Source organism: Coccinella septempunctata, chromosome 6 (genome assembly GCF_907165205.1).
Source record: "Coccinella septempunctata chromosome 6, icCocSept1.1, whole genome shotgun sequence".
Classification (NCBI taxonomy): Eukaryota; Metazoa; Arthropoda; class Insecta; order Coleoptera; family Coccinellidae; genus Coccinella; species Coccinella septempunctata.
Genome location: NC_058194.1, coordinates 32629716 through 33746376, shown reverse-complemented (window position 1 = coordinate 33746376; position 1116661 = coordinate 32629716). Strand labels below are relative to the sequence as shown.

Sequence of the window (1116661 nt, the reverse complement as noted above, 5' to 3'; positions counted from 1 at the left end):
CATTAATAAACTGCTGATTGATTCAAGCGGATACATTGAAGAAATCCACTTATTGACCTTCTGAATTAACTGTCAAATGATCTAACCTCTAATGATTTTAAAAGTGAGAGGTGAACCAATTTTCGGATTCTTCAATAAGAGGACTTTCGATTGATCCATTCTTAAGATTATAGACAAGCTCCACTTTAATTAATATATCGTTTCTCGACTGTTGTTCCAGTTTCTCTTTAGTGTCTAGGAAGTTTACGTGGAAATAACTGGTAAGTTTTGCAATTGTTTTCCTTCAGAGTTCGAAAATACTGGACATATTGTTTCTCATTTGATCTTGTTTCATTTTTATGCATTATCTTCAGATATTTGGATCATTCATTAAGTTATCTTTTCATACATCTATGACCTAGATTCCAGATGCCTTCAATTGGTTTCACTCGAAAAATTATGAATTATATAATATAAATTCTCTGGGTTATCTATACTCCCTGCATAAATATACTTCAAATGTCCTGGAATATAACATTCTTTATCGAAATGAATTTTATATATTTACGGAGAAAAGCGAGATTCTCAGTGGATATGGATATTTTCATTTTGTTATGTGGAAACTTTCACTATAATCCTATCAATTGAAAACTTTCTTTCGAAATACATAACATTTCTCAATCTTAATTTGTTCAAGTATTAACTGACGAACTTAATCCAAGAATATCTAAATTCATTCTGCCTGATAATTTCAATGAGTTTCTATCTATTTTATTGAATTTATTTATGTTAATCCTCTCAGTAATTTTCGCAATCAGTTCCGTCTGTAATGTTCAAGTATGATTGTTTGAAATATGAGTTAGTAAGTATATGATAAATGGCAGTAATTACACATGAGTTATTGAAAGAACAATGGCTGATTGATAGCCAGACGATAAAATATAAAAAACTCGTTGACTCATCAGAGGCTGATTCTATTGAATGTATCAATTTCTAGGATTATCTGGAAAGAGCGATTATTGAAACTTTGCAGTCTAATCATATCAGCAGGCTTTTGGTGTTGCTAACTCTTGCACGGTTTTATTTGGTATTGTTGCATTAATTTTCATTTCACAAGCAATTTTTCATTTCAAGATCCCTTAATAGCAATTAACTATTTTGTTTTCAATAGACCTCCAGCAAAACACTTAGCTATTGGTGAGGAAGCAAAATGTGCAGAGAAATTTTTAGTCTATGGTATAAACACACTACAGAGTTTTACAGGAACGGACGAGATACTCTATGTTTATATCTGTGGTTGCACCATAGATATAACGAGGATTTTGTTCTGTGGATTGAGCACATAGAATTGACTATGAGAGGAAAAGTGTGAACGTTCACATGATTTTCCCAAATTTATTGTATGTCTCTAATGTCCCCCGTCACACTCATAGATCATCATCGTAGCCTATTTTCCTAAGAATAAAAGACAAGCTAATTTTATATTCAAAGCTATTCACAGTTTCCATAGAAAAATTTGCACAATTTTTTGGAGTTCGCCATAGATATGTAGATTCTATATCTATGCGCTATACTCATCATGAGATTCTTATATCTATGCGCTATACTCATCAAAGCACTCTTATTTTCACCTAGACGAACTTGTGGGAGTTGATTCATTGTTCTGCGACCTTCGAACCTATTCGTTATAAGAAACCCAAAACAAATTCGATACCCCAACCGGAGATATTATGCTCCTTGTGTTTCCAGTATCTTGTTATTGTTTGTCCAACGATATCACTTCTCAGACCGCAGTCGTGTTTGCCAATCACTAGAACAGTCGATAATTTAATCTGTCCAAGATACCTTTCATTATGCAGCCTTGCCTATTTTTTTCCAGTATTTGGTGACTGTTCGACTGGTGCACAGATCGTAGGTCGCTGTCGCGGATGCTCTTGCTCCCGAAATTCCTTCTCGTGAGTAGGATCTCGATGATATCGGATACATTCTTTGTGTTTTTAAGATACTTTTTTCATATAAATTTCAGTGATTCTTGACCACTTCCAAAGGTTCTATAGTTTCTATGGAGGTGCATAGAAATTATTAGGCGGGATCACTTTGCTCTTCATTCTGAACGTTCATCATAGAGGACAGATCCTGATTTTTATTAATTCTATGCACTTTCGAAATCTCAGCCGCATAGAAGTTATGTATGTGTACATTTTAGTCACAGAAACCTTAATTTTTTATTCTATGTTAGGAAGGAATGATTTAAAATAAATCACAGAATGTTTCGTTTAACGCACAATCAGGAAGTTTTGGAATTAGATTTAATTGCTGACTTCAAAAAAAATTAAAAACCATTCGGAGCGATGTTGTAACTTACTTTCGGTATATTGAATGGTGCTGGAATCCGGTTTCAAGGTCGATAATATTGAATAAGCATATTATCTATTTACACCAACCAGTAATTCGTTGGTTGGAATTGATGGCATTTTCAGAAATTTTCCTGAATTATACCTACTGCTATCAGAGTGGGGTCAAAATTTCCAGTGAGGTAATCCGAATACGCAAGAGTTTCACGCCAAATAGAGACGTGATGAAATATATTCTAAGATATCTTGAGAAAGTTCGCCTATTCTCCATAGAAAATTTTCTTGTTGAAATCATCCCATTTTTCTTGTAGAAATGGAACATCATGGCCACGATATGCACCATACCATGCACTCGCATAATCATTCTGCCATGCCCAAGATAGGCACCGACGCCAAAGGTATGGATATGGGTGGAATGGACCATATGGATATGGGAATGAAAATGTTTGTATGTAATGAGACAGAGTGATTTTTTTCGAATAAATTAATGCTCGGACCTGTCCAATTTTTTTCAGTTTCATTTCGGAACGGTAGAAACGGTACTGTTCGAGCAATGGAAATTCTCCACAGTCGGTGGCTTGGTCGGATCGATGATCGGTATCCTCATAATGGCAGCATTATACGAAGGACTCAAATATTATAGGTAAAATATTTATTTGCTACAAAGGTGAGCGAATATCAGCGAGATAAAATTTGGAATTTCTTCGTTCTTCTCACACTCGAGCCGTTTCCATGTTTCAATATATCCAATGGGTTTCTTACAGGGAATATCTGTTTTGGAAAACGTACAATGCGTTACAGTACAGGGCAGTTTCAATACCGGAGAAAGGAGTCGTGAACGAAGAAAATCAGATAGTGCAGTAAGTTTGTCATATGAAATCATTTTTTTTTTCCATATCACACCAATTCATCGAAGCAATCACTTTTATTCATGAAATCTCAAATTAAGGTTGTGAATTTTTTTTCATGTTGGTAAAATGTCAAACGTCGAATATTGTCCAATCAGAGGTTCACTAGCTATCTAGTAGTGCCAACATAATAGTGAAATGTATTTGAAATGATCAAATTGAGGGATTTTTGGTAGAAGTGGTTGCAATTATTAAACCCAACACTTATGATAACGTTCAGTTTGATGTATTTCTAACAATTTCTATTTATTCGAGAAGTGTGGTGGGGGAAGTCATCCATAAGCAGCCGTAAGTTCATTTCAATCATATTTGCACCATTCATTGTCTGCATGCCGCACCCCTTAGGAATAACCTCCCAATTTCAAACCTTGAGAATGTTAGGTTAGATTAATTCGACTAAAAGCAGGTATAACAGGGTAATTTTTTTTTTGTGAGTTTTTTGTGAGTCGCTAGTAGATTATTTGTTATTGTATTCGAGTAACGTTGTTTTTTATCAGATTGATTTTAGTTTGTCGGTGGGTTTGGAACGATTACAGAGAAATTGTTTTTCCTCGATTTGGTTTTAACTTTGCGTAATTACAGGCCCACGATGTGGAGTAAAATGCATTCCTTTCAAACATTCCTCCACATGATCCAGATGGTGCTTTCCTACTTCTTGATGTTGATATTCATGACGTACAACATTTGGCTGTGCATAGCCGTAGTCATAGGAGCCGGCATAGGATATTTCCTGTTCGGTTGGAAAAAATCGGTGATAGTTGATGTGACTGAACACTGTCACTGATGATTGTATAGACGGAACCGTTGCCTTTCTACAGAGAAATAAATAACCGAAAAAAAAATGCCTTTGTGTAAATCTCGTTGGGAGAGAAAGATTTTAACCACTCGTTGAAACTTCATGGTGCTGCTGGTTACGGCTGAATTATTTTTATAAGACGGTGGTCTTCCGCAGCCATTCGCTCAAGTTCCTCAATGTATTATATTTTTATTTGTTGATTCCGAAATTTTTCTGTAGGTAGGCAGGTTAAGTGAAATGTTATATTATTGAATTTGTAGCGATAAGATCGTTTAGTATTATCAGATTTAAGATGAAATTTTACACTTTTTAAGTATGTATAAATTTATTTTCTCATTGGGGAAGATACGTATTTTATCTTTTTTATTATTGGTTTTCAGTTGAAATAAAAACAAAAAATATAAATGTTTTTTTTACCTTGAAATGACGAGGAAAAAATTCTAGTGAAACATGAAAAAGAGAACGCTTATAAGTTAGGCAGCACTCAAGAATGCCTCCCCTGATTTTATTCAATCATTGCACATATATAATAAATAAATTAGAAAATAATATTCTTATATATCTCATCAATACAACCTTTCGTTCGAGAACGAAATGCATAACTCAAAAATGAACATCGTTAAAATTTGTGTTCGATAAATAAAAATGACTCGGCATATCGAAACTAGCACACAAACTCGCTGGGTCACGGAATTTCTCCCCGGAACGTGACAACGCCGCACTTCGACTCGGAAATTCAACCTTTCCTGGAATCTCGGGGTTTGTACTATTCTCTTGGTATTATCTAAAAATTTTATTGCCAGAGCGCTGCGTAATGTCCATTTAACGAAGAAGGCAGTGGCCCCCCGGCTGTGAATAGTCTAGTACCTGTGGCATCGTAGCAGTGCGTGTATATGGCTGGATACTGTCTCATCGTCTGTATGTGTTCATTAAATTCTTCATCGGGAAACTAAAATAGGAAATTTTCTCTTATATAACTGCCTTAGCATCGAAATATTTTTACTTACGACTGTACTTTGGCTGGCTTTCAAGATGACACTCCTGGAAGAATTTATACAAGAATCGAGGTATTTTCCAGCTCTAATATCGTAAAATAAGAGCATTCCAACACCGGTTCCTATTGTGAGTATATCTCCGTGAAATCCAGCCGATCTTATCCCGCATCCCGTATATCTTGAAGAAACTTTTTTCACAGACTGAAAAATATCATGGGGATTCAAAATTATGACATTCATGACATTCAAAAAATTATATGTAAAAAAACAGAAAATCAATAAAAAAAAAACCTATTAAAAATGCCTTTAGATGTCTATTAAACAATAAAATCCGTTGGAATAAAAAAACCCTGAAAAATAAGAAAACGAGTCATCGGTAATTTTCAATCGTGAATGGCCAGACGAATGTTACGCCCATGGCTGTATCGAGCTAACTTCACCCCCTGTCAATCGGGGATAGTCGTATAACGTGAAGTTAGCCGAAGTCCACATTATTCTATGGTTTCATCTAATGACTTTTGAATGTTGCCCATTTTCGTAATTTTTTTAAAATAATTCCCTTCCACGTGAATGAACGAACATTTCCGAATTTCCAACAAATCTTTCCGTCAAATAATTTAACAGCCGCTTTGTGGAATGATAAATATGTACCTGCAGAGTTCTAGAGTCTAGAAGAAGAGTGTAGGATCTGCATCCAACGGCATACAAACCAGCCCCTCCCTTCTGCACAGCCAAGCACACATTTTCTTGCGTTGAAGGTAATTTTCTCGATATCTTTTGCCTAAAAGTTGGAGCGTCCCATATATGTATATAACCATTCAGACTTAGAGCTGCCAATTCGCTGAAAATCTTATTGTAAGAGATGGCTCTGATCTGAAAATACAAGAGGAAAGTTGGATTTTCTGATAACAAGCGCCATTTAGCTCCTTCAAATACCTTCTGTGAATTTTTGCATGGTTTTGTTGAAGTCGCAGATATACTACAATGCACCGGAATGTCCATTCTACGGTCTGCTAGACCTGGCGTTATCCTCCACAAAGCAAGCTTAGTGTCTTTTGAACCTGATACTAGAAACTCATCATCAACCCAAGCCATATCATAAACCTGTTAATGACAAAAATTATGACAAACCCAAAAAGACTTGGAAGTCTAAAACATTAGACTCTTTGATAGACTTACGTAATCCTTATGTGCACTTTCTCCCACACATACAGGATCTAATGTAGGAAGCTTATAAACTGCAACATCACACGAATTTCTAGAAACAGTAGCGAGTAAAGTGTGGGATGGATTGATCTCCACAGTGTAGATACCAATTGGTTGACTATCAGTTCTAAGGGGGTCCCTAGAGCTAAGAAGCGAGGGTATGTGATCTAATTTGTGAGTTGTGACATCATATACCATGAGCTAAAAGTGTTTAACGAATTAAGTTTGTAATGCCAAATTTTTGAGCACCTTTACTCACTCTGTTGCATTTAGTTCCAAAAACTATTTGTCTATCAGATAACCACTGGGAACAAAACACCTTATTTACATTTCCTAAACTAAGAGGGGTTTCTCTAAACATTTCATGTGATAAAATGTGCCTGGACCCATACTCCCTATTGATGGAATAAAACTTTCTATTTATTTCACGGCTTTTCACATAGTCCACAAAGTTAAATGAAGTATTTAGGAGTTCACTTTCACACATAACGAGCTCATCCTCACTATCACTGTTCTCATAGAGTATGAAATCATCTGGTTTATCTGTTTTTCTGACATGTTCCTTGCTGCAATGAAAATGAAAGTTCAGGAGTCAACAAAAAAAAATTGCATTTGTTTTTACCGTTGCGCCTTAGCTTTTCTCTCCTCCAAACGATTTTTGTATGAACAAGAGGACGTTCTTCCATATACTGGACGCATTATTGTTTTAGACATTATGTTTTGTTGTATAATTCTGACTACTTGAAATGAAAAAAACCTAAAATTAATATCACTGTGCAATTTGTATAGTAGTATCAGATTAGAACTCTTCTTTTTAGGACACCATGTAGGAGTTATAGTTGGAAAATTTGTTTAAAAAACATTTTTGTCTTAATTATTTAGGAAAATAATACAAATTCCACTAAAGTGAGCGATTTCACCTAAAAAAGTCAACATAAAAATATAAATATGTCAACTTAATGACCTACTCTTAAGACCAAAGAGTAGTTTAGCTTCTTCTCTGTAATATAATAGAATGAGAAGAAAAATATGAAATTGTGCATGCATATAGGTAGAAGAGTTAATTGAATAGTAGCGGGGAATCAATAAAAAAAATAAAGATAGTAATTTTTCTTCAACATGTCTACGTCGGCTATGACCATTCAGACGACAAAATAAAGAATAATAAATGTGATTCTGTGATATAACCAAAGAGTTGCAATTCTATGATTTAACCTAACCTAACCTAGAAACCTAGTAGAAAATAAATAAAATGGTATTTGTGTTGCTTTGATTGAGTACGAATGAAACATAAAAATGTCGAATTTCAAAAAACTTAATACGAAAATTTATCAGAAGATAGATAGTGTAACCGAAGATACAATTTACTGGAAAAAATTAGGGGTGAGTGAATTTTACCTAATCAAGTTTTATAGTTGCTATGGCCAATTTATCTTTTAGACTCCAGTGCTAGTGAAGGAATTCGGACAAATAGATTACGTGAACTTTTCCCCAATAGAACCCTACCACTTTGCTGTAACATGCTCAGTTCGAGTTCAGATTTACAATCCCATTACAAAATTAGTTGTCAAAAATTTATCGAGATTCAGAGAAGCTGCCTATGGAGCCACTTTTAAATCAGATGGTAAGATTATATGTGCAGGTGGGGAAGAAGGTGTTGTTAAACTATTTGATGTAGCATCGAAAAGTCTTCTGAGGTAAGAATATTTAATCACTTAGATGAACATGTATGTGTATAACAATCAATCATTATTTTAGGTTATTCAAGGGTCATACAGCAGCAGTCCATAGGAATTTTTTCGTTGAAGACAAACCCCAAATCTTATCTTGTTCAGATGATAAAACTGTTAAATTGTGGGATATCCCAACAGAAACAGAGATTATGTCCTTCTCCGAACACGTTGATTATATTCGTGCAGGTGCAGTTAATCCAGCATTACCCAACATCTTCATTTCTGGAGGCTATGATGATAAAATAAATATGTATGATTTACGGACAAAAGAAATTGCATTGTCTCTAGACCATGGGGCACCTGTGGAAGCCCTTCTGTTCTTACCTTCCGGAGGTATATTTATCTCTGCCGGTGGTAACGACATCAAAGTGTGGGACTCTTTCGCTGGTGGAAGATGTTTAGGGACCATATCGGAACATCATAAAACTGTGACTTGCCTCACCATGGCATCTGATAATAAGAGAATACTTTCTGGAAGTTTAGATCGACACGTTAAAGTGTACGATTTGAATTTTAAAGTGGTGCACACTTTAGATTTCCCCAATAGTATTTTAAGTATTGGAGTGTCTAAAAATGATGATACTTTAGTTGCGGGGTTTGTCGATGGTATAGTTTCCATCCATAGGAGAAAAGAGGAGAAAGTTGAGGAGAAAATTGATCATAAGACAAACAAAAACTTCAATCAGTTGAATACGCAGATCGATTCTTTCGTCCCAGAGGAAAAACTGGAAAAAGAAGCTAAATACGACAAATATCTAAGGAAATTTCAATTTTCAAAAGCTTTGGATAGCGTTTTCGTGAAATACGTCACAGGAAAAACACCGGAAAAAACAGTGGCCGTCTTGGAGGAACTGATTAAAAGAAAGGCGTTGAGGAAAGTATTACAAGGGAGGGACGAGGACTTCATAAAGAGATTCCTCCAATTCTCAATAAGAGAAATCACAGACGATAGGTTTTCCAGTGTTGTAAGGGAGGCTTTCGAGATTTTCCTCGAAGAATTCGAAGACGACATACCGAATTGGTCGCTCGAAAACAGCAGACTTCTGGCGCATTTCAAGGATCTGTGCGGACAGATATTGGAGATGGACGAAACGATGGTGCAGATAGACGCCTTTTTAAATTTGTTATGTTCGGCCGCTGTTCAACCTTGTGGATCGGCGGTGAGCGACAGCCTGCAGTTATTGCCTAGCCAAGAAGCACAGAAAGACCTCATTCTGGATATTAATTGAATGTTGTGAATATATTGAATAAATTGTTGTCATTTTTTACATGTTGTTCATTTTCTTAACCACAATTATCTTCAAACTCGATTTGAATCTTATTGTTCGATGGGTGTACATTTTACCCGTAAACTTCCAATGGGCTCCCTTGGTGGACGCCCTGTATATATGGATATACATAAAATGTCCATTTTACGTGAAAATTCAATAGTAATATCAGCAGTAGGAGCTGGGATTGTTTTGACAGTCTGGCAAAGATGTTTTTCTTTTGACGTCTGTCATCTGTCATAATTAGATAGATAATTTGACTCTTGTGTAAAAAATCGTCGTACCAGGGGTGTGTTCATAAACTTACTCCGAGAGTAGAGTATGAGTATGGTCATGCTCAGAGAGCATACTCTGTGGAACTAAAAGTACGTTTGTGAACGCTTCGGGTAATCAGAGCTTACTCAGAGCTTGCTCAGAGTAAGTTTGTGAACGCAACCCAGCAGCGATAAGAAAGCGAAGCGAGTTATAAATACTTTATTTACACGATCAATTAAATACTTTTAATAAAATACCTCGATTGTAACTACAATTAACATCTGTTATGCCCTTAATCATTGCTGTTTAGTAGTACGGTCTTCTGGGATTATTCTGCAAAAAACGATTTTTTATAAAGTCCACTTTAACTTAGAAGTAAAAAAAAAATCAGGAATTCGATGGCTCACCAATGGGTTCGGTCTGAACCTATAGGCCAACATCATACGTTTCCTGTACGACTCGTATTCGTCGTCGTCGTCGTTGAAGTCCTCGGAGTTCATGCCCAATCCCTGATTGAGATCCCGCGATACGGCCCTGAAAAAACGTGCTCAATTCCACATCCCAAAAATCGCGCCCGCCCAAAAACTCACTTGTTCACGGGTTCCACGATACCCTTGCCCTCCGATCCCAGACCGGTACCTTCGGTCCAACCCAACTTTTGCAACATCTTAAAACCGATGTTGTCCTCTTTGATCTTGAACTCTTTGTAATCGGAGAAATTCAACTGTTTGCCGTCCTTGCCCGCGCTGGATTTCTCCATGAAACGCTTGAACTCCTCCGGCGGCAGGAAATCCCCTATGTGGTGTTTCCCCTCCGCCTGCCTGGTGAGTTCGGCGGCCCACAGTTGCGTCGCCATCATTTCCTTGAAATGAAGAAAAATATGCAAATTGGCAACACGCGATTTGACGAGGTGAACATTTCTCGCGGAAGGATGTTCTTTCGTTTGTCGCGGGGCTTGAAAAATAGTTGAGTGGAAGGCCAGGAGATTCACCTTTTGCATAAATCCACCTTTGAGGGTCGAAAAACCGTAATAAAATCGATTTCATAAATACTGAGGCCAGAAACTGTTCGATAGAGTCGAATCGATACTACCCAACCCTGTCTGTGATCGGTGTCACACTGACAATCAAAGAAACCAGAGAACAGTGAGAAACGTCTACGGGAATATATTCTGTGGTCGTGAACTTTTGTAGATTTGTGTTTGGCAAATGTCAAAAACCACGATTTTGTTTTGGATTTTGCTTTCATTAGGAAGGCCAGTTAAACCAGAGATTCGTTGGTTTAAAACGTATTTGGTACATAATAGATCGCATATGCCTAAGAAAACCTAGGAAATGTCCCATCATAACCTAAATATTCCACACGAACGTTGTCAGATCGTGCATAAACTCCCCCAATCACTAACCTTCTCTCTGATCTTATGTTCCCACGTGCCACCGTCCGTATCTTCGTCCGAATCGTAGTCGTACTTCTTTTTACCGGCTAATCTCAACCTATCCGCCTCCTCCCTCTTCCTCACCATATCCTGATACAAGAGATTGATCTTATAGTGATCCTCGGCCTTCTTCCATTGCTCGTCCGTCAGGTTGAGAGAGCCGAACGTCTGTTTCGCGTACTGCAACAGACCCGGATCCGTCCTGGTGATTTTAGATAACATAACTTGACCTGAAGATGTTCGGTTTCAATACACGGAGAAACGTCGGATAAAGACGACGGATAAATACCTGGCTGTTGGTTCGACGGCAGCGGTAGGTTGGGCGTCACGACCGAAACAGGCGGAAGGACGATGGGATCCTTCGCATCCTGCACCTTTTCGCCCCATCTGCTCCTTTTCCGCCTCCTCTGGGAATTCTCAAAGTCCTGAAAAATGGGCAGGTTTCGATTTGAAACGTAGGAAAAACTCCACCAGTCGACATTCATAACAAAGAGTAACATTTTGACTTTCGATGAACGAGGTCAGAAATGATTGCTTTCATCCACATAATTCTATGGCTTTCATCAAAGAACTTTATTTAACCTCTGTGAAATATAAACTTTGACACTTGTCAAGCAGTTATTCTGTGACAAGATAAAAGCTACATCTATGATTATTGCTAGTTTTGAATTCTATGTCCCAAGAACACAAAAGGCGACAAGAGGTTAGATCACAAAGGGAGCCAACTTACTTTCCTATCTTCCTCCTCGCAGGCCACTTCCGGTTCGTACGCGTCTTCCGGCTTGTACTCCGTCCTGTTCGAACACTCCTCCATCATCTCCTTCTTGAACTGTTCGATCAGTTGCTGATACTGCTTGTAAGCGGCGGAGTCCTTGTGAAATAGGAACCTATGGAGAATGGAAAGAAACCGCAAGTGAGTTTTTGGGGGTCGTAGTCAAGGGAGGGCGATACCTAACGGCTCTTTAGATTCGTATCGAACACTGTCAACGTCATTTCGTCGAGATTCCGAACGAATCACGCTTCTACGAGTCAATAAAGCGACACTATGGGATATAATACAGTTGGCTCAATGTTTAACTTTACTCTAATTCAATATACTAGATGTTGTGTAATTCAGTGAGGAATTAAATTGGTTGTTAATGCTTAGCACAGGGAAAAATTTATTTCACTTGATTCCCTTGATCAACTGAGAAACCGGCCTTATTTCTATGATAAATTGGACCACAGAGCTGATAATGATCTGATTGCAATGAATTCTATGCAGCCAACAAAGGAGGAATGACGTTGACATTGCGGCCTATTTCTTTCAACTTATAGCTATTGGTAGGATTAAATTTCCATTGTCCCTGCATACCACAGACTGGGATCTTGCTTTTTACGCTGTTGCACCACGTCCTGTACGCTAGGTCCGCACTGCGCCACCATACGGGCCAGAGACGCCATCGCTTCATAATCGGCAGTACCTGGGGGAAACACTTCACAACACGTCACTAACCGCCCTACAGTAGACGGAGATGACCCAAAATCGGACGTTTAAAGAAAAAAACAGTTTTGGACTAGTATACATAGTGAATATTTGGGGCCATCTCCATTATTGTACAAAAGAAGAAAAACCGCCAACATTGCCAAGGAATTTATGCTGAAATAATTTGAAATGGGAGAATTTCCAAGAGGCCAAAATAATATCCAACAAAAATAACACAAAAACTTGAAACTATTCCTCAAGTACAGAATAATAATAAAAATTAACAAAAGAGAAATAAATAGATAAAAAGAGACAATAAATAGTTCATCTGTCGAGGAAAACAGCTTCAAATTTTATCTGGACACGAACTAACCAAAGAATTTCGACGATAAAAACGCCACTAACAATATAAATATTTACCTGCATGCATATCTGGGTGATTAGAGGCACCGATCACATTCATCAGTGGCGGCGGAGGGGGCGGTATGTTCATCGGCGGCATCTGACTCATTTGGGGCGGAGCCTGTCCCATAAACACAGGGGGCGGGGTTTGCAGTTGCACAGTGGGCGTGTTCAAGGCGATGATGGGCGGGGGGCAGCTTATATTAACCTGCTGCATCGGGTTCAAGGTCAAATTCGGAGGAGGAAGGATCGGCTGAGCCATAAGGGCCGGAATAGCGTTCGGTTGCAGAGCAACAGAAATGACCGGCGCGAAAGAATTCTGAGGCAAATTTTGCATCTGGTTCGGCTGGGGGACCGACTGGATGGCCTGGAGGACAATACTCTGAGAATTCGATAGATTCCTGGCGTTCTGTTGTGCCTGCACGATAGAAACGCAGTTGGGAGGCGGAGGAGGAGGCAGACTCATGGGCGTGTCGCTCAAACTAGGAGGAGGGACGGACTTATTGGGTGGAGGTATATTCTTCAAGAACTCAGCGTCCGATAACATTTTATCACTAGGAGTGGGTATAGCCATCAGATCTAGTGGTTTCGGATTGGGGATTTCGTTGAGTTGCAAAGAGGTCGGAGTTGGGATATTCTGAACTTGCAGCGGTGCAGGCTGAGGTATATTAAGCGCGTTTATCGGATCCGGCTGCGGTATATTTTGTAACTGAATGGGGTTCGGAGGAGGAATGTTAGCCAACTCAACTTTCTGAAGGCATCCCGTTTGATTCATTCGAAGCTGATTCTGAACCATCGCGTTATTCAAGTCAATACCCTGCAAACTCAACGGATCCGGAGAAGGTACTATGTGTGGGGGAAGTTGAGATAATGTGGGGACACCACTCAACATCGATTGCGTTACCATCATGTGCATGTCATGTTGAGTAGGAACCGTTGTGTTCATCCGAGGTTCCACAGGTTCCGTCTTAGGAATAACAGGTACACTTTCCTCTTTAACCTCAACAGGAACATCCTGTGGCTCTGATTTCACTTCGGGGGAAGATTTAGATGGTACGTTGCAATCGAAATTCTGATGACTGACGGAATTTTTGAAACATGTATTGATTGTGATTTTTTGCTGTTCAAAGGATGGATTTTTGTCAGGTAACCTATTTATGGGCTTTGAACGGTCCTTCGAGGAACCACTCTGCCTCTGACCCCACTTTGAGAGTTTATTTCCACGATCATCACTGAAATCATGACACATTTTCAAATCTAATTATTTACTATTAAATTTTGTCCTTACCTGTATTCTTTGCACTTAAATAACTTCGATTTTGTGTCAACTTTCTTTTCCTTCAAACTCTTGAAGGTGTTGAGGAAAGAACCGTCATTATTGAACACATTCAAAGACTTTTTGTCTGCCTCGATGCTAAAAGAAATCAGTTGTTTAGTTCCATTCATTCAAAATTGTACGATTATGGCAAACACAAGGAACGTTTAAGCACCAGTTCCTAAATCTTAACGTACAAGTATTAAAAGTGACAACTAACTCATTAGCATGCTATTATTCATTTGTTCTTAGAAATGCTGCAGAAACCGACTCATTACTATTATCATATATGAAAAAATAGAGCACCTTTCTTTAGAAGTATCGTCTTGAGCATTAGTTTCCAAATTTTTTTTTTTGGCTTCCAACTTTTCCAATATTTCTTTCTTTTTCTGTTCTATTATTTTCTCTTGGTGTGACATTTGAGCAAATCGGTCGTTTCTAGACATTTTCTGCAATTGTAAAGCTTCTTTTTTGGACATTTTTAAAAATTATTGAATTGAATTGATTTATAAATTTTTTGGTGACTGAAACAGCTGAGGATGTTTTGACTTTTGACATTATTTGGCATCGTTGCCTAACTTCAATCAAACTCGGAAAAAAACAGGGGTGGCCAACTTTATGAGACTCAAGATCTACTATTTATTGACAAAATTCTCCAAGATCTAAAGCTGCATTCACAATCAATTCGCGGGCCGAAGTGCACTTCGGCACGAAATTTAGCATTCGCAATAATCTTGGAACCAAATACTCTAATGAATCAAAAATGTAACTGATCAAAACATAAGCATCAGCATCATCCATAGCCGGCACGAAATTCCTTGCCGAAGTGATAGTTTGCAACTTGCAAGAAATTTTGTCTTGAATTTCATTGTGAATGGTAACGGAGAACGCCATCTGCTAAGCTTCCGTGCCGAAGTGCACTTCGGCCCGTGAATTGATTGTGAATGTAGCTTTACTGATTTCGATATTTTACATGAAAGAGTACATGATGGGGTGTTAATAGAGGCGTCTGGCTATTCCTCGTATTAATTACAATCACTCACTGGACCTATAGCCGCGAGTTATAAAAGTATAAATACTACTGAATATTAGATAACAGCGGCATCCATGCATTTTGTAGAACACAGAGCAGTAAAAAAGTTATATTTATATTTGTTATTCATTTTTCAATTATAAATATGAATTTCTTGAAAAATTATTTCCGGAAAGGTGCTGTGAATTCGACTTCATTCATGTTTGTTTCTATTGCATGTACAGAAATAAGTCCAGCTGAGAGTCTGGCGCTATAGAAGAAGAAAAATGAAACTAGAAAATTTTAGCACATGTGTAGTTTCCTTCATAGACAAACTATGGTTTCCCTTCACAAATCATAATAAATCATGTTTACGTACTATTATTTATAGTATTAGTGGTTTTTATTTTTTGGTGATTGCAAATTTTTGGTAATACGATGTGTTTTATTATGATAATTTAATTTTAATTAGTTGATAATCATTTTGCTGGGTCCACTACCAATATTTTGAATCTAGTTGTCTGTTGTGATGTTTTTCAGTCATTTTTCTTCATTGACAGTTTACATATAGATGTAAAATTATAGTTATTTCTTGTTAGAATAACTAATGTGTGTAGTATATCATTTCCTAACTTATCAAAAATGGTTTTCACATAATTTTGGTGAGCGCAAGTAAACCATAAGTGATTTCATTCATATCCGCTTGAGTTTGTATTATTGATGATTTTGTTTCTGCAGAATTGATAGATATGGCTTCAGCAGAATCTATGCACAACTGGGACCCTCATAATGAGAAAGGTCCTAAAGAGCCTCCGCTTCTTCCATCAGCTTCGATTAGAATCAAGAAGTAAGAATTCTCCGATCAGCTATATATTCCTATTCACATAATTTCCAAGCAGTTACTATTTCTCATATTTTTCAGGGATTTGATGTCATTATATAAAGATCCTCCACCAGGAATATTTGCAACTGCAAGCGAATCTGATATACGAAATGTGCATGCACTTATAATCGGACCTATGGATACTCCGTATGAGGGAGGAATGTTTTATTTTTTTCTAAGGTGTCCTTATGATTTTCCCATAAAACCACCCAAAGTTAGGTTCTTAACAACCGATGCTGGTAAAGTTAGGTTTAATCCAAATATGTATGCCTGTGGAAAAGTATGCCTTAGCATTATCGGGTAATGTCCTAGCTTATCTAGTCTTCAAATTCGGTCAATATTATTATTGATGTTTTTCTTTAGTACATGGGTAGGACCTGGCTGGACTCCAGCTCAACAACTATCATCTTTGTTGATTTCAATACAGAGCCTTTTTAATGATAAACCTATTACAAACGAACCTGGATATGAAAAAGTGAGTATTTTTCAACAATATCAAAGGAAGTAGAAATGTTGGTTGAAAATAAGTTAAATGTGGGAAGGATTGTTCTCAAAAAATACTGGAGAATCGATTTTAATCATAGAATATAGAAATTCAGTGACATCGAAATAATGATAAAAGCACAGAAGGTTTAAAACAGGGATGTAAAAATCAGGCCCACAGAGTATAGTATAATTAATCTGACGAACACAGATGACACTAACGGATAAGTGACATTGGGCATAGACATGGGCGTCACATTCAACAGGGTATGGACATGGGCGGTACATTCGATGGGGCATAAACGATTGGAAGTGAGAATTGCATGTAGTTCCTGCATCTTTCAAGTTTTTTTTTCCCGATTTTAATGGTTTTTAGCGGTTTTTTTCTGCAAGGAAAGGAAACGGAGAGATAGCTTGAAGTTCAGGGATGATTCTATGGTATATTTTATAACTGAACGGAATTCTTGTAGATGTTCAGACCGGACGAATCAGCGGAGTATTCCGAAATGATCACTCACGAGACAATAAGAGTGGCAGTAATAGGGATGGTTGAAAATCAATGTCACCTGACCATTCCTCCGGAATTTGTTCCGATCATAGAGAGAACTTTTTTGCAGTATTTCGACGTGTACGTCGAAACCTGCACTAAAAAGATGTACTTAGATGGAAGAAAATATAAGGTGATTGCTGCCCTGATCTTAGCGCAGTTTTTTCAATAGTTTTATCCCCAGGATCCATTGAACAAAAGTTCGAACGTCGTCTTCAAGTATAAGAAGATGCTGGCAAAACTGCACGAAATAAAGGAAAAACTGGTGAAGAAGCACAAAAGTTTGAAACAGCCCTCGAGCGACGGAGACGGGTCCGACTACAAAGAAGACACGGACGAAGAACGAATTGATGAAACCAACGGTAAAAAGATGAGGATTGTATGATATGCTTGCTTAGATTTGTGGATATAAATTTAGAATCTTTTGTATTGTAATTTGTAGTTGAATGAAATTAATGGTGTCTGATTTTTTAGTGTACCTTATTTCACTTTTTGCTTAGCTTGCATTGCATGATTATGGAGTGGTCACCTTCAGATTGCATGACGAAGAGTATTGACTTGTTGACTTCTTTCTCCCAATGTGATTTAAATTTTTCTTGAGACTGATTCTGGAATTTTTGTTCACGATAGGAGAAAAATAGGGAGTGTAGCAGTTTCGAATGAACGGATTATTGGAAAAGGACGAGCTGGACTTGGGGATTTTAGATGTCGACCAAGGGTTGACGTAGTTATACTTATCGCCGAGAGGTTATTGCGGCAAACTTACAATTTCCACCGAATTAAGTCACTCAAGCTACCTTAATTTTTCATTTAGGTTGCGTTCACAAACTTACTCAGAGCAAGCTCTGAGTAAGCTCTGATTACCCGAAGCGTTCACAAACGTACTTTTAGTTCCTCAGAGTATGCTCTTTGAGCATGACCATACTCATACTCTACTCTAAGAGTAAGTTTATGAACACACCCTTAGATGTTTTCAGTCGTCAGTTGCCCTGACAGCTGTAAACGTCAAACTGCTGTCATATTTACTGTTAGGTTAGTTGACAGTTTGGTTTTGGCGAAATGTACTGGAATTTTGTAAGATTGCATACCATTTCCTCTCGCGGAAAGCACGTTAAGTTTATTTAGTTTTTAGATTGTTCAAATAAAAAATTACCCGATATCATCTGTAGGATGTGTGGAATTAGTTGAAAATGAAGGAGAATTATCGAATATATATCCCGGTGTTTTTAGATCGGAGTCGTGTGCCTCATTTTTGTTCGGAGTGATTTTTAGATCGTTAATCTTGTTTAGTATATTCTTTGATTAGTTATGTATCTATCGATTCATTGATTCCTCTCTGCTCATCGAAAATCTCTTGTCCTCTGGTTAATTTTTCTCGATTTCATCAATTTTTAGCCTTTTTATGGACCAATATCGGGAAGAAACTATTGTTTTTCCCCTCTTTACACACATTCATTTCATTGCTTCAACCTTGATCTTACAACTTTTCGAATAACAGCTACTGGTTAAACCAGTTCCTGCCTTCTCCGAATCGTCAAAAATCCTATTTTAAGCTACATCCGATGGCGTACCGTATCAGTGCTTCCAATTTTTTTTATGGGGGTCACGAAAACAAGAGATACTCTGCTTCCAAGTTGATCACTCCGTCTTACTTCTTCTCACTCTTTTCAGCATTTTCCTCGTTCTGTTCACAGTTCATGAGTTTGTTGACAGTCCTGAAGACGTTGAAGATGAAGATATGGATAGTTATTTGGAAGAATACAGCGAGGAGTCTTCCGATGATAGTTGAGAGAAAAAAACAGTTTCAATGAATTAATTTTAGTTTTCTTTCAAGCACGTTCAGATGATCATAAACTGGTCAAAATTTCGTTGAATCTGAACGAAATTTTTATTTTCTAAGTAATAATATGCAAAAAATTTATATATATACCTCAGTTGTGTTCACGTATTTTATAGGTAAAAATATTGACTGAATTTGTATTCCTTATATTATCTACCATTTTCATAATATAATTAATCACAAAAACAGTGTTTTCTTCATAGTGTGGTCTTCAAAAAAAAAAAGAAATTGGGTCGTAATTTTCACTTGTTTAATAAGGTACATGTTACACACTACTGATAGTATGTACTTTAAAGCAAATACCAAAAATTACGATAATCTCATGTGCACATATGATACACATTTATATACAAAAAGAATTCAAATAAATAAAACACAATAAATGGAATATAATACTTGCACGAAATAGTAAAAAACTATACAATCTAAAATGGCACAAATTATATACGATGGCAATCTGTTATATAAATGAAACTATTTAAAAATATTAAAAACATTCTTTCCATTCTCACACCCGAAATAAAATTGTGGTAATTACCTGGTAATAGTAAAAATCACAACGATAAAATATAAAATAAAAAAACAATCACAGAAAGTATGTGACTTGGACGTTTACATACAGAGCGATGAATGAGCAAAGGGGATGTCGCTACGGTTAAATTGTTCCACTATTGCGTCGTACTGAAACGTGGCAAGAAAAGTTCCAGTAGCAAAAACACGAAATGAACGGTTAAAAATATAAAAATCAACTTTGTCTCGCGAATCCAGCCACACAAAGACACATTTGTGTTGATATATTGCATTCAAGTGTCGAACAACAAGAAGCTACAGCTAGAGCTGTATAAGGAGGAAGAAGTTAATTGTTCTTATCTGTTAATTAGGCCTGCTATATGTTACTTTAACTAACAATTATTAGCTTAAAACATTCAACTAGGTTTTCGACTCCAGATCCCAGACTAACGTCGAAATTTTACCAAACCAAGCGGCAATATCCCATTTTAATCTATTTCAAATCCTTTCGCAATTTAAAATATACTGGTCCCATTAATTTGAGGGCTTGATGGACAATAATCTTGAAAACAAAAATTTCAAAGCATTCAGTAAATGAATTTTTATGCCCCACACGAATATTCGATGATTGACAGATAAGAAGCGTTATCTGTCAACGTCATTCAAAGGTAACTAGATCGAGATGGCGTCTTATTCATTATCCTGGGATCTGGACATTGGACTAACATTTATTTTCAGAATGTTTGGAAGAAGTGCTAAAACACCGTTGTTTCGTTGAACAAACATCAAATTCTATGTTCTCAAGATAATTCCGACAATAAAATCGGAATGATATCTCAAAAATAGTTTATCTCCTAATCGTCCGTGGTCTCCTGTACTGATAAGTTGACGTAGGTGTCCCAATGAAAGTTACTAAGAAAGATCAGTCTTTTTAAAGCATACGTAGTGCTAATAATAACAGACTATAACAAACACGCGTTCGTTAAAGTTTGAATTGGAAAAAAAAAGATTAATAAGAAAAATATCCCTCGAATACCTCGATTCGACAAGGTTTAATACTAGAATAAATAATAAGGTCAGTAACGTACACATTCGTTAAATCAGTGTAGGTTCAATTATAAGATATTCCACCGTTTGAATGGATTCAATGTACACAACCTGCCTTCGAACTTTACTCTTCGAATCCGATAAATAGAAAAAAATTCGTTGTTCGTATATTTCGTAGAAACGGCATTTTCACTGAATTCTCTCGCCCCAAAACAAAATTTTTCTCGACCATCGAAAATATTGACTTTTCTATCGTTCCAACAAGTTCACGCAGCAGACTTCCCGTTGACAGACGTCAACTGCGCGTAACCTCTGTGAACGGTTGACATATGTCACCTGTCAAATTAAACTGACATTTGACAGCCGTAAACACGAACCATAGTCTTCAGAATCGAACAATTCTCATACCAACATACTGGAATCCCAGACACGCTATAAATTGGTCGATTCCACCAAATATTGCTCCGTCGGGCCGCGTTTTTTTTCCCCGGCTCAAAGGTATGTTCGGATGAAGATTCTGAAACGATTCTCGAGGGATTATGTCGTCTTTTTGCCGCCCCTGGGTTTGATCGACTCCGACAGCTGCCACATCGCGTCCTCCGGTATTATGTCGTCGAAATTCTCGAAGAACTGGATGATCCTCTCGTTTTTCTTGAACGAATATGTACTGAAAGGAAAAATAATCGATCTTCGTCGATCTACAGACGAAACTGAAGGGAAACTCACCATTTTTTGAACTTCTTCATGTTTTCGACTATGTTGAACTGCTGCCATCTCTTGGAGAAATTAATCATCCCGTCGGGCAGCAGATTGGTATTTCCGATATGGACGAACGTCAGGTCCTGCAGCACCAACCCGCTGAAACGAAAAAAAATTAAAGACGACGAGAATAAAAGCGAAAGGGATAGTTACATGTAGGGTATGCAGGGCGGTTGAGTTTCGGCCAAGGCTTGGCGATAAGCCCTGAAACTAGACGAGCTATCGATGAGTGCGCAGTACTCCTTCAACCCTTCCTGCACGTGCTTCTGCCACTCCAACCTACGGATGGGGGCCGAATCTAGGGCCGACAGCAGCGCTAGGTACGAATTGAAGTTGTTGATCTTCCTAAGGTGCTTCATGATCTTGATGAACTTCAGGAAGTACTTCTCGCGCGTCTCCTTGTTATTCATCTGGAGGATCTTCGTCCTGGCCCTGCGAACAAACAAAGCGTCAAAATCTACCAACCCAATCCCTCTTTTACCCACCAATAGGACATCTTGTTGAAGTGCTCAGTGAACAAAGTGAGATTGGGACTCCTCTCCTCGTTCTGCTCCTGCGCCCATATAAGCACCTCCGGTATCTCGATCTTCATGAACAGCTCGGCGTCCAGAAGCGTCATCTGTTCGGCGATCTGTTCCGACTTGAAGTCGAGCAGGGTGAGCGTGCGCGGCGTCAGCGAGATGCTCGTGAGCACGTTGCTAGCGCCCTGCGCGTTCCTCTGCTTGGCCTCGTGACGCTCGAGGTGTTTGACGCGCAGCGCCTTGGCCAGCGTCAGTTCCCCGCACGATATCAGCTGTTGCACGAAGTTCATCAGCTTCTGTTGCAGTTCCTCGTCCAGATCCACGCTCCTGTAACGTTTTCGATCAGAAACGAATCGATCTAGACTCAGGGGATTCACTCACGTTAAATCGCTGACCACTCTGACCATGAGGGCGAAGGCCTCCCTAGACCTTGGTCTCTTTTCCGTCTTGTAGTAGAAAAAATTGTACCTTCTGATCAGTTTGGATATGAGATCGAAGGGGGTGATGAATGTGCGATAGGTGGTCAAGAAGGCTTCTTGATATGTGAAAACTGTAAGAAAAAGTCACGATGAAGGGAACAAGGAAGGGAAGAGTTTGTTCGAGTACACCCATGCTAATTCGAATTTTTCCTATATCATAAGGGATTTTTAAAATGTGAACAGATTTAAATTTCGTGTATCTAAATTATCGGTGCTTACTACGTATAAGGTACATAACAAGATGAATCTTATTGTTGTAAGCACTGGTCGGTTCATCCAAAGATAAAACTAGACAAGAGAAAAAGTGAAGAAAGCATGCAAATAATGTTAGAAAGAAGATGGTGAGAATCGAGAAAGTTGTAAGTAGAGTATCCAGTATTTTATTTTAAAGGAGTGGGGGGGAGGGTCACTAATTGACATACCGGTCTCCATTTCTTCTGTAGCCGCAATTAGCAGCGAGAACGGTTAAAAGCACATGAACATGAGAAACGAAGAAAACATGTAAAAACTAAAACTCTACATTCTTTCACTGATCATAAATGTATTAATGCAGGTTATGATAAAGGGAGGCAGATCATCATCGCTTTTAATGGACGAAAAACAGACGAGGAACGTCCTGTACATACTTGATGTATCTTTGACAAATATTTCAACAGTAGATTCTAGTATGATTTGCGACACAAAATTGAAAATGAAAAAAAAACTGATGACATTACAATAAAGGCAAAAGAAAAGGTTTAGCATTCAGTAATGAATTCATTCAATTTTCAAAATCCATCAAAATTGGGAAGTTCTGGAGCCAGTTCAACAAATTATTATAGGTTACAATCCCGCCCTGAAATATTTAAGTGGTCATTACAGGAGCACTCAAATTTAAGGTTAGCTTCAGCCATTTAAATTTCAGTTAACAGCTGGTGCAACGTAATTTAAGTTAGGCCCATTTGCACCAATCCCCCTTAAAATGAGTACTTAACTAAGCGTAGTTTAAAGTTAATGGACGCTTAATTTTATTGTGAGTTGCACGACTGCGGCTTAATAGAATCTTAAGTAAGGGGCCCTTAGTTTTTATATCTAGTTATATTTCAGTTTTTTATTTTGGTGCAACTTCATTCTAGTCTAACAAAGCCTTTTCATTGGTTGGCCGGTTGCCAATGATCGTTGTCATTTCATTAACCTAACTCTATTGCCTTGTCAGTCAGTGTCAAGTAAACTATTTTATTATTATCAAAGAGTGACAACTTTTTGTTGCTGAATTTGCATTATTATTGATAATGAAATGGATTGTCAAATAAAAGGTACTTGTCGTTATTAGAAAAACCACAGCAGTTCTGCAGCCAGTTTATGAGTTCAACAAATTATTTAAGGTTAAAACGAGGGTTAGAATCCCGTCCTTAAATACCTAAGTGTTCGTTACAGGAGGCTAGCTTCAGCCATTTAAATGTCACTTTACAGTTGGTGCAACGTAATTTAAGTTGAGGGTTCATTTTAAGGGACACTTAACACTAAGTGCGTTTGGTGCAAACGGGTCTTAATCTGTGACACTACACATCTGTGGACCTTTTAAACAGAGATGTATTCAGCCGAAGTACCCAATTTTTCAAATTTCACTGATACTTTTTTAATTTTGAGCATCAAATTACTCGAAATAGCGTCCAACTTAGTTTCAAGTGTTGGGTTATTTGAATTTTTGGTATTTTCATGGTACGCGCGTATTGGTTATAATGAGAAAACTGGAAGACGTGGGTGATATGTTGCCTTCGAAAAAGATTAATCAAATAAATGAATATCCCGAAATTCATCTCATTCGATAAAACCGTTTGTGAGATAAAAACTAAAATAACATTTTTTTATGGTTTTTCAACAGCCTGTATCTTTTAAACCGAGCCGATTCTGAAAAAACGGTAAAGGAAGAAAGTGTTTCTTCTGACTTCAAGAATCTACTGTTGACATATTTGTACGAGTCAAAGACTCACCCTATATATTTTCGAGGTATAGGTAAGATTGATTTGCCTCAAAAACCATGATAAAATGAATTTCGTACATAACGAGGCCAAAAACACCTCTCTCCGCTCTGAAAATCGAATCGGCGGAAGGGCTCTCTACGTTCCTTAGGGTCTGTAGTTTTTAAACGTCACCGTGATTCGGACGTGGACAATTTAATCAGTTCGCCACACTCAAAATCGAAAAAAAAAAAACTACTCACCGCCATTCTTAGTGGCCTTGGTCGCCTGGATGATCAGGGCGTCTATGGTACCGCCCCTGATGTCCGGCCCCTCCTCCTCGGGCTTCTTGAACACGAGATACTCGTCGACCGTCAACTTCTCCATCAGATCGACGTCGCATATCTTGACGTCCTCGTCCTCCTTGGCGGACGCGTCTTTGTCGGCGTCGCCGGTGTGTTCCAACAGGTCCGGAAGTACCTTGGCGGGCGTCGCGTCGACCTGCTTGGCGGTTTCCGTCGAGCAGGGCGACTGGGGCGGCGACCTGCCCTCGGACCTGATCCTCGGGCGCTGCTTGGGCGGCAGCGCCGGGGGCAGGCAGTTGGCGGCGGGGCCGGACGCCGAGATCGGCGAAGGCGTACGACTGGCGAAATTTTTTTCTCGGTTATTTTGCGTTTTTGTGAAAGGGAGATCCGTGTAAGATATAAAACGCAAGTTAGACCTAGTTATGAGGAGCACCGTGGATCAATGGCGTGTATAAATGAAAAGTTTAAATGGTTGTTTATCTCGACTATACAAATACTAATCTAAAGGTTGATCGGGTATGTAGTCAACTCTATAGTTTTTTAGCTCTTTATTGTATTAACCAAGCTTTCGGACAATGTCTTGTCCTTCTGCGGGGCTACTAGAAAAATTGCAATAATGTTGTAAAAAATACAGAAAAGGTAAGATTAAAAAAATTTACAACAATGTGAGACTTAACTATTAAGAACGATAAAATTAAAATATCCATATAAATCATCAGTTAAAATCTCAGATGAATCTTAAGCCAACATTCTAATTTTAAAAAGAAACACATGAAACAATGTCAAAGGTTAAAAAACATAGAAGAACAAAAGACACAGACAGGAAAGACAATTGAGGCCAAGCAACGTCATAAACTAAGAAAGTACAAAGGCGTTTTATCATGATGATTCTGTCATGATGATTCTGTCATGATAAAACGCCTTTGTACTTTCTTAGTTTATGACGTTGCTTGGCCTAAATTGTCTTTCCTGTCTGTGTCTTTTGTTCTTCTATGTTTTTTAACCTTTGACATTGTTTCATTCTTTTAAAAATTAGAATGTTGGCTTAAGATTCATCTGAGATTTTAACTGATGATTCATATGGATATTTTAATTTTATCGTTATTAATAGTTAAGTCTCACATTGTTGTAAGTTTTTTTAATCTTACCTTTTTTGTATTTTTTACAACATTATTCCAATTTTTCTAGTAGCCCCGAAGAAGGACAAGACATTGTCCGAAAGCTTGGTTAATACAATAAAGAGCTAAAAAACTATAGAGTTGACTACATACCCGATCAACCTTTAGATTAATGAAAAGTTTGTTGATACTCCCCTTGAAGTACAAAAGTGAGGTTGTATCGAGTCGTTCTAGACGTCTGAACCTCGACGAATTCAGTTTAAAAAGGATCCGATCCTCGTCGCCAAATTGTTAATTGTTGATGGCATGGGCTTTGCCATGTGAGGCCGGATCCCATACTTGTCGCCAAAATGTTAATTGTTGAAGGGTGCTCGTTTATCGCGTGGACTTTGGGTTTGTTGGGATCCCATCCTCGTCGCCAAAATATTAATGGGGAATTCTCCCCAATTTGAGTTATCACTGCGTATGCAAGTTTAAACTGAATAATTATGAGTTTCATTCATGATTTTTTCAAATGCACCGCGGAAGCTATCCAAAACCATTCTTCAAATACGGAGTTTTAAAATTTAAATCGCTTGGTTTCGAGTTTACGATTTGGCAACAGCGCCTACTAGACAATGAAAAGAACAATGTCCTCGTTCGTCGCAGACTTCATAGGCAGCCATCTTTGTCTATCTCGTCAAGGTAATGTATTTGTTGTCCTTTATTATCAAGGCATATTTCAGTCGATGTTGCCAACTTGTGCGATCGAAATGAAACGCTTAAAATTTTATTTTTCATTTTTAAGTGCTTAAAATAATTTTTTTTGGGAAACTGTTGAAATGGTTATTTCAAAATGTGACGTTTCGAAGATATTTCATAAAAAATACATCATTTTCGTCAGGAGTATTCCCTATTGTTGAGGGATGTTTGTTAATAGCATGGTCTTTGCCCTCGTGGGTTCGGGTCCCATACTCGTCGCCAAATATATATATATATTTTGTAGCAGGGCGTTTGATTATATTCATTTATTACCAACCTATCAGTAGAAGGACCTTTCTAAGAAACTTTGCCAACCTTTTATCAAAAACTAACGATACATCGACTCCATTATAACCCTCCTCTTGGTCGTTTGCGTTTCATATCTCAACTTAAACGGACGAATCCTTCAAATTAAGAAATAATCGAGGCTGATCTTTCATCCCCCTCGACCTTACTCACCTCTGAGAATCGGTAGAAGGTATAGAAAGGGTGTGGGACTGCGACAGAGAGCTGCAATTGGAGATCTGACTGAAGGAACACGACTGCGTCGTCGGCAATCCGGGACTGGTGCTCTGCTGCACCCAGTGCTGAGCGTGCGTCATGTGCACGGAATGTCTCATGAAATCCTGATCGTTGTCGTTCGACTGACAATTGCCGAACATCTCCATGTACGCCATTACTGAAATCGGGAGAACAATGAACGATTTTTGTACGTTGGCGACAGAGAGAGAGGGTGGTCATATAAGTTCATGCTAAATCGACACAAACACACAATGAATATTGATACGGACATGGTCAAATACGAAACACAAAGCTGCTAAATAAGGGGTAATCCAACCAGAAAATGACGCGGTTATTAGATGTGGATGTTTTATTCAGTAGTTCCCTCGATTGGTGTCACGTACCGAATAGGAATGTCATTCAAATCCACTTTCGGACGAACATTGATCTCAAAACTTCATCAAACGATGAAAAATTACCGCCATGCAGACAAATTAAAAGTACATTTCAGTAAAACTAAACACACAAAAACGTCATTCACATTTATCGAAGACTTAAAACCCTTTAATGCGTTTCAAAACGAATAAACGTTAAAATTATGGGCCCCGAACAAGCCCCGTGAGGAACACCCCCTCGAACGTTGGACCTACGGTACGTTCGGCCTACAATCGAAGGAACTACGAAATCGAAAAAGTAGTGAAAGTTCACAGACCAACAGATAACCTCTGAGTAGCCCACTTACCAGAGTAAGCCACGGATTGGAACACTAAGGAAGAAATTTTCCAATATAGCTCGATACACACACAGATCACGGATCATCTTAAATTTCATCGAAAAATCCGTGTAGTAAACCACGGGGACGGGTTAAAGGGGAAAACTTACTGTGTCTCTTTTTTACTGGCAAAGGGGGCGGCTTAGAGCTGTCGTCCTCGGCGTTAGACGCGACGCTGCTGAGGCTCTGATGCGACTGATGCATGCGGCAAGTCACCAGCACCTCGCCCTCTGAAAATACGCCACTTTCAAACATCGCCCATGTCGCTTCTTCGAACACTGACTGAGATAATTTATCAATGAAGTAATCATAGAGACTGATAATGTCACGATTTGTTATTTAAACCACAGACGTGTTAACATAGAACAAAAATAACGCAATCATAGAGTCTTGGACCATAGACGTTTGGTCATAGATCAATATCTCACCCAGACCATAGAAATTCTTTTTTCAATCTGTCACTCACCCATATTGCCCTCCGGCACGTTGTCATAAGGCGACGGCTGCCTCTCCTGTTTCTTCTTGGTCTTCTGAGGTAATGGAGGCGGCGACACCGTTCCCAGCGAAGCGAAATCGGCCTCCTCCTTCCCCGAACTCGTCTGGGTGTTCGTGGACACGATGGAGCTGCTGCTGCTCGTCTTCTGCTGGTTCTGACACTTGACGCTCAGCTGGTAGGTGGCGGACTCTGCGAGGCTCTGGGCGAAACTCTCCGATTTGACCATCTCGCTGGAGGAGTTCACCGAGTGTTTGGTCACCTGCTGGGTGCTGATGGTGCTCTGTTGCGAGCTCCTCTTGGAGTAGTACGACGATCTGTAGGACTCGGAGGACACGATGCCGGAATCGGTGTTGGAGAGGCGGTGGTAGTCGTACTGGGCCTGGTTCAGGTTGGCGTGGTTGGATATGCTGGAGCTGAGTGAGGATTCTTCCCAGGAGTTGTAGGATCCGTTCGTGGCTGCGCGAAAAAAATAGTGAACACTTTGAAAGGCTGTCTAGAGTGCAATTTTCTATGAAATCATCAACCGGTGGTGTTTCTGGAATCTACAGAACGAAATCTATGCACTTCTCACCCTAGCACAGTCATAAAACACCCCAATTTTCACAGAGAGAAGCAAATATGTGGTTTTAGGGGGGGGTCTAACATCTTGCTCATTTTTTACCCAAAAATTTGGGATTTTCGAATTCGATTCTTTGATTTAGTGTTGAAGCCTGACTAGTGCTGATTACGAAACCGGAAATCTTAATTGGATCGGACGAGTATAACAGGAGATATCGCGGATTGAAATTTGAAATTTCTGAAAAATGCCATTTCGACAATAAAAATCTAAACGAAGGGAGATATGCTTACGATTTTATTTTCAATCGATTCTGCGTGTTCGAAAACCTATATTTCCATACCAAATTTGTGGATCTGCGATGCTGATTTCGAGAAAAATGATTTTTTTTTTCCATCTTTCACTTTCGAGTTAACTTTGAAAGGCTGTCTACGGTGCAATTTTTCATTGGCTCGTCAACTCATTGGTTTTTTGGAATATTCAAAACGACTAGTGTGAATTTCTTCCTCTGGGGGAATGATTAAACACCGTACTTCTCAGAGGGAGGACCAAATATGTGATTTTAGGGGGGTGTAACCCCTTGCTCATTTTTGACCCAAAAATTTGGGATTTTCGAATTCGAGTTTTTAATCTAGTATTGAAGCCCGACTAGTGCTGTTTACTAAACCGGAAATCTCAATTGGATCGGACAAGTATAACAGGAGATATCGCAGATTGAAATTTGAAATTTCTGAAAAATGCCATTTCGACAATAAAAATCTAAACGAAGGGAGATAGGCTTACGATTTTATTTTCAGTCGATACTGCGTGTTCGAAAAACTATATTTCCATACCAAATTTATGGATCTTCGATGCTGATTTCGAGAAAAATGATTTTTTTTTCCATGTTTCACTTTCGAGTTAACTTTGAAAGGCTGTCTACGGTGCAATTTTTCATTGGCTCGTCAACTCATTGGTTTTTTTGGAATCTTCAAAACGACTAGTATGAATTTCTTTCTCTGGGGGAATGATTAAACACCGTACTTCTCAGAGAGAGGACCAAATATGTGATTTTAGGGGGTCTAACCCCTTGCTCATTTTTGACCCAAAAATTTGGGATTTTCGAATTCGAGTTTTTAATCTAGTATTGAAGCCCGACTAGTGCTGTTTACTAAACCGGAAATCTCTATTGGATCGGACAAGTATAACAGGAGATATCGCAGATTGAAATTTCCAATTTTTGAAAAATGCCATTGCGACGATGAAAATCTAAACGAAGAGAGATAGGCTTTCGCTTTTACTCCCAATCGATTCTGCGTGTTCAAAAACCTATATCTTCATACCAAACTCTCGGATCTCTGTCACTGTTTTCGAAAAAAACGAATTTTTTATTTTTCCACTGTCGAGTTCACTTCCGAAGGCTGTCTAGAGTGTAATTCTGCATGGAATCATTCACCAATGCTTCTGGAATCTACAGAGCTTCCTATTCTCATTCAGAGACGAAACCAACATGACGGATAAATATTGACCATAGATAGATCACTCTAATCAATGACATTGACGTTTAAACGTCAGGCGTAATTTCGAATTAGATCTTCTATGATCTATATGTCATTTGAGACGCGAAAGATTGACCTACTCACCGAAAATATCGGAGCAATGATTCTCGAACGTGTTGTCGTAATCGTAGATCGGATCCATCAGAGCCTTGATTTCTTCTTCTTCCCTCGACATGTTCAGCATCGAATCCAAACTACCGCTACCCGACAGGAGCGATATGGAATCGTCCGGCGATTTTGACCTGAGGGACAACCTGAAAGGGCAAAAAACGATCACAGAGGAATCGGCGCGAACACGAACAAAAACCCACCTTTCCAAAATCGAAGGCGAACCGTCCGGCGTAAAACTGTCGTCCATCACCTGATTCAGTCGGTTGTTCTTCTTCTTCGGCGGGAGGGGCGGGGGCGTGATGCATCTCGTGATATCCGACCGTAGTATGCTGCGGAAGAACAAGTTAAACTCGAGAAATCGACGAATTTCGGTTGGCAACGCTGCTCAATGACAGCAAACTTGACAGTTTTCGCTCACCCGTCTGGTAGTGGTGGTTTGGGAGGCGGCCCGGAGTCCTGCAGGATCGACTCCGTGCTGTGACTGCCGCGAACGGAGTGGTTGGAAGTCTTCTCCAGGATGTCCCTCTCGCGGGGCGTCAGGGGTATGTCGGGCAGCGAGTTCCTCTGCGAGTTCATCTCGAGATTGCTGGTTCCGTAGGAGGACAACCTGGGCACCGTCTTGTAATTCGACTGTTGCTGCTTTATTTTCTCTTTGGCAAGTTCTATCAGGTCCTGCGAAGGGTTTGGGGGTGTTAAGTAAACATGGAAGGCCAAAAACGGTACTCTGTACTCTATGACTCGAATCGATATTACCCACCCCTGTCCGTCACCGGTTCTAACCTCACTTCTGTCACGATTTGTTTACATTTGCGTTTAAACGTCAAAAATCTGAATTTTCTCCTCTCTTACCTCACGCCTATTCCAAACAGTTTTGCCCCTCTTGCTGTCAACGACGAAAAATCGTCGAAATTGAATTTTTTCGTAAATTATTCTTTTAATACGTTTTATACATTTACGGAAAGGGCATTTCAGGGACTCGGGAATTCCCTCCCTTTTTTACCATTCCTATGTTTAGTATATAGATTATTGGCTCACCCTGACTGCGTGCTCCACCTGCGACACCACCTCCTCCACGTTCTGCTGGTCCAAGGCGGCGCTGTCGCAGTTGATGAGGACGTCGTCGCACAGCTTTATCAGCCTGGCCACGCTCTGGTACATCCCCTGTGTGGCCGAGGTCACGCTCGAGCTAGAGTCGGCGGCCACGGACGACTTGATGGCCAGGTTGATGTGCCACACGCTGTCCAAGATGAGGGTACCGTTGCCGGGTAGCATCAGGAAGATCTGCTTCTTGAAGACGTCCCTGTAAAAGATCACTGGCGTTGTAATCGCATTCCGCGAAAACGACTGAACCGATTTCGTTCGTTTTTTCTTTAAAACCTTCCTCATACTTCGTAGAAGGTTTATAAGACTCAAAAATTTGGAAAAGTTGGCGGGGAAACTGAGAAAATCAAAAAAATCAACCTGAAATGCTTCAGCGCCAGCTCGATCTGTTTCCAGAGGGCGTCCAGTTCGTCGATGGGGCCCTTGTTCTCCGGGTAGATGTGCTCCATCTTCGACGACCTACCCTTCGGACTGTTGGAACGTACCCCCTGACCTGCGCAGCCGCCACCACCTCCCACCGGTCCTCGCATCTGCGATATCTTCCCCAGGAAGTCGTCCTTGAAGGAACGGGCCCTGCGGGCGAGCTTGGTGCTCCTGAAGGACGCCTTGTGACCGCCAGGTCCGGAGCTGGCCAACGGCGAAGGAGACGAATTTTCGCTTTCTGAAACAAACAGGAAAAAAATCGTCAATATCCGAGAATCAATTGAACAAAATCTGATTTAATACCTGAATACCCGCAACAATTCATCTCGCGACGAAAACTTAAAAAAGTTTTTTGAACCAGTTTCATCGCACTTACTATAAATGGACTTCATGTCGAATGTTTGCGATTCGAGGTTCATTAAAAGACGATAATTTTATAATTAACCTTGAAGCTGCAGAATATACGTGTAATTATCAACGAATTAGACTTGGATGTTGAACCTCTCGATATATTAGAGTCGCACTGAATCATCGATTTTTCTGGATGTGAACCGCTCACACGATCATATCCCTTGATACATCATTCTTCGGAATTCCACAGAAAAAATTTAGATCTGAACAGAGATTACTTTCAGTTTGAACATCGAAAAATATGAAATTATGTTCACTATCTATGAATTTCCTGAGAAAGAAAGGAATCATAGAAAATTCGCGAAATTTATTAATTCTCTCACCTTCATGTGAAACTACCAAATAAACCATCGTATCACAAATATAACGCAACGCTTAGAACAAACGGTGTAATACCGATAATAAAAACAGGGAAATACACATAAATACAATAAATTTCTCATTGACGTACCCTTGGAAGCGGAGAAATCAAAACCACAAAAAACAGTATCCGCAAAAACCCTCTATGGCACCACAAACTATCAAAATATTCTCGTTAACACTATGAAAACGAAGTACGTCGAGATTTAGACACACCACTTCACTATCGTCGAACAAACTACTACAGGAAATGACAAAATACGAATTTCCCAAACATAAACCAGACGTGAATCCACTATCAAATCATTCTGTCGGTTTCTGATCTCATCAACGTAACAAATCTCTACACGAAACTCACAGCCCTACCCGTTTCTGTGCTCTCGCTCCAAATAAACCACAGTTGAGGTAAACATCTATACAAATACAGATATAGAAGTCGACTCTGTGGCACGTAGACTGTACGGTGTTGAAGAAGGTCATAAGAGTGTCGGACAACACAATGACTAACTGCCCCACCGATACTGAATATTAAGGATATTGGACGATGGGACAAAAGGGGAAGCTCAAGAGAAAACAATGAGGCTCTTCTCCTACCGCTTTCATCGTTTGGGCTATGAATAATTAGACGAATGCGAAATGTCTAAAAATGGTTAACTCACGGTCAGAGACGGACTGGAAGAAAATCGTTAGTAGGGTGAGGATCGTATTGTTTGGTGTGGTACGCCTTGAACTACTTTGATGAATGGAGACAATTGCTTCAAATCGTGGGTGTATTTAATTCCTTGAAAATACACAGATTCACTGCGTAGCAACATCTTTTCGAAACTGAGGACTATTTAGAGAGATCGATGATGGTGTTTCCGAAGTCCGATCCTGTATCGGGAGGCGCCACAAACTTCCATCTCGTCTATAAATAAAATGAAGAATTTCCAAGTGAAACTTCATTTTTACCATACATTTCAATACGATTTTTCGTTACAGTTCAAAAGGGAATAAAATAGTTCGTCTATTTATGTGCGGAGAGCGTTGAACTTGAAAAATTTTCGTCACATGTCAGCGATTGTTCGCGAGGGATGTCCAAAAACAGATTTGTCGTGATTTACTGACCATCGACGCCATTGTCCCTCAGCTCAGACCACAGTTCCACAGAACAGTGATGCCACCTGACAATTTCTATGCGCCTTTTAAAAACAGAAGCGACCGAGGCCACAGAAACGAAATCGCTCGCGTCAAACGAAAAGTCAGCATTTTTTTCAAACGAAGTCAAATTTTTCAAGTGTTTGAGCGACACTGAAAGCCGCGTTAACCGAGAGGACCTGCAGGACACTCTCAGCCGATCAGTCGTCAAGATGGGCGACAGCGTCGATTCCAGGGCGAAGACGCAGGAGAAGGAAACGGGAGTGGAAAAGGTCGAAACCGTCGAAGAACCGAAGGAAACAGCGGTCAAGACGGACGAACCGACCGGCGACGCCGACAAGGGCGATTCGACGGCCGACGAACCGGCCGACACGGGAGAGAAATCGAAGGAGGCTACAGCCGAAGTGAAGAAAGAGAACGTTGAGGAGAACAAGACGGAAACGATTTTATCGTCGCAAAGTTTGAAATCGTCGAATCCATCGTTATCGATGCCGTAAGTGGAAGCGTGCCGTATTTTCGAAGGAATATTTGAAAATATCGAGAATTCATACAATTTCATCAAAATAACCTTGACATTGACAATTCGATGATGCAAATACATATTAACATAATAAGATCAACTCAAGCCTTCAAAATTATACCACAGATTTATAAGAATCATATACAATACATTTTCATCACCATTCAGCATACCTCTATCTAACCTAAAATCTAAAATTCCCCCTTTTTGATCATAGAAACGACCATGTCGTAGTTCCACCTGTCACCGCCACCCCGAAGAACGTCAAGGACAGGCACTTGAACCGCAACCAGAGCGACATCTTACCCTCGTTACGCGAGATACCTCGCGAGGAAGATCCCTCCCTCATGATCTTCTCCAGCAAGGGTCTGCCCACCAAGAAGTACTTCAGGCGCAAGGAGGTCAATTCCACCATACTGCCGTTCGGGTTCAACGAGAAAGAGGCGCCCCCAACGGCGCCCTCCACGCCCAGGATCAAGGTGGAGGCCGAGCTGACGCCCAAGATCAACCAGATGGTGCCGAAGAGCGTGAGGAAGATGGAAGAGGAGGCGGCCAAGAGGGCCCCGTTCGGCGACAAGAACCCCAACGTTCCGAACCCGAGCGTCTCGAGGAACGTGCTCACGGGGTGCGGAGTCAGCTCCAAGGACGAGTTCAGGAGCAGATCGGCCAGGCGTAAAGGTACGCTCGAAAAGAAGAAGAACCTTCTGTCGATAAATTATTTTCTATGACCCGTTTCGACACAGGTTATCTCATAGACATAGACCAAATTCTTGATGAAAAGTTTAGCACTAGGAAAAGACCATTATTTCACCATTTTTTAACTTGTAGATGGAAATCCTGTGTTGGGATTAGGATACGATGAACCTGTGGTGGCTAACAACACCGGCAGAGTACCTCCAGGTGGATTTTCCAGCGGACTATGGTAGATGTGGAAATCGAAAGAAAGGACGTTCAAAATACAAACCAATAATGGCTTTACGTTGTTGTGTACCTTTTTTCGACACAATGTCAATTCGGAAATATAACCTATCTGAATAAATATTCCATATGCGATTCAATACCCAAATTTGACAGATGTAAAGTAAAGAAATTATTAATAATTGTTCATGGTTATAGTAGTGGTTATATCATAGAATATCTTATTACATATGAGTGACCACAGAACACAAATTGCAGACCATAAAAGAATATGATGTGTACAAAACATAGACATTGACTCAATGTCTCTATGTCCATGGTACAAAATGAAATCCGTCATAGAATAATATCAATTTCCATAGAATTTTTAGTACTCTCAAATATGCGATTTTGAGCCGATTTAAACTCACTTTTTCCATATTCCGGTTCCGGGGTAAGCCTGACCGATATAAGAACCGCCGGACACCTCCTATTCGAATATTCCCTGCCCTCCAGGCTGTACTTCTTCCGAACCCTCCGTTTCAGACTCAGCAAATCTTCGAAATCGGGCATTGCGTACACTCTCATTAGATCTGCGGCGTTCGTCAACCACGATCACTTATCACTTCGGATTGCAACCGTTTCGTCGTCTGTATTGTTTTTGAATCGATTGTGTGATATCTTCGGATATCGGGTTCAAATTATTATTGATGTTTAGAAAGGGAAGGTGAGGTCAACGAATTGACATCGATATTTTGAATTATTCATGGAATATATGTTGTAGAAGAAAGCGGAAGCTCGGTTGATATCTCTCGACTCTGAGGGGATATAGATATTTTTTGTTTTTCACTAATAGACCGAACCATTTAGCGAGTTCCATAAAGTGGTCACATTATTCACTGGACACAATAGATAATTCGCGTATCTCGTAATCAATTAGCGAAAATCGATGTGTTGGTTTGTCTGCCGTTAAATCGGATTAAATTAAATATATGAATTTGGTACAACGCATTTCATTTTAAACAGTATAGCGAATATCACTTTGTCGATCGTGTGCGATAAAAGTGAGCACTGCAAAATAACGATGACTTTATCCCGGTTTTCTAAAATTATTCTGCGACGAAAATTTCTATTTAGAGCGCAACAGTTGTGAATACATAATAAAATTGTCTTGTCTTACTGTTGACCCAGTCATTGAATTAATTGGGCATGCTTCTCTGTTTCCACGTGATCCAAGATCGTGATAAATAAATTACAGATTACGATCGTGAGACAATTGAGGAACATTACATAATGAATTTACGCCAAGTAACATGAGAAACAATAATTGGTATGTGGTTTTGACTTTTTTCTAGATGAATATCTTGATTTCACATCATATGACAATAATTGCTGAAACGATATGTTTGAATGAACATTTCAAATGATTTCCAGTTCAACTATCTGTGGTTCAAAGTCACAGAAAAAACTCATACTCTGTGGTAAAAGCCATGTGTCTCAAACCACAGATTTCTACTCCTTACGACTACCAGTGGCGGTACCACGGGTGATTTTGGGGGGAGGGGCATAATTTTATATTCGAAATACTGTGTTTGTTGATCCCATCTTTTTGGGAATTTTTGGAATGACATCCCTTTCGAATCGCGTATCTTCCAGAAAAATCAGCACAGATCGGAAAGTGATGCACATTCCGAAGAAGCAATTCTTCTAGTAATAAATCTGAGAAGCAACCGTTCGGTCTTGACGAATTTTTAACTGAAATAAAATAAATAAATACAAACTATTCAAGATTGATATAGAATCTCAGATTTGCTAGAACGGATAGGATCATCTGCTTTAGTTATTACATTGTTATCCTTAGATTTTGAAGTCTGTAATATTCATCAACTGGAGAACGTCTAGCCCATCTTTCTCTCGAAAAAGTACCGGTGCAGGACTTCCACATTATAATGCATGTATGAGATATATGGCAATATTTCAAAGTAATAACGAAATAACGTATTCATGTCATAATTATTACAGCATTTTTGGCACTTGTTAAGACCATTGGAGACAATCAAGGTTAATTGAATAATGATCTCGAATTATTCTTCGGTATTATGTATGATTCATAGTCTTCACCACTCCATCTGTTAGACTCATGATTTAAAAAACAATAAAGAACCATTCCAATTGGAGTATCAGAGACTCAGTGATATTCTAATCCAATCTTGAAAGCTATTCTTCATTACGTTATGTTCGTTACCTCAACTAGGTGTTTAATAAAAATTTCCCTCCATTCTAAATTTAAGGCGAGACCAATATCCAAACAGAGATTTCTGAGCATTATCTGAAAAATGGTATAATGCCACTTAACCTAAATCTTCATGAGAGGTTCGGCCGAGTTTCCTTTATTTCATGAAAACTACAGCTAATACTCATGTTGTTAATATATTTGAGATACTGAATGATCCTCATGATAATGAGCTTTCCAAAATAAAGGCAAATACATAGATTCAGAGATTGCCCATACAGAATAGTTCAACTGTCAAAGACAGCATTTAGGGCTCTTAAGTGAACCCACAAAATGAATCATTCAATTGCCAAGAAAATCAGAGAGAAATACAAGAAATTCCAATGGAGTGCAGTTTTCCCCAATACAAATAACCACATGAAATTGAAATCATCAAAATAAACATTGAATAACTTACCTTGGACATATTTCACTGATTTAGGTGTTGAAGTCATATTCAAGAGAATCCATTAAGTGCCATCACCCATTCATTCTACTAGATCACAACACTACATTTTACCTGAACTTGAAAAACAAAAATTGGTAATTTTTAAGGAAATACATGTTTCCAAAAATTAATCGGCACTCAGAAATGAAATTACTGAAAAGAGTGACTTAAGTGGCGACATCTATATCACATGCACTGAAATTCGTGGGCCGATTTCTATCGACCGTTCACCCCTGAATATCGCCGCGTTGTCGGTTCTAACTGTGTTGTTTCTTTACCTTTTAAATACCAAGGGGTTATACCTGATTTTTGGGACAAAAATTGAAAATCGAGACTGAAAAAAATCAAAACTTCAAATTCTTTCTTCAATTTGTTCCTTCTGATTCGAAGAAAATCATATTGAAACCTTACAAACGTTCTACCAGTGCAGCGGAAAAAATCTTCTGGAACTTGATTAATAAATAAGAAGGTGAAGAAATGTTCTGTATGATATGCAAAGTAATCACGAATTACTCTTCCTTTTTTTCCATCTGAATCTCTTCACCTCGGACAGAGGAACTTCTCTTTGCTTCGGAATTTTAAGTAGATATGGCAACGTCAGAGGTAAATTCCAAAGCATCGGGTATTTTCGTACGCAATCGTATTGAAAAATAACAAGCCCAAGTTCACCTGTCAAAATCACTCGTCAATCATTGTCATTAATGACACTTTCGATCTGATTCTGAAGGGAAAATAGGAAATATGAGTTGAATTTGAAATGTTATTGCATGGACATCTTTAGAATACCCCAGATTCGTCACAATTTTGTTTCGTAAACAAGGGTGAACTTTTTTTCGATTATATGGAAATATCGTTCTATATAGTTCTCTTTTAGAATAAATCACAAACACCATGGGAAATTCTAGTATGAAACAGCATATCAATACAGCCCAGAAGACTGGAGTATTAAAGGTATCTCAAGGAAAACTATCGGAATTTCCTCCTTCATTTAGACAATTGGAGAATAACCTAAGGACGTTAGATTTATCAGAAAACAAATTTTTGGTATTACCAGAGGAAATAAGCAGGTTTATGCAATTGAAACACTTGAATTTGCAGAAAAATAAGCTTGCAAAGATACCAGATTGCATTGGGGCATTAACGAAACTAGAAACATTGAATGCTTCTCATAACAATCTGAGTGCATTACCAAGAACACTGTCTAACCTAATCCATTTAAAACAAGTATATATAAGTAGTAACTACTTGAAAGAGTTCCCATTGATGTTCTGTGGGTTGAAACACCTGGATTTATTAGATTTGTCCAAAAACGAAATCGAATCAATTCCTTCTGATGTAGCAGGGTTATATGTGACTGAACTTAATCTGAACCAAAACCAAATAACTTTCATATCGCCACAAATAGCAGAATGTCCTCGTTTGAAAACACTAAGGTTAGAGGAGAACTGTTTGCAGCTATCTGCAATTTCCCCAAAGATCCTGAGGGATTCTAAGATAGCAAATCTGTCGTTGGATGGAAACCTTTTCGAGCCTAAACAATTATCGGATATTGATGGCTATGAAATCTACATGGACAGGTTCACAGCAGTCAAAAAAAAAATGTTTTGACTCTTTTAATAATTTAAAGAAGTGGTAATCTGGTCAAATAAGAGAGACAACTCAATAAAGGTTTGTAACTTGCATCTACAATCATCTATCAAACATTCCCTTTGCACAAACAAAGCAACAAGGTTTCCCCATCGTTTTCTGTTATGACGCACATGAATTAGGTGTGAGAAATTAACTTAATCAAAAGTCGGTGTTTTATTTTGATGAGATGGGGGTATCCTCATTTTATGATTGTAAATTATTTTTCCGAATAGAATTTAAATATCGTTCATCTTTTAATTCTTCACTCATCATCATTGAGTCTTAACAGCATTGCCCCCTTCATGGTTAAATAATGTCGAAAGATAATAAAAAAGAAGCCCTTTATCTTCTTATAAAACTCCGTCCTTGTTAAAAAACAATACTTATCTACAAAATGAACATTTCTAATTTCACCACGAAGAATTTTACCTATTTTTGTTGTGTTCTTCCAGAAGGGGGCTTAAGTTTCAAGAAAATCTTCATTTAAAAGCGTATTCTCAATGGAACTATAAATTAAGTACTATAAACTCAAAACCATGATATTGAAGTATCGTATGTTGAATTTTTATCTCGTTACTGTCTTCATATTCATTCTGAAACAAATCATTTTGTGATAATCCATTCTTAATGCATGATATCATTCAAATTATAAAATACTTTGTATGTAGAATAGATAATATGAGGTTTTATTCAATAGGAACTTTGAAATTATTATCAGGTTAATTCTGATTTTCCTGTTGAATTGAAGATACCGCGCATTTAATAGGTCATCATTAGTATTAATATTTCTGCAGTCAATTACGTTTCATGCATAAATTGTATTGGAAAGATTTGATGAAAAAAAATCTCTAGTCATAAATTACGCATCAATTCTTTGAAATATGTAGAAACTGTTTTATATATACTTTTTTCGATAGAGCCCTAGTTAGATTCAGCTTTCCCTATCGCTAATTATGTGATTTTTATCTACTAGTATTTAAAATTTAATTATGTAAGCTCTGAAAAATCAACTATCTATATTAATATAAGCGGACCAAATCGATTAATGTAGTATTTGCTCTTGCAAACTTGTGTCGCATCTTGAAAATTGCAATTAAACCTGAGGTGAATTTTGTTAGTTTTCGTCTGACTAAAAAAATACGTTTCCTCTACTTAAACTCATTGTGATTCCATAACTGTGTGCATAAACTGAGTGGCGCTGAATAGCTGTATATTTTTTACTTGTACTGTTGGATCCTCACATATTTTATACTATACACTTTAGCTGGATGTATGTGTTTCTTAATTCAATCTTTGTACACTAAAATCTATTTTCCTAATATTATATTATATCTAAGAAGTATATTATAAGTGGATAAAACAATAAATGTGGTTGTTATACGTATTTGAATAACGTTCTTCATTTTATTGCTCTTCCTTGACTAGATAACCTTTGCATTATGCAAAGTTATCTGCTTGATTTGGCATAATCATCAAATATTACGGATTATCAAGATTGAATATTAAACGAAAAGAATTGTGAAAGTCTACTTTTCGAATAGGAAATCGTTTTCTCGAAAAATAAACCTTGGAGGGACTTGTCGTCTGCTGGTCACTAAAAATTTTCACTTTCTGTATGTAATAAACAGAACAATTACAAAGTTCATTTCGTTAAGTTGAGAATACATGCAGTAACAATCAATTGAATGGTAGCGTTGCCCTTTTCATTCTCTTGAAAGCGTAAATCTCATAACCTGTTTATTTATTTATTCATTAATATTTGGAATAATCAATGTGAATAGAAATTATCATTCCAACAATGTTCGAGGCAACAAGCCATTTCGATGTTTGTTTACTCCTTTTTATCTGCGTTTAAAAATAAATTTAAAGAGGAGAACAGCTGTCCAAGAGGGAATGAGATGGAAATGAATTACGTGCAAGCAAACAGCTAGACCTGCTAGCGCACAAACTCGTTGTAGCGGCTGAGCGTTGTTTACAAGGTTTATTTCATGGTGGATAGAGATACTATTTTGTTGCGTAAAAAACGTGAGTGTTTGATGCATAATCGCTGCTGAATTGTTCGTAAATTTGGCTTGAAGGGTATTGGAAGGTATGTGTGATGTAGGTTTTCATATTTTCCCGATAGTCTGTCATTAGGAAAAATGGAAATTTCCCTTTGTCAAGTTTTTGTTTACTGCTGCATTCCAGAACATTCTCCGTAAAATCGAATAATTCGAAGTCAACAACGTGTAGATCTGGTTCTTATCGATTCAGACGCGTATTTTATCATTTTTTGTCTCTGTATTAATGGAAGAATTGTCATTGAAATTCGATAATAATCTTAACCCATTTTTTGTCACGTAGGCGTTTTTCTTCAATATGAAGTAGATATTTGCCGGTTAATTGAGGTCTGAAGGAAAATCTTATTGTTGCAGATTGTTGGACAGAGGGCTTCTGTTTTGTAACGTATCAAACGTTGAACCGTGAGGAATCGTTGTTAGTGTTTTCATTCAATTGAGCAAGATGGCTCATGAACGGAATGAAATTGATATCGATGTGGATGTAGAGGAAGATAACGAAGCCGACATCGATGAGGAAGTGAAGAAAGAGTTGGAGACCAAATCAGTAGCGGGATCCAGTGACGTCCAATCTAGACACAAATCGAAAAAAGTGTCTAGCAGACAAGTTCCAGCCTTAAATCAAATCCACTCTCCGAGGCTGTGGAAAAATAGCAGACGCTCGAGGAATGGATACGGTCGAGGCTTGCCCAAGAAAAAGGGCGCAGGAGGAAAAGGAGTCTGGGGTTTACCTGGTTCAGAATTGTTCGAAGCAGACGAAGATATTAATGATCCGAATTATGACAATGAAAACATGAACAACGGTGCATACCTGCACGTTGTGAATCCCGACGAACCCAACATAGAACTCAAAAAACAACTTGAACCAGTAATTTTGGAGTATTTTGAACATGGGGAAAGTGGTGAAGTATCAAAGTCAGTTCTGAAGATAGTCCCCCCTGGTCGTAGGAATGTTATTGTTGAACGTTCCATTGAAATAGCAATGGATCACAAAACATCTCATAGGGAGTTGACATCAATCTTGATAGCTGACTTATCAAACGACTGTATTAATGAGCAGGCTATAACCAAGGCTTTTGAGAACATTCTTGCTGATATAGATGATCTTGTTCTGGACATTCCTGACGCTCCTATATTGATTGGTAACTTCATAGCCAGAGCTATTGCTGATGAATGCATTCCCCCTAAATTTATAGATCAAACTTTAGAAAAAAGTGACGGTGAGAGATTCCAAACGGCCTTAAAACACGCAAAAGTGCTTATTAATATGGAGCACGGCTTGAGCAGACTGCACAATGTGTGGGGATTTGGTGGGGCTCTGAGACCAGTCAAATCAATAACAAAACGGATGATTCTCGACCTAAAAGAGTACATTTACTCTAGAGACATCGAAGAGGCTGCACGTTGCCTTAAACAACTAGAGGTTCCACATTTCCATCACGAGTTTGTGTATGAAGCTATAATAATGGCCCTAGAAGCTAACAAAGAAGACACAGAAGAAGCTATTTGCCAACTGTTGAGTTCTTTTGCCCGAGAAGTATTGATCACAAAGGATGAGATGGAAAGAGGATTTAAACGTATTTATAATGATCTTCCCGATATAGAAAAGGACGTACCCCGTGCCTATTTTATTTTAGAACGCTTTGTTAATCGTTGTAGCAAAGCTAGATGTCTGTCTGAAGCGATCATTCAGGCTATGCCTTCTAGAGGGCGTAAACGTTATGTCTCCGAAGGAGACCAATATACTAAAGGATCTCAGCTAAAAGGGGGTCTGGAGGAGGATAAAAACTCCAAAGTGAATGAAGAATAATTATCTATTTGTGCTTGTCTATTTTTGCCATTTTCTGTACAAGGTGATTTTTGAGTATGACATGATTTATGTATATTTTAGGATTTATAGTATTTTGAGTTTAACAGATTTTATCAACATTAGAGAACGAAATTTTATGAAAAAACAGTCATTTTCCTTATATCTTTTTTATTGTGATATAATGATTCGTACTCTTTTACATTATTATATTGCTCAAAAATCACCCATTCTCTTGACAATTTGCATTTGCATTAATATTTTTTCACATAGCACTAAGTGCTGTAGGAACACATAAAAATGTTACTTTTATTTGTATTTGTTCATCTATGAAATAAATATTATTTCGAGTTAAATGATTATTTCATTGAAGTGATCTCTATTTTACTCAAAATATTAACTTGGAAGCCGAACATAGATTAGAGATTAACTATGGAAAAATTTGTGGCCGGAGTCATAGACTAATAATAAAGCCATATTTTGGCGATTAAGCGTCTTAATCGATGTCTTAAAGCGTCTTTAAGCGTGACGTCATTAATTTTGTTGTCGCAAAAATAGAATATCGCTGATGGTTGAGTCATCTGTCGTTGTCATTAGACAACGAATCGAATTGTGAATTTTTCAATTTCTGTTCTTTGGCTATTATTTGAAAAATATTTATTTATTCTAAATGATAATGCAGAAACTGCATTATTGGCAATAAAAGCACTCTTCCCTAGTAGGAATTAAAATCAAATTCGATATAAACAACATATTCTCTTTCCGCTTAAGACGACACAGGCCAGAGACAAGATGACTCTATGACACAGGCGCTCTCCACAGACCGCCAGGTTCCGCTTAAAGCGTCTTAAAGACTGACGTCATGACTTATTCGCTCGAATAGCACCGCTTAAAGACGCTTCACGCGTCTTAATCGCGAAAATATGGCTTTTATACTCCATTATAAGTCTATGGTCACAATTGACCACAGAGTTTGTTATTTCAAATTTTTGGATTATCCACAAAATTTTGAATAGGGAATTTGGACTTACCTTTAAAAAACTACAAGGTTCTGGAGATATTACTTCATAATTAAAGATAGGCTTGATCTTGAATGAATTGTTGAATTTTTGCGTCCAATCTACCATCTCTATTAAAATGCAGATTGTTTCAAAACAAGAATCTAGTGATTATAGTGCAATGATGACGAATTTTGTTAAATATTTTCGGCACATCGGATTAATTAAAACCACCAGCTATAATAATTTCAAGTGTTTATTTTCATTATTAATCACATCAACAAATTTTCATAGAAAATCAAACTGAAATATTACATCTTGAAAGTCTCGCTCTTAAATTTTGTCCACTACATTTCAAAGTAAATGGTGTAACTCTTTACAAACACAGCGTAATTATTGTTTACATTATTGTATCTGATTTTAAATATTGTCTATTTATAAGGAATACTTCATACCAACTAACATCGTCGTTACTTGCACCTGTTATTTATAAGCTTGAAAATTTCCCAAGGAGTGATTTGGAAGCCTTTCGTGTTGAAATATCTTTGAATTGACAGAGTTTCCTCGAATTGAATGACGAATAGACTCCATAAATCCTATTGAAATTTTTCAAACCCGGACAAGGTGCATGCGTTCGACAAACTAGTTAGTGGTTTTCAAGTTATTCTCCCTTAATTATACAAACATTACAGTTTCTTATAGATAGATTACAGTAGAATATCACATCCTCTTACTGTTCAAAATATGGCACGTAATACAAACAATTTGTCTTTTAAAGAGAACATACAAGAAACTGAAACTATTTCGACAATAAACCTGAGAAAAGCTATTTAAAATTTGCTTTCCGACGCGAAATTTGGAAATCGAGAGACACAGAAAAGATAATAATTTTCTCAAACACTCTTCGTTGCTAATAGAGGCTAAACATCGCTATAAGGACCCGCCGATTGATATGTATTGTTTCGAGCACAAATGATGATGAGAACTGATTCCAAAATATGGAGTTTGATATTGATTCGATGCAAATTTCCAATCACATCCCAAAGAAATAACTGAACAACGTGAAATAATATGAGTTATTCAGATCTACGAAATAATCAACTCTGTGCCGAGTCCAATATAGTGACAAAAAATTGCTTTTAGTGGACGAATAAACAGTTTCACTTGAAATTTAGTATTGGAAATGATGAGATTCTCGAAATGAAAGTAAAACGAAAATTCAGTCTCAGCGGAGACTATATTTTCGATGCAAATAAGGTTCTGATCGAGCCTCATTTTCTCTCACAAGGATCAAGAACTTTTATTTTTTACTGAGTATTAATAGATTTATTTAAGAGTTTTTATTTTTTACTGAATTTTGACGGAGTCACAGAAGAGTTTTATAATTTTCTTTTTAATTTTTTCTCTTCCAAAATGAGTTGTGCCAAGCGTTATTTTCACAAGTTCAAACTTGATATTTTGAAAACAGTTGCGGCAAACCACCTGCACTTTATTTCATAAGATGAAGATTTTCTCACAAAGAATAAATATCGTTACAGTAAACCAAAAATGTACACTAGTGATTTCATCTTTATTTACACCAGTGACAGGTCAGAATTTTTTAATTTTTTTTTATTTTCTCATTTATCTTCGAAGTCCCCCACGAACCTCGACGTAAACGTTGGTAACAAACCCCCTCACAACTAATTTCAGTTTAATCTCGAGAATCACAGTCAGCAATCACAAATACAGGTAATTTAAATAACACGCTTCGAAGATAAACGAGATCGCGTAAACATTTTCCTGTTCAGATTCGTCTTATTTTTTTATTTTCCCCTTTTGAATTTTTTTTGTTTTTTTCATTTTATTTTACCAACTTTTTTTTCTTTACAGGGTTTCGTTCTACAAAATGTAGATGTATAGACATTATAGTACATATATACAGAAAAATAGGGAATCGCAAACAAATATATAATTCACTAGCTTCAATATCTCCGATAATTTTTCTTCCTCCCGTTTGTCGATTCTTGTGTCGGCCCGATCGATTCTTTATAAATATTTCGATCAGGCTCGGGATCATTTTTATTATTTTTTTTTTAATCTTTTGTAATAATTAAAATATATATCTGAACACATAAAAAACATCACAAATTTTCAGTATCGAACGTTTCGTTTGTGAATACGTGGAGATTTTACCATTTTTCGGGAAAAATAATACTTTCAGGTAAATCGCCCCACTGTCTGATGAGGTTTTCTCGTTGGAATTCACACTTCACGAATTTTATATACATTACATACGAGAATTTAGAGGCCGTTCGAGGCCGCCGATGAATCCAGGACCACGGAATGTGATGAAAAAGAATGGTAAAAACGCACGAAGAAAACCTGCGTACCCCTTTTGTCATTCTGACTTTGCGAAACGTAATAACACGAATAAAGGAACTTGTCGACAATGGTCTAAGTACTGGTTTCGTGGGCTCCATAACACATGAAGGTTGCGTCACAGAAAAATAGAATGTCTTCATACGCACAAAAGGTTCTTTGGTTCGAGCACTACGAGAATCATCTTTGGTTTGCGGGAAAATGCACCGGTAGGATCATGTTGAGGTTCTTCGTCCTCGACAGTTCGCAGTACGAGTACATGAAGACGTCCTTGATGAACTTGAACTTGTCCACGTCGAACACCGACCTGGCCGTGTTGGACAGGTTGAAGGGTTCCTCGATGCAGAGGTACTTCCACTGGTTGACGTCGTTCTTCGGCGATTTCTGGTATCTGCACTCGTCGATGGGCAATCTACTGCCCGTCCTCACCGATATAGCGAATTCGGCGAAGTTGAAGTGGGAATAGTAATTGAGGAAACCGATCAGAAGGTCGCCGATGCAGTTGATGTTGTCCGACTTGAAGTCCCTGATGAAGTCTATGTCCTCCTGGACGTCTGTGCTCGTCTCCACCGACGAGTTGAATATCTCCGGGACGAGGCCGTGCAGACAAGGGAGGACCGGAGGAGTGACCCCACCTGGACAGAAAATTCTTTTTCACGATCTGTGGTTGACGACCACAACTATATTTGATGACTACAGAAAAGACCACGCTAGATTTTAATAAGGGATATTGAACCTATTTGTTAACTAACATTAACATTGACATTTCAAGGTGGCTCAGAAAATCCAAGTTTTCGGGCCGATTTGCCTTAAAAAACCATAATGAAATGAATTTATTATATGCCGAGGCCAAAAACGCTACATTTTACTCTATGAGTCGAATCTGTACTACCCACCCCTGTGTGATCGGTGCTAACCATAGACATGTAACACATAATTTGTCTATGGTGCACTATGACGTTCAACGTCAGGCGGGAAATTATTCTATGATCGCGGATTTGTTTATATTCGCGTTTCAAAAATTTGAATTTTCTGTCTTTTTCGGTCTTTTCCAATCCGTCTCCAGGTTTGAGAGTTTTACATACCTCTGTACCATTAAATTCGTGGCGGGGAATACCAAAATAGAAAAACCTTTTCGGATTTACTCACATTGAAGATAATTGATGACCATCAGGGCCAGGGAGTAACTGGATATGGTCATGTTTTTGGCGTCGTTGATGTTATTGGCCTGAGCCCACACCTTGACGATGACGACCATGGCCCTGACGCGCCAGTCCAGACGCGCGTAGCAGTGAAGCAGATGGGTGTTGTGGATTCCGATGCCGTTGTTGCAGTTGAGATCGATCTCGAAACCAGTCGCCAGGTCCTTGAACTTCAGGATGGGAACTTTCGCCACTATGAGCTCGACGTCTTTGACGATTCCTGAAAATAGAAATCCCTCTGATTATGTGGAGGTGTACGAGGATGAACGAACTTACCATCATTAACCAGGAGGTTCCTGACGTGGTCCAAATGAGTGAGAGCATCTATCCTTGGATCGTTGACGAAAGGCTTGGTTAATAGACACATGTCTATATCGCTGGTTTCCAGCCCGAATCCAGACATCGTTGAGCCGACTATGAATAAACCGTAACTGTCGAGACAATTCTGAAACAACAGAGGATCTTATTCCAATTCGAGAAAAAACATCAAACTGACTACCTTTATCGATAGAAATATCGTCTTCCATGTCTCCAGTTTGTTGATGTAGGTGCTTTCCTTCTGCGCCTTACTGAGGAACACATCCCATATAGCCTGACTGAGATGATCTGAAGAGCCCCCGTTCAACAGCATCTCGGGATTTGGGTCGATCCTCATGAGGTACGCCCTGGATTTGAAGCGCTCCATAAGTCCATAAACCCGACGCGTTATGTTGTCTACCGAATAATTTTTGTATGTGTTCTGCTTCGACCGTAAGGAACTGTTCGTGTAGTACCTGAAAGAATTGACCCATTTAAGATATGCCCATTCCATCGAATTCATTAAGAAATGAGAGAAGTATATCATATTTTATTCAGCTAGTGTTCGATGGGACATACCGTGTAATACCAGTACCTGTTGTTTTCATATTGAAAACCTGCAACATAATCCTAGGATTATGCTAATGTTATGTAACACTCTAAAAAATATATGAAGTACGCTTTCATGAAGAAATACTTTTGATTCATAACCTTACATAACTTCCTAATTTCAAATCTTTTAAGCCATTATCAATGAATGATAACCTCAAATGGCTAGTTTGAGTGCTTCATGCAATTAGTTGAAGCATTCTATTCTTAAAAAAATTCAAGACTTACCGTTTGTTTCTCAAATTAGTATTTCCACTAGGTTGATCATAATAGTTAGGCTGGTAAACTTTGGGGGAGTGACAGTTGTATTTTCCTGTTGAAAACTGATCATTTTTTCCATTTTTACCATCAGTCTTTGGGTTAGGTTCTTGAAGAAGAAATTCAAATAAACCATCTGAATGTGGAATCAATTGATTGTATTCGTTCAAACTTAATGACTTAGTTGCAAATGCATGCATTTTCATTGAATTTCCAAATGAAACAAAGTAAAAATAGGTAGAAACAAATCAAACTATGCATAGAAAAGATGCAGAATTAAATACTGACATATGAATATGTATATAAAATGATGGACTTACTGTTAGACTTATCACTAGTTTTATTTGCCTGCTGGATGCACTTTGAATAGAGAGAAGATCTTCCGCTCTCATCACTCTCATACCCCTTTGGTGATACTGCTCTCACATCAGACCTGATGTCTTTGTTCTTACCACCGTACTTACTGTCTAGTTTCTTGAGTATTATATTATTTTGATAATGGACAATTTTGTGGGGTGGAGGTGGCAGAACGTTTATGGGGACAGTGAAAATTTGAGTGTTCTGAAAGTTGACATCTAAAGGTGACAGGTTTATTTCTTTTGAAAAGTTATTGTTCAACCCATGATAACTGTCGTGGTCTCGGTAATTATCAAAATTTGGCATGTGAAACTTCGGAGACAAAGCATCGTAGGCCAATTTTTCATTGATTGCGCTTATATTTTGCGATACAGGGGTTTCAACAGACATCTCTTCCTCGTCCTTATTTACTTGAGTGTCCAATAACAAATGCTAATTTTTTCACTATCTTGAACCATTCAACATCTACCGGCTTTTTTATTCATCTCATTTATGTTCAACATAAAAAAATTGACGTTTTTATTGTAGGTTATGATAATTCAGCTCACCAAAACTGCGAACCACTTGTGGATAATTTTAAATGGGGGAATCCTCCCTTCTAGAATCCAATTAAAGAAATATTATCGTTCAGTCAAATGCCATTATGTGGTTGCCACTTTTTCAAACGAATTATTCAAGACCAAATCAAAACTAAAGACCAATTCTTGCACCGCTAGAAAACTCAAACGCTTGCGCGAGGGAGTTAAGTACTTGCATTTCTGGGAAATGGAAAAAGTACCTTTTTTCAGGAGGACTTGCGCACTCTCACGTGATATTTCCTCCAGCTTCATTATTATGAAAATAATAGTTCTCTATGAATATAATTTTTACGAACAAAACTAAAAAGGGGGCAATAGCGAGTTGGAAGTTGATTTTTGTATTTCTTAAGTTTATTTTTCAGGATAGTAAAAATAACTTCCATAGAATTTTGTTCGAAACTGTCAAATTTTATGTACTAACCTTAAAAGCTGTTGATCAAATATCAAATTAAAAAAAAACAAACAGAAACATCAAAGATTATTCTCTTCTCTGAGAAACACTATTATCTCTGCACATATCATTCCTCCTACATATCAATACTATGCTGCAATGGCTACATCCTGGAGCAACTCTGTACCACGTAGCAAAAAGTAAGGCTTTTTCATCTCTTTTTCTCGATATGTAAAAATACATGAATGCAGTAATATTGCATTACAATTTTATAGACTCGACGAAGGTATTCATATGCTGAAATCCGTTTCTTTGGAAATTTTTCAATGGATACTGGGAAAAATCCAAACTAAAGAAATATTCACAGACAATGACATTGAAAATTTGATGAAAAAGCTGAAATTGAGTGAATTGAAAGTAAAGCATATTATAGAAACCGTTTCATATTTACACAAGCACTTGTCCAAGATCATATTGAAGCCTGCAGAATTGGAGAAAGCATTGATCGAAGATTTCAATATAGAAGAGGATAAAGCTCATTCATGGATCAAGATTTGGACAGAAGATATCAGTCAAAATTTCAATTTAGGAAGTGAGTTTCTACAAAAGTGCTGTTACGTTTCATATATTTCCATTTTCAGATATAAATGAGCTTCAAAGTATAACATGGGAATTGAATTTAGAAGCAGCTTCAAATTTATCCAGAAAGAAAGCATTACCAACTGCATCTATCCAGCTGAATGGCACTATTGATAATACTGTGCTGCATTTAAACGAAGAGGAATTAGTTCATTTATACAATACCCTAGAGAATATACAAGCCAAACTGGATATGTAAATACATCAAGGTAAGGATATAAATATATTGGTTATCATCAAGACTTTGATTTAGGCGGTATTAAAGAATCCATTTCAATCAAACAAAAAAACAGTTAATCATAAAATATTTAATTACATTAAATGTGTGAAGTAACAGGTATAAATAAAATGTACATATAAATATATCCTTTATAAAAAAAAACTTTTTATAACCTCAATCAAGGTTGATATTTGTACAATTGTGGAAAGAGGACGTCCCATGCTACACATTTTTTGAGATTTTCTGTTAGGCTGAAAGTTGAAGGCGCTGACCCATCTTCAATCATCTCATGCGTTGGATAGAGGTACATAAATTTTCTCAATAACATGAATGGATGATCTTTTTTAGATACCTTAGGTTTTTCCGAATTAATTTTGGCTAATTTTTCATGAACAAGCAAGTGGTTGAATGTTGGAATAGTTCCGTTGTCTCGGGCTATAGAATCTGCCAAATAAACTTCTAACATTTTTCTTTCACTATTGACATGCGATATTTTCACAACAAGCTTCTTATTCTCCTTCGCTAGTTCCTTAAATCTGTCAACTGCCTCTGTTGTCCAGGTTTCATGATCTATTGGAGACACATTAGCTAATGAACACCTCACTGCGAATTCTGGAAAGATCCTAAACTTTTCATGCAGCTTGAATAAATCGTCTCTATTCAACCTATGTATCTTGCCCTGATCATACAGGTAAACAACAAACCAATTGGGGTCTTGAATGTCAATTTTAACAACTCTTCCTCTGTGATATGAACCTTCAACAAATACTGCACAATTCAGCCTAATTTTCATATCTGATGGGGAAAGTACATACTCTTTCTTCTTCATGTTATAAAAATTCCATAAATGTTTTTGCAAGATATCTACTTCTGCAAATCTGATCCAAAGTTTAGATGGATCGTAGATATTAGCAACAGTACCTGTATACATTTTGCTTGATGTCCATGGAACTTTCTCGAAGAAATTTGGAATTTTAGCAACTCCTAAGAACTTTTCAAGAATTTCCAAACTTTGTCCTTCAGTTCTACCAACACTGTCAGAAAATTCACAGTAAAAATGTATAGGTTCATAATTATCAACGTCCTCAACTGAGATCTCTCTATCACTATATTTAATCACATTCTCATGAAGCACATTGGAGAAATCTATTTTCCTCACTAACTCCTCGATACCAGTCCATCCTCGAGGCATTCTTTCTCCAGTGGACTGCATTGATCTATGATGACCGCTACTATGTGATTTCACTTCAAGAACGATTTCATTATGGACAGTGATGAAGTAAGTAAGTGCCTCTTTGTATTTGGCTTTGTATTTCTTCAAAAGTTCTTCCATTCTTATTCTTACAGAATTTTTAGATATTTCATTAAGGTTTTTGATTATTGAATGAGGTACCAAAAACCGAAACTCACACTTTTTCGACTCTCTTCTAGTTCTTAAACCCATTTTGGAAAACTGGTAATTAATCTCGATAAAAAAACGGAACTAAGTCTCTTTAACACACAAACTGAGAAAACACCCGTCTTACCTTACGCACACAAACCTCGATCAACTTTGTCAACACTGTAACTGCAGCACAGATCTGCGGATTTTATTTTTTAGGTTACGGTTATGAATCCAACCACAGATACAACCACAAACCACAGATATGTTTCTTTATTTCATATTCATTGAACTCTTTCATGAGTTCAATGATTATATTATAATATATTAATATATATATATATGTTATAAAAAAATATATTTATATTTATTATATACATAATATAATATGTTATTAATATATTATATTCAAACAGAACCAGTAAAAAAAAAGGAAAAATTAGTCTATGGAATGTGACTCAAGTCAGGTTATCTAACAGTTTTAGTCTCTTTGGTTACCATTATTTTTGTCTTGGTAGAGGTTAGTTTCTTGAGATTTTTGGTTTTTTCGCGGATCTTCATCGAACATTTTTCATAATGTCTGTTTGGAAAAAAGCCTCTAAGGCTCATCAAAAAGTTCATGCCGAAAGGCATCAACCCGAAGAACGTAAACATTTGGGAATATTAGAAAAAAAGAAAGATTATATCAAGAGAGCAAGAGATAGGAACGAGAAGAAGGAAACTCTGAAGTTACTCAGAAAGAGAGCTCTGAATAAAAATCCCGATGAATTTTATCATCACATGATAAATGCAAAGGTCGATAGAGGAATGCATTTCGACAAAGAAACTGAAGACGAAGACACACCGGAACAAATCAAGTTGATGAAAACGCAGGACCTGAAATACATAATCAATAAGAGGAATCAAGAACGCAAGAAAATTGAGAAGTTGCAGGCACAATTACATTTGATCAGTATAGATATGGAACCAGTAAACAAACATATTTACTTCGATAAAGAAGCTGAAAAAGCGGCTGAAAACAGATTGAATAAAAATCTTTTGGACAAAGAACTCCCTGATATTGATGAACATGCTCTAATTAAAAGTACAAACCAAAAGAAGCATTTATATGATGAACTGGCTAAAAGAATCAATAGGGAAAAGGAATTGGCTGTCGTAGAACAAAAGTTAGAAATGCAGAGACATATAGCTAGTAAAAGTAGTGTTTTACCCCCTAAGAAAGTCAATAAAGGAGGTAGATATAGGGCTCCTGTGTATGTTTGGCAGTATGAAAGAAAAAAGTAGTTTGTTAAATAACCTTTTTATAGTCATTTTATAAATCATTGTAAATAAAATTGTTCAAACTGAAGTTGCTTATCTATTTCTGAAAATCCTCCTGAAATATTAAATCATCAGGATTCAAATCTCGTTTTAATATAGAACCAATAATATCTTCGTAATATATGGCGTTGATTCCTTTTGGATGTGTCACTTTAGTTTTTAAATCTCCTTCCTTGATTTTTTGACCCTGCGTCAACTTTCTTGAGGCCACAATGCATTTTCCTAATTTATTCCAACAAGGTAACTCTGAAGGTGCAATGATTTTTCGAGGTGCACCCAGTGAAATCTGAACAATTCTGGTTTTTTCGATCATTTCTTGAAATTCTTCCGGTAATAAAGAGCATTTATGGTCTGATCCTTTTTGACTACGATCTAATGTTATATGTCTTTCTATGATCTAAAAAAAATTTATGGTTATAGATATTTTGATTGATGTTATTTATTTCGAAAACTAAAAGGTGTATCTTACTCGAGCTCCTAGGACTGCTGCAGCAATGGAAACATCAATTCCAATTTCATGTCCAGAATAACCAATTACAATATCGGGAAAGTTCTTCTTGTACAATTCGATAACTTTTAAGTTGATATCCTCGAGAGGAGTAGGATATGAGGAGACGCAGTGAAGAAATGCGAAATTTTCCTTCCCGTTTTCTTTCATAAGTTTATATATTTGCTTCACGTATTCGAATGGTTGCATACCTGAAATTGAACAGAATTATTTTTAGTCGAATAGTTGGGTGGAACATACCGGTTGATATAACCAACGGCCCTGGATAACTGCTTGCTACTTTTAATAGCTGAATGTTGTTAGCGTCTCCTGAACCAATTTTTATAAACGGAACTTGAATCTTTTCTAAATAATGGAAGGATTCAATATCCATCGCTGAAGCGCTGAAAAGGATTTCCTTCTCCGCAGCATATCGTTGTAACTCCAGGAATTGTTCAGGAGTGAATTCTAGAAATTCCTTATGTTCGCCGTAAGTTTTTCCCCAAGAATTCGAAGATGAATAAGGCATTTCCAGGAACTTTTGTGTGAATTTCTCGCTCAAATTCGTTTTTTGGAATTTCACGCAGTCTGCTCCGCATTTCTGAAGAAAAGAGCCTTCTATGTTGAATAATTCGAAAAAAAGATAGGACGGTTTTTTCAGGACAGATGCCACTTACTTTAGCTTCATCTATTAATTTCTTTGCGATGTTGATGTCGCCTTGGTGGTTTTGCCCAATTTCAGCGATGAAAAATACTGGAAAAGCCTCACCAATAATTCGATTGCTTATCGAGAGGGATGGTTGTTCTCTTTTTTCTTCTGTAAGTTGCGACATTTTCAACAGGTCCTCGACAACTCATAACAAGCCCACAGTCCTTGTTCATCATTATCGTATTATTCAATTTAATCATTTAATAAAACCTATGCTTCGTCCCAGAGGCGGGGTTGCTGTTCAAAAAACTTCGATTTTATGGTAATTAAAACCATGAAACTTCTGCAAATTTTATAATTTTGTCTTCAATAGAAATTATTTTTCAAGTACACACACTTACTTAACCCTTTATGACCCTACTGTGTATGAAAGGTGGTTTTAATCAATATCATTGAATTTCAAGCTTTTAATTTACCAGGCCACCTTTCATACTTCACTCGAGTATTATGTGTTGTCGTAGGTGAAGTTTAGTAGGCTACTTTTCATACAAGGTATGTGTAATGTGGGTTGCCTAATGTACTCAAGGTCATCAGGCAACCTTTCATACATGGTGCGTGCAATACGGGTTGCCTGATGAAAAGTTTAGTAGGCCACTCTTCATACACCAAGAGAGTATTGTTGGTTGCCTGAAACAGAGTTTAGAGGCAACTTTTCATACACCCCCCCAGCATTACGGGTTGGCCGGGTGTAAGGCGAAAACGACAGGAATTTTCTTTCGTATCTGCCGCTCTTTGTCAACTTTGTTGTACGTCAAATTCAGTCCAAATGAAAATACGCTTATGACGTAACATAACTAGGAATTTCATTTTCTTACAGTTTGTTGAGTTGTGTAGTTGACAATTAAATGAAATAACAATAAAAAATTGTAAACGTATAGACCTATCTTGTCAGTAACGTGATTGTGAAAGACTAGTGAATCATGTGTCATTAATAAGTGAATGAAAAGTTTTTGTAATGGATTAGTATGATGTGCAATGTATTCCATGCATCGATAGATTAGTATGGGTATGCCATAAAGTAAGTCTGTTCTGTGGGGTATGCATTAATAAGTTTGACGTAAACAAATTTGTCAACATAATGTGAATCATTCATTCTTCTATTTCCAGTCGGAATCGATCTTTTTGTATCAAAATATCCCATATTTATGAAAGAAGGTATCACCCATTTATGATGATATTCCTCCTGAAAGATTCAATAAAACAATTCCATTAGATCAGGAGTCAAACTAGGTTAGATCAGAAATGGATATGGATACAGGTGTTATTATGCGAAATAAGAAAGATTCGAAGAGAATACGTCAATGCAGAGTTGTTTTCAGCTACAAACAAGATCATGAAGATGAGCTGAACTTGAATGTGGGTGATATTATAGAAATATTGGGGGAGGAAGAAGAGGGATGGTGGAGAGGGGTTTTGAATGGGAAAATAGGCGTTTTTCCTTCGAATTTCGTTGAGGAAATTCACGCGGATAAGTTGAAGAGTAGCAGAGAAGATTTGAATGTTTCCAGTGAAGGAGATACAAGTTTCACATCTCCCCTGAAGCTTGGTAAGTTTATCTTATCAGTTGTTTTTATTTGACCAACTAGATAAATTAAATTCTTTTTGAAGACCTTTTTTTGATCACCTTGTGTGAAACTTCCAATCTTTTTGATTCAATGATGTTAGGGAAAGGTATTCCAATAATTTGTTTATTGTAATTTATTGTGAGTTGAACACTTATGTTTCTTTACAGCCAAAATTCTCTGTGAAGTTAAGTATTCCTACAAGGCACAAAACGAAGATGAACTGAGTCTCAGGGAAGGGGATGTCATAACGTTACTCAGCAAAGACGGCCAAGACCCTGGTTGGTGGAAGGGTGAACTCAACGGTGTTGTTGGTGTTTTCCCGGATAATTTCGTTGTAATCCTACCGCATAATCACGAGAAAGGCACTTCCGACAAATCCCCAGTGCACGATCCCCACGCCATCAAACCCAGTTCGATAGCTTCACAACGAAAAAGTTTAGATAACAAGTTACAGAATCATAGTGATAAAGCAGACAGTTTAGCACAAGGTGATACCAAATCGACTCCACCTTCGGTACCTACCAAGAAACCATCAATTGCTGTTAAAAAGTCACCGAGTTCCGGTTCAAGTGGGGGTCTATTCTCTGGATTCAAGAAAAAAATCGTGGATGTAGTGGATGGAGCTACATCTAGTAAATCGTCTTTTACCCCACCAAAAGGTGAAAGTGAAAATAGTGAAAATGTTTTTGACCAAGTGGAGAGGATTTCAATGTTGACTGATGTGCGGGCAACAAGACCTAAAGCTCCTGGTGAGTTATTTTTGAAGTATCCATCCATGAATCTAGCTAATGATCTATCCAAATTTTTTTCAAAACAGGTTAAATTGAAATAATGAAATAAATGTGCAAGATAGAAATAAAATATTTCTATGAATTCAATATTTTTATGTCTCAAATGTTCAAAATTCTATGCAAAAATTTATGAAGTCCACCATAGAAAATAAAATCAAAGAGTGACTCTTTGATAAAATTTTATAGAGATTCATAGAAACAATTATACTTAAGAGTACTCCGTACCAAAGAGTAACAACACATTATTTTTCTTTAATCATACATCTTGCATTCGATGTTAGATCATCTGATTTTGAGGTTAACCAAAATTTTTCCACTCCACTAATTTGAATGTCCAATATGTGATATTTGTATGCTCTAGATTTTCCTTGGAATTTCATGTTCATATCAGTCAACAGTTCATTCAGAGTTCATTCTGTGACCCAAATGCAATATACTTACTATGTACAATAAAATTTAATATTTAATTATTATTCATCAAAAGTGTTGTGTTGAATAACTCGTACCATTTCCTGTAAGGAATATTTGATAATGCAGCATTAATGGAAACTATGTAAACTTTTTCATCCAGTCTCGCAACAAGTGAAAGTTCAACAAGCTTGTAAAAATTGCATAAATTAGCCTGTTTTACTGTTACTTTATTTCCTGAATTGTACTGTTAACGTCATGGATCTTATTGCTTGCAGGAATGAACGATTCTAATGATCCTATTGTGACCATATGTGAAAACAGCTTTAATTAGGTCGTAATTAGATGGCAAAAAGCTCACGCTAAACTAGACGCACTTGATTACAGAGCCAAGAATTGGCGAGCATTTCAATTACAATCATTAGCAGCAAGTACTCGAACGAGATCAGGGGAAACTTTTACATGAGGCGTTACCGTTTAAGATCATAATTAATCATTTGATCAATTAAGCATTCATCGTGCGCGACTACCATAAGCAGTAGACGTTGTTTTTGGCTTGAATTCACTCTATTCATGAAAATTTTCGTAACAGTCGAGGATCATCGAATATGCGAAGCTAATTACTTCTTTATCAGCGAGAATAATTTTTATCTCGTCAGGTATGATTCATCGTTTTGATCTCTGGGCAACTATTTTACCATTCAGCGTGACTTCATCGCAAGTGTTCGCGACTGCATCATCGCTTGAAATATTGGTCGAAATCTGCATGAACGTTGCGTAAAACATTGTGTTTGATGACAGGATAGAGAAAGTGCAGAAACTTGATAGGAATCATTTTCATGATGTTTGGCTTATTGAGAAATCGGGGATTACTCTAATTTCGAGTTTGATGCCATCTGAGTCCAAGGCACCATTCAAAAATCAAGTGATAAAGTTGAAATGTGTTTCGATGAACCGATTTCTTTGAATCTATGTGCCAAACATAGACATCTATGTCTATGCCAAATTTGTTCGTAATCACAGATAAATCTGTGAACACAATCTCCTTACTCCTTGATCTATGGAAAAACCACAGACTCGGAGGTTGCCCGAACTCTATGATTCTATGAGATAGTTCAGGTAACCGTGGTTTTTCCAGAGTGGTCGCTGGTTCATAGAAAACTATCCGAATGGACGAGCGTTGCCGGTGAAGCAGCCTGGTAATATTCAAAGATTATGCTATTAATTGATCCGCAATGATCTTGCACAGCGGTACCGGCTGCCGGGACCGTTAGATTTGACATGGAACATGGAAATAATAGGCGCCAGATGGATGAGGAGGCTGAAAAATCTACTTACCGCTGCATGTGTATGACGTTTGAATCATGTGAAGATTTCTCTTCGCAACGGTAATCGGGACATCAAGTATTTAATGATACTTGTCTATATAGGATGATGCGATTCACGAAAAATCGAATCATAGACAGAAACGAACAGAATCCTGTTCGTTTCCCAACACCATAGACATAGACATATCTAAATGTCTATGCCCAACACATTGTGCTACATGCTAGAGACCGATCATAGAGAAGTTTTCAATCAAACGTCCCTTCTGTCCCCTCGTAAATTCAAATGAAACCGCATCCTTTCTGGAGGGGTCCCCCAGTGCCCCCTTTTCCGGCGTATTCGGGAACGTTCGGGAAGTACCTGCACCGTAACGTCCGCAGAGACGTCGGCCGGTCGCTGGCCGATAAATCCTGTTCTCACGAGGGCCATCGCGTCGTTGAACTTCCGGTTTAACTGTGACTCACCCACGCCACCTCGATCAAAACATCGTTCCAGGTCGACCGCGTTGCCAAGTGAGATGTTATTCCCGGGAAACCGATCGAAAAACCTTCGTTTTACGATTTTGCTCCACTTTCAGACCAACACCGGTCAATAGAGGTATAAATTCGAAACTTTTCTTCCCTATAATGAGGTAACTTTCGAGATTTTTGGTCGAAATATGGTCAGTGAGCTACGTAGAGCTGTAAAGTACGCTTATAAATACACGGGTCGTTGACGCATCTCACTTGTTGGATGGTTCTTCATCAGTAGGCGAAGTAGGTGATTGGACCAAGAAGGCGTTTAATGATTTTAACGAACTGGGACGATATGTAACTGTATCGAATGAGAGAACCCGCCAAATGTAATCAATGAACATGTTTTATTACGTATTTATCACTTCCATAGTTAATTCACACAGTTTAACCTAAAAATGGATAGTAGTTCTATATACCTATATATTATTGCGGAAAATCTATGGTTAACCTTATTCTTAGGTGCGTTACGCCTGACAGATAAATGCTATTCATCGCCTAAACGAAATTTTTCATAAATCTTCACCAAGAAAACCTGTTTAGAGGAGAATTGTCTATCGAAAAAGCTGAAAAATATCTTCTATATTACTCCAGCTCTCAAATATATCTCGGAAGTACAAGGCATTTCGGATTGACGTCACTTGAGGGTCGAAACAAACCATCTATGACTCTTTTGGTCACAAAATTTCAATTCTACCAGTCCATAGATTTTTATTAATCTGAATACCTGTCAATATTGTCGATAATAGTCAGTTTTCTATCATACCGCTCTGTTATATCGTCACTGAACGAAATTTTCTCAGAAAATGTGAAGATTAATCAGGTTCACTCGAAATTACAATAACGCGAACCTGACCAATAATTTTGCGTCCCTCGGCAGTCCTGTCATAGTCGGCTGATCCGAAATGCCCCGTTAGTCTGCCCATAGAACTCATAGACGTGGAGAAATGAATTGAACGTCATAGAAAAGAAACAGGTATTGGCCTGACGATCATTTTTCTCTGTCAATTAAATAGCCAATTCCTCATATCCACTGATATTTTTTTTGCAGCGGGCAGACGGCCGCCCAGCATGGTGTTCAAGGATGAAGAACCGACCCTACCCAACGGGAACGCGCCCGTCGAACCCCTCAACCTGGATATGGTGTCCGAGATGGCGACGTCTACGTCCTCGGACACCGACGCCTCCGAGGTAAAGCCGAAGCTGCGAGAGTGGGAGAAGCACAAGGCGCCCTGGCTTGCCGAGATGAAGCTGAACCAGGCCAAGCGGACGTCCCCGTCGCCCGGTACGTCAGAGAACCGCCCAAAGTTCGCCAACAGCGACGAGGACCAGAAGCCGTCGGAAATGTCAAAGAGCATGACGTCCATAACCTCGACGCCTCCCACCTCCAAGGTCAGAGACGTGGACAAGACGCCGCTGAGGCCGAAACCTAACGTCGTATCGCCGAGTCAGCGACCGGCAACCTCGCCGGTGACTCCTTCGCCTGAATGCGCCCAAAAACCTACCACGCCCACCCACGTCAAAGCCTCGCCGCCCGTCCCCAAGGTCCTTCCGTCTCCCGCCAAAACGGCGACCAACGACGTGAAAACCATAGATCAGGACGTGACCATAACCTTCAAACAGTACACGGACCTGGTGGAGAGGATCCACAAGCTGGAACTGCTGGTGGAGAAACAGAACGTCATCCACATGACGGCAATAGACGAGCTGAAGGGGAAGCTGCAGCTGGAGACCGAGCTGAGGCACATGCTTCAGGTACAGTTGGAAAAGGTGGCGTCTCAGAATCTTATGCAGGTCTGAGGGGGCTAACGCGCCACGTTAAATCTTATTAATCGAAATTTCACAGGCTTTCGCGGAATTTGACGCGTCACTTTGACAAGCGCGTCGATAGGCAACGTCGCCGCCAGTTTTGACGTTTGAAGCTGTCGTTTGCGGTTTTTAGGTTACGTAATCTACCTGCTTAAGGGGTCAGTTAAGGCAGATCCTTGTGGAAAGTACGGTAGGATGGTTCGAAAACGAGGTTTAGAAGGTCACTTTGCGTAATCTGTCAGAATGAGTTGTCAAAGTGACATTGAAACAGGTTAGGTTACGTGACGGTTACCAACCGGATCCTAACCTAACCGGATTCGAATTGAATTGTCATTATAGCGTTTTAAATTCGTCTCTTGCTTTTAGACGATGCAATCTAAATTTAAAAACGTTTCACGTGCCATATGCCGCGTTGGCGTCTACCCGCAGCCTTTTCGAATGGATTAAACGAATCGTAATACACGTAGAGCTTCGAAGATCTATCGCACGTCTGTATGGTAGCTTCGTGGAAGGAGCCACCGAGGATATAAATGAGTATTTTCAATATTCACGTCTCCATCTCTAACATTGAGTTTGTACATCTAACTTATTTTTATTTATTTCATAGGGGATAGCTACTTAAAACGTTTTCAGGTTGTGCTTTTTAAAATTGTGATAGGTGTTGTTTTCTTCCTGTGTTCCCTTGCTCAATAATCAATCTCCGCGAATTTTTCCGATAATCTCTTCATCGATTTTATGTTTGGTGCTTTCAAGACCACTGTAGCATTTCCCAAACTCGAATTAATGTATTTTATCCATTCCTTATTAACCCTTTTTTTTGTAATTATTTGAACTTGTACTTCGTTCAATTGTGAATCGTTTATATATTTATCTTATATTTATTTTCGATTTTAAACAGTATTTTATTTTTTATTGAGTGAAATTTAGTTTAGACCTTAGTCCAACACGATTTCTGCTATTTCAATGATTTTTCTGAAGGAGTTTCATGTTTTTTCAACCGTTTATTCAGTTTCCTGGAAGGGCCTACGAGATTGATTGGAAGAAATTAACAGTCTTTAATTATCGCAGGGTTCGAGAGAGAGCTCCAGCGAAACAAGAGGAACCAGACACCGAAGAGTGCCCTGGGAAGGAGGATATATCAGTCTTCACATTTATAACATTCTGTTCATAGTTGCCACTCTTTTAGGTTTCGTTATATCATTTCTCATTTATTACTGGGTAGACTACCACCGCGGGGGGTTCTCCCTGGACAAGGTATGGACGTCGATCAATTGGCATCCCTTGCTGATGTTCGTCGGTCCGGTCTTCATGTACGCCCAAGCTATTCTGTTCGACCAAACCGGTAGGAACCTGCCGAAATGGTGCGGGACCTACATGCCGAACAGCGACATCTTCTGGTTCGCCCTGATCCTCAAGATCGTCTGCCTCATCGCGGTGGGGTTAGGTTTACAGGTGGTCGTGGACTATAACAACCTCTCCGACCCGCCCAAAACTCACGTGTACTCCCTTCACTCCTGGATCGGGATCTGCGCCATCTTCTTGTCGTGCCTGGATGTCCTGGCGGATCTAAAATGGTTCTTTCTGGACGCCGTGTCGGATCTGAACAGGGACGTACTGGTTGTGCTTTCGTGGATGTTGAGCACGATGACGTTCTTGGCGTCCGTCAACGCTTCCATCACGGGGTTTATGATTGACGCTGTCGGGTTGTACGGGGCGGAGTATAGGGATTTGCCGCCCGGCGCCATTTTGGTGAACGTGGTCGGTTTGTTGGTCGTCGTGTTCGCGGTTGTAATTCTGCATATGTCTAGGAAGATGCGGGAGGTTGGGAATCTTTCGGGCGATCCTGAAAACGCGGTTGTTATTGTTGAAGGCCTTTAGTATACATTCCAGATTGTTTTCTGTATATTTCGTGGTTGTAAATACGTTTATGTTTAAGGTGGATTATTTATGTTTCGATATTTGCGATGGAGATTTGTTGGGATCGTAATTGGGTGAACCTCCTTCAGAAATACTCTGAAAATCTGAAGATTCAGTTGATTCTTCGTCTCCGGTAGTCAATTAACCTTAAATTATGATTTTTTTTAGGAAAGATTATTGATAAATATTTATTCGTATATATAGAGTAAGTGTTGAAACAGTTACAATGAATTATATTCATAAATGATAGTGATAAAGAGCTGGGTTTATTGCTCTTGGGCGATCGGCTGGGTTGCAGCGTTCGCATTGTATATATCTCTAAGAGATAAGCTTTTACCTATATATTTTACAACATTCCAGATGTATATAACTATTCAATGAAATAATGTACTTAGAGAGCGTTGTTGATTTATAACAATTAATATAATTATATATTTTGATTTTCGTTTTATTCCAACCTCAAAAATACACAGATATCGATTTGCCAGCCTTCTAAATCCTCTCTTTCCTCTAACGATATGACAACTAACATTTCAATATTGCTCTATAGTTCAGAGCCTCATCTGTCTATGATTCTGGCCAAAATGCGAATAATAGCTCATAAATCGCGAGTGATTAATGGATATCTTTAGGCTCAAGAAAATGCATAGATTATGATTACTCTATGCATCGATGGTTGGTAAGATTCATATTCACTGCTGAATACTCCTTGAATTTCAAAAGAATTATCAAACTCAATTGGGTATACCTCCTGAAGATGCTGTTGTGGAGGCGAAACATGTATGGTTAAATGAATGGAGATCATGTTGACAATGGTAATATCAATTGACAGAAAGAATTATTTTGAGAATCATGTTATTCAGCAATAGATTAGCCATAAGGCAGAGAAAAACAATTACAACTGTCTTGAATGAAAAAATATTCATTTTGATAATATTTGGGTATTTGTATAACCACCTGAGGATGCTATATCATGAAAGCGAAACACGTGCAATGGTTGTAAAATTCAACCTGGCGGAAATCATGAATATATGTCACTTTCTACCTAAATTATGTATTTTGATCAAGTGTCGACCATATCAATGATTGTAATTGATTGAAATGAGGGTTGGTAAAGATCGATTCATCTTTGCAAAATGAATAAGTCGTTCATTATAATGAAAATGTTCGAAGAAGTGTAGTTTATTACAATAAGCAATCTTTAAGTTGGCCGGTGGCCGGTTTCTATGGAAACGCATGTCTCCAACAATTATTCACCATGTGTCAGTTATCAAAATAAAGCCTCTCGCATATTTACCACGTTAATATGAGAACAATTTATCCAATTCTTGTTGAGATAGAATGAGAAAAACCTACAGTGCAGGAAAATCCGAAGGTGAGATCTTTTTCCTTCGAATTGTGCTTCAAAATCAATAAATTATTGTTACAGAAAATAGAGAACTCCGGAAGAAGCAGGAAGCCAGTCAATTTTTATGTGTTACTGATTGTAACAATCCATACGTACAAATGCCAAGCTCTTTATCTTCGACGGACACTTCTGAAAACGATGCTTGGAGCATATGGAAGAAGGTGAAAAAACCCGGAAAAATCGTAGATAATCGGACCGATTCGTATAAGTTAGTTTTCCCACTACGTAGAATCAACCAGACCACAGAACAACACCCGATAAATAAAATTGGTGGATTCGCGAAACGTACCGAAATGAAAGTCGAGTGTCCGAATCCGATACAACCTCAAAAGAGTAAACCCAAGCAAGGTGTCCCACAAAATAAAATACGTGCATCAACCTCCGTCAAGAAAATACCCCTTTCTTCTATTCACACCCTCAAACGTGTGACTAAGTCACCGGAAGCCATGTCAAGAAAGAAGAAAACCATTTATTCGGACAAAAAGCCCACTTTGTCGGACCACGTAAAGGACTTTCCGGATCAGAACGAACATACCAAGCCGAAAGTTTCATTCAGCGACTACGCGCGTCTCAACGGCAGGTTGGAGAGGCTAGAAATGTTCCTCACGAAGAACGAGACGGATTTGTCTGAGGAATTGAACGAATTGATCAGGATCAAGAATGAGGGAGTTGCGAATGGACGTCCTTCTTTGGAGGTAAGCACTATTTAAACTTGTTTTGGTGATGGGTGATTATTAGGTACATAAGGTGGATGCGAAATTCATCAGTAGAAGGGCTGAATTGACACCGTTTGAGTGGGTTGAAATTTCCTGTATTTTTGATGTTCTGGGCCACTTCCAGACGTTATCCCATTTCTCTATTGCAGGAGGCCCACTATCACCCCATCCCCGATCCCGTAGCCTTCATCCCAAGAGTGCGCCGAATGCGAATCAACACAGAAATTCTGCAGTACTACTATTTGTACGGCATCGTCACGTTATTCGGTTTTATCCTGATCGCGATGACCTACTTCTGGTTAACGATGTACCGCGGAGGCCTCTCCGACATGATAAACATGCACATCCTCTTCTCTATGATCGGTTTCTTCTTCTTGAGCAGCCAGGGTATCTTGGTGTGCCGCACCACGAGGTACTCGCTCAAGGAGGACTCCCCCAAGGTGACCTGGTGGTCTAACATGATCCATTCCCTGGTCCATACGGTCTCCGTGGTCGTCAGCTGTACCGCCATGGCCATGGCTTTCTCGTCTCGCACCTCAACCGAACACGTGTACACCCTGCACGCTTGGATAGGCGTCTTGGCTTTCGCCCTCTACAGCTTGATCTGGTTGATCAGTTTGGTGTATTTTCACCCTCGTTTCACGCAGACCATGCAGTTGGTCATCCTGCCCACTCACGTTGCCTTGAGCATGACCTCGTTCTTCATGATCGTTTCCGCGTGTTTGTCAGGGTTCATGGAGGCGGCTGTGACGTATCTGGGCGACGCGTACGCGGAACTTAAGCCATCCGGGATTTTGGTGAACCTCATCGGGGTTTTCATCGTGGTTTACTGCGGCTTCTTTATTTATCTCATACAGACGGTGAAGGACGTGTGAGGTGGAGGATTTGGACGATGTGGGGAGTTTTGTTTGTTTTGCTATTGTTAACACTGTTGACAGAAATATAGTGTGTGTCTCAAAGTTTGTTTTACTGGGTCAATCCTCGCAGATTTGTGATTGTGATCTCTGCTGGTGTGAATACCCGGGGGGAGCACTCAGGGGTGAACTAACTTTCATTTTTTCCTAACTTGCCAGTGCCCATCTCTCACCAGTGCAACTGACTTATACGATTTTCTACTCATGTTTTTAAAGGACGCTGGATGAAATTTCAAACTACTTTTCAACCTCATCGAATAGCCAACTAGTTAATTTGTATCTGGAGTATTGAAACAGCAATCATCTAGCTACAAAATGAACATCAGCCGCAATCAGCCTGCTCGATCGCTGTTTGTTGTCGTTCCAACGCCACTCAGCATATTAGGTGATTCGTCTTCTGCGGCGTTTAATGGCCCCTCGTACGCACAAGAGGGCGATGCCGGAAAAACGGCCGGGAAAGCCTCTCCATCAGCCGGAAAAGCGTGTACGGGCGCAATCAGGTGCAGCGCAAACTGGGACAAGTAAAAGTAACCCATCCACCTGTTGAGGAACGATACAAATAGCTGCGGTGACGTCAGCGTCAGTTAATTGTTAACCGATGCTGTGCTGGTTTCCATGGCTACCCCAAGCCGGGTAGCAGAAGGGGATGCAAAGAAGCAGATAGAGTCCAGATAGCCGGCAGCATTCGGAGGGGTCGGAAGGTATCGGTGCGGTGTACGCGGTTTTTAGATGCGCGCGAGCGAAGCACGCGATGGTTTTCACTCAAAAAAGGTCGTCTCGTTGCAGGCGGTGAGGCTCAGATGAAGATCGGCCGCGGTCTTTACGGACCAGATGTGATAACGGACTTTTTTTTTGAATATTGTTAGTTGTTAAGTTTACGCCATGTTGATGTTGCTCATTTGTTGGAACGCTCGGTATATTCTATTCGGTTGTTGATATTAGGTGAGTAGATCAAACTATCAGCGGTTTTCTGGTGGTTCTGAAGGGCCAATCTGATCATGGGCCTGTTCAAAGATCAGGCAATAATGTATCAAAAGATTAAAATTTAATTCCTTTGGTTCTTGAGGATTTGTTAGGTGAGCAGAGGTCGTTACAGTGGAAATTATAAGATTTTTCTTGTGATTAGGGTCCTCTCAGGCTGTTCAAGGACTGATGAAGGCTGTTTCAGAGAAAAACAAGTAGATGCACAGTCATTTGGTTTCTTTTGATTATCATATTGAGCCTCAAACGAATTGCAGAGATATACTCACAGATTTGACCACCTGTGGTATAAAATGAATTGAATTTTCAACGACTACAGAAAGCTTTGAACAATTACATGAATGTTTTCGAGAAAAATTAAGGTCTTTCATATAAATTTAGTGGTGTTTCCCTATAATGATATAGGCCTACTGGCTAAATTTAAGTTCGAAGATAATTCCAGCTTATACGCTAAGTACCTGTTGATAAATCATTCTTTCTCTTGAAAACCGTTAAATTTATCAAGATATCAATCGAATAGGTATCGATGAAGCAGTATCTACCAACGCAGGAAAAATAAAGGGCCCATAACTCATCCAATCAATTCCGGTCACAAACGGGATCCATTCTGACCATTATATCGTGAAACCAGGAAGCAATCTCCAGTTTCCGAAAACAATTTATTACACGAGTGCCTGGGGAGAGACCATTAAACCTATACGTATAGAGAGATACTGGTATTTTATCGCGAGTGATCGCTAAAAACCACCCTGACACGTTCATTCATGTACCATAAAAATATGGGAGTCATCAAAGTTCATCATTTAAAATGGAACCGTTATTGAAACCAATTAAAAAAATATAACGGCTATAACCCCTCTTTGTCGCATATTTGTATCACAATCAATGGTGATTTTGTTGGTATGGACATCAAGCTTGTTGGAAAATGAAATGATACAACCAATGATACTCTGCATTATCACAGATAGCCATTGAACTCTCATAGAGTTCAATGCAGATAGCAGAGTAGGTATACAACACCAACTCGACTGACATGTTTAATAGGTTGCATCATAAACCTATTTTTGACGTTTCTTTTTGAATTTTTTGCCTCTCGAACATTTTGATCACTCGATATTCATCCAAAAAAATAAAATACGCATTTTTCCACTGTAAACACCTCTTGTTTTGAATTCGAGAACGTCGTGAATTCGAAATTATTAAAAAAAACGTTCTGCATATTACTCAGTAGTACCAGTAGACATGGAGAATAAATTACTTTCATGCTGCTATGTTGACGTGGTTGGGTACAAGAGTCGAAAATAGATTTCAACTAGGGTACCACTAGTTGAAATTTCTTGGGCGCCCTTGTGCCCTTTTGCGGTTTTGGTTAATCGAAAAATAGTTCTTTGGAAACTTTTAGTTATGAAAATAACATTGATGTTTTGTTTTATTTGATCTATGTCAAAAATGTCGTTTTACAACTATTGAAACCATCAAGCAGCCTCACCAGAAGTTTTCACTTTACTTTGAATGCGTCTATCTTGTAGGTTTCCTTCTCAAGCTTGTTCTCATCCTCAACAATATTCGTTTTGCATGGATACGCAATATAGGAAATGAGAAAAGAAAAAATCTTTTCAGCATTTTGTACTCCACAAGCTCTATGCTGTGATACTTCGAGTGAGATGTCATGTTGTTGTGACGATCCATCTTGCTCGCACTTGGTCTTGGCAGATGCCATCAGGGAGGCCTCCAACCTCACCGATATCGAGAGAGTCACCATCCTGAGGGTGCTCGGAAGGGATGAACTGTTGAGGAGGGAGCAGGAGGTCAAAGTTATGTGAGTACCAGACCATTTGTGAGTTTCTCTCTAATCGCAGAATAAAAAAACCTATTCGCCATTTTATTTGACCCATCAGTCCAATATATGCGCTTAAGGGCGTTACATTTGTTTGCATTCGGAGGCAATAAAGTACCCTTTCGCGTTTTCGAATGTTCTATGTAAATTGCGGTTTATCGAACACAAACAGCGACAGATTATATAAGCCCGAAGCGCGGCGCGCGAGGTTTTAGATTTGAATTTGGCGCCGATTGCACGGCACAGATATCGAATTACACGGATCGTCGAGATTCGAAATTCCGTCAGTTCTGTGTACATTAAGACATTCGACTATCTATTTGTCCACCCCTTGCGGGACTACAGATTTTCGTAGCATACATCTATGACTTGCATATCAAGATTCGTCGACTATCTATTTGTCCACCCCTTGCGGGACTACAGATTTTCGTAACATACATCTATGATTTTTGTGTATCATGACATTGGCATGTCTATGATTCTTGATTTTGACATTTTCAAGGTAATTCTTCGACAATTCTTTGTCATCACAGAGAGTTGACGAAAGAAAAAGAATTCTTTACGCTCGAAATGTGAACAAATTGAATCATAAATACAGCACATACACAGAACGAACTCATCTACCTGATAATCGAGTATAAAGGAAAGTTTATCAATATAGTATGGGAAATAATGGCTATATGATGGTCCCAACGCCATAATAAAAAGCCATCTAGAACCAATTAGTGCTGATTGACATCGTGATGAAACACCGCCATTAATTCTACCATAAAACATGTTTGAATGGCTATATCATTGATTTTTTCGCAGTGGCACTTGATTACTTCTTTTATTAGAAATTAGAAATGAAGATTCGAAGGTCCGATATGATTCTACGGAGCGAGAAAGACGAGTCAACTTTCACGGGTTGGCGATTGTTTTGCAACCGATGGAGATTCGCAGAGATTTATTAACGCATGAAGTGAGAGAATGAGCGGTTTTTATGAGTTTAAATTTGTAATATTCGCTCGGTAAAAATCTGAATTATTCCCAGTCTTTGGTTTATGATTTCCAACGAGTCAGCAGGAAGATTTCTGTGTAACCTGGGAGTTGATCCGTCGTCTGAGCTTTTATCCACCCCTGACAGGACCACAGATCGTCATATCTTGCTGCTAGATCTACCTCGGCAGTAGAGATTCGTCGTCTGTGCGTTTATCCACCCCTGACAAGACCACAGATGTTCGTACGTTACTTGGCAGACAAGTTTTCTGTCTTGACGTCTAATGTCAGAGTGTGAATCATAAATATGGTCGTAATCGGCCATGTTTGCGATTTTCCCTCTGGTTCTTTTCTCGGTTGACGTGGAAATTGACTATTTTCTCTGGATATTTTCGAACAAAGCTAGTTGGGCGATCGCTCTTCAACTGGGGATCGGGCGTTTTCAAGAAATGGGCAATGAAATGAAATTTGCATCGTTTTTCAAGATTCCCCATGGATGAACGTTCTCTCGAAAGCCAGTCGGGAACGATTGTACCTGTTACACCCGCAGAGATAACAATTCCGCGCCGTTTCAATAAACCACCCTTCTCTTTCTCGGTATAGTGACCAATCCTGCCGATATGTCACGTCAAGTACCTTTCTCGGATCCGGCTCGCGACTCGTGAACCTGTCTTAAGTCGGATTACCGAAGTCGCGCGTGCGCATCCGCGTCGCACCTTGGACGGGCCGACACTCACAATCGCCGAGACGAGGACGACCGTGTGGCGGGCCGCAAGTCTGTCAAATCGACCGGTATACGAAAGAACGACAAATCGCAATCTTCATCTTGGACCCGTCGTTTTTTTCCCCCATGCAGTGTTTTCGACGTTGAAAAGTGTGCGGAAAAATGACCTTACAGAAGGGTGCAGGTGCAGTTTGACGGTCGAGTGAAAGTGTCGAGAGGTTTGTCTCTTGATCCAGCGTCCGCATCTCCGAGGCTCCCAGTGTGCAAGGATTATTTGGCCTACCGTGGAACGAACTGTCAACGCAGGTATGCGAATGTGTCATTTTCACGGTTATGTGTCTGGGATTCGTCGGGAATTCTCGAGAAATGCACAGAAACGCGATTTAGAATCGACAGACTCATCTGTCAGGGATGATCCACGAGAATAAGGGTACGTTCGTATCGATAGGGGTGTCCATTCGTCGAGCCTCTTCCAGGCAGCATTCGGCGGTCAACAACCTGAAAATTCGTGCAATGTACGTTTATGCGTGAATTGAGCATTGTGCACGCCTTGTGGTCGTTCCCATAGAGACCTGTTATGAAGATACATGAGGTCAGGTCATCAGACTTGTCTTATTCGACGGTAGTTCCTTGTTTTTCTTCATTTGCCACAGGTTGAATGGCGGTTTATGTCACTCGGGTCTGAGAAAATCCAAGTTTTGATGAAAGATCGTTGATGGTGCTTTGAACTCTGAATTATTAATTAATTAGGAAGGTTGTTTTTCGACTGGTTTCGGTGGGAATCAAAGGTTATACCCATTATTACACGGGTCGTGATAAATGGAATCATTAAGACTGTATTTTACGAATTCGTTGGTCGAGTCATATCAACAATTCTCAATAGGACACTCGTATTAAATTTAGATGAAACAATATTTGTCAAAGGACAACCAGGGATGCTTTATTTGATGTATTCACCCTGTATATTGATTAGTAGCTCAGAGGTTGGGCTGAACTCGTTTTCATCATTGTGTTTCCGGAACAGAAGATTGAAAAACCCTTTGAAATGTGAAGGCCCATAAATTCTGAGAGTAGAATTCATCTTGAAAAAACCTTGAGTCTCAGTGTGACTCACCCTGTATATCTTTCCACCCCACATCTAGCATTGAATGAAGTTTTTCATCGAAATGCCTTGAGGGAAGCGTTTTTTCTTTATCCTCTTGGACGATAATAATACAGAAGGAAGATGATTTCTTCATCGAAATGGACAGTGACAGTATCAAACGTTCATTTCAAAACGAATTATCTAACGACTACCTCATCGGTTTTCTCTCAGAAACAATTCCGTAAGCAGTTCAATAATACCCCCATGGTAAATTCGCGTCATATGGCGACAGCACCTGTTTCTTCTTCGTCAATTGGCTTCTTGGTTAACGGTACGGCAGACTGTGAATTTCATTAGTTGCATTTCCTGTGTCCGCATATTGTTTAGATATTCAAATGAGAACGACTACAGGGACAACGCTCGAGTTTGTAATTTGGAACTAGGAAAAAAATTTAAACGTCTCTGAAATTCGCAATTCACGTTAGGGGATGATCAGATACCAGAAAACAGAGAACAAATCCTTCTGGCTTTCGACTAATTTATTGTAGACGAAGATACGCCTGCAACTGTGTAAAAATTGCAATTATTTCCGATGGAAACCAATCGATTTTGAGCATAAAACAACAAGTTTCCAATGCAGCATTCAACACCTACAATTGCGAGGTATAATTAATGAGTGAGTCATATTTAAAGGTGATATTGTCATATCCAACCAATGTTGTTATTTCCATTGTTTGTGGAAACGTTCTTGGATATCAAGATCTTCTGGTACAAACAAAAAACGTTTTATTGAATTCTAATGGGTTATCGAAACACCCCTTATCTTCTATCTATCTATCTACTACTTTCTACTGGTGTGTTTTCAGTGGATTGAAATCTTAGAACCTTCAGGAAGAGTTCGGTTTTCTCCTGGGAATTTATTGGACTATATTCGTCGAATTCTGTAACTTCTGTAGGACGTATCCGTGTAAAATCGTGCTTATGAAACTGAACGCCTAGGAAATGGAAACACCGGAGCGTTAAGCCTGTGTTACGCGCGTTTAAACATACAAATCGTGTGGACCATCATCAATCTCCCTACGTCCGAAAGGGGAAAGAGTCGTGTTTGTACGAAAGATCAGTCGAAGATAATTGTGCTTTGATAATTTTCACTTCGAAATCCGACGTACCACGCTTTCCCCTGTCAGATTAAACCGATAAAGCGTTTTTTTGCCGTAAAATCGAGATGATAATCTCTATGAGATCTATGAGCGTTTTACAGTTGGAGAAAAGTTCTCCAAAGGGGAATATCTTGGCTCTGCCGAGTTGAATCAATATTTCAACTAAATTTTGTAAGAAATTGAAGATGTTTTGTCGCCATACTGGCGTCAATACAAATATTGCGTTTATTCTTGGATGGTAATTGAACTCTCTGGTTAGAAGTTTGTTGTATTCGAAAGAGTTCCTAGAAGTCCCACATTTTATACGAATTTTTCACATTGTAACTTCTATTTCTGGAGCACCTACATCAACACACGATGGGAGAAACACTATCGCAGTTTTTCCCCCTAAAAGTGCATTTTTTATTCTGGATGCAGATGTTGCTGAAACGAAAGAAAACGTAGAGTCCCTCAGCGTCTTCCAGGCTCCAGATCGAAAGGATTCAACCCTCAGGATGTCCGGCGTAACTTTATTCCTCAATGAGGAAGACCAACGGTGAGTCAGAACCTCGACGGGCTTTATGTTTGTATGGTATTTAACGCCTTTATGTGCTCATTCTTGTGACTAACAATTCGGAAATCACACGAAGGGAGAAAGAACCCCCAAAATTCGAAGGAAAATGAATTTTCTCAATTTTTCACTGTGTAATCGTTTCTAAGATCTAAGATTTGAAGCATCCTAGATACTGGAGTTCATTAGAACTGGACGGCAAGCTGTAGACGAAGAAAACAGCTCTGGTCGAAGCCCCATAGGCAAGGTTACAGTGCCGCGAAACCCCCTTTGAAACCCTCAGCCCACAGCATGAATTCCAAAAAGATCCTTTCCGATAACAGGATGGAGGTTTTATTGTGCCCCCCGTTATCTTTTGGAGCGGGGAACAAAACGCACGTCCCGAATGCATCAACCCGTACGAATCAGCGCCGTTTCGTCGAAATGAAAGGTGGAAATATATATGTAACACGCGAAGCGTAAAAAATTCGATTACGTAAGTGAATGGACAACGAGGTAACGCTGAAAAAAATAGCTCGGCATGTACGTTTTCCACCCAGCAGATTCAGGCGGTGCTAGTCGGGGTTCCAGGTGCGGTTCTGGTGGAAATGACAGATATGACAAGAGGGGAAAATGTTTTTCGCGATATTAAGGTCCATGAATACGAGTCTACTGAAATTATCGCTCAACATACGAGGATATATTGAGAAATTCTTAGCCTACTATAGAACCAAACAAAATTTCAGTGTCGAAATATTTTATTACTCAACATATTCTCCTCTTAATTGGATACATTTATTACAGCGAACCTGCAACGTCTCTAGACCTTTCCAAAAAAATGTTTCTTCTTGCTCTGCAAACCAGATCTCCAAAGCTTTCATTACCTCCTCGTTGGAAGAAAATTTACGACCTTTTAAACTATTTTTCAGTTGGGGAAAGAGATGATAGTCGGATGGAGCCAAATCTGGTGCATAAAGGGGGTGTTCTAGTAATTCAAACCATAAATCACGAATTTTTTGTATGGCAACATGAGATTTGTGTACAGGGGCGTTGTCCTGCAAAAACAAAACACCTTTGGATAGCTTTCCGCGTCTTTCTTCTTCAGTTTTTCTCCGTAGAGTGGTCAGTAATGTCGATTAGTAATCTCCGGTTATTGTTCTACCCTTGTCCAAAAAATCGATCATGATTACTCCATGGCAATCCCAAAAAACTGAAACAAGAACTTTTCCAGCAGATTTTTTGACACGAAACTTCTTAGGTCTTGGAGAACTAGAATGTCACCATTTCATCGATTGTTGCTTTGTTCCTGGATCGTAGAAATGTACCCAAGTCTCATCCATAGTAACAGTTCGGTTTAAGAAGTCTGCATCGTTTTCAAATCGAGCACAGATCGAACGCGATGCTTCTACCCTTGCACGCCTTTGGTCAGCATTCAAACGTTTTAGGATCCATTTTGCAGTAATTTTTCTCATGTCCAAATTGAGGTGAACTATATGTTGAACGCTTTCTTATGAAATATTCAGTGCTTCAGATATCCGTTTTAGCCCAATTCGACTGTCTGATAAAATCATGTCATGAACTGCAACGATATTTTCGAGGACTGGCCTTCCCGATCGGTCATCATCTTCAATGGAAAATTTACCTGTTTTGAAGCTTGTAGTTCAATTTTTCACGGTCGCATACGAAGGACATTGATCACCAAGGGTATCAAGCATATCTTCGTGAAACTGCTTACTTCTTAACCCTTTAAAATACAGGTACTTGATGATGGCTCGATACTCCAATTTTTCTATTTTCACAATTTCAGTGGACATCTTCTTTCTTTCAATTGATTGCGTAACTCTGGTTTACTTTCTTGACCTCAAACTTCACACTGACACTTCTGATGAGCTATGGTAACGCAATATCAATATAGCTATGGAACTAGATATCAATACATCCTCGTACATAATACCAGAAATAACCAAGTAACTTAGTTTACTTCCACCCACCTGAAGATGCTATTGGGATAACGAAACACGTGTCGTGGTTAAATAGCTCATCCAAGTGAAGATCATGTCGTTCAATTCTAGTTTCAAACGAGAAATCACGAATGCTGGAATATTGAGGGCACAATAGAAATGAGAACGGTCCTATCGGTGAACGTAGGTACATAAGACAAGAGTCCTAATCGAGATCTCATTCTTGAGCAACTTTTCACGCCTCTACCATTCCGCCCATGGCACGACCTACTATATCAATTACGAAATGCCACACAATACCCGATACCATACCTGGATCACCGGATGAATCAGCAGGTCTTCCCGACACATGCCCTACGTCGATCAGTATCTTGGTTGTTGTCTTTCGCGATCGTATCGATGAAGAAGAATCTGGAGTTCTTGGTGCGGGTCCTGTGGTTTTGGAGATGCTTCGCGTCCAGACTGGTGAAGGGTGATCTGAACATGTAAATTGGACAGAGGATTGCTTTGTTCCTGGATGATTGGCATGTTATGTGTTGTTTGTTAATAATTGTCATAAGGCTTGTTTGGTTACTAATGATCGTTTTACTTACTCATACTCTATCGAAACGAAAATCGTTTAACTTACCGTTTCTTGATTTAGGTGAGGTGTGAGAAGAATCAAGATTATGGAATTTTCACCTAGTGAATTTTTTTTTGGGGAAATCTGCTGGCGTAACAGCTTATCTTATCATGATTTGAGGCTCGGAAAAGATCATTTCCCATGTCCACCCTGTAGAGTACTGATTATACGAGCGCAATATCCAGATTTCTCTCATTACCTATTATTGCTCCGGCATAATCCATAATAAACAGCAAAATATTACATCATTGGCTATTTGGATTATTATTATGTTCGAATGATTTGAATACGCCCCAAATACATTCATTCGGATAGAATTCAGAGTTGACGTTGTCCGACTTTCAATATTACCGCATTCGGTAATTCAGCTGCATCAATTACATTGCAATTGATTCGATCTGGATGCGATACATAATCTAAAAAAGCGACTCTTCTAGTTGAAAATTTCATCTAGCCCTTAGGAATTAATTTTTTAGTTTTCGTTTGTTTTCCGCGAGTGCCTGAAATAAAGGAGGTAGGTCCTCGTCTTTACCGTTCAGTTTCTTTGTTAGACCTGCACCGGTTACTTCTTCGACACTGCTGTACTGTATCGCTTTCTGTCATCTTTTGCCGTACTTTACCCTGTTTCGCGAGTCTGACTTTTCCCTTCGCTATCAGTCATGGTGCGTAAGCCCTTGGGGTAGAGAATAAGAGATACCGCTCGTCGTCAGTGAAATCCCGTAGTTGCTCTCAAAATAAACCTTTTCTTCGCTATCAGTCATGGAGCGTAGCCTTTGGGGTAGCGAAATTTCCCGAATGTATGTTTGCTGATCGATTCGCTCATATTTCATACCTACACATATCTCCGTTGTACATATAATCAGTTTCCGAGGGTGTGAATAAACTGGTACATAATTTGATTTTGACTATGTACTTCGTTATCGCGAACTCTGTCTCCGACTAGCAGCTACTCTGGTAAGTTTGCTATTCTTCCTAGTGAAAAGAATAGCTGGCGCTCGAGATAAGTTTTCTCCGAGGAAACCACGTTACAGTATCTGCTACTGGCTATAAGTCTCCATTCGCGAAATTAATAATCTCTAGCCCAGCGCCTCCACCTCCTCCTTCATTACATACCCCGGAAAATATAGCAACTTAATTGTTCTTTGCTTTCCAGGCATCTGAAGGCCGAGCTGCAGAACCTGAGGAGAAAAGGCGCCCTTCGTCCCTCGACGGATCTGGATAGGACAGGTCCGGACCCCGACCGTTGTTGCGGAAGGTGCAGGGTCGAACTAGGAAGGGTGATAAACAGGGGCGCTTATTGCAGGGCGTGCAGATTGAAGGTGTGCAAAGGATGTAGGGAGTACTCGTACAGGACGACCGATTGGGTTTGCACGGTGTGCCACAAGAGAATGTGAGTGATTTTTCACAAAGTTTTATCTTGCTGGTTTCGGAATTCTTGCGCCATCTTCAGCGCATCATCCCGAAAGTGGGCTAGAGTCGTGCAGTAGGAGGTTATTTCCGTTCAGAACCCGATTTATCTGTTCCAGGGAGATCCAGGCAGCAAGCGGGGAATGGATGAACGAGTTTGTACGACGCCCTAGCCGTCGGCGTGACAATAGGGTGTATGTGCCGGCGGCTGACATCATCAAAAGGACGATTCGCAGATCCTGGACCATCTCCAGTGAGTATTTGATGTTTAACGTCCATATCTAAAGCGTCATTGTCATTTACCAGACATATTTTGCTTTATCTACGCCTTCACGTGTGTTTCTATTGACACACACAACCTTCCGTCTTGTGATACACCCCCTAGGAGAGTTCGTTAAAACATTCCGAAGGGTAGTGGTTGAATTGGGATACAATGATTCATTCCTTAGCATTTTGGCCCCATTTCCGAACACCTAGATGTCCTTAATACGTAACACATTGTGTCTGCGTTTCCCTTTGGAGCTCAATTGAGCTACAAGACACGCGAGCTACTCAGAAACTCGATAGGGGGTGTTGTGTTTCTCACGCTCCTTTCCTTATGCATCGCAGTTACTTATAGAAACCCCGCTAGGTTAGGTTTCTCAGAATATTCGCGATTCGAACTAGAGCAGAAACTAAACCGTTTTTTCCTAGTGGAAATCAGGTAAAATATGGCCAATTTTCAATTCGACTCTACACTCACATCTGACAATAAAAGCTGACCGAAAGGTGCGATATAATATGATGGAATCCAGACCAAATCTTCCATAAACTTGACAGGATTCTCCTAGCACCTCGTCTGCGAATTTTCCCGCTCGAGATGGAAATCGATTGATTACCATATTACCAAGAATCGAACGGCGACGAATCGAATGGTCCTTCGTGTTCAATCTATCCCAGAAGCCCCTCAACAATAACCTCCACATGCACTAGCAAGCGCGTTGAAAACCGCTCATTGTCGGGTTTTATCTGTGTCATCAGAGTGCGGGATCGATCCCTCGATAGGATATTGTAGACGTTTCAGAGATGGCACACACACGTCAACTTTTGTTCGGCCTGGATGTTTGTGCATCTGGTCCCCTTTGTTTACAGGCTGAATGGCGTTGCTTCGACAGAGGGAAAACTGGGAAAAGGTATATTTGCGGAAGTTGGGTATTGTTTCTACGAGAGTTCCTTGATTCCCCAATTTCTAAGCTCGATGTATAGCTTATTGCAGCCACAGAAACAATGCGAAATGCATCATAGGTTAAACAGCACCACCGGATCCCTTCCTCAGCCTCGTAGAGTGTGTGCCAACACTTAATTTAACGTTTTTTCAACATATGAAATAGACGTTGAGGAGACACCATGAGAACACGTTTCATACTCTTTTTAAAGTAACAGGTTGAAGGATAGTTTCGTATTTAACGTTGGTGTAACGTTTCTTACCTTTTATTGAACATACGTTGATCCAGAACGATAAAGAAACGTTTACATTGGCAGTTACAATGAAGAGTTGTTAAATAGTTTCGTATTCAACGCTTATGTAAAGTTTCTCATGCTTTATTGCATATATGTTGAGGGGATATGATAAGGAAACGTTTCTCTTGGTGGTTGAAGTGACAGGTTGTTGAATAGTTTCGTACTCAACGCTTATGTAACGTTTCTTTTTTGGATATACTTTGAGGGGATATGTTGAGGAAACGTTTCTCTTGGTGGTTGAAGTGACAGGTTGTTGAAGAGTTTAGTATTCAACGCTGATGTAATGTTTCTCACTCTTCATTGATTATACGTTTCCAAAGAACGATAAGGAAACGTTTCTTATTGATGATTAGAGTAACGGATTACTGAATGGTTTCTTATTCAACGTCGATCGCTCTTCTTATTGTTTATACGTTGGGAATACAAGATAAGGTGGTGGCCATACTTAGGAGTTGAATCATATACGTTGATTATAGGTTAAATCAACGTATGGTTGATTTTAGGTTTGGAAATACACGATGTATACGTACGAGCAAAATATTAACTCAGAAACACTCTTTTTTATAGTTAAAAAGTTATTGAAGGACTGAGTGAGGACAAACCTATCGATTTTGAATTCGTGAACTCTGCTGGAACACCACCCAAACAAAACTAAATCCCCAGTGGTCGTTTTCAGATCCGTCGACGCGATGGAACGCTCCCCGAACCACGCCCGAGATGCGCCTCTACAACAGCCTCCCCAGGGGCCAGGACATCAACAGCTACCCCTCCCTGCAGCAGCACCAACGCCAGGAGTCCGACACGCATCAGAAGACGACGCCGACGACCGTCGAGTGTCCGTCGTCGCCGCCCAGGAAACACTCGCCGGCCCGCAGGACGCACTCCGAAGACGTCTACCCCGAGAGATCGGACGAGGCCGATTCCGCGTCGGCCAAGTCGCCGACCCCCAGGTCCCCCAGGATAAACCCGCTGATCCTGTACGCGCAGAAGGACCGGACGGCCAGGGCGGCAAGGAAGAAACGCGGGGAGGCCGCGAAGGGTGACGGTGGTGAAGCTAAGGGTGAAGGTGTTGGGAAGGTGGAGAAGAGGGTGAGCTTCGAGAGCTGCGCCAGGGACCTGGAGGAGACGCCGACTAGGTCGCCGAAAAATGTGAGTTTGTATGATTAAATCTGTCGATTTGATTGCTGTTTTGATTCCTTCTCTTTTCTTTTCAGATCAACCCTCACCTGAGCAAGGCCGTCTCGTTGACCGATACTCCGAGTCGCATACCTCGTCCCCAGCATCATCTCCAAGCCGCCAGGTCCCTCCAAGAACGCTCTGAGACGATGGTGGAGGAGAATCTCGCCAACCAATCCGGAACTTCTGCTTCTTCCCTGGAGACCTCAAGCTCTGGCGGTACCGGTGCGGAGAGGGAGTTTTTGCCGGTGGAACTGTGCGACATAGAGCCCTTGAGCGGTACGGTATTTCGGAAGGTGACGGTCAGACGCAGGAGGCAGGACATGAGGAAGATGGCGGCGGTGGACAGCGGTGAGTTTGGTGGTGGAATGTTCCGCATGTCAGCCTGAGCTTTTGCATGGAGATTATCGGTAAATTGATTCATAATATCGTTAATGATGTTATCGTAGTAGTCTTTGCGGACGAGTTGCAAGAAAAACTGAAGATATGATGACATCCATGGATACCGAGGCCAAAAACAGAAGTCTTCGCGCTCTATGAGTCGCCCACCACGCTCTGTGATCGGTGCTAACTTCAAACTGACGTTAACTTCACCAGAGACAACTATGACATCAACTGACTTCGACAGAACCGACGTCACCACAACTTGACGAACAAGTAGCGTTTTTTCTATGACGATGAGGTACGGAATGATCGGAAATGTCAACAAAAACTGACAGAAGTGAGGTTACCGATCACGGACAGGGGTGGGTAGTATCCGTTCGACTCGTAGAAAAAAGAGCGGTGTTTATGGCCTCGGTATTTTGAATTTCGTTACGGTTTTTTGATACGAATCGACCTAAATGGTGGAGGTGGTGAAATGCTGTGCTACTAGTTGGTGTATACTAATTTCGTGAGAGGCAAGGAGGGAAGATGGGCTGATTTAGAGGCTGCGGAAAATGCTCTATTTATCCAAACTGTGCCCAGGAAACAGTCTCGGTCCTGGATACCTATGGAAAACGACGGAAAAAAGCTTCAGATTCAACTCGTGACTATGGACCTCTACCAAACGCGAACATAAACGAAGTCACGATCACAGAATAAACTCCCGCATGACGTTTCTGACAGATACAGGTTAGGGGCGGTTTGACAATGACAGATAGGGGTGGGTAGTATGGATTCGACGATAATTAGTGTTTTTTGCATTTTATTATGTTTTTTTAAGGCGAATTAGCTGGTTAACGTGGATCTCCTGGTTTTCATCATGTGACGTCTAATGCTTATGGCACTTTTGGGGCGTTTGGCGGAGGAAGAAGAGGTGGGCCTCTATGACGCGCCCCATCAAAAGATGGTTGCCTTTATCTTCGGCGGAATTCCGTGAAAAAAATTCGGGAAGTCTTGTAATTTCTTCGGTTTTATGAGCAGGGACTCGACTTCAGATTATCTGGGAAAAGATTGCCCGGCTAATATCTCCGATTCGGTCGTATCTGGCACGTGTTTGGCGAGCTCGTTTGATGTCTTTTCGATTCCGGCGATAACGAAGACCTAGATCACGAGGCAATACGTTACTAATTGATTCCGGGGACCGATCGTTCAATTATTATTGTTGCATACCTCAAAGTGTCGCTCCTCTTTCAATTTGCCCCCTCAATAATTAGTTATTCATCCGAGTTCGTAACGAAGTAGCTGGGCGGCAGGTGTGCAGGTACACCCGAGCAATTACCGTTGTATTAAAAGTTGCCTACGTCTCATCTGGCCGCTTAGGCTCGGGACGGACTGGCGGATCCGCCGTACGACTTGTCGGTAAACTCGGAATGATTCGCCGAGGGAGGGATCTTATCGATTTTCTGTAAATTCTGAACTTTCGGTAGATGTTGGTGGATTGAAAAACAAGAATGAGGCACCCCGAATACACGTATTACGTTTAGATACGTCGGATATGTCCGTTTGTACCAATGGATTCGAGGCAGGCTTAACTTTAATTGGTCCCAAGTGTGCTCGGCTGGATTTAGATCGGGGGATCTTGAGGGTAACGAGAGACGTGGAATACCCTGCTTTTCTGTAGCAGAAAAACGAAATTCTCGACAAATGGGTGGATTAAACAATTGGCAACTCAATAGGGAATACTCCTCCTGACGAAAATGATGTCTTTTTTATGGAATATCTTTGAAATAACCATTTCAACCGTTTCCCAAAAAAAATTTCAAGTACTTTAAAATGAAAAATCAAAATGGGTATTTAAAATTTAAAGCGTTTCGGTACTATTGCACATGTTGGCAACATCGACTGAAATATACGTTGATAACAAAGGACCACAAATGCACTATCTTGATGAGATAGACAAAGATGGCTGTCTATGAAGTCTGCGACGAACGATTAAGGTCGTAACATTTTATGGGATTTTTATTGCTGGTTGCTGTTGAGGCTCGCCAGCGAGTACGCGCCTTATGGTGGCTGTGAATCAACAGTTGTTATTTTATAAACAAGCCCTTGTTCTTTTTATTTTCCAGTAGGCGCTGTTGCCAAATCGTAAATTTGAAACGAAGCGATTTAAATTTTAAAACCTCATATTTGAAGAATGATTTTGAATAGTTTCCGCGGTGCATTTGAAAAATTCATGAATGAAACTCATAATTATTCAGTTTGAACTTGCACATGCTGTGATAACGCAAATTGTGGAGAATTCCCCATTAACGTATCTCTGAGAGTTGATGATTCTCAACCCCGATCGAAAAATATGGACTTTCTGAACAGAGCGGCGATTTCTTATGAATATGGCGGATGCACAGTAGTACTAGTTGTCTGGATGTTAGATTGGCTTCAAGTAGACTTATTTCAACTATGCTTAAGAAAGCATAGGAGTACCTGTCATTCTGTATTCGCTGTAAGGCTGTCATCCTACCGAAACAGTCTTCTACTGAATTTGTAAGACGTGACTACCACTCCTATGTCTTTAACGAACGGTCGAGCAGGTTCGGAGAGACCCTGACGTGTAGGGGCCCCCTTAACCGGTCGACAACCGAGCACCGAGCATACAGCTCTCTCTACAGGTAGAAACGATCGAAACGATGGGTGATTTACCTGTTGTTTCGTTTCCTGGGCCCGCCAGTGGGACGGTTAGACCGATAATTCGTATTTTATGCATTATGCATGAGTCTGGGAATTATTATCAGGTGGCACGATTCCCGATGAGCGTCACTGATGACGATTTCAACAACAATTACTGGATAATTAGAAATGGGAAGTGAAATTAATTTCTGAGACACAGGGAGAACAATATCGGGGTACTGCGTGAGATCTGATATAATTTGTAGCATTATTTTCCCGATCTGAGCTTTGGGAAACATGGGTGGACTCAGTGACGTAGGCAGGATTTTTTTAATCTACTGTATAGTTGATTGTGCGTGTGTTTCATATAGATTTGATCTTCTCGAGTGTTTACTAGATATAATCTAGTAATCGATAACGATTCTGGAATGAAATAGACTTATTTTTTCTGATGAAAAATATACTCTCTGTATAATAACCATCCAATTAGCGCCAAATTCGAAGCATGTTTTCCTAACCGCGAAATAACAATCCAATTCCACGCCACTGCCCTCGTACACATTCGTCAACAAAGGATCATTTGCATTTTCCACTGAAACATACGCGGGACTTCCATATTGATAACATCCGGATGAGAGGATTCCTCCTGGTCGATTCTGTCTAATTAATTGAGGCAGAACCGAACGTCTGTCGAGTTTATTGGAAAACCCGATGAAAATCCCCAGAGGCGGTCGGACGACAGACGCGGAAAAAGAGGTTTCATTTTTATTTCCAATCGTTTAACCGAGAAAAATAAGCCGGCACTCGTCATAACTTCTCTCTTTTTCCGTTCGTTATTTTTCCACTAATGAACGTTCGAAGCGGAGTGCGGGAAAAAAAATTATAACCCCTCTGGGACATACAGGCAATTGACAACTTCATCAACATATGTCTGGGAATTCACGGTTCTATGAAGTATCGATAAGTCGGTGCTGCCATCGAAACAAACTCTCTAGATCATACTGCGTAGAGGACTTTATGAGATAGGCAAGTACAACAGGTCGGAATTCCGACTTGCAAGTCCGAATTCTGAGTTACAAGTCGGAATTCTGAGATACAAGTCGGAATTCTGAGATACAAGTCGGAATTCTGAGATACAAGTCGGAATTCTGAGTTACAAGTAGGAATTCTGAGTTACAAGTCGGAATTCTGAGTTACAAGTCGGAATTCTGAGTTACAAGTCGGAATTCTGAGTTACAAGTCGGAATTCTGAGTTACAAGTAGGAATTCTGAGTTACAAGTCGGAATTCTGAGTTACAAGTCGGAATTCTGAGTTACAAGTCGGAATTCTGAGTTACAAGTCGGAATTCTGAGTTACAAGTCGGAATTCTGAGTTACAAGTCAGAATTCTAATTCTGAGATGCAATACAGTAGTGGGGCTAGAATTGGTCGAATGACATTGGTTTATTGCATTCGATGGTTGCCGAATCATGTTAGCAAAATGTCCTCTATACAGCAGATTTGTCTCATCTCTCTTCTTTCGAAATTTTCATCGGACGTTATTGATTCTGACAAGATCACAGAGCTTCTGAGGGGTTCGTCGTTAACTACGGGGAATCAGGATAATATGATAATATATAATATATCTGTAGTATCCATGTATGCTCGTAGGGTGACAATAAGTCGATCGCTTCTTCGTGTTTTGACACGATTTCCGAAGGCCCCTCGCGTGCACTTTATAGGGATTACTAAGGACTAACGGTTAGTTTCATAATCAAACTTAATGCCCCTTCAATTTTAAAGCTTTTCTTCAACCCTACCGAAACTGACACTAAAAGAAACTTAAAGTGACTTTGAACTTGATTATGAAACTGGATGTAGGAATTTCGATAAAGTGCTCGAATCACTGAGCACTAAGAAAGGTTTTGAAAAGTTCCCGGGAGCATAATTCTCGGGAGTACAAAAATACTCCTCTCCCGCTTTCACAAGCACTGAGCACGAAGCTTTGGGAGAGCTCAGCTATGGTGCAACCAAAGAGAAAAAAAAATATCATTTCATTCATCCAAAATTCCTCCATGAAGCCAAAAACACATTCACGGATCGAATGCAAAAAAACAAAAGTCATTAGACCTATTTTAGCCCTCCTTCTGCCTTGCATCTCAAAATTCCGACTTGTATCTCAGAATTCCGACTTGTAACTCAGAATTCCGACTTGCAAGTCGGAATTCCGAATTGAATCTCAGAATTACGACTTGTAACTCAGAATTCCGACTTGTAACTCAGAATTCCGACTTGTATCTCAGAATTCCGACTTGTATCTCAGAATTCCGACTTGCAAGTCGGAATTCCGAATTGTATCTCAGAATTACGACTTGTAACTCAGAATTCCGACTTGTAACTCAGAATTCCGACTTGTATCTCAGAATTCCGACTTGTATCTCAGAATTCCGACTTGCAAGTCGGAATTCCGAATTGTATCTCAGAATTACGACATGTAACTCAGAATTCCGACTTGTAACTCAGAATTCCGACTTGTATCTCAGAATTCCGACTTGTATCTCAGAATTCCGACTTGTATCTCAGAATTCCGACTTGTATCTCAGAATTCCGACTTGTATCTCAGAATTCCGACTTGTAACTCAGAATTCCGACTTGCAAGTCGGAATTCCGAATTGTATCTCAGAATTACGACTTGTAACTCAGAATTCCGACTTGTAACTCAGAATTCCGACTTGTATCTCAGAATTCCGACTTGTATCTCAGAATTCCGACTTGTATCTCAGAATTCCGACTTGTATCTCAGAATTCCGACTTGTATCTCAGAATTCCGACTTGTATCTCAGAATTTCCGACTTGTATCTCAGAATTCCCGACTTGTATGTCGGAATTCTGACTTGTATCTCAGAATTCCCGACTTGTATGTCGGAATTCTGACTTGTATATCAGAATTCGGAGTTGCAAGTCAGAATTTTGACTTGTATCTCAGAATTCCGACTTGCAAGTGGATTTTTTTTTTGTGTAGCACTTCAGCGCTTTAGTAGATTTAACTTGAGTAGGTAATTCTTAAGTAAAATATGTAGATGTAGCTCCATTCTTTCAATAAGTCGACTAACTCGCACAAGACACGTTCCATAATGTTGTTGTTAGATGTACGGGTATATAGCTCATAACACACGACCTCGCCTAACCAATAACGATAAATAACGAAAACTAACCAGCGACATCCGAACAACCGACTCGACGAAGGTGTATGATATCACTAACGAAATGTTACCACCCGGCGTATGCCCATAACAGCCTCCCATGCCTCGTGGGCGTCGCACTAACCCGGTGGAGGTCGAAAACGACGATCCGTTCGCATGTACACATTCTCGCCTCGTTCCAACAGGTCGACGTCGATGCGAGTCCGAGCCCAACGACGTCCTGATACCCGACCACGACGAGTACCGTCTCGTCTTCATCAGCAGCGACAGTTCCTCCAAGGAGGAGGACCTGGACGACAACGACAGCTCGTCCACCGCGTCCAGTTTCCCGATAGAGGAGTGCGACTGGGATTATTTCGAGCCGGGAGCGGCCAGGCCCTCGCCGAGGGTGTACCGCAGGGGTCCGTTCGAGTCCCCGTCCGGTTCCCCGTTGGTCTACCGGAAGGGAGTCAGGGAGTCGGATGACGACGACTACGCCAGGATGGAAACGGAGTCTCCAGCTTCCTCGGATAGCATTTACGAGAAGGGGATGGAAGAAGGGGCGTTGAGGTGCAAGCATAAGGTGGAGAAGGAGGTGCAGCCTTGTCGGAGTTGCGGCGCGCCGACGCAGTACATCCCGATACCGGTACCGGTGCCGATACCCGTTCCCGTACCGACCATGTGGACCGCGCAGGAGGCCAGCAGGTTCTTCGCCAACCAGCCGGGTTGCGAACAGGCCCTGGCCAGACTGAGGGTGTTTCCGCGTAACTTATGGCCGTTCTTGAACACGGCCGCCCTGATGTGGCCGCTTCTGGTCGGCGAACAGTTAACGACGCCGACACAATTCAGCGATTCCGAGTCACAGAGCGTGGTAACATCGCAGCAGTCAGTCGTGGCAAACGTCGAGGATGAGACGGTGGTGCGTTCGCGTAGCGATATGGAAGATCGAGCCAAAACGCCACCGGAGGTGCCTCTAGTCGACGAGGACGTTACGGGGTACCTGGACTCCGAGAATCTAAACCAGGATTCGTCGTCCACCTCTTCGACCGAGACGGACGACTCGGAATACAACGAGAGGAGAAAGAGCCGCGTCACCAGAGTGTACAACGTGAACGGTGAAAGCGACGGGGACGACGCCCTCCCCAGCAGCAACCTCAGCAGTTGCGACGAAGACGAAGATGAAGGCGGAGCGTCTACCACATCGGACAGCGACGACACCGGCACCGACCAGAAATCCAAGAGGTTCTCCAAGGTTTTCGTCGTGAACATGGACGACTCCGCGTCGCGACGCTCCACGTCTTCCTCGAGCGACACGGACTCATCGGACAACGACACCGACACCGAGCTGGACTGCACGGTGGTCCTGCAGAACGTGAGGGCGATCCCGGAGGAAGACCGGTCCGCGGAGGTGGTGGGGGACGGGAGATCGTCGCCGTCCTCGTCGTCGCGTAGTGCCGGAGCGGTGCGGTCGCCACCAGGTGTCTCAGTCACGGCGGAAGGTGGCGGCGGTCGGAATGCCGCGAGGTACACGAGTCTCGTGATGATTACGCAGGAACCGTCGTCGTATCAACAACAGGTGAGCGTCGTGACGTCGAACGCGACGCGGTACGCCGCGACGCCCGACGTGGTGGTGCAGCACACGAATTGGCAGGAGGAGGATAGGCGAGAGATAGACGGACGGACAGGTGAGTGGTGGGGCTTTGTTTGGTAGGGGCTTGAGAGAAGACTTTGTAAACAAGAACTTTTCTACGGTCTTTCCATCGTTTTTCGAAATTCCAAAGTATTTTCACAGATAATATCAACGATAATGACGAAGTTCAGGTGGAAAATTTTATCTCACGAGCGTTTATCGAAATTTATCGTCAAGTAGGTCATGGCACTTTGAATAATTCTAGGATTGTACCTGCACCAGGTGCTTAACACGAACAATACAGAATATTTCTTAGGGTAACTTCGAAACAGGTCCATTTTAGGGATAACTAAGTAGGGTGGCATGTTCCTGAACGATCTCAAATGGCAGTAGGGATCATTTTCCAACTTGGATTTGCTAAAAAATGTCTGTTATGTGTGAGGAACTCTTTGGAGCGAGCTCTCGAAGCTATTCGAATATTTTTCTGAATTTGTAAGATCATTCAGGCACTTTGAATAATTTTAGGATTGTACCCGCACCAGGTGGTTAATACGAACAATACAGAATATTTCTTAGGGTAACTTCGAAACAGGTCCATTTTAGGGATAACTAAGTAGGGTGGCATGTTCCTGAACGATCTCAAATGGCAGTAGGGATCATTTTCGAACTTGGATTTGCTAAAAATTGTCTGCAATGTGTGAGGAACTCTTTGGAGCGAGCTCTCGAAGCTATGGAGTCAGATTTTCGAATATTTTTCTGAATTTGTGAGATCATTTCGAGAAGAATCTTACGCCAACTACCTTCCTAGATAACTAGTTGAATTACTGAACAACTATACTCAAAAATATATTGAGTAAAGGTGAAACAAAATTCAATTCATTTGAATCGGTCGCTTTGGACATACAAAAAAATTGATATAATCCTTACATTTGGACAACCTGTATCTTTTCAGTCTAGACTAATTTAAAAAAATGACAAAAGGAGAAATTTATTCATTTGTTGGGAAGAATATACGACTCGAATATACAGAGTGGGCAAAGTTCGTTGTCTACTGAGAGAGATCTCCAGAACTATAGCAGCTGGAAGGAAACAGATGGCACATTCTCTAACTCTTTTTTCCTGACTAATCCAAACCTGAAAACAGAATCGGCCTATCATTTTTAGATTTCGAGTTGTAAACAAAAATTGGGATTTTGACGATTTCGAAAAGTTCTCGTAACTTTTTTCTCTTTGAAGTTACAGATCTGAAACTTGAACTTTCTTAGGCACTTTCGTACGTGGAATCTACTGACAAAAGATTTCTTTCCAATTCAAAAATAACAAATTCAATAAAAGTTTGCATTTGAAAAAATGGAAGTTCACCTAATGATTCGAAATGGAAAAATATTTTGAGCTCATCAGTGGATTCTACGTGAAGAAAGTGCCTGTAGAAGGTTCAAGTTTCAGATTTGTAACTTTAAAGACAAAAAAGTTATAAGAACGAAATTGTCAAACTCAAAAACGAAGTATGGTAGAAGGCTGCTTTTCACCATTCTTTGTTTCTCCGAAAATGAGCTCAAAAATGTATCATCCGTTTTCTTCTAGCTGCTATAGTTCTCGAGATCCTCTCAGTAGACAACGAATTTTGCCCACCCTGTACAGTTGAACATTTCTTTCTCGTCGAATCATAACATTTTCAAGCTTATTGTCACACGATAGAAAGCCAAATTTATTAACCTCGCTCTGTACGAACAGAATGCAAATAACACATCCATCGATAAACATTTACATGTGTGTATGAAACTCCATTTGTTCAGGATTAAATTGCAAACGCCCACTGCTTTTATTTACCTTGGATCTTATCACTTTGGATATCGAACATCGTTCAGAAATATCTCGAAAACATTTCTAATCATCGATCGTTATGATGGAATTTTTTCGATAAGCTGATAGGCGACATATTCATCTTATTGATATTCATCTAATCACTTTCGAATCAACGGATCTTGTCATGTGAACCAATGATGCTGTGGTTGGCAGACTGGTGTATTGACTACTCTAAAAAATAACGTGAAAGGGGATATGGAATCTTGGAAGTTCAGAATTTTGGACGCACTCCACAATAAGTAATCAGGCTGAATCGTAGATATGCTTTACGTTTCGAAAAAAAGTGTATATTGGTGGGAAATGCAAATTGCTAAGTTCGTGTTTCAGCACCTACTAGTTCTTGGTCAATATCAATTATTTACGGAAAAAACGACTGCTTCCTGCGTCAAATCCCGTTGAAATCCTAATCGAAAGGATCCGGTTTCTCACAGGACAATTCGCAAGAGTTTCATAACTTTCGATTTATAGATAGTACACGGTGCATGAAAGTTTCCATTGGCCGATGTGAACGAAATCGCCAGATAAGAACTCTATTTCAGGTGATTTCCGATCGGTTATGGACATAATACGATGCTTTATAGTTCGATTCTAGTATTATCGACCTGAAAAACGTTCAGTTCTCCTTGAAACCATTTTACGACTTTTTCTAGGTCGTTGCACTGCACTGTTCGACATTTAGTTACCCACCTAAGGTGTACAAGATCAAAGTATACCCACCTATTGCGAATTATCAGACTGCGAGATGAAACAACATCAGATATCTGTCTTGAAATTTCACAGTTACATTTCTTGAGATGCCTGTCGGCGCAAATACGAACAAACTCTAGAATATAATTAGGAGGATAGATGAGTTTGTCTCTGTTGTACCTAGAGACCTTTTGGTCACTTTCTATTCAAAATCTTTGAAGGTACATCCGTAAATTACAAAGGTTTTGTATTCGAGTACCTAGAGGAACAGTCAGTAATGCTCAAGTATGCCAAAATTCGGAGAATTCGTCAATGACTAATATTTCGAAACTGAATAGCAGAAAGGAAGTGGGCAGGCTAGGAAGTGATTAGTATTTCGATTTGCTCTTTTTTTATGTAAGAAAATGTTATACAGCGTGTCCTGATTTGAAATTAAATCGAAATGCTGATCGCAGTCTTTGATTCACTGAATTTATTCTTGTCTGTTGGCTCAATTTTGCACTTCTCAAAATGAGCTCCTAAGTGTTGACATTCAAGCCCCTCGATGTCATTCACAGATTTAGTGAAACTGAAATCGATACGAATCCAGCATTGTCAAGTTCTGATTGTACCTTTTCAGGGAACCTTTCAAAATCCCTTTACGGTTAAGTAACTCGACTTCAACCTCTGATATTTTCCAATGTTCTCGAGTTCTGTTTCTGTAATAACGTTACGTTAGTTTGCTCGACGAGAATCCCGTAATTGCGAAACCTTATTATTTACGTTGAGTTATATAACGTTCCTGATAATTATAATACCATCGTTTGCACGATTTTCGATCTTCAGATACTGAAATGTTGAAACGGAACCTAGGAAATAGATGGAAGAGATTCATATTATATATCAGAATATAAAAAATATTCTTGAGTTTTCCAAATTTTTTTTCTTCAAGAGGATATCCTTCGTTAATTAGTTCTTCATCGATACCCCCGAATTAATTATTATCTAAAAGTGTAATCGAAAATGATGAAATGGAACGCTGAGATGCGTTATTTCAGTCCTAGGTACATAATGACGTTCATTAGACTCCATATTATGAAAAGATGAGCTGTTTTTGCTTTGCATAATTGTTAATTGGATTCTTAGTCATATATAAACGAAAGAGCTATACAGGTTCATATGATATGGTATTAACATATTCCCAAGGTTCTTCAGTGACGCGTGCTTCAAACTTCGTTTCAATATTCAGTTCACTATCGAGGTTGTACTTACTGTTTCATGAAAACGAGTCACAATCTTTCCATTCAAGGTATAAATGGAGAAACAGATTTCGAAAATAATTCGAGAAGATTAATCGATGTATTTTCGAAATATAATATATATTCTTTTGAATGTCAGCGATACAGAGTATTGATTAAAAAAATAGACTCGTTTTTCTAGGCAACTGGAACTGCATCTTTCCTCTTATCCTGAATAAACGAAATGCAGCTAAGCATCCTACTCATCAGAAACTTCTTCAACCTTTTTTTTTGCCCTGTTCCAGAGTTTCATTAGTATGTTGAAATAATAGTCCAAAAAATAAATATTCAATTAAGAAACATGACCTATTCATTTACACTGCGCAAAAAAATTAACGCACATTCTGAAAATCTCAATTTTAATGAAAGTTAACTCTACATTGACTTTATAACTTATTTTTATGTTCTCTCGAGAAGGTTTTGAACGAAACAAGACACATTAAATGGAAGAAAAATTCAGGATTTCACCGAATCTTATGTGAAAGAAGAGAAACGAACAATTTTCAAAATACTGAAATGCTGATAAGTGATTTAATACTTGGTATTTCCACCCCTTGCGTTAATTACAGCTCGGTAACGACGGTTCATACTCAAAATGAGTGATCTTAAAATGTTCTGATCTAATCCTTTCCAGATTTCTCCGAGTTGGATTCCCAAGTCATTAAGAGTAGCTGGATGATTTTCTGAACTTCTCAGTCTTCTATTGAGGCTGTCCAAACCTGCTCAATCGGATTGAGATCTGGACTTCTTGCTGGCCATTCCATTTGAGAGACTTCAACCTCTTCAAGGTACTCCTGAACGATGCGCGCACGATGGGGTCTGGCATTATCGTCCATAAAAAAGAAATTTTCACCAATGTATGGGGCAAATGGCACAACATGCTCTTCAAGAATGTTCCTTATATACTTATCTGCATTCATAGCTCCATTATCAACGACCACTAAGTCTGTGCGAGCAGTCAAAGATATTCCACCAATACCATAATCGATCCTCCCCCTAAACCAGTAGTATTCAGGACATTGACATGAGCATATCTTTCATGTGGTCGTCTGTATACAAGGGAACGTCGATGACAATGTTAGAGGCAGAATCTAGACTCATCTGTGAAGAGAACTCTTTCCCAATCGGCCTCTTCCCAATGGATATGCTCTCTCGCAAAATCCAAACGCGCCCTTCGATGGGCTGGGGTAAAAGTTGGGCCTCTTGCCGCGACACGAGGCCTTAAATCATATTCCCTTAGGCGATTTAATATTGTCTGAGTGCTAATTTGCACCTCATGAGTTTGCTCAAGCTGAATTTGAAGGTGGCGAGCGGTTGCAAACCGTTGTCTCAACGAAGAAACTCTCAAGTAACGTTCTTGAATGGCAGTTGTTACCCGTGGTCTACCCTGTCCTGGTCTTCGGACATTCATACCTGTCTCCCTGAATCGCTGCAACATTCTGAACACACTTGTATGGGAAACTCCAAACCTTTCTGCAATTCTTGTGTATGTCCACCCTTCTTCTCGCAAAACTACCGCTTGGGCGCATTCCTCTTGGGTCAAATTGCGTGTTTCGCGTTGCATAGCGATCGAGTGTAGAAAATCAAACGAAAGAAAAACTATTGATCACTAGAATTGATCGAATTTAGAATGGAGCCAATACATTCAAAATCTGATAATATCATCTTTTTTTATTCCTGCTGGGAAAAAACATCTGTATTGAAGAAAACCGTTGAAAGTGGATAACATATGCATGCATAATTTTGATAAAAATAATTATCATTGAGAACACCCTCAGTGGTAGAATAAATTTGAGATTTCCATAATGTGCGTTAATTTTTTTGCGCAGTGTATTTCGAAATGAGCAAGATGTAGGCAGGACCTTGTCTTAGGGTTCATGATTCATTACATTATGAAAAAATATATAGATAACGACACCAGTTAGAACTTAGAACACTCTCTGTCTTTTCATAACTTATTTTATTCTGAAATTAAACATAGGGAAAGCAACATTTGCCGTATGAAACTGTAACAACTATCGGAGCAGTCTCGAATCAACTCGTACGAAACGAAAAAATTCTTCCCGATCATTCTGGCTTGCGGTTTCGCTCTCGACTTTCGATAGTCCGCAGATAATTCCGTCCTAGAATTCCCCCTAAGCCACGGTCGATTGGAGCCTGTAGAATTCGTAGTAATGTCCACCTTTCTCTATCAGCTCGTGATGTCTTCCCATCTCCACCACCTGACCTTTGTTCAGCACGCATATCAGGTCGGCGTCTTGCACTGTCGTCAGTCGATGGGCTATCACTATGCAAGTGCGATCTTTCCTGGCCTTGTCCAGGGCCTCTTGGACGACCTGCAACAAGCCACAGAGGTCCACTTGGTACTGGGATAACAACCTACATTTTTTTACCTTCTCGCTTTCGTTGTCTAGGGCTGAAGTGGCCTCGTCTAGGAGGAGGATCCTCGGGTTCCTGATGAGAGCCCTCGCTATGGCTATCCTCTGTTTCTGCCCTCCGGAAAGCTGAGCTCCTTTGGTCCCCAAGCGAGTTTCGTAACCCTGGGAACAAGTTTCAGCAGTTATCGCTCAATGGTCATACTCTTCTACCGAACTTTGAGACAATCCAGAAAGAAAAATGAAGAAGTTGTAGAAGTAGTAATCATGTCATCAGTTTGGCCAGGTCTACAGTACCTTTGGTCCAACTACCACAATATTTCCAAGCCACACACCCTAGGGAAATATTGAAAAATCTGTAAATGAGGTGAATAAATTCATACCAGAGGAAGTGAAGCGATGAACTCGTGTATGTTGGCGTTCTTGGCCGCCTGAACTATCTCAGCCATGGTGGTCGTCTTCTGATTCACGCCATAGGCTATGTTCTCGGCTATCGTCATATCGAATAGGTTCGGCTCTTGGGAAACTATGGCGAACTGGGCTCTGAGATGCTGCAGGTCCATGACGCCCACGTCGGAATCGTCGATGCTCACTTCTCCGACCGTAGGGTCGTAAAACCTCTCCAAGAGTTGGATGATGGTGCTTTTGCCGCATCCGCTCGAACCTACCAGGGCTATGGTCTTTCCCGGCGGTATCTTCAGGTCTAAATTCCTCAGGATCGGTATTTCTGGTCTGGTGGGATAGGAGAAATATACCTGAGAGTATTCTATCTCGCCCTTTTCCTGAAAAATCAAATTTCTGAGTTCTGGATGTTTTCCTGAGTTGTTGACACGTACCCAAGGTCTCTTAGAGGCATACTTTACGTTCCTTATCTTGGGCTGTCTTTCTATAGATGTAAAGACGCGTTGGGCTGCTGCAATGCCCTTCTGGAGGTTGGGGGCAAATGCGAAGGCGTTTCCCAAAGCCCACGAGCCGTAGACCACCAATTCGCAAACTCTGGAATGGTAGAATGTTTCTCATGCTGACAATCTGGACATGGACGAATGGTTACTCACTTGAGGACTGTTCCATAGGGGGTTTTTTCGTCGGCAATCAATTTGGCACCGTAGTACATGCCGGCAGCGTAAGAAAAATAGACCAAACTTCTGGAGAAGCCGAGCATGAACGATCTAAAGTGCGATTTACGTTTGGCTGTTTGCACGTAAACCTTCAGCTCTTCGTTGTATAAGCTACAAATGACCCTTTCACAACTGAGGGAGGCTACAGTCCTTATGTTTCCTATGGCTTCCACTGCAACCTAGAAATATGTTGCGTTATATTTGAAATATCATGATTATTTGATGTTCTCACCGATGCTGATCTTTGCAGTTGGTTATACTTCAAATCTGAATCACCGTTGATGATTTTTTGTTCGAAATACACCCCGATGAAGATTAACGGTACGAATACTATCATAACTAAGGCTAGTTTCCAATGGAAATAGATAGCTAAGCCGTTGGAGATGATCAGAGTGCACAGGGACAGTAGGATGGTTCCAACAGGCATTCCAGATACCTGGATGAAAAGTTTTGGACATCAATTTGCATATCTTCAATGAAACGAATAACTTTTCCCTGTTCGCCAGAGATATCGAGTCGTGCAATTTAAGTTTTCCCCAATCCATTACTGCTCACCCAGTTCAGAGTTATGAATAAATATCGGAGTTTTGTAGTTATGAGGACTGCGGAGTGGACTTACCCCTTGCATCTCCGCTGTATCGCTGGAAAGTTTGGCACACAATGCCCCGACGCCGTTTTCTTTTCTGTCAAACCACCCAATCTCCATGCTTAGGATGGCGTCAAAGAGTTTTTCGCGTATCCTGATCGATAAATTTTCGCCGACCACTCCAAAAGAATACATCTGAAAAGGATTTGGAGAGAAAACTTGGCAAATATATGGAGTTAGATTTAGGAAAGCCTCTAGTATGTATTCACTCATGTTGGTCTTTGAAAACTCACCTGTACAATGTACAATAACAGCGCCACTATTGCCAAGAGCACAAATAGCAGACATATGTAACTAGTTGATCCCATAAGAATATCATCGTCTTGTTCAGCCAAGATCTGCAACATAATAGTATTCTGCTGATCGAAAACTTGAGAAAGGGGTGAGATGTCAGCTTGAGAAACAGATCAGATATGATCATTTCCAGTTTCTCATTAAGCAGGAAATTGATATAGTAAAACTCACTCCAGCCACGTCCCCAAAAAGGATTGAATAGGCAGGCAATGTGCATCCTATGAGAAGAGATGATAAGCATCCCAAGAAAATCCAGAACCATTCTGGTTTGTTCAGTTTGAGCACCTTGAGGAAGGTCGCGAAAGGACCGTATTCTTCGACGGATATGCTCTGAAAAGGTATCGATCTGTTGGCTGGTTGATGCATCATTATGACGAGAAAGCTAGAATCTTCTAGATTCTCAAATTTCAATTTTGAAACGAAGCTAATACACTCACATCCCTGTGTCGGAACTTGTGTACATCCATCCCGGAGTCCCTCCTATAACGAGCTCCTCCATCTCGAGGCTGCATCTCGTATTCATTGGAAGCCGTGGTTTTTTCTGAAACACATCATAGACACTTTGACGTAAAGGCGTTATGCTAATCGTAGTGACCCACTTTCGTCGTCCGCAGTGGCGTGGTTCACTTCTTGGGATTTCACGAGGTTGTAGAAGACTCCTTTCGAGTCTATAAGTTGCTGATAGGTGCCTTCCTCGACGATCTCACCCTTGGAAAAGACGAATATCCTATTTACGTTCCTCACCGTCGATAGCCTGTGGGCCACGATGATGGTCGTGCATTCTGCGCTGACCTGCAGCAAAGAAATCCATTAAATTTTGCAGGATCGTTCGATACGTCCGAAATACTGATGATCCTTTGGAGAAATTGCTTGTTACAGCCCAAACAGAGGCTCGAAGATTCGAAACTAATGAATGGTATCAGAATAAATTCGAATTTTCGGTGCATTGACTCCAATGATAATGTTACCCCTTGAATCTACCTCGATCTATGTTAAGAAACAAGATGATTTCACCCTGTGGTAGGTAGGTACTTACTGAATCCAATGCCGCTTGAACTTCAGCTTCGCTTGTCGTGTCAAGAGCAGAAGTTGCTTCGTCTAACAGCAAGATCGAAGGTTGAGCAACTAAGGCTCTAGCAATGGCTATCCTTTGTTTTTGCCCACCAGAAAGCTGGGTGCCTCTCTCGCCAATAACGGTATCGTAACCATTTGGCAGCCCCTTGATGAATTTATGGACGTTAGCCTTCTTCGCAGCCTTTTCTATGTCTTCTTGAGTGGCTGAGAGTTTGCCATAACGAATATTCTCGGAAATGGTTGTAGCGAACAGGGCTGGTTCCTGTCCAACTATACCTATGTTGGATCGGAGCCAATTCAGGTTGAGATCCTTCAAATTGTTGTTGTCTAGTAGAACCTTCAAATGAAGACGAAGTTATGGGTTATTTTAACCACTGAAAGGTGAGACGAACTTACCTCCCCTTCTATGGGATCGTAAAACCTCTGCAACAATTGGATACACGTAGATTTACCCGATCCAGAAGATCCAACGAAAGCCACGCTCTCTCCCGGTTCTATCCTCAGAGATACACCGTTCAAAATCTGAAATTTGCGAATTGAATCAAGGGTTATCGTGAGAAAAGTCACGATGTTACTTTGACGTCTGATCTTGCCGGATATCTGAAGTGGACATCGTTGAATCTTATCTCGCCCCTTATACCCTTGGGTTTCAAGCCTCGTTGGTTGGGCCTGTTGATCTTCGGTTCGCTGTTTATGACTTTGAAGACCTTCGCTGCGGCTCCACACGCGGATCCGAAGATTTGGAAGTAGGGCGCTGCGGAACTGAACATCCAGAAGGCTATGAAGGTATCGCAGAACACCTGCGGATGAATTAGAAGTATTGAGAAGCTCTTATTTGAAGGTATCTACTTACAGTTACGACTACCATTGCGTCGTAAGATTTCTCTTCGACGGACAGATGTCTGTCGTGTATTATCATCTTGATGCCGAAGTAGAAAGACGCTGCGCAGCCGGCGTACACGAAAAACCACAGAAAACCGTTTCCGAGCCCGTCCCAGAAGCTCTTCTTTATGTTGCAATCCATGGTTTGCCTCAGTGGCTCCACGTACCTTCTGGATTCTTTTTCTTGGCCGTCGAAGGCGACCACAGTCCTTATAGCGGAGAACACTTCTTCTGCTATGGCTCCTGCCTTCGAATGGGACTCTGCTTCCTTGTTGGAGTACTTAGTTGAGATCTAAATCGAAAAATCTTAATTCAGAATATGCACTCTTGCTTGGACAAGATTCTCTGAAGGATATATCAAGTATCACCCCGTATAACCCGAGTTCCTTACCCACGAAACAAGTCCCATTATGATCGTCGAGACAGGCAGAGAAATGGAGCAGATGAGGGTCAGTTTCCAGGCCAGAACGAGCGAATAAATCACGCAAGAAAGAAAAACCGTCTCGAAGTAAATGAAGTGAGATACTTTCTCCCCTATACCGTCCTCTATCTTCGTCAGATTCCTGAAAGCAAGACATGTCGTACAAAAGGGCGATTTTCCTTTATTAGCGTTAGTTTTACTCAGAGAAAATCGTTGCAAAATCCCCTGTTCTGTTGAGATCGTACCAACTGATGTCCTGACACAGCATCTTTTCCAGGAAAATTTTCCTTATCTTGAACGTCTGGAAAGGAAAATTAACCTGAACATCCTTCTGTTTGGCACTTTGAAAGAAGGATCTGAAAATGACATGGTTCTCACCTGTCGAAGGCTGCTGTAGGTAAACATAACGCCTGCTATATATTGACACAGTATGGTCAACAATCCCATGCCAATGCTCTGCATGCTCATCAGAAAAACCTTGTCGATCATGTTGTCTCGAGCCAGATCCTTGTCAGTCTGCGTTATAGATGAATTGCCTACTTCTATGATATAGTCCACGAAATAACCTGTCACTATGCCGTATATCACTCCGAAGTAGGCAAGACAAAGTGCGCAAATTATGGAGCAGGTCGCTCCTATCACAATGCAGAACCAGTCTAGACATGTCGCGAATCTATACTGTAAATTTTTCACTGTTGTAAGTCTTCAGAAACTTGGTAAGTTTAAATCTTATAGGTACTTACAAGTTCCCAATAATAAACACTTTGTTCCTTAGCAGCTCCTGAGGTTCCTTTTTTTAGGTTTTGTCTGCGAAAAGAAATCGATTTAGAGGGGACAAGATTGTATAAAACATTTGAAATTTGTACAAATCAAGACTGAAGGTGGATAGACCCAAACAGATCCTGCAAAATTGTCTCTAGATTTGGTTAATCACATTATGTACAGGGTGGTACTAAATTGAATAAAATCTGGCTGATTACTGGGGATCCTTTCACCTTTCATCTTCCGATTCTTCATCGGTATCTGGCACAAATTCCAGAACTGGTCGTTTCTTGACGTCGTAAATGTCGTAGTCAGAGTCACTGTTATAATCTACGTAAGATTTCCTGCGTTTCCTCCTTTTATTGGAGGATTTTCTAAGTTCATTCTTCATCTTCAACACTGATTTTACATAAAGAGAAACACTTGCTCTTGGATGCTTGCCACTCGGTGGAATATCATATTCTGGTTCAATTTCAGCATTCGCACTCTTAAATTGATCTTAATTTGACCAACAGTATGAATCTCTGAGACCCAATCACGATCTATTATGCCAAATCAATACGTCATTGAGTTAATTCGGAAAAATTAGGTATGGATCTTTCGTACGGATATGAATTTTGGGGATTCTGTAGTAGTGCTCTATATCATTACCTTTTTTTATGAGTGAGCCACAATTATATGAAAGATTGTTGTTGGAAATTGCCATCGAATGATTGTGAAACAAACATTTTTCAAATATTTACCACAATCCCTCTTCAATTCTCACCAGGTAGTTCACTATTTTCGAAAATACTCATCTCAGAGTATCTCTTGTAGATTAACTTCCAACAGGAATCTTCCCACACTTTAAGAAATCACCTGGAGCATCTTATGTATTTTCTCACCTTGAAGATAGCTTTTTTCTCCACTTGAAAATCATCTCAGTCTTTCGAGCACCAAATGAACAGCCCTGAAACTGCGCACAAGTTTACGTGTTCCATTTTTCCATTTGAAGAGATAACCATTTCGCACTTCTAATTATTTATCACGAAAAGGTGCAACAAAGTAAGTAATTATCTAATGACATATAGTGAGTGGATGTTAAAATACGGAGTTTTTTTAGCAATTTAGATAAGTCACTAGTTGCAAAGTAAAATTTGAAAAAAAAAGGAAATTACTTGGAATTTACTTTCGACATGGTGAAAGGTTGAGTCACTTGGGCCAAATATTGTCTGTTGGTTCTGTTAATATAGCTTACTTGGTCCCACAACCCTTGTCCAAAATTTTGTGTACATTCTAAATGAACCCAAGATTTTCTTGACGTCGTGGTGAGAAAAATTCATTTTCTGTTTCAATATCTCAACCATCTTTAAATTGTGAGAATATTCGAGAGTGATCAGTGAATAATTTCTCATCCTTTCTGAACAATAGCTAATATTAATTATGATTCACGATACTTGAACGACTGTTATTATCTATTATACTAGTTGAATCGTAAGGAATCTTTCTGTGTTGAGTATCCAATGGATGAAACTGAAAGGAAAAGTAGGTATGTTATATTCCTCATACGACCTTTTTATTTTATTCATTTTTCTTCATTTCATCATTTTATGATCCAATCCGAAGATGTAACTGTCATAGCGAAACACGTGTTATTTGAAAAAACGTGCGATCTCTCAAGCCCCTATTCATTGTGCCTCAAGGATGATACCCTGTGTTCAATTTTATTAATTTTCTTTTCTTTTTTTATTTGAAGATCACTCTCAACATTCGGAAGATGTGACAGTTATAACCGGAGCAGAAACGCTTTCCGCCTTCGAGGAAGGTCTAGCCGACGATGACTCTTGGGTGGAGAACATCAGTCATGACGAGGACGACTTTGGACCGTCTTCGATCACCGAAGATTCGTCTTCCGGCGAAGAGGTGACCCTAACATGCTCTGTGGCAGTCGACAACGAGGACGAACTACGTGGCTACCACAGAGCCGCCATCGATTTCACCCTACACACCATCGTCGAAGAGAGCTGCGAGGAGAGCGAAGTAGAACAGTCGTGCACGACGAAGAAGCAACGACCTACCTCTGCCACGGACCTGGAGAAGTATTTCTTCTTCGGTTTGGGAGACGGTAACGTCCCCTCCCTCAACATGAACAGAGAAGACGCCTTCTCGGAGACCAGCAGCGTGTACAGCGAGGGCTTGGACTCCCTCGGAGGTCAGGAGGAGCAACAGCAGAACGACCACAGCGACCCCGCGGAACTGGCGTCTTCCAGACTGGAGAAATACTTCTTGAGCGGCTTCATGGGCTTCAACTCCGAACGGAGAGACTCGGACGGTAGCGTCGGTAGCGACAGCGAAGGCAGACCGAGTCCGGAACAGAGGAGGAAACGTCTGGTGCGAGCCAGAGGAACCGGAAGATCTCATTCCTCATCCCTGGACAACCTCCTATCGAACCCCGAGCTCTCGGGGAACGACCAACCGAACGAGGCGTCCAACGACTCGGAAAACTCGTCGAGCTCCGATTCAGACACGTACGACGAAACGACCACGTTCGAGAAGAGCGACGGTCAGTTCGACACTGTTAAACGGAAGAAGGGCAAGAAGCAGAAGGGTGCTGACGAATCGAAAAGCCTGGAAACGACGCAGGAGGTGAACGAGTTCAACAATTCCTGCGACGAGGAGGAGGACGGACACAAGACGCCTCAACCGGAGAACGCGACGACGAACCTGGTGAACAACAAGAACCAACAGAGTAGGGACAGCGGCTTCATCGGTAGCTGCGATGATCTTCTCAAGGAACAACGCGATCCCGGCAACAACGAAGGTATAAACAAGAACGAACTGAGGAAGGAACTGGAGAATATAATGGAGGAGAAGAAGGACGACAGAGTTTTACAACAGTCGGTACCTCCAGCCACGGCTCTAACCAGGAAGGACAGCTTTAACAACTGGAGCTCGGACGAGGAGACTAACCTGATGATGTGCAAGATGCGTCAGTTCTTCAAAACGATGATAGCCAACTCCCAGTGTCCAACATCCAAACCGACGACGCCTAACATGAGCAACAGGACCTCGCCCATCTTCCCCAGTCCCAGGTTGAGGAACAGGTGCAAGCCGCCGCAACTCGTTTACTTCGAGAACGAACTGACGAGGCTGATGAAGACCGTGCCGGGCATCAGGGACGATCAAGTTAGGGAGATCGTGGAGTACCTGAGCAGCGAGGATACCTGGAGCGATTCTTACGATTCCTCCGACTACACCAGCTCTGATTTGGAAGGAACGACCAACAAAACCGCCTTGCAACAGCAGATTTCCGATAGTTGTAAACAGATCATCAACAAGTTCGATAACTTGGAGGACGAGGAAGGCGACGAAGGGGATGGCGGTATAGTTGGGGAAAACTTAGGCGTCAACAAAGAAACCTCCTTCGTTTACCAGAAACTAGTGGCTTCCTTTGAGAAAATGGCTTCCGGGGACAACGATCAAAACAAGTCGAAATCGCCAAACAGTTCTCCAACTTTAATAGCCAGAGTGATGCATCACATAGGTAGTAGATTGGTGGCTTTGATGCACGAGGTGTCCAGCGGTGAAAGCCACGCCAGTAACAGTCCCAAAGCCAGGCATTACCACAGGAGGCTGCAACAGAAGCTCTCCAACGCTTCCTCTACCACAACAGACGACGACAGCACCTCCGATACGAACTTAAAAGATACCCTCAGTGCCTTAGAAGACAACTTCTCGTACAGTGTTTTATCGCGTAGCAAATCTCACGATTTGCTGATGGGCGAGACCAAGACTTCAAACCAAACCGGTAGTGGTGATATAATAGTGGAAGAACGCGAAGCTAGTGATTGTGAAAGGTTCAGTTGGAGGGGAAGTTTTGAATCGGCCCTTCTGGCCACCGACTCGAGGAACAGACTGTCGATTATAGGTTCCGAAGGTTCGGCGTCCGCGTCAGCGTTGGCCATCGCTGCCAAACGGAGATCAGCCGGCGATCTCATATTCAGCCACAAGAGTCTCAGCCGCGAGCAACTGGACAGGGTCAGGAGTTGCGGGAGCATAGGAGGAGCGAGCAGCGAGGATAAACTGTGGGTCTCGACGGCCACCAAGCCAAACAGGAGGAGATCGAGCGTCCCTGACGCCTCCTGCGGTTCAGGAGGTTCGGCGGATGGAGAAGACGACGACGAGGAGGATATCGGTAGCAGTTTACCGAGGAACTTGCAGACCGGGGCCGGTACCACGAATTCCCTGCCTCGTCTACCGACCAACACGCCTCCGAGCGGGATGCACAAGGCTCAGAGTCATCATTTCTTGCCGCAGAACGCGAAGAGCGCCAGGTACAGACCGCCGGGTTTCAACAGGCCGAACACTACAGTTCCTAAACGAGCGGTGTCTGCGCCGGGCTTGCAGCCCTCGCACCAGAGACGCGGGAGGAGATCTCAGCAGAATGTTCCTAGTGGTGAGTTTTTTATTTTTTATTTTTGGTTTTGGGGGTTTTGGTGGTGATGGTGGGGTTTTGTTTGTAGTCGCCTCTGGGAATCTGGAGACTCATACAGAGTTTTCGAGGTTCCTTGTGGCTTTCCAGGATTTTGAAGGACTTTAAGAGATGCAGATTATTTAGTTTTTGAAGATGATGCTACGTTTGAACTTTTTTATCGCAAAAATACCCATATAAACTCGTTTAAAGTCAGTGATTGAAGTAAAGTTAGCTTATTCGGTGAAGTAGATGTTTAAATCAGCTCTATGGAGCTTAAAGGTCTATAACTTGAAGGAACCAGAACACCAATAAACGACGAAATTTGAATCAGTCGTACTGCCCCTCTCTCTGGATAGAATTCTAGGGTTGCGATGAATGTTTTGGCGCTGTCTAAGCCTGGTCTTATCTAGGCCTAGTGAAATATAAGAATATGATCTTGGGAATAGGTCCTTGCTTATAGTTTAGTGAGGAGGTTACATACATCTGTGACCTTGAGGTCTATTGTGGTTCTCATCAGAGCTGTTCTCACAACCTGCGCCATCTACAGCTTGCCCTCCAGCTCCAGAACTTCAGTGAATACCAGTCTCATTCCTCCTTTAATTTTTTCATCCAAGACATTCCTTGTGGAGGGAGGCTTGCAATGGCGAGGCATTCTGTAACCAGGTAAACAGGAGTTTCCTTCTGTTTCTTACAGAATCTACACTCTGATAAGCCCATGCTCATCATATGCTTTGCTTTGCTGCTGAATCCCGTTACCGGGAATAAATCTACAAAAAGAAGAAGAAGAAGGAGAAAAAAAAAAAAAAAATTCGAACAGACTTGTAACTTCTTAGTGCTAGTTGCGACTGTGTGCCCTCCTGTGACTAAAGAGACCCAACCGTGACCTGCAGATCCTTCCACACTCAGGGCATGGATAGTCTCCAACCAGATCTGGCCGCCGCTGTATCCTTCTCGATTCTCCATTATAACTGTGGACCAAAGACCTCCACTGTGACCTGTCTAACGCTAGTTGTTCCCAGTTATGATTAGCATTAACTGATTTTAGGGATTGATGTAGTGTATCCTTAAACCGCTTATACTGGCCCCCTGTTTTCCGGGCTCCCTCAGTGAGTTCGCCGTATAGAGCTATTTTGGGGAGTCTTGTGTCTTGCATCCTCAGAATGTGGCCGCTCCATCTGAGTCGGGCCCTCGTTACTTGAGTCTCAATTGTTGTACAACTCGCGCGCTGCAAGACTTCTGCATTCGAAACTTTGTGGAACCATCTGATGTGCATTATCTGTCTTAGATGACGTTGCTGCGTCTGTTCAAGCTGTTTAATATGTCGCCTGTAGGGAGTCCAGCTTTCGCTTCCGTAAAGAAGCGTTGGGAGGACCACTGCTCTGTAAACAGCTGTCTTGGTCTTCAGATTGAGGTCGTGATTTTGGAACACTCTGTCCTTCAGCTTCCAGAATGCCCGTGATGCCGAATTGATACGGTTGTGTATTTCCGTGTCAAGGTTAGCCCTAGTATTTATGAAGCTTCCCAAGTATTTGAACTGCTCGACCTGTTCTAGAGTTTCATTGTCCAGGCTGATATCTGTTTGAAGGCTTTCTGGCGGACTTACCAGGATTTTGGTCTTGTCAATATTGAGTTTAAGGCCTAAAGCTTCGTATATATGTTTATAGGTGTCCATCATTATCTGTAGATCCTCTGAGCTGCTAGCGATGAGTGAACAGTCGTCTGCATATTGAAGTTCCGTGATAAACTTGGTACGGGTTTTTGCTCTGAGGCGCTTCAGGTTAAACAGGCCCCCATCAAATCTGAATCTTATCCCAACACCTCTTACGGGCATGCTCATGTCAGCAATTATCGATACAGCTATGGCGAAAATATTGAACAGTAAAGGCGCTAATACGCAGCCTTGTTTTATTCCAGAGTTGGTTGAGAAATGGTCGGTTGTAGAGCCATTATGCTGTATTCTAGCGGTGTTGTTGGTATGAAGGCTTTTACACACTGCTAGGAATTTTTCGAGTACTCCCAGACGTGCCATGATTTTCCATAGCGCTCTCCGATTCACCGAGTCGAATGCCTTGCTCAAATCGATGAAGGCCGTATAAACCCTTGATTGTTGTTCACGGGCCTTTTCTTGTAGCTGTCGCAGTGTAAGAATTAGGTCCACCGTACCTCGATTTGGTCGAAAGCCGCACTGGGATTCAGGTAAAAGCCTCTCTAAGAGTGGAATCAGACGATTAGCCATAATCTTCGAGAGAATTTTACCGGCCACATTAAGCAACGATATGCCCCTGTAATTGTTGCAATTCGACGTATCGCCTTTGTTCTTATAGAGGTTGATAACTAAAGCGTCTCTGAAGTCTTGTGGCACATCTCCCTGTTCCCAGATTTTGCGGAATAGTATTAGGAGACTATTGACAATGTCCTCATCCAAGGCTTTGAATATCTCCGCCGGAATGCCGTCTAGACCAGGTGACTTATCATTTTTCATATTTTTAATCGCGCTTATGATTTCCGACATTGAGATTTCGTCATCAAGCGATGCCATCGGACTATACGCGGGGAGCAGGTCTAAAATGGATAAATCCGAGTCGTTATTTTGATTCAAGACCTGTGAGTAATGCTCCTTCCATCTTTCATATGCATTCTAAGGCTAAGTTCTTTGAGGAAGCCGTTACAGAGATCCAAATACTTCTTGCATCTTGCAGTTCCAAAATCTCAAAGGAGCTTTTTGGAAGATTCCTCGAGAGTGTTTCTCTTCTCCAGAAACTATTTCCTACGGGTGCATTTTCTTGTACTTGTGCTGCCTTTCTGGCTATTGTGTGGTCTCCTTCGTTTACTTTGATTCCAGAGTGTAGGCCCAAGCTTGATGATGCTATAGATTCTTACAGCTTCTTTGGAATGGAGAAGTTCTTTGCCATCAGATATTCAAGAGGTTCCTAGTTCGTTGGGCTAGTCTTTTTTAAGGTTGAAACTTCCTGATATCTTTTTACGATGGTTCAACTTAGTGTTCATTGTTGATTCACGAGCCACAAAAAATTGTTCATCCTACTGAGGAAATTGAAGACATTCTCAGTGAGGATGAAACCTGATATTATGGTATCGAGTGATTACACTTATCCTAAATTATTTTAACGATACCATACTGATTTATTTGTGTTTGCAAGTGTACGGATTTTGTCCACAACCTCTCACAACTTGTGTGTATTCTTATGCAGAATACGCTGTAACCCTAGTTTTGAAACATCACTTCTTCAACATGTGCAGTAAGTACATATTTGTTCAAATTGTGGTAGATAGATCTGTAGGGAATTGCTAAGTATAGGATCATTTGGTTGATGAAGAACGATTGGTCATTAGATGCACCATCAGAAATAGATCATATAATAGAGAGTGAAATGTCAGTGATATCTATTTAATATACTCCACGACATCAAAAGCGTTACACCCAGAAGGTGCATTGTCATCTGGCAGGTTTCTAAGCTGTCGCCGAGTTTCCTCCTCTGAATGACGTTCGCTACGTCTTTTCTCCGGTTGAAACATGAGATCGGAGTTGAGGTAAGCGATAAATATGACCTTTCATGAAATGTAGACGGGCCCCAAGAATGTCTACATGGCAGAAAGGCTCACACAATGCACAATTGTAACGCCGGGGATAGTCAGACCGAATTGCAATATTCATAAAGTCACGACCAACGACAATGGAACAAAGGAATTGTTTTCGAAGTCGCTGTTCGTTCGATTTCTTAAGATGTCCCACAATTTTAAGAGCGAAAGAGAGAGAAGAAGACGTTGGTGAAGGATTGAACGATGACGTTACATCGAGGGGAACATATAAACTTTTTTTGGAGAATATATTGGGGAAATTGTTCTTGTTTTGATGAGAAACCAGTGTATTTCGAGGTCTAGAAGTACTAAACGAAATTGTCATATATCGTTGTCTAGATTTCTGCCTTCGAAATGGAATTTTTCTAAATCTGGAAGTGAAAAAGTCATTTTTCACGTTTTCGTCGATAAAATTGTAAGAGTTGGAGATATTTCCGATGATCCCCCTGTATATCCTCGACATGCGAATCTGGATGGCGATATAACGCGCTCACAGTGACTCATTGAGTCCGCTTCTTTATTTACAAACAATTTCGCCTTACGTTAAAGTCCAGCCATCACACAAAGGTCAAACCTTGGACAAGCCTGTATTGTGTGGAACTAATGAAAATATTATTGATGTAGCTGCATCAATTTCGAAGTTTCCCACGCACGAACTCGAAGATGTTTTCACGTTAATCTCATAACAGATCGTTTGGCAAATATTTGTCTCGAAAATTTTCCCCATCGGCAATTTGAGGGATGATACAATAAGATGATGCGGAAGAAGAAGAATTGTTTAGGAAGAACTCCTTCGAGTGAAGCAGAATCCAGATTTTCTCCTAGGAGATTGATAGGAAGCAAATAACAATATTATTGGCCTCAACTTTTATGCGATACCGAGTGCTCTACATCCTGTTTCAAGAGCGATCTAGAACGAGTAACGAATGCCAAAGACAAATCCTTCATTACGTTTTCACTCTGCGTGCTAGATGTACAGATTTTTTTTCGCCAGTACATATCTCCGTAGAAATTCATCGATTCCGATCGAATGCCAACAATTTTACGATGTTTCGATCCGTTAATCGCTCATGAATTTTCACGCCGGCAGTCTTCGTTCACTTTCTCTCTCTCTGTTTCGCATACTTTCATTCGAATCGGATCTTACGTACAGGATATGCCAAGGTGAGATTCGGCGAATGCTGGACAACGTGTCAAGGTTGTCGCGAATCACGATGCTAATCGGATATGAAAGTTTTTAAACGTTAAATTCGGTTAGTTATTGAACTTGGAGGCCCTAGAAATGAAAACGCCTCTCAGTGAATGTTCCTGTAGTGAAAATGGCAAAACAATAGGGATAGAAGAAGGAAAAACTGATACAAATCATTCTACGATTCAAATCGACACTTAAAATACGATATCATCGATCTTTTAGCAGCAGTTGCTCGAAAAAATGATGTTATCTTGGAACCGTTCAAAAATTTGGCGGATGCTCAAATTCGGGAACTTGTCCGACACCGATCGCATCCACCAGATGCCAACGACACTTTCTTCAACAATCGGAAAACCTCCGGTTATTTTTTCCTGGCGTAAACCAAGCGAGACCATATCGTTCTCGAGCAGTGGCATGTAGCTCACCTTCAACTTGTGCTTAATTCCGTATCGAATCGATGCGAGTTGTTCGCAATAAAGTAATGCTAACGGTACCGGGATCTAGTTACGAGGTGGCTGAACTGGATAAAATCGAAGCTTTATTATGCCTCCATTCAAGATACACCTATGTAGTAGGACCTGCTCGGGAGTAATTGCAAACAATGGTCCTCCCACCATTGTTTTCGAGCGAAAGCTGTTTCGTGGCGTCCACATCCCATATCATTCGTCGAAGCATAAGTTAATTAAATGATCTCCGCTCGAAGGAGCCCAGATTTACGACAAAAACGAAATTTTTCCGCGAATAAGGAAAATAACATCGTACACAGCGCAGACAATGAAACCGGAAAATTATTGTCTTTTTAGATGATATAATCTGGTGGAATCATAGAAATCGTCTGTCTTGGTGGAAGACTGATTTAAGGTGCATTGTCCCATCATCAGGCATCAGTATTCTCAATAAATTTTACTACCTTCCTGGTAGTAGTAGTAGTTTTGTCCCTATGGATACCCTTCGCAAAGCAGGCGTTCAGCTGTTTCAGTGGCTTCTTGACAGAACTGACAAGGGAAACCTGTCCTATAATCTGCATGAGTGAAATTATACACTGCGCAAAAAAACTAACGCACATTATGGAAATGTTTATTCCCAGCAGGAATAAAAAAAGATGATATTATCAGATTTTGAATGTATTGGCTCCATTCTAAAATCAGTTGTTCTCGATCAATTCTAGTGATCAATAGTTTTTCTTTCGTTTGATTTTCTACACTCGATCGCTATGCAACGCGAAACACGCAATTTGACCCAAGAGGAATGTGCCCAAGCGGTAGTTTTGCGAGAAGAAGGGTGGACATACACAAGAATTGCAGAAAGGTTTGGAGTTTTCCATACAAGTGTCTACAGAATGTTGCAGCGATTCAGGGAGACAGGTATGAATGTCCGAAGACCAGGACAGGGTAGACCACGGGTAACAACTGCCAGTTTCTTCGTTGAGACAACGGTTTGCAACCGCTCGCCTCCTTCAAATTCAGCTTGAGCAAATTCATGAGGTGCAAATTAGCACTCAGGCAAAAAGAAATCGCCTCAGAGAATATGATTTAAGGCCTCGTGTCGCGGCAAGAGGCCCAGCTCTTACCCCAGCCCATCGAAGGGCGCGTTTGGATTTTGCGAGAGAGCATATCCATTGGGAAGACACCGATTGGGAAAGAGTTCTCTTCACAGATGAGTCTAGATTCTGCCTCTACCATTGTGATCGACGTTCCCTTGTATACAGACGCCCACATGAAAGATATGCTCAGTGCAACCTAGTGGTCGTTGATAATGGAGCTATGAATGCTGATAAGTATATGGGGAACATTCTTGAAGAGCATGTAGTGCCATTTGCCCCATACATTGGTGAAAATTTAATTTTTATGGAGGATAATGCCAGACCCCATCGTGCGCGCATCGTTCAGGAGTACCTTGAAGTGGTTGAAGTCTCTCGAATGGAATGGCCAGCAAGTAGTCCAGATCTCAATCCACATGAGCAGGTTTGGGACAACCTCAATAGAAGGCTGAGAAGTTCAGAAAATCATCCAGCTACTCTTAATGACTTAGGAATCCAACTCGGAGAAATCTGGGAGGGATTAGATTAGAACATTTTAAGATTATGAGTATGAACCGTCGTTGCCGAGCTGTAATCAACGCAAGGGGTGGAAATACCAAGTATTAAATCACTTATCAGCATTTCAGTATTTTGAAAATTGTTCATTTCTCTTCTTTCACATAAGATTCGGTGAAATCCTGAATTTTTCTTCCATTTAATGTGTCTTGTTTCGTTCAAAACCTTCCCGAGAGAACATAAAAAATAAGTTATAAAGTCAATGTAGAGTTAACTTTCATTGAAATTGAGATTTTCAGAAAGTGCGTTAATTTTTTTGCGAAGTGTATTTTGGGTCATTTACTTAAGTATTTTGAGCAACATCCTGCGCTTGCAGACAAATTGGAGAGTAATTTCAAAAACCTCCTCTGTAATATTTTATTTTTCATCACATTTCTAACGGAAACAATATAAACTTCTATCAGGTGTATCGAACAGTGACTAATACCCAAATGAATCTCTATTTTCTCCATTAACAAGAGGTGACAGGTAGTAAATTGTAATTAGAGTAGGCGGATTTTTACGGGAGACTCGAATAGAGGCTGGAAGCGGTTCTCAATTGGATCTCTTGTTACGAGTATCACTCAATTAATTGCATCTATGTTGTGCGCCTCTAGACCTTCATGGGGCACAAGCAGATCAGGCCCGATATCTTCAGAGGACGTTGTCCTGGCAGTTTAATCATTATTGAGTTATCCTGTAACGTAATACCCTTAGGTTCCGACGCCAAAATGGATTTTCCATAACGGCGACTCTGAAATTGATCCATGAATGAGGGTAAACACGTAGAAGTTAGCAGGTTTGATGCCTTCTGTAGTTTTCCCTCGAAATTGAGAGGAAATTCATTGCAGTTCGATGTTGCGATTGAAAATTATGGCTTCTTTATGCCTTTAGGTATCATTAGCTTCATTTTTTTTTAAGTTGGTTTGATAGAGGTTCTCGAACATGTTTCAGAATAACAGGGGATCATTTATCGTTTGCTCATCTCACAGTCAGTCTTGAAAACATCTTTACCATACGTGTTCTTATTTTATTCCACTTAGTGTATAGTATGACGATAAAGTTTCCTACGTTGAAAGCGTGCTTTAGTGAAATTGAATAATATCCTTTCATCTTTCACCAATTTACCGAAGGCACATCCTGTTATCTCAATTAAATCCAATCAATCTTTGAGAACGATGATTTTCGTGCTACCACATATACGCTGTACACACCTAGACAGGTATTTTCGATCCTGATTATCAATTCACTTTCTTTCATCTAACAGAAACGTCCTTGAGGGCAATTATTGAAATACGTGTAAGGCCAGACACTGATATCCTACTATTAATACGTGAAATTCACGTAGGTATACAGAGTGAGTAAAAAGTAAGGCACAAAATCGGTGTAAACTCAATTTTCCGTGAATATTCTGAGAGAAAAATGATCTGATCTTGAAACAGGTTATATGATTTTCACAAAAATGAGTTTCGTGTTTCGCTATCTCGTGTTTTTTTGAATTATTCCTTTCCTACTCTCTTATCGCTGCATTCGAGTTCAATACAATCGTTTAACCAACTTGCGGAAGAAAAATAAAAGGCTTTTCGGGTACGTATGAAAATAGACATCGATATCCTTCCATTTTCTCGATGCAAAACCGGGGGTTCCTATATTCGACTAAAGCCAATCGAAAATCCACTCTGCGAAATGTTGTCTCACGCTCTGCATAGTATTGCCTGCGGATTTATTATATCTTATTCGAAATTTGCCTGCTCTCTTTCCGATTTGGAAGACAGGAAGAGGCGTAAATAGAATTTTATATCATGGTAGAACGAAATTTCATTCGGAAGTTTTCCTGTTGCTTCACGGAAACTTTCGTTCATGCGATAAGGCGTGTTATTTTCAAATTCGCCACAATAATGTCTTCAAGAACCAAGTCCACATACGGAAAGAAATAGTCCTCAAATGTATCAAGAGAAACTGATTCCTTTCTATACCGATGGAAAGTTCGCTTCCATTGACCCTTCGGGGAGTTTCCACGCAAAGGAAGATTGGTCAAAGAGAATTATCTGATTCTTTTGTTGGTAGATCCGAGTCTTGATACGCCCGAAACAAAGAGGATGAGAAACGGGGAAGAAATGTTATCCCAATCGTTGATAATTGAGAGGGTTAGGCTGGGAATAATGAGGGGTAAACCTGGAGTTGTGGATTGGGTTTCAAAAAGGGTATTTTTTGCGGCTTGAAACTCAAATTTCGGCATTTTCAAGGTGTGCCAACTTTCGAACAAGTCAACCTCCAAAACTAGGCGACAAGTCGCTGTATTCCACCTCAAACACAAGTGAAAAATGAAAATCTTTCGATCAGTTTCGTATGTTGAAACCGAGATGTAAAAATCCAGTGAACTATGAATCATTATGTAATAATTTCCATGAGTTTTGAACCTCGAAATTCTGTCCAGTTCATTTGTCCAGATTCCTTCATCCTCTAGCAGTAATTAGCATGAATATGCCAACATCGGACAAATCCTTTCTGAAAGTTTCAAAGCATCAAATAACGAATTCATCTCTGAAACTCCACGTATATACGTTATGCCTAATTAGAAAGGGCCCTCATTCGTATTTTACTGATAGTAGAAAAGGAAAACTCCTGTTTTGAAACGAGGAATTTCGCCAGAATAACTTCAAATTTTAATTAATACACGATGCCAGCATTGTATACATATATCAAATTGTATACCTGGCAGGGATTCTAATCCATGCAATATTTCATGCTCTAAATGGGAAATGAAACTCCGTACTTTAAGTATATCGGATGTCTTTTGAAGAGGCGTTGTTATATGACAGGAAAAATTAACCGCAATTTACGACTATTTTTATTTCTCGCCGATTGTTAGCTTGTAGAAATATGTTACGTTATTTCAGTATCGGAATAGAGAATATTTGACAAATCCACTCAATTGCGAAGAGAAATTTGGTGTGATTTTTCATTTAACTTACAATATGAGATCACTAATTTAATTGGTACTCCTCATCTTAACTCTCAGTTTATCAAATCCTTGAATCTATTATGACTAAACATTTGGGTACCTATCTACGTTGTTTCAAAGTTGGGAGCAGTGTTATGGAAGATAATGCAATTAATCTATTAGGTTAGTATGAGGTTAATTACACTCCCAGACATTTCTTCGTCATTTCGAAGTTTGTCAGCTGTTAAACTTCGAAATTGCTCTTGATGAGTACGGAAGGTCTTGTGTTCTTATCGAATTTCATCCAACTTATCTTGATGAAACCATGGGTTGGGGATGGAAATAGACCGAGCTTTTATCATCGAGAGTTTAATGTTTTTTCAACTCGAAAAATGCCAAATTTTCAGGGGCATCTTCTTAATATACCCTAAAAAGCTGTCCGGAAAGCATCATAAGTCTTCATTTCAGTATGCGTGGGTGGAGAAGACATGATAATCACTCTTTATAAAGGAAGTAGATTCTTCATTAACCAAGTCTTTTTTTTTTCCATTACTTCCGATATATTCTCCAGAGAATCGACGTAATAAACCAAGATGAAATTATTCCTCTTATATGGTTGTGTAATCATCAATCGTAAAAAGTCAAAATCAGTACTTTCATGTTATCTAGATGCCACAGTTTTGAAGTTCCTACGTTTGTTTATAAATATTCTCCGAGTTGGTAGATAAGAAGACCTTGATTTTGGGACAATTGGACCATTGTTTCAAAAAATAATTGTTGTTGTTTTGAAACGACGATGTTTCATCCAGAATCTGAACGTTGAGAATGAGTCTGGGATGGACGTCACTTCAATTGGAGAAAATAAACCTTTGATCAACGAAAAGGGAATGATATCTATTCATTTTCAGTTTTCTCAGCAGTTCTTTGTACAAGGTTCATCGCGTTCCTTTATATTTAGTTTTATTTGGAAACTCTTGGTTATGGGAAACACATAAATTTCGTAAACTACATTATTCGACAATAAAGAGTGAAGAACAAGATAAGTAACGTTTTTCAATAAAATATTTATTGGTTGATTTCATGGTTTTCTGAAATTTCGCTGGAGGCATCATTGCCGAGGTCTTTAAAGATTTATTCAGAGTTTTATACTCTCTTTACGCGCTCCCATAGCCCGTTAACGCCCTTCAGTTTCTGAAGTTTCATTTTCCGTCTGATTTCACATCTTCTTAGAATCGATGAAATTCCTCACGCTCTAAATATAAACCATTGTCGACGATTCCACGTCAAATCCCCATCAGTAGATAACGACCAGAAAATCATATTTTAACGGGCGCCTAATAGATTTCTCGAATAATTTCACATATTTCCTGTAGCGAGCCGACAACGTCCCATATAAAATCGTTCGTTTGTGGATCAAACCACTTCCCCCCGTAGCAATATTGTATTATAACATATTGCTTCGATTTATCGAAGGAAACAATATAAAAACTAATCTCTCACATGATTAGCGGCGGTGTGTCTTGAAGTTAAAGTCCGCGTCCGCCAGATTTTGACAATTTGACAGTGCTCCTCCAAGTCGAAATGACGGAGGACCTTGTCAGGAGCTCCTCTTCCCAAAGGTCCAACCCCAGGGTCTTGAGGAGGGTTAGGCCGGTGCCTTACGAGTGTTGCGGTGGTGCGTGTAGTTTTTTGAATTCGGGTTGTTTCACCCTTTGTTGCAACGGGCGGAATACGAGACGAAGGAGCAGTGTTTACGTCCCCAGGGCGCAGAAAGAGGAGGAAATTCAGCAGGAAGACGAGGGACGAGGACAGGTACGCCGGTGGGGGTTGAGAAGTTTGGCCCGACCTCGATTTGTGCTGTGAAAATTTGGAAAAAACGTTTTTCCGAGTTAGTTTTTGAGTTTGAGCGCTCGATTCGTTCAGGTTTGTTTAATATCGTGATTTTCACGAGAATGGTTACAGTTTATCTGTATTTGACGTTGGTTTCGTCGTTTGTTTCGGTAACGTCTTCATTTTCGATGGGAAGAATGTTGAGAACTTCTTTCATTTTGATGTGTTTCAAAATATTCAGTGTGAGGGACAAATTCGTCTTATTTTGTGATATTTCCGGATAATTTCGCAGCACAAACCAAGGTGTCCTTCTTTTACCACCATCCTGCTGTTGATTTGTGAGACAGTCAATGAGAATGTTCATTCTATCCAAGTAAATTGACCTTCCATTTGTTCTGCAAACAATATTTGCCTGTTTAAGAATCTACATTTGAGTTACAGCCAATAAACTACCCTTAAATGGCGTTTAAAGCAAAAAAAACCTAAATGTTTATGAAATACTGATGAAAGAAACACAAAAACCTTTCAATGAAAACGTGAATTCATCCCAAGAGTGGCAGCTTGTATATGACCCCTGAAAATTTTAGCTTTTGAAAGCCTTCTCCAAGTTTTATCTGCTTCTCAAGGCCCAATGAAATATAGCCTCACTACTAATCATTGTCTGCTACCTATTAAATATTCATATCAGTAAGCTTTTTTCAAACTTATTATTGAGCTATATTTTCATTATTCTACTTGAGAATCAACCGTTAAAATTTACTTCCAATTCCATACTTCTTCTCTTATAAAATGCTCCTTTTCTATTCGAAATACAGAAAACTTCATTCCAACTGAAAAACTGAAAGCCTCGTTCAAAAGTTATGCTCAAAAATGTTCCTCAGTTTCTGACAAATTCTTCACATTCGCTGAAGAATCATCTAGGATTAATTCGAGTTAAAAGTAAAACATCCCATGAGTAGTTTTATTGAAAAAGTCTTGCACAGCAATGTTTTCGTTGAAGCTTTATGAAATTAAAGATTATTTATCTCTGCTCTCAGAATTATCTTGGATTATTGTTTGTATGGACTGAAATAATGGTCAGATATCTAGTAGAATACATGTACCACAATGTTAGATGTGAGTATTTGTCAATATTTGACGAAATGCACTTGAATTATCGATACTGGACACTTATTCTTTGTCCAGTTGACAGAAGAAATCCTAAAAATCATACATTCAGATTTTAAATTCCGTCTAGGCAATCTTAAATGGAAAAAACGGAGTTTTCAACACCAAAATTTTCCCTATAGAACAAGAACTCATTTAAGCTTCCACACAGAAAAAGGATAAGTATGATATGAAGGTCTTAATTACAATATATTCTTAAAACAATCAGCTCAAAGCGTTTTTCATACTTGTTCTCTAATGAGTGTGCCTATAGCATCATCAAAATTTCCTTCCCGAAAGAATGAACATTCTCACGACCCTCTCCTCGACGAAAACGGTTGCACAGAATATTGTACAGCTTTCAGAGACCACCAAACGACTGATAAAACCGTACAGTCAAGACGCCCTCAATGAAGACGATCTGTACGTTCTCGAGAGGGAGTTCGAAAGCGAATGCAGTGACGAATCGACCAAAAAACAAAATTTCGTAACGTCCTTCGACATAGATGATGCGGTGGCGCCACCCTTGAGAGCGGAAAGCGAGGAGTTTTTGAGGGAGGAAAAAGTTGACCGGGAAGACGAAATCTCCGTTTTGACAGATGACACCAGCGCTTCCGCGGGCGACGGTAGCGCGAAGAAGAAAAAGAAGAAGAAGAAGATACTGAATATACTCAAGATCGGAAGGACGAAAAGGAAGACCAAAGACGGGGTCAGCGTGACCAGCAGCGCGACATCTCTGGCCTGCTCGGAGTTTTCCGATGGAAACGTTGAAGATCTGAAAGTGGCTAGCACCATCTTGGAAAAGACAGAACTTTCGCAATCTGCAAATGGAGAAAAAGAAAAGAACGACGAGGTTACGCCCACACAAACCGGAATGGCTAAGGAAAAAGGAAGCTTCATATCGCGAAGTTTACTCTCCATATTTCCGTCGATGCGTAGCAAAAAAGGTAAGAGAAACGATCAAATTAACGACGATTCGAAAACTGACGCTCCGAACGTCCAAAAAGTCATCCCTTTAGGTTTTGGAGTTCCCCCCAAAACAGAGGCCCCTCCTCAGCGTGACTTAGAGGTGAACCTCCAAATGAAACCATTCTGGAAAACGTTCTCCAAGAGGTACAAGAAAAAGGCGAAGAACGAAGCTAATAAGGAAATAGTTTACGGTATCAAACCTGAGGACAAAAAAAACGAGAGCAATCTAGAGGTCGGATCTGACGCCCTTAAAATCTTCGGTCCCGATACGACAAAAACCGAGGCACAGAAAGTTGAACCGAAGAAAAAGACCCTTCTTGAAACCTTGAAATTCACCAAGAGAGATGAACACCCCCCTGGTCAACAGAACGACCAGCAAAAAGGATCGCAGATTCCTTGCATCCTGAGTGCTTGCGTAAATTCCGACATAAAACCTGAGGACGCAAGGAGGAACTCCTCAGATTCCATAGAAGTTAAGACGATCGTGGATGGAGACCTTGAAAATGACGGGAATACTATAAGGATTGTCAGAAATGAGTTTTTTCCTACTGAAGTGCGTACTACTGACCATCACCTTGCTTCTCCTGATGCTGGACTGGAAGTAGAAGACAAGGTTGAAACCGAAGTGGAAGAAGTGGACGAAGACCAAATCGTTTCGGAGGATGTAGAGAAAATAGAACAACTGGTTGTCGATTTTCAGGAAAAATTGGAAAACTTGCAAGACAGTCTTGTGTCGGCGAAAAAATACGAGGTTTTTGAAAAGGAGGATTTCAGTGAATCCCTTCATACCTTGGTCGATGAAGAAGATAAAGATCATATTTTACTAGCACCTGCAAGTGCTATCACTGAAATCCTCACCATTCAAGATCTGCAAGAAGAAAAATCTGAAGAAGATGAGAAACCAGAGGTAGATGAGTCTAATTTACCTGAAGGAATTTTTAGGAGTTCTTGTAGGCTGTCCATCGAAGGTTCAGAACTAATTCTTGACTCAGAATTAGAAGAAAAAACAGAGGAAGCTGTTGACTGCCCTGAATCCAACCAAGAGGGAATCAATGAACTGGAAGAAAAATGCGTGGATTTACTTGAACCACAACCGGAAGTTGTTGAAGAATCAAAGATAGCAGTAACTTCAGTTGAAAACATAATATCTTCTAGTGAAACCCTGATCGAGACTGATGTTAAAGCAATCGAAAAATCTAGTGAAACGACCCAAAACCCCGAGGGACTATCTGAAACAACCTCTTGGGTAGAAGTAGCCAATGTAGAGGACCTAAACGACTCCCAATTCGATTACATCTACAAAACTACCCTGAAAGCAGTCCAAAACGCTGGTTCCTCTGAGGTAGAACAGGAGGGAACCACAGAAAATATAGGAGAATCATCTCCAATTGACGAAGCCAGAGATGAAGTTGATACTGAAGAAGTCCCAAATAAACTCTGCTCGAAAGAGATGGAAATTAGTTGCGAGGTTTGTGGTAAGAGTGTCCAAGAGGAAGAATCCAAGGATAATCCAGGAAAAACCAAATGCGTTTGCACAACTCTGACCAAACCAAGGCAGAGTTTGACGGAGATAGAAGAAGGAAGCGTTAAGAGCAAAGTTGAGGCCTTGAATAAATCTAAACAACCTATCATTGTACCGCTCTCCCCTGTTGAATTTGCGAAGAAAGGTAACGAACATACAATGCTTAGTCATGCTTCAGCTCATTGGATACATAACTCATTAATTGGAGGAGGAAATTATTGATTCCTAAACATTATATTATACTGGTTAATTTCTGGTCATTGATTGTTACGTTCATGACGAGGTGGAAGCAATTTTTGTGTATCAATTTATCCATATCTTATGATACGTTATCGGGTGTAATTAAACGATGAAAATACAGGCTGTGCCTGGGGAACAACCGAATGTCAAATGGGCTATGGGATTCTGAGAGTAAAAAAACCTTCAGAATTCCATAGTAACATTTCCATGTCATATTCAAAACGGTTGAGTAATTGATGAAATTCTGTAAAGAGTTAGTCAACTGTGTATCATGTTTTTTGCCAACTGAACTGAATTTCAATACTGGCAAATATTGCAGTATGAAATGTAGATCGATGTTTTATTCGTACTGGATATATTTATTTTCAACCGCAACCAATTATCGGAAAATAATTATCGAAAATCGAGTTTATCTTTGTCGAAGCGATACGTGTGTATATATTTGTTATTTTCCCCATATTCGCATTTTCCTACAGATTAACGAACTCTGAAACTGTGAAAACGTTAAATGAATTCAACCAGTCATTTCTAACAGAAATGACTTCTGTTAATACTTGATGGAAATCTATATTCAAACAGCTCAACTTATTTGTTCCTTTCTATATATTGTGCGAGTCACTGACACTGACAACAAAAAAAAACACCTTCTATATACTAAAGTCAATGTCATTCCTATTCATCCATAGCATAGGAGATAGAAGTCATCTTCCACCTCATATAAACCGTTACAACAGCTATTTCAGCTTCATTATAGTTCATCGTAGTTAGATTAGATTTCTTGTTCAAAAAATAGTTGATGTTTCCTAGAATTGACAGATAAGAGACAAAATCTTTGCTTAGTTTGCTCGCATATACCCTATTCACGCTTGAATTGATCCTGCCAAGCAGTCGACCATATTTTTATCGTTTCTTCCTCGATTTTTCAGACGATGTAACGATATCGGAAGCCCATTCTTCCCCAACATTAGGCTCGAAGAGCAAAAGTGCAACACCAAGCCCAATCGCTGCCAAATCTAGAAGCGGAACGCTTTCCAGCACAAATTCCGAATGGCAGAACCCGGAGGAAGACATAGATCGCATGATACACAGCAGAGGAAGCCTCTCGGGCCTCGGAGTAAGTATCCGGCGTATCCACAACGATTTTGCCGGGTGGAGTTCCGCAGGGCTCCGATCTAGGCCCCTCGAAATCGTCGACCTTCGTTCATATCGCTCGTTTGTTTCAGTTAAGGTCAGATTCCATGGCCAGCGTGTATTCCGGCGCCGGAGAAGGTAGATACGGTACGGTGGCCGTCAGAGGTCAGGTGGAGTTTGGTCTGCAGTACAACTACAAGGCAGGAGCCCTGGAGATTCACGTGAAGCAGTGCAAAGACTTGGCCCCGGTCGATACCAAGAGGAACAGATCGGATCCTTACGTTAAGGTAGAGTTTCTTGGATATTTTCACGAGTATCCAACTGTAAATCTTGTTTTTTCCAGGTGTACCTGCTTCCGGACAAGTCGAAGGGCGGTAAGAGGAAGACGAAGGTGAAGAAGCACACGCTCAATCCGGTGTTCGACGAAACCCTCAAGTTCCACATATCCCTCAACGGTCTGGAGACGAGGACTCTCTGGCTGACCGTCTGGCACTCGGACATGTTCGGCAGGAATGATTTCCTGGGGGAGGTCATGATGGCTTTAGAGAATAAAGTGTTCGATGACCCGGCCCCGGTGTGGTACAATCTGCAGGAGAGGGTGAGTCTAATCGAACATTTTGATCAACAATACTAAGTGAAATCCTTTATGTTTTCTCTTAGACTGAGCCGTTCGATGACACGATATCTTTCAAAGGAGATATAATCGTATGTCTGAAGTTTGTGCCACCAGATATGACTGTTCAGAAGAAGGGAAAGAGATCCAGAGGAACGCTTCACGTCTTGGTCAAGGAGGCCAAGTATCTGACTGCCTACAAAGCCAACGGTACATCTGATCCATTCTGTAAAAGGTGAGGCAGTTTCAGGTTCTACTAGTTTAAGGTCCTCTTATCGGTTGACTTGGGCAGCCCTCTGGTACTGTGTTGTAACTTCGTCTTAACTCTCCTTGCAGCTATCTCTTGCCGGACAAAGGAAGGAACTCGAAACAGAAGACTCCTGTGGTGAAGAAGACCGTGAATCCGGTGTGGAATCACACTTTTATCTACGAGGACGTCACGTTGCAAGAATTGGCCGAGAGGTGTCTTGAACTGACGGTCTGGGACCACGACAGGCTCGCTAGTAACGAGTTCCTTGGAGGGGTCAGGTTTTCCCTTGGTACGGGTAAGTGTTTACTTGGGTTGTGGAAGATAATAGAGATAGAGGCGCCACAGCAATGTACTCTATTCCATTCCACTCTACTCTCTTCTTTTCTGCTTTGTTTTACTCTACTCTATTTTACTTTACTCCACACTACTCCACTTTAGTTTACTACTCTGCTCTACTCCTCTCAACTTTAGGTACTGTACTCTCTTCTGCTTTGCTCAAGTTTGCTTTAGTCTACTCTCTGCTTCATTCTACTTTGCTCCACTCCGATTCAATCAGCTAAACTCTGCACTACTCGGCTCTACTTTTCTATCTTCTGATTTGCTCTATTCTACTCCTCTCCACCCTACTCTTCTCTAGTCTACCCTGCTTCACTGAACTCTACCCTACTCTCTTATGCTTTATTCTACAACACTCCGCTTTGCTCTACTCCACAATACTGTTCTCTAGTCTACTCTCATCTGTTTTGCTCTACTATACTCTTTCCTGATTTTCTTTACTCAACTCCACTCCACTCTACTTTGATCTACTCTCTAGTCTTCCCTCCTCTGCTCCGCTCCACTCCACTTTTCTCTACTCCAACCTTCTCTCTCCTGCTTCTACTCTATTACATTCTCTTCTCCACTGCTTTGCTTCACTCTAATTCAATTCAGTCCATTCCAGTCCACTCAAAATTACTCTTATCATTTCTGTTCAATTCCATTCTCCTCTTCTCTGAAGTGTTCTACACTACTTCACTATACTCCGTCCACTCTACCACTCTGTACTCTATACTACTGCTCTCTACTCTACCGTACAATAGTCTGCTCTCATCTACTCTACTTCATTCCAATCGAATCTGTTGTGAACTCTAATCCTCTCTAATCTACCCTACTCTAATCTACCCTACTCCAATCTACCCTACTCCAATCTTCCCTATTCTAATCTACCCTACTCTGACCTACCCTAGTCTAATATACCATACTCGAATTTACCCTACTCTAATCTACCCTACTCTGATCTGCCCTTCTCTAATCTGCCATACTCAAATCTACCGTACTCTGATCTACCCTACTCTGATCTACCCTACTCTAATCTACCCTACTCTAATGTACCCTACTCTACCCTATCTTACTTTCCTTTTTTTGTCGTTTAAAGCCATTTTTGGAGAGTACAGGACAACAGGACAAAAATGTCCTGTTGAGCTTACGTGTCTCAAAAAACAAAAATTTAAGTCGTTCATATACGCGTCAATTAAAAATTAGAGCCAACTTTCTCTATCTCTAATATCTCGGTGGATTCAACAACTGTCTTCTCATTTAACACAAATATTAGGTTGTGTCTTTAAATTGGTTGAGAATTTCCATTTCTGCATACGATTAACACATCTGCTGTCGATTTTTGTGAAAACATTTTTTGAATCAAAAGTACTTAACACCTAACTTTCACTACCTACATGTTTCGTTGTTATAATATCAACATCAGGTGGGTGAAGGCAAAACCTTTAAAGACGAGAACTATCGATTTAATTTTACTTACTTCACTATTTCATTGACGGTTGGGACAGATCTTAATATTTACTTTGATTCAAAGTAAGACAAACTATTTCTTTGTCAATTAAAAAATCCCCTTTATCCAGAAAAATTCAGAAATCGGCAGCTGTTGAGCTTGAGATGCTTGCAAACCGGTAATAAATAATAAGTGGTGAAAAATCAGGTAGGATCCTTCATTTCCATTTTTTCCAGGCAAGCATTACGGTAAACCTGTGGAATGGATGGACGCCACTGGCAAAGAGTTGACCCTCTGGAAGAGCATGTTGGAAAGACCAAACTTCTGGGTGGAGGGTTGTTTGTCCCTTCGTCCCTCCCTGGATGCCCGAACATCGTAAAAAAAAAACGTCATGACAAATATTCCTATTTTCTTCTTTTCCATGTAATTATTCTTCTATTATCTTACGTAATATACGGGAGGTGCCGAAGAATGGTCTGTTCAAGCAGGGAGCCTTTAAAAATTGTATTTATAATCTTCCCCCTGTTTTTATTTATTCGCGTTCCCAAGTCGAAAGTTACTATATTATTACTACCTTTTCTTGTACATGTTTTTGTTATACATAGTTTCTTCATGGTAGTTTAGGAAAATTCACATTTATCTTTGTTATTTCTTTCGTGGAATTTTTTAGCGCCATGCTTGATCATGCTGTGATATAGTGGCACCCTGTATTAAATGTAATACAATGTGTACATGGGTTATCGAGAACCGCAATATTTTAAATTGTAATTTTTTACTAGTAATTGTATGTATGCCAGAATTGGCGGATGTTTTTCTTATGAACCAAGAATATTTTCATATATAAAGAATGTTGAGTGTTTTTAACAAATAAATGATTTCTATCCATTTAGATTTAAGTGTTCAAATGAAGCTTCCTTTCCAACTAATGAATATTATATATGATTAATGTTTTGTGGATTTCAATTTTTTTTTCTTTTGAATGAATATATTGTCGCAATAAAGACTTGAGATCCTATTGTTTTTATAAATTTCATTTCCACAAATATGCGAAGGTTAATAAATTATATTCCCAAATTAATTTCGAGTACGGCACTGCCTTCCATCGAAATAACAAACTTATCTGTGGTCACAAACCATAGAAAATAACAAACGGCAGTTTGACAGAAGTGAAGTTCCGATCACAGAGTATCAAATAGACGCATAAAGCCTTGAGTAATGTCAATGATTCTTCTATGGTACCCTTTCTGGCTTGAAAAGAAAACTATGGGATTGAATAAACGAATAAGAAAGAAAATGAACATAAAAACATTTATTCAATACAAACTTCAGTTTTATTCGTTGTTAATCCAAACAAATTGAAATTAAATAAAAAGCGCACTCTTGTACTCCCAAAATGTCCTTTGTGTGCAACAAAAAAAAAATTGTTCAAGCAATTCAGTGCTCTCTATGTACAACTGGATTTTGAAAACTCTCCTACCGTCTACAGCAAGCTACCGAAACTTCTTTCGGTAGCTTCCTACAGCTGAAAAGATTAATAAATCTTGTTAATTTCCTCTTAAAAGAAGAAACTTATGAAAATACAAAATCACTTATTATCTATAATACACTACTATGAAAAGTATAATAATATTACAAAATTCTCAAGAGACCACAAGATTTCAAATATGGTTAAAGAATTTTCTAGACGGATTTATGATGTTTTCTAGACGATCTTGAATTATCTAGACTCTGGTTTGTTTTGTGGAGGTCGGAACATCTTGATCTTTTTACTGGACTTTGATTTTTTTGTGTTTGCTTGGAAGGACTGCCAACTGTCAACCCGATTTTGCCGGGATTCCTACAAGAAAAAATTAAATCGGATACTCGAGAGTTGTATCGTAAATGCCTACCTCGAAGTTTTTCTGCCATTCCTTTTGAGCCTTATTCAATTCCTCCTCTTCAATCTCAGCTTCTCGCTTGCGCTTTCTTTCTTCTTGATCTCTTTCAGCAAGATCTCTCCGTTTCCTTTCCATGTCAGCAAATAGTTTCATCGTTAATACATAAATGGCATGCCTATACTTTTCTGGATCATCTTCAGGTATTCTGTCTTTACCTTCTTTCTTAGCCTTTTTTCTTTTCTCGGCAAGCTAGAACGAATGGATGAATGCATGAAAACTAACAAGCCTTGAATGCTTACCATTATATCGGTCCTTCCTTTAGCCTCTTCGATGACTTCCATGCACTTCTTCCTGGTAACTTCATTCTCGAGAACCTTCCAGGCTTTGTTGACAGCTTCGAAGGCTTGCTGAGCTCTTTCGGCGTCATCTTGATTTTTATCAGGATGCACTAAAATAGATAACCTTCGATATTTTTTCTTAACTTCGTCGATAGGCAATTCGGGGTCAATTTGTAAGACCTCGAACGGATTTAAATTAAGATATGTGGATCCAGGCCTCAAAAGACGGTCAATTTGTTGTTTTGATGTCAACACTGAATCTCGCTTTTCAATTTCTTTAACCTAAATCAAATTGATAAAGAACGATTTAATTCCATATTCGATCAACTTACCTCCGTGTAGAAGCTTTCGAATCTTATCTCCTCGTCTTTACTTTTCGAAGAATTTGCCTCCATAATTTTTGCTTTGGAAAAAGTATACCAAACAGCAAACAATCATCGACATAGAAAAATTTGTCATTATGTCATCTGTCAACTATTTGAACTATTTGTCACATTCAAAATAGAAAATTATTTCGTTTTTTTCATTTCTTCGGACTTGCGATACAATTTGGAGATTAGATTTCCATTCAGAAAACGATCATCCTTAACTTCAGTTGATGCAGTTGTCGAGAAAAAATAGATTCCTTCTTGTAAATCTTATAGAATACAGTTATGGTGGATGCGCTTTCTTGAGCGGGATACCAACAGTTTGTGCATCCACCATTTATTCAGAATTCATTCAGTAATCACGATTATTTGAATGCAAGAGGTTAATAACCAAATGGGAGCTAACAAAAATTCGATGGGTGCTTTTACTACTCTAAAACTCATCAAGCAAAGACTAACTCTATAATCTTTGTCATCAAGTAAGCGGAATATTTCAAAAAGCCCTTTGTCTATAGCTTCAGAGGACGTGTGTAATGAGAGGGTGTAAATCTCTCTTTAAAATGAATCATATAATTGGCAGATCTAAGATCTAATAGAGTGTAAAGAGAGGACCGACTTTATTCAATCCACCCCATTACAGAAGGATATCTAAAAATATGAATTTTATCGCGTTAAAAGGACAAATATATCCTGAAACTTTCCTCGATCAGATGGGGTTAAAAGCATCGAACATAAAACTTAAACCATAGCCATCGCCCTTTCTGGCACGTTAAAACTTGAACTATAAGTTTGTTTCAATCTCGGACATAAATGAAGACGTATTGTGGGGAAAGCCATTACTGAAATTCGGTTGCAAGCAAGTTTGGATTGTTTCTAGTATAGATAGGTTGATAGGTGGGTAGCCCTATTAGCCTCTTTCTCTACTTCTTTCTAGCCCTTATCTTTAGGTATGCCGCCCACTGTTATTGCCGTGTGTTATACAGAAGAGATAACTGAGGCAGGGGGTTGATTGGGTGTTAATTTCTCATCCCCAGCAGTTCGATGGATGCTCCTTCTGCCCGGCTAACGGGATAAGTAGAGATGCGGATAAATAGCAGTGTGTTTTTCAGCAGGGGAGAAGCCTCCGCTCGACGCTTAGCGTCGGAATCAATTCCGACGCGGGCACCTGATAATTCACCGTCTAGGACTGGGGCGGGCCGGTAAAAACGTTCAATTCATTAGCACAAAAACCCGATCCATAAAATAAATCCACTTAGCGATAATTCAAGCGGTGAACGTCGGGATGCGTTAGCGTCTCGCCGGCAGATTTATCGTGCGGGCCATTCAATTTACGGCCAATTTGCGTCCCGGGCCCTATAGCGGGCCATCTACGAACTAATAGCCCCGGCAACGGCGAGGTCTAACACATCGTGTGAAGGACCACTTGACTCCTGTAAATCTTAATCCGGGTGGTGTTGGGTGTGGGGTGAGTCGGTAATTCGATTGCGATTTTTGCCAGTTCCCGGCTCCATTTCCGGAATGAACTGAGAATGGTTCGTTGGAAAAGATCCGGATGGATGTACCTACTTCGTTGATTAATCTTAGAGAGAGCCATGATGATTGGGGAACTTATTATGTCTAAAGTTATAATGAGATGTTTTTCGGAATTTTTCGAATGTCACCTTTAGAGTGGATTATCTTCCAGAAAAATTATCACAGATCGTAAATTGATACACATTCTGAAAGAGCAACTCTTCTAGTTGAAAATCTGAAAATTTTATCGATCTCGAAGCAACCGTTCGGTCTTGACGAATTTTTAACTGACCCCAACTTTTTGGGAATTTTTCGAAGGTCACCTTTCGAGTCGGCTATCTTTCAAAAAAATTATCACAGTTCGGAAAGTGAAGCATATTCCTAAGAAGCAACTCTTCTAGTAATAAATCTGAGAACCACAGTGATCTCGAAGCAAACGTTCGGTCTTGAGGAATTTTCAACTGACCCCATATTTTTAGGAATTTTTCGAGGGTCACCTTCAGAGTGGATTATCTTCCAGAAAAATTATCACTGATCTGAAAGTGATACACATTCCGAAGGACCAACTCTTCTAGTAATAAATCTGAGAACCACAGCGATCTCGAAGCAAGCGTTCGGTCTTGACGAATTTTTTAGTTACCCCATGAATTTTCTGTGCTTCATTGATCAGGCGTTTAGGTTGAGGACGATGTTTTATACCTATCAATTGTTGAGCAATGTAAAAGATTCTTCTCAGATCTTCCTCAGTTTACAGTGAAAATTCACAAAGCTGCTACAAGATACGCAATACTTTTTGCGTATCTTGAAATTTCTATAGAATCTGGGATGAGCTGGTTACTCAGGTTTTATCAGGGTTTTAGTCGATGAAAACCATGTAGGAATATATCGAAAAAATTTACAGGAGTTAATGTGTGAACTTTGCAGCTTTGATCCTATAAAAAGTGTAGTTTTCGAAAACATTTCCCAGTGTTTGGAAATGATTCAACGCTTCCATAGAACAATGCAGAATATGTAAATTCGCTGAAATTACATTAATTTACTCGATTTAATACAAGCATTGGAATTTGCACTCTAGTTTTTTAAAATGTACATATTTTTTCAAAGTTTCTCGATTCTCATATTGTTGTTAATGGTTTGCTCGATAACCCGGACGTTAAATATAAATAATTAAGCTTCATTAGTTTACAAAGCGTTTTTTCTTGGACCTCTAAGTGTCGTGGAAATATACGAATTTTTGATCGATCTTTATTTAACTAGCTTACTACTCATGAGATAAAGTAAATAGGTACCTGTCTAATAGAGTTCGAATTTTTAGACACAAAATTCAGATTTGACAATCCATTCAGAAAATACCGAGAGAGCATTGACCATTGATGTCATTTAATGACATTTAACGACCCAACATTAGGCTGTTCTTTCGAGCACTCATTCTGGAATGACAAAAGCTAATTATGTTGAGATCATCGATAATGAGGGAAGGTTTTTTCAATTAATAAATTGAGAATATTGTTTCTTTGAAGGAAAAATGACTAGACGTTTTTGAATTTAACAAATTTCGGTAATATTCAACTATTACAAGGTAATTACTTGGAGGTTAGAAACTCGTTGATAAAAGGTCTGCGAATTTTACACAAAGGTCTGTCATTACTGCTACAAGTCAGAATTGAATGAAAATTTAGTCATTACCTTTAGTAATATTCAGAAGTAGTGGATTGACGAACTTTTTTATCAATTTTTTTGAAAATATATACAAAATATGCACCAAAAATGAAGTAGATGATTTCTTGTCTGAATTAATTGATATTGAGAACGAAAAGTGGAGTCAAATATGCATCTTTTCAGTTCAGGGATGTATAGAGGGATTGACTGAATGATTGCAAAAAAAATTTCAGGAGTGAATCCTTGATAAAATAGTGTGGGGCTCTCATATGACTTTTTCTATTTTGAGCAGCCCCTAATGGGGGTAAGGGCAGGGGCAGATTAAGGATACAACCTTTTAATCTACTACTACACAAATGCTAGAGAATTGTCTACTCTTTCAGGCCGTTTTTTTGCAAAACTCGATGAGAAAATATCAACTTCCCTTTGTTAATTATTGTGACTTTCCAGTGGGCGTTACTTTTCTATGATACCCAGTTCGAAACGCACAGATTAATTCAAATACATCTGAAATGTTGCAATAATTTATAAACACCCTGTATTATTAGCATTGAATCATCGAAGAGTACTGAAGGAGTAGAAATAATTTTGTTCCCTATCATAAATATCTGGGGAAGAATAAATACTTAATCTCTATGGTCTGCATAGATTGCAAATCGGCGGGAAGAAAAACCCAACGACCATAGAATACAATGTCGGAAAAAACCGCCAAATCCCTGTCGGTATAGTAGCGCGCTACCCACAATAATGCGGACGGGGGTGTCAAAAACGCAATTAACTCAGGTGTACTCCATATTAATGTCATATGCGATTAGCGAAGTGTTCGTTACCCAAGATATCGTACGCGTGTTACAATCCGTTGGCGCATGCTCGAGTGGGCATGTCCTCTCCGAAATAGCCAACAACCAGAAACTAAACTCCGAACCAAAATTGCGCTCAAACGACGCGCGGTTGTGAAAGAGAAACGAACTCCGATCTCGGTCCAGGATCACGTGCGCTACTGCGTCATTGCGTGTTTATCTCTAGTTCCACTCCCGCCTCACCTACGCCGTGCTGAAATACGCGTTTTACAGGTGCGAAATGAACCAAAAATACGCGGTGCACACCCCTACGACACGCCGGTACACCCCGGATTTTTCTCTGTGATCTCGGTGTCTGTGCTTATCAGTATTGTGACGTATCCAGAGATGACTTGTTGAACTGTGCCGCGAGAATCTGTTTTGCGATTTGGCGCTTCAAGTTATTACGACGCAGAATAAATTTAGCTGGTCCGCAACGCCACTTCCAACAGTTGTTGTATAACTTGTTTGGTATTTCTTAACTCTTGATGACAGTTCTTTGGTTTTCTATGTTCGGGGGTGCGTTACAGAGTGCTTGTGCCGAAACATAGAATTTCGAGGTATCATAGATTATTTTTAGTGGGTGCGTTCCGATATCGCCGTTTTGATGAACGGAGACGCTTTCAACAACTGGACGGTGCCTGGCATGAGTATGAACATGGTGAAAATGGAGCCTCTGCAGGAGTTGGACGGTTTCGAGCCGCAGACAAGGGCTAGATCCAACACGTGGCCCTTGCCACGGCCTGAAAATTACGTAGAGCCTGGAGATGAAGGAAGCAACAAGTGCGCTGGATTGCCAGGGCCGGCTCAGGCTGCCACACAGGTGCCCGCTAAGAAAAATTCCAGCAGGAGAAATGCCTGGGGTAATCTTAGCTATGCAGACCTGATAACGCAGGCCATCACATCTTCGCCTGACAAGAGGCTGACGTTGTCGCAGATTTACGAGTGGATGGTGCAGAACGTACCTTACTTCAAGGATAAGGGTGACAGCAACAGTTCAGCAGGATGGAAGGTGGGTTGAAAATGCAAGATATTCGTAGGGACTGTTCTTGTCCGTCTCATCTACCAGATTCACTACCGGCAGTTTTCGGAATTTCGGTGGAAAGAGAAAACAGGACTGTAGAACTCGATTCCAATTAAAATTTAAGAATATCCTAACCTGAACTAAATTTATCTTCAAACGCAGAATTCCGCGTCCTTGTTTATCTGGGCCGATGCGGCCCTGCGGAATTCTTTGCCTCCTAATTCATTTGCGCGCAAATTGCTGTGATAATTATGAGCGCTTTGGAGGTGTCCGAGGTACTGTGTGTTGTTGTGGTACCCTGCACGTGGAAGTCAAGGTTGTCGATTGGAGAGCGCCACTCAGAACAAGGTCGATCATGGTCCGCTGCTTCTTGTTCTACGACCTGTTGAGTTTTCCTCGATCCTAGATTATCGCCAGAGAGGAAAATAAAGAATTTTTCTCGTCATTTCGTCACGCACCCTTTTTTATTCTATGGTTCCTAGATTGACTTTGGATTCAGAGGTTATCCATAGAATTATACGATTGATTGACATCTAGGAGAATGAAGAAGTTGATATTCTGTGTAATTGTACAAACAAAATTAGTGCAATTTCCCGCTTGAATTACCTTTATATACAAAAATATTGAGTGACATTCAAACCATTCCAAATATAGCAAATCATCTCATAATAAATTGTAGGAACAAAAGCTATTTAATCAGATTAAAGGATGAAATCTTGGTTATGTTTGCCCTGAATGAAATTTTCCACATTTCCATTCATTTCTATCTCCGCGAACCCAGATATCCTCCTAGAATATCTTATCAATTCCCGATGACAATCTTTAGATAATTTTTTATGCCCGAACATAAGTTTTCAGATACCCGACCATCAGACATTGAACGATAACATCGAATCCAGATAAATTTAATTGTAGGTATCGGATTTTCGAACAGGATGGTAGAATTTTCCATCTCGAATTTCCACGAAAAAAAAACGTATTGTGGGGCGTCTCATTTGTTTTGCTTCACCAATCATGACTAGAATTGTACCTTTTAAAATAGTCGTTCATTTGAATTATAGGTACATCAGTTTTATTTTCATTATAATCATAATTTTCACGAAAGCAGCGAAACTTTCGTGACACAATACATTTCTCAAACTTTTACTCATATTATCTGATATTTCAAATAAATATTCTGAGTGAACACAACCATGTGTAATATACCTAATTCTTACTTTCGAAAAATGCTGAAAGATCCTTATATTGAAACAATTTTCTTACGGGAAAAATCGAAAAATATCGAATGAAAATTCAGTCGGATCATTTTGAGAACGTAAAGAATAAATATTGAGTGAAATTATATCTTATCACTGTGTATTTACTCAGTGTGCTGAGGTTATGAAAATTCCTACTCGAGCTACAATAGTTTATTCGACAGTTTTGCTAGATGCTGTGGAAAAACTTGTAAAAATTGTGCTCTTTTCATCTAGAACCCAACGATTTTTAGCAATTAATTATAGATTGATTTCTCCAATTAAATTAGTAGCATGACTGACCCAAAGTCATGGCTATGAAGGGGCTTGAAAAAATATTTCTTAGATTTATCTTTTGTAAAACCAACTGTTTTTGGTCCGCACAGGAAACATACGCGGTGAACTTTTATCGAAGTACCGGGAAATTTTGCGGCAACTCTATCACTGAATTGTCTATAGAATGCCACAAATAAACTGGTGGCAACAATCTTTTTGTCTCCTAGATAAAGTGTGTGAACCAAAACCGAAACAGCGATAGTGGTCAAGCTACACCGGTATTTTTGTATATCGGCATTCGCTCATTCAGAATTCACATGAATATTGATGTTTATAAACGCGTGGATCCGACCTTTCGTTCTCACAAATATCCAGGATTGTTATTCCAGTAGATTCGTCATCCATTAATCCGAAATCAGCACAGGAATTCAGCTCAGAATTCTCTGCGAATTCTTTGTCGAAGAATAATTCTTTAATATTAATTTCGATGTTTCAATCAAACCGTATGAAAAAGAGCATCTCAAAATCACATCAAATTCGAATCTGAACCCTTGAATCGACTCGTCATACTAATGAAGATCTCTCAACAGGAACTACCCACAATGCTCTCCGTTTGTTTTCCCATTGTATCGACCACAAGAGGCATCTTTGTTTGTTCGGTTCTCGGTTACAATATCGATTGGCACCCTTCAATCTGCATTATCCTAAAAAGCATAAGTTCAACCCTTGCAAATATTTTTCTTACCTGACCGCTCTATGATTGATGTTTCTCGCTACCAATGTGGGTGGAACTGGGGATTCAAACTATGCCCACAAAGGTATAGGCTGAATGTGTCGTCGGTTTTGATTTCTGGGAATTGTGTATGGGATGTGAGAATATGGGATTAACCTCAATTTTTGTCTAGAATCTGGTGGCATTGACTCTCCTGTGAAGCTTTCAGAACCAGCTCCAAATTTCGAATTTTTTCAGGCACTAATTTTAGGTTTTACAAAACGAGGTGATTCATTGGTGAATATTCGAAAGCTGAGGGTAGTCAGAGGGCACTGAGGTGTCTCAGAATAACCTATTTCTCTCTATAATCAAGATACAGACTGATTTTTGCCGATTTCTTCAATTATAAATAACTCGTAAATAACAAACCACCCATGGGTAATTGGAGAAATTGACATAATCAATAAAATACTCCCATAATAAAGAAAAATAGACCCTTCAAATGAATATACCACTAGCTTCTGCACATTTATCAATGTTACCTTGTTTATTATTCAATGGTCTAGTGAAAATTGTTGAATTCTGACCTTTTTTTTCGGATTTTCTGCAAAGTGTTTCTATCGAAACGAATGCACAGTTTCAAATTTAGAATTTTGCAAGGTGAGTAGTTTATACGAGGTATAATGTCCAAGGTGACTTAAGTTGTCGTAGGTCTAGCAAAGCAGTAACATTTTTACGAGCTCAGTATACCGACAAGACTAAATATTTGCTTCTGATTATCAACCGTCAACTTTATCTGGATTTTTTTTTAATGGTTTCAACTTCAGATTAAGTCCAATTGGTCTGAAACGGATATCTGAAGCACTGAATATTTCATACGAACGCGTTCATCATATAGTAAATTATCTGTAAATTTGGATATGAGAAAAATTGGTGCAAAATGGATCCCCAAATCTTTGAATGTTTACCAAAAGCGTGCAAGGGTAGAAGCATCGCGTTCGATCTGTGCTCGATTTGAAAACGATGTAGACTTCTTAAACCGAATTGTTACTATGGTGAGACTTGGGTACACTTCTACGATCCAGAAACAAAGCAACAATCGATGGAATGGCGACACTCTAGTTCTCCAAGACCTAAGAAGTTTCGTGTCCAAAAATCTGCTGGAAAAGTTCTTGCTTCAGTTTTTTTTTCAGATTGCCATGAAGTAATGATGATTGATTTTTTGAATAAGGGTAGAACAATGACCGGAGATTTCTATTCGACATTACTGACCACTCTATGGGAAAAAATCTAAGAGAAAAGACGCGGAAAGCTATCCAAAAGTGTTTTGTTTTTGCAAGACAACGCCCCTGCACACAAATCTCACGTTGCCATGTAAAAAATTCGTGATTTAGGGTTTGAATTACAAGAACATCCCCCTTATTCACCAGATTTGACTCCATTCGACTATCATCTCTTCCTTCAACTGAAAAAATGTTTATAAGGTCGTAAATTTTCTTCCAACGAGGAGGTAATAAAAACTGTGGAGCTCTGGTTTGCAGAGCAAGAAGAAACATTTTTTTGAAAGGTCTAGAGACGTTGCAGGTTCTCTGTAATAAATGAATCCAATTAACAGAGAATATGTTGAGTTGACATTGAAGTTTTGTTTGGTTCTATAGTAGGCTAAGAATTTTTCAATATATCCTCGTATATACTGCATCAAGTTCATAATGAAAAGTCCCTTGGTCGTTCCATCCTTCCTATTGCCGCCTCTCTGAAAGAAAAACCTCGTAGAATCTTCAATCCCAAGTGCTGTATATGGAAAATATGTTTTCCTCGTCCAAAGGCACAGAGACATTCTGCGGAAAAAACGCACATGTCTGCCATCAGTCAAACATGGGAAAGAACCAATATGTCATCTCTATACAGACAGATAGAAGTGCACGGGGGAAGTTATTGCCATCCGTCTTCCATCTTATTATTATTATCTCAATAAGGGTGAAGTAGTTTTATTAGGATGTGCCTTAAGAAGGGCCTTATTTGGAACGTCTTGTCTTCTGCAACGCGCCATCGGATGGAAAGGACCAATTTTTCAAGCTTATGGATATTGGAGAGGAAAACTCTATTTCCACCTGGTGACTTCGAGAATGTCTCGTGTGATGCAAACTACAGATTTCGATGTTTACCCTCCTATCTCTGTGGCTTTGTTCTCTCAGGATTTTCAAGTGGATCTGAACATGAAGAATTTGACCTCTTTACTTCTAGAGTTTGCATAGTATGAAATTGTATTGTAAATCTTTTTAGATTTTTTCGAGACAAAGTGATGAAGTCACCATGATATCTTCTATTCCTCCACATATCAATATCAACATTTGACTATTGAAGTCCACCGCCAAAATACTGAATCATGATTCTTCGCATTCACGGTTTTCCGGGTAATAACAATTTGGCCGATAAAAAATCATCGGTAAACCAGCGCATTTCATGCACGTGATTCATTTGTTGAAATCAAACATTGAGGCAGGTTGGGGTTTCATGGGATCGGATCAACTCTTGGAACAATGGATTTGTCATCAGCTTATCGAAAAAATTACGTCTCTTGGATATGAGGGAACGAAAATATAGTAATCGACAGTATTCGTCATCCATTGATTGGGTTTTACTATTCAGCCTTTTCCCAGTTGTAAAATACGAACAAGACAGCCAAATTGTACGAAAACGTCTTCAAGAATTTATAGAACATCCCTCAGCAACAACCCTTTGAAACTGGACAGAAACATCGAGAAAAACATTTTTTCGTCCACCTCAACACAAAATGACATCTCACATACTAAGTTCCCAACGAAAAGTCGACGCAAGTGCTTTTCGTCCGCATTCACTTTTCGTCCTTAAACACTTTTCGTCCGCTCTGTTCCTCGCTTAGTTACAGATGCGATTCAATCAATTTGGAGAGCAAGGATTCAATGACAACATAAGTGCCAGTAAAAATAACTATCATTCGCACTTGTCAAATCAATTCTTTGGATTTACAGCACACAAATGAGTACTTAACCTACATGAAAACATGTGAGATTGACGAAAAAATGTAATTTTGTCTCGCGTGCTTGCTAGCTTCGACTACGCCTCGGTTATCAATTTACAGACTCGATTGAAATAGACAGATTCTCGTCCTCGGTACATAAATAACAATTTTTTTCATCAAATATTCTGTGAAATACTCATAAATTTAAAAGCATGGGAAAACACCTTGTCCAAAACTGACTTATGCATACTTTCTCAATTGATGAAGTGTCTATTTATGTTCCAAACGATCGTCCAACATGGCATCGGAAACAACCACTACAAGTCCTGCTATAAAATCCTCATTCATTGCGATATTCTTTATGTCGAATAACAGCCTCCCACATTTCGAATGTCCACTGAGAATATGTAAAATCTGACGTCCTACACAGATGCGAGTTGCCACATAACTGATGGCATTCAACAGGTGTACGACTTTTCGAATATTTCAACATTCGAACTTGAAAAATTCCCGATGAAATCATTTTTCGAATCAACATAGTCCTTAAACGCACGAGCAAGTTAACCTATTTTTTATTACTCCCAGTTTCATAAAAAAACCTAGAGTCCATTTAATTTTGAAGCTTCTTTCAGTCCTACTAAAAATGACACCAAGGAAAGGTTCAAGCTTGAAGGAACTTTTGATTTGATTATGAAAATGGCTGTTAGTATTTGTAAAGTGTAATTTAAAGTAACTCCATTCACGAAGAGTTGAGTAATGAGATGAAAATCAACCTATTTTTCTACAAAGTAGTTATCAATATTGTGCGTCGAATTCACCGCTGATAGAATTTTCGAAAACGAAGTTGTAAACAACGCGAATAGACCGCAAACAAATTCCACGAAAACCTTGCAGGCACGTGTAGGCATATATCGTCATTCTCACAATCAACAATGGTCCATTTCTCCAACGATTCGCAATTTTTCCGTTTATTGGGTATATTCATAATATTATGAATGTGGCTACGAAATTAGAATTGAGGAACGTGGGAAGCGACTTATTTGTAGTTCCTGCAGATTTAAATAGAGACGGAGCGTAATACGTAATAGTGGAGCGTATTAAAAAGGACAGGCATGTAGAGTATCGATTAGATAAGGCGATATAGATTGTGCAAACAAATGCTCGCTTTTCACGGAAGAATGCCAGATGAATTTCATTGATGGATACCACAAAAACCCTCTAAATATCACAAGTTTTTAATACGCCTACTCCTCACAACTTGGCTAACATTTATAGCTTGATTGAGATCGTACATCTCAACATTTGCATAACTTCTGAATGTTTGGAGATAAAGTAGCCGAGTGTATATCAAATTGAAGGGAATTCAACTCCCTAAAACTTACTTCGAAACAATTTTTCTGAGAAACGATCGTGCGAGACACCAGAACCCAAAGTTTGAAAAAAAAGTTGGGTGAAAGATGTTCGACTCTCATTAACGTTTATATCTCGAAAACTATCAACAATTTCTTAAATATGTATAGCATGAAATTTTCGGGAAATTTAATTATCTTCCATTTCTATACGACATATTTTTCTCTGAAATGCATCATTTCCGAGATTCGAGCGAAAAACTGTAGAATGTCACAGTTATTTCAGTGTCCCTTTCTCAAACTCGATCTTGTGAAAAAATTTCGGTGGTGCAAATGTTTTCGCCGAAATTCGCCCAGTGGCGTATCAATCAGTTATGCCCTTTATCACGTCGAGAAAACCCACGTAGAAATAAAACATTTAGCTGGATCGTAAACAAGGGAGGAGCATCAATATTTGTCTTGTTCTTGAAGTGAAATCATCATGCCGACGTATAAACGCCTTGGGGGTAGAAAGCCAAGGAGGGAGTTGGAGGAACATTTCGACGACGAGCTAAATATACATCTCTTGTTTCTGTATGTAAATTCCGGTTGGTTTTTTTGGAGCTTCAATTTGACTTGTACACTAGGGGAGGGATGTAGGTTTTTCCACTGAAATCTTCACTTCAAGATTTGGCTGATTTGATGTTTCATTGAATTATGAAACCGTTTGACTAATTTAAATAATATAGAGCTATAACTCTAGCCGTTTCAGAGTTATTTCAAATTTACTGGAATTTCGGATCTTTTCGGATATCGTAGAAATTTTTTGCTCGCTGACTATGGATATTCTCCGGACAAATGTCCTTTTACGTTATGAAAGAGGAAATGTCCTATTTTCAAAAAAATTGCGACGCTGCCACATCCTATACAAAATCGGTAATTTAGGAATTCATTTCAAAAGGTGCCCAAATTGGTAGATTTGGATTAATCCAGTTGGTGTCAATTTTTATAACTGTTGCTAGCATTAGTACATAGTTGTACTCGCAACTTAATTTCATTTCTCTTATATCCCTCGTACAGGATCATTTCACGTAGCAACCTTGGCTGTAAAATATCAATGCTCCTGATGTATGCTATGCATATGCTTAAAAACGTTTAGTCATTTATGATATGCACGAAGGTCAATCGACCAAATGAATATCTATCAACGGCTAAACGATGTACTGGCGATATTAGAAGAGGTTATTGAAGTTACTATGGAATAGGAATGTCGTGGATGCATTGAAGATATCATTCATTCTTCCTCTTATACGAGGTTCAATCGAAATTTATGAAGTGATTAAGTTTATTTGGTCAAAACTGAATGGAATTAAGGGAGTATATATCTGTATCTGTATCTGGGCGTATAAAATCCTGATCAATTCATATTCCAGTCGTTCATATGCAACACTTTCAACGAAAGACTGAATTGAAATGAAAAATCGATACCAGAGCATCGGAATTCAGTACAGGGCACATGATCATTGTTATCATGTCATAAATTATGTTTAATAACAACCTATATTCTATAATATCGAAACGAGAGCCGTATAGATAAACTCTTATCTTCTCTGGAAATAAATTCTTGTAATCGTGGTTATTTTTCCGAAACAGTGAATGTTGAAATCAATTTTTTGGGACTGCACATTGATAGGATATTAAATTCGTGAAGAACGTCGTGATGGCTATTGTTAAAAGGGGATTTCAAGAAGTCGAATAATGTCAGGATAAAATGAATAGAAAATAAGGTGAAATCAAGCTAAATCCTGGCGAATCATCGAATATAACCTCATGAATATTCGATGAGTTAAAAGTGGAAATACCCCACAGTAAAATATAATAATTCACATGAGTCTAAAATAATTGGTTGAGGATCTTCAACAAGGATTTAATTGGCGGAGCATCCTTGACCCATACATAAACATTCAAAGGTGTTTCTTCTTCTTATACTCCATGAGGGCACAATTCATTCAACAAAAACTCGAATATTAATCTTGGAGCGAAAATTTCCATAGTCGAAACAGCATTTTCAATTCGAGCTATGGACGAAGTCCACAGTTGCGAATGCACATCGCTATCGCGCATAAAAATATGTACCAAGAATTCGTCGACCAAGTGAAATTCCACGCCAATTTTTTTTCCTACTCGAATATCGCTGATATAACGTGAAAGGTTATATTGATTGAAGCCCACGTCGCACACGGTAGAAATTGTGTTACCTATCCCAATGGAAACGCAGCAGTTTTTTGTCGGCATAATGAAATATTTACACAGGCTGTCATCATTACGAATACTTTTTATATCGGAAAACATGCGTCCTTCGCCGGTTTTTTTTGCAGATTTATAATGGGATGTGTGACTCACTATTTCCATAGCCAATCAGTGGCAGATTTTCTGGATGGCAGATAAATTATGGAAAAGAAGCTGTTCACTCTTTTTGCCCAAGCTGAGATATAACGTAATAAGTGTTTAACCATTTCAAAATCACTCACCAAACTGGTGTAGTACGATTTGTTTTCAGTAAACTCGATTAAAGTTGGTCGAATACTTGGTTAGGTAAAACATGACATTATCTTCCCCCCCCTGTTAAAATGATTGAACCATTGACAGATACTATACTTTCTGTGTACCTATATAGATTGTATCACACTGAACTGTGACCTTAACCTCTATTGGGTCCTATGTCATCTATAGTTTGTCCTTAAGTTCCAGAATTTCGGTATCTTCTATCACAAGAAACTTAAAACATCGGACAATTTCCTGGTACTAAGGTTGTATCCATTGCTACATGACGTAAGACAGCCAAGTCCCTCGCTTCGTCTCTTTCATGCACCCTCTTTTTGTTACCGACTGAACCAATATAGCGTCGAAAACAGCGAGCAGCGAAACATTTTTAGTTATCAAACAATATTGCATATGTATGAGTTTTAGTAGAGGTTAGTGTAACATATTCATGGAAACTGCAGTTTATCGTACGAATTGGCAACGTCAACATACCAAAACCATTTCGAGCATAATCTCGAATCCACAGATTCATCCTATCGCATTTTACGGACATGGCAACCGCGATTCAGTTGGGAGAAAGCGTGCACCACGTGATTAAATGATAACCCCATGGTTTAAGTCACTTGGAATTGGACGATAAGATGAAATTATCAAGGAGACCCAGCCTATCTATCATCAGCACCTCTTGGAGCAACAGGAGAACATTGTGATCATAATGAACTGGAAATTTCCTTTCAAGAATCCTTGAGATGGAGTCACTATTCACAGATTGACAGATACCAAAAGTCTTCCTGGAATCGGGATGAATTTCTATCGTTGGCAACCTCGCTTGTGATCTATAGTGGGATCAAGACAGGTTCAGATTATTTAACCCGTTCTCAAATCTAATCAGCTAGTGTTGGTCATTTGTACCGAGTAAATGAGTGTCCTTTGGACGGTTTATTTATTCAGTACTCGAGATAAAACGTACAAACATTGAGGTACACACAGAGTTCCAACAATTCGAACGATATGCTGGCTGCAGCTTTTTCACCCTTGAGAAATTGTACACGCTGCGTTTCTATCAAGTATCACCTCCAAATCTTTTTATTCCAGTCCAGAGAGACACTTGAGCATTGTCACCAAACTTCGATTGCATTTCAGCTGCACTTTTCATCCAATCAAAGCAGAAAACTTAAATCTCCTTTGGAAACACAATATTCTCTATGAATTTCAAAGCGAATGTAAAATCACAAAGTTTCCCAATACAATCCACAGAAGAAATGAATATAGTTCTCTGATCTTGAGCCATCGAGAAGATGTTACACTGACACTGGAGTTTATAATTCGATAGAAACATCGAAAACAGTTGTCTGTTTTTTAAAAGCGTTGAATTAGTGTTCGTCTATGGTTGAATTTCACAAGTCTTTGGCTCCGTTTAGTTAGGATCTTGATATATTCGATTTGGTGGTCTCTATGTAGAAGTGATTCGAAGTTGCTGAAAGATATGTCACTGGTGAGTGAAGAAATCAGCATATTTTGATCCACTAATCTGACGAAGTTGTTTCCGTTTGAACTGAGAATCTCTAACCTAACCTAACAAAGATTCCAGATTCGATTGAAGGCTAAAACATTGCCGACTCGATAAAGGTTATAAGTGTTTGTTCAATTACGTCTACCAATCAATGCATCGTCCATTCTGCAACCTTCGAAATGCAAAGTCGTAGGAAACTAACGTCTGATCGGTATGTCCTGGGAAAAAACCCCAGAGACCTTTGAATCAACCTTCTAATTGACTTTTTTCATACACATTATCCAATTTTAAAGTTTTTTCAAGAGAATAATCGATTAAACGTACGTACGTTAAATAATTATCGTGCTTTTTATCTAATTGCAATTAATTACAATATGTAAGTGTCTAGGAATGAATGAGAAAAACGTTATTAATTTCGCATTTGGATTCTATTTCTATCCGCAAAAAGGTTTTGTATACGCTACACAAATTGGCGTTTTTTTCACGCCCAACTCAATTTATATCCATTTGCTAGATCTGCGGAAATTTTATGCCCTCCATGTGACCCGACTTTGTATCATGCGACTCAATCTTGAGAAATGGTTTCTTACCATAATAGCAAATAGTTTTTCATGAATCCTATGAAGACCTATGTGGTAAAGGGTGCTATATAAAGCACTACACTAATTATAGGTGTACGTTCCAAAATTTCAAGAGCCACGTGTTAGTATCTTCGAAAATTTGGTTGTGTTTGTTCCTCTACTCAATTTTCTCATAACAGAATGGCTTTATCGAAACAAACCTTATAGAGGATCGTATTTTGATTTGTATCCAAACCATGGACGTACCACTAGAATCAATTATAACCAATCAGATTCATTTAAGCACGTTCAATCTTTGGGTTTTCCCTCAAGACACCTCAATTTGATGAATCAGTGGTAACCATCGGCCGTGAAGAAGATTACCAGCGTGTTGCCGATGGACTAGTAGGATATGGACTATTAAACCACGTGGGAAACGCCATAGAATTTCCATTTAATTTTCATTTAATTCCTGTTCTCTCACAGACAGATAATTATGAAATCGTTTCATAACGAATTCATCGTCATCGTAAGTGCGATGATTTTCCACAAGGTAACGCCTGACCCATTATACAGGATGGTACATTCGTCACCAAATCAGGATCAATAAGTTCAGATAGATAAGTAAGCCTGACCATTAAAGGTTTGTCGGCTATTCGGCAACGTCGTCAGTTGTCATAAACAGCGCTGGCCAATAGAGTGGGAGTCTTAAGTTGCTTCGCACGTCATCACCATAGCAACGTAGTCCCATGTTGCCAATCGAAGTGCAAGAATAGAGGGAAATTTGAGGAAATATGTATATTTCTCGATTTTTTTGTTGAGTTGGTTATCCTTGAAGGTGGGAAGATGGAAAATGATGTTTCATCATTCTTGATGTCAAGACGAAGCAGATATTTGTATAGTTCGATGAGTCTTAGCGTTTACCAGGCTCCATACCGGTTGACTCCATCATACTGGACGTAAACCGTATCACTTCTCCATTATACAACCGCGGAGCGTGCGTAGCGCACTCCAACGATCGTAAATCCTGACGGAATGGAGGTCAGTACCGCGCGTATAACCGTTGTTGCGTACTACCCAGGTACGAATTATGTTCCTGAATCAATTTCACCTTCACCATGGTACTTTGAACTCGGTAAATGGTCTCTGTATCGAGTCGAGGCCGTCCTTAATTATTGGTACATCTAAAAATATTTCGTTTTCGTGCTGCCGCGCGCGCGCGCCTACGTCGTTTTCGTCGTGGATCGCAGAGGATGACGAATTCGTCAATGGGCGGATGGCGGAGAGAGGTCGTGTCATAAGATCAAGTTCAATTGGATGTTGCTGCTTCTCGTATGTCCCATATGACGACAAAAATTGGTCAGTCATAGACAGAGAGAGAGATGGAGGCTTCTTCCTCCACATCTTTCGTGATGAATGACGATGATGTTTTTTTTATGTTTGTCCGAATCGAACTGGCCTCATCGCTATACAGGGTGAGCTCTTGAGGTTAAAAGGAATACTTTTCCGGTTTGGCCCTGATAAATACACTGCGCAAAAAAATTAACGCACATTATGGAAATCTCAAATTTATTCTACAACTGAAGGTGTTCTCAATGAAAATTATTTTTATCAGAATTATGCATGCACTTTCAACGGTTTTCTCCAATACAGATGTTTTTTCCCAGCAGTAATAAAAAAAGATGACATTATCAGATTTTGAATGTATTGGCTCCATTCTAAAATCAGTTGTTCTCGATCAATTCTAGTGATCAATAGTTTTTCTTTCGTTTGATTTTCTACACTCGATCGCTATGCAACGCGAAACACGCAATTTGACCCAAGAGGAATGTGCCCAAGCGGTATTTTTGCGAGAAGAAGGGTGGACATACACAAGAATTGCAGAAAGGTTTGGAGTTTCCCATACAAGTGTGTCCAGAATGTTGCAGCGATTCAGGGAGACAGGTATGAATGTCCGAAGACCAGGACAAGGTAGATCACGGGTAACAACTGCCATTCAAGAACGTTACTTGAGAGTTTCTTCGTTGAGACAACGGTTTGCAACCGCTCGCCTCCTTCAAATTCAGCTTGAGCAAACTCATGAGGTGCAAATTAGCACTCAGGCAATAAGAAATCGCCTCAGAGAATATGATTTGAGGCCAGAGGCCCAGCTCTTACCCCAGCCCATGGAAGGGCGCGTTTGGATTTTGCGAGAGAGCATATCCATTGGGAAGAGGCCGATTGGGAAAGAGTTCTCTTCACAGATGAGTCTAGATTCTGCCTCTACCATTGTGATCGACGTTCCCTTGTATACAGACGTCCACATGAAAGATATGCTCAGTGCAATTTCCTGAATACTACTGGTTTCGGGAGGGATCGATTATGGTATGGGGTGGAATATCTTTGACTGCTCGCACAGACCTAGTGGTCGTTGATAATGGAGCTATGAATGCTGATAAGTATATAAGGAACATTCTTGAAGAGCATGTAGTGCCATTTGCCTCATACATTGGTGAAAATTTTATTTTTATGGACGATAATGCCAGAGACCATCGTGCGCGCATCGTTCAGGAGTACCTTGAAGAGGTTGAAGTCTCTCGAATGGAATGGCCAGCAAGAAGTCCAGATCTCAATCCGATTGAGCAGGTTTGGGACAACCTCAATAGAAGGCTGAGAAGTTCAGAAAATTATCCAGCTACTCTGAATGACTTAGGAATCCAACTCGGAAAAATCTGGGAAGGATTAGATCAGAACATTTTAAGATCACTCATTTCGAGTATGAACCGTCGTTGCCGAGCTGTAATTAACGCAAGGGGTGGAAATACCAAGTATTAAATCACTTATCAGCATTTCAGTATTTTGAAAATTGTTCATTATTCTCTTCTTTCACATAAGATTCGCTGAAATCCTGACTTCATATGATGCGTAACTTATTGCGAATTGGGAAACCTTTCCCTGTCGCCATCCCAAACATTCCAGTTACGCCCTGAAAAACCGGTCGAGTATGAAGATTTCCAACAATAGGGTAACCTAGGATACTGCCCCTATTAGGCTTCTGCCGAAGAAAATTCCTTCGGCGTGTATTAATTGGAACACTTGACGTCGCTGTGAACTTCAGTGCCAGCTATTTCTTCTTCGAGCGACGTAGATCTTTCGTTTGTCCGACAGGCATATCTGGCATGATCGAGAAGGCATTGGCGACTAACGAGGATACACTTTTCTGTGCATGCGTGCCTGATAATGGTCGATTAGGACGAAACTTTGTTCGTGTGTAGCCTCAGCAAGGTTCTGCGTCTCACCCTGTATCAGTTTTCAGCCTGAAGAAGGTTCAATAAAGGGCCGAAACGTTGCCGATAAAATTATTGCATTTTAAGTGCTCCTCGATCGATATTTGTGTTTATGTCGCTTGTTTCTCGTGATCTTCTATATTTTTTTCCAGTTTGATTCCGAAAAATTCGATCGTTGGAAGAATAACGAACGGTCAGCTGAAAATTGGCGAGCTTTCCAGAAGCGGGACTGTAAATTTTCCGTTTTATAACCGCCTGAATGATTTATTATTCCAGATTTTTCCGAAAAAATCCCGCACATAGTCGCTGCAACGGATCTCGCATTCTGGAATTCATCTGAAAGGTGGCTGAGTTTATTTTCGCTTCTATTAATATAGAGTCAAGTTGCGCGGCGCTTGCCAAAAAGCACATTCTGATATGCCGCTGCGTTGGAAAAAAAGATTCGCTTCTATTCGATCCGAGCTGGATGAGGCGGATAGCTGCTTCAGTTTTTCCTCCACCTGGAGAAGCTTACCTATGTCCATTAGCAATAACTTAAAATCGGTCTTGACCATTTCTGTTTTTCGACGAATGCAGGTTTACTCTGTATACGAGGATATATTGACAAATTCTTAGCCTACTATAGGACTAAACAAAATTTCAATGTCAAAATATTTTATTACTGAACATATTCTCCTGTTAGTTAGATACATTTATTACAGTGAACCTACAACGTCTCTCGACCTTTCAAAAAAAATGTTTCTTCTTGCTCTGCAAACCAGGCCTCCACAGCTCTTATTACCTCGTCGTTGGAGGAAAATTAAGACCTTTTAACTTTTTTTTCAGATGAGGAAAGAGATGATAGTTGGATGGAGTCAAATCTGTTGAATAAGGGGGGTATTCTAGTAATTCAAACCCTAAATCACGAATTTTTTGCATGGCAACATGAGAGTTGGGTGCAGGGGCGTTGTCCTGCAAAAACAAAACCTTTGGATAGCTTTCCGCGTCTTTTCTCTTTAATTTTTTCCCGTTGAGTGGTCAGTAATATAGAACGGTAATCTCCAGTTATTGTTCTATCCTTATCCAAGAAATCAATCATGATTACTCCATGGCGATCTCAAAAAACTGAAGCGAGAACTTTTCCAGCAGATTTTTGGACACGAAACTTCTTAGGTCTTGTAGAACCAGAGTGTCGTCATTCTATCGATTGTTGCTTTGTTTCTGGATCGTAGAAATGTACCCAAGTCTCATCCATAGTAACAATTCGGTTTAAGAAGTCTACATCGTTTTCAAATCGAGCACAGATCGAACGCGATGCTTCTAACCTTGCACGCTTTTGGTCAACATTCAAACATTTGGGGATCCATTTTGCAGCAATTTTTCTCATGTCCAAATTGACGTGAACTATATGATGAACGCGTTCATATGAAATATTCAGTACTTCAAATATCCGTTTTAGCCCAATTCGACGGTCTGATAAAATCATGTCATGAACTGCATCGATATTTTCGGGGACTGACACAGAAACTGGCCTTCCTGATCGGTCATCATCTTCAATGGAAAATTTACCTTTTTTGAAGCTTGCAGTCCAATTTTTCACGGTTGCACACAAAGGAAATTGATCACCAAGGGTATTAAGCATATCAAATCTGCTTACTTCTTAACCCTTTTAAATAGGTTCTTGATGATGGCTTGATACTCAAATTTTTCGATTTTCACAATTTCGGTGGACATCTTCTTTCTTTTAATTTATTGCGTAACTCTGGTTTACTTTTTTGACCTCAAACTTCACACTGACACTTCTAATTAGTTATTGTTCGTGGCTAAGGTTATTAACGCAATATTTTCTTTTGCATAGAACTGGTCTAGGCTAACTAGATATCAATACATCCTCGTAGCTACCTCCTTGTGCCATTTCCGATAGATTATAGGAGGTATAGTGAAAAAAGTGCCTTTAACATCAACATTTGTTCAAATATCTTCAAGACGAATAAAGAAATCGTGAAATGATTTCCACCAATGGACTTTTCACGAAAATCGAGCCCAGGATTATTTTTAACATTTCCCTCATCCCTATCTAGTATAGAAGTACCAGACACGGCCAAAATCAAGCAATTTGGGCTACCCTGTACATAAGTATAGTTACATATTGTGAATAAATTTCTTACGTAGCATAACCTCCTTTTAATTCAAGGGTTTTTCATTGATTTCGGAGATCCAGTTCAAGACAAAGACGGAAATAGCCAAAAAATCTCCATTTGAACCATAACAGTTCTTGTGGGAACTGTATTACCACTCATCCTCTCAAACAGGCTCTGCCGAGAGAGGCGTGAGCCTAAAAAAAACGTTCGAATCGCTTGTCAGAGTGTTATGGAAACGCAAAATTGAAAGTAGTCCCATCGATAAACAACAGAATCGAGGAATCTGGGACGTACGACGGTTACCAACATTCACGTTTGGTGACCAAACACGGACCAAATATGAATTCACGCCTGAACCGGCGTCCACATCTGCCGCTACTGCGTCTCAATCTGTCCCATTTATTTAGGGATTTCAGTCAATTAGGAATAGTTTCTATAGTTAGACGGGCCTTGAAAATCATATGTTATTGTTTTGTAGTATTTACTATGGAGTTATACAAGCGTACTCGGTCCGTACGGACTGTTGAATCGCGTTGTAGATACACACACCGGCTTCGAAAATATCGGCCAGGATTTATTAATAATTTCGTGCGATCTCTTGACGCTTACATTGTTGCCGAAACTGGTTTCGAGCCAAGTTTATCGAACCGTGAAACAAATGGGAAATCGACAGCGTAATCAGTATACTAGGCGACATTAAAATAAGAACGCACAGAACTTGTCGTCTCAGGCATCACCTAATGGGAATGGCCCTAGGTCTAGCAGAAACTGACGAGTGCAGATTTTGTGGAAAGAGGATGTAGATCAAGATAACCTGGCAGAATATCTCTATGTGTTCAACTCTTGCGACCACAGTGAGTCCACAAACAGAAATGTAAATACATGTGTTGTTCTCTCACTTCGTATTGTTAGCTCTTCACCTAAGCTTTTACTGTCAACCAGCAACTGAAATGAAACTTTTACAATATACAGGGCGAAAGTGTGTTTCTTTTGACCTTAAGAATCAACTGTTAAAATATTTGTACGAGCCAAAGACTCACCCTGCATAGCATGTCTTCCTACCCTCAAAACTGCCTTGTCGGCATTCTCAGCCATATTTGCATTGGTGGAAACGTCACAAGCTGTCATTTCTTGACAGTTCATCCCAATATCGACCTAAATCCCTTAAATCATGCCTATATCTCGTGTTCCACGAAAAACATCCTTCCAACTGGTGAATTAGATGCGTATTACATTCTCGAAAAATCCGGGTAACTTATCAGATGCAGTCCAGTATAAATTATGCATACCGGTATTGTGATGGCGCATTGTGATCCGTGCAAAGTGCATTTTTGCACCCGGTGAATCGTCCTCAAGGTTTTTCTGGCATAACGAGCCATTGTCTTTCTATTCGATTGAGTTTGCGTGGCACCGTCGGAGGATACCCGCTTTGAAAGTCAATATCGATCTAAATGTCGATGTGCTCTTGTAATTCACGCGGTCTAGCTGGACGAATTTATTGCTTGACAGCTGGACGTGACAGGTGAAGTAATTCGACGACAGATGTCCATCGGATTTTTACATGGGAAATTTTTGGGAAATTTCTGTGGTTTTGACCTGGCGCAGTATCGAAGGTACTTGTTGAATCACGAGGATGTATTGATATCTAGTTAGCCTAGACCAGTTCCATGCATATAGTTCAAGTCAATTTGGACATGAGAAAAATTGCTGCAAAATGGATCCCCAAATGTTCGAATGTTGACCAAAAGCATGCAAGGGTAGAAGCATCGCGTTCGATCTGTGCTGGATTTGAAAACGAAGTAGACTTCTGAAACCGAATTGTTACTATGGATGAGACTTGGGTACATTTCTACGATCCAGAAACAAAGCAACAATCGATGGAATTGCGACAGTCTGGTTCTCCAAGACCTAAGAAGTTTCGTGTCCAAAAATCTGCTGGAAAAGTTCTTGCTTCAGTTTTTTGTGATTGCCATGGAGTAATCATGGTTGATTTTTTGGATAAGGGTAGAACAATAACCGGAGATTACTATTCGACATTACTGACCACTCAACGGGAAAAAATTCAAGAGAAAAGACGCGGAAATCTATCCAAAGGTGTTTCGTTTTTGCAGGACAACGCCTCGCACACAAATCCCATGTTGCCATGCAAAAAATTCGTGATTTAGGGTTTGAATTACTAGAACGGCCCCCTTATTCACCAGATTTGGCTCCATCCGACTATCATCTCTTTCCTCGACTGAAAAAAAAGTTTAAAAGGTCGTTAATTTTCTTTCAACGAGGAGGTAATAAAAGCTGTGTAGATCTGGTTTGTAGAGCAAAAGGAAACATTTTTTTTTGAAAGGTCTAGAGACGTTGCAGGTTCGCTGTAATAAATGTATCCAATTAAGAGGAGAATATGTTGAGGAATAAAATATTTTGACATTGAAATTTTGTTTGGCTTTACAGTAGGCTAAAAATTTTTCATCATCGTCTTGTTGTCACCCACTCTTCAACCCATTTCAATGTAGAGTCGTCCAAGTTTCGAGAACTAGAGGAAAATACGGACATCCCAAGTTTCCACGGCGATCAGAGTCGTGGCAATTCACAAAGGGCTTCTTCTAGTAGAACAAGTCGATTACTCCACTCGTTAGATCGATCTCCGTCGAGCATAATGAATCTTTCTCACCTCATAGACCGCTAATGCCGCTGCTGTGGGAGTCATCCGACGAAATTCATCAGATGTATCAAAAGGAAAACCGTGGAAAATCGCCAGATAATAAGGATTCCTACTCCCACGTCAACCGCCATTTTCGTAGGCGGCTCGTTTTACGAGAGGAACGCATTCCTGTTCGATCGTTCCTTGTTATCCTTGAATTTCGGCGGTGGAACCGTCTATAATTAGCGTCGCCGTCGGTTTTGGGTAGCGCCGGCGAATGCACTGCCTGCTTGATTGATGAATCCGCGTGTGAGAGCGATAAATCCGAAAAATTAGCGTCCACTGCAACGTAGTAGTCATAATTCAACTCAGGTTACTCTAAAATAAGTTTTGGGGTGATAGTTTTGACGACTGGATACTTCAGAGATATTCTCCACAGTAGCGCCATCTATCTGCCCCACCGGAAACACAATAATTTCTGGAAGAATCTGGTAGACAAGGGGAGAAATTTCAGATGCCGATAACTTCGAAGCCATCGGGCGGTTTGTACCCATCAACGAGCTCAAACGGCTTATTTAGCCTCTGAATCTACCCTCCAAGTTTCAAGTCTCTAGTTCTTTTACTTCGAAATATATCCAGGTGTTTACCAACGGGCATCAGACAACGTTGTCTTTCCTACGAAGAATTGAAATTTCGACATAGGATTAAGATGAATCATTGCCCCAACTATTTTCGAATCCGTTGACAAACTCTGATCAGAGTTTGGCGACAACGATTCGCAGATTCTGGATCGTAAACAAACAAGATTAGAATATATGTTTGTTGTCGTTCGGTGCCTGTAAAGGTCGATCGAGTTAACAGTTTGTCATAATAACACTGGGCCTAATTAATGATCTAGGAACGCGCTGTCGTAGTTCCACTTTTACCGTAAGAGCGCCGCGAGAAAAATAAACATTCTACGGATTTTTTCGGAGAATTACGATAAACGAAGGTTAACCTCTTGGAGATTTGTTTATTTACTAGGTTAGTCGTAGAGTTTTGGTGGGGGTTTCGAGTGGTCGTTCTCGCCTAGGGTCAAGTTGGGATGTATCGGTGAGAATGGGGACCCACAGTTCAAGGGCTGTTATAGTTTTCATTCCGAAGGGTTTGTTGAAGCAACTGCAACTCCAAATAAGTTGTAGGAATATCCATGACTACTGGTTCATATTTTACAGCACAATTCTAGAATATAAAAATGATAATGCGATTCGGTCAAAATTTTCCTCTGCTCTCTGAACCGTCGAAACGAAGATTCCGTCTATAAATCATACCAGCCACCTATTACGAAATCCGAAGGTTGCAGCAGGCCTGCTATTAAAACATCTATTCTTTCCTTTGAGAATCACCTTGGGCGAACTAGCTTACCTACGTCGTAAATTACTCAATCACATGGACTCGTCTTCATTTGAATTCACGCATGAGGTGTGTGTATGGAATATGTGTATACAGCCTGCGTGTGGAATGCATCCACATCGACTTTAACGATGGTTCACTGTCCTTGGTTGATTTTCCTGGCACCGCCAAGACTGATCAAGTCACAGAGATCTGTACTTTTTCCTCCAAGAAATTTCTTGACAAAACTGCTCTTTACAGTCGATCGAATTGTATCTGGAAATTTCCAACGTTTATCAAACCAGTAGTTATCTCACTCTACATGTATAAAAACGGGTTTCGATGTTATCACAGGCTAATTAAAATCAATTCGAATTATTTGTCTGGCGTGTTCGTTCCTCGTTGTTTCTAAAATTAACGCAGCGTTTAACTCTGACGGAGAATTTTCGAAATTTCTCAACCGTTTTAGGGTCACAAGATAACGCTCGGTTTGGTGAGAGTTCTCACCTCGAAAAATTGGCACCAATCTGCAATTTGATACAGATGAATCGGTTCTGTATATTCTTGATGTAGGCTTCTTGAGATTTTCCAAAATTATGAAAAAAATATTGAAAATATCCACAATGGTGACAATAACAGACAGTAAAAATGAATTTATCACAACAATTTTTGGTATACATGTGTCTTAGGTAGGACAAAATACCACAGAAGGTTGAGTGAAGTTTTCCGCATATTTCTGTGAACCTGTGCCGTCTTTTACGTATCCACGTGACCGTTCACGTCACGGTAGTACTAGTTCAGATCCGTCCATAACCGGATTCGCAAGGTCGCGTTAGGCCATTTTGATTTATTACCCAGAAATTTATTACCACCTATAACTTTTATTGGGTTCAGTACGAATATGAGATAAGGCAGTTCTAATTGCCTGTTATGGTACCGAGAGCAGCAGCAAAATGGACTGGAATTTACTCGTAGAACTATTGCTACCTCTTGTTACAGGCATTTCTATGAGCTGTGAGGCGAGAAGACTGGTTTGAGAGTTTTAGCAGCTGAGAAAACGCAAACTCTTTCCTTGTGTACTCTTTCCAACTGAAATTAGTGAGTTTTTATCATGACTCAAGAACCACGTGGTTTGGAGCTCAGCTAAGGGTCAGCTGTATACCCATCGGAGCGAAAAATAGACCTTAAAGGTTCACTGTTATGTGAGCTCTCGAAGTAAAGCAATTAGAGATCGAATCATAGTTGTAGATTTAAGGGGAACTTCATTGCATTGACTCCTTAAGATCTATTGGGCCACCAATCAGAGCTGTTCTCACTATCTCTTAGTATACAGCTCACCCTCCAGTTCTGGAGGCTTCAAGGTTCAAGATTCAAGCTTCCTTGGGCGATAATGGCCTGTGAGGAATCCATGAGGTGTACCAGATCCTTGATAAGATGCAGAAGGTTTCTGGACTGATGAAAGGAGTTTGGGCTTCATTCCTGGCGAGTGGTACTCGAACCAAGCACACCTTGGTCACAAGATCCTCATTGGTTGGTAGGGTTCTGCCATTTTTCGAGTTTACTGTAGCTCAAGTCTGAGATTCTTCCAGCCAGAGGTATGGCAGACATTTTGCCTACTGATGATAGAGAAGTGAGAGTGTTAACCTGAATTATATTCAGCCTCCTTGTAATCAAGAACGCTCTTTAAGTCTGGTACTGAGGATTAACTCATGAGAGAGAGGTCATGAAAGTTGATCAGGCTATCAGCGCTGTTCTGGAGTGAGATCCACACTTCTCTTTCTGCTTCTACATATTCTGGATCTTTTTCGAAAGGTGCATCTGGATGAGAGGTCATTCTCGCATGAGAAAAGTGTCCATCAAGCTTGTAGCCTTCAATGTAACTCTCAACAAAGAGAATGGCATCTTGTGGTTCTTTTTGTCGTATATCCATCTGGATTTCATTGACTTCTGCAAAGGTTCAAGGTTAAATGGTACTCATGCGACCCTGGGCGAAGCGAAACGATCTTTTAAAGCCCAAATCTTCGCTTCAGAGCGCTTATATACCGGAAAATCCGAATCACATCCTTCGGCATCGAACAAGCTAAAAACCGACGACACCAGGGGGTGACTTTTCAACCCCGAAACGCGGACGTCTGTCAATAAACCCCGAATGGCGCGTCCCAGTGTGGTGCGGCTAATCAACAACTCTTGTGTCCTGTCGCAACCCTCACTCCGTGCTGTTTTGTACCGGATTAAAGGGGTGGGGGTGGACGATATCAGTTCGACCAGATTTCGACAACAGCCGCGGGGATCGGCTTTCAACCCTTTGACGGGCGAACGAAGGGACGAGGGGTGGTAGATCTGCGGTCACGTGTGATGTAATCAAACTGTCAATTAGGAGGCTTTCCTCTTTAATTAGTGTCCGGCGATCCTGATCCCGAAGTGACGTCTATCGTGCGTTATTTGTTTCTATTTGCATCGTACTGATGGGGGGTTGGAGGCCCATAGGAGGATGGATCTGTGGTGGAAGGTTCTCTTAAGCCTGGACGCTTTTTCAAGCCATTACATCCATGTAATTCCTCTCGGGAATGATCTCAGCAGATTTCTAGAAAGAGAGCCTTGTCTCTAGATTTGATTGGCGATAGATCTTGAAGTTTCTACAGTTCGCTGACCAGTTCCAGAGCTCTGATGAACCTCAGCATCTGATGAGTACAGAAGGTTATCTCCTAGCTCCTGCAAGTTCAGGAATTACAATGGACTATCACCTTTTTTGAGATTTTGAGAAGACCAAGTTGGCGACTTAACTACGTAATAACTAGTTTTTGCAGAGAACCCTAGATTTTTTTCTAGTTAGATGAAATATTCCAGAACATTCTCTGAAAATTTCATTGACCTTCATTCAACCGTTTGGTCTCGACGAATTTTTTAGTGATCCAATTTTTTTTTTTGGAATTTTTCGGAGTTCAACTTTGAACACGCGTGTCTCCCAGAAAAATGATCTTAGAGCTGAATGTGATACATATTCTGGAAGAGTGAGTCTTTTAGTATTGAATATCATAATTTTCAAATCCATCGAATCCACGTTTTTGAAAATGCCGAATAAAATCTGTGACGTGAGCAGACAAGAGTGCAGAAGCTCCTGACTTCATTTAAGTCATTGTCTCCTTCATTTTTCCACCCTGAACGGGAACGAAACACGTAGTTAACCCGATAATTAATGTCGCATTAGCAAGTGGACCATGCCCGAGCCGGCCATCCACATTATACGGAAAAATGACGGTAAGCCGGATAATCTAGGATAGGACATCGGTTAAACCGAGGGATGGTAATTGAATGCACGCCGTAATTGAATGCATTATCTCTTAATCGGTAGGGTGGTCAGTCTACGGTGCTATTGGACGCTATATTATCGTTTTTTTCACGGCTTTTACGAGAAATGTATACCATTAACCGCTTCTAATCGACCCATTAAATAGAAGACGCGTATGTCGGTGCTGCTTGGGGTTTTCGAATCGACTCCAACGATTGCCTGAGTGATTTATTGGCGTTGCAGGTTGTTAGGACGTTTTTGAAGGACATAGGGCTCCTTAATCGAACAGGCTCTTAACAAGCATACAGATTTGTTCACTGGAAGTTGCAGTTTTCACTTATTAGATGAAAGAGAAATGTTTTCCATCGAAATACTGCCCCAAGTTATCCTTTCCTAAGTCCACAGGCTTCAAGTCCTCATTCCTTCTATAATTTCCTCGTCAAGACACTCCTTGTGTAGGCTTGCAATGGAGAGGCATTATGTAACCACTCCTCGCCTTACAAGTGCTTCTCTGACAGCCACGTGCGCTGTGTTATCAAAGGCTCCAGGCTGCATCATCATAGGAGACGTTTTAAGATTGAACTGGTCAGATACCTAGCCCTCAACATCCCAGATAGTATGGATTTTTAAGTCACTGTCTGACTGTTGAGATTCTCATCAAGTTCTAGCTAGAATCAACTGCATATGTCGAAAGTTTTTAATAGTGTATCCCATAGACTTCTTGTGGTTCACGCTGATGTACTTCAAGACTTGGCTCCGACCTTACCTCGGTCCTTACCCATGTCCTTAGATCATCAGATTGGCTATATTCCTTCCTCGAGGAACAATTCTGGAAGCTACCCTACTCGAGGGCGAGCTGTAGTGACCTTTAGGTCGTAGAACAGTTAACCTTCTCCAGAGAATCTCCAATGCAGCACATCAAATGTTATTAGGCGAATACACCGAGGACCAGAGCTCAAGAACCTGGCGCCACCTTCTACATCAATCTCGGCAGTTAACAGAGATAATGATCAGCGGATTGAAGGCGATCAATTCTCGAGGCCTTCTAGATTCTTCGCGAGATCCGTCCTGATGCTGTAATTAAGTTTAATGGCCCCCCACATTCGATTAGTATTTCGGGGGATTTCCTGTATTCGACCGGTATTATGATCGGAATGTGTACGGGCAATCAAACACACTTCCGCAGGTATTTGTGGGGGAATTAGCGTAATCCCGAATTACGTACGTCAACTGGGGACATCTGACGGATTGCGTCTGTATCAATTCGAACTCTTTTGCTCAGAAATACGCATTGAAAATAATGAATTATGATTCATGAATGGAAAATAGCGTTCAATAAAGCCCTGTAAGCCCTTAATGGTTATGGAAATTGCTAGACGTTGTTGGACTTGAACGTGCGTGGTCTTCTTTAGCTGCATCCTTCAATAATATACCGATATACATACATAATATCCAATCAAAAGCGTTAACCCGTATATTAATAAAATTAATACAACATCGATGATGAAATGTTCTTATTCCTATCCTCGATATAAATGTATTCCGATGAGGAACGGTAAAAGCTTCTTGTTGAGGCTGTTAATAACTGAAACGATATTTTATCCACACAAGAATGCGACGGAAAAATGCCTGTCGATTGATCCTTAAGTGGAATGGCCATCTAGCAATTCCTATATCTACTTGAATGTATTGGCTCCATTCTAAAATCAGTTGTTCTCGATCAATAGTTTTTCTTTCGTTTGATTTTCTACACTCCATCGCTATGCAACGCGAAACACGCAATTTGACCCAAGAGGAATGTGCCCAAGCGGTAGTTTTGCGAGAAGAAGGGTGGACATACACAAGAATTGCAGAAAGGTTTGGAGTTTCCCATACAAGTGTGTCCAGAATGTTGCAGCGATTCTGGGAGACGGGTATGAATGTCCGAAGACCAGGACAGGTTAACAACTGCCATTCAAGAACGTTACTTGAGAGTTTCTTCGTTGAGACAACGGTTTGCAACCGCTCGCCTCCTTCAAATTCAGCTTGAGCAAACTCATGAGATGCAAATTAGCACTCAGACAATAAGAAATCGCCTCAGAGAATATGATTTAAGGCCTCGTGTCGCGGCAAGAGGCCCAGCTCTTACCCCAGCCCATCGAAGGGCGCATTTGGATTTTGAGAGAGAGCATATCCATTGGGAAGAGGCCGATTGGGAAAGAGTTCTCTTCACAGATGAGTCTAGATTCTGCCTCTACCATTGTGATCGACGTTCCCTTGTATACAGACGTCCACATGAAAGATATGCTCAGTGCAATTTCCTGAATACTACTGGTTTCGGGGGAGGATCGATTATGGTATGGGGTGGAATATCTTTGACTGCTCGCACAGATCTAGTGGTCGTTGATAATGGAGATATGAATGCTGATAAGTATATAAGGAACATTCTTGAAGAGCATGTAGTGCCATTTGCCCCATACATTGGTGAAAATTTCATTTTTATGGACGATAATGCCAGACCCCATCGTGCGCGCATCGTTCAGGAGTACCTTGAAGAGGTTGAAGTCTCTCGAATGGAATGGCCAGCAAGAAGTTCAGATCTCAATCCGATTGAGCAGGGTTGGGACCACCTCAATAGATGGCTGAGAAGTTCAGAAAATCATCCAGCTACTCTTAATGACTTGGGAATCCAACTCGGAGAAATCTGGGAAGGATTAGATCAGAACATTTGCCGAGCTATAATCAACGCAAGGGGTGGAAATACCAGTATTAAATCACTCATCAGCATTTCAGTATTTTGAAAATTGTTCATTTCTCTTCTTTCACATAAGATTCGGTGAAATCCTGAACTTTTCTTCCATTTAATGTGTCTTGTTTCGTTCGAAACCTTCCCGAGAGAACATAAAATATAAGTTATAAAGTCAATGTAGAGTTAGAGTTCATTAAAATTGAGATTTTCAGAATGTGCGTTAATTTTTTTGCGCAGTGTAGTTTTTTGGTTCTTGATACCAGCATTGTTGTGCAGACCCTGTATGGGCTCAGGGAGAGGAACACATTTTTTCTGCTGTCGAACTTTTCGAAAAGATGACAGCTGTGAACCGAGGCACCACCGAGGCGACACGAGGCAGCCCTTTACCAATGTGGAAAAGGATCGGTCGAGACATTCCTGTGGCTCGTTGGCGTTGGCGGTTTCTACGTCGTAGAATAAACCCATCTTTCCTGATAAAACAGCAATCGGAACGAGATCCACTTATCCCATTACCAGATACGACTGTACAAAGTCAATCGGTCGGTCATTAATCGGAGGCAGTGCACGCCGCAACCGCGCCTCGCGCTGCACCACTTTATATTCAAATTTGGAGTAATTGAAATGCAATTTTCCATTTAAAATTTAATGCCTACGGTCGGGCCCCTACTACCAGTATCCTTCGGATTGAGAGCTGGTAATTCTTCTTTGCATATTAATGAGATGATGTGAAATGATTCACGGAAAGGGATCGCTGGCTGGTACTGGTCGGTCATCTTCTCCCGTTCATTCTTTATTCATTACACGAATTTACCTAATTGAAGGTCGGTTGAAGGGGGGCAGCTCTACCTAAGGCTCGCTGACAGTCACGGTCCGGATCGGTAATTGGAAATTTGGAATATTTATTTTTGTCCCTTACGAGCGATCATCTTCGATCATGCCTCGCTCATTTATTCATGTCGGTGGAAGGCTCGTGTCCTCATGCTATCGCATTTTTATGTCTGCATTCTCTGTCGATATATCGATAGATAAATCTTCTAATTTCAACCAATAATCACATCGACAACTTTGCGAGGGCCGAAAGCTTGAGATAAGTCTGCGAAAAGGTGAATCTATCTAAAAGGTTGATCTACCAAAAAAGGTGGATCTACGGCTTACAAACTTGTTAACCATCCACATTTATGGCTGAAGTGGATTGATTTCTATAAGATTTCAATTAACATAGGTTCTGTTTGTTGCTCTCTTATCCCCTTCTCTTCAGTGAGAGTCCGTGAAAAATTGGACTGCAAGCTTCAAAAGAGGAAAATTTTCCATTGAAGATGATGACCAATCAGGAAGGCCAGCTTCTGTGTCAATCCCCGAAAATATCGATGCAGTTCATGGCATGATTTTATCAGACCGTCGAATTGGGTTGAAACGGATATCTGAAGCACTGAATATTTCATACGAACGCATTCATCATATAGTTCACGTCAATTTGGACATGAGAAGAATTGCTGCAAAATGGATCCCCAAATGTTTGAATGTTGACCAAAAGCGTGCAAGGGTAGAATCATCGCGTTCGATCTGTGCTCGATTTGAAAACGATGTAGACTTCTTAAACCGAATTGTTACTATGGATGAGACTTGGGTACATTTCTACGATCCAGAAACAAAGCAACAATCGATGGAATGGCGACATTCTGGTTCTCCAAGACCTAAGAACTTTCGTGTCCAAAAATCTGCTGAAAAAGTTCTTGCTTCAGTTTTTTGGGATTGCCATGGAGTAATCATGATTGATTTTTTGGATAAGGGTAGAACAATAACCGGAGATTACTATTTGACATTACTGACCACTCTACGGGAAAAAATTGAAGAGAAAAGACGCGGAAAGCTATTCAAAGGTGTTTCGGCAGTTGATCTTAAAGTCGCAGTGCAAAGTACCCCCTGGACATTCCATGAATAGCTCCCAGATTTCATCCACTTGTCGGTACTCCAACCTAACCGCGGCCTCCCGGGCACGCGCATCTCCTACCCGATGGTAAATTACGACACGCGTCAAGAATCCGCAACTTTGTATGTCCGACGTAGTATGTAGGTTGATCTCGGTCTTAACCCGCGGCACCGACCGCGAAGAGGAGGCGGCAGGCGGCCGGATTTATCGGTCTGGTGAACGCTGAAGGCCGTCGGTGTCGGAGATGAGCGAAATAAAGAACCGATCTTGTTGTACCGTTAGCTCGTTACGGGGACTTGCATCATTACGGACGCCCTTTACCGCTACCAGAAGAGAGATATCAAGGACCTGGTGCTCGCGGGAGATTTATATGGGCGTTGCAGCGTCATGCGATACCCTGCGGACGGCCGCGTGTCGGAGATGTACAGGCTGGACCGGAGAAGCTGCCTTTTCATTGAGTTTGATTGATTTTTGACGGAAATGCACAGTTTAATGTTACATGACCGATAGAAGGAGAGAAATGGACGCCCAAGATCTACCAAGCTTGCACAAGATCGGTTTCTTCCTTGTCTACCTGTAGGTAGTCTTCAAGTACTTGTGGAATCATGCAACAGCAGCTTTTAGTGTTTTGTTTCAGGTGGAAACAGTGCATTGAAGACTTGGAGAAGTTAATCTACATTCTCTACAAGTTTTGATAAGGATTCCACTGACTCAAAATCATGTACGACTTCGATAAGACTGGGCTAATGATCACGTGAATTGGAACGATCTGAGATCTGTACTCGACAGCTTTTTAGCCCAATTGTTGAGAACGCCACATCAACAATCTGATCTGATCTGAAATTTTTGGATGATCATTCGTCAGTCCTAACGCTCATATTCAGAGTGTATTTGAAGGTGAGGGTTTTCACTTAAAAATGAAAAATACTAATGAGTATTTAAAGTTTAAAGAGTTTTGTGAGAATTGCACAAGCTGGCAACATCGACTGAAATATGCCTTGATAATAAAGGACAACAAATGCATTATCTTGATGAGATAGACAAAGATGGCTGTCTATGAAGTCTGCGACGAACGAGGAAGGTCGTAAAATTTTATGGGATTTTTATGGCCGGTTGCAGTTGAAGCTCGCCAGTAAGTACGCGCCTGTAAATCAACAGCTGTTATTTTATAAATAAGCTGATCGGCATTGTTCTTTTCATTGTCTTGTATGCGCTGTTGTCAAATCGTAAACTCCGCACAAAGCGATTTAAATTTTAAAACTCCATATTTGAAGGATGATTTTGAATAGTTTTCGCGGTGAATTTGAAGAAATCATGAATGAAACTCATTATTATTCAGGTTAAACTTGCATATGCAGTGATAATCCAAATTGAGAATTCCCCATTATCGCAAAGCAGTGGGAAAAAACTTATCGCCATGTGGTTTCTTTTAGGATATTGGCTCGTTCGATATTTACGTGGTAATGAAAATGTAAACTTAGGATTGCCGAATTGTTGTCATTATTTTCTAGTAACTTACACGATTTCATGAAATGGCTCATTTCGATACCAACTGACAGTAGAAACTTAAGAGACCAGTGTAAAAAATATAATAATACATCAAGATCTCACCAATAAAATTCGTCCAAATTATTCACGAATTTTTTCACAATGGGCATCACAATCTTCTTGTTCGAACATTCCAACAATCGTCGTAAAAATGTGATGAAATGGGGAAACATCATAGCACTTTTTCAACATAACTAACATAAGAACTTTCAAGAAACTGCCTCGATTTTCTACATTTTTTTCCACCCTAAATTGCACGATACAACGATTATGATTCTCTCAAAAGTGACCGGATGCATCTCATCCAATGAACTTGGTACTGAACCATTCATTGTCCAGCCATATGTTTATGTTTAGTTTCGTTTTTGCGATGCTGGGGTCACCTTCCACAGTCTCGTACTTGAAATTCAATGAAATTTTGTCGAACTTCTAGACAATCTTTGGTTAAACGACTTGAACAGTAGTTTTATAGATCTTTAGATCGACCTGTATAGAGATTTTCTTTCTTTCATCCATACCTTTTGTGCCGTTGCTGCTAAACTCTCATTATTCTGACGCAATACCTGTATTGCGCCACACATAACTCCACGACGAATGCACGTGGAGAATGTCCGAGGAAAAAAAATCGGGTACACCGTTAATTAAGCGCAATAATCCGACGCCTGTTTGGTACAGCTCTCGTAGAAATTGGTACCGACACGTGTGGTTTTTCAATCGACCCATAATGTTATTCATTGCCAATTAGATTAATTAGGCGGGATAAGAACGACGGTTTTCCCCTCCCCCTTTCACTAGCGGAATTTTCGAAACGCGTTTTTTCTCGAACGGTGCCGAATTTGGTCGGTAAACGGGTCTCCTGTGGAAATCGAACGGTGAAGATTTATGGTGTGATCGATTATATTCGCTATTGGCAGATTTTTGAAGGTTTAATGTTGTGTTTTGTTTCAGGTATGTGAACATCGAAGTTTTCTACACGATTTCTGTTGAAGGCTTGGGTTCTGCCGCAAAAGTAAGTGTTTTCCTGGCTTTTTCGATGAGAATATTGGGGATTACAAATTGGATCGCTCTGTTTATTTGTTCAAAAACGCATTTCATCTAGAATAAAATGAAGGAAAAGGTCATTTCCCAATTTTTCTACCTCCCAGGGCCATTTTCAAAATCCGTCTCGAAAAGATGCCCCGTCTCTGGTGAATTCCCAAAAAGGGCAACAAGGGCTACACTTGCTGAACCTCAAAACCCTCAGGTTCTTCCACAATACTTCCCTAGTCCGATTTCGAAATGAAAACTTGAAAAAAAAAAAAACAACACTACCGATCAAAATCCCATCTATCCTTTCACATCCGACGGAAAGCTTCGGAAAAGTCTCTGGAGCAGAAAAAGGAAAAACTGCTCCACCCGAATTGGACGTACTAATGGAAGGGCGAATGAATAAGACGATAAAACGAGATATCCCCCAGATTTCTAAACTTCCAAGGTTCCAGATAACACCGTTAATATATTATACATATCCCGGAAAATGAACGTCAAATGAGGAAAATTGAGAGCTTCCGACGGCGGATGAAAAGAGGAAAAAGGATCCCTTGGCGACATATTGTTGAAGAGGTGGAAGGGTCGGCGGCTGAAGGGCGATCTACGGGGTGCGTTCGCGAAGAAAAACGCCCAAAAAATTGGAGGAAATGTTCCAATTTCCCTCGATTTGACTTGATGTTAACTGGCTACAAAATGAAACTATAATAATACGGTGTGAGAGTGTTTGACTCGTGGAAATATTTCGACAGTATATTCTTGAGGTCGATAGAAACACTTTTTTCCTATACTTTTTTTTTAGATTCGGCCCTGATAAAAAGATATAGCCATTTTAAGTTTTCATAATAAGCTTTGCCACCCCTGGAAGAACAAAATAACCTTCAGAATATCTAGCTAAATCTGTGACACTACACACCTGTGGAGCTTTTAAACAGAGTTGTATTCAGCCACAGTACCCAATCTTTCGAATTTCATAGACACTTTTTATTTTTGACAATCAAATTACTCGAAAACGGCGTATTATACGAGAAAATATGAAGAATACTTTTATTTTACAAAACGTTCAAATATTCATTATACAGCGTCCAACTTAGTTTCAAGAGTTGGGTTCTTTGAATTTTTGGTATTTTTTGGTACGTAATGGTTATTATGAGAAAACTGGAAGACGTGGGATATATCTTGTGTTCGAGAAAGATTCATGAAATGAATGAAAAACTAAAATCCGAAATTCATTTCATTCGATAAAACCGTTTGTGAGAACTAAAAATAATATTTTATATGGTTTTTCAACAGCCTGTATCTTTTAAACCAAGCCGATTCGGGAAAAATGGTAAAGGAAAAAGGTGTTTCTTTTGACCTCAAAAACCTAATGTTAAAATATTTGTACGAGTCTAGACTCACCCTGTATACAGAGTGGGCTTTGTTGTGGGCACGCTACAAGTCGCAATTTTGAAGCTATCCAGCTCAATTTTGGCAGAATTATTCGCATCTACGACCTCAAGAATCCTGTCGATTTTGGTGGAAATCTAAAGAACGGTTTTTGAGTTATTCAACTTTTTCGAAGAAAATGTTGTGGACACGCTACTGGTCCCAATTTTTAATCTATCGATGAGAAATTTAGCTTGTTGGTGCACATCTAAAGCCTGATGAAGCCGAGCGGTTCTGGTCAGAATCGATCCAGTAGTTTTCGAGTTTTTCAAAATTATCTGAAATTCGGGTATCTTTATAGGATTTTTTGCTAGTCAGGTATGGGGATTCTGGTGGGATTTTATCCCCGTCAAAAAACTGGATATCCTTCGGTAGATCCCTATTTTCCTGCGTGAATTTCGCCGAATTACCATCCCCCGGTCCCGAACTTGGACCATTCGTCAGTAGTAGCGACGACATCCAAGCGAAACTTTCGGGAAACCTGTCGCGTCTGCACATACATCAATGTTCCGGTTCCATTAGTCATTAAAAGGAGCGGATCCCGGATCTCGCGAGCCCTCACACAGACGGCTCTCGCAAATCGGATTAGGCGGAGGAGACGCTGGTCCAGTTCTCCGGGAACCTGGCGCCAGAGCCGCCCGATGCCGCGGGCGCTGATCCCGAGGGAACAGGCAGCTCCGGAGGGCGGCATACCTGATTTCGGGACCCCGTAGAGATGCGCCCTACCGGGAGAGGACTTTCCGCAGTCTCAGATGGGGGAGTTACTCTTGAAGGGAAATTCGACGACTCGAACTTGAGCGGAAATTAGGTCTGTCCGTTTTTTACGTTCGAAATTCCATTTAATTTAGAGAAAAATGAAAAATGAGTAGATCATTTTGAGAATTCCCCATCGTTGACTAGTAGTTTTTTTCACCTGTCAGGCAATTTTAAAGTCCCATGTCTTAAAATGGATGAAAACCAAGTCGTATTCTCTAGAATACAGCAGGAGTTGATGAATCCACTCCTGCTGGACTTTCTGCAATGTTATTCATAGAAGAAACAGCCAGTCAAAGTATAGATTGAGCCAATTAGCATCATTTCTGACAAATGAACACTTACATTCAGAGCAGACCCGAGTTGACTCTTCTAAAGTAACAATAAAACGTGAAAAAAATTGGAATTCTCTGTTCACTCTCCTGATATCTTTATAAAGATGCTCTGAGCAGTCCAAGGAGCTCCTGTGGTTTGATTTGCTCAACCAAATGGATGAAAACCGACTCGTATTCTCAGAATACTGCAGGAGTTCATGACTCCACTCCTGCTGGACTTTCCGCAATATCATTCATAAAAGAAACAGCCAGTCAAAGTATAGATTGGGCCCATTAGCATCATTTCTGACAAATGAACACCAACATTCGGAGCAGACCTAAGTTGAATGTTCTATAGTAACAATAAAACGTGAAAAAATTGGATTTCTCTGTTCACTCTACTGATATCTTCATAAAGATGCTCCGAGCAGTCGAAGGAGCTTCTGTGGTTTGATTTGCTCAACCAACTGGATGAAAACCGACTCGTATTCTCTAGAATACAGCAGGAGTTGACGACTCCACTCCTGCTGGACTTTCTGCAATATTATTCATAGAAGAAAGTGCCAGTCAAAGTATAGATTGAGCCAATTAGCATCATTTCTGACAAATGAACACCAACATTCATAGCAGACCCGACTTGAATGTTCTATAGTAACAATAAAACGTGAAAAAATTGGATTTCTCTGTTCACGCTACTGATATCTTCATAAAGATGCTCCGAGCAGTCGAGGGAGCTTCTGTGGTTTGATTTGCTCAACCAACTGGATAAAAACCGACTCGTATTCCTAGAATACAGCAGGAGTTGACGACTCCACTCCTGCTGGACTTTCTGCAATATATAAGAAACTGCCCGTCAAAATATAGATTGAGCCAATTAGCAGCATTTCTGACAAATGAACACTTACGGCACGAAATTTTACAGCAGCTAGTCCATTTTTTATTCACCTATAGCGTACAGTTTAGATTTTATGATTTTTTCCGCGAAGGTCCAAAGTTTCGATTTCCCGTAGGCCATAACTTAAGAAATAATCCTCGTACAAAAAATCTGTTTGCATATTCGTAGTCTACGACCTCGATTTAGTAAATAATTCGATTTTGGTGGAAATCGAAGAGGTCGAATTTTTTGACAAATTTCCATACATATGTGTGGAAAAAATTCGATTTTTCGAAAATAATTTTTCGACTCCGATCGAAACCAAATTGATACTCTCACCTAATTAGAGGGCGTAGATGACGAAATGGCAAACAGATATTTAAAAAAAAAAATTACTTTTCAAGTTATGGTCGATGGAAAATTCGAAATTTCGGACCTCCGCAAGAAAAATCATAACTTCCAAACTATACGCTATAGCTTGATGAAAATTGGACCATTCTATTTACGAAGGATCAATCTATCTGTAAAAAAATCTCCAAACCCATTTTTCTAGCTACTGTAGCTGTCAACTCAAACTCAACTCAAACGAGAAACATATGGATGGTTCTGAGGTAATCCCCACACCAGCGCTATCTGTCCACCTAAGCTCGAACCCTTCCCACCATTTTACAGATTCCTAGATAAACTCTCGACTTGTACCTGAAACTTCGTGTAGTTTTCCACATCCCAGCCCAAAATCTGGCTCCTTTTCCGTCATCGCCCGCGCGAGTCGGATCGATGTCCTGGCGGAGGACCAAAAGCTCCTTCGGGGCCGGATGCAGAAGTGAGAGTGACTCACCCGTAGCAGCTAATGTATTAATTTCGCGTTACGTGGCGCGGAGCGTCAAATTGCTTTCGACGGCGCTACCGGCACTGGCGCCAGGTATCCTTGGAGACGGCGACCGCCGCCGGCGTCGCCTGGCAACCGCCGACCGTCGCTACGCGAACGACGCGCAGCGGACGCCGTCGACGACGTCGCCCGGTAGCTGGAGATGCGAATCCTCCGGAGAGGAAACTCTCCACCTGACGGGACCTGGCTGGAAGACGGACGGAAAAAAAAATATGTCGGAGAACGATCCGAGCGTGAGGTATAGCCTGATATTGATCGACGTCGATATCGGTAACGTGGCAAGATTCTGCGAAAAAAATCACGATTTGAAAATAGAGGGTGAATCTTTGACATGTATCTACTTATATATCAATTGTAGGTGCCTCACATCCAGTGGGATTCATTTATTTGTTCCACATTTTCCCCAATACGGTTCTGTTAGAGGTATTGTCGTTTTTAGATGAATTCTTTACACAGGAAACTTCCAGCTATGAAATTCCTCTCTCTCTAAATGGAAACGTTATAGATTGGAAGTCTGGGTCTCAATATCTGGAGATAACACTGACACCAAACTTCTGTGGAATAAGAATAAGTATTGAGATCGCTGCCTCTGAAGCCCAACTTGGGGATGTAACGCAAAACTACTGAAATGGACGTCAATCATGATTGTGAGAGCAATAATCACTTATAGGGTAGTTTTCTGGAATGCCAAAGCAGTTTACTAGCACGAGAAAACAAAATACTAAGGCTAGCCTGTGTTTGGGTCTGGAACAATGAGAACATACCCCACTACGGCACACTTCATTATTTTGTGAAAGATAATTATAGTGTATAGTTTAGTAAGTTGGTTTCTTTTTGCTCCGGAAACTCTTTTTTATAGATGTATTTTTCTATACCACAAAGCCCAAGTGGCGTTTGTGTTCCGTTTCTGATTGACCCAGACTAAAGAGACCTTATTGTTCCCGCCTATTTCATAAGTTTCTGTGATAGATACATTAGCCTATGATGTAATTAGGAATGGGAAAGCCTGGTTCTCTCTGGTCAAGTTCTTCATATTAAAGCATCTTTCCAGTAACGAGATGATGAAGAATACCAGCATTCACTACGATGCTAGGAAGAAAAGAAGTCTGGGAGAGAGAGAAAATGGTAAATAAATGGTTCTAAAATCACGGTATTGACTGGTGCTGGGACCAAAACTAATCATTGGGTTGCAAAAAGCCATGATTATTTCGTCGAACTTGCAGAAACTCATCGCATGGATTCAGTTTGTACGTTGTTTAATCTTAATCAAACAAACTCTTACGCCAGTTACTAGCTTGATCTTTGCCTCTTCAGTTGTCCTTACTACTTGATTGTCGTTGACAAAGTTTCCAGAGTTATTGAAACATTTTTTAAGCTTCCATTTCCAATGATTCGATTCTGAATGTTATCAGGAACGCCTTGGGTAGCGTTCTGCGCGTTTCTGAGGATTATCTTGCTCCCCTAGGTTTCATATCTCTTAAGAGCTCAGCAGAATCCCTAACCTTTTCGTAATGAAGTCGTATATCTTGGTTTCTCGTCAGTCTGGGACCAAAAGAAACGATGAGGCCACAAAGGCCTTCGAAGAAAGAGTTTTAGGAGAAGATCTCGAAGGAAAAACGCTATGGCAGAATCATCTGAGTCTGGATGAGTCCCAAAAGTAATTTTTCGTAATTTGATAACTCGAAGATCCGAAAAGTAGTTTGAGCTCGGTGGAAATACCTCCTTATTGGCTTCCTTACAGGGTTGGTCACCTGGTTACAGAATGTCTTGGTCTGAAGCAAAGAAGGAGAAACGAAGAGAAACCTGTAGGAGCCTCATAAGAACTGCAAGAAGCGCTGTGGATGTTGTAGCGGCCCTGATAAAAGCCAAAATGAGCACTGCAGTTTGAAACTATCTAAAATCTGCTAGTTCCTCAGCTTTCGTCAACAGATATAATAACTCCACATGTTCATGGGGATGAATCCAATCAAAACACTCCAATCTCTCTCCCCAACAGTCCCCCCAGTGATGAAAACATGCATCGGCTAGAAGATGAACTTGGAAATGCAGATCCCGATGAAACATAAACACACAAACCGAATCATAGCGGCGGCACGCTCAAGGATCCCAGCTCCGTGTTTTCCCGATTCTGTTGGAAAATGAAGCGGGAAATAGTGACCCAAATACGGCTGTGACCTAATTTACGTGAAAATGGGGTACGAGGGGTCCCGATCTATTTGCGACTGTGAAAATCGAGTCGTGTTTTACTTGTAATGAGCCGAGCGAATTCCAGTGTCTGAATGGCGAGGTTTTGGTCCTGTAACGGCTGTTTGTTGGTCGCTATTTCTCAAGATGTATCTCTAGAAGGCTGGCTATGTAAAGCTGGTTGATTATCGAAATAAAACAGATCAAATCACGACTGTTATGACCAGAAGGGGATATTTCTGTCACTTGATGTCTTAACAATGAATCTATCGCTCAAATTTCATTGAAATGTTACAGAAAAAGAGATCCAGGAGCTGAATACACACTCCAGACCGAAATATACACGTCAGAAACTGCTAAAAGTTGCCACAAACCATCTGCCCACTAGCCAACCCTTTTCTTTACCGATTCTGGCGAAACCCAGGGCTGGTATTCGAATAAAGAGATCAACCCACCCCCGCTTTCAATGCGAGCCGCCTGCGACTGGGTACAATGGCCGAAAGAAGGGACGGTCATGCATACAAATTTGGCCCTTGGCGTTTTCGCCAATGAGCCGCGTGACGCAAAGTTGCATCTGCGATCGCACATGAATACGGAGAAATGCGTAATCCGAAAGGGTTGGTCAGTGAAAGAACCCCATTGAACGTTGCGTATTGCGAATTTGTCGATTTTCTGGATTTCGGGCGTTTGAACAGCTGACGTTGATGGATTGTTGAGCTGTCCATCTGGTAATGCGGGCTGGAATTACCACGATTGGGTTATAATAATGTGTTCTCGTTGACAGGATCTAATTTTTTTCAAATAATCCTGTGGAGGGACGAATACACTGAAAGGGTTAAGACACAAAGGACAAGGTATGTATGGAAATCAAAGGGATACCCAATTTTTCGACGGTCATCTTTAGAGAGATTAATCTTCCAGGAAAATTATCGTAGATCCAAACGTGATACATATTCTGAAAGAACAACTCTTCTAGTAGAAAATCTGAGAACTTCATCCATTTCGGCACAACCGTTCGATCTTGAGGAAGTTTTAACTGAACCCAATTTTTTTTAATTTTTCGATGGTCGTCTTTGGAGAGATTAATCTTCCAGGAAAATTATCGTAGATCCAAACGTGATACATATTCTGAAAGAGCAACTCTTCTTGTAAAAAATCTCAGAACTTCATCCATTTCGGCACAACCGTTCGATTTCGAGGAAGTTTTAACTGAACCCAACTTTTTGGAATTTTTCGACGGTCATCTTTAGAGAGATTAATCTTCCAGAAAAATTATCGAAGATATAAACGTGATACATATTTTGAAAGAACAACTCTTCTAGTAGAAAATCTGAGAACTTCATCCATTTCGGCACAACCGTTCGATATTGAGGAAGTTTTAAATGAACCCAATTTTTTTGAATTTTTCGACGGTCATCTTTAGAGAGATTAATCTTCCAGGAAAATTATCGTAGATCTAAACGTGATACATATTCTGAAAGAACAACTCTTCTAGTAGAAAATATGAGAACTTCATCCATTTCGACACAACCGTTCAATATTGAGGAAGTTTTAAATGAACCCAATTTTTTGGAATTTTCGACGGTCATCTTTAGAGAGATTAATCTTCCAGCAAAATTATCGTAGATATAAACGTGATACATATTCTGAAAGAGCAACTCTTCTTGTAATAAACCCGAGAGTATCATCCATTTCGTCACAACCGTTCGATCTTGAAGAAGTGTTAACTGAACCCAATTTTTTGGAAATGTTCAACGGTAATCTTTAGAGTGATTTATCTGCCAGGAAAATTATCGTATATATAAACATGTCACATATTCTGAAAATGCAACTCTTCAAGTAATAAATCTGAGAATATCATCCATTTCGGGACAACCGTTCGGTCTTGAGGAAGTTTTAACTGGCCCCATCTTTGAGCGAATTTGTTGTCAACTTTCGTATCTTCCAGGAATGAAAATTCGCTTTGAGTTTGCATCCCAACTAATTTCTGTACGAATCCTAACACCAAATCACCCATGTCGAGACTCCTATCGAACATTTTTCCGCGAAAGGCAACATTTTAACGATCTAATCCGCCAAGAAAATAACGACTAACACCGGAAACAAACCGAGCTCGCTGGAATATACCGGAAAATGACTGGGAACGTGTTGCCTCCGCTTGATAAAGGAGGCAAAGGGGCAAACGACCCTCCAAACAGACCCTTAGTGCCGATCCACTTGTTGCTGCTCCCACAGGGTGTACCCGTCCCGTTTCAGGGAAGCCACGTCGTCGAGAACTACGCTGCACAACCCTTGATTACCTGGGATGGTTATTTTATGCCTTTTGTCGATCCATCTCGGCCCATTGTCAGACGGAACAGGGGCGGGAGTTTCATCCGGGATTCTGGAATGATGGGGGATGATTTTTGTTCACATTTGTTTGAATTTACCTCCTCCTGATATCCAGCTATGAGGATATATGAAAAATTTTCAGCCTACTATAGAACCAAACAAAATTTCAATGTCGAAATATTTTATTACTCAACATATTCTCCTCTAAATTGGATACATTTATTATAGCGAACCTGCAACGTCTCTAGATCTTTCAAAAAAATGTTTCTTCTTGCTCTGCAAACCAGACCTCCACAGCTTTTATAACCTTCTCGTTGGAAGAAAATTTACGACCTTTTAAACTTTTTTTCAGTTGAGGAAAGAGATAATAGTCGGATGGAGCCAAATCTGGTGAATAAGGGGGATGTTCTAGTAATTCCAACCCTAAATCACGAATTTCTTGCATGGCAACATGAGATTTGTGTGCAGGAGCGTTGTCCTGCAAGAACAAAACACCTTTGGATAGCTTTCCGCGTCTTTTCTCTTCAATTTTTTCCCGTAGAGTGGTCAGTAATGTCGAATAGTAATCTCCGGTTATTTTTCTACCCCCATTCAAAAAATCAATCATGATTACTCCATGGCAATCCCAAAAAACTGAAGTAAGAATTTTTCCAGCAGATTCTTGGTCACGAAACTTCTTAGTTCTTGGAGAACCAGAGTGTCGCCATTCCATCGATTGTTGCTTTGTTTCTGGATCGTAGAAATGTACCCAAGTCTCATCCATAGTAAAAATTCGGTTTAAGAAGTCTACATCGTTTTCAAATCGAGCACAGATCGAACGCGATGCTTCTACCCTTGCACGCTTTTGGTCAACATTCAAACATTTGGGTATCCATTTTGCAGCAATTTTTCTCATGTCCAAATTGACGTGAACTATACGATGAACGCGTACGTATGAAATATTCAGCGCTTCAGATATCTGTTTTAGCCCAATTCGACTGTCTGATAAAATCATGTCATGAACTGCATCGATATTTTCGGGGACTGACACAGAAACTGGCCTTCCCGATCGGTCATCATCTTCAATGCAAAATTTACCTCTTTTGAAGCTTGCAGTCCAATTTTTCACGGTCGCATACGAAGGACATTGATCACCAAGGGTATTAAGCATATCTTCGTAAATCTGCTCACCTCTTAACCCTTTCAAATACAGGTACTTGATGATGGCTCGATACTCCAATTTTTCGATATTCACAATTTCGGTGGACATCTTCTTTTTTTCAGTTTATTGCGTAGCTCTGGTTTACTTTCTTGACCTCAAACTTCACACTGACACTTCTAATGAGTTATTGTTCATTGCTATGGTAACGCAATATTTCTATGCATGGAACTGGTCTAGGCTAACTAGATATCAATACATCCTCCACATTTCTCTAGGTGATTCTTTCACAAAATAGTCTCCAGCACTCAATCTGACCTAGGGATGTGCATAGATACTTATCGACCACCTACATCACCTCCCAGCTCTCCTATAAACGCCCCTGCCGTCGAAAAAAGAGCAGTTCGGACAGAATTAGGCCGACTGGGCGCCAAACCGAAAAATTAACCTAGAGCCGACGCGGTAAATTTGGCTCCATCCAGAATAGAAGAAGACGCGGCCGATCAACGATAATATATCTTCGCTTGTCGAAGAATGCGGCAACTGAGATGTTTTAGAAAGTGTTCCAGCAGAGAGTACATCTCGGATCTTGAAATCCGCCGGCCATGCTTCATTCTTAAGTGGACAGCTCTTAAACAGATTGAGTTTTTGCCACGAGATGTTGAGTTTATCAGCAGAACGACGAAATAAGACGTCTAGATTCTCTTATTAATAGCTCGACTGGCTTCTGGGTTTCGGTACGAGGTGTGGTCGTTAATGTGCCAATTGGAATTATCGCCAGTCAGTACGAGAAAAGATACAGCCTTCATTTGAGGATGGAAAAATTAATCCTCTAAACACTAAACGAACTGACCTTGTACAAAATACCTGTTCCAAATGTCATCAATGCCACAAATACTTCAGATCAGTTATGATATGAAGATAATGGTGTAGCAATTCTATCTACATAATTATCATACGATTTGCATATGAATTGGACTCGGTTCCACTACCCAATGACATTTCGACCATAGGTGCACGATAAAAGGTTCGTAGAATGATGCTGAGGGAACTGTAAACGTTTGCATGAACTCCAAAGTGTTTCATTAGAATTGGTAGTTATTCAAAATTACTCCTCAATTAAAAAAAAAACGAATTTAAATGTTCCTCTGTAATGAAAGGTATAAAAAGATGGGAATCTCAGAATACCAGAAAAGTCTTCCAAGAAATAATGTTTTCATTACTGCATTTGGTTCTGGTGTCTTTGTTACCACTTGTAACTGTATTATTCCAAAGTATTTAATAATAATGATGCTTTACTTTCAACTACTCAGTTTTTTTTCTAACCAATGCTTCTCCGAATGAAATTGGGAATAAAAAACGATTTGAAGTAAGTAAAAAACTGTTCTTGGTTCGGAAATAACATCTAGAAGTATTCCAATAGTTATCGTAGCTGTAGAAACCTTGACCAACAAGATCTTCGATCAATTGGGTGGTGAATTTCAAACGATCCACGTTTTTCCACATCTCTCCCAATCGAATTCCGACACAAGCGATAAGTAGTTCAACAGTTGATGCTCTTGTAGTCCTTCCTACGAGATGACGTGGGGTCATTTGGCTATCTTATCAACGTTTAATTGGGTTTCCTTTTGTAACCAATCGATGAACGGACGCCTTCAGCAATTCTAATGGCTTCCTTCGGAATTCTTATCGACCGAACAATTATTTTTATTGCCTACTTTAATTCCAGAACGATTTGTATGCGGATTTGGTAGGAGCGCTTATGTTTCGGACATGGGATTGATAGAATCTGATAGCGATTGAGTATGTCGATTAGGTGCTTCCTGCTTTGGCGTTGAACAGAAGTCCGAATGGTTACCAGAAAGATATAAAAAAATTAACAGAGTTCTTTACTTGACAAACTAGGACTTCTGCAATAATATTGTTAGAAGGAAGTGTCAGCCAAAGTATAGATTGGACCAATCACCATGAATAAAACGTGAAAAACCTTGGAATTCCGAGTGCAATTCTCTGTTCATTCTACTGATATGTTCATTTGGATGCTCGGAGCAGTTGGGGGAGCTCCTGTGGTTTGATTGGCTCAACCAACTGGATGAAAACCGACTTCTATTCTCTAGAATATAGCAGGAGTTCATGACTCCACTCCTGCTGGACTTTCCGCAATATTATTGATAGAAGGAAGAGCCAGTCAAAGTATAGATTGGGCTAATTAGCATCATTTTTGACAAATGAACACTTATATTCAGAGCAGAGCTGAGTTGAATGTTCTATAATAACAATAAAACGTGAAAAAAAAATTGGAATTCTCTGTTCACTCTACTGATATCTTTATAAAGATGCTTCGAGCAGTCGGGGGAACTCCTGTGGTTTGATTTGCTCAACCAACTGGATGAAAACCGACTTCTATTCTCTAGAATACAGCAGGAGTTCATGACTCCACTCCTGCTGAACTTTCCGCAATATTATTGATAGAAGGAAGAGCCAGTCAAAGTATAGATTGGGCTAATTAGCATCATTTTTGACAAATGAACACTTATATTCAGAGCAGAGCTGAGTTGAATGTTCTATAATAACAATAAAACGTGAAAAAAAAATTGGAATTCTCTGTTCACTCTACTGATATCTTTATAAAGATGCTTCGAGCAGTCGGGGGAACTCCTGTGGTTCGATTTGCTCAACCAACTGGATGAAAACCGACTTCTATTCTCTAGAATACAGCAGGAGTTCATGACTCCACTCCTGCTGGACTTTCCGCAATATTATTGATAGAAGGAAGAGCCAGTCAAAGTATAGATTGGGCTAATTAGCATCATTTTTGACAAATGAACACTTATATTCAGAGCAGACCCGAGTTGAATGTTCTATAGTAACAATACGACGTGAAAATAATTGGATTTCTCTGTTCACTCTACTGATATCTTCATTAAGATGCTCCGAGCAGTCGAAGGAGCTTCTGTGGTTCGATTTGCTTAATCAACTGGATGAAAACCGACTCGTATTCTCTAAAATAGAGCAGGAGTTCATGACTCCACTCCTGCTGGACTTTCTGCAATATTATTGTTAGAAGGAACTGCCAGTCAAAGCATAGATTGGGCCAGTTAGCATCATTTCTGACAAATGAACACTTACATTCAGAGCAGACCCGAGTTGAATGTTCTATAGTAACAATACAACGTGAAAAAAATTGGATTTCTCTGTTCACTCTACTGATATCTTCATAAAGATGCTCCGAGCAGTCGAGGGAGCTTCTGTGGTTCGATTTGCTTAATCAAGTGGATGAAAACCGACTCTAGAATACAGCAGGAGTTCATGACTCCACTCCTGCTGGACTTTCTGCAATATAATTCATAGAAGAAACAGCCAATCAAAGTATAGAGTGAGCCAAATTGCTTCATTTCTGACAAATGAACACTTACATTCAGAGCAGACTTGAGTGCAATGTTCTATAGTAACAATAAAACGTGAAAAAAATTAGAATTCTCTGTTAATTCTACTGATATCTTCATAAAGATGCTCCGAGCAGTCGAGGGAGCTTCTGTGATTTGATTTGCTCAACCAACTGGATGAAAACTAACTCGTATTCTCTGGAATACAGCAGGAGTTCATGACTCCACTCCTGCTGGACTTTCTGCAATGTTATTCATAGAAGAAAGTGCCAGTCAAAGTATAGATTAAGTCAATTAGAGTCTTTTCTGAGAAATGTACACTTGGATTCAGGGGAATTTAGTAACACTAGAACGTGAAAGAAGTTGGAAGTCTCGTGTTTTTCTACTGATTTCTTCAGAGGTGAATCTCCAAACACTTAGGGGATATTCTGCCAGTTATGGTTTGATTTTTTCAATCAATAAGATGACCAAAAGGATGGCAGTCGATTCCTATTCTCCAAAGGTATTTTCCCTGCTATAGAAATCGTATCACTCCACTCCTGCTGGGCCTTCTTCAACTACAGGATGTTTGCTGGAAAACACCAGTTATAGTATACATCAGGCCAATTTGGCATAGTTAGACTTGTCGTTTGAGAAGCGCACATCGATAGAATTCAGCTCTATGTTCAGCAGGACGCTCTGGCCTCCACTCCTGCTGAACGCTCCCCGGCAAGAGAAACAGCCCGCGGGGGATGATCCCTTCGACAATCAGATAATCTTCGTCGCGGAAATCCTATCTGCCGGCTCTTAATTAAAACAGATGATCGGACAAGAAACCTGCCTTCTCTCTCTCTCTCTCCCTCCTTTCTTCTCCGTCAATTCATCCCACGCGGACGGTACCTTAATTAGAGATTTCCGAAGTTGCACAAGCGGCGTCGGAGTTATCTTGTGCCAGGCGTTATCGGATGTCGTCGAAACCAGATTTTTTTCGAGATCCGGATGATGCGATACTTGGGACTTGGATTCGGGGCAAATTCGTCGATCGGGATTGACTTTCGAACTGGATTCTGGTTCGTGGAAAAACAACAGCGCGTACTTTAGTCGTAATGTTTTTATTTGGCGATGGAATTTTTTTCTACGGCTCTGTATACTTGGACTCATTGAACGTAGTCACGATAAAATGAAAATATCTAGTACATCCTTCGAAAATAAACATATTGAGGTGGAATTATTGGCCATTACAGTCCAGCTTATACGTGGAAAGACTGCCTCAACTCCTAGAGAAAATAACAAAGGTTGAAGAGCATAACAATTGGAGAGCACTGTTTATAATGCCTGATTTGATGAAAAACTGGTACTTCAAGTCATCAAGGTGTGAATATATGTCCTGCACATATGCATAAAGCATGGTACGATCACTCTTCATTGGTTTAACAGTCAATGTGCCAAAACATAAAGAGATATTTCCTAAAATTCCCTGAAACCCTTGGTCATCTTCCATTCCTCATGGTCTCCTCTGCAGGAATCATCAACCACAATGTCCTAACGATGATCGCAGATCTGTTTTCGAGAAGTTTCAACAGCGTCACTCGAAAACACAAAGATACCAGCAGCTTGATCGAAAAAACAATCGGTAGATACCTTCCAATCTCCTGATATCGATCTCGTATCAACTCCAGGACATCGCCTCTATCAACACGACCACGCCAGATGGAATAAGGTGACCGTTTTAACATTCATGTTCGACGTTGTCCATTCCAAACTGTCAGAAGCAACGTACGATTGAATTTGCACCCCCTGCTACCCCAGTCTGCTCCTGAAAGGTCTCATACGGAGTCGAAATTTCCATACAGGGATGCAGTTTTTTTTTCGGATGACACGTTCGATCTCAGTTGGAGTTACATGTGTTTCGGGGAAAACTGGAGGCAGATTTTTTACGGAAGGTCTCAGGTGAATTTGCTGGATGATATTTCTTGAATCGTGGAAAAATACGGTCTTTATTGGGTGGTATTTGTGGGAGGTTTTAGGGAGTGTCCTTTGTGGTCGGTCTCTATCTTATTTATATGTTAGGGGATAAGAAGGTAGGGTAGTGTTGAGATTTGAGAGAAGGTCCGCTTTGATGTTAGACGCCGAAAGTTTTTTGCCCCAGGGGGATTCGTAGATAATCTTATTTTGTCAGTATTATCCGCAGAATCCCAGAGTTATTTTAGCTCACCTATTTTTTGAGAACATTATCATATTCCGCAGTGAATGGAAATTGAGTCGAAGAGATAAATTATAAGATTTCTTCCAACGATGAGTTTGTAACACCGTATACAGGGTGGGAAAAATTCGTTGTCTAATGAGAGGATCTCGAGAACTATAGCAGCTAGAAGAAAACGGATGACCCATTTCTGAGCTCTGCTGAGAACAGCAGCCTCCTACGATACTTCGTTTTTGAGTTTGACAAGTTCTCATAACTTTTTTGCCTCGGAAGTTACTAATCTGAAACTTGAACATTCTACAGGTACTTTCTTACGTAGAATCCACTGACGAGCCCAAAATATTTTTTTCATTTCGAATCATTAGGTGAACTTTCATTTTTTTAAATGCAAACTTTTATTGAATTTGTTCTTTTTGAATTGGAACAAAATCTTTTATCAGTACGTATGCTTCGTATGAAAGTGCCTAGGAAGGTTCAAGTTTCGGATTCGTAACTTCAAAGACAAAAAAGTTATGAGACCGTTTAGCTGCTATAGTTCTCGAGATCCCCTCTGTAGAGAACGAATTTTGCCCACCCTGTACACTACCGTTCTCAAAATAGAGTCTTTTTCTCTTCCTTCGATCCTTCGAAAGGATATTTACATGTTGACTCGTACGAATATTTTAACAGTAGTTTCTTGAGGGCAAAAGAAACACTTTGTTCCTAACCATTTCTTCTGATTGGGCCCTGATGAAAAGATGAAGCCATTTTAAGTTTTCATAATGAGCTTAAAGAGAGAATAAAATCATATCAGAAATATTAGAATGGAGAGATTTCAAGTCGAGATAGCACATTCTGATACTTTCTCTGTGTTTTTTCCAGTATTTTATGCATTTTGTAACGTAAAAAGTAGGAGGTGATAAATGGTTGTGACAAAAAGTAGTAGCCAGTGATGGAGGACACTTTGAACGATCTGTTCATTCATTTTGTTCTTAAATGAAACCATTCTTGACCTAAGCCAAGTGATACTCCCAATATCAACCAGGTGGAATCCTAATTTCACCCATATACGAGAATCCTTTCGTAACGTGGGAAAATCCAAAGGGTTAACGCGGTCCATACCTGCACCCCCTCGGACAGATGGTCAGATTTCACCGGACCATTGTGGATCGTGGGAGTGCGAGATCGCAAACGCACGTTTCGGGCCCATTGTGTCCCCCGCGGGGCCACGACGTTATTGGGTCAAGTTCGTACATTCTGAGCGTCCGGTTTCGGATTAACCTGCTTCCGATTTCGTGCGAGATAAGAAGACCCGATCGAAAAGGCACAAAACGGTTGCCGTTATACCATACGCGCATCCAAAAGTTTCTGCCTTTAAGAGAGAGGCCAACCCGGAACGGTAAAAATTACGCGAGGTTGTTCAATTGGGTAGGTGTCGCTTTTTACAACCAGCATAATCGGCTTTGAGTGAGAATTGTTGGTGAGACGTAGTCAATGAGTTGTCTCATGATTTAAAATGATGATCTTCTGTAATCGATCAGTTGATGAGTGGAAAAACAAATAAATACAGGAACGAACTCTATACCAAATACGAAACTACAGAATTTCATTTTCGTAAACTGTAGTGTGGAATGTGTCAAATTTCAATAGCCAGAGCTCATTGCCTTTTTAAGTGAATAATCCAAATGTCTAATTCCGACTTGCTAAGTCAGAATTCTGAGTTACAAGTCGGAATTCCGAATTGCAAGTCGGAATTCTGAGATACAAGTCGGAATTTCGACTTACAAGTCAGAATTCTGAGATACAAGTCTGGAATTCTGAGATACAAGTCGGAATTTCGACTTGCAAGTCAGAATTCTGAGTAACAAGTCGGAATTCCGAATTGCAAGTCAGAATTCTGAGATGCAAGTCGGAATTCTGAGATACAAGTCTGGAATTCTGAGATACAAGTCGGAATTTCGACTTGCAAGTCGGAATTCTGAGATACAAGTCTGGAATTCTGAGATACAAGTCGGAATTTCGACTTGCAAGTCGGAATTCTGAGATACAAGTCTGGAATTCTGAGATACAAGTCTGGAATTCTGAGATACAAGTCGGAATTTCGACTTGCAAGTCGGAATTCTGAGATACAAGTCTGGAATTCTGAGATACAAGTCGGAATTTCGACTTGCAAGTCGGAATTCTGAGATACAAGTCTGGAATTCTGAGATACAAGTCGGAATTTCGACTTGCAAGTCGGAATTCTGAGATACAAGTCTGGAATTCTGAGATACAAGTCTGGAATTCTGAGATACAAGTCGGAATTTCGACTTACAAGTCAGAATTCTGAGATACAAGTCTGGAATTCTGAGAAACAAGTCGGAATTTCGACTTGCAAGTCGTAATTCTGAGATACAAGTCAGAATTCTGAGATGCAAGACAGTAGTGGGGCTAGAATTGGTCGAATGATTTGTTGCATTCGATTTTTGCCGAATCATGTGAGCAAAATGCCCTCTGTAGAGCAGATTTGTCTCATTTAGGGCATGTATAGGCACATTTGGACCCTTAACCTACGCCTACCCTATATCTTTTCTTTCAAAAGTTTTAGCGGACGTTATTGATTCTGACAAGCTCACAGAGCTTCTGAGGGGTTCGTCGTAACCTACGGGGAATCAGGATAATATGATAATATATAATATATCTGTAGTATCCATATATGCTTGTAGGGTGACAATAAGTCGATCGCTTCTTCGTGTTTTGAGACGATTTCCGAAGGCCTCTTGCGAGCAATTTATAAGGATTACTAAGGACTCATGGTCAATTTCATAATCAAACTTAATGCCCCTTCAATTTTAAAGCTTTTCTTCAACCCTACCGAAACTGACACTAAAAGAAACTTAAAGTGACTTTGAACTTAATTATGAAACTGGATGTAGGAATTTCAATAAAGTGCTCGAACCACTAAGCACTAAGAAAGGTTTTGATAAGTTCCCAGGAGCATAATTCTCGGGAGTACAGAAATACTCCAAGTGCTTTCACAAGCACTGAGCACGAAGCTTTGAGACAACTCAGCTATGGTGCAACCGAAGAGAAAAAGAGAATATCATTTCATTCATCCAAAATTCCTCCAAGAAGCCAAAAACATATTCACGGATCAAATGCAAAAAACAAAAGTCATTAGATCTATTTTAGCCATCCTCCTACCTTGCATCTCAAAATTCTGGCTTACAAGTCGGAATTCCGACTTTCATCTCAGAATTCCGACTTGTATCTTAGAATTCCTGACTTGTATCTTAGAATTCCTGACTTGTATCTCAGAAATCCGACTTGTATCTCAGAATTCCGACTTGTATCTCAGAATTCCCGACTTGCATGTCGGAATTCCGACTTGTATCTCATAATTCCGACTTGTATCTCAGAATTCCCGACTTGCATGTCGGAATTCCGACTTGTATCTCATAATTCCGACTTGTATCTCAGAATTCCCGACTTGCATGTCGGAATTCCGACTTGTATCTCATAATTTCGACTTGTATCTCAGAATTCCCGACTTGCATGTCGGAATTCCGACTTGTATCTCATAATTCCGACTTGTATCTCAGAATTCCCGACTTGCATGTCGGAATTCTGACTTGTATCTCAGAATTCGGAGTTGCAAGTCAGAATTCTGACTTGCAACTCAGAATTCCGACTTACAAGTCAGAATTCTGACATGTATCTCAGAATTCCGACTTGCAAGTCGGAATTGTACATTTGGAATTTTTTTTTTGGTGTGGCACTTCAGCGCTTTCGTGGAATATTGACAAATAATAAGTGAAAGATGATCAAATGATACATACCTTGATTGATTAGAAGCCGAGAGATTTTTTACTGGTTCATGTTCGAGGAATTTGTTCTCGAAGGAGAGTGAATATTCACTCCGACTTTATAGCCAAAACTAAACGCCAAATTTTGCGATTATCTCAAGAACGTGACTAAGACTGGTTCGTGCGAAGATAACAATGTTTATTCACATCGTTCGATTCGCGATGTCCAGTACTAATCTGTTATGTCGCATTCCGGATGACTCATACCATTATTCTAACGATACTCAATCTACGATTCGTTTATCCCTTATTTTCATTCCAGACCATGAGACCCTACACCGTTCCGAACGACGCAATAACCGAGCGACTCTTTCGTAATTGACTCTTTCGAACAGAACGACGTCACACGAATTCATCACGTTTTTTTGTTCAGCAGAAATCGAATCGTCTCAACGCTACCAGATGCGCCGCAAGAATTCACTCCTCAGCTTTCTGACGATCCGAGTTACGTAAGGATCGGTTCGGGGAAATCTATTTACGTAGCGGATTCCTTTCGACTGGCGTCGTAGATGGGGCCAGAACTGGATACGAGCAACTGGATGTCCAAAACGTAAATCCTTCGTCGAAAATCTCCACTTCTATGCTCCTCTACGTGACAGTCTTCAACCCCTTCGAATTTCGGCACTATGGTTTGACATTTTGGCTTGAAACTTGACACCACTGACGTTTCTAATACGTTACCATGGTTTCGCATGGATTTGTGATCGCCGCAGTCATAATAATGATATTTCTGGTGTGCATATACATCGCTGAATCTTTTTGGCTGGCTAATATCATCGAACCAACCGAGAGATCCAATATTGACTCCGAAAGTCATCAATTATGCAAATTCCGATTTGAAAAGGCCCCTACCTCACCCCTTTCATCAGTCGCGGTGATTTACACAGAACGGGCAAGCCGGAGTTTATCATTTTACTGCCGTATCAATTATAATTATCGGTCGTCAAAGTGCGCGTTGCCATCTTTGATACATCGTCGGTATTTACGTTTGCCGACCTGGCCTGAGTGAAATTTACACGCGGGCGAAATTGTGATTGGTAGGCGCGGTAATTAGTTGTTTGATTAAAACAAACTGATGCGGGTATTGGTCTGCTTTATTTTCGGTGCAGGTCTGTGTTGACTCGAAATGGGAATATCTAAGGGGTTTCTTTGTTGACGTTGGTAAAATTGAACCATTCAGTAGATAAACTTGTCGTTTCTTATCTTGCCTCACGAATATATCCATTAATACTGAGTGTGTCTGTTTGAGGACACTTTTCCCCAAAAAATCCACCCTTAAAGATGGTTTTGTCTGATAATTGGAGCTTTCAAGAAGCGCCTGCAGCTTTTTTCACTGCTGCATGTTCGACAGGTCTACTCTGCCACGAGATCACCTCTGGCACGTGCCCCCTGCCCCCAGTTACGTGATCCACGACGACGTAGCACGCTGGAGGCACGCGGGTAAGCGTTTTACAACCCCCCGGAAGCGATTGCGTCATCACGTGATCGTAAAACACAGGTATGGCAATGATGCGGCACTGACCTACAAACCTGTTGATTCCGTTCTCTTCTCTCTTCTCCGCGCGCGTGCCACCGTCGTAGTAGGCGAGGCAGGGACGGATTTAGACGAAACTGAACGGTTATTCGGCATAGGGATGGTTTCCCAGTCCGAGGGGATGTTGATGGTGGAATTACCAAAGTCTGTTACCTAGAGGGAAGAGTTTCAGGGAGGGGAAACGACAAAAAGAGAATTGCTGTGGTGGAATCTTCAAAATGTTCCTGAGGAACTTTAACACTGGTAGATCCAAGAAGTATCTGGATCTCAGCAAGATAGTGTTACTGGGGAGATTATTTGGGGAGTAGTATGAAACTCTAGAAAGCTTGCAAGAGCGAGGAGTTTATTTTCTTTCAGTTCCAGAGTTCTAATGAACTACAGTATCTGGGATAGCTCCACCGTAATTGTGAAGATCGCAAAATTGGAGTATCGAACCATCATCAAGTACCGGTATTTAAAAGGGTTAAGAGGTAAGCAAATTTACGAAGATATGCTTAATACCCTTGGTGATCAATGTCCTTCGTATGCGACCGTGAAAAATTGGACTGCAAGCCTCAAAAGAGATAAATTTTCCACTGAAGATGATGACCGATCGGGAAGGCCAATTTCTGTGTCAGTCCCCGAAAATATCGATGCAGTTCATGACATGATTTTAACAGACCGTCGAATTGGGCTAAAACGGATATCTGAAGCACTGAATATTTCATACGAACGCGTTCATTATATAGTTGACGTCAATTTGGATATGAGAAAACTTGCTGCAAAATGGATCCCCAAATGTTTCAATGTTGACCAAAAGCGTGCAAGGGTAGAAGCATCGCGTTCGATCTGTGCTCGGTTTGAAAACGATGTGGGCTTCTTAAACCGAATTGTTACTATGGATGAGACGTGGGTACATTTCTACGACCCGGAAACAAAGCAACAATCGATGGAATGGCGGCACTCTGGTTCTCCAACTCTTAAGAAGTTTCGTGTCCAAAAATGTGCTGGAAAAGTTCTTGCCTCAGTTTTTTGTGATTGCCATGGAGTAATCATGATTGATTTTTTGGATAAGGGTAGAACAATAACCGGAGATTACTATTCAACATTAGTGACCACTCTACGGGAAAAAATTAAAAAGGAAAAACGCGGAAAGCTATCCAAAGGTGTTTCGTTTTTGCTGGACAACGTCCCTGCACACGAATCTCATGTTGCCATGCAAAAAATTCGTGATTTAGGGTTCGAATTACTAGAACACTCCCCTTTATTCACCAGATTTGGCTCCATCCGACTATCATCTCATTCCTCAACTGAAAAAAAGTTTAAAAGGTCGTAAATTTTCTTCCAACGAGGAGGTAATAAAAACTGAGGAGGTCTGGTTTGCAGAGCAAGAATTTGGACTGAAATTTCGTTTAGTTCTATAGTAGGCTAAGAATTTTTCAATACATCCTCGTATATTCTATCTGATATTAAACACATTCAATAACATATTCCTTTGTATTGTTTCTATTTTACCGGGATATTGTTGGTTCTGTTCTCTTTAAACTTGTCGTACATATTTCCGAATGTGTCGAGTACTGTCCTGTGCTTCTATCGAATGTTATTAGCGTGGGTGGTTCACATCCCGACATTCAATATGGTTTCATTTATAGACGACCAAGAGATATGTTACATACGTATCACATCTCATGGTAATCAGGATTTCACGGATTTTTCCTCCATCCTCATCTAATAGAACACCTACCTACTCATCAGTTTCCCCAGAAAGCTCTTGGTTATTGCTTCATCGTAGAAACAGAATCATCCTTCGTTGGAAGAGAAAAAATGTGTGATTCCCAGTGAAAATATCGCACTTTTCTAACAATTTTCCTCATTACCTTCCCAATGGCCGTTTCTTGTTTCAACAGGTAATTAAGTTACTTTATTATAACTTACCCACATTAAAAAAACCAATAAACATTTCTGCCTTCAACGTGGTTAGTGCGACATTGTGGGAGACCATGAGAGTGAATATGTTTCAACTTTATCGATCGTTTTGATCGTAAAAAGTGCATAAAACGTCGAAATACCGTTTGTTGATGAGGAAAGAAGCTTGTACCTGTAAGTGGTTACGTTTGATTTACGACCAATCGGGAGTATTATCCTGTTGTTGGTTTCCGAGAATACTGGAATTAAAGTATTATTTTTGATGGTTACGTATCTGCTAGATCTTAACCTTAACCTCCCAAAATATCAGGTTTTTAGGTCTACAGGTAAGCTTATTATTTTCTGTGGAGTATCGCTAATTTCTGCGTCTTTTGTTGGGATTATCCACCAGAAACTGACAATAGGGCTGTTAGCTCCTTCGCCATTTTGTATCCAAAAAGTTTTCTATTCATTATTCGACATAAATAAATACGCACATAAATCTAACCCTCGGAAAACGTTTCACAGAAAAATGACTGCTTAAACACGTACCTCGTTCACGTCAAGCATACTTGCCTGATAAATTGGTCAAAACCGAACCGTATCATTACTGCGGATAAGTTCAACGGGCAAACAGGATTGAAAAATGCCGTTTACCTTGCTTTAATAACGAATCATTACAGAGGCAGCGATGTGTCGTGTTCAAAAAGACCGCCGTGACCAGGAAACCCCGTTTAAACTTGATCGCTAGTTTCCGGCATCAAATATTGAAGAGGTGAGATATTGAAATGTCCACTTTAGGTTAGGAGGAAATAATGAGATCGTTTGGGTGCTTGTAACCGGTAATGGTGGGTGGATTTGTTGTTCCGGTTTCGAATCAGCGAAAATCTATCATTTTGGTGGAAGTTGGCATATACAGGGTGAGTCCTTGACTCGTACGAATATTTTAACAGTAGATTCTGAGGTCAGAAGAAACACTTCTTTCCCATATAATTTGTTCCGAATCGGCTCGGCTTAAAAGATACAGGCTGTTGAAAAACCATGAAAAATGATGTTTTTAGGTCTATCTCACAAACGGTTTCATCGAATGAAATGAATTTCGGAATATATTTCTCCATTTATTCAATGAATCTTTTTCGAACACTAGATATCACCCACGTCTTCCAGTTTTCTCAATATGACCATTACGTACCATAAAAATACCAAAAATTCAGAGGACCCAACTTTTGAAACTAAGTTGGACGCTATCTAATGAATATTTGAACGTTTTGTAAAATGAAAGTATTCCTCATATTTTCTCGTATAATGCGTCGTTTTCGAGTAATTTGATGTTCAAAAATTAAAAAGTATTTGTGAATTTGAAAAAATTGGGTACTTTGGCTGAATATAACTCTGTTTAAAAGAACCACAGATGTGTAGTGTCACAGATTGAGCTATATTTCATTCAAATTTATTTTAGCAGTCGGTTGGCCATGAAATAATTTTCTCAAGTTTTTGTAACTAGAACGAAGTTAGGTTGGCACTCATGAAATGTCGTTAATGTCATAACGCTGTTGCCACAACTAATATCAATTTTCATTACGAAAATGCCGAAAGTGATTGAAAAAAGAGTGCTATTTAGAATTCAGGTCCGCTCATTCAAATAGTTATACACTGATATTCTAAAATCCACAATACGTCAGACGGTAGCGAACATATTCAATGTGAGAGAATTCATATAATGTTTCATCTGGATCTGAACGACCTATATTTCAGCTGAATATATCCACAACCAGAAAGATTGTGAATGAAGAGGATGACAAAGAATTTCTTTCTATTGGGAGACCCAAAAAAGTGGTGGCATTTGAGAATTTTATGTTTGAGTGAATTAATGCGAAAAGTTTACTACAGGATTTTCGATAAATGTCATCGGAGAATAAGTTCCCTGAAATGGATTTTTCTATTTTTCATTCGACTTGTCCTATACAATGTGAATGTCTTAAGGTACTAATAAATACCTAATTATTATTATTACATCAACGTATTAAGATGAACAGCCACAAATACCCGCCAGTTGTCCTGTTGATTGTTTATTCATGTGAAATTTTTGTTCAAAGGTGAAGTTCATCTTAACTTGAAACTTCCTTCAATTCATTTTACTTATATTGATGCAAGATGATTTTTGTTGAAGAATTTAACATTCTTGTAATTATTTGTTAGTTCCTTCGGGAGATACCCATTCCCAACTACTGCATCATATGCATTTCATCTTCTGGTTAATATTTTTGAAATCTACAAATAATGTAAGCCAAAGAAGATAACGAACATTAACATTCCTCAAGCTAGTGTATATCATGATATTATACTGATCTCTTGTATTTTCCATGCAAATAACTGGATTTGGTATGCCTTCAATCAGTTTGTATAAACTTCAATTATGTTCGTCACATATTTTGCGAAGAGATTCGACATCGTGATAAAATACGTAATAACAGAAACTTTTACGTAGAACGGGCAACATAGCGTTGATTTAAAACCCAAAAATGTTTTGACAAGCTTCATAACCCCACATTTTCGTACTATACAGAGTGAAATGTGTCAAATTTCCATGGCCAACCGACTGCTAAAATAAAAGTGAATGAAGTATAGTTATTATGTAAGCTTAAAATGGCTTCATCTTTTTATCAGGACCGAGTCGTATGGAATAAATGGTATAAAAAAAGTGTTTCCTTTGTCCTCAAGAATCTACTGTTAAAATATTTGTACAAGTCTAGAGCTCACCCTGCTTTAATTTCAAGCCTAATTTCTCCATAGATATCTTAAGAACAGCTCAACTTAACAGTATCTGTATGTAGGGAGAATTATTACCATTGAATCCAGATTTTTTTATGCATCCATGATGGTGAAAGACGAGATGCTATTTTTTTTTGGTACGCAACACAGTGGCGTATCCCTCAGGTGGTTTTGCAGTTTTTCGAGATTCATCAGGGTTGAAAACTTGACGCTACATCGCACGAAGGTCCCTGTGACCACAGAAATAGCCTTCGGTATCAAAATCGCATTAGCGCTGTTTAAAAGTACGGAATTGACAGCCTGTTTGCCTACTACGTGCGCAATTACAAGGAATTATCGATGGGGGTCCGCCACTTAACCATTACTTTTCCATTTATTAAACATTTCCGACGTTGGACACGACCGGATCGTTAGTTATGATTTGTACCGATATATTCCGGTTAAGTGAATTTTAATTTTTAATAATAACGGCCGCTTTGTACGCGCGGAAGGACATACGCGCACTTGACAGCCGAAACAAATCGGTTTTTCGCGCCCGGGGGCGGTTTTTCCATGTTTTCCCACTTGTCAATAATTGAGGAGCGGCTATTAGGTCCTTAAGTGGAAAAGTGCCAATCGCGCTCTTTCATCGATCGATTCTCGGAAGCCTACGGTTGTCCTGGTGGTGAAAATGTTTTATTCTAAACGAAAATGAGGTTAGTCATCACTCGAACGAACTGTGGGCGCCAGATTCAACGAGATGTCTGGTTTTTCCAATCTTATTAACGAAAATCTGATAGAAGTTCCCAGTTTATCATCCCATGGTGATCACCTGGATTTTTTCCACACCCTGTATACATTGCAGTATAGTATTTCGGTTTCAAGTTTGAATACTTGATTACTGGCCAATTTAATAGCACGATTGGTTCGCAAAGCTAACTAATAATACGATTTGATATACTTTTATCACTCAGCATTATCTCACTGCTGAAGAGTCTATGACAGTCGCTGTATCATTATTTTTTTTCCCTCTACTATCTTTATTTCCAGTAGAGAATCAAATTGGCCATGTATAAATGTAAATTGATTAATGCATCGAGCGAAACTTGAATTACCTGGCCATTTTTTATGAATACGCTTCGAATTTCATGGTTGTCTTTTATTGATGGTTTTTTTTTTATCTACCGGAGTTGGCCCGGGCTGCAAAACTCACACAATTCGGTACCTGCTCCTTGCCATCTGAAATATGATGGGTGGCGATAATTACGAAAAAAAAATGACTGGAAAACCTGATCTCAATGACATACGAACATGATATCATAACGAGTCATTGTTGGGGATTCTGGGTATGTAGTATTATGAATACGGTCTTAATGATAATAGGAGATCGAGAAAAATATTGATAATATAGCTCAATACACGAGAAATTATTACGCCCAAGAATTAATCTTTTTTTCAACCGTCAGCCACTATACGATTTCTTCGAGGGCTTTGTCCAAAAGAAATAGACCTTCACTTGACCTTCTTTCTGCACTCAATCGATCCAGGATACTGCCTGTATACATATAGATCCAAAATAAGTGCATCGTTCTATTAAAAAAATCACCAGTTTCAGTTGCTCGGTTTAGGGACACGTTGCGTGAATAACAGAAGGGATGAACCATAAAATAACCCAAATTTCGATGGGTTCTTTTTTAAGGTTGACGCATCCGAGTCCACGTCGACCTTTCCAGCGGTATCTCCAAGTGCCTATTAAAAGATCTCGCCAAGGTCTCCCAAATTGTATGGCTGCGCGAATTTCGAGCGGCCGCCTACTCCCACGCCACGGCAGGGCTCATCGCACCGACGACCGAAAAACGTTCGACCGTTCCGGCCCTGACCTCGCCGCCGGCCGGGGGGAACCTGGTGCAGAACCGCGAGATGGGAACGCCGTCGTAGATGGCGGCGCACCGAACGCTTAAGCCACGTGACGGCGACGCGCCTGTCCGCCGCGATCTCGAAGGGGATCCGCGTTGGCCTAGGTCATAGATGTCTAGATTTGATGCACCAGGTCGAATGCATCGACCTTGGAGGGACTCAAAGTGACCCTCGGACCTGGGGGCCCGATATAGGTGGTGACAAGTATAACAGGAGATATCGCAGATTGAAATTTGCAATTTTTGAAAAATACCATCTCCACGATGAAAATCTAAACGAAGGAAGATAGGCTTTCGATTGTATTTTCAATGGATTTAGCGTGTTCGAAAACCTATATTTCTATACCAAACTTATGGTTATCTTCGACGCTGATTCAGAGAAAAAAGAATTTTTTATTTTTCCATCTTTCACTTTTGAGTTCACTTTGAAAGGCTGTCTACAGTGCAATTTTTCATTGGCTCATCAACTCATTGGTTTTTTGGAATCTTCAAAACGACTAGTATGAATTTCTTTCTCTGGAGGAATGATAAAACACCGTAATTCTCAGGGAGAGGAGCAAATATGTGATTTTTGGGGGGTCTAACCCCTTGCTCATTTTTGACCCAAAAATTTGGGATTTTCGAATTCGAGTTTTTGATCTTGCATTGAAGCCTGACTAGTACTGATTATGAAACCGAAAATCTCAATTGGATCGGACAAATATATCAGGAGATATCGCAGATTGAAATTTGCAATTTTTGAAAAATACCATCTCCACGATGAAAATCTAAACGAAGGAAGATAGGCTTACGATTGTATTTTCAAAGGATTTAGCGTGTTCGAAAACCTATATTTCCATACCAAATTTATGGACCTTCGACTCTGATTTCGAGAAAAATGTTTTTTTTTATTTTTCCATCTCTCACTTTTGAGTTCACTTTGAAAGGCTGTCTAAGGTGCAATTTTGCATTGGCTCATCAACTCATTGGTTTTTTGGAATCTTCAAAACGACTAGTATGAATTTATTTTTCTGGAGGGATGAAAAAACACCGTAATTCTCAGAGAGTGGACCAAATATGTGATTTTAGGGGGGTCTAACCCCTTGCTCATTTTTGACCCAAAAATTTGGGATTTTCGAATTCGATTCTTTGATCTAGAATTGAAGCCTGACTAATGCTGATTAAGAAACCGAAAATCTCAATTGGATCGGACAAGTATAACAGGAGATATCGCAGATTGAAATTTGCAATTTTTGAAAAATACCATCTCCACGATGAAAATCTAAACGAAGGAAGATAGGCTTACGATTGTATTTTCAATGGATTTAGCGTGTTTGAAAACTCATATTCTATACCAAATTTATGGATATTCGACGCTGATTTCGAGAAAAATTAATTTTTTTTATTTTTCCATTTATCACTTTTGAGTTCAATTTGGAAGGCTGTCTACAGTGCAATTTTTCATAGGCTCATCAACTAATTGGTTTTTTGGAATCTCCAGGACGACTAGTATGAATTTCTTTCTCTGGAGGAATGATAAAACACCGTAATTCTCAGAGAGAGGACCAAATATGTGATTTTAGGGGGGTCTAACCCCTTGCTCATTTTTGACCCAAAAATTTGGGATTTTCGAATTCGAGTTTTTGATCTAGAATTGAAGCCTGACTAGTGCTGATTAAGAAACCGAAAATCTCAATTGGATCGGACAAGTATAACAGGAGATATCGCAGATTGAAATTTGCAATTTTTGAAAAATACCATCTCCACGATGAAAATCTAAACGAAAGAAGATAGGCTTACGATTGTATTTTCAATGGATTTAGCGTGTTTGAAAACTTATATTCTCTACCAAATTTATGGATATTCGACGCTGATTTCGAGAAAAATGAATTTTTTATTTTTCCATCTTTCACTTCTGAGTTCACTTTGAAAGGCTGTCTAAGGTGCAATTTTCCATTGGCTCATCAACTCATTGGTTTTTTGGAATCTTCAAAACGACTAGTATGAATTTCTTTCTCTGGAGGAATGATAAAACACCGTACTTCTCAGTGTGAGGACCAAATATGTGATTTTAGGGGGGTCTAAACCCTTGCTCATTTTTGACACAAAAATTTGGGATTTTTGAATTCGTGTTTGATCTAGTATGGAAGCCTGACTAGTGCTGATTACGAAACTGGAAATCTCAATTGGATCGGACAACTATAACAGGAGATATCGCAGATTGAAATTTGCCATCTCGACGATGAAAATCTAAACAAAGAGAGGCTTCTCTAGAGTGCAGTTTTCTATATAATCATCCACCAGTTATATTTTTCGAATCTACAAAACTTCTTCCATGCATTTCTTTCAGTAATAAAACACACTTCTTTCCATATAAAGGAGCAAATATGTGTTTCCACCTCTTCTCCTATACTTGGATATAATTGCAAAACTCTGCAGACGTCTTCGCCGTTCTGACATACTGAACGATTTCAGTTTCTCGTTCTGCGGCTGTCAACGAAATTTATACGAGGTCGCCCAATAAATTAACTCTACGTGTAGGCAGAAAAAGGCAGATGGTAATCCACAAAATCTCCGTTCGTAATCATCTTATATATGCATCCATAATTTATTTATGCACACTGTTTGGGGGCTGAAACGGATTTTTTATTGATTTATAGAGACGTCGTCGGTTCACTGGACACTCGACCTCAAATTTTAGTCATACCGCGTATCCTATTTAAAAGGAATGAGTCATGAGAGTTGGCCTGAACCCATGCTCGAAATTTGAACGCATCGAATTCACTCATGCAGTTCAAGAAGGATACGGATTTGTCATTATGGAAAATGGTCAATCATAAAGCAATATCATGTTATGACAGCAGTACTCGTTCGCTGTCAAGCTGAAGAGGTTCTGGTAACTTGTGGGTTAATTCAGCCCAATCATCCCTATAGTTACCGAGCATTCAGCGCTAATAATACCCAACCTTTGCGTCATCGCAACAAGACGAGCATTACCGATCTAATTATGCTTGTAGGTGTGTCAGATCGTTCGTTACAGATACTAATCGTAGGGGGTTACCTCCGCTCCTGCTACCCCAACATTCCTACCATTAACGGCATAATATTTATACGCTCATTAGGCAGCGTTAGATGCGGATGACAGCGATATGCTGCGACGTCTTGAATTGAAGGCAGTTGGCTGCTCGTAAATCCGTACTGGCAAGGCTGGAACTGGCGTTGAGGCTGTTGCAGTGAAGCCCCTACTAGGAATATCAGTCCAGGAAGGCATAAATTCACCTGCGTACTTCAGAACATGCCGGAATTAGCACCGAGCTAAAATTGTCAACGGATTTCTTCGAAGGTCAACTTTGGGGACGCATATGTCCCGGAAAAATCATCGTACAGCTAGAAGTGATACATATTCTGAAAGAGCAACTCTTCTAGTTATAAATTGCAAAATTTCATCGACTTCAGTGCAACCATTCGGTCTTGACGAATTTTTAAGTGAACATGTTCTCGAAGAGCTTGTGAACAACACTACCCCCACTAAAGGGAGCAACATCGCACCCCTAAATCAATTTGTCCGCCCTGAAAAAACTCATCGATTCCGTATCTACTCAAATTGCCGCGAAATCGGCCGGAAGTGAAACGTCATCGTGACATGGCGGCATTGAGACTTCCCCCTTCCACCCTCCACAGATTTTCACGTCGTGGGGGCGCTGTGAGCGGGCACGTTGTAGTAACGCGGGAGTCTCATTAATCACTTCCTCTTTCCCCCCTCATGAGAACATCGATTAGTGGGTACTCTTCAGGGTTTTCCGGTCCTTCTATCCCGGTTATTAATTATTACTGGCAACTTCAAAGGGGGTGCAAGGTTGATGGTGGCGAACGCCTTGTAGTAGCGATCGCGGGGTTGGAAAGGTGAGACTGGGTCTCCCTGACATACAGATGAGTATGAGGGAGGAGTTTTCCTACGGGACCTAATTACTGTTTCGATGGGAATGTTCCATACATGAACATTCGGAATAAGGCAGTAACATCTACGAGGATGTGTTGATATCTAGTTAGCCTAGACCAGTTCCATGCATGAAAAAATATTGCGTTACCATAGCAACGAGCAATAACTCATTAGAGTGTCAGTGTGAGTTTGAGGTCAAAAAAGTAAACCAGAGTTACGCAATAAATTGAAAGAAAGAAGATGTCCACCGAAATTGTGAAAATCGAAAAATTGGAGTATCGAGCCATCATCGAGTACCTGTATTTAAAAGGGTTAAGAGGTGAGCAGATTTACGAAGATATGCTTAGTACCCTTGGTGATCAATGTCCTTCGTATGCGACCGTGAAAAATTGGACTGCAAGCTTCAAAAGAGTTAAATTTTCCATTGAAGATGATGACCGATCGGGAAGGCCAGTTTCTGTGTCCCGAAAATATCGATGCAGTTCATAACATGATTTTATCAGACCGTCGAATTGGGCTAAAACGGATATCTGAAGCATGAATATTTCATACGAACGCGTTCATCATATACTTCTCGTCAATTTGGATATGAGAAAAATTGCTGCAAAATGGATCCCCAAATGTTTGAATGTTGACCAAAAGCGTGCAAGGGTAGAAGCATCGCGTTCGATCTGTGCTCGGTTTGAAAACGATGTTGACTTCTTAAACCGAATTGTAACTATGGATGAGACTTGGGTACATTTCTACGATCCAGAAACAAAGCAACAATCGATGGAATGGCGACAGTCTGGTTCTCCAACACCTAAGAAGTTTCGTGTCCAAATGTGCTGGAAAAGTTCTTGCCTCAGTTTTTTGGGATTGCCATGGGGTAATCATGATTGATTTTTTGGATAAGGGTAGAACAATAACCAGAGATTACTATTCGACATTACTGACCACTCTACGGAATAAAATTAAAGAGAAAAGACGCGGAAAGCTATCCAAAGGTGTTTTGTTTTTGCAGGACAACGCCCCTACACACAAATCTCATATTGCCATGCAAAAAATTCGTGATTTAGGGTTTGAATTACTAGAACCCCCTCCTTATTCACCAGATTTGGCTTCATCCGACTATCATCTCTTTCCTCAACTGAAAAAAAGTTTAAAAGGTCGTAAATTTTCTTCCAACGAGGAGGTAATAAAAGCTGTGGATGTCTTATTTGCAGAGCAAGCAGAAACATTTTTTTTAAAGGTGTAGAGACGTTGCAGGTTCGCTGTAATAAATGTATCCAATTAAGAGGAAAATTTTTTGAGTAATAAAATATTTTGACATTGAAATTTTGTATGGTTCTATAGTAGGCTAAGAATTTTTCAATGTATCCTCGTTTTCTCAATGGACTGAATGATTTTCCTCCAGGAAGTGTCTGGATTTAACAGTTTTATCGCTTAGCTTCTTCCTTGGTATGAAGGCTTCCTGGGCCCATAAACTGTTGGTGAACAACCCAATCGTGTATAACCATGTGCGTTTTAAGACAGGGACTGAATAATAAACAACAGTTATATGTTGCCAAAGCAATCTCTTCTTGTTTGTCGTGGTTGATTTTTGTTGAAATATACGTACAAGTCGAGGATTCACCCTGTAGATGGATATTAATCAAGATCTATTATACCATTCGAACCGTACCCCTAGAATAAGCACCAATTACCCAATGCCTCACGTTAACAATTGAATTCCGTCTTCAACCCCCGAAATAACCCCTCCCCAATGGGTCGGAAACTTCAGGTAACCCTCCAGACTCCCCTCACTCCAACGCAACTCTCCTATAGACTCTCAATAGAACCTAAAGTACCTACCCGTCAGGATGGGATCCAGCAACCTTAATCCTCCCGGAGCATTTCATTCATGGACCCCGATCTACCCTCACCCGTTAATTAACTCCTTTCCTTTCAACCCCCCCGCGGGAGAACTAAACGGGTAATTAAGGTGGCGCCCCCGTCGGCGAGCCGCTAATTTGCCAAATTACAGTTATCTAGATTTTCGCTCTCGACTGCTCATCGTTTCCTGGATCCGGACGCTGCTTTACGACCCTCTCTCTCGGTCTTCGATGAGTTATGATGTCTGTTCCGGTATTTACGAGTTAACACCATCGATAATGGAAATGTTTGATTGTTTTATGGGAGAAGTAGGTCGGGGGAATGGGTTTTTGTCGTAGGATGTACAGGTGGTTGAAGAATTTAGATGTTGTGGTCGTGCACGCTGGTTTCAGTGTGGATGCTGGGGTTCCCCAAGGATCAGTGTGGTCCCCCAGCCTTTTCCTGGTCTATACAGGGTGGGTCTTTGACTCGTACAATTATTTCAACAAAAGAAACACTTATTTCTATACCATAAGTACAAAATATGTATATAGTGAACTTTTCTGTGGAATTTATTATGTTTTCTTATGAGATGAAGTCCTTTTTCTCAACATGGACTAGTCTGAATCGGCTTGTCGCAGCCAACCGAAAAATTACAGGTTCAGAGGCGTACGGAGAAAGAGGGAAATATCGATTCGAGTGGCGGTAGGTTAAAATATGATATATTAAGACATCAAGTCGCCCGGGACTATGCTAATCGTCGGAGTTAATTAAGCTTCAGGAATTATTCAGGTTAACGAAGTCGAACATTTTATGCCTTCAGACAAGCGTAATCGTTCTGTGTAATTGATGAAAATTTTCCATAACGCCAGCCGCTGTCTGAAATTCGTGAACGGAACATTACTCTGAATTGTTAATCGAGGTTTCAAGAGAAATCTCGAATTTAGTCCTTGGTAATTTGAGGGTAGATTGCTACATGATGAACAGCTCGCCCAGATCCAGAATTTAAGGACGATTACAGTATTTACTGTAATATTGACGTGTTCGGAAGCAGAACATTTTCTACAGCTACAGAGCAGTACTGTCAGTTGACTGCCCAAGCACAAATACCGATTAAAGACCAAATATGAACCAAGATTAGACGTAACTGGCGTCAGGGAAAGAAACTCGCCAATTTATGTTTATTACTCATCTTAACTTCAGTTAAAATAGAGTGTCTCTGTGTTTTGAGGTTTCTTCACCCCCCTTAGTTCAATTCATAGACAGAGCAGTTGTATCTGAGTCAAGTTGATCGGAGTTCATCATCATTTGGAAAAATTGTCCCTTAGAGTCACTAAAATGCCGAAAGAAAGTACTAGATTTAAGATTAATCCACTGATACCTTTATGAAAATGCCCAGACTAGCTTAGAATAGAGCTCATGGCAGTAAAACTGTAGCCAAATTCTCTCAGCTCATCCTGTCACTGTTCAACTATAGCAAAATCTTCCTTTTGCTCAATTGGGATTGAAAAAAGCAAAGATTCATCAGCACTATTTTCCGTTCTAAAGAAGGACACACAAGCGAATTTCTGGACATCGCCTTCGTCAGTTCCAAGAAGCTCGATTATAAGATTCGTAAAGAGCGTCATCTCCAGCCTCCATAATAACCAATCTGGGTTATGATCGATAATGATATGCATCAGCAGAGAACGAAACCGTGTTATCCTTGGAAAACGAATCTAGAATCCGAAGGTCGTTTATGTTTGGATCGACACAGTGTCAGCTGAAACGGTCAGGTAAAGGTGTGATTTTGTCGGAGAATACTGACACAGCCTCCGGTCCTGATGAATAATCAGGTTCGTTAAATGCAGCAACGAAGGAAGACATTCGGTTACACTTGGGCGAGCTTGAGGTATGATTAATGTGGGTAGCCGGCCAGCTACTGGTCACGTGGCATTTGGTCCAGTTCGACTGCAATAGGGACAGGACAATTTATTATGGATTTGGTAGCTTTCGAGATCTCTCCCATACAGGGTGTTTCAAAGGTTAAGCTTTTTTTGACAGAAGGCAGAATTAATCAAAATAAGTCGTTCAATCAAAAATTTTCTTTATAAATTCCAAGATGGCTGAGATACAACCCCTAGTTTCGACAAAATTTCAAGTACGGGACTGTTGAAGGTCACTCCGGCATCGCAAAAACGAAACAAAACATAAACGTATGGCTGGACAATGAATGGTTCAGTACCAAGTTCATCGGATTAGATGCATCAGGTCACTTTTGAGAGAATCATAATTGTTGTGCCGTGCAATTTAGGGTGAAAAAAAATGTAGAAAATCGAGGCAGTTTCTTGAAAGTGCTTATGTTAGTTATGTTGAAAAAGTGCTATATGATGTTCCCCATTTTATCCCATTTTTACGGTGATTGTTGAATGCCCATTGTGAAAAAATTCGTGAATAATTTAGACGAATTTTATTGGTGAGATTTCGATGTATTATTATATTTTTTACACTTGTGTCTTAAGTCGCTTCTGTCAGTTGCTATCGAAATGAGCCATTTCATAAAATCGTGTAAGTTACTCATAAATAATGAGAAAAATTCGGCAATCCTTAGTTGCCATTTTCATTACCACTTAAATATCGAACGAGCCAATATCCTAAACGAAACAACATGGTCCAAACAGGATAGAAGTTTTTTCCCACTGCTTTTCGAAAATTCAGCTAACAAACGGTCTAGGGTCGTATAAGGATCTATTCAATTTTATCATTTTGAAAGTTTTGTATACGTGATTTTTGGTGAAACGCTTCATTTTGACCAGATCCACCTTCTGCTGAGAAAAAGCCTCACCTTCAAATACACCCTGTATATACCATCTTCAGGTGGACCTGAAGATGCTATTGTGATAGCGAAACACGTGTCGAAGTTTAAAACCTTTTTTTTTTTGGAGTCGTATAATCTGTTTTAATTCGACTACATCCATCCAAAACTGTAGCCCCCTACGATGCTCAGTTTCCCAAATATTAAGGAAAATTGAGATATTGAAGACAAAACAGTCACGAAATCGTGAAAATCTCAATACCCGATGATTTCCCAGAAATGAAGCATCGTAGGAGGCCACGGTTTTCACCAATTCCATGAAAAAAAGCAAGGAAACTATCTGATTAGCTTTAGCTCTTCTGGTTTCCGAGATCCCCTCACTGGACATCGAATTTAGGACACCCTGTACAGGCCACATCTTATTGTGTGTTATTTTCGATTGTACAAAACTGGGAGTGATCGATCACAATCACTGTCAAACGATCAATTCTCACAGTGTGACAGATACATCCCACGTGTCTCGGGCCACATCAGCGGAAAATTCCCGACGCTGTTTCCTACTTTTATCAAGTAGTTGTCCCACCTGAGTACGGGTCGTAGAAGGCGGAAACCTCAAGTTCCTGAAGATATAGAAAAAAAACTGTCTATTCGCGAGGAAGCGACTGCGACATCCGCAGAACTTTCCCAAAACCTTGAGATTCCGATAGCCGCGGCGGCGGCGTCACGCGCTTTGATTAGATCCTTCTGATGACGCCGACTTGCGGCGTCCGGATGCGTCGTAATTAATCTATGGTCTACCGAGCTTTCAGATGGGGTCCTATCTTCCAGTCTGCGATAAGCGTCGTTATGATTTGCGGTGGCAGATTGAGATTTTTTTTCGATGGGAAAGAGCGTATGGTTTGGGCGACGATAATTTTAATTAGTACCGATGCGGTGAGGACTTTCTATCGGTAGACGTAGAGTGCGAACACGAAATTTGATACCAAAGACAACCATCCAGCAATTTTGGAACCTAGCAACTTATAGAGATCGATTTTGGCTAAACCACTTGGAAGATTTGAATCGTTTTGATGTTATTAGAAACGTTGTTTCATCTTCTACAAAAAGAGTCGGGAACAAATTTTTGTCAGATGCTCTCTTCTGAGTGAAAACTGTAAAACAACAAAAATATACCCACAATTTCGAAGATTCTTGGACCCAAAAGTTAAACCCTGGCAGAAAATTGTGGCAAACTTCATTTTACCGATATTTGAGATGCCCTTCGTCTCAGACAGTCCCTGTCGATTTCTGATTAACATTAGTTCAATTATACGGTCACAACCTCACATTTTCCTACTATACAGAGTTAAACGTGTCACATTTCCAAAGCCAATGACTGCTTTTATAAGAATGAATGGACTAAAGAGTCCCGATTCGTCACAGATTCACCCTGTATACGTCCAGATGATGCAGCATCGCTTCACATGAATAAAAACGGCATAAATCCTCTTCAGGGGCGTGTAGTCGGCGCAAATGAGCCGCGAACTTCGCGTTTGTAGTAGCCGACCGATTTGGTCCGGTTCAAGGACAACCCCGGAGTCCGCGACCTACGTCAACAGTTTGTCCCTTCGTTCCTCGAACCCGATCGTAAAGTTCCCGGGGTCCCGTGGGATAGAAGGGGCGAACTGTTCGATTTGCATTTCGGTAAAGACGAACTTTCGGTGTGTGCGACCTGGAGTCGATCGGTTTTTAGTGTTGGGGGGTTAGAGGGGGTGATTATGGGTGGGGTGGTGACCCCTGAAGAGTCAGAAAGGACGATTGAAGTGAATAACTGGACGCGTTGTGGGATTATGTGACAAAATTTGACGCTACTGGTTCAGTCGAAGCTAGGGACGTGGCTGTCTCAGGTCATGTAGCAATGGATATGACCTATAGTACTAGGAAATTGTCCGATGTATCTGCTGTTTCACGTACAACAATCATGAGAATCCACGAACAATTTATACCTAACCTAGCTCTCTGAAACTACATCCCCTTTGAAATCTAGAGGTAGCTAGAAAACAAAACAATTACAACACGTACTTTTTTGTGAGAATAGAAGAACACACATGCAAAATGGTGCATTCACCAGCCTCTCCCTCTTCAATAGTATGCCTCTATCCTGATCTCAGTTCTCTCTGGACCTTGAAAAGATCTTCCTGAGATCCATCAATCGATTTTAAAATAATCTGGATCGATATCAAAACAGAAGCCACGTTTCCTGACGCTTTCGTAAAAGCACAACTCTGAATTCCACCTCTTTCACTATATCAACACATAAAGATCTAGTAACGTAGCTGTTGGAATTTACGAGGGTGCGCCTTGTCATGTTGTACGACCCAACAATTACGAAATCCTGCATTTCGATACATATGCACACAAGTACCAGATCAATTAATGTTAACCTATCGCTTTATGTTAAACAAGTTTACTTATCGGGATTTAAAATCTGATTTATTCGGTCGGAATATTAAAATAATTGGAAGCAGGAATCATACGAGTGGATCGATTTTACGTAGGGAAAAAATAACAGTGTGACGCTGTCGTATTTACGCTTGTTCAATTGAATGAATAAATTCAAGGGTGTAAGATGATTGCTGATGTAAATGATGCTTTTTCTTCTAGGTGAGTTCACTATCATGAGTCTCAGAAGGGAACATGTAAATGGGCCTTTATAGGATAAGTGTGTATCGTGATTGATCGGAAAATTTATTGACAGGTCCCATTTCCCTCAGTCCTCAGTCAATATCCCATACGTTACGTCTAACTATGAGAATTTAGGATGCTTCGTGACATGTCTTTAATGTCATTGTGAACGGGGCAATATAAAATTTAATAAAAATATCTCGAATCCCCAGTGATATTGCCTTGCATTTCCACCGACGCTTCCACGAGGAAACAAATTAATATGCAAGATCATCCTGCATGAATATTTCCGGTAGTGAGGCTGGAGAAAACCTTGAAATTACATCAGGGGTTCACGATTCTCTGTATGCCGGCATGAGATCCAAAAAAAACGTACCATATATCCCTTAGACAGTGACCTCACGAGTTTTAATTAGTCATATTGACGAAAAGTATCCTGTAATACAAAATTTCAATGTCAAAATATTTTATAATTCAACTTATTCTCCTCTCAATTGGATACATTCATTACAGCGAACCTGCAACGTCTCTAGACCTTTCAAAAAAATGTTTTTTCTTGCTCAGCAAACCAGACCTCCACAGCTCTCATTACCTCCTCGTTGGAAGAAAATTCACGACCTTTTAAACTTTTTCTCAGTTGAGAAAAGAGATGATGGTCGGATGGAGCCAAATCTGGTGAATAAGGGGGGTGTTCTAGTAATTCGAACCCTAAATCACGAATTTTTTCATGGCAACAGTCCAATTTTTCACACTCGCATAGGAAGGACATTGATTACCAAGGGTATTAAGCATATCTTCGTGAATCTGCTCACCTCTTAACCTTTTTAAATACAGCTACTCCATGATGGCTTGATACTCTGATACTTCTGGCTGAGTTATTGATCGTTGTTATGGTAACGCAATATTTTTTTTTATGCATGGAACTGGTCTTGGCTAACTAAATATCAATACATCCTCTTACACGAGCCGAAACATGAAATTTCATTGAAATTGTCCCAGGCCTTTCAGAAACAAATATATTGGTTGACTGCAACGCCACTCATCATGCTCAATTGTGAATATTCAGTAGGAGTACAAACATATGTACAGTAGAGATATACAGTGTGGTCCAATGAAAACTAAACATCTCGAAAATCAACTTGCATCCCCTCTTCGAACCTCAACCTGTCTTTTCGAGCGATCAATTCCTGTAGGTTCCTTCCTAGACACGCCACGTCTTCATCTGAGCTTTCCATCATCCCAACTGTCTGCACAGAGCTCGTTACTCAACCTTTGGACACTTTATTACATCGCTCCATTGTACTTTTCCTTATCGGACGTATCGCATCCTCACATGCATCTCCGTTAAATCGAACATCTATCCCCCCAGCATCCATATCTACGAGATAATTCGTATTGTGAGTAATTCTTCGGATTGCTCCACTCGTATAACATTATCTATTTCGCTGACGTCGGATGAATCAACTTCAACCCCCCCCATGTAACTTGGTCCTGACCCCACGCAGCTCCGTAATGCGCTACGAAACAGTGGCGGTTCGGACCCCCCACAGTAATTTAGCGACCCCGATGTAGAAGCTTTTTCCGTGCTACATACCAATATCATCCACCCTTCCACGGAGGGTAAGATTTCAGTCGTGGTCGGCCTAAAATTGATGGCGAGTTATTCGTACTCCTTTCCATATTTTTGCTTAGTGGGGAGGGTGATCGCGGATGGAGAGATGCTGTACAGGGTATCCTAAATAAACTGCTTGATTTAGGATGTAGAAACAGCTAGGGCGTATACTTCTAGACTAGATAGGGTTCGAATTCCGTTAAATCTTAATTTTTCTTGAAGATATAACCAAATTTTGATATTTTGTCGATTGTGAAAATGTGCCATAACTTCTTTATTTTCGAAAATATCTATAAACGATAAGAACTTTCTACAGGCACACTATTGTACTTTTATACAGGGTGTTCCTAAATTGAACGTACAAACGAAAAGGGGAGATTCCTTAAGTGAGTTTAAGAAAAAAAAGTCCCATAAACATGGGGTCGCAAACGTTTCGTTTTCGAGATACAGAGTGTTGAAGTTTGAATTTTTTTCAAGTTTTTTTCTCATAGTATCTACACTTCACAAGATATTCAACTGAAATTTGGCATAGATATTACATTTTAGAGTTCTCACCACGTGACATGGCAATTTCGATAGAAGATCTACAGGGTGATATTTTTTCTGGAACACTGCCACCTGTTCTTCTGCAGAACTTTTTTTTTGGTGAGCAACTGTTAATTTGAAAAAATGTAAAAAGAAGCTTTGTTCTTATACTAAACTTTTTGGTCTCTTGTAGTTTTGTCGTATCTACCAATGATTTCGAGAAAAAAAATTTTGAACGATTCTCTCGAAATCCTCGTGAAAATCCAAATTATAATAGGAAGGCCACTTTGTAAGCTGTGGTGAATGAATTCAGTGTCAGTTTTTATGGAAATTTTCCTGATCTGTAGCGATGATTCATAAAGATTCGATAAACTCGTAAAATCAACACAAAAAATGTAATTCAAACTTCAACACTCTGTATCTCGAAAACGAAACATTTGCGACCCCATGTTTAAGGGACTTTTGTTTCTTGAACACACTTAAGGAATCTCCCCTTTTCGTTTGTACGTTCAATTTAGGAACACCCTGTATATTCATTTTTTGTCAATCTCTGGTACTAAGCGTGGAAAGAAAAACAACTTCGTTATGCTAAATACGAGTCCCTGATTCGTACAGATATTTTAGCAGTAAATTCTTGAGGTCAACGGAAATACTTTTGTCCTTTACAATTTTTTCTTAGTCGGCTCGGTTCAAAAGATACAGGCTGTTGAAAAACCATAAAAAAATGTAATTTTCAGTTCTATCTCACAAATGCTCTTATCGAACGAAATGAATTTCGGAATATAGTTAAAAATCATAAAATCCAGATTTTTAGAGATAGGGTCATAAAAAATGGCTCTTTGTATTCTCAAAGAACCAATATATAACCAAAAAAATCAGCATGTATCAAAAATCATTTTGCTATTAGCTACAGCTCTCCAAAGTTGACCTATTCATTATGCCAGGGGAGGCTTTCTAACGCTTTGCTGCACATTTGGACCAATCATTCCCAAAATTTCATAAATTGTGAAAGTATGCCTCGAAAATTTGAATGTTTGAGACAAGCTGAAATAAAATGATGGAAGGTCAGAGATCTCTAGCGATTATTGAGCAGTGTATTTGTCAGGAGCAGACAATGTGAATGAACATAAGTGTGAATCTTTGACTCGTACAAATATTTCAACAGTAGATTCTTGGGGTCATCTAGAAGGTTGTGGAACCACACGTTCTGCCTTATGTTGGGATGCTGCCCAACCCACTTTTCCAACAAGATAAAGCACGACCACAGGTAGCCGGGTTCACGTTTGCTCATTTTGAAGACAATCAAGTCGATAGAAAACGTCTGGGACATGAAGGGAAGAAGATTACCGTTTACCCCTTCCTTCATGGACTCCAGGCCCTTTGACCTGAGTGTAGGGTGTCCCAAATTGATGCTGGTTACTTCTGGTGAGATTTAAGTCGTGGTCGGCTGGAATATTCATAGCTCCTGTCCTTCGAAGGTTGGGTTTCAACCAACACCAGACAGAATTGATGATTTGACGACCATTTACCTCTGGTGGACCTCCTTAACTAGGTCACCCCAATTCCCCAGGTCCATCCCCATCATTCTCACCTTTTCGGCTAGCGCGCCCCCGCTCCGACGTCGAAACGGCGCTTCGCCACGGCGTCGCCCAGGGCGCCTTGGCGCCCGCCCCTCGCTGCTCACTTGATCTCTTAATCCCGACATACGTGTTGGAAATTAATCACCCCCCGTATACGCCAGACGCCACCCCTTCGTGCACGTCACAGTCCTTTGGTGAATTATTCATTAATCTATGCGGATTCTTACGCGCGCTCGGCAGCGCGCGGAGCAACATTAATTGGCTGACGCGGCTAGGGCGATTTATGACGGAATTGATAATTAGGTTTTAATTAAAACCTCTTAGGTTGATTGATGAAGGCTCAAGAGCGTTCGGGCGTAGCTGAGAGGACGGACAACGGATGCTCGATCATCCAGTAGATATCCGAAGGTGTTTAACATCGTAGTTGTTGAATTGGAGGATTTCCAAACGTTTGGATGAACGAGGAGGCCTGAAATGGAACCCAAACGCTGATCAGTTCTCTGCACAGGGCCAGTCGAACACTTCACACTCACTAATACGTGGTGTAGTACATCCGTACACCGTGTACAACGAATTTATGTAGCCATCGAATTGATTTTCCAGACAAATCATACTCGCTCCACATTCACAGACAAAGTTTGGAATCCTAAAACAATTGGCCCCTTATAAATCTGATCTATCCACTCCCAACCCATTTACATACCTGGTAATAATAACCGCATAAACTTCCCAACTTTTCTGCTCAACCTCTACGGTTTTCTGATATTCGAACGGTGGAATACTGACATTATATCACAAACTTCCTGAAACTACCCCATTCGAATCCCCCAACTCGTGTAATATCGCTACCCTTCTACGCCCCTGCGAGGTAAGGGATGATCTCATCGGATTTATTGTAAGTAGAAATTCGAATATAAGATATTCAAGGATTGCAAAAAGACTGCTAAGGGTAGATATGTTTCGTACTGACGTAAAATCTCACGTAAATATCGAACAAAATACTTGACTTCATACGAGAAAAGTGCTTCAAAAGATACGTCATCTAACAAATGGAAATAAATATAGGAATCCATGAAAACACTATTACATTTCGGCTAATTTCAATAAGGCAGTGAGTGTTGATATTGGCAGTCCTTGTGGAGGCCATTTTGTTTCAGACGCCGTCTGTCAAATCTATTGTTTATCAGTATGACAATCGAGCGAAATCAACATGGCTGCCTAATAAATTCTAATCAATTCGTGGTGAAAGCTCTTTCTTGACGTCTAACCTGAAAAAAACCTATTCCCGCCCTGTCTCCAACCCCAAACTCCTGTCGCCGCGGCTCTCACCTACGGGGTAGACTGGGCGCCAACTGTCAACCGCTTGGAGGGCATCTCTGTATCAATTTTGTTTGGGACCGATTTTATGACTCCGGAAGCAGCGTGGTAAGCGCTTTTCAATTGCCCACGTCTACTTAGTTACGTCGCTACGAACCTTTTCCGGTAGGTATCCGACGTTAAAACGTGATATTTCTCCGTTTAATCTGGAGATACGCCAGTAGGGAAAAGATTAAAAAAACGGGCGATTAGACTCCGGAGGTATCTGGGAATAATCTCCGAAGATTAGGTGTTGGTGGCTGATTTAGAGTAGCCGTGGAAATCTGTCGTCCGTTGCTGCAAGAATACAAGCCATAACTGCCGTGAATTCGAATGTTTCCGCTGTCCCTCTCGACTGCTTGATGACCGCGATATGCGTTTGCTGCAGTTCTGCCAGATGGCGCTAGATTATAGTCTTACATCGAAGCTACCACTGGCTGCTAATAAAAGGGCCATCAATTCCCTTCAGTTTCGTCGAGGTTTTGTCAAATAATACCGAAATTGTGCTCGCTATCTGCCCTATGGTCTTTCTTAGACTCTGAATGCTTCATTTTATTGATTATTAAGGCCAAAATATCTTATTTATTGGCAGAATTTGTTGAATAGAATGATCACATTTTGACCTAACCGAATGCGGGAATGTTTAATAGGTTGACAGCGTTTGGAAATAGTAGGTCACATCAAAATACCTCGAATTGACATCTTCTATTTCATTTTGTTCGACGAAAACACTTCCGAATGGACCTACGTGCACGTATGTCAGTAGTATCCAGCAGATCAAAAGGCTTCCAACACCATTTTCAAACGAATTCGTATACCCACCAATAACGACCATATAATTCCACCAAATTACCACCTGCCCAACCCTAAATATCCCTACGATACGTTAGAATCCGACATATAATACACATGTACGACACATCATCCAAATTGATAGCCCCTTAATGCGCGGTTAATACGGGCGCGTCCCCCCCCCCCCCCCGGGCGACCGTCCCCCGTCTCGTTCCTTTTCCGACCTCATCAGTCATCGGCGGGTACGCTGAAAACGACAACGACCGTGGCCGATGCGTGAGATCGATAAAAACGTCACGAGGAGAGCTTTTCCACTAATGAGTCGGCGAGGAGAAGTTGTCGGTCGCCGGTGACGGAAAAATGACAGCTTCAGCCCTTTCGGGGCGGCAGCCTTAACGAGTCGGGGGGCCATTAGGGATCAGGAGACGTCTCCAGTTGTGCGTTATCTTGTGGGAACGGATTATCGCGTGGCGAGGCGTAGATATGAACGATGTGTATTGAAATACTTATAGTCCACTGGGTGATGAATTGTTGAATGTTGTTTGATAGGTCGTCTCGAGAGCCAGCTGTTCTTTGAAGGGGAAAATAGCAAACCTACCCTGGTGGCTTAGAGACGGAGACAAAGTTCCTGGTTATTTGGGGTGTTGTCGGTTCACCTACGAGTTCTTTTTGTTCCCCCCGGTGTTTTCACACCAGAAAAACGTCCAGCAGTAGAGATGGACACTGGCGAACCAAAACTCAGCTATCTTCCAATTTAGGATGTTCGAAGCTAAAAGAGAAATGAGAATCGGTCCGGAATGTTTACGAACGATGCTGGAATCCTGAATTGATCGAAATAATCTTCAATGAGGGTGCATTTTTGTAGAAGAAGATGAAGCTTCATCACATGTTCATTCTGAAGGAGTTATTTTGAAGTTTGAATACCGAAACCGTCATATTTAACAATCAGACGCAAACGTCAAGTGTCAAAAATGCACGGCCTACTTGACGATTATCATCTGTGAACGCTTCCATCGGAGTTCATTCGATGGGCGAGCTGTAGGAATGCCACCGCCTCGTGGAAAGCGATTAAAAAGCTAAACCGGCGATGAGATCATAGACGCGGTGCAATGCACTGCGACAGCGACTGTCGGTGCATCGTCCGCGACGTCGACGGCGTCGTCTCCGCACACACACGCGATGGTCCGATGAGCGTGCTGATTGCGTCGACGTTTCACCAGTGAGTCGCCATTATCATCTACTTAACCTCTTTAATTGATCTCAATTGCGCTGCTCGGTCGAGATCTCATCGGAAAAATTTCGGAATGGACACGTGGAGGCGACCTCGATCTGGCAATTTTGGCGATGCCCTTCCGCGTAACCCCGTTTTATACAGGGTGTTCCTGAATTGGCGAGAAAAATTTTGAAGGCAGATTTTTTCAGCCAAAATTGACAGCTCATTGAAGGGCAGAATAATCGATATCATGCAGTTTGTTTATTATTATTTATTACGATTATTGTTCATTTTGTTTTTCTGATATTGAAAACACAGGAAGAATAAAGCATTAGTAACCTGCATGACTTTTCAACGCATTGCACAAGATGTCCCAAATTCGATGTGATAATTTTGGCTTCGAATGTAACTAATATATCAACATATACAGGGTTAGTCTTTGGCTTGCACAAATATCTTAACAGTAGATTCTTGAGGTCAAAAGAAACACTTTTTTCCTATACCTTTTTATAGCCGTTTCGAGTATTCATAATGAGCTGTGCCACCACTGGAAGAACACAATTCCCTTCAGAATCACTAGCTAAATCTGCGACACGACACATTCGTGGATCTTTTAAACAGAGTTGTATTCAGCCAAAGTACCCAATTTCCCAAATATCACAAATATTTTTCATTTTTGAACCTCAAATTACTCGAAAACGTTCAAATATTCATTAGATACCGTCCAACTTAGTGTAAAGAGTTGGGTTCATTGAATTTTTGGTATTTTCATGGTACGTAATGGTCATAATGGGAAAACCGGAAGACGTGGGTGATATCTTGTATTTGAAAAAGATTAATCGAATGAATGAAAAACTATATTCTGTAATTCATTTCATTCGATAAAACGGTTTGTGAGATAGAACTAAAAATAACATTTTTTATGGTTTTTCAACAGCCTGTATCTTTTAAACCGAGCCGATTCGGAAAAAACGGCAAAGGAAAAAAGTGTTTCTATTGACCTCAAGAATCTACTGTTGAAATATTTGTACGAGTCAAAAACTCACACTTATGTTCATTCACATTGTCTGCTCCTGACAAATACACTGCTCAATAACCGCTAGAGATCTCTGACCTTCCATCAGTTTATTTCAGCTTGTCTCAAACATTCAAATTTTCGAGGCATACTTTCACAATTTATGAAATTTTGGGAATGATTGGTCCAAATGTGCAGCAAAGCGTTAGAAAGCCTCCCCTGGCATAATGAATAGGTCAACTTTGGATAGCTGTAGCTGATAGCAAAATGATTTTTGATACATGCTGAATTTTTCGGTTATAGATTGGTTCTTTGAGAATACAATGAGCCATTTTTCATGACCCCATCTCTAAAACTCTGGGTTTTATGATTTTTTCCGCGAAGGTCTATCAAAATATTACAGTGTATTTCTCCAAAAAAAAACGTGAGAAAAGTTCCTATTCTCAACACATCTCCGATACCACGTTTCTTCACAAAATATTAATGAATTACCTGGCACATCTTCAGTGAACACCCTGTACACGTCGAACATTAATTCCAACGATAGAACCATAGCCCCCTAGTCGCCAAATTTTTTAACCAATTTGGCAATTTCCTAATTACCGATTTCTCCTCTCGCACCATCCATCTAGACGACCGGCAACATCGCTCATCTACCTGTCGGTGGAGCGGGCGCCGGGACGGCTGCTCAGGCATCCCCGTCCTCCGTGCATTGCCAACGGACGCCGGCGACGTCGTCCGTCGGGGGTCTCTTGGTCAGCGTTCGACGCGCTATTTCATTATCCGCTTAGCGGTGCAGAATCCGGAGGATCGAAATGGCACTTAGGCCTGACAGCGAGGCTCCGTCCCTTTGAGGACTTTATTCGAACGATTTCGGCGCTACAGGGCCGTATTCGCAGATTTAGCACGGTTGGTGGTGAATGTCAGCTGTATAAAGGGATGAAAATTGAAAATACAACACCTACAAAACCTTCACCGTTACGGAAACTGTTACGCCTGGTTGATCAATTGGAAGGATGGACTGGCCTGCTATCTCTCCAGACACGAATGGCATAGAGCATGCCATGTTGTCTTTGATTTCGATGAAACTCTGTTTTTATATTGATTCGATGGCGTAGATTACGATGCTGTGATTGGTTTTTCCCTTGCTTTCCTAGTTTGGAAATGAATCGAATAAAACCGGTAAAATTCGAAAAAATAGGTCAACTTTGGAGAGTTGTAGCTAAAAGGAAAATGATTTTTGATACGTGGTGATTTTTTTGGTTATAGATTGGTTCTTTGAGAATACAGAGATCCATTTTTTATGACTCTATCTCTGAAACTCTAGATTTTATGATTTTTTTCGCGAAGGTCCAATTTCACGGATTTTCCGGAGGCGATAACTCGAAAAATGAATTACCCAAAAAACAAATTTTCATATGAATAGGAGAAATTTCATATTTTGACAAAATTTCCATACGTATTGAAAAATTTCGATTTTTCGACTGAAATTTTTTTTCTTCGATTTGGATGAAACTTGGGTTTTCCATTGATTCAAGGACGTAGATTACGATTCTGCTGACAGAAATTTTTTTTAAAATTTATTTTTCGAGATATCGGCTACGGAAAATCCGTGAAATTTGACCTTCGCGAAAAAATCATAAAATCCAGAGTTTTAGAGATAGGGTCATATAAAATGGCTCTTTGTATTCTCATAGAACCAATCTATAACCAAAAAATCAGCACGTATCAAAAATCATTTTTCTATTAGCTACAGCTCTCCAAAAATGACCTATTCGTTATGCCAGGGGAGGCTTTCTAACGCTTTGCTGCACATTTGGACCAATCATTCCCAAAATTTCATAAATTGTGAAAGTATGCCTCGAAAATTTGAATGCTTGAGACAAGCTGAAATAAATTGATGGAAGGTCAGAGATCTCTAGCGATTATTGAGCAGTGTATTTGTCAGGAGCAGATAATGTGAATGAACATAAGTGTGAGTTTGACTCGTACAAATATTTCAACAGTAGCTTCTTGAGGTCATTAGAAACACTTTTTTCCTTCATCGTTCACAGTTTTATCGAATGAATTGAATCTCGGGATATAGTTTTTCATTTATGTGATGAATCTTTTTGGAACACAAGATATCACCCACGTCTTCCAGTTTTCTCATTATGACCATTACGTACCATAAAAATACCAAAAATTCAAAGAATCCAACTCTTGAAACTAAGTTGGAAGCTATCTAATGAATGTTTGAACGTTTAAAAAGATAAAAGTATTCTTTATATTTTTTCGTATAATGCACCGTTTTCGAGTTATTTGATGTTTCAAAAATTAAAAAGTAAGTTTGAAAACTTGGGTACTTTGGCTGAATACAACTCTTTACAAAAGATCCACAGATGTGTAGTGTCACATATTTAGCTTGTTATTCTGAAGGTTATTTTGTATTTCCAGCATTGGCATAGCTCATTATGAAAACTTAAAATGGTTATGTCTTTTTATCAGGGCCAAATCGAAAAAAATGGTGTATAAAAAAGTATTTCTTTAGACCTCAAGAATATACTGTTGAAATATTTGTTCGACGCAAAGACTCTGCATTCATAAGATTCTTTACTCAAGCAATAGATTAAATTCTTCAGATTTGTTGGCTTCATATGTAAATTTACAAGTTTCACTTCTTTTTGTGAAAAATCTGACCACATATTGTCTATTCCTTCATCCAATAAGATACATGACAACAGTAACCTAACCTAATTTTCAACCTAAGTCGAAAAGCATGAGAAATAAAGCGTTTCATTCAATAATATCCCATCCAATAACATATCATTGATACTCGTTTTGGGTTTCATCATCAAACCACCCCCAAATGTTTCCTCTTGCTTCCGAGTGCGGCCCTGGTCGCCAACCCTCTCGATTTGAATCTTTCGCAACTTTTTCGATTGGGGGGCATTCCCTCCGACCCGATCTCATCCCCGTAAGCGACCGAGGATGGATAGATAGGAAGTGGCGCCTCGATTCTTGGCGCTATCCGGGCGTTTTTCACCTCAGCCGTCGTCTGAGGTGCTGGCCAACTTTCACCGCCTTGCCGTCGCGGTAAATCAAACGGGGGGGATCAGACTTGGAGGACCTGATGGCCGCAGGTGGGCCATAAACGCTTTCCTGATATACATAATTCAGACATTAGGTCCCCGTCGAGCTGGAGAGGCAGGTATTATAGTGTGCGATGTCGAGCGCCATCTTCCGGTGCTCTACACGTCCGTCGGGGGGATGGGGGAGGCTGGGTAATTGGGAAAAATGTCCAGAGTTCACATTACACGCGACACCCCATCAGTTTTCAGTATTACACATTTCTGAATCCTTTCTTGTGAAGGTATCAATAATCAGTGACGTTTTTAGTTTTACCGTTAGAAGGGATGATTTTTTGAATCAATTCGAATTCTTGTTACGTGAAAAAAACGTTTCATCTTTCTATTAACGCTACTACTATTCATTGTTGAATAAACGTTGAAATATGGTTAGGAAATACGTTTCATTCTAGTTTCATATCAACGTTATCCTCTCACGTTAAATCTAGGTTTGGTATACGTAGCAAGTATTCTCTTTGTAACCAAAATTCTACGGAAAAACAACGATGCAAGTTAGTTTGGATAAGCTAAGCTAAGCTAAGATCGGTTTCTTCTCTTACTGGCTTTGTCACCTATGGACATTGACCATCAATTATAGCTTTCATTTATTCTTTTCAAACACGAATACCCATACCAAACTAGAATTCAACCAAGAACTCCGACAGTGCTAGTCAGTTACACTGACTTTGACAATGTTTCTTGAACTGGAATGAGAAGGTGTTATTTTCCTGGATGAAGTATTTTATACTTTCTTGAAAAAATTAATTCGAATACTTCGTATGATCTTGCTTTTTTAATTGGGAATTCGACAGCAACCTTAGTGGTGGGTGAATACAAAATTCAACGTTGATTTAACGTTTCTTACATTCTATTGATTAAACGTTGAGGAAAAACGATAAAAAAACGTAGCTCCTTCCTTGTAGAGAGATAAATAAACAGTTACGTTAGAAGTCTCACCCTCAGAAGGGATGATTTTTTTAAATCATTTCGAGTCCCCGTTACTTGAAAAGAACGTCTCATCTTTCTATTAACGCTACTACTATTTATTGTTGAATAAACGTTGAAATATGGTTAGGAAATAAGTTTCATATCAACGTTACCCTCTCACGTTGAATCTAGGTTTGTTAAACGTAGCAACTATTCTCTATGTAACCAAAATTCTACGTAAAAACAACGATGCAAGTTAGTTTGGATATTTCGCTGTCGACATACGAATTCTTGAGGATACAACAATGTCTTTTGGTGTTGTCAGCTGAGATCGGTTTCTTCTCATGCAGTCTTTGTCACCTATGGACATTGACAATCAATTATAGCTTTCATTTATTCTTTTCAAACACGAATACCCATACCAAACTAGAATTCAACCAAGAACTCCGACAGTGCTAGTCAGTTACACTGACTTCTATTCCACCGAGCTAACTACACAATGTTTTTTGAATTGGAATGGGAAGGTGTCATTTTCCTGGATGAAGTATACCTTCTTTATACGAATACGAATACTTCGTATGATCTTTATCAATTGGAATTCGAAAACAAGCTTAGTGGTGGGGGAATACGAATTTCAACGTTGATTTAACGTTTTTTACATCCCACTGATAAAACGTTGAGGAAAAACGATAAAAAAACGTTTAATATGGGTAGCTAAAATAACTTGTTTCCTCTAGTTTCTCCATTTAATCAGTCTTGACCACTATTTTTCCTTTTTTGCAGAACTCCATCCGCCACAACCTCTCCCTCCACAACAGGTTCATGAGGGTGCAGAACGAAGGCACCGGAAAATCGTCTTGGTGGATGATCAACCCCGACGCCAAGCCTGGTAAATCGGTGAGGAGACGGGCGGCGTCCATGGAGACCAGCAAATTCGAGAAACGACGAGGTAGGGTAAAAAAGAAGGTTGAGATGCTGAGGAATGGCATCTTGCACGATACAACCCCCAGTCCTAGTTCGTCGATATCGGAAGGGTTGGATAAGTTTCCCGATTCTCCCATACACAGGTGAGTCGAAAATATGGTGTTTACGAGGTTTAGATTGGGGAAGATGTTGTGTGGTACACTACAGGGTGTGTAGCGTGAATAGACAGGGTTTGGTACAGAAACTTGCTGATTTATTTTTGGTGCCAAGCAGCCTGGGGTAGTCCAATCAAGTTTCTGTGTCGCATCCTGTATGGTAGTAACGACAACGAAGGTAATTAGAATAAATAAAAAGGGGTAGTTTGTTTATTTTGTCGAGTTAATTGATTTGTGTATTTCGTTAGACTTCTATGATAAACTTTGGTTTAGATCTGGAGAGTTGACTGAAATTTTTCCACGTTTGAATGGAATACGTTGAAATTTTGGATTTTCCAGATATTTTCATAGAAAACAATTTAGCTTAGCTGCGAGAATTTTATCGAATATTCTTCAATTAGTTTGATTAGATTTAGTTGTTATTGTCAGATCTCTGACTTAGGTAGTTTTATTCTTACTCCTGTATTTCATTTGAAGTAAATAATCTGAAGAGTTTGCTGGTGATCTTGTGTGACGACCTTTCGATGTAGATTTCCTTGGTTTGAAGGTAGGATTAAACGTGTTTTGCCATCACAAATCATCTTCAGGTGACTGAAGCATAGCGAAACACTGTAGGAGAAAATAAACCATCATGTACTCAGAGATGCAGGTTGTTGTGAACTTGGAAGGTAAATAAGGTTGTCGCAAGATCAGAGGTAGATCAAGTAGCAAATTGGGCATCACCCACCCCAAAACCTTCCCCCCTCATCAATCGTGACATTTCGCAGAGTAAGAATAAAACGAACAAGGATTTACTCAGATGGCGAAGCGCCGCTTAGGATACAGGTATTTCAAAACCGAATTTTTGCCGCTAGTGGCTTTCAACAAAGCCCGGACTTCAGACCAAGAGCCTCCTCCAACACCTCCTCCTGCGGGAGGCTCTCCCCCATACCGTCGGTAGCCGAGCTGGAGCCGGAATGGGGATCACCAAAGTACAACACCAACTACAGCCCGGAACTAGGATCCAACTACTCTCCAGACACGCTGGCCGGCAACCTCCAACAGACCATGAAACTGGACACGGATTATATAGGGTGAGTAGACTGAAGACGCTCTCATGTCGTTGAGATCATCATGTGGATACTTGTTTTTCAGATACCTGAACGGACACACGCCGACACAGCCCCAGCCGCCCCCACCCCCTTACACAGCACCCTTCGATAATTTCCCAGGAAGGACCTTACATGCCACATCACCGTACGGAGTCACGCAGTGTCCGATGCACAGAACGCAGAACTGCGTTTGCATGTCGATCAAAGTTGAGGTAAGAATGAATATTTCGTGCTGGATTTCTCTTCAGATATGTATTGGACCAGATCCAAGAGCTCCTCATCCTAAATGAGCAGATGTTTAACGAACGATTCATACCCTCTGAAGAATATTGACGATTCGAAACAGAACCCTGTGGGATTCCGCACTGTGATCCAGTTATTTGGGCTTCCAGTTATAGTTTTGTTTGGAGGTGCAAGCAATCAGAGCTGTTCTCAACTGTGCACAATCTACAGCTCGCCCTACACTTCCATAGATCTACAGAACTTCAGTATTTGAGAAAGCTTCAAGGAGGCTAAGTTATTCTTCCTATAATTTTCTAGTCCAAGAGAATTCTTACGCAAGCTTGCAATGGCGAGGCATTCTGTAACCAGGTTAAAAGAGGTTTGCTTCTCTTCCTCGCAGAATGTACACTCGTCAGTTTCCTATAAGCCCATTATCATCAAATGCTCCCTAAGGCTTCTTCTGTGAGGAAGCCAGTGATGAGGCTTAACTTATTCCCACACAGATCCAAACATCTTGCAGTTTCAAAATCTTCCTCCTTGGAAGATCCCCCCAGAATGTTTCCCTTTTGGTTTCTTCCTTTTCTAGTAACTCTTTCTTGAAGGTGCATTTTCCTATACCACAGAAACGCTCTAGGCCAGTAAGGGTTTGCAGTCCTTTTCTGGTGAGTGTGTTGGCTTCCTAGTTTTCAGAGTGACCTGGAACATAGACTGAGGAAGCCAGTGATGAGGCTTAACTTATTCTTACACATATCCAAACATCTTGCAGTTTCAAAATCTTCCTCCTTGGAAGATCCCCCCAGCATGTTTCCCTTTTATTAAATAAATCAATCAGGAGTACTACGGTGTGAAATTTATTTATGTCAAAAACCAAGCGCTTTCGGTCTAAAACAAGACCATCATCAGGGTTTTTCTAGAAGGGTGAAAGAGGTTGTATAATACAAACAAATACATAGATATAGTAGTTACCCGTCTAGGAAACTATCGCAATTGTCGGCGAGTAAGTAAAGGCATCGCAACAATAAATCAGGTACATTCAAAATGGTAAGACTAAAACTTCAGAAATATATAAAAATCATAGATTAATAAAACAGGAGATAGAGCATCTCGACAAAAACGCGTTCACGAAATACTGCCATAAATGTGAATTTGGATATCTTGGGTGGGGGAACTGGACAGGGGCGGACTCAGAACTAGTCACACTGTGAATATTTCAGGTAGTCGGCAATAATTTTATATCGAATGGAAATATGTTTCAATTTTCATTGCAAAGATTTCGAGTATTTTTCTTATGACAACTAATCAAAGGGATGTAGAACTAATATGTAATACCAAAACAACTGATGTAAAAAAGAATTTATTTTGAATACAATGTTACCATACACAAATAATAGTCAATATGACCCTAACCTACATACAGATTATTTGAAATTTTATTCACTAAGCATTAACTGAAAACCAAAAATTACTTTCATGAAAAAAATTCCCTTTAGAATGGTAAATTCTCAAATCAATAGAAGTGGAAGCAGCTGAAGTTTATGGAATTTGTATAATGAGAATCTAAAAGAGTTTGTTCATTGAAGAAATCCTCAAGTCTTCCGTACAGATTTTGCGGAATGAAACAGTAATGTAATACTGTAAACATGAACCAATGATTGTGAAATAGGAAATTATTTCTTATTGTATACAGTAACTCATATTCTCAATTCTAGATGAAGAATCAATATTTTTTTTTACGGGCAGTTTTAAATTGAATTAAGTTATATTGCATATAAACTAAAGAGCAGTGTTTTTCAGCAACTCAAATACCTAGTTCAACAACCTGCTTCCCCTTTCAAATTTTTATACCACCTCGAAAGTGCTTTTTGGTGTTGAAGTGCATAATAATCAAGAGTTATTTTACGAAACTGTAAGCTCTAACTCAATAATAATGTAACTTTTAAGCAAAGCTTTCTAAGCTTTCATCTTGAATTTTTTTTTCCAATGAATTAGGAACTGCTTGTAGGGCAGCAACTTTTTTCTTGAAGTACTGACGACTCACTCGTAATCTTAAATCGGTTTTTTGACGTCAATTAGCTGTTTTTTAATTTCTGTTCTCCGCTTGTCTCCTGCAACAATTTTTCAACTGAAGTTTAACTTCGAAATATGAGGTATCCTGATAACAGACATTTTCATTTAATAAATCATAAAAATAATGGGAATATCCGAGCTCTAATTGAATGGTCATTATTGTAATCATAATTACAGTAGTAGCATAATTTTACATTGAAATACATTTTAGAAATAAAGGAAACTTTTTTGATTTTCACAAAAAGTTCCAAACATGACCTCAGCTCATTTTTATGGATTTTCATTCCTAAGACGAGTTCTATTTGCCATAGTAATTTATAAGGAATTATGTATACCTCCCTGGGTAGGTATGTACCTCACTTGTTTTATCCTTGAACTACAAGAAGCTTTCATTTCTGCAAATCCTGAACTGGCATTCGTGTTTCTTGATATTGTTCCCATTTTCCTTTCATTTTCCTCAAAAACTCCAGTACTGATAACAGGTTTGGCACAGTATTGGCTATAATTACAACATTATTGAAGCAATTAATATTGCGTTATACTGTTCATCTCGAAACCAGGAAGAATGTTTATACTAAAAAGCATTATATAATAAGAAAAAATCTACTATTATTTTCAAGTTCAGAAGTAGTCAGAAATCACTTGCAAAATTCCAAAGAAAGTGATAATCCGACAATAAAGCGAGTTAAATAAGTGGTAAACTACCTATCTTACCTCACTCGGGATGGCATCTTTTTTCAAATTTACGGTAAAAGTCGATTACTCTGATTATACTAAAGTCTGGAGTATAAATTACAAGAGAAGTGTGAATTGTTTTCAAGACCCAGTGCAACTCTCCACTGCTGTCGTCTGGTTTCATTTCTGGGAAATCTAAAATTGAAATCAATTATTTGATTGTATAAACTCAACATTTCAATCCCATCATTAGATGGGATTCAAACTTAATTCGACCCTGGCGTGCCCTAACTCCCTCCCCTGATTTCATAAAGTCGTGAACTCAAACAAGAATAAAATATCAAAAACTTACCAGAATAAATAAATCGCTTTCCTCTTTCGTGTATAAATTGCACTTTTATTTCAAACACACGTTTTTACGGCACATCGCTGCTTATTTTCCAAAATATTACGACGTGAATGATTGAAATAATATTTTGACAATTACAAATACACACGCCGTCTTAGAAATTTTAGAAGCGATCTGGAGGGGAAAACAAGCGAAAATTCATTTCATTGGTGGTTATTTGGAGTGGGAATAATTTGAAAAATGAACAGTCTGGAAAATAGCTTATGATCCATCTATTTAATCTATGATAAAAATCATATCAACGACGCAATTAAGGGGATCATAAACAATCATAAGAATGACATAAATGTAGAAATGACATGAATATCATAACCTCGAGAAACCCCGAGAAAGACAGGAAAGACACATCTCAACTATCAACATATTGTTAAATATGCCGACCGTAGGGTGACCTGAAATAAATATGGTCATAGGCGTAGTGGTCAAGGGGAATCTCGAAATCATTACAAATTAAAATTAAAAATTAAACACTGACAAGGACCTCAAGAGTTACATCAAACTCTTAAATAAAGGAGTGAAACTATTATTCAAATTTAAGTTCACCTGAGTGTTTACACAATTCGTATTTGAACTCAACTCACGTAATATCTCGATATCTTCTAAAAGGTTCATCTTAATGCTATATCTATTTGTTGTAAGTCTATGGAGGATCTTGGAGTTATGGTTGGGGCTGAATGAATGGCCCGTGAAATTTAGATGGTGACCAAATGCCGATGACTGAGGCCTATTTAAGTGCTCTTTTATTCTAACTTCCAATCTTCTTCTTGTCTGTCCAACGTATGAAACATCACACTCGTTACATCCCAACCTATATATGCCGCTACAATGCAAACTTTTCACTCTATCTTTGGAATTACATAGAATATTTCCCAGGAAGGAGGAATTAGAAAAGGAGATCTTCACCCCATCACAAGAAGCCTCAAGTATGCGTGAAATGGCGTTAGAAAAATGTCCTAAGTAGGGAAGAGAGAAGTATCTCCGATTCAAGTCAGACTGGATGGTTCCCCTGATGATGCCCACACCTTACTCAACTTCATTAATGACATTCACCCCAACATTAATTTCACCCTTGAATTGGAAGTTGATAGGAAGATCAATTTTCTGGACCTCTCTATCTCCAGACCAAATAGCGGTTTTCTCGATTTTGAAATATACAGGAAGCCCACACAAACAGACCACATCATTCCGGCACATTCCCATCATCCTAATAGTCATAAATTGGCGTCTTTACGTTGCTACATCCACAGAGCCCTCAATGTGCCCCTCTCTGAAGAAAACCTATTAAAAGAATTCAACATAATTAAACAAATAGCCTATAATAATGGTTACAACCCAGATTTAGTGGATCGGCTCCGTAACAACATATTGTCCAGAAAAAGACAAGATTTGGCCTATTGTTCTAGGCCTCCTGACTTGAATCGGAGATACTTCTCTCTTCCCTACTTAGGACATTTTTCTAACGCCATTTCACGCATACTTGAGGCTTCTTGTGATGGGGTGAAGATCTCCTTTTCTAATTCCTCCTTCCTGGGAAATATTCTATGTAATTCCAAAGATAGAGTGAAAAGTTTGCATTGTAGCGGCATATATAGGTTGGGATGTAACGAGTGTGATGTTTCATACGTTGGACAGACAAGAAGAAGATTGGAAGTTAGAATAAAAGAGCACTTAAATAGGCCTCAGTCATCGGCATTTGGTCACCATCTAAATTTCACGGGCCATTCATTCAGCCCCAACCATAACTCCAAGATCCTCCATAGACTTACAACAAATAGATATAGCATTAAGATGAACCTTTTAGAAGATATCGAGATATTACGTGAGTTGAGTTCAAATACGAATTGTGTAAACACTCAGGTGAACTTAAATTTGAATAATAGTTTCACTCCTTTATTTAAGAGTTTGATGTAACTCTTGAGGTCCTTGTCAGTGTTTAATTTTTAATTTTAATTTGTAATGATTTCGAGATTCCCCTTGACCACTACGCCTATGACCATATTTATTTCAGGTCACCCTACGGTCGGCATATTTAACAATATGTTGATAGTTGAGATGTGTCTTTCCTGTCTTTCTCGGGGTTTCTCGAGGTTATGATATTCATGTCATTTCTACATTTATGTCATTCTTATGATTGTTTATGATCCCCTTAATTGCGTCGTTGATATGATTTTTATATATTTCTGAAGTTTTAGTCTTACCATTTTGAATGTACCTGATTTATTGTTGCGATGCCTTTACTTACTCGCCGACAATTGCGATAGTTTCCTAGACGGGTAACTACTATATCTATGTATTTGTTTGTATTATACAACCTCTTTCACCCTTCTAGGAAAACCCTGATGATGGTCTTGTTTTAGACCGAAAGCGCTTGGTTTTTGACATAAATAAATTTCACACCGTAGTACTCCTGATTGATTTATTTAATAATTTAGCCTCTGGTGTGCACAGCCATCCCCATAGTGTTTCCCTTTTGGTTTCTTCGTTTTCTAGTAACTCTTTCTTGAAGGTTCATTTTCCTATACCACAGAAAAGCTCTAGGCCAGTAAGTGGCGTTTGCAGTCCTTTTCTGGTGAGTGTGTTGACTTCCTAGTTTCCAGAGTGACCTGGAACATAGACTGAAGAGACTTTGTTGTTCTCACCCATTTCATTGAGATTCCTTTGGCACTTAGCTTTGAGTCGATGACATAGGAGTTTGGTAGCAGCTTCACTATCAGAATGGATCACTATGTCACATCTTTGAGCCTACGCATCTTTGGAGGTATTTCTGCCTGAAAAACACTCGAACAGGAGCCTAAAGATGGTGTACCTACACTTGGTGTATACGCAGGTTCGCTGATGAGATGTACTTCTTTAGAGAGGACTAGGCTATAATGGGCTACCTTATCCATCACTAGAGGTAGATGGTTGAGATATGGGATAACCTCAAGTGATCTGGTTGGGCGAGTTCTCATAGCTCCAGTGATGGAGCATTGGGGAGTATTTTGCCACTTGAAATGGACCATATCCAAAAGCGACTAGTAACTACTAGATTCTCTTCCTTCGTGATTAAAGAGAAGCTCACAAACGGTTCATAATAATCGTAAATTATCGGTTAGAAAAACGTTATTCCGAAGCCGCCTAGTCTTTAACGAGACATGGTTCGATTTCGAGCTTATGAGCCGTATTATGCATACACGGCGAGCGTTAAAACGTTCACTCTCTAAAATCCAGTCGGTGACATAAAACGTCAGGAAGTGCATTTCGAGAACCGGCCAGTTGATTCGGATTATTTCGTCTCCGCTTATTAATTTATCGAAGCTGAATTCTAGGCTCGGTTATTTTTTTTCCCGTTTCTTTCAGAAACGCGTAATATATTAATACGTCCGAATATGAAACAGTCAACAAACTTTATCGCGGTTCGGTTCATTAGCATTTCTGTTCCCGATAAACGTTACAGATTGTGAAATAGCTGGGCGGGTATTTTAATTACGATTTTTTCTGTTTGGAAATCGAACGTTTCATAAGGAAGCGTATGTTAATTTCGGTACTTTTCGGATCTGTATCTAGAGACCGGTGGTTTGTCTGGTTGGACTTGGACTCGATCCGAAAAAATCGATTATCGGTATTGTTTCATGTTTTATTCATGAGACACCGAACGAGGAAGACTGTTCGAATTGAGAGGTGTGATTCCGAATGGAAAAGAAGATATCGAAGAAAATTCTGCTCATTTCATGGAAGATTTATTCGAATGCCCATTGCGTAGTCTATTCATTTCAGCAGTGGCATGACGTTAGCTGTTGAAATTGCTTCTTGAAGAGACAATGCTCTTTGAGGAGAAACTTCTTTGATCTCCCAGTGTTGAAGCTACCAAGGAACTTTTTGGAATGTTTCAGTTTCGAGAGGTTTCTCCAGAGTAAAATTCTCCTTCAGTTTTTCTTTTTCCTGAACTTCTGTGTCACATTTCTAATACTTGAGTATACTAGCAACAGATTTGCGGTGACAAAAGCAATTAGACAATTAGAGTTTGAAACCCCATGACTCAGAAGAAAGATATCTGCATTTTTTACAATCATATTCATAGACCTGACCCTCAAGGTTCTCTAGTCCCCAAAAGATATGGTCTAAAACCATCAGGGAATAACTTTACCCCTCAGGTAGAAAAAGGTACTACAAACCTTGTCTGGCTCAGGTCTATGAACCCATTGGGCAAGTATAACAAGCCAGAATCACCTGAGAGACATCCAGTATCAATTTGGCAAGTTTTAAACCTTGTTTTCATCTTCGTTAAGTGTGATACCCCAAAGATTCGATTGGAGCACCAACTCACACACAATTGTTTTTCCAGAGGATGTCACCAACCGGAATGTCCCCCTCCTATCCCCACTCAGAACCCTCTCCAGACCCCCTAGGCAGCCAATACATGCTCAATAGAAACATGCTGCCCAGGCCGCCCTCCCCCAGTCCCCCCCTAACCCCCCAACCCACTCATCATACCGGCATCGCGTCCACCATGATGGGTCAGCTGATGGGAGCCCTGAACCAGAACCAGCTGGACGACCTGAGCATCATGGAACTCCACGGAAGTAAGTGAAGATCTGACACTCTTTGTAAATCGCCAAACTTGCGTTTTTACGAGTCGTTACTTTCAGGTTTCGATTGTAACGTTGAAGAACTGATAAAGCACGAGCTGAACATGGACGGCAGCTTGGACTTCAACTTCCAGAACCAGCCCCAGGGCGCGCCGCTGCAACAGGAAAACCAGACGGGGTTGCCGGCTAGTCAGGCGAACGGTCCCCCGCCCTACTCCGCCGCTGTGACGGCCGTCACGACGCCGTCCTGGGTACATTAGCGATGAGTGCTGAAGAAGGTAGGTTTTTTCTTTCCCCCCAGAAAATAACGACAAATAACTCGCCAAAATCGGATTCGTTTCAATTTGCACCTACGCCACTGTGAAAACCCAAATTTTTTATGGTTTTTCAACACCCTGTATCTTTTAAACCGAGCCGATTCGGAAAAAATGCTATAGGAAAAAAGTGTTCCTTTCGACCTCAAGAATCTACTGTTGAAATATTCGCTCGAGTCAAAGACTCACCCTGTATAGGTCATATCCATTATCGAAGAATCTCCAATCCTCCAGCACCGTCGGGAGAAATAAAAGGTCCCATAAAAACCGCCACCGTATCGATATCGATAAAACTATATCGACTGTGAGCACGATGCATGGCCTTCGTAACGACCCGATTTACATTCCCACGCTCTCCGCCCACCCTTAATTCCCACCCCCGGAACGTACCGAATTTTTTCCTACCCCCCCCTTAACGACAGCGGTTCCTAGACTATGCCGTCGGTAATCAAATTTCTATCGCGCGAAATTGAATATAAAATTCCCGAAGACGACGTCTCTGATAAGTTGACAACTGCCCCGTTCCGAGGTGCATAATTGAGCAGTAAAATGTGCGCGGGTTCTGGTTAAACGACGTCGGTCTGAAAATTATTAAAATTCGACGGAATCTGGATCCCCCACGATGTCAATTTCGGGGAGTTTTAAATGTAGCATTCCATTTCTCTATTTTTTCGGCGTGATCGGTAGATTCCACAAGGGTTTTCTATGGCGGGATGTGCGGGAATATTCTGTTTTTACGCGAGTTTGGTAGTTGCATTTCAATTCAGTAAAACCCAAGATAGAATACAGAGGCTAGCCTGGGTTTGCATCACTGGATCTATGAAAACTTTCTCTGCAGACTCATGGGTCTCTAATTTAAATACTACCTGCAGTCATCGAATGTTCAACAGCAGGATCACCCAAAATCTACAATCTACAGTATCATCTGCCAATCATCTGGTTCATAGCAACGAAAACACGGTTTCGCTAGCCCACTTAAAACGAAAAATCCCTGGTTGAAGTGGATATATGACGAGAAACTTGTAGTGATAACTGTGTAAGTGACGGTCGACCTGTAGATGGCGTAGCCATATAAGCATCACTCATAGGGACCCAATAGGCTTCGAACAATCTAAATCTAGGAGTCGGGGACATTCGGAAATGCCCCAATATGAATGTTAATGCGATACGGACTGCGAAAAGACCCGAACTTTCTCTGCAGACTCCTGCACCAATTCATAGGTCCCTAATTTAAATACTACCTGCGGTCATCGAATGTACAACTGCAATATCACTCAGAATATACAATCTACAGTATAATCTGCCAATCATCTGGTTCATAGCAACGAAAACACGGTTTCGCTAGCCCACTTAAAACGAAAAATCCCTGGTTGAAGTGGATATATGACGAGAAACTTGTAGTGATAACTGTGTGAGTGACGGTCGACCTGTAGATGGCGTAGCCATATGAGCATCACTCATAGGGACCCAATAGGCTTCGAACAATCTAAATCTTCGAGTCAGGGGCATTCGGAAGCGCTCCAATATGAATGTGAATGCGATACAGACTGCGAAAAAACCCGAACTTTCTCTGCAGACTCCTGCACCAATTCATAGGTCCCTAATTTAAATACTACCTGCGGTCATCGAATGTACAACTGCAATATCACTCAGAATATACAATCTACAGTATAATCTGCCAATCATCTGGTTCATAGTGTAAGTGACGGTCGACCTGCAGATGGCGTAACCATATGAGCATCACTCATAGGGCCCCAATAGTCTTAAAAAATCTGAATCTACGAGCCAGGGGCATTCGGAAGCTCCCCAACACGAATGTTAATGCGAAAAAACCCGAGGCACCCATGTATTATTGTGAAATGTCCCGGAAACCGAAATTTCGACACGTCGTAAAGATATGCGAGCAAATAACTCACGGGACGAAATCCCGGGCCGACAAATGAGCGGGGGAATATTCAGTGTGGCTCCGAAAAGCGATTATTCATTATATGCACCCCATTTATCCAATTGATGTTAACTTCAAGAGCGCGTCGTTCGGAGGCGAAATTTAATTTTTTAACGAGGACGTCAAGGATAAAATCGCTGCCACCGATGTGGCCATTATAAATGCTAATGACATCACCGGATTTATTGTACTTGCCAAGTCGAGCCCGTTGGGGTTGAAAGTCGGCAGGGTTGGGGGTTTTTGGTGATTCTCGTCTACTTTTGCGCGGCGCCATTTAACATCTTGATGAGGAAGCGGACATTCTATTGAATTACACGCTGGACCGATTTGCTGATAAAAATTCTCCGAGGCGCGAATTTTTGTTATGTAGGAGTACCTGGGGAAAATGACAGCCCTACGTCACTTATTAGGTGCCTAGGGGGATGCCAGTAAGTCTGAGTTAGCTCATCGTAACGTTTTTGGTTGAATAAATTGTGCAATTTACGTAAACACTGCTTGAAAATTAGATAATTTTTTCAGTACAAACTACACTGTGCAAAAAAATTAACGCACATTCTGAAAATCTCAATTTTAATGAAAGTTAACTGTACATAGACTTTATAACTTATTTTTTATGTTCCCTAGTGAAGGTTTTGAACGAAACAAGACACATTAAATGGAAGAAAAATTCAGGATTTCACCGAATCTTATGTGAAAGAAGAGAAATGAACAATTTTCAAAATAATGAACTGCTGATAAGTGATTTAATACTTGCTATTTCCACCCTTCGCGTTGATTACAGCTCGGCAACGACGGTTCATACTCAAAATGAGTGATCTTAAAATGTTCTGATCTAATCTTTCCCAGATTTCTCCGAGTTGGATTCCTAAGTAATTAAGAGTAGCTGGATCATTTTCTGAACTTCTCAGCCTTCTATTGAGGTTGTCCCAAACCTGCTCAATCGGATTGAGATCTGGACTTCTTGCTGGCCATTCCATTCGAGAGACTTCAACCTCTTCAAAGTACTCCTGAACGATGCGCACACGATGGGGTCTGGCATTATCGTCCATAAAAATGAAATTTTCACCAATGTATGGGGCAAATGGCACTGCATGCTCTTCAATATGCTCTTATATACTTATCAGCATTCATAGCTCTATTATCAACGACCACTAGGTCTGTGCGAGCAGTCAAAGATATTCCACTCCATACCATAATCGATCCTCCCCCGAAACCAGTAGTATTCAGGAAATTGCACTGAGCATATCTTTCATGTGGCCGTCTGTATACAAGGGAACGTCGATCACAATGGTAGAGGCAGAATCTAGACTCATCTGTGAAGAGAACTCTTTCCCAATCGGCCCCTTCCCAATGGATATGTTCTCTCGCAAAATCCAAACGCGCCCTTCGATGGACTGGGGTGAGAGCTGGGCCTCTTGCCGCGACACGAGGCCTTAAATCATATTCTCTGAGGCGATTTCTTATTGTCTGAGTGCTAATTTGCACCTCATGAGTTTGCTCAAGCTGAATTTGAAGGAGGCGAGCGGTTGCAAACCGTTCTCTCAACGAAGAAACTCTCGAGTAACGTTCTTGAATGGCAGTTGTTACCCGTGGTCTACCCTGTCCTGGTCTTCGGACATTCATACCTGTCTCACTGAATCGCTGCAGCATTCTTGACACACTTGTATGGGAAACTCCAAACCTTTCTGCAATTCTTGTGTATGTCCACCCTTCTTCTCGCAAAACCACCGCTCGGGCAGATTCCTCTTGGGTCAAATTGCGTGTTTCGCGTTGCATAGCGATCGAGTGTAGAAAATCAAACGAAAGAAAAACTATTGATCACTAGAATTGATCAACAACTGATGTCAGAATGGAGCCAATACATTCAAAATCTGATAATATCATCTTTTTTTATTCCTGCTGGGAAAAAACATCTGTATTGAAGAAAACCGTTGAAAGTGGATAACATATGCATGCATAATTCTGATAAAAATAATTATCATTGAGAACACCTTCAGTTGTAAAATAAATTTGAGATTTCCATAATGTGCGTTAATTTTTTGCGCAGTGTATGTGGAAACGCGTATGTTTGTGACCACATGCTTGGTGCTCAGGATACTTAACGGCTTAGTTGAAAAATCACAGGTCTTTTTGGGTTTGTTGATATTTTTGTGATCCCTATATGTGATAGGCTAATCTTTCTTAGTTTCAAACGAAAAATACGGTAATCTGTCCAAAACCACTTCATGAAAATAAAGAATACCCCAGCATCTAAATCGATCACGTACCACAGATTCTTCTTGAGCGTTATTTACAAATCGTGTTGTCGTCCAGTTCGGAAGGTTCATATCCGTGACCGCGAATAGAAAAAAAATGCTGGAAAACCACCCGCTCTGCCGTTTCGTCACGATCTACCGGTTTTCATCAAGATGCGCTCGTATCCAGAGGGATGACTTGCGGAAAATCGACACGTCATAACATTGCTCAGCGGTTTCGGAAAGTCTGCGCTTTTTTCCGGGGAAAAGGGGATGTTCTTCGGGGTTGGACGGGAGGGCCGCGGACCAAACAATAGAGGGGATTATATCGTAGCGAACGTGGACAATTTGTCGTGGGTAAATTGTGAATTTCAGTTGTTATTGAAGTATCTGGGTGTTATTATATCGTCGCGGAAAACGCTGGTAATTTTACATTTTCCGAGCGTCATCTTCAATCAATTAGGATCTACCAGACGGAAGCTTGTAACGGCGTTTCCTTAGTTGTCTTAAACGCCAGCTATTCTCTGAACAGGAAAATAGTAAACCTAGACTAGTGGCTACGAGTCGAAGATAAGATACCTCGTTATCTGGGGTGTTGGCGGTTCACCTATGAGAACTTTCTGTTCCCCCCTGGGTTTTCACACCAGCAGAGTACTAATAGTAGAGGTGGACACTGGCAAGTCAGGAATAAAAGAAACGGCGGTTCCTAGGTTGTCTCCAGCGCCAGCTATCTTTAAAGGGGAAAATGGCAAACCTACCCTAGTGGCTTCGAGTCGACGACCAGGTTCCGTGTTATCTGGGGTGTTAAAGCTTCACCGGTCAAGGCTAAGACATGTAAACTCTATTCCTTTGGTTAGACGACATTTCTGACTTTCTCTCAAACTTCAGCCAGAGGAACGATGGGCCTTAAGGCCACCCCTTTATCCTGTAATTGGCTACACGTGAAAAGAAAAAAAAAATCGTACGTGGACGATAAATACCTTCCGAAACGGAGTGAACGTTCCTCGTCCGCGCGATGTTTATATTTTATTCAGACAAACGCGCAAAAAGGCGACGTAACAAGTGCTTTCGTGTTGTTAGCACGTCCATTCATGACCCTCCCGCCCCGACACCGTTCACCCTTCACGTCCGCTCCTGTACAAACAATGGATGGGAAGGACGAAACAAAACAATTCCGGACACCGCAAACGTTCCGAGTCCACTTGTTGCTCCGCCACCAGATTTTCCGGCTGTACTTTTTTATTTTCCACCTGAAATATGTCCTTTTCTTCCTTGGAAATACAACCGATATGAGCGCGATCATTATACGGGGTGTCCCAACTCAAAAAAGGGCAACTTTTGGTTTGGACTCATGAATCCAATTGTACAGACCATTTGCCACTGTTTTCTATCAGAAATGAGGGGTTTATTCTGGAGATATCTGGATAACTTGTGTAAATAACTTGGCTATCTACAAATCGACTAAATTTTCGGCATCTTTATATGAAAAAAGGTAACTTCTGGTGAAAACAGTGGTGGGGTAAGACTTCGCACTTTATTTGATTCAAATTGCTCCTGCTCTTCTCTTCTTTGGGTTAGGTCATGTTAGGTTTGTTGGATTAGTTGGAAACTCCGTATAGATAAAGCTATCCTCTTAGCTACACCCTCACTCTCATAGGGCTATCTCTGGACCCCCCCAATAATCACACCATCTGGGATCTTTTGTGGCTGTCTCTACAGCTCAACATCGTCTTGAAACTTGAACAGGTGCTCCCAAGCTGAATCTAAAGGAGCTCATGAATCAAACTCTCGAAACTTCGAAGAATCCCCTACTCCCACTGTAGAGCCATGGAGATGCTACTAGTCCTCCCTTCTTCTCAAAAACTAGCACGATGGAAGTCAAGACAAGCAACACGCATACACCATGGCGGTTTGGTTCGGATTTCTTCGGTTATTCGCTGCTTGATTTGTGGTGGGGTGCTTGGGGTATGTTTAAAGACCTAATCTGCCCCAGCTCCAGAGAAAGAAGTCGCAGATTCTTAAGTATGATGAGCGTGCCTTCTAAGTGAGACTAGAGCTCCGGCAACATCTGTCCTAAAACAGCTAATACAATTCGAGAAACACAACCTATCTGCCTCCACCACAACTCGAGAAAGACTCCTCATATTAGAATGAGCCAATTGCTGTCGATCTTAACAGATTCTGAGTCTTAGATCTTGGAAAATATACTACATATCCTCTCGTGGATGTAGAGAAAATTTATTTCGACTTGCAATTCAACAGTAACAACAATTGAGTTTGACAATCATCAAAGGATGGCCTCTCCTTGCTGTGCTTTTCGATGGAATACAGTTTCCTTTTGAACTCCTTCTGAGACTAATCTTGAAGCAGATACAGAGCTTATCTTCGTTAACGCCAACCGTCAGACCTATACGCGTCTGATGTTGCCTCATCAATGAAGTGTAGGTACAATAACGACGTAGCAAAGAAGGTGCACCAACCTCATCGTTCCGCAGAAAACTGCAATTTCCCGCACGCCAACATATCAAAGCGAGCCCATTCCCACCCACCTAACAAGACCCTTCTGCCCCTAGGGGGGTAGCAGCGTCGAACGAAGGACCGATTGAAACGGTCGCGGGCGACCTCCGCCCGCGCGGACGCCATTCCTGGCAATCAATTACGACCGTCGACCGACAGGGGGAGCCACCGTCGAATTCCCTGATGACGTCGTTAGAATCCGAAACCGTTTGTCATTTATCGCGCGTCCCGTTCTTTCGGATTGTTCCCCATTACAGGGCGACGCGCGATTTATAGGGACGCGGGTCGTCGCGACGGTAATTTTTACGCGTCCGTCGTTTTTTTCGGATTGATCCCGAGCCGCGTGAATGAGCGATGGGTTTTTTGGCCCTCGGAACTGTAAAGGAACCTGACAAATGTAACGTCAATATGCGTTAAAACGTTTTGATTCATCGTTAATCGATGACGATATATTGGGATAAAGCATCGAAAAACTCGATGCGTTGATGTGGAATCAGAAGCGGGCACTCATCCAGGTACTGAACTCACCCAAGACTGCTTTGATTCCAGAATATACACATTGAAGTTCAATTTCTCTTGAACCCAGTGGGCTAATTTTGCCAAGATAACTATACAGATGCCGTCCTCGGTATGGGCTTTCTTTATTATATACAGGGTGTAACTGGCAGCTGCCCCAATCAAGATTTGGAATGATAGGTTTCAAGAGATTATCAAAATTATCAGTTGAAACTGAAACCATGCTCAGCATCTGCTCTTCTTCGATGGAACGTTCTCCGTTTAGTTGTGCTGACGGTGGCAAATTGGCTAGTTCAATTCATATAGTAACACTTGTTGATATTCATACCTGCGGGTGGTAGGCATCTGAATTTGATTCTTATCATTGTATTTGCGTATGAATATAATGTTGAACAAGGAATCAATGATTTAAATCCCAAAGCTCTTAACGTTGATCTCGACTGATACTGAAACCATGCTGTAATTTGACTCAAAATTAAGATAGAATTGAAGAAGAAATGAACAGAAAAGGTGAGGCGAAATCTGCCTGAATGATTTGCTGTTTCAAATCTGTTATCCATCCTGTTCATTGGAGTTTGATAGATAATGAAAAAGACGATATTTTCGTGTCTGCTCCAATTCTTTATTAAAAATTGCTACATATGTTTCGGCCCTTACAAAATTAGGGCCATCTTCAGGCATCTGCAGACAAATACAAAGATGTATGAAAACAGTAATAAAATAAAAGACAGCAGCAGCTTTTTACAATTCGACTCTTAATATTTATTGATTTACTGTTTTGTCTTTGTACTGTTGTTTTCTCTTTCCATGTACTTTTCTGTTGATGTCTTTCATTTTATTACTGTTTTCATACATCTTTGTATTTGTCTGCAGATGCCTGAAGATGGCCCTAATTTTGTAAGGGCCGAAACATAAAGAATTTGGAGCAGACACGAAAATATCGTCTTTTTCATTTGCTGTTTCGTCCATACAGGGTGAGTCTTCGGCTCGGACCAATACTTGAACCGTAGTTTCTTGAGATCAAACGAAACACTTTTTTCCTATACCATTTTTTCCGATTCGGCCCTGCTAAAAAAAAATAGCCATTTTAAGTTTTCATAATGAGCTATGACAACGCTGGAAAATAACCTTCAGAATAAATAGCTAAATCTGTGACACTACACATCTGTGGATCTTTAAAACAGAGTTGTACTCAGCCAAAGTACCCAATTTTTAAAATTTCACAGATAATTTTTGAACATCAAATTACTCAAAAAAGGCGCATTATATGTGAAAATATGAGGAATACTTTTATTTTACAAAACGTTCAAATATACATTAGATATCGTTCAACTTAGTTCCGAGAGTTGGGTTCTTTGAATTTTTGGTATTTTTATGGTACGTAATGGCCATAATGAGAAAACTGGAAGACGTGGGTGATATCTTGTGTTCGAGAAAGATTCATCAAATGAATGAAAAACTGTATTCCGAAATTCATTTCATTGGATGAAACCGTTCATGAGATGAAACCAAAAAAACATTTTTATGGTTTTTCAACAGCCTGTATCTTTGAAACCGAGCCGAATAGGAAAAAATGGTAAAGGAAAAAAGTGTTTCTTTCAAAGTCAAGAATCTACTATTAAAATATCTGTATCAGTCAAAGACTCACCCTGTATATGAAGAGGAAAACGTAAAACGTTGTTTTCCTCTCGCCATATGCACATCGGAAAAATAACTCTTCACAATCGAAAACCGGTACAACTCATACCTGGCCGCCAAATTTATTGCCGAGATACATCCCCGTCATCCCCCATTTTTCCCCAAAAACGACATAAATCTGCCGGATTTTCCGAAGACGTAAGAGCAGTTTAAAATCTCACGTATCGGAGAGTAGTAGTACACTTATACATGACGAATTTGCATAACGCTAGACATCGGGATGTCTGTTTATACCGGCGTAAGGGCGGAGGGAGAGCACTCACAAAGATTAATGTGGAAGTATAAAATCGCGGGGGTTAGGAGAGGGGGGGGAGAGAGAGAAGACGCATAAATTGATATATTGAGATGTGCGGGATGAGATTGAGATATATGAGGCGAGAGATACAGTCATCGCTCATCTCAACTGCCTGGTTCGACCATCTCTTTGAATTCGACATCGGGACCATCAATCTAGGGGGCGATTCTAATTCGTACAATCGGTTTTTTCGGGTGGGGTGGACCTTGGGGAACTCCGGGAGCGTTCAGGGATGAATTCATACGACTCAAGGCATGTCAGGATGTCCTAGATTTAAGGTGAGGCACCTGATCTAACGCCACGGTCTATTGTGGCTCACAAACAAGCTCTGGGAGCTGGATTTCTCCCTCAACTCCCAGCAGGAGGTTATAGAGTAGACTTAAGACTTTCCAACATCCTCTAGGGTCAGTTGGAGAGCAGCAACAAATGGAGAAATGTACCAAGTGACTTAATGAAGTATTTCTAGGTATATATTCGTTTAAGTCAGTATGAGAAACAATCAACCATGAATTTAGAGTAGCTTCAACAAGATGATACACGTTCACATATAGCTAAAGTTACTCTGGTTCATTTCGAAGACAGTCAAGCAGATTTTTCACCTTGTCGTTCTAGCTCTCTCAATCTTTCACTCATTGAACACATCTTGGACATTATGGGAAGAAAATTACCCCTTTTACTCCTTCCTCAACAGACTCTTAAGGACATTTCGACATGAGGTACATGTTAGGCTATTCGGATATATTCGGTTTTTTCGGGTGGGGTGAACCTTGGGGAACTCCGGGAGCGTTCAGGGATGAATTCGTAAGGCTGAAGACCTGTCAGGACGTCCTAGATTTGAGGTGAGACACCTGACCTGACGCCACGGTCTATTGTGGCTCACAGACAAGCTCTGGGAGCTGGATTTCACCCTCAACTCCCAGCAGGAGCTTATGGAGAAGACTTGAGACTTTCCAACATCCTCTAGGATCAGTTGGAGAGCAGCAACAAATGGAGAAATGTACCAAGTGACTTAATGAAGTATTTCTAGGTATATATTCGTTTAAGTCAGTATGAGAAACAATCAACCATGAATTTAGAGTAGCTTCAACAAGATGATACACGTTCACATATAGCTAAAGTTACTCTGGTTCATTTTGAAGACAGTCAAGCAGAGTTTTTACCTTGTCGTTCTAGCTCTCTCAATCTTTCACTCATTGAACACATCTTGGACATTATGGGAAGAAAATTACCCCTTATACTCCTTCCTCAACAGACTCTTAAGGACATTTCGACATAAGGTACATGTTAGGCTATTCGGCTATATTCGGTTTTTTCGGGTGGGGTGAACCTTGGGGAACTCCGGGAGTGTTCAGGGATGAATTCATAAGGCTGAAGACCTGTCAGGACGTCCTAGATTTGAGGTGAGGCACCTGATCTAACGCCACGGTCTATTGTGGCTCACAAACAAGCTCTGGGAGCTGGATTTCACCCTCAACTCCCAGCAGGAGCTTATGGAGAGGACTTAAGACTTTCCAACATCCTCCACAGTCAGTTGGAGAGCAGCAACAAATGGAGAAATGTACCAAGTGACTTAGTGAAGTATTTCTATTTGTTCAAGTCAGTATGAGAAACAATCAACCATGAATTTAGAGTAGCTTCAACAAGATGATACACGTTCACATATAGCTAAAGTTACTTTGGTTCATTTTGAAGACAGTCAAGCAGGTTTTTCACCTTGTCGTTCTAGCTCTCTCAATCTTTCACTCATTGAATACACCTTGGACATTATGGGAAGAAAATTACCCCTTTTACTCCGTCCTTAACAGACTCTAAGGACATTTCGACATGAGGTACATGTCAGGCTGCTCTTGAAAGGACAAACCTGGAAAAAAACTAGCTTTTGAAGGTGTGCTTAGAGTCCGTAGTGTTCCGTCAAGCCAGCTTAGAAAGATATCGAATTTAGTTAAGAATACTTCAGTAATAGAGTTTGTACGAACCTAAGTACACCCCTGTCGCTTTTCGATGGGGTGGGTTAAAGAGTACGATTTTTGGTTCAGACCAATGTGAATACGTCAACTACGATTCCTCACTACTCGAATAAATCGGTTGACCCAAAACAGAGGAGAAACCTGGCAACCTTTTAATCCCGGGCAAAAAATCAGATGACAGACGTCTACCAAAAACCGTCACACTGCCAACCGAAGGCTCCATCAGAACTTTTCCTCATTAAACTGCGAACGGAACAGAAACATAGAGGGAAACATCTCCCGGTCTTTGAAAATTAATCTTTCTGCGTTCGACCGAGGGAAAACTGCGCCTTTCGGCTGATCCCTCGCTGATCCAGATGATAGGGAGGCAGGGGAGGGTCAATTGAACTTTTATACTTCGGGAGATTGGTTTATGGGGTTTAGCTGGTTGGAGGAACAATAAGATGACGATCGGGAAAGTTTGGTCGGGGGTTATTCGGAAGTTTGCTCCTTTGTTACGGTTTTGTTTTATTGTGAGACTGGCGATTCACCTCGCTGGAAGAAAGAACGTATTCATAATGCTAGTTATCGAGTTTTATACCCCAATCAAGCAGATCTTGGCTTGAGAATCGACCAGTAGGTTGTTGCACAACCATTTGCAAGAATTGTAGGAACCCAAGGAGGTCGTTGATAAAACTGACAACATCCTTAGGGGCCTTAGCCGTTACCTCGTGAGTATCCAGGACTGGTTTCCCCATATGAGGTCCGCCAGCTCTGGACACTTGCATACCATGTGTTCAGCTGTTTCTGCTTCTGATCCACAGAGCCTACAAACCTCATCTGCTGACTTACCCATAAGGTGCAAATGATATTTGTACCGACAGTGCCCTGTCAGTAGTCCTACTATCACTCGAAGCCCAGCTCGTGACAGCCTTAGCAGTTTTCTGGTGTAGGTCCGAATTTCTTTGACTGAGTAAGTCCAGGAGTGTTTCTCTAGAGGGTAAGTCTGTTGTTCAACTCCCATTGTTGGACCGCTGCCTTGTATTGGTACTTGCCAAGCCCACAGAAAGGCCCATGTCCAGCAAGGTTAAGCTTGATGCTCTTTTTCCGAGTTCATCGGTTTTTTGGATTCCTTCAACACCACAGTGCCCTGGTACCCATAGTAGAGTCACTTTGTTGTCTCTGGCCAGTTGCTTTATCGTATTATGGCACTACCATGTCGATTTTTGTGATAGGAGGCCTTTCAACGTCTCAGAGGTCTTGAGGACTTGGTTTTGAATGATTCCTATTAACTGCTCATTGAGTTACCCTACAGTCTATAGGCGCGTCTTGGGTTTGACTTGGATTTTCATCGAGTTATGTCTTGAATTCTTCGTCTACGAGTTTGGCTGTCCGAAGGAAGGCTTCAACCCATTCTCTACATGATTCATCATTCGTAGCATTGTTACCATAACAATGCCACAAGCATTCAATGCATTTTAGCTGCATTTGCCTTCTAGATGAAGTAGAAAACTTAAACCTTCCCCAAATACTGTTTGGTCAACACATAATCTAACGTATTTTTGTTTGATATTGAGGACGTTATGGACTAACGTCTCTACTAAACCTCCAGTCTGTCCACAGAATTAGACCGGCGTCAACCACCGAAAAAAAACATCGACACCGTTCAAAAACTGCCAAACTTCTGGCCCAATCTAACCAACGACATCCTTACACAAAATAAGGTGGATCAATTTGAACTTTGCCCATAGCAATATACATAGAGTCGATGGGGGTCGCTTCCTCCCCCCTCCACGTCCAAACTTTTTTATTGAAACAGCGTCCATCCGCGGATCTTCATCGTTCGCTACCTAATTCCCTCCGGGAATCGATACAGGACCAATTCTTATTAACGACGGAGTCACTCTCTAAACGACAGTTTTATTGTGGCTTCTTAAGATAACTGTAGGCAATAATGGGCGGTTTTTCTTGGTTCCAGGCCGGGCGGGGGGGTCGGTGCGGGGCGTAGTAAAAAGTAAGGACGCTGCCGACGCTCGTCGGCGCCGGGAACTGGCGCCTGAAGCCGTCGCGATGGATAGGGAGGGCCGGCAAGTGAAAGCTATCCGAGGGGATGAAGCGACCCCCTGAACGCGGGGGCGGCGGAAAGATGCAGCTCGCAGGTTTATACGACGTTTTTTTCGATCGTTGAGAACGCGTTCGATGTGAAATAGAGGGTATACAGGGTGTTCCTAAGTTGGAGGAGTGGTACAAGCGAAAATATGAGATTCCCTGAGTAATTCTAAGAAGAACTTTTGAATTTTTCATTGATATCTACTTAGTCAGACCAGTTCCATGCAGAAAAAAATATTGCGTTACCATAGCAACGAAAAATAACTAATAAGAAGTGTCAGTGTGAAGTTTGAGGTCAAAAAAGTAGACCAGAGTTACGTAATAAATTGAAAGAAAGAAAATGTCTACCGAAATTGTGGAAATCATCAAGTATCTGTATTTAAAAGGGTTAAGAGGTAAGCAGATTCACGAAGATATGCTTAATATCCTTGGTGATCAATGTCTTTCGTATGCGACCGTGAAAAATTGTACTGCAAGCTTCAAAAGAGATCAATTTTCCATTGAAGATGATGACCGATCGGGAAGGCCAGTTTCTGTGTCAGTCCCCGAAAATATCGATGCAGTTCATGACATGATTTTATCAGACCGTCGAATTGGGCTAAAACTGATAACTGAAGCACTGAATATTTCATACGAACGCGTTCATCATATAGTTGACTTCAATTTGGACATGAGAAAATTGCTGCAAAATGGATCCCCAAATGTTTGAATGTTGACCAAAAGCGTGCAAGGGTAGAAGCATCGCGTTCGATCTGTGCTCGATTTGAAAACAAATGTAGACTTCTTACACCGAATTGTTACTATGGATGAGACTTGAGTACATTTCTACGATCCAGAAACAAAGCAACAATCGATGGAATGACGACACTCTGATTCTCCAAGACCTAAGAAGTTTCGTGTCCAAAAATCTGGTGGAAAAGTTCTTGCTTCAGTTTTTTGGGATTGCCATGGAGTAATCATGATTGATTTTTTTGATAAGCTTAGAACAATAATAGGAGATTATTATTCGACATTACTAACCACTTTACGAGATAAAATTAAAGAGAAAAGACGCGGAAAGCTATCCAAAGGTGTTTTGTTTTTGCAGGACAACGCCCCTGCACACAGATATCTCATGTTGCCATGCAAAAAATTCGTGATTTAGGGTTTGAATTACTAGAACACCTTCCTTATTCACCAGATTTGGCTCCATCCGACTATCATCTCTTTCCTTAACTGAAAAAAAGTTTTAAAGGTCGTAAATTTTCTTCCAACGAGGAGGTAATAAAAGCTGTGGAGGTCTGGTTTGGAGAGCAGGAAGAAACATTGTTTTTGAAAGGTCTAGAGACGTTGCATGTTCGCTATAATAAATATATCCAATTAAGAGGAGAATATGTTGAGTAATAAAATATTTTGACATTGAAATTTTGTTTGGTTCTATAGTAGGCCAAGAATTTTTCAATATATTCTCGTATATCAAAACTAACAATGAATTTATTCACCACAGCTTACTAAATCGTTCAAAACAAAGCTTCTTTTTATATTTTCAAATCAACTGTGACTCACCCAAGAAAAGTTCTGGAAGAAAACAGGGGACACTGTTCCAGAAAAAATATTTCTATTTGCCTATTTCTATCGAAATTGGCATGTCATATGGTATGAAGTATCAATTATAATATTTATGCCAAATTTCAGTTGAATATCTTGTGAAGTGTAGATACTATAAGAGGAGAACTTGAAAAAAATTCTTACTTTAACGCCCTATATCTGGAAAATGAACCGTTTATGGTCCCATGTTCCCATATTCTTAAAATTACTTGAAGAATCTCCTCTTTTCTTTTGTACATCTAATCTAGGAACACCCTTAATTGAAGAATGACGCAAAAACGATTGATAATTCTTTAAACTAATTGCATCTGGGTTTCGTGGAATCGGGAATAGGTCCATTCATTCGAAGTAACGCAAAAAAACGCCTATCAAACCCTGCAACCCCCCCCATTTTACCTGGAAGCTGTATGCGTGAACGTAAATCGTTTCACGACAGAGAGAGAGACCTAAAAAAATCCTTTGTGGAAAAATTTCATCTCTCCCCATTGAGACTAGCAATTCGAAGAGAGGGCAGGATCACGTGAGGATTCGTCCTTTTCCTTTGAAATTCTCAGAAATGATTATTTCTTCGATCTGACACTGCCTTTCGACAAATGGGCTTCTATGAGGAATAACTGGAACTGGCAAAGGACCATAAATGGGGCTTTGTTGGATGGTATTATCGGAGAGAGACGACTCAATTCTCGCATCACGTATAGATCGCTTAATTGGATGGGGATTCGACGACAATTCGTAATTTCCCACTATCGAAAATTAATCGTTTCGCTGAAGATGTTTCCAGAATTTCGTCTCTATGGGAACAGCAAGTTCAGTGCTTGAAAGTTGTAGGTTTTTCTGTGTTCTGGTTGTATTATACATAGACATAAAGACATGTCTCTATGTCTATTGTATTATAGTAAATAGATTTCTTATTAATGTGGGAAGTTGATAAAAGTACCGAGCATATAGGAAATTTTAAACCGGCGCATTCGCCATATTGCAACCAATGTAATCAAAATCTTTCTCTGAAATTCCTATTGATGCTAGTCCAAAACAAAAAAAAAGGGACTACACTTATTCTTTGCTTGAAGGTGCTTGGAGGGGTTAGCAATAAGGTTGAGTATATATCCTCGATGGCTGTTCGATGATTGTTCTAGGAAATAAGCGTCTCGATAGTTGGCCCTCGAAAAATTCCTACACTTAAAAATTCGTCAGGATCAAACGGTTGGATTGAGGTCCATGAAATTCCGAGATTTATCACTAGAAGGGTTGCTTCTTCGAAATATGTATCACATTGAGCTTTACGATTATTTTTCTGGGAGTTACGCGTGTTGAAAGTTGACCTTCGAAAATTACCGAATGAGATGCGAGAAGATGTCAGATTTTTATCATATTATAGACTTGGAATGAATTACTTCGATCGTGTATTACGCCGAACTAATAATATTCATTAAAAACTCTATGAAAGTGCATCCGCTGTCGAAGTTAGCTAACATAAATAGACGAACTAACCGCCGAGGTGGAAATCGTAATAAAAATCCGCGTTTCTCACAACATTGAACCGAAAATAAAATATAGGATTTATTGCGCGTATCTTGTACCCTCATTTGAATTCTAGATGCGGAAATTATGCTGTATCTATGGAAAATACAGAGGAAATCAGTCCCCGGCGAAACGGCGTAGGTCCTCTCAGACTACTTTATCCCTGGAAAGTTCCCAGTCGGTCAGGACGCTGGAATTTCACTTGCATGTAAATCATCCGTGGAAATTTGGTTAGTTTCTTGCGGTTTGGGTATACACAGGATGGCCCCCATTCCGAACTGTACGATAGGTGTAATGAATTTCAGTAAATCTCGGAGGGTTGCAGGTTTCTGTATACTTCATTCACTTTTATTTTAGCAGTCGGTTGGCCATGGAAATTTGACACATTTCACTCTGTATAGTACGAAATGTGGGGTTATGACGCTTGTCAAAACATTTTTAGGTTTAAAATCAACGCTATGTTGCCCGTCCTACGTAAAAGTTTCTGTTATTACGTATTTTATCACAATGTCGAATCTCTTCGGGAAATATGTGACGAACATAATTGAAGTTTATACAAACTGATATAAGGCATACCAAATCCAGTTATTTGCATGGAAAATACAAGAGATCAGTATAATATCATGATATACACTATCTTGAGGAGAGTTAATGTTCGTTATCTTCTTTGACATACATCATTTGTAGATTTTAAAAATATCAACTCGAAGATGAAATGCATATGATGCAGTGGTTGGGAATGGGTATCTCCCGAAGGAATACACAGATAATTACAAGAATGTTAAATTCTTCAACAAAAATCATCTTGCATCAATATAAGTAAAAGGAATTGAAGGAAGTTTCAAGTCAAGATGAACTTCACCTTTGAACAAAAATTTCACATGAATAAACAAGTAACAGGGCACCTTGCTCGTATTTGTAGATATTCATCTTAATACATTGATGTAATAATAATAATTATAGGTATTTATTAGTACCTTAAGACATTTACATTGTATAGGACAAGTCAAATGAAAAATATAAAAATCCATTTCAGGGAACTTATTCTCCGATGACATTTATCGAAAATCCTGTAGTAAATTTTTCGCATTAATTCACTCAAACATAAAATTGCCACCACTTTTTTGGGTCTCCCAATTCTTTGTCATTCTCTTCATTCACAATCTTTCTGATTGTGGAAATATCCAGCTGAAATATAAGTTGTTTGTTGTTTAGATTCAGATGAAACATTATATTATATAAATTCTCTTACATTGAATATGTTCGCTACCGTCTGACGTATTGTGGATTTTAGAATATCAGGGTATAACTATTTGAATGAGCGGACCTCAATTCTAAATAGCACTTCCTGAAACCCTGTCTCTTTTTTTCAGTCACTTTCGGCATTTTCGTAATTAAAATTGATATCAGTTGTGGCAACGGCGTTATGACATTAACGACATTTCATGAGTGCCAACCTTACTCCGTTCTAGTTACAAAAATTTGAGACCGCTAAAATAAATTTGAATGAAGTATAGAATTTATCCTGAGTTCATTCAGCAAAGAGCATTCAGGAAAAGAGCCTTCTCTTGGTTGTCTTTTCATAATAACCTTTTGTATATGTACTGTTCACTCTTCACCAGTGAAGAATTTCATGGGTGGTAATTTTTTCAACTGCGATTTTTTTCCAGATTCACCGAAACCTAGTGCTTTTTGAAGCGTAGCAGAGTTAAAGAGAGAACCGTAGTCCATCAGCCATATTTGTTGAAAGAAACGTAAGGATGTAATGTTGTTATGATCTCGTGTTATGCTCATCAATAAATATTAATTGTTTGTACAGAAATATTCTATATTTGCTTACTTTTTTATGTTCCGAAAAAGGGGAGACTTTGTTGAAAATGGATGTAAAGTTACGTTCACCTCTTGTAATTCTCATTTCTTAGGTGCCATTTTTTCAGACATAGAAGTGTCCGTTGACTTGTAATGATGCCCGTGGGCTAGAAGAAGCTTTTCCGGCATCAATATGCATAATATTGAGTGTAGAATTGTGAACAACCTTAGTTGGCAGCTAAGGAAGACATTTCATGTTTTTATTAATAGGCAAATTTTTTAAATTTATAATGTATATTCTAAGGCCAGATTATTATATATAGTGTAATATAAAGAAATAATATAATGAATTATAGAGAAGAAACAGCATTGCCAACTGGTGAAAAGTAAATTGTTGTACATAGATTTAGGTTCTAGGTGCTTCGCGTACCTTTTGTTGATTTAGTTTTAAAACATGGACAGATTTCGAAAAAAAAACGTACATTTGAATTTTTTAAACGAAGGGAAATCTTTATTTTCACGCACTCTCGTATTTTTATATTGAGAATTGAATTTTTCTATTAGTCGTACCGATGGAATTTTCGAAAGCTGTCCGCCTCATTTTTTTCATACGCCATATAGGTTCTGGTCGAGAAGTTGAGGTCTTTTTGGAAGTTTAGAGTCATGGTTTCATTTAAATTTAATTTTTTACATGTAGATTGTAGAAAATTCGATGTATTAAAGGAGATCCCTTGATTGACGAATGACTAGAAATTTTTCTCATCTCCTGGTTCCTTTTCAAAATCCACATTTTTTCTAAATTTATGAAGTTGATTTCATATGGTTTTTATGAGCGTTGTATTGTATATAATTTCGTTTCGAGTCTGATCGAAAATCTGGATTTTTTCGTCTCCAACTTAGTCAATTAATCGAGAACTAAAATGAAGTCAATTTGTACAAAATATTTTTCCAATTTATGACGTAATTAACGAAACAAGCACTCTGGTGCTGATTCTCATCAACGACGAATTTCTAAAAATCGATACATTTTCATGCGCGCACTGAGGTTGAAGAAAAACAACGAAATATTTTTGTGTGTTTTGATTATATTAAAACGTAATGTGGATACAAAAAAAAACACTGTACTTATGGAGCACTTGCACCGCAGTGCACAGATACAGTGATGGTTGAGTCAGGTGCCTCCATTTTTTCTTTTCTTTTGAAATATGCAACACATGAATGCTAATTTTAAGAAAATTATATATGAATATTATAAATTCACATATTGCTGTTCACAAAAATAAAAACTAAAACCATAAATCATCTGTCGTTTCATTTCGCATCCCCGCATTCTTTCTTCCAGGGAAATTCAGCACACATCCAGGGAAATATACAGTGTGGGCCAACCAAAACTCAACACCTCGATTTTCCAGCTTTAAAAGGAAAATGTGGAAAATCTCTCGGACACGACAATTTCTGATTCGAGGGGGAACAATTTTTCCATATTTTTCATCCTTGTAACTTCAACCCCCTAACGGGGGTGAGTACCACCCCTTGATTTTGAATAGGAATGAGGGTGTTGCGATATCTCATATTGAAGATCTTCTCGAGTACTATCTGATCCTGAAATTTTGCTTCAAAATTTCCATCCATAACGAAATGACAGGTAAAATAGTAGATAACCTAATTTTGTTATAAAAGTTTCACATAAAACGTCCTAGTACAGGGTGAACAAAAGTCGTTGCCTACTGAAGGAATCTCAACAACTATTGCAGATAGAAGAAAATAGATGACACCTTCTCGAGCTCTTTTTTCCTGACTCATCCAAATCAATATGAAAAAAATTGAGATTTTGACGATTTCGAAAAGTTCTCATAACTTTTTTATCATTGAAGTTACAGATTTGAAACTTGAACCTTCTTAGCCATTTTTATACGTAGAATCTACTGACGAAAGATTTTTTTCCAATACAAAAAAAACAAATTCAGAAAAATATTTCGATCTCGTCAGTAGATTCAACGTAAAAAAGTGCCTGTAAGTGGTTCAAGTTTCAGATTTGTAACTTCAAAGACAAAAAAGTTATGAGAACTTTTCGAAATCGTCAAAATCTCAATTTTTTTTATATAGATTCGTATAAGTCAGGAAAAAAGAGCTTGAGAAGGTGTCATCTATTTTCCTCTAGCTGCAATAGTTATGAGAACTTTTCGAAATCGTCAAAATCTGTTGATAACTCAAAAACAAAGAATCGTAGAAGGCTACGGTTCCACCATTTTTTGTTTCTCTGAAAAAAAGCTCGGTAATATGTCATCCTTTTTCTTCTAGCTGCTATAGTTCTCGAGATCCCCTCAGTAAACAACAAATTTTGCCCACCCTATATGTTAATCAGAATTTCTGGTGTAATTTGATGGCATTCATCAATGATCCGAGTTCGAAAATCATCCAGTGGCTCAGGATTGGTAGCGTAAATCTTGGATTTCAGTTGACCCCATGGGAAAAAAGTCCAGTGGAGCCAGATCAGGTGATATGGGTGGCCACTCAATATGTCCCCTTCTTCCAATCCAGAATTGGGGAGAATAGTACTATAGGTTGGATCCTTTGCCACATGACCTAAGCCAGCCACGTCCCTAGCTTCGTCTCTTTCGTGCACCCCACGAATTCTATGGTTCCGACGATAATGGTTAACTGCCATACGTCAAACATCAAAATGTTACTGTTTCGATTCTTTCAGCAACAATTAATTTCGAAATAGTTTATTCATATACAGACAGAATTGATATAATTTCTTAATTTTTCAAAAATAATCAGTGAAGGAAACGTACAGCAGATTAATCATCGAAATTGCAGAGAAAATGAGTGAAAATTTCAGGTTTGAAGACAAAACCAGCGTTGTTCAATATTTAAATGTGAATAAGACTAAATCTACTTAAATTTTCAAATACACCAAGAAATAATTAATGCAAGGAGAAGCAAGCTGAACTTGTACATTTAATACCCATTTTTCGCTCACATCATACAGTGTGTTCGATAGTTTTTCCTAAATAGTGTTTATATTTAGATAGCCAGTGAGAAATACTATCTACAAATGGTTCCCTTTCAAATATTGTTCAACCAATAAGTCCCAAAATCCCTATCCGCATACAGTACATTTCCCTGTATCTCCCTGGAATTTTATTTCCCAATTTCTCCCGCCCCATGCAGACGTCCCGACGCTCAAAGCCTCCCTATATACCTCATACAGTACACATCCCTTTTTTCCCGAATCAAAGATGCAAAAGACGGTCATTCTTCACCTAAGGCAATAAATCACTCGCCCGTTCGCTAAAAATTCCGCAAGTTTTCAATTAGCCGATTAATTAAGGGAAGCGTCGCGACGCCCGCCCGTTCAATTCTTACGACGCTCCGTAGACGGTGCAGCGCCACAAAAGAATGAGCGTCTGCATTGTGGCCGTAGCGACACTGACTGATTATCTGGGCAGGCTTTGAAAGAAACGCGAAGAAAAATGAGCATGGGAGTGATCTCTGATGATGCAGTTTTGGTGCTGCTAGTGGAGCTTCTATTATGTTCCCCCTGGCTATTCTGGGAGGGTAGACAGGTGAGGGATGTGGGGAGACGTGAGTTTTATAGGTAGCTTGTCGATTTGGGGTAGTATTTTGGCGAAATATATCGTTTATTACGATTTCTGGAAAAAATATTCAAATTGAACCAAATCTGGGAAAAATCCACAATTTTCAGAGGTGAATTCATGAATTTTCTATTTCAATTTTTTTCTGAATAGCTGTAGTGAAATTCGATATGCCTTTCACCACTATGGTCAAACTATTCTTAATTTACGAATGACTCTCGTGTTCAATACCATTGGTTTTGTATGTATCTAAAATATAGCCTCAAAATACACTACACAAAAGTTGAGGAAGTTCAGATATTCAGCTTTCGTTTAAACTGTGATTCAAAATTTGTTTTGGATCAGTATACTTCAATATAAACTGAGCAATACGTCTTAGTCCAAAATATCAGGCTTCAAAATTACGAAGCCTAATAGACGACTTGTTTTCTAAACGCTAATCATCATGTTCCAAAGATAAGCATCCCGTTTCTCTTTGTTCATATGGAAATCGACATTTCAACTATTCACATCAATATAGAACATGTTTCCAAATGCTGAATAAAACCAGTATTTTACTCCCTGATGAAATTATCATTTTTTTGGACCCTTAAATTCCCTCTCCACTCCCGAGTTCAAACTTTTCCCAAAAGTTCGGAAGACAGGAGCCAGAAGCCAAAGAGGCGAGACACGCTTAGGTGAATTTAATTAAAAATTCGACCAAATTCAATTTCCATAAAAGCTGTAAAGTGGGATATGAGATTTGCCGGCAAAGTTTTGGGGATGATAAATCTGAACCGAGAAGAGAGAGTTAAAATTATGGCCACCATCGCTCAGATTGAACCTGAGTAACCTTTGGAAATGGTTAATTCAGTCAGAATCAACTATCAGCGATTCGAAGATATACACATATAAACTACGACTGTTGCTACTTTGTCTGTATTGTTGTGGAAGTCTCTCTCAAAGCAATTCTTGGCTACGAACTATTTTCGCAAACAATTCCACTTATAAGTTCAATTTCTTGATTTGGCTAGGGTTTTCCACTCAATTTACTCAAATTATGTTGGAAAATCACAAATGGAAACAATTTGTTCTATTTCCTTTGAACTAATCTATTATTTCTAGTAAAAACGTTATTGTTCTATTCGCAAATCAATTATTATTGTGCAGTATCTGTCAATTTATCATCAATGAAGCAATTCCAACAATTTTTACCGATCAGAATTTGAAATTATCTCCATCTAGAGCCGTGATACTGAAATAATCCTCACAGTAAAAGACCATTTTGCAGGAATTCTAACAATCCGATTATTGATTATCAACTAGTATGGATTTTTCTCGATATGAAATAGTCTGAATGGAATTGTGTAGTTCCCTTTCTGAAAAACCCAACAATCAATAATCGAACATCTGAAAAATGTTTCCTTCTTTTCCACGTTCAACCCTCGATACCAACCTCATTCGCCCCCCAAAAGATGGCGCTGCCTCTCATATTTCAAACCGAATGAATCTGCGCAACAGTGTTCGCTGATTGGTGATATCCTCCTTATTTTCGGGTTCCTCCAGACAACTCTTTAGTCCTTTCGGGAATATTTAGGTTGACGGTCAGGATTTATAAAAAATTCAAAAGTACACGGTTTGTTGACGTGCTCCTGTGCTTACATAACTTTTTCAGGGGGGAAAACTGGTAAGTTTTCACGTTATCGAGTTTTTCGTGGTCCTCCGAGTGTGAATGATCACTTTGTGTTCAATTGGGGAAAAAGAATATATCTCCAGAGAATTATACATTGTTTTATTCGGTTTTTACATCAAATGGACATCTCCATTGAAACAATGAAAAAAAAAACACATGCGAACTGTTAAGAAATTGAAAAAAATTGGGGAAATTCTTGTTGGACCAATAAACTCTATTTCAGATTGAAGAGGAAAATTAATTTTTCCCATCAGTATCAATTTCTGCTGAGAAAATATTGTCCAAATCTTCGAATAAAATTTTTCGTTGTATATTTTGGGTTATTTGATCATTCAGAAAGCTTCGTATGAATTTTTTCAATTAAAACTGCATACAACATTAAAATTATCGCCTTTCAACTATTTTCCTATAGGTTCTGGAGACACAATCTCAGCCATGAATGCTTAAATGATATTCTACAGGTGGTAAGAAGATTGAAGTCCAAATGAAGTAGTCCAAAGAAAAGTTAAAATCATTACCTGTTATAATTTATTGAAGTTGAATTGATCTATGAATCACATACCTTATACTTTGCAAAAAAATTAGTCTAGGATGATTTTCTACACCAATTCTGTAAAGATAACTCACCAAATCAGATGTTACGATCGTCAAATGCCAAAACTATGATTTTCACAGCGAATAAAATTTCATGTTATGTGAATACATTCCAGGCCATCCACTATCATATTCACACGTCTGAAAATAAGGTGAAGAGTATAGCAATTTTACTGGGAACGTGAAAACAAGGGATGTGACATAAACATCATCATTTTATGTGTGCTCGGAAAGGGTAGTTTGTGCCATTCTTTCACGTGGGATATAAATGAGACTGTATCTTTTGTGGGACAGATATGGAGTAATAAAAACAAGAAATCTTATTATATGCCTATATAAGGTATAAAACAGGCATCTCACGGGTTATTATATGTATTTTTAGCTAGGTGAACTGCAGTGTATACGTTTTAGAAAAAATCAGTTCATCCTATATTAGCGAATCCCTTTCATCTGAGACTACGGTTCTCATCGGCCGTTTGAACAAAGAGGAAGGCTATGAAATCTTGATGAGCTAGAAAAGCTCCACCAAGGAAATCAAATTACAGCTGCTCGAATATTTGATGCACCAAACATTTCTCAGCACTTCACTGAGAGAACGCTTCAGTCTAAGGTTTTATTGTCACTGCTTGAGTATTCCTTCAGATGATTCGACAATAACATCTTTTGGAAATGTCTCGAAGCCAAATAGAAATTGTGAACGATTGATCGAAAACTGCAGCCACATATTTGGAATAATGACAAATTGTAATTAGCTTGATGAGAGAGATAAGAAGGTACCTACTATAAAATTTCCAATTTTTTATCATGTTCATGGTTCAGATGGTAGATCAAAGGGAGTAAATTGGATATTTTCAATTACAACTCATCGATATGAAGCTAGGAGGTGGGAATCTCTGATGATCGAACACTTATCCACCACGAAACGTTCGATCACGAAGAAATGAAGCTTCACGAAGTCCTCGTTTTCCTTCAATGTGAGGATGCTTAATTTATTTCAACGAAAATCCAGCTTTGGTGTGATAAATTTGTTACGGAACCAATTTGACGGCTTTTGCTGTTGGCAACTTTTTTATCGATCGTTTCTTGATTGAGATTTCCAGCTAATTGTCTGCTTTCCAAGAAATCTGTTGGTACGCGGAGATAAACGAAATGTTTAGGTGTGGATCAAGAGAAATGTCCGATATTCATTGATAGTTTAGCCTATGATCACGTTGCTTCAAAGATTTTGACACACCAATCGAATATTTAAATCTTGGAAGGAGCTCAACCAGTCTTCAATATGACATCAAATTCCTGGGCAAAATAAGTCTACAAACTCAAACCAGAGGCATCCGGAGGATCAAACAGGCCATCTACCTATACCTAGGTTAAATTATTTCATACCTTTGTGATTAATTGAAGGATATAACTGGTGAATCACAAAGCATTAAGTTTCTTTATATTCGGAACAAATGTGACTTTGTCCAACCTATATTCTGTTGGGATTCCTGTTAGGTTTCAGTCTCTGTGTTCAGCGCTATTAACAGCCTCAGTGGGTTCGTCATCTATTGTGCATTCTCTGTTTGATGTATTCATTATCCTCTTGGCTGCTGTTACTTAACGATTTCAATTGGAGTATTGATGAGTTGTTCAATGTCGAGGAGTAGTTTTGAAGCGATGGTATATTGGAATTGATCAGGTTGCGTTATATTCAATTATCTTCTATACTTCATTCAGATTTATTTTAGCAGTCGGTTGGCCATGAAATAATTTTCTCAAGTTTCTGTAACTAGAACGGAGTAAGGTTGTCACTCATGAAATATCGTTAATGTCATACCGCCGTTGCCACAACTAATATCAATTTTTATTACGAAAATGCTGAAAGTGATTGAAAAAAGAGACAGGGTTTCAGGAAGTACTATTTAAAATTCAGGTCCGCTCATTCGAATAGTTATACCCTGATATTCTAAAATCCACAATACGTCAGACGGTAGCGAACATATTCAATGTAAGAGTTTTATATAATGTTTCATCTGAATCTTAACGACCTATATTTCAGCAGAATATTTCCACAATCAGAAAGATTGTGAAGGAAGAGGATGGCAAAGAATTTCCTTCTATTGGGAGACCCAAAAAGTGGTGGCATTTGAGAATTTTATGTTTGAGTGAATTATTGCGAAAAGTTTACTACAGGATTTTCGATGAATGTCATCGTAGAATAAATTCCCGAAAATTGATTTTTCTATTTTTCATTTGACTTGTCCTATACATTGTAAATGTCTTAAGGTACCAATAAATACCCAATAATTATTATTATATCAATGTATTAAGATAAATAGGCTCCAATTGTCTTGTTTATTGATTATTCGTGTGGAATTTTTGTTCAAAGGTGAAGTTCATCTTGACTTGAAACTTCCTTTAAGTCCTTCTGCTTATTTTGATGCAAGATGATTTTTGTTGAAGAATTTAATATTCTTGTAATTATCTGTTAATTCCTTCAGGAGATACCCATTACCAACCACTGCATCATATGCATTTCATCTTCGGGTTAATATTTTTGAAATCTACAACTGATGTAAAGTATTCAAACTTTAGCAAAAGAAGATAACGAACATTAACTCTCCTCAAGCTAGTGCATATTATGATATTATACTGATCTCTTGTATTTTCCATGCAAATAACTGGATTTGGTATGCCTTCAATCAGTTTGTATAAACTTCAATCAGGTTCGTCACATATTTTCCGAAGAGATTCGACATTGTGATAAAATACGTAGAACGGGCAACATAGCGTTGATTTAAAACCCAAAAATGTTTTGACAAGCTTCATAACCCCACATTTTCGTACTATACAGAGTGAAATGTGTCAAATTTCCATGGCCAACCGACTGTTAAAATAAAAGTGAGTGGAGTATACATTTTTTGTGCGTTTTGTTCGAAAGTTTCATTCGTTTTCGAGATATGAACAGGACAATCTCTGAGTCTCTGTATTCCTGGAATAAACTGATGGGAGTCTTTGATCCCAATCAATTTTTGGGCAGTGTGAATCACTCTAGACATTCAGTCTTTGCTCGAGTGTCTTCCATGGAAAAAAAATCAACCAGCATCTCCCCCATCTCGCTAAATCCCTTCCCCGAGATCCCAGTCCGGTAGAAATCCGGAATTTCCATGAGAAATTCAAAAGCAGTGCGTGCCCGGATTTTTTCCCCGAGATGTCCCTCAACAGGTTGCCTCTCCGGAAGGGAAGAGGGTCCTCCAGACGCCCAGGCCAGTCTGTGAAACTTTGATATATTCCCTCTCCAATTACGCCATTTTTCAAGAACGCGCTGCCTCCTCCGGGAACCATATTTCTCGGGTTCCGGGATACCGAAGATGAATTACAAACAGAGAAAATTAATTCGTTACGGACTCGGGCCTTGTTTCGTCGTCTGCTCCTCCAGGATATGGACAGGGTGTGAATTTATCGGTTAACTTCTCTCGCAGATATCGAGAATTGGCTCCCAATTTGGATCGCCTCGGAAGACGAGGCATTTGTTCGAAGAAAATTGGCTGAGAGGTGGGATAAAGTTGTATCCACCCATGGACAACTCTTCAATTGATCTTTCATTCTGAAATAAACGCATTTTTAACCATAAAAACCGACTGAATATAAAAGAGAAAAAACGATCTAATCATCACTATGAGTCTCTTGCGAAACATCACCAAGGACTTTGTGCTGTGAGGTCCTGATTCAGGATTCAATTTACGTATTAGTCTATAATCAGTAAGGTCCGAGTAATAGTATATGGAAATGATACTCATCGATTTACAAGCCCGTTGTAACGCCACCTACTCAAATAAGCTATGTAACAACACTAACAACAGATCAATTCTAATGCCTGTTAGGTCTGCTGGCAAATTGCTGAATTGGTGGTAGGACAAGGGTCGACATTATCAGGATAGACACGATGACATCTTTGTATCAATGGCCATTGTAATGTACCGAATGTGGAAAGCATTCACTTTATGTCTCATATTTGATAATTACGAGGTTATATTGAAAAATTCTTGGCCTACTATAGAATCGAACAAAATATGTCTTTACTCAACATATTCTCCTCTTAATTGGATAAATTTATTACAGCAAACATGCAACGTCTTTAGACCATTAGGTCTGCAAACCAGACCTCCACAGCTTTTATTACCTTCTCGTTAGAAGAAAATTTTCGACCTTTTAAACTTTTTTTCAGTTGAGGAAAGAGATGATAGTCGGATGGAGCTAAATCTGGTGAATAAGGGGGGTGTTCTAATAATTCAAACCTTGAATCACAAATTTTTTGTATGGCAACATGAGATTTGTGTGCAGGGGCGTTGTCCTGCAAAAACAAAACACCTTTGGATAGCTTTCCTCATCTTTTCTCTTCAATTTCTTCCCGTAGAGTGGTCAGTAATGCCAAATAGCAATCTCCGGTTATTGTTCTACCCTTATCCAAAAAATCAATCATGATTACTCCATGGCAATTCCAAAAAACTGAAGCAAGAACTTTTCCAGCAGATTTTTGGACACGAAAATTCTTAGGTCTTGGAGAACCAGAGTGTAGCCATTCCATCGATTGTTGCTTTGTTTCTGGATCGTAGAAATGTACCCAAATATCATTCATAGTAACAATTCGGTTTAAGAAGTCTACATCGTTTTCAAATCGAGCACAGATCGAACGCATAGCTTCTACCCTTGCACGCTTTTGGTTAACATTCAAACATTTGGGGATCCATTTTGCAGCAATTTTTCTCATGTCCAAATTGACGTGAACTATATGATGAACGCGTACGTATGGAATATTCAGTGCTTCAGATATCCGTTTTAGCCCAATTCGACGGTCTGATAAAATCATGTCATGAACTGCATCGATATTTTCGGAGACTGACACAGAAACTGGCCTTCCCGATCGGTCATCACTTTCAATGGAAAATTGACCTCTTTTGAAGCTTGCAGTTCAATTTTTCACGGTCGCATACGAAGGACATTGATCACCAAGGGTATTAAGCATATCTTCGTAAATCTGATTACCTCTTAACCCTTTTCAATACAGGTACTTGATGATGGCTCGATACTCCAATTTTTCGATTTTCACATTTCGGTGGACATCTTCATTCTTTTTATTCATTGCGTAACTCTGGTTTACTTATTTGACCTCAAACTTCACACTGACATTTCTAATGAGTTATTGTTCGTTTCTATGGTAACGCAATATTTTTTTTATGCATGAAACTGTTCTATGCTAACTAAACTATATATCAATACATCCTCGTATTACCTGCAACAAGTTCCATAAAAACCTTGTTTTCATCAAGTATCAATATACTGAACATTTAATTCTCATATCTGAATCGATGAGGATTGATTTAAAAAAGAATTAGTGGACCAAACCGAAAATCCCTAGGAATATAGAGTGAAAATAAAGGCCGCTTCGTTGTTCAACGATAAATTCACTTTATTGTGTTTTTTCCTGAGTTGGAGCTGTCAGGGAGTTCAGCAATTCTGTCAGTTCCGCAGGAGCGTTAAATCCTCCGAGATAAAAAGTCGCAAGGGGCTATATTTTACGAGTTTGGAATATACAAAGCGACATCGAGTCCCGCGTAAACTAATTTTGCAGCGTTTATCTGCCGTCGAGAAAAATTGGATTCGAATTTTTTTTAATGAATTCGTGAATTATGATTTTGTCACAAACGGCTTCATTGAAAATGTATGTATATCTTTCATAGTTCTGTCGGCATTGATATATGAGGACTTTTAAAATTCTTCCCTATTTGGTAAACTCATATACAGGGTTTTTCATGCAGATACTTTCGGTTGTACCAGAAGTTGATCCAGTCTTTCATTTCAAATGGGACAAAATCTTGAGATTTAACGTTCTGTTCAATTTTTACAGGTGCTTAAATGAAAATTGTGATAGCCAGTGTAGAACTAATCGAATTTTAACGATAAAACATTTTTTACAGATTTTCTGACCGTATAATGGGAAGAGGAGATAAACGAGGAAGTAGCCACAGATCTGACAGTGGTAAGTGAAGTTTTGGGATGCAAAAAACATTCTTAGAATCAAACTGAAGAAGCTCTTATGAATTCAAGTAATACCTATGACTTTTTGAGGCAAAACTGGTTGATAATAAGTTGAGAAGGCTCTGTAACCACAAAAATATATTTTTTGAAAAGCATACTGTAGCAACGAATGACGTCATTTCAATTTAATCAATTCCCCGCAGTAATCGAGATAAAATCTATACAATTAAAACAATTCAACTGTCGTAGCTACGTTTTCGAAAGCCATTTGTCTAATTGGAGCTTCTGTTGTTCGGTTCAACAGCCAGAAGGGCTTTGTCGTTCCTCCCCGAAGGAAAACTCAATGCCAATGATTTTCTATACGTCAAAAACTGTCGAACGTCAGGTCATTTTGTCAGGTTAACAATAGGTTTGAGGTCTGTGGAAAAAAACTAACCAACAATCTCTTTTGTCCCTTTGAACCTGTTTAAGATCGGTTCCGATCTTTGAGGTTGGTAAACTCATTGTTTTCGGATAATGTCAGAAACAAAGGATAGGAATTCGAATAAAATGGATACAGGATTTGGTTGTTTCAACCAAGATTAAGCGGAATTATTGCCACAAAAAATTTCCTCAAACCCGATACAATGAGATCATAATTGTAGGGTGAACTAGTCAGTTGAAAAATTCGTCAAAACCGAACGGTTGCTTCGAGATCTCTGTGGTTCTCAGATTTTATACTAGAAGAGTTGCTTCTTCGGAATGTGTATCACTTTCCGATCTGTGATGATTTTTCTGGGAGATAATCCACTCTAAAGGTGACCTTCGAAAAATTCCCAAAAAGATGTGATAAAAAGTTGTTAATCAAGGAAAAACCGAATGTGATAGCAAAGAATAGGCGATCATCAGATCTCTGGTCACCGTCCAATTTGGCATGATATAACCCGACAACATCCTCAAAGAAGAAGAAGAACAGAAGCGAGGCATGGGAATATCTAGTTAATTTTCCAATTCCGAGTTGCCCTAATTGTAATTTCGACGAGTGTTCGAGAGGAATCCGAAAACCTTAATTTCGTTTATTGTCCGAGGAGATAATGAAGGGACCAAATTAAAAATCTCATTTCCGAAGGGAATGGGGCGTTTTCAATTCATTTTCATCAGGAGTTTTCCACTACATCGGTACTTGGGATTCCAGAGCGGAGCTTCATATTTTTCCGAATTTCCAGTCTGACTTTTTTCACACTGATAGAAAATGATAAACAGAGCAACACAGTACACTGTTTGATCTGCAATTCGTTGACACTCTCCGTTCATTCAGTGAAGAATCAAAGATTGGTAATGTGACAAATTAAACTGAAGTGAAATACAGAACTTTATAAATCTGCCTTGAATCAAATTGGACCAGGAAAATTAAGAAACTTTGGTCGTTTCATGCCTTCGTTGACTTATCTCAGATTGGTTGAGATAATTTTCTACTCGAAGAACTATAATCGGAAAAAGGGAAGGTAGGAAAGATGTTCCCTAATTGATTTCAAGGGAAAAATCAATAATAAACGAAGCTTTCGAAAGACAAATCATACAATCGTTAATCAGATACGTTTGGAGTCCAAACAAACAAAGAATTTTTCACACGTTGTATTTATGACTTCTACACTGCATTGTCATCGAGTTTTCTTTGGAAATTTCATCGTTTTCCAGTTCATTTTGATTCAGGAAGAGTTGGACTGATTGTAGAAACGAATTGGTGACATTTAAATGTCCTTGCAGCCTATTGAAGACAACATTGTGGGTAATATGATGGTTCAATGACAAGACTGTGAATTGTAAACATTTATTCAAAACTTTTCATCAATTATCGAACTTGATCTTATAAAAATCGGAGGCTGCTTCCATGGCAACCCTCATATATTCAGCGCTGCAGACTTGCACGCCCCAAAAAGGACCTTCACAACCCATCTCCTGGAAACACTTATGGTTCACATCCTCCGTGGACGTCGAGCAGCAAGATAAGATGGCCCAAGTGCATCTGCTTGGTATGCTGGACGTGGCCTTGTCGAATTGAAAACTTGGTATCTCATTGTCTTCCAGCATGGTGTTGGTGAGATAGACAGCGCGATGTGCTTCGTCGTTGTTCTGCATAAAAGTAGAGGGTGAAGGTGGTGCCCCACGGTGAAGTTCCCTCTTCCAGGCTCTGGAGAACCTGGATGGTTTGGCGTAGGTCGGACGATAGTCCGAAACATCCCAGACGGGTTTGTCGGAGTGGATTTTTTTCTCGTGACGATCCTGGAAACGCGCTTTCCTTGGCGCTGCTGTATACATCGATTTCACGGATAACTCCAGCGGTACGGATGTCAGAGAACGTTTCCTCTCCGTGTTTATGGGCTGGGGTTCAGTATTTTCGAAATAGGAATATTTGAGGTTGTAGTTGGAAACGCTGCCGTCGAAACCGCTGATCGAGATCAAGTGGGGACTTTGGATTGGGTAGACGTTGGTCGACCAAGGGTTGGTCACCTGTAGCTGGGGCCACTGCATCTGGTAGCTTGGAATGTAAGGGTAGAAACTTCGCTTGGATCGATCCTTGTTAGGGGGTGATGAATCTTGGACTTTGCTCTGAAGTCCAGCGTCCAAAAGTATGCTTTTTAGGGATCTGAAATGGAAATTGTTGCAGTATGAATACATGATCTGAATTGTTTCCTATTTTTCATCATCAGATAGTCGAATGGACAACTTCTTCTGTTATTTAGAGTACAGAGTACATGATTAATCAATGGGAGCATTGCCAACATAAAGTGCTATTCGATTCGATGCTATTCAGTTGTATGTTTCTTCTCATTGAAGCAAAAAGCATATCTAACACAGTAAAAAGCAGCATTTTTGTTAATTCTGAGCTGTGGACTGATTATCTAACCTCTCTGGATCACTAAAATCAGATTTCTCTATAAGTAATTGATAAGAGTATAAGAAATTTTTTTAAATGGACTGAAATTATGTGTGCTGCCAGAATTTACACTTTTCTGTGTTCTTATTTCCAGAGTACGGAAAACATTCATCAATATCACTTAAACAAAGCTATTTATGCCAGGAAAGCTGAGAAAATCAACTCTTATTGAAGCAAAAGGTAATCGATCTCAGTCTTTCAGTTAAAACGTTTGGTTTATTCGAATAATAACAACCAATAAAAAATCTCGAAGGAAGTATCAGAAGTCTGCCTCATTTTGAATCTTATAACCAGAAGAGTTGCCCTTTCAGAATATGTTTCAGATTGATCTATATACGATGATACGCGTGTCAAAATTTTACCTTCGTAAAAATCCGAAAAAGAAAGGGTCAGTTAAAAATTCGTCAAAACCGAACAGTTGCTTCGAGATCGCTGTAGTTCTCAGATTTTCTTACTAGAAGAGTTGCTCTTTCAGAATAGGTCTAACATTTGAATCTACGATTATTTTTCTGGAAGAAAATCCACTCAAAAGGTGACCTTCGAAAAATTCCCAAAAAGATGGGGTCAATTAAAAATTCGTCAAAAAATTTCACTCACCTCATCAGGTTTTCATTGAATTCCGTTCTTGTTAAGCTTCCTGTTTCTTCTTGTGCTTGGGAAAAAAATTGTCCAGTGGCCTCTAACTCTCCATGCTTCGAATATTGATTCCCTTCTAAACCAGCATCCAAAGGGTTTATCGCTCTGCCAGTTGTATAACCAACGAAGCACATCGTGACGACAAATGCTCTGATTATGTACATTCTGAAAATTAAGGATTATTCAGTATAATGTGCTGTGTGAAACAAAATATAACATAACAATAAATAAACCTAATTCGAAATACACCAATAAAAAAATTTATAACTCACGTGAAAATTTGAAGGAGTGGATTTTTCCAAAAACTCGGTTTTCCAAAAATCTCTGCTTCAAAACATCACCTTCTCAAACTGAACCTACCACCTAGTGTCTTCGCCTTTTACTGTGGTGAAATTTCGAATTCCCCCGTTTATAATAAAAATCTTCAATAAGGATCATTATGATATACATTACATAATGGGATAACCATCAGCGGCATAGTGAAATGATAGTAGGGCTCAATTACTACAGACCTGAAAGGTTTAAGTAATGTATCCATTGATGCTGCTATTGTGATTATAATAGTTTGAAGTGGCTCCTCATAATCGTTTCTGAAGGACTCTCCATTATAAGATCCCAGGTGATAATTTCAACTTGATTTATACTGAAATCTGTTCCTAATTGCATACATCAGATAATGAATCGAAATGAATAGAAGGTAAGGGTAGGAAAAGCCACGCCTAGAATTTTTTTCGTAAGAAGTTTTTTCTCATTCAATTTATACCATTGAAAAATTTATTTTTGATAGCTTGATTCATTTTGGACAAATGAGGTTTCTTATCATTTTTGGCTGGAAGTTACTGTTTTTCCGAAAAAAATAATTAATCAACAAGTACTCAGCGTGACTCGTATAAACTGATATTATTTTCGAACTCAAATTTACCTAGTAGGCGGATATATGCTGACGTTTATAGGGAGAATGCACCAAATTTTCGATTCATTATATAATATGATGTAGAGATTTCGGTATGAATCGAATTCAAATCATCACTTTTGGATCTCATTTTGTGTTTAAACCAACAAGGGAGTTCTATGGAAACAATGATTATGTGGAGCCACTTTCTATTATACTTACAATAGGAGCATCAATGGGAACATTATCTAAACTTTCCAGGTACTCTTTCAGGCTTGCATTAAATAAGCCCTATCATTACAGTATGGTGCCGGTAGTTATCCCATTATGTAATGTATATTATAATGATCTTTCGTTTTTTTACTCTACCATTGGTTGTTTGAAAAGTGTTAGGAATTGATAGAATCCCCAAACTTTGAGGAGTTTCGAATGAGGCTTGTGGATCTCTGGTTTCTAAATTTTTTCATCAAAAATCTGCCTTCTAGCAACCTTTGAAAATTGGGAATTTTTTGACGTATCAAGAATTTTGATTTCGGCGTTTAAGACAAGCTATTCTCTGGACAGTTTAAAACACTCGAAGGCAAAGAATTAGAGGCATTCAATTTAACCCATGTGAATCTTTGGAAATCGTTTTTGAAACAATCAAGTGAAACATTTCGGCCACACTCTCTGTATTTTCCACACCTACTTATAGTCCTTTCTTTCGCAGAAATCGAAAATTGTCTTTCAAATTGGACAGTATCAAAAGACGAGGCATTTTCTCGAGATAAAATTCGAGAATTGCCTGAATGGAGAAAAAAAAATAGTAGCCTGTGATAGACAATAGAATTGAAGGATCTTTTACTTGCTGTTCATCAAAAATAGACCGACCTAATCTGTATCACCAATACATGGAGTATATACAGGGTGAGTCTTTGACTTGTACGAATATTTAACGGTGGATTCTTGAGATCGAAATAAACACTTTTTTCCCATACCAATTTTACCAAATCGACTCGGTTCAAAAGATAGAGGCTGTTGAAAAAAAATGTTATCTCACAAACGGTTTTATCGAATGAAATGAATTTTAGGATACAGTTTTTCATTCATTTGGTGAATCTTGTTAGAACACAAGATATCACCTACGTCTTCCAGTTTTCTCATTAGGCCCATTACGTACCATAAAAATACCAAAAATCCAAAGAACCCAACTTTTGAAACTAAAAACTAAGTTCAATGCTATCTTATGAATATTTGAACGTTTTTTAAAATAAAAGTTTTCTTCATATTGTCTCGTATAATGCGCTGTTTTCAAGTAATTTGATGTGCAAAAATTAAAAAGTATCTCTGAAATTTAGCTGAATACAACTCTGTTTAAAAGATCCACAGATGTGTAGTGCCACAGATTTAGCTAGTTATTCTGAAGGTAATTTTGTTTTTCTAGTATCAGGTCCGAATCGTAAAAAATAGTATAGAAAAAAGTGTTTCTTTTGACCCCAAGAAACTACTGTTGAAATATTTGTACGAGTCAAAGACTTACCCTGTATATTTTTTTTTGTTCTTTTCCAACAGAGAAAAAATACAATCAAGAGTTTTGTATTGTTGGAAAGATTGAAATTCAATCTAGGCTATCGACATATTTTCATGAAAACATTGTATTTTTTTTTGTCCCAGGTTAGAATATTTTTCACTTCTAGTGAGAACTTCATGATTGATTTATTTCAAAATAATTTCAGCTACTATAAGTATCTATCGAACACTTGAAAACCATTCGAAAAGAGAAAAGAAAAAGTCCAAATTCAATAAAATAAATGTATTTTCATCAAACAAAATTCAACAAATAATATAACAACATAATAAATCACTTCACGCTTTTCTTCTTGAAATAAATGGAGGCAACTTCCATGGCCATCTGCACAAAATCCGACCTGCACAGCTCCAAATGCCAGAAATGCTCCTCGCAGTCCAACCTCCTGAAACAACTGTGGTTAACCTCCTCGGAAGACGTGGAACAGCACGCCAAAATAGCCCAAGTGCATCTCCCAGGCTTCTCAGACCTCGGAGAGTGAAAGGGAAAAACCGGTATCTCATTCCTGTCGAAATATTGGTGCGTGAGGAAGATCATCTTGTCCGACATCTGGCCCTCTCTACGAAAAGATGGAGGTGGAGGCGCTACTTCGGTATCCGTTTCATCGTTCGATGCCCTGGAGAACCTAGACGATTTTTGGGCGTTTTTACGATAAGCCTCCGTCATCCAGATGGGTTTTTCATCTCCGTTCTTCTTGTCTTTCACGTCCCAAGTTGGTTTTTCGGCAGTTTCTTCCTTCCCTGAACGATCTGGCATGGCAGCGTTGATCTTGGTGAGGTTCTCCCTGCTCAGCGCAGCATCCGGAGTCTTGTTCTTGGTTTTGGTCTGCTGGTCGTTGCCCAGATACGAGTATTTGCTGGAGCCGTTCTCCAAACCGTTAACGGAGACGATGTAAGGGTATAAATTGGCCCTCCACGAATTCGTACCTTCGACCTGTGGCCACTGCATCTGATACCCTGCGGTGTAGGGATAGAAGCTTCGCTTCAATCGAACATCTTTGTTCGTCGGGTTTCCTTGTGGTCCATCTAGCAGAACACTGTGAAAGAAAACGAAACATTTGAGTTATGCTTGGTCATCAACTTGAGGAGTGGAAATTCTGAAAGTCGTATTTACCTGAACATGTCATTTTTATGGCTCACTTGCTGTAGTTTAACCGGGGCTTCATTCACTTGAGAAGATGGAAGTTGGTCCAATTTCTCTTCGAGTTTCAGGTTTTTCCCATTTTCAAGCCCAGAGTTCATCGGTCTGCCACATGTGAAACCGACGACCATCAAGGTGAATAGTACGAAGTTGAAGAAATACATCCTGAGAAACAAAAAAATCATTATTAACAAAGATATAAAATTATTTAGATTGAAGAATATACAAAATATCAACAATTCAAGAAATTTATACCATACCTTTTATTCTCTAGGTAGATGTTAGAACTTGAAGATGTAGATTTTTACGAAAACTTCGGTTTTCCAAGAATCACAGCTTCAGATGTCCGTCTTGGTTGAGGTCTGCTCTCTGAGTGTTGAAGTATGCTGGACTGATACGCTTATAAGGGCAGAAAGTCACAAAAATGCCTAATCCAAGGGTCATTTCGTAATGGTACTATATTTGCAGCACAAAGAAGTGCGGCAAATGTCCATAATTATTTCAGTATGATGAGGTGCGAAGCATTAATGAGGCGATTAAATAATGGATTGACTCGTACTCGGTACCGACTTTAAGGGATGGTCTTTCGATAGGGTGTAAGCGGTAAACTACGAAGATATGCCCACAGGCTGAAATTTATATTAATTTTCATATAAGTCAGATTAGAGGTGAGGTATTTTAATCACTGTCTTCACTTGGAGTTGAAAAATTTTGTCTTATTTCTGAAATACAGGGTGTACCGAAACTGGTACAACTAAATTTGGTCACAGTTTCTTGAGGGGGCCACTATTTTTGATTTATTTTTTTTGACAAGAGGCCCAAAACTCGTCTTTTCACTTTTCCCAGAATATATTCATCTCCAAAATCACTGAATTTGATACACCAGAAGTTTCATCACATAGAAAATCTCATAGAGCTACCTATTTTGAAGATCGACCCCCCCTTATTACACCGTTTACTGGAAATTCCTTGAAAATAAAAAAAAATTTCTTGTCTTTTGCAATTTTTTCATGAAACGCAGGATTTTCGGGAAAGATCTAAAAATATGGTAAAACAGAGTACACTGACTTATCACATTTTAAGATTTTACTCGGAAATCTTGTGTTCCTTGAAAAATATTTGAAGAGACCCCAAAAATAATTCCTGTTTGCAGAAATCGAAAACGTAGAAATAATTCCTCTGAGATTAATAAGATTTGAAACCTTCTCTTTTGAAAATTCTCAAAATAAGAATTTTTTGGCGCTGTTTTAGTTAACTATGAAAAGATAAAAACATAATTTTTGAAAAATTTTTATTTATTTTTATATTCTTATCTTACGATATCTCAATTTTTGAAAAATTATTCATTATTGCTATACAGACTATGGACAAATAGAAAAATATAAATACTTATACTTCTAAATAGATATGTGATGACAATAACTAAATTTTAAAAAAATCATCCTAAACCTAGATCACATTTCAGAGCTGAAGAAATAAATACTTTTAATACTCAAAATCTATGAATACTTTGTTACAAAAATGGTAGAAGAATGGTCACAGTAAATTTAAGCCAATTAAATTTACCAGACAGACACCTATGTTCATTTCTATACAAAACTAGATATTATAAAAAAAACTAAGTAGGGATTGGGTGAACCATTGTAATATAATACTCAACAAAACTTTTGGCACATGTTACGTAGGAAGTTCAAGATTATTCCACAAAGCACAAAGATTTATTCGACTGTTTTCATTCTTTATTGTTAGTATATGATTATTTTTTATCTTTGTGTTATTTTTACAATAATATGGGGGTTTGGTTTGGTCGAGAGTTATGCAGTAGAAATTCAGAATTTCGTTGAGAAAAATTCAAGGGTTGAGTCATGTGCTTAACCTGGAAACATCTTATGAAAATCTGACCTTGTGAATCGAATACTATTCAAATACTCATCATAATGAAACAAGACGAATTGCTTGGTTTGGAAGTTTTGAAACCAAAAACTTGAACGTATTTTTGAAGATTTCATTGTGTGTTGTCTTCAACTGGCTTCGAAATATCTAAGAAGCACCATTTCAATCTTGACCCTGTTCTACACACTACATCACTTTCATAGGCAGTGTTTCCTCCAGATGAATCGAACCAAAGGGCAACCTAACCTTCTTTTCCTCAGAACCTCGTGTTGTAGTAGTTCAAGGCCGTTTCAATAGCAGCCTTCGCGTACTCCGTATCGCAAGGGTTAACATCCCAGAAGGGACCTCCACAACCCAATTGGTCGAAACATTCGTAACTTATATCTTTCGACGAGGTAGAGCAGCAAGAAACAATGGCCCAAACGCATTTGCTAGGACCTTCCGGTCTTGGTATGGACGGTGAGACTGTAGCCACCTCATTCTCATCGTTGTTGGACATGTGGTTTATATTCTTCGGGGTTTCACTTTCTTTGTGGACTAAGGGAGGTACTGTGGATGTACCAGAGGCTGGTTTTCTAGTTGGCGCCATTGGAGGTCTTGTTGATGCCCTGTTGGGGTAGTAAGCCCCGTTGTTGTCCCAAATAGGCCTCTCATCGTCGTCGTTTTCACCGAAACGATTGTCTATAGGCATCATGGTGGTGCCATTTTTGACTGGAGGCGCCACAGTCGTTACGGGTGGCAGATAGGTTGGACCAACATAAGGGGGTTTGTTAGGGTTATGCTGAGGTGTACCGGGGTTGTGGTAGCAGTTACAGGGTGGACAATAAAGGGGGATCCCCCCTTCGTAACCGTACATTGGCACGAAATAAGGTCTTTGGATGGGGTAGTAGCTGGCCCTCCAGGTGTTCAACCCTTCGAATTGTGGCCATTGGATCGGGTAACCGGGTTCATAGGGGTGGTAGCTTCTCTTCAACCTGTTGATGTGTCCTGAGTGACGGTTCCTGCGTTTACCTGACGCTTCCTTCCTGTTGTCCTTGCGTGATAGGAATCTGAAACGATGGAGGATAGTTTTGTCAGTCTTGAGAAGATTAAACACGAGAGAGTCCCTTAAAATGGGATGAAATATTCAATTTCGTTATGTTTATTCTGAATTTTCGAATCAAGGCCTCGAATCTGTGCTCGATTTTCCTTCGAAACGTCGATCATCCGTATCTGAGAGCCGATAAAAAGTGGCTGTCAAGGGTGGCTCGGTTTACCTCGTCAAAGCGCCCTCCGGCGATCCTTGCTGTGTTCTATCTGTTGCATCTACGCCTTGGGAGAATGCCATTTTGGATGGGGGTCGTCCCAAAATTCCTGTCTCCTTCCGCTTAGGATATCGATCTCCACCTGATCCAGAGCTGTGTGAGGAGTCGGTTTCACAGCTAGCGCAAAGGGTGAGCGCTATGATTGCCATCAACACGTTGGAAGAGAACATGCTGAAAAATACGTTCATTAGCAAATTTGTACGGGGTATATTAGGGGTGATATTAGGCTTTATTGAATGAGTTCACGATATGTGGAGTTGGAGTCTCTAACTTGGATAAATTCAGTAAATCAAAGACTGTTTTCTTTGTGGATATGCTTGGATAGGTCGATTTTTAATTTGAATTCTTTTTGAGGTCATAGATAATATTTTCAAAGGGTAATCCTATATTTATATGACTATTCTTGATATATCATAGGATATATCAAGAAACACATGCTCACAGATTCAAATTATAAAAAACATTCATTAAACTCTCAAATAAATGAAAACATAAATTTTTGTATCGATTTTTCTCACCTTATCAAAAATTTAATGCTCTAAACACAATTATATGAATCTTACAGTATATTTAACGAAAATTCAAGCAAATAGGACTTCTGCTGCATAAAAATTCTCGAAAGGAAACTCAGTTTCTCGAAAAATTGAACTAAATGACAATCAAAATTGAACAAAAGCTTGGAATATTCAACAAGATCATAATAGTCACTAAATTTTGTTTCTGGAAAGTAAAAAAGAATTATAACTAGATCGACAAGACACTGGAAGTAGAAAAACTAAGACCACGGTTCTTCTCTTAGCTTAGTGCCAATATAGATTTCACGAACTGAACTAATTGACGTAAATTGTCGAACAAATTTAATGGACGTGACGTTTTTGGTAATAACCCAATCATATAATCTGTCTTTCCGAAATGGATGCCTCATTTTAAAAGCTCAATTATCGAAGATAATGAACGACTCGTATCCAATTTGTTCCTGGAGTAATTCACATTGTGAATTTAGGCGTCAGTTGAATTTTTTAATCACGTTTATTGTGGAGTTTTAAAATGCAAAAACACTCTTCGGAATATCAGAAAAACATTTTCCATCATAGAGAATGAAATGTTATATATATACATCCACATTCAATTATTTGAAAAAAAATCCCAAAAAAAATTTATACAGAAAATGTTATGAATTATAATTTTTCGGAGAAGCCAGTAGATTTCTGTTGTTTAAGACTCCCTTTTTATGTAATGTACCCTTCATTAAATAATCACCTCCACTAGAAAATGAAGACTGAAATTGAGAAGACGTCTAATGAGTTTTTGATTATCAGAGTGTCTACTTTGCAAATGGTTCATGAGACTCTTGTTGTGTATCAATGAAAGAAATTTGTACGGTCTACCAATTTGTTTATTATAGTTCATTTGAGAATGGTCATGGATCTTGAGCACCGTTAATTATTTATTTGTTTGTAATATACGAGGGAATAATCCTTTCTTGTTGTAAAAATTCTTGATATTACTATCGAAAAATTATTGAAAAAATCCACTGATCGAGCTCGATCTAAAAGTTACGTTGTGGAAGTGAAGATTTATTGATTCTTCCAAAATTCGTTGACCTCCACCATGCTTTAATCCCTCGAGATAAAACGTCTCTGAAACCGCGAAATAACAGAAACAATGAGATGTCACCAGCGGATATAATTAAAGCGAGCTGCGGAAAAAAGACGGGGACAGATTTGCCAACTCATATTTCTTCAACGAGAGACCTTGCTGCACGCTCTGAAAACCAATTTTCTCATCTTTCTTAACGCACGTGTAATTTGCATATTCCGACGTATGTTCTATGGCCACGAACCGGGTGAAAATGATGTCATTTTGTCACATTCGCTCCGTTTAACGTTTCGCTCACGTTGGATTCTCGAAAAGGATCGATATATCACCAGAAAAATCAGCATATCCACGTCCAGTGCCTTTTTTTCTGACTGCTACAGCTCCTAAAAGTTCAAATTTTCCACTTGAAGTGATTTATTTTCCAAAATACTGATCTCACAAAAAATTTGATTGCATATTCGTGATCTACGACCTCGAATTAGTCGGTAAAATGACCCAGGTCGATATAGCTAAATGGATAATTTTTTTTTTCGTTCGTGGAGTGGCAGAAGAAAGAAATTATTCTAAATCCAAATTTTTTTATTTTTCGAACTATATCAACCCGTATAATTTTTTTGACTAATTCGGGCTCGTAGATTACGAATATGCGATTAGATTTTTTCTAGGATCAATATTTTGGGAAATAAATAATTTTTAGTGAGAAATTTCGAAAAAATCGGTCAAATTTGAGGAGATGTAGCAGCCAGAAAAAAGGCACTGGGCATAAGCTGATTTTTTTTATGCTAGAATGATTCTTCGCAAACAGAAAAAACCAACTTTCATTCATCTACTGCTGGCAGTTTAGATTTTATGATTTTTTCCGCGAAGGTCCAAAATTTCCGATTTTCTATCGACCATAACTAGAAAACCAATCCTTTCAGCAAAATCCTGTTTGCATATTCGTAATCTACACCCTCGATTCAGTAAATAGTTCAATTTTGGTGGAAATCGGAGAGTTAAAATTTTTTTCAAATTTTCCATACATATGTATGGAAAAATTTGCGATTTTCTCGAAAACATTTTTGGTCTCGGATCGAAACCGAATTTATACTGTCGACTAATTCGATGGCGTAGAACACGAATATGCAAACAGATATTTTTAAAAAAATTTATTTTTCATGTTACGGTAGATGGAAAATTCGAGATTTTGGACCTTCGCGGAAAAAGTCATAAAATCCAAACTGTTTGCGGTAGCTGAAAAAAACTTGGTTTTTTCTATTCGCAAAAGATCAATCTATCATCGAAAATATCAACATATGTCCAGTGCCTTTTTTCTGCCTGCTACAGAACCTCAAAGTTGACCAATTTTTTCGAAATTTTTCACTAAAACAGATTTATTTCCCAAAAATACTGATGCTAGGAAAAATCTAATTGCATATTCGTAATCTACGACCTCAAATCAGTCAAAAAACTGACCCGGGATGATACAGTCCGAAAAATAAAAAATTCTGGACTCAGAATAATTTCCTCTGGTTAGGGGAGTTTTTCCCCAATAATCCCTCATTTAATTCCCAAACCACCGATACCTCCGGAGATGATCCCCATCGATAATACCACCTCCCTCGGATCCCCCACAATATGAAGTCATAAGGAACTCCATCTCTACACGCCGCATCAAGCCATATGATCCGGAAAATTCAATAATCTCGGCGAAAACCAATCTCGGTATATTCAGTTTACATCTCCCGATTCCGCAGAATCAAACAGCTCTTCGACGGCAACGTAGTGATACACAATTACCCTCTTGCTGCGAGCAGAAGAAAATCTCTGACCCGATGGAAAAACCCCTTTATGTGGCAGTTTCCCCGGGAAATTTGACGTTGCCCTCTCGGGTCGCCAGTGGAAAAAGGACGAGGAGTCCATCGGGAGAGACTTTTGCATCTGGAGGTCCTAGTTTTCAGGTTAAGCAAGAAAAGAAGGAGCTATTGTTTCAAAATGATCCAGATCACTTAGAACCCAACAATGTGGCTAAATCCTCGAAATAACTGTCTATCCAAAGCCTTAAAAAAGGAACTTATCAACAGGTTATGGTCCCATCAATCCAAAAAAACCCTCAGCATCATAGAGAGAAATACAATTTGTGCTTTAAGACATGACAAATGAACCTTATCCCAGATCTGTAGGCTGTATTGTTTCAAAATGATCCAGATCATTTAGAACCCCAAAAATGTGGCTAAATCCTCGAAATAACTGTCTATGCAAAGCCTCAAAGAGGCAACTTATCAACAGGTTATGGTCCCATCAATCCAAAAAAACCCTCAGCATTATAGAGAGATATACAATTTGTGCTTTAAGACATGACAAATGAACAATATCCCAGATCTGTAGGCTGTATTGTTTCAAAATGATCCAGATCATTGAGAACCCCAACAATGTGGCTAACTCCTCGAAATAACTGTCTATACAAAGCCTTAAAAAGGCAACTTATCAACAGGTTATGGTCCCAACAATCCAAAAAAACCCTCAGCATCATAGAGAGATATACAATTTGTGCTTTAAGACATGACAAATGAACCTTATCCCAGATCTGTAGGCTGTATTGTTTCAAAATGATCCAGATCACTTAGAACCCAACAATGTGGCTAAATCCTCGAAATAACTGTCTATACAAAGCCTTAAAAAGGCAACTTATCAACAGGTTATGGTCCCATCAGTCCAAAAAAACCCTCAGAATCATAGAGAGATATACAATTTGTGCTTCAAGACATGACAAATGAACCCTATCCCAGATCTGTAGGCTGTATTGTTTCAAAATGATCCAGATCACTTAGAACCCAACAATGTGGCTAAATCCTCGAAATAACTGTCTATACAAAGCCTTAAAAAGGCAACTTATCAACAGGTTATGGTCCCAGAAATCCGTCAAGGGCACAAATTATCCAAGATAAGATCCAGTGTTGCAAATAAGTCACTTTTCAGAAGCTATTCGGTTCAAAACTGCCAGGCTGTTGAAAAACCATAAAAAACTGATATTTTTAGTTCTATCTCACGAACGAATGGAATGAATTTCGGAATATGGTTTTTCATAAATAGTAATAATAAAAGTATTCCTCATATTTTCTTTTAAAATGCGCCGTTTTCGAGTAATTTGATGTTCAAAATGGGAAAAATATCTGTGATATCCGGAATATTGGGTACTATGGCTGAATGCAAATCTGTTTGAAAGATCCACAGATCTGTAGTGTCATAGATTCAGCTTGTTATACTTAAGGGATTTTTGTTTCTCTAGGGGTGTCAGAAAAACTTAAAATAGCTAGGTATATTTTTTTAACAAGGCCGAATAGGAAAAAATGGTATAAGAAAAAAGTGTTTCTTGTGAGCTCAAGAATCTACTGTTAGAATATCTGTAAGAGTCACAGACACACCCTGTATATCTGACATATAGAGCAAAAGCTCAATTAACAGGCAGCAAAGGATTCTGCATCGTTTGTTTCCTTCTAAAAATAGCATATTCACCCTTTGTTCTCCGTTTAGGTCAATTGGCTGATTTTCATAAACGATAAATAATGAATTGGACCGCGAGTTGTTCAAAATTTTCATACTTGACTGCTTCAATTTCATTCGATGACGGCCAGATCTTCATAAAAGTTAATTGGCAGTCATGGTAACTATGCTTAATTGGAGAGGACATCAAACTTGGATGTTCGTTTGTGAGTTTAATGAAGGAATGCCTTCATTTCGCGAACTCACGAAAATAAAATAAACGTAAGGACTTTTCCCATTTTTTTCCTATGATGCATAAGGTGCATTCCCTATTACAAGTAGAAAAAGAAACCACTAAAACCACCTCTGAGTGAGACAGAACGGATTTGGAACACAAAACTACGAGTCCACAAGGACGACGCAAGAAAAAAATTCATTCAGCATTACCGCGAGGGAAAATCGGGAATTTATATTCGCCAACCCCCTACGGGAGCGGGAGTTGACCTCGGAAAATTGGAAACTCGGGAAAACGGTCTTGTCGACGGAAAAACTAATCGTACAGCGAACGGGAAATGTTCCGTCCGCGAATTACACGTAACGTTGCTGGTAATCTGAATCGGCGGTGGCTGGAGATGCGCGCGCGTCACAGGGATACTCCTGATGCTAACGTGAAAATTGATATGGTTTTATGGCGTGCTCAGCCACGATCCGATAACGTTTCGAATTTGAGATTCACTCAAAAACTATTCATCCAAACTCCTCATTTCGAACTACGCCTCGTAAAGTGTTCTAGACTAATCGACCCTTATTCTATTCGTGAGTGATGTAACAATCGACCTCGGAGTAATCCAAGCGTCCAAATTTACCAGATTGCTTATTGAATCAGGGGACAACTCAGACGTTATCTTCGGATATAACCGAGTCACGAAATTTTCGACCTTACATCCAAGATATATTCACGAAACGTGTCTGCCCCTTCAGGTATCGATCCTTTGAGATTCCCCTGGGGATTCCACTGTGATTACGTTGATGGTTTATGATTAATGAGCGCATAAAAAATCGTGCTTGATCCTGTATAAACATAATGTATTGTTTAGATTATGTCAGCAATTTAGTAAAGCGATTTGAGTGACTGAAATGTAACTCTTATTCAATAAGAAAGAACACCCAGTAGATGCAGTTCTGCATTTTCGTCTTTTTCGGTATACAAGGTGAGTCTTTGACTCGTAAAATATTTTAACAGTAGATTCTTGAGGTCAAAATAAACACTCTTTACTCATAGCATTTTTTCCTGATAAAAAGATATAGTAATTTTAATAGTTTTAATAATGATCTGTGCCAACCTTGGAAAAACAAAATTACCTTCATAATAACTAGCTAAATCTGTGGTACTACACATCTGTGGATCTTTTAAACAGAGTTGAATTTAGCCAAAGTGCCCAAGTTCTCAATTTTCACAGATACTCTTTAATTCTTTAACAACAAATTACTTGAAAACGGCGCATTCTACGAGAGAATATGAGGAATACTTTTATTTTACAAAACGTACAAATATTCATTAGATGGTGTCCAACTTAGTTTCAAGAGTTGGGTTCTCTGAATTTTTGGTATTTTTATGGTACATAATGGTCATAATGAGAAAACTGGAAGACGTGGGTGATATCTTGTGTTCGAAAAAGATTCATCAAATAAATGGAAATCTATATTCCGAAATTCATTTCATTCGATAAAACCGTTTGTGAGATAGAACTAAAAATAATTTTTTTTACGGTTTTTCAACAGCCTGTATCTTTTAAACCGAGCCGAGTCTGAAAAAATGGTTCAGGAAAAAAGTGTTTCTTTCGACCTCGAGAATTAAGATATTTGTACGAGTCAAAGACTCACCCTATACAGGGTGTCCCAAAACTAGTGAATCAAACGTCACACCACGATAACGTAGACCAAATATTATCGAATGACACCAACATTAGTTCAACTAAAATGAAACCGTTTCCAAAATAATCAGAATTTTATTAAAATACCTAAAGTTGCCGATTTTCTAACTATTTTTCTTAATCACAGGGCAAGTTTGTGAAAAAGGATATCGATTTTAAATTATATTGAACTAAGATTATTGTTTTATCTCCCCTAATTAAAATTATTTTAAGTAATTAATCGATAACCTAAGTTATCTAAGTTATGTAAATTAAAACAATTAAAACGCTATCCTCAATCACAAATTGGACTTGTGATTGAAAAAATAGTTAGAAAATCGGCAACTGACGTTTGATTCACTAGTTTTGGGACACCCTGTAGATGTCTGACATCATTGCCTTCATGAAAAGCAGAACTTGTGCTTGGAATTATCGACAAACTACCTTAGAATGCAGTCCTAAGAAAAGTCCAATGAGTTCAAATCGGGCTGTGTAGAAGGACACTTTGAAAGTAGATTCGAATGAATGATGTGACTGTCTGATTACTAAAACCAACTGAAATAGCAGGTCCGAATGCAATCCATTGTTTACAATTACAATTTGCACATCACATTTGCTCATCAACCAACGAAGAAAAAATTCTTACGGGTGAAACCTTAATGAATAGATCAATCTTTCATAGAATTAATGGCAGGTTTATTCGCACGATCTCTTCTATCCGAAAATAATAGACACTTATCGCAATCGTCTAATGACTTAGTTATTTATTATATTTGTTATGGTTTTTACGTGATCCAATCATTAACCGTGTAATTTATATGGTCTTTGTGTTGCGATCCAAGTTGAGGATGAGGCAATTCAACGAAAATTCGATACTCAAATTTGACATTTCACGAGGTTGGAACAATGAATCGAGCGTTAATAAAACGAATAGGAATATGTACGTCGAATTGTTATAAAAAAATTGATCATCTTTGTTCGTGAATGAGCTTAACCTTCATATTTCATTCATATCTCGATAGCATCGAGAGCTTTTCTTGTTGAGAATGACTCGTGTAAAGTGACGCGAAGATCCTTCAATATACCCAATAGTCCATACAGGAAATTCTTGTTCTTTCTTATATCTGTGGCACTCATGATGTATTGAGACTTATCCCTCAATTACCTTGCCTCCAAAGACAATATTTCTTCTGGATTATCTCTATGCAAGTACCTAATTTTTCAGGTGTACGAATCATTGTTTAAGGAAGTTCGTAACGAATATCCATTTCTTCCCATCCTTGTAAGACAGAAACAGGTCCAATAATCCTGATTAATCGGTTTCTTGTTCCTGGATGCGTACCATCTGCGCAAATTTTAAATACGACCATCGAACTTAAATCCAACCGAATGAAATTTCCGAACCCCTTTGAATGACGCGTGGCAATGTAGTCAAATCCCTGGTCCAATTTGGGGGAAACAATTCCCATAGTGTTTCCAATATAGCGGAGTAGGTATAGGGCTCCGGGAAGCAGGATGGAATTCCTTGATTCGAGTAGGTCGAGCCTGTTTCTTTTTTCCTACGGAAATTCGAGGCTCTATGTTCGATTATTTAGGAGGGTTGGAAAGTTTCAAGGACTCCCTTGAAATGTCCCCACTTCTATCGCAGTGTTGTTCTCTAATTTCTCTCTCAGCTTTGATGTGCATTCCCGGTCGTGGAAAAAACCGAACAATGGATCTTCCTGCAGCTTATCTGCACTTGTGTGGTAGGAATTAATTCGTGTTGTTCCTCCAACAAGAAAAATCAATTCAGAAAGCAGTTTTTGATGCATTACACCATCTTGAAGCTTATGTTTTCTTACGTCTTTGTTTTATCGACGATTATTGTCAGTTTTCTTCGTTTTGGTCTTCGATACTATGTAAAATTCATTCCATTTCATCAAGTAAACTTCTTTCCAAGCATTTTATTTATGAATATTTGTTGCTATACAGGGTGAATTTTTGACTCGTACAAATATTTCAGCAGTAGACTCTTCAGGTGAAAAGAAACACTTTTTTCCCTTACCATTTTTGCCGAATCGGCTCGGTTTAAAAGATACAGGGTGTTGAAAAACCATAAAAAATGTTTTTTTGGTTTTATCTCATGAACGGTTTTATCTCATGAACGGTTTTATCGAATGAAAGGAATTTCGGAATATAGTTTTTCATATTTATGATGAATCTTTTTGGAACACAAGCCTTCATCCACGTCTTCCAGTTTTATCATTATGACCATAACGTACCATAAAAATACCGAAAATTCAAAGAACCTAACTCTTGAAACTAAGTTGAACGCCATCTAATGAATATTTGAACGTTTTGTAAAATAGAAATACCTATTCCTCATATTTTCTTGTATAATACGCCATTTTCGAGTAATTTGATGTTGAAAAATTAAAAAATATCTTGAAATTTGGAAAATTGGGTACTTGGGTGAATACAACTATGTTTAAAAAATCCATAGATGTGTCTCACAGAGTAAGTTAGTTGTTCTGAATCAAAAAACGCCAAAATTTCACAAGCACACCATCGAAACAATTTCCCTCGCAAGCCTCCATTAAAATCACTCACTCTGTCTTAATTGCCAGCGTTACCTCACGATCACTTGCAACACGTTTATAGGATAGAGCAGCTCGCTATACTTCACAATCACTATTGAACACTCCACTTTGAAACGTCCTAATATAAAGTCTCCTAGAATCTCGCCAGACATTACTCATTTTACTGCGATATGCATATGGTGCCCATTGAGAACTGTGAACTTCGCTATCTTGGGATGTCTAATAGCATCTTCGATTTTGACGTCATGGGAAAAACGGGCCCTGCCATCTTATCTACGACAACCATCAGGATCAGAAAGGTGCTGATGATGCTTTCTTAGAAACGGGAATAGGAATGACGAAAGTTAGATATATGTATGTATGACATAAGATTTAATATTGAAATATTCCCTGGGTGAATTCGAAAATTCACCAACAGAAAGACATAGTTTTTAAAGCTACACCCTCATAAGTGTTGAGTCTTCTGTTGGAAACGATAACAGGATCATCAACTCATAGCTCAAAAATTTGTGGGAGTAATGAGTAATGAATAGACCAGAATAGAAGAATGTTTTTTCATTGTTTGTCAATTTGCGCATGCCTGAAAATTTCAAATGTTTCAGAGGGTCTAAATATACTTCATTCAATGATCTATTCGAAACTCCTTTAATTTCAATAGCTGATCATCGATCGAAAAGAAAGTATTTCTTTGAAAACTTGGGTACTGTCGTTTCGTTGAAAAAAAATCTACGCAAAAGTGTCACGCCATGAAATTGGGTCGATTGGTGAATCTAAAATTGAACGGAATCTGGTTCATCTCGTTTTCCAACACGTAAAGATCCAATAAAATGCTAATTGAATGAGGATGTGGTTTTATAATTGGAGAGTTTAACTGCGGTTGGGTGTCTAATTTATTATGTGGTATTATTTTCAACAAATGAAGACATCGCTGTGATTCTATGGAACTTCGGTCATATCGTGGATCAACCCAATAGAAAAAAAAAATCAGCATTTTTCACATCTCATGTAGACAATATGACTATTGAATTGAGGAGCCAATAATTGATGAAAATAATCATACTAATGTGTGATAGTGAATGAATATTTTCACTAGAATGGGTTATTCTGTTATTCGATCACTTCCTACACGTGTTTCGTTATCACAAAAGCATCATCAGGGGAGGTGGATGTAAAAAAGTTTAGGAGTAATTCAAAAGAACAAAAACCATCTCATCATGAGGTCACTGTCAAGAGTCTTGACATAATCGAAAAATAACACGAAAGCATAACATCCTCTGTGATTTCGTTCACAGGAAATGAGCCAAACCACCTTCCTATGTGTTAAAACACTATTAGTTCTACATGGAGCAGTTGCTGAAGCCACATATAATTATTTAGCACCTACATCATTACATTTTCCGCAATTTTGTAACCGTTTAAATTAAAATTTGCTGAAAGCAACGGAAATTGGTTTGGGTTCATTAAATCGAGTTCGTATACAGTGAAATATTATTTGACGCATCGAATAACGTTCTGAGGTACTTTTGGGTAACACTAATTTTGCAGGAGCGTAATTGAATCTCGCCATGAATTTAAAACGAAACTGAAAACCTTGTCAATAATCAATCAAAGTAAAAAGTGCACTTAATCTGAAGTTTTTTGCCTATTTTCGAAGAAAAACGATTAGTCTAGATCATAATTCTAGGTTTAGATTGAAAATATTTCATCATATTCATCGAGAGAATTGAAAAACTCCATATTATTCATTGTGGTAGAACACAGAACCCTAATTGGGATGTATCTCTAATATGAATTTGTTATGCTCTTGCGGTAAAAAGATGACATGGAAGGGAATGAAATTACAGAGTCAAAGCTCGACTTTATCCCTATAAAATTGGAGGGACTGTCGACTTTATCTACCGTATCATATTGAGAGAACACGACTCGAATATTCAACGAAATTGGGATCATATTCGAGGTCTTTAATATATCTCTGAATTCATCTCTGTCTTCCGAAGTTTAGACGCATCTTTATCATAGACAAACAGAAATGACAAATCACTTAGGTGAACAAGGGATACCATTATTCTGTAGAAATAATTTTACTACTCTGTATTGACGCAGAGGAAACTCAATATACTAATAGAATTCAAGTACTGATATTCCCGAACACTTTGAGTCATAGAAATGGCACTCAATTTGTATGTGCTATTTGAAAAACCCTGAGAAAAATAAAAAGAAAATGAAGATTTCACTGTGATTGATTGCATCACCTCGATGAGATATTCTAACCTAAAACCCTTGCTGAAAATTCAAATTTTCTCAATTTCCATACCAAAAATTTGTGGATGATTCGTTTCATTTCAACTACTTCAATTTTCCTACAAGCTGCATCAAGTTCATCCAGAATTTTAATGGGTAACTGAACCATTTTCACTCCACATTCAAAAAATGTTTCTTATCCCATACCTCATTCATTTGGCAGCGTAGATATTTATTAAGAATTCTTACTACACCTTCGACGACTGGGAAAAAATTCCAGGTAGGAATTTTTATGCATTTTCGAGCCGCTATTAGAACTATGTTCATTATGATGAAGAAGGGTTTGGTTCTCTGATTTGCATAAATAAATAATTAGATTAGATCAAGTATCACGTTGGAGTTTATTCATTCACAATATGGAAAAAGAATCGATTATCACAGACAATCCACTAATTGCATGTGTACTAATCGATTCGCATAATTAAAACAGCAACACTATACTTTGCAACAATGATTCATGTGATTTACGTTGAAGATGGTGAACCAGAAACTCTGAAGTTTCTCACAGGAGAATTAATAATTACAAATATTCACTGAATCTGCTCTCTGTCTGCTAACCTTTTGAAGTAAAATGATTTATTTCCTAAAAAAATTCATTTTAAATTTTTCACAGTATGTTTATTTCATTCAGGGCTGTTGAAACTGGCTGATTGTATCTGTGTCAAATACGAACTTCTTCAGAAAGGTTTCACAATATTCTTGACAAATAACGAGCAATTTCTCTTATCATGTGGATCTGTATTCAATTAGAATTCATGATTTACTCGGTGTGGGAGTGTTTCAGGAACGAACAGAGTTTTTCAACCGGTGATTGTGACAATAATTGAATTTGATTAATCAATATCGTTGAAGGCAGTCGCAGACATTGGTGAAAAAAAATCTACCAAGGTAAGATGCCTATTGCACTACAGAAATTGTTAAAATGGAAAACCAAGCATTCGTATATGCATATTCTTTGAATATTTCTGCTAAAATAGAAATAATTCGTACTCCCAATCGAAAAGTCGTTTCATTCATACCTGAAGAACAATTCTCAAAAAAGTTTTTAGTTCAAGAACAAAAAGCTTCTGAATTAGCTCCCACACGAACCTGAAGTTGGAGTCATGGTATTTTAAAAAATGTTGCTACAGTAATCTTTGAAATATCTAATATTTTTAAGTGCCTTGGTTGAGCTTCACTTCGATAAAATTGGTGAGTGGTCGAATTTTTTTAAATTCAAACACATTTTCTTAAATTTTGGATATTGAAGCGAAATATTGGGATGTTAGTGTAGACTTTTTGCAATTTCAATATTTCTTTTCAATCCATATTCCCACCGACCCAAATGTGAGCATCTACGTCATTTGAGCTAGGTCGTTTTCATGCTCAAAGTCGTATAAAGAGATAAGGCATACGCAAACGTGCTATATCACCCAGTCACGATTTGAAAGCATTTCAACTGTGAAATTAGAGGCAGTTTCATCGTTTTTCGACACTCCATCACCGCTGAAACATTATTTCCGGTAATATGACTACGATGATGCCCTAGTCACATGACTGAAATCGACACAATTCGCCCTAGAGGAGAAAGGAATTTATTTCGAATTGATTGATCATCGTCAACTGTTGGAGATGTTGCTTACTTCAATTATTGTACTATAATATCATGTAGTCTCTGTTTTCCATAAATATTTGTATCCTCAAGACCCATCTTTAATTAAAACTATGTAAAAAGCGAGTTAACCTTTGGCTTGCCAGTTGTTAGGGATGTTTCGAAGACTATCACAGGAAATAAGCTGAAATGAGCTCAGATATTTTTGATTAAAAAATGTCCCATCCAAATGAGACACACTGTATAGGTACAGGAATAAATCATACTCATTTCTCGAGAACATGAGTATCGCAAATGAAAATCAGAATGGGTTTTTACGTCTATAGTCGGGAATCCCTTTTACGTCCAAGGACATTGTCGATAGTTCTTTGTGGGTCCACAGATTGCCGCTCATTTGGTTGAAATCAGCATTCGGATCGAATAAATTTCGACTAGAGCATCCTGTCTCCCATAAAATAAAAAAATTATTAGACTGTTCGTTTCCTCTAACTGAGAATCTATATTTGGAGTCCCACAAGCCTGTACATACCAACATATACGTCGAATTTCTGGAGGGTATCATCACTCATGTTGATCTTGGCACTCCTTGTCATCTCTGGGCGTACCAGAATGATTTATATGGACAATTCGACAATATCTTATTCCTCGACATGACTAATTCGGTATATGGACCTTCGATTTGGAACAATTGTTTCCATTTCGAAATCGAATGACATTCCTGCAGGTCCATTTACATGGATGATTGATGGTTCGGATGGCTTCATTTTTTGCGGTTGCTACTATGGAAATTATGGAATTGTTTTTGTGGATTGATTGATGTATGGGAAAGGAGCGAAAGTGGAGGTTTTCTTATGGAAAGATATACACAGAATTAATGGAGGTGTTGGGCAACTGCGTCCTATGGTGGGTTCATGCAGAGCTCCTAAGAACTAGCACCTAAGGAATGGTCTAATCTAATTGGAAAATGGCTTCACGTCTTTGCCATCTGGTCAATTTCTTAGGCCCCAATTTTAAGGACTCTGGTCTCTATAAGAGCAAATTATCAAGACCTGATTCAGTTGAAAGTGGAGAGGTTTAAACTCCCAGGACAAAATATCAGAGATCTACTTTGCATCCAGACGATCAGGAAAGCCAAATGATTAAGAGGTAAACCCAGTATCTATTCCTCACCTTGTCCCTGAAGGATCTGTCAATTTGGCTTTCCAGAGGCTGGAGATGTTTGGAAAATGACCATCAGGCGATTCTCACCTCTGTACGGTCCTGGTGGCTGTCCCATTCGGGGCAGATACTGCTATATTGAATATACAATCCGGCATGAATTTGAATAGAAAACGTTATTACTACGGTTTTCGGAGTGCGTGCCAGCAAACACCTAACGATAATTAAACATCGGGATATATACGCAGATTTTCGCATATACCGAATGATGATTTTCAATTTTATGTGGGTCGAAATGGAATTAGGAATCGTTGAAATTTGCGCCGGATATGGAGGATGGAAATTATTTTCGTTAACGTAGGTCACGCAGGGTTTTGGTCGGAGAATGGGTGGAATTGCCTTCAATGGAGAAACAAATTCAAAGTACGTCATCCAGAAATGAGTAAGCTCAGCCTGCTTGATTCTAGAAGATAGTTTGGTACAGAAGTCGTCAGTTTTTGAACTGCAACACAATAAAAAAGGTTCTTGAGTGTGTTTTCTAGCCACAGTTCTCATTTGATCGTCGTGATACTTTGTGAAGAGCTGCTTTAGTTTTTTATTCTGCCTAAAGTTAAAAGACGAAAGGATTTTTCAATATCTGAGCTTTTCGGCATATTTATAGAGAGTTGTATGGTCTAATTTCTTCAGATTTTCGCTGCCTGAGTTGTGACAAGATGTGTGGAAGATTATTAAAAACCCAAGGTAGCCCCAAGAAGTAAATGGCAGATATTCAATTAAGATGAGTGCACTGAGCACCCCAAGTCCCTTCATAGTGAGACCATCTGTCTTAAAAAAGCTACAGCTGTGTGAGCTGTAACTAGATCGTGTTCTTCATCGAGTTTTTCAATTCAGGCTGTAGGAAGGTTTCCAACATCAAAACGTGAAACACTGGGAAGTTACTGTAAAAGTTTCCTGCTCGAAAACGTAAGCTTCTTCAAGTTGACGAGCGCAAGTTTTGCTTGTGATCGGAGAGGGGGTAGAAGCCTCAGAAATGTAGAAATGGCGTCGAAACGCCTGCTGGATCACGATCACAGAACTGTTGTTTTCGTGAAACACAGAAACGGCAAAGTTCCGGTGCATTCCGGTTCAGATCAGACCCTAAGGGACGCAAAGAGCCCTTCTGCACCTATACTTCATTCAATTTTATTTTAGCAGTCGGTTGGCCATGGAAATTTGACACATTTCACTCTGTATAGTACGAAAATGTGGGGTTATGAAGCTTGTCAAAACATTTTTGGGTTTTAAATCAACGCTATGTTGCCCGTTCTACGTAAAAGTTTCTGTTATTACGTATTTTATGACAATGTCGAATCTCTTCGGAAAATATGTGACGAATATAATTGAAGTTTATACAAACTGATTGAAGGCATACCAAATCCAGTTATTTGCATGGAAAATACAAGAGATCAGTATAATATCATAATATGCACTAGCTTGAGGAGAGTTAATGTTCGTTATCTTCTTTGGCTTACATCATTTGTAGATTTCAAAAATATTAACCCAATGCATATGATGCAGTTGTTGGGAATGGGTATCTCCCGAAGGAATTAACAGATAATTACAAAATGTTAAATTCTTCAACAAAAATCATCTTGCATCAATATATAAGTAAAAGGAATTAAAGGCTGTTTCAAGTTAAGATGCGAAACTTCACCGTTGAACAAAAATTTCACATGAATAAACAAGTAACAGGGCAACTTGCGCGTATTTGTGGCTATTCATCTTTATACATTGATGTAATAATAAAAATTAGGTATTTATTAGTACCTTGAGACATTTACATTGTATAGGACAAGTCATATGAAAAATAGAAAAATCCATTTTAGGGAACTTATTCTCCGATGATATTTATCGAAAATCCTATAGAAAATTTTTCGCATTACTTCACTCAAATACAAATTTCTGAAATGCCACCACTTTTTTGGGTCTCCCAATAGAAGGAAATTCTTTGTCATCCTCTTCATTCACAATCTTTCTGATTGTGGAAATATTCAGTTTAGATTCAGATAAAACATTATATGAATTCTCTTACATTGAATATGTTCGCTACCGTCTGACGTATTGTGGATTTTAGAATATCAGGGTATAACTATTTGAATGAGCGGACCTGAATTCTAAATAGCACTTCCTGAAACCCTGTCTCTTTTTTCAATCACTTTCGGCATTTTCGTAATAAAAAGTGATATTAGTTGTGGCAACGGCGTTATGACATTAACGATTTCATGAGTGCCAACCTAACTTCGTTCTAGTTACAAAAACTTGAGAAAATTATTTCATGGCCAACCGACTGCTAAAATAAATTTGAATGAAGTATACCTGCCAACAGCCACTCTTCGAAACTCGTTGCACCCTTTCAAATCCGGATTTACAATGTCCCTGTGTACACCGTCGTTATTTTCATGATTTGCGTCCGAATTACCCAATATCGATCATCGTAAGCCGACGAAGAATGACGATAACCATCGAATTATCCGATAATGGATACCAGTTCCGCAATGGACAATGAGTTATTCATTGCAACTTGAAACCCATCGGGCTCGAATAACATTAATCGAACAGTCAGATTTTATCGAAATCGGCTTTAATTTTCCTATGACGAAAATTCGCCGCATTGTGGAATTCGATCGTTGATAAATACATCGGATTTTTGTGGTAGGAAAGAGCGCCACTTCGTGTTAAGGGTTTCTTTCGGGAAGAGGTATCGTTTGGTGGTAAGCTTCGAAGCGTAGATTGATCGAACAGGTTAAATATTTATTTTCCGCGTCTGCTATGATTCGGATTCTTTCCTCGATAAGGTACGCTTTCCACCAGAGAATGGAATGAAGAAATAGAAGGTGAATCAGGACGAGAGAGTTCGTTCCATAATGATTGGTAGTTCAGGATTATTCCAGCTTTGGGGTATATTGAAAAATTCTTAGCCTACTATAGAACCAAACGAAGTTTCAATGTCAAAATATTTTATTACTCAACATATTCTCCTCTTAATTGGATACATTTATTACAGCGAAACTGCAACGTCTCTAGACCTTTCAAAAATAATGTTTCTTCTTGCTTTGCAAACCAGACCTCCACAGCTTTTATAACCTCCTCGTTGGAAGAAAATTTACGACCTTTTAAACTTTTTTTCAGTTGAGGAAAGAGATGATAGTCGGATGGAGCCAAATCTGGTGAATAAAGGGGGTGTTCTAGTAATTCAAACCCTAAATCACGAATTTTTTGCATGTCAACATGAGATTTGTGTGCAGGGGCGTTGTCCTGCAAAAACAAAACACCTTTGGATAGCTTTCCGAGTCTTTTCTCCTTAATTTTTTCCCGTAGAGTGGTCAGTAATGTCTAATAGTAATCTCCGTTCATCGTTCTACCCTTATCCAAAAAATCAATCATGATTACTCCATGGAAATCCCACAAATCTGAAGCAAAAACTTTTCCAGCAGATTTTTGGACACGAAACTTCTTACGTCTTGGAGAACCAGAGTGTCGCCATTCCATCGATTGTTGCTTTGTTTCCGGATCTTAGAAATGTACCCAAGTCTCATCCATAGTAACAATTTGGTTTAAGAAGCCTACATCGTTTTCAAATCGAGCACAGATCGAACGCGATGCTTCTACCCTTGCACGCTTTTGGTCAACATTCAAACATTTGGGGATCCATTTTGCAGCAATTTTTCTCATGTCCAAATTGACGTGAACTATATGATGAACGCGTACGTATGGAATATTCAGTGCTTCAGATATCCGTTTTAGCCCAATTCGACGGTCTGTTAAAATCGTGTCATGAACTGCATCGATATTTTCGGGGACTGACACAGAAACTGGCCTTCCTGATCGGTCATCATCTTCACTGGAAAATTTACCTCTTTTGAAGCTTGCAGTCCAATTTTTCACGGTCGCATACGAAGGACATTGATCACCAAGGGTATCGAGCATATCTTCGTAAATCTGCTTACCTCTTAACCCTTTTAAATACAGGTACTTGATGATGGCTCGATACTCCAATTTTTCTATTTTCACAATTTCGGTGGATATCTTCTTTCTTTTAATTTATTTCGTAATTCTCGTTCACTTTTTTGACCTCAAACTTCACACTGACATTTCTAATGAGTTATTGTTCGTTGCTATGGTACCGCAATATTTCTTTAATGCATAGAACTGGTCTGGACTAACTAGATACCAATACATCCTCGTAGTGTAGTACCTATGTTGGGCTTAGAATCGCTATGGTACTAGTGCAACTGCTGTATATACGTTGAGTTGCCATCCTATAAGTACTGAGAGACAACAGATGAAGGGAAAATCAATGAAACCTGATAGTAAACCACATTTGTCCGTCGAAACAGTGCTTGAAGATATATAAATACACAGAAAATTGGGTCAGAGTTGTCAGAGTATGTTCAGCTTCAAAATATGAGTTATTTGACGTGTAATACGAACGCTGTTGGAAACACGGACTGAATTAGAAGCTGGTGATGGTCATGCTTGGATGAAACGTAAATAATACATCGTTCATCCATAACAAATTCAATTTTTTTTTATCGAAAACGGTGTATTTTATTCGTGTTCCCTTGGTACCCCACCAGAATTACGACGTTTCCGCGTATAAGACCTCCCTTTGATTAAAAAAAAGACGAAGCACGTGTTGCTTGCTAATTCCCGAAATTAGAATTCAAGGATGCCGAAACGTGGCGTCGTGATCAGCATGGCTATCAATCGGTTGGTTCGGGATTAGTTCGGGGGGCATATCCGAAGAGATTACAGGGTTGGGCGAGGTCCAAGGGGTTGAAACATGTTCTACTTAACGCGTTGCCGCATCGTCCATGGAAGCCTCTTAATTATTCTCAATCCCAGGCATGAAATAATTACTGATAATGTGATTTTGGGGGTGGATGGGGATGACGCTCTCGGAAACTTGCTAACAATTCTTTAGACGAACTTGCGAATGTATTAACGAAGTTTGATGTTGTTATTTTGGAAGTTGGAGGAGAGTTTCGAGCGTTCAATTTTTCTTAAATGATCTCGTGGGGGAGTTTGTGCTGAAAACCTCAAGGAGAACTCCTCAAGTAAGATTGAATTGCAAGGGTGATGATATAAGGTGACCTCATGGTCACCCTGATGAAACCAGATATCAATACAAAGAGTCTATTTCTTGAAAATCAAAGGAGGAAAATCAGAGGAGTGTGTGAGGTCATAAAGACCTCACACACACCTATTCATCACTATATAACTTTGCATTTCATTATGGTAACTGCCCACTACAATATCGGTATTTGGAAGTTATTTTCTGAAACATTCCCTACAGCTCATGTTGTAGGGTGGCATGGAATTTCAAGGGAGAATTCTACATGGCTAGGTCAACGAAAACCATCAGTCCAACCTATCTATTCTTCTCGTCTTAGCCCTAGGGTAATTTTGCAGCATTAGATCCTTATCTTCAGTCATTATTTATGACTTACTTGATCAGATAGCATGCCGTTATTGGCCAATTCGTCATCTTTTCAAGAGAATCCCAATTGGGACACAAGAGACCATTACATACGTAAAAGTTGATCAACAACTACTCGTGTACTCCTTTTCAGGAAGTTGAAACAGTTTTTAGTACTTCGAAAACCCACGCTAGCAAGATCATGTCAATGACTTCAACCTTCTCACATCTCATACCTAATGTATTATATTTGCATTAATTGTAGCCGAGGAATGTTTACAAGTTGAAATTAGGTAAATTTTGTAATCGGCGTCACTGATAGCATCTAGATTTATTGCCATAACAATGATACAGACATGGCTTTGACGAATTTTGGAGGAAATAGATTCAGGGTGAAACAATGGTGAACTTAATTCAATGTCAGTGTTCAATTCGTCATGCTAGACGACTGTTTATTTCGTGTTTCAGTCATAAACACTTCGTGCCAGGAATTTTTATGATTTTCCTCCGCGTTTGCAATCGGTTGATCATAATGACGAATTCAGTATTCAACAAATAACCAAATCGTTTCTCTTATTCCTAGTATAATAGGTTCTTCAAAGCTGGATGATAAATATGAATATTTAGGTGTAACCTTCGAATCAATAAGAACCTCTGTTTCCCAACAAAGATGACATCAACGTCTAGTGTTTGTATTTCTTATGGACATTCGAAATTATCAATGGAATGACGAGCTCAGAACACTTGGGACTAGAATAGATTATCTGTGATCTCTACAACGAATTTTGGAACACAGCCAATTAAGCGTCAATAACGTCAAATCTAACCAAAGTACTCACTCGGTCATAGAATTGTTTACGGTCACAAGTCACAGCACACCGTTCGAACCGACCTTACAACTTTTGCACGAAATCCAGCACGGTGTTGGGATCACCCAGAGTCTTATGAACCCGTTCGTTTGTTTGTCCCCCATTCTGTACCATGGCAGATTTCACGTGGTAGTGGGGCCACGCTAGTCAGATGAAATAGGCTCGGCGTTTACTGTCCTCTCGTATAAGTTGACGGGCCTGTTATTATCAATGACGCTTTTGTTTATCGGTTCAGATGCAGTCATTAAGGTTGATTATCGGTGTTTTATTGCCGAAGAATTGATTGTGACAACGCTGACTGTGTCATGTTGATTCATCGGACAGTTTTGAGGCACCTGATTAGATGCGGCTATAAATTTTATGTGAAGTAGTCTACCAATAAGACAAGAATGCAAATTAATACGATGTTTTTGAAATAGCTCACAACTGGGATCAAATTATCAGAAATTTGGTTAAAAATTCTTAATATCCTATTTCTAACCTGAAATTAAGAAAAATGATGACAAGATCTGTCTGACATCTAGAAGCAACCAGTACGTTACAAACGCCTTGTCCCTACATGTGAGGGTCAAAGACTCGACTCGTACAAATATTTTAACAGTAGATTCTTGAGGTCAAAAAAAAACACTTTTTCCTATAGCATTTTTTCCGATTACTGATCAAAAGATGTAGCCATTTGAAGTTTTCATAATGAGCTGTGCCACCCCTGGCAAAACGAAATACATTCAGAATAACTAGCTAAATCTGTGACACGACACATCTGGGGATCTTTTAAACAGAGTTGTATTAAGCCAAAGCACCCAATTTTTCAAATTTCACAGTAACTTTTTAATTAGCGTCCAACTTAGTTTCAAGAGTTGGATTCTTGGAATTTTTAGTATTTTTATGGTACGTAATGGTTATAATGAGAAAACCGGAAGACGTAGGTGATATCTTGAGTTCGAAAAAGATGACCCTTTGTGGAAAAAAACTAAAAATAACATTTTTTACGGTTTTTGAACAGCTTGTATCTTTCGAATCGGCTCGTTTTCGAAAAAAATGGTAAAGGAAACAAGTGTTTCTTTTGACCTCAAGAATCTACTGTTAAAATATTTGTACGAGTCGAAGACTCAGCCTGTAGAATGATCAACATTTGCCAAATTTCAAAGGAAAACTCTATCTTCTCTCTGGACTTCTTGAATTACAAATTTCCAGTACCTTGAACCGTGAACCAGGCTCAGATCAGGACCCAGCCATACATAAACATTCATTCCTTAGAAGAAGTTTCAGCTGGATGAAAGAATGGGAAATGTAGCACCAGAAAAGGGAGGGTTTCAACCTCAAATTGAAACGCTAAAGTGTAACGACATGTTTCTTTTCTCGCAATGTGAAAACCGGGAGGCTTTCCCACCTCCAGGCAGATGTCTTTTCCCTCCCCCGTCTCGCTGAATTGACCAGATGATAGCAGTGGCGGATTAAGGATTGAGAACGAGAATTGCATTTGGGGGATGGGGAAGTTTTGAGTAGGGGATTGTGCCTGGAAGTTCTCTCTGTCTTCGGAAGTGAAACTTTTTCATTCGTTTTATGTCCGATATGGGTTCTGGATGAGGCATTTGAGGTTATGCCAGGATATCGACATCATAACCAACTGCAATTCCAGCAACGTCGTCATGGAAAACACAGGTTTGCAGGGCTCAAACAGGACTACGATTTGAATTGGGAATTGTGGATTTAGGATTTATAGGTCATTTAAAGCTAGCCGTCTAGATTCAGAGTTCAGTATGGCTTCAAAAAGGGTATTTTCTCGCTTCTTTAAAGTTTCTCCTACAAAGCATTTTTTGTGTTGGCTTGCAATGGCATCATTCATTCACCAAGTGATCTGAAGTTTCTGCTAGAAGCATTCTCATTATAGGTGCTTCCAGAGGTGACAATGTCCTTAAAGAATTAAGATATTTCTCTGATCTCGCAGTGTTTGAGTTCCCTAGGAACTTCTTCTAACGATCCATCCTTACTCTTTCTTGTGGGTCTGAAATTTGACCTTTGAAATTCCAAAACTTCCAACTGTACGTCGACAATGTTCAAGTTTCCTAGATTCTACGTTTCATATTGGTTTTCAATGAGTACTTTGTCCTTATTTTTAGTGTCTGACACCAATTTCAACGTATGATTCACATCAGTCTTACCGGAACCACACTATGAAAATTCCAAATCCTATGGCGAGGGAACATTTGGTCGGCTTCTTCTTTGTGAAACTGACAATGAAAGCGTGAATCAGTTGAATGAATGGCTTTATTATTTCCTTATGATTGTTATCCCTCCGTACAGGCGACGAATTTGCATAATCGGTACGTATAGATCCTAGAAAATATGCAAATGCATTGTTTAGGATCCTGATTCGCTGTTTGAAGGATTGATTGACTGGAAGGTACGAGAGGGAAGGTTTTGCGATCATTGTTGGACTAGAGATGATGGATGGATAAACGGATAGATCGTGATGAAGAACATCAAGTGAAAAAGGAGCGCACTGGTTGAAATTCATTTAGCAAAAGCTGCCAGCCATGGAAACAAAAAAAGGTTTTGTATATATAAAAGTTAGGTGTTTATACACGGTCAAGCTGAAAGAAATTACAACAGTAAGCAAGACTGCTTTAGAGCGACAACATAGTGGAGATAAAGATTCTGCAGACTTGAAAAAGGTTCTTGCACTAATTTGTCAGGAGCAAATTAACTAGAAAAAATTGTTGCCTGACAATGAACTCAAAATAAATAACGTTGAAACTATAATTCTTCGTAACGTTTCGGAGTCTATATCAGACTCCTTCATCAGACGAAAAAATCTACTTTTGAAAATCTTCTGGAACTGTCATCCGGTAATTTCAATTTTGAAAAAGGTTGCTTGAAATCGAGTGGGACGTACTCTAGCTCTTCGTAGTGCTTTTACTATATTCGGCATTGTGTCTATGAGGTTATCAATGAAAGTTTGAGGAATTGTTTGTCAAATGTCCGTCAAAGTATTGAGGAGCTCTTGTAATGTCTGTGGTGGGTCAGGTAAGCGGTATAATTGCTTTGACATGGCAGACCAGACATGTTCAATATACACATTGCCTCTTCAAATGGAAAATAAACCTCCAAGCCAAGGGAAATTTCATACAATACTGTAAAGTTCTCAATGCCAATCGAACGAAAGCAGAAATAAACAAGTTTCGATTGATACGAACCATTTGTTGGGGGCCTGTTTTCAGAGTTTGCTTCGGTGGATTGTAACTACTCCACGACCCGTTAAAGTTGAAATTGTAAGCGCAGTTTTGAAGGGTGAACAGATATTTATCGTCTCAGAGTTTTCTACTCTGAGTCGGTTATTTTGCCAAGATATTTGCCCTTTTCAGTTAGCAGAAATGTTAGAATTCAATATTACTTCATCGTATAGATTATACAGGGTGATTCACTATAAGTATGGATAAGTTTGGCAACACTTGGAGAAGGATACCTTGAGCAGAATGGGTTCTTTGGATTCTGTCCTTCTTTCTGCAATTGCCATCGTGCATAAAAATTAACTGACCAACAATTAACTCATGGCAGATGGTAAATTAACCCTTACTAATGGATAAGAGGAACAATTATACTCAGGGTTTGAGATTCTCAAGGAAATCCGTACAAAAAAAAAGGAATTCCTCATTATTCATCGTGAGTAAACTATAACCTGCATAATCTCATCGTTTTCAATAATTAGAATATTTTCGTGAGCAATCAGGACGTTCTAATGCAGTTTTGAAACTTGCCTTGACATTTCTTACGCTTGTTGTCTGACTATTTATGCCACCTCTCAGTGAAATCCGATAGTGACTGAATATCCACACAATGGTTTCGTATTTTTATTGGAGAAGTGTCCTTATAACTCCTATTTGTTTCGAGGCATTGTTTCAGAAGCGAACAGTCGTGATATGATATACATGGTGTTCACTAGAGATGCGGCAAACATGTAGGAGGTGATTTTAGTAAAAAAACATTTTTTTCGTGAAGAATATTGTGGAATTTCTCAATACAAAAACATCACAAGTGCGTCTGTGTTTTCTATACCTAAGCATATATACTCAAACAAAGAAAACGAATAATATTTGTTTTCCTCATGATGGTACATTATTCCATAATTGCACCTGAGTGTTCGTTAAACTCCAGCGTTATTTAAGCCATTCACTGTGATTTAACGATTTTTAATAGCCGCGTAAACGATGCTCAAACATCGATATCTGATCGTTGTACAAATTCAAGGTTCAATCTATTCACTTCCGGAAAATCAGAAACAATCTCTTCGATTTTATAACCGGATGAAGTTCGTGGAATGTTCTAGTGCCAAAAATCGACGGATTTTTTTCGTGATATCTATGTATGAATATTTTTGGGAGCACCAGTTATTCTCTGTTCGTCTGACCGTATCAAATCGACAGATTTTGGCATCGAAACTGCATGCACCGCCTTCAAATCCGCACGATTGTAACGTCCAGTTTTCGATTAAAAATTTTATTGCATCGAAAACTGGGCTCGCATTGCAGTCGGGTGCCGATTGGACCGTTTACACATTTTTACGGTCGTGGAAAGTGAACGAACGAAATTGTTCCGAGCACCTGTTGCTTTCTACCGAAATTAGTCAATTGAACCTTGAACCCTTCATTCCATCTGCTAAACGTTAGGAAGTTCGATATTGGTTCTAATAGATTCTTGAAACATGGAAAAAGTTCGGTCGTTTATCTTCCAGAAAAATCATCACAGATCGGAAAGTGATGCATATTCCGAACAAGCAACACTTCTAGTTCAAAATCTGAGAACCACAGCGATCTCGAAGCAACCGTTCGGTCTTGACGAATTTTTAACTGACCCCATGTTTTTGGGAATTTTTCGACGGTCATCTTTAGAGAGATTAATCTTCCAGGAAAATCATCGTAGATATAAACTTGATACATATTCAGAAAGAGCAACTCTTCTAGTAGAAACTCTGAGAACCACAGCGATCTCGAAGCAAACGTTCGGTCTTGACGAATTTTTAACTGACCCCATCTTTTTGGGAATTTTTCGAAGGTCATCTTTAGAATGGATTATCTTCCAGAAAAATCATCACAGATCTGAAAGTGATACACATTCAGAAGAAGCAACTCTTCTAGTATATAATCTGAGAACTACAGCGATCTCGAAGCAACCGTTCGTTCTTGGCGAATTTTTGACTGAACCCAATTTTTTGGAATTTTTCGACGGTCATCTTTAGAGAGATTAATCTTCCAGGAAAATCATCGTAGATCTAAACGTGATACATATTCTGAAAGAGCAACTCTTCTAGTAGAAAATCTGAGACCCATAGCGATCTCGAAGCAACCGTTCGGTCTTGACGAATTTTTAACTGACCCCATCTTTTTGGGAATTTTTCGAAGGTCATCTTTAGAATGGATTATCTTCCAGAAAAATTATCACAGATCGGAAAGTGATACACATTCCGAAGAAGCATCTCTTCTAGTATATAATCTGAGAACCACAGCGATCTCGAAGCAACCGTTCGGTCTAGGCGAATTTTTGACTGAACCCAATTTTTTGGAATTTTTCGACGGTCATCTTTAGAGAGATTAATCTTCCAGGAAAATCATAGTAGATCTAAACGTGATACATATTCTGAAAGAGCAACTCTTCTAGTAGAAAATCTGAGACCCATAGCGATCTCGAAGCAACCGTTCGGTCTTGACGAATTTTTAACTGACCCCATCTTTTTGGGAATTTTTCGAAGGTCACATTTAGAGTGGATTATCTTCCAGAAAAATTATCTTAGATTGGAAAGTGATACACATTCCGAAGAAGCAACTCTTCTAGTTATAAATCTGAGAACCACAGCAATCTCAAACCAACCGTTCGGTCTTGGCGAATTTTTGACTGAACCCAATTTTTTGGAATTTTTCGACGGTCATCTTTAGAGAGATTAATCTTCCAGGAAAATCATCGTAGATCTAAACGTGATACATATTCTGAAAGAGCAACTTTTCTAGTAGAAAATCTGAGAACCACAGCAATCTCGAAGCGACCGTTCGGTCTTGACGAATTTTTAACTGACCCCATCTTTTTGGGAATTTTTCGAAGGTCATCTTTAGAATGGATTATCTTCCAGAAAAATTATCACAGATCGGACCTCACAGACCCTATAACCCAGACCAACCTTAACCCTGTTCCAGTTATCCAAATCCAGAACCTCGCACAGCCCCATCCAGCTTCCTGTCCACGCTCCACACAATCAACGCATCCTACTGACCATCTCCCAAACTTCGGGTTCCGCTGTAACGTTACATTATCTCTTATACTAGAACCGAACCGAAGTTTTATCTGCAACCCCCATGAACGTTTTCCCTTATCGACACGGAAATTCAAACGGGAAATTTGGCATACTTGGGAAAATGTACGTTTCAGCAGGATGCTGCAGGTGAAGTTACCATACGTGGGGTTTTCGGAGCATACTTCGATGTATCGAGAACTATTGCGAATTCGTGAGTTGAAATTCTTGAAGAGGGAGTGCTAGGCGTGTTTCAGATGGTGAAACTTTTATCGGTGGATAATAGGTTATAATAGGTCTCTTCTCTCTCTGGTTGTCAGTCCATTTGGTCCATCTTCTCTCGTCCATTCTGCCTACAGAATGTTTTCTTCATTCTACCTTGTATCTGGAATTCTCCACCCTCTTTTTTCATCCCTCGGTAATCCTCAAACCTGATCCAGCTCGATTTTCGATTCCTAATCGAACGTTACAGAGAGCAGCCATTAATTGCCCTCCAACGATAAAAACCGCGACACAGAACCCGAAAGATTATTATTATTAATGGCGCCCATATCACCTAACACCTTTTCGATGTTTAAAATTTTATTGTGAATAACGTCGCACCCTCCTATCTTCTCCGTCGATGAAGAGTTGAATTGATGACCCCGATCGACAAGATTTATTCGACTCTACGGTTGGCAACACTGCCGTGAATTGCCACTTCGATGGCTGATGTACGATGGATGTTATTCGGTATTATGCGAGCCGATTTCGGAGCCTTTGATTGATTGCACCCTTCGCGGGTTATTCGAAATATAGCCGAACACGAGGCAACACTGCATTTGTCACGATCAGCACCACTGCCGGCAGTTTTTCAGTTGCTGTGCAACGAACACTTCATAGAGTCTGATTCGAAACCCCATTACACCTCTGAGGCTTAAAAATGCCTTCAGGAAGAGCAGTTTGTCTCTCTGAAGATCATCCTAATCATTTTTCCTTCCTTTATTTCAGCATCATCAAACCTAGTCGGCAAATTCACCCAAAGTGTTCGAAGAATAGTACAAGACGTCAAAGACGAAGGTACAGCCAGTGGTTTAACCAAGGAGGAAGTGATAGAAACCAATGAGAGATTACGAGCTGTTAGGATCAGAATGGACGAGTCTTACGATATGGCTAAGAAGGCTCTAGTCACGCTCATGGGGAAGTACAATGATAGCAAGACCATCCACAATGTGTTCCAGAGGTATAGCCTTCTTAAAGCAATGATCAAGGTGAGTCCACCAAGTGTTGAAGCAAAGATAAAGTTCTGATGAACACAAAAACCAAAATTCACTCATAGATGTACAATATTCATAGTGTATTAATTAATGTTTTTTATTTCAATCTGTTTCGTGAACATGTGTGAGGAAAGTTCAGAGCACAAACTGTAAAAATATGTGAACTGTGGACAAGTAGATATAATCAATTCAATGACATCAAACAGTGAAGATTAGGTACTGGGAAACTTTAAACGCTGGAGCATCCTTATCCGCTGAAATCTTGAAGAGATCTTCTCACCTCCAGGCTTTCACCACTTCAGATACAATCTCCCATCCTTGCTTACATTCACGTAGAAGTCGAAGAGAGCCAAAAGATCTCATAAACGGTAATGCCGCCAAAGACGGTCTGAAATTGAAGCTACTCAGTACAGCTGATGGGGTAAGAGTCCCCGGTGGCATCATGCTGCTGGTTAGGATGCTCCACGGGAGCCCAGACCATTAGGATGCGTTAGGGCTAAGGGTCATTAATTGGGTAATATTCATTCATACGCAAATTGGCTGGTTTTTCCCGTCGAGGAAACTGTACGCTTTTTTGTGTACTCCCAACAACGAACTTGCAACGCGATGGAATTAATTAATTAATTTTCGTCAGGTCATTAGGTGCCACTCGAATTCGGAGTGGGAAAAGAGGGGTGATCAGCGAAAGCCAGGGTTGTCCTAAAAATCCCGGGAAATTTTGGTAATTTTTAATGGGAGCAACGTTTTTTAAGGTTGATAAGCGGGAATTTATAGATTTTCTTTGAATAAATCAATTAGGGAAACGCTGACGTTGACGCAGGAGCTTTATTGAGGTATAGGTCAGTCACCCATCCAGATATTGAGCCCGTCTGGCTCTGCTTGGATCCTGAAAAAATTTCCCAATATTTCCAAGAATATACATCAGATTGAATTGAAGACTAGCGCACCTGGCTCTGAGTAAGTGAATCTTTTGAAGGGTGGTGCAAAATTTGACATACACTGCGCAAAAAAATTAACGCACATTATGGAAATCTCAAATTTATTCTACAACTGAGGGTGTTCTCAATGATAATTATTTTTATCAGAATTATGCATGCATATGTTATCTACTTTCAACGGTTTTCTTCAATACAGATGTTTTTTCCCAGCAGGAATAAAAAAAGATGATATTATCAGATTTTGAATGTATTGGCTCCATTCTAAAATCAGTTGTTCTCGATCAATTCTAGTGATCAATAGTTTTTCTTTCGTTTGATTTTCTACACTCGATCGCTATGCAACGCAAAACACGCAATTTGACCCAAGAGGAATGTGCCCAAGCGGTAGTTTTGCGAGAAGAAGGGTGGACATACACAAGAATAGCAGAAAGGTTTGGAGTTTCCCATACAAGTGTGTCCAGAATGTTGCAGCGATTCAGGGAGACAGGTATGAATGTCCGAAGACCAGGACAGGGTAGACCACGGGTAACAACTGCCATTCAAGAACGTTACTGGAGAGTTTCTTCGTTAAGACAACGGTTTGCAACCGCTCGCCTCCTTCAAATTCAGCTTGAGCAAACTCATGAGGTGCAAATTAGCACTCAGACAATAAGAAATCGCCTCAGAGAATATGATTTGAGGCCTCGTGTCGCGGCAAGAGGCCCAGATCTTACCCCAGCCCATCGAAGGGCGCGTTTGGATTTTGCGAGAGAACATATCCATTGGGAAGAGGCCGATTGGGAAAGAGTTCTCTTCACAGATGAGTCTAGATTCTGCCTATACCATTGTGATCGACGTTCCCTTGTATACAGACGTCCACATGAAAGATATGCTCAGCGCAATTTCCTGAATACTACTGGTTTCTGGGGAGGATCGATTATGGTATGGGGTGGAATATCTTTGACTGCTCGCACAGACCTAGTGGTCGTTGATAATGGAGCTATGAATGCTGATAAGTATATAAGGAACATTCTTGAAGAGCATGTAGTGCCATTTGCTTCATACATTGGTGAAAATTTCATTTTTATGGACGATAATGCCAGAGCCCATCGTGCGCGCATCGTTCAGGAGTACCTTGAAGAGGTTGAAGTCTCTCGAATGGAATGGCCAGCAAGAAGTCCAGATCTCAATTCGATTGAGCAGGTTTGGGACAACCTCCATAGAAGGCTAAGAAGTTCAGAAAATCATCCTACTCTGAATGACTTAGGAATCCAACTCGGAGAAATCTGGGAAGGATTAGATCAGAACATTTTAAGATCACTCATTTTGAGTATGAACCGTCGTTGCCGAGCTGTAATTAACGCAAGGGGTGGAAATATCAAGTATTAAATCACTTATCAGCATTTCAGTATTTTGAAAATTGTTCATTTCTCTTCTTTCACATAAGATTCGGTGAAATCCTGAATTTTTCTTCCTTTAATGTGTCTTCTTTCATTCAAAACCTTCACTAGAGAACATAAAAAATGTGTATATTTTTGAGGACAAAAGAAACACTTTCTTTGTGAAGTGTTTCCTTTGACCTCTAGAATCTTCTGTTAAAATACAGGTACAAATACAAGACTGAGCCTCTATAACAAATCGAATCATGATCCTCAATCTCGTAAATCGAATTCTACAAATTCCAGGACGAAGTTGAAGCTTTCACCCTTTGTTCCAGGAGGTCATCCGGTTAGAGACGCAATACTGGACCCTGGTCGACATCCCGAAACAGGAGAAGCAGGAGACGGTGCCCGCCTTCGTCCTGAGGGCCTGTGCCATCATGGAGAAGACGCAAAAATCCGGTGAAGGGGTCAAGACCACCGCCCGTTTGGCGGAGGAGGCACAGGAGAAGAGGGAACGCATAGATCGGCTGGAAGGTTCGTAACGCAGTTATGAAAGTTAACCCCAGGGTTGTGGGGGGAGACCGGTGATAGTTTATGGGGGCGCCGAATATTCGTGAATCGTCGGTTGGAGGGTTGTTGTTCGGGGGAGAATTTCCATATCGTCGAATTTGCCGGAGGCAACATGATTTCCCTTTCGGATGGGGTGATTTCGATCAGGAGGACCGGGGGGTTCAATTAGACGTTTAGGTGGAGGCAATTAGCACTGGTAACTTTCAAATTTCAATTTGATACGTTGATATATTCGTTCAAGAAGAGATACGAGGATATATTGAAAAATTCTTAGCCTACTGTAGAATCAAACGAAATTTCAATGTCGAAATATTTTATTACTCAACATATTATTCTCCTCTTAATTGGATACATTTATCACAGCGAACCTGCAATGACTCTAGGCCTTTCAAAAAAAATGTTTGTTCTTGCTCTGCAAACTAGACCTCCACAGTGTTTTTATTACCTCCTCGTTGGAAGAAAATTTACGACCTTTTAAACTTTTTTTTGGTTCAGGATAGAGATGATAGTCGGATGGAGCCAAATCTGGTGAATTAGGGGGGTGTTCTAGTAATTCAAACCCTAAATCACGAATTTTTTTGCTTGGACCTTGGAAACATGAGGTTTGTGTGCAAGGGCTTTGTCCTGCAAAAAAAAACACCTTTGGATAGTATTCCGCGTCTCTTCAAGTTTTTCCCGTAGAGTGATCAGTAATGTCGAATACTAATCTCCGGTTATTGTTCTACCCTTATCCAAAGAATCAATCATGATTACTCCATGGCAATACCAAAAAACTGAAGCAAGAACTTTTCCAGCAGATTTTTGGACACGAAACTTCTTAGGTCTTGAAGAACCAGAGTGTCGCCATTCCATCGATTGTTGCTTTGTTTCTGGATCGTAGAAATGTACCCAAGTATCATCCATAGTAACAATTCGGTTCAAGAAGTCTACATCGTTTTCAAATCGAGCACAGATCGAACGCGATGCTTCTACCCTTGCACGCTTTTGGTCAACATTCAAACATTTGGGGATCCATTTACTAGCAATTTTTCTAATGTCCAAATTGACGTTAACTATATGATGAACTCGTTCGTATGAAATATTCAGTGCTTCAGATATCCGTTTTAGCCCAATTCGATAAAATCATGTCATGAACTGCATCGATATTTTCGGGGACTGACACAGAAACTGGCCTTTCCGATCTGTCATCATCTTCAATGGAAAATTTACCTCTTTCGAAACTTGCAGTCCAATTTTTCACGGTCGCATACGAAGGACATTGATCACCAAGGGTATTAAGCATATCTTCGTAAATCTGCTTACCTCTTAACCCTTTTAAATACAGACATCTTCTTTCTCTTAATTTATTACGTGAATCTGGTTCACTTTTTTGACCTCAAACTTCACACTGACACTTCTAATGAGTTTTTGTTCGTTTCTATGGTAACGCAATATTTTTTGTATGCATGGAACTGGAAGGGACAACTTTGGAATGGCACGTGTAATAGAGTCTAGATCTGCACATGTTGAAGATAGTACATAAAGTCTTTTTTATGCAGGAGTTTTCGACAAGCTTCATCTCAGACTCTCAGAGGGCATATATGTAGGGATGATTGTAGATGCAAATACTTTCAATCCAAATGAAGGACTTCGAATGCGAATTCAATTGATTTCACAGTATATTTGTTCACTGCAGCCTATTCTTTCAATATAGGTGTGTTGTTTAATATAGTCAGGACAAAAACAGCAAGCTGGATTGTTTTTTTACTTTACATTTAGCAACGTTTTGCAGTTATTTCATCTGCTTCTTCAGGCCTACGAAAATATTTCCAACATAAAATAAAAAGCATCCAGCTTGTTTATTTTCTGTCCTAGATCACACAACACACCTATATTGAGTTGAGCGAAGGACATTATCGTTTATACCTATTTTTTTGTTACAGACATGACGACAGCTCAAATCGAGGCTGAAAATACCCAAATGACAAATGATCTTTACAGGTTACTCAAGAAGTACTCAGGATTAAGAAATCTCATACGACAACTCAAGGTACGTCCTGATGATAGTCAATGAAACAAGAACTTACAAACGTTTTTTGGCTCTCTGTATCATTTACTATACTAGGGAGATCAGAGAAACTAGATATCCTTTGATCTCACTTACTCCAACTCCGATAAAAAGAAACCTGGGATGCAAGAATCAGTCAGAAATACATATTGTACTCATACACATTCATAAAAGTAAAAAACGCGTGGAGGGTGAATACTCAAGCTCAATTTCCCGCTCATTACCGAAAACAATAGCAAGACCATGCATTTACTCTTCCCTGTCGTCTATCCAGAGTTGCATCCAAGCATGTTTTAGAGAATGGCGCTTAATATTTAACAATTATCCCCATGCTCACAAGCTTGGTAAACAGACTAACCAATTTCGCGAAATGGGTCGAGTAGAGAAATCTGCAGGCAAATTTATTCACACTCCAGCGATATTTATGTTGATTAGAATCGGAATATATCGCGTCAAATAACGTTTCACTCACTCTCGGCTTTGTATATACGGATAGGGAAGAAAAATGCTGACGAAAAGCGTGACGATATGTTTGTTAGTTGTTTAACTGTATAGTCAAAAGTAAAGGACGTTAAAGTCAACAGGAAATGATGGATTATCCTGATCAATTCTTTTTTTCAGATCGAATACACGAATGCCAAAATGTACCCCATGGTTCTGCGTTATACAATGCTCAAGGACATGATAAAGGACATCCTCCTGCATCCCGACTACATGGAGGTATGCCACGAGGTCGATGCCTAGCCAAAATCTTTCTCCCTGTCACCCAGGGAAGAACCAACTGTCAGTCGATAGTGAAGGGGCTTTTTCTTCCAGCCAAAAACACTGGTTCATGGGGTTAGGTTCAAAAATGTGCGGCAGCTTGTAGTGTATTCGGTCTTATAGTTGAAGGGTATATCTCGTTTAGAGATATATACTTGTCAAGTCTCGATATTGGATTGTTGTGCATGGAAAATGTTGCTGTATTCGTATAGATATCTAGATTTAACCGACAAGAGAAACATTGATGTTTGATGAAACAGAGAAAATATAGGCTATTGAATTTTTCTTTCTCTAACAGTCCTCCATTTCCATGGTGGTGCACTGCCATTTGAAGTAATGTTTCCACGCGAACTGGATCCAGATAAAGGTGGAAAAATATCCAATTATTTTATATTTTTAACTAAAGATGAAGTTATCTGTGGAACTGATTGAGTTTTGCTCGTATATTTTCGTAAATCGATTTGGTTTCGCTTCCACGACAATAAGTAGTATCACAGCAAAATTTATCTTGAACTGTGATTTATCTGAATATACGGAAAATGATATTGACCCCAAATGAAGCGTTTGAACGTAAGGAACATTTTCCTTTCAACAAAACATATCTATATCCATTTCTTATCGGTCTAATGATACTCAAAAGTACCTAATTTCGTAATTAAAATTGTTGACTGTTTGAATAATCATAATCATATCAATATAAGTCTGTAATATGTGGTTAATGTATTGGAAGAAGCTAATGGAACCGCTGGTTTAAATGTATAAGCTAAAATAACCAAGCCCCTACTGAAATGAAAAGAAGGATAAGATAAAGATGTTACGCTTAATACTTTGATTAACGAAGAACTTTTTTAAAGTGTTCTTTACATTGATTCGAGGGTATGTAAGTTAACAGATTGAACTAAATGTGTTTTTCTCGAAATTTTCTGAAAGAAAAATGAAAAACCCGAACAAAATAAATTGATGTGCTTTCCAAAGAAGATATCTGCCTGAAACTCCACAGGGTTTAACAATGTTAAATGAAATTTCAATTTTAATTGGATGAATTCAAGATGGTTTTTTGTTGAATTCGGAAGTTACACGATGACATTATCAAATATATAGCTATTCTATTATGATATGAACAGAAATACGTATCGTTAAGTTTCAAAGGGGATCAATTGAATTCAGAACTTTCGGCTAAGATATTTACAAATAATTATAATTTTGTAATGTGTCAAATCGTGTGGGATATAATATATATTATATATATATATATAATTATTTATTGTAAATGTATTGATGAAATGTTGCTTTGTTAATAAATTTTTGTGCAATAACGAGTTGTTTCTGGAAATACCTCTCCCTTTCAAAGATATTTAGGGTTCAAACATTTAGCCACGTGTTCAGTACGTGAAATAGACTTACAGATCCTCCAGGAAATTTCAGATAAATCACCATAAATATCACAGCTGAAGGAGAAACGGTTTTTTTGACTGTTTGATTTGACAACTGAGTGTATTCTATGCTTCAGAGATAATTGTGTAAAATTCAAACATTTCGATAAGCTGTGTACCTCAGTAAAATGAGAAGTTTTATTTTTTATGTGATATCTGTTTTCGGTGAATGAATACGAGGATGTATTGATATCTATAGTTAGCCTAGAACAATTCCATACATAGAAACAAATATTGCGTTACCCTAGCAACGAACAATAACTCATTAGAAGTGTCAGTGTGAAGTTTGAGGTCGAAAGAGTAAACCAGAGTTCATAAATTAAACGAAAGAAGATGTACACCGAAATTGTGAAAATCGAAAAATTGGAGTATCGAGCCATCATCGAGTACCTGTATTTAAAAGTGTTAAGAGGTAAGCAGGTTTACGAAGATATGCATAATATCCTTGGGGATCAATGTCATTCGTATGCGACCGTGAAAAATTGGACCGCAAGCTTCAAAAGAGGTAAATTTTCCATTGAAGATGATGACCGATAGGGGGGCCAGTTTCTGTGTCAGTCCCCGAAAATATCGCAGTAGTTCATGACATAATTTTATCAGACCGTCGAATGGGGCTAAAACGGATATCTGAAGCACTGAATATTTCATACGAACGCGTTTATCATATAGTTCACATCAATTTGGACATGAGAAAAATTGCTGCAAAATGGATCCCCAAATGTTTGAATGTTGACCAAAAGCATGCAAGGCCGCAAGGGTAGAAGCATCGCGTTCGATCTGTGCTCGATTTGAAAAAGATGAAGACTTTTGGGTACACTTCTACGATCCAGAAACAAAGCAACAATCGATGGAATGGCGGCACTCTGGTTCTCCAAGACCTAAGAAGTTTCGTGTCCAAAAATCTGCTGGAAAAGTTCTTGCTTCAGTTTTTTGGGATTGCCATGAAGAAATCATGATTAATTTTTTAAATAAGGGTAGAACAATAACCGGAGATTACTGTTCGACATTACTGACCACTCTACGGGAAAAAATTTAAGAGAAAAGGTGCGGAAAGCTATCCAACGGTGTTTTGTTTTTGCAGGACAACGCCCCTACACACAAATCTCATGTTGCCCTGCAAAAAATTCGTGATTTACGGTTTGAATTACCAGAACACCCCCCTTATTCACCAGAATTATCTCCATCCGACTATCATCTCGTTCTTCACCTGAAAAAAAGTTTAAAAGGTCGTAAATTTTCTTCCAACGAGGAGGTTATAAAAGCTGTGGAGGTCTGGTTTGTAGAGCAAGAAGAAACATTTTTTTTGAAAGGTCTAGAGACGTTGCAGGTTCGCTGTAATAAATATATCCAATTAAGAGGAGAATATGTCGAGTAATAAAATATTCTGACATTGAATTTTTCAATTTATCCTCGTATTTCGATTTGCTGCACTCCAGAGATACCATTGTCCTATTAAAATCAATTCTTGTGGAAATTTGATTTGAATTATCCCCCGAAACTTCAGGGGTGTCATCTTTTAACGATGACAGAAAGTTATTTCTGTGACCAACGCAGAAAAATGGACGAAATAATGTTACCATCTACGTTTTCACGTCTGAAACTGTTGATTGGATCTTCGGAGTAGTAAAGTATCGTTTCAGTGAATCCAGAAGCCTCACAGTTCGTCCACCAGATGTCGCAACTACAGAAACCTACAGAAACCGTTTCCGAGGGCGCATCCGCAGCCGACTTTCAATTCAAACGTGCCGTGGAAAAGCGGGAACCGCATACCGGTTCTTCCGCAGCCCGTCATTTGTTTACCGGCAACATACGAAGGTAGACAGATCTACCTTCAACGGGACCCGCGCGAAATGGAGTACGCAAAGGTGCGAGCCAACTGACCGGCTTTATCAGAGCAGTGCGGCAGTGCAAAAAATGAAAATACGCGAAATCGGCAGTGGTATCTGTGGTCGGTGAAAAAAAAAATTATGCCCTTCGTACAGCGCGTCGTCGTGCCCAAGCAACTGAGCAGGACGACCCTGTGGACGGACGATGGGAAGCCCAAAGTGGAGGATGGCGAGCTGGAGGCGGTCACCAACAACACCTTGAGCAACGCTCTAAGACAGCTGGCCTCCTTGCTGATGGTGGCCGATGATATTTTCAAGGATCTGGGCAGCCAGTTGCAGGAGATCAACAGGAGGTCGGAGGCTCTCAAGCTGAGGCTCAATCTTGTGGATAAGAAGGTGGAGCAGTATGATCCCAAGAAAGTTCCAGTTCGTAAGTGACCATTGTTGGTTTTGTTCTTACTCGCGGTGTTAACAGAGAAAAGTTTTGGCGCCTTCTAAAGTCTTACGAAGCGGTTTTTAAGGGTTGTATGGGAATTTCAAAGTTTTGAAGGCTTGTTTAACATTGCAGTAATCGCAGGTACTTCGAAAAGTCCACACCAAACATGTTCACGACAGACAGAGACGTAATATGTTGTTGACAACAATTTTATCAGCAGTAATATCACAAAAACATACGTTTCACGTTGTAACCCTATTTAAGATTGATACTGAACGTGAATTTAGTCGATTCTTGTTCTGATATTGAAGACTAAGGAGGGTTGATTAGAAAACTGCAAATCTCAGTTGGATCGGACAAGTATAACAGGAGATATTGCAGATTGAAATTTGCAATTTTTGAAAAATGCCATCTCGACGATGAAAATCTAAACGAAGGAAGATAGGCTTTCGATTTTAGTCTCAATCGATTGTGCGTGTTCGAAAACCTATATTTGCATACCAAACTTTCGCATCTCTGACACTGTTTTCGAAAAAAACGAATTTTTTATTTTTCCATCTTCCACTTTTGAGTTCACTTTGAACGGCTGTCTGGAGTGCAATTTTCTATCAAATCATCCACCAATTGTGTTTTTCGAATCTACAAAACGAACTCTATGCAATTCTCACCCTACAACAATAATAAAACACCGCAATTCTCTGAGAGAGAAGCAAATATGTGGTTTTAGGGGGGTCTAACCCCTTGCTCATTTTTGACCCAAAAATTTGGGATTTTCGAATTCGAGTTTTTGATCTAGTGTTGAAGCCTGACTAGTGCTGATTTCGAAACTGGAAATCTCAATTGGATCGGACAAGTATAACAGGAGATATCGCAGATTGAAATTAGCAATTTTTGAAAAAATGCCATTTCAAAGATGAAAACCTAAACGAAGAGAGATAGGCTTACGATTTTATTTTCAATCGATTCTGCGTGTTCGAAAACCTATATTTCCATACCAAAATTATGGATCTTCGACGCTGATTTAGAGAAAAATGAATTTTTTATTTTTACATCTTTCACATTCGAGTTCACTTTGAAAGGCTGTCTACAGTGCAATTTTCCATTGGCTCATCAACTGATTGGTTGTTTGGAATCTTCAAGACGACTAGTATGAAGTACTTTCTCTGGAGGAATGATTAAACACCGTACTTCTCAGAGAGAGGAGCAAATATGTGATTTTAGGGGGGTCTGACCCCTTGCTCATTTTTGACCCAAAAATTTGGGATTTTCAAATTCGAGTTTTTGATCTAGTATTGAAGCCTGACTAGTGCTGATTAAGAAACCGGAAACCTCAATTGGATCGGACAAGTATAACGGGAGATATCGCAGATTGAAATTTGCAATTTTTGAAAAATGCCATTTCGAAGATGAAAATCTAAACGAAAAGAGATAGGCTTTCGATTTTAGTCCCAATCGATTTTGCGTGTTCGAAAACCTATATTTCTATACCAAATTTATGGATATTCGACGCTGATTTCGAAAAAAACGAATTTTTTATTTTTCCATCTTTCACTTTTGAGTTCACTTTGAAAGGCTGTCTACCGTGAAATTTTCCATTGGCTTGTCAACTCAATGGTTTTTTGGTATATTCAAAACGACTAGTATGAATTTATTTCTCTGGAGGAATGATAAAACACCGTACTTCTCAGAGAGAGTAGCAAATATGTGATTTTAGGGGGGTCTAACCCCTTGCTCATTTTTGACCCAAAAATTTGGGATTTTCGAATTCGAGTTTTTGATCTAGTATTGAACCCTGACTAGTGCTGATTACGAAACCGAAAATCTTAATTGTATCGGACAAATATAACGGAAGATATCGCAGTTTGAAATTTGCAATTTTTGAAAAATCCCATTTCGAAGATGAAAATCTAAACGAAGAGAGATAGGCTAACGATTTTATTTTAAATCACTTCTGCGTGTTCGAAAACCTATATTTCCATACCAAGTTTATGGATCTTCGACGCTGATTTCGAGAAAAACGAATTTTCTCTTTTTCCATCTTTCACTTTTGAGTTCACTTTGAAAGGCTGTCTACGGTGCAATTTTCCATTGGCTTATCAACTCATTGGTTTTTTGCTATCTTCAAAACGACTAGTATGAATTTATTTCTCTAGAGGAATGATAAAACACCGTACTACTCAGAGAGTGGATCAAATATGTGATTTTAGGGGGGTCTAACCCCTTGCTCATTTTTGACCCAAAAATTTGGGATTTTCGAATTCGAGTTTTTGATCTAGTATTGGAGCCTGACTAGTGCTGATTACGAAACCGGAAATCTCAATTGGATCGGACAAGTATAACAGGAGATATCGCAGATTGAAATTTGCAATTTTTGAAAAATGCCATTTCGACGATGAAAATCTAAACGAAGGTAGATGGGCTTTCGATTTTAGTCCCACTAGATTCTGCGTGTTCGAAAACCTATATTTTCATACCAAAATTTAGTATCTCTGACACTGTTTGAAAAAAAAGCATCTTTACTCTTTCACTCAGGGTGTATTCCTATTTCTGGTCATTATTTGGATCTACAAATCCAATTTCTAAGCTAATCTTCAACCTCTGATTTCCTGGAACAGCCTATAATACACTACACTATCTAATTTGTCTTCAACTAACCCCCCTTCAACCCTAAGCTATCCAAATCCTGCTCGGACACAAAAACGCCATGAAAACTGAAAATTACCAAGCAGGCATTACCCTTTCATCTCCTCCAGTCATTCGATCTAATTGAAGTATACTTTCCTGCGCTCTATCTCACCTAATAGCGTTCATTGTGAACAGCAAGACGTGACTGCATCTCTTCTTAATGCCGCGTTCGAGGATTCTCGTCGATCCAATGGTTTGAGAGTTATTAATCTCGGGAGGCCGCCAAGATAGGCCACGATATTGTTTCATCACGACTAGGAATTCCGAGAAGACCGACAAGAATTGATCTCAAGGTGAGTGGAGAAACGAAGGTCATCATCGGCTGCAACTGTGGTCTCTTTGGTGGTAACGCACAGTCCTCAGTTGGAATTTGAACAACGAAAATGTGGTTCTTCAAAATCAACCAATCCCCAACCGTCTGCTCCTAGAAAACTCCTTGGTGAATCCAAAAAACGACCAAAGTAACACTCGAAAAGGATGTTTTAATCGTTCATTTAATGAATGAGGAAACAAAATAGTTACGTTCCTATCTCCTGTTTTTTATGGGTGATCAATGTTCATAGTGACAATGATCATAGTGACACCATGGGTGGAAATTAACTAGAACGGCCTGAGTTTCTGAAAAAGGAATAATTTCCACGACAGTTGTGCAGGAAATGTCCGACATTCTATGGCACATGTGGCATTTGTAGGTTAGTGTTATTATATCGTGCCACAAATTGGTTGACTTCGAGAAAGGATATGTGCGTAGGTTACGTGCAATAGTTGTTATGGTTTCTTTATGACCCCAAACATATTTTAGTTCCGCCAGAGTGACGCTGATAAGGTTCAAAGACTCGTTGGAATTGAATTATCTGTCATAGATATCGAATTATCGTTGGTTAAAGTGAAAAAAATAAACAGAAACTCTATTCTACTAGGATATATTGAAAAATTCTAAGCCTACTATAGAACCAAACCAAATTTCAATGTCAAAATATTTTTTTACTCAACATATTCTCCTCTTAATTGGATACATTTATTACAGCGTCGTCTCTAGACCTTTCAAGAAAAATGTTTCTTCTTGCTCTGCAAACCAGACTTCCACAGCTTCTATAACCTCCTCCTTTGAATGTCAAATAGTAATCTCCGGTTATTGTTCTACCCTTATTCAAAAAATCAATCATGATCACCCCATGGCAATTCCAACAAACTGAAGCAAGAACTTTTCCAGCAGATTTTTGGACACGAAACTTCTTAGGTCTTGGAGAACCAGAGTGTCGCCATTCCATCGATTGTTGCTTTGTTTCTGGATCGTAGAAATGTACCCATGTCTCATCCATAGCAACAATTCGGTTTAAGAAGTCTACATCGTTTTCAAATCGAGCACAGATCGAACGCGATGCTTTTACTCTTGCACGCTTTTGGTCAACATTCAAACATTTGGGGATTCATTTTGCAGCAATTTTTCTCATGTCCAAATTGACGTGTACTTTATGATGAACGCGTTCTTATGAAATATTCAGTGCTTCAGATATCCGTTTTAGCCCAATTCGACGGTCTGATAAAAACATGTCATGAACATCGATATACGTGACGATTTTCACAATTTCGGTGGAAATCTTCTTTGTTTTAATTTATTGCGTAACTCTGGTTTCCTCTTTTGATCTCAAACTTCCACTGACACTTCTGATGAGTTTATTATACGTTGCTATGGTAACGCAATATTTTTTTCTATGCATGGAACTGGTCTAGGCTATCAAGATATCAATACATACTCGTAGTTCAACACATCAGTGTTTTTCTGTCTCCAAGTTCAATTCTACCTGGGTAAAACCCCTTTTTCAATCTTTCCCACCATAAAGCACATGTATATTTATCTCGGATCTTCATCCCAGCGTCACATGATACGACAGAAACTAAGAGGATGATTGTGATTCTCAACTCGGGAATAATTTATCTAGACTGCGTCTTTTAAAAGAGCATCCGTTGTACCTAATTGTTATAATTAACTGGGGAAACACAGCCTTAACAACGTCAAAACGTCGTTGTATCAGTATATAATTTTCTGGGTATGTTACCAGTTAGTGTATCGGTATCAGCGTTAGAATTAATTAAGGAAAATGTGTTCCATGAAGGATTTTGTGATACTTGTCGTCGATGAGACTGTTTCAGAGGGAATATATCGGTAAATAAGTGGTTTTGCAATCTAATGAGATATGGTGACAATTTAGCTTCTGTTTTTACAAAAAGTTGCACTTAGTTAATTGTAGATTCCTCCATTTATCTTGGTTTTCGAGTATCACGTTTTGAATCTATACTGGGTGTGAATGAATTGTCTCTCCTTGTCAAAAAATTTTTTTTATAGCACCTATGACTTAAAGAAAACCAATATCTTATGAATGACTCTTCGAGTCCGTGTTTCATCCATTAGAAACAAACTGCAGAGTAATAAAATGTAACTGGCGTGACCGCAAAAACGTTACGTATATAAAGGTATGTCATTTTGTCGTGCACCAAACCGTCGGCCAGGAAGAACTTCCATCAGCTGTCTCGTCACGTGACTTCTCGGCAAGTTAGGCGGGATCCCTCAGGCCACCCTTCTGTTCGACGGTTAGAAAACCGGAGGTACATTTCGGGCCTTGAAAGACTCCATCCGGTAGAGCGGAAGGTGACTTAATGGACGTGAAAGACAGACAATGAATGGATGAATAATGACCCGTGGAGTCTATCGGGAAGAATTCGGGATGTGTAATTAATTTATAGGCTCCTAGAGCGCGTATTTCTGTAGCCCAAACCGTAGACGAACGCTCAAATGAGAAAGGCAAAATTTAAACTCCGACAAAGACTTTAGAACGAATTTATTTCTTTTCATTTCGAGTAATAGCAAGAATGTAACCTTTATAAGAATAGCCGCAATGGACGAACAGCCGAAGATCATACAAACTTTGTTAGAAGATGTCAATCTCTTCCGCATCTTCTGTGAGGCGATCCATTCAAAGACGACAACTATGCGCCTCTAAAAAAGTATTTGTGACTTACACCCCTCCTTCTAAATTTAGTCTTTAGAGAACCCTCTTCACCTTCAAGCACAAGGATTAAAATATAACTACGTTTTCGAGGAAGTACAGGATAAAATTATCGCCTGCAAGATGTTTGAAATTCCACAAACGATGGCACTTCTAATGATAAGAATCAAGGGCTGTTGAAGTATTTTAAAGTCAAGTAGAAGGAATGTTCGATGTCAACTCAGATCGGTGGGTAGATGAGGTATTAGAAAGGGAGTCACGGTAATTTGAAGCAGGTTTGTTTAGGAACGATGAGAGGGTTGTATATACATACAACTTAAAATCTATAAGTTAGTTAATGGCAGTGTTAGAATTTACTCTATCACCCTCTCAGCCCAAACCATTTCTACGTAGCAGTTTCGATCTGAATTGGTTTGAAATAAAGAGCTGATCGAAGATCAGAATCACCAAGGTGGATTACACAGATCGGAAAGATTAAGAATATGTAGCTTATCGAATGGATCAACTGCCCATTTGTTCAAGTCTACTTTCACAGAACCGCAATCGGTACACGAATAAAACAACTCCCATTAATTTTCAACCGCGGACTTAATTAACCAACCTCTGCACCATCTCTAACGTATTTTCAATAAGAACAACCGGTCCAGGATGGCGAACGTACTGTGTGCGGTATTGTACAAAAACGGAAATGATGTTCAGTCAGCGTAACATCATTGAAAGTGGCGGTGAATAGAAGAATGGTCATCGGACATGGCGGAACACAAAAGAACACTCTTTCTACCTGTGAAATACCATCGCAATTCGGTATAGTACGGCACCGGTCTACCTGTCGGTTAATTAACACAGTTTGAAACCGGCAGTGGAGCTCTTAGATGGTGGGAATGACCATGTTCTTTGGTCCAGGGCGTGAATCGAAAATATTCTAGAGTAATTTGACGCCTCCTGAGATCATTCATGAAGAAATGTGGTATTAGAACTGTCTATAGCTAGGTGTTTACTAAAGATGCTACAAAAAATTAGGAGATGATTCCTTGTCCGAAAAAGATAGTAGGTATCGTTTCTTAGAAAAAACATCGTGGATCTACAAGTGATACACATTCTGAATTTGAGTATTAAATCACGGAATTAAGTTGAGTAACCCCATCTTTAGTGGAAATATTCTAAGGTCACCTTTCGAGTCGCGTATTTTCCAGAAAAATCATCACAGATCGGAAAGTGATACACATTCCGAAGAAGCAACTCTTCTAGTTTAAAATCTGAGAACCACAGCGATCTCGAAGCAACTGTTGGGTCTTGATGAATTTTTAACTGACCCTATCTTTTTGGGAATTTTTCGAAGGTCACCTTTTCAGTGGATTATCTTCCAGAAAAATTATCACAGATCGGAAAGTGATGCACATTCCGAAGGAGCAATTCTTCTAGTATAAAATCTGAGAACCACAGCGATCTCGATGCAACCGTTCGCTCTTGACGAATCTTTAACTGACCCCAACTAGAATTCCCGAATATTCCTCTTCTATACGTCCAATCGCCTCCTAATCGATTCACTCTGGGAATATTGATAAACGATTTATGCCCATATATTTCGAATCCAAACACAGACTCGGTCTCCTGTTTGTTCTTTTCATGCCCCCATCGTCGGGCTGCTTGAATTTATGACCAATTTCTTTTTTGGGCTGGAATTAAGGAACATAAATCTCGGCCGAGATGGTGTTTGTAGCGAAAAAGTTTAGTCTTGCTGTGTTTTCGCTTCAAAGCTTGCGTCAATTGCTTTTCCATAAATTTTCGCTCGTGCAACTTATACTTCGTCTTTGTGCTTATCGCAGTTTCGCAGATTTGTATTTCAGGGCTTGGATAAGGGTGTAACACGATGTGATTCTGAACCCTGAGGCTTGAATTCGATGTTTGATGAAGACAAAGGGCAAAAAATGTTTAAAACTCTTCGAGGAACATGTGGTTGGCTTTCCATCAGCTTGCTCATGAATTCCTTTCAATAATCGGTGCATACTTCCTACAAGAAAAAATTGTTATACCTTTATCATCCTAAATCGACATATTGCCGACGAAAAACGCAGAATTGAGGACCCCAAAAGACATTTGGCCATAGCAAAAACTTCCAACTTGCCGTCATCGGTAAATGCGTTACTTTCTTCGACCATATGGCAGAAAATTATACCTACAAGAGTGTTATTTTGTTTCTCGCCGCGTCTCGTGTACTCAAGTCAGATCCTTATAAGGACGAGGAGTGGTATGGAATGCTCCCAACTCTCAGCTCTTTCATCTTGGCAGGACCATCAAGTTACGTACACCGTCATTACCGTTCTGCTTAAGCCGCCAATTCTTTTTTGCTGTTGGTCATTAGTCAATCGAATTGGTACTCTGCGAATCTGGTTGTTATGTAAGTTGGTTGGGGAGGATTGTCTTTCTAGGAGGGAGAGAGAGAGAGAATACAGAAGTCGCATACAAACTTTCACAGTATGTTTTAAAAGATTTGGAACGGTGTAGGATGTTATTCCACTCTAGAACTCATAGTGTTGCATGTCATCTACACATAGGGATTGTAGAATATGGTACAGGATGCTCTTGGTTTAGTCAAGGTTAACACCTGCTGACAAAACTCGACTCCAAGACCAGACCAGGTGTTTGGTCTCTTGGAGGAAATTCTTCCACATCTTCTGGGGATTGAATGAAGCAAATGGAGAAGGTTCAAGCTACTTCTTATGAGAATGGGTCTAGTGAGAAATGACCAGTGCAGATTCTGTGTAGAGGAGCAAAAAACTCCTTGGAAACCAAGAAAGTACACATCCTTGTAGCCATATCAGACACCGGAGTTCATAGAAACTCTGGGACTCAGGACAACAGAATGGTGAGACCAGCTCTGGGCACAGTAGATCTTAAAGTCGCAGTGCTATGCAACCCCCTTGAAATCCACAAGTCTGGTGTTTCCGAACATTCAGATTCTAATTGTTTCAAGTGCTGCCACCATAAGTTCAATTGTGCCTTCTCTCAGAGCTTCAGTTCCACAGTTCGAACGAACTTCATTGTCTGGGGTGGCTTCTAAAAGGATACGCTACCAAATTTTCGACCAAAACATTGTTTGCACTGATGTAGAAAGCTGTATTAATCAGGTGTTCTGGAGTTACTTCATCCTCCACACAGAATATGCCTTCGGTAATTTCTGCTGAACCTAGAATCCCCATATTGTACCTTCGAACCTTCTACTCTAAGTGAAACAAAGTCTAGTATTTCATCCAGACTTTCAGCGGTATAAATGGCCGTGACACACTCATAAACGCCAACTTTAAACGGCCCATCGGCAATAATTAATCTCGAGATATCTCTCGCTGTGACATAAGCGAGTTAATTAAACTCAACACAGTCTGAATTCGTTATAAATCCAGAGAAGTTTACGCGTTTCATGAAGTCTTGGGATTGCTACGTTTCCAAGTAATGGTAGGAACGTTAAAAGCTCGAGAAATTGCATAAGGATCCCTATATGGACTGATGCAGTTGGGATAACTCTGACTGATGATGTTTGAAAGCAGATATTTAACCTCACCTAGGAGATATTGGAGTTATAGCGGACTATGTAGGCTTCCTTAGAATTAAGCTTTAAGATTGATAGATTGGATGTATTAAAGCTCATGATGATGGGTCAGTCCATCCATATTTCGACTCCGTTTCGACTTATAGTTAGGCCGACGATTGAAATTCTTGAGAGAACTCTGGGAGATGGTTGATTAGTAGACGAGAGCACACATGACAACCCCAAAGCGTTTATCGTAACAAGTTGCAGCTTCAAGGACGCCTATGGTGAGGGAAATGCGTTTGATAGGTGGGCTGGACCCTTGGGCGATACAGGCAGGCTCCTCAGACCTTCTTTTGAGGCCGCCAACGATGCACTTGTATATTTCTGTATTTTCTGGCGATGGTGGCGCAGTATATCCGGTCAAAAGGTGGATTACTCTCAATTAGTCTGGGTGGTTGAGACTGGAATGGTTTATTTAGTGTTTGTAGGTGTTTCCGAATGATTTTCATCGACAAGAGATGTATTTTATGTGAGCTTCATCTTCTCTTTGAAGATAACTCATCTGAAACAACTGGCTAGATGAACAGCATGATCGTTTCAACTGTTGAAGTTGACCACAGGTGTTTAGGGCATCGTCTACGATAATATCAGTAGAGCAAACAGAGATCTGTAACTTTTCTTGGATGTTTTAGAGTCTGTAGACCAACTGTTATGCCTGTAAAGTCTTATGCATAAAGTTTGATCCACGTCTCTAGTTATGATTTGGAGGTTCCGAATATGGCATTAGTATCAGAATATGGATCTCAAAAGTTTATGGTTTTATTGACCCTTAATCTTAGTATGGCCTCCACGTAGATGCATCACTGCATGGCATCTTCTCCATCAACTTATAGAGATTCTAGATTTTGGAGAGGGTGGTGTCTGGGTATTTGACTAGCAGGTGCAAAGAGACGAAGTGTAGGGATAGTAAACGGTAGTAACTCTGAGTAACATTGAATAAACTGGCCACTCACTCTTCTGCTCCAGCTCAACATCAACGTTATTGTTGGTCTTGAGATTTAAGTAGTCTGAAATGAGTAGGATATGCAGAACAACCCTGAACTACTTCGAAAGTCGACCTTTTTTTTAATTCCCTATATTCCTTCGTTATGTTGCAAGTGTGCAGTGATTATCTGCAATTCCGGACGACACTCTACCATAATTGAAAAAATAATCACCTCGTCAACCCAGAAACGACTGGAACAATGCGTATTCCAACGCCCATTGTTCCCAGCATCTCGTAGCCAGTTGTCCAGTTGACCTACCCCGTTTCTCACGATTCTCAATTCCATTCAACCGGGGTCTCTCTCTCTCTCTCTACGGTGCAATCTCTCGAGAAATAAGCACTCACTAAACATTCCTACGTAACGTCGTCCCCCTAAACTTGAAGGTAAACTCGGAACAGGTTATCATCTCATCTTCTCTTTCCAGTGAGGTGGGTGGACCACCTCCGGCGATGGTCTGTGGGACCGACTTTTAATTGGTGTTATGCCCGGTGTCAAACCTATACCTCGTGTGGACCGATCATAATGTTATCTAACGGTCGTTGTGGGCCATCACCATCGATCTGTTTCGAGAGAATCGATATCAAGAAACTCTTCCATATCTTATCTCAAAATCCTGATGGTGCTGGAGCTTTAACCAGAGGAGAAGGTGGTTCATTTCCATGAGTGGGATTCAAATTTCTAGCTCACGATCAAAATGGAGGCTCTTACATCATTTTGCCAAATGAGAGAGAGAGAGATTGATGATTTGGGAGCTTCCAACCTCGTTAAACTACCACAACACAGATCCAAACAAAAATGAAGGTAGACATACCTTGAAATCCTCAGTTGTCTAACTGATTAGGACCAACTTGAGTCCTATTTATCTTCCATCACTCTATTGCTTGAATATTCGCGAAATAAATTATTCTTCGGCGTATGAATCGTGAGAAAAACAAACAGAAAGCAGTCGACCTTCACCTGAAAGTGAGGTAATGAACGCAATAGTTCACTCGACTTGTTTTTCCTGTGAAAACGCAAATATAACATAATAGCGATAAGTGCTGCACCATTCACTCGAGGAAATCGAGCAAACCTTTCAAACTTAATGACTCCCAACATACTTTCAAACAGTTCCATCTCAAAAACGTCTATTCTTCCAATATTGACAATCAATGAAGCTTCCTTCACCGATGAGTCTCTGTAATCTAATCTTTATCGTTTAACTTTTACTCATTGGTGTTATCTTATCTCCAGTTGAATTAACCAAGCCTATTTTCGAATGCCTCCATTCAGATGAAATTATCTAGAATCTAGCCTGCCGAATTGGCAATTATCCTTCGAGAGCAACCTATATCCCTCATTTCGAACATTTCGCAGCTAGCTCATTATAAAGTTCAAATTAAATTCTCTCGTGTTGCCTCGATGATGTCCGTCATGAAAGGATCAGGCAAACGTTGTGTATCCCTTGGCACCAAAGAACATTTTGTTCGGATTATTGTGGTACATCCTGAATGAAACCCCATCTATTGCCCTGTACCCCATTTGATCCTGGCTTATGGCTTAATCTAAATTATTCGTGCCCATATTATAATAGGCTACATTTGGGGGTTGTGATGGTGATCAGTTGATTTCAGTGTCTTTATTCCAAAAATACATCGTCCTCGAGGTCCCTTTGATACCTATGAATTGTGATGATTGATATTATGAAGAGTAGTGTGTTATGAACTTAATATTAATGCTTTAACGATTGTTGTTATAGGTCCAACCCAACTGGGACCACCAAATTCAGTAGAAATTTCCCTTCAAAAGTACTTGGGTCATATAATTCACGAGACCAAGTACTGAACCTTGTGGTACTCCATATTCAACTCACGCAGATACTTTTCTAAATGGGGAAATCAGCTGAGGGCTAAACTACAAAGTCTTCCCTCGTTTCCGGAACCTCTGACCTCTCATTCCAAAAAGGCAGCGTTGCCAAATCGTATGAATTTCCCGGAATTCCGATACGTTCACGGTCGATGAGCTTGCTTCTGTGCCGGTTGCGAATAGAATAACGTCGATCGATAACTGAATTGACTGGAGTTGCTGGCGTAGGTGTAAGCCAATTAACCTATAACCGATATCGTGTACAGATCTCAGGCTTTCATTCACTTCCGACTTGGGCATCTGATAAATGGCAACGTTCATTGACGGCTGAAGGTAATGAAAATTCGCGATTTATGGCCTATACAGGGGGGCATATATCTCCGTTAACGATGGAATTCCTGTTTGGTGCATTGCTACACGATCCTCGGGCTCTGTTTCGATGGATATATTAATCAAATCGATGAGGGAGGCTTATGTCCATTGATCACACGGTATTTTATGATCAATTGCTGTTAGTGGTTGACGTATTACTTGTATTTCAATCTCCAATTGCTTGTTTTGGACGACAGTCCATAGGTCATAAACTGAATGATAATTTAGCGTTGGTAGCATAAAAAAAATAACCCTCAATCAGTATATTCAGCCATAGACGGAGGAAGACAAAAAACGCTATCATCAAGATGGTTCTAGGTTGACCTAGGACCGTAGGAGGTAAAAAAACTGCACTTTGAGGTATCAAATTGGAAAAATTCCCATTCAGAGCCACATCAAGACTCTCTATCAACTTCCAGATGAACCATAAGCGGATGTAAATTTAATTAAACTCCGGAGAATCATTTAAACCAACAGCAAAACTCTGCTTTAGAACACAGTAGTACGCCACTGAGTAAGTACAAACCCCCAAAACAAACTTCGGCAAACATCTTTTATACAATTCTAACCTCTGCACGTATCATTGAATTCCAAGAGTGCTAACGTCGTGGTTGAGCACAAAAAACGACCTTCCTCTGTTTATAAATGGGTCAGTGTCTGAATGGATGGCATTCCCTTTGAAAAGGAATGGGAACCTATTGATCCTCATACCTTGAGAAAGGTAGATGCAAACAGAAATAAAAGATCTCCATATACTCGTTCAGTTATAAGACTTCGAATAGAAATTGTATCAAGTATGAGGAGTACCATTTCTACATTTCTTCTATCGCAAATTTATGAGTTTATAACTGAACAACAGATCTGGGTGCATAGTTCAAATCTTCTCATTCTTCGTGTACAGATCGTCGGAGAGTAGCTAACACCCGCTCTCCTACCCATGGCTCGAGGTGTATCCAGTTAGCGCTGCTCCTCGAATCTCTCATAAAGACCTCCTGATGAATATCAAACGGGGCGAAACGCCTCGCGTGAAATTCGAAAGAATCCCCGGCAGGCAAACTTATTCCGGACAAATTTGGCGTGCGCAATATCTTGTTGGCAACCAATCTTCCGCTGAATTGCCAATTTAAGACCCCATGAGCGTTCGCAGGTCGATGGTAGGTTGTACGTGTTGATATTTGCAACTTGTTTGCACCTCTCATCTTCAGGTAGAACAGGAACGAGAAGACGTGATTGGATTTCAATCAGGACAGCGATGGTACAGCTTGGCTTCCAGTGTTTTCGAGATGTAGTCTATTAGGTGCGATTCTTAATGAAGATGTTGCTTTTTACGATGGAAAAAACTAACCTAGTCTCTTCTTGAATCTGTTACTTCAGTTCAGATTTAACTGTGTGAAATTTCGGAAGCAGCAGCATTTGCTGCTCGTGTGGAATCACCTTTAGCCATAAATATGCAATTTCACGTCTTCTTTGTCGTTTTGTTCGTGTAGATGTGAAAAATCCCATCATACATAGGTATACCGATCATTGCCATCGTTTTCACGAATTCCAATCACATTTAGCCATATTGGAATCGATTTTGAGAACAGGGAAAGTCGCTGAACTCTTGTCTGGTTCACGCAGGATAATTCTGTCGCACCAATCTTTCTCTCTGTCAACTTTTCAATCTCAATCAGCGCTCTTCTTCCCAACCCCCTTCCCGAATCCACATCAGCTCCTATTCACGTAAAAAAAGAAATGCCCCAGATGCTCACAATCAGTATTCTTCACCTACTTAATGATTCTTGTCGTCGTTACTACACAAACCACATGTTCGAAAAAATCCGGGTCATATGTTTTGACGATATTATTTTGATACCATCGTTCGATAGAATAAAAATTACCGAGGGGGCCTGTAGCAGACAATGACGAAATGTACATCTGCCCTTACCTTGCCCTTATTGTCAAGTGCACCCCTTGAAAACGATACTTGTGAAGTGTTGCAACTGTTGGATGGATAGCCGGTGCAAGTTGATTGTTGAAGATGGTACCCCAAATTTTGAACATCCGTCTATCTTCTTGCACAATTAAATCGTTAAGCCCCCTATATAATGAATCTGGAATGGATCAGTAAATATGCAAAGTAGATTAATGTATCTTCATTTTACACACTCCTAAGTGTCGAAGATTTTTCTACACTTTTGTATGTAACTCTACACATAAATTCATTTCAACGTAACCTATCTCTTGCACACTAGGTGGTTTCGCAATATGATATTTAAATTCATATCGAAAAAACAAAATAAAAGTATTCTTTTACGATGTTGTCTTTTCATAGTCCCTGGTACGTGATTTACATACAATGAAAATTGCCATTCAAGCTTATTTCTCATTTCGCGAGATAAGAAAACATGAACCTTCTCGGTGCTATAGCTGACGGTACATTTTGGTTCAACCTACAGTTTTTGTGATGGAATCAGTTAAAAAGGGTGACGCCATTCGAACTGCTAGGTCCGCAAATAACCATATCGAGCAACCTTACAAAATCATACTCAGCACGAGATTTAGAAGAATCAGGCGACAAAATTGAGATTCCATTTGTATTTCATCATGCCTGATCCAGTTATTTATTTGAACTGGATCCCAGGGCTCCAAAACTAGTACATCATCATCGATCAGTGAATTATTAGCTTTCATCGCAACGGCTGTTTACAAATGAATAAAAGTCAAAGATTTGATTTACAACACAATAAAGGCCGGTCCAGAAAAACCGTGAGGCGTTAATGATGTTTACATCCAGAACAAAAATAAGGAATTCTTTGTTGGATCGGATGATATACTTATTTTTGTTCGGAGTTTTTAGGTCAGAAGTTTGATTGCATGCTGTACGTGTAATGTGGATTTTTGGGTGTGATTGCACACCCAATATCTATTACAGTTTGATATTTAAATGATAAATCTGAGGAAAGGAAGATGATAATGAGCATTTTCAACATATGAGCTAAGAATTATATCCACAATTTCTTCCCTTCTTCATGTGGTGAACTACAGATGTTCTTCGTTGAATAATGTGGCCAGAATGACTGTCTTTACCTAGCATCAATATGTCATCGTCTCAGAATATAAATCAGTAAAAGACACCCTTACTCCGCTAGATTTATCGTCAAACTCATTCAACATATTTTAAGATCATTTTTCCCATCAACACCATCAATAAGGTGCCCTTAATGATCTGGAATTCGAACGTTTGAAAAAGTCTTTCAGTTTTTATCGATTAATTCAACCATATCTTGAATTTTTAATAACGAATTTTAGGGCAAACTGTTTTGTTTTCTCATGGTTTAAGGTCTTTGTAGGAACTAAAGTTTTTTTTTAGTAATCAATCTGATCTTTTTTGCTATTGACGTTAAGTTATTTTTGTTTCATTATATCCCACGATGAATCTGTAGTCTCATCTTGAGCAATGATCGATTTGCTTACCCATTAAAAACAAGGGGTTCAAACAAGAAGCAGTAATATGAGTAAAATATTGTACATCTTTTGCAGAAGACCTTCCCTTCGCTATTTCGGTACACCTGGATTTATAATAGACTGAACTCCTGTTCAAATACAAGACCCTATATTAATGAGTCCTTTCATGGTCGTTAATCCCTCATGTGTGATATTCAACCCAGGAGAACCCTATTTACAAAGTCACCTATATGAGACGTAAGAAGGTCTATCTGTAATGCTTGGGAAAAGGATCGTTTTGGGATACACACAGATCCCCCTGATTCTGGGGAAAAGGCACACAGGGTGTTATATACAGCCTGTGAAATCCACCGAACTACCCTTGATAGCGAAAGCGGTTTATTGTGAGTGTGGAAGCTTTCAAGAAGAAATTTTTATGCCGAAAATAGTTCTCGGGGGAATTTTCAATGTATTCTCACATTTTCAATGCTAATTCTTCTGTAATATGATTATGAATGTTATAGAAACCGAACTGATAGATAAAAGCAGGAATTCTCAAGAATAGAGCTTTGTAACGTTGCCACTCAACTCTTTTTTTCTTCAGAAACGTCTGGAGAATTCAATCTAAATCAGGAATTAATATTCATTCTGGGAAAGGTTCCTCTTCTGTCTCTTTCACTTGAAGAAATCAGTATTTCGGACATCACTTAACAATATCTTTTGAATTTTGATAGAAAAATACAGGTTTTTGAAAGTTTTGTAGCTTCCAGCAAGTTTTTTCCATATTTCCATCTCTAAAATCACGTCCTGTACATTGAGGATTACGAAACTCGAAATAGCAATCGAAATTCACATGGTGAGCGATTTCTACCACTCAATATCTTTCTACCTGTTGGTTCCCTTCCTTAAAAATTCCAGAGATCATCAATTTCTGTTTGCCGAACTTATTATTCATATCGGAAGGCATTCTAAGCCTGAATCAATCCAAGAGTGAGCCTAGCTGGATATCCTTCATTATTGGCGTGAAGTCCTCGATCAAGGAGGACAAAGAATCCTGAATAAAGGGGCTTAGGCACATGCTGGGTGTGGACCCTGTGTAAATGGCCTAATTTAGGGTTCCTTTCATGGCCGCAATTCGATTGTAGGTTATGTAAAAACAGGAAATCATGAGACATATGTCGGAGGGGTAGTTTTGTGCTGATAGAATTATACGAATGAATTGTTTGGGGTGGTGTTCGCTTGGTATTCGGTGGAAATGATTGATTTTGATTGACTTTTGTGTCGGTTGGGGATATAGGTGTGAATTTTCAGTATTTAGAATGGAGATTTTCATCGGTTCCTATACGAAACTTTAACAGTTCATCTCTGGTAGTTTCTGAATAACAGAGAAGTTACTGAATAAAGAAATTCAAACCTTCTAATTAGTACGCATTGTGCCCATCAATTTTCAAAACTGAGATTTATATCGTGATAACGGAGAGATCAAATTTATGTTCTCTTTGATGTCGACTGGACCGTTGCCAGGGAAACGTTTTAATCGCTGATAAACGTCTTGATTTTTCCATTTCCACTAATTACAAACACCAGGGTCGTTTACGTTGTTCTTCTGGCGATTAAAACGAGATTCAACGTCGCATCTTTCACAATAATTGAGACTCAAGGCACCATTTAGGTAATCCAGACGCGAATTTTTAATCAGGATCTAATTGTCTGAAATGCAGCCAGAGGGAGTTGAAATTGAACACATCGCCACTGTTATTACAACGAATGTTATGCAATAGTAAAGGGATATACAAGGTGATTGATTTCCAACAGCAGATTCTTGAGAAGGAAAGAAACACTTTTTACTTTACCATTCTTTTCGATTAGGCCTAGTTAGCCTAGACCTGTTACATGCATAAAAAAAATATTGCGTTACCATAGCACCCAGCAATAACTCATTAGAAGTGTCAGTGTGAAGTTTTAGGTCGAAAAAGTAAATCAGAGTTGCGCAATAAATTAAAAGAAAGAAGATGTCCACCGAAATTGTGAATATCGAAAAATTGGAGTATCGAGCCATCATCAAGTACCTGTATTTAAAAGGGTTAAGACGTGAGCAGATTTACGAAGATATGCTTGATACCCTTGGTGATCAATGTCCTTCGTATGCGACCGTGAAACATTGGACTGCAAGCTTCAAAAGAGGTAAATTTTCCACTGAAGATGATGACCGATCGAGAAGGCCAGTTTCTGTGTCAGTCCCCGAAAATATCGATGAGGTTCATGACATGATTTTATCAGACCGTCGAAGTGGGCTAAAACGGATATCTGAAGCACTGAATATTTCATACGAACGCGTTCACCATATAGTTCACGTCAATTTGGACATGAGAGAAATTGCTGCAAAATGGATCCTTAAATGTTCGAATGTTGACCAAAAGCGTGTAAGTGTAGAAGCAACGCGTTCGATCTGTGCTCGATTTGAAAACTTTTTAAACCGAATTGTTACTATGGATGAGACTTGGGTACATTTCAACGATCCAGAAACAAAGCAACAATCGATGGAATGGCGACATTCTGGTTCTCCAAGGCTTAAGAAGTTTCGTGTCCAAAAATCTGCTGGAAAAGTTCTTGTTTCAGTTTTTTGGGATTGCCATGGAGTAATCATGATTGATTTTTTGGATAAAGGTAGAACAATAACCGGAGATTATTATTCGACGGTAAGCTATCCAAACTTTGTTGGTAGTTTTTGGAGGACAACGCACACAAATGTCATGTTACCATCTAATGTTCTCAATGAAGGCCTAAAACTCTTCTGTTGAACCTAGTATGAAAATTCATCATTTTGGAAAAAGGCAATTGAAAGTTGCAACGTTTTTATTCCCATCTTCATGGTTCCGTATTCCTCGATTTTTAATCAACTCCACATTGCAACACCAGCCCATTTTCGCACATCAAACAACAATATATCAAGGAAACAGCTGCCGGAAAATGAATTCTCCCCTCTATTTTCACGGAAGAGGATTAACTTTAAATTCGTTAGGAAAAGTGATAAAATTCAAGCAGGTGTAAGTAATACCTTCCCCGCTGGAAGACGAGCCCTCATTCTAGAGCAACCCACCCTCTGCGATTTTAATAACAATAATAATAAAATTCAAGGGAACATCGTCTCAGCTATGGTCTCGAATTTTCCTTGATTTTCCGCTGGAAATTGAATTAGGAGGAGAAACGAGGAGATATTTCATGCATCGAGTGATTCTTTGAAGAAAGAAATGGTTTTTATGGAAATTTTCGTGAAAAATTCATTATTTATCATGACTGGTAAAAGGCTACTTTCGATTGGGAAATTTCACCAAAAAGTTTTCCCTGAAATTTACAAAAACATACCTACAAGTTTCAATTTTTCTTTACGCGTGATGCTAGAATGTCACACAGGAGATGAATCAATTTAATTATAAATATTTCCTCAGTGTGTAAAAAAAATCTTGAACTTGCGAAACTTTTCCTTCGTTTCGTCTATGAAAAGTTGCCATATAAATGTAAATGTCTGGTTGAAATCCTTTTCCGCTCTCGAACCCATTTCTCGCTTTAAGTTGGAGTTTGGAAACTTTAATGCATATTTTCATTCGTTCCTGAATGTTTGATGAAACCGTTCCACTTTTCTGAGAACCGAATAGGTATTTACCCAGACAAAATTGTTGAAATTTTGCAAGTTGGCCGTCTTATAATATCCACACTCAAATTTGGCTTCATTTTCTTCAATAATAATAAAATTTCGTGATAAAGCAGTTAAATAGGAGTAATATTTATTCATCCATAAAAAACGTATCTAGTTGAAACTCATTGATCATTATTTCTAACATATATTTTTTTTCAGGTAAGTGTGACATCTTATTTTGACGTTCTCATCATCGGCACTGCGCAGTAAGTAAACAAACTTCACACAACTCAGCCAATTCGAAGGAAATGAAATAACCCTCACGTAGCACGAAAAAACAGCTCTTGACAGTTAGAGGCGACAGCGTTACGAATGAATGGCACATACGTGATGTAATTTCATATTTCATAAGCGTCGTGTAAACAAAACACGTCTAGAAAATTACACTAATGACAGTCACAGAGAGCCATATTGGACACGAAGACAAAGTGTACCTCTCGGGCTGATTGAATATAACGCTTAAATTGAATCCTCCATAAATACGATGGAGAAATTGTTTAATGACTGGAAATCGACGGAATCTGGGAATTTAAAGATTGCGCTTTCCTGAGGATGATGCGTATAGACGCGCAGTTAATAACGACATGAATAAATCATGAGATGTACATCTCCATCGAGGACCGTTCACGATTTGCTAATTAAGTCTGCCTCCTGGCCCGTCGTAAAATAATCTAGAAAAATTCTCAGACAGTTAAGAGACTCATTAACTCATCACAAAGGATGCCGTTCTTCGTTAAATGGTCCTTTATTATCTGCAAAGTGATTAGCAGAACTGGTCCCATACGGAAGATAAAGATTTTTTCCTTCTATGTTCAATTGTGATGTCACAATAGGTAAGGTTATGTTCCCTAGAGTAGACTTGTCACTTGTCAGATGTCAAATTCTCATTTAACGAAACCATAGAATACGGCGGCTCGGTTGAGAGCGATAACCGCCGAATTTTTTCACCTCCTTCGAAACAATGCGTCGCAATGAGGCGAAAAACAAAGGAAGCCCCATCGGCGACGTCTTTGACGGACGTGACCGGGTCTGTTACTCCCGCAAACTCGATATTTTTTGCACGTAGCGGCCGTGATTCATAGCCATCCGGTCCGAGGGAAAAATGATGAAAAGCGACGAACGAGTGATACTCGAAATTTGAAGTGTTTCCCATAGAAACCTTTTTTCATGGGCGCGGATCGGTTTACAACAGGGGGATGCGCCTTCTGTTGCAGCCTGTGAGATTTTTATTGCTCGCGGTATGTGGAAAATGTGTCAAGCTAGGCTCTACGTTGGAACACGAACCGTCAACTGTCAAAATACCGACGTCTACTTGACAACTCATTTTGAAGTCTTGAAATGTCAACTGTCAAAGTTCCGTAGCCTACTTGGCAACGCATTTCGAAGCCTCGTAAGTTCGAAACGGCTTAAAGCACTTGGAAAGGATCAAATCTCAATTCAAGCACTGAAGAAGCTGCCTAGTTTTTGATAAATTCAGTAATAATGGGTGTTCTGCTTTATATGTCACTTATGCCCGTTTTCTTTTACGTATTTAAGGCAAGCTCAATGCCAGTCTTATTTATGTGATTCAGTTATCTTTCATAGCTTTTCGGCGTTAAACTTTTCATTTGGTTAAAGTTTAGCCTACCTGAAATAAGTCGGTGCAAACAGGCATTTGTACACTTTTTCCATCTGAGTGAAATTCTTCCTTCACATGAGATTTGCATCCTGTTGAAATGAACGCAGTCTCTTCTGGCATCATCCATATACAAGTCCCTCTCATTTCATCTATTCGCTCCCTTTTATTAGCTCAACAACGTCATCCAGCTCATCGAAATGCAGACGAGTTGTATAAATTCATGACAACTTCACCCTGCCATAAAATCCTGTTATACGATTCCCAAAACGGAGGATAGGAAATTGAAGTGGTTTCGATTTCAGCCATGAAACCTTTATAATTCTCGTGTTGAGTCATAACAATCCAGCGAAAACGAACGATGGAGTATCTATCATGCATATTAATTAAAAGAATGACCAATCGGTGACTTCTCCACATTCGTTCAATCTGTAAAGCATACCGCATCCAAACTCTCGATGATAGAAAAAGTGAAAGGAATCCTTCTTGATGGTTGTGCCTTATCAGGTATCCTAAGAAACATATCAGCTTTCCTGCCCCTTTCCAAAGTGTCGCTGAAAGGTTTCATCTGCTCAAGTTCAACCGAATACCCGCCTACACTCCCAGTGAATCCTTATTTTTAATTAATTGTCAGAGATACCATTGTAACCGTCAGCAATTTGAGAAAGAAACTCGAAATGGGTGGGCTAACTTACTCCAATGGGATAGGGCTTTGCATTCTGCTTGGGATTATCTTGTTTTCTCGATAATGTAGACCCTTAACCTATCCAATCATTATTGTAATCGATTTAAGCAACCCTAAGGATAGTGGAGGTCATTCTACGTTATATTTTAGGTATTGATTCTACCCAACTAAATTGTACTCTCAATACAATTTTCTCAGCACTCATTAGTATTGTTTGAATCCGCTACTGGCTTAAATAAACATCCAACCACATATATTCCTTTCAAATCTTCCAGACTAGTTGAAGATGAAGATAAACCATTCGATGTTCTGCTGGTGTTCAGGAATTTGTAGATCTGATAAAACGGCGATACCAGAATCATTCACCTGAATGTATTCAATATCGAGTGGGTTTTCCTTCCATGTCTATAATTATATGCGGTGTTGATGTTCATTTAATTGGATGTAGCCTAGCCATTGGTTTCGTTGCACGTAGAGTAGGATATGAAACATGAGATTTCCTCAATTACCAACGGTTTTTCTCGGATTTTATCTCGACATATGTCAGCTGTCATTTCAGGTGATTTTACGTATCTCGCATGAGTTTTATTGGTATCGACAGTGTGGGCATCTGGTAACATCATCATTGGTTTTCTTCTTGTGCCTAAAGTACAACGATTTATATTTCTGTGGATCACATTCTTGTCTTTGAATTTCGTCCGTTTGTGTACGGAAAAGGAAAGATTATGAACCCTCTGGAATGTCCCCACCATATATTCCCTGGGTCATATTCAACGTGGGCGACTCAGGAAGTATTTCTCGACGTTAATCTTTTCGAAGTGGAACATGAGGTTATTTGCTTCATTTGACGACCTATTCAGAGAGAATTCAGCATGGTATTTTTACTTCCGCGTGTCTGGTACACTCCCAAGCCAAAGACAATGGACGGCAAAGAAATTCGACACTCCATGACTGACGAGTAGTAATTTATTCGAAACAATGCCAGTGGTCTGAACCGGGCTCCCAAAGCGGTCAGTCTCCGGTTGTATGTTCGGAGAATACTCAATGGAAACCTGCTCTCATGTGATGTTATATCTGCCTCAAAAGCTCCATTTACCTTCTTGAATTTGTGAGATGAATCCATTACGAGATTCACCGAAAGTTCAGGTGGAATTAACGATAATTAGGAGCAGTCATCGCCCAACTGCCTACCAAATAATATACTCTTACTCATCTGCTCTATATTCATGGGCAAAACATAACTCTCGAGCATTCAATTAAGGTTAGGATCGAGATGATTGAATTAAATGGATTACTCGTTGGAAACTGCATTAATTATTCAGTTTTTTTAGTGGATGTTGTCGTCAATTTGCAACGAGGGACCTGTCAGCCTTTAGATTTTAATAACCACTGCGAGAGACCTAGATGTGTTTGCTACACGCATCAGAGATGATGGATTATGTTGACTTGAAGTAGTTAACTTAGATTATCGTTGCTAATTTGCATCCACGATGGTTTGTTCAGTTCGAAAACGATATAAATATTGCAGGATTCGAATTTGTTGATCATTATTTTCGATTCAAATAGAATAGTTTTGCAGCGCCAACTTCAATAATGTTTCAGAAAACCTTTGATGAAGTTGCTCAACGGTTTGGCAAATGTTTCCCCAAAAATCACACCTGAGTAGCACGAAAGTCACTATTAAGTCGCCAAAAGGTCACAAAAAGGTCGCGAAAAGATCACTCAGAAGTCACAAGAAAATCACGCCAACGTCACCCAAAATTCAATCCGGAATCGCTCAAAAATAAATGACTGATGACCAATTATGAGCATATAGCTCTTGAATTCAACATCGAGGTAGTCATTTCAGTCCTCAACCACTTGATTCACCTGATTTAGCACCGTGTGACTGACTGTTTGTAAAACTTGAAATAACGCCCCAAGGAATAGAGCTGGTTTGGTTCACCGCATTTGTTTTAGACCGTTAGATACAGGTTTTTCTTCGTTTTTCCGTCGAAATTCTTCAGTTCGGCTCTGATAGAAAGATAAGCCGCGAATGGTTGAGCTACAACCGACGCATAATATGCATATTTGGTAGTTATTAAGGTACACCAAGCGCATACATTAAAACCAATACCGGTGGTTATATCCACAAGTGGACGTTATCCATTTCTTGCCCAAGATTTAAGATTCAATCAACATTCTCGAGTCCAGAGACGTTATTTATAGATCTGGTAATCTTTCGATTATTTTCAGAAGGGACACATCTCTTTATAAGGAGACATTTAGGCGAGGAAGAGAGATGTAATTTATCTTGTTATGGTTTTCAATTAGGACAGGCAATTCCTTGTGGGAAAATTGATTCCTTTGTTCGAAAATCGAGCTGCGTTCACGATTAAATGAGGGAAAATTCAATCTATAGTTAGGAGGTGATCGTATTGCATTCATGAGAAGAACCAAGCACTTTTGTCAAAGTAAATTCGACTTTAAAACAAAAACTGTGTTCTCAAAGAAATGAGGACCTGCACTCTTGATGAATGAGGACTTATAACTGCAGTTTTTCATTGGGAATGTGTCACCTGAAACAGACTTCTTTTCGGATATTAAAAATATTCAGCGTTTCCTCCACAGTAAAACTTCCAGAATGAAGTCTCCTAGCCAGTACATTTTCCAGATATTACTGTTTTTATTGCGAGAGCAAACGGTGCTTAGAAAAATGACCGCTCAGTGTTATGAAAGAACGTTCGTTGAAGTTTAGTATCAACCGCTGTAGGGAGGGGAACAAGTATGCAAATTATACAGAGCCGGACTGAGAGATTCGTAGAAATATTGCATGCCAAACGCAACCGAAATCTCTTCATGAGTATCTGATTTTCTCTGGATATGTTAGATCAGTTTTACATGCTTCATCAGTTTGTTGAAGATCGAAAAGCTCCACTTGTGAGTAGTAAATTCTCGTTTTGATGTATGATTCACTAATCTTGTTCTAAGCCTCTGACTCCCACCCTGTCTTGAAGGGTTGAAAGGGACAGTGGTCATCATCAGTTTGACCCTATTGGAAGAGCACAGATGTTCCTGTTTGACGGTTTCTTTTTGCACGTGCATCCTGCTGAAGTACTTCAATATTGATGCGAACATATTCATTAATAATTTCATTGAACAGGTTCAAAAAAGACTGAAATTTTTTACATATTGGCTATCAAGTCTGTAGGATGTTGGGATAGGTCATTTTGGAAAGGATGATTTGCAGCGTTATTCAAGAAATCCCAAAATTTGTCTCTACCCCCTGATCCCACGTGAATTGAATCTCAACCACCATCAGATCAGCAAGATACCGTGTAACCACAGAGTTGAACAACCCACGACAAAAAGATCCGGTTTCGGCAAGGATATAAGGTTACATTTACGGACGTACTTTATTTTTCGTTTCTTTCAACTTCCACCCGCTAATTATGTCTGTTTTTGTACTTTTTGGCGAATTTATAACGTCCGGAATCGAGTTCAATCTCTGGTTTTTGGGACGAAAAGTAGGTCGAACTCCCTAAAGTGTTTCTGTCAGTTCTGCTCAGAGAAATGGAGTTTAAATCTTCAGCGACGATTTGCGGGTTTGAAAGCGGTTAGATAACCTCTAATTTTAGAATGTTAAACGTCGCTTGGGAAATTTCTCATTGACTCAAATTGAATGTAATTAAATGATAAACTTTATGAATATCCTTCTGACCTCGTCTTGGTTCACTTACAGTATTTACGTGTGGCTGAACACTTACCGTATTGAATTTATGTTTTGGACAAAACGAATCCAATTCATCATCCTTCTGAGCCTTCACAGATCAATCCTTCTAATCTGAAGAAAATAGGTGCTATGTTTCTTATTCTAGAATGGCTTTTTGATCACATAGAGCTTCTGTTTGAAAGAGAAACATGAATATAAGTAGTTGACGTGACCGTTATGATACGAAAAAGAGAAATGCTACTAGAAACACTAATTAAACCACATCTCCATTCGAACTAAATCCCCATATAGCTGAGAAACCACAGTTGAAAGTTGCGTTATCAAATATCATCGTATTTAAGTTCATAAACCAGGAAATTACAGTATTAAATCACAACCGTGAACAGACTCCAGTCAGTCGAGCATAAAAACATATATGAAATTACTTAGAAAACAGGAATGGCTAGCAATAAACACATAATATCTCATTGGATACTGCTACAAGAAACGATTCATTCAATCTATTGGCCGGAGTCATTCAACCTGATGATGGTTACAAACGCTGTTCCGTGTGAAACTGCGGAAAAGTTTATGACCATGTTACATTGTCGGCAGAGAAACTACGCGAAATTTTCGAAGGAATTTATTATTCCCAAAGTCTTCAACCATTCCACAACAATTCCAACTACAATTCATAAACATGGCCTTAATTTTGACTTGTTGAGGTAGAAAGTGCATAAAAATCATTCTGACATTTGAACATAGACTAAACCCCTACATGTGGCGCACTGTACGAAACTAAAACCATAACTTGTCTGCGCAAATTTTTGAAGATCTCTGTAATTTCCAAGATTTTCATATCTTCCACTTCTTCTACCATTTCGAATGACGTTTAATTTTATGGATGCTAGTGCTATAACTCATTCCCTGGAATTGAAATCACTTCTGAACGATAATTATGATTACCATCTAGAATAAACGACTCCACATTGGTTTTATTGAGTTAAGGAGAGGAATATCTATTTATTTTATGGTTAACGAAGATGAACTGGAAGAACGCGTGGGTTGTTCTTAATTGAATTAGGGAATGACCAACAATATCTTATCTGATAGATCGAGGGGGTTCTTCTTCTGTAGACACTATGATAGAGAGAAATCGGAGAAGCCTTCAACTAGATTTTAACTTCGATGCACTCAGACTCTTATTATTGGTGAATACTTCCCTCAGAATGGGACAAATATGTTCAAGTTTGGTGTGTTCCAAGCTCTTCCAATCTTTGGTCCTTCAATCTCAATAACACGAATACAACACACAGTATGTCCAGGCAGATGGATCAGTGATTTGATGTAGATAATTGAAAAAAAAATTACTGTATAGTTGTGAATGAAATGTTGTATTTTTATGAAGATGCACAAGAATGGGTGGAATACGAAATTCCATTTAAGTGGGACGCACTGTACAAACGATTGCAATCAATCTTTCCTTCTGGATAATTGTTTACAGCGAGATCCATCAACGTTTATATATAACGTAACAACAAATGCATTCGGTCTAGTCTAGATGAAATCATTCTTGCCATTTCTGATCAAGGAAGGATCTGTTTGTTGATTAATCGATTGCCTCAAAAGGGAAGTAGCTTTCTCGTATCCCACGATATGAATAAGTTGCTTTGTTTCTGGATCAGTGGATCCTGTCGTTGAAGACTAGAGTGTGCATATTTTCAATAGGCTCCAAAGTAGCTCGACGCCTGTTGAGAATGCAGACCTATTACTTTCTTATTCTGAATATCATTATTATTGTTATTATTATGGATTCAACCTCAGGGTTTCATCGTAATGATGCTCAGCCAGTCGTTGCTGAATTAACAAGTGAAATTCTATATGAGATGATTTCTTGATAGGAACGGATCATATTGTTCGAAATTTTTCATTAAAATCCTTTATCTAGATGTCGTGGTCGATTCAGAAAGAAATGTGGTCAAGTCCCGTGAGATTTCAAACATCTAGACCACACCTTCCTATGTCATAAACTCCCAAAGTGGTGACATAAAGAGTACGTGGGAGTTTGACAATTTTTTTTCTCAATATTGAAGTCGAGCGCTTAGTTATAATTTCCCACCGTACTTGTACCTCATTATATGTTGGATCACGCATGGCATGATTTTAATTGGCAGAGGTAATTGAATCTACAAAGGACGCACTGTATGATATCATATTGGGAGGAATAATGTCATGGAGGTTGATGCACTCGAATGGAAATGGAACTGTTCGTATTATCTAATCTGAAAGTGGCTGACATTTATCTGTTTTTTTCGTGTTAGACTGAGCATGGCTAAAAATGGAATGAGAACATGAACTTTCGTTCATATCGATGGTCTTCCTTCATTTATGCTGGTTGGGGAAATTTTCCAATACATTGGTTAGATGTAGCTAGACGGAGATTCGTCCAAAGTTTTTTGGCTACTGTAAAATTGCGCCAGATGACGTGCAAATTTTGAAAAAACCCTCAGAAAATTATCCTACAGCCTAGTACTCAACTTGAAGTTGAAATTTTTAGGAAAAAGTCCCAAGAGAGTCCAGCAACTGGATGGGTGATCAATCTGCTCATGAATAATAACAAACTCAAAGTTTCTTCGGCTCTGGTTCTTCCTCCAGTAGCGATACAATTCACCAGCTTTCATTGATCAGTATAATCCAACATCTCCTTTCTTATCCGGCTGATAATAACGATCCTCGATGATCTTTAGACTACCGGCAACCGAAATTAAACAGCACACATAATGAAACGTTAAATTACAGAGATTTTACATGCCTCGAGCAGTCTGTATGTGCCATTTCGGCTTCTTCTTAGGCATTCTTTCTGATCTCGTTCGAATTACACCTGTCGTGCACCATTCATTAAGAAGGTCGAGGAATTCTTGAATGGGAGCATAGTAACAAGATGCTTCATTATTTCGCCGGTATAAGTACTCGATTTTTTTTATTCTTAACCCAATTGCTAAGTAGGAATGCTGCATTCGCGCTGAAAGATATGATTGGTTTAATGAGGGAATTAAGTTTCGCACGTTTTTTGTTGAATTTTCGACTCGTTATAAGCACTACAAGATCGTGGACTCTATGAAAGTTTCAAACGTCGCTTTTTATCAGTTATTTCTTATCTGCCCACGACTGGGAACTATTGAAATGAATCTACCCATCGAGAAGGCTCAACAGAAACGTTGATCGTAGTGAGAATTATGCCCGGTGTAAATATTTGGATGTTGAACGTGTGCAAGCAATGAATTCAACCCGATAGTGTTCATATTTCATCGTACTTTATTGTGTCCGACGTTGTGTTTGTTTTGGTTTGATGCCGATTGTGGTTTGATGGAGGAATAGGTGGGGAGTTGGCTGGATCGTTGACCTTAAACTTGAAAAATTTCGTTTCCTGTGTTTGCAGAGGGATACCAGTCAACAGTATCAACTGAAGATAATTCCAATTCAATTACATATGTTTCAAGACTAGGAATCAAAGATGAAGTCTTGGTTATGAGTTCATTCAATGAAGGTTCAACAAATGAAATATACCTAGAACTAGGGGTGTCACATAACAGGGCTCTAAAGGCCCAGGGTCGATTTTCAACAGGTGGTTTTACTATAAAATCCTTTTCGTAATTTAGCCTCTGGAATCACGTCCGCTAATATAATATATTCCACATTCGGTGGGCCCGAAAAAAAATCCAGTTCTCGTCGGATATCAGATCCATATTTCCAGGGTTTCTGCACGATGAATATTATTCCCACAGAGCTGAAACGTCTGTGGCGGTCCGACGACAAAGACGATCTGCAATTGTCGGGAAGCGGCGCCCAGACTGGACCAGATATACGCCAAGTTCAAGTAGACGGAAAGCTGAATTCCGACCGGCCGTTCGAGATTACAATATATAGACGGGAACAAAGGATTTGTGGGTTTATGCAAGACGGATTTGCATACACGGCACGGTTAGATACCTAGGAACGTCTGTCATGTGTCTATGAAGTGTTACCACGAAACAATATTGGCATTATCCGACGTTTGATCGTCCTTAATCCGATAGAAAGGAGGAATACGTCTGTTATCCTATCTAGTCTCTAGCAGAACAGATCAATAGATGGTGCCTCAATGGATCTATCATATTTACAGGGGAATATTGGAGCATTCCAGTACGAATGATTGACTGTGTCCTAGTCCAGTCGAAACAAATGATCAGTAGTCACTCGAAATAAGAAGAGGGGTCACAAATTTGTGTTTACCCTGTAAAATATCCTCTTATCTGTCAAGGGAACTTAGTGCTATCTGTTCTTGAACATCCCTCTCCCTCCTCTGTTGAATGGACTAAGATCTAGAATGTTCCCTGAAGAATTGCTAGAGAAAAACGTAAAATTGGGAAAACAGACGTCCATCTGGATTTCCAAGACGTTTTTCGAGGAGAAAGTTCGAGATCAGACAAATAGCTTTCTTAGCGATGGGTTCACTTTGCATAGTCCAAAGTTGAAGATCGAAAAAGTCTTTTCTCACTGATAAAACGACTCAGAAGTAGGAAAATGAATCGATTTTCTACATCCTTTACTCGAGTCAAGCATGGTCAAGAAAATCCTGCCACTCGTCTATCAAAGAGAAAGTTGGGAAAATCTCAGCCACAGATTCTCAGGCAATTCCTACCTTATATACGCCTATCTGTCGAAAAATGAAGATTCTTCTGGTTTTGACTCCCTTGTCATTACGAAGGGAGACACACCTTCAAGTAATATTCAGACAGATGCGCCACCTATCGTCCGGTAGGGGGATAATCCACCTGAGACGCATATACCGTCTGTAGATTCCTATCAAAGCCAGTCAGATTTTCTTCTAACAAACGCAAAGACTCTAACTTTCTTCTTGGACACTTAAACTTTCGATGCCTTCGAGGTATCTCTGTCGGCACTCTTCCCATCGTAAATAATTTCGTGTGGGCACTCGACGAGGTATCATCAACGGTAGAAACGCGTCTACCGACAGGACAGGTGAAGGTTTCATGTCTCCTCGCCGACAGGACCCACAGATACGTCGATAAATCCGGTAATTATTACCTGAGGCTCCGTTTTAAAGCCGGCCATGAATCGAGGATTAGATATGCATAGTTTAGATCCGCTGGATTTACGTCGGACCGTGGGCGTGTTGACGGTAATCCAATTGCGATGTGGACAGTCGATGTGTGGAAAAAAGCGTCGGCTTTGCGTGTATGCAGGAGGCTCCAAGTTGGTGATTTCTATCTTTTAGGTGTTTCGATTGAACGGTATCGAAGAATAGGGGATATGATCTTGACTATGCGGGATTGTCAAGCTTCTATCGCCCAAGATTCCGATTTTCATGGATTCTGCTGGTGTTAAGCTCTTCAGGTTGGATCAGATAAAAAAGACCAGACGTTGTTTTTGATCAGTCATCGAATGCAGAGTAGGTTTGGTAGGAACTGACATCACCTGGTCTCAAAATACCTCAGCATTGTTAGCCTCATGGGACCAGAAACTGGCAGTAGGACGTATAGCCATCACAGTTACGGATGGAGTACATAAGAACATCAGCTGCAGATGGCTTAGAGTCGAAAACTGCTCTGATTAGGGCATAATGAAGATCCTCACTTGGTTGTGGTTGTGGATTTCATCGATGCTTCAACAGTTATGCCATGAATTACGAACTGGGTCAATTAAAACATCCGAGAGGCTCTAAACTGAGGAAATATCATGAAAAACCGTTGAAAATCAATAAATACTTCTAGATTCATAGACGCCGAAGTTCAACATATCTTCCAAGTCAAGCCATCGCGAATGCTTCCAGGAAAACATATTTTAATACACGTCTCGCCAGGTTTCTCCATTATTCCCGTGTTTCGCGAAGGAAAACACGGTTTCCCAAGCGGAAAATCCCGTCGCAAATCGCCACATAAATACGCCAAATCTCTGGATTCTGCGTTTTGGGTTCGTAGAAATGGAAAACGACGAGTAATGGTGGTCGGGCTTTTGCCGGTCGTGGAGATATGATCGTGTTTTCACGAGGGACGCAATTTGAATGCTAATTTGCAGACCGCGTAGTAGGTACGTGATGGTTTTACGTACCTACGGGCCGTCCAGAAAATTTTGATAAGCCCACAGTTCGTTTTTACGATGGAAAAAGTTTCACCGACATGCCTGCGGGTGCATAATCGGTTCCAACATTCTGGTTCATCATTTCCAACAGATTTCTCATCATAGACTTCATTCTAAAAGGGAAAAAAGTCCCTGAAGAAGTAAAAGCTGTCTGTTTTCTATATCACTTAATATATTATTATACTGAAGAAGATATAAACCAGTATGTACCATTTGCTGCATTTTCAGACATGCTCCACTTATTCAAGAGAAAGTATGACGGTTCATTTCCCAAAGAAACCATGAATGGTACAGTGAATTTCTTTCTTCGCGTCTCTGCTTGCTTCCTTCTGTTTTTTGTCAACTTCCTCCTCTCCGAGTTCCTCTTCCTGCTTCTTCGAGATGGAAATAAACAGCCTTGAACTTACCTGAACCTTGACGAAAATAAGATGCGTCAACAGCTGCATATTTTATTAATTTCTCCAGTGGGCATATGCCTCATTTCACTCTTGAAGCAAGTGGGAGGAAGACGACGTTAGATGACGGTTCATCTCACGATCTGTGGGCGTTAGAACACAGTCCCTTTTTGGCTTTCATTCAATTCTCGAGAGCAGAGAAACGTCAATCTGTCACGCGGTTCCATTCAAGTGGGTGATCCAGATCTAATATCCTAATCTCCGTCTCATTCGAGTATTTTATATTCATTAAAGAACCTTAAGAATCGAATACGAAAGAAATTTTAAAGCTGTTGTAACTATTCCATGAGAAAAACATATTTTTCGTCCATGCTGAACTCAAGAGACCTATATTGCCAAAATTGAACTTGATGTAACACTTTTCACTGCTTGGTTTGGGCCCAGATGGTTATCCCGCTATATTTCAGAACTAGAACTCGCAAATTGGTCGTTTTTCGTATATTCTCCCGCTGTATCCGATCCCTTTTTCATCGAAGTCTGATAAATGAGAGTTCAGGACGTTTATTCAGATCATTCTGCCTGTTATATCGGATCTGTATATAAAGAGCCTCTTAGTCCTGGGACCAAGGACTCAGGGATCGTTTGCGAATGGCAATATGAGAAAGGAAAGGGGATTACTAATAAGGTCACGTCAATTTAGCCCTGTTGTTCTGAATTTTCGGCAACCCCAGTCGATATTTCGGCAGCTTTCAGATGTTTACGCTAAAGATCGTGATGGAAAACAACGAAAATACCCCTCGAAAAAAATTGCTCAGAACTTCGATAAAATTATATGATAATTTACGTAAAATACAAACAATAACACAGCTAGAACCTCATCATATAGACAGATTGAAAGCAAACCGAGCAAAAACAGGGATTGACCCTGGTTAACTCCAGTGATTTATCATTAGTTTAATTTTAAACTTGCAAATAACTCCGAGCTATTATTAGAAGTTAAAAATAACCCTCTTTAGCCAGTACCTACTTGGTTTGTCTGCGAAATATCATTTTGTGGAAAGGGTGGGTCTTGAATTGTCTCAACACTTACAAATCTAAATAATTATTCATCATTTTCCACAGAAAAACACCAATAAAATCGTAATGGAATCAGAAACAGCTGTGCTATGTTCGACGAACTCACATGGCTAGCAAATGATTAATACCTTTTCCCCAAGTTGCTTGAAAAATGTTAAGCACGCGACAAATCTTCTTACCGGAAACATTCATCTTGAATTTTCTGGGAAATATTCTATAAAAAACCCAGAAGAATCGAGTCAAATACAGACACACCACTATGAACACTTTACTTTCTATTTCTCACTTCAAATCATAGACCTCAATCAAAGTCTATGCTCCACATGCATGTCTCTTCATAAAAATCGTGTTTTCCCGAAACGTCAAGTGCTCAAATTTCGAAATCTCTGGTTGTTCTCCGTTTGACACGTATCGAATATCAACAAGCATATGGTAGGACCGATGGGTTTCTTCTTTGCGTTGACCAGTCCGTTATTGTTGTGAATAGGACGTTATGTAACCATTTAAAGCCGTACCAACAAGAACCATCTGGTTGGACACCGAGAAATACTTTTCTCGAAGTGGAGATAAAAACAGGTAGCTACTTTGTATTATGACTACTGTATTGAATAATGCAATCGATTCATGTTGGATCTCAGGTTCTATGACCCTAAGCAGAGGCGGCTACGGAGAGGAATTACTTGAATGCAAACTGTCAAAATTGCATAGCCCTCATCCACCTCGTTCATGAAATGATTCGGGATTCTAAGAAACCTAGCTAACAGTTGTTAAGATGGAATATATTATGCAGAAAGTATGATATGAATATCGAATAGCAGAATATTATAATTATTTTTAGGACTTGCTACGTAACGATGTTATGATCTAATAGAAGACTCACTTCATTGAGTTCCAAGTAAGGATATCGACATTTTGATCATGGTTCATAGAGCCGCTTGGTACTAGCAATATCTTCTGAATGAACAGCAGATTTTGCCGGCAATTTTTCTCAAATAAACCCATTATAATATCTCTTCGCTCATCTAATCAGGCTCGTAAACGCCCACCAAAGCTACTTTAATTAGCAAACACCGCCGTTACAGCTGCCTTTGACTTATCAGCACCAGAAGCAGCTGTTTTTTTTCAGTGCTGTTCTGAAACTTAGTCATCGGGGATCCATTAGCTGTATCGTTTGTTGGATTTATATCCACCGATGAAACCTTCAAATTTCTCAATCAAAAAGCTATCAATATCAATGAGTTGTTGTTGGGCGTTCAGATACTGGTAATTATAAAAAGGGTGGGTATTCTTCAAAGGCAGAATGTGGGTGATTTGCTTCAATGAATATCCCTGTTTTATTCCTAATTGATTAAGTGATAAACGAGAATTAACAGGAGGCTAATTGCCTAATTTATTTAACCAACGGGGGAAGAATTATATTACATTATTCCTATGGAGAAACAGTCAGTCATGAAGACCCAAAGAAGAGAAGTAATAACTGTGATTTTTTCAACAAAAAGCTGCGGAAAATAAGAGAAGCCATCGTTCAGACTATGAAATATGCATATTCACGAAAAATTCATGAAGTTTTTCAACTGATACATCACATCCTTCCCTAAAACCTCCCAAACTACCTTTTTTCATCTCCCCCAACAAATGAACCTAGAAAAACCATCAGATACCCTTGCGTGCGAAACAGGCACAGAAAGGCACATACTTCCAACTTCCTTCGCAACATAAATCACCTTAGATGATCTTGGGAAAATCCCGAGTTGGCCGTAAGGATACCTCTCAGAAAGATTGCTCCTCATTCCTTTCAGATTCAAAGCGAGACCGGCCGCCCAATGAATTAAACACGTGACCGATATTGCGCCTTCTTGTAAACAGATACAACCCATTTATATCTGGAAAGGTTGATGGATGCGCAGCGCGCGGAACAAATGACCCGAAATCGAGGAAAAGAACGGCTTTTGGCGCTATAGGTTGGATTGATTGTTCGTAACACTTCCACTGACGTGGTGGGTGTATGAAAGGAGGGTTTAACATCGAAAAATCTAAGAAAAAACGAGGATCAGAGTTAGGCAGACCGTTGTTGAACAATCTCTGCATTTGCGAGCTAAATTTCAATGAGTCAAAAATCTGAGCAGCAAACTCAGGATTCCAAATTGATAAATTCGTGAACTTCCTGTGGGTTCTATTGTTGTTTGGATCCCCCTGAACTACGCCTCTGGAGGAGAGACTGTCTTTGCTTTTAATCCGGAAAAGGAAACTCCTTTCTAGCCGGTTCCTTTCATGATAAGTCAAGATGCCAAAGATGGACTTACTCTTCGAAGTTTATCTTACGCTTCGCCGTGGATAAACTGTTATTTCTTCGGAAATCCCCAAAGTTTTTTCACAAAGAGACGTGTTCCGGTTCTGCGACACGAGTGTAGGATAGGTCCCTAGGGAATCCAATGAAGAGAAAAGAAGGTTAAGGTTATTTTCATGAACAATCCACCGACGACATTGACACGTACACACCAGTAACTCTGCAAGACTGTAAGGGAACCTTTAAACTCGAAAACTACAAGACCTATAGAACCTTCCATCATGAAAACACCTGCAACGTTCAATCGAACCCCCATTAACGATGTTGACAGCAAACCGCCGGTCCATTCCAGTTTTCCCACAGCTTCTCGACCGATGAAAGAAGGATTCTGTTCGGTTTTTGCCCCAACAATAAGATCGGTAAACGACGGAATGAAAATACTCCACGCTAGTCATTCTTCTGCTATAGGAAGCTGCCTGATGTTGTCCTTATAGGGAAAGTTACACAAGGCCAGAGTTGCGAGCCATGAGAAAGAAGGGTTATTGTACGTATAAAGTGTTCGGAGAAGTACCAAGTGACATCAGTCAATTTATCTCCGCATGGTCTATAGAGTTTACGATCCAGAAAAAATCCGTCTATGGTTTGAGCCAATTGAAATGACACTTTTTATTGGAATATGCCACTAGATGAAGTAGTCGAATCTTTCACAGATCCAACTGGTACTGTACAAGATGCATTTTAGATCAGTTTTAAGGCAAAGAGTCTTCTTTGTTAAGTTAGTTCAAATAAGCGGTAGTTCTAATGACTGGTGGTAGATGTAATAGCTGTCTGCACGAAAATCTGTATTTTCCGGATTTGTTAGCAGCTCACGATCAATTCTCTTCAGCGTGAAATCAATCCAAGTCCTTCTACAGTTAATCCAAGTAATAGACCATGACATAACCTCTTTGTTTGGCAGCAATTCATTCTCGTAGGCGCCATAATTGCATGTATATCATGTCGGGGGCGTTTTATTGAAAATGTTTTCCATATACCGAGGGTCTAAATCTTAATCCACCTCCACAAAACGCCGGACAGAGAGTAAACTAATAATTTCAGTCACGTCTAAAGGCGCTTCCTCTCTCTATGATTTGATAAGGCGTCTAAAAGCTTTAGAACATTAGATTTCGGCTTGGTTTCTCGTAGGAAGAGGGGAAACGTGCTATTTTCGGAGGGAAAACCGATATTGGCGAGAAAAGCACTCGCATGTTGACCAGAAGGTAGCTCGTAACATAAATTTTCGCAATGAAGGTTGAACGTTTCGGTAGATAGCGTTAAACACAGGTTTTCCATTTTGAAATCGCCAACCGTGAAGTATAATCTACCGGAGAAACTCGACAAGTAGTACTGGAGTGGAAAGATGGGTGTTGAGATACTTTTTTGTACATTTTCGTATCGTATGATGCCTGTTCTTTAAATGTATAGGACAGTTTTCGATGATAATGAATATCTGAGCCCAGCTATGGTTAGGTAGAAGAATAATCTAGTTCTGTGATCAAACGTCATGGATATTAACAATGACAGTTGACAGGACTTTCGACCAATGGGGAGAGCTTTGTATGCTTGACATTCTGAAGGGATTCTAACGCTTTTCCTGGAACATTGCCTATTGTATCTTCGCGTGGACTTCCTGCCTAATGAATTTCAACGAAAAAATCTACTTTTTTCCCGTTAGCTCCGAGAATCGATCTTCCGTGGGGAGCAGAGCAGCGGATGGAAAAACAAAAAGGCAAACATTTGCCTTCATCCATCATGTCCTGTCCATGGGTCGGTGTGTGGGCCCGTTGAACTCCGATACTCCGCGAATAATCGAGTGTGCCGTGGCTGATCGATATCTATTAATGCTCCATTGAACGTTCGAACAATTGCGAGCGATAATGGCGGTATCGTGGACGGCGAGGAATTCAGAGTTGGCGGCATTGAATCGGATCTGTAATTATCCGGTTCCGATTGGGATTTCCGAATCTACTGTGTTGGTTCCGGATCGTAAACGCGGTTTGATGCGTAAAGTGGAAGAACCTTCAACGATTCACAGTTAACACTTATATAATCAATGAGTAACACGTCGATCAGATGTTTTTCAAGGGGTTAAGAGTGTTTCTCTTTCAGTTTTTGCCTTGTCCTGAAACAGCGGTGTTCCACAAGGCTCAGAACTGTTAACTATGATCAGTAGTGGAGACAATTACACTACTCTGTTGCCTTCAGTAGTATTGCAAGGCTGGTTCCCGACCACCAGTTAACTTTGATATTCATAAAACCCAATCTCCACTGACTTGAAGATCTCCAAATGAAAATAAATGAGTCAGAGCTATAAAACACGATCCAGCCCAAGATCAGATGTTTTTCAAGGGGTTAAGAGTGTTTCTCTTTCAGTTTTTGCCTTGTCCTGAAACAGCGGTGTTCCACAAGGCTCAGAACTGTTAACTATAATCAGTAGTGGAGACAATTACACTACTCTGTTGCCTTCAATAGTATTGCAAGGCTGGTTCCCGACCACCAGTTAACTTTGATATTCATAAAACCCAATCTCCACTGACTTGAAGATCTCCAAATGAAAATAAATGAGTCAGAGCTATAAAACACGATCCACTCCAAGATCAGATGTTTTTCAAGGGGTTAAGAGTGTTTCTCTTTCAGTTTTTGCTTTGTCCTGAAACAGCGGTGTTCCACAAGGCTCAGAACTGTTAACTATAATCAGTAGTGGAGACAATTACACTACTCTGTTGCCTTCAGTAGTATTGCAAGGCTGGTTCCCGACCACCAGTTAACTTTGATATTCATAAAACCCAATCTCCACTGACTTGAAGATCTCCAAATGAAAATAAATGAGTCAGAGCTATAAAACACGATCCAGCCCAAGATCAGATGTTTTTCAAGGGGTTAAGAGTGTTTCCCTTTCAGTTTTTGCCTTGTCCTGAAACAGCGGTGTTCCACAAGGCTCAGAACTGTTAACTATAATCAGTAGTGGAGACAATTACACTACTCTGTTGCCTTCAGTAGTATTGCAAGGCTGGTTCCCGACCACCAGTTAACTTTGATATTCATAAAACCCAATCTCCACTGACTTGAAGATCTCCAAATGAAAATAAATGAGTCAGAGCTATAAAACACGATCCACTCCAAGATCAGATGTTTTTCAAGGGGTTAAGAGTGTTTCTCTTTCAGTTTTTGCCTTGTCCTGAAACAGCGGTGTTCCACAAGGCTCAGAACTGTTAACTATAATCAGTAGTGGAGACAATTACACTACTCTGTTGCCTTCAATAGTATTGCAAGGCTGGTTCCGGACCACCAGTTAACTTTGATATTCATAAAACCCAATCTCCACTGACTTGAAGATCTCCAAATGAAAATAAATGAGTCAGAGCTATAAAACACGATCCACTCCAAGATCAGATGTTTTTCAAGGGGTTAAGAGTGTTTCTCTTTCAGTTTTTGCCTTGTCCTGAAACAGCGGTGTTCCACAAGGCTCAGAACTGTTAACTATGATCAGTAGTGGAGACAATTACACTACTCTGTTGCCTTCAGTAGTATTGCAAGGCTGGTTCTCGACCACCAATTAACTTTGATATTTATAAAACCCAATCTACACTGACTTGAAGATCTCCAAATGAAAATGAATGAGTCAGAGCTATAAAACACGATGCACTCCAAGATCTCGTTCATCTATTTTTCTCTCAGACTGATAGATACCCATAACTTATCGTTATCATACCCGGGTTCAACATAATGATTATCATCTCATCGATATCTCTTCCATTATCTAATCTCGCCTATTTTTTTACAGCTGAGAGCGACATTTGTACGTTCGCCTTGCGGAAAAACCACTTCTCCAGCCAGCAGAACTTTTCCGGCAACCTATTTTGTGCGGATAGTAGGCCTGCCGCCCTGAAGGCCCTGTATTCTTCGGCGGCCAAGACCCCGGTGACCACCATGAGACAGCTGGACCGATGGAGAAGGGACGGGCACAGATCTTCGAGGTTCTTCATGTGCACGCCCGTTTTGGGACAGAGGAGGAAGAGGATCAAGTGTAACGTTGACATAGAGATAGAGACTAGAGTGGTGAGTAGATCTGAGAAATATCGAGCTTGAGCGATGAAGTAGGTCGTGATTTGGGTTATTGCCTTTTGAGAGGTGATACTTTGGGTTTATTTAATACCAATATATCGCGTATATTCTAGAAAAATTATCACAGATCGGAAAGTGATACACATTCCGAAGAAATAACTCTTTAAGTATAAAATCTGAGAACCACAGCGATCTTGAAGCAACTGTTCGGTCTTGACCAAGTTTTAACTGACCCCATCTTTATGGGAATTTTTCGAAGGTCACATTTAGAGTGGATTATCTTCCAGAAAAAGTATCGCAGATGGAAAAGTGATACACATTCCGAAGAAGCAACTCTTCTAGTATAAAATCTGAGAAACACAGCGATCTCGAAGCAACTGTTCGGTCTTGACAAATTTTTAACTGACCCCATCTTTTTGGGAATTTTTCGAGGGTCACCTTTAGAGTGGATTATCTTCCAGAGAAATCATCACAGATCGGAAAGTGATACACATTCCGAAAGAGCAACTCTTCTAGTATAAAATTTTAGACCCACAGCCATCTCCAAGCAACAGTTCAATCTCGAGTAGCTTTCAACTGAAATTTACAATTTTTGAAAAATGTCATTTCGGAGATGAAAATCTAAACGAAGAGAGATAGTCTTACGATTTTATTTTCAATCGATTCTGCGTGTTCGAAAACCTTTATTCCCATACCAAATTCATGGATCTACGACGCTTATTTCAAGAAAAATGAATTTTTTATTTTTCCATCTTTCACTTTCGAGTTCACTTTGAAAGGCTGTCTACAGTGCAATTTTTCATTAGCTCGTCAACCCAATGGTTTTTTGGGATCTTCAAAATGACTAGTATGAATTCCTTTCTCTGGAGGAATGATTAAACACCGTATTTCTCAGAGAGAGGACCAAATATGTGATTTCAGGGGGGTCTAACCCCTTGCTCATTTTTGACCCAAAAATTTGGGATTTTAGAATTCGAGTTTTTGATCTAGTATTGAAGCCTGACTAGTGCTGATTTCGAAACTGGAAATCTCAATTGGATCGGACAAGTATAACAGGAGATATCGCAGATTGAAATTTGCAATTTTTGAAAAATGCCATTTCGAAGATGAAAATCTAAACGAAGAGAGATGGGCTTACGATTTTATTTTCAATCGATTCTGCGTGTTCGAAAACCTATATTTCCATACCAAATTCATGGATCTACGACGCTTATTTCAAGAAAAATGAATTTTTTATTTTTCCATCTTTCACTTTCGAGTTCACTTTGAAAGGCTATATTCAGTGCAATTTTTCATTGGCTCGTTAACCCAATGGTTTTTTGGGATCTTCGAAATGACTAGTATGAATTTCTTTCTCTGGAGGAATGATTAAACACCGTACTTCTCAGAGAGAGGAGCAAATATGTGATTTCAGGGGGGTCTAACCCCTTGCTCATTTTTGACCCAAAAATTTGGGATTTTCGAATTCGAGTTTTTGATCTAGTATTGAAGCCTGACTAGTGCTGATTACGAAACCGGAAATCTCAACTGGATCAGACAAGTATAACGGGAGATATCGCAGATTGAAATTTGCACTTTTTGAAAAATGCCATTTCGAAGATGAAAATTTAAATGAAGAGGGATAAGCTTACGATTTTATTTTCAATCGATTCTGCGTGTTCGAAAACCTATATTTCCGTACCAAATTTATGGATCTTCGACGTTGATTTCGAGAGAAATGAATTTTTTATTTTTCCATCTTTCATTTTTGAGTTCACTTTGAAAGGCTGTCAACAGTGCAATTTTTCAGTGTCTCGTTAACCCAATGGTTTTTTGGGATCTTCAAAATGACTAGTATGAATTTCTTTCTCTGGAGGAATGATTAAACACCGTACTTCTCAGAGAGAGGAGCAAATATGTGATTTTAGGGGGGTCTAACCCCTTGCTCATTTTTGACCCAAAAATTTGGGATTTTCGAATTCGAGTTTTTGATCTAGTATTGAAGCCTGACTAGTGCTGATTACGAAACCGGAAATCTCAATTGGATCGGACAAGTATAACGGGAGATATCGCAGATTGAAATTTGCAATTTTTGAAAAATGCCATTTCGAAGATGAAAATCTAAACGAAGAGAGATAGTCTCACGATTTTATTTTCAATCGATTCTGCGTGTTCGAAAACCTATTTTTCCATACCAAATTTATGGATCTTCGACGCTGATTTCGAGAAAAATGAATTTTTTATTTGATAGCCTGTCTACAGTGCAATTTTCCATTGGCTCATCAACTCATTGGTTTTTTGGTATCTTCAAAACGACTAGTATGAATTCATTTCTCTGGAGGAATGATAAAACACCGTACACTAAAATTGAATAATCAATAACGGAACATCTCAACCGTATGGCATAATTTCAAATCGATTTGTTGTCGTATAAATCGAAAGGCAATCTAATCCACAAAGTTACGAACAATCGGGCAATCATTGGAGCTCGAGTAGTCGAGGTTCCAAAACAATATTATCCTCGTTTTATCGACTTCCTCACCGGTTCATTTCACTGAAAATTTCCCTCGCGAAGCGATCTCTTTGATGTCGAAGTTCCAGGTGGCAAACGATGCCACACACGTCTAGCATCCAGCCCACTCTTCCTCTAATATACATCGAAGATAAATTACCATCCAAGTGGTCTATTATTAGATCGTAACTGTTGTACCTGATGCGTACAATGTCAATGTCCACGTTCGTCACGCTACAAAGACAATGGTTTTTCCATCTCCAAGCTTTTGCATCTCATTTCTGGACCACCTTGTATGGGCAAATGATAACTGCCTCGCTGTACTGAAACGCTGCAAGCACCAAGAGTCTTATGTTCAAAACTTGGGCGTTGTGGTGCACTGCCCAAACAAAAGACTCTTCATCTCCTCGGTCACAACTTAGCAACTTCGTTTGTCATTCCAGCCTGCTGCCGTTGAAGAGCTGAGACGATGGACCTCGACAGAGGCCTTGGGTGATATCACAGTGACTCCAGATTGCCCCAATAGGATACCTGCAAACGTGACCCAATGTGGAGAAGATCTCACCGATGGTACTGTAGTGTCTGATGACGAAGCCATCGACCACAAGCTGCCATCTCCAGAGGAACAGGTCCAGGTGGTCGCCCTAAAGTAAGTATTTCAACAAATATGAACTTCCACTGTTCCAAATACGAATTGAAGTCACCAGATCGTCGTTTTGGATCATTTGAAGGTCGCAGATGAAGATTTTGTTGTCGGTTCTGCCACATCTGTCATGGAGATCATTTTGGAATTGAAAAAATATATTTCACATGAGAATCTCCTCGATCTTAGTATTTTTCAACCTCCCTCGTATGAAACCGTTTATGAAGCCTTGGAAAATCCATCGGATAGCGAAACGCAATATCTGAATCGCCTCGAACATAATCAAACCAAGCAAAACGACGATCTTGACCTTCTTTCGTATTTTCCAACGACTAAAACTCTAACCATACCCATTTCGCCATCTATCGGCGAACACCACGACTAATAATCCGGGCTTTTATCCAGATTCCCGTCGGAAATCGTTCCGGTTGACGTTTCCGGTAAAGCCTTCGACCGGATGTCCGTACAGCGCCGTTCCCTTATGAATGGCGAGGTGGCGATGAGAGAGGGAGACGGCGATAGGAAAAGGACCAAATCGAGGAGGCCGCGGAGCAAGAGAAGGAACACCCTGGCCGGTACGGATCAGAAGGAGATAGAGAATGCCGTATGTGCGGGGTAAGTTCATGCTTTATACCGATTGATGAGTATACAAGGTGTCCCCGACAGAATTAAACCAGAAAACCCGACGAATTAAACGAGTTTATCGAAAAATACCATAAAACAGCTATCGACATATTTAATTCTGTCGATTTTCAACAATGATGTCGCAACACACAATCTAAACCACCTTGTATACTTACATCTACGAAAGCGCTGAAGGGACACACACAAAAAATAATCCAAATGTATAATTCCGACTTGCTAAGTCAGAATTCTGAGTTACAAGTCGGAATTCCGAATTTAAAGTCAGAATTCTGAGTTACAAGTCGGAATTCTGATTTACAAGTCGGAATTCTGAGATACAAGTCGGAATTCCGACTTGCAAGTCGGAATTGTGAGTTACAAGTCGGAATTCTGAGATACAAGTCGGAATTCTGAGTTGCAAGTCGGAATTCTGAGATACAAGTCGGAATTCTGAGTTGCAAGTCGGAATTGTGAGTTACAAGTCGGAATTCTGAGATACAAGTCGGAATTCTGAGTTGCAAGTCGGAATTCTGAGATACAAGTCGGAATTCTGAGTTGCAAGTCGGAATTCTGAGATACAATTCGGAATTCCGACTTGCGCAAGTCGGAATTCTGAGTTACAAGTCGCAATTCTGAGATACAAGTCGGAATTCTGAGATACAAGTCGGAATTCCGACTTGCAAGTCGCAATTATGAGTTACAAGTCGAAATTCTGAGATACCAAGTCGGAATTCTGAGTTACAAGTCGCAATTCTGAGATACAAGTCGGAATTCCGACTTGCAAGTCGGAATTGTGAATTACAAGTCGGAATTCTGAGATACAAGTCGGAATTCTGAGTTGCAAGTCGGAATTCTGAGATACAAGTCGGAATTCCGACTTGCGCAAGTCGCAATTCTGAGATACAAGTCGGAATTCTGAGATACAAGTCGGAATTCTGAGATACAAGTCGGAATTCTGAGATACAAGTCGGAATTCCGACTTGCAAGTCGGAATTCTGAGATACAAGTCGGAATTCCGACTTGCAAGTCGGAATTCTGAGTTACAAGTCGGAATTCTGAGTTACAAGTCGAAATTCTGAGGTACAAGTCGGAATTCTGAGATACAAGTCGGAATTCTGAGATACAAGTCGGAATTACGACTTGCAAGTCGGAATTCTAAGTTACAAGTCGAAATTCTGAGTTACAAGTCAGAATTCTGAGATGCAAGACAGTAGTGGGGCTAGAATTGGTCGAATGCCTTGTTTCATTCGATTGTTGCCGAATCATGTGAGCAAAATGCCCTCTGTAGAGCAGATTTGTCTCATTTAAGGCATATATAGGCACATTTGGACCCTTAACCTACGCCTACCCTATCTCTTTTCTTTCAAAACTTTCAAAGGTTTTGAAAAGTTCCCAGGAGCATAATTCTCGGGAGTACAAAAATACTCCAAGTGCTTTCACAAGCTCTGAGCACGAAGCTTTGGGACAGCTCAGCTATGGTGCAACCGAAGAGAAAAATAGAATATCATTTCATTCATCCAAAATTCCTCCAAGAAGCTAAAAACACATTCACGGATCAAATGCAAAAAAACAAAAGTAATTAGACCTATTTTAGCGCTCCTCCTGCCTTGTATCTCAAAATTCCGACTTACTAGTAGGAATTCCGACTTGTATCTCAGAATTCCGACTTGTATCTCAGAATTCCGACTTGTATCTCAGAATTCCGACTTGTATCTCAGAATTCCGACTTGTATCTCAGAATTCCCAACTTGCATGTCGGAATTCTGACATGTATCTCAGAATTCCGACTTGCAAGTCGAAATTGTACATTTGGAAGTTCTTTTTTGTGTGGCACTTCAGCGCTTTCGTATACATCAGATCAAAACTCTGCATCACTCAGTTGATTTCTTCTTTATTTACCAAATAAGAATTAACAATCGAATGGTTTTGACGATTTTTCGTATGAAGATTGTAAATGCATTCACTAATCGAGATTCACACTAAAAAACAGTCGATGCAAGCATACAACACCAGCTTCGTATGTCTCACAAAAGGGCCACTAACCCAATTTTACTAAAACTAAACTAATAACATTAAAAGAGAAAAAAAACACCATTCAATCATTTCGTAAAACACAAAGTTTTACAACACAAATATGAATAATACTAATTGATCAACAGGGAGACCAAAGCGTCAACGTCAGCTCAAGAAACCACGATTCCACCGATCAAATCCAGCGGAAGGAGCAAGAGTAGCGACATCTTGAGGAGCGGAAGCAAGAAAGAATCCCCGGAAACCAAGAAATCCCACTTCAACACCCTCAAGCAATGGAGCAAGAACAGATACGATAAAATAATGAACAGGAGCAACGAGGATAAGAACAAAGATAAGGACATCGATGAGTTTAACCTCTACGAAACGGTGACTATGAAAAGGAGGAGGAATATCGACAAGAAGACTTCGCATCAACGTAGCGCTTCAGCGTCTTCATCGGAGAAGTCCAGTGTGAACCTACCGATCAACTCTGGTATCTCTAGCGTCATGAATATAGCGGTTAGACTGAGAGAGAGTTCTCTCCAAAGACGAGAGAGGAGGAAAGGAAGAAACAAAGACGAACCTCACTCATCCAGTGGTAACTGGAGCGCAAGCTCTGAAAGCGGAAGAAACTCAGCTGGATCTGAGATCACGACTTCAACAGCCCAACCAAAATCGAGCACTTCGGAAGCCACCTCCAACAACTCCTTGAACGTCCCAGTACCAAGCTCCATATGCAGCAGGAGAAGATTCGTGAATGCTTCAGCTTCCAGCAGTGTAACCAGCGAAGGTACTCTGACTCCCGACATCATCCAAGATCTCCACGAAGACGGGGAGACCAGTTCTGTGTACTCTTGTGATACCGAAGGATATTACACGTCTTTCCACATGGATAGCGGTTTGAAGACTTTAAAAGAGGAGGACTTACCGGCTACTCCACTACATTCGTCCAATACTCTGGATACTCCGTCCACCTCAGCTGAAAACGAATACGAATTGTTCGGCAAGGGTTCAACTTCCACCACCACGAGCTCTGCAGGAACCGTATGCACCACCCTGAAGGCTTCGGAAAGCAGTAGGTCCCTGGCGCTTGGTCCTGCAGTACCCGAACGTAAAAGCTCCCTTTCCAACAGATCACCAGGAGGTTCGTTGGAGCGAGATGAGAGCAGCGAGAAGACCGGGACTGTTAAGAGAAGCCCGGCGACGATGAAGGCCTCCGAAGACAAGAGATCGGACGGTGGGGTGTCCCCAGATAGCGGCCACAACACGTCCAGCTCGCCCATCGAATCCACCAGCAGTCCGAACGGCGTCAGAAGCGGTTCGGAGTTTGAATTCTCGGAATCGTCCGATATGGAAGGTCCGGAGAGGATAGAGAGGATAAGGGTGAAGACCACCATCAACTCCAGTAGGATCCCGTCGATGTGCGTGATAACCCCTTCGCCAAGCGACGACGAGAGCAGCCAATCCTCCAGCTCCTCCAATAAGAACGTTTACAAGAACAAGATCCGAGGTACCGATAAGTACATAAACGTGGACCAGAAGACTGGATACGCGACGCTGGAGTCCATCCAGAAGGCGTGCACCGACATCAATCAAAACACTGCCAGTATTAAGTCGAATAGCGTAAGAGCCCCCTCACCAAGCGGTGGTACTGTGATAATAAGAGAAGAAGTTCCTAACCCCAAAAATAACCAGCCCATTTTCAAAACCTCCCTCTTACCCTTCAACTCGATGTTGGACAAGATAAAGACCAACTTGACCAACTTGAAGAATAGGAAAGAAGATAAATCGCCCAATAGAAACTGCGCGGATGGTTTAGATGATCTTGGTGAATATGTGACCATAGCGGACGTGAGGAATAACAACAAGGTGGGATGTAAGGACGTGGAGCAAGTGAACGACATGGTCAATAAAAATTTAAAGACTGTCTTATCCGGTAAGATAAGAGAAACGGAGTACATCTCGCTGAATGAGCTTCCATGTAACGAGACGAGCATCAACAATCCTCTACTGGTACCTACCAACGATTCTTTGGAAAGGAAAAAACGACAAGGTGCCAGGGTCAAGTTGGACGCCGAGGGTAAAGTCGTATACAGCTCGGATAGTTTGAAGAGGAAGAAAGGCTCTCAATCAACCTTCGAACCAGGTCCTTGCGTGAAGAATACGAGTCCCAAACCCAGCCCTCTACCGGCTCATAGGATTCTGAAGGCTGTCAGATCGGTGAATCAGTCGGAACGAGGAGTACCAGACGGTTCCGTCCAGTCAGGGAAAGTGATCATAAAAGCATCTTCTGACAGCGCTCCGGAGGTCGTCAGGATGCCACCCACGACCATTGTGGGACCGAACAGGACCAGGTCTCCCAAACCGACGGGTAGAGGTGCCTACGTCCACGTGCAAGACGCAGGGAAGCCTCACGACAAAGGTAAGGTCAAAATAGTTCCTTTAAACGTCACCAAACCCCCTCCCTCAACGACCAAAGCCTTCCCCGTCCAAACCAGAAGGAGTATAAGAAGGGCGGACAGTTATCGCCTGGCGAACTACGCGGTACCCAACCTGAAAACCGTGAATATCGATTTCGAGATGGGCAGAATGCCCCCCGTCAGGAATCTCAACGTGGAGATGGAAAATTCGCCGGTAGAGAAAAATTTCGAGAAGGAGTTGTTAGACGAGATTTTCAAGGAGAGGATCAACTATCCCTCCACCGTCTCGCCGAAGTTGTGCGCCAAACAGTGCCATATTTACAGTAGGACGCACGCGCAGGAGATCGTTTTGAGCTCGCCGAAAAAAGTCGTCCTACCGCCCGACAGCGAGGAGAATAGGGTTAAGATTTTGAACGTCAGCATCCCTGACACCGAAATTTGGTGAGGGATGGGTCAGAATAGGTTAGAGTCTTGCGCCGTTGTCGAGTCAACTCTGCGAGAGCAACGTTTTTGCCATTTTATACCGATCTGGAAAATATGCATGAAATGTGTGGGCGTGTGTGTAACGCTTTATTTCAGACACGCTGGAAGTCGTAATTTTGAAGATATCGAGCTGAATTTTGGCGGGATTATTTGTATCAAAGCTGTCAAGAATCCTATTGATTCTGGCTTGAATTGGGAAAACGGTTTTTCAGTTAAAAAAAATTAAAAAAAAAACGATTTTTGTCATTCTACACTTGACAATTTCGAATCTATCGGAGTGAAGTTGGTGCTCATTTGAATCGTGACTAGTCCAGGTCTATTTTTGGTCTGAATCGATCCAGCCGTTTTCGGGTTTTTCGAAATTTACCGAAATCTCGGGTGCATTTCTAGAAATTTTTTCAAGTATGGGGTTTTTTCGCAAAGGCCTTACGTTTTTCTGTTACATATCTATAGCCAGCTTTATACAGAGCGTATCTTAATGACGACGAAAAATGAAAGGGATGATTCTTTGAAAAACCTTGCCCTAGAAAAGTTACAGCCCCCCGAAGTTTAACAAAAAAAATTGTCTTTTCCTCAAATCGCCAGAAAATTTTCACATTCCAGACAATTTCTCAAAGAAAAAGTCGAGATTTCCCAACTATTAGGAAAAATTCATTTCCTCACTGTCAGGAAATTATATTTTCTTACAGTTGTTAGTGTTTTACATAAAAAATTGTCCATAGGGAATTGATTCATATTTGGAAAGTCTCGATGCATTGCATTTTTTCTCGTAAATGCTCAAATTGTCGAAAAAACTTGTAGAAATAAAAAAGTTAGTTTATGAATTGGGCTTTTCAGCCATGTTTTTTCAGAAGGAAAATTTTCATCCAAAAAAAAGTTGTGAGGAAAAATATCTTAGAGCTCTACTAGTTCAACCCTTTCTGAGAATCCTTCAGGGTTGAAAAAATTCCAACATGTGATATTTCATTGAAAAATTCACTTAGTTTCGTGTCTGTGGATCAATATACAGGGAAAATAAAAAAGAAAAACAATATTTATTGTAAACATTCGGAAGGTTTGGAGGTTTTTCAAAAAAATCTATACTGAATACCCACGTTAATTTTCGCCACAGACACAGAATCACCCCTTGCTTTTTTCGGTGTTATTCAGATACACCCTGTATAAGCATTCATGCTATGTTTCCAATATTATTTTCCAGAACGGTATATATTATCCTTACGCAATGTTTTTGCTGATTTTCCATTCGATCCTCGGTATATTCGTGAATATATTACGAATGATTCATTGGAAAATTCGATTGAAATCAAATGAACACTATATAATCTTAAAATGTCATTAGGGTTTCAGTTGGACACCCTGTATAACATCCACAGAACTAGAAAATCTGAAAGTTTGAGTGTATTTTCAAAGACCCATTCCACCCAAAAAATCACTACAAATTACCGCATTTTTTTAATGAAATTTTCCATCTCTTTCATCGCGCACCCTGTATAGGGTTCCTCGCGTAATATTCGATAAGTCGATGGAAGATTAAGTGACGGCGAGCTTCGTAAGGAGGGTCACTTAAAGATCGGTATGAAAAAAAACCTACTGAACGTAGTTTGCGCACCCCAATAGTCACAGAGAGGCCTTAACGATCGATGAAACGTTCACCCCCAAATTCGTGAGATCAGTGAGACTGCCTCTCTCCTAGAGCATCTTATATCCGCATTTCAACATCGACCGTAGTGACTGCAGAATGGTTCTCGGTCCAAGTGTCACGCTTTTTTTTCGTTTTTCCTGTTTGTCCCTTCGTCCCACGTTTTTTCATCGGGCTTTGGTGGTTGAAAGTCATATTCCTGGATAACAATCAACCCCTGTTTGGTGGTGGCGCCAATTAACGGTGAATATGGCTTGTTTTCACACAAACACACAATATTACACATACGCGGACACCAATAGTGAATTTTTACGATTGAGATATAGTTTTATGTTCATGAAAATTCACTACTCCCAAAAACATCCCTTGTAATCTAAATCCCTGTCTCTTGTGTATCATTTTAACTGTTTTGTAGTTTAATTTATTTGTTTCGTTAATGTTCCTTTTTATATGTGATAGTTGATTGTTGTAAAAAGACTGATAGAAGTATTTTCGATAGTTTTTTTAGTGAATTAAATTCTTTTTTTCTTCTATTCGACCAGAGAACAATTCCCACATCCTTTGTATCAAAGTTTATCTCGAAAATCAATTTTTATATTCATTTTATGACGGTTGGTTCTCTGGCTCGACGAATAGAAAAGCACAGTGCAATTTTCGATTGAAATTTAGTTAGAAATCTATTGCACACGTCAAACTGCACACACAGCATGTTCTCTTTTATGTATAGTCTTGTACAATATTTGTCATTCCCTGTGTTAAAGCATCTTGTTTGCTGTGTTTCTTGTATATACTTTATGTGCATGCAGATACAAGATTGTACAAATGTATGTGAATATCGATTTGAGCCTTGAATAAAATCTTTATGAATATTCGTTCCTTTTGTGCTAATTCTATTAATCATTTAACATTTTACTAATTCGATGAGTAACCCTGATATAACTTTCTGTGTTTTTTTTAGTTGATCAAACAGGATTTTACATGAACGAAAATTTCTTGCTTGAAGTTTTCAAGTTCAATGTTCTTTCTATTGATTTTACCAGGTTATAATCATCTACGCAAAACTTCTCTTTATTTACGTGAACTTTGATTTGAATAGCGAAACGAACACCTTCGACGTAGATACAAAGTTCGTGTTTGTGACCACAATAACAAAATAGATCCAATTAAAAGTTATAGGAGGCGAAATTCAATACGAGTCGACCATGATTAAGAGCATGAGTCATTCCAGGAATACTCATTAAGAAATTTTGCTGGTCGCCCATTCAGCAATTCCGATGATGTATTGTCTTCCGTCCACAATAAAAATATACATCACGAAATCTTGGTCGTGATACGCTGCCCAACTCATGAAATGCACAGAAAACTAAATCGAACGTCCGAAACGCAAACGTTTTCTTGAAAAAAATTGGGGTTCGATGCAACCGGAGTTTCTTGGCGCACTCTGTATCGAAACCAGATTCTTCGAAGATATCTGATCGGACGAACAGGTTTCCAATTGAATAATTCAACCAGATAAAATTCAATTTGTGTTAAATGACCTTTTTATCAGAGTTACTTTCCAAATAATATCAAATACGAATCGTCTAGATTTTGGTGAGATCAGGGTCATGTTGATTTTATCATTCTTACGAGGTTGAAACAGTTTTCAGTGTGTTGAGTTGCAGTGTTTGTTCGTGTCCTCTTGAATAGGTAGTATATTTTCTCTAAATTTCAAGGGTGCATATTTCAGATTGTTCAACTGGGTCAACGAGTTGGGTATGATCAAAACAAAGCGTTGGAGTTTTTGGATACTTAACTTATCGGTTTACAGAGGAAGAGACATCGTTGCAATCTATGAAAAAAGATTAATTTGAATCATCATTCCACACAACATCGATAAATCTTATGTATAGTGTCAGCAATTCTGAAAAAATAGTTTTTGACACCATTCCAAAGTCCAAAAGCATAGAAAACTCAATATAAATCGACTATGTGAGTGTTCATTTCATTTGTTGGGCAGCTTAAACCACGACAAAGCCATTGAAAACAAACAGCTTACTTCGGGCACACGGGTGTTTATTATTGTATTTCTCTCCAACGCTACTGCACTGGTTAGATTGAATTGCACCATCAATAAACAGATCATCCATTCATGCTGGTACTCTCGGTTGGTTTGTACATTTTTTCCACTTCACCTGCACGTTTTTAGCATGTTACAGTGAAGCATGGTGTGGTGTTTTTTGCTTTGGTCTTGACAATTTCACCCCGCACAAATCAGAGGCATGGTTTTGAAAGGTGAGCTTTTTTTAATTACCATTTTTTTTTACGACATTTTCAGGGTAGTCTGTGTTTCATGCTTATGAATTCCTGATATTCGATTCTGTAGATCGATAACAATTCAATTCAAATATATTCTTTCAAACGAATTTGAACTTAGATTTCGTGAATAATATACAGGGTGTATTCAAAGGTGAAAGACAGAAAATTGCTGTACAAAAATAGAGTATTAGTTCAAAATCTCACTAATTAAATTAGTCTGGATCATTCACAAATGTTTTGATAATGGTCACACAATAATAGCACTTTGTCAACATGAGCACTTTAATAAACTGTCTCAATGTTCTACATTGTTTTCAACCCAAATCGCACGATACAATAATTTTTTTCGAGTGGTCTTGTGCGACTAATCATATGTTTATGTTGTGTTTCGTTTTCACGATGCAGGAGTCATCTTCCACAGAGTCATAATGAAATTTTGGGGGTTGTAGCTCAGCCATCTTGAATATAGACAATTTTTGGTAGAATGACTTATTTTGATGACTCCTACCTTCTGTAAAAATGCCTTACCTTTGAAAACTCCCTGTATAAGAATTCATTCAGCTGATGTTTTATGTTGTTTATGTTTATTTATGTATATATTTGGGCTGCTTTACTATAGTATTCCCATATCATTATGAAGACACCAGAAAAATGTGTTGGTGGAAATGCACCAAGAGAATTTTTCGGAAATTCGAGTTTTAGTCCATTCCCATGTACAAACAATCCCAGAACATTATACTCCTTCAAAATTTCGCCTTCCACTTCTACCTCAGCGATCCCAAATCCTTTTCCCATGTAGTAAAATCCCTCTATTCGACCAAACAAAACACTCATTCCTCACATCAATTTTTTTTCCAGAACGAGTTCCACCCTCTCCTGAAAGACTCACGTATCAGAGCGTCCCTGAATTTGGACACTCCGTAGACATGTCCGGGTACCCAGGGGTCATATACGACAGGAGCCCCACTCAGTTTTACCAAGATCAGTATTACCTTGGAAGGGGTACTCAGTACCAAACACTACCAGCCAAAAAGACGCAACTTTTCCTCCACGACGTCCTACCTGAAAGATCGGTAACGCCCGACATCACCAGGGGGTTGAATAGGAACCCTGTGGCTGAAAATCCCAGGTTGAGGAGTTTCCACAGTGATAACAAGTACATGGGGAAATCTTCTAGCGATGATTCTCTACTGGATCAACAGCTGGGTATACCTGTAGCTATGCCTCATTTGCATAATCTTTCCTACGTGAAAGCTTCTCACAACCCGATCTATCCTAGTGGTCATGGTACGCCCAACCATCGAACTTACGTGGATGAAGGCCAAGGGAAGGAGGAGGTTGAGTATTCCTTCAAAATTTCACCCATTGATCCTAGGAACGCCGCAGGTTTTCAGTCGTCAACTCCGTCCCAAATACAGCCTTCCAAAGCTGTCGTTAACTTAGACACCAAGTTAATGTCTCCTAAGAAATCGACCATGAGCAACGAAGAACTCTACGCAGTCATCCATAAGAGCAAGAAGAAGATGAACATAAAAACAGACGAAGAAAATCATTCCACGCCGGTTTTAAAGACCGAAAACACAGCCCACATCGAAAAGGTTAAAACTCCTGAGAGCGGATATCTAGGGGATAAGATCAGGACCAGACTGAGCTGGTCTCCAAACTCCCAAAACGAAGAAGATTCTCCGATGGATCCAAGACGCTCCAACGACTCTAGAAGCAGACTGAGTTGGGCTTGTAACGATCGTAAGAAAACCCCGCAAACATCACGTTTGGACTTCAAGAAACTGCTGCTCCAGAAGAGCAGCAACATCCTGTCGACCACCAAGAAACCCTCGGCCGTCGAACAGCTCAAGTTGTCCAAGCAGCAGATCCAGCAGAAACCCATCGTTCCAACCCCGGAAATGAACATATTGGAACTGAGCGGTTCCCCCAGGAGTCTGGTGAACAGGAGGTTCCAGAATCCCCCCGGTTCCCCAAAGAACGCGGCCGATAAACTGAAGCCTCCAAAACTGATGTCCCCGAGGTCTCAGTGGAGGTTTGCTAGTCCCAGATCGGACGTTCTCTCTTCCACAATACTAGAAGATTGTAGAGAAGACGAGATGAACAGTTCCGGAGAGAAGAGGCCTTCGCCAGTTCGACTGGAAGCGAAATTCGAAGAAAAAACGCAGAGTACAAATTCTAAAACGGAGCAACGCCAAAGGTACGTGCCTATCGCTCAGAGGTTTCAGGCCCGAAGGGCGGAATTTTACAGATCAGGGTTGTCCAGTAATAAGGACGAAAACAAGCAAGGACAAAACGATAAATCCCCATCGTCGGTTCCGGCCTTAGAAACTTCCTTTTGATTGGGTTTAAGGGGCTCTCTCAAGAGCGCATTTCTCCATTTCCAATTATTTTTCCTTTATCTAGTCTTGAGTCTATAGGAGATAAGTTTTGTAATGTTTTATAACATTTTTAATGTACATATATAGTGCGGAAGAAAGTCTTTGGATCCTTTGACTTATGTAAGATTATTTATAAATGATTTTGATGCCTTAAATTATTGACTTAATATATTCGTTTTATAAATAAATGTTTGATTCGAAGTTTTTTTGCTCCTACATGTTGATCTATGTTCTGTGAACATACTCAGAGGGAAATCTATGATCTCCGATTATTCCTACTCTATGCGCATTAACCCCACTTTCAATCGTCAATATTTTGAATTTCACTTTTTAGTTTTGTATTTGTACAAGATTTATATTGAAGATGTACAAATTAGGCGCATTACACACTATCAAACCTACGGGAGCTGTACACAATGCATCTGTTATATTCTTACATGGTTCTGGTAAGACAATCAACTGTTCCATATTCTTCACTTGAAAATTGTTTCGCATTAGGTGATACTGGCAAAGGCGTTTTGGACTGGGTGAAGTTCCTACATAAAAACTTCTCTTCGCCTCATATCAAATTTTTATTTCCCACTGCCCCAACAAGACCGTACACTTTTATAGGAGGTGAGGTAAGTTTTGTTAGTTTTGAAGGGAAAAATTTAAATGATTTAATGTTCAGCCAAGCACAGTTTGGTTTGATAGATATAAGCTGACTCCAGAAGTCCCGGAACATGAGGAAAGTATAAGTATGATTCAGACGGAAATAAAAAAGATCATTGATGAGGAAATTAAGTCGGGAGTTCCACTGAGTAGGATAGTGATCGGTGAGAACACAAATTAACTGGTATTCCATTCGCTCAGTTTGTTTTTGTAGGAGGTTTCTCGATGGGAGGAGCTCTTTCCTTACATTTGGCTTATAGATTCATTCCAGGACTAGCCGGAGTGTTTGCGTTGTCATCTTTTTTGAATAACGGATCTGCAGTATATAACAATATCAAATCTATAGACACACCACTTTTCATGTGTCATGGTGACAAAGATGAAATGGTTCCACTACAATGGGGAAAAGATACATTTGATCAACTGACTCAACTTGGTGTGAAGGGAGAATTCATGAAATTGCCGAATACTTTCCACGAACTTAAATCTAAGGAAATTGAGAGGTTACTCAAGTGGATTGAGATGAGGTTGCCTCCAACTGTAAAAAATTAAACTAAAAAGTTTTGATTGAATATATTTACAATATAATGGGGATACACATACATACATAAGTACACGGTGAAAAGACTTAATAAATCATTCTTTTTGGTTTTCCAACAAGAAGTCTTTTTTAAATTTCTCCTCTAAAATTACGAGAGTATCGATCTGATCCATAACTGAACCAATATTTGCCTTTAGAAAAGAGAGTTGGCCTTCTTTTTGAGCCTCTACTTTTCGACGTAAATGAAGAAGACTGAAAATCAAGCAGATTTATTAGGGAAAAAATGCAGACCTCAAGAAAATCCTTACCCTGCCTGTAAATCGTTGAATGAAGTAGCTTGATGGTTTTCCAAGAGGAACCAACCAGGTGAGAAATTCTCAGATGCTATATCCCCACATTTACCGGGAAAGTAATTCATAAGATCATCCTCTGGAAATTTTTTCTCATTACCTTCAACAGAAAGTCCCAAGGGGTCCTCTTGTTGATAACTACTAGGAGAAAGAGAGTGTCTACCCCAAGAAAATAGTGGAGCTTCTTCAACCCAGACTGCACTCTCTTTCATAGGCCCAATAGTCTCATGATATCCTTGAAATTAATTTGTAATAAGAGGGGCATAGACAGGTAGACAAATGGTTACCTTTAAATGTTACATTACATGTCCCAACTCCACCAGCTCTGGTTGTAACAATCACCTCTCCCTTACCTTTGATTGGACCTGATATAGCTATTATTTTATTTGGACTTTTCCATTCGGCAGATAAGAGACAATCAAATCCGCAAATATTCAAACCTGTAAAATTTTACTTCAGCTATTTGGTACTTCAGTACAGCCATGCTACCTATCAAATCATTGGGTTTATTGCCAAAATTTTCTCCTCTAATCTTAATCCTAGTTCCAGGGGGTCCTTCGTTAGGAGATATTCCTGTCACTATGGGTGGAGGTACCATTATTTTATTGAAAGATTAAGTTCTAATAGTTCAGTATTTATGATTCATAATCTTTGAAGTAGTTTTATTTCTCTGATAACACTTTAATAATGCTAGAGAATATAAAAATATAACATCAACAATGAGTATTTTGACGATTCTACGGAAACAGCTGGAAAACAGTAGTTTCCACAGAATTGCGTCGATTTCAGAGAGTTTTGGACCATAAAAACAAACTGTAGATCTGACAGGAAATTTCGCATTTACATTGAATAATTGTAATTTTTCCTTTGTGAAAATCCATCAGACGTTAGTGTCACAATTTATTTTTGTTGTTTTATGAATTTCTGGAGAGTTTTCCGCGAGTTCGCATCCCTGAATGTCAAAAACTTATGTCGACAAGTACGTTTCCTGTTTCCAACCCTAAACGTCAAATTTGGTACATGGAAATCGACCGGAACCTAGAAAGTTCTAGAATTTGATAAATTCTATAAGAAGGAATTCAGTCCTCGATTCCAGAGAATTCTGAGTGAAGCCTATCGAATCGAATCAACAATAAGAACCTCGCATTATAGTATATACTTAAATCAAATTAAGTAGCTAATTTTATAGATTTTCCACGCACCCGTTAACATAATTCAACTTTGAAATGGCAAAATGGGGCGAAGGTGATCCAAGGTGGATTGTAGAGGAGAGGCCCGATGCGACAAACGTAAACAACTGGCACTGGACGGAAAAGAACGCAGGACCATGGTCTCAAGACAAATTCAAGGAACTCTTCACTAACCTAGAAATAAAAAGTGAAATTGCTGATTTTAAAGTGGAAGTAGAAAAATGTGAAGGAGAGGCTTCTGCCAACAACAGGAAAGGAAGGTTAATCTTCTTTTACGAATGGGACATAGTACTCAAATGGAAGGGATCTTCTAAAAGCGGAAATAAATATTCTGGAACGTTCAAAGTACCTAATGTATCTGAAGAGAATGACGTGAAGGAATTTGATGTAAGTACTGCATCAGGAGAATCTCATAATTTATTACTTAGCATAATAACGCATCAAAAATTATTTTCTAGTCATAAAATACACAAAATCCTCAAAATTGATTCTTCCGTCACCATCTGCATCCACTTCTTTTAACATATCGTCAATCTCCTCTTCTGTATATTTTTTGCCCAAATGCGAAGTTACATATTTTATCTCTCGAGTTCCTATGTGACCATTACCATCTTTATCGAATATGACGAAACATAATTTGAGATCATCTTCATTCATGGGTTGTAGGTTTTTCTTCAGTATCAGCAGAAATGTCTTGAAGTCGATTACTCCAGTGTTTTCTGGATCGAATTCATCTAATTCCACGAAAATCTGTGAAAGAATGCTTTAATTATGCTTGGGTTGTGTAGAAGTTACTACCTCTGCTTCTGTTAGTGATGCTCCCAAGTCTCGTAAAAGGTATTCTATATCATGCACTGATATGACACCTTGAGGTTGCTGTTCATCCAAAACCGTAGCAAATTTACTGAATGCATATTCTATTTCTTGCAATTCATCCTGACCAAAGTCAACTGCATCTTCCTCCTCACTGCTGTAATCCATGAGTGGTACAAAAATACCAAAAAATTCAATAAAATATTTTTCAAAATATGTAAAGTAAACAACTTGTCAAACTTTGTCATTTCCATAAATCTCAATGGTTCGAAATAGGATTTCAATATTCTGTGATCAGAATTGAAATGAATCAAAGATACTAAAAAATAATGTATGTCTAGAATTTTCCACGTAACTAATGTTTTGTCATGAAATAACAGAAGTCCTCAAAGTTGATTTTTCCGTCGCCGTCAGCATCAACCTCCTTCAGCATATCTTCAATCTCTTCATCGGTGTATCGTTCTCCCAAGTTTCTTGTTACATATTTTATTTCCGCCGTGCCTATAAAACCGATACCGTCTCTGTCGAAAACCGAGAAAGCAATCCTGAGTTGCTCTTCGTTCAGGGGCTTTATATGCTTCTTCAAGAGGTACAAGAACGTTTTGAAGTCTAAAAACCCCGTTTTATGGGGGTCCACTTCATCGAGCATGACAAACACCTGGATAGAATGGGAAGGATATATTGCAGTCGAACACATCTATATGTAATCTCACCTCGGCCTCAGTTGGATCGAAACCGATTTCTTTCATGGCATAAGGTAGACTTGCCGTCGGGAGTAGGCCTTTAGGACCTGTAGCTTCTTCCTCCTCCACCTCGTCTTCCTGTTGGACAGAGTACATACCGTAAGCTTCTTGGATCTCTTGTAGTTCATCATCTCCAAAGTCTCTCTCCTTTTCTTCCTCACTGTCATCATCGGCCATGAAGAATAAAACAAAAAATGGTACAAAATTACAAAAAAAGGTCAACAAAAAACGTTTCGCCAAAATTGGTAAAAAATTGGACAGTTCTTCTTAAAAAACCATGGTTACCATTTGCTGTCATATTGTTTATTTCAATGGGAAATTTCATTCATAAATTACAAAATATAATGTATTATATATCTATTGTTATGAATTCCGTCATTTTTTGCATTTGGTTTTTCGCCTGGATCTCACATTTGGATCCCCCATAAGGGCAATAAAATCGTCAACTTTAATCCTTCCATCTCTGTCTTTGTCGATTTCCAAAAACATCTCCCTAATTTCATCTTCCTGATAGACTTCCCCTAGGTTATTGATGACGAACATGATTTCCTGGGTACCTAGGGTGCCGTCACCAGTCCTGTCGAACACCTGGAAAGCTTTCGTCAAATCTTCCTCTGTATGGGGGGTCTGGAAATGTATCTTCATGATCCGCACCACCTGATCGAAGGTCAACGTATCCGCTTCCAAGGCGTCGATGTCCCTCAACATCTGTATTATCTCGGCCTCCGTAGGGCACTGGCCCAGGGCTCGTAAAAACGACGAGAAGTCATTAACGTCCATAGCTTCGACTCCTTCTCTTGTACTGAAGTTGCTGAAGGCCTCGTAGAATTCCTCCATGTCGTCCTCGTTGATGAGAGGGTTTTCATCCTGATCGAGGGAAGAACTTTCATTTGAATTCGACATGGATTGAAGTGGGGAATATTTGATGGATGTAACAATTTATTTTTCCCATGTCAATATTTTTTTATGATTTCTCTGTATTCTATAGTTCAGATCAGAGTGCATAGAAATAATTAATTATATGCATAGAACATAAAATAATACACTTGAAGATTCTATGTAACTCAATGAAAACCATAGACTGTGATGAGTACATAGAAGATATTGATAGTTTCACTTTTTTCAAAATGGAGAACTAAAATTGAAGTTGTGGACTTTTTGTTGTAGATAACTGTTTCCATGAAAGATGAGGATGGTGAAGAGGCTTCTGAAATCAAGAAAGTCCTTCAGAAAGACGGAGTGGCTGCAGTTAGATCACAGTTGGGTAAATACATTACAGAATTAAAAGAGGAATTCACCAAAGGAATGATTCTTCCCAAAAAGGGAGAAGTCAAGCCGGATAATGTAGTCAATCACAAGAGTGGTTTTAATAAAACAAAAGTGAATATGCAGCCTGTAACATCAGAAAAGAAAGAGGTAAAAATGAGCAAGCATTCTTGATTAGGTCTTTCAAATCAATTGATTCGAGTTGGAATTATATTTTCGACTTCACAACTTTTTAGCTGGGTGTGAAAATTGAAGTCAAAACCATCAAGGACACCCAGAAATTCCAATGCAAGGCTTCGGAATTTTACGATGCCATGACTCGTATAGAAATGGTGACTGCGTTCACCCATGGGCCAGTCAAATTGGAATTATTCAAAAACGGCAAATTCGAACTGTTTGGAGGGAATATATCGGGGGAATTCATCGAACTCGAGCCGGCTAGGAAGATTGTTCAAAAGTGGAGATACAAGCAGTGGCCTTCGGGACATTACTCGACGGTCACCCTCGATATAGACGAAAAGGTTGGTTAGGTTGAGTTAGGTTGTGGATTTTCTTTTGATCTATTTTTTTACAGAGTGACCATACTGAGGTATCGTTGGTACAGACGGGAGTTCCATCTGCGGAAGCTGATATAACTAGAGGTAACTGGCAAAGGTATTATTGGGATTCCATGAAGAAAACGTTTGGTTTCGGGTCTTTCATTCAATGAGCGAACGTATAGTTTAGATGGAGACGATTTTTTTTTTAATTCAGTGAAATCTGTTTTGTACACATCGTGCTGCTCCTGATCGAGTCGTGTTTTAGGTAATTTATTTATGAATATTACGGACGACCAGCTTCGAACATTTATTTTATATCTTCCTGCCTAATGAATAAATTGATTTTCGTTGAGATTTGTTTTTAGAATGTCCTAATCCAGTAGAAAAGTAGAAGGAAGGTTCTGAAATAAACGTTTCATGGTTGCATTTTTATCTATGTCCATCCCTCCATATAATATTCTATGATCATAGCTAAAAGCAGTAGGTCAGAGATCCACTTTTTACTGAGGCCAAAAACACTACTCTGCTCTATAAATCGAATCGCAACTACCCACCCCTGGCCATGATCGGTTCTAACCTCACTTTTGTCAAATTGACAGAAATATTAATTTTGTTTTGAATCAAACTCTTTTTGGGATTACACTTTATTTTCTAAAAAATCAACATAAAAGTCCTGACGTTAAAAAATACTGGGCCTGTTCCGATATTGCTGGTTTTACTGGCCAGCAATCGAATAACAATAGAACTCGAACGACTGGGCCAATAAACATCGTCTCTGAAATACTGACAGTACTGTTCAATAATATCGGAACAGACGGACTATATGCAGGACCCAAAAAAATTTGATTACCCACACATTTTTACAGTTCAAAATTTGTACCACACAATGGACATATAAAATATAGCGCAATTTGAGGCTTGTCGAGACCGAAGCCTTATTTCTTTTTCGGTTTTTTCGGATTCCTCGATCTTGATTTAGCCTTGCACAAGGGGCATATCGGAGCGTTTCTATGAATTTGCTGATGGCAGCTTAGGCATGATTTCATTGGTGGTGGTTGTTGCCTGAAAAAAAAATCATTAGTTTTTAGAACGTTAAGATAAACGAAAGAATTGAGGAAAAAAAAATAAAAAAAATATGCTAAGCACCTCAAACCAAGATCGGACCTGAATGTGGGTGGTGGCGGCCCTGGATGCTGCGATTGTGTCATCGTGGCCGATCTTCCTTGATCAGATTTTGTTGAAACTAGGCGCAATGGATTTGGTGGAGGTAAGAATGTTGGCGGTAGAGGAGGTCCTAGTGGATTTATATTGTGCTCTGTTGGAGCCAAGGGTCTATTCCAATCAGTATTTTTACTGAAAGATTGACTCTGAGATTTACTGGTCGTGTTGTATAACTGAATGAACTTTCTAAAAGAAAAAATTTCTTAGCTAAACTTCAATTGCTTTCAAATCGTTCTTTTCATACTCTGCTGAAATTGGGGAGCCGTCTTCCTCGTGTAAATCAGGAAGACGGTCCAAGCCTAAACATTCCCTCCTCAGTCGATCTATTTCTGCTTTTAACGGTGCATACTCTTCATGCAACCTCATGGCTGAACTCATTGATCGAGTTCTACTTTCTTCAGCCTGCTTCAAGACTCCCTCCATCTAAAAAAAATAGTTCCAACATGCAAGTCAAAATATGATCTATTCACCAACTTACAGCATTCATATCTGCATGTATCTGTCTCAATTCTTCCACATGCGACATCTTCTCTTGTAAAAGCATATCCATCTCCTGTTTGTATTCTGCAATACATTTTTCTTCCTGATCCTGAGCCTCTATCTCTAACACAATACGAGATTTGATCTTTTCCAATTGGATGGTTTTAGCTCTGGAACAATGAACGTATCGATTTTGATTCTTCTCATCAATCGAAAATGTTTATTACCGTATATCTTTCAAGGCTTCTAATTTCGCATAGACTGCCCTTTCGTCAGTCGCTTGTACTGAGGTCATTGTTCCAATTCAAAGTGGTTTCAAAAAAACCTTCGAATTGTGTTGTTTATTTTCTCTACCCACAAGGTGGAGAAATCAATTTTTTGGTTTTCAGGTTTCAAATAACGCAATGTTGGCAACATTTAATTCACCTTCTTCTTCTTCCATTGATATTAGGGCTGGGATATTTTATTTCCAGATTCGGCTGTTGGGAAAATCGAATAGGTTGATTTCGGTAACAAAGTTCGTGATTTCAAACAAAAGATTTTCCCATGAGTAAGCAGTGAAGAATGTGGGGGTTTTCTTGAAATAAAATTTCTGCTCACCTTCTCTATTCCCCCACGTCATTTGTCATAAATGTCATTGCAGCAGAAAAAAGAAATGCAGTTAAGTTTTCTAGAAAGAAATTGAAGAATTGAGAAGAATATTCAGTTGAGAACCCCATATTTTTACGAAATTTTCATTCAATCATTCGGAATATAAAACCGTAATCATGAAATTAGTGATTGTTGTTCTTGCGTGTTTTTTATATGGCTGTCAAGCTGGAGTAACAAGAAATGCAGGTATGTATACGCATTTCCTTTGAGAAGAATTCAATCTTTTGATCAATCGATACTTATTCACTTTTCCAGATGTTGTAATTGATGGTAAAAATGAAACCTTGCCCGATGTCACAGTGATTACAACAGAAGCTACAAAGAACGGTAGGAATAATGTTATTCTGCAGTATCTCCTTCGTTTTTTAGATTATTCAATTGATGTAATTGATTCGTAGTTTAGTCGTCTGATTGTCGAAGGAGGAACGCCTAAGTGATGCAATTTTCATATGATTGAATGAAGATTGTTGCACAATGTCTTTCTTCGATGTAATAAGCTAGGGAAAATAAATGCAAAAATCGTTTTTTCGTGTAGTTTTCGAAGGTTATATACATTCTTTGAAGTACTTTCATTTTTTGCTTTAGATGGAATTTGTTTAATTTTTATGAAGCCTATTAATTTTTTTCATTTAGGTTCTTCAGCCAAAACAGCAGATGTTTCCTTTCCAGTTGGTCCGGTGATATCAACTACAACCATCAAACCATCACCTACACCAAAACCAACAGATCCTACACCTAAACCAACAGATCCTACCCCACCTACACCCAAACCAACAGATCCTACCCCACCTACACCTAAACCAACTGATCCTACACCAAAACCAACAGATCCAACAACATCTACACCAAAACCGACAGATCCAACCACACCTACAACTCCCAAACCATCACCTACGCCAAAACCAACAACACCTACAACTCCTACCACTAAAAAACCAATTCCAAGCTCTACAACAGCCCCGGTAACTACAACCACTGTAAGCCCACCTTCGAATCGTGGTTTCGACGGCCCCAGTTTCATCGGAGGCATAGTTTTGGCATCTGGATTGATGGCGATTGGATTTGTCGCTCTTAAATTCTACAGGGCTCGAACCGAACTCAACTATCACACCCTCTAAGGATGGAGGTTGACTGTTTGGGGTCTCAGTTTCTTCAGTTGAAAAAATTGTAGAATTCTTTTATTTCCATGACTATTGAAGGAACATTGAAGATTTTATTATTTTTCAAGTATTTTCGGGAAATGGTATGCAAATGTCAACAGTGTTTCTCAAAGACTATAACTAGCATTTTAACATTTTCAACGAAAGGCAAAAATGATTTCTTCATTTTGTGCCCTTAATTTTCTTGGTATTTGTGAGTTATTCTTGAAGTATTGATGATGTCTGTGAAATTTTTTGTTGCAGAATATCACAAAAAAATTCGAATATCATCATTGGTTGAAAGATTAGAAGATTTATTTTTCCTTTTTCGAAACGTTATTATTTTTTTATGATGTTTAAATTTTATTTCTGTTTACGGGCATTTTGTGTATATTCGTTCTTCAATCCCACTTTACGGCCGCAAAATTGATATTTTCAGCATCAGAAAATCGAAAAAACCTCGGAACTCGGTTCTAAAAACGAGAGCAGCTTCAAACGAAGGGAGTGATAAAAAAGTCCTAATTCTGACGCAGCTTTTATTTTCAAATTACCGATCAAAAGTGTGATACAAATGTAGTAATTTATTTTTTTGGGTAGATTTAGATTTTTCGAAGAAACAGGTTTCGTGTAAAATAATTTTTCATAGCAGAAAACGTGAAATTGAACAATGATGTTTACACTCTGTCCGAGAAAGTGCTCTTAATAGAGTAGTTAAATGGTTTTTTGAAAAGGTCGCTGTAGTTGTAGATTTTATTATTTTGTTCATATTTTATTTTTACCGTAAATCTAAGTGTTGTAAAGTTAATGGTACATATTGGATATAACATTGTAATGGTGCACTATCGCAACAGCCAACCAGTTGATTTAGATTGGAAATCCTCAGTATTCACTGTCAGAAGCTAAATATTCGTGATTCCACACATGGCAACTTTTTTTTACGGGGATGATGCTTTAGTGCACTTCTAGTTGTTTAAGTGAAATTGTCAGTTTGCGAAATCCATATTATTCTAATAAAACTGTTTATTTTAAAATTGGTTCTTTTATTTAACTATTCCTTGGATTCGTGCTTGTTTAGATCCATTTTACCTTTTATCCTATTATCGTCGATATCAGGGTAAAAAGTAAAATGGATCTAGACGATCATTGGAAAGGAATTGTCTATAGAATCTCTCATTCAATTCCTGCAAAAAGTGGATCTCATGTGCGAGGTCCGTTAGTTCGGTGATAGGGCGTTTGACAGGCAATCAAAGGGTCGTGGGTTCGAGCTCCGCCCGGGAGTTAATTTTTTCGGACTCTATAATCGTAGGATGCGAATTCTTGGTCATTTGGGGATTTCTAATAGACGAAAACACTCTTAAAATTTTTGTTCAGACTTTTACTTCAGAAATCTAGGAGGAACTGTTAGAAAATATGAGAACCGAACGATTCTTCCTTGGGGTATCTGTGTAATCGTGTAAGTGAAGAAACTTGTTCTGGCTTCAATAGAAAACTATTATTTCTTATATTTATTGAAGAAAGTCAATACAACTCGGTACATCTTATAACAAAACAAAAAGAACATTTATACACCAACCCATTGTGCATCTAATTCATCGAATCGATTGTTTAAGCACACTGCGTTTCTCCCTGGTGGGCGCAGTCTTCTTCCTGATGTGATCCACAGTGAAGCACTTCCACAACCTCAGAGTTTCGTCAGCGCCCGCCGAGAGCACGGTGGTGGCATCTGGCGACATGGCCAGATGCAGAACCCGGGACGTGTGACCCAACAATTCGGTAACTTTGGTCATCGACGGATACTTCCAGATTATTATCTCGTTGTTGGCGAAACCATGGCCCGATACGATTTCCTTGTAGTGAGTGGACCACAATAATGAACAAACCTGAGATTTCGTGTCGATGGCATTCAAACATACCCCCGTGTTGATGTTCCAGAAGCGTATGTGCCTGTCGGCGGTCCCACCTCCACTGGCCAAAACGTGAGTCTGCCAGGGGCACCAGGCCAGGGCCTTCACCGCTGCCACGTGGTGGTTGAAACTGTGCAAGGGGGTCGTTTTGGAATGGTAACCGCCCGCCTCTACCGACCATATTTTGAGGAAGTTATCGTTGCCACCACTGGCTAAAAACTTGCCGTCAGGAGACCATTTCAAGCCACAGATTTCTTGTGCGTGCGCGTTTACGGTTCCGACGATGTGTTCCCTTTGCCTTACGTCGTGGTGGATTATCTGACCACTTCGAGCTCCGCTCGAAACTATGTGACTGTTCCAACATAACGCTCCAACTCTAGCCGAATGACCAGCCATGGATCTTAAACGTTTGAAGTTTGCGCAATCCCACAATTCCACCGTTCCGGTCGTTGTGCCAACTGCTAAGAAATCGCCATTCTGAATCCACGATACAGAGCAGACATAGTCGTTTCCTTCTAATTCTAGAAGTTGTTCAATATTTCCAGTACCTAAAATCGAATATTGGTACACTAAACACAATCAACTTCAAGATGTAACTTACCTGCATTCCATAAATAAACGTTGGCTCCTAAAGCAGCAGCTAATATATTGTTAGAATTCCAATCAACCAGATTCAGATAGTAATCGTCTAAAATATCCGGAGCATCCAGAATTCGGTCAGGGGCTGTGGGGATATACCTAGCGCCGTTCTTGGAAGTCGAAGTAGGTGTTTTCGTCTGGGAATACAAGACCCTCATCGGATTCAAGTAGCCATCTGGCGCAGTAGGCGCCTTTTTTCTATAGGACAAGATCTTCTGTTTAGAGATATCCTCACCTCGACAATCGGCAACAATCTTCTGAAAATCTTTCATACTGGGACTTTCCGTATTTCTTGTGAGCATTACGTGAGCCAGGTCGAAGTTCATGGCACTTCTCATAGGTATGAACCTATCACCTGCTGGTGTTTTCCTGGGACTTGTGGTGGAGGATCTACTTCTTCTTCTGTTCTCTCTTCCAAATCTCATAAAATCTGCACATCCTGCTCTCGTTGGAGATTTTGAGACGGAGATATTGGAAACTGATAGGGATCTTCTAGAAGTATTTATACTCCTGTTACACATACTTGAGTCGGCATTATTTTTTTGGGATCTCATCGGAGGTCCTCTCGTTATAGGTCCGTCAATGTTTAAGGCTGACGTTGAGTCACACAATAATTTTAAATGGGACATTTTTAATACAGAATCTTTGATTATCTTTCACCTCTGTTGCATATAAACTTGATTCACTTGTTAATTTCTTCCAGAGTTTCTGTTTGGTGTTTGGTCGACGAATTTGAACGTCTTTCTCATGGCAGAAAAAACACAAAAACCGTTGATCACAGACAGTTAAGTTAACGCTTCAAAAATGATCACGTTCCATAAGGTCTAAGGGTTATTTCGATCGAAATTTTTCTCAATACAATATTATTCAGACAGGGCTTCATGGATATGAGTGCTTTACATAAAAGACTTCAGGTTTCAGATGGATAACGAAATTATTCTAACTTGATAATATCTTTCGAAATATTCACATGCCTCTTGTTTTGATTGTGGACCTTAGTCTATGGTTTTGACAGAAGAGAACTTTCAGGTTATATCATATTCAGTTTCAAATGTTTCAATTCAAAATCAAAATTTCAAAATGATATAAAAGTTAGGATTCATTAATGTTTTTATTAAAAATTATAATTATCAATTTTTGTTGTGTTGTTCTTTCGTATTGTACAACATATCACGATGGATCCTCTTCTAGTTAGAATTTTTGATGTTGATTTTTACATGAGTGCTCCTGTTCCAAACTGGGATGTAACATTTTCACAATTTAGGGGCTCGGCAACACACCAAGTTCCTGTTATTAGAGTATTCGGGTCTACAGAAGTTGGTGAGGCTATTTATGGGATATGCTCTTTTATTTGGGAAATTATCTTGTTTTTTTTACTTAGGGAAGAAAATTTGTGTACATATTCATGGGATATTTCCTTATTTTTATATACCATATGATGGAACTGAAGAACCGAATGGTTTGATGTATAAAATAGCTTCTAACTTAGATAAGGCCATAAATATTAGCCTCGGACAAGCATCTTCAAATAATCATCACATATATAAAATCGTCTTAGTTTCTGGAATGTAAGTGAAAAGTGATATCGAATCAAATATCTTCTGAAAGTATGTTACTTGTAGACCTTTTTATGGATATCATTCGAAGAAACATCAATTCTTCAAAGTGTACCTATACAATCCTATGCTCATTAAAAGAGTGAATAATCTCCTTTTTAATGAATCGGTTTTGGGAAAAATATACCAACCACATGAAACGCATTTAAATTTTACGCTTCAGTTCATGATCGATTATAACCTTCACGGTATGAGCAATATTGTGTTATCCCAAGTTAAATTCAGACATACTGATGGAGTAAGGGAAAATGAGGAATTTGTTGAAGAAAACTTGTCTAAAGTTAGCTCTTGCGAGTTAGAGTGTGATACTATGGGAGAATATATATTAAATAGGAAAGAAGTAGAGTCAGGTAAGGTACAAAAACTATTTGTTGGGATTTTTTTTACGAAAAAAATTCTTTAGGCAATTTAGCAGCCAATCCAGGTATTGCAGCACTATGGGAGGATGAACGACAAAGACGTAGAAACAAAAATGAGGATTCGCAACTGCCCCACTATCTTTCATTGTCCAACACAAACGTAGACCCCACCGAGTCACACGAATTGTTCAAAAGAGCCCTGCAAGAGAGACTTGCAATCCTTTCGCAAGATCCAGATAAAAACGATTTCAATCTGAGCATATACCCCGCTGAATGCCCCAACGACAAACCCTTATTAAACTGTTCCAATGTAGATTTTCATTCACCTTTAAACACCCAATCCGATGTATCTTTCGATGCGGAGTTGGATCAAACAATATCCAATGATACATTGAACATAACAGTGGATCAAGACGTGCAGAATTTGTTGGATGTGCTGAAGGATCTGGAGAAAAACGTTGTTGTCGAAGAGGACAGCATATTGTCTCAAGTTTCCAAGAACGAAAATGAGGATGTTGACGAAGATCACGATATGACAATTACTATAGGATCTTCAGAAGACTTGTTGAACGAATCTATTAAACTTTCGCAGATTCACCACGACGATGAGACGGTTCAAGAAAAAGAGATTAGTGAAGAAAGCGAGCAAAGTACGAGAGAATTTCCAACTATTCCTCAATTGGATGGAAATTGTTCCGATGGTGAGACACAGATTTCTGTTGATCCCATTTCGCATGTTCGGGAGTCTAATGATTTGGTCTTCAAATTGGAGTTGGGCAAAATCACGTAAGTTTTCTTTCCTCACTTCACTTTATTCATTGAATTAAAAAAAAACTTTAACTCTATTATTTCGCTCCAGTTCACTCCACTCTACTCTAATCTACTATAATCTACACTACTCTACGCTACTCTACTTTACCCTACCCTGTCCTCTACTGCTCTGATATGTCCTACTCCATTCTACTCCACTCTGCTCTGCTCTACTCTTCCCTACTCTACTATTCTATACTTGAGTCTACTCTTACTCTGGTCGAGTCTGCTCTGTCCAACTCTTGTCTGCTCTGTTCTACTCCACTTTACTATACTTTAGTCTACTCTACTCTTACGCTGTCGTACTCTGTTCTACTCTTCTCTACTATACTCGAATCTACTCTTACTCTACTTTACTCTAGTTTACTTTGCTCTGCCCTACTCTACTATACTCCTCTCTGTTCTGCTCTACTTTTCGCTACTCTATTATACTCTTACTCTGGTCGAGTCTGCTTTGTCCAACTCTTGTGTGTTCTGATCTACTCCACTTTACTATACTTTAGTCTACTCTACTTTTACGCTGTCGTACTCTATTCTACCCTTCTCTACTATACTTAAATCTACTCTTACTCTAGTTTACTGTGCTCTGCCCTACTCTACTATACTTCTCTCTGTTCTGCTCTACTCTTCCCTACTCTACTATACTTGAGTCTACTCTTACTCTGGTCGAGTCTGCTTTGTCCAACTCTTGTCTGCTCTGTTCTACTCCACTTTACTATACTTTAGTCTACTCTACTCTTACGATGTCGTACTCTGTTCTACCCTTCTCTACTATACTCAAATCTACTCTTACTCTACTTTACTCTAGTTTACTGTGCTCTGCCCTACTCTACTATAATCCTCTCTGTTCTGCTCTACTCTTCCCTACTCTACTATACTTGAGTATACTCTTACTCTACTCTAGTCATCTCTGTCCAACTCTTGTCTGATCTGTTCTACTCTTCTTTTCTATACTCTAGCCTACACTACTCTTACGCTGTCGTACTCTGTTCTACCCTTCTCTACTATACTCAAATCTACTCTTACTCTACTTTACTCTAGTTTACTGTGCTCTGCCCTACTCTACTATAATCCTCTCTGTTCTGCTCTACTCTTTCCTACTCTACTATACTTGAGTATACTCTTACTCTACTCTAGTCATCTCTGTCCAACTCTTGTCTGATCTGTTCTACTCTTCTTTTCTATACTCTAGCCTACACTACTCTTACGCTGTCGTACTCTGTTCTACCCTTCTCTACTATACTCAAATCTACTCTTACTCTACTTTACTCTAGTTTACTGTGCTCTGCCCTACTCTACTATAATCCTCTCTGTTCTGCTCTACTCTTCCCTACTCTACTATACTTGAGTATACTCTTACTCTACTCTAGTCATCTCTGTCCAACTCTTGTCTGATCTGTTCTACTCTTCTTTTCTATACTCTAGCCTACACTACTCTTACGCTGTCGTACTCTGTTCTACCCTTCTCTACTATACTCAAATCTACTCTTACTCTAGTTTACTTTGCTCTGTCCTACTCTACTATACTCCTCTCTGTTCTGCTCTACTCTTCCCTACTCTACTATACTCCTCTCTGTTCTGCTCTACTCTTCCCTACTCTACTATACTTGAGTATACTCTCACTCTACTCTAGTCATCTCTGTCCAACTCTTGTCTGATCTGTTCTACTCTTCTTTTCTATACACTAGTCTACTCTACTCTTACGATGTCGTACTCTGTTCTACCCTTCTCTACTATACTCAAATCTACTCTTACTCTAGTTTACTTTGCTCTGTCCTACTCTACTATACTCCTCTCTGTTCTGCTCTACTCTTCCCTACTCTACTATACTTGAGTATACTCTCACTCTACTCTAGTCATCTCTGTCCAACTCTTGTCTGATCTGTTCTACTCTTCTTTTCTATACACTAGTCTACTCTACTCTTACGCTGTCGTACTCTGTTCTACCCTTCTCTACTATACTCAAATCTACTCTTACTCTAGTTTACTTTGCTCTGTCCTACTCTACTATACTCCTCTCTGTTCTGCTCTACTCTTCCCTACTCTACTATACTTGAGTATACCCTCACTCTACTCTAGTCATCTCTGTCCAACTCTTGTCTGATCTGTTCTACTCTTCTTTTCTATACACTAGTCTACTCTACTCTTACGCTGTCGTACTCTGTTCTACCCTTCTCTACTATACTCAAATCTACTCTTACTCTAGTTTACTTTGCTCTGTCCTACTCTACTATACTCCTCTCTGTTCTGCTCTACTCTTCCCTACTCTACTATACTTGAGTATACTCTCACTCTACTCTAGTCATCTCTGTCCAACTCTTGTCTGATCTGTTCTACTCTTCTTTTCTATACACTAGCCTACTCTACTCTTACGATGTCGTACTCTGTTCTACCCTTCTCTACTATACTCAAATCTACTCTTACTCTACTTTACTCTAGTTTACTTTGCTCTGCCCAACTTTACTATACTTCTCTCTGTTCTGCTCTACTCTTCCCTACTCTACTATACTTGAGTATACTCTCACTCTACTCTAGTCATCTCTGTCCAACTCTTGTCTGATCTGTTCTAATCTTGTTTACTATACTCTAGTCTACTCTACTCTTACGCTGTCGTACTCTGTTCTACCCTTCTCTACTATACTCAAATCTACTCTTACTCTAGTTTACTTTGCTCTGTCCTACTCTACTATACTCCTCTCTGTTCTGCTCTACTCTTCCCTACTCTACTATACTTGAGTATACTCTCACTCTACTCTAGTCATCTCTGTCCAACTCTTGTCTGATCTGTTCTACTCTTCTTTTCTATACACTAGCCTACTCTACTCTTACGATGTCGTACTCTGTTCTACCCTTCTCTACTATACTCAAATCTACTCTTACTCTACTTTACTCTAGTTTACTTTGCTCTGTCCTACTCTACTATACTCCTCTCTGTTCTGCTCTACTCTTCCCTACTCTACTATACTTGAGTATACTCTCACTCTACTCTAGTCATCTCTGTCCAACTCTTGTCTGATCTGTTCTACTCTTCTTTTCTATACACTAGTCTACTCTACTCTTACGCTGTCGTACTCTGTTCTACCCTTCTCTACTATACTCAAATCTACTCTTACTCTAGTTTACTTTGCTCTGTCCTACTCTACTATACTCCTCTCTGTTCTGCTCTACTCTTCCCTACTCTACTATACTTGAGTATACTCTCACTCTACTCTAGTCATCTCTGTCCAACTCTTGTCTGATCTGTTCTACTCTTCTTTTCTATACACTAGTCTACTCTACTCTTACGCTGTCGTACTCTGTTCTACCCTTCTCTACTATACTCAAATCTACTCTTACTCTAGTTTACTTTGCTCTGTCCTACTCTACTATACTCCTCTCTGTTCTGCTCTACTCTTCCCTACTCTACTATACTTGAGTATACTCTCACTCTACTCTAGTCATCTCTGTCCAACTCTTGTCTGATCTGTTCTACTCTTCTTTTCTATACACTAGCCTACTCTACTCTTACGATGTCGTACTCTGTTCTACCCTTCTCTACTATACTCAAATCTACTCTTACTCTACTTTACTCTAGTTTACTTTGCTCTGCCCAACTTTACTATACTTCTCTCTGTTCTGCTCTACTCTTCCCTACTCTACTATACTTGAGTATACTCTCACTCTACTCTAGTCATCTCTGTCCAACTCTTGTCTGATCTGTTCTAATCTTGTTTACTATACTCTAGTCTACTCTACTCTGTCGTACTCTATTATACCCGAGTATACTCTAACTCTACACTGGCCTACTGTACTGTACTCTACTCTTTCTCTACTCTGCTTTGTCCTACTCTACTCCTACGCCATTCTCCTCTGCTTAACTCTACTATACTAAAGTCTAGTCTACTATATTCTACTCTACACGTCAATTTTATTTATTAGTGTGGATTTTAGATTCTGATACCGGATTTTTTTTTGTTTATAGTTCTTTGAATGAGAAAATGATCTTGCACATGGAAAATAACAACAATTCACTTCCATATTCACCAAACTCCATCGAAAACATGAGAGATTCAGATAAAACTGTGCAATCGATTCAAATGGATAAATCCATAGTGTTCGAAGTAAAAATATCAAGTCAAAAAAAGTATACGAATCGTGCTTTGGAATATTTACCGCAGGGATGCCAATCGAAGCACAAATATCCCCACATAGAAAATTCGTTGAATAAAAAACTGTTCAGTTCTAAAATTGTGGAAGCTAAAAAGTCGAATAATCAAATTATACAAGGTATCATCGATAAGGAACACGATTATTTCGCATATCCATCTGTGGGAGAAAGAGTCGCCAGGAAAAATGCGGTTAAGAGACATAAAGAGATGCTGAGGCAGCAATTGAAAAATCCTTGCGAGCTCGTGGTGATAAGTGAAAATTTACACTTGCCGCAAATAGCTAGGAGAAAAAGGGACATGCCTTCCTTGAATTCTACCGGTGGTAACGAATCTTCCTCTTCATCCTCTGCAATAACCAGGTGGAAATCGATTAAAAAATCCGTTAACGCGGACAAAACTAAAATCGATAAAGTGAAGAAAACGATACAGAGGCAAAGATTCTCGGATAGAAAGGAAGAGTTACACAAGAACCACAATAAGAGGAAACTGCTGGTGCAGAAATTCTGCAGGGATTATGCCAAATGTTGGGAAGACCTTAACAAAGGCGCAAAACCGATTTTCAAAATAATCCCTGGGTACAGACCTTATACTTTCAAACGTGAGTTGATCGTGGATTTACGATAATAAATATGTTATTAACTTTTTGCCAATTTCAGCCATGGAAATTAAAAAATTAGTGCGCATAGAGACATTAACACGTTCAACTAGTCGTATTCAAGTCAGTAGAACTGTGATTTCGAAAGAATTGATCCCTTCTGACGTACATATGAGGGAAGAAAATAACAATGGTGAGTGTTTTTTGCTTTTATGTGCGCCACCAGAGGCGGTTCCAGGATTAGTCAACTTTCGAGTCGCGTATCTCCCAGAAAAAACACTGCAGATCTAAATGTGATACATATTTTAAAAGAACAACTCTTCTAAAAATACACTGCGCAAAAAAATTTACGCACATTATGGAAATCTCAAATTTATTCTACAACTGAAGGTGTTCTCAATGATAATTATTTTTATCAGAATTATGCATGCATATGTTATCCACTTTCAACGGTTTTCTTCAATACAGATGTTTTTTCCCAGCAGGAATAAAAAAAGATGATATTATCAGATTTTGAATGTATTGGCTCCATTCTAAAATCAGTTGTTCTCGATCAATTCTAGTGATCAATAGTTTTTCTTTCGTTTGATTTTCTACACTCGATCGCTATACAACGCGAAACACGCAATTTGACCCAAGAGGAATGTGCCCAAGCGGTAGTTTTGCGAGAAGAAGGGTGGACATACACAAGAATTGCAGAAAGGTTTGGAGTTTCCCATACAAGTGTGTCCAGAATGTTGCAGCGATTCAGGGAGGCAGGTATGAATGTCCGAAGACCAGGGGTAACAACTGCCATTCAAAAACGTTACTTGAGAGTTTCTTCGTTGAGACAACGGTTTGCAACCGCTCGCCTCCTTCAAATTCAGCTTGAGCAAACTCATGAGGTGCAAATTAGCACTCAGACAAGAAGAAATCGCCTCAGAGAATATGATTTAAGGCCTCGTGTCGCGGCAAGAGACCCAGCCCTTACCCCAGCCCATCGAAGGGGCGTTTGGATTTTGCGAGAGAGCATATCCATTGGGAAGAGGCCGATTGGGAAACACTTCTCTTCACAGATGAGTCTAGATTCTGCCTCTACCATTGTGATCGACGTTACCTTGTATACAGACGTCCACATGAAAGATATGCTCAGTGCAATTTCCTAAATACTACTACTGGTTTCGGGGGAGGATCGATTATGGTATGGGGTGGAATATCTTTGACTGCTCGCACAGACCTAGTGGTCGTTGATAATGGAGCTATGAATGCTGATAAATATATAAGGAACATTCTTGAAGAGCATGTAGTGCCATTTGCCCCATACATTGGTGAAAATTTCATTTTTATGGAGGATAATGCCAGACCCCATCGTGCGCGCATCGTTCAGGAGTACCTTGAAGAGGTTGAAGTCTCTCGAATGGAATGGCCAGCAAGAAGTCCAGATCTCAATCCGATTGAGCAGGTTTGGGATAACCTCAATAGAAGGCTGAGAAGTTCAGAAAATCATCCAGCTACTCTTAATGATTTAGGAATCCAACTCGAAAAAATCTGGGAAGGATTAGATCAGAACATTTTAAGATCACTCATTTTGAGTATGAACCGTCGTTGCCGAGCTGTAATTAACGCAAGGGTTGGAAATACCGAGTATTAAATAACTTATCAGCATTTCAGTATTTTTAAAATTGTTCATTTCTCTTCTTTCACATAAGATTCGGTGAAATCCTGAATTTTTCTTCTATTTAATGTGTCTTGTTTCGTTCAAAACCTTCCCGATTAAACATAAAAAATAAGTTATAAAGTCAATGAAGAGTTAACTTTCATTTAAATTGAGATTTTCAGAATGTGCGTTAATTTTTTTGCGCAGTGTAGTAATAAATCTCGAAATTTCATCGAGTTCGGTGCTACTCTTCGGTCTTGACGATCTTTTTTGGAATCTTTCGAAGCTCGACTTTCGGTCCCCACTGGAACCGCCCTTTTGCGCCACCCTATACAAATTCTGATCAATAATTTTGCAATATAGGATGCGACGTCAACCAAAACGAACTCGCAAGCACAAATTCGATGTCGCTCGAACAAAATTCAAAAAACAGCGAGATAAAAAAGAAGATAAACACAAGAACCAAGGCAACAAAGAAGATACCAACGAAAAGAAACGCGGAGAAACAAGTACAAACCGCAGATTCAAGGAAAGAAGAGGTACTCGACGTATCTACGAATTTCAATGATCCCCCACCTGAAAAACCGACAGTTAAGAAGAGCATAGAGGATATATTCAGGGCGCAGAAGCAGAACGAAGCGCTGTTCTTCCACTCCGTCCATTCGGTGATGGATAGATTCACCATCAGCGAGAATAAACTTCTGGAATCCAGCACGGTGGACGCCCGTTGTAACTTGAAGAGTATACAGTTCCTAGATGGCGCTTTCGACGACTCGGACGAAGAGGAAAGGGACAAGCCTCGAAGTAGTCGCAGCAGTAAGAAAACAAGGTCGACCTACTCCTCCCTGCCAATCTTCACGTCCGCCTCAGGTATATCAGAGTCTGCTTGGCCGACGAGGTATAGTTTGGAAATATACCGAGCGTTTCGCATCGGATTTTCAAAGTGTTCCTCGGCCAAGATACGAAAATCTCGAGTTTGTTCTTTTTTTTTATTCACCTTTGAAAATGTCGACAGGGCGGTCCACCAGCAATACCGGGCACACCGATTCGAAAAAGTGAGTTTTTTGGGCGCTTCGTTTTAGTTCGTTCTGGTGGAAAGCTTTAGCACTTGAGGATATATTTGGGGTTTTAGTCTTTAGTGGATTTCTCAATGGTTGTGGGTCTTGTGGACATAATTAGTGTAATTTATCTCGAGTCGAATAAATTCATACGCTTATGTTGTTCGGGAAATTCGGCGGTTGATCGTTTTGCAGAAACTTTGTAGGAGTAACGAGCGTTCAAAAAAATTCAAGCTGCCCACGGGATTCAATGATGCAATACTACTAACACTGAATTCTGGGAGTTCTCATGTGGGGATGGAAGCTGTTCTCTGGTAGCTCGGCGTTAGAGCACTGGACCTACACTCCCTAAGTTCTTGGGTTCGAATCCCGCCCGGAGAAGTAGTTTTTTCAGAATTCGACAATTGTTCCTCGCTGATTCAACATCGTAATGTTACAAGTTTGAACACGCCGAATTACACGATTTCACTACGATGAGTTATTTAACCACTACGATACAATTGGGAACACTCTTTCTGACGAAAATGATGTACTTTTTATGAAACATCTTTGAAACGTCACATCTTGAAATAAAAATTGCAACCGTTTCCCGAAAAGATTATTTTGAGCACTCAAAAACGAAAAATAAAAATGGGTTTTTAAAATTTAAAGTGTTTCGTTTCTATTGCACAAGTTGGCAACATCATCTTGAATATGCGTTGATAATAAAGGACACTATCTTGATGAGATAGACAAAGATGGCTGCCTGTTAAGTCTGCGACGAACGAGGAAGGTCGTAAAGTTTTATAGTTTTATGGCCGGTTGCTGTTGAGGCTCGCCAGTGAGTACGCGCCTGTAAAACAACAGCTGTTGTTTTATGAACAAGCCATTGTTCTTTTTATCTAGTACGCGCTGTTGCCGAATCGTGAACTAGAAACGAAGCGATTTAAATTTTAAAACCTCATATTTGAAGAATGATTTTGAATAGTTTCCGAGGTGCATTAGAAAAATTCATGAATGAAACTCATAATTATTCAGTTCAAACTTGCATATGCTGTGATAACCCAAATTGAGGAGAATTTCCCATTATCTTAATTGTTGTGTGCTTTCCACGATTCGCAATTTTGGATCTGTCGATGTGAAATTTTTCGTATTTCAATAAGAGTTTTCATGAACTCGTGAAGCATCTATGCGACTACGAATTTTTTCGAACGCTCGTTATTTTTAGTATTTGAATGGCCCTGGGTTGTTGAGGTTGACAGATCTTTTTTTAGGGCCGAATATGCAATTTTATCACCTCAATTACTTCATTAGATAAACAGGACGTTTGAAAGGTTGTACTAATTGGGATTTTTGATTTCCGCTGTTGGCAGTTAACTAACAACATTTCCCACGAAGTTTCAGTCCATTTTAACAAAATATTTCTATTTTGCTTAGCCGTAGATTGGAAAAATGGAAGCCAGAACTGCGTCTTGCTTGTTGAAAAAATTTTATTCTTATTGTGACCTAGTTTTGGCTTCAATTTAGCTGCCTCAAATCAATATTGTATGGGTTTTGAGTATTCAAACTTTTGGGTTTGCCTATTTCTGCAATTTTCCTTTGCTACGAATTAACACAAATGCATATTTCACTACACTAATAAAAAAAAACCCAGATCTCAACAGTTTCACAACAGTACCTCGTGCTCTTCCAGGAAAAACAAGGCTGAGCTCAGGAAAGATCCCGAAATCACCGAGAACATGAAAAAAATCAAACGAAGGATAAATTTCGATTCTAGCTCTCCCACTGAAACCGAAGCTGAGGACGCGCAAAATACCGAAAAAGAACAAAGTCAGAACGACGATACGAAGAAAACAGAGGCAAAGACTGAAACAGATGAACCGTGTACCGAAAGTGTCGAAGGTAGGCAAGCCGAACAGGTCAACGAGGACGATCCTTCTCTCGAACAACCGATTGAGGAGCAGGCCGCGGCGATCCTCGACGAAGGACCAAACGAGGAACCACCCCTCAGACTTTCGGCTTCGGAACTGTACGACCTGGCCCGCAATTACTTCCCTCAGCCGGGTTGTTCCACGTTCGCAGACCCTGTCGTCGACGTCCAGCCCGATCTGGGGAACATAGAGGATCCGTACGCCTACCAAGACGACGATCTGGACGACGACATGTGGCTGAGCACGCCCGAGTACGACAATCCGGACGAAATCTCACCTTTGGATCCGACGCCGGCGGATACGGAGGCGAAAGAACGCGAAACTCCGAAGGTTACCAACGGTTTGGTCTATTACAAGCCCCTGTACAAACCGCCCAATAGGTTAGAGGTTATTTTGAGCCTACGCGATTACGGCATACCTTCGATGCGACATTTAGAACCCTTTTATAGTAACGTGGAGGACGCCAGCGGTTCCATGGAGGTCGGTTTAAACGTCCTCAAGGTCAAGACTCTGACCACCAGGGATGTACCGGAGTTTGAGTCTAGTTTTCAAGGTTTAGACCACTACAGGAGGAAATACTACCCGTTAGACCTGAGACTTGGGAAGAGGGAACACCAGAGGATCTTTTATTGCCCTGAGGGAGATTGCACTATAAGGCCCTTATTTAAACCCCCCACCAGGAGAGAAGTCGAGGAATGGCTCGAAAAAAACTCGGTACCGACCGAACCAGTCGAAGAGTCCAAAACGAGGAAGAGCAAGATCTATTTCGCGTCCAGTCAAGACGGAGATTGTTCAGACGACGATTTATCGATGGATCTGACGCTCACTTTGACGCCCACAACGCCACAGACCGATACAGTGAAGACTCCCGAATCGAACATCGACAACATGGCGCTCCTCAAAGAGATAAGCTTGGGTGAGGACGAGGTCACGGAAAATAGGGAGAGTCTGGCAACCTCCGACGTAACCTTGACCCCTAAATCGAGCAGATCCAGAGAGTCCAGGGGTAGCAGTCCGGTCCTGGCCAAGTCCAGACGTAAGAGGAGGCTGGGGAAGTCTACGACCCTCAGAAAATCCGCCCTTTTATCCCAGAGCTCCGAGCATTCGGGAGTCATATCCGGCGCCAGTCCCAACAACACTTACGGCTTCCAGTGCTCCGTCCAGAACTACCAGAACGCCAGAGCCTCGGTGAAATACGAATACCTCACGATCTTATCCATGGAACTCCACGTGAACACCCGGGAGGATCTCAAACCTAACCCCCAGTACGACCCGATCCAAGCCATCTTTTACTGCATCTCCAACGACGTCGAGGAAAACACTGTAAAACCCAGAAAATGCGAAGGGTTGTTCGCGGTTAACCCAAGAACCGACGATGAAAAATCTAAGCGTATCCTAGACGGAACCGGGATATCTTACGACGTCGAATACGTGGAGGACGAGCTGAAACTGTTCGAGGAATTCACCAAATTCGTCATCCGTTGGGACCCTGACATCTTGTTAGGTTACGAGATCCAGATGCTGTCCTGGGGCTACCTGATCGAACGCTGCTTCCACTTAGGCATCAATATAATCCCGGAAATCTCGAGGGTCAAAGATAAACATCTGAAATTCAACGAGAAAGAAACGGGGGATCTCAAGGTCACCGGGAGAGTGGTCCTGGATCTGTGGAGGTTATTAAGACACGAGATAGCCTTACAGAGCTACACCATACAGAGCACGGTGTACGAGATACTCCAGAGACGGATACCCAAGTACTCCTTCAAGGATTTGACGACGTGGTGGAGCCATAGAAGCTCGTTGTTCAGACACAGAACCGTCGATTACTACATGACGTGCGTCAGTTGTCAGTTGAAGATACTGGAGCAGCTGGATTTCGTCGGGCGTACCAGCGAGTTGGCCAGACTGTTCGGCATCCAGTTTTACGAAGTTTTATCCAGGGGCTCGCAGTTCAGGGTGGAGTCCATGATGTTGAGACTGGCGAAACCGCTGAACTACGTCGCGGTTTCGCCCAGCGTCCAACAGAGGGCCAATATGAAGGCTCCGGAACACATAGCTTTAGTCTTGGAGCCGGAATCCAAACTTTACACCGACCCCGTTATAGTACTGGACTTTCAGAGTCTATACCCGTCCATTATCATAGCTTACAACTACTGTTTCTCCACCTGCGCTGGTAGGGTGGAGTCGCTGGGGAAAAACACCCAGTTCGAGTTCGGAGCTTCTAACCTCAGAGTCTCGAAGGAAAGGATCCAGCACCTACTGAAGCGTGACCTGTTGAATTTTTCACCTTGCGGCGTTGCCTTCGTCAAGAAAAACGTTAGGGACGGTATCATGCCAAGGATGTTGAGGGAGATACTGGACACGCGACTGATGGTTAAGAAGTCGATGAAAGAGAACAAGGGCGACTCTGTGTTGCAGAAGGTCCTGCACAACCGACAGTTGGGCCTGAAGTTGATAGCGAACGTGACTTACGGTTACACGGCGGCCAATTTCAGCGGGCGTATGCCTTCAGTGGAACTGGGCGATAGTATAGTGAGTAAAGCGAGGGAAACCCTTCAGAGAACCATCGCGTTGGTCGATCGGAACAAGGAGTGGGGTGTAAAGGTGGTATACGGCGATACGGACTCTCTGTTCGTGCTGTGTCCGGGTAAATCCAGACCGGAAGCGTTCGCCATCGGCGAGAAGATCGTGGAAGCTGTGGGTAACGAGAATCCGGACCCGGTAAAACTCAAGTTGGAGAAGGTGTACCAACCTTGCATACTGCAGACCAAGAAGAGATACGTCGGGTATATGTACGAAAGTCCGGAACAGAAAGTACCCACTTACGACGCTAAGGGTATAGAGACGGTTAGGAGGGATGGATGCCCGGCTGTTTCCAAGGTACTCCAGTACGTAACAGGGGTGGGAACCGAATTTAGTTCACTCTTGTTGTTGTAGATGTTGGAAAAATCGTTACGGATCCTCTTCGAGACCAGGGACGTCAGTAAGGTGAAGGAGTATTGTCTGAAACAGTTCCACAAGATCGTTTCGGGCAGGACCAGCATTAAGGACTTCACTTTCGCCAAGGAATTCAGAGGTTTGACTGGGTATCGACCGGGGGCTTGTGTGCCATCGCTAGAATTAGCTAAGTAAGTTAAGTTGTCACGTTTTACTGCGGAATTGTTCATAATTCAGATACATAACGCTCATTGTATGAAAATCGACAAATATTACGATCTAAATCGGACTAGTCAACTAGCATCGAAGGGAAGAGTAGATGCTGGCCACGGTTTCAATCAAAGATTATAGAGTCGAAAGATAGGAAACGCCCTCATATTGCTAGTACTGAAAACCCACTACATTTTGGCCAGTGAAAACACATTTGACAATGAGATGGCGCTGAAAACGTATTATCAATACAGAAAAACTGTTCAATAACAGTTTTCTGTTTTATAATTGAGGGGCGCGAAATTCGAATTCTTTTCCTTGTATTGAATTTCAATATTGACCTTGTTGAGATCGGAAAACAAACATCCTGAGCGACAAAACAAAAGGATGGTTTTGTTTTGTGACCAGGATGTTAGTTTTCATCTGAACATTGTTTGGAATCGTTTGCTATCAATGAAATACGCTGTTGGATGTGATAAATTTTTATTTGCAATCTATAAAAAAAAAACTAGAACGGGCTCGAAAAACAAAAGGCGATACGAGGTTGTCTATGGATACGAGAATCAAAACATTCAGAACCTGTTTGATCAAAATGGCCATCTGACTGTGACATCTCGCAAAATTTCATACGATTTAAAATTTAACCAGTCTAAGGGCCTTAGAAACACATTTGAAACAGAGATGGCGCTCACATAACTTTAGTCGCTTCGTTTCCTATCTTTCTACTCTATAATCTTTGGTTTCAATTTTATCTAACTAATAGGCTCTGACGCACCCTGCACATAAATATTTTTCTCTGGTTTCTGTCTGCCCTTGCAACATTGAATAAAACCACACTGTATCATCGAAAACTACACAAAATAACTGTATCGACGATGGCAAATTGGCCAGTCCAATTCAGATCGTAACACTTGTCGATGTTCATATTCTTCAAGAGCTGAGAGATCCATTGTTAACTGTTAGTTCCCCCATCACCTTGTTTTGACAGCTGACAGTTGACGGAACTGCCGGTACTGTCTGTCACTGATCGTGTACACCCGGGAATATCTCGAAAATGTCATTCCGCCCCTGCCATATGTTAACGTCGTTTGTTTTAGAAAATGGGTGGCTGTGGATAAAAGGGCCGAACCCAGGAGGGGCGAACGGGTACCTTACGTCATAATAAACGGCCCCCCAGGTCTTCCTCTAATCCGAATGGTGAGAAGTCCTCACGAATTGCTGAAAGATCCCTCGTTGAGACCGAACGCCCTGTACTACATCACCAGGGTCATCATACCGCCGTTGAACAGGTGCTTCAACTTGATCGGAGCCGATCTTCACCACTGGTAAGGCACAGCGAGAGGTAAAATTTCGGTCGATACATCCCTGATGTTCGCAGGTTCCTCCAGATGCCGAGGAAACACCTGAAAAACCTACCCACATCCACGTCGCCCGCCAAAAAATCGACCATCTCCCAATATTTCATATCGACTTTGTGCGCCATCTGCGGGGTTCAGACCCAGAGCGGTCTGTGCGACGATTGCTGTAAGAAACCGCAGGAAACCGTCACAATTTTGAACGAAAGGGCCCGACAGTGGGAAGCGTCTTATTATAATTGCAAATTGGTGAGTACCACAAGTATTTGTTGCAATTCGCGACTCACCGATTCGTTGTTTTAGATTTGTTCTTCGTGCACCCAGATTCTGGAAGATACGAAGTGTATATCACTGGATTGTCCGGTACTGTATCGGTTGAATCAGACCGGTCGTGACGTTCAACAAGCTGATCATATCAGGCATTTGCTCTCTCAATATTTCGATATACTTTGAGCCTTACTTTTTTACGTTTGGTTTGGAGTTTAAGAAGTTAATCTAGTCCAGATCGAATAAAACCTCATGTGCCTTTTGTTAAGTTTCGAGTATTTCCAGAGGTCTATCTAAAAATTTTCGGTATTTTTAACTACTTTTATTATTATCAGTATTTTACGAATGAGAGCTAGATGAAAAATTTATTATCAGTGTTCTTCGTTATTGTATTTTTGTTTGTTTAGGATTTTTTTACTTTATATACCAAGAATCTACGATTTATTTTTGAAATTTTCAGTTGCCACTTTATCAAATTTTATTATGAGTGTCTTTTTGAGATTAGTGATATTAAGTCAACCAATTTTAGAGTGTCCTTACGTCTGTGATACTTATAATAAGGAGAGATATTTTGTTACTTATATATTATGCAATAATAAATTATTCTTTTGATGAAACTCTGCGTATAAATAAAAACTCTGTGTTTCGACCCATCAACTTGACGTTTACTGATAAATCAATCATTTACTGTATAATTATTCGAAGATATACAAGCTTTTACATACTTTCACTTTCTTCTTGAACGAAAAATGCACAGGGCGCCACGGTTGACCTTAACGGTCCCCAACAAAGCGGCTAGAAGGGTTATAGCCCCTTACGTCAAAGTAATCAGGAAAAAATACAAAGCTCCGGCTGTACCCGAGAGTAAACTGTTCAAAAAACATCTCGAGAGGAAACCGAGCGTACTCTTGAGAGATCTCACTAGTTTTCTGTCGGACAACGTAGATTTACCGTCTCTTCTACACGAATCAGCGGATGTATTGAAGGTGACAACGCATGCGCACGGTAAGTATGTAATATACCCTAATAGAATTTTGTGTATCGCTAGATTTTCAGGAGTGTCTTTGTACATTGTTGAGACGGCTACTGGTGAGATTTACCAGAGTCAAAGATACTTCGATATACCGGAACCTAGAGTCCGATGGAAGGTCGAAGAAGGTACCATAGTTGCTGCCTATGTGGCTTCCAAGAAAGAACTGGTGATGATCGAAGATATCCTTCAAGACGAGAGGTTCCCGATGGGTATCGGACAAAAAGGTACTGCCTCCTTCTATTCGGACTCTAAATTTCATGAGGATTACTTTATAGATCAGCTGACGAAGTCTGTTCTGTGCGTACCGGTCGTGACACCAGATGGCGACGTCTACGCGGTCATCGAGCTGTTCAGGGACACCTCGCAGGATCAGTTCGAGGACAAGGACATGAAGATTGCCACTCTGATCACCGGATGGATGGGCGCGGCCATCTACCAGAACCTGCAGAGGGTGGCAGTGCACAAGAAACAAGAGCTGAACGATTATCTGCTCTCGTTGACCAAGGTGTTCCTCGAGGAGTTCGTGCCTACCGATAAGATGGTCTCGGAGATGGTGGTAAGAAAAATTCGAGTGGTACCCTCTCTTTTGTACGCTTGAGGACAGACGGTTTCGAGATGGGAATGTCAACAAATCCACGGTCATAGAATTTTTTCCCACTTGAGGTCGAACGTCAGTTTGACATGTGTCAGCACCGATCACAGACAGGGGTTGGTAGTACCGGTTCGGCTCATAGATCAGATAGTGTTGTTTTTGGCCTCAGTATCTATGAAATTAATTTTATTAGAGTTTTTAAGTCGAATCGGCTCTCAAAGGTGGATCTCCTCGCCTACTAGTCTGAACTGAATCAGTTCAAAGCGTGCGGTTCTTCCAGAAATTCGTAAAGTTGACTCTGGCGTCGGAGAGGAGTTCCTTCTATCTGTTAGACAGAGAAAGCGAAGAGTTGGTCGCCGATATTTACGAGAAAGGCATCGAGGAATCTGAAGGCATCCGTAGGATGAACAAGGTCAAGTTGGTGGAGAAAGAACACGAGATAGTGGCTTCGGTTGCGAAGACCGGGATGCCCGTCAATATCAAAGACGCCTTCACCGATCCTAAAATTGGGAAGGAAATCGACGATAAGACGGGTTTTATCGTTAGATCCGTACTTTGCGTAGCTGTCAAGGGAGAGAATGACATTCTAGGTTAGTTTTTCACCTGTTTTATTACGTCACTTCGTTATCTTTTTATTTTGAAGGTGTGATAGAGGTGGTGAACAAGAAGAATGGATGCTTTACCAAGTCCGACGAGATCTTGTTCGACGTCTTCGCAACTTATTTCGCTTTGGTGTTGCAGTTCAGCAACCTGCACGAACACGTCAAGAGACAAGTCGGTTCGAAACGATTTTCTTCTGATTGCTTCTACTGATAACAATGAATTTCCAGGAGAAGATGAACGAACTCACCGTCTCCCTGTTGAACCGACAAGTGACCCCCTGTATCCACGATTACAATCATTTCATGAAAAATTTGAACATCAAACTACCCAGCACGTTTGCAGAGTGAGTTTCGGCTAAATTATCCATTGTTTGGCCTTCAGAATCGTGTCCCTAAGTTGTTTTAACTTCCCAGATTCAAATGGTACATCTCCGAGGAATTGGTGGAAGAAATACCGCTGTTGGTCTACGCGATGATCAGGGAATTCGCAGAGCCAGACGAGTTGGACGTCGGCAACCTGGGTAAATTCATCCTGTCCATCAGGAAATTCGGCAGGACCCTGCCGTACCACAACTTCGAACACGCTTTCGACTTTTGTCACACGATCTACTGCATCCTGAAGAGAAACGAGGATCTCTTCACTCCTCAAGAGGTGAGGACGGAAGGTTAGCAACGATCAAGAACCGGGACTCAACGTTATTCTCGGCAATTTCAGATCATAATGATGTTCCTGGCCGGTATCGGCCATTGCATCGACCGAACCACCACAACTAACGAATTTTTGGAGCTGATCGATCACGAGATCTATCAATTGTTCCCCATGATCCCGTGGCAGAACTATCACGCTTTGATAATAGGGAGGCTCCTCGAGGTAAACTATTGCCGAATTCAGCATTGAATTTCTCTCATTTGAGTCATCCTTCAATTCAAGCAATTTCCCATCTACGCCAGCATGCCGCAGTCCGACTACAAAAGATTCGTGTCGGACGTGAAAGACTACATCCTACGTTGCGATTTGAGGGCCAGTTTCTTCGCCAAATGTGCCAGAGGACTGAAGGAGGTCATGCAAACGAAGACGTTCAGCAACAGCGATCCGAAACAGCACGATTTGTTGATTTATCTCGTCTTGGCCTGCGGCGATATGGGATGTTTCTCCAAGCAATTCCTGGTCGCCAGAAAGTTGGCGGAGGGCTATTACCGTGAGTTTAATCGATCATCGAACGATTTGAGGTTAAGCCAAAGAGTAACAAACAACGAGTTACTCTTTGGTTAAGCCTAATTGTCAGTTGTCAATCTGTTTTTTGGTTGGCAACCCTTCTCCCGTAATGGCCACAGATTCGACTGTTGCTTGATGATCGTTTTCGTTTTATCGCAGAGGAATTGCACGAAGAAGGCGAAAAAATATTGGAGAAGAGACCGGATTGCATTCTGTTGCAAGTGTACGATAAGAATAACGTCGCAACCATGCCCGAACAGCAGATAGCCTTTCTGAATCATTTCGTGTTGAGGATCCTCGGTTGTTTGAAATTCTTCCTCCCGAACACCGTCGAGATGTATAATCTCGCCTTGTAAGTGCGAAATTTTCATCGATAACGATCGAATTATTTCATTTTTATCGCTTCTCCTTCAGGGCTCTGAGGAAGACCTGGCAGGATATCATAGAGTTGCGCGGACGAAAAATATGGAAGCAGGAGGAGTCGTATAGAAAAAAGAAACCTTCCAATTGATTTTGATACGATAAATAATACACAATTAGGAAATATATATTCTGAAAGAATGGCTTCGAATGTCAATCCGGCAAACTTCTTCTGTAATCATAGATTCGTCTATGCTTACGACTTCTCGATGTCACACGATCACAGTATGAAATTATTTCTTCTGTCAGAGAAAATCCTTTTCGACCATAGATTCATTAATAATTCTATACTGCGACTGGACGCTTTTCTGTGTAAACCTCCGATTCTGTCAACCGACCTTTTTGTCATCCTTGTTTCAGCGATTTTAGTCTGTTATTATTATGTTTCGAAGAAAATACTTATCCTTATTCCCAAACACCGTAAAGGCGAAAAATGTCGTCGCTCCGTACAACCGCAAGGCTCAGATTAGGTCGCTTAAAGCGGCGACCACGGTGAGCGACGCTAGTTTTACCAAGCGGCAAACGAGTCAATCGGTGGTGAATCTGAAAGAGATGAACGATTTTTCCTCCAAGAATCCGCATCTTCACGCGTTGCTCCTCGAAGCGGGGGATGTGCTGAAGAATTCCACCGATGCCGATGGTATGGTTAAAAAAATATACCTATTCTTTCTTCGGTCACGTATTCTCATTCGATTATTTGCGTTTTTGTGCCACATCTTCAACCCTTTTGTATTGGTTCGACAGATATTGCGAATTTTTTTAGGTGTTTCTGTTTATATGGTGGACAAAGGACCGAACGAGATCTATCTCTTGACCGGAGACGAGAACGATGTGATGTTGTCCCGCTATCGTTTCGAGATAAAACGCGGCAACACCGTAGCCGCGCACGTGGCCTTCAACAAGGAGAACGTGATGGTCGAAAATTTCGAAATTGACGCCAGGTTTCCGGAAGGGACTGGCTTCAAATGTGAGTAGGTGGCATCAAGAAGATTTTCGAGCATTTTAGGCCAAACTTTTCAGACGACAACGCGGAATCGGTGCTCGGCGTTCCCGTGGTGACGCCGGACGGCGAGTGCTACGCGGTCTTCGAAATGGTCAAGGAGGACGTCAAAGATCCCTTCAACAAGGACGACCTCAAGGTGTCGATAGTGGTGGCCGGTTGGATGGGGGCGGCCATCCATCAGAACCTACAGAGGCAGGCGATGTTGAAGCAGGCCAGTCTGCACAACCAGCTGCTCGAGATGACCGGCGCCTTCTTCAGCAAGCGGACCGACTGCAACTCCATGATCACGGAATTGATGGTGAGAGACTCTGTGGCCGAAGTCTATAAAAAGATCAAGTGACACATGACAGTTGTGACCATAGAGATAATTCAAACTCCTGTCATTTACGTCATAATTCTGTCATAAATGTCAACAGGGGCGTGAAAATTCTTCTTTTTCCCTTCGTTTCTTCCAGAATTTCCTGAAGGATACCCTGGAAGTGTCGCGGGGCACGTTCTTCCTGATCGACAAGGAGTGCGACGAGCTCACCGCCGAGGTGTACGAGGAGGGGATCGACGAGAGGAACGACAACTTCGTGAAGAAGAGCCTGACGGCGAAGCTGTTGCAGAAGGACAGGGGGATCGCCAGCCTGGTGGCCAGGACCGGCAAGAGGGTCAACGTGAAGGATCCGGTGAGGGACAGGAGGATCGGCGACGAGTACGAGCTGAGGGTCGGCAGGACGATCAAGACGCTCCTGTGCATGCCCATCGCCAACGACAGCGGGCTCGTAGGTTAGAAAAATCGATCTGAAACACGCGTTTGACAAGGACAAGTGACGTTGTTATTTTGGGAATTGTCCACTAGAGGCGCCACTCATCTCATCTTCCATCATTTCAGGCATATTTCACCTGCTCAACAAGAAGTACGGGATCTTCACGAGGGCGGATGAAGGTACGCTCAAGACTTTCACGAAGTACACGTCGTGCTGTCTTCAGTATAACATCGAAAGTAAGAAGTTGCACAAAGCGGTAAGTCGTTAGTTATCTTCGATGCAGCAACGGAAAAACGTCATTTTTCCAGGAGATCATCTATAACTTATACAACAGTCATTTGAAACGTCTGATGAGGCCTTGTTCGCACGACTACGACTACGCCCTGAAGACGATGAACGTCAGAGTGCCCAACCTACTCGAGTAAGACGAGAATTTTTCCGTATTGTAATGAATCCCAGTTTTCTGAGGAAAATTGGAGTTCATTTTAGTGCTGCTGCACTGTATCGCTTTCTGTTATATTTTATCGTACGTTACCCTGTTTCGCGAGTCTGACTTTTTCCTTCGCTATCAGTCATGGCGCGTAAGCCCTTGGGGTACTGAAGGGAAGGTCCCGTCAACCCCCCTGTCCGCGTTCCGGGTCATAAGTGTTGAATCCGAAATCTCTTCTTTTCTATCAGTCATGGCGCGTAAGCCCTTGGGGTAGAGAATAAGAGATACCGCTCGTCGTCAATGAAATCCCGTAGTTGCGCTCAAAATAGACCTTTTCTTCGCTATCAGTCATGGAGCGTTATAGCCCTTGGGGTAGCGAATAAAAGTCTCGAATAGATCCGCCCTGGTTGTGTTTCTTTCATTAATTACATCCCGATACCGTATAGCAAGTCATTTCACTTCGCGAGGTCATCCTTAGTATCCATTTCGTCAGTTCTGGTTGGCGCATTTTATTGAACAACCTTTGATTTTTCACTGTACCCGGGATTAACTTTATAAAGTGCTCGTGACCGGATAGAATTTCCCGAATGTATGTTTGCTGATAGATTCGCTCATAGTTCATACCTACACATATCTCCGTTGTACATATAATCAGTTTCCGAAGGTGGGAATAAACTAGTACATAATTTGATTTCGACTACTTCGTTATCGCTACCACCCTAAGTAACAGGGAACTCTGTCTCCGACTAGCAGAGTTTTGCTATTTTTCCTAGTGAAAATATTAGCTGGCGCTCGAGATAAGTTTTCTCCGAGGTAACCACGTTACAGTATATTCGAAAATACGGCCGTTGTTTCACAGTTTCAGGTGGTACATACCCGAACAGATATCCCAAGACTCCCCCCAGATAGCCGTGTACATGGTGAAAGACCTTTGCGACGACGGCAACCTCAACAACGACAATCTGCTCAAGTTCATGCTGACCGCCAGACGGCTCTACCGCAAGGTGCCGTACCACAACTTCGATCACGCGTTCAACTTCATGCACTGCATGTACAACATACTGAAACGGAACAAGGCCACCTTCACCACGTTCGAGGTGAGTGCCCAATCGTCGGGGATCACGTGATATCCGTCGCCGTTTCAGATGAAGGCCCTCCTGATCTCCTCCATCGGACACGATATAGATCACAGCGGTTACACTAACAATTTCTTGCACGAAACGGACGACGTTCTATACCGTCTCTATCAGGAATCGTCTTGGGAGAATTACCATTTTCTGGTCACGTCCATGCTGTTCGACGTGAGTCTTTATTTCCTCAACAAGGCCGAATAGGACGTCCAGCGTTAATGTTTCAGCAATATCCGATCTTCAACACGACCCCCAAGACTTACAAGACGCTGATGAGGGAGATGAAGGACGCGATCTTGGCCACCGACCTTCAGCGTTACTTCAAGAACAGCAAGACCCTGATACCGCTGATCAGAGACAACAATTTCGACACCGGAAACGCCGAGCATCGGTACCTCATGAAGGCGGTCATGATGACCGTCTCCGATCTGTCGGGACAGTGCAAGCCCTACTCGACGGCCAAACGCCTGACGGATAACGTCTACAGTGAGTATTACAGTAACTGGTACAATATAAAAGGAACCCTCTGTTCCTCTTGTCAGGAGAGTTCTACGACGAAGGCGACAAATACAAGAAGAGGGGCCTTAGGGCCCTTCCCCTGATGGACAGGGATAAGCAGAATCAGATCCCCGAGGAACAGATACAGTTCCTCTCTTTCGTCGTCCTTCCCGCCACGAGGATATTGGAGAGCATACTGTCCAACATCGACCTGAGCAGGGATTGCGTGTAGGTAACGGATCCAGCGCGTTTTCGCGCGTTTATCGAAGCGATTTGAATTTTTAGGGCCCTGCAGAAGGCGTGGCACGACGCCCAGACCGAGCGAGAGAAGAAACTGAAGAAGAAGCCTCATTCCTTCGTTTGAAGATCGTCCGTTTCGTGAGGATGCGGTGAAAAACGGGTTTTTAGGATGTTGTGTCAGGTCCCCATCAAAAGTATGTATCTCAGTTCGTAGGTATGGTAGAAATTGTCATTGGAGTGTAAGCTGACAATAAACAGCCGGAAGACTTGCTTTAACAGGTCGGCTCTAGCTGAGTTATTTTTACGTTTGATTCGAGTTTCATTCGTCAATATTTGTCGAATGATGGGGAAAAGTTCGTTTTTTACATCCATAAAGTGGATATTTTCGAGCCTTATTTGAAATAGCCCGCCTCTAAATATATCAATTTCGTCATGAAAAAAGCTTTCTCATTGGTTAACAGAAATTCTTCGAATGTCAATGTCGAATGTCATCCAGTGACAGATGATCATAGAACCGGATTATCTCTCTCACAGAAAGTTATCTTTTCCAAATTTTATTTTCACCAAAACGATAAATTCTAGGTGAACGGATTCTCCCAGAGATTTCTCAATGCATTTAATTTGTTGCGAAGGTAAAAAATTACGTCAAGTCAAGGCATATAACTAAATCTGATATTTATTCATTTAAATAGATCACAAAGTTGGCGATAAAACAATAAAAAACAAATAAAATATACATAACTGAATACATTTTTAACAATTCAAAAAAAACTTATTTCGCCTACCTATTTCACAACCATTGGAGTCGAATATATACAAAAAAAAATTGTGCTCCTATTAAGTAGACTGCGGCTCTCTCGGAGTAAGAATTTATCCAATCTTCCAGCCTTTAACACTGGGAACTGGATCAAATTTGACTTTGAAGTAATTAAAACTATTTTTCAATTGTTCCTATTAATTCCTCGAGTATTCATCATCTTTCGAATTTTTTCCAGTACTCCGCATTGATCATTTCGGTGATCCTAGAGATCGTTCTATCGAAAGCGAATATTTCTTCGTCGCCTGTAAAAACGTTAGCGCTCGCATCCGCCTTATTCAGATCCAAATCGTCCATCAAAACTCTCTGTTCGACGTCGTCGTCGATCTTCTCCTTACAGAATAAGTCGTTCAAGGGGACCGAACAAGTTAAAATTATCCTCAGTCTATTATCGTAAAACGTGTCTATCATATTGATGAAACGTCTGGTTTCGGACTTGAGTTTCAGGCTTAACTGAGGGATGTCCCTGATGATTATAGTGTGGAAATACTGTGCCAGGTGTAAATAATCGTTGGAGCCTATAGGCCTTCCACATAGTTCGTCGAAACTAGATTCTAACACCCCTCCGCAAGCCTTACGAAACGTTACGTTCCTATTTAAAATCGTGAAAGTTTTCGTTCTAACAACGTCGTTCTCCTTGGAAACCAACAGTTTGAATATCGGCGAAACCGGATCCAACTTGTGCTCCGATTTAACGAAATACATAACTTTCTTATCTTTCATCGTTTTAACCCTATAATCTATACCTGAGTCGAGGTTGTATACATCACAGTATCTTTTCAGTATCGGTATGAAAGGGACGAAATTCGATCTTTGCAAACCGTTCTTGTACAAGTCTTCGGGCTTCCTGTTACTCGTGGCTATGACGACGACTCCGTTTGAAAAGAGTTGCGTGAATAATCGCTTTAAAATCATAGCATCCGCTATGTCGGTCACTTGAAATTCGTCGAAGCAGATTAGCCAACTCTTGTCGATAATCTCTTCCGCCACTATTGGAATTGGATCGAAGGGCTTTGAGTTTGCGGAGAATTGGGGTCCATACTTATTTTTGATTGCATGTATTTGTTTGTGAACGTTCACCATGAATTCGTTGAAATGTACTCTTGACTTTTTATCGATACTACAGCAATCGTAAAATAAATCCATAAGCATTGTTTTTCCACCTCCCACAGCTCCATAGAGGTATAAACCTTTAGGTTGATCCACATTTCTCGAAAATAATTTGCTGAAGATATTTCTTTTGGTCGGAGCATATGTTTGTAATGAATCATAAACTTTCTGTAAAGATCGACAAGCATCTAATTGAATCTCATCTTTTGAGAGTTCACCAGCCTCGTATCTCTTAGTAAGTACTGCTAAAGGGCCATTTGAAGAGGTATAAGATGAATTATTTCTAAGCGCAATTAAATGAAGTACTTGCTTGTATTTTTTAAGTAAATGTTTTTGTTTGAAACTCATTTTCTAAATGATTTGGTGTCCTTCCAGATATGTAAAATATGTGCTCTTTTACGTAATCATTTGTCTTACGTATTAATATATCTATAAATGGTGCTCACGGACAGTGAAAATTTCATATTTCATTGAATAAAAATAAATTAAAAATGTAAAAGTGGGGTTATCCGAAATTTTTGACATCTATGCCACTGTTGACGTTGTGGAAGGGTTGTGTCAAAGATTAATTCTTCCTCTTTGGTTGTGTTCTACGAATTCACACTACTGAAAAGTTTTGAATTCATTATTATATTTATTAATAAATATCGAAATTACTTTGTTATTTAAACAATAGGGGTAAAGTTGATCGAGTCCTTTATCTTTAGAAGAAATATTAACATTTTAAATTTCGCTTAGTATTTTTCTCTTGGCAACACTGATATTTAGACGTTTGCGCAAAGGAAGTTGAAAAAAGTTGCCATATAAAACAAATGACTAGCTAACATGGCGTTCAAAAGTTGGATATTCAAAGTATTTTAAGTTATATGCTTCTTTGAGTCGCTGCTTATGTGATTGAGTTCTTGGTGAGAGAAGAGTGCCCCTTAATATAGTGTTCGAACTGTGTAATAATCCGTTAATTTGTAATCATCCACGATGAGTGTTGACGCGTATGGACCTAGTTCACAAACACTCACTTTTTTGGATACCGAAGACGCTGATTTGATAGGTGCTGATACTCAAGGTTCAGAATGTGAATTTACCGATTTCACCATTCCGTCCCAGACCCAGGCATCACAGATCGAGCACACGACGAAAACGCCTAAAATTACGGGCTTACAGGTTAGTGATAACCTAAGTTTAGGTCACATTTTTTTCATGAAGAAAACGTTCTTATCTCTAGGTGAATAACGATATCGGAAGTAAAATAGCCAGTGCTGCTAATGCTCTAGGCGAACTTCAATTTGAGGAGGAAGATGAAGAATATTTCAATAGTAAAGAATTACCTGACTATGCTTGCAAGTATTGTGGAATACATGAACCCAACTGTGTTGTTATGTGCAATTGTTGTAAGAAGTGGTTTTGCAATGGACGTGGGAACACTTCTGGTAGTCATATCATTAATCACTTGGTAAGGTCTTATATCTTGATGTTTTCATTAGTGTTTGTAATCCTGTTGTTTATCAGGTGAGGGCTAAGCACAAGGAAGTTACTCTACATAAGGACGGTCCGTTAGGAGAAACAATATTGGAGTGCTATAGTTGCGGAGTCCGAAATGTATTTGTTTTGGGTTTCATTCCTGCTAAAGCCGATTCAGTTGTTGTGCTATTATGCAGACAGCCATGCGCTGCACAAAATTCTTTAAAGGATATGAATTGGGATCAAGAGCAATGGAAACCTTTGATTGCTGACAGATGTTTTCTCACGTGGTTGGTTAAAGTTCCTTCCGAACAGGAACAACTCAGAGCTCGTCAGATTACCGCACAACAAATCAATAAACTCGAGGAACTTTGGAAAGATAATGTCGATGCTACTTTCCAAGATCTTGAGAAACCGGGAGTGGACGAAGAACCACAGCAGGTACATAAATTTGAAGTATTTCATGGGAGTTTTGTGTTTTTCCGTTTTGTTCATGATTTAGAAGTTTTTCTCTTTTTTTAGGTTTTGCTACGTTACGAGGACGGTTATCAATACCAGAACATATTCGGTCCCTTGGTAAAACTAGAGGCTGATTATGATAAGCGCCTGAAAGAGTCGCAGACGCAAGAAAACATCGAAGTGAGGTGGGACATTGGGCTGAACAAGAAAACTATTGCCTATTTCACACTGGCCAAGACCGATGGAGACATGAAATTGATGCATGGCGACGAGCTGAGGCTGAGATATGTGGGGGAGATGCACAAACCTTGGGCGGGTGTTGGACACGTGATTAAGGTGCCCGACAATTACGGAGAAGATATTGGTATCGAGCTGAAGAACAACAATGGAGTTCCTTCGGACTGTAACAGTAATTTTGTGGTCGACTTCATCTGGAAGAGTACGAGTTTCGACAGGTAGGATTTCAAATTTTTTTAGGGTTGCTTTCTTGAGTTTTCGCCGAGGTTTTTTCGATTCTAACGTATTTTATCGTTTTTTGACGGGTTTTTCATTTTTTAGCCGGATGTACGAAATTTATGTGCGATTCCACATTGTTTGTTTGTCGCTTTCAGGATGCAGCTGGCGCTTCGCAAGTTCGCCGTCGACGACACCTCCGTGTCCGCCTACATCTACCACAGGCTGCTCGGACACGACGTCGAAGACGTCCTGTTCCGTTGTCATCTTCCCAAGCATTTTTCGGCCCCCAATCTGCCCGACCTGAACCGTTCCCAGGTGTACGCGGTCAAGCACGCCCTGCAACGTCCCCTGTCGCTCATACAGGGCCCCCCGGGCACCGGCAAGACCGTCACCTCAGCGACCATTGTCTACCAGCTGGTGAAGCAGAACGGCGGGCCGGTGCTGGTCTGCGCGCCCAGTAACACGGCCGTCGACCAGCTGACGGAGAAGATCCACAAGACGAACCTGAAGGTTGTCAGGCTGTGCGCCAAGTCTCGCGAGGCCATAGACTCCCCAGTCAGCTTCCTGGCCCTGCACAACCAGATCAGAAAGATGGAGGGCAACACGGAACAGCAGAAACTGCAACAGCTGAAGGACGAGACGGGCGAGCTGAGCTCGGTCGACGAGAAGCGATACAGGATGCTGAAGAAGTTGGCCGAGAAGGAACTGCTTGAGGCGGCCGACGTCATATGCTGCACCTGCGTGGGCGCGGGCGATCCCAGGCTGACCAGATTGAAGTTTCACTCGATACTGATCGACGAAAGTATGCAGGTGCGTCGGAATTTGTCCGTTTACTCGTCGGTTTACCTCATTTTTATTTTGTTCTGTTCAGGCCACCGAACCCGAGTGCATGGTACCCGTCGTGCTCGGAGTCAAGCAGCTCATCTTGGTCGGCGATCATTGCCAACTGGGACCGGTCGTTATGTGCAAGAAAGCGGCTAGGGCGGGACTGTCCCAGAGCCTGTTCGAACGTCTCGTCGTGCTCGGCATCAGACCCTTCCGTTTGGAGGTGCAGTACAGGATGCACCCGGAACTGTCGAGGTTAGTGCTCTTTGAGGTTAGGTTTCGACACTAGACGTGACATTTGACATATGTCATATTTGACATATGTCGAATTTTGGATGTATCAAATGTCATATTTGACATGTCAAATGTCATTTTTGACATATGTCGAATTTCAAATTTTGCATGTGTCAAATGTCATATTTGGCATATGTCAAATGTCATTTTCGACATATGTCGAATTTCAACTTTTACATGTGTCAAATGTCATATTTGACATATGTCGAATTTCAAATTTTGCATGTGTCAAATGTCATATTTGGCATATGTCAAATGTCATTTTCGACATATGACGGATTTCAACTTTTACATGTGTCAAATGTCATATTTGACATATGTCACATTTGACATATGTCAAATGTCATTTTTGACATATGTCAAATGTCATTTTTGACATATGTCAAATGTCATTTTTGACATATGTCAAATGTCATTTTTGACATATGTCAAATGTCATTTTTGACATATGTCGAATTTCAAATATTGCATGTGTCAAATGTCATATTTGACATGTTATATGAAATGAATTGCGAGTTCTTGAACGGATTTCTTCAGGTTCCCGTCCAATTTCTTCTACGAGGGAAGTCTGCAGAACGGCGTGTGCGCCAACGAGAGGAAGTTGAAGATCGAATTCCCTTGGCCCATCGCCGAGAGGCCGATGTTCTTCCACGTGACTCAGGGACAGGAAGAGATAGCCGGTTCCGGAACCAGTTATCTCAACCGGACCGAAGCGTCTAACGTTGAGAAAATAGCCACCAAGTAATGTTTCGTCTGATTGAAAATCTTCGTTTTACTCTACTAATTTTTCTTTTTAGATTCTTGAAGGCGGGGGTTAAGCCTGAGCAGATTGGAATAATTACTCCGTACGAAGGACAGAGGGCTTATCTGGTGCAATATATGCAATATCAGGGATCGTTGCACAGCAAACTGTATCAGGAGATCGAAATTGCGAGCGTGGATGCGTTTCAAGGTCGGGAGAAAGACATAATCATCATGTCTTGCGTCAGGTCCAACGAGCATCAAGGTGAGCGAATTTGATCTACTTTTCTTTCCGATTATGCTCGAATCAGAAAATCTATGCACCTAACCTTAACTGTCACCATGATTGACAAAGATGTCACTCATAGAATCGAAAAATTGGGTTAGGAAATCGATTTTCTTCGATGACATGGTTTGATTCTTCAAGCAAACGTTCCCATTTCAACTGTGTAATACAAAAACGTTATCCCTTTTGCAGGAATCGGTTTTCTGAACGATCCGCGTCGTCTCAACGTGGCCCTGACCCGCGCGAAATACGGCATAATCATCGTGGGCAACCCCAAGGTCCTATCCAAGCAACCCCTCTGGAACCACCTCCTGTCCTTCTTCAAGGAGCAGAAGGTCCTGGTCGAGGGTCCGCTGACCAACCTCAAGGAGTCGCTGATACAGTTCGCGAAACCGAAGAAACTGGTCAATTCCGAGAATCCCGGCTCGCACTTCATGACCACCTCGGTCTTCGACGCCAGAGAGGCTATAATACCGGGTTCGGTGTACGACAGGACCAACACCGCGATCAACGGCCAGTACAACTACCCTAGGGGCGCGGTGCCGCTCGACATGTTCAGCAGGACCCACGATCCGATCAGTTACATCAGCCAGGATCGCAGCCAGACGAGCATGAACCTGCCGGTGCCGGTCGGTATGTTCATGAACATGGCCCACATTCCGCCCAGGTTCTACAACCAGCATCAGCAGGCTCTACAGGTACGCTCTGAAAAACCTATTCGTTTATTCGTGTTTAATAACGATCGATGTGTTCGGTTTCAGGCTAGACAGCAACAGCAGAATCCGAGGAATCGCAAACCTCCGCAGAGGCAGAAGGGCGGCAAGACGTTGAGTCAGGACCAGACCACGCAGCCGTTCAGCCAGAGCCTGCAGCTGACGCAGGGCATGTCGCAGCCGGGTCTGTCGCAGCCAGGGTTCAGCCTCTCGCAGCCGGGACTGAGTCAGGCCGAGCTCAGTCAGGATCCGTACATGATCGAGTATCAGAGTCAGATGGACGGGTTGCTGTCGCAAGACTCCACCTATCAGGTAGGAATTTTTGGGGTTTTGTCGTCAATTTTAAAGGATCATAGGTTGTTTTACAGGTATACGAGGATATATTGAAAAATTCTCTTAGCCTACTATAAAAACAAACAAAATTTCAATGTCGAAATATTTTATTACTCAACATATTCTCCTCTTAATTGGATACATTTATTACAGCGAACCTGCAACGTCTCTAGACCTTTCAAAAAAATGTTTCTTCTTTCTCTGCAAACCAGACCTCTACAGCTTTTATTACCACATCCTTGGAAGAAAATTTACGACCTTTTAAACTTTTTTTCAGTTGAGAAAAGAGATGATAGTCAGATGGAGCCAAATCTGCTGAAAAAGGGGGGTGTTCTAGTAATTCAAACTCTAAATCACGAAGTTTTTTCATGAGATTTGTGTGTAGGGGCGTTGTCCTGCAAAAACAAAACACCTTTGGATAGCTTTCCGCGTCTTTTCTCATTAATTTTTTCCCGTAGAGTGGTCGGTAAAGCCGAATAGTAATCTCTGGTTATTGTTCTACCCTTATCCAATAAATCAATCATGATTACTCCATTGCAATCCCAAAAAAATGAACCAAGGACTTTTCCAGCAGATTTTTGGGCACAAAACTTCTTAGGTCTTGGAGAACCAGAGTGTCGCCATTCCATTTATTGTTGCTTTGTTTCTGGATCGTATAAATGTACCCAAATCTCATCCCTAGCAACGATTCGGCTTAAGAAGTCTAAATCGTTTTCAAATCGAACGCGATGCTTCTGCCCTTGCACGCTTTTGGTCAACATTCAAACATTTGTGGATCCATTTTGCAGTAATTTTTCACATGTCCAAATTGACGTGAACTATATGATGAACGCGTTTGTATGAAATATTCAGTGCTTCAGATATTCGTTTTAGCAAAATTTGACGGTCTGATAAAATCATGTCTTGAACTACATCGATATTTTCGGACACTGACACAGAAACTGGCCTTCCCGAGCAGTCATCATCTTCAATGGAAAATTTACCTCTTTTGAAGCTTGCAGTCCAATTTTTCACGGTCGCATACGAAGGACATTTATCACCAAGGGTATTAAGCATATCTTCGTAAATCTGCTTACCTCTTAACCCTTTTAAATTCAGGTACTTGATGATGGCTAGATACTCCAATTTTTCGATTTTCACAATTTCGGTGGACATCTTCTCTCTTTTAATTCATTGCTTAACTCTGGTTTACTTTTTTTACCTCAAACTTCACACTGACACTTCTAATGAGTTGTTGTTCATTGCTATGGTAACGCAATGGAACTGGTGTAGGCTAACTAGATATCAATACATCCTCGTACAGTGGAGAGTGAATTTTTGGTCTTAACTCTCTGCTTTCTTGATGTTAAGTTGATTGTGCTGTCAAATAGAGTCAAAAAATCCGGCTATTTCTCGTTTTTTATTGAAACATCTTGTTGATAGTATTAATTTTTTATTAAATTTTTTTTTGTTACAGGGGGATAGGTCGTTCTATCAGCCGAATGCTCAGTTTTCCCAACCCTACTGATCAAGTAACGAAAAGAGGTGTACTACCATGATCGCGGAAGCGGTTCCTTGAAAATTAGCAAGTGAATGGTCTGATTGTCAAATTGTCAGTAAAGCAACTTACGAACATGAGACGTGGATCACGACAAACAAAAAAAATAATGGGGAGAGCAGAGAGATTCTCGCTTCCAACGATCACGAAACAAAAAACCACTCGTGGATAACTGCAAGATGAATTTTTTTAGAAAAAAAAACAAACTCAAAACAAAACCACCAATTAACACAAAACAAACAAAAAATAATAAATAAAAACGAAAAATAACGAATACGAGGGACGAACCCCTCTAGCCTTTCCTGTACCCGTTGACTCGTTTTGCTTTCTTGCGAATATTTCCGTTTCACAACTGTTATATATGTATTTATATGGACGATCTGATATTTCTTCTTTCTATTTGGTTACTACATACTTACTACTACTACTGATGATGTTGATGATGACGATGATGCAGACGCGTCATCCGCCGCGCCTCTGTCGTTACGTTACGCAGGATATCACGAGAGGAAAATCGAAACAGAAACGCTTATTGGCCGTCGCCGACGGATGATGGAGCCGATGTATCGTCGTTCTGTAGGTATTCTGCGTCTTCTCTACTTTTTTTTTTTTTTTTTGGTTGGAGTTTGGAAGGGGAATATTTTTTTTTCGATATGAATAAACGTTGATTCTTCCGCTTATGATGAAATCAGAAGCGATTTGTTTCATTCACCCTGTAGTCAGTGTAGCCGTTGAGAGTAGTTACAGGCGTCAGAATCAACGAGGTGAGTATATAAAATATTAGTTTTAAGCAGCGCCATCTGTGGTTTGTTGCAATAGCTGAGGTTCCTGACATCTACTTACAGATGGTTAAAGCTGAAGCGTAATTAGTACAGATTTCTGTTTTTTAAAGTTTTAGTTCAAGGATAATGGCTAGGTGGCGGTAGTAGGTTAGGAATCTGTACTATGTCACGCCTTCTATATAGAAAATGTTGAAGCCGGTTTGTTAATCTAAAGAATTCTTGTTTTCCGAACATTTGAAAATTTTAGTTCGACAAAATTTGACTAGATGGCACAGTCTCAAATTTTGTCTACATTTGGAAACTATTTTGATAAAGAAACTAACCTAATTCTATGATCTTTGGATCCATAGACATATAGACATGGACTGTGCCTTCCCTTTATATCTATGCATGAAATACGGTCAAAAAAAGTGACAGAGAGAAACGCACGTCGGGAATGCAGTTGTCTTTTTCTAGAATTTTGATTGGTCCACAATCACCTCTATGTGAACAAAAAAGAGACAGGTAAATTCCCGACGATCATTTCTCTCTTTCTATAAAAAAGACATTTTCATGCTGACATTGCTCAGTCCATGTCTCTATGTCTATGTTTGGATCATAGACCATTGATAATTTGAAATGACATTCTGGGATGAATAGATAAACAAATACACGTGAAACGTTTCATTCGACGAGAACCGATAACAAAGAATAGAAAATAGTTTGTGAGATCTAGGACCGATCATAAATCATTGTTGGATATGAACCTGTTGCCTTCGGAATGCTTGCCTTGGTAAACTTTCTTACATTTCCTTATGGATCCTGCAAAAAGAAATATTTGAAACGTTTTCATCGAGTCGGGTCAGAGGTGGAAGGGAATATTCCAAGTTTTTACCCCTTTGGTCGTCTAGGCTTCGTAGATTTTTAGGAAGGGGGGTGAATCTATTGTCCCATTGGGTGTCTGTTTCGTCGTCTTCAGGGGTTGCTACTGGACGGATGACTCTCATGAATTTTCCTCTTCTTTTCGCTTCCGCCCTTTCGAATTCCCTCACTTTGGTGGAATCCAAGAATTTCAGGTTTGGTAGGTGATACAGCACGAAATACCTTCAATAACAACAAATAGAACATTGTCATTTGAAATAATAATTTTTCCTGCAAAGTTTCATTGTTTTCCAATTCAATAAGCTCAGATCTCGATATTTTCAAGTCTCTCACTAAACCAGTAGCTTTCACGTGAAGCTTTCAGTATGCAGAAAGTCTGTGGAATGTATATTTTCAATGTTTTAAACTCGAGAAAAATGAAATTGATGCAGTTAGAAATACTTCATTAATCGCCATTGAATTCATCTTTATGGAAATTGACATTTATCTGCTTGATCTAGCCGATGTAATTTATCCAATTCTCGTTGTACCTGTATCTTTGATAGTCTTCTTCGTCGTTTTCAGCGTCCGCCAATTCGTTAGGACAAGCTTTGTTACCGAGAAGGCTCAGATAATTCAAGCTGGGAAGATTGTGTTGTATTTTCGTTATTAGGGTTTCTATGTCGAAAATCTAGAACAGAGAAAATAATTTCTTTCAATCTATGCGGGAATGAACAATATTCGGTGATTTCATTTTGGAAATCTGTCAAATCTTTGATCGGGAAATCAGAATTTTATGAACCGCGGCCATTGTTGTGTATTGTTTTATTCGAGTTAGCGTTTTCGATAATCCGTTAAGATATTTTGCATATATCTCTTCAATCTTTTCAAGAAATAGTAAGTTTATTGTTGTTTTCGAAGAATACGGGAAGGTTTTGTGTTGGGATAATCTTATTTGTGAATTTCATTGGGTAGAAACCGACGAACTCAGGTATGTGAAATTTCCAATTCAATTCAGGTGAAAAATTTTTAAAATTTTGGGGTTGAATCAATAATTGTTGTATATAAGATTGTCGATTTCATCAGTGTTGTGAATTTCATATGAATTCGAATTTAAGAATAGTTTTTTCGTCGAAAATGTTTGAAATCATAGAAATTTTCAGGATTTCTTTTACCTTATTTTTATTGAGCGATAAGAGATTGAGATGCGGGAGATATGGAAGGACCAGGGTATCGGAGAGTTCGTTATTGTCCAATATCAATTCCTTCAATAGCGGGAACCCTTCCAGTCCCCTCAGCGTAATAAGTTCGTTGTAGCTCAAGTCCAAACTCTGTGTCTTCGTACCGTACATTTTGATCAGTGCTTCTGGTATCTTTTGGCATCTTTGTCCGCTGTAACACAACTGAAACCGAAGAAAGATATTGTTTATGACGGAATTTGATAACGGATAAGACGACGTTTTTTCATAAATATTGCGAACAAATAGAGGATCGGAAAGATCCTTTGGGCCTTTGTGGTGAAATTTGAGGAAAAAAAAAAGGTTTACCAGGTAAACTAGTGAAAATGTAACGATTTTTATTCCTCTCAAGTTGAATTTCAAATGGAAGAGCGATACCTTTTCGTATTTCACGCCATCCTTCATGTTTTTCTCCATCGAATAGCCCAGGTGATAAACGAACGATGTATAAAACTTTGACACAGGCTTATCCACACCGAAAGACTTGACTTGATGTTTTCTTTCCACCGATATAGTGAGACTGTAGAACTCTGCTTCCAAGTTATTTTTATTATTCAACATTTAATCGAATAATAACGAGTTCTGCAGCGAAATGCTAATTAACATACGATAACAGTTCTTTATGCCACGGTGGATATTTTTAATCGTCGTAATTCACAAGTTCTTGACTGTCACCTTTGCGAGTTATCTGTGTTTTTGTACGGTACATTTTGTATTTTATCTCCCGCGTACATATTTTACACTACGAGAACTTGCACGAAATGCATCAACAGAAACGTTTGTTCAGCTTGGAAACAACACTTTTATAATACTTCATTTAATTATATGACCTGATAAAAACTCGAAACAGCTGATACTGCGATATTGAGAAAATTTGGAGGAGAAGTTGCAACTGCAAACTCTTCGGAACTTTGAGATGAACTATTTCATTCCGATACGTGACAATTGACGCTTCATTCATTCGGTGTAGAGCTTCTTCGCGAAGAACTTCAGGAAACCTTTCAATTCTGCATCAAGGATAGGTCTTTGGCAATAAAATCCCATTAAGGGATTAGGTTTCGCATTATCATTTATTTTGGCACACGCGAATCGAGAAATTTTATATTTTTTTAGTGGAGATTATGGGTTTAGGATAATTTGGCGTCTAGGATGTATATAGGTGGTTATAAATATAGAATCTAGACCCAATCTCATTATGAATCGATTCCTTCTAGACCTTTCGATATTTTACAACCTTTGATTTTTGCGATATACTCATTTTGATGATAAAAATTGGGCAGTGAACTATAAAAAGCATATTTTCAAAAGTGATGCCGAAATTATACTTCAACGCTGGTCTAGCTCAACTAGTTCAAGGCTCGGTCGTTCGATGCCCCATTAAAATTTAAATTTTCGAAAGGAATAATGGAGGATTAAAATTTTTTAATGGAGCATTAAATTTTAACGGATTTTACTGTAACTGGGCGTTGAGGTGATGGTTTTTCGGAATTTTCTCACTTTATACGGGGTGTCCGGATTAAAGGTTGATATATTTCAGGACGTGAAAAACGCGGAGGAAACTTCGTACGCGAGAAGGTCTGCTGACGTGACTACGAATTTGAATGGAAGTTAGCGGGTTCGAGGTTTTTCCAGGTAGGTTTTTTCCACTTTTGATATACAGGGTGTTGACTGATTAATGTGAAGTAGAAAGCACTGACGAAGTTTTGATCGTTTTTATAAGATTTTGGTAGTCGAAGACGATCTTGTTTCTTGTTGACAATGATGAGAGATTATCAACTTCGAAAATTTCAAGGAAATATCTCTGGACTGTTCAATTTTTTCGAAGAAAACGCGATCAAAGTTGTCAGTTTTCTTATCCCATAACCAGTAAGGTGCGCTTATATTGACTCAATGTTTCTTAACCCAATTTTAATTGAATTTTCGGCGTATCTTAAAAAGAACACCCTGTATATTCCTCCATAGGTCCTGGTGATGGGATATGTCCAAATACCCGTTTTTGATTTAGTATCAACTTTCTTATTTCTTAATAGCATCAAATTATCTCGAAATATCTCATCAGAAATGACACCACAAGCCAGTAAACGTTAAATGGTTCAGGTATTTGATGTTTGAAAGTCAAAGTTTCGATCGGTAACAGAATATGCGATGAATACGAGTCGACGAATGTATTTGCTAACCTAACTTTTCCATTTTGTCCGACGAAGAACGGAAATTTAACTATTCATCAGAATATATCTATAGGGTGGGCAAAATTCGTTGTCTACTGAGGGGATCTCGAGAACTATAGCAGCTAGAAAAAACGGATGACACTTTCTCTCTCTTTTTTCATGACTAATCCAAATCCGAAAACAGAATATCGGTCTATCATTTTTAGATTTCGAGTTATAAACAAAAATTGAGATTTTTGACGATTCCGAAAAGTTCTCATTACTCTTTTGTTTTTGAAGTTACAAATCTGAAACTTGAACCTCTTGCAGGCACTTTTTTACGTTTCCACTGATGAGCTCAAAATATTTTTTCGTTTCGAATCATTAGGTGGAATTTCATTTTATTAAATGCAAACTTTTATTGAATTTGTTATTATTCAATTGGAGAAAAATCTTCTGTCAGTTGATTCTACGTATAAAAGTGCCTCAGAAAGTTTAAGTTTCAGATCTGTAAGTTCAAAAACAAAAGAGTTATGAGAACTTCTCGGAATCGTCAAAATCTCGATTTTTGTTAATAACTCGAAATCTAAAAATGATAAGCCGTTTCTCTTTTCGGATTTGGAAAGTCATGAAAAAAGAGCTCGAGAATGTGTCATCCGTTTTTTTCTAGCTGCTATAGTTCTCGAGATCCCCTCAGTAGACAACGAATTTTGCCCACCGTGTACAGCTAACTTAACGTTGTAAATTACGTGAGGCATGGGCGTAACATAAGACTGGACAATCACGATTGAAAATGAACAGTGACGTCTCGTTTTCGCATGTTTTAAGGTTTTTCTCGATTCTAACGGATTTTATGGCCTTTTTTTCGAAAGATCGAAAATGTTAAGATTTTTCGAGTGGGAAGACACACTCGGTTGACGGCATAAAGAAGCATAATTTTTTTTCGTATTTTTACACACAGAATTGTTTTGCGATATATCAACCATAAATTCAGTAACCTTGTAGGGGGTGAGCAATAAATATTTATCTACTTTCAATATCATAGTAGGTACCAACTCGAAGCAATCCATAAAATGTCTATATTAGAAAAATGTCCAACTATCACAACACTGAAGCCAACAGCTAAACTCTATACTGAATTTTAGACCGTGCTGTACATACCCAATCGTTGACGAAAGTTATGCTGCTCGGTAACATATCGAAGTTAATTTCAACATCAACAGGCATTTCCTCCATCTTTTTCGAATCGATACGGAGACTTGGTACTTGGTCGATCTAAATAAACGCACTTAACCTGTTCGCAACCGCCCACTTATCGATTTTCACGTATTGTAACAAAAGCAACTACTGCGAACTTGATATCTAGTCACTCGAATCTTTGCAAACCGAAGAATTCGAATCCATATCCACGATGAAATAATAGTTTGATTGTTTTGAAATTGCACGTTAATTGCTACGCTCATCTTCTTGTGGTATATAGCAACAGCACGAATAGATATTTCGGATTTCTGTTTGAGTTTAATTAAGATAAGGACGAAGTTCAGATAAGACAGTTTGAGTCGAGATTATCCAATTGTGAATTGTTCATATTTATAAGCCCAATTCTTCGAAAAAGTAAACATGATCGAGCGACTTTCTATCTTGGGTTACTGGGGGAGCAATAAAAACCCTTCTTTCTCTCATTTTATTTCAAAATATTCTAAATGGTTAGATCTATAGGTTCTCACAACACTGAAGTTTTCGTTCTGCCTCAAGTAAAATATATATTTCGAGTAGCACAGCCAAAATTAAAATTTCACGATAACAGAATAACTTCGAGAATTCTTTTTAACATTCAATAGAATATTTATTCTATGTTATTCAACTTTTATATTATAATCCTTGGTGGCATAAGATATTTCCAAACCCTCCTTAAATTCTTCGTTTAAATAGTGTAAATCTTTCACTATCTTTAAATCCATTGATATGAGAATTCTCAACAACAATTTTTATTCAGTCACATGTTAGATACATATTAAAATATCAATTTCAGTTATAACGTTTCCAGTTTTTCGGTGTACAAACTTTGTTAGATAATAAAACACTTTTTTCATTGGTTCGTTTATAAGAAAGTAAAAAACCTAAAAAAGCCGGAATGATAACATGACCTCTGCATTTTTCCACTAAAGCCCTTCTACTATGGCTACAAAATTACCATCGACGACTCGTGCAGTCCCTATATTCTCTTTCTGTTCCTCTAATTGACAAAAATGGATATGGTTCGAAATTTTCTTCAATTCTCCTAGCAAATCAACCGATTGAGACTGCACTAGCGGATTTGATCGGGCAATACTAAGTTTTTTCCTATTCGAGGATAGTTGAAGTTGGCGCAACTTCGAATACCATCTGTAGAAATACTGTCACACCGTCTGAAAAAGAAAAATGAAACTGTTTATAAATGGTACGAAGTCAATTTCAAATTTCTACATGAATGAACTTTTGGCGATTTATGGTTAGGGATGGTATCGCTAAAGGGTCAGTTTTTGGTCCGTTGTATTTCGAGGGAATCTGAAAGTTGAATTTTTGCGGGATCTTACCCATGAATGGAGTCTTTACTTGGTAGTGGACGAAAGGAACATAAAATACCATGCCTCCTAGTATGAATAAAGCTGCATACAGGTACTCAATTGTGGGGTTGTCAATTATAGGTGCTATTATCAGGTATACAGAGATCACAAGTACAAAAGATGGAATGATAATTGGTACCTGAAATAATAAGCGATCGTTGATGAAACGAAATCGTTCGTAACTATATAAATATCGCTAGTACGATGTTGTTAGGAGTACAAAAGAAATAGACGACCGACTGACGGTTATAATAGGTTTGTTCGTAGAGTGGTTCACAACGGTTGTGTCTGTGTACTGTGGTCTGTGTACAGAGCAAGCGCAATTCCATTTCAGGGTAGCGTAAATCCATTTGCGCTTGCTCTGTACAGTTCAGTTCATTTGTGAACTTTACAGAGCAAGCGCAATTCCATTTCAGGGTAGCGTAAATCCATTTGCGCTTACTCTGTACAGTTCAGTTCATTTGTGAACTTTACAGAGCAAGCGCAATTCCATTTCAGGATAGCAAAAATCCATTTGCGCTTGCTCTGTACAGTTCAGTTCATTTGTGAACTTTACAGAGCAAGCGCAATTCCATTTCAGGATAGCAAAAATCCATTTGCGCTTGCTCTGTACAGTTCAGTTCATTTGTGAACTTTACAGAGCAAGCGCAATTCCATTTCAGGATAGCAAAAATCCATTTGCGCTTGCTCTGTACAGTTCAGTTCATTTGTGAACTGTACAGAGCAAGCGCAATTCTATTTCAGGATAGCAAAAATCCATTTGCGCTTGCTCTGTACAGTTCAGTTCATTTGTGAACTGTACAGAGCAAGCAGGATAGCGAAAATCCATTTGCGCTTACTCTGTACAGTTCAGTTCATTTGTGAACTTTACAGAGCAAGCAGGATAGCGAAAATCCATTTGCGCTTGCTCTGTACAGTTCAGTTCATTTGTGAACTGTACAGAGCAAGCAGGATAGCGTAAATCCATTTGCGCTTACTCTGTACAGTTCAGTTCATTTGTGAACTTTACAGAGCAAGCAGGATAGCGAAAATCCATTTGCGCTTACTCTGTACAGTTCAGTTCATTTGTGAACTTTACAGAGCAAGCGCAATTCCATTTCAGGATAGCAAAAATCCATTTGCGCTTGCTCTGTGAAGTTCACAACCGTTGTGAACCACACTACGAACAGGCCTAATGAAATTATCAGTTCTGACAGCGTTTGACGTGAAGTGAAGAGTGGAAAACTACTGAGTCTATGAATTTGCGATTGGAATATCGCTTTGTACTTCCAACACTCATCGTAGAACTACCGAACGTTCACCTTATAGGGTCTAGGGTAGTTTGGCTTGGTGTATCTCATCAGAATCAGCGCAGCCATGCATCCCCCGTAGAAGATCCAGGCGGTGAAACTGAAGAAATCGATCAGGGAATCGATGGTTCCGTACATGACCATGGCGCCGGCTATCAGCGTCTAAAAACGAAAAGATGAAGGATTTCGACGAAGAAGAGACCCAAATACACCCACCTGAAAGATCAGACCCGGTACGGGCGTGTATCTCTTGATGTGGACGTACGACAGTATATCCATGAGGTGGCCCTCTCTGCTGGCGGCAAAACACAGCCTCCCGGCTGCGAACAAGGTTCCGTTGGCTGCGCCGAAAGTGGATATGGTCACGGACAGGGGCATCAGCCAGGACATGGCCCCCAGGACCCTGTTACCGAAGGTAACAGCTACAGCCTCGCTGGTCATCATTTCCAAAGGCGACATGACGGTCAGATACGAAACGTTGATGAGGGCGTAGCACACTGTTACCAGGGGTATTCCTATGACGATGCTGCGTGGAAGATTCCTGTAAAAAAACGTTCGGACAGAGGCGTAACGATAAAAGAGACGCGCCGTGGGCTCGAGGAGCAGTAAGTGTTCTAAATAACGAGAGTTACAAAGTGTAAAGTGGTGAAAGTAAATTGGCGAGTGTGTAGATAAATTAGAGTAATTTCTTGTATGTACACTGCGCGAAAAAATTAACGCACATTCTGAAAATCTCGATTTTAATGAAAGTTAACTCTACATTGACTTTGTAACTTATTTTTTATGTTCTCTCGGGAAGGTTTTGAACGAAACAAGACACATTAAATGGAAGAAAAATTCAGGATTTCACCGAATCTTATGTGAAAGAAGAGAAATGAACAATTTTCAAAATACTAAAATGCTTATAAGTGATTTAATACTTGGTATTTCCACCCCTTGCGTTGATTACAGCTCGGCAACGACGGTTCATACTCAAAATGAGTGATCTTAAAATGTTCTGATCTAATCCTTCCCAGATTTCTCCGAGTTGGATTCCCAAGTCATTAAGAGTAGCTGGATGATTTTCTGAATTTCTCAGAGGTTGTCCCAAACCTGCGCAATCGGATTGAGATCTGGACTTCTTGCTGGCCATTCCATTCGAGAGACTTCAACCTCTTCAAGGTACTCCCGAACGATGCGCGCACGATGGGGTCTGGCATTATCGTCCATAAAAATGAAATTTTCACCAATGTATGGGGCAAATGGCACTACATGCTCTTCAAGAATGTTCCTTATATACTTATCAGCATTCATAGCTCCATTATCAACGACCACTAGGTATGTGCGAGCAGTCAAAGATATTCCACCCCATACCATAATCGATCCTCCCCCGAAACCAGTAGTATTCAGGAAATTGCACTGAGCATATCTTTCATGTGGACGTCTGTATACAAGGGAACGTCGATCACAATGGTAAAGGCAGAATCTAGACTCATCTGTGAAGAGAACTCTTTCCCAATCGGCCTCTTCCCAATGGATATGCTCTCTCGCAAAATCCAAACGCGCCCTTCGATGGGCTGGGGTAAGAGCTGGGCCTCTTGCCGCGACACGAGGCCTTAAATCATACTCTCTGAGGCGATTTCTTATTGTCTGAGTGCTAATTTGCACCTCATGAGTTTGCTCATGCTGAATTTGAAGGAGGCGAGCGGTTGCAAACCGTTGTCTCAACGAAGAAACTCTCAAGTAACGTTCTTGAATGGCAGTTGTTACCCGTGGTCTACCCTGTCCTGGTCTTCGGACGTTCATACCTGTCTCCCTGAATCGCTGCAACATTCTGGACACACTTGTATGGGAAACTCCAAACCTTTCTGCAATTCTTGTGTATGTCCACCCTTCTTCTCGCAAAACTACCGCTTGGGCACATTCCTCTTGGGTCAAATTGAGTGTTTCGCGTTGCATAGCGATCGAGTGTAAAAACTCAAAGGAAAGAAAAACTATTGATCACTAGAATTGATCGAGAACAACTGATTTTAGAATGGAGCCAATACATTCAAAATCTAATAATATCATCTTTTTTTATTCCCTCTGGGAAAAAACATCAGTATTGAAGAAAACCGTTGAAAATGGATAACATATGCATGCATAATTCTGATAAAAATAATTATCATTGAGAACACCTTCAGTTGTAGAATAAATTTGAGATTTCCATAATGCGCGTTAATTTTTTTGCGCAGTGTATTTCACCGCAGAGGACCTAAGAATAGTTTCGTCTTCGTCTAGAACGTCTAATCCACGTATATCTATCTCACCTTGAAGGGTTCTTTATTTCCTCCGTCACGTAATTGAGATTGTTCCAACCGTCGTAGGCCCACAAGCCCGTATAAAACGCCGTCGCAATATTGCCAAATGAATACTTGGTTCCCCTGAAAGGTACTCGTAAGTGTTGAGTATTTCCTGTAAGAAAATCGACGTTATAAACGAGTGTTACCCCAATGGAATTCGATGTAACGTACCTTCGAATATCTTATACACTCCTCCCAAAATCACAACAGCAACTGCGACCAGTTTCGCAGCTGTAAAAATGTTTTGCACACTGGTGGCAAGATTAACACTATAACAGTTTATATACAAGATGACAACTGAAAAGAAAAAACAACGAGTGTTAGACGTCGACGTGTTGGAGGTACTCGAGCCTCGACCAAGGTGTTTGAGGGTGAACTTACCCATGGCCAGCAGGGCTACCATCTTCACAACAATCTCGGGGGGTTCGCACTCGATAACAAACGCTTCGACGGCGTATTTGCCGAAACTCAGGGATATGATCGCCATCTGGGACGGCTTCAGTACCAGGGTACTCGCCCAGGAGAATAGGAAGGCCGGTGGTGCGCCGAAGGCATCCATGAAGTAGGCGTATTCGGCGCCGGAGGAGGTGTTCATGGTTCCCAGTTCCGCGTAGGCCAGGGCACCTTGAAACAAAACAATTGTCTCACCAAAAAGTTCAGAGAATTAAGTGACTTAGAAAACAGAACATCCAGTATTGATGAATTTATAACAACCCCTTACCAGTGTTCCCAACTTGGTCTTTTGTTGCATTTCTTTACGGATCTTATCTGCATAAGATAGACATCATGCAGACTGTATAAAAATCGAAGATGAACCCTTATTATTCCAAACACGTTTGGTGAGATAGGGTGATGGAAATTTATGCGATATTTGGCGCTGCAGTCGAATTTTCGCAAGCTTGTTAAGAAGATTCAATGGTGGTATCCATGAACTTATAAGAAGTATGGATATGGTGGATTTGCGATCCTATAAAACTATTTGTAAGTGACTTTAACAAGTTCTTTTGGTAACACTTGAGATTGGGTTTACTGGGGATGCCTCAAAAATGCATTCCTAGTCTGAAAGCATATCGCTGCGATACGGGGGGTCAAATATGCTTTTCTCTCGTTTTCGATGAGGTATGGATAATACTTCTTTTGTTTTTACCATTGAGTATTAGACCCTAGACTCAATGTTTTCACGCAAAAAATCATGCACCTTCTGTTCGTTTCAGTGGTGTTTTAAGGGTTTATCAAAACTCAAAATCACTCTAACTTCTCACATGTAATTTGAAATCTCTTTCGCTGGAACAGTGTTTACCCAGAAAAAGTACTTCTGGTTTGAAACTTCAAACCCAACTACTTCTAAGAAAAATTGCCTGGAAGAGTAAAAAATTGACCTACTTTCGAAGATATCAACATTTCTGTAGCAGTAGTTTGGTAGACCACAAATAGTAGGCGGATGAGAGTAGTTTCTGTTCTTCATAATGAAAAACTTTTAACATTTCGAAAATTTGAAAAAAATTGTGCATGTGTCTTCACAAAACATTGGTTTCCAACAAAGAGTCAGCTCCTGCAGAATTTTTAGTGAATACACTGTATACTGTGGATTAAATCTTCTGTTGAGATCCACAGGACAAAATGTAATTTCGTCTTCTTCTACATTATGTATAAAGACGCCTACCTTATTAGCTTCTATTCTCGCTTTCAATGAATCGTCTTTCAAAGTCCTTATACTTCGAATAAGAACTCCCCATTATTAATCAATTGAAAGTTCGTCTACGAGGTAGATGCCCTCAGAATGTGTTTCACCACCTTTATCGATATCTCCCTGGATTATTCATTCTGTATTCGGAATAACTTGACGAAGTTTTTTCCTGGTGATAATTCAGTTCGAATTGCATCATCCTCTGTTGCGTTCGCATTGGGGCATTGGAGTCTGCATTATGGAAAAATTGAGTATGGAGATGATGTTATAGTCGTAAAACTCCCATTTACATATGCCGGAAAGAGGTCTTTTCATATAGGAAAATTCTACGTAATTTAATGGATGGAAATTCAATTTCGCTGGAATTTTTCGAAAATTGCTTCAGCCTTGAATACAAGAGATTAGTCTATCATATCTGAAAGCTGCTAATTGGGTTATTATTTTGTTGATGTCAATCAACATCGATCAGTCCTTCCATTGAAAAACCCTTTGAAATTATTATAATTTATCATCCATCGTAGATGCTAACATTTATTTCTCCCTTTTCTCGTCAAGAACTGAACGATTCAATCTCCAGCTTCCCAATCTGCGCCAATTCCAATTGTTTCTCCTTATTAAGATCCCTCGTCTACGTTCTTCGACAGATATAATTAAATTTCGAGTTTTGACGAGCGAGAAATGAATCCCTTGCAATTCAGCGTTATTACTGCGGCTTTTCTCGTTTCTTTTCTACCGTTTCTGCAGGGGAATATCGAAATGTTTGTCGTTGGAAGGATGAGGATGACAAAGTTGCTCATTGGATCATTATTTCATGTCGAAATATACGACTTGTTAAAAGAATTCTTTGGGATTTCTCCGTCTTCTATACCGACAGGATCTATTCGTTTTATAAGGAAGTCATTAAAATGCAAAAAAAACCCTGATACTGCAGTAGATATGTACATTATTCCTAGAAAAAAAATCCGGATTCGATGGAACTTTTGAAGGTTGTTCGGAGATGCTGTGAGATGCCCCTGGCGAGTTCTCCAACTCAGGCATCCAGTGTTAACTTGGGGAGGGCCGAAAAACCTAAAAATTCTCGTTTTTTCGCTCATAACTTCTAATCCAAGCCGTTTTCGACCGCAACGTTTATGTTGAAAGTTGTAAAGCATCACATTTGTTACAATTCAATGATTGAAGTTCTTCACAAACTCACCTAGTAACGAGAGTATCCCACACGCCATCCAAAGCACGAAACTCATCCCAATTGATCCAGTTCTTTCGAGTAGACCAGAAGGGGAAACGAAAATTCCAGACCCTGAAACAATAATCGCTCTCAGATCGACTTCGAGCTTCATCCCTACGTCTTCTCCCATCGGTACCTCGCTCGATCCCTTCTAGATACAACGGGTGCGAATCCGGCTCGTCGGCAGGCCGCGGAACTCACCTATCATAGTTCCAACAATTAAAGCCACCCCACTGAAGAGTCCCACCCGTCTCTTGAGGTGAATAGTGTCATCCTCAGCTGTGCTCTGCCCCTCCAGCTTGTCGCGCACTCCTGCGGACGCAGTTTCTGTCCCCTTCTCGCCTTCCTCTGTGCCCCCGCAGCCCCCATTGCCCCCAAACTCTCCCCCTGTTGCGGTCCCTGTGATCCGGTTGCCCCGCCACTGTATGCCCTCTTTTGAAACCAGGTTGTTGTTTCCTGAAAGAAGAATAACATCGATGTTTAGCTCGTATATGAAAATTCAATAGTCTCGGATGGTGGAAACTCTTTCTTATCTCAATATTGCCAAAAAGTCTCCTTGAGATGAAAAGAGTGTTATATTGTTTCCATATTGTTCATTTAGCAACACTGGGAATGACAATTTTAGATTTGGTATTGAACAAGAATTTAATGAGACACCCTTGTACTTTTCAACCGAAAATTACGAATGGAGGAAACTACAAAACATCGCTTTTTTCACTAGAGTTTTTGATGAAAACTCTCATCTTGCAAACGTGATATTTAACAAGCACAATATCTGCATTTCTGAACGATTCGTAGCATTGCATCTGAAATTCTGATCTCTTTGAACCTTCGCTCTAGAGAAAGATCGACGATAAAAAGATAATTCAAACATCTGAAACACGGTACAGCTGCGTTTAACAGACTGCAGAAATTGGAAGCAAAATATGGGATTTTCATCTCTTTCGAACCACATAAATCAAGGAATTGCTATGGACCAATTGACTTGTTAGGTCAGGGGATGAATTGAAGTTGATATGCCTCCAATTCTTGGCGTACGATTCCCGAAGAAGATGAATAAACTGAATTTAAGTTCCCAGTATAGTTGCACCGAGGAAAATGTAACCTATGAGCACCATCAAAACCTGAATCTATTCAGGTATATTGTGATATTTCCTCGAGCGAATGAACTTATAGCGGTTGTATCTTATTATTAGAAATGCAGCTTACAGGCTCCCATCCAAATATGCATTCTGCAAGATCATAACATCATGTGACGAAAAAACAATGAAGAAATATTCGTATTGTGAACTGGACGAGTGTTTTGCAACGGAAATTCGATATTGGACAATCTGTTTCATTCGAATTTTCAAACATTGCTGAAGTCTTTATGACTAGCATATACAGGGTGTATTTAAAAATGACTACTGAAATAGATCCTAATACGACTGACCCAATAATAAGGCTTCGAAAATGGAATCTTCTGATTAATGAGTTTTCCTCATTATTTAGTAACTTAAACGATTTTATGGAGTGGCTCTTTTCGATACCAACTGACAGACAGAAAACACAAATCTCACCAACAAAATTCGTCTAAATTATTTACTAATTTTTTCTCAATATTCATCACAATTTTTTTTCGAACCCTTCAACAATCGTCGTAAAAATGGGGTGAAATCGAAGGTACTTTTCGAAATGATTCGTTGTTCCTTTCGTTCTCATGCGTAATCCAAATCTGCCGAGCTCGTGATTAGGTCATAGCATTATAGTCAACAGTCTGTGTATCTCTGAGATGCATAGCTGGCATCTATCCATAGCGCCAACAAGGTCAGCAGCTTCAATCTGCACCGCGAACTTCCAACATCACAAAACATGTCAACAACATGCATATCGCCAAAGTCACAACATATTTCGTTCTGCATAATTATTATTATTATCTGAAATCCGTGAGTGCATAGGAGCATGATATCTTTGTTGGCAGGAGGTTGCGGTAATGAATATTTCACATAATTATCGACTATAAACCACCTGATTTACGCGGGAATTTACAGGGGGCTATTTTTAAGTGTCTATTATCTCGCGAGAAAAACATTCAATTTTCGAATGGTCGCTCCATCTAACTTCCGTAAACTTTGAGAAAACAATATGCAATTTTCACTATTCCACTTCGAAACTTGAGGAAAAAAAAATACCCTGTCATGATATGATTAACGTTGATGAAATCTATGTCCAAATGTCCGAAAATTAGTAAATTTTCCATCAAGCTCACAATTTGGGCAATTTTTTCAAGCGCGATTGATATTTTTCATAAACCCTGCTAGAGTCGAGCACTAGATAGATTTCCAATACGCAAAACTTGCAATTATTGATATAAATTACGCTATCAATTTCACAGAAACACGATATATGTTTTGAGAGTGAATTATTTGCTATCAAATTACGATATATTTCTTTTCATACTATCACCTAGATAGAACAAGGAGGTTAAGGACAGGATATGAGTCGTGTCGTCACTACCCACCCCTGTGCGTGATCGATGCTAACCTCACTTTTGTCAAACTGACTTGGATTTGTTTACATTCGATTTTGGTAAAAGTCAAAAATATCGATTGTTTCTTCTTCTTTCCGATATAGCTCCAGGGTCAGAGTGTTCCCTTGTCGATTTTTTCAAGATGTATTTCAATATCTATTCCGTTGTAGTGATCTCAAAAGTCCTAAATTCCTTGTTTTCGTTCGATGTGACAGATATTTCATATTTTCATATATTTCACATTGAAATAAACCTCTAAATTTTACGTGAATGCTAGTTATTTATGAAGAGAAAACTGACGCAAATTAGTTTGTGCCAAAAATCATCTCAATAAAATCTTAATGTGATGGCCGATGCTCATATGGTGTCGCGCATTTAACATCAAAGAAAGCATTGATAGTTTAAGACTGTATACCGATGCCAGAAAATTAAGAAGTCGAGCGAAAAAAAATTTCTATGTTCATTGAAAACTTTAGAATTCGTCACCAGGTCAACAAATTTCAAGGAAAATCAAAGGAGGATATAAATGAAACAAAATTCCTTAAGATATCGATTGAAATTCATTTTGGGAGGATTTTGCATCTCTTCATAAACTTTTTAGGGTTTTCACTCCCAATCTCTGAAACAAAATCAATTAAAAATGAAATAAACGATTTGCTCCTGCGTAAATTCTTGCACTAATTTGTCAGGAGCAAATTAACTAGAAAAAATTGTTGCCTGACAATGAACTCAAAATAAATAACGTTGAAATTATAATTCTTCGTAACGTTTCGGAGTCTATATCAGACTCCTTCATCAGACGGAAAAATCTACTTTTGAAAATCTTCTGTATTGTCGCTTTTTGTCTGACATTAATTGTCAACACACAGAAACAGAGACTGCACAGAAACGTTGATTCATTTAATTTTGAAATTACCGGATGACAGTTCCTTCTTTAGTAAATTGATCCAAATATGATCTATTCCTATCGAACAATTTGCATGATGGATTGGGACAATACTAAAATTTTAATGACAGAACCAGACCATTTTAAACGAAAAATTAAAGAGTCTACGTGTATTCTATTAGATCAAGATAATAATTTGGCAAATTGTTCGATAGGAATAGATCATATTTGGATCAATTTACTAAAGAAGGAACTGTCATCCGGTAATTTCAAAATTAAATGAATCAACGTTTCTGTGCAGTCTCTGTTTCTGTGTGTTGACAATTAATGTCAGACAAAAAGCGACAATACAGAAGATTTTCAAAAGTAGATTTTTCCGTCTGATGAAGGAGTCTGATATAGACTCCGAAACGTTACGAAGAATTATAATTTCAACGTTATTTATTTTGAGTTCATTGTCAGGCAACAATTTTTTCTAGTTAATTTGCTCCTGACAAATTAGTGCAAGAATTTACGCAGGAGCAAATCGTTTATTTCATTTTTAATTGATTTTGTTTCAGAGATTGGGAGTGAAAACCCTAAAAAGTTTATGAAGAAAATTCTTTAAGCTCTTGATTCAAAATGAAGAAACTTCTCATATATGTACTCCAATTATTCGTGTTTCAAATATCCCAATTCACAGAAATGCGGAATTTTCGTGATGAAAGGATGCATTAAATTTTACCTTTTGACATTTCACTTCTTGTATTTGAAATTTGTGAGAGTAAAGCTTTTTCAGCAAAAAGTATACACCTACGATACCGCGACCTTAACTACTCCTTCCATTCAGTGGAAAACAAGATCGTCTTTTTACCTCAATTACCTCCGGAATACCTCCTCTAATTAAGCAATTGAATAAGGATACATTAACCGACATCTTCATCAGATCCAATTCATCGGTGATCACTCTGTATAATCACGCAACGAATTGAAGAAAATTGACCTTGGTAAATGGATAGGACAAAGTTGGAAATCGTTTCAATTGAGAGTCATATATGCCCGAAGCATTTCCATCTCAGTTGAATGGCTTCTAATTGAAGATCTATTACTGATTCATCATCGAACGAATTGAGGATATTTTTAGGGTTTGCTTGGGTCGTTAAATTGGGACAAGCTGATATTTTATTGAAAGACGCGGATTTGTTGTGGTCGATTTTAGGGGGCATCTAGCAATCTTAAACCCGTGTATTGAAGATATTCATTTGAAATTGAAACATTGAATTCTTCGGTAAACTTGGCTAGACAGAATGCGAAATTACATAATGCCCCCGGTAGATCCGCGAACGTGCATCCGAACACGAAGATCCAGCGAATAGCGTGGGAGTAGAAACGGCAATTGGAGGAAAAATCGATTGTACGTTATTTGGAGGAACGCGGCCGGGGTTCCCGCCAAACGTACAGATGACGTGTGGACGTTCATGAATGGGATACGCTAAAACTCGTGACTAGTCGAACTTAACGATCCAATAAATCGCAGATATCGATACTGATGTGCGAAATAATAATAGAAATTCGCCGATAAAGCCTTATTATATTCGACTCATTGTTAAATCGGACGTATTATGGGGCGCATAAGACATAGACGTTAGATATGGCGCCAGTTTTCACCATTTTTTCCTCGTAAAATCAAGAATCTCGATTTTTTGACATAATGATATTTATTCAGACAACTTGAATCACTTTCCGCCCTACGATGATTTTTTTTTGGAAGATAAACGTTCGAAAAGTTCAGAAAAAGATGGGGGGTCACTAAATAATTTGTTAAAAATAAACGGTAGCACTAAGGTGGATGAAATTTCGAGATTCATTACTAGAAGAGTTGCTTTTTCAGAATACTGTACGATAAATTTTCTGTTACGCGTGTCGTGTTGAAAGTTGACCTTCGAAAAATTCCGAAAAAGATAAGACATACTGTTTTTTCCTGATGAAAATTCATACAACTCACTTTTCTCTTTAAAGATAGCCATTCCAATAAACTAGAGAAATATCACGAACTTGAATAGAATTATGGTTACTTCATCACATTCGCGTTTAGTCGCTCGAAGATGTGAGGATGAAGATTATTTATATTTTATGACTGATGACAAGATAATTATCTGTGGTTTCAAGCGCAATTCATCAAAAAATTTGCCACACTTCGTTATATGGAAATACTTTCCAGTTTTCCTGCAACGACGATCGTGAAATAAAATTATATTGTAGAGGCTTTCTGTAGTTTATTCCCTTCTGTCACGTCCAATTACCATCTGAAGAAATGGTTATAGCTGCGGGATTAATAGAATTCAAAATATGTTTAAAAATTTCTCATAACGAACTGAAATGGTCTACATGAAACTCTTGTACCTATACATATTCCTTTCAAAGACATACATTTTTGGGGATTGAACACTTGAAACTGCTAAATCATATGAACTGCATTGGATACACTTTAATCCGACTAATGAAAACTTAATGACATGATTTTCACTACGGTATGGTGAAATATTCAATGAGTTATTACTTATTACAGTGATATGTAAATTATTAATTTAACGAATTGAATGACTAATAGGTTGTATTATGGATTGGTGATAACGTTCACCAGGATATTTTCATTAAAGTTATAAAGAATAAATAAGCAACAAAACGAGAGAAAAACTTTAAAATATGTGGTTCGAATTTAAAGATACACTTTGGACTAGATGTCCGATTTCACTCCTTTCAGTCGTTTCCAGAAAGCATTCCATACGTTACAGTATAATTTCCTTTAGTGTTTGTTTCATGAAAACCAAGTCGTTCTAAATACAAACACGTTGTGCACAAATTTTCAGTAAGAAACTGCATCGATCATCGCTGTGTGCTCATCGAATCGACTCGAATTACCGGGATGTACATTGTATAAATGACCGAAACTGCACCTAATTCGCCTCGATCATCTCTCAATAGACTTACCGCGTAAAACATGTTGTTTTTGAGGAAACTCATCGTTATACATGTCTTATTCAGCGGAATGAAAAAATTTTGAAACTCTCTGTATGATATCATGTCACTGACTGAATTTGGCGTGGTCCTGAACAAAACTAGCGGGTTAGGGGCAGATGTGCATGCGCAGCATTTTCACCGGCCGCTGTTGGTATCGGTGTCGATTGGAAAACTGCCGGGAAAAATTAGACGGAAAAATCGACTTATTCCACGGGGGAAATATGAATGAATGGTCACTATGTGACGCAGGATCTTTTAAGAAAACTATGGATGATTTTTGGCAATCAGAAACGTTGATTGGTTATCTTCATCAAAATTTGAAAAAGGCTTTGCATTCTGGGGACTGTATTGTTCGGTATATGTGTTCTAATCTTTTATGACGACCGGCTTTGAAATATATTAAAAAGTTATCCCTCGCATGAATTATTTTCAGAATCGATACGTTTCATTTATAGTCAGCAATTCCTTCTTGACTGGAGAAGAAAGTTGGAAATTTTTTCAATTTCTGAATTCTCACTCTTTTCAACTTACCTTAACAATTATGTCTCATTTTATGCTTTTATTTTTCTATTAGGTAATTTGGTAATCTCTGCCTACCGCTACCTTCTTTAGGATCCTGTGAAACGATTTTTCCATATGTATCCATTCGAGCCTGAGCAGGGGAAGCAGAAGGAACAATGCTTACAGATATGAATCGCCATCCAGGCACTGATAACTTCTTCGAAAGATGATTATATTTCTTTTTGAGGTAATCAAGTTGCATGCTATTGAATTGTTTGATAAATGTTATTCAAAATTTGCACTCCACTGTTTTTTGTAGGTGTAAATTTCCTTTTTACGGCTTGAAATTCAAGGCCCATTCACACGGGGAAATTTTCTCGTCTGTTTTTATAGAGAAATCGTATGCGATTCGCATGCGATAGAGGATCTGAAACTCATTTTTGATAAATGACAACTGCGAGTTTCAGATCCTCTATCGCATGGGAGTATCGCACGTGTTTACGTGGCTGAAGTTTTTATATGACGCTCGATTATCGTTTATTCGAGGCGAGAAACTCTCTCCATGTAAATGAGCCTTTATTGTGATTGGAAATTCATTTTGTAATTTTTTGTATATTCAAATGTCAATTTTTCCTATTCTTTAAATTTCCCTTTTCAATCATTTTTGTTGACGTAAATCAAACTCTTTTTTGTGGGTGACATTTTGCGACTGTAAATTTCATTCTCGATTCTTTTTGTTGATTATTTATTTTGTGATTCAAATTTTTTTTTAATCCGAATTACACTTAAGAATATTTTGTAAATGTAAATTAGAAAGTGTAAATATGTAAATTTCTCCTTTTTCGAAAGAAAAACAATAAAAACTTCAAAAATTCATCAGAGTTTTTTTAACGAATTCCCATTCTACGGCTTTTCGAAAACGTGAATTTCGATTTCACGGCTTTCTGATGTGTTAATTTCGTTTCCTAGGCTTGAATTTTTTGTAAGTGTAAAATTTTTTTGTAAATGTAAATTCCGATTCCAAAATTTTTTGTAAATGTAAATTCAAACTCGAGTTTTTTGTGTAAATGTAAAAATTTTTGTAAATGTAAATTTCGATTTCCACGGTTTTTGTAAATGTAAATTTCGTTTTTCACGAGGCGCATTTTATTTTGTAAATGTAAATTTCGATTTTCACGGTTTTTGTAAATGTAAATTTCGATTTTCACGAGGCGAATTTTTTTTGTAAATGTAAATTTCATTCTCCGTGGAAAACGAAATTTACATTTACAAAAACCGTGGAAATCGAAATTTACATTTACAAAAAATTTTACATTTACACAAAAAACTCGAGTTTGAATTTACATTTACAAAAAATTTTGGAATCGGAATTTACATTTACAAAAAATTTCACATTTACACAAAAAACTCGAGTTTGAATTTACATTTACAAAAAATTTTGGAATCGGAATTTACATTTACAAAAAATATTGGAACCGGAATTTACATTTACAAAAAATTTTGTAATCGGAATTTACATTTACAAAAAATTTTGTAATCGGAATTTACATTTACAAAAAATATCGGAACCGGAATTTACATTTACAAAAAATTCTAATGTCGTTGAAACAACTAACGTTAAATTGTGTGGACTGTGTTGGGTGTTAAGAAATAAAAGAGAATACAAATTTGAAATTTTATTGTATGTAGTTTAATTTTCAAATATAAATTTGAAATCTTATTGTAGTTTAATTTTCAAATATAACAAATTCTCCCCATGGTCCCCTTAGTTCTTTGGAACTTTTGGTCCTCTTCTAGTTTTGTTGGTACTCTGGATCCTATGAATGAGAAATCAAAAAATTAATTAATTTGAAAAATGCAAAAATCAATACAATGAGGCCACAATTTTTTCCCAACACGACTACCTTCTGGACACTAAGGCCCGGTTGTTCAATTCAGGTTTGAGCCGGGATTTAAGTTGATCCTGGATTAACTTGACAGATTTGAACGGAAATGTCAAAATTAATCCAGGATTAACTTTAATCACGAATTGAACAACCGGGCCTTATTGTCCACAAGCATTTTCGGTCAAAAATGAGAAGGGTCAGATTCCTCTGAAACCAACAAAATTTTTCGACTGCCTTCTCACTCCCATTTAAAGTTTGCTCAATTTCATTTCTGTCAAATTCCAGTTTATTTGAAAAATAATTGAAAAAAGCCGTTCAGGTGCCATCTTCAGGAGGATGTATAAACCAGAAGGACCGATAAAAAAATCTTATGAAAGGATCACGCTATTTGTTGACAAGTAATCACCCCAATTTTTTTCGAAACTATTCCCTTACACCCTGTATATTCTACTGTATATTGCTCACTCCGAAAAACTCAACGATCAATACAACGAACAGAGAAAGCTACGTGATGGAACGCAGTGTGCTATTCAAGGAAATATAGATCCATTTTGCCAGAGCTAAGTTTCAGGGAAAATGGAACAGATGGCACTACAGATATTTGATAGTGAAAAGCTTTCACCATTCTTTGTCTAGGAAACTATAAACAGGATATAATCGTTATCGAAATCCTGGTTAAATGAAAAAAAAAAAAACATTGTTTTACGTAATCGATATCGATGATTGATTTGTTTTCGGTATATTTTCCTTCGTCATATTATGTGAATTTTGAAAATGAAAAACTGATTTATAGGATTTTCACTACATGAGTAAAATAAACCATGACAACTGTTTCGCTATACTGTAGCATCTTCAGGTGGGTAAACTGAATTATGTATTTGATATCGAACGAGAAGATACATAAAAAAGCAATTAGCTTAACTTCTGATTGTCTTGAGGGGGTCTTGATAGTTTCTAGAACATTGTGCATAAAGAAAAATTTCTATTTTATTTCTATGGCATCGGAAACAATAATCCTGAAGATGCTACTGCGGTAGAGAAACGCTTGTAGATTGAAAATCATATAATTTTCAGTTCGATTATGGATTTTCATCAGGTATCGGACACATACGATTCGAAATGTAACTTTTTCACTCGGAAAAATCCATCTTGTTAACCATAATTACCGGTCTGGTAGATGGATAAATTGGACCGGGGATGTTCGAACGTTTTTGTCGCGAATTCTCTAGAAACTCCCCCATTCTACCGTCCTCTATTGCCGATGAAGCCATAATAATCAATCAGTTACGACCGTTATGATCAGCGTTCGATAAAATATTCCCGCCATAATGTTTTTCCCGTCCATTATCTAGATCGAGGATCTCTTACCGAACTTTTTCCAGTCGTTTTTCCTTAAGGTATACGAAATGCGGGCCTCTCGCAAATTGTTGAACCCTTCTACAGGGTGCGCAGAACTCTCCACCAGAATTGTTGACGTTCACCATACTGAAAAGGTGGATCCCTTGGCCTGCTAGTAGGTTGAAATAGGCCTACCGTGGACCAATGGATTGCTGAAAGAGTAAGTTTATTAGTACTTGGTGGTCAAAATTGTTCGAGAAAGTCGTCTAGGTATGAAACTAGAGTCGTATCGGGACGTTCTAGATGTCTGACTGTGTAATGGGTGAGTGCTGCTTCGAAGATACATGGTGGATTGACATCTTTATCATGTTTTCGCACGTTATTCTACACCGATTTCCATACCGATAATAAAATAAGCGCCCCGGTGTTACCCCCCTCGCATCAAACTGACCATTATCAGGGCATCGTAAAGAGTTGCATCGGAGTCTGCGAGAGCGGTAAACATGGCACTTACACGGCGAATATGGGAATCGATAAATGCAAGTAACATTTCTGCCATCATAACTTTCATCGTAAAATCTTTCAACTTTATACGCTCGGGTTCCTTTGAAGGGCCATAATGGCCGCCCGAGAAATTCTGAATTAAATGCCGCGTCCGAACGTTGTAAATTATATAGGGGTAGTTTGGAAGTTGTCCCATTCGCGGATGACCGATTCCGGGGGTTCTCACGATGATAATGACGATTTTTATATTTACGATACAAAGTTTTCACGGGTGATTCGATGTTGAATCGATTATTTCCGAAAATAAACGTATAGAATCAACCGTGAAATTTGGATAGTTCTGAAACGCTGGATTGTTTTTCCATAGGAATAGGTACTGGCCGATGTTGATGGTTGTTTTAGCGCGAAACGTCCAATTTGATGTTCATAATTCAGTCCTTGATGTTAAATTATCACGGAAAATTACACGTCGAAATGGTGGAATCTATTTTGACCATTGCGAATTTGGTCAGGCATATCATTGGGGATATATTTGGATAAATAGCTATGGTAACTGCTCGTGGGACTGTTTATTATACAGGGTGTGAATGAAACCCCCTAAAGAAAGCAAGTTTAAATTTTGCTCTTAGAAACAAGAAGAAGACCCCATATTCTCAGGACTTTTTCGAAGGTCACCTTTAGAGTGGATTTTCTCCCAGACAAATAATCGTAGATTCAAATTTTATACCAATTCTGAAAGAGCAACTTTTCTAGTAAAAAATCTGAAAACTACAGCGATCTAGAAGCAGCCGTTCGGTCTTGACGAATTTTTAACTGACCCCATCTTTTTAGGACTTTTTCGAAGGTCACCTTTCGAGTGGATTATCTTCCAGAAAAATTATCACAGATCGGAAAGTGATACACATTTCGAAGGAGCAACTTTTCTAGTAATAAATCTTAAAATTTCATAGACTTTCGTGCAACCGTTCGATCTTGACGATTTTTTCAATGGGGGCCACTGCCCCCCGCTGGAACCGCCCTTGTCTATAACACCTCCCCTATCGAGGACCATAAGAATTCATTTCCTCGAGTTGCAGCACTCCAGATTGCAGAAACGCACTGTGAAACTGCTCCCCCGGCTATAAAGTGCGGTTTCGCAATATCTTTTCTGGAAAATTTACGACCCGAATGCGTTACCCGGCATATTATTCGCTTTCCACCCTTTCAACATGCATTTACATCTGGTCGGAATCGATGCGATCCGTGTAAATGAACTCCGGTTCTTCGGATTTATCCCCCTTCAGCGTTGGTCCGAGCTCAAATCCGGAGTTTTTCTTCCGATATGAATCTCCGGATAGCGCCGCAATTGATTCCGATGGGTTTTTCCTATTGAAAATTCCGACGATGGGGTTATACGAGGGAGAGCATGAAGGTTCACCGGAATAGGAACAACATTACGAGGTTTTTTTATATCTAGAACTTTCTGATACCGGACCCTTTCCAGGAGAGGTTCGACTTGCTATAGAAGTATTAGGGAAGAAATGCAGGGGGTTGTAACTCCTGGCAGAAATCCGAAATAGGGCTCACCTATACTCCATTTACATTTATTTTAGCAGTCGGTTGGCCATGAAATAATTTTCTCAAGTTTTTGTAATTAGAACGAAGTAAGGTTGGCACTCGTGAAATGTAGTTAATGTCATAACGCCGTTGCCACAACTTATATCCATTTTTATTACGAAAATGCCGAAAGTGATTGAAAAAAGAGACAGGGTTTCAGGAAATGCTATTTAGAATTCAGGTCCGCTCATTCAAATAGTCATACCCTGATATTCTAAAATCCACAATACGTCAGACGGTGACATATTCAACGTAAGAGAATTTATATAATGTTTCATCTGAACCTAAACGAGTTATATTTCAGCTGAATATTTCCACAATCAGAAGGATTGTGAATGAAGAGGATGACAAAGAATTTCCTTCTATTGGGAGACCCAAAAAAGTGGTGGCATTTGAGAATTTTATGTTTGAGTTAATTAATGCGAAAAGTTTACTAAAGGATTTTCGATGAATGTCATCGTAGAATAAGTTCCCGAAAAGTGATTTTTCTATTTTTCATTTGACTTATCCTATACATTGTGAATGTCTTAAGGTACCAATAAATACCTAATAATTATTATTATATCAATGTATTAAGATGAACAACCACAAATACGCGCCAATTGTCCAGTTAATTGTTTATTCATGTATGATTTTTGTTTAAAGGTGAAGTTCATCTTGACTTGAAACTTCCTTTAATTCCTTTTACTTATATTGATGCAAGATGATTTTTGTTGAAGGATTCAACATTCTTGTAATTATCTGTTAATTCCTTCGGGAGATACCGATTTCCAACCACAGCATCATATGCATTTCATCTTCAGGTTAATATTTTTGAAATCTACAACTGATGTAACGTATTCAAACATTAGCCAAAGAAGATAACGAACATTAACTCTCCTCAATCTAGTGCATATTATGATATTATACTGATCTCTTGTATTTTCCATGCAAATAACTGGATTTGATACGCCTTCAATCAGTTTGTATAAACTTCAATTATGTTCGTCACATATTTTCCGAAGAGATTCGACATTGTGATAAAATACGTAATAACAGAAACTTTTACGTAGAACGGGCAACATAGCGTTGATTTAAAACCCAAAAATGTTTTGACAAGCTTCATAACCCCACATTTTCGTACTATACAGAGTGAAATGTGTCAAATTTTCATGGCCAACCGAGTGCCAAAATAAAAGTGAATGGAGTATACCTAGTTTTGTCTCGCGAATCTTGCAAATTATGTTATGAATAACCTACCTTCAACTGCTGAAATATTGTTGTGCTGCAACTGCAAAAATAACAATAAGCTTCTGGATTTTTTGTAGCCATTTGTAAATCAGATAGATTCTCCAAGTCGCCGATGTTTTTCGCTCCAATCAAGCTAATTTGGATATCTGGAATAAAAAAATTAAATTTCAGTGATGAATGGATCGTTACTTTACATTATTCGAGCATTTCCATGGTCCGATATGTCCTTATTTGAATCCTGTTTACGATCTTGTTTTGGGCCGAGCATCGCGGAGAACAAATTTAGGGGGATGAAGAACAAACGCGCGACCTTGACTTTTCAACGAACTTTCTTTGCGGCAGAACGAGAAGGAAAAACAACTTTCCTGAATTATGATCGCCGATGAAGGAATAATTCGTTGGAAAGAAGGAAAGTGGAAAAAGTTGAACCGGCTGAACATCTCCAGAAGTCTTGTAATTTATGGATCACAAACTACCCTTATATTATAAATATTTATTTGACTTTGCCAGGAACTCGGAATCGTGTTGACAAGACAACGGTTCTGTAGGAGATGTCTTTTTATCCAACAGTCCTGTTGTTAGCTTTAGGGGAGATGAGGAGATGTACTCTTCATGAAAAATACAAGGTGATTTGTTGAATAGGAGAATCATGGTCAAGAGAAGAATTACGTTCGGTGAAACTTCAAGGAGTAGGCACTGCGTGTGTCCTGTATTTGCGATAAAGATCAGAGGGCATCGAACAACTCTATCAATTCTATATTCAACCTAAATTTTTATTTTTCACCTGCTAACAGAGTAGTCATATTCTAGTACCACGATTACGAGCGTAGGACAGCTGACAGAATTGGAACAAGCCAAATTAGTATATAAAATATCATAGATAGCAGATTAGGGAACACGCGAACAACATTTAAATCAGCGATAAAACCATATGACCATCAGAATGGCACTTAAATTTGAGTAAATATGTAAGGAACAAGATTCTCCAATACATGTTGTAGAATTCTACAATTGTAGGTATATTCTGTAACATTTTATGGAGCAGATATCCAAAGAAAACATTCCACGACCTGAAATTTTAACTCAGTAGGCGATAGAGAAAATTTGTGAATGGTACCAACGAAAGAAATACGTATAACATTGTCTTAATTTTCCTATTGTACCTTTCGTTGTAATTTCCAAAGCTGCCTTAACAGCATTATTGATGATTTGAAGCCAACGACTCAGGAAAACATCAGTTACGTTTTTACGTGAATTATGAAGTGCCACGAGGTGGGGATTCAATGAATTAGACTCGTAATAATTTTATTCATTTCAATTTTCCTTATTTCAATGGTTGCACAGAAATCAATCACGATAAGTTTATTCAGATGAACATGTTCTTGATTGGAACAACAGAAGCGAGGTCTACGAATATGTCCTTGATTATTTTAGCTACGGCATCCTCAACTGTGGGTCCAAAATCTTTCACCAGCGATTCCCAATTTTCGTTGAGAAATGCGTTCACCTGATCACCTAAAAAATGTTCGGTTGAAGAAAATTCGTAGTCCCATCACCGGGCATACTTACCTAGTTGTTTGTTACCGTCGAATAAATTATCCAGATCGAATGTCATCAGCTCGAATCTGGCCTCTAATCTGGAGTCTTCGGGCTTGAAATATTTATCACCATCCTTTTCGATCACCCTCACGAAGGAGGTACTTCTGTATCTTCCATTTTCTACAAGCGATAAAGAAAGAATTTCTTACCACCTGTGACTGATATCAAGAACTCACTGAAATACAATTTGAATCTCCCCTTTCCATTCAGAGGCATCACCAAAATTCTTCCTTCGGCTGAATAGTCACCAACCACTGTTATGTTGTCCCCTTTCAAATTCACCATATAGACGTTTTTGACCAAGTCAACTCTGGAAGAAATGCGATATATGGTTTACCTATTCGGAAAATCATAATATTCAAGTCGATCTAACCTTTCACCGATAATTCTCATTTTATCCAAACCGTGTACCTGGATGTTCGTCAGGTTCAACTGCAGAGTTGGCGTAGATATCAAACTCATGAAGGGTATAACTAGCGGCATCAGGTTGGGTATACCGTATTCTGGATCACCTAAAAAAACATTTCAGTGGTGAAAATAGAAGTACAATGAATTCACCAAGCATAGGAATAGGATACCCTTACTTGATTGATTAGAGTCACGAAAAGCTGGATGCTCCAGGCAGTTTGGAAGCTTGATACTATAATTTTTGTTCTCGTGAGAAACATATAAGTGTGGCAAAGTCTATACTCACCTTTGGCAAGCAAGGGAATGGCCTTATTTCCATTCAGCAAAAAACATTTCCTGAATTCCTCCGTTTGTGGACATTTCAAATCTCGCAGTACCAGAGCTGTGAAATAATTTGAGACGATAATCATCAGTTCAGTAAAGTTTAAGAATGAACTACTTTTTCTGAACTATAAATGATTCTGCTTTCACTTACGTAACTCTTTGGAGTACACGAAACTATTCAAATACAACACTGAAAGAAGAATCACAACTGAGAAAACTCCACTATTGGAATTTTTGAACTCCATGGTTGAAAAATCCCGATCTTATTTTCAACACTTTCCTCAATGAAGCAAATCATTTCTTCTCATTGCAGCGATTTAAATAAGCTCGTTCTTCAATAACACTATGAAAAACATAATGGATGGAAAAAATTACTGCGTTCTTCATCACCTGTTGATTTGTAGTTCAACGAATTTTCCCCAATTAATAAAATCGCATGAATGACAGTAATTGTAGTAATTGTAATTAATTGCGACCAGAAATTAATGGAGTTAAATGTACCTACACAACAACGTGAGGAAAATATTTCCTTAGTGATAGAGTAGATTTTTCAGCCTCTTTACCTCTAAGAAAAGAGCTGCTAATTCATAGATAATTTTTTCTTGAATTCTCATCGCAAGATCCGAGGAAAATATTCAACAAGCAGCCGTATTCACAATCAGATGGTGAAAATCTCAAGTTGTCGCATTGTTCGCCATATCAAAACAAAACAATTTCAACATTCATGGTCAACAACAAGAATATAATACAGAATTTCGACAGTTTTTCGAGATTTTTATCGGAAATCGCGAATTTTCGTAATGACACAATCAAGGTTATGTATCGGTGTGTTTGCAATAGTTATTTTATCTTCGATCATCTACGAAACTTTCGCCAATTTTTATCTTCGAAAAGTAAACACCACTCGAAATGAGAAAGAAAGATATGCAACTTGCGATGAGAATAGAATACAGGTGTGTCCTTCAAATAATAACACATTCTGAAGAAAAACAACCGATGATAATTCACCTAATTCTGTTGAAGATTGAAAAAGAACCAAAATTAGTGATATTATTTTCATTCATTAAGTATCATGAATACAAATGGATTCAATCATCGGTGCTTAACACTTTGATCAAAAGTGACAATAAATTAGCAACACGTTGCGTAAAATTTATCTGTTTATAAGATAACCATTTCAATATTCATGAAATACCACAACAGAAACAATGATAGGAATCTCAAGATTTTCAAGTATACTAAAACCAAACCTCTGAATAGGATAAATAAACCTATGCGTAGATAGTCTCGTTATATGGATTATGAGATCAGATTTTTTCTTATCGATGTATGCCTTATTTTTTCCGGTATTTAAATAGAGCGGTCGATAAATGGAATATCAGTTAGTTGTTTTTCGAAAATGAGAATCAGAACGTGTATTTTTTTGTTGGCAGTTAGTTTGGCCGAAGGTCTCTATCTGCGAGAAAATGTAGCTTGTTTAGCAGAAGAATCGGTGAGTTAATTATAGTGTAACTATTTTTTTATTGTGAAATGAAGAGCCAATTGTTTTTCGGCGATGTGCAGATAGAATTAGGTACCTACCTACATTTAAAAAATTTTTTCCAAATCAAAGAGATTTGTCCCGTGTCTTTACCAAGGGAGCAAAAAAAGCCGTAGTAGATTTAGAGTGAGAAAAATTTCACGAATATTGATACAAAATTGAGAATTTCATCACCTATAAGTAGAAATACTAAAGGAAAATCATCATCAATCATGAAAGCAACGCATCCTAGTCCTTTCAATTTTCAACCTCGAATATGAGATGAAATCCAGATGTACCATGAAATCCTAATTTCCACCAAATTTACCGAGCTACCTTCGGTATATTCTCCGAAATCTAGGCCACAGATAGACCAATTTCTTATTCGTTTTTAGCACTTAAAACGTAAACTGTAAATCAACGGGTTTCACGATTTTTTTTAACTTGATTCAGGAGGGCAAATAATCAAACAAAATGGAATTAAATGCCGTTGTTCACCAATGAGTGAAATGTTTACTATAAACATATTGTTGTTTGTAGAAAATAAAATTGCATGTCCCTATCTATTATTCTGAGTGTCATTGCAATTATTGGCTATTAATCAATTTGAGATTCGTAATTAAGATATTATGATGATTCACTGGTCCAGATTTCAAGTGACTTCGGTCTCATAATAATAATCGTATAGAACGAACCTTGAACAGCTGATTTTTATTTTTTTTTTCAACAGGGCAAAACAGTAACTGTCGAAACTACTCACGGAAAAATCAGAGGTAGCTATGCGAAGACCGAAACCGAGAAAAAAAATTTCTATGCTTTTCAAGCGATACCGTATGCTAAACCCCCTATCGGCGATTTGAGATTCAAGGTCAGTATACTTGACGGTTGGAAAGATTCGGGGGATGAAATTGTTGATTTTTTTAGTATCCCGAACGTCCGAGCAATTGGACTGGCGTCCTGGACGCTACGAAGCCTCCCAAGTCATGCTTACAGCCGTTCTTCGCAGACGGTGACAGGATGTCGGAGGATTGTCTGTTCATCAACGTTTTCACACCCTGCGTGAGTACTTACTTAGCTAATGAAACAGGGATTAAAAATAAAAATGGGTATTTGAAATTTAAAGCGTTTCGTTTCTATTGCACAAGTTGGCAACATCGACTGAAATACGCGTTGATAATGGAGGACAACAAATACACTCTCCTGATGAGATAGACAAAGATGGCTGTCTATGAAGTCTGCGGCGAACGAGGAAGGTCGTAAAATTTTATGGGATTTTTATGGCCGGTTGTTGTTTAGGCTTGCCAGTGAGTACGCGCCTTATGATGGTTGTAAATCAGCAGCTGTTATTTTATGAACAAGCCATTGTTCTTTTTATTTTCTAGTAGACGCTGTTGCCAAAACGTAAATTAGAAACGAAGCTATTTATATTTTAAAACCTCATATTTGAAGAATGATTTTGAATAGTTTCCGCGGTGTTTTGAAAAATTCATGAATGAAACTCATAATTATTCAGTTCAAACTTGCTTATGCAGTGATAACCCAAATTGAGGAGAATTCCTCACTGTACTAAATGACATAAAAAACGGACCACCCAGTATTAAAGTATGTTTTAGAAACTTTTTTTCATACATGTGACTGAGGGTGAGATTAGTATATTATTGAGGTCCAAAGAAACACCTTTTTCTCATACCATTTTTTCCGATATATATATAATGATTATTTATGCATATGAAGAAGAGAATATTTTATGGTCCACTATTTTCATTGACAGCTGAACCCTTCGGAACCGCTCCCCGTCATTGTGTGGGTACACGGAGGCTACTTCCTGGTCGGTGACGGTAGACTCATAGACGGAGAACCAGATCTTTTTATCGACAAAGAAGTCGTCTTGGTCTCCCTAAACTACAGACTCGGAGTTTTCGGTGAGTCCGCGTCCACATTTCTAAGAATTGCACTACAAATCGTGGTTTTCCTTTGCGTTTAGGTTTCTTGAGTACCGGAGACGATGTTCTGACCGGAAACTACGGCATAAAAGACCAAGTGATGGCTCTGGAATGGGTTCAAGACAACATAGCGAAATTTGGAGGAGATCCAGAAAGAGTAACCATCATGGGCCAGAGTGCCGGAGCAGCCAACGTTGCTCTTCTGCTGCAAACTCATCTGACCGGAGGTGAGTACATCCTTCAAGCTCTGCAGCTACTCCCAGAAGTGGTAGAAAAGAAGCGGTACTGAACCTAACGTCCAAACATCATAACAAGTTTTTCTGTAGATTGTCTCTCATTCAATTCTGCTCTTAATTCACCGACTGCTTCTTTCCCAAGTGTTTTCATAAATATCATAAACCCCTAGGTCTGTTCAGCGCTGCCATCATGGACAGCGGAAACAGTTTGAACCTATGGTCAAGGACCAAAGATCCGGCTTCTATTGCCAAGCTTGTGGCCAAAAACTTCGACATCCAATACAATTCATCGGATGAGCTGAGATCATCCTTGCAAAAACTGGATGCGATCGACTTACTCAAAGGCGCAGATCACGTGGACATCGTGGTGAGTACCAATCGACGATCTAGAAATTTTTTATTGATGATCCTTACCCCCAAGAACACTGTACTCTCGAATCCACTGGATGGCCTTCTGTTTGCGCCCACCATCGAGCCTCTTCTACGAGGTGCTGTGACAGGATTGAGCCATAGGAGATTGAAAGATGGGGATTTTAATCGGGTTCCAGTGCTCACTGGTTTCAACTCAGCGGAAGGTTGCATGATTTTGCCAGGTGGGGAGTAGATTAGGTTTCAGTAGGGGAAGAATTAGGAAATTTGATTTTTTTCGCAGTTTTTGATTCCTTACGGATTCTCCTAGAAGTGTACGATCTGAGCCCTAGTAAACTGGCTCCTATAGACTTGAACACGAACACTTCTCTCCTGCATCAGATAGGAAAGATGGTACAGAGTACTTATTTCCAAAATAAGACGATATCTTCATCGAAACAAAATTTCGTGAAGGTGAGTTGAATATTGGGAAAATGGGTCTTGTTTTAGGTGTAACTTATTTTTTTTTCAGTTCATCACAGACCACGAGTTTGCCAGGCCTGCTATCGAATTTGTCAGGTTAATTTCCAAATACGTACCTACGTATTTCTACAGATTCGACTATCTTGGAGAAGATCTACCCTCTACCAACAGGTCTGAGAGGGAAGTTAAAGGTAAGAAACTGAGAATTTTTCGAGTTTGTTGAGCATTGTTACAATTTTGTGTAGGTGCGGATCATGGGGAGGAACTGTTATATTTATTTTACCATTCTGACGAAAAAACTCCCAGTAAGAGCGATATGGATACGAGAGAGAGGCTGATCAGGATGTGGACCAACTTTGCGAAGTACCAGTGAGTTGAAAAACGTTCATTTTTTCTTTGAATTGAAATTCTACAGAGAGTGAATGAATAGTTTTTTTGAGCAGTCTCTGCTTATACATATATGAAAGACCCACACTATTTTTCGACAGGGCATCAATGCCCAAATTTTTTTTGGCAACTATTCATTCAACCCTGTATATGTACTGTGCTTCAACTGCTTCGAAATTCACAGTAATCCCACACCAAAGGTCGATCCAGTTCTCCAAAACGTCATTTGGAAACCGGTGCAACCCTCAAGTATCAACTATTTGAACATTGACGAAAACCTGACAGTGCTGAAGGACCCAAACCATAACTATACCCAATTTTGGACTTCAATTTACAGAAATTATGGGGTGCCACCCTTCGATACTTACTGAAAAAAATATCTTCGCTATTCTAAGCTTTTTAATATTGTATATTATATTTTGCCATTATTTGTTTCCTTGTAGGAAATTTGTAACTCAATTGATGTATATCTTCTATTATATTTTGTACTCAAACTAAGGAATAAATTGTTAATTTTCGTAATCGTCGTGTTTTTTTTCAAATCAAGCATTTATTCTTATTTTGGATTGTCCAGTATGAACAGAGGAAATTTCTAGGACGAAAATAAACAAGCTTAGGGTCAAACCGACGAAAAGGAATTGAAAAGGCGATACGACGTGTCTCAAGTTGAGCTTAAAAGTAGATTGAACGGCTGTCTTGAGATCTCTGTTATACCTCACAGATGGAAGCATCTCCATCAACCCATATTCGATCTGTTTCAAGATGGCCATATTCACGGACAATCTAAAAGGCGAAAAATCAGGAAAAGTATACATTGCGTAACTTTCGATCAGATTCTGATCGAGGATGATTTTTCCTCGAGTTTTAAGATACTCGAAGAAACTAGAACTGACTTCCCCTCGACGCAATATAAACGGCATCACCACTGCGATGTTGGAAGAGGCATCGTCCAGAACCTTCAACACTTCTTCGTATGGCACCAGATGCATTTGGTCGGTGAGATACCCGGTACCTCCCTGCATTTTAACATAGTCGTACGAGGTGTAGACTGGCAGTTTGGATCTTTCTAGATCTTCGAATGATTCGATACCTTTCTCGATCTGAGGATACTTCATCAGGTCTATGAGTCTGCACTGGAAGGATACATTGAGGATCAAACTGGACCAAATCCAGACCAGCAGAAGAATCACCGACTTGTATTTTTGTCGCCTTGTGGTGTGTAGAGATACGTTGAGTAATACCTTCCAGATATCCAAGAATGAATCGAATAGTCCTTGCTTTTCACGAAGTGAAAACTTCAGTGTTACCGAAAGAATCACCAAGCTGAATATAATGAAGAACCAGATCCCTCTTTGGAAAACTAAAGTTATCGATGTGGATTTCTGGCGATATGGGGATTTTTTAACAATAACATTCAAACTGGATAATGAAATGATGTTCACAAAACGTACATTTTTGATGCCGAAGTCAGGAAATCTCCTGACGAAGCAAAAGTCAGCCTTCTTCTTCCTGATATCTTGTATGGCGCCTTTGTACTTTGTGTGTGGTGGTGGCTCAACTATCTCGAAAGTTGCATTCAACAATCTCGCCGTTTGTTTGAGAAGGACAAAATCCCTTCCAAACCATTCTTGAGAATTACCATTCTGTCGTTTTTCCAGTAGAGGCCATTCTTCGAAGAGGCTGACTCTCCAGAGGTATCCATGCATGTTAAAGCGAATTTCTTGAAAGAGATCTTCTCCAGTCTTGTTGGAAGAGTCCATTATCGTGTTGCTGAATGGATTGTAGCTGTATGCTTTCATGTCGTTATAGCAATAAATGAGCATGAAACGGACCAGTCCATTATTCCACGCAGTTTTCATTATGGTTGACACATCGAATTTTTTTTCATCATCTACCTGGAAGGCACTAATTAGAATTAACTTTTGGTGAAGAAGCTCTTCAACTTCCAAACCCAATAAACACAAACACGTGTACTAAACGTTTATCATAAAACCTAAATTCAACCATCCATGATTCAACTAGTTACTGTAGCCTTCAATACAAAATGTATGAAACACCACATTACCGTTGAATAAATAACCATTTAACAACACACTAATTTAACCACCTATAAGAAACGTTTTTCTATTATTTTTGCTAAACGTTCAATGAGAATTAAGATACGCTAACCATCAATAGGAAACGTTTCCTTATCCCATCTTCTTAAAGTATATTTGATAAAAAGTGAGAAACATTCAACGTTTACAAAACTATAAACCTATATGCATCGTGTCCTTCAACGTTTATTCAACAATATATAGAAAACGTTGAATTAACGTAGCATTACGCATAAATTCTTGGCAACTAAGAGTCAACGTATAATTCTGGTGGTATTTCAGAATCAACTGCAACGTTTAGAAATCTTTTTTCACCAACGTTATTTATAAACAAAATTGCAATGATCTAACGTTACTATGGAACTAGTATCATCTGACCGGTAGTAGTAGATAATACAACGTTTTTTACACGTATCTTTGTTTATTGGGAACCGGTAGCTGTTTTATTGTATGCGAGAATTGAAAAAAATTGCCTTGTTTGTTCGAATTCATAAACAGTAAAATACATATCAGATTCTTTTTTACTATAATGAGATTCCTACACTCTTTGAAAATATAGGTATATACCTTTGTTAATTTGACCATCACAGCAGGAACAACGGTTTCATGAAGCTTGATCTTTTGCAAATACTCAATACTCTTCTGTAATTTATTCTCATCTTGAAGAAAAAATAAGACTATAGAGGGCCATGCCCTCCTATTTACGTTTGACACCCCTTCCTTTAGCTTCAATATTACTGCCGGTATCGGTGAAATCCTTTGCAATATTTGGATCAGAGAGTATGCTCCTTCTGTGCCATCAACCAGTATAAGTCTAACGCCCGATCTCTGAAAGAGGTGGGTCATTTTGCGGTCCACGATGAATTGGGCTGTTTTTAGTAGGAATTCATCGCCAACACCTGCCCTTATTCCACTTTGATTCGAGCAGAATGTGTAGTGGAACATTAAAATTATTTTGGTCAAGAACATCCAGAAGTATTTCCCAATTTTCATCGTTGTTTTCCACAGGACGCTAGGACAATGGTATAAAAAAAGCATAGGTGTACACACGAATTATATCTAAATGCTTTCAGTCTCCTAATAGGCAGTTTAAGTTCGGTCTGACAGCGTGACATATTGATATGGCATCAATAATGCCTCCAATTTTCATACAGCCATTATTAACCTTAAGTCATCTCAATGCTTCGATGTACGAATTTTCCTAATGATTGATTCAGTCACCAAAAAAGTATATTTAAAAATGAAAAACATTGTATCGCAATGTTTGACATTTAATGGCTTAGCCTCAAAAAATTTATAGTGACACAATTACTCTAATGATTTCAGGAAATTCAATAGACAGGGTGTTTCTCGCAAAGTTGAAAACTTTACTTTCCTCACATAATATGTTCTGGATTTTATTCTTGAGATTCTCAAACTTCCAGGTCCAAACCTCATTCGTTTCTCTTGATACATCTGATCGACACTTACATGAAACATTCTGTATGATGATATTGGATTGTTACCTGACTGAATAAATGAACTATTCAATGAACGATAGTTTATAATTTTCAATAAAACGTTACACTTTTCCCTTTGAACTCTGTAGAAATTTCAAAAAAGAAAACGATCGTACTCAAACCTAAACCAATGCATAAAAAATGAAAGGCCGATATGATATGTTTCAAGTTGAGACTGAAGGTGTGCTTGTGAACTTTCTTGATTTCCCGTTCATGTCTCAGAGATTTCGGAAGTTTATCCATGAATCCATACTGGGTGATTCGCAAAATCGCCACGTAAACTGCATTGGTAAAGGGTGAAAAGTACGGAAACGTGTAGACAGCGTAACTTTTCACCAATCTCTCAGCAAGAACCACCTTTTTACGGGAATCCACGTACTCTACAAACTCCGAACTTAGTTTTCCTCTCATCTTCAAGTAAGGCATCACAACTGCTGATTTCGAACCGCTTTCGTTCAATTTCTCCAGCACTTCCTTGTAACCTACCAGTTTCATTTGGTGCCTTAGATAACCGCTGTCACCTTGCATTTTCACGTAGTCGTAGGATGAATATACCGGCAGTTTAGACCTTTCCAAGTCCTTCAAGGTCTCGATACCGACCTCAAACTGGGGGTATTTCATGAGATCTATCAGTCGACATTGAAAGGATACGCTTAGTATCAAACTGGACCAGATCCAAGTAACCAGGGGAATTCTCGAGGTATATTTTCGATGTGTAGTAGTCTCGAGTGGTATGTTGAGTAAAATCTTCCAAATATCAAGGAATGAACTGACATTTCCGTGGGTTTTACTCTTCAAGAAGAGAATCCTCATGGTGAACAATAAAATTATTATGGTGACCAGCAAACAGAACCAGATTTCTTTGCGAAAGACCAAAAGAACTGAGGTGATTTTCTCCTCATGATCGGGCTTACTCACAATCACACTCAAACTCGACAAAGAACCCGTACTGACGAAACGAAATTTCCCAAAACCATCTAAAGGAAACCTCCTGACGAAGCAAAAATCAACCTTTCCTACCAATATATCCTTCATGGCGCCAATATAACCCGTGTTTCTTGGAGGTTCAACAACTTTGAAGGTGGCGTTCATCAGTCTTGTTATCTCCTTGAGCATAAAGAAATCTCTTCCGAACCACCTCTCAGAACTACGCTTCAACAATCCTGGTTTCTTCCTGAGAAGCGGCCATTCTTCGAAGAGGCTTACACGTAATAGGTAGCTGTGAAGGTTGTTCAGATGCCTGGGAAATAAAGAGTTTCCAGTTCTGTTGGACGCATCTATGACAACATTGGTGAAGGGATTGTAGCTCAAGGCTTTTATGGTACCATCATAGCTGTATATGGGCAGGAATCTGACTAGTCCAAGACGCCATGCTGATTTCAATATGGAAAATACGTCAAAGGTTTGTTTGCCATCGATCTGGAAAGCGTTTTGCTCAAAAAGAGTACACATCAAGTGATAGGACTGATGTTAGTTACCTGAAATAATTTAACCATCACAGTTGGAGTATTTGGTTGATGAATGTTGGAGTTTTGCAAATGTTTGATGAACACCTCTGTCTCTGCCTCGTCCTCAACTAGGACATAAGTGATGGAAGGCGAGGCCATCTTGTTCATGTTCAAGAGTTCATCTGTGCGTTTCATGACTATCGTTGGAGTTGGGATACGTTGAAGAAGCAAGTGGAATAACATAGTGGCTCTGTCTGAGCCGTCTAGAACTACAACCCTAGCTCCAAACCTCTGGAAAAGACCTACCATCTTGCGTTCAACAACGAACTGGATCATTTTCTGCAAGAACTCCTCATCTACCGACTCCCCAAATCGGATTAAGCTGTTAACGCCCTGTGTCACTTGTGACAACAACATCAGATTGCAAACGAACATCCAACTATAGTTTCTACATCTCATTTTAAAGCTCAACAGTGGAAACTGGTTCGTCGTGAGGAAGTGAACAGAAGTATCACGAATAAATCAACGAGAATGGTTTCATATCCCCAACAAACAATTTGGACAGGAAATCAAACGTCTGAGGTCGAAGTGTGACAGGTTGAAATATGGACGGAGGATTATTGGGCATAATAATTCCCCATATTTTCAGTTCCTAATATGAATCGTAAATTGATAAGTTGTGGGGTTTATTTTTCCACGATTTCACCTGGGCAATTTACATATTTGAAACTTGCATTTCAAATTGTATAAAGGAGGATTTAAAATTAAATTGGGCAAAGAGAATAAAAACAAACAACAACAAGGACAATAGAGAAAACGAGTTCAATTTAAAAATTGAGTTAAGGCTCTGACAAGACAATATGAGTCTGAAGTTTAGTAATTGTGATGTTGCTGCAAATAATAGACAATAGACAATCATTGCTAGTATGCAGATCTACAAAAATACAAAGAGGTTCTGAAGGAAATTTCTCAACTTGAATTTTTATGTAGAGTCCCAGATCAACTTTCAATATACCCATACCTGTAGAAATTCATATCTTGACCATTATGTTCAAAATAATTGCTGATTGAGAAATTTCCAATATTCAACCTACTATAGTGAATCGATAAATACGTAAACACCACAATTTCGATTTTCCCACCATAGGAAAGATTTCCCCAAAATATTCCATTTAACCCGTCTGATTACTATAGTGAATAAGCCGTATAAATCAAGCAAACTGATGTTTATACCTGTATACGTTCAGGAAAGTAGACTCATTAATCAATACGATGCCACCCTTGATCAACAAAGGTGATTTAGTAGAAATGCGTTTCACAGAATTCACCACAGCACTCTGTTTCTCAATATTCATATCTGTTTTCGCCAACTATACGAATTTAAGTCCAAAAGGACCTTCTCTGATCAGTCGAACAGTCGTAGAATTCATGGTGAAGAGCCAGCTGAAAGAATCCACGATATTCGGTGAGAAAGCCCTATATTTAATCTGCGACAATAGCAAAGAGGCAAAATCAATGGCCCAGCACATCTCCAAAACATTCAAGGTACCCACTTTACTCTTCAAAAACGAAATTTCCAAAGTGGGCATAAAAAACGTAAGACCATGCTTAACCTTCATCCTCCTACGTGAATTTCGTGAAATTTACACCGTGCTCAAAGAACTTTTCTCAACCAATTCCTTCAGGGTTAACCCCCCGGCAGTTCTGGTGGTTTGCAGGAGAATAGACGAAGAGGAAGAGCGAGAAATATACGGTGTTCTTCGACGGGTATGGACGTACGGCTTGCATCGTTTCATCGTCATCTATGTCAGCGATGTCCTTCACGTAAAAAGATTCAATCCTTTCAAGTACGAGATCAGCGAAGTACCACCAAACAAATCCGAAATTTTCAAGAACCAATTGAGAAATATGTACGGGTATAAATTTAGGATTTCGCTTTTCGAGGAATGGCCCATACTGAAGAAAGACGTCAACTGGTTGACGATGAAGAAGGTGTGGATCGGAAGAGATGTGGCACTACTGAGTTGCGTAATGAAATACCTAAACGCGACTTACAGAGTCGTTGAACCTCCCAGAAAAACCAGATATGCAGGTGCAATAAGTGATATACTGCAGAACAAGACAGATCTGTGCTTCGTGAGACATTTCCAAACTGCTGACTATGACGGTATTGAGTTTGGCGACTTCAACGATCTCACATATCTACAAGTTATGGTACCTGGACCACGTAGATTGAGCCAGAGCAAAGCCCTACTGAACATTTTGCAGAGAAGGATCTGGATGGCTTTCGTTTTAAGTTTAATCATCCTAGTTTCTTTCGTGAAGCTAGTCATCAATGTGAAAAAACTGTTCAACTTGAGCCTTATGAATTTTTCACTGGATATCTTGGGTATGTTTCTGGGCGTTGCCCAACATAGGCTAAGCAAGTATGGGGACGTATTGAGAATCTGCCTAATCGTCTGGATTTGGTCGTCACTTATCCTCAACGTCTCCTTCCAAAGCCGCTTGATGAACTTGATAGAATTCGTGGAGTACGAACAAGGCATAAGGAACCTCAAGGACTTGGAAAGGTCGCAAATCCCAATTTACACCCCTTACAACCTGACAAAACTGACGGGAAACCCTCAATTATTCCAGGACCAACTGAGGAGTATCAATTACACGGACATACCGAAAGTCCTTTGGCGCGAACAACCAAACGCAGCCTTCGTGGTTTCTTTCGGATCCATCAGGGGATACCCAAACCCAGATTTATTCCCCAGGAATACCACCATATCCCACGTTTTGCTACCGGAGCCGTTGTCCTACAGTTACTCCGTCTATCTGTTCCGGAAACATTCTCCATATAGTCGACGCTTCGCTCTGGCTATCCTGGAGTTGAGACAGTTTGGATTTGCTACGAAATCAATGCAGAACAACAGGATGTTCCAGAGGGAAGGTGGAGGACTTAGAAGGCTTTCCTTGCGAGAAGTTGAGGCGCCTTTTCTGATACTGGTCCACGGGTTAATTCTGTGTTTTGTGATTTTTGTCATTGAGTTCATCCTGCATCCGCCCGTGTGGAGATCGAATAAACCGTAGTCGTTTTATACAGGGTGATTCTTCGGCTGGAACATTGATTGAATAATCAACTGAGTTGATCGAAGAATTTATACAACCAATATTCTGAGGCATCGAAGAAAACAGCAAAAAACCTATGGAATTGTTTAAAAACACAGTACTACATTATCTCTATAACAAGAGCTCATGTATTTTCATCGATCAATTTACGAGGTTTATTATGTATGTATATATTGCAACGAAAAATAAAACGGAAAGTACGATAATTATAAGAAGATACATCAATCAATCCATTCTTACCAACAAATTATTTAATGACGATGACAGCTAAACTTGATATTCAAGCCAAAGACTCACCTTGTTTCATTAATTCTTATCATTGTTATTCTCTTAATGGATTTTTTAACAATAATGTTAGTGAATAAATAGTCATACAAGTGAAACAATCTTTTATTCAGTCATTGGAAGATCACAAAAGAAAATCAATCAGGCAAAAAGACATTCTTGGCCGGTACATCTTTGGCTATTCTGTTGAAGATCTCCGATATGATATTTGTAACAATATCGGATATACTGGGTCTGAATTCTTCCAGAAGAACCTTCCAGTTCTCACTGAACAATTTGTTAACTTGTTTCCCTAAAACCAAATGGGTTTGTCTGGGAAAATAGACTCAGGGGTTAGTTGAATTGGGGATAAGTTAAAGGTTTCGAATTTAGTACGATGTATATTTCATGTTTCGTGGTTAAACTTACCCACTTCAGGATCTCCATTGAAAATAGTGCCTAGATCAAAAATGACGTCTTCAAAATCAAAAAACAATGCTTTTCCTTTTGTTTGATAGTAATCAACACCATTATTATTCACTTTTTCAATAAGAAGTGGATATTTATAAACCCCATTCACTAAAAATCGAAAAATTTCATATGGTTTTTTCTCAAAACGCTGAAGTTAAAGAGTCTTATTACATATGTACAAATTGAGGTTAACTCACACAATGAAACAGAATATAATCCGTCTCCTTTGAGTGGTAGGGCTAAGATAGTCCCAATAATACTATATTCTCCACTTAGGGTGATATTAGGGTTTTCAAAAGCGGCGGTAAATGATAAACGATCTTCATTGTTTACGCTGCAACGAATGAAATCATCAACATGAGAAAAATGATTCGATACAAACCAAGTTTCTTTGAGAATCGATTTGTTATTATGGCTTCAAAACAGAGCATAAAATGCTAATGACCCTGATTTGTCACAATTTGGCCCACATATTCAGAATATTCGTGTTCATTCCTCATAAAAACTTGAAAATATCCAAAAACATCAAATGGAAAATGCTGCAAATATAACAAAGATTTATGTGCTAACGTATCATAAATGTGAAACATTTCCGGAAAAATAATTTCGGTAATGTACCACTGCTACAGTACTACAGTCTCTAATTGAGTAGATCGGAGTCAAGAGCTGAAAGATCTTATTTCTGTAACGAACAACAGCAGTAAAATAAGCCTGAAGAAACGAATAATTTTCAACGTTCAGTTTACGAGCAAGAAACAAAATTGTGTACTTACACTATATCGACCATTTTAGCGTTTTCGAGTCCATAAACTTTCGTATCTGTGAAATTGAGCACAATCTGAGGCGTATTGAATAAATTGACGAAGGGCACATGGAGTGGTTGCATGTTGGGAATTTTGTAGTCCGCGTCTCCTAAACAAGAAATTCAATTCATAGTTATGGTGGATATACACATTTCTCACTCACCTTTCACAATTAATGGAATAGCCTTATTCGCACTTCTGAGGACACATTGTTTAAACTCATGCTTCAAAGAACACTTCTCAATATACTTGGCTGAAAATTGAGATGGTCCATACGTAAACAGGATTTACATAGGGCAAGTTACTCACGTAAATCTCTTTGTTGAGCTTGAACCAACCCCGAGGAAGCGCAGAATAGAAACACGAATTTCAAGTTGATCATTTCTGAAGATAAATTTCAGACTAATGGACCAACCGACGGTTTCACCGTGAGGTATATAGATCGCAATTGACGTTATTTCAAATTATGTGATTCATTTTAATAACGACCTTGTTTTCTCGTATTGGTGGTGAACTTCGTCAGTCTAATGATAGACCTAGTACCATGCGTTTTTTTTCGAATATTCTCAACGGTCGTATACGACGAAAAAAAATCGTTATGATATCGAGATGCACATTATATTAGAGGAAATTATATCAACGTTCTAAGGACTATTCCATCGATTTCAGTCGATGCGTTTGCATTGAACTCTCGATGACAAACACGTTTCGAGCTCCAGAGAGTTCCATCATGCATTCCATTATAATTAATGAAATGATGGTCAATTAGGAATTCAATTTTATGGCTGCATATTTAATTCCAAACCATTTTTTTCGATTTAATCCATTTTATGTTTAACCATACGCCTCAAACTGAAGAATAACTTGGTGAGATTGTATCTTTGAAGATATTTCGACTTCAGTCATTCTTCCATGATTTTGTGGACCTGGCATACAGCTCAGAGTTGTTCCCTGAGCTACATACACTTCACAACATGCTCTAAACATCACGAGTGATATCCGCAGGTTTTTCACATATAGAATTCAACCCCCTAACAGACATCACTTCCACTTCCGCGTCTGTCCTAAGGAATCAACATAATTCTTCAATAAGCTGGCAACCCGAACAGAATATCTGATGTTCCAGTTTTTCCCAAAGGTTAATTTACAGCAGATGACGAGGAGCTGACGTGGCAGTGAAGCGAGAAAAGTAATTTAGATGGACTCTCGCTGCGCTAGCTTCTGGATATTGTCCCTGACTGACGTGCTAAGGGTAAAATAAAGAAGAAAAATCACATATTACTTTGCTGGCGCGCGCTGATCCTAACGTATTAACCGCAGGCTTCACACCTACGTACGAGCCAAGCTGCTCGCTTCATTTTGACTGTGGGAGATTCATTGCGATAGGACGTAGAGGTTTTCAAGCCTTTGATATCAGGTTTCAATCGACACAAAGGGAACAGCTTGAAAATTGGATCAAATCGAACACTACACGATGATTCACGAAGAAAAAAGTGGACCTAGATGGAACACACTGCTCGAAGCCTTCCAATGATACCAAGAACTAAGCCGTGGACGTTAAAAGACCAACTTCAACGATAAACCATCCGCTGAAACTCCCTGGATTAGCGAGACCGACTTGCACGTCCCCCACTCTTCAATTTGCCCACCCTTGGGCAACCATAGTCGAACTCCAATTATAAAACAATTTTATCCGGGATCAAATAGTTGAACAGCGTCTGATTCAGATTCAGAATAGCTGGGAACCCCATCCAGCTCTCCGGGATCAGACAATTTTTTTCTCCGGGCGCTGGAATTAGAGGAAGAATTGATTGCATTTGTCTCCCCCGAGCAGTGGATCCTAGCGACCTCTCGTAAAACTTTCAGAGAATTGTTGAGATTTCTCCCACGTCTTTTGGTTCGTAGGGTTTGTTGGTATAACGGGTCCATTTGTCCCAGAAAATGTTCAGTTTTCACATGTACAGGGTGGGCAAAATTCGTTGTCTACTGAGAGGATCTTAAGAACTTTACCAGCTAGAAGCACATTTTCGAAGAAACAAAGAGTGGTGAAAACCGCAGTCTCCTACGATACTTCGTTTTCGAGTTTGATAATTTCTTAAAGTTCTCATAACTCTTTGCCTTTGGAGATACAAATCTGAAACTTGAACTTTCCACAGGCACTTTTTTACGAAGAATTCACTGATGAGCTCAAAATATATTTAAATTTCGAATCATCATGTTTTTAAACGCAAACTTTTATTGAATTTGTTATTTTTGAATTGGAAAAAAATCTTTGTCAGTAGATTCCACGTAAAAAAGTGTCTGTAGAAGGTTCAAGTTTCAGTTCTGTAACTTCAAAGACATAAAGTTATGAAAACTTTTAGGAATCTCAATTTTTGTTTCTCAAATACAGTCTCTATTTTTCAATCCATCCTGCAGCTTCCCTGACAAAAAAATCCTCATCCTGTTGCATCGTCTACCTTTTTCAACCTCTCTCAGAACCCAACTCGCCCCCACTCAGTCCCACGCACCTCAACACACCCCATTCATGGCCGTCTACGACCAGATCCCGTGATTGAATAGGAAACAAATCCGACGGCAAGTTTGAGAGCGTCCCGACGCCGGATGCACCACCGGGAGGGTTCATTGATAACGTCTCGCAGATGTAACTGCGTGCCGCGGATGGCCCGTGGGCGTCTCTTCGGATTCTGGCGTCGCGCCGCCACGTGGGACGCGTGCGGGCGTCGGGACGCTGCCGCCTGAAGGACCGCCAGTCACGGTTCGGACGCGGTTAAGAAGTCGTGCCCCAGGTCCCGGACAGAGCCGAGAGCGCGCGTTTCACGGTAAGTTCGAAAAGTTTCTCGGGGTAGTTTTTGAGGTTTGCCTCGGGGGGGGTGGTGCGCTGGACCTTGAACGATCTGGCGTTGCCTTGTGTGGATGCTCGTGTTCAAATGAAGGTAAAAAATGCAGGCTTTAACGACAGGTATTCGAATCTTTCGTCGAGAATGTTTGAGCTTCACTTGTGTTGTAAAAAGTATTGTATTATGTTCTATTATAGTTCTACTTTTTTGAGATTTAATTAATAATTTTATTGATATGTTTTTAGTTGTTCAATCTTTCTGAGTGTGTATCACTTTCCGATCTGTGATGATTTATCTGGAAGATAATCCACTCGAAAGGTGACCATCCCTAAAAAGATGGGGTCAGTTAAAAAACCGTCAAAACCAAACAGTTGCTTCGAGATCGCTGTAGTTTTCAGATTTATTACTAGAAGAGTTGCTCTTTCAGAATATGTATCACGTTTATATCTACGATAATTTTCCTGGAAGATTAATCTCTCTAAAGATGACCGTCGAAAAATTCCAAAAAATTGGGTTTAGTTAAGACTTCCTTAAGATCGAACGGTTGTGCCGAAATGGATGAAGTTCTCAGATTTTTTACTAGAGGAGTTGCTCTTTTAGAATATGTATCACGTTTAGATCTACGATTATTTTCCTGGAAGATTAATCTCTGTTAAGATGACCGTCGAAAAATTCCAAAAATTTGGGTTGAGTTAAAACTTCCTCCAGATCGAACGGTTGTGCCGATATGGATGAAGTTCTCAGATTATCTACTAGAAGAGTTGCTCTTTCAGAATATGTATCACGTTTATATCTACAATAATTTTCCTGGAAGATTAATCTCTCTAAAGATGACCGTCGAAAAATTCCAAAAAATTGGGTTCAGTTAAAACTTCCTCCAGATCGAACAGTTGTGCCGATATGAATGAAGTTCTCAGATTATCTACTAGAAGAGTTGCTCTTTCAGAATATGTATCACGTTTAGATCTACGATAATTTTCCTGGAAGATTAATCTCTCTAAAGATAACCGTCGAAAAATTCCAAAAAATTGGGTTGAGTTAAAACTTCCTCAAGATCGAACGGTTGTGCCGAAATGGATGAAATTCTCCGATTCTATACTAAAAGAGTTGCTTTTTCAGAATATGTATCACTCTTAGATCTACGATGATTTTCCTGGAAGATTAATCTCTCTAAATATGACCGTCGAAAAATTCCAAAAAATTGGGTTCAGTTAAAACTTCCTCAAGATCGAACGGTTGTGCCGAAATGGATGAAGTTCTCAGATTTTCTACTAGAAGAGTTGTTCTTCCAGAATATGTATCAAGTTTAGATCTACGATAATTTTCCTGGAAGATTAATCTCTCTAAAGATGACCGTCGAAAAATTCCAAAAAATTGGGTTTAGTTAAGACTTCCTTAAGATCGAACGGTTGTGCCGAAATGGATGAAGTTCTCAGATTTTTTACTAGAGGAGTTGCTCTTTTAGAATATGTATCACGTTTAGATCTACGATTATTTTCCTGGAAGATTAATCTCTGTTAAGATGACCGTCGAAAAATTCCAAAAATTTGGGTTGAGTTAAAACTTCCTCCAGATCGAACGGTTGTGCCGATATGGATGAAGTTCTCAGATTATCTACTAGAAGAGTTGCTCTTTCAGAATATGTATCACGTTTATATCTACAATAATTTTCCTGGAAGATTAATCTCTCTAAAGATGACCGTCGAAAAATTCCAAAAAATTGGGTTCAGTTAAAACTTCCTCCAGATCGAACAGTTGTGCCGATATGAATGAAGTTCTCAGATTATCTACTAGAAGAGTTGCTCTTTCAGAATATGTATCACGTTTAGATCTACGATAATTTTCCTGGAAGATTAATCTCTCTAAAGATAACCGTCGAAAAATTCCAAAAAATTGGGTTGAGTTAAAACTTCCTCAAGATCGAACGGTTGTGCCGAAATGGATGAAATTCTCCGATTCTATACTAAAAGAGTTGCTTTTTCAGAATATGTATCACTCTTAGATCTACGATGATTTTCCTGGAAGATTAATCTCTCTAAATATGACCGTCGAAAAATTCCAAAAAATTGGGTTCAGTTAAAACTTCCTCAAGATCGAACGGTTGTGCCGAAATGGATGAAGTTCTCAGATTTCGTACTAGAAGAGTTGCTCTTTCAGAATAAGTATCACGTTTAGATCTGCGATAATTTTCCTGGAAGATTAATCTCTCTAAAGAGGACCATCGAAAAATTCCAAAAAATTGGGTTCCGTTAAAACTTCCTCAAGATCGAACGGTTGTGCCGATATGGATGAAGTTCCCAGATTATCTACTAGAAGAGTTGGTCTTTCAGAATATGTATCACGTTTATATCTACGATAATTTTCCTGGAAGATTAATCTCTCTAAAGATGACCGTCGAAAAATTCCAAAAAATTGGGTTCAGTTAAAACTTCCTCCAGATCGAACAGTTGTGCCGATATGGATGAAGTTCTCAGATTATCTACAAGAAGAGTTGCTCTTTCAGAATATGTATCACGTTTAGATCTACCATGATTTTCCTGGAAGATTAATCTCTCTGAAGATGACCGTCGAAAAATTACAAAAAATTGGGTTCAATTAAAAATTCCTCAAGATCAAATGGTTGTGCCGAAATGGATGAACTTCTCAGATTTTCTACTAGAAGAGTTGCTCTTTCAGAATATGTATCACGTTTATATCTACGATAATTTTCCTGGAAGATTAATCTCTCTTAAGATGACCGTCGAAAAATTCCAAAAAATTGGGTTCAGTTAAAAATTCCTCAAGATCGAACGGTTGTGCCGAAATGGATGAAGTTCTCAGATTTCCTTCTAGAAGAGTTGCTCTTTCAGAATATGTATCACTTTTAGATCTATGATAATTTTCCTAAAAGATTAATCTCTCTAAAGACGATCATCGAAAAATTCCAAAAAATTGGGTTCAGTTAAAAATTCCTCAAGATCGAACGGTTGTGCCGAAATGGATGAAGTTCTCAGATTTCCCACTAGAAGAGTTGCTCTTTTAGAATATGTATCACGTTAAGATCTATGATAATTTTCCTAGAAGAATAATCTCTCTAAAGACGATCATCGAAAAATTTTTAAAAATTGGGTTCAGTCAAAAATTCGCCAAGACCGAACGGTTGCTTCGAGAACGCTGTGGTTCTCAGATTTATCACTAGAAGAGTTGCTTCTTCGGAATGTGCAACTCTTTCCGATCTGTGATCATTTTTCTGGAAGATAAGCGACTCAAAAAGTGACCTTCAAAAAATTCCGAGAATGAAGGGGTCACTTAAAAATTCGTCAAGGCCAAACTGTCGATGAAATTTCGAGATTCATTACTATAACACTTGCTCTTTCAGAAAACGTATCACTTCCATCCCTACGATCATAAGAATAAGTATCCCTTGTTCGAAACTGCACCTTCTCCTGCAATCGGACGATGCGAAACGCGACGCATCCTCCAGGACCATCCTTGCAATTTACAGCTCCATTGATAAACGCGTGGGCATCAAGATCATCGGCCTCCAGGTCTAGGAGCACATTTGCATCAGACCATCCGGGATAGCGGAGCCATCGAACTCGACAATTTTCAGATCGTAAACTTCCGTTTAAAAATGGCATCCTTTTTTTTCGCGCAGCAGCTAATCAAGCGAAAACTGGCCCTCTCCTCTGTCATTTTACGACAGCGTTTTAGGATGCAGAGATAAATTTGGGATGATGTGGACTCGTAGAAATTCTCGTTTTCATTTCGAGAATTAGATTCGTTCCCCACATAAATTCTTTGACGAATGTTGATAGGACGAACGTAAAACGTTTGAGTACGTACTAGGTTTCTGTACTGAAGAAAATGGTAGTGTGTTGATTGTTAAGGTTACAATGCACTTCGATATTAGGGTATTATGTACCTGCAGATTGTTGCAAATCAAGACCCAGTTGTAAAAAGCGACCACGAGAGAAAAATATAGGTATTTTTGCCGAAAAACTACCCTTGGTTTATTCACATTTGAGAGAGTTTATGTATGAAAAACTGTAGAAAACTATCGACCAATTCTTCGCCTCTGGATGGAGCTGAACCACTTCTTCACGCTTTGAGATTTTTGGGACAGTATCTAAAAACGAGAGGATCGATTCATGCAAAGTGCAAACATAACTGAACTCAAGTTTGGACAGTTCGACTTACGTCTTTTTCAGAATATTTTCTTCGATGCATTTGGTGAGTTCCTTGGCTTCTTTTTGACCACGGCAAATTTGGTCGATCACTGTGAACAGTGGAAACCTGAAAGAACAAAGTCCATCTGAGACTTAATCTCAATAAAAGCTCGAAACTACAGGGTGTCCAAGCTATTCTGAAAGTTCAAGTAGATTCCCCTTTTTGGATATCGAAATTTTTTTGTAATACTTATATGATTCTTTACCCAGGTGACCAGTAACATATCTGCTATAGGTTTCCTTATTCCAGCTCCAGGATATCAACGTAGCATATTTGGAACTTTGTTCTTTATTAATGATGTACCATTTTAAGATCACGGAGAGAGTACGACTTTACATGGAAGATTATTGTAATGTTATTGATTTTGATTAGTGGATATGTATGTATTTAAGTGAAGTGTTTGAGGTGGACAAAGCTTCTCAACATTTGTGCTCTGAATGCTATATCCATGTGACATATCTACTCTGTAATACGGTCACTTGGGTAGATTACTTGTAGAGTTTCCTTACTGATCTGTCATTTTTTCGTTCCTCAACATAAACGTGACCTCTTCAGCAGTCGGCGGTCCTTGCAGCATCTGTCCGTTCAGCATCTCCTTCTCCAGCTCCTTGATGGTCTTTCCGCTGGTCACGAAAGCTGCAGCGCACTTTCTATTCCTCCCAGCGAACGAGGTCACTATGAGATCCGCTATGCCGCAGCTCTCGAAGAATGTCGACAGTCTACCGCCCGGATAGAACAAATCGACGAACTTCATCATCTCCATGAAACCCAGCCTGAGCATGGCCTCCTTCATGCGATTGTCCAAACCGAGACCGTCGACGAAACCAACGCCGGTGGCCACTATATTCTGCGGATTCGAATACTATGTAACAGATGGAGCAGTTTAACGCGCGTCATATACCTTGAGAGCACCACAAATCTCCACAGTATCCTCATCGGCCACAACTGATATCTTCAAGTGATCAGTTTCGAATAAATCTTTTAAAACCTCCCCACGTTTCCTGTTCTTGCAGCCTAGGGTTGATGTGCAGTGTTTTATTTCAGCCACCACTTCGGAGGCTATGTTGGCACCCATCAAGACGTGGCAAGGAATCGCCAGTTTCTTACTGATGATATGCGAGATCAAGTCTATACCACCACCAGATTTTTTTTCGAAACCCTGAAATGTCCCAGTTGTAATTCAACTCTTGGTCGGACTGTTAACTATACCTTTATTAGGGAAACCCCTACAGCTCTTTTCTTGATTTTACCATACAATAGTTTGCATAGACCATCGACGAATTGGTGAGGAGTCACGAAGATGATGTAATCTGCATATTTGGCAGCTTCTACTGGATCAGATAATGCAATCTGGAATAAACCATTACTAGTTAGGCACCTGTGAGCCCAAAACGGTCTTAAACTGCACGAGTTGTCCTATTATTCAAATAAATAATAGGGAACAAAAGTTACTCCTACAAACATCATGCAAAGTTTGATGGTGGCCCTTACTAAGTTATTCGTGAATTTATAACCTCGACAATATTTGACGTTCTCATGCTCCTTGTTTATGATCTCCGTGAGTTTTCTACCGTCCAGGAATTCCTCGAAAACGTACATGGTAACTTTGGGATGAAACCGTCTCATACAAAGAACATTTCTAGCCACGATTCTGGCTATCACCGAACCCCTGAAAATTTACGAGTCTTTACTGGGGCGAGGTAATAAAATGAATCGTATGAATAACGATTCTAGGTTCTTCCTCACCATCCACCGCTTCCCAGAACGCAAACCCTTTTCAATTTTTTCACATCCATTGATGTCTCCCTGATTTCGATATTGTTCAGCTCGTAAAACGCTTCGAATTTTGGTTTCAACTATCAAGAGATGCCAAACACGTCATTTTGAGTTTCAGAATGAAACACAGAATTTTCGAGAGCCATGAGGAAGAATTGGTGAAATCTGTCATTGTCTTAATGACACCAAACTGTCCCTGTTCTATAAATCCTTCGGTTTGAATATGAAATGTTCCTGGTATCTTCGGCAATGGCCTTTTTCTCGTTTCTTCAAAACCTGCCAATTTTTGCCGAACCTTTTGTACCTAAGTTCCACCCCTATTGTTACAGCTCAAACTATTGCAGAGAAGCTTGTTCCTGCTCTGGATCCAAGTGTATCCTCCTACCCTTAAACGACGTCACCAGGGCAGAAATTCTCCTCCACCACAACAAAATCAGGAACCTCCAAACGAAAAACCTTCCACAACCATCTGGGCTTGCTCTTCTCGAGTACGACCTGGAGCTGGAAGAGATTTCATCCTGCTGGGCTTCCAGATGCGAAGACACAGTTTCCGACTGTTTCAGAACTCCCAGATTTTCCACAGTGTCACAAACTGTCGGACAAATCATCCTTGAAGAAGACGATTTACCAGATGCCGAGCAATGGACACAGATCATGAACACTTGGCTGGTCCTTCTGGAGGAGCTGCCCTTGGAGATGCTGTACGTCGCTGGGGAAAACAATTTATCTGAGCACAATTTGGCGCAAATTCTGAGCGATAAAATACTATTCGTCGGTTGCGCTTGGAGCATCTCCAACGGCTGGGTTTTCTTCGTTTGTTCTTATGGACCAAAGGGTCCTTCGCCAGGTGAGGAGATCTATAAGGTTGGAGAACACTGTTCAACATGCCCGGAAGGTTACGAATGTTTCGCAGATGAACCACTGGAGAGGCTTTGCAAGTCCGAATCTTACAAGGATATGGAGAGAACAGAGAAAACTGATGATGAGATTGAGGAAAGAAATGAAGGTTTTTCTCGACACAAACCCAAATTTTTCAGAATTAGATCTCCACGGGCTGGAAAACAGATAGCAACGAAAAAAAGGAGGAGAGATGGCCTACAAATCGTTATTGGCACTAGTGTTTTTATAGTGTTGTCCTTATTTTTTGCATTATTCGGTGCGTATTCTTTCATAATGTCAAGGATATATACTGAGCCGTTTTAATAGTGAGAAATAGAAGTAAGCCTATCATATTTAATGTTGACTTTTGAGGGTCCAATCGGGTCTAAAAACTCTGCTTATTATATCCTGTTTTTATACTTTAATTATAGTACCAGAAACACCCTAAAAACTAGAGATAACCAAACAGTTCCACTTGACATTTGAGTTTATTTAGTTATGTATAAAAGCACAAAACTGAACAAACGAAAACGAGATACATAGCTGTTGAATTTAAAGTAATATATTTATAATGAAACCAATAGCTACTGAAGAAATACAGAAATGTTTCAATCTCACCGAATGGCTCTCTGGAGCAGTTCGTAGTGGTTTTATTGTGGTTGTTTCTGTTGGCGGAAGAAAAAGACTACTTGGTGTAGTTTGCGGCCTTGAATGTGTGGGCCATAGATTATCTTTGTCGGTAGGGTCGTTTGGAAATCGTGAAGGTGGAAGGGAGGGAGGTTTCAAAAGGTCAAGGGGCTTAGTTGTATCAGAAGAATCGTCTGGAAACCTAAAAGGAGGAAGGGAAGGAGGGAGAGAGGTTGGTGCTGCAGGTACCACCATGGCTTCCAAGAACGGTGTTGAATACTCCTCAGTAACCTCTGTTTTGGGAGGAAAAGGAGGGAAGGGAGGAGGTAGCGGTGTCTGATACCGAGGCATTTGTTCTTGTACCGTCAGAGCCGCGGAATATATCCTAAGTTTACACAATTGTTCAAAAGGTTTCATGTAGTCACAAGCATAGCCTCCTGGACAAAGTGAACACGGGTATCCCGTTTTATATACAGCTTCTCCCTGCATCGGACCTCTGGGACCATAGGTACAAACAAGAGTGAGCACGTTGTTCAGTAAACTCCAAGCGCATCCAATCGCGAGTATTCTGTCACTGATGAGTTGAGCGTAGTTGTGCAATTTTTCTCCCACTTCACCACCTGGAAAATTCTGGATGATCTCTGCAGGCAACGTCCTTATCTGCCCCAGCCATTCATTCATCACTTGCATCCAGATGAACACGCTTGGTTGTTGCCCTTCCGCAAGGACCAACTGGATGACGGATTGAGTTGTTTCGTAGAACCTAGAGGTGACAAAACATTCCGAGTACTCGTCGTCACATCTTGCAGCCCAGCAGTTCGATATTTCTTCCAATTCCATGTCGTATTCGAGTAAAGTCAAACCAGATGGTTCGGGTTCCGCAGCACACTGGATATCCCGAATTTGGTTGTGGTAGAATAAAATGCTGCTTCTGATGGTTTCGTCCATGGTCAATAATACACAGTTGGGGTAAACCTCGCAGATGCAGGCAGGCTGGCATTTTTCTCTCGTCGTGCAATAGGGATAGAAGCTAGGTCTTAATATTTCATTCATAAGGCAACCGTCCAAGAAAAAAATCAAACAAATGTTCAATGTAGAAAACGCTATCCGCATTTCATAATAACCTATTAGTAATCTACGTAAGAAACGTCTAAAAACATGGGTGACATATTTGTCACCCTACAAATATCATAATTTGAAAATTGAAGAAATAGGAGTCTTTGGGGACTGATCCAGTCATTCCAAAGTCATTATTCATCGAGAAACTTCAGGATTTTCCATTTTAGTTCACAGAAAAAATGACATTTCAACAAGACCTGACAGCTGTTGAATTTATTTTTATTTTTTCCTGAAAAAATAATGAAATGCAACTAAATGCTCTGCTACTATTACAACTCATGTTTATTCTTCACGAGGCTTCATCCTTGAAGAAACTGATGAAGCCAAGTTTCATACCATATTGCACAACAAGGGACAGATGTCAACCAGCATGCTCGTGTGAAATTTTACCTAACTGCGAATTGTTGAATATGGATAACACCACCAGAGAATCTATTTTATTCTATCACAACCAGATAAGGGGCATACAGACTAGGGCTGAACCCCAACCCGGTGGTATGGCAATGTTGAAGTACGACGATCAACTAGAAGAATTATCCAAATGCTGGGCAGCCAGATGCGAAAACGATTATTCGGAATGTTTTCTGTCTCCAAACTACCCTGAAACCTCCATGTCAGTCACCCAACTCCAACTGGGCAAGGGGCAAAACCCCACAAATATTTTATGGATACAAGTGATAAATCACTGGTTGGGAAACACAAAATATCTGTCTGTCGAAACGATCAATAGTATGCCGGCAGGAGAAAAAGGCGAAATTTTGAGAAACTACGCTCAACTCATGTGTGACAGGATATTGTCCATAGGGTGTGCTTGGAGTAAAACCGAAGAGATTTTGACATGCGTCTGTACTTACGGACCAAGAGGCCCCATGCAAGGAGAACCGATATATAGGGCTGGAACACCTTGTACTTTATGTCCTAAGAACTACGCATGCGATAACGAGAAACCGTTCGAGAACTTATGCAAAGAAGTCACGCCAACAACCCCAGAAGTTTTAGAGACTCCCCCATCACCTCCTCCCAGCCCTTCCAGGAAAAATTATAATATAATGAGATCACAATATCTCCCACCACGCTTGCGTTCAGACAGAATACGAGTGCGATCGCAGTCGATACCAGATGAGGAACAATTAGAAATAGAATACGAGCCCCCACAGCAATCTCCAGACATAGAGTTGGTGGCCCAATTCGAACCAATGCAGGATTCTCGACCTCCTCCGTATCTCGTAGAAGAAAATGTCACAGAAGATCCAATACCTCCATACCCACCTCATTTGCCACCAGAACCGTCGGAATACCCAACTCCAAACACCTCACCTAGACCAACACAAGGACACGCTCCTCAGCCACCTCCAGCTTTGCCTAAACGACCAGGAACATCGAATTGGATACCACCACCACCTCCCTTGCCCCATTTGCCACTGCGCGACATACCTGAGGATAAAAAGAACGTTTCAGCTATTCTGACAACAACTGGATTATCGGCGCAAACGTTACCCCAACTTCTGAATCCATCACGGGTACCTATGAACACTCCACCCTCACATGTACCTGAACGGAATGTGGTAGCAACAAGGGAACAGCCGCCGGTCAGAAGATATCATAGGAGATCGAGTTCTAGCCGGATCGCATCGGCAAATGTGATGATTTACATAACTTTACTCATTGCACTTCACAATACATAACAAAAATGATCAGTTATATGAAATAAGAGTATTGTTGGTCTAGAGTTATTTACCAGAAATAGAGTAGCATCTAACGAGATAGTTTCAGAAGTCTTTTTCTTGATGACTATAAGCTACGTGTTGCTGACTCTCGATATAAAAGAATCTTCTTGCACTTGATAAGGAAAAATCGAGATTGGATAAAAATTAAGACCGTTTTTTGTTGTTTATTGTTTGAGTTAAAGGATATAAATATTTGGTCTTTGATTTTTCACAAATGAAGTATATTTGTTGCTGTCAAGGATCTGCCATACGACAATAGTTCTCGATTCAGCAAAAAGTCAATACTGAGACCAATTGATGAACTCGATGGAAAATAAAACGAAGAACACCTTATCGATTTCGAAATCATTCAATCCTTCAATAAAAGTGTCAAATTCACGTCAGTCAAAAGTGGTTTTAATGAATTAGAACGATTCAGGAACAAATGCGACCAATTTTTCTCTACACGGCACTGACATGTTTGTATTCGAGCTTTTATACTCTCGCATTAGATATAGTAAAACCCGACTATGTACCCTATTGTACAACGAGGGATAAGTGCAAGATAGCTTGCAGCTGTCAAATGGCTACGAATTGTTCGGTACTAGAGTTGGACGATGGAGCAAGAAAGAGTATTCTCAACTACCACAATCAGATAAGAGATATCCAGAGTCGTGGAGAGCCCGAACCGGGTGGAATGACAATGTTACAGTACGAAGATGATCTGGAACAAGTATCGAAATGCTGGGCAGCAAGATGCGAAGACGAATATTCCGAATGCTTCATCACGCCCAGATTCAACGAGACCTCCCAGGCTGTCGTACAAATCACGTTACAAGAAGGCAATGAGCCGAAAGTGACTCTGCTGATGCAAATGATGAACTTTTGGCTCGGACAAGCTAAAGCTATCTCAGCGGAAATGTTGAGCGACATACCTGCTGGAGCAGAAGGTGAAAAAATTCATAATTTCGCGCAGTTACTCAGCGATCGTATACGTTATGTGGGATGTGCGTGGAGTAGATTGGATCAAGTGGTCACTTTCGTGTGTAGTTACGGTCCCAGAGGTCCGATACAAGGTGAATCTATCTATAAAATAGGAAGGCCGTGTTCACTGTGTCCCGAGAATTACGCTTGCGATAATGTGAAACCTTTCTCTCGGCTATGTAAACAAGTACCTGGGTATCCTCCGACTGTTGCAACTCCACCCTCACCTCCACCAATGCCGTCGACGCCGTTAGAAACAGCACCACCTTTTCCTCCACCGAGTCCACCTCAGACTACAACAACTGAAATCACGGTTCCACCCAGTCTTCCTCCGTTTCAAACGCAACCTGTTATTATTCCTGTTCCCCAGTCTCCACCAACGCTTCCTTCTGTCGTGACCGCCCGAACTTGTCCATTGAACCAGGCCCCTCCTCTTCAGCTTCCGCAGTCACCTCCTGCTTTACCTGAAGCTCAACCATTACCTCCCCAAACTCCACCGCCAAATCTTCCGCAAGCTCCGCCGGTTGCACAAACTTTGCCGCCACTAGCTCCTCAAGTTGCTCCACCGATGCTACCGCAGACACCTCCGGCCGTACCACAATCCCCACAAGGTGTTCAGCCCATGTTACCCCCAGTACCCGCACAACCGATGCAGGAAGCTCCTCCGATGCTACCGAGTGCGCCTCTAGACCTACCTGGTCCTCCGCCAATGCCACCACTTACACCTCCGCAAGGACCTCCACCAAGCCCACCAAGAGTTCCATCTTACGGAAACGTTCGTTTCCTCCCGATTTCGCCAAACCCACCACCTATACCTCCAAGAACGCCTTCTATGACATACCAAGGGACATATCCAGGTTACCAACAACAATCATTTCCGTCCCTGAGATCGAGAGGAAGAGAGCCACCATTCCCTCCCCAGATTCCCCTAGCAGAAAGATTGGTACGGGAAGACGTATTCGATGTATTCGACGTACAACCTCCTGTACCACCAATTAATATACAAACTCAGACTTATTTACCCCCACAACCACCACAACCCCCACCCTTACCTCATTTGTTTATTGGGACATCTGCTCCTCGACCACGACCGTCGTTTGAGCAATCCCAAACGCCACCTCCACCACCACCTCCTCATACTTTTATAGGAACTCCACCACCACTTCCCAAAATTCCTTCACCGCCTCCACCTAAGCCTTTTCCACCACCAATGAGACCACCTTACCTTCCGGAACCACCAGACGATTCCGACGAGAAACCTCGGTATTTACCAAATATACCTCATCAAGTACTACCTCACCAATTTGGGCATCCTATGCCTCCTCCACGATTACCACACGCACCAAATATGTGAAGATGAATAGTTTTATTTTACAGTGTTATTATTGGTGGCTGTGACTTGATTTAATCGAGTTGTTACAATGAAATTGAATAAATTTTAAAACTGTTCACTTGAACGTTATTCCATGGTTGGAAGTTTATGTTGGCCAAACCTGTACTATTCCATAATAAAGAAAGTTCATGAAATTGGTGAATTGATATAGGTTTTCAGCGAAAGGAATCATATTAGCTATGCCATCAGATCTCTCTGGAAGAAGTGCAAGCATAGAAATGATAGAACGTTGTTAGGTTAGTTACAGAGACATCTCCTGTCAGTATAATTTATGTTGATGAATATGAAATGTTTTCAGTTTTGGATATTCTAATATTAAGTTTAATATTGGACCAACACATGCTGATGCTTCAAGTATCGATGCAACCAAATTTCTTTCCGTTCTGCCACAACAACAGTTACTGTCAGACCGACTGTGTTTGTCAGAAAGAACTGAATTGCAGCTTATTAGCCATGGACGATACGGCCAGGAATTTGATACTGCTTTATCATAACCAGATCAGAGAACAGACCACAATGTATGAACCACAACCAAGCGGTATGACCTTGCTGGGATACGACTTGAACTTGGAACAGATCTCTGTGTGTTGGGCTTCCAAATGCATCAACCAATACACTTATTGTTTTTTAACGCCAGAATACTCGACAACTTCGCAGTCAGTGATTCAAGTCTTTCTGAAAACAGGAGCAACACCGGACATAGCCATATGGATGCAAGAACTGAACAGAATGACCCCAAGCATCAATCCTTTCGATATGAGCACAATTTCTCACAATTTCGCACAAATCATCAGCGATCAAGTACTATCATTGGGATGTTCTTGGAGTTTATCTCATTCGGATCTTTTGACTTTCGTTTGCACTTATGGACCAAGCGGTGCCAGAGATGATGAAATGGTTTATCAAGCCGGTCTTCCTTGTTCCTCCTGTCCTGTTCAATATGCATGTGATAACCTGGATCCTTTTCCCACATTATGTAAGCCCCAAATGGAGTCGGATTATTTTGTATCTTCAGAAGACGAACAGGAGGCCTTTAGGACTGATTCAAGAGCGTGGAACACACCACCTCGACTACCCTTGCATCCAGCAATGATAGCAAGTCCACCTCCACTTCCCCCTCCTCCCCAATTCCCCCCTACTTTATCAACTACAACTCCAACTACAACCACAACTCCAACTACCACCACAACTCCGACTGCTCCCACATCAGAGGAATCATCGACATATATGGTGCCAGGTGAAAAAAAAACTGGCAACGAAACTGATGATGAAGCAAGAAGGGAAAAAAGAAGACATGATCTGATAGTATTGGGCATCATGTTGTCACTGCTGACTCTTGCACTCATTTCGGCAATCGCCAGTGCTTGCATATACACTCATGGATTTGGATGTCGATAGAGATTGGAGAAACAAAACAGCTTGGAAAATTTATTATTGTTTCAAGTACAATTTCAGCGTTGAAAGCTTTCTCTAGCTAGTGGAACTGCTTGCCTATGATAGTTCAACATAATGAGTTTTCACTTTCAATCGGTCAATTGTTGGTTTGAATATCTGTAGCCACCTTTAATTTCAGTCGCCATAAATAAAGCAACATAGAATCATCAACCCTTTCCATCATTAGAGTGTCATTTCGAAAATAATTGTCTTGTGAATATGAGATGCTTTTTGTTCTTCACGTAATCATATCAGTTTTTCCACTGCTTTGCCATGGAGCTTCGGTTGCCAAATTCGTGAAACCAAGCTACGCGCCATACTGTAAGATCAAGGATAGATGCAGATCGTTATGCAGCTGCGCAATCTCAACGGAATGCACGCTGCTGCCAATGGAAGATTCTCTAAGGGAAAGCATCATTTTTTACCACAATCAGATACGCCAAATACAGACCTATGCAGAGCCTGAACCAGCTGGGTTATCGATGCTGCAGTACGACATGCAACTGGAGGAAATATCCCAATGCTGGGCCCTCAGGTGCGAAAACAAGTATTCCACTTGCTTCATCACACCGAGATTCCCGGAAACTTCCCAATCGGTCGTGCAGTTGTTGACCGAGGGAAGAAATACGACTAGTACCTTCTTCTGGGTGCAGATATTGAACTTTTGGCTCGGTGAAACCAAATCCATCACCGCTGAAATCATCAATGTCATGCCTGGTGGAGACAAAGGGGAGAAGCTTCATAATTACGCACAATTATTGGGCGATAGTATCCTATTTGTCGGTTGCGCTTGGGCCAGTTCATCGACGTCACTCACTTTTGTATGTTCGTATGGACCACGAGGACCGGACTTTGGAGAATCGATATATAAAAGAGGTAAACTGTGCAGTAAATGTCCGAAGGATTACGGTTGCGACCACGCCAGACCGTTCCAAAATTTGTGCAAGGAAGGTGTTGGAGTCACGGGAAGTACCACCAAACAAACCCCGCCTCCTGCACCACCACCACAAGCTCCAACCACCATATCTATCGCCCCTTCTCCGCCACCTCTGGCCCCGACCCCAGCTCCAACGACTTTGAAAACAGGAATCCCTCCCGTTTTACCACCAATACCGCCAGTCTCCTGCCCTGAACCTCCTAATATCGGAAAATCTCAGGTGATGGCAGCGCTTATGGAGAAGCTCTCAGATACACCAACAGCAGAATCTGTTACTCAAGTCACTCTCCAAAAAGAAGATCAGCAATTGACGAGTCTGGCCTATCCAAACGTTGGAGGTGTCTCTCCGCAGGCTACAATTTCGACTGCAGGTTTCAACGAGAGGTACCTGGTTACAACGCAAACTCCTCCTGTTCAGCAACAGTTTCCTATCGTGTCTGGAGAGAAGAAGACAGACAGACCTCAAAGCGGATTGAGTTCGCGAAGTGATTATAATCCTTTGGTACCACTCCGGGATTCTCTGCAATCCAGCTTCATATCCTCGTCGTTGATATCGCAACCCATTCGTACCAAACATCTACCGAATGATTTCGAGATGAACACCAACAACTCTATGTCGAGAGTGACCGATTTTGTGCCATCTGAAATGGTGGCTGCTACCGATCTTAGACCAGCTCGAATAGTTTCATCCCACCCTTCACCGTTTTATTCTCCAGAGAATGAGCAAGAACGATTCAACCCACCTCCTTTAGAATACGCTTCACCAAGAGATCCCTCAAGGTTTGGAGGTGATGGTCGGATGCCTCTTGGATTTCCCCAGAATCAAGAGCTCCCACAGCGTAACCAACCTTCAATGATCCAAGCTCCTCCGTACCATATATCGTACGAACAACAGCCCCATCTCCCCCACTATGAATACACGAGGGTTTTCACTCCAATCACGCAGCTTCCTATGTACATCCCGCCCACACATTCGAACCCTGACGATCAGCATATTCCTCGGCCACCTGGGTATTATCCTAATGTACGACATCCCCCTTCAGAAACCAGATCTCGAGAAGCCGTGCTGAATCAGCAGCGAAGATCCCATTTCAACCAGAAGGTTCCTACATCACATGCGTTTAATTTACCTCCTCCGGGAGTTTCACCACTTCAACAGAATCCTGGACCACGAGATCAGTTCATTCTACGTCCTCAGAACCCCCATCTAGATTTTCATACTGAAAGACAGACAATTGTCAACGCTCGGAGGCATCACAAGAGGAGTGTAGACGAGGACAAGAATACAACAAGTTCATTCTCAATTATTAAACATTTGACCGCTAACTTACGTAATAATTAAAAACAAGAAATAAATTGAAGTGTTTTTTCTGTGAACGATCATCGAATAAGAAATTGTCACTTTGATATTGATGCATGAAGTCACAATCCCTTCCTATGTAGTACAATATGAAATGCACTCACTTCATCCAATATTACTAGCTGTACTGTTCCTCTGCAGCTGTCTCTCAGCCACAAAAAATGTCCTCAGACCCAATTTCAACCCTTACTGCTCCACGAAGTTCAAGTGCAGGACAGTCTGTTCGTGCGAATTGTTCACAAACTGTTCGCTCTTGCCCATGGACGAAACCACCAGGAACAGCATATTATATTATCACAACCAGATACGTGACATCCAGAGCTCTGCTGAGCCGCAACCAGCTGGTCTGACTCTTCTGGAATACGACAGCGATCTCGAGGGTCTATCCAGGTGTTGGGCTGGAAGATGCAGCAATGAGTACTCCGATTGTTTTTTAACGCCAAATTTCAACGAGACCTCCCAGTCGGTCGTGCAACTGATCCTGGAAGGCGGTGGAACCCCTAGTACTTTTTTATGGATGCAGATGATGAGTTACTGGCTCAAACAGGCCAACTCTATCTCGGCGGAAGCCTTCAGCGCCTTACCGACGGGGAAGGAGTATGAGTTCGTCCATAATTTCGCACAGTTGATGAGCGATAAAATCTTGTTTATTGGTTGCGCGTGGAGTGTCATGGATAATTTATTGACTTTCGTTTGTACTTATGGACCTAGAGGCCCTAATCCCAGGGAGAGAATTTATAGAATGGGGAAGTATTGTTCGCTTTGTCCGAAGAAATACCAGTGCAACTATCGCAAGCCATTCGAAAGGTTGTGTAAGAAGAAGAGAGAACTGAGAGCGAATGAATCTTATGCGATACCAACTCAAACCACACATTTGAAACGCTCCACAACTACATCAAAATACCATGCGATCAAATACCATAGATCCAGAGGTAAATTTCCTCCCACGACTAAGGAGACTATCCAAACGACTAGAATTTCAACTTCAACAACCACAACGACCCCTTATATACCTTTAACTTTCACCAAAAAAGATGTGACAAAATCCACAACCTCTCGGTCAACACGTACCTCCTTTGATCCGGACTTGCTATCATTCCCATTGGGAGACTTTGAAATTTGGCCATTCGCTCAAATCACACCAAGGCCTTCAGAACCTTCAACGTCCCAGACAAGCCCTGCCACCACCACTTCGACAAGTGTTCGGGCTCAAACTTTGCCCATGACCCAAACGGAACCACAAACTTCAGAACCTCCCTTCTCTGTATCGAATTTGCCTCCAACGCCAAATTATCCAACAATCTCATCGACAGTGGACCCTGAAATACCAACCTGGTTCATCGAACCAGACACTTCAGGTAGTCCATCGCCTCAGACAATGCCACCTTCAAGCTCACCATACTACTCGACATTCTCGTTGATGGATGAGTCTGAAATTCCTCAGGAAATACCATTGCAGCGTTCTCGTTTGGATACAGAGGAAGTCGAAAATTTGTATCTCACAACCCCTTTTGCAGTAGAAACAGAAAGTTCCATATATTGGGATATTCAAACCCAGGAAGAATTCAAAACTGAGCCCACATATCCAACGACATTAATACAACAGCCTTTTTTTCAAACCACCACAGAGTACTCTTCTAATGATTATCCAGATGAATTTCTTGAAGAAATGCCTTCCTCGCAACCTCCTGACAATGATGAATATCCATTATCTTCTACAACTGGTAACCCTAGCGTACCAGTAACTATAGAAACGGAAGTTTTGCAAACAGAGTGCTCAACTGAAAATATCTTGACGGAGCTAAGGTTTGTAACTCCTCCCTTATTACCGAAACATCCTCAGTTTACTGGATATGTAACCGAAACAGATGAAACAACCACACTAACCACACTAACAACTGATAAGGAATCAAGTCATAGCGAAACTACCACAGCAAGTACAGAGGAAGGGTCGAAAAGAGGTGGTAACATTACTCGCAGTGCCAACGAAGATTCTGAAGCCACTTCTACGGGTACTCTGGTTACTATTTTATGCATTGGTATTGTTTTTATTATAATCGGAACAGGATTTTTCATGTTGGTGATGTACACATTGAGAATGGGTACAATTGAGTAGAATTTCGTTAGATATGTAAGAAGAAAATGTTTCAGAAGATTAGACGTATGTGTTACCCGTTTCAATAAAATTCAAATCACGATTTACTTACTTACTTACCTTGATACCTTGAAGAATCAAGACAATACAAGTTATTCGACATATTGAAAAGAAATACCAGTTACGTATATCTTATTTAATACAAAACAAACACATTACAAATCGATTAGTTCGTTCTTTGAATATTTACATGAATGCAATACTTCAAGTTTGGCTGCCATTCACTTTGAAGATAGAATGTCCTCATTGCATAAGGATAACAATGAAAATGTCACAAACTATCATTGCTTCGATGTGACCCCTCATAAGTAAACCTTTCGACCGTAGTCTTCTACCAAACTCCCCAGATTTTCTGACCATGGTTCTACTTCTACTGGGGTTCTGCTTGTAAGGACCGACTTGACTCTGAGGTCCTGTTGGACCAGGTGGTCTAGTTTGAGGAACCGGATGAGGTCTCTTAGGGACCCCCTGGGGATTTTTTGGTACCTCGTATGGTTGGACAGAATAAGAATACTGCGATGAATCTGGTTCTTGCTGTGATATCGATGTCATTTGGATTGGGGGAGGTGGGGTTGGTGGTACATATGGGGGAAGCTCAGATGGATGTGGTAATGGTGGTGGTAATGGAGAGTCACCCTCATCTTCTGCAGGTTCATCAGATTCGCCTCTAGGTAAAGGTGGTGGTTGTGGGGGAAAATACGACAAGGGAGGAGGTAGGGGTTCAGCATGCGGAAGAACAATTGCTCTGTTATGTTGAGATGGGGCTTCTGGAGGCTTAGGTATAGAAGATGTCTGAAGAGCTACTTCTGGATATCGAAAAAACGACTTCACGTCTGGGAAGAAGATCCTCCTCCCTTGGGCATCATAAAACGCTGGTGGAGGTGGAAGGTTGGGACGGTACTCTGCAGGTAAGTAATATTTCGAATCGAGCGAAGGCGGTAAATCTATAGGAGGCGGTTGGGGTATCGGAGGAGCAAGACTGAAATACTTATTGGGAATACGATTCGGAGGTACGGCTTGGCCATATTGGGATTTCATAATCGATTCGAAATTTTCCTCTTGGGGCGGCGGAGGTAAAATGGGTTGTCGCTGTTGAGTTCGGTAAAAACTCTGAATGCTGTAGTCGGATGGGGGTGGCGGAACTGGAGGTCTCGATTGGAATTTGGTGTAGGGTTGAGCGAACTTTTCTGAAGGCACCTGAAATGATTCGGCAACTCTAGGTAGTGGAGGTGGTTGCGGTATATACTGGGCAAACTGCTGAGGAACTGAGGAAGTCAGTTGGACATTAGGATAATACTGAGGCTGATGCGTAGCGTAGGGAGGCTGAGCTGGTGGATAGGAAGGCTGAGCTGGTGGATAGGAAGGCTGAGCTGGTGGATAGGAAGGCTGAGCTTGTGGATAGGGAGGCTGAGCTGGTGGATAGGAAGGCTGAGCTTGTGGATAGGAAGGCTGAGCTGACGCATACGGCGGCTGTGCTGGTGGATAGGAAGGCTGAGATGGCGAATAGGAAGGTTTAGCTGGGGGATACGAAGGCTGGGACTTCGGAACATTCTGATATAGTTTTGGTTGAGACGGCTGTGATTGAGTTTGCTTCGGATACTCTTGGCGTGCGTATTCTTGAACCATCTGGGGATATCGTTGAGTACTGTATTGCATCGGTGGATAATCTGTGAGTGTTCTGACAATATGTGTAACATTAAATCCAGGTACGTTTTGCTCGTTGAAATTCCTATTCTGCAACGTCTTTTGCGTCTTCAACCCTTGTTGACTTGGTGCAATTTGTTGTGGAGGCGACGTAGACGCTTTTCGATCATCTTGCTGTGATGGCTCCTCACTTCTAACAGATGGATAAGAAGAAGGAGGTACGGGTTCAACTGTATTCCGTTTGCAGAGTCTCTCGAAAGGTTTAACGTAGTCGCAAGCGTAGTCTTCTGGGCAATGAGAGCAAGGGTATCCGGTCTTGTATATTGCTTCTCCCTCTATGGGACCTCTGGGTCCATAGGTGCACACAAAAATCAACCAGTTATCCGTTGTTAATATACTCCATGCACAACCAACTGACAACACGTTGTCACTCATCAATTGGGCGAAATTATGCATACTTTCGTGTTTACTATCAGATGGCAAACTATAGATAGCCTGAGTCGGTACAACCTCTGCCTGACCGAGCCAGTAACTCATCATTTGAAGCCACAGAAAAACATTGGGCGATTCCTCGCCTTCCAAGATCAAACCACCGACTGATTGGGATGTTTCCGGAAATCGAGGTGTTTTGAAACACACCGAGTATTCGTTGTCGCATCTTGCTGCCCAACATTTGGATATTTCTTCCAGTTGCATGTCGTACTGAAGCATCGGCATACCGGCTGGTTGTGGTTCTCCAGCGCTCTGTATGTCGCGTATTTGGTTGTGGTAGAAAAGGATGGTTTTCCTTACAGTTTCGTCCATCGCTAGCAGTGAGCAGTTAGGGTATACTTCGCAGTTACAAGCGGGCTTACATTTGTCTTTTGCCTCGCAATAATTGGGAAACAGGGGTTTCATGTGGTATCTGCTAGCTTCGGAGTATCGTGGAATGAGAACACATAGGGTTATTAAGTGGAGAATAGAAGGCATTTCATATTGGATAAACATTCATTTCAGACAGACGTGGCAGTGTCACGTTGTCTGTCATATAATGATTGACTTGTTCCTTTTTCTGTCGAGAATTTTTTTGGATTGAACCATCAAATTTGATCCCTTGGAAGTCGACTGATCGATGTTCTCCTGAATGAGAAACAACTACCAACAAGGCACGAATTGAACAATTGAAGTGTCTCATGGAAAGACTATAGAAGCAAGCGTCACAGTGACTTTTCTCCCATATTTTTTGTCACTATGAAATGCTTTTGGCCTCATTTGTCCTGATAATTTATTCACTTGTAATGAATGAAATGAGTTCGGAAATGGATGAAATATTCAAGCCAACATTCCGACCTTATTGTGCCTCAAGGGATATATGTAGAGCCGACTGTACTTGCTTTAATACTCCAAACTGTACTGTTCTTCAGATGGAGGACAGTGTGAGGAACCACATAGTCTGTTTCCTGAACGAAATCAGAGATATCCAAAGTAGAGGACAGCCATCACCTGCTGGTATACCAATTTTACAATACGACCATTATTTGGAGCAAATTTCAGTGTGCTGGGCTTCGTTATGTACAGTTGACCATTCAGATTGTTTTATCCACCCGAAATTCAACGAAACATCGCAGAGTGTTGGACAGATGGTACTCAAGAAAGAAAAAGCACCAATTTTCTTATGGAATGAGATGTTGGTGAAATGGTTGGGCGGTGTGGGCATTTTGAACGTGGAAATCATGACCAGTTTGCCGGAAGGAGAGAAAGGAGAAGAAATGTACAATTACGCACAGCTTCTAAGCGACAGAATACAGTTTATAGGTTGTGCTTGGGCTCTGTTCAACAACACGATCATATACGTTTGTACCTTTGGACCAAGGGGACCTTCACAGGGAGATTACATTTGTAGAATTGGTGTCCCATGCTCGAAATGCCCAACTGGGTACGAATGCGATTTCAAGAAGCCATTCACGAATCTGTGTAAGCCTATGACAGCCAAGAAAACCAAAAAAACGAAAACGAAAACTTCGCCTGAAGATAAACCAGTAAAAATTCTACCTCATTCACGAGATACCAAAAACAGTAGCGACCGGGAAACGACTGAAGAGTCAGGAGATAAAAAATTTCTTAGCGCGATCGCAATGGCTATAACGATTATACTTATCGCTGTTGTTGTAGTTTTGGTTGGTGGTTTTATTGCGTTCTATATCTGGTTTGTTTAGATTGTAAGATTATAATGAAACACACTTATCTGTCTTTGATTTCCGTGAAGATTATACCAATTGGTGAAAATCACAATTAGGGTGTTCTTCCTCAAAACTAGTCAAAACTACCAAGACCATATTTGAATTGATCCACAAAAAAAAGCATTCAGAAGAAGAAGAGAAAAATCAGAGAGCAAAATTAACAGAGTAACAGCCAATTTCAGTTTGACAAAAGTCACTATGAAATGCTTCTGGCATTATATATTTTTCTCGGATGGTTTACTTACGTTGAAGGAACATCTATCGAACATTTCGCCAAACCCAGCTTCCAACCCTACTGCTTGATGGAAGAAATAATGTGTACCCTTATTTGTAAATGCAAAGTACAAGAAACTTGCACTCTACTACCTATGGATACTGAAATAAGGGATAAAGTTTTATCATACCTCAATCAGGCCAGAGACCTCCAAACCAAAAGAGACCCTGAACCTTCAGGCTTGTCCGTTCTTCAGTACAATATGGACTTGGAGGAATTGTCAATATGTTGGGCTGTATCTTGCGAAGATTCATTCACCGAGTGCCTCAGAACCCCCAACTTCCCTAATTCTTCCCAGGCAATCAGTCAAATTTCCATTAAGGGAAAGTTCCCAACTATTGATCTTTGGCAGGATCTTATTTCCTTATGGCTGGGTGACGTAGATAACATGGACTCCAGCTACATAGATTCCATACCAAGGAACGAAGACGGTTCCAAAATACGAAATTTCGCACAAATCATGAGTGACAAAGTGTTTTCCGTTGGATGTGCTTGGAGTCTATCGAAAGATTTGGTGACTTTCATTTGTACTTTTGCACCGAGTGGTCCTGTCCAAGGAGAAAGTATCTATCAAACAGGACCTAGATGCTCGAATTGTGCAGAAGGTTATTCGTGTAATCATAAAGAATCCTACAGGAATTTATGCAAACTAAGTCCGATTCAAATTATTCTCGACTCAACATCTAGCAAGCCCTCCAATAAAAAAAAGTCAGCATGGAAAAAGAAAGGAAAAAAGAGAACTAATAATGAAACCAATAGCGAAACTGACGAAGGAATTCCTCCCAGGAAAATTCCCCTAATCTTAACTATCATTGTTTTAACAATTGTGATCTGTATTTTTTTATCTATAGTATTTCTATGTGGTTATTATCTTATGTATTGGCACTGAAACTTTCTCGTTATAGAATAAATAATATGACCCAATTCCATGTAATACAGTGATAAATATTAGATATATTTTGTACATGTACTGATTGCGTTTTAAAAAAGAATCAGTGAAGGGAAACACTTTTCCGTTCTTTCTTAAACTTTTCTATATCAATAAAATATAATACAATAACAAGCAAAACCTACAACGGAAATAACTGTAACAGCAATCAATGAAACTACCAGCATGATATAAATTCCGGACCAAGGATGCTTTAAGTTGCCCAGTGGTCTTGTTCTCTTGGCCCTCGACACCTTTCTACGTGCCTTGGGTTTGAAGGCTGAGGGTGGTGTAGGCATAATAACCGTTGAACTAGGCACTTCCCTAGAAGAATACGATCTTTGATCAGTCCTTTTACACAACTGCTCGAAAGGTTTCTTATGGTCGCATTCATACCCGAATGGACATGCGCTACAAGGGATTCCTGTCCGGAGAATCGGCTGGCCAGGTAGCGGACCTCTAGGTCCAAAAGTACACACCAGCAGGACAAACTTGGGGGACATACTCCAAGAACAACCGACATAAAAGATCCTTTCTGAGAGCAGTTGTGCTACATTGTGTATTTTCAGTCCGTCTTCACCTGGTGGTAGGCTGTGCAAACTCTCAATAGTTAGATACTTCATTTCACCGAGCCACGAGCTTATAATCTCGTGCCACAAGTTCAAACTTGGCTCCTTCCTGTTGGCAATGCCTACGTTCTGTGACGTTTCGCTGAACCTGGGCGTGTAGTAGCATTCCGAAAATTCGTTTTCACATTTGAGAGCCCAGCAGGAGGATATTTCCTCCAGTTGGTGGTCGTACTGGAGCATGGATAGGCTGGAAGCTTTCGTCCTACCCTTGGTCTGCATGTCCCTTATGTGATTCATGTAATAGGTTATATTTTGTCTCAAATCGTCGCTCATCTCCAAAGAACTACAGTATCGGGCTGCGGTACAGTTACAGGCTAGTTTACAGAAATTTCTTGAGATACAGAACGGGAAAAACGTAGGTTTTTGCGAATTGATCATTGCGAATTGGTACCAGAAGAGTAAAAGAAATAGAACAAATAGCATTTCATATTGATCATTGTAAATTTGATGACTTGTCAAGAGGACAGTATGAGTGAACTCTCATAGATCCCATAAATCTTTTTTGGCTTTGGACTATCTCATAAGGAAGACCTGAATATGTTTGGAAAGTGTTGTCTTGTATTCTTGAATGTTAGTGGTACATCAGATGAAAAAAGAATATACTGAAATAGTTTCTAGTGACTCTACGATGATTAGTCAAATGAGGCTGAGACCAAGTGATATTTGTTTATTCCATATTTCTTGGATCTGTGCTTCATATAAAGATCTACAAAGTTTGCCAACTTCTCGCTAGTTTTCATTCGAAGAAAAAGAATAAGCTACTAAATCAGCACGATATATAATTCAAACAAGTAAAGTACTTTCTCTTATCTTCATTAAACGAACATGATGTGTAGTATAACCGACATAAATTAACAGCAGGAAACTTGACCCATTCTCAAAATATAAAACATTCCAAAAACAATAGCTGCGATCAAAACCAAAAAAATCAACCCTAAAGCCAACATCCATAAGACACTGTAGTCTCGAACCTCGGGATCATGGAAAATAGCCTTCGAGAACCTAGCTGTACGATTTTTAACATTTGTAGCCTCAGTAGCTGTTCTTTTTCTAGCTACCGTTGTGTTCACGACTTGCTCCGTTGTCGTTTCTTCTATCTCTTCCAATCTTTCGTATAACTCGAATTTCTTGCATAGTTTTTCGAACGGTTTTTCCGAATTACATTCGTAGCCTTCGTAGCACCTTGTACATGCTTCACCGATTTCGTATATCGCCTCGCCTTCATATGGTCCTCTTGGCCCGAAGGTGCAAACGAAGGTGACAGTGTTTGCTGAGACGCTCCAAGAGCAACCTACGTAGAGTACCCTGTCGCTGACAATTTGAGCGAAATTGTGTACTCTTTCACCAAGGTCACCTTCCGGTAAGCTCTCGATGATCTCTTGGTTCACAGAAGTGGATTCACCAAACCAAGAATCTATCATCTTCATCCAATGGTTGGGCGAAGGTTTGGTGCCTTCTTCCAACGTTATTTGACCTACGCTCTGCGATGTTTCCTCCAAGGTTTCAGTCCTGAAGCAGTCGGAGTAAATGTTCTCACACTTGGAAGCCCAGCAGGCTGACAACTGCTCCAAGTGTTGGTCGTATATCAGCATCGAAATACCTGAGGGTATCGGTTCTATACTGCTTTGTATGTTTCTTTTTTCGTTGAGGAAAGTCAGTACTTTTTCCTTGGTATGCTTGGACATCGAAATCAAAGAACAGTTTTCGGTTGTTTTGCATTCGCAGTCCGGCCAGCAGATGTCAGTAGTAGCGCAGTAAGGTGCAAAATCTGGTTTTAACAGGTCAGTTTTCGTATCTTCCTCATTCAGAACTACTTGGAGGAATATAGGGAGGATAAAGAGGGGAATTTGATGCATTGCATGTTGAGAGATGTCACATTTTATGATAGGTACACAGAATATAATTGAACACTCTCACTATGAGCTAAAAGTACTGTTTTTCCTGGAGGAGACACAACAATAAAGGAAAAAAACTGTCAGTGTTGGCATGGATAAAATCAATTCGTGAATTTCATGAAAAATTAATTCTTTCATGGCGGAAGATCTCCATAATCCACAGAATGAACTGCCCTTATGATCATCGAGGCAATAATAGTAAAAACGGCCACTCGTATTTCAGTTTGATAGACCGGAATTCAATTATACGTTTTTATGGCTTCCATTGAACGCTAGGTTATAAATTCGAAACGCCGCTAGACTGATTTATGGGAAAAAAACAAAAGCTGAAACTGCGGAAAATCTATTTTTTTGGACGGCTTTGATTGGAACCCTTCTGTTTCAATTATGTTTGGTTTGATAATGGGGTAAAGTGAATGTATATTCCACCACGTTATCTGACATGGTTATGAATACGATTGGTTGATTCTGGATGTTAAAAGATCGAATATAAGCGACAGTTTTACGATTCTACACAAAAAAATACTATGCGTTTTGGAGATTCGTCATTTAACAAAGACTGGGTATGAAAATGATGACGAAATGTATAATTTATATGCAGGATGGAAATGACAAGTTATTCCCCATGAAACATCGTGGATAAACTACCATAACGCAGTCAAACTGACGTGAAACCATCCATCAAACCCCTAGTATAATTGGACGACCAACTTGATTCTATTCACGATCTGCTTTAGTGCAAAACAGACCACATTTGCCTATCTTACACGGTCTCCGGATAGGTCATGACCTCAGCGTTACAACGGATCCTGTATATAATATCCGGTCATGAAATTCAGACAACAAAACATAAAACCACGGTCCTATATACACCAGACGAAATTGAAGCAATTGAATAATGGGGAAAATTCGACCAAAACGACGATCTCTCGTTGTGTTTTAAAATTGGCCACTAATTTATGACCAATAAAGATGGCACGTTTGATGAAAATGGTCGCATGATTGTGTACAGTTTTCATTTTTGCCCGATTGTGCCTGACCTCGATATGAGGTGGCTTTTCCGCATGAACGGGGCGATATTGAAGTTGTTGACTGCTAGGGGTTAAAGGAAAAAACGATGCCGGTGAAGATAGGATAGCCGTTGTCACATAGGATGCCGGCCGGATTTGTAATCAAGATTTTCTCCGCTTTGGATATTGGAAGCGTAAGGATGAAGACGACCCACTGATGTTTTTTTGAAGGAAGAGTATCGAGATGATACTTCTGTGACCCATTCCATCCATGCCACAACTACGGCAAAAAACCCTTCACTTTAGTGAAAGTAGTCGGTTAACCTTGAAAATTTGACACATTCCAAGCTGTATAGAACGAAAATGTAAGGTTATGACGATTGTCAATACATTTTTTGGTTTAAAATCAGAGCTATACTTCATTCAAATTTATTTTAGCAGTCGGTTGGCCATGAAATAATTTTCTCAAGTTTTTGTAACTAGAACGAAGTTAGGTTGGCACTCATGAAATGTCGTTAATGTTATAACGCCGTTGCAACAACTAATATCAATTTATATTACGAAAATGCAGAAAGTGATTGAAAAAAGAGACAGGGTTTCAGGAAGTGCTATTTAGAATTCAGGTCCGCTCATTCAAATAGTTATACCCTGGTATTCTAAAATCCACAATACGTCAGACGGTAGCGAACATATTCAATGTGAGAGAATTTATATAATGTTTCATCTGAATCTAAACGACTTATATTTCAGCTGAATATTTCCACAATCAGAAAGATTGTGAATGAAGAGGATGACAAAGAATTTCCTTCTATTGGGAGACCCAAAAATGTGGTGGCATTTGAGAATTTTATGTTTGAGTGAATTAATGCGAAAAGTTTACTACAGGATTTTCGATAAAAATGTCATCGGAGAATAAGTTCCCTAAAATGGATTTTTCTATTTTTCATTTGACTTGTCCTATACAATGTAAATGTCTTAAGGTACTAATAAATATCTAATTATTATTATTACATCAATGTATTAACATGAATAGCCATAAATACGCGCAAGTTGCCCTGTTACTTATTTATTCATGTGAAATTTTTGTTCAAAGGTGAAGTTCATCTTAACTTGAAACTTCCTTCAATTCCTTTTACTTATATTGATGCAATGATGCAAGATGATTTTTGTTAAAGAATTTAACATTCTTGTAATTATCTGTTAATTCCTTCGGGAGATGCCCATTCCCAACCACTGCACCATATGCATTTTATCTTCGGGTTAATATTTTTGAAATCTACAACTGATGTTACGTATTCAAACTTTAGCCAAAGAAGATAACGAACATTAACTCTCCTCAAGCTTGTGCATATTATGATATTATACTGATCTCTTTGTATTTTCCAAATAACTGGATTTGGTATGCCTTCAATCAGTTTGTATAAACTTCAATTAGGTTCGTCACATATTTTCCGAAGAGATTCGACATTGTGATAAAATACGTAATAACAGAAACTTTTACGTAGAACGGGCAACATGGCGTTGATTTAAAACCCAAAAATGTTTTGACAAGCTCCATAACCCCACATTTTCGTACTATACAGAGTGAAATGTGTCGAATTTCCATGGCCAACCGACTGCTAAAATAAAAGTGAATGAAGTATATGTTGTTCACAATGTAAATTCACCTTGTAAAATGAATAAATTCGAACAGATTAAAAGGACATAATTAAAATAGTTATAGTTTTCGGAGAAATGCCACAGATTCACCTCGATCCGGACCTGTAGCGTGACAAAAACTAATATCCAGGACTCACGTATACTTTCGACATAGAGGACGAAATCTTGTGTCTCGAATACCAAGATGCCCGGGCATATTTCGCTTCTCTAGGTCGTCTTGTGTACATAAACAAATTAGGTTCGAATGAAATTCGCCAGTCATAGCAGAGCTGAGGACTGTCGTCGAATTTCTCCACTTTGCCGAGGTGATGCAAATTTTATTTGGCCGCTCACACACAACACCCAGCGAAATCTGATAATTGAGTGGCTGCTAAAGTTTCAAGAAGTGCTGATTACAAAGTTGGTCTTGGTATTCAGTAACGTATCAGAAGGATTTGTGAAAAGAATGAAGAGTTCTTCATCTTCAGAATGGTTCTGTGGCAGTAACTATCTCAGTTTTTCTTTGTCAGATAACTGGAAGGGTAGACTAGTACTTTTCTTTAAGGAGTTCACTGTCGAGAAATTTACAAAAAGATGGGGTCAGTTAAAAATTCGTCAAGACCGAACGGTTGATTCGAGATCGCTGTGGTTCTCAGATTTTAAACTAGAAGAGTTGCTTTTTCGGAATGTGTATCACTCTCCGATCTGTGATGATTTGTCTGGAAGATAATCCACTCTAAAGGTGACCTTAAGAAAAATTCCCAAAAATATGGGGTCAGTTAAAAATTCGTCAAAACCGAACGGTTGCTTCGAGATCGCTGTGGTTCTCAGATTTTATACTAGAAGAGTTGCTTCTTCGGAATGTTTATCATTTTCCGATCTGTGATGATTTTTCTAGAAGATAATCCACTCTAAAGGTGACCTTCGAAAATGTCCTAAAAAGATGGGGTCAGTTGAAACTTCCTCAAGACCGAACGGTTGCTTCGAGATCCCTGTAGTCCTCATCCGATATTTATTGAATTTTTAGATTCTATTCATTTCATCACTTCATATTCCCAACTTCACCCTCAGAACAATCGAATAGCGTACAAGGAAATATGCCACTACTGGCCTGAATCCTTTAGTTAATTCAAAGCACATCCATCTTACGCAAAAAATATAGACCAATTCATTCTAGTCGATCCTTTCTTTCAGTCGATATCTCCTCCGGCATAGAGAACGGTTAACGAAAATGAATGAGTTTTGGAAAAACTAATGCCGAGATTAGAAAGATCGCCGGAAAATTCTCATCAAACGGCGAACAAACATGTTAATCAATCAGCAGTGATATCATCCTGTTTCGATCTTTAGTTTTGGTGGACTTTCGCAGTTAATTTCAGAGTAAATTGGATCTTGTGAGTATTGAATGGTACAAGTTAATTCAGTATTAATGCTTGTGATAATTTAAGAAGATCTCATCATTTCCTCAAACAGAAAATTGTGTTTTAAAACACGCTTTTGTAAGAATCATTATTCGTTCAGTCTCGATCGTATATTTGCCAAGGATAAAGCTATATTTAGAAAAGACAGTGCATTTTCCATCCCCACTGAAACTCGCAATCCACACAACCTTAACAACCCTAGTAATTCTTCCTTAAGAATCCAAAAATGCACCTCCTAAATCACAGATATATCCCCATCAGAACACTAGTTCACGAGAAAACAAGTGGAAAGTTCTAGTACGTAGCAAGTATACGAACTTGGCCGAAGAATAAATCTCATTTTCACGCTGTTGAAAATTGAACATTATCGATCATACTTAAGTCTTGTTACTCTTGTTCACGTCACGTTTCTCACGTTATAACTCAACGTGTAGACCAGAATTTGGCGAAGCTCTGGAGCCACGGGAAGGATTTTCTCCAAGTTGCGTCATATGGTTAGAAAATCTTTCCGGATAGGAAATTTTTGATAGTACGAGGATGTATTAAAAAATTTTTAGCCTACTATAGAAACAAACAAATTTTCGATGTCAAAATATTTTATTACTCAACATATTCTCCTCTCAATTGGATACATTTATTACAGCGAACCTGCAACGTCTCTAGACCTTTCGAAAAAAATGTTTCTTCTTGCTCTGCAAACCAGACCTCCACAGCTTTTATTACCTCCTCGTTGGAAGAAAAAAAAACGACTTTTTAATTTTTTTTTAGTTGAGGAAAGAGATGATAGTCGGATGGAGCCAAATCTGGTGAACAAGGGGGATGTTCTAGTAATTGAAACCCTTAATCACGAATTTTTTGCATGGCAACATGAGATTTGTGTGCAGGGGCGTTGTCCTGCAGAAACAAAACACTTTTGGATCTTTTCTCTTCAATTTTTTCCGTAGAATGGTCAGTAATATCGAATAGAAATCTCTGGTTATCGTTGTGCCCTTATTCAAAAAATCGATCACGATTACCCCATGCCAAACCCAAAAAACTGAAGCAAGAACTTTTCCAGCAGATTTTTGGACACGAAATTTCTTAGGTCTTGGAGAACCAGAGTGTCGCCATTCCATCGATTGTTGCTTCGTTTTTAGATCGTATGAATGTACCCAAGTCTCATCCATAGAAACAATTCCGTTTAAGAAGTCTACATCGTTTTCAAATCGAGCACAATCGAACACGATGCTTCTACCCTTGCACGCTTTTGGTCAACATTCAAACATTTGGGTATCCATTTTGCAGCAATTTTCCTCATGTCCAAATTGACGTGAACTATATGATGAACGCGTTCGTATGAAATATTCAGTGCTTCAGATATCCGTTTCAGCCCAATTCGATAAAATCATGTCATGAACTGCATCGATATTTTCGGGGACTGACACAGAAACTGGCCTTCCCGATCGGTCATCATCTTCAATAAAAAATTCACCTCTTTTGAAGCTTGCAGTCCAATTTTTCACGGTCGCATACGAAGGACATTGATCACCAAGGGTATTAAGCATATTTTCGTAAATCTGCTGACCACTTAAGCCTTTTAAATACAGGTACTTGATACTCGATACTCAAATTTTTCGATTTTCACAATTTCGGTGGACATCTTCTCTCTTTATTAGATGTTTGATCTCAGAGGGTTCTGTTATGGCACTTTTTTTCTTCAAATTACAGGATTCGAGAGAATCTCCTCCCTTCATTTGTACCTCCAACTGAGGAAAACCCCTTATGTGCGTTTTTTTTCGCCCCATTTTACGATATATCCTGAAGTGTATCAGAGAAATGGAAATAACAGCAAGTGAACAATCCTCCCCAGATAGCGTTATCCGCGTGTAAGTAACGGCAATTCCGGATGGGATGCGACAAATTTTCTGGAGCATATCGGGAACGAAGTGCCCTGGAAAACCGTAAAATGCATCCGATGCCCCGTCGCGGGAGACACACATGCAGATCATATATCAAATATTCATTTTGTGCCGTCTTGGGAACGTACGTCCGAAGGAACATTTGTAATGCGGGCAGAGATAGGGGGCGGCGTCCTAGAGGGGTGTCTTCTTGCTTACCCCGACCACCGATGGGGTTTCTTTCGATGCCTCGAGTGGGACTTGCCTACATTTTCAGTCGTTCTGGTCCGGGGTGTATTTTGATGTACTCGGAGACCCTTCGAACGGGAGGTGCTCATCGAAATGAACCCAATTTTTTGGAATTTTTCGACGGTCATCTTTAGAGAGATTAATCTTCCAGGAAAATTATCGTAGATCTAAATGTGATACATATTCTGAAAGAGCAACTCTTCTAGTACAAAATCTGAGAGTTTCATTCATTTCGGCACAACTGTTCGATCTTGAGGAAGTTTTAACTGAACCCAACTTTTTGGGACTTTCCGACGGTCATCTTTAGAGAGATTAATCTTCCAGGAAAATGATCGCAGATCTAAACGTGATACATATTCTGAAAGAGCAACTCTTCTAGTACGTAATCTGAAACCTTTATCCATTTCGGCACAACCGTTCGATCTTGAGGAAGTTTTAACTGAACCCAACTTTTTGGAATTTTTCGACGGTCATATTTAGAGAGATTAATCTTCCAGGAAAACTATCGTAGATCTAAAGGTGATACATATTCTGAAAGAACAACTCTTCTATTAAGTAATCTGAGAACTTCAATCATTTTGGTACAACCGTTCGATCTTGAGGAAGTTTTTACTGAACTCAACTTTTTGGAATTTTCCGACGGTCATCTTTAGAGAGATTAATCTTCCAGGAAAATTATCGCAGATCTAAACGTGATAAATATCCTGAAAGAGCAACTCTTCTAGTACGTAATCTGAAAACTTCATTCATTTCGGCACAACCGTTCGATCTTGAGGAAGTTTCAACTGAACCCAACTTTTTGGAATTTTTCGACGGTCATATTTAGAGAGATTAATCTTCCAGGAAAACTATCGTAGATCTAAAGGTGATACATATTCTGAAAGAGCAACTCTTCTAGTACGTAATCTGAAAACTTCATCCATTTCGGTACAACCGTTCGATCTTGAGGAAGTTTTAACTGAACCCAACTTTTTGGAATTTTCCGACGGTCATCTTTAGAGAGATTAATCTTCCAGGAAAACTATCGTAGATCTTGAGGTGATACATATTCTGAAAGAACAACTCTTCTATTAAGTAATCTGAGAACTTCAATCATTTCGGTACAACCGTTCGATCTTGAGGAAGTTTTAACTGAACCCAACTTTTTGGAATTTTTCGACGGTCATCTTTAGAGAGATTAATCTTCCAGGAAAATTATCGCAGATCTAAACGTGATACATATTCTGAAAGAGCAACTCTTCTTGTACAAAATCTGAGAAGTTCATCCATTTCGGCACAACCGTTCGATCTCGAGGAAGTTTTAACTGAACCCAACTTTTTGGAATTTTTCGACGGTCATCTTTAGAGAGATTAATCTTGCAGGAAAATTATCGCAGATCTGAACGTGATACATATTCTGAAAGAGTAACTCTTTTATTACAAAATCTGAGAACTTCATCCATTTCGGCACAACCGCCGTCGTCGGTATCAACGAAGTCTTTCAATGAGACGAATTTCCACCGTTCTACAGATGGAGCGTCTCGAACCTCGGGATATTCTCCAATGTTGAGCATAAAATAGCGAGACTGATTTCCCAACCGCAGACCTAAAAAGATCCCCCTTTCTCCCTGGCAATAAATCCCTGCCTCTCATCCGCATCTCGCATATTTTCACTCCGCGAATTTAAGTATCATTGTTTCAGACTGGAGAGACTCCGGATCCCGCATAAATAAACAGGAGAGATGGAGTCCCGGCTCAGCCTCGATGAAGTAGTCCAATCGCCGGAATAGGGAAAGTTACAGAGCTGCCGGATATCGGTGATAAATGTTCGAGGTGGTCGATCACGACATGAGATATAGGCAGCGCCACGAAGATGACGTTGAATCACAGCAAGTCGTGGCCGGTCAACACCTTCGCCGTGGTGCAGTTGAGGGTGGACTCGGAAGGCCACATCTACAGTTCGATCTCCAAGAGAAACGAGGAGGATGGGGAATACGACACATCAGGTACGAGTCAAGGTAGGAGAACAATGTTCGACCCAACGTTCTACTTGTAGATTGTAAATTTCAAGGAGAATTATATTGCTCTGCCATCTCAAGATCAACTGAGCCCCCATCAGACCTATTCTATCAAATATGTCGTCTATAGCTTGCCAGTTCCAGATTTCGAAGGGACTCCTGTATCTGAGAGTCCACAGAAACTGCACTCGTCAGTTTCTGGATGATTCCTCATTGGGTGTTTCCAGAGAAGGTGATACCCTGTAAGGGATCAACTTAGGAGGTCTTCTTCACATTTTCGTGCGAGGATCTGGTCGTAACAAAAACTACACCCAGTGCTGTGCTTCCTAGCAAAGAGAAGGAAAGAGAATCGCTCTGTAGAAATCTTCAGATACTGGAACAATCCAAAAAGTTCCCAGGGATCTTCAACAAAGCGAGATCTGAGAAGAATCTGGATCATTCTGGATTCCTCACATGGCATTTTCACCTCAGGAAGCACCTCATGAGAATGGATCAAGCAATTCAACCTCCTTTAAGCTAACCCAGATACTGGAGTTCATTAGATCTCTGGAACTCGAGCTATAGACCAAACAGCATTGATGGGAGGCAGTCCAATGCAACCCCCTTCGACAACCTACATCTACGACTAACTTATTTTGTTCTCCAGTTAATCCAACAAACGAAACATCCCAGTCCATGCAGACTCCACCGAAGGACCAACTCGAACATCCGGACCAAACCCCAGCCGATCAAACAGCTCACGCACCAGAAGAACCGACAGATCCAGTACCCCCAACGACCCAAGAAAAAGATGGGACAGTCGACGGAATCAAGTCGCCTCTTCGCACCAGAGGAAAGACGTCAGTATTGCCCCTTTCCAGGAAACATCTGGAGATGCTCGCCAATGTTACGCCGCCGCCACCCCAGTATCGAGCCACTGTTCGCACAGACACGGTTTCGACTATACTGGACCAGGAAATGGAATTCGATCACGAGGGGAGTCAAGACGAAGGTAATTATGCAAATTGGAAGCTCTGGAGGGCAATGTGGTCTTGTTTTTGGGGTTCTGGGAGCTTGGATGAGAAAGTTAAAGAGTTGGATGGGGAGGATGCTCGTTAATTTTTATTTTACGATGAAACGTTAGGGTATTATCTTGAAAAGTGTAAAGAGGCCTGTGATATGAATGTAAGGAAGAAGATATCCAACTCTCCATGTGAATCTGGATACGTAAAATCCATTGGTCCATTATCTCATTCCTTATATTCAAACGATATTTGTGTTCTGAATCTTCAGATAACTTCTATTAAGTCCAGAGACTCCAGGATAACCCATCAAAACATCGATTCATTACAAGAATAATCCAACTTCGTCAAATAAAACTAGTTCACCTTCCAGAAATCCGGATAACCCGTGATCTCGTTGAAACAAAACAGGGAAACGTTGGTGCAGGTCGCCCATCTCCTCCTATGTGGGTTAACACCGGTAAATACCAATTTATATAACGATCCCGAACCAATTTGAAGCTGGATGAAAGTTTGGAGAGCGTTTAGATGTTTGTCCTCTGACGTAGCCGATTTTTCTGGATAACTTTTCGATTTAGATTGGAACGGTTGAAAATTCGTGATTGGGAAAAAGTTACTCCATAGACAATGATTTATTTTGGTGCTTCTTTTATTAATTTCACTCGGCAATGAGGGTGGATGCACAAATATGGGCTGGAAATTTATTGACTGGAGAATGCTGAGGAGAAACGTGAATACACCTGAGGAAATGAAGCTATGCTCACTAGAATTCTCTAGAAAGAAGATTTTTAGGAGCTGAAATATAAACTCACACTCACTGGAGGGTCATCTATAGCTCACAGAAATTGTTTTTGGGGCTAAAATCTCAATCTGTCGTCCTAGAAGATCAGTAATGTCCAATTTATCCATTTTGAAGAGTTTAAGAGTGTGTTTTCTATTGAAAACATATCCCCAGCATGTCGCATGATTCACAGTAACGCCAAGATGGTCAGGATTTCTTTATCGTCCAATTGTGATGCATTATAATCTTTGAGGGGCTGCAAATTGTAAATTTCAAATGCTACAAATGAGCAGTCTGTATTTTGTTGATCTGACAGGGTGATATTTCCAGATTCCGAGGAATCTTTCCAGATAAACTCCTGAAAATCCTCCCCAGCTACCCTAGAATTGCACACATGCAAAACTAAAGACTGTTTCATTCAGAACGTAAACTCTCCAATTCCCCAGCACCCTCCGATACAACGACAAACAATAATAAACATCTCGACGCGCTTAGGTTCAACGGGTAGGAGATTCTGACACCCACACGTCAAGCGTCAAATCGGATTTACTAACGTCATTTACTTCGTGTAAACAGGGGTGGCGTTTGCCGACTCATCACCTTGAAATACAATGAAATTATCCTCTCTTCCGTTTACTAACCCAATTGGGGAGGTTGCTCATCGACGTTTCCAAGACTGTCTGAGGAGGAAATGATGTTGTTGAAATTCGGAAGAATGCGAAGGACCATATTTTTGCAACGATACGAATCCACCTTGGAGTTTTGGTACAACAACATCATATAACTCCCAAAAAGCAACAGACCTGTTGCTACAACCAGAACGCCACGAATAGCTCTTTCAATTTTTTTTTACAGACAAGTGCAATGATAAACAGCACGATATATCTAGAGTCGAGAAGTTTCACGTGCTGGCTCTGACAAGAATAGAGGAAACTTCGGGCGAGAACGAATGTAGGATAGGTAGGAAATATGCCACTCTCGATGTTTACCTTTCCCCTGGTTTTTCTCCCTTTCTGTGCGTTGATGTGGCTTTATGGCATGTTTGTACACTCTCGCTTTTCCGTGTTTATTAGGTTAAGTTGCCGAATTAATGTACGACTGTTTTTGTATGAGAACTGGGGAAAACACGTTCACCTACTCCTGAAATTTTAGGTTTTAGCTGAATGTGAATTTTTCGAAAGTGTTATACAAACATCTGTTTGTATAAGTTTATTATGCAGGATTAAATCGCCACAAAAAAACGCTAGAATTGAATTTCTGACCCTCATGTTCAAGGCTCAACTATTTTCAGTATCTTGATCTTCTTTGATGATGAATCACCCTCTATACTCTACAGGGTGTCTTCGACTCGTACAAATATTTTGATGGTAGTTAAAGCAAGAACTTTTCCAGCAGATTTTTGAACACGAAACTTCTTAGGTCTTGGAGAACCAGAGTGTCGCCATTCCATCGATTATTGCTTTGTTTCTGGATCGTAAAAATGTACCCAAATATCATCCATAGTAACAATTCGGTTTAAGAAGTCTACATCGTTTTCAAATCTAGCACAGATCGAACGCGATGCTTCTACCCTTGCACGCTTTCGGTCAACATTCAAACATTTGGGTATCCATTTTGCAGCAATTTCTCATGTTCAAATTGATGTGAACTATATGATGAACGCCTTCGTATGACATATTCAGTGCTTCAGATATCCGTTTTAGCCCAATTCGACGGTCTGATAAAATCATGTCATGAACTGCATCACACAGAAACTGGCCTTCCCGATCGGTCATCATCTTCAATGGATCTTGCATCTATTGAAGCTTGCAGTCCAATTTTACACGGTCGCCTAAGAAGGACATTGATCACCAAGGGTATTAAGCATATCTTCGTAAATCTGCTTACCCCTTAACCTTTTGAATACAGATATTTGATGATGGCTCGATACTCCAATTTTTCGGTTTTCACAATTTCGGTGAAAATCTTCTTTCTTTCAATTTACTGCGTAACTCTGGTTTACTTTTTCGACCTCAAACTTCACACTGACACTTCTAATGAGTTATTGTTCGTTGCTATGGTAACGCAATATATTTTTATGTATAGAACTGGTCTAAGCTAACTAGATATCAATACATCCTCGTATACTGAACGTTATTTTGTTTTTACAGGGGTGGCACAGCTCTTTATGGAATTTCTTTTGATCTAAAGAATCTGCAGTTGAAATATTCGTACGAGTCAAAGACTCAGCCTGTATAATATTGAGAAAACATTCCTCATAATGAGATTCAAGTAGATTTCCAGAAACAAATAGCGTGACATGGTTGTTCTTTCTCGAAACGCATCAAATCTCTCGCTTCAGCTTTCAGTGTCTCACCGTCCACCTTACCCTCTCTCAAAACGGCCGTCTTTCAGGCAGGAGACCCAGCATCCGCGTCGATAACTGGGACTACATCTACACCGAGAGGCTCTCGCCGGAACACGTTGCCCCAGGTCGCTTACGGTGTCCGATACACCGCTACGGACCGGAACCGCCGCATAGGAGGGACTCCAGCGAGCCGGACCTACCCCTGGACGCCAGGAAGTCGGCCACCCTCCGGAAGCACTACTACCTGGAGGGAGGATGGGGTTGGGTGATAGTGGTGTGTTCGGTGATGGTGAACGTGGTCAATCACGGCCTGCAGCTGTCCACGCCGCAGCTGAACAAGGAGGGCGTGCAGAAGTTCAAGGTGGAGCCGGTGCATTTTGCTGGTGAGTGTTTCTTTTTTTAAACTGGCTGTTTTACGCTATCAGGGGAGTCTCTGGGTCTTCCAGAGGCTTCTTGTTATGTGGCAGAATAAAGATGTTACGTCGTTCAACATGTATTCTTCGAGACCTAGTGACGTTCTCATTAGGATTATTATAACCATTCGATACTCAAATACGCAGTTGAGAAACTGAATAAAAGCCTGATGAAGCAGCCAACTTTGAGCGGAAATAACTTTTTATTTGACCAAGTCTGACATTAATACCTTAGAGGCAGCTCTGCTGCCATTAGAAAGAATCTGTGGTGAGCTATGACACTTGTAACGTGATTTCCTCAGAGAAAACTTATCTCGAGCGCCAGCTATTCTTTTCACTAGGAAGAATAGCACACCTACCAGAGTAGCTGCTAGTCGGAGACAGAGTTCGCTGTTATCTAGGGTGGTAGCGATAACGAAGTAGTCAAAATTAAATTGTGTACCAGTTTATTCACACCTTGGGAAATTGATTATATATACAACAGAAATATTTCTATTTCAACACTTATGACGCGAGAACGCGAACAGGGGGGGTTGACGGGACTTCCTCTTCACTACCCCAAGGGCTTACGCACCATGACTGATAGCGAAGGGAAAAGTCAGACTTGCGAAACAGGGTAAAGTACGGCACAAAATAACAGAGAACGATCATTAAGGTTGCGTTTGCCAAGCTTGTTTTTTAAAATCACCTACCTAATCTTCGTCGCAGCTTCAGTGTGTACCCTGTACAAGAACCTCATCTTGAAATGAATCATCCTAAGATTTTTCAAACCCTTCCTTTCAACTCAGAGCTCCACGAAGCGTTAAAACATACCCTTAGTCTTAGTGGAAACTGAGACTGTTTTGCTGAAGGCATGGTCCTATAAATATGCATTTAAACGTTGTGTTCGCGACAGATTTATAGTTGCTGAGAGGCGAACTACTTCGAAGTCTGGGAATTTATGTTATCGACACAATGCCGATGAGTTTGGTAATTGATAGTTTCGTAGTAGTGCTACGCCATACTGAAACCGGAAACGAGAAAGACAATCTGCCAAAAATTTCGACCCAAACCGAAACGAATCATCGTCGGATCCAACCGAGGACACTAAAATCTTCAACCGAGCGAATTCAACCCTTCCGGCACTATTAAAATAGAGAAATAAGATCGCGACGTTTCTGTGTGATGTATAAATAACCTTGCACCGTCCCATTTCACCTTCAATAAAGAGAACAATCGCGGAAAGTCTAGCTAGACGGGCAATTTTCAGCTGGAAAGTTACGACAGAAGAGTCTTAGAGGAAATTTCGATTTATATTTACGCCTGCGAAAGTGCGATACGGCTTCGGGGGTTTTATATTGGCCGTGGGGTGATAAATTCGTTATTTTTTGCACCTTGAATCGCGGAGATCACATGTAATTAGATGCCGAAGTCCTCATCAAAATATTTCATGGTTGAGCAAAAAGGATGGTGGTATTTTTTTATTCAGCGACAATCAAGAGACTTCATTACGATTGTGAAACTGGCTGCAGACTCAAATACTGAAGTTATTTTTGATGTACGGGTGTGGCTTATTGATCCAGGGATTTTGGGGTTTTCAAGGAGTGCCATGAAGATTTCCAGGTATTCAGGATGATTTATAGCTGTTCGAACATGCGACTCTGTTCATTTAGAACGCTGAAAATTCAACGTACGAGGATGTATTGATATCTAGTTAGCCTAGACCAGTTATTGCGTTACCATAGCAACGAAAAATAACTCATTAGAAGTGTCAGTGTGAAGTTTGAGGTCAAAAAAGTAGACCAGAGTTACGCAATTAATTAAAAGATAGAAGATGTCCACCGAAATTGTGAAAATCGAAAAATTGAAGTATTGAGCCATCATCAAGTACCTGTATTCAGAAGGGTTAAGAGGTAAGCAGATTTACGAAGATATGCTTAAAACCCTTGATGATCAATTTTCCTAAAATATCGACGCAGTTCATGATTTTATCAGACCGTCGAATTGGGGTAAAACGGATATCTGAAGCACTGAATATTTCATACGAACGCGTTCATCATTATAGTTCACGTCAATTTGGACATGAGAAAAATTGCTGCAAAATGGATCCCCAAATGTTTGAATGTTGACCAAACGCGTGCAAGGGTAGAAGCATCGTGTTCGATCTGTGCTCGATTTGCAAACGATGTAGACTTCTTAAACCGAATTGTCTCCATGGATGAGACTTGGGTACATTTCTACGATCCAGAAACAAAGCAACAATCGATAGAATTGCGACACTCTGGTTCTCCAACACCTAAGAAGTTTCGTGTCCAAAAATCTGCTGGAAAAGTTCTTGCTTCAGTTTTTTGGGATTGCCATGGAGTAATCATGATTGATTTTTTTGGATGAGGGTAGAACAATAACCAGAGATTACTATTCGACATTGTGTGGAGGTCCGGTTTGCAGAGCAAGAAGAAACATTTTTTTTTGAAAGGTCCAGAGACGTTGCAGGTTCGCTGTAATAAATGTACCTATCCAATTAAGAGGAGAATATGTTGAAATTTTGTTTGGTTTTATAGTAGGCTAAGAATTTTTCAATATATCCTCGTATTACCGAAAGTTTCTGTTCGTTCCATGTGTAATGAAGGATCAGAAGAGCTTTTCCCTTTACCTTCCTCACCTAGGCACCTATTAACCCCGAAATTCGGGAAGAAAACGACTTCTTAACCACCATAATATCGCCGTAGAAAGTTCACGCCATAATGACAACGAAAACCGACGCGGAGAGCATCTGTTGCAATTTGCAGGTGCAATAGACATCCATAGCGAGGTGCTCTGACCTCTATTGTAGCCTGGGGAGTCGAAAAAGTACACTCCCTGCGTCAGCTATAATTGCCAAGTTCTGCCCCACTAAAAGCGTTGGAAAACTTTCAGCTCGGGTCGACTTATTGGGTCATGCTGCAATTTACTCCGGATATAACGCCAAATCGGCCGCTTCTCAAAACAGATATGAACACATAACACTCAAACTTTCCTCGATCGTGTTTTAAGGCCGCGGCCGAACACATGAATCGTAATCGATATCGACTTATGGACAAACGGATGAACATGATCTTGTAGGAGCCAGCAGGATCGAATAAGAACCAATAGAACTTGAATACTGCACATTTTGGTCGATTGTAAATTCCTCAAAACTGTTGTAACACCCAGGAAAGTTTGAGAAAAAGACGTACGTCGAAATTCATCATTGTTTCTTCGATATTCTCAACAATCTCCATCTCCAAGCGTCAGATTACGGAATGAATGCATCCCACCCGGCGAAACTGTTAATTTGAACGAATTGCAAAGGTGGCGACGAAACGAGGACATGAAATATAGCGCGAGGGGTTACGGCGCGATCCAGCATCGTTATCCGGAATGAGAGGTCGATATTGCCATCATCTGTTCGAGTGATTGGGGGTTCACAATGTGCTCATGGCCGATATTTTGCCTTCCGACACAATAGAAATGCAGGAATGCTGCATCAGGGAAAAACTCGTACTTAACTCCAATTTTTATCGTTGTCGATTTTATTCGTTTCCTGTTCTTATAAGCGAGAACGTTGGAATTTGTTTGTTTACGCCATCTAGATTCTATCGGGGGAGATTATTGGGTGAAAATTGTTTTTTCCGAGAGAGAAGAACAGGGGAGCAAAGCATCTCATTCGAGTATATTCTGTGGCGTCGGAAACAACTGATTGTGGACCTCAAAACGCAACCAGTCCAATAGGTGTTCAACCTTTCATAGTTTTGGTAAAGAAGCTCTCATCAGTAGTGCCTTCTTTTCTAATCTTCGTAGATTAGTTCCAAGATGAATTGAAAGTGTTTCAGAACGTCTCCCATGCCAAATGATGAGCCTGGTCATCGCCTCGAATACCTCTGAGTACCCTGGATGGATAGAACTTTATTATATTTGGTCGTTTAGTTCAGGCTTTCGATGAACTTCTCCATGAAGAGCATAAGACGTAGTCTTAAGAGGACTGTCTGAAAGGGCTCTCAGTAGTAATCCAGGCTTGAAAAACAGCTCTTTTTCAACCTTATTCATATTCTCCATAGGTACCGAAGTACTCCTCAGAGGCTCTGTGGCTTGTACTAGTTCGGAGAATCAGTTGTGGTCTGTGTAGGCTCTGTTACTGTGTCCTTACGCCACCTAAGGCACAGTACTGTTAATCTGAACCCAACAGTGAATGGTGGCCCGCACCCGTATGGACTAGAAAAATTCCTTCTCTAGCCCGGGATCGAACTCAGTACCTTGCGGTGGCGTAGTACTGAGCCGACGCTTCTAACCGCTAAGCTACGGACGCTATTGACCTTCTGCTAACTTATTTCAAGTCTTGGCTAGTTCACTTCCAGCTTATTTTACCTCCAACTTATCACCAGAGGTGATTCTGTTCCTATACGTCATTCAGGACATTTCCTTCAGTTGAGGAAGGTTTATTTACCACGCTGACGTCTAAACTATCTCTTGAATCAGTCAAATACACATTTCCATTCGAGTTTATTGTTAATATTCCTTTTCGATCTCGATTTGGTAGGAGACATCTCTGTAAATCTCTACAGGAGGGTTTAACGAATCGTATCACCCCATTTTCATACATCCAGTCGTCATAAAACGTCCCATACATCAGCCCTCGCAAAACGACAGTCATAACTCCGCATTCCATGTCGTTGATTCCCGATCTCGCCACTTTGAACGTCGCCTACATTGCCCTCGACCAAACACATCGCAAAAACCGTATTTGATAAACGCAAATTACAATTTGTCCCTCGTTCTATCTGGTAGATTTACGATCGCGCGACCCAAATTCGCCAAGCGTCCGGATTTATAAGATACCCCTCGGACGAAGAACTCCGATTTATCTCCGTTTTATTGAAATTCGGGACGATTGTGATGCGTGTCGAGTATGTAGAGAAATCCTGCAACACCAAATGGCATAGGTTGAAGTTTACGAGTGCTTATATTCATTTGACAGAGATCTGCAGACGGCACGCTCAACCTAGGTAGCACGTTCGCCTATTTAGGGATAGGTGGCGCACCAGTTTGTATATTCTTCAACGGAGCTTCTCAATTCGAACATAGTCTGCTGCACGTTTGCTTTGACACATGTGTGTGCATGAGGGATGAACTGGAGCCATTACCATGTGAAACGGAGGTATCTCAACAGGCCATTTAGGTTAGGTTAGGTTAGGTTAGATTAGGTTGAAGTTTAAGAGTGCTTATACCCATTTGACAGAGATCTGCAGACGGCACGCTCAACCTAGGTAGCACGTTCGCCTATTTAGGGATAGGTGGCGCACCAGTTTGTATATTCTTCAACGGAGCTTCTCAATTCGAACATAGTCTGCTGCACGTTTGCTTTGACACATGTGTGTGCATGAGGGATGAACTGGAGACATTACCATGTGAAACGGAGGTATCTCAACAGGCCATTTAGGTTAGGTTAGGTTAGGTTAGATTAGGTTGAAGTTTAAGAGTGCTTATACCCATTTGACAGGGATCTGCAGACGGCACGCTCAACCTAGGTGGCACGTTCGCCTATTTAGGGATAGGTGGCGCAGCAGTTTGTATATTCTTCAACGGAGCTTCTCAATTCGAACATAGTCTGCTGCACGTTTGCTTTGACACATGTGTGTGCATGGGGGATGAACTGGAGCCATTACCAGGTGAAACGGAGGAATCTCAACAGGCCATTTAGGTTTAAAACGTGGATCTTAGGAAAACCTGTGTATTTAGATGATTTATTTTGGGACATTAGAACATCTAATGTCAGCTCTCAAAGTGATGAACATCCCAGGAAATCGATAAAAACTTCACACTTCTCAAGGAAACAACGTTCAAACTATCCAATACATCAACATTAAGAACTGATTCAAGTTAAAAACCTCTATAATACCTCAGAACGAAGCTGGAACTTTCCAAGTGGACGAACGCAGCTATTAAAAAGCACCCCAAGAAGGATTGCTGCAATTTGCGGCAGATGAAAGTCTCTAACCGCCCCAGTTTTCGTCAAACAATGAGACCCCTACGTCCACCCTTGCTTAGGACCACTTCGCGCTTCCCGAAGGTGACGCGCCTTGCTCTGGAGGGACCATTGTTAATTCGTCGATGGACGTTGACCCTCCGGATGACCTGGTGGCGTCGCATCCCGGATAAAATTTACTGGGCGTCTTGATTTATAGGCCGCGCGACTCATTGAATGAATATTATTCGGATTAAGGGTTGAATTATGTCGGCGGGGGTGAGAATGTAAATGGGATGGAATGGGGCGTTTTGGATCTCGCTGGAATTGTCCGTTTGGGTTTCGTCTGATTGGGAGAATTTCGATGTAATTAGAGGAGGAGAAATTTTCTGAGACCACCTTTGCTCCTGCAAGTTTTAATCCAGAGCGTTGTTGACTAGCTATACTGTCACCAGGTTATCTGGAGTTCAATCAATCCTCCTCCCCATAGGATCTGCACTCGACAGTTTCTGCTAAATCCATTTTCATCAGGTGCTTCCTAAGGTTCTTGGTAAGATCCAGGTACTTGAAGTTCCCAAGAAACTTTTAAGAGTGTTCCAATTACAGAAGATTCCACCAGAGTACTTCTCTCTCGGTTTTACCCTCCTCCTGTTACTCTTTCTTGTAGGTACAATTACCTATACCTGGGCCAATACAAGGTGAATCATTGACTCATACAAATATACCGCTCCACATGAGTTAGGGATATCGTATTCAATCGTTTGTAATCTTCGTGAAAATCGCTCTAAAATCATTTGAAACTCAATAACAACTTGAATCGATCCGATAAAAATCAGTATGAGACATTTCGTCAATCTGGTCGCCTTTTTTCTGAAGTTTGGTTCTTTGCATATGCTTCGTGAATGTTCTTATTTTGAAATGAAGTCAGTTTATCAATGGCTTCGATTTGAAACGAGTTTTTCGGAAAATGCCAAGACGTAAATTAACAAACTCTGAGGCTAATAGGGCTATCGGAATGCTACAGGCTGGCCTAACTCAGGATGTTGTAGCGGAAAGACCAAGGCTTGGTGGGCGACGAAAAACAACACCTGCTCAGGATCGTTTCGGCGAGAAGAAACCCTACATCTACGTGTAGGATGCTACAGAATACTCTTCAAAATGCAGATGGGTCCAAGTTTCCATCGAAACCATCAGACGACGTTTGACAGAGGTGAATCTAGTTTCTAGACGTCCATTAAGAGGAGTTCCATTAACACGTGACCATAAGCGTCAAAGACTGGAATGGGCAAGGCAACATATCAATTGGAACGATCAATGGCGTAGTGTCCTTTTCACTGATGAATCCAGATATCGACGATTTTCAGATTCTCGAAGAATAAGGATATGGACAATCCCACGCATACCCCGTAATCGTCGCTATGTCCAAGAAGTCCATCCATTCCGAGGGGGCAGTGTTATGGTATGGGTCGGGATATGTTTCAACGGGCGCACAGATCTACACATTTGTCCTGGGAATATGACCGCCTTACATTATAGGGAGCATGTCATTGACAATGTTGTGCCAAATTTTCACGCTGCTATTGGTGAAACTTTTCAATTTCTAGGCGATAACGCTAGACCGCACCGTGAAGCCATAGTTGAGAATGCGCGCGAGGAGCTTGGTATTCCACATTTACCAATACCTCCGCACTCACCAGATTTGAATTGTATAGAACATGAGATATGCTCCAAAGAAGATTAGGTAATCATCAACCTACCCCAGAATCCTTAAATGATCTGAGAGAGCTTCTGCCCCGTTTATGGAACCAAATTCCTCAAGAAATGTTCAACAACCTCGTGTGTAGTATGCAAAGAAGATGTCAAGCTGTTATTGATGCCCGTGGAGGCCATACATTGTATTGATAGTCTTAAAATGTTTGAATTCTCTGGGAATAAAATTTCGTTATTTTATTCGATTTTTCTTAACCGCAGACCTACAGCCTAAAATTAATTTGCAACTTGAAAAATCATATTAATATGAATTTTCATCATAAAAATTTTATTTTAACTATATTGTTTTGCAATTTAAGTCAATGTACGAGTCAATACAATACAATGTCGATGTTTCTAGGCACATCTCGATGATTCTCAATTGCAATCAATGGTTCTTCCTTCTACCACAAGTCAGAAATGAGATTAAAATTCGCCGTTTCAGCATCTAACCCACCACATCCCTCTCGCGTGTGATGAATAACGAAATTCGAGGATCAAACTGCCAACTTATCCATACCGAATATATCTGTAATTTATAATCCAACCTCCCAACGAAAAATCACGATCTTCGTCTTCTGCGAACCTCAATCTATCACGGTTTTCAATGCCCTGTAATCTTTCATGTCGCAGTGTGGTCTCTTTGAAGGGATTCCAAGGAATCTGCGAAAGATATATGTAGGAGTAAGCTGAATTACGATAGTTTGAATCGAGGAATCCACGAATTTGTACGGAAAACATGAGTTTATTTCTTCATTTTCAATTCAAAAACGTCTTTTTGCCGAGCACTATTTGAACAACCCTGTACAATCTCAGCTCTCGGAGTCATTCACCCAATTTATTGGCTTGTCAAACACGACTGGGGGCCGGAGAATCCCTAAAATGAAAGATGTTGATCCTTGTAATTTGAATGCCGTAGAGGCTCTTGCCGGAGAGCGGGCAAAGTATTTGTAAGAAGTCCCTCTACCCTGCACATCCCAGATGGAGGAAAAATGTGATTACGAACTGGAATTACCTCGCATTCTGTAAGAGATGTAAGTATCAATCTGAATTTATTGGATGATTAGACAGCACATCGAAGTAATGAAGGCGAGATATTCTTGATTCATTACTAGAATAGCTACTAAGGCTGCTGCAAATCGGAGATATCGAAAAAACCTGACGTTTAATCTTGTGAGAAGATTAACATTGGATTGAGACAGTTATTTAAACGAGTCGATGGAAGAAATCAAAAAACAGTGTAACGTGGTTAACTCGGAGAAAACTTATCTCGAGCGCCAGCTCTTCTTTTCAATAGGAAGAATAGCAAACCTACCAGAGTAGCTGCTAGTCGGAGACAGAGTTCGGTGTTATCTAGGGTGGTAGCGATAACGAAGTAGTCAAAATCAAATTATGTACCAGTTTATTCACACCTTCGGAAACTGATCATATATACAACGGAAATATGTGTAGGTATGAAATATGAGTGAAGCGATCAGCAAACATACATTCTGGTAATTCTATCCGATCACGAGCAATTTATAAAGTTTATACCGGGTACAGTGAAAAATCAAAGGTTGTTCAATAAAATGCGCCAACCAGAACTGACGAAATGGATACTAAGGATGACCTCGCGAAGTGAAATGACTTGCTATACGGTATCGGGATGTAATTAATTGTATTTCTCCAGAAATGAAAGAAACACAACCAGGGCGGATCTACTCGAGACTTTTATTCGCTACCCCAAGGGCTTATGCACCATGACTGATAGAAAAGAAAAGATTTCGGTTTCAACACTTATGACGCAGAACGAGAACAGGGGGGTTGACGGGACTTTCCCTTCAGTACCCCAAGGGCTTACGCACCATGACTGATAGCGATGTATATTCAATACTGCGTCGAATTCAACGAATCTCCATCAAAGTTATGTGGTTACAGGTAAAATACAATAGATATTATCATCATATTTTATAATTTATCACAGAATTTCAAATTTTAATCAGTGCCTTAACGAGTAGACAACAAATATTTCAATATTCCTCTGGGCATTTCTCATCCAAAACTTTAACAAACAACAAATTGCACCTGCTACAGAACTGAGCAACATTCTGGTTTTCGAGAGTCGTTGTTGGACCTTAGGGCCACCCCTATGGCCTTGGCGAAGGTCTCGTGAATGTTATATCTGGTTTTGGCTGAATTCTGAATAAAATCGTCTGCTTTGATGGTCTTGGCCAGTTTCCTCCCCTCGTTTTCGAGTACTTGCGTATTCTGCACGTCGTCAGCTTTCGTCCCTAGAAAAAGACATGGGATAGATCATCCTTAATTCAATTGCTACCCAATCAAAGTGATCAAGCGGATCAAAAGGTGCCTACAGAATGAAATTGATAGCATTCTGTGGCTATTCTGATGAAACCCTCATCTTTACCGAGATACAACGAACAATACTCCATCAATCTTGTTCATCGGGCTTGAGAAGTTATTAATGAATCCGTAATCCTTCACCTCCGTGTTTCTAAATTAATTTCCACGCTTGAGGCATTAAGGAAAAACCGTGGAAACCGCGAACAAAAGTACCTTTTCCCGATAATCTCTTAAGTCTTCCCATACCTGCTAGAACGATTTTTGCGTGTGGACAAGAATGCTTTATTTCTGGATTCCACTGCGTCCTAACGTTTTCGTAACTGTTCCTCTCTGTAGTCGAGTAGCAAAGGATGAATACGTCTACCTAAAAAAAGTACCAAGTTATGCTAATTGCAGCACAGACAGCTTTCCACTCGTTTTTCGTTTTCTCGAGAACATGGAGCAGTTGAAAATTAATTCCTACTGCATAACTGACTTATTCCTGTTTCTTTATTTGGGGTGAAAGAGGAGCTTTTCGGATTATTGTTATATGCCTTGTGGATGGAAAAAAAAAATTGGAGAACGTACCTTTTCAACAGAAATATACGTTGGTTAGTTACAGTATTGTTAATTACAAAGTGAATGAACATATAAGGCTCACTATATTTCTGAATATCCAAATGAATGTTGCCATTTTTCGATTGTTTCTATACGAGGATGTATTGATATCTAGTTAGCCTAGACCAGTTTCATGCATAAAAAAAAATATTGCGTTAGCAAAACAACGAACAATAACTCATTAGAAGTGTCAGTGTGAAATTTGAGGTCAAAAAAGTAAACCAGAGTTACGCAATGAATTAAGAGAAAGGAGATGTCCACCGAAATTGTGAAAATCGAAAAATTGGAGTATCCAGCCATCATCAAGTACCTGTATTTGAACGGGTTGAGAGGTGAGCAGATTTACGAAGATATGCTTAATACCCTTGGTAATCAATGTCCTTCGTATGCGACCGTGAAAAATTGGACTGCAAGCTTCAAACGAGGTAAATTTTCCATTGAAGATGATGACCGATCGGAAGGCCAGTTTCTGTGTCAGTCCCCGAAAATATCGATGCAGCTCATGACATTATTTTATCAGACAGTCAAATTGGGCTAAAACGGATATCTGAAGCACTGACTATTTCATATGAACGCGTTCATCATATAGTTCACGTCAATTTGGACATGAGAAAAATTGCTGCAAAATGGATACCCAAATGTTTGAATGTTGACCAAAAGCGTGCAAGGGTAGAAGCATCGCGTTCGATCTGTGCTCGATTTGAAAACGATGTAGACTTCCTAAACCGAATTGTTACCATGGATGAGACTTGGGTACATTTCTACCATCCAGAAACAAAGCAACAATCGATGGAATGGCGACACTCTGGTTCTCCAAGACCTAAGAAGATTCGTGTCCAAAAATCTGCTGGTAAAGTTCTTACTTCAATTTTTTGGGATTGCCACGCAGTAATCTTGATTGATTTTTTGGATAAAGGTAGAACAATAACCGGAGATTACTATTCGACCTTACTGACCACTCTACGGGAAAACATCAAAGAGAAAAGACGCGGAAAGCTATCCTAAGGAGATTTGTTTTTGCAGGACAACGCCCCTGCACACAAATCTCATGTTGCCATGCAAAAAATTCGTGATTTAGGGTTTGAATTACTAGAACACCCGCCTTATTCACCGGATTTGGCTGCATCTGACTATGATCACTTTCCTCAACTGAAAAAAAGTGTAAAAGGTCTTAAATTCTCTTCCAACGAAGAGGTAATGAAAGCTGTGGAAGTCTGGTTTGCAGAGCAAGAAGAAACATTTTTTTGAAAGGTCTAAAGACGTTGTGGGTTCGCTGTAATAAATGTATCCAATTAAGAGGAGAATATGTTGAGTAATAAAATATTTTGACATTGAAATTTTGTTTGGTTCTATAGTAGGCTAAGAATTTTCCAATACATCCTCGTATATGGGAGTAAATGAAGATTTGAAAATGCATCTGTTCAGGGAAGAATCAGAAGTTCATCAGAAAAACCCTTCCCAAGGATTCATATCCCACACAAGAACTGCGCCAAATTAATGGAACAAGAAGGAAGGCCATATCAAGGGAGACCTTCTTCTATCCAATAAAAACGTACACGCCAAGTGTCGCACTCTGAACTTACGTTTTTGTATGCGAACTTCCTGAGTTTGTCAAACTCCTCCTGACCAGCTGTATCAGAGAGGATAACAGTATAATCCTCCCCGTTTATGGGAACGGTCATTGAATACACGTCGAACCTGGAAACAGTAGGGTTAGGTGGGATTTGAGGATTTTTCACGCAAAACGACCAAGAGGACCGCCGAAATTATACAGATGGAAAAAGGAGAACAATGTCAACATTTCTCTCGAGAAATTATGTTTATTCAAAGTTGAAGCCACTCTAGGTGAAGTAACCGTGGAAAAAAGAACACTGAAATGTATTAATTAAAGAGGCTTGTAGTTGTTTCGGTTAAACATCGGTTTGAAAGCAAAAAAAGGGTCTAAATGCGATCCAATTTGGCCGAGTGTTGTTACAAGCATATGAAAGTTTCATACTCTCCCTTTTCCACGTCTGTTAATCTCGCTCTATCCTCATCTCAATTAAAATCTACATCGTATACTCACACTGTGGGTATATACTGAGAATCGTCGAATGTTTTGTCTTTGTAGGCGATCAACATCGACGTTTTCCCTATGCCACCATCCCCGACCACGGTAATCCTGATCTTCTTATCTTTCAATGTCATTTTGGAAGAGGAATCAAGTCTCGATCACATGGGGGCAGTTGTCGGGTGCTAACACTTCGCGAACTCGATCAATTTTTATTGAAAATCGAAAATCAGGTAATGTACGGACCATGCAACCGTATCTCTATCACAGTTTTATGAAGTGCGTTCTGGCGATCATGAACTGATAAGATAAAAACTAACGTAGTGAATAATCAAGGTGAGTGGCTTTATCAGAAAGGAAAGATGGATATATACGGACGCCCAGTACAAATACAGCATTGAGAGACAAGTCTTGGAATTGATTACAACAGAACGAAGAGGATTTTCGAAGTTTAACGCTGTTAATAGATATATTTCTTCTTCAAATCATTATGAAGCTCCCATCAACACTGTAAACACTGTCTTTACTTTACGAGTAGTGGTTCTAAAAAGTTTTTATAGTATCAAGATTGAGCTTGTAGGAGGTCTGTCTATAATGTAATGTAACGATATTTTCAGACAGATGCATTTATGAAGCGAGGAGCTAGCAGATAAAAGGTAGATCTACCTTTTTAAGAAAGAGCTGTAAAATAATCGACTAGATTGCAAGCAGCTCCATCTGTCGGAAATGTGTAGAACGAATTGGCCGTAAGTTGGATCACAGCCTTCTAAAGAATAGAGGGCTGTGGTTGGATCTTTAAAATATTGATTCCAAAGTCACTTCTAGTTGAATTGACGTCGCTAGATGTCGCGTCAACAAAGTCCAAAAAAAAAAATTCATTCTGCTATATCCACCAGGGTCATTTAACTGACTAATTCGAGATCGTAGGTCACGAATATGCAATTAGATTTTTTGTAGGTTCAGTAGTTTGGGAAATAAATCATTTTAGGTGGAAAATTTCGAAAAAAATCGGTCAACTTTGAGGAACTGTAGCAGCCAGAAAAAAGGCACTGGATACATGTTGATTTTTTTTTGTGATAGATGGATCCTTCGCGAATGAAAAAAACCACATTTCAATAATCTTCCGCGAACAGTTTGGATTTTTTTATTTTTTGCGCGAAGGTCCAAAATTTCCAATTTTTCATCGACCATAACTTGAGAAATAATTTTTTTTTTAAATATCTGTTTGCATATTCGTGTTCTACGCCCTCGAATTAGTGTACAGGATAAATTTGGTTTTGATCGGAGACCAAAAATATTTTTCGAAAAATCGCAATTTTTTCCATGGAAAATTTGAAAAAAATTTTATCTCTCCGATTTCGACCAAAATTGGAGTATTCTATAATTCGAGGGCGTAGATTACGAAAATGCAAACAAAATATTGCTGAAAGGATTAGTTTTCAAGTTATGATCGATGGAACGTCGGAAATTTTGGACCTTCGCGAAAAAAATCATAAAATCTTAACTGTTCGCGGTAGATGAATGACAGTTGTTTTTTTCCATTTGCAAAGAACCAAGCTATCATCAAAAAAATCAGCTGATGTTCAGTGCCTCTTTTTCTGGCTGCTACAGCTCCTCAAAGTTAACCAATTTTTTCGAAATTTTAATTAACGTGATTTATTTCCCAAAGTACTGATCCTAGGAAACATCTAACTGCATATTCGTGATCTACGACCTCAAATCCGTCAATAAAATAACCCGTGTTGATATCGTTCGAAAAATAAAAAATTTTGATTCAGAAGAATTTAGTCTGCTACCCGCGCTCGCTTATCTTGTTTACTCGCAACAATTATGGGAGCAAATTTTTCAATCTGTTGGGAATTCAATCCATTCAACAAGATATATTTCATGTTATGAACTGAACCGAAGAAACTTGGAATTGAAGAAATTCAAATAAACCAAATTTCCGCCATAATTTACCCATACCAATAAGGCGGAAACTACACTACACTATTGTTACGAGGGAAATTCTCTTCCTTTACCTCCATGATCAAATCAATAGTATCCCAGTTCACACGACTCTCACTAGATGGCGTAACAACATCACAACTTCCCTGTAGCTGGAATAGATGGCGCTGAAATTCTATTTACCCACAAGAAGGACCAAATTGGCTCCAAGACGAAGATTTCAGAGGAATTTGATAAATCTATAGAAATATCGCCACGTGGATACAACAATGTTCGAAGGATATAAGAAAGAGTACTAGTATTCGACTTATAGGTGTCTACATTTTGATAAAAAAGATCTTCAAACCCTTGGCTTCCATTATTTCACCGATAGTGAAACATCGTTACCTAGCGTTTTATTCTAGATAAAAAAAAACATTGTTTCATCTTGATTCAACTCGATTCGCGTATAAGAGAGCAACTTTTCCATCTAAAAATCCTAAACGGAGGCTCCGCATCTCCCGTATCAACGGACGAGATCTCACAAGATTCCCTACCTAGAAGTTCTTCAAAATAAGTGTTTTTACGACTCATTGTTAAGGGAGATGGCCCAGCCAGAGCTCGGTTGAAAAAAAATTTAATGCCTCGTATCTCGAGCGTCTCGAGTCCATATGCCGCCTTTTTATTGGGATAAATTGCGCATTTGAGAATTTTAACAGTCCGAGATCGATCGATCTATACGTAAAAAGGAGATTCAAACATGCTTTGACGACATCGATTTTTTTAAGATGTTTTTCCCTCGGCGACCATGCGGTTTGGGTGATAAGTCTTGGGTAAGTGTTGAACAAGGAAGAAAATATCGTTTTTAATGAGTATTTGTGATATTGGCAGTGAATGCCAGGTCTATCACGTGATTTATCCAGAAAAGGACCTGCTAAATTTCGACTTCAACAACAGGGATATCATAGTTAAATTTATACACCACTTATCGCACTATCAATGCCGCCCCTGTATTGCTGAATAATAATAGTGATTCTAGAAGGCTCCGGAATTTTTCATATCCGACAGGGGCGTACTTAGGGTCGTTAGAATTATAAAAACTTCCGAAAATGATTAATCTCCTGATTCCAACATGGAAACATCGTTAGGTGTTGATCCCAAACATCAATCAGCCCAACCAATTACTCTGGCGACACGAGACACGTGTTAAACCCCAATAATATAGCTATATATAGAAGTAGAATCCGATACGGCGCCTTGCGCGAAGAAGGAGCACCGGCCATCACTCAGAAAAGACACTTTAACGATTTCGTCTAATAATTTATGTGAAAACGAACGACTCTATTGCGGCAGGCTTTGCAAGACGGATATTTCAAGACACCTTTGATGTCCCTCTTGACGACGCTCTTAATATCCCGTTGACGCCCGTCAGTTTCCAAAAACATTGTGGCAAAACGTGGGAAGTTTGTGCGATAATTAGGAAACGTATTTGAGTTATAGACCCGCGTTTATGGTCGATCATTTTCTAATGAGGACGAGGATTGAGCTCGAAATAGACTTTATGGCTGCAAAATGCCAACTTCGGAACGAATGGAGCAAGTATGCTGAGGGAAAACGACCTATATCATTCCACAGACTCAATTTAATAGAAGCGTGTTGCGAAAAAGGATCACCAATGCCACTTACTGGCTTATGACCTCCAAAAAGTTCCTTCAGAACTACGCGCAATGCCTCCACTAGGCTGAAGTGAAGCCTCGTGATCCATTGTTCATCCGTCTGCAGTTGGAGAAGCTCACACCCTGCCACATTCTAACTGATATGCTGACAGGACTTCTTTCCACCATCAGAAACGTGGATGGACTCTTCAGCGTCCTGTTCATTCATTGCTGTATCCCGTTACCAGGAATAAATCTAAGAAACGAACAAACTTATAATTTCTTAGGGCTAATTGCGACTGTGTGCCCTCCTGTGACTGAAGAGACCCAACCGTGACCTACAGATCCTTCCACACTCCGGGCATGGATAGTCACCAACCAGATCTGGCCACCGCTGTATTCTTCTCGAGTCTCCTTTATAAATGTGCACCATAGTCCTCCACTGTGACCTGTCTAACGCTACGTGTTCCCAGTTATGATTGGCATTAACTAATTTTAGGGATTGATGTGGTGTATCCTTATTCTGGCCTCGTGGTTTCCGAGCTCCCTCTGTCAATTCGCCATACAGAACTATTTTGGGGACTCTTGTGTCTTGCATCTTCAGAATGTGGCCGCTCCATCTGAGTCGGGCCCTCGTTACTTGAGTCTCAATTGTTGTACAACTCGCGCGTTGCAAGACTTCTGCATTCGAAACTTTGTGGACCATCTGATGTGCATTATCTGTCTTAGATGACGTTGTTGCGTTTGTTCAAGCTGTTTAATATGTCGCCTGTAGGGCGTCCAGCTTTCGCTTTCGTGAAGAAGCGTTGGGAGGACCACTATCTTGGTCTTCAGATTGAGGTCGTGATTCTGAAACATCTCTGTCCTTTAGCTTCCAGAATGCCCGTGATGCCGAATTGATACGGTTGTGTATTTCCGTGTCGAGGTTAGCCTCAGTAGGTATTTATGAAGCTTCCCAAGTATTTGAACTGCTCGTCCAGTTCTAGAGTTTCACTCTCCAGGCTGATATCTGTTTGAAGGCTTTCTGGTGGACTTACCAGGATGTTGGTTTATAGTTTGTTAATGGGGTAACATGTCACTGCGACCCTAAGTTCTATTGTGCCCTCATCAGAGCTGCTCCCTGCTCCAGAGTATTCGATATAAATTCTCTCAATCTTGAAAATCTTGTAGTTCAACGAAGTGCGACACTTTCAGGACATTCCGATGATCGTGGTGAGTTGAACGTTGACAGCCACGCTCGTTCATTACTTGTGTCATCTTGTAAAAGCTATTCCCATGAGAAAGCTACACGGCTTGTCATATACCACATTCTAGTGGTGCCGGGTAACTTGAATTAAGGTAATTAATGTGCCAATTAGCAGGTGCTCATGTTGTCTATAATATACACGGTAATGTATCAACCTCGACGTTTCATCGGTATTGTTAAAATTGAAAATTGATCAGCTGTCACTCGACGACTGGTTGAGTGATGGAAAAGGTTCTCGATGAAAATCATTAGAACAATTATGTTGATGACGTTGATACCTGCACTTTACATGTGTAAAATATCCATAAATATGGATGTTTTTGTGGAAATTCTCCTGGACATGTTTCAGATGCCAGAATAGAGTGTTCCAAGGGAAACAATATCGTTGTTTTCATCGTAGTGAATGTACCTCACTGAGATACTGAAAAAATTAAGCAATCCACATATAAAAATTGGAAGGCTCTCCTAACACACGAGAAATAAATTTTCCGTATGTGTGCCCATAAACGAACACCCCAGATTCCAATACAAAACGTTATTTTCAATCCAAGAAAGCAGGATTTCACCTAAGACTTCAGAGAGTGATCAATCGTTAACGATATCGAACACCCCTCTTCTGAAATCTTCACGCAAAAACGTTTCCTAACAATACCAACTGTCAGAGGACACGAAACGAAGCATAAAAAATTATGCGTGTCCTTTTCTGTCCATTAATCTTGTTTTTTTCGAAATCGGAGTGAATTACGGAATGACAAATCTAACAGATCCAGAATCCATTCAAGTGATGGTAATTTAGTGGAAACGGAAAGGATAAGATATCACGTCCAAAAATTCTTAGCCAACTATAGAACCAAACAAAATTTCAAAGTCAAAATATGTTATTACTCAACATATTCTCTTCTTAATTGGATAAATTTATTACAGCGAACCTGCAACGTCTCTAGACCTTTCAAAAAAAATGTTTCTTCTTGCTCTGCAAACCAGACGGCCACAGCTCTTATTACGTCCTCATTGGAAGAAAATTTACAACCTTTTAAACTTTTTTTCAGTTGAGGAAAGAGATGATAGTCGGATGGAGCCAAATCTGATGAATAAGGGGGGTGTTCTACTAATTCAAAGCCTAAATCACGAATTTTTTGCATGGCAACATGAGATTTGTGTGCAGGGGCGTTGTCCTGCTAAAACAAAACACCTTTGGATAGGTTTCCGCGTCTTTTCTCTCTAATTCTTTTCCGTAGAGTGGTCAGTAATGTCGAATAGTAATCTCCTGTGATTGTTCTACCCTTATCCAAAAAATCAATCATGATTACTCCATGGCAATCCCAAAAAACTGAAGCAAGAACTTTTCCAGCAGATTTTTGGACACCAAACTTCTTAGGTCTTGGAGAACCAGAGTGTCGCTATTCCATCGATTGTTGCCTTGTTTCTGGATCGTAGAAATGTATCCAAGTCTCATCCATAGTAACAATTCGGTTTAAGAAGTCTACATCGTTTTCAAATCGAGCACAGATCGAACGCGATGCTTCTACCCTTGCACGCTTTTGGTCAACATTCAAACATTTGGGGATCCATTTTGCAGCAATTTTTCTCATGTTCAAATTGTCGTGAACTATATGATGAACGCGTTCGTATGAAATATTCAGTGCTTCAGATATCCGTTTCAGCCCAATTCGACGGTCTGATAAAATCATGTCATGAACTGCATCGATATTTTCGGGGACTGACACAGAAACTGGCCTTCCCGATCGGTCATCATCTTCAATGAAAAATGTATCTCTTTTGAAGCTTGCAGTCTTAATTTTCACGGTCACATACGAAGGACATTGATCACCAAGGGTATTAAGCATATCTTCGTAAATCTGCTTACCTCTTAACCCTTTTAAAAACAGGTACTTGATGATGGCTCGATACTCCAATTTTTCGATTTTCACAATTTCGGTGGACATCGAATTAATAATTAATTCATTGCGTAAGTCTGGTTTACTTTCTTAACCTCAAAGTTCACAATGACACTTCTAATGAGTTACTGTTCGTTGCTATGATAACGCAATATTTTTTTATGCATGGAACTGGTCTAGGCTAACTAGATATCAATACATCCTCGTAGATATGCTATTCTTTGAAATTCTTCGTCCTCTGAAACCTTTTCATACAATTGCAAATACACTATGGCAGGTTAACGTATTCGAAATACCACAGATACTTCAATTTCCTTAGGAACAGCTCTCTCACAAAAAACCCTGATTTACATAGCCAGAAACGTTTCAACAGTTCGTAGATCGTAGAGTCTTCCTTCAAGCAGATCATGTTCTTGGCGAGATTAGGCACTCGTTCATTGCTCTGCTCCTTCAAGCCAGTCAATGTTCCAGACATCCAACCTGAGCACTTCGAAGCGAATGCAAATGATGGACTTGAATCCACAGAACGAGCCAAAAACCAAGCTACGACCTATAAAACCACGGAGGTTTGATTCCAGCCAGGAAAACCTATATTTCAAGGAACACAATAACACTTTCTCATCATCTATCATAGCGCTGACAAACGAGACAAGCCCCTGGCTAAAAACTTCACCAATCTATTCATATTAATGCCTCCTTGCAAGGAGATATGCAGACCACGCAAATTGGTAATAAATCCAGGGGAGATTTATCGTACTGGTACCTGTCAATTAAACGACAAGATCCCCATGTTACGTTATTGTACCGAACGGAAAACGACACCGATGCATGTCCGTCCAGTTCCACATAATAGACGATATGGAATATAGGTCCGCGGTATGGGAGCAATGTAGTTTTCGATGTTTTTCTTCCCTCTTCTTTTTGAGCCGCTTAGGACTGGTTCCGTTGGACGTTTTTAATAGTCCGAGATGTACCACCGTATAACGAGCAATTATTATTGATTAACGCTGGCCGAGTACGAGGAATTCGGATATTGGATGATTATTGTCGTTCTTAAAGCTGCCTATCTAGATTTAAACGGTTTTTTTCAACGTATGTGGAACGATCGATCTTTTTTTAACGCCACTTTTTGAGCTTGACGTAGAGGTTATCGCAGCTGTCGCGATAGCTGTCAAATGAACGTCAAAATCGTGAACGTATCATATGAATATAATTTTATTGTTGGAATGGCTCTCTAGCGCAAAATTAGATAGAAATAGTCCTGAGATATTCATTAAAAAAGCTGTCAACACTTGAGAATGCTTTAAATGATGATCATCCAGGTTTTTTTGTTAGGTTAGGTTAAGGTTAGTTTAGGTTAGGTTAGGTTTAGGTTATGTTTCGTTAAGTTTAGGTTAGGTTTCGTTAAGTTTAGGTTAGGTTTCGTTAAGTTTAGGTTAGGTTTAGGTGAAGTTTAAGTTCGGATTAGGTTCGGGTTAGGTTAGGTTTAGGTTAAGTTTCGTTAAGTTTAGGTTAGGTTTCGTTAAGTTTAGGTTAGGTTTCGTTAAGTTTAGGTTAGGTTTAGGTTAAGTTTATGTTCGGATTAGGTTCGGGTTAGGTTAGGTTAAGTTCAAGTTCGGTGTAGGTTTGGTTTAGGTTAGGTTTAGGTTTGGTTAGCTTTGATAGTCAGAAAATAATGAAATCTGAACTGTTCTGAACTGTTAGATGAAAGAAATTTGGTTTTTTCTATTCGTAAAACATCAGTCTATCACCAAAAAATCAGCTTATCTCCAGGGCCGTTTTTCTGGCTGCTCATATCTTTGGTATAGGCCCATAAATACGCCCGAAAAACAAGGCTCACTTGCAGGCGTATCTGTTGGTCGGATTGTATTGTGAGAGACGAATTTGCAGTTTGAAATTCCGCATATTCTGCCGGAGGAGAAATGTTGAAAGCGGGGACGTTTACAATGCTCACGTGTCAAGAACAAAATGTATATTTATTTGGTGCTGGTCGAAGTAGGGTTTCAGCATGAAATATTCATCAATTTGGTTATGGCCCGGTCGCAGATACAGATTTGGAATTTCCCCGAACGTGTTCTTTCACTTGTAGCTTCAGTTTTTACGGAGCTATTCGAGTCCTCAAGAACGACCCGAACTGAGAAACGTTATTTATATGGGAAGTTTGGAAATACTCTGATTTCAGGTTGCGCTGCTTTTGGAGTATTCTAACTTTTACAAATCTTCTATTGTTAAGGGAGCTTGATTTCGAGTGTATAAGCTATAGTTACGACATCATTCTACAAAGGCAGATGCAAATTCGAGATCATCTTATGCGATTTAACGCAAGCAAAGATCAGTGGGGTCTACATAAACCCAAAACCCAACCACGAACATTGTATGCTACACTAATGCTAGCAGTTCGAGGTTAACAGAGCCATGAAGGCTTTGGAAACGGATTTGAGGCTAGGCTTTCCTTCAACGTTTCTAATTTCGCATCTGATGAATCTTTCATATCTACCGAAACGATACGACGTTTGCTATCAGCTTCAAGCCAGCATTTTTTCCACAGGAAACGTTCGGATTCCCATTCAGCCAACTCCACACAAAAAAACCCAAGAAAAACACCCAACATCTTGTAACATCGAATTCAATGGTTAATTTATACGGAACCTCTAATCAATTTGCCAATCAGGCGACTTGCTGTAGGTCGGTCTTATCCCAGTAGAAACGGACAAATCGATATCCCATAGCGCTGTTAGATAGCGCGGCTAGATTTCATTTCAATGGGCAGATAAAACGACAGGCATTCTTCGACTGCTTGTTCAATGACGGTCTATCCGTCCTGGTATGAAATTGGAATTGCTACAAGTAATTGCTACATTACAGAGTCTGGTTCCGATTATTTGCATATTGGTTATTGAAGCATATTTGCTACCTCTTAGTTAATGATGCGCCAGTTGAACGTTCCATGAAGAATCAGGAATAAATGGATTGTTTCTGTTGAGCAAAGGAATCTCATTTAGCTCGTCTTTCGATGATCTGACATGCAGCTTCACATCATGTTTCAAATCTTTCTCATTCAGCGTCAGAAAATGGACACTTTCCTCATTTTAGATCCTCCGAGATTACACCGGGAATTTCGCATAAAACTGATCTGTCTGCTCAAAGACCAACCCCGCTGGTAAACATATTAAGAGCTGATGAAGTGTGAAAATTTGGTGACTGCGTTTGTTGGCGAGTCTTTGAGATGGAAATTTTAAAAATATGAAAATATAAACATAAATAATATGCGAGATATTGACAGGAGCACCTTTTGGATACTTCAATGGGTATATGATAATACTCAACCTGATGGTAAGAAAAACCCCCAGATGGAACTGGCAATCGAGAAAAGTATAGATCATTTCCCAAAATACTGTACCTACAAAAAATCTAATTGTATATTCGTGATCTACGACCTCGAATTAGTCGAAAAAATGACCCAGGTTGATATCGTTCGAAAAATAAAAAATTTTTGATTCAGAAGAATTCTTCACCAACAAAATTTTCCAAAAAAAATTATTCATTTAGCTATATCGACACGGGTCATTTTACCGACTAATTCGAGGTCGTAGATCACGAATATGCAATTAGATTTTTTGTGGAATCAGGATTTTGGGAAATGAATCACTTTTAGTGCAAAATTTCGAAAAAATTTGACAACTTTGAGGAGCTGTAGCAGCAAGAAAAAGGGCACTGGACATAATCTGATTTTTTTTGGTGGTATATTGGTTCTTGTCGAATAGAAAAAACACATTTCATTCATTTACCGCGAACAGTTTAGATTTTATGATTTTTCCTGCGGAGGTCTAAAATTTCCGATTTTTCATTGACCATAACTTGAAAACTAACCCTTTCAGCAAAATTATGTTTGCATATTCGTAATCTGCGTCCTCGAATTAGGAAATACTTCAATTTTGGTGACAATCGGAGAGATAAAATTTTTTTCAAATTTTCCATGCATATGTATGGAAAAAATTGCGATTTTTCGAAAAATATTTTTGGTCTCCGATCTTAACCAAATTTATACGGTACACTAATTCGAGGGCGTAGAACACGAATATGCGAACAGATATTTTTGAAAAAATTTATTTTTCAAGTTTTGGTCGATAGAAAATAGGAAATTTTGGACATTCGCGGAAAAAAATCATAAAATCTGAACTGTTCGCGGTAGGTGAATGAAATGTGGCTTTTTCTATTCGCAAAACATCCATCTATCACCAAAATAATCAGATTTCCACCAGTGCCTTTTTTTCTAGCTGCTACAGCTGGAAAATAAATCACTTTCAGAGGAAAATTTCGAAAAAATTGGTCAACTTCAAGGAGCTGTAGCAGGACCAGAAAAAGGCACTGAACACAAGCTGATCCATCTGCCTGCGACTTCGTGGATTTTCTGGTTTCCCCTTCGATACCATTTATATCTCACGAATCTCAATAATTCATAGGCTAGTCCATATTCGGAGGATGAACTATTTAATTATCGATTTACACTTGAAAATAGATCGGATCTTCCACATTTCGATCTAATTTTAAACCGATGGATGGATGCAACGTGTGCGATGACGAATCAAGCTCACTCAATGATTAATTTCTATGTGACGTGATTTGAATCGATGGTTCTTAATGAGGGCTCGGTCAAGCTTGGGCCTCTGGGGATTCTTCCAACTCACTTTCGATCGCGTATGAATTGCTTCAGCAAATTTCTGTTGAAGATGCAGCTTTGAACTCTCAGGTCCCCATAACTCGTTGAAATGCTGAAACGATACAACCTCTGTAACAGTATAATGATTCCAGTCACAGTCTCTCACCATATAAAGGAACAAGAGGCCGAATATACTGCGCGTATAACGTCAAAAACGTCATATTATCCCGTTCTTATTGTTAGTTAAGAATTCGTATTAAAGAAACAATTTCCATACTGTAGGAACGTGTGACTTGTAAAAGCGGTATTTCGCCAGGTATTGCGCTTGGGTGGTAATAGTGTCAAGATGAAAATCGTATATTTTATCCATTAACATTCCCGGTATAACTACAAGAACGCATGAAAAGGAATCAGATGGAAAAGTTATAGGACTAAAATTCCATGTCCAATGAGCTGTCACTCGAAGAAAAATTATCTTTGAGCAAATTTAACGGGAGAAAATTGTAGCTTCAAGTGTCTAGTTTCTGTGTCTGAACTTCCAAGTTTCTGACCATCAACGGTTTTTGAGTTATTTCGAGATTACCACCTTCAAAAAAATTTTCCTTGCCCAGATTTTTTGGCTCAACGTCTATATGGTCCAGATAAAACTGATCCATCTCTGATATCCCAAATTTACCAGTTCAGTCACTGTGATTATGCCTCCACCGATAAATATACATGACGTCAAACAAAACGTATCATTTCTCAGGAATCCCTCACTTCCAACTTCAAGAAACTTCAAAAGTATATAAGTGGAACGAGTTTGGCCGACAAACTGCCATATTTGTTTGTTGGGGATCCATACCGCAGGTCTTGGAGCTGGATGCATGTTCGGAAATAGTACATCTTGATATTTTCTTGTATTATTGAGGCGACCGCAGGAGTTTTTGATGGTTGTAATAAAGCACTAGAGGTCTGTCTGCTTATGACACTGCTACCCGAGATGATATATGTAATGCTCAGATTCAATTCCTGTTCGATCGCTGTTCTCGTAGTAGGGTTTCCTCGAAAGCTGAGATAAGTTCGGGAATGCGATTGTTTTGTTGGGAAAAGAATCGGGTATGGTTTTATGTTAAGGGGGATGATCTGGAATTTGTCAACTTTAAAATGTCTTATGAAACTGATGAAAATCTACGAAGAATTGTGATGAAATTCAGACGAACTCATCGCAGGGCAAACGTGATCCTGTCTAGAAAACAAACTTGGGTACCCTCATTCTACACTGTTAAATTTCTTGGGAGAAGTATCACGTTCGATACAGAAACTTCCAATCACCACAAGCATCAATATTTTCAAGAATTACAAGTAGAAATGATCGTACAATCAAACGTCAATACTGAGTTGAGAATGGACCTGTATTTGCGTACTGTTTCAGGTGAGCCACCCTGTATCTTCAGAGACGAAGAAACCCAAGACCGCGCACATGCAATATAATATGTCACGGAGTTCAGAAAAATCGATGATTGCGAAATACGAGCAATAAAAGCCAAGAGACTGCTTACAAACGACTTATAAATATCTTCAGGCGCATATTAAGAGCTTAAGTCACAAACATGAATATGTCAAGTACCACAAGAGACGCATTTTTCCCTCGCTCGTAGATTCAGTTGCGTCTGAAGCGAAATCAAAGCCGTAACCGCTGAACTTTCTTGAACCAGGCCAGAAAAAACTAATTTTATCGAACTCTGACTACCCCTACGCTTAGATGGAAATTGTAGCTTGATAAAATTACGTACAAACTTGGGAAATGCTAAGAAACCTGTTCAAGGAGGAGCCTGTCTTTTTCTATCGGGTATTTTTCTAGTCGTATCGAGATAATCTCTATTAGCAGTCATTGGTTACCAGCGACGATTTACGATTGGTCGAATGTACCATGTACCTACGCTACTTGTAGCAATGAATTAGAGGCTGTTTTTTTCGACACACCTTGTATCGCTGTGACAGACGAAATGATGTAGCCGTCTCCCGATATGGGAGATTTCGAAATCGTTTATGAACATCTACTAGGTTTGCATGTACGAGGATATATTGAAAAATTCTCAGCCTACTATAGAACCAAACAGAATTTCGATGTCAAAATATTTTATTATTCAACATATTCTCCTCTTAATTGGATACATTCATTACAGCGAACCTGCAACGTCTCTAGACCTTTCAAAAAAAATTTTTCTTCTTGCTCTGCAAACCAGACCTCCACAGCTTTAATTACCTCCTCGTTGGAAGAACATTTACGACCTTTTAAACTTTTTTTCAGTCGAGGAAAGAGATGATAGTCGGATGGAGCCAAATCTGGTGAATAAGGGGGGTGTTCTAGTAATTCAAACCCTAAATCACGAATTTTTTGCATGGTAACTTGAGACTTGGGTGTAGGGGCGTTGTCCTGCAAAAATAAAACACCTCTGGATAGCTTTTCGCGTCTTTTCTCTTTAATTTTTTCCCGTAGAGTGGTCAGTAATGTCGAATAGTAATCTCCGGTTATCGTTCTACCCTTATCCAAAAAATCGATCATGATTACTTCATGGCAATCCCAAAAAACTGAAGCAAGAACTTTTCCAGCAGATTTTTGGACACGAATCTTCTTAGGTCTTGGAGAACCAGAGTGTCGCCATTTCATCGATTGATGCTTTGTTTCTGGATCGTGTAAATGTGCCCAAGTCTCATCCATAGGAACAATTCGGTTTAGGAAGTCTACATCGTTTTCAAATCGAGCACAGATCGAACGCGATGCTTCTGCCCTTGCACGCTTTTGGTCAAGATTCAAACATTTGGGGATCCATTTTGCAGCAATTTTTCTCATGTCCAAATTGACGTGAACTATGTGATGAACGCGTTCGTATGAAATATTCAGTGCCTCAGATATCCGTTTTAGCCCAATTCGACGTTCTGATAAAATCATGTCAGAAACTGCATCGATATTTTCGGGGACTGACACAGAAACTGGCCTTCCCGATTGGTCATCATCTTCGATGGAAAATTTACCTCTTTTGAAGCTTGAAGTCCAATTTTTCACGGTCGCATACGAAGGACATTGACCACCAAGGGTATTAAGCATATCTTCGTAAATCTGCTCACCTCTTAACCCTTTCAAATACAGGTACTTGATGATTGCTCGATACTAAAATTCGCCAATGACAAGATATGGCCTTAGCACTCAGCAGAGGCGTCATTATCAACTGTGGTTCCAAGTACTTGGTTACAGTGTTCATCCAACAAAACTGACCCAAATTCGCTGGCAAGAATTAGGTAAGATTTGTTGAAGTTTCTTGAAGGCTTTTCTCTCCACAACAACGAGGAGTATCTGGCTTTCCAAAAAAACCTGCTCTATGTACAATGTACACAATCAATTTTATTTCCAGCTTATTGATTTGTGAAATCTCCACATGTGTTAGAAGGAAAATTTCTCCCTCCAAAGTGATAAACTAACATCGTGATCAACGACTACCTCACTTCTGCATTTCCCCCAAATTCATCGTTAATTCATAGAGTATCAAGATGCCCCTTAATTAGAAAAGTTTTCCGTAGGTTATCTATGGGAAAAAGCAACGTGCATCTAGGTGTGACAAACTTAATTTCTAGATGAACGGAATATCAAAAGACCCAAAATTTGAAGGTATAGAAAAGCAGCCAGCTGTAAGTGAGCGATCGTCTCAGGTCATGAAACTTACTCAGAGAGAAAGGGTGCCCAAGTCTCATCCATAGTAACAATTCGGTTCAAGAGGTCTACATCGTTTTCAAATCGAGCACAGATCGAACGCGATGCTTCTGCCCTTCCACGCTTTCGGTCAACATTCAAACATTTGGGGATCCATTTTGCAGCAATTTTTCTCATGTCCAAATTGACGTGAACTATGTGATGAACGCGTTCGTATGAATTATTCAGTGCTTCAGATATCGTTTTCAAATCGAGCACAGATCGAACGCGATGCTTCTACCCTTGCACGCTTTTGGTCAACATTCAAACATTCGGGGATCCATTTTGCAGCAATTTTCCTCATGTCCAAATTGACGTGAACTATATGATGAACGCGTTCGTATGAAATATTCAGTGTCATGAACTGCATCGATATTTTCGGGGACTGACACAGAAACTGGCCTTCCTGATACGTCATCATCTTGAATGGAAAATTTACCTCTGTTGAAGCTTGCAGTCCAATTTTTCACGGTCGCATACGAAGGACATTAAAATAGTCGTACGAGTCAAAAAATCACAGTCCATCTACCACTTTCTTCGAAGTATTACCATACTGATGCGAACAGAAAGGGTTAAAAAAATGTCCCCTTCGATATTCAGACAGCAATATCGATTCCAGTCGCTTGTACGTCTTTATTCGGTGTAAATTTCTGAACTCCGAGTAATAGAATGAAATTGCATAGGGAAAAATCCGTTTTACTATCGGATTTTACTCTTATCCGTCTGATACATCCTATCACGGAGTCTGGGCAACATTTTCCCCTTAGAATCTTCTGATTCGAACTGGAGGCGTTTGATCCGAAGAAAACTATACCCTCCTCGGGAGATTTGAACGAAATTAGACGCTGGGATTGTTCACAAATGAAGAAGTGATAATATCATTTCATCTTGGTACAGAAGTCGTTTATTTTTACACGTGCGATGTAAAATGAAAACCTTGACCTACGCAAGAACTTATCGAGCAGGGTTTCAATCCCAGAGCCCGTACACCGAGAAACCAACGACCCACCTAATAGACGTCCATATTCGGCGATTGAAAACACGGGACCCGTGCAATAATGCAGCCTCTTCGTCAGCGCTTATTCTATGAATTCCGTTACCCTTAAGGGCATAGTTCCAGCATGCCATCTCACGGTAGTCCGCACGCCTAGTCATCTCGATTAGCATCCGGAAAAAATCTTAATTCGGTGTCATAACGCGTGATGGGTCTTTTTGCCGTGTGTAACTACTTTCTTCAGGCATCCGCGTTGGACTTATCGGGAGCTGTTCCTGGGATCAACACGCGCTGAGAGGCAGATGCGCGCCCTTATCTAGTTTTATTACGCAACCGCTTGGCAAATTGGTCGTTTCGTCTGAGTAATTTTGAATGGATCGTCTTGAACAGGTGATGAAGTGCGTGATAATCGAGGAGGAAATATGGTAGATTGGTCAGAAATGGGAGCTCCTGTTGCAATTCTCTACAAATTAATAGATCTGCTCAGCGTCACTTCAACGAGTTGAAAACTACTCCCTGTATTTTGATTTTCAGACATTCAAATGCTTCAGACTCTCAAAAAAGCATAGGAAGATGCCAGATATGTTCGAAAACTTTGGATATAAGTGCATCTGCCACATTGACAGAGATTTGAAGGGTATCACCCAAAGAAGTAGCCATGTAATGATTGAATTCTACTCTGATCATTTAGGTGAATCATGAATTATGTTGACACGAAAGATAGAGTGGAAAGATGGGAAAGGAAGCGACTAGAGGGATGTGAGCGCCATCTGTGTTTCAAATGTGTTACAGAGACTGGTGGAAATGATAATTTGAAGGCCATTTGCCCAAACATAGGGAATTTTGTAACATTTCAGGTGGACATTTTGATCGAATATGTTCTTCATCCATTCGCAAAGACTCTCAAAAAAGCATAGGAAGATGCCAGATATGTTCGAAAACTTTGGATATAAGTGCATCTGCCATATCGACAGAGATTTGAAGGATATAACCCAAAGAAGTAGCCATGTAGTGATTGAATTCTACTCTGATCATTTAGGTGAATCATGAATTATGTTGACACGAAAGATAGAGTGGAAAGGAAGCGACTAGAAGGATGTGAGCGCCATCTGTGTTTCAAATGTGTTACAGAGACTGGTGAAAATGATAATTGGAGGGCCATTGGAATTTTGTAACATTTCAGGTAGACATTTTGATCGAATATGTTTTGAATCTTGTACCGCCTTTTGTTTATCTTGCTTCTAGTTGCTGATTATTGAATTTTTTTGTCTGATTGCTCGGTGAAACCTCAAAATATCGTTCGAAAATTGAAGTGAAGAACTGTGGATCAAAAAGGATTTTCCGAAATTAAGTTTTCCACTTTACTAAGGAAAATGGAAATGTAAGTATTGAAACTTATAACACGTGACTCAGTCGTTCATTGTTTTTTATTTACAGCGCTCCGAAGTGGATAAAATTCAAAAAGACAACGACTTAAGCAAACAATACTGACTACAAAAACCATGTGTAGTGAAAATTTTACTGCCAGTTAGTTGATAACTGTTTATCTACGTGAAATGTTGTATGCAGGCAGTATCCCTTGCATGAAGATCCCATTTAGAGGAAATTATGAACTTTATACGAGCATATATCACAAAACAAAGCCATACCTTTGTTTTGTCGCTCAGGATGTTTGTTTCCTAGTCTCAACAAAGTCGTTATCGAAATTTAATATAAGAAATAGAATTGTCGAACTTCAATAACAGTTTTCTGTATTGACAGTACGCTTTCAGCGCCATCTTACTGTCGAATGTGTGAAACACTGACCAGAATATAGTCAGTTTGTGGTACTGGAGATATGAGGGCGTTTCCTATCTTTCTCCTCTGAAATCTTCGATTGACACCTTTAAGTAGCAGCTTTCATTTTTCCGTCTGAACTTCATCGCATATTTCTTGGCAGGTAACTGTCATGAACTGTTCAAAAATGACTTTTCGTGTTAATGCTTCACGTAGACGGAGTGTTCATGAACCCCCTTTAATTAACATCGCTCACAATCGTCACTTTATTTATGATACCGAACAGTATTCTCGGAAACATACCCGGTGAAATTTTAATTTGGACGTCCACCATGTTGAACCTCGACTGGAATGAATTAATAATCGATTGAACTCCGATTCTTTCTCGGTATTATATTCGATGTCTCTCTTAAATGGACGTTTATTGAACGTCAATTAGTTAAGTAGTGCGGTATCAATGAAACGACGCGGTCTTTGTGACTGGATTTTCGATAATGAGACTGATGCTTGGAGGACCTCTCTCTCGCCTTGAAATTGAACATGATTTTGACTGTAGATAAGCGATAAAATACCGAGTTGAGTCGTGAACTGTTGGAAGGTATAGAAGAGAAAAAAAAGTGTTTTGACTATTTTAATTCAGCAACTTTTTTTTACAGAAGGAAAGGCATAGAATCTTGTAAAGATCAATATGTAAACAAGTCATTTTCAAGTGTATTCATTGGAGTATAGCCTAGACAGTGTATTTCTCTGCAGGTGATGTTTGAGGGACTTTAATGTCTTGGGTGGCAAATATCATTCCAAAGCAGGGTTTCGGTTAAGCCTGTAGTTGTAGAAATTGTCGGAGCACGCCTATAACACCACCTCAATTTGAATACAGAACGCGCGTAAGCGCATCCCTACCAGATCACGACAATATGCAGCCTAAACCGGCCAATTTAGCGAGTTTCCTAATGGGTCGACAGAAAGATGCAAATTTTCTAGCTTGTGATCCCCTATCGGTCCCGGTGCATTGAGCAAGCGTGTAAGGTGCACGTGCGAATCCGATTTACTCCAGATGCCGGTTTTCCTCAAGTCAGTATCCTCGCAAACTCACGGTGGTGGTGGCTCGTAGTGGTTGAGTGGTTGAGGTGGTCAACACACTCAACACGCGGTCGACGAAACGCGCGCTGTAAACACCCCGATCGTTCTCTGGTGGTGTTCCGGTAACGAAGTGACTGACGAACGGTGTTGATGGTTCTGAGGGAAATGTACGTAGAAAAAAAATTTCGAGGATTTTGTGGCTCCGGAGTTTTTCGCTGGAAGGAATTTTGCTGACATGTTGATGAAATTTTGACGAAATTCGGCTAAAATTGCGAAGAAAATTCGCTGAAATTTCGCGAGAAGTTCGACGAAAGTTTGCAAAAATTTTGATGAAAATTTGCTAAAATTTGATGAAATTTTGTTGATTTTGTAATGAAATTCTGCTAGAAGTTTGACGAAAATTTGCTAGAAGTTTTACGAAAATTTGCTAGAAGTTTGACGAAAATTTGCTAAAATTTTGACGAAAATTTGCTAAAATTGACGAAAATTTGCTAAAACTTTGACGAAAATTTGCTGAAATTTGATGGATTTTTGTTGAAATTGTAATGAAATTTTGCTAAAATCTTGATGAAAAAAGTTTATAAATTCTAGTTCTCTATCGTAACTTCTTGAGTGGAAAATTGAGAAAAATTTGTGGAAATTATTGGGTGATATAACTTTGTAGAAATGGTTTTGACGGTTTTGAGGAAAATGAACGTAAACTTTTTTTTCCGTATTTTCTGGTTTCGAAGGTTCTTGTATGGTGAAATTTTGTTGACATTTAGATGAAATTCCGCTGATATTTTGATGAAATTTCGATAAAATTTGGTTAAAATTTCGCTAAAATCTTGGCTGAATTCCACTGAAAATCTGACGAAATTTTGTTTGAATTGTAATGAAATTTTGCAGCAATTTTGATGGAATTTATTGGAATATTGATTTAACCAGGTTGATCCATTCGAGATTCTAGCTTTTTATCGTTAATTTGTGAGTACTCAAGCGGAAAATTGAATAAGTGGAGAAAAATTCGTGAAAATTATTGAATTGAATAATATTTGAGCAAAATGAACGTAAAAAATATTCTTCAAGGATATTGTGGATCCGAAACTTTTCACTGGAAGAATGGTGAAAGCTAAATTTTCAAGAAAATTTTTGAAATTTTAATGAAATTTTGTTGAAATTTCGATGAGACTTTGTTGAAATTCTGCTGAATATCAAAATACATCCAGAATTCTAGATATTCATCCTGCATTTTCCGACCAAATAAAATTTTTTATAACAGAAGCAAATAATTGAAAATATGAATGAAAATTCGTGAATATGTTATCAGGAGAAACCATTATTACTGAGTACCATACAGAAAAAAACAGTGTGAAAATTCCAAAGTTAAATTTCGCATTCTGTCTCTTCATGAAATATATGTTTACAAATTTATAATTCGCTCGTCTCTGAGGCCCTTATAGTCCATTTGTGAACAGTTTTTCAATGAGAAAAATTGCTGTAAAGAAACCATAAAATCTGGAATAAAAGATCTACGAACTAGACGAATGCTAAAATATTCGAACAAAGTATGCTTCAGTATTCTAAAACCAATAAACTGAAACTTCCGAAGATTTTACTTTACCCTTTATTTAATTCCTCATTTTTCATTTTTTGAAATCAGGAGTGTCAGGAAAAAAATCATTAGTAGATCATATTTTGAATATTGTGATCCTTTAGGAATATAAATAGAATATCCTTGTCTGGATTCACATCATACTTATGACCTATATGACAATGAATCTTTAATTTCTGCTATTTCTTGATCAACCTTCCCTGAGCCGGTCCTGGCCGCCGACCCGCCTGGTCCGACCCTGCCTCCCGCGAATCCGCATCACCCAAATAACCGATACCTTCACGTCGGCATAAACATGAAACATACGCGAAAATAGACTCCCAATGAAAAATTTATATCCTCGTTAATGCCCATTTACACAGGATCCTGTATACGGGAATAAATTACAAACAAACGGGATATTATTTGAGTAGGAACGGGCGATAATTTCTTTTTCGGTATAATCTTCAGAAAAACGAATAGCGGCGTTAAGATAATAATCCTCGAGGTATATGATTTTGACAGGATGAACGGCCCTGTAACCATAACAATGAGGATCACGAAGATCTGGACGATAAATTAGGAGGAGATGTGAGAGGCTGGTCGGATGTTTCGAAGAAGAAAACTTAGTGCATCTTAGTTCTAATCAATGCTAGATTCTGCTCACAACAAGAGTTGAAAGCTCAAAAAACAATAATTCCCCGAAATATTACCTTGAGAACTGGGCATCAACCATTTACGTCCGAATATACAGATGGTTTACGGCGGACATTTACGACCAGATCATTTCATTTGACCACCAAGTGGGAGCATTCCAACATTTTTATGTACTAATAATTCCAGAAACATCGGCAGTTTCAATGATTTTGTCGGATATAAAACTTTATAGGGCCTCAAAACGTGATTTTTCGGCTACAACTGTTCATTTTACTGCCGAGATCTAGTGGTCAGGTAGATGAGTTTATCGAGAGTGATTTTCATCCAAAAACTCTCCCTTGTTGTTTCTGCACATCTGTGAAACATATCGTTTTTTAATTGTAAAGTCCAAAAGACGAAATTTCAGTATCCCAGATTTTCCTACACTGCGCAAAAAAATTAACGCACATTCTGAAAATCTCAATTTTAATGAAAGTTAACTCTAAATTTACTTTATAACTTATTTTTTATGTTCTCTCGGGAAGGTTTTGAACGAAACAAGACACATTAAATGGAAGAAAAATTCAGGATTTCACCGAATCTTAAGTGAAAGGAGAGAAATGAACAATTTTCAAAATACTGAAATGCTAATAAGTGATTTAATACTTGGTATTTCCACCCCTTACGTTAATTACAGCTCGGCAACGACGGTTCCTACTCAAAATGAGTGATCTTAAAATGTTCTGATCTAATCCTTCCCAGATTTCTCCGAGTTGGATTCCTAAGTCATTAAGAGTAGGTGGATGATTTTCTGAACTTCTCAGCCTTCTATTGAGGTTGTCCCAAACCTGCTCAATCGGATTGAGATCTGGACTTCTTGCTGGCCATTCCATTCGAGAGACTTCAACCTCTTAAAGGTACTCCTGAACGATGCGAGCACGATGGGGATGGCATTATCGTCCATAAAAATGAAATTTTCACCAATGTATGGGGCAAATGGCACTACATGCTCTTCAAGAATGTTCCTTACATACTTATCAGCATTCATGGCTCCATTATCAACGACCACTAGGTCTGTGCGAGCAGTCAAAGATATTCCACCCCATACCATAATCGATCCTCCCCCGAAACCAGTAGTATTCAGGAAATTGCACTGAGCATATCTTTCATGTGGACGTCTGTATACAAGGGAACGTCGATCACAATGGTAGAAGCAGAATCTAGACTCATCTGTGAAGAGAACCCTTTCCCAATCGGACTCTTCCCAATGGATATGCTCTCTCGCAAAATCCAAACGCGCCCTTCGATGGGCTGGGGTAAGATCTGGGCCTCTTGCCGCGACACGAGGCCTTAAATCATATTCTCTGAGTGCTAATTTGCACCTCATGAGTTTGCTCAAGCTGAATTTGAAGGAGGCGAGCGGTTGCAAACCGTTGTCTCAACGAAGAATCTCTAAAGTAACGTTCTTGAATGGCAGTTGTTACCCGTGGTCTACCCTGTCCTGTTCTTCGGACATTCATACCTGTCTCCCCGAATCGCTGCAACATTCTGGACACACTTATATGGGAAACTCCAAACCTTTCTGCAGTTCTTGTGTATGTCCAACCTTCTTCTCGCAAAACTACCGCTTGGGCACATTCCTCTTGGGTCAAATTGCGTGTTTCGCGTTGCATAGCGATCGAGTGTAGAAAATCAAACGAAAGAAAAACTATTGATCACTAGAATTGATCGAGAACAACTGATTTTAGAATGGAGCCAATACATCTAAAATCTGATAATATCATCTTTTTTTATTCCTGCTGGGAAAAAACATCTGTATTGAAGAAAACCGTTGAAAGTGGATAACATATGCATGCATAATTCTGATAAAAATAATTATTATTGAGAACACCTCCAGTTGTAGAATAAATTTGAGATTTCCATAATGTGCGTTAATTTTTTTGCGCAGTGTATTTGTGAAAAAAGAACCTTTCCTCGTTGGAATTAAAACATGAGACCCTTGAGATACCGGAGTTTCTAGCGATCGTAACTTGTACGGTCCTGTCCATTCCGAACAGCATCCAGTTTGAGAAACTGCCCGACAATTACAAAGTTCGTTTCTGGAACCGAATAGAGCGCTCCTATGTTATTTGCTCCAATCTGTTTATCTACGTTTTCAGGGTTTTTCAGCGCGTAAAGCACCATTTTTATGCTGCATACCGCGAAAGACAACAGCACGGTAGAATGCGGTAAGTCGCGATATCCGCCAGATTCGGTTGCGGAGAAAAACAATTGTATTTTAAGTGGATTTCTGAGAGAGTGAGTCCTATTCGATAGCTAGACATGGCGATGGTAAAAAAGGCATCGCCGTAGAATGGCAATTTGGCATCGATCTTAATTATACGTGCCGCTGAAGGAATATTGAGTTTTACAGGAAGATCCTGCTATAGGAAGAACGTTTTCCAGCAGGTTCACCAGAGGTCGAGCAGCTGCAACTCGAAATTCCTACTGAAATTTCGAAGAGACCACTTCTGGACCAAAGTCTGAAAAAGGGGAGTCCAAAAATCTCCACTCAAAGTTCAAAAGGTTAAATTATATTCGACATTCATTGAGATTTTTCCATTTCTCTATGAAACCAGAGAAAATTGCAAACATGGCGGACCTCAGTGTGAACATATGATCGCTCTGACAGTAGACGTCACGATAGGTTAAAAACTGACAACTGAAGTCAGAATCAAGAGAAAATCTATGGTCCTGCCAGGGATTGGTAAATCGATAGACGATCAATCTTCCGTGAAGGTATGTCGCTTGTCTGACCAAAGGATATGATGGTATATTTCGAAAATTTCCATGGAAATCCATCAGATGAGCTTGGAAGATCTGATCTAAGTGATCAACGTGGCCAAAGAATCATTTTTCCCTACTGAAATTTCGAAGAGATTGCTTCTGGACCAAAGTTTGAAAAAGGGGAGTCGAAAAATCTTCACTCAAGGTTCAGAAAGTTAAATTATTTCGACATTCATCGAGATTTTTCCATTTTTCCAAGAAACCAGAGAGAAAATTGCAAACATGGCAAACCTGAGTGTGAACATATGATCGCTCTGACAGTAGATGTCACGATAGGTTAAAAACTGACAACTAACGTCAGAATCAAGAGAAAATCTATGGTCCTGCCAGGGATGGGTAAATCGATAGACGATCAATCTTCCGTAAAGGTATGTCGCTTGTCTGACCAATGGATATGATGGAATATTTCGAAAATTTCCATGGAAATCCATCAGAAGAGCTTGAAAGATCCGATCTATGTAATCAACGTGGCCAAAGAATAATTTTTTTCCCACTGAAATATCGAAGTGACTGCTTCTGGACCAAAGTTTGAAAAAGGGGAGTCGAAAAATCTCCACTCAAGGTTCAGAAAGTTAAATTATTTCGACATTCATGGATATTCTTCCATTTTTCTAAGAAACCAGAGAGAAAATTGCTAACATGGCGGACCTTAGTGTGAACATATGATCGCTCTGACAGTAGATGTCACGATAGGTTAAAAACTGACAACTAAGGTCAGAATCAAGAGAAAATCTATGGTCCTGCCAGGGATGGGTAAATCGATAGACGATCAATCTTCCGTAAAGGTATGTCGCTTGTCTGACCAAAGGATATGATGGAATATTTCGAAAATTTCCATGGAAATCCATCAGATGAGCTTGGAAGATCCGATCTATGTGACCAACGTGGCCAAAGAATCATATTTTCCCTCGAGATATCCTCACATACAGGAGAAAATCCAGATAACATCTCCCGTCATAAAAAGAATAGCTGTAGCCGTTCCATATAAATATCTCCGTCATACTCTTCATAATTTGGTTCCCCACAGAGTCGGCGAGGATTTATCTCGCGGGCAAGATCTTTACTATCTAAGTGAGTCTCCCTATTTGAAACCGATAAAGTGGCGAGATTTACGACCACTGAATTGATTTAAGGAGATAGCTCCATCTTACGGCGATCGCCGGAAAAACAAGCCGACAGAATGTTTTCTTACTGGTTCTCGGAAAGACGCGGTCAACTAGTGCCTCATTTTTTGCGCTCGGAAAAGATTTATTGTTCGCCCTGTTGGGAGAGCTTCGGTGGGTAATTGAAAGATTCAGTCGGTTCTTGGTTACTCTTCTCTTTGGCATACCATCGAGCTGATAAAGCCAATATCGATTGGGATCATTAACGTCCTTCGTGAAAATTCGTAGCTCTGATGCTTCTCATATACGGGATCTTCATCAATGATAGTATACAGGGCGAGTCTTTGACTTGTAGAGATATTTCAACAGGAGATTCCTGAGGTCGAAAGAAACACTTTTTTTCCGAATCGGCTCGGTTTAAAAGATACAGGCTGTTGAAAAACCATTACACAAACGGTTTCATCGAATGAAATGAATTTCAGCAGTGTATTTGTCAGGAGCAATATGTCGCTTAATAAATAGTAGGTATCTTCATTCAAATTTATTTTAGCAGTCGGTTGGCCATGAAATAATTTTCTCAAGTTTTTGTAACTAGAAAGAAGTTAGGTTGGCACTCATGAAATGTCGTTAATGTCATAACGCCGTTGCCACAACTAATATCAATTTTTATTACGAAAATGCCGAAAGTGATTGAAAAAAGAGACAGGGTTTCAGGAAGTGCTATTTAGAAATCAGGTCCGCTCATTCAAATAGTTATACCCTGATATTCTAAAATCCACAATACGTCAGACGGTAGCCAACATATTCAATGTAAGAGAATTTATATAATGTTTCATCTGAATCTAAACGACTTATATTTCATCTGGATATTTCCACAATCAGAAAGATTGTGAATGAAGAGGATGACAAAGAATTTCCTTCTATTGGGAGACCAAAAAAAGTGGTGGCATTTCAGAATTTTATGTTTGAGTGAATTAATGCGAAAAGTTTACTACAGGATTTTCGATAAATGTCATCGGACAATAAGTTCCCTAAAATGGATTTTTCTATTTTTCATTTGACTTGTCCTTTACAATGTAAATGTCTTAAGGTACTAATAAATCCCTAATTATTATTATTACATTAATGTATTAAGATTTATAGCCACAAATACGCGCCAGTTGTCCTGTTAATTGTTTATTCATGTGAAATTTTTGTTCAAAGGTTCATCTTAACTTGAAACTTCCTTCAATTCCTCTTACTTATATTGATGCAAGATGATTTTTGTTGAAGAATTTAACATTCTTGTAATTATCTATCAATTCCTTCGGGAGGTACCCATTCCCAACCACTGCATCATATGCATTTCATCTTCGGGTTTATATTTTTGAAATCTACAAATGATCTAAGCCAAAGAAGATAACGAACATTAACTCTCCTCAAGCTCACAAGCTGCTAGTGCATATTATGATATTATACTGATCTCTTGTATGTTCCATGCAAATAACTGGATTTGGTATGCCTTCAATCAGTTTGTATAAACTTCAATTATGTTCGTCACATATTTTCGAGATTCGACATTGTGATAAAATACGTAATAACAGAAACTTTTACGTAGAACGGGCAACATAGCGTTGATTTAAAACCCAAAAATGTTTTGACAAGCTTCATAACCCCACATTTTCGTACTATACAGAGTGAAATGTGTCAAATTTCCATGGCCAACCGACTGCTAAAATAAAAGTGAATGAAGTATACGTACAAATATTTCAACAATAGATTCTTCAGATCAAAAGAAACCCTTTTTTGCTATACCATTTTTTCCGAATCGGCTCGGTTTGAAAGTTACAGGATGTTGAAAGACGAATAAAAAAATGTTATTTTCAGTTCTCACAAACAAAATGGGTAATGTTTGAATCTGGCAACCCTTGCTCGAAATTGAATGAAAAACTATTTCAAGTTATTACACATTGGGGATGTATAACAGAGTTGATATGGGTGGTTGCAAGCATAAATCACTGATTTGGTGAGAAAATGCGGATTATTCCACATAACAGTCGCGTGAGATGCCGACCAAGACGTAGAAACGTAGCCTACCGAAATATTCCTCACCCTACACGTGATCTCCGCCTCGTTGGACGAGCAACAGGAGCCAACAGGTGTCCCTAAAGACACGTCCGCCAATCGACGATCCATCAGCGCGCGAAAACCCGTCGTATCTCGTCAAATTTCACGTCTTCCCGTAATCAATTTAACCGGAGATAAATCGCGTAGAAGTGGCGGCCACGTCGGACGGGTGGGCATTTATGGAGATTGCCGTGCAACATTATCTCGCCCGATCATCTGGTCGAATATAGAATTATGGACCAGGAATTATGATATCACACCTCCGGTTTCTTGCGAGCGAGGCTGATTGCACGGTGCACGGTTGAGTGATGGATTGGCTACGGGTCGTTCTGATGTACAGGGTGTCCCTCCGGGCGATTCGAGGAGGACCGTATGTTCCCCGAACCAAATTACGTGTCCGAGAACGGCTCTTTTCGTTGAATCCTCAACTAACTGCTCGTCGATACTTGAGGATACCTACGTTACGATTTGTTCGGTTATTCGCTGTTTGATTTTTGCCGACTCAAACTACAGACCCTGGGGAATCTTTTAAACCAAGCAGATTCGGAAAATACGGTAAAGGAAAAAAATGTCTCTTTTGACCTCAGGAATCTACTGTTGAAATATTTTTCTGAATCATAGACTTGCCTGTATAATACGGCGATGGTTGGCATCGAATTTTTCTTCAGCTAGGTACAGCAAACCTATACGAGGTGAAAAATTCTTTTGATATTTTATTATTCAACATATTCTCCTCCTGCATCGTCTCTAGACCAGTCAAAAAAAATGTTTCTCCTTGCTCTGCAAACCAGACCACCACAGCTTTTATTACCTCCTCGTTGGAAGAAAATATACGAACTTTTAACCTTTTTTCAGTTGAGGAAAGAGATGACAGTCAGATGGACCCAAATCTGGTGATTAAGAGTGGTGTTCTCGTTATTCAAGCCCTAAATCACGAATTTTTAACATGACAACATGAGATTTGTGTGCAGGAGTGTTGTCCTGCAAAAACAAAACACTTTCGGATAGCTTTCCGCGTCTTTTATCTTTAATTTTTTCCCGTAGAGTAGTCAGTAATGTCGAATAGTAATCTCCGGTTATTGTTCTACCCTTATCCAAAAAATCAATCATGATTACTCCATGGCAATCCCAAAAAACTGAAGCAAGAACTTTTCCAGCTGATTTTTGGACACGAAACTTCTTAGGTCTTGGAGAACCAGAGTGTCGTTATTCCATCGATTGTTGCTTTGTTTCTAGATCGTAGAAATGTACCCAAGTCTCATCCATAGTAACAATTCGGTTTTAGAAGTCTACATCGTTTTCAAATCGAGCACAGATCGTACGCGATGCTATCTTTGCACGCTTTTAGTCAACATTCATACATTCGGGGATCCATTTTGCATCAATTTTTCTCATGTCCAAATTGACGATGAACGCGTTCGTATGAAATATTCAGTGCTTCAGATATCCGTTTAAGCCCAATTCGACGGTCTGATAAAACCATGTCATGAACTCCATCGATATTTTCGGGGACTGACACAGAAACTGGCCTTCCCGATCGGTCATCATCTTCAATGGAAAATTTACAGTTTTTGAAGCTTGCAGTCCAATTTTTCACGGTCGCATACGAAGGACATTGACCACCAAGGGTTTTAAGCATAAAATCGTAAATCTGCTTATCTCTTAACCCTTTTAAATACAGGTACTTGATGATGGCTCGATACTCCAATTTTTCGATTTTCACAATTTCGGTGTACACCTTCTTTCTTATTGTTCATGGTAACGCAATATTTTTTCATGCATGAAACTGGTCTAGACTTACTAGATATCAATACATCCTCGTAGATTTCATCTAACCTCATCTAATCCAACACTTGAAACGGAAAATATTAACGTCATTGGTTCATCTTCTACTCGCTTTGCAGACACAGAATGTCCACTCATCTCTTTGCATGTATCCCTCAATACTGCCGGATTATATCCTCGTATCGCCTGCGTTATAAGATCGAACGCTAAATAAATAACGCTGAGCAGCTACCACGATCTTATCCTAGACAAATAAACTACTTCTAGCAACGCCGAAGGAAGACATCTTGAATAATGACGATATCTGACGTTACAATCTTCAAAAACATAAGGTGATGGTCGCCATATTAGGCTCGAGAAATGGAAGAGTCGTAACTGTAACTAGAATGTTAGTCGTGGATATATGTACACGGTATTGGAGAAAAGTTATGCGCCTTGTTCTGCGTCTGGGACGGCGTACCTTGTAATCAAAACGACGAAATGATATTGCCTTGAATGATCGATAGGATACAGCCGTGGATTGATTGAGACAGATTAGGGAAGAGGGCGTTTCTGATACGTTCTGTGTGAAGGATGAGATTAGAGTTTTAATAAGCTTGTGAATGATGCAATTTCGAATTCCACATCGTCTTTGAGTGCCGAACAAGCTCCTTATAAATACGTCAATCACAGAATTGACTGTGAAAGTTTGGCGAGATTCTGATGTAAAATTCTCCATCATCAAAACCCCAATGGTGGTTCACCAACGGAACCCCTTTAATGGAGAACGCGATGGTCCAAGATTGGAAATCGTAAAATACGTATACTTCATTCAAATTTATTTTAGCAGTCGGTTGGCCATGAAATAATTTTCTCAAGTTTTTGTAACTAAGACGAAGTTAGGTTGGCAGTCATGAAATGCCGTTAATGTCATAACGCCGTTGCCACAACTAATATCAATTTTATTACGAAAATGCCGAAAGTGATTGAAAAAAGAGACAGGGTTTCAGGAAGTGCTATTTAGAATTTAGGTCCGCTCATTCAAATAGTTATACCCTGTTATTCTAAAATCCACAATACGTCAGACGGTAGCGAACATATTCAATGTAAGAGAAGTTATATAATGTTTCATCTGAATCTATACTGCTTATATTTCAGCTGAATATTTCCACAATCAGAAAGATTGTGAATGAAGAGGATGACAAAGAATTTCCTTCTATTGGGAGACCCAAAAAAGTGGTGGCATTTGAGAATTTGATGTTTGAGTGAATTAATGCGAAAAGTTTACTACAGGATTTTCGATAAATGTCATCGGAGAATAAGTTCCCTAAAATGGATTTTTCTATTCTTCATTTGACTTGTCCTATACAATGTAAATGTCTTAAGGTACTAATAAATACCTATAATTATTATTATTACATCAATGTATTAAGATGAATAGCCACAAATACGCGCAAGCTGCCCTGTTACTTGTTTATTCATGTGAAATTTTTGTTCAAAGGTGAAGTTCATCTTAACTTGAAACTTCCTTCAATTCCTTTTACTTATATTGATGCAAGATGATTTTTGTTGGAGAATTTAACATTCTTGTAATTATCTGTTAATTCCTTCGGGAGATACCCATTTTCAACCACTGCATCATATGCATTTCATCTTCGAGTTAATATTTTTGAAATCTACAAATGATGTAAGCCAAAGAAGATAACGAACATTAACTCTCCTCAAGCTAGTGCATATTATGATATTATACTGATCTCTTGTATTTTCCATGCAAATAACTGGATTTGGTATGCCTTCAATCAGTTTGTATAAACTTCAATTATGTTCGTCACATATTTTCCGAAGAGATTCGACATTGTGATAAAATACGTAATAACAGAAACTTTTACGTAGAACGGGCAACATAGCGTTGATTTAAAACCCAAAAATGTTTTGACAAGCTTCATAACCCCACATTTTCGTACTATACAGAGTGAAATATGTCAAATTTCCATGGCCAACCGACTGCTAAAATAAAAGTGAATGAAGTATACCTACATGAAAGACCGGCGAGCTCAAACCCCCAGATCGAATCGCTCCATAAGTTCAATTCGGTTTAATCCCGTCGACAACCTTGGAAGACATGAATATGCACGTTTTCCCTTGCAAATTCCCACGATTTTCCACTGCAATCCTGCTGTGGACGTTCTGCATTACGTCCGTCCATTGTCGAAAGTCGGATGACATTCCTCCAGCTCCATATTACAATTCAGACGAGGAATTCTTTCCGGTCCATTTGCCACATATCAGAGGAAAACCCTGCCCTCATTTGAATTAATCCAAGTGATTCGGTCTGGACTGTGAAAACCGACAATTTGGAGCAGATCTACACGAGGAGGTTTGCTTGTGGTTCGCTCATGAGTATGCATATCTCCCTTTCATCTAATTAGATGGAGAGAATCAGGGAGGATTTGCTTAACAAACGTCATATTTTCGATGGTTGAAAAAGAAGCGCCCGAAATCATTCAGAAGAATGAAATCGAAATTGTTTATGAATCAAAATGAAAAGCTTCACCAGATCACTACGAAGATGTATTAATATCTAGTTAGCCTAGACCAGTTCCATGCATAAAAAAATATTGCGATACCATAGCAACGAACAATCACTCATTAGAAGTGTCAGTGTGAAGTTTGAGGTCAAAAAAGTAAACCAGAGTTACGCAATAAATTTAAAGAAAGAAGATCTACCGAAATTGTGAAAATCGAAAAATTGGAGTATCGAGCCATCATCAAGTACCTGTATTTAAAAGGGTTAAGAGGTAAGCAGATTTAAGAAGATATGCTTAATACCCTTGGTGATCAATGTCCTTCGTATGCGACCGTGAAAAATTGGACTGCAAGCTTCAAAAGAGGTAAATTTTTCATTGAAGATGATGACCGATCGGGAAGGCCAGTTTCTGTATCAGTCCCCGAAAATATCGATGCAGTTCATGACATGATTTTATCAGACCGTCGAATTGGTCTAAAAAGGATATCTGAACCACTGAATATTTCATACGAACGCGTTCATCATACAGTTCACGTCAATTTGGACATGAGAAAAATTGCTGAGAAATGGATCCCAAATGTTTGAATGTTGACCAAAAGCGTGCAAGGGTAGAGGCATCGCGTTCGATCTGTGCTCGATTTGAAAACGATGTAGACTTCTTAAACCGAATTGTTACTATGGATGAGGCTTGGGTACATTTCTACGATCCAGAAACAAAGCAACAATCGATGGAATGGCGACACTCTGGTTCTCCAAGACCTAAGAAGTTTCGTGTCCAAAAATCTGCTGGAAAAGTTCTTGCTTCAGTTTTTTGGGATTGCCATGGAGTAATCATGATTCATTTTCTGGATAAGGGTAGAACAATAACCGGAGATTACTATTCTATATTACTGACCACTCTATGTGAAAAAATTGAAGAGAAAAGATTTCTCTGAGTGACAGACATCACCGAATGCTCTGAAAAAGAGCCATAGTTCCTTTCGTATCCAGCATCTGTCTTGTCTGAGAGGGGAGATTGTGAACCTAATCATTCTCTTCCAATCTATCGTTAGAAATCCTAATAAAGAGATGAAAAAATTCGAGCAAGATTTCACAAGGTACACGTCCGTTCACAAGATAACATCGAAAGATGATTTATCATTTTCATGAGTTATGACGTTCCCATGTTACAAATAAGGATTGGTACAACACGAAGAGATATAATCATTGTCTTCTTCACATATTAGATCGGCCAAATACGGCACCGACATTGACCTAACCTGAAATTAATTCCAAAACCAAAGCGATACGTTGAAAACAGAAAAAAATCAGGGGATTGTTAACTGATCCGAAAAAATACTCAGTGCGCAGTCCGATTTCATAAATCGATCGTGAAGTAAGTGGAAAAAGAACGATTTTCATAGATCGGACACAGAATACGACATTGGTCGTTCTGTAGTCGGCTTTTTCTTGGGAAAAATAATCGAATCTAGCATTGATGAATGCGACCACGTAGTTAAATCCGTTTCTTGTTCTCGTATCATGAATCTTACGTTTTTAATCGTTTATTAACGAAGTGAGCATGGGTAATTAGTTGATTAATTGGACGAAGGTAGTTTAACGAAGCAGGACATTGATACATTTATCTGATGGATTTATATCCTCGAGATTTCTCATTGGTTCTGTATAAAATATCCATTTCGAGTTACATACGATACGTCAGTCTGTTTTTCGATGTTAATTTCTCGCAGTTTCCCATAAGAAATTCAGACAGAGATTTTCTGATTCAGTGAACTTCATCCCTGTCCAATTCTACTCGTTATTAGATATATGATGAGAGTTTCATGAAACAAGCTCTATGAATTTTCCATTTTCTCTGGCTTCTCATGTGGTGTTATTTGATAAACATGAAATTCGCATCCATTAAAGATATGGATCGTTCTTTCTAATTAGTACGTGCCCAACCTCCAGGTAGCACTTTAACTAATGATCCTTCAATGATTTGACAATATTTCCAGGAAAAAACAGGTCTACGGTCTGAGTTTTTTCATTATAAAAGAATGCAAAGTGATTTGAGGATGGTTCCTGTTAAACAAGAGTTAATTATCAACTAGTTTCACCATTTCATTAGGTTTTGACACCATTTTACTCCATACTTCTGTGCAATTATTTTCCATGAATACCCTAAGAATGCGAAGAAAGTTTCTTCGAAAGTCCCTGTCATTACAAACACTTGGAATGTTTCCAATAACTTATTCGGTGATAATTTTGGCTTGAGTTGTTTCCCCTACATCGATCTCTTGACACAAAGCCCTCATTCAATGGGAAATGCAAATAATAAACTTCCAAGCCCTCCTAGATATCCATCACGATGAAACAATAAGAAGCCCCGACAATGATAGATGAAAACGGCTTACCCTTCAACAGTAAATGAGCATAGTTTATCAGCCGACACAGCTATACCTCTATCGGAAAAATCTTTCCGTGTATTTTACGAGATTTCCTTTTCGTTTGATGGGTCATTAGGTGAGTGCGATCTGGGCCCTTTGAGCAGACGGTCAATAAAAACCGATAGTAAAAGATGAAAGGGAGTTTCCTCAAGTCATCAACGATGTAGCCTATTTTCGAGAAAATCCGTATAATGGACCAGAATCAATTCGATTTATTTCAGTACGAAAGATGAAAAGCCATTACTGGGTGTGTGTCGTTCTAACCTCGCTTGATGTATTGAAAATATTGCACAAACACCGGTGTAAAATCTCGCAGAGTCTAGTATGCTCCAAACCAGAATAAATTGACTACAATCCTCGATAAAGTATAAATTTTTAATCCATTCTAGCGTGCGCTCATTTGAATACCGAGAGAAAACTAGGTTCAAGACGCCGATAAATTAGAACTATTATAATGTTCGTGCAATCGAACAAGGCAATAAAGTCGTAAAATATGGCGTATGCAGAAATGGGAATCGGATAATTACCTCGCCAATTAATTCGGATGCTTTTCTGACGTTCGATTAACTCGATTCACGGGAATCGGCCATTGCTGTGAATATACAAGGTGAATCATGATTCAAAACGCCCGATATTAGCGAGTCACCTCGTATATGTGTTCATTAAACGTTTTCTTCTTTCTGCTCAGGTCAAAAGGAGTCGTTTCAGTATCCTGGATACCCAAGGTTGAATCAAAAGAACACCTTATGAACGTTATTACAGAACTCTGTTTCCTCTGGAAAACCAGGCCTTCAAATAGGATTCATACCATTAGTTCAAAACTGAAGGAAATACGAGGATGTATTGATATCTAGTTAGCCTAGAGCAGTTCCATGCATAAAAAAATATTGCGTTACCATAGCAAGGAACACTAACTCATGAGAAGTGTCAGTGTGAAGTTTGAGGTCAAAAAAGTAAACCAGAGTTACGAAATAAATTAACAGAAAGAAGATGTCAACCGACATTGTAAAAATCGAAAAATTGGAGTATCGAGCCATCATCAAGAACCTGTAGTTAGAAGGGTTAACAAGTAAGCAGATTTAAGTTGAAGATGATGACCGATCGGGAAGGCCAGTTTCTGTGTCAGTCCTCGAAAATATCGATGAAGTTCATGACATAAGTTTATCAGACCGTCGAATTGGGCTAAAACAAGAATCTGAAGCAATGAATATTTCATACGAACGCGTTCATCATATAGTAGAAGCATATAGGGTAGAAGCATCGCGTTCGATCTATACTCGAATTGAAAACGATGAAGACTTCTTAAACCAAATTGTTACTATGGAGGACAGTTGGGTACATTTCTACGATCCAGAAACAAAGCAACAATCGATGGAATGGCGACACTGTAGTTCTCCAAGACCTAAGAAGTTTCGTGTCCAAAAATCTGCTGGAAAGTTCTTGCTTCAGTTTTTAGGGATTGCCATGGAGTAATCATGATTGATTTTTTGGATAAAGGTAGAACAATAACCGGAGATCACTATTCGATATTACTGACCACACTACGGGAAAAAATTAAGGAGAAAAGACGCGGAAAGCTATCCAAAGGTGTTTTGTTTTTGCAGGACAACGCCCCTGCACACAAATCTCATGTTGCCATGCAAAAAATTCGTGATTTGGGGTTTGAATTACTAGAACCCCCACCTTATTCACCAGATTTGGCTCCATCCGACTATCATCTCTTTCCTCAACTGAAAAAAAGTTTAAAAGGTCGTAAATTCTCTTTCAACGAGAAAGTAATAAAAGCTGTGGAGGTCTGGCTTACAGAGCAAGAAAAAACAATTTTTTTGAAAGGTCTAGAGACGTTGCAGGTTCGCTGTAATGAATGTATCCAATTGAGAGGAGAATATGTTGAGTAATAAAATATTTTGACATTAAAATTTTGTTTGGTTCTACAGTAGGCTAAGAATTTTTCAATATATCCTCGTAGATTTCCACTTGGTGCATCAATAATTTCTAGTTTCATGTGTGAATTCATTCACGAGCAGAATCTTTTCCATACATTGGATACCCTGTATCGTGTCAGGAAATGCATCATAAGAGAATGACTACAAAGTCTTCCTTTTTCACTCGAAAATAACCAATTTCTTGAAAAACCCCTCCATAAAATAACCTTGGCTTCTTTGACCAAAACTGCGAACCTTATAAACCACCAAGCGAAGGATTGTCTCCTTTTTTCCCACACCCAAGAAAGTCCGCCTGCCAAGGATGTCACCGTATACCTCGAAAATTGACTGCCGATTAATTTTTTGCCGCCGAATTTGCCGGTTTATCCGTACAAACTGCCACCGGACATTTCTGGCATTCGAGACGTGTCAACCATCGCTTTTAAAGATTGCCGCCGCGTTCTAGAAAAAGCCTTAATATCGGCGGTTTTCATAAATCATCACGCTGGTCAAGCGTTGAAGAACCCGGATTGACTGGCGATGTCAGCAACTGTATTATTAATATCGGATCGTTGTTTTCTGATTTGCGAGAATGTCCACTGTCATCAGACGAGGATTGGACATAGCTAGAAGGAGGGATAGCTGAGATGCATTGACAAATCTTGATGATTTTTAACGAAATTCTATTTTTATCAACTAGACACTCTCTGGCATCGAATAAAATCTACCATATCCTAATGAAAACTCGATTTTTTGGCGTAGATCCTTTAGATCTTATCGATCAATCAATATCCTCAACTTTGGACGAGTAGGTTTGTTTAAGTTATCGAAACAAGATCCTAAATGACTGATATTATGATACCCCTCACATAATCCGAGAAAATTTCAATATTTCCACGAGAAAAACTGCGGAAGCCACCTTAATCCATCCATATTTCGTTAGTGACTTACATGTGAGGTGAAAAAATGAGTGTGCAACCGAAAGAAGATGCTGATCATCAAGAACGTGAATTCTACTTGTGGTGTTTTCCGAAAACCTAGCCAACTGGTGCTTTAACTGATATGTCTACCTCTCTGTCACGTGCACAGAGTTGGCCTCTGCTCACCGGTGCAACGCCTCAAGATGACAACAGGCAAGCTACTGCCAAAGTGTCCCAGGTAAGAACCAAGATAAATATCTAGAGTTACGTGTTAACTAGGCGCTCGGTATGTGAGACAGTATTGGTCAGCCACAAAAACATTCAACCTCTGTAAAAGAATGAAGAGAAGCTTAACCATCGTTGAAATAGCTGCACACGATGAAGGCCATAAGTTGGGAGACCATGACTTGAAAACCAGAGAAAATATTGTCACCTAATCATTCGAAAGATTTATATTCCATTGAACTTAACCATTGCAGAAAGACACAAATTTAACGCTTAACGCACATCCTATATCAAAGATCAAGTCCAAAAAACCTCTGTCCACGTAGAACACCGAGCGTTCTTAGCGTATATATTGGTATGTTCGGGGACCTGATGACCAGACTGAACTTTTTCCACCAGATACAAGCGCGGAGGTTACTTTGTCGCCATTACTACCCAGAAGGCGGCTGGGGATGGGTCATAGCCACCTGCACTGTCATGGTGCACATCATAAACCACGGGTTTCAACTGTCTTGGCCCCAGCTAATAGCACCCGCAGCCTTCAAGTTTCATGTTGCTCCAATTGACGCAGCAGGTGAGTTGTGGATATTTGTAAAGCAATTTGAGGTTCGTCTATAAACATATCAATGATTCCGGAAAATCAACTTAGATATGTATATGGCGCCAAACAGGCATCAATGTTTGCAATCAACTAGACTATTGAAAGTATTGACTAAAAATTCATTTGGCTTATTTTCATTATGACTTAACTCCGCTTACATTCAACGATTAAGAATGATGAGTGAAAATAAATCTTATTTCTTTAGTTCAGCTAATGCTGCATGGTTTCGGAATGAGCAATTCTGTATAGCTAGGTACCATTATAGAGTACCACCATAAAGAAAAACAAATTGACTTACCGGAATTCCATTCACATGTTTCAAAACGAATAGGATGATAAAACACTCACCTGAAACAGAAGGAAAACAATATTAACAATTTAACTCAGTTCATGGTAATTCAAACAAAATTCATTGTAAGCGTGTCAAAGTTGGTCTTCGAAAAAGATGGGATCAGTTAAAAATTCGTCAAGACCGAACGGTTGCTTGGAGATCGCTGTGGTTCTCAGATTTCATGCTAGAAGAGTTGCTTTTTCGGAATATGTATGACTTTCCGATCTGTGATGATTTTTCTGGAAGATAATCCACTTTAAAGGTGACCTTCGAAAAATTCCCAAAAAGATGGGGTCAGTTAAAAATTCGTCAAGACTGAACAATTGCTTCGAGATCGCTGTGGTTCTCAGATTTCAAACTAGAAAAGTTACTTCTTCGGAATATGTATCACTCTCTGATCTGTGATGATTTTTCTGGAAGATAATCCACTCGAAAGGTGATCTTCGAAATCACGAGATGTATTACTATACTTCATTCAAATTTATTTTAGCAGTCGGTTGGCCATGAAATAATTTTCTCAAGTTTTTGTAACTAGAACGAAGTTAGGTTGGCACTCATGAAATGTCGTTAATGTCATAACGCCGTTGCCACAACTAATATCAATTTTTATTACGAAAATGCTGAAAGTGATTGAAAAAAGAGACAGGGTTGAAGTGCTATTTAGAATTCAGGTCCGCTCATTCAAATAGTCATACCCTGATATTCTAAAATCCACAATACGTCAGACGGTAGCGAACATATTCAATGTAAGAGAATTTATATAATGTTTCATCTGAATCTGAATGACTTATATTTCAGCTGAATATTTCCACAATCAGAAAGATTGGAATGAAGAGGATGATAAAGAATTTCCTTCTATTGGGAGACCCAAAAAAGTGGTGGCATTTGAGAATTTTATGTTAGAGTGAATTAATGCGAAAAGTTTACTACAGGATTTTCGATTAATGTCATCGGAGAATAAGTTCCCTAAAATGGATTTTTCTATTTTTCATTTGACTTGTCCTATACGATGTAAATGTCTTGAGGTACAAATAAATACCTAATTATCATTATTACATCAATTTATTAAGATGAATAGCCACAAATACGCGCAAGTTGCCCTGTTACTTGTTTATTCATGTGAAATTTTTGTTCAACGGTGAAGTTGCATCTTAACTTGAAACTTCCTTCAATTCTTTTTACTTATATTGATGCAAGATGATTTTTGTTAAAGAATTTAACATTCTTGTAATTATCTGTTAATTCCTTCCGGAGATATCCATTTCCAACCACTGCATCATATGCATTTCATCTTAGGGTTAATATTTTTGAAATCTACAAATGATGTAAGCCAAAGAAGATAACGAACATTAACTCTTCTCAAGCTAGTGCATATTATGGTATCATACTGATCTCTTGTATTTTCCATGCAAATAACTGGATTTGGTATGCCTTCAATCAGTTTGTATAAACTTCAATTATGTTCGTCACATACTTTGTGAAGAGATTCGACATTGTGATAAAATACGTAATAACAGAAACTTTTACGTAGAACGGGCAACATAGCGTTGATTTAAAACCCAAAAATGTTTTGACAAGCTTCATAACCCCACATTTTCGTACTATACAGAGTGAAATGTGTCAAATTTCCATGGCCAACCGACTGCTAAAATAAAATTGAATGAAGTATAGAAGATGTGATTTTATTTCCCCCAGCCAACTAAAGCTTACTTATAAACTTAAATCAAGGTAGTAGATATTTCATAGAATCGTGCTACTGAAGTCCTCTCCACAGTTTATAAAAAATACGAGAACCTGAAGATTATAACCAGAACACGTGTTCTCGGTAATAGAACGCAGTTGACAACGAGATAATCAACGATCCTTTTTTCTCGATATAAAGGAAGTACCGCCATCTCGGGGGCCCAATGTATGCCCCATCCAATGCGCTTTTTTTTCCTACGGTCAGCTGTGTGTCTCTTTGTAGATCTACCAATTTCCCGTTTACCTCCTTCTATTCCCGTCCATGTAAGGAGTCCATCGACGGTCCTTATCAATACGAGGAAGGCAGTAACAGCGCAATTCAAATCGAATTTCTATTTGGTACAATAAGGCAGGATTCCGAGATTCTTTCCGAGACACACACAATCGGGAAAGGATGGAGATCACAGGTCGGTATTTCGAAGTATCTTCCAGGAAATTTACAACGACAATGATTTTCCCACACCGTAGCTACTGTGAATAAACGTAGCATCTTCCTAACCCCATTATTCTCTAACCTGAAAACTCTACATACTAAAACCTAGATATTTCAAAGGGAAATTGGATTCTACCGAAGTCAAAACACAAACTAACCCAACATCCTCAACTGTTGACGAAAGCAGTTTATAACAATCATACGGCAGAGTTAGAAGACGAGAATTTCATTCTCAACATTTCCTTATCGAATTATTTTTCTAATATTCTCCACCTGATCCCTCTCTGCCACTTCATCTTCCATCCTAATGAAGTCTTTTCAATTCTCCGCGTGGCTTCATTGACCAAATAATCATGTTACTAATACTGTTTGTCACTGTCCGTTTCTTTGGACCGCAGGAGAGGCTGCTCTCCGATGTATAGCATCATTACATCGGAAATAGGTTTCCTATTAAAGACCGCCTATCCAATAAATTAGAATGTGATGATATCGAGCTTCGGATGTGCATCAGAAGCATCGGTGGCTGCGAATGGAATTCTAGAGGGAATTTTATTTGATCGGTTTTATGGAAAGAGGTAATCCAACCAATAACGGAGGCGAGGAGTTTTGTATGTGACGAGGTTTATGTTTGAAAAATGCCATCTCGACGATGAAAATCTGAACGAAGGGAGATAGGCTTACGATTTTATCTTCAATCGATTCTGCGTGTTCGAAAACCTATATTTCCATACCAAATTTATGGATCTTCGACGCTGATTTCGAGAAAAACGAATTTTTTATTTTTCCATCTTTTACTTTTGAGTTCACTTTGAAAAGCTGTCTACAGTGCAGTTTTCCATTGGCTTATCAACTCATTGGGTTTTTGGTATCTTCAAAACGACTAGTATGAATTTCTTTCTCTGGGGGAATGATAAAACACCGTACTTCTCAGAGAGAGGAGCAAATATGTGGTTTTAGAGGGGTCTAACCCCTTGCTCATTTTTGACCCAAAAATTTGGGATTTTCGAATTCGAGTTTCTGATCTAGTATTGAAGCCTCACTAGTGCTGATTACGAAACTGAAAATCTCAATTGGATCGGACAAGTATAACAGGAGGTATCGCAGACTGAAATTCGCAATTTTTTTTAAAATGTCATCTCGACGATTAAAATCTAAACGAAGGGAGATAGGCTTACGATTTTATTTGCAATCGATTCAGCGTGTTTGAAAACCTATATTTCCATACCAAATTTATAGATCTTCGACGCTAATTCCGAGAAAAATTAATTTTTTTTCATCTTTCACACTCGAGTTCACTTTGAAAGGTTGTCTACAGTGCAATTTTCCATTGGCTAATCAAATCATTGGTTTTTTAGAATCTTCAAAACGACTTGTATGAATTTCCTTCTCTGGGGGAATGATAAAACACCGTACTTGTCAGAGAGAGGACCAAATATGTGATTTTAGGGGGGGTCTAACCCCTTGCTCATTTTTGACCCAAAAATTTGGGATTTTCGAATTCGAGTTTTTGATCTAGTATTGAAGCCTGACTAGTGCTGATTAAGAAACCGCAAATCTCAATTGGATCGGACAAGTATAACAGGATATATCGCAGATTGAAATTTGTAATTTTTGAAAAATGCCATCTCGAAGATGAAAATCTAAACTGAGAGAGATAGGCTCACGATTTTATTTCCAATCAATTCTGCGTATTCGAAAACCCATATTTTCATACCAAACTTTCTGTTCTCTGACACAATTCAAACATTTTTTTCATTTTTCCATCTTTCATATTTGAGTTCACTTCAAGAGTCTGTCTAGAGTGCAATTTTCCATTGAATCATCGACCAATTGTGTTTTTGGAATCTACAGAACGAACTCTATGCACCCTTCATCCTACCACAGTAATAAAACACCCCAATTCTCAGAGAGAGAAGGAAATATGTGGTTTTAGGGGGTCTAAACCCTTACTAATTTTTCACCTTTAAATTCGGGATTTTCTAATTCAATTTCTGAATCTGGTATTGGGGCCCGATGTTTAATTTTCAATTCCTAATGACCTATACGAAATAGAACATTCAGATACCTATAACTCAGAAACCATCCAGCTGATTCTGCCGAAACCAACTCAACCTCGAAGAGAATCCGCGATTTCACTCTCTAATCTGTGTTTCACTCTCACCCTGTGTATTATCTCATCGGAATTTCTGGCAGACAAGATCCAAATCGTACACATATCCCGTTCCAACCGTGTACCTTTGTTCGAGAGCAATCCTCTCCGGCCCATTATATCCCAACTGGAACTGGACGAGATTCCTATGCTTATTTATTCGTTATCCTCCGGACATTTTATGCATCTCGGATATTTCGAGAATAACGTTAAACCTTGTTCGTATGGCGAACCAACTGTTGATAAATGCAAAACCCATGTAAAGTGCGCCGAGATCGATGTTGAATTTTATCCGGAGGTGATTTATAATCGCCGGTCGAAATGGTGCGAATGGAGATCTATTGGTGCAAGTGTGTGTATGCCTCGTATCTATTTCTCTGTCAGGGTGACAGGAAGATTGCTCCTCGATTTGGAAAGAATGAGTGGATTGATTGTACAATGGAAGATATCTGCTGCCTTCTGTCTAGAGGCATTCGACAGTTTGAACGTTCAAATTAAATCATTGGACATTCTAGTGAGAGGTTCGACTCTGATCTACCAGGATATATTGACAAATTTTTAGCCTACTATAGAACCAAACAAAATTTCAATCTCGAAATATTTTATTACCCAACATATTCTCCTTTTGATTGGATACATTTATTACAGTGAACCTGCAACGTCTCTAGACCTTTCAAAAAAATTTTTTCCTGTGCTCTGCAAACCAGACCTCTACAGCATTCATTACCTCCTCGTTGGAAGAAAATTTACGACCTTTTAAACTTTTTTTCAGTTGAGGAAAGAGATGATAGTCGGATGGAGCCAAATCTGGTGAAAAAGGGGGGTGTTCTAGTGATTCAAACCCTAAATCACGAATTTTTTGCATGGCAACATGAGATTTGTGTGCAGGGGCGTTGTTCTGCAGAAACAAAACACCTTTAGATAGCTTTCCGCGTCTTTTCTCTTTGATTTTTTCCCGCAGAGTGGTCAGTAATGTCGAATAGTAATCTCCGGTTATCGTTCTACCCTTATACAAAAAATCAATCACGATTACCCCATGGCAATCCCAAAAAACTGAAGCAAGAACTTTTCCAGCAGATCTTTGGACACGAAACTTCTTAGGTATTGGAGAACCAGAGTGACGCCAGTCCATCGATTGTTGCTTTGTTTCTGGATCGTAGAAATGTACCCAAGTCTCATCCATAGTAACAATTCGGTTTAAGAAGTCTACATCGTTTTCAAATCGAGCACAGATCCAACGCGATGCTTCTACCCTTGCACGCTTTTGGTCAACATTCATACATTTGGGGATACATGTTGCAGCAATTTTTCTCATGTCTAAATTGACGTGAACTATATGATGAACACGTTCGTATGAAATATTCAGTGCTTCAGATAACCGTTTCAGCCCAATTCGACGTTCTGATAAAATCATGTCATGAACTTCATCGATATTTTCGGGGACTGACACAGAAACTGGCCATACGAAGGACATTGATCGCCAAGGGCATATCTTCGTAAATCTGCTCACCTCTTAACCCTTTCAAATACAGGTACTTATTGATGATTGCTCGATATTCAAATTCGCCAATGACAAGATGTGGCCTTAGCACTCAGCAGAGGCGTCAACATCATAATCAACTGTGGTTCCAAGTACTTGGTTACCCAAATTCGCTGGCAAGAATTAGGTAAGATTTGTTGAAGTTTCTTGCAGGATTTTCTCTCCACAACCACGAGGAGTATCTGGCTTTTCAAAAGAACGTGCTCTAATGTACACACTATACATTCTATCTCCAACTTATTGATTTTTTAGATCTCCACATGTGTTATAGAAGGAAAATTTCTCCCTCCAAAGTGATAAACTAGCATCGTGATCAACGACTACCTCACTTCTGCATTTCCCCCAAATTCATCGTTAATTCATAGAGTATCAAGATGCCCCTTAATTAGAAAAGTTTTCCGTAGGTTATCTATGGGAAAAAGCAACGTGCATCTAGGTGTGACAAACTTAATTCCTAGATGAACGGAATATCAAAAGACCCCAACTTTGAAGGTATAGAAGATCAGCCAACTGTAAGTGAGCGATCGTCTCAGGTCATGAAACTTACTCAGAGAGGAATGGTGGATTTTATGCTCATCTAGAGACCCTAGACCACGATAGTCGGCAGTAGTCCTATAGGAAATTCAAGGAAGGCCTGATAATGATAAGATTGCTACAGGGATGATCCTCTAGCTTTTCTTAAAATTGATTTGTCGAGACAACACTGGTATGTAACACCAAATATTGGAGATCTACCCTTTCTATCGTGTTCTTCATGAGAAAACCTTCATCCAGTGACCCTTGCCTCATAAAATCCAATAAATTAACGTCGAAACAACATCAGCAGCCTATTAAATCATACCCGATCAAGTCCCGCACAAATCAAACGCTCAACTCCTTCCCAAGCACCTCTGTCCGCCTCTTCGTGTGACACGTATCGCCCACCAAGACTGGGAAGTGGCCAACCAACAGGTGGTGGAATTTTAACGAGAGGCAGATAATTTCTGAAAATTTTTATTCCGTTTCGAATTTTACGGCCGACGAAGCGACAGCGTGAGCGAGCATCTTGCGGCTACCGACGGTCGTGGCGTCCGTGCCCAGCGTGAAATAGATTTGTTGAAAAAAGGATCGCAGGTTGATGAATCATACATGAGAGAGTTAGCGGTGCGGTTTGAGCGGAGATTAGGGGTGCATCTTCGTGGGAATCGAGGTTTGGGTTTATTGTTGCCCACACTTTTGTTATGATGCATGTAGGTGCCAAAAAATAGGCATGAGAAAGAATTATTTTAACCCTCACTATTGCCAATCAGATATGAAACAAAATGAAGATATTACAGGTGATAGGTTAACGTCAGTTCGACAAAACAGAGGTTAGCACAGCCAGGGGTGGACAGTGCCCATAGAGAAAGAAGGAATTTCTTCTTTTCCTATGGTAGTACCAAATAGAATCACATACCAAAGAGCAGTCCTGTATTTATGGAGTTTATAACATTATGATTTTTTTTTCTTGGGGCAAATCGACCCTGAAGGATGAATCTCCTGTCCATCTAGTTTCGGAATATCAAATTTTCGAACCCCACTCGGATATCCTAGACTACGATGAATAGCTAAAAGTTTGCAAGCATCGAAAAAGTATACAACGACGAAGAAAGTTTAATGAAATCGAATTTCCACTAGGGAAATTCATCTAGAACGGCTTGTTATCATTTTTAATTACACTTCGGTGCACCTTTAATTACTTACAGATGAAGAATTCTTTCGTATCCGGACAACTTTGGTCATTTGTTGTCTTATAATGGATGCGATTCTTTCAGGAATATTCCATGCTCGTGGGATCCTCTTTGGAACAAGGCAAATGTGGAGACAGTGGAAGAATGTTGATGCAGAAAACATTGTTCATTAATTTCGGTTATGTTCACTTGTAAGATGAAAGACTTCTGGGATATCCTTAGGGAAATTCCTTGGACATCCTATACATTTCTGGGATATACCTATATGATATCCCAATATCTAACCTAACAGGAAATATCTTGGGCTTTCTATAGAAATATTTCTGGAATATCTTAAGACCTAACCTAACAAGATATTTCTGGGATATCCATTTAGAGAACATGCCTTAGCAGCCCATGAGAAAAATTATGGAATATCACAACAAGATATCCTGAAACCTAATATTGGCTTGACCAACCTAACGAGGCATATCCAGAATATCCGAAAAGGGATATCTCTGGAGCATCCTATATGAGCCATGATAACCTAGTATATCTTAACAAGATATCATATAATCTATGCTGATTCAACAGGATATATCTATGGGATATCCCCCAGATGTCAACCTCATAGCATCCCTCAAGATATTTCTGGGATATCCCCAGCAGATATCCTGAAATCTTGCCTGATCTAACAAACAAACTTAAATTTCCTGTTGCAATCACATAGAATCGTATTGTTCTTGGCTGTTTATTCATGTAGATATGTTGCTACCCATCAACAAATTTATTCTTTCAGATTTATGTGGTGTCCCAATTTAAGGTTCAATAACTCTATTCCAATACTAGGAAACAACATGTTTGTTTTTCATGTTTGGATCGAAAAACGTGCAATTATCGAAATATTCTCTGAAAAAGTGAGATGAACGAAGTTTTTACTATTTGTCGTGAAAATTAAATGGCTTGGACGAGTTCCTTGATAAGAAGTTCTGGCAGAATTTACGTCCGATCTTTATAGGTACGCTAAAATCTAAGCATTTCGATTTATGACCATGAGTAATTGAACAATTCCCTCTTATCAATACGCTCGCGATTTATTTCCCTGGAGAAATTGTTGGCCGGTCATGTTTTCAGTTGATAAACAGGGTGGGTTTTATAGGAAAACACAACACTCAAATACAGTGCCTGCTATAAATTGGGAGGGTGCTAAAGTTGAACATTCTCGATTGTAATAATTCTGTTGTTCGAAGAAAGAGTTTCATTAACCGTCATTTCTTGAACCTCCCCTTTTCGAACACTCTGTATCGTCGAAGAAAAACCCGAGAAGGCTGAGACAATTTGTTTCGGCGAGCTTTAGCGGAATGCGTATATCATGTACCAATTAAGAAGGACAAACGACGCTCGTAAATAAGTGCAGGCGTCGGTTGCATCCTGTTTATCAACGCCGCTGGCAGCTTATCTCTGAGTGAGACATGAAGATTTATGCGAAATTCGCTACTTTGAACGTATTCTCCGGATTACCGGGATGCCTCGGACTCGCTGCGTTTAATTGGCCTAGTTGGTGCGCGGTCCACGTTTCGAATGGCCATCTTCAGGGTAACGACATCATGAGGAGGGTGCGAAGAAAATGAGCACGAAGACAATACATGGATTTCTACCATCGGTAAGCCTAGAAGTTGGTAAATTTCAGGAATTCCTAGAAAGATGACCCTCATATTAGTGTTCCTATGGATACCTGCATCGAGAAATTTTCATCAATGTTAGATTCGGTGGAAGAATGTAACTTGAACTATTTCTTGTGGCGAAAATCTGTTTTATCTGGAGTTGACTAGTAGTTGAACTATCACCTTAAATATATAAAGAAGGAATCGTACAGAACTTCAACAAAAATAAAGATCTGATGACAGCTCCTGTCGCCATCTAAGAAGGAACTGTAGAAGTACACAAGAAACTCTCAATAGGTGGAGCCACGAAAGTCGCTTTAGAGATCTCTTTCGAAGGAGAGCAGAAAACTTTATTCAGAACCGTCTCAGTGGAAGCTCCATCTGCTAGGTGGTGCCACTTGTTTCTCTCATCGATATTTGGTGGATTTAGGCCCAGTTGCAGGAAAGTCCATTAAGATTTGATGCCCTATCAAAATTTAAAACTGTCATTTTTGAAGGGGAAAATGGCGGATTAAGATTTTAATGAAGTATTAAATTTTAATGGACTTTCCTGCAACTGGACGTTATTCGCATTTACCCAATTCTTCGAGTAGGACTCCGCAAAATTCAATATATGAGTCAGTTTTTGATAAAATCAAGAAAGAACTATGTATATTTGAACAAGTTCTCTTCCAATAAATGGGACTATATTGATTAGAGAAGTTATAGCAGACTGAACCAAGAGTATCAAGACTGTTGAAAAATGATGTGAACCCGGGTTTCATTCGGACAGTGGTTAATAACACCAGTCGGAAACTAATAGATAGAAATCCGTACGTTTTCCAATCGATTTATCAGAAAAACTACCCGGATGGGGGTTCCTGTGGACAATCGAACGAAGCAAGCATCGTGATTGGCTACGTTTTTCTTCCGGATTATCTTTTCGGTTAATTAGATGACCGGACTTTCCATTTCCCCTGTTAGACTTGGGTCGATGTATTCTTCTCAGATCAGGGACATTGTGAATAACCGAACAGAGGCGGAGAAGCCAGGGACCCAATGTATATTCTTGAATTAATCTCACTGGAAATCCTACGAGAATTTATCTGGAATTTCTCAATAGGATATCCTGGAACCCAAACTAACCTAGCAGAAGTATCCGAGATATATTCAAAGGATATCCTTCGTTGAAGGATATCTTCAGAGACAGACAGAGTTTGCCTCTGATATCTTATTACATAATCTAGATCCTTAAATCGATAGCCAACAAAATATATCTGGAATATCCTTGGGGGACATTTTTGGGTAAAATTTCTGGGATACCTCAATACGTTATATAACCTATCAATAAATGTTTTGGATAACTATTAAAAACGTCCCAAGGGCATTCTATGGAAGCATTTCTGGAATATTCTGAAGATACATCCAAAGAATCTAACCTAACAGGATAGAGGCATCTGGGATTCATTTCAGAGAACATGCGTTGGCATCCAATGAGAAAATTGTGGTATATCTCAACAGGATATCCTAAAACCGAATTCAACCGCACTTAACCTAACAAGGCATATCTAGGATATCCTCTAAGAGGACATCTCTGAAGCATTATCCTGAAATCTCGGCATATTCGACGAAAAATATCTAGGATATATCCTCGGATGCTATACTTTAGGGCATCCTTCTGAAAATTGCTGGGATGTCTTGACTAGATTTCCTGGGATATGATTTTGTGGGAATATTTCGATAACATTTGATACGGCGCCTTCATAGGATATGCGTAAGTCTATAACCCAACATGACATATCTAGGATATCCTCAAGGGACATTCTTTGGACATCCTCCGAAAAACTTCTGGGATATCTTGACAGGAGTATCCGAAATCAAAGAATCTAACCTAACAAGATATAGGTATCTGGGATATCATTTCAACATGCTTTGGCATCCTATGAGAAAATTGTGGAATATCTCAACAGAATATCGTAAAACCTAATTCAACCTCACCTAACCTAACAAGACATATCTAGGATATCCTCTAAGAGGACATATGTGGAGCATTATATGAAGGCATGGCATATGTGTAGAGAATATTCTGAAATTTGGGCATATTCGGCGAGAAATACCTGGGATATATCCTCAGATGCTATACCTACTTAGGGCATCCTTCTGGAAATTTCTGGGATATCTTGACTAAATTTCCTGGGATATCATTCTTGGGGAAATTTCCGGTAGCATTTGATATGGTGCCTTCAAAGGACATGCGTAAATCTATAACCCAACATATCTAGGATATTCTAAAACCTAATTCAACCTCATCTAACCTAACAAGACATATCTAGGATATCCTCTAAGAGGGCATCTCTAGAGCATTATATGAAGGCATGTCATATGTGTAGAGAATATCCTGAAATCTGGGCATATTCGGCGAGAAATACCTGGGATATAACCTCAGATGCTATACTAAGAGCATCCTTCTGGAAATTTCTGGGATATCTTGACTAGATTTCCTGGGATATCATTCTTTGGGAAATTTTCGATAAAATTTGATATGGTGCCTTCATAGGATATGCGTAAATCTATAACCCAACACGACATATCTAGGATATCCTCAAGGGACATCCCTTGGACATCCTCCGTAAAACTTCTGGGATATCTTGGCAGGAGTATCCGTAAATCAACAAGAAATGTAAGAAACATCCTTGGAAAACCTCCCTACGGCATCCTTTGAGAATATCTCTTAGGTATCTCAACAGTGCATCCTGATACTTAACCTAACAAACGATTTCTTGGATATCCTGAGAGAATATCCTACATATCTCAAACACAAATTGTCTCTTTGTATTGACAATAATAGAGAACCCTTTTTCCACCTTCGACGTCGCTGTCTCCAAAGTATACATCAGCCTCAAGAATTGATTGTCCCTCCTTCCACTACACGTACATTAGATTTGTTTTTATTCCGTTGGCGACCACGTTCGTATCCTTCTCTATCCTTCAAATAGTCCCTGACCATCTCGACAGTCTCCATCCCCAACTTTTCCCATTTTCCGATAAATTACCAGACCGATCCGTGTCTACTGACTCTCTACCCACACTCGAATATGTCATTCATGAGAAGAAGCTGCCATTTTTCGGATCTCCTCTATCGGCCGTAGTATATGCATATCGGCGAAATATGAAATTCCCGCAGAAAACGAAAGTGATGGCGCGTCATAAATGTCTGGAATACGGTCGTAAACTCCTGGATATGGCCGCGGACAATGGAGATGATTTTTCCCGCATTCGGATGTGATTTGTGTCGGGAAAGTATGGGGTATTCGATGGTCCCTTCGGATGACTTGGAAGTATGCGAAATCACGCTATAAAAACATCGGAATCTCCTTGAAAAGTCAACTTATAGATATGACACTCTTTAGGGATACAATGAACTAAAAATGTCAATATGCAATACTGTCATCTCACGCCCGAAGCACTTTTACGTATGTACGAGGATGTATTGATATCTAGTTAGCCTAGACCAGTTCCATGCATAAAAAAAATATTGCGTAACCATAGCCACGAACAATAACTCATTAGAAGTGTCAGTGTGAAGTTTGAGGTCAAAAATGTAAACCAGAGTAACGCAATAAATTAAAAGAAAGAAGATGTCCACCGAAATTGTGAAAATCGAAAAATTGGAGTATCGAGCCATCATCAAGAGTTAAGAGGTAAGCAGATTTACGAAGATATGCCCTTGGTGATCAATGTCCTTCGTATGCGACCGTGAAAAATTGGACTTCAAGCTTCAAAAGAGGTAAATTTTCCATTGACGATGATGACCGATCGGGAAGGCCAGTTTCTGTGTCTGTCCCCGAAAATATCGATGCAGTTCATGACATGATTTTATCAGACCGTCGAATTGGGCTAAAACGGATATCTGAAGCACTGGATATTTCGTACGAACGCGTTCATCTTATAATTCAAGTCAATTTGGACATGAGAAGAATTGCTGCAAAATGGATCCCCAAATGTTTGAATGTTGACCAAAAGCGTGCAAGGGTAGAAGCATCGCGTTCGATCTGTGCTCGATTTGAAAACGATATAGACTTCCTAAACCGAATTGTTACTATGAATGACCCTTGGGTACATTTCTACGATCCAGAAACAAAGCAACAATCGATGGAATGGCGACACTCTGGTTCTCCAAGACCTAAGAACTTTAGTGTCCAAAAATCTGCTGGAAAAGTTCTTGCTTCAGTTTTTTGGGATTGCCATGATTGATTTTTTGGATAAGGGTAGAACAATAACCGGAGATTACTATTCGACATTACTGACCACTCTACGGGAAAAAATTAAAGACAAAGATGCGGAAAGCTATCCAGAGGTGTTTTGTTTTTGCAGGACAACGCCCCTGCACACAAATCTCACGTTGCCATGCAAGAAATTCGTGATTTAGGGTTTGAATTACTAGAACACCCCCCTTATTCACCAGATATGGCTCCATCCGACTATCATCTCTTTCCTCAACAGAAAAAAGTTTAAAAGGTCGTAAATTTTCTTCCAACGAGGAGGTAATAAAAGCTGTGGAGGTCTTGTTTGCAGAGCAAGAAGAAACATTTTTTTTAAAGGTCTAGAGACGTTGCAGGTTCGCTGTAATAAATGTATCCAATTAAGAGGAGAATATGTTGAGTAATAAAATATTTCGACATTGAAATATTGTTTGGTTCTATAGTAAGCTAAGAATCTTTCAATATATCCTCGTACTATTTGGTCTCTATGTTTATGAGAAACAATCACAGATGCTTTCAGTCTAAACACTTGTGGATATGCAAAGCCTAGTAGTCACCTATTTCAAAAGACACACCCGGTATATCTTTGCATCGTTAGGTAGGTGATTTGATGGCAATTTCAACAGTGTATCATACATTGGGTAAAAACTCAACAGTGTATAGGATTCTTACGAAAAAAATTGGGAAATCAGTTAGTCACACTTCTACCTTCCACAAAAATATTGCTTGTAAATTGAAAAGGGGGCCCTTTAGGTTCGAATCTACTCTCTTCAATTGTTCAAGGATCAAAACAATTATCTAGTATATGCACTACTTATATTACGTAACTAGCGTCAATGTTGTTGATAAAATCATATATTCATGCATCCAAGAAAATTTATACCGCTCAAGGTCTGTCTGATAGCAATTATGTACCTATATTAGTAATCAATACCCACCAAACATCTCTCAGATAGTAATCTTATCACGTCACAAACACGACAACTCGTTCTCTATTTAAATCGTAGAGTACGAAATTGGATATAACACAAACCTCTAATGAATGCGAATAATTCATTGTTAACCGAGTTAGAAACGTGTGTGCATTCATCTAGATAACAAAACGATGCCCCAGCAAGAGATATTGGAAGATCTGAAAATCTTCACCGATGTAATAATGAAAGATGAGGGTATCTCCCAATACGAATACCACGTAGAAGGCCAGACAGAAAAAGGCCTAAACTACGCCGGCGAAATAGTTTTCTTCAGTGTGACACCAAAAACAGGCGACAAACAATATCATTTCGTGATGAAAACCTCGAGAAGATCCAAGAAGATGAGAGAAGCTTTAGGGGATGGTATTTTGGACATACGTGAGACGCACGTGTATTCCAAAGTGTTTCCAGCTCTACTCCAACTACTCACAGAGTCAAATTCAGAATATAAGCTGGAAAATGTAGCGAAAATATATCTGATCAACAGGGAGTACCAACATGAAACGATGATAATGGGAGACTTGAGGAAGGAAGGTTACAGGCTTTGGAACAAGAGGAAACCAATGAACTTGGAGCATATCAAAACAGTTTTGAGCAACTACGGTAAATATCACGCATCAAGCATGGCTTTGCGTGTGAGGAAACCAGAGGTTTTCAAAGAGTTAACCAGCGACATGGAGAATATGTTCAAACATTTCTTAAACGACGAAGAAATAAGAAAACTGTTTCGGGAGTATGTGGAAGATGCCCTGAATGTTTTGAAAGAGTCTGGACTGGATGATATCTTCGAGAAATTGAAAGACTTGCCGGTTAATGTCTTGGAGGTGCTTTCTAAGACTGTTGAGGTTGAAGACAGGGTTATCATCACGCACGGAGATTGTTGGATTAACAATATGATGTTCAAGTATGAGGTGAGTTGAACCCTTTTGTAGTGAGCGAGTACCTATATCCTATATTTCTTCTCATATCTTACTCCTTCCTCAACAGAGCTCAGAAAGCCTTGAACCCCTAGGCATTTGTTTCTTGGACTTTCAACTCTCTGCCCTGGGTTCCCCAGCATCAGATTTAAGCTACTACCTATACACCTCATGTGACGAAGACACCATAACCAACCAATTCGACCAACTGCTACAGTTCTACTACGATTCCCTAGCTTCAACATTGAGAAACCTAGGTCTGAACCCAGATGAAATTTTCACCTACCAGAAGCTGAGACAACACTGGAAAAAATACGCAGTTTTCGGACTGATTATGGCAAGTCAAGTCATCAAAATTCAGCTGACAAACCAGGAAGAAGCGCCCAGTTTCACTGACTTTGGAAGTGGACCAGATCTCAGTTCATTCAAAATTGGTGATATCGAGGATAATGACACTTACAAGAGCAGGATTATTGCTGTGTTTGAAAATTATTCCAAAACTTGTTTGTAGTGAATTAAGCCGATTTATAACCCATTGTTCATGTGGTGTTTATTTGCGAGAGGTTCTTTGTGATGAATACCGTAAATATCATCAGTTTATTTTATTTGGCTACGGCAGACGTTCTTGGGAAATCAAAATCAACATGACTTTCGAAAAAATGCCTATTGGAGATTTTGAATATCTGAAAATGCTCAATTTACTCAAATTTCAAAGTTTCAAAGCTTAATGAAACTCAGAAACATTGTTTTCCTCCATTGAGGGGCAACAGCTTCATGAAAAAAATTAATTTCATCTGAATTCAAAGTAGGGTTGAGGTTCTTCACGTCGAATCAATTTGCATGCAAGAAAACCATTCAAATATTTAAGATTTCTTTATTCCTTCACTATTAATATTGTGTATAACTCACGAATAGTTTCCTGTAGGTATTTAACTTTGATTATTCTTCACCTATACATTGTTAATAAAATTTTCTGATACCTAACATTAATCATAGTGGTCAATAGATAAATACTGCAATGTACCCCAACATTTTCTCTGATCAAAATGGAAACTTGGAGTTGAAACGAGTCAGTCTTCAATTCCCAGAAAAACTGCCACTTTTCGATGAAGAACATCACTCTCAAAATAATTTCCTCAGAGAAAATTATCTCCGAAATGAACAAACACATCCAGAAGCCTCCTGTTGTACTCCTCAGGATTCTTCACTTGAATATTCAGCGCTTCTGAAAATTCTTGAACGTTATCAGCATTCTTGGAGATGTCAGTGAAATTTGGAACATCTTCCGTATCTACCAAACATATTTTCAAGACCAAGAGAGCGGTGATCAACCCAAACTTGCCATATTTGCACCAGTGCTTCTTCAATTGTTCAAAGGTGAAAATATCATCAGGTTCGCTCCCTAATTTTCGAAGACATCTGGATAAAGATGCGTGGTAAGTCACCAGGAGCTCATCGAAATGATCCAGGCATGTCTTATCGCAAGTGGTGTAGATGTTGTAGCTCAAATCCTGCACAGGAGAACAGGAAAGGCATAGCTGAAAGTCTAAGAGACAGATGGCTGTCGGTTTAGACTCATCGTCATCCTGAAATATTTGGAAATGTATCAGGAAGAGACCCTGAAGGCTGAATTTATGCTCTTAGATAGTTTTCAGACTGAAAAGGCTCACCTACCTGGTATTTGAACATAAAATTGTTGTTCCAGCAATCAGCGTGGCCAAACACAATCTTATCACTCTCATTCTCCACTTCATGGTTCATAAGATCCTCCACTTCCTCGATAAAACCCTCGTATTTCTTCACCAAATCGTCTCTCCCCCTATTCCTCAACAGCTCCATCATACTGTTGAGGGGAGGTTCAACGAAAGCCCTAACATCCATGTTTTTATTGAACTCTTTGGCAATATCAGGCATCAACGCAGCCAATTTACTGTATTCCTCCGGTTTTTGGTCCCTCAGGGCCATGGAGAGGGCGTGGAATTCACCGTAGCGTTCCATGGCCATCAGAGATTCCTCCAGGTTCCACGGTTTCTTCCTGTCGTGAAGCCTGAAGCCTCTGCTCTTGAGATTCTCGAAGATCAGGGTCTGCTTCGAGACCACGTCGCTTATCCAGTACACTTTTGGCACGAAATCGAAGTTCAAACCAGCGTTCGTTTCTTCGATGAGTCTCCTGAAGGTGGGGAAGATTTTGGCGTAGACTAGGACCTCTCTGTCGTAGACCATGTTGATTGGCATCCACTTGTTCAATTCCTTGGACCTCTTGGCGGTTTTGGCGACCAAACTGTAAGGTTTCTTGCCGTCTTTCGGTACCACCCTCAAGAACAGTATTTCGCCAGCGTAGTTATCCCCAGCCTCCGATTTACCATCGAAGTGTACGTCATAGTTTTCCACGTGTTCCTCTACCATGAGCTGATGAATTAGGCCGCGTACATCTTGCTCTATCTCGTCAGACTCCATAACTTCAGAGGACGCGGATAAAACTGATGGAATCGAACGCTTTATTTAACGGGAACTCCCCTGGACCATGTTCTCATATGTGTTGCTGTTACGTTCAACCTTCACCAAATTGTTAAAAATGAGACAGGATGAAGCCGACACACAGATAACGAAATTGCATAGATTACGACCTTGAGCAGGTCCAACTATACAGAGACGTATCGAGATCATTCTTCGTTGAATACACGATCAAAAATTGTGAAGATAAAAGTAAATTCGAATGCACGTTGCTTCAAAATTTGGATAGGTACGAGTCTCTTTTAATTTTTGCCGTGAAAATTGAGATGCTCTTTGAGTCGTAGTGAAGTGATAGCAACAGTCATCCTCAATAATTATTCATTATTCTTAAGAGATCGAAACCAATACCAAATACACCGTATTAAGCAACCTGGCGCCGATGTGTTGTGAATTAAATGATATATAATCATTTATATTTCAAGTGCATTATGCCATTCAAGGTCTCCATGATAACTATTGGATATTTATTATAAACTAAGTAACGTAGAAAACACAACATCCAGAACTGATGAATTTATCAGAAGAATTCTGATTGTTGAGCATCAGTTTGCAATTAAGTTAATATTTCCTCAAGGGATTTTTGTGTTTCTTCTGATAACCTGATTATTATGCATGAGATCAAACACATGAATAATGAATTGATTAATACAAGGTGCTCTTTTTTTCTGTCACTTAGTTTACCTATTCGTCATCTGGCAACTAGTAATCTTATCGCATCAAAAACACTGAAACGAACTATCTCCTGTTCTAATCATCTAATTGGATATAAAATGACGTACGCCAGTACCTATTTCATTGTTCAACCGTCTTCTAAACCTGACACTTCGAGTGCAAAAAACACAAACGATGCTCCACCAAGAGATAATCAAAGATCTGAAAATCTTCGTCGATAAAATAATGAAAGATGAAGGTATCTCCCAATACGAATACCACATAGAAGGCCAGACAGAAAACGGCGTAAACTACGGTGGAGAAATAGTTTTCTTCAGTGTGACTCCGAAAACTGGAGAAAAAAAATATGATCTCGTGATGAAAACCTCTAGAAGATCCGAGGATATGAGGAAAGCCTTAGGAGATGGCGTCTTGGACATAAGAGAGACGCATGTGTATTCCAAAGTGTTTCCAGCTCTACGCCAACTACTCACAGAGTCAAATTCAGAATATAAGCTGGAAAACGTAGCTAAAACATACCTGATCAACACGGAGTACCAACATGAAACGATGATAATGGGAGATTTGAGAAAGGAAGGTTACAGGCTCTGGAACAAGAGGAAACCAATGAACTTGGAGCATATCAAAACAGTTTTGAGCTACTACGGTAAATATCACGCTTCAACCATGGCTTTGCGTGTAAGGAAACCAGGGATTTTCCAAGAGTTAACCAGGGACATGGAGAGCATATATAAACATTACTTAAATGACGATCAAGTGAGGGATTTATTCAGGCATTATACGGAAGATGCTATAAAGGTTCTAAAGGAGTTTGGACTGGATAATATAGTTGAAAAATTGAAAGATTTACCTGGAAATACTCTGGAAACGCTTTCTCAGACTGTTGAGGTTGAAGACAGGGTTGTAATTACACATGGTGATTGTTGGATTAATAACTTGATGTTCAAATATCAGGTAAGCCAAGCACTTTTTTATCATTTGATATATGAATTTTTTATTAGGTGCTATTAGCGGAAAAGGTTCTTTTTATCACTCAATCTAACAATTGGTTATTTTCTTACCATTTCGGCCTAAATTTGATTTTGAATTCGTATTTTCATGCCATTTCTGATATGCTATTGGAAATCAACTTCAAGTCAACTGTGGCATAGTAGAATTTTTTCTTATACCCTACTTATTCTTCAACAGACACCAGAAAGCCTTGAACCCCTAGGAGTATGCTTCTTGGACTTTCAACTCTCTGCCCTGGGTTCCCCAGCTTCAGATTTAAGCTACTACCTATACACCTCATGCGACGAAGATACCATAACCAACCAATTCGATGAATTACTCCGGTACTATTTCGAATCTCTAGCGTCAACATTGAGAAACCTGAGTCTAGAACCAGACCAAATTTTCACCTTCCAGATGTTGAGAGAACATTGGAAAAAATACGCAGTTATAGGACTGATCATGTCTTCCGTAGTCATCAAAATACAGTTGACGAACAAGGAAGAAGCTCCCAGTTTTTCCGGTGGTGGAAATGCACCAGACCTGCTCACTTCATTGAAAATTGGGGACATTGAGGATAATGACGTTTACAAAAGTAGGATTGTTGCAGTGTACAAAAATTACGCCAAAACTTGTTTGTGATCAATTCATATGTTCAATTGTGAGAGGAGCTCGAAATAAATGTCTAAGGATCATTTTTTGCTTTGAAATATATTTAATCATAAAAATAGTATAATAATAGTAATTTTACATTGTCTCATGCTTCTCTCCCAAGTTTTCATAATCCTCTCCAAGTTATAGTTGAAATTCGGATAATTTTCATGGGTAAGTCTGCTGTAAATTGTCCTGTTTCATGAAAACATTATAGCGTTCACAACTAAGTTCCTACATCCGATAAATAATGCGGTAAAACTGACACTCGAAGTGAAGAAACAGTTACTTACAGTGTTATAGTTATCCATCAGAATACAGGTGGAAAATATCAATAATTCCACACCTTCGCTATAACTATCTATACGATAATGCACACAAATTCTTCAGGACAATAATTGAGCAACTCAGAGGCTTACGGTTTTCCACATTCAACAGACTAAAATTCCTCCCTTTCACACTCAAAGAAAATTATCCCCGAAGTGAATATAGACGTCTAAAATCCTCCTATCGTACTCTTCCTGATCGGACACCTTCACGTTAAAACCGTCTAGCATATTCTCGTGTTTGGCCATTTCCTCGATCTTGGGCGCGTCCGTCTTCTCCAACAACTCGATCTTTATCAGCGTTATCGAGAGAAACAGTCCGTACAGGCCGTATTTCCTCCAGTGCCTGCGTAGGTCCTCCAAACTGAAAAAATTCGAGGGATCGCTACCCAAACTCCTCAGGGACTCTACCAGAGATCGGTGGTAGGTTTGGAGGAGGTCGTCGAAGTGATCCAGGCACGAATTGTCGCAAGTCGCGTAAATGTTGTAGCTCAAATCTTTGGCGGGTGAATCCATGACGGACAGTTGGAAATCCAGGAGACGCACTTCTGATGGCTCGGATTCGTCATCGTTCTGAAATCGGGAAAAAGGTATTCAAGATAGATGAGAATTCAACCACTAGTGCGAAAAGTTCATTTCCCACTAGTGCGAAAAATCCATTTCCTACTGTTGAGGAATGTTCATTTCCCACCCGTACGAAAAGTTCATTTCCTACTGGTGCGAAATGTTCATTTCCCACTAGTGCGAAAAATCCATTTCATTTCCTACTGTTGAGGAATGTTCATTTCCCACCCGTACGAAAAGTTCAATTCCTACTGGTGCGAAATGTTCATTCCCCACTAGTGCGAAAAATCCATTTCCTACTGATGAGGAATGTTCATTTCCCAACTGTGCAGAAAGTTCATTTCCCACCCGTGCGAAAAGTTCATTTCCCACTAGTGCGAAAAATTCATTTCCTACTAGTGTGGAATGTTCATTCCCCAACCGTGCAGAAAGTTCATTTCCCACCCGTGCGAAAAGTTCATTTCCCACCCGTGCGAAAAGTTCATTTCCCACTAGTGGGAAATAAGTATCATTCCGTGCTCGATAATTTCATTCTGTACTCACCTCGTACTTAAACATGAAGTTGTTGTTCCAACTATCCATGTGGCAGATGGCGATCCTGTCCTCATCCTCGGTCTTTCCGTTGAATATATGATCCAGAGCCTCCTCGACCAAACCGTCATATTTGACCACCAGATCCTCCCTGCCGTTCTTCCTCAGCAACCCCATGATGTGCTCGACAGGCTCCTCGTAGAACTTCTTGAAATCCACCCTTTTATCGAAAACGTCCGATATGTTACCCAGGTTCTTCCTCAACTCGCCGAAGATTCCAGGCCTCTGGTCCTCCAACGCCATGGATAAAGCGTGCAGTTTACCGTAGTGTCTCATGGCGAACAGCGAATGTTGGAGGTTCCAGGGTTTCTTCCTGTCCCACAGTTTGAAACCCTCGTTCTTCAAGTTCTCCATGACGATCGTCTCTTTTAGGTATTCCCGGTTGAAATAGAGGACTCTCGGAAGGAAATCGAACCCGAAATCCGGTCTCACCTCCTTGATGAAGGTCCTGTAGGCCGGGAAGACGTCGGAATACATGTACAGTTCTCTGTTGTAGAAAATTTCGATCGGGAGGGCTCCTCTCAAGTCCTTCGATCTCTTGGCGGTCTTCAGGACCAGATGGTAGGATTTTCCATCGTCTCCCAACGGTTCCACGCGTAAAAAAATAACTTCACCCATGTAATTGTCGCCGGATTCTGACATACCCTCAATCTCGAATTTATAATCTTCGAAGCCTTCAGTTTTCATGATTTCTTTCACTGCCGCGGAGATATCTCCCAGAATTTCGTCCGAAATCATGGCTGCACTGTGTACTCGCGTTAGAATGGATCGCGAAAAACTGATAGGAGTATAATTTTGATGAATTGCAGTGGATCAATATGCGGGTATTGTATAGAACGAGACCGCTGCTAGATCATTCTTGATCAAGTTCGGCCTTCGGAGGATGAAACAAGAGGCAGACCGCTCTATTGGAATGATAATGTGGTTTAAATTGTTTAATATTGCATAATTTCCTCAAATGGACAATTAGTATAGGACCGTACTAGCAAATATTTACATCGAAATGTTTATTTTCCTCTTATCTTACTGATTGTTCTCGTGTTCAGTCATAACTATTTTTTTTAAATGCTACAATGCGAAACTAATCTCTTTTATCTTATTTTGATAGAACAGTTTTGAAGTATTGTATCTCGTTTTCTTATCTGATCATACACTGTTCAGAAATTGAAGTGGATATTCGAAAGGATAATTGGTTTTTGCACTTGAATAAAATTTTCAGTATTGCTTTACATATAAATTTACGACCTTTTAAACTTTTTTCAGTTGAGGAAAGAGATGATAGTCGGATGGAGCCAAATCTGGTGTATGAGGGCAGTGTTCTAGTAATTCAAACACTAAATCACGAATTTTTTGCATGGCAACATGAGATTTGTGGGCAGGGGCGTTGTCCTGCAAAAACAAAGCATCTTTGGATTGCTTTCCGCGTCTTTTCTCTTTAATTTTTTGCCGTAGAGTGGTCAGTTATGTCGAATAGTAATCTCTTGTTATTGTTCTACCCTTATCCAAAAAATTAATCATGATTACTCAATGGCAATCCCAAAAAACTGAAGCAAGAACTTTTCCAGCAGATTTTTGGACACGAAACTTCTTAGGTCTTGCAGAACCAGAGTGTGGAAATTCCATCGATTGTTGCTTTGTTTCTGGATCGTAGAAATGATCCCAAGTCTCATCCATAGTAACAATTCGGTTTAAGAAGTCTACATCGTTTTCAAATCGAGCACAAATCGAACACGATGCTTCTACCCTTGCACGCTTTTGGTCAACATTCAAACATTTGGGGATCCATTTTGCAGCAATTTTTCTCATGTCCAAATTGACGTGAACTATACGATGAACATGTTCGTACGCAATATCCAGTGCTTCAGATATCCGTTTTAGCCCAATTCGACGGTCTGATAAAATCATGTTACGAACTGCATCGATATTTTCAGGGACTGACACAGAAACTGGCCTTCCCGATCGGTCATCACCTTCAATGGAAAATTTACCTCTTTTGAAGCTTGCAGTCCAATTTTTCACGGTCGCATACGAAGGACATTGATCACCAAGGGTATTAAGCATATTTTCGTATATCTGCTTACCTCTTCACCCTTTTAAATACAGGTACTTGGTGATGGCTCGATACTCCAATTTTTCGATTTTCACAATTTCGGTGGACATTTTTTTCTTTTACTTTATTGCGTAACTCTGGTTTACTTTTTTCACCTCAATCTTCACACTGACACTTCTAATGAGTTATTGTTCGTTGCCATGGTAACGCAATATGTTTTTTATGCATGGAACTGGTCAAGACTAACTAGATATCAATACATCCTCGTATATGTTGTCGCTTCAAAGAAGTTATGCTTACTGTTTCCATTTTTATTATCTTCTTCATTTTCCGAGCAGTGTATCTTGTGTGACTGCTGGAGTAAAAGTATAGGAACTCCACCAGAGATTGATGCATATCTGAACACACTGCAGCTTCAATCTCTGGTATATAAAGGTGTAATCAAGCGTTTAAACACTAACTAGACAATTTGCCCAAAAAAACCCACATTCAAAACCCAATTCGACCAAAATCACGACTTATTCTCATGCAAATCGAATAATAATTATGATTGCAAAGTTCTCATGTCAGACTATACTCAGATTCAAACGTACTTAAAATTAAAATTGCAAGATAATGCCTTTCTCCTTGTAAATCTCCCCTTTAAAACGAGGAAATCGACAATTTCACAACTCCACTACCTACTGTTCGTCCACAGTGAATTTCGTGTCGCGAAACCCTCAACCAAAATGGAAGAACTCAGTGAATTTGCCGGAAAATTCTCGTCTGAAAACAACATCAAGAACTACGATATCAACATAGAGGGCGCTGTGGCAAAGGGTGAAAATTACCTGGGCGAAGTGGTCTTTTTCAACATAACCCCGAAAGATTCGTCGAAACCGTTCCATTTCATAAGGAAAAAATCAAAGTGTCCGAAGGACACCAAGGAGAAAGCAGCCATAAGAATCGCCTCGCAAAGGGAATTCTACGTGTACCAAACGGTTTTCCCAGAAATGAAGGACTTCTTGAAGAGACACAAGACCAACTCCACCATGAATATCTTACCAGAAGTGTACTGGGTGCAAGAGGAGGAGAACCAGAGGATGATGATACTGGAAAATATGAAATATTCCGGATACCGGATGCTGGACAAAAAATTACAGATGAATCACGAAAAAGTCACCCTGGTCCTCGAAACTTACGCAAAATTCCACTCGATTTCCTTCGCGATGAAAGAATTAGAACCAGAGAAATTCAAGAGGTTAACATCTAGTATGGACGACGTGTGGTGCCATTTTAAGTCAGTTTTTGACGCCGAGAATTATTTTGGTCCACTTCTCAGGGACGTTTTGAAGAAGCTGAGAGAAAATGGTAGAACTGATTTGGCACTCAAGTATAAACCGATTGAAGATGACGTGGAGAATGTTGTGTACATAGATGTGGACCCAGAAGATCGTATGGTGGTTTGTCATGGAGATTCTTGGAATAACAACATGCTGTTCAAAAACGATGTGAGTACTGTTGTATATTGTCTTTAGCATGGACTATTCTCGTTCCATTTCAGGAAGAAGGAAATCCCCAATCGGTATGCCTTATAGATTTCCAAATATCAAGTTTGAGCACTCCAGTCTTAGACCTCTGCCAATTCCTGCTCAGCGCTGGGGACAAGGAAGTCTTGAACAACGTCGAAGACTACCTGAAGCTTTACCATCAATTCCTATCGGACACTCTCAAAAATTACGAGATTGACGTCTCTAACTTATTCTCCCTAGAGAAACTCATGAATCAATGGAAAAAATACGCTAATACCGGTTTGGTGATTGCAATTTCCACTATTCAAGTTTCTCTGTCAGAAGGTGAAGAAATGCCGGAAGATATGAACTTGCTGACTTACACCGATTCTTCAGAAATGAAGAATTGCGACTTGTTCGACAGGAGGGTTTTGGATCTCTTGATAAGTTTCGGAGAGAAATATCTGTAGGACTCTAGAGTTGCATCCCAAAGTATCACAAACAAGAACAGTCCAAATTGTGTGTTTTACTTGAGCTTCTTTAATAGGTGCTTAATTTAAGAGGAAGATGTTCGCCTTGGTAAAAAAATTCGTGGTGTCATCTAATGAGATTTTGATCACATGTTATTAAATCGTTAAGGAATAAAAACTCATCTTTTATTTCCATGATACGCAAAAAACTGCCTGCTTTTCTGTTATTAGGTACTGATTGGAACTGTTTGTTGATTGTTCAGTTTCCTTCGAACACCGTATGATACAAAGTCCGGACAATCAATCAATTCTAATAACAGACACATCAGTATTCTGCGAAAACGCTATAGACGACGAGGTCAAATGAATTTTGGGAACTATACAAATATTTTAACAGTAGATTCTTGAGGTCAAAAGAAACAATTTTTCCTTTACAGTAGGTAAATACCGAATATATTAATTATGTCCGTTACTTTTTACTCACTCTGTATATCGAGCACTATTTGGGATGATCTGAATGATTCCAAGAATTGGAATCCAAATTTAGACCAGATTTCCTGGGTATAGATCAAACTGAAAGTATTCTGGGTAGGATGAGGAGTATACTTAGAAGTGCATTTTTCATTTTTCCAATAAATTCATCTTGAAAAGATATCCTTTGGATTCTGTGACATCTGGAGATGGAAGAGGAGGAGTTGACATAATTCAATTCTGATTAGGATAGACTGCGCCATTCGAGAATAAAATCTTTATTTATGTTAGACTGGAATATCTAATATTAGTAACTCTTTTATATATTACAGTGAAATATATTTTTTCCAAGACTACCATATCGCGTATCCTAGTATTTCTACAATCTTAATGCCTTTACTTTATTCATTTGATTTATTTCAATCCTTCACTGTCCCTGTCAAACATTGGGACCCATGTTCACTAAAAGTGATGTGATGGATACAATGATACGGGGTGTTCTGTTTTCTACGCCTCTCGGTATATCTCCATAGACAGTTGTTAGAATTCCAGCATCGGAAACGTACAATCAAAGTTACCTATTTCCAAGAACTCACATCGCGTATAGGATATAATAACCAGAGATGGCAAAGTCGTTCTATTAATTACTTGGCTGGTGTTTTTCCTCGTCAACAATTAAGAGTTAATGCCTCTAACGACCACTTGGGGCAGCGAACACGTTTATGGGGCGTTTTGTTCCTGTTGTCCAAGAAACTGATGGCATTCTTGGATTTTTGCTGCGAAAATGTGATGCGAAAGAGCTATAGATGGAAGAATCGCGCATTTTATCGAAGAGACGTAGCTACAGGTGTGAAGTAAGTGGTGCAATTCACGAAAATATTATTCGGAGGGAATTTCCAATAATGATATATCCTTTCAAACTATATAGCTCATTAAGACCGTCTATAATTTCTCTGGTAGATACGCTTGTCCAAAATGGACCTTCGAAAAATTCCCAAGAAGATGGGGTCAGTTGAAAAATTCGTCAAGACTGAACGGTTGCTTAGAGATCGATGTGGTTCTCAGATTTATACTAGAAGAGTTGCTTCTTCGGAATGTGTATCACTTTCCGATCTGTGATGATTTTTCTGGAAGATAGTCCACTGAAAAGGTGACCTTCGAAAAATTCCCAAAAAGATGGGGTCAGTTAAAACTTCGTCAAGACTGAACGGTTGCTTGTTTCTTCTCAGATTTATTACACATAAACGAAAAACTGTGCCACCTAGCAACCTTTCAACCTAGAGATTTCGGACCCTTATTGATTCATAAAACCAGGATTATGCAGGTATGGTATGATAAAACAACTCTTTTCGCTGGAACACTTCAGTTGTGTACTGTTTTGTTGGATTCATCCGGTACAGGATGACGCGAGTTTAAGAATCGCCCAAAAAACGAAACTTTCAAGCTTCGAGCGCAATAAATCACGTGACACATCAACACACCGAATGGATAGTCTCAACACCTTTGTTCTGGATCAAAAACCCCATATTTCTCTCTGCAATTAAATACCCGAGATCACGCGACCGTTCGTCCGAAAATAAATTTTTATCGTTGATATTCTCGTATAAAACTATGTCGACGAATTGGGCCCAATAAAATTATGAAAATATCTCTATCCACGCGATTCAAGATGAGTGTTTACACTCATATTCGCTGTTTGGTTTTCGAGTCCGGATTCGTATATCCCGTTTCTTTCTCGTAAATTTTCTGGAAATTGTGACATAGAGAAAACATCTAGGAGTCGCAGTTTAAATTTTTTTTTCGAAGTTTGTTGATCTCATTTTGTAACACTCGCTACTATAGTCTTCTCCATCTGCTAAAGTATCTTTATTTGTATTCTGATGACTCAGCATCTTAAAGGCAAAGTAACGTTTCTCGCATATCTAATAACAGATTCTGTTGAGTGCTTTATTATAATGCTGTAGTGATTATCTCACATTTACCACTTGTCTAGGTACAGTTTCAACTATTTACGGTGCAGTTGCAGATATAAACTGCATAATCGTCTTGGGGACCTCTTGGAACTAGTTATGCAAGATCAGATATGGATATATACCCACTCGAGTGGTGAATAGTTTTGCATATCGTTCAGAAAAAATCTGAGCAGGTTTCAATAAATGTCACAGCAGCCCGAAGAGGTTCTTTCAACATTAACGAATAGAGTCAAGTAGAACGAATTTGCATACTGTAATACGCTGAATTGTATTGATCTTCAAAACAAATTCTATGTACTATGCACTCCATATACTAAGACAGTAGTAGGACACCCTGATTTTTAGACAGAGTAGCAAATAGGTCATTTCGGTCGAATTTTTAACTGACCCCATCTTTTTGGGAATTTTCGAAGGTCTCCTTTCGAGTTCATTATCTTCCAGAAAAATTATCACAGGTCGGAAACTGATACACATTCCGAACAAGCAACTCTTCTAGTAAAAAATCTGAGTACTAAAGCGATCTTGAAATGAAAATGTCATTTCGAAGATGAAAATCTGAACGAAGAAAGATAGGCTTACGATTTCATTCTCAATCGATTCTGCGTGTTCGAAAACCTATATTTCCATACCAAACTTATGGATCTTCGACGCTGATTTAGAGAAAAAAGAATTTTTTATTTTTCCATCCTCCACTTTAGAGTTCACTTTGAAAGGCTGTCTACAGTGCAATTTTTCATTGGCTCATCAACTCATTGGTTTTTTGGAATCTTCAGGACGACTTGTATGAATTTCTTTCTCTGGGGGAATGATAAAACACCGTACTTCTGAGAGAGAGGACCAAATATGTGATTTTAGGGGGGTCTAACCCCTTGCTCATTTTTGAACCAAAAATTTGGGATTTTCGAATTCGAGTTTTTGATTTCGTATTGAAGCCTGACTAGTGCTGATTACGAAACTGGAAAACTCAATTGGATCGGACAAGTATGACAGGAGATATCGCAGATTGAAATTTGCAATTTTTGAAAAATGCCATTTCGGAGATGAAAATCTAAACGAAGAGAGGTAGGCTTACGATTTTATTTTCAATCGATTCTTCGTGTTTGAAAACCTATATTTCCATACCAAATTTATAGATCTTCGACTCTGATTTAGATAAAAAAGAATTTTTTATTTTTCCATCTTTCACTTTTGAGTTCACTTTGAAAGGCTGTCTACAGTGCAATTTTCCATTGGGTCATCAACTCATTGGTTTTTTGGAATCTTCAAAACGACTAGTATGAATTTCTTTCTCTGAGGGAATGATAAAACACCGTACTTCTGAGAGAGAGGACCAAATATATGATTTTAGGGGGGTCTAACCCCTTGCTCATTTTTGACCCAAAAATTTGGAATTTTCGATTTCGAGTTTCTGATCTAGTATTGAAGCTTGACTGATGCTGATTACGAAACCGGAAAACTCAATTGGATCGGACAAGTATAACAAGAGATATCGCAGATTGAAATTTGCAATTTTTGTAAAATGCCATTTCGGAGATGAAAATCCAAACGGAGAGAGATAGGCTTACGATTTCATTCTCAATCGATTCTGCGTGTTCGAAAACCTATATTTCCATACCAAACTTATGGATCTTCGACGCTGATTTAGAGAAAAAAGAATTTTTTATTTTTCCATCTTCCATTTTTGAGTTCACTTTGAAAGGCTGTCTACAATGCAATTTTCCATTGGCTCATCAACTCATTGGTTTTTTGGAATCTTCAAAGCCACTAGTATGAATTTCTTTCACTGGAGGAATGATAAAACACCGTACTTCTCAGAGGGAGGACCAAATATGTGATTATAGGGGGGTCTAACCCCTTGCTCATTTTTGACCCAAAAATTTGGGATTTTCGATTTCGAGTTTTTGATCTAGTATTGAAGCCTGATTAGTGCTGATTACGAAACCGGAAATCTCAATTGGATCGGACAAGTATAACAGGAGATATCGCAGATATGCAATTGCAATTTTTGAAAAATGCCATTTCGGAGATGAAAATCTAAACGAAGAGAGGTAGGCTTACGATTTTATTCTCAATCGATTCTGCGTGTTCGAATACCTATATTTCCATACCAAACTTATGGATCTTCGACGCTGATTTAGAGAAAAAAGAATTTTTAATTTTTCCATCTTTCACTTTTGAGTTCACTTTGAAAGGCTGTCCACGGTGCAATTTTCCATTGGCTCATCAACTCATTGGTTTTTTGGAATCTTCAAAGCCACTTGTATGAATTTCTTTCACTGGAGGAATGACAAAACACCGTACTTCGCAAAGAGAGGACCAAATATGTGATTTTAGGGGGGTCTAACCCCTTGCTCATTTTTGACACAAAAATTTGGGATTTTCGAATTCGAGTTTTAGATCTAGTATCGAAGCCTGATTAGTGCTGATTACGAAACCGGAAATCTCAATTGGATCGGACAAGTATAACAGGAGATATCGCAGATTGAAATTTGCAATTTTTGAAAAATGCCATTTCGAAGATGAAAATCTAAACGAAAAGAGATAGGCTCACGATTTTATTTTCAATCGATTATTCGTGTTCGAAAACCTATATTTTCATACCAAACCTCATCATCTCTGACCAACCTTTCAACGAATTCAATCTTCAAGAAGCTCAAGTGAGACCGAAAATTCTCACACAGCTTCAGTAATTGTAGCTAGATCTCCACCAGAAACCCCAACCAGTCGTATCTGAAATTCCACCTGAAATAACATAAATAATTTTCCACATCGACTATTTATAATAAGCCTTCTGTATTCGCAAAAATTAGCATACCAATCCCTTTCACAGGCCGCAATCTCGATGTTTGTTTTAATAAAGTTTGACCGATGGCCCGGTCGTTTGGCTCAAACGGCTTTCATCTGGCATATTTACAACGGAAATTAATACTGAAATATCTCCGCGACTTTCTTATACGGGACGCAGCATCATTTGCATCGGTGCATCAAGCCAGCTACTTGTCTTACGTCCAATTAGGAGCTGTTAAATCGTATAAACGATTAGTTATCATTAAGGGGAGATAGGTTGAAAAATTGGGCCCTGCCTCGTTATTCGGGGTATTTGTGAAAGGCTCGGACCTGATATCGGCGGTTCAGGTTGATCTGGTTGCCAGAAAATGGTGCCTTTTTATTTTACACACAGGTTAGACCTCGTGGACCTACGTGGACCAATGAAGTGCAGTCAGAATAGAATAGAATATAGATATAGATAGAATATTTAAACAGTAGATTCTTGAGTTCGAAAGAAACACTTTTTTCCTATAACGTTTTTACCGAATCGGCTCGGTTTAAAAGATACAGACTGTTCCACAACCATAAAAAATATTATTTTTAGTTCTCATAAACGATTCCATCAAATGTGTGTGGCTAAATCTTTTTATCAGGGAAGAATCTGAATAAATGGTATAGAAAAAACGTGTTTCTTTTGACCTCAAGAATCTACTGTTGAAATATAGGTACGAGTTAAAGACTCACGCTGTATACACATCTGAAATATGGAAAGATGGCTCACTTATTAGGAAAAATGCTGTCAGCTAGAAGCCTAAGCTATTGTATTATAAGCAAAATGCCAACCTCTGCTTACACATGCTGTAATTATTGTTCTGTATAAAAACAATATACAGAGTGGGCCATTGAAAACGAAACAGACGAGATTACAGACGAAATAAATTTTTTCGATAGAAATGCTCGGACAGGTCGATTTCTGTTTCGAGAGGGACAACTTAAGATGTAGGTTACGGACGCATAGCGCTTCAACCCTTGCTACTACAACCCTCACCCCCAATTTTTGAATAGGGAAGATGGGGTGAGTGATACCTCATTTGAAAGGTATTTTTATACTGATTTCAGCATAGTAATTGTTTTTTCATTTTATGCATTAGTTCTCGAAATATTCTTAACGAAGTATTTGAAAATGAAGTGGTGTTTTCATGGCACTTGTAGTGTTTTTTTGTGAAAAATCGACATTTTGACCTTCAAAACAACCATGACTGTGGCTTCCTTCCTCCAATCCACTGACATAGAAATCTTCAATCAAGATGTCGAACAAACAAAGCGTATTGCGAAGGAGCTCAATCTTGCTGAAACTCAATCTAAATTATCTTCGATATAATTTGCAGTATTTCCAATAACATGCGGTAACACTTGATCGATAGAAATCTCCAAAAAGTCCAAATACGTACATATCTCTAATCAGATTACCAGGTAAGAAAATCAAATCATTAATGATGCCACAGAAATATTCCAGTCCCAATTCGTGAAACGATTTCCGACTTAATTATGAAGTGTTTTCTCAGTTAATCAACAAAATGAAAACATTATTGAAGCCAACTGAGAAAACACTTCATAATTAAGTCGGAAATCGTTTCACGAATTGGGACTGGAATATTTCTGTGGCATCATTAATGATTTGATTTTCTTACCTGGTAATCTGATTAGAGATATGTACGTATTTGGACTTTTTGGAGATTTCTATCGATCAAGTGTTACCGCATGTTATTGGAAATACTGCAAATTATATCGAAGATAATTTAGATTAAGTTTCAGCAAGATTGAGCTCCTTCACAATACGCTTTGTTTGTTCGGCATCTTGATTGAAGATTTCTATGTCAGTGGATTGGAGGAAGGAAGCCACAGTCGTGGTTGTTTTGAAGCTCAAAATGTCGATTTTTCACAAAAAAAACACTACAAGTGCCATGAAAACACCACTTCATTTTCAAATACTTAGTTGAGAATATTTCGAGAACTAATGCATAAAATGAAAAAACAATTACTGTGCTGAAATCAGTATAAAAATACCTTTCAAATGAGGTATCACTCACCCCATCTTCCCTATTCAAAAATTGGGGGTGAGGGTTGTAGTAGCAAGGGTTGAAGCGCTATGCGTCCGTAACCTACATCTTAAGTTGTCCCCCTCGAAACAGAAATCGACCTGTCCGAGCATTTCTATCGAAAAATTTTATTTCGTCTGTAATCTCGTCTGTTTCGTTTTCAATAGCCCACTCTGTATATATTTATATATTCAATGAAACTCCTTGCACCAGGATAATTCAAGTGATCCTATCCCAACAACCAACCACGAGAATATACCACTACCAGCCAATTCTGGTCCCATCAACCTCCGAAGAATTTTAATTATTCTCGGCCATTCAATATTTCGTTTATTGCTGGTATCGGATGAATAACTCGGAAATTTTCGAGTTCGATACGCTGAGAATAAGCTATATCCCTGGCGTTGCGATTATAGCGTCTGTTGGATGCATTCTCGTAAACATATCAACTGATGAGCGGGTTCCATACGGCCAGAATCGAGACTCGTTAAAAGTGCCGTCCCCGTTACCGTGGAGCCTTCAAAAATATTTAATTACAAGCCACCTACAACCCGGCGGGGAAGATTAACACGATTGGTCCCAAACACCTTCGATTCTGAACCAAGTTTATCCCATATTATACCCGAAAATTGAAAATCAGAATGGTTCTTGTAATTTACAATGTATTGTTATTTTTAGCTCTGTTGCATCTCGGAAGCACCTTTGAAAACACTTGGTTTAGAGTGATTTCAATTGATTCCCACATTACAAAGCCTTTCTGTCTCATTTTCATTCTACGAGGATGTTTAGTTAGGATATCTAGTTAGCCTAGACCAGTTCCATGCAAAAAAATTTATTGCGTTACCATAGCAACGAACAATAACTCATTAGAAGTGTCAGTGTGAAGTTTGAGGTCAAAAAAGTAAACCAGAGTTACGCAATAAATTAAAAGAAATCAGATATCCAACGAAATTGTAAAAATCGAAAAATTGGAGTATCGAGCCATCATCAAGTACCTGTATTTAGGAGGGTTAAGAGGTAAGCAGATTTACGAAGATATGCTTGATACCCTTGGTGATCAATGTCTTTCGTATGCAACAGTGAAAAATTGGACTGCAAGCTTCAAAAGGGGTAAATTTTCCATTGAAAATGATGACCGATCAAGAAGGCCAGTTTCTGTGTCAGTCCCCGAAAACATCGATGTAGTTCATGACATGATTTTATCAGACTGTAGAATTGGGCGAAAACGGATATTTGAAGCACTGAATATTCCATACGTACGCGTTCATCATATAGTTCACGTCAATTTGGACATGAGAAAAATTGCTGCAAAATGGATCCCCAAATGTTTGAATGTTGACCAAGAGCGTGCAAGGGTAGAAGCATCGCGTTCGATCTGTGCTCGATTTGAAAACGATGTAGACTTCTTAAACCGAATTGTTACTATGGATTAGACTTGGGTACATTTCTACGATCCAGAAACAAAGCAACAATCGATGGAATGGCGACACTCTGGTTCTCCAAGACCTAAGAAGTTTCGTGTCCAAAAATCTGTTGGAAAAGTTCTTGCTTCAGTTTTTTGGGATTGCCATGGAGTAATCATGATTGATTTTTTGGATAAGGGTAGAACGATAACCGGAGATTACTATTCGACATTACTGACCACTCTACGGGAAAAAAATCAAAGAGATAAGACGCGGAAAGCTATCCAAAGGTGTTTTGTTTTTGTAGGACAACGCCCCTGCACACAAATCTCATGTTGCCATGCAAAAAATTCGTGATTTAGGGTTTGAAATACTCTGGAACACCCCCTTTATTCAACAGATTTGGCTTCATCCGACTATCATCTCCTTTCTCAACTGAAAAAAGTTTAAAAGGTCGTAAATTTTCTTCCAACGAGGAGGTAATAAAAGCTGTGGAGGTCTGGTTTGCAGAGCAAGAAGAAACATTTTTTTTGAAAGGTCTAGAGACGTTGCAGGTTCGCTGTAATAAATATATCCAATTAAGAGGAGAATATGTTGAGTAATAAAATATTTTGACATTGATATTTTGTTTGGTTCTATAGTAGGCTAAGAATTTTTCCATATATCCTCGTATTGTCCTTTAAGGTTCTCTGCTTCAGGTGACTCTCACTTGTGATAAGAGATGGGCTTTTATCTCCAGTGAAAACCCTGTACATTGAAGGAAATATTAAGTACCCATATCAATTGATAATCGTAAAACTATCTGGAACGCTCCACAGCACATTTCTCTACGTAAAACCTCCAATAAAACGAATTAACGAAGGTACATCAGTAAAAACGACAAAAAGCTTCGTAGTGCGTCATTCAATGCATATATCCACTCCCTCACCTAATAAACAACTCGACACACTTCGATAATGGTCCATTAAAGACACTTTACGATCGAAACAGCCTCACTGCACCACGTTCGCCAGCTGAAAACGGGCTCGTGGACAAAAAAACTCCACCGATTCCACCCCCAATACACAACACGTGCTTCCAAATAACCCTCCAAATCCAACAACGTTTCGGAACGCGTGGCACATCATAATTGCACATCCTGACCGGGTCTGTTGCCCCTGTCTGCCTCCACGCGTGCGATGGCCGTGTGTCGACGACGGTTCCGAAGCAGGGCCTTGCTCCAGGTCCGCTCGGCGACGGTCCCTCAGTCGTCCGCACGCTACGGCCCGTCGAAGAGGTCCCAGAAGCGCCTCTGCCGCGCGCGCGTTTTAAACACGTGTTTTTCGACGTTTCGTAGGAGTTCACGAGATTTTGTGGGGTCGGGGAGGATGCTGGACCGTTTTTTCTGGTAATGTTGAGATGCTTATTTTGGTTTTGGAGGTTTGGGTGTCGTACGAATGAGGATGCGATTTTTACAAGGAGGTATTTTTTTTTGAGGTCCAAGGGCTGTAGGAAACCCTGAAAATTGGACCTGAAGGATGAATTTCATCGTCCGAGCATGAAATCACTCAGACTTGAGGAAAAAAAATTAATTCCCACAAGTTTACAGTTATTTAAAGGCTTCCTAATGATCATTGCATGGGCTAAGATTTTACTACGTTTATCATGTCAATTAAACAATTAATGATCAACTGAAACTATCACAATTTTTACTTTGAGAACCAGACCGGTTTTGAGAGATGATTCTAACATTAATATACGTTGTCCAGGTTCCTGTCTGGTCTTGCAACAACCACTGACGATGGTAGAATAATATATCAAAACCAATCTGTTTCTACAGGTAAAATTATGGCTGTACTGTTGAATTTGATGCTGGCTTCATCAGTATCTGGAAATTGTCTTGAAAAATCCAGTTATTCAGTGAAAAAGAACAGAAATTCCCTTCAAATGGCCACTGTCAAAGGTTTCCTTTATTTTCTGATGAAAACTATTGCCACATCATTCAACCCCTTGACACAGAACACCGAAGAAGTTAAAATATGAACTTTATTTATACCCTAGATTCTCTTATCCATCTTTCCACTTCTTATGTTATCAGAAACATCAAAAAATCCCCTTTCAATAGACCAATCTTCGAATTTTTCCCTCCTCTTCGAAAATAAAGTGATTCAAACTTTCCGATTTCATTGGTTATTATACTTAGCAGTGAAAAACAATCAGTCCATAGCGAAATGAACAGTGCAAAATCCCTGATGCACCAAAAAACAAACCTGTGAATTTTCACTGCCACCTTATCTCCAAATTCGACAAATATTGTTCAATGAAATTGACGAAAAACCCTCATCTTGTATTTTTGATCCCTGTTCAAGATATTTCATCGAATCACGAATATTCAAAAGGAACGGTTTTCTATCACAGAAGTGTTTAAACCACACAATCACTTGATAAATTGAAGCAGTCAAATTTTTCCCAAGAAATTAATACGAATGTATTTCGGTGGACTAAAATCCATCTCTTCTTTCAGCGACCACATAAATACAAATCCCTAAACACTCTACAGGAATTTATCGCGACAATTTTACGATCGACATGAAAATCCCAAACGTGTGGAAAGACACCCAGATAATACATGGATACTCCCATAAATACGTCCTCAACCGTACGGCACTGCCTCCAAATTTCTCGAATTTTTGAGATCGGCGATACATCAGTTTGGTTGCTCGGCCGCACGTGACAATAATAAACAGGGTGTTCATTAATCCTCCGGCGGCGTTAACGTCTCCTTGTTTACCTTTCCGGATTCTATTTGGGACGACAACGAGAGAAAATAGATTCGGGTCTACCAGAGGGTTCAATTTAATCGAAAAACGACAAGATGAAAGATTAACATGCATTTTACTATAGAGCAAATGAGGTAATCCTTTTTCGATGTTCCCTAATCCTCACCATAGATGAGCTATGTTATGAGGATATATGGATATATTGAAAAATTCTTAGCCTACTATAGAACCAAACAAAATTTCAATATCACACTATTTTTTTACTCAACATATTCTCCTCTTAATTGGATACATTTATTACAGCGAACCTGCAACGTCTTTAGAACTTTCAAAATGAAGTTTCTTCTCACTCTGCAAACCAGATCTCCACAGCTTTTATTACCACCTCGTTGGAAGAAAATTTACGACCTTTTTAACTCTTTTTCAGTTGAGGAAAGAGATGATAGTCGGATGGAGCCAAATCTGGTGAATAAGGGGGGTGTTCTAGTAATTCAAACCCTAAATCACGAATTTTTTGCATGGCAACATGAGATTTGTGTGCAGGGGCGTTGTCTTGCAAAAACAAAACACCTTTGGATAACTTTCCGCGTCTTTTCTCTTTAATTTTTCCCAGTAGAGTGGTCAGTAATGTCGAATAGTAATCTACGGTTATTGTTCTACCCTTATTCAAAAAATCAATTATGATTACTTCATGGCAATCCTAAAAAACTGAAGCAGGAACTTTTCCAGCAGATTTTTCGACACGAAACTTCTTAGGTCTTGGAGAACTAGAGTGTCGCCATTCCATCGATTGTTGCTTTGATTCTGGATCGTAGAAATGTACCCAAGTCTCATCCATAGCAACAACTCGGTTTAAGAAGTCTACATCGTTTTCAAATCGAGCACAGATCGAACGCGATGCTTCTACCCTTGCACGCCTTTGGTCAACATTCAAACATTTGGGGATCCATTTTGCAGCAATTATTCTCATGTCCAAATTGACGTGAACTATATGATGAATGCGTTCGTATGAAATATTCAGTGCTTCAGATATCCGGTTTAGCCCAATTCGACGATCTGATAAAATCATCTCATGAACTGCATCTGTATTTTTGAGGACTGACACAGAAACTGTGTTCCCGATCGGTCATCATCTTCAATAATGAAAAATTCACCTCTTTTGAAGCTTGCAGTCCAATTTTTCACGGTCGCATACGGACATTAGTCACCAAGGGTATTAAGCAAATCTTCGTAAACCTGCTTACCTCTTAACCCTTTTAAATACAGGTACGTGATGATTGGTCGATACTCCAATTTTTCGAATTTCACAATTTCGGTGGACATCTTCTCTCCTTTAATTTATTGCTTAACTCTGGTTTACTTTTTAGACCTCAAACTTCACACTGACACTTCTAATGAGTTATCGTTCGTTGCTATGATAACGCAATATTTTTTTTATGCATGGAACTGATCTAGGCTAACTAGATATCAATACAACCTCGTATAAACCTTTGAGCTGCCTGAGAATCACTAACCCTACATTCCAGGGTTCAGAGAGATGTTCTTCAGCATTATATGGAGATGAAAAATTGATTTATCTCAGGAAAAAAGACCGAAATTCTTCGTCGTACGAATTATAGCGCAGAAAATTAAGCCAATTGCCTACAAACCCACCCCTTCCAAAGCGCCATCCAGAAACCATCCCCCACACACCGCATTGTTTTCCAAAAACGCTCGTTTCTAGATCGCTGAACTTTCCACAATGTACGCTCCGGATACGACTAAAAAAAAAAACAGAACGATACGTATAATTTTTTCAGCGGACGAATATGTAAATCTCCCCTCCCAAACAGCCCTGATAACTACGTCCCCCAAATTCCAAAACGCATAAATAGGAAACGAGACAGGCAATTGGCTCTCCCTCATCCCGCCGGCATTGTTTACGTTTTTTCCAGGCCGGTCAGGCTGGGGGGTAGATAGGATTCACCGAAATGGAGGTAATATCCCTCCCGGAAGAGGGCTTATACAGATTTCCGATTTATCGATAGTTTATCCCAGTCAAAGACGTCGCTGATAATTCTCGGGATAGGAATTCAAACGGATTGGAGGTGAATTGGAATGCAATATTCGAAGCTACGTATGGCTTTGAAGGGATTAAGGCGGTGATGGGTAGTTTTGTGATACGTAGGATGAGGCAGGGAGTTTCTAAAGGTCATTGCTCGGGCTGTGGAGAGGCTTGGTAGGTGCGTAAGGGCTCTACGTGTTCCTCAGGGCCTACAGTTTTCAATCGGAGCCATGAAACCGTTTTTTCCCAATTTATTAGCCCTTTGGAACTCTTCAACTGAGCCTGCCCCCTAAAGACCGAATCTTTATGTGCATCAGGCCGAATACGCTGAAGAAAATGACTCTCCAAGCTGATGATCCCACAGCTACAGTCACATCTTATCGAAAATTAAAGATTTGAACTCCCGCGAACACCTGAAAGTTCGAGTCGACTATGGGCCAGATTTAAACCCGCAGATACCGCAGTGCAGAGTTTCCGAACTGCGTAAGACTCTCTCATCCCCCTTAAGATCTAAACTTTCCGACCTGTGGAAAAAAATAGGTCTTGCTTGATCATATTCCGCACGTGAGGGAGAGCGTCTGGAACAGGACCGAAGATTGGGGGATGCTCGACAAAGGGGGATGTTTTTGCCGTTAAAACCCCTTCTGTTGACCGCGCGGGGATTCTACGACTGTCGCAACGTTAGGGACGTAACTTGATAGGCTTACGAGGATGTATTGATATCTAGTTAGCCTAGAGCAGTTCCATGCATAAAAAAAATATTGCGTTACCATAGCAAAAAACAATAACTCATTAGAAGTGTCACTGTGAAGTTTGAGGTCTGAAAAGTAAATCAACGTTACGCGCAATAAATTAAAATAAAGAAGATGTCCATCGAAATTGTGAAAATCGAAAAATTTCAGTATCGAGCCATCATCAAGTACCTGTATTTAAAAGGGTTAAGAGGTAAGCAGATTTACGAAGATATGCTTAATACCCTTGGTGATCAATGTCCTTCGTATGCGACCGTGAAGAATTGGACTGCAAGCTTCAAAAGAGGTAAATTTTCCATTGAAGATGATGACCGATCGGGAAGGCCAGTTTCTGTGTCAGTCCCCGAAAATATCGATGCAGTTCATGACATGATTTTATCAGACCGTCGAATTGGGCTAAAACGGATATCTGAAGCACTGAATATTTTATACGAACGCGTTCATCATATAGTTCACGTCAATTTGGACATGAAAAAAATTGCTGCAAATGGATCCCCGAATGTTTGAATGTTGACCAAAAGCGTGCAAGTGTAAGAGTTATGGATGAGACTTGAGTACATTTCTACGATCCAGAAACAAAGCAACAATCGATGGAATGGAGACACTCTGGTTCTTCAAGACCTAAGAAGTTTCGTGTCCAAAAATCTGCTGGAAAAGTTCTTGCTTCAGCTTTATGGGATTGCCATGGAGTAATCATGAAGGGTAGAACAATAACCGGAGATTACTATTCGACATTACTGTTCACTCTACGGACAAATATTGAAGAGAAAAGACGAGGAAAGCTATCCAAAGGTGTTTTGTTTTTTCAGGACAACGTCCCGGCACACAAATCTCATGTTGCCATTCAACAAATTCTTGATTTAGGGTTTAAATTACTAGAACATCCCCCTCATTCATCAGGTTTGGCTCCATCCGACTATCATCTCGTGAATTTTATCCCAACGATGAAGTAATAAAGGCTGGTTTGCAGAACATTTCTTTTGAAAGGTCTAGAGTCGTTGCAGGTTCGCTGTAATAAATGTATCCAATTAAGAGGAGAATATGTTAAGTAATGAAATATTTCGACATTGAAATTTTGTTTGGTTCTATAGTAGGCTAAGAATTTTTCAATATATCCTCGTACATTCGTTGACTGCAGGTAGTGGTTAAATCTGGAAGCCATGAATGGTTGTGTAGAGTCTGCAGAGTAATTGAGGTTCGGTTCAGTCTCTGAGGGATAGGTGGCGTATCGTGATGAGAATTGAAAATATTTCTCAAAGCGGACCAACGGTTTCGCTCAAGGCCCCATCCTCCTGTCGAAATATTTAACACTACACTGTACTGATGAGCGACAATGATCCCAAAGCATGTCTACAGTTATGTTTAGATGTTATTAACTTCTCTGGGATTTCCTGGTTAGCACTTAGTGGAGCAATGTGTAATCCATTTCCTCATTTTGGTCTACTAAAGCCTCTTATATTAATTTCGCGAAGAAAACGTACGATTTCTCCTCCAAGCTTCGTCTTTCACTCTACAATCGGACATATGTCACTTCCTTGACTAATCGTGTGTCGAAAGCTGAGGACCGAGCCGTCCCAATAAATCACTTTTTGCTGGGAAGATCCTTGTGAGCCCGCAGGATGATTGAAGTCCGTTTGCCGGTGGTCAAAGCGATCAACCAGGCCGCCTCTACGTACGTCATTCAAAAATGGCCAGAAAAACCTCCTCTCTCTCTCTCTCATACTGGGCGTTCTCCGGAAAATTGACGCGTCGTCGTCTGACAAGGACAAGACGCGGTTTTGCAATTCAAATCGGCGGAGCAGAAACGGACGAGAGGCTCGGTCGCTGGAAAAGAACGACGGACTGATATCGGGTTTTTTTTCCCGGCATAATGAGGAAAATAAGGATGAATTATGGAGTCTAGAGTGTCGATCGGCCTATCGTTTTTTCCCGTAGATGGCCGTGGACGGGCCGATAGGCCGTCGATAACCGCTCGGATGAATTGGAGACTGCGTTTTTTTATTATCTCCGTTTGTTTTTAATTGAACGTTACGCGCGAAGGAAGAGCTATCAAACGCAGGGTTTTATCGTCAGCGGATCAAGTTCTGAGGAAGATTGGCCCTTGATAGACATAGAAAACAGAACACAAACAAAAATGAATTCATCACGACCATTTTTTGTATAAATGTGTCTTAGGGTTAGTCAAGTTACCATTGTTAGCCAACGTTAAGCCTGCTCGAAACTAGAGACCCTCAGAATTGAGCTCTAGGTCTGTAGGGTTAACCACGAGAGACCTTGAGGTCGCAGACCTCCACAGCTTTCATTACCTCCTCGTTGAAAAAAAATTCACGACCTTTTAAACTTTTTTTCAGTTGAGGAAAGAGATGATAGTCGGATGGAGCCAAATCTGGTAAAGGAGTGTGATGTTCTAGTAATTTAAACCCTAAATCACGAATTTTTTTGTATGGCAACATGAGATTTGTGTGCAGGGGCGTTGTCCTGCAGAAACAAAACACCTTCGGATAGCTTTCCGCGCCTTTTGTCTTCAATTTTTTCTCGTAGAGTGGTCAGTAATGTCGAATAGTGATCTCCGGTTATTGTTCTACCCTTATCCAAAAAATCAATCATGATTACTTTATGGCAATCCCAAAAAACTGAAGGAAGAACTTTTCCTGCAGATTTTTGGACACGAAACTTCTTAGGTCTTGGAGAACCAGTGTGTCGCCATTCCATCGATTGTTGCTTCGTTTCTGGATCGTAGAAATGTACCCAAGTCTCATCCATAGTAATAATTCGGCTTAAGAAGTCCACATCGTTTTCAAATCGAGCACAGATCGAACGCGATGCTTTTACCCTTGCACGCTTTTGGTCAACATTCAAACATTTGGGGATCCATTTTGCAGCAATTTTTCTCATGTCCAAATTGACGTGAACTGTATGACGAACGCTGTTCAGTTCCAGGGTTCTAATGAACTTCAGTATCTGGCAAAGCTGCTGCAAATTTCCCTGCCACAGCATGTCTTGCGTTCTCCAGCAATGATGTTCTGTCACCAGCTAAACCTATTCTCACTGGATGCTTCCTAAGGAAGCAAAGCCCTGTAAGGAATTCGCCATACTTGCTGAGATCGTGGGTTTTCCTCGTACTGTTTTGACTTGCCTCGGCTTACCAGACTATTGCACCACAAGCGATTATTGGTCTCACAATCAGGACGTACATCAATCGCCTTCATTCCTTCACTTGACTAGATAAACTATCCTTTATTAAGCGATAACAGTTAACATTGTATACATCTATGACAACAAGGACTTCTTTCGGCGAGAATTCCTCATGCGAGAGACTCCCAGATGGCCGAGAGCCGCTGCAATAAACTGAAAACATAATAATCTCCTCTTCGGATTCATCGCGTTCGGACTTGGCCAAATGAAGAATGCATACCATCCTCCGTCGGCATCTCGCAGTAACTAATCCCGAGACAAATTGCAGCATCTTATTTTTATGGCCCTCCAGAGCGGATCGTTGCTGCAACGGCGATGATGGTCCTAGATTTGTCAACAATTGTGAAGGAAGATATAAAATTTTACGACAGCGGTAAACACCATCGATCTGTATCATTGTAATTGTATATCGAGCGATAAATAAGCTCGAAACAAGCCTCCTGTGACTGGGGAGAAGGCGATAAGTCATTGTTACAACGATTTAACGACCTCTATGTTGTGTTCGATGTGCTGGTGCTTTTCACAGTGATGCAGAATCGGTGGTTTGTTGGGGGTAGATTCATTTGATTAGGTTTTGATGAAAAAAGGGTCTTTAATAACCTCCGAAATGCTGTCAGTAGTTCTAGGTTAGGTTTGGTTAGTTTAGGTTGGGTTTAGGTTAGGTTTAGTAAAGTCAGCTTAGGTTAAGTTATGTTAGCTAAGGTTTAGATATCCACATGATGGAAAATTAATGATTTGTTGAACGGTTGAGACATGACACTAGGTTTGAGGAAGAAGAATTCATGAGAAATACTTTGAAGATGAAATACTGTCAATGGTTAGGTTGCTTTGAGTCAGCTTAGGTTGATTTAGATTAGGTTAGCTTTTGCTACCTACATAAATGGAAAATGGTTTGTTTTCGGTTCAAGACATTAAATTAGTTTCTTTACGTGACAGAGTCTTCAACAACACCTTTTAAACTGTAATAAAATCAGTGGTTTCAGTTCAGATAATGTTGAACTAAGTCGGGTTCAGTTAGTTTAGGTCTGGTTTGGTTGGGTTAGGTTAGGTTAGGGTTAAGTTAGGTTCAGTTAGGTTAGGTTAGGGTTAAGTTAGTTTAGGTCTGGTTTGGTAGCGTTAGATTAGGTTAGGGTTAAGTTAGATCAAGTTATGTTAGGTTTGAGTTGAGTTAGTTTAGGTCTGGTTTGATTTGGTTAGGTTTTGCTATCCACATTAAATAGAATTGATGGTTTGTTGTGGGTTTAAGATATTAAATTAGGGTTTCGAGGGAGAGGGGTTTATTAAAACGTATAAATATGAAGGATGATTCAGTCTCAAAGAAGATGGTCGATAAATGTGATAGAGAGAGCCTTCGAGCATCGAAGAAACTATTACTTCATATGATACAAGTGATTGAAGATAACAACCGTATATTCCTAATGGAAGTATCCAGGGCAATCAGATCCATACCAGCGGTCAGCAGATCGAAGAATCAAATCTGACGTCAATATCAAAGTACGTCTTATTATGATGAACAGCCCGAGGATGCTTTCTAATGCATTAAGATGGTTCAAGATAGCGGAAGTTGCAGATGATTTATGTATTGGCTTCGAGAAATCATCCATCATTCATTTATCGACTTGACCGTAAAGCTGAAGTATAATCACCATAGATCTTTCGAATTTTTCCCCGATGGTTTCATCGACCTTGAGAAGTCATATGACCTGTCTGCCCTGTTAGACAATCGCTCTGTCCAAAACGAATAATATAATCAGATCTAGTTACAGAAGAACCGTAAATCACACTGTGATGCGTTTCGAACAGATAAGAGGCGTCAACACTCCAGTTCATTAATTAGTCCTTGTTGGGCGAAGCTTTTCTGACCTTGCACCATGAAAAGCTCCATCGAGACCCACATAATGCGAACAGCAAATAGGCCAACATTCTTATCTCGCATTCCAGGCGCGACAACATTCATTAATTTTTTTTGACATCCTCCGACACGACTACAATCAATCAAGACACCTCGGTGTCCTTGATCGCTTCAGAAAACGTTAAAGAGAAGGATTGTCGTGAGGCTTTTCTGAATGCACCCACGTTCAACGCCATCCAGACGTTTCTGGAATCATTCGCTCGTCTATTATGATGAATACGCCTATGTATTTCACCCTCCACGGGCATAAAATCAATAACAAGGCATTCGGCGAGTGCAAGCTTGACGAAGGTATGAAGATTGGGTGTAATATAAACGGGCAAAAACTTGAAACGTACACTCGGCGATGAGTTTGCATTAAGGTTTCCTCGATAAACCGGAACGCAGTGTCCAGAACCGCTTGGATCTTCTTCTTGAAGACTCTCGAGTCACTCTGTTCACGAATAACTTTCCTGGAGTTGTTTGATGAACCTCCACAACTTCTACTGCAGCAATGAAGGGTCCACTCGATGAAGAATAACCTGTGATGTCATAAGAATGCTAAGGAAGACCTGATCCAGTCACCAATAGGTACTGAACGAGAGAAGAGGTCCTCAAAGGCGATAAGGGACCATTTTCAGATGTCCTGGTGGTTTATAGAGAAGACTTTAACTGAACAAAGAAGTTGATCGACCAAAAACCTCGAAAAGGACTTCAAGAGGGGTCTTTTCCAACTCAACAAGTTGAAATGGAAAGGTCAGAACCATCTGAAAATGAAAACGATGTAGACTTCTTAAACCGAATTGTTATTATTGATGAGACTTGGGTACATCTCTACGATCCCTAAACGAAGCAACAATCGATGTAATGGCCACACTCTGGTTCTCCAAGATCTAAGAAATTTCGTGGCCAAAAATCTGCTGGAAAAGTTCTTGCTTCAGTTTTTTGGCATTGCCATGGAGTAATCATGATTGATTTTTTGGATAAGGGTTAAAAAATAACCGGAGTTTACTAGTCGACATTACTGACCACTCTACGGGAAAAAATTAAAAAGAAAAGATGCGGAAAGCTATCCAAAGGTGTTTTGTTTTTGCAGGACAACGTCCCAAAACACGAATCTCATGCAGCCTTGCAAAAAATTCGTGATTTAGGGTTTGAATCACTAGAACACCCCCCTTTTTCACCAGATTTGGCTCCATCCGACTATAATCTCATTCCTCAACTGAAAAAAAGTTTATAAGGTCGTAAATTTTCTTCCAACGAGGAGGTAATGAAAGCTGTTGATGTCTGGTTTGCAGAGCTGTAATAAATGTATCCAATTAAGAGGAGAATATGTTGAGTAATGAAATATTTTGACATTAAAATTTTGTTTGGTTCTATAGTAGGCTAAGAACTTTTCAATATATCCTTGTGTATCTCCAAAACGTCAAGAAATTCACACAGCTCCCGAAACCTGCCTCCACGTCCATTTCAACATTCTGGAGCGTAATTTTAGGATCCCGATAATCCTGACATACAGCCACGCTAATCTCCCTATTTACTATTTGTATTCGCAGATATATTTCGGGATTTGCGGTGCAATTTTTAACCCTGCTATTCCGTGAAACTTCGATAAGTTTTTAGCCGTTTGTAGTTATGTCGAGGTCATGTGGGTTTACGATAGTGGTTTGCTTTAAGTACACCCGAGGAATTGCTTTTATTACGTGGATATTCGCTTTGTTCAACTGCTGGTTGGAGTTGGAGAGTTTAGTTATCTGTAACCGCGTTTTAAAACTCGCAGAGGCTCGATGTTGGTGTTAAATCACTGCTTCAAGACGGATTTTTCAGTCCACGATGTACCAAGCATCTTGGCCTCGGATTATATGGATCTGTGACTCCAAAATCATACTAGAGGGTGCGTACATAGATCTCAGATTCAAGAAGGCAAGACAGAGTTCAGGATTCTATCATGAATGTATGTGCATCTCCACAAGATTTATGACAGCTGTATGTACTAAAGCTCTATACTCTATAGCTTGATCTTGACAATTATTAGTTATAAGAAAGCTATCAACACCTCAGATAAACGCATTCATCGAATTTCTGTGGCAGAAATAGTCGAAAGTACCCGAAACTTCATCCGAGATTAATACGACATATTAACGACTGTTCAAATAACCTCTCACGACTGCCACATAAACTCTCGTTCAAATCCGCATTATTAATAAAGTCGTCAGTCAGTCTCCGTACGGAATCTCTATACAGCTGCATGTCAACCGAAATTGCAAGTGATGACTATCATAACGGCGAGATCTTGCGGAAGCAGTCGTTACCTCTGCATTTTTATGACGCCCTTAGGTTCAACGAGGTGGAACTTGCAGCGACCAACTTTCTAAATTACCGAAAATAATACACAACAAATGGAAAAATAATCTTCAGTGGGGCATGGACTTAAAACGACGATTGCTATCCATCTGGAAACAACAGTGTTGGGGATAGGAACAAGTAGACGTTTCAGTTGAAGAAATTCTGAAGGCAGTGAGGTATTGAAATATTATATGGTTATCCATCGAAGTAAAGAATCAAAAGCTCTAAAATCGTGAAGGAAAAAAACTTCATGGGGATTCTGAAGAGATTCCAACCCAACAATACTCTATCCTTGGCCGTATGAACATCATCATTGTCCCGCATCTGCTCTCGACACCTTGCACCATCACCGGGAGACTGATGCAGTCAGAAAAACGTGACCGAACTCCGGGAATGCGAGAAATGTAGCATTTTTAATAATTCACATAACACGTCTCTCGAGAACGCAAAGCCTGTCATACCTAACTGTTTATGAAACTCGAGTCTGTAAAAAATACAGCGACGCTGCCAAATACAGGCGCTATGTATTCTGTTGTCCGGTATAAATGAATGCGATAATTTCGTTATGGGTCGAGTGGGCTTTGATACATAATCTGCTGATTTATTTAGCATAAATGATGAATTGGCGCGAGATCCAGGCCATAGAAGCGCGTTTTTTATGCGGGGCAACGCGTTGGTTCGAGGACTGTCCATTTCTGGACGACCCTCGTAAAAGTGGACCGAAATTGATGCAAGAATCGATTTGAATAGGGGATACATGGCCTCTATTGCTCAACTTTGCGATTTGCTCACTCACAACTCCTCAGAATTGTAGCCTCCACATGTCAAGTGGTCATAGTGACGTTCCAGCTTGGTCCAGTTTGCTATCATCAGGTATGGTAATGCTATATCGTTGATTTGGGCCTGTACATACATTACAACGACAAGCAAGGACACGCTGGAACCCCTGCTGACCCAAGAGTACTGTAATAACATGAAACAACTAGCCAGAGCTGCACTGCACTGTCCAGTGGGTGCAGGGCGTTGCTTTATTGATAGAAGTGAAAAACCTGATGATATTGCGAAAAGAGCATCTGAACCCTTCAATGGGCTTGGAAGATAAGACTGCAGGGCAGCTTAATACCAGTGGGAGCTATGCAAAGGACCAATCATAAACCTCCTTCAGTTGCCATAGTCCACAGTTGTTACATTAACCATATACGAGGTCTGTCAGCAGATCAGATTTGCATGCTCTGTGCATCATAAAAGGGGACATATGAGACCATACACCAGCTCATACCCCATTGACAGACGTCATTCTTCGAATTCTACGCAGTTTGATCAGAGATACAGCTGCAATCTCTCGAATTTTATCATCCATTCTCCCATCCTCCTCAATGCACCAATTAAACATACCTCTCTCGCATTTTTTCCTCCTACTGCCATCGCTGTACCCGTCCGTCTCTCGTCTCGAAATAATTAAGTTAAACAGCCGCCAATTTAGCGTCCAATTAATATCTCTGTCGTGCATTCCACACCCCGCCAACTGAGATAATTTACGGTGCCAACGTCCTTCCAAAACCAGTTTCCTCGATATTCTAATCTGAATAACAGAGTCAGGAATCGTTTGTTATTGTTGGGCTCCTCGTACCAGGGGCCTAACGTTGACGAGGTAAAGACGATCAACAGGTGCCCGATCTGATTGGGTAACAATGAGGCTTTGTTGTAGGCATCAGAGGAGGAAGACTGGGCTAGCGAGAGTTTTGATGGGGCCAGGTAGAGTTCAGGGTGAAGGGGAGTTGAAAACGCGCTTGGAATTTGGTGAAAGGGTCTTACGGGGAGTGTGGTTTGCTCGAGTATGGTGGTAAATGGGAGTACAGATCCACTAGACAAGAAAAAATATTAAAGGATCACTAAAATTTTAACCAGAAGAAACCAGTGTCCAAAAAAGCTAGATTGGTAATCCCAGTGGGATCATGTTGTTGCTTTGAAGGTGTTATAGCGATATGTAGCACATGCATCGACTCTTAGGATGGCTGAGATGCTCTTAAGCTCTTGAAACGAACAAGATAAACATCACAAAATGTCACCTAGAGCCTTAACTTTGATGGTAGTAGAAGCTTGTCTGACATCACCTGATATTAAGGAAAAGGAAGTTCGTATATCTCTTGTGGTGGTTTTGAACCACCTTATCATGTGAAAGCAGAAGCTGACCTAACTTACATAAGCTAATATATTACGCATTGAAGATGTTTCGAGGTGCATGTGGTTCAAAATCATCTGTCATTGGCTTTTCCCTTGATTTAATTCCATTTTATGAATACTGCACTTGTTGAGAGCAACCAATGATACGATCCTCATGCCAGGCTGGATCACACCAAGAATTCCTCCATTTTACCCTCTCTCTATTCATCGAAGATCGTCTTTCCCACTGGTTAGACTCAGTTTGGGGCTATATTGAGCTCATGATATTTGTGGTCTAAATCGGAGCCTTTCAGCTTGCTCGATCATATACAGGGTTGGAGAAAAGAGGATGCTATCAAGGTATTATTATGGAAAAGCCTGAAAGCCAAGGAAGGACAATGATTGATTCCTGAAGGTCCCACCTTTAGTGAGAGCAGTTCGCTCACCGTCCAGATCAACCAGAAACTCCCCTCTCCGAATTTTTCTCGAGCCAGTTACTAAATCACCAAGCCATCATTTAAATTCAGCAGCTATCGGCGGAAGGTGTACCTAATGAATTCTCCCGAATGATAAATTATCATCTCGAAATAAACGTATCCAGTCGAATGGCGATCTAATAAATTTCAGATAAGCATAAAACTAGTTTGAAATTCTTTACGATATTCATCTCGCGAGGCGGGACTCTGTCGACCTACATTGTATCCACGGAGTTATATCAGCATCTTGCAACAACCGTTGGAGGAGCTATCGTTGTGTGTGTGCGCGCTCGCGATAGTGGCTTGTAGCTCAATTAAATACGAACGTGTCTGGTACATCTTAGCGGAGTTATCAATGATGAATAGGTGTGTGTGATGCTGGGTATCGAAACGGTACAATGGAGTCTTGTTGTAATTGATTTCTTTGTGTTTATTTATGAGCAGGACGCGAGGAATGTTGATCTCGAGCTCGTTATTGGATTAACCGAGGGTTGTCCAATATGCAAGGTGCTCTTGGTGTTAAGAATAATCATTTAAATGAACCGTTTCTTAAGAAATACGAGGATGTATTGAAAAATTCTTAGCCTACTATAGAACCAAACAAAATTTCATGCATTACAGCGAACCTGCAACGTATCTAGACCTTTCAAAAAAATTTTTCTTCTTGCTCTGCAAACCAGACCTCCACTGCTTTTATTACCTTCTCGTTGGAAGAAAATTTACGACCTTTCAAACTTTTTTTCAGTTGAGGAAAGAGATGATAGTCGGATGGAGCCAAATCTGGTGAATAAGGGGGATGTTCTAGTAATTCAAACCCCAAATCACGAATTTTTTGCATGGCAACATGAGATTTGCAGGGGCGTTGTCCTGCAAAAACAAAACACCAAAACACCTTTGGATAGCTTTCCGCGTCTTTTCTCTTTAATTTATTTCCACAGAGTGGTAATCTCCGGTTATTGTTCTACCGTTATCCAAAAAATCAGTCATGATTACTCCATGACAATCCCAAAAACCTGAAGCAAGAACTTTTCCAGCAGATTTTTGGACCCGAAACTTCTTAGGTCTTGGAGAACCAGAGTGTCGCCATTCCATCGATTGTTGCTTTATTTCTGGATCGTAGAAATGTACCCAAGTCTGATCCATAGTAACAATTCGGTTTAAGAAGTCTTCATCGTATTCAAATCGAGCACAGATCGAACGCGATGCTTCTACCCTCGGACGCTTTTGGTCAACATTTAAACATTTGTGGATCCATTTTGCAGCAATTTTTCTCATGTCCAAATTGACCTGAACTATTAGATTAACGCGTTCGTATGAAATATTCAGTGCTTCAGACATCCGTTTCAGCCCAATTCGATGGTCTGATAAAATCATGTCATGAACTGCATCGATATTGTCGGGGACTAACACAGAAACTGGCCTTCCCGATCCGTCATCATCTTCAATGGAAAATTCACCTATTTTGAAGCTTGCAGTCCAATTTATCATGGTCGCATACGAAGGACATTGATCACCACACACATCTGCTTACCTCTTAACCCTTTGTAATACAGGAACTTTATGATGACTCGATACTGGTTTACTCTTTAGACCTCAAAACCCACACTGACACTTCTAATGAGTTATTGTTCGTTGCTATGGTAACGCAATATTTTTTTTATGCATGGAACTGGTCTAGGCTAACTAGATATCAATACATCCTCGTATATTACTCAAGATAGTCGAGCAAAATCATCGTGAAAATTTCGAAATACTTCTTGGGACAACTCGCGGTCTTAATACTTCAAATTTGGCTTTATCGAAACGGAAATCTGATATTCGATACGTTACTACTCTGAAACGCTCAAGGAACAACTTCGTAATAATAATAACAATAATAGTTAGATAACAAACTCCGGGATTATTTGGCAGGAACTCCAGCATCCATTTCTCCGGGACTTAACGACCACTGTCTCGGAATTGCAGCGAACTACTGTATAGTCGTTCAACCCTTCCGAGTTCCACCATTTTCATTGATGTTATAACTGTCCCAATTTCGGCATTTTTAGAACACCATCTTCCTCAGTGGGCCACTGGCATCTGTAGGTATTAACTTGGCTTGGGTGCAAGACTACGAGAGTTACTTCTTACAGTACGAATAATTTTCCACCGGTTTCTGCCAGAAACAGGGCTATTATTGTGAAAAACGTTTCAGTTTTAGGCTTTGGAAACTTCCACAGGCAATCATTGTAGTTTCCAAATGATTTCCTGGCTTCTGCAAGACGGAGACGAAAATACACCCATAGCAGAATCACGCGTCGATCTTATACAACCAAACTGATGTACCGCAATCCTTAAAACCCCCACCAAAGTCCCGCTTTTTCAGATTCATCACCATGCACCCCCACATCACCTGATCACCTCACCACTGTGAAACTCAAGTCGAACCTCGTGACCTCGGAAGTCAGAAATGTAGAGTCATGGTATATTGTTCACCTGGACAACGAGCCCACAGCACCTTGGTCTTAGACGAGTGGGGATGCCTATCACGGACGAAGAACTGTCAATCAGTGATGCTGACAGGCCCAGGAGGAGCAACTTGTCGAGGAGTCGGTCGTTACCTCAGCTCTCCCATCACGATTCCGGACTGGGAAGCTACTATGGGGTTGGTTTGGACGGGTTCAAGTCCAAGAAGGAAGGGAACTCAATTCAGAAATTTATTTCAATACTCTAAGAAGTCCTTCTTTGAAAGAGCGGACTCGGAACCATGAAATATCACGACAGTTTTATACTTCCTTCTTGTGGCACTCCCAGATGCTCGACCACTAAAGCGCACCTGTTTTCGATAGATACAAATTGAGTCTACAGGAAGACTCGAAACGTACATCCTTTATGAAACTCCGAATGAAATATTGATGGGATCGTAAACTCCGGAAAGGAGAGCTATGAGAAATAGTTTATAGAGCAGCGGAAATATCAGAGAATGATCTGTGTCGGTATGATCCGTTGATATATTCGAATTTAAATTATGTAAATGAAGTACCAACCGATCGTCCTGTTTAGGTATTCAGTTTGAATTGGATGTTTATCTTGTATAGGTTATTAGAGATCAGATCGAAGTCTCTCTGATGGGAAATTGTTAACATCTCATTCAGGATGTACTTGACGTCTGAGTTTGTTTATGTTTGAAGAATTGGTACAAGTTGGACGTTTAGGTTTATTTTTTATGGCTCGAATGTTCATCGCACGTCGATAGAATGAGTCGCTAGAAATATCTAGCGAATAGCGAATATCTGTATTGTTCTAGAATAGCATCAAATTGGTCAATAACAGATTTAGTTTTTGCTCAATGATTCTCATAGTCTTGTATATTTTGAATTGATTATAGACAACGATTGGAAAATGAATAATGAACCGATAACTTCCAGAACTTCGAACAAACAATCATCCCCAACAATAATTACGCTGTTCGGGAAAAACCAGACAGACAAACTGGTTTTTACCCTCCTACCCAGCATCTCGACTTTGTCGATTCTCCCCGTCCGATAAGATATTGTTCGAAAGTGTCACTTTCTACGAAAACAAAAGTGAATGGAAGTTCCCCTTCTGGATTTATCGAACGCTATTTACCAGCCATCGAGTATCTCTTGCGTATGGCCCAAGTTTCCGAGTTATGTACCAAGTTACGGACCCAGACGGAGGTTTTAATCGATGGGGGGGTATTCCTCCCAAGTTTCCAAGATTTTCGGATCCTCCATATATACCGGACGTGATATTGTGTGAATGGTACTGTTGCGTTAGGGGTATGGGGGTATTTACCCTTGTTTTCCGAGATGATATTTTGGATTTTCACAGTTGCGACTTCTCACGAGCCTACAGCATATATCGTGTTTACTAGAGATTAATCTTCCAGGAAAATTATCGTAGATATAAACGTGATACATATTCTGAAAGAGCAACTCTTCTAGTAAAAAATCTGAGAACTTCATCCATTTCGGCACAACCGTTCCATCTTGAGGAAGTTTTATCTGAACCCAATTCTTTGGAATTTTTCGACGGTCACCTTTAGAGAGATTAATCTTCCAGGAAAATTATCGTAGATATAAACGTGATACATATTCTGAAAGAGCAACTCTTCTAGTAGAAAATCTGAGAACTTCATCCATTTCGGCACAACCGTTCGATTTTGAGGAAGTTTTAACTGAACCCAATTTTTTGGAATTTTTCGACGGTCATCTTTAGAGAGATTAATCTTTCAGGAAAATTATCGTAGATATAAACGTGATACATATTCTGAAAGAGCAACTCTTCTACTAGAAAATCTGAGAACTTCATCCATTTCGGCACAACCGTTCGATTTTGAGGAAGTTTTAACTGAACCCAATTTTTTGGAATTTTTCGACGGTCATCTTTAGAGAGATTAATCTTCCAGGAAAATTATCGTAGATATAAACGTGATACATATTCTGAAAGAGCAACTCTTATAGTAGAAAATCTGAGAACTTCATCCATTTCGGCACAACCGTTCGATCTTGAGGAAGTTTTAACTGAACCCAATTTTTTGGAATTTTTCGACGGTCATCTTTAGAGAGATTAATCTTCCAGGAAAATTATCGTAGATATAAACGTGATACATATTCTGAAAGAGCAACTCTTCTAGTAGAAAATCTGAGAACTTCATCCATTTCGGCACAACCGTTCGATTCTGAGGAAGTTTTAACTGAACCCAATTTTTTGGAATTTTTCGACGGTCACCTTTAGAGAGATTAATCTTCCAGGAAAATTATCGTAGATATAAACGTGATACATATTCTGAAAGAGCAACTCTTCTAGTAGAAAATCTGAGAACTTCATCCATTTCGGCACAACTGTTCGATCTTGAGGAAGTTTTATCTGAACCCAATTCTTTGGAATTTTTCGACGGTCACCTTTAGAGAGATTAATCTTCCAGGAAAATTATCGTAGATATAAACGTGATACATATTCTGAAAGAGCAACTCTTCTAGTAGAAAATCTGAGAACTTCATCCATTTCGGCACAACTGTTCGATCTTGAGGAAGTTTTATCTGAACCCAATTCTTTGGAATTTTTCGACGGTCACCTTTAGAGAGATTAATCTTCCAGGAAAATTATCGTAGATATAAACGTGATACATATTCTGAAAGAGCAACTCTTCTAGTAAAAAATCTGAGAACTTCATCCATTTCGGCACAACCGTTCCATCTTGAGGAAGTTTTATCTGAACCCAATTCTTTGGAATTTTTCGACGGTCACCTTTAGAGAGATTAATCTTCCAGGAAAATTATCGTAGATATAAACGTGATACATATTCTGAAAGAGCAACTCTTCTAGTAGAAAATCTGAGAACTTCATCCATTTCGGCACAACCGTTCGATTTTGAGGAAGTTTTAACTGAACCCAATTTTTTGGAATTTTTCGACGGTCATCTTTAGAGAGATTAATCTTTCAGGAAAATTATCGTAGATATAAACGTGATACATATTCTGAAAGAGCAACTCTTCTACTAGAAAATCTGAGAACTTCATCCATTTCGGCACAACCGTTCGATTTTGAGGAAGTTTTAACTGAACCCAATTTTTTGGAATTTTTCGACGGTCATCTTTAGAGAGATTAATCTTCCAGGAAAATTATCGTAGATATAAACGTGATACATATTCTGAAAGAGCAACTCTTATAGTAGAAAATCTGAGAACTTCATCCATTTCGGCACAACCGTTCGATCTTGAGGAAGTTTTAACTGAACCCAATTTTTTGGAATTTTTCGACGGTCATCTTTAGAGAGATTAATCTTCCAGGAAAATTATCGTAGATATAAACGTGATACATATTCTGAAAGAGCAACTCTTCTAGTAGAAAATCTGAGAACTTCATCCATTTCGGCACAACCGTTCGATTCTGAGGAAGTTTTAACTGAACCCAATTTTTTGGAATTTTTCGACGGTCACCTTTAGAGAGATTAATCTTCCAGGAAAATTATCGTAGATATAAACGTGATACATATTCTGAAAGAGCAACTCTTCTAGTAGAAAATCTGAGAACTTCATCCATTTCGGCACAACTGTTCGATCTTGAGGAAGTTTTATCTGAACCCAATTCTTTGGAATTTTTCGACGGTCACCTTTAGAGAGATTAATCTTCCAGGAAAATTATCGTAGATATAAACGTGATACATATTCTGAAAGAGCAACTCTTCTAGTAGAAAATCTGAGAACTTCATCCATTTCGGCACAACTGTTCGATCTTGAGGAAGTTTTATCTGAACCCAATTCTTTGGAATTTTTCGACGGTCACCTTTAGAGAGATTAATCTTCCAGGAAAATTATCGTAGATATAAACGTGATACATATTCTGAAAGAGCAACTCTTCTAATAGAAAATCTGAGAACTTCATCCATTTCGGCACAACCGTTCGATTTTGAGGAAGTTTTAACTGAACCCAATTTTTTGGAATTTTTCGACGGTCATCTTTAGAGAGATTAATCTTCCAGGAAAATTATCGTAGATATAAACGTGATACATATTCTGAAAGAGCAACTCTTATAGTAGAAAATCTGAGAACTTCATCCATTTCGGCACAACCGTTCGATCTTGAGGAAGTTTTAACTGAACCCAATTTTTTGGAATTTTTCGACGGTCATCTTTAGAGAGATTAATCTTCCAGGAAAATTATCGTAGATATAAACGTGATACATATTCTGAAAGAGCAACTCTATCATTGATAAATCTGAGAATTTCATCCATCTCGACACAATCGTTCAATCTTGATGAAGATTCAACTGACCTACAGCTCAACGATGAACGGTTGGTATTCTTCGTCAAATTTCTAACCCAACTTTTCTCCAACGTTCGCATCGCATAAATCAGCCCGTTGACGTTTACGTCTAACCCCTTCAATTAAAACAACCACCAAAGCCCCTACCCTTTCATGTCCGCCGTCTATCAAATGTCTGAGGATTCTGAACCGAATAATTAAACATGTTCGTCCCGGTTCCAGTTTCTTTCGTAAACTAATCTTCCTGATGGCCGTAGACGGCTCTCAGACACTGCCCTCCTTTCCTACACATAAATGTTGACGTTTTCTCGTATCTGACGAAACGAGAACCGACAGACGAGTATTTTCGAGGACGAGCTACGGTCGTAGGAGGAAAAATTGGTCTTCCTTCCCTGATGACGGGTAATTCAGCTCGCAGGACCATATTTTGTCTGCGTGTAGTAAGCAAAGATATGCCTCTCCACGTGGTATGTACTGCAATACTGAAAATTGAATATCCAGTTCAGTTTTTGAGCAGTGTAGATTCCTGGGTCTACGACAGTTGCAGGGCATGTTCAGAATATTGTGGTACGGTCTTATTTTCCCTCTTTGGACCAGATAAGACCTGCGACATGTTAAATTTTCATCCCGTAGATTTATGCGGGCATTATTCAGGTATTTGGAATTTAAAACAGGCGCAACCGGAAAATGTCAACCGAAATTCATCCCGCAATCCAGAACTAATACATTTCGGGAGGATTTATGGGCCCGAAGCTGGATTTAGTGGGGATCTCTGTGTCGCCGACAGGAAACCTCGGGCTCAAGAGACTGGATCGGGGTTAGATATTAAGTCGTTTGATCTATTTCTCCCGAGTCAATAGCTTTTTTTATCAGAGGAGACTGAGAGAAAAGTGGAACAAGATGGGAGTGAAAGATAGTTCGGTGGTCTTTTCGTTTTTTATCGGTCTTGGGATGATGAATATATATGTGAGCCAGCTTTTTTTGAAGTCAGAAGACTTTGGAGTAACTGGCAAACTTAACTACGTAGAAAATATATTGAAGCAAGGATAAAAACATTATCAATCTAGGTACCATTCATAGTTTTATTTTGATAATGGTTTGAAGGGTATCTTTGAGCTTGAGAAAAACAAAATAAAACCCCGGAAACGACCAACCATAACCAATTTAACCTCCACAGCTCTCTTTGCCGGCAATTTTTCTTTTCGTCTCTCGAATTTTCCAGTTTTATTGACCTAATTGTCGAGGAAATGGCACATAAAAAGATAGTTAACAAGTCGCCCTTCGATAAATCAGCACTCTCATGCAACACATCTCCAGAGGGAGATAAAGATTCAGACTTATTCGCATTTCTTGGACCTCTCGAAGAGACAATTATTTTGGGCGATCTGGTTCGCTGGGACTCATCTTCTTGATGGAAAATTTACTGCCCTACACGTTCCAACGATTGAAATCTGGTTTAAGAGTTCGTTTATAGCGGAAGAACGATTGTCTTTTACGTTTTCTGTTTTCCGAGTCGAATTTCTCCCTCATCCAAAGGAGTCTAGCTAAAACTGGTTGAAAAACTCGATAATCCCTTCAAATACACTTCAATCCAGCAAAAACTTGAAGGCCATCTGTGACAAAATACGAATCGCATGATTTTTTACTCTAATAATAGACCAATTCCTAATCTATCGAAAACAGAGTGCGCTTTGGTGGGTCCCTTCCCCGAAACAACCCTTCCATATTCATCTCCAACGAATTTTCATCCCCCACAGGGCTCGGGGGTGGACGAGGTACCGGTCAGCAGGGCTGCGCGCCTTGTCGCAGATCTTAGACAGCTTCTGACCCTCAAACAGCACTACTACCCCGAGGGAGGGTGGGGATGGGTCGTGCTGGTCATCGCGGTGACGGTACACGTCCTGAACCAGGGACTCATCACGTCTATCGGGATATTTTGTCTGGAAGTGAGGAAGAAGTTCGGTCCTGCCGCTGCAGCAGGTGATTGGATAGGTTTAGGCTAGGTTCCACTGAATTATTAAGCACTATTACAACATAAACTCATCTACACACTTGATATAAGCCCTTATCTACGCCTCTGTGTCGCCGATCGCTTCGCGAGAGACTACAGAGGCGTAATTAGGATCGTTCGTAACTTTTTTTACCATCTCGTTAATGAGTTTATTCGTTTATTGCCTTGGTGGAAACAGTATTCAAAAACTTATCAGTTGAGTAAACTTTTTCTCCAATGAACTCTACCAGAAGCACCAAATAGTCGCTAAATTCTAGTTATATTCAAGAATGTCATAATAATAATGAACGTAGACATTACGTGCACAACTACAGATAGCTCAAATAGTCTGTTTTTGTTTCAGGATGGGTGGGAGCTATGTCTACAGGGGTTGCCCTCTTGATTTCACCAGTGACGATAGCGTTCTGCAGGAGAAAATCCACAAGAGTCACAGCTGTGATGGGAGGACTTATAACTGCCCTTGGATGTTTGTTCACGTCTTTCGCGACCCAGTTTCATCAACTATTTTTCAGGTGAGCATCCCCGTTGAACCAGAGACGAAGTAGACGAGAAAAATCTACCGAAGAAATCGGCGAAACTATAAATTGTTCTACTCATACGAATTTCGCTTTTAAAATCGAGTTGAATCAAGTTTGATGACCTTTAATTCTTGAAAATCTCACTCATTTTTCAATTTGGCTTCTTAAATTTCATCCAATAAGTATATTCCTTCATTAAAAATGCATACTTGATCGTTCTTACATAAAAAATCGAATATTCATCTGTTTTATGTTGGCAATGCCCGAAATGTCACCTGGGAGCCAATCAGACGCTTGACCTCGACCCTAATCGCGCCACAGATCGCTCCTGATTGGTCCCTACGTTGACATTTCCGTAAATACCAACGTGAAATAATGGTTCCGCTGTTACCGCGCAACCAGCTCATCTTACACATTATTTTCTAGGGTATTATCGTCGAAAATCTAGAAAATGCGTCGTAACGAAGACGATTAAAGAGAACAGCGTCTTTTCTCTGCAATTTTCTCACCGCGGCATCCTAATAACCATCGCTCGAATTCCAGAAACCGGCAAAAAGCACGCGGGACATTAGATCCGATCGAAAAAACTCGCGAAGCTATCTGAAACCGTATCGGAACCATCTATAGAGATGGACACGTAGCGTTTTTTTTTTCTCTCAACCTTTCATTTTTCCAGTTACGGTGCCTTCGTCGGGATCGGAGTCGGCATAACAAGGGACTGCTCGACGCTGATGGTGGCTCAATATTTCAAGAGAAAACGAGAGTTCGTCGAGATTTTTATAGTTTCAGGCAGCGGACTGGGCATCGCTACCATGTCTACGATGATCAAAAGCGCCGTGGGGTAAGTTCAAGTTCAACATCGAGGTGCTTGGTCGGCTGTTCGGAATGTCATCGTTCTATACGGTTTACTCGTAGATGGCGTCAACGACTCGCTAATTTTGAACGTTAAACCTTCGGAGAAAGCTCTGATAATGGAGTCTTCTGAAATATCCACCCTCCTACGTCTCAGAACACTCTAGATGAATCAAGTAGATTGACCTATTCCACAATCGAATCTGATGGTGAACAATAAGCTCGAAACACGGGCAATATACCCCCAAAACCTTGAACACTTTCATCAGATATCCATATCTTTGTAAGAAAGAGACAGGATATTGGGCACTCATATTGAAATGACGTAACTGTTCCGCGTTCTGACCAAAAAAAAACGCAAGAGTTGAAAAAGTTTTCGTGGTATTCTTAATTGTACCGTGGCGCCACGGTTATGGTTGTGGAACTGGTTCGGAGATTCCCCTGTAAATATGCAGTGTGCATAATCTTGAAGCCCACAATGCAGTTCTGCCGAATTGGAAGTCAAGTGGCTTTTTTCAATGGTTGCCGGAATGTATGGCACCCATTACAAAGCAATTAGGAACGTTTAATACACGGCAGTGGCGTACCGGGGTATATTGGGAAATATGAATTAAAATTTTTATCGGTGGAGGAAAATTAACAGGTATCTGACAGTTTCATGATCCCTTTAGCTTCCACTTGTAGTATGTCCACAAAGAAGCAAGAAAGCGTTAGACACATACAGAAAATTTCAAGATATAAGGAGAATAAGATCTATAGGTATCTGTCAATTATAGTTTCAAATTCCCGTTACTTTTAGACAGAATGTATTCGAACCCAAACGACTATTTACTGAAAATAGCCTCTTCCTACTTCCAGAAACTTCAGATAGGTATCTACCCATAACCATTCCGTCAAATTGAACTCTGTGAAGTGTGATTTATGGTCCTTAACCTGGGATATCTTCTAAATTCGAATCCCCAACTTGGCACAGTGGATAGAATTTTGCTACGTGGAGCAAGCTCCTGGGGTAATAACTTTTATTACCTATTTACATCAGGAGCATCCATCCTCGAAATTATTGATCCATAAAATTCGCGGAGTTATGGCATAGATATCATATTGGAAAATGCAAGGAAAACCAAGTCCGATCCTGCGCCGGGAGATAGGAGAGTAAATAGGTGGTTGGATTCGGCGAAATATTTACATTTTCCTCCACAATCTCGCTGTTGATTCAGCTCTGAAGTAGAGGAATTTCAAGTGGATACAATCGCTTAAAAGTGTTTACTTTGGCGTTAATACTAGATTTGGGATAAAATGATAATAATGACATTTAGCTGGGCACAGACTATATTCATTGAGTGATTCTGCATTCTCTGCAATTGTCCTTGGATACGATGAAATCAGGCATGAACCATTTGTGAACCATCTGTGTATCTTGGATTTGCTCTGAACGAAAAATGGCAGGCAGCAAACTGTCTAATTCGATTCCAGGATTCCAAATTCGTCCAGAGCATCTCCCTTTGGACTTTTCCGATCTAATTATTATCTAAGCCTATTCGGTGTATCCCCTTTAGGGGAGTATCACTTCCACGCTCCTTATTTGGCCGAACATACTACAGCCGCGTATGTGGTTCTTTCAGCGATAGTGCCAAGCGTCTAATGGCGATGTTCTGGCCATAAAAGCTGATCGATTATTCTGAACTCGCGGCACCTTCACACGTGTACAACACCTATCGATCAAATCTTACTATAGGCTTGATCCTAGAGTTAATTGGTGTTCGGTTGGCAGGTGTTTGAACTTTTATGAGGAAAATAGGAAGTGTATCGCTTTATACAGAATGAGTCCTACAAATATTTCAACCGTAGATTCTTGAGATGAAAAGTTGATCAAGTTTTTCTTTCGTTTGATTTTCTACACTCGATCGCTATGCAACGCGAAACACGCAATTTGACCCAAGAGGAATGTGCCCAAGCGGTAGTTTTGCGAGAAGAAGGGTGGACATACACAAGAATTGCAGAAAGGTTTGGAGTTTCCCATACAAGTGTGTTCAGAATGTTGCAGCGATTCAGGGAGACAGGTATGAATGTCCGAAGACCAGGACAGGGTAGACCACGGGTAACAACTGCCATTCAAGAACGTTACTTGAGAGTTTCTTCGTTGAGACAACGGTTTGCAACTGCTCGCCTCCTTCAAATTCAGCATGAGCAAACTCATGAGGTGCAAATTAGCACTGAGACAATAAGAAATCGCCTCAGAGAATATGATTTAAGGCCTCGTGTCGCGGCAAGAGGCCCAGCTCTTACCCCAGCCCATCGAAGGGCGCGTTTGGATTTTGCGAGAGAGCATATCCATTGGGAAGAGGCCGATTGGGAAAGAGTTCTCTTCACAGATGAGTCTAGATCCTGCCTCTACCATTGTGATCGGCGTTCCCTTGTATACAGACGTCCACATGAAAGATATGCTCAGTGCAATTTCCTGAATACTACTGGTTTCGGGGTAGGATCGATTATGGTATGGGGTGGAATATTTTTGACTGCTCGCATAGACCTAGTGGTCGTTGATAATGGAGCTATGAATGCTGATAAGTATATAAGGAACATTCTTGAAGAGCATGTAGTGCCATTTGCCCCATACATTGGTGAAAATTTCATTTTTATGGACGATAATGCCAGACCCCATCGTGCGCGCATCGTTCAGGAGTACCTTGAAGAGGTTGAAGTCTCTCGAATGGAATGGCCAGCAAGAAGTCCAGATCTCAATCCGATTGAGCAGGTTTGGGACAACCTCAATAGAAGGCTGAGAAGTTCAGAAAACCATCCAGCTACTCTTAATGACTTAGGAATCCAACTCGGAGAAATCTGGGAAGGATTAGATCAGAACATTTTAAGATCACTCATTTTGAGTATGGACCGTCGTTGCCGAGCTGTAATTAAGGCAAGGGGTGGAAATACCAAGTATTAAATCACTTATCAGTATTTCAGTATTTTGAAAATTATTCATTTCTCTTCTTTCACATAAGATTCGGTGAAATCCTGAATTTTTCTTCCATTTAATGCGTCTTGTTTCGTTCAAAACCTTCCCGAGAGAACATAAAAAATAAGTTATAAAGTCAATGTAGAATTAACATTCATTAAAATTGAGATTTTCAGAATGTGCGTTAATTTTTTTGCGCAGTGTATATTCCAAAATTCATTTTATTCGATGAAACCGTTTGTGAGATAGAACTAAACTAAGAGTTTTTCATGGTTTTTCATCAGCCTGTATCTTTTAAACAGAGCCGATTCGGAAAAAAAGGTAGAAGAAAAAAGCGTTTCTTTTGACCTCAAGAATCCACTGTTAAAATATTTGTACGGGTCAAAGACTCACCCTCTATTATGGCACAATCATAGAAGATACAACAGTATGCTGAAAGAAATATGGTAAAACTTTAAAAAAACGGTTTTATTCATTCGAATCTTATCTGGAGACCACACAACATCTAGGACGTCTGGAAAAATCCATTTTCTCTCACACGCCATGTAGAATCGCACCCCGGGAATATTATCTCGAATAGGCAACATCCAACAGTGACAACCCCCAATTTATTCGGAAAAATCACCAGATGACGGAGCGCTACCCACCCCATTGCACCCAGACTTCATTCACCCCGTCATAACGCGAGCAGGAAAAAAAACACAGAGAGATCTCTCCGCTCCATTCCCTCAGGAATGAAGATTGATGGAAAGATTCGGCTTTATTGACCTGCGTCATTTGCATCCTACTCGATGTGTCCCCCTCGGGGTATAAAACTGAGGAAAAACAAAGCTTCCCGGCTATCGAGATGTCGTAACCTAAACAGAAGCGTCGGTTTCCTCACTGGCAAATTATAAAAATTCAATTTGGGCGAGTGATAAAACGCGAGGGTGGAAAACTTTGAGAAATTCATTTTATTGGTCCTCTCCATCGGATATAAGGACGTTTAAGACTCATGCAGTGGAATTTACTCGAACAGTGGCCCAAATCAATGAAGTTTCCTCGAGAAATGTATCGGTTAAGTTTACGAAGATCGCTGAAAATTGAATTTGTATTTGTTGGTACACTCAGATGAAGATGGACCAATAAAAAATCCTTCACTAAAACTAATTCAATTAAGAAAGAAGTAAAACACACTTTCGAACATAAACCAAGCCCTCACAAGAAACTCAAATCTGGCATCATAATTTCACCATTTTTTTTTCGAGCAGAGCTCTAGGTTGGCGTCTGGGCCTACAGCTGGTAACAGGCGCCATATCCACCACCTTCATCCTAGGAACCTGCTACAGATCAGCATCCCTGTACCATCCACAGAGACGTGCCATACTCCACATCAAGAACCAAAAACGTAAAATAAAAGACAAGAACAAGATAGAAGATAAGATTCCATTTTTCGATTTTAGCACCTTGAAAAGTAAGACTGTTAGGATACTCTTAATTTCTACTGGTATTAGCGCATTTGGTATAAATACCCCCCTGTTCTACTTGGCCTACACCGCTGAGATTGAAGGGCTTGGGGACTACACCATGTTTCTGCAAGTAAGTACTTAATCTGAACAGTCAACACCATCTGCTTTCGTTAGAGGTTAGGGTTCAGGGAGATCTCTATCTCCCTGAATTGCTTGTTCGAAGTTCAAGAGAGAAGATTCATGCCCAACCAGAAAGAACCAGTTGGTTTAACCTTCAAAGATCGTAGATTTAAGTACTAGGAAAATAATAAGTTCCCCTGAATGATTTTGCTTCTAGGTATATCTAGGACTGGCTTGGGCTCTTGGCTGTGTGGTGTTCAGCACCTTGGTCATCAACAACTCCACGGAATGTAGGATAGCCAGGCAGTACCTATGTCAGACTGCTGTCTTCATGTGTGGCCTGTCGATTTTGGCATTTACAGTTGTGAGCGGAAATTACAGCGCCTATGTGATGTTTGCGTGGATTTACGGTGAGATATACTGAAAGAAATTTTTCCTTGGATGTATACATGACATCGGTAAAAATTTATGCGAGTACGGTCCTGATATCATCTCGATAACTAATCGGGAACATTATTTACGATGACAGTGAGATGAATACCAATTATTCAACAGTGCATTCATGAATCAATAGTTTGAGCTCAATCATGCATGCCTAATCAATATTAATATCCGAATTCCATTAAAAAAAAATTAATTGGTCTGAACAGAATTTTTGATCGTGCTGTTATGCCACATTCGATCGAAGTAGGTGGGTCTTGAAACGCATTAGACTAATCGAAAATTCCCCGGTTATGTGTATCACCCTGAGAACTCCTAATGGATTCTATGAGTATCGAGATTTAATTGGATTTTGAGCTACTCAATTTACGTGATAATTTCACGCCTATTTTATGTGCACCTTGCATTCAGAGACTTTCCCTCACCCAGTGTTAGATGAAGGAAATTGTTTGGACGACATAGTTTCCAACGAATTTTGAGGATAAGTCTCTAACAGGCTTTTTATACATTATCTTTCAAAATTTGGCACCAGTGAATTTGACAATTCATGGATCAGACAAGAAGAAACATCAGTGGCACTTCACAGTATTCAGGAAGTGTGGTAGCATAAGCAAATATCGAAGTTAAAAATGGAAACAACACTGAAGTAAAGAAGTTGAAAACATAAGACTCTAAAATAATGAGGATTTGTGCAAAATCTCACAGATATGAGATGAGATGAGAAATTTCATGTGATTCTTTGCATTTTCAATAAATTATTAACATATGGATCTTTCAGGTATATTCTGCGGTGGCTATCACTACTCCCTTAAGATGTACACTTACGAAAGAGTAAGAGCGAGGAACTTTGCAAGGACATGGGGCTTTGTGCAATGCTCCCAAGCTATCCCTATCGTCATAGGTGTACCCTTTTCAGGTAAATATGTTTTCTGCCTACTTCCGCACAGCTATATAACCCTTTTGACAGCTAACCCAAGAACTCTCCATCTTATTCAACCAATTGACCTCTCTCTCTCTCCTCCAAGTCTATGAGTGGTGCATCTTTGTTGCCAGCTATAAATTGACGTTTGACACTTGACAGTACGACCGTATTTTCGCAGGCTACATGAACGAGAACTGCGGCGACAGATCCGGCTACTACTTCAGCTCCACCTGCGTCATAGTGGGCAGCCTGACCCTATTCATGATCGACGTCCATCGCAGGAACATCTCCAGGCACAAGCACACCAGAGAGAACGGCACCAAGCACCTCTGCGTCTCCGAAACCTGCCCCCAGAGACGCAAGCTTTCCTTCTCCCAAGAGCCGGACAACAAGGAGGCAGCCCTGGCAGCTACCAACGCCACCCACTTGGTCCTGGGGGCCGAGATACCGGCCAGTCAGACTGGGCTGATCGACCCCATGCTCATATCAGCGGAAAAACCCGAACTGACCTGCATATCCGAGGAGGGCATAGCCGACATGGACTTCCCGGACAACCTGCTGGACGACCTGGACTACATCGGCGACTGCATCACCTCTTGCAACAAGGTGGAGAACTATCTGATGCTGAGCGAGTTCGAGAACAATCTGATCGCGGAAATGCCTGTGATATTGGACCGTAAGGGTAGGAGGTGGTCTCTGGCGAGATCCAAGCAGCCTCAGCCTCAGAACGGGGAGGAGAATGGGGTCGGCGATGAGGAGAACGGAAACGCCAAGTGCAATAACGCGAAATGGAAGTTGTTCCCTAACAGAGTTATTACCGTGATAGACGAATCTTCCGTTTAGATAGGACAAGTTATTTATTGACAGGGCGAAACCCACAGATTAAAGAAAAAGAATTCTGTGATCTGTGGTGGAAACACAGATCACCTTGACAGTTGTACGGTTTCTATAATGCCCCACACCCATAGACATAGTCTATGACTATATATTTATGCTCACACCCCACACTTAGAACATAGATACATCTATGTTCTAAGCACTTTGATATATCAATCACGTCACTTTTAGTGGTTCATAGAAATTCCTTCAACTGTCATAAAGATCTGATGTTTCATTCTTGAACTATATATTCAATAATAATGATCAATGGATGAAAGAGTGGGGATGGAGAAAGAACTGTTTTTACCCGAATTTGAAACATAAATAAGACTGATTCTGCATGACTTGTGAAAACTGGAAGAAGAAATTTCTGATTCGACAGTGCAGGAAAATTTCCTATCTTTGTCGAAGTTTCTTACGAAAATTTATTCCAGAAAGAACGACAAATGGAATGGTGCTATCTGTACAGTCCCTTAGAGGAGATTTTTTTCAATTTGGACCCTTGAAACATATCCATCTTTACTTTTCTCTAAATGAAAACCAGTAAAAAACATTTAAGTTCCCTTCTTTCCCAAAGTTCAGTCTCATTCTGACTTTTTCATTCATTGATAAGCATATAAACATATACACTTCATATAAACCGTTTGTGTATAGTTAGCCTTTTTGGGGTGGTGGTTTCACCCTTCAAAATAGCCAAATTCAGAAGCCACCACTTCAAAAAAAAATCGAAGAAATCGTGTTGAACATATTGGACTCAATATATCACTTCACCACAGTGTTTCAAAGTGAGCCTAACAAGGGAACAATAGGAATAAGTAATTTTTTAGAGAATTGGTCGAAAATAGGTATGCGAAACACTGAATTGAAATGGTTCCATCCAAAACTATACAGGTAGGCACTGCCTTCTTCACAGGCTTCCATTGGAAAAGACTTTCGAGAAGCTCAATAATTATATTACTGCCATATAGAGAAAGAGCTACCTCAGATATACTAGCGGAGGAAATGACTTCAATATGGCGCGAAAAAAGCAAAACATAATTTTTCTAAAAATAAATACAGAAGGTGTTAGTGAAAAACTAGCTGGAAAAAGAATAAATGCTAATTCGACATTTGACATTTCGTTGAAAAATTGTTATGTAACAGAATGTTGAGAGAAGTCAAATAAATTGTCAGTCAGTTTTCAAGAAAAACGTTGTTGTACTTATTCATTAACACCCTGTATATCATAAAATCCCTTAAATAATATTGTATTGGGAATATATTATAGATGAGTGACAATATATGATGAAAGGAAAAATTGCGTTTTGCTTCTAATTTGTTGTTTATTCTTGCGGTAGTGATTTATAACAGATACATATATTTATCTTGTTTATTATACATTTTGATGGTTTGATTAAAAAAATATATGAATAAAAAGAATATTGGCCAAAATGAGTTTTGTATTATTGCCCTATGCAAAAAACTATTTCGTTTCTTATTGAAGACACGAAGACATTGTGAAATGTCATATAGAATTATTATTTTCCGTTCATGGAATGATTACTTTCATATTGATGTTATGTGGGTTTATTATATTCTTTGATACAAAAGTTTAGAAAAGAATTCATTTCTAAACTTTATCAATATCAATTTACACGTTACGGAAAGAATTGATTCAATGCACTCACATTGACGTTCAAATCTTGCTTTTCGCTCTAGGTCCAACGATGGCTAAAGTTGGGAATGATTTCCGGGAGATCCCTTAGCAGCCCAGCCCTAAAAAGGGACAAGACTGTAACTCTAAGACCCTTCAATCATTCCTTCTCTTCGACAACCAAAATGCCCACGAAATTCTTCAGGATCGAAATCAATTCACACAAAATCACGCCATTACTGACTCATTGAATTCGCGAAAGACGACAGATTTGAAACTTTTGTTTCTGAGCACAAACGCAGAACGATGCATTTGCGCAGGAGATCGCGCGAGAGCATGTCACTACGTTTAAGTTTGAGTCAAATATGGGTTTATTTTCGAATCGATTCTTGTCGATCATTTATTATCAGTGGATGTTATGGATGTTGGAGTCTCCAAAATTTCTTTTACCTATTTGTATAATTGGAATCACTCATTAGGCAGGTTTGGTCTTTATTTATCTTTGTGTATATTGAAATTGGATTGTCTGTGGTTTGTGAGTATCGTAATTTTGAATTTTTTGTACGTTTTCTCAACATAATCAATTCTTTTTGATTGTTTGTCTGAGGTAATCAGTTTGGTATCTGTATTAATTGGTTCTTCTGTCTGAAAATTGCAGTTTATATCCATAACTGGAAAATTTCAGGTTTACCGAAAAGTTATGTGAAGAAGCTATACCGGTTAGTATGCACACAAGTCCTAGAGCATCCAGACAATTGATAATCTTCCTGTTCATTGTTCCAACTTTACTTTCGGCAATCCTTCAATATTACTTTTGCAAGCATGAGCATCTTTCCAGTCAGGTAGGCGATAAACAAACTAAACCTAACTTTTTCAACAATAAGTCATAGAAAATTGACGTTTCATAGCTGTCAGTGCATGAGCATCAGAAAAAGTGTTGCCATATTTCCGAAATACTCCTGATACTTTCGAAATTGCAAGGTTTATAACTCAAAATGTTAAGGCTGCTTTAAAGGCTCAGTCATTGTGGTAGTAGTTCGTTCAAAGGTCCCAGGGATGAATGAATACAAATTATTTCATGAATTTTTTTATTACGTCCCAAGAAAAAAATTCTTCATCGAATTATTGTTACATAGTTTTCATTACAATCATCGAATTAATAAATTTATCTTTTTTGTAAATAGATACAATAATATACGTAACTACGATGAAAATAACCTCCAAATACATCAATAAAATAATCAATCGTAAATAATTAGAACTCTTATTTGATCTTCATTTCTTTCTTCCACCACGTTCTTTCACTTGCAACTGAATAACTCCACCTTGTACCATATTGTAATAAGCCAGCGTGTTGGAATCTTTGAAGAACATACCCTGCAACCAAAAAAAAACATCAACACCAAGTACCACAACGATAGAACCCAACTTACATCGTAGAACAGCTTCTGTTTGGCCGGTGGCATCCCTGTTTCCTCCTGAATCTTAACCTTCAAATTGGAAACCGACTCACCCAGAGGCAACGTCAAAGCCATCACCTGCCCATTAAGCTTCCACTCAGACTTCTCCGGTGCCACAGGAATCGAGACTTTAATGTTGACCGGACTCTGAAATAATAAAAAAATTCGAGGTTGAATCCGAAAATGACAGTTTTTTGACATCACTCCAACTTACGGGATTCCTGGCCAAGAATACTTCTTCGGGAACGAGCGAATCCTCGTTCCTGGCCTTTTTGTTCGAAGGCTCATCGTCCAGGTTGACTTCTGCTGGATGTTTCATGGGGGCACCCATCGGCGGACCCATCTGGGGCGGCATGGGCGTCACGAATCCAGCCATCGGAGGAGGCGCGGCCACTGTAACGATCAAAATCAAGGAAAATCAGAAAATAGCAAAATTTAAGCAAAACTAATCAAAAATCCAGAAGCTTCTTGAATAGAATGAAGTTTCTCAACCTAATGTCATTTTCCTCGATGACATTTCCTTGACAGATGAGTTAACCTATAAAATTTTGACAGAAACTTCAAACTCAATGTTTACTCACTCATAATAGGCGGGGGTCTCATCGGAGGCATTGGAGGAGCCGGCATCATCATGATGGGAGGTTGAGGGGCCAATATGGGTTGGGGCTGAACGCTCAAAGCAATCGTGGGAGCTTGACTGGGCACGGCTTGAACTGGAGGTTTGACAGGCTGAAAAAACAACGTTTAAAACAACACAAAAACAGATCAAAGAAAGTCACTTACAGTCGGGTTAGGTACCGGTTGGGATTTGGTGACAACGGTCGAAGACTTAGTGACAGCCGGTTTGGGCACATTTTTCGGACCAATCTTCTCCTTCTCTTCGTCTGGCAACAATCCCTTAACCTGAAAGTGTGTAACATCAAAAAAAACCTGCAACAGTTGAAATTTCCCAAGTTACCTTGTGGATTTGATGGATCTGTTCTTCGAGGGTAATGTTGGCCCTCGCAGCCCTCGTAGCAGCCTCCACACTAGACGTATGACCGTCCCAAGTGACCTTCTCGTCTTTCCTGACATCCTCCTCGCCTATCTTCTTACCGATGGCGGTTTCTTCGTCACCAACACCGAAAATATCAGTACGACGCTCCGCAAGAAGCTTGAGACTCGCATCGATGGAGGTCCCTCCGGCATAGACGGTCTCTTGGTTCATCTTCTCCGATACGTGCTTGTCTCTCTGCTCCACCCATCTGGGGTCCAACAGACCGATCCTCATGTGCTCCTGGACCTTGCTGGCCGGGATCTTCTCCCCGGTTATGGGGGAGATCAAGTAATCGTCACCCACAGTCGGTCTGGCCACTTTAACGGCCTGCTTGGGGTCGTATTTCTTGACGAGGACTTTGTCGGGGATGGGAGGTAGAGGCGGCTGCAAGGGAGGCTGGGACGACATTTTACTGGACTCGTCTTCGCTCTCTTCCTCCGAGCTCTCTTCTTCCATGTCCTGGACTCTGTTGTCATCCTTTCCGTCTGTCTTCTTCCTGCCCGTCTTGTCCTGCATCGTGCTCAAACCTTCATCCTACAAAGAAACAATTAAAAAGTCTACTCTAGTAGGTTTACCGAGGTAAACTCACAGCTGGTTCATCTTCATCGCTCTCCAGCTGCATCTCGATGTCTTCGCCTTCTTCTATCCTCTCCTGTATCAATATCCTGGCCCCTACTTCTTCCGGGGTCGTTGGAGGGGGGAAATTCCCGATTTCGAAAGGCTGATAGTCGACCGTCTCAACAATGACAAAATCGTGCCAATCGATTTGGGCATAAGCCACTGAAAATACCAAATTTCATAACTTGAAATGAACAAATTTCACATCAAATTCCACTGATGAGGCTAAATTCAACTCTTGTATTTGCAACATTGCAATATAGCCATTCTCTATGGTTCTAACCTAAACTGTCATTCTTGACAGTAAATTAAAAATGGATGAGAAGTGAACTTACCTCTTTCCCTTTCTAAGACTTCCTCATCCTTTGCTTTTTGAGCTTCTTGATACCGGAGCCACTCTGCCCTATATTTAACTTGTTCTAATACGGCTTTAGCACTCTTCGCTTCATCCCTGAGTCTCTGCTGCATACTTTTCGGTGGAATCAGAACCTGCAAAAGTAATCGATTGAGAATATGACAAATCTTGACTACTTCTAAATCAACTCACCTTAGTATACTGTTCCAAGAGTTTTGTGAAATACTGAAAGAGCGAATGCTGAGGTCTCAAGAAATCGAATTGGAAATTCCTCTGCTCTCTGTTCATCAATTGGGTCAAAAATTGCCTTCCGTTACGCGCTACGAATTGGGCTGTCAATTTCACTATATCCCTGAAAAAATTGATATTGTTATCGAAGAATCGGACAAATAAACAATGTACTCACAGATCTAGAGCCGATATAGACGGTGGATCAGCTATGAATTCGAATTCTTGAGGGGGTTCTTTGGGTACGAAAGGTTGCTCGATTTGTCTCAAGATTTCTTGTTGTTTTTGCTGAGCAGCGGCGGAAACCGCAAGTTTGTTAAGTGCAGCTGGTAATCCAGCTGTTGGCTCTTGACCTACAAAAACAAAAATTGTATCTTCGTTGTTGAGAAACTGTGCAAATTATAGTTTGTTGAATATTTCAGAAGTAATCGCTCTCGTTGTTTTTCAAGTCATGGTACTCAAGGTTTGAACCGAATACTAATATATGGCTACGAATCATCATGAATAGGTGGAATGTGAAAAAAAAATGGGTAGGTTTTGATTTCTCACCTTTGCCTTCTCGGAAGTCATTGACTTTATGTTGGTAGTATGCATGGTATGGATCCCCGGGATTAAGAAAGTTGAACTTTGGGTTACCAAGTTCGTTGTGTCTGATACGGGCCTCAAACTCTGGCCCATTTCTCGCAACAAAACTAGCTGTTTTGTCAACGATATCTGAACGGATTCATAAGGAAAAACCAATCAACTGATGGAACTAAAACTTAACGGCAAAAAATACTATACCTTCTTCATTGTTTCATTTCCTTAATCAATCAGTGGTTCTGCTTCTTCTAGAGAGAAATGTAGATCTGAAACCAACTAGGTAAAACGATATGTGAAAGGATACTTCTTACTTCAGGTGGTGGATAAATTATACCAACCACAGGATTGATTGGTTGAGAGGACTCGTCATTATTATCATTAGCTACTTCTAGAGCCGGCATTTTTTCGGTATCGTTTATGCAGAATATCAAGAAAGTATAGCACGATTCATAACTTCGAAATAAATAAATAAATGGAGCACTGGCACTAATTAGTAAAAGATGCTAACAGCAAAATACTAACATAACCTCAACTCTCAACCACAGATACTTGTCATGCTCAGTCATTTCGAAACATTGAACCAGAGAGGAATTCCTCTTTGACTGAATTTTTCTTCTCTCGATGCATCGAAAAGCGAAGGAAGTCGATAGACGATTTTTTGAAAAGTTCGATTATTCATCATTGCGTTCCAAAATATCGTTATCAATGTTACTGTTCCTGACGTCAAACCCTCGATTCTTGGAAAACATCGTGTTTTCAGTGCAAAGGCCAATAATCTTGAACTCTAATTTTTTAGTTCAATTTTTGATATGGATTGAGAACACGACACTCAGCCAATTTGACCGGATTTGGACTCATATGGCAGTGGCGTGCTAGTTTTTAATCTTTACTTCACCTACTATATCTTTTCGATTGGAATATAAGTGTACTTATAGAAGTGAAAATGTGTGCAAGGACATCAGAGCCTTTGTAAGGTGCAAAATTGGTTTTTGCTTATTTGATCTGGGTGGGAGACCTCTAGAATATGTTGTTATCCAGTGTAAATTTTTTTCAATAAATTGAAATATGAAAGATTTGAAATTTTTTTTATTCGGTTTCCTCTTCAAAATATGAGCTGCAATAATATCTATGTTGGTTTATTCTAAAACACAATTCTACAAGTAATCAACCAAAAAATTTGTAGATATAGGTGGACATTCAACATGAATTCGACAAAAAATTGGATTTTGATAAGTGGGCTACTCGGAATTATCAAAAGGTCATGAGAGGTCAATGATTCATAGATCTTCCAGAGGGGCTCGCTTCTCATTAAAGGGAAGGGGTCTTCACCAGCTTCATCCAGATAATCCTATCACTAACAAGTATTCATTGGGAAAGATTCGATTCAAGGTACAGCCTTATCACTGCTTTTAAACGGAACCAATTGCTTTCTTGAGGAAGAATAAACAACTCAAGCCAAACTACTGAATCGATAATCTCGATAATTAGTCACAAATCTTTGCCAGAGCTGGATCAATGGTATCTCGTGCCAAATTATTTTTTTTTTGAACGATTAGCATACCTATTCCTATTAGTGAAACTGAGCTGGTGTTGATAAAAGGATAGTGTTGATACTTTTGTTTTCACCTGTTATAGTAAGTAGATTATGTGCGAGTACTTAAGTGGGATTATTTACAGTAAAAACTTAATGTGTTAACTGAAGCCTGCAGGGTATGATCTAAAAACTTTTGGATTTGTGTTATGAGGTAAGAAAAAATAGCTGGTACGATATTTGTTCATTTTTTGGATACAGTCATTATTTTCATGAACTTTTTAAAAACTACCGCCATTCCAAATCAAATTTGGAATAGATTTCATTAGATGCAAGGGTGATACCTAGTGGTGCAAGTTATCTGATCGTTGTAAAAAGCATTCTTATGAGTAGACTATCGGAAATATAATTCCTTAAAATTGGGTACTAGATTAAAGTCAATAGCCGATTGATACTTTAGGTTCTAAAATTTATCGTGTTACCTCTGTTGCTGTTACCTCATTAGTGTTGGGGAAAAGCATGGATTATAAAGAATCCCAAATGAATTCAAATATCCAATATATAAAGATGAAAGAATATTTTTATCGCAACGAATGAGCGATTGACAGATCTATTTCCATCTCTTATATGCTATAAAGGTTGGAAGCATAGTCGTAGATGACGAAGGGCACGAAGAATAACGTTTTTTTTTAAATCAAACATCAGGTCATTTTCATGAATAAGTCCCAAGTGACGTCATGTATTTATTAGGCAAAACTTCAGAAAATTATTCAAAATTTCCAGTTCATACTTTGTTTATGGGTCATAAAAATTTATATTGAGTACTTATCTCAGTCGAACTAGATTAGGATTTTGTGGTATGTTGATGTTGATCAACAATTCAGTCTCCTTCTGACCAATAGTTAATTATGATTCAACAACAGTCTGCTTAAAATGGTCTTTGTACTATGCGTTATTGGAATCAAAACAAACAACATCCTTCTTAACATAAATAGGTAACGTTAATGTTTTATTAATACCAGTTATTCCATTTTCCATCCCATCGACTATTGCTGGTCATATTTGTAATCGATATGGGTGTAGATATTTTACAAAATTAAGTGACCATATTCTTGATCGAGTTGATGCAGTGATCTAATTAGTATGTATCTTTTATTCTAGATGCATATTGAAACGTTATTCTAGTATCAAAATGGTATTGGGCTTGTGCTTTTAGCTTTTCCTTATTTTCTTTAATTTTTACCGCTCAATTTCAATTTGGAATTGGAATATTTCAATGATTTTGAGAATGATGGGACATGTGTGAATTTCCAGAGTTTTTGTCATTGAATACACATAAAAAATAGTATCCCGAGTTAGGAATCGATTATTTACCAAAAAATATCGATTGAAGTTTATGATTTGTTTCATCGATATTTTCTGATCCAGTTGAAAGAACCATCGATAAAAATCACAAATCTCAGTGCATCAAAACATCAAAATTTCAGTACCTAATTTCCTTTCTGTAATCGGGAAAACTAGTGAAGTATTATTCCAATTTTAAAAAACTTCCGTAAACATCGATTAACATAAATTCTCCAGATTTCTTACAAATCTCCTAGTCTACTAAAAAAATCATTAACTGGGGTATTTGGAAATGGACATTATTTCACATTTCGATTATTTCTAGATAGGTAGGTATGCGGTTAATAAACTCCAAAGGTTCAATATGAACAATAATGAAGATTATTTCAGTTAATTTAGGTTTTTTATATAATTTCAGATAGTGAATCTTTTAGAAGAAAAATGAATTATCCTGTGATCTTATTCATTGGTACACTGCTATTCTCCTCTTGCTATGGATGGTCTTTAAACAGCGACAATTCAAAAGGTTAGTTTCATCACTAGCACAGCACTTTCAAAGTATAATCGCAACCTTTTTATAGATACTCATCAATTCAAAGAGGATAACTTGTCTAAATTGTTCCCTAACAAGAAAATCACCTGGAAGGATATCAACAAAACTATAGAGTTCGTTCAGAACATATACGACAACATGGCAACCAGAGAAAAAATCCTGGGATATGCCGAAGTCCAAATAGAACCTGGTACACCATCTCATGGACATTTTATAGACAATTTTCCGGATCCTGAAGCCACCGAAAAGATGAAGTTGTCGCTGGAGGTAGTCGCCGCTTCTGCGCAGGTTGCTTACGAATATTGTACGGCAGAGTGAGTACAACATTCGAAATTTCTTAAGATAATTTGAAATTTTTTGAAATTTCTTGAAATATTTTCGAACTTTTTTGAAATTTTTTGAAATTTCTCGAAATTTTTTGAAATTTCTTGAAATTTTTTGAAATTTCTTGAAATTTTTGAAATGTCTTGAAATTTTTTGAAATTTCTTGGAAATTTCTTGAAATATTTTTGAAATTTCTTGATATATTTTTGAAATTTCTTGAAATATTTTTGAAATTTCTTGAAATACTTCTGAGAAATCTTCTTATCGACAATCTATAGACAATAATCAATCAGTATCCTCTTCCTTCAGGCTTTACCTGAGTGAGGAATGCGGAAACAAGCTCAGACTGATCCAGCTGTGGGGCACGATCCTTCACGACGCCTGCCACAAGCTGGGGAAAGTATGCACCAAAGAAGATACGTACGCTAAATACAGGGCGATCGATGGATCCTGCAACGACCCCACTAAGGGAGAAAGAGGGCAATCTTTCACCGTATACGGAAGGCTGTTATATCCAGACTATCTGGGAGGTATCAAGGAGATAAGGAGGTCGGTCACCAAACAGGCCCTGCCTTCTGCAAGGCTTATAAGCTCGAATCTGGAGCTGAATGGGGTGGCCGATAAGAAGAGGAGTTTGGCAGTGCTGTTCTGGGGGCAGTTCCTAGAACATGACTTGTGTCACACCGCCATGAGCAAGATGGGTGAGTTCTTTTGGTCATTTAGAATGAGAGTAGTTTTCTTGATAGTTTTTCTGAACCCCGAAATGTCCCAGTTCATACAGGTAAACCCATAGAATGCTGCGATCCAGATGGCAGGACTTTCCTGCCAAGATACGAGCACCCCTTCTGCATGCCCATAGCAGTTCCTTCCAAGGATCCATATTATGGCGACAAGGAAGTCAGTTGTATCTCCTATGTCAGATCCATACCGGCTATAGGTCAAGACTGCTCCATGGGCCCTATGGAACAAGTGAGCTAAAACTCCAACCATCGAAACTCGTTTCCCACGGACTTCTCTGCTTGCAGATCAATCAGGCGACGCACTTCTTGGACGGTTCCCAGATCTACGGCACCACCAAGGCTAAATCGGACCATCTACGGGAATTCAAGATGGGTCAACTGGCCGTGGACGAAACCAACAAGAACTCCACGTCGTTACCGATCTCCAAGAGTCCGCATTTCGACTGCCAGCAGAGGAAGTTCAACGCGCCATGTTACCATACCGCGGATAAGAGGGCGAACAGCGATCCCCACGTGACCGCCCTGTACACCATCTGGTTCAGGGAGCACAACAGGATAGCCTCCAAGCTGGCCGAGATAAACCCGATGTGGGACGACGAGGTGCTGTTCCAGGAGGCTAGGAGGATTGTTATAGCTGAGATGCAGCACATTACTTATAACGAATGGATTCCTGCAGTTTTAGGTCAGTATAGTCTTCGAAAAAGTGTGTTTTTTCAGGTTTAGGATCTTAATAAAGGTCCTGGTGCTGCAAGATGTTACAAGTGACATCTTCTCCGCAGGTATTAAGATCAGTAAAGGCTACAAACCTGACGTAGATCCCTCAGTGAGCAACGAGTTTGCCACTGCAGGTATTAGGGCCCTACAGTCCTCCCTTTCAGGCAAACTCAGCTTGGTGGACGAAGAAAGCAAGTTCATCTATCATGACAATACCTTCGAAGCTCTTTTGAAGGAGATGATGAAGAACAAGTTCTCCGGCAGAACGTTATATTACATTGGAAGGGTGAGGATGCTCGAGATATAAGTGTCCATCAACTCAGCTCATAAAACCATTCGTTTCAGCTCAAAGAAATGACTTACGGCTTCGATACACTCAGCTTAGACATCCAGAGAGGCAGGGATCATGGTCTGCCATCCTACAAGTCATACAGGACGTTCTGTGGCCTCAAAGATGTCGATAGTTTCCAAGATTTGGAAGCCTTCATGCTACCCAAGGTGAAAGATATGATCTCAGTCCGATTTTTGATTGTTTGACTGAGAAATCATGAAAATTACCTAGTAAAAGTTGTTTTTTCGTTCAATTCGAGAATCTTTTCAGGCTGTAGAGGTCCTGAAGAAGAGCTACAGGAGCGTGGAGGACATAGATCTCATTGTTGGAGGCTTGGCAGAAAAACCTGGAAAGGGTCTCTTCGGACCGACCATCACCTGCATCTTGAAGGAACAATTCGAGAGGACCATAGGCTCTGACAGGTATTTCTTCACGAACAGAGATCAACCGATGCCTTTCAGCGAATCCCAGATCAACGAGATCAAAAAAGTGTCGTTCGCACGTGTCATCTGTGATAATGTGGATAGGATTGACAAGATTCAACCTAGAGTATTCGAAGCAACGAGTCAAAGGTATGAGCTAGAAACTCAAAGTTGATCAGTTACCTACTAATTTTTTTTCAGCAATATTCAAGAGCATCTGTGCGAGTCAAAACTGATTCCTAAGTTGAATCTAGGGTTGTGGAGCACCAACAGATTCGTTTACACGTAGGTTTTCCCTAAAAACAAGTATTCAATACTGTGTATCCAGAGGGAATCAGAAACACCAAAGATGAGTTTTTGAGGTAGACGATAAAATGTATTATATAATTATGTTGTTAAGTATTAAGTTTTTATTCGTTATAAATAAATTTTATTCGATGAAACCAGAGTTTATTCTGATGAGATGAATCTAAACTGATCATTTAGTGGTGGTATTCTATTTTTGATACGAATTTCAAGATTGGAGTCCAGCAGGTTTGCCAAATAATGGCAACTATAATAAACGTCTTGCAGAAATGTTTTCATGATTTCTTTCCCAAGTTCTAGATGAAATTCAGAGTGTTCTCGTTGTGAAAACTTCCCATACGCATATTTCTTCGACATAGATGAATAGATGAGGACAACCTTAGGCGTGATTTACCTGAAATAAAATTATAATAACGATCCGTTGCAACATAAAACTTTCATTATTCAATTCGTTATTGGCGAAGGCCCTGAAAATGGTTGGGATTGTTGATCATGACAGCGTATAATGGATTAATTGGTGAATGAAAGACAGATTTATCTCACATGCCAGCCAGTTCCCAGTACCAATTCACCAGAGAATAAATAGGTACTCCCCACTTCTAACCTTAACATTGAAACTATCCAGAAGAATTTTGAAACACTTTCGGTCAGGCTGATTGATTCTTACGATTTGTAGCACCAATTTCAGATTTATCTGTAGCCATTTTAAGAGTTTCCATCTGTTTTGAAACACTGGACCATTTTTTTCCATTGGGGTAAAACCATGTACTTGGTTGTTTATATTGAGACAACATTCACCTCATATTGATTATGTTTCTCATTCCGCATGTCTTCAAACTTTAATTAGAGAAAATTTTGAGTTATTCTCTATTCATCGATGCCCCTTTAGGGAAAAGAGACAATAATATATTCAAATGCCGGAAACAATTTGTTCATATATCGCTACAAATAACCACTTTCATCCAATGTAAGAGTATCTATTAAAAATTGAATGATAAGTAAACTGGTTCTAATCGATTCTCGAGATCGTATGAAAAAAAAGTATGTAACTTGATCATTTCACGATCAATTGAGCTGGAATGCATAGACGCGATGCAAATGGAAAAACAAGAGTACAGGGTGACTCAGAGAAAGCGATATATTTCAGCTTTTCGCAATTCTATCAATGTAATCGGGATAATTTAGAAGCTGAGAAATTCTCAGGAGAAGAAGGTTATTTTTCAAGGGCAGATTTTCATTTGAATACAGAGTTATTATCCACTTACTCTTGACTTGTAAAAAGTCTCCTAATTTCAGTCCAATTCAATAAACAAAAAACATTGCCACACCTACTCCAATTTTATATAATAACTGTCGAAATGTCGGCAAATATGTAATTGCCTACAAATTGGTCAAGTAGTGTAACTTATTATTATTACGTCGATTTCTTCAAGCATATTCTGTCATTCGTCTCGTTTCTTCGACTATTGTTCTCTGTTTATAAATACTCTTCGTGAGATATTGGTAATTGTTGTATGAAGTTGTTTAGGAAATTGTTATATATTGTTTTTTCTATACAGGCGAATCATATTCAGACTATTATGTTAAGTGGATGGAAAAAAATATGAAATTTGCTACACCCTTGATAATCAAATTGCTATAATTTGGTTACCAAGAAGAAAAAAATCATTTTGAAGCAAATTTTCGATATAACCTTGTCAATGTGAGGTTGAAAAGTTTTTCTGGAAGCCAGAAGCTTATGATTAATCAACTACATAGCTTCAACTCAGGAAAAACAAATACTGACTGATTTTCCATAAAAGGTAGAATATGAATTATTGATCAGAGCAATGTTTGTTGCACTTTCCCTTGAATTCAGAAAAGTCAATTTCTTCATGAACCATGAGATAATGAATTTATGCATGATTGATTACTTTTTATTCGCATTGCAACAAATATGTCAATCATACTCGACTTTAATTCACAAGAGAACATATTTCATTTGAAGGCATTGTAGATTGTAATTATGCCAGACGTTTTTGAGATGAAGTATCGCTTTTAATTCACTCCGAAAAACTGTTGATATCTCATTTGAATCGTTGGATATGTCAACCTCATCAGTGAAGGAAAGAATCAATCATGAACTCTAATTTTGAGATAAACTCTTCAGGAGTTCTTCTTGTAGGTATAGTATCAAATGAAAGGGGTCACTATGAGGGATGAAATTTTGTACAAAGGGATGTATGTGTTGAAAATAATAAAAGACAACTTCTTATCAGACCATCTCCAGAGATAGCCAAGTGTCAGATCATTCCCACTGGTTGCTTCATCCACTAAATCGATTTTTCCCTAAGACTCCATCAAGGTATCTGATAACCGCACTGTGTGTCTAATCAGAAACCGCATCAAATGAAGAGGAAATATTCTGCCCTCGTCCCAGACACAGTCTGTAGCGGCTGGAGCAATTCACTTTCTCCTTCTGCTGAAAACTTATAAGAAGGGATGTGATAAACAAAAATATTTCAGTGATATGAACGCACATGACTCAATCTAATTCAGAGTGATCGTTGTGATAACAGTAGCAATTGTTTTGAGTGAAGGAGGTGGAGAACTTCCTCAAAGATACGCAGGTAAAGTACTCTCAAATTGTTCAACTCACATCCTGATAAGCTGATGATTAAATTGAAAATTTTTTGGCCACTCTCAGCATATTTTTTCCAAAAATATTTCTTGCGGGATCTACAATGTAGGTACATTGACAATCAGATTTTTTTTAACTGATAATTCATGGAGAGATTGAATTCCTACCAAAAAGTCATACAAAAATAGTAGCAAAATTCAAAATCGTCTCAAATATTACATTAAAAAAATCAACCCTCACTTTATGCCAGTTCCTGGTAGTACAAACATGTATAAACAAACATCTTATTTCTTGAATCTTGTGTCAGTATAATGGAAAAGCATTTACATTTCATTTGCCCAATGAAAATTCTCAGAATATGCAGTTCATATAATGTTCCCAAACTCTCTCAACTTGACTGTAAAACATAGATATACCTATAATAGGGCTCTCAATTCTTGAATTTAGTTCGAGCAAAAACTTAATTATCAATAAATTATTCTGACACATAGGAAGAATAAATAACTACATCATTACAAATTTCTCAAATACCTTTTAAAAAATTTTGCGAGAGTCTACAGACCAATGATTTTTGAATTTTTCGACAGACATCATATTGTAGAATGAAATAAACTCATTCCAATAGTTCTTCCTACGTTACTACCGGTTTTTCTTAAATTTCGCTTTACCATTCTCGCAGAATTCCACACCCAACTCTCCAAAATTTGAATAAACTCGTTAATTACTGTAATAGGTTGCTTTTCCTCTGATAAACCGATTAAAATTCATACAATACGCCGACAGTAATCGCTGAATGAAAGGTATCCATGAATTGTTTGCTTATTACTCCATTAAAACCGACAGTTCACGTATTTATCTTCTTCGATCAACAGTGGAATCATTCAGCTTAACTTGCTTTCCTGTAAAATGCGCTAATTGAAAGACTTCTTCCTTCAATCAGCACTTCCACTTTAATTAAATCTTTTGCGGAACTGTCTATAGCCCAGTTTTGGACTTCATTGAGTTGGCTGATTGAATATTTGAATTTTTATGGGCATAACTGTGCATTTCCCATCAGTTCTCAGCTTCAAATAAGAATAAAATTGAAATGATATAATAGAATTGAACCAGAATTGGAAAACTACGACTAACCTAAGGAATTGAAGAAATATAATGGGATAGAAGGAATTCTTATTAGATAATATAACTATCCAATTTTCTGAAGATAGTTCAGGACCTCAACTAATGATGTCTGATTAATTATAAATCCCGAAATTCATTTTATCAGACCGTTAAAATTCCAAATTGAATGTGGTTTACTTTCTTCATTGTATAATTTCCAAAATACGTAACTTACAATCACCGAATTAGAATATTTATGAAGGAGAAAAAAAAATCATAATACGAAATTAAACCAAGAATATAATATAAGCCAAAGAAAGGAATTATTCAGTGATAATTCCCCAAATAATGCGATGAATCAATTATATCCTTACACAATTTCAATTAGTTTCGGGTGAACAGTAATTCTGTGCTAATTATTTCGAATTACTTTACTAGAGAAAAATTTTGCAAGCAACAGTTAGAGTGAACAACTAGAAGGTGTAAAAATATGTATTATTTTCAATAATATTTAGAAAATAAAGGAATCCACATATAGGGGTGGCCTCTATATGTATTTAAATATCATATGTGACAAATCTTACGATCAAATGTTAATTAAAAAATCAATTAGCAGCATATTCAACCTAGATATACGCAATTAGAATAAGTAGCAAGTATATGTATGAGGTTGGTTCGATTTTTAAATTTTACTTTCTTATGGAACTGCAATTTTATCACTAAGACTGGTTTTTTGCATAATCCCTGAGGCAACTGAAGAAATTTCATACAGGTGAGAATTCTTGAGATATTCTGATTCAATAAGTTGGATGGGAAATATTTTATGAAAATAACATTCAGCCATTCACAATTTTTCCTAATTTATTTCTCGTTAATGAAGATCTACTTAGCCTATTGACTTTTACTACTCGCCTTGCTTTACATCGTTCATATAAACCTTCTGGGCAGAAAAGAAAAAGGTTATAAATCAGATTGTGAAACAGCTCGGTTTATGTTTCATTGATGACAGTTTCTGGTCTATTGGAGGAAGACAATAACCATCCAAGGACTCTGTACAACATGCGCCTACTACTCACATTAATTGTTCAATACTTATAGAGAACTTTCATTTGAATACAGATGCAGAATGACTAGCAAGAATTTGTTTGTATTCACATTCTGATGACATGCAAATTCGAACCATAATCTATGAATGAAAAAATTAGGAAACCTTCGTTTATTCAATGCTAGGTGTGCCCACATTGATCACAGTTTTTTCCCAATTTCAGATCGAAATGGACCTTTTCTACGCATTGTTCTTAGTATGCGGTTTCAGCAGAGCAATAGCAGTGGATCCACATTACAGTATCTTCCTACACCACAACTCTCCAAGGTCCTTATTTGATGTGGATTTGAACGACAATTTTCCACGTCAATTTGAACCAAACCCATCTTACGGTTTTTCAGTAGAGTAAGTTATAGACAATTTGAATGATGTGAGCCCTAAAAACATCAAGAAATTGAATCGAATATTGGTCTATAATGGTGTTCATGTACCTACGTGGATACGACTTATTCCACTTCATTCGCTGTTAAAAGCATAAAGGTACAATTAATACAGCGGAATACGAATGTTATGGTCAATTAGCTTTCACCAAATTCCGGTAAACAAAACATACATCTCGTCAATTTTATCGAGATCATTATTTGCCATTCTCTTTGTAATTTAGTGGAAAAATAATGAATGATCACCCAGAAAAGAAATCATATACAGTTCGTCAACCTCCAGAACAAGAATCTGCCCTGGAGGATTTTATTTCTTCCCTAAATTTACGATTTCTGAACGTAATAAATAAGATGGAACATGAAACAATTCGCCAGCTCCTTTATCTCATACCATTTGGAGTTGGTGTGTTGATAAAACTTCTTTGGAACTGGTTTTTTATATTTCTTGTACATCAGAATTGGTCTCTTCCAAAAATTCGATCCGAAATAGCTCAGTCTTTAGTTTGTACCCCGTGATTAAGGTTTGAAAGTTGCGTCAATCATGCCTTTTCATATCTGGAGCGTCATCAGCAATTTTTGGATCATGTGAGTGAAAATGCAGTGAGAACCAAAAGGCTTTGTAGTAAATTATGAACCTTCGATCATCTGGTCTTAGTATAGTGTCAAGTACTTTTTTATTTCACATTTTATATCGAAAATGATTCGAATTGTTAACAAGAGATTCGACAGATGCTGCCAAAACAAGATAGCCACCATTTCATTTCGAAAAACACTTAGAAAAAGTCACTAAAAGAGATTTACCATTTTCCAGGTTCTTCGTGGGTTCTCATCAATTTTTTTTCTTTTTAGCAATGGTCTCTTTCCAAACGGTCAAATCCCTAGCTTCCCCCAGCCCCAACCCCCTCCAACGACCCCAGATCCCTCAACTCTGGGCTGTGGTATGGCTCCAGCATCATGTCCAAACACCCCCTATCGCTCTTATGATGGATCCTGCAACAATCTACAGAATCCAGTGCTGGGCACCCCACAGACCAGATATGCCAGACTTCTACCCCCCAAATATGGAGACGGTAAGTGTAGTCAACCTTCACTTGTTGAGAAACGTCAGAATTGGCCAGTTGGACGAAAAAAATTTGTAGCTTTGCGTAACCGAATCACGATCTCTTTCCTGATTGTATTTTAGTCCCGGTAATAATGAAAGAATGTACCGCACGGTTTGTCATCGTAATTCTATTCAATGGTCGCTTAAATCCCGTGTGATAAAATCGTAAAAACGCGTAACTAGGTTGGATTTATGTTGGCTGCATATATTGTGTGGGCATGTTGGTACATTCTAGTGCATTGATGAAAAAAGTTGTAGACCACGTCTAGGAAATTCACGATGCAAGGTGTAATGTACAGTGTGTCTACGGAAAATAAACCAGAGGCCCATCAAATCTGGAAAATTCTTCCAAATTTCGTAACAAGATAGCTTTTTCAGGTGAACCAGGTCATCAATTCACCCACCTTAAGATGCTGATGTGATGGCAAAACACGTTAAAACCGAGAGACATGAATTTCTATACGATGTAACTAGTTTTCCAATTTTGACTAGGCTGCTCTTTAAGACAGCAGTCCATTTTTCACAGATAACATGGTAACAACCTGAATCTATGCCCTTTATGAAAATTGGTGCAACTTACACTTCAAAAAACCTATTTTTCACCCTGTTAAATCTTCTTCAATTGATCAGGACATCTTCTCCCCATTGACGAAAGCAATTTTGATCGTGTGTAAAAGTGCGGCTTGTTAAAAGTATTTTTATCTCACATTGATGAATTCCTGCATTTTAAAAGCCACTCAACTGGTATATTATTCAAATTAGCAGATATAAATGGTATTTCTCGCTAAACGTTGGAAATTGGTCGTCGTGTTTGGAATAGCTTCGAAGAAAGCAATGAAAATTTTCCGAAATATTCGGGAATTTCTTCTATGAAAAAACCTATTAGACATTCATGAAAAAACATTATCTCCTTCTGAAAATTAACTTCTAGATTTGAAAGAACGAAACCAGTCTTGAAATTTTCAAAATATTGTTGCAAATTTGGGTTTGTTGAACTACTTCTGACTCGAGATGATCTTAGAAAATACAGAACAACATTTGAATTTCAAATGCGGCAAGCCTATATTTTTCTATTGCTGTAAATTGAAGTCACAGATTTCAACAGTGTTGAAATCATTACGTAGTAGAAATTTAAGTAAATTTGGAATTCAATTATCACGCCTCAATGTCTATGTTAATGTTTTTTCGATGGCTTTGAGCAAAAACAGTATATATTACTTAACAAACAAGGCTATAGATTGTAATTTGGATCATAGCAGAGATACAGCATCATGGCAGAATATAATTTTGAATCTGGGTTACTGTGTCCACGCTGAAATGATTATTGGATAATTTTGTTAATGTGTAGGATGAAGACTGTCCTTTTTCTATACCGATTACCCAAATTCTGGACCCCTTTTTCATTTTGCAGGAGTGAGCTCGCCACCAGTGGCCAAAAGTGGAAGACCTTTACCCCCAGCCAGAGCTATAAGTTTGATCCTGTTTCCAGACGTCAAAGTCGAAGATCCAAAATGGACTCTGAACGCTATGCAATACGGTCAAATCATCACACACGACATGGCTATGATAGCTGGAAGTACCCAAGCTCGTAAGTAGTGCTTTATTCAAACCTCGAATATATCGGATAATCCAATATGATATACAAGGTTATATTGAAAAATTCTCAGCCTACTATAGAACCAAACAAAATTTCAAGGTCAAAATATTTTATTACTCAACATATTCTCCTCTTAATTGGATACATTTATCACAGCGAACCTACAACGACTCAAAAAAAATGTTTCTTATTGCTCTGCAAACCAGACATCCACAGCTTTTATTATCTCCTCGTTGGAAGAAAATTTACGACCTTTTAAACTTTTTTTTCAGTTGAGGAAAGAGTTGATAGTCGGATGGAGCCAAATCTGGTGAATAAGGGGGGTATTCTAATAATTCAACCCCTAAATCACGGATTTTTTGCATGTCAACATGAGATTTGTGTGCAGGGGCGTTTTCCTGCAGAAACAAAACACCTTTGGATAGCTTTCCGCGTCTTCTCTCTTTAATTTTTTCTCGTAGAGTGGTCAGTAATGTCGAATAGTAATCTCCGGTTATTGTTCTACCCTTGTCCAAAAAATCAATCATGATTACTCCATGGCAATCCCAAAAAACTGAGGCAAGAACTTTTCCAGCAGATTTTTGGACACGAAACTTCTTAGGTCTTGGAGAACCAGAGTGTCGCCATTTCATCGATTGTTGCTTCGTTTCTGGATCGTAGAAATGTACCCAAGTATCATCCATAGTAACAATTCGGTTTAAGAGGCCTACATCGTTTTAAAATCGAGCACAGATCGAACGCGATGCTTCTACCCTTGCACGCTTTTGGTCAAGATTCAAACATTTCGGGATCCATTTTGCAGCAATTTTTCTCATGTCCAAATTGACGTCAACTATATGATGAACGCGTTCGTATGAAATATTCAGTGCTTCAGATAACCGTTTCAGCCCAATTCGACGGTCTGATAAAATCATGTCATGAACTGCATAGATATTTTCGGGGACTGACACAGAAACTGGTCTCCCCGATCGGTCATCATCTTCAATGGAAAATTTACCTCTTTTGAAGATTGCAGTCCAATTTTTCACGGTCGCATACGAAGGACATTGATCACCAAAGGTATTAAGCATATCTTCGTAAATCTGCTCACCTCTTAACCCTTTCAAATACAGGTACTTGATAATGGCTCGATACTCCAATTTTTCGATGTTCACAATTTTGGTGGACCTCTTCGTTCTTTTAATTTACTGCGTAACTCTGGTTTACTTTTTCGACATCAAACTTCACACTGACACTTCTAATGAGTTATTGTTCGTTGCTATGGTAACGCAATATTTTTTTTATGCATGGAACTGGTCCAGCCTAACTAGATATTAATACATCCTCGTAGAAACTTGTAGCTTCTTTTTGGATCAGAATTTTTATTAGCGTCAGTGCTTTCCGAATACTCTTGAGAATATCAACAACGAAAAATCGATTTTTTTTCATTTGATTGAAGTCTTTTTTGATTGAAGGCTCCCGAAGAAACTTTGAAAGGAATTTTCCCTAAATCATCGGGTTTAAACAACTAAACACTTGTTATTCAAAGTACTTTTTTCGAAACTCTTACTTTCTACCAGTTCGACATAGGGGAAAACCTGAATGATAATAATTCAGAGCTCGCTCAACTGTTCAGCTCTGCGTTGCGACAACTTTCATGCCTATTTTTCATAACAGAGCGCGAATTCAGCGATAAAATTTTGAAACTAATAACCCGATAGAAATCGACTTCAACCGCATTCAATCATAATTAGTCGTATTCCATTTTAGAGTACCTCCCAGCCTCCGGCGGCTTCGTGGGTATCAATTAAACTTGAAATCGTTTTTTCCCAATCTCTCGCAGCAATTTCTCGATCACTGTCAGTCCCCAGTTTCAATAGCAACGTTCTTGAACTTGCCGATTTGGATTTCTTATTCTATCGGCGTCATTATGCCCCATAAGTCGGGAAAAAGAGAATACCTTGTTGTGTCCACCAAGATCTCCAGATATGTCACCACCAGTTAACTGGAACATCTGTTTTACATGTGTTTTCTCAAGAAAAACTGGGATATTTCAAGTTGTTTTCGTTATATTCCTTTTTTACTTAATTTTTTCTATGAAACTCTTCGTTTTTTTCTGAAGAAAACAAGAATGTCAACTTAAAGCGATTATTCCTGAAATAAATTGATGAAAGGTCAGTGATTCCTTTCAATTGTTGAGCTGTATATTACGCATGTCTGAAATAGATCAGGATAAATGATCCTCTATCAGTTTTCCTCAACTTTGTGTGACAGGAATTTCAAAATATTCAGTTCATTAGTGATTATCATAAATGACTGATTGAGTAGCTCGCTATTCAAATATATCCTTCTTTCAATTCTTCCTCTTATTGATTGAGAATGATAATAATTAATGGAAAGCGATTTTTTCCTCCGATGGAACAGGTTTCGATAAATGATTTCATTATCTTAATCAACACCATTGTTCCTATTGTGTTCGGCGTAAAAAAACATCACAGCTATACGAGATATTTGTTCGTCCCTAGCTCCACAGAAATTTTGCTGGGAATTTCGAAATGGGAAGGACATAACTAATCAGGTTGGCTGAGTAATTACGCGTATCAGTCAATTAATTCCTAGAAAAAGTATGTCGATATTCACCGAGCGTATAATTAAGTACCTACTCTTAAAACATACTGATGCAAGACTTTGAGAAAACAAGGGCGACAATTTCAGGGCAAGAATTCAGCTGCATGTCAGACGTTTTTTGTTGTGTAGCAATTCTTATTGAATTGTATTAAGGTATGACTAATTTGCTCAATCATTTGTCGATTGTTGCTCCAGAGTTTTTCATTACTAGCTAACGGATATCGTTAATGAGAAGGAAATGTCAGTTCAAGAAAAGCCTTCATAGGTTTTCTCACAAAACACCAGACAGAGAACGACAATCCTTTGAAATATTACAACTTAAACTCCACTAGTTCAAAATTTAAGAGGGGCCTCACCTACCTAAAGAATTTCACGGGCCCAATTTTGTCCCCTTGCAGAACCCCAGTCGACGAAATGCTGCAGCGAAACTGGTCAGCTCCTGGCCTACGCCAACATACCGGAGCACTGCTACCCCATCGTGCTACCAGATGACGACCCCATCACCAGGCAAACGAGCATGAGATGCATGAACTTTGTGAGGACAATCACAGATCGCGACCGGAGATGCGTGGGTGGAAATCAGCCAGCTGAACAGGTGAGTTTGTCACGAATCTAGATTGTGTGGTAAATGAATCGTGAAATGCTAGAAGTTTTAGGTCATCTGTAACAGTAGCAGTGGGACTGGACGGTTGATTGCATGAAATTACGTAGATTATCGGATCAGATGTTGATTTACTGTAACTATTGCATCCTTGAGATCGTTTGAACGATCAAAGGAGTTATAGCCACTTTAACTTCATGCGATCAGTTTCAGATTAGACACAAAGATGGTGCAAGGGTGCTTTCGGTGACCATGTCCCTCATGCCATCAAGATATGCCTGTTTATTTTATATCAGCAAACACCTTACAGAATTTCGAATATAAAATTATGCCCCCACCCCAAATTCACTCCTGGAGATGCCACATCATCGAGCTCCCAAAAAGATGGGGTCAGTTAAAAATTCGTCAAGACCGAACGGTTGCTTCAAGATCGCTGTGGTTCTCAGATTTTATACTAGAAGAGTTGCTTCTTCGGAATGTGTATTACTTTCCGATCTGTGATAATTTTTCTGGAAGATAATCCACTCTAAAGGTGACCTTCGAAGAATTCCCAAAAAGATGGGGTCAGTTAAAAATTCGTCAAGACTGAACGGTTGCTTCAAGATCACTGTGGTTCTCAGATTTTATACTAGAAGAGTTGCTTCTTCGGAATGTGTATCACTTTTCAATCTGTGATAAGTTTTCTGGAAGATAATCCACTCTAAAGGTGACCTTCGAAAAATTCCCAAAAAGATGGGGTCAGTTAAAAATTCATCAAGACCTAACGGTTGCTTCGAGATCACTGTGGTTCTCAGATTTTATACTAGAAGAGTTGCTTCTTCGGAATGTGTATCACTTTCCGATCTGTGATAATTTTTCTGGAAGATAATCCACTCTAAAGGTGACCCTTCGAAAAATTCCCAAAAATATGCGATCACTTAAAAATTCGTCAAAACCAAATGGTTTCATCGAGCTCGATGATGGGGTGAATCTGACATAGAGCCTTCGAAATCATCTATCAATAAATCATTGATTGATTTCGGTCTATTTTATTATATTGCTCGCTCTTTCTGCTTCACTTGTCCATTGAGAGTTCTAGTGTTGAGTTGTCATTTCTAGTTGACTGCTGTAAACCACTACCTGGACCTGTCCATCGTGTACGGCAACTCAGACCAAATGAACCAACAACTGAGGGAATTCAGAGGTGGAAGACTGAGCGTTGAAACACGTAACAACCAAGACTGGCCCCCTAGAAACAACAATGCTTCTGGAGTCTGCTCCATCAGGAACCCCCGTGAAGCTTGCTACGCAGCCGGTAATTATTCATCGATCAACTCCCATAAAACCTTCAAAACCCCTTTTCTTTCAAGGTGATGCACGTGTGAACCAGAACCCACAACTGACAGTCCTCCAGGTTATCCTTCTAAGAGAGCACAACAGGATCGCAGACGCGTTGGCCAAGCTGAACCCTCACTGGAACGACGAAACGATCTTCCAAGAGGCAAGGAAGATAGCTATAGCCGAACACCAGTTCATCTCTTACTATGAATGGCTACCAATCTTCATTGGGTTGGAGAATTCGATGAGGAACAAGATAATCTACAACACGCATCTGTTTGTCAACGACTACAAAGGAAACGTGGATCCTTCAGTCTTGAACGAGCATTCAACGGCCGCTTTCAGATATTTCCACTCTGCCATTGCTGGAGGTTTGGAGTAAGTGAATCAGATCTTTCAAAAAGTTCGTTATCAAGTAGCCTGTATGGCCTACTATACAGTGCTTTACCTTGAATATCATAGAAAGGTTGTGTCTGTCAGATTAAAGGCAATGTCTGATTCCACAGCTTGGTGACTGAGCATAGATCGAGCTATGGTAATCTTCGTCTTAGTGACTGGTTCAACAGGCCAGCAATCATAGAGGAAGGAAACAATTTCGCAGACCTTTGCCGTGGTTTGGGGACTCAACCTGAACTTATGAACGATCAGTACCATGACAGTGAAGTAGGTCATTTCATTTGATTTCTTGAAGATCCTTTTTCCTAATCAATCTAATGTTGCCTACCAGATCACGCAGTACCTATTCAGGGACGGTATGCAATTCGGCATGGATTTGAAGTCGTTCGATATCCAGAGAAACAGAGATCACGGTTTGGCGTCCTACAACGATATGAGAGCCTATTGCGGCTTGAAGAAAGCCTACGTTTTCGAAGACTTCTTGGACGTCATCTCTTCCGATGTAAATCACTGAGTGTTGAACGTTTGTTGGTGCAACTCCAATGTTTGCTTGTTTTCAGAACGTCCAAAAGCTGTCGCAGCTTTATGAAGACCCAGATGACGTCGATTTGACAGTTGGTGGTACTTTGGAGGCTCATGTGCCTGGGACCTTGGCTGGACCTACATTCTTGTGTATTTTAACCGAGCAATTTTACAGAACAAGGGTTGGAGATCGATTCTGGTTCGAAAATAGCAAAAATACCGGGTTCACTCTAGGTAAGCCCTAATTATAATGTCATTTGTCGTTTGTCAATTAATTGTTTCTTTTTCAAGACCAACTGAATGAAATAAGAAAAACTAGCGTGGCTCGCTTGATTTGCGATAATAGCAAAGATGTTAAATCTATGCAACCAAGAGCTTTCGAGAGGATATCACACAGGTAACATTTTTCCTGTTTCGTATTGTTCAGTAGAATTTAACGATTTTTTTTAGCAATGCCGTTGTGCCATGTGAGTCTTTGCCTTCGGTCGATCTTTCTCTATGGAGGGATAGGAATGGTGGTTTTTCTTCGTCTTCTATTCCGAAGAGCGAGTTTGAATTTGGACCGAACGAATTCTTTTTCAAGAAGTGAGATAACGTGAAAATTAAGAGACAATCCAAACTTTAGTCAGTTCAGTATGAGTTTTATTCGTACATATATGTCTGACAACAGTACTTTCTCCAAATTGTGTGCTTTTCTTCAACTTTTGTGTTGATCTTCAGGTAATTACAGCTATTATTTTTACTATGTGCAAAGTCAGTATAAGAAAAATTATTATAGTATAGGTAGTTATTTATAATTATTTTGTATGTTTGTATTAAATGTTTGTATAAAATGTTGTTTTCATAATTTATGCGCATTCGTCATAAGAGTGAATACATTTTTTAAAAAATGATGGTTGTCGAAATATAGCGCTTAGCTTGTATCATCACCTTATCCACTTATCGCGTTATTTTTGATATGAGAATTTCTTAGAAAAATGCCTAACAATATAATCTCTGATAGTAGTTGATTGATCAAAATTGGTACGAATTTTTAGTTAGTTAGTGTTCTGTGCTTTGAACCAAAGACATATTCCTCTTTGGACTTTTTTCCTCTTTGCTTGTTGTACTCTGTGGTTTGAACATAACCTTCTCACCTGTGCCTTTCATAACTAATAACAATCAGTACAAAGAGAAGAATAATCCAAGAAGTATCAGTTAAAGTAAATGATTCCCGTTATAAAGTAAGATTTATACTGTCATTTTTACTATCTCAACAATCAAAGTATTCAAGTATTATTCGGGGTTTCCACAAATCTCATAGCTGTAACACTCTCTATTCGACGTTGAAATTTAATAATTTGTGACCGAAATGGAGGACCTACAACCAGAAAAAGTGCTAGAATTCATGAGTTTGGTGAACAATTTGAAACACAGCAGCAGAAGAGGCTGGGAGCAAGACAACGTGAAGAACCATGAACAAATTGCTGGACATATGTACGGAATGGCAATGATGACCTTCTTGTTAGGTGACAATTCTAATTTGGACAGGTTGAAATGTCTTCAGTTAGCCCTGGTCCATGACCTAGCAGAAAGTATAGTCGGAGATATAACCCCCAAAGATAATATACCTGAAGATGCGAAACACAAGATGGAAGATGAAGCAATGAAGAGCATAACTTCCTGTCTCGGAGATAAGGTTGGACCCTACATGTACAAACTTTATAAAGAGTATGAAGCCAAAGAAACACCTGAAGCTAAATTCGTGAAGGATTTGGATAGGTTCGACATGCTTTATTCGGCTACTTTTTATGAAGAACGAGATAAAACCCCTGGAAAACTACAAGAATATTTCACTTCCACCGAAGGAAAATTCGAGAATCCATTCATAAAAAATTTGGTACAAATTCTTGAAGACAAGAGAAGAACTGCCTCGAATGGTAGTGGTAACAATGAGAATCTTCCAGTATCGAACGGACAAATTTAAAACTTTTGAAATGTTTACTGTTTTATATTGTTAAACTTCAATATATTTATTTTATCCAATGATGTGATTTTCATTTCATTATATATTACTGATTTGTTGAATATGGAAAGGTAGATTATTATGTTTCAAAGATTCTGTTTTATTTTGCATTATCAATAAAGCTTTGTGAGAATGTCGAAGTTTCATTTGAACCTGCCCAAATGGACTATCTAAATTGGAGACTCAATATTTTTTTGTTTTCTTTGGTTGTAGCAAAATATTTGAAATTGATAAAAACAGGTCCTCAGGTTGATTGATAATAGTAGTAATTTGTTCAAATTATTCAAAGAAAAATTATGATATTAAGAGGTATTGCTTATTAACGGCAATAAAACGAGGTGCAGATATTAAAATTTTTGAAATTTTCTTGTAAATACCAATTTTCTCAGTAAACAAGATGAATATAAAAAGGGTTGGTTGATTTATATTCAAATTATACTTACTAAATACTTCAAATGAAATAAACTACCATTAAATAAAAAATGGCGGATGCTATAATAAAAATCAACAAAGATGGCGACCATTTCCGGTATAATTGGAGGTACCGCCATCTTGAAAGAGGTTTACGAAAGCTCCATTTTTGCTGGGCATCTTACAAATTGTGTTTGAATTCAATTCAGATCTAACCATTCATCTCCAGTAAAAAAGCTTTCAAAACAGCAAAAAATACTCAATTCAGGCTGAAATGTTCAAGGTGTCATAATACGTTTTGATTTTGAAATCGTGGAAGGTTGAAAACTTAACTTGAAATCCTATATCCGAAACTGATAATGTTGGAATTTAGACACTCAAGATATGTATTGCTATGGATAGCTGATTAAAATCTGAGGGAGTCTGGAAAATTTAACAGTTTTTTAATTGAAATACGAGTTTTTTTATGATACATTTTGTTCGAAAGCTAATGATTTGAAGCACGTAGATTGATGGGTTACAAAGGAATATGTCAGGCTCCACTGACTTCTTATAGGGCAATATATCTCTGATATAGGGAATTTTATCGATTTTTCGTTCAATTACCTGTATCAAACGCTTTTTTGGCTAATAGGCGGTCGTTCAGAGAAAAAATGTTTGATCCGGGACTTTCAATATACGCCACTATGGTGTTATCAAACTTAACGAAGGGTATAAACGGTAAATGTGTAAATATTATTCTCAATTTTCCATTCATTTAGTGCAAAATTGGCTTATCAAATGTCTTACCATATAGATTCAGACGAAAGAACTGATACTGTCAAATATTTCACTCTCGTTTCATTCCATTCTTTCCAGAGCATGTTTATAAGTGTGGACCTTTGTACATAACAGTGGATAGCAATGAATTCATACTCCTGAATTGGGATTTCAAGTCTTGCGATCCGTGGAAGCATCCAGATACCATAAAATTTTACACGTTGAACAATAAAAAAGAGGTACGCACATTTTCTTCTATGATTATGCACTTCTGCGGGATTTCTGTGAACCAATGAGAGTACTTTAAATGCGTGACGAAGTTTATATATTTCAGCGCGGGTAATTTGAAAGCGATATTACGTTTTTTGTTAGTTTTCACTTCCACTAACTTTTCCAGCTCAATCTGCCTTCCTTTCAGATCGTCGTAGAACGAATTTCCACACGAGGAAAAACTAGGAGTTACCATCAAACCCAACATAAATTTCCCACGCCTATGTTGAATTTTCCAAATGGTTGGAACATGAACGATTCAGCGCAAAGCTACCAAGCTACGAGTTGTCTTCCTTACGTGATAGAAAGCTCCAAAAATAAAAGGGTTGTAGATAGGAGATGTCTTCGTATATATCCCTCTTGGATGAAGAAGTATGTATGTATATAGGTATCTAGAATTCGGGGACTACCATCGATGGCCATTCGGATAGATCAATAACTGAAAGAAATGGCGATATCTTCATGATTTTTCAGCTATGGTGAATTGCGGATAGGAGAAATGATGATTCCAGGAACGCACAACGCTGGGGCCTGGACTGGAGTTCCAACCCTCATGATGAACAGATACGTCCTAAATCAAGACAGGAACCTTTACGAACAACTTGTTTTCGGACAGAGATATTTCGATATCAGAGTTGGCATTACGTCTGATAGAGAGTACGTATATATACTGGCTAAAAAACCTATCTTTTCAATGTAACACTTCATTGATCACTAGTGGAGTTCCTCAAGGGCCTATTCTAGGGCTATCCGTTTATTCAAGTACATTCTCTTCGGTTGAACGCGTAAAATATTTCAGTTGTAGGTAGAATGTTTCTATTTCCAGGTACCGGATAACTCACAACATAATACAAACCTCACATTTAGACGCAGAACTGGAAAACATAGCTAGATTCGTTAGAAAATCACCGTTGGAGATAATCATCTTGGATATACACCAATTCAACATACCAGCCAAGTTCCAGAAAGAGGAGCATTTTCAGATAATAGACTTGATAAAACAGAAATTGGGAAAATACGTTCTCCCAAAGTCCGCCCTGGAAAACCACCGGTACGGCCCTGAATTGAAGACGTTGTGGTCTTACAAAAGATCGGTTATCGTGGCTTATCGTGATCCAGAATGGGTGGAGAGTAAGTCCGATGTATAGTTATTTCTCCGGAGGTTGATTTTCTCTGGCCTGCCATACACAGAGACTGGGGAAACAAAATTGTCCTCTCCGAACTGAGGGACTACATGATATCTGTGGCAAGATCCAACCATGCAGGTAACCCAATGAAGGTCCTAATGGCAGAAATGACACCAAGCTTACCCTACATCCTCAACAATCCAAAACAGGGTCTTGGACTCTTGGCAGATGAGGTCAACAGAAATCTCACGCTATGGCTCAGGGATTATAAGCTGTGGCCGATGATCAATCTTATAGCCAGCGATTTTTTCATGGGAAATCGTATGGTAGAATTCGCTATAGGTGTTAATAACATGAAAATGTACCTACATGAAGAAAATGGAGCTATATGAAGGTTAATGAAATGAAAAAGCAGCGTTTTTCAGTACCATTGTAAAAAGACGAGTTGTGTTCACACAATTCCTAGAATTAAACTGTGAAAATTTCATAGTAGTTTTAATCCTTTCCTTACATTCTAATATGAACGCTACCATCATTGCTCTGGGCTGGGTAGGCAGGATATTCATATTCAATCTCGGCTTGTTGGTCGCTAGATGGCTCTAGGTGTTTTCGATACTCTATAGAACTTGTCAGCATTCAATATAGTCAGGAAGGTGATTGTGGGTGTAATGTTGCTCTGACAGGATCAAATAACATCGAAACGATGGTAAGCATCTAGGCAACTCTGTCTGAGATATGAGTATCCTAATAAAAGGTTAGCAACTGTGGATAAACGAGGTAAATCGTACTGTAGTACCTTGCTTTCTTTTCGCCATTCATGATAATGATAATGTAGTGAATGACAGTCAATGAGAAACTATACGATTCTGAGGTAACTCACTGACCATTCACGAAAACCTATCGGGAATTTCAGCGGAAGTGGAGAAAAATAGCAACCGGATAACATTGTAGGTAACGTACAATGTACAATACAACGATAGATACAGATAGCCAAAATCTCAGATGAATAAACTCTGCACAAAATGGTGGGGAACCTTCACCACCACACCGTGTTGTTCGTTTTTCACACTCACTGTAACACCATCTCTAAGCGCACTCCAAAGACAACCATTAAAAATGCACAGGCACGCATAATTCGCATTGTGAATATTCTCACCTGAATAATTGCAAAATTTGTTACTTTGACGATAAAAGTACTGGAATACCTGAGATTTCTGGAGGTATTTAAACTACCCGAAATGTTTACGGAAAAATATGGAGTTCCATTATTCGATAAACGTGCCCATGTTGAAGAAGCGCATTTCGAAGTGAGAATTTTAATGTTGAGAGCTGAAGATAAACAAAGGTAATACAGAATAATTTCTATTATGGCCAAGGGCAAGCAATTTAGTCTTGTTACGATGAGTTTCTTCCTCTGGATAATTTTGGCGTTTGTGCTGGCTGTCGCTCAGGCCATTGGAAATGGTGAGCTGAATTTTTGTCGATTTTATGGTTTTTCCCTTCATTTGTCCCTTAATTTTAGTTTTAAAATCAATATTTCTTATCTTTCGAATACCTGATAATCAACAATTGAATCTTTTCTTATTCAAAATCAACACTTATCTCAGAAAATGCATTTTCCTGGAAGAAAAAACATTACTATATTACTCGCAACAGTTGTTTGACGCTTTCTAAGCTTTATCGTCATATAATTATTTATTTTCTTCAGTATTCGGATCCCCTTTCATTCAAAATCCCCTTTTGTTGTATATTTCGAAGTTTCTGTTAAAGCTTCGCTGATGATTTAGTCCCAATTTTTTTCCAGCTAAAGGCTACAGCTGTGGCCCCTTATATATAACAGTTTCAGCTAATCCTAAGTCATATGTTGTACTTAATTGGCAGTTTACCTGTGAAAATCCACCAGATACTCTTCTACTTCTTCTGACTGACTCCAGATCATACGAGGTGAGCAAATTCAAAATCAGAGCAAAAATTGAGCCAGTTCTGCAGGTAGATTTGAGATGAATATTTCTTTGAGATTAGAATACCTACCTCTGAAAACTTTCTATGATATGAGAAGCTTTGTACATACTGCTGAACCTAGAAGTTACTTCCATTTGCATGATTTTCTAAATTCTTGATATTTGGCGAATAATTTGCAGCAAATCCATGACTCGGTAGATGTAAGGAAGAAGCGACAAGGTACTTACAAAACAAAATACGTTTTTCCCGATGTGCCAGATTTTCCTGGCAACTGGAACGACCTAGATAATGGTCCAGAGCTGGACGCACATTGTCTACCTCTGGTGGTTGAAAGTTTGAGAGAAGGAAGCTTGGTGGACAGAAAATGTTTGGAAATTCAACCCACATGGATGTCGAGGTACTTCACGATTTCTAATCCTTCGATAGACTCTAAGAAATATTATGTTTGTAGAGAATTTATGATATGGCTTGAGCCATATCCAAATTTCAATTTTAGATCTTAGGGATCAGAGGTAGTTGGGAATTTTTAAGGTCCAAACATGGGTTTTTATAAGAGGGAGAATCATATTCACTGTGCTTATCTCTTGGAATACTATGAGTCACCCTGAACTGAACGAGGAATTTCCTGACAATTGTTAAATCACAATTTATTCAAGTTTCAGTGCGATTTCATCGAGAATTGTTGTAATTTAGCGAAGCATTACACGGGATGGACATAATCGTTTCAAACGTGATGTTAATCTAGCCACAAACGACAATTAACACATAGGTAACAACTTAATTTCAACATTACAAATTCGAAGGACAATATAGAAACATTTTCCTGGAAAAATCTATGATTACTGCATTTAATCATGGCGATTGAAAATCTTACAATAGATTCTATGTTTCATTTATATCTATGAATGAAACACTTTTCCATTTTTAGAATTTCCTCAATGTAACAGCTGCCAAAGTAGCACGCTTATCGAAATCAAGCGCCTTGTTAGGAAAGCTTCTTTCATTCCAGATATGGCAAACTTCGACTGGGGTCCATGATGATTCCTGGTACCCACAACTCAGGAAGTTGGAGAGGGCAACCGTTCCTGATAAAGAACTACATCCTTTGCCAGGATAGAAACTGGTGGCAACAGCTCGTCTTCGGCATCAGATACTTCGACGTCAGAGTTGGAATCTTCGACAACAAGTGAGTTATACCGGGTGGCCACCGAATTGAAAACCCCATATTTTCCATTCTTGCAGCGACGTCTACCTGACGCACAGCGTCGCCAGATGTACGCCCTTCGAGGACGAACTGGATCACGTGGCTAATTTCCTGAGGAAATCCCCTAAGGAGATCGTAATCTTGGATTTTCATTCGTTCGATAGCCCCCTGAATTTCACCCTGGAAAACCACAAGCTCGTGCTGAACGTGGTGAAGAGGAAACTGGGGAGGTTCATCTATCCCAGGCACGAACTATACTACGACGAAGGGCCAACCCTGGACGAAGTTTGGAACAGTGGTGGGAGAGTTATTATTAGCTATAACAATAGGGGAATCGTCAATGGTGAGTTTATAAAATCGTAGCCACCTATATCTCCAGATTTTCCACCCATTGAAGTTGGCAAGAAGAAGAAGTACATATGTCACAAAATCCTTTCTTGAACTGTTTCAGACAACCAGTGGCTATGGTACGAGGTGAGCAGAGATTGGCCAAATGTCATAACAACTGATAAACTCCAAAAATACACCCACGAAAAAACCAGCAGAAAGCAATATGGCAACCCTATGAGCGTCCTTATGGCTGAACTAACGCCCACAAAGACTTACGTGCTCTTCCATCCAACAGGAAGCCTTAGGAAATTGGCAGATGACGTGAATTCGATGTTGGGTTTTTGGCTAAGGCATCAGAACAGATCGGACAACATCAATATAGTCGCCACTGATTTCTTTTTGGGTAACGACATGGTGAATCTTGCTGTGGAGACTAACGACAGAAAGCTGTTCAGGTTATCCTGAAGAAAATTGGTACAGGTTGAAGAAAAACAAAAATATTTTATATTAAGTGTAACTTATATGAAGAAATAAAACAAACTGTTGAATACTGAAGTGATTTGATCACGGAACAAAATAAAAACAAATTACTGATTAAAGTAAACCAAAAAAAAAAGATAATATTCGACAAGACTCAGTGGTGGATACAATAAAAAATAAACAGTTTACATTACGAGCACCAACTAAAGGAAATAAAAGGCACTTCCTTCCCAAGGTTTTTCCACTTCAAATTTATATCTATTAATAATTTCCATAAAAATTCTAGTATTGCAATATAAGTGAATTACGTAAATTACGATAATGTTGATATTAAGAGAGCTTGGAGTGGATAAAATTCTTCAGATAACTGAGTTTCAAAATATTTTCGATGGACTACAATCAGATGCGTAGAAAATTAACAGAACTTGTTTTGATAATCATCTTAATAAGAAATGAAGCAATTGAAACATCTGAATAGGGGAAAATTCACCAAAAACTATATACATTTGAAGTATGAAAGTCCAATGATGATCCAGTTTCATCTGACCAAACTCCACAAAGTTAGAAACTTAAATTGCATGATTGTCAGCGCTCGTTAAGCAATTAATGTGGAATTCTTGTTGTGAAAAGACAACAGAATGCAACTGACTCAATTTTTGTAATATGCAAGGGATTTCTGGAGAACAACGACCGCTCATCCTTACAGAACCCACGCCACTGCCAACTTCCGTTTCAATTAGAATATATTATATCGTGATGTTTTTGGTCTCTTAATCAGGACCAATCTCTGCTATTTATTGCTATGTGATTGCCACTGAATCAAGGTAGAACTTTCGAAGAAGGGTCCAGTTAAGTGATTCGTTTTTGTTGTGGAGTGAAATAGGATAAAATGAGATGGAATCTTTGGTTTTGGTCTCGGAGATACCTGTTCTATTTGGGATACAGTTTGTTTTTGAATCATGTCGGTATGTAGTTCATTACTGACCCATATTTTTAGTGATTGAATGCTATCCAATTGTTGATGTATTGATAAATAATTAAGGCTATCAAAAGTTTTAGGTTTCTGATCCCAAATTCTTCATTTTTGAAAATATGTATATAGGAACTTTTCGAAAAAAATGTAGCCGTGTAAGGAAATCAGTAATCACATTTATACGATCTCTTTGTGATCTTCAAAACTAATTACATACAGTATATGAGGTATATGAGCTATTAGAGCCTCAAAAAATCGAAATCTTACAATCACTCTTCTTCAATTCGCCCAAAAACAGTTTCAGAAACCATAAAATCCACCAAATGTGGCAGTGTTTTCATAACCGTGAGCTCCTTAAAGGGTTCATACATTGAGCTCAACTGGCAAACATCCTGTGGTACTGATGACGTACATCCAAGAACCATAGCCCTCTACAATACAGACATCAGGAATAGAACTGAGGTGAGTTCTTGTTAAGATTCGAAGAAGCTCTACCAAATTGTTTATTTTGACGTCAGGAGGTCGTTCTCTACGATGAAATCATAGCGAAGAACCATCCAGATGGTTTTTACAAGACTGAAACCCCGTTCAACATCAGTGAAATACCGGAAGATTGGAAGTACAATGCTTCAACACTGAGCAGACTTGGCGTGCATGCTTTGCCTTACTGGATTGTTTCTTATTCGAATACGAATGAGATCATCGATATACAACCCATGAAATTACAGCCTTCTTGGATGTTTGACAATAGGTAGATTCCAAAGGTATTTATAGTGATGTTACAAAAGGCACTAGATGGGTATTAAGAAACCTTTTAGATTCTCAGAGCTTTCTATTTGGATAAATGCGTGATATAACTTACTTTACCCTAGATATTTCAGGGAAAAACTGAAGAATCAGCACATAGGAGATCTGCTGATACCAGGAACGCATGATTCAGGTTGTTATGGAGGTATAAGAATATTCGAAGATTATATTTTAACCCAGGATTTGCCAATTTGGTACCAACTGATATTCGGCATCAGATATCTAGATCTGAGGATAGCATACCATCAGGATCAAAGGTGCTTTTCTCCTAAAATGACAGGGATTTCCCAAATCCTGACTCTCCGATTCTGTTTCCTAGGTTCTACATCAATCACGAGTTTGTAAAAGTGAAAAAACTGGACATCATATACAGCCAAATCAAGGAGTTCGTTGAAAAATCTCCAGGAGAAGTCCTGATCATCGATTTTCATCGTTTTCCGTTTCCATCGGTTTGGGATGTGGAGCTACACCACAAGTTCATAAATTACACCTTGGACCAGCTGGGAGACTATGCATACTCCAAGAATGGCCTCCAAGGTCATGTTTCCAGAGGCCCGACTATGGGAGATATTTGGAAAGCTGGGAAGAATATCCTTTTCACGTATGCTGAGAAAAGATTCACAAAAGGTAAGTCTTAAAAAAAAATCCTGGGCCCATAACCTTCAGACAACAAGAAATCGCTCTCTCTATCTTTTTTTCAGTATACCCGCAACTTTGGGACCCAATACCTCAAGTATGGGCCAATACTGTGAGCGTTCACCACCTGAAGAACTACCTGGAGGACTCACTGAAGAGGAGATCCAACAACACCATTTTCAATGCTCTTATGGCAGAGCTGACACCAAGGACCTTGGATGTGATCACCGGCAAGAACACCTTGAGAGAACTAGCCAATAACGTCAATTCGAACGTGACCAAATGGGTTAGGGATGAGTGGAGCAAAGAAGTTAACATAATCACTTCTGATTTCTTCCTTGGCAATAACCTCATTGACGTAGCTATCAATGTGAACAGGAACAGATAGCCGGATGTTAGTGATGATGAGGGGAGATGAGTGAAATAGAGATTCTTGAGTAATTTCTTAGCCGAATTATTGGTAATCATAGTGTTTTATAGCGATCTCTGCTGACTTGGATTGTCTTTCTTTTTGTTAATCGTTTGTGAGAAGCTTAAATGGTATTAGTCACTAACTGAATGGTGGAATATCTGCTGAAGTTCACCCAACAGAAATAAAGGTTATATCAAATGAAGATGACATCCTCATATGATTAAAAATTCTGATTAAAACGAAGTAAAATTATTGAGTCTTTCATTAAATACCCCATATCCAAATTTGCATTAGGAGTTCTACCTTTTCAAGGCATTCAGTTATCAACTAATTGGAGCAAAACACGGTTCCAGTCGTGAGAATATCTAGATATGGAAATGGTGTCAATTGGCTCTTTAACAGAGTCATCTCTGGGTGGCTCAGCGAATCTTATATTGATTTAAAATTCGCACGCAAAGATTATAGCACGTGCATAACACCACTGCGAGTCATGTTTTCGTTTGTCATAAAATTATTATTTTAAATAGTTCATTTTTGCACTAAGTGATATGTATCGGAGTGGAAGTGTATTCATAACTGTCAATTCGTTGAAAGATGCTTTCATTGAGCTCAATTGGGATCCCACAACTTCAGAGGATGGAAGGGGTCCAGAACACATAGCATTATATAATTGTGATATTAGGAAAACGTCCGTCGTAAGTATAAGCAACAATTTCTCAAGGATTATGAGTCAGGTGAAGTGGCTACATACAATACACCTGGGTATTCACCTGGTTGCAGCTTTAGATAAACGATGGAAATGGGATTTACCCAATTTTCGAAAAAATTGAATTGAGAGTCATAAATTCTCCTCGTTATACCACAACCTTCGTAGTTACCTTTGGAAATACACAAAAGCAATCATGTTTAAGTGAGTTATTATGACTTGGCAACAAAATTTCAGCTTTCAGTTATTCCTTAATCCAATGTCACCTAGTTTATGCCAACCTCGATAATTTGATTGAAATTAATCGATAATTTTCAAACTTCTATCTATGATTTCAGTGTGAAACCCATTTATACGTCAAGATTAGAGCTAGAGAGCACCCGAAAGGTTATTACAAGACCCAAATCAAATTCAACCTGAGCAAACTTCCCGGCAACTGGTGCTACAATTCAACCAGTCCAGGCCATGCTGGTCCACAAGATCTACCGTATTGGATCGTGTCTTTCACAGAAGACCTGCAGATTATCGATATCCAGTCCATGAAGATACAACCGACATGGATGGGAGATCACAGGTGATAAGATTAAACAAACTTTTGAAGCAAGCACTGCCAATAGTGACATTTCAGTGACACTCTTGGACACCAGCACATAGGAAATCTCATAATACCAGGCACTCACAACTCAGCCTGTTGTGTGGGAGCTCCATTCTTCACCAAAGACTACGTGATAAATCAAGATAGGACCATTTGGGAACAGTTGGTATTCGGCATAAGGTATCTGGATCTGCGAATAGCCTGTTATTTTGAAGTTGATGATAGGCCTGCGTGAGTATTTTTAGATTGGTTCAGATCATCATGTGCTCCATCATCATGCATCTAATCATCAACCTAGCTAGATCTCTAGAGAGAGAAGGTATCCAATTTGGTTGAGCATCTCATCATTTGGCTGTAGATCTAGTCTATCAAGCATTTGAGTTGCCAATTCCGACAGTCTTCAATTCGAGGCTTTTTGTGTTGTTCTCTTCCTAAACCTCTTGGTCGCTTATAGGTTCTGGAAAACAAGCTAAAAACCCGCATGATCTGTTGTAGTGCCTCTGTTATAAAAGTAGTCCTGTTTGGCCTCATTTGCAGGTTTCACATAAACCACGACTTCATCAGGGTACAGAGGGTTGAGAGGGTATTCGAAGAGATAAAGAAATTCCTGGAGAGGTCGCCGAAAGAAGTGCTTATAGTCGATTTCCACCGTTTTCCAAGGCCGAAGAAATGGCTTGACCATCTGCATGATATGTTCATACATTACACTTTTAACGAGTTGGGTCCATATGCCTACGTGAGAAATGCATCCGTCCATCCTAAAGGTCCCACGTTGAATGAGATATGGGCTGCTAGGAAAAACATAATTTTTACACACGCTGAGTGGTGTTACACCGAAAGTAAGCATGATTTTAAAAGTGTGACTCTTCTTACAGGCTGCGTTTTTCAGAATATTTGTGGTTGTGGCCTTCCATACCACACGCCTGGGCAGACACGACCTGCGTACTCTCCCTCAAGCAATTCCTGGAGAATTTCCTGAACAGAGACTCGACGAGGCAGGCCATGTTCCACGCCATCATGGCAGAGCTGACTCCCACCTTCAAAGACGTGCTGTTGAGGAGGAACAAGTTGAGGAAGTTGGCCAACGACGTCAATCCCAATTTGACCAGATGGGTGAAGGATTGGAACCACAGGGTCAACATAGTCACCTCGGATTTTTTCTTGGGGAACGACCTAATAAACTTAGCGATCTACATAAATAGCAGTAGGTAATGAAGAAGGATTTTTATACCATATACACGTGTAATTTATACTCACTTGTTGAATGTGTCGAGGTAAATTTAATTTTGTATTAGAATGTTGAAACTGTAACCGGAAATAAAGCACATTATTGATAAAATTAGGAATTTTTCTTGGGTATGTCTCATTTCATGGAGCTTATGAAAAAATTCCAGCTTTATCCCTTCAATGAAGGGAAAGACCATAAGTGAATCTTGTAATATAAGTAGGTTCAAAAAGGAAAAACCACGAATGTCTGAATTTTATATTTCAATATGTACAATGTTCTCGTCCTACAAGCTAATATAACTTATCGATCTTATCCTATATCACAGTTGTAATTTTGTCTTCATTCTCATCAGAACTATTAGGCAAGTGGTCAAGGACCAAAGAGGTCTCCCCAATAGGAGCAGCAGAATCTATCAGATTCTCAGCACTTAAAGAAGCGATACTATTGTCGGTGAACTGACTCTCCAGATCCTCTCCAACCCTATTCCTCCTCACGGTACTCCTCCTGAAGCTACTCCTCAAGATGCAAGCAACTTCAGCAGCTGTAATAGCTGATGAACCTTGGTTGGGTTGAAGAGTCCTCAATCTTTCCAAAGTAGATATTCTGATGTTATTCGATGGTGCTGGGACGTCTATGACTGTAATGGGGGTGTCTGTGATGGTTGACGAAGATTGATTCATTTCAACCAACACTGCACTGTAATCTGGAGGTGGGAGTTGAGGTTGAGGTATCGCAGCTCGTGGTCTAACATTGGAAGTCTCCCCCAGAACATTCGCCAACCTCCTGACGCTCCTCCTGATACTTTGGCGAAGAAACTTGGCAATCCTAACCCCAGTGGCTGTGGTGTAAGATGGCGGGGGCGTGTATTTGGGCGGTGGGTCCTCTATCAACATGTTGCTGATCTGATTGTTCATACGAGCGGCAGCCGCAGCTTCTTGGATGGCCAAATCATCCATGTGTTCGCCGATAGGCGGACGGTAAAGCAACTGGATCCTCTGTAACCAAACCAAAAAGGAGTGAGACAAATCAAAAACCTTCGAAACCTCGAAAATACTAACATATCTCTCGATCTCCGCCACTGGATCCACGTAATTCTAAGTGAGCGTGAAACGGGAGAATTTAGGATAGATCAAAGTGAATTTGGAAGAGTCTAGATTCGATAGCAAGAGATTCACTCGATGGGACTTACATCGAGAATGTCCGATGGTCCGTTATTAAGATAGCGGTAGCTTTGTATCACCGCCACGATGGGCACGCATAGCACCGGAAGAAGTTGAAGCATAGATCCAATCTGACGTACGATCAAGGGCCAGTACTCTGCGACTGGCGCGTGGTGCCATATGAACATCTCCTTGAAATGGCCGTTTTTGAAGGTCGATATGCACAACACCTGGAAAAGATCGGATTTGAGGTATTTCTTCCCCTAACCATTTTACTTCGACTTACCACCAAAGCTACTGGAAGTACTATGTTCCAAATGAAAGTCAGAAGCAAGGGCAACCAGCTGGTGATGCAGGAATGCCCATTCGTGCTGAAAAGTGCGAGGACAATGTTATCGCCACTATAGGGCCTTCCTCGAACCATAAACACAGCCACAATTTGCAAGAAAATGATTGTCAAGAGCCACCACATTCCTCCGATGGTGTAGTCTAAGACGTAGACCACATAAATACCCAACTGAAAAAAAAACATCAAGTTATAATCTTAACTTCCTCCTACATCAAGATTATCTTCAGAAGACAGTTATAGTACTCACCTCTGTAGCCATGGGAAGACCCAACAGGAAACCAAAGGAGCAACTGAAGAAAGTAATGGTTGTCTCCCAAGACTTCAATACGCTAGCCTTTATAGCCATTATTCCAGTGATAACACAATGCCATATGGCCAACTGTTGGGCTATACCAAACAGGATCAGGATGAAATAGAACAACACTGCCCAGAAAGAAGATATTCTCTCAGGTCCAAGAACAGCAAACGTTGCAGGAATCAGTTCTGTCGCTAGCCTTAGGACCTACAAAAATACCGTGTACTCCTCAGTCATCTATCGATGGATGAAAAACAAACCTGATATCCACTTTCCTTCGTCGGATCCATGAAAGGCTTGGCGACTTTCTCACCCAAAATGAAGGAGTTGTGGATCATATATTTGATAGGGGTGTTCCCCAAACTTGTTGGAAGTGGATCAGTCTGAACTCTCAGAAATACGTAAGAGTTATTATTCTCTGTGAACGAAAACTTCATCAGTCAACAAATAGGCGATTTTCTGAGATATACTCACCAAAAGAACTTGGAACGTAGTAATAACCAGCAGCTTTCAAGATGTGAACACAGGTGTTGGCCAAAAACGCGACGAGTATTAAAACTATGAAAGTAATTACAGCTACAAGACTAGAATCTCTTTGAAGAAGATGTTTCTCTTTGTTGTGTGATGTTATTTGCATGACCGCTGCCCCCAACAGGCCCCAAGTGAGGAAAGTTTCTTGGGCCGCCGCCAACCAGCTCTGAAACAACAAATCAATATGAAAAACTCCGTCTCGAAGGCTCAGAAAAAACCCGAACGAACCAAGTCGATTTCCCACGAATTTTTGAACATTTTTAGCCCCCGAATAGTTCCTTGTGGAACTCCACTCTAATTTCAGTACTTACCCTTGAATTGATGAAGAATTCATCCCAAGAAGACTGCGGGAACATGTGGTTTATATAATTGGGAGGCAGCAATCCCATTATCTTGGCGCACAAAATGAACATCCCGAATACTGGCACTAAAGTAAACACATAGATCACTTTTCCGTAAGATCTGAGTCCCTTGCTCAGCGACACGAACACTATCATCCACACAACGGCCAGGTTGAAGGCCATCTGGAATTTGATGGTGCCATATTCACTACCGGAAGCCAAATGTTGCCTTTGAAGGACCACTGTGTTGAAGTAATCAGCAACTGTTCCTGGTTCTAACCTCTGGCTGGCGTTGAGAGGGTTGTAATGAGCTGAAATATTCGAAAGATATATTGAATGAAAAGTTTTCGGGGTTTTAAATGTTTGCTTACAATTTCTGTAATAGACGAAGGGTTCAGCCCACTTGTAGGTATCAGTCCTGGTGGTGAAGGAATCTCTGAAGTATACGAACATCCACGATACCCCAATGATGCTGTAGACCCCTATTAGAGCCTGGGATAAGAAAAGGGAAACCCCTACTCCTTGAAATAGAGGCGATATCCTCCACATATCAATGACTCCAGCTCCTAGCTGTTGTCCTAGACACATCTGAAGGGTGTATAAGGGAAGTCCGAAAAATACGGACAATATCATGAATTGGAAGATAAAATTGGAACCGAAATGGACTGTCAGTATGGCAAATCTTGATATGTTGAAGAGGCCAAGGGTGCAGCTCAGGCAAGCTAGGGTGGAGCTTAAGCTGTGCGGCCATTGTCCTAAAGGGCTTGAAGCCTCTGGCATGTCGTTTCTTCTTGGTCTTTCACATGGTCTGGAAAGAAGAAGAAATGATGATGAAACTGAATCTTTAGGTTCAGTTCAGCAATATATTATTTTTGAAAAGCTTGAGTGAAATTTTTTAAATTACACATATACCAAGGAAAACTTGGTCCTTTCAGGTCATGAAGCATTCTGTCTAGACCTGTGATGATCAGTCAGTATTATAACATCGTACACCGTTATTATTGAAGTTCAAAATAACATGTGTTTGAGCAATTAAAGATGTTTCTGTCTTGGTTGTGTGGTTTCTGGTCTTAAACAGTTAGATTGTTAGTATTGAACTATGAATTCACGTCTTCTTTAATGTTCGTTATTTAATTGTTTTTTCCAATTCTAATGGCTACCATTCAAAATTCAAACTATGTTATTAAGGAGGTTCTTATGATGTGTAAGGATGGATTTACCGTTTGAAGCATTAGAGGTAATTGAATCTGACGAAAAACATCATTATCTTTTCAACGGTGTTCGGAAATGGCAAATGCGAAAGTACTTCATTTGATGAGAGTATTGTCAAAATATGGGACGAATACTTATTGTTTATTACTCAGTCTTTTCAACATTTCTTCACAATTGTTTTCCACGAAAGATTAAAAGTTGAAAATGAAGAGGAAAAAGGTTTTAATATGAATTGTGAAATATACACTTTTTACAGCTTTAAAATCCAATGTCACTACTGTTCGGGCAGTTCCAGTCCAATTCCTTTGGTTACCTATCTTATGAAATAATGTGAAACTTCAACTTAATAACGCATTATGTTTTGTGAAGTAACTAGGCCATTGCCGAAGAAATTGCAAAGAGGAATTTCATACGGATGTTCAAAGTTCCTCATACGAATTATTATTCGATGATAAGTAAAGAAGAAATTTAAACAAATGGTAACAGTCCATAGAAAAACTTCAATTTGATCCATTTCTACTTCGTACAATAACAAACATTCCCCAATAAACTCAAGACTTGCTCTAAAAGTCCAAATCATTTTAGTAACATAATTAATATTAGTAAAAACTAATTTTTGATCTCACCGCATGTTGAAAATAATCGGTGGATTGTACATTTCAATTTTTCAAACTCTCGTCACTTGCATGCAGAACAACACAGACTGGTGGTGTTTCTGTCATTCCCGAATTTTAAAGGAAATCATTTTTGTTCATCCACGTGCGTTAATTTACGTTAATTGATACAAGAGGTGAATGTATTTCGTAGATTAGGAATTCTGGGAGTTTGTGCCGTCTAAAAAAAGGAACATTAGGAAGATATGATAATTTCAATTAACTATCGAGAAGCGTATCTGGTTTTATGGCGCCATTCTGATTGAGTTTGACCTGTATTACCTTTCAGTTTAACACTCATGCGGTGCCAACCTGACACTTGACAATTTCAACTCAAAAGTTTTCCATCTAAGACTATAACTGTTCCTTGATAATGAACATTGCGTAAAATCTTCTGTTCCTACCCACATTCATCCATAAAAATACTCACAAACAAAGAAGTCACCTCTGACAGTAATTCCCAATTGCACCAACCGAATGTTCACAAAACCGACAACATATCAACAGTCCTAGGTACACTGTTATTCCGAATATGAAACGGTGTTACAAGTAACGTGAAACATGAAGAACATCTTGGCGATATAACTTGCACCGTTACCGCAGAGAACGCTGACCTGACTCTTCGGCTCTTGGTGCAAGGTGGAATCGTGAAAAACCTAAAACCCACTTCTGCAGAACGCCAGTGGTGGGCGAACTGCTGTGGGGCAGGCTAATTGCTCTAGAAAAGATGATTCACGAGCGTCAAGACGTGCAAACCGCTGATGTGCTACATCGAGCAGTTGGGAAACTGCCAAATTGTGAAAATTCAGTTTGATATTAACGAAACCAGACTTGCTCATTCGAGCGTATAGATCCTTGAAGAGTCAATTACTTCCTGACAGAGGCAGCCACTCTATTAAGACAGTTTTTGATGAGGTTCGATCCATTTTACTCAAGATATATCATCTGACGCGATTATTTCACAAAGGAAAAACGTCTCAGTGACTAAAAACAGAAATTACCTACACTGAAGATGCTATATTTGAAGCGAAACACGTGTAATGGTCCTCGTCCTAGTGAAAATCAGGGTTTTAGTTCAATTAACTTCACATTCCACCACCAATACGTTTAATTCTCTATAAATATTGAATGGAATATCGGAAAAGAAGTTATATACCAAAGATTAAAATACATAACACACAAACTATCGAAGAACTTACAAAGTTAAAGTAAACTCCGAAGAGTTCAATCCCAAACACACTCATCTTTGAACGTTTTCGAACTTATGTGTCGTCCAAATTCGAAAATTGATCTTTATAGGACGGAAAATTGTTATCAGCCTTCAAGTAGTTTACACCGTTGCAGCAGCTCCATTTTTAGCGAATTTTTTGAACAACTTGAACAGATCGATACCAAAATAAGTGTTATCACTTATCCCATTGAGATTTATTCAAAATTTTACTCTCTAGAAATTTGCCTCATTGTCTGGTCAAGATATTCTCGAGTGTTTTGACTGTTAGGATTCCACAGTTTATGACGTAGGTTTGGAAATCATCCCAGCTGTTTAATTCCTGTAACTTTAGCCTTCACCCCTGATGGAAAGAGGTTGATATTTTGCAATAACAATAACTTCAAATGTGTCTTCCGACCAGTAATGACTAGACCAAGTTTCTCTATTTATTACAATGCTATCGTAACCTTAATCGATGCATAATAAGTGGGAAAGAAAGCTATTACCTGATAATTTCACTTTTCTCCTAATCTCGAGCATTTGTAAAAAAACAATTACTTTCCATAGCCCTTATTTGGCACGTTTGAAAGTGAGTACTGCGGTCAATACTCCTGATAATCAGTCATGTATGAAAGGATATTGTGTAAGGAATCCACAGGTTACAAAGTATTATTATAATTTCGAAAATGTAGGATGGAGATGTTTTTGAGAAACGAAAATTTGTTTCACGTTCTGTGTGGGGTGTGTGTGTGCGGTGTGCGTGTGTGGTGTGCGTGTGTGGTGTGCGTGTGTGGTGTGCGTCTGTGTGGGGTATCGAGTGCGTGTTTCGTGTGTCGAGTGTCATGTGACGAGTGTCGTGTGACGAGTGTCGAGTGTCAAGTGTCGAGTGTCGAGTGTCAAGTGTCGAGTGTCGAGTGTCGAGTGTCGAGTGTCAAGTGTCGAGTGTCGAGTCTCGAGTGTCGAGTGTCGAGTGTCAAGTGTCAAGTGTCGAGTGTCAAGTGTCAAGTGTCGAGTGTCGAGTGTCGAGTGTCGTGTGTCGAGTGTCGAGTGTCGAGTGTCGAGTGTCGAGTGTCAAGTGTCAAGTGTGACGAGTGTCGTGTGTCGAGTGTCGAGTGTCGAGTGTCAAGTGTCAAGTGTCGAGTGTCCAGTGTCGAGTGTCGAGTGTCAAGTGTCGAGTGTCGAGTGTCAAGTGTCGAGTGTCGAGTGTCGAGTGTCAAGTGTCGAGTGTCAAGTGTCAAGTGTCGAGTGTCGAGTGTCGAGTGTCAAGTGTCAAGTGTCGAGTGTCAAGTGTCGAGTGTCGAGTGTCAAGTGTCGAGTGTCAAGTGTCAAGTGTCGAGTGTCAAGTGTCAAGTGTCGAGTGTCCAGTGTCGAGTGTCGAGTGTCAAGTGTCAAGTGTCGAGTGTCAAGTGTCAAGTGTCGAGTGTCGAGTGTCGAGTGTCGTGTGTCGAGTGTCGAGTGTCGAGTGTCGAGTGTCGAGTGTCAAGTGTCAAGTGTGACGAGTGTCGTGTGTCGAGTGTCGAGTGTCGAGTGTCAAGTGTCAAGTGTCGAGTGTCCAGTGTCGAGTGTCGAGTGTCAAGTGTCGAGTGTCGAGTGTCAAGTGTCGAGTGTCGAGTGTCGAGTGTCAAGTGTCGAGTGTCAAGTGTCAAGTGTCGAGTGTCGAGTGTCGAGTGTCAAGTGTCAAGTGTCGAGTGTCAAGTGTCGAGTGTCGAGTGTCAAGTGTCGAGTGTCAAGTGTCAAGTGTCGAGTGTCAAGTGTCAAGTGTCGAGTGTCCAGTGTCGAGTGTCGAGTGTCAAGTGTCGAGTGTCGAGTGTCAAGTGTCAAGTGTCGAGTGTCCAGTGTCGAGTGTCGAGTGTCAAGTGTCAAGTGTCAAGTGTCAAGTGTCGAGTGTCGAGTGTCGAGTGTCGAGTGTCGAGTGTCGAGTGTCAAGTGTCGAGTGTCAAGTGTCGAGTGTCAAGTGTCGAGTGTCAAGTGTCGAGTGTCAAGTGTCGAGTGTCGAGTGTCAAGTGTCGAGTGTCAAGTGTCGAGTGTCGTGTGTCGAGTGTCGAGTGTCGAGTGTCAATTGTCGAGTGTCGTGTGTCGAGTGTCGAGTGTCAAGTGTCGAGTGTCGAGTGTCAAGTGTCGAGTGTCGAGTGTTGAGTGTCAAGTGTCGAGTGTCGAGTGTCAAGTGTCGAGTGTCGAGTGTCGAGTGTCGAGTGTCGAGTGTCGAGTGTCAAGTGTCGAGTGTCGTGTGTCGAGTGTCGAGTGTCAAGTGTCAAGTGTCGAGTGTCGTGTGTCGAGTGTCGAGTGTCGAGTGTCGAGTGTCGTGTGTCGAGTGTCGAGTGTCGAGTGTCGAGTGTCGAGTGTCAAGTGTCAAGTGTGACGAGTGTCGTGTGTCGAGTGTCGAGTGTCGAGTGTCAAGTGTCAAGTGTCGAGTGTCAAGTGTCGAGTGTCAAGTGTCGAGTGTCAAGTGTCGAGTGTCGAGTGTCGTGTGTCGAGTGTCGTGTGTCGAGTGTCGAGTGTCAAGTGTCGAGTGTCGAGTGTCGAGTGTGTGGCGTGTGTTTGTGTGTGTGTGTGTGTGTGTGTGTGTGTGTGTGTGTGTGTGTGTGTGGGGTGTGCGTGTGTTGTGCGTGTGTGGTGTGCGTCTGTGTGGGGTGTGTGTTTGTGTGTCTGTGTTTGTGTGTCTGTGTTTGTGTGTCTGTGTTTGTGTGGTGTGTGTGGGGTGGATGTGTAAGTGTGGTGTGTGTGTGTGTGTGTGTGCGTGTGTGTGTGTTTGAGTGTGGTGTGTGTGTTTGAGTGTGAATTGTGTGTGTGTTTGTGTGGTGTGTGTGTTTGAGTGTGAATTGTGTGTGTTTGTGTGGTGTGTGTTCGGGAGATACCCATTCCCAACCACTGCATCATATGCATTTCATCTTCGGGTTGATATTTTACAACTGATGTAACGTATTCTAAGTTTAGCCAAAGAAGATAACGAACATTAAGTCTTCTCTGCATATTATGATATTATACTGATCTCTTGTATTTTCCATACAAATAACTGGATTTGGTATGCCTTACGACTTACGAATATGTTGTATTTATAAGCGATTATTGGTGAGTGAAAATGCATTAGTTTCGAGAAAGGGATGTAGAACATTCATTTGTTCAACATGTCGTTCAGTAAGTTCAGTTTTCTGTATGGACAATCAAGAACTACAGCCAAGAATTCGGTGTTGTTGGAATTAGGGGCAGAACCGAATCAGATGAACGAACATTCGGGACGTATATAGCTAAGTTTTATAGCAACTTCAGCAATATTTCAAAGGAACTGTATTGGAAATACGTAATGTGAATTGTGGCATGTATTGAGAAACAGAAATACATTGATAATCTATTCTAGTCTGTTCTTCAAATATTCTTCATGAGTAGATATAGTGAAAATTCCCTTTCCGTCAACTGAATATATTGGATATATTAATATCCATTAATAAAACTGTGTTTTTTTGAAATCATATTGAATTACCCCCTCATGAATTCAATTTATCAAACGAAAATTATCTTGAAGAATAGTAAATATTCCTTCAAACCCTTATTCGATATTGTTGAAGTATTGACAGATTTGTTTTTACAACGAAAATTAAACTGTAAATCACAAATATTCCTGAACAGCTGACAAAATGGGCAAGTTCATATTTTGAACTCGTTGATCGATATTCGATATCAACGCAAAACAAAATAAAACGAGAGAGTATCATTGGTCTTCCTTTGGTAGAACAAGGATAGAACGAAGCAAATGACATGGTGGCGCCGCCACGAAACTGATCCCATATCCCCGATTTTCTGAAATGTTGATGCTTGCAAAAAGTGACAAAAAGTGCACACACCAGTGTTTTAGACATCTTAGTATCAGCTCAAATATCTCTGTGAATATAGATTTCTCGATTCGAAGACAGTGAATGACGGACACCCTGTAGAGTCCAAATCCTGGTTTATACCTTTCAATGTCGTGAATGGAAGACCAACTGTTCGACCCAAATTTCATTGATACCCAAATGTGGGGTTATAGTCGCATGTATCGGAGTCAAGAACAGTTAAGGAGATGAAAAAGCAGCAAAGTCATTAAACCGGAGTCAATCTTTGCTCATGCCGGACATTATTTGGCATATAACGTTGTGAAGGTCGTTGCGACTATTCAAAAGGAGATAGGAAGGTACGGCAGGACTTGGTTGAGGTCTACGAACAAAGAATACTCGTTTGGTTGGCAAACCAGTTGGTATTTATCGTGCGAGCTGTGTAGTTTCTGCTGCTTTTCTTTGTTAGGAGGAGGATATTGAGGCAGGGGGCTGATTCATTGCTTTAATGTCACGTTGGTGTATCGAATAGATCAGTGGGATTCGTCAATGATGCATTTGGACAGGCAAAATTGAAAAAGATGTCCTCTATTCCCTACGTCCCACATCAGAAATACGAAAAATTTGTCTTTTCAATAAATATTTTCCTGTCAAATTAGAGATTCCTTTCAAAAGCTCAAGTCATAGAATAAACAGCTGTTTCTACGGCACACAGATTCCGTCTGTTTGTTTCTTGGATCACCAACTTTTACTTAATTATATAATTTCGCAATATAAATAATTCACACATTCCATTTTCACAAAATCCTCGGATCCACTGAACTAATTCCGGCTCTAATTGGGTTTCCAAGCGATTTTGCTAATTTTCCGAACAATAGGATACAGTTGACGATTGTATCTTTTTTTCATTGTCAGTGTTTGCTCATTTTAGATCGTTTGTTTGGACGCCACTCAACGGGTTCAATGCAACTAGTAACTTTCTCCGAAATTGCACCAATATTTATAGTGTTCTAATCGGAAGAATTTTTTTTAAAGAACGTTCTAATTCAGGTGCTGATGGAAATTAAAGTTGATCCGTTTTCTAGTCACTTGATCTTAATTTGATTCTATTGCAATGTCCACAGGTTCTAAATATACAGAAGTAGATAACTTATCATTACATATTTATTAAGAATTGAATCCTTATAATGAAAAAGGAGACTTTATAATGATTTTTCGTAAGAATGTAAGTGTGAAGTGAAGTTTCGACGGATGTTGTACGATTTGACAGGTAATAGACGAGGATGTGTTGATTTGATATGTGCCTAAAACCAATTCCATGCATAAAAAAGATATTGCGTATGTCCAACGAAATTGTGAAAATCGAAAAATCGAGCCATCAAAGTTGCTGTATTTAAAAGGGTTAAGAAGTTAGCAGATTCACAAAGATATGCTTAATATCCTTGGTGATCACTGTCCTTCGTATGCGACCGTGAAAAATTGGACTGCAAGCTTCAAAAGAGGTAAATTTTCCATTGAAGATGATGACTGATCGGGAAGGCCAGTTTCTGTGTCAGTCCCCGAAAATATCGAAGCAGTTTATGATATTATTTTATCAGACCGTCGAATTGGGCTAAAACGGATATCTGAAGCGATGAATATTTCATACGAACGCGTTCATCGTTTAGTTCACGTCATGGACATGAGAAAAACTACTGCAAAATGGATCCCCAAATGTTTGAATGTTGACCAAAAGCGTGCAAGGGTAGAAGCATCGCGTTCGATCTGTGCTCGATTTAAAAACAATGTAGACTTTTTAAAACGAATTGTTACTACATTTCTACGATCCAGAAACAAAGCAACAATCGATGGAATGGCGACACTCTGGTTCTCCAAGACCTAAGAAGTTTCGTGTCCAAAAATCTGCTGGAAAAGTTCTTGCTTCAGTTTTTTGGGATTGCCATGGAGTAATCATGATTGATGTTTTGGATGAGGGTAGAACATTAACCGGAGATTACTATTCGACATCACTGACCACTCTACGGGAAAAAATCAAAGAGAAACGACTCAGAAAGCTATCCAAAGGAGTTTTGTTTTTGCAGGACAACGCCCTCGCACACAAATCTCATGGTGCCATGCAAAAAATTCGTTATTTAGGGTCGAATCACTAGAACACCCCCCTTATTCACCAGATTTGGTTCCATCCGACTATCATCTCTTTCCTCAACTGAAAAAAAGTTTAAAAGGTCTTAAATTGTCTTCCAACGAGGAGGTAATAAAAGCTTTGGAGGTCTGGTTTGCATAGCAAGAAGAAAAATTGTTTTTGAAAGGTCTAGAGACGTTGCAGGTTCGCTGTAATAAATTTATCCAATTCAGAGAAGAATGTGTTGAGTAATAAAATATTTTGACATTGAAATTTTGTTTGGTTCTGTAGAAGGCTAAGAATATTCAATATATCCTCGTACTCCTTTTGCAGAAATTAAAAATTAACTGGGGTAGTATTTGAAAATTGCGTCAGAGGTGGAAAAAAACTAGCAACCATCGATGGGAAAAACTCTGAATGATCTGTTCCTTAATTCTGCTCTGAAATAAATGCATTTTCGACCATCAAAGAACGAACCCAACTAATTTGTAGCCCCAATAGTAAATAACGCACCACATACATGAATACTTCCTCTATTCCCACGCAAACTACGTCATCGTGAAAACAATCAATACCACCACGCGATGATAACATAAAAAAGTTGCGAACTCTCACCTTCTAGCGTCCGCCGCTGCGTTCTGACCCCTAGGATGGGGGTGAGCACTTGACGTCGTCCCCGCAGTCTCCAAGCTCGACGCAAGGCTGCTCCCACCGCTCGAAGACACAGAAGACGCCGAACTGCTACGTCCCCCCTGCCCCCCAGGCCCGAGCGACACTGCACTGTTACGAGATAACTGCGACTGCGACCGAGAAGGCGTCGTTTCCGTTGACGCGCCGCCACTGACCGACCGCGACAACCTAGACGGGGCACTGAAGGGTCTGGCACTGCTGGAGATGCTGCCCAGGGGGTCTGGATGGGGCTGCGTCACGTGGTTGACTGTTGGGGGTGGGTCGGAAGGGGAATCTGGTAAGGTGCTGCAAGAAGATGAAAGAATTATTGAAATGTGAATGGAAATAAGTACTTAAAGCTTTGAAAATAGAAAATGGGGCCTTGTTTTGCGTTGTCATCGAATTACGTAAAAAAGGGTGAACAGATTTTATCCATTTAACATTTGAAACTGTCCTCGTACTTTGTAGAAGGTTTAAACTAAAGAAATTTTGGGAAAAATTGTTTGGGAGCCTGGGGAAATCAAAGAAACTGAACGAAATTTAAATTAAGTGTACGTTGGGTAGTCTATCCTCTATACTTCATTCAAATTTATTTTAGCAGTCGGTTGGCCATGAAATAATTTTCTCAAGTTTTTGTAACTAGAACAGAGTAAGGTTGGCACTCATGAAATGTCGTTAATGTCATAACGCCGTTGCCACAACTAATATCAATTTTTATTACGAAAATGCCGAAAGTGATTGAAAAAAGAGACGGGGTTTCAGGAAGTGCTATTTAGAATTCAGGTCCGCTCATTCAAATAGTTAAACCCTGATATTCTAAAATCCACAATACGTCAGACGGTAGCGAACATATTCAATGTAAGAGAATTTATATAATGTTTCATCTGAATCTAAACGACATATATTTCAGCTGGATATTTCCACAATAAGAAAGATTGTGAATAAAGAGGATGACTAAGAATTTCCATCTATTGGGAGACCCAAAAAAGTGGTGGCATTTGAGAATTTATTGTTTGAGTGAATTAATGCGAAAAGTTTACTTGAATGTCTTAAGGTACTAATAAATACCTAATTATTATAATTACATCAATGTATTAAGATGAATAGCCACAAATACGCGCAAGTTGCCCTGTTACTGTTTATTCATGTGAAATTTTTGTTCAACGGTGAAGTTGCATCTTAACTTGAAACTTCCTTCAATTCCTTTTACTTATATTGATGCAAGATGATTTTTGTTGAAGAATTTAACATTCTTGTAATTATCTGTTAATTCCTTCGAGAGATACCCATTTCCAACCACTGCATCATATGCATTTCATCTTCGGGTTAATATTTTTGAAATCTACAAATGATGTAAGCCAAAGAAGATAACGAACATTAACTCTCCTCAAGCTAGTGCATATTATGATATTATACTGATCTCTTGTATTTTCCATGCAAATAACTGGATTTGGTATGCCTTCAATCAGTTTGTGTAAACTTCAATTATATTCGTCACATATTTTCCGAAGAGATTCGACATTGTGATAAAATACGTAATAAGAGAAACTTTTACGTAGAACAGGCAACATAGCGTTGATTTAAAACCCAAAAATGTTTTGACAAGCTTCATAACCCCACATTTTCGTACTATACAGAGTGAAATGTGTCAAATTTCCATGGCCAACCGACTGCTAAAATAAAGTTGAATGAAGTATACGTTGGGTAGTCTATCCTCTACGTACAAGTGATTGACACATGGCATACGTCCAAAAACGCCCCAAATCTCAATTGCGTGAACTGCAAAAGCTTCTTTCATGCTCTACCATCAAAATCAATGAACCTAACTCTACTCACCCTTCCCTGTTGGTCCTGATGGGCTCGCTGTCGCTGGGCAGCCTCAGATGCCTCAGCTGCCTCATGGACGACCTCAGCCAGGTCCTAACCGGTCCACTTCCGCCTTCTTTCGGACCTGCACCGGCCATATCATCCCCAGCGTCGCGTTCACCGTCGGAGATGGCGTCCACTGCACTACTGCCTCGGTTAGGCGCTTCCCTGTGCGCCTCGACCACGACGGTTCCGGTACAGCACTCGGCGGAAGCGTGTGCGAGCCTTTGGGAATGCACGTCCTGTCGAAGAGAATCGAGGAATTAGCGGAGGAGTGGTGTTATGGGCTCGTGGCTTGTACGAGGGGAGATACAGCTGTTCGGAAGCGGTTCCACGCCGGAGGTTTTCGTGAAAAGATGGGTGAAGTGGTAGGTTGAGCTCGAGAGAGCCATTCGGATCAACCATTCGGCCAAAGTTGGGTTTTGTTTTGTCTTATGACGATGCTGTATCACTCTGAAGGTGTTATTAAGTAAACTGGCTCATGTTCATCCATTTTTTTCATGTTGTCTGGGTAGTTTGAGATTTCCAAAGCTCCAGGATCATTCCTGAAGATACCCATGTGTTTTCCCAAATTACAGTGCCCAGTTATTGCTCCAGTGGAAGATCTAACCTTCTATCTACTCAATCTGAGTAGATCTTTGGTGAGTTTGACAATCTTCTCCTTCAGCATCGACCTTCTATGTCTTAAAACTGATACATAGTTTCAAAACACGATCTGGTTTTGTTTTTTGATCCACTTCAATGGTTCTTCAACTGAAGGGCTCTGAAACAATCATAAATCCTGTGGATATTAGCAACCATCAAGTTGCCTCATTCTTCCTGAAGAGTTCAAGCTCCTTATCCTCGATGACCAGGTGTCAAGCATTGACTTGGACCAAGAGATAACATGGCATCTTTGATTTTGCTTATCCTTATCCAAACACTATACACAATGGTGCTCAAAGGTCTTTCACTGGTAAAGAAAGATAACAATCATCAAGGGCTCAGAACCGATTATGAATCCTGTAACAACTCTTACATTGTCAAGAGCACCATGCAAGTATGGCCTCAGTAATGCCTTCCGAGCTCTACGCCTTTTTGTAGAAACTTCTAGTGAAAAAGCAACCTCTTCTTGTTCATGTTTGCCTCTTCCTGAAGAGTTGAAGCTCCTGGTCCTCGATCATCAAGTGTTAAGCACTGAACCAAGAGAAAACGAGGTATCTCTCATTTTGCTTATCCTTAGCCAACCACTACTGTATGGTGCTCAAAGGTCTTTCACTGGTAAAGGAAGATAATAAAGGGTTATACAGTTCGTTTCTGGTTTCTGTTTTTTGATCCACTTCAATGAACTTCCTTAACAGAAGCCAAATCAAGGGCTCTGAACCGATTATAAATCCTGTAACAACCCTTACATTGTCAAGAACGCCATGCAAGTATGACCTCAGTAATGCCTTCCAGAGCTCTACGCCTTTTTGTAGAAACTTCTAGTGAAAGAGCAACCTCTTCTTGTTCATGTTTGTCCTCTTCCTGAAGAGTTGAAGCTCCTGGTCCTCGATCATCAAGTGTTAAGCACTGAACCAAGAGAAAACGAGGTATCTCTCATTTTGCTTATCCTTAGCCAACCACTACTGTATGGTGCTCAAAGGTCTTTCACTGGTAAAGGAAGAAAACGAAGGGTTATACAGATCGTTTCTGGTTTCTGTTTTTTGATCCACTTCAATGAACTTCCTTAACAGAAGCCAATTCAAAGGCTCTAAAACGATTCTCAATCTGTGGATCTTTCTTAGCAACCCTTACATTGTCAAGAACACCAAATGTGATGCCTTCCAGAGCTCTACGCCTTTTTGTAGAAACTTCTAGTGAAAGAGCAACCTCTTCTTGTTCATGTTTGTCCTCTTCCTGAAGGGTTGAGGCTCCTGGTCCTCGATTATCAAATGTCGAGCACTGAACCAAGAGAAAACGAGGTATCTCTCATTTTGCTTATCTTTAGCCAACCACTACTGTATGGTGCCCAAAGGTCTTTCACTGGTAAAGGAAGAAAACTAAGGGTTATACAGATCGTTTCTGGTTTCTGTTTTTTGATCCACTTCAATGAACTTCCTTAACAGAAGCCAATTCAAAGGCTCTAAACCGATTCTCAATCTGTGGATCTTTCTTAGCAACCCTTACATTGTCAAGAACACCAAATGTGATGCCTTCCAGAGCTCTACGCCTTTTTGTAGAAACTTCTAGTGAAAGAGCAACCTCTTCTTGTTCATGTTTGTCCTCTTCCTGAAGGGTTGAGGCTCCTGGTCCTCGATTATCAAATGTCAAGCACTGAACCAAGAGAAAACGAGGTATCTCTCATTTTGCTTATCTTTAGCCAACCACTACTGTATGGTGCCCAAAGGTCTTTTACTGGTGAAGGAAGAATACTGATCGTTTCTATGGACCAGGACCAGTTGTCAATACGTCATTTTGATCTAATCATTTCTACCAAAAGGTGGACAATCCTCCAATAGAAATATAATGCAGCCCTAGTATTCCTTTTCCCAACTTTAAACATCGAAAAAGAATATCGTGATCAAGTTAGGAATTGCGAGAATTTAATCGATTCCCAGGTCCTAAATGGACCGGAAAACAAGACATTTATACATCTGCTTCCGATGGCCGGACTTCCGTGACAGCTGCCAAAGATACACGGTGTGATAAATACGTTTTTCGGTATTGTACAGACCTCTACCTGGTTTGTTTGTATCGAGTGGTTGCTCGGCAAGAAATGTTAACATTGTCCAGGTGATATTCGACCCTTTATGGAAACAGATCGATGTATCGGATAAAATAGCACCTTTTTGGACAAGCATCCTTCTTCTTCATTCAAATCGTTAGTAACACGCGTCATAAAAATATCAAAATTTGACTTTACCTTGATTTCGCTCCTATCACCAGGGTTTTCATTGTTTTCTACCAGGGAAGACCTCAAAAGTTGCGGCCTGGTTTTCCTCTTATTTGGTAGGGTTGCCAAAGCGTTGACAAACTGCGAACGCACCTCTCTCAAAGTCTCTCGACGTTTACAAGATGCAGAAAGAGATCTACACTTGGAATTTTCGTCCTTTCTCTCATTAATCTGGTAACTTCTGTTTGCCCTACCGAGGCTTAGGTATTTGGCGTAGTTTTCTTCGATTTTTCTCAGTTTTATACGGAGACTCGCCCTGCTTTCTGTCCTGTTTGGGGTTACAGGCAAGCTGTCGTCTGCTGTTGGTAGTTGATTCTATAATGAAAGGAGAAAAACGTTCATTCCTTGCCAATGAAAATGTTATGAGAAATGTAGGCATTTAAGGATGGTTTTTCCAATGGAAAATGAAAAACCTGGTATATGTTATGTTCTATACACGTCAGAACATCTAATATACAGAGTGTTCCATAAAAAGTTCATTCGTAAAGTTCATGAAGCATCCTAAATAAATTGGGCATAGATACTCAAAGATTTATCAGGATCAGATCAATGTACCAGAAAATTCGTATGTTTGCTTTAATCTACGTCTGAAATATGATGAAATATTGACTCAGTATTGACGTATACATCATGATAGTGCCATTATTATCGTAGGCACGAGGATTCACTTTAATTTTTTTCACATTCGACATATAAGTATGCACTTTTACGTTTTTTGGCACCTACTGATAAAATTGGAATGTCGTTCCATAGAATTTTCGAATTTTTTAGTGCTAATTAGCTCTAATCTTAATACTTACAGAGATTCATTGTGATAATAGGAAGGACAAATAGGTACACATTCGGACAATATTTTATCTTTGCTAAATATCATTTGCATTATGATTTAATAGAAAGGTGCATTGATGAAGGTACAGAATGGTTGATTTTTCAATTTCAGAAATGGTATATTCATACTTTTTAATATTCATATGAAAAAATCTACTTAAATACAGAACAGGCCGTGATTTTCGAAGACCTACCTGCGTCTTTTATCAGATAAAAGATTAAAGATCATTGCTATCTATAAGCTTATTGACTGAGATAAGCAAAGATGCGAATTTCCTATGTATTTTGCATCAGAACGATTAGATATTAATCCTTTGGTGCTATAAATACCTCGGACGTTTAGGTGTGTTTAAAAATGGGGCGTAAAATAATCATTCCAACACCCCCGACAATTACACAATTTCAAGAGAGAAACGAGAAAGAAAAAGGCTCAATTCAATCATTCGGTTGACGTTGACTTTGACGCATTTTTGAACAGATATACCCAACACCATTTATGGTCCATAAAAGGCGAAATAAAACTCCCATTGTTGAAACTGTCGTGAAAACAACCATAACAATTTTAACGATCAACCACGTATTGCCTACCCAATTGCGTAATGATAACAAGCTGGATTTGGGGCCTCAGAACACAAACATTCAATTAGAACATCAAACATACACGTCCTCGCCCAAAAATAACATGCTGGTGCTCCCTCCCGATAGAAATCCTCATTTAAATCAATATCTAATAGGAAACTGGTGATGTAGATGTTTTGCTCCAGAAAAATTGATAAATTATTTCCGTAAATATCCAGATTTACAACTCTTAAGCATTGTCATCGAGAATGTTTGGAGAGAATTTGTCTGAGGACGCTATTGTTCCTGAGAAATGTAAATTGTTATCAAGTTAAACAAGGGGAATCCAGATCCTATTGTTCTACAACAGATTCACATGTTTGCATTTCGAATTAAAATCGTATTTATCCTGATTCATCTTAGGAATGTCATCCTTCAAAAGCACTCTTGCTGGAGAAACACTTACCTTCAGAGAATTCTTAGAACAGCAATTCCTATCCTCATCATCCTCGTCAGATTCGAAACTGGAGTCCAAACCCTTCAAATAATCGTCCAATTCACTCAAACACTCCTCTATGCTCTGCTGCGTTACAGAGTCCAAACAATCACAGTCATGTTCACATGAATCTTCTTCAGTTTCACGAAGATGAGCGTTCAAAATCTCGTCTAGACTATCCAAAATCCTCAAAGCTTCAACGTTCTCGCCCTCCTCCACGTGGGTATCCAGATCTTTGAGGGAGATCTCTTCGAAGAACTGATAGGAATCCCTGGAAGGTCCTGGCCTTGAGGGAAGGTCGTAGTCGTCATCTATGGAGATGAGGATGTCCTCGATATCCACGCTGCTGCTTCTGGAATGCGTTGTTGATACTTGAGAGTAAGTCTGTAGCTTCTGCTCCAGTTCTGGAAGCTCTGTATCCAGGAGATTGTCGGAGACATTGTCGTAGTCCGGCTCTGAGTCCCTGGAACTGATTATGGAAGGGGAGGGGATGGCGTAGAGGTTAATGAGGTCATCGCTTGGTTCTTCAGCTGTTGACATAGTCAAGTCTCTTTGTCATCTCCTGAAAAGAAAGGAAGTAACAGTGTAAGGCTCAAAATGCTTGTTTAACTTTCGGAATTGTACACATTTCTTATGTGAGGAATTAGAGCTCCAGAGAAGCTCAAATTATTGATGTAAAAGACTCCTTTGAGTCTTCTTTAGACTTATAGGGGGTAACCAAGTGAGCCCTCGAAACGAAATGGGCTAAGAAGGTAAGACTAGACTCTTCTTCACATACCCTCCAAACATTCGACCAATGTGTGTCTCTGACTGAATATGGTAATATTTCTCCGTGATTGAAAGAAAAACATCCCTATCTATGCATATCTATTACACCTTTGTGTTGACTCCTTTATCTAATTAAAACCAAGTGGCATTTGCTACTCTAAATATCGAATTACATAACAAAGATTGTTTGAAAACAAGCCTTTGTTTGTACGAAGGAATAAAAGTAAGAATCTGGGTCAGTTTAGTATTCACTCTGTTACCACGCGGACGTATACACGTCATTTTTGATCTATTTCTGTATGGGTTTCCTCATGATGGATCGTCGAAGAATTTCCAATTTTGTTGGGGGAGCATTCAATCGGTTCTTAATTAATCCGACAATGCTGGTAGTTTTATGAAAGGCGACAGGTCAATGTCGCTTTTGCGAAAGTAGGTCAGACTGCCAGTTCCCTTCCCCGATTTTATTAAATATAATTTGCATGTATCCTCATTCGGGTCGGAAACAAAGGAAGGAATTAATATTATGTTGTGGGGGAGGAGCCTGAGACAAGAAACCCATCAAAGTACAACTCCTTTCATCGTATATTCTTCCTGTCTCTTCGTATAGACTCTGCAGTTGAAGAAAATGCTGCAAATTTCATTCAAACCACGAATACTTTGAAATGGTAGATTTATACAGGCTTCCTAAGAACTGGGACCTAAGAACTAGAAGGTTGAAGTGGAGCGGCATGTAGAAAAAAGAATTATTCCAGAAAAATTAACTACCCTGGTGGGACTTGAGCCCAAGACCTCTGATTACCGATTAAGCGCTCTAACATCTAAGCTACCAAGAAAATACAGGAGTCAATTTATATAGCTTCAAGATATCCTCTTATCTGCATGCCTTTCTGCAACCAGAAATGTAGAAAAAGGCGTGACAAATGATGGTCAATACTTCAAATTAAAACCGTTATGTCTAGTTCACCCACAATTTTTTCTAGAACACCTATTTGTACCTACATGTCTGAACTCTATCGAGACACCTTTCGCTGTTTAGTCCACACACATTATATAAAGGTGAAAATTCTCAATTAACCCAATTGAAATACCCATTTTCCCCATTACTGGTCGTGAAAATGAACAGAATTAATTGCAGAAGCATACACTCGTGTAATTACGAAGCGAATTAAGGCTCATTGAGTTGGTGAGAAGCATCATAACCTATTCTGTATGCGAAGAGATCTTTTAAGAATAAATTGAGAGATATTATGGTTGAGTCATGCGACTGTTTACAAGAAAATCATTGTTTGTCCCATATAGAACAACAGATATTTCTATTGTCTTTGTTTTATACGGAGAAGATAGCGTTGTATGGCTTTGGGACAAAGAATTCTTCACTTATACTTCATATTGAAGATATGGTGTGTTAAATTCAAAAGTACTAAATTGTTTAGGTTTTCTACGCCTTATCTTACATATCATTTAGGTATTTTTTATTATCTAATGTCAAATCTCGGTATAATTGGGTTATTCCCATGTTAATTCCTAAAAATTCCCACATTAAATCCTTCAGATTTACTAACAATTCCAATAAAACCTTGCACATTTTTCGTGGAATTTCTACATTCATATTGAAAACGATGAATGGATTTATAATTTCACACCTAGACAGTAAAATGATGAAATAGAATTTGCTGAATAATCAGTGACATAGACCTAAAAACACATATTCCAAACGATCTATTGCGAAAATGTTGGTCCCAATGCCACTATTATTTGTTTATTGCCTGTAAACTTCCAGTGCACTATTTGACATCCTTATATTCTCTGTCATAGGAATACCAGAGTTTTCTTTTTCAATTATTAGAATATCGAAAAATGGATCAACTTTCGAAACTGTTTTCTACAGAGGATTCATCTTGGTACACTAAAAATAATTTCCTCATCCATGAATAACAAGTCGACTTCATTAGCATACTGAATTCAGTTCCTTGTGGAAGACTGTGTCATTCACAACTGGTATAAGTGGTATACATGGAAATGATTTCTCTGACCTGAGGCCACGTTACATCTTTCAATGGACGAAGAGGAGTATGGAAGACCTTCTATAGAAAGGTTGCTTACTGAAATGAATGTTTCTTCATTCTTCATTTTATTGGTTATATGTTTTTTGGATGAATTGGTTCAACCCATAGCGAATCTTGAAATTGTAGGTTTTCATTTTTATTTCCTTCCAGTTGAAACACTCTATTTTATCGGAAAAACCCAGACAATCCTTATCACAGCAACAGGTCAAGTAAGAGGTGCACTTTGAAGTATTTCCTGTAAATTTCACTTATCTCTCTTTACGCTCTTCGTTATCTTACAGTTATTCACTTTACGTATTTTAAGGTTTACGTTTTCATTCACACAAACGACTTTTAATTAACATATTTGCGATAAGAAGGACATGCATTACGTTTTGAACTTGGTATGTTGAATTAACGAACTGCAAAACGACCTAAAATTTATTTTTATTGGTCTGGTATAAAAGATACAGAAGTCATCTGTATGAATAAAGAAGAAAAATTGCAGAAGGAACTCATATTTTCCAGAAAAATCGATGAGGTTTCAAAATGTTTTGCTCAATATTGATAAGTGCAGCATTCAAAATCCAGAAATAATTATTCTTGAAACGCCTTGAAGGTAATCTTACATAAGTATGAGAAGACAATTTTAATTGATAATGTGATTCATTAGATTGAATAAACTGGAATTAAATGAGGATCAGAATATTCATTTTGAATCTTTCATCACAATAGTTCATTGTTACTCCAGAATGGTCTGTTAAAGATACCGATCTTGTTCTTTGTTTCTGATGACATAAGAACATCCCAAAGGTCCGAATATAAGAACTTTCGCTGAGTTTATCAGGGAATATCATAATCTTCAATATACCTGCTACAGAACTATCTAAAACTTCCTGTGGAAGAATTGGAACATAGAGTTTTTCGAATTTTATCTCTTTTCTCAAAAAATATTTTATTCATTTCAAACAATAATCTTCTAAAGACTCAAGAATATCATCTCAGTTCTCATATTGTGAAAAACAGGAAAACTTCATGTACCTAGTACTTTCAATATCCATTTACTACATTTCTTAAAGCAATTCTTTGAACAGGTGCACGCAGGCCTGTACAAAAATGACAAAGGGACAAATTCTTTTGTAGATAAAGTCAGGTACTAAAATGAAACGCAATGGCTTAAAGCCAAGTACCATTTTTCTGTATATCCAACCATGAGGCAACCTTTCAATAATGCAGTATTCACACCTTTGGGTCTCTGCCACTTAGGCCTTCAAAAGAGACAAAATCTCACATTTTTTACAACTTTCAAAATTCAAGTCCATGAATTATCTCTCGAATAGTACGAGCCTGTTAACCTTGAATTGAATTTAGAATTGAGGAAATGATACAGATACTAGATAGATAGAAAGATATACCTACACCAATATTATAATTTCAGCATATATAAATCAGTTCGCAGAAAGTATTTTTCGAGAATATGTATTCCCCTTGCGCAAAAAGATGTTCTGAATTTGAATGGACGTTGCTGAAGATTTCAACGGTTTTTTGAAAATAGTAGCAGAGTAGCATTGGTCAGTTCTAGAAAAAAAAATGAAGGAAAAACTATAACCTGTTTGAAAAAGAGAAACAGTGAGGAAATAAAATATTTTTCTTTTTACTTCATAAAAGAAGTAAACACTGCTTGGTTCTGAGTAGTTCTCAAGTTTATTTCATATTGAATCATGAAAAAAGTCGTGTAAGAAGATGGGGATAAGTGTTAATTAAAATTCTGGGGATATTTTCCTGATAAAAATTAATTTAAATCGTTGTATGTGTAAGAACCAGGTCAACGGATTCTTTTCAAACTCCCCTTATTTGTTAGGAGTTAAAAATAGCACTTTTGTGTAAACAAAAGGTCAGGCAGGAGGTTTGGACTAAATCATTTCTCATTTCAGAAACCATCAGTCAGAACACCGAGTGTTTATCGAAACAGATTGTTATTTAGCAACATCTTTAACTATCCCAATCTTATGGGGAAGAAATGTAAACAGTTTATAACTCAAATTGCCTAAATACGTTAGTACTTGTCAAAAATACTTATTCCTCTGTGAAAGAAGGAAATCGAAAGTAAATTATAATCAAATTAGACAAGTGCATACCTATTGGAATGCATTCATGTCTGCAGTCGACTTCATTTGAATGAATTCATGGATTATCATCCATGAACAGGATGAACAAGAATGGTACTTCAAGGTTTCGAAAGTTTTCGAAGTACATACAAAGTTATCTCAGCAAAATTGTCATCTTCGTTCCTTTGTTGAAATTTTCAAGTTTTATTCAGTTTCTCAGTAAAATTTTAAGCTTTAAGGCGTATAAATATCAGATATTTAGAATGGGAATATGAATAATTTTTTATCAGATCTAGATACTCAATTCATGAACAAAATTCTCACGTCCTAACAAAAATATCACCCCTGATTGAGCCAGATAAAATTTTCTGGGAATTCTTTTTTAGTTTACCACCAAACTAACCCTCGATTTCCTTTGTGTTACCTGAGAACCATACTGGTTTTTCACAGTGATGACTCATTATGTATCGAACAGGTAGATATGTTACCATTAGGGGTGATTCTAGTTGAACTAACCTGGGTTTTTTAGACAATTTCTTACATGCTAGTAGACTGTTAGATACTTTAATCGAAAATTATGAGAAATTCCTTTCCTATAATCGATAAAAGAGTGTGGATCAATGAACTTTGGTGGTTTGTAGCGATATTGTTTATATTTTTCATAAAAGCATCTGTTGAACAAATATAGTTCGTTCAATTTCAAACTTACGTGATGATACAGTTGAAGATTGTCATCGTAAAAGTAGATGATCTAAAACTATAAACAACTTCCAGTTGGGGTGGATTATTTCATTCAATGAACGAATGGATAGTTTTTTCAAACTTTTGCGTTCACATAAGGCAAAGGCACCTCATATAGGTATATATTAAATATTGAATGTCTAAGAGTGTGTGGAAGGAGAAATTGTAGATTACAATAGGCTATATTGAAGGAAAATTGATATGTGATCTTTGAATTTTTTCGGGGTGTTCATTTATTTATGTTTTAAGTTTTTTTTTGTTGCGTTTGAGTATTTTGTTCAGCTTTCACAATTACAATGACTTTTTCGTGCAATCCCACGAAGATTCCAACAGTTACGTGTTGAAAAGAACGAATATTTGGACGTAGCGTGGAAGACCTACCCATGGACATGAAACTGGCCAGGTCAGGCAATCTGTAATGTAACCCGGCAACCAAGAACTGCCCACACTCACAACACACCAACTTTCACACCTCGAAAAAACAGAATTTTCGAATTTCAAAGTCCCTATACGAAGCGCGTTTTGGAAAATAGGAAAAAACGCCCGTACGTGGTGCAATCACGGAGGACGGAAGAGGCGACGGTGTAGTTGACCACTAGAAGCTCGTCGGCTGCGAGCCAGTTGTACTTTGCTCGACCATGGGTCCCGCTATCACCACGACAATACTGAAACTTTTACCGGGCACCACGCATACGAGCTGGGTTTAGGAGTTTCTGCTCTCGTCGACGGCGATGAGGCTGTGCGAAGAGATGGTGCGGATGGCCGTGAACCGTGGTGGTTGGGGAGGACGACCGGCCTTGTGTGGATGGCTTCCAAAAATAACTCTTGTCCGAGAAACTCCGAAGAACACCCTCGAGTTACGTAACAGAGTTTTGGCGGGTTGCGATCGTACAAATCCTCAATTTTTTCAAGGAAAGCACAACACTCTGTATATTTCTCGGAATATTTCGCCCAAAAGATGATTCTGTACAAGAAAACCATCAAAATATTCAAAGATGTTTACCGAAATTTTGGTTGCTCGCTTGAATAATCCTCAAAATCGATATATCTATAGGTATACAGGGTGAGTCTTTGAATCGTACTGATATTTTAACAGTAGATTCTTGAGGTCAAAAGAAACACATTTTTCCTTTACCATTTTTGTCTAATCCGCTCGGTTTAAAAGCTACAGTCTGTTGAAAAACTCCAAAAAAATGTTATTCAGTTCTACCTCACAAACGGTTTTATCGAATGAAATGAATTTCGGCGTATAGTTTTTCCTTTATTTGATGAATCTTTTTCGAACACAAGATATCACCCACGTCTTCCAGTTTTCTCATTATGACCATTACATACCATAAAAATACCAAAAATTCAAAGAACCCAACTCTTGAAACTAAGTTGGACGCTATCTAATGAATATTTGAACGTTTTGTAAAATTAAAGTATTCTTCATATTTTCTCGTATAATGCGCCATTTTCGAGTAATTTGATGTTCAAAAATTAAAAAATATCTATGAAATTTGAACAATTGGGTACTTTGGCTGATTACAACTCTGTTTAAAAGATCCACAGATGTGTAGTGTCACAGATTCAGCTAGTAATTTCGAAGACAATCTCGTTTTTCCAGCTCATTATGGAAACTTAAAATGGCTGTATATTTTTATCCAGACGGATTTGAAAAAAGAGGTAAAGGAAAAATCTGTTTCTTTCGACCTCAAGAATTAACTGTTGAAATATATGTACAAGTAAAAATCTCACCTTTTGTACGAATTCTAAATAACAAGCTCCTTTTAAATCTTCAAAAATACATCCTTATATACAGGGTGATCCAGATCGTAACCGAGAAATTTTAACCACGTCTTCTACATCAAAAATAAGTCCTAGTTTGTTATATAAACATATGTCGAGAAATGTTTCCTCTCCGAGATACGGGGTGTTAAAATTATAGAAAAAAAAATGATTTTCATTAATAACTTTCACACTGCTGGAAATTTTTTTATGAAATTCGAGAAATAGGTTTTGAGCGTCAAGGAGCACTTTTTACATAATATCATTTCTTTTCTCTTCTACCAGTGGCGTCCGTACTGCAGCGAGACTAAATATTTTCAGATAAAAAAATGATACGCCACTGTTTTTTCCGACAATAAAAGCTAGTATTCAAATCCTTATTTAATTTGGAGCAAATTCGGTTTCTTGACTTTTTGCTGTACGGGGCACCGTTTCCGGTTAAAAAAATAAAATACATTCTCATGCATGAAGAAATCGCCAAAATTATCATTTTTTTTTAAATATTCAGTCTCGCTGCAGTACGGACGCCACTGGTAGAATAGAAAAGAAATGATATTATGCAAAAAGTGCTCATTGACGCTCAAAACCTATGTCTCAAATTTCATAAAAACTTTTCAAGAGATGTGAAAGTTATTCATGAAAAACATTTTTTTTTCTATAATTTTAACACCCCGTATCTCGGAGAGGGAACATTTCTCGATCTGGACCACCCTGTACGTATACAAACATTTATATTCTGTTCATGAAACAATCCCAAATTGAAAAGTCTATTCATTTTTTTCGTTCTTTATTTCCAACAAAACATATACATCAAGATTCCGTCTATAACTTCTCGAATAATATGGCGGATGCGCCCCCACCGCCATTACAAGCTGAAGCCACCCCCTTCTCTCCGGGCTTCAACACGTGGACCAAATGGATCAGCACCCTGGCCCCAGACATTCCCAGGGGATGTCCCAAGCTGACAGCCCCGCCGTGAACGTTGACCTTCTTCGCATCCAACCCCAAAATCTTCTGGTTGGCCAACGGTACAACGCTGAAGGCTTCGTTGATCTCCCAGAGTGCCACGTCGTCTTTCTTCACACCGGTCCTTTCCAGGAGTTTCGGAATGGCAACTGAGGGAGCCACTGGGAACTCTATAGGGTCTGTAGCACCATCCGCATAACCTAACACTCTAGCCAGAGGTTTGAGGTTGTGTTCGCTGACCGCTTTGGCTGAGGCTAGCACCAAAGCTGCTGCTCCATCATTCAATGATGCAGCATTAGCTGTAAACAAATTTCAAGTTAAAGTAAAATCAATTTCTTGAAATTAAGAAGGATATATAACCATACCTGCAGTTACAGTACCATCCTTCAAGAACGGCGTGTTTATCTTGCGTAACTTCTCAAAATCAACCTTCTTGTACTCCTCATCCTCCACGACAACACAATCAGGCTGACCTTTCTTCTGTGGGACACTAATAGGAATTACTTCCCTCTCGAACAATTTTTCTTCCCAAGCGGTGGCGCTGTTCTTATAACTGGCGATGGCATGGTCATCCTGCTGCTCCCGGGTGATGCCAAACTTTTTGGCGACGTGTTCAGCGCAGTCTCCCATGTGGATGTTGTAGTAAACGTCTGTGAGACCATCTGCTATTATACCATCGGCCATATTGATGCCTCCATATGGCGTGGGTCCCCTTTTTAGGTTGTAAGGTATGTTGGACATAGATTCCATGCCACCAGCAACTATGAGGTCGCATTGGCCGGTTTGTATCTCTTGTGCTGCCATAAGGACTGCTTTGAGCCCCGATGCGCAGACTTTGTTGATCGTTGTACAGATGGTGGAGTCTGGTAAACCGGCGAATTTGGCTGCTTGTCTTGCTGGAGCTTGGCCTGAGCCAGCTTGACACACCTGGCCCATGATTACCTCTTCTACTTGGTCTTTAGGTACCTTCGCTTGGTCCAGAGCTCCTAAAAACAGTATTAGGTTTATTTTGGGGAATCGAATGATTCGTTTCTTGGTGTACTCTACCTTTTATGGCGGCAGCTCCTAGTTGAGTTGCTGAAAGAGGCGCAAGAACGCTTTGAAAAGATCCTATTGGTGTTCGAGCACCTGCTACTATGAATACCTCATTGAGTAAAGGTCGATGAAGCCCATTACAGGTATGATTCGAAGCTACCTAAAGGAAAATAAGATAATTGCTAACTCTGCCTCAATCTTATTGTATTATTCTGAATGCAGTTTGTTGTATTATAATCGATAATGACTTCATTGATGTATCAGATAAATCCATGATGAAGGAAACATAGAGTGTACTCTTCATTAAATCATAAGCAAGCGGTTAAACAAGAACTGTTTACAATTGTAGTCGTTGAAAAAATCATTTAATGCATTGTGATTATTTTATAAATCGAAAAATTTACATTTTATATTATTTCCAAATAGAAATATTTAGTCGAAACCTGCTATTTTTGAGGTACATACCTGCGACATTTCCAATCTTCTGAACAAACGGATGAAACGGATTAACTTCTGGTAGTTACTATTTTGGGTGCCTGATCATATGTGAAGTGATATCAATTCACTCTCGATTAGAATATTATATTTTCATTCAAGGCCGAATGAATTTAGAAGCGTGATACTGATTAGATCAGAGACATCTAAGCATTTACACATAAATTATTGGGGAAACCTACGTGCTTCAGTGGAAACGTTAAATAAGGATGTTTATACAGCTCTCGTAAAACTGTTTTTTTACTGCTTCGATAAAGAAGTGAGATCATTCAAATCAATTAATGAAAGCCGAGCATTTTCTGTTCAAGCTTGGAGGTGCGTGGAATTCGATAAATTATCAAGACAATCATTCAATCGGACATGAAAATGAATTTTTTTTTAAGAGAACTGTCTCCTAGTGCGCGTATTACGTGTTGCAGAAATTTTAAATCTGGAACATAGACCTAAAATTAAATTAGGAGATGATATTCTATGTTTAAAACATAGAATATTAATAAGTCTATGATTTAAGTTATTGTTCTGTGCAATCGACTCCACTGGTTCACAGACAAACTATGATTTGTTAGTCTATGCACTGGTTCTCGCTATTTGATCGAAGAGTTACTCTTTAGTTTGATCGTCTATAGGACGATGATAAGTATAATGAAGAAGAACAAAGTTACTTGAAGATCTTTATTCACAAAAAATCAATTTATTTGCCTATAAACATGAATGTACGTCCTAATAATGACTTACAAATAGAATAAGAAATAATCTTTCTTGCTCTGCATCTACCTTCGTTTTGTTTCAACCTTGAATACTGTTTTTCAGAATGCTTTTCAGCGAAATGTATATTTTTTCATGACAGAGAATCTCATCTGGTTCATTTTTTCACCATCTTCATCATTATTATATGCTTTCCAAATATTCCAACCTCTGTAAAAATAAATCCTCATCTAACCTATGCTTGCAAAGATACTGCCCGTTCAGAAAAAGCACAGGTATGTCGTTCCTGTACAATCTCAACCATCTAAGATTTTCCTTCTTGGTGATATCGACAGTTTCGAAGGTGACTCTATTCAAGTACGGCTTTAATTCTGCCTTAACGTCGTCGCAGAGTGGACAAGGATCCTTAGTAAACAGGGTAAGTTTGGGCAATTCTCCAGGTATGCATCCGGCCGGCCTGTTAGAAAAGCAATCTCGTATAAAATCTCATCACTTGTAGTGTAACGAGAGTTCAAAAAATTGGCGCCAAGTGCAAATGCCATAGAATTTTCAAAATTGACGTTTTGTATTTGACAACACAAAACGTCAATTGCCAAAATTCCGTCTGCTCGACGAGAATTTTTTTTTTGTAACGCTCGTTGGATCAAACTGGTACCTACTACAAAACTATGGGACCTAACTAAGAATTTTCCAAGCGCTAAGTTCAACCTATCTACTTTCTAACGAGCACAGTTTCTTGATCAGTGACACAGCTATTGTCATCTGTCAACATATATCGATCTGACAGTTTTAGCACTTGAAATCTTTAGTTTAAACCACAGAACATCCTACTAGAAGAATCAAAATCTATAAATCTACTTCTATAACGTTCACTTTTGTAATGGTAAAAAAAGTCAATGAAGTGTATAAAATTATATTTAAATAATTTATCGAATTGTACATATTTTAACCTTAAAAATACTTTTGCCTTGTCCGAACAATACTTGATAACCTACACCATGTAACAACCAAAGACCTTTCAAAATAAATATCTTCATCCAAATATACTGCGAACAAAAATATAACAATACATTCGTATAAAATTCTAAGTCAGTTTTAAACATGCAGAATATAAAATTTTCGAATTACGGGTAATAAAATTGAGGTAAATAAAATCAGCTCAACGATCTTCATTGCACATAGCATTCCAAACTTACAGTCGCTCGATAAGAATCGAAGAAGCGCCTCCTCCTCCGTTACAAATGGCTGCAACTCCTTTCTCTCCCGGTTTCAAGGCATGGACTAAGTGAACGACGATTCTAGCCCCCGACATACCAATGGGGTGTCCCAAGCTTACCGCACCCCCATGAACATTGATCTTGGCAGGATCCAATTCGAGGAGTTTCTGATTGGCCACTGCCACAACGCTGAAAGCCTCATTCAGTTCCCAAAGAGCCACCTCGTCCTTCTTAACACCAGTTTTTTCAAGAAGTCTAGGAATGGCCACAGCCGGCGCGATTGGGAAGTCCACCGGATCAGTGGCGCCATCTGCGAAACCCACCACTTTGGCCAGAGGTTTGAGGTTAAGTTTTTTGACAGCTGCTGATGAAGCAAGTATTAAAGCTGCTGCACCATCGTTCAACGTCGACGCATTTCCTATACAACAAATTAAAAGTAGTCAAAACACATTAAATGTGACATTAAGGACAAAATTACCTGCAGTAACAGTTCCGTTCTCTCTCTGAAAAACAGTGTTTAGCTTGGTGAACTTCTCGAAATTAATTCGCTTGTATTCTTCGTCTTCTGTCACTACAAGATCCGGTGATCCTTTCTTCTGGGGGACACTGACAGGCACGAGTTCACTTGCGAATGCTTTATTTTGCCAGGCAGCCGCACTCCTCTTGTAACTTGAAATAGCGTAATCGTCTTGGTCTTTTCGAGTTATTCCCATTTTTTTAGCAGTATTTTCGGCACAGTTTCCCATATGGAACTTATTGTACACATCAGTCAACCCATCTAATACTATACCATCAGTCAGATTAACTCCACCGTAAGGCGTCTGACCCCTCTTGAGATAATAAGGCACATTCGACATAGATTCCATTCCTCCGGCAAGAACCAAGTCTTGTTCTCCAGTTTGAAGAGATTGTGAAGCTAACATTATTGATTTCATACCAGAAGCGCATACTTTATTGACTGTGGTGCATATCGTTGATTTTGGAAGACCAGCGAAGATTGTTGCTTGCCTTGCCGGAGCTTGTCCAGCTCCCGCTTGGCATACTTGGCCCATGTAAACCTCTTTGACTTCATCCTTGGGTACACCGGCATGTTCAATTGCACCTGATTGGAAATCAAGGGTTTTTAATAATGAAATATATTAATGAAATCCATTTAATACCTTCTATAGCCACAGCACCCAGTTGTGTAGCACTCAAAGGTGCCAAAGACCCCTGGAAGGAACCGATTGGGGTACGAACAGCAGATACAATGAAAACTTCATTGAGATATGGTTTGCTGCTCAAGTTCCTTTGAGAATGGTTCAAAACAACCTGTAAATAATGAAAAATCAATGAAATTTTTCGTTTATTATTTATCAATTTTGAAATGAAAATTTTTAATTCTTATTTCTTCATTTCTATGAATATCTTTAGGGAGAAAACTTTCTATGAGACGAGCCCAAACGAGACAGTACAAGACAATTTTCTATGATTTTGTGGAAAACCCGAAAAATCCATTTTTTCATTGAACTAAAATACTAATAGGGACCCTCAAATTGAAAGAATTTAGAGGCCACATATCAGGCGAGAGTTCAATAGGTCACAGGTAGTATTCCAAGAATAGTTTCCCAAAAGAATCATATAATGAAAAAATCTTACATCTGCCATTTTTTCGAAAATCAAAGGCCACTCTAACAGGACAATACTTTTCTGATAATTAAGATATTGAAAATTCAGTGAATGAAGAGTGAAAGTGGACTGAGGAAGCCGGCACCGTTAGTAGCCTACGCACAGAAAAAACGGTAAAATTTTTATTAAAGATGTCATTACATGACAGGTGACCTACACAGAAATTTTATTAGTTTCAAAAACCTAATTTTTCACCCATTTACCTTGAAAAATCTTAAGGAATACATGTTACCACTACCTTCGAAAGTCAAAGCAACATTGGACTTTAACTCATATAAGTCGCATTTATGCAGTATGCTGATATTGTTTGATATCAACCTAACCTTTTCTTGACACATGATTCGTTGATGACGTGTTATCAGCTGATAGCTGATATGAATTGTCTCAGGAAATATGAAATTTCCAAACAGTTTAAGGGACTCCTTTGTATTTGATATTTCGACTCTAAAAAACGACAAAAAAAAACAAACTTTGGAATCCATGATTATCATCATTAACATTCCAATGGCGAAGACGGGACATTTTTGCATCCAAAAATACCCGAAAAGGGTAGAAAACTTGGATAGGAAAAAAGAACAGTGCTGCCAATTACTTGTCAAAAATATCTAACCTAAGTGCAAAAATAAATAAAAACTCCACTCATCTACTCTGCAATCTGTGATAAATATTTTAAGTTTGTTTTTCATCGCTGTAGAATGAATTCTTTGCCAGAAAATGTTATAATCTCCGATTTGATAGAATGTGTAAATTTTGCCTGTATAAAGCACAAGGACCAACGAAGAAAAGATATTCAAAGAACTCCCTACATTAATCATCCTATAGGTTAATATTTCGATACATTTCAATTAAATCACTAAGAATATCGTGACTATAAAAAGCCAGTACTTGTAATATATAATTTTGCACTAATGTTTTAGGAGTTGCTTTTATTCTAACTAATGAAGCTAAAGTAACTGATTTGGCTACAATCAAGGCTGCAATCCTCCATGATACCGTAGAAGACACAGATACCACTTTAGAAGAAATAGAAAATGTGTTTGGAAAGGAAGTTGGATCAATCGTGGCTGAAGTTACAGACGATAAAAGTTTACCAAAAGAAATGCGTAAACAACTACAAATTGAACATGCACCAGGTAGCAGTCTGGCAGCAAAATTGGTCAAGTTGGCAGACAAGTTGTATAATCTGAGAGATCTGGAGAGGTCGATACCAACGTTCTGGTCCCAACAAAGAGTTCAGGAATATTTTGAATGGAGTAAAAAGGTTGTGGATGGATTAAGAGGAGTTAATTGTACATTAGAGAATGAATTGGACAAAATTTTCGCTAGACGATTGAAAAAAACAGATGAATCACGTTCTAATTGAGATTCATGTGATACTGATATTTTTTTACTACAATATCAGAATATTTCCATTTTTGTTAGGTTTGAGTAAAATACAGATTTATAGAAATTTTTTATTAGCTGTAAATTCGTATATATAAATTATGTACAAATTTGAGTAATCAATAAATTAATATATTTCCTAATCTTTTATTTTATGCTGCATGTAATTTTTGGAATTCTTGCATAAACTTAACTAATGAATTAACATCTTCCAATGATACTGCGTTGTAAAGGGAAGCTCTCATTCCACCTACAGATCTGAAAAAAGAACGAATGTTTAGAACATACTCAGAATTGAATCAAGTTCCCCTGCAATGATCCCATAAAATTTAACATTACCTGTGTCCTTTCAACTGGTACATTTTCAATTTCTCAGCCTTCTCGAGGAATAGAGCCTCAAGTTCATCATTACCACCGAGGCCACCCACTCTGAACGGTATATTTATTCTACTTCTTACATTCTCATCAATAGGCGAGCTATAAAACTGATTCGAATTCGCAATAGTTTTGTATAACAAAGAGCTTTTTTCATGAGATTGTTTTTCCATTCCTTCTACACCTCCGTTCGCTTTTATCCATCTGAGCACTTTTTCCATTATGTACACACTGAAAACAGAAAAGAAAATCATATAATTGAGAAAATAGAAGGAAAAATTCAATCCGGAACAGGGATTTTCGATTCCCCTAAAAATGTGTTTGTACTCCTGTCCCGCTGGAAAACATCCAGGGTCGCCAACCTCGCAGGTAAGGGCGCGTAATTTGAATGCAAATGTCAATTGCGTAATATTCTATGAATCAATAAAATTATCTTGAAATTGAAAAAATTCAAAAGTTGTTATTTATTATCTTTGATCTGTCCTAAATGCAATGACCGCATTCAAAACTGGATTAAATCGGTAACAAATAGACGGGTCATTTAATTTTTAGATAAATCGTCTGTAAAATAATAAATTTCAAAGGATGATAACGAATTATTTATATTTCATGCTGTTGCATCATAATTTTCTGATGAGGTCCAATCGGCACATTTTTATTGCTGTAAATTTCGATGGAATATTGAATCTTGAAGGTTTTTAACTTACCTAAGTGTGGCAGGTGTGTTATGAACTGAGTTGCACTTGTCAATATGCGTGAAATTCATTACTGAAGGGCAAATATCCATCGGTTTTCCCAGCAAATCTTCCCTAATTATGACAAATACCACTCCAGCAGGTCCGATGTTTTTTTGAGCACCGCCAAAAATGACTCCAAACTGGAAAAAATGTTTTAGGGAATTTTTCTTTAAAGGTTGAAATTCGAATTCTTACCTTGGAAACGTCAACTCTCTTAGTCATAATACTGGAAGACATATCTGCTACTAACGGTACATTGTGAGGATTACTTGGAATGTAAGGAAATTCAACACCTGGAAAAAAAGGGTAAAGGAAGATGAAGAACATTTAACAGTTGTCATGTTTGATGGAAATTCTTTCTATGATTGCTTCAACCAAAGAGGACATAGAGAAAGAGGAGTTTCTCTCTACTCTCCATAGAGGAGTTCCTCTTTGCTTCAACCATAGAGAAAGGGCTCTGGCTTCAACTTACCATCCACAGTTTCGTTATCACAATAGTAGAGGTATGAAGCGTTAGGATCACAGTTCCAAGTAGACTCATCTGGTATACTTCCAGGCTTGTCTGCTTTTGGAAAAACAAGATTTACTTTGCCGTACTTCTGAGCTTCTTTAGCGGCAGAAGCAGACCAAGTTCCGGTGACTGCGTAATCGGCGGAGCCGGTCCTGTTCATTAGGTTCATCGCAACTGCTGCGAACCCACCCACACCGCCACCTTGCATGAAGAGCACCTTGTAGTTGTCCGGTACTTTTCTAGAAAGGGAAAAATGGGATTGGTTTTTCCACAGGGACATAGAAATGCATATTTAATTTATAATCAAGGTTAACTGAAAGGATACAGGGGCGGATTGAAACAAAACTGAACGAAGCTAATCTTTGTGAAAGAATCGTTGAATGAAAAACAGAACAGTTTGTTTCCTAAACAATTGTCACTCACAATAATTCTCTGATGGATTGTTGAGCATCTTTGTTTATTTTCGTATATTCTGCAGACCTATGACTCATTTCCATAATACTCATGCCAGAATCTTGAAACGATAGAAGTTCTGCCTGTACTTCCTGAAGGACCTGCAAAATAAAAAATATTCATGATTCTGAAAACACTCAGAGAAATTTAATAAACAATGGAGCTAAAACACTCCAATTGATGTTATCGTCTAAACAAGCACACTCGAATTAACATCTTAATCGAACTTAATAAGTATAAATAAAAACATCATTGATATGGATTTCTTTATGCTGGAATTTTTCCACAACTATTTTGTTCATAAATTTCCATTGTTCACTCTCACTTTTGACCCATATGATTATAAGATTCTGACGGAACAACACACCTATGACTATTAATAAAACTGAAACGGGGCTTGCACCCAAGTATTTTTTTAAATTTATTTACAGAGTAGTGTTCGATAGAATGGCAATAAAATTTCTACATTTCGAATATGATTGTTAGCCGTTTTTGGAATATTCTAATGAAGGTGAATAGAAATATTTCTCGTGTGTTGCATTTTGTCGTGTTTCTTATTTTTACGATTTACGAATATTTCAGGACATTTTCACATCAACTGTCACAGTCAAAAATTTGAGTTATGTTAAAAAAAATGTATCCAGTTAAATCAGTAAACTATTCAAGAAAACGTTCTTTTTTCGACTTTGAAATATATCTGAGCAGTTGGCAATATATTCAGAATTGTCAAAAATGTACAGGGTGTTGCAGAAACCATTGCCAAATAAAAATTCGAAGATTTCTGGAATTCAATCCACTACATCTAACTTAAATAAGCAAAAGGGAAGAATGCTGGTCCAAATTTTTACCTCTCTTGGCAGTTTTGCAGGACCGGCGCCGAAATTCAAAGCTGTGTTGTTGTTCCCCATTTTTTTTTCAAATTTTTCTATTCAAGGACGCGAACTAGTTCACAGTAAAACGATACGTAAACGTGGTTAAAGGAAGTTCATCACTAGTACGTAAAAACTGGTGAGATAGGAGAGACCTGAACGTTATATAGAGTTTAAACTGATTACAGAATAGTTTTGATTAGGTTCGTCATTATGATCATGCTACTGGATGATACGGAGAGGGGGTACTCGTGTCAGTGACTTGGCCAATGGAGTTTTTTAAAAACGCGTTCTACAAGTAACAGGTCTTGCGAGGAATGTTCAATCCGCTGATCGTGGAATTGCGAGATACAGGGGGCATCAGAAAGTTACTCAGTCAATATCGAAAGAATCGCTAACAGATTTTCGGTTGATGTTGATGATTTATAGGTTTTTATTGTGGAGAATGTGTAGATGAATATGCACATCTTGTTCCCTACCAAAATCAAAACTGAATAGGTTATAATATATGTACAGCAATGCCAAAATAAGATTATACAGGTACATATAACTAATAGATGGCTATATATTTTTGAAAATTAATAGAAAGAAGACGAATTAATGATGCAGCTGCTGATTTCAATAGATTAAGATTTTTACTTTCCATCTAATTTGAATTCTTATCTCATTTACTGTACAATTCCACTGAATCAAGACCCCCCATTGAAATTGTTTGACCTTTCTTGTTAAAAATGGTCGAACAAAAATATCATATATGCAATTCGTTCTTATGAATTATTATGGTAAACATTCAGTGCGGGTTCAAGTCTGAGATCAAAGCTTTGGAAATATTACCATATATTTTGCAATATACTTACTGTAATCTTCCAAAGAACATTGAATTGAAGGGTGCTGAAAATTCTACATAAAAATCGAGCAAATGTTTCGAATTTTGAAGAAGTATTTGTACCAGAGAGAAAGTAACTCAAAGAAAATTCTCTGCCATTCAGGTGCCATCTTTAAGAGTCTGTATTTAAGCAGGGGTGGCTCAAAAAAAGATTTTATTAGAAAGACCCACAGTTGCAGTTTTTTTCGCAACTATTCATTTACACCCTCATGCATCTTATTTTCGATGATTTTTTATGGAGACTTGTGCATTTTAACTTTGTCCAATGTATTGAAAATTTGAAAATAAAATGAATACAAAATCTTCCTGATAAAATCGCCAATTCAAATTTATGAATTTAGTCTTTGGGTGCTTGACTGTTGAAGGAATTCTTCCACGAAAATTTCATCACTTGAAACAATGACGTAATAGTTAAGGATTCGACCTATTGCTTGAGATCCTCGTTATCAGGACTGTATTAAAGGAATCACCACATATCAGCATGTTTATCACTATCGCGGATTGAGAAATTTTCCATAGTTATCTTAGGTTTCGGAATTTCGAAAGGTATTTTCTCACCAGTTAGCAACATATATCCCTTCTATTTTGAGAAATTTCATTATTCACGAAAACAAATTTCATCAAAATATATTTGATACGATTTTCGTTTTATTGTATGTACGCAAATGTTTTCTTTGGATTTCATAATGTTTTACGAAATATGTGTTGTTCAAAATTTCGTGAAATGACGAACGAAAACAATTACTGCCAGTAGTAGAAAACTTGATTTTTAGACAGGAGTAAACATCACAGATCGGAAAGTGATGCACATTCCGAAGAAGCAACTCTTCTAGTTTAAAATCTGAGAACCACAGCGATCTCGAAGCAACAGTTCGGTCTTGACGAATTTTTAACTGATCCCATCTTTTTGGAAATTTTTAAAAGGTCACATTTAGAGTGGATTATCTTCCAGAAAAATTATCACAGATTGGAGAGTGATACACTTTCCGAAAAAGCAACTCTTATTATTCATTTCTCTGGTTTCAACCCATATTGTAATAAAATTAGGGAAAATATTACTAGCAAATCATATAATCTATTATTCTTCGTGAACTATATTTATTATATTCGATTTCTTCCTCCCAAATTAAGGAATTTCTGGAAATATCGACAACGAAGCATATGAGATAATAATTAACTCATATAGAAACATCAGGTAACCTTCAAAGTCCTCTAACAACAAATCTACATAGTTTATTGAATGTGAGGGAAGTCGATAATCTGATTCAATAAGTGTTCAAAGTTTTCCTGAATTGCATAAGTAGGTAACTGATGTCTAGTTATAGTTCTCAAATCTCCAAACTTTACATCTAGAAAATTGTTCGAAGCTTTTTCAAATGAAATGTGTTTCGGATGTAATAGTTGAAAAATAATATAAAGTTTTTGGCTGAGGAATAAAGAGGTTAAAATATTGATGTTTATTTTTGTTCTTCACGCATTCATATTCATTCATATCATTCTCTTGCATAAAGAAATAGCATATTTTTTCGCAATTAAAGTTTATATTGGTACCCCAAAACTCCATAGCATGCCTGTTTGGATTTATAGCAATTAATTTTGATCCTTTTTAGATGGCGTCGCATAAACCCCCATTTTTGAAGAAAGAATCGAAGTACGATGTAACTTACTTGAAACATATTTGCGATTTGAATATAGAAACAGAACCACAAGATGTAAGACTGACAGGAATAGTATGTACTATTGGTAAGTACTAGATACACGAAATCAAATTGGAGAAATGTTTGTGTTTCTTTCCCTCGAGAAAAAACGCGATAAAATTCGTAAGAATTGAAAAAAAAAGAACCTTAAATGATGCAAAAAAGACACGCCATTGGTCATTTTTAGTCGTGAAAGCCCAGTCGAATGTTACGCCCATGTCAGTGCCGTTCTCGAGCTAACTTCACGTGTTTTCGTAACCATCGACGTATGACATGAAGTTGGCCGAACGCTGTAAATTCTATGGTTTCTCCTGATGACTTTTGAAATTTCGAATTTTATCCATTTTCATGGATACTTTTTCAATTTTATCGGCTTTTAGTCCTCTTTCTCGTATTCATTGCAGATCGAGGAGTATATATAGAGTTAGAAATATCAAATTTAACTCTGAATGAATGTTTTTAGGTCCTGCTTCCAGAGATACCCAGATACTTGAGAAAATGATGGCCAGTGGCATGAATGTTGCGCGTTTGAATTTTTCTCACGGTACACATCAGTACCACAGAGAAACCATTCGAAATATCAGATCCGCTGTGGATAACTACAGCAAAAAACTGGGCACTTACCACCCTATAGCCATAGCTTTAGACACCAAAGGTCCTGAAATCAGAACTGGAGTTCTAGAAGGAGTAAGTTTAACGTGTCCAGCAAAATCAACTAATTCAACTCTTTAATTTTGAAGGGTATAGCGGCGGAAATTGAACTTCAAGAGGGTGAAACCATAGAGCTCACCTCCGATAAGAATCTGTACTCCAAAGGAAACGCCAAGTGTATCTACGTTGGCTTGGAGGATCTGCACAAAAAAGTTCCAATAGGTGCAAGGATATTCGTGGATGACGGACAATTAGCCCTCAAATGCACCAAAGTGCTAAAGGGCTCCATCGAATGCTTCATCGAAAATGGAGGCAGCTTGGGAAGCTCGAAAGGGGTGCACATTCCAGGGGTGCCAATAGATCTACCGCCAGTGTCACAGAAAGATCTGGAGGATATAGAATTTGGGCTAAAAGAAGATGTCGACATGGTCTTCTTGTCTTTTACCAAGGACGCGAACACTGTTCGGACGATACAGGATGTGATAGAGAAAACTGGGAAGCAAACCAAGGTCAGTGGTTTGTTGGCTAAAGCAAAACGGAAGGAATGAATTGAAAATTTCAGGTGATAGCCAAGATAGAGAACGCCCACGGTATGAAAAACATGGACGAAATAATAGCAACAGCGGACGGTATACTGATCGATCGTGGTGACCTTGGGATGGCAATACCGACCCAAAAGGTTTTTCTGGCTCAGAAAACGATAATCGGGAAGTGCAACAAGGCGGGAAAACCCATAATTTGCGCCACTCAGATGTTGGAGTCGATGATCTACAGGCCCAGACCCACGAGGGCGGAAAGTTCAGATGTGGCAAATGCGGTCTTAGATGGCGCTGATTGCGTTATGTTGTCAGGGGAAACGGCCAAAGGGCACTACCCTTTGGAGTGCGTCAAAGTTATGAGCGATATAAGTAGGGAAGCCGAGGCGGCCGTATGGCAAAGACAACTCTTCGAAGATCTGTCCAATGAGGTGAGGATCTATTTGGTTTTTCTAGAGAAAAATATATTGGCCATTGGAATCTCACATCTTCTTCTCGTTTCATGTGTCTAGATTCACACTAAGGATACCACCCACACCATAGCTATAGCGGCAGTTGCTGCCTCTATAAAGAATCTGGCAAGTGCCATAGTGGTCTTAACTGCTTCTGGAAGATCAGCACAGCTAATATCCAAATATAGACCACATTGTCCAATAATTGCTGTGACCAGATCCAGACTGGTTGCTAGACAAAGTGTCATCCATCGTGGAATCCTTCCAGTAGTTCGAGAAGGTACAATTTGAAATTTACTTTAGAAAAATCAGAAGAAACTCCTATCAAGCATTTTTTTTCTCAGAAATTCTGGACAATTGGGTTGAGGATGTGAATGCAAGTGTTGACTACGGAATCGATTATGGGAAGAGAAGCAGGTTCATTCATAAAGGAGATTCTGTTATTGTTGTAACAGGTTGGAGGGAGGGTAAAGGCTTCACCAACACGATGAGAATTTTGTGAGTTCTCCAGAAATTACAACTAAGCGAAAATAATAGTTCTTGTTTTCAGGGAGGTGAATTGAAGCAAAGATTATAACAATCGAGTGTGTCAAAATGTATATTTGACACGTATTTCTACCTATTCTTGTAGTAGAGCTCCAAGAAATTTTCTTCCACACGAATACACTTCAAATGAGAAAATTCTGATAGAAAACATTATTTTTATGCGAATAAATTTGAAAAATCATTGTTGTCCTTCATTTACGTTTTCCAAGCAATCCAACTGAGACTCATGAGAAGCAAAATCACCAAAATCGGAATATTTCTCCTTATATTAGATGATTTCAATTTTCCCTTGAACGATTATTGCAGGAAATACATAATACACTGCTGACGTATTTTGGGTTGCCTGTGTATCACCTACCACAGAACACTATATAACCATAGAGTAGCAACCACACTACAGAATATTTAAATAAATCTATGGCAACAACCACAGAAAAGCGTCAATCGAGTATTCTGTGAAAACTGTGGACTCATAGATATTAGATAGCAAATGTCAGAAAAACATCGATGGTTTTATCAACAAGTTGTTACTCTTTGGTTTTATACCATCCATAGACTTATAATAACATGTATTATAAGTCTATGATACCAGCGCATCAATGTTTCCACTTTCAGCTAAATCGATGAGTTTGAAACAATTTTTTTGTAAATCTGAGCTATAGAAATTATTGGGTCTCATTCCCAGAATAATTAAATACATATATTTTAGTCTTTTAACCTTCATTTTGGGATCGTTAATGGAGCTAATAAAGTTCCATTAATGCATTTATTTTACGACTGTTCCTTTTATTTGAGTTCCTGGTTCACATCGAATAAATTTATTAAATGCCTCATGAATTCCTTGTAAATTGCGCATTTCCATCAAAATAGTCTCTTTGAATAGACGTGCTTTTTTCTTTTGAATTTTACAATTTCCCCCAGTTTGTTATGCTTTGGTCCATAATTTTTCAAATTATGGGACGCAGCATCCTCAACACTGTTAAAGATAATATTCTTATCTTCCAATGTGACCTATACAAACAAAGATAACATCCATGGAACAAATCAATCAATACATTTTATTATAGGTAACAGAATCGACGGAAATAATTTGTTTTGTTTAGTGCCTTATTCAAAAAGTTGAATAGAAAAATATGAAAGCCGTAGAAAGAAAAAAGGTAAGTTGAGAGGAAGTTGTTCTGGTGACTAAAGACGTCTACTAGTCTGGTGACGCTGAATTTCATTAGATTTTTCAAATTTTATTGTACCCATTTACACCTTACCGTATTCACACCCCTTTGCTCGACAAAAATCCGTCGACAAACTTTTTAAATTTTTTGGTTCAGACTGAAACTAAAAATGTAATACCGATTTTTTCCTTTTGAAATCGAAATAAAACAACTTGATTAGGTTTATCAAAAGTTTATTAATAAGTTACTGGATGACAAATATCCTCATGGATGTTATTAAAAAAATGAATCTTCAGCTCTCTTTAGTTAGGTCAAAATCTGTGCACATTTTCACCTTCATTTGACCTCCTGTCATTTCGAGCTAGAAATCTCGTCAGAAAGTAGCAAACTTATTTTTTAACGTGTGTTAATTTGATAAGTTTCAATTTTCTTTGGGTGAAAATGAGTGGAGTTGAGGTATATTATTCTGATCATTTTGGGAGATCAATTTCATTTTCAAGCAATAGCACGTTCATAGTTGTCAAAATATGCCGGTAAAATGCTAAGAAAATCCAGTTTTTTTAACAAATGGATGAATGATTACACATTTGAACAAGATAAACTGTTGAAAATTGAGAAAACGAATATACAGCTGATGCAAGAGTTGTTTCGCGATTTTCTTGAGCTTTACAAGTACTTACAGCTTTACGAGTATACAGAGCACTGTGTCATTTAACTCAAAATGTGCAATGAAGAAAACCAATTGAAGTGATTGGTTTAGCTTAATGGAATTGAATACCTATAATAAGTTCATAAGCTGTAATTTTTTATTTCTGAGTAAAAATAAATCGATATACTGAAGCTCAAACATCTTACATTTTATCGTTGTGTGCAAACTACTGTCGAATTGAACTATGTAGTAATTTTTCCACACTCTGCCTCTGCTCCAAAAATAACTGACATTGTGCTATTTATAAATGATCAAGCCTGAAACAAATAATGCTTTGGAAAAACAATTTTTATAAGGTTTCCTGTCAATCGAAAAAAATCAATAAAACCAATTGAGCTTCATCATTCCCCCACATATTGTATAGCACCCTTTCTCATGGGGCTTTTCAAATGCTTTTTTGGATCATTTTGAGAAGAGGGGGTATATGTGGCAAGGACAGATCAAGTACACTCTTCCCTACAGTCAAAAGTTATGTCACCTGTACATTTAATTTGATTTGTCAGTTTCATCAGAGTACTTTAATTAAATCCTTTCCAAAAATGGTTTTCACATCAATTTATGACAATGAGGATAGCAAAGTAACAGGGCTAAGGTTCTTAGATTTTTTTTGTTTTAAGCTAATCTTTTGTAGATGCCATATACTCCGGACGTGCTGCCTCAGCAGATGCAGGCCGCAGATGCCAAAACAGAGCTGGATCACACCTGTGCTCTGGATATTCTGTCTAGAGCCTCCTATGTCAGATTGACTGGAATCATCTGTACAATTGGTGAGTGAAAACTTCCCATTCGCTTTGTAATGTCTCAAAATTGGTACACTTTTTAGGACCCGCTTCGAAGGAACCAGAATTCTTGGAGAAAATGATGGAAACCGGTATGAACACTGCACGTTTGAATTTCTCCCATGGTTCCCACGAATACCACGCAGAGACCATAAAGAATATTCGACTGGCGGTCGAGAGCTACAGCAAAAAAATTGGCATGCCTTTCCCGCTTGCCATCGCCCTAGACACCAAAGGTCCAGAAATCCGTACTGGACTTCTCGAAGGTGTAAGTTTCCTCCACTTTTATTCTGACCAATGTTATTAAAAACAAGAAAGTAAGTGTGCTAACACCTATGTGGAATTCATGAATGTTGATGATGTTTATGAGACTTAACCTTAAAAGTCAATTTTCTAACCTGGAACTGTCAATTGTAGGGTGGATCGGCTGAAGTTGTATTGAAGAAGGGGGAAACCATCAAGTTGACAACCGACAAGGCGTATGAGGAGAAGGGAAACGCGAGTTGCATCTATGTCGATTACGAGAATATCACTAAAGTCCTGAAACCAGGCAACAAGGTTTACGTAGACGATGGTCTGATGTCTCTGGTGGTGAACAACATACAGGGCTCTTTCTTGACGTGTACCATTGAGAACGGAGGTAAACTGGGCAGTCGTAAGGGTATCAATTTACCCGGTGTTCCTGTGGATCTACCTGCGGTTTCTGAAAAGGATAAGGGTGACTTGCAGTTTGCTGTCGAGCAAGAGTTGGACATGGTCTTTGCTTCTTTCATCAGAGACGCCAGCGCTTTGACCGAGATCAGGAATATCCTTGGAGAGAAGGGAAAGAAAATCATGATCATTTCCAAGATTGAGAATCAACAAGGGATGAAGAACATCGATGAGATCATCGCGGCTTCCGATGGTATCATGATCGCCAGGGGAGATTTAGGTTAGATCTGTCTATGTCATTTACTGTCAGCTGTCATAACATGTTCTATTCCTACAGGTATCGAAATCCCAACCGAGAAAGTCTTCCTGGCACAGAAATCCATCATCGCCAAATGTAACAAACAGGGTAAGCCCGTCGTATGTGCCACTCAGATGCTCGAATCGATGACGTATAAACCAAGGCCCACTAGAGCCGAGAGTTCGGACGTGGCGAACGCCGTCCTAGATGGCGCTGATTGCGTTATGTTGTCCGGGGAGACGGCCAAGGGTGAATATCCGTTGGAGTGCGTCCGAACCATGGCCGACATCTGCAAGGAAGCTGAGGCCGCCATCTGGCAGAGGAGACTCTTCAGCGACCTGTCGAACAAGGTAAGAAACTGCTTGCGGTGCTGTTACGAGCCGAGGTCAAAAGTGATGCGAGTTTTCTTGTTAGGTTAGGTCGGATTGTGTAACGACACATGTCAATTTTGAAGTTAGGAATGACAGTTGACGTTTAGGTTAGGTTTAGGTTGTGAAATGACTTTTGATGGTAGGAATGATAATAAGTAGTCCAAGAGAACCTTTGGAGACCGATTTGCCTTAAAAAAAAGCTATAAGGAAATGAATTCAGTGAATAGTGAGGCTAAAAACTCGCGCGATGAATCCAATGGGTATAACGCACCCCTGTTTGTGATCCTTTTAACCTTAAATTTGTCAAACTGACATTAATTTCTATTTTCGAGAAACGTCAGGCTGGTGTTTATTCTGTGATCTTGGCGTTGGGTAAACGTCAAAAATTTCAATTTTTCTCAAGCTTTTTCCGGTCGAGACGCAGAGGTTTGGATAGATGGAGCATTTTCCGAACTCAAATCACCTCGTTTGTCTTACGAAATGAGTGTAGGGCACCCTGGCGAATTGTCAAAATCTCTTGTTGTCATGATTGACACATGTCACTTTTGAAGTTTGGAATGACAATTGACATTTAGGTTGAGTTAGGTTAGGAAACGGTCTCGGCTATTTACTTTGCACCCTTTTTCGCACACGATGAACGAGAATTTCTACTTTAGGCAGTTCCACCAATCGACGCTGCACACACAGTTGCTATTGCAGCCGTGGAGGCATCGGCCAAATGCTTAGCCGCAGCCATCATTGTGATAACCACCACCGGTAGATCAGCTCATCTCCTCTCCAAATACAGGCCTAGGTGTCCCATCATTGCAGTCACGAGGAATGCTTTGACAGCTCGACAATGCCACGTGTACAGAGCTATCCTGCCTATCATCTACGAAGGTATGGTGCCTTTGTAACATGCATAGCGAGTAAAGAGAGTTGTTAAAATCTTGTGATTTTTTTTTCAGAGGATAGGGTCGAGGATTGGTTGAAGGACGTGGATCTTCGCGTGGGTGCGGGTATCAACTTTGGAAAAGCGAAAGGTTTCATCAAGTCCGGCGACCCGATCATCATAATCACCGGCTGGAAGCAGGGTTCAGGTTTCACAAACACCATGCGAGTCGTGTATGTATCAGAAACTGAATGCCATTGCAAATGAGACATAAATTAACAATGCTAAACCACCAAAAAAAAAATATAACATATTGTAGGATGTGGTTTTTTATTTATTTAATCGAATAAAAGTATTTTTATCTGGAGTATAACATTAATTATCAAGAGGTGCGGAATGCATGCAGAAACTAAAACTTATCCGACTAGTGATGTTTACTAATGGGTGTTTGTCTCCTTCATGTAATGTGTTGTCGATATTTTGCTTGATCGGTATGGTCATGCTTGAACTTGGTATGTTTCTTATTTTTGTTGTTTTATTTAGTTTTTCTCATTTTTGTTTTCTCTATTTTGCAGTAACGTTTCGTAGACTGTCACTACCAGGGCACTTTTCCCTTATTTTACACTACATCCTCTAGTATATTTAGTTTATTTCGAAAGTAATTTATTACTAAACGATTTAGTACCTATATATTTCTGTCTTCAGAATGTTAAACGAGATATTGAAGAATAAACATTTAAAACTTGAACGTTGTTTCATTATTTCAATCGTTTCGGGCTTTTAATCAAATTACAAGGAATCAGATTAATCTCTAGATTTAAACTTGCATTAAATACAAAAATATTTATACATTCGCTCCATAAAAGTGAAGTTCCCTCGTCTCAATCCCAATATTTGATCAGTCCATCCCAACCAGCCGTCACCAACTTACTCGGCTCGTGGGGGTGCCAAAGTGTGCTTATACAGACATTATCGTGAGCTTTCCATTTCTTGAACACCTTCGTCGATTTCCAGTCCCAAATGAAGCATTTTCCGTCAGCATCTCCCGACACGAGATAACTGCGAAATTCAAGGATCATTTAACCCAAATTTAGAAACCAAGAGCAACAACACTCAAAAAAGAAGATTCTCAATATGTTAAGATGAATCGTCCAATCATTTTAAGAATCTCGGCTTACCTCATATCCGGCGAGAAGTCCAAACTGCAGGCATAACCGGCCACCATGTGCCCGGTAAAGGTTTTCTTCCTGTTTATTTTAAACCTGTTCAAAGCCGAAAAAATAACGACTTTATTATCCAAACTTTGACAAGCCAGCCATTTTCCGTTTGGAGCAGGAGTGACAGCCGGCATACTGTGCATGGTAGGATCGGCTATGTACTTCATATCCACCGGAATATCCCTGAAACCGTACAATTAAAAACGTGAAACTCCAAAGAAACCTCAACTAACTCACCATTCCCAAACCCTCAAACTCTTGTCGTCGGAAGTGGTCACAAACCTTCTATTGTCATCGACAAAAGTTATAGTATTAACAGCCCCCAAGTGCCTATCATACTCTTGTACTATATCCCCAGATCTTGTGTCCCACTGAAATAAAAAAGAAGTTGCAGAACTAACAGTTTTTTCTATGGTCCTAACCTCAAAAAATTTCACTCACACAAATAATTTTCTTATCCGACGTCCCAGCCACAAACAGATGTTGCTTGTTACCATCCGGATTAAACTTGACACAATACGGTATTTTACGGCTAGTGAACCTCGAAATCACCTGACCAGTCTCCGTGTCCCATAATTTGATGTAACGATCAAAAGCTGAAAATAAAATTGTTAATCCCGTTCACCAATAAAAAATAAAAAATTGTACCTGCGGACAAGAAATGTTTGCCTGAATTGTTGAAATTGATATCCCTGACAGCCTGGCGATGACCGTAATACGTTCTGATACATCTCCTCTCGTTGTAAACCTCCCAAAGCTGAAAACGATATTTATGTTCGAAATTCCACAAAACACGAGATTTTAAGACTCACTTTGATACGGCAATCCATACTAGCGGATAGTAATAAGTGTCCAGATCGTGGAAACCACCGAATCGCATGGATCCCTTTCGTATGACCAGTCCATGTATGAATATGAGCTTTTGGCAAGAAACACTTCTCCGGAGGACTGTCTGACCGTAAATTGACACCAACATCTTGGGGTGCGTGTAAAAATGATCTTCCTTGATAATCGTAGGGATCCTTGACTGCAACAAACATCGATGATACCCAAAGGTTCACTCACGATGAAATTTGAGTACTCACTGTGTAATATGGACTTTTCCTCCAACGGCTTTTCTTCAACTGGTTTACCTCTCTTGTTTCTCTTCGAAACAAGCTCTTCAAGTTCAGCGGCTTCCTCCTCTGTAGGCTTTGCAATTTTTTGTTCATCTATGAACCCACCCCATGGACCCAAAAATCCATCTATATCTTCTGGATCATTGTTTTTCTTCCTACAACGCAACATGTATTGAAAAACAATGAAATTAAGTATTACAGTATTACCTTTTCCTTTTATCCAAAGGTCTAAGTTTTGTCGACTCAAAAACTGTCTTTACATTGGATGTACTAGCCTCCTCAATAGCCCCTATAACTTTATCAGTGTTTTCATCACCAACAGTTGGGTCCAAGGCATAACCAAAACTATTAAAGGTCCTTCTTTGATTTTCAAATTGGAAGGAACTGACATGGGCAGGCTCCACATAACCTGCCAACATATTTCTATTGGCTTGATGTTGCTGGGTTTTGAATGGATTCTCAGGGCCCAAAGTTGGTGCAAAGAGTTGTTCATATCTTGGATTATACAGAATTTCTGTTGCGGTTGGATCAATGGGAATAACAGATTCTTCTTTACCCTAGAATCATAATTGTTATATGTTGATGTTGAGAACCCCAGGTTTTACTCACAGTTGGAAGAACTACCGGAGCAGCGCAAACTTGTAATTTATTTTTAATGGAAAATTCTTTCCTCTCGTCAGGTATAGGAGCCAGATGAATGAGTGCATTATCATCTGAGTTTTGCTCATTTACATTTGAAGTGCCTTCATTGATATTCTTATCTTCGATATCTTCGTCACTATCCCCATAACTTTGAATCGCCAGCATTTTCTTTGAGTTATACCAATTTCTCTAAAAATTATGATGATCTTTGTTATGATGGATATAAACATAGACAACATAAATAAATAACCAAACATTTTTTGACAATGCATGACATTTGGTCTATTCAACAATAGAACTACTATGGAATAACAAGATTTTTATTTGACTGATAATTTACAAAATATCTTCGTAATTTATTCGAATCTGGAATTATAATATTCTTCAAGAATAATTAAAAGTGAACTTCACCCATATTACATTCACGGAGAATAATTAATTTATTTATTGATAAATTCTCTCCACCGCAGAGAGGTGCAAAATTTGGTTGTACTCACCATTTCATTCATTTCGTTTTATTAAAAAATAAACAGCCCTAGATAAGTCTTTTTTTCGTCTTTTCCGAGTTCAATGATCAAAAATATGCAGATATCACTTAAATAATTAAACCTTCTCATACTTCAAAGGTATGTTAAAAAACTTGAAGAAAAATTATCACCTTTATTATTGAATAAGTTATCATAACTTATCTGAATTAGGAAATTTAAAATTTCTGTACATGTCATTATCTAAATCCTTATCATATATCAACTTATTCCAAACAAGTCACTATACTTTTATGCACACAAAAATTTAAAACAATTTGTACCAAGGCATTTCGTCCAAATGATAAATATAATTAAAATTAGAAAAAGACTTGGTATCAATGGTAGGATACTTCTGCTCTGCATATAGGACACTCATTCTTTTCTTTCAACCAATCCGTAATACATGTCCTATGAAACATATGGTCACATTCCATAATAACCAGGATTCCCAATCCCAATGAGCCCAGGCATATAGTGCAATCATCATCGTTTCTGAAATAATATGAGAGAATAAGGTAGGGTGTTAATAGCATTAATATTTGAAATGTAATTTCAATACCTGTTCTGGAAAGCTTTTCTCTCCTTTTTTGTAGTATTTGTCTTAGGTGATCTGTAGCGAGGTTCTGGAGGCTCAGTAGGTGGAATTAATAAGAATTCGTAAGGAGTACGGGTGTTTTGATATTGCCTATATGACGTATAAATTGCCAATGCTGCTGCACCTACTATTGAAATTGCATATAATATAACTTGTGTATTCATTATTTAGTTTACAGAAGATTGTCTTTGTTTCCAAAAAATATTAACATTAGCACCCTTCTTCGATCACACTAGACTTATAACCGTCTGAAAGATCATAAATCATTCTTGTACATTTGCAATAATATCTATTTTTCAACTAATGATAATGAAAAACATGAAAACGACTATGTTATTATGTAAAGCGGGATTTTGCGTTTTTGCAAAACGCAAATGACAGAAATGCCATTCTATTTTTGTTGTGAAAATGTGAACTACAGTCAGAAATACCAACAGAACAGACAGAAGTAGAGATCAGGGTGCCAACAGATAACCAGACATAATAATATTATTTATTAAGTCTATGCAGATAACATAAAAAGTCTATGGTCTTCCACGTAACCTCAAATAAACATAAACAAAGCAAAAATTGCAAAATCCTTCTATTTTCATAACTATATTGTAAATTGGTGTTCTAACTAAACAACGATATTTCATTATGCAAAGAGAGAGGAGGGTTAACGCCGGGAACCGTTTGTCCAAACTGCTAGATGAGGAGGAGGAATGTCAAGATGAGTTTTATAAAACTAGTTATGGAGGTTTCATCGACAGTGAATCTGATAGAGAATACGAGTATGTTTTATAATTATCCCACTTCTTGAATGTTCCACAATGTATTTTTCAGAGCCGAAGAAGAAGGTGAAGATGTAGTAGACTCAGATTTCAGTATTGATGAAAACGATGAACCCGTATCTGATAATGAAGAGGAGGGCTCTAAGAAGAAAAGAAGATTGGTTACTAAAGCATATAAGGTATTCTCTGCTTTTCCCCTGAATTGAATTAGAATCCAATATTAATTTTTAGGAACCTATTCCTTCACAAAACAAACCTAAACCAAAAGTTGACAAACCTCTACAAACCAGACCAAAAGTTTCACAACCATCAAGTGACTACTACGGTATGTCATTTAGGAAGATAAACTTTTCGGAATTCACTGTGTGAACAAATTTCAGAGAGAAAATCAATAAGAAAATCAACTGCCGCCAAGTCTGCAGCAACACTCCAGAGACTAAAAGTGCGAACACTTGAATCTCAAAAGAGACCGAGGCGAACTAGAGAAGATGAGTGGGTTCCAACTCAAGAAGAATTATTGGAAGAGGCTAAAATAACAGAAATAGAAAATCTCAAATCGCTTGGTAAGCATAGATCACTATAGAGAACTGTATCTGTGAAAAAATTTAATTAATTTAAGTAATGTTTCATAGAAAAATATCAGAAATTGGAGAGTGAAAAGAAAACCAAAAGAACAACTAAAAAAATTACAAACGGACCTGTTATCCAATACAGATCGGTACAAATGCCACTAATTGAAGAGCTTGATGTAGAGAAAGGGTAAAGCTAAATAATCCAACATAATCAAATATTGAGTTGTTCTTTTTTCAGAGAAATTAAAGGTGAGAAAGACAAAAGTGAAGTATACGAAAGGACATTTTTAACTTTTTTGAACGATCCAAATGATGAGGTGTTCAAGAAGTACTTCAAAACAAAAAAGCCTCTCAAAAGATTGAAAAACGTGAGATGTACTGTAACAGGGTAGGTCCTCTTTGTCTCCATTGAAATGTCGTTACAAAACTTGTTCAATTTCATTACAGACAGCTGGCGAAGTACATAGATCCCGTAACTTGCGTCCCATACTCCAATGCTGCTAGTTTCAGGCTCATTAGAGCAGCTTATTATCAGCAACTGGAAGCTCACGGGGACAAGAATAATGAATTAGTGGCTAATTGGCTGAAATGGTACACCAAGAACAAAGATAGTCTCAAATCGGACCTTATGAGGAAAGTTAGGACTTGATGAATGTTTTTTTTATTTGATGTACTGAATATGTAATTAAAATTTTTGCAAATTTCGTGTTTTGAATTATATTGAAAAAAGATAACTGGAAATATGTTGAAATTACATAGGTAAGGTAATAATCTTAGGTTATAATAAAACCACAGAAGAATCTCCGTAGTTCATTTAGTCTATGATGAATTTTGTTATTTTCTGTGAATAGGATTCAATCATAGACTGAAATCTTATATTTTCTGTGGTAGGATGTTATATTCTGTGTTTCAAAAAATAAACCACAGAGGTCAAACTAAATACACAAAAATTATTTTTATTTTAAGTCTAAGGCGATTCCAGATCCAAAGAGAGCATTAGTAATATCCGAAATATTCTTTCAAACTGAGGAAAACACTATGTATTCCCATCAGTACCCAATAACTGTTTTATACTCCGTTTAATGGAGGATTAAAATTATTATGGACCATTAAATCATAATCGACGTTCCTGCTATTGGACGTATGACAGTTTGCGATGTATTTCTACTTATTTTATTTCCTTCTAATGAAAGAGTTGAGTACTCACCTGTATTTCTGCGATGGAAGAGAGTGACAAATCGATAAAAAAATACCAGTAATATAATTAATGTTTAATATGTGCGATTTAAGAATACATAATCTCAATAGTATCAGATCTACCCAAAGTAGGGTTATAATTCTTTATCAACAATTAATCCTTCAATAACATTAATATTATTAATATGACACAATAATATATATCTACAAAACGATTATTATTATAAATGATTTGAGTTCTCAAGCTACCATATTGATGCGTCCTAAATCTTAAATTTATTCGAAATTATAAAGGGCGATCGGCTCTAAATTATGGTAAAAAAGTAACAAAAGAAGTTAAAATATGCTGTTTATAAATAAGATTCTAAGTACAACAGTGATTAAACTTTTCATAATAAAAACATCTACTATATGAAGGAAGCGATTGCACAATTAAGATTTTCCATTGCACTTTACCAACAGCTGTTAATTTTTGTATATCGGAGATTTTCTTTGATGAATTACATATGGATGTCCACTTTTTATCAGCTAACATATTCCAGCTTGGGCTTTAAGATGAAATGAACAACTTTTCGTTGCTCAATACTCCAAATATATCGATAATTATAAACGAAACGAAAATATTGCTCTCATCGATCGAAAATCCATCGAACATATCAATTTATTGCTTTTTTTAGGACGGAAAAATATTCGATACCGGCAAAATATTTCTTTCTAGCTATTGCCTTCCTATTCAAAAATCCACCCTCAGCGTAAGTCTACGACATTTTTAACTCAAATCAAAAAGAACGATAAATTGATTGAAAAAAAATCACGAGCGGTGCAAACTTTCAAGTTTGGATCCGTCAAAATTTAGCCAATTAACATTTCTGATCTGACGATCAAAATCCTTGAGTATAAATTTAAGTAACGTAGTAATAATTACCTAATTCGAAAATTACTTGCTTTTAACGAATTTGATCGATATTTATCTTATAAGTACTATTCGAAAATACTTCGACAAGAAGTAATAAACAATGTAATACTAACTGCAAGTTTCACAGGGCTATCAGATGGTTTTCTTCTGATATCTGGAGGATCAATTACAAAATATTTCACGTTATTCAAATGTTACCCATTAGTATAGATCAATTAAATTATTAGATAAATTAAATAATCATTCTTCAAAATTTGTATCGATGAAATGAAACCACAGATCAAATTAGTGAGAAGCCCATGGATGGAAACCACAGAAATCGACAGCAACAATCTGACAGCCCGAAAAATTAAAATTTCAGAATTCTTCGATGTTTCAATTTCAACAATATAAGATCCATTTCATACAGTGTGATAAAGACTTCAAATAAAGTCTTCCCAGAAAAAAAAAACAACTATTTACAATCCAATATTTTCGAAACTTAAAAAAAATCACTCTGTATAAAATACCATTGGCACTTTCAAATTAGTTTGTACTTCAATAAAAAATCATCAGATCGCTATTTGTTAGGATAAGACCAATCAAGTATCGGGGATACTAGTTAGATATTTAATCCACACTGAATTTTGTCGTGCCGTTTCGGGAATTTCAAAATTCGTCTTGATTTCTCAATGGGCGAGTTCGGAAACGCCAACCCTGTAAATACTCCTTGAAACTCTGAGAATAGAAACGAATTTTTCAAAGTTAAATTTGTGCCTTAATTCATATTCTGTTGTCAATCGAAGTTTTGACATTATTTGGCGTTTTCTTCCTATATTTATGGTTTCGTCACAGAACACCTCAATTACTAGATGCTCCTCTATGTGAAATCTCAGTGTTTTCTATAACCAGATTTGACACTTCATAGAACATAGAACAAAGGTTGGTAAGCGTTCCTGAACTCGTCCATTCACAGATAATTATACACAGAGTTAAACTTTGAAAATGGCGAACTGAACCACAAAATAATTAATGTACGAGGAGAAAGACGTATAAAAAAATCAGATCTAAATCAAACGAAAAAAATCTACAACTATACAAGGTAAGGTTTCGAAACGAGATTACTGCATGTTCAAAACTGATGATTCAAAAACTAAATACTGATTTGAATAAGAACAGTTGCAACCGCAAAAATCGCTTATAAATTCAATCCTCCGTAAATTTTGTTAACGATAACAAACTTTTCCTCGAATAATTTCAAATATAACCGATCGCGGTTGACAACTCCGGCCGATACAGGCCGAAAACGATGGACAAAGTCAGTCTACAATTCTATATAAAATCCTTCAGATCCAAAATCTAAGTGTTATCTCAAATCAGTATGGCATTATTTAAAGTTCGCAGAATTATCCTAGCTGTTCATCTGGAGGGTTGGACAGACTGGAAATTTTCGTGTCACTACATTCGGTGGTAAGTGTTAGTGATGTAATGTCACAGAAAAGATGTATAAATTCTGTGGTAATGTTAGACATACCGCTACCTCGATGGTCCGGTGTATGTTCCGTTAGTTGGAGAGCCGCGGCAGGTGTCAAGTTAGCACTCCAAGCCTACAGGCCGGCAACCAGGTTAACAAGAAAAGAAAAGAAAAACAGATTGTTAGTATTTTATCAATATAGCTGAACCTGTGGCGTCTTTGACACCGGCAAATTTCTCGATGACATATCTTAACTCAGACACAGATTTTCATGAACGGCATCGAGAAAAATACCAGTACCAAGACTTTTTTCGGTGACACTTTTTTAGACAGGTGCTTTTGTTATTCTGACAATAAAGCAATGGTTATGAATGAATCATGGAGTTTCCACCTCGATTCAGGTCGGGGTAGGGATATTTCTACCATTAACCATAGAAAATGATGTGATTTCTTTGATGAAGAAGAATATTCAAGTCTTGAAAATCATGAAGCATGCTCTATATCGATTGCCGCAAAAAGTGTCACCAAATCGGCCAAATTACACATAAAAGATATAATTAACATGAAATGTCTGTTGTTCTGCATAGACTATATTAAAATCATCTAAATTATTATTGAAATAAGAGAGAAATGTGCAATTTTAATATAGTGCTATATGGATCAACATAATAACTGTGGGAAAAGAACGATTAATGTGTATAGCAAAAATAGGTGCTCACTAGATCACTAGAAATATTAAAAGTGTTCTTTTCCCATGTACTGCCTTTCACCAACATAAAATTTTAGTTCACTTGGCCATGTGGAATTAGAGTTATGAAATTTAAGGTACAGTGTTAATGAAATATTATTAATACAGTTAATATAATATCCATTTGGACGTGAAAATTGCTAATATTGATAATATCCAGCTACTGAAAAAGCAAAGTTTAATCTGCTAGATGGTCAAGTTATATTTTATACAGGGTTTTTGTTAATGTTGATTTTCAGTTTGCATATTGTGAATTAATTTTCTGCATGCTATTAATGTTCTTTCGACGTGGTCAATTTTATTGTTATGAATACTAAGATGTGAAATAGTCCAATTAATTTCGAGTGTAATTGCTAAAGCATTAATACCTACCATTATTCGCACCTATCGATGTAAAACGACAGTTGCATCCCTTCTGTATTTTTTAAGTTTCTCCATTATTGGCACCTCAGTCAAATTTAATTTAGAAAAAACTAAAAAATCTGATGAAAAAAATCGTTTTAGGCATCACTAGTTAAAGATAACACCGCATTAGTACAAAAAAAAATCGTAGCATATCCTGATGACCTGGTTTTAGATGCCTTTCGGAAAAAATAACCCTGCATAAGATATAAATTGTCGGAGGGATGTAAAAAAACATTTAAAACATTATGGTGTATTTTGTATAAATATATTTCGTTCCACATTGGCGCAAGTCAACAACATACAAAAAATATAATAATATATACCATAAAAACGTATATAAAACTACTAAATATTTCGAATACAGACACTAGGGCTTACTTTAAAGCATGTTCGAAGACAAATATTTGTAATGTGAAAGATGATATGGGGGAAATGCAAAAATCGGAAGTGAAATTTGAAAAGAATCTGTTTTTCCATTGGAAGAAGGCTTTATTACTGGCACTCGCAGATCTGCTTTCAAGATCGACACAACCCGTTGAGAATACTGACTTTAACAGAATAAATGGACGAATTAACCCATAGAAATTAAGAGAAAAAAAAAATTATTTAATCGAAAATCGAAACGAGTGGCTCAAAGATGACAGATGGCGCCATCCTTCAGAAACTGGAGGGCGAACCATAGAAAAGTACGCCCTCCGAAGGAAGAAAAAGAACATATTGGGGTCTACCTGGCTGAAATTTGGAACACAATAAAATAAAACAAAAACTAACCTTCTTAGGTCTATCTAAGATAGAGCACCAGCCCTTTGGTAGGGGTGATCCCTGATTTGTCCCAAATGTCTTCGCTGCTTAGCAGCCACAGCGGCCGCTGCTGCACCTATACACAAAGTGGTCATTAAAACATTCAACACGTAAAAAAGCAGTCTCCCTTGAACATAAGTTTTGCGAATCTCGAAGCTTTTGAGGCGATCCTCAAATCACAAATTTTGAATTTTCGAGATTTGCAATTCGTGGTGAACGGTATAAAGCTTAAACTTAAATCTAAAAGTAAACAATTCGAAAAAGATCCTCAGTGAACTAGAACAATATTATCGTCGCCACTGGGACTCAATAAAATCACTGAGTTTCATTGCTCACACGTGATACTGCTAGATAAACCAATAGCCAAGGAGCATACACGTAAGACTTTTCGAGCGCAGTTGCCAAATTTCCGACACAACTCACATCTGAGAATGTAATAATAAACATAGTTTATAACTAAATAAAATAAATATCTTAAGGTAACGTATTGTAAATGCATACCATAATTTACAATGAAATGTGTTCTTTAAAATATCCATATAAAATTAAAAAAATATTTACACAAAAATGTGATGTAACAATCAATAAAATCTATACAGATATATAGTTTCAATAAAATAATATCAAGGGTTTGTTCAGAGTAAATCGGTCCATACACGTGCACATACGGATTTTTTTCGGAAATTTCCCCAACCTAACCTCAACTTTCCGACAAATTCATCGAAAATTTCAGAAATTTTGAGAAAAGCATTGAAAAATCGAAATTATCCCCCTTCCGAAGCTGCAGATGAACAAATGAACCGATTTTTATGCTGTTTGGGACGTTGAAAAAGTTGACTATTGCAAAAATGACTAGACAACATATACAGGAATGTTTTAAAACACAGATGAGAACAGAAACACGAAGATGGATGGCACTCGATGGACATACGTCACGAATTGATTTAAAAAAAAACTTGCATTGATCAAGATGGCTTGGTTTCGTTTCGAAACATCCGACTGTTTCGCGCACCCCTGTATATGAAAGCCTTGAGTATATTTGTATAAATAAAGTATTGTCTCTCTGGGAGACTTATATAAACTTTTGATTTTGTGCACTCCGTACACCTGTAACAATTTGTTTCACGTGTGCATTCGTGGGTAAAGTATCACAGAAATATATACTAAACAATAAAATAAAAAACAAATTCTGACTAAGAACCAATCGGTAATAATATGCCTGAAGAATAAATTCTGGAAATTGTGAGGTAACCTTTAGAAAACCATAGAGACGCAACTAAATGAAAATTGATCATGTTAAAACAAACTTTACATGGACTGAAACGTAATGAAAACTTATTTCCTCGTAAAATCAATAACTCCAAGGAAATATTCTATTATAAGAGAAAAAATTTCAGTTACCGGCGTAAATTATAGAGTTAACCTTATAATCTATGCTCCCGATGTCAAAAAATGACAATTTCCAACAAAAACTAACCTGCACAACCTCCAGAACATAGAGTATACCGATGATTGGCGCGTAATACTAAATTTCTAAAATGATTATCTTAAGTATAAGAGCGTAAGTGAGAATCCTGGTATAAACACTAAACAATTAGCGTGCAAATAACCCACCAGAATGATCTGCCGTCGCGTACTCAGTCAGTAGGGGCGAGGCAGCCAGGGCTGCGTAATTCGTGTAATCGGCGTAGGGGGTGTAGATGAGCCCGTGTGGATCCCCGGGCGACAGCAGTGAACCTGCGGTGGGGCAGAGTGAGTATTCAACTCCTGTATGGAACAAAAATTTGAACGCAAATGTTAATAATGGTGAGTATGCTGCAGTGTTACCAACCTCTACCACGTGATGACGAGTTCCGGATGTTAGGTTATTAAATTCTCGAGACTTATGACAGGTGACATTTGTGCACATCGTGAACGACGGGTTAAATGAATAAAGACAAACATATACCCCAGAAATTCCCGATACAGTAGCAGTAAATGATTCGAAACCTTTTATATACACATACTGATATATTCTAGGTCCCAGAATTAATCGAAAAATGAATGTATATATGTATTTATTATAGGTTGGGCATTTTTTCATTAAACCTTTGTTTTTATTCATCTAACCTAATGGTTTATGATGTTAAGGTTTGCTTGCACATTTATACATTTCGAATGTCTGTAAATTTCGAATTAGTGATGAAAAATCTGAAATTTGTCACAACAAAGTACTCCTTGTAACCGAGACACCAATGGTTGAAAATTTTCACATTCTAGAAGTATGAAATTTTCATTGTTAACCTTTCACTGGCGAAACGACATTCCGAAATAGAATTTCAGAAAATGGAATAAATGTTGTAATAAACAAGGAAGAAACTACTCAAAAGAATAAATTTTCACACACTGCATGGATAGAGGCTCGGTTTTTCTGGAAGATTCGGTTTGGTGGTTAATAAAAATTAATAGTTTGTATTTATCGTAATGTTAATAAGTGTTCTTTAGTCATTTTTAGTATTGTGGTACCTACACAACATCCATCTGTTACCGCCTATCACACATCTTCCATTTAAATCAAAGGCTTCTGAGTGGAATTCTGCAATTTATTATTTTTGAGTAGTTTATTACTTTTTCTATTAATTTCTAGCGGTTAGTTGCACAAAAAAAAAACGTGGTGAGGTTGGACGAAAACCGAACGAAAAGCAATTCACGATCATCCCACTCTATGCTCCGTAAATTTTTTACACCGTGTCAAAAATTCTGTGAACTATCGGTTTTATGTTCGATCTATGGTGAACACTGATTCTTAGAGCATAGATCCAATCGGTTTTTCTTTCGGTCTTTCCATTTCTGAAGTTAAAAACAAACTTTTAGGTGTCTTGTGTTCGTACCTGGAGGCGCGGAACCGTTGAGTATCGACGCCGCTGTCGTGGGCACCGACATGCGTGGCGATAAAATGAGGGGAGCTCCTAGTGGTGTAGTGGGCGTCCTCATCGGGGTAGCCAGGCCAGGGATACCCGGCGACAATAATCTTTGAGCGTCTGCTGCAGCTGCTGCAACCCTCCTCCATTCCTCATCACATGCTGTGAAAAAAAATGTGGTAGGTGAATGAGTTTAAGGAAAAATATTGAAAGTACACAGATCTAAAATAATTTACCTGTCGCTGCAGCTGCTTTTGTACTTGAATCTCGGTATGTTCCATTTATGATAGCCAATTCCATCAGCTGTCTCTTTTTTAATTCATCTTCACCTTCAGCTTGCTGAAAACGAAATGATCACGTCAAGAATGACAAGGACGCAATCTACTTCAATGGTTGATCGGTTTTTTCTGTGTTCGGATTCATTCTGAACCATAGATGACTTCGGGAATATTGAATTTCTATGTACTAATATAAAAACACAGAATTCTTCGTATTTTCGTTGATCATTATTATTGTATTCGCTAAAGAGGAAAGTGAGCGATCGATAAACTGCAACAATTGCAACATCTATACGCTGGGAAATATCTATCTGGGTCAGTCAAACAAATCGCCAATTTTACATAACAAGAAGTCCGGATACGCACCAAACATACGTTTACCACATCTCGAAGCCGTTTTCCGTCGACTGCAGTGTGTAATTAGCATGTTTATGTAGGAAAGAGAACACATTGTTGCTCTTTCATCCCAACAATTAAAGAAAACGCGAGCCGATGTAGAATTACGCAACTGAAAGAAGGCAGTTGTCATTTCGATAACACGATATGACGTTATCTGGGAGTTTTGACCAAAGAAAGTGATGAAGTCACTGCTTTTCATATCTGGAAGAGGAAATATTCCTTTACGCGGAAACAATGAGAACATAGATCTTGATTAAATAGTTGAACCTTACTTTGTATGAAGCACAAGTATTTATAAGTTTCATTGCTTGTGGGCAACGTTGAACGCAGTTGTTTTTGCCGTTTTATGGGTCCATAAAGGTAATAATCGCGACTGACCATAATCACTTCCAGTCTCTCACATTTTATGGTTTAAACATAAACTTCAGTATCTACATAATAATTCCTTAACGCACCCATGAACGTTTTCTATGAATTTTACCGTAAGGAAGTACCCGAACACAGAAATCGTGGGGAGTTGTCATTTTTGAAAATCCTCCAATACTTACAGGTACTAACAATTTCTTTACTTCTTCTACGGCCCTTTCTAACTTTATGTGTGCCCTATTTTCTGTGTCTTCGACTGTGAGTAGAACATGGAGTTCATCTGATAGGTGCTCCCAATTTGGTTTACCTCTGTTCTGGTCCTCCTGCAAAACAGTAACAAAATCCATAGTTGATAAAAAGAGATATTTCAGAATTCCTGAATCTGTTGAAAGCTATTTATCCTTACCTTTAGTCCCTAAATTTTGGCTTGAAACAGAAAATCAATCTTCAGTCCCAAAAGTGCAAATTTAACGATCGAATAAACATTTAGTGCAGTGAAAATGACTAATCAGGATAATAATGCGCGTTAAAAAAATTTCGTCGAGTAGACTACAGATTACTATGTGGAGTAGATTATGGAATTTTGACAATTGACATTTTATGTTGAGATCATAGATAACCAAGAAATAATCGATAATGGAAAGTGGGAAAAATTTATTGCAAAGTCTAAAATGAGATGCTCAGTGTCATCATTACTTTTTTTGATGACAGCCGACAGCAGCGCGAGTATTATGAAGTCATTTCGGTAATGATACTAAAGATGCATTCACAATCAATTCGCGGGCCGAAGTGCACTTCGGCACGAAATTTACCATTCGCAATAATCTTGGAACCAAATACTCAAATGAATCAAAAATGTAACTGATCAAAACATAAGCATCAGCATCATCTATAGCCGGCACGAAATTCCTTGCCGAAGTGATAGTTTGCAACTTGCAAGAAATTTTGTCTTGAATTTCATTGTGAATGGTAACGGAGAACGTCATCTGCTAAGCTTCCGTGCCGAAGTGCACTTCGGTCTGTGAATTGATTGTGAATGTAGCTTTACTCAAGCCATTAAATAGACGACAATTCATTTCAGCCATTGTGAGGATCATAATATGAAACTAAGAACAATCCATCATTGTCTGCAATCGCTGCAAAACGCTTCGACGACAATATATCGAGATGTCGTTGAGTACAGACAGTTTGGAAGAACATAAATCAAATCGGCTTCCACCGATCGAAACGTTACGTGTTCGAAAACACAAAAGAATTGTTTGAAATGATCTCAAGTGTACGCACCTTCTTTTTGTCTCTCATTGAGCCCTTCCCTCTGACCATTATTTTACAGCCCGTTTCTTGTTCTAACTGTTTCGCCGTCATACCTCTAGGTCCTAGAATCCTTCCAACGAAATTGAACTGCAATTACAGAAAATAGATGCAATCAGCGAGGCACAAATTAAACAGTGCTATTGATGAGGCCATATCGAATAAATAACTCAATTTTGACAGATAACAAGGAGCACAGAACAATATCCAATAAATTTTCGGAGTGGCCGATATTACTGTTCTGTGCTCTCAATTTACATAGAGTATTTCAACATCATAGAAATGATCTCTGGTTATTTAAAGAATATAAATCAATGTTTGTTTACAACTTTTTTATTATACAGCTATAAATAACTTTTAAAAAAGACATGAAGCTGCCTTTTTGTAGGTACAAGATCTTGCTGATAACAAAAGTGACATAGAGAGCTAGACTTCTCGTCTAGTATTTGTATTTTTGTGGCGTAGTTTGATGTCGTATATGATGAATGAAATTTATGTGGTAACATGTAGGTCCCCACCTTAAAATGTAAATCTCTGTCATACACCAACTGTCGAGTCATCGACATCAAGAATTCCCGGAACGTGTCCTTTGTAACCGAATATAGTTCTAGAATTTCAATGAGTTTGTTGATACAAGACGTATTAGCCTGACACAATCGCTCATTTTTATTGGTCTCTAAAATGTCCTAAACGACAACATATGTAGAACAATACCATGTTTTAGCGCCCGGAAAATACTTAAAGGTGGCTAATTCCGATTCAAGTCATCGAGGACAACTTATTGCTGGAACAAGCACAGAGTATCCAGTTCTCAGAACCACCTTGTCATTAGATCATCAGTGCTACCAATCGATTATCGTCGAAAAGTGGAGAGAAAATGAAAGCGTCACATAAATCTGCCATCATGAATAAAAATGACTACTCATTAAGAAACGTCAAAATGCTGGGTCTGCATAATTCAATTCCGCTTCTGCTGAACGGTGAAGAGGAAACATCTATCGATTAATCATGTCGAATTGTACAGATAAGATTGAATCGTAGTTGTAGATTGGATAGATATGATCATAAACTCCCAATAGGAACAAGTTGAGAGCGTCACCAATGGCGTTATACCGATATCTAGTGTGCTTACCTATTACGGACGACAAGATAAATATGTGTTACGAAAATTGAGCACACCTACGATACGCCTACTGAAAATGCAGGCATTTGACACTGATTGGCCATAGATCATTATAGTAATTTATATCTATGTTGATGAATATGTACTTATATTCACAGATTATAGGAAATCTGTGCTCATACTATTCTTCTTTTACATTTTTTAATTTGCGAATACAACTGCGTTTTGGAACAGAGAAATATGAAACTTCACTTCGGAGGATACTCACATCTGGATGTTCTTTTACTGGTACGTATACTTTTTCTGTGAGGGTGGTGGGTTGACCTTCGGGTTCTGGTAATATGAGGGGTTCCTTCTTGACGCCATTTATTTGAAATAAACTAGCTCGTACTCGTGCTATTTCTGAAACAAAGATACATCGGAGTCAGTGACAAAGTAAACAAAATTCCACAAAATATCAATTGATATTCTATGACAACAATCGTTCAGATTTTTACGAGGCATCATAGATGGTCGGCGACGAATGGAATCCTTCTACGCGATCCAGATTGAAATCCACGCGGATCTGGTTCAAAATGATGGCTTGAGTCTTGATTTCAAGCGAGCTATTTTTAGGAATCCATAAGGAAGTTTCCACTGGTTCGAAACTCAACATTCATTTACGTCTGTTTGAAATTATTAAATCCCGGGTGAATGAGCCGCAGATAGAATCAGGCGAACGAGCTGATTGTGGGGGACAGGACATGAAGAAAAACAATCATTAAAACTCTTGAAAATTGTGTTATGTTATGGTTTCTTCATTTGAACATAGAAATCCGTCAAAAACAAATATCTAGGTTAAAAAAAGAATTGGATCACTGAGACTTCATCTACGACTATCACAGATTATCCATATCCGTTTCAGTGGTTCCGAGCACGATTGCCAACAAACGATCACAGAGCCGACGTCATTACGGCTGTCTCGTTTATTTTTTCAATTAAAAAAATAATAAGTCTTGAGATGCACGTAAGAACGTTCCGCTAAAGGCATCGATAAATCCTCGGGTGCATTAATTTAGTAATATACCATCTACCCATAAATGGCAGTAATTATTTTTGCAAGATCGATCCATGTGCATTTTATGCAAATCCGATATCGCTTGCAACCGAATCCGATTGAGTAATCTTTTCGGAGGCAAAAATCTCGGACGTGATGCGAGATCCCAGATATTGTGCCGTCTGTATTTCAGGTTGATTTTAGCCGATAATCGTGGATCCTTTTTTTTTCGTTAATTGGACACACTGAAAAGTTGGGATCACAGAGCAGGGCACGACGATTACAGTTAGCGTTCGCCCACAGAGGTTCTACGAATCGGTGCGTGTCTATTCACACAAGATGAGAAACTCAGCGACCTACGTCCGAGTTCTCGCTCGGGAAAGTGGGTGTAAGGACAAAGCGCAACATCGGGTAGCTAAAGTTCTGAAAACTGCCCATCGAAACCGGATCGCGCGTTTTTGACGTTTACTAAACCCCCTCGACGGGCTAAAGGGGCGTTCAGACGTCACGGGGATGCGTTCCATCGGCGAAAAATGACGTAAATCTGGATAAAAGTGTCAGGTGTTGGCCGGTAACGGAGACGAGTAGAAGAGGGAGAGCGGAATCGATGTGTTCCTACGTGAACGCAAAGTAATGAGGCTATCTCTGCGTGTTGTTCTGGCGTTCTTTATTTCCCAGCGTGCCGTACGAAAGTGTACCGACTTTCTGTTGTCCGTATTCACTAGGTCGCCACCGGAGATGATGTAATGCCAGTTCTAGAGTTATGCCGACATTCTGTCCGTCAGATATGGATTGGCGAAATCTTAATGAGTACTTATTAGGATCGAAGCCCTAAATATTTATGAAGAAAGAGATTTCAATTATTTATGGGCTCATACGATTAACAATCATAATTTTCCACACAAAAAAACTCCACAGATCTTTGATGGTTGCGCTGCCTTCATTTTGATGTTTATACAGTTATGTCAAAGAAATAGATTATACTCTATGATTCATTGCACGGTATGAAAGTCTTAAATACCAACGCTAATATTTCTTGTTTCAAAGATACAAGATAAGTCATTGCCTGATTCTAACTTTGAGTAACATTCAGGTTCCGAAGATATACAATATATCGAGTTGTTTCGTCCAAAATTAATAGCCCGTTAGTTATTTGACAACTTGTCGGCGCCTTATTGTTTTGTGGTTAGGGGCACAGAAAGTGTCGGCGCTTCAATCTGTGATCTCGTATCAACATCGACCAGAGAAAACAATCGACAATAGGCTGTGTGCATCTGTTTACTTTTGGCAACCGACCAAAAAATAAATAATATTGATTTGTTTTCACAGCGGGATGAAGTGTTACAGTTAATTGGTCGTGGAGTTCGCGTCCGAGCCTATTAGTCCCAATTAAAATATCGTATCATCGAACTTATACGTTTATACAGGATGGATTTATCTCTATCGGACGTAGCCGCGGCACGCTCACGACCAGAGACTATTCGGAATTTTATTCTGTGGGCACGACCACGTGGGAAATGGGCGCGTTCAAGATCTGAGTTCTGACTCACAGCCATCCTTTAGAATGGGGCCTTAGCTAGTTGATACTGGAGGTAGGAATGCAGATTGATTTTTGAAGGCATGCATGGATATTTTTTTTTTTACTTAGATCCGCAATCGAACATTTATCGCTTTCTAGTTCCTGTAGAAAACATCATAAAATGCATATTACAGGATACACCGAAAGTTCAAGATATCAAATGCATAAAGGTCGTCATTCTAAACTCCCTCGCCTAACCAACATAATACTCACCATCATCTCTATCTAGCCTTGACAGGATTAATTAATCGAAAGGTGAGGCAAAGCGCGATCACGACAATTGCCGACATTGCCCGGTATAAATCAACTGTTATTATGCCATTAGGACGACTAGGAATTTCTGCACTGACACGTTCTACACAATTATTTATTGGTTCATTGATTGAACAGTTCTATGGCAACCTTTATACCGTGTTCCAAACGTGAATTATAGAATGAACTTATTTTCCAAGAATAGGCGTTTTCTATGAACGATCTATGGGGCTTCATAGTGATAGATAACCTTTCAGTTGTATCATAACCATAGACGCTATATACTCGACAAATGAGTATCTCGAAAATAAGCGATAGTATAGAATTACACGGTTATCTGAATATAATTGAGCACACAGAAAAACAACACAGATAAATTTTGCTATCAAAACCGCTATTTCTTCATTCTGTTTCATGTGGTTTCAAAATGTTCCTGTTTACCGAACTGAAAGAAGAAGAACTATCCCTTTATGAATATCCACAGTGTATTAAAAGTGGTGCATGGAAAGCAAAAAGGTCATAGAATTGCAAGAATATCCTGGTACCATCACGTTCAGGATAGATATAATGTAATTACGTTAGTTGAAAGTTATGGCAACCACCCAACAAGATAGGAGCTATCTTCAAGACCGAAGGGTAAGTTGAAGATGAACGAGCATATGATGATTACCGTGTTAAAGGCAGGAGCACGGAACAGATTATCATACTCGACTAAAGCTGATTATAATCAGTCCCTTGAGGCTCCTTCAATTATTGCCTGAAATGTTCCCATTATTATCAATATAGCGGCGAAATTATAAATTTCACGGTACGTGAGCAATCGGTGTCAAATTGCGTGATATTCTGTGATTATATGGGGATAAAATATCTTCGAAATCGTTAAGGAGCACCATACACGATAAAATACGAAATTCGCCATCAGTCACCAGCGCCTCAGTAGCAAAAGCTGAAACTAAACTTCTCAAAGTTTAATACTTCTCTATGATTGTGGTGAAATATAGAGTTTATCAATTTCCATAGAAATATTCGGCAACTAGGAATGGCCCTGCTTATATTTTCTATTTGTGTCACAAGCAGTAAGCAGTCGTTTCTAATTGCATATACAATCAGTTCTCAACGAGACTTCTGTTACATTAATCAAAAACAAGTGCCGTGAAACGCATTAAGGAGGACTGCTACGTCGATTGCGAGCCTGGAAGTTGAAGAAACGATGGTGTCATTGCCATTTTAATGGACGACAGTGCGTGTAATTGGATTTATCGCTGTCGTTCACAAGAATAGCGTTCTCCAATGAGGGTCAAACGGCATGACCAAAAGTTCTAACAGATGAGATTCGATGATGTTGAAATTGTCAAATCACGATATCAATGAACAGGGTCGCCATTCGTAGCAATTGGAAATTCTGTGGTCCACTCAATTCGAATACATGTTAATGTTACATACTGACATACACTTGAGGCATACGACCTTCCTTCTACGTTAAGTAGTGTAATAATAACACAATAGAAACCACTCAAATATTCTATGATGATCCAGAATAACAGATAAATAAACCAAAACTTTGGAATCACACTTGCCAACAATTTTTTCACGATTCAGTTCTGCTGTACAACTGCCTGCATTCGTAAATAACTTTTATGAGGTGAACCGCTGTAGAATGGAACTGCATCACGGTTCCAAAATACACCCGAAAGATTGAAAATCATACTGCAACGTGCCAAATCTTTCGCGGTGCCAAGAAAAATTAAGATATCATATTGTGATGACTCCTACTGGTAGCGGCAGGTGTTGAGATTAATATCGCCGATCAAATGATGAATCGAATCATCATTACCGCCGGTATTAGTTAATACAAGGTTGATACCGCTTCAGTTCATTCAACCGTGGAAAACAAACACAAACGTAAGAATGGTATGAGAAGGAAAATTTAGTTTTTTGTGGTTTGTATTATGGTAATCTGTGGTGTGAACCTTTTCAAACATAGACCAATAATTTTATTATAAGTCTATGAGATCGAAGTAGCTCTATGTCGATTAATACCAGAGTGTTTTCCGATCCAGGGGTGGGACATGCAGCCAACATGCCCAATCTCCAGATAAGATACCTGGTTGTGCAGACGGACCGGTAGATGGTATTTTATCCGAAATTATATCCGGATATTTTTAAAACGGGAGGGCATCAGCCTCCGAATATCTCGGATCACTCCACGGTGAAGAGTTAAAAATAATCGGTTGGTTGCAATGTGCGTCCAATATTGTCAAAGAATGGTGGATGTCGTATATCTATTCTCAAGCGGTTTATCGTGGAAGCCAAAGACTTTATTTTGGTTACGTCGACAACGCTGCGTTCAAGAAGTTACTTCCCCTACACGTGGGTTACATAATAATATCTCAGAGAAGAGGTTGTGCTATTACGGACATGAACTGAAGGAAATCAATGCAAGCAATGTTTTTGGATAGAAAGAGGAACGACTAGCGACTTTTTCCTTCACAATTCCTTATTTAAAATATTATAATTCTATAAACTGTCACTTTGACATCCTCCGACAAACCATAGAAACTGGAAACTGTTGATACGAGTTCATAGACTTTCGCAGTTTCAGTGATACCAACTCTAGGTATCATTACAGCCTGAAGCTAGTCGTAGATCGATTTCATTACTGATCGAGCGGTGTTCGTTAGCAAACTCCATAGATAGATGGATTAATTAAGTTTCTATAAATCATCGATTCGCAAAAATTTAGTATATATCGGCCGTAATAATTCTTTGTCAATGTGGGCAAGACAAGTACAGATAATTGCCGAGACTTTCTAATAATAATAATACCAGTATGTTTTTATATGCGTTAGATAGAGAACAGCAGAAATCCTGTTTTAAGTACCAACAGTAAACAAACGGGTTAGGTTAGAATTATGGCGTGAAAGTGAGGACGTTTCGATGAAACGTCTGTATTTTATTTATAATCGTGTCCCTTCTATTCAAATCGGACCTCCCAGATGGATTCGTACGATACGGAAGTTTAAAATGATACTGCCTGAAGCAAAGAGTGTAGAGTTGACCAGAAAAGGTACTTGTCAATATGAAAAATTTGCATAGAATATTATATGGTCTAGCTTAGATAATATTTTCAATAGTATCCAGCACGAACATTATACTTCCTAGTATGGATAGGCTTGAATACTAATTTCGATGAAATCATGAAAATGATAATGATTTTTTTCATTGGATGTTTCTGATGGAAGTATCAAGCATTAGGAAAAATTTATATGGAGTTGATATTCTGTGCTTAGATATAGTGCTTGGCTTCTATGTAATCTTATACTCGAAATCTACAGAAGAATCTGAAGCAGCAACTAAACAGTGATATTCTTCACAAGGAACAATGGTCCATTGTTTTGCAACATTAGTGGATATAGAGAACAGCACAAATCTTGACCAGTATTCCAATGTTTTAGGAAAGAGAAACTAACCGCGTAAAACAACTACGAATTGCATTATGCTATGGGGAAATTTTTCAGCAAACAGTCAATTCACAACTTGTGACAATATTTAGAATTCAGCACAAAGAAGAGAAATCTATGACCTTTTACGGTGTATTATGTAAAGAACGCTGCAAATTTTACACATTGGTCAAGTCAACTGGACTGAAATGATCCAGAGAATTATGTGAAGAGAAAATGAGAGACTTTCAAAACAATCCGACGTCAAATGGAGTAAGGAATTTTGAAATTTCATACAAAAATCCAAAGTCGACGAATGATCTATGATCCTAACGATATAGATGCATAGAAGATTTCACTTATTAGTGGTACGTTCATTAAATCCAGAGAAAGTTACAGAATTTGTGAATTCTCGACGTATTCCAGATCTTTTTAAGAGCTGGACGGATTATCTCAGAAAAATATGAAACTGGTATTCAGTGAAACCAGTTCTTCACAAGAACTGGAAGCATTAATTCGATTTGTTAAGAATCGAGTGGATGGCTTCTATGATTTATATATTACAGCACTGATCAAATCTATGGTCAGGCAGAATGATCTTTTGATGACTTAGACTAGAGATATAAAATTATGCCAATGCTCATAGAATTTTTTTATCTGTGGTATATGAATATATGAAGCAGATAAGTTCAGTGTTTGAAGTAACAGAGGCATTATACACCAAGAAGAAGAATGAGATATTTGTCAGAAAAATATTCCCAAGAGATAATCTGATAACTAAGACTACCTATTTTTACGGCTTCATTACCTGTAAACGTTTGTTCATTAGGACATCAAAAGATTTTTCAGGCTGTGGTGACTCAAAGAAATGACCGAGTCCAATCTCAATGTTAATTTGGCGGTGCATATGTTTTGTGGGTGACTTATTTTGAAACTTGTACGTTTGCCAGCAAGCGACGCTCTCACCTTTAAAAATCAACGCACCTGCCCTACTTATCACTTCCACCCAAATTTTCCCGCAATCAAACCCATTTACCGACCAGGGGCCCGATTCTCGAATGTGAAGGAATGTAATCCTATAGGAAAAAAATGACATTTCCTATGGAATTTTCAAATTCTGTATTCTCGAACTGAAGTATGGGAATATATTCCTTTACATTTCAGAGGAACTGCTTCCTATGGTTTTTTCTATGGGAATGAGCTGTTTCCTGTGGGAAAAATTGACGTTACAGGGTCGTTTGACGTTTATGTTCTCATTTCGACAGTTTCGCGAATCAATATTTTTCGGAATTCAAGATTAGGAACATATTCATTCATTGAATTTTTTGAAATGTGCCTGGCTGGTCGCCATCTACACATGGAACGAGCTGCGTTGCAAACTCCGTCACAATATCTGATTATCATAACAATCACCAAACATTTTCGAAATATTTTCTTCACAAACGTCGACAACAAAAAATATTCAAAGACACTTTCAACTCAGGGAGCTCCAAAATGAGACGTGAGGAAAAGTAATCATCTCACCGTAACGACCATTTCGGAAATATTTCCTCTGAATTTGGATGTTACAGTTTGATATAGAACATATTCTTTTTATCACATTTTATGATTATTTACCCCTTATCATGAAATATTCTTTTATATGTTTGAGAACAAAACAAACAGTAGAGAAAATTCAGCGTATATTATCATTGTAAACGAAATTATTATACAACAATTAACGAACAGGCTATGTGACAATAAAACAAGAATCTGAATAATAAAAAATTAAACTCAACAAGAAATAACATTTCAACAAACTAATCTGAAAACTTAATGCTGACTTAATAATATATGTACATATATAATTATTTAGTATATGCCTTTTCTTCGCCAATGACCTAAGTCTCCCTAGTCCTCAGACGCCTCCATTATTTCAATCAGAAGTTTTTTCTACTCCTTACTGATACTGGCCCCTCTTCGATCTCTTTTATTTCCGTTTCTATCTATCTTTCTTCGCTGTCTTATGTATTATGAACAAGTAGTAATAAAAATATATCAAAACACTTTGAACACAATATTGATGTCACGAAGTTTTCATTCATTGAGTTCAATGTCAAAATAATATAACCTCAGAACTACATACCACAGAATATGTCACATATTACCAACATAATTTACATCTTTTTCATTGGTGTATTCGTTAAAGGACAAGACACTATCATCGACAAACCTCACTCTGTCAATTTCATGGGAAAAACTATTCCATCGAATTCGAGAATAGGTATCACATCAAATTATGATTTCCTATGGGAACTGAAAGCATGGGATCATGTTCCTATAGGATCTAATTCCTACACATTCGAGAATCGGGACCCTGTGGTAAAAATTAATCTACAGAAAATCTATGAATGAACATTCCAGTACACCGAAATTCTATGAATGAATCGATGTTTCATGATTACAAACTGCTATTTTCTATTTTCGACTCTTCCTCATGAGATAATCGTGAAATAAATAAAAATGATAATGAATGGCTGGTGATTTATCCTTAGGGATAAAAAGCTTCACGAACGGAAAGGTTATCTCGTCGATGACCAACCCAAAATATATGGGATTTGGCTACTCACGATGTTTTAACGACTTTGTGGAACGGCAACATGAATATTTCGCATTTCACTTGCTCAAGGTCGCGGTTTACTGAACGAATCAGTTCGGAGATTTCTGCGTCTGTGATTAGTTTGTCTATGTCCAAGGAGTACGGAAAATTTAGAATTTCCATAGAATATCATTCTGTCAGCCGTAGATAATTTGGTGTTAAAATGCCCTCAGACCATTGATGGATACTACAAGTAATCCTAAAAGAAAATGAAATTAATGGTGGTAGTAGGTAATGAAAACAAATCGGTTTAAATGTTGATAGAAATGTAGTGGTTAAAACAATCGGATCCGATATTTGAAATATTATTTTATGCTCATCAGTGACACGAAACATAAAATATATTAGAAGAAGAATATTAGTACTCTGTGCATGACACAGATCCAATGAATTATTCCATTTAACGTGAATTACAGCAAGCATGTTGAAATATTACAACTAAATGTAAGACAGCATACCATTCAATCGGATAATTATAGATGAATCATTCATTTTCTGTAAACACTTCTCATTAACATTCGCAAAGATTAAAATCTATGAAACAGTTTCCGGCGTTTCGATGCCGCTCTTTGAGAGCTCTCTTTTCTATGCACATATCTATACAAAAAATATGTACTTCTGTACCCGAAGGGCATAATTATTTTATATATTCATTGTGACTGAAAATAAGACAAAGAACATCGTTTTATGCGATTATTGCAAGTCTGCTTATTGCACAGTGTTCTACTCGAGTTAATTGCGAGTTGGAAACAAGAGAGACTGATCAGTTCTTTTTTATTTGTGCAATAATGGTTTAATTAATTAATACAACATTCCTTACTTGATGTTATGCTAATTTACGTACATCAGAAACGGAAAACTGAACTATTTAGAGTGCTGATCAAATTATTTGTGCATTTATATTCGCGAATCCAATTACCGTTGAGGGCGCTGCGAAATGAAAACAAACTTTGACGTTTGTCAGTACTCTTTTCGAGATTTGTACGGCCTAACAGAGTTTTTCTAGTAAATCAAGATATTTATTGGAAATATCGGAAGTGAATTGATTGATTTAGTTTCGTAAAGAAAGATCAACATTCTTTGGAAATACCTACTTCATTTGAAAGGAATGAATTGTGGAATAAAATCGAGCGATGATATTGGTGATCCACTGTACCTAGACAAAAAATCCTATTATTTCACAGATTCTTTCTTGAATTAAACCTAGCTAATAATGATGAGGTAGCATATAATGAGTTTGTGAAGTTTCTATTTAAAGTATTTCAAATCCATGCTATGATATAGAGGTATTCCTCATACTGAAATCTCAAAAGACATAAATATGATTCGGCTCATGGAACAAGTTCTACAGATGAGAAAAAGCATTCATTTGGAAGTATGAAATTCATGAAATTGTATTTCTAAATCGTCAATTGAATTTAGCACAAAACTCTCGCAAAGAAAAATCGTTTAACCTAACTCCTGCCTGTTGAAAGCACTGGTATAAATACCTTTTCCAATATTTTTTCGGAATCGATATTTCTATTCAGAAATCCAGACAATAATCCCAATATAACTTCTCCAAATAATAATTATAATACTTTGTTGGACAACGTGAGATTAGAAAAAACATGAGGAACAAAACTTGTTTTGACTTTGCAGTACTGACAAAGTAGTTTCGTAATTCAGTCGGCAGAGGGCGTCTAGATTTTTGGATTCGCCAATAGGTCTCGAGTTGTCGGACAAAGCGAACATAGAAAATTTTTGGATCATCTGATATTTAGGAGCTCTCTCACGAAATTTGTCGGCTGAGAGTTCAAACAATGACGCCATAGCAACGTCTCCGAAGCAGAGAGAGGACAAACAAGTTTTCTGTAAACAAGAAATACCGTGTTTCAAGTGGGCATAACCAATCGATTCAAAGTGTGTGTGCTTTAACGGTTGACAAACACTGTTAATAAACGCAAAAGTAATCAAGGATAGCTTGACTGGCATTCAAATGAGCGTGATAATCTACATATTAGAGAGAAAGCGAAGATCATATATGAAATTTAATGTTAATTTTTTCGTTCATTGATGCTGCATAAACAGCTACACCTTGTTTTGATTATTAAACACAAGACGACTCTATTTGCGGCGAATTAAGGTCGCATCGATTGAATTCGAGATGCGGATAGTAATTTCCAAACGGTCATCTTGCGGAAGTTTCAACGCCGCTCCAACTTCAACGGAAACAATTAAAAATATGGCAATGTTCTGTCACTCTTCGATGATGAATCACGGTGTCCATAAAAACCAAGGCATAGAATTCGACACGGGCTCGAACGAAGTTCTATGACGACAATACTTTGCTATGTAACCATAGAAATAAAAGAAACAGGGGTGTACATGATTTTGAATTGATCGATTTCATTCTACCCAAACTCAATCGGAAGAACAATGAACCATACTGATTTTAAAAGTTATCCTCAAGCTTTTCGAATCGACAAACGTGTACACATCAATTTGTGACGAGTATTTATTTAACTGTGGATGCTATTTAATATTAATCAATATGCATTGTGTGTATTATGGTTATTTAACACCAGGTTGAACGGAAGTGATATCCAGGAACTAACCGGCATAGAATCTTTGATACCCATGCCTGATAGGAACGCTATCATTTACAGTTTACCACTATATACAGGGATCGTGCTAAAGAAATTTCTATTACGGTCATTTCTCACTCATGTTATGGAAAACATTCGAATTCATGCCATCTGAAAAAATAAATAAATAGGTAAAATTTGAGATATTCAAAATAGACCGATGTTTGCTCAAAATTTCTGACGACCCCTGTATTAGTTCTCGTTATCATTCGCTACTGCCTATCAATAAACATAACCATTTATACCTACAACAAAGGAACGAGATTAGAGATAACAGTCGACACTAACTTATATTTATTCAATGCTGGATTAGATTCTGATCCGCTTCGGTGTTTGGCTCAATGTTGACAGATCATCTGTCAGATACTCCAATGGAAACACTGTTGTTTACGTATGAATAGGAAATTTATGTTGTTACGATTCGTAACTACTAGTGACAGACCACAGAATATCATTTTCAGTGTTTCAGAAAATTTTGCCAATCTTAGAAAACAAAATCTCATATTCAAACGCCAAAAATCAGGAACACAGAAGATTATCGCCTAACATTGAAGCCAGAGACTCTATAACAGTGTTGCCATCGCCATTTTATTCCCGATTGGAATCGATTGATTCGAATTCTTTAGTTGCAGTCTTCCCTGTTTCAGTTCTAATTTTAGTTGGCAGGAGAATTATAGCGGCCTGTCAAACGGTTAAAACAAAACCATCCGGTCGGAACAATAAAATTATATTTAGATGGTGGAATGCCCGTAATTTATAATGACGATTACAAATGTATCGACGACGTTGGACAAAGCGATTGTGTTCGTTACAGCCTATTGGGGAGTAATTGCTTATCAATTGGATACGAGTAAACGATTAAATAGGGAGATAAGTCACTAATTTTGGTGAAAGAATGAAACGTCGCTCTATGTGTCATCCAGTGGATCACGGGTCTCATTGTCGATGAAAATACCGATGTGTGAACATCTGCAAAAGCAAACAAAGGTAAATTGAAAGCTATGGAGTTATAATTTCTTAACCCTCTAATGCCCAAGTTTTTTTTCCTTTTTTATAATTATTTCCGTATAGTTTCAAATTAGCTTAAGTAATCTACATCTTTTTTTCGCAAATAGTTAACTGATTTACATTAACACCTGTTCTCACAAAATAAACCTATACTGAAGGCGGACATGGGCAGAATAATTTTGTATCCACTTATATGCAACCAGTCTCAAGGCGGACTCGGGTATTAGAGGGTTAATATATTATGAAAAGTTGCAGAATTCACCGTTGGATCGTGGTACACGACCACAGAAAAATATTGACAGCCAACTCACGGTATTGTCAAGTCAACAATATCAATGGTTCAGCCTTTAACCTCACCATCCTCGTTTTATGTATGTAGAACAATAAACTGTCCAGAAAATCGACTAACGCTTATTTTCGTGCACCACCAGTCCCACCACAAAAATTTAGATCCTAGTTATTAGCCGAAATCATTCCATAGAGGAAACATTTTTTCCAGACACTAAACCAAATCTGCTTTAACCACGTGTGATTATGTTATTAATACAATCAGCTCAGTTATCTCTGAAGATGAGATAGGTACCATTAAAAAGGCAACTGATTTATGGACGCCGTTTAAAAACACAGTTAGCTAGATAATTCATTCAGGAAATATCCTCCGAGGCAAAAAAGACACCTCAGATGACAGTCTAACGTTTAGAAAGGTGTACGACTTGATTTATAAGTTTGGTAAATTTTCACGTTGGCATAACCGACAGTTTTGGTATTACCGAGCACAGAGAAATCCGTAGCATATTATTTATCTCATCAGCATCCGTGACACAAAAAAATTCTGTGTGAACTCACAATGACTTCTGTGTAGTTGGACAATGGAGCAAGTTAGAAAATTGCCCCATCAATGAACCTATCGAGATAACACGCCGTAAATGGGCTATAAAATTCGACAATTAAATCGCTTTAATTGCGCCTATTTTCGAATTGTGACGGTGTACTTAATGGTGGTCGAGACCTAAAAATGTATAAGGTCATAAAGTCACGAGAAAGTAGAATTGATGACATCTGATCCAAACGACCCTTTTTCCAATGCGCATCGCGAAAATGATCTATGGTCTCGTCTCAACCACAAACTACGTCTTAAAACTGAGCATAGATTCAATAATCGATGGTTTCCGAATTATTTTCTCGAATCTTGGGCGTTTTTGGTTGATGTAGCCATGAAATACCGAACGAAATAAACGTGGTAACACCGATACAATGGGTGTATACATCTCTGTGTCCTGCAGTTGGCCACATCAAGGCTAGCGGTTGTGGGGCAACATTTCGCGTGTTCCGATTGACCTATCTGTGTCATCAGATATGAATGCACACAGAGACTTACCGACCTGGTTCCGGTTGAAGATGATCCGCGCTAGATCGATATAAATAGAGATGTTGGGAACTAAAGGAAGTTCTGTGGTCATTATTTGACATTATTACGTGTATGTGAATGACGTAATCAAAGAAATGAATAATTGACTTCAAATTTTTATATTCTATAACTACCCAGACCTCTTAAAATGCGCCTGGTTACCAAAGTGGAAATACGATTAGTGCACTTCAGATGATGGATTACAATCGATGATCTAATCCAAATTAATTCTTAATTTGTACTTAAAACCTGAGAGATCGGCCAACCGTGAAGAATTAAAGGCAACAAAGTCTTAACCCAAGGTAATTTGACCCATTATAACTGTCCCACACATCTGTTGACAAATAGCATTAACACAAGAGTCGGTAGGTATAAGGTACCATGAACAATGGTCACAAAAATAGAACGTTCGTAATCATAGAACCAACAACGAAATATCCCACGGGTACCAATAGAAAACCGCCGTAATTGGGAATGGTTATTTCATTAGAACCAACTTAAAAATACAAATGATTTATGCACTCGCTCATATCCAGAGATAGTCTCTAATAACATAATTGCTTACTTGGAATTAAAAATTTAGAATGTCACTTGGGTTTAAAGTTATTATTTGTGAGGCTCAACTATTCAAGAATGTTCTAATTTGTAATCCTGTGACATGGGCGATACTGATATATTAATGTTCAAGTTTGAAGTTAAATTCATGAGATACCAACAAAAATTATTGGAAAATTTTGAAATATAGTGCATGAATTGTAACTTGTCCTGAAACTCATAACTCTGTGGCTTCAGCAAAGGTGCATCGAATATATTACATTGAATCATAAATTGTAATGAAGAGCACAAAGTGTGAAATGATCACTGAAAGCCTTCTCATTAATGACTCAATTTCGCTACTTTACGACTACGTTTTTCCACTAAATTTAACTTCTCGTACCTACAGGATGGCATTCAGATGCCAACCTTGGAGACCCATTTTTCATCGATACTATCTCGCGACTCAAATTATTCATGAAGAAGAAAATCGTCACAAGACACCGGTTTAATAGATATACGTTACGCTCTTATGAAATTTGTTTGTGGACGCTCATAGAGCTCAGGTCGGGACATGTGGCTCTCCGTGAAAATAACCTCCGGGTGATGCTAAGAATAAATGTGTTTATCTTCGAAATAACTTAGTCATGGCAGGCTAGGGGCAAGGAGTTGCCAGTCTCCCGCACCCACACGTAACGTATCCCGGTAGATAACAGGAAACCGACCTTTTACCCAATGATTCAGAGGTAATTTTGGCTCGATGAAGAACATTTGATAGTAATTAAAGAAGATTTAATAGTTTCTATGATATTTGACATGTCCATAGATGCTTTTTTTCTATGGTCGGTTGTAGACATAGAAATTCGATAGAAACTTTGACAGATCTATTCAGGTGGCGATGAAATTAATACGAGATTATCGAAATTTGAAATATATAAGAATACTGGATAGAATTTGTGGGACCTATCAGGCACACAGCCAACTAGAGGAACTGATTGTATTAATCCAAAACATCAGGTCCAGGTTTTTTCTCAATGACAGACGGAGAGCAGTATTTCACACAGGAAATGGCGAGAAATTTATCAGACCGAAATGAACACAAACTCTGAATGAAGGATAGAGATGAAACATAGTGATGGAATGTTGGGTTTTAACGAGAATCGTTCTCTATTTTTAAAACGGAATTTCTCGTTCGGAATCGATGTTCCTTCGCATAAAGTTCTTCTATGTTTGATTTGTCAAACATCAGGTTCATAGTTGCCAATCTACGAACATGATTGGAAGACTTGGGATCGACTCTTCAATATTCAAACGTTGGTTAATGTCAGTTAATTAAAATATCAAGGACAGGGCCAGAGTGTTTGGTTTTATATTCAGTATGTGAGTCAGAGATCAAATGGTGCGTACTCAGACTAATTGAAAATTATTTGTTTATTCAATAAACCTGAATTTGAACGAGAAAAGGAAAACGAACATTATACATCATTAATACAAATTTCATATTGTAAAATACTTTCCCCTCAGTGATGAAAAGTCGAAATATCTTCTTGCCCTGAAGGCAGCGCCAATTTTGGAAGATTATCATTGCTCATTAATCATAGCTTTATTTCAAGATACGATTTATATATTTTTTCCCGATGTAGGGACATTAAACCCAATTAGTGTCAGTATAAAATGAGTAATCACATTGATATTTCTCCATCGAAGTAACATATGGCATCTCTGCACCTTAAATTTCAGGTTGGCAATCCTGTCATCGCGACAAAGAGCATAGAACTCTTGCGAAAAGAAAACAAATGTTACCAATTGTCTGTCAACTAAAAGAAACAAAATTATACAACTTGTGACACAAATTTCCCAGATTGAACAAAAAATAAAGGCCACCATTAACTCGAGGACGTTCCTAACGGCCATGTAACGAAGAGACGAAAATGAAACAAAGAATAATATCGAGATTAAATAATTGAATAGAATGTAGCACAAAAGTAGGATCATTAAATCGTAATCAGAGCTCTAGTCTGTCTGCAGTAATCGAATAAACAATGTGGTTACCCTAACCTTGATTTTCATAATCACTGCAGCGTGACTATGAATTACTGCAAGACTTTACAAGAAGACTCGAAAGTTATTTGACGATTCTTGTGAGGAGGTGGCCGTAGTTGGAAATTTGATGCTCAAACTATGTTGTTTGTGTTACTTAATCAAAGTGAATCATATGAAGTATAAACAATCATTATCGATAAACGGTATTATGAAATCACAGGTCTGTTTATGTCGGCTTTCATATGATTGATAGAGAATCAAAAGCTTAAATATTGAAGAGTCCAGGACCGGTTAATATAACGTTCATGTTAACGAGGTTATGACCGACGTGATATTTGTAACAAGTCATGGATGTTAATAACCACCAGTTCGCGAATAAAAATATTCATTCATTATGATTCGAACCATAGACATAGATCTCTGTGCTCCGAACGTAACACAGATATGCAAATCATCAACATAAAGATGTTAATAATGCTCTGTGTACTCAAGCGAGTGATATCACGAAAGGGTTTAGGAGACTAGACGTAGGAAATTCAAATGAAATTATACGGGCTAACACAACGAGTTTTCTCGTCATTAAAACTTAAAATTATAATTGAATAGTTTCCATTAAGTAACAACTAGAATCCTTTTGTTGTTTTCGAATAGTACACGATTTTATTTGAATTCCCAAGTATTAAGATATCAAGGTTCTGAGAATTGAAACGGGTTATGCTAGTATAATTTGTTTCAGATAATACCTGTAGAAACACTAGTAGAACTATGGGTAGGTACATCCACAATTAATCGAACTACAATATGATGAACAGGGATGTTTGAAGCATCTGGGATTTATAAAGTTAATTTACTCTTTTTATTCGTTAATCTATCGGGAGACATATGTTAATTATGTTGGAACCTTCAATGGAAACATTTTCATTAATGAAGACCGCTATTAAATATTAGATGGTGATAAGATAAGTAGAACTGCAAGATAAGCGTTGGTTCAGCGAGTAGAAAATAACTTGTTCTTGCGGGAAAAGTCAAGGAAAAGAAACATAGGAAGAGAAGTCGTCGGGTGACATTCTTCTGTGTTTCGCCAGTCGTATCTTCAATGTTGCCAATACCAGCGACCGCGTAAGGACATCTTGAAATTCTATGTTTCTTTGTTTATGAAGAGCATAGGACTTTAGGATGACAATTCGAAAAAGTGCATAGAAAATCATAAAAACTCTATGCGCCTCATTAATATTAATACATGCAAAGTTACCCTCATGGCTATATTTTAAGGATTTGTGGTTGAAACTGTTAGATAAATCTATAGCGCCATTCAGTCTCAAAATCAAAGTGTTGTTTGGACAACACTTGTTGCTGTCCCTAGCACCTCTACCCATCGAGTTGGGGTCGACAACACCATCGACATCCGTTTGCTAGGGATATCCCACGTTGATATGCATCGCCATGGTCACGGTGTTCAGAGCGTTACTCATTTGTTATGTCATTACCTTATCACGGTTTTCAGGAATCTTGAATTTTCATGAAGTGGGTCATTACCGAACTTGCATTATTCAAATCTAGGAATAATCGTGGGAATCCGAGATTGGACTGTGGAATCCGCGAAAGCAGGCTTAAAAATGAAGAAGAAGAGTTTACGATTATTCTTTATCGGTCATTCGCTGAATTTCCGATCATAGATATTCATGTTTTTATTGGAGAACTAGCGTATGACTGATTATGACATTTGAAGGAACTTTCGATGGATTTCTGCAAACCACTGATAGAACTCCATCTGTACCACAGAACTGATATTGAGAAACAGGCAATTTTAAATGGACTGGATTGGAAAAAATTGTCGATTGTCAATTCGACCTTAAGAATGCTTATCTCTTCCAACAAAACGTTATTTTGTCCTTATCTTCGAAATCCTAACGGTTCAGGCTGCTTATTTATATAAAGTCGAAATCACAGGTACCTACTTCTATTCATACATTCCATTCATTCTACCTGTTGACTGTCTAAACCAGGAGGGTTACTCGAATCCACAGGTGCCAGAGTGAATCACCTCATTTACTATACAGACTGTTCTTCGGATCCGAACTTTCGATCTTACTTCGTGTATCTGTTAGGATTCCAAAATGACTACTCGAAAAGGCTCAATTTTCAGTCAGTTCAAAACACGATTTCATTTGAAATCCTTTTAATGGACTCGGCTTGCAGTGAAACGTTCGCTGCATTGTTTGCTAACACTCGGTCATTATGAGCTATTAAAATACCACTTCCTATTACATTCTTCAATTAGAATTCATTTGAAATATCCCTCGTCGAGTGATAAATCGATAATCGGTACACTTTGGCTATCCCTATCGACAATAACGGCGGAGTTCAAAGAAAAACCACCGATAAATTCCACCTATCACGTCGCTCCAGGCGATTTTCGTACTGTCATACGTAAGAAACAAGAGCCGCATTGTAATTTGTAGGAGACAACATTCATCATTATAATACCCATGATGTCATACCGGCCGAGAGCAATTCGTTTTTGACTCATTTGGCTCGAATACATCAATTAAGTTACATTTTTCGATGACAAACCGAGACGCATCGAACGTAGTGACGCGGTCATAGATTTTCGAAAATCGCGAATCAATTTTTTCGACTTTTTCTAGGATCATAGATTGGAGTAAGGAATTGATCTGATGCGTTCTTGGCAGACTTCGGTGTCCTTGAAATGGCCGAATGCACCGTTTCATTAAACGAAGGTCAAATTTCATCCCAAAATTTTTCATATAAATTCTATGCTTCAACATGGTCTTCGCTCGATGAGACGGTGCATAAAAATGATTGCTGAAGAGTTATGAGAAGCTCCCAAACCTTTCAAAGCATTGATGGATATTGAATAACGAAAAAAGCTATGAAGTCCAGTTCATGAGTAGAATGAAAAAAGAATAGACCATAGATTTTCGAAATCTGCATGGATTTTGACGATCCAATTGAGGTTATGACTGTTAACTTTCGAAGTAATGCAGCTGGAAGCGTTCGCCTTCAAAACAGGAATTATTGGGCGTTTAAAGGGTACTCAAAGTGATTTCCAGTCGTTCCTGGAACTACTCTGCATATTCAAGATTTATCTCGAGTGAAAAGAATAACAAACCGTGTCTCAAACCAGTTTTTTATACCGTCTTGTTGACATGTAGGAATCTAACCTAAGGCGTCTTAAGGTTTTCGATAAGTGTACAAGGATATTGCTGGCGTCTCCAAGGATTCTAAAAATGAGTTATTGGAACTATCGTTTAAAGTTTGTGTACGGTCGCGGTCAACATCAACAATCGCTGCGCTTAATGCGGAGTCAAGACCGCACATACGTCACGGTATCACATGTTATCAAAATAGGCCGTAAAGGGGCTAAAAAACGTGTAAAACATCGCGGCCATCTACGCGTCGTCGAGAAGACATCGCGAACGATGGAAGTTTCTAAAAATAATCCACCTACCTTCGTCCAGAAGACGTTCGACATGTATAAACACATTCGGAAAAGCGGCCAGTTGTTTTCTGTCTTTCAGCAGCTGTGCCAAATAGTCCGCTATGCTCTGCGTCGACGGCGCTGTATTGTCGCACATTTTGTCGGTTTCCTACTGACACCGATATATACGACAGTCTTTTTTTTATTCTTCTCCCAACAGAAATTCCTCGAGATTTAAACACAAACTTGTTTCTACGGACCGTACGAACCAACTACCGAATGAAACTGAGGTATTTGAGTCGTTCCGATCGGACCCCCATGTTGCCGAGGGGGCAGCGCACGCGTCGGCCGAAAGCCGACTCTGCGCACTCGGCCGGGTTTGCCTTATAAGGGCACCGTAGGAATGTTGTATGAATTTCATCCGTTTCTCTGTTTTCTTCGTTAAAACGTATGCTAATTGGTGGAGTACCCGCATCGCATCTCCTCGGTATCTTCGTCATCGATACAGATTAACTTTGGGACCCCTTTGCCGACATAAGGGACACGTGCCCTCCGGGTGTGGACCACGATTGTGAAACTGAGGATCCCGTACGTTCGAAACTACGATTTCGATTTTCAAAAATGGGCATAATTGAATAATAATAACACGTGGGAGCAGAAAAGTTGACCGCATAGCACCCACGCGATTTATTCGTTTATTACGGTGTGTGTGTACGGATGTAACAATCTGTCACGTTTACGAAATATCCCAAATACGACACATGGCAGTTTTTCACCCGTTTTTCCATCGGTTTCACGCTTCCCGAATCGCGAAACTCATCAGAACAGATGGTCTTGACGAAAAAATTATAAGAGACAAAAAAGAATTAGTTTATTATGAAAAGTTTCAATATAAAGCAGGAAATTCCACTTTTTCATTGCTGCAGGCATATTTGTAGCATTCATTCATTCAGTTTCCCAAAATAATTATTTGAATGAAAGAAACTGGACCAACAATTCGTTTCAACCATACATTTCAACAGTGGGTTGCTCTCATCCAATATATTCATGTGTCATCTCCACAGATTCTGCTTCCTTCAGTCTTTTTCCATATTTTTTTCTTAACAAACCCAATAGTATCATTTCTATGCACTTTAATGACATTGAGAACCGTGGACCACAAAATATTGTAATTCGAATTTCTGTGGGTTCAGACAAAATTCGACATTTATTGCTGTTCTATGATTCAACCACCAAATTTTTATCTTTACTTTCTGCGCTATTCACTACTACCCTTCCCAGATTGGCAAACACAACCTTTCGAGTAATTTTCAATATAAATTAACTTTTTTGGGTAAAAATACTTGCAAAAGTTATAATCTGACAGTTTGTACCATAATATGATCAAGATAACCAAAAGCTGAGCACAGAAAATCAACATTCAAAATTCTACAGCCGACTACAGACGCAGAGGCTTGAGGTGGCTGAGATTGACGCCATAGACGACCTAATTAAGTATAAAATTATGAAATGTTCGATACAAATGTCAAATTTTAAAATTTCCTCCGATAAACGATCGCCCATCAAAACATTACAGCCTTGTTTCTGCACATACTTGTTTTCCAAATCGGTTATCTTGCATAAAACCCACCACCAAGGAACAGGTAGAAAGACAGAAATGATCCTTACCATATTTCCCAATACGGACCTCGAAAAAAGAAACGACATTGATCACTCTACCCACCGATCGACGGTGATCTAGCTTTGGGTTTTGTGTGGGAGTCGTTTTCCCTTTTTTTAATAGGTTCATATGCCTTTTCAACTTCCACTTTATGGTGACCTTGAGAAAAGACCACAGAATCGAATAGGTTGGACGATTAGTAACTTGAAAACATTTCAGATGTTCTGAGTCCCTGAAAAAATGAAATTTTTCAATTTTCATTCAGGCAATTTGTATAAAGTAGTGAATGGGACAGTATGAATGGTAAATCCTTGAAAGCACTGATGGGTAGTGGGTGTTCGATTTACATAAACATAAAACGAAAGAAATTATAAGTGGGCGTTATAGGTCTCAAGTCGATCAATGCTAAACTTGGAAATATCGAATGCACTATTGATAAAATATCTGTCTCCCTCTGCTGTTGCAAGTAGGAGTGTTTAATGAATGAGCCGAAATCACATATGTGCTCTTTGTATACATTGTAGGTGATGATTTACTGGGATTTTTGAATCGAATTGAGAAATTTTCAGTACAAAATTCTCAGCCTGGTTGTATCTGTTACGTCTGTGATCTGTGGATGATTAATTCTTTCATAGATCTATGTTCTACGGTTTCGTGCCTCTGTTTCGGATATATCTATGTCTCTGGTATCCTGAACAGAGCAGACCAGAGAGAACAGAGAAACTTTCTTAATTTCTATGGTTGTAATTAGAGTAAATTTTATTTCTATGGAGTTTTATTATATCAGCACATAGAATTTCATGATTTGTTTGCCTTTTTCGAATAGCTTGAAAGATGTTTATGGAAAAATGTGAATTTCGGTGTATCAGGTGGGAATGAAAGAATCTTCGAACAAAACGAAACCATGAAATGAGAATAAAGTGAACGTTTGAGCATTGGAATTATTTTTCATCTTTGTAGGATGATTTTATGACGTTAAAAGTGGGAGCCTGTCTATCCAAAAAAGCAGCCTACAGAAGCGGTCACCGCTGATGTTTTCTCATTATACACCTTTTCAACTGTGCGTTGGCTGTTTCCCGAACGATCTTAAGCGGATACCCTATATAGAAACTTACATCATGTGCTTTTCAGTGTGAAAAACACGATTAATTTTTTCTAATGGATCTCGAGACCTTTAAGGATAAATGATATTATGGCCTCGGGAGAAATCTGCACCTACATTAAAAATTTCATATTCGAAAGTTGATTAACGTGAGAATGGGAAAGAATACTAGATTTATTGATTCATTTGAGATCGGAATTGAGGATATTTAGGAATGGAATTGATATTGTCTTCTATAATCTCAGAAAAGAAAGCAAAATTTGGGAAAAAATGTTCTTGAAAAGTGCAAAGTTGTCGAATTTTAAAAAGAATATCCTTTATGATGGAGGCACAAAGTTCATTGAAATAATTTCCACATTCGAACATAGATAACCAAATGTCTATGGTTTCATGCAAAGAGGAACCTCTTTGGTTTCATGGCTTCGTTTATGTAACTTTTATGAGTCTTCTTCTTCCTATTATCTCATCAGAGAAAATCATATTCTCACAACTAGATTTTCACAGAATTTGATTTATTCATCAAATAATTTCCAATCAACAATCGATGTAGAGGAATGTCAAAAGTTAGGTTAACGAAACCATCGAACGCGATGTAAAACTTCATTCTCGTCTCGTATGACCCCTGTAAATTACGAATCGAGATCCATACCTGATAAGTTGACTCACGATCCAGTTCGCTTTCTATATTAGGAAATTGTTCATTGCTAGAGTAACCTGTTCCTTTTTATTTTCATCTAACATCCCGCCTGTAAGGCGACGAATCTATTTTACTCTCTCGAGTGGCATATTCCACGAGAAATCTAATAGATTTGACACATTCTCCACGCATAACGAACATAGAAGATTCGTGAAAAATGACGAATCTGTCAACACAAATCACGAATCGTCAAATTTAACCCATCCGTTTTCAAAACTTCATCAACGAGTTCATACTATACGTTTTTTCTTGATGAATCTTCGTTTCACCATTCGTATCTTCAGTTTTCCTTCCAAAATCGGATGAAACTATTTCAGATTCGCTATGATGTCTGAGAAGGAGAAGACTTTTGATGAACTAATAGACAGAAAAAGATTAATCAGTTTGGTAGAACAGCGGCCAGCGCTGTGGAACAAGTTTCTGGATATTTACAAAGACAAAACTGCCAGAACGGAAGCATGGAGGGAAATATGTATGATTTTAAACACAAATTTTGAAGGAATGAAGGAGGAGGAGAAACAGGTTTTTGGTAAATACAATGAGTACTGGATTATATACTCCATTGGCACTCTTATATTCACTCCTTACTGACAAGCTTTCATAGATAGCCTTGTAAGAGGTAAAGGGCTTCTGAGACATTGCCAAAAAGAGTAACGATGAACAATTTTGTATAGATTTGGAGGTTTTAATTTATACATACATGTTTCAGGAAGATGTGTTATCAAACGATGGACACAAATAAGAGATGCTTGGGTGAAAACTATCAATTCCCAAAGAATTCTAAAGAAATCTGCACCTGTCAGATCGTACAGATACCATAAGCAGTTAAGTTTCCTGCAGGAAGTCGTCCAAGCAGACGAAAATGCCCAAAACATCGCCAAAAAACGAAGTCCAAGTCAGCTAAATGTCCCAACAGAAAACAACGGTGAAAGTGTGGAAGTGGATCAAAACGAACCCTATAATCAAAATGAAAACGACGAGACGGAAGACAATCAAGCAACAACCGAAACTTACAAAACAAGATCGATACCACCGAATAAAAAGAAAAAAACAGTGAATATATTGGACGAAAAGATGATCAGCTTCATCGACCACGAACTCAAGCTGTCGAAGGAGAAGATGAACGAGGATAGAAACTTGTCGTTCTTCAAAAGCATCCTGCCATCCTTGAAATTGTTCGACGACGACCAAACTTTGGAATTTCAAAGTGGGGTCATCAATCTTGTGCAGACTATAAAGCGGAGAGCTAACAGTTGGTCTCAAAGTTCTTCTCGGTATCAGAACGATTATCAAGGGTATTCGAATAGGCAGGATTTTATGGAGTCACCATCGGAAGCCTCCACTTCTACACAACGAGATCAAATGCAATCACCAACAGCGACATCTTCCATTCCGGAGAATGTTAAGCCGGAGATCATCGAATGGGATCAGGATTTGGAGATGTAAATGTATTTTTAGGTTTTCAATGGAATCAAATGTGTTTTTGTTGAAAAACTAGGCTTTTAATACATCTGTTTTGATGTATTGAAAAAAGTAAGTCAATTTCAAACATAGTTTTATTATGTTGTTCGAAATGTATTCTGAACTTTTGTATTGAATAAACTATAGTATTATTATTTTTCTTTTTAATCACCTAGCTGTATTTTACCGTTTTTTATGGTGAAAACTGTGGTAAATACAGAGGAACATGAATTTTTCACATTATACCGGGTGTTTAACGCAAAGAGTCCACTAACGGACTGAGAACTCTGTTAGCCCCCAAACATTCTCCAAACTGCAATCAAACCATCGTGCTGAGATATAAAGTGCCAGCAATGGACAAAATACAAACTATCCAACCAGTAACCGCAACAGACCTGTTGGTCAGTCGCATACCGAAATCCCACAATAAATGACGGGTGCCATCCACAGTATGGTAAACCATGGGCCAAGCGATCAGACACTTGGCGAGAATTATGACGACAGGATCTATATTCCAAGAATTGATCTTATCGACGTAATAATCTACCGATTCTGGTAACACCAACGTGGCTACTGCGAATGTGAAGATCTGGAAAGTCCATATAGCCCCTGGAAACATTTTGAAGGTATAATGTGAGGAACCTAAGGTTTCACTAGAGTTTGCAGCGAAAGCTTGAAGCAGAAAAAAGAAATGAAGACATAGTTAAGACACAAAAGGGAAGGAAGCACACAAGAATCGAAATACCAACTAAATGAAGAAAGCGTTAGAAGACATGCGTTTGCTAAATTCCAAGTACAAAATACAGTTATTTCCCACTCAAGAGATCAATCAAGATATAGAAAGATTCCCAATTCTACCATATTTCAACTCGAATTACCTTTATATGGGTCAACATGAAATGAACATAAAAAGTTTGAATTGTACCTGAAATTCTGTTATGTATGGACATCACACCTTGCAGTTGGGTCTCGTAAATGGATATATAAGGCGACATAGGCCTGCCAATCCCCATATTTTTCTCATCGTAATAATTATCTGTTTGAGGCAAAGGCTCGTCTGATTTTATCCTTGGTTTTATACCAACTCTATGTTGCAATATTTTGAGCACCGTGGAAGTCTGAACGAGTGGAAGGTTGGTTCTGAACTGTAACAATCTTTAAACTAATTAAAATATTCAGGCTTCTCTCACTTACTAGAGCTCATACCTTAGAATGGACATTGATGGATAGAAAGTTCAACTAATTGACAAACTTTATATCAATCAATGTCATGAACTTAATTCAAATTGAAAGCTAGTGTATATATACTTCATTCAAATTTATTTTAGCAGTCGGTTGGCCATGAAATAATTTTCTCAAGTTTTTGTAACTAGAACAAAGTTAGGTTGGCACTCATGAAATGTCGTTAATGGTCGCATTCAGCGGACGAAACAGTTGCGCAACTGTTACCAAACGCTAGCGGAAACGTTCGGTGAAATATGCGCTACATTCTCAACACGTTCTGGAGCGGACGCCATTTTTGGGAGCGGATTTGATTTGTGCTAGGTAGCGGTAGCGAAAAGGAGCGAAAGTTGGACTTGCACTGAATAGTTGTTATTTAGTGTGGAAGATGTACGAGTTTGAGTTTGTTGATGAAAATGAAATCGAAATTGATGGTTAGAAATATAGAAGGATGTTGAATTTTCCATTTTTATATACAAGATGGTAAGTAGATGAACCGCAATGGATACAGAGTACACGTAGTAAGTAATTTTTCACACAAAAAAACTGACTTAACCAGCACAAGGTTAACGAAACTTAAAAAATCCGTTTAATTACGTCTTTCCTACAGACTTCTCAACCAATCAGCTGATCGTGACCGCTCGTTGGACTGCCTTATCCTATCTCGGCTTGCCAGCGGACGTTCAACATGTTTCCGACCGCTACCGCTACAGATGGGTAGCAGAAGCGCTTTGCGCTCCGTCCGCTGAATGCGACCAATGTCATAACGCCGTTGCCACAACTAATATCAATTTTTATTACGAAAATACCGAAAGTGATTGAAAAAAGAGACAGGGTTTCAGGAAGTGCTATTTAGAATTCAGGTCCGCTCATTCAAATAGTCATACCCTGATATTCTAAAATCCACAATACGTCAGATGGTAGCGAACATATTCAATGTAAGAGAATTTATATAATGTTTCATCTGAATCTAAACGACATATATTTCAGCTGGATATTTCCACAATCAGAAAGATTGTGAATGAAGAGGATGACAAAGAATTTCCTTCTATTGGGAGACCCAAAAAAGTGGTGGCATTTGAGAATTTTATGTTTGAGTGAATTAATGCGAAAAGCTTACTTTCGATTTTCGATAAATGTCATCGGAGAATAAGTTCCCTAAAATGGATTTTTCTATTTTTCATTTGACTTGTGCTATACAATGTAAATGTCTTAAGGTACTAATAAATACCTATAACTATTATTATTACATCAATGTATTAAGATGAATAGCCACAAATAAGCGCAAGTTGCCCTGTTACTTGTTTATTCATGTAAAATTTTTGTTCAAAGGTGAAGTTCATCTTAACTTGAAACTTCCTTCAATTCCTTTTACTTCCATTGATGTAAGATGATTTTTGTTGAAGAATTTAACATTCTTGTAATTATCTGTTAATTCCTTCGGGAGATACCCATTACCAACCACTGCATCATATGCATTTCATCTTCGAGTTATTATTTTTGAAATCAACAAATGATGTAAGCCAAAGAAGATAACGAACATTAACTCTCCTCAAGCTAGTGCATATTATGATATACTGATCTCTTGTATTTTCCATGTAAATAACTGGATTTGGTATGGCTTCCATCAGTTTGTATAAAATTCAATTATGTTCGTCACATATTTTCCGAAGAGATTCGACATTGTGATAAAATACGTAATGACAAACTTTTACGTAGAACGGGCAACATAGCGTTGATTTAAAACCCAAAAATGTTTTGACAAGCTTCATAACCCCACATTTTCGTACTATACAGAGTGAAATGTGTCAAATTTCCATGGCCAACCGACTGCTAAAATAAAAGTGAATGAAGTATACATTACTCTATAGATGAGCTGTATTGATGAAAAATAACATTAAAACATCCTACCCTAAGTGATATCATCCATATCTAAGTCTTCCTTGTGGAACCTATCTAATTTTAATTTTTTTTCCATTTTGCCCTTGAAGCTGCGACCTGAAACCTGTAAAAGATAATCTATGTAAGAAATAGTCAATTGAAGATTACTGAGGATAAAAATATTCGGTAAATCAGTGAATTCGTTATGTGTTCATTGTGTGAGCTCAACTTGGAATATATCCAAGGAACTCTCATATTCGCCTTGGACTCATCATGGAAATTTCGATGGGATTTTCATAACAAAATATATTCACAATTTGTACGTACCAATTCAGCTCTCATAATAGCCCATTCCACGAAAATTTTAACAAACGAAAGAAATGGTATTGAAAATAGCCTATTCCCGCCATGCTCAGCGCACAAAATCACAGGCATTGACCATAGAGAACGAAATCCACAGAACACATCTATGTCACAGGGTAATCTTAATCTGTGCTCCGAAAATTCACAGAAAAAAATTCATGGAGGATCTCCATGGCCAAGATCAAGAAATGAATTCAATTCTATGATCCTCTAAAGGATCTGTCAAACCAAACCTAACCTCATCAAAATGTAATCAAAAACATGAAAAAAGTGTAGAAAGGAATTCAATTTCATTTAAGTTATCTTATAAGTCTAGTTCAAATAAAAAATGCCAAATAACCGAAGACTGCCTCGAAATATTCGTAATGTAGACCCCTCCATGATCCCTGGTTTTATAGGGGAAAATAGATATGCTTCCTTAGGGTCCAAACCACCTACTGTCCCTCCGCTGGAGCAGCCGTCTGCACCGAAACATTTTCCTTCTCCTAATATCCCGATAGATGGAGACCTCTTTTTCGAATTCCTTGTGTTTTTTTTCAGCGGAGTATCCATGGCTTTACAATTCCTACATCTGTACCACACCGTCTGGTGGACTCCAAATTCTCATATAAGTCAAGCAGTGGTTAGTGTTCAATGAATTTTTGAAAAATTTCAATAAATTTATCCATATCTGTCTCATTTCAGAACTATTACCTTATCGACATAAATTTAGTTGCATTTGTGATTGTCCTTCTCTCAAGACGCTTGATATACCTGATCGGTACTAAAATTATCGATATTTTGGCACCGCCTAAGTATCAAAATTTGGTTAATTTTCTGTACAGGTTAGTTTGGAGTAGCAAGTTTGGAAAATGTTCTAACCGTTTGTTTTGTAGGTCTTTCTTAGCTTTTGCATTGTTCATCCTTCTGGGCACTTGTACTTACCATGTAGTTCAGAATAATCTATTTATGAATGTATTCTATTTGGGTTATCCGTAAGTGTATTATTATATTATTTTCGAGTTGTAAGTTATGCTTATTTTAGAATCTCTGTTTATTTCGTGCTGTTTGGTTTCAAAACGACGCCATTCTTCGAACTTGTGGATTGCGATGAAGCAACCACCCCACCTCTGCATGCTTGTACATCAGTAGCTGGGGATATAAGACAGGAAGTTGATAAATTGAAGAGCAATTTCAACAGTAGATTGAAGCAAATATTATTCAGTTCAGTACTCAACGCTTACTATGCAGGCTTTGTACCATGTTGTTTCGCACAGGTCAGTGAATTCCACTAGCAATATTTAGTTTTAGATACATTTTCGTTCATCTTTTAGAATTATCTTCATTACGACATATATTGGGCAACGCAGCACACAATTTTCATTTTGCTGAGCTGTTTTGTAGCTTATTGTTGCCAAATATTGCATCCCAGATACTGCGATGTGCTCCACAGGTCTGCCCTCCATTTGGGCACCTGGATCAAGGTCGAAACTCGTAATATAATGCCTGTGAATAACAAGTGGAACGAGGAAACGTTGTTTCCTTACGGCGCCCTAGTGAGGCATGGAAAAGACATGTATCGTGCCCAGGGGGAGTGCAATTCTTGCGAACCGAGCGATACCTCTAATTTGAGATTTTATGTGAGTCCCATGATTTTAAACCTTCCACGAATAACGATTTTTGCATAAAAATTAAATTTCGCTTAGTTTAATCGTGAAGGAATTCAGTAGCGAATTTTTTTCAGGCACTCTTCAAAAATCCATCGATCATACTGAAATATCTCCTTTTGGTACACGGTTTAATGGTCTTATGGCAGCTTTATCTGGTTTATGTTACCGTATTCTGGCATAACACGATGTCGTTAGCGTTCATGATGTTTTTCAACTATTATTTCTTGTACAAAGTTTTGAGAGATTATTTCGTATGTTCAAATATTTATAAGGAGGAAAGATTGACGCATGAGAGATCTCGTAGCAAGTAATTATACCTTGTAATATGTATTTTCTAGTGGAACTGAAAAAATATATATACATTGATTTTTCTGTATATCGTTGCTTCAACCACACAAAAAAAACAAAATTATCAACAATGGTTTAATAATTCGAGGGTCTTAAAAATTATGGCAATTTCTTATATTCTACTGACTTATGGGTCTATATTGAATTTTTTTTCCTTGGTTCGGAATCTGCTCTTTCCTCCCCTGGATCTGTGGGGGGAGATCCTCCTCTTCCTCAACTTTATCACATGGGTTGCCAGACTCGTAACTGTATTCTCTTTTAACACCGTCTGGGTCTACGTAACCGTATTTTCCACGAATCACACAGTCGATACCTGAAATACGAGTTGTTCCATAAAGAATTTGTCGTGTAAGATGCGCCATTTCTATTACTCACCTATGTTCTCTTCCTTGAATGTACCATCGTCGTTTTCAAATCCCCAAGTTATGCTTCCGTCAGCGTTATCTGTCCTATATTTGCGCAAAATTTGACTCACTGATTTACGTGGTCTGGTTTCTTCATCTTCAACAGGTCTTGAGGCTATCCTTTGCTGTGGCCTAATTTGTTGTTGTGGTTGTCTCTGGAAAAAAATTATCGTGCGAATAGTTTTGACGCCAATTTTGCTAATATTATCAACCACCATCCAGAATATGTATCGCATGAAGCTCTACGATGAAGTTGACCTTTGAGAAAGCCAAAAGTCAGTAAAAAATTCGTCAAGATCGAACGGTTGCTTCTAGATCGCTGTGGTTCTCAGATTTTATACTAGAAGAGTTGCTTCTTCTGAATGTGTATCACTTTCAGATCTGTGATGATTTTTCTGGAAGATAAGCCACTCTAAAGGTGACCTTCGAAAACTCCCCAAAAAGATGGGGTCAGTTAAAAATTCGTCAAGACCGAACGGTTGCTTCTAGATCGCTGTGGTTCTCAGATTTTATACTAGAAGAGTTGCTTCTTCTGAATGTGTATCACTTTCAGATCTGTGATGATTTTTCTGGAAGATAATCCATTCTGAAAGTGACCTTCGAAAACTCCCCAAAAAGATGGGGTTAGTTAAAAATTTGTCAAGACCGAACGGTTGCTTCTAGATCGCTGTGGTTCTCAGATTTCATACTAGAAGAGTTGCTTCTTCTGAATGTGTATCACTTTCAGATCTGTGATGATTTTTCTGGAAGATAATCCACTCTAAAGGTGACCTTCGAAAACTCCCCAAAAAGATGGGGTCAGTTAAAAATTTGTCAAGACCGAACGGTTGCTTCTAGATCGCTGTGGTTCTCAGATTTTAAACTAGAAGAGTTGCTTCTTCTGAATGTGTATCACTTTCAGATCTGTGATGATTTTTCTGGAAGATAATCCACTCTCAAAGTGACCTTCGAAAACTCCCCAAAAAGATGGGGTCAGTTAAAAATTCGTCAAGACCGAACGGTTGCTTCTAGATCGCTGTGGTTCTCAGATTTTATACTAGAAGAGTTGCTTCTTTTGAATGTGTATCACTTTCAGATCTGTGTGATTTTTCTGGAAGATAATCCACTCTAAAGGTGACCTTCGAAAAATTCCCAAAAAGATGGGGTTAGTTAAAAATTCGTCAAGACCGAACGGTTGCTTCTAGATCGCTGTGGTTCTCAGATTTTATACTAGAAGAGTTGCTTCTTCTGAATGTGTATCACTTTCAGATCTGTGATGACTTTTCTGGAAGATAATCCTCTCGAAAGGTGACCTTCGAAAACTCCCCAAAAAGATGGGGTCAGTTAAAAATTCGTCAAGACCGAACGGTTTCTTCTAGATCGCTGTGGTTCTCAGATTTTATACTAGAAGAGTTGCTTCTTCTGAATGTGTATCACTTTCAGATCTGTGATGATTTTTCTGGAAGATAAGCCACTCTAAAGGTGACCTTCGGAAACTCCCCAAAAAGATGGGGTCAGTTAAAAATTCGTCAAGACCGAACGGTTGCTTCTAGATCGCTGTGGTTGTCAGATTTCATACTAGAAGAGTTGCTTCTTCTGAATGTGTATCACTTTCCGATCTGTGATGATTTTTCTGGAAGATAATCCACTCTAAAGGTGACCTTCGAAAACTCCCCAAAAAGATGGGGTCAGTTAAAAATTCGTCAAGACCGAACGGTTGCTTCTAGATCGCTGTGGTTCTCAGATTTTATACTAGAAGAGTTGCTTCTTCTGAATGTGTATCACTTTCAGATCTGTGATTTTTTTTTTGGAATATAAGCCACTCTAAAGGTGACTTTCGAAAACTCCCCAAAAAGATGGGGTCAGTTAAAAATTCGTCAAGATCGAACGGTTGCTTCAAGATCGCTGTGGTTCTCAGATTTTATACTAGAAGAGTTGCTTCTTCGGAATGTGTATCACTTTCCGATCTGTGATGATTTTTCTGGAAGATAAGCCACTCTAAAGGTGACCTTCGAGATCGCTGTGGCAAGAAGAGTAGCTTTTTTAGAATGTGTGTGTAACATTAAAGAAATTTTGACGTCTTCTGTCATGATATCTCGACCATCAAAGCCACATAATCTAATTCATTCATGGTGTTTGATGTGACCTTGAGCATCGACATGGGCGTAACATTCGCCTGGGCATTCACGATTGAAAATCGCCAGTGACGTGTCGTTTTCGCATATTTCAGGTTTTTTTTGGCGTAAACTTCGGATATGGTCCTATAGGCACATTTGAAGTCTTACCTGGGGTACTCTGGCTTGCTGGGGTTCTCTGTATTCCTGCTGCCTAGCTACTGGCCTGGGCGAAGGCCTTTCTGCCGGATAATTGTCGCGTACATCTTGCCTCAATAACGGAAGCGGTCTGAAATCGTACAACAAGGTGGTTAACGGAAATCTTCACAATTTTTAAGGTTACGTTTTTAAGTCTGATCCTTCCCACCTTTCCGGTCTGAATTGAATCGATTGCGCCGGTCTAGCGGTGGCGTGTTCCTCCTCCTCGGCCTGCCTGACGGCCGTGTGCAGGGCCGACAGGCCCAATTTGTTGACCTCGTCGTCGAAGTTCGACTGTTCCTCGCTCTCCTCGATCACCGGTCTGACCGTTTGGTTGGGCCTCCTAGGCCTTTGGGAGATCTGAGGTTGGGGTTCTTGTTGCAGCAGACGTCCCTGACGGTATTGGATCTGTCTGGATTGCGGTACCAGGACCGCGCCAGGTATGCTGGGCCTAGGCGGTAGCTGTGCGTTTATTTGACTCACGCCGACCTAAAGGGAGCAAAATGAGGATTATTAGTTCAATCTGAAGGGTTTACAATCAAAAAGCTGCCGATATGCGAATTTGTGTTGATATTGTTTGGATTAAAACCCTTCATATGTTTACTCTAAGTTCAGTTTTTCCACTGATGGTAGGTTCAGTCTCACTCTATCGCCATTTACTATTTTGTCTGAGTAAAATATCGTGTAACCTTCCTCTTAAAACACTATGTTCGTGATAGAATCAATTATCTGGGAGTCACTAGTAGAAATGTCAACCAGGTCAAGGTCATTAACATATATCTCATCTTTAAAACATAAACGCCACTAGATTATCAGATAAACCACGCCTTCTCCTAATCTCCAGTAAAAATCAATGAAAATGAAGGATTAGAGTTGCCTCGTATCGAGACTGGGGAATTTTTCAAAACTAATTACCAGCTAATTGACTGCATGCGCCTGTCAAGGTGACATTCTCCGCGATTTGTCGTCCAGCGGACACTAGATTCGAAACCTTGAAGTTGTAACTGTACCCGGAGACAACCCGACTGTACCAGTGAACTCTGACTGTATCGGTGAACCAAAGATAGGTGTGGGTGTTAGAACAGTTTATCAAATTATGGGTAGACAGGCTACCAGACATATTTGAAAATTCCGCTAGGCATACAATGACCTGAACACGACAAGACCCAAGATCAACATGATATTTGATAGTAGAGGAATTAGATTCAGTACCAATAAGTAGATTGTCAAGACCAAAGGGTGGTCTGCTCATTCATCAATATTGGCAGCGGATTTGTATGAATTTTGTTGGATAAACAAAACTTTCTGACGTAAATACGCCGATTACTGAGACTTTTACATAGAACGAACAACATACCGCTGATATAAAACCAAAAAATGTTTTGACAAGCGTCATAACCTCACATTTTCGTACTATGTGTCAAATTTCCATGGCCAACCGAGTTCTTTTACAAAAATGAATGGATTATACGCTCAATACATCGTTTGACATATCTGGTGGTGTTTCTGATCGATTTCCAAAGAAGTACTCGTTCACGGGTCAGTTCTTCTGAAAGCATCGCCGTAAATGGTCGCAAACGCGTCATAGGCGTCCACACCCGAAGGGCATCTAATGAAAATATCATATTTAATTAAGTAGTACGTTGACTTTTACGTAACGACCGCGTTTCGATATGCTTTCTCGGTAAACGTTCCAATTTACGGTCGAATTTTGGTTTTATAACGCGCCGAGGCGTTTTCTTCATACGATCAGGTCCGTACAACGCAAATATGTTAATAACTACTACTGGTATAGATTGCGAAATCGTAAAATGACTTAATTGAGGCGTTGCATCATCAGGATTGACAACTATTTTGCTTTGTTGGGTATGCTAGGTGTCTTATAACGTACCGTAGGTTAGTACAGGGGCAGATCTCAAAGAATTACGTTTAGGGCAGATAAAAACAGCGTAAAATCGTCAAGACTGAATTTTTTCCTACTTCAAACAATAACAAACATCAACCTTAATTCATCACTTTACTTATGAAACAATCAATGACTGTTTATCATTTCAAGATGAGTCCTAAGTTGAAATAAGGTGAATATGAGTCTGCTCTGCAAATGTCAGATCAATTATTATTGACGAAAAAATTATCCTTAATAGAAAGCCAATCTCACTGTAGGAGCATTATGATTTTTATCAATTCATTATAGTAGTAACTTTCCAAAGAGAAACGTAAATGATCGAAAGCTTTATGTAAATTATCATAAACACAAAGAACAAATTTTTTTTCTATTTCAAATTGAGTAACTTTTAATAGTGAAACTGAGGAGTCTGTAGGGTGGTGGATACTTGAGTTTTTCAACCCCTTCTTTTTTTACCAGAAGTGGACAGACCTTAAAAATTTCATAGCCAAACATTCACTTCAAAAATTGAGTAGTCAACTACCGAAACCTTGATTTTTCCGTAAAATCAACGAATGAAAATCACTCGACGTTTGGTATAATTAAAAATTTTCACGCCATCTCCTTTCCGCACCTTTACTAGGGATAAAACTCACCACGGCAATAAAACAAGCTATCGCACAACACACTCTCATCTTGACGTCGAATATATCGATTTAAAAAAATAATAAAAAACGAAAAACTATTGTGACATGTTACACTTTTGAAGGCTGTGTGAAAACTGGTTCGAATATTTTGTTAAAAAGAATATATATGTACCGCACCCCACTCGCTTTATCGAGTCTTGCTGGTAGGACCAAGCCTATCTCTTGCAGTCTTGCTGCAAACTTTCACAGCCTGCTCAAGACGTAGACCGTCGACTAGGTAAATCTTCGCTTTCAGCTTCACTATCTTCGTTTTCATCTCGATCTTGACCTAGTGCAAGTGTTCAACCGCTACATTATCTCTATTTTATCAACAAAAAAAAAGATCTCCCTAAACAAGCAACGTTTTTTCAATTTTTTCAATAATCAATATTCGAAAGTGAAAATGAAGATATATTTCTTTCGAAGGAGTGTTCTTAGGTAACATTGACTCGTGAATTGTTACGGTTCTGGATTTTATTATACTGGATTTCCCATAATTTCTCATAGCATCAAAGCATTTATGTAATGAAAACTAGTGCAATATGGGTGCAATATACCTTAATCGGTATTGGAGATTTCCTTGAATTTTATGGAGTACCCAGAAAGAAGTGAAGATTTTTTATTTAACTCTCCAACACCTGGCAATTTTGATAAATCAAAATTATGCAGTTCAAACAAATAACTTCGAAATATGTAGCCATTTCAGGTCTTCAATGTCATTCTGGACCAGTTTCTGCCGCAAAAATAGAAGTGAACTTATCTGCGAATTAACATACATTTCCATAAGGATGGAAAGAGTCTCATCATTTATTCACAATGGGTCATTATTCATTGGCATTTAAAGGAGAGGTCCACTTTCACTCTTACCAGTCTGAAGCACCGGTTGAATGATTATCGAAGAATTGTACTTGATACAATCATTATATCACAATATGTGTTATTCCAGTTTGATAAATTCCGAAGAAAGTTATTCAATGAGCTATTGCCCATGGCGATGCGATCTAAATTGGGCAGAATTTTGGCACGCTTACCTGGTTTCTCGGAATCCGTTGAAACTGCCACCGATATTCCCTCGAACTCAAAACGCTGGAATTCGAACTTAACCTAGCGAAAAATCTAAAATAAAATAATTTTTTTGAAAGATGCATAGAAATAAATCGAAAAATTTCTATTCGCCTTTATGGCCATAGAAGTCGAGAAATTTCTATGCGCCTGTATGGCCATAGATTTCGAAAATTTTCTATGGACTTTCGAAATCACTTCAAACCACAGAGTGAATCAGGGTCAATGTCAACTTTTTTCGGCGGGAAAATTTCCGTTATGGAACCTGGAAATGAATCTACAAGAATTCGGGTATTTAATTCAACATCCGCATCACATAAAATATATATCATAATCTCACTAGTACAACCATTTTATAATAAATTTATCAATTATTTGTCAGTGACAGTCCATGACTTATCTTCCATGCTGAGTATGATAGCTTGTTCTATTTTTTCTCTGAGCCAGATCAGTGCTTCTCTATCACCGTGTATTTTCAATTCCTCGGAAACCCTGTGCTTGTTCTGAAAATGAATATTTATTAGTGGAATACGAAGCTGAAAACTTTCAACAAAAAGTCGAAACTACTGGGATAAAATTGTGAAAAGGCTCGGAAATGTTCATTATTACCGGTCTAAGTGTGAGGATCATCTCAGCATCCACAACTTGGGGCATGCTCACTATGTCATCTAGTTCAATGGTCCATTCTATTTCCCATGGCCCCCACAATCTACACTTGTTAATTTTTACCAGATGTCTGAAAAAATCAATTCAGTGCTATTTGTATGTGAATTTATGTTATTGCTGTGGTAAGTAAAGATTCCACTGATTAATCTTTAATTCTTCTATCAGGACTAAACTAATTTTTTGCATACGGTTATAAGGGATGTGTGGCCAAGTTTTAAGCTACTTTTCAACCCCCATCAAGGACGAGGAGGGCTGAAGAATTGATGCATTTTTTGTGTGTTTCACTGCAGCGAATCCAACAGTGACGATTAATCAAGAAAGTTGAGGAAAGTTTAAATAAATCATACTCATTTCCTTCGTACTCGTAGACCAGAAAAGTACCGTGCCCATTCTTAATTTATTAGCCGTGAACCGTTCCCAGCTAGAAGAATAACGCAGTTACTGTCCAACAATGGTCTAGTCAACCGAGTGGAAAACCTATCGAGAGCGCTGAGATAAAACAAACAATAGGCTCGAAATCTGCCGATGATATTTGCGATTTGAATTCAATGCAAATAAACTTTCCTTTAGTTGAAAAAATATCGGAATGAGTTACAAAACGACCACTGAAGCAACAAGGAAAAATGTCATCAGTTGCAAATCATTTTTTTGATCGATTAAGAAAGGTGAACAAACATAGAAAAATTTTCAGGCTAATTGGTAAGAAAAGTGTGAATATGTCCAGCGTAACAAGCCACGAAAGGAATTGGACCGACAGAAAACTACCTTCAAAATAAACCATAGAGAACAAGCTGTCAAACAGGAGAGCATCTCTGGGCGATACTCATCAGTACCGGCATAACCCGTTCAGAAGTAGATTTTTCTTTAAATTTATTCTATTCCCTCACTTTTCGTCCTTATCCTGTTGAATAGAAAAATGCATTGATCGAAGTACTTACTGTAAGGAAAGGATCAATATGGATTTTCCAATTTTGTCTACAGCCCCATGCGCCCAGTAGCTGTCATGGCTGAATCTGGAATTGGCCATTGTTTCCAGAAGGAATTGGCCTAAAGATTCGTACGTTGACATCGGTCTCAATCCCTGTGAAATAGCTGTTATTTATACAGTGTTTTCCAACAAAGGGGTCAATGCTGAATCGAACGTTTTTAGCTGACTGTAGTCCAAAGTATGTTGTTTTTTTTTATGAAATATCACCATGGTAACAGGTTTAACATTACCATGGCAACAGGTTTAACATTACCATGACAACAAGTTTGACATTACCATGGCAACAGGTTTAACATTACCATGGCAACAGGTTTGACATTACCATGGCAACAGGTTTGACAGACGTCGCCCAAACAACCGCCGCAGCATGTCATCATCGACCCCTGTCGGATTAAAACAGTGAAAACTTACAGTATGCATGTTCCTGTATCTGGTGAGTCTCTGATGGATCCTGATGGGCTCTCCGAGAATCGAAGCCCTCTTCAATGCCTCCCTAGCGAGCTCCACGCAGTCCGTCTTCTCGTCAGGATGCCTAGTCACCAGCGACAGCAAAACCTTCCCAGTGGTACGGAAGAACATCTCGCCGTCGTTGCCTATTCCCACTGAAAACCGACAATCAGCGATCCACCCCGATGAACCCGTCCACAAACTCACCGTTTTGACCCCTCACGATCAACTGATTGAGGGCTATCGGAACCCCAGAGTGGAAATTCCTGCAGGAAGCCGTGATGCTCCTCGGTATAACGTCGGATTTTTGGTAGGATCCGTGCCTGCGTATTCGTTGGATGCAATCGATGCTTTGGTTCGCGAAAATATCGGTCACGCTCTGTTCCAAGGCGGCCGGGGACATGTTGACGTGCCCGAGGAGGAAGCGGGACCCCTGGTACAGTATCGAGGCCATCTGGGCCGGGTCGCAAGGGCTGTTCTGCAAGGCAACATAGATCTTTTCATGAAGAAACGCTGGTATTCGCGAAAATTCGAAAGCTAAACCACTTAATTCTGTTGAGGACATAAGAACTACCGGTTATACGAACTACAAGGCGTTTCACCTACGAAGCATTAGAACTATCGGTTATTGCAACTACCAGTTTTCAGAACTACCGCTCATTCGAACTACTGCCTGTTATAGAAATATGTAATAAGTTGTTTTTGATTGATTCGTGGAGCTTTCTCAAATGATCAAGTCCTGAATGAGCTGATAGTGATCGTGTTGTCGAGTATTCTATATTTTTCCCTCTGTGTACTCACTGCTATGTCCGCGAAGGATTGGATCGCGAAGGTGTTGACCAGAACTTGCAGCCCCAGGACGTGGGAATAATATTGCTGGAGGAACTGCGTTATTATCTTCTGGACGACGTTCCCAAGGACGTCCCAGAAGGAGTCGACGACGTTGAATTCTTCGATCGAGGAAATCCTGCAATTTCGAACGTGTTCTTAAAGGGTTCCGGAAATTTTCCGCCATCTTACTTGTGATAAACTCCCTCTTGCGGCATGTAGGGTGAGATGTTGAGGGGAAAGAGGAAGTTTAGGAGTTTGTTGAAGTGGACGTTGCTGATCACCACACCGATTTGGCTCCTGTTGGCTATGTTCAACTTGACGTTGAAACCGTTCAGTTGGAAGTTTTCTACGATCGAGTACTGGTTGAATTTCTGAAAAGAAACCGGTTTGGCGCTTGAGTGTGTTAAAAACGCCACTGTAACTTTGAATTTGATCGATTTTAAAAATATACCGCGTGTTTTTCACGTCACCAAGTCCCAGTTGCAGAGCCTCCATTAAAATTTAATGCCCCATTAAAATTTTAAACTTTTTTGGAGCGAATAACTGAGGATTTTAACACTTTCCTTTCCTGCAACTGGATATTAGTGTTTATACCAAGACTCTTCACCCACCTTTACTTTGAAACCATCCACTGGACCATGGATCGAGGCCATATCACTAGCGTAGGTATGTTCGTCGTCTTCAGCGAATTTTCGACCAAAACCGATGAGTCGGTTAAGGTCAGTCAAGAGGTCGCTTTCGACGTTCAGATGAAAATCACCCAGAGTAACCTTAACGTATCTGTAAATACTGCAGTTAAGCGTGACAGTCTTAGAAATGGCAACGTCCAAGAAGGGATCGTAGCTCTTCAGCGCCAAGCTTGGCAGAGGCTGCAAAACTATAGTGTTGCTATCTTTATTGTCGATCTGCAAAGCGTGAACCTTCAAATTGTAATATTGCTCCCTGTTTCCCCTCCTCAGGTGGAAGTAAACGGCGGGGTTGTAGGTCCGGCGGAGCTCAGCGAAGAACGGTTTGAGCATGAACATCTTCTCGAAGTCTATGTGGATGTAGTCCTTCAATTGACACTTTTTGTATTGCAACTTGTACTTGTCCTCGATCCAGGAGGCTAACTCCAGCGTTAAAGTCTTCCATTTGTGACCCACGTTGACCTCCCAAACGGCTGGCATGTCCGACAGAGCCAGATATACTTTTTCCTTCTTGGAGTACTCGGAGGTAAACACGGAGAGGCCGAAAGAGGACATGGAGAGGAGCAGTTCCATGTTGCACTTTTCCTCGAAAACTGTCTTTAGGACGTGGTTGTATATCCTGAACTCTTGCGTGAAGAGCAGCGTCCTCTGGTAGCCGTTTCTGTAGCACAGCCAGTATATGACCACTTTGTCCTTTCGAACTTTTTTGTTTAACGTGGTTCTGACGCTGTCAGAGCTGTCAGAGTCCTCACTAGAAGACAGCGTGGTCGTTGTCGACGGTGTTACGCTGTGGAAACGAATCCTTTCCTCTCCAAACCTGTAAAACGTGAAATACCTAACCTAAAAATCTTCCCAAGAAACCAATGAAAGTGGGATAACCAGATCTATATACCACGTCTTCAAGTTCTTCCTTATACAAACTGACTCACCCATCTTTGAACGTATCCAGAGGAAAACCAGAACCTTTGTTATTGTAAACGTTCCAAACCAACCGTCTTAACCTTGTGGGATCATCCCAAGTGTAAAGCAGAGAATGATATGGACTCAGCAGAGTGACTTGGCTCTGGTCTTTCTGCTGAATCTTCAGGAACAGATCGGAACAGTAATTCTGCACCAAAACCGGGGCGTCCCCAGGTGTGAAATCGTAAAAAATGATCTTGAAGGAATCTGACGTACCCCCAGTCACCTCAACCGTTATAGCACCCTGCAAACGGAGATTTAGGAAAGGGTGGGTTTGGTTTTTCGTAGACTTACACCCTTATCCATCCTCAGTACCGTTTTGTGGTTCGTCGAGATGAAGAATGGCTGGGAAATCACTTTGCTCTGCCTGTATTTGACGTACATCTGCATGGATGAGGTTTCCGGCCAGAAAGTGACAGTTTGCTGCGGCGCAATGTCATTCCACAGGTCGGTTTTTTCGTTTTCCTCCATTATCCTGGAGTATAAACAAAGAAACAGAACTGTGAGAGGTTTTATCTCGTCTAGAAGCACATTAAATTGAATATAAAGGGGACACACACTGACCCTTGTGGAACCCCCAGTTCAATCTGCCCCGATTCCGGTAATTTCAGCTGAAATCAATAGAATTAGTCCAGTATTTACTCACCTTAAGTGTTTGTTCGTCTCGTTTCTGATGAGGAAACTCGGAAGCAAGGTGACAACCTTGGTGAGTCTGGGACACATCTTGCTGAGCGTTATGGTGAGGAAAAAGAGGTACTTCTTCTTCCTCTCGTTGTCTTTACACACCACCAGACCGGTGGTGCCAGCGCACTCTAGACCGAATTCGTTGGACCAGTTGGAATCGTAAACTTTGACGCTCAGGGTTTGTCTCCCATGACGCTTGTAGGTGAATAGAAGTATGTCGTTAGGGTTGCTCTCCATGACCGTGTTACTTGCAGAAGCCTGTCAAAACGTAGTTTGAGAAGGACCTAAAAGTTTTCGCCGCAATAACTTACCTTCATCTTCAAAGGCAACCCAGTCTTGTTCACGATCCAGTAAGAGGTGTATATGAAAATTTGACAGCTCCTCTCCCTTTCGGCCCTGACGTTGAGGGCCAGCAGTTTGTTGCTGGTCGACGTGGAGGAGGTCAACACGAAGAACTTCTCGTCCAAGTGCGTGGTCAAAGTAAAGAATCCAACCCAAGTCTCCGAGCCCCATTTTACGTTGACGAACAATTTCTGATCGTTCGAGATGTCCAGGTTGTAGATACTGCTCTTTTCCCCAGGTTCGATCTTGGTGTTTTGCTTGGAGACGTCGCTGGTGATCGTGATGGCGTAGGGGAGGTAGTTGTTGATGACCAGGGGCGGTAGGAGGGTTATTATATAGTTTGGCAACTGCGGAAGGTTCGATTTGTGCAACTGCAAGTTCTTCCCCATCGATATCCTCAAAGCGAATACTTCGGATTTGTCGGAGTCCTTCTTCTTGCAGATGAGGTTGTAGGGCGAGTCTAATTCTGAGGTTAGGTCTTTCCACCAGATCCCCGAAGATGCATAGTTGCCCCTTGAACAGAAAAGACCCATGAAGGAGGACCAAACAAGTATCTCCTAATACTCACTCTGCATAAGCTGGTTGAATGAACAACTTGCAGTAACAAGCGATGAACAAGGGCACATTGAACTCTTCGTGCGGTTCCAAAATGGCGATTCTCATGGTGGTTTCGAAGGGATTCGTCATATCACCCACAGGCTCCAGATTCAACTGCTGTAGTATCGAGGGTTGGTACAGAATATTGATGGCGTAGCAAGTTTCGTTCTTAATCTGAAAAAATTCTTGTGTCACCGTGTCGTCTTTGTTGAAGCCTTCTTCAGACTTACGTTCAAGGGTGAGCCAACTGTTAAACTCCTCCCGTTTTTGCCCACGGTGTGTTTGGCCACCAGGTGAAACTCCTGGTTCATATGAGCCTCGGGGTGTAGCTTGAGCAGCTTCGTCCAGTTACTCTTGGAGCAGTTGGTCTGCAAGAGCAAGAAGTTGGGGACGTATATCTTGAGGAAATGCTTGTTCATCCTCTCGTACAGCTCGCTGGTCGACTCTTGCGGGAACTGGAGGGTGGATATGGTTTTGAAATCGTAACCTGTTTCGAACTGCACGTCGCTATTGCTGAAAATAGAGTATATCCAGACGTTTGCCTCTTCTTCTAAGTGTAACATCTCTTACCTTTCTTTGTCGTTATTCTGGTCGTTGTTAAACGCCGAAAAGTTACTCTTAACCGGGCTGTTTGGCGCTGAATCGATATTCTCGAAAGTCTTGGCGCAAATCAAAAAGTCCTCATCTTCTTTGTCGTCGAAAGTTCGTTTTTCGTAAAGTTCGATCCTCGATTTAGGTCCTATGTCGTTCACCAGGTGTATAGCGTTCCTGTCGTTGGCAATGGAGAGGGTCTTGGTGGAGTAGAGGGTGAACATGTCTTTTAACAGTTTGAGAACGGTGGGGGTGAGGGTGATGTTCAGAACTTCCTTGGAATCGACCAGGAAGTATAGGGCTTTCTTGTAATTTAGGTCTTCTTCTGGCTCTGGTGATTTGAGCTCATTGTCTGTGTCTTCGCTTTCGCTGGATTGCTGGCAGTCGCTGTCTTCTTCTTCGTTCCAGTCGCCTTCATTAAAACACTTTGTGAGATTACGAATGTATAGTTACAACAAGTTAAGAAGCAAGAAAACCGAGTAAGTGTCGGAATATTTCAATGAGAACTTCAATAGAAATTCAACAATGATAACTAGCGCCAGTATATCCAGAAAAGTCGTTCTCACAGTCACGGGAATTTTCGCTATTAATAATTGGCGTCAGTGACCAGGATATCCGCTTACAATTACTTCCAATTACTTGGCGTTCTTTTGATTTATCTCTAACTCACCTGTGAACAAGTCTGAAATGGCAGCTGCTAGCTTCTCCATAGTACCTTCCTCATTTTCAGAATCCGAATCATCCAAGAACGTCGACAGACTATTTTTAACCCTCCTGTTATTCCGATTCGGGAAATTATTGATGGGCTCCAGGTACATCATATCATCCCCCGAATCCTCATCCTCAGTCGTGGTGCAAGAAGCTTTGGTCTTCGGAACCCTCTTCCTCTTCTTCCCTTCTTCACTGTTCAACATGGGTAGGGCTTTATCCTGAAACACTTTAATCAGCACATCCCAAGGCTTGTACTCGCCCTCATCTATGACCACAGGGTCTATCAGAGGCTCCCAACACTGCAATTTCTCGTTGAAATAATTAGCCTGCAACGTCACCTCGCAGGTGCAATTCAGAATCTCCGACCAGTTGTAAACGCTGGCCTCTATAGAAGATTTGATGAGCAGGGCTTGGATTTCCTCCATTTCGAAGATGACCACTATCTCGAACCTTGGAATGACGAACACCTCGTGGACGTTGCCTCTCTTGGTGAGGATGTCGTTGCTATCGGAATATTTCAAGACGTAGTCGTTGAGTTTCTTGGGTTCCCAGAGGTCTTCGATCTCTTCGTTGGAGGAGTTCTCCCTGCGCATTTTGAGGTTGTTCATCTCCTCCAGGGGTACCTTGAAGTGTTCGCAGATATCGTTGAGGATGTCGTTCAGGGAGTGAACTACCGCGCTGCAAATCTGGACGTAGATGGAGGAGATGGAGGCTGAGATAGAGGTTCCTTTGTCTTCCGAGTAATTCTTACAGAGTTCAATGTCGCAGTGTCTCAGCAAGACGTAAGGGTCCAAATAGTGGACCCCAAGGTCGTAGAAGAGGGTGTGAAGACCTGATAACGAAACGGCGAAATTCAGACGGTTGGCATGGCGAGAATAATCAGCCAAGACCTCGCATTTGGTCACGAAGTACCTCTTGGTGTTCGATGTGGACTCCACGAAGAACACCAGTTCGGGTTTGTTCAGTCTGAAGGAGACTGTGAGACCTCTGCACGCTGGTACTTTGGCGTCTGGTTCGGGAGAGATTTCAGCTTCGTAACCGTGGTTCACGAAGCCCAGATCGATGTCCTTGGGTAGACATTCCAAGACGAACATGGCGAGTTTCTCGCAGAAGGGTATGGACAGGTTGAGACCCAGCCTGCCGACGATGATATCCATCGACTTATCCCTGTTCTTGTTCTGGTGGAAGGTTATGTCGATTATTGGCGGTTTGTTCACGGTGATATTGCAGTTGTTGTTCTTGTTCTCGTCGATGGGCGATTGCAGTATGCTGCAACAATACAATCACATGAAATTTCCCCACAAACTAGTGAACTCAACACTCAAATTCGCAAAATTATCGTCTTTTATGATAATCAGGTCGCTTTTAAATGATTTTCAGAGAAAATTGTGTTTGAAAACCCAAAAACGTCAAGTATCAAACGTCAACTGTCAAACGTCAACTGTCAACTGTCAAACGTCAAATGTCAACTGTCAAACGTCAACTGTCAAACCTTTCATCATTTTTCGAACGTCAAAACTCACCTTCTGTCATACGAGTTGGAATTAGGCCCTATCTCGGTGACGGTGACGCTATCCACCGACAGCTTCCCATCCAGGCTGCCGTCGGTGTAAGACACGGAGTTCAAGCCGAGATCGCAGATTTCCAGCTTGCACATGCCGTGGTTCAGGTCCCTCATCGGCGAACTGAGCAGTTCTCCGGAGTCGAAGAACAGCGACAACTTCAGTCCGTCCATGGCGAACTTAGCGACGACGTTTCTCTGTCTGGGTTCGCAGAAGAAGGCCTCTAGGTTCTTGACCGTCTCGTCGTTGTCCTGAAGACGATCGTCGGCCTCCGTCGAAACCGGTAGCAGATCGATTATGCGTCCTTCTCCGATGTTCTCGGTGTAGATGGACAGGATGGTGTTGAGGTCTTTTTGGCCCAGAGTGATCTCTATGATGTCGATTACGCCGTCTATCTCCCAGGTTTTCTGACGCGTTTTCTCGTTGGTGAACTTCTTGATGTCCACGTTGAGTTGGAAGGGTTCGATCAGAGATTCCTGACAGAAAACATTCTGTACAATACGTTCTGAACTCATCATTTACTTACTTGCATCTGTAGGGCGGATAATAAAGACATAACCCCTCTAGATACAGTGATGTCACTCCATTTCAACAAGATATTCTCCACAATATCACTGGGTCCTTCTTTGAAAAAATTCTCTACGTGAAAATCTCCTAAAAAAACTTCAAACTTCTAAACACCGTCAATCTTAAGTTTCCCAACTTACCAGTGTCGATAACCAGCACATTTGGCGATGAGGATTTTTGAGGAAAAAGAAAAATGGGTCCACAAAGGTTGAGCGATAGTTGCACCCTACTGCTAGTCTGAAAACTCTTGGTTGCATTGGCAACGGCTTTTTTCAGGTACAAAAGTAGCCTATTCACGTAGACCAAAGCTTCCAAATTGACTATGAATCTCTACGAACCCAAAAACTGTTTTATCTCGAAATTATTCCTATCGTTTGAGCTTACCTGAACCTGCACTATCAGTTTGTACAGAAACGTGAAGTGAAGTTGCCCCAGGTGAAATTTGAAACTGCCATCCGTGAAATTATCTTCTCTTCCTGGAGATATATCGTGAGCATTTTTGAAATTTGACGCGTGCCTCACGTATTTCATCTCGAACACTTTGTCTTCCTCTGTGTACAGAATCTGTTTGGATAATAATGATTTAATAATTCACCTGTTCCAGTCACAGGAATAAGTTCCAGTCACAATAATAAGTGGCGACAGGGACCAGGACATCCGGTTACCGGAATTGGTACCAGTGGCTTTTAAATTCGGCGTCAGTGACCGGAGATTCTTTCAAAAGAATTGTTGCTAATTTAAACAATCCAAAAATCGATGCCGAGAATTTTTTCAGTCAAAATGGTGCAAATAACACCTCAAAGCGTTCTCACAAATGAGCGTCGATATCAATAACATATGACCAAGAATTATATCAAGAGGAACTATTATCAGCCTACAGAAAATATACTAACATAAATTGGCGCCGGTTACCAGGACCATCGAATAGAGCGAAGTGGTATCTGAATGAAGCGATACTCACCTTATTATACAGGGTGATTTCCGACAGATGTTCAACCAGAATTTTGCTGAGGAAAGACCTAAAAACGAACCGTTCGTTGGCCCTGAACAGAAAGTCCATCTCAAGCCCAGACAACGTGATATTGATTATGTCGAAATCCGAATCACACACTCTGACGTTGACGTCCATCAGTCTTGCAGAATGGGAGAATTTTATAGATCCAGGTGGAACGGGCACGTTGGTATGGTTGTGCAGCGAATTTTTTATGCTCGCGTAAATACCGGTAAGTGTGCTCTGGAAATTTGGCGGTAAGAGAGGCCTCATCCTGTCAAAATTAAAGGTATTATGAATGCCTTTTCGAGGTTGGAGAACTTACTTGTCGCTGAAGTATTTCGAGTATTTTATCAGTGTGTGTATGGATTCTTGGTGTAATAGGATGTTGACATTTCCAAAGTCGGCCACTAGGGATGTTTCAACCCCATGGAAATGACTCCAGAAGTCTGGACAACCTGCGGAGACCTGGAAGGTAGTGGTTGAGAAGGGCTCTGACGTTTCTCATAAATTATTTTTCGATGGGAGTCGATGTCAACAGGTTATGGCACAAGGTAAACCTTGTTTCATTCCATTCAAACATCAACTCCCAACGAAAAATACCATCTCACCTTCCTATACAAAACTGTGATGATGTCGATGTTCGACGGTAGGGGGCTGTAGAGGAGGTCCAAATATTGGCCGCTAGAGGTCGTGTGCATTTTATCCGTCAACAGAATCGTGTTGACGGACAGTTGGTAAGCCGGACCGTAGGTCATAAGGGCCAAATCCATGGTTATAAGTCCCGCCCGAAGGACCAAGTATTGGCGATCGACCGTATCGCTGGATTTAGAGAAGACGACGCATATCTGTAACGAAAAAGGCTCTGAGACGCTCTTTAAACTCTCAAATACTGAGTGAAAGTTAAATTAGTAACAATTGTTGCTTCTAGACAAGACCAACCCACATTAACCGTCCTAATGGCAAAGAAAAACCCTTCGACGACTATCAAAATTATATGTTCGAGGCCAAAAACACTCTTCTTTGCTCTATGAATATCAACCCTGACCTTGATCGGTTTTAACCTCGCTTTTTTCAAATATTCTTGGACTTTTACGACCTGACTCTAAATCCCTTCTCGGTGCTTACAAAATTAGTGTATAGTGTTCCCCGAGACACTCACCTCGTTGATGATGAACCTACAGAGTGTGTCGATATTGTTGTTCGGGGAGATGTTATCTTCCAGACCTGGTAGATCCACAACTCTCGCCCAACTCTCGTGGTTCTGTTCCTTCGTTCGATCTTCTACAGAACTCCTGGACTCATGAAAGGATTATACCAATTCGCTTGGCAGGATTTACAAAAACTCTTACCTGTTAACATTTTGTGCAACTTTATTGTGCTTGTCCGCTTTACTCTTCCTCCTGGTGTTCATAGAATGTTCCTGTATGGTAACCTTGTCTTGAACGCTGCTCAAATAGTCGTTGGAATGAATGGACTCCACCCGGTCCAACACATCCAAGAATCGAACCTTCGAAGTCACTCGTTCAACATCTCTGAGTGGCCCCAATACGCCCAAGTAGTTCAAGATTATCCCAATCTTCCTCTCCGACACGTTAAGTTTGAAATTGGAGAAGTTCACGCTGAACTTGAAGCTAAAAACACGATACAAACATCATCGCACCAAGAAGTTAACGATTTAGGGAGTTCCCCAGGACTCAGTTATAGGACTCATGGTATTCCACACTTCACAAATTTTCATCGAATTCACGATCAATTCGTGGAAATAAGAGCCTATATTGGGGTCCCTCAGGGCTCAGTTATAGGACTCTTGGTATTCCACCCAAATTTTCATCGAATTCACGACCAATTCGTGGAAATAAGAGCCTTATTGGGGTCCCTCAGGGCTCAGTTATAGGACTCTTGGTATTCCAAAACAAAAATTTTCATCGAATTCACGACCAATTCGTGGAAATGAGAGCCTATATTGGAGTCCCTCAGGGCTCAGTTATGGGACACATGGAATTGTATATACTTGCTTCGGTATCGTCTTCAACGACTGCACGCAGTAGGCCGTGGTTGCGCTAAAGCCACATTTAGGAACTATGTGTAGATCGGAATCGTTTTCGTCTTTGGCTTCGCGCCAGTTATCGCTACTATCACAGAGGAGTACTTGTATATCGCTAGATTCTATGGTGAGTTTCGTGTACAGCTGTTCCTCCAGCTCCATCTGGGTCGCGCATTCGTCTATCTCCGTTTTCTGGCAGATTTCGGTGAGGACCAAGTGTTTTCCGAGGTCCACGATCAGCAGATTGTCGCAGCTGAAATTGCACTTTCTCATTTCGTACCGGAAAAATTTTAGATTGTTTTAAGCTCACCCTAGGTAATCTCCGTTGTCCGGGACAACGAGGAACGGTATTTTAACGTTGAATTCCATCTCCCAGTTGTCCCTGAGTTTCTGTTCGAGAAGAGCGTAGAACGAAGACAACAATTTGGGTATGTCCATAACGTCTCCGAGGTAATCACTGTCCAGAAAACTCCAGAGGCAGTCGAGAGAATACTGGAATTCAAAAACTTATTGCCACCAAGATCGATAGCTTCAAACTTGCGACTTGTGGCATGTCCACAACAAAGTTTTACCCACACACAAACACACTGGACAAATGGTTATTTTCTCCTACCTCGTGATAGACCATCTCGACGGAATCCATGTTGACCCTGAGCTTGTGCGACGCCTTAGATTCGCCGGGTAGCTTGGCGAAATCCACCCTTAAGAAATAGGCAGGACTAGTGCTCAGATGCTCGGAGGAGGCCAGTGTCACCAACTTGCCACCATCCGTGTTACCCTCCAAGATGAAGCCTTCGACTTTGAGGTTGACGTTGTAGAGGTTATCGGTGAAATTTGGCACCCATGTTAAATTGGCCTGGGTAGCAGTCAGCACAGCCACTTCCCTGTGTCCATCCAGGAGCGTAGCGCTTAGGTTTCCTATGCGGAAGTTGATTTTGTGATCTGAAAAAAAAAATGTGGTCTTCATCTTTTGGTGGGGGGTAAAATGGTAAACTCCTACCTATTTCTGGGCGATCTTCTGGGGATTTATTGAAGAATCCAATCTTCTCGCACAGTATCAAACGTTCTGGCGAAGGTAGCATGGACCAGAAGTTCTTCTCTCCAATGCTGGTCGATTTCATCTGAAATTCGCGTAAAATTCACTAGATCCCCTTGGACCTTCAATGACCCACTCACCAGAAGCCTGGAGTGTTGTCTGGCTATGACCACGTTCAAAACCGACAGCCGATCCTCGTGCTTCTGTAGATCCAGTTTCAGCTCAGTGTCGTTGGGATTCTGTATGATCTGCTTGTAGGTGTCGACGTATTGTCTGTAGATCTCTCTGGTCCTCTTGATCGAGGACCACTTGTAGGGCTTCACCCTCTGCTCTAGAACGGCATTGTGGGCGTATCTCCACCAAGCCTTCTTGTTCACCGAGATCCTTTCCTTGGGCCTCGTGCCCAAGAACTCCCAGCTCAGGTGCATCCTTTTAAGGGAGTCAGCGGTGGAGCAGATAGAGTCGTACTGCTTCTTGCTCATCTGCAAGAGGCAGTCTTGGATGTTGAAGTCTCCTACGATTTTTTGGATGTTTCCAGTCGTCGATTTGTCCATCGTGATTTTGAACTTGCAGTTGGTCGGTCTCAGTACTGAGGGGAGAAATGAAATGAATAAATTGTGTTATATTTGGATTAAAAAGGCGAAATCAAATCATGTATACAAGATCACCGAAGAAAACTGACTCTGAGTGAAGTTAAATATTCAAATGAGAACTCTTCTTTATGTTTTTGTTCGTTTTTTTCTTTTTATCTTTAATTTTTTTCGTTTTGTGTTTGTTTCTTCTACTTTTTATTTTTTTCTCTCATTTTGTTCACCAGGATTAATTGTGAACACGATGGCTACGGCTATTTCTGTCAGAATTCAAAGTCCAGGTGTCGGAAAATATGCTTGTACTTACGGAAATCGAATTTTTCGTTGACGAAAGAGTAGAGTTGGACGCTGCACACCATTGCGTTTTTCCATGTATAATATTCGGATGGGAATTCCCATTTTTTTATATTGACACCCTGGTTCCAATAGACGGACATGCAATCGATTTTTATCAGGTAGAAATTCTTATCTTTTTTACTGTCGTTGGGTGCACTTTTCCATTTACTGAAACAGTTCGGCTTATTTTTCATTTCTGACAATTTTCTTAGATTATAAATGATAATTAAGTGGGAAAAACTAAGTTTCTTTTACCCTGCATCAATGAAATGTTGGTGAATCAAAAATTCAGAAGAATCACATACGTTGAATCGTTGACATACACTCTAACCTAACCTAACCGATATTTTGATAGATTAATCAGTCTAACCTAAGCTAACCTGACCCTGATTTTGACAGATTAATCAGTCTAACCTAATCTAACCTGACCCTGATTTTGACAGATTAATCAGTCTAACCTAACCTAACCGATATTTTGACAGGTTAATCAGTCTAACCTAACCTAACCTAAGATTTTGACAGATTAATCAGTCTAACCTAACCTGACGGATATTTTGACAGATAAATCAGTGTATCCTAACCTAACCTAACCGATATTTTGGCAGATTAATCACTCTAACCTAACCTAACCTAACCGAGATTTTGACAGATTAATCAGTCTAACCTAACCTAACCGTTATTTTGACAGATTGATCAGTCTAACCTAACCTAACCGATATTTTGACAGATTGATCACTGAAGCCCCATAGAAAATGTATGTTTTCTTTCATTACCTGTTTGTGGTCTCTGCCGTGATACTTTCTATGGTTATCCCCGCCGCCAGAGGATACACGCAGCTAACCTTGTCCTCGTACCGGATATGCACCCTCGAGATATTCAATTGCAGGTTGTTCAAGATGTTGGAGACCAAATGCTCGGAAAACGAGGAAGGGCCGCCTATGAAGTGACTCTCGGAGTCCAGATCGGCCAAGACCTTCCTCTTCTGTGCCCTCCGCAGCATTTTGTCCTTCTCCTCGTCGTAAAGGTTCCCGTTGACGACCGGATTCGCCAGTATGAAGACGTCTTCGACGTTTATCACGGTCGTGCTGTCCCATATGGTGGTCCATGGTATCTGTATCGAGAGTTTTCCGATCGTGCCTGCTATCACTTCGATAGGGAGCTTCAGATCGTACTGAAACACAGAAAGAATCAAATTTCTATGCCTACTACGTAAATTTTCGGATTTTGATCGAAAAATATCATTCATTCTGTTTTTCATGCTGGAAATCACAAGTTAGTTACATTTCTTTGAACATACCAACGCTTCTGGTTTGAGTTTGAGATCTGTGAGTTGGACAAGTCCAGAGAAGATTCCAACGTTGAGATTTTCTGTGTCTAAGTCAACCACGTATTTTCCTAAAAGCTGGTTAAGAATTCTTGCTACTGCTCCTTCTAACATCTGGAAACAAGACATGTCTAAACACCACACACGAGGACTGTGCCTCCAAGATTGAAAAGAAGGTTGAAGTTGATCCCTCGATATTTTTTTTGTGTTGACTTGATCAATATGTTAAAACTTACTGCGTCTTCAATATCCTACGACCTTATCCCGAATGCAATATTAAAAAGTGGCGATTTTAACCCCACATTCCAAACACTTCCGACAACATTCCATGCTTATAATCTCTGCTTATAACAGACGTACATTAGCTAGATGGAAATCGTAAATTTAGAGTTTCCAGAAATCTCACATGGTGAATTATCCCGAATGTCACCTCCAGTCGAACTGAGCCGTAAAGAACATATGATCGTATTGATTGGAGGATTTGGGGGAGGTTCGGCACCTAGGGGTTGGCAACCCTGAGACAGCATCGGCCGCCTCCGAGGATCAATAATGGATGGGGGGAATCTTTCGGCTACGTGGGAGCGATGAAAATTAAAGTTTGACGGCGAACTTCGACGTCTATATTTGGAATTCGGCGTTTTTTCGAAGTTAGGAACGTGATAGGTTTCGGGGAAATGTTCGATATCAATTGCTTATTGATGATTCGTATCTTCGAAGTTTTAGGTTTCGTTCCATCGATGAATTCCATTTATTTGATAATCATATCATTTTATCTCGCCATGGATTGCAAAACGAAGTTAAAAAAATACGATTATCAGAAAAAAATTAAGAAGATTTATTAAATTTAAAAAAAAATACGTCTTCGGACAGAACTCGAACCTACGAACTCTAGATTACCAGCTGAGTGCTTTACAACTGAGCTACTCGATCCTGTTTGTGCCTAAGATGACCGACACCGAAATTTTTTATACAAAGTTCTCAGGAAGGACCTACAACCCCGTCATCTGAAAAATGAAACAAAACCTAAACATGACTGGAAAATTAATGGTTCAGTGCATCAGAGTCATGATTAGCTGCATCAGATCACTTGAAAAAAGTGTAGAAAATTGAGGGTGCTTATGTTGACAAAGTACTATTATTATTAACCTATTTAACCCCATTTTTACGAAGATTGTTGGAGGGTAGGACCAATAAGAAGATTGTGATGACCATTGCGAATAAATTTGTGAATGATTTAGACAAATTCCATCTCGCCATAGATTGCGAAACGAATATAAAAAAAATAACGAAGAATTATTAATTTTTGGAAAAAATCTCTACCACTGAGCTACTCGATGATAGTTTGTGCCTGAGATGACATACACTTCAAAATGCATAGTCTACTCACCGCATGTTGATGATACCGTCCTCGAATGTTATCGCCATCTGAAAATGTGGAACATTCCAAGAAAAAAAAGATTCGGTATAAATTCTTTAATGATATTTTAAAACAACATCAATATACAAAAACTTACGAAACTAATACATCAATATCACTCATTCTGCGTCAATTTCGAGGTCCACCTCGAAAAATTGAGTAAAAATTTTTGGCTCCCTGTATACACGAACAATCTTTTCGAATTCATTGAAAAAAAGGACCGTTTCCTTTCCTCGATCATCATCTGTACCCTGCATATAAGAAGAGAACACTTCATGCTCACGTTAATATGAAAAATATAATATTTCAACTAAAACAAGAGAGAATAAGAAACTTTCATATAAAAATAAGTACATAGGTACTGAATAATGCATTTTTCGTATAAATATTCCACACATGAAATTGTCGCTCAAACTGTCATCAGTTTCACTACACTAACAATAAAAAAATAAATAAGTACTAAGGCACTTAATTAAAACAGATACTTCAGGCACATCTAGGCACATACTGTGCAATGTCACTTCAGATCTAGATTCATTAAAGTCGTCGATCAAATCAAGTGTTGAAGGATTTCGATACCCTGGAGGCCCTCCTGGATTCCAAGCTTTTTTCGGGCAGTGTATCTTGGAGCGGCCGACTCCCCGTTTCAGGCAAGAACAAGACCGAAATTCCACCTATGATCCCGCAGGCGGCCAAGACGCCGACAGGCAGAGCTTCCTTGATACTTTTCTGAAAGATCGACATAGTCAAGGATAAACCACTCGAAATTCGACCAAACTCACCAATTCAAAGAGATAAGGTACCAGCATAAGGGCTATACCAGCGGTCACGTTACTGGCACCCACACCGATGTTCCTAAGCGTGGTGGGATACAATTCCGCTGTGAAAACTGGCATTATGGCATTCGACGAGCTGATGCTCATCTTGCTCATCATGGAAAAAGTGGTGACCACCCATTGGAGGTTGTTATGGAACATCTTGAAAGGAACGATGAAGGTGCAAGCAACCCCCGAGAATATCATGGTCAACGCCAACGGCCATCTACGTCCACCTTTTATCAGGATCGGTATGCTGACAGCCAAGGCTGGAACTTCCACCAAACCAGTCAACACCTGAAAAAACGAAGAGGAACTCATGGAGTTAGACCTTCAGTCCCAATAAACAGTTTGCCGTGGTTGGAGAAGCTTAATTCGGGAGATAAATAAAAATGTGGGGCCTATTTTAGAACCCTGGGGAACCCCTCAACCTAAACAATAATCAGGAAACTCACAGAGTTGATGTAGAGGTCCCCGCCGATGTTTTCCAAGTTCAACACCAAGCCGTAATACACCAGATACACGCTGAACCAAATGATGTACAGCAGGAAGGACTTCTTCCTCATCTCGGCCGTTTTGAAGAGGTCCAACACGCCCAAAGACTCGGTTTCAGGGTCGCCGTCCGGGGCTAGGAGTTGCTTGTCTATGTTGGGAGGTAGATCTTTCCTGTTGACCCTGGCAGCTGTTTGGAGCACTTTCATCACCTGGTCCGTTTTTCCCATGGCCAAAAGCCATCTGGGCGACTCCGGAAGGATGAAACTGAGTATAAGGAACAGTTTAATAGAGCGCTTCATCGATTTAATCCAGACCTAACTTACTAGAGGCTTAAAAAGAGGAGACCCGGAGCTGATACTGCGAATTGGAGCTGCCTCCAGTCCCTGAGGAACCAAGCCAGTCCGGAAATGATCATGTAGCTCAAAGACACCGGAAACAGGTAACAAATGCCGGCTACAGTCCTCCAGTGGCCTCCTACCAGCTCTATGGATAGAACGAAGCCGCTAAAAACCACTGAGACCGAGATGAATCCGAGAAGTAACCGTAAAATGCAGTATAGCTCAAAGTAGGGTACGAAGGCTATAGAGCAACCTGGAAAAGAACACAGAGACCATAGAGTGTGATCGTTCGTCATGCGCCTCACTCCACATAACGAAGGGCAGATGAGGAAGTACTCACCGATCAAGGACTGAATGCAGACCGAGCAGAGTAGCGTCCTTTTTCTTCCACATTTGTCTGAGATTATGCCACAGATGAGTCCACCAACTGCTACCCCAGCCAGGAAACACATTTCCGCCATATTTAGGAGAGTTTTTCGATCGCAGACAAGGTTAAACTCTGATATAATAGTCTCGCCTAGAGAAAAAATAACAATCATTTTCACTCCTTGGGAAATATATCTGTGATCAGTGAAAATGAAATCAGTTCTACCATTGGTAACAATGTTTTATATACACAAGGTATTTTCAAAGGTTTGGTTAGGTTAGGTTAGGAAATCAGTTCTACCATTGGTAACAATGTTTTATATATACAAGGTATAGGGTACTCTAACAATTTGTCAAAATCAACTGATTGTTCGTTACCGTGGGGCACACAAAGCTTTTTATTATCATTATAAAGAGGCATTTCTGAAAAAACTATAGTCTCATCACTCTAATCTAACGTCGGGAAGAACATTTTTTCCAAAAACATTCACAAAACACAAAACATGCCACCAAAACAGCACGCGATTCAATGGAGGGAAAAGCTTGTGTGCCCCACGACAGCGAACGCTTAGCTAATTTTGACAAATCGTTAGAGTTCCCTATTTTCAAAGGTTAGGTTAGGTTAGGTTAGGTTATGAAATCAGTTCTACCATTGGTTACAATGTTTTATATATACAAGGTATTTTCAAAGGTTAGGTTTTTTTTGACAGAAGGTAGAAGTCATTTGACTAAAAATTGTCTCTTTAAAATAATCAAGATGGCTGAGATATAACCCCAAGGATTTCGACAAAATTTCATAAATTTCAAGTGCGGGACTATGGAAGATACTAAACGAAACATATGGCTGGACAATGAATGGTTCAGTGCCAGTCTATCTGATTAGCTGCATCAGGTCACTTGAAAAAATTGCTGTATCATGCGATTTGGGGTGAAAACGGTGCAGCGATTTATTGAGAGCGCTTATGTTGACAAAGTGATACCGCATTTAAATCATCAAATCTTGTTTATTCCATCATCAAGTTCGCGGATCTGTTCAAAGCAACGTCTATAAAATTATACGTTCGATTTCAATCTAGTTACACACTCAATTATCCTTCCTTCATCCTGAAAGATTTATGGCTTCCCATCAAGAAAAATAGGATGCGGTAAAATACGCATTTGTAAGATATTGAGCAGATCTTGTACGTCAATGAGTAATAAATAACTTCAAGACGAAGAAACGGTTCATTTCACGATTAAACTGGTGAATCACGTTCTGTTTCAAACCAATCAAAGCTTCTCCAACTTCAGGAACCAAAGTTTTCGCTAATTTTCAAGTGAATTCCACAATTTCGACTCATTCCTCAAGCCCGTAACCATCTATTTAACTTGTGACATTGAGATCTGTCAAAAAGTGACAGCTCTCATAATGACAGCTGTCAAAATGGCGGCCATTCGAAATGAAACCTCCAATTTAAAACCTCCGTATAGATCACTTACCAGCACCCCCAAACTCCCACTTTTTGCAGTCGACCAGGTCTTTCCCGACGTCGACCAGGTGGTGGAAGGCGTCTACGCTTGCGTTCCTGGTGTCGTTCACCCTGCAGTAGCCGTCGTGCTCCGTCGTGTCTATCCAGACGTCCAGAGAGACGTTGGAGAATCTAGCCGGTTTGGCGCACCACACTGGCCTCTCTCTGCCGTGGAAAGTTGGCACGAAGATGTGGAAGGTGCAGGGTATGTTGAAGAGGGCCAGGAGGAAAGTGAGCTGGCACTGCCATCTCCCGAATTTCCCAATGGCTTTGTCGATTATGTCATCCTCTTCTCCCTCGTAGTTTTTGTTCTTGTTCTCGTCAGTCATTCCTGGAAATGAAAAGGAAAGTTTTGCTTCATCCAAAATCATTTGGATATTTCAAAATACCGATACAAGAGCAATACATACTTGGAAATTCAAGATTTCAGTATGAACACCCTCAAAATGAGAAGATCGTAGCAGTAAACTGGAGTTATTGTTGTCTTACGATGCACGAGTTTAGTTAACAGTCTAAATCTCAACAGTTTCATTAAACCGACTGACAGGGATATCAGGCAAGAAAAATGTAGGGCCTAGAATAGAACCCTGGGTAACCCCTTCAATCTCGGTTGTTTCAACACAGAACAATGATCAAGTGGACACTTACCAACTGAGAAACACAAAAAAGGGATCGAAGCAACGCAAACTATGTGGGCGAGAACGCTCTAGAGAAATCTGGATTTATTCAGCGAAAAACTGAATCTTTCGCTTTAGATCCCCTCTTTCAAACCTTCAAAATATGGAGATCTTCTGTCTAAATATCGATTTACACCCATGCTTTCTTCCAAAATTGCAAGTTCAGACCTTCAGTAAAGTGGGACAATAGGGAAATAACGAGATTTGAAACTTGATCTCAGCCAAATCGCCTATATGTGTATGTTGGCGCCACTGACCTCAAAATGCATGCATGATGAGTGAAAGAAGTTCTTCTGAATTGACACGAACACGAAGGAGTACCATTAGATGTAGAAAATCCAATAATTGTATAAAGATCAAGAGCACATCTTTTTATCTAGGCTGGATAAGAAAAAATCGTAATCGTTTAACCTCAAGAATCTACTGTTAAAATACACTGCGCAAAAAAATTAACGCACATTATGGAAATCTCAAATTTATTCTACAACTGAAGGTGTTCTCAATGATAATTATTTTTATCAGAATTATGCATGCATATGTTATCCACTTTCAACGGTTTTCTTCAATACAGATGTTTTTTCCCAGCAGGAATAAAAAAAGATGATATCAGATTTTGAATGTATTGGCTCCATTCTAAAATCAGTTGTTCTCGATCAATTCTATTGATCAATAGTTTTTCTTTCGTTTGATTTTCTACACTCGATCGCTATGCAACGTGAAACACGCAATTTGACCCAAGAGGAATGTGCCCAAGCGGTAGTTTTGCGAGAAGAAGTGTGGACATACACAAGAATTGCAGAAAGGTTTGGAGTTTCCCATACAAGTGTGTCCAGAATGTTGCAGCGATTCAGGGAGACAGGTATGAATGTCCGAAGATCAGGACAGGGTAAACCACGGGTAACAACTGCCATTCAAGAACGTTACTTGAGAGTTTCTTCGTTGAGACAACGGCTTGCAACCGCTCGTCTCCTTCAAATTCAGCTTGAGCAAACTCATGAGGTGCTAATTAGCACTCAGACAATAAAAAATCGCTTCAGAGAATATGATTTAAGGCCTCGTGTCGCGGCAAGAGGCCCAGCTCTTACCCCAGCCCATCGAAGGGCGCGTTTGGATTTTGCTAGAGAGCATATCCATTGGGAAGAGGCCGATTGAGAAAGAGTTCTCTTCACAGATGAGTCTAGATTCTGCCTCTACCATTGTGATCGACGTTCCCTTGTATACAGACGTCCACATGAAAGATATGCTCAGTGCAATTTCCTGAATACTACTGGTTTCGGGGGAGGATCGATTATGGTATGGGGTGGAATATCTTTGACTGCTCGCACAGACCTAGTGGTCGTTGATAATGGAGCTATGAATGCTGATAAGTATTTAAGGAACATTCTTGGAGAGCATGTAGTGCCATTTGCCCCATACATTGGTGAAAATTTCATTTTTATGGACGATAATGCCAGACCCCATCGTGCGCGCATCGTTCAGGAGTACCTTGAAGAGGTTGAAGTCTCTCGAATGGAATGGCCAGCAAGAAGTCCAGATCTCAATCCGATTGAGCAGAAATCTGGGAAGAACATTTAAAGATCACTCATTTTGAGTATGAACCGTCGTTGCCGAGCTGTAATTAACGCAAGGGGTGGAAATACCAAGTATTAAATCACTTATCAGCATTTCAGTATTTTGAAAATTGTTCATTTCTCTTCTTTCACATAAGATTCGGTGAAATCCTGAATTTTTCTTCCATTTAATGTGTCTTGTTTCGTTCAAAACCTTCCCAAGAGAACATAAGAAATAAGTATAAAGTCAAAGTAGAGTTAACTTTCATTAAAATTGAGATTTTCAGAATGTGCGTTAATTTTTTTGCGCAGTGTATATGTACAAGTAAAAGACTCACTCTGTATGATCGCAAGTATACTAATCCTTGAGCCACACAGATAATATCACAAGTATTGAACCAAGCGAATAACTTTAGAACAAAAATGAGGATATGCATGAAACTTTGCAGGCGAGTACAACGACATATTATATAAAGCATCTGATGATTATTCTTTACCTTTCTCCTTCTTCGGGAAAACGCGGGACCAAAGTGGGAATCTCATGGTGGAACAATTTCCCTAGTAGCACCAGCCAAGTATCGCACAACTTAAAGCTAAATCTGAACTGTATAACACAAAGTTGGGGGGTCACTTCAGCTCCCAACTGATGGATGGTATATTATGTAAAGATTTCCTGTTATTTCCGACGATTGAGGATGTGTTCGCGTCATGAAACAATAAATGCATTGACCAGGATATAAATTAAATTAACCGACCACACATGGATTATGAGAAATTGGAGAAGTGAAACACAATCGAGGGAATCTTTCACGGAACAATGACAGAGCAATTGAACAACGATCATCTACCAGGAAATTGATCACTCTGTATTTAGCCAATATACTCAACCAGTCAACGGGTTAGTAAAGTCGAGCTTCACCAGCGTAGTTCAAGAAATATCCCAAAATTTCTAAGCTATTCTCTTACCCTGGGGTACAATCTAGATTGAATGGATTTAATACACCTTCAGAAAGGTCTATGCCCTGTCTATCAAAGGAACTACCCCTTGTTCAAAACATTATTTTGTGTGTTACTGCTAACAATAATAAGAATAACCCTCATAGTGTTTTCATATGGTTGGATGACCTCCATTCGTATGGCTTTTGACCACTTTCAGTCGCTAATAACTGCCTTTGCGGTTTCTTCGAGATTGTAATAAAAAAATCAGATTTTCAACACTTGGACACGGTCGAGGGACACTCACGGTTGCAACAGTTGCATAAAACTTCCGTTTTTCCAATACCCAACAAAATATTGGCACGCATCTGTTGGGAAATGCAAGAAAGCCAACTCTCAAACAAGGTGGGAATATCCCGAACTTGCTAATATCTGGAGTTCACGATAACTCGTCGAACTTCTGTTAATATTTTTACATTCCCTCTGTTGAATCGTCGTACATTTTTCGGTTATTATTGCTCATTATCAAAATAAATCAATCTATTAGTGTCAGCTTGCAGTGCAAAACAGCAGTTATCAATCTGGAACTGACATAATAATAATCCATCATCCTGGAACGTGTTTATTAACTATAAATGTTTTCGAAAGGGGTCTCCTTTGATCTGTGCTGTTATCATTCGATATCTACGCGTGTGAATAGAGGAAATCAGTTTGCGAATTATTCAAGTTTTCAGGGAATAAATCTGAGAACTACAGCGATCTCGAAGCAACCGTTCGAGTCGTTTATATCTCAATAAAAATAACCGTAGATGGAAATGTGATACATATTCTGAAACAGCAACCCTTCTAGTAATAAATCTGAAAATTTCATTCATTTCGGCGCAACCGTTTGATCTTGACGAATTTTTAACTGACCCCATCTTTTTGGGAATTTTTCGAAGGTCACCTTTAGAGTGGATTATCTTCCAGAAAAATTATCACAGATCGTAAAGTGATGCAGATTCCGAAGAAGCAACTCTTCTAGTTTAAAATCTGAGAACCACAGCCATCTTGAAGCATCTGTTCGATCTTGAGGAGCTTTCAACTGAAATTTGCAATTTTTGACAAATGCCATTTCGAAAGAAAAAATTTAAACGAAGAGAGATAGGCTTACGATTTTATTGTCAATCGATTCTACGTGTTCGAAAACCTATATTTCCATACCAAACTTGTGGATCTTCGACGCTGATTCAGAGAAAAAAGAATTTTTTATTTTTCCATCTTTCACTTTTGAGTTCACTTTGAAAGGTTGTCTACGGTGCAATTTTCCATTGGCTCATCAACTCATTGGTTTTTTGGAATCTTCGTAACGACTAGTATGAATTTATTTCTCTAGAGGAATGATAAAACACCGTACTTCTCAGAAAGAGGACCAAATATGTGATTTTAGGGGGGTCTAACCCCTTGCTCATTTTTGACCCAAAAATTTGGGATTTTCAAATTCGAGTTTTTGATCTATTATTGAAGCCTTACTAGTGCTGATTACGAAACTGGAAATCTCAATTGGATCGGACAAGTATAACGGGAGATATCGCAGATTGAAATTTGCAATTTTTGAAAAATGCCATTTCGAAGATGAAATTCTAAACTAAGAGAGATAGGCTTACGATTTTATTTTCAATCGAGTCTGCGTGTTCGAAAACCTATATTTCCATACCAATTTTGAATTTTCAACTGTTTCGTTGTTGAAAAACTTGAAAACAACTTTTACTACCCCTTTTATAACAGTGACTCAAAAATGCCCTAGGTCTCAAAAGAGAAGATAAGGATACTGAGTCCAACACAATCCTCTCTAACCTTTTGCGAAATCCCAGCATGAACATTGGCTGTATTTTCCAAACAACCTTATCGAAAATTTTCAATTTGTACGTCACTTTACGAACCCATTTACGTTGTTTACAAAACACGCGATAAGAACGATGTTCCATTCAAGAAGTAGCCGTTTATCTCAAGTAGTCGAGGAATTCTCCTCGTAAATGGGAACAAAACAAAAACAGCTCCGTCTAAAATGGTGCAGGCATTCGCTAATAAGTGAGACATATCAAGTATATTCGCAATGGATCCAATTAATATTAATTATGATGAATAATAATAACAATTGGCTATGCCGTTTGCAAATGATGCTGGATTCATTTAAATGAACAATGGAAAAAATGTTGTAATGTGTAATCTTTGAATTGAAGAGGGATCTCTGACATGCACAGAGTGGTTGTCTCTTAGTTTAATTTCAATGGAACCTCAGCTCGTATCTCAGCGATTAATCATGGTGCAAGTGTTTTATACGAGGCGAATATCTAATCACGTATATTACAAATGAAATTTGCAATAATTTAAACCGTCACACCAAAGCAATTCCGAATCGACTGAAGTGTCTTAATGAGTCACAGCATGGCCAATTAAAGAATTTGCTCTATTCTAAGGGACCAATGAAGATGTAATGGAAACTGCTTCATTCCAAACGGACGCAAGGTCTTTCGATACCAATTTAGATTGATTTTGGCTTGGTATCCACCACTGTCGCATGATTTAGTACCAGGCTACTACCACACATGTAAAATGGGAAAACAACCCTGAATTTTTGTTTTAGGCCCGTTTGCACCAATCCCCCTTAAAATGAGTACTTAACTAAGCGTAGTTTAAAGTTAATGGACGCTTAATTTCATTGCCAGTTGCACGACTTAACAGAAACTTAAGTAAGGGGCCCTTAAGTTTTGATATCTAGTGATATTTCAGTTTTTTATTTTGGTGCAACTTCATTCTATTCCAATAAAACCTTTTCATTGGTTGGCCAGTTGCCGATGATCGTTGTCATTTCTTAACCTAACTTTATTGTCCTGTCAGTCAGTGTCAAGTAAACTATTATATTATTATCAAAGAGTGACAACTTTTTGTTGCTGAATTAGCATTATTATTGATAATGAAATGGATTGTCAAATAAAAGGTACTTGACGTTATTAGAAAAACCACAGCAGTTCTGCAGCCAGTTTATGAGTTCAACAAATTATTTTAGGTTAGAATCCCGCCCTTAAATACCTAAGAGATCATTGCAGGAGCGTTTAAATTTAAGGCTAGCTTTAGCCATTTAAATGTCACTTAACAATTGGTGCAACGTAATTTAAGTTAAGGGTTCATTTTAAGGGACACTTAACACTAAGTGCGTTTGGTGCAAACGGGTCTTAGAAATTCGTTTTGGGAGTGCCAACTTCACAGAGTTCATACTGTAGGTCCCTTCATCGAAAATTGTTCGATTCATTGAGGAAGCTGAGCTATACGTTATATCCGAGCGTAGAATATCAAATTTCCTATTTGTATCTCGAGCAACACGTTCGTTAGCCGTAGAAAAACGTTCAATCTTTAACGAACATCAAATTCGATACTGAAAGCTATGAAATCCTACACTCTCCCTGTTCTAGATTCTCCTTGCTAGCTGGCATTGAGAGTCTTAAACCTCTTTCGAAGGAATATAAATATCGAGACCTTTAATGATAAATTTTCATCTCTGAATGACCCATTCCAGTATCCTACATTTGATGAAAAACTGCCAACCTCATTGCGTAAAGTGGATTTCTTAACTTTGGAAAGGTCTCTCGATGAATGGTCTACTTAACTTCACCTTCCAATACGTTTTCCCATAGTTTTCTAGTCGATTTTTCTATTTTTCAAACGTGAATTGAAAGAAGGTCGATAGACTGATACACTATTGTTGATATAACATGAAAATGTTATATACCTATAATCTCAGCTGATGGTCAACCTCTCATACTCCCTTGAAATGTAACAAGTAGGTCAAGTTGAATCATTAACAGTTTTTGACATTGTTGGGCTGGGTTTTTGGCTGGATAAACCTTCAATGCACTTCCTTATTCAAGCAGACGGTCAACATATCCCAGAGATTGAAAGAATTCAATGAATATCATGGTTCTATTATCAGTTTTCTAGTCTTTCAGGAAAATATTGCGAAGACAATCATTATTTGTCAACTTAAATCTCCTTCTTTATATCATAAAGATAATCTTTGCGCAATCTCACTAATCAATTTCTCGAACCAAAAAAAAACGTTTTCTCAATGAGAACCACAAATCAAATTTTGATTGACAGCAAAATTACAAAAGTGAGTGAAATAAAGAACCGTAATATACGCCTATAAAATTGCATGAAACGACAATTTTCCCAGCTTGAATAAATATGAATTCATCAATAAATAATTTTCCTTGTTGATTGATACAAAAAATAATGCACCACATACATTAGAAGTATTCGCTTGATCTACATGAACTTTCATAAACTTGAACTTGTCAGTGCATTGATTTCCTAGAAAGAAACCATCATTATATCATTAAGGCGTGGTAAAATAAGATTTATACCACATTCTTTTTCGTATTAAGGTGAAAATATTGCTAAGAATCTGCTGAGTATTTCGTTAAAAACCCGAGAACAACATAGAACATAACTGATCCTACAAAAATTATAATATAAGCGTGATAAGAAATTTAAAAGTCTCCACGAAAAAAATCACTTCCTTTCGCTGTAGATTTTGATATCCTAATAGAAAAAAGGCATCCTACACACGTCGACCACTTATCTTAAAGCTGCAATGATGATATTGCATTTTTATCCAACAGAGATAGTGATAATAGTTCAACAACTCTTGTGAGGATGGTCGAATTAAAAGAACAGAAACAACTCTAGATTTGACAGACATGAAAAGCATGACCAACACAACATATCATCTTATAGACCCATTCTTATAGAACAACACTTGGTATGTTAGACAGGGTCTGTATGAAGGACTGTAACATAGCTGTGAGTCTTAATAAAGGGTTGTAACATAGCAATTCTATGATATCTCTTCGGAAAAGACAACTACGATCATTTGAAAGACCCTAAATTATTTGGGAGATAAGTATTTCAATTTCCAACCATCCGAGTCCTTCGAGAGTTAGAAGGACCGTTTAAGATTACCATCCTTCTGTTTACCATCAAAAACTGATATAAAACAGTTTGTTTTCATGTGGTCAAAATGACTGCTGAGTATCGCCGCGTAGTTTACTTTAATTCGGTTTACTCTAAATACACGGTGGGCAATGTGTAACCGAAAAAAACGAATCTAACGGTAAACACAAAGGGTAATGATTGCAACGAAAATAATGCCACAACTTTATTACTACTCGGCTCGACTTTGAACTCGTGTATAGAGCTCGGCCGCATCGATTAAAAATAATACTTGACAGCTGTCTGCGCGGCCTGCCAAATTTCTCACAGCCGGACGACAAGCAATTATTCCGCGGTTTGCGATGAAACGAGAAAAAGGGAACTTGATTGGGTTTCGCAGAAACAGGAGACGGACCATCGATAAGCGTCTGCCAATTTTTTCAGATGATTCACCAAAGTCTGACCACTTCAATATGGGGTACGTTCGTAATTGAGGTCGCTGACATGCTATAACAATTTCGTCGTTTAGAAAATTGTACTAGAATAACCCTCTGTTCCTTAACCCTTCGAATCGACTGCATCGCACCACCTTCTGTCTCGATAAAATCTCCTGTAGGGCAAAGACAAGGTAGAGTTAGGTTAGGTTAGGTCTACAATATTTGCTGTAGGGCATTTCGGATCGGCTGACGTTGACAGTACCGCTGAGGGGCTGGAGGGTTGGGTAGTTGTGTTTTTTTTTTATTTCGAGTGGTTTCATGAATCCTTATCATCATTATTTATCCCTCAATGGTGATATGGATGAGCGTTATGATAAAAACTGACTCTTATTGCCAATATTGACTGGTCCCTCAGCATAACCTCAGTTCGAATTTATTTATTTTTCGTTTATTTTTAATATTACTCAATTTCCTAACGAATAAACTTATTCACTTTTCTTGTTCTTATCTTTTTCACTTCATTATTCTTAGCTTAGCTTGAACATCATCGTTTACACATCTCATCCTAAGAGTACAGGTCTTCGACAATATAATCAGGATCAAAATCCATTCAAAATGACAGAATAGAAAAAATTGCGAAATTCAAAAAGAATTATAAACTTTAAAAGGCTTAATCTCGGAAACCATAAAGCCTACAGGGACAGTTCTAGTATCATATTGTAACAAATTTAGTCTTCTTCAAAAATGTCCTAAAAAAGTTTTATCGAATACTAGTCTTAGGGTTATAATCCGCCAAAATTTGAAAAAATAACGTCTGCAAAACACCAGAACAACAGGATTTGATGCATGCTGTGACATATAAAGTTACTGGAATCTAACCATAAAGCATAGAAGAAGGCACAGAATGAAAATGCACATAGCAAATTATTACCACAAAGTTAGGTTAGGTTAGGTTGCTGTAGGGCATTACGGATCAGCTGACGTTGACAGTACCGATGAGGGGTTGGAGGGTTGGGTAGGTTCATGTTTTTTCTTATTTCGAGTGGTTTCATGAATCCTTATCGTCATTATTTATCCCTCAGTGGTGATATAAATGAGCGTTATGATAAAAACTGACTCTTATTGCCAATATTGACTCGTACAATTTATGGTCATGAACATAGATGGTTTGTTTGCCCCTCAGTGTTCGAATTTCCAAGGATTGTGTGACAAATCACTGTGGTCTTCCCAGACTACGACATTCTGCGAATTTTGGCTCTAAAAACCACGTTCCAAAAACTACCGTTGGAAAACGACAGTAACTTACATCGATTTATAAAGATATGAAGTATGAATAATAAACAATGCTGACATCTTGGCGTCATTCCGTATACCTCTTCATCCAGACCGTCTTTCTGGCAATATTCCACCGAAAAACAAATTGTTAAACCGTTACGAATTCCGTGGCGCTTCGTCCATCGATAGAAAACATCCAGCGGGACAAAATAACGCGACGATAAAAAAAAATTGGTACAGATGTCGAATTAAACTTTGATCCTTTTCGGAACTGAACGAAAACGATCGTAATCGTTTCCTATTCCTCGAAAATTATAAATAGAATTCGGCATTGTGGATACAAATTTGTTTGTCGGCCTTATCACGCCTTCTATGATGTGGATTTCGATTTTAATGATGCGTACGGAACGTCACCGTATTCGGCGTAATGTTCTGCATCATCAGCGAGACTGCTACGTGTTTGGCGTGTACGTAATTTAATTTTCGGACTGGTTAATAGCCTGTCGAAAAGATGCGAGAGAAAACTCAAACGATCCACGAGATTGCAGAAAAGTATTGACGAAAATCCAGCGCATTTTATGAAATTTGTAAGGAAAATCAAGTATTTACGTGAAAACAAAATTATAATGGAGCATTAAATTTTAAGGGAGGTTTGAAAATTTAATGGAGTATTGAAATTTTAATGGAGGATTAAATTTTAACTTTCCTGCAGCTAGGTTTAAATCATGAATGAGTGATGCAGTTTTTGAATGGAGATTCGAGTGGTTTTTAACTCCCCTGCTCAAGATTCACTTGGTCCTTTTTGCGTCTATTTAAGTTTTTATAGTCGGAAGGAATTTTCTATCCAGCATCGTCGCAGTAATGCCAACTTCCCATTACACACGCGTTTCGTCAATTTCGAAAACCAATTGGCGAGAAATTGCTCTCTGATAGTCCGGACGTAAAAACAACATTTATCTCGTATTTCTCATGCGACGTTAGTGTCGAAAAATTATGTTATGTTTACGTATATCTAGCGTCGTGTTCGCATAGGACTGTTTGATCGGAAATGACCATTCGAAAAACGAGTTTTCAAAGGTGCAATTTTCGTTTTAAGATGGGTGTGTTTGACTGAGTTTAAATGAATGTATGAAACTATTTTTCAGGTACTTTCGAAGTCGTAAAGTAGGTACATATTTGAGTTTTCAAGGACTGTGGACAAATAAAATTCAAAACGTCCGCAATGATTGATGATATGGGAATTGTAGTGAGAGTAATGTACGAATACATGAAATATATTTTTCTATTATAAAAATAGGTGTTGGAAATGAAAAATATCAGAACTACACTAAGTGACTTGAAAAACAGAAAACCTAGTAGTATACGAATAAAAGAAATTGAAGGTGCATATTAAATTGTCGAGCCAAACACAAGGAGAACTTGCCCTTTCCTAAGTAAAGAAACAGGCCTCTTAACACCGTTTACATCTTTGGAAATTGTCCAGAACTAAAGGAAATCATGTTCCATTAACATGAAGGCATTTTACACTGAAAATTGCTGTTTGCCAAGCATCGTGATAAAATAAGAATCGTTCCTTTCCCTCAGCAAGAATCGTCTGAATTTAGTGCAGAAAAGTGAATGTAATAAGTTATAAATCAGACTACAGGAAATGTCAATCTTTATAGAGGGACAGAGATAAATCATTTGCAATTATGTGTGCGAATATTAGGAACTATCACTTCTCTCATACTGGAACTCTTTGGAGTAATTCTCATCAATTTGTATCACATTTGTTTTTCATATTTTTTCCTCAGAGAAAAGTTTAAATTTTCAATCAATTTTGGGAACAAGGGAACTAAAATCACTAGATTTCCACTAATATCGCAAGAGCTCAAATTATTTCTTGGATTTTTCTTGAAATTAAGAATATTATGAAAATAATTTGAATATTTAAAAAAAAAATTAAGGCAATATCCAGCACAAACACACAATACAATATAAACTTAAACAGTGAACTAAAAAAAATGTTTCTTCGCTTCTATTCCCCAAAAGCTAGGCTACGTACTGAAAAAGCATCCCTTACCATAACTAACCCCATTGTCGTCCTGATCAGGACCAAGGAACCGTTGGCTCTCCATCGAAAACACAACAGTTAGCACATATTAATTAATCAGGATTATCTATTCGAAATTTGTCCCGGTATTCGCGAACTATGAGTACACACAGATGTCAGGATAGAGACAAACTGGAGTTTGCCACTATCATAATAGCATTGTTTCAGATGCGTAAACACTATATCTTCATCACTATCTCTGATGAACCTGATCGGTGAGTGAAATAGAGACAAAACTTGTCCTCTTTAAATATGGGGAAAGTGGATACCAAGATGTATCATTAGAAGCAACATCGGTCAATTTTCTTGTGGATAATTTCCATGGATTGGGTTTGGTGTCACGTTTTTTGCGATGCTTAAATGGTACCTTGTCTCAGATACTTTCGACTCGGGAGTAATGGTTGGTATAGGTCTTTCACTATTGAAATTTTGGCGATTATAACCGTGAAAGACTAGTTTTTGAGAAGACTTTGTTAGGACGTTTTAAAAGTAGACTAAATTTGCTACAATATGATACTAGAATTGTCTCTGTAGACCCATCAGTTCCCGAGATTAACGCCCTTTTGCACAGCTTACCCCTAAGTCCCCCTTTGCTAGGTGCCACTTAAGTTTCACCGCTTAACGGACACTTAGCTGAGAGGCACTGACATTTGGCAACGATGTAAGATTAGTAAATTGTTGGTACACTCGACCTACTAGAGGACGAACCACTACCGTCTTTCCAAGAGGGCTAAATTAATTAATTTTTTGTTGTTTTGAATATTACTCAATTTTCTTACGAATAAACTTATTAAATTTTGTTGTTTTTATCTTTTTCTCTTCATTATTCGTAGCTTAGCTTAAACATCATCTTTCACACTTCTCATCATAAAAGTACAGGTCTTCGACAGTATAATCAGGATCAAAATTTATTCAAAACGACAGAATGGAAAAAAATTGCGAATTTCGAACAAAATTATAAACTTTGAAAGGCTTAATCTCGAAAACTATTAGGTCTACAGGGACAGTTCTAGTATCATATTGTAGCAAATTTAGTCTACTTCAAAAATGTTCTAATGAAGTTTTTTCAAAAACCAGTCCTAACAAAGTTTTTTCAAAAACTACTCCTTTAGGGTTATAATCCGTCAAAATTTGAAGAAATAACGTCTGCAAAACATCAGAACTACCGTATTTAACGCATGCTGTCACATATAAAGTAACTGGACTCTAACCAGAAGAAGGTAACCATGAAGAAGGCACAGAATGAAAATGCACAGAGAATCATCTTGATTAACTTGAAAACTCTTCGATTTTATTCTAAAGAACGTTTCAGACTGATCATATTTTTCAGGGTGAAATCTATGCAAGACATGTAGCTGATTCGATTGACAACATTCTCATGAACATCCTGATGAATTGTCTTTGAATGGATTCTCTTAAGCTATGAAATACTGAGTGAGTTCCCCATTTGAAATAAGAAATGTATGTATAACTAGAACCTCTTTTTCGAGAATATTTTGGTAACAAAAACATCAGCTTAATATTACCTATAGTTCTCCCAAAACTAGTGGACTACTTTCATCAATCACCCTGTATGAAAGGTTTGTGATACCATAATACCAAAGAGTATTTGACCCCTTTCATTATGAACTGTTCAGAAGTTTAACAAATCGACTTCAACTGACAGAGTAAATATGATTTCCCAAACATACATCAACACCCAGTATATTGGTAAATGTGTATGTTTAATGAACGTGACCGACTTCATTCTTCGCTCGTAACAAACATTCGAGCATCTAACTGTATCTATGCAAAAACTGCTAATAGTTAGGTAACGAAAAAAAAATTGACCACAGTGAAATGCAACTCTCATTAGCCTAAGGTGAGAAAATTTTCCATATTACAGCGAAACCATTACTCGTGATGCCAGCGGATACTACACACGTTTTTTCACCCACATTCAAGACCGCATCACCTGCTAATTGGCACTTTAATGTGGCGAAAATTCACAAGACAATCAGTATGCAAACTTTGTTGTTCCGCTGACAAGCTCGTGAGTCATGAGAACCAAGATTCGAGGAATTATGAAGTGAAATGAACCACGAATGGAACCCTGGGGAACCCCATGATGAATTAGGAGCACCAACAGGTTCCAAAAACCCTTCAGGGGTCGCATCTTTAAATATTAGAGTGATAATTTAATTATCAACAATATTTTCGGAGTAATGAATGTAAATACATGATTTTCAGTGAAAAATGTTGATAACAAAAGAGCCAACTCACTTCTTCTAACAATATCCGTACAACGAACCGGCCAAATCAGGTCCCGACACTCAGGGGTGTCCAAAAAACCGCACAGTTCCAAATGTCACATCTAACTATAATGGAAATGTTCGAAAACTGGAAAAAAACACGCGGTAGGTTCAAGCGACGGCCTGCCGCGATCGAAAAGTCGAAAAGCGCGTATATAGTCCACTCGGCTCGGCGATCTAGATCTGGTCGCACGCCTAAACCGCACTACATTTTATAAAAGCTCGCGTGGACGTTTGCACAAACTTGCGATGTCGATTGACTCCGGAACAAATTTAGAAAGTTTATCATGGGTCCAGATTACAGCTTCCTCTAGTGAAATAAGGCGAAGGTCTGCAAGTATCGGTTCCTGGTGTTGATGAGGATAAGTATCTTGCATGGGTCTGTCGAGATTGATTACCCTGAGCGACAATTCAATCGATCTATGATCGCTTATTATCTAGATCAAAATCGCCTGCTCAATTTTAATTGAGTGGCTGATGAGTCTGAACAGCTATCGTGTGCAGATTAAATAATAATGTATTATGTATTGCGAAATCGTTATTGGGATTTTCAAATTTTTTTACTCAAGGTTTTAATTGAATAGAAAACAGTTTTTAAATTGTTATCTTTTATTGAAACTTAAAATACAAAGTATAGTGTCTTGTTAGGAATGACAAATGGCATCCAGGTGAATGCTATCCGCCTATCTTCCTATCTTAGGTCTCAGTTCTTAAGAAGCCTGCATAAATTCAGTGCTTGGACTTTCGCCAACACATTCATGCACTGCATTGATTCAAACTGTTTTTGTTGGAATCTTAAGTATCCCCAATTGACAGACGTTGCTTAACCTAAACTGTCATCTGTCAAATGATCGTTTTCTCTTGGTTGGCAACACTGACAACTCCCAAAGGGCTAGATTGAAATTCTGCATCTAGCCTTCTTCGGGCTTACTCCCGATGGCAAGGTATTCTATTGTCACATCTACTGTCTTCACCTCGACTCTGTTATGGCAGTAATTGAATGAATAAATTATCGTCAGATTATCGATTAGTTCCTCATAGCTCGACCGTCAATGAAGCATTTTATGGGCGAATGAAATCGATTGTTGATGTTGAATCATCTTTGTCCATTAAAAGATGTTATTCCATTCTCTGACCAATATAAGAAAGGATTAGGATACGTAGAAATAATTCTTGCCGTGAATATGGAAAATGAACATCACGGTGTACGTTTAGTTAATCCCCGAAATTTATTGTCTGCGTCTCCAGCCAATTTCAAATTCGCTCTGCATTTCACTATGATGATATTAAATATAAGTCGAGCGTGACGTTTTATTGCCGAGATTCAAAACATTGCCAGAATGGATATTTTAATAGCATTCTAAGGAAAGATTTTATATGTGTCATCGAACATAAAAATTTGATTCAACGCCTTAATATTTCAAAAAGGCATTCAATTCATACTAGATCACCTATTCAAGGATAAAAACTTCTCTATTGAATATTTTGGCTTCATTTAATTGATTCAATAAGAGTGTGATCAAATGACAATTATTACAAGAAGTGAACCATAAATGATTATTTATTTATCACTCAGGCAGGTGATCTATAGGTATAAGTATCCTTTCCTTTCTGAATTTACGTCATTTCTGGAGTAGGTGTTCATTTGATATCTGTGTCCGATTGTAATGGACGGCAGGGTCGGAGATGCCAACCGAAAAAATTGAAATCGAACAACGTTTACCTTTAAGCTAAAACTATTCATTACTTATTCTCCTTTTCTTGGTGATAAATACTCCTGAACTTTCAAAACTAGCCTCAGGGATTGATGATAGAAGAAACTACGACCTATGCTCCTACATAGATCGGTACACAGGAGGTACGCAAATATGGCAACTTAAAATCTGCCGTACCTGGTTCATATAGCCGATGGAGTTACAGCAACGATGTGTCACGAATAGCAATCAATTTTATCTTAACATAACACAAAAATTTGAACTTATTACTTCAAATGGTTCCATTTACAGGGTCGGCAGAATGGCGTTTGCCGTACTTAGGGATTTTTACTCCCATCTTTCGATTTGAATTGGTGAATTCCTGACCTGCAACCTTAGATGTTCCTCGTCCCATCCATGATGTGTTCTCAACCGACCCTGAGCTTTTTTTTCGTTTCATTTGAAAAGGGACGGTGAGAGGGGTGAGTCCTTTATCATTATAATTTTTTGACGTGAACAAAATGTTGTCTCTCTCGACCAATTCGAGGTCCACGAGCCGTCACTGCATGACAATATCAATTTTTGCTCCACAGTCGAAAGAACAATACGTATATCAGTTTTCTTATGTACGTAAACGAAAATAAAAACCTTGAATGAGAGTTATACTGCAGGGCTCACCAACTGTGAAGTCTGTCACCTGTATCTACCAGTTATGACGTAAAATTGCAGCGACTCAACTGTAAGATATCAGTGTTATAGCATCCAAGAATCGCAAAACTGGATGATTTCTTGAGTTCGCTGTATTTCCTTTGTGATATTTCACAGCCTGAAGGAAATAAATGTTTATGATCCAAAAATAACATGTTTAAAATTGGTAACGGTAATTCACACATGCAAAAGGCCATTCATGAAGATCGGAAAGGCGTGGGCATGACTATGGGCTTGCAATTTACCTCACCAAATTGTACATATCCGGTTTGTGATAACAATTTAGGTTACCTCGCGATTTTTCGCTCGTCGAGTACGGATTAAATAGCGCTATCGACGTTGTGGAAGTATAACAGCGATTTGACCCTTATCAAACGTTGTATCTCATTACCAAATTCCATTGAGAAACTTCTGATTGCGATCCTTTGAAAGCGCACGTGTTTGGATACAATTATCGATTGGATTTATGAAATATATTGCGACTAATCACCAAATCATGTTAGGATATCAGTGTCCTCTGAAGTTGTATCGAGAATTCTACCTCAAAAATCAGTTCTATCATTCGTACAGAACTTGTCACAAAGACGTGAGTCAAGAATGTCAGTAGATCCTCGTAGGTCTTATTCGAGATCAAAAAATGGATGTTACTCTTCAGCGGCATTACGCGAAGTTCATCTACGTAGTCCCAGACGGTTTGAGGGAGCTGATCAGCGACATCTCTAGAGAGGTAGATGAAACTTCTATACAGAAGCTTTGTTTCCCTGATTGCGTTTTTTTTAAGGTACTGAGGAGTCAACCGAGTGATTTGTACACCTTCATCGCCGATTACCTAGATGCTCTGATGATCACCAGGGAGAACGCTAGAGGTATAGTGTTCATAGTAGTATTATAATGTTTGTAGGGTTAGATCACTCTGCTACCTTAAGGTCCATTGTTTGAACAGTTGCTGAATTCTAATGTCGATGAAATGGCTTCAAGGATGATAGTTATCAGTTATTAAGGCGCCAGCGTTTAGTATAGTCAGGGAGTTACGTATCTGGTCTCATCGAGGTGGGAGTTGTGTTGCTCTGACGCTGTCAGACAAGATCGAAACCACGGTCGGCATCTACTCTTCCTCGATGAGACAGTTTTTCTTTCTTACTTTATCTGCCATATGATCTTCGAATTGATGGAATGAAAGCCCTGATATCAGTCTGAGCGTCAGTATCTATCGTTATATCACTTTTCTTGTAAGTCCACTTATTCATTTGCAAGTTTTTCGGCCTTGAAGACTTTTAAACATATGTGAGCCATTCAATGATATTTCTTTTTGGTGTTTGGCTAGTGGTTTGTCCTTCTCGGTCTTTCTTCCTACTCAGCAACGTAGTGAGGCTTCTACTGCACATATTTCACCATCATGGAAGTCTTGGCTTCGGTGATTAATTGAGGATTTTCTCTCAGTTGCTTCTAGACTGGTCGTGGACATACTGCAGATAAGCGAGACAACCGCCGAGCTCCTACAGAAGACTGGCTTGAAGAGGCACGAGGCAAACAGAGCTGCGGCCGTTATCCAGAAGAAATTCAAGAAATTCCTCGAGAACAAATATCCGAACAAGCAAGAACGTGAGTGTTGGACAGTCCGCACGCCTTATACTTTTTTTCACTGTGACCTGAAGCAACGATTTCTATGTTATTAAGTTCTCTGGTTTGCCCCCTTCCGTAGGACCCAAAGACACCGAAATGATAGTTACGGAGATATTGGAAGAGGCCAATCTGACGCGGGAAGACGCCGAAGCAGCTGCCATGATAATACAGAAGGCCTTCAGGAGCTTCCTGCAGAGGAGAGAACGGGAGATGGAGCTACTTGGTGGTATGATCGACTGGAGGGTTGCGGCCAGAAGCGCCATCGCCCTGTATAGGAAGACTGGCGCTACCTACCAAGAGTGTCACAGGGCCGCCACTCTCATCAAGGTTGAAGAGCTGTAGATTTACTACCAACTTTAATTCTTGTTCCCCCACAGAGTGCGTACAGGGGATACTACCAGAGAAAAGTCATGTCCAAACTCGTCGAAGAAGTCAAAGCTGGCGATTCGGTGGAGTGTCTATGCGATATGTATTCCATTGACGTCCCGGCCATAGAGTAAGATGTAGAGCATACTTCTTAACCGACGCCCATTGCCGCCAAAATGCATTTATTTGATTTTTGAATCTTTTTCAGGCCCGCGCGTCCATCCAGCGAAGAATGCATATGCTCGATGGAAAGCGACACCATCCTAGCCGTGGAGATAAGGGATGAGGGTTGCCTCTGCGAGTTCACTTCTTCCGAGTTGATCAGAATAGGAAAAGGGTAACAGTATTCCATCGACGAGGTTTCTCTTCCAACATCTTTTTCCCTCAGAGAGAAAATTCTGACGGACGAAGGCTTCGCGCCTTTGGTGGACGAGCCAGAAGAAGCGGAGGATGACGGTTATTGCTATTGCGAGAAAAATCCCATCATCGAGGTGGAGCAAATCGACATGACGGAACCGATCGAGGAAAACGTGGAGTTCAAACACGTTCCGCTTCTTTACGACGAAGGAGAAGGTATAACGGGCATTCGTCCTCAAGCAGGCTGTGGAATTTTGACAATTGACGTTTTGTGACAACGTCAGTTGTCAAACTTTCATGAACTGTCATATTAACCATTGAAACCGGAGATCTAAATGTTTTTTTTTTTTCAGGGGAACAAAACGATGACTACAACTGAAGCAGAGGTGAGAAATTCGCTAGTGGAAAGATTAATTGACTTGATCGAGAATTGATAATGTGATTTTGACTCTTTGGATTTTTTCTGGAAGTAAATTCTGTGTTGGAATTGAATCTTAGCTTCATTCTCATGAAGATAGAAAAATCGCTTGTTAATGATGCTGCCAATGGCAAATACAGTAACTGATGCATAGTCAGTTGTTTTGAGAAGAACTTTACCGAACAGTAAACACATTTATTCAATATCCGCAATTTTTCAAAAGCAGCTTTGTTACTACTAGCGCTATCTCTTGTGATATGCCAGGAATTCATTCAAATCCCTTCATTAAAAAAACTAACCTCGAACTGTCAGAATTTCTACAACCCCTTGCATAGAGCGCCTCCGTCATTTGTAGCACAGATTACAGTATTCTGTGATTCTGAACGAAAAGTTTCAAGCATAGAGTTCTCTGTCTCTGGTTTCAAGGTCTCAATAATTTGAATCCGCTTACAGAATGAGGCAATGAGACTCATTTCAAACACAATAAAATGTTCCAGTCCAAAATCTGTAAACTCCTCCATATCAAAAATGAGACTGCTTGAAAATATATTGGTCCAAAGGAAATAAATGGAAAGTGCTCACAGAGGAAGGAATGTTGAACGGTATGAAACCAACACGTACCCAACAAAAATACTGTTTATTCCCTCGACTAGTCATCGATTTATTCAATTATCACAAATAACCATAAATTATAAGTACCGATTGTAACAATAAATAACCACCAACCCCCGTCATACCTTACATTTCAATCCACTGGTACACATTGACCATAAAATAGGTGAATCTGTCTGAATTTCCACTACGGGGGAACCATCGTATGTATTCGAAGTACTGACCATCTCGCCGAACAAACATCTATGATTATCTGAAAATATTCACTGAGTGATCAATATTCTCATTGCATCGAATTCACTCTAAACACTCACCGAGATTCCACTTGAGCCCGGAAGTTGTGATTACAGCAGGTGCTCCCACCGGAACAAGACTACACCATTCTTGGTTATCCCTTAAAACTTCTGGAATACCGATAGAGGAACTTCCAGGTGTAAGAAGCCAAGATATAGAGTCTGACGATAACCTATATACTCTTAAATGGGGAAACTGTTTTGCTGCCGTAAATAACGTATTGATATTAGCCATTACATGATCAATTCTTCCTTCTATCATCTCGGTCACCACATAAACATTCTGTAACTACATTATATTTGTAACGATTATATACATTCTGAGTGTGACTGCAATTATTCGATGAAAACTCACATCAATCCCACTGTTGGCTCTGTGACTATCCAGTTCAATCAAAGCTTTGGTGAAATCTGTAGCATTTTGATCTGGTGTGTTGATCACTTTTACCTCCTCATTCTGTTTGAAGGAAAGCAATGTTTCATCGGTTATTGAATCAAAATCGCCAGTAACTAAGTGAGGTAAAGATAAATCCTTGATTTTCTTGCAGACCACCCAAGATTCCGAACCGCCATCCACCAGTACTCGTAGGTCAGCTAAAAACAATCAACTTACACATATTTCGGACATTTTCTGCATAGATAAACACATACCAAAGTTCCAAATTTTCCACAAATCATCGTTGACCAGTTTGGTCGGTGAATTCAGAATTAAAACTCCGTAACTGTGACTGCTCAACGGATTGAGGAATAAATCTCGACACGGATCGAAAATCTGCTTATTCTGTTTGCAAAAATTCGATCTAGACTGTTCTGAAGCCGGCATTCTGCGTTTGAAAATAAAAACAGACGCAGATTTCGGCAAATTGCGCAAGATTAAGGTTAAATTTCGATCACGTGATCTGCGAGAATTACGATTGAGAAATAACGTCCTCGTGACGAATATTGGTTTTATATTCGAACCATGGAGGTTACCTCCATGATTCGAACAATAATTGTTGGAATTACCCAGAATGGCTGTATTTTTCAGCGACCTCATTAAAATTCCATACATGTTTGTTTAATTCCGACTTTTTGGTTAAAAAGAGCATCTGATAAAAAACTAGTCGCTTTTCGTCCTACTGCTTCAACGGAAATGGAAAATGAACGTCAAATTCACATTCCAAGTGCTTTTGAATATTTTTCTCGTGCAATCTGTGTATCAATATTTCATTCTGAGCTTTGAATAAAAGAATAACACTGAATCTTACGTTTATTTACAAAAAACATAACGAATAACAATACCAACTTAAAAAATACATAAGTTAAATTATTCACATAATAAACCCTTCAAAAACATGTTGTTTTTACTCATAATTTCTCCTTTGATATTTTGTAATTGTTGAGCTAACTCTTCGTCCGACAAATTATCTGTAGGTAGAGATGCTATGTCTTGTATCGTTTTTTTAATTATCTCATCACCAGTCTAGAAAAACAAGGCATATTGAAAACAATCAACGAATAGATTTCAAAGGATTATTTCTCACCTCGATCAATTCTCTTTTCAACGAATCCTCAAAATCTTCAATCAACCTGGTCCCTTCGTAATGTTCAAGTTCTTTCTGGTATTCCTGGGCCCACTGGAACAAAAATACAATAAATTATCACCCGAATCATAATCCACAAAGCGTAGTTTCGAACCTGCAAGACATCCTCGGGAAAACCAACCATGCGAGCGCAGTGAATTCCATAACTCTTATCGCATGGCCCCTCTCTCACTTGATACAAGGGGGTTATGGTATTATTGGTCGTTACGGCTGTGACATGCCAATTCGTGACGTTAGGGAACTTGTCGGCCAAACTGATGATTTCGTGGAAATGAGTGGCGAAAAGAGAGAAACATTTTACCTCGCTGGCAAGATATCTACAGGGACAACATGAAAAGTTATCGGTGATAATCAATAGTTATTTAAGTAACTAGTAAATCTTTCGAATATTTTCGAATTTAGGGCATAGAAATGAATCTGACAGCGCAATAAATTCGTTCGTCTACGGTTTTGGGGCAAGACCATCGAACCATAGACATAGAGACATGGACTGAGCAATGCCAGCATGAAATTGGCTATTTATTAGAAAGAGAGAAAAGCTCGTCGGGACATACCTTTCCCTTTTTTGTTCACAAGGAGGTGAGTGTAGACCAATCAAAATTCTAGAAAAAGACAACTGCATTCCCGACGTGTTTTTCTCTCTGTCACTTTTTTTGACCGTATTTCATGCATAGATATAAAGGGAAGGCACAGTCCATGTCTCTATGTCTATGCATCGAACTAACTATAGTATCAAGTTCTCTGGCGAGAACATAGACCTCGTATCGAGGATCAACTGTCAACTCTGTGGAATTATTTTCGTGCATTAATACGAAATCGAGCCTTAATATGAGTCATAAATGGATGATTTCGTGGTCGACAGAAAAATTGTTTCTCAGAGTGAACTGGATAGTTTACATACTCGACAATGGCAGAAGCAATTCCACAACCATCGTAAGTGGATGTTCCTCTTCCTAGCTCGTCTATGATTACCAAAGAATTGGAAGTGGCTGTCTAAAAAATTAATTTGACGTTAGACTGGCGTTCTTATCAACTACAAGGAAAGTTTAATCTATTTTCAGACCGTACTTTCACAATAGTTGATGTTTCGATCATTTCCAACATGAACGTGGACAGCCCTTTGAGTTGACAATCGTCAGCTCCAACTCTGGCAAGAATACTGTCGACTACGCTAATTTCTGCGCTCTCGCATGGCACATGGCAACCTATGTGGGCCATCAGGACACATACTCCTACACTACGTATAAAAGTACTTTTACCTAAAACAACGGTTTCAATGTAGACTTTCTGAGTAACAAGTGATTCCCCCAACTCACCGCACATGTTTGGACCAGTGATTATATGCAAAGTATCGTTTTCTTTGTCGAACTCCGCGTCATTCGGGATGAAAGATATGTGATCCTGCTGTTCTAGACAAGGATGACGGACTTTTTTCAACTTGAAAATGCCCTTATCAGAACCGTGCAGTTTCGGTCTAACGTAAGGTATTTTAGCGGAAACTGACGCCAGAGAGAAGGACGTCAACACGTCCACCGTTGCAATGTAGACGTTCAAATTACGCATAGTTTCGGCGTAACCAGCTGAAAGACCAAAATAAACAATAAAAGATTCGAAAATTTAAAGAAAAAATTCACCTGCTATATCGAGTATCTGTTCGACCACCGCTTTTTGCTGCTGTTCGTAATTTTCCTTCAAACCTCGATAATCTTCGTTTATTTCGGATAATTTGTCATTCGTGAACCGTACCCCCCCTTTGACAGCGTCAATGATGCTGTATTGTTTATTGCCACGTAAAACATGTTCCTCCTTCAATGTTACCCTGAAGAAGTAACCATGTTGATCTGTGCATTCTAGTTTGACCTTTCCATCTTCCAATCCCAAGTCGTCAGTGGCCCTTCTCAGCAGTTTCTGCATTTTTTCCTCGTACTTCTGCTTCTCCTTGTACAGATCTTAACAAGAAATTTTTAGGGTGTTAAACACTGAAAATTGTGGATTTTACCTTTAAGCTGCTCGTCGAAGGTGTGCTTGACCAAAAATTCCCCACGATCTACCAGGTCCAAATCTAGAACCTGTTCGATCATCTCTAGATACTTCTGCAGACTGTATATTATCTCGGAAATGGGATCTACCAACATGGACTTCACGTGTTTATTTCCAGTTTCCCTCAATTTTTTCAACAGATAGGGAACTCCAGATACGGTCTGATAAATTCTGTAGCAATCCTGCAAATTGGCTTTTTTGGAAGAAAGTTTCTTCACCAGCAACAACATATCTGGTAGCCGAGGAAGACAATCTTTAGTTAGCGACACTCTGGTTTCCATATCTGTTATGAAACAGTCCACTACGTTCAACCTGTCGTTTATCAAGTTTTGATCCCTCAAAGGCTGCTTAATCCATTGGGAAAGCAGCCTTTTCCCTGAAAAAATTAAACAGTGTGATAAAATCGCATAACCTCAAACGTCAAGTGTCACAGACGCAGGTTATGTCATTTTTTTACCTTGATTAGTGGAACAATGGTTCAAAACGCCCATCAAGCTGGAGGATTTCGAAGAGTTGGGGACCAGGACGGTATCCTCTACAGTGTTGGTACCGGCTAGTGGGAACACGTTCAGCGCTTGTAGTGCAGCGTTGTCGAGTCTCACGAATCGCGATAGATCGAGCGTTTCGAATTTGTACTGATTGAAATTCCTCTCGTCTCCGGATAAATTCAGGAATTTCACTAGGGCTTGCAAGGATCCCAGAGCTTCGTTCAATTGGGTTTCGGAGTAAGTCAGAGCGTTCCTCGTCTGGCCCTTTTGGAAATGGAGAAGTCTGCGAAAAGTCCCATTTGGAATTCATTGAGTACACTTCAGTTTGAAGAGAGAGAGTAGACATACCAAAAATGAAAGCTGCTATGTAGGGTTTTTCAGGTTGAAATGATAAGATTTCAAAGAAATTATACTCCATTCAAGAATTGAGGAGTCTATGTTCACGTTCTTGACTTAATCAACCAATTGAGGAAATAATTGTATCAATATATGAATGCTGATTTATTTGTTCTGAATTCAAGTTGTATTTCTTTATCCTTATAAATAAAAATGGAGCCGTTTTACCTTGTCACCGCACCACGTGGAAACGACTGAACCGATTTTATTCATTTTTTCTTTAAAACCTTCCTACTACTCTGTAGAGTGTTTTAAAGTGAAAAAAATTCGAAAATGTTGCCTGGGGAAATCAAGAAAACTAAACGAAATTCAAATTTCGCGCGCGAGTGCATGTTGTTTAGTCTACCTCCCAGTGATTGACACTTGCTGACGGCTGACAGTTCACAAATGAGCTTGTAATAATAATGATGTTTCAGAAGAATAACAGTTCTGTACCTATTGAGATCTTCCAGAACTTCAGAAGCGTTAAAATCTGATTTTTTGATTCTAGCGACCAAAACTCCATTTCTCTCCAGCAAATTCTTCAAAGATGTGTAATCGTTGCTTTCCGTTTCCGGTATGATGCACTCCTTGGGACTTATCTGAGCGATAAAAGCTTCTAGCTCGGTGTAGCAATCGTTATCAACCATCTCACAAACGTTAAACTTAGATTCGGCCACGTTTACACACGCTATGGCTAGAACCTTGAAAGAGTATACATTACACAAAATTCAACCATAGAATAAAAAAAAATTACTCTGTTTTTTACGATTTTGATTCCCATAACGCAATTCGAATAAACTATGTCAGCGTTCTCGAAAAGGATTTCCTCGAATTGGGATAGATTTCCTGGCGACCCCTTATACTCCACTTGCCAGTCATTGTTCTTCCCCTGGGTTTGTTTGAGGAAGACCTCGACCCTGTACTGCCGAACCAGGAGGAGCTCTCTCAGTACCAGTTCGAATTGGGACCTGCTGAGGGTGACGTATTGCAGTTTGGGTTCTTCCCCCATGTATTTGACGGTGCTGCCATTGATTTGAGATATAACCAGAGCGTCTGAGCCGTGGACTGTGTAAAAATCGGTCCTGTTGAAGAATCTTATCGTGGTCGATGATTTCTGCAACAGAAAGATCCACGGTTCTCAACTCTTCGTCAAGGGGCACTTGATTCGATATTTTTTTAATGGCTGGCCTTGGCAGATAACTGTCAATAGTCATTATTCTGTAGTCATCGAAATGCATGAATTTGGTCGTGTATTATGATCATAGTAATAAGTGTCTGCCTTAGAACATAGATGTTTCTAAGGTGTCATCTTTCGAAATTTAAAACATTTATAAAGCCAAATTATTCTGGATTCTTCTGGAGAAAGATAAATACGGACGCGAAGCTCAATAACCATGAGCTACATTCTGAAGAATTTCTTGCTCCATATAATATTATGTCAAGTTCAGGGAACGAACTCAGTTGACGTCCAATTATCAGGAATATATTTACAAATATTTCGATAACTCCTTAGAGATTACCGCTTTCGTTTCTCAGAAGTGTTTTCACTGGTAATCCATATCCTTCGATGTCGTAAATGAAATAAGGAGAACTCTAATACTGTTTGGGTGCCTCTTTCTAACAATTTCAGACAAAGCAACTCAATTTTTTCGAATAAATCAGTGTACAATAAAAAATAGACGTAGTTAAAATCAGTAGGTATCATAAAAAATATCACCGTCGAAAATACCACAACAAAAATAAATAAAAAAGAGAATTAAAAGCACTAGACAACACCAACATAACATTCAAAGTCGAAGAACTTGTAAGGAAGAATTGTTACACTCTCATAGTTCACTAAATAAATAAATAAATGAATAAATAATAAACTAAAGATACTCTGGTTAACTTTTCGTTGCAATACGAGTATAATAAGTGGTTAGAGAATCTTCATGTGGATCTGAAAGAGATGTCATGTTGATCCTACATTTTTTTCGCTATGGTTGGTAATAACAAGGACTTCTAGGAAGATGTCATTGGCATTCTGAAAAGCCGATTTCGCATTAAATCAAACTGGAACAAACGTAATTAATGGAGGGAATATTGATAAATCTTAGGGTCAAGACTAAGATAACTTCAGTATATAAATCTATAACATTAAAATCTGTACTCAAACGAGAAAGTATCAGCTGTTGGTTTTTTCTCTCTGTGATTGCTGAAAGATTTCTTCAGCTATTTTTTTAGAATAGGGGTGAGTACATATTTTATACTTTCACTTCCTTGTCATTATTTGCTGCATTATTCATTTTCCACATACAAATATTTTTCTTAATAACAATCAAAATGTCATAATAACAGTTAGGATATTGCATAAAAAACACCAAAGCTGAAGTAATTGTTTTCCAACATGGAAAACTGAGCAATAATTTTCATTATCTCGTTTTTCGTGTTTTTAAATTAGTGTATGTTTCCATAAATGATCATTATTTATTTTATGATTGCACCTTTCAGAACAGGCGTAATGATTGATGAATAGTAAGCTGTAATGCGTTCGATGCATGTTCAATGTTCCATGCACTCCATTCAGTCAATTTCCAAGAGCACACAAGCTTATCACAAAACTGACGATTAAATTAGTTCATAAATCAGAGGTCACATAAACAATCCCCAACGACTTCAGCTATTTTTACTTGAACCATAATATCCAAATCGATATACCAGTGAACAAAGGATTCGAAAATATTGCATCTGGGTTAGGGAACTTTTTTTTTTCGAATTTCGGAACCGACTGTCTAGAAAATGTATCCCAAATAAATGTCAGTGCCGAGAAAACCAGTTTTCTTCTCGTTCATTTCTTCTTAGAGCAATTCACTTAAACCCTTATCATGAGAATCCTGAAGTTAAGTCACTTTTCATAATAATTTTGTTGGTTATATTGATAATATACAGTTTCTTCCCTCAACTTCATTATCAAGTTGCTCCTTGAGTCAGTTTTGTACAAAGTACTTTCCACATCCAATTTTGGGCTGGTATATTACCTACCAAGTGTTCATACAGTTGTATAAGGTAGCATATTAGAACTGCCATTGAGTAAACAACCCCCAAAAAAAGAAGAGTTCTCATCTTCGAATTTTCGTCTTTCAGCAAACGATGAAGAAGCTCATCTTCTTCTGTTCAGTATTGGCCCTTGGCACGGCCAAACCAAACGGCTACTTCCACCAAGAGTACAGCTACAAAAGTTCCTCGTCCTCTTACAAAAACAACGAACTGCAACACAAAAAAGACGACCAAGGCTTCTACTCGAAAGATGGCGACCTCGAGGGCAGGGTCAAACCGAAGGTCAACTCCCAAAGCCAACACACGGAATATACAAATCCGAAACTATTGGGCGCATCTGGCGGTTATCAAACGGCCGGTAAGTACCTACCAGTGAAGCACACCATTTGGAGGTTCATTAACGTCCGAGTTTTTCAGCAGGTTTGTCCAACGGAGCCAATTACATGGCAGGTTCCGACAGGTTGTACGCTGGGGTGGGCGGGTTACAGAGCGCAGGCGCGGTAGACGGTTACGCCTCCTCAGACAGGGTACTGGACCTTGCCAACGTGTACAACACGAGGGGATATGGCTCGAATCAAGGCTTGGGAACCCTGCAGGCTGGTAGATACGTAGGAACTGGCAGTAATTATGGGTATACCCAGGGTGGAAGCAGTTACGGTTACATGCAGCATGGGAGCTCTCAATCCTCATCAGGTAATTTGAAAACGTGGCCATACAGTCCGGAGAACGCTTCATACCCTCTTTTAATCTTAGCAGGTTCCTACGTGAGCAACGCCAACCTAAACGCCCTGATGCAACGGCTCCAAGACGACATGACCAGGCAGCTGCAGCAGGCCATCTACAGTCAACATCAATCGTCCGGTTACAGCACGTCCAGCAACCAAATGAACGCTGATATAAGGCTTCTCGAGGAAGAACTGAAGAGGAACCTCACGAGACAACTGCAGGACAGTCTGAGGACCCAATACGGCACCAACACGTACTCCATAGTCGAAGGAAGACCATCTACGGCCCCCGACTACTCGAATCAAGAACTAGCAGCTTTAACGCGTCGTTTAGAAGACGATCTCATCAGTAAATTACACCAGAGCGTCCGCACCACTTACAACAGTCAAACGTCGAACACTTACACGTCGAGCAACACTTACAGACCCGTTGTGGTGTACCCTGCGACAACTCTGAGACCTTACTACGACAGACCGGTGATAACAACACCGAACACCATCAGATACACCATGATCCCGAGCAGAGAAACCATCAGCTACCCAGGAAAACTAACCGTTGAAACCCCGACCAACATCAGATACACGCCAGTGCCGAACCCAGAATCCTTGACGCAGATAGCCTCGAGAACGCAATCTGAAGTCAATTCCTACCTGGACACAGCCCTACAGAACCTCTACTCTACGTACTTGCAAGCGGACAGAACGTCATACTACACGATGACAGATTTCGAAAACGAAGTGAACAGGATCAAGAGCGATATCCTCAGGAACCTAACCTACAATCTGGACGACCAGATCAGGAGGAATTACGGACATCAGGTACTGAAGAACGATTACTATTACAGCGTTTCCACCAATGGGGATCTCAGCACTCAATCCAACTACAATTTGGGAGACTACGAGAGCCTGAAGAAGCAGGTAGAGGACAATTTGCTGCGTAAACTGAAACAAACGGTGGACGCTTACAGGGAACAGTATCAACGCTACCTGTCGCAGTATAGAGAGAGTTCATCGAACACCTACTCCGTCACTTACAGACCAGTTTATTACACTTCCGGCAATCAGATGTACGATTACTCCGATCTGCAGAGGCAAATGTCTCAACAGCTCCAGAACGCGTTGAACAAACACAGATACAGCCAATCCTCCTCTTACTCCGCGTCCGCCTCCTACAACCCTCAAGCCTACCAGACGTCTTTGGACGAGTTGTCCAGGGAATTACAGAGGAATCTCACGGAACAACTCAGCAACTTCAGGGCTTCTTCCAGTTCGAGCAGTAGCTACGGTTACTCATCTGGAAGCGGCGGTAACGCTGACTTTGAATCGATGAAGAACCAACTTCAAAACCAGCTGATGCAGCAGCTTCGTCAAGGTTTGCAGAACCAGCACCACTACAGCGCGAGCGCGTCCTACAGCGCGTCCAGTTCCTCCTCTGCCAACGCCAACTACGGCATGCGTCAGGCTTATGGCAGTTACCCCACTACTTGCCTGCATGGCTGCAGTAAAAGGAGGAGGAGAGACCTCTACCAAAACTCCTACAGTACCGTAAACAAAAGACATGGTGTCAAAAGCGTGAGGAGGTTCTATTCTACCCCAACAGGAAGCAATGCAGACCTTTCGTCTTCACCAAGATACCTTTATCATCCAGAAGAATTGAGTTACTCCCATGGAATGAACTCACCTTCTTACAACAACCATTTGAAACGCCACCAAGAACTAGATCCTGATATAGTCGAAGATCTAGGAATAACAAACCATCAAACCGCACCAAAAAGAGATGATCAACAACTAGAACAAAAACCCTACAAGTACACAATAAACTACGACAAACAAAACGAATTAACGCAACAGTTGGAAGAAACCCAACCTCTACCGAAAATCAACGACGATTTGAGCCAACAATTGGAGGTCGGACACCGAACCACTCAGAAGATATACAGATTCTCTGGAAAGTTGGAAGATCAGAACGAATCGACTCAACAGTTGGAAATTTCAGCGCCTGGCAGTCGTAGCCACCACAAACTTCGCCAATACGAACAAGAGCTGGAGGGACAGTTAAGTTTGAATTCACCGTCATTCGGTCAACGTCTAGAAGGCCAAAATACGATAGGACACGTCCAAAAACCTGAACACTTCGGTCGGAAGCTTGAAAGACAATCGAACTCCGACCAAGAAATCTTAGGACAACAATTAGAAGATCAGAACTTGATCGGAAATTTACATAAGCCGAAGAATAATGATCAAGAACTTGAGGGCCAGTTAAACATCGACCAGCAAACTTTAGGACAAGAGTTGGAAGACCAGAATTTGATGGGAAATTTGCATGGACCTAAACATGATGACCAAGAGCTTCAAGGTCAGGATCAACAGATGCTGGGACAACATCTAGAAGATCAAAACACCTATCGCAAACAAAGCCTAGGGGAGCAAGAGATCGAGGGACAATTGAGTCTAGGACAAGAAGACCAAGCTACAATCAAACCAAGGCAACACAATCAAGAGCTAGTAGGACAATTGCATTTGGAGCAACAATCACTAGGACAACAGTTGGAAGATCAAAATCAAATGATAAATTTACACAAACCCAAACGTAAGCACAACTTCCAAGAACAACAAACTGGTGATGATCAAAATCAGCTGGAACTAACTCAAAAGTTAGAACCGGATGATTTGCCTGGACCTAAAATGGTTCTAGGACAACAGCTGGAAGAACAAAATCAAATGATAAATTTGCACAAACCCAAACGTAAGCCCAACTTCCAAGAACAACAAACTGGTGATGATCAAAATCAGCTGGAACTAACCCAAAAGTTAGAACTGGATGATTTGCCTGAACCTAAAATGGATCTAGGACAACAGCTTGAAGAACAAAATCAATTGATAAATTTGCACAAACCCAAACGTAAGCACAACTTCCAAGAACAACAAACCGGTGATGATCAAAATCAGCTGGAACTGACCCAAAAGTTAGAACCGGATGATTTGCCTGAACCTAAGATGGTTCTAGGACAGCAGCTGCAAGAAATACCTACGCAGGAACTTGAACTGGGCAGTGTTCCTAAAAAACGAACAAATTCAGATGAAAAATTGGAAGGATCTGACCAACTGATGCAACAGCTCGAGACTATAGGCTCTGGAAAACCAAATTATGGGGGCTATGCCCAGCAACAATCTGATATCGATTTGCAGTCCCCAGATCAGCAACTCACTGATTTATCCCAACAGCTGGAGTTAACGAAACCACTTTACAGCAAACCATCGCCTGCTGTAGCTCAGTTGGAATTGAAACCAGTCCAGAAACAAATAGAAAATGACGATGATCTACAACAATTGGAATTAGAGGAAAAGCCTAAACATACACAACCATCGCAGCAACTCGATAACGACCTCACTCAACAACTAGAAATAGAAGGTTCCATCAATGGAAAAACCAACTCAGATCAGCAACTGCAGAACCAGGAGGACTTAGATCAAAGTTTGGAACTTATCGGAGGTCCAGCACCAAAACCAGGAAGGCAAGAACAAAGGCAGGTTGATTCCCCACTTTTCCTTCAATCTATCCCAAAAAATACCGACCAAGTGCAAAGACAAGCAGATGACTTGACCCAACAATTGGAAGAGTTGGGGAAACCACAGCAACAAACTCCAGAAACTGACTTTACGCAACAACTCATTCTAACAAACTCTCAGAAACCAAACTTGAATCAAGTGCAACAACAAATAGAAGATTCAACTGGGGACCTTCCAGCCCAAAAATTAGAAGCAACAGTTAGGAATCCTACACATGGTCCAGAACAACAGCAAGAAGATCTCCTAACTGATCAAAGATTAGAAGAACCTGAGCAAAAGTTGGAATTGAACGGTTTGAGCCAGACAAACATCAAACCACAACAAACCATTGTGAACCAAGAAGTGGATGATGGGCTAAGCCAACAGTTGGAGCTTGGTGATGTACAGAAACCTCAAAAGGGGAACTTTGCCAGTGGACAACAGCAAGAGACCGATTTTACTCCATTAGAGTTCGTCGGAGGAAGAAAACGAAAACCAAACCATCAATATCACCCCACCTTAGAATCTGAGTTATCTCTTACCCCTGAAAAGAGGCACTCTGAGAATGATCTTGTGAACCAACCTGAAAGAAGTTTCAGGCACCATTCTCAACATTCAAGCATTGAATTGAACGCTGTGGGTCAAAGTAAGCATTACCCTTCCCAAACATTTGGAAATTATGATCTTCCAGGCTCTTACAGACAAGAATCCGAGCAAAGAGCCTTCACTAATGGTCATTCTGGACATTTTACCGGTAACACCTTCCCTTCTTTGGGTTCTCAAGTTAGAGTAGACTCCTATGAAAATGCGCTGAAGCAGCAAGATGCTTTGATGGATTTGTTGAAGGAAAAAGTTGATTCTCTAGGTATTTATGGAAAGCGTACAATAAAGAAGACTGTCTTCATTAATGGTAAACCTGTGGAAACGCAGGAAAGCTCTCAACTAATTAAGCCAAATGGTGAAGTTATCCCTCTAGGAGCTACCTCCCTACCTTCTAAAAGCATATATAGCCCCTTTGGTAGTGCTCCCATTTCTCAATCGTCCAATTATTTCGGAGAAAACTTGAGACCAACATATCACTTAACAAGTCCTACATTTTCAGGAAAAACCCAGTTATTCACTCAGGGCAGGACGTTTGAACAAAACCCCTCATCACTTTTTGAAACGGATCTCTTGAATGGGGGACTCCGAAGAGAATCTGAATTCTCTGGTAAAACCACCAGACGAGTTGTTCACTATGTGAATGGAAAGCCTGTTAGTGCGTCTGAAAAAATTCAGATAACGAAGCCTAACGGTGAAGTAATTGAGAAAAATCATGAGTTGCCAACAGATCAACTGAATTCTTTAACACGTGGGTTCCCCAATAGTCAATTTGAACATGGTATCCATACCCTTAATGTACCCCAGATTCAAATAAGCAGTCAGATTGCTGGTGATTCAAAACAAACAATACAAAGGACACATTACGTCAGCAGTAAATTAGTGGGCTCAAGTAGCCAAGGTGTGAGTCAAAATGAACAAAGATCAGTTATCGAAGATAGTTTACCAAGAAATGAAAATAATTACTCCTTCGGAACCAAAACATCCAGACATTTTGGAAGTGGCAGTTATTGAATAGCTCATTTAGTAATAAGATATATGATTTAAGTTGCAATCAAAAAATAATTTATTACATTGAATCACAATATTTGTGTTCTGTATTATATTTCATGACTGTATTTATAATTTATTCAAATAAAGTTTCAAGAATGAATTCCTTGTTGTACATGCAGAACCCCAACGAAGCTTACCTCAGTTAAACTATTGAAAAACCTTATGAAGCTCAGTTGCTGTGACAAATCTGAAATAAAGTTAAAAGGCGAAATCAGTGATGATCAGTCCAGATCAGTCGATAAATTATCAATTTCGAATAAAGTAAAGCTGGATGTCATTAAGATATTTTCATTTCTTTTTCCTTACCTAAATTCAAGGCATTTGTAGGTTCTGTAGTGGACATATTTTATAATTTGTTAATAAAACTCTAATACAAACAATTCTTTCAGCGTTTCTACTGATCGATTCAAATAACCTAATAAAAATCCCTCCAAAATTCAAACAGAACCACTGATCAGCTACCACAGAACACTAACTTTTATTTCTGTTCTGTGACCAATAGATATCTATGCACCCATCCACAGAAAACCCTAGAGTAGTGACCATAGAAAAAACGATGATCCCCCTATTATTGGAAATCAAGGAAGGCTTCCACAAATTTTGATTCGCTGATTCAAGAGTCGTTGTCAAATATATTTATTTGTAGAAAGAAGCAATCGAGAATCAGTCGTATCTGATTTTGTCTATGATCCAAGAAAGTCTGGTTTCATAACATCCAGTGAATTGTCGAATGGTAACATTCCAAGAAATCATAAATATATCATATGTCCACTTCAACATTCATTTATTTCAACAAAGCACAACTTTAACTAGATAATACATTTTCATTCAGACTCAACACCTTTTCGGTGAAATCAAACAAATCTGATGCCAGTGTCTGGGGGCACTCCATAGCTGCAAAATGACCTCCATTTAGGTCAGATACGTGGATCAAATTAGGATATTTGTCCTTTAGCAGAGCCTCAGGAGAATAAACAGCATCATTAACAAATCTCGCATAACCAGTAGGCACGGGAATAGGGATCCTAAAATGAAATAACATTTTCAAGAAGAAATAAATCTCAACTACACCGTAGTGCTTTTTTCAAACTGAAATACTTTTAGCTCACCTATCAATATGTAACGAAGAAACGTTTTTATGATAAGTTTGAGCGTATAATCTGATTGCAGTAGTCATGGAGTTGGTAACCCAATATATCATTACGTTATCCAAAAGACTTTCCATTGTAAACTTCTTCGTGAGGTCGCCATTTTCATCAATGAATTTCTCGAGAATGTAAGCAGCCAACCCCATTGGCGAATCGCTTAGGGCTGCCCCTGAAATTGCAGTGTGAGCATTAAACAACCTTGTCGGAATGTTTAAATGAATAAAAACACTTTAAAATGAATGTTGGTTCAGAAATATGGAAACGCAACATCACAAATGAATCGGAGTTAAACACAGAAGGAAGTATTTGATAAATGCGATATGGTGTCATATCCTCGAGTACAACATGTTTCTCTATGGTCATAAGGGTCGAATCCATAAAAATGATAAAATTTATTATTAGTCTATGATCGAACCACACAACATGCACGCATAGAATTTTATGATAGGTGCTGAAAATGGGCTGATCAGTCCAGTCAACAAAGAGTTAATCTTTGTTCACCTAAAAGGCTATAAATAAATATAAACAAATCTCCCCTTGTTGTCCGTTCAAAAATGCAACATATATGATTATTATCCGCTCTGCAGTTTTCACGTTGGGATGGTTGCCAGATTAAGGATTCGATCACGACCTCAAAGAAGTCGAGAATATGTCTATGTGAGCAGCGTTTCACATCATATGAAGATACTAAAAATTGGATCGATTTGTGAATAGCACCGGTCAGAATTTTGTCCTCAGATCAATATATTGATCTGAGATTCTGAGTGAGTTCAATCAAAGAGGAACCTCTTTGGTTCAATGTGCTGTGCCGACAACGCTGCAAAGAAAGAGAGGTTGCATCTGACGCTGCATTTCATAGAACGTAAATTGATCCTACTTTCAAGGTCTCTTGGGCTTGTAGGTAGTTCCCCGCTCAAAATAATAACAAGCACTTCTACACAGTGTTGAAAGCCCAAGATTCAAGATTTCAGTTATTCAGTATCAGTTATCAGTTTAGTTACTCTGCGTAGGCTTGTGTTTGATTGCATTATCGTTTTACGGTTCAGTAAAAACTGTTTGTAAATATGAATTCGGATAAACCGCCAGCATATTCAGACAATATGGGTGAGTTTTCATTTTTGAAATCACAATTTTCTTAGTTCAATTTGCGATGGCTAGAATTTTGATTTGTTCGACACTGTTTACCGCTTGTATTCAGCACAAACACTTTTCATGTGGAATTTCAAGTTTCGTATTGAGATTGTATACTTCTCTCACGTGGCGAAGAATTTTAACCTTTTTTTCCTTGATTTGAGTTCAGCATATTACATCCTGAATATAATGCAATATAGAATGCTACAGGTAGATTGGCCTAGAAACAGCCCAATGCATTAATCTTAATATTCCACACGTGCAAATATGCGAAAAATTATTGCAAGGTTAGTTTGATCATTTTTATCTGAATTTATTTTCCGTTCAGACCGGAAGTGAAGATCAATTACTTATTCATCTCTCACGTATTATTCTTTGCTAATTACTATCAATGGTTCGATCAATTACATCATGTTGATGATAAAAATGCATGACTACTAATAGATAATAACCACAATTTATACAGATTAGAATCTAAGAGTTCTCCGAATCGAAGAAGAATAAACGACAGAAATGAACATTAGATTACAATTATTTCCCCATTTTAATGAATGAAGAACATGAAAAAACAGAAAAAAATCTTTGGTCCGTGCACAGAGCCATGTTCAATGCTCATAGAGTTGTAACATATTAGTGTTCTGTGGTTATAATAATTACAACCCTTTGAGTCTATGTCCATGCTCTGAGTTATGGAGGGTAGAGGGTCTCTCTACCCTCCATACTCTGAGTATAGGTATTTTATATTCTACTACTATGTTACTACCCATTTCTATGCACTTATGTTAAATACTCTATGCGTCGAAAATACACAGAACACTAATAAAATATAGTCTGAGAACATAGAATGATCCATTTTCAGGCTTCAGTGGTCCTCCATACCAACAATTAATGAACGAACCTGTTGTGCCTCAAAACTCACAGATGCAAAATTTTAACCCGTATGGTAACATGCCGCAGATGCCAAGCCCCATCATAATCACCCCCATGCAACCACCCGTTATGCAACCAGGTAATTACAATTTCCTCTATGACAATTAAGAGTCGGCGCTGATAACTATCTCAATACTCATAAGAAATTGATATCTAAGTCAACTGATGTTGTTACAATAATCCCGAAATCGGTCTAGTTCTGTGGTTTCCTAGATTGAATCGAGAGTAGCTGGCTGTAAACCATTTTTTTCTTTTAATTTCGCGAAAATTCTCAGATATTGCTTATTCTTCGTGTATTTTTAGGTACCACTGTGAATGTGAATACTGGACCTGTTGAAAAACGTTATTGCTGCTCCTGTTGCTGCACATGTTTCTGGATAATTGTTGTAATCTTACTCTTGGCTGGTCTTTCCCGAACCATCCAATAAGAAAACATTTTATTTTCTGATTATTCCTTATTGAGCTCGACTTATTCACTATGTATTACAATTTCAATTCTAGCTGAAGGATTTGTGTTGGAAAATAAACGATAAATCATGACGAACCCACTCTTCTTTAAATAATTTGAAACCAAATCGATACAATATTTTGTGGTTGTGCACAGACACAAGTTATGATTAGCAATGAAATTTTTAATTCTATGCGTATTTTTATTTCGATCATAGACTTCTAATACATATTTATAAGTCTATGATCTCGATGAGTGGTTTGACCACAGAACACTTTGAATTGACATTTGATGTTCTGTAGTTTTGATAGAAAAGGAACGCTGGAATGCGAAAAGTTGTCTCACCTATAGTTTCAGGCTTTGTTGCTTGAATATGATAATAACCGGTTGCTCCGATGAGATTAGAGAAAAATGTTGTCGTTGGGTATACCAAGCGTTTGTATTTCTCGTCAACGACCAGAGAAGGCCAGAAACCATAAAGTACCCTCTTAAGCGTAGCTTTCACAGAAAAGTCCAAACAGAAATTATTATGAACGGCAATGACGTGTTCTGGGAACATTATGGCCATATTCGACATGATAACTGATCCCCAATCTCCAGCTTGAATGAAGAATTTTTTCCTATCCAGTTTCAACATCAAATTTTTTAACACGACGGCCATCTGGGGTGCTCCCATTCCAGAACGAACGGCTGGATCCGAAAATCCATATCCTTGAAAAAAGTATTCATATTTACGAAAGCCCGCGAATATTTTTAATGTTCGTTATACAAATTTATAGAATGAAAATTCTGAATCTACCTGGTAAAGATGGAACAATGACTTCGAAAACGAAATCTCTACCCTCTTTTGGGCTGGTGAGTAGTGGTATAATCTCGTAGAATTCCCTGAATGACCCAGGCCATCCATGCAAAAGCAAGAGTGGAAATATTCTATGACCCTCAGGTACCTTCGGTATTACGTGTATGAAATGGATATCCAAGCCTTGAATTTTCGTTTTAAACTGAGGCATCTGGTTCAGGTAAAGTTCCCTTTTCCTCCAATCATACTTTTCTGCCCAATAATCTACAATTTCTTTGGTCAATTTCGGATTTATTCCATACTCGTGTTTCGTGCCCTCGAGAGGTGGCTTTAGAGGCCTTGAATTTTTTAATCTATGTCGAAGATCACTGAGTACCTACAGAGTGGCATAGAAATTATTAATGTGGCTCCTTTTTAATGTTATGATGATTTTCAAAAACTGAATAGAGGAAATTACAAAAATTACTAGGTCAAACTGAGTTGATACGTTAAATAGTTATGATCGAATTTGCTACCTACATTTTCAGAAATGCTTATTCTGAATGGTCTGATTTCTGAATCCCCTTCCGTGGGTTCATCAGGGCCCCACCATGTATTCTGCAATTTTGGAACCGAGGGGACTCTCGTCAAATGGTCCCAAATTCTTTTCAGAACGAAAACAACGGATCCGACTATCACGCATAATAACAGTATACAAGCGTTAGCCATTTTGAAACTCGTCAGCGATAGTGCGCTAACTTGTTATGATATAATTAATTATAGCTCTGATAAGATAAAAATGTGTGTCATATTTGCTCTTATTCAGAGAATTCCAATAGGTTCCTGTTCTATAACAGGAGCGCATCAGAATCTCCTTCAAAAAAATTCTCGATTATGCTCGGTCCAGGGGGTTATCGTCTCCTCCTAAAATCATTTCACCCTTTTTTTTCTCATAGGCCATCGATAAGTGCGGGTGAATTGCTCAGAACGAAATTCGGATCAATGGTAGTCTGTGGTTTTGGTGACCATAGATAAGTAGTAAAACAAAAACGTTTTCTGTGTTATTGAATATTCTGTGTGTGGAGCACAGAACAATATAAAGACGTTCGTTTTTGACCTCGGATCGTTCGATTGCTCAGGTGAAGCGACTCTTTCATACAATTTTTCGTCACGTGACTAAAAAATCCGTCGCCCTACGGATGGTAAAAGCGAACCATAAAGTAAGTCAAGATAGAGGGGAAACTCAGCTACAAAAACTGGACCCCTTATTTAGTTTGTTGAACCACCGCATGGGGTCGCTTCCATCGCTGATTTTACGTTTGTAAACATTTCCATAACCTCATTCTTTTCGTCTTTGTCTGCAGTGTGAAGTGCATCGTGATTCCTAAGTGTTTTTTCTGATAATTGAATAAGATGTCGGAAAATAGAAATATTAAAAGCAATAAATTTTGTGTGCCGAACTGTGGTGATAAGACTAGTAGACGTCATCGGTTTCCTGAAGCAGATAATAAACAACCGGAAATTATCAAACTTTGGATGGAAAAAGTTTGTAATCCCTTGTTGACTACTAAAAGTACTGAACAAATACGAAAATCCTATTTTGAGTGAAAGTGTGAATTTATTTTTTACATATATATGGGAATTATTGGTTACATGAATATTAGTGCTTTATGATGAAGGGTTCTCCCAAATTGAATTGAATTGAAAAAATCAGCAAAGTACTGATGAAACGTCGACTAAGTTAAAAAAAAACAGTGTTTTCCTTCAGTCCTATAACGAATAATTCCCATAGGACATTATAATTATTTCTATTTTATATTTTACATATATGCCCATACACTTTGATGTATATATCGACATTAGAATCATTTCTATTTTATTTTTTTCCTATCAAGTCCATACACTTTGATGTATATATGGACATTAGAATTATTTCTATTTTATTTTGTACTCATAAACCCATACACTTTGATGTATATTATATGGACATTAGAATTATTTCTATTTTATTTTTTACTTATAAACCCATAAACTTTGATGTATATTATATGGACATTAGAATTATTTTTATTTTATTCTTTACATATAAGGCCATACACTGTAATGAATATATGATTTATTTATGAAGAAATATAGTTATATCATTGCCTACATATGTGTTTTTTTTTATTCAAGTCATCAAGCTTCTGAGAACATTGGATTTGAAACAACTCGTACTGGAATGGTAATATAGCATCTTGACATGCTATATTAACTCATTCCAGTACGTTGTTTCAATCCCGAACTTCAAAAATCAAATCAAATGATTTTAAATAGGAAGCATTTCAAATTTTCCCGCTCATTTGTTTCGAATTCCGGCCGCCAGAGGGCGCTTTTATTTCCTCGAACCACCGCATGGGGGCGCTGAAACTTGACCCCACTTCTTAGTAGGGGAGTTTCCCTTCTATATGGGTCTGTTCTGTGAAGCGAACGACTCTGTCTCTGGCCTCTATTGTGATTTTCATGTCACAGACTGTGTTCTGTGATTAACCTTCTTGGTACAATCTGTAATTTCGGTGTTTTCTGTGGTTTCGTTTATTTGGGAAAGGATTAACCTCTTTGATGATAATTTTTCGCCACTATTTACGAAAAATAGCCAATAATATAATGTCGCTACAAAAAATCGAGAAAAATGCTGTTCTTATAAAGAATACGATGGATGAATTGAAGGTTGATGTAAGTATGGATTCGATTTCTATAAGAAAATATCTCAAGTAATGACTTCATCAGCTCAAAGTGATGAACGAAAAATATAATATGCTCTTGGCTCAACAATTGAGAGAGGAAAATGCTAAGCTTGTGCTAGCTGTGGAACAAGCAAAACAAAAACTCATTCTATTGGAAACGCAGAACGGTATCAAGCAAATTAAAGTACCATCCCGAAAAATGTGTACTCAATCATCCGGTGCTCCAGTACAGAAACTGGCGGAGGAGAAACAAGATCTGCAGAAGGTTTCTGAAGAAAAAACGAACGCTAACAAAAAGCCTAAAGAAGCTAAACCTAAAAAAGTGAAGGAAACCAAAGAACCCGTTGCTGAACTTCCTATAGATGTAGGAAGATTGGATTTACGTATTGGTCACATTGATCACGTCGAGAAACATCCCGAGGCAGACACCCTCTATCTTCTCAAAATAAGTTGTGGTGAAGAAAAGCCAAGAACTGTCTGTTCTGGTTTAGTCAACCACGTCCCCATGGACAAACTGAAAGATCGTTACGTTGTCTTGTTATGCAACTTGAAGCCTGTGAAGGTAATCTGATCAAATTCGTTCTTTGATGATTCAAATTATTTTCAATGCATTGTAGATGCGTGGAATTGTTTCTGAAGCTATGGTAATGTGCGCTAGCTGTGAAAAGGGGGTAGAGGTCCTGATACCGCCTCAAGGTTGTTCACCAGGCGATCTTGTCGAATGTGAGGGTTATAACCGTAACCCTGATGCGGTAATGAATCCTAAGAAGAAAATTTTCGAGACAGTTGCTCCAGATTTACATACTAACGATTCGCTGGAAGCATGTTACAAAGATAAGGTTTTGTCAGTCCCTGGTAAAGGTAATATTGTAGCTGAAACTTTGAAAAAAGTGCCAATAAAATAATGAAATATCGATGGAATTCTTTTTGTTTATCAAATATTTCAATTGGAAATTGGAAAATAGTAGTTTTTTGAGGGTTTCAGATATTTTATACTGATTTTCTAATCAACAACTTGGTGGGTCAAATTCGCATTATGTGAGAATTGAGTTGATCCTTGGTGAATTCGATGGGGAAATTAAGTCAAGCTTGTTGCTTTATTAATACTTTATTATTAGTTCATAGTCTTAACACCAGTCTTTTAATAATTAAATAAAATAAATATTATAAGCAACAACTACGCAGCAAATTTAAGACGACATAATTAAACAATAAAAAATTAACAATTTGACTAAAAATATCACAAATTTGCATATGGAATGACCTTGAGGGAATAGATCTTAATGAGATAATAATTACTTAAGTAATACAATTCATTGTTTTAAATATCTTTTCAAATATAAACTGAGAAAATTTAGGATATAAAACAGTGCATGTACATATCCAAAGACGTCCTTTCTTTACTTAAAATACTGTATACTGACAATGGAATTAAATAGCATCAATAATTTCGACAGAACTTAGATTAACCCAAAAAAATTTTGTGCTGCTCTGTACCGTCTCAATTTTTTCTTTAATCCATCAAGTCATCGATAAATGTATAAACCAGCACAAAAATTTCGATTTAAATGGTTAAAAACCCAGCACGAATCAGCACAATTTTTTTTTTTTTCAAGAATCGAAAAGTTCCGGGCCAACTTCGCAAACATGCATAACTAAGCAAACCGCAGTGCGCTGAAGCCAATAAGCATACCTTCAAAACAACGTTCATCATCTCGTAATAGGTTAGCTTAACCTATTTTCGATTAAATACAAATTTTCAGCTCTTCAACTCAATAAATCCATGATCTCGTCCTTCGAAAGCGCAGCCCCATTATTGTTCCTGTTCGAAACGTTCACGTTTGTGCTTATATTGGTAGGTAGCAGGGGTGTGTTGCTCATCATCTGATTCAGGGGTATCTTCTGATTGGAATTCGAAGACGGTAACAGATTATCCAATGCCGACCAATTCCCTAGGGTCGGTTTCCTATTGTACTGACCCGTTTGAAAATTCATGAAGGAATTCGTGTCGTTTACCATATTTTTGTTATGCGTCATGGTGTTAAAAGGTTGAACGACATCTGTCGGTTGAATATTATAATTCGGTGAAGGGGACGGCTTGTATTGATTTTGATAGTTTATGTTAGACTGAAGGGTGGGTATCGTTGGGTTGATTTTGTTGATCTGAGATGAGAAATTGTTGTTAGCCCAAGGATTGTTCGAATCCAACGTCATAGAAGTGTTATTCTTGCTTTCCGGACTCGAAACAGACGAGTATTGCTGCAACACCGGTACCTCAACCTTATCGCCACTTTTAACATCTGTCTTAACATTTTTAACTCCTACCGGTGTATTCAAACCACTGAAAACATCACTGGCTTCGACTTTTTTGACCGGTTCCGGCACATAAGAATCCAGGCCCAAACCAGTGAACGCCTGACCCAAATCTTGGGATTTTCCTTCGGCAACCGGTGTAGGCATGGTCGAATTCAAAATTTTCTGCTGATCCTTGACAGCGTTCAACTGTTCCAACTTGGTCCGGTGCTCAGTTTCGACAACGTTCAACATCTCCTTCACCAGAGTCACCAGGGCGTTGAACTGGGGTAAAGACAGGCTGTTCTCGATGCACAACGGTATAAGAAATGGTAATATCCTGGAAGCGATGATTTCCTTACTGATCCCCAGTTTTTTATGGGTCAACGTCAATTTGTAAATGCCCAATATACCCATCAGTACGGCCGGTTCCCTCGAGGTGATTTGTGGCATGAACGGGAGCACCTCGTCCATAACCAACCATTTATCGAGGTGCTCCAACAGCCCCCCGATGCACAAGAGACAGTTGACGCGGACGGATAACGAATTGGTGCCCAGGCACAATTTTTTTATCCTCGGCAGGAGGTGATTCTTGACGTTGGCATGATCCAAGAGTCCGGCAAACGTAGGCAGCACCGACAGACACAATTCGTGGATTTTGGGGACGTCGCAATCCAACCCCCGATACAGCATGGGAAGCACGTCTTGCTGGATGGACTCCGCCGGGGTCATCTTCAACAGGAGCTCCATGTTTTGCAGAAAAATCAATATGACCTGCAACGATTCGAATATTTCTGTTTTCCTTTTTTCTAATCACAATCACCCACCTGAATGGGATCCATTATTTTCATCAGGGGCTTCAAATGCGGCAAAACGTGAGAACAATATTCTTCCTTCGTGCAACTTTTGGCGATGTCCATCACGCTGGGAAGAATGAAAGGTACCATCACCGGCTGGTTCAAATCTCTCGTTAAACAATGCAGGACCCTCTGTACTTTCACCCTCTGGGGTAGATTCGGTAACGCCGCTGGTAAACTCTTGTAAAACTGAGATTTCTGGATGTTATCCCACTGCAGGAGGGAATCCAAGTATTGCAACGTTTTTATTCCCAGATCCTCGAAATAGCGTATCTAAAACAAAAAAAATCCCCTCCATATTCGTAATTTCATCCGAGGAAAACGATTTAGTCACCTTCAAAAACTGATGGGCATCCGGTCTTTCGGACTGCGAAGGGCTAAGCATAAGTCTCCCGTGTTCCCTGAGGGACTCCGGAAGGCACTGCAAGTTATTGTCTGACAAATTCTTCAACTTTTGAGCTCTTGTACGAAATTGCTGCATAGTCTCCACCGCCATCAACGTCTTATTTCCGGTGGAATGTAGGGCATAACACAACATTCCAAGAGAAAAGATATCGCTCAAAGTGCCGTGTTTCTGATCAATAATTCTCTCGGGGGCTAAATAGTCTAAGTTAGGACGGCATATCGGAGGCAAAGTCATATTATAATCTTCGAAAGGGAAAGAAGCAGGCAAATTTGGAGGGCTCGCATTGTGGATGCAAAAGTCGAAACCAAATATTTTCCAAACGCCTGATTTATTGATGACTATAGATTCAGGACATATGTTTCCGTGCAATAATTTAACGTCATTATGTAAAAAAGCCAAACCTTCAGCTAACTGCATCAAACCATATTTTATTTCAACGTCAAATAATTTGTAATCATACATATTAGCCGGTTGTGGCATATTAAAGGTATTTCCGAATATATTAGCCAAACTAGCAAAAACTGGCTCTGTAGCAAACGCTAAGCTTTCCCTACTCTCCTCCAGTGCATGTTGTACGGTGAGAACTTGAGGATGTCTTATTTTCGTCAATTGTACAATACCTTTCCTCAAAGAATCTAATATCAGATCTCTGTCTGCTTTATTGTATTTTTCCAATTGTCGTTTCTCAAACACGAATATTGAAGCCTCTTGTTTGGTTGAGAATTTACTTCCGCTATAAATTTTCCACATAAGCCCTGCAAAGGATTCGAAATCAACTTCCCTTTCAATACAGCAAAATCAAAGAATGCAGTAAATTGCAATATATGATTTTGCTCATTGATACTAATGATTATGCTTAATTCTCTTTTTCTACCTGGTCCTGCTGATGCAATATGACTAGTTGCATCGAATTCTCTAGTTACTGGGTTTCCAGGAAGTACCACGGATAATTGTGACATAGTTGTACTAACATGATTCGTTACTTGAGAATATATTTTACTCGATATCTTATTGAACATATCCATTTTCGAAGTACAAATAATCTCAACAGTAATCTAAAACATTAATTTTCAATAAAAAATTTATTTAAAAATTTTGACACTGACAGCTGTCAATTAAGTAATTGACAAATCGATCGTTGCTCTATTGAACTACTCGAATAAAGAAGAAAACTACCTTTCATTCAGGGAAAAATTATACAAATGGATAATAATAATTCAGCTGAGATATGAAGGAATTGAAAATAATGTAATCATCTACAGAAATAATATTGAATGGCAATTCTGACAATTCAATATTGTCCTATTTCAAAAATTTAATAGTTCCAGTGTACAGTAGGTAGTTGATTCATTAACACCTGTGACAAATTGAGGATGATGACAGAAATGTCAGAATTTCAGTAGTAGTCACAGGTGCTGGTGTTGGTGCTGTCGCCGACGCCGACCAAGTCATCTGATTTTTGGTGATCATTTGATTAGATGGCTTTTGGTGCCCGTTATCACAACCAAAGATAAAATGATGAAGAAAGTGTATGAAATAATTTATTCAATAGTGTACAGTCTATTTATCTTCTACGAAACAGTGAACGATTTTTGGAATAATTTGAAAAAACAGTCCAATAACAGCATCACACTTGAATATTTCGAAGAGAAGGGTTTTGAATGTTTGAAAAAGAAACCAAATCATATAACTTTTATTATAGATGAAGAACCTTCCTTTAAGGATCTAGCTAATCTAGTTTTGTGGTGTTTGATCGCCAGGATATCGTTTGTGAGCTTTTACGATTATCGAGGTTAGTATATAACCACAATATAGTATCGGTTAATCAATTTTCATCTGTAAATTTTCCTAATCCAGGATTACGGTTTTGAAATTTATGATTAAGTGTTTCATTAATTTACCATTTTTTAATGGGACCCATTAGAATCAAATGGACTTCATTTTAAGGACAATTTCGTGAAAATCCTATTCTGTTCATTGTTATTCCCTTGCTCAAATAACTCATTTGAACATATTTTTTATTCAATGAGGAATTTCTATTCACTAACTTGAAATTTTTTTTTACTGAATGAAATTATCGTCTTTGTGATATTCTACCTTAATCTATCCTTAATCAATGTGTTGAGGTCAAAGATGAAACTTTCTAGTAGTTGCAATCTACCAGAAAAATTTCATTTTAAGATTAAGCATTGAGAGCTATTCCTTTCTAGAGTATTGGATTCATCATTGAATTTTTTTTCATTTATGAACAACCAGTTCTTAAAGCACAAATCAATTTGATTCTTCAGTTTTGCTGGGATACGAAAACATTCTGGTCATACAAAACATTCTAAATTTGTCATTGTGAAATCCTTGATGGAATACCATTGAAGTATTGAATTTTCCATAATGATTAATAGGTTTATTATGTTATGTTCATCAGAAATTTGGTAATTAAAACCTTTGGCAAGTGATATTTCTCCAACTATACATAAAACGATTTTTGGGTCATAAAAATTCTTAATTTTTATATTCTATTAGACATGAGATTTCATTTATAATAATGGTTGATTTTTGCCTTCACATATAATTGAAAATTCATGTTTTTTGCAATATTACATGTTTTCAGGTGTCTTGGAAAAAAATGAGGAAAAACTGGAAATAGAAATAAATAGAATAAAACAACAAAATGATTATGTATTATGGCACAATAGAAAATCGGATTCAAAGAATGGAATAGTGGGAAGAAAAGTTCACTTGAAAATAATCACTAAGGCAGATGGGAAATATAATATAGAAAGAGTTTGCAGAGAATTGATTACTAAGAAAGAATCAGTTTCGAACATTAGCATAGAATATGTAGATAAATGCTTGAAGGAACAATTTGGGTTTCCAGATCCTGAAGTAGGGATCATTTTCTCCAAAATATTTTCATTATTCGAATATCCACCGTGGGAAATAAGACTTACAGAATTTTTTAGATTGAATAGTCATCATAATATATTATTCAGCGAATTCGTTGCTGTTCTTGATAAATACAGTAAATGCAATCAAAGGTTAGGGACCTAAAAAATGTGAATTATGTGGTGGTTGCTATAAGGTATATGGTTTAAAAAAGGGACAAGAAGTTCCTCAGATCAAAAGGAGTGTACGTGAACTGGAAAAAATATTAAATTTTTTTTAACTCAAAAATGTTTTCATTCTGAAACCTCTTGAGTACAAGATTTAAAAAAAATTGCCTATGGCAGTAAAAATTAATTAAAAATATATTTAATCTAAAATACACTTATATCAAGAAATATTGTATACAAAACAAATAATAAAGTACTTTACAAAAGTGCTTATGAATTTGAAACAATGAAATGGCAATTTACAAAGAGTAATCCGCAAGAGATTGCAAAGGCCTCTGTAGGGGATGCCCAACTAATTTCAGTACTGACCTTATAAGCGCGCTTGTATTCCTACCAACATTAAAAAAATAAGAATACCCTTTCGTATCAATGTTCTGTAGACGTTTAAAAATTTCTTCACATTGATTTTTATCACTGACAGGTTCGTGGGCTGCTAAGACATCTACGAAGAAATACGGACAGTTCAACAACTCTTTGATATTTTGCATTAAATGAAGCTCTGGTATCGTATACGATCTATTATAAAACAATACGAGACGCACAACATAGGGTGGAGGTATCGAATGGTCTTTGTAGAATTCATATGTTTTAATTTTACTAACTATTATGGTGAATAAAGAAGTTAAATCGAATTTCTCGACTGCTTTGCATTCAAGAACTTTCTTTAAGCTGCAACTCAATTGTTTCAGGTCAGATGAGAAACCAAAATCCCAAAAAGCCTTAGATTGCTTGAGTAAAACTATACCGAACTCGTGGTTTTTACTCTGCCGTTGTTTCAGTTTCGCGAACATTTCTATAGCCGATACCAAGGCATTGAATGGGGGTATCTTTTCATCTCCATTGCCAAGGAAATAAGTGTAATTCTCATCCCTGGCTATATCTAGAGCTATGACAATTTTTTCAGGTACGTTACATGAAGGCAAATGATTTTCCATGACAAGAGATTCCATATAATGAGTGAGATCTTCAGCTTTAGAAATAATAGTTTGTGCTGGAGTTTCACCTTGAATGTTCAACGATTTCACAGGACTTAATATCGATTGTGTACTTTCTTCATAGGAAGGGAGCTCTTCGGAAATAGACTCGGGGGGTTCCATACTGATAAATATAATTGAATAAATAATATTAATATTTGCTATTTTCACAATTTGCAGATAACCTCAACGTCCACAGCACAGAACACAAATATAAGCGCCAAAATACTATATTTTCTATGCTTGATGCATTTCAAATAAAGAAATATTTTACTTCAATTATATTTGAATTATTTGGATTTCATAACTCAATAAAACTAGATAGTTTATATAATTAGATATAAAAAAATTCCAATGGTGTATTAGATCATAGACAATCTAAACGCTTAAGAGTCTATGAACTGTAGTGTTATTTTTCTATGATTCATGCGCAGAAGGAATGGAGCAATTTAGTCATGCGCTCCATTTGTAAATTAACATGGCGCGAAATTATGCAATAAAAAAATAATAATAAACATTAAATACACCGCACTTTCCATACATTTCACGAAGCATCAAGTGTTACTAAGTCGACAACAAAGTATAAAATGAGATGTTGAGTCTAGTGACCACATAAAAATATGTAAATCAAAGATAGCTCTCAAATAATTTTAAAACGAACGTCGCTAGGGGTACATACAAAAAACAATTACTTTAACGAAAAAATTTATCACTTTTTGTTTTTAATATATAAGTAGAATTTAGTGAAAAGTAAAGTTAAAAAGTTGTAAGTAATATAGTAAGATACAATTTGGTAATATGAATATACCACAGGGATTCAATTTTCCAATGGCTTCTCTGTATGTTGGAGATTTACATCCAGATGTGACAGAAGCTATGTTATACGAAAAATTCACCACTGTCGGTCAGGTATTATCTTTGAGGCTGTGCAGAGACTCGAGAACGAAGCAATCGCTTGGATATGGATACGTTAATTTCAATCAATTGGCAGAAGCTGAAAGAGCTTTGGATACAATGAATTTCGATTTACTGAAAGGAAAACCAATAAGAATAATGTGGTGTCAAAGAGACCCTTCACTGAGAAAATCTGGTATAGGAAATGTTTTCATAAAAAATCTGGATAAAAACATAGATAACAAAGCCATGTATGACACATTCTCGGCATTTGGTAATATATTAAGCTGTAAAGTGGCTCTGGATGAGAATGGAATGTCGAAGGGCTATGGGTTCGTTCATTTCGAGAATGAAGAAGCGGCCAACAAAGCCATAGAAAAGACGAACGGAATGCTTCTCAACGGAAAAAAGGTATATGCTGGAAAATTTATACCAAAGTTAGAGAGGGAAAAATCGATCGGAGAGAAAGCCAAGCTTTACTCCAACATCTACATCAAAAACTTTGGGAATCACTTCACAGACGACCAACTATACCAGACGTTCTCGAAATACGGAAAAATAACGAGTTCTGTCGTTATGAAAAACCCGGATGGCTCTTCCAAAGGATTCGGTTTCGTCGCATTCGAGGACCCAAAGGCCGCCGAACAGGCTGTCAAGGAAATGAATAATCGCGAAGTGAACGGTTGCTGTCTGTACGTTGGACGGGCTCAGAAGAAAACCGAGCGGATTAACGAGTTGAGGAAAGTTTACGAACAGGTTAAGCTGGAACGTTACGCCAGATTTCAGAGTGTTAATTTGTACGTTAAAAATTTAGACGATTCTTTCGATAACGATAAGTTGTGCAAGGAGTTTTCCCAGTTTGGTACCATCAAATCCGCTAAGGTTATGTACGAGCAGGGGAGAAGCAAAGGTTTCGGTTTCGTTTGTTACACATCCCCGGAGGAGGCGACCAAGGCTGTCACGGAGATGAACGGTAGGATGGTCGGATCCAAGCCTTTGTACGTGGCTCTGGCGCAGAGGAAGGAGGATAGAAGGGCCTTTTTGAACAACCAGTACATGCAAAGGTTGAGGCAGCAAAGTATCAACTTCCCAACAACTACGCCTCCGTTTGTGCTTCCAGCTGTTGCGTCTGGACCTAGATTTTACGGTCACATAAACCACATAAGAGCCACTCCGCGTTGGCCGAATGCTGCCCCAATACGTCCAAACGGTACATATTTACAGATGATGTCGAATCCTTCCTTTCGGTCGGCCACCAGACCCCTCCAACTGAACAACATACGAAATGCCATCCACGCTAGGGCTATAACAGGGCAGCAAACACCAACAGCTCGTCCTAACAGTAAATACACCAGTAACACGCCGAGCAATATGGTGCGCTCTATGACCATGGGCCTTGGAAATGGCGGAGACAATCCCTTGGACGCCAACACCCTCAACGAGGCCAACCAAGACCAGAAGCAGGTGCTCGGGGAGCGTTTGTACCACGTGGTCGAGAAACTTCATCCGGAAATGGCCAGCAAGATAACCGGGATGCTGTTGGAGATCGATAACACGGAACTCATTCGTATGATCGACGACCAGGACTCCCTGAAAGCGAAGGTGGAAGAAGCCATAGCCGTCCTGCAAGCCCACAAAGCCAAGAAGGGACTAGTAGTTCAAGATTAATATTTCGGGTTCATTATTAACGGTCAAACTTTGTTCTCCGCATGTTTAAATACCTAAGTTTTATTGATGTAACAATTGACTTGGAAAGAATTGTTTTAGTTAACACAAATGCCAAAAATATTTATACACTAACACGCAACATCCATGATTCTTTCCAACTTGTTTTAGTTTCTGGTAATTTTGAGAAAATTCGTTTTATTTGAATAAATTATTACTCTGTTCATAACTTGTTTTTGCTTGTTTCGCCGCACTGATGATTTCACATAAGTCCATCCTTGTCTCCAATAGCTGTTTCTTGACTCCCACTCGAGGTTCTTCAAGAATCATTAGAGAGAGAGAAAGTGAGCGGAATGCTTACCTTGAGTCATTTCTAAACATTCTTCCTTTTCCTTAACAAGCATGTGTGAATTATGAAAAGTACAGTTACTTAATTGAACTTTGTCAATATACAAACCAGAGGTTTCCCAAACAAACTTTGTGAAATGGAAACTGACTACAATTCGCAAGGTAATTAAGTTAATTGAAGAGATAAATTATTGTTCTTGATTGGGAAACGTTCTAGGAGAAATTTCAAGAGAAGATTTGCCTCTAAAATCAAATAAGCCAACGTCAACTTGCGAAGAGTATATAGGTGGTTCCAAATTCATTAACATCTCTTTTGGTACACTCACTGTTATAATTACTATCGCTTTGTTATTACAAATTTATTACGGAGATTATCAGGTAAGAAACTTTCCCAGTTAAAATTTTCGAATGAAATTAAAAAAACTTTTTTTATCACGGTTTTTAAGGTAGTACCCCATGGTAGCGTTGCAACAGATAATCTAGAGTGCTCTGAGATTGGTACAGCAGTTCTAAAAAAGGGTGGAAATGCTGTTGATGCTGCCATAGCAAGCACATTTTGTCTTTCTGTTTTCGCCCCCCATATTACAGGATTAGATGCGTATGTAATTTATAATTTGATAATGTATCACATATGAGATTGACTGAATTTTTTAGAGATGGGCAACTTTTAATGTACAATCACAGGTTGAGAGCCCCAGCAGTATTGGTGGATTTTAGCAATTTAAATGTATCCACTGATTTACCAAGGCTGGTACTAGGATTAGCCTATTGTCACAAAAAATACGGGTCCTTATCTTGGAAAGATTTGATAGAGCCTTCAATAAAATATGCAAGGTGAATTTCAATTGAAAAGTTTACTTTAGCAACCACCTTGAATTTTGCTGTCGATTTTTTTTTAAATAAAAATTGTATTAAAAATCAATTGTTGCATATTTCAACTTGAGCAGAATTTTTTTTAAAAATATTTAACGTAGTCAAATTGTAATATTTTCTCCACTCGGCACTCGAATAACTGAACCGTATCGTTTATATTAACATTTAAAAATTTTATTTTCATGTATAAATTTTTCGCAGTCCCAACCTAACCTAACCTAACCTCAAAATTATTCGTTTCAATTTTCATCCAAATTTGATAAATTACTCACATTTCCTTCGTGAAACTAACTAAAAACTCCAATTCTCTTGGTGACAACATTGGGAATAAATGAAATCGATGGATAAATCAATGACAAAATCTGAGTTGTGCGCTAAATTAAACTGGAGCCCTGGAGGAATATGACACTCAAAAATTAATTTTTCTTTGCAGAGATGGTTTTTTAGTTTCGAAAGTATTGGTTCAGGCGGTGCAACTAAGAAAAGCCGTCGAATTATTCGGACATTTAGAAGCAAGCCAACTCATTAGAGTTAAAAAGTTACCCGAAACAATGCAAAGTATCGCAGAAGTTCCTGAGAATCGTAAGCAATCTATAATAAAAGCTGAAGACTCATTCCGTCAACTCCTTATTAATTTCCAGAATTGTATTCCTACATAAAGCCAGATAATACACCAATAGAAACTGAGGCATATAAATTTACTTTCAATAATTATAACATTTTCGTACCAAATGTACCATCGATAGGTCCTGAACTGGCTGTAGTCATGAAACAGATTGAAAAATTCAAATTTACCTTGGAGGACACCAAGAAAACGAGGTTTTTCTATAAGATGGCTGAAATAATGCAGATAGTTTACAGAGATTTCAACATCGGATTGAAATTTCACGAAGGGGTATCTGCAAATGTTGTTGCAGTTGATAAAGATGATAATTATGTATCTTTGATCACGTGAGTCATCAAAATCATCTCAGTACAAGTTAACATTTAATTTTGTGTTTTTATTAGAGGCTTAACATTCCTTTTTGGGAGTGGGGAAATGACATCATCTGGTTATATCATGAACGCTAAGTTGGAAAACAGACAATGTAGCAGGTTACCTATACTAATAACCGATGCAAATCATGTTTGCGGAAGGAGGATTATCTTCGGTGCCAATAACATCGCAATGGCAGCTCAGGTCATTTCATCACTTCTTCTGGCCGATATGAATGTTACGGAGAGTATAGAAAGTCCCAGATTCCACTTGTCCCCTATTGGTACCATCGGATTAGAAAGCAAGTGAAACGAGGTTTATTACACCGTAGCAATATTAAAAATTCTTGTGTTTTTAGGGTTCCATTATCCATCCTTCGATAAAGAGATCGCTCAGTATCTTCAGTCCTTGAGTTCTGTACCGTATCCAGTTTACGAACCTTACGAAAGTGTCAATATTGTGGAGAAGACCGGGGATTTGTTGAGCTCCCATTCGGACAGTCGAGGGGGTGGCATAGCGAGCAGATTTTGACGAAATCTTCCAAGGTAAAACGCTTTGGAACTATTACCAAAAATTAGATTGATATTAACAGCTGACTAAGTACTTATTTATTCAAATACTCGATATGTTGAAAATATTTTAAAAATTGCAAGGTATTGTATATTTTCGAGAACACTAAATGTTTTTTTAGGGTTCTTTCTGTGATATTGTATTGTTGACCTTCTTTAAGTTATTTGATATTAATTTTTTACTTTATTTATTGACCGATATTTCACAATTATTAAAATAGAAATATGTACAAATAATGTTGAAAAAATATATTTAATATTAAATTAAAATGATGAAACCAGAGTATAAGAATTTTATTAAATAACAATAAAAAGTAACGGATTAAATTTTGAGAAAAAAGAAGACCCAACAAAAGTATCAGGGTTTTATTGAAAATAACCAAGGTGTTTAATAAAAATTAATATATTCAACACGGAATGAAAAACAAGACAAAATGAGAGTATTAAGTTTTTATTGAAAATAACTGAAAGTTTTTCAATAATAATAAAAATTAATATATTTAATTTTGAGTAAAAAGAATACCCAACAAGTGTATTAGGGTTTTATTGAAAATAACCAAGGTATTTAATAAAAATTAATATATTCAATACGGAATGAAAAAAAAGACAAAATGAGAATATTAAGTTTTTATTAAAAATAACTGAAAGTTTTTTAATAATAATAAAAATTAATATATTTAATTCCGAGTAAAAAGATGACCCAACAAGAGTATTAGGGTTTTATTGAAAATAACCAAGGTGTTTAATAAAATTAATATATTCAACACGGAATAAAAAAAAGACAAATTGAGAGTATTAAGTTTTTATTAAAAATAACTGCAAGTTTTTTAATAATAATAAAAAGACTATCACGAAGCTATCACTATACTGATGGCTGGCATGTATAAAATAGCCAAATAATACAACATAACATCTTAACATTATTTCGGTAAGTTGAAGATTGGAACTGATTGAAACGCAGGTTTTCAAATCGATGTTACGAAAAAAAAAAAAAATAACAAATCAAGCCCATTCAACAATAATTTCTGTGGGGAGTATTCCGTTTTACAATATCAAAGTGAGTTGAAACTTGGTATGGGGAGTAAATCTTCGGACTAGAAAAGATTTGAGACACTTTGAAGAAAAATACACTTGTACTCCATAATGAATTGTACAATTTATACCAAATCGAATAATTTAAATGTGATTTAAACCGGACTAATTCGTAGAAAATTTTAATAACTTAACAATTTTCCTCCCAATAAAATAAATAAAAACAAGTTTACTTCTGACGAAACGAACTATTCGGGTGTTAATATCAATAATAAGAACGCAGCTAACTTCTCACATCACACCAACTTAACTCCGTCGTTTAGTGATAATGTTATTGAATACATAAAACATTTAGGGAGAAATCCCTATTACTCGATAGTATTTAAATAATGTGTAAAAATTGCTCGGAATGAAAAAATACCAACAATTTTCATAGTTTAATCCGGTCTTCAGGCACTTCCGAGAAAGATCAATGATATTAAACCGATTTCATTGCTTGCTTGATATTTGAAGATAGTCTCAGATCAATCTTAAAGTACCCGAAAACTGAACTTGATAAAATTCAGACACTAATTATGGCTTTTAAGGCTGCTACAACTCTGAGAATCTTTAAGTAAGGGCGGCGATTCTTTTGGTCTTTCTTTGGATATTGTCGTGTGGTCACGCGGTAAACTGTCCCTTTTGACAGTACCGACGTGCGACACAAAGGAGGGATTCTGACTTAGGTTAGGGTAGTTCGAGGGGTAGTTAAAAGACGGAAATTCCTTCTGTTTCGCTGCCTCCTTGATCGAGGTCAGGGTTTTGCTCAGCCAGGGCGGCCAGTTGTTCTTCGTGGTGGTCAAGTCCAACTCGGCGGCTCTCAGTTGATGGGTGAGGTCCTGAAAAGGGTGAGATTTAGTGATTACTCGCGTAGGGTTGAGCGATTTCTTGCCTGGTTCTTGCATTCCGCCTCCACCCTTGCCAGTTTCGTCTGGGCCAATTCCAGCTCCAATTCCCTTATCCTGTCTCTCGCCTTGTCGTCGTGCGTTATCTGATCTCCGGAAGCCATTATGTATTCGATTTTTTTATCGAGGGGTTCTATGTGCTGCAAGCATTTGTCGCACTGGGACATTTTCGACTGAAAAAGGTCCATCAATTGATCGATATTGTTTGTAATTTTTCTATAAGAACAGTTTTTCACAAGAAACCGACTGATTCTAGTCTCAACTCTTAAATAGGTCACTTAAAAATTCGTCAAGACCATACGTTTGCTTCGAGATCGCTGTGGTTCTCAGATTTGATACTAGAAGAGTTGCTTCTTCTGAATGTGCATCACTTTCCGATCTGTGATAGTTTTTCTGGAAGATAATCCACTCTAAAGATGACCTTCGAAAATTTCCCAAAAAGATGGGGTCAGTTAAAAATTCGTCAAGACCGAACGGTTGCTTCAAGATCGCTGTGGTTCTCAGATTTTAAACTAGAAGAGTTGCTCCTTCGGAATGAGCATCATTTTCCGATCTGTGATAATTTTTCTGGAAGATGATCCACTCTAAAGGTGACCATCGAAAAATCCCCAAAAAGATGGCGTCAGAAAAATTCGTCAAAACCGAACGGTTGCTTCGAGATCTCCTGTTATACTTGTCCGATCCAATGGAGGAGTTCCCTACATGTTGGCCAACCTAGAAAAAGGTCTACCAACGGGGAATGATTGCTTCGTAACGAAACCTACTTCATTCTTTCCGCAATGATCAAATATATTCATAAAATTCTACCGAGCTTTCTAGAGTTTACTGTTAAAGAGAAAAAAAGATTTTCATAACCTCGATTGCTGATTGGTTGAAATTTATGTTGGTGTTACTACTTCTTGTGACAATTGACATGTTTCGTTGGCAAATGTCAAGAAGGAAAAAGTAATCTGTTAGGTTATAGGCAAAGTTTTGGTTATATCATAGACATAATAATATTATTAAGTCTATGGTTCAAGCAAAGATTATGCACATAACCAAAATTTTGCACATAACATAACCATAAATGGCGTAAATGGTCACAGATTACTCTTTTACTTCTTTCTTCTTCATCAGTAAAAATGACATTTGTCAATGAAATATGTCAATTGTCACAAGAAGTAGTGATACCAACATAAATTTCAACCAATCAGCAATCGAGGTTATGAAAATCTTTTTTCTTTTCAACAGTAAACTCTAGAAAGCTCGGTAGAATTTCATAAGTATATTTGATCATTGCGGAAAGAATGAAGTAGGTTTCGTTAGAAAGCAATCATTCCCCGTTGGTAGAACTTTTTCTAGGTTGGCCAACATGTAGGGAACTCCTCCATTGAGATTGGTCGCACCAAGTTCGATGAATTTTTGAGATTAATCACTACAACAGTAACCTTGAAAAATCCACCTGGTGTGCAGACTATAAGGGGAAAATTCAATATCGATTTTTCCAGGTTTGGGAGTGGTACAAATCGATTTCCTGTGAAAAACTGCATGTGTAAGAAATTCATACCTTCAAAATTTCCAATTCCTTCTTCATAGCCTGAAGCTTGGTATCCATCTGCCTCCTGGTGACCTCGTAATCCTGTATGATGGTCAAGTTGGTCTTCTTGTCGTTCTCCGCCTGGTTGATCTCCCTCTTCAGCATCCCCTTCAGCTGATCGATCTCGTCCCTCAGCAGCTTGATCTCCTCCTCCTGATTGTTCATTATCGTCTTGATCTGCTCCAGCTCGTTGGCCTCTTCCGCGTTGTTCGCTTGCTCTGAATCCAAATTGATAATTTCCCAGCTGTCTAGAGGGACACAGATAGCTACTACTATCATACTTAAGGTACGTCAAATTCCCCTTTACAAAATTTTTCGACCTCTAAGCTGTTTTAAGCACAAATCCCACTTACCCTTCAGATCGTTGAAATCGCTCTCGTACTTCCTCAGTTTCTTCAGTTTTATGTTGCAGGCCAGCTTGATCAGCTGCTTGGCCGACTCCTCGGTGCGGCATTTCTTCGGCAGGGACACCCTGATGTACTTCAGTATACCCTCGAAGTCCAACTGGAGCAGATCCTTCTTGCACAGCTGGAAATTTGACAACGTCGTAAGTCGCGACAACGATCAGAAGATCTGGACTCACCATGAGTAACGCCAGAGCGATCTGGAAAATCGTGTCGATTCCTTGGAGTAAAAACACGTCGATTATGTGAAAAACGAAGTAGAGCGGGAATCTGGCAGTGAAGAGGGTCAGGAACCACTGCGAGGCGAACATGTGCGTCTCCACGCTGTGTTCGGCGAAATGCTGGGATAAAGATGGCAGCTGCTCCTCCATCAGACGGTTCAGCTGGTAGAGCCTGAGGTAGAGGTTGTCGAAACCGTCCTTGTACAAATCCCTAAGGCCGTAATCGTACATCAGTTTAACCAGCACGCAGAAGGCCTGCTCTTCGGGCATCTAAAACCAACCCACGTTAACCAAGTGTGGATTTAACCGATTTAAACTTCTTACGTGCAAGAGGAGGGTGGCTGCGAGGAAACTCAAACCCTGACAATACCCCACTTCCAAATCGTATCCGGCATACGCTTTGCTCACCCTGTAGAGCGAATCTTGCCCCAGACCCCCAACTTCCTTGAAAAAATCGTGAGCTGGGAAGGTCCTGGCTATGTCGCTTTGTATAACGTTCTCGCAGTTACTATCCTTCAAAAAAAAATTGATCAATTCATTCTCGAATCGAAAGAAATTCCTACCTTCGTTATGAGAACACGGTAATTGTCCATCATTTCAGTATTTTCCTCTATTCCAGCTAAACGTTGCCAGACTTCACCTCTGAGGGCTTCAGGAATACCCAACTTAACCAAAGCGGTGAGCTGTTTGGGACGTTTTTTGGTGGATTTCCACTGGCTAAGTACTTCCGCCCAATTGTCCAACACGTCTTCGGAACAGTCTTTGGAGACCATCCCCGTTCCACTCAGCAAGGGTTCATCGCCGTCTGAAATACAAACATTTCCTAGATTCTAGGAAAAAGAGTCACCCACTCATTCTACCTGAAAAATATTCTTCCTTCGGGGTTATGGTATCGATGGAATTTATGCTGGGCGATTGAATCAAACTGGTCAAGTTCAGATTCAAATTGAGCAGATTTCTGTCCAACTCGCCAGACGTCTCCATGCTCAACACTTCGTAGTAGACATCTTCCACAGAAAGAACCTAAGGAAGCATTTCGATCTGCATCAAAATTGAGACAAGAAAATAATAAAATGATAAATGTTTTTTGTATTTAATATTGGTCCTTCGAGTCGGATCTGAACCAGCGAGCCATGTACTCAACGATTATGCATTCAAAAACATTTGAAACAATAAACAAAATGATAATGATGAAAATAAAGTGTTAATTTCAAATCTGTGAGGAAAAATCATAACATAACATAAAAAATTCACGCATACAATAGTAGAAAAATCAAGGCAAGAAAATAATAATGTATCAAAATGGTATTTAATATTGGTCCTTCGAGCCGGATCTGAACCAGCGAACCATGAATTCAACGATTATGCAATGAAAGAAATTTGAAACAACCAACAAAACGATAATTATGAAGATACAATGTTAATTTCATATCTGTGAGGAAAAAATTGTGTTAATTTTTCTATATTTATTTATTCGCAATATCCATTACTTTCAATAGACTCTGTGACTCAAAAGGTTATCAGAAATTGAAAGTATATAAAAAACTCCATTTTTAATTGAAAAAACCGTTAAGAAAGTTGTTTTCCAAAGATTTCCAAAGAAAATGTAAATACAATCCTTATCAGAATAATAATAGATGTTGCAGACATAAAAAAATTATTTCTCCATTTTGAAACTTCAATTCGCCCATTTAAACAGCATAAAAAGAGACTTACGCAGTTTTCAGAACTAAAAATGTGCCCAAACAACAATATTTTTGTATGCTTTCCAAGAGGGGTCAACAATTCATGTTTTAAATCGAAATTCGCATCCGAATAATCTTTAATTCCTCATAAAGTGGACAGTGAAACTTCCAAACAAGGTCGAGTCAAGATAAAACCAGAACCGCTGTTATCAAAATTAACCTATATTTTTCTAGATGATAAGGTGAACATCTGTAGGTATTGTGGAAGTCCGGTACCGCGATATTGAAGAATTTTCGGTGGTTCTTGTTGAATGAATAACTGAAAGTGAGTTAACACAATGCAAGGATGACTTGGAGGTATGACCAGAGTATCAGAAGAACTGTTTTAGTATTTCCATTAAACGCTATCTTTCCTTGGTAGATAACACAAGAGAATCATTAGTCAAAGCTGTGTTTATGATGGGAAACAAAATATTATCAACACATGTCAGCATTTTCTATTTATCAATAACACTGGTGGCTTTTAAATCAAGAGATCATCATCGGAAATGATCTTTTCTAATTTAAAAAATTGCTTTTCTATTTCTGAACGAATAAATATCTTTATTTCAAACTTACCTCTTTGAGATTAAGGAAAAACTGCTGGGTGAGATTTTTCCTTTGGAAATACCAAAAATTCCTCTCATTCTGACCGTAAACCCTGACCTTAGTTTCGATCTGGAACCTTACAGGTTCCTGTATCCCCCGTATGACCAAATCTACAGCCACAGTCATGAACTGTTTCACGTCTTTCGGCGTTTCCGCATTCAAAGATTCGAAATTGGCTTCCGTTGGGTCCCAGATCGCGCAAATTTGGGTGCAATTCTTGTCCAAAGACAAACTCGTCGTTGTTTTTTCCCTCTGAGAAAAATAGAACAACCATTGACCGAACTGGGAAAGTCAGCAGATGGAAGAGGTTAATTTAGGATGTCAGATGTCAAAATTCACCTGACATGAGAGGTTAGGTTGTCAAATGTCAATCTGACAGGAGAGGTTAGGTTAGGCTGTCAAATGTCACAAATTAGAGGTTAGGTAAACTCACCATTTCTAAAAGTTGCATGTCAGAATGCCTAACGTGCCTTCCAGAGGCGATGAGCACTCCGAAACACCTCTCAATCAACAACTGCGGCCCATTATCGGATACTTGTTTTATTGTCAGACACAACTGCTTTGATGAATTCGTCTTGAGTTTGAATCCGTGCTTGTCTTTGCCCACCGTACAATAACCGCCCTGTTCGAAAAATTCAACCAATGAAAACGCAAATACTCAAAGGATTTCCCTACCTTGCCGTCCTCTTCTTTTATTTCGAGGTTGACCTCAAAGACATACATGAGCGTTCTAGCCTCCGGTAGAGTAGTTATGGATCCTGTCATATCGGCTGCGGACGTTATAGAACTGCTCATGGACCGGGAAACCCTCTGAAAGGCCTTCGCAAAACATGCTGGAATAGATGATTGTACTTTCATTTTTCGAGCTGAATTGAAAATTTACACTAGATTTGTCGGATGTTTACCTTTTATACTTTTCGAGGGTAAAAGTTTCATTAATTGTAAGGTTACAAACCTGAAACCCTAGCGACAGCTTCCGCAATATCACATCTGAAGACATGGCACTGAAAAATGGCTGACTCTTGGGTTTCACCGTGTGACCAAGTGAAGGCAAAACATCCCTGTTCTGGAGTTCCTGCTGGTCCACGAGCATAGAATAGTATCCTGTGTATCTCATACCTGGATATCACAGAATTGCTGGTAGCGTCATATAACCTAAAAAGCATTTCTCATAGAATAAAAATTTAAGAGATTTCATCATTTTTTGAAGATAAATCAAGCCTGCAAGCTTCACTCACACTACAACTCCTTGTGAGGAGCTAGGTACTGAAACAGCCACCTTGATTCCCAGATCAACACTTTGTTCATTTAAAATCGCCATGTTACGTTGTATTTCGGCCTCAGATTTAGGAGCATTGATTGTCGCAGCTCCAAGGTAGGTAACACCAGAAAATATTGTACAGTCTTGGTCAATATCCGAGACTGGAAAGTGAATGATCATGAAAAAATCAACATTCAACGAGACATTTAGGATTCTTTGCAATGCAAATTTTCATTACTTCCCCAACTGATAATGACATGTACTTTATCCTCATTAAATTCAAATGAAAACCCAACGTTATCAAAAAATAATTCCTGACAAACAATAACCAGCATTCCTGAGATAAATGACCTACACGAACAATAACAATGAACAATTCACCAATAAAAAATATTGGTTTATTCGAAATCAGACTGAGAAGAAGCTTTACCATCCTCTTCGCTTGATCCTGGTTTCATCGGATCCTGTTTTTCTGTAGGAGATAAGTTTATTTCCCCGGTAAGGGGATCATCGCCTGGCTGGACGGGATATCCGTAAAATTTTGATTGACCCACTAGTTTGGTGGTCGAGTTACTATCGCACTCATCGTCCATGTTCGCCTCCAGTAGCACCTCTGTTAGTGCATCTTTGAGTTGCGTCAAATCTCCGTTTTTGATATCCAAAGTGGGCGTTTTGCTTATCCCGGGCTTGTCGGTAACGAAATCAAACTCCTCACTAGTAGCTATAGATTCATTTGATTTAACACTTAAATTGTCTTCCATAGCTATCTATACGAAAACACATCGTTCAAATTCCCTCCTCATATTAATCCTGGGATGTTTCAAGTGGTAATGAGTATAATCGATTAAATCACATCTTTTGTTTACTGAAATTCGATATTAAACAATAGATACATATATTTTAAAATTTTGTTGTTAGTTTTTGTTATCACTGACAGTGATAAGAATGGGACAGCTGACAATGACAGCAGCCAGGTGCGCTGCAACTAGCCGCGAACTCAGCAACGGTTGATAAGTTTTTTTTTGCAAAGAGAACTTGTTGTCTCTATTTTTCTCAATCGAAATATCACCAATAAAATGTGAAAAAAATCATACAATGCATAATACATAAATAAATAAAGGACTCTAAATTAGTCCAAGTCTCTGTGCTCTTGAACCACCATGACGGTCGTCATGGTGATATATTTCAAAATAAACTACGAAAAACTTGAATTTTTCTCGCACACAGGAATAATGAGAAAGTCCTCCTTTTCAATAGTTCGCGATGAAGAATCAGATAATTCTAATAAATCATTTGACGACGATCTTGTACCCCTAGACAAGAAGAGCGCAAAACAATTTAAATACTTGGATAAAATAAGTGTTAAAACTGAGGATGATTCAGATGGAGAATCCAAACAGGTATTCTTATTTAATTGATTTCGGTATTCCCTTGAATGAATTATTTTATGTTAAGAAGGTGACAAGGAAAGACTCAAGCAGACTTTCAGCCGGTAAAGATTTTTCGATACCCTCTGATGGACTACTCAGAAAGTCAACACTGACAAAAGTTATGACGAAAAATTCTAGTGGTAGTGATGAAGATGAAGAAAGTGCAATGGAGGAAATACACAGGTCTATAAGGATTCCTAACGAATACAATCCCAGTTTGTATCAGGATTTGGATGTTGATGATGAAGTCAGAGAGCTATTTCAATATATCGTCAAGTGAGTTTTATATGTTTTAATCATTCAAAACAAGTATCTTCAATTTTCATCAGATATATGCCGCAACAACTCACTTTGGACTACAAATTCAAGCCTTTCATACCGGATTATCTACCAGCTGTCGGCGACATCGATGCTTTTTTAAAAGTTGTACCTCCAGAACCTATTTTATTCGGGGAAAATTTCAATATTCAGGAACATCAACTTGGTATTGCCGTTTTAGACGAACCTGCTACCACCCAAAGCGATTCCGCTCTGCTTCATCTACAACTGAGAGCTTCTAACCTTGGAGTTCCCCAAGATGCATCGGACGTGGTAATTCCCATTCTGAAAATTGTTTTTCCGAATCATAGTTACGCCACTGTCGCATTACATAAAGAAAGAAGAGAAAATGATTTTTCTGTGGTAGATCATAGAAATAATATTTCATACATATCACAGAACATCATCTATCTGAGACATAGAAAACTATTTCTTACGTTGTCTATGGTGGAAGACATCTGGCCATAGACAAATAATTGTTTTATCTATGCTTCTGGCTCTGTGATTCACACTTAGTCTGTGGATTAATAATTTGAATAAAAATTGGGAAGAATGCCTTTATCCTACAGGATTTCTTTTGCAGATTGTGAAAAAGGTGGATAAAGTTGATAAAAATCATAAGGTGATCGATAAATGGATCAAAGATATATCAGATTTGCATCGAAGTAAATCTTCGCCTTTTGTCAGATATGCAGAGTAGGTTTTCCCTTTGTACGTTTTAAACTTTTTTCAGTATCAACTTTCTAGGCCTATGCCGGACATAGACGACTTGATGCAAGAATGGCCTGAGGAAATAGAGAATCAACTGAAAGAGCATGGATTTCCCGCACCCGAACCTCATATGACACTAACCGAGTATTTAGAACTGATTTGCGATGTTTTTCAGATACCGACGACAAAGAACAAGGTTCATTCACTGCATGTGCTCTTTTCACTATATGCTGCAGTGAAGGATTCCAAATTTTATAAGCCCTCAAAAGGTTATGACAAAAAATCTGATGTAGTAGAAATTAATCAACCAGATCAACTTGTTCTTGATTGATTCAAATTTTAAGTCAACAATTTTTTTTTCCCCCAATTAACAAGGAAACTAGTTAAGTAGGCATGGATTCTTGAAATTTTTTGAAAGTTGAGTTTGAAATTTTTTTTATTATTAAGAATTATTAAAGAATATAAAAACTATAAATATTAATTACAAGTGACAAAAAAATTAGTGTGCCTGAAATTTCTTCCATTCCTCGGTGCATTGATTTGGAGGAAAAACCCAACTTATTGGCAGACTTGATCCTTGAGGTGGAGGAACCAGAAAAGTGTCCCAACTTTTTCTGATAGCTATGAAAGTTTCCATGTCCCTTTCAGCAGCTGTCAGAGCCCAATGGGTAGCATTTTCAGGAGTGGGATTGACTTTATTTCCAAAGATGGCTTTTTCCCATAGGAAAAGTGTTTCTCTTTCCTTGAGTAACTCCTTATTTCTCAAAGTTTCAGTGGCTGTTTTCTCTAACATGGTCTTTAACATCAATTCTTCAGCATTGTACTGCTTGGATGTATTTTCCCAAATTTTCAACATTTTTGCAGTGGTCAAGGAGAAAGCCTGTTTGTCTTCCAAAGATGTTTTTTCTCCTCTTTGAGTGTGCATGGTTTCCCTGACTTGGCGCAGTTTCACCAATGCCCTTATCAGTGCCAAATTCTTTTTGGCATCGGCTTTCTTTTTATTCACATCTGAAAGACTGCAGTCAACATCTTTATTCATTAATTCTTCCATTTTAATCCTGTTGTCTTCTTCTTTTTTCACTTCTAACCATCTGTCAATGTGTTGATTTATATTACGATGCTCCTCCCTTTCTTTCTTGAGATCTTCTTGTCTCTGAATCCTCTTTTTTTTCTGAGTTGATCTTTTCTTCTTTCTTTCCTTGACAGCTTTCTGTAGAGACGTCATATTTTCAGGGTTACTCAAAGTATTCATTATAATAGAGTAATTTTCTTTCAATTGACCAATTTTTATAGTTTTTTTCTTCCATTCTGCCGATGATAACTTTTGAACATTGGTTCTCAAGTCCCCACTGATGGCATTAAGTTTATCCAAAATATCTAGACAGGCCCTCAGTGATTCTCTAGCAGAAGTAATAGAAGCTTTTGGCTTTTTTACAGCATTTGTTAATGTTGGTTGGGTTTTTCCAATTTTAACAAGCCATGAATCGATCCATGGCTCAGTAGGATTAGTTATGTTACTTTGCACAGGGGGCATACCATATGGTATATTATTAAAATTGCTGGCACCAGGAAATGGAAAACCAAACTGGAAGTTCATCGCATCACTCTGGGTTACACTATGAGGGGTTACAATATTGTAAGTATAAGGGTTGCTTAAATTATTCATCACTGCAGCAGTTCAAATATAAAATAACGTAATGGCAATTAATCAGATAATTGAAGTTTTGCTTCTTCCAACACTTGTTTAGCTGTTGCGAATTCCTCCGATTCTTCCAAATCTTTTTCGTTATCGATTATATTCTTGAGATCTTCATATGCCTTTGCAAGTCTTCTTTGACAATCAGGTATCATCATCAGAGATTCCTGCAGCACTTCTTCTTGCTTCTTGATGTGATAAGAATCACCATTATCAGTTTTGAGTTTTTCTACTTTATCTTTTTGTTGTACAGCTTCTTTTTCGTAGGTTATTTTCTCCTTCGCTAACCTTCTCACTACGCCTGTTTTTATTTTCAACTGCTTTATTCTAGGATCACTCATCGTATAAAAATTTTAAGAACAATGTGTGAATTAACGCTTCAAGTTGAAGGAATTTTCATTTCGAAATTACAATTCGATCACGATCATGTCACAGCCGGAGAGAAGAAAGAAATCTTGACATATACAAAACCACAGATAACAGAGATATCCGTGTCACTCTGTGTTTTAGGTTTTTGCACAGTAAATGATCTTTATGTATAATGATTGTGCTTTAATTGAAAATATCTTTTATTCAAATCTATAAGCGACAAATTTCATAATTTGTTTTTTATATAAAGAATAAGAAAATCGGCCATGATCGATGTAGTTCGAAAGTCTAATGAAAAGTGACAAATCGATTTCAAACATAACCCCCATAGAAATGAAAAATTGAATTCGAGTATTCTAAATTACTGTATTAGGAAAATATATCAAATGCAATATTGTAAAAACCTTGAAGTAATCGAAGATGTTGTTCTTGACCTTAATGAGTTATGCTGCCATTTGTATACAGATAATTTTTGCTACTGTCGCGATAGGTACAATCAATTACTTTTAATTATTCAAACAATAATGTATATGTTTTGCAGCATCAGGATTATATTATTTAGCAGAACTTGTAGAAGAGTATTCTAGTATTGCTAAAAAATGTATCACTTGGATTAACATTGTGAGTCGTGCTAAGAATATAATAACATTGTATATAATTTGAATTTTTTCAGGGTGTAACCAGCTTATTTATTTTCTTATGGTTATTAGAAGACTTCCCTTTATTGATGATACTATGTGGAATACTAGCTCAATTATCTCACTTTGTAATACTGAAAAATTTTCCCTACGTGAATTTTCTACAGCCAAGCTTCATTGTAGCCGTCTTGTTCATAGTGATAAATCATTTGCTAGCATTTCAGCATTTTGCTGATTTGTATTATACTTTTTCAGAGGTTTGTATATAGTTTAAATGCTTAATTAGAATATTCATTTCTTCTGTTTAAGGTTTTAGCATATTTCACATTATGCTTATGGTTAGTGCCTTTTTCTCTATTTGTTTCATTGTCGGCAAATGACAATGTGCTACCCATGACCAACGATAAAACTGGTAAGTTTATGCTTTTTATTGTTTTCTAGAATTGAATAAAATCGTATGTTCACAGAGAGCGACGTAGTTACAAATTATTTCTCGAAAAAAGGTAAAAGATATGGGCTTCTAACATTTTTCAACTATGCCAAAGAGTCTTTGCTTCCAATAAGGACTAAAAAAGGGTTTTGATCAAATCAATAATTGATAATGACTGAAAAAAAATTCTGTAAATAATGTAATTGGTGGCAGCAACTCACTGTAAATAAATAATATTGAATCTCTTACTTTACTTTTTCCTGAAGACTAAGCTAATATATTTGACTTACTGTATTACGGTTTTTTTTTTAAATATTTTCAATGAAGAAATAAAACAAATTCTTAAAAATTTATAAAAATTATATTCTCACAATATCAATTCGTTCTGACTGCCATTTTTTTTCATATTCTGACACCGCAAAATCTATGAAGATGTAAGTGAAATAATGCAAAAAACGAATAGTGGCGATAGACACCGAACAATTACAGATTAATTTCGAATTACAAGACTTACACGGAACTGAATCGAAACGTAATACTGACATGCCAAATTTTTTAAAATTACAATACACATAATTGAATCGAGTGAAATAAGGCCATGTTCCAATGTATTAAAATCGCATCCAGTTTAAGGATCTCTGCTTCTGTTCAATGATCGACAATGTACTTATGTGTAATCCATATCTGATAACAAAACGGGACCATATAGTAAAAAGAATAATTTTTTAACAGAATGATAATCCCTATTGCAGATTTGTTTCTTGAAATAGAACAATATTTTAGATTTGAAATATTCGCTAAATTTGTACTTAAAATTAGGATTGATCTGATTCAGTTCTAAATAAGCCAGTATGGATCTCAGGGCGCAAATCACAGCTACTTTGGTCTTACGATTCACCATCGGAAATGTAAATTTGTTCATTGCATCATACAGGATGATGGTCACTATTTGGCATTGCTCCTCCATGAATATGGACTTGTCCTCATAACTGAGGGTGTAGGGTAAGGTCCATAGCAGAGGATTCAATATCTTCGTGGTCATTTGAATGTAAGGTATATTTTCCGCATAAGTATTGTGCTCGCTTCTTTCAAATACCTGTCAAAATTGTTTTCCACCAGTCAATAGCGTCAAGTTGTTATTCGGTTATAACTCACCTCCGATGCTTCGTTCTGAGAATCGGGAAAATGCCTGAGGCACCAAGATATCAGAAAACTTATGGATAAGGGCTTTGGCAGGATCTTACAGCAGTGCTTCATGAAATCGTAACGTGCCTTATCGGGGCAACACTTCCATCCCGTTTTCGAACTGCAAAATAATCGCAAATGTGGTTTTTCGGATACTTCAAAATGTTTACATCGATAATTGATGATATACAAAGAGGAAACGGTGAACTTACTGTTCATCTAAGTAAACGATATTTTCCTCGTCCGTTATCGTACTGATTTCATTCCTTATCTTCACGGATTCATCCTCTAGGAGCGTTAAGACCGTGTTCAAGATGCTCACAAAATGAGTTGCTTGAAAGAATATAGTATTTAGACATGGTTATGGCCTTTGTATCAATAAATTTGGTGAGCTGATTTATATTGATTGACGGATCAATATTAATTTGTTCCCAATCAAAAATTCAGTCATGATATTTCCAAATATTAGTCTTGGAAATACTGTTAATTCTATTAAAGCCTTATGATTTTTTGATATTATTTTGAATTTTTTCGTGTTTTGTGAATAACATCTATGGTTTGGTCACAGAAAATTATAAAAGGGGCAAAGAGAGACCGCCCATAGAGGCTTCGAAACACAGAAAATCTTAATAGTTGGGACATTCTGTGATCAAACCATAAACAAGAAAACTCCGGAATATGTCAAAACTTTCCTTGAAAATACAATATAAATTTCATATCTTCCCACGGATTAGAGGGCCGGCGTAATTCCAAGGGCGATTAAGGCGACTGAAAGGTAGGAATAGACTTGATTTTATTACGAATTCGACTCACTTTTCAAGTTCCTCATGCCGTGATAATACAGAAACTTGCACTTGAGCAAGAACTGCACAGCAGCCAACCTCCTATAGATGGCGGCTTCCGGGGCCGCGCTCCTCCTCAACAACCGCACTAATCTCCTGTAATCCAAAGTCTTCAACTTGTCCATTTTCACCGTGGTCAGTAAAACACTCGCGCAAGACACGACGGCACTCATAACCTCTTCTCTATCACAGCTGCAAAAATTCATCAACATGTCTAAGGTCCTCTGTCTGTCGCCTCCGTTGAGGGTTTCCAGCAGACATGAGTAATAGGGCAGGAGTAGGAGGACCAGTATGAAACACTCGTCCACCTTGGCCGTAGTCTGCATTCGTCTCAGTTCCCTCCTCAAGAAGCCGACCATGAATTTGTGTATGTTGGTGAGGAACTCGCATTTGGTGGCGTTGCTAAAGTTGACGATGACGTTCTTTATCGAGTCGGTCGGCGTCAGTTCGTCGAAGATATACAGGGGCGGTTCGGGCAGGCCGCACTCGTTGTAGCTTATGTTGAGGCTCAGCACGAAGTGCAGACAGTAGTTCTTCATAATCATGCCGTCGTTTACCGTCAAATAATTCTCGAAATCGAAGTTGATGGCCTGAAACGTGGTGTCGACATGTTCCAGTCTAACTAACAATATCGTGATAGTGAGATTAACCATGGCAGATTCGAAGTTTAACCTGCCGGTCAGGTTCAGATGTTGCTCTTCCATCAACCTTGAGATCGACGTCAGTATTTTGCGCAACGTATCCAGGTCCACCCTCTCATCGTACCTCAGAACACTGAAAAAATGTCAGATTTTCAAGTTGGCAACAATGTGGATAATTTGACAGTTAATTTGTACATAGAACATAGAATTAATTATGTACGACTCTGTACAAGAGACTTCAATATATTGAAATAAAATGGCAATGAAGTTCTGAATGAATTTCACCTACTTCCCGAAAAGAAAAGTTAAAACTTCCATGTACAAGGAGACGCAGTAATGACTGAACTTAGTGCCAGCCGTTTCCAAGATGTATATGCTATCGGAGACAATCTTTCCAACGTGTACTTCACATCTATCCCCCAAAAATTTTAAGATGTGCCATGCCTGAAAAACAACGATTAACACAAGGAAACGACGTTAAAACGACGTCTCACCTCAAGAAGTAAAGCCAAACACTCATTGTTACCAACATTTTTTTGCGAAATGATCTCGAAGTTACGTCTGACCGTAAGATGGAGATCTTTCGGTTGCACGATAGATATCGAAGCCATAACTGCCAACTTCCTGGTCTCGTTATCCGGGCTAGCCATGCATTTCCTGATGTAGATCTTGGCTTCTTCCAGCTGAAGAACAAAACCGTTAATATCCAAACGATACATGCAAAATCTGGGCAACTAACCTTAGGATCCTCCGGTTCTGTATAACCGGGATAGAGTCTCGAGAAGAATATCAGGATCGGTTGCAACACCAGGCTGTTCTTGTTCGTACATTCCACTTTCAAAGTGTCTATAAGGTAGTGGAACAACGTCGGGTATCTAGTACTGAACACCTTCGTCGTCATCTTGTTCTTTGTGGTCACCACTTCGAAATCTTGTGATCTTTGCACCCCAAACAAACGGGTGATCAGGGCGGAGAAGAGCAACGTTGCCGAATTTCTCACCTTAAATCAAAACGTTGATTTTACTAGGTCAGGAAAAGGTCAAAACTTACCCCCCAATCCCTGCTCTGCATCCCTCTGAGGGCAAGTTCCGCGGCTTTCTCGATGTAAGGAGGTACATAATCACTAAGTTTCGAATGCCTAAATAAAAACCTAAGGATATTGAACGAGTGCGTCCTATACTCCATACGGTCTTCGTCTAGGTTCGCAGCGGCCGTCATCAGTTCCTTCATGGTGAGACGAACTGAAGCCTTATCGAGCGATGGATCGGTCGTTAAGATAGCCTGGAAAAGGGTTACATTAAAGGGTACAACGAGATTCGACGTGTTTTAGCGTACCATGGTGAGAAACGGCATTCCAGCGCTTCTTCTGGTAGAACACAATCTACTGTCCACCTTAACACCTGTAACTAGATCTAAGCCTCGCTTGAGCCACTGCATGGGCAAGCTACTGAGGTCTTTGCTTGGATAACTATAAGGAAATGAAGGAATTTATAAGAATTTCACATGAAAAATAGCCTACACTCATTTACACTCTAAGATCGAGATTCATCTTTTCGATAGGTCCAAATGGCCTGCACCCAAGGAAGGGATTAGCGAAAATTGGTCCAAACGATCATCGCCCGCCTCGTTGCTACGTTAAGTGAATGCGTTGCTAAGGACGCCTCCTATGCTCTCGATGAATATTTTGAAACTTTCAAACGAATGTCAGAATTTTCACGACAATTCTAAGCATTTTCCGGGTATTTCTGGGTCGTTTTACAGGATGAAAGAGTCGACTGGCGAAAATTCGGTTCTTCGTTATTCGACAAAGGCGGTCTTACGCACACTCCGCAAAACAGACAGGGAAATTTCCGATATGGCGTAGATACTCGAAACCGAGCCCGCGTTTTTACCGAGATCAAGAACAGAACACTTATCTCTGCTCTACGAGGCGAATTAATAATATCCACACCTGTCTGTGATCGGTGCTAACTTCACTTTTGTCAGTACTGTCGAACTGACATAGAGTTGTTTACATTTGTGTTTGATGAACGTCAAAAATCTCAATTTTCTCGGGCTTTTTTCGTGTTTTCAGAGTGTTAGCTTGGCACGGTTCGATTATTCGACTTTCGCTTGGTTTTTCGCGGTTGATTAAATGTAGGATTTTCCGAAACCTTCAAATCCGCTTATCTCTCCGCCCCCTTTCCTCTCTCACTCGGTGCTCACGAAATTACTATGGTTCTGACACATTACCAATATTCTTCTATGGTTCTAACCTAAAACCGAAGTGACATTTCTAGCAAATTGGAAAAACAACCAACTTTTATTGAAAAGTTGCATGGCTAGTCTCGGTTTGAAACCAATTGGTCGTCTAGCGAACGCCAACAAACGTGTAACTCCACTTACATCCAATATTCTTCGCAGATAATGCAGAAACCAAGGTAAGCCTGTTCGAAAACGCCGCGATGTTTGGCCTGAACGAAAATCTCCATGAAATGCTCCCCGATCTGGACGTAATTCTCCTCGGTCAGAAAGTGGTACTCCCCGACGTATCGGTTCTGTTGCACGAATTCCGCGAACAGTAAGGTTATCTCTTTGACCGTCCGCCAGGCGTAAACCAGTATCTTCTGAGAGCGGACGGTGTCGTCCCTGATGCTGATCTCCGTCTCTTCGTTGTCCGGCAGGTAACCCTCTGGTGCTGGATTGCTTACTATCGGCAGGACTTCCCTGAAGATTCTTCGACATATCTTAAAGATTAGGTTATAGGTAGTACCGTATTCCTCATTCCACAGCCTGGAAAACGAAGAAAACATTGACAACTGACAGATTGTCACACTGACATTCGAGGTTAATTGACAATTGACAAGGAAACCTACCCCCTAGGCCTGAATCTGATGAGATATCTCAGGCACGTTAAAAGGCCGTAACAGGGAGAGTTCAAGGTGATATCATCTAATTCTGGCGTTTCGTCGTCGTACTTCGACATAAACTCCGCCGTCACGGTTTGAATCATTCTAAGTATTGGATCGTTATCGGCGGAGCGATCTTCGATCAATTTCCCCTCATCGTCTGGCGTTAGAGGGGAATTACAACAAAGTTGAAACATATAGGCCGCTGAAAGAGATTTACTAGGTTTTATATCACTGGCATAAGATAACGCTATCCTCATGAAACTGGTATATGTTTCTGGATCCTGAAATGAATGATTCATGTGCTTAATGTCGAAATTTCGGTAATTAACAGGTTAGGAAAATAATTTCTAAGGCCCGTTTGCACCAATACCCCTTAAAACGAGTACTTAACTAAGTGTCGTTTTAAGTTAATGGACGCTTAATTTTATTCCCAGTTGCACGACTGTGGCTTAACAGAATCTTAAGTAAGGAGCCCTTAAGTTTTTATATCTAGTGATATTTCATTTTTTTATTTTGGTGCAACTTCATCCTAGTCCAATAAAGCCATTTCATTGGTTGGCCAGTTCCCGATGATCGTTGTCATTTCATTAACCTAACTTTATTGTCCTGTCAGTCAGTGTCAAGGATATTATTATAATATTATCAAAGAGTAACAACTTTTTGTTGTTGAATTAGCATTAATATTGATAATGATTGTCAAATAAAAGGTACCTAAGTTTATATAAGTGCAACACTTTCTTTGTAAGGTCTTGTGTGAATTTGTTTTACTAATGTTGAAGAGGAACGTGAAGAAAATTGCCCTTTTTTGTACGAATACGGTGAATGATTGCCAAGCAAATGGTGGTAATTTACGAAGGGCACTCAACTTCTCAATAGAAGAAAAGAGTTTGTTGCTAACTATAGTATGATTTGTGACACCAAATTGAAAATTCAAAAAGACTGATGGCATTACAATAAAGGCAAAAGAAAAGTCTTGGTATTCAGTAATGAATTCATTCAATTTTCAAGGGGTTAGAATCCCGCCCTTAAATACCTAAGTGGTCATTACAGGAGCGCTTAAATTTAACGCTAGCTTTAGCCATTTAAATGTCGCTTAACAGTTTGTGCAACTTTAAGTTAAGGGTTCATTTTAAGGGACACTTAACACTAAGTGCGTTTTGGTGCAAACGGGTCTAAATAATGTTCGAACTAACGATACTGGATGTTCAAACTCACATGAAACTTGAATTTCTCCGGTTCCATCTTGGTCAATATCCCCAGCGCCATCTTCTTATTAACCTCATAACTATCGAACAAGATCTTCTTCAGATTTTCTATGTCGTCTCCTTTCCAATAATTGGCCCATTCCTCGTTGCCCACGTTGGACTGGATGAAAGTTAAAAGTTCCAAGGCCGCGTTCCGCCTGTAAAAATTGCTGTCGGGGCATATGTTATCTATGAGCATGCCGATGAAGTTCTTCAAAAAAGTCTTGTAGCACTTATTGAGTTTGGTGAAATTGTTTATCCAGGATTCGCTAGTAGGAATATCCACCTGAGCCATCCGTTTCCTCAAGCAATCCACCTGTCTCTTGATCACTTCGATACTGGCGAAGAACCTGGTAAACACCTTTTTGTACAGCGCGACAATTTCCTTCCTCAGGTGCGGCACTTGGTTGCAACCGTTCAGCAGGAAGTAATCGGATAAATACGTGAATTCCCACTCTGTGAAATATTCCGTCGTTTTTTGACATTCAACGACTACCTTGAGGGCGGCAATTCGAATCTGAAACAATTTCAATCTAGTGACATCGACGGATTGAAGGAATTAGAATGCTCACCATATCGTCGCGTTGGACAGCAAATAATTTCAATTTGGATTTTTCCACCAAACCCCACCAATAGACGGCTGAGTCGTAGGATCCGAGTTTGATCGCCATTCTCGTATTCCTGGCGTGACACAGACACTTGAGCAACACGGCCCACTCTCGCGGGGTACCCATGTACTTGTTTGGAAACCTGAAACGTCAAACTTCAGCGTTCGGTACATAAATTCACTCGAAAAACGCGAGAGTGAGCAAATATTAGGTTTAAAGTCGTCTTATAGCTGAAATGGACAAAAACGACTTCATCGCCAATGTTTTTGAAGAAGTGATCCAATTTTGAATGACCCGGTTTACAGAAAACCAATCGTGGAAGCCCAGTCGAATGTTACGCCCATGTCTATGCCGTTCTCGAGCCACCTTTACGTCATTTCGTAGGCGTTTGTCGTACAGCGTGAAGTTAGCTGAACCGCGTAAATTCTATGGTTTCTTCGGATGACATGTCAATATTTTCGTAATTTTTTAATTTCCGTTCATCGTTAGTCAAAAACGAAAAATCTACTCGTCAAAGACACTCGTCGACTCGCGACATATGATAAATGTAAAACCCTATAAATAAAAAATCTGGAGACTATTTTTTTTCCGTTTTTTAGGTCGTATTCACCACAGATCAAGATCTCAATTCTTTGGTTTTCTGACTAAGCCCCCAAAATTCACGTCGTGATTCTGAAAATATGGAATATGCTTTTTTCCAACAAATATTTCAATTGACAGCCTCAGATGATTTTATCACATGATCCATTTTGCAAACAATTTTTGAAGAAATTGACAATTGACACTTGCCAAAACCAATTTAACCTATATTTTGGATCTTGGAAACATTTTTTGAAGGAGAAACACTTGGTCTTCTAAACTTCTACTTACAAGTCTCGAAGGATCTCTTGGTTCAGTTGGAACGCTTTGCATAAGATACGGTGATAAATATGGGTAATACTGAAGTCGACAGTCCTCAGTTGAGCCAAAGCTGGTCTTACCCAAATCGATAACCATTCTTCCAGCAATGTCTCGTTGAAATGTTCAGACATCAATAATTCGTATGCATTAGACGCCTGAAATAGGAAATGAAACGAATCATGATGAAAAATGGAATTTTCTCAATTTTGTGAGAGGAACTTACATTCATAAAGCATGATGGATCAGAGAGGAGATTCAACAGTTGCTCGTGAAGGTAGGGTATTCGTTGGAGCAGAAAAGAGCATTTCATATTCGAACATAAGTACATCAACGTAACAAAATCAATTTTTCTTTTACCTTCCCTCAAATTGATAGTGCTAATCAGATGATCGACGAATTTTTCCGTCCCTGAAAATGTGTTGAAAGAATTTATACCGGCTTGTAGACTCTTATGAAAATTTGAATATTTGCACTTACCTGTTCTGTAATGATTACAAGAGGTTTTTACAATATTTGATAAGAATAATGAGCTGTTCTTTTGAACTGGATCCAGCGGAAAATCACAATAGGAATTGACATATGCGTAAGCTTTATCGAATATATTTTCAAAAATTGGAATAGGAGCTCTATTCAGACCTTCTGACATTAGTAGCAAATTTCTAGTTATCTCAACAATCTCTCCATTATCCTTTACAGGCCTATAAAATTAAAAAACCCCATTCATTAGTACAACTCGAGTATAGTCAATGAAGAAAAATAAACCAACCTATTTGTACATTCAAGCATCTCTTCAAAAATACTTTGGTAAACACATTTTTTATTGGCAAGCATCAGCATGAATTGTTCTCGAAGTGGGATGCAATTGTATAATGCCGAAAACAACACAACCTTCGCACTGGTGCTATCTAAGAGGGTAGCAAACTTGAAATTTTTCCCACATATCCAACTATCTTTTTCTTTTGGATCGTTTGTAACCTCCAAAAGGGGATTATCTTTGAAAACCTGCAAGGCATAGTAAATTCAACAGCATAATCAAAGTCAGTTCCTCTCAAACTCACAAAATTGACCAATTCTTCTTCGGGTAATTTTTTTAAACAGTGCAGGAAAATAAGAGCACATTTGCTCTTCATATCTAGAGCAATCTTTTCATAGCTCAAAATTCTATAACTGTAATCCATAAAAGCTAAGATGTAGCTCTCCAAGCTACATTCGGGCATTTTGACAAAGATCCAAAGAATATGTTTCATAGTTTGATGTGACAAAGAAAGAAGATCATCATTCTTAAAATTATAGGCCTTGCCGAAATCAATTCTATGAAAAAAGTGTAATTTATTTTGAAATTCAATTTGATAAGCAAAACTTACTGCAATTGTTGAATAAGCGTGTCCAAGATAGCATCATAGAGTGGTAACATGGCTTCAACAATGGCTAATAACTTGACTTCGTCCTTATCTTTGATCATTTGATAAAACATATTAACAACTGGAAGGATGTGAATAATATTTTTAGTTGATAAAATAGCTTGTTCAGTTTCATAATTTTCCAGGATTTCTCTGATGGCATCGTTAACTATTTCGTAGAAAATAGAAAAATCAGATCTGGATTTCGTGACTTTATTGAGGAAATCATTTTTGAGCGCACGGTTGGCATTGCATCGAGCAACATAACACAGGAACAAGGTACGTGCGTCTTCCTTCCTCAATGAATTGGTATCATCTGTGATGAATGCCTGCAGCTGAAAAATCATCACAATGAACATTTCTAAAACAGATGATCCAAGTGAAAATAATCCAAACCTTTTTCAAGTTTTGATCAGTGGGTTTATCGTGAATTTCCTGAGACAAAGCATAAACATCTGGATGGACATAAAGACAATCTAGCCAATGTTTTTTACTTGATTCAACCATGTTGCAGAGTTAAAAAAACATCAATTTAAAATAATTCATAACCTTAAAAGCGGAAAAATTAAAAGTATCTATGAAATGATTCAACTCATTCTTGCCGAATGTGTGCTATTGACATATTTTTGAGACAAATACTAAAATCCAGTTCAAATTTTCTCAGAATCTCACCACAATTTCAAACTAATTCAATTTTTTTATAATCAAGCGTGTTCCAATTAGCCGAAAACTTCAAAATGATAGAATTCAAATGTGCAATGACAGGAGGTTCAGAGAATATTAAAGTACTCATGTTTTTTGTTGAAGAGGCTGATGAAATCATAATCATATCAATTAAAATTTATTTCTTTTGGTTTTTTTTTCATGCCATGGCTGCTTTATTATATATTCAAATTCTTTTCTTGAAAAAAAATTGCGTAGGGGAATCACCAAGTCAACTCCTTGATTTTTTGACAGTTGGCAAATATGGAAATCATAGAAAAGAGAAGAGTTAATCCGAGTTAATCTTAAGTCATAGATTTGAATTATAACCATAGAGTTCAGTATACTCTGTGTTCAAATCATAGATCATGGCGCAATCCATAGAGTCAAGATTTTTTAGTTCTATGACTTTATGCATAGAGAAACGATCGTTATTAGTGTTCTGTGATCGACCCTTTGGTCTATGGTTCAATCAAATTTGACAAAGCGATTTTCAAATTTGAAGGGAAATTCCGCGTTATTGAAGGTATTTTAATTTCGCAAGAAACTTTTGGGGCGAGAATAAAATCAATGCTGAGGTAGGTGTATCTAATATTTTATTTTTAGTAGTGATAGTGTATGAGGTAATTAAATTTTTTTTCAGATATGGTGGATACACAACAAATTAAAGATATCAATGACATTTTTGAAGATATTCTATTTGCTGAGGAGAAAATCGTAGAGAAAAGTTTTGAAGAAGGTTTTGAAGTAGGGACAAAACAGGAGAACACAGAAGCTTATCACTTGGGATATCACCGAGGTGCAGAGATTGGTGCAGAGTTGGGTTATTATTCTAGTTTTCTAACATTTTTCCTAAAATCTTCTAAGGACAAGGGTATTGATCTACCAGACAAAGTTCAGAAAACTTTAACGATTCTGCAAGACCTAATAGAAAAATTTCCTCATGATAATGATGATAACACCGACCTGAAGGAATCATTAAATAACATTAGAGTTAAATTCAAGTTATTCTGCTCCTTGGTAAAGATTAACGGGAATTTTTCTGAAGGAGGAAGTTTGGCATTCTAAAAATGAATTCTACACAGTTGGTACAGTGTCATATTGAAAAAATATTGACATATTTGGAGCCTTTGCTTCCTTTAGCCAATTGTCATATGGTGGATTTTTTCACAAAGAACATATTCAAGAATTACATCAGTCCTGAAATCAGAAATGAAATAAATTCAACGTCCCATTCTCAAGTGATCCAAAATATATTCGGAAACAACTATACAGGCCTTCCAGTTTTGAAACAATATTATGAATCGTGTAACTCATGTTCTTTGTTAGAAAATGCTGAAGTATGTTTAACCCTTGAAGAATTTTATGATAAACTGAAATCATTCGGTTGTAAAAACATGAACGGCCTCAAGTTGAATATATTCATGTCGCAGAAAAAATCCCATGAAGTTGAAATATTGAGTTCTATCGTCGCTGCTCTTGTGGAATTAGGTGAAACAACTCATATCATTGATGTGGGGGACGGAAAAGGCTATTTGAGTTCTATGCTGGCGCTTCATCATAAAATACCTGTTTTGGGAATAGATGCGTCTCCCAATAACTCCAAAGCAGCAGTAGAAAGGGTGCAGAAGTTGGAAAAAATCTGGCACAGCGTCTATGATAACCCGAAGAAGTCAGTTCCGAAAAAAGATGACTTGAATCGCACACCCAGCAATCATTTGTATAAACAAGTTACAAAGTTCGTCCAACCTGATAAGGATTTTGTAAAAAACACTTCAGATGTCTTTGAGGAAAAGATACAAGGGGTCAGTTTGGCTGGACTTCACACCTGCGGGAATTTAGCCCCTACTTGTTTGAAGATTTACAATGACGATGCTTACATTAGGACTTTATCGAATGTTGGTTGTTGTTATCATTTGTTGAGTGAAAAATTTGAATGTAACGACAGTGGAAATTCAAGTGGTTTTCCTATGAGTGACTATTTGGTGAGGAAAAAATTTTCCATAGGCAGAAACGCAAGGATGGTTGCATCGCAATCTGTCAAGAGGATTTTTGACAAAAAGGAACTTCCAGACATGTCTATATTTTACCGTGCTTTACTTCAAGTCGTCTTGGAGGAGAAATGTCAAAAGTTACCTGACAAGAATGTAGGTAAAACGAGAAAAAAATTCAATAAGAACTTCACCGAGTATGTGTATATGGCCTTGAGGAAACTAGAGTTGAATGTCGACGATTTGGATATCACCGAAGATTATTTGAGGAATCTTTACAGCCAGTATGAACCAAGGCTGTCGGAGTTGAATATATTTTATTTGATAAGGTCCATGACTTCGCAGATTATAGAAAGTTTGATTATGTTGGACAGATTGTTGTTTCTTTTAGAGCAAGGACATGAAAATTCATTTTTAGTGCGGTTATTTGATCCTGTGGTATCTCCAAGGTGTTATGGTGTTATATCATTGAAATGTTGAAATTATGTTAAATGTTATCGAAAGGAATAAATAGTATCATCGTCAGCTGGTTGAAAATTATTACTTTTTTGACCTTGGTGATTCAGATTTGACAGAACTAACTCAAGTCTGATACTTTTTCCATAGAAATGAAAGGTTATAACAAGAGAATATAATAATTACAAAAAAAACATTGAGTATATAACAATTTATTAGTTGACATTTCAAAATAGATAAAAATATTCATTTATATCAAACCAGATTTGGTATTCAATTGCAACTATTGCCTTGTAAAAAAGATATCGAAAAATTCTCAGTACATTTGCGTACTTACAAAATTACATCTAGTTGAAAAGACAAGTTCAAACGATAAAATTTTTAGCACTTTATACAGATCACTGACGTTTCCCCAATATTTTACACAGCAAGGCAGTTCCGTTTCTATTCGTAAAATTCAACTTGCAGAGTATCAATTAAAAATAGGAAACCAATAACAACAAATCTTAAAATTTATATAAATTATATTACATTTCTTTCACTTCGAAAAATAAGTACTAACAAATTAAGACATAAATAATTTGGTCTGAACAATAAAAATCGTAGCAGATTTTGGAGTAAAGGACCGATATTTGAAATCTATATTTGTAAGGCTTCTTGATCCAAGCTGCCTGTACATACTTTCATTGGTAGTCTATCGTAGGAACCCAAATATAACTATTATGTACAAATTTTCATCTAGGCCTTGAATTCCTTCACCGAGGATGCCTACACGCCACTGCTGCAACCAGGGCCGCACCTCTACCACTACCATCTTCAGACAACATCAAATCGTACTAAGGGAAAAATTGAATATAATTTCTTTTCCGAAATTATCGTCATCAAGATAACTTACCACAATGCCTGGTTCCGTCAGATGACCAATTTTCTCCATCATTAGGTTGTGGAAATGGGGATGATACCTGTACACTGAACCGTCTATCCCTATCGTTACTTTCTTTTCTCCCATTTTGTTCAGTAGTCCAGCTACTGCGGCAGAAACGAGGTGGGCCGCTCGACGTGACACGCATTCGCAAATAAACCTAACATTAATATAGTCTTGCTCGGTGGCATGTTTCAAACCTGAAAAACGCAAAAAAAAATTAATTTGAATATGCCGCGAATCATTTCATTGACATTTGATTATTTCTATGATCACAATTGCCGGAGTTGCTCTATGTTGTCTAGGAGTCGCTCCTCAGAACATGCAACATTATTCTATGTTTTGCTCCATAGACCTGATAACAGAGACAACAACAGGTTGTCTCTGCCTGATAAGATCTATGTTCGGTTCGGAGCAAGAACACAGAAAATGTTAAATTGGGGAAAATGGTGGATTTCAAAAAATCAAAAATTTCCTTGAATAATTTAAATCAGAATGTGTTTAATCAAGTGGTGAGCTCGAGAGTTTTTTCATTTTATATTAAAGATTAATTTTTTCGATAAATGACAAATTTCGCTTACCTAATTCTTCAAGGATTTCTATACAATTCGAATATGTTCCAGGCCTGTCGGACTCGATTTCTGAGACATATTTGGTATAGAAAGAACCCCTGGTGAACAGAATATCTGAACCTTTGCCGCCGAACAATAGACCTTCTTTGGTTAATTTCTCAAGAACCAGCCTTGCGAGTTCACCCATGTACATTCCAGAGATCATTTTTTCATGCCTGCAACAGAAAATAAAAGGTAACTAGAGATACCAAAAGTGAATAAACGGGTAAAGCACTGATGAATGGGGGATAATATGATAAGAATTTCTTCCGATCAAGAATCGAACTAAATTGGAGTAGAAAATACTTACAATTGTTTTCCTGGGTTGACTGAATTTTTATCGATTTCTTCATCATAACAAGTCCTAACAAAATTTAGAGCTCCATCATCTCCGAACGCTCCCCATTCGGTATTTATCAAAACGTTTCCAGACCCCAAATCTTCTCCATCGAATAGTTCAGCATTTTTCTGTTTCTCTACGTAACAGGCATTGCTTCCAGTTCCTAAAACGACGACAGATAAACTGTGAATGGACCAAGTTCTGGATGAATTTTTTGACTTACCTACGATGAGACCTATTCTGCAGTTATGATTCAACCAAGCGCAAGACATCAAAGTACCAGTGGAGTCGTTCAGAATGGCCATGACAGAAATCTTGATATCCTGTACCAAAGAAGAAATACCATAAATTTTAACCTTTAGAAAAGGGAAGGATGATACTTACCCCTCTTCTGTCGATGGCATCCAACAATAATTGTACAACATCGTGCCCGACGACGTTGGAACAGTTGAAACCTTTGGTCCACCGCTTCAATATGCCGGTGGTGAGACTCTTCTGTATCAGGGGAAAGCTGAAGGTAAAACCGAGCGGTAGAACCTCATCGACTATGTTCTCCTCTTTCATGAATTTGTAGAGGCAGTCTGCGATGTGATCGAACAGCCTCTCCCCGGAACCCAACATGATGTGCTGAGGTATGGCGAATATCTTGGACTTCATCTCGAAGTGGTTCTGGCTCAGTTCGATCAGGAGGACCCTGAAGTTGGTGCCTCCCAGGTCCAGAGCCAGGAATTTTCCGGATTCTGGAAGGAGGTGCACATTGAATATGTACAATCAAGGTAGGTGGCGTTGCAGTTGAGGTTTTTATTTTTTTTTCTCAAACCGCTGGGCCGATTTTGATGAAAATTCTTGTGTGGGTTCAATTGTGCTTAGGTTCACGATTGAGATCGGTAGGTGGCGTTGCGTCGATTTACATGACTTTCGAACGATCGGGACGATTTTGATAAAATTTTGGGTTTGGGTGAGGCCCGATAGGTGGCGTTGCGGTCGATTTATACAACTCTCAAACGGCTGGGACGATTTCGATGAAATTTTGGGAAAATAAGCCTTACCTTCTCCGCTGGGGAGGTTCTGAACGTATGTGACGAAGCATTTGATGATGGCCTCTTCGTGAGTGTCTTTTCCGAGGCCCCGTTTTATGTTGTCCAAAAATCGGCGTTGTATTTCCCTCAAAGTGTCATCGTCCAGTATCAAATCCTTGCATCTTTCTCGGATCTAGAAAAGAAGGGACATTTTAAGAAGCAAAAAATAAAAAATAAAAATTTCGTGAATCCATGAGCGCCCGTCATAATAACGAATGAATTAAGGAGGTGATTTGAATATTAGTGACCACATTGGAATGACAGCAAACAGGCAAGTACTTATTTTCATAAATATAGCTCTTTAGCTATAAGAACTAACTAACTAACTAACTAGTCGACTAAGAAATGTAATATGCAACTCGGAAAAAAACTGTCTATTGTCTCGTCTGCATGTTTAAATTGCAGGATTGACTATGATATCCTTTTGTCCTCGATAATCAATAATATTTTTTTTTTTTGAGCCAATAAAATAAGCAGCGTTGGGTGGGTTCAATACATGGATGGGCGACCGCCTTGGTTGTGGATCTGCGGCAGTGCTTTTCTCAGTTGATTTTTTACGTTCAATATCTACTATACTTCATTCTAATTTATTTTAGCAGTCGGTTGGCCATGAAATAATTTTCTCAAGTTTTTGTAACTAGAACGAAGTTAGGTTGGCACTCATGAAATGTCGTTAATGTCATAACGCCGTTGCCACAACTAATATCAATTTTTATTACGAAAATGCCGAAAGTGATTGAAAAAAGAGACAGGGTTTCAGGAAGTGCTATTTAAAATTCAAGTCCGCTCATTCAAATAGTTATACCATGATATTCTGAAATCCACAATACGTCAGACGGTAGCGAATTTAATGTAAGAGAATTTATAAAATGTTTCATCTGAATCTAAACGACATATATTTCAGCTAGATATTTCCACAATCAGAAAGATTGTGAATGAAGAGGATGACAAAGAATTTCCTTCTATTGGGAGACCCAAAAAAGTGGTGGCATTTGAGAATTTTATATTTGAGTGAATTAATGCGAAAAGTTTACTACAGGATTTTCGATAAATGTCATCGGACAATAAGTTCCCTAAAATGGATTTTTCTATTTTTCATTTGACTTGTCCTATACAATGTAAATGTCTTAAGGTACTAATAAATACCTAATTATTATTATTACATTAATGTATTAAGATGAATAGCCACAAATACGCGCAAGTTGCCCTGTTACTTGTTTATTAATGTGAAATTTTTGTTCACAGGTGAAGTTCATCTTAACTTGAAACTTCCTTCAATTCCTTTTACTTATATTGATGCAAGATGATTTTTGTTGAAGAATTTAACATTCTTGTAAATATCTGTTAATTCCTCCAGGAGATACCCATTCCCAACCACTACATCATATGCATTTCATCTTCGGGTTAATATTTTTAAAATCTACAAATGATGTAAGCCAAAGAAGATAACGAACATTAACTCTCCTCAAGCTAGTGCATATTATGATATTATACTGATCTCTTGTATTTTCCATGCAAATAACTGGATTTGGTATGACTTCAATCAGTTTGTATAAACTTCAATTATGTTCGTCACATATTTCCCGAAGAGATTCGACATTGTGATAAAATACGTAATAACAGAAACTTTTACGTAGAACGGGCAACATAGCGTTGATTTAAAACCCAAAAATGTTTTGACAAGCTTCATAACCCCACATTTTTGTACTATACAGAGTGAAATGTGTCAAATTTCCATGGCCAACCGACTGCTAAAATAAAAGTGAATGAAGTATAGTTGAGTTTTCGCGTCACATTTATAGCGACAACTTGGTTATATTTTGTACATCTACGCGATTTGAAATTGACCTTGGTTTTACCTTGCACGTAAATGGGAAAGTCATTGCGATAATGCGATATCGGTTTAGATACGGGGAGATTGTTGAAACTCGAGAAAATTGGGAAATTATCGGGGGGCCTTTATAACGTTCGAGATGTTGAAAAGTTTCCTTTTTCACCTTTTAAATATTCGGTACTGTCGTCAAGATCGAAATGTCAAGGTTAGCCGCGATATAAAGTAATGAAATTAATTTTAATCAGTCGATTTTAATGACCGGGCAGTGTTTGTCGTTAATATCGCGAATTTTCACGACTTGGTTATACAGAAATTTTAGTATTAAATGTTTCAACGGGAGGAAAAATAGAAAATTGATCCTTTAAAACCGCGATTCTAGTTGGGAGCGATACTCTTGAGATTTTAGTAACTGTGGAAATGCCTAAATTATCCGGTAACATCGTAAGTTTGGAATATTTCTGTAAAATTCGCAGCGACGTTCATAAATGGTACTGTGAGGAAAAAAATATAAGGTGATTGCTTGCAATCTAAAGCGATAAGGAGCTTTATTGATGAGAGCATCTTATAAAATAAAAATTCTATCATATTTCCCCAATTTTCTTCATTCATCGATCCCAACACATAACTTATTATGATTATACCCGGAGCATATGTTCTGTATCGAAGTAAACACAGTTTATTAGTTTCGAAATATCCAGTAATTTCACAAGAAATTATACAATTGATATTACCCAACTGAAAGGATAATTCTGAGACGTTTGAATAAATCAAAACTCAAAGCACGGTTCAGGGCCTCCTGACCCCCATGCAAATTGATGCATTATCAATTGTGACGTGCGAAAAAGTGACGTACGACACTGACACACCCTAATTCCCGACCAACCCCGACTCGTCGCACCCCCCCAACCCCCTTCAACGAAATAAAAATAAACAAAATGATACATACCGACTGGGTGGCTTGGGAACATCTTCGAAAACCCATAATAGCTCGATACTAGTCACTGTCCCCGATTCAAAACGTCTCCGCGATCGGACTATCGGCTAAAAAACGAATTTCAAACGTGCGAACGCTCGACTAGCCTACAAATCGTCGCCGCCGAGCATGCGTCGCTCGGCGGAGGAGAAAGGAATGCGCTGTTGTCGCCCCCCCGCGCCCCGCCGCCGCCCGCCGAGCGTTTTCTCGAGCCCCCACGTTGGAGGCAGCCGATTGGTCGGTTGGGTAGGTGTGACGGAACACGCGGAACCCGGTTTGCGTGCAGCTCGCGGCGCGGGGTTGTCGGATTTCGCGAAATCATAGACCTGATATTTATTAGGTCTTTTATTTCGGCCAACTTTGGAAATGCTCTCCTAACAGATGTCGAAAAAAAGCGTTAATAGCACATTACTCGGAATGCAACGTAGACTGTTGAAAAATTGCGCTCTCAGACAACGCCTTTTTAAACGGACGTTGGTATAAAAGACCCCTTGCGATTGAAGCCCTCAGCGCTTTTTGAAGTTCTTTGAAATAGCGTTACTGGGCTCTGATGATGCGTCCAAGGAACAGCGCTTCCTGACGGAGCGGCGTTGGATGCTTTCTCAACGGATGTCGAAAAAAAAGCGTTACCGTTACTCGGAATGCAACGTAGACTGTTGAAAAATTGCGCTCTCAGAGAACGCCTTTTTAAACGGACGTTGGTATAAAACACCCCTTGCGATTGGAGCCCTCAGCGCTTTTTGAAGTTCTTTGAAATAGCGCTACTTGGCTCTGATGGTGCGTCCAAGGAACAGCGCTTCCTGACGCAGCGGCGTTGGATGCTTTCTTAACGGATGTCGAAAAAAAAGCGTTACCGTTACTCTGAATGCAACGTAGACTGTTGAAAAATTACGCTGTCAGCCAACGCTTTTTTAAACGGACGTTGTTTTGAAAGACCCCTCAGCGCTTTTGAAGTTCTCTGGAATAACAGCGCTTTCTGGCGTAGCGGCGTTGGATGCTTTCTTAACGGATGTCAAAAAAGGCCGTTAATAACACATTCCTCGGATTGCAACGTAGACTGTTGAAAAATTACGCTGTCAGCCAACGCTTTTTTTAAACGGACGTTGTTTTAAAAGACCCCTCAGCGCTTTTTGAAGTTTTCTGGAATAACAGCGCGTTGGTTGCTTTCTTAACAGATGTCGAAAAAAGCGTTAATAGCACATTACTCGGAATGCAACGCAGACCGTTGAAAAATTGCGCTCTCAGCCAACGCATTTTTTAAACGGACGTTGTTTTAAAAGACCCCTCAGCGCTTTTTAAAGTTCTCTGGAATAACAGCGCTTCCTGGCGTAGCGGCGTTGGATGCTTTCTCAACGGATGTCGAAAAAAAGCGTTAAACGCACATTACGCGGATTGCAACGTAGACTGTTGAAAAATTGCGCTTTCAACCAACGCTTTTTTTAACGGACGTTGTTTTAAAAGACCCCTCAGCGCTTTTCAAAGTTCTCTGGAATAACAGCACTTCCTGGCGCAGCGGCGTTGAATGCTTTCTTAACGGATGTCGAAAAAAAGCGTTAATAGCACATTACTCGGATTGCAACGTAGACTGTTTAAAAATTTCGCTTCCAGCCAACGATTTTTTAAACGGGCGTTGTTTTGAAAGACCCCTCAGCGCTTTTCAAAGTTCTCTGGAATAACAGCACTTCCTGGCGCAGCGGCGTTGGATGCTTTCTTAACGGATATCGAAAAAGCGTTAATCGTGCGTTACCTTAAATGCGTTCAGAGAGCAGCGCTTACGTGGTTTTCATCGTTCAGGTTTGGGGCGTTGGACGCTCTTTTAACGTTTCGATCAACGCTTTTTAAACGGGCGTTTCGTCAAGAAGCGTTCAACGTCCAGAACTCGCAATTCACTGTAGCTTCATCGAAAGTAAATTGAAAGAAAGAGATGTCATAAGAAATAACGCACAAAGAATTCATTTAGTTCCCTAGCGTTCGTTAAAAAACCATCCAACGCCCAGTTAGTGGCACGTTTATTCGTTTATTTAACGCTTTCTTAACGAATGTTGAATAAGTCTAAAATTATAAGTTCGACGCTGACCTAATTAATGATTTAGAATTGTTTTTTTTTTCAAATATCGGGAAAATCAGAATTCAAAGAACGAACACATCATTCCCATCAGAGGAAATTAACGTTACACAGTCCTACAGATAAGTTATCAACAATTGGCTCGTACATGAGGGTTCTTAGAAAATGCGATAAATATTATCGTGTGTAGGAACGAAATTTTCCCATTTCCTCCGATGATTTTCCATATTGTAACAATTTGCGGTTGGGGACCTAGCCAGTTATAAGATTCATGAGTAATTTGTGACGTCAGTTGAAATCTCAAGATCGATCAATATCAGATTCGGTTTATCTTAGATATCGTCAATGGTTGAGAGGTTTTTGGTATTAGTTCTCCATAAAGTAGTAAGAAGCAATAAAAAATAAACTCAAACGGATGCTTATAATTGCCCCCTTTTTTCAATTCGTACAATAACAAACTTCCTAACCTAAATTGAATACCCAAATTGACAGACATATAAAACACTTCTGTTTTTGTCCATAGAATATTTCGATTGCGTTCTCGACATGACAACACCGCAATTCAGGTGACAAATGTGTACGTGGGCAGAATCAGGTTACAATCAATCTTATCTACAAGAAAAAATGAAGACCTCTGAAGTTTATCGCTTTTTTTCGCCATTATACACTTGCACTGGCATGGAATGCTTTCCTTGGCGTCGCTATATGGGCGTGTATCGCTCTACTACCCGTACCCGCAAGGATTTCAAGTTTTTCGACTGGAAAAAATTCGAATTCATTTGAATTTCTGATGAGGAAATCGTTGGAATGCATTGTATTCCGTTCGTTCGGATTTTTCCATTTTTTCATATTTCACGTTCAGAGTCAAGGTTGATTTTATATATAGGGAGTTTTCACTTCGTTTGAGCCTATCTAGGGGAAATTGTTTCTCATCGAAAGTTTTCGAGTTCTGTGTGCAACGTCGCATAGAACATAACGAATTAAGAGATCAATTTTGCAGGACGATAAATCACAATTGAATACAGCGAATTGAGTGTCGTCAGCGTCAATATCCACAAACCGGCTACTAGGTAAATTACCTCAATTAAGGATTGTGTTACAAATTGCGCAGTTCATTTTGCATCTTTTAAATATTTGCTATGTAGATCTGTGGGATGACATTGAATAATCCAATATTTCAACATATTAACGCAGCTATAGAAATTCTACGAAGCGTCGTAATGTGTGGTTTCGTCCTGCAAAATGACTGTTGCAGTATACCTTTCTTTTCACCTTCTCTCTTCTCTACAACGAGGCAGTTGATTACGTGACCTAAGACATGCACATACTCGACAAAATTCACCGACAGGCGCGTCTTTTTTGATGAAGAAAAATATTTGACGTTTATTGTATTCATAGAAATATATAAAACTTTTTTTGCATAGTATAAACCACAGAAAACATATGCGGAAATTACTGTTATGTGGTTCGATAATCGTCAGGGTTGTCAACAGTCTGATAAAAAAAAATGTTTTCCAGAAAAATTATAATTATCATATATGTATTTGTTTCATATAAACTGCATAATTTATGAAATAATAGATCCATATTTTGTGAAATTTGAAGTTTAACGAAGCCAATACCCTTTTAATCTGTCACTCGAGACGTTTTTCATTCCGTTTAATCTCCGAATTACCAGAGTCTGGATAAATTGAAAAGATACAAACTGCGTAGTTTTTGACCCGATAAGCATATTCGCTGATTTCAGAAGATAAATTGTTACATCACCTATTCAGCTGTAAAGGGCATCGTTATTTAGACATAGTATGATTATATCATCGTGTTATTATCGTAATACTGATGTCTGTAATATGAGCATTCAGAAAAGAGTTGAAATTAAATTGAGAACTCGTAGAAATTGAAATAAAAAGTCTTGGATTTGTGTTTTCGGCACTATTGAAGACAGAGTTCTTATTACATCTGTCAAAAAAAACAAGGGATGTGCAAAAACCACCGAATAAACCGGTAACTGAGGTCTATGTCATTCATAGAGTTTTAATAATAATAAAAACTACCTCTATGATGTCATTGACAGGGATTTAAATCTATGATACACGTCGAATGTTTGTTCATCTATAGAATCGTATTTTTCATGACATAATATTCAGTTTTTCGTGCAATTTTTAATGTTTCTCAATTGAGACCGCACAATAAGATGGAACTGGGGTTTTCTCGATTTCGATTTCGCCGAAGATGATACAACGGTGAAACCTGTTCCAGTGGAAACGATGTTGGTGGTTATTGTGATGATCTTGGGGATTCCCCTTGTGATCCTTCACATATTTCTATGAATATTGCGTATATGTTCTGTGTTTGCAAGTTGACTTCTCGTAAATATACGCATCTGGCTGATGGAATCGATTTTTAAAAATTATAGTGGGGTTGTGATAAAAATTTATCAGGAAAGAAGAACAAGAATTAGCTGATAAAGCATTCAATTAACGACATCCTAAAGTATTCGATAACATTCTGGAGTACGTCGACCTTTCCACAGCGCGTGTGCGCTGTAATTCACAGCAAAATTCACAACAAAAACAGGACAAGGGAATATTGTGATTATTCATTTATCAGCCGAAAAATATATCTGGACGATATCTTCTTCAAGGAATAAATAAACTGTTGAATGACAAAGCAAGCAATTTTTACTACGACGAATTTTTTCACCGACCACCAAAACATCATCTTGTGATCGGAAGACAACAGCGATTCCCACCAACCACGAAAAGCAGATCGTGCACAAGAAAACTTACTGCTGTAGGTACCAAATCTATGAGTTCCCGAGGTGCCTGTACCATTTTGATGCACACACACGGAGGTAAACAACGATTAACACAGAGCGATCGATGCCGTTGATGACAGTCGTAGAAACCGCGATCTAGTGACAAGGTCACCTCCAAAAGCCCTTCGCACACCCCCGTCACACCCCCACGCGCCAGACGGGGTCGATATGCACGTCTCCGTGACGTCACGGAGGTTGGTGCGTGTGTGGGGGACCTTAGTCTCGACGCTTGCGCGAGATCTTGGGGGGCATTCTTCGATTCGAACAGAGAAAATGAAGAATCCGACTGATTTAGATTTGGTTTGTCTATGGTCCTTGTGAGAGCATAGAAAATAAGGGAATTTCCGAACATTGAGCCCCAGAATCAAGAGTGCACTAGTCCAGTTGGCTAAAAAATCTATTTGTGGCATTGTTACAGAAAATGGAAGCCTGATTTTGTTTTAGAAGGATGGTTTTTTATTGTTTCCTAAATTTCCTCGATGTTTCCATCAGTTCTTCTTCCATTATCAAAGATCTGCCAAATTCCACCAGAATACTGGACTACGTTGAATGTATATAAATCCAGAGTGTGGTTTGTCCACCAGAAGAACATATTCGTTAACCTCATTCTTTCAAGTGAAAGGTTTAAATGAGGGTCTAAACGAAACAAGGTTCTTATGTTAATAACTGCAAGGTCAAAGTGATCGATAACTTGAGGAAGTCTTTTCAATCCTCTTCTGCGATCAACCTATAACATCTTCCGCCCGTTCAAACGGCTGCACCTTTCCATCGCAGTCTGCAATTTGTTCGTCAAATCAAAATCAAATTAGTATAGCGTATCATCATCGTCTCCTTTCAAGTTCAAGTACCAATCTAACGAGGATTTATAGCCATCCTAGGGCGACTAGAGACACTTCCTCGTACGCGACTCCATTAATTACAGTCGTATGTAGGTGTAATTTTATGTCCATGTAGGACTGAAATTCCCCAAGGCATTCCATTGCATCAAGTTGTGATAGAACATCGGCGGAGGAAGAGCTGTGGACGAATTTTCAAAATTGACACTTTTGCTACCCAAAACGTCAACTGTCAAAATTCCATGGCCTTCTTGACAACGAATTTCTATGAACGATTTGAACCATAGACATCTAGAGAGTATTTCGGGTGGATGTGGATGAACTCTGGTTTTTGTAGACTACCGATTCGAATCTGGACATATTCCCCACATATTATTTTCTTATTTGAACTTGATAAGGATCAATTAACAGGTTCTACAGTCTTTTGAAAACTTCCTTATCCATTTTACACAAAATTGAATCCTCTACGTATACCCCCTTAGTGATAGGATGATCAACCCGCCTCTGTACTCCCATAATAGGAGGTCATCGCAGTGAATGTGCTGTGTGCAATGAACGATTGGGGTCTCCTTGAATAAAACTCGCCCGCTCATTAATTTCACGCACCGGAATTCCGGCTTTAACAACTTTGAAGCAACGTCCTGATACAGCACTATTGTGAAAAAATCCGAAATGCACTTGTTCCTTGCGAAACACGATCCAATAACAAATATTTCCAAATCTGAATCTATCGAAACGCGTTCCTTTTAAAGTCGGCGGTTGCATAATTGCAGACAGGAATTTTTGCCGTGGGCAATCTTGAGCCTTGAGAAGAAATTTGCTGACTGCTTGCGCGAACTTTCACATACCGATTGATGTTACCGTTGATCACGATAATGATTCGGTAAGTTTAGAATTGACAATAACGCCAGGAAAATATGAAGATTTTGGAACATAACCCTTAACTTAAGAGCCATAGACTTATTATGTTATTTATAAGTCTATGCTTCGAGAAAAATCATTTCTATGCTAAGGAAGCAAAAATCATAATTTATCTCTATGATTTTATTGTCAGAGAGCAGAGAGTCATAGAGTCTAAGCAGAGAGCTTTCAACATAGAAAAATTGTTAGAAATCGATGTTTTAATGTTAGGTTTATGTTCTAAGATCTTCATCCGCCAGTAATTTCTTACCTCTGTTGTCACAAGATTTAAATCCTCGTACTGCGGAATATTTTCGATTTTCATTTTCTACTCGACCGAACGTTACGCGGGTATGTTCCGATGGTTTTGTTAAACGGTGTTACTCGAACGAGCCAGTCTTGTCAACGACTGACTATCGACCGATAATTGCCCCAAGATTAAAGGAATAAATTAATTTAAAACATGTGCGCCGATATGAGTCCCTACTCCATCGGTCAGAAAAGCTGTACGATATGGACAAGGTCAATAAAAAGATCGAGTCTGAGATAAGTAGAAGTGTATTTCTGAAGTGGTAGAGACGTCTGGAAATTAATCCGTCAATCTATTGCGTTTTTCAATTATACGCACATATTTAAAATTGAGTCTGACGACTATTTTTGCGTTTCGAATGATTTTCTAGGTTCTCACTCTCTATCATATTTGAAAACCTTATTTTTTGGACGATAAGCTATGAAAACTCTTTGAGTTCGCACAGAACAACACAAATATCAGGCAACTGTTGCCAATTCGAAAATTCACGACAAATTTCGCTCTGTGATTCCCATAGAAAAGGTGAAATGTTGAACCATAGAACACTAACAAAGATTCTGTGTTGTTGTAATTCACGTTACGTTTATTATCATTAAAAATAACAAATGCTTCAGTTTGCTTCATAATTAATCCAATTCTAATAGTCCATTCCTTGAATTCCCCAGGATTTTTCTTAGTTATGAACGGCCGTACGAAGATTTAACAAGGCCTAATTTTGTTTATCGCATGAAGTTAGTAATCGTATCTTGTTCAAATGATTTCGTGTCGGGACACACCTCCGATCGGCGTGAGAAATCCGAAATTACTCGATGCATTTTCGATTTTTTCACACCTTAATGAATTTTCAATGAATATTAATGACATCATTGAATTCCGAAATATTCGATTTAATATCACAATTTGTTATCATGTTATATCCATGGACTACTGATAACGAACCGATTATTTTATTACTAAGCAGTTTCAGGTGAAAACGTGAAACTTTTATCATTTAAACACTTGAGCGATTAAAATTGTAACAAATGTTAGTCTAGGTATGGTTTGTTTGATACGATTTCAGTTTATCTGACGTTCCGATAAAGTTTGATAAGATATATGCGCATTAGTTTTCAATATCACAGAGTATCAACTCTTTGCTACTATCCATAGATAGCGCAAAATGTATATTAGTGTTCTGTGGCGCACACTGAGGGTCCAGGACCGGCGCTGCCTATCTGTCGTACATCTGTCAAGAACTTCTTTAATAGTTGGCTGAACAGGAAATTTTCCTCTGGATGGAGCATAGGAAGTGGTCTCAGACAGTCGAGGCTTCTCATTGAGAGACCATCCTCTGTGCCTGAGGTCAAAAAACTCTTAGCTCTTGAGAGGAAACAACTGAGTCTAGTGACTGGAGCAATGACTGGCCATTTGTTTAGCAAACACTTAAATAGAATGGGACTGACTAGCCGTTCCCTGTGCCGCTGGTGCAGGAGCACGGAGGAAACGGTTGAACACATTTTGTTCTTCTGTATCAACCTTGAGGACTTAAGGATGACACATCTAGGAAACAGAACACCCACAGCTCCTATGGTGAGAGGGACACCTCTCTGTCGACTTGTGGCATTTTTGTCAGCATGTCACAGAGTGTAAGTCTCTCCAACTACAAGCGGACGAACAATGGGTCACGAGGCCTCAGTTCAGCCCGGTGGGGCACCGCACGTAGAAGAAGAAGAAGAAGAAGAGGCGCACACTGAGACTTGATATTCTGTGTGTCGCTCTTAATTCTATGGTGCTACTTATCATAGACATCTATGCTACTTCATGACTGAACCATAGATTGCAGGGTAAACTGAATAGTCCACAGATTACTCTATAATCTATGGAATAGTCTATGGACAGAATCATCCGAGGTGGTCTACATCTGTGATCTTTGTTTACTAAACTGCGAATTTGTATTCGGTGCTGTTTACTATCGCCTTAAAATAAATCCCACGTCGCTTTTTTGAATCTGATCCAGCAGATATGCCTTTGTATAACTACTCAAAGGTACGTCTGGCATTCATTCTCGGCTTCTCGTTCTCATTCACGCGATGTACGCGCTTTTGACATCTTTTTCTATTTTTCGAATCAAGGACATTTATCGACCTATCTAAGGTCAAATTTCGATACTGAAATTTTGGAATTAAGAACATCGAGATGAAAGATTTGAATGTAGTTCATATAAAAATTGTATTTTCGTTTTTTTCTGGGATATTGGACGATAACTCATCGATAACCCCCGGTGAGATAAATCTGAGCTAATCTTAATATTAAATATACCGATGCGTATGCTACATTTGGGTAAATTATTCAGCATCCATAAACATAAATTGTGAGAATCATATAAATTTTGTCATATCGTAAAGAAATGTTCACTACTACCTATCAGAAAGAAAAAACGAACTATTTCAGCCCAGGTTATTAGGTACCTATTGCACCCCATGACGATTCAAAGATTTTTACCATAAGAAACTTCTCAGAAACCCGGCTGTGCATTCGGGAAATAATATCGAAAGAAAAACCGCAATAACTAGATGCAATATGAAAAACCTTTTGTGATTATTACCTTCGTGTCTGGTTTCATAACGGTGTGAACTTGAACCTTCAACAAACGCAACAGAAATTGGAATACGAGTGTTAAATCTGGTCTTAACGAATAATAGTGGTCTTTATCAGTTGTTAATACTTGGTGTTTGTGTGTATTTGAAATTGTTTGGCGATTTACAATCCTATCGCAAACGGCACCATATATGTGTTGATATAATTCAAGACAAAACAAGGAAGCAAAGCTCATATCTTTATACCTGTACAACACGCTGATGATCATCGAGTCAATTAACGAACGTTAAAAAAGTTCTTCGCCTAATAGACCATCGAATATTTGTACTTTCATCGAAACGCTTCTTAAAAAGTGAAAATTCTTTGACCTTGGAGGGCACTATTCAGACAAGACAGAAAACCGAGACGTTTAATTTTTCTTGTGGAAAAACTCACCTTCGTTTCCGGAACAGTTTGAGGCGCCAAAATGTAACTCATCTTGCATCAGAAATTCATCCAAAACAACTAACTTGATTGCGTTACGTTATCTTTGGAATTCGCTATAAAAGTTTATGTTTTCACTTAGCATCATTCAAAAGGTTATTTCATTAACACCTAGACTTTAATTTAGGGATTGACAGAGCTCGTCTTTAAGGAGCGTTAACATTGGACTAAGGCAAAAATAAAACTGCTCATCGCGTGTGAGCCGAAAATAAAACGAATATTGAGATGCTTTATGATTATTCAATGGAGTGACACGTTTAGCTCCAGGAGCTTTGGTCTTTATTGTGGCTAACCGCAATATAAAAACTATAAAAAGCCAGCGTTTTTCGAAGAAGCATTGATATGCAAAATAACACTCATTTTAAGTATAGTCTTGACAATTAAATTGTTATTTGAAATTTTTACTGGACAATAATTCTGTCCTACACAAACTGGAACTAGAAGCAACATTATATGAACTAATCAATTATTTTGTCAATATCAATATTGTTCTGCCAAAAAAGATGAAAATCAGAGATATTTGGAGTAATAGGAAAGATTAACAAATAAATCAAGAGACTATAATAAAATATTTATTCGTAGCTTGTAATTCACATGCATTCAAAAAAATATTTGTACATTCAGTACAGTTATTCACTCAATTAAACGTACAGTATTACAACTAAGTAGTAGTTCAAAACACAGCCCTTCAGTTTTGATGAAGCACATTAAAAAATTGCTTGAACACAAGCAATAGCCAATCATCGAGCATCAAACACAATCAACCTTTTCGTTCTCTTTTTGTACATTATACGGTAACCACATTCTCGACATCTTATGGGATCCCTTGGTCGTATTTCATTTTCGTGGTGGCATTCCCCACATATGTAGACCATTGGGGTTTTCAATGCTGTGGATTCTTTGGACGTGGTTGCTGATTGTTGATCGGACATTTTAGCTGAAAATTTATAAATTAAGCTCAAGTACTAATCACTATTTGAATATTTTACCTTACAAATAGTTTAAATAACAAACTAGGAAATTCACACATGCAGTAACAAAGCTAAAATCATAGATTGTGGCGGAAATGAAACACAACATAACCAAAAATCAAATGCATCTCTGTGAAGCCATAGATCAAAAATTTTTGTCTTTCAACACGCTTAATTTTCTTCAGGTTGATCTGATTTTTTTTAATAAAAAGGAAAAATTATTGAGTGATGTGGATTTTTTTTATTTTCCGGAACAAACATGAATGTTTGTTGTAAAAGAGAAAAAATATTTCTCCAAAGGCTACACTACAGAACAAAACTTGAGTCATAGACAATCATTTTCTCTGTGGCTTGAATTGACAAGTTTTCTAGGTTATCAGTTGAATTTTTTTGAATAATGTAAAGGAATTCTGAAGTTTGAGATCATTATTATTATTATTTAAAAGCAGCTCTGCAATGATTCAAACAATAAGTGTTTCCCTGTCGGGACCAGCTCATTCATTACTGCTTTTCGAAACGGCTAAATGTCAATTTGGTCAAGTGAGTCCCTTTTGGAAAAAATGTTCCGGAATATCCTTATTGTTTTCAGGAGGGATTTCTTCTTGGCAGTATTTGCGAACACGAAACTCATTCAATAACTGATAATGAGCAACAACAAGTTCACATTTCCAGAATTATCACAGTGAATGCTGCTCTACCATGTCCTGTACTCGGATATTTTTATGACAACATAGGAAAAATTGATGAGAATAAGATAAAATCGTTTTTGGGGTCCCAAGCGTGTAAAGTTATAGCATGGTATAGGTTCAGTACGATTCCAATTTACAAACTAACACTTCGGGAAAGAAGTATTCATATACAGTTAGCTAATTTCTTCAAGATCCCCCAAGATTTATTTTCAGTATGCATTTTGAATAAAACATTTATAGACGATAATATTACACATTTGTTTCAACAATCTTTTTTGAGACTTAAAAACCACAGGTGGGTGTTGAAATATTGGATCTTTTCATTTATGTAGCAAAAAATTTTGTCTATTTTAGATTCGAACCTTTACCGCTGCATATAATGAATTTGCAAGATAAGAAGAACTCTTATAAAAGGTACGAGTATATTTCCCCCAGTTTTCAAGCTCTAGTTGATAATGTAAGCATAAGTCCGAGAAGAGTTAAGGGTATTGTGTATATTACTGAACTGCAGAAATCGGTTCAAGAACATTTACAACTCCTTGTAAGGGACTTGTCTGAAGAAGAAGAAAAATTATTTACTTTAGAGCAAGAAGTGAAGAAATTACTGGCAGAGATGAGAGAGAAGGAAAATCAGTTTTTCTCTGAGGAATTGCTGGACGAGGAAATGGAAGAAGATTCCCCATCTCCCTGTGAAATTGTCCCTTTTATAAGTCGCTTGAAAAAATCAACACTGAAAAGCATTCCAAGGAAACTGGATTTCGAGTAGTGTACGGCAAGGTAAAAATAAGGTTTTGAATTTATTTTTGTAATTGTACAGTCAGATTTTTGTATTGGTTCTCAATCCCTCTAGAATATTGAATTATTGATTATTTGTATAATAAAACGATTGGAATTTTATGATAACATTTATTTTAACATATCACAAGTTCTACTACAACGTTAACTTCGAATTAATTAAATTTGGTTTCAATGCTTCAAGCCAGAAACCAAAATTACAAGATCAAAAGTACATCTACCTTCAAGTATTGTGATTTATTTGATCTTTAAATAAATATGCATAAATATCTATACATTTACAAAATAAAAAATATAATATAAATTGACTAACAACAAAAGTATAATACTGTAGAGACCATTTTTTCCGTGTAAGTTGATTAAGTCTAGAATATTCGCTCTTTAAATCAAATCCATCGGATGGGATGGATGCCCGCTCAACTCCCAAATCGTGGCTGCTAGCCTCCGCGTATGTTCCAAGACACAGGGCTGGCTGACTAGTCCCAGATGTACGCAAAATATCTCGTAACATCTTATCTTGGACGGCGACATTTTCGGAAAACATATTTCTTTGATTTTCCTAAGAGAATCCATCATATGAAATCGAACACGACAAAACCGATGTACTTACTGATAAAAATCGTTGTTCAGAAGACCGGGCACAGGAAGAGTTTTATTTGGATTCGTCAGGGGCACCGTAGATTTCAAAGGGGTCCCGTTGGAGTCTTCAAACCACAAGAAATAAGCGTAGCTGAATATCGTGTCTTTCCACATCAAGGACATGGTTCCTTCTTGAAGATGTTGAAGAGCGAAATCTATCAGATGCCACACCTAAAATCGATTAAAATAAGTCTTGAAAGAACTGCAATGCGTTCGGAATCACCTTTCTCTTGGTCAATAAGTGGGGTTTCTCCATTTGGAAATTTATACTTGGAGATGTCACCCTATGAGTTGTACGGTCCACATAGATGAAATGTACCAAGCCAGGAAAATCCTCTAGATACTTTTGAAAAGTTAAGGAATTAATCATCAAACTCAAGGGCTCAAAAGTTGGACCCCAGGTGAAATTTATATTGTGTTCTCAAAGTTTTTTGACAGTATTGATGGTTCCGTCACAGAACAATATCTAAGGTGTCATAGTTAATTGAAAATATTGTGCTCCCCATAGAAATTTGATACTACCACAGAAAACTTTAATATTTAAGGTGTTCTATGAACAAAACCATAAATATAAGAACAAAACGAGAAAAATCTCCCAGAACCTGAAATATCTTGAAAAAGGATATGATGCAAGAGAAAAATTCTTCATCGCCTTCACTTTCACAAAGTCCTTAATACTGTTCAATTTTTCGGAGACCAATTTTGCAGCCTCGATCACATTTTTTCGACTAGATTTTAAAATTCCCTCGTTCACCGTTGTCAAATGTAGCAGTTGTTTTAGATCCTCGAGAAATCCCAAAGCCAAGGTTTCCGCCCTCAGCAGGGCTTCTTCCGCGGAATTTTTCAAAAATTCCGTGTATTTCTTCTTCATAGAATCCCATTTCTTCACCAGATTTTTGTGACAAGCATCTATGGCCGCGTTTTTGTTCTTTTTCAAACTGTCATTTACTTTTTTAACGGCCAGTTCTAAATTTTCGTATGCGGGCCTCATCACAGAAAAATCTCTTTGAACCGTTATTTGCTGCATGATATGGAGATGGCAGAATGTCTCGTATAAGCTGGATGAAAGAGCAGAGTTACCAATTTCCAAGAAAAATATAATGTTTAATTCCTCATCTATAGGTACGATATGGATAGCGTGTGGAAGGCATTTCGGGGAGGATTCTGGTCCACTTAACAGTACTTGGTAACTGAATATTGAATTGGAGGTATTGAGATTTCCATCTGAAGAATTCTTAGTAGCTGAATCGGCCAAAATCATGGAGAATAATATGTCTGTTGGAGAAAGTTCTTTAGCCAATTCACTAAAATAAAGACAAATCGGTAAGAATGCTAAAACACCCCTAAGAAAATCACCCACAATTAGCAAATCTACTAAGATTTTATAATTTTATGAAAAAACTTTTCTCACCTTGAATACAAGCTCAAAAACTTGTTTTTTACCGCCAATAATGCATGTATTTTGAAGCAGTCTATTTGAGTTATTAGGGAAACAACAGATTCTTTCAGAGCTTGGATCACAGAGGTATTCAGGTTTGGATTTAAAACCACTTGTTCAATAGCTTCTAATAATACTGCTTGATCATTTTCTCTTAAGTCATTGTAACTATCCAAAAGATTTGACAATAACTCTGATCGTTGACTTCTGGCTTTCAATCTAAAGAAAATATCCAAATTTCAAATAGTAATAACTCAATTAGCCAGACATGAATTTGTGATACTTTTCAACTCACTCGTATACATCTGGCCCGCAAAGAAATCTGACCATTGCAATCGAAATACTCAAATATTTCTGAATTTTCAAGAGTTCACCTTCACCTATACCGACAAATAAATACCCCATAAACTGAAAATAATATTGATTGATGAATGAAATCAACACTGAATTTATTCAATCACAGGGGAGATACTCATGTGATTTACCTCATCGAAACAAATTTTAAGACCTCCGTAACATTGAATAGAGCTGTACGAGTTTCCAAATTGAGATGTCATAATTCTTTGAGATGTGACAACTGGTGAGAATAAATGTACGAGTACATTATCAGGTACAGATGTATCATGTTTATTCTAGAAAGTAAATTCAGCAATAATTTCATTCAGATTTGAAAGCCAAATTGTACCTCTTCAGGTAATACACCATCTTCAACTGCAAGTTCATTGATATGTTTAATGAAAGTATTGTTACATTTAATATAAACGATATCATTTAAATGATCGAAAATCATTAGACCGTTCATTGTTCCCATAATTTCGGAATTTTTGAAAATATTTCTGAAAGTGTGCTGATTTGTTTGGTTTGGGACCAGTGAACTAATTAGTTCACTGTTTGGGACAATCGAACTACCATAACAAAGAGGCAAAGAGGTGTTGACGTCTTGAAGAAGATTTGTTCTGTGTTTTCTTTGTTGTTGTCTATGATCTTTTCGTGGTCTGTGATTTGTACACAAAAGTCAAAACAAAGATGGGAAAAAGTGTTTTAATGCAATTTTTTAAATATTTCTTTTAAAAACAGAATCTAAAATAGATATTTTTCGCAGCAGACTGCCTTTATACGTCATCTTCATTCTCACATATACAAAGGATAATATTATTTTGAAAGAGGCAGTATGTCTTTGTCTGGAAGTACAGGGAGTCCAAGTAAAGAATCAATTTGCACAAGTAGTAGTATGGAAACGAATGGAAATTTACCGCGAGATACAAGTCGTTTTTCCCTTTTTTCTGCTGGTTCTACGACATCACAAGAGGAACCCTACAAATTTGTAGGCCATGCAGAACAAAGTTTATCTTGTATGCAAAGTTATTTGCAATCAGGAAAACTGTGCGATGTCACTCTGATAGCTGGGAATAATGGAAAAAGAGTTCAAGCGCATAGGTGATTGTTTGCATCACATAACGTTGAATTTTGAGGTATATTTTGTATTTTCTAGGTTGGTTTTATCAGCAGCCAGCGAATATTTTGCTCTTATGTTCACTGGAAACTTGAGGGAAGCTGCCCAAACTGAAATAACGTTGGGGGAAGTGAACGGTGACATTTTACAGTCTGTTGTAAATTACTGTTATTCAGGATCAATCGAAATAAGGGAGGATAATGTTGAGTCTTTGTTGTCGACAGCGTGTCTGATGCAGTTGAATGAGGTTGTAGATGCTTGTTCTAATTTCTTAGCTCATCAATTACATCCCAGTAACTGTCTTGGCATTGCTATGTTTGCAGAGCATCAGTCTTGTCCTGTTTTATTGTACAAGGCTAGAGCTTATATCAGTGAATATTTCATGCAGGTTAGTTCAAAACGGTTGAAATGTTTCTTATATTTTTGAGTTATCAATATGAAAACTTTTCAGGTTGTTCAGAATCAAGAATTTCTCCAGCTCAGCCTTGACCACATGCTCATTCTGTTGTCCAGTGATGATTTAAATGTTCCGTCTGAGGAGCATATATTCCATGCTATCATCAACTGGATCAATCATGAACCAGAAAGAAAAACCGATATTGCTCAACTTCTGGCATTCGTTAAGCTTCCCCTGCTGAGCCCCTCATTTTTAGCAGACAATATAGAACCCTACGTCGGGGACGATTTAATGTGCCACAAACTAATAATGGAGGCTTACAGGTGGCATCTGCTGCCCGAAAGAAGGTTGCAGATGGTCAATAGTAGAACTAGACCGAGGAAAGCCACCCTGGGAAAATTGTTAGTGGTTGGAGGAATGGACAAATATAAGGGTGCAACCGACATTGAAAGTTACGATCCCAGGTCGGACAAATGGAGTATTTTCGGTCAGACCAGCGGTAGAAGACTCCAGTTCGGCATTGCCTTGATGGGAGATAAGTAAGTGTTGTATTCCCGATGGATTCATTAAGGATAATCAATTTTTTTGTTAGGTTGATGGTAGTGGGAGGACGGGACGGTCTGAAGACGTTGAACTCCATGGAATGCCTGGATCTGAAGACGTTCACCTGGTCGCAAATGCCGCCGATGAACACGCACAGACACGGACTGGGCGTGGCGCTCCTGGGCGGTACTTTGTACGCGGTAGGCGGTCACGACGGGTGGAGCTATCTGAACACAGTCGAGAGGTGTGAACATAAATCGTTCTTCTTCTTCTTGACGTAAATTTACACCATTTCTTTTTGGCCAGATGGGACCCGACGACGAGGACGTGGAGCTTCGTCGCTCCGATGCAGAGCCAGAGATGTTCGGCGGGCGTGGCCGTCTTGGAGGAGAAGCTCTACGCCGTGGGAGGGAGGGAATCCTCCTCCTGTTTGAAGTCGATGGAATGCTACGATCCGCACACGAACAAGTGGACCATGTGCGCGCCGATGATGCGGAGGAGGAGCGCGGTGGGCGTGGCCGTCGCCAACGGTTACCTGTACGCCATAGGTGGTCAGGACCCGCCCTCGAACAATCCGTCTTACGCGAGATACGATTGCGTCGAACGATACGATCCCAGTAAGTATATTTTTGACTCTCTGATCTATCTAAAAAATTATGTTTTGCCTGTTTTATGATGTAAAAACGCCGACGGAATCATAGAATTGACGTCCGATTTGGAGAATTGTCATGAACATAGAGTAACTGTCAATAAGTCTATGCTCAGGAGCACTGAATACTTATCGAATTATATTAATTGCGAACAACTCATTAATGATCAACGGAAAACTCATTTTGACTCCACTTTACGGACAGTGATCGATTTCGTTCGTAAATTCTTCATAAATGCAGTTTTTTAAGATAAATCCATTGGCAGCAGTCGCACCTGTGGTTAGCTCGTATTTTGGGGGATATTGATTTCTTAAATTTGAAATTTCTTCGTGTATCTCAATATAAAAGCTTCTCAGGTTGTTCAAAATTTCTTCAGCCGAGCCTTGACCATACGCTCTTCTTGTTGTCCAGTGATGATTTAAATTTTCCATCTGAAGAACATATATTTCGTGCTGTTATGAACTGTATTATCAGAAACAAAAACGAAAATGCCCAACTTTTTTTCGTTATCTTCTACTATTGAGCCCCTCATTTTTAGCCGACAAGGGTGACTTCGCCAGTAAGCCGGACATTACCAGTTGTCGGACAAATGTCTATTATACACAAATATTAACCTAATCGCGAGACTTATGCATCATTTGAATAGATGCCAGTACTTGTCGTTGTCATATGCGCAGATGCAAACATTTTGAGGAACAAAACCTTTATTATTCAAAACTAAAAGACTGTTGAAAGGCGGGATTTTGTGTACCCTAGTAGTGTTGATCCAGAAAAATATCAGAACTGAATATTTATAAGGTGAGTTCATATAGTTAGTTATACTTTGAAATATTAATTTTAGCTCCATATTCCTTGAGAATGGTCTACAGATTATGACAGTTCTCGAAAAATAAATAAATATACCTGTTTTCATTGAATAAAGGGAGGTCGGATACTGGATTATCACTTTTGCCGAATTTCTAGTAATCGGACAAGTGTCCGATCACTGGTGAATAACGTTGTGTGAATATGCATCTTTGCCTATCTTCACAATAGATGATATTCCTGTTTCTCTTCATCAACAAATAGTATGAGTTTTTCAGATTGTTCTAGCCAGTGGACGGACACTCTTCTATTCAGAATTATAGAAATAAATGCAAACTTTATTGTGTCCGATCATTGGGTATTTCAATTTTCCGTTATCAATCCAGTATCCGTCCATTTAATTTTTAAGCGCATTTTTTGAGTTCATTTGGGTTTTTTTAGATACCTAGAAAGAAAAAAGTCATGAATCCTGATCGGATCCGAAGAGGAACAACTTACTCAGAAAATAATTTAATTGCCGCTTGCGCAGCCGTACGTAAAGGCCAAAAATTGCGGGAAATTTGTCGACAATACGGTGTTCCTAAGTCAACTGTGCTGGACCGGATTAAGGGTCGTGTAAAAATGGACGAGAAATGTCGTATGGGACCGGATCCTGTATTATCTGCCAATATTGAGGACAAAATTGTAACATGGTTAACGACATTAGCGAAGTGTGGATTTCCTTTGAAAAAAGAAGAATTACTAGATGCTGTTCAAAAAATCGTTCAAGACTGCAATCTGAAAACCCCATTTAAAAATGGACGTCCCGGTCAAAAATGGTTTTCTGGATTTCTTAAACGGCACCCCGAATTGGTAATGAAAGCAGCTGAATCATTGGATTCTTCGAAAGCCAAGATCACCAAAGAAAACATAAAGTCATGGTTTCATAAACTAAAAATATTTTTAAGAAAATCTGAGTGTATTGATTTACTAGAAGACCCGAGCCGCATATTTAACGCTGACGAAACAGGCTTCAGCCTTTGTCCTAAATCAGGAAAAGTATTAGGTCTGAAAGGGCGAAATGTATATAATGTAAAAAAAGGAAACGAGAAGGAAAATCTAACGGTTCTGATAACAATCACGGCCGATGGCAGAATATGTCCACCTGTTGTTGTGTTTCCTTATGTGCGGCCGCCAAAGGCAGTTGTTGACAGTATGCCTGAAAATTGGATTTTAGGAAAATCTCAGTCGGGCTGGATGCGCTCCGATGTATTTTTTGAGTTTGTTGCCAATGGCCTCAATAATTGGGTGACGGAACAAAATATACCTAAGCCCATTCTACTTTTAGTGGATGGTCATCGCTCTCATTCATCTATGGAGCTGAGTAGATTTTGTGACGAAAATCAAATTATTCTTTATGCCTTGCCTGCAAATACTACACATATAATCCAGCCAGCAGATGTCTCAGTATTTCGGCCAATGAAAGAATATTGGCGACAATATGTGAGGGAATGGCAATCAGAACAAAACAAAGTTGTTACAAAAAGTGAATTTTGTCCAATATTGAAGAAGGTTCTGGAACACTCGAGCATGCATACAAATATAAAAAACGGATTCAGAGCTTGTGGTCTTTATCCTTTCGATCCAGAGGCTCCAGACTATAGCAAGTGTGTACAGAATACGCTAGAAAATATTCACAAAGATATCGATTATGGAGAAAGTGTGAATTATAATACGAACATAGTGCCACAAGATATAACAAGTACGGAAAAAGTAATAAAAATTTTAAAACCGGATCTACAGCAAGTAGGCATCGATGTAGGTGTAATATTGGACATGATAAAAAACTTGAAGATAGGTAAAGCTGAACAAAAAACCGAAAATTCTGAGATGGTAGAAGATGAATATACAGCAGAGGCTGACAATTTCAGACTTGATGGATTCTTGAAAGAAGTTTCGGATGAAAACATCGTAGAAGCTGAGGATTCGATAAACTTTGATGAAATTTCGGATCAAGCAACAGAAGGAAATCAGATTATTATTTTAGAAAATTACTTATTCCAAAGCTCGATAGATTATCAAAACCCTCAGCCATCAACTTCCAATCTTCAAATATGGGAAACCAAAGACGCCCAAGAAACTACTGAAATCGACGTTGGCGGAACAACTAAAGAGATGGCTGATAAAAATATCGAGGAAAAACCGAAATATAAGACAGAAGTTGAATTAGCTTTTCGAAAGCACTTGAGATTCCCAAAACCTTTCGAAAAGAAAATAAAAACTAACAAAGTTGAGTTTCCCAGTGCAATTTCATCCAAAGAATGGAGGAAATACTATGAGGATAAATCCAGGCAAAAAGAAGAGAAAGAAAATTTAAAGAAGAAAAGAGCATATGGAAAGAGAAAAATGGAAAAAGAAGTTGATCGAAATAAAAGGAATAAAACAGCATTAACTACGAATACTTCGAACATAGAGACTGAAAAAAAAACATGTACAATTTGTGAAAAACATTTAGAGAGTGATGCCGAGAATGAAAATGAAAAAAAAATTGGTTGTGATATTTGTCCCAGGTGGTTTCATTTTGGTTGTATAAAATACAATGATCTAAGTTATTCTGATGCTCAACATCAAGTTTTTTTTTGTGATTTTTGTGATCAATCTTGAGATTTAAAACTGCCCTTTCACAGAATAAATATTTCGTTAGTTTTTTCTATAGTTTTATACTTATTGTTATTTTCATTCAAAATGTTTATATTCAGTATTATGATATTTATTATTGCCGAAGAAGTTTATTTCAGATTAAAATAATGTGAATCAAAAATGTGTGAGAGCTGCAGATTTGTAGGTTTGATTCAAATATGAAGTCAGAAATTCTTATTTATCCTCTTTCATTATCGACTTCTATTATTTGACCATGTTAAATCAATTATTTTTTCTGTAGAATTTTATTCTTCGTTGTCCTTTGAAAATGTTTTTTTTATAAAAAAATTCTAATACAATTTAATAAATGTTCACTTTTATTTCAATAAATTTATTTCATATATTCAAATTATGAAGTCAATGAGAAATTTTCATTACTGCTCTGTTCGATATAAGGACTGTCCGAGAACTGGCGTAGCCTGGTCGACCACTGGTCGATGCTGTCCGTTTACTAGCATATCTGCACTTTTTTTAAACAATGAGTAATAAATACACCATAGTAAGCAATAGAAATCAAAATTCAGATGAAGCTTGAAAAAGAAACTTTAATGTATCCAATGAACGTGATTTCAGAACAATTTTCTCAAAAAATACAATTTTGAACTGTTTCAAAGTTCACTTTCATGTTAACTGTCCGAGCACTGGCGAATTCACCCAATATAGAACTGAATGTTTGGGGACGATTTCATATATTTTGACAACTCCTATTTCCTAGATTTTGTCCATAGAAATATTTAGTCATTCAGAACCACAGATTTTGTGTCAATCGTGATTTATATTACCATAGAAACAACATAAATCGTTCTGTGAACTAACCTAAAAAAAAACAACGGGGCTGTCAATATATGTACAAAATTCAAATTTCAAAAATTTAAATTACGAGTTTGCCGGAGTTGAAACTAAAACCAATCGTTTCTTGTGAAAAACTGCACTCCCTCCACTGTCCGCTAAGTAGAGTTTTCCCATGCATGATTTAATCGAGTGAAAGACTCTTATCTGAAATATTTCATCGTGTTCATTTTCAGGCACGGACAGCTGGACGACGGTCGCTCCAATGACAAGCAAAAAGGATGCCGTGGCCGCATGCCTCTTCGGCAACTGTCTCGTGGCCGTCGGCGGCTACGACGGGGCCCAGTACCTCAACACCTTCGAACAGTACGATCCGATAACCAACGAGTGGACCCTACTGGCCCCCCTGAACATGGGCAGGGCGGGCGCGTGCGTGGTGGCCGTGCCCAACAACAAGGAGACTGCCCAGACCAACGAATAGTCTAGGCTTTCGAGAATGGTGGTGCGCATATTCTACAGGAGCAAGGTGATTTTTGGCACGGGAACGTTTGAGAGTTAGGTGTCGCTAATTCCATTCTTTCCGAATGTGATAAATTTGGTGATAGTCGATGGGTAATTTCGATTTTAAATTATGTTTTAACGGATGATGGGGCGAATTTTCGGACTCTTGTTTTAATCATAAAGTAAATTTCCCTAATAGATTCTGAATGATTTGGCGATTATTTTGCACGAAATGTTTGGGTTTGATCACCTGTTTCTTTTTTAAAATGTTCTGTAACTCCTGAACAGTTGCACCAGCAAGGTTTTTTGCTCTAACTCTCCTTCAAATTTATCCCAAACATGTTCGATGGTATTGAGGTTCAGGCTTCTTGTTGATCATTCTATGCGTATTATTGGAGCCTTCAATTTCTCCTTCGCACGTACACAGAATGGGGTACCTTCTCCTTACAAGCTTCAGTGCAATGGCCTGTCCAGGACTAATATAAGTCCGAACTACCTTCAACTAATTTTTCTGTTAGGTGCAAAACATCGAAGACCTTGTTTAGCCAATTCGTCAATCTTTTGTTTTGCTATCTCTTTCATTTCAGTTGCCCCCGATTAAACTGTACAGCCTTCAATGACAATGAACCTGATCGTCTCACTTACCAATACCATCCGTTGTAGATCAATCAACAGAACGATTCTTTATCTTGAAGGTAAAAACTAAGGTTTTAATTTCAACAAATGTCTATTCTGTAATTTCAAACTTGTCATCTATTGTGGAGGTGGTACTTTGGGAAGGCGACGGCAGGTTTAATTTCCCTACTTTTTGACATTTCCTGGTGTGATTGGAAGTCTGTGTAGATGTGGATGATTTCCCGATAAGTGGGTATTTTTATATTGTCCAAATGTGATGAAATTATTCAACAAGAAAGGTATTTGCACGTAGTAATCAGTTAGTCTTGAAATTTTCATAACAAGAAGAGATAGTCTATATCTTTTCGCTTGATGTTCTTCTACATATGAAATTTTCGGGGAAGAAAGTATTATAGTACAGTTTAGGATAGACGTATTTGTTTGAAGAATTCTCAATTCAATATGCCAAACTTTAAATGCAATAATTTTAAAGCCGAGCTGAATATATAGTGAAACAATCCAATATGTGTCAATATCTTTAATAATTCTATTGTATTCGACAGAAAAAGCCAAAAGTTCAAGAAATACAGGTTGATCCTATAATTCACCACTAGTTGAACTATCAGTAAAAATGTTTCAAGTGAAAATTTTTTATCCTAATTCGAAAAAATAATCTTGAGCATCAACCTGTAGTTTTCTCTTGTGCATAGCTCAATTTTGTTAACAAAAATGTCTTCCTTCACTGATTTTGTAGTATTTCAAAGTGATATATATAAGCATTTCATTGATACATTTATAGCGTAAGATCTCACTATGCTTTCAGATAGCAATATCTTAGTATTTGTAGGGTTTTCTTTGTGATGTAGGTTTTATCAAACTAATCATGTGATATGAGAAGAGCGTGGACTCTTTCATTTTAAAATTCGAATAAATTATTTCATTATTTCTGAAAAACTTGGATTTTTTCGTAATTCTTGTAAAAGACTGATTTTTGTTTTGTTAATGATTCCAGTTGAACCTAATATATCTGTAATTTTCACACATTGTATTAAGACTTATGCATTTGGTTTCTTGAGCATTTTTACATTTGAGGTGTAAGGTTACAATAATATTAAACCAGTAAAGAACAGTCAGTGTTTACTTTCATCTATTCCCTTCACTTTTTGACCATAAAAAGTAGGTAAAATTCAACCCGAAAAATGTTAATCTTGAAAATTAGGTCGCCAAACCGAAAAATTCGAAGTTGACCTTAAAAAGTAGGTCAAGGTCAAACCGAAAAATCCGAAGTTGACCTTGGAAAGTGGGTCAAGGTCAATCCGAAAAATTCGAAGTTGACCTTGAAAAGTAGGTCAAGGTCAATCCGAAAAATTCAGAGTTGACCTTGAAAAGTAGGTCAAGGTCAAACCGAAAAACACGAAGTTTTTGGATTTGGCCTTGACCTACTTTTCAAGGTCAACTCTGAATTTTTCGGATTGACCTTGAAAAGTAGGTCAAGGTCAAACCGAAAAACACGAAGTTTTTGGATTTGGCCTTGACCTACTTTTCAAGGTCAACTTCGAATTTTTCGGATTGACCTTGACCTACTTTTCAAGGTCAACTTCGAATTTTTCGGATTGACCTTGACCCACTTTCCAAGGTCAACTTCGGATTTTTCGGTTTGACTTTGACCTACTTTTTAAGGTCAACTTCGAATTTTTCGTTTTAACCCGATTTCCGTCTTTAGTATATGGGATTCTTTTGAGACACTATATTCTTCCATTCAAAGAAAAAAAAATGAGATCATTTTCATGAAACGTTTATTGCTCCAATTGAAAGAAAAATCAATTACACTTTTGAGATAAACATGAAATGCGCATCGAACACCGTAGAAAAAAATCTATACACTTAGTTTGATCAAACTAAAAAAAATGTTGTTTTAGGAAGGAAAATTACTCTATACACCTTCCAAATTGTTCTGAAAACTCAAAATATACAGATTTTACAGTTATAGTGTTTATGTCCAACAAAACGTCAATTAAGACGGCGGGGGTGGTGGAGGTGTGGTCAAAAGCGAATTGACATCAATTCCGGGTGGCGGTGGAGGGGGACAGGTGCTGGGGGGCCAACCAAACGGGGGCATCTGCCCCCACGGCATAGCAGCCGGCGGTTGAACGGCGCTGGTTGTCGTCGTTGTCGATCCTGGTGGAGGAGGCTGCGTAACGACCGTTGGAGTGGCCATCCACGGCATCATACTACCCGGACTGGTTGCTCCAGGAGGTGGCGGAGGCGGCAGGATCCCCGGAGGGGCGGGCGGCCATGCCATGGTGGTTGGGGCGGACACCCATGGCGGAGGTATGCCACCCATAACCTTGAAACAAAAATTGAATCCCACTTTAGATGACGAACTTGCTCATTAAACATTAAGTTGCTTAGGAAATTTTGAAAGTTGACGTTTTGTATCTGATTTTCCCCACACAAACGTAAACTGTCGAAACTCCATAGCCTACTTTGTTCATTTTTACTCACGGGTAAGTTCTGGGTGGTGATCGGCGGTGGAGCCATGAGGGGCCTGGGGGCACCGGTTTGTGGCTGGAATATGCTGAATCCGTTGCTCTTAGCCTGGGTCTGATTCTGTGTTTTCGCAAGGTCCGGAGGTGGAGCTTCGCCCAATTCCGCCATCAAAGACATATACTCCTCGTCTATCTTGGCCTTATCTCCGGCAACCGGTGGTCCCCCTTGACCTGGTCTCTTCTGTCTGCAGTCACGAGCTATGTGACCTGCAGCGCCACAACTCGAACAGACAATGTTGTTGGTCACGTTCGGTTTGTCGGGACACTGGAAGGAACAAGAAAGTTATAGAGGGGCTCTTGTGATTACACAATGTAGAATTACAAACTCACCAGCCACGATTTGTGATCTATCGCTCCGCAATTGTTGCACCTCATTCCATCGTTCTCACGAAGTGTGCCGTTGAGTTGAGCCAGTTCCCTCAACTGCATCCTCCTCAGATCGTTCTGATTCTCCGGCACTTCGACACCTTGACGTATAACTTCTTTGATCTGTCAAGACAGAAATTATTTATTAATATTGAAAAATCGATTTTTATCAGTTTAAACTCACCCTTTCGACTGCTTTCTTCACACATTCAGGATTTGTTGCGGTTATGTATGCATGTAAAGGTTCGTCTTCTCCGGGCAGGGGTTGTCCGTCCTTCCTACCAACCTTACCCTCCTTGACGCTGCCTTTACCTCTGATTATAATTTTAGCACCCGTTTCTTTCTCCATAGCTGAAAAAAAATTGTCTCATTATTTCATAATGAACTAAATTGAAGTAAGTGCTCACTTTTGAGGGTATTTCCTCTTGGTCCGATTAGAAGCCCAACGAAGTTGATTTCTGGATGTTCTTCTTGGGGTATCATTACTTTATCGCTAACTCTTATCACCGGTGGCCTGTTGAAAGCAAGAATTAATCGATAATTTAGTAATAAAGGAAGTTTTTTCTTACTTATAATCCAACGGCGGCTTGAAATCGGGATTCATGCTCTGCATTTTCAATACTAAAGCGTGTCTTTCCTCCTCCAGACGTCTCCTCGTTCTAAATTCCCTTGTGTTTAACCTTTTACCATCACTGCTGTATATGGGTTCGGGAGATGGAGATCTGGAGAAGAAGAAAAAAGGATCCATAAGTGGAAAATCTCGACCCTTCCATATGGCATCATTCGATTGCGTTTTCGCGAATTCCACAAGAAAATGATGAAAAATTACTTACAAAAAATAGAAATATTTTTTTGGCTAATGCAGCTCATCAAAAAAATCTATAACAATCGTACAATCTTAATGCACCTCGAAAAAAATACAATAAAATCAGTTGGAAGTGAGAAAATACCTTGAAAGATGCAAAAACGACACGTCATTGGTGATATTCAATTATGAAAGCTCAGGCGAATGTTACGCCCATGACTTTTCGAGCATAGTCGGCATTTGTCATATAACCATGTAAATTCTATGGACTTTATAGCCTCCGATAATTTAGTCACATGACCAGTTATTCAAAGTTAAATTCAACGAAATTAACAATTGTAGGGCTAAAAAATTGTGATCGAATGATGCCAAGGAAGCTGTGGAAATCTTAACATCTAACAAAAAACGGCCTAAACATAAGGATGAATGTTATTCGAAAGATCTAGTAACTGGGGCTTTTTTCACGCAACTGTTGTCGTTGCGTGAGCTTGGTTTTCCTGAGAAAGAAATCGTTATTAATTTGCTGCAATAAATTTAATTTGTTATTAAGAATGATCAAGGTGAAACAGCTGAAAGTGAACGGTTTGGATTATTTCTTATGAAAGCTGTCCCGAGTTCTCTAGAACATAAGTCTGCATTAATTTGTGCCTACTTAAAACTAAGATTTTGTTCAGGGGAAATATGATCCATAAAAATTCTCATTGATGAAAAAAATGATCGCAAATGGTCAAAGGTATTTCGGAATTTTTATAGAACACATACACAAGAAATTCACGTTTGCCATTTCTGAGATATTAATGATGAAAGACTTTCACTTGAATTTAGAAAGAAAAATAATTACAAAGTTTCATAAAACACTCATCACCCTGAAGATGATCTTATAATAGAAAAACAATGTGTGAAAAATATTTGGATGAATTAAAACTTCTGTCAAAAAAAGGACACATTTTTTCAATCTTCAATATCTGAAACAGCAAACGCCACATGAATTTACATCATGTGAGCTCAAAATTGTGAGTAGAAAGAAAAAATAACTCCATTGGAATTACCACAGATTGAAATTAACATGAAATATACTGTCAGTATCAATTTTGAACTCACCGACTCTTGTTCCCTAAATTTTGAAATTTAATAAAGAAAAATATATTTAGAAATTGTTATAAAATCTCCGTTCTCAAACCACTGATGGACAGAAGCTCATCAGAAGGGTCTCGAAAAGGGGGTTGCCACAGTCAAATTGTTGAAAAACACTGCACCTTTCTTCGGGATTGGCCGGGATACCCAGGTCTCCTGAACGAAGCTTCCTGCTCACTTCTTCGATCTGGAGTTGAACTGTAATGAAACGGGTTAGAAGAGGGCCAAAGCCCATATGTTAGAAATATAGGTACTTTACGAAATTGAGAAAATTTTATGTTCAAGCAAACTTACAGGCTCCTAATGTCATTAATTGGCCCATATATTCAAAATCTTTCTGATCAAGTCTCACGTCAGATATTAATAAGAACTTGAAATCTGGACATTTTCATATAAATATCACACAAAAATTGAAAATTCTTTTTTCCCTCACAGAACTTTGATAAAAAACTTTCTTTGGCTGGCATCATATAATTTGACATTTGTCTGTGACTCTCAGAGAGCAGAAAGGAGCATAGAAATAATCAGATAATTTCTAATCTGTAACTTAATCTTTAGATCTATTATGTGCATAGACAAAAATGAGTGCTTATCATATCTATGCACCTTTCTGAATTCTTAGAGAACAGAAAATATTCCATAAAATCCTACCCTGCATAACAAGATCTGAACAATAAAAATATCAGTTAGATAACTGGAAAAAAAAAGTATATCACTAAATTCCAGCAATTCACTGAGAAATCTTCAAATCTGAAAGAAGCCTTGAATATTTATTAACAGATTTGAAAGTACATTCCTAGCCCTTGACCTCAACTAAAATAGACTCGGCTTAAATTCCTTTTCAACATTAAATTCCTATAGATTGTCTTCAATTCAACTAATTAGCTGGAACACAATTGAAATTTTGAGCTGAAAATCAATAATGAATACCTGAAACAAACTATTGAATTGTTCTACCAACAAAGTCTGTAAAATAAGTTTGTTTAAAATCTCGTCTTTAACAGGCAGATACTTACTAATGGTGACATCTAAGATCGTTTAATTGCTAATAATGTCCTGTAGAAAAGTTTATCGGGCTCTTGAATAATACACTTTGTGCGAAATATGAAATTACGAAAGAATACCCTAGCTTATCAATGGATATGAAGAATACTTACGTAGATATGCTTGCTCCTGTTGCTTGTCCAAGTTGGGGGGCAATATGGTGGGCATTCCAGGAATGAATATCTTCTCGTGTTCACTACCACCCCAACGGGATCTCTTCTTTCTCTTTTTATCGTCATCTTGACTCCCTGGAACATAGTTCTTGGTATTATACAGAGAAATTTAGTTAACTAGAATAGTACCTACCTGTGGAGGTGTTTGAATTGTCATCCCTTTGGTTGACTAAAGCTGTGAAGTTTCTTGTTGCAGCCAAAGTTGCTAAGGTGTCTGCAATCAGCTTTTTACCATCCGGTTCCGGAGATTTATCCCTACTTCGCCTTCGATCCCGGCTGCGACTCCTAGAACGATCTCTATCCCTATCCCTATCCCGATCCCGATCCCTCCTGTCCCTGTCCCTTTCTCTATCACGATCCCTGTCGCGGTGTCGATCCCGATCACGATCGCGGCTTCGTCTTCTGTCTCTCCTGCTATCCCTTTCACGATCTCTGCTTCTATCGCGATGTCTGGAACCCATTTTTTCGGGTTTCCAACACAAAATTTACGGTTTTTGGAAAATTCACTCCAATGTAAAGATTATTTTACAATGGCTACGATCACAGAAATGATCAAACGATGTTGACGTAACACGCACAGAACAATAATATGTTACGCATAGAACCATTGAACTTCCCATAGAGTTCAATGCATAGAACTCACAAACCACAGATTTATAGGGCGCCTTCGGTTTTAGCATCCCAGAGTCTCTCGATTTTATTTTTTCATGAGACTGGTAACACTGACAGTGAATTTCTGTGTATTTCGTCTTCTGTGATTCTGCGAATTCTGCGGAAAATTGTTGAATGCAAATTGCACTCAAAAAATTGCAAATTGTGCAAAGGTACGGCGGGGTGTGGAAGGGGGATTTGCGATCTTGTGACGGGGATTAAATAATTTGATTTGAGGTATATATATAAAATTATCTCAATTATTCTTTAGGAATTTGAGGAATTTTGATTGTATCAATTTATAATTAGAGCTTATTAAAAGCAATAATTATGCGTTTCCTCTGAAAAATGGGAGAAATTTGATATGTACTGGACTATGACCATTTTATAATAAAATTCTTGCTGATAATTTGTAACCTTTCGTATTTCATGTTATTCAATTTTCAGAGTTAGATAATCATGTCTGAGAGGTTGAACATAGATGCTCCCCTTTGGGATTTGAATACCTTCGTTGGTAGATTTAAGCATTTTCTTTGGGTGACGGATCCAAGGACATGTATAGTCAGTGAAAGGACTTTAGATGATGCTAAGACATTAATAGAACAGTACCGTAAAGGTCTAGAGCCCCCAGGGACTACTACTGAACAAGTGATATACGCAAAAAAGCTATATGAAAGCGCTTTTCACCCGGATAGTGGTGAGAAACAGAATGTCTTTGGTAGAATGTCGTTCCAGGTACCAGGTGGTATGGCTATTACAGGAGCTATGCTTCAATTTTACAGGTAATTATTCATAAATAATAACTTGTACGTAGTAATTATAGATTCTTGTAGGACTTCAACGGCTGTTGTATTTTGGCAGTGGGTAAACCAGTCCTTCAACGCTCTTGTCAACTATACCAATCGAAACGCAAAGTCTCCAATATCTACAAACCAGCTTGTTATCGCTTATGTTTCAGCAACTTCAAGTGCAATGCTAACGGCTTTAGGTTATAAGGCTTTCCTCGCAAAGAGAGCTAGTCCATTTTTCCAAGTAAGTAAAAATGAAATCTTCGACGTTCCTGTAAATAAAACGTTTACGTAGCGTTATGTACCGTTTGCTGCTGTCGCTGCTGCAAATTTTGTGAACATTCCCTTGATGAGACAAACCGAGATATTGAACGGCGTCGATTGCACCGACGAGGATGGAAATATTGTGGGACAGTCTCGAGTGGCCGCTGTCAAAGGTATATCTCAAGTAGTTATATGCAGAATCATAATGTGCGCACCAGGCATGCTGGTTCTGCCCGTGATAATGGAAAAGATCGAGCCTTACCCTTGGATGCAGAGAATCAAGTTTTTACACGCCCCAATACAAGTGATGGGAGTAGGATGCTTGTAAGTTTCTTGTGAAATGTTTTGAGTTGTTACTCTTGACAAACGTCATGAAGGTTAGGTTAATTTTGACAGTTCATGAACTGTCAATTTTTTGACAGTTCAATTGCATAAGGAACTGTCAAAAGATAACTTAGTTTAATTATTTTTTACTTTTAGCTTATCTTTCATGGTGCCACTAGCTTGTTCCTTATTCCCTCAAAGATGGTAAGTACCAAAGTCAATAATTTCTTGAAATAATATTCAGTTGATGTATTTTTTCAATTTGTTTCTCGATTTTAGCTCACTGAGTACATCTGTCATGGCTAAATTAGAACCCGAAGAATATGAGAAGATGAAGAAGAACTGCAACGGAAAGGTACCAGCGAAGGTGTATTTCAACAAAGGATTGTAATTTAGCTAGAGTGAAATAGCTTGGGATTTAGCAAGCATTTAGGTGATCTGAACTAAATTTTGACTTGATTAATTCGAAAATATCGTTTAGCATTTTCTCGATGGAGTGTTGTAGGAAAATTGGATAGGGAACTTCCGAAATCAAGACAATATTCGATCAAAGCCGGATATTTTTCTAGTTGCTTCATTTAGAACGCTGAAGATAAAAAACTTATTAGTATTGGAGTTACTTAATTTTTTTTTCGAGAATTTTGAATACCATTCCTAGCAAATAAGAAATAATTTAACAGAAACGGAATATGAAAGTCAATTGAACAATTTCTTAAGTAATGAATGGTTTGAAAGTTGTTTCTTCGTTTTCTTTAATAATTTATTTGAAAATCTTTTTATTTAGATCTTGTATTGTTGAGTATTTTATGTTGAAAGGTGTATGACGATCAATGTTCAGATATGCAACATTACTCCCTTGTTTATTCCAAGGTGGAATTTTCAATGACAGTTTGAAATATTAATTTATTTTAGGAAGTAGTCTCTTTTAGATTCTGTACTTTACCGGCACAAGCAATACTCGAATAATTTGAACATAGCTCAATTTTAAATTGGTACTTACTGTATCGTTTACCTCGTTTTCTTGGGCAATCATAAAAATTGTACTACCTCCGTTCCATATCAGGCGCGCGTTTTAGCTGAGCATTAAACTTATTTCTTTGTTCTGTAAACGAATAACAAATAATGCAATAATTTATTCCTTTGATTGTTGAATGTATACATGTTGTAGAAATGTTAAAAAAAAACAAGGATAAAATGTAGTTTCAATTCGATTGATCCTACCATAGCACCTTCGCATTTTCAACCAAAGTTCGGGGAGTAGAGTGAGTCAATGGAGTGCGAAAAGAGGAAGTTATCATTTGGGTATTTGGCATGATGAAGTACCAGTTATAGAATAGTTTTATTTCTTGTAGAATTCTTTCAGATATATCAATAATAGAAAAATCTTAACAAGGCACTTGATGCTATATACAAACTAAGATACGAATATACAAATTATACAATATTCATAGATACAAAAAATGCATTTCGAGAAAACATTCAAAGGTAAAAAATAATTTAATTATAAATATTAAGGTAAAATATCAACGATTCAACATATGAGCGTTTTAAACCAAGTTCAACGATAACTTTCGAAATAGAATAAATTAAACGAATCGCCGATTTTTCAACAATCAAAACAACTAACCTTGAAATCATTTACTCCCGTTCGCGACTGCGTGTTTCATATTGCTCGACTCCAGGAGCAGCGAAGCGTCGCACATCATCCTCGCGTTGCTCCTGACCAAAAAGAGCAGGTGGTACTCCTCGTAGACCGTCAACTGCACCCTCGTGCACACCAGTCCGTGCAAAACGGTCGCCCTCTGAAGGTCCAGCCAACGTTGCAGCGCCAACTCCCGCTCCCTTATCGTGCTACCCAGGGCCACGTCCGAGGGGCCCCACAGCGAAAATTCCAGCACCGATTTTACCTGAGTGAGGGAGGTCGCCCTCTCGTTGCCCAACACCGACTGGATCAGGGAGTTTATCTTCATCGTGGGTTGTAACAATTGTAAGGCCCTGGAGGCGCACTGACAGAGCGTCCCGAATTTTTCGTTCTTGTTCGAGAGTTCCTCGGTGAGTCTGTAAGGTGAGGAAACTCTTAGAAGCTGTCGAAAAAATCACTAGGAGATCTACCAATTTTCCTCAAAAAACCACAATGGAATGAATTTACTAGATACGGAGGCCAAAAAATACCGCTCTTTGCTCTATCGATCGAATCGGCATTACCCACCCCTATCTGTGATCGGTGCGCATTGAACTCTATGGGGAGCCATAGAGTTCATTGATAATGGAAGAATCGGTTGTCAAAATATTGGAGTTCTTTGCTCTATGGATCGAATCGGCATTACCCACCCCTATCTGTGATCGGTGCGCATTGAACTCTATGGAGACCCATAGAGTTCATTAATATTGGAAAAATCGGTTGTCAAAATTCATTGATATTTGCGAATCCAAAAATCTAGATGCCCTCTGCCAACTGAATTACGAAACTACTTTGTCGGTACTGCAAAATCAAAACAAGTTTAGTTCCTTACGTTTTTTCTTATCTCACGTTATCCAACAAAGTATTATAATTATTATTTGGAGAAGTTATATTGGGATTATTGTCTGGGTTTCTGAATAGAAATATTGATTCCGAAAAAATATTGGAAGAGGTATTAAACGATTTTTCTTTGCGAGAGTTTTCTGCTAAATTCAATTGACGATTTAGAAATACAGTTTCATAATTTTCATACTTCCAAATGAATGCTTTTTCTCATCTCTAGAACTTTTCCATGAGCTGAATTTTTATGTCTCTTGAGATTTCAGTATGAAGAATACCTATATCATAACATGGAATTGAAATACTATAGTATATGCTGCCTCAACATTATTAGCTAGGTTTAATTCTGGAAAGAATCTGTGAAATAATAGGATTTTGTGTCTAGGTATAGTGGATCACCAATATCATCGCTCGATTTTATTCCACAATTCATCCCTTTCGAATGAAATATTTCCAAAGAATGTTGATCTTTCTTTACGAAACTAAATCAATCAATTCACTTCTGATAAATATCTTGATTTTCTAGAAAAACTCTGTTAGGCCGTACAAATCTCGAAAAGAGTACTGACAAACGTCAAAGTTTGTTTTTATTTCGCAGCGCCCTCAACGGTAATTGGATTCGCGAATTCGAAAAGTCGATGGTCAAAATATTACTGTTCTTTGCTCTATGGATCGAATCGGCATTAACCACCCCTATCTGTGATCGGAACGCATTGAACTCTATGGAGACCCATAGAGTTCATTAATATTGGAAAAATCGGTTGTCAAAATATTAGTGTTCTGTGGTCAAAACTCCGTGATTTCTCCGATCATCGACGTCTGCCAACGATGGAAATTAATAAAGAACTTACCCCTGAAGAACGAACAGCTTCTGATAAACGTCCTTCTCCATGTCCTTGCAGAGCACGAAAGAGCTCAGCGAGACCGGCAATTCCTCGATGCCCTGCGCCTGCAGGTTCTTCAGCGCGTTGACCAGCTGCAGCATGATGAAGACGTTCTCCTTGCACGCGTCCTCGGCGGGCGTCTTTGATTTGATCGCGTTCGAGAAACTCTGGATCGTGTTCACCTGCATCCACGGAAGGACCGTTATGGTGGCTGCAACGAAAAAATGAAAATTCGTCGTTTGGTAGGCTTGGAATGTCGAAAGTTGACGTTGATTGTGACAGAAAACGTCAATTGTTCTATGGCTCATTTTTTTCTATGGTCGATTTTTCTCGGGCTTATATTTGTGTTCTGTGAGTCTTACCTTGCACCTGCCTGGACGCGTCTGATTCCGTTTCGCCCAAATATTTGACCGGCACCAGGTCGTTGAATTCGGTGACCGGGTTCAGGTTGAAAGTGCCCAGCGACAGGGTGCAAGACGGCACCAGGCCCCTGTTGATGGCCAGGGTTACGTGGTGGGTACCCCAGAGCGCCTGGTGAAAGGTCCTTCTACCCAAGATCAGCGGATTCGCGTTTTTGACCGTGAAATCGCTCCATCTGAGGTTGGAAGACGTCTTCAGCCCCCTCAAGGCTGGCGGTATGTGTACGGTCTGTTGGATCTGGAAGGAAATCTCGATTGGCCTTCGTGCGACAGGGTTTTGTCGGTTACACTCACGTTTTCCAGAACTTGGGCGAGGGCCTCGTGATTGGCGACTATAACGGCTCCGTAGTTGTCCTCCAGGTTCTTATGGACGATGCTACGACCTTTTCTTGACCTCAACTTGTGCGTTTTGCCGTTCTGTATCCATTCGTGGTCGTCTTCGGTGACCTGTTGAGTGATAAAACGTTAAGACGTGACCAAACGCAACATATACCAAGCTGGATGTGTAAAATATACAATTAAACAGCCAGATTTATTTCTACTTGCTCGTCGCTCACCCATTTTCTCTTGAACTGACCCTATTTCTCAAAACGAATTGGGGAAATCGAAATGTAAGGGGACGCCCATGAAATCCGCGAGGAACTGGTGCTCGTTAGCAATCCGTTAAATAACACGCGAATTTCCAAAAAATTTCAAGTTAAACCTTCGAAAATTGAAAATTTTGACACTTGATCTGTCGAGAGCATAGAAAGCCGTCGAATTCCGACCAATCAGACAAAGTTTCACGTTCCTTAGCAACGCCATAGTAACGACGGGGGGTAGGTCGTTTGCACCGATTTCGCGATGTCGGAGGCCGTTTGCACCACAACTTTTGGGATCCCGCATGGAGTCTGCGCGACAAAGTAGATCTGTCTCTTCTCTCTCGGGGGCGCATAAAACCGTCGTAAACTCACCTCGGATTCGCTCCCGTAAAATCCGTACGGCGAGTAGATCTCGGACTCGGTTTCGCTTCCGCAGTACGTGAGCGACACCGACCTGGGTATGTTGCCGTACTTGAAATAGTCCCCGGAGACGTCGACGCTGCTCTCGGACCTCTTGCTCAGCGTGCCCGGCTTCCCGGTCGTCGGACTGTGCTTCTCCCTGCTGGAATCGGAGTCGGGCGAGCTCGATCTTCCGCCGTTCAGATACTCGTACACGTTGTTGCCGTCCGCGCCCTCTTTCGGAGCGCGATAACCCATCTGCTCCGCCCTCTCCTTCTGCTTCTGCTGCTGCTGCGCCTCCCGCTCCCTCATGCTGGCCGTGCGTACCGGCTTGTTCGGCACGATAGAAGACCTGACCTCGCCGATGTTCGCGTAGACAGTTTCCTCCTTCTTGATCAGGGAATTGGTCCTGGACACCTGCGACACAGAAATAATGCTATTGTAGGCGGAGCCTAGTGACGTATTTCTGACAGACCGTCTGTCAAGCGACGTGCGCGTTTCTCACCTGTTTCTGGATGTTGAGCACGTCAGCCGATTTGGGGGGTGGAGTGAGGGGTTTTTGACTGTCCTCTATGTTCCTCGGGGGCGGCGGCGGTTTGGTGGACTTGATGTTTATGTTTTCATAATCGTTGATTATCTTGAGCGGGGATTCGTTTTGGTTCAACGTCAGTGACTTGGCAACCACTTCGACTTTGTCTCCGTTCAGTTCGGAGGGATGCACTATGATTAACCTAAAAAAACAACCGTTAGATATGAACGTAGCCTATTAGAGTCTTCCCAGTAGGGAATGATATGAAATACAGGGTGAATTTTAGACCTGTAGATATACACAGCGCAAAAATTGAAGTGGATTTTCATTTTTGCACTCGAATCAAGTTTTCAGTAGTTTAACATACGTTTAGAAGACGTCCAAGAGTTTTAACTCAACCAGTGCTCCATACACTCACCGGGGGTGGAAGAGCAAGGCTACAACCGTCGCACAAGATCGGTTAATCCTTTTAACCGCAAGACGAAACCCCTTCTTCGCAGATTCCCGTAATAATAGCTCATTCCTATAGGAACGTTTCTGGTCGTACAATCTAGAATAGGTTCCGTAGCTTCAATTTGATGGCAAGAAGTTTACCAGGTTGTACATTGTTGTCTGATAGGCAAATGTTAGTGTGACGAGAACGGGGCCGTTTGTTTTAACGGGCGCGCAGATCTTAAAAGCCTCATTAAAGCGACAGTTACATCGGTAAGGTATCGTGATTCGACTGTAGAACCTATTATTGTGATCCAACTGTCACAATTTCAGGTTAATCGACCGAAAATGCTCGCGTACATCAAGCCAGAACCGTCAACGTCCGCATAGAAATGCATCTGCGTCTGCAACGTCACAGCGATTGAACCGCCTGCCTTACCCACCGCAGACAGCCCGACAGATCGCAGATGCTTCGGCGAAACACTCTTCGACTTTGATTTCGAAGTGTTTGTAACAGCGGGGACCTTTTTTTAGACCCGCAGACTCCACCTGGTAGCGCATTTTGTTGATTTTTCTCCTATGTTGTCGGCTTGAGCAGTGTTGACGTTTCAGGTAGGTGTGGACACCTCATTTATACATCAGTGTATGTATATACAAAACGTATATGTGCGCAAAATATTCAATTTGTTGAAAAATGATCTCGCCTTAACAGTGAGGCAATGAATACAATAATAAGAATCAATGGAGGAGTTCCCAAACTAGAAAAAGGTCTAAAAGGTCTACCAACGGGGAATGATTGCTTCCTAACGAAACCTACTTCATTCTTCCCGCAATGATCAAATATATTTATGAAATTCTGCCAAGCTTTCTAGAGTTTACTGTTAAAAAGAAATAAGGGTTTTCATAACCTCGATTGCTGATTGGTTGAAATTTATGTTGGTGTTACTACTTCTTGTGACAATTGACATATTTCATTGGCAAATGTCATTTTTACTGATATATATATATATATATATATATATATATATATATAATATTAATATTTTCAATGTGCTGTATAGCTTACAAAATACAAGAAAACAAGAATGCGTTCAAGCAAAGATTGTGCACATAACCAAAACTTTGCCCATAACCTAACAGATTACTTCTTCCTTCTTGACATTTGCCAACGAAACATGTCAATTGTCACAAGATGTAGAAATACCAACAGAAATTTCAACCAATCAGCAATCGAGGTTATGGAAATCTTTTTTTCTCTTTAACACTAAACTCTAGAAAGCTCGGTAGAATTTCATGATTATATTTGATCATTGCGGGAAGAATGAAGTAGGTTTCGTTACGAAGCAATCATTCCCCGTTGGTAGACCTTTTAGACCTTTTTCTAGGTTGGGAACTCCTCCATTGATTCTTATTATTGTATTCATTGCCTCACTGTTAAGGCGAGATCATTTTTCAACAAAGTGGATACTTTGCGCACATATACGTTTCGTATATACATACACTGATGTATAAATGAGGTGTCCACATCTACCTGAAACGGCAACACTGCTCAAGCCGACAACATAGGAGAAAAATCAACAAAATGCGCTACCAGGTGGAGTCTGCGGGTTCAAAAAAAGGTCTCCGCTGTTACAAACACTTCGAAATCAAAGTCGAGGAATGTTTCGCCGGAGCATCTGCGATCTGTCGTGCTGTCTGCGGTGGGTAAGGTAGGCGGTTCAATCGCTGTGACGTTGCAGACGCAGATGCATTTCTATGCGTTGGTTGACGGTTCAGGCTTGATGTAGACGAGGTTTTTAGTCGATTAACCTAAAATTGTGACAGTTCGATCACAATAATAGGTTTTTCAATCGAACCACGATACCTTATCGCTGTCACGGTCGCGTTTATGAGGATAGTAAGATCTACGCGCCCGTTAAAACAAACGACACCGATAAGGGTTGTTGGCGTCATGAAATGTTAAGCACACCGTCGACCCCGTTCTCGGCACACTAACCTTCGCCCATCAGACAACAACGTACAATATCGTGAACTTCTTGCCATCAAATTGAAGCTACGCAACCTAATCTGGATTGTAGGACCAGAAACATTCCTACAGGAATGAGCTATCAGTTTCGGGAATGTGTGAGAAAGGGTTTCGTCTTGCAGTTACAAGGATTAAACGATCTCGTGCGACGTTTGTAGCTCTTGCTCTTTCGCCCCCATTGAGTGTATGGAGCACTGGTTGGGTTGAAACTCTTGGAGGGCTTTTAAACGCATGTTAAACTACTGAAAATTTTATTCAAGTGCGAAAAATGAACATCCACTTCAATTTTTGCTGTGCCGTCTGCGGTGGGTAAGGTAGACGGTTCAAATGCTGTGACGTTGCAGACGCAGATTCGTTTCTATGCGGACGTTGACGATTCTGGCTTCATGTAGACGAGGATATTGGTCGATTTACCTAAAATTGTGACAGTTGGATCACAATAATAGGTTCTACAATGGAACTACGATACCTTATCGCTGTCACGGTCGCGTTTATATCTGAATTTATTCTTATTATCTATTTAAATCTTTGAACAATGGATATCAACATTAGTAACTCTGTATATCCCCCCTCCTTACCTCGGCTTGGGGGTGGGGGCGATGTCAAACTCGTCAAAGCGACAAGTTTCGACCGGCAACTTGGTCAGGTCCTTGTTAGACCCCATCCTGAGGAACTTCTTCAGCGAGAACTTGGCCTTGGTCTTCTCCTTCCTCCTGCCGTCGTCCATGCTCGCCAGACTGTCCGTCGATATCGACAGTATCTTCCTGGGCGCAGGCTCGGGCACTGACTCCCCGTCTACCTTCGGACTTGCGCCGACGATCTGCGGCAATTTCGGACACGAGGACGCACGTTCCCTCTTCTCCTTCTCCCTAACGACCGGACACTCGCCGTTTATCGAATTCAGCGGTTTGCGCAGAAACAGCCCGCCGTTGTCCTCGGCGGGCGGGGGGTTGGGCGCCCTCCTCTTGTTGGAAATGTGCGCGGCAACGTCGCAACCGTCCGACGACGTCTGCTTGGCCGGGTCGGGGGGGGAGAACGTCGTCATCAGCACCTGGTTCTTGGCGGTCTCCAGGTGGTGGTGCTGCATCGCCGGCTGCTTCCTGATCAGCACCGTGTTCGGCTTGGAGGCTATCTTCGGCTTCTGCGCCGCGACGTTGGCAACGTTGGCGGAGGTCGAGGAGTGCAGGAAGGAGGATTGGTTCTCGAGGAGGACGGGGGGCGGGGTTAGGGGCAGTGCGGGCGGTTCGGGATTGTCCGGGTCGGCTCGGCCGTCCGGTTCGCCGGCCTGTTCGCGCGACTGCGACGGCGCCACATTGTCGAAGCGGCAGTTCGACGAGGACGACGTGATGCTGGAGTCCGGGGAGTCTATGCCTGGAAGATGAGCCTGATTAAAAAAAAAAAAAAAAAAGGGGGGTAAAAAACGTATTTTAGGTGAGTATTTGACTCGTAGAAATATTTTGATAGTAGATTCTTTAGGTCAAAAGAAACACTTTTTCCCTTTACCATTTTTACCTATTCGGCCCTGATAAAAATATATAGCCGTTTTAAGTTTTCATGATGAGCTGTGCCACCCCTGGAAAAACAAAATTACCCTCAGAATAACTAGCTGAATCTATGACACTACACATCTGTGGATCTTTTAAGCAGAGTTGCATCACGGCCTTCTAAAGACAGGGGGTTTAGAAGGCCGTGGTTGCATTCAGCCAAAGTACCCAATTTTTTCAAATTTCACAGATACTTTTAATTTTTGAACATCAAATAACTCAAAAACGACGCATTATACGAAAAAATATGAACAATACTACAATATTTTGAGAACCATTCAAATATTCATTAGATAGTGTCCAACTTAGTTTCAAGAGTTGGCTTCTTTGAATTTTTAGTATTTTCATGGTACTTGATGGTCACAATGAGAACACTGTGAGACGTGGGTGATATCTTGTGATCAAAAAAGATTCATCAAATAAATGAAATACTATATTCCGAAATTCATTTCATTCGATGAAACCGTTTGTGAGATAGAACTGAAAATAACATTTTTTTATGGTTTTTCAACAGCCTGTATATTTTAAATTGAGCTGATTCGGAAAAAATGGTAGAGGAAAAAAGTGTTTCTTTTGACCTCAAGAATCTACTGTTAAAATCTGTTTAGGAGTCAAAAACTCACCCTGTATAAGTCAATGAACCGACCTAAGATATTTTGAATTTTGCACAGTTCATTATATTTTTGTTTCGACAGAAAATAATTGAATCAGTTTTAAATTCTGCCCCATTTTCCCTGAATTCGACCATTTCTTCAGTTCAAATAATAAATTCCGTGTTATGTGTCATCGAAAATATGTCACACTGACAATGACAGTTCAGAGAACATCTGCAAGATTTCTGTGAGACTAGGGATTGTGTCGACGTCGACCCGAATCAAGTTCCGAAAATACCAAAAGAGTCACAGAAACCCGGCATAGATTCTTCGAACTGTCACTGTCAGTTTAACATTTTTTCGATGACATATTATCACAGAACTAGATGATTTTTCTTCTGGGAAGAAAGAGTGGCCTTTCAAATATTCTACATAATCACAACGATCAACGAAAAATAGTCGAATGACACCCGTTTGCACCAAACGCACTTAGTGTTAAGTGTCCCTTAAAATGAACCCTTAACTCAAATTACGTTGCACCAACTGTAAAGTGACATTTAAATGGCTAAAGCTAGCCTTAAACTTAGGCGCTCCTGTAATGACCACATAGGTATTTGAGGGTGGGATTCTAACCTAAAATGATTTGTTGAACTCATAAACTGGCTGCAGAACTGCTGTGGGTTTTCTAATAACGTCAAGTACCTTTTATTTGACAATCCATTTCATTATCAATAATAATGCTAATTCAGCAACAAAAAGTTGTCACTCTTTGATAATAATATAATAGTTTACTTGACACTGACTGACAGGACAATAAAGTTAGGTTAATGAAATGACAACGATCATCGGCAACCGGCCAACCAATGAAAAGTCTTTATTAGACTAGAATGAAGTTGCACCAAAATAAAAAACTGAAATATCACTAGATATGAAAACTTGAGGGCCCCTTACTTAAGATTCTGTTAAGCCGCAGTTGTGCAACTGGCAATAAAATTAAGCGTCCATTAACTTTAAACGACACTTAGTTAAGTACTCATTTTAAGGGGGATTGGTGCAAACGGGCCTAAGGATTGTGTCGACCCTTTAAAATAAAGAATCACTATTCTATGTTCTAAGGTCCACCCGAATCGAGTTCCGAAAATGCCAAAAGGGTCACAGAAACCCGGCATACGTATATTAGTGTTCTGTGCATACAAACTGTCATTGCCAGTGTAACATCTTTTCGATGACACGATGACAGATTATCACAGAGCTAGATGATTTTTCTTCTGGGAACAAGAAGTGGCCTTTAAAATTCTCTACTTCCACACAAAGATCACCGAAAAATAGTCGAATGGCAATATTGTAAAAATTATCACATATAACCTAAATGTTTACCTGTTTCAACAATTCGAGGTGCCTCAATCCAATCGTACGGAACGAACCGGCGTCTGGAAAACCTCGCACGTACTGTACCGAATTTCATTTGTTTACCGCGAAAGAAAAGACGAAACAATAACTTATTAACGTTGTTTTTTTTATCTCAACTCAACCCGTTCGAAAGATACGAAATCGTTCGTTAAAAAAAAAGACCATACTCACATTTATCGTCGTCGTTAATTTTCTCCTCCGTTACGTCCCACCCGTTATCCGTTCCGCTCTTTATCGCCGTTTCATTCTTCACGATATCTTCGTCGACGTTTTGTTCCTTCTCGCTGTTATCCGGCGACGATTGTTCAGTCTTTTTCGCATCTTTGTTCTCGCCCTCTATCTTCGTCTTGGAATTCTTGCCATTCATCAATTCGATTTTGGCGCTGGTCGTCGTCTGATACAACAACGCGTGCTCCCTCTTCAGGGCCGGACTGCGCGACAGCAGAACCTTCTTATCCGATTTCTGTGATTCCTCCTTCTTGACGTTATCGTTCTCTATGTTCTCCTTGTTCGTCTCCTGTTCCAACTTCTTGCGCGTTATGATCTGCACCGATTCCCGCCTGGAATTCTCCAAAGTTTCCGTTATCTCGTCCAGCAGCGACTTCTCCTGCTGCACGTCCTCGTTCTTCGTGTACGATTTCAGTATCACGCTCGTGTTCGTCTCGGTCACGCTCTCCTTCTTGTTTCGCAAGATCGCCATGCCCTTCGACGTCTTTTTTGGCGGATGCGCCGAGTCTTCGCCGAACGGTTTCACCGACACCAACAGGGTCTTCTTCTTCCCTTCGGAGTCTACGATAGGCTTACCGAGCATCAGGGACGCGAAGGATTTCTTCGTGTCCGCCTCTTCGACCAGACTCGTGGTGTTGTAGTCGGTGTTGGCTTTGGTTATTTTACGAAGTTCCGCGTCCGTTTCGTCCGAGTCGTCCGAGAAATCGTCGTCGAAGTCGTCGTCGTTAGAGTCGACCTGTTCTTCTTCGCCGTCCGACGACCAATCTTCCCCCCCGTACCCTATGACCTCGGTCAGCTGACTCGGAAAACGCACGGATCTGGAATCATACAAAATACAACGCATATATATCAAAATCTGGAAAGGGCGAGATCGAATGACAGTTACGTCCAAGAAAAATATCGATGATCCGTATAATTGTACATCCCTGAGCATATTTAGAATCATAGAACAATAAATAGAATTCTGTAGAGAATCCAGAAATATATTACTCTATGATCTGTCACAGGATGACATTGATCAAAATTTCCCCTTGACAGTGAATATATTTCAGGTTCTGCATTATCAATCCTCATTATTCATATCGGTTACTATTCAATCGGCAACAGAAATCGAATTTCCCACCCCAGCGATCTAATGTGACCACATATTTTCGCCCGATAAATCAGAGAGGTTTCGATTTCAACTCACCTATGACTAAGCTTCGTTTTCTTCCCACTCTTGATAATTCCCTCGATCTTTCTGGATAGTCGAGGAAGAGGCTTGAACGCCACACGTTCCTGATGTTCGTTCCTGGATTTGAAGCAGTTCGAACACAATTCTTTTTTCCAAGCATTCTGCACGAAATTTTGGCATATCACAGACGTCATAATGTACAATTTATCTCCCTGGCTCTCATCCCTGGAACAGACATCGCTATGAGAATCATATTTAACCGTTTACGAAATTAAATAATAAATACGTTGCTGAATGACAGTTCCGTCACAGAACTTCAACGGTAACTGATGAACTGATCACCGACTGCGTAGTCAATGGTTTGATACTCATAGAATTAAAATGAAATTTCGATCATTGCGTGATATTTGGTGCAAAACGGAATCGTTCAGCGGTCATCAAGGTGGAAAAAAGTAGGTGAATTACGATACACTACGGAGGAGATATGGAATTCCGAATAAGAAACTACGCGGATCGATTTAAACGGACGAAAGATATTTACCGAAAGTAGCGTACAGCGTAGATCGCATCGAGAAGAAGATTTCTCTTTTTTCCCAAACGATCATCTTTGGATAAATGGAAAATTCATAAGATGAAATCTATCGGCGATGAAGTCTCGAAAGCAAGTTAGCAGCAACACCCAAAACAACCGGGGGCAAGTGTATTTTTTTAGCCGCAATTGGCTTTCTCGCGAGTAAAGCGTAAATGGTAAAACAAGTTTGACAACTGGGTCAATAAACCATAACCTTTAGGCCAGGACGGTGCGTACTGGCAAATCGCGAAGGCATGTGGATTGTGAATGGGCCAAACAGGTGCGCACTTATCACTCTTTCAAGCTCTATCTCTATGGTGATTTTACTCACAGAGCCCAAAAAACTAATAATTTATTCATGTTCCTTATAAAACACAGATTAATTGTCATGAACAATCATAATAAACGAATTAGCAAACTTATACAGTTTTATTGAAATTGCACCAATACAATACAAGCAGGAAACATTTTAATTGGGAGCAATTAGCTCGTCATGAACACGGTATAATTATTATAACTGGAAAGATCATAGAAATATCCATGATACTTCAACGGAACTAACCATAGACCACAGCATAACTTCAATTTGAACCATCAAATTTCGATGTTAGGTCTATGGTTTGAAATTTGACATACTTCACAAGACGATTCAGAATTTGCGAAAGATGTTAAGAGGAGAAGAAGAAGCCGAACCGGAGGCGGCACCGGGCGAGGATGCCCTCTACAAACACTTCCTCCTGCAAGGGGTCATAGTTCCCAAGATCCTCACCTTCGACGAAGCCTCCAAGTGTCTCAGCAACCTCGGCAAAGATGAGAGTGGCGTCCGTTACGCCTACCTGATGCTTTCCGCGACCGACATGAAGCTGACTGACATTTCAAAAATAACTTGTTTCAAGCACGTGCTCTTCGTCGATGTTAGCGGCAACTTCCTCGAGCTGGACGCCCTGCAGGCAAGTACCAAAATACGACATCTTCAAGCTGCTATTTGAAACCCTTCGAAACGTGCAGATCCTGTGCGAGATGCCGTTTCTCATCCTTCTCAGAGCGGAGAGGAACAAGGTGGCCTCGGGAGGCTTGAATCCTTGCCCCTACCTGCAGGTCCTGGTGCTGAACAAGAATCAGATAAACGAGACGGACGATATCAGTCAACCGTACCTGGAAACCTTGGATTTGAGCAACAACGTCATCTACGAGGCTCGATTCCAATCTGACAACCTGAGGGAGCTGAAGCAGTTGGAGATGGTAGGTAATCAACTGGTGGAACTGGCTGGAAGTTTTCCAGAATCCCTGGAGAAGTTGTATCTAGCCCAAAATAGGATCCACAAGATTGTTACTTCCGGTGAGTTGGCCAAGGGTCGAGTTGAACAGTCACGATCAGAAGACCATAGATGTAACAATGCTTCATTGAACGATAATCTCTGACTGCAATACATATTCTGAAAGAGTAACTCTTCTAGTAATAAATCTCGAAATTTCATCCACCTCGAAGCAACCCATCGGTCTTGACGAACTTTTAACTGACCCCATCTTTCAGGGAATGCTAAACATTGACAATCGGTGCTTTGTAGGTAGGTTTCTTTCGTACGCTTCACGATATCGAGTCATTCTTTCAAAATTCAGATCTGTCAAAGCTGGTCAACTTGAAAATCCTGCACCTTCGCGAAAATAAGCTCCACAAGCTGGACGGTTTCACCGAAGACCTCAAGAACCTAACGTACCTGAACCTGAGAAGGAACAGCGTGAGACAACTGAGGCAATTGCGGAAACTGAGATGTTTGCCCAAATTAGAAACCCTGATCTTGATAGATAACCCCGTGATGAGTAGAAAAAAAGAAGGCATGGGCGAGGAAGAGGAAGAAGAAGAGGAAGAGATGGAGGGGGAAGAAGAGAAGAAGGATTACGTCAGGATTTCTATCTTGGTTATGCTCCCCAAGTGAGTACCAAATTTCAACGCTAGGGTTCGCGTTCACCAATTCTATGACCAAACACTCTATGAGAAAGCAGCGTTCATCAATAATTACTTCTATGACCAAACACTCTATGAGAAAGCAGCGTTCATAAATAATTATTTCTATGACCAAACACTCTATGAGCAAGCATCGAACATTTTTCATGATTTTATTCTTGTAGCTTGAAACGGATAAATAAGGAAGTCGTGAGTTTGGAAGAAAGGGACGAGGCCTTCTTTATCGGCGAGGAAAAAATGCAGGAAATAATGGACGAAGAGAGCAGCGACGAAGAGAGTATTATTGTCACAACGACGGAAATTACCACCGAATATACGACAGAAACGGAGACTGAAATCGGTTTGGAGCAGTTAGAGTACGGCGGTTGATGAATAAATTCAAATTTATTTTTAATTTGGTGTTGTACCTTTAGATCATAGAAATAGGTATACGTTTCTTTCTATGTGTACATGAAGATGGGTGTGTTCAAAGCGTTTGAGTTAACGGTTTTCTATGCAAATTTGTCAGGAGAGGTCAAACATTATTGTTAGCACATTGAATAACCAGATAAAATCGATTCGGTAGCAAAAATTGAGAAATCGGAACTTTTATTTATTTATCATCGTCCGGATGTAAACATTATTAACACTTCTTGGAGGTGTATTTGTTACCTTAGATATTAATGCAATCTTATCGGTGGTATCCTGGAATTATCGGCAATTAACCTTGTGATACTCAGTATTGTGGTTTCGAACAGGATGTGTCCAATTTTTTCACCCCAAAGTATCATGCAAGATAATCTTTGAGAAGTTTTCTTCATTAGGTGTGATGAAATATGTTTGTAGGTATTTTTCTGTCAGGTAAATGGAACACACCCTACCCCATATTTCTATGACTCTACATGACTTGTCAATAAATTATTGTCCTGTCATTACAGAAATCGAATGGAAAGAATGTAGATTTACAACTATCGTAAAAAATAAGTGAGAGGTTGTACGTTCAAGACGTTAGATATAATCACTTACTATTTCATAATTAACTATTTTCCAGTGTAGGTACATACGATTGTCAATAAAACATGGAATGAATTGGCGATAATGACCTTTGCGTGGTTAGGTAACATCATTTCATTAATATGGATGCAAAAGTGTAATTATGTAGGATCTTAGTTATTTACGCATTGTGCATTATGTAGATTAAACCTCCAGACTCCACACAAGGAGGTAAAAGCTATCAAAGATACAATCTTCTGGTCGTACGTTGTGACATAACCATAATCTCATAGATACATAACATTCTATGCATCTTCTGGCGATAATTTTGCTAATGTGTTCAAGGACATTTCAACGAGATCGTTCAGTACGAAAAACTTGGGTCTCGAAATGAATCGACATAACGAATTTGGGATACATGTACATGTCAGCTCAACGAACTTTACTGTTGTCCTAGTACGCGGTGAAGATTACATGGGTCAGTCAGTTTGTAGTCGAAGTACGGTACTTACACGGAATGTCAAAAGCCGTTATGGCATCAAATAGCGAATCTCTTCCACTGTACCTCATGTTTATTTTGCTTGTTACTTCGGGAACGTCGTTGTACAATAGATGGGCGCACATGTTATTTAAACAACGTATGAGATTCCAACAGCGATAAAACGATATGGTCTTGAATATCAATTCGACAATGGTCATTTGAAGCACCTGTCAATATTGAAAAGCGGCAGATCTGTTTCATCCACAGACTTGATTGAGTCTATAGTTTCTGTGATCTATGAAAACCTCTCTGACCATAGATCATGTTTATATTGAATTCAGATCACAGATCAGGATCTTAATAAAAATTATGTCTATGGTAGAAATACACAGAATAAGGTGATCCATCTAATCTCTGTCTTCTGGTGAATATAATATACTTGAACGTGACTTCTACCCACATCGATAACGATAAATATTCAGTGTACCTCGACTAATAGTGAAAGTAAAGACGATACAGCTGAGACGCGCGTTATGTTACTAGAATGGGTGGAAGTTACAGCAAATAACGCCGCAATAACAGAACGCCTTTTACCACTAGAATAATAATTTCTTGCATGATGAGGTTTAATTGTTTCGCATGTCGGATAATGACGACTTCCATTTGACGTTGGGCAATGTATTAACAACCCATACGCGGTTATTGTTACGAGGCTGATGGGTAGTTAGATATGGCAGACTTCTACGACCGGAAAAAATTCGAACAATGCCCTTACGGAAGTTGAGAAACGAACGGAAACTGGTTTTCTGACCGAAAGAGAAGCGAATAATTCTGTCACTAACTCATCACAAGGTTTTACGGAATTTCATTTTCTATGGTCCCTTTTGGTGACACAGAATCCACAGACATCAACAGACTTGACTAATAAAATATGAATGAAAGTGAAACTTGATGAGGGAAAAAAGAAAAGTGACAAAAGTCTAGATTATTATTCCATAAATATAATTTAAATATCTTAACCATATGCTCACACAAAGTTCCAATGTTTATACGATCTATGAAAAATGAGAGAAAGTGTCCTTTATCTTTCCTTATTGTCAACTCTAGAATTATAACCATAAACATCGAATTATCATTCTGTCTGCGAGAAATCGATGAATCAAATCATAAATCATAAAAACTTGCAAAGAATTTAACTGTACCTTTTCGAGATATCAGATTGAACTTCATTTTTCACACTTGATCTTTCCCTTTTTGTTCTCGAATTTTCATGGACGCAAGATAGCCTTCTCACGATAAATAATGACGAAAAAATGATGCTTGTCTTACAACAATGAAGCTACACGGAATTGGAATGTGTGTCAAGTGTACTGATTATATTCTCTTCACACCCGAACAACAAACCGTAATATTTCGGATACGATTACGCTTGAATATTGATCGATTACAGGTTATCCACAGAATTGCACAATTTCTCGAGAAAGGTGCATAGAAACAATCATTTCTATGCGGTTGTCAATTCGACATAGAAAAGAAGATTTACACGGAGCAATGAGTATAAACAAATATGCGAGTTTTATTAGTTGAAAGATAACAAGACACGTTCTTGTTAGCCATTTTATAGACTCGTAACTTCTGATTCTTAACCTGCATAACGAAGTGTTATTGCTCTTTCTTTCTGAGAACGACCATAAATCCGTACTCTTAACTCCAATTTTTTTCTGTGACGGTCCAACGGCGCCATCTGTGCCCGAAAACGTGTCAGGGTGTGTTCCGTTCCCGTTGAATGTCAATAGGGAGAACAATGGTACTGAATGACCGTCTTTGTCTTTAACCAGGCGGATGGGATGGTATTTTAAGTGTTTTCATTAATCTCAATTTAATGGGAGTTCCCAGTAGGTCTGACCGCTGACGGCGCTTTTATGTTTATGTCTATTGTGAAAGATAAAGCCCTTATTTATAGATATTATACCATACCCCGATCTTATAATTCTAAACCGTTATTTTGTCACGAGATCACAATATGGATTATCATCATACTCGCTATAAATCACAAGTGTATCGATGGTCAGGAATAATTGTACGTTTCCAACAAAACGACGAATATAAAAAGTACCCAATGATACTCATTTCTTTTACGGGCATCTAATAAATGACAAAGCAAATATCGTGCGATCATGATTGATGACTTCATCAGATAGTTAAAACGAAACGATACTTCCATGAAAAGTGACTATTTGTTTCTCCAAACTGCCAGACGTGTTTCCACAAGCAAACGGAAAGAAATGTTAGGCAGTCCGACAAAAAAATCTACTCGTCACATAGTGTTGTGCATAAACTACATAATAAACATTTACGCCAATGGAAAAAGTTGGATCATCACAGTCGATGACGAATTCAACATAGATTTCCCAGTGATGAGAATGGATATGAAAAGAGTGATAAAACCTTCTGTGTACCTCCAAAAACCAGACCTCTACATAATCAACGATGAAAACAAGACAACAAACCAAATAATCCAATTCATTAAAACGATGAAATTCAACAGAAAAACCAAATTCATATTAATCAGCAAAGATATAAGCGAAAAAACCTTGAAAGACTTCGCAACAAACTTCATCACTCGCGTCGTTTTTTTGAACCCCACAACTGGAACTTTGAGTAATTTCAAACCGTACAGACATCGCACATTGAACAACATCGACACCAACCTGGAAACCCTAGACGTCTGCTCCGATATTTCCATAGAATCCGATACCAACATTCCTTCCGTTGGCGACATTGATCGCCACGACGGGATATTCTGTGACGGAACACCGAATATTTGGACGGGTTCCGAAATATCCGTGATGTATTACTTCTCTCCGCCTTACACTATGTGTCTAGAGTGCGAAAACAAAGGCGTGGAGTTGGAAGCGCACTTGATAATTATGGAACTGATGAATCTGACCGGTAATTATCGACAGAAAATCATCGATGTGCTCGACAGGAAAACCTTCAATGAGCTTCCATGGGAAAAATTTGATATTTTGTTGAACAGCTATCCGTTTGAAGGTTTAGATTACACAGCCCCCTTCGTTCATGATTATTACTCTTGGTTTGTACCGTCCCCAAAGGAGATCAAGAAATGGAAGTATATCTGCATAATATTCGGATCAGAGACATGGATAGCCTTGACGTTTTCTGTGATCTTCGTAAGTGTCATTTGGTACTTTATGAACTTCCTCCACAAACCGAGTAGGAGGCCGATCTACGTCTTACACAACTTGATCGTTATTTTGAAACTCACAGTTGAAGAAGATTTCGTTTTCGAAATTCATCACGTGCACCAATTAATACTGTTCGCGAGCATCTGCTTCTTCGTTTCAGTCGTATCCTTGATATACAAGACGGAGTACACGACTGTCCTAAGCAAAAATATGTACGAGCACGATGTGAATTCGTTGAAGGACGCCATGGAAAAAGGACTCTACGTCGGTTTGCCAGTTTTCAGGAAAAAACTCTTACAGAATTCTCCAGAAACTCGGGATTACCTGAGAAAATATTATGTATCGTGCGATTTTTCAACAGCTTGCCTGGAACAAGCCGCCAAACAGAGGAACATGATTACAGCGACAATTGACAGATACTTTAACTTTGTCCAGAAGAAGTTCATGGATGAAGACGGAAGGAGTACCTTGAAAAAACTCCATCCACCTCTTCTGAACGTCCAACTGGTCGAGGTACTACGTCAAGGTCACGTTTTAACCCCATTCTTCTCCAAATACTTGGGATATTTGAGAGCTCACGGATTTGTGAACTACCTGATGGCCAAGTACGATTACCAAGCAGCAGTGCCTCCACTGTTGCCTTCTGGTATGAAAAAATTCTCATTGGAACACGTGCAAGCTCCCCTGATCTTCCTATTAACCGGAATTATCATAGCAACCGCGACTTTTTTGGTAGAACTGAGGCACCCTTGATTTATTCCTCCCCAACTCCTGATAATAAAGGCAAAATAAACTAATAATCAATTATTTCGTTGCCTACCATTGGCAACCCTGCATCCTCAAAAAAACGTCACTGTAAAACAATAGAAAAACAATATTTCCAGTTTCCGTCACCCTGACAGAAACCACAGAAAAATATCATTGTCACTTTCCGTCGATGGGCAACCCTGCCTAGCCGATGGAGGTTCACACGCTTTGTTATTTCCATCCAAAGTCACTTGGCCGTACTGCCCGTTCCAAGACCACTTTCCCACACGTTGTTGGATTCCCTCGGGTCGCGGTTAGTGTAACACGTCGAAGAAGAGGCTCAGGTGATTGTCTAGGGCCCGGGGGGCAACGAGAAATTATAACGAGGTTACCGCGGATGCGGCGTGTGACTTCCAGGTCGTATGATTTGACGGCATTCCTTGCTCGATCGAAATCACGCAACGTTTTCGATACGAAATGATCTGGAAATTACACCAGTCGAAAAATTGCGACTTGAATTCTATGCTCCAAAATTTAACATTCTGTGGTTTGGAAAAACCGAGAATCTGTGCTCCGAAATCGTTCATAACTTTCTGTGAACTCAAACTTTTCCACGAGACTTCAAGTACATTCAATACGAAACCTAGATAAGCCACACAACGTGAAAACATTATAATGACAAGAATAACGAGTTCAGTATCAAATTTCGCCACATGATGTTGATTAAATCCACTTAGTATTCACATATGGCGCGTATATGTCAAACACTAACAACAGTTCGGCACCACAGAACGTTGAGCAACTATCGACCGAGTCATCGAACGTTTTATAAAAACACCGATACCAACAGAACGTGCGAAAATATCAATTAACGACGTTTCGCAATGGTGCGAGATAAAAGCGAAACGATTTACAATTCAAGATCACATTCGAATTATTCATCTTCTATGCGTTCATTGAAATTTGATACTTACGGAATTATGGTAAAAGTAAGATCTCTCCTGTTGAATTATTCAAACGGGCTACTGGGGTTCAACGTGAAAATATTGAAGATCGAGCGAGCCATCGAATCCACCTGAAACGAAAGCCTTTGGCAATTAGTCCTGTCAAGTGAAAATTCATAAATTGGGTGAAAATTTGGCTTCAGCTCGAAAGAAAAAGTTTTGCTGCATGCTGAATGTGGGATTACTCAATTTCTTCAGTTCTACCCATGCTGTCTTCTTGGAATGAGCTTGCATGCCTAAAAAAACAAATCCTACTCACTTCGAGGTTCGATACTCTGCAAGTGTGTTTATTTTGTCTGTTTAATTGAGTAAAGAATACATAAATTCATGCAATGTTTGAATTAAGCTCGTACCAATAATATATCCGTTTTCGAATAGAAGTATTCACTTTGATGGAAACTGACAGATAAAACCATAGATGATGATATCCATAGATATGAAGCATGTCTGTATGTCTATGATTCCTAGACATAGGGGCGTTCGTTTTAACCACCCGTGTAGCGCCGGATTGTTTGTCACGTGATCAAAAACGCATAGAATAAAGATTATTTTATCTGGATATCAAGGACGCCCCATATGTTTATAACCAAAAAGTAAAAAGTTAATTAGTGGGATTACTTTGCTCTCAGATGTTTTAAGGATTACAGATATATGTTTCTCCCCGTGAATGATCATACCGATCACCTCGTATAATGCTGTTGAAAAAATATTCAAAACCTTGTTAGTCACAGAGATAAAACTTTTACGTCTTGGAGTATTCTGCAATAAAAAGCCAAATATTTACAGACGTATCGTTTTGCAAGTTCCGATAAATCACCGAATTAATCTGTCGTTTCACGGAGCGGGTACATTTTACGACGATGCAGTCGAGAGTTCAGATTTTCATCGCCAACCGGTGACCTAACCTAGCAAGTATAAAATAATGAGGCGTTTATGGATTGTTTACGTTACGTTGTTAACTAGCACAACAGGGAACGATAAATCCTTTTTTTAAATAATTTTAACTAACAAGGTGATGCATAAAAATAATCATTTCTACGCATTACGTTCATAAAATATTATATTCTGTAGACAACATAGAAATACAATAATATCTCTTTCGCAATATTTACGTTCATTAGAAGTTCTATGCGACAAAAACATTAATATGCAAATTGTTATCCACGACGATTACCCTAATTATTTTTTCAACTTGTTACGAAGATTTTGTTCGTCCTTCTGGGGTTTAGAACAGATTTATCAAAAATTTTGAGAATTATCGCAAGTAGACATATAAGCTCTTCAATTCAACAGTTCCTAATTAACTTGCAAATTTATGGATTAGCCTGGATACATAACCAATTGCGTCTGCCTGATTATTTATGGAGAAATAATGAATATCACTGAAGCAAAATTGAATTTTTTTGGTTTGAAATTTCCATCCTCAGATAATGGATAAGTTTCCATATTTCTTCGAATTTTTCGATGGGAATCAGATGAATATTGCATTCAATGAGAAGCAAGAGGAATAATAAGAAGAAAGTATGTTTATTTCTTTACTTCGAACACGGTGGATTTCTACCGTGATCAATTAACAATACTCTATGGAAACTTTCTTCTTCAACCAGCAATTGGACTCATCTTCCACCCATAAAATTATTGCTATTATGACAAATATTGAGAAGTGATGCAAAATCTGGATCAGTTGTACAAGATGATAATTTTCTCTCTCCGCGTTGTTACAAACTAGGAAAGCTTACACTTTCAATTAAGTTTTTCTTGATAACTACCATCAGATTATTGAAATGCGACGCAAAAATTCAGAGAATGCATCGAAACCGCACCTTTTAATGAAATTGATATAATCGATCGCTGTATTTTAGAAAGTGAGAACATATCTGGTATATAACGACCACTGCCAACACAGAAGAGCCAGCAGATTGCGAACGGATAATGACAAAACACTGGTATATTAATTTCCTATGGAATTCAAGAGGGAGGTCAACGGGTTCTGTCCCCAAACAGCTCCTCCTTTCCAAGAATTGCAATACGAAGCAGGTTGAAAAGGAAGTGAACAATTTCACAATACTCAATTAGTCGTATATTTTATTCTTTTCTCGTCGATTTGAATAAAATTGTGCTTTGTCTAGTCGATATGATTTGGTGTTCTATGCACATAGAAATTACCATAAAGGACGTATGCATTGCGTCATTGCACTCTGTGTCCGTCAAGGGGAAATCACCGAACACCATATCGAAGCATAGATACCCTCGTGTACGGCCATCGATTACACGCCAAATGCGACCACAGAAAACGAATTTCGTCATTGATTTTCGAACAGTATTGCCACACACTCATTTGAATTCCTATTATAAATGTAAAATGTATAGTTTGCGATATACTGGTGCATTAGTTACTGAAACTGGTCCTACTCCATGGTGATATTTATCTGACCGTCGTCTGGAAGGAGCACTTTACGTCGGGAATTATAACTTATGGAGATAAGAAGACTGTGTGTGTTCCAATCACTGTGTTATTCGGTTCTTTGTCGGTGGATCGCCCACAATGTGAAGCTCCCATTTGAAGTATTGCCTTATAATAATAAGATGACTAAGTTTCGAAGTATGCTTTTCTGGGTTATGTCATCATCAGTTTCATGCAATGGGGAATTGTTTATGATCGAAATGCTTGACAACCATGATCGCACCCTATTATGATAATCGAAGACGGGTTTAGAAGAGTAGAGTTACGACAATGATATGAATCAGTCATGAATACATAAAAAGCAATGTGTAGAATAATAAATAATCCTAAAATACAATCTTGACCAAATTATTTACATTACAATCTCGGTGTGCATAAATAAGTTTCAAATCATACTTTTATCTAGCGATAAATTGATCGGAGTGCAATGAATATCATTTATCTAATAAGGAAATTTACTATACTCGATGTTTTGCAACAACAGATCGCAATAAACAATGATTAATTATTTCCGAAATTACCTTAGCCATACTATCTCATATTTTTAAGTTTTATTTATTATTATTATCACTTTCCTCATTATTGACCGTAAACATCTTTCTCGCTTATTGATAGGGTTGCTAGAATTCGAATACATTTTATATTTAGACGTTTCGGTTGAATAAGCCTCAACAGTTGTTTGTTTGTACCTACGTCATTCGAAAAAAGAATTTGACCTGGCTGACACATATCTCTCGAGAGAAGGACCAAAATAGTCATACAGGAAGAGAGGAATCTCGATCTAAAATTACCACTGGAATCCCTAGTACAACCCTAATAATAGAGTAGGAGAGTATATTTCAGAATCTCCTTGTATCAGTCGAATATTCCTGAAACGATCGCCTATCGACATCCTTGATCTCCTTCCACATAAGATAACAACAATTTATAATGGGAATGGGCTTATGACGATGAATTGAGACAGAAAGATTCTGTTATTCAACATAAACACCTAATTTTTCCGGAAAATGTCAAATGTCATTCATTACATTCATAGACATGATAATTTCATTAATCTATGATGCCATTGTGTCAGATTGCAGCCACAGATTTCAATATATGTATAACCAAAGAGCTTGGAACATAAATATATGTCTATGTTCCGAGCCAAAGAGTGATCTCCATAGAAGATTCGTTAGAAACATGTAGATTTTCATGAAATAATTCAAGGAGTACCTAATTTACGACCAGATGGTCATTGTATAACCCAGTGGCGTAGCATAAGGGCACGTATTCCCCTGACCTGTCCAAGACACTGACCTGCGTTTTAACATAAAGAAGCGAGACAGGCCCCAGAGTGCCATTCTGATTCAAATAACTACCTTGTTTGCGCAAAGTGCGGCGAATTCAATGGACATTTGTGCCATTGTTACGTACGTGTCATTCCCTAATTGAAATTGACATTCACAACAAAAGTCCATTGTTGCTGCCGATGTAAGTTGGTGACAAGGTCGACGTACCCTAAGGAAATCTATCTCGGTGAGCGTAATTGCTTTTTTATATAAACCTTTTGAATTATATTTTAGCGAGGAGAATTGGCGAACAAATTTTCTTCGGGCTCTATGTCAGATTGCGACATGTAGGCAGAGACCATAGATTGGAGTTACACTAATCTATAGCCATATTTTCGCGATTAAGACGCGTGAAGCGTCTTTAAGCGGTGCTATTCGAGCGAATAAGTCATGACGTCAGTCTTTAAGACGCTTTAAGCGGAACCTAGCGGTCTGTGGAGAGCGCCTGTGTCATAGAGTCATCTTGTCTCTGGCCTGTGTCGTCTTAAGCGGAAAGAGAATATGTTGTTTATATTGAATTTGATTTGAATTCCTACTAGGGAAGAGTGCTTTTATTGCCAATAATGCAGTTTCTGCATTATCATGTAGAATAAATAAATATTTTTCAAATAATAGCCAAAGAACAGAAATTGAAAAATTCACAATTCGATTCGCTGTCTAATGACAACGACAGATGACTCAACCATCAGCGATATTCTATTTTTGCGACAACAAAATTAATGACGTCACGCTTAAAGACGCTTTAAGACATCGATTAAGACGCTTAATCGCCAAAATATGGCTTATGGCAAAGACACAGATCACAGAAACATATAATCTGTGGTCAAAGATGCGAGTCTTTGACGGCCGTGAAGTCACAGAGCGTAAATTTTTTGGTCTCAGTATTTACGAATCTCTTTTCATTGATTTTTTTTGCGAATCGGTTTTTCCCTTGTTGAAGAACGGACGTGATGCAAAACTCGATATTGATAAATGAAAAAATCGAACTGTTTGCGGAGGAAGAAAACAAATAAAAGCGGCTTTATCTTTCCGTATAATGAAAACTCGATTTTCTCCGCTACTATCAGTCACAAACAAGTTCAGGAATAAGTCTGTAAATATTTCACATGAAATGCATTAAAACGATAAGGCTGAATGTACTTAAACCGCGATTATAGAGAGGAAGTTTATGTAATCGCGACAAAATTCTGGAAATGATGGAACGGTTATCGGTTTTGAGGCACCAGGAGATGAATGGATCAGGATAAAATTAGAACGCTAGTATACTCACACTTCACACGCATACACACTGGGAAATCCTGAAATTTATTGGAAGGAATTCCACACCGAGTCTACTATTTACATTGAGGAACCGAATAAAAATTTATAAAATCCAAATGAACCTCCAATATTCAAAAATGCTGAGAGAAAGAGGAGAAAAAAACCTTGCGCTGTCTGTGTTCGGGAAAATTGAAACCTTATCATCACTCTATGTTCCGAAGTGAAAATGATTATAAATATATCTCTATGATTTTCCTAGGAGCAATCAGAGATGAATCCTACGATCTTTCGTAGATCACCCATGGAAAACATCAAATACCCGTGCGACTGGAATCAAATCGGTCAACAGTGTCAGATTGACGAAAAACAGGTTTGAGCGGGCCCTCAATGGAGATGATGACACCCATAACGAGTAAAAGCGTCTTAGCCTTGAACTTCTTTTCAACATCTGGTCAATTTGTACCTACTCTGCGGAAGCGTTTTGCTCAACGGGTTGATCACAGACTGGCGCGGGGCAAACCTAACTACGAACGACTGATTGATCTAATTTTCTCGGTCGCAGATTGGAAACTAATTTGTTCAATCTTCGCCAATCCTTTGGAAGCGACCTATTCAAAATGAATTAAAGAGTAACGAAGGCAATTATCGATAAATCTGCAGTATTCAATATATCAAAAAGTAATTTTCAACAAAATTCCCCTGTCAGTGAAAGAGAGGCAAATTTCTATGACCTTCAAGTCTATGTACCTACATAGAATAATCTTCAAACTAAATCATAGACTAACTATTGGTTTGTCTATGAACTAAAGATCGATGAAATAGTACGTTCTCTGACGAAGTTTCCCAAGAAATAAATATCAAGAGTCAAGCAGAGTCGATTATAAATATTTTTATCAAACAAACAGGGTTCCGACGAATATTGCGACAACAACGGTTTACCTTCAATACCAGTCGAACCGAAGAAAACACGCAATCTGTGACAGGTGTTTTATCTAATAATCTCATAGAAACAAGCCTATACTTAGGTTGTGGTTGTTAAGAATGGAAATGCAGAAAAAATCGACCTCCGGAATGCCAAAGAACAGAATAGTGGTCTGAATGGGCGCGGTTCCACGGCTGGACATGATATAATTATCAGGAAAATATCCACTTGTGGATTTAATCCTTAAAATCTTAATTCTGAATATCAAACAAAGGGAGCATAGAGTTTTTCTCGTGCAACTTTCTACTTTCTAAAGCAGAGTAGTCCTGAAAAAATTCGATAGATTATTATAATTATAACTCGAGTGAGTTTTCCGAGGGGTTTTCAATCAAATTCGAAGATGATAAATCGATTCAAAACGTTCCTAGTAGAATAGAACCTGATGAATCATTTTCTCGCAAAAATGTAAACATTACGTTAGTCACTGACTGTGAGGTTACTGAATGGTGTTAATTTCGAAAAATCCAGTCACGATTACTAGTCATCATCTTGGAACCTGACCACGGATGATCACGATCGTGAAGCGAAAGTTGGAAAATTATTTTTAACAGAGGAAAAGATTCATCTAAGAGAGATACGTGATTAATCTTGAGAGGTTGAGATGTCTTTTTGTCTCTCGTCTAAGGGTGGGTATTTTTAGTCCTTGAAAGGGGCTTTTAATGAGAGTATTGGATACTACTCTCTACGTGAAGTGATGAAAGAACTGTCTTGCCGCGCTTATGAAGAAGAACCGAGACATAAGAAAATTCATAGTTATAGTATGGGTCAAGTTTTGAACAATAATTACTCACCGAACCTTATATCGAGCTGTAATGTGTTTCATTCTAGATTTATACCTTCCTAAATTTCAACCCTTCTAATTAATTCAGACCACAGATCCATGAAGAGTGTATCCTTATTATTATCACAGAATATTTCAATAAGGATTTTCCTCAATGTGGAAAACATCCAGGTCATATTCCACTTAAAAGATATGCTAAATTTTAAAACAGTGTTATCGTTCAAAGGGACTCGTTTAGAGAAAAATATAGAGATTAGAATTATTTGTTTCCGGATTTTCTCGAGCGTTTTATCAAACCACAGACATATAGACATAGAGCTTTATGGAACTATTGAACCAAAGAGTAACAACTTATTGATCAATCTTCGATTCGATCACAGATATCGAAAATGGATGCACAGAAATAAAATGCATGAGCACAGAAGGAAGAAAAGAAAACTACCCCAAATTTCTCAGAACCATAAAATCGTGCATAGAAAAAGCAAACATGTGTCGAAAAAAGTAAACAATAACACTTACCTAGGTTAATTCGATCTGTGATTAATAAACAGTCTCCACAGGAAAATCCATGAAAATCACATGTCAGTTTCGAAGAAGGCACACGCGAACCCTTGTTTTCCGGGTGGAAATTCGGTTTTTAAACGTACGCTTCGACGTCGTACCGTGAACCGCGAGTCTAGTTAACTTTAGACGCCCGTACCAGAGGAATTGGACGACGAGAATGGGAAATTTGAGGGAGTATCGAGAGAAGTGGAAGAATGAGAATGAAAAAGGTCGCCGGCGCAAGCGGTACTATACGAGTGTCGGCGGGTGCATAGCCTAAAGGAAGGGACACACGGCGATACCTACAACAGACAAATGCGAATATTTTGAAACAAATAATCAAAGGTTACTTTTCTAAGGTACCTTAAACATGAGCCAATTTTGAAGGTTCCAACTCATAAAATCCCTTTACAATGTTCTGTTCTGAAAATTTATCATTGAAAGTAATAAACCAAAACAATTTTTTTGCTCTCACCATAGCCATCCCGGAGGTGGTTTCCCACCTTTAGCGGCCGCCGCAACATTTTATCTAAATTTCCGAAACTTGCACAGCATCCATGTTAGCGTTTCGTCTTCGTGGCGCACCGTATCAAGATCGCGTCTTTGAAATAGAGATGCTATCTCTGAATGCTGGCAGACAATCTTGCACGGCCCATCGTAGATGCAAACGCAAGCAAGCTGCAATTAAAGTACAAGAGATTCACATTTGGTCGTAATTCCTTTGTTGTGTTGAAGTGGGAGGTTGTTGGGTACAACAAAAAGAGTGACAGGAAATTGAAAGGGCAATTATTCGACTCCGGTTTCATGGGGAATTCAGACGTTGAAGCGAGCGTTTGTTCGTTTTCGGAAATGAAAGAAGAATAACTTTCGGTTTCTTCTACTATAAGTCATTGTAATACCACAATTTTCATACCAGCGAATCATGAAGTGGAAAATGAGACATAGAACTTTTTCTACATCTTCACTGTTCGATTCATCTATGAACTGCATTATCACAGATTACTGCACGTTAGCCGATGATTTTTTCTATGCTGAAAACTAATAACACCACAGAGCATCACTTATTATTTTATGACTCCATTTGACTCACAGATTAAAGCATAGATAAACACTGGATTAAAGAAATAATCTGTGATTTGGCCAAAAAGTTACTTTTCCAGTGAATATTAATCTCATGCATTTTTTGAGGAAATCTCATATTCCATGTAATACTTTTATTGCATCATTGAAAGATGAGTCACTTCCTTATTCGAAATTCATAATTTATCTGGAATTGAAATCAGATATACAGCGATATCGCAACGTTTAAACAAAGTTGCATGTTTTATGTGCTCTAATAAAAATTGTGTATATGGATTTGGCACTGGTCAAGGTGCTCGAGCAACAAAACTTATGAATTTTCATTATTTTCAAGCATTTGTAATTTTTGTTCATACCACCTGTTAGATATAGGACCTCAGAGCTGAAATATTTCAGTGATATCAGAAATAATCTTGGGTCACTAAATGAGCAGCTTTTTCTTCAGAATAAATTTTGTTAGCAACAATGGACAGGTTGTAGATAATGAATATTAATCATGAAAAGAAAGTTTGATGCTAATTTTCTTTATTGATGGACTATTTCACATTACTCAATGACTAGGACGAAAATTTACAACTCGTCTTCATTTAGGATCGTGTGGCAATTTGAACCCAACCATCTTAGCAGTTTCTTCAATGGTTCTCTCACCCTTACCATGAAAATCGTGATGTATCTGTTGGCATAGCCTTGAACTCTTGAGGTAACACAAATACGTCTCGGCCATGAATTTCATCTCTTCTTTGGCCTTACAGAGCTGTTCATCAGTTGTTTGGTATTTTCGGAATTCACCAACAATATACCGAAGGGTTATGTGGTTTTTCAAATTTTCTTTGGGGATAGCATGTCGTAGTTCGGAAATTATATTTCTAATTGTTGATACTCCGGCCATTTTCCTACTCAAACTAAAACAAGACAGATGATTAGTGAAAGTAAATAAACATGAATTGGAACTAAAATTAGTATATTATAAAACACCTACTGTTTAAGGCTTTCTCTTTACAAATTCAATGTCTTCTTCACTATACTCTGGTTCAGAACAAAACTGCCAAAAATTACTAGGCAAGGCCTTCAATTTTGATACAGGAAATACGTGGAGGGATGTATCATTGAAAATATCGTCAAATTTGAAGGAATTTTCAATAGAGATTTCTTCTGTGTGAGGGACAATCTTAAGAATATAATTAGCTCCCTTCAACAGATTCGTTGTTGTATCCTGTTCAACGATTTTATTGAAACTGTTACATATCAAAATGCAGTCACACAAATTCAATCCCCAATTGCTCCAAAGTATATTGTTGGTTAACTGTTTCGGACAATGCGGCAAAAAAAATATGACCGTTTTTGGACTAGCTAAATATTTCCCCTCTAAATTTTCAGATAGTACTTTCACATTGAATTTATCCAATATGAACCGGTCGTCATCCGTGAATACTGGATCAAACGTTTTGATTTCAATTTTGTGAATGTCAGAAAGACATAGCAAGACAGCTAGTTGGTATTTAGGAGTTAAAAACTCACCAACTTTGCCCAAACCTAAGCAGATTATTTCTGTAACTGAATTTTTATCCAAAATCTTCAGACCTTTCTGCAAAGCTACAGTTATAGATTTGAATAAATTTGAACTGGATATTTCTTCTTTCGCCTGGTGTATGCGCCTAAAAATTAGCGTTAATTAGAGCCTGGATCAAGATCAAGGTTAAAATTACCTGATAGCTTTTGATTTCTCGTGCTCCGTGAGCGGTTGAGTTATCTCCAAATTATTGCTTTTAGATTTGAATTTTGATCTCCCGTTTTTACGAATAACCCTTTGGAATGGAGTTTCTAGGTTAGATAATGGATCACTTGACATTTTTATTTTGATTCACATATGAATTATGACAGAAATGTCCAGAGACAACTTGTTGTCTCTGGTTGTCTCTGGAAATGTCTGTTTTCAACCAAAGAGGTGTTTTCAACATTTCAACATAGAATTTTAGAAATAATCTAAGCATAGAATAGTGTTTTCCTTAAATTGTCGTCATTTTTGTCTCCTTCCAGAAGTTGAAAAATTTTTTGGAAAGTTCTTGGCCGAATTCGCATCATTTCGTAAGAAAATTAATATTCATTTGGGAATACAATATCAGTTTGATACGCATGGAGATTTCAATCAATGAAATGTCGTTTCACGGTATAAGAAAGTGTTCACATTTATGATAACTCAAAAATTCTATGCTGAAGGAATCATAGAGTAAATAGATGAGCTTGCTGTCAAGATCCTTTTCGTCGGATTCTTGATTTCGGTAAGTTGTAGATCTGCAGTTGATTTTATCCTTTTTAATCTCTCTGCTTTACACGTGAAATTTAGAGTATCTTTAGTCTGTTCTGAATATTTATTGAATTAAGTGAATTTCATGTAGATATTTTTTATTAATGCCTGAAAGATTTATAGTTTTATGTGTAAAATGATTCTAACCTCTCCCTAATAAAAACAGTGGTGGTAAGTTCCCTAACATATTTATGATTTTGTTCCAGATTAGTCATGAAGTTCAACAAATTGGTAACGGCTGATAGAAGTAAATGCCGTAAAAGGCATTTTACTGCTCCCTCTCACATTAGGAGGAAATTAATGTCGTCTCCTCTATCTAAAGAACTTAGACAAAAATACAACGTTCGATCCATGCCCATCAGAAAAGACGACGAAGTACAAGTCGTTCGAGGCCACTACAAAGGACAACAAGTCGGCAAAGTTGTCCAAGTGTACAGAAAGAAGTTTGTAATTTATATTGAAAGGATCCAAAGGGAAAAAGCCAATGGAGCAAGTGTTTACGTAGGAATTGACCCATCTAAGGCAAGTTATTATATTCTTCTATTATTTACCTCATTTCTTAGCTTCATTTCAATGATGATTTAAACCATTCGTAGACTGTACTTTAGATGTAACAATTGAATGCAATTAATAAGGTTTTCTTATTATATCTGTATCGATTGTTACTTTTCTTGGTACTCTGTGGTGAAAAAATGGCACTGATTATTCCTAAAATACCATACTTGGACACAAAAAGTTATATTCCCAGTTAATTTTTCCTATTTTTTTTTCTAGGTTGTTATAGTCAAGCTCAAGATGGACAAAGACCGTAAAAACATTATTGACCGTAGAGCCAAAGGACGTGCTCTTGCTCTTGGTAAAGATAAAGGAAAATACAAAGAAGCAGCATCTGCTGTTGAGACATCTTAGATATATTTTCTTTTATAAATAAAATAATAAGTTAATAAATTTTGTTTTGTAGTTTTTACCCTTTTCTTGTGTCATATTGGGTTTTAAATAAAAGATCATTTTAACTGTAAGGAAGACAGTATAGTTTGATACTTTGAAGGCATTTTCCGCTGCGTAATTGAAAATGCTCGTTTAGTTAACAAGCTATAGGCCTATAAGGGGAAACAAATTTGACATACATTAAAAAAAGAAGTGTTTTTAATGAGGAACAAATGGTCTTAACATTATTATTACATATTTACAGCAGATCTCATTCAATAGTGGCTTCTTTAGACTTACTGAATTTTTTCCTCAATATGGAATTTATGCCTTCTCTATTTCTGGCAATCTCGATACAGCAAAATTGAATTTTTGTAACTAAAATCGTATTATCTGGTCTATTATCTTCTTCAGCATTAGCTCGAAGCAGTGTCCCAAAACTATAATCCTCTAGTACCTCTTTAAATCTTTCACAAAAGGGCCTCCATTTTGCTTTCTCTTCAGTACTCTTCAAATGATTTTCATCTATTACTTTAACGTCCAACTTTGGGAATTCTTTTCGGAACTCTGTGTATATCAAGTCATCTATAGGCGTGATTCGAAGTTGCTTCGTATCAACTGAGCATAGGAGCTGAAATTCAAATAGTATATAATGAAACGGTTACGAAATATAAACAGGACTCACATTAAAGTAAATTTCATTATGTTCGTAAGCTTTTTCTGCCCATAAATATTCAAGTTGTTTATCATTATCGAATTCCTCTGCTGGACGAGATAGAACCTCCTAAAAAAAGATAGATACATAATTTGCTACTCACATTCACGATTTTTTTTGCTTTACCATGGCTGAAACGAATCTTTTGCAAAAATTCTCCTAAGGAAGACTCATTAATTTTATCGATTAATATTAATTTTTTTTAATGGATAAAGTAAAATGTGAGGTTAAATTATATTTTATGACCCGAACATAGAAAGTATTATCATTTCATTCTGTAGAGACCACAGAATACTATTCATAGACAAACAAAGTGACAAATTGACAAAATCCAAATTTTAATTTTTGTAAAAGGAATTTTGTATTTGTCTTTGCAATGGATCTCAAAGCTCAGAAATCGAAGAGTTTAAAAAAGTATACTCTCAAAGAAGAAGATCAACAACTCATTTCCATTTTAACGGGAATCGTAGAGGGGTAAGTTCTACTCCTTTTGAAAATAACTGAAAAAGTACACTACGAATTCTTGCAGTTACCAAATTTCTGTTGAGAAGACAAACTGTAAAAATAAAAACGCTGGGGATTTCCTGCAACAAGTAGAACCCACCGCTTTCAAAAAAGGAAAAAAGCAGTAGAGGTCTTGACACATTTTGATAGAGACAAAATTTATTCTATTTTCAGATCTCGCCTTCAAATCTACACATTTATATACAGCACCATAAATTGTACATAACTATTAAACAATTAATAATTTGAGTTTCATTTTTATCATTGCTGAAGCTTTTCACTTCAGTTATTAGACTGGATGAGTAGATAATATTCTCCACTATGAAGTTTATGCCATTTCTTTGTCGGCAGATTTTTCTTTCAAGTTTAAATTCACTTTATAATTATCAGGCTTCCATTGTAGTAGATCTGCTATAAGCCCATGAGGTATTTCTACTAATTTGTTTGGCCACTCGCTTTGAATACTCATATTTTTGCATCTCGATGAGCAATAAACTTCCAATGCCTATGAAAATGGTTACGGCGATCAAGATGAGCAGAATCAGCTTTGCCAATTCCTCTTCGATGTATAAAGAAACCAATATTCCAGCCGTCACGATTATACAAAGCAATATGGTGACGATTATGAATACTGTCACACTGAAATTATTGCCTGAAAAATAAAAGAACCTTATAATTGTATCTAAAGGATTTGCCGAAAGAATAAACTCTGCTCCTTCAGCTTTTATTGAACTTGATTCGATACATATGGGGCATAGAGCTCTACAACCCTTAGAAAGCACATGGAGACACTTAGTTCGTCTATGGTTGTGCATGAGAAATTCCACAGAACACCACAGAACACACAGAACTTGACTTACTTTATGCAGAACACGGCGTTTCATCAAAATTTTTAATGCAAAACGTAGAAAATCATCGGCTTCTTTCGATACGCCACTGGCTATTTGCAACACGTTTCTAATTCAAATGACGCAAGCCGTTAAAAAACATTCAAGGATAAAATACTTCCTTGTTTAAGAAAGTAGAGTCAAAAGAAAATATGTATTTACCTCTGTATTATCTGGAATTACGTAAATACACCAAATATTTTGAAATTGAGACTAAGTGGTTCAGTTTCAGTTTTGTGGTATAAAATGATAAAACTCACCTTTGTCCCCCCTGTCCATGATTTTCGATCAAGTCTTTTTTCGAAAGATTTAACATCGCATCAAACGAAAAATTTCGATATATGCTATTATAGTGGCACGATGATAATGATGTTTATGTAAATAACATCGCTTGATAACACTCTTTATAGTGATGAACACACATGTAAATTAATAAACGAGGTATAATCTTATGACATGAACTGTTGAAGGTACATGCCAAAGCAAACGTATAGCATCGGTAAATAAACAATTCTAAATGACTTATTAATAAGATGTGCAGGTGACTACCATGTTTGGAGCCAAATGCGTTTGCGGAAAACAATCAAAGTTGTTCCGGAATCAATTTTTCGCGTTATCGGTGCGTATTTTTGTACGGAGGATGGACGATAATGATATGCTGATAGATTGGTTCTTTTTGCGAATAGAAAAACCACACTTCATTCATGTACCTCGAAAAGTTCAGATTTTATGATTTTTTCCGCGAAGGTCCAAAGTTTCCGATTTTTCATCGACGATAACTTGTAAAATAAATTTTTTGAAAAATATCTTTTTGCATATTCGTGTTCTACGTCCTCGAATTAGTGTACAGTATAAACTTGGTTCAGATCGGAGACCAAAAATATTTTTCGAAAAATCGAAATTTCCATACATATGTATGGAAAATTTAAAAAATTTTTATCTCTCCGATTTCCACCAAAATTGGTGTATTCACCGAATCGAGGGCGTAGATTACGAATATGCAGACAGAATTTTGCTGAAGGGATTAGTTTTCAAGTTATAGTCCATGAAAACTAGGAAATTTCGGAATATGTATTGCAATTTTTCGAAAAATATTTTTGGTCTCCGATCTGAACCAAATTCATACTGTACACTAATTCGAGGGCGTAGAACACGAATATGCAGACAGATATTTTTCAAAAAATTTATTCCTCAAGTTATGGTCGATGAAAAATCGGAAATTTTGGACCTTCGCGGAAAAAATCATAAAATCTAAACTGTTTGCGATAGATGAATGAAATATGGTTGTTTATATTCGCAAAGAACCAAGCTATCATAAAAAAAATCAGCTTATGTCTAGTTCCTCTTTTCTGGCTGCTACAGCTTCTCAAACTTCATAATATCCTACGGCGTCAAAGTGTCACTTTTTGAACCAAAGTTCAGTCTTTTAAAGTTGAAACTGATGATTTTTTAAGGTTATGTAAAGGCCTCAAAAATTTCCACACATTCACATCGATATATTCAATCTCTGGTTTACAATATCTTCATACATTCTGATTCAGTAATAATCATATAGCTTATTCTTATCAACAGTCTTTAAATAATTGTACATTTTTATAAACATCTTTTTTTTTTGTCAATCAGACGGTCCCGATATGAGCTACGTTCAGAATAACCGCCTTAAATGAGTATTTATTCCAAGGCAATAACCGAGTTTCAAGCAATAAGCTTCACGATTTCGAGATTTATATATTAAAAAAAAAAAAATGAGAATCATTCTGATAGATATAAGCGAAAAGAAGTCTGATACTAACCTTAAAAAATTAAAAGTATCACAGGTTTCATAAATTCATTATACACATTGCCACACTTATCAAGATCTCAAGAGTGATTCCCCCAAGCTCTTACACACTTTATACTCCTCTATCTACAAATAAATCTTAAATTAAACGCATATTCAGTTGTGTTTCACGCACAACGCTGCCTTGAGCTTAAAAAAAATATAATATCCGACCGGTAGATCAAAAATTGAGACCAAAAGGAAGGCGGACAACTTAATGCACTTTTTTACGTATATGAGTCTTCTTTCAAGCAACCTGAGTGGTTTAAAGTGTTTTAAACAACGCCATCTGGTGGATAAACACTGAATCCCGTCGCTAAACAGTCGTTTCAACATTGTCGCTCAAGTTGTCGGTGCTTGGAGCCTTCTTATACTTGTAATTCACGTATTTAACATAGGAAGATATCTCGGAATCGGAGAAACAAGGACTCTTGTTCGATCGGCACAACTTCACCTGACCCTGCGCGGTAGAATACTTGACTTTGGGCCCGCGTCGAATCTGTTGGTAGAGCTCGTCCAGATCGCTGGCGGACACGCTGCTCGCCCGACTCATCTGACCCCCCCTCCTCAGTAGATTCTCGCGCGCAGGCTCTAGAAACATCTTGGGTTTACCGCCAGTGGCGCCCTCTAGAACATCGGAGCTCAAGTCGCTTGTGTCGTACTTTCCGAGGCTAAAACTCGCGCATTGTTTCGCATCGTCGATTTTAGCGCGTACATCGTTTATTTGGCAATACGTAGGGTCGTCTTCCGTCGACTGGCTGAGGCCTCTCTTTCTCCCTGGATCGGGCATTAGGAATGGGTCGTCGATGGGTAAGACGTTCTTATCCGGACTGGTCTTGTCCAATATGGAGTCGGATATGTTCTCCGAGCTGTATTCTAAGGTGCACTGTTGCGACACTGATCTCATGTTGTTTTCAACCGGTGGAGGCGGATCGCTGGGTTGGTTCAGTTTCTTCTTGGTCCTCTGCTTGTAGAGTTCCTTCTTCCTTAATCTATCAGCGTTCTTGACGATGTTCTCCACGGACACTTGATTGGAGGATTCGAAATTGTCTGAGTCCGAGAATATGTTAGGGTTCTTCTGTTTGCACTTCTTCACGTATTCCACGTGTATGTTGGTGTTGTTCACCTTCGAATTGGTCCCGAACATCTTCTGATCTATGCTGGAATCGTCGCGTAACCTCTTGGGTTCGGACAAAACCGACACGGCGTCGCTACTATCCTGCGGCCTGGCCGTCAGGTTGGTACGCTTCATCAGGTGCCTCTTCTGCCGTTTGAAGAACTTCCTGGCCACCGTGCTCTGGTGGGGATTGTAAAAAACGTCGGCGGCGCTTGTGGGGTTCTCTATGATGTTCGGTATACCGTGTATCCGGTACTGTTGACGGTGTAGCGAGATCAGATTGACGTTGTTGATCTTGGTACCTTGGCTGTCGGTGAAGGAACTGTTGAGATCGGCCGCCTTGAACATGTTGCTGTTGTGCGAGTTGCTCTTGGTGTTGTTGGAGCTCCTACTGCTCGACCTCGAGGTTATGGTGACCTCATTCCCCGCCGGTAGGGCGGGATGATGGGGTTGTATCTGAATCTGAGGGATGTTGGAGTTATCCGACACGTTCCTAGTCCTGAAACACGTCTTCTTGCCTCTCGTCCACCGACAGAAGGCGCCCCATTGCGTGCGGACGTCGTTGCGCGCCACGCAGTAAAAGAAGATGGTGAACGCCGAAAACAGCGTGGCTGAGACGGCGTACATCCAGCTGAAGACGTCCTCCTCGTAGATGGAGAAATGGAAGGGTTGGACGGTCGAGAAGGCGCAACACAACCAGGTAAAAACGTACATGAGTAGGAATATTATGTAGGCTTTCAGTTGGGCGATGGGCGCGTGCTCCTGGTCCTCTATCTCGCTGGTGGTCTTCGTCGAGGCGCTGCGCACGCTCCGGTTTTCCGCGTTGTTCGGAAAATTCGGCTCCAACAGGTCCAAATCGACGTTTTCGGTCGCCTGAGTGCCCTCGCTCAGGTGACCGTTAACGTCCAAGTTATAGATGGCGCAGCGCACCAACAGGCTGAACACGAAGAGGAAGAGCGATAGGACTATGAAGGGTATGTAGAGGGCGCTCAAAGGCTGCCCGATCTTCAGGAAGCAATAATTCGGGGAAGAGTAGTTGTTTATATTGATCGCAGCAGATATGCCGCAAATTATCATGGCAACCCCCCAACCGACCAAATACAACCCTAAAATCGGCTTTTGGACCGGCTGATCCGACGGTAACTCATCGTCGTGTAGCTCTATCGTCGTGTTCTTGCTGAGTCTCTTATACATGCAGTTTATGGCCACACAAATCCACAACAAAGAACACAAGGTGAAATAATGCAAAAATATCCCGATGATCTGACATAACCTCAAATCCTCCGTCTGGTAAATGCCGAAGATGTACATGAAACAGAGGAAAAAAATGGCCATCCACACGTTGATCAGGCAGTGTTTCGCCTTCTTCGGCATCTGAATGGCGTCGTAACAAAGCAGATACGTCATGGTGGCCACGAAGAACGTCACGAAGATGACGGTGCTACCTACGTAGATACCCGGGTGGGAGAATCTGAACTTGGACGACGTCTCCGTGTACCCGATCTGCGAGATGTCCTGGAGGAGACCGTAGTACCCGAAATTCTCGCAGGAAAACACGAGGTGGTCCTGGAGGGCGTAGTTGAACTCGCATCCTTCCGTCGACCAGCTTCCCGACCCGTTGTTCAGTGACGGATCCCACCAAACCGGCGTAAACGGAACTATTTCGTAGGCGACGGACGGGGGAGTCCTCAGTCTTATAGACACCGGGTACGTCAAGTTGGTAACCGTGACGTTAACTGAAACATCAAGATTCAACGTTAACAACACCTACAAATCAAAATTTTCAAACCTAACCTAAACAAAATTGACATTTGACAAGTGACGTTAAGTGAAAAATGAAGATTCAACGATAACAACACCTACAAATCGAAATCCTGAAAAAATTGACATTTGACAAGTGGATTTTCAGGTTAGGACACTCACCGAGTTTGGTCCCGACCACGGCAGACGTCACATCCTCCTTCAGCATCCTCTCCTCGTCCATGGGGAACAGTTTGTTGTCGGTGTGCATCGCAACCAAAATCTTGTGAATCTTCGAGGTTAGATTCTGGTCTATCTCGTGAAACAGGGTTTTTGGGATTGTTATCGAAGCTTCGATCATTTTTCCCTTCATGGTGACCGCGTCAGCTTCGCTGTTTTCGCAATAGAACAAACGGTCGGATTTCAGATCGAGATTGACGTACCATGTACATTTCAGTCCGATGAAACCATCTTTGTCGACTGAGAATTCTTCCAAGGCAAGATTCGTCTGAAATGATGATGATTTGTCTTGAAAATACCATAATAAAATGAATTAATGAATATCGGAGCCAACAACACTCGCCATCGACGAGTTGAATTGGTACTACCCACCCCTGCCACAACGGTGATCGGTGGCTAACCTCACTTTTGTCAGTCTTGTCCATAGATATACTAAACTAAGTTATAATTTCTATGGTCTTGTCATAGATTTGTTTACATTTACGTTACGTTCGATCAACGTCAAAAAAATCGAATTTCTTAAGTTTTTTTCTTACTCCTGATCTAGCTCTTCCATTCAGTACCCACAAATTCAATATATATGTACCAACAAAATTTCTAATGAATAAACACATTACCTTATGAAGCTGCGGTGATGGAGTGATGCTGGCCAATTGTTCCGTGGCATTCAACAATTTTCCACAAATCCTTTCTTCCCTGTCCGTCTCGATTACATACCGTTTGGGCAAATCCAATAAATTGTCGACCACATCCGCAAGTAGCACACCGACCTGTTCTATCGGCATGTAATACAGATAGTTAACGATCGTATCAACGGCAAACCTCAAGTCTACCACGTCCCTGAACATCCTCAAATTTGAAGTGTAATTCCTGAAAAGCTCCGAACTCTCCAATATGCTGGTGTTGATCCTCGAAAACTGCTGTAGGATCTTCGTTGGCTCGGAAACATACTGACAAGCCGATGTGTCCAAATTCTCCCATGTGCCGTTTGGCGAACAGAAATAATTAGCCTTCTGCTCGGAGACATTCAGACTCAAGTTTAAGGATTCGCAAGTAATACTGACAGTATTATTCACAATACTTCTCGGCCATGTGTATGTACCCTTGTTATTAGTCGAATACGAAAGGGGACAGAACTCTGTTTCATCAGATATTACAAAAACTTCGATACTTTTCGAGTAGTTCTGATGTAAAGTTGTGTATATACAAGTATAATCACCCGTATGATTCTCGAACAGTTTAGGTATCGTCAAACTGCTCTCCATCAGTTCTGTACTGCTCAACAGTTCGTTTTTTATTTGAATATCTGGAAATGGAATTTCTTCATTTGAAAATGTCCATTCGATTCTGGACAAAATTGACGACTCTTCACTATCTATTATGACTGGTGCTTTGCATTGTAATGTCAATGAATCTCCCTCGAAAACTATTTGTTTATCTGATGGTTTTAAAACAACCACAGAAGCTCTTCCGTACGATCTAACAGAAGAGCAGTCAAGAGTTAACAGAGATAATTTCAGTTTCCTCAAGGGAAACCCTTTTAGGTGAATCGGTGAGGCACACTTGGGGTTTGAAACTAACTTCACTGATGTTTTTTGGCTCCACTGGAGAATCCACAGTATCTTACAGTCGCAAATCAAGGGATTATTTGAGATTTCACTGAAATTCAGATAACTTTACACGACTGATTCAAAACAATTTTCAATATACTTACAGCTGCTTCAAATTAACCAAGGGATCGAATGTACCAAACAGTATAAAACTTAACTGATTCTGGTACAATCTCAATCTCTCAAGTTTTTTCAAATTATTGAAAGCGTAGATATCGATCTGACCAATTTGATTGTGGGATAAATCAAGTCTTCGTAAATTGGGTAACTCTGCAAACTGATCTTTAAAGAGATATTTTATATGGTTCCTACTCAGGTCTCTGTAAAATTTCATGATAATTTCATTTAATCGTTATGTGTTCTTAATTAACTTACAATTTCTGTAGTTCAATCAATTGCACTTTGGGGTAAAAAGTCGTCAGAAGATTGTCTGATAAGTTACTGAAAGAATTGAAAATGTAATATTTTCTGAATTAACACTTATAAACTGTTTATAACTTACAGTTGGATAATTTCATTGGCGATATTCAGTAGGTCAATTTCGTCAAATTCACTTATTTTCTCTGTATCGCCGCATTTCAACTTCAAGAAGTCGGAGAAACCCTTCTGGGCGTTGTTTTTTTTGCAATCACATTTTTTTGGACAGAAATCCTCATCCCCAAGCACATTGAGGGTGAAACATAAAGGTAAGAATAACACGAACTTCCAACGCATTTTGCAGCTTTATAATGCTGTATTTCATCTCATTTCGAATGTGATCCTAGCGGTGTTAAATTTTACAGCAATATGCACTAAGAGGAAATTCATGTTCTACAAACATTTCGTAAATTTCACCATTCATAATTTTTATAAATTTCACTAAAAACTACACCGGTAAAGTGAAATGAATTTTACATTAGTTTAATTGTTATTGTTTATAGGAACTAATTCTTGTTATTAATTTCAAGCTTTGTTTACTTTTTAATTTATTCGGGCTTCTCACGTCAAATGTCATTTCTTCTTCTATCATCATAGATCGTAGTTTTGTTATAAATGTTCAAAACCTGAAAAATCTGTGTTGTTTCGGTTAAATCGAAAGAAATATGAATATGTAAATAAATTATTACGATATTTTTTATTTCAAACCGTTAATAACATTTATTATAATATCAGTTGATTCAAGAATTTGTTCTTCATTGATTACAAGAGGTGGAACAAATCTTATAATATCGTCATGTGTCTGCTTGCAAAGAAGACCTCTTTCCTTCATTTTTAAGCATATATCCCATGCTTTGGCGTAATCTGAAAAATATTTAATTTAATATTCGAACTTTCCCCTATCCTTCTACCCCTTACTTCTGTTGATGACAATGGCGTTGAATAAACCTTTACCCCTGACTGTGATGGCAATTTTCTTGTTGATTTTATCCTCAAGTTCTTTTCTGAAGATTTCTCCCATCTTAAACGAGTTTTCTGCCAAGTTCTCATCTTGTAGTATATCGAGAGTCGTCATACCAAGCTTAGAAGCTAAAGGATTTCCTCCAAAGGTTGAGCCATGTGTGCCTATTGAATAGAAACGTTGAAATATTCCCGTTGAATAAAAAAATGCTTTCGAAATTGTGCATTTCAGCTTTCAGCACAATTTAAAGTTAAATGAATGAAAAATGTGAAGGGATTCTGTGGTAAGAAACATAGACGTAAAAATATCTGTGAATCAAACCACAGAATGAACCATAGATAGAAGTAACAAACCTGGTTTGATAACAGACATCACATTATCGTTGGCTAAACATCCAGATACTGGATAAACACCCCCTCCTAACGATTTCCCTAATACTAAAATGTCCGGCATGACATCCTCATAATCAACAGCGAGTCGTTTCCCAGTCCTTCCCATCCCTGTTTGAACTTCGTCTGCCGTCCACAGAATGTTATATTTGCTACATATCGCTCTTACACCCTTAAGATATCCATCAGAAGGTACATTAATACCACTTTCACCCTGAATAGGTTCCACCATAAAACCGCATACGAGAGGATCCTGCGCTGCAATCTACGGTGAAAGAATAAAGATATAAACCCAACTGTACCAGCAGCAAGAACAAATTTGAGATGAAAATTGTGGAATTTCAAAAACTCACATCTAGGGCAGTTAAATCATCGTAGGGGATGCATTGAAATCCGGGCAGGAAAGGACCGTAGCCCTCGAAACATGTAGGGTCCGTAGATGACGAGCAAGCAGCTATAGAGCGTCCCCAAAAATTATTAGTGGCGAATAACATTTTGGCCTCGTTCTTCGGAATTTTCTTCTGCATATATCCCCATTTTCTAGACATTTTTACGGCTGTTTCACAAGCTTCCACACCTTGAATATATTTTTACATATTATATTAGTGTTCTGTGGTTTACATACGCATTTACCTGTGTTCATCGGTAAGAATCTGTCATAGCCGAAATATTCGGTAATTTTCTTGGCAAAATCACTGAGTATATTGTTATAAAATGCCCTTGACGTGTGATGTAAAGTGTTGGCCTGACTAATTAGCGTTTCAACAATCTTTGGATGGCAGTGGCCAAAGTTGTTCGCTGAATATCCACTAAGGAAATCGAGGTATTTGTTTCCTTCGACATCCCAGACATAAACCCCTGAAAAAATTCAATGTTTTAACCTTCAATTATCTTCTACAGCATTCGGGTCATTTGTATGCATCATTATAATGGATAACTATAATTCAAAAGCATTTTTATTACCCACAATTCAGGTGTATAGGAGTAAAAAATCACACTTCATTATTCTGTGGTAAAGACAATACAAATGGAAAAAATAATTTTTTTCTGTGGCTAAATATTTAGGAAGCCATGTCTCACTCCTCGATTCGATGATTTATCTGTGATTTCAGTGCTATTCTGTGCCGTGCATAGAAAACAACACAGATTAATATATGCTCTTTGTTAATATAATCAGCTCAATACTAGTCAATACATATGAAAAAGTTTTTAATTGGGACAAACTAATCTTCAATGAAACACAATTTTATTTTACCTTGTCCTCTCGCTAATACAACAGGCAAAGGATGATAATTTTGCGCGCAATACTGTTTTTCCCTCTGTATGATTTCTTTGCTACTAAATGAACGTTTCTTTATCTTCAAATGGCTCTTGATTTCGTTCTTTATCAGTCTAGTAGATCTGCTGAGTGTGGATGACATTTTCTATGAAGTATCCTGGAAAGTAACACAAAAAATAATGCAACGCCACTGTGTGAATTATTTGTTTGTAGCTCTGAATAGAACGATCGAGTGAACATTGATCATCGATCATAAATTTGCATATTGATCAGTATTTGTTTGAAAATGCAACAGATATTTTCGACGGTGATGGAAAATCTGGAGTGAATAGAAGAATTATTGGAAAATGCCGTTTCTACCAGTTTGTTCTTATTGTTACTATTCACCGCAGTAAAAAATGAAGTCTATGGTGTGAAAAACTCCAGTTTCCAGTTTCTACTGATTTATACAGAATAGAAGGTCTATAAATAGAACTTTCAATTAGCGCAAAAAAGGAAGCGAAATTTAACGTAAATATACCCGAATTTCAAGAATTAACAATCGCAAGTCAAATCAGAATATTTTATGAAGTGAACTCACAGCTTGTGGCGGCAAATGCAACTGGTCCTACTTGAACTGTGGACATAAACAAACTGAAATCACCAGCCTTTTTACCGGACAACTATCGTCCTTCGTTGAATCGCATTTATATATTTTACTTGATTTCTTCCGATGCATTCTACGATTCTGAACATCGGTCGCTGTATACTGCGGTTTGCAGCGAAAATAATGAAACAAATTTCCTCAATTTTACAGGTAATCGATAAAATTCGTTTAGTACTTCGATTTCCCCAACAACCTATCCATTGTTTATGGACGATGGATAAATTAGTGATATTTAAAATGGAATCCACATCGATGTTGTTTCCTTTTTTCAAGGATAGGTCAGTAATTGCGTTGTTATAATAGGAAAAAATTCAATACTTACCTTAGTGAGGACACAGAATAAATTTCAACTAAATCGGTTATACTGTAAAAACGAAAAAATCTTTCTTAAATTCTTCTCTTTACTCGATGTCTAACAACCGGCATCAAAGGATACCATGTATGATCACGATATAATTTCTGCTGTGTCCTTATCGCTCGTGCAGTACTCATGATTTGGGAATTATTGATAATCCTATCAAACATTCGAGAGTGTACCTATTTGTTTATTACAGTCACATTGCTCTGTCGCTGTCAGATAAGAATTTTTCCAGACTCTCTTTTCAAGTACGATCATATTTGAAATATGAAGAACTCTATTTTGCTACTAAGGGGTAATTAAACGAAATAAAATCTAATTGGGGTGATTCGTCCACCACATATTTTTCAGTTTCGTTACATTATTAAGTAAAGTGAGTAAATGAAAGATGGGAGTTCATTCTGAGCAAAAAATTCTTTGTCAGGGCACAGAAATTTCGGTGGAAAGCTGAAAGTTTTCACAGGATGAAAAAATGCAATTGATAAATTGAACGCAGTCAAACCAAAGAGTTGTTACTCTCATGTTTTTAATAGGTCTATGGTTATTACTTTTTTATATTCTGTGATTTGACTGCATTTTTCTGTGCGCTTTTTCTTTCCCTGCGATATAATTTAAATTCAAAGAATTTATCAAAAGCAAATTATTCGAACTTTCCTGGCTCAATATGTGCGAATATCATTGTGAATAGATATCATTTTTTATGATGATCTAGAGAAAATCTGGAAGGTGAAACTGTAAACAGGAACCTTAATGTCTTCAAAATAACATTTATTTCCATATACAATTTGAAATGTTCAACATTAAATTTTTCATCCAAAGGATTCGAGATCTCAATCAAAAACAAAGTACATTTGATGTATGATAAAAAAGTCTTTGAGAGTTATTCAATAAAAGATTATTGAATGTGGCTGTAAAAGCCTACTGTACATTATATTGTATATTTTGCTCATCTCCCTCAGAGTTGGTCCGCTCTTAAAGATATCTTTGGTTGAAACAATCATCAAAAGAATTGAAAGTCATATATTTTGGGAAGAGGTATTTTTCTACAACGTCTCAAACATATACTTTGATTCTAAAAAATATTTGTTGGCGACAAATGGGACAGTTATTTGTTTGGCTAATAGCAAGCCTTATACTGCATTTTTCACAGAGGCAGAGGTGTTTACATGGCATTAAAACAATACAACGTGGATCTGATTGGCATATAATACAGAGATAACTGTCATCCCTTACTGTAACGGTCCCATTTTTCTTCGAAACTCTTTTTATATACTCTGACCATATTCTATTCAGTGGCAACTTGAGAACATTAAACTTCAAAGATGAATATAATAATAAAAACCATTTCCTACAAACTGATCGGAGTAGTTTACGAAACCTGACCAGCACATAAATAATTACAGCAATGAAGATGATTCCAGCGGTTGATTCTACAGGAAACTCAATGGAACTGGCATACAGTCCCTTAATGGAACTGCGAATTTCTACAATAAATTCATACAAGTCATTTATACACTGTACAGTTGATTTTAAAAGAGTATTTGGTATCATAATCAAAAACCATAAGGCAAGACCAATCTGTTTGACCAACTCGTTAATGAAGATAATACTGCCCTCGAGAGGGCTATAAACGTTTCTGATAAAATTGTATGTTCCATACCAAATAAACATTGAAAATTTGACGGAACGTAAGACTACTTGGTCAACAATCCACAAACAAAAATTTCCGGCTTCACTCAATAAGTTCACAAAATAACTCGCATGTCTGCTTACATCATTGATGAATAACTTGAAATCCCCCACAACGATTTGCAGAAGATCTGATAGTTTTTCAATACTAACATATACACTTCTCGCAATCAAACATAACGAAGATACTATGAATTTTCCTATACTATAACTCCAGATGAAAAAAATTATGGCTGCATCCTTCATTAAAATTAAGGTATCAAAAATCATACTGATTTATTTTCGAGACATTTGAAAATTTTCACATTCTGTTGAAAAGTTTTCAAATTACGCCCATAGACAAACGTAAATGAAATATTTCGTTTCTCTATGATTTTGTAGGTTACCCCAGGCAACATCGAATATTATGTTTTTTTGGACGAGTCTTAACTGACTTGGGAATTTGATATTTTCGTTATTCGTCATTTGTGCAGGTATTGAAAAGAAATTTATCTATCAATGATGGTTCCACCAAATATAACTCTTTAATATCAGAGTTCATATAATATTTTTGTGTTTGACTGTTGGCAGTACAACTTTGTTTCAATATTTTTCGTTGCATATTATTCGTACGGATTATATTTCATGAAAAATCCCAGAAAGCCAGCTACTATTCAGAAAGATTTTTTCATGATGAGAACTTTGAATATCTCTTAATCTTCAGTGTGTAGGAAAATATTTATCGGGCAATGTCACTAGACTTTTTTGAATTATAAAATGTCAGTTGAGTTTGGCGGGCCGATCTATGAACAAACAAATCGTTGTTAATAGGCGCTTTCTTTTTGGTGCTTCATGCACCGGTACAGCTCCGGGCTTCTCGCCCCTGAGCTGTTCCAAATAAAACGGTTATTAGTGCGCCAACTGCGCGCAGCGAGTTGGATGATCAGCTGTTGAGCAAAATGACAAGAGACAAGTCCGGATTCGCGGTTCTTTGGATTATTTGTTATCAGTTTGACGTTAAAGTCGTTGATTATTAATAAGTTTCACTATTTTTTCGAAATCTATTGCCATATATTTGGATGAAAAACTTGATTTACCGGGTAAACATTACCCTTTCTTTGCTATGGAGAGTAAAAATATACGAATTTTATATCTGTAGATATAAAACTTGAAAAAATTATTTGACAATGATTTCATCTCTTAAAGCTTCGTTAATAATCCTCTTTGGTAAAAGTAGGTAAAGAGTGTTCTGATTTTACGAAAATTGCATTCAAGGACGTGAAATATCAACTTATTTGAAATGAAATGCTACATTTTCACTGATGGGCGCTACTAAACTGAAGCTTGTCGTTTATTTGATTTGATCGATCTCTAAAATTTATGCATTCATTAAAAAAATGATTAGTTCACTCTTCAAACCTGAAAGAACGAATCCTATCTTCATTCAGTTCTAATTCCATCTAACATTGATTCTTTATTCATTCATTCAATAAAAAAACTAACTGACAGCTTCAATTGACGAAAAAATCAATCTTAGGAGGTCCATAAGGTGTATTACAGCCTTTTTATAGTATTAATCCACAAATTTCAACAATACACGTCTTCTAATATTTGTTGACATGTAAACATAACCAAAAAGTTTGTTTACGGGCTTCAAGCCCTCGACGTGCCCCAGCATTTCGGTTGGTGCAAGAGGGGGCAGGGGAAGGGAACGCGAGCTGCTCCGGTGCTTCACGCCCCAATCAAAAAGAACGCGTCGGTGCTCGAGTGAGATGCACCGGAGCTGCCCAGGAGCTGCTCAAACGGTCAAAAAGAAAGCGTAAAATGGCCGCGGTTCTTGGTTTGTGATGGAAGTTTTATGATAAGCAGACGTTGCTTTAGGTAAATTTGTATGTGATTTTGATAGTCGGATATTCAAATTACAATAATGAATGATATTGAATGAACATTTTTTGAGGCAACTGACGTATTTCCGTATTCTATATCGTCTGAAGCCTATGAAAATGCAGATGCCGCTTTCTGCTAGAGGATGAATGTTTGTACTATTTGTAAATGATCCAATGAAATAATTTAAGGGAGAAAAAGCACACCTAAATTTAACGTTTCGTTTTTCAATCTCTTCTAGTGGAAACGACTCGAGGAATTTAATACGTTAGACATGACTTCCACGCCAACATCCCCAAACTATAGCAACAAATCTAAAAAATCGAATGTAGAAGCAGAACAAATACCTGAGCCCGATTCCACTACAACGTTAGAAAAGGAAGTGAACGAGTTTAGTGCCGGTCAAGAAGTCTTGGTGAAACGTATAGATGACAAAGAGAAAATTGAAAAATTTTTCTTTGGAACTGTTGTTGAAGTGAATGTTTTGCAACACAAGTGTTTAGTTAAATATGGGGATAACACAAACCACTGGGCTGCATTCAAAGATCTGACCAAGCTCAGTACACCCGAAGAGGAAGATTTGCTGTGTGTAGTTTGTAAGAAATCCGCTCCCAAAAGCAAAAGGGAAATTATAAGTTGTGATAAATGTGGCAGGGGTTATCACAAGAAATGTCATCAACCTGAAATACCCTTTGTATGTCAGAAAAATGGTGTGTACTTTGATTTTTAAGCAGTGGAGTGGTCTTCAATTGTTGTTTTTACAGAGTCAAATTGGATGTGCAGTCGGTGTTTACATAATGAACCTAAAAAATTGAGGATGCGGGATACACAATCTCGAAGGAATTCGTTGTCCAGTTTACCTGCAGTAGAAAATGAAAGTGCTGATCCCATGAGAGTGAGAACATTGCCTTATGATGTTAGTATTTATTTTTTTTTTAAATTTCTAGTAATTCACTGTTTTTTTTGTTTTTTTTTTCCAGTTGAACTTACTTAGTTGGGATACTAATCACAGAGTTAATATAGAACAAATATATTGTTATTGTGGTGGAAATGGAGAGTGGAATAAGCATATGTTGCAGTGTGGAAGATGTAGGCAGTGGTTTCATGAAGAATGTATAGATTGTCTCAGATATCCCATATATTGTGGTGATAGGTATGGTTGTATTTGTTATGATGTAATTGAAACCTCAAATTTGTTTCGTTTTCAGGTTCTATGTATTTGTGTGTTCTATCTGTAATCATGGTAAAGAATTTGTTCGAAGGTTAGAGATGAAATGGGACGATTTAGTTCATTTGATGCTTTATAATCTGACAGTATATCACAGCAAAAAGTATTATGATTTAGATAATGTAATATTACCATATATCAATGATAATTGGCATGCTCTACAATTACCTGCAACAGTAAGTGTCTTTTTTTGAATTTTGATTAGAATTATGTGAATCTGGATGATTTTTTAGATATTCGTTGTCACCAAAGATGAACGTAGAGGACACATATTATCCGTTCTCCGAAACAACAGGACCAGGTTTAAGTGCGGGAGGGAGATCAAGAAGAAGACCACCATTTGGGGCCTGAGGGTGCGACTGCCACCCCCTGCCCCCTACCTCACCCTGCCGCAGACCGGTCGCATCCAAGAGAACGATCTGCGGATCCTGTGGCAGGGCGATTCCAGGCTTCAAGTCTTGCCCAATCACACGGGGTACTCCAGGAACACCGTGTCCCGCTGCAAGAGGGTGGTTTCGAGCGACCCCATCATGATGAACCTGATGATGGGCATGACTTACAAGAGGAACGGCGCACTTTCGGAGAGCGAGTCCCCCTGCCCCAGTCCCGAAGCGGAAGAGGATAATGCGTCTGACAATACCATAAAATTAGGTTAGTACCGTTAACTTTTGTTCCATTTTGTTCTTTCATTATTTTGTGTTAGGAATTTATTGATTTGACGTGACAGTGACAGTGACATTGATAATTTATTTCTATGTTTCAACAATTTGCGTATTGGGTGTCAATGTGACAGGTAATTCTATGATTTCGGCAGCGTCATAGTGAATTTTTTTTTGAATTAAACGGAAGGTGAAGGCTTAGATGATTGTCATGCCAGTTTATGGTCTTGGGGGCCTTTTGCCTTCCTTGAACAATCGAATATTTGACGGTACTTTGCTGATAAGGAATAGGAGGTGTAATGATTACCAAGTATAGGTTAGGTTAGGAATTTATTGATTTGTCAAAAATTGTCATGTCAAACAGAATGACAGTGACATTGATAATTTATTTCTATGTTTGGATAAGTTGTGTGTCAATGTGATAGGTTATTCTATGATTTTGGCAGTGTCATAGTGAATTTTTTCTGAATTAAATTGAAGGTGAAGGCTTTGATGATTGTGATACAAGTTAATGGTCTCAGGGGGCTCTTAGCTTCCTTGAAAAATCGAATTTTTGACGGTATTTCGCAGATAAGGAATGGGCGGTGTAATGATTACCAAGTATAGGTTAGGTTAGGAATTTATCGATTTGTCAAAAATTGTCATGTCAAACTGAATGACAGTGACATTGATGATTTATTTCTATGTTTGGATAAGTTGTTTATTGGGTGTCAATGTGATAGGTTATTCTATGATTTGGCCAGTGTCATAGTGAATTTTTTTCTGAATTAAACTGAAGGTGATGGCTTAGATGATTGTGATGCAAGTTTATGGTCTTAAGGGGTCTCTTACCTTCCTTGAAAAATCGAATTTTTGACGGTATTTCGCAGATAAGGAATGGGCGGTGTAATGATTACCAAGTATAGGTTAGGTTAGGAATTTATCGATTAGTCAAAAATTGTCATGTCAAACTGAATGACAGTGACATTGATGATTTATTTCTATGTTTGGATAAGTTGTTTATTGGGTGTCAATGTGATAGGTTATTCTATGATTTGGGCAGTGTCATAGTGAATTTTTTCTGAAATAAATTGAAGGTGAAGGCTTAGATGATTGTGATACAAGTTAATGGTCACAGGGGGCTCTTAGTTTCCTTGAAAAATCGAATTTTTGACGGTAATTCGCAGATAAGGAATGGGCGGTGTAATGATTACCAAGTATAGGTTAGGTTAGGTTAGGAATTTATTGATTTGTCAAAAATTGTCATGTCAAACAGAATGACAGTGACATTGATAATTTATTTCTATGTTTGGATAAGTTGTATATTGGGTGTCAATGTGATGTTATTCTATGATTTGGACAGTGTCATAGTGAATTTTTTCTGAATTAAATTGAAGGTGAAGGCTTAGATGATTGTGATACAAGTTTATGATCTCAGGGGGCTCTTAGTTTCCTTGAAAAATCGAATTTTTGACGGTACTTCTCAGATAAGGAATGGGCGGTGTAATGATTACCAAGTATAGGTTAGGTTAGGAATTTATTGATTTGTCAAAAATTGTCATGTCAAACAGAATGACAGTGACATTGATAATTTATTTCTATGTTTGGATAAGTTGTATATTGGGTGTCAATGTGATAGGTTATTCTATGATTTGGGCAGTGTCATAGTGAATTTTTTCTGAAATAAATTGAAGGTGAAGGCTTAGATGATTGTGATACAAGTTAATGGTCACAGGGGGCTCTTAGTTTCCTTGAAAAATCGAATTTTTGACGGTAATTCGCAGATAAGGAATGGGCGGTGTAATGATTACCAAGTATAGGTTAGGTTAGGTTAGGAATTTATTGATTTGTCAAAAATTGTCATGTCAAACAGAATGACAGTGACATTGATAATTTATTTCTATGTTTGGATAAGGTGTATATTGGGTGTCAATGTGATAGGTTATTCTATGATTTGGCCAGTGTCATAGTGAATTTTTTTCTGAATTAAACTGAAGGTGAAGGCTTAGATGATTATGATGCAAGTTTATGGTCTTAAGGGGGCTCTTACCTTCCTTGAAAAATCGAATTTTTGACGGTACTTCGCAGATTAGGATTAGGCGGTGTAATGATTACCAAGTATAGGTTAGGTTAGGAATTTATCGATTTGTCAAAAATTGTCATGTGTAACTGAATGACAGTGACATTGATGATTTATTTCTATGTTTGGATAAGTTGTATATTGGGTGTCAATGTGATAGGTTATTCTATGATTTGGGCAGTGTCATAGTGAATTTTTTCTGAATTAAATTGAGGGTGAAGGCTCAGATGATTGTGATACAAGTTTATGGTCTCAGGGGGCTCTTAGTTTCCTTGAAAAATCGAATTTTTGACGGTACTTCGCAGATAAGGAATGGGCGGTGTAATGATTACCAAGTATAGGTTAGGTTAGGTTAGGAATTTATTGATTTGTCAAAAATTGTCATGTCAAACAGAATGACAGTGACATTGATAATTTATTTCTATGTTTGGATAAGTTGTATACATGGACCTATAATACCAACTGGACGTCGAACTTCATATCCGTTAACGAAGAACGATGTGAGACATTTGGCCGCCATTTGTAGTTTGGGATGATATTATAGAATTATGCGGGACGAACATGCGCAATTCAGTCGAATTTTAAAAGTTATGAAAAACGAATTCTGAAAATCGAAATATTGACCAATCTCAAATGAAGAATATTTCCGATCTGTGTGAAAAATATTGAAAATGTAAATATATGTAAATATAATACCACGCTACCACATCAAAACAGAAACTATCCCAAACTGCAAATGGCGTCTGTTTGCCTCAAAAATTTTGACAGGTTCGCCATCTAGGTTAGTATTATACATCTATGGTTGTATATTGGGTGTCAATGTGATAGGTTATTCTATGATTTGGGCAGTGTCATAGTGAATTTTTTCTGAATTAAATTTGTGGTGAAGGCTTAGAGCCATATTTTCGCGATTAAGACGCGTGAAGCGTCTTTAAGCGGTGCTATTCGAGCGAATAAGTCATGACGTCAGTCTTTAAGACGCTTTAAGCGGAACCTGGCGGTCTGTGGAGAGCGCCTGTGTCATAGAGTCATCTTGTCTCTGGCCTGTGTCGTCTTAAGCGGAAAGAGGTAATATAAAGAAGAAGGCAGAATATGTTGTTTATATTGAATTTGATTTGAATTCCTACTAGGGAAGAGTGCTTTTATTGCCAATAATGCAGTTTCTGCATTATCATTTAGAATAAATAAATATTTTTCAAATAATAGCCAGAGAACAGAAATTGAAAAATTCACAATTCGATTCGCTGTCTAATGACAACGACAGATGACACAACCATCAGCGATATTCTATTTTTGCGACAACAAAATTAATGACGTCACGCTTAAAGACGCTTTAAGACATCGATTAAGACGCTTAATAGCCAAAATATGTCTTTGATGATTATGATACAAGTTTATGGTCTCAGGGGGCTCTCAGTTTCCTTGAAAAATCGAATTTTTGACGGTACTTCGCAGATAAGGAATGCGCGGTGTAATGATTACCAAGTATAGGTTAGGATCACAGAAGAATGACAGTTGTGTCATTTTGTTCTTCCAGATAATTATATTGGCAAAGGCTGTGTGAAAAAAAGTGTTCCTTTTCCGAAAATGAGCACGCAGATCAGGAAGCGACTGCTGGCGATAACGTCGCCCAAGGACAAATTCTTGAGGAGGGCGAAGAGAAGACAGACCATAAGCGAGATAGACGACAGCAAGGAGGAGAAGGGACGCGGTGCGTATCTGACTAGACTAAGTCTCGACAACAAGAAAAATAGTAATAATAAGTGTAACGAATCACTGCCACCAACCCCGCCTACCTCAGTCTCGGCTCCGCCCACGCCTCCTGCCTCAGGGTCCACCTCTACGGTGTCTGATCTGAGCAACGATTGTTTGGAGAGCGCCAAGGAGGTCAAAGTAGGTGGGTAAATCGCTATCGGCCGTAGTTTTCACTTTTAATATTGTCGAATGAGGTAGTTTTCACCCCTTTTCGTTTTCAGTTAAATCTTGCCCAGACACCGGCAGTCTGACCGAACTGAATACCCAATGTGATACTTCAGGAGACGAGACATCTTCAAAGAGCACACTAGATTTAATAATTCCGCCACCCAAAGATTTCGAAGGTAAAAATAACCCCTTTCTCGCCTTACTCCGGGGTAACAACGATAGGAAGAGGAAGAGGAGGAGCAAGGACTCGATAACTCTACCCTTACCACTTACTGCTGTGATACCTGGAAAGCCCAACGCGAGACCGATGAAGCGACAGCTGAGCGAGAAAGACATCATCATCGGACCGAACGGAGAGGTGAGTGATCACGATGTAACTATAGTTAGAGATAAAATTTCAATTTTCCTCCCACCCAGGTTAAAAGGAAACGATTGAGGAGGAACAGAACGAGCTACGTGGCCGGTCAAACCGCCAGCAAGACTGCTACAGTTGTTCCCATCAAACCCGACAACAAAGATTGGAACGCCGCTTGTTCCAGCAATACTCCCAGCAACGATAACTTCTTCGGGGGTCGAAGACTGAGGCAGAGACCGGAGAAACCGGTGGAAAAGGAAAAGACCCCGAATCCTCCCACACCCAAACCGAGCCCTGTGAAAACGGTAAGTAAACACTGGATCCGAACTTTCATCACGAAATGGCACTTTTTAAACCTTGTTGCAGGAGCCTGATATAAGCATGGACGAGTTGAAGAGCTCGGTGAACATCTACTTCGGGGCTGCCAACAGGATAGCGGCAGGGGAAAGGTTTACGATTAAAGCGAAAAGGTACGGTCCTACCGGTAAGTTGGAATATCTCATCGAGTGGGACGGACCCAGCTCAAATGGTTTGACTTGATTATTTCTGTTATTTCTTTTCGAGGTTTATATGTTGAAGTTGCTTGTTGTACAGTAATACTACGGATAGGTCGTTGCGATTGGTGACAGTTGAGGACCATCGATTTTCGGTTTGTACACGTCCACGAGTATTTATTCAAATCTTGTTCGTTCACTCTTTGACCGTCCTTGCTGAAAATCCTTAGGTCCTGGACAAATCAAGTGGTAATTACGTTTTTTCTGTTATTTTCGTTGTGAACTGGGCATTTTCAAATTTATGGTATTATTGATGATATTTCAATATCGAGACCATGAAAAAACCTTCCAAAGAATTTGATGTGTAGGTGATCTTGACACAGTTTCAATTCAAATAGGTAAATTTTCAAGTTGCAAACTCAAAACAACAGCCATTTTGCAATCATTTATTTTATCGATTCTATGGATTTATAGACCAAAGAACTCCACAACCCTTTGAAAGAAAAAGAAACCATAAAAATACATACATCGAAATTTGATGCCCAACCATAGAAATTTCTCAAAAGCATAGATGATTCCATTTTTATGGTTTTTCCACAGAATATTTACCTGCTCAATGAAACTTAACCTTGATATTTTCATCGGGAATATTTTAATAATTGCCTGATCATTTTCTTCTCAGAAAGCTAATCAACAATTGTTGCATCAATTTTAAATAATTATTTGTGTATTGTTGTCAAAGTGCTGCAGCTGAAAATTTTTCCAACCTATGTTGGTGAGTTTTTTTGTTTTTTTTTTCATCGATAAAATATGGTGTGCAAAGTAAATTTGAATGGTTGGATAGTGTGCAAAATTCCAAAGTATGTTCCTAATCCTGATAAATAAATTATGAATGTTGACATGTTGAACCGTTAGAGTATTCTAGTCTAGAATTTGATGAAGAAACTTTTTTTTTATGGAATAAATCGAATATCATCACATTAGTGCAGCGCAGAATGATTTTTTTCTATACGATGCAAGTGTGGAATATTGAGTATATATTTTCTTCATTGTATGAGTTCTGCAAAGCGAAGCTTAATGATAACTGCCAATTTTCAACATATCACTGCCATTATATATAAATATATTCTAGCTGCACAGTTGATTGAATGGTCAGAAATCATCAGAGAATTGTGTTCTTAATATGTTGTCGTTTAGATATTTTATTCACTGATCGATTTAAATTGAACGATGATTTTACGTAGACTTCATATGTATCAACCAATCGGAAACAAATATGTGGATCATGGAATGATTGTTTCATTGCCTCCCGTAAACAATGTAAAAATTGGGCTATACCTCAAATTCTTCTTTGGAATAAAATTTAATCTTGTATCACCGTACAAAAAATTTAATTTCGTATACGACTATGGCTGTTTTATTTAATTTAAGTAGGCTTTTGAAACGGGGCACTTGTTCATCTTTTGTTTGAGTGCGAAACTCGACTGAAATATACTAATATTCGATGATGCTTTGTACGTTTTAACTTAATTTATTCCAAGGAATGAGAAACCAAATATAATCGAAATATTTTTATACAACAGAAAATAAGATTTGATTCCAGTATGAAATTAGAGCATTATTTGTAAATAAAATACAGTATTTGTAGTTCTGATACTTCAGTCAGATGTCACCGAAATCTAAAATTTGTGAGTCTTTTAAAAGGGACGATTTCGAGTTGGTGAGCTGTTTCAATCAAATTCAGAGTTGAGGTGTAATTGGATTTATTTATAAATGTCGTTAAAAATCATGAAAATTTGTGAGTAACTCAAACTGTTCATTATTTCCGCATCAAAACGTTTGAGTCGTACAGCTTTTAATTTAAACTAATTAATTTTTTTAGCTCGATGAGACTGAATATTGGGTGTAGATACTTACATCTTTTTATAGTTACTTTTATTATTATTTAACTGATTATTGTAAAAATTAACGTTCATGTAGATTTTGTATATAAACTCATCATTTCAACTACGAACATAAAACTGACCAAATCAGTTTTCAGTGTATTTTAATCAACTGTTAATTTGAATAAAGAATTTGTCGAAAAATTTCTACTTTCTAGCACCCGAAGACTCAAATCCTCCTGGGAAGTTGCATCTTTATGTTTTTTCTCCTCATCTTAGCGTCCACGACTATTTGGGCTTGTCGTTTCAAGTGGCCTCTGGACGGTACCTCCTCCTCCTCGTCCGACCCCAAAGGGGGCACAGAGGGGGAGCCTTGCTGTGAGACTGGAGTCTTGGACGTCAACCGGATGTAGGGGGAAGGCAGCCATTTTTCGTCTTGGTAGACGTTTTCCTCCTGGAATTTCTTTCATCAAGTTTCAGACGGTCGATTTTCGACGAATCTTACCTTGGTACTAAGACGTTCGGCCTCTGTGTGCTTCCTGTAACTGTCGATGAGCCTTTTCGCTTCCTTTTTGACGTGGTCGAGGATCGCTAGGGGGTCCTTGGGCACCGTTGCGGTCCGACAAAGGTTCATGTGGATCTTGTGAAGACTGGTCGTAGCGACTTTGGTTATCGAGTCTGCTTGTTCCCTGGATTCCCTGCATTGCTTGGCTTTTTCCTGGAGTTGCGAGAGTAGATTGTTCTTTCTTTCCACCTCATCGGAATTCCTGAGAAGGAAGGATGAAATTAAGGATATGGTTGTCACTGCAGAGTAATGTGGGTTAGACCGAGATGACTCTGATGATGACTATCTCAGTTGTGAGCGAAACGTTGTGTTTAATACCTAAAAAACACGTCTCGGAAGCTCTGAAATTGGGAATATTTAAAGCTTCATCAGTGAAATGGGAAAATATTGTGGGAAATTACTAATTAACGATAAATCTTGAGGTATGCTGACCTGTCCGCCTCCTTGACTTGCGCGTATTTGAGATATTCCAGCTCGGCAGTTCTCCGTTCTACCTTCTTCTCCAGTTTTTCTTTCTCTGTCTCCGCTTTCGCCTTCAACGTTTCCAACCTCTTCAAAGTGTCTCTCTGGTTGCTGAACTTCTCCAGGGTCTTCTCAGCAGTCGGTGCTCCTGTTAAGATCAGAAGAATTGATTAGGGAAAGAAGTATGGACAATACTTTGCCTAATATGTTTTTTCGTCGATCTCAACGAAAAATTTCATTTCCGAACGAATACTCCGAAGTATTTTCCAACTACGGCGACGTAGCTAAGGCCAGCAAACAGGTGAGTTGATTGAGGTCGACGAAAAAATGTAATATGCTCCTGGATAAACTGTCTATTGCCTAGCACCGAATGAATTACCCGTAGCAGCCTTCAGTTTTTCAAAAGTCTTCTCAAGAACTTCGAGCGGACACAGCATAGAGTCCGACCTGTCTTCGTCGTTCAGATTGGTCGCTTCCTCCGCACCCTCCGGTTCAGGTCTGGCTGTCAACTTGCCCGTCTGGTAGATTTTCTTCTCCAAACTCTCCAGTTCCGTCCTTCTCGCCGATACCAAGAGTCTACCTTCCTCTAGCTGCTTTTCCCTCTGTTTAGCGATTTTAAAGCTGTCCCTTTCTTCTTGGAGCAGAATCCTCCTTGCGTTGTTCTTCAAGGTAACTGCCTCCTTTAGAATCTGTTGAAGAGATTTAAAATGTGACGTTAAGAAGACAATAAAGATGGCGACATCCCCTCAAGTTCAATGATATTTCATTAAATTTCGAGTACAGTACTGTGGAAAGCCACCGAACCCTCCTAGCAGAAAACATTCAAATCATCGCAGTATGAACCGAAGATCTTTTATCTTTGGTTCGACTAAATTCTTTTTTAAGTTCAAAATATCCCCAAAGTAATTTCTTTTCCACCAATTCTGCAGATTTCTATCTCAGATTAATAAAGAAGGAAACTACGTATTTCAAGAGCCTACTTTTCCGACTTGCCGCTAGATGGCGCTCGACCACCTCACTCTCGCCCCGATGAAGGTCAATTGACCACCGTGAGAACAAGAGGAAACGAAAGTAGCTGTCAGCTAGCCCGTACCTTCTGCAACCTATCGGTTTCGTTTTTCTGCTCCGCCAGATCCTCCTCGATCTTCTTGATCTTGCTCTCGAATTTGGCCGCATCAGCAGAAAGAGTGTCCTTGATCACCTGGTAGCGATTCTTGATGTGCTCCGCCTCCCTGAGCTGCACCTCGACCGCGTGGATGTTGTTCTGGATTTCGCAGGAGGCCTGAAAAAATCGCGATGAGAATGTTCTATGTTTCGGGGTTGCGGCGGATGGTACCTTTTTCATGGGGAGGTCGACCTTGAGCATGGTGTCTTTTTTCGCCTGTTCCGACATCAGGATTTGGAATTTCTGTCCCAGTTGGGCCAGACGTTCTCGTCTCTGCGGAAAGGGTAGTTACATTTGCACTCCAAGAAGCGTAAAAAGAACACTGACTTAAGCTTGGCCATCATCTATGATCCGGCGTCTATGGTTCAAAGAATAGCATAAAATAATTCGATTCTATGATTATGTCATTTTTTCAACTATTTTCTTCTTTCGTTTCTCGTAGAAAATTCGAAAATTAGACACATTTATTCAGAACTCATGTTTTAATCATAGATTATTTTGATTTTAGTGTGAAAATCTACATTAGTACAGAAATGTTGTAAGGGAGACACATCGAAGAATAAGCCGTACTGATCGGACACCAAGGGTGAGTTTACCTTTTTCATATGATACCTCAGCAGATCTAGCTGCTTCGACTTGTCGATGAGTTGCAGGTCCAGCAGTTCTCGCACCTCGCTACCTTCCTTTCCTTCTAGCGGCCCTATCAAATGCTCGATTTTCCTCCTCTGGACCTCCAGTTTAGCCGTGGAATTGGAGTGTTCGTACAGCGATGTGAGGAGATCAGAATTTTCCTTCTTCAGCTTGGATATCTCTTCCGCGTTCGATTTTTTTTCGGCCTCGCAATCTTCGAAGAGGGCCCTCCTCTGGCCCTCTGCAGCCGTGACAAGAATTTCATCAGTATTAGCTTCACCCACCTGAAGAAGCTTTTGCGACAGTGAAACACGTGTAGGGGTGAAAAAACACATCGTAAGTGAAAATCACGTTATTAAATTCATATATGAGAGAACTACTGATAAACAAGCAAGCCAAGCTAGTTTGAGACTATTTTTGAACATTATTTTCATATTGTACGACTAACCTGACAATTGAATTTTCTTTTTCATCTCCAAGATCTGTTTGTTTATTGAGGAAATGTTCGGATCAGTTGAATTCTCCGAAATCAGTTTGGGCGTCATTTTGTCAATGATTTTCTGATTGAATATCCAGAAGACAGTGTTTTGAGGCCGATTGGTATCGATCAAACAATGTTGTTTCCTTGGAGGTATGTGTAGGAGGGTGGCGGATATTTTGGGAACTACTAACGTTTATTCGTTCTGGAATCATCTCCAAGAACAGTAACGAGATATAAGATGGCTTAATAGTGGAAAGATTCATTCCATGTGCCCAGAAGTAATCCATTTCTATGCACGATCTTGATAAACAATCCATCGATTTCATCGAATAAAATCTAAATCAGTTATTTCTGTGATCGATGTATCGATGGTGGGGTAGCCAATATCGATGTAAGCGAGAGTTTTCCATTGCGGATAATTCGGAGATTTCAACAGTGGGTGAAAAGCGAAACCTAATGGGAAATGCGGCGGTGCGTTCGAATGAAATACCGTTCGATCACTAAGCTAAGCGCTTGGCAGTTTTTCTTGGAAATATTGTCTGTGACCAATATTTTCTATGGAGTGAACAGAACATAGATACGTTCATAGTTGTGATCACAGATGAATCACAGACGATGTCGTTTTGGGGTTTTAAAAAAATAGGGTGCGTTCCATATCGTTAATCGACGACCCCTGGAGCAACAGATTAGCGGGTGATGTTCCTTCGGAACCATCAGCAAGCATCGTTGAAATTTTAATCTGATCGCTAATGTACTCATTTGACGGGGCGAGACAATCGTCTCTTGGTCTATCCGTGTTTACTTTGTCCGCCCGTCCTTCTTCTCGGAAACCATTCAAATTGAATCGAACAAGTGGTAGAGGTAAATCCTAGAGAAGGCGAACGAAATAAACGTGTTCTTCTGTACGGAACATTCCACCGAGTAGGTGCGAAAGGAAAAGTAGATCCGAGATATTTCCCAGTTGCGTTTCACGCGTAATCCTTCGAAATGTCTTTTTCCAAATCGCGATAACGAAGGACCATAAGGGATAGATAAGGAATATGCGGGAGTTGCGTATAGGTCGATTCATAAAACCACGAATTTGACAAGTGGTCGAGCTTGGAGCTTTGGCGTAGGAATAGGTCGACCACCGGCCGCCATTTTGGATCTGCGCGACTGGAACAAAGCTCCTCGTACTTTTGAAGCGTTCGCGCATGCTGTGGTTAGCAGGGGGGAGCCGCAAGGGCCGAATCTTCTCAAATCCGGACTTGTAACCGTGCCGTACGTTACACGACCGTTTGACGAGTGAATTTTCTCAAAACAAAACGAAAACAAACCGAAAATTATCACTTTGAAAACGTTCCGTGCTTCTGTGTTTCAAGTGTTCGTACGAAACCGGATTTTTAGTGAATGGTGAAGGGAAGTGCGATATTCAGTGTGACCCATGAGGGTAGTTAAACTAAAATGTGGTTTAAGGACTATAAGAACAAGGATTACAACACACTTGGGATTATAGCATATTCGTTGATTCTTCTCTTCTGCTTGCTGCCAAGAGAAGCAACAGGTTGGTTTCAACAGTTGGTTCTTCGTTGGGTTTCTTGAGGTTTCCGTGTAGGATGTCGAATACGTGGTTGCCGTGCAACAGTATACCTAATACCGTCGAAGAAAACGTCCGAAGCTCCTTTGTCAGGTTTCGCTTTGAATGACACCAAATTCGTCGGTTCTCCACCGACAAAATATGTACAACTTTGAGGGATGGTCACTTTGTTTATATTCGATTAAAAGTTTTGAGAAATGAAAGAATATTTGTTTACATTGCAATTTAGTCATTACTGCGAAGTTAACTTGATTACTGAACACTTCTTCAACTGGTTTAGTTTTACCAAAGATTAACCTCCACATTGATTTTACGTTGTTACCTTCTTAATTTAACCTGAATACGTGCCTCCGTCCCAACAAAAATTGCACCGTTCTGAAGGATTCTTGCTGTAATAATTTCAACCCCAATCTGGTTAAAAGTAAAGGCACTGAAACAAAGCTATTGATCCTAAATGCTTATCGTTCAGGAAAATACATCGCCAAGTAGATGAATTAGAATTTTGAATAGGTACTGACGTATTATTGTTGCACCACTGTTCCCACATTGAATAATATCAATCTAGTATTTTCCAAATACATTCACTTTTTACCGACTAGTAGATTCTTACACATGATAAAAGCAAAAAATTAGGAAGAAGAACCACAGAAATAAAGATTCTAAAATCTTCTGGCCTACAATTTTTTATGTAGCTGTAAAACATAGATGAGCGTTCGAAATTTCTATGCTCGGTAATTGATCCTTTCGTCCCAAGAATTCTGAACCGATTTGGAATTGACCGCAAGATCGAATTCTTACCATGAATAAGCTGAGAAATGAGAGTGTGTATTCCTGATCTCTTATGGGCGTGACGGTGTTAAAGAGCAAATAGAGAAAGCTTGAGAAAATTCCCGTACTAAGCAAATGTATCGTACGTATATCGAACCACTTGCCTCTTGATTAATTGTTACATTCACTATTTGAGCCACTTGATTTTCGACCAAGATCCAGTTCTCTATACCGTTCATAGAAAAAAAAAGAAGTTTGGTAAAGCTAAAAAATAGAATGCTCAAACTCTATGGTGAATACTGGAGAATGACAAGTGTATTCTTCAATTCTTTGACACCTGTATTCATCGAATTTCTATGTATGGATGCAAATATTGATTGTCAAGAAAACAGTTAAACTAAAAATGTATTCTCTGTCGAGAATATTTTATCTGTTCTAGAATGCATACTTGGGGTGAATTCAACCTTAATCATTCACCAATAACTGAATATTCATCGTATTATTCTGGGATTGATTAGATATCATTCATGCAGTTGCAATACCAAACAAATTGAATTCTAATGAGATAACACAGTTTAACAATATTTGTGATGGAATGATGGGTCGAAATAAACTAATCAAGTCAACACCGAGATTAAATCAAAACATTGACTTTACATCTTTAGTCAGCATTATTGGTCTTCAGAAATATTGATGTTTCGCTAATGGAATTTTTATCTGGACAAAATCGACAATGCAGGCCTGAAACGATGGTGATAAGATCAGAAGTGAATGCTTGAATTATCCACCTTCAGCGTACACACTTTCAGAGTGATGATCTGTGCTAATATCTAGTTTCTCTAAGAAGAAAAATGACATTCCAGACAGAATGTTTCTTGGCGATCTGTGTTGTTCATACGAATGTTAATATTATGGTGTCCTGCATTCAATGGAATTCTGAACCAAAACTTCCATAAAGATTTCTGCACGTTAAAAGTCGAAAATGTAGATTGATCGATGAACAAACTTTTGGATGAGCTCAGCTTTATTCTTATGCGAAGGATTTGAAGTGGAAGAACAAGTTTCCTGAGTGTACGAGCGTTTCTTGGGGATATATATGCATGAAATGAGGGGACCAGAACAAAAGCTTATACATTTCCAGGGGTAGATCTGTTTTTGTTATGCTTACTGAATTTTACTCTACGAAGCATTACGTATATTTCATCTATACGTTCAGGATGTAAGTCAAGCAGGTTCCTTTCAATATATGAGCAAAAAATACTATCGAAATTGGTGAGATTTTCGGTTGAGAAAGTCATAGAAATATATTAGTTTATCTGTCACTTCATCGCGAAGAACACAGATCATTTCAGTAACACAGAATATCCAACTAGGGATGACCATAGCTGTAATCAAATTGCCACATGGGAGAGGTAGCCTCAACACATTGGATTGATTGTATAAGTGACCGTACATCCCGGATGGCTTCATTAGACGGGACTCTGGATAGCGCGTACAGTTATAATAGTTAAATCGGCACGGGCCCGCCATTTGCCCGTTTGGATCGTTTGTTAACTCCAATTTAATTGCTCTCTTTAGCGTGGTCGCGGAATCCTAACGAGGAAATGATGAGGCTCTCCTGCAAATTCATGTCGTAATTCTTGGCCTTCGTCGAGATTCCCCCGGCCAGCAGCCGCCGTAGATCTAACGAGTCCCCTTCGTCTCGAAACGAGGAATCCGCTCGGGTTGGTATGCCTGTCGGAATTCGAAACAGACCATAGAGACGATTTATAATTGTTCTAATGCTAGGCAACATTTCGACGTATCTCGGAAATGCTATCTGTGGTGTGAACTACATGGTAATTCTTGGGATTGTTGTCTTCCTCTTGCCATTACGCCCCGACCTATATCAACATGGTTAGGGAATGTGATTTTTGCGAGGTGGTTCTGGTTACTCGGAATTTTATCGTACTCTTGCAGTAGTTTTCAGGAAAATTCACTTCTCGTTGTTATATGTGTTGTTGACTTGTCCTGGGAGATCAAAATAACCATTACAATTATCGTCATTATTATTAACGATCATATTGTATGAAGTTATGCAATCAGTTCAGAACAATACTCAGGTATGTACCTTCAACACCTGATCTTCGATTATAACCTGCACTCTGCAGTAAGATTTTCGCGAAAAGTTTCGACATCGATGGTTGACCGGACGGAGTCCATCGATTATTCTTCTTCTTCTCACAGAAATCAAATCTTTATGGATTTACGTAAAGATTATCGTTTCAGCATCTTTCTCTCTGCTGTTGGTTTCGAAGAAAATTATATAGGGCGACGATCCTCTTTTCATCGTAGGGTGTTCAGGTCTTGTGCAGGGCGCGAGACAGCTGCCACCTGTCGAAACCGTTAGTACCGTAGGGCACCGACGGGGATTGGCGGGGTGACGTCACGAGTGAGAGCAGCTGCACCAAAATCGACGAGGCCTAGGCGCGAAGGAGCGAATAGGATATAGACCTGTCGTCCTTTTTTACTCTATTCATCAGTTTCTGGGACGTCTCAAGCCTGGAAGTCTTAAATTATTCCAGTCTTATCTGAAACAAATTTAGACCGATGCGATTTTCATGATTAAATGTGCAAATTGATTGAGTGCAATTTTATCTAATCTATCATTACAATAAAAATGTTTTGAAAATAGGCTAATCCCTGTTGACTCAGTGGGGTCTTTACATACCGGAGACCGTTAAAAAAGTCGTTGATAAAGACGCTGCAAAGTGTAGACATACCATCGACACGTTGGGACTGGTTGGAGTTCTTCTTTCGATTATTGGCGATATATTTGTACAATTATGCAAATACGGGTGAGGTTACACAAATGGAGGTGTATGATTTACGAAGGTTTTATCAGTAACGCTTTCCTGTTTGCTTTGATATTATCTGCCTTTCGATTCTATCCAGTTTCTTGTTGGAATAGAAGTTGTGATGGTGAAATTTTCATACTTTTCTGTGATTTATTATAAAATTCATAAAAGCAGGCTAAAAAACTGGATATTCTGAAAGCTGAGCACTACGTTCAATCACAGAATATCAATAACTAATTTTCTGTTTGACATTCAGTTTGCATTGGGAGTTGTCACAACGGTTGTACGCAAATAAATATCTCTTCATGAAAATCCACATATAAGTAATAATTGGGCATTGCCTTCTGTGTCTATCTTCCACTTCTTTTAGCTTCTGTGGTTGAGATCAAAGACGGTCACCGTTTACCACAATCTTCATCTCGAAAATTTAATGCTCTTGTTCCGAAATCTAGATTCGTATCACGTATGCCCGTGACATTTGAACCGCGGGACTCAAATTTCATTTTCTAAGAATTTTACGACGTTATCGTCCGAAATCTCAGTCCTCTGTGGTACGTGGAAAGAGGTTTCTCAATCTTTCATCGAAAACGATACAGTTCCTTTTCTGTGTTCAGTTTTCGAGGGTTATATAATAAATTATTGGTTATGTACAAACTTTTCTTCTGTTTCAGCTTTCGTGTCATGTTCGCCAAGCCCCTGTAAGAACGGCGGTACATGTCTGTCTCCACTGAAGGGTGATTCTTTTTGCAAGTAAGTATTCATTTTCGTATTCTAATTCGACTGTCAAACGTTCACCTACAGAGTGGTATTTCTATGGGTTCTATGGACGAACCATCGAAACTCGACCATCGAGTCACAGAGCGATCCCATTTACTCTGAGTGGTATACCGTTTTCTCACCAGAATGAATTCAAATATCCATTTCGGAAAATCTGTTCGACTGCTAATATCGGGTTGGATCAGCGATGTGCAACCAAGTAAACCACATCGTAATTGTTGTGAATTTGTTAACATTAACAGATTTCCCGCATGGCGGAGCGTCACTAAACCCATATTCAACACCATTAAATGTTAAAAAAGCGTTTATTTGTTCATAAGCGCTCATCGCACGACACGGAAGGCTGACCTAGGCACAGAATTGATTGTCTATTCGTAATGACATAGAATTTGATTTTTATGGACTTTCAGATGTATTGTCGCTCAAATTTCAAATGTAAATTGTGTTTATTGAGTAATTTACAATGGGTACACACTCATTCAACGCTATAGTATGAAAAATAAGTCTCCATTGATTTCCACGGTATACATTAATTTTTACGTCATTATAGCTTCTTCTCAAACCACTGAAATGAAATGGGTACGTTCCGAAAAGCCCTTGATGAAAAATTTTAAACAGATTCCCTTCGGAGTACTTGTCTACTCGGAAAGCAAAACAAGTGTAATGGCTTAACCATGCACCATTTCCTCTTCATCGCCACATGTTACAGTTCACACAAGGATACAGGGATATGGTTCCCCGAATAAAAAAAAACGTAACACATGTGTCGAGTTGACGTAGATGTTTATAAAAACTTTCGGTCCGAATACAACGACGCCTATAGAACCGTACACGGCGACGAACAAACGGCATGATAAATTACATTAGGGTGCCTATGATGTGTGTGTACAGTTCTAAAGGATCTCCTATCCGAATTAAAAACTCAACAATCCGTATTGTTATCGAGAACGCATATGTTCCGAAATAGCGAGAAGGCTTTGACAATGGGCTTCGTACAGGGAAGTAGATCTATGTTTTTTGAGGTTTATCGGTTTCTATGCACGTTTCATACTTTTCTATAATTTTTTTCTGTGGTTGGGGGGAAAGCATAGAGATAATAGACTGCGTTCGGAAAATTAATCCATACATGGATATTCGAAATTCTGTAGCCTGTTGAGGGGCATCTCTAGTCTGCCCCTGCATCTACGACAATGGCGATTTGGGACGAAGGTCGATCCGTGGTTGAGGGCAATTCAATTCAATAACGGATAATTGTTCTATTTTCGGGTTCAGGCCTGGACCGCGTGTTTCAGATCGGACGGCAAGTGCATCATCGTCATAGCGTGATAATAGGCCCTAATGAAGGGTCATTCATAATCTCGGACTGTTGTCATGACTCCTTTGCATCCATCGGCTCAAGTGACACTTCCGTTGGAAGTGAGGTAATTATTTCTTATTCGTTTAGAATACCGACTCGATCAATTCGTCGAAACCATCAATTCTCGTTGTACATATTTATCGTTTGAGCCATAGAAGGAAATTTAATAAAATTTTATTTCCGCCAGTTTCTGTGACTCGAACACAGATGTTTTTTCGTTGTTGATATCTTGGTTTTTCTATGGATAGAAAATGTTGCTGATCTGCTTTCTTCCAAGAATAATGAAGGGTTATATTCGTGAGAGTATTTTTGGTCACAGTCATCTTATTTCGCATACGCTAAGATATTGTTCTGTGGTCGACTACACGGTGTGGTAATAACCCGAAAGTGATTCGTGCCTCAGATCATTATCGAGAAGATGAAAAAATTTAATTCACTAGCTACTTAGCTCTGATAATAGCAGATACCCCAGCCTAGAGGCTACTTGAAGACGGTCCTAAAAGCCGCCAAATGACTTGCATAAATGTTTGTTGGGATAACCAATGGACCCGTATAGGTTCCGGCTTCTAATGTAGGTACATTGGACCGGTTGAGTGAAAAAAAAAATTATATTTTGATTATACCATTGTCTTACCAATTATACAGAGCCTTTTTCTCATGGCTATATTTTGAGTCATTTCCTGAGGTACGGTCTTTCATTACTTGGAATTTGACGGTCGAGCGGAAAGGATTCTGGAATTATCGAAGAGAGGTAGTACCAATTTTGTGATTTGCAATTCAGCCGACTTGTACAGGATGTGCGAATAGTGGAATATATTAGCAATAGATTCTTAACCCATGTAGATCAACATTTTCCCATGTTATATTAATTATAATAATGCTTCAAGTAGGTTATGAAACTGATGACGTTTCTTCTTCTTCTTCTCCTGCTGCCCTTGTGGGCGAATGTTTAGCACTATGGTTCATAGATGTGAAACATGTGTCAACACAGATTACAGAAATTTGTTTATGAAATCCGTGTATTAGTGTCAATTGCATCAACCAATTTTCGATATAAAAAAATAATTTCTCAGAAGTATTTAATCAATTCATTTATTTTTGACGATTTGAAATTAACCTGAATAAACGAATTTAATAAATATGAGTCATCGTTAATTTGACAGTTCGTGATGATGAATTGGAACATAACCTTGAACTGATCACTACGTCCAAACATAGAATATGGATTTTGAAAATTCTACGGTCTACACGACAGAATATGATTTACATATCTCTTCTCAATTAAGGTTTCCTGTTTCTGTTGCATAAATTTCCCAGAGGCTTTCGGAAATCGTTTCATTTGAGATCGCTCGGACAAAAAGGGCAATATCAAACTGCCTATATGTGGATGCATGCGTACCCGTCATTTTTCTCACATTTGTAGCTTGTGGTTATTTTATAAGTCGATCATTATTGACTCGTCTAACGAGTCCTTTCGTCTATAAACCTCGTCGGTCAGGAAATGGATTCCAGTTCATGGGAACTAAGGCTACGGTAGCAGTTTCACCAACGATATTTCGAACAGAGGTGACCGTATACCTCGCGATTATGATGCATAGTCGTTAACACCGACAAAAAGCGCTTAATTGAACCTCGACGCGACGTAGGAAAAGAGTGGAAGATGATTGTCACACATTCTGTGATTCTGATAATTGACGTTTCTTCGATGCTCGGAAATCGCTCCTCCGTGGTTCTCGATGTCGTTGTGTCAAATTGCCACATGTTGTAAAATCGTACTGATGACGAAAATTCGACAACATCGGGTCAATTCATTTCGGAAAGTGGCTGTTATTGATCTCGTTTTCGAAGCTACCTGAATAAGTTCGGGTGAAATAGAATGAAAGAAATGAACAGATGTTCTTCAATTGATGGTAACTGGCTAACGTAGGGTCAGCATTGCTCACTGTGAAGACTTACGTCGTATACTTCCAATGTTGCCACCAGTCTGTGAAGGAATCTCCACGTATTATGTACGATATAAATATGAGGATATGATCCATGCTGTGGAGTGTCATTTGATTTCCCTATGCATTTTTACGGATCAACATGTCGAACACGACTAACCAGGAGCAGATGTGTTGGAAAATGTCAAAATTGACGGACGTCACAGATACTGTTATCGGTCATAGATCTTCTTCGGCACAGAACGTCCAGCCGAAGACACGGAAAGACAACGCCGCGTTGGCGTCGTGAATGCACGTTCAAAGTGCTGGATGGCCGATACAGGAGAGGTGAAGAGAAGAAAAGGCGTGTCCTTATATGTTGAGAGCACTCGCCAAGAGACTAGATAATAGATAATCCTTTCGGCCCACTCAGATTCCCGACTCGTTCGGTCGTCTCTTTCAGCTTCCATCAAAGTTTGGACCATTTCGACATTATTCACGATCGCAAGATTCGTGCGGATGCAAGACTACGGAGATTTAGAAGGGATGTAACCTATAAGTTAGCGTTCTATGTCTTCTGTCACGTTGGTCATGCGTGTCGTCTATGACTCGAAGATAACATAGAATTTTAGGGAGGTTAGACTATAGAATCTTTGGAACATACATAGAATCCAATTCAAAGTGACGTTTATAGAATTTTCATTCCAGAATCTGACGTTGGGATGACGTCGCGTCATATGACGGCAATATAGACGATTCCGCTTGGGAATTCGATGGATTGTTGGCGGTTGCCCCCCGAAAAAAGGCTATATTAAAATACCAGCGGAATTGGTCGTCGTAACCCCGCAAGAAACTCGATTTACAAGACGCAGAGCAACGTGTATATGCTCTGTGCCACTTCTTACCGGCGGATCGTTGGTCTTTACCAGTTTTTCCGTGTTCTTCGTGCGTTGCTGCGGTCGGCAGGTCCCGATAGAGAGGCCGGATAAAGAAGAAGAGGAGGACAGCGTAAAAACGGCCAGCGATGATAATGGATACGGGAGTACGTAATGGTTTTTTGATGATGATGATGAATCGGACGAAATTTAACTGACCGAATGGTACGCGGTGCCCTTTTATTAATGTTTTGAGTGCCCCATTCTGGTTTTAAGTAATTGTCGGACCACTGTGGAGTGTCGATAGGTTTATAATCTCTTCGTGAGTCTCGCTCGTTGTTTGACAACACTTCGCTGCTCTCGAGACTTTGAGGAGGCTCTTCAACGGGAACGTCTGCTGTTACATAGTTGATTTATTAGACACAATTGTTAGAATATCCGGTCAAATCTTCCATGCAATGACACTTCTCAAACTTAATTCTGTGATCTCATTGACGGCTGTGACATTTATGACAGTCACAGATCATATTTTTCTATGATTTCAGGGTAGCCAACGGTTCTTGTGGTGTCGAAATTGCATTTGTACGTTCACCGATTCGTATTCTTCGTTTCTATGCGATCGATGCCGCGGGCGTTTCGCAACCGAAATTCAGCGCTGGGTTTTCGGATACCAAATTTATTATTCACAACGATCGGAGGGAGAATCATTAGGTGCATTTGTGTTTGGAATCGTGAAATCAGAATGGCCCGGGGCAAATGATCGGCCGAATTCTCGAAGGATATAATGCCAGTCTCCCGGCATATCTGAGCTTTTTCGAATATTCTCGTTCTGTCGAATTAGCATTTGGATGTGGGATAACTTCGGCTTGCCGCATACCGATTTTCGCGCGATCGTCTAGACGGTGTCCGATCACGCAACGTTTTGGTCAGCCCTGACGAACATTTTGTTTTCTATGAACATATTTCTATGATTACCTCGATCGATCAAAACGGAACTCTATGATTTCGACGTATTCGAAAATGGGAAACGTCAAACGGACTTTGAAATTGTAATGGATTTCATAGAACTTGTCTGATTTCCACCTATTTGCCTGTATTAATAATGCTTTGTTACTTGATTCCACCCAACGCGCCTACCCTTTCCCCATTGTCGTCAATCCACGGCCATTCTTGTTGTCTTCCCCCTGAACTACCTGCATCGCATCATCCGTTACCCTCTTGAGAGATGATGTATATAATGATGGTGCTCTTTCGTGCAGACACGTTTTTCTACTTCGTTGGGGGAGCAAAAGTAGGTAAACAAGTACCTAGGTAACGCGAATGGGGAAACCAACTTCATCGCTTAGATGTTGTCAGTTTGGAAACATAGAATGATCATCGATAAACCCGTTTTAGCATCGTGGATTTTCTATGTTTCTGGATATAAGCAATTTCAGTATTAAACTGCTTCGTCTCATTACTTTTTTATATCAGATTTCCATACGAGCATGAAATTGCCGATGGTCGTTAACAAAGATCTTGGCTATAATTCGAAAACTGATTATGTGTCATCCCGGTACACTGAAAGCTGCTAATGGGCCAGTTCGGACGTAGAAAAATGCGATCAGCTTCAACGAGTTATGCTAATTATGTCGTTTAAGGAAAAATAAATAGTAATATCCGAATGGGACACACTGGTGAAAAGATTTTATGACCAAGTTTTATTCTGTGTTCTTAATTGCCCTTTTATGGTCTACAGAGAACCGTCTTCATAGCGCATAATATCGATTTTATTTATACCGTTTCGATTTTTCCCGTTTATGAACCGGTCATTAATTCGTTTCTGTGTTTCGCGTGAATAGATCGTATGTCACCCGTCTGTGGTTGAGCCGGAAAAAGGCCATAAAATTCGACTTCTTTCATTAATCTCGATGGAATCATCGAACTTTGAACTGGACTTTTATCTATATTGAATTAACCGGAGAAATGTCCACCGACGGGTTATGTTAATTCTTCACGGGTTAATAGGAACGATGGTATTTTCGAAAGACCATATGTCACGAGTTCGAATAACGAGAGTGTGATATGGAATTTCTACAACTGACGTTTAGTTTCAAATACGAAACGTCAATTTTGACGTTCGGTAGCTTATTTCACGAAGGTCACCTTTCGAGTCGCTTATCTTCCAGAAAAATTATCACATGCCTCCTTTGATCGTCCGTTAAAACTCTGTGGACATTCTTTTTCTTTTTCATAAATTCTCCAGCTTAGCTTGTACACATGTACACGCACTTAATACGCGTTTCTATGGCCTATCATGCGGGTTCATCCGCGCGAATAAAAGAAGCTTTCCAATATTCTCATCGTGCTCTCGACCAAACAAAGAGTTGTCCGATGAACCACGTTTGCGGCGAAAGAAAACCGATACTACCTTCCCGAGTCCATCCCTTCCCACCGTGATCCAATGTCGTGGATTTTGTTATTCGTAGGTCCTCTCTTCCTTTTCACATCGTCTTTGTTTAAACCCACACGATACGAAAGGCGAGGGATAAATGGCCGTCGCTTATAAATACTCGACCAGCCGTCCCTTCAATTACGACCTAATTGAGTAACGTTCAAGGCGCTACCCCATATTCAATTGTTTGATAAACAAAGTTATGGGTAAGATGTCTAAAACTCTGGTGTATCCACTGATTCGATTTTGTTTTTAATTTCGTGGGGATATGGGATCAATTTCGTTCTTTCCACTGTAGGTAGCGCTGTTTAGAATTTGACAGAGCATTGTCATTTGATATTTGGAAATAATTTGAATACTTTTCTACGACGTACGAATATGTGTATTTATAAGCGATTATTGGTATGTGAAAATGTATAAGTTTCGAGAAAGAGGTGTAGAACATTCAATCATTCAACATGTCGTTCAGTAAGTTCAGTTTTCTGTATGGACAATCAAGAACTACAGCTAAGAATTCGGTGTTGTTGAAATTTGAAGCAGAACTAAATCAGATGAATGAACATTCGGGACCGATATAGCTAAGTTTTATGGAAACTTCAGCAATATTTCAAAGAAACTGTATTGGAAATACGTAATGTGAATTGTGAGCATGTATTGAGAATCAGAGATACATAAATCTATTCGAGTCTGTTACTTCAAATATTCTTCCTGAGTAGATATAGTGAAAATTCCCTTTCTGTCATCTGAATATATTGGATATTTGACCAATCAACTGTGTTTTAATAAAAATCATATTGAATTACCCCCTCACGAATTCAAGTTGTCAAACGGAAATTATCTTAAAGAAGGACAGTAAATCCTCCTTCGAACCCTTATTCAGTAGTGTTGGAATATTGACAGATTTGTTTTTACAACGAATAACTGTAAATCACAAATTTTCCTTAACAGCTGACAAAATGGGCCGGTTCATATTTTGAACTCGTTGATCGACATTCGATATCAACGTTAAACAAAATGAAACGAGAGAGTATCATTGGACTTCCTTTTGGTAGAACAAGGATGGAACGAAGCAAATGACATGGTGGCGCCGCCACGAAACTGATCCCATATCCCCGATTTTCTGAAATGTTGATGCTTGCAAAAAGTGACAAGTGCACACACCAGTGTTTTAGACATCTTAGTTATGGGAGGGTGCGAGATGGATCATAGAAGATTTTGATGTATTCATGAGTTGGTTACAGTATTATTCTATGGGTGGATGTCATTGTTGCCAATCTCCTAAATGAGAAAACGGACCACAGAGTGATGTACAACCAATTAATCCTCGTAAAGTGTGAAACGATCGATTCGTAAAGATGTTCGTCGAGATTTTCGAAGCACCCATTCGGAGAGTATCGAAAGTGATCCGCTCAGGTAGAGCGAGGTGTGAGGTGAAGAAATATGCTCATAGTGTTCATTAACACAGAGAGCGTCGAGATATGCAAGAGATAAAATCATCACATCACGACAGCGTTGTCTGCGGGCACGGTTAACCGGCTGCCGTTGTACTCGTAGAATATCTATAGAACAGTCCGGGCCTATAAAAGTTACGGCACATTAAAAACTAATTGGTACAGCTCAATCGAGCTTCCCCGGTCGTAGCGAGGAATAATTAGTGATCGCGTTTTCACCCGCTGGTTTAACCCGAACGCACCCGATCTGTTTTCATCAAATTCTGTGGTCTTTGAATCCGCGACAATCATTCTATCGTCTGGAGTCTGGACATCCCTTCGGAAGGTCATAGAAAATTGACATCCCGGTCACCTTCTGTCATTTCGAGCGATATTTTTATGGCTGTCGAAATAAAAATTTCCCTCAAGACGTGGGGGACTGGTTTTTTATGCTTCTTTCTCGTCGAGTGTAATCGAGATATCGAATTTCATTGCTCGGGGACTGGTAATCGAATAAGCCCATTTCGGTTGACGAACGGACGAGGCAGAAATGAGCCATAAATGAAAAATTTGGTAACCAGTTTGTCGTGCATGTATCGTCCTGTTCGATCGGCCGGCTACTTACTTACAGGGCGATCCGTGCTCACCTCATGTTCGTAAACCCGTTCGTTCGGCTTTTCCTCGTATCTGATCTGGTAATGCATTAAATGCGGGGTATTTTAATTTCGCTCCCATCAACTTTCAAATTATTACGCGCCGTATCTGATTATTAAAATCGAGAGGGAGCCGCCAACCGATCCTTTTCACATGTTCGAGACAATTCGAATCACGAGGAATGTTCAGAAAATATGGGAATCGACAAAAAACTGCAGAAAAATTTATCTGTGGTTTACACGACAGAGTGTCACTGAACCATAATGACAGTGATGTATCAAGCGAGCCACAGAATACCGTTCCATCTAGTGTTGAACGTTCACAGAAGAAAGCGTCGATTTCTGTGGCTGTGACAGCATTAGCGGGTAGCGTATTTTCGTGCTTTGGTCTGAAACTTGGATCGAGGTTCTTATAGTCCCATTCGAAATCTCGGAAATTCTCAAACCCGCCAGGCGGCGAGGTGAACGTACATAATTGTCAGTCTCATTTACATTCACATAAAGAAGCTTCTCCCGATTCGAATTCCGACCACGCAAACGACACCATGTTGATATTCTGTAATACCAGACCTATTAATATTCCGCCAATAATATGGAAATAGGAGCAGAAATATGGTGGCCGTCAGAACGGGTTTTTCGAAGAAACGTCTTATAATTGAGATATTATAAGGTTTCCGCGACCGCCCTGGAATGTTCGAAAAATTATGAAATTAACTCTGCGATGGAGCCTTTTTACTCGGACAACTTATACAAGCTTTGTCTTGAGCTCTCGACAAATTTTATCCGTCAAGACAGTCATACAAATTATTTCTATGCACTTTGTCATAGAAATTATTACTAACCTATGAAAATAAGCTCTATGCGCTTTGTCATAGAAATGATTTCTTCGCACCTTTTATGGTATTGAGCATAGAAATCCTCTTCTCTCGTGATGAAGAAAATTCTTGCAGCAAACTGTATTTCTTTTTCCTCAGTTTCTAGGTCTTCTACGTGGTATATCCGAAAAAGGCGAAAAGCATGATAATTGGGTGTAGCATGACCATTTACGTCCATTCCAATAGGACCCAATCAAATAATTACCCCTGGATCTTGACTCGCAGTCGTAGTTCGCTATTACATTGTTGCATTTTCGAGATCTCTGTGTCCAATATTACCGAGAACCATAATTACTGCGACGTATTCAATTGACGGCCACAGATGGTCGAAGCTTGGAAATTATGAAAACGATTAATTGTTGAGATCATTGAGATTTATACCAGACCAAAGTTCGTCCCATACAACGAATAGGATACAAATTCTTCGGGATTGAAAATAAATCAGTTAAACATTCCCCATTTACGCCTCAATTTTAAACTCGAACTCCTTGACAGGTGTCAACCGTCGAAGAATGTGCGTAGGTTTTCAAGTGTTGGAAGTGGTCCGACTAATTATACATCCAATTAACCACAATATCCAACACAAGCTTTAAAATTCTGGTTCCGAGATATCGTTACCTGATAACCACAGAGTAGTAATCTTCGAGATCGGTAGTGTCGATAAGTTGAGGTTATGAAGACCCTTTGTATAAACGCGGAGGAAAGAATGACAAACATTATGACGGACAGGTAGAGGCATTAAAACAGGTCCCTAGGATTTTAACGTCTTCGTGCTAAGAAGTTTATTTATTTACGAGGTGAGGATATATGTGAATAACCTTGCCCGTACTTTGAAACGAAAATCGTGGAAGATTGAAACTAACCTCTCTTCTGCGACGATTCAAGGAGTACACTGGAGTTATATATTCAATTTTCCACACGACTCGTTCCGAAACCAATACGGTAGCTATAATAATACAATTATTTAGAGATTCCTGATAGGTTGAGTCCAAACCGGTTCTTATGTACCAATACTTGGGATATTGGAAATTGATATCTACTTTTCTTAGGCCTATATTCACTTCCCTTTACTAATAGGGACTATCCTGACATGCAATTGGGACGTAGGATTCAAATTATCAGTATATTTCAGCATGAAAGATCCTAACCTCGCAAAGAGGAAAAAAACGTACTTGACAATAATGTAATTCTTCCATTTCTGTGATTCTTCGAGGCTGCGTTCGGGAACCAGTCCGACAATAGCGAAACGCAGAGTTGGCCTATCAATTTTCCAACACAATATTGAATCCCGTCACGTCGGATTAAAACGTGAAAGCACTCGAATTTTCCGCGGTATAGAGAACTCGATTGTTAGCGGTCGAGTTATGTTTATTCAGTGCCTATACATTTCATTAGTCTAGCTAGACGATGGTCATAAACGTTTTCTCCGAGAACATAATGCTCTTTGTTAGTTCGGACGTTTGTCCAAGTACGGAAAAAACCCGGTGCTCCGTCTATGCGCACGTTTTGAAAAATCGCTTTCTATGGTGCACACTGAAATATCGATTTATGTCCCATTGTTCGTTACGGAGTTATATCCGTCATCCAGTTGACGGATAATCATAGAGTTGCGTTGGAATGAATGAAAATGGTGTGGACACACCGATCGTGGCTGACCATAGAACCGCGTAAATATCGCTGGTTGGATCGATTGATATTTGTATTCTGAACGTGATCGAAACGCCAAACAGTTCATGCCGCTACCAAACAACCGAGAAACAAGTGGTTTTTCGTATTCGGTCGTATAGAGATGACACGAACCTCGAAGCCAATGCGGCTATTTATAAGTTAATGACGTCGAATGCACCACGGAATCGAACAAGTTGCGGAGGGAATAACATCACGTGTATAACATATGGCCGTCTGTTTTCTTCCCGATGTAAACCACCGTCGCCGTGCTCCAATGAGGAACATGTGAGCCTGTAACTCAATGCCCCATTTTTTTATGATTTTGACTTTCGAGGTCTCAACTTCCTCTGTGACGTTCTAAATAGGTCGACGCCCTTCTATGATCACTTTCTAGATTTAAATTGATTGGTAGAAAACTACATTTTTCAAATTTGAGGGTTGACGAGTGGCACCACTGGTTGAACCGTCATATAGTTTGATTGACGTTTAGAGCGCTTGTCACAAAAAGATAAAACCATATTTCATCGTCTTTTCTCGTTAAAATCGGCCGTGAACGGAACGAATCTTTGAATTTCGGACTTGGGGAGGCTGGTTAAAACTGCAAATCATAGCATGCTAATCTATAACCTGCCTGGCTATCCTGCGACCATAGAAAGAGATGAAAAGTACGTTGAGAAACGTGAGGAAGGCAAAAGGTCTGAAACAGGCCATTAAGTACCTGGCGAAATCAGTTAAAAATGCTAATGGTCGCTTGATAATGGATATACATAGTACCTAAGTTGGGTTGTAGAGAAGGAACGTGTCGAAAAGTGCCAACAACGCTGTTATCATCGCCTAGAATAGGTTATGTTTTTCATCAGAATCGTAAACATGCATTGATATCATTCCTTGGATAGTTTTCGGATTGTGTCAGGAAATTTATTTATATTTATTGTAGGTAGAAATGCTGTCTAGACTTGAGGACGATTGGAAGTGTAATTTTATATTAATTATGATGAATATACCAAAAGTGGTAACGACAGTCGGATGTATTGATTCGTTAACGTGTATTGCGAACTTGTCACCTGTCAAATAATGACAGCTAACTCGTTGACGAGTTCATAAAAGTGAGGTTACGAAACGAAATCGTCATTTCTCGATTTTCACCGATTTTCTTCTTGTTTCAGCTGCACATCGAAGTTCGTCGGAGAGTTCTGCCAATACCTGAACCCTTGCCACACAGGACCGGGACCCCGCTGTCAGAATGGCGGTTCGTGCGAGGTGCAGGTCACATACGACGGTTCGCCGTCCTTCAAATGTAACTGCCCTTTCGGTTTTAGCGCGTCACTTTGCGAAATTCCGATCCCGAACAGCTGCGATCAACGGCCATGTTTGAACGGCGGGGTCTGCTCCTTGCTCTCCTTGGAGGAGTACCAGTGCTCCTGCTCCCCAGGTTACACCGGTAAGTTCCATCTTGATCTGTCAAATTCTGTCGGAAATTATCTATGTTTCTAAACTTTTTGGACTATCGACGTTGCGTCAAGGTCATTCGACGCAATACGAACCATAGAACTCGTTCGAACGGGGTGAGTTCGGTAATGAAAACTATCGACTCGGAGACGAGTGGAAATATCCTTGTTTGGACCTGTTCGCTGGTTTCTCTTATAAGGGATCCAGTAACATGGAACATCCAATCGTCTAATGCCGCAGGAAGAGGACCGACTAGTGGAACGGCAAGTGAAATTACGTATTTCAATCACGTCCCTCAGGCTAACAACTGTAATACGTCCGATAAAATAATAATAATGGTACCGTGGCAGAAAGAGCTGTTTGAGCTTAGCCCAAACGAAATAATATATTGTTATTATCGCCACCACCATCTATTGTCTGACTGGTAATTTCAAATTTGTGAATCGTTTTTCCCATAATGTATGCATGCCACCTTCGAGTTATCTTGATATAGACACGACTCGCTCGGTAAGAGAAGTCACATGAGAATTGTTTTGAGCATGCCGATGATTACAGAGCGCGACTTACGTATATCGGCATACCTCCAGTCATGCCCGGACAAATTCGTATTACGGAACGTGTCATCTCGGGATGTTCTATGATCGATCATAGAACGACAATAAAATCGTACTTTTCGATGGAAATTCACGGAATCTTGTAATCTACTTTTACCTGAGGAGGATTTTGAACGTTGATAGGGATCTATTCTCGGAGGAAAAACCGGTTCTAACCTTTTTTCTTGTTCCGTCGATTCCGAATCCGTATGGAATTTATCAGAACGAAAAATCTCCCATCTCGATCTTGCCATATAAGTTAACTGTAAAAGGTATCATAAGGCAATAAAATTTACAATAAAATCATCGAACATGATGACAATATTCAGCTTCTTCATCCAGCGTCCGCCTTATAAGTTTGATCCTCAGTTTTCTTATCCGCTGAATCGCTACCTATAAGGATAAGCGGATAGAATATTTATTACGAGTCCTTTATTTGAACGTTTCAGATTAGAACCTTGATTGTAGATGTCTTTATTTTAATAAAGGGAGAAGAACAATGATTTCTATGACTCCATGAGTGCATAGAACATATAGATTCTCGATCATAGAACGACGTCTTGAAATGTCAAAATGCCTAACTTGTCTTTGTGTTTTCAGGGAAACATTGCGAGAAACAGGACCATTGCGCATCGCAACCGTGTCGCAACGGCGCAGAATGTTCGTCTGTCGGCGACTCGTACACGTGCGTCTGCGCACCCGGATTCAAAGGACCTTCTTGCAAAGAGGACGAAGACGAATGCAAGAGGCGACCCTGCGTACATGGTATTTGCCATAACACCCACGGCAGCTACACGTAAGTATAAAAGGAGCGTAATTTCATCCACGAAGATCGAACATAACCTATAACGAACGATCGGCGTTTTCGTCTCGAACATAGATCGCACACGTTTTCTTCCGCGAAGGGCAAGACGTTACCTGGTCGCGGCCAACAATAGGCGATTGTTTTTACAAATTTACGGTTTTGGTAGGAATCTGTGAGAAACTAGCGATCCGAAGGCTTCATAAATTATACCGCTGCCATGCCTTCGAGAGATGGCCGCGAACGAGAAGAATGTTCTGTGGCCCCGGGGCGCGACCGGCGAGGTTACCGAAGTGGTGGGCGTGATTGTTTTACGGAGATCCCCGGACGGTCATTACATCGGCCGAGAGAAAATCCAGCCCCGATGAAACGGGACGAGACGCGGAAAAAAGCTGAAGAGAGAGATTCCAGCCTCGGGGATGGTTGGGGTTCTAACAGGTTATGGGCCCATCACGATATGGATCTTTAGCTGATCCGTGGTTTGATGGGGGATCTAGTTTCTGGGTTAATTAGTGTGATGTTCTCTGAATCCTGCTCGTTAAATTACGGTTCTTTGTCTCCGTGATAAGTCATAGAATTTCTTAAAAATTGTCTCGTGAGCACAGAGTTGGGTTATTTTTTAAACCTCTGTCATACTTTTCGTCAGATATAACTGCTATCAACGATTGTAGCTACCGTATACTGCTGATATTCCCGAGAAAAACAAAATGCAGTCGCCACGATCTCTACGATCAATCTAGATTAATCCTTTCATTCAATTTAAGTTTGGGACTGGATTCGATCGAAGCTCACGGGTGGTCCTCGACTCACAGAATGTTAATTCGGCGAGTAGACAGCGCCATGTCCGTCTTCTGTCCGGAGTTGACAAGATCGTAATTTTCGCCCAACGGAAATCCTCACGATTAAATTTCACTCACTGAACTCGATATCCACTGAGTGAACACAAGGAAGGCAGCCTTTTTTCCTACTATTGGCAACCTTGCCTCTGTATTCAACCATAGAATCGTCTCAATATTGTTTGAACCTCTCTCTATGGTTCCAAATCTAACCTAACCTAATTTATCGACTGTCCAAATCGGAACGCGATAAACGATAATGATCTGTGCGCCGTCACAGATCACAAGACCGAGAGGCGAAATGCTTTTATGTTTCCATCGGGGTCTCGAGGTTTAATAACCACATAATGATATCTTCTCCTCACTTATTATTACGACAATCATTGAAATCATGGTTCAATGCAGCGCCGCCGAATGAGAGATGTACATTGTGGATTCGCCGTTCTCGAATTTGTTACATTCAAATGGTTCATTTTGTTGCGTTGATTACAGTGATTATCGCCTCGTATGTGTGATAGTTCATTTAACGATTTTCGAATCCTTTAATGACGGGTTGGCCACTATGCCTGTCAGTCGGAGAAATTTGTGGAACATCATAACATTGACGGCATATGGAGTTGAAAGTTTTGACACTTGATTCCTCTATGGATTTTTTCGATGATCGTTGGCAACATCTTGTGATTCTATCGGTGGATCATAGAATCAATGAGTAAATGTTACCAACGTTATGAATTCTGAATGTAACAAAAAGTGTTGGAATTCCGAATGATCGACAACCCGAGCAGGAATTCAAACCGAGAAAAATTAATTGCTCAATAATATAAGAGTTACAGAGCGGACGCAATGTGTTTCTCGGAAACGGAGTTGGTCCTATTGTATAATGGTATTTTATGCGCGTTTCATTTCTTCGGCTTGTATACCTCGTGTGTAATGGAAAGGAGTTCAAAATCGCAGTTTCAATTTCTATGGACAATCGGTATATTATGAAAAATAATTTCGCTTGGGAGAGTTTAGAACTCGATGCAACGAATAAAAAACGTTGGCCAATCTAATGTAAATACACGATGAGATATGTGAGGTTCCCATTATTGTTCTGGAAATTAATTATCGTCGTTAATGGAGATCAAAGCATGCGAAATTGGATCAATTTGGCGGTTAATTAATACGTCTAATCAATAAGGAAGATCAATTAATTCTCTGAGGAATTTTCGTGTGTCTAGTACTTGATTGTTCAAGATTAAAAACTAATTTGATGAGTTATTGTTCGATGGGTTGAGAAATGTTCTTCAGTTCGCATGTCTGCCTTTATTTTATAATTATCTATGGTTATAATTTACAACAGGAAACCCCGATCTAACCCAACTTACATCGCTGAACATAGATCGGAGAATATAGTAATGTCTCCATTACATGGATGCCGATCGTCCTATATTCCTATTACGTGCTCAATCTACGGTAATGAGCTAGCAGATTAGGAGTTTTACGAGCTAGACCTTTCAATGGACTTCTCTAATACGGCTCTTATTCATCATTGGCTGTTTCGCAACTTGGAAAAGGAACAAAATGTTTTGTGAATCATAGAAGTGGACTGTTTAGAATGCGTAATACCTGTCAGTATCGACTTTTGGACATGAATCAATGTCGCCATTATGGTTATTAGTTAAAATCATCGGAACATCTATGGAATTAATTTATGGTTATGGATCATAGATTTTTATTTGATCAGTTGTCAGTTGACAGGAGAAGTTATAAATAGACATCTCAACTCATGAAGATGGTGCTTTTATAGCCTGAAACTTTTTTATATTTATCGAAAGTGTGATATTCGAAAGAAGTGGCTGTTTCTGGCGATCTAAGCATCTGCTGCATTGGGGGGTTCTTTATTCGAAGTTGCAGGTGTGCCAACGCAACAAATAGCTGTCCTCCTGGATTATAAACAGTATATCTCGGTATATCCTATTTGTTCGGAAGGTACCTGGTGGTACCCAATATCTGAGGGTCGTATATATGCCGAAGTGTCAATAGATTCGGAACAGGCCGTACCTACTTTGAAGAATCGATATATATTTTAAAGTTATCATCAAAAACAACCAGTTGTTTAACTCGTAAAGCTCGACGATCTCTCGGAAGAATTTACTCAAATCCCATGAATGAACGATTAAAAACGACCTGTCATACTATATTTGTCTCATTGCACGCATTAACGAACGCCTCAGGGAAGGTCGTTCTTATCCTGTACCCATTATACATTATTTCCATAGAAATATACAGTTATCGTCGATCGATAACACATCGTAAAATATTTATTTATGATTGTGTCGATACGACAAAGAACGCGAATGACTTATCACAGAATATTGTACGTTCCTAATACGTCAACCTATTTGCATCTCCCCATAGAACATCACCTTGAAGATCACTGAATAATGCAACGGCTACGCGACCGACAAAGAGTTGAATATTTCTGACAGATGACATACCGATCTCGCCTCCTATGATTCATCTCTCCTCTCTGAGATAGAGGTCTAGCACCACCCTTTTTCTGGTCGCAAATTGCAGAGAGAGAGAGAAAGAGTTCGATATCACGTAAGATAGGAGCGCTGAACAATGGTACAGGTCGGGTATACTCTGCCATTACGACCCACCTCTGCGAGCGTATGCATATATGTATTATTATCAGTTGACCTGGAGGTCAGCGTGCCTGGGCCCGCTCTAATGGTTCCGGTTTTCGTCTGTGTGCTGGGGGGATTCGCTGCTGAACCTCTTGTGCATCGGCCACCGAATTCCGTTGGTGATTTTCCCAGGCGAAAAAGCCACGCTCGAGTTGGTACCCCTGACAAAGGGAAGCATAGAAAATCCAACAGCTCGTTTGTTGTCTTAATCATAGACTTTCGTCTCTATGGTCGATTTGACGCTCCGTACACAGAAATGATCGAGTGGAATTTGCTCAATCTTCTACTGACAGATGGAGATTGAACGCAGTTCAACTTTTGGGTCAGTTGTTGGGATATTGAATTAATTTTTAGGCTCTCGGCAACGCTGCATTCTGGTTCGTGTTCTTTTCAACGGGACCAGTAGTTATTTTTTAAATTGCCTGAACGTGAGTTCCAGATTTGATAAGAAGATTTTCGAGACAGTTCTCACCTGGAAGGTTTTTCTGAGACATGAAACCGAACACGGCTTTCGTAAATATATCTACAGGTGGGGTTCTTTGTCTGTTTTCAATCGAGAACACCGAATAATATTGCTCATTCATTGTTTATATATGCGTATTATCTATACTTCATTCAAATTTATTTTAGCAGTCGGTTGGCCATGAAATAATTTTCTCAAGTTTTTGTAACTAGAACGAAGTTAGGTTGGCACTCATGAAATGTCGTTAATGTCATAACGCCGTTGCCACAACTAATATCAATTTTTATTACGAAAATTCGAAAATGCCGAAAGTGATTGAAAAAAGAGACAGGGTTTCAGGAAGTGCTATTTAGAATTCAGGTCCGCTCATTCAAATAGTTATATTCTAAAATCCACAATACGTCAGACGGTAGCGAACATATTCAAGGTAAGAGAATTTATATAATGTTTCATCTAAACGACTTATATTTCAGCTGAATATTTCCACAATCAGACCCAAAAAAGTGGTGGCATTTCAGAATTTTATGTTTGAGTGAATTAATGCGAAAAGTTAACTACAGGATTTTCGATAAATGTCATCGGAGAATGAGTTCCCTAAAATGGATTTTTCTGTTTTTCATTTGACTTGTCCTATACAATGTAAATTTCTTAAGGTACTAATAAATACCTAAATATTATAATTACATCAATGTATTAAGATGAATGGCCACAAATACGCGCAAGTTTCCCTGTTACTGTTTATTCATGTGAAATTTTTGTTCAACGGTGAAGTTGCATCTTAACTTGAAACTTCCTTCAACTCCTTTTACTTATATTGATGCAAGAAGATTTTTATCGAAAAATTTAACATTCTTGTAATTATCTGTTAATTCCTTCGGGAGATACCCATTGCCAACCACTGCATCATATGCATTTCATCTTCGGGTTAATATTTTTGAAATCTACAAATGATGTAAGCCAAAGAAGATAACGAACATTAAGTCTCCTCAAGCTAGTGCATATTATGATATTATACTGATCTCTTGTATTTTCCATGCAAATAACTGGATTTGGTATGCCTTCAATCAGTTTGTATAAACTTCAATTATGTTCGTCAGATATTTTCCGAAGAGATTCGACATTGTGATAAAATACGTAATAACAGAAACTTTTAAGTAGAACGGGCAACATAGCGTTGATTTAAAACCCAAAAATGTTTTGACAAGCTTCATAACCCCACATTTTCGTACTATACAGAGTGAAATGTGTCAAATTTCCATGGCCAACCGACTGCTAAAATAAAGTTGAATGAAGTATAGTTCATTCATTTCATCTCTCTGTGGGACAATCGCCCATAGATTCGAGGATCCATTTACGTCAACTCTTCTTCCCCATCTCTATGGGCCTGGTCTTTTCATACGTTTATCAATTCGCCCGTCGATGATCGCAGATTCTTCTGTGACATTTGTCTTAATTGTTGGTATCGGCGAAGAGCGAGCGGAGCGACCCCGCCTAGAGAGCCTAGCTCGGTATTTATCGATACCGTGGTCCATCCGGCGTGCTCGACTTGGCCGTAAATGTGGGAATTCAGATAATAATCGAACTGTCAGCGATTCCGCTCGGATACAATCGAATCCCAGTACGCCACGGCTAAAGGTCAGAATCATTTGTTTGATTTCTCATGTGGTGGAACTCGATTGACGACGATAATCGTGATCATAGAACGTTCTCTATGGTTGCGCCAATCCGTTTTGTGTTCCGATTATGTCGTAGTTTCGGTTTGACGGAAGAAGAAGATCGATTGATGATCGGAGCGAGCGTCAGATATGTCAGATTTTTGTATAGCGTGGCGTGTTCATAGAGAACACGTACGTGGAATTCGTTGTCCTTATGTTTCCATAAATACTCTTTGTCTGATCATTGTTTTATTTCAAGTTTTTTCTGAAGGTCGTCATAGTTGATTGTTACCTTTTTTCACCGAACCTGTAATAAATATAAATCTCTCAGTGGCGCTTTTTATGTCAAACCGGATCTTTGACGTCTCCCTCTTGGAAAATCGAATTAATTAACATATGAAAACATGAGAAATCACAGAATTGAATGACTCTGATAATAATTATATAAGTGAGAGATTTATGCATCAATTATATCGACATGTAAAACAACATTCGATTGGAGACTTTCGTAATGAATGAACGATCTGTTTTTTCCCGTTTCCAAATGGAGTTTCTATGGATGCAATACGACGAAATGTCACTTATCGATTCTATGATTACGTTTCGGCACATGAAATAATGATCGAGCCCGTTCAAACCAGTTCCCTTTAATTCCTCACTCGCCTGGCATTCCGAGCACTCTAATTTTCGGATCCCGAAATTGACAAAAAACCTCCTCGATCAAAACGACCACTCTGTGCTCCGTTTTTTCTTGGTGAAATAACCTCGAAACAATCCGACCTACGATTGAAGAAGAAGAATATTTCGGACGTCAACGTTGACAATTGGATGTCGACGATATAATTTTCGAAAAAAAAAGGGAAACGTTTTCGGATATCGCTTTCATCTTTCAGCCTTTGGCAAATCGAGGAGTTGCCTCGGTGGCTTTTTGTCGATGATAATCGTTGGTGACAAAGTGGCCTTATCGCATTCATGCGAGTGATTTAATACTTCTGTCGTTACGTCAATAAATTGAACACTTCAATCGGAGAATTCAACCGGGCTTGCACCAATTACGAGTTATTCAGTTGGCATCACTGACCGGGGCGTCATAGAAAATTGAATTATATTTCGTTGAACCATGAAATGGCGTTATTACGGAAACTCGGAACACAGACGTCATATTTCACGTGAACTGGATGGTACAAACGAAATAGTAATTCCGTGAATTATCATCTCGATATCGTCCTTCTATAATACCCCGTAATTTGTTCATTTGACGAGCAGAAAGCGCGGATTGTTCATGGGAATGTCATTACTCTCCTGAAACCGGTAACCACAAAAAGCCGCCTATTAGGCGAGAAGTTTACCATTATGCGGGATTGTAATTTCTTCCTATCAACCACATAATGTCATTAGAGCACCGAAATGGTGTTTGAACGTTCTCTCCGGCTGTAGGAAGTGTGTTACGATGCGTTAACACCTCGGGAACCATAGAATTCGTTTCTTTTCCGGTGCAGTGTTGCCAATTGTCGATTGTGAATTCGATATCTCAGTATTGCCAATGTTTCTCTAAAGAAACCGGACGTGTGGCCGATATTGAATGATTTTTTATCGAAAGGGTCGATTGAATTCATTAACATTTGAACGTTGTAATTGTCTTTCTTAATTTATGTGGAAATTGTTATGTTTTATCGATAATTATCTCAGAACTGTATAATTTGGTCGGTATATGTCCTTGGACCATGAAGATCATCGGATCTGGGTTACAGCATCAACAGAGATTAATGTATCAGTGATGCAATTGAAAAAATTTCGCGAATTTATATACCTTTGGCGTTCAATATACCGTGGTCGGTTCAGAGAGCAACCTGCATTAATTGGATCTAACAATTTAAATGTACAAATTGTACGTGACTCGCTAACGGTCTCACGAAGGTAGGAAGAGTTCGAAGTATATCTGTACATACATTTCTGTGTACCGGTAACTGGGCATGGCACCGCCGCGGGCGTATCCATTCGAGAGATTTCGATCTTAACCTATAAAATATAGTCGCGACGTGTTTCTACGAATCGAGATCGTTTCGTCGTTGACATCCCTGGAACGCGAGGATCACAGAAGAATATATCGATCTGTCGAAATCTGATAATTTCACCAATTTAATTCTATGTTTCAGGTGCACATGCGAGGAAGGATACACCGGTCAGAACTGCGAGAGCGAGTACATCCCCTGCGACCCTAGTCCGTGCCTGAATGGCGGCCAATGTCATCAGAGGGACAAACACACTTACACCTGCGACTGCCCGACAGGTATGCTAACTTCCTCTTATTTTTCCCTCTGTTTACACACCGTATATTTGATTTGTACACGAGGAATGTGGAGATGCGTTTTCTCCATAGTCGAATCCCGATTTTCGGTCACCTTGACCGATGGGCTGGGCTTTGATACGTCATAGAACAGACAGTTGGTATCACTGATCAGTGCCATCGACCCTAATTTGACGTATTCATGGAAAATTACAATTCTGAGCATAGAATGTGACGTATACCCACTTTATGTCAACAGTAATGGTGATTACGGTTGAAAGCGACCCAATTGGACGTTCACGCATCCCGTCCAGTAGCAATTAATAAAAACAAATCGATTGTTCAGTTCCACATTACCCGAAACAATTAAAATAAACGATTAGACAAATTGTAATGGATTAGAATGCTCACGATGCGAACGACTACACATGTTGCCCTGTCGACTACTAATTTATTAAGTAGTAGCCAGTCGCAGGCAGTACCTGGAAAGATCAACGGATTCGAAAACATGCCTTCGCGAAACGTTAAACCAGCCGATCGAGAGGCATCGAATATGCGGCTGAATGTTATTCGATATTCCCCGGATACTCTATCGAATGACAATTACCCGTCGTTTTTCTGTGACCATTGGAATTCTTCCGTGAACGTACGTAACTCTATGTTCGAAGGTCGAACCATAGAATGTGGATGTTTTTAGTCGTGGAAGACCCCTGGAAGTTCTATGAATTCGAAAGGCCACCGTATTGCCAACTGTAGAACATCGAATCGAAAAAATGTTCCCGAGAAACGGGCGCACAGACGGCCTCGAATCGCGAATACCCAGGCCAATATTTCGTCCAAAACAATGGTCGGCTGCGGTTTTTCGCATCGGGATGTTCGAGAATTGGAATTTATTGGACTAGACTGAAAACCAGTTGGGGATGATGATCGCGGTTTAATTTATCGCATCGGAATAAATATGAACGGGCTGCCGTTGAAATTTATTAAAGATAAAATCGTCGGACAGTTACATCGATAAATTCGAATTTATAGCGTCACTTTCGTAATACGTCTTGCTGCCGTTGCGTATTTCCTGCGCGGAGACTAATGCGTCGTTATAAGGCTCTTGTTTTCGCGGCCTATCGATGTTCGCGAGTTGGTAGGATTGGCTTTTGACAGCTCACTTGGTTAGTGTCAAGTTTTGGATCATAGAACTCCACAAAATTGGTCAGACGTTGTTTCTTGACATTTTTCTTCTTTTTTACCACCGTTATTTCCAGTTTGAATACAGTTTTCTGTGAAGCCACGGTCGTGAACTGTTTTCGTCAAGTGTGTACTTGGTGAACGGGTGAAGATTGTCGGGCATCGAGACCTGTTGGCGAAATGAGGAGAAAAACGTTATGTGTCAAGGATCTACGAAGGTATCAATTATCGTGGCGGCCACCTCTTGCCTCGATGTTCCGATAAAATGCACTTGTGAGCCACGGTTGCCAATGCGAACGCCAGATAATCCCATATTATTTCAATTTAATTGGACGATGCAAAGTTATCGATGACCGACTGAGGCACCCGCGTGATTGTTGCATGTAAGTCTCATTACGGTCTTAGCCGCGGTATTTTAAAAGCCGATTCTCGCTCGATAACCCAATCTCGGGCGTGACATTTGACACGACTGAATTCTATGTTCGGCTAAGGTATGTTCGATGACGTGGATCATAGAGAATTGCTGAAATATATTTCACCTTGAAGATATCCGTGATTTTGAAGCCGATTATAAATATTATAACCATTTTAATCTTTTAATAATCAATGTTTATCGGACAGGCGAAACTTTCGAGTAAGAAATCGAGGAAGAAAGAACTATTTATCCCCTGGAAGAAATGAGATAATTGCGATTTATTACGGCAATAAAAATTGGCCGATTTGTATGAATGACTGCGTTCTTCGCATCATAGAACAATAAATTCGATGTGCCATTCGATAGTCGCCGTCTATGGCCAGGAATGTTGGTACACCTGTCCCCGATTGAATGCCGCGTTCAATCCATAAATAGTTATCGTGATGATTAAAAGAAATTGTCGGATGTTTCTGGGAAATTTGGAGATTATCAGTGACACTGCTCAAACGTCCAACACTCCGTTAGAATTGCAGTCGAGGCCACAGAAATGAAGTGCGGGCAAAGCACCTGTCATTACTACGTTTCTATGGATGCGAAATTGCCAAAACGAATATTTCTCTCCGAATCGCAGAAAAACACGACGCGAAAGACGTCGTTATTCGCTCTTCGCCTCGTTAAATGCAAAATTCAGTAATTTCCCCGGCGCGGGCAATTGTAAAATACCGATTTAAGTCCGGCTTTGACAAAAAAAAAAGAACAACGCCCGTGTGGACGCAGTACGAGAGACCCATGCGTCATAAACCGAGACAGTTATGTTAATTGAAGCAGAAAAAGTTGGTCGTAAGATGAGAACTGAACGTATATTCTTGTTTTTGAACTGGCTTCCGGTCATTTCAGCCGTTCTGATTTGATTTTAATTTGTCCCATTTGAAATGTGGAATACATTACGTGTGAAGATGAAGATCTAGCTGGTTCTGTGACAGGACAGCGGTCTAATGGTCACAGAAAATTACGATGTAATTTCGTTTGACATATTGGTTAACTTTCCATCATAGATTAATTAATCTGTGTTTTTCATCGAATGGAAATCTAGGAAACACGTTTTTCTGTGTTCATTATTTGGATGAGTCGAGGTTATGGAGACCATGTCGTTTGTGAGAGTGATATTTAGCAGGATATAACCACATGTTCCCCGATATTATTCCCTAAATAAGTTGAGTTCTGGGTAAAGCATAACAAGATCCAGCTTGTGTAATTTGTAACGATGTGTTCACGAATAACATATTTAACGGAATAAATAGGATGATTTTCTTCGAACTCACGATTTGCAAGAAAGACTTTTAGATGATATGTTCTGTGAAATTTGTTCAGTCAATTCTGTCGAATATGACTTCATTTTTCTTGCCCAGAGTTCACATAATGGTACATTCCAACTATTAACGATCGAAATTGAAGTGTCATAACCTAAACATATGTTCGGTCATGGGTCATGTGGTTTATGTTCCTTCTTTTCTAAGTATGACAGTTATCCAACCGCTACATAAACAATTCAATTAATTTATGCGTCATTATGTGGCAAGATGCACGAAGAGCTGTATCGATGCTATTTTATTGGACATATTTGTGATTTTATGAAGACTGATGAGGCATTTGACAGTTCAAGTGAGCTATTAGAGAGCTATACACCAACAGAGTAACGATATGATTTAATGGTTTCATACAAGTGGATCATCTTTTTGACACTGAATTATATTATGGGCCATAGATGACTCATTTCTATGTCCAATAAACAGTATTGCCAATCGTGGAGACTAGAGACGAGAGCATAGAATATTCGTCAGGCATGCATTTTTGGTTGTTTATTCGGAATTGAAAAAAAAATTATTCGTGAACGGCCGTCTGATCCGTGGCGTGGCTAGAGCTCGAAGACTCATGTAGAACGGTACGTCTACATACATGTCATAGTTGGCGTCCAAATGAATGGCTTTATTGTTCAGCGCTAGCGCCGTGCGGCTTTAAAAAGCGCCGATATTCATGTTTGGTCGAATATCGAGACGTGAACTTTACTCGTAGCGAGGTTCACTGTTTTCAGTGAGTTATTGTCGGTACGACAGGAAATGTTCTTTATTGCGGGTTCTTCGCCGTATTACAATGCTGCGAAATGTTAGCGATGCTCTTCTGCGACCATACCATCTCATCCATCAATCCACGGTAGATTAACTTGGGAGAAATGAAAACAAATTCGATTTTTACATTTGTCTTTCTACTTCTATGGTTGTTGAAAATCTTGTCATTGTCATTTGAAAGGCGGAGGCACAGAAATGACACCATAGAAAATCAGTTTCCTGTCGTGAGGTGCGATCATAGAACGATCAATGTTTTCTCCTCTCACAATCGAAACAATGCCGCGAATGCAACCAGAGCTCCATGGGAGATATTATGACGTAAGAAAGTAACAGATGGATGTTGAAAACCAATTACGTCTCACGTTGTGGTCTTCATGTAGGAAAAGGCGGCCTTTGTTCGTCACACAATGACGGGATATTTTCGAATTAATTAAGTTATTAATTATCGGGCGTTGAAAGACAGTCTTTAGACGTTGTAACCCGCATTTTCACCTACGATTCCGGCTGTCAGAAATCAATCAAACGGTTGGAGAATTGACAGATCTCCATGTGTTTCTGTGCGCTCCGATTTTTGGGTACCGTGGTCACAGAACTGCGTTGACAATTACACCGTGGAGAAGGAAGAGCAGAGCACAGAGAAGAATTCGCGTAAGATGAAAAGTCCTCCCATAAAACCGAACATAATCCGCGGCGAGATAGTAGAATCGCCGTTTTCATCTGTCAACAATAGTTACGGTTGTTCGGGCGTGATGGTAAACCAAACACCCGGACAAAACAGGAAATTGTGATAGCGAAAGGAGTGTGATTCGGTCATTATTTTCGGTTTGCATATTGCAGGAACGATAGCGACGGCACAAACATCCATTGATAAGGTCTAGGAAGAACTAGACCGTGGGAAATGGCCTCGGCATTTTCTTCTTCAGGAAGCGGCCGATCGAATCTATAGATATTCGTGCCAAATGGGCCGAGCCATATCTTATCGGACGTTTCAGGAATTACGCGATAAGTTTTCTGTGGACGCCGAAGATCGATCATAGTCAAAACAGCGCGTATCGCTCATCTATGGTGTGATTTTTGTGGTGAACAACTGTCATACTGACAAAATATTTCTCTGTGATTTCCCACCAATCAATCTTCTCTTCCGACACAGAGTAATTCAGATTTATCATTGACGTAACTGTTTATGAGCTTAGAGAACGAGTTGTCAAAACATTTTTCCTTACATCTCACCCGTCAATCGAACCATAGAAGTTTTTTCTATGAAAATACACAGATTTCAATTGAAATCTTCTTGTTTTTTCTTCTGGTGAAGAACACAGAACCATGAGCATAATCTCGAGCATCGTATGAAGACATGGGTGTTTCTTATGAGCAGTAAACGTTCCATATGCACTGTCGCAATCAGCAGCGCTACAGCAGCCGCGGGTGTAGGCCATCTGGAGCAGCGTACGACTTTCCCACGGTCCGCGCGCTTTACGCCACGGTATCTTGCCAGCCCACGCCGAGCCACGCAAACTTCAATATCGCAGAGTCGGCTTATCTCGGTTTCTCTTGCGATCCTCTCGACGAGAGAAGAGATACCATCCTTGAGGCTGCGGTGTATACACGTCGGCTTCCGGCTGTCGCACACAAATCCGACCGAAATTCGTTTCCTGCTGGCCACGGTATAATTAATCGCTCTAAATCACTCGATAACGACGACCTCGTTCTGTGGTCTATCGATGTCTTGTCATCGAATTGATAGGGGCGCACAGAGATCGTCTGATAGGTGGAATGACACAATTTTTATTTGGACGGTACTCTGTGGCTTAAAATTGGTAATCAGTCAGAAATAGATGTCGAAACTTGTAAATAGAGACCTCCAGCTCTGTTAAGTTGAGGTTGATTGGACTTTACTTGTGCTAAAAAGTCGATAATGTTCTCTGGAAACCAATCCTGTCATTTTTTCGCAATGAGAGATGTATCTGTCAAATTATTCAGCTTACATAGTGTTTTTAGCAGGTTCTCGTTGTTAATTCGAAATTTCTCGCATATAGACGGCATTAGCTCTACGTTTCTCTTCCACGTCATGATTTCCCATAGCGTACACATCGTCTAGTGGCTCAAAAGTGGAGCAATCAGTGGGTGTACCTATCTACGCGAACTAAAACCAATCGGGACCATCGAGGACGTGTATACCATTGTTGCAACAACGGAGACCAGAGAAGCGTGCTCTCACCGGGTGGTTTCCGCGCCATGTTTGACATTCCTCGCCCGGTCGGTAATATCTATGGGCGATGCGATCTGAAAGATCGGCGCCCGCTGTTGGTGCTCACTTACGCCGGATAGCGTAGTGCAAATAACGTTATTTGTGCTTCTGTAGTACTTGTGAGTAACCACGGTAAATATCGATGTTTAACGGCAGCGTTACTATGATGTATATATAAGAGGCTGGATAGTCCTCGTGTGAAACACCGATCTGGCTCTCGGAGTCATGAATATTCTATGGTTATCGATGACGGAACCCAACCATCTTTCTTCTGTGAACATAGAATTCGACACTCGACAATCGTCATGGTTCTTTGACGTAAACACAGAACAACTGTAAAAATTATGTCCATCTAGGTCACAGAAATATAGTGACGCATCCAAAGAAAATTTCTGGTAACCACGTCAATTTCACTCTTCTGGTGGTACCCATTACCCCTCCCACCGGGCCGTCATTACGAAGTTCAGAAGTGAAAAGGTCAATGAAGAGAAGACAAATAGTAATCTTTCCGGCTATCTTACATTTACAATCCATCCCAATGACTATAATTAACAGAGACCGCCATTGCATTCTCTTCGCTTCACATATCGCCTCGGCTGATCACGAAAGCAAACAATTTATCATTTCGTGTTGGAAAAAAAAAAAGATGTTAGAGAGAGAGAGGAATCGTAGAATTACGAATTTCGTAACGAATTTTTCGGTGTGAAGAAAGTTTATTCGCCCATATGTGGGCCTTCGTTCGGAACGCGGTCAATTTCTAACTCTATGATCGATTTAATTTTTTCAGAATCGAGTTCTATGATTGCGAATTAGTTTCGTACTCGTTTTATCGTCTATGTTACGAGTATTGCGACCGTTTCCAGAGGAGCAATAACAATAAAATTGTCACCGAATGTGGAACAATGAGATGAATGTATATTTCATCTCGTGTATAGAGTAATTACTGGAAAAGGTAGCACCGTGTCAAAATCCTTGTGACAGCCACTTTCGTTTGCGCAATCACGAATAGAAACGGTTCTCATAAAACTACATATGGATTTAATTAAAATATCGCGAATGTTTTATTCCTTCACAGAGTTAATTATTGAATAAAACATGATTCATTTCCTGGCAAGTAACCCGTTCAAGCTCCCATGAATGGCTTTCAAGGGAATTTGGCTGGCGGACGGAATTCACCGACTTGTGAATGAAACTTAGAATCATAATTCGATATCGGTATAAATACGCTTAACATAAAAATATGGCTACTTATGTTGGGTAATCTGGGGCGGTTGTAGAAATTCATTCATGAAAATCGTATGAGATAACGAAGATTTCAGAACTGGTTGGATTTCGAAAGAGGGTCATTCATAAAACCAGACGACCACATGTCGAATACACTTGATGTATAGTTGGCGCCACTGCTCGACTATTTACGGCCATCGAAAAATTGACAAGAAACAACCATAGATGCTTTCGTAGATCTACAAACGGAAGAATCACAGATTTAGCCATGTATACCAACAAAATGCATAGAAATATACCAGACCAGAACAGAATCGAAAGCTTATTTATGATATTGACCGTAATTTATTTGTTTCGCGTCTTAAATGGTCGGCTTCATTACTAGGACAATCGATAAATTTCTAAATTTGCAAACTATATGCTGGATATCGGATATATTTTACGCCTCAATAGAAAACGAAGCAGCGGGGGTGCTATCGTTGTTAATTAATGGCTCGAATTGAGGTTATAGATCGGTTTTTCTCGGCTCCGCGATATTCTATCTATTCGCGCTGTTTCTGCGAAGCTGTGGGCAATACAAATTATCTACATACATACAACATTTTATCCGGTAATAACTCATGGTAAAGCTAGACAGTTCAAGCTATTATACAATTCGTTTTCTTGAATAAGTCTGAGGCCGTTACGAATTAACGACCACAGAATATATCAAGTAGTTTTCTTCCTTTGAACGAGTTTATGGTCGCAGAAAGGTGGAATTCGGTGGTACTGTATATTTGATGGTTCCCATTTCTCTTTTTCAGGATTCCGTGGTTCGGACTGCGAGGAGAACATCGACGACTGTCCCGGCCACAAATGCATGAACGGAGGAAAGTGCATAGACGGCATAGAGGGCTACACGTGTCAATGTCCGTCCACGTACACTGGTCGTTATTGCGAACAAGACGTCGACGAATGCTCCCTGAGACCGTCCGTTTGCCAAAACGGGGCTACCTGCACCAACAGCCACGGAGGGTATTCCTGTATTTGCGTGAACGGCTGGACCGGACCGGACTGTTCGGAAAACATAGACGACTGCGCGGGCGCAGCCTGTTTCAACGGAGCAACATGCATAGACAGGGTTGGAAGCTTCTACTGCCAGTGTACACCCGGAAAAACAGGTCAGTGTTGATGATTCTATTATTTTCTATGGTGCACTGACAATTGACAGGTTTGACGTGTGAGATTTGGTACTTCAAATGTCATTTTTACTTCAGAGGTAGCTAAATATCCTATGTTGAGAGCAATGATTGGAAATCATAGATTTTTGCGATCTTCTATCACGAAAAATGGTTCCGTGATCGTCTCTATGCTTAATAGATATGTCAATTCGCCTATATAGTGAACCGCAGGTTCCAACCTGGGATGAGAATGGATAGATCAGATAAGAGAAAGTTTCTAAGGAGAAGTTTCTAGATAGTATTCTTATATCATGCCTTTTCATCAGATTTGACGAGTTGTTAGCCATAGAATTTCCATTCGAATCACGTTTCGTGCCTGAACACAGAGAAAGATTTCGATTTGCATATTAATCCACTGCAGGACCACAGACTAATCCCCTTTCTATCTATGGCTAGAATTAACCTCGTTATCGTGATTAAGTTCCATTTGACATTAATTCAGCTCGGTATTAGTTCTGTTCGAGATCATATTGAAACATCATTCGTTTCTCGAGCAGGATTATTTGTATTATTACCATTCGGTAATTAAAAAAAAATGGCGATGATTTACTACCGCGCAACTCGTTTTAATCAAGATCTTGTTAAGAATTCCAAATTGATATGAGGTAAGAGAGCAAAAAGAGTGTGTACCTCGAGATGAACATTTCATTAGCTGATTTGCATAACCCGACTCAAGATTTTAACCACCTCTCCTGACTGTTCCCATTTAACTGAACAAGCTACGAACGTACCCTGACAAACGACGTAACTCCATCTCTCTATGACGGTGTGCATAGAAACCAGCTCGGTCTCTCTATGGTCATTAACCTCAAAAGTTTCGATTTCGTTTTGGTTCTTGACATTGATTAAATTACAGTTTTTACAAATTTTCTTTCTCTTCCCAATTATTTTTTGCATTGAAATAACGTGACGAATCATACAATTTTTCACGGGGAGAGTTGTAATTAAATGTATACCCAAAATTCTCGTATACGGATGAATAATTATCTCTTAATGATACACTTCCATCAGAGCTGGTTCGATTCGGTGGCAGATTAATTGATATTTTTCAAGAAACCCAGCTCTATGTTCCGAATTTCTGACGAGTTCACGCGATCACAGAGTAGAATGTAATCCGTCAGCTTGACAGACGATAATTCGCAAAACATAGAAGAAACGCAAGTTCAATTATAAGATGGAGTACGTTCCGAATTTTGCAATATGGTTTAATTGATCGGAAAGCGAGTATACATCGCGCTTCGTTGTGACTGACAAGTTCCTGATAATATATGATTAATTCTGGAGATACAGGAGTTGAATGTCTTGATTGAGCGGTTTTCAGTATGACTTATTCACCTGTTAAATTGAATTCCTTGTCATGATCCTACGTAGTACATCTCGTAAATTAGCCGCTTTACAGTTTCCATTTTATCATAACTGAAGAAAGTCGTTATCACTAATTATACGCGGTGAATAGTTTGGAATATCGGGTAAACGGATTCTATAGGGAATATCTTGAAAGAAAACCAGTGTACCTCCTCATTTTCTTACGTTATTAATGAATAAGTAGTTCCAGTTTCTCACATCGATCTCCAGCCTGATGCAAATTCAAAGGAAGCATGGAAATTCAACACCGACGTTTATTTTTAATTAACAGTTCGCATAAAAAAGCGGTTGATTGAAAAATGATTGAGACGGCCCACCAACAAAGACCGATATAGTTGATTAAGTTATAACGGAGGTAGAAAAAGCATTTAATTCGATGGTTTCTCCAAGCCTTAAAAAAATTTCTACCGTGGTTAAATGAACCATAGATCATCGCGTCTACGATCTGTCATCGAATTTCCTTAAAAGATTTCATTTTCTTTTCAGGACTCTTGTGTCATTTGGATGATGCGTGTACGAGCAATCCCTGTCATGCAGATGCAATTTGCGATACTAGTCCCATAAATGGTTCCTACACCTGCAGCTGCGCGTCAGGATACAAAGGATTGGACTGCTCGGAGGACATCAACGAATGCGAACAAGGTTAGTGCGGTTAGGATTTATGGACGTCCGATTTGAATGAGTTGGATATAAAAAGCGCCTCTTAGGGGGTTGAAATATAATCATGTTGTTTGCATTGAAGATTACGATGCAGTAGATTTTGAATCCGATCGACCAGAAAGGAAATTAGCGACGAACACAATGCGACAGTAGAACGCCGCTACGTCTACGCGTTTCTATGTTCGTAAGGCAATTTAATTCCTCAAAACGAATAAGGAAAGCTAAGACATTGCATTAATTTTATACCCAGCCGCCTTTTCTAGCGTTCGCTGCAAGCTTTTATTGCACATCTCACCAATTTTCAATTTAGATTCCTCGTTGTTTATCGTCCGTTCATGAATGAAAAAGACCCGGCTTTTTTACATGCCCATAGAATTGAATATTCTTTTCTGGCTAACGATTTAACACTCTCGCCACTCTGTGAATTGTCAAACATAAAACGTATTCATCCTAACATCGTTCTACACTCGTCTTATGCGAGTCCTTCTTCGATTCTAACTGTTAAATCCTTTACGAACTGACCAGGTCGGGAATGTGGGCGTAAACGCAAAACGAGCAATCTCCTAAAAGACTAAAATCCCATTAGAAAGGAAACGTTCGTAATAGCACCGGTCTGTGGATGCGACCGATCAATTTTCTGTGCTCGATTCAGTGATGCCAACCGTCCGGATTATCAACCCCGCGATACACGGTAGAAAATAACTCCTCGAATTACAACCTGTTCGGGTATATTGAACTTGGGCGTGCTGTCATTACGGATATGTTGAAAATATGCAAAACGGCTCTCATGTGGACTGAAAGATACTTTTACGTCAGTCGGGGTCTAATGAATAGGGACATTTAGAGCTATCCGACATACATCTAGGCCCGACTCGCGATCTGCGATTTGAATTCTAGACGATAAGTCATCAGATGATTGCCCTTCTGCATCTGAGAGCAGTAATTATATTTCTCAATAGAGTAAAAAGCGTTAAATCATTATCCGTGTTCGTTTCGATGAATACAGTTTCCAGCAGTGGATTTATTACGGGCACACTTTCGTTATTGATATCTAATTTTGAAAATTGATGGTCGATTTTTCTTTACGTGGTTATATTGGTAATTAAATTGTCGGATAAATCAGTAATCGTGATTCGTCTATATTTATAGAGTAAAGGTCTTTGTATTCCCTTTCAAGGGCGTTTTTCGGAACGCATCCCGGTAAATTTCTGTGATCACCAGCTGACATTTCAGGATTTCGATGAAATTCGGCCTGTGATTCCGAAGGCGACACTTTCAGTTCACAGAGTCAGATATTCGTCCGATTTTTGATGGTTATGGTTCGAAGAAAGTCTCTGTGGTCTTCCTGCTCCGTGACAGTTCCACAGAGCCGGAACCCGGACATTTCCGACGTTCACACATCGTGATATCCACGCCCGATCATTACCGGGACACGACAGATCGTTCATCATTTTTCTTTACGATGCCACATATGAGAGGCGTACTTCGAAAACTCCTCAATTAAAATCTATGAGGAATCCGTCGATTTTATTTATTATACCGTGGAATCGCGAGGACCGGTGTGTGTGTTGTCTTTGGAGTTATTTATGGCGTGAAATGGTTGAGGAGTCCGAAGTGGTTATGGTCATAAATAAAATTACACTTATCCGTGAACCCGTCAACTTTCCGTCCGTTAAACGGGCCTTTAAGTAAATATTTACGGAACGGTCGAGAGAGGATGATTGATTTCTGTGGTGTATGATTTCGTGGTTCGAGTCACAGAGTTATTTTATGGAACTCTAGAACTACTACCCACAGAATCTGGTGAAGAATCATAGATGGTTGATGTGTCAGAGTTAAATCATAGAAAAACGGATGATCGATGAAAGAATGACAGTAACGGGAAACATTTGAGTATTTTATCAATCTAAATCTACATCTCTGGCTTGCCATTCTTTACGAGCGAAGGAGAACACCTACTCAGACTGAGCGAATGCGGCAATTGCCTCAATAAGACATGATAGATCAATTGCCGTACCCCTGACCCACGTGACCGCGTCTCAACAGTCCGCGACTCCGCCATTCTTTAATTTGTTATCTTCAACATCGATTCGGCGAATAATTAACGCTTGGTGAATGCAAGAAAGACCGTCGTAGGAAATCGTAACTTGGCCGAGACTAATGAACGGCCCATATTCTCAACGTACGCGGAGTTATTAGCATTGATATAGTGGCGCGTTAAAAAAAATCAGTGATTGATGACGGAGAAAATCACATCGAAACTCTCCGGATAATGCAGGTAGTCGTTGGGATCGTGTCGGTCGATGTAATTGAATATTGGAAGCGCCGACGATTAACATTCGCGTCATAGAGAACATGTGCAATTAGATGCGACGATCCCACGACGATTTCTCGGTTTTGGACATCCCTTAATATCGTTTCTTCTTTCCTAACCCAGGTTCGCCTTGTGAACACGACGGCATCTGCGTGAACACCCCTGGAAGCTTCGCCTGCAACTGCACCCAAGGATTTACCGGACCCCGATGCGAGACCAACGTCAACGAGTGTGAGTCTCATCCCTGTCATAACGACGGGTCGTGTCTGGACGATCCAGGGACTTTCAGATGTGTCTGCATGCCAGGTAAGGACAGTTTTCTATTTTTACTGAGGAACTGAAGTCGAAAAAGCTTCATTTGAATAAAACAAGGTTCAAATAACGTTGTATTTTGAGTAGTTTAGGACTTTGCCACGCAAAAACTAGTGCTCGCAGAGAACTCTCGATTTTTTTCTAGTTTGGTAAACTATTCAAAAATATCCTCTGAAAATTTCATGGACCTAGAAGCAACCGTTCGGTCTTGACGAATTTTTAACTGATCCCATCTTTTTGGGAATTTCTCGAAGGTCACCTTTAGAGTGGGTTATCTTCCAGAAAAATCATCACAGATCGGAAACTGATACACATTCCGAAGAAGCAACTCTTCTAGTTTAAAATCTGAGAACCACAGCGATCTCGAAGCAACTCTTCTAGTAATAAATCTGAGATTTGGAAGTGTTGGCTGTAGCACTATACAAATCGAATAAATGTCATGTTGACAGCAAATTCGGTAGTCACAGAAATTTAAAGTTGTGTTGTTTTCTGTGGAAGAGTTATCAGTGGTGTCGTTGAGTGCATGCTCTGTGACATTATGCACAGATCATTTTATTTTGCGGTATATCTATGGTTAAGTCTCATAGTGACTCTGAGCTCGAGTTTTCGGTGGATCTGCCGAAGATCTTTCCGCCATTGAGTCATCATAACGAGGCAATCCTCGCGCTGTCCCCGGCCGTAACTTATTCAGGTATCTGATCTAAGAGACGTTCACCGTGTCATACTCCCCACGAAAAACCGCTCGCGTGGGACGGTAAGAAGAAAGAGAACCGAGAAATGTGCACGGAATGGCCAGAGGGCGCGAGCCGAGCCGAGGTTTAGAAGGCGTGTTCCCAGGATAGACGTCTTGGTTTCTGTGTGTACACGGCAAGAACCGTTAATGGGGTCTTATAATTTACAAGTTATTACGAAAGGCTATACGGACCATTATAGTCATTAGAAAATATCCATTTATTGCGCCGCGTATTCCGATCTGTACCCCCCCGATCTCTACCTGGACGTATGAACAGGCCAAATTACGATGTTTCACGAAATACTATGTTGCCTTACTACCGGTAGTCGGTGGCGATCGCTGTAATTGTACATTGTTAACAATTTGACATTGGAATCGTGGAAGAAGATGACTCAATGTCACTGTCACTGTTTACATAGAATATTTCTTTTTCTATCAACTCTATTTTCAAACATAGAATTCTGTCAAGTAACGACTAATCTCCGTCGCTGCTCATCAAAGAAGGATACGGAACGAATAAATGGGGACTTTTTTTTTTCACGTTCGTTTGGCGCGATGTGAAAGGAATATGCGAAAATTGTGCTGCTCATTAGTCCCGAGTCAGCCCGATTAATTAGTCGACGGACCCTCAGATGGCGATAGGAGCGAAATGACAGGAGATATAAATGTAGCAATAATCGCAAACCGGACAGTCTTGATTTCTGAATTTGGTAAAACATTTGACTGGTCGTTGCGAAGCCGGTCGCGTCTCGGAGTCGAAGGCATAGAAGCGGCGACCGCTTCGAAGCCCGGATATTTTACCCGTTATGAGATTCTGTGATTTACGTCACAGAATTTTTCTATGTTTCATTTATGAATCAACACAGAACTTGAAACGTCAGAATTTTCCATTCTTTCGAAAGCATAGGTATAAGATTCGAAATCTAATCGACGTAAATAACGGTTATTGGTAATTCTTCAACACGACGTAAGGATTATGATTAAATATGGCTTTTAACCTACTCGGAGGCGTGACCTAGGTTAATTTCATAATAATTACTAATTTCTCACTTAGAAATAGACTTCAACGTGTTTCCAAGACGACCAAGTCTATTAATGAATTCTACATGTGATTATTATAGTGTAAAAACCTGGAAAAAATCGTTATTTGTGTGAAATTATATCCTTTCGTAGAAGAAATGGTAATTCTTATTATAATTCGGATCGTTCTACTCGTTTGTCTTGTTTTAAATATGAGTAATTAACGTCTTTCCCATGGTTATATGCTTCGCGGAGTACGCATTTGGATGATTAGAATCACAACGGTTAGAAAATTATGGAGATATAATTTATTTCATGTTTGGGGTCTAGGTATCATCTATGCTTTCATCGAACGATAGGGTGATGCTCATTTTCCTCCGTAAGTTTTGTTTCCTGAACATCTTCATGTTTAAATTGCTTCATTGTGTCGTGGGGGACCTTAAAATCGGAAAGAAACCAGCCCAATCGAAATAAGAAACGACAAAAATGCCGAAATCTAATCTACATATTGAGTTCCCATCGATTACCATAACAACTCGACTTTTTCGTCTTTCACGGTTCAATAACACGATGTCGAAATGTTATTCAGCGTGATTCTTTGTTTGTGCACGGAATTAATGAAATTCTCTATGGTGTATCCGCGTTCTGGTTGATCCATAGAAGAGGGTTGAAAGTTTTTGACATCTTGAATGTTTGAAGTTGCAAACGCGTAATTAAATTCCGTTTTGGATATATCATAAATCAAAGGTATGTCTCGTGTCATGTAAAAAAAATACTGTTAGATGATTCGCTTATCCTTCGGTCCTGGCAACCATGATGTGGCATTTCCAACTGGTCACCCGTTGGCATTTCTCTTTCTCGCATGTCCGCAATCCAATATACGATATAAGATCCGGACGTTTATGGTTTCTCTTTTGATTAATCTTCGATCGATTCGTATCTACGCCCGTTCGATAGTATTTAAATTGATTAAATTGATAGATGTATAATTTGAGATAATCAGTTAGGGAATTGGCTTCTGCCGGACGCTTCTTCTTCGTCGTGGTTCGGTCATTTTTTTTTTATTCACGATAATTGTTTAATATTGGAAATGGTGTTTTGATAGCCACGTCAAGATTAGATCGTACGAGGAATGAGCGAGAGGTTTGGATGGTGATGCAAGTTTGGTTTGCATTCTGGCATTGTCGTGGTTGAGGATGAATCTCTCATTCTGTGACAGTATAATCTATGGTCTCATGTCGAAGGATCTGTGCTTTCAATTAATGCTGTTGGATATAGGTTATGGAAGCATCGATTTTAGGGTAGTAGAGCATAGAATTTGTAGTACAATGTCGCAGATTCTCACAGTTCTATAGAAGACATAGAAAGTAAGAAATGACAGCAAATTCATTTTCATTGAATAGGTTGACTGAACATAGAATAGATTGTTTTTACCGATTCGAACATGGGTCGCTTTTTCATTTCCATATTGCCCGTCGGTTCTCAAGGTTTTTCATAAACGATTTTCGAAACTAATTAAGACCGAGGGGGCCCTCGCCGTCCTTTTATAATCCGCCGCGACCGCAATTACCATTCTCTTCAGATGGGACTCGAACAAATAAGAAACGGACACGTATATAGGAAAATGAAGAAATGAAGAGAAGAATGGACCCCGAGTCATTATTGAGATTATTAAAATAATCGACCGTAAGATGAGCCATTATCTTCATCTCTAGGATAACGAATATCGTGACCTTACTTTTGTTGCGTATATTAGATGCCTTTGGGCCTGTGTTGTACCTAAACTTTGCGTGGCAGCATGGAAATCCCCGCATGTCAATCTTTGCTCTATGGGTCGAACCGATGACAACCGCCTCGCTCTGTGAGCGGCGCTAACTTCACCCACTTCAACCTAACTCTATGTTCCATCTTCCTTTTCTTCATAGGGTTGCGTTCGCAAGCTTACTCCGAGAGTAGGGTATGATTGTGACAATATGATCAGAAACATACTCTAAACTTGTTATTTTGATACTCTGCGCCAATCAATGCGCAGTATGCGACCGTGGGACAATTGTATGTCACTAAAATGTCACCGAGATGAACTGTCAAAGTGACAGAACTGTCAATTGTCAATTTCTCCGACAGCCAGATGGCTCTAAAATTACTTGCCATCAAGCACATGAGAAGTTTGGTAAACACATCGATTTGACTCCTCTCGCTCGAACTGAGGAAATTCGACATTTGAATCTCAATAATTTTCGCAGGTTTCACTGGAACGCAGTGCGAGATCGACATCAACGAGTGCAAGGACGATCCTTGTCTGAACGGAGGCATCTGCCACGACCTGATCAGTTCCTTCAAGTGCGCGTGCGCGATAGGCTTCACCGGATCCAGGTGCCAGATCAACATCGACGACTGCCTCTCCAGTCCCTGCCAAAATGGCGGCATATGCCACGACTCCATAGCCGGCTACACTTGCGAGTGTCCCGAAGGATTCACAGGTGAGCTATTATTACCCTTGTACGTGTTGGAGTTCCGCAGGGCAACGCCCTTGTCCCCCAGCAGAGTCTTAGTTGGTTGTTGGGCTTGTCGTCCCGCGGCGTCTTGAGCCGTAGCTTGTGCTAGTGAACCTCCTGTTATTTTCAAAACATCTTTCTTCTTCTTAGGTGCTTCCTGTGAAACTAACATCAATGATTGTCAATCTTCCCCGTGCATTCACGGCGAATGCATCGATGGGAAAAACGTCTTCACCTGTACTTGTCATCCAGGTTACACGGGTCACCTGTGCCAGCTCCAGATCAACGAGTGCGAGTCCAACCCCTGCCAGTACGACGGCGTCTGTCAGGACCTGGTCGACGGCTATCAGTGCCTCTGCAAGGCCGGCACCTCCGGGCCGAACTGCGAGACCAACGTCAACGAGTGCTACAGCAACCCCTGCAGGAATAACGCCAGATGTATCGACGGGATCAACAGGTGAGGAAATTAAGGGATTTTTTGAGTTGCCCGAGCTAAAATCAACACAAGAAGAGGCTATAAAAATCATGGTAAAGGCTCAGAGTTATAGGGAGTTAGATTATCCACTTGCCATGCGCCCAAAATGCCTCTTGTGAGCTTGCGCTGATCGACATTATCTTGTAATTCAATAATGTTACTATGGAAACGAATCATGTCATTTTTCATCTGTCGTTTTGTGACATTTGACAGATGACACTACATAATCTATAGAATACTTCCAGCAGGTCTGCTTTTACCAACTTAAATATGATTGTTACCTATCTGGTTAATATCATTCATGTTTTCTCCAAATTCTTTCCTGAAATTTTTCTAAAACAAGAAATTTATCCTGATCTATGAATAACTCACATTTCTTCTTTTTTCATTCCATGCTCTCAGAACTTCACCATTTAATTATTATTATGATGCGTAAGTGACAAATTGTAATATATTTGCATGGTGTTATTTTTGTGTATGTTTTTATTCGTTCGTTTTACATTCGTGAACAGTTTGTTTCCGAAGGAATCCAAAGTTTTGAGGCTAATTGAAGTTTTAATTGACGTCCATTTGACAGGACGTTGACAAATGACAGCTTCTCTGGTTCAAATTCCTTGTAGGTTATGTTTTTATCGACATTTCAATTTGTTTCACTTCTGGAGACGTCGAATTAGACTCAAAACCCTCGAATCTGCCTGTTAGTGTGCGTTTTTCCAACGTAGACTAGCCAAAATGTCAAATTTCGACCATCTTCCAGCTACACGTGCGAATGCCTGCCCGGCTACAACGGCAGACACTGCGAGAACGACATCGACGAATGCGCGTCCAACCCTTGCGCGAACGGCGGCATGTGCATAGACCTGGTGAACGGGTTCCGGTGCGAGTGCCCCAGGGGTTACTACGACGCGAGGTGCCTGAGCGACGTGGACGAGTGCAAGTCGAACCCCTGCAAACACGGAGGTAGCTGCGAGGACGGCGTCAACCAGTTCATCTGCCACTGCTTGCTCGGCTACGGCGGCAAGCAGTGCGAGATCAACATCGACGAGTGCGCATCCAATCCCTGCCAGCACGGGGGTATATGTCACGACCACCTGGCCTCCTACACTTGCGAATGCCCGGCAGGTATGTAATTTTAACCCCTTTTTCCTTTTTATCTCTTGATTAAGCTCTATTTCAACCTTACTTGTTTGTTTTTGCGTCACAATTCAACCTATTCTAACCTAACCTCACTTCATTGTCTAAGTCACTTGTCACAGATTATCTTAATCTAACCTAACCTTATTTCATTTCCAAAGTACTTGTCTCAATTTGGACTTTATTCTAGCCTAACCTCAGTTAATTGTCAAAGTCACTTGTCACAATTTACCCTATTCTAACCTAACCTTACTTCATTTCCAAAGTACTTGTCACAATTTATCCTAATCTAACCTTACTTCATTTTTAAAGTACTTGTCCCAATTTGGAACTTATTCTAGCCTAACCTTAGTTAATTGTCGATGTCACTTGTCAGAATTTAGACCCTATAAGGCCCGTTTGCACCAATCCCCCTTTAAACGAGTACTTAACTAAGCGTCGTTTAAAGTTAATGGACGCTTAATTTTATTCCCAGTTGCACGACTGCGGCTTAACAGAATCTTAAGTAAGGGGCCCTTAAGTTTTGATATCTAGTGATATTTCATTTTTTTATTTTGGTACAACTTCATTCTAGTCCAATAAAGCCTTTTCATTGGTTGGCCGGTTGAAGATGATCGTTGTTATTTCATTAACCTAACTTTATTGTCCTGTCAGTGTCAAGTAAACTATTACATTATTATCAAAGAGTGACAACTTTTTGTTGCTGAATTAGCATTATTATTGATAATGAAATGGATTGTCAAGTAAAAGGTACTTGACCTTATTAGAAAAACCACAGCAGTTCTGCAGCCAGTTTATAAGTTCAACAAATTATTTTAGGTTAGAATCCCGCCCTTAAGCACCTTAGTGGTCATTACAGGAGCGCTTAAATTTAAGGCTAGCTTTAGCCATTTGAATGTCACTTAACAGTTGGTGCAACGTAATTTAAGTTAAGGGTTCATTTTAAGGGACACTTAACACTGAGTGCGTTTGGTGCAAACGGGTCTAAGGTATTTCGGTCGCTTGTAGGTTGTCTATGGTCACTTGAGGGGCAAACAAGTCATCAATGACATTTATGATCACAAAACAAATTGTACAAGTCAATATTGTCATTGATAGTCAGTTTTCTATGATACCGTACTTTCATGTCATCATTGAAGGATGAATAATATTCACTGAAAAACATTTTACAGAAAATTTATGAGGATTTATTGAAACCATTCAAAATCACAGTTACATGAACCTAAACAACACTTGTGTACCCTTCAGGTCCTGTCAAAGTCAGCTGATCCGAAATGTTATATTCTAACCTAACTTTACTTCATTGCCAAAGTCACTTGTCACAATTTGGACCATATTCTAACCTAACCGGCTATAACTTGCAGCAATTCATCAAGACGCTTTTAAATCGACTTCTACTTAATTCATCTTGAGAAGATCTATAAGTGCTTTTAAAAAACCTCTTTGTCACCTCCATTTCAACCTAACCTCATTGTTTTTCCGTGACTCGATGGCAAATGCACGATTTAAACCTAACCTAAACTCATTTCTAACCTTTTATCTTCGTAACTTGAACTTTATCTATCCAGGCTACACCGGCATAAACCTAACCTAATCTAATCTTTTACCTTCGTAACTTAAACTTTATCTATCCAGGCTACACCGGCATAAACCTAACCTAATCTAATCTTTTACCTTCGTAACTTAAACTTTATCTATCCAGGCTACACCGGCATAAACCTAACCTAACCTTTTATCTTCGTAACTTGAACTTTATCTATCCAGGCTACACCGGCATAAACTGCGAGACCAACGTCGACGACTGCGCTTTGAACCCCTGCAAGAACGGCGGCTCCTGCATCGACCTGGTCAACGATTACAAGTGCGTCTGCAAGCTGCCCTTCACCGGTAGAAAATGCGACGACAAGCTGGACCCCTGCTCGCCGAACCAGTGCAGGCACGGCGCCAAGTGCACGCCCAGCTTCAACTACATGGACTTCGCGTGCTCCTGCAGCGTCGGCTACACCGGCAGACTCTGCGAACTGGACGTGGACGAGTGCATGGTCTCCAAACCTTGCAGAAACGGCGCCACCTGCAAGAACACCAACGGATCCTACCACTGCATCTGCGCCAGAGGCTACGAGGGGAAGGATTGTTCGGTTAACACCGACGATTGCGCGTCATGTAAGTTATATGTTTTTTAGTGTTGACACAACTAACCTACCTTCCTTCTTCCAGATCCGTGCCAGAACGGAGGCACTTGCTTGGACGACATCGGCGACTACTCTTGCCTCTGCATGAACGGTTTCGAGGGCAAACAGTGCGAGGTAGACATAGACGAGTGCGCCTCCCATCCCTGTCAAAACGGCGCCACCTGCAACCAATACGTCAACTCGTACACCTGCACCTGCCCCCTAGGTTTTTCCGGCATCAACTGTCAGACCAACGACGAGGACTGCACCGTGAGTAGCTGCATGCACGGCGGCACCTGCATCGACGGCATCAACTCCTACAGCTGCACCTGCAAACCGGGCTACACCGGGTCGAACTGTCAGAACAGGATCAACCTGTGCGACAGTTCGCCCTGCAAGAGCGGCGCCACTTGTCAGGATCACACCACCCACTACACCTGTCACTGTCCGTCCGGTTACACCGGCAAGGATTGCGGGGAATACGTGGATTGGTGCGCGACCGATCCCTGCGAGAACGGCGCCACCTGCAACCAGATCAAGAACAACTATCAGTGTTCCTGCGCGCCGGGATGGACCGGCAAGGTGTGCGACGTCGAGATGGTTAGTTGCAAGGACGCCAGTATGAGGAAAGGTAAGATCGGGTGTTATTCGTCGATGTTATACTTCATTCACTTTTATTTTAGCAGTCGGTTGGCCATGGAAATTTGACAGATTTCACTCTGTATAGTACGGAAATGTGGGGTTGTGAAGCTTGTCGAAACATTTTTGGATTTTAAATCAACGCTATGTTGCCCGTTCTACGTAAAAGTTTCTTTTATTACGTATTTTATCACAATGTCGAATCTCTTCGGAAAATATGTGACGAACTTAATTGAAGTTTATACAAACTGATTGAAGTCATACCAAATCCAGTTATTTGCATGGAAAATACAAGAGATCAGTATAATATCATAATATGCACTAGCTTGAGGAGAGTTAATGTTCGTTATCTTCTTTGGCTGAAGTTTGAATACGTTACGTCAGTTGTAGATTTCAAGAATATTAACCCGAAGATGAAATGCATATGATGCTGTGGTTGGGAATGGGTATCTCCCGAAGGAATTAACAGACAATTACAAGAATGTTAAATTCTTTAACAAAAATCATCTTGCATCAATATAAGTAAAAGGTATTAAAGGAAGTTTCAATCAAGATGAACTTCATCTTTGAACAAAAATTTACAAGTAACAGGGCAACTTGCGCGTATTTGTAATACTTTGATGTAATAATAATAATTAGGAATTTATTAGTACCTTAAGACATTTACATTGGATAGGACAAGTCAAATGAAAAATAGAAAAATCCATTTTAGGGAACTTATTCTCCGATGACATTTATCGAAAATCCTGTAGTAAACTTTTCGCATTAATTCACTCAAACATAAAATTCTCAAATGCCACCACTTTTTTTGGGTCTCCCAATAGAAGGAAATTCTTTGTCATACTCTTCATTCACAATCTTTCTGATTGTGGAAATATCCAGCTGAAATATAAGTCGTTAAGATTCCGATGAAACATTATATAAATTCTCTTACATTGAATATGTTCGCTACCGTCTGACGTATTGTGGATTTTAGAATATCAAGGCATAACTATTTGAATGAGCGGACCTGAATCCTAAATAGCATTTCCTGAAACCCTGTCTCTTTTTTCAATCACTTTCGGCATTTTCGTAATAAAAATTGATATTAGTTGTGGCAACGGCGTTATGACATTAACGACATTTCATGAGTGCCAACCTAACTTCGTTCTAGTTACAAAAACTTGAGAAAATTATTTCATGGCCAACCGACTGCTAAAATAAATTTGAATGAAGTATAGTTGGGTTTCTATGGTTTTTTTTTTTCGTTGTAGGTGTATCGTTGAAGAGGTTATGTAACAACGGGACTTGCGAAGATATTGGAAACTCCCACAGGTGTCACTGTTTGGAAGGATACACCGGGTCTTACTGTCAGAAGGAGATCAACGAGTGTGAGTCTGCGCCTTGTCAGAACGGCGCTACTTGTCGTGATCTGGTCGGTTCGTACTCGTGCCATTGCACCAAGGGTTTCCAAGGGCAGAACTGCGAGTTGAACATCGACGATTGCATACCGAACCCTTGCCAGTTCGGCGGTACTTGCCACGATTTGGTCAACAACTTCCTATGCTCGTGTCCGCCAGGCACCCTTGGCTACCTCTGCGAGATCAACCCCGACGACTGCAGCGCCGATTCGTGCCACAACAACGGCACCTGCATCGACAAGGTGGGCGGTTTCGAGTGTCAGTGCCCGGCCGGTTTCGTCGGTCCCAGATGCGAGGGCGACATCAACGAGTGCCTGTCCAACCCCTGCTCGAACGCCGGCACCCTCGACTGCGTCCAGCTGGTCAACGACTACCACTGCAACTGCAAGGCGGGCTACATGGGGCGGCACTGCGAGCTCAAGGTCAACTTCTGCGCCAACTCGCCCTGTCAGAACGGCGGCATATGCACCGCGATCCACGCGGGGCACAAGTGCACCTGCCGCGAGGGCTTCTACGGCAAGAACTGCGAGTTCAGCGGCTACGACTGCGACTCCAACCCCTGTCTGAACGGCGGCAAGTGCAACCTGGCCGACGGGGGCGGTTACTTCTGCAAGTGCCCGGCCGGCCTGGCGGGCACGCACTGCGAGATCGACTCGTTGGACGAGTGCCTGAGCAACCCGTGCAAGCACCCCGACGCCACCTGTCAGGATAAGCTGGGCGACTACGTGTGCTTCTGTCCGGCCACCAGGACGGGGAAGAGCTGCGAGATCTACGACCCGGACGTGCCGGCCGGCTACGGGCAGCCGATCAGGGGCAGACAGGACGTCAGCACGTTCTACATGAAGGACCTGGAGCGGCAGCGGCAGGAGTGTCTGAACAACAAGTGTCCGCTCAAGAAGGGCAACCACAAGTGCGACGAGGAGTGCAACACGTACGCCTGCGATTTCGACGGCAACGACTGCTCGTTGGGTGAGTGACTTTTTGCTTTTTCGCAAGTTTTTGATCCTTGATTTACCCCACAAAGTCTTTTTTGCACGCCTATTCCTGAAGATTTAACTCAGGTCTAGTCTTCAATCGACGAATACTCGTTTAATCGCCGTTTTGTTGTCCGATTGGTTTATTAGAATCGATAGATTCATCTTAACGGTTCGATTCTCCCCAAAAAAAACATGATAAATTGAAATTTATAAATACAGAGGCCAAAAATTATTCTTCCTCTTCGCTCTATGAGTCGAATCGGTGTAATCCGTCCGCTCTGTGATCGGTGCTAACTTCACTTCCTTCAAACTGAAGTTGACCTATACATCTTAATCTGACAGCAATTGTCAAAATCCTGCAATTTTCTGTGATCATAGATGTAACGACGAGTTTGTTACTTTGAGCATTTTAAAATTCTTGGAAGGTCGCCGGCTCTCAAATCCAAGTGATGATATGGAATAAGATTTATATTATTTTTTCAAGGAATATTTCGACATTATTCAGTCGTTTTTTCGTGTTCTGTGCATTACATTTAAGGTTTCGTCACAGAACGCATCAACTACTATGGGATTTATGATAGTGTCAAAGTTTTATATCACCTCTATGCGCTGCCTCAATATTCGAAATGCATAAAAAGACACTCATAGCTGAGATGTTCTATGACGAAACCATAAATATAATGAACAAAAAATGCCTGAATAATGTCAAAACTTACCTTGAAAATACAATATAAATTTTATTCCATATCATTTGGATCTGAGAGCCGGCGACCTTCCTAGAATTGTAAAATACTCGGACCAGTTTGCACCAAACGCACTTAGTGTTAAGTGTCCCTTAAAATGAACCCTTAACTTAAATGACGTTGCACCAACTGTAAAGTGACATTTAAATGGCTAAAGCTAGCCTTAAATTTAAGCGCTCCTGTAATGACCACTTAGGTATTTAAGGGCGGGATTCTAACTTAAAATAATTTGTTGAACTCATAAACTGGCTGCAGAACTGCTGTGGTTTTTCTAATAACGTCAAGTACCTTTTATTTGACAATCCATTCCATTATCAATAATGATGCTAATTCAGCAACAAAAAGTTGTCACTCTTTGATGATAATATAATAATTTACTTGAAACTGACTGACAGGACAATAAAGTTAGGTTAATGAAATGACAACGATCATCGGTAATCGGCTAACCAATGAAAAGGCTTTATTGGACTAGAATGAAGTTGCACCAAAATAAAAAACTGAAATATCACTAGATATCAAAACTTAAGGGCCCCTTACTTAAGATTCTGTTAAGCCGCAGTTGTGCAACTGACAATAAAATTAAGCGTCCATTAACTTTAAACTACGCTTAGTTAAGTACTCATTTTAAGGGGGATTGGTGTAAACGGGCCTCAAAACACAAAAATAATTTGAAAAAAATTTTTTCCATTGTAAGCGTTTATTCGAATATTTACAAGGTTAGCAAACGTTTCTGAACACGTCCATTTTCATTCCTACGTTCAAGAATCCAATCGTGTCTCCTTGTTAGGTTATGGTTGGAAACATTGACAAAATACAGTTGCTCCTCTGTGATCACCGCCCACTGATAGATTCAAGGTCAAAAAAGGCTGCGTCGTAACAGTAGAGTGACATCTTAGAACATAATAAGGGTACTCTAACGATTTGTCAAAATCAGCTGACAGTTCGTTGCCGTGGGGTACACAGAGCTTTTTATTATCACTGTAAAAAAGCATTTCTGAGAAAGTTATCACTTTAATCTAACGCCAAGAAGAGCATTTTTTCCACAAAAAAAATGCGCAAAACACAAAACTCGACCAAAACAGCAACGAAAAGCTTGTGTGCCCCACGGCAACAAACGCTTAGCCGATTTTTGACAAATCGTTAGAGTACTCTTATTATGTTCTAAGGAGTCACTCTACTATTACGACGCAGCCTTTCTTTGACCTTGTATCTGTCAGTGGGCGGTGATCACAGAGGAGCAACTGTATTTTGTCAATGTTTCCAACCATAACCTAACAAGGAGACACGATTGTTTTTTGCAGGAGTGGCACAGATCATTATGAAAACTTAAAATGGCTATATCTTTTAAACCGTGCCGATTCGGATAAAATGGTGAAGGAAAAAAGCGTTTTCTTTTCTGCTTCATAATCAAACCTAAAGTTCCCTTAATTTTAAAGCCTCCTTTAACCCTACTAAAAATGACAGTAAAGGAAGCTTTAAGCTTAAAGTGACTTTAAATTTGATTATGAAACTGGACGTAAACAACTATCTCACTCCAGTCTTTGGACAACAACAAATGTTTATTTTCATTCCTTATATCTATGTTCCAAGAGTGACACATCTTTTGAATCTTTGGTTATTTGTAAACCACAGACGGACTTCTATCAAAAGCACAGAATAAATTCTCAACCCAGTATCTCGGACTTGTCACATCTATGCTTTCCGTAACTTTTCCGTTCATAACAGGAGTACAAGATGGGCTTTGTTCGCAGGTATAAACCCGTGGATCAACTGCACGGCCCCGATACGATGCTGGGAGGTGTTCATGGACGGCGTGTGCAACGAGGACTGCAACAACGCCGCCTGCCTGTTCGACGGCCGCGACTGCCAGAAGGAACTGCAACCGTGCAACCCGATCTACGACGCCTACTGCCAGAAGAACTACGCGAACGGCTACTGCGACTTCGGTTGCGACAACGCCGAGTGCAACTGGGACGGTCTGGACTGCAGCCACAAGCCGCCCGAGATAGCCGAGGGCGTGATATCGATGGTCATCCTGATGGACATCCAGGGATTCAAGGATAATTTGGTCGCGTTCCTCAGGGACACCAGCCACCAGCTGAGGACCACCGTCAGGGTGAAGAAGGACCAGTACGGCAACGATATGATCTATCCGTGGAAGGGCTCGGCGCCGGCGTCCTTAAACGACAATTATTACAATATGAAACACAGGGTGATCTACACGGAACAGACGCAGACTGGAGTGGAGGTGTTCCTGGAGCTGGATAATAGGAAGTGCACGATGATCTCTGAGAATTCCGACTACTGCTTCCAGACGGCGAGCGCAGCGGCCGAATTCCTGGCGGCCAAAGCCTCCAAACACACCCTCTCGCAGTCGTTCCCCATCTACCAGGTGAGCGGCACTATGGACCCGTTGGACGCGCTCAACACCCCGACCAACGCCAAATACGTCATCCTCGGCATAATGATCATCTTGGTCATAACGGCGGTCATATTCGGCGTCGTAACGACGCAGAGGAAACGGGCGTCTGGCATCACGTGGTTCCCTGAGGGCTTCCTACGCACCAACTCGGGCACCAGGAGGAGATCTAGAAGGCGCGGACCGGAGGGCCAGGAGCTGCGGAACATGAGCAACAACAACGCCTCGATGGTGGGCATGGACATGGGACCGCACGGCCACGCGCCCCAGTGGTCGGACGACGAGGCGGACATGCCGCAGCCGAAGCGGTTCAGGGGCATGGAGACGGGCTATTCGAGCGATCACACCGTGATCACGGACTACGAGGAGGCCGAGCCGAGGGTGTGGACGCAGCAGCATCTGGACGCGGCCGACATAAGGGGTCCGCCGATGCTGACGCCGCCCCAGGTGCACGACGTCAACGATATAAACGCGCGGGGACCGTGCGGCATGACGCCGATCATGGTCGCGGCCATTAGGGGCGGCGGGATAGACACGGGTGAAGACGACGAAGATGTAAGTATAGAGCGACTATAATCTGTTTCCTTGAGCATAATCATAAATCTCTACCGCCCAACCATTAATCTATGGTTTAGACACAGAAGATAAACGATCTGAATTCCTTTATTATTAAGTCTGTGGTTTGAACACTGGCCACAAATTTAGACAACCTCAGAACACTGAATAACTTATTCGAAGGATGAAGCTAAGCATTACGTTAAAGCATAGAAAATAACCTTTTTGAACAGAGCTTTACAATAAAAGGTGCGCTCCGCCAGTAGACTCTATAAGCACTTTTTGTTCCGTGTCGTTCGGGCACGCAGTTTCAGAACAAAAAGTGTCAATAATTGTCGTTCGTTCCAGAGAGAGTAGAGTTTTCGGAATCAACTCTATGAGCCCCAGCTCCCAAGGTGGGGCGCGAAAGGAGTTTGTGTAGAAGTAGGGTTATGACACGAGACAAACCATAAAAAAGAACTTATAAACAAACTATTCATAAAACTGTAGAATTTCCGTTTAATCCACACTAAGAATTATCTATTCATATACATTTTCGAACAAATTGCATTCAAATTCAAATTTTTCCCATGATTTTTGTGGTCGACATTTGTCATTCGTTCATTCAAAAATTGCCAATTTGTACAGGCTCCATTAGCCCTAGCTGATCTGTGATAAAACTCTAGTTCTACTCGCTCTGTATCGGTGTTTACTGGCCGAACGTAGTCAAAGATTATAGAGTGGAAAGATAGGAAACGCCCTCATATCGCTAGTACTAAAAACAGACTATATTTTGGCCGGTGAAAACACATTCGACAATGAGATGGCGCTGAAAACGTATTGTCAATACAGAAAAACTGTTTAATAACAGTTATCTGTTTTATAATTGAGGGACGCGAAATTCGAATTCTATTCCTTGTATTGAATGTCAATATTGACCTTGTTGAGACCAGAAAACAAACATCCTGAGCGACAAAACAAAAGGATGGTTTTGTTTTGTGACCAGGATGTTAGTTTTCATCTGAACTTTGTTTGGAATCGATTGGTATCAATGAAATACGCTGTTGGTAAATTTTTATTTGCAATGTATACAAAATTTACGAATCTTTGAAATTATGGACAACGGATAGAGCTTCGACTAGGACACAAGAGTATATGGTTATCTGCTATAGGTACGTCAAAGCTGTGAAAACGTTTTAAATTAAGAAACTCAGTTGAATTTGTACAATTTATATCAGAAATTAATATGAACCAATATTCAATTTATCGTCATACGATACACATTTCCGTTACTTACATATAATTTACAAAATTTTCAGAATCACAATTGAAAAAAACCTTACAGAGGTATACAAGACTTATATTCAAGCCCGTCAGTATAATTTCTTCATGCTTTTTATGATTTCTTCATGGTATCGTCTCTTTATGACACAATTTACAAATTGATCAATGAATGAACAAAACACTCACAGAAGGTTTCATAAAACTTTAACTTTCCAAACAACAATTTGACAGTCACCCGATTCCCAAATCGAAATCCATAAAACTTTTGCTTTTCTGAATATATTGAAGGCAATTGAGAATCTTTGAATGGACGTATAAAAGTCATAATTTCCCCTTAATGGACCCTTCATGCCAGGGATGCTTCCTGCATACAACAATTTAAGAGGATGAACAGTTCTCAATCGACTTGCAGTAAAATGTTCATTGCACATGGTGTAGTCAGTAGTGTTTGCAGGCCTTTACGCCCTGAAAATTTTATCCATTTCGTAGCACTGAAAATAAAAATCAATGAATGACCGAGTCACATGTTAAGTTTTAATACTTACATTCCCATTTTTCCTTAGTAAAATTCGTTTTATTTGATCCACAGTTCTTCACCATACAATAATTTTCGAACGATATTTTGAGGTTCCATCAAGAAATTAGACAAAAATTTCAATAATCAGCAACTAGAATGAGCTTGATAAACAAAAGGCGATACGACAATCAAAACATTCAAAACCACTTTGATCAAAATGACCATCTGAAATCTCAGAAATTCCAGATGTTCCTGTGAATGTCCCCCGAATTGTTATTTTAACCAGTCTTAGGGCCTTAAAAACACATTTGAAACACAGATGGCGCTCACATCACTTTAGTCGCTTCGTTTCCTAGCTTTCTACTCTAAAATCTTTGCTCTCCAGCTTTACTTTAATAAGCAAACGTAGAGATAGATTCAAATTTTGTCGTTTCAGGATTCTGCCGGTGCCATAATACAAGACCTGGTGGCGCAGGGCGCCGAACTGAACGCCACCATGGACAAGACTGGGGAGACGTCGCTCCATCTGGCCGCGAGACACGCGAGGGCGGACGCCGCCAAGCGTCTGTTGGACGCGGGCGCGGACGCCAACGCGCAGGACAATACGGGTAGGACGCCGCTGCACGCGGCCGTCGCCGCCGACGCGCTCGGCGTCTTCCAGATACTGCTCAGGAACAGGGCGACCAACCTGAACGCCAAGATGCACGAGGGCACGACGCCCCTCATCCTTGCCGCCCGGCTGGCCATCGAGGGCATGGTCCAGGATCTGATCAGCGCGGAGGCCGATCTGAACGCGGCCGACAACTCGGGCAAGACGGCGCTCCACTGGGCGGCAGCCGTCAACAACGTGGAGGCCGTCAATATCCTGCTGTCGCACGGCGCCAACAGGGACGCCCAAGACGACAAGGTAAGGCGACCTATTTTTCTAGTTTTAGGTCGGAATTCATCTATACTTCATTCAAGTTTATTTTAGCAGTCGGTTGGCCATGAAATAATTTTCTCAAGTTTTTGTAACTAGAACGAAGTTAGGTTGGCACTCGTGAAATGTAGTTAATGTCATAACGCCGTTGCCACAACTAATATCAATTTTTATTACGAAAATGCCGAAAGTGATTGAAAAAAGAGACAGGGTTTCAAGAAGTGCTATTTAGAATTCAGGTCCGCTCATTCAAATAGTTATACGCTGATATTCTAAAATCCACAATACGTCAGACGGTAGCGAATATATTCAATGTAAGAGAATTTTTATAATGTTTCATCTGAATCTAAACGACTTATATTTCAGCTGAATATTTCCACAATCAGAAAGATTGTGAATGAAGAGGATGACAAAGAATTTCCTTCTATTGGGACACCCAAAAAAAGTGGTGGCATTTGAGAATTTTATGTTTGAGTGAATTAATGCGAAAAGTTTACTACAGGATTTTCGATAAATGTCATTGTAGAATAAGTTCCCTTCAATAGATTTTTCTATTTTTCCTTTGACTTGTCCTACACAATGTAAATGTCTTAAGGTACTAATAAATACCTGATTATTATTATTACATCAATGTATTAAGATAAATAGCCACAAATACGCGACAGTTGTCCTGTTAATTGTTTATTCATGTGAAATTTTTGTTCAAAGGTGAAGTTTATCTTGACTTGAAACTTCCTTTAATTCCTTTTACTTATATTGATGCAAGATGATTTTTGTTGAAGAATTTAACATTCTTGTAATTATCTGTCAATTCATTCGGGAGATACCCATTCCCAACCACTGCATCATATACATTTCATCTTCGGATTAATATTTTTGAAATCTACAAATGATGTGAGCCAAAGAAGATAACGAACATCAACTCTCCTCAAGCTAGTGCATATTATGATATTATACTGATCTCTTGTATTTTCCATGCAAATAACTGGATTTGGTATGCCTTCAATCAGTTCGTATAAACTTCAATTATGGTCGTCACATATTTTCCGAAAAGATTCGACATTGTGATAAAATACGTAATAACAGAAACTTTTACGTAGAACGGGCAACATAGCGTTGATTTAAAACTCAAAAATGTTTTGACAAGCTTCATAACCCCACATTTTCGTACTATACAGAGCGAAATGTGTCAAATTTCCATGGCCAACCGACTGCTAAAATAAAAGTGAATGAAGTATATAACGCTGAGTTTTTTCGCAGGATGAAACTCCTCTCTTCCTTGCCGCGCGCGAGGGTTCCTATCAGGCGTGCAAGGCGCTGTTGGAGGCTTACGCGAACAGGGAGATCACGGATCACATGGACCGATTGCCGAGGGATGTGGCCAGCGAGAGGTTACACCACGACATCGTTCGGCTGTTGGACGAACACGTGCCGAGGGCGCCTCAACAGATGGTCAATGTGATACCCAACAGTTCGATGATGAGTAAGTGCACTTCGGTCTTTGGTTTTCTTTTTTTCGTTCGGAACAACGTTTATCGAGAGATGGCGGAGTGTCTTGGGTTGAACCGACGTTTTACCACGAGCAATGTTGGTTTGGAAGTTTGTTTCTCACTTAAACGCGGGTTAAACTTAGTACGGTAAGTACCTTGGATCGATGGAATGGCAGAGTTCCAAAGTACGAATGCGCTGGGTATAACAGTGTTCTAATTCTCAAGCATATTCGTCCAATTTTAGAGTATCTCGAAGATAGACGGTGCAAAATATTTGCTCTGGTCTTGATAAGAATCGTATCGAGTCGTTTCAGATGTCCTAAGCTTGGCTATATATCAGTCAGCGGATTCTTGTCAATGGGGGAGTTCCCTACATGTTGGCCAACCTAGAAAAAGGTCTACCAACGGGGAATGATTGCTTTCTAACGAAACCTACTTCATTCTTTCCGCAATGATCAAATATATTTATGAAATTCTACCGAGCTTTCTAAAGTTTACTGTTGAAAAGAAAAAAAGAAATTCATAACCTCGATTGCTGATTGGTTGAAATTTATGTTGGTATCTCTACTTCTTGTGACAATTGACATATTTCATTGGCAAATGTCAGTTTAACTGATAAAGAAGAAAGAAGTAAAAGAGTAATCTGTGACCATTTACGCCATTTATGGTTATGTTATGTGCAAAGTTTTGGTTATGTGCATAATCTTTGCTTGAACCATAGACTTAATAATATTATTATGTCTATGATATAACCAAAACTTTGCACATAACCTAACAGATTACTTTTTCCTTCTTGACATTTGCCAACGAAACATGTCAATTGTCACAAGAAGTAGTAATACCAACATAAATTTCAACCAATCAGCAATCGAGGTTATGAAAATCTTTTTTTCCCTTTAACAGTACTCTAGAAAGCTCGGTAGAATTTCATAAATATATTTGAGCATTGCGGAAAGAATGAAGTAGGTTTCGTTAGAAAGCAATCATTCCCCGTTGGTAGACCTTTTAGACCTTTTTCTAGGTTGGCCAACATGTAGGGAACTCCTCCATTGTTAGATGAACGGTCACACGTTGGGCGCCAATACAGGCTGGTCCAGAAATCCAGAAATTTTAACCACGTATTCTACATAAAAAAATAAGCCCTAGTTTGTCGTATAAACATATGTAGCGAGAAATGTTTCCTCTCCGAGATACGGGGTGTTAAAATTATAGAAAAAAAAAGTTTTTTATTTATAACTTTCACACTGCTTGAAATAGCACTTTTTGCATAATATCATTTCTTTTCTATTCTGCCAGTGGCGTCCGTATTGCAGCAAGACGAAATTATTATCAGAAAAAAAATGATACGCCACTGGTTTTACCGACAATAAAAATTACTATTTAAATCCTTATTTAGTTTGGAGCAAATTCGTTCTCTTGGCTTTTTGCTGCACGAGGCACCGTTTCCGGTTAAAAAAATAAAACATATTCTCATGCATGAAGAAATCGCCAAAATTTGATATGGTATTTACACATAATAATAATAAGACTGTAGTAAGCTTTTTATTGCTATATCAAATTTTGGCGATTTGTTCTTGCATGAGAATGCGTTTTATTTTTTTAACCGGAAACGGTGCTTAAAGTACTTAAAAATGAAGAATAAAAATGGGTATTTAAAATTTAAAGCGTTTCGTTTCTATTGCACGAGTTGACTGAAATATGCGTTGATAATAAAGGACAACAAATACATTATCTTGATGAGATAGACAAAGATGGCTGGCTATGAAGTCTTCGACGAACGAGGAAGGTCGTAAAATTTTATGGGGTTTATATGACCGGTTGCAGTTGAAGCTCGCCTGTAAGTACGCGCCTTATGCTGGCTGTAAATCAACAGCTGTTATTTTATAAAGAAGCCATTGTTCTTTTTATTTTCTAGTAGGCGCTGTTGCCAAATCGTAAACTATAAACGAAACGATTTAAATGTTGAAACCCGATATTTGAAGAATGATTTTGAATGGTTTCCGCAGTGCATTCGAAAAAATCATGAATGAAACTGAAATGAATTATTCAGTTTAAGCTTGCAAATGCAGTGATAACCCAAATTGAGCAGAATTCCCCATTGCCAAGTTCACCACACGGTTGTGCTCTTATAGAAGGTCCTCCAGTCTTTGCGCATTCTTTAATATTGGCAACGGCTTTGTGCGAATCTTGTTGTATGAACGGTCCCACGTTGGGCGCCAATTTTGACGATTCAAGATAAAATTCCTGTTAAGGGTAGTAGGATTGGGATTGATACTTATCGGAATTTTTAATGGCCACAGAGAGTTTGAGTACTTCGGCGTAATCGCCAAGCCTATCACAGGGTTGTTCTGTGGAGACAAATATCTTGTCAACCGAAAATTCCAAGTTTAACAAACTTCCCAACATAACGCAACAACATTACTGCACAAAATGAAGTACATAAGTGATAAAAACGCCACGTAGAGTGTTGTGAACCTAACCTAAAAAGACACTCCGCCAGGATAAGTTGTTGGGACACCCGTCCAAAACGATCGTTTCCCATTCTAGCCTCTCCCACAGGTCAGATGCTGCAGCAGCCGACCGTCATCGTGCCGAAGAGACAGAAGTCGAAGAGGCCGAGCAAGAACAACAACAATAACAATAACAACAACAATAACAGTGGTGCAATAGGACCGACGAGTCCGGACGGCGACATGAACGCCGGCAGCATGAGGAGAAAGGCGACGGCGAAGAAGAACAACAAGAAGAACCAAAACCCGAACGAGATGGCGCAGAGCGTCGATTCGATCGCGTCCACGCTCAGCCCCGTCCAGTCGCCGATGACCAACATACCCAGCCCGTACGAGGCGACGTCCATCTACTCGAACATGGGCCTCACGCAGGGCCTCGAATCCCTGATGAACTCTCAGAACAAGCAACCGCCCAGCTACGAGGACGTCATCAAGAACAATCCCAACCTACAGGTTAGTGGACTATACCTCATTCAAATTTATTTTAGCAGTCGGTTGGCCATGAAATAATTTTCTCAAGTTTCTGTTACTAAAACGGAGTAAGGTTGGCACTCATGAAATGTCGTTAATGTCATAACGCCGTTGCCACAACTAATATCAATTTTTATTACGAAAATGCCGAAAGTGATTGAAAAAAGAGACAGGGTTTCAGGAAGTGCTATTTAGAATTCAGGTCCGCCCATTCAAATAGTTATACCCTGATATTCTAAAATCTACAATACGTCAGACGGTAGCGAACATATTCAATGTAAGAGAATTTATATAATGTTTCATCTGAATCTAAGCGACTTGTATTTCAGCTGAATATTTCCACAATCAAAAAGATTGTGAATGAAGAGGATGACAAAGAATTTCCTTCTATTGGGAGACCCAAAAAAGTGGTGGCATTTGAGAATTTTATGTTTGAGTGAATTAATGCGAAAAGTTTACTACAGGATTTTCGATAAATGTCATCGGACAATAAGTTCCCTAAAATGGATTTTTCTATTTTTCATTTGACTTGTCCTATACAATGTAAATGTCTTAAGGTACTAATAAATACCTAATTATTATTATTATATCAATGTATTAAGATGAATATCCACAAATACGCGCAAGTTGCCCTGTTACTTGTTTATTCATGTGAAATTTTTGGTCAAAGGTTCATCTTAACTTGAAACTTCCTTCAATTATTTTTACTTATATTGATGCAAGATGATTTTTGTTGAAGAATTTAACATTCTTGTAATTATCTGTTAATTCCTTCGGGAGAAACCCATTCCAAACCACTACATCATATCCATTTCATCTTCGAGTTCATATTTTTGAAATATACAAATGATGTAAGCCAAAGAAGATAACGAACATTAACTCTCCTCAAGCTAGTGCATATTAGGATATTATACTGATCTCTTGTATTTTCCATGCAAATAACTGGATTTGGTATGACTTCAATCAGTTTTTATAAACTTCAATTATGTTCGTCACATATTTTCCGAAGAGATTCGACATTGTGATAAAATACGTAATAACAGAAACTTTTACGTAGAACGGGCAACATAGCGTTGATTTAAAACCCAAAAATGTTTTGACAAGCTTCATAACCCCACATTTTCGTACTATACAGAGTGAAATGTGTCAAATATCCATGGCCAACCGACTGCTAAAATAAAAGTGAATGAAGTATAGTAAGTTATAGTGTAGGTCGGAAATAATTTTTTTTTTGCGATTTCAGTTATTGGGCATGGACAACTACGGCACCTACCTGGCCGGTTTTCAGGATCTGATGATGCAGCAGAGGCAAGGTCAGCCCAACACCCTGAGTCCCCCCTACTCGAACCAGTCGCCCCCGCACTCGGTGCAGTCGAACATGTCGCTGTCGCCGCAGGGGTACAACGGTTCCCCCTCCCCGGCCAAAACGAGGCCGTCCCTGCCCACTAGCCCCACCCACATAGCCGCCATGAGGGCGGCGACGCAGCAGAAGCACGGCGGCGTGCCGCAGGCGCAGAACCTGCAGATCGGCTACGATTTCATGCAGACCGGTCTGGATATGCCGATGTCTTACACTACAGGTGAGTTGGAAACTTCGTAATGATGAAAATTGCACTCAGAGAAAGATAGGAAACGCCCTCGTATCGCTAGTTCTAAAAACCGACTACATTTTGGCCTGTGAAAACACATTTGACAATGAGATGGCGCTGAGAACGTACAGTGACTCTATCAAACACAGTGGCGACAATTGGAAATTTAGCAAGAATATGGCGGCTTAGAAGCACAGATTTCAATGCTATGATCTCTAATTCAGAATGCGGATTGGCTCATGTGACTAAATCCGCCATATTCTTGCTAAAACGATGAAAAACGAGACCACAATGGAGGAGTTCCCTACAAGTTGGCCAACCTAGAAAAAGGTCTAAAAGGTCTACCAACGGGGAATGATTGCTTCCTAACGAAACCTACTTCATTCTTTCCGCAATGATCAAATATAATCATGAAATTCTACCGAGCTTTCTAGAGTTTACTGTTGAAGAGAAATAAAGATTTTCATAACCTCGATTGCTGATTGGTTGAAATTTATGTTGGTATTACTACTTCTTGTGACAATTGACATGTTTCGTTGGCAAATGTCAAGAAAGAAAAAGTAATCTGTTAGGTTATGGGCAAAGTTTTGGTTATGTGCACAATCTTTGCTTGAACGCATTCTTGTTTTCTTGTATTTTGTAAGCTATACAGCACATTAAAAATATTAATATTATATATATATCAGTAAAAATGACATTTGCCAATGAAATATGTCAATTGTCACAAGAAGTAGTAATACCAACATAAATTTCAACCAATCAGCAATAGAGGTTATGAAAATCTTTTTTTCTCTTTAACAGTAAACTCTAGAAAGCACGGTAGAATTTGATAAATATATTTGATCATTTCGGAAAGAATGAAGTAGGTTTCGTTAGAAAGCAATCATTCCACGTTGGTAGACCTTTTTCCAGGTTGGCCAACATGTAGGGAACTCCTCCATTGAACTCGGAGATCATAGAGAAGAAAGATAGGAAACGCCCCCATATCGCTAGTACTAAAAACCGATTACATTTTGACCAGTGAAAACACATTTGACAATGAGATGGCGCTGAAAACGTATTGTCAATACAGAAAAACTGTTTATTAACAGTTTTCTGTTTTATAATTGAGGGGCGCGAAGTTCGAATTCTATTCCTCGTATTGAATTTCAATATCGACTTTGTTGAGACCGGAAAACAAATATCCTGAGCGACAAAACAAAAGGATGGTTTTGTTTTGTGACCAGGATGTAAGTTTTCATCTGAACATTGTTTGGAATCAATTGGTATAAATTAAATACACTGTTGGATTTGATAAATTTTTATTTGCAATCTATAAAAAATTTACAAAAATTTGAAATTATGGACAACGAATAGAGCTCTGACTAGGGCACAAGAGTATATGGTTATCTGCTAAAAGTACAGGTCAAGGTCAAAGGTGTGAAAACGTTTTAAATTAATACACTTAGTTGAATTTGTACAATTTATATCAGAAATTAATATGAACCAATATTCAATTTATCGTCATAGGATACACATTTCCGTTACAAACATATAATTTACAAAATTTACAGAACCACAATTGAAAAAACCTTACATAGGTATACAAGACATGTATTCAAGCCCGTCAGTATAATTTCTTCATTCTTTTTTATGATTTCTTCATGGTATGGTCTCTTCATGACACAATATACAAATTGATTAATGAATGAACAAAACACTCACAAGTTTCATAAAACTTTGACTTTCCAAACAACAATTTGACAGTCACTCGATTCACAAATTAAAATCCATAAAACTTTTACATTTCTGAATATATTGAAGGTAATTGAGAATCTTTGAAAGGACGTATAAGTCATAATTTTCCCTAAATGAGCCCTTCGTTCAAGGGATACTTCCTGCATACAACAATTTACGTGGATGAAAAGTTCTCAATCGACTTGCAGTAAAACGTTCATTGCACATGGTGTAGTCAGTAGTGTTTGCAGGCCTTTACGCCTTGAAAATTTTATCCACTTCGTAGCATTGAAAATAAAAATCAATGAATGACCGAGTCACATGTTACCAGTTTTAATACTTACATTCCCATTTTTCCTTAGTAAAATTCGTTTTATTTGATCTACAGTTCTCCCCATACAATATTTTCGAACGATATTTTGAGGTTTTCACCAAGAAATTAGACAAAAATATCAATAATCAGCAACTAGAATGAGCTTGATAAACAAAAGGCGGTTCGAGAATCAAAACCACTTTGATCAAAATAGCAATCTGAAATCTCAGAAATTTCATATGTTCCTGTGAATGTGATATTTTTACCAGTCTTAGGGCCTTAAAAACACATTTGAAGCACAGATGGCGCTCACATCACTTTAGTCGCTTCGTTTCCTATCTTTCCACTCTATAATCTTTGATTGAACTCAATTCAATGTGGATTTTGTGTAGGCATGGCCAGTAATGTGATGCAACCGCAGCAGTACCAGCAGCAGAATTACTTCATGACGCCCCCCAGCCAGCATTCGGATCACCTGTTGCCGGATAACTTCCCGACCCCCTCTCCGGAGAGTCCCGGGGACTGGTCGTCGAGTTCCCCCAGGTCCTGCAACTCGGACTGGTCGGAAAATATAGCCAGTCCGAACACTTACACCTCCACCGTAGGTAATCCGGGCCACCAAACGAATAAACCCTCTGATGCTATTTATATTTGACGCCATGACAAAACTTTTAAAAAGATATAAGGATCTCTTATTTTTAGAACTCCAGTTTTCCCGAGTTGGGAGAATTTTTTCCATTAAAGGACGAATCTTCAATTCGATTATTTATTGGTGATATCGGGAGGAAACCAATGCTCGGTTTGTTGAAAAATTGATTCGAATAAGTCATGGGTGTTGATTTATTTGAACATCACTTGCGTATTATACTCGGATAAGTGATTTTGGAAAAAATGAACCCCAATAGAAATTTGTTCCGTTGCAATGTGGAGCATTCCGCCAACAGTGCCTCGTTTTGTTATATCTTTCTCTATACATTATTATGTAATATAAAAAAATATTTACTCAAATCAGTTGATGCGAATAATTATTTATGAACTAATTCTAGGAAGATCAGCTGATTTTTAAATCCTTGTAAAAAGTACTGATTAGGTAACAGTGGTTTTAAATATATTTAGTTGTAATTAGTTTATAATACTTCGTTCGAAGTAATATTTAGTAATTTTTTTACTAGTTAAGTATATAAGAGCTTTGTACTATATAAATACTTTGATAAATAAATTTACCGATTAAGTTTTATTATTTTTTCTTTTTCGATATTAGTTATTATTTGAGGCAATATAATAATAGAATAAAACTGACAATAATCGTTTATTTGTACATAAAGTTCATGTGGAACAATTGAAAAACGGAATGTTTAGTTTACTGGAACTAATACTGTTAAAAAAACAAAACTAAGTACATAAAAACATCAACAAACAATTAAAATAATATTAGTATATTACAATAAAATACATATTTCAAAACATAACAACCATTTAGCTATGTACGGAACGTGAAACACAATAAGAATAAAATACTTTCGCACAGGAAAAAAAACAAGTTGGAGTCACATTTTCAATCGCATTTCTTTTATTATCGATCTATTTCTATCGAAAAAAAATCTAAACTATGCGGAATTTAATTCGAATTTTTCATCAATCAACTAATGAAGCGTAATGATTCTTGAAACGTTAGGAATGATGGAATAATTTTTTCACTAATAAAGGAAAACTTTGAAGTCTAAAATAATACACGTGATGTAAGTTATAAAATAATGGAATTCGCCGAAGGAATGCAACTGAACACATGTATTAAAAGAGGAAAATACGTATCAGTGGTAAAAAAAATATCAACATGAAAAACGATAATATTCACCATTAATCTTAACTAAATCAATTTTACTATCAAATATTACAATGGAAGCAATCTTAATAGCAGATAATAAAGGCCACTTTTCATAAATATTAAAAAAATTAAGTATTCTAGTTTTTTCCGCTGAAGTACCGAGCCATCCTATTTTTTAAGAAGTTGAAAAACCTACAACTCCGAAACATCTTCGAAAAAACAAGGTATCACCCGACAAACACTTTCGTTTTTCCATGTAAAAAAATATGTATGAAAATCACGAAACAACAGATACCTTCCATACCTGAATTACTTGTTACCCGCTAAAAGTTCGAAAAATCATTTCCCCGACCATTCAGACACTTTCCCGTTATCGAAAACCAGGTTGTACCTGGGCTGGGGCACCAACCTACCCCTCTTCATTATCTCCATGTTTTCACCGGGATAATACTGCAAAAAAAAACGAATATACTCATCTCTTCATTGAATAAAACAACCAAAGATTACCTGACATTGAGAAATGAAATCGAGAAGCATCGAACCCAACTTTCGACTTGACTCCACCAATTTCGCCAAACTGAAATGAGAAATTTTTGGTTATAATTGAGATTTCACCCCGTTTCGATTGTTTTAATACCTAGTTTTCTCAGTCAATCCACCGAAAATAATCGTGTCGCAGATTTTGGTGTTTGCGTTGGCATCGAACAGTGGAACACCGAAATGGCAATCCAGGAGCGTCCACACCTAAAATCAAGTCAAGGCGTTGAAAAAAAATTAGATTCATCACATTGTAACAGACCTCTCCTTTTTCCTTCTCTTCCTCCTTCACCAAGTCCTCTTTCGAGTTACTCTCCCGGGTAAACATGCTAACATGTTCTTCGGAAGGCGTTACCAGGCCTTCCATAGAGAACGTCGTACTTAACCTCAATTCCAACACCTTATCTAACATACTATCTTCCTTATTTAACACTTTATCGTCCTTACTCAGTCCTTCCAGCTCTTCCCTGAGGATTTTTGAGTTTTCCTCGCTTATAAAGCCGTTTTTGGGGGCACCGGAGTGGTTTTCCTCGTTGGTGTTACAATTGTAACCCTTATCACTCAGATCTTGTACTTTAGATCCTTTAGTTTTATCCACTTCCTTACTAGATGATTCTATAGAGCGTTTCTTGCCTGTTAAGCTGTAATTTTCATTCGATAAGGAAGTCGGTTCAACGGGGTTCATGGATGATGCAGGTTTTAACCGTTCGATCTTCGAATGCCCTAAAAAACACTATAAAGCAATAGATGTAAAGCAATATAGATGTTAATGAATAAATTCCAATCCTAAAACTTTAAACAGTATAGGTATACTACATTCACATTTATTTTAGCAGTCGGTTGGCACTCATGAAGTGTCGTTAATGTCATAACGCCGTTGCCACAACTAATATCAGTGCGCAAAAAAATTAACGCACATTATGGAAATCTCAAATTTATTCTACAACTGAAGGTGTTCTCAATGATAATTATTTTTATCAGAGGTATGCATGCATATGTTATCCACTTTCAACGGTTTTCTTCAATACAGATGTTTTTTCCCAGCAGGAATAAAACAAGATGATATTATCAGATTTTGAATGTATTGGCTCCATTCTAAAATCAGTTGTTCTCGATCAATTCTAGTGATCAATAGTTTTTCTTTTGTTTGATTTTCTACACTCGATCGCTATGCAACGCGAAACACGCAATTTGACCCAAGAGGAATGTGCCCAAGCGGTAGTTTTGCGAGAAGAAGGGTGGACATACACAAGAATTGCAGAAAGGTTTGGAGTTTCCCATACAAGTGTGTCCAGAATGTTGCAGCGATTCAGGGAGACACAGGTATGAATGTCCGCAGACCAGGACGAGTAGACCACGAGTAACAACTGCCATTCAAGAACGTTACTTGAGAGTTTTTGCGTTGAGACAACGGTTTGCAACCGCTCGCCTCCTTCAAATTCAGCTTGAGCAAACTCATGAGGTGCAAATTAGCACTCAGACAATAAGAAATCGCCTCAGAGAATATGATTTAAGGCCTCGTGTCGCGGCAAGAGGCCCAGCTCTTACCCCAGCCCATCGAAGGACGCGTTTAGATTTTGCGAGAGAGCATATCCATTGGAAAGAGGCCGATTGGGAAAGAGACGTCCACATGAAAGATATGCTCAGTGCAATTTCCTGAATACTACTGGTTTCGGGGAAGGATCGATTATGATATGGGGTGGAATATCTTTGACTGCTCGCACAGACCTAGTGGTCGTTGATAATGGAGCTATGAATGCTGATAAGTATCTAAGGAACATTCTTGAAGAGCATGTAGTGCCTTTTGCCCCATACAATGGTGAAAATTCCATTTTTATGGACGATAATGCCAGATCCAATCGTGCGCGCATCGTTCAGGAGTACCTTGAAGAGCTTGAAGTCTCTCGAATGGAATGGCCAGCAAGAAGTCCAGATCTCAATCCTATTGAGCAGGTTTGGGACGACCTCAATAGACGGCTGAGAAGTTCAGAAAATCATCCAGCTACTCTTAATGACTTAGCAATCCAACTCGGAGAAATCTGGGAAGGATTAGATCAGAACATTTTAAGATCACTCATTTTGAGTATGAACCGTCGTTGCCGAGCTGTAATTATTGCAAGGGGTGGAAATACCAAGTATTAAATCACTTATCAGCATTTCAGTATTTTGAAAATTGTTCATTTCTCTTCTTTCACGTAAGATTCGGTGAAATCCTGAATTTTTCTTCCATTTAATGTGTCTTGTTTCGTTCAAAACCTTCCCGAGAGAACATTCAAAATAAGTTATAAAGTCAATGTAGAGTTAACTTTCATTAAAATTGAGATTTTCAGAATGTGCGTTAATTTTTTAGCGCAGTGTAGAACCACTGGGCGACACCAATTTTCACACTCCAGAAAGATCCCCACCAACCGAACAACCCCTACCTGCCATGCTCCTCTTCGTGTTATTCACCAGTCTGACTGTCGGTTCCCTGTTCGAACATCCGAAATCCAGCACGCCTATATTGACGAAAGTCAAGAATCCGCAGTTCCTCTCGATGTCTATGATGTCGTTCAGGATCCTCGAGGCCGGATGCTTCCTGAAGCGGTAGTCCGTGTTCAGTTCGCAGCCTCCCTTGACCGGAGTGTCCGGCCTGAACGGGAACGGCACCACTTTGGTCGAGGCCACTTGGTGGACGCCGTAGGCCTGAATAAGGACCGGGGCGTATTGAAGGGCGGCGTTCACGTGGATCACGTTCGATATCGGTATGATGGCGGGCTCGTGCAGCCAGGTGGTGACCAGGAGCTTGGAATAGCCGAGGAACATGCGAGGTAGCTGCTTGATGTTAGACCCTAATCGAAAAAACCTTGAATTACCGTGTTATAACCCTTGGTTTCGACGATTACCTTTGACTAGAAGGAGAGAGGGAGGTCCGTAGCCTGTCATGTGGTAGATGAACAGTTTGAACCACAACGAATTGACTTCTGGTACTGCTGGTCCCAAATGTGGCGGTGATAGACTGAACACTGGCCTCACTTCTCTACTCAAGGGGGCCATTGAAACTAAAAGCCTAAAAGTTCGAAAATATGCAATAAAATGTCATTTCGATTATAAGATAGGAACCAAAGATTATAGAGTAGAATGATAGGAAACGAAGCGATTAGAGTGATGTGAGCGCCATCTGTGTTTCCAATGTGTTTTTAAGGCCCTAAGACTGGTTAAACTATCAGTTCGAGGGACATTCACAGGAACATATGGAATTTCTGAGATTTCAGATGGCCATTTCGATCAAAGTGGTTTTGAATGTTTTGATTCTCGTATAGCCTTTTGTTTATCAAGCTCGTGCTAGTTGCTGATTATTGAAATTTTTGTCTAATTTCTTGGTGAAAACCTCAAAATATCGTTCGAAAATTATTGTATGGTGAAGAACTCTGGATCAAATAAAACGAATTTAACTAAGGAAAATGGGAATGTAAGTATTAAAACTGGTAACATGTGACTCGGTCATTCATTGATTTTTATTTTCAGTGCTACGAAGTGGATAAAATTTTCAGGGCGCAAAGGCCAGCGAACACTACTGACTACACCATGTGCAATGAACATTTTACTGCAAGTCGATTGAGAACTGTTCATCCACGTAAATTTTTGTATGCGGGAAGCATCCCTTGCATGAAGGGTCCATTTAGGGGAAATTATGACTTTTATACGTCCATTCAAAGATTCTCAATTGCCTTCAATATATTCAGAAATGCAAAGTTTTATTGATTTCGATTTGTTAATCGGATGATTGTCAAATTGTTGTTTGGAAAGTTAAAGTTTTATGAAACCTTCTGTGAGTGTTTTGTTCATTCATTAATCAATTTGTATATTGTCTCATAAAGAGACCATACCATGAAGAAATCATGAAAAAGCATGAAGAAATTATACTGAAGGGCTTGAAAACAAGTCTTGTATACCTCTGTAAGGTTTTTTTCAATTGTGGTTCTGAAAATTTTGTAAATAATATGTAAGTAACGGAAATGTGTATCCTATGACAGTAAATTGAATATTGGTTCATATTAATTTCTGATATGAATTGTACGAATTCGACTCAGTTTATTAATTTAAAACGTTTTCACAGCTTTGACGTACCTATAGTAGATAACCATATACTCTTGTGTCCTAGTCAAAGCTCTATTCGTTGTCCATCATTTCAAATTTTTGTAAATTTTTTATAGATTGCTAATAAAAATTTACCACATCCAACAGCGTATTTCATTGATACCAATTGATTCCAAACAAAGTTCAGACGAAAACTAACATCCTTGTCACAAAACAAAACCATCCTTTTGTTTTGTCGCTCAGGATGTTTGTTTTCTGGTCACAACAAAGTCAATATTGAAATTCAATACAAGGAATAGAATTCGAATTTCGCGCCCCTCAATTATAAAACAGAAAACTGTTATTGAACAGTTTTTCCGTATTGACAATACGTTTTCAGCGCCATCTCATTGTCAAATGTGTTTTCACAGGCCAAAATGTAGTCGGTTTTTAGTACTAGCGATATGAGGGCGGTTTGTATCTTTCTACTCTATGATCTTTGATGGGAACATTGTAACGGACGTCCAAAAAAGTCGTCAAGTAGACTTTGGAATCTTGATGTTCGACCTGTAGTTTTTTTTTGTTTTGTTATGTTGGTGTGAACTCTATCAGTCATACAGCCCCAGGTTGGGCGCCAATTTGCCGTGTTCGGAGATAAAATCCCTACTTAGGGTCGAGGGATTGTAATGAATACTATTGGAGATATAAAGATCCACAGCCTACTTGATGAAGCTTTTTTTCGGGAAGTCGTTGTAACGAATAAGAGAATTTTCGATACCAAAACTTACTTGTACTTCTTCTGCAACAGCCTCGAACACGTGGCCTCGTCCAAGGCCTGCAAACTTTCCAACCTGACCAGATCCAGACCGCAACTGGGCAGTTTCCTCAAGGCCAAGATGGTCGACCTCAAGATCACTGCGTGGTCGAAAAATCTCCTGGCCTCCCCCTCGCCTTCAGCGTCCAGAGCAGACACCTTCTCCAGCTCCCCCAGGAAACTATCCAGGCTCTCGTCGCACAGCTTGCCAACCTCGAACATGGTCACAGCGTGCTTTTTCAGACCCTACAAGGGAGTCAGGTCGGAAATAAGAAAAAAAAACACAGACGCAAAGAAATTTACGTCAGTTGTCAGTTTGACAGAACTGACAGGAGCGAGGTTAGCTGGGACCACAGACAGGGTTAGGTAGTACCGATTCGGATTGGAGTAGAGCAGATTACTAACCTGAGACAGGTTTCCCATCATCAGGAAGGCCGTTAAGGCGGAATCAAAGAGGAAGGCGATCCTCTGCCCCTTCCTGTCCAAAGTGTTCGAAGCAGGACTGGCCGGAAGGTCACGATCAGGAGACAGGAGCTCTTCCGACAGGCTGAAACTGGAAGACTTCGAATTGAAGTTCAGCGTCAAGGGAGTGATGGCTGTTTGTTGACCGCTGCTGTAGAAAAAAAAAAAATAGAGATGCGATTATATTATGTTAGAATCGGTTGCTACTCACTTCGAATCTGGGGGTAAAACGTTCCAACTTGGGTGTCGTCTGTTCACTTCGATGTCTGGGTTCAGTTTCCTGGCGAACTGCAGCCGGCAATAGAGGGAGACTGCTTGCTTCACCAATTCAGTATCTACTTGTAGTACTGTATTCGCAAGCTGAACCAAAAGAAATATAATTTTTTTCTATATTCGGAAAAGTGAATCTACCAATGAAAAATAATCTACCGGCTATCTAGTATTATCTAATATAATCAATAATCTTTCAACACTTTAGAAGAAGCTAAGAAACTTTTACTCTACTCTCAAAACAATATTTTCTGAACATTTTCAAGACACGCCCTGTACAAAGAAATACATACCTCACCTATGGTTATATGCTCGTCAATGGACACAAATATTTTGTATAACAAAGTTTCAAAATAATCGCCTGTTACCCTGTTCATAACGAAACCTTGTAAAGGCGGTACTTGAACAGAATCCACCGCTGTTATCGGTACGTCCAGGTATATTAGGCCTTTTCTGCAATGAAATAATCAACTGTCACCTTTCCACCAAAACATGAGCTGTCATTTATTGACAGTTGAGGTTAGACTCACTTGTACAGACTAGTCACAATGTTATAATCCAATTCACCAGCCGTTTGTGATCCCTGATCAATAAGTTTATCTATAACGACTAATTCTTCTTCGTTCACCATCTAAAACAATTTTTAGGTGATAAAAATATGGTAGATGATTATGTTTGCTTCTCATACTTTGATATCTTCTTCTAGAACAAGTCCAATTTCCACCCTCCACCAGGGTTCGATATGAATGTTAGATGGAACCCTGGGAAGAAGATTTCTAACGTTGGTCTTACCGAACAAACGGCTCCTGTTGGACCTCGACTGGTTTATCAGGTCGATATACTCGTTTCTGCCTATTCCTAGTAACCTCAAACCTAAAATAGTTTACTCGAAAGATTTTATCTTCTTTCAACGAAAATGGATGACTTACAATCTGCAGCAGTAAAGTTGGGCAAGGTATCATAACTCTTCTCAGACTGAATAAGCTTTTCAATAACAGAAATGTAGTAATTGAACGGAGTGATACGAAGACCCTTCACTATCATATCAGCCAAATGATAAGGAAATAACATTAATCGTTCTCTACTATACGCTATGATCCTCTCATAATACCTTTTCTCGTTTTTCCATACATGTCGTACTGTGGAAAATATTTATTTGAATACAGATTGACACGATAATTTACAATCATGTTTTACCTAAATTTCCCCTATATCTTAATTGATTTCTCACGCTAAAATTAGCGATATACTTATCATACTCCCTGGAAGAATTACCTAGTATCTGGAAAACATAAAGTTATTGTAATAGGAGTATTAAATAAACAAATAAACTTCGTTTTACAACTTCAGTTAATCTCACTTGTTTGATATGTGTTGGTAATTGATTCCAGGTTATTTTGTTTCTTATATTATCCTCTATCTCAGCGTTCATTTTTGATTTCAAAAATATCAGAATTTATGTGAAAATTTCAAAATTATAAAAAACATCCATCCCTGAACCAGATAGAACACCAACACGACATGACATTTCTATGACAGAACCCATAGAAAAACTGTCTTAAAGTTTGACATAAGTGACACTTGGAGAGGTATGATGTGTTGCCTAGGGCTGCTTCATCCAGGCCATCTATGAGAAAGCAAGAGAAGTTGTCACTAGAGCTTACAGAAATCTGTCGGGCGGAGCACAAATTACAATTCTGTTCTCTGTGGTGTTAGATATTATTCTCTGTGATAAAAAATCGTGATTATTCTGTGATGATTTTCGTTATTAGTCTATGGATCGCGAACACAGACACTAATGTCACAAATTCTAGCTCTTCACAGAAATACCGAAGAATAAAAACCTCCAATTCATTTCAAATGTATATTATGAAATATATTACTATTTACAAATTGCACAGTGCTTATCAAAATAATCCTCACTGGATCCAAACAGCACGATCACTAGTTATCAAAATAATATTCCTACACGTAAAAAAAGATATTACAATATGAATATCAAGATGTAAAAATATGTTTTTCATTTCTCCATAAATAATATAAAAAAAGCAAGCGTAACTCACGTAATCCATCGATTATGATATTAACTTAGAGAATCCTATGTTCCTAAAAAAACACTTAAGTGATACATAAAAGTTCAAACAATTGTATACAATGATTTAGGAACCCTGTATACTTCAAAAAGGTTATCGAAGAGTTTGACCTAGAGAACACATAAAAATAAATTAGGAGTTAAAAAAATTCAATATAAATAGATCAACAATAATTGTTTAATCGTATAGAACCATGCAGATTTCCGTTTCGGGTTGTTGGATGGAACTAATAACATATACAAACCCACAACAATCTCAAAACTCTAGAAATGTCAATGTCAATTGTCAAATGTGAATTTGCTGGATTTACATGACAGTCAAACTGTTTATATGGTGACAAAAATAATATTATTTACTATTACTTGGAAGACCAACAGCAACATATTCTTAATTTTTCCTAATAATCCATGTACTTTGTTTAGGAATTTCGCTTTTCAACAATAGCTAACCCTGATTTCAATATCACTCATTCACTCGCGTTAATAATAAAAAAGCACAGAACGCCTCCACATTAACAAAATGCTATAATTACCTATCGTTTACAAAAGCTGATATGTACTACTCGATTAAAATAGTAAGCTTTTCAATTAAGAATCGTCTTAAAATATTCAGTCCTCTAGGAAATCTACATGTGTCTTCAAAGTGCATCATAAAGATCAAAGAATCTCACTCGTATTAACCAAGTTTCATATTTTGTCGATAGGTTAAGGCTTATGTATCGCTTTATGCTTAATAAATGCTGGGTGAGAAGTCAAGGCAATATATCGACTTTTTCTTTTTCAATTCATCGAGTTTCTTTAGCAGTGAGCTTGTCAATCAGTTCCTGAAGAGGAGCCAGCTCACGTCGGTCTATAAGGCTGAATTCCTGAAAATAATAAAGAAAATGAATAAAGTTGGCTGCACTTAGAATTGAAATGTTTTGTATTTTTTACCTGAACAAAGAATATGAAATGCTTGAAGGATGTATTCAAATGGGCCTCTTCTCCCAGCTGAACAACTTCCCTGAAGTGCTGATGATATATATGTGCATACACTCTGAACAATCTCTTCAGAATTGTTTTAGCAATAACTAAAAAATTCTTAGGAAAGGGGACACCTACAACCGATTATACATTCAGATAAAATGAAAACTTGTCGTACTTAATCCACTCACCAATTTTAGAGGGAAAAAGAGTCTCATCATCAAGCTGATCTTGCACCCAAGTCATCAAGTAATCAATATATTTTGGAGCAGAACATTTAATTGGTTTTTTCACAGTATGACCATCAGCCCAATGATATTCATATTTAGGACCAGCAGACATAATTGGACAACTATCTTCTGAACAAAACTCTGTTATAGTACCATATAACATGTTTATTTGATTAAAGAAGTCCACAGCTGAAACTTTAGGTTGGAGAAAAACTGATACCAAAGACGAAACATACTGTTCCATAGAACGAGGAACGAAAACTCACTGTTCACAGCCACCCATTCATTTAGATCTTCTCCTTCTGGTAACATAACAGCTAATCGCAAATTTCCAGAACCCAAAGTGGCAGCAGCATGTTTCATCAACTCGTATTGATGAGTGCCTTCAGGAATATTTTTCTTAGGTTTGAAAGTTTTAGAAGAACGGCTTCCGCTGGAATATATTATGAAATAACAATACAAATCCATACGAAAATATCTCGGATAAAAATAGATGCCAGGAGCACGCATACAACATGAAAAACTCACAAAAGAAAACTCATCTTCGGACGATTCTTGGAAACAAGCAATCGAAAGAAAAATCCAATTAGACTTCTGTTTCTACGGAAATTTTCACTTTTGGTTTTCACTATTACACCATTACCAGAAATTAGTACGTTTGTCAATGACCTTTTTCAGACAGAAGTTGGAGCTGTGTTCCTCAAATTATGGTAACTACTAAAATAATGCACAAATGTATGAAAATATGAATAAAATATAATTTTATAGAATGTTAATATGATTAAATCATTTTTATCTCTATCTTTTCACTAACTTTTTATGATGATTCCGGGAAAGTTTTCTAATATGAAAAATTATGCATGAAATATCTTAACCATAAAATGTATATGAATGTTTTCTTCCAACTTTTTCTTGAATAAATCCAAACGAAAATTAAGTTTCGGAACGTATCATCTGATCACCACAGAAAAATATTCTATCATAGACAAGAATCTCTATGACTCTAGTCTGTGACTACAGAATTAAATCAAGGATAGTTTTTTCTATGCCCGACGGGTGCACAGAAATAAAATTATTTAAGTCTATGCCCCATGCATAGAAATTATTATTAATGTGAAACCAGAGAAAAATAACTCTGGTGAATCTATGGTGTTTTTAGAGTTCCACAGATTAAAGATTCACAAGCAATGATAAGAACAATAAATATAGTTAATTGTAGGAAAACACATAATAATGATAGTTTATTGAAAAAAAGGCTAACTCGATTATAAATTGAACATTTATCACTCTGTAAATAATCCATACAATTATGAAATAATACTATGAATAGCGGAGTAATACACATAACATTAATTCTAGCGTATTTCGCCACCAAATGCAATCAAAACTAGTTTATTAGTCTAGCAGCATTTGTAATAATCTCGCTAAAGCAGTTTCCAAAGCATTGTTGCTCCAGTGATTAACCATCCGCATAAAAAATAATCCTTTTATAGGTTTCAGATATGACGATACACAAGATAACAAAGCAATAAACGCACTGAATTTCAATAAAATCAAATCGTACAGACTATCTTAAGAATAAAACTTATATTTAAATAGATTCAATAATAAATATACGGGTTTTTTGTTAATTAGATTCTGGTATTGTTAAGGAGTTGATTTTTATCAATATGCAAATGAAGAATCCTATGTTACATATTATATAACTTACTATATAAATCATAAAATCAATTACAGTGGAATGAAACTCTTACTATCTACATTTTCAATTATTTGACCAATATTATTTTAATTAATCAGTTCTTTCAATTTCAAATATTTTTCATACAAGGTAAATAACAATTAAAGACTCTAGAATTTTGAAACCTTTGTCTTCAATACATTTTGATAGAGGTATCTGGGGAAATTATAAGATTATAATATAAAATTCAGGTTCTGACATCTAATCACAATATATTAATTTGGTATTGTTTGATATCGACTATGAAAAGCCCATAAAATCTTATAAAATAGTCAACAAAATCATAAGATAACAAAAAACTGATCAACAATCTGCTTGCTCCAGATTAACTCACATTGATCTTAATAATGATGAATATTTTTGGTTAACTTACAGTGGAAAATGCCCCTCTTCTTTTTTAGGGGCATTTTGAGTGCCACTTAGGGGAGCTATTGATTCTGCAGCAGCGGCTCTTTCAGCAAGAAATCTCTCAAATTCGCTGCTAGTCACAGATTCTTCGTTACCCCCAGTGGCACCGAGCCAATTGGCCATTTCATGGAATTCCAATTCTTCTGATTTGGGATTAGAGGTGAGAGAGCTGAGACCCCCTGATACTTGATTTGGTTCCAAATTATCCTCATAGGTACTTCCTGAAGTTTTAGATGATTCATAGGTGACATTTCTCGACTGGGCAAACATATCGAAGTCATCTTCGGGTTTTACTGAGTTTTTAGCAGAAACAGTATTGATTTTACTCAACTGGGACGAAGCAGTTGCGTCAGATGTGCTCAATTTACTCAGCTGTTCAGGCAAATCGTCATCAAAATCAATAAGACTATCAGAAGCTTCCAGGGTGGGTTTGCCCATTGGTGGAAAAGCTTTGGATATAATTGCTGAAGGGGATTGTCCCTTTGCATCCCGGTTCTTCTCCCATCTACTATAACGTAAGAACAAGTTGTTCATATCGTCATTTATTCTCAATAATTCAGCAGTTAGTTCATCGTTAGGCAATCTGCTGATGAGCTCCATCAGTCTTTCTTGCATAGAATGACATGCAATGTTCAGTTCCTGCAAAAGCTCCAATTCGTCAACGTTTTCTTTACCTGGCGTCATTTCACTCAGCATTTCACCAAGGACATTCATGTTGCTTTGCACAACATCTAATTCAGACTGAAGTTTAGCTCTCTGCTCTGGAGACAAACCACCAGTGGGACTCGCTACTTGACGAGTTGGTGAAGTTTGTGTTTGAGGCTCCAATGTTACAGGCTGTTCATTAACAGATCTTTTAGGTGTATGGATGGGAGCCAGAGCGTCGAGATCCGTAGCTGGAAACTCAATACCCTTAGCTTTCAAATCTTTATATGTAGAAACCACACCAGACATTTCAGGTACGTTTTGGAAAGCGTCAGCCCAAGCCTGAATAAGACTGAGAACTTTCTCTTGCACTACTGTTGGTGGATCGTTTTTCGGTCCAATCAACTTCACAAGTTCCTGAATGAAATCTTTCGTGCATACTAGTACTTGGAAGCGCTTTCCACAGTTTTTCACGCAGGTTTCCAGAACAATGAGGGTGTACATGATGATTGTGTAATTTTTGCCAACATTTTGAACCAGCCTTCTACGGATTGCCTTGATAGCATCCCTTGGTCCCTCCTCTGACTCATTTACAAGATCGCATATTTCCATGTTTAGCGCCCAATTTTCAGATGCCAGCGATCCATCTGTAGCTTGTTCTACCTTCATTCCTATGGGTGTTGCGAAGGGGTTGCCCCCAATGGCCCCAATTCCCCCAAGAGCATTACCAAAAAAAGAAGTCATTGTTTAAATAAAAAATTTCTACAACAAATTACACTTCAATATTCCGTATTTATCTTTGATGTTTTGACGTGATGAAAACTATTTATTTTTAGGACAATTTGTCATTTACGACATTCACGTCATTCGTTCTGCTGACAGAAATATGTCAAAATTGTCAAGCATTGATGGAACGTATCCAAAAAAAACTCTAGTTTCGATGTTCTATATGTTTTCTATGGCTTTAAAGCGTCTTTAGGCCGCCATCTTGTTCCATTCGTCAAAAATTGTGGTTGTGATTGTTTCCACGTATTAAAAATAGTTTTTACATTTTGTAAGTTCTAAACTTGAAGGCCATAGTGCTTTATTTTACATATTTCTTTGCACAGAAGTGAAAATGTCGGGCGCCGGCGACCAAGATGAGGGATTTGTTGTCAAACTGCGAGGCTTGCCATGGTCGGCGACTACTGAAGATATTCTCAAGTTTTTTGAGGATTGCGAAGTTATGAATGGCAAAAATGGTATACATCTCACAACTTCTCGAGAAGGTAGACCCAGCGGGGAAGCTTATGTCGAGTTTGAAACTGCTGAAGACTTAGAAGTGGCCCTTGAAAAAGATAGAGACCACATCGGAAGCAGATACATTGAAGGTAAAAAGTAATATATCATTCTCAAAGCTCTAGACTAACGATATTTTTCTTAGTGTTCAAGGTCGACAAGTCTGAGTTGGAATGGATGGTTAAAAGATCTGGACCAACGTTTGGTTCAAATGATGATGGATGTGTCAGATTGAGAGGCTTACCATTTGGCTGTTCTAAAGAAGAAATTGCCCAGTTTTTCACAGGTAGGATTGTTTTTATATGCAAATTTGTTTGACTCCATACTGATTTGTTTACTTCCATTTCCAGTTACATATTTTTAATATTAAACTGGATATTGTATATGCAATGCATTTGATTCAATTAGTTCACTGTTTATTATACATTAATTGCATTTGTTTATCGATATTTTAGTAGAGAATGGAAAATTCAGGAATCAAAAGAATTATCTGATTTTAGTAGTTGTTTTGTTGGCGTTTCTGAATTCTTCATTGTTAGGTTTTTTCTAACATTGTAAATTCAGTGCATGCTTCTAATGAGATTATAATACGATCTTCCCTATTTTCATGATTATTTGAGATATCTAATTCTGAGTTCAAGGGCTGATTGGTTGGTTGCAATATATCGATGGGTTTTGATATTTGTTGTTGTGGGTTGTTAAAGGGTTGGAGATAGTGCCAAACGGTATCACCCTACTGACAGACTACTCGGGGCGGAGCTCAGGGGAGGCGTATGTTCAGTTTGTAAACAAAGATGTGGCAGAGAAAGCTCTGCAGAAACACCGTGAAAAAATTGGACACAGGTGGGGTAGACAGGGAGGGGGGTCCTCCTTTTCTTTTTATTATATATTGTTTGTATTATTTTTCCTTTCTCCATTTGATATCATAAACGTTGCACATTTCATTGGAAAATCGTCAATTCAACATACCAATTTTTCGAATATAATGATTAATAATCTATTCCTAGGCTTTGAGATGTGCAAGGTTTGAATTTGTATGTAGGATAAGATGATTTAAAACAGGATTATCGTTGAATTTGTTGAAAATTGGCACTGATAGCGAAAAATTCGTTCGTGATTTTTATTATAATATTTGATGTGGAAAATATCTTCATGTCTAACAAAAATATTTTCATTTTCCGTAATGAGGGCCAATTTATAGGATGTCAACTCGTAAACACTCACAACTTTTTATTGCGTACATGCAGTTTTTCATAAAAAATCTGCTCATACCTTTCTCAACTCGTAGTTTAGGAGGTATTATTTCTGAAAGATTAATTTTCACCATCTATTTTGACATTTTTTGGATTTTTCTAGGTTAAGTTAGCCAGAACCATAGAATAACCAAAAGGTTTCAGAGTTCTCACAGAAGTTTTTTTTTGTCTTGAACATAGACGTAGAGACTCTGTCTCTCTATTTCTATGGTCTCGAATCAAGTAAACCATAGAAAAACAACAAAATCACATAGAAGAATTTATTCGAGGTGTCAAAATTTATAGAAAAAATGTTCAAAACTAATTTCTTCTTAACTGCGATACTGCGATCCTACCGGAATAGTTTCCTATAAACTGCATGTATAAACGAATTATGATCAAAATCATTCACCGATTCGACAGATACATGTTAGATTAGTCGCGTAAATTATCACTGATTGGCATCAAGCAGCGGATATCCCAATTTTATACGTCTCTAATTTCTTCGAGGATAGTAGCAACTGTTGGGCAGCAATTGAAAAAAATTTTCAATTATTATTCAGAAAAAATTCATATTTCCCTCGGGTTTATTACATAAATACTTTCACGCATAGTAGGACATTGGGTTGTAGCGTGTAAATTAAAACTTACGCTTGATATTCGACAAGAATTGGGTCTATGCAACTGTTAACATCGATTTTCCCCATTTCCTACACTCTTAATATTCGATGTTCCTTTCTGTATGTAGGTACATAGAGATATTTAGGAGTAGCCTATCCGAAATCGCCAGTGCTCTAGGGTACACTGGAAATCGAAGGTCCGGATCCTTCAATGCCCGTCCCAGTCCGTATGACAGGGGCGACAGATACGGGAGCGGCGGCGGTGGCGGTGGAAGATTCCAAGGACGAGGTTCTAGGAGCTTCAAAGGAGCCAACTTCTCAAACGGTAAGCGAGTTGACGACGTTCCGTCGTCTGTGGGTTTACCCACTCCTTTCTATGACATGTGTCTATGGTTTTGACCACGGATACTTTCTGACATTTACGGGGTGCTGTCACATATGGACGTCAGAACGATCTGTGGTCGTTGAAAATTTTGTTTTTTGCACGATCCATTCTACTTTCAGATTACAACAATTACAATAGGCCTTCCGGGGGATGGTCCGGAGGGGGGAATCAGAACGGCGGGGGTCGATTCATGGACCCTTGGAACAACAATCCAGGGAATGGTGGTAGCGGAGCCGGGGGAGGTGGTGGAGGCGGTGGCATGCATTGCGTCCACATGAGAGGCCTGCCTTTCAAAGCCACCCAATTAGATATTGCCGATGTGAGTAGACTAGGGACATGTTGGAAACGATGAAACTATAACAATTTTTTCCTTCAGTTTTTCAAGCCTGTCTTGCCTGTTAGCATCCGATTGCTTCAAGACCATTCTGGAAGGGCGTCTGGAGAGGCGGACGTTGAATTCGCATCTCACGACGAAGCGCTCAGGGCTATGAGTAAGGACAAGAGCAACATGCAGCATCGTTACATAGAACTATTCCTGAATTCCTCCAGCGGTGGTGGTGGAGGAGGCGGCGGCGGTGGTGGTGGTGGTAGTTACGGGGGAAGAAGAAGATTGTAGAGCGGTATCGCCCAGTTTCGATATCAGTTACTTAATTCTACGATGGGGATGTTCCAGATGTCAAAGATTGAACGGGGAGTGATTTTCAGTTTTTTAAGGACAAATACCGAGAGTATTTCCAAGCTCGTCAATGTAGGATAACATTATTTTTGATTTAATTTTTTTCCTTCTTTGATAAGTACTGATTCTAACGTTTCCTTATTTCTAGTTTATTTTTGTATATTTATTTCTCGAAGAAGTATGGTATGTATGATGTAAAAAAAATGGATGTGGAATGAAAATAAATTGATATTAAATACATAATCATCAGTGATGTGAAATGAATGTGATTCATGCACCTTTTCGGAATGTCAAAGTTTTGTTATTCGCTTGATACAGAACATATTTGAAAATAAAGATTTTAGAGATACCACCACTTTTATTCCTAAACGAAGAGGAAATGTTCCTGTACAAAAGCTGTTATTTCATCCTTGAAGCGTAACTGAGCGTTTACTTTCATAACTAGAGTTAATTTTTGTTTTCATCAAGAAACGAAAGTAAATCCTCTTAGATCTAAAGCCAGCGTATCAAATCTGATCCATTTCGAAGCTAGATCTACTTACAATAAAGGTGCCAATATGAATTGATTAGTAGAATAAACACTCATTCAATAACATGTAATAAATTTATTTCCTTCATTTGTTCTTCTTGTTTGGACGTAGCACTTTAGTAGGTTTTGATTCGGCTTTCCGCTCCTGTTCAACAAACGCCTTCAAATGCTGAGAAATTGTCCCTAGTGGGTCATTGGCTAATATGGGACTCTTGAGTATTTTTTTATAAATATTTACATTATTAATGGCCTTCTTCTGTATTTTTTTGCTTTTTTCAATGGCCTTTCCTTTAGTTTTGGACTGCCGAGGTAAAGATATTTTTGTGCTTTGGGCACTAAGTGGATGCTCAGTTATAGGTAAACTATCTAATAATGTTTTCATGTCTAATGTTTCATTTTTCACCTTCTTTTTCTGCTTCTCCTTAAATTCTTTCTTCAATTGGTTAACAGTGTCTACCTTCCTCAGTAACAATTGTCTACGAAGTTTTCGTTTTTCCTTTTTTGGCATTATGGTTTCTCCTTTAATAGATTTATTTGATATGTATGATTTCACACTAACAGTATCATCGTCAATGCGGTCTTTGGGTGCTTTTCCTATCAGTGATAAAAGGTCAATTCCTTGGAAGACGTTACTATCGACTTCAAGTGGAGGTTTATTTGAAAAGTCCATCGTTTGTTGCTTAACACTGCCATCTGACTTAGTTGAAGGCGCAGAGACGTGCAATTTATAGCGACGGTTTTTATGTTTACCCATATTGTTGTATTTATCAGCAAGTAAATCGAAATTGAATTTCACCACAACACTGTTGACTTTTGCTAGAACTTTGAGGTTATCTATATTTGAGGTTAGATTTGTACCACAGAACACTCTTTCCTTTAAAAGCATAGACTAATATTTCATTACTGCTCTTTTTTTTTTGATGCAATGCGCAGTTATTTGAAAGAAATAAATCATGCGTTTTGAAATATTTGATGGTAATTTAACAAATTATTCAATTCTTTTACGCCCCGAATAGTTGTTAAGTTGTCACGGTTCGATTGAGTACTCAGTGCATTTCTCATGGAATTCAGTCATAACATAATTAGTGTTAACAGCTAATTATTCACCTTCTTGATAATTAAAATTCTCAGTTACTTCTATTGTGCTTTAGTATGCCAAATAGATTGGAATTTCTCATGGTCCAGTTCACATTTGTATGCATCTCTCATCTCATCGCTTTTTGTATGCCGTCGACGAGTTGACGTTGTCTTGAGAAGCTTGTAAAGTTGTTTTACCTGAAACGTGAACGTGACTTCGTAAAACTTGAGAGAATAGTTGTCTCAAAAAGGATATGAATCATTTTCAACTCGAGTAGCTTGGGAAACTCGTGTAAAGTGACCCATTAAAATATTCGACCTTCGCGTATAACATGACTGATCGGTTGTGAGTGTTGTGGTCCGAATGTTTTGATTTTGAAATGGACCTAGTGTTTTAACCAGTGTTGTGTGAAAAAAGAAACTAACAATGTTCAAGTTACTTGGAGGACTTGCGAATTATCTCAAACAGCAGGACATAGTCACAGATTGTGCAATATTTCGACTGCACAATTTGTTCACGACTGCATTGTTGATGGGATGCAGTTTGATAATCACAGCATCTCAATATGTTGGTCGTCCAATCCAGTGTATAGTTCAGGATAGAAATCCCCATGTGGTGAACACTTTTTGCTGGATTTCTTCCACTTTCACGATGCCTGACGCTTTCAACAGGCAGATAGGATCAGAGGTGGCTGCGCCTGGTCTTTCTAATGATTTTGACGATGTTCATGCACACAAATATTACACTTATTATCAGTGGGTTTGTTTTGCCTTGTTCTTCCAAGGTATAGCTTGTTACACCCCCAAATTTATCTGGGATAAATTTGAAGGGGGCTTGATGAAAACCTTGGTTATGGGTCTTAACATTGGAGCAACCCCCGAAGATATTAAGAATGCAAAAAAAGAAATTGTCATTGAGTATCTCCTGGAGCATTTGAAGAAGCACAAACTCTATGCCATTAGGTACTGGTGCTGCGAATGTCTATGCTTAGTGAACATCATCGTTCAACTTTACTTAATGAATAAATTCTTCGATGGAGAATTTTTGTCATACGGTCTCAGAGTTATGAATTACTCCAATGAAGTCCAAGAAGAAAGAGTTGATCCAATGGTTTATATCTTCCCACGACTAACCAAATGTAACTTCTTCAAATATGGTCCTTCTGGAAGCATACAGAAACTCGATAGTTTGTGTGTTCTACCATTGAATATCGTAAATGAGAAGACCTATATTTTCCTTTGGTTCTGGTACATGATACTGGCATCTCTGCTTACCATTTTGGTGATCTACAGGGTGTGCATGATTTTATCTCCAAAATTGAGGACTCGCATATTCCATGCTAAAAATTACGGTCTTCCTTATGAAGTATCTCGAATAATCACAAGAAAAACAGATATTGGGGATTGGTGGGTTCTCTTCATGTTGGGAACTAACATGGATACACTTATATTCAGGGAGATGATTTCTGAATTATCAAAGAGAATTGAAGTGAAGCCATCTAACCGTAGATGATTTTCATACTTATTTTTTTTGTTTAGACAAGAACAAATTTAGTATCAGATCTTGCCCAGAATCTCTGAAAGACTTGAATTCTGTTATTTTCGAATAATTAATATTGTACAATATTGATCAGATGACAAAAGTTTGCCTTCCACATTGCCTTCAAGAAATTTTGATATTGTATACATCCATTTTTGAAATTTTAACTCGAATATCATATCAATGGTATTTGTTGCTCATTATATTAGTAAAAGGTAATACATATATGATATTTTTATAAAATTTTATACACGTTTGTGGTTGATTCTAGTTTTAAGAAAATGTATACCTTGAACTCAGTTTTCTTCGTAATTTTTTATTTTTTATCATGTCTACTTTTATAATTGCGATTTAATTTTTCTTTGACAAAAATAAGCTTTAATTTGATTCAGAAAGTAATACTCGTTTGTTGCAAAATTCCAATAAATATGTTTGTAATTATTTTAATTTATTTTAAATGATGCCAACTGATAAGAATTGCACGTTATTTAGAAATTCACAAGTGGTTAAGTAGAGACAATCTTTGAGTGAAAAGAGGTTGCACAATGAGTTTACCTTACTGTCAAGGATATTAACTGCCTTTTATTGTGAAAACTATTATTTTTCAAGTCTTCAGTATCATCTGATACACATTCAATATATTTATTTTAGGCTATTTAGGTTAAGTTAGAAGAATCTCTTTGTCTTCATGATTATTTTAAGATTTCAGTGAGTATAATTATTTCCTGTGAATCAATTTTTAAAGTGATACTGAATGCATTTATCTCTTTCATGAGACTCGACATTCTTTCCTCAATTAATTAATGGCATTTCATTGCATGATTTATCTTGGTTCAATGGTGTCAAGAAGATTCCTAATAAAGATTTTTATAAGAACAGTTCATTGATTTTGAGTATTCCCTAATCCATCCATATTAAGTCACCCTGTATCATATTATATACAGCTTTTTGAAGAAATTGATTGCTTGGATTTTTTACTTATAAAAATTTCTTGATTATTTCAGAGACAACAATGAAGTTGTCTCTGGTTATGAAGATATTGTAAGAAATGGATATTGGAATGGAATTAATTGAATGTGGGATTATCTCCGAAAAATAAGACAAAACATTCTTTTAATTCAATCTATTCTAATCTACTTATTAGATCAAGAGCATTAGAGATGTCCAAACTCTGAGAAATGAGCGGATAGCAAAGAGATGAATGACCCAACGTTTATAGTGGCGACTATCTCCAGCGAGTAAGATAACAACTACCTAGATCTATTCTAATAAATCAATTATTACAGACCCAGATGTTTTCAAGACCGGTTTAAGCCAGTAAGGAAATACCTAGCTATGTATTCTGCGTACATAGTTCTTATGCAACTTTCAATACAGCTACGTGCTTTGCAACTTTCACACCATTCAAAAACTACAGAAGCAAGTTAGGTACAAAGATTATAATCTTTGTACATAAGTTTTTCGCAATGATAGGTGAAATAAATTTTTCCGCTCAAATAAAAGAATTCAGATTCTTTCAACGCACAGAGAAATAATCTCAATTGATTTATGTTGTCAGCTAGTTTCCGTGGTGTAGTGGTTATCACATCCGCCTAACACGCGGAAGGTCCCCGGTTCGATCCCGGGCGGAAACAACTTTTTATTTCTCAATTCGACAATTGAAATTTCATTATGAGGAAGGTTCCGAGCGCCTTCATAACCGTGGCTATAAAATTGCGATCTAATTTCAGATAACCGTTGCAAGAGAATTCCATTTTATACAATCTCAAAGCGCTTTTGAATTTTTTCAAAGCGTTGATCTTTCTCCAATCGAAGATTTTACTGTGAAATACGTGGTATTGCAAGTTCCGATTGTTCTCTTGCAAAAGCTCCTCGTTAGATTGAATTATATCGTCCATTTCCATGAGTAGAAATAACAAACACACCTGGAAGTGAAAAGAGAATATGTTACACCTTTTGGGTCAAAAAAATTTCAAAAACTTTTATGAGCGTTAATGTTCTGTGTTTCTAAACCACAGACTAATTCATCCCCATTCATAAGCATACTCTATTTCTATGTCCCCATTAATCTATGGTTTAGACACAGAAGATCAACGATCTGAATTCCTCTATTATTAGCTCTATGATCTAAACACTAGCCACAAAATTAAACAACTTCAGAACACAGAATAACTTATTCGAAAGATTAAGCTAAGCATTACGTTGAAGCATAGAAAATTACCTTTTTGAATCTTAGAACATAATTATTTATGTTCTAAGTTTTGAATAGAGCTTTATGAGGTAAATGTTTCAGTATGCATATATGAGTGTACTCACCAAATAAGATAACAAGAAATAGATCTGAAACCTCATATCTTTTATGAATACAACACGATGGAATAAGTTTAAAAAAGTTGTGAGGACGTGGTTGAGAATGAAGGTTCCACAGATCTGGTTGAACCTCCTGTTTGATCTCATCAATATTGCCAGATAATGAATCTGTTTATCGAAAAAACACTCCGATATGATATTGTGGGCTAAAAAGCTCTTCGATGTCTTCATTACCACATTCATCTCCTCAAACTTCCACTTATAAATTGCCAAAATGTGGAAGATGAAAAATATCATGTAGTAACTGTGGCAACATTCCGATAGTGCAAAAAACATTATTGGAAAAAACGTTTCGTTGTCCCATTTCAGGAACATAACTATAAGGATCAAGAATCCCAGCGACGGTTTGATCAAGAAATTCTTATAAAAACCGATTTTGCTGGGATATAAAATGAGGGAACTTGAAATTTCATCCAAGTCCTTCAGTAAACTGTCCCATTCTTTCGTCTTTGTCAACATTTGGTAACTGATTAGAGTGGAGATGTAGCAAATTATTATTCTGGAAAAAATAATAGAATTACTTTTACAACCTTTTTTTATGCTTGCCATCCCATTGCTCTGGATGTAACACACTGACAAAGACTTACCTCGAGGTGTTTATAACAACAGAGATACTAAAATAGTTGGAAAAATCTTGCAATTGTTTAAAAACACCTACAGAATGAAGACATAAATAAAATACCAACGAAAACTTCACCAATGTTCGTTTGACAAAAGAGAGGTCCTTCGTACAGACCCATGGGGCACTCCCAAACAAAATTCCAACGCTTATCAATATTGGGAGGATTCTCTGGTGATCATTTCGAGGCTTTGAGTTCATCTTCCTCCCGTTTAATCCTACGTGTAACGTCTTCTGACCTATAATCATTTCGTTGGACAAATTTACGGTTAGTTGCATTCTTGAGGACCAGTCACGTAAGGAGATCGCTTTATAATGGTGCCATTCAACTTTGCCGAACAGGAATTACATTTGGGGAAAATTGGTTTTGGGCATTGTGTTGAATATTGTTATCGACAAAAAGTTTCTTTCATTTTTAATGACATCAAGGTGGAGGACAAATATTGCAAGAATGATAATTTGAAAAAAAATCTTCGGACCAAAACAGAATAGAGTCGATCGGCCGAAAATTGCATAATTTCAAATATTTTCTCTTGTGCCAGGAAGATTAAGCAAAGTTTCAACAGGTTGAATCAATTTGTGGGGCCTTTATCTTTTCCTAAACCACTTCCTTGAATCATTTACGAAGTTCTTCGCCTCTTCATGTTGTGAAAACATTATCTATTTCGCTGTGGAAATACAGGGTGCACTCGAAAGATTTTATTTCAAATAAAGCGTCAAAATGTTGACCTTGAGCTGGATCTACAGATCTCTATGACTGAAACATTAGTTGATTTATTTGAATCTGCTGGAATAATGTTTTATGTTGTAATGAATATCCGTACTTAAGATATCTCTATAAGTATGAAGAATATGAATTCTTGAAGAACAATACATCATCAAAGACCAGGGGCGTAGCTAACGCGGTATCAGCGGTATCAGTGATACGGGGCCCCCAGGCTTTAAGGGCCCCCGAATGTCTGTAAGCAAAAAATTCCTAAAATATTATCCAAAACCTCTTACAGGTTTTACAATAGCATTTTTGAGAATAACTGCTAAGACAACAGTTCATTACACCGAATTTATCATTCCGATAGATACGAATACTCAAAATCTGAAATTCAGAAAATTCGTGCCATCAAAGAACTTTTAGAATTAGTCCTGATAAAATTCAGTAGCCTTGCATCCAGTTTTCCGGACGTTATTACTGCATGCCTTTTATTTTTGACCCTTCCGGTTACAACTGCAACCGCTGAAAGGAGTTTTTCAAAATTAACAATCATAAAAAATTATCTGAGGACTTCTATGGGACAGGAACGGCTTTCAGACATGTCGTTATTGTCAATAGAGAGGGAACAACTTAAAAAACTGAAATCGTCATCAGCTATGGCTGATTTGATAAATAGATTTGCTGAAATAAAGGCTAGAAAAGTGTATCTTTAATTTTTTGTTTTGTTTGTTCATTATTTGTTTGTTTATCATTTTATGTTGTTTGTATATTATTTCGCTATTTTCGCATCAAGTATGAGTTAGAACTTCTAATTATAAGTACCTACATATAATTATTTCGATACAAATCGAACATTTTTTGCTACTTTTATTTTTACTTCACCCTTCCTTGGGGCCCCTCAACATATTTTGATACAGGGCTCCTCTAAGGCAAGCTACGATACTGTCAAAGACAATCTGTTGTCTCTGATATCATTGAATTTTTCAAAATACGGAAGGGTTATTTGACAGTTCGTATCAAACTATACTAATCTTTAATGAATCTGAATGACTCTGTGGTTATCTGCGACCACAGATAACCACAAAGTTCTATACATAAACATATGTCTATGGTTTTATACTAGAAGTTGAAGCATAGAATATCAAACTACAAAATTGCCTGAATTAATCAATGACGGTATGATTTTGTTTAATTCGCAATTAAAGTTGCTTGTTTTCCTCCTTCTTACTTGGATTCTTTATAATTCTACTTAATAAACCACGGCACTACGATAAAATCGAAGGGAAATTGAATTTCCCAACATAAAAATACTCTTTTCGAATGCTCCTATATCGAATATATTTTATTCCATGTTCGCGAATGATGAAAACATAGATATATTTTGAAATCTTACTACTTCTCGTATGTGGACGACTGATAAGAGTCCATTACGAAAAGAAGCCGCAAAGAGGAAAAAATTGTAGCGAACTTTAGTATAAATGCGGATTCATCGTAATCGGAGAACATTGTCTGAAAATTCACAATGAATTTCAAGTTTCTCTTCGTTTTCGCCGTTGTTGTTGGGCTTTTCGCCTTCAGTTCTGCATATCCAAACCCAGACCCAGAGCCAGAGCCTGAGCCAGAAGCTATGCCAGAACCGAGAGTCAGGTGGAAGCATGTAAGTTGATCGAATTTTTCTTGTCTGTATATGGTTTGAACGAAAATTACTCTCTATTTTATAGCATAGAATTAAGATTGCTTAGGCTATCATAGAAAGACTGTTTTGAGTCTGTGAACTTCAAGTAGCTTTATATCCATAGAAATATCAGTGATTCGCTACCATAGACCTAATATCATATATCAGTTCTATGTTCACGAATCACGGACACAGAATATGGAATACTTTTTTCATAGACCTATTAAAATGTCTATGACTTTTTTAATTTTTGTGTTTCGATCATAGACATAGACATAGATAAACTAATCTATGGACATAGATATGTCTTTTCCACACAAAAGTATAAAGAAGCTCTAATTTCTTAATCTTCAAATATAAATAAATTATGTTATTGGAAGTATATTAAGGCAATTTTTTTTTCTTGCAGATCCGCCGTGGTCTAGACGTAGCCGATACTGCTGCAAACATAGCCGGCATATGGTGGGGATGAAGAGAAATAATGACTTTTGATTGATTCTATGAAAATTTCAACATTTTGAGAAATATAATTGAATCATATCCCTTTTATTATTATTCAAACCCTGTTTTTAATATAGTGTATTATCAGCCTTCAAAGCACATATTCAGATCACCTTACTTAAAAAAAAACATTATTCTAAAATTATTTCAGGATGTCTTCTTTTTTGTGGTCAAAATTGATCATGATTTTGAGAAGAGCATCACGTACTATATATCTACACCCTAGAGTTATTGATTTTTTAGAAAATAATTACAGTTTTTGAGCGAATTGAAAACCATTATGATATTTATTTGCTTTTTAATGCTTCAGTTCACCCGTTTCAATTCATAGATTACAGGCGGAAAATCAATACAGTATAACATTGTATCGCAATAACTATGAACGAAAAGTTCTTAGCCCATTTCCTAATTTTGGGCAACGTTTTGGGGTTGAGCCCAAGATCTGAGGCCACCAAACGCTGGAAAAATGTCGGCATAAACCGTTACCTGAAATTTTACGTTCCCTTGCTGATCACCATGATATTGTCGGAATTTTGCAGATACGTATGGATGAAAGTTAACGTGTACCATGTAAATGGGCAGTTCATTAAATTTCTTCTGGAAACGTTCAGTTTAGCGATACTGACAACTGATATACTCCTCACAATCTTTTTCATGAACTATACGAAAAAAGAAAAATGGTTTTCTATGAATGCCCACCTGAACGTTGTAGAAAATTCAGTGGACAATCACCGGGGAAATACAGATACTGGAATAATGGGACACGTCTACATCGACGTAATTTTTTTAACCCTAACATTCTATGCCGCTGACGCTCTGTGTTTATGGGTGTTTTACACCAACAGCAAATCGATTCTATACATAAATATAGCCAGGGTCTATTATTGGTACATGATTATTCTAGTTTATCTTACAGTGACGAGAATTAGGAACGGCTTGAAAAAATTACACGCTTACCTGGAGGCGATATCACCACCAAAAATTGAACATGTCGAATCAAGGGTTCATGTGATCCAACCTTTCAATTCTTTCAGCAGATTCATGAAATACTACAGGACTATCTACGATGCGGTTCAGATTTTCAATGACATATTTGGTTACCACATGGTTTTTCTCAACCTCAATTGCATATTAGAATGGTTGTCAGCGTTGAACAGGATTATTTCAAGCATTAAAAATAACAACTTACAAATTGATATCATCATGGTGGTTTTTCTGCAATCAACCATTATATTGGTAAGCCGGTTTAATACAGTGTAAACTAGGTAAAACGATGTTCAAACATTTCAGATTGGAATCATATTTATTATTCTCCTCTGCTCATCAGTAACAAATGAGGCTGAACATTTCTTATATGTTCTACACCAAATAGAGGACTACAACCATAATTTGAAAGCAAAATGTATTGTTATTCAACTTGTGGAAGATATGCCAATTCACTTTTCAGCCGCACGATTTTTCAATATTAGTAAATACACCATACTAGGCATTATTGGGAACTGTACAACTTATTTCATCGTTTTAATTCAATTTTATCAGTAGTCGTGTGAAACCACCTTAGCGAAATCTGTGTAGACCACACATAAAAAAAGAACATTTTCAATTTCACTGATTCTGTGTCGTAGAACAAATGTTGTAGAAACCATAGAAAACAAACCTAACCTAACCTCAAACCTCAGTAAAATTTTTTGAAAACTAGAAATATGGCATTATTATCAATAAAAAGACTGCCGATTACAGGTAAACTGAATAAATTTCGAGTAGTAATATGATTTGTATAATTCCCTAAATATCCTTTCAGGTTTATTGACAAATATCATCAGAAATTCTTCTAGTACCCTTAACAATGATGCCCCTAGTTTTGACATGGAAAACCCTTTCGAGAAAGAAAAGGTTACATGTATATTATGCAGGACAGGCGTACCAGTGGATTACAAGAACGTGAAACTATTATCGCAATTCCAGTCATCATATACAGGAAGAATTTACGGGAGGCACATAACAGGCTTGTGTAAGAAACAACAGGAGATTGTCGAGAGGGAAATTATTAAGGCACAGACTGCTGGGTTGATGGCTAGCTATTTAAAACATCCCGATTTTCTCGAGGATCCTAAACTTTTTGATGTAGAAAATCCAATAAGACCCCATAGATTCTAGTATATTTTTTCAGCAATATTTGTAGAGTAGGAACCACTATATTAATGTAATAATTGATATTTAGTTTGTAAAATAGGTTGATACTGCTTTATTGTTGGAATTCTATATAATAGTATCACATTGTCTATAGAAAACTGAAGTATTTAATTAAATAATAGTAAAATGAAATAATTGAATAGTTTTGTCTTAATTTCTTGTCTTAATCATTTCACACTAATCAAAGTCTTAAATAATACTGATAAGTTTTAGAACACTACCCCTCTGGTCAAAATTAGATTAGTGGTCCAATTTTTTAATTTTTGCCATCAAGGGTCAAATCTATTTTCGAGTGGTATTCCACAGGAAAATTTGTTTGAGCATTTTAAGCTATATGCGAGTTATACAAGATTAACTAATTAGCTACGATTTTAGTTGAAATGAAAAAAATATTTTCATTTTTTCATAGAATTATTCCTGGCTTTGAATTTTCGACTCAGACCATAATCTTGGAAAATATGAGTAGACATCTGTCGGTTTTTAATGCAACCGGTTTTCCTTGTTCCTCTTTTATCGACCGGCGTTTTCTTAAAAATGTCTACATTACCGACATGTACTTGAATCGTCACGGAAGTGATCAGTCATCTTTTTCTGGAACTTTAGAAATTAAAAGTACCTCTGGAACCGACACAAAGGCAAATAGTTAATAATTTGCATCTAGATTAACAATATTAGTGATCTGATTTATTTTAATACGAACTATTATTGAGAAATATTTATTGTTCTCTTTCGATATACGTCGTGTGTGGAAGTTTTGAAGGAGGCCATCTTTGCAAACTACTATCAGAGGTCCTTGGCTCGAGGTTTCATTGTCTGGTTGTAAGCCAGTATTTAATCAACATACAGTTCATCAAATGGCTTTAAAAAGAATTAATAAGGTATGTTACTAGTTTTTGTTTAAAAATTTCGATTTTTTTAAAGAATTTAGTTGATTCGCTACTATTCTGCTATTACCAAACGCCCTTGCCTTGTCCATGCATCTAAAGCGATTTCACTCGGAATTTTCATTAGAATTGAAATCGTTGAAAGAAATTCATACTTGTCAAATTTATTCGTGAAATTTCTGATTGGAAAATTCTGTATGGTAACGAGAATTTGTTGGAAAATTTCTGTTTTCCCCATATTTTGAATATTTTGATTTATTTATCCAAAATAACAAATTGTCGCCACATGGTCCTGTAAATGGAAACGTGTTTATTTTAATCGAAAACGATATTTTCTAAAATAAGCCAAGAAATGTGTCTAAAATTAAGACCTTGGCCTAGTCACAGATGTTTCTGAGGTGCCTCTAACCTAACCAGAATCTAACCATATTTAGGCCTCATAATTCATCTGAGACATCTACATTATTTGTAATTTAATAGGAATTACAAGACCTTGGAAGAGATCCTCCTGCACAATGTTCAGCTGGACCAGTGGGAGATGACTGTGAGTGCTTTCATTTTGAAAATTTTATTTCTATAAGATATCAGTTTTGAGCATCCGTAATCAAAGTATTACGAGGAAATTGAATATTTTCAAGAGTTTATTTCTAACAAAGAATTTATTTTCAGTGTTTCATTGGCAGGCCACAATCATGGGACCAGTAAGTAGTTTTTTCATGTTTCAGGAACTTTCTGGGGTTAATGACCTATGTGGATGGTGATTCACTTCTTGGACACCATATTTGAACATTTTTTCATTCATCCCAAAAACAAGAGTCGACTCATCAAGAATAATTCGAAGGAAATGAAGCTGGGATTACCCTTGCTGTTGAGTCACCATTGATAACAAATTCTCTTTCCTTTGATTCATTCCTTGAAGTTTGATTTCATCCAGTATCTTCACTATTATCAATGAAAATATTTGAAGATAATTTTAATCTTTGGATATTTCTTGTGTTGGTAATTCTGAAAGTCATAGATGGGTATTTTGAAATTTCTCTGGTCCATCTGTGATTTTCAAGGTTACTAACCTTGAAGATTTTCGTGTTTCATCAATTTTTTATGAATGAGAGCGAATTTATAATGAGGTTTTTTTACTTTGCAGCCAGATAGCCCATACCAAGGTGGAGTATTTTTCTTAACAATTCACTTCCCTACAGACTATCCATTTAAACCTCCAAAAGTGGCGTTTACCACCAGAATTTATCACCCTAACATAAACAGTAATGGTAGCATTTGTTTGGATATCCTACGTTCGCAGTGGTCTCCTGCGCTCACTATCTCAAAAGGTAAATAGGAGTGATTTAACTTCTTGTATGTTTTCTTTCTTTTTGTCACTTTTTTTCATTTATACAGAAATTTCATTGTTATGTTCTATGATTGTAAATTTAAGGTTAGGTTAGATGACAATGTGAATAGGTGATTAGGAGGTGTTTAAAAGTGAAATATTTGTGTTTGTTTTCAGTTTGAGGAGTATTTGAGTGAATTTAATTTCTTTTCAGTCCTTTTATCGATCTGCTCATTGCTGTGCGATCCAAACCCGGACGACCCTCTAGTACCAGAAATCGCTAGGATATACAAAACTGACAGGGAAAAGTACAACGAGTTAGCGCGCGAGTGGACTCGCAAATACGCCATGTGATGCGCCGGCCCCCCTATATTCCCATACTTCACGTTTTAGATGAGACAAGTTATTTAATTCAATACAAAAAAAAAAATACAAAATACACAACTCGGAAAGGAGAGAGTGGAGGGAAGGATTGTAACGGGCCAGCTGTTTGGTTATATATTTTGAAATAATCTCTGTATATTTGCTTTTCAATTGGACTGTGTTTGTCGTCGATGATCCGTCAACCTTCAGACCACAATATGCTAACTCAAAGATGATGAAGAACTCCATGGTGGTTTCTAAGTTGTGAACTTGTTTCTTGGAACGAAACTTCTATTGATCCTGTACTTTAGCCTATTATTATTATTTGAATCCATTTTTTTTAATTAATATATTGTGGTTGTAAGGAATTTCGTCAGGCTGCGTTCTTTCCCTCATTTACTTGTGCCCATTAACATCCTTGTCAATAAACACCGGACGAAGCACCCAATTGTTGCTCGTTTACTGCTACTGCTGTACATAAGGGTTTACGATATACGTCGTGGTCCCGGATGGTCACTGAGGCGTGTATGAAATTTTTTTACGACACAATTACACCCTTCGTTCATAATGTAATTGTTAGATGAATATGTAGGCTCTGTGGTTCAATTTAGATGTATTCATGAATAAATCGTTTCAACTTTTTCCTCGTCGATGTTTGAATCAACAAATCAATATTTCAAGATCAAATCCCAGTCAATTCGTTTGCACCGAAAAAGATCATTCGATACTGCCTGTTTCACGTCGTTTTTCGAACAAATTTTGCGGTTTCGGCTTCTGGGACCTTAATCCAAGTGGGCAACTGTTTTCATTGAGAATTTTATGATCGGAAGATGCTTCTCGGCTTGAAAATCTCTTATCTATTTCGTCTTTATCCATTCTCCCTGAATGGAGCTGAGCATTAGTGAATTATTTAAAGAAATGAACAAAACTCTTAGTGTAAATAATTTGGAGTGCCCTTGGCTACTTGACGAAGCACTATCACCAAATCATCTACACTGTTAGTGTAGGACAGTCCAGTCTTATAATGCCGTAGAATAATTTTTCTACTTCATCCATATGGTTTCTCATCATGATAACCCACACTTGTGGACCTTCTCTGTAATTTTAACTGTATCATTGAAACTGTAACATTAAAACTTTTTTATACATAAATATAGAATGTGTAAAATACAAAGTGATAGTGAATATTAAGTAATATTGCCCTTGATGTCCGGGACCTTCAGTACAGTAGATCCTTCATAGAATTTGAACACTTTGTTTTTTGAATTATGTAAAGTGAAGTTCATTTAACGTAAACACAGTTGTTAATTTTACTCGTCATCAAAATATTAAAGTGATAAGGAAAATGTTTGTTTACTTTCAAGGTGAAAGAGAATGTAGACCAGAAGGTAAGGCTACTCGATGATTCAATTTCAAAGGTGCTGAAAACTGAGACCTTAGAAGATTTGGGTCTATATCTTGATCTTTACCACAATATAACAGTTCCCAACACTGCAGTACATTGGCTTGATTTTTATAATTTGTCATGTTCGCTGGTTGAACTAGAAATGGTCCTTGCTTCGAGGCAACAATAAACGAGAAGCGTCAAAGATTAATTTCCTCTTGAGAACACAAATCAATTTGATTTCAATAAATTTGTAGAGTACGAAGTTCGTTTCGGAGATAATACGAAATTTTCGTGCCATTTTGCCATAATTCCAGTACAAACCATCCGTTGGGCATAAATATGTTTATCTATGGTCAACGACCAGTGAAATTAATGAAATTTGGACGTGAAAAAGACGGAAATTCTGAGTAGGGGTCCAATAATCACCTAGACCACATTTCTCATTTCTAGAAACCACTCATCTTGTTTCCGAAAACAGTTCCTGCGATAAATTCTCAACTGTGATAAAAATATTTTTAATACTTCAATTTGGAGCAAAGATTATAGAGATATATACTCTATAATCTTTGATTTGGAGTATTTCATCTTGTGGGAATCTTCATTATCGACACCGATGATGCTGCCATCTATACCGCAACGCTATAAGGTTACAAAGTAGAATATTGATTTCTACAGAATTCTTCAATGGAATCTGTGGTCAGCCATAGAACATTTAGGCTCTGATCACAGATGGCGCAAATATGGGTTACTCAAAAAGCATACAATGATTTAAAAAAATCAGATCAGTTTTCTTGCATTTTATTCATGGAAATGGAAATATTGCCATGAAATCGAAATGCTTTGTTTAGAATTATCCATCGATGATAGACTTCCTCTATGGGAATCCCTTGAATAGAAACGTTGGAAAATCTTACAATTACTTGGGTTTACCATCATAATACCATTGTAGGATGACTATGAGATAAGTTGTAATAATACTCATGAAACCGAGAACAGTATTCCTCTCGATAGTGAAGAAATCAGCTGCTGAAAATCTCGAGTAATGCTTGAAGTGTATGCATAAAAAATCAAGATCCTTGTTGTTTGCTTTTGTGCCTAATAAATCTCTGAATTCGCCACATTTAGGGGATAATTTTCGAGCTTCATCTAACGCTGAATGACAACATAGAATTATACACAAAGTACCACCCTGAAAAAAATGAAAAAGAAGCATTTTTTCGAGAAATGATTAAATTTTAACTCACAGTTTGCAAAATTAAATCTATAAAATGAGCCAACTGCATTGAAGGTGTGTAACTCAGTTGATTCAAACTCAAACCATCCAAAATGAAAATAATAATAGATATGCTCTTCAAAATTATGATTAAAATTTGCCATCCGAAAATTTCGTTGAATAGCAAAATAATTTCGTTGATTGAATCGAAGACAAACTTAGCCTTTTTGATCCTTTCACTTATTTCGGAATTGAAACAGGGATATAGGCATTCTTTATGAATTTTCAGTAATGTCGAAATATCCTTGTATCTACACTTAATAGCCAAACAGATATTCCATATCAGAGTCGACAGGGAAAGAACATATAAAATACCAAAGTCTACCTGTGTAATATTGCCGACTAGCACTGATAAACCAGGGACTCTGGATAAACTACCGTTTTTATGCCTAAGCCTAACTAAAAGTTCATCAATTCTAATAAACGCAGCCACAAGGAATGTTACAAGTGATAACATGAATTGTACGTTGAAGTTGTAGATTAAATTTTCATCCTTTTTATTCTTGTTCTCAAGAACGACGTCTATTTCAGAGAATAACTCGAACATCTTCCTCCATTTTTCCCTATTGAAAACGTAACAGCTCAAAATGGATCGACAACCCAAAAGTATATTAGTTCCCAGTATGAAGAAGCATTCAATTTGTTGCGTCGTTGGAATTGTAGAAATATTCGATTTATACGTTGGGTACAAAGTCAATATTTGAACTGTCAATACGATAGCGTAGAAAGTAATGCTCATCATTTCAAATTTTCGAATTTTCGTTGTTTTATCAGCGTTGAAGTTTAGCAAGGGACAACACCCTAAAAGGGTGTTGTAATACGATATTGGACGCAAGAAATTTATGTCCCTTCGTGATAATTTCCAGCTCATTTTCTCCACAAGGTGATGAGCTTCTGGAGAAAATATCTTAACGTACTTTTATTCCTTCAGACACTTTGAAGATACGATCAAAAAAGTCTTGTGGTATTATTCGGATTTCCAATGGGAAACCAGATCTGAAAAAGATCTGTAGAAAGTAGAATGGATTTGGGTGGTACCACAAAATGAATTACCTTTAATTTCCTACGAATATAATGAATTAAGTATGGAAATTGATCGTCAATAATTCAGCGATTTGAAATTATAGTCACCATTTCGAATACCATAAAAGTTTTCTCAAAAACTGGAAATGTTTAGGAAACTTTTGGTGAATATGCACTGTACCCGGTAGTCCTTTTAGATTCAATCATGATTTCCAAATAAAATTGGTTTATCCTTGTATAGGTATACTAAAAATAGACCTATTCGGAACTAATGTCATTATAATATCATGTACAAAGCTATTGCATGGATTTGGGGTGGATATATTATGAAAAAAATTATCGAGTATTATTTCCCTCCCTTACTAAGTACGTGTATGATTATGCTTGACTTGTAATATGATTTATGAATGAGACATGAAAGGACAATAATGAAATTTTTTCACATGCACATTTAATTGGAATCAAGTGAAATAAAAATAATGTTGCCTCAATAGGAAAGCTTAGAAACTGAATTTTATGATTTTCGCTAACATGAGTCATTCAATTACGATACGTGTTTCGCTACCTTAGAAACATCTTCAGGTTGGCGAAGGCAACTGAATTACTTAGTTACCGAACGAAAAGATATACAGGGTGTCCCATAAACATGAGAAATGTTTCGTTTTCGACATACAAGGGTGTTAAAGTTTCAATTTCTGGATTGTTATCGAAACACGTTGTGAAAACACATTCATTATTAGAAATACAGAGTTTAATCTGATGTGTCGAAACTAACAATGAATTTATCCACCGCAGCTTACTAACTTTTTGGATTTTTCTGAGGATTTCGAGAGAATAGTTCGAAATTTTTTATTCGAAAACGGTAGCAGGCACGACAAAACTACAAGAGACCATAAAGTTGAGTAAAACAACAAAGCTTCTTTTTACATATTTTTAAATTAACAGTGGCTCACCAAAAAAAATTTTTGGAGGAAAACAGGGGACAGTGTCCAGAAAAATATCACCCTGTAGATTTGCTATCGAAATTGGCATGTCACATGGCGTGAACTATCAATTATAATATTCATGCCAAATTTCAATTGAAAATCTTGTGAAATGTAGAGAGAAAAACTTGAAAAAAATTCTGACTTCAACACCCTGTATCGCGAAAACGAATAGTTTGCGGCCCAATGTTCATGGGACTTTTTTTTTTAATCACTCAAGGAAACTCCTCCATCTATCTCAATTTTTCAACAAATTGAAACATAATTTCTAAGGAATATTCTCAAAATTATTCTGATTGCTTGTGAGCACCATTGTAATACCATTGCAGTATTATGATGAGGTATGTTGTAACAATGCTCATGATGCCAAGCAGAGAGTTTCGATCCACTGTGAAAAATCCAGCTGCCAAAAACTTTGGATGATACTTAAAGATCATAGATAGATGTTGAAGTCGTTTATATTCTCTGCTTCCTGTCTCAAATGAATCCCTCAACTTCATACAGTTGGGAGCTAATTTTTTAGCTTCTTCAACTGTCGAATGGCAGCACAAAATGACACCTGTTGTACCACCCTGAAAAGAGAAGAGGAAAACTTGATTTCCTCCACAAATCTCAGACTACAACTCACCATTTGCATAATCAATAGAAAAAAATTAGCCACCTGACGTTTATCTGTATAACTTTCTTCATTCAAACACAACATATCCAGCATAAGAACACAAAGGGAGATACACTTAAAAATGATCCATAATATCTGCCATCCAAAAACTTGGTTGAATATCGAAACTATTCTGTTATTAGCTTCAAAAACGAATTTTGCCTTTCGTATAATTTCATCAACTTGATTCGAGTCTGAAGAAATGCTTGTTCTGATTTTTAACATCGCTGAAATATCCTTGTATCTATACTTGATGGCCAAACAAATATTGGATATTAGAACAGAGGATAGTAAAACGTACATAACACCAAAGTCAACGTGTAGAAAGCTGCCCAATATGAGTATAAATTCATTCTTGATCTTTATGAACTCATTCAGTCTAATCATTGAGATGAAAGCGAAGAATAAATGGGATAAAGCGAATTGCACGTTGAAGTTGTAGATCAAATTCCTATCTGTCTTATCCTGGTTCCCAAGAATGACGTCTACTCTTTCTAGTAACTTAAACATATCATTCCACTTCTTTTTATTAAAAATGCTACTCATGACACTTGTGGTGTGTATAACTAAGTTAGCTGCCGGTACAACATAGCACTCTACCTTTTGTGGTGTTGACATTGAAGATACCGCAAATCTGGCCAAAGGGAAAATAGTAACAATTTGGAGAATCAGAAAAGTTATGTAAATCACAACGGTTAAACCTTCAACTCTCACATATTTCGTTATTTTATTCTCCTTGAAATTCAGCGATGGACAAAAACCCAAAAGAGAGTTATAGTGAGAAAATGTTTGCAAAAAACGTATATCTCTACGGGCTGATCTCCAACTCATCTTGATCAAAACTTTTTCTCCTCGTTAAAAACCTTATTTTTTCCATATAGTTTGTAGCTGAATTGGGAAGCTCATCAAGCTCTTTCCAAACCAATTCTTGAAGAGAATAACTCGAAAGGCTGATGCTTTTTGAGAGGCGTAGCAGTCAAAATGTGAATAAGAATAATGATATGTTGTTGGAATTCTGTGTTGAATAAATTATCAAGCTTCATCATGAAAAATTCACTGAAATTAGGGATACTGAAAAAAATTATTGGTTTTGCTGGTGGAAAACATCTATTTCTGGCTTGTCGAATACTCCCGATATTACTCAATAGAGGCCAGTACGAAAAGTTCTCTGAACTTCACTTCAGGAAGGGTAGGTTTCTTTATATATAATTTGAATATGAAAGACCCACACTAGCTCATGAAAAGGAATGAGATTGTTTATTAGTGTTCTGTGACTCAACTTTTAGTGTTCAGTGGGGATGATTAAGAATCTGTGATCCTGTAAGGGGTGGGTATCAATCTTCTGGCTGACGTCTAGAATGAAATTCTTATTTAGGCTTTTATCTGAAATCTTTCATGTTAGGTGTAAAATAATACCATTTAATTTTTGAAAGAATGTAATCTATAGGTACAACAGTTTCTTCAAGTAGAAAAGCCATCTGTATACGGATATACAGGGGTGTAACAAGTACCTAAACCGATAATCCGACATTTGTTGGAGATCTTCATGATTCTTCCGAATGTTTTGAGAAACCACTGTAATACCATTGCAGAACGATAATGAGATACGTCGTGATGATGCTCATGATGCCAAAAAAAGAATTTCGGTCCACTGTGAAAAAACCGGCAGCCGAAAATGTTTTAAAATACTTGAAATGCATAGATAAAAATTCCAGATATTTGTATTGACTGCTTTGGACGTCAAAAGAATCCCTGAACCTCAAACATTTACGGCCTAATTTCCTGGCTTCTTCAACCGTTGAATGACAACACAGAATTATACAGATGGTACCACCCTGAAAAAAAAAACTTCATAAATCCAAGACGTATAACTGATAAAGTTTATGCACTCACCATTTGCAGAATCAGATACAAAATATGGGCGAACTGTCGGTTTGCTGTGAAACTCTTTTGATTTAAAAGCACCCCATCCAAAATGAAAATAACCATTGCTATACACTTCCACATGATCAAGATGATTTGCCATCCGAAAACTTCGTTGAATATCGAGATTAATCTGTTGCTGGCGTCAAAGACCACTTTAGCCTTTTCTATTCTTTCGTTTACTCCATAATTAGAACATTTGGAGATGCGTGGTTTCAACGTTTTTATCAACAACGAAACGTCCTTATACCTGCACCTAATGGCCAAGCAAATATTCCACATCAGAGTGGACAGCGAAAAAACATACAAAATACCAAATTCCACATGCAAGAAACCGCTCAATAGAACTACGAAATTGCTATTTATTTTTCTGTGTTCATTGAGTCTGAAGAATGAAGCCACGACGATCACAAAATGAGAAATTCCGAATTGTACGTTGCAGTTGTAGATTAAATTTTCATCTTCTTTATTCTTGTTACCCAGGATGATGTCTACCTCTGAAAATAATCGAAACATCTCTCTCCATTCTTTCCTATTGAGAATGAATGAGCTCAAAAGGCATCTACCGTGTAAAAGTATGTTGGTCACCATTATAACACAGGATTCTATTTTTTGTGCATTTGTCAAGTGGGGAAACTCCGATTTTAGTAATGAATAGGAAATCAAAATCAGAAGTGTCATCACAACAATGTTAAAAATAAGGCTCATTACTTCGAATTTGCTGATACTTCCAGTTTTGTCAGCTTTGGAATTGAATATGGGACAAAACCCCAGAAGGGCGTTATAATTAGAAAGTGTATTCAAGAAACGTATGTCTTTTCTAGATAACCTCCAGCTCATTCTTGTGAAAACTGTGTTCTCTCGCAAAAACATCTAAATGAAATGGAAATACTTCATCATAGTTCATAACAGCAAAACTCAACTGAACCTCAGGATTAGGAAATCAATCTTGTATCGCTACTTTCTGTTAAAAGCAACACTTTGAAAGTGAAAATGGCTTTTGCCCGATGTTTTCGAGGGACTGGAATGGTGGAAAATTAACGAAAGTGATTTCGTGTTAGTGGTTTCTTGAAATTTGTATTGAATAAATTATGATCATGAATAATTCAATTGCAGGAAATTAAGGATACTTATACACCTATATAGTCCTCGTGTCACACGATAAAGCAGTTTTTATAATAAAGATTATTGGATTTTCTTTGAAAGAAAATATGGCATTTAAAATTTATGTACTCAGTACAATTGTCAATTATCATTATCAGATAGTCCTTTAGGAAAATGAAATTTGAATGAATTGAAGGAATTTGAATGTCAACAACAATCTATTCCAAACCCTAATGTATTCCAGATTGTGGGACAACCTGTATATTCCCATGTGAATATAAAAGATTCGTGTAGGTATAAACCATAAAGTGCGTGAGCATAGATATGTATATTGAATTTATTTCTGTGAGATTCCCTTAACATATTTTAACGGTATATTCTTGAGGTCAAAAGAAACACTTTTTCCTTCACTATTTTTCCTGAATCGGCTCGGTTTAAAAGATACAGGCTGTTGAAAAACCATAAAAACATGTCATTTTTAGTTCTGAGTATCTCACAAACGGTTTTATCGAATGAAATAATTTTCGGAATATAGTTTTTCATTGATTTGATGAATCTTTTTCGAATACAAGATATCACCCACGTCTTCTAGTTTTCTCATTAAGAACCACACTCTTGAAACTAAGTTGGACGTTATCTAATGAATATTTGAAAGTTTTGTAAGATAAAAGTGTAAATCAGAAAGGAAAATAAACAATGTATAGATGCTATGAAAATTTAGCATTAAAGTGCGTGTGACAGTTATAAACAATGTAATGATATTTCTTCCTTTGGACAAACTAAATCCTGATTCAGTTTGTTATACCATTCAGTTGTATGATAACAATCAAATACGTAGAGATGATGTTGATGAGGCTCAAGAGCAACTTGCTGTTGATGACGAAAAAACCAGCTGCAGAAAAATCCGTCCTATACCTGAGCTGCTTCGATAAGAAATTCAATTCTTTCGATTCGAAGCTTTTCGGTTGAAATTTCCTCTGTAGATTTCTGCAACTGAGATACAGTTTCTCAGCTTCCACAGATGCTGAATTACAGCTGTAGATTATAAATGCAACGTTGAACTACAAAAAAAAAGGGATCAGTTCATATTGAAACCTTAGTCATTTAGTATCATTAATTTTATGCTGTTAACAAATCTGAATTGTTTCAACATCTAAATGAACAAAGACTCAACTGTTATTTTAGGATTTTATTCAATTTTAATTGTTTTATTCTTTATTTTTTTATCTCATTTTCGAAAAGCAATTCTTGATCATTCATATGGATTTATACTGATTATTATAGAGTTGGTTTTATCGCTTGCAAAGGAAATTCAAGAAGTGTTATGAATCTAGAAAGTTTTTCCATGTTTTACCATTGTTGTGGCTATCAGCATGCTAATAGAAATCAGAGAATCTTGAGCAGACGTCTTCAAATTATCAGTAACCCATCCATCCATATACCCAAGAGTGACTGCGATCATTTTGACAAAAACAACCAATATCTGAAGTCCCATCAGATCGTTGAATATTCCTATTATTACGTTATTGGTAGCAAACAAAAATCTTATTATTTGGATATTCCTTCTCGTTCTAGAATTCTTCAAACAGTGTATTTCCCGATATTCAAAAGCGAGCAATTCTTTGGCCTCCTTAAATCTGCACCTTATAGCCAGGCATATGTTGGATGCTAAAATGGAAAAGGTGTAATTGTAGAGGAAGGCTAGGAGGTTCATAGTATGGAGTATCAGCTTCTGTAGGTTCAGTTGTTGGTAGGAGGTGAAACGAAAAACCATGAAAACAAGAAAAATTAAGTGGAGAACGAGAAACTGCACACTGAAATTGGTCAAAACGTTATCGTCTAACTTGTTTTCATTCCCAAGGACTTTGTCAATTTCCACGAAAAGTTTTATCATCTTCTTCCATTTTCTTCTGCGAGAAGCAGTGCAGTTTATGAGACACAAAACGTAGAAGACTACACCAGTCACGAACAAAAATGAAGAGGTGATACGGTTGGATGGTCGGAAATGCGAAAAATTATTGATTATTATTGGATAAATCACGTAAATTTGAATTGTTCCCAACAAGAGAATTCCAGCGGTACTCATATATTGCATCTTCCTCATTTCTACCACCTCTTTGTTCTTCGTAACCTTCAAAGGGGTAAACCCGAAGAAAGCGTTGTAGAATTTGAAGATCATGAGGAATCTTATGTCTTTTCTAGACAGTCTAAGGTCCATTTTTCAATTAGCTCTTTACCAGAGACATTCAATCATATAATTCCGTAAAATACCTTCATCAGTATAGGTTAGAAACTTTTTTTTCGAAATTAGTTACGATATTAGTTACGAATTGTGGCCGAGCCAAGCTGGTGTTGAAAATAATGAATAATAAAAGACTTAAACATATACACTGCTCAGCAATTGATAGGGACCACTATTACTGACCTCCTATCAATTTGTTTCATTACTTGGTTTACTCTCTCAAGCATAAATTGATCGAAATATCCAGCAAAGCGTTAAAAAAACTACTCCAGATTGTCAGTCTGTTCTTCTAGGGAGAATAGTTGTCTACAGATCTCTGCTCAGACATGATCGATGCGATTCATGTCTGGAAATCGAGCTGGCCAGTCAATCCTTCCAAAAACACGAGCTCCCAAATGGTTTTTCATGCCAATCTTAAGCTTACTACAGTTTATCAATTACAAGGTCAAGATCTTGATGAAGTTGAGAAATATATATGATAAAAGCAACTTGAATTATTCCAGTTTTTCCTAGAAGAACACTTACATGAATAATTGATGTTCCAGTTAACCAAAAGCCACGAAAACTCCATACGCGATCCCTGTCGACTGTCGAGCAGTGTATAATAACACTATTATGTTTCACACGTAACAAAGTTACGTTTTCATCGATTCCAAATTAAAAATTAATGCTACTGTTTCAACAATTTCCCACACAGGTTCATTCCAACACTCTCAACATGAACTTGCCGAGGACAGACATCAGATACTTGAACAGTGTTCGTTATTACACCACTTATTTCTTCATTTTGCCCAACTATAACTTCGAGAAGAACCTGATCGAAACCGGAAGTTTCTATAAGTCCTACGTACTGGTATTCAGCTTGACCTACGTCGGTTTGAACATCTCTTGGATGTCAGTGAATTACGATGAAGTTTTCCCAAAGATGGTGTGGATCACCAAGTTCATATTGTTGGTGATAGATTCCTCATCCATTGGTATGTTTGGCGTCGCTGTGTATTCCATAATTGTTAAGAGGAAGAGATGGGAGAAATTTTTTAAGGCTTTCAGACTTCTGGATGTTATGCTGCAGAGTAAAAGTGTTCAGAAGTCTTGTATTGGAGGCTTCTTTATGTCTTTTATCCTAGGTCATTTGTGCGTTTTGACCTTTTATTTATTTTGCGTGTACTACTTGTGGTTTGAGAAACGAAGGAGTTTGGTTTCTTTGATCCCTGCCATCTCTTCCTTACACTTTTTCTCCTTAACCACTGTGATAGCTGACATAGCTTTCGCCATAAAAATAAGATACGACCTCATCTACGACCACCTCACCAACAACCAAAATACAAAAGATAACTTGACGTTTTTGAAGAAGATCGAAAAATGTAAAATGCTCTACGAGCTGAATGGATCGATTATAAACCTATTCAATAAAATATTCGGATGGTACATACTCATCATCCAATGCAGGACCATAGCTGTCATCCTTAGAAACATGGACTCGATTGTGGATGGCTTCGATTGGCAAGCGTTCGATAAATTCGTTAATATATTCATGTCCTTGGTTTTGGTGGTAAGTTGATGGTTTTCAGTTAAGAGTCGTTGTTACAGTTTTAAATTACAGTATGCAACGTTGATGTTGGTGTTTAGATGCCACGATTTGAAGGCTGTTGCTGATAAGATACACAACTTCTGCTGTCTTCAGTATTTCAACGCTAAAAGGGATTCGGAGGAATTCGAACATTTGGAGATCCTCTTTGATGCTGTGAAGGATCAGCCTAAGATTTCTGCTGCTGGGTTTTTCGAGATTGATCGTAGTTTACTTCTGTCTACCTTGAACATACTCACCACTTATTTTATAGTCTTGGTTCAGGTCCATACTGATGGTTAGAGCTTATTGGGATAGGATTTCTGGGATTTGTGAATACTTATTGCTATACCTCAAAATTTAGTTCACTTTACTTTGTAAACACTATTGGTAATGTATAAAAAGTTCAACAATAAATATTAAATAGCATAATTATATTTGTATTCTTCTTTGTCTCCTCTTGTAACACCAACATTCACAAACGATGTTGCTGTTGGGGAAGTACTACCAGAAATATCATCCTTGTAGCCCAAAGTGGTTGTCTCTGATGCCCTTTCTTTTTCAAGTTCACGAAGATCATCCTCGTAATTTTTCACTTGGCCTGGTGTCTCAGGTCTTTCACCCTTTCTGCTAGGGGTGAAGATATCCTTCTCTAATTGGCGCAGTTTATTGACCGCATCAGGAGCGAAGTTTACATTGAAAAATGGAGGCAAAGGCTGAAATTGAAGAAGAAAGCAGCAAGGTTTCAATCAATAATTTTTATTGTTTTGTTATCTTTAAACCGAAGAAATTAACGAAAAATATGTGGAATCTCAGAAGCTGATGAAGCAGCGTTGATTCAAGGAAATTTGTAGCAATCCTGGCTATAATACATGGTATCATCCAACCATCATCGTATCCAAGCATATTCATAACTGGAAGACTGACTTGATTTGGTCAATTTATTCAGAGTTAGAGACTCTTACTGCATTGCCACAATGATGTTCAATATGTTACTTCAAGCAGCGTGATTTTAGCTCATTAATTTCCGTTCTTTCTAAACACGAGATAGAATATTCCATCACTAATCAGAATTTTAAAATGTAGTATGCGAAAAACCATCATTGTAATTCCAACAGTTTCGATAATAATTTCAAAATAAGACTCTCATAATCTGTTTCACTTTCACATTACACATTACGTGTTAGGTACCTAGTTCGGAATTCTGAATTGAATTATTGATTTGCGACAAACGCTTCGAGATTGATTAGACTGGTTGTGAAGTGAACTAGAACTCTGGTTTCGCCCCAGACCTTAGCAATGGAATTTTGCTTGACTTCCTCATCTGAATTATCTGATTATGAAAACTCACTTTGTTCGTCAAGCTATAGAACCTCTTGAAAATTCGTTCTTATATACAAAAATGGTATGCTAAAACTAGGAGAAATCAAGTAAAAAGTATACTTCATTCACTTCTATTTTAGCAGTCGGTTGGCCATGGAAATTTGATAAATTTCACTCTGCATAGTACGAAAATGTGGGGTTATGAAGCTTGTCAAAACATTTTTGGGTTTCAAATCAACGCTATGTTGCCCGTTCTACGTAAAAGTTTCTGTTAATACGTATTTTATCACAATGTCGAATCTCTTCGGAAAATATGTGACGAACATAATTGAAGTTTATACAAACTGACTGAAGGCATACCAAATCCAGTTATTTGTATGGAAAATACAAGAGATCAGTGTAATATCATGATATGCACTAGCTTCAGGAGAGTTAATGTTCGTTGTCTTCTTTGGCTAAAGTTTGAATACGTTACATCAGTTGTAGATTTCAAAAATGTTAAACCCAAGATGAAATGCAAATTATGCAGTGGTTGGGAATGGGTATCTCCCGAAGGAATTAACAGATAATTACAAGAATGTTAAATTCTTAAACATAAATCATCTTGCATCAATATAAGTAAATGGAATTAAAGAAAATTCCAAGTCAAGAGGAACTTCACCTTTGAAAAAAAATTTCACATGAATAAACAATTAACAGTATAACTGGCGCGTATTTGTGGCTGTTCTGGTTACAAAAACTTGAGAAAATTATTTCATTGCCAACCGACTGCTAAAATAAATGTGAATGCAGTATAAGAATGAAATTTTTCTGCTTTTATCACTGTCCAAACCCACTGTCCTGCTGTTCCATGAACAAATCGTGAAATGATCATAAGCTAAGGGTTGAACAAACTCACCAATCCTCTACTGTTGTGTCTTGGTCTTAAATAAAACGCAGCCTCTATTTCCAGCGGTTCATCAGTGTATCTCACATTTGTTCCAAGGTTTTCTAGCACTGGAGATGAGGGATTTCTGTGTCTGTCTAATGGAGGGGGTAGGTTTCGACGAAAATCTTCAAGGAAGCTTGGGGGATCTAGGTGTGGAAAAGGAGGGGGTGGTCTAAAAGAAGTAGCCAGGCCAAAGATGCAAAATGCAGCCAAAAGAAATGCTTGGCAGGAGATCTGAAATGGAATAAAACATGCAAGAATTCAAACTAGAATCATGGTTCTTCACTGGGATGAGTTCTTTAACGAGTTCACCTACCTGAAGATGATATACTGAAAGCGAAACACGTGTAGTGGTTGAGTAACTCATCCTAGTGAAAATAATGTTTTCAGATTCTAGCTTAGTAAGAGTTTTTTATAAAAAATATCGAAGATTCTTACAGTAACAGAATTTAAATCAAAGTGTCAATAAATTCTTATTCTTTGATGTTTTTGAAAAGATATTTAACAAACATACACCAACTAGGAAATGAAGAAATCTGATTGAATTCAATGGGCAGTTTAAAATGTCAAGAAGTACCTATTAATCTTTTGTTGAACGAAATAAAAATGGGTTGTTTCGTGAGAAAAACACAATTTTTCTTCACCTCCCTTACCATTTCTTATGAATCAAACACTACACATTCAAATGGGAACTTCACCATTCGCTCCAAACCATTTTCACAATATCCAATTAGCTAACCGTCCAACTAAGACCACAAATTATTGATTCTGCTGCGCTTTAACAGTGAAAGTCCAAATATGACTGAACAACAAGAAACTTCAAAGACGTCGCCCCCTAAAAACGCACCTCCCCTACACTTCCCTGGCCAATTGAACGACCGAAAAAATTTTCTCCGAGTGAATTCAAACTTTCATTTGGCTACGTGGAGACTGTCAGTCATTTTTGTGCTAAGGTCAGTAAGATTTAGTTTTGGTCTATTAATTTTGAAGTGTTTCATTAACATCCTGAAAGTGGAGCCGCCTAAATATTTCAATTAATTAATAGAGGTGATTGTAGGACGTAGGTACAACTCAGGAGTTGAGAAATGTACGTGAAAATGAATACTTCGAAAGATTTTTTATATTGAGTGGGGAAAATGGAATCTAGAGAGCGAAAATCTTCTTGTAAGGTCCTTAAGATGTATACAGACCTTCAATATTTTAGAATTGACTCGTTAGTGCGTTAGTATAACTGATGTGAAAACGCCCAAGAATTGGTTAAGAATTGTCCTAAATTTGGAGACAACACTTTTCTTCGAAAAGTTTTTCTATTTAAATGATCCTCATTGTATAATGGTTAAAAAGTTTTCTTATGGCCTGGTAACCTTAACCCACCCTGAAATACCTCAGGAATTCACTCAAGGCCATCTAACCCTTCACTCAAAGTGCTCAACAATACAGATCACTCCACTTACAAAAACCCATTGATCGATCTTAATCAGATCCTATTTCTTCACACAGTTATTCGAATCCTTTCACTTCTTTACGATTCTACAATAAGACCATTCTTAAAATTTGAACTCACCGCAATATTAGAGGTCATGATGATGAACTCCTGCAGTCTGAGGAAAAATCTTGAGGTATTCTCCCAGCAAAACTCTAGATAAAACTGGATAGGTTTAACTATTTATTTTCTTCGATAACGTTGAATCTGATCGGTGTATAAATGAATTGTTTTTATTTGTCATCAAAAGGTTGAATTGATTTCCCGTTTTTTCCACGTTCATGTGATATTTAGCATGATATAGCATTATTATGATTTTTTAATATGGAATAACATTATGGTAATAGGAATAATAGCATAAATAGATTGTTGGAGTACTTCGTTCCAGTTCGTAACAGGATATTAGAATAATCTTTGAAAAATTAGGGTTGTTAAAATAATTATAAAAACCTCATTCTCCAAGAAGAAATTTCTGTGATGAATTTGGTGAATTAAATGGCTAACGCACAATGACGAATTTGGCAATTAGAAGCATGAATGGAATTAAGCTTTCCATTGTTTTGACAATACTTCATTAACTTTTTACAAATTGTATTTCTTTCTACCCAGATCGATTAGTTCAACAGAGCATGAATGGGTGAATGGGAAAAATGAACAGGCTGTTTCAATAATGAAACAGTACAAGCTCCTTTGTTCATTTGTGGAAGTACTCTGCTCCAAACTTTGTAGATTTTTACCGAGAAGGATCCACATAAACATAATTTGATTTTTGAAAAATCTACACCAATCAATTAAACTTGAAACTTGAAAACTTCATATTTAAGTGGTATTTCTTCAAAGTGCTTTTATGTTTCACTTTGATCTTCTCAATTCTGAATATTTTCTGTGTAATGTATTCAATTAAAAAGTGAAGAGTTGCGAAGTTGTCCGGTGTAACAGGTCACAGGTAAATTATTGAATTTTTCAAGTTGCGACATCTATTGAACATTCATCAATACTTTCATGTTAGTTTCATTCACGAGAAAAGATATCTCCTTTTCCATCTCTTAAAAAAAATTCATGTTTTATTTAATATCTACGGTCGTAGATGACTCTCATATCAAATTATTCAGGGCAGTGCCGTAGGATATGGGTATATTTTCGCCCAAAATTTCCAACCACAACCATTTGCTTTTTAGCCCATACATTGAATACAAAGTTGCCGAACATATTATGAAGTATAGAAATCTTTGTATTTGAAGGATAAATTTGAATCAGAAGAGTTTTTATAGCTAAAAAAGGGAGATTTTTCTCACGTCATAGTGAAATCAGCAGGTTGTTTCAAGTGTGCACATTTTTACTTTAATTTCTACCCCCAATTCCACCAGCAGGGTTTAAAAGACACACTTTTTCATGAGAAAAAATTGTTGTCATGCAACAATCAAATTCAGTGTCAAAATCGATCAATACGTTATGAAGTTATGGGGGTTTTTCAAGTGCTATCCTATTCTATTGATGTTAACAGTGAGAGGTGTTTCCAGATCTGCTCGGATCTGTGCTTTCAAGTGCTTTAAGTGCAACCAGGGTGTCAGATATATCAGGATATTTTTCACATCTATACTTTCTTCTCAAACTTTCTCTCACGAAGGCATCATATGCTGCTTAAAATATTATGGCATTACAGTGCATCGTAGATTCTAGATTTTGAGGAAGGTTTCTTTTCAATGGGCCCTTTAGATTTATCCCTCTATCAGAGTTGTTTTTTCCGCTATAGAGTCTTACTATACTGCTCAACACTTCCGGAGTTCCAATGAATTTGTATATTCAAGGAGGATAGGTTAGGCTAGGTTCAATTAGCTTAGGTTCGGTTAGGTCACGTTCGGTTAGGTTAGGTTATGTTAGAATAGGTTAGGTTGGGTAGGTTAGGTTGGGTAGGTTAGGCTGGGTAGGTTAGGTTGGGTAGGTTAGGCTGGGTAGGTTAGGTTGGGCAGGTTAGGTTAGGTTGGGTAGGTTAGTTTGGGTAGGTAAGGTTCATGGGCGCCCGCAGAAACCCGCAGAAATTTTTCTCAGGGGGGGCAAAATATCATCTATTATTAGTTTTACTGAAAGAAAAATTTCTCTAACGGTGTCTATCAGATTCTCAGGGGGGGCCGTGGCCCCCCCCTGGCCCCCCCCTGCGGGCGCCCATGGTAAGGTTGAGTGGGTTAGGCTGGGTAGGTTAGGTTGGGTAGGTTAGTTTGGGTAGGTTAGTTTGGGTAGTTTAGGTTGGGTATGTTAGGTTAGTTAGGTTAGGTTGGGTAGGTTAGGTTGGGTTGGTAAGGTTGGTAGTTTAGGTTAGGATAGGTTTGGTTGGGTTAGGCTAGCAATGGCAAGAGTTTCTTCCTGCTCGCCACAGAATCTGCACTCGTCAGTCTCTGATAGACCCATGACAGATATTCTTAGCCTTATGGGCTAATTAATGATGTAATGATCTCCAATACCCTAGTAGGGTGCGTTCTCATAGCTTTACCGATGTGAACACAGGCTATCCTTTGAATTTTATCGAGGATTTTACTCGCAGTGTTGTGACTTGTCATGGCGTTCCAGAATTTTGCTCCTTGAGTCACTACTGGTCTCAAAATCATGACGTACATCCATCGCAGCATTGTTGTCTTAGCAGCCAGATTCCTGCATGTCGTCAAGGCCTTTATAGGCTTGCTAGCGGCGATCTCAAATTCTTATTCCACAGAAGAATACTTGGTGTATCCCTAGGGGTGTGTTCATGAACTTACTCCGAGAGTAGAGTATGAGTATGGTCATGCTCAGAGAGCATACTCTGAGGAACTAAAGGCACGTTTGTGAACGCTTCGAGTAATCAGAGCTTACTCAGAGCTTGCTCAGAGTAAGTTTGTGAACGCAAGCTAGGACTTCCACTCCATTCAGAGAGATGGATATCACAGCTGGATGTTATGCTCATCGGAATAGACTGAGACAAATCAACACTGGCAAACCCTTCATCGCCGAAAGACCCAAGACCAGCCTGTACATCCGAAATCTGTAGAAGCCCGCAGGGCCGCGTAGCAAGAGACGATGTCGATTAACTTCAAACTCGAATGACTGCGGTGAATAACGATGGGTAAAACGTAGCTGGTAGACCGTCCTCAGTCTTCGTGGATCGCGGAAGATTGTTTGCGGGGTGTGGTCCCCCAGGTGTCCGGGTTCACACCGTAGAGGGATGAAGCCATTCAGTTGCCCGTGTTGTGTGAACAAGGATCAAAGTCTTGCGTGGCAGGGGCGTTAAGCTGGGCGTAGCAGACCTAGGGCGTGGGGGATCCGGGACATTAAGTCGATGCTCAGGAGATGTTTATGAGCGAATAAGTCCCCCTCATCGATTACCGGAATCGCTTTCTACCCGGCTGGAATCAGGGAGATTAGGAGTGAACTGCGAACCCGAGAAGTTTTCAGTCAAAAGATGCGGATGCTTCTTTGATGGCACGAAAAATGGATCGGAGATCGACGGGGTCCTTTCACGGGTATTAGGCGGTCGGTAAAGACGATTTCTACTCGGTTGAAACGGAAAATTTGAGCGGGGTTTCATATCGCGTACATTTTCAATTCTGGAGGCTCCTACTCTAGTCACCTCTGATATAAACATCAATATTCTGACGGATAAACATTGCCAGTTATATAGTCAAGTTCATAAACCAAATCATTGTAGAATTGTTCGAATAGGTGCCATAGAAATAATTAACTTTGACATTCTTGAATCAGAAAAGTTGCAAATTGGTGAATGCGCTGGTAACTTTTCGAAGGTCACCTTTCGAGTGGAATATCTTCCAGCAAAATTATCCCTGATTGGAAAGTGATACACATTCCGAAAGAGCAATTCTTCTAGTATAAAATCTGAGAACTACAGCGATCTCGAAGCAACCGTTCGGTTTTGATGATTCTTTAACTGACCCCATCTTTTTGTGAATTTTTCAAAGGTCACTTCGAGTGGTTTATCTTCCAGAAAAATCATCACATATCAAAAAGTGATACAGATTCCGAAGAAGCAACTCTTCTAGTATGAAATCTGAGAACCACAGAGATCTCGAAGCAACCGTTAGGTCTTGACGAATTTTCAACTGACCCCATCTTTTTGGGAATTTTTCAAAGGTCACTTCAAGTGGATTATCTTCCAGAAAAATCATCACATATCAAAAAGTGATACAGATTCCGAAGAAGCAACTCTTCTAGTTTAAAATCTGAGAACCACAGCGATCTCGAAGCAACCGTTCGGTCTTGACGAATTTTTAACTGACCCCATCTTTTTGGGAATTTTTCGAATGTCACTTCGAGCGGATTATCTTCTAGAAAAATCATCACATATCTAAAAGTGATACAGATTCCGAAGGAGCAACTCTTCTAGTTTAAAATCTGAGAACCACAGCGATCTCGAAGCAACCGTTCGGTCTTGACGAATTTTTAACTGACCCCATCTTTTTGGGAATTTTTCGAAGGTCACTTCGAGTGGGTTATCTTCCAGAAAAATCATCACATATCTAAAAGTGATACAGATTCCGAAGAAGCAACTTTTCTAGTATAAAATCTGAGAACCACAGCGATCTCGAAGCAACCGTTCGGTCTTGACGAATTTTTAACTGACCCCATCTTTTTGGAAATTTTTCGAAGGTCACTTCAAGAGGACTATCTTCCAGAAAAATCATCACATATCTAAAAGTGATACAGATTCCGAAGAAGCAACTTTTCTAGTATAAAATCTGAGAACCACAGCGATCTCGAAGCAACCGTTGAGTCTTGACGAATTTTTAACTGACCCTATCTTTTTGTGAATTTTTCAAAGGTCACTTCGAGTGGTTTATCTTCCAGAAAAATCATCACATATCTAAAAGTGGTACTGATTCCAAAGAAGCAACTCTTCTTGTATAAAATCTGAGAACCACAGCGATCTCGAAGCAACCGTTCGGTCTTGATGAATATTTAACTGACCTCATCTTTTTGTGAATTTTTCAAAGGTCACTTCAAGTTGATTATCTTCCAGAAAAATCATCACATATCTAAAAGTGATACAGATTCCGAAAAAGCAACTCTTCTAGTATGAAATCTGAGGACCACAGAGATCTCAAAGCAACCGTTCGGTCTTGACGAATTTTTAACTGACCCCATCTTTTTGGGAATTTTTCGAAGGTCACTTCGAGTGGGTTATCTTCCAGAAAAATCATCACATATCTAAAAGTGATACAGATTCCGAAGGAGCAACTCTTCTAGTATAAAATCTGAGAACCACAGCGATCTCGAAGCAACCGTTCGGTCTTGATGAATCTTTAACTGACCCCATTTTTTTGTGAATTTTTCGAAAGTCTTCCAGAAAAATTATCCCAGATCGGAAAGTGATACACATCCACGAGATGGCAAATAAGGGATATTGAGGACCCTGGATTCACCAAGATTCCCGCTGATCGAACCCGATTCGTATAAATCCAATCGAATTGACGAAAATCGTTTTCGACGGTCCATTGTTGAATCTCCCGGTGCGTTATCAGCAGGAAGGTGAACCGCGACAATGCCGAAGGTTATTCAAGCCGCAAAAATACGAGAAGAAATGGACATCCACGAGTCCACGTCGTTAACGAACAACAAAAGGACGAAATAAGCGACATCTCTCATTTTTACGGCCTGGCAGGGCAGTTAATATCGTAACAGTGAAGAAAAAACGACGGGTAAGGTTGTCCTGAAAGAGTCGACGAAATGGAAACGATAAGTTCAGGTGACGTTACATCGACCCCAGGCGTCGGAGGGGTCACGTGCGAGAGACGCCATATCATTTCGTATCATATATAGGGGTTTCCGAAAGAAAGACAACTAGCTACTGGTTTTATACCGAACCTTTAACCGAATTCAAGTCAAATAAGCTATGTGCATAGTTTATTTGATATAGCTTTTATCTAGATCCAAAAAGATGAATATTATGAATGGGCCAATGTAAATCTACAATTTATCTATCTTGGTACAAGCGTTTAAAAGAAATATCAACCTCAAACAGGGTGAATTTTCAACAAGTACAAACATTTTAACAGTAGATCCTTGAGATCAAAAGAAACACTTTTTTCCTGTCTTTCTCGTGGTTTAAAAGATGGATCGCCGTTGGAGAACACCCTGTGTTCAGTGACCGTATAGCAAGAGGAAGGTGATCCGGTGGCTGGTCGATTATAGAGCGTGACATGCCCGTATGTATATGCTTGTTTCGATGAAAGGAAAGTTCAGAATCAGGAACTCGTTTTTTATCACGTATGAACGAATACACTTTGTATTTTTGAATCTGCTGGCGGTGGTCGTTATCTTTGCTCGATTTCTTCCGGGTTTGACTGGATATCACGTGGATTTTACGGAATTGGATCGCGAAAATCGAATTTCTGAAGTTTTCCCCTTAAGATGAAAGATGAAGTCCGAAGAAAAATTTATTTCTTCAGCTATATCGACCCAGGTCATTTTTTTGACTGAATCGAGGTCGTAGATTACGCATGTGCAATAAGATTTTTCCTAGGATCAGTACTTTGGGAAAAAAATCCCTTTAAGTGGAAAATTTCGAAAAAATTGTTCAACTTTGAGGAGCTATAGCAGCCAGAAAAAAGACACTGGATATCAGATGATTTTTTTGGTGATATATTGGTTCTTCGCAAATAGAAAAAACTATTTTTCATTCCTCTATCGCGAACAGTTCAGATTTTCTGATTTTTTTCGCGAAGGTCCAAAATTTCCGATTTCACATCGACCATAACTTGAAAAATAATCCTTTCAGCAAAATTCGGTTTGCATATTAGTAATCTACGCCCTCGATTTAGTATATACACCAATTTTGGTGAAAATCGGAGAGATCGAGAATTTTTCAAATTTTTCCATACATATGCATGGAAAAATTGCGATTTTTCAGAAAAATATTTTTGGTCTCCGATCTGAACCAAATTCATACTGTACACTAATTCGAGGGCGTAAAACACGAATATGCAAACAGATATTTTTTAAAAAATTTATTTTTCAAGTTATGGTCGATGAAAAATCCGAAATTTTGGACATTCGCGAAAAAAATCATGAAATCTAAACTGTTCGCGGTAGATGAATGAAGTGTGGTTTTTTCTATTTGCAAAGAACTTATCTATCACCAAAAAAATCAGCATATCACTAGTGCCTTTTTTCTGGCTGCTACAGCTCCCCAAATTCGACCAATTTTTTAGAAATTTCCCAATAAAACTGACTTATTTCCTACAATAATGATCCTACAAAAAATCTAATTGCATATTCGTAATCTACGACATCGACTCAGTAAGTAAAATGCCCCGGGTCGATATAGCTAAATGAATAATTTTTTTTCGGACCACAACTATGAAATTTCAATATGAAAGTACCACTTTGATGGTGACAATCTAAACTGAGAAAAATAGGTGATTGTTATTCCAGTGAATTCAGAAGCCTGGAAAACCCATATTTCCATACCAAACTTGACTATGTATCCATCCTGCTTCCTTCAATTGAATTTTTTCGGTTTTCCAATTTTCACTTGATGGGAAAACAGCGTGCGACGCTTTCCAATTGACGATTCCCGCCGAGATTTCGCAGGAAATAAGTGAAAAATTCGACGACAATTTTTCTCGCATCTTCTCTCCGTATTCACGCACCATTTCAGGGCAGAAACTCCTTCTTTGTAGGGAGCGTTCTAACAGACCAGGGTCGAACTGGCCAAGGTTAATTTCCTGGTATAAAACGGCGAGGGGAAAGCGGCAGGGCAGTATAGTACTGGTTTGCCTTCCTGGTAGACCGTTCGTTCTTCTCTCCACGTACCACCATGTTTTTCCTAGTGAGTAACAATTTTCTTACCTCATTTAGTGCGCGCCTAAAATTTCACCAAAATTTTGAGTTTTTCCACGTGACAGCTGACATATCGTTGATTTCGTGACTGTTTTCTGTGTTCCGGGAGGAAGATTAGACGGTATACCTCAGGAAAGATTGGTTTTTATTGCACCTCGCTGGATCATCCAGTATACTTATTGGCAGAATGAAATTTCCTTGAATTGTTAAGAAAATAGGCCAGTTGTCACTAATACCCTCCTTCGAAACAGTCAGGAAAAGTCTCCAAGTGAATGAGAGACTTTCATTTGTACCTGGAGATTTTCTTCCCATAAATTCTTCGTGAAACTTCAATATTGTAGTTGCTGCTAACATGTCTCACAAATTGAACTATAATATTTATATTAAATTTCCAAATTAGAACACTTGTTGAATCACAGTTTCACTTAGTTTCCTACACAGAGAAGGCACAGAGTTCAGAATAAGTTCATCTTATGTGCAATACATATGAATTTAGTATCAATACAAAATGATTTAGTTACATCGCAATGCAGATTGAAGAATTATATCTTCAATACCTTCAATACTTACTAACTTCCGGTGGTGCTTAAATCTTAACAATAAATATCAAATGATCTATCATTGCCAAAGAAAAACTAACAAGTATATCTATAGAAGACAAGTTTGGATTAAAATATAAACCATTTTTCTTATTGGATGTAATTTCATACGAATCATTGTGAAAATATGTATAAACAAGTGCAAAAACACTAAAATCGTTTTAATGAACCTTTGGGGTAGAAAATAATAATCTAAAATTTCCTTTTTGAATGGTAGTTAAGAAAAATTTTGATCTGCTGCTTATCATCTGCATCTTCGATAGTTTCAGTATTAGAATCCTGTTCAAACAATAGATTAAGATCGATGTAGCGTTTCTCATAAAAGGTTATCTGCTTGAAATCAATAGAAGTGAATGTTGTTGCACCTCACTTGCATCAGCTGTTTGTTATTCACGTTTCTTGCGAACTAAGCTTGCATAATACGCCTATGCAGTTGGTGACATTTGATTACAGGCTGACCTTTGATAAAGGGTTTGAATCGTTCACTTCGTTCTAGATAAATTGCTCAAGAAAGATACTTTTTTCTATATGCATCGAAGGTTACAGGGAGAACTATCAAGAATAAACTCGTCTTTTCTCTTCAATTTTTTCCCTCAGAGTGATCAGTAATGTCTTTTATATTTAATTTTTTTTCGTAGAGTGCTCAGTAATGTCGAATAGTAATCTCCGGTTATTGTTCTACCCTTATCCAAAAAATCAATCATGATTACTCCATGGCAATCCCAAAAAACTGAAGCAAGAACTTTTCCAGCAGATTTTTGGACACGAAACTTCTTAGGTCTTGGAGAACCAGAGTATCGCCAATCCATCGATTGTTGCTTTGTTTCTGGATCGTAGAAATGTACACAAGTCTCATCCATAGTAACAATTCGGTTTAAGAAGTCTACATCGTTTTGAAATCGAACACAGATCGAACGCGATGCTTCTACCCTTTCATGCTTTTGGTCAACATTCAAACATTTGGGTATCCATTTTACAGAAATTTTTCTCATGTCCAAGTTGACGTGAACTATATGATGAACGTGTTCGTATGAAATATTCAGTGCTTCAGATATCCGTTTTAGCCAAATTCGACAGTCTGGTGAAATCATGTCATGAACTGCATCGATATTTTCGGGGACTGACACAGAAACTGGCCTTCCCGATCGGTCACCATCTTCAATGGAAAATTAACCTCTTTTGAAGCTTGCAGTTCAAGTTTTCACGGTCGCATACGAAGGATATTGATCACCAAGGGTATTAAGCATATCTTCGTAAATCTGCTTACCTCTTGACCCTTTTAAATACAGGTACTTGATGATGGCTCGATACTCCAATTTTTCGATTTTCACAATTTCGGTGCACATCTTCTTTCTTTTAATTCATTGCCTAACTGTGGTTTACTTTCTTGACCTCAAACTTCACACTGACACTTCTAATGAGTTATTGTTCGTTGCTATGGAACTGGTCTAGGCTAACTAGATATCAATACATCCTCGTTGAATGAATATGTGTAATTTGCGAAGTTTCCAATTGGATTTTCAATGAACGTCTTCTTGCAGCTTCCAGGCTTGTGACCTGAACTCAATTTGGCTTTCAGCCATGCCTATCACTTCCCAAACTCCACAAACGTAGTATCTCACGCCCGAATTAATCCAACTGAAAGCTAATGGGCCGATTCTAGTCCTGCGAAATTAGAATGCCAACATCGAGACGGCTATATTGGAGCACCAGGGCACATTTCTATCTCCTCCACCCCAACATCTGCCAGTTCCCATGGTTATATGTTCGGATGGGATACGGAGCCAGCCTCCGCGTTTCTTTTTAATCAACAAAGCCGTGTTACAGTAAATGACTTGATCTGCTTTGCCGACAGCCTGCCAAAGACGCCGGAAATTCTCAGACGTTTCGTCCTTTTTAGGCTGCTCATTCGGAATCGGAATATTTGCGAGCTCGGATTTGGCAGATGAAAAAATTCCTCTTTGACAGCAAGAATCGATAACGGGACGTATTTCAAGGAAAAATCAGAGCTCTTTCGGAATTGGGGGTAGAAAAACAAGGACACACAAAGAGCAACCTCGAAAAACATTGTATACGATAAACAATCCCGTCTGTTTGACTATTACTGTGTTTTTTGGATGATAAAGTTGAAACGAAACACTTTTACGGCTTGAATTTACCTTAGGAAAGACTTCCAGATCACACAAACCCCTAAATGAATCAATTTTTCCACAGGTGATCACATTAGCTGTAGTATCCTCAGCCCTCGGTCAGGGTTACCGTGGAGATCCAAGAACTGCAGCAATTCTGAACGAACAGAGGTTCCTCAGCGCGTCTGGTCAATTTGGAGCTGCTTACCAGCAGGAAGACGGTGTCCAATACAAAGAAGAAAGTGATGCTGATGGAACCAGACATGGTTCGTACTCTTACGTAGACCCAACCGGTCAAAGGAGGACTATATCGTTCACAGCCGGCAAGAATGGTTTCCAAGCAAGCGGTGATGGTATTCCCCAACCACTTCCAACAGTCTTACCACAGGCGCCACAACCACAGTACACCCCATTGCCTCAGTACAACTCCCCAGACTACAGAAGTCAACCACAACAACAGTATCAACCCAGACCTGAGCCTCAATATCAACCACAGCCTCAGTACCAACCACAACCGCAATACCAGCCTCAACCACAACCTCAACCACAATATCAACCACAGCCTCAACCTCAGTACAGACCTCAACCCCAGCAATACAATCCTCCCCCACCACAATACACCACCACTCCAGCACCACATAGATTCTTCCCACCTGGAAAACTGTCTTTGAACAGATCTCCAGATGGTTTCAGCTACACTTTTAGGCAATCTTAAATCGATGGACTGATTCCTGTAACTTTTAATGAATTCCCCTGTATATATGGCTTCCTGATGGTCTTTTAGGAGCGCTTTGTGATCAACGAATATCTAGAATTAAGGAACGATTTACGACTTGGACTTTTATGGCTGTCTTTCAATTTTTCCGAGTCTAATGCAGTTCTGTATGTTTGGGATAAATGTGAACTCGTTTTTTTGTATTGTGGATCAATTTAGGTTTGAGATTATATTGAAATTTTAGAAGATATTGAATTGTAACTAATAAATGATTTCTTACGTTTTTCAATTATGCTTACTCAATCCTTATAGCGAGAGAAAAGTATTAAAATTTACGTCCCCTTCAAGCAAGCTTCATGATTGAAACTAATTTTGATACTGACAGCTTGTTGATTGAAAATGAAACTGTTTATTCATTTTCATTCCAAAGAATATTCAAAATTTTCCGAGGAAATGGAAATAAGCATCTCATTTTGGATTTTAATGAATTCTTGATAGTTTCGAAAAATAAGCTGATAGAAGATGCATCATAGCATCGAATATTTTTGGAGAAAAATATTTGACACAATGAAATAAACCTAGCAGACATAAAATGCTTCAAACTACAGTTACAACCCATGTAAGAGTACATATTAATCTTTGAGAAGAGAATTTTGAGCTTAAATTCAAATAATTTATTATTTTGCGAGACCCCTGTATATCAGGAAGGTTCGAATAGTATTTTCGAATAAAAATTAATACGCACCATACCCTATTAACCATGGAAAGTAGACAAGAAATCCTTGAATGCTGGTGCTGCATATTGTTGAAATATCTTTTCCGTAAACTCAATGGAATCAGGTTGGGTGTGGTCACTAAAGCCATGGGAAATACCCGGTAGTTCATTTTCGGTCAGTACGAGAAGGAAAAATGTAACAATTCAAGGTTGATACACGTGTGGCGTTAACAGGAAGCTGAAAATATTGAAATATGGCGGAAAATGGATGATTTTTATTTTTTCTTCATGGAAATAAAGAATTGAGTGTTTTAAAACTTGATTTCCTTTCTGAATAAAATTGGAACAACCTCAAATGAAGTTGAATTTTCATTTTCATTCACCACCTCGAAAAAACGACAGCGATAATCATTTTAAAAGGTCAAATTTTTGTTTTTCGAAGATTTCTTGAATGTAAAAACCCATAAAGTGCATGAAAAATTGCTAAAACAGGTTCCTCATTTCTCAAATTGTCATAGAGCACAAGCATTATTATAAACTAGACCCCATAAAAAAATGTAAATTGATCCACCTAAAAACGCTAGGGAATGTATTCGAAACTTTGACTAAATTATACAATTTTCTGAGTGGATTTCAGTTCCATTTTATTATCAAGACACAACTGCCATCTATTCTTCACAGATGAAATCAACTAACCAATTAAATTCAATCTGGAGTTCAGGGTGTGTCTTTACAACTATTATTCAAGCTAACTCTTTAATGAACTTTTGATGTATTCTTAATAAGGATAATTCCAAATGTAGTTAACCCATTTTCTCATAGATGTATCTGGTGAAGTTGCAGCATTGCAAATAGAAATAAATTTCATCATAAATATGATTAAACTTTGATCAATCAATGAAATAGATCATGATACAAATTGGAGAAAGAACATGGACCTAAATAAAAGCAATACATAAACAGGCGTTAGCAGAAAATGCTTCGACAAAATTTCGAAATGGGGTTGAATTCCAAAGATGAGTAATACAGGGTGTAAATGAATAGTTGTGAAAAAGTTTAAGGTTTCTGCTTAGATATAGCTATTTGAAGATGGCACTTGAAAAGCAATTCTTTTCTTACAAACCATTTCTCTGAATTTTTTTGTGACTTGAGGACATTATGGAAAATAAGTATTTATCTATATAAATAATCATTTTGGAATCTAGAAATTCTGTAGTAGACACTAAAGGCAATCATATAATCTTGTAGAGCACCGATTCGAAAAAAACACAAAATCTGAAACTTAGATTTCCAATTATTTTGATGAAGTACATTTTCCATTTTCTTCATAGCAATGCTAGTTTGAATTTATTCTGCATACAGTGTACTTTTCTCATTGCAAGTTCACGCCTTTAGATCACTAATTAGCAATAAAAATTTAATTGTCTCATGGATATATTCATGAATTCAATAATATGACTCGAGTCAGAGTAAAATGAATATGCTTTTAACATGGTGCTTCTAATTGGAAAAGAACTATTTTATGTTGGCATTGAAACATTTCTGGGGGGTTAAAATGTTGTTTTAATATTCGTTTCCAAAGTTTTATTAACGCTTATAATGAGAAACATTGAGAAGGACAGTTTGAGGACTAAGCTTGGAAATTGATGTGGAAAATTTTCAGATTGTAGTTGTATACCAGTTCATTTCAGCTTCCGTCAGTAATTCTCTTGTAAATTTGCTATTTCTGTCTTGTAAAGTATCTAGTTATGCGTATACAGGCTGTAAATAACAGCGTAAGATTAATTGCACTGTCTGAGAAAAATTATTTTCTTTCAAACTCTCTCCCAAGCGTATCCAATAATGTACTACCGATTAGAAGCTATTTGTTCAACTTGACATTTAACACTCCTCCAAAGATATTCTCGAATAAATATTCCAGTATTTATTGCCGCATTTCTAACTATATTCACAGGTATTTCCAGAAAATATAGCCAAGTTTGCCAATAGAAAATTCAGATTGGCTTCCTGCATTAAATTTTTTTTTCAGACTCCAGGAAGTGTTGCAGATATCTTTTAACTCGAAAGAAAATTTCAGGATGTTGATAATTATTTAACGAAAATGAAAGAGATGTTTTTGTTGTAGGATTTATTGGCTCATATATGCTCAAAATTGGAATAAACTCAGTAAATCAAAGGATCAGATTGGGATATGACCACATCCTTGATTTTTCTCGAAGAATCATAATTTTTTCTAGCCCCCAGATGTTTCTGTACTTTTCCTACCCCTATTTTCTAGTTTGACAACCCCGTTTTAGGCTTTTCTCGTCACTACCAACCTCTCAACCTTCAACTCTATACAATTCGATGCAGTAAGTCATCCGATATCAATCTAAACAGTTCGAAAGTACCTATAACCCCCACCCTCCTCGGATCTGATTCTATTCGCAACGTACCTAATCAAGATTCAAAACAATTCAAGCTTACAACATACTGGCCGCCTCATGAAGGCATTTTTCACCAGCTCAGTATTAACCAATAAAATATAAAATACGTTACAAATGTTTTAATTAGGCGTATATTACCGGGTCTGCATGTAAAATAAATATGTAAAATGTACAAGTTAGCGTACGTCGGTATTGAGTGTTGATACTGATAATGCACGGACAGTGGCGTAGATGTATGTTCGAATAAACGTGGGGATTCCTATTGGTCGTATATGTCATGTCTTATGACCTCCAACTGTTATATGATGTGACATAGGAAGAGGGAAACCCAGTATAAATGAATTTATCAGAAGGAATTAGGACATGATCAGTTTTTAAATCAAATCTACAGGGTGGTTTCTATGGTATCTCAAAAAAACTAAGAACGTTCTGAAGAGCTGCTTTAATTTGTTTATCATGCCCGTAGAAGGAGAAGACCAGCAAATTTTCAACAGCTTATTGTGTTTAAAAGGTCATGTGTGTCCTTAGATTAGATTTTTCTCTAATTTTGATCGATTATTTACATAACCATGTATACAAAGTTCTGTCAGTTACAGTAGAGTTAATATATCATCTCACTGATGCACCTCTTATAGTGAAATGTTTTCATAATCCAATATCTTAGTATTTTGAATATCAAACAACGAATGTAACTCATTTAAAAGATCTTCTTCTCATACTGTTTCACTCTATGTTGGTAATGTTAAACCTGTTATTATGATAACAAAAAAAATCTTTTGATATCTGGACCAAGTATATGTTCCTTAGGAGAAGGGTGTGAAAGCCACTGAGCTAAATTCGATAAAAATAACAATATTACCTTCAACGTTGTTGATTGACGTTAAAGACATTTCAACTTTTGTGATATTTCCAAACAATCTTCAATGTACAAAAAGAACCTGACAGGTCACTAGTCCATATAGAACACAGATGTGTATTTTTAGAGATGAAATCGAAAAACACAGTCAAGATTGAGACCAGAATGGTCCCTACTCAAACTGTGGTTTTTAAGATAGAAGGCTACCTTTGGCCTCGACTGACGATCCACCTATGTCCGCTCTGCTCTAGACAATGCATTCAGATTGTTTTCTTCGGCATACGGAGTGGACAGCATTGAAATAGGTGTGCCATTTTCATCAAGTATATATAAGATTTGCCCAACCATTGACTTCTTCGATTCTTGTGATAAAGTGACCTAGGGAGGAACATCTTTGATACCAACGAAAAAATGAAGTGGACGTGCTTGATTGTGAGTTGATTTTTCTTTATAGGGCAGGGTTCCTTGGATTCAAGGTTGTGGTTTCTTAATTCCCCCAATTATCATTCATAAAATGAGGGGTTATTAACGAATATTAATTTTTTGCTGAAAATTTGATGAGGATCACAACAAAATTGCAATTTCGATTTGAATATCTCATTTTTAATATTTAAAATTATTAAATATTCTTACCCTGATTCAATTATAAACAAGAAATTGTTGCTCACTTTGGAATTCGTAAAATTATTAACGTTTGAAACCCGGGAATGTAAAATCCAAAAACAAATCAAAAAGAATTTCTTCCCCACTTGGATAACAAGCAATTGAATTCACTGTTTCAACGTATGTACATGATTTTGCTACATTTGTGGAAATATTCATCTTTGGCGTTCCAAAAATATTCCTTTTATATTTTGTTGTTTTATTTAAACTTTTTTGGCATTTTCAGAGCCGCAAAAATTCGATATAGATCTCAGCACATTTGATTTGAAAAAATTTCCTATTTCTCAGATTTCCTTCTCAAAATAATTATATTTCACATGATTCGAATTCAATTTGAATTTTTACCAATCCAAAAATGATCGAGCTCAAGTAATGCGTTAAAAAATATTCTATTGGATCCATTACGATAATGAATATTTTGAGTTTCTTGAGTTCAACTCGAAACCATTAGAATAAAGTATCTTTTCACGATTACTTCCCAATTTTCAACAATTAAATTGTTGTCTGAAGCAACATAACTCGTAGACGAATTGTAAATTAATTAATTCATTATAATTTTTTTTTGTATATTCACAATCCAGATAAAAATGATTCAATGATGATGTCGAATTCTAAAAGGCTTAAAAAATTGCGAGGAAGAATCAAAAATATACCATCATTATCAAGACTCCCACAACGATTCAAAAATTTCGGATATGAAAAAAATGCCCGAAATTTCAGTGAAATTTTTGTTTCTTTGAGCCCTAGAAAAAGGGCACTCTAGTAAAAAACAATCAAAAGGACTCCATTTCCAAATATATATATGGCAATATTTTGAGGTATCGTTGACGAAAAGCTCCAAGTTTGATTTAAAAAAAAAGTCATCGGTTCAATATTCATCTTCCCAAAATATTGTGTTAGCGTGATTCTGTACTGATTATTGAAAATTTCAAGCTAATTTTGCAGAATGTTTCCAGCATAAAAAAGATGCTAATTCGAATCATCAATTCATATAATTTCGATCTAGTTTTATCAAGTCAATTTATCAAATCACCAACCAAGGGTTCACATCAAGGCTTACATTCCTCCTTATTATTAATATATATGTAGGAAGTATAGTTTCTCTCATCTATATATTCAATATATTGAATCTCAATGAAGCTCCTAACCTTGATCAAGAATGTATTTTTTTGGTGCATTATTAATTTATAGAAATTCTGAACTAGAATGAGAAATAGGAATGGATTATGTTGCATGGTTTATAGACAAGATGGTTTCTTAGAAATAGTCGATAAATCGAAAACAATTTGAGTTTCAGTGATAAATTTTCGAAACAGGCACTGAAAAATTATAATTATAATGATTTATTTAATCATTCTTCTATATGAAGTGGCAAATGAGGAGAAAAAACGTCTTTCTAATGTGAATTTAATCCACAGTTTATATGGGTGCCTATGGTCGTGTATACAAACAGTATATCAAATTCCCAGTCCTTGTTTATGGATTGATATTGAATAATAAGGTTCTACATTACATCCAATCAATAAATTCATGCAAATATTCTACCAGCTCTACACTAACTAGCTAATTGGCACGGAAACTCAGCGTGCGGTAAATTTTATTGCTATCTATATGAATACAGCTTCACATAAAAGTCTAACTGTAAAAGTCATTAGTTCTTGTCCTGTGGCTGTAGGTATTTGAGTACCTCTCAAAGTGGCTAATGGTTCTCGAGCCACTAACGGCCTTGTTCGTTTTCATTGAATGCGGTAAAAAAGAGTTGCGTTAATTGCTAATGATTGCTGTTTGGTTTTTGTCCAGAAGTGTTCGGTAATTACCTCTCCTGATGATGAAATGAAGGAGATATATGAACAGGGGAATTTCAACGATTTCTGGCAGCAGCATTAGCTTTACCCTTAGGGTATTCTCTGAGATTTTGAGCTGATTAGCGAGATAAGTTCCAAAGTAAGGTTAAAAAATGTAATCGAGAAAGTCAAGGTTATAATATTGAAAGATGTGAAAGAAAACAAATTTCAGGATTGAAAATTCCCAGTTTTTAAATAATATTCAATCCTGCACAGGTCATTGTTTGTTCCAACGTCTACGGAGCATGCAGTCAAAGATTTGGGCCTGCTTCTATACTACAAGACAGCAGGTTGGAGCCAAAAGTGGATGGTACCTTTGGTTTCCTGTACAGAACAGAAGATGGTATCACCAGTGCTGCTAGGGGTAATCCGGACGGCAAGATACAGGGGCGTTTCACATACACCGATCCGACAGGATTGAAAGTCAATTTCAACTACAACGCTGGTTCCAGAAGAGCACCAGGTAAGGAATTTTTGAAAAATGCCATCTCGACGATGAACATCTAAACGAAGAGAGATAGGCTCTTGATTTTACTTCTAATCGATTCTGCGTGTTCGAAAACCTAAATTTTCATACCAAACATTCGGATCTCTGACACTGTTTTCGAAAAAAAAAGTATTTTTTTTCATTTTTCACTCTTGAGGTCACTTTGAAAGGCTGTCTTGAGTGCAATTCTCCATTGATTCATCCACCAAGTGTATTTTTGGAATCTACAGGACGAACCCTATGCACTCACTATCCTGCAACAATAATAAAACACCCCAATTCCCTGAGAGAGAGGCAGATATGTGATTTTAGGGGGTCTAACCCCTTGCTCATTCTTGACCCAAAAATTAGGGATTTTCGAATTCGATTTTTTGATCTAGCATTGAAGCTTGACTAGTGCTGATTACGAAACCGAAAATCTCAATTGGATCTGATGAGTATAACAGGAGATATCGCAGTTTGAAATTTGCAATTTTTGAAAAATGCCATTTCGAAGATTAAAGTCGCGTATCTTCCAGAAAAACCATCACAGATCGGTAAGTGATGCACATTCCGAAGAAGCAACTCTTCTAGTAATAACTCTGAGAATTACAGCGAATTTGAAGAATCCGTCCGATATTGGGGAGCTTTCAACTGAAATTAGCAATTTTTGAAAAATGCCATTTCAACGATGAAAATCTGAACGAAGGGAGATAGGCCATAAAATTGCTTGGAATAGATTCTGCGTGTTCGAAAACCTATATTTCCATACCAAACTTTTAGATCTTCGAAGCAGATTTCGAAAAAAACGAATTTTCTGTTTTTCCATTTTTCATTTTCGAGTTCACTTTGAAAGGCTGTCTACAGTGCAATTTTGCACTGGCTCATCAACTCATTGTTTTTTTGGAGTCTTCAAAACGACTTGTGAGAATTTCTTTCTCCGGAGGAATGATAAAACACAGAGAGAGGAGCAAATATGTATTTTAGGGGAGTCTAACCTTTTGCTCATTTTTTACCCAAAAATTTGGGATTTTCGAATTCGAGTTTTTGATTTAGTATCGAAGCCTGACTAGTGCTGATTACGAAACCGAAAACCTCATTTGGATTGGACAAGTACAACAGAAGATATCGCAGATTGAAATTTGCATTTTTTTAAAAATGCCATTTCGAAGATGAAAATCTAAACAAAGAGAGATAGGATCTCGATTTTACTCCCAATCGATTCTGCATGTTCGAAAACCTATATTTTTATACCAAACTGTCGGATCTAAGACACTGTTTTCGAAAAAAAAAGAATTTTTCATTTTTCCACCCTTCAAATATGAGTTCACTTTGAAAGGCTGTCTACAGTGCAACTTTCCATCGAATGCTATTTCGATGATGAAGATCTCAAGTAAGAGAGATTGTTCAGGGAATACCCTGACCCTGCATTTCGAAACTATGTTAAAAAAAAAATTGAATACGAAACGTTCGATCTCCTTATTCCCATCTTCCCTCAGGGTGGCGTCTATTATCCCTCATCCCCGCTCGAATCCGGCGACAAAATGAAAAATTAGTCAGATTAAGTGCTTTTGTTCATGGATCCATCAAAGTCGAACGCTCTCCAATCGAATTAAGAGCTTTCTGACGGTATAAAAAGTGTAGAAAAGGCGTTCGCTTAGCTGCAGTCACGGAACTTTCGATGGGGGATACATCCTCTTTTCCGGCAGTTGCATATTTCATGAGCCAGTCGGAATAGAGACGTGCGAAAGAATCGAGAAAGAGATTTAAACGGATGCAATATTAAAATGCCATTTTCGGATCTCTTATTGACGGTTTCGAATAGCCATTTCAATTGGCAGAGGGTTCTTCATGTTGAACATCGATAACTCAGACTTGCATCGACCATTCAAGGACTCTTTATGACCAAAAACCTGGGTATATAGTTTTGTAACGATTTTCATTCATTGAATTAATCGATTCACTACGATTAACTTAATACAGTTATTTATCTTCAATCAAATTTATAGCTACACTTCGTTACCAACTCCGCCTCTGTATTGCCTACTCCTCACGATCGCTGGTTCACGACAGGGTCGTACTTAGTGTCGTTCGAAACAGGAGATCAGAATATATTCACATTCAAGGATGTATTGATATCTAGTTAGCCTAGACCAGTTCCATGCATAGGAAAATTTTTGGATTACCTTAGCAACGAACAATAACTCATTAGAAGTGTCAGTGTGAAGTTAAACCGAATCGTTACTATGGATGAGACTGTGTCGAGTGTCAAGTGTCGAGTGTCGAGTGTCAAGTGTCGAGTGTCAAGTGTCGAGTGTCAAGTGTCGAGTGTCAAGTGTCGAGTGTCGAGTGTCGAGTGTCAAGTGTCGAGTGTCGAGTGTCAAGTGTCGAGTGTCGAGTGTCAAGTGTCGAGTGTCAAGTGTCAAGTGTCGAGTGTCGAGTGTCAAGTGTCGAGTGTCGAGTGTCGAGTGTCAAGTGTCGAGTGTCAAGTGTCGAGTGTCGAGTGTCAAGTGTCGAGTGTCGAGTGTCAAGTGTCGAGTGTCAAGTGTCGAGTGTCAAGTGTCGAGTGTCGAGTGTCGAGTGTCAAGTGTCGAGTGTCAAGTGTCGAGTGTCAAGTGTCGAGTGTCGAGTGTCAAGTGTCGAGTGTCAAGTGTCGAGTGTCAAGTGTCGAGTGTCAAGTGTCGAGTGTCGAGTGTCGAGTGTCAAGTGTCGAGTGTCGAGTGTCAAGTGTCGAGTGTCGAGTGTCAAGTGTCGAGTGTCAAGTGTCAAGTGTCGAGTGTCGAGTGTCAAGTGTCGAGTGTCGAGTGTCGAGTGTCAAGTGTCGAGTGTCAAGTGTCGAGTGTCGAGTGTCAAGTGTCGAGTGTCGAGTGTCAAGTGTCGAGTGTCAAGTGTCGAGTGTCAAGTGTCGAGTGTCGAGTGTCGAGTGTCAAGTGTCGAGTGTCGAGTGTCAAGTGTCGAGTGTCAAGTGTCGAGTGTCAAGTGTCGAGTGTCGAGTGTCGAGTGTCAAGTGTCGAGTGTCGTGTGTCCAGTGTCGAGTGTGTGTGTGTGTGTGTGTGTGTGTGTGTGTGTGCGTGCGTGTGCGTGTGTGTGTATGTATGTATGTGTGTGGTGTGTGTAGGGTGTGTGTGGGTGCGTGTGCGCGTGTGTGTGTATGTATGTGTGTGGTGTGTGTAGGGTGTGTGTGCGTGTGTGTGGGGTGTGTGTGCGTGTGTACGTGTTTCGTGTGTCGAGTGTCGTGTGTCGAGTGTCAAGTGTCAAGTGTCGAGTGTCAAGTGTCGAGTGTCGAGTGTCAAGTGTCGAGTGTCGAGTGTCAAGTGTCGAGTGTCGAGTGTCGAGTGTCAAGTGTCGAGTGTCGTGTGTCGAGTGTCGTGTGTCGAGTGTCGTGTGTCGAGTGCCGAGTGTCCAGTGTCGAGTGTCGTGTGCCGAGTGTCGAGTTTCGAGTGTCGAGTGTCGGGTGTCAAGTGTGTGTGTGTGTGCGTGCGTGTGCGTGTGTGTGTATGTATGTATGTGTGTGGTGTGTGTAGGGTGTGTGTGGGTGCGTGTGCGCGTGTGTGTGTATGTATGTGTGTGGTGTGTGTAGGGTGTGTGTGCGTGTGTGTGGGGTGTGTGTGCGTGTGTACGTGTTTCGTGTGTCGAGTGTCGTGTGTCAAGTGTCGAGTGTCAAGTGTCGAGTATCGAGTGTCGTGTGTCGAGTGTCGTGTGTCGAGTGCCGAGTGTCCAGTGTCGAGTGTCGTGTGTCGAGTGTCGAGTTTCGAGTGTCGTGTGTCGAGTGTCGAGTGTCAAGTGCCGTGTGTCAAGTGTCGTGTGTCGAGTGTCGAGTGTCAAGTGTCGAGTGTCGAGTGGTGTGTGTTGCCATGGAGTAATCAAAATTGATTTTTTGGATAAGGGTAGAACAATAACCGAAGATTACTATTCAACATTACTGACAACTCTACGGAAAAAAATTGAAGAAAAAAGACGCGGAAAGCTATCCAAAGGTGTTTTGTTTTTGCAGGAAAACTCCTCTGCACACAAATCTCACGTTGCCATGCAAAAAATTCGTGATTAAGGGTTTGAATTACCAGAACACCCCCCTTATTCACCAGATTTGGCTTCATCCGACTATCATCTCTTTCCTCAACTGAAAAAAAGTTTAAAAGGTCGTAAATTTTCTTCCAACGAGGAGGTAATAAAAGCAAGAAGAAACATTTTTTTTGAAAGGTCCAGAGACGTTGCAGGTTCGCAGTAATAAATGTATCCAATTAAGAGAAGAATATGTTGAGTAATAAAATATTTTGACACGGCAAAAAATTAAAGAGAAAAGACGCGGAAAGCTATCTAAAGGTGTTTTGGTTTTGCAGGACAACGCCCCTGCAAACAAATCTCATGTTGCCATGCAAAAAATTCCTTATTTAGGGTTTGAATTACTAGAACATCCCCTTATTCACCAGATTTGGCTCCATTCGACTATCATCTCTTTCCTCAACTGAAAAAATGTTTAAAAAGTCGTAAATTTTCTTCCAACGTTCGGAGGTATTAAGAGCTGAGGAGGTCTGGTTTGCAGAGCAAGAAGAAACATTTTTTTTGAAAGGTCCAGAGATGTTGCAGGTTCGCTGTAATAAATGTATCCAATTAAGAGGAGAATATGTTGAATAATAAAATATTTTGACATTGAAATTTTGTTTGGTTCTATAGTAGGCTAAGAATTTTTCAATATATCCACGTGTATCTTCGAATATTGTTATTTTTCAATTGAAATATGCCGTCCCATCTACAGAATGATTTTTCCAGGATATACCAATGATGGCCCAGAGGATGACGGCACATACGACCCTAGAAAATATGAAAACCCCGACCAGAATCTCAGACCACAGCCCAATTACCAAAACCAACCCGAACAGCCAAGAAATACACAATATTCTGTTGCTGAAGAACAGGACAACCAGCAAGTGTATAATCCCCCACCACCAGCAATCTCCGCAGACATCTATCAGCAGAGGAGGTCTAGGCCAAGGCCTCAATTCAACGATGTCTACGAACAACCAAGACCGCGTTACAACCCGAGATACTAGCGTCATAATTTAGTGTTAAGTTAGTGGTAAATAAATGTATGTATTGATCCCTGGTCTTTCAATATTACCAAACCATAGGTTATAAGAATCTAGGGGAAGCCTAACCTAATAATAAATACACTAAAACCAGCATGCTTCATCATAAAAAACTTATACTTATAAAAAACTTCACAAAAATCATTTACATCTACCAGGATTCATAGTACACCATTTTGGCCAGATCGCAGAAACCTCCAAGTCCCTAAACCTCAAAATCTCTCTAAAATTATCCAATCTCATGTATACATCCCCCTCCACGCGAACTGGATCACTCCAAACTCTCTCTGCAAAGGCTGCAGCTCTGGGCCATATCCTTGTCTCCAAGGATTCTTCCGCCACTTGCTCTGCCCACAGACAAACCTCACCACCTTCCGTTAAATTCTTAACAAACTCATTCTCCCACGGTTTGTACTCGTAGAACTTCTGCCAGGAGGTGAAAGGATCGCAAACTCCATTCTTTTGACTGGGTTTCCAAGGACCAAAACCACAATCCAGATACCAGTGACCAACGGTGGAGTATATGATCCTCAGGTTTTGACCTAAGATACCATTGGTGCTTCCAAACCAATACTGCACGATCAAGCGATCTTTATGTTTCAATTCGTCGATGGTGTAGCGGTAGTTGGTCAGGGGACTCGACCACATGATGATGTTTTTGGGGAGTTTGTCGCCGTTAGCTGATTTCAGTTTTTCCAACATGAGGTTGGTGTAACCTGCCCAAAAGACTGTCATATCCGTTTCATTTTCTGCTGCTTTGGTGTCCCTCCAACAGTCTAGGTTAACCTCGTCTCCGCCTATATGGAAAAGGTCATCGTTCTTCATCAACCTCAAGAGATTCTTGTAAACGTCTTTCAACACTTCCAAGCTTCCCGGATTGTCTGGGTTCAAATGCCCATTGAGAACATCCTCTTGGTCGCATATAACCAAGTTGTCATCCCTTGGATTCGAGTGCCATCCAGTACTGACATGACTTGGAGCGTCTATCTCCAGAAGAACTCTCACACCTCTGACTAAGCTATATTGCATCAAATCCTCAATGTCTTCTTCGGTGTATACCATCGTGGGAGTGTAAGCTCCACCATCTGCCAACCATTCAAGATTCTTGAACTTCATAGGGAAGCTTACAGCGTCTGTAAGGTGAAGATGCAGAGTGTTCAGCTTGGAGTAGGACATTCCATCGACAATCTTCTTCAGGAGTGGTATGGGAAAGAAATTTCTAGATGTATCAACCATAACTCCTCTATATGTGAAGGTTGGTCCATCTTCTATTGCTATATCGTGTAGAATTCGATGATTTCCGGTATAAGGATCAAACCAAATCAGTTGAGAAAGAGTTTCAAGCCCATTCCTAGCTCCAAAGAAAGTGGTTGATACTATAGTCACAGTGATGGCTGCACTTTTACTGACGTTAAGCTTATAACTCTCATCTGTTCCTAAATTCAGGAGTACATCGTCTCTCTTATCAGACACCTGGATGTTCACCTTCAAGATGCTCCCATCATTTCCTGTCTCATTGTCTTTTAAATATCCCTTGAAGATCTCGAGGAACTTGTTGATGGCTTCTGTGGTTCTTGGTGGAGCTTGCACGTCGACTCTTAGTTTTGATTTGAGGAAGGGTGAATGGTTTTTGGCTGAAACGAACCTGAAATGTTTAGGCTCTGGCCATATTACCACATCTGGACAGATTTTTCTGCAGGTCTCGAGTGGTAGAAGTGGCTTGGTGGTCTTGTTCGATCTGCTGGTCTTGGAGCACGTGTTGTCTTCACAGATCCATTGTAAGTATCTGGAAAATTAAATTAAAGATGAAGGCTGTAAGTTTGTGAGGGAAAAAAGCTAGGATTTAGTTGAAAAGACGTGGCAGAACAGGTATTTTTGAAAATGTTTTGGTATTAGAATTATATCGAATGATTTGTTGAGGAATGGTCACAAATGATGACTGAGCTTCTTTTGCGACTGTCTTTTTACCCTTTCCTTTCTACATGTCACTGGGGGGTTGAATTCTAGGCCTGGCAGAGCACCATACGAAAGATCAACAACAAACAAGCGCAGTCGATAGAGTGAAATTTTTTTCGCGTCTCCACTTAATGGGTTACGAAGGAAAAACACATTTCCCGACATCGATACAGCTGCACTTATCTCTCTGGGGCTCCACAGGTGCCCCAGGTGGATTTTCTTTGATTACCTGTTCCAATATTATTTTTAATTTCATTATGATAATATCGGCTCTCTGCCTCTGGGGGCTTATATATCATTAGATGCTGCTGCAACTCCAATTTCCTCGATATGATTTTTCCGGATCTGACGTCACTCACTGTAGCGGAGGACGTTAAATTAGATTTCTTTCGGTTATTTTTACATCGGAGGTACCTGTGGCGCAAGTGGACGTTTTCACACGGTAAAAGGACACCCGTCGAATTTTTCTTCGGCTGCGATTTGGACAGAGGGTTTTCAGGACAACTCGATGATTTAATTGTAATAATACAGAATGACAGGGAGGAATTTGGTCGATACACGAGTGAGATATTATTTGTTAACCATCCTGTATAAATTAGTTAACCAAATCACTTTTGAAGGCTTCAAAGTAAGTCCTTTCCGAAATAATACATCCATGACAAAAAATACCTACTACAATCAAAATAAAACAGGATGTTTTAGTCGACTTTTGAATCAATTCGAACCAGTTCTCAAATTATTTGTTTTCATACGTTTAGATCGATGTTAGTATTGTAAATACCAATTGTAGAGCTTCAAATTGGTCATGTGTGTAAAGATCTAGACAAAATTCACACTCTTTTATCTTTGAAAAGCCGATATAACAAAATAAACCTATTTACCTTAGCTCAATTCAGGAATACATTTGAATTCCCAATTTGGGAATTCAAATGTAGATTGCAGCGACATAGTGGTGACAGTTCGAAGTAAAAAGTTAATGCCTTTACGTCATTGTTCTACGTTCCTTGATGTAAACCATAGACCTAATAATACATTTTATTTTATTAGGTCTATGATGTAAACAAATAAATGACAAAAGTGCCTTAACTTTTTATTTACAAAAATAGCCACCAGAGGGCGTATCGCTTGTTTTGAATTCCCAATACGAGGATGTATTGATATTGTTTAGTTAGCCTAGACCAGTTCTATGCACAAATTTGCGTTACCTTAGCAACGAACAATAACTCATTAGAAGTGTCAGTGTTTGAGGTCAAAAAAGTAAACCAAGAGTTACGCTATAAATTAAAAGTAAGAAGATGTCCACCGAAATTGTGAAAATCGAAAAAATGGAGTTTCGAGCCATCATCAAGTACCTGTATTTAAACGGGTTGAGAGGTAAGCAGATTTACGATTATATGCTTAATACCCTTGGTGATCAATGTCCTTCTGTGCCAGTTTCAGTGTCAGTCATCGAAAATATCGATGCAATTCATGACATGATTTTATCAGACCGTTGAATTGGGCTAAAACGGATATCTGAAGCACTGAATATTTTATACGAACGCGTTCATCTTATAGTTCACGTCAATTTGGACATGAGAAAAATTGCTGCAAAATGGATCCCCAAATGTTTGAATGTTGACCAAAAGCGTACAAGGGTAGAAGCATCGCATTCGATCTGTGCTCGATTTGAAATCGATGTAGACTTCTTAACCGAATTGTTAATATGGATGAGACTTGGATACATTTCTACGATCCAGAAACAAAGCAACAATCGATGGAATGGCGAAACTCTGGTTCTCCAAGACCTAAGATTTTCGTGTCCAAAAATCTTCTGGAAAAGTTCTTGCTTCAGTTTTTTGGGATTGCCATGGAGTAATCATGATTGATTTTTTGGATAAGGGTGGAACAATAACCGGAGATTACTATTCGACATAACTGAGCACTCTTCGGGAAAAAATTAAAGAGAAAAGACGCGGAAAGCTATCCAAAGGTGTTTTGTTTTTGCAGTACAACGACCCTGCACACAAATCTCATGTTGCCATGCAAAATATTCGTGATTTAGGTTATGAATTACTAGAACACCCCCCTTATTCACCAGATTTGGCCTCATCCGACTATCATCTCTTTCCTCAACTGAAAAATAGTTTAAGAGGTCGTAAATTTTCTTCCAACGAGGAGGTACTGAAAGCTGTGGAGGTCTGGTTTGCAGAGCAAGAAGAAATATTTTTTCTGAAAGGTCTAGAGACGTTGCAGGTTCGCTGTAATAAATGTATCCAATTAGGAGGAGAATATGGTGAGCAATAAAATATTTTGATATTCAAATTTTGATTGGTTCTATGGTAGGCTAAGAATTTTTCAATATATCCTCGTACATAGGTAAGTTACTTTGGCATTTTTAAACTGACTTGAGTTACAATGTTACAAACTATTTTTATAGTGTGGAAAGAAAAATTGATGCAAAAAATCATTCATTCTCATAAATAATCACGTCAAATTCGTATCATACATTTTGATATACAGGGCGTCCGCCAGATAAAGACCCTATACCTTATATGCGAAACTATAGAAGCAAAATTTGTTCTGTCTAAGTGTGGGTTGGCACAAGTCAAACTGGCTGTTTTCAGTAGAACACTCACTTACCTATCGTCATTTCCTGCCTCATACTGCACAGTTTTCATCTTCACATCATGTACGCACAACCATACGATAAGGGCGAACGTAAAAAACCCAAAAACGGCCATTTTGATACGACACCTTCTCAATCTCATGTGAAAAGTTGAACCAACCGAACATTTTTATATATTCCACAAGTTACACTTTCTAAAATCGATACTTATCAGTTTGTTTAGATTATTAGATGAGTCGTCTGTGGGTCACATTGTATTGCACACCTTTATGGATAGGAAAATGCCTAATATTTATTTACCCAGATAGCACACACAGTGCTCGACATTCACTATCGGTATTGTCGAAAACTGTTCGGTTTTTTCAGTAGCCAGAAAGATTATTATTTATTCGATAGAGCGTCCAGAAAAAATGGGACGAAAACATTTTATGAACTTATATCCGAAAAGGCTATTGAAGTACCATAAGACAGCCTTTTTCAATTTTTTTCTGAATGGATGGGGAGAACGAGATGTAAATTTCTTTCCAAAACGTTCGCGTGGGATTTGAATGATAAAAAAACATATTTACCAACCCCCTCATTCATAAACGCCCACCACAACAGTCAGTAGCCTGGCACCCTTTATCATAATAATTTTATTTACGTAATCCATATCTGCAACCGTCGGATATTGACGTAAAAATCAGTGCGAATTAAAACTCGACAAACCGGACCCATTGCAAGGGATGTGCCACTGGCCCAAGGGCGTACTTAATAAAGACCAAGTTAGGGGAGGTCTCGTAGAAGTAGCGTTTAGGCTAGGATTATCTCCGGAATTCTATTGAATGACTGACTGATGAATGGCGCGCTGATTCGTCGGCATTGGGGGGATGCTGCCCCGTATGCGACGCCCGGGGCGAGAACTCAACTTTTTTTGTGCACACGGTATAGCGGTGCGGTTTGACATGTGACGTATCGGACGATTTTTGACGTCGTAACCGAGAGGCCCTGGTTGATCTTCGTTTGGACGTTTTTTCGTGCTTTAATAACAGTAAAAATGACTTTGCAGTTTCCATGAGGCATTTCCCTTTCGCAAGACAATTTTCCAACAAGTTTTGCCAATTTTGAACGGTCTTATCATCTCCAGGACCGTCTGTATGTATGAAAATATGTTTAAAAGCCAAATAACATACTTTTTCCTTATCGTTTCACTTTAGAAAATGTCAAATGACCAGCCCAATGTAGCCACAAAGAAATGAGGCTTCGAGTATGATTATTCCCATTGGCCAATTCATCCTTCATCCCCTGGAAACGACAAATTCACTTCAATTCTCACCTGGTCGCCTATGAAGACGACGATCCTGGGAATCATCCCTGATCTTCCTGATGCGGGTACTTTCCGCACATCCTGTACCACTCCCAGCGTTCTTCACCATCCGTAGGTACTTCTCGGAGTTGTAACACTTCAACTTCATGTGTGGTGAAGCAAACAACCACCTAGTTCAGGATAAAAAGAACCCCGCGGTGTTCCCATGCTCGAGTGTGTTTCCTTTCGTTTTTTGTCCGCGATGTTACCTCCCCCATTTGATTAAATGGGGTGTTTAGTTGGGCGATTGTCTGTTGTTCGGATTTTTGGAATCGTGGATCAGTCGATGTTGGGAAATTTTTTAGAGGGATGCCAATAACTTACCTCATCTAACTGAAAGTTATATCAAGAAATTTTTAATCGAATAAAAGCACTGAATAAAATTGATGGAGCACTATTTTTTAAGGAGAGTTACATTGCAGTGCGTCCCTGGGGTCAGTTATCCAAAATCAGTAACATGTATACTCCATTCACTTTTATTTCAGCACTCGGTTAGCCATGGAAATTTGACACATTTCACTCTTTATAGTACGAAAATATGGAGTTATGAAGCTTGTCAAAACATTTTTGGGTTTTAAATCAACGCTATGTTGCCCGTTCCACGTAAAAGTTTCTGTTATTACGTATTTTATAACAATGTCGAATTTCTTCGGAAAATATGTGACGAACATAATTGAAGTTTATACAAACTGATTGAAGGCATACCAAATCCAGTTATTTGCATGGAAAATACAAGAGATCAGTGTAATATCATAATATGCACTAGCTTGAGGGTTATCTTCTTTGGATAAAGTTTGAATACGTTACATCAGTTGTAGATTTCAAAAATATTAACCCGAAGATGAAATGCATATGATGCAGTGGTTGGGAATGGGTATTTCTCGAAGGAAGTAACAGATAATTACAAGAATGTTAAATACTTCAACAAAAATCATCTTGCATCAATATAACTAAAAGGAATTAAAGGAAGTTTCAAGTCAAGATGAACTTCACCTTTGAACAAAAATTTCACATGAGTAAACAATTTACAGGAAAACTGGCTCGTATTTGTGGCTGTTCATCTTAAATACATTGATATAATAATAATAATAATTAGGTATTTATTGGTACCTTAAGACATTTACAATGTATAGGACAAGTCAAATGAAAAATAGAAAAGTCAATTTCTGGGAACTTATTCTACGATGACATTCATCGAAAATCCTGTAGTAACTTTTCGCATTAATTCACCCAAACATGAAATTCTCGAATGCCACAACTTTTTTGGGTCTTCCAATAGAAGGAAATTCTTTGTCATCCTCTTCAATCACAATCTTTCTGATTCTGGAAATATTCAGCTGAAACATAAGTCGTTCAGATTCAGATGAAACATTATATAAATTCTCTCACATTGAATATGTTCGCTACCGTCTGACGTATTGTGGATTTTAGATTATCAGGGTATATTTGAATGAGCGGACCTGAATTCTAAATAGCACTTCCTGAAACCCTGTCTCTTTTTTTTCAATCACTTTCGGCATTCTCGTAATAAAAATTGATATTAGTTGTGGCAACGGCGTAATGACATTAACGACATTTCATGATTGCCAACCTTACTCCGTTCTAGTTACAAAAACTTGGGAAAATTATTTCATGGCCAACCGACTGCTAAAATAAATGTGAATGGAGTCATTTCTTTCCATTATATTCTCTACATCTCCACATTCTCTCTATACTCTACACCAGTTTATTCTTATCTGTTCTGTTTGACTACAAAATACTCTTTTGTGGTCTTCAATTTCTGCTTCACACTTTGGTATTGGCATATTCTATTTGGCTATATTTGCATTAAATATTAACTGTTATTAATTCTAGTCCACTTTTTTCTCTTGAGTGAATCAATCCAGTCCTTGCCACAGTACTGTAATCTTCTTCCTCTTCTCCATCCATAAAAAATAGCATTGTCCTCTCAAGAAGCACCTAATGAGAATTGGTCCAGCAGAAACTGCCAACTGCAGATTTTATGAGGAGTAGGATGAAACTCCAGATCATCTGGTGACACAATGCTTCTCTATTTCTAACCAGAGCAAAAAATGCTTGAAGACATCCCAGATACAGAGGTCCATTAGAAGTCTGGAGTTGATAGATGGCAAACTGTAGAAGATTTAGCGGCAAAAACAGCTCAAAAGACCTAGAATCTAGGCTGAATCCAATCCAATCGACCCTAATAATTCTACCAAGAACTAATTGAACACTCGAACGTTTCAAGAACTCCCTTCTTCAGTGAAAGAGATACGTAAATTACACAGATGAACTCATCCGCCAAACCAGAAAAAGAAGCAACTTGCATCGGCGACCTTTTTGGCTCTGGAAGTCATACCAGATTGCATGCAAAACGTCCGCTCAAATTTTTCGGTCCTATACGCTCGGCACTTTTGATCTGTATAAAGTTACGCCAAAAATTAGCCTTAAGACCGGCCGCAAAGGCCTCCGGTTTGGCTTTGCCAATGGACGTAACCAACCGCGGGTTAATTGCTTCCTACTTACGCCACGATTCTATTATATCCGTACACAGGTACGTTTTTGCTACGTTTCCCACATTCTGAAGAGGACAGTTCATTAAGCCTGAGTATCTGAGACTTCTGAGAGGCAACAATGCCTCGGACTTATTAAAAAGCTGGATTTTCGATGTCACAAAGGTACTGCTGCGATGCGGGCTCCTTTGCGAATTTTTTTCAGGCTATTATGGAGTCAGAGACGTTGAAACTTGAGATGGGTGGAATATAGAGATAGTTATTGTAACAGTATACACCAGTCCTTTGCAAGAAAAGCAGTTTCATTGATGAGAACTTGATAGAGTCTTTTTGTATTCGAACTTTTTCACACGATTTTCTAAACGTTTTGAAGTAAGGCGAGAAACGCAACATGCAATTGTTGCGTTTTATGGAACTGTGGTCTATTCAATTGACACTATCTTTCTTGAAGTTAAGTCTTGACGAATTACCAACTGATTCCAACTTTTTGGGAATTTTTCGAAGGTCACCTTTCTAGTGGATTATCTTCCAGAAAAATTACCCCAGATCGAAAAGTGATGCACATTCCGAAGAAGCAACTCTTCTAGTTTGCAATCTGAAAACCACAGCGATTTAGAAGCAACCGTTCGGTCTTGACGAATTTTTAACTGACCCCATCTTTTTGGGAATTTTTCGAAGGTCACCTTAAGAGAGGATTATCTTCCAGAAAAATTAAGACAGATTAGAAAGTGATGCACATTCCGGAGAAGCAACTCTTCTAGTTTGCAATCTAAAAACCACAGCGATCTAGAAGCAACCGATCGGTCTTGACGAATTTTTAACTGACCCCATCTTTTTGGGAATTTTTCGAAGGTCATCTTTAGAGTGGATTATCTTCCAGAAAAATTACCACAGATTAGAAAGTGATGCACATTCCGGAGAAGCAACTCTTCTAGTTTGCAATCTAAAAACCACAGCGATCTAGAAGCAACCGTTCGGTCTTGACGAATTTTTAACTGACCCCATCTTTTTGGGAATTTTTCGAAGGTCATCTTTAGAGTGGATTATCTTCCAGAAAAATTACCACAGATTAGAAAGTGATGCACATTCCGAAGAAGCAACTCTTCTAGTTTGCAATCTAAAAACCACAGCGATCTAGAAGCAACCGTTCGGTCTTGACGAATTTTTAACTGACCCCATCTTTTTGGGAATTTTTCGAAGGTCACCTTTAGAGTGGATTATCTTCCAGAAAAATTACCCCAGATCGAAAAGTGATGCACATTCCGAAGAAGCAACTCTTCTAGTTTGCAATCTGAAAACCACAGCGATCTAGAAGCAACCGTTCGGTCTTGACGAATTTTTAACTGACCCCATCTTTTTGGGAATTTTTCGAAGGTCACTGTTAGAGTAGATTATCTTCCAGAAAAATTACCCCAGATAGAAAAGTGATGCACATTCAGAAGAAGCAACTCTTCTAGTTTGCAATCTGAAAACCACAGCGATCTAGAAGCAACCGTTCGGTCTTGACGAATTTTTAACTAACCCCATCTTTTTGGGAATTTTTCGAAGGTCACCTTTAGAGTGGATTATCTTCCAGAAAAATTACCCCAGATAGAAAAGTGATGCACATTCCGAAGAAGCAACTCTTCTAGTTTAAAATCTGAGAACCACAGCGATCTCGAAGCAACCGTTAGGTCTTGACGAATTTTTAACTGACCCCATCTTTTTAGGGATTTTTCGAAGCTCACCTTGCGAGTGGATTATCTTCCAGAAAAATTATCACAGATCAGAAAGTGATACACATTCCGAATAAACAACTATTCTAGTATAAAATCTGAGAACCACAGTGATCTCGAAACAACCGTTCGGTCTTGACGAATTTTTAACTGACCCCATCTTTTTGGGAATTTTTCGAAGGTCACTTTTAGAGTGGATTATCTTCCAGAAAAATTATCACAGATCGAAGAGTGTTACACATTCCGAAGAAGCAACTATTCTAGTAATAAATCTGAAAACTACAGCGATCTCGAAGCAACCGTTCGGTCTTGACGAATTTTTGACGATCTTTCTTTGATCGTTCGTTAAAACTCTCAAGATTTTAAAAAGACACCTCGGAAATGGGCGAATGTAAACGCTTCATTCAATTCAACCCATTCGTAATGAACGTTTTGCCAGCCAGAATCCAGACTTGCTACCCCTAATCAAATTTACTTGCACAAAATCGAATACCAAACAAAGTGATGCCAATTCCGCCCCTAACGAATGAACAGTCTAATGTGGGGTTTTAGTTACTGGCACAGGGGATAATGTATGGCTTAATAATGCTGTGTTGAAAAGGCAGTTCACTTTGTACTATACTCTATCATTTGATCCATCTCTGACAAATGACCCAAGTGGAAGTTTCTACAACTTCCATGCATTCTCCTCATTCTCCGGTGCAGTTCAGGGGAAATCAAATGCTGTTAGAAGGGAGGTCCTTGGCACAGATGTGATCCTCTGTGCTAAGCTCGCCATTGTGATTTCTACGTGTGCATATGTCAGTTTGGTGGACCGACCATCCTGGCATACATTGTTCGCGGATATTTTCGTCCTATTTATTTTGTAAATAAATGCCGAAAATTCGAAATATCGACGTTTAGGTATTTTGTTCGCCTTTCTTCGGTGAGAATGTAGACGTCGAAGTTAAATCCTGGCAGCGTATTTAGGTGGTTTATTTTCTTTGGATGTCTACGTGGTTTTGTTGATTTTTCTGCATGACCTGAGCCCGATGATAATGGTGGGATACATATGAGAAAAACGTTCTAGAGGCTGTTTACATATTTGTTTTTCTTTTCTGTCTATAATCGTCAATAGATTCTCGAAGTTTTGGTTCATTATTTTTATTTCTAATAATAAGAAATCAACTGTGGGCATGAGAAATGTTGAAGCCTACCCTTGAACGATGAAAGAATACATTCTGAAATGTTTAAACTTCGAAGAAACAATAAAAATCAATCTTTTTCAGTTTTATCTAATTTATTATTAACTATTGCCAAAAGAATGATTGAAAACATCCTAGAATACTGAAGTGAATTATTCTAAAGAACGAATTTATGTTTGTTCTCAAATTTCAGTCCTTAAATTATAGACGAAAATGCAGATTAAGAGATAAGCTTAAAACAGCGCGAGAATCTAACTCTGAAAATAAATTCAGAAGATCGAAGACAATTTTTAGGCTTGGACAGGTCGAGTATTGCAAATTTCGGTCTTTTTGATGCAAAAAAACTTACACAGCGTGTCCCAGATTTGAAATATGACGTTATCTATCATTTTATAAAAGGAAATTCAAATTTTTCATTGATTTCAGGTATATTGGTGCTTTCTGAAGACGCATATTTTTCGTATCATCTTATAACATTTCTTTCGATAAGGTTAATGAGCTAAGAACGATCAAACGTAGGATAGTTCATTAGGAAGCAAGTTTTTTATTAACTTCAATCACATTTGTCCATGTGTGAGTAATTATTGTCTCTTAAGTCTGCATTTCGTTTTGAATAATTTCACATCATTCTGTGGAATTTTCTGTGAATTTTGATCATGCCAAGACTTATGGATATTTCTCGAAGACGTTGTGAGAAAATTTAGAAAGATTCATTCAGAAATTTTGGTGATGCACAATCTAGAACTCTTTAACATATTTCTTCTCTTAGGTCATCAATGAAAGCCTCTTTTTCACTCATGAGTTGGAGCTAATAATGGTGAAGTGCAAAAACATGAAAGCTTCTGAAAGATTGACAGTTTGGTTAGGTTAGGCTAGGTTAGGTTAGGTTAGGTATGGTTCATTTGAAAGTTTGATTAGGTAAGGTTATGTTAGGTTAGGTTAGGTATGGTTCTTTTGAAAGTTTGATTAGGTGAGGTTAAGTTAGGTTAGGTTAGGTTTGGTTTATTTGAAAGTTTGATTAGGTAAGGTTATGTTAGGATAGGTTTGGTTCATTTGATAGTTTGATTAGGTGAGGTTATGTTAGGTTAGGTTAGGTTTGGTTCATTTGATAGTTTGATTAGGTGAGGTTATGTTAGGTTAGGTTTGGTTTATTTGAAAGTTTGATTAGAAAAGCTTGAAAGCCCAAGCTTGGCTTGGCTTATAGAAAGACTGAGCCTGTTTTTTCAAAACTTCGGTTCAATTTATTGAAGATTTCGGTTTACTTTGAAGACGAGGTTGTGAAAATCAAGCAACGCCAGTGAATCTGAGAAAAATACACACTTTTTCTCGAGAATAAGCTTGCGGAAGATTGATAGGGGCATCTAATGATTCATCAATCCTTCCAGATCCCAATTCGCTCGAGCAAAAATCAATTCGAACTTCAAACAACCGAGAAACCTCAGCTTTAATTATGCAAATTTCCCTTTTCCGTCTGCGTTTTCCGCTCTTCCGTCAGTGGCGGGCTCTGTCAAGATGGCCGATCGACAGCAGGTAGTTAAATCCCTTAATGGGAAAAGCCTTAGTTATGGCGAACGACAACGACCCAAAGTTTGAGTTGGGGGTTTCCGTGAAAGCTCAGTTTCCGCTCATTTGACATTTTAGGGGATTTCGGAAGTGATCTCGGCATTAAAGCGACAGCTTCCCCGTCCCGATCGTTCATTTTGTTAGAATCAGTTCGTTTGGGAGAAGAAATTGGATTTTTATTACCACCGATCTGGGGCCGGAAGAGTTGAAAGGGGGGATTTTCCATGTAATTGGCACTTTTCATCGGTGTTGTCTTGGGGAATGGGAGAGGGAACCACTGGAGGTACGGAACAAAATTAGATTTTTGATCGAAAGTTGCCTTATCACAAACAAGGGTTGTGAACACCAAAATTTCGTTGATGCTGGCAGTGACTTCGATTTTTGACCAAAATTTCGCAAATTGATCGGTTTTTGGTACTTTTTTGACACAGTAATATTGTTAAAGAAAGTTGGCCTAGCACTTTTTCGACAAAGAAAAGTGCTGGAACAAGTTAGCACACTTTTTACGTGTACCACAATTTTTTTAATGTTTCCATAGAGGCAAAACGAAAGTGCTGGGTCAATTAACTTTTAAAATCAAGATCCCCGAGAAATCTCGCGAATTTTTGTGGGAACAGTGACCGTACAAGTCAGCACAAACTTTTTCAATCATTTTCGAGAAGAAAACCCAACGTTCCTAGCTTATTTTTTTTTCAGTTTGTTCCAGCTAGTTCAGATTAGAAAGATTTTCGCAAAAATTATATGATAAAGAGAAAATTTCAAAGGCACAAAACAGCACAAACCTAACACAATTTATCACAATTTTTTTTGTTCGAAAATTGAAACTGTCAGTTCATCTGATACATTGGATCACTTCTATTTTTTCAACTCTCAATCGAATGATTTTTTCTTATTGAATTTCGAAAAATTTCACTGCTATTTTCGCCAATTCATAAGAATTTTGAGATACGATGTAGAATTCTGAGATATGAGTAAGAATTCTGAGTTTCCATTAGTCAGATTCTGAAGATTCGAGTCAGGAAATTTGAAATACAAGTTGGAATTCTGAGTTGCTTGGCAGAATTCTGAGATACAAGTCAGAATTCTGTTATACAAGTCAGAATTCTGTTATACAAGTCCGAATTATGACTTGGAGTCGGATTGAAGTCATAATCCTGAGTTTTCATCAAGAATATAAATCACAAATCAGAATTAGAACTTGCGACTCAGAATTCTGACAAGTTTCTGAGAATTCCGACCTGCACCTCAAAATTACGGCTAGTACCACAGAATTCCGAGTCGTATATTGAAGTTACGACTTTGTTTTTCAGAATTCCGAGTTGTAGCTACAAATTTCGAGTTATATTTCAGAATTCCGTCTTGTATCTCAGAGTTCCGAGATGTTTCTAAGAATTGTGGATCAAAATTCGCACTTGTACCTTATAATTGCCAGAAGTATATTAGAATTCTGACTTTTACCTCAGAATTATGTCTGGTATCTCAGAATTTCTGCTTGTTACTAAGAATAGCATTATTTAGCACAAATGAGTAAGAATTCTGAGTTTTCATTTGTCAGATTCTGAAGATTCGAGTCAGGCTATTTGAAATACAAGTCAGAATTCTGAGTTGGAAGGCAGAATTCTGGGAAACAAGTCAGAATTCTGATATGAAAGTCGGAATTATGACTTGGAGTCGGACTGAAGTCATAATCCTGAGTTTTCATCAAGAATATAACTCACAAATCAGAATTAGAACTTGCGACTCAGAATTCTGACAAGTTTCTGAGAATTCCGACCTGCACCTCAAAATTCCGGCTAGTACCACAGAATTTCGAGTCGTATATTGAAGTTACGACTTTGTTTTTCAGAATTTCCAGTTGAAGCTCAAAATTTCGGGTTATATCTCAGAATTACGTCTTGTATCTCAGAGTTTCGAGATGTTTCTTAGAATTGTGGATCAGAATTTGCACTTGTACCTTATAATTGCGAAAAGTATCTTAGAATTCTGAGTTTTACCCCAGAATTCTGTATTGTTTCTCAGAATTTCGGCTTTTTTCTCAGAATTCCGTCTTGTATCTCAGAATTTTGAGTTGTTGCTCATAATTTCGGCTTGTATATTAGAATTCTGACTTTTACCTCAGAATTATGTCTGGTATCTCAGAATTTCTGCTTGTTACCAAGAATAGCATTATTTAGCACAAATGAGTAAGAATTCTGAGTTTTCATTTGTCAGATTCTGAAGATTCGAGTCAGGCTATTTGAAATACAAGTCAGAATTCTGAGTTGAAAGGCAGAATTCTGGGATACAAGTCAGAATTCTGATATGAAAGTCGGAATTATGACTTGGAGTCGGACTGAAGTCATAATCCTGAGTTTTCATCAAGAATATAACTCACAAATCAGAATTAGAACTTGCGACTCAGAATTCTGACAAGTTTCTGAGAATTCCGACCTTTACCTCAAAATTCCGGCTAGTACCACAGAATTTCGAGTCGTATATTGAAGTTACGACTTTGTTTTTCAGAATTCTGAGTTGTAGCTTCAAATTTCGAGTTATATCTCAGAATTCCGTCCTGTAGCTCAGAGTTTCGAGATGTTTCTGAGAATTGTGGATCAGAATTTGGACTTGTACGTTATGATTGCAAGAAATATCTTAGAATTCTGACTTTTACCTCAGAAATCTGTCTTGTATCTCAGAATTTCGGCTTATTTCTAAGAATAGTGGGTCAGAATTGGTACTTGTACCTTATAATTCTGAGAATTCCGGCTTGTATTTCATAATTTCGGCTTGTACCTTCGAATTCTGTCTTGTACCTCGGAATTCCGAGTTGTTTCTCAGAATTGTGGATGAGAATTCGTACTTGTACCTTATAAATCAGAGAAGTATCTGAGAATTCAGACTTTTACCTCAGAATTCTGGCTTATATCTGAGAATTCTGGCATGTATCTCAGAATTTTGGCTTCTATCTCAGAATTCTGGCATGTATCTCAGAGTTTCGAGATGTTTTTAAGAATTGTGGATCAGAATTTCCACTTGTACCTTATAATTGCGAGAAGTATATTAGAATTCTGAGTTTTACCCCAGAATTCTGTCTTGTATCTCAGAATTTCCGCTTGTTTCTAAGAAGAGTGTGTCAAAATTGGTACTTGTACCTTATAATTCTGAGAATTCCGGCTTGTATTTCATAATTTCGGCTTGTACCTTCGAATTCCGTCTTGTACCTCGGAATTCCGAGTTGTTTCTCAGAATTGTGGATCAGAATTCGTACTTGTACCTTATAAATCAGAGAAGTATCTGAGAATTCAGACTTTTACCTCAGAATTCTGGCTTATATCTGAGAATTCTGGCATGTATCTCAGAATTTTGGCTTCTATCTCAGAATTCTAGAATGTATCTCAGAGTTTCGAGATGTTTTTAAGAATTGTGGATCAGAATTTCCACTTGTACCTTATAATTGCGAGAAGTATATTAGAATTCTGAGTTTTACCCCAGAATTCTGTCTTGTATCTCAGAATTTCGGCTTGTTTTTAAGAAGAGTGTGTCAGAATTGACACTTGTAACTTATAATTCTGAGAAGTTTTCGAGAATTCCGGCTTGTATTTCAGAATTTCGGCTTGTATCTCAGAATTCCGTCTTGTATCTCAGAATTTTTAGTTGTTTCTCATAATTTCGGCTTGTATCTTAGAATTCTGACTGGTATCTCAGAATTTCAGCTTGTTTCTAAGAATAGCACAATTTAGCACAAATTTTTTTGTTCGAAAAGTGAAACTGTCAGTTCATCTGATACATTCATCATTTCAGTATCGTTTTGAACAACGGATCTTAGCAACATTCACCCCTTGGTCCTACTCCAACCCTCATTATCGAAATCCACGAAACCGAATCGATTGGCAAACGTCGAATCCTTCCGTCTCGACCCCAGCATCCACCCACCCCCTCGGGAAGTGTCTCCGCACAGACTAAACCGTTTCGGCCCTTGAGGTAACTCGGAAGTGAGAAGTGAAACAATAAAAACACCCCGAGTGTCTCCCGTTCCGCTCTAACCGAGCGGGAAGTGCTCGAAATTCTGCGGAAACAAGGGCAGGAAGTTCTGGGGATACCCGCATAACACTGTTCCACGGGAATGTCAAGTTATCCTGACCGTGGGACCCGTCAGATGGCCCGGAGGCCATCCCGCCATAGTCGAGGGGGTTACGAGGTCACCAAATCCTACATTCGCCATGATTCGTCGAAAATAAGGGCAATTTTCGAAATTGGTGCAACCAACTCTATTGTTCGATCCCTCAAAACTTCATATTTCACTAATTGATACTCCTCCTCTCGCGTACTGAGATTTCTAGCCTCTTTATAGCGTGTGTCAGATTCTCAACAATTTATTCAGTTGGTTGAAGATGTTAAATCGATATTCCAACAATATTTCTTACGGAATTCGCTTAAATTAGCCCCCAGTGTCAACTGTCAAGTGTCAACTGTCAAACTGTTTTATTGGATTGGCAGCCCTTAACGGCACAAATGGCGCCAAATTCAAACCATAAATCATCCTCAGTGCCTAGCACTGTAATATAAGCTTTTCCGACCAACTAAAACAATCTTCCTAGATCGACTGAGGACGATCCCTGTCCCCGGATGATTCTCGTCGTGAAAAACGGTTCGAATTCAATTGTCTCCTGACGAGTGCGATGTCGCCAGCTCAAATCATCAATGGGGTTGAGTAAATCTGGCCGCACGCACGCAATAACAACAATAAAATTTTCAATCTCCTCTCTCATCCCCGATTTAATGCGACAAGAACAAGTGGACGACCCGCCAAATCCCCATGATCGCGCCCGCGACACGAAGATTACGCTGGGCATGCGCCCGGTCGACCGCCCAATAAAAATATCCGAATTTTATTGTCCCGTCCGTAATCGCTCGACAAATTGGGCCCCCACCGACCGTCGCCCGACCGACAAACAAAGGTCCCTGAATTTCGACGGATCGCAGATATACTCGGTGACATTAGACACTCTACACCCCGAAGGAATAGTTTCTATTCCTTCATTTGTTGAAATTCCACGCGAATTTTGAGATATAAGTCAGAATTCTGAGATATAAGTCAGAATTCTGAGATATGAATCAGAATTCTGAGATATAAATCAGAATTTTGAGATATAAGTCAGAATTCTGAGCTGAAAGTCAGATTCAAGTCAGGTTCCTAAGTTACAAGTCATAGTTCTGAGATATGAGTCATAATTCTGAGATATAAGTCCGAATTCTGACTTGCGAGTTGAATGATGCGAGAGAATGAACGTTGCAGAATTGTGCATGAAGCTTCGCTAGTCTGATCTTCAGGAGCTGCACCATAGCTCCAAAGCAACAGCTGAAAATGATTCTTGGCTGATTGCTATTCTCCCAACTCTCAATCGAATGACTTTTCTGTATTCATCTTCGAAAAATCCCGTTGCTATATCTGCTAATCTATGAATATAAGTCCCTATTCTGAGATATACGTAATATTTCTGAGACACTGGGCACAATTCTGGTAGATACGAGTTGGAATTCTGAGGGACAAGTCCGAATTCTTACTTGTGGGTCAGAATGGACAGTGAAGAATTGATCAAGCTTCAATTCTCTGATCTTGAGAAGTGAAGTTTCGATGTAACAGCCATATCTGCCGGCTTAATCTGCCAATCCATTAGAATTTTGAGATACAAGTCAGAATTCTGAGATATGAGTAAGAATTCTGAGTTTCCATTAGTCAGATTCTGAAGATTCGAGTCAGGATATTTGAAATACAAGTTGAAATTCTGAGTTGCTAGGCAGAATTCTGGGATACAAGTCAGAATTCTGTTATAAAAGTCCGAATTATGACTTGGGGTCGGACTGAAGTCATAATCCTTAGTTTTTATCAAGAATATAACTCACAAATCCGAATTTGAACTTGCGAAATCTGACAAGTTTCTGAGAATTCCGACCTGCACCTCAAAATTCCGGCTAGTACCACAGAATTCCGAGTCGTATATTGAAGTTACGACTTTGTTTGTCAGAATTCTGAGTTGTAGCTTCAAATTTCGAGTTATATCTCTGAATTCCGTCTTGTATCTCAGAGTTCCGAGATGTTTCTAAGAATTGTGGAGCAGAACTCGCACTTGTACCTTATAATTTCGAGAAGTAACTGAGAATTCAACTTTTACCTCAGAATTCTGGCTTGTATCTCAGAATTTCGGCTTGTTTTTAAGAATAGTGGGTCAGAATTGGTACTTGTACCCTATAATTCTGGGAAGTTTTTGATAATACCGGCTTGTATTTCAGAATTTCGGCTTGTATCTCAGAATTCTGTACTGTATCTTAGAAATCCGAGTTGTTTCTCAGAATTGTGGGTCAGAATTTAGACTTCTACCTTATAATTCCAAGAAGTATCTGAGAATTCAGACTTTTACCTCAGAATTCTGGCTTATATCTCAGAATTCTGGCTTATATATCAGAATTATGGCTTATATCTCAGAATTCTGGCTTTTATCTCAGAATACTCTGGCTTATATCTCAAAATTCTGGCTTATATATCAGAATTATTGTTTATATCTCAGAATTCTGCCTTATATATCAGAATTCTGGCTGTTTTCTTAGAATTCTGGCTTGTATCTCAGAATATTCTGGCTAATATCTCAGAATTCTGGCTTATATATCAGAATTCTGGCTTATATCTCAGAATTCTGGCTTATATCTCAGAATTCTGGCTTGTATCTCAGAATATTCTGGCTTATATCTCAGAATCCTGGCTTGTATCTCAGAATCCTGGCTTGTATCTCAGAATTCTGACCTCAGATACTTCACACAAGTATTTTCGGACAACCAGCTATACGAGACCGGTGTCAAATTGCCAAGGACACTTTCCCTGTCACCGAGTATATCCAGAGGCCACCCCGTACCGCCGATCCAGGGCGCCCGATCAAACAGGGATTAAATTTCAATTTGCACTTCGTGTCGAAAATGGTGCGAGTCGATAAAGGGGTGAAAATTGGACGTACGATGACCGAGGAGCGGCGCTCGTTAAAATATGGATTAACCGGGCATGAAGCTGGGCACATTATTGTGTTGATATTCGATTTCTGAACGTGACCAAGTGGAACGACGGCCCGGAGTGGGCGGACGAGCACGGTAAACAAAACGGCTCTGGGATTCTTTACGCGAGCATCCCGGATTATCCGGGAAGAATCGAGAAGCGGGAACGTGTGCGAAAAACCCGTATCAGTGTGACGTTCACGATGACATCCAATCGAATCCGGATGTTGGCAACCGTGAGAATTTGACAGATGTGAATTTGGACCATAGAATGGAAAGAATGCTGGAAATTATACTTGAATTATATGAATTTCCAATGTCTTTACGTATAGTAGACCGTGAATCCTACGAATTGGCCTAGCCTGGAAGAATACTCAAGAGAACAAGGCTAAAAAGTTAGATATTCTCATATAGACATGAAGTTTTCTCTAGGAGGTAAACGACGAGTCAGAATTCTGAGATATAAGCCAAGATATTCTGAGATATAAGCCAGAATTCTGAGATATAAGCCAGAATTCTGATATATAAGCCAGAATATTCTGAGATACAAGCCAGAATTCTGAGTTATAAGCCAAAATTCTGAGATATAAGCCAGAATTCTGAGATATAAGCCAGAATTCTTAGATATAAGCCAGAATTCTGAGATATAAGCCAGAATTCTGAGATATAAGCCAGAATTCTGAGATATAAGCCAGAATTCTGAGATATAAGCCAGAATTCTGAGATATAAGCCAGAATATTCTGAGATACAATCCAGAATTCTGAGATATAAGCCAAAATTCTGATATATAAGCCAGAATTCTGAGATATAAGCCAGAATTCTGAGATATAAGCCAGAATTCTGATATATAAGCCGGAATTCTGAGATATAAGCCAGAATTCTGAGATATAAGCCAGAATTCTGAGATATAAGCCAGAATTCTGAGGTAAACGTCTGAATTCTCAGATACTTCTCGGAATTATAAGGTACAAGTCTAAATTCTGACCCACAATTCTGAGAAACTACTCGGATTTCTGAGATACAGTACGGAATTCTAAGATACTAGCCGAAATTATCAGAAACAACTCAGAATTTTAAGATACAGTACAATATTCTAAGATACAAGCCGAAATTCTGAAATACAAGTCGGTATTCTCAAAAACTTCTCAGAATTATAAGGTACACCAATTCTGGCCCACTTTTCTTAGAATAGTTGTTTTAGCGTCGTCTGTCAAATCTGTCACGAAAGAGTCAAAGAATGTATTTTCTTCTTCTTTCTTCGAATATGGTGCCCCTCATCACGGGGATCAGTCCAGACCTCTCCCGAGTGAGCCGTTTCGTCAATAATCAGGATTGGGACCAACACCAACGGTCTCTTTCAGATTAGCGCGTACTTAACATAATATCAGCGAAGGGTAGAAGAGCACTCAGCCTATCAGCTGTCTCCCGCCGTTTTGAGGGCCATCGAGGCTGTATCGGCAAACAATTGACTAAAAAGACTCCGATAACTGGGCTGCTGCTCGAATAAATTTATCGCTTTGTTGCGTTCGAACAATCGGACACTCTAGAAACACCACAATGTCCCACAAGTTCCACCCCTCGATAACTCTTAACTATTTTACTGTAATTGTTTGGTTTATTGCTGTGATTCCCATAGGTTCTTCAATGTTGCATTTTTTCAACTACCCCCTCGTCCTTTGTGTTTGCATTGGCGTATTGTTCTACGGTCGAGGACCTGACTGGTAATTACTTCTTGTGGAGGTCCTTTTGGAACGTACTGGGAGAAGGATAACGGAAGGACTATGTTTTTTTTCCACCCTTAGTACAAAAAATTTAAAAAAAAATTATATAATGTCGTAGTCTAGTCCAAATCTCATCTCACTATCACAATTACGAGGATATATTGAAAAATTCTTAGCCTACTATGGAACCAAACAAAATTTCAATGTCAAAATATTTTATTACTCAACATATTCTCCTCTTGATTGGATACAATTATTGCAGCGAACCTGCAACGTCTCTTGACCTTTCAAAAACAATGTTTCTTCTTGCTCTGCAAACCAGACCTCCACAGCTTTTATTGCCACCTCGTTGGAAGAAAATTTACGATCTTTTAAACTTTTTTTCAGTTGAGGAAAGAGATGATAGTCGGATGGAGCAAAATCTGGTGAATAAATGGGGTGTTCTAGTAATTCTAGTAATGAGATTTGTGTGCAGGGGCGTTGAACTGCAAAAACAAAATACCTTTAGATAGCTTTCTGCGTCTTTTCTCTTTAATTTTTCCCGTACAGTGGTCAGAAATGTCAATAGTAATCTCCGGTTATTGTTCTACCCTTATCCAAATAATCAATCATGATTACTCCTTGGCAGTCCCAAAAAATTGAAGCAAGAACTTTTCCAGCAGATTTACTTTTTTTGACCTCAAACTTCACACTGACACTTCTAATGAGTTATTGTTCGTTGCCATGGTAACGCAATATTTTATAATATATGCATGGAACTGGTCTAGGCTAACTAGATATCAATACATCCTCGTACTCGTGGTGTAGCCAAACAGGCAAGTGTAATAAAATTCGGATCTGGTGTATAAATTGTAATGAACATGTGAAAAAATTGTAGTGTTCCAGGGTTTTCAGATACAGACTTGATCAAACAGTGTGTACTGATGATAGATTGGATCTATATTGAATAGAGCGTTTAGGGCGCTTCCTCAAAGGGTTATCAACGAAATTCCTCCCTTCGTACATCCCCTAAATTTCGAGGAAGCCAAAATAATTCGCCTATTATATATAATCCTCAGCTGTCGGCTACCGCGCCAAGAAAAAAGAATGAGATATACGAAACGGGAAGAAAAGCAGAAGATTAGTGTTGTACAAAACGGTACGCAGCCCATTATTCTTTGATAGCAGGTGAGTCCAGGCTAGAAAAGCCATCGCTAATGGCCATTGTTGTGCTAGCAAACAAATGGCGGTGCTTTTTGAGCCAGCGCAAGAAAATCGCTTCTTTCTTGTACGGTATTAACTTCAGATTGTTATCTGGGCTTGCTTTCTGACCGAAAGTACTGCGAATTGACAAATTGGTCCTTCGACCGGCTGGAATCTCTTGCGAGGAAGGGTTTAGGCCAGTTTTGGGTGCTGAGAAATTAGTTATTCAAATGGAAAACCTACATAGGACGGATCTTTGAAGGCTTCCGAGGTTTTTAACGAACCTCTTTCAGATCGTTGTTGATCGGGTGAAAAAATTGAACTTTTTGATATTTGCGTCTACCAATCTTGCAAGGGGTAGAAACACCTCCCTTAACCTTTTTATTTTATACCATTGAGGAATCAATTTTTGGTAGCTTGATACATTTTGAACTAGTAAGTTCTCTTGTAATTTGTTGCTAGTAGCAACGGTTTTTGAGAAATTGTTTTTATTCCTGATTGCTTTCTCCCTGCTCAATTCAATTTACATTACGTTTTTGGTTTCTAAGGAAATAATTGAAAATTGCTTTTAAGGTTCCAAAAAAAATATTTTTTGAAAGACCCACAATATTTTTGAGTAGAAATCACACCTTTCCTTTGTTTTGACAACTATTGATTTCTTGCCTCAGTTCATCTGAACATTTTTTTTTTCTGTTTTCTGAAGACTTCTAGTATTCTTCTCCATCTTTGTCCTATTTTGTTGTCAGTTTGATTCATTTAAATGAGGTTCTTATAAAATTTTATTGTGTATTAAAATTCAAATTGAATCACCTACCTGGTTTTCACTGGGATGGATATCTTCAAATGAGCCAAGATAAACTAGCTTTATATTCAGTTATAAAGCTCAACTGGATAAAACCCAAACTTTTACAATAATAGAGAAGCAGTTTCACTCTGGATTTATTCTTTTGTAGCGGTAGTATGGTTGTGAGAGAGAATATTCGTATATAAGAAATAAAAACCAGAAAATTCATTGCCACAGTATATTTGTCATATAATTTGATACAAAAATATCTCATTTTATTTACATCGTCTTAGAGCTAAGAAATAAAATTTAAATTTCCTCAAAAAAACTTGAACAATTACATCACAGATCTTCTAAAGATATTTGCACTACTTTACAACTATTATGATACTATATTTCCTAAAAAAAATCTGAACAGGATATATTACCATTTATTAAAAAATAAAAATAGAGATATTATTTATCAAAGTCAACTAAAATTGAAGTGGACCCTCCGGATTTGGAAAAGAATGAACACATATGATAAACTAAATGTGCAAAAGATGAAAGAAAGAATCAGTTGAATGAAAACAAAAACTGCCAACATTTTCACGATCTCAAATCAATGGAAATTGAATGATTTTATAGATAAGTAGGTATGATATAGGTTGTTGAAAACTCAAATTTTCAATTTTAACGGATCCCATAAAGAAATATCTGTATATGAAGTGAAATTTCAATTCGTAGAAAAATTATACTGCATTTTAGTTAGAATCTAGTTACGAAATGAACAAAATTCACGATAAAAAATCAAATCATTTCATGTGAGCATTTTGATATGTTATGAAATATAAAAAATTAAAAATAAATATAAAAAGTTTGCGTGTTACTAAGTAGATATTCGAATTTTCATAGTTAACGAGTTATCAAATGAAAATAGTTGATATAAACATAAAATTAACTACTTATATTTTAGTCTAACGAGTTTAAAACTGGCGCAAGAAAGGGACCTTGGGGTACTCCAATTGCAGAATTTCAAACTAAATTCGTTGGGCCATATTCGCTAATGAAAAATTTGTGTTAAGTTGAGGTATTTGGAATATTCAGCTATGTAGCTGGGCTAAGGAACATTTGTGTGCAAAAATGCTTCGTACAGGTTTGGTAGGTTGTAATATGTGTGTACATATGCCCTAAAAATGGAAGAATGCTAAAGGCTTTTGGGTTGAAAATAATCCCGAAAAAATCGGCAAACATCGCATAAAAAGATATGCGATAGAAGCTAAAATTTATTGCAGACCTGAAGTTCTGGATTTTACGAGTTCTCCTTCTTCTGATACCCAGATCTTCACTTGGTCGAGTCAATGGTTTCGTTTCAAAGACAAGTTTGTACTTGTCCTCCCGCTCTCGTTAGCCCTGACCTCGAGGGAGGTTATCCCGAGGGATGGTCAGGTTACCAGGGTTCGCCATCGTGGAGGTGAGAGTCGGAATTGAACAGTAGACGCTTAAAAAAAATTTCTACTATCCCGTTTGAACCCTCTCCTTTGCTTCCCCTAAAAGAGGGATATGTATCCTGGTTGTTTTGATAGTTTTTCCGTTCCTGTAACTTGCATTTGAACTCTTGCGCTATCTGTGATTTAGGTATGTACCTTTTATGCTCAAATTTGAAATGTCAATGTGACATTTCATGAAGGTATGGTCTGTGGCTGTCTTGTATTGAAAGTATGACTTTAATGCGAATTTTGAGGTATGTACCTCTGATGTTATGCTTAAATTTGAAATGTCAACGTGACATTTCATGTAGGTATGGTCTGTGGCTGTCTTGTATTGAACGTATGACTTTAATGAGAATTTTGAGGTATGTACCTCTTATGTTATGCTTAAATTTGAAATGTCAACGTGACATTTCATGTAGGTATGGTCTGTGGCTGTCTTGTACTGAACGTATATGACTATAATGCGAATTTTGAGGTATGTACCTCTTATGTTATGCTTAAATTTAAAATGTCAACGTGACATTTCATGTAGGTATGGTCTGTGGCTGTCTTGTATTGAACGTATGATTTAAATGCGAATTTTGAGGTATGTACCTCTTATGTTATGCTTAAATTTGAAATATCAACGTGACATTTCTTGTAGGTATGGTCTGTGGCTGTCTTGTATTGAACGTATGATTTTAATGAGAATTTCGAGGTATGTACCTCTTATGTTATGCTTAAATTTGAAATGTCAACGTGACATTTCTTGTAGGTATGGTCTGTGGCTGTCTTGTATTGAACGTATGACTTTAATGCGAATTTTGAGGTATGTACCTCTTATGTTATGCTTAAATTTGAAATGTCAACGTGACATTTCATGTAGGTATGGTCTGTGGCTGTCTTGTATTGAACGTATGACTTTAATGCGAATTTTGAGGTATGTACCTCTTATGTTATGCTTAAATTTGAAATATCAACGTGACATTTCATGTAGGTATGGTCTGTGGCTGTCTAGTATTGAACGTATGATTTTAATGAGAATTTCGAGGTATGTACCTCTTATGTTATGCTTAAATTTGAAATGTCAACGTGACATTTCATGTAGGTATGGTCTGTGGCTGTCTTGTATTGAACGTATGACTTTGATGAGAATTTTGAGGTATGTACCTCTTATGTTATGCTTGAATTTGAAATGTCAATATGATTTTTCTTGCAGGTATGGTCTGTGGCCGTCTTTTATTGAACGTAATGATATAATGCGAAGTTCGAGGTATGTACCTCTTTTTTTAGTTAAATTCCAGTACAGCTTTGTTTAAATCTATGAATTACTAATGATAGAATGTTATTTCTTCTGATGAAAATATGTTCTTTAAATTTACACGTATCGTTGCTTTGAATTGCTTGTAAATTGTGATTTGATATTCACTTATTTCTTTGGCTTCTTCAATTGGTTTCGTTTTTTTAAGGTATGTATTTGAATTTAAATTATGTGTGCTCTATACTGATTTGCTCAATTATTGTAGGGGATGATTCGAAATACTGTGAGATAACGTACGGATTTTAGTGAGAATATTGAGGTAAATATTTCTTTGTGTGTCTTCTGGATTTGGTTGTCATTAAAATTGCTTTACCCCTATCATTTTTTGGAATTGCTTATAAATTGTAATTTAGTATTCATTCATTCTTTGGTTTATTCAGCTTTCGTTCTCAGAAAGTTCGGTACAATTAGAATTTTGTTCTGCTTTGATATGTTTTTGTCATTTTTAATAAAATTTACGCGTATTATTGAAATCTTAAGATATGTATCTATATTATTTCAAGTTCATTTATCCTTTGGTTTCAATAGTTTGAGTTCTGTGTCAACTTTGTAGTTGATTAACTAGCCCTCAATTTCTCTAATCAATTGAATTCTAATATGTTATCAAGTCATCATTCTTACTATGGATCGAAAAAAGCGTTTCAATTGCGAGGTTTGCACCCCAATCGTAAATTATAAGACTAAGAAAAGATAGTTTTGGATGTGATATATTACTTGTTTAAAGCTGTTATGATCAATTATTGGGATATGTACCCTGATCATGAGATTTTTTTATGGTGCGCTCGTGTAAATCTAGTTTGTTTATTGATATGCTTACCACCCTCCGATTCCGATAAATAATTGGGGTATGTACCCAAATCATGCGTTATATCTTGTTGCTGATTGACTCTGATTTCTTTTGCTGAGATTGGAAATAAAAAAAAGGTATTTTTCGGATGATAAAACTCAGGAAAATTCAGGTAGTAAAAAAATAGTTTTAGATGAGATTCAATTAAAATAAATGTTTCCCTTTCGATTGAATTTTCGGGTATGTACCCTAATCATATGGAAAAATGTAACTAGGTGTTTTGATGAGGTTTGATTGCAATTTATTTGTTCAAATCACTGCAATATTTTGGTCTACGAATGAATGCTCACACGAAATGATCTTTGTTCTCTACTTGAATTAATTGTTGTTAATTATATCGCATTAATGTTGATTAACCGCAAGTAAAAATGAATAATATCGAGTTGAGATTGTGAAAATATCAGCGATAGATAATTGGATTGAAAAAATGCCCGTTAAAATTGATCGAAAAGCTATCCATATGTGTTCAGACTCACCAATCACGAAGACGTCTATTTGGCATTAGCAATCGGGTAGATCACAGACACGATTGATCGAAATCAATCCGGGAAATGTCTGTAACAAGCTCCTATCTTGCGGCCGCCTGATTCCGATACATATCACAAATAATATTGACTATAGGAATGGATCCTATGGTCTTCCTGAAGAATAGTTCTTCGATGGTGAAGTTGGACACCTTCTTCATGTGCGGGAGGATCAGCATGAGCTTGGTGAACCTCAGGGGCTGCTCCATGTGCGTGGCGGAAATGTACCCGTTGAGGTTGGTCAAGTGCTCGTCCTGCAGCTGCAGAATCCTCTGCCTCTCCAACAGATTGTTCAGTTCAGGCCTGCTGGCCTTGTCCTCCAGATTGATAGTTGCCCTGAACAGAACCACGGTCCTCAGGGTCTGGAATTCGTTGGGATCCAACAGCATCTGGTTGAGCTTGGACAGTATCTCTTGGAAATCGTGCACTTCGCGCTGGAAAGCCGGGCTTTGCGAGGCTGTCCTGCCGAAGTAGCCTCCGGTCAGGTCTAGCAGAGGCAGAAACTGAGCGATGCTTAGGATGAACAGATCCCTCCAGGAATGCTCCAAGAGCTGGAGTTGATCCTGCAGAGGCAGAGCCACGAAAGACGGTACGTTCCTCGCCCATTGAACGTTCATGAACAAGAGCCTAGCAGCCGATTCGCAAATTATCGACACTGTGGGCTCTTCCAGAGCTGGCTGAGCTGGTATCTGATGGGGAATCATGGGTGGCGTGGGTGGGAGCGCTGGTGGGTTACCAAACTGTGGAAAACACCCTATTTTAGCCCATGGAACGCTATAGATTCTATGGCTACATACCCTGGCGAAATGGGGGCTGTTATAGAAGAGCGATGGGTGCGGGAACAGATGCACCACGTTTTCCATGATCCTGGGGGATCCCTGTGGGGACGGGGTCCTTCCTATGGTCAAGTTAAGGACGTTTGTCTGAGGCGGCGTCATCATCAACCTGGCATTGGCCTCAGTTATGAAGTTCATTTGCTGCTTTTTAAGGGTTGAATTTCTAGGACCTCGCTCGTGTTGGACTGCTAATGACAAGAGAAAATATGAATGAGACAGGACATCGACACAAATACCAAACAAAACGAATAGTTATCAAGATTCTCACGAGTTTCTTATCATATTCATTCCTAACTTTAAATCTCTGATGAGTCTATTGAAGACGAAAGCCACCAAGGTCTAATCTACGACTGCTGCCTTTCAACGACCTTGAATAACGAAAGACGGGCAATATTTGCCCACACCCCGGGCTAAATTTCCTCGAACTACCCCTGAAATAACATAACCGGCGTATCTCCAATTCATGCGTCCCTATTAAAGCCATCGAGGCAACCCTTAAAATAAACACGGTAGCCAACAAAAATGAAATTAGGAAGAATTAAGATATTTCGAGTGCCCTTGAAACGTTTAGGTGCACCTGGTCGCGTTGGCTTGTCTGGAAGCCAAAAGTTGGCCTGTAACAAAAGTTGTTACTTTTGATTCTGTACGACCCCAGACGTAAGGGAAGGTTGAGGAATATTTCTTGAGGGTGCTCGATTGAGTTTCGATCATTGTTCGTTCGAGTAGCGATAGTTGAGAATTATTTCGTTAAATCTTGCTTGAATTGACGTTGCGTGAATGTATTTTGATCAGAGCTCATCAGTTTCAACGGTAGATGAATATAAAATGATGAATTTTTTACAATAATCGAGTGGCAATTCGCGAGGTTATTTTTTTAACACATTTTAACACATCGTAGTAGTTCAAAGACGGAAAATTGAGGAATGAAATGATAAAAAACAGATACATGAAATTTAGAATGATTATAAGAACTTTATTGAAATTCAAGAATCAGAATATCAAAAATTTCTCGAACGATCTCAACCAGGGTCAGTTTTTTGACTAATTTGAGGTCGTAGATTACGAATATGCAATTAGATTTTTCCTAGGCTCAGTACTTGGGGAAAAAAATCAGTTTTAGTGGAAAAATTGGAAAAAAATTGGACAATTTTGAGGGGCTGTAGCAGAGAGAAAGGAGATAATGAACATAAGTTGATTTTTTTGATGATAGATTGGTTCTTTGCGAAAAGAAAAAACCACATTTCATTCATCTACCGCGAACAGTTCAGATTTTACGATTTTTTTCCGCGAAGGTCCAAAATTTCCAATTTTCCATCGACCATAACTTGGAAACTAATCCTTTTATCCAAATTCTGTTTGCATATTTGTGATCTACGGCCTCGATTTAGTAAATACTCCAATTTTGGTGGAAATCGGAGAGGTCGAAAATTTTTCGAATTTTTCCATACATACGCATGGAAAAAATTGCGATTTTTCGAAAAATATTTTTGGTCTCCGATCTGAACCAAATTTATACTGTATGCTATTTCGAGGGCGTAGAACACGAATATGCAAACAGATATTTTTTTTTTTAATTTATTATTAAAGTTATGGTCGATGAAAAATCGGAAATTTTGGACCTTCGCGGAAAAAATCATAAAAACTGAACTGCTCGCTGTAGATGAATCAAATGTGGTTTTTTCTGTTGGCAAAGAACCAAACTATCACCAAAAAAATCAGCTTATGCCCAGTTCCCTTTATCTGTCTGCTACACTACCCCAAATTTAGCCAACTTTTTCGAAATTTCGCACTCAAAGTGATTTATCTCCCAAAATACTGATCCCACAAAAAATCTAATTGTATATTCGTAATCTACGACCTCGAATCAGTATGCAAAATGACCCGGGTCGATATAGGCGAATGAATAATTTTTTTTTCGGAATTTTCTGTATACATAGTGGTTCCAAACATTCAATGTCGAAAATAACTCACCGTCTTTATTCATCCCCGCCTCCTCGCACTTCTTCAAACGACAAGCCCTGCACTGGTTACGATGCACCTTATCGATGATGCAACTACCCACTTCCTTCGCCTTGCAAGTGTATTTCCGATCTCTTCTGATGGAACGTTTGAAAAAACCAGCGCAACCGTCGCAGGCGAAGATGTTGTAGTGTTTTCCCGAGGAAAAATCACCGCAAACGCGACAAGGGATGTCCAAGATCCTACCTGGAAAGGAAATCGAATTTTTAGAAACATCGCCACATCGGAAATTTTTTCTGATTGGGAAATCCTGACTGTTTGAAAGTTCATGATGTAGTCTACTGTATATTTGCTTTCGAAAAAGGATAATTTTGAACATAGATGTAACGATATTTTCTTCCTGGAAGTGTAGGTTGAAAGAAGACCGATATGGTAGTAATAAAACAACCATTAGAATCAGGACGATTTTGAGAATTACTAAGAATCAATAAGTTCTGTTATATTTTCAAAGTATCACTTTCATCTCTCAAGGGGTTGGCTTAATGACGCTATTAAGCTTGGTGCCAACTATTATATTATTCGTTTCTGGTAAACTCACAAAGAGATGGTCCCATCTTTACCTGGATAATCCAATTACATTATTAATAAGTTTGGGTAACTGTTTGATCACTTGGGAAAGAATATGAAAAGATATTTGGGGTTTCAACGATTGTTGGTGTCATATAATTTACTTTGAAGTTCTGTTTGCCGACTACTATGCAGTTTTGTACCTGGATTCTTTCGAAAATTGATCATTATCGCTAATTTCAACTGAACTGAGCGTCTTAACACTAATATACAATATTTTGTCGAAAATGCAAAACCTTAAGGAGTATGGTTAGCTAATAAGCTCAATTTGCAGGAATAATTACTTATTCAGTTTAAAGAATTATGTAGCTTATTTGAAAACCTACAAGAATCGAACATTTCGATCAGAAATAATACAAAATTGAGCGTTCAAGCTATACAACAGTGAAGATTTCAAACTTAGAATAACAAAATGAATAAAATCATGAAACAGATGCAATTCAACAAAAATATAGATACAAATCACTCAGAAATAAAGTTAAAAAGATATAGTGTGAACTATAAAGAGATATAGGATAACAAGCAACACATTAAAAGACATTAGGTAATTTTATTTGGAAGCAAAACTAAAAAAACTTGTGGACAGATTTGAAACTTCTGAATATACGAAAACTATGCACAAGAATTATTCAAAACCGTTATGAATTGTCAATAATGTGTTAGGATTTAATTGTGTAATCGAAATATTGAAATTTACACGCCTTATATATGATATGAAAAATTATTTAATTATAATTTATAAGGTATTGAATAATTCTAAGAAATAAGCGATGAATTTCAAATATTCAAGGTAGAAAAAGAATTGAATTAAGAGAACTGAAGTGAATGCTCTCTTTATAAAAAGGAAACTATACAAGTTATCATTTCAATGATCAAATCCAATTATTCACATCAAATATTCGATGCATATAGTTTTTGTTACCTAAAAAATAAATGTGGAAAAATGAATGAATAATAAGCATAAAAGGCATATGAATTTCAGACTACTTGAAGAACTGTCGGTAGACAGAATTGCTGTCAATTAATGTTTAAAGATCTTGCAGTAGTTTTTGTAGTTTTGAATTGATTATTATTGAGATTCTGATAACTTTGGTTTTGTAGTTAAGATTGTTCATTTGAAATATGGAAATCTGTACACCTTGTAAGGTGTGTAAATTACCAGTAGGTAGAACAAATTGTTCAATTAGTATCTAGTTATTACGAACTGATGAGCTATGAGTTTCAAGGATCCTTCAAAGAAAATTCATATGATTAAGCAAATTAAATCAAATACTCATTTAAAAGTAAGAAAACTATACAAGATACCATTGAATAAATCAATATGCAATACCTAATTAGAAAATAAAAATGAAAATAAAATAAATTAAGCGTAGAAAGCAAATAAATTTCAACGAAAAAAAAGAATAACTTTCAAACAGTAAGACTTCTTACTTGAAGAAGAATTCTGACCCTTGCCTTGTTGTTGTGTGGAAGTATCCATCCTCTGAAACATGGTATTGTCTGGCGTGGAAGATAACGAACCACCCGAACTTAACATTTTGTCTTCGATAACTCTCAAAATCACTAGAAATAGCACTAGGTACACGTACAGAACTATCCGACGCTTTAACAACTTACTGCTGCGAAGTCTAATGATAATCTGACTAAGTGAACAACGAATTTCAGACTTTTAAGCTTACCCGCAAATTTCTGGACATGTGTTAAATCCATCATCCCTTGTTTTGGCCGAGCCGGCTTCCCATTGGCCGGCGTCAGCCCTCTCCCCCGTAACGGGGTGGTTTAGGCCACGCCCAACCCTGCCTTTCGACGGAGTGAATCGAGCGAAGCCAATTGAGCTTGATGGCGGTGGGGGGTTGAATTTGTAGCTTTAGGGCTTTCTGGGGGTCTTACGAGCGACAGGTAATTCGTTTTCCGGGGATGAATTAGATCGTCGGGGTTGTTTGCGAAAATTTTCGCAGGTCACCGCCGCGTATGGAATTTTAACGCTGTTCTATAGCGTGGACTGGCGAAAAATCGATCGGGTCTTAGTTGGGGGTGGTTTGGGGGTTGGTAGTGACATATGGGTCGGATGGAAATCGAGAAAATTGGGGAAAATCTGGATCCGATGCCCGTTTAGATTACTGAAAACGATTGGAGACGAGCAAGGGGTTGAAAACTGTTAAGGGGATGAAGAATCCTCAATTTTTTGAAAGCATCATGAGCGTGACAAAAGTAGTTCGTTAAAATTTTGTGGAGACAGATGTAAATCAATATTTCAAAGCCACAGGTTCCAAATAGCTCTTTTAGAAGGCTGTTTTAACTTGCATCCCACCCTGAAATCTAAATTTTGGGAATTCTAAGCCATTTTGGGAAATTTACCTCTGTTACGTCGACTAGTGGTATAAATAACTTTGTTTTTTATCACTAAACAACTTGGTTTATCAAGAAACGTCCATGTTGATTATCTCTCGGCCATATTTCGAAAAAATATTCGTAAAAACACAGGTTTTTTGGGAATCATATTGAAGGGTCTCTTCTTTAGGGGTAGATACAAATCAGGACGTAGAAA

The 1116661-nt window shown here is 39.0% G+C and overlaps 134 protein-coding genes, 2 long non-coding RNA genes and 1 other non-coding gene across 207 annotated transcripts in view; 72 read left to right on the top strand and 65 right to left on the bottom strand.

The window, feature by feature from the left end:
* LOC123314821 (high affinity copper uptake protein 1-like) overlaps positions 1-4142 on the top strand; it is a 4259-nt gene extending 117 nt beyond the window's left edge. The window contains exons 1-6 of one of the 6 annotated variants that reach the window (XM_044900189.1): positions 1-260; positions 2645-2781; positions 2849-2976; positions 3098-3193; positions 3497-3529; positions 3824-4142. The exon at positions 1-260 is cut by the window's left edge and continues 117 nt beyond it. In XM_044900189.1, the coding sequence (XP_044756124.1) occupies positions 2647-2781; positions 2849-2976; positions 3098-3193; positions 3497-3529; positions 3824-4025 (594 nt within the window). In that variant the 5' untranslated portion in view covers positions 1-260; positions 2645-2646 and the 3' untranslated portion in view covers positions 4026-4142. Of the gene's footprint in view, positions 261-1742; positions 1935-2322; positions 2516-2566; positions 2588-2644; positions 2782-2848; positions 2977-3097; positions 3194-3496; positions 3530-3823 lie in introns of those variants that run through there. The other 5 variants (XM_044900193.1, XM_044900190.1, XM_044900191.1 and 2 more) reach the window with 5 other exon arrangements.
* A 358-nt stretch (positions 4143-4500) lies between these two features.
* On the bottom strand, positions 4501-7181 carry LOC123314819 (DDB1- and CUL4-associated factor 12). The gene is made up of 7 exons (XM_044900187.1): positions 6861-7181; positions 6498-6804; positions 6212-6439; positions 5969-6136; positions 5684-5905; positions 5045-5233; positions 4501-4986 (listed from the first exon to the last, which is right to left on the bottom strand). Exons 1-7 carry the CDS (start codon positions 6950-6952, stop codon positions 4831-4833), a joined length of 1362 nt encoding a protein of 453 aa, XP_044756122.1. The 5' UTR covers positions 6953-7181; the 3' UTR covers positions 4501-4830.
* A 266-nt stretch (positions 7182-7447) lies between these two features.
* On the top strand, positions 7448-9239 carry LOC123314922 (U3 small nucleolar RNA-associated protein 15 homolog). The gene is made up of 3 exons (XM_044900382.1): positions 7448-7621; positions 7679-7935; positions 7997-9239. Exons 1-3 carry the CDS (start codon positions 7535-7537, stop codon positions 9198-9200), a joined length of 1548 nt encoding a protein of 515 aa, XP_044756317.1. The 5' UTR covers positions 7448-7534; the 3' UTR covers positions 9201-9239.
* A 459-nt stretch (positions 9240-9698) lies between these two features.
* Positions 9699-14658, bottom strand: LOC123315263 (arginine-glutamic acid dipeptide repeats protein-like). The gene is made up of 10 exons (XM_044900896.1): positions 14418-14658; positions 14085-14210; positions 12815-14028; positions 12284-12404; positions 11660-11816; positions 11219-11354; positions 10900-11159; positions 10085-10356; positions 9902-10028; positions 9699-9827 (listed from the first exon to the last, which is right to left on the bottom strand). Exons 1-10 carry the CDS (start codon positions 14588-14590, stop codon positions 9801-9803), a joined length of 2613 nt encoding a protein of 870 aa, XP_044756831.1. The 5' UTR covers positions 14591-14658; the 3' UTR covers positions 9699-9800.
* Positions 14659-15416: 758 nt separating this feature from the next.
* Positions 15417-19062, top strand: LOC123315286 (ubiquitin-conjugating enzyme E2 Z-like). Of its 2 annotated transcripts, none has more exons than XM_044900933.1 (7): positions 15417-15553; positions 15862-15970; positions 16046-16306; positions 16370-16481; positions 16960-17169; positions 17221-17398; positions 18731-19062. In XM_044900933.1, exons 2-7 carry the CDS (start codon positions 15873-15875, stop codon positions 18823-18825), a joined length of 954 nt encoding a protein of 317 aa, XP_044756868.1. In that variant the 5' UTR covers positions 15417-15553; positions 15862-15872; the 3' UTR covers positions 18826-19062. The 2 variants fall into 2 exon arrangements, with proteins under 2 accessions (XP_044756868.1, XP_044756867.1); XM_044900932.1 differs by lacking the exon at positions 15417-15553 and adding an exon at positions 15628-15785.
* Positions 19063-19112: 50 nt separating this feature from the next.
* LOC123315283 (guanine nucleotide-releasing factor 2) lies at positions 19113-38026 on the bottom strand. Of its 5 annotated transcripts, none has more exons than XM_044900927.1 (16): positions 37810-38026; positions 31732-32032; positions 31306-31570; positions 30689-30942; positions 30471-30599; positions 30244-30413; positions 28036-28521; positions 27680-27799; positions 27540-27563; positions 26756-26975; positions 24396-24775; positions 22095-22263; positions 21678-22040; positions 21346-21624; positions 21160-21291; positions 19113-21100 (listed from the first exon to the last, which is right to left on the bottom strand). In XM_044900927.1, exons 1-16 carry the CDS (start codon positions 37844-37846, stop codon positions 20971-20973), a joined length of 3459 nt encoding a protein of 1152 aa, XP_044756862.1. In that variant the 5' UTR covers positions 37847-38026; the 3' UTR covers positions 19113-20970. The 5 variants fall into 5 exon arrangements, with proteins under 5 accessions (XP_044756862.1, XP_044756859.1, XP_044756863.1 ...); XM_044900924.1 differs by lacking the exon at positions 37810-38026 and adding an exon at positions 35551-36223; XM_044900928.1 differs by lacking the exon at positions 37810-38026 and adding an exon at positions 32657-33067.
* LOC123315287 lies at positions 33750-35280 on the top strand. The gene is made up of 3 exons (XM_044900934.1): positions 33750-34195; positions 34440-34900; positions 35051-35280. Exons 1-3 carry the CDS (start codon positions 33915-33917, stop codon positions 35146-35148), a joined length of 840 nt encoding a protein of 279 aa, XP_044756869.1. The 5' UTR covers positions 33750-33914; the 3' UTR covers positions 35149-35280.
* Positions 38027-38498: 472 nt separating the features above from the next.
* Positions 38499-40852, top strand: LOC123315288 (leucine-rich repeat-containing protein 57). 2 transcript variants are annotated; one of them, XR_006537936.1, is made up of 3 exons: positions 38499-38660; positions 38714-39507; positions 39921-40852. XR_006537936.1 is itself a non-coding variant. In XM_044900935.1 (2 exons), the coding sequence occupies exon 2, from the start codon at positions 38731-38733 to the stop codon at positions 39445-39447; it is 717 nt and encodes a 238-aa protein (XP_044756870.1). In that variant the 5' UTR covers positions 38499-38660; positions 38714-38730; the 3' UTR covers positions 39448-40852. The 2 variants fall into 2 exon arrangements, 1 of the variants encoding a protein (XP_044756870.1); XM_044900935.1 differs by having other exon boundaries at positions 38714-40852.
* Positions 40853-41343: 491 nt separating this feature from the next.
* LOC123315285 (programmed cell death protein 4) lies at positions 41344-43688 on the top strand. Of its 2 annotated transcripts, none has more exons than XM_044900931.1 (2): positions 41344-41493; positions 41883-43688. In XM_044900931.1, the coding sequence occupies exon 2, from the start codon at positions 41971-41973 to the stop codon at positions 43333-43335; it is 1365 nt and encodes a 454-aa protein (XP_044756866.1). In that variant the 5' UTR covers positions 41344-41493; positions 41883-41970; the 3' UTR covers positions 43336-43688. The 2 variants fall into 2 exon arrangements, with proteins under 2 accessions (XP_044756866.1, XP_044756865.1); XM_044900930.1 differs by having other exon boundaries at positions 41368-41557.
* An 880-nt stretch (positions 43689-44568) lies between these two features.
* On the bottom strand, positions 44569-50172 carry LOC123314695 (poly(A) RNA polymerase gld-2 homolog A-like). Its single transcript, XM_044899999.1, has 6 exons — positions 49378-50172; positions 49028-49166; positions 48393-48666; positions 48170-48338; positions 47841-48113; positions 44569-47326 (listed from the first exon to the last, which is right to left on the bottom strand). The coding sequence occupies exons 1-6, from the start codon at positions 49802-49804 to the stop codon at positions 46872-46874; spliced, it is 1737 nt and encodes a 578-aa protein (XP_044755934.1). The 5' UTR covers positions 49805-50172; the 3' UTR covers positions 44569-46871.
* Positions 50173-50346: 174 nt separating this feature from the next.
* Positions 50347-51349, top strand: LOC123314696 (COMM domain-containing protein 10-like). Its single transcript, XM_044900000.1, has 3 exons — positions 50347-50583; positions 50659-50975; positions 51025-51349. Exons 1-3 carry the CDS (start codon positions 50543-50545, stop codon positions 51219-51221), a joined length of 555 nt encoding a protein of 184 aa, XP_044755935.1. The 5' UTR covers positions 50347-50542; the 3' UTR covers positions 51222-51349.
* Positions 51350-53095: 1746 nt separating this feature from the next.
* LOC123315674 (probable U3 small nucleolar RNA-associated protein 11) lies at positions 53096-53971 on the top strand. Its single transcript, XM_044901496.1, has one exon. The coding sequence runs from the start codon at positions 53200-53202 to the stop codon at positions 53905-53907; it is 708 nt and encodes a 235-aa protein (XP_044757431.1). The 5' UTR covers positions 53096-53199; the 3' UTR covers positions 53908-53971.
* Positions 53912-55294, bottom strand: LOC123315673 (sialic acid synthase). Its single transcript, XM_044901495.1, has 4 exons — positions 55108-55294; positions 54692-55031; positions 54413-54642; positions 53912-54340 (listed from the first exon to the last, which is right to left on the bottom strand). The coding sequence occupies exons 1-4, from the start codon at positions 55261-55263 to the stop codon at positions 53981-53983; spliced, it is 1086 nt and encodes a 361-aa protein (XP_044757430.1). The 5' UTR covers positions 55264-55294; the 3' UTR covers positions 53912-53980.
* A 596-nt stretch (positions 55295-55890) lies between these two features.
* On the top strand, positions 55891-63907 carry LOC123315028 (CD2-associated protein-like). Its single transcript, XM_044900561.1, has 5 exons — positions 55891-56145; positions 56247-56685; positions 56872-57453; positions 60793-61496; positions 62619-63907. The coding sequence occupies exons 2-5, from the start codon at positions 56382-56384 to the stop codon at positions 63426-63428; spliced, it is 2400 nt and encodes a 799-aa protein (XP_044756496.1). The 5' UTR covers positions 55891-56145; positions 56247-56381; the 3' UTR covers positions 63429-63907.
* Positions 63908-64708: 801 nt separating this feature from the next.
* LOC123315629 lies at positions 64709-66550 on the top strand. Its single transcript, XM_044901395.1, has 3 exons — positions 64709-64842; positions 64897-65570; positions 65741-66550. The coding sequence occupies exons 1-3, from the start codon at positions 64809-64811 to the stop codon at positions 66464-66466; spliced, it is 1434 nt and encodes a 477-aa protein (XP_044757330.1). The 5' UTR covers positions 64709-64808; the 3' UTR covers positions 66467-66550.
* A 2585-nt stretch (positions 66551-69135) lies between these two features.
* LOC123315626 lies at positions 69136-124425 on the top strand. 4 transcript variants are annotated; one of them, XM_044901390.1, is made up of 13 exons: positions 69136-69305; positions 77535-77771; positions 77908-78041; positions 79965-80437; positions 80503-80815; positions 86859-88337; positions 101420-104119; positions 120578-120765; positions 120875-121069; positions 121126-121380; positions 121443-121630; positions 121732-121940; positions 123647-124425. In XM_044901390.1, the coding sequence occupies exons 1-13, from the start codon at positions 69151-69153 to the stop codon at positions 123787-123789; spliced, it is 6669 nt and encodes a 2222-aa protein (XP_044757325.1). In that variant the 5' UTR covers positions 69136-69150; the 3' UTR covers positions 123790-124425. The 4 variants fall into 4 exon arrangements, with proteins under 4 accessions (XP_044757325.1, XP_044757327.1, XP_044757326.1 ...); XM_044901392.1 differs by lacking the exon at positions 69136-69305 and adding an exon at positions 73687-73804; XM_044901391.1 differs by lacking the exon at positions 69136-69305 and adding an exon at positions 76061-76244 and having other exon boundaries at positions 121732-121934.
* On the bottom strand, positions 94054-99725 carry LOC123315628 (ATP-dependent translocase ABCB1-like). The gene is made up of 19 exons (XM_044901393.1): positions 99666-99725; positions 99301-99600; positions 99123-99223; positions 98893-99064; positions 98473-98793; positions 98195-98419; positions 98016-98141; positions 97582-97956; positions 97145-97337; positions 96983-97086; positions 96717-96875; positions 96485-96589; positions 96225-96386; positions 95838-96041; positions 95543-95784; positions 95324-95483; positions 94871-95269; positions 94506-94652; positions 94054-94448 (listed from the first exon to the last, which is right to left on the bottom strand). Exons 2-19 carry the CDS (start codon positions 99409-99411, stop codon positions 94248-94250), a joined length of 3507 nt encoding a protein of 1168 aa, XP_044757328.1. The 5' UTR covers positions 99412-99600; positions 99666-99725; the 3' UTR covers positions 94054-94247.
* Positions 124426-124704: 279 nt separating the features above from the next.
* On the bottom strand, positions 124705-126115 carry LOC123315067 (dnaJ homolog subfamily C member 8). Its single transcript, XM_044900622.1, has 4 exons — positions 125958-126115; positions 125587-125907; positions 125300-125536; positions 124705-125247 (listed from the first exon to the last, which is right to left on the bottom strand). Exons 1-4 carry the CDS (start codon positions 126018-126020, stop codon positions 125128-125130), a joined length of 741 nt encoding a protein of 246 aa, XP_044756557.1. The 5' UTR covers positions 126021-126115; the 3' UTR covers positions 124705-125127.
* A 3952-nt stretch (positions 126116-130067) lies between these two features.
* LOC123314793 (forkhead box protein O-like) lies at positions 130068-242735 on the top strand. The gene is made up of 7 exons (XM_044900143.1): positions 130068-131015; positions 213618-213901; positions 214768-214986; positions 215048-215216; positions 222702-222939; positions 223006-223223; positions 241298-242735. Exons 1-6 carry the CDS (start codon positions 130611-130613, stop codon positions 223203-223205), a joined length of 1515 nt encoding a protein of 504 aa, XP_044756078.1. The 5' UTR covers positions 130068-130610; the 3' UTR covers positions 223206-223223; positions 241298-242735.
* Positions 242736-246580: 3845 nt separating this feature from the next.
* On the top strand, positions 246581-299083 carry LOC123315477. Of its 2 annotated transcripts, none has more exons than XM_044901178.1 (6): positions 246581-246704; positions 253262-253323; positions 291872-292131; positions 294772-294970; positions 296929-297035; positions 297675-299082. In XM_044901178.1, exons 2-6 carry the CDS (start codon positions 253278-253280, stop codon positions 297795-297797), a joined length of 735 nt encoding a protein of 244 aa, XP_044757113.1. In that variant the 5' UTR covers positions 246581-246704; positions 253262-253277; the 3' UTR covers positions 297798-299082. The 2 variants fall into 2 exon arrangements, with proteins under 2 accessions (XP_044757113.1, XP_044757112.1); XM_044901177.1 differs by lacking the exon at positions 246581-246704 and adding an exon at positions 252785-253005 and having other exon boundaries at positions 297675-299083.
* On the bottom strand, positions 261759-284744 carry LOC123315476. 4 transcript variants are annotated; one of them, XM_044901174.1, is made up of 3 exons: positions 284572-284744; positions 263624-263842; positions 261759-263416 (listed from the first exon to the last, which is right to left on the bottom strand). In XM_044901174.1, the coding sequence occupies exons 1-3, from the start codon at positions 284577-284579 to the stop codon at positions 262624-262626; spliced, it is 1020 nt and encodes a 339-aa protein (XP_044757109.1). In that variant the 5' UTR covers positions 284580-284744; the 3' UTR covers positions 261759-262623. The 4 variants fall into 4 exon arrangements, with proteins under 4 accessions (XP_044757109.1, XP_044757107.1, XP_044757110.1 ...); XM_044901172.1 differs by lacking the exon at positions 284572-284744 and adding an exon at positions 273258-273401; XM_044901175.1 differs by lacking the exon at positions 284572-284744 and adding an exon at positions 273235-273390.
* Positions 299084-301000: 1917 nt separating the features above from the next.
* On the top strand, positions 301001-356309 carry LOC123315236. The gene is made up of 6 exons (XM_044900852.1): positions 301001-301504; positions 340833-341107; positions 344048-344253; positions 344653-344862; positions 347031-349306; positions 354583-356309. Exons 1-6 carry the CDS (start codon positions 301216-301218, stop codon positions 356067-356069), a joined length of 4743 nt encoding a protein of 1580 aa, XP_044756787.1. The 5' UTR covers positions 301001-301215; the 3' UTR covers positions 356070-356309.
* A 73-nt stretch (positions 356310-356382) lies between these two features.
* LOC123315240 (lysophospholipase-like protein 1) lies at positions 356383-357422 on the top strand. The gene is made up of 4 exons (XM_044900858.1): positions 356383-356554; positions 356607-356728; positions 356779-356923; positions 356974-357422. The coding sequence occupies exons 1-4, from the start codon at positions 356473-356475 to the stop codon at positions 357309-357311; spliced, it is 687 nt and encodes a 228-aa protein (XP_044756793.1). The 5' UTR covers positions 356383-356472; the 3' UTR covers positions 357312-357422.
* Positions 357319-358409, bottom strand: LOC123315239 (exocyst complex component 2-like). Its single transcript, XM_044900857.1, has 4 exons — positions 358140-358409; positions 357938-358090; positions 357609-357885; positions 357319-357552 (listed from the first exon to the last, which is right to left on the bottom strand). Exons 1-4 carry the CDS (start codon positions 358246-358248, stop codon positions 357396-357398), a joined length of 696 nt encoding a protein of 231 aa, XP_044756792.1. The 5' UTR covers positions 358249-358409; the 3' UTR covers positions 357319-357395.
* A 215-nt stretch (positions 358410-358624) lies between these two features.
* On the top strand, positions 358625-362553 carry LOC123315237 (activator of 90 kDa heat shock protein ATPase homolog 1). Its single transcript, XM_044900854.1, has 4 exons — positions 358625-359227; positions 361564-361812; positions 361899-362183; positions 362237-362553. The coding sequence occupies exons 1-4, from the start codon at positions 358877-358879 to the stop codon at positions 362369-362371; spliced, it is 1020 nt and encodes a 339-aa protein (XP_044756789.1). The 5' UTR covers positions 358625-358876; the 3' UTR covers positions 362372-362553.
* On the bottom strand, positions 359241-359959 carry LOC123315245 (calmodulin-A-like). The gene is made up of 2 exons (XM_044900863.1): positions 359639-359959; positions 359241-359590 (listed from the first exon to the last, which is right to left on the bottom strand). The coding sequence occupies exons 1-2, from the start codon at positions 359819-359821 to the stop codon at positions 359288-359290; spliced, it is 486 nt and encodes a 161-aa protein (XP_044756798.1). The 5' UTR covers positions 359822-359959; the 3' UTR covers positions 359241-359287.
* Positions 359971-360635, bottom strand: LOC123315243 (calmodulin-2/4-like). Its single transcript, XM_044900862.1, has 2 exons — positions 360367-360635; positions 359971-360311 (listed from the first exon to the last, which is right to left on the bottom strand). Exons 1-2 carry the CDS (start codon positions 360571-360573, stop codon positions 360009-360011), a joined length of 510 nt encoding a protein of 169 aa, XP_044756797.1. The 5' UTR covers positions 360574-360635; the 3' UTR covers positions 359971-360008.
* LOC123315242 (calmodulin-like) lies at positions 360667-361391 on the bottom strand. Its single transcript, XM_044900860.1, has one exon. The coding sequence runs from the start codon at positions 361297-361299 to the stop codon at positions 360772-360774; it is 528 nt and encodes a 175-aa protein (XP_044756795.1). The 5' UTR covers positions 361300-361391; the 3' UTR covers positions 360667-360771.
* Positions 362345-364357, bottom strand: LOC123315238 (zinc finger C4H2 domain-containing protein). Of its 2 annotated transcripts, none has more exons than XM_044900855.1 (6): positions 364130-364357; positions 363901-364072; positions 363667-363845; positions 363348-363608; positions 363020-363263; positions 362345-362889 (listed from the first exon to the last, which is right to left on the bottom strand). In XM_044900855.1, exons 1-5 carry the CDS (start codon positions 364195-364197, stop codon positions 363137-363139), a joined length of 807 nt encoding a protein of 268 aa, XP_044756790.1. In that variant the 5' UTR covers positions 364198-364357; the 3' UTR covers positions 362345-362889; positions 363020-363136. The 2 variants fall into 2 exon arrangements, with proteins under 2 accessions (XP_044756790.1, XP_044756791.1); XM_044900856.1 differs by having other exon boundaries at positions 362345-362892; positions 363023-363263.
* A 165-nt stretch (positions 364358-364522) lies between these two features.
* LOC123315241 (extensin-like) lies at positions 364523-366723 on the top strand. The gene is made up of 3 exons (XM_044900859.1): positions 364523-364739; positions 364809-364880; positions 365187-366723. The coding sequence occupies exons 1-3, from the start codon at positions 364670-364672 to the stop codon at positions 365669-365671; spliced, it is 627 nt and encodes a 208-aa protein (XP_044756794.1). The 5' UTR covers positions 364523-364669; the 3' UTR covers positions 365672-366723.
* Positions 366724-367162: 439 nt separating this feature from the next.
* LOC123314859 (cell division cycle protein 20 homolog) lies at positions 367163-369006 on the bottom strand. The gene is made up of 2 exons (XM_044900250.1): positions 368198-369006; positions 367163-368144 (listed from the first exon to the last, which is right to left on the bottom strand). Exons 1-2 carry the CDS (start codon positions 368862-368864, stop codon positions 367282-367284), a joined length of 1530 nt encoding a protein of 509 aa, XP_044756185.1. The 5' UTR covers positions 368865-369006; the 3' UTR covers positions 367163-367281.
* A 242-nt stretch (positions 369007-369248) lies between these two features.
* On the top strand, positions 369249-385753 carry LOC123314854 (DNA polymerase zeta catalytic subunit). Of its 2 annotated transcripts, XM_044900242.1 has the most exons (13): positions 369249-369555; positions 369617-369803; positions 369858-370201; positions 370255-370996; positions 374982-375766; positions 375825-375956; positions 377763-378269; positions 378415-378454; positions 380130-383247; positions 383305-383495; positions 384612-384839; positions 384893-385118; positions 385173-385753. In XM_044900242.1, exons 1-13 carry the CDS (start codon positions 369411-369413, stop codon positions 385320-385322), a joined length of 6795 nt encoding a protein of 2264 aa, XP_044756177.1. In that variant the 5' UTR covers positions 369249-369410; the 3' UTR covers positions 385323-385753. The 2 variants fall into 2 exon arrangements, with proteins under 2 accessions (XP_044756177.1, XP_044756178.1); XM_044900243.1 differs by lacking the exon at positions 369249-369555 and having other exon boundaries at positions 369663-369803; positions 369844-370201.
* Positions 385754-385781: 28 nt separating this feature from the next.
* LOC123314857 (cAMP and cAMP-inhibited cGMP 3',5'-cyclic phosphodiesterase 10A-like) lies at positions 385782-389142 on the top strand. Its single transcript, XM_044900247.1, has 10 exons — positions 385782-386141; positions 386193-386393; positions 386445-386725; positions 387042-387351; positions 387405-387535; positions 387592-387707; positions 387778-388015; positions 388079-388234; positions 388295-388562; positions 388739-389142. Exons 1-10 carry the CDS (start codon positions 385886-385888, stop codon positions 388933-388935), a joined length of 2154 nt encoding a protein of 717 aa, XP_044756182.1. The 5' UTR covers positions 385782-385885; the 3' UTR covers positions 388936-389142.
* An 88-nt stretch (positions 389143-389230) lies between these two features.
* Positions 389231-424133, top strand: LOC123314856 (cAMP and cAMP-inhibited cGMP 3',5'-cyclic phosphodiesterase 10A-like). Of its 2 annotated transcripts, XR_006537874.1 has the most exons (12): positions 389231-389639; positions 389763-389966; positions 390020-390300; positions 390458-390773; positions 390880-391010; positions 391063-391175; positions 392044-392281; positions 392330-392485; positions 392542-392800; positions 392857-393040; positions 393098-393246; positions 423186-424133. XR_006537874.1 is itself a non-coding variant. In XM_044900246.1 (11 exons), the coding sequence occupies exons 1-11, from the start codon at positions 389381-389383 to the stop codon at positions 393174-393176; spliced, it is 2220 nt and encodes a 739-aa protein (XP_044756181.1). In that variant the 5' UTR covers positions 389231-389380; the 3' UTR covers positions 393177-393346. The 2 variants fall into 2 exon arrangements, 1 of the variants encoding a protein (XP_044756181.1); XM_044900246.1 differs by lacking the exon at positions 423186-424133 and having other exon boundaries at positions 393098-393346.
* LOC123314860 (putative ATPase N2B) lies at positions 393711-395532 on the bottom strand. The gene has a single exon (XM_044900251.1). The coding sequence runs from the start codon at positions 395325-395327 to the stop codon at positions 394026-394028; it is 1302 nt and encodes a 433-aa protein (XP_044756186.1). The 5' UTR covers positions 395328-395532; the 3' UTR covers positions 393711-394025.
* LOC123314855 (regulator of nonsense transcripts 1 homolog) lies at positions 395764-402775 on the top strand. Its single transcript, XM_044900245.1, has 11 exons — positions 395764-396140; positions 396202-396429; positions 396486-396878; positions 396960-397351; positions 397508-398162; positions 398224-398432; positions 399009-399212; positions 399269-399477; positions 399691-400196; positions 400260-400523; positions 402001-402775. Exons 1-11 carry the CDS (start codon positions 395955-395957, stop codon positions 402049-402051), a joined length of 3297 nt encoding a protein of 1098 aa, XP_044756180.1. The 5' UTR covers positions 395764-395954; the 3' UTR covers positions 402052-402775.
* Positions 403514-408571, bottom strand: LOC123314862 (leucine-rich melanocyte differentiation-associated protein-like). 2 transcript variants are annotated; one of them, XM_044900253.1, is made up of 5 exons: positions 408250-408571; positions 404879-405106; positions 404255-404394; positions 403738-403946; positions 403514-403664 (listed from the first exon to the last, which is right to left on the bottom strand). In XM_044900253.1, exons 1-5 carry the CDS (start codon positions 408322-408324, stop codon positions 403585-403587), a joined length of 732 nt encoding a protein of 243 aa, XP_044756188.1. In that variant the 5' UTR covers positions 408325-408571; the 3' UTR covers positions 403514-403584. The 2 variants fall into 2 exon arrangements, with proteins under 2 accessions (XP_044756188.1, XP_044756187.1); XM_044900252.1 differs by lacking the exon at positions 408250-408571 and adding an exon at positions 405320-405708.
* Positions 409061-422736, bottom strand: LOC123314858 (b(0,+)-type amino acid transporter 1). 2 transcript variants are annotated; one of them, XM_044900248.1, is made up of 10 exons: positions 422582-422735; positions 416418-416672; positions 416187-416288; positions 413686-413928; positions 413476-413601; positions 413272-413416; positions 411200-411524; positions 410996-411145; positions 409665-409833; positions 409061-409496 (listed from the first exon to the last, which is right to left on the bottom strand). In XM_044900248.1, exons 1-10 carry the CDS (start codon positions 422622-422624, stop codon positions 409432-409434), a joined length of 1623 nt encoding a protein of 540 aa, XP_044756183.1. In that variant the 5' UTR covers positions 422625-422735; the 3' UTR covers positions 409061-409431. The 2 variants fall into 2 exon arrangements, with proteins under 2 accessions (XP_044756183.1, XP_044756184.1); XM_044900249.1 differs by lacking the exon at positions 409665-409833 and having other exon boundaries at positions 422582-422736.
* Positions 424134-424782: 649 nt separating the features above from the next.
* Positions 424783-455470, bottom strand: LOC123314727 (glycerol-3-phosphate dehydrogenase [NAD(+)], cytoplasmic-like). Of its 3 annotated transcripts, XM_044900039.1 has the most exons (9): positions 455407-455470; positions 455152-455329; positions 454870-455010; positions 454562-454819; positions 454170-454507; positions 453631-453726; positions 429676-429812; positions 426367-426548; positions 424783-424929 (listed from the first exon to the last, which is right to left on the bottom strand). In XM_044900039.1, exons 1-7 carry the CDS (start codon positions 455454-455456, stop codon positions 429800-429802), a joined length of 1074 nt encoding a protein of 357 aa, XP_044755974.1. In that variant the 5' UTR covers positions 455457-455470; the 3' UTR covers positions 424783-424929; positions 426367-426548; positions 429676-429799. The 3 variants fall into 3 exon arrangements, with proteins under 3 accessions (XP_044755974.1, XP_044755973.1, XP_044755975.1); XM_044900038.1 differs by lacking the exons at positions 424783-424929; positions 426367-426548; positions 429676-429812 and adding an exon at positions 453425-453559; XM_044900040.1 differs by lacking the exons at positions 424783-424929; positions 426367-426548; positions 429676-429812 and adding an exon at positions 453425-453559 and having other exon boundaries at positions 455152-455350; positions 455407-455436.
* Positions 430955-432326, bottom strand: LOC123314731 (protein takeout-like). The gene is made up of 6 exons (XM_044900044.1): positions 432149-432326; positions 431960-432055; positions 431639-431777; positions 431442-431575; positions 431236-431385; positions 430955-431181 (listed from the first exon to the last, which is right to left on the bottom strand). The coding sequence occupies exons 1-6, from the start codon at positions 432240-432242 to the stop codon at positions 431033-431035; spliced, it is 762 nt and encodes a 253-aa protein (XP_044755979.1). The 5' UTR covers positions 432243-432326; the 3' UTR covers positions 430955-431032.
* LOC123314718 (neuroligin-4, Y-linked-like) lies at positions 434228-437435 on the top strand. Its single transcript, XM_044900029.1, has 10 exons — positions 434228-434384; positions 434441-434575; positions 435288-435438; positions 435501-435686; positions 435866-436062; positions 436117-436288; positions 436348-436517; positions 436576-436717; positions 436772-436895; positions 437098-437435. Exons 2-10 carry the CDS (start codon positions 434534-434536, stop codon positions 437282-437284), a joined length of 1371 nt encoding a protein of 456 aa, XP_044755964.1. The 5' UTR covers positions 434228-434384; positions 434441-434533; the 3' UTR covers positions 437285-437435.
* On the bottom strand, positions 445448-447081 carry LOC123314734. Of its 2 annotated transcripts, XR_006537862.1 has the most exons (5): positions 446921-447081; positions 446775-446864; positions 446582-446720; positions 445767-446142; positions 445448-445650 (listed from the first exon to the last, which is right to left on the bottom strand). XR_006537862.1 is itself a non-coding variant. In XM_044900047.1 (4 exons), exons 1-4 carry the CDS (start codon positions 446991-446993, stop codon positions 445917-445919), a joined length of 528 nt encoding a protein of 175 aa, XP_044755982.1. In that variant the 5' UTR covers positions 446994-447081; the 3' UTR covers positions 445766-445916. The 2 variants fall into 2 exon arrangements, 1 of the variants encoding a protein (XP_044755982.1); XM_044900047.1 differs by lacking the exon at positions 445448-445650 and having other exon boundaries at positions 445766-446142.
* Positions 455471-455627: 157 nt separating the features above from the next.
* On the top strand, positions 455628-462200 carry LOC123316044. Its single transcript, XM_044901954.1, has 4 exons — positions 455628-456637; positions 456900-457228; positions 458373-459553; positions 460197-462200. Exons 1-4 carry the CDS (start codon positions 455665-455667, stop codon positions 462103-462105), a joined length of 4392 nt encoding a protein of 1463 aa, XP_044757889.1. The 5' UTR covers positions 455628-455664; the 3' UTR covers positions 462106-462200.
* LOC123314724 (ancylostoma secreted protein-like) lies at positions 456791-458194 on the bottom strand. The gene has a single exon (XM_044900035.1). The coding sequence runs from the start codon at positions 458053-458055 to the stop codon at positions 456868-456870; it is 1188 nt and encodes a 395-aa protein (XP_044755970.1). The 5' UTR covers positions 458056-458194; the 3' UTR covers positions 456791-456867.
* On the top strand, positions 458227-459827 carry LOC123314717 (peptidase inhibitor 16-like). Its single transcript, XM_044900028.1, has one exon. The coding sequence runs from the start codon at positions 458307-458309 to the stop codon at positions 459744-459746; it is 1440 nt and encodes a 479-aa protein (XP_044755963.1). The 5' UTR covers positions 458227-458306; the 3' UTR covers positions 459747-459827.
* A 196-nt stretch (positions 462201-462396) lies between the features above and the next one.
* Positions 462397-463756, top strand: LOC123314726 (peptidase inhibitor 15-like). The gene has a single exon (XM_044900037.1). It carries the CDS (start codon positions 462433-462435, stop codon positions 463540-463542), a length of 1110 nt encoding a protein of 369 aa, XP_044755972.1. The 5' UTR covers positions 462397-462432; the 3' UTR covers positions 463543-463756.
* Positions 463757-470951: 7195 nt separating this feature from the next.
* LOC123316043 (ancylostoma secreted protein-like) lies at positions 470952-471869 on the top strand. The gene has a single exon (XM_044901953.1). It carries the CDS (start codon positions 470952-470954, stop codon positions 471867-471869), a length of 918 nt encoding a protein of 305 aa, XP_044757888.1.
* Positions 471870-471977: 108 nt separating this feature from the next.
* On the top strand, positions 471978-473137 carry LOC123314729 (ancylostoma secreted protein-like). The gene has a single exon (XM_044900041.1). The coding sequence runs from the start codon at positions 472097-472099 to the stop codon at positions 473054-473056; it is 960 nt and encodes a 319-aa protein (XP_044755976.1). The 5' UTR covers positions 471978-472096; the 3' UTR covers positions 473057-473137.
* A 46-nt stretch (positions 473138-473183) lies between these two features.
* Positions 473184-474183, bottom strand: LOC123314730 (venom allergen 5-like). 2 transcript variants are annotated; one of them, XM_044900042.1, is made up of 2 exons: positions 473492-474183; positions 473184-473434 (listed from the first exon to the last, which is right to left on the bottom strand). In XM_044900042.1, the coding sequence occupies exons 1-2, from the start codon at positions 474145-474147 to the stop codon at positions 473206-473208; spliced, it is 885 nt and encodes a 294-aa protein (XP_044755977.1). In that variant the 5' UTR covers positions 474148-474183; the 3' UTR covers positions 473184-473205. The 2 variants fall into 2 exon arrangements, with proteins under 2 accessions (XP_044755977.1, XP_044755978.1); XM_044900043.1 differs by having other exon boundaries at positions 473184-473419.
* A 10294-nt stretch (positions 474184-484477) lies between these two features.
* Positions 484478-607336, top strand: LOC123314716 (monocarboxylate transporter 12). 2 transcript variants are annotated; one of them, XM_044900026.1, is made up of 9 exons: positions 484478-484802; positions 486449-486553; positions 487988-488323; positions 598113-598281; positions 598964-599128; positions 603346-603673; positions 603881-604073; positions 604883-605020; positions 605205-607336. In XM_044900026.1, the coding sequence occupies exons 1-9, from the start codon at positions 484487-484489 to the stop codon at positions 605867-605869; spliced, it is 2415 nt and encodes an 804-aa protein (XP_044755961.1). In that variant the 5' UTR covers positions 484478-484486; the 3' UTR covers positions 605870-607336. The 2 variants fall into 2 exon arrangements, with proteins under 2 accessions (XP_044755961.1, XP_044755962.1); XM_044900027.1 differs by lacking the exons at positions 484478-484802; positions 486449-486553; positions 487988-488323 and adding exons at positions 574594-574748; positions 591353-591631; positions 597516-597738.
* On the bottom strand, positions 497994-501491 carry LOC123314733 (ras-like GTP-binding protein RhoL). The gene is made up of 4 exons (XM_044900046.1): positions 501064-501491; positions 500582-500696; positions 498648-498765; positions 497994-498331 (listed from the first exon to the last, which is right to left on the bottom strand). The coding sequence occupies exons 1-4, from the start codon at positions 501183-501185 to the stop codon at positions 498129-498131; spliced, it is 558 nt and encodes a 185-aa protein (XP_044755981.1). The 5' UTR covers positions 501186-501491; the 3' UTR covers positions 497994-498128.
* LOC123314723 lies at positions 553391-555351 on the top strand. The gene is made up of 2 exons (XM_044900034.1): positions 553391-554322; positions 554399-555351. Exons 1-2 carry the CDS (start codon positions 553543-553545, stop codon positions 554837-554839), a joined length of 1221 nt encoding a protein of 406 aa, XP_044755969.1. The 5' UTR covers positions 553391-553542; the 3' UTR covers positions 554840-555351.
* On the bottom strand, positions 555189-557001 carry LOC123314720. Its single transcript, XM_044900030.1, has 2 exons — positions 556003-557001; positions 555189-555914 (listed from the first exon to the last, which is right to left on the bottom strand). Exons 1-2 carry the CDS (start codon positions 556783-556785, stop codon positions 555465-555467), a joined length of 1233 nt encoding a protein of 410 aa, XP_044755965.1. The 5' UTR covers positions 556786-557001; the 3' UTR covers positions 555189-555464.
* Positions 557617-559234, top strand: LOC123314722. Its single transcript, XM_044900032.1, has 2 exons — positions 557617-558468; positions 558703-559234. The coding sequence occupies exons 1-2, from the start codon at positions 557689-557691 to the stop codon at positions 559144-559146; spliced, it is 1224 nt and encodes a 407-aa protein (XP_044755967.1). The 5' UTR covers positions 557617-557688; the 3' UTR covers positions 559147-559234.
* On the bottom strand, positions 559197-561571 carry LOC123314721. The gene is made up of 2 exons (XM_044900031.1): positions 560589-561571; positions 559197-560054 (listed from the first exon to the last, which is right to left on the bottom strand). The coding sequence occupies exons 1-2, from the start codon at positions 561372-561374 to the stop codon at positions 559617-559619; spliced, it is 1224 nt and encodes a 407-aa protein (XP_044755966.1). The 5' UTR covers positions 561375-561571; the 3' UTR covers positions 559197-559616.
* On the top strand, positions 563311-564824 carry LOC123314725. The gene is made up of 2 exons (XM_044900036.1): positions 563311-564176; positions 564230-564824. The coding sequence occupies exons 1-2, from the start codon at positions 563415-563417 to the stop codon at positions 564644-564646; spliced, it is 1179 nt and encodes a 392-aa protein (XP_044755971.1). The 5' UTR covers positions 563311-563414; the 3' UTR covers positions 564647-564824.
* A 242-nt stretch (positions 607337-607578) lies between the features above and the next one.
* Positions 607579-608793, top strand: LOC123314736. 2 transcript variants are annotated; one of them, XR_006537863.1, is made up of 2 exons: positions 607579-608021; positions 608224-608793. It is a non-coding gene; the product is annotated as an uncharacterized LOC123314736 (long non-coding RNA). The 2 variants fall into 2 exon arrangements; XR_006537864.1 differs by having other exon boundaries at positions 607579-608145.
* On the bottom strand, positions 608613-612386 carry LOC123314735 (splicing factor 3A subunit 1). The gene is made up of 12 exons (XM_044900048.1): positions 612122-612386; positions 611785-611949; positions 611414-611588; positions 611200-611359; positions 610988-611141; positions 610624-610814; positions 609957-610568; positions 609782-609901; positions 609580-609727; positions 609213-609391; positions 608972-609145; positions 608613-608915 (listed from the first exon to the last, which is right to left on the bottom strand). The coding sequence occupies exons 1-12, from the start codon at positions 612216-612218 to the stop codon at positions 608814-608816; spliced, it is 2277 nt and encodes a 758-aa protein (XP_044755983.1). The 5' UTR covers positions 612219-612386; the 3' UTR covers positions 608613-608813.
* Positions 612387-613166: 780 nt separating this feature from the next.
* LOC123316042 lies at positions 613167-632263 on the top strand. The gene is made up of 22 exons (XM_044901952.1): positions 613167-613562; positions 615111-615218; positions 615274-615559; positions 615879-616270; positions 616342-616538; positions 616595-616991; positions 617089-617309; positions 617369-617521; positions 617625-617926; positions 617978-618053; positions 620662-620691; positions 623072-623253; positions 624138-624358; positions 625802-625978; positions 628993-629189; positions 630294-630489; positions 630545-630890; positions 631019-631175; positions 631240-631410; positions 631469-631664; positions 631722-631827; positions 631881-632263. The coding sequence occupies exons 2-22, from the start codon at positions 615134-615136 to the stop codon at positions 632017-632019; spliced, it is 4227 nt and encodes a 1408-aa protein (XP_044757887.1). The 5' UTR covers positions 613167-613562; positions 615111-615133; the 3' UTR covers positions 632020-632263.
* Positions 632264-632468: 205 nt separating this feature from the next.
* LOC123314770 (5'-deoxynucleotidase HDDC2) lies at positions 632469-633568 on the top strand. The gene has a single exon (XM_044900109.1). It carries the CDS (start codon positions 632782-632784, stop codon positions 633394-633396), a length of 615 nt encoding a protein of 204 aa, XP_044756044.1. The 5' UTR covers positions 632469-632781; the 3' UTR covers positions 633397-633568.
* An 840-nt stretch (positions 633569-634408) lies between these two features.
* LOC123316041 lies at positions 634409-640048 on the top strand. Its single transcript, XM_044901951.1, has 12 exons — positions 634409-634566; positions 634705-634844; positions 635024-635247; positions 635350-635532; positions 635702-636006; positions 636141-636328; positions 637379-637466; positions 637807-637946; positions 638144-638361; positions 638974-639150; positions 639207-639511; positions 639620-640048. Exons 1-12 carry the CDS (start codon positions 634500-634502, stop codon positions 639961-639963), a joined length of 2379 nt encoding a protein of 792 aa, XP_044757886.1. The 5' UTR covers positions 634409-634499; the 3' UTR covers positions 639964-640048.
* A 564-nt stretch (positions 640049-640612) lies between these two features.
* LOC123315589 (PI-PLC X domain-containing protein 2-like) lies at positions 640613-643058 on the top strand. The gene is made up of 6 exons (XM_044901343.1): positions 640613-640943; positions 641250-641413; positions 641470-641702; positions 641833-642015; positions 642078-642385; positions 642460-643058. Exons 1-6 carry the CDS (start codon positions 640868-640870, stop codon positions 642780-642782), a joined length of 1287 nt encoding a protein of 428 aa, XP_044757278.1. The 5' UTR covers positions 640613-640867; the 3' UTR covers positions 642783-643058.
* A 115-nt stretch (positions 643059-643173) lies between these two features.
* Positions 643174-645446, top strand: LOC123315590 (PI-PLC X domain-containing protein 1-like). Of its 2 annotated transcripts, none has more exons than XM_044901346.1 (5): positions 643174-643501; positions 643851-644086; positions 644141-644338; positions 644672-644946; positions 644997-645446. In XM_044901346.1, exons 1-5 carry the CDS (start codon positions 643355-643357, stop codon positions 645317-645319), a joined length of 1179 nt encoding a protein of 392 aa, XP_044757281.1. In that variant the 5' UTR covers positions 643174-643354; the 3' UTR covers positions 645320-645446. The 2 variants fall into 2 exon arrangements, with proteins under 2 accessions (XP_044757281.1, XP_044757280.1); XM_044901345.1 differs by having other exon boundaries at positions 643184-643501; positions 644645-644946.
* Positions 645447-645576: 130 nt separating this feature from the next.
* On the bottom strand, positions 645577-670706 carry LOC123315216 (sodium-dependent transporter bedraggled). Of its 2 annotated transcripts, none has more exons than XM_044900826.1 (13): positions 670389-670704; positions 664316-664907; positions 662434-662778; positions 659520-659791; positions 657630-657989; positions 648383-648819; positions 647982-648322; positions 647614-647836; positions 647400-647557; positions 647092-647346; positions 646782-647012; positions 646525-646725; positions 645577-646330 (listed from the first exon to the last, which is right to left on the bottom strand). In XM_044900826.1, exons 2-13 carry the CDS (start codon positions 664883-664885, stop codon positions 645650-645652), a joined length of 4074 nt encoding a protein of 1357 aa, XP_044756761.1. In that variant the 5' UTR covers positions 664886-664907; positions 670389-670704; the 3' UTR covers positions 645577-645649. The 2 variants fall into 2 exon arrangements, 1 of the variants encoding a protein (XP_044756761.1); XR_006537928.1 differs by having other exon boundaries at positions 646188-646330; positions 646394-646725; positions 670389-670706.
* A 1840-nt stretch (positions 670707-672546) lies between these two features.
* On the bottom strand, positions 672547-674394 carry LOC123315605 (acetyl-CoA acetyltransferase, mitochondrial-like). Of its 2 annotated transcripts, none has more exons than XM_044901362.1 (4): positions 674244-674394; positions 673791-673938; positions 673109-673729; positions 672547-673042 (listed from the first exon to the last, which is right to left on the bottom strand). In XM_044901362.1, the coding sequence occupies exons 1-4, from the start codon at positions 674250-674252 to the stop codon at positions 672600-672602; spliced, it is 1221 nt and encodes a 406-aa protein (XP_044757297.1). In that variant the 5' UTR covers positions 674253-674394; the 3' UTR covers positions 672547-672599. The 2 variants fall into 2 exon arrangements, with proteins under 2 accessions (XP_044757297.1, XP_044757298.1); XM_044901363.1 differs by having other exon boundaries at positions 673791-673934; positions 674240-674306.
* A 536-nt stretch (positions 674395-674930) lies between these two features.
* Positions 674931-675740, bottom strand: LOC123316040 (glutaredoxin-like protein C5orf63 homolog). Its single transcript, XM_044901949.1, has 2 exons — positions 675695-675740; positions 674931-675463 (listed from the first exon to the last, which is right to left on the bottom strand). The coding sequence occupies exons 1-2, from the start codon at positions 675738-675740 to the stop codon at positions 675162-675164; spliced, it is 348 nt and encodes a 115-aa protein (XP_044757884.1). The 3' UTR covers positions 674931-675161.
* Positions 675741-675877: 137 nt separating this feature from the next.
* Positions 675878-678221, bottom strand: LOC123316133 (acetyl-CoA acetyltransferase, mitochondrial-like). Of its 2 annotated transcripts, none has more exons than XM_044902122.1 (4): positions 678067-678221; positions 677356-677506; positions 676674-677297; positions 675878-676613 (listed from the first exon to the last, which is right to left on the bottom strand). In XM_044902122.1, the coding sequence occupies exons 1-4, from the start codon at positions 678199-678201 to the stop codon at positions 676171-676173; spliced, it is 1353 nt and encodes a 450-aa protein (XP_044758057.1). In that variant the 5' UTR covers positions 678202-678221; the 3' UTR covers positions 675878-676170. The 2 variants fall into 2 exon arrangements, with proteins under 2 accessions (XP_044758057.1, XP_044758058.1); XM_044902123.1 differs by lacking the exon at positions 678067-678221 and adding an exon at positions 677834-677990.
* Positions 678222-678359: 138 nt separating this feature from the next.
* On the top strand, positions 678360-679389 carry LOC123316135 (guanosine-3',5'-bis(diphosphate) 3'-pyrophosphohydrolase MESH1). Its single transcript, XM_044902125.1, has 2 exons — positions 678360-678685; positions 678781-679389. Exons 1-2 carry the CDS (start codon positions 678559-678561, stop codon positions 679224-679226), a joined length of 573 nt encoding a protein of 190 aa, XP_044758060.1. The 5' UTR covers positions 678360-678558; the 3' UTR covers positions 679227-679389.
* LOC123316134 (probable phosphoserine aminotransferase) lies at positions 679304-682389 on the bottom strand. Its single transcript, XM_044902124.1, has 7 exons — positions 682171-682389; positions 681293-681423; positions 680831-681108; positions 680554-680651; positions 680329-680498; positions 679586-679852; positions 679304-679504 (listed from the first exon to the last, which is right to left on the bottom strand). The coding sequence occupies exons 1-7, from the start codon at positions 682228-682230 to the stop codon at positions 679399-679401; spliced, it is 1110 nt and encodes a 369-aa protein (XP_044758059.1). The 5' UTR covers positions 682231-682389; the 3' UTR covers positions 679304-679398.
* Positions 681813-687140, top strand: LOC123316132 (pyruvate kinase-like). Of its 4 annotated transcripts, none has more exons than XM_044902117.1 (8): positions 681813-681833; positions 684688-684820; positions 685238-685461; positions 685515-685934; positions 685988-686392; positions 686474-686693; positions 686758-686911; positions 686964-687140. In XM_044902117.1, exons 1-8 carry the CDS (start codon positions 681828-681830, stop codon positions 686974-686976), a joined length of 1575 nt encoding a protein of 524 aa, XP_044758052.1. In that variant the 5' UTR covers positions 681813-681827; the 3' UTR covers positions 686977-687140. The 4 variants fall into 4 exon arrangements, with proteins under 4 accessions (XP_044758052.1, XP_044758053.1, XP_044758054.1 ...); XM_044902119.1 differs by lacking the exon at positions 681813-681833 and adding an exon at positions 684220-684377; XM_044902121.1 differs by lacking the exon at positions 681813-681833 and adding an exon at positions 684500-684518.
* Positions 687141-687955: 815 nt separating this feature from the next.
* On the top strand, positions 687956-692555 carry LOC123314963 (pyruvate kinase-like). 3 transcript variants are annotated; one of them, XM_044900453.1, is made up of 8 exons: positions 687956-688116; positions 689469-689604; positions 689661-689884; positions 690034-690547; positions 690605-690915; positions 691593-691815; positions 691884-692040; positions 692383-692555. In XM_044900453.1, the coding sequence occupies exons 1-8, from the start codon at positions 688093-688095 to the stop codon at positions 692393-692395; spliced, it is 1602 nt and encodes a 533-aa protein (XP_044756388.1). In that variant the 5' UTR covers positions 687956-688092; the 3' UTR covers positions 692396-692555. The 3 variants fall into 3 exon arrangements, with proteins under 3 accessions (XP_044756388.1, XP_044756389.1, XP_044756387.1); XM_044900454.1 differs by lacking the exon at positions 687956-688116 and adding an exon at positions 688428-688584; XM_044900452.1 differs by lacking the exon at positions 687956-688116 and adding an exon at positions 689215-689415.
* LOC123314964 (pre-mRNA-processing factor 17) lies at positions 692543-695031 on the bottom strand. The gene is made up of 9 exons (XM_044900456.1): positions 694752-695031; positions 694350-694699; positions 694110-694297; positions 693837-694051; positions 693673-693781; positions 693466-693620; positions 693262-693395; positions 692986-693207; positions 692543-692866 (listed from the first exon to the last, which is right to left on the bottom strand). Exons 1-9 carry the CDS (start codon positions 694947-694949, stop codon positions 692689-692691), a joined length of 1749 nt encoding a protein of 582 aa, XP_044756391.1. The 5' UTR covers positions 694950-695031; the 3' UTR covers positions 692543-692688.
* Positions 695032-695429: 398 nt separating this feature from the next.
* On the bottom strand, positions 695430-696316 carry LOC123315662 (E3 ubiquitin-protein ligase RNF165-like). The gene is made up of 2 exons (XM_044901457.1): positions 695871-696316; positions 695430-695803 (listed from the first exon to the last, which is right to left on the bottom strand). Exons 1-2 carry the CDS (start codon positions 696068-696070, stop codon positions 695647-695649), a joined length of 357 nt encoding a protein of 118 aa, XP_044757392.1. The 5' UTR covers positions 696071-696316; the 3' UTR covers positions 695430-695646.
* A 110-nt stretch (positions 696317-696426) lies between these two features.
* On the top strand, positions 696427-697953 carry LOC123315661 (vacuolar protein sorting-associated protein 72 homolog). The gene is made up of 7 exons (XM_044901456.1): positions 696427-696679; positions 696732-696858; positions 696911-697004; positions 697060-697242; positions 697312-697438; positions 697490-697639; positions 697699-697953. The coding sequence occupies exons 1-7, from the start codon at positions 696546-696548 to the stop codon at positions 697898-697900; spliced, it is 1017 nt and encodes a 338-aa protein (XP_044757391.1). The 5' UTR covers positions 696427-696545; the 3' UTR covers positions 697901-697953.
* A 554-nt stretch (positions 697954-698507) lies between these two features.
* Positions 698508-729473, bottom strand: LOC123315775 (protein held out wings). Of its 4 annotated transcripts, XM_044901623.1 has the most exons (10): positions 729186-729473; positions 709417-709550; positions 707999-708115; positions 706897-707037; positions 705908-706010; positions 705642-705833; positions 705281-705346; positions 704386-704508; positions 702742-702847; positions 698508-700950 (listed from the first exon to the last, which is right to left on the bottom strand). In XM_044901623.1, the coding sequence occupies exons 1-9, from the start codon at positions 729310-729312 to the stop codon at positions 702756-702758; spliced, it is 1095 nt and encodes a 364-aa protein (XP_044757558.1). In that variant the 5' UTR covers positions 729313-729473; the 3' UTR covers positions 698508-700950; positions 702742-702755. The 4 variants fall into 4 exon arrangements, with proteins under 4 accessions (XP_044757558.1, XP_044757559.1, XP_044757561.1 ...); XM_044901624.1 differs by lacking the exon at positions 705281-705346 and having other exon boundaries at positions 704386-704538; positions 729186-729469; XM_044901626.1 differs by lacking the exon at positions 705281-705346 and having other exon boundaries at positions 729186-729469.
* Positions 720686-722132, top strand: LOC123315778. Its single transcript, XR_006537995.1, has 2 exons — positions 720686-721707; positions 721978-722132. It is a non-coding gene; the product is annotated as an uncharacterized LOC123315778 (long non-coding RNA).
* Positions 729474-732502: 3029 nt separating the features above from the next.
* On the top strand, positions 732503-734230 carry LOC123315776. Its single transcript, XM_044901628.1, has 2 exons — positions 732503-733143; positions 733324-734230. The coding sequence occupies exons 1-2, from the start codon at positions 732939-732941 to the stop codon at positions 734058-734060; spliced, it is 942 nt and encodes a 313-aa protein (XP_044757563.1). The 5' UTR covers positions 732503-732938; the 3' UTR covers positions 734061-734230.
* Positions 734153-737603, bottom strand: LOC123315777 (succinate dehydrogenase cytochrome b560 subunit, mitochondrial-like). Of its 4 annotated transcripts, none has more exons than XM_044901631.1 (5): positions 737505-737603; positions 737201-737301; positions 736759-736760; positions 735001-735220; positions 734153-734684 (listed from the first exon to the last, which is right to left on the bottom strand). In XM_044901631.1, the coding sequence occupies exons 2-5, from the start codon at positions 737220-737222 to the stop codon at positions 734395-734397; spliced, it is 534 nt and encodes a 177-aa protein (XP_044757566.1). In that variant the 5' UTR covers positions 737223-737301; positions 737505-737603; the 3' UTR covers positions 734153-734394. The 4 variants fall into 4 exon arrangements, with proteins under 4 accessions (XP_044757566.1, XP_044757565.1, XP_044757567.1 ...); XM_044901630.1 differs by lacking the exon at positions 736759-736760 and adding an exon at positions 735282-735379 and having other exon boundaries at positions 735001-735230; positions 737154-737301; positions 737505-737543; XM_044901632.1 differs by lacking the exon at positions 736759-736760 and having other exon boundaries at positions 737208-737301.
* A 155-nt stretch (positions 737604-737758) lies between these two features.
* Positions 737759-739565, top strand: LOC123316074 (transmembrane protein 39A). The gene is made up of 6 exons (XM_044902010.1): positions 737759-738162; positions 738225-738364; positions 738416-738514; positions 738565-738796; positions 738854-739159; positions 739264-739565. The coding sequence occupies exons 1-6, from the start codon at positions 737869-737871 to the stop codon at positions 739498-739500; spliced, it is 1308 nt and encodes a 435-aa protein (XP_044757945.1). The 5' UTR covers positions 737759-737868; the 3' UTR covers positions 739501-739565.
* Positions 739566-739598: 33 nt separating this feature from the next.
* LOC123316077 lies at positions 739599-745003 on the bottom strand. Its single transcript, XM_044902012.1, has 5 exons — positions 744774-745003; positions 742402-742721; positions 742206-742323; positions 739913-740096; positions 739599-739850 (listed from the first exon to the last, which is right to left on the bottom strand). Exons 1-5 carry the CDS (start codon positions 744810-744812, stop codon positions 739657-739659), a joined length of 855 nt encoding a protein of 284 aa, XP_044757947.1. The 5' UTR covers positions 744813-745003; the 3' UTR covers positions 739599-739656.
* A 1140-nt stretch (positions 745004-746143) lies between these two features.
* Positions 746144-761965, bottom strand: LOC123316080 (vacuolar protein sorting-associated protein 13A-like). Its single transcript, XM_044902016.1, has 33 exons — positions 761795-761965; positions 761271-761668; positions 760469-760665; positions 759712-760160; positions 759536-759656; positions 759149-759477; positions 758846-759027; positions 758507-758788; positions 757841-758122; positions 757651-757783; positions 757100-757336; positions 756814-756956; positions 756459-756762; positions 755882-756061; positions 755638-755827; positions 755457-755584; positions 754892-755406; positions 753328-754637; positions 752637-753069; positions 752297-752579; positions 752038-752240; positions 751439-751982; positions 751090-751385; positions 750738-750918; positions 750413-750687; positions 749409-750300; positions 748987-749168; positions 748768-748933; positions 748174-748444; positions 747931-748121; positions 747470-747612; positions 746475-746601; positions 746144-746368 (listed from the first exon to the last, which is right to left on the bottom strand). Exons 1-33 carry the CDS (start codon positions 761948-761950, stop codon positions 746237-746239), a joined length of 9855 nt encoding a protein of 3284 aa, XP_044757951.1. The 5' UTR covers positions 761951-761965; the 3' UTR covers positions 746144-746236.
* Positions 761966-763279: 1314 nt separating this feature from the next.
* Positions 763280-781383, bottom strand: LOC123316072 (solute carrier family 22 member 13-like). Of its 4 annotated transcripts, none has more exons than XM_044902007.1 (7): positions 780961-781383; positions 766732-767091; positions 765227-765403; positions 764872-765139; positions 764509-764812; positions 764021-764350; positions 763280-763967 (listed from the first exon to the last, which is right to left on the bottom strand). In XM_044902007.1, exons 2-7 carry the CDS (start codon positions 767087-767089, stop codon positions 763794-763796), a joined length of 1611 nt encoding a protein of 536 aa, XP_044757942.1. In that variant the 5' UTR covers positions 767090-767091; positions 780961-781383; the 3' UTR covers positions 763280-763793. The 4 variants fall into 4 exon arrangements, with proteins under 4 accessions (XP_044757942.1, XP_044757940.1, XP_044757941.1 ...); XM_044902005.1 differs by lacking the exon at positions 780961-781383 and adding an exon at positions 778669-778901; XM_044902006.1 differs by lacking the exon at positions 780961-781383 and adding an exon at positions 769485-769780.
* Positions 781384-783917: 2534 nt separating this feature from the next.
* On the top strand, positions 783918-786229 carry LOC123316075. Its single transcript, XM_044902011.1, has 8 exons — positions 783918-784118; positions 784173-784257; positions 784832-784993; positions 785094-785341; positions 785392-785510; positions 785589-785717; positions 785769-785953; positions 786091-786229. The coding sequence occupies exons 1-8, from the start codon at positions 784029-784031 to the stop codon at positions 786114-786116; spliced, it is 1044 nt and encodes a 347-aa protein (XP_044757946.1). The 5' UTR covers positions 783918-784028; the 3' UTR covers positions 786117-786229.
* Positions 786230-786773: 544 nt separating this feature from the next.
* Positions 786774-788006, bottom strand: LOC123316078 (thiamin pyrophosphokinase 1). Of its 2 annotated transcripts, none has more exons than XM_044902014.1 (4): positions 787712-788006; positions 787416-787654; positions 787082-787343; positions 786774-787020 (listed from the first exon to the last, which is right to left on the bottom strand). In XM_044902014.1, the coding sequence occupies exons 1-4, from the start codon at positions 787881-787883 to the stop codon at positions 786887-786889; spliced, it is 807 nt and encodes a 268-aa protein (XP_044757949.1). In that variant the 5' UTR covers positions 787884-788006; the 3' UTR covers positions 786774-786886. The 2 variants fall into 2 exon arrangements, with proteins under 2 accessions (XP_044757949.1, XP_044757948.1); XM_044902013.1 differs by having other exon boundaries at positions 787082-787349; positions 787712-787998.
* Positions 788007-788296: 290 nt separating this feature from the next.
* Positions 788297-800978, bottom strand: LOC123316071 (DNA mismatch repair protein Msh2). Its single transcript, XM_044902004.1, has 13 exons — positions 800819-800978; positions 800650-800699; positions 792304-792663; positions 792003-792250; positions 791141-791454; positions 790643-791059; positions 790278-790592; positions 789960-790223; positions 789712-789902; positions 789545-789636; positions 788738-788960; positions 788584-788676; positions 788297-788522 (listed from the first exon to the last, which is right to left on the bottom strand). The coding sequence occupies exons 1-13, from the start codon at positions 800853-800855 to the stop codon at positions 788367-788369; spliced, it is 2760 nt and encodes a 919-aa protein (XP_044757939.1). The 5' UTR covers positions 800856-800978; the 3' UTR covers positions 788297-788366.
* LOC123316070 lies at positions 793622-800612 on the top strand. Of its 5 annotated transcripts, XM_044902002.1 has the most exons (5): positions 793622-793779; positions 794673-794943; positions 795003-795278; positions 795339-797870; positions 798027-800612. In XM_044902002.1, the coding sequence occupies exons 2-5, from the start codon at positions 794679-794681 to the stop codon at positions 800471-800473; spliced, it is 5520 nt and encodes a 1839-aa protein (XP_044757937.1). In that variant the 5' UTR covers positions 793622-793779; positions 794673-794678; the 3' UTR covers positions 800474-800612. The 5 variants fall into 5 exon arrangements, with proteins under 5 accessions (XP_044757937.1, XP_044757934.1, XP_044757936.1 ...); XM_044901999.1 differs by having other exon boundaries at positions 795006-795278; positions 795339-800612; XM_044902001.1 differs by having other exon boundaries at positions 795003-795264; positions 795334-800612.
* A 301-nt stretch (positions 800979-801279) lies between the features above and the next one.
* Positions 801280-805716, bottom strand: LOC123316073 (juvenile hormone epoxide hydrolase 1-like). The gene is made up of 5 exons (XM_044902009.1): positions 805488-805716; positions 804969-805344; positions 804515-804880; positions 801622-801829; positions 801280-801537 (listed from the first exon to the last, which is right to left on the bottom strand). Exons 1-5 carry the CDS (start codon positions 805674-805676, stop codon positions 801318-801320), a joined length of 1359 nt encoding a protein of 452 aa, XP_044757944.1. The 5' UTR covers positions 805677-805716; the 3' UTR covers positions 801280-801317.
* On the top strand, positions 802453-804265 carry LOC123316079. Its single transcript, XM_044902015.1, has 3 exons — positions 802453-802764; positions 803651-803800; positions 804025-804265. Exons 1-3 carry the CDS (start codon positions 802725-802727, stop codon positions 804147-804149), a joined length of 315 nt encoding a protein of 104 aa, XP_044757950.1. The 5' UTR covers positions 802453-802724; the 3' UTR covers positions 804150-804265.
* A 1780-nt stretch (positions 805717-807496) lies between the features above and the next one.
* Positions 807497-808589, top strand: LOC123315059 (aminoacyl tRNA synthase complex-interacting multifunctional protein 1). The gene is made up of 3 exons (XM_044900613.1): positions 807497-807662; positions 807717-808235; positions 808291-808589. Exons 1-3 carry the CDS (start codon positions 807549-807551, stop codon positions 808576-808578), a joined length of 921 nt encoding a protein of 306 aa, XP_044756548.1. The 5' UTR covers positions 807497-807548; the 3' UTR covers positions 808579-808589.
* Positions 808590-808765: 176 nt separating this feature from the next.
* On the bottom strand, positions 808766-812346 carry LOC123315876 (SCY1-like protein 2). Its single transcript, XM_044901778.1, has 4 exons — positions 812103-812346; positions 811157-811983; positions 810793-811095; positions 808766-810739 (listed from the first exon to the last, which is right to left on the bottom strand). Exons 1-4 carry the CDS (start codon positions 812251-812253, stop codon positions 809441-809443), a joined length of 2580 nt encoding a protein of 859 aa, XP_044757713.1. The 5' UTR covers positions 812254-812346; the 3' UTR covers positions 808766-809440.
* Positions 812347-812610: 264 nt separating this feature from the next.
* LOC123315881 (dehydrodolichyl diphosphate synthase complex subunit NUS1) lies at positions 812611-814399 on the top strand. The gene is made up of 2 exons (XM_044901782.1): positions 812611-813020; positions 813837-814399. The coding sequence occupies exons 1-2, from the start codon at positions 812744-812746 to the stop codon at positions 814274-814276; spliced, it is 717 nt and encodes a 238-aa protein (XP_044757717.1). The 5' UTR covers positions 812611-812743; the 3' UTR covers positions 814277-814399.
* Positions 814400-814460: 61 nt separating this feature from the next.
* On the bottom strand, positions 814461-815531 carry LOC123315880 (BRISC and BRCA1-A complex member 1-like). Its single transcript, XM_044901781.1, has one exon. The coding sequence runs from the start codon at positions 815433-815435 to the stop codon at positions 814578-814580; it is 858 nt and encodes a 285-aa protein (XP_044757716.1). The 5' UTR covers positions 815436-815531; the 3' UTR covers positions 814461-814577.
* A 261-nt stretch (positions 815532-815792) lies between these two features.
* LOC123315877 (polyadenylate-binding protein 4-like) lies at positions 815793-818095 on the top strand. The gene has a single exon (XM_044901779.1). It carries the CDS (start codon positions 816111-816113, stop codon positions 817872-817874), a length of 1764 nt encoding a protein of 587 aa, XP_044757714.1. The 5' UTR covers positions 815793-816110; the 3' UTR covers positions 817875-818095.
* A 110-nt stretch (positions 818096-818205) lies between these two features.
* Positions 818206-820920, top strand: LOC123315879 (scoloptoxin SSD14-like). Its single transcript, XM_044901780.1, has 8 exons — positions 818206-818381; positions 818437-818597; positions 818666-818817; positions 818874-819053; positions 819526-819674; positions 819734-820043; positions 820101-820369; positions 820427-820920. Exons 1-8 carry the CDS (start codon positions 818357-818359, stop codon positions 820597-820599), a joined length of 1419 nt encoding a protein of 472 aa, XP_044757715.1. The 5' UTR covers positions 818206-818356; the 3' UTR covers positions 820600-820920.
* A 503-nt stretch (positions 820921-821423) lies between these two features.
* Positions 821424-829330, bottom strand: LOC123315265 (rab GTPase-activating protein 1-like). 4 transcript variants are annotated; one of them, XM_044900898.1, is made up of 14 exons: positions 828839-829330; positions 828386-828569; positions 828103-828302; positions 827823-828013; positions 827581-827769; positions 827118-827399; positions 825675-825837; positions 825378-825619; positions 825139-825327; positions 824773-825084; positions 824543-824717; positions 824160-824437; positions 822601-822786; positions 821424-822547 (listed from the first exon to the last, which is right to left on the bottom strand). In XM_044900898.1, exons 1-14 carry the CDS (start codon positions 829167-829169, stop codon positions 822239-822241), a joined length of 3231 nt encoding a protein of 1076 aa, XP_044756833.1. In that variant the 5' UTR covers positions 829170-829330; the 3' UTR covers positions 821424-822238. The 4 variants fall into 4 exon arrangements, with proteins under 4 accessions (XP_044756833.1, XP_044756834.1, XP_044756835.1 ...); XM_044900899.1 differs by having other exon boundaries at positions 824160-824407; positions 828839-829329; XM_044900900.1 differs by having other exon boundaries at positions 827823-827980; positions 828839-829329.
* Positions 826532-831215, top strand: LOC123315267 (intraflagellar transport protein 46 homolog). Of its 3 annotated transcripts, XM_044900907.1 has the most exons (6): positions 826532-826856; positions 829636-829808; positions 829864-830114; positions 830168-830429; positions 830740-830852; positions 830904-831215. In XM_044900907.1, the coding sequence occupies exons 2-6, from the start codon at positions 829641-829643 to the stop codon at positions 831196-831198; spliced, it is 1089 nt and encodes a 362-aa protein (XP_044756842.1). In that variant the 5' UTR covers positions 826532-826856; positions 829636-829640; the 3' UTR covers positions 831199-831215. The 3 variants fall into 3 exon arrangements, with proteins under 3 accessions (XP_044756842.1, XP_044756841.1, XP_044756840.1); XM_044900906.1 differs by lacking the exon at positions 826532-826856 and having other exon boundaries at positions 829442-829808; positions 829867-830114; XM_044900905.1 differs by lacking the exon at positions 826532-826856 and having other exon boundaries at positions 829442-829808.
* Positions 831216-831288: 73 nt separating this feature from the next.
* On the bottom strand, positions 831289-832533 carry LOC123315266. Its single transcript, XM_044900902.1, has one exon. The coding sequence runs from the start codon at positions 832531-832533 to the stop codon at positions 831367-831369; it is 1167 nt and encodes a 388-aa protein (XP_044756837.1). The 3' UTR covers positions 831289-831366.
* Positions 832411-833021, bottom strand: LOC123315269 (tubulin-specific chaperone A). The gene has a single exon (XM_044900909.1). It carries the CDS (start codon positions 832902-832904, stop codon positions 832572-832574), a length of 333 nt encoding a protein of 110 aa, XP_044756844.1. The 5' UTR covers positions 832905-833021; the 3' UTR covers positions 832411-832571.
* A 209-nt stretch (positions 833022-833230) lies between these two features.
* Positions 833231-834248, top strand: LOC123315268 (protein TEX261). Its single transcript, XM_044900908.1, has 5 exons — positions 833231-833422; positions 833474-833553; positions 833606-833827; positions 833880-833982; positions 834038-834248. The coding sequence occupies exons 1-5, from the start codon at positions 833353-833355 to the stop codon at positions 834151-834153; spliced, it is 591 nt and encodes a 196-aa protein (XP_044756843.1). The 5' UTR covers positions 833231-833352; the 3' UTR covers positions 834154-834248.
* A 94-nt stretch (positions 834249-834342) lies between these two features.
* Positions 834343-844459, bottom strand: LOC123315264 (thyroid adenoma-associated protein homolog). The gene is made up of 20 exons (XM_044900897.1): positions 844108-844459; positions 843676-844046; positions 843370-843622; positions 843078-843313; positions 842789-843009; positions 842535-842719; positions 842282-842466; positions 841376-841553; positions 840775-841320; positions 839524-839840; positions 839054-839440; positions 838004-838136; positions 837719-837949; positions 837408-837668; positions 837163-837351; positions 836958-837112; positions 835999-836801; positions 835398-835518; positions 835156-835306; positions 834343-835096 (listed from the first exon to the last, which is right to left on the bottom strand). Exons 1-20 carry the CDS (start codon positions 844216-844218, stop codon positions 834668-834670), a joined length of 5463 nt encoding a protein of 1820 aa, XP_044756832.1. The 5' UTR covers positions 844219-844459; the 3' UTR covers positions 834343-834667.
* Positions 844460-844867: 408 nt separating this feature from the next.
* LOC123315601 (protein LTO1 homolog) lies at positions 844868-845481 on the top strand. Its single transcript, XM_044901356.1, has 2 exons — positions 844868-844991; positions 845057-845481. The coding sequence occupies exon 2, from the start codon at positions 845059-845061 to the stop codon at positions 845479-845481; it is 423 nt and encodes a 140-aa protein (XP_044757291.1). The 5' UTR covers positions 844868-844991; positions 845057-845058.
* A 2-nt stretch (positions 845482-845483) lies between these two features.
* LOC123315600 (methyltransferase-like protein 25) lies at positions 845484-846929 on the top strand. Its single transcript, XM_044901355.1, has one exon. It carries the CDS (start codon positions 845484-845486, stop codon positions 846882-846884), a length of 1401 nt encoding a protein of 466 aa, XP_044757290.1. The 3' UTR covers positions 846885-846929.
* A 127-nt stretch (positions 846930-847056) lies between these two features.
* LOC123315721 (hexokinase type 2) lies at positions 847057-862763 on the bottom strand. Of its 4 annotated transcripts, none has more exons than XM_044901554.1 (8): positions 862561-862763; positions 849783-849945; positions 849118-849473; positions 848957-849056; positions 848704-848896; positions 848364-848569; positions 847756-847982; positions 847057-847696 (listed from the first exon to the last, which is right to left on the bottom strand). In XM_044901554.1, the coding sequence occupies exons 1-8, from the start codon at positions 862600-862602 to the stop codon at positions 847616-847618; spliced, it is 1368 nt and encodes a 455-aa protein (XP_044757489.1). In that variant the 5' UTR covers positions 862603-862763; the 3' UTR covers positions 847057-847615. The 4 variants fall into 4 exon arrangements, with proteins under 4 accessions (XP_044757489.1, XP_044757487.1, XP_044757488.1 ...); XM_044901552.1 differs by lacking the exon at positions 862561-862763 and adding an exon at positions 862133-862280; XM_044901553.1 differs by lacking the exon at positions 862561-862763 and adding an exon at positions 859510-859666.
* A 404-nt stretch (positions 862764-863167) lies between these two features.
* Positions 863168-863727, bottom strand: LOC123315720 (DNA-directed RNA polymerases I, II, and III subunit RPABC4-like). The gene is made up of 2 exons (XM_044901551.1): positions 863598-863727; positions 863168-863545 (listed from the first exon to the last, which is right to left on the bottom strand). Exon 2 carries the CDS (start codon positions 863538-863540, stop codon positions 863349-863351), a length of 192 nt encoding a protein of 63 aa, XP_044757486.1. The 5' UTR covers positions 863541-863545; positions 863598-863727; the 3' UTR covers positions 863168-863348.
* Positions 863728-863941: 214 nt separating this feature from the next.
* Positions 863942-865165, top strand: LOC123315719 (BRISC complex subunit FAM175B-like). The gene is made up of 3 exons (XM_044901550.1): positions 863942-864119; positions 864169-864563; positions 864623-865165. Exons 1-3 carry the CDS (start codon positions 864036-864038, stop codon positions 865032-865034), a joined length of 891 nt encoding a protein of 296 aa, XP_044757485.1. The 5' UTR covers positions 863942-864035; the 3' UTR covers positions 865035-865165.
* On the bottom strand, positions 865161-868010 carry LOC123315718 (Hermansky-Pudlak syndrome 1 protein homolog). Its single transcript, XM_044901549.1, has 8 exons — positions 867826-868010; positions 867626-867772; positions 867436-867548; positions 867114-867359; positions 866329-867006; positions 865926-866046; positions 865674-865873; positions 865161-865622 (listed from the first exon to the last, which is right to left on the bottom strand). Exons 1-8 carry the CDS (start codon positions 867949-867951, stop codon positions 865445-865447), a joined length of 1809 nt encoding a protein of 602 aa, XP_044757484.1. The 5' UTR covers positions 867952-868010; the 3' UTR covers positions 865161-865444.
* Positions 868011-868130: 120 nt separating this feature from the next.
* On the top strand, positions 868131-876698 carry LOC123315717 (kelch-like protein 5). The gene is made up of 6 exons (XM_044901548.1): positions 868131-868577; positions 868633-868981; positions 869045-869529; positions 869583-869777; positions 869840-870150; positions 874692-876698. The coding sequence occupies exons 1-6, from the start codon at positions 868312-868314 to the stop codon at positions 874934-874936; spliced, it is 1851 nt and encodes a 616-aa protein (XP_044757483.1). The 5' UTR covers positions 868131-868311; the 3' UTR covers positions 874937-876698.
* Positions 870811-873805, top strand: LOC123315715 (CENP-B homolog protein 2-like). The gene is made up of 2 exons (XM_044901547.1): positions 870811-870981; positions 871429-873805. The coding sequence occupies exon 2, from the start codon at positions 871450-871452 to the stop codon at positions 873628-873630; it is 2181 nt and encodes a 726-aa protein (XP_044757482.1). The 5' UTR covers positions 870811-870981; positions 871429-871449; the 3' UTR covers positions 873631-873805.
* Positions 876699-877350: 652 nt separating the features above from the next.
* LOC123314794 (splicing factor 1) lies at positions 877351-882198 on the bottom strand. Its single transcript, XM_044900145.1, has 9 exons — positions 881776-882198; positions 881583-881717; positions 880548-880623; positions 879056-879208; positions 878894-879000; positions 878671-878837; positions 878451-878609; positions 878077-878385; positions 877351-877918 (listed from the first exon to the last, which is right to left on the bottom strand). Exons 1-9 carry the CDS (start codon positions 882101-882103, stop codon positions 877586-877588), a joined length of 1767 nt encoding a protein of 588 aa, XP_044756080.1. The 5' UTR covers positions 882104-882198; the 3' UTR covers positions 877351-877585.
* A 180-nt stretch (positions 882199-882378) lies between these two features.
* Positions 882379-884864, top strand: LOC123314795 (sideroflexin-2). The gene is made up of 6 exons (XM_044900146.1): positions 882379-882530; positions 882741-883075; positions 883127-883325; positions 883377-883669; positions 883826-883873; positions 883949-884864. The coding sequence occupies exons 2-6, from the start codon at positions 882753-882755 to the stop codon at positions 884058-884060; spliced, it is 975 nt and encodes a 324-aa protein (XP_044756081.1). The 5' UTR covers positions 882379-882530; positions 882741-882752; the 3' UTR covers positions 884061-884864.
* A 131-nt stretch (positions 884865-884995) lies between these two features.
* Positions 884996-913149, bottom strand: LOC123314706. Of its 2 annotated transcripts, XM_044900011.1 has the most exons (12): positions 913084-913149; positions 912697-913022; positions 905330-905430; positions 896425-896634; positions 895179-896053; positions 892039-892831; positions 888979-889204; positions 888447-888890; positions 887788-887940; positions 887437-887731; positions 887042-887285; positions 884996-885727 (listed from the first exon to the last, which is right to left on the bottom strand). In XM_044900011.1, exons 4-12 carry the CDS (start codon positions 896601-896603, stop codon positions 885304-885306), a joined length of 3633 nt encoding a protein of 1210 aa, XP_044755946.1. In that variant the 5' UTR covers positions 896604-896634; positions 905330-905430; positions 912697-913022; positions 913084-913149; the 3' UTR covers positions 884996-885303. The 2 variants fall into 2 exon arrangements, with proteins under 2 accessions (XP_044755946.1, XP_044755947.1); XM_044900012.1 differs by lacking the exons at positions 905330-905430; positions 912697-913022; positions 913084-913149 and adding an exon at positions 901602-901788.
* Positions 897583-899383, top strand: LOC123314710 (leucine-rich repeat-containing protein 23-like). Its single transcript, XM_044900018.1, has 4 exons — positions 897583-897930; positions 897989-898319; positions 898601-898913; positions 899111-899383. Exons 1-4 carry the CDS (start codon positions 897646-897648, stop codon positions 899313-899315), a joined length of 1134 nt encoding a protein of 377 aa, XP_044755953.1. The 5' UTR covers positions 897583-897645; the 3' UTR covers positions 899316-899383.
* On the top strand, positions 902445-904996 carry LOC123314707. Its single transcript, XM_044900013.1, has one exon. The coding sequence runs from the start codon at positions 902622-902624 to the stop codon at positions 904359-904361; it is 1740 nt and encodes a 579-aa protein (XP_044755948.1). The 5' UTR covers positions 902445-902621; the 3' UTR covers positions 904362-904996.
* Positions 913150-914308: 1159 nt separating the features above from the next.
* Positions 914309-915682, bottom strand: LOC123314708 (protein FMC1 homolog). Of its 4 annotated transcripts, none has more exons than XM_044900014.1 (3): positions 915507-915682; positions 914780-915455; positions 914625-914702 (listed from the first exon to the last, which is right to left on the bottom strand). In XM_044900014.1, exons 1-2 carry the CDS (start codon positions 915647-915649, stop codon positions 914783-914785), a joined length of 816 nt encoding a protein of 271 aa, XP_044755949.1. In that variant the 5' UTR covers positions 915650-915682; the 3' UTR covers positions 914625-914702; positions 914780-914782. The 4 variants fall into 4 exon arrangements, with proteins under 4 accessions (XP_044755950.1, XP_044755951.1, XP_044755949.1 ...); XM_044900017.1 differs by having other exon boundaries at positions 915319-915455; XM_044900015.1 differs by lacking the exon at positions 915507-915682 and having other exon boundaries at positions 914309-914702; positions 915319-915455.
* Positions 915683-915946: 264 nt separating this feature from the next.
* LOC123315047 (60S ribosomal protein L26) lies at positions 915947-917065 on the top strand. Its single transcript, XM_044900592.1, has 3 exons — positions 915947-916079; positions 916312-916627; positions 916880-917065. Exons 2-3 carry the CDS (start codon positions 916319-916321, stop codon positions 917012-917014), a joined length of 444 nt encoding a protein of 147 aa, XP_044756527.1. The 5' UTR covers positions 915947-916079; positions 916312-916318; the 3' UTR covers positions 917015-917065.
* Positions 917066-917233: 168 nt separating this feature from the next.
* LOC123315669 (protein PBDC1) lies at positions 917234-918017 on the bottom strand. Its single transcript, XM_044901491.1, has 3 exons — positions 917874-918017; positions 917718-917816; positions 917234-917663 (listed from the first exon to the last, which is right to left on the bottom strand). Exons 1-3 carry the CDS (start codon positions 917874-917876, stop codon positions 917304-917306), a joined length of 462 nt encoding a protein of 153 aa, XP_044757426.1. The 5' UTR covers positions 917877-918017; the 3' UTR covers positions 917234-917303.
* Positions 918018-920613: 2596 nt separating this feature from the next.
* On the bottom strand, positions 920614-926650 carry LOC123314863 (adhesion G protein-coupled receptor A3). Its single transcript, XM_044900254.1, has 6 exons — positions 926167-926650; positions 926040-926105; positions 925769-925984; positions 924672-925713; positions 923998-924322; positions 920614-923810 (listed from the first exon to the last, which is right to left on the bottom strand). Exons 1-6 carry the CDS (start codon positions 926376-926378, stop codon positions 921274-921276), a joined length of 4398 nt encoding a protein of 1465 aa, XP_044756189.1. The 5' UTR covers positions 926379-926650; the 3' UTR covers positions 920614-921273.
* Positions 926651-926759: 109 nt separating this feature from the next.
* LOC123314864 (ornithine aminotransferase, mitochondrial) lies at positions 926760-929851 on the bottom strand. 2 transcript variants are annotated; one of them, XM_044900257.1, is made up of 7 exons: positions 929679-929851; positions 928687-928867; positions 928065-928289; positions 927785-928008; positions 927396-927696; positions 927000-927206; positions 926760-926945 (listed from the first exon to the last, which is right to left on the bottom strand). In XM_044900257.1, exons 2-7 carry the CDS (start codon positions 928850-928852, stop codon positions 926779-926781), a joined length of 1290 nt encoding a protein of 429 aa, XP_044756192.1. In that variant the 5' UTR covers positions 928853-928867; positions 929679-929851; the 3' UTR covers positions 926760-926778. The 2 variants fall into 2 exon arrangements, with proteins under 2 accessions (XP_044756192.1, XP_044756191.1); XM_044900256.1 differs by lacking the exon at positions 929679-929851 and adding an exon at positions 929291-929447.
* Positions 929852-932027: 2176 nt separating this feature from the next.
* LOC123315020 (PHD finger protein 19) lies at positions 932028-942071 on the top strand. 2 transcript variants are annotated; one of them, XM_044900550.1, is made up of 11 exons: positions 932028-932209; positions 933207-933263; positions 933508-933976; positions 934031-934182; positions 934247-934419; positions 934475-934670; positions 934728-935145; positions 938750-939109; positions 939189-939493; positions 939553-939795; positions 939857-942071. In XM_044900550.1, exons 3-11 carry the CDS (start codon positions 933541-933543, stop codon positions 940028-940030), a joined length of 2457 nt encoding a protein of 818 aa, XP_044756485.1. In that variant the 5' UTR covers positions 932028-932209; positions 933207-933263; positions 933508-933540; the 3' UTR covers positions 940031-942071. The 2 variants fall into 2 exon arrangements, with proteins under 2 accessions (XP_044756485.1, XP_044756484.1); XM_044900549.1 differs by lacking the exons at positions 932028-932209; positions 933207-933263 and adding an exon at positions 933280-933417.
* Positions 941201-945382, bottom strand: LOC123316039 (centrosomal protein of 55 kDa). The gene is made up of 8 exons (XM_044901948.1): positions 945138-945382; positions 944656-944930; positions 944231-944332; positions 943988-944176; positions 943274-943583; positions 942865-943042; positions 942373-942634; positions 941201-942321 (listed from the first exon to the last, which is right to left on the bottom strand). The coding sequence occupies exons 1-8, from the start codon at positions 945232-945234 to the stop codon at positions 942097-942099; spliced, it is 1638 nt and encodes a 545-aa protein (XP_044757883.1). The 5' UTR covers positions 945235-945382; the 3' UTR covers positions 941201-942096.
* A 989-nt stretch (positions 945383-946371) lies between these two features.
* LOC123315017 (neurogenic locus Notch protein) lies at positions 946372-1012951 on the top strand. 3 transcript variants are annotated; one of them, XM_044900544.1, is made up of 21 exons: positions 946372-946713; positions 951023-951101; positions 963509-963783; positions 964985-965180; positions 972969-973102; positions 981098-981454; positions 983366-983521; positions 985977-986159; positions 990162-990398; positions 990564-990870; positions 991291-991320; positions 991646-992010; positions 993787-994185; positions 994240-994824; positions 996086-997201; positions 999704-1000926; positions 1003143-1003613; positions 1004886-1005108; positions 1007663-1008078; positions 1009340-1009676; positions 1012107-1012951. In XM_044900544.1, the coding sequence occupies exons 1-21, from the start codon at positions 946614-946616 to the stop codon at positions 1012367-1012369; spliced, it is 7452 nt and encodes a 2483-aa protein (XP_044756479.1). In that variant the 5' UTR covers positions 946372-946613; the 3' UTR covers positions 1012370-1012951. The 3 variants fall into 3 exon arrangements, with proteins under 3 accessions (XP_044756479.1, XP_044756480.1, XP_044756481.1); XM_044900545.1 differs by having other exon boundaries at positions 946373-946713; positions 1007675-1008078; XM_044900546.1 differs by lacking the exon at positions 991291-991320 and having other exon boundaries at positions 946373-946713.
* A 59-nt stretch (positions 1012952-1013010) lies between these two features.
* On the bottom strand, positions 1013011-1021212 carry LOC123315019 (protein FAM91A1). 2 transcript variants are annotated; one of them, XM_044900547.1, is made up of 15 exons: positions 1021042-1021212; positions 1020879-1020963; positions 1020611-1020820; positions 1020370-1020554; positions 1020212-1020312; positions 1019975-1020134; positions 1019623-1019771; positions 1019355-1019562; positions 1018924-1019195; positions 1016962-1017125; positions 1016500-1016907; positions 1014339-1014799; positions 1014177-1014283; positions 1014047-1014116; positions 1013011-1013989 (listed from the first exon to the last, which is right to left on the bottom strand). In XM_044900547.1, the coding sequence occupies exons 1-15, from the start codon at positions 1021111-1021113 to the stop codon at positions 1013879-1013881; spliced, it is 2763 nt and encodes a 920-aa protein (XP_044756482.1). In that variant the 5' UTR covers positions 1021114-1021212; the 3' UTR covers positions 1013011-1013878. The 2 variants fall into 2 exon arrangements, with proteins under 2 accessions (XP_044756482.1, XP_044756483.1); XM_044900548.1 differs by having other exon boundaries at positions 1019355-1019559.
* Positions 1021213-1021531: 319 nt separating this feature from the next.
* On the bottom strand, positions 1021532-1023670 carry LOC123315621 (MOB kinase activator 1B). Its single transcript, XM_044901378.1, has 5 exons — positions 1023495-1023670; positions 1023233-1023399; positions 1022928-1023155; positions 1022707-1022870; positions 1021532-1022639 (listed from the first exon to the last, which is right to left on the bottom strand). Exons 1-5 carry the CDS (start codon positions 1023506-1023508, stop codon positions 1022559-1022561), a joined length of 654 nt encoding a protein of 217 aa, XP_044757313.1. The 5' UTR covers positions 1023509-1023670; the 3' UTR covers positions 1021532-1022558.
* Positions 1023671-1024179: 509 nt separating this feature from the next.
* LOC123316093 (TOM1-like protein 2) lies at positions 1024180-1026620 on the bottom strand. Its single transcript, XM_044902068.1, has one exon. It carries the CDS (start codon positions 1026502-1026504, stop codon positions 1025077-1025079), a length of 1428 nt encoding a protein of 475 aa, XP_044758003.1. The 5' UTR covers positions 1026505-1026620; the 3' UTR covers positions 1024180-1025076.
* Positions 1026621-1026693: 73 nt separating this feature from the next.
* On the top strand, positions 1026694-1030300 carry LOC123316094 (heterogeneous nuclear ribonucleoprotein H). The gene is made up of 7 exons (XM_044902070.1): positions 1026694-1026814; positions 1026870-1027130; positions 1027184-1027324; positions 1027743-1027881; positions 1029019-1029215; positions 1029395-1029594; positions 1029652-1030300. The coding sequence occupies exons 2-7, from the start codon at positions 1026878-1026880 to the stop codon at positions 1029889-1029891; spliced, it is 1170 nt and encodes a 389-aa protein (XP_044758005.1). The 5' UTR covers positions 1026694-1026814; positions 1026870-1026877; the 3' UTR covers positions 1029892-1030300.
* Positions 1030301-1030541: 241 nt separating this feature from the next.
* Positions 1030542-1031381, bottom strand: LOC123316097. Its single transcript, XM_044902072.1, has one exon. The coding sequence runs from the start codon at positions 1031364-1031366 to the stop codon at positions 1030566-1030568; it is 801 nt and encodes a 266-aa protein (XP_044758007.1). The 5' UTR covers positions 1031367-1031381; the 3' UTR covers positions 1030542-1030565.
* Positions 1031382-1031470: 89 nt separating this feature from the next.
* On the top strand, positions 1031471-1033975 carry LOC123316096 (innexin inx1). Its single transcript, XM_044902071.1, has one exon. It carries the CDS (start codon positions 1031985-1031987, stop codon positions 1033068-1033070), a length of 1086 nt encoding a protein of 361 aa, XP_044758006.1. The 5' UTR covers positions 1031471-1031984; the 3' UTR covers positions 1033071-1033975.
* A 683-nt stretch (positions 1033976-1034658) lies between these two features.
* Positions 1034659-1034731, top strand: Trnav-aac. The gene has a single exon. It is a non-coding gene; the product is annotated as a tRNA-Val (tRNA).
* A 4996-nt stretch (positions 1034732-1039727) lies between these two features.
* Positions 1039728-1040622, top strand: LOC123316038 (putative gustatory receptor 2a). The gene is made up of 2 exons (XM_044901947.1): positions 1039728-1040207; positions 1040262-1040622. The coding sequence occupies exons 1-2, from the start codon at positions 1039728-1039730 to the stop codon at positions 1040511-1040513; spliced, it is 732 nt and encodes a 243-aa protein (XP_044757882.1). The 3' UTR covers positions 1040514-1040622.
* Positions 1040620-1041306, top strand: LOC123315174 (28S ribosomal protein S18c, mitochondrial). The gene is made up of 2 exons (XM_044900771.1): positions 1040620-1040711; positions 1040773-1041306. The coding sequence occupies exons 1-2, from the start codon at positions 1040675-1040677 to the stop codon at positions 1041126-1041128; spliced, it is 393 nt and encodes a 130-aa protein (XP_044756706.1). The 5' UTR covers positions 1040620-1040674; the 3' UTR covers positions 1041129-1041306.
* Positions 1041307-1041703: 397 nt separating this feature from the next.
* On the top strand, positions 1041704-1044382 carry LOC123315141 (ubiquitin-conjugating enzyme E2-17 kDa). Its single transcript, XM_044900717.1, has 5 exons — positions 1041704-1042042; positions 1042529-1042592; positions 1042718-1042749; positions 1043193-1043376; positions 1043590-1044382. Exons 1-5 carry the CDS (start codon positions 1042019-1042021, stop codon positions 1043727-1043729), a joined length of 444 nt encoding a protein of 147 aa, XP_044756652.1. The 5' UTR covers positions 1041704-1042018; the 3' UTR covers positions 1043730-1044382.
* A 4247-nt stretch (positions 1044383-1048629) lies between these two features.
* Positions 1048630-1049148, bottom strand: LOC123316067. The gene is made up of 2 exons (XM_044901996.1): positions 1049033-1049148; positions 1048630-1048976 (listed from the first exon to the last, which is right to left on the bottom strand). The coding sequence occupies exons 1-2, from the start codon at positions 1049114-1049116 to the stop codon at positions 1048692-1048694; spliced, it is 369 nt and encodes a 122-aa protein (XP_044757931.1). The 5' UTR covers positions 1049117-1049148; the 3' UTR covers positions 1048630-1048691.
* Positions 1049149-1056251: 7103 nt separating this feature from the next.
* Positions 1056252-1059872, bottom strand: LOC123315156. Its single transcript, XM_044900742.1, has 3 exons — positions 1059714-1059872; positions 1058120-1058383; positions 1056252-1056614 (listed from the first exon to the last, which is right to left on the bottom strand). The coding sequence occupies exons 1-3, from the start codon at positions 1059729-1059731 to the stop codon at positions 1056318-1056320; spliced, it is 579 nt and encodes a 192-aa protein (XP_044756677.1). The 5' UTR covers positions 1059732-1059872; the 3' UTR covers positions 1056252-1056317.
* A 7441-nt stretch (positions 1059873-1067313) lies between these two features.
* Positions 1067314-1071183, top strand: LOC123315705 (tyrosine-protein phosphatase non-receptor type 23-like). Its single transcript, XM_044901533.1, has 2 exons — positions 1067314-1067445; positions 1070270-1071183. The coding sequence occupies exons 1-2, from the start codon at positions 1067434-1067436 to the stop codon at positions 1070897-1070899; spliced, it is 642 nt and encodes a 213-aa protein (XP_044757468.1). The 5' UTR covers positions 1067314-1067433; the 3' UTR covers positions 1070900-1071183.
* A 3978-nt stretch (positions 1071184-1075161) lies between these two features.
* On the top strand, positions 1075162-1082968 carry LOC123315504. Its single transcript, XM_044901218.1, has 3 exons — positions 1075162-1075328; positions 1077620-1077866; positions 1082640-1082968. The coding sequence occupies exons 1-3, from the start codon at positions 1075308-1075310 to the stop codon at positions 1082918-1082920; spliced, it is 549 nt and encodes a 182-aa protein (XP_044757153.1). The 5' UTR covers positions 1075162-1075307; the 3' UTR covers positions 1082921-1082968.
* Positions 1082969-1083055: 87 nt separating this feature from the next.
* LOC123315503 (probable beta-hexosaminidase fdl) lies at positions 1083056-1087727 on the bottom strand. The gene is made up of 2 exons (XM_044901217.1): positions 1087535-1087727; positions 1083056-1084742 (listed from the first exon to the last, which is right to left on the bottom strand). Exons 1-2 carry the CDS (start codon positions 1087660-1087662, stop codon positions 1083098-1083100), a joined length of 1773 nt encoding a protein of 590 aa, XP_044757152.1. The 5' UTR covers positions 1087663-1087727; the 3' UTR covers positions 1083056-1083097.
* Positions 1087728-1110603: 22876 nt separating this feature from the next.
* Positions 1110604-1115805, bottom strand: LOC123315597 (nuclear receptor subfamily 2 group E member 1). Its single transcript, XM_044901351.1, has 4 exons — positions 1115563-1115805; positions 1113499-1113732; positions 1111609-1111715; positions 1110604-1111431 (listed from the first exon to the last, which is right to left on the bottom strand). Exons 1-4 carry the CDS (start codon positions 1115648-1115650, stop codon positions 1110736-1110738), a joined length of 1125 nt encoding a protein of 374 aa, XP_044757286.1. The 5' UTR covers positions 1115651-1115805; the 3' UTR covers positions 1110604-1110735.
* Positions 1115806-1116661: the final 856 nt, after the last annotated feature.

What these genes read in the sequence shown, in the direction of transcription:
- LOC123314819 (XM_044900187.1), bottom strand. Translation starts at nt 6,952, where the DNA reads ATGTCTAAAACAATAATGCGTCCAGTATATGGAAGAACGTCCTCTTGT. An exon ending in AGAAAAGCTAAGGCGCAACG is followed by an intron (nt 6,805 to 6,860) that starts GTAAAAACAAAT and finishes TTTTCATTGCAG; the next exon opens with CAAGGAACATGTCAGAAAAA. An exon ending in AAGCCAGCCAAAGTACAGTC is followed by an intron (nt 4,987 to 5,044) that starts GTAAGTAAAAAT and finishes TTCCTATTTTAG; the next exon opens with TTTCCCGATGAAGAATTTAA.
- LOC123314922 (XM_044900382.1), top strand. Translation starts at nt 7,535, where the DNA reads ATGTCGAATTTCAAAAAACTTAATACGAAAATTTATCAGAAGATAGAT. An exon ending in TTTACTGGAAAAAATTAGGG is followed by an intron (nt 7,622 to 7,678) that starts GTGAGTGAATTT and finishes TTTATCTTTTAG; the next exon opens with ACTCCAGTGCTAGTGAAGGA. An exon ending in GCATCGAAAAGTCTTCTGAG is followed by an intron (nt 7,936 to 7,996) that starts GTAAGAATATTT and finishes TCATTATTTTAG; the next exon opens with GTTATTCAAGGGTCATACAG.
- LOC123315263 (XM_044900896.1), bottom strand. Translation starts at nt 14,590, where the DNA reads ATGTCCAAAAAAGAAGCTTTACAATTGCAGAAAATGTCTAGAAACGAC. An exon ending in GACGATACTTCTAAAGAAAG is followed by an intron (nt 14,211 to 14,417) that starts GTGCTCTATTTT and finishes GATTTCTTTTAG; the next exon opens with CATCGAGGCAGACAAAAAGT. An exon ending in ATCGTGGAACCCGTGAACAA is followed by an intron (nt 10,029 to 10,084) that starts GTGAGTTTTTGG and finishes ACGTTTTTTCAG; the next exon opens with GGCCGTATCGCGGGATCTCA.
- LOC123315286 (XM_044900932.1), top strand. Translation starts at nt 15,731, where the DNA reads ATGTGTGTAGTATATCATTTCCTAACTTATCAAAAATGGTTTTCACAT. An exon ending in GCTTCGATTAGAATCAAGAA is followed by an intron (nt 15,971 to 16,045) that starts GTAAGAATTCTC and finishes CATATTTTTCAG; the next exon opens with GGATTTGATGTCATTATATA. An exon ending in ACGAATTGATGAAACCAACG is followed by an intron (nt 17,399 to 18,730) that starts GTAAAAAGATGA and finishes TTCTGTTCACAG; the next exon opens with TTCATGAGTTTGTTGACAGT.
- LOC123315287 (XM_044900934.1), top strand. Translation starts at nt 33,915, where the DNA reads ATGGGCGACAGCGTCGATTCCAGGGCGAAGACGCAGGAGAAGGAAACG. An exon ending in AATCCATCGTTATCGATGCC is followed by an intron (nt 34,196 to 34,439) that starts GTAAGTGGAAGC and finishes TTTTGATCATAG; the next exon opens with AAACGACCATGTCGTAGTTC. An exon ending in CAGATCGGCCAGGCGTAAAG is followed by an intron (nt 34,901 to 35,050) that starts GTACGCTCGAAA and finishes TTTAACTTGTAG; the next exon opens with ATGGAAATCCTGTGTTGGGA.
- LOC123315283 (XM_044900924.1), bottom strand. Translation starts at nt 35,707, where the DNA reads ATGAGAGTGTACGCAATGCCCGATTTCGAAGATTTGCTGAGTCTGAAA. An exon ending in TCATTGCTCCGATATTTTCG is followed by an intron (nt 28,522 to 30,243) that starts GTGAGTAGGTCA and finishes TTTTTCGCGCAG; the next exon opens with CCACGAACGGATCCTACAAC. An exon ending in TTCAACAAGATGTCCTATTG is followed by an intron (nt 21,625 to 21,677) that starts GTGGGTAAAAGA and finishes GTTTGTTCGCAG; the next exon opens with GGCCAGGACGAAGATCCTCC.
- LOC123315288 (XM_044900935.1), top strand. Translation starts at nt 38,731, where the DNA reads ATGGGAAATTCTAGTATGAAACAGCATATCAATACAGCCCAGAAGACT.
- LOC123315285 (XM_044900931.1), top strand. Translation starts at nt 41,971, where the DNA reads ATGGCTCATGAACGGAATGAAATTGATATCGATGTGGATGTAGAGGAA.
- LOC123314695 (XM_044899999.1), bottom strand. Translation starts at nt 49,804, where the DNA reads ATGTCTGTTGAAACCCCTGTATCGCAAAATATAAGCGCAATCAATGAA. An exon ending in GAACCTCCTGGTTAATGATG is followed by an intron (nt 48,114 to 48,169) that starts GTAAGTTCGTTC and finishes TTCTATTTTCAG; the next exon opens with GAATCGTCAAAGACGTCGAG. An exon ending in GGTCATCAATTATCTTCAAT is followed by an intron (nt 47,327 to 47,840) that starts GTGAGTAAATCC and finishes TTTTCTGTCCAG; the next exon opens with GTGGGGTCACTCCTCCGGTC.
- LOC123314696 (XM_044900000.1), top strand. Translation starts at nt 50,543, where the DNA reads ATGGCTACATCCTGGAGCAACTCTGTACCACGTAGCAAAAA. An exon ending in TCTGTACCACGTAGCAAAAA is followed by an intron (nt 50,584 to 50,658) that starts GTAAGGCTTTTT and finishes ACAATTTTATAG; the next exon opens with ACTCGACGAAGGTATTCATA. An exon ending in TCAAAATTTCAATTTAGGAA is followed by an intron (nt 50,976 to 51,024) that starts GTGAGTTTCTAC and finishes TTCCATTTTCAG; the next exon opens with ATATAAATGAGCTTCAAAGT.
- LOC123315674 (XM_044901496.1), top strand. Translation starts at nt 53,200, where the DNA reads ATGTCTGTTTGGAAAAAAGCCTCTAAGGCTCATCAAAAAGTTCATGCC.
- LOC123315673 (XM_044901495.1), bottom strand. Translation starts at nt 55,263, where the DNA reads ATGTCGCAACTTACAGAAGAAAAAAGAGAACAACCATCCCTCTCGATA. An exon ending in AATTAATAGATGAAGCTAAA is followed by an intron (nt 55,032 to 55,107) that starts GTAAGTGGCATC and finishes TCTTTTCTTCAG; the next exon opens with AAATGCGGAGCAGACTGCGT. An exon ending in GCCGTTGGTTATATCAACCG is followed by an intron (nt 54,643 to 54,691) that starts GTATGTTCCACC and finishes GTTCAATTTCAG; the next exon opens with GTATGCAACCATTCGAATAC.
- LOC123315028 (XM_044900561.1), top strand. Translation starts at nt 56,382, where the DNA reads ATGGATATGGATACAGGTGTTATTATGCGAAATAAGAAAGATTCGAAG. An exon ending in AACAAGACCTAAAGCTCCTG is followed by an intron (nt 57,454 to 60,792) that starts GTGAGTTATTTT and finishes TTTTTTTTGCAG; the next exon opens with CGGGCAGACGGCCGCCCAGC. An exon ending in AGCTGAGGCACATGCTTCAG is followed by an intron (nt 61,497 to 62,618) that starts GTACAGTTGGAA and finishes TAATTATCGCAG; the next exon opens with GGTTCGAGAGAGAGCTCCAG.
- LOC123315629 (XM_044901395.1), top strand. Translation starts at nt 64,809, where the DNA reads ATGAGAAAAACCTACAGTGCAGGAAAATCCGAAG. An exon ending in CAGTGCAGGAAAATCCGAAG is followed by an intron (nt 64,843 to 64,896) that starts GTGAGATCTTTT and finishes TTATTGTTACAG; the next exon opens with AAAATAGAGAACTCCGGAAG. An exon ending in ATGGACGTCCTTCTTTGGAG is followed by an intron (nt 65,571 to 65,740) that starts GTAAGCACTATT and finishes TCTCTATTGCAG; the next exon opens with GAGGCCCACTATCACCCCAT.
- LOC123315626 (XM_044901389.1), top strand. Translation starts at nt 76,084, where the DNA reads ATGAATCAGCAGGTCTTCCCGACACATGCCCTACGTCGATCAGTATCT. An exon ending in GGTACAATCTGCAGGAGAGG is followed by an intron (nt 121,381 to 121,442) that starts GTGAGTCTAATC and finishes GTTTTCTCTTAG; the next exon opens with ACTGAGCCGTTCGATGACAC. An exon ending in TCTGATCCATTCTGTAAAAG is followed by an intron (nt 121,631 to 121,731) that starts GTGAGGCAGTTT and finishes CTCTCCTTGCAG; the next exon opens with CTATCTCTTGCCGGACAAAG.
- LOC123315628 (XM_044901393.1), bottom strand. Translation starts at nt 99,411, where the DNA reads ATGATCGACAAGGTTTTTCTGATGAGCATGCAGAGCATTGGCATGGGA. An exon ending in TTCAAGCGGCATTGGATTCA is followed by an intron (nt 97,338 to 97,581) that starts GTAAGTACCTAC and finishes TCTTTGCTGCAG; the next exon opens with GTCAGCGCAGAATGCACGAC. An exon ending in TTTTTGGGGACGTGGCTGGA is followed by an intron (nt 96,590 to 96,716) that starts GTGAGTTTTACT and finishes ATTATGTTGCAG; the next exon opens with ATCTTGGCTGAACAAGACGA.
- LOC123315067 (XM_044900622.1), bottom strand. Translation starts at nt 126,020, where the DNA reads ATGGAGGCAAATTCTTCGAAAAGTAAAGACGAGGAGATAAGATTCGAA. An exon ending in AAGGAAGGACCGATATAATG is followed by an intron (nt 125,537 to 125,586) that starts GTAAGCATTCAA and finishes CATTCGTTCTAG; the next exon opens with CTTGCCGAGAAAAGAAAAAA. An exon ending in AATGGCAGAAAAACTTCGAG is followed by an intron (nt 125,248 to 125,299) that starts GTAGGCATTTAC and finishes TTTTTCTTGTAG; the next exon opens with GAATCCCGGCAAAATCGGGT.
- LOC123314793 (XM_044900143.1), top strand. Translation starts at nt 130,611, where the DNA reads ATGAACGGAGACGCTTTCAACAACTGGACGGTGCCTGGCATGAGTATG. An exon ending in ACAGTTCAGCAGGATGGAAG is followed by an intron (nt 131,016 to 213,617) that starts GTGGGTTGAAAA and finishes CCTTTTTTGCAG; the next exon opens with AACTCCATCCGCCACAACCT. An exon ending in CCCGATTCTCCCATACACAG is followed by an intron (nt 213,902 to 214,767) that starts GTGAGTCGAAAA and finishes TTTTGCCGCTAG; the next exon opens with TGGCTTTCAACAAAGCCCGG.
- LOC123315477 (XM_044901177.1), top strand. Translation starts at nt 252,974, where the DNA reads ATGATTTTGTCACAAACGGCTTCATTGAAAAT. An exon ending in TTCTTAAAGCAATGATCAAG is followed by an intron (nt 292,132 to 294,771) that starts GTGAGTCCACCA and finishes CCTTTGTTCCAG; the next exon opens with GAGGTCATCCGGTTAGAGAC. An exon ending in ACGCATAGATCGGCTGGAAG is followed by an intron (nt 294,971 to 296,928) that starts GTTCGTAACGCA and finishes TTTTTGTTACAG; the next exon opens with ACATGACGACAGCTCAAATC.
- LOC123315476 (XM_044901172.1), bottom strand. Translation starts at nt 273,376, where the DNA reads ATGTCTGGCGAGATTCTAGGAGACTTTATATTAGGACGTTTCAAAGTG. An exon ending in GTGTTGCAAGTGATCGTGAG is followed by an intron (nt 263,843 to 273,257) that starts GTAACGCTGGCA and finishes CGTATTTTTCAG; the next exon opens with CATGTTCTCTTCCAACGTGT. An exon ending in CCGGAGGGCGCTTTGACGAG is followed by an intron (nt 263,417 to 263,623) that starts GTAAACCGAGCC and finishes CCATCGTTTCAG; the next exon opens with ATTCCTATCACGCAAGGACA.
- LOC123315236 (XM_044900852.1), top strand. Translation starts at nt 301,216, where the DNA reads ATGCCCTTCGTACAGCGCGTCGTCGTGCCCAAGCAACTGAGCAGGACG. An exon ending in TAGAGATAGAGACTAGAGTG is followed by an intron (nt 341,108 to 344,047) that starts GTGAGTAGATCT and finishes TTGTCATTCCAG; the next exon opens with CCTGCTGCCGTTGAAGAGCT. An exon ending in AGGGAAGCCTCACGACAAAG is followed by an intron (nt 349,307 to 354,582) that starts GTAAGGTCAAAA and finishes TTTTTTTTCCAG; the next exon opens with AACGAGTTCCACCCTCTCCT.
- LOC123315240 (XM_044900858.1), top strand. Translation starts at nt 356,473, where the DNA reads ATGTACAAATTAGGCGCATTACACACTATCAAACCTACGGGAGCTGTA. An exon ending in ACACTTTTATAGGAGGTGAG is followed by an intron (nt 356,729 to 356,778) that starts GTAAGTTTTGTT and finishes TTTAATGTTCAG; the next exon opens with CCAAGCACAGTTTGGTTTGA. An exon ending in ACTGAGTAGGATAGTGATCG is followed by an intron (nt 356,924 to 356,973) that starts GTGAGAACACAA and finishes TTGTTTTTGTAG; the next exon opens with GAGGTTTCTCGATGGGAGGA.
- LOC123315239 (XM_044900857.1), bottom strand. Translation starts at nt 358,248, where the DNA reads ATGGTACCTCCACCCATAGTGACAGGAATATCTCCTAACGAAGGACCC. An exon ending in TAAACCCAATGATTTGATAG is followed by an intron (nt 358,091 to 358,139) that starts GTAGCATGGCTG and finishes AAAATTTTACAG; the next exon opens with GTTTGAATATTTGCGGATTT. An exon ending in TTCAACGATTTACAGGCAGG is followed by an intron (nt 357,553 to 357,608) that starts GTAAGGATTTTC and finishes CTTGATTTTCAG; the next exon opens with TCTTCTTCATTTACGTCGAA.
- LOC123315237 (XM_044900854.1), top strand. Translation starts at nt 358,877, where the DNA reads ATGGCAAAATGGGGCGAAGGTGATCCAAGGTGGATTGTAGAGGAGAGG. An exon ending in ATGACGTGAAGGAATTTGAT is followed by an intron (nt 359,228 to 361,563) that starts GTAAGTACTGCA and finishes TTTTTGTTGTAG; the next exon opens with ATAACTGTTTCCATGAAAGA. An exon ending in TAACATCAGAAAAGAAAGAG is followed by an intron (nt 361,813 to 361,898) that starts GTAAAAATGAGC and finishes ACAACTTTTTAG; the next exon opens with CTGGGTGTGAAAATTGAAGT.
- LOC123315245 (XM_044900863.1), bottom strand. Translation starts at nt 359,821, where the DNA reads ATGGATTACAGCAGTGAGGAGGAAGATGCAGTTGACTTTGGTCAGGAT. An exon ending in CATCACTAACAGAAGCAGAG is followed by an intron (nt 359,591 to 359,638) that starts GTAGTAACTTCT and finishes ATTCTTTCACAG; the next exon opens with ATTTTCGTGGAATTAGATGA.
- LOC123315243 (XM_044900862.1), bottom strand. Translation starts at nt 360,573, where the DNA reads ATGGCCGATGATGACAGTGAGGAAGAAAAGGAGAGAGACTTTGGAGAT. An exon ending in TCGATCCAACTGAGGCCGAG is followed by an intron (nt 360,312 to 360,366) that starts GTGAGATTACAT and finishes CATTCTATCCAG; the next exon opens with GTGTTTGTCATGCTCGATGA.
- LOC123315242 (XM_044900860.1), bottom strand. Translation starts at nt 361,299, where the DNA reads ATGTCGAATTCAAATGAAAGTTCTTCCCTCGATCAGGATGAAAACCCT.
- LOC123315238 (XM_044900855.1), bottom strand. Translation starts at nt 364,197, where the DNA reads ATGACCTCAGTACAAGCGACTGACGAAAGGGCAGTCTATGCGAAATTA. An exon ending in TACATGCAGATATGAATGCT is followed by an intron (nt 363,846 to 363,900) that starts GTAAGTTGGTGA and finishes TATTTTTTTTAG; the next exon opens with ATGGAGGGAGTCTTGAAGCA. An exon ending in GGCTCCCCAATTTCAGCAGA is followed by an intron (nt 363,609 to 363,666) that starts GTATGAAAAGAA and finishes TTTTTCTTTTAG; the next exon opens with AAAGTTCATTCAGTTATACA.
- LOC123315241 (XM_044900859.1), top strand. Translation starts at nt 364,670, where the DNA reads ATGAAATTAGTGATTGTTGTTCTTGCGTGTTTTTTATATGGCTGTCAA. An exon ending in TGGAGTAACAAGAAATGCAG is followed by an intron (nt 364,740 to 364,808) that starts GTATGTATACGC and finishes TCACTTTTCCAG; the next exon opens with ATGTTGTAATTGATGGTAAA. An exon ending in AACAGAAGCTACAAAGAACG is followed by an intron (nt 364,881 to 365,186) that starts GTAGGAATAATG and finishes TTTTTCATTTAG; the next exon opens with GTTCTTCAGCCAAAACAGCA.
- LOC123314859 (XM_044900250.1), bottom strand. Translation starts at nt 368,864, where the DNA reads ATGTCCCATTTAAAATTATTGTGTGACTCAACGTCAGCCTTAAACATT. An exon ending in CGTTTATTTATGGAATGCAG is followed by an intron (nt 368,145 to 368,197) that starts GTAAGTTACATC and finishes ATTCGATTTTAG; the next exon opens with GTACTGGAAATATTGAACAA.
- LOC123314854 (XM_044900242.1), top strand. Translation starts at nt 369,411, where the DNA reads ATGGATCCTCTTCTAGTTAGAATTTTTGATGTTGATTTTTACATGAGT. An exon ending in ATCGTCTTAGTTTCTGGAAT is followed by an intron (nt 369,804 to 369,857) that starts GTAAGTGAAAAG and finishes TGTTACTTGTAG; the next exon opens with ACCTTTTTATGGATATCATT. An exon ending in GGAGCCGATCTTCACCACTG is followed by an intron (nt 384,840 to 384,892) that starts GTAAGGCACAGC and finishes TGATGTTCGCAG; the next exon opens with GTTCCTCCAGATGCCGAGGA.
- LOC123314857 (XM_044900247.1), top strand. Translation starts at nt 385,886, where the DNA reads ATGCACAGGGCGCCACGGTTGACCTTAACGGTCCCCAACAAAGCGGCT. An exon ending in GATGGGTATCGGACAAAAAG is followed by an intron (nt 386,394 to 386,444) that starts GTACTGCCTCCT and finishes ATTACTTTATAG; the next exon opens with ATCAGCTGACGAAGTCTGTT. An exon ending in GGGAGAGAATGACATTCTAG is followed by an intron (nt 387,352 to 387,404) that starts GTTAGTTTTTCA and finishes TTTATTTTGAAG; the next exon opens with GTGTGATAGAGGTGGTGAAC.
- LOC123314856 (XM_044900246.1), top strand. Translation starts at nt 389,381, where the DNA reads ATGTTTCGAAGAAAATACTTATCCTTATTCCCAAACACCGTAAAGGCG. An exon ending in GAATTCCACCGATGCCGATG is followed by an intron (nt 389,640 to 389,762) that starts GTATGGTTAAAA and finishes GAATTTTTTTAG; the next exon opens with GTGTTTCTGTTTATATGGTG. An exon ending in CCATGATCACGGAATTGATG is followed by an intron (nt 390,301 to 390,457) that starts GTGAGAGACTCT and finishes CGTTTCTTCCAG; the next exon opens with AATTTCCTGAAGGATACCCT.
- LOC123314860 (XM_044900251.1), bottom strand. Translation starts at nt 395,327, where the DNA reads ATGAGTTTCAAACAAAAACATTTACTTAAAAAATACAAGCAAGTACTT.
- LOC123314855 (XM_044900245.1), top strand. Translation starts at nt 395,955, where the DNA reads ATGAGTGTTGACGCGTATGGACCTAGTTCACAAACACTCACTTTTTTG. An exon ending in CTAAAATTACGGGCTTACAG is followed by an intron (nt 396,141 to 396,201) that starts GTTAGTGATAAC and finishes TCTTATCTCTAG; the next exon opens with GTGAATAACGATATCGGAAG. An exon ending in CAGGTCCAACGAGCATCAAG is followed by an intron (nt 399,478 to 399,690) that starts GTGAGCGAATTT and finishes TCCCTTTTGCAG; the next exon opens with GAATCGGTTTTCTGAACGAT.
- LOC123314862 (XM_044900252.1), bottom strand. Translation starts at nt 405,502, where the DNA reads ATGTTGAATAATAAAAATAACTTGGAAGCAGAGTTCTACAGTCTCACT. An exon ending in ATGGCGTGAAATACGAAAAG is followed by an intron (nt 405,107 to 405,319) that starts GTATCGCTCTTC and finishes CTTCGGTTTCAG; the next exon opens with TTGTGTTACAGCGGACAAAG. An exon ending in GAAGACTATCAAAGATACAG is followed by an intron (nt 403,947 to 404,254) that starts GTACAACGAGAA and finishes TTGTTATTGAAG; the next exon opens with GTATTTCGTGCTGTATCACC.
- LOC123314858 (XM_044900248.1), bottom strand. Translation starts at nt 422,624, where the DNA reads ATGTATAACGATGAGTTTCCTCAAAAACAACATGTTTTACGCG. An exon ending in TGGGATACTCTCGTTACTAG is followed by an intron (nt 413,929 to 416,186) that starts GTGAGTTTGTGA and finishes TTTTGTTTCAAG; the next exon opens with GTGCCCTGGCCTACGCGGAA. An exon ending in GAAATAAAGAACCCTTCAAG is followed by an intron (nt 411,525 to 413,271) that starts GTGAGATAGATA and finishes GTTTTTTTACAG; the next exon opens with GAATCTTCCACGCAGCATCG.
- LOC123314731 (XM_044900044.1), bottom strand. Translation starts at nt 432,242, where the DNA reads ATGGAGTTCAAAAATTCCAATAGTGGAGTTTTCTCAGTTGTGATTCTT. An exon ending in CGTGTACTCCAAAGAGTTAC is followed by an intron (nt 432,056 to 432,148) that starts GTAAGTGAAAGC and finishes ATTATTTCACAG; the next exon opens with CTCTGGTACTGCGAGATTTG. An exon ending in CATTCCCTTGCTTGCCAAAG is followed by an intron (nt 431,778 to 431,959) that starts GTGAGTATAGAC and finishes ATGTTTTTTTAG; the next exon opens with GTGATCCAGAATACGGTATA.
- LOC123314718 (XM_044900029.1), top strand. Translation starts at nt 434,534, where the DNA reads ATGTCGGAGGATTGTCTGTTCATCAACGTTTTCACACCCTGC. An exon ending in CTACAGACTCGGAGTTTTCG is followed by an intron (nt 435,439 to 435,500) that starts GTGAGTCCGCGT and finishes CTTTGCGTTTAG; the next exon opens with GTTTCTTGAGTACCGGAGAC. An exon ending in GCAAACTCATCTGACCGGAG is followed by an intron (nt 435,687 to 435,865) that starts GTGAGTACATCC and finishes ATAAACCCCTAG; the next exon opens with GTCTGTTCAGCGCTGCCATC.
- LOC123314734 (XM_044900047.1), bottom strand. Translation starts at nt 446,993, where the DNA reads ATGATCAACTTGAAATTCGTGTTTCTATTCTGCGCTTCCTCGGGGTTG. An exon ending in AGCTCAACAAAGAGATTTAC is followed by an intron (nt 446,865 to 446,920) that starts GTGAGTAACTTG and finishes CTCAATTTTCAG; the next exon opens with CCAAGTATATTGAGAAGTGT. An exon ending in GCTAAAATGGTCGATATAGT is followed by an intron (nt 446,143 to 446,581) that starts GTAAGTACACAA and finishes CATTCGTTGCAG; the next exon opens with CGTAAACAATGAAGATCGTT.
- LOC123314727 (XM_044900038.1), bottom strand. Translation starts at nt 455,456, where the DNA reads ATGGATGTGAAAAAATTGAAAAGGGTTTGCGTTCTGGGAAGCGGTGGA. An exon ending in TAGGGGTTTCCCTAATAAAG is followed by an intron (nt 454,820 to 454,869) that starts GTATAGTTAACA and finishes GGGACATTTCAG; the next exon opens with GGTTTCGAAAAAAAATCTGG. An exon ending in AACGAAAAAATGACAGATCA is followed by an intron (nt 453,727 to 454,169) that starts GTAAGGAAACTC and finishes TTGTTCTTTCAG; the next exon opens with GTTTCCACTGTTCACAGTGA.
- LOC123316044 (XM_044901954.1), top strand. Translation starts at nt 455,665, where the DNA reads ATGTTCCTGGTATCTTCGGCAATGGCCTTTTTCTCGTTTCTTCAAAAC. An exon ending in GATATATACTGAGCCGTTTT is followed by an intron (nt 456,638 to 456,899) that starts AATAGTGAGAAA and finishes TGAAACCAATAG; the next exon opens with CTACTGAAGAAATACAGAAA. An exon ending in ACTGGATTATCGGCGCAAAC is followed by an intron (nt 459,554 to 460,196) that starts GTTACCCCAACT and finishes TTAATGAATTAG; the next exon opens with AACGATTCAGGAACAAATGC.
- LOC123314724 (XM_044900035.1), bottom strand. Translation starts at nt 458,055, where the DNA reads ATGCGGATAGCGTTTTCTACATTGAACATTTGTTTGATTTTTTTCTTG.
- LOC123314717 (XM_044900028.1), top strand. Translation starts at nt 458,307, where the DNA reads ATGCAACTAAATGCTCTGCTACTATTACAACTCATGTTTATTCTTCAC.
- LOC123314726 (XM_044900037.1), top strand. Translation starts at nt 462,433, where the DNA reads ATGTTTTCAGTTTTGGATATTCTAATATTAAGTTTAATATTGGACCAA.
- LOC123316043 (XM_044901953.1), top strand. Translation starts at nt 470,952, where the DNA reads ATGAATGAAATGAGTTCGGAAATGGATGAAATATTCAAGCCAACATTC.
- LOC123314729 (XM_044900041.1), top strand. Translation starts at nt 472,097, where the DNA reads ATGCTTCTGGCATTATATATTTTTCTCGGATGGTTTACTTACGTTGAA.
- LOC123314730 (XM_044900042.1), bottom strand. Translation starts at nt 474,147, where the DNA reads ATGCTATTTGTTCTATTTCTTTTACTCTTCTGGTACCAATTCGCAATG. An exon ending in TGTAGCGCATGTCCATTCGG is followed by an intron (nt 473,435 to 473,491) that starts GTATGAATGCGA and finishes GACTGATCAAAG; the next exon opens with ATCGTATTCTTCTAGGGAAG.
- LOC123314716 (XM_044900026.1), top strand. Translation starts at nt 484,487, where the DNA reads ATGCAGACTCCACCGAAGGACCAACTCGAACATCCGGACCAAACCCCA. An exon ending in CGAGAACGAATGTAGGATAG is followed by an intron (nt 486,554 to 487,987) that starts GTAGGAAATATG and finishes GCCGTCTTTCAG; the next exon opens with GCAGGAGACCCAGCATCCGC. An exon ending in ACTACACCATGTTTCTGCAA is followed by an intron (nt 603,674 to 603,880) that starts GTAAGTACTTAA and finishes TTTTGCTTCTAG; the next exon opens with GTATATCTAGGACTGGCTTG.
- LOC123314733 (XM_044900046.1), bottom strand. Translation starts at nt 501,185, where the DNA reads ATGACATTGAAAGATAAGAAGATCAGGATTACCGTGGTCGGGGATGGT. An exon ending in TCTCAGTATATACCCACAGT is followed by an intron (nt 500,697 to 501,063) that starts GTGAGTATACGA and finishes TACTGTTTCCAG; the next exon opens with GTTCGACGTGTATTCAATGA. An exon ending in GGAAGTTCGCATACAAAAAC is followed by an intron (nt 498,766 to 500,581) that starts GTAAGTTCAGAG and finishes TACTTTTTTTAG; the next exon opens with GTAGACGTATTCATCCTTTG.
- LOC123314723 (XM_044900034.1), top strand. Translation starts at nt 553,543, where the DNA reads ATGCCCCAGCAAGAGATATTGGAAGATCTGAAAATCTTCACCGATGTA. An exon ending in ATATGATGTTCAAGTATGAG is followed by an intron (nt 554,323 to 554,398) that starts GTGAGTTGAACC and finishes CTTCCTCAACAG; the next exon opens with AGCTCAGAAAGCCTTGAACC.
- LOC123314720 (XM_044900030.1), bottom strand. Translation starts at nt 556,785, where the DNA reads ATGGAGTCTGACGAGATAGAGCAAGATGTACGCGGCCTAATTCATCAG. An exon ending in ATTTTATGTTCAAATACCAG is followed by an intron (nt 555,915 to 556,002) that starts GTAGGTGAGCCT and finishes CAAATATTTCAG; the next exon opens with GATGACGATGAGTCTAAACC.
- LOC123314722 (XM_044900032.1), top strand. Translation starts at nt 557,689, where the DNA reads ATGCTCCACCAAGAGATAATCAAAGATCTGAAAATCTTCGTCGATAAA. An exon ending in ACTTGATGTTCAAATATCAG is followed by an intron (nt 558,469 to 558,702) that starts GTAAGCCAAGCA and finishes ATTCTTCAACAG; the next exon opens with ACACCAGAAAGCCTTGAACC.
- LOC123314721 (XM_044900031.1), bottom strand. Translation starts at nt 561,374, where the DNA reads ATGATTTCGGACGAAATTCTGGGAGATATCTCCGCGGCAGTGAAAGAA. An exon ending in ACTTCATGTTTAAGTACGAG is followed by an intron (nt 560,055 to 560,588) that starts GTGAGTACAGAA and finishes TCCCGATTTCAG; the next exon opens with AACGATGACGAATCCGAGCC.
- LOC123314725 (XM_044900036.1), top strand. Translation starts at nt 563,415, where the DNA reads ATGGAAGAACTCAGTGAATTTGCCGGAAAATTCTCGTCTGAAAACAAC. An exon ending in ACATGCTGTTCAAAAACGAT is followed by an intron (nt 564,177 to 564,229) that starts GTGAGTACTGTT and finishes GTTCCATTTCAG; the next exon opens with GAAGAAGGAAATCCCCAATC.
- LOC123314735 (XM_044900048.1), bottom strand. Translation starts at nt 612,218, where the DNA reads ATGCCGGCTCTAGAAGTAGCTAATGATAATAATGACGAGTCCTCTCAA. An exon ending in TCCACCACCTGAAGTAAGAA is followed by an intron (nt 611,950 to 612,121) that starts GTATCCTTTCAC and finishes GAATCCGTTCAG; the next exon opens with ATATCGTTGACAAAACAGCT. An exon ending in TCTATATCGGCTCTAGATCT is followed by an intron (nt 611,360 to 611,413) that starts GTGAGTACATTG and finishes CAATTTTTTCAG; the next exon opens with GGATATAGTGAAATTGACAG.
- LOC123316042 (XM_044901952.1), top strand. Translation starts at nt 615,134, where the DNA reads ATGAATTATCCTGTGATCTTATTCATTGGTACACTGCTATTCTCCTCT. An exon ending in GCCATTGCTGGAGGTTTGGA is followed by an intron (nt 630,891 to 631,018) that starts GTAAGTGAATCA and finishes CTGATTCCACAG; the next exon opens with CTTGGTGACTGAGCATAGAT. An exon ending in TGGACGTCATCTCTTCCGAT is followed by an intron (nt 631,411 to 631,468) that starts GTAAATCACTGA and finishes GCTTGTTTTCAG; the next exon opens with AACGTCCAAAAGCTGTCGCA.
- LOC123314770 (XM_044900109.1), top strand. Translation starts at nt 632,782, where the DNA reads ATGGAGGACCTACAACCAGAAAAAGTGCTAGAATTCATGAGTTTGGTG.
- LOC123316041 (XM_044901951.1), top strand. Translation starts at nt 634,500, where the DNA reads ATGTTTGATCCGGGACTTTCAATATACGCCACTATGGTGTTATCAAAC. An exon ending in CTTAACGAAGGGTATAAACG is followed by an intron (nt 634,567 to 634,704) that starts GTAAATGTGTAA and finishes CATTCTTTCCAG; the next exon opens with AGCATGTTTATAAGTGTGGA. An exon ending in CAATAGGGGAATCGTCAATG is followed by an intron (nt 639,512 to 639,619) that starts GTGAGTTTATAA and finishes GAACTGTTTCAG; the next exon opens with ACAACCAGTGGCTATGGTAC.
- LOC123315589 (XM_044901343.1), top strand. Translation starts at nt 640,868, where the DNA reads ATGAGATGGAATCTTTGGTTTTGGTCTCGGAGATACCTGTTCTATTTG. An exon ending in TTTGTTTTTGAATCATGTCG is followed by an intron (nt 640,944 to 641,249) that starts GTATGTAGTTCA and finishes GCCCAAAAACAG; the next exon opens with TTTCAGAAACCATAAAATCC. An exon ending in TCTTGGATGTTTGACAATAG is followed by an intron (nt 641,703 to 641,832) that starts GTAGATTCCAAA and finishes TAGATATTTCAG; the next exon opens with GGAAAAACTGAAGAATCAGC.
- LOC123315590 (XM_044901345.1), top strand. Translation starts at nt 643,355, where the DNA reads ATGTATCGGAGTGGAAGTGTATTCATAACTGTCAATTCGTTGAAAGAT. An exon ending in ATATTAGGAAAACGTCCGTC is followed by an intron (nt 643,502 to 643,850) that starts GTAAGTATAAGC and finishes CTATGATTTCAG; the next exon opens with TGTGAAACCCATTTATACGT. An exon ending in GAAGTTGATGATAGGCCTGC is followed by an intron (nt 644,339 to 644,644) that starts GTGAGTATTTTT and finishes CCTCATTTGCAG; the next exon opens with GTTTCACATAAACCACGACT.
- LOC123315216 (XM_044900826.1), bottom strand. Translation starts at nt 664,885, where the DNA reads ATGTCAACAGCTGAAGAACCAAGCGATGACCTCATTAACCTCTACGCC. An exon ending in GTGATAGGAGCGAAATCAAG is followed by an intron (nt 659,792 to 662,433) that starts GTAAAGTCAAAT and finishes TCTCTTCGACAG; the next exon opens with GACGTGCATTCCCAAAGGCT. An exon ending in GACCATCGGACATTCTCGAT is followed by an intron (nt 646,331 to 646,524) that starts GTAAGTCCCATC and finishes GTTTGGTTACAG; the next exon opens with AGGATCCAGTTGCTTTACCG.
- LOC123315605 (XM_044901362.1), bottom strand. An exon ending in AGGAGCTGCCGCCATAAAAG is followed by an intron (nt 673,730 to 673,790) that starts GTAGAGTACACC and finishes TACTGTTTTTAG; the next exon opens with GAGCTCTGGACCAAGCGAAG. An exon ending in GGATGGTACTGTAACTGCAG is followed by an intron (nt 673,043 to 673,108) that starts GTATGGTTATAT and finishes ATTTGTTTACAG; the next exon opens with CTAATGCTGCATCATTGAAT.
- LOC123316040 (XM_044901949.1), bottom strand. Translation starts at nt 675,740, where the DNA reads ATGACAATAGCTGTGTCACTGATCAAGAAACTGTGCTCGTTAGAAA. An exon ending in GAAACTGTGCTCGTTAGAAA is followed by an intron (nt 675,464 to 675,694) that starts GTAGATAGGTTG and finishes ACAAGTGATGAG; the next exon opens with ATTTTATACGAGATTGCTTT.
- LOC123316133 (XM_044902122.1), bottom strand. Translation starts at nt 678,201, where the DNA reads ATGTGTCAAGAAAAGGTTAGGTTGATATCAAACAATATCAGCATACTG. An exon ending in ATTCCTTAAGATTTTTCAAG is followed by an intron (nt 677,507 to 678,066) that starts GTAAATGGGTGA and finishes CATTATTTACAG; the next exon opens with GTTGTTTTGAACCATTCTCA. An exon ending in GGGTGCTGTGGCTATAGAAG is followed by an intron (nt 677,298 to 677,355) that starts GTATTAAATGGA and finishes ATTTCCAATCAG; the next exon opens with GTGCAATTGAACATGCCGGT.
- LOC123316135 (XM_044902125.1), top strand. Translation starts at nt 678,559, where the DNA reads ATGAATTCTTTGCCAGAAAATGTTATAATCTCCGATTTGATAGAATGT. An exon ending in CTACATTAATCATCCTATAG is followed by an intron (nt 678,686 to 678,780) that starts GTTAATATTTCG and finishes CTAATGTTTTAG; the next exon opens with GAGTTGCTTTTATTCTAACT.
- LOC123316132 (XM_044902117.1), top strand. An exon ending in GAACTGGAGTTCTAGAAGGA is followed by an intron (nt 685,462 to 685,514) that starts GTAAGTTTAACG and finishes TTAATTTTGAAG; the next exon opens with GGTATAGCGGCGGAAATTGA. An exon ending in CCTTCCAGTAGTTCGAGAAG is followed by an intron (nt 686,694 to 686,757) that starts GTACAATTTGAA and finishes TTTTTTTCTCAG; the next exon opens with AAATTCTGGACAATTGGGTT.
- LOC123316134 (XM_044902124.1), bottom strand. Translation starts at nt 682,230, where the DNA reads ATGGGGAACAACAACACAGCTTTGAATTTCGGCGCCGGTCCTGCAAAA. An exon ending in CAATCCATCAGAGAATTATT is followed by an intron (nt 681,109 to 681,292) that starts GTGAGTGACAAT and finishes TTCCCTTTCTAG; the next exon opens with AAAAGTACCGGACAACTACA. An exon ending in TACCAGTTGAAAGGACACAG is followed by an intron (nt 679,505 to 679,585) that starts GTAATGTTAAAT and finishes TTCTTTTTTCAG; the next exon opens with ATCTGTAGGTGGAATGAGAG.
- LOC123314963 (XM_044900452.1), top strand. Translation starts at nt 689,227, where the DNA reads ATGCTTTTTTGGATCATTTTGAGAAGAGGGGGTATATGTGGCAAGGAC. An exon ending in ATGACAATGAGGATAGCAAA is followed by an intron (nt 689,416 to 689,468) that starts GTAACAGGGCTA and finishes AATCTTTTGTAG; the next exon opens with ATGCCATATACTCCGGACGT. An exon ending in GATCGCCAGGGGAGATTTAG is followed by an intron (nt 690,548 to 690,604) that starts GTTAGATCTGTC and finishes CTATTCCTACAG; the next exon opens with GTATCGAAATCCCAACCGAG.
- LOC123314964 (XM_044900456.1), bottom strand. Translation starts at nt 694,949, where the DNA reads ATGCTGGCGATTCAAAGTTATGGGGATAGTGACGAAGATATCGAAGAT. An exon ending in GTATGGATTGCCGTATCAAA is followed by an intron (nt 693,782 to 693,836) that starts GTGAGTCTTAAA and finishes TATCGTTTTCAG; the next exon opens with CTTTGGGAGGTTTACAACGA. An exon ending in GACTTCTCGCCGGATATGAG is followed by an intron (nt 692,867 to 692,985) that starts GTAAGCCGAGAT and finishes TGAATTTCGCAG; the next exon opens with TTATCTCGTGTCGGGAGATG.
- LOC123315662 (XM_044901457.1), bottom strand. Translation starts at nt 696,070, where the DNA reads ATGAATACACAAGTTATATTATATGCAATTTCAATAGTAGGTGCAGCA. An exon ending in AGAAAAGCTTTCCAGAACAG is followed by an intron (nt 695,804 to 695,870) that starts GTATTGAAATTA and finishes ATATTATTTCAG; the next exon opens with AAACGATGATGATTGCACTA.
- LOC123315661 (XM_044901456.1), top strand. Translation starts at nt 696,546, where the DNA reads ATGCAAAGAGAGAGGAGGGTTAACGCCGGGAACCGTTTGTCCAAACTG. An exon ending in ACCATCAAGTGACTACTACG is followed by an intron (nt 697,005 to 697,059) that starts GTATGTCATTTA and finishes AACAAATTTCAG; the next exon opens with AGAGAAAATCAATAAGAAAA. An exon ending in AGAAAATCTCAAATCGCTTG is followed by an intron (nt 697,243 to 697,311) that starts GTAAGCATAGAT and finishes AATGTTTCATAG; the next exon opens with AAAAATATCAGAAATTGGAG.
- LOC123315775 (XM_044901623.1), bottom strand. Translation starts at nt 729,312, where the DNA reads ATGTGCGACAATACAGCGCCGTCGACGCAGAGCATAGCGGACTATTTG. An exon ending in AAAAGCAGCTGCAGCGACAG is followed by an intron (nt 705,834 to 705,907) that starts GTAAATTATTTT and finishes TTTTTTTCACAG; the next exon opens with CATGTGATGAGGAATGGAGG. An exon ending in CAACGGTTCCGCGCCTCCAG is followed by an intron (nt 705,347 to 705,641) that starts GTACGAACACAA and finishes AATAAATTGCAG; the next exon opens with AATTCCACTCAGAAGCCTTT.
- LOC123315776 (XM_044901628.1), top strand. Translation starts at nt 732,939, where the DNA reads ATGATGTCTGAGAAGGAGAAGACTTTTGATGAACTAATAGACAGAAAA. An exon ending in GGAGGAGAAACAGGTTTTTG is followed by an intron (nt 733,144 to 733,323) that starts GTAAATACAATG and finishes TACATGTTTCAG; the next exon opens with GAAGATGTGTTATCAAACGA.
- LOC123315777 (XM_044901631.1), bottom strand. Translation starts at nt 737,222, where the DNA reads ATGATATCACTTAGGGTAGGAT. An exon ending in CATACATAACAGAATTTCAG is followed by an intron (nt 734,685 to 735,000) that starts GTACAATTCAAA and finishes AAATGTTTCCAG; the next exon opens with GGGCTATATGGACTTTCCAG.
- LOC123316074 (XM_044902010.1), top strand. Translation starts at nt 737,869, where the DNA reads ATGCCAAATAACCGAAGACTGCCTCGAAATATTCGTAATGTAGACCCC. An exon ending in GTATTCTATTTGGGTTATCC is followed by an intron (nt 738,515 to 738,564) that starts GTAAGTGTATTA and finishes TGCTTATTTTAG; the next exon opens with AATCTCTGTTTATTTCGTGC. An exon ending in CCTCTAATTTGAGATTTTAT is followed by an intron (nt 739,160 to 739,263) that starts GTGAGTCCCATG and finishes AATTTTTTTCAG; the next exon opens with GCACTCTTCAAAAATCCATC.
- LOC123316077 (XM_044902012.1), bottom strand. Translation starts at nt 744,812, where the DNA reads ATGAGAGTGTGTTGTGCGATAGCTTGTTTTATTGCCGTG. An exon ending in ATTCAATTCAGACCGGAAAG is followed by an intron (nt 742,324 to 742,401) that starts GTGGGAAGGATC and finishes GTACGATTTCAG; the next exon opens with ACCGCTTCCGTTATTGAGGC. An exon ending in ATTCAAGGAAGAGAACATAG is followed by an intron (nt 739,851 to 739,912) that starts GTGAGTAATAGA and finishes CTCGTATTTCAG; the next exon opens with GTATCGACTGTGTGATTCGT.
- LOC123316080 (XM_044902016.1), bottom strand. Translation starts at nt 761,950, where the DNA reads ATGTCTTGTTTCCAGATGTTAGAAGGAGCAGTAGCAAGAATTCTTAAC. An exon ending in TCGAAATACTTCAGCGACAA is followed by an intron (nt 756,763 to 756,813) that starts GTAAGTTCTCCA and finishes TAATTTTGACAG; the next exon opens with GATGAGGCCTCTCTTACCGC. An exon ending in GATCGTGAGGGGTCAAAACG is followed by an intron (nt 748,122 to 748,173) that starts GTGAGTTTGTGG and finishes GTCGGTTTTCAG; the next exon opens with TGGGAATAGGCAACGACGGC.
- LOC123316072 (XM_044902005.1), bottom strand. Translation starts at nt 778,723, where the DNA reads ATGGAGAGCCAACGGTTCCTTGGTCCTGATCAGGACGACAATGGGGTT. An exon ending in CGACAATGGGGTTAGTTATG is followed by an intron (nt 767,092 to 778,668) that starts GTAAGGGATGCT and finishes TTTCATTTCCAG; the next exon opens with GAATGACTGACGAGAACAAG. An exon ending in TACCTTATCTCTTTGAATTG is followed by an intron (nt 763,968 to 764,020) that starts GTGAGTTTGGTC and finishes TCGATCTTTCAG; the next exon opens with AAAAGTATCAAGGAAGCTCT.
- LOC123316075 (XM_044902011.1), top strand. Translation starts at nt 784,029, where the DNA reads ATGGATGTTACTCTTCAGCGGCATTACGCGAAGTTCATCTACGTAGTC. An exon ending in GGGCCGCCACTCTCATCAAG is followed by an intron (nt 785,342 to 785,391) that starts GTTGAAGAGCTG and finishes GTTCCCCCACAG; the next exon opens with AGTGCGTACAGGGGATACTA. An exon ending in TTGATCAGAATAGGAAAAGG is followed by an intron (nt 785,718 to 785,768) that starts GTAACAGTATTC and finishes TTTTTCCCTCAG; the next exon opens with AGAGAAAATTCTGACGGACG.
- LOC123316078 (XM_044902013.1), bottom strand. Translation starts at nt 787,883, where the DNA reads ATGCCGGCTTCAGAACAGTCTAGATCGAATTTTTGCAAACAGAATAAG. An exon ending in GTGGAAAATTTGGAACTTTG is followed by an intron (nt 787,655 to 787,711) that starts GTATGTGTTTAT and finishes GATTGTTTTTAG; the next exon opens with CTGACCTACGAGTACTGGTG. An exon ending in CGGGCTCAAGTGGAATCTCG is followed by an intron (nt 787,021 to 787,081) that starts GTGAGTGTTTAG and finishes GAATATTTTCAG; the next exon opens with ATAATCATAGATGTTTGTTC.
- LOC123316070 (XM_044901998.1), top strand. Translation starts at nt 794,679, where the DNA reads ATGAAGAAGCTCATCTTCTTCTGTTCAGTATTGGCCCTTGGCACGGCC. An exon ending in TGGCGGTTATCAAACGGCCG is followed by an intron (nt 794,944 to 795,002) that starts GTAAGTACCTAC and finishes CGAGTTTTTCAG; the next exon opens with CAGGTTTGTCCAACGGAGCC. An exon ending in GAGCTCTCAATCCTCATCAG is followed by an intron (nt 795,279 to 795,338) that starts GTAATTTGAAAA and finishes TTTTAATCTTAG; the next exon opens with CAGGTTCCTACGTGAGCAAC.
- LOC123316071 (XM_044902004.1), bottom strand. Translation starts at nt 800,855, where the DNA reads ATGTCCACTACAGAACCTACAAATGCCTTGAATTTAG. An exon ending in ACAGATACTCGATATAGCAG is followed by an intron (nt 790,224 to 790,277) that starts GTGAATTTTTTC and finishes TTGGTCTTTCAG; the next exon opens with CTGGTTACGCCGAAACTATG. An exon ending in CACTGGTCCAAACATGTGCG is followed by an intron (nt 789,903 to 789,959) that starts GTGAGTTGGGGG and finishes CCGTTGTTTTAG; the next exon opens with GTAAAAGTACTTTTATACGT.
- LOC123316079 (XM_044902015.1), top strand. Translation starts at nt 802,725, where the DNA reads ATGAATTCGGATAAACCGCCAGCATATTCAGACAATATGG. An exon ending in AGCATATTCAGACAATATGG is followed by an intron (nt 802,765 to 803,650) that starts GTGAGTTTTCAT and finishes ATCCATTTTCAG; the next exon opens with GCTTCAGTGGTCCTCCATAC. An exon ending in ACCACCCGTTATGCAACCAG is followed by an intron (nt 803,801 to 804,024) that starts GTAATTACAATT and finishes GTGTATTTTTAG; the next exon opens with GTACCACTGTGAATGTGAAT.
- LOC123316073 (XM_044902009.1), bottom strand. Translation starts at nt 805,676, where the DNA reads ATGGCTAACGCTTGTATACTGTTATTATGCGTGATAGTCGGATCCGTT. An exon ending in AACAAAGCCTGAAACTATAG is followed by an intron (nt 801,830 to 804,514) that starts GTGAGACAACTT and finishes CTGCAATTTCAG; the next exon opens with GGGCAGCCCTAAGCGATTCG. An exon ending in TCTTCGTTACATATTGATAG is followed by an intron (nt 801,538 to 801,621) that starts GTGAGCTAAAAG and finishes ATTTCATTTTAG; the next exon opens with GATCCCTATTCCCGTGCCTA.
- LOC123315059 (XM_044900613.1), top strand. Translation starts at nt 807,549, where the DNA reads ATGATAATTTTTCGCCACTATTTACGAAAAATAGCCAATAATATAATG. An exon ending in TGGATGAATTGAAGGTTGAT is followed by an intron (nt 807,663 to 807,716) that starts GTAAGTATGGAT and finishes TGACTTCATCAG; the next exon opens with CTCAAAGTGATGAACGAAAA. An exon ending in GCAACTTGAAGCCTGTGAAG is followed by an intron (nt 808,236 to 808,290) that starts GTAATCTGATCA and finishes AATGCATTGTAG; the next exon opens with ATGCGTGGAATTGTTTCTGA.
- LOC123315876 (XM_044901778.1), bottom strand. Translation starts at nt 812,253, where the DNA reads ATGGATATGTTCAATAAGATATCGAGTAAAATATATTCTCAAGTAACG. An exon ending in TATTGCATCAGCAGGACCAG is followed by an intron (nt 811,984 to 812,102) that starts GTAGAAAAAGAG and finishes AATCCTTTGCAG; the next exon opens with GGCTTATGTGGAAAATTTAT. An exon ending in AAATAATGGATCCCATTCAG is followed by an intron (nt 810,740 to 810,792) that starts GTGGGTGATTGT and finishes GAATCGTTGCAG; the next exon opens with GTCATATTGATTTTTCTGCA.
- LOC123315881 (XM_044901782.1), top strand. Translation starts at nt 812,744, where the DNA reads ATGATGAAGAAAGTGTATGAAATAATTTATTCAATAGTGTACAGTCTA. An exon ending in GAGCTTTTACGATTATCGAG is followed by an intron (nt 813,021 to 813,836) that starts GTTAGTATATAA and finishes ACATGTTTTCAG; the next exon opens with GTGTCTTGGAAAAAAATGAG.
- LOC123315880 (XM_044901781.1), bottom strand. Translation starts at nt 815,435, where the DNA reads ATGGAACCCCCCGAGTCTATTTCCGAAGAGCTCCCTTCCTATGAAGAA.
- LOC123315877 (XM_044901779.1), top strand. Translation starts at nt 816,111, where the DNA reads ATGAATATACCACAGGGATTCAATTTTCCAATGGCTTCTCTGTATGTT.
- LOC123315879 (XM_044901780.1), top strand. Translation starts at nt 818,357, where the DNA reads ATGGAAACTGACTACAATTCGCAAG. An exon ending in AACTGACTACAATTCGCAAG is followed by an intron (nt 818,382 to 818,436) that starts GTAATTAAGTTA and finishes GAAACGTTCTAG; the next exon opens with GAGAAATTTCAAGAGAAGAT. An exon ending in CCTTCAATAAAATATGCAAG is followed by an intron (nt 819,054 to 819,525) that starts GTGAATTTCAAT and finishes TTTTCTTTGCAG; the next exon opens with AGATGGTTTTTTAGTTTCGA.
- LOC123315265 (XM_044900898.1), bottom strand. Translation starts at nt 829,169, where the DNA reads ATGGAAGACAATTTAAGTGTTAAATCAAATGAATCTATAGCTACTAGT. An exon ending in CAGCCACCCTCCTCTTGCAC is followed by an intron (nt 825,085 to 825,138) that starts GTAAGAAGTTTA and finishes GGTTGGTTTTAG; the next exon opens with ATGCCCGAAGAGCAGGCCTT. An exon ending in CGATTTCAACGATCTGAAGG is followed by an intron (nt 824,438 to 824,542) that starts GTAAGTGGGATT and finishes GTGTCCCTCTAG; the next exon opens with ACAGCTGGGAAATTATCAAT.
- LOC123315267 (XM_044900905.1), top strand. Translation starts at nt 829,569, where the DNA reads ATGACGGTCGTCATGGTGATATATTTCAAAATAAACTACGAAAAACTT. An exon ending in CCCAAGATGCATCGGACGTG is followed by an intron (nt 830,430 to 830,739) that starts GTAATTCCCATT and finishes TTTCTTTTGCAG; the next exon opens with ATTGTGAAAAAGGTGGATAA. An exon ending in CCTTTTGTCAGATATGCAGA is followed by an intron (nt 830,853 to 830,903) that starts GTAGGTTTTCCC and finishes TCAACTTTCTAG; the next exon opens with GCCTATGCCGGACATAGACG.
- LOC123315266 (XM_044900902.1), bottom strand. Translation starts at nt 832,533, where the DNA reads ATGAATAATTTAAGCAACCCTTATACTTACAATATTGTAACCCCTCAT.
- LOC123315269 (XM_044900909.1), bottom strand. Translation starts at nt 832,904, where the DNA reads ATGAGTGATCCTAGAATAAAGCAGTTGAAAATAAAAACAGGCGTAGTG.
- LOC123315268 (XM_044900908.1), top strand. Translation starts at nt 833,353, where the DNA reads ATGTTGTTCTTGACCTTAATGAGTTATGCTGCCATTTGTATACAGATA. An exon ending in TGTATTATACTTTTTCAGAG is followed by an intron (nt 833,828 to 833,879) that starts GTTTGTATATAG and finishes CTTCTGTTTAAG; the next exon opens with GTTTTAGCATATTTCACATT. An exon ending in CATGACCAACGATAAAACTG is followed by an intron (nt 833,983 to 834,037) that starts GTAAGTTTATGC and finishes GTATGTTCACAG; the next exon opens with AGAGCGACGTAGTTACAAAT.
- LOC123315264 (XM_044900897.1), bottom strand. Translation starts at nt 844,218, where the DNA reads ATGGTTGAATCAAGTAAAAAACATTGGCTAGATTGTCTTTATGTCCAT. An exon ending in CTGATCAAAACTTGAAAAAG is followed by an intron (nt 844,047 to 844,107) that starts GTTTGGATTATT and finishes ATGATTTTTCAG; the next exon opens with CTGCAGGCATTCATCACAGA. An exon ending in AAGAAGAATTGGTCAATTTT is followed by an intron (nt 843,314 to 843,369) that starts GTGAGTTTGAGA and finishes TATGCCTTGCAG; the next exon opens with GTTTTCAAAGATAATCCCCT.
- LOC123315601 (XM_044901356.1), top strand. Translation starts at nt 845,059, where the DNA reads ATGGTGGATACACAACAAATTAAAGATATCAATGACATTTTTGAAGAT.
- LOC123315600 (XM_044901355.1), top strand. Translation starts at nt 845,484, where the DNA reads ATGAATTCTACACAGTTGGTACAGTGTCATATTGAAAAAATATTGACA.
- LOC123315721 (XM_044901553.1), bottom strand. Translation starts at nt 859,563, where the DNA reads ATGAAAATCGAAAATATTCCGCAGTACGAGGATTTAAATCTTGTGACA. An exon ending in TAAATCTTGTGACAACAGAG is followed by an intron (nt 849,946 to 859,509) that starts GTAAGAAATTAC and finishes CTTCTTTTCTAG; the next exon opens with ATCCGAGAAAGATGCAAGGA. An exon ending in ATGCCATCGACAGAAGAGGG is followed by an intron (nt 849,057 to 849,117) that starts GTAAGTATCATC and finishes TCTTTGGTACAG; the next exon opens with GATATCAAGATTTCTGTCAT.
- LOC123315720 (XM_044901551.1), bottom strand. Translation starts at nt 863,540, where the DNA reads ATGTCCGATCAACAATCAGCAACCACGTCCAAAGAATCCACAGCATTG.
- LOC123315719 (XM_044901550.1), top strand. Translation starts at nt 864,036, where the DNA reads ATGATTCAAACAATAAGTGTTTCCCTGTCGGGACCAGCTCATTCATTA. An exon ending in CTAAATGTCAATTTGGTCAA is followed by an intron (nt 864,120 to 864,168) that starts GTGAGTCCCTTT and finishes TATTGTTTTCAG; the next exon opens with GAGGGATTTCTTCTTGGCAG. An exon ending in TTGAGACTTAAAAACCACAG is followed by an intron (nt 864,564 to 864,622) that starts GTGGGTGTTGAA and finishes TGTCTATTTTAG; the next exon opens with ATTCGAACCTTTACCGCTGC.
- LOC123315718 (XM_044901549.1), bottom strand. Translation starts at nt 867,951, where the DNA reads ATGGGAACAATGAACGGTCTAATGATTTTCGATCATTTAAATGATATC. An exon ending in ATGGTGTATTACCTGAAGAG is followed by an intron (nt 867,773 to 867,825) that starts GTACAATTTGGC and finishes TTTACTTTCTAG; the next exon opens with AATAAACATGATACATCTGT. An exon ending in ACTTATTGACCAAGAGAAAG is followed by an intron (nt 865,874 to 865,925) that starts GTGATTCCGAAC and finishes AATCGATTTTAG; the next exon opens with GTGTGGCATCTGATAGATTT.
- LOC123315717 (XM_044901548.1), top strand. Translation starts at nt 868,312, where the DNA reads ATGTCTTTGTCTGGAAGTACAGGGAGTCCAAGTAAAGAATCAATTTGC. An exon ending in TCAGTGAATATTTCATGCAG is followed by an intron (nt 868,982 to 869,044) that starts GTTAGTTCAAAA and finishes AAAACTTTTCAG; the next exon opens with GTTGTTCAGAATCAAGAATT. An exon ending in CGTCGAACGATACGATCCCA is followed by an intron (nt 870,151 to 874,691) that starts GTAAGTATATTT and finishes GTTCATTTTCAG; the next exon opens with GCACGGACAGCTGGACGACG.
- LOC123315715 (XM_044901547.1), top strand. Translation starts at nt 871,450, where the DNA reads ATGAATCCTGATCGGATCCGAAGAGGAACAACTTACTCAGAAAATAAT.
- LOC123314794 (XM_044900145.1), bottom strand. Translation starts at nt 882,103, where the DNA reads ATGGGTTCCAGACATCGCGATAGAAGCAGAGATCGTGAAAGGGATAGC. An exon ending in ACAGGAGCAAGCATATCTAC is followed by an intron (nt 880,624 to 881,582) that starts GTAAGTATTCTT and finishes GTTTCATTACAG; the next exon opens with TTCAACTCCAGATCGAAGAA. An exon ending in CCGGCCAATCCCGAAGAAAG is followed by an intron (nt 879,209 to 880,547) that starts GTGCAGTGTTTT and finishes CTTCTTCTCCAG; the next exon opens with ATCTCCATCTCCCGAACCCA.
- LOC123314795 (XM_044900146.1), top strand. Translation starts at nt 882,753, where the DNA reads ATGTCTGAGAGGTTGAACATAGATGCTCCCCTTTGGGATTTGAATACC. An exon ending in GTGATGGGAGTAGGATGCTT is followed by an intron (nt 883,670 to 883,825) that starts GTAAGTTTCTTG and finishes TTTTACTTTTAG; the next exon opens with CTTATCTTTCATGGTGCCAC. An exon ending in TCCTTATTCCCTCAAAGATG is followed by an intron (nt 883,874 to 883,948) that starts GTAAGTACCAAA and finishes TCTCGATTTTAG; the next exon opens with CTCACTGAGTACATCTGTCA.
- LOC123314706 (XM_044900011.1), bottom strand. Translation starts at nt 896,603, where the DNA reads ATGACGTCTGTGATATGCCAAAATTTCGTGCAGAATGCTTGGAAAAAA. An exon ending in GCCCCCACCCCCAAGCCGAG is followed by an intron (nt 889,205 to 892,038) that starts GTAAGGAGGGGG and finishes TTGTTTTTTTAG; the next exon opens with GTTAATCATAGTGCATCCCT. An exon ending in TGCTCAACATCCAGAAACAG is followed by an intron (nt 888,891 to 888,978) that starts GTGAGAAACGCG and finishes TCTGTGTCGCAG; the next exon opens with GTGTCCAGGACCAATTCCCT.
- LOC123314710 (XM_044900018.1), top strand. Translation starts at nt 897,646, where the DNA reads ATGTTAAGAGGAGAAGAAGAAGCCGAACCGGAGGCGGCACCGGGCGAG. An exon ending in CCACAAGATTGTTACTTCCG is followed by an intron (nt 898,320 to 898,600) that starts GTGAGTTGGCCA and finishes TTCAAAATTCAG; the next exon opens with ATCTGTCAAAGCTGGTCAAC. An exon ending in ATCTTGGTTATGCTCCCCAA is followed by an intron (nt 898,914 to 899,110) that starts GTGAGTACCAAA and finishes TTATTCTTGTAG; the next exon opens with CTTGAAACGGATAAATAAGG.
- LOC123314707 (XM_044900013.1), top strand. Translation starts at nt 902,622, where the DNA reads ATGAAAAGTGACTATTTGTTTCTCCAAACTGCCAGACGTGTTTCCACA.
- LOC123314708 (XM_044900014.1), bottom strand. Translation starts at nt 915,649, where the DNA reads ATGTCAAGTGATCCATTATCTAACCTAGAAACTCCATTCCAAAGGGTT. An exon ending in GAGAAATCAAAAGCTATCAG is followed by an intron (nt 915,456 to 915,506) that starts GTAATTTTAACC and finishes GCTAATTTTTAG; the next exon opens with GCGCATACACCAGGCGAAAG.
- LOC123315047 (XM_044900592.1), top strand. Translation starts at nt 916,319, where the DNA reads ATGAAGTTCAACAAATTGGTAACGGCTGATAGAAGTAAATGCCGTAAA. An exon ending in TAGGAATTGACCCATCTAAG is followed by an intron (nt 916,628 to 916,879) that starts GCAAGTTATTAT and finishes TTTTTTTTCTAG; the next exon opens with GTTGTTATAGTCAAGCTCAA.
- LOC123315669 (XM_044901491.1), bottom strand. An exon ending in ATAATGAAATTTACTTTAAT is followed by an intron (nt 917,664 to 917,717) that starts GTGAGTCCTGTT and finishes TTTGAATTTCAG; the next exon opens with CTCCTATGCTCAGTTGATAC.
- LOC123314863 (XM_044900254.1), bottom strand. Translation starts at nt 926,378, where the DNA reads ATGCGTTGGAAGTTCGTGTTATTCTTACCTTTATGTTTCACCCTCAAT. An exon ending in GCCAATGAAATTATCCAACT is followed by an intron (nt 926,106 to 926,166) that starts GTAAGTTATAAA and finishes CAATTCTTTCAG; the next exon opens with TAACTTATCAGACAATCTTC. An exon ending in CATCACCGCAGCTTCATAAG is followed by an intron (nt 924,323 to 924,671) that starts GTAATGTGTTTA and finishes TCATCATTTCAG; the next exon opens with ACGAATCTTGCCTTGGAAGA.
- LOC123314864 (XM_044900257.1), bottom strand. Translation starts at nt 928,852, where the DNA reads ATGTCATCCACACTCAGCAGATCTACTAGACTGATAAAGAACGAAATC. An exon ending in GATGTCTGTTATCAAACCAG is followed by an intron (nt 927,207 to 927,395) that starts GTTTGTTACTTC and finishes TCTATTCAATAG; the next exon opens with GCACACATGGCTCAACCTTT. An exon ending in CGCCATTGTCATCAACAGAA is followed by an intron (nt 926,946 to 926,999) that starts GTAAGGGGTAGA and finishes AATATTTTTCAG; the next exon opens with ATTACGCCAAAGCATGGGAT.
- LOC123315020 (XM_044900549.1), top strand. An exon ending in TGACAATACCATAAAATTAG is followed by an intron (nt 935,146 to 938,749) that starts GTTAGTACCGTT and finishes TTGTTCTTCCAG; the next exon opens with ATAATTATATTGGCAAAGGC. An exon ending in CGCCAAGGAGGTCAAAGTAG is followed by an intron (nt 939,110 to 939,188) that starts GTGGGTAAATCG and finishes TTTCGTTTTCAG; the next exon opens with TTAAATCTTGCCCAGACACC.
- LOC123316039 (XM_044901948.1), bottom strand. Translation starts at nt 945,234, where the DNA reads ATGACGCCCAAACTGATTTCGGAGAATTCAACTGATCCGAACATTTCC. An exon ending in AAAGAAAATTCAATTGTCAG is followed by an intron (nt 944,931 to 945,137) that starts GTTAGTCGTACA and finishes TCACGGCTGCAG; the next exon opens with AGGGCCAGAGGAGGGCCCTC. An exon ending in CAAGTCAAGGAGGCGGACAG is followed by an intron (nt 942,635 to 942,864) that starts GTCAGCATACCT and finishes CTTCCTTCTCAG; the next exon opens with GAATTCCGATGAGGTGGAAA.
- LOC123315017 (XM_044900544.1), top strand. Translation starts at nt 946,614, where the DNA reads ATGTGGTTTAAGGACTATAAGAACAAGGATTACAACACACTTGGGATT. An exon ending in AAGGGTGATTCTTTTTGCAA is followed by an intron (nt 951,102 to 963,508) that starts GTAAGTATTCAT and finishes TTCTTGTTTCAG; the next exon opens with CTGCACATCGAAGTTCGTCG. An exon ending in TTTAATTATTATTATGATGC is followed by an intron (nt 991,321 to 991,645) that starts GTAAGTGACAAA and finishes ACCATCTTCCAG; the next exon opens with CTACACGTGCGAATGCCTGC.
- LOC123315019 (XM_044900547.1), bottom strand. Translation starts at nt 1,021,113, where the DNA reads ATGAACGCTGAGATAGAGGATAATATAAGAAACAAAATAACCTGGAAT. An exon ending in GTTTTACCCCCAGATTCGAA is followed by an intron (nt 1,019,563 to 1,019,622) that starts GTGAGTAGCAAC and finishes TTTTTTCTACAG; the next exon opens with CAGCGGTCAACAAACAGCCA. An exon ending in CACGAAGAGGAGCATGGCAG is followed by an intron (nt 1,014,800 to 1,016,499) that starts GTAGGGGTTGTT and finishes AGTGTTTTTTAG; the next exon opens with GGCATTCGAAGATCGAACGG.
- LOC123315621 (XM_044901378.1), bottom strand. An exon ending in TGAATGGGTGGCTGTGAACA is followed by an intron (nt 1,023,156 to 1,023,232) that starts GTGAGTTTTCGT and finishes CTAAAGTTTCAG; the next exon opens with CTGTGGACTTCTTTAATCAA. An exon ending in TCTTTTTCCCTCTAAAATTG is followed by an intron (nt 1,022,871 to 1,022,927) that starts GTGAGTGGATTA and finishes AATCGGTTGTAG; the next exon opens with GTGTCCCCTTTCCTAAGAAT.
- LOC123316093 (XM_044902068.1), bottom strand. Translation starts at nt 1,026,504, where the DNA reads ATGACTTCTTTTTTTGGTAATGCTCTTGGGGGAATTGGGGCCATTGGG.
- LOC123316094 (XM_044902070.1), top strand. Translation starts at nt 1,026,878, where the DNA reads ATGTCGGGCGCCGGCGACCAAGATGAGGGATTTGTTGTCAAACTGCGA. An exon ending in AATTGCCCAGTTTTTCACAG is followed by an intron (nt 1,027,325 to 1,027,742) that starts GTAGGATTGTTT and finishes GGGTTGTTAAAG; the next exon opens with GGTTGGAGATAGTGCCAAAC. An exon ending in CCCAATTAGATATTGCCGAT is followed by an intron (nt 1,029,595 to 1,029,651) that starts GTGAGTAGACTA and finishes TTTTTCCTTCAG; the next exon opens with TTTTTCAAGCCTGTCTTGCC.
- LOC123316097 (XM_044902072.1), bottom strand. Translation starts at nt 1,031,366, where the DNA reads ATGCTTTTAAAGGAAAGAGTGTTCTGTGGTACAAATCTAACCTCAAAT.
- LOC123316096 (XM_044902071.1), top strand. Translation starts at nt 1,031,985, where the DNA reads ATGTTCAAGTTACTTGGAGGACTTGCGAATTATCTCAAACAGCAGGAC.
- LOC123316038 (XM_044901947.1), top strand. Translation starts at nt 1,039,728, where the DNA reads ATGGGACACGTCTACATCGACGTAATTTTTTTAACCCTAACATTCTAT. An exon ending in TGCAATCAACCATTATATTG is followed by an intron (nt 1,040,208 to 1,040,261) that starts GTAAGCCGGTTT and finishes CAAACATTTCAG; the next exon opens with ATTGGAATCATATTTATTAT.
- LOC123315174 (XM_044900771.1), top strand. Translation starts at nt 1,040,675, where the DNA reads ATGGCATTATTATCAATAAAAAGACTGCCGATTACAG. An exon ending in AAAAAGACTGCCGATTACAG is followed by an intron (nt 1,040,712 to 1,040,772) that starts GTAAACTGAATA and finishes ATATCCTTTCAG; the next exon opens with GTTTATTGACAAATATCATC.
- LOC123315141 (XM_044900717.1), top strand. Translation starts at nt 1,042,019, where the DNA reads ATGGCTTTAAAAAGAATTAATAAG. An exon ending in CTTTAAAAAGAATTAATAAG is followed by an intron (nt 1,042,043 to 1,042,528) that starts GTATGTTACTAG and finishes GTAATTTAATAG; the next exon opens with GAATTACAAGACCTTGGAAG. An exon ending in TGGACCAGTGGGAGATGACT is followed by an intron (nt 1,042,593 to 1,042,717) that starts GTGAGTGCTTTC and finishes ATTTATTTTCAG; the next exon opens with TGTTTCATTGGCAGGCCACA.
- LOC123316067 (XM_044901996.1), bottom strand. Translation starts at nt 1,049,116, where the DNA reads ATGCTGGATATGTTGTGTTTGAATGAAGAAAGTTATACAGATAAACGT. An exon ending in TTCTATTGATTATGCAAATG is followed by an intron (nt 1,048,977 to 1,049,032) that starts GTGAGTTGTAGT and finishes TTCTCTTTTCAG; the next exon opens with GGTGGTACAACAGGTGTCAT.
- LOC123315156 (XM_044900742.1), bottom strand. An exon ending in GACACAACAGTAGAGGATTG is followed by an intron (nt 1,056,615 to 1,058,119) that starts GTGAGTTTGTTC and finishes CTTCAATTTCAG; the next exon opens with CCTTTGCCTCCATTTTTCAA.
- LOC123315504 (XM_044901218.1), top strand. Translation starts at nt 1,075,308, where the DNA reads ATGAAGTGGACGTGCTTGATT. An exon ending in TGAAGTGGACGTGCTTGATT is followed by an intron (nt 1,075,329 to 1,077,619) that starts GTGAGTTGATTT and finishes AATCCTGCACAG; the next exon opens with GTCATTGTTTGTTCCAACGT. An exon ending in TGGTTCCAGAAGAGCACCAG is followed by an intron (nt 1,077,867 to 1,082,639) that starts GTAAGGAATTTT and finishes TGATTTTTCCAG; the next exon opens with GATATACCAATGATGGCCCA.
- LOC123315503 (XM_044901217.1), bottom strand. Translation starts at nt 1,087,662, where the DNA reads ATGAGATTGAGAAGGTGTCGTATCAAAATGGCCGTTTTTGGGTTTTTT. An exon ending in GAGGCAGGAAATGACGATAG is followed by an intron (nt 1,084,743 to 1,087,534) that starts GTAAGTGAGTGT and finishes TTAATTTTCCAG; the next exon opens with ATACTTACAATGGATCTGTG.
- LOC123315597 (XM_044901351.1), bottom strand. Translation starts at nt 1,115,650, where the DNA reads ATGTTAAGTTCGGGTGGTTCGTTATCTTCCACGCCAGACAATACCATG. An exon ending in CACACAACAACAAGGCAAGG is followed by an intron (nt 1,113,733 to 1,115,562) that starts GTCAGAATTCTT and finishes TTTCCTTTCCAG; the next exon opens with GTAGGATCTTGGACATCCCT. An exon ending in GGCGGGGATGAATAAAGACG is followed by an intron (nt 1,111,716 to 1,113,498) that starts GTGAGTTATTTT and finishes TCTTGTCATTAG; the next exon opens with CAGTCCAACACGAGCGAGGT.